The sequence below is a fragment of the Ischnura elegans genome, chromosome 7, assembly GCF_921293095.1.
Source record: "Ischnura elegans chromosome 7, ioIscEleg1.1, whole genome shotgun sequence".
Taxonomy (NCBI): domain Eukaryota; kingdom Metazoa; phylum Arthropoda; class Insecta; order Odonata; family Coenagrionidae; genus Ischnura; species Ischnura elegans.
The window spans coordinates 31,574,455-32,647,460 of record NC_060252.1 but is presented as its reverse complement, the minus strand read 5'-3'; the positions used below and the strand labels follow the sequence as shown (position 1 = coordinate 32,647,460).

General features: G+C 38.8%; 16 protein-coding genes and 3 long non-coding RNA genes across 47 annotated transcripts; 12 read left to right on the top strand and 7 right to left on the bottom strand.

Annotated features, from left to right (window-relative positions):
• Window positions 1-4,016: 4,016 nt before the first annotated feature.
• LOC124162461 (O-acyltransferase like protein-like) lies at window positions 4,017-42,227 on the bottom strand. The gene is made up of 13 exons (XM_046539000.1): window positions 41,444-42,227; window positions 29,964-30,154; window positions 25,798-25,997; window positions 24,179-24,264; window positions 22,106-22,299; window positions 21,295-21,455; window positions 19,934-20,102; window positions 19,314-19,504; window positions 15,744-15,879; window positions 14,171-14,360; window positions 12,249-12,391; window positions 11,159-11,267; window positions 4,017-6,435 (listed from the first exon to the last, which is right to left on the bottom strand). The coding sequence occupies exons 1-13, from the start codon at window positions 41,664-41,666 to the stop codon at window positions 6,197-6,199; spliced, it is 2,232 nt and encodes a 743-aa protein (XP_046394956.1). The 5' UTR covers window positions 41,667-42,227; the 3' UTR covers window positions 4,017-6,196.
• A 24,922-nt stretch (window positions 42,228-67,149) lies between these two features.
• On the top strand, window positions 67,150-72,546 carry LOC124162942 (3-hydroxyacyl-CoA dehydrogenase type-2). The gene is made up of 5 exons (XM_046539699.1): window positions 67,150-67,311; window positions 67,629-67,793; window positions 68,739-68,903; window positions 71,051-71,288; window positions 72,235-72,546. The coding sequence occupies exons 1-5, from the start codon at window positions 67,303-67,305 to the stop codon at window positions 72,423-72,425; spliced, it is 768 nt and encodes a 255-aa protein (XP_046395655.1). The 5' UTR covers window positions 67,150-67,302; the 3' UTR covers window positions 72,426-72,546.
• A 1,078-nt stretch (window positions 72,547-73,624) lies between these two features.
• LOC124162941 (RIB43A-like with coiled-coils protein 1) lies at window positions 73,625-89,077 on the bottom strand. The gene is made up of 7 exons (XM_046539698.1): window positions 88,889-89,077; window positions 88,675-88,815; window positions 83,482-83,633; window positions 81,003-81,243; window positions 79,762-79,989; window positions 77,736-77,842; window positions 73,625-74,351 (listed from the first exon to the last, which is right to left on the bottom strand). Exons 1-7 carry the CDS (start codon window positions 89,075-89,077, stop codon window positions 74,210-74,212), a joined length of 1,200 nt encoding a protein of 399 aa, XP_046395654.1. The 3' UTR covers window positions 73,625-74,209.
• A 329-nt stretch (window positions 89,078-89,406) lies between these two features.
• Window positions 89,407-97,254, top strand: LOC124162943 (soma ferritin-like). The gene is made up of 3 exons (XM_046539700.1): window positions 89,407-89,681; window positions 90,310-90,534; window positions 96,735-97,254. Exons 1-3 carry the CDS (start codon window positions 89,565-89,567, stop codon window positions 96,930-96,932), a joined length of 540 nt encoding a protein of 179 aa, XP_046395656.1. The 5' UTR covers window positions 89,407-89,564; the 3' UTR covers window positions 96,933-97,254.
• Window positions 97,255-98,865: 1,611 nt separating this feature from the next.
• On the top strand, window positions 98,866-136,503 carry LOC124162048 (BCAS3 microtubule associated cell migration factor-like). Of its 4 annotated transcripts, none has more exons than XM_046538383.1 (8): window positions 98,866-99,484; window positions 102,762-103,184; window positions 104,509-105,922; window positions 107,198-107,580; window positions 109,303-109,391; window positions 110,867-111,021; window positions 112,010-112,201; window positions 133,690-136,503. In XM_046538383.1, exons 1-8 carry the CDS (start codon window positions 99,362-99,364, stop codon window positions 133,926-133,928), a joined length of 3,018 nt encoding a protein of 1,005 aa, XP_046394339.1. In that variant the 5' UTR covers window positions 98,866-99,361; the 3' UTR covers window positions 133,929-136,503. The 4 variants fall into 4 exon arrangements, with proteins under 4 accessions (XP_046394339.1, XP_046394338.1, XP_046394337.1 ...); XM_046538382.1 differs by lacking the exon at window positions 133,690-136,503 and adding an exon at window positions 121,057-126,627; XM_046538381.1 differs by lacking the exon at window positions 133,690-136,503 and adding an exon at window positions 120,982-126,627.
• On the bottom strand, window positions 134,123-178,167 carry LOC124162046 (gem-associated protein 5-like). The gene is made up of 20 exons (XM_046538379.1): window positions 177,725-178,167; window positions 177,363-177,636; window positions 176,139-176,457; window positions 175,288-175,602; window positions 170,380-170,488; window positions 161,070-161,232; window positions 160,556-160,642; window positions 160,138-160,261; window positions 159,168-159,367; window positions 158,479-158,618; window positions 156,750-156,921; window positions 156,508-156,627; window positions 155,535-155,738; window positions 154,950-155,097; window positions 151,433-151,526; window positions 151,141-151,304; window positions 148,208-148,427; window positions 147,524-147,769; window positions 145,333-145,528; window positions 134,123-137,241 (listed from the first exon to the last, which is right to left on the bottom strand). Exons 1-20 carry the CDS (start codon window positions 178,043-178,045, stop codon window positions 136,547-136,549), a joined length of 4,311 nt encoding a protein of 1,436 aa, XP_046394335.1. The 5' UTR covers window positions 178,046-178,167; the 3' UTR covers window positions 134,123-136,546.
• Window positions 178,168-186,573: 8,406 nt separating this feature from the next.
• Window positions 186,574-210,050, bottom strand: LOC124162908 (apoptosis-inducing factor 1, mitochondrial). The gene is made up of 13 exons (XM_046539629.1): window positions 209,788-210,050; window positions 209,427-209,680; window positions 209,281-209,338; window positions 209,068-209,207; window positions 204,514-204,644; window positions 199,728-199,903; window positions 194,798-194,986; window positions 194,470-194,666; window positions 194,261-194,401; window positions 194,065-194,176; window positions 192,822-193,006; window positions 191,428-191,580; window positions 186,574-191,307 (listed from the first exon to the last, which is right to left on the bottom strand). The coding sequence occupies exons 1-13, from the start codon at window positions 209,858-209,860 to the stop codon at window positions 191,236-191,238; spliced, it is 1,881 nt and encodes a 626-aa protein (XP_046395585.1). The 5' UTR covers window positions 209,861-210,050; the 3' UTR covers window positions 186,574-191,235.
• Window positions 210,051-210,190: 140 nt separating this feature from the next.
• Window positions 210,191-211,930, top strand: LOC124162909. 3 transcript variants are annotated; one of them, XR_006865705.1, is made up of 3 exons: window positions 210,191-210,410; window positions 210,569-210,701; window positions 211,869-211,930. It is a non-coding gene; the product is annotated as an uncharacterized LOC124162909 (long non-coding RNA). The 3 variants fall into 3 exon arrangements; XR_006865704.1 differs by lacking the exon at window positions 211,869-211,930 and adding an exon at window positions 210,910-211,448; XR_006865703.1 differs by lacking the exon at window positions 211,869-211,930 and having other exon boundaries at window positions 210,191-210,461; window positions 210,569-210,652.
• Window positions 211,931-218,545: 6,615 nt separating this feature from the next.
• LOC124161826 (caprin-1-like) lies at window positions 218,546-249,509 on the bottom strand. Of its 4 annotated transcripts, XM_046538023.1 has the most exons (9): window positions 249,334-249,508; window positions 248,431-248,673; window positions 242,395-242,556; window positions 241,273-241,476; window positions 238,600-238,954; window positions 237,826-237,939; window positions 236,571-236,705; window positions 223,887-224,081; window positions 218,546-219,098 (listed from the first exon to the last, which is right to left on the bottom strand). In XM_046538023.1, the coding sequence occupies exons 1-9, from the start codon at window positions 249,445-249,447 to the stop codon at window positions 219,004-219,006; spliced, it is 1,617 nt and encodes a 538-aa protein (XP_046393979.1). In that variant the 5' UTR covers window positions 249,448-249,508; the 3' UTR covers window positions 218,546-219,003. The 4 variants fall into 4 exon arrangements, with proteins under 4 accessions (XP_046393979.1, XP_046393976.1, XP_046393977.1 ...); XM_046538020.1 differs by having other exon boundaries at window positions 237,826-238,954; window positions 249,334-249,509; XM_046538021.1 differs by having other exon boundaries at window positions 237,826-238,954; window positions 241,279-241,476; window positions 249,334-249,509.
• Window positions 249,510-254,644: 5,135 nt separating this feature from the next.
• Window positions 254,645-290,280, bottom strand: LOC124162020. The gene is made up of 12 exons (XM_046538345.1): window positions 290,188-290,280; window positions 289,902-290,086; window positions 278,801-279,582; window positions 277,062-277,204; window positions 273,776-274,144; window positions 268,657-268,800; window positions 268,221-268,342; window positions 267,964-268,088; window positions 262,975-263,072; window positions 260,100-260,276; window positions 256,836-257,018; window positions 254,645-254,865 (listed from the first exon to the last, which is right to left on the bottom strand). Exons 3-12 carry the CDS (start codon window positions 279,546-279,548, stop codon window positions 254,776-254,778), a joined length of 2,199 nt encoding a protein of 732 aa, XP_046394301.1. The 5' UTR covers window positions 279,549-279,582; window positions 289,902-290,086; window positions 290,188-290,280; the 3' UTR covers window positions 254,645-254,775.
• A 496-nt stretch (window positions 290,281-290,776) lies between these two features.
• LOC124162019 lies at window positions 290,777-291,290 on the top strand. 2 transcript variants are annotated; one of them, XR_006865471.1, is made up of 3 exons: window positions 290,777-290,820; window positions 290,937-291,058; window positions 291,131-291,290. It is a non-coding gene; the product is annotated as an uncharacterized LOC124162019 (long non-coding RNA). The 2 variants fall into 2 exon arrangements; XR_006865470.1 differs by having other exon boundaries at window positions 290,792-290,820; window positions 290,898-291,058.
• Window positions 291,291-291,714: 424 nt separating this feature from the next.
• LOC124162593 lies at window positions 291,715-295,500 on the top strand. The gene is made up of 3 exons (XM_046539175.1): window positions 291,715-292,175; window positions 292,214-293,169; window positions 295,358-295,500. The coding sequence occupies exons 1-3, from the start codon at window positions 291,961-291,963 to the stop codon at window positions 295,498-295,500; spliced, it is 1,314 nt and encodes a 437-aa protein (XP_046395131.1). The 5' UTR covers window positions 291,715-291,960.
• Window positions 295,501-299,883: 4,383 nt separating this feature from the next.
• Window positions 299,884-315,727, top strand: LOC124162109. Its single transcript, XR_006865485.1, has 3 exons — window positions 299,884-300,036; window positions 314,513-314,670; window positions 315,019-315,727. It is a non-coding gene; the product is annotated as an uncharacterized LOC124162109 (long non-coding RNA).
• LOC124162108 (actin-related protein 2/3 complex subunit 4) lies at window positions 301,001-302,445 on the top strand. Its single transcript, XM_046538501.1, has one exon. It carries the CDS (start codon window positions 301,218-301,220, stop codon window positions 301,722-301,724), a length of 507 nt encoding a protein of 168 aa, XP_046394457.1. The 5' UTR covers window positions 301,001-301,217; the 3' UTR covers window positions 301,725-302,445.
• A 188,022-nt stretch (window positions 315,728-503,749) lies between the features above and the next one.
• On the top strand, window positions 503,750-536,209 carry LOC124162098 (troponin I). 10 transcript variants are annotated; one of them, XM_046538494.1, is made up of 8 exons: window positions 503,750-503,857; window positions 515,897-515,945; window positions 521,049-521,177; window positions 521,833-521,956; window positions 525,656-525,756; window positions 530,897-530,940; window positions 531,982-532,123; window positions 535,228-536,209. In XM_046538494.1, the coding sequence occupies exons 2-8, from the start codon at window positions 515,931-515,933 to the stop codon at window positions 535,357-535,359; spliced, it is 687 nt and encodes a 228-aa protein (XP_046394450.1). In that variant the 5' UTR covers window positions 503,750-503,857; window positions 515,897-515,930; the 3' UTR covers window positions 535,360-536,209. The 10 variants fall into 10 exon arrangements, with proteins under 10 accessions (XP_046394450.1, XP_046394451.1, XP_046394448.1 ...); XM_046538495.1 differs by lacking the exon at window positions 525,656-525,756 and adding an exon at window positions 524,805-524,905; XM_046538492.1 differs by lacking the exon at window positions 525,656-525,756 and adding an exon at window positions 522,405-522,505.
• An 18,839-nt stretch (window positions 536,210-555,048) lies between these two features.
• On the bottom strand, window positions 555,049-559,446 carry LOC124162592 (uncharacterized PE-PGRS family protein PE_PGRS54-like). The gene is made up of 2 exons (XM_046539174.1): window positions 559,434-559,446; window positions 555,049-555,980 (listed from the first exon to the last, which is right to left on the bottom strand). Exons 1-2 carry the CDS (start codon window positions 559,444-559,446, stop codon window positions 555,049-555,051), a joined length of 945 nt encoding a protein of 314 aa, XP_046395130.1.
• Window positions 556,588-735,260, top strand: LOC124162097 (CD151 antigen-like). 6 transcript variants are annotated; one of them, XM_046538485.1, is made up of 8 exons: window positions 556,588-557,948; window positions 651,666-651,792; window positions 710,377-710,473; window positions 724,716-724,905; window positions 727,706-727,897; window positions 728,546-728,719; window positions 730,190-730,375; window positions 732,543-735,260. In XM_046538485.1, the coding sequence occupies exons 4-8, from the start codon at window positions 724,774-724,776 to the stop codon at window positions 732,693-732,695; spliced, it is 837 nt and encodes a 278-aa protein (XP_046394441.1). In that variant the 5' UTR covers window positions 556,588-557,948; window positions 651,666-651,792; window positions 710,377-710,473; window positions 724,716-724,773; the 3' UTR covers window positions 732,696-735,260. The 6 variants fall into 6 exon arrangements, with proteins under 6 accessions (XP_046394441.1, XP_046394437.1, XP_046394439.1 ...); XM_046538486.1 differs by lacking the exons at window positions 556,588-557,948; window positions 651,666-651,792 and adding exons at window positions 699,035-699,343; window positions 699,436-699,446; XM_046538484.1 differs by lacking the exons at window positions 556,588-557,948; window positions 651,666-651,792 and adding exons at window positions 699,035-699,343; window positions 699,421-699,446.
• LOC124162096 lies at window positions 662,807-672,773 on the top strand. Of its 2 annotated transcripts, none has more exons than XM_046538480.1 (4): window positions 662,807-663,602; window positions 666,002-666,169; window positions 670,511-670,752; window positions 672,282-672,773. In XM_046538480.1, the coding sequence occupies exons 1-4, from the start codon at window positions 663,390-663,392 to the stop codon at window positions 672,625-672,627; spliced, it is 969 nt and encodes a 322-aa protein (XP_046394436.1). In that variant the 5' UTR covers window positions 662,807-663,389; the 3' UTR covers window positions 672,628-672,773. The 2 variants fall into 2 exon arrangements, with proteins under 2 accessions (XP_046394436.1, XP_046394435.1); XM_046538479.1 differs by having other exon boundaries at window positions 662,808-663,602; window positions 670,493-670,752.
• Window positions 735,261-746,721: 11,461 nt separating the features above from the next.
• LOC124162869 lies at window positions 746,722-1,063,375 on the top strand. 5 transcript variants are annotated; one of them, XM_046539558.1, is made up of 17 exons: window positions 746,722-746,889; window positions 747,145-747,197; window positions 750,894-751,052; window positions 875,844-876,228; window positions 1,036,936-1,037,325; window positions 1,038,359-1,038,717; window positions 1,040,717-1,040,838; window positions 1,041,656-1,041,774; window positions 1,042,424-1,042,667; window positions 1,044,554-1,044,681; window positions 1,046,129-1,046,134; window positions 1,048,711-1,048,874; window positions 1,050,437-1,050,541; window positions 1,051,096-1,051,304; window positions 1,056,340-1,056,519; window positions 1,057,417-1,057,764; window positions 1,059,528-1,063,375. In XM_046539558.1, the coding sequence occupies exons 3-16, from the start codon at window positions 750,947-750,949 to the stop codon at window positions 1,057,741-1,057,743; spliced, it is 2,844 nt and encodes a 947-aa protein (XP_046395514.1). In that variant the 5' UTR covers window positions 746,722-746,889; window positions 747,145-747,197; window positions 750,894-750,946; the 3' UTR covers window positions 1,057,744-1,057,764; window positions 1,059,528-1,063,375. The 5 variants fall into 5 exon arrangements, with proteins under 5 accessions (XP_046395514.1, XP_046395512.1, XP_046395511.1 ...); XM_046539556.1 differs by lacking the exons at window positions 746,722-746,889; window positions 747,145-747,197 and adding an exon at window positions 755,561-756,076 and having other exon boundaries at window positions 750,970-751,052; window positions 1,051,099-1,051,304; XM_046539555.1 differs by lacking the exons at window positions 746,722-746,889; window positions 747,145-747,197 and adding an exon at window positions 755,561-756,076 and having other exon boundaries at window positions 750,970-751,052.
• Window positions 1,063,376-1,073,006: the final 9,631 nt, after the last annotated feature.

The window sequence follows — 1,073,006 nt, the reverse complement described above, 5'->3', positions numbered from 1 at the left end:
TCCCGTCTCGTTCATTCAAGGCCACATGCGTCGCCAGAAATATCAATGTATGGTCCCAATATCACACTGAAAATCAGAGCCTTATCATTAAGAGCTTTATCCATACCAATGAAGTCACGTGCTTAAGATATCTAACGCCTTTGTCCAAGGAAGATCATGAGATTAGAAGCATAAAAATATCTCCATACAGTATATACATGTATATATTCTAAGGTATTTTCATTCAATCTAATATATTTTCGCATCAACTCAAATTCAAACTTATATTATTTCTTTCCAATCTTTTTACAAAGAGCTAATGAAGCTTTCCCGTAAAAGTATGTAATATTGATATAAATATCATAAAGTATGTAAATAATCTATTTACAAAATGAATTAGATGTTTGAAAGTCATCATTCTAGAATTCAGGATCAGAGCAATGTTTTTTGTGGTGTACTGCGTATTCAAGCGGCGATAAGTCATTAAATAGATAGCAAATATATCATGTACAAAAACCAACCCCGAATGAATGGCAGCTGTTTGACCTCACCGGTTGCAAATGGTTATGTTACGGCAGAAAAGGACTCTGATCGGAATATCTGTTACTTACATCACTGAAGTCATCTCCTTTCACTCAGACAATGCAAATAGACTCGACTGCGGTGAGCAAGACATCCCGACAACCGATGGTCACAAGTAAATTTATTTGTTGATATTATATTAAACTGCTTCAGTTGTCTGTGACTTCATCAACATGAATATTTTAAATTAGAAAAGAGTCTAGGGTTTCGGTAGTCGTAATTAATACGAGATTTGAAGATAGGTCAACTGAAGTGAGCAAGAAGAGACCTATGAAAACTTACCTAATTGGTCAATCATCTATGGTGTGCGTTGACTGGAACACTATAACCAGACGAATTTCTGTTGGGAAAAAATGTCCTCAACAGCAAATTAAATTTGAAGACGCGCACTTGTCTCTATTTAATAGGCCATGATCTTCAATTGAAACGGACATGCAAATAATCCAAAATAAATGAAAGTAATGATTCAATCGTCGTAATTCAATGAGAAATTGTACTCCTGAACTAGAGTCGACAACGATTAGGCATTATAAATATTGAGTGGAAGATAACTAAGTCGTTAAGACTCCCAGAAATGCATGAAAGTAAATTAAAGTCTATCAAAATACCTTGAGCGGCCACCTTAAGAAATTATCAATTTATCCATTTTTAAGCTGTATTTAACTGATCTTTGTACAGTATTTTTGGAACGCGTTATTCAGTGGGAAACAGCCCTAATGTTATAAGGACTAATGGCTTTACGTTATCTCTCAACTCATTTATACACAATGGTAAAGGATCACAGCAGTCAGTAATATATGTTGAAGACTAATGGATTATTCAAAATTTTGTATTCTATTGGAGACTGCAGGAGTCTATAATGGCATTCGCTACGTCCACCTTAAATAGGATAATGGAAATAGCTGAAAAACCGTGAAACTATGGTATGTGGTCCAACAGACAAGAGGAAAAAATGTTTTAATGGTGAAATATCATCACACATCTATAATCATCTATCAGTTGTTTTACATCGTTGAATATTGATTTCCAATTATTTTTTGTGGATTGATATTTAGCAATTCCCTATTTAGAACCACTTTTTTTTAAACTATGTTATGTCCTTCATGGAAAGTTTTCCATGAAATACATTTTTTCCTTCAGCAAAAAGCCAAAGTTGCGGATAATTTTTTAACCTTCATTATGGCTTCATATGTTTTTTATTGCAAAGCCATGGAATTACTATGAACAATCAAGCGATACCACTTGCCACATCCATCTTGAAGAGAACAATGGAGTAACAGAGAAACCTCAATTCCTGGACATTTGCACAAACACACAAAAGGCATTTAAATCATTCATACAGTATTTCAATGGTTTTATTATTAATAATAACGCATTGTGAGCCCTGATGAAGTTACATAAATTAACCGAAAGTTCGGCATCATACTGAAGTAAAAAAATTATTTCGTGACCATAACTCCAATAAGGAAACAATAGTTCATAATTAGCATTCACTTCACGTTCACATTTCAAAATTTGGATGCAGGAAAAACTATGGGACAGCAATTAATGTTCTTAGTGTGTAAATAATGTTATTTGTGCAGAAAAAAGTAACAGGAATGTCTGCGTTGTCATTTCGGTTTGACTAAAGAAAAAAACATTACTAATTGACCGGTATAGCCATTTGTTAAAGCATAATAAGGTGTCAAAGCTCATATCGGTTAGTATTGAAAACATTTATTGCGTAAAAAACACAATTCATTAAATTTTAAAACATTTAACATACAAATATGACACAGATAGAAAAATAAGGCACCATCTCTCAATTTCAGGTGACTGAAAAACAAAATATCTTACATATTAATTAAAATCACAGTTTTCAAATCACGAGCAATGCACTTTCGGAGGTCATCCGAAACAGTCTCTGGTCCTCGTTGCCCGCACTTCACGCATTCCGAGGGTGTTTTCGAGAGACTCGGCTCGTGAGGGGGACATTTCGATCGAAAGCATTTCGATCTTTCGACGCTTCGCACCAATCACCAAATTGGATCAGGTTTCACTTGGAAGACAGATTACTCGGATCCTAGATGACATTTTTTCTCACCTCAAAACGCATTATTCTCGCGATAGATTTTAGCGTATTTACGAATTTAAAATACACGGAAGTCGGCCATATTTAGATGGCCCGGTCGGGTTTCAGCCTGGCTTCTGCTGCTCATAATCGCGCAGTAGATAGCGGCCAACATTTCATTCTATTCAATTGAGTTGCACCAACAACTGTTGGTCAGTTACGTAAATTTCCAAGGTGTCGGATCGGTTTTTGTAACAACGTGATGTCAAATAAAGGCACGACTGACCATACGAATTATCTATGGAAAAATGGTGGGATTATTCTTCCATTTCCGTACGAACCTCAAATTAGGGGGTGAGAAACCAAGGGGTACAAGTGATTTTGTTTTCTAAACAGAGTTAAGTATAGAAATTTGGTAAGGAAAATAAACGAGATCAATTAGATACTTATTAGTGCATTTGATTTTCCACCTAATGCCCAGATCAGAGAATCAGTTGTATCCCTTGGCCACCAAGCTTTTGTCTATTTTTTAATCATTTTCTGTACCTAACTCTGTTTCAAAAAAGAAAATCACTGGTACCCCCCTGGCTTCTCATAACCTAAAATGTTGTTTCGCTGATGGTAGCTCGCGTCGCCTTCATGACGGCATCTAGATTCTATCGTCCTATACCTTTCCATCCCCACCCCTATCCTGAAGGCGTCGTCGGGCTCTTTATCGCTGCGACGCCTCTTTCCCCTTCTTCCTTCCTCTTCACCTCCTCCCCTACGGAAGAGTATGGACGTAAAATCTCGGACTTCGTTCCCGTACCTCAGGAGTGTGACATTGCGAGCCCGTCCTGGGTACTCGTTTCCAACTGACCATAGGAATTATCAATGGAAAAATGGTAACAGGGGCTTAGCAAGGAATTAAGTCTATGGGGGGTTTAGGCGCAACTAATACTGAAGGATCTAGGGGGTGTGGGATACCCGCCAGGGTAAGCGGGAGGTGCGGGAGACATCCCCCCGAAAATGTTTAAGAGAAATTATTCAAAATTGTGAGTTTTACGGCTGTATGATTAGTTTGACGTTTTGTTTGTGAGTCATCCGTCCCCCTAATATTAATTGCAAAATTTGTCACATTAAAATATCGTCGTAAAAGAAATTTCTCTGAGCTCTGGGGGGGGAGAGGTTATCCCCAAACTCCCCCCTCGCTGCGCCACTGAATGGTAAGGTTATCATTCTTCATTGAATAATCTTCCATTTCTTTAGGAACATCAAATCTGGTTTCGCTAGTGGTAGCTCGCGTCGCCTTCATGACGGCATCTAGATTTTATCATCCCATACGTTTCCATGCCAACCCCTACCCTGGAGGCGTCGTCGGGTTCCTTATCACGGTGGCGCTTCTGTTCCCTTTTTCCTTCCTCTCCTCCCCTTTCCGAGGTGACTGGGTGAATAAGTCTCGAAACTTGGTCCCGGTCCTCAAGGTTGTATCCTTAAGAGGCCCATCCTGTGCACCCAAACCGTTGACCATAAAAATTACACGGATCCCAATTGAAGACTGACGCCATTGACACTTGCATAGTTGACTCACTGACTTGATTTTGACTTCATCGTCACTTCATTGGATTGCCGCTCAAATATATACTGCTTAATTGCTCAAGGTTTGGCTAACCCTGACATACCAGAGTCGAATCGGTGTCTACCATAGAGAAGCCCGCTAGCTCCAACCTTTAATAATCGTTTCATCAAATTAGAAAACATTTTCATAACTGTCAATGAATGCTTGTGAAAAATTACTTTCACAGAGTTACATTGGCAAACGCAATTTCTATTGTTACAAATACCTACATATTGGAGGTGGGGATAAAACCGCGGTTCTTCAGCTTTTCCGGCCAAGTCGTACAAGAAGTTACGCCCAGACGCGCTTGCATAATAATAAATTGTGTATATTACTCTCTATTTTCATAATCATTTATAACAACTCTCTTTGGTTGGATAACTCTTCCTGAATTTCTAGAGACCCAGATAATAATTGTGAGCGCTCGAATGAAATTTGCATGTTGTAATTGTGCTAATAATCTAATTGCGCCTCGGTAATCGAAGGACAAACCTATATTATTCATAACTGACGGGACTCATAGTCATAAAATGCCACTTTTGTGCGTTCTGAAGGTTTTAGCGACCTTCTTTCCATGTAAATTATTTCAGTATCAAGTTAAAGGTAGTTGGTCGATCTATTTAATACACATATTGAAAATGACATACTTTTCGTCTTAATTAGACAGTTTGACAAATAACTGTGGAATGTACAAAAGTGCCTTTTAATGTGACTTTTCTCGCATACACCTATAGTAATACGGCATAATAAATAACAGATGTCCCTCGTACCTCCAGTTATAGGTTGTGGTGTTCCAATTTTAAAGCACCATCACCACCCACAAGCACTCCGTCTACTGATCTTCAAATTTTCATTTCAAAAGTAATCCATACAATGAAGAGAGCCATACGACCTGTGCGGGCAGATGTCGGACGGAAATCCTTCAGCACTGCCGAGAAATTACCACTATGAACAGCACAAAAAACACATAAAATACACACGGTGTCACTTTGGCAAGCTCATCATTCATTAACGTGTGTGGCTCACGAGTTCATTTTCCCTCCAGGAAGTTCATTTTTACTGGAACTGGAGCCATCATTGGTTATGGGTATTTTTTAATTCTTGGAAAGAATTTCAGGGTCCTCCAAGGTGTCGATCGTAGGCACTCACTCAAAAAGTTGGTTGTAGATAACACCTCAGCATTATCCGAACCATTTGTCGTACCTCATGCAACATCCCCACTCCTTGTCTAGGATGCGATTAACAGCTCCGATGACAAAATAAATTAAAGTATATCCCAGGAAACACTTGACTTAGAAGTAAACAAATACAGAGATGAGCTCTTTGTGCAGGATCCACAGAATTAACCGCAATTGGAATCATCATTGGTAATGGGAATTCTTTAACTATCAAGAATGAACTATAGGGTCCTCCCAGTTGCCGATGGTATGTAACCTCTTACAAAAAGGTTACAAATAACATCCCAGAATTATTATGGTACAGTTATCGTGCCTCAAGCATCATTTTCTAGCAACGTCTTTGACGCCTTTGATATTTCGGGACACAGAAATACTCATTTAGTAACTCAGTGAGCCATAGGTAAACGAAAACAGTAAGGCGAAATCTGTGCCAGAGCATGTATGCTAAAGTTGACAATGACTGATTCGTACTCATTTTCCCCATGATTTGACTATCGCTGCGACTCTGTGCAGTCTGTAGCATTAAAGGAAACTTCGATTACGAACTTTAAGATTCCTGGAGGTCCACTGTTTCTCAATGTGACGGCGAAACACAACTCAAGCGCAGGAGTGGCTGAAGCTAAAACCCGTGGATCCACCTGTGTTGCATTATTTACTCCACGGAGAGCGTCAATCACCAAAAAAAGGCCTCCAAAGACCCTTGGTACCAATCGATCGCTTATAGTGCCATCGAAGTAATCAATGGATATCACATGAAAGGTTGACTCCAAAAGTCACGCTTCACGACCAACCTCGGACGTTTGGCTCGAGTCACGGAGTGGACTCGTAAGCACTGTTGGAGTAGGCGTGCTTGGTATTCGAAGCGCGGTCACCCAGGCTCCGTGTCTCCTCCTTTGAGCCCTTTTCGACGTCGGGGAACATGGGGTGGTCAGCATTGGCGCCGCTGCAGCTATACTCTGGTGATACTTCGCCCTTGTCCCGCGGGGCAGCGATAGTGCCGCTGTCGTCCGGCTGGTTGCCTATGTCAACCGTTCTCCTAGGCCTTCCCTCTGTACCCGGCGACGTAAAGTCAAGAAGGAAAGAGACGTCGATATTAGCAGATATTCCACACTCAGAAAAAGCACGTTGAGAGAAATGGAATAGGCAGCGCAGTAGCCGAGGGCTAAGGGCAACCTGTGAGTTGAGGATAGTCAAGAGCAATTCTTAGCTCACTACACCAGCCTCCAAGGCTGAGAATCACCAAGCTCACGCAATACCCTTATCTGTCCCAGAATTGTAAACCCTTTAACAACCGGAAATTTTTAATACTTGCTTGCAAGAATGGAGTATTATCAATATTATTGCTCAAAAATAGAGAAGCTTTCAACAGAAAAGTGAAAATATTTTTTCAGTGTCAATCGGGGCCCCAATAATAGCAATAATGCATTTACTAGTTTCTTTTCCTCAAGACATTTCATAACATTGAGAAACCTCATTGATGCATTGCAATTGTTACTAGGATCATCAAATAATTCAGCATGCAATAATCAATATGATGGCCGACCAATAAAGCATGTATTGGCTCCAAACTTCCTATAGTGGTGCAAAGTAGCGAGCAGAGCGTTCCATTAAATCCACTATTTGAAATGCTCAACAGTGACGGTGCAATCGAAATGTCAAATGTCCCGCCTTACACGTCCGCAACAACGTCGTTAGTGAGAAGTTCAGCCATCGGCCGTTTTGGCGTTACAAGGTACGATGAGTGTGACATCTAGCGAGCATTTTTAAAAGTTGCCACGCGAGAGAACTCGTCCATCCGCGGAATCTTATGAATGCGACAGAAACGACATGTCGCGATATCGTCCGACCATAGGAGGTTTACTGCCCAAGTTGGCACTTGGCATTAAACCTCCTATAAATAGGGTGCTGGCTTACATTCAGGGTATTCAAGTCTCGTAACCTCTATCCCAAGGTGGAGTAGTTTGTACTCGACGTGAATTTAATTCTTCATAATTTTCATTTTTTTTCATATTTTTTCACAAAACATACCTACGTATTTGAATTTAAAAAAAAAGATCGCAATTCAGCGGCATGACCGAAATACTTTCTATTCTGCTTTGAAACAAAAACGAATGAGGATCAACACACGATTAATGATATCGATTAAAATGGTCACAGGCAAATAATTTGTAAAATCCAACTGTTATCCGACCACAACTATAGATATATATTCACATTCCTGAGAAAATTGTGCACGTCTTGCGATACTTTTATTCGAAAAAAGCGTCCAACTCAATTTTTTATCGTCCTTTATGATCATCGTCACCCGCATTGGACTGTTAGAAATCGTAAACGGGTACTTTGCGAAGTAATTTGTATAGGAATAGAAATGATTTCACGACGCATGCGCTTATGTTCTGAAGTATTGGACTGATTATTACTCTCGAAAGAAGGTAAATTTACATTGATCTACGGTCACAATCTCCTATATTTTTGAAGGACACTATACAACTGTAAACGAAAACAAACCCAGAAAAATATACTATAAACACTGATTTTTATGAGCATTGCATGAGGAAAGGACGGTTGATTCTCTGTTATCATCTTACAAGAAAGACAATCAATACAGTGCTGGTGAAATCGTTTGCAGGAAACGCCATCTCGACTGATGAGAGGATGATACCGGCATTAGGTATCGTCATTCCCCGCGTGTGGACTAAATCGACCCAGAAAATTATATTCGCTAATTTTTATTCGATAGTAAAGAATAGATATTGTTTAACTGCTAATTTATTAAACTTCCTTGCTTGGTAAAATTACAATTTACGATATAATCATCACTATCGGAAGTGTTTGCATTATCGGTTATTGAAATCAAAAGATGAAAAACCGTGAATCACCGTGAAGGAAACTCACATAAATTATATGGTCGATCAAGAAACTCGATATGCAATCATACAGTGATATTAGAACAGCATAAATTTTAATAATCAGTAATTCCAGCTGAAATTTGACTCCTACCCCTGTCGCCTGCAGTGCATGTAAATTTACGTGTGCATCAAAATTCTTATGCGGCCATTCAATGCAATTATTACATGGACATAATTTCCATAATTCGACGAAATATTCTTATTTGTGAAGAAAGCAATGAAAACTGAGTAACGCTGACATTATAAACACTGGAACAACATTCGCTTGACGAAAACAAATGTAACCGTAACGAAAACGTAAAGTAACGTATTGTACCTCACCCCACCTCATCCAACTAGTATCAATGGCTTTCACTAATTGGCTGATTGTTAAACGGCCAAGCACCAATTAAGATGGTTCGTCTATTGTCTTAGTTTCTTCGACGGAGCACTAGTCCGCGAAGTTTCACCTTGGCTTACAATATGTTTTGGTTAACAATTGGATCTTGGTCAGGCAAGAGAAGAAAAACGACCGAGGTTCAAGGATTCAGGTCTATAGGGAAATTTTCACAACTTATGTTCAATAACTAAGGCGGAGTAATAAGGGAAAGCTATTTTATGCCCAGGACACGTCATATTTAAACCGATCCACCCATGTAATCTAGCATGGATTTGAACCCCATTACACTTATGTATGGGATGGCTCAAGAGCATTTTTTTTTAGTTTTTTTTAATACATGGTAGTTTTCAAATGGACAGCTTCACGTGACAATGATTCGAGGTACTACTAGTGAACAGCAATGAGTCGAGATAACTTAAAGGTATACCATGGGGAAAAATTATCCAATAGATTTAATCAAACTACCCCTAAAGTTAGAGTTATAGCAGTTATTATCGAGAGGATAGTCAATTGGGAAAATCATGAAGGACATGAAAAAAGTGAATCATAAGTTTACAAAGAAACTGGTGAGGGATAGTGGCTAATGGTGGAATGTAGCACAAAAACACCGGTCTTAAATGAACAAATATGATGCTATATCACAGTTTTTTTTGCTAAACAAACGAATTTGTGGTGGGTAGTCGTTATTCATAAATTTGCAGAAAAGTTTCTCGGGTTTTCCACCGGTTGATGTCGTCCATGTCTCCCGACGTTTCGATCCGCGACTTGCTGATCATCCTCAAGGGATATTCCGAATTCGGAAATTTTTTTCGGAAAAGGCAAGTCGCGGATCGAAACGTTGGGAGACATGGACGACATCAACCGGTGGAAAACCCAAGAAACTTTTCTGCAACTGATACGCCGGGAAAACCTAAGATCATACATTCATAAATTTGTTCACGGGCCCACATTAAAATGTACAGAGTACGACCCACATGGGATGCCTCCCATTAAAAAAAAATTGCATGTTTCTACTGTCCGATTCACTTTTACATGCTCTACAAATGTTTACCTTATGTCATACAATTTATACGATATTCGTGCCCAATATGTTGTTACAATGCCCATCGGGAGCCATGCAGAGCAACTCCTTTCCGACCAAAAGAGCCGAGGAAGAGGACGACCTTGGGGAAACATTACGCAATCGAGGACGGTAGGTACCTACTGGAAAAAGATGACAGCGGCGGCGGCCGACAATAGACAACGCGCCTCACGCGGTGAAAGACCTCACAAGGCAGTTCTATTGTGCGTGACTCTTTTGTTTTCGCTTTCAATCAGAGGGCAGCACTTCGCCCCCATTGATGACCTCCCCCAACCACTTCCATTCACATACACTGACCGCACCGAATGAAAGAGGCATCCAGTAAGTACCGGCGAAGCATATGCACACGTTAAGTATATTGGCGGCGTTGATAGTTCAAGGGGCGGCTCATGGCAAAATACTTACCTGGTCAAACTGCCCTTGTGTCGTTCCCCTACCGGATGGTTTGGTATGAAACATCCCCCCAATTAAACGAGGAGTCCGGGGAACCTCCCACGGGAGTTCTTTTTACATTAAAATAGTGAGTTAGGAGCTTTTGCAAAAGTATGTGTACCATCACCTTTTTTGCATACATTACAGCGTACGTTTTTCGTTACAAAAGAGTTATCAGAAAGTATTTGTAGGGGTTAAATGAAGATTTTAATCCAAGTAGTTTAACATAGACTCATTTTTTACAAAAAAAAAACTTAATACTAGGGATAGTGATAAATGCAGTGGCGTAATAATGGGGGATGAAAGGATAGATCCCCGCCCCCCCCCCCCCCAAAAGCCTCAGAGAAATAAAAAAATATATTTAAAGCTATTGTCTAGTATTGACAAATAATAACTGCATTTGCCTAAAGTTAAAGATCGTTTATAAATATCATGGCAGTTAGACGAGTCACAAACCCCCGGACCTAGCCTTAAACCTTCGGACGTTTCCTTAGGAGGGTCGCACCCCGAGGCCATTCCATCCCCCCAAGGCATGTTCCTAGTTACGACACTGGATATATGTTTGATTTCTATATAGATAATAGCCATGAAACTTAAAATGAAACTACGAGGTTTTACTCCACAAGTATAAAAGTAAATTACACAAGGAAGTTGTACACAAAACATTTATAAAATCGAAAAACAAAATTTTTTTGGTGTTTGGACGTCTGGTCGCCCCTTAAGCTACGATGCCCCCGGCAGTCGACCGGGTTGCCCGGCCCTGGATAGTTCAGCATTTTTAAATCATGTCTTTTAACCACGATTTGGAGTAATGGTCTTGTTTGGAGTAATTGCTACTATTTAAATGATCGATGGCGGGAAAGAAAAGCAAATGACCTTCTGAGCCCTTGCTCGAATGAAAACAGTATGCAAGCACAGCTTCGAATTTAGAGTGTATGCAGGAGAGTGGCGTAATATTGCGAAGATCTTACCTCTTTTAATGAATGCTTTTGAGATGCCGACGAAAGGAAACTCGAAGGTGAGGCTCAGTGCCATGGAGACAAAGACAACGATGACGAGGTTTCCGAAGAAGTTCCTCACCTGTTGGAGATAGAGCACGTTTAAAAGATTGCCACAAAACTCAACACTCAAAGACAACTCGAAGTGAGGGAGGTTAGGTAGAAAGAGAATTAAGGTACCTATTGATAATAACACACACTGTTATGATTTTTAATCATATCAAATAAAACCATTACCAATAATGGACCAGATACAATGCTGACCGATAGCAAAAATAGAACTTTTTAAGCTTTACATTGCGGTACCACTCTCCCAAAACATCGAAAAAAACAATAAAATATAATAGTACCAAAAATCCATCAATAAAAATAAAAGTCTATGTCATATGTTTTTATTGCGTCTGTCGTCATCTTAGTCATCAGTATCATCCCCAAATTAACACAAAATAGTTTTTAAGCACTCAACCTCAATCCTAATGCACATATTAGTTTTCAAACAGCAATTTTAATTTTAACAAATCATATCACGAAAAAATTTCTAAATTCAACGTGGCAGTAAAGAGCTACCTTTTTTTGTGATCTTAAATGATACATAAAAGCTCAAGTGAAACTGTAAGAGAACATGATTTTTTTAATGATGCTGATAATAATAATTATAACGAAATTAGGAATATTTAGCCCTCTCTTCCATTTCACCTGTGGACAAGCATCCAAGCCCTGGATTTTGAAAAACCAATCAGGAGGTATTCGAACCCGCGACCGCTGAATTAGCAGGTGTGGGAGTAAGGTATTGAGGTAAGTACTGAGGGGGATGAGGCAGGATGCTGGGTGAATTTGGCATTTGAAATAGTGTGATTCATTGTATCACGGTGTTATTTTAACATTTCACATAGCCTTCTCTAAGGGTTACTCAGCATAAATAACTTTTAAAATATCTAAGGAATCTTTGATATTTATTTTTATTCTTAAGATAATGATAAGGCGTGGATGTTATCATTGAGAGCAGTGATTTCCAAATCCTTAAGAATCTACAATTGAGTGGAAAGTGATCGGTCATACTTACCACTTCATTCACACTTAAGTAAACACTGGTCCTTGTCGATCCGGCAAAGTATAAGATGATAATATAGTGGCTGAGGTACATGCAATACGTTAATCTCGCGAATGGAGTCAAAAATGACCAAGAAAGTATGGAATTCACTGCACCTGTAAAACAAGAGATTTTTCCCATCAGAAAAGCATGCGATGGAGAAAATTTTCTTGATGAAATCAATCAACCAAAAGGGCGACACAGTGGCCTATTGCCTTGACCCATTGATGTAAAATAAAATAAAAGCGCTAATTCAACGAAGGAAACTTTGGAAAAAATTGCCTCGCAGAATTGGCCTCATTTTGAAGGGATTTCAATTTTATTTTACATAATTTTATTAATACCTTTAAGATTTAGATTTAATTTCCAATGCTAAAAAATAATTACAACTTACGTCATTGTCATTATGAGCATGAACTAGGTATAATCTTGGTTTCTGATGGCTATGTCTAGTATGAACCATTTAAAAAAACGAATCCAAAAGACCAAGATGCAATTTTATTTACTCTCTATCATATCTCTACCTACTCACCGTAACGGAATTTCATCAGATAATCAGCTCGGAACCAACGGTTGCTATATATACCTCAAGAAAAAATTACAGGAGTGCTCAAGGTGACTGTTAAATAGCGAGAAATTGAGACCAAGATTTAAATGTTTAACTTATGTACTACTTTGGAAAATGGATCTGGTGAATGAAAAAATACTTAAAAAGAGAGTTTATTAAAATTCCAATACTTTTCCTTCTTCATACCTATTAAATTTTACGGATAATTTTTAAGTCGGAATTAACAACATTAACAATTAGAGCAGCCGAATTACCAATCATAGATCTTTCCAGACAAGGGAAGATGGAGGAGAAAAAATGGACACCAGATGGTCCATGATTTTTCCATTTCAATTTAAATCACATCCGCGGAATCTTGTTTTTATTTGCATTGAAATATGTACACCATTGCTATCTAAGAATGACATTCGCTCTATGATCGTCCTTTAAGGTAAAAAGTTATTTAGACCTCTGGACACGATGCTAAATTACGTCCGGTCTGAGATCCTCATGAAAAGAATGAGATTTTCGGTGTGATTTTGGGACAAATGCGGTACCACGGCAACCCATTTACTGCCTACGCTTCGACTATCACGGTCAATTTCTTAAATAAAGAAACATTTTTGATCGTTCATATCAATGAATGGTCTCCCATGTCTTAAGAAAGTTCTAATTCTGTTTTTCTAGTGGTTAACCCGGAAACATCGACGGGATCCTACCGTGGCTAATGCTTCCTTATTCCTTCTATATCTTCTCCTCCCCCCGATCCTAAGGTACAAGCGTAAAAGTCTCATGACTTACGAGCCTGGCCTCAGGAATGCATCCCCATGGACCAATCGAGGGTTTCGCCTTCGTTGATAATTTGCTTACGCAATAATTTATAACTCTCAAAATAACAATTGAATAAATGTGTGAAAATAGGCACGCATGTTCTCTAGCAGGGATACCGACTTACAAAAAATATTTGGGGGCCTAAACCGGGGATCTTGCCCCAAGAAAGTTTATAAGTAGTGAGTTTTAAGTTTTTTAAGCATTTTAGAAGAGTCATATGATCAACATTAGAACCCTGATAACTCGAATCTCGATTACTGGACACTACGGGGAAAATCGAAAAGCCTGACACATTTTTTCCTCACACCAATAACGAATTTTTGAGGGGGCTCGGGCCCCCTCAGGCCCCATGGAGTCGGCGCCACTGTTCTCTAGTATGGGGTAAGCTCTACCCTCACCGATGCAAACCAACTTTTCGAGTGGTATTATTCAATGGAAGGACCTTAACTATGGGCGCACCTCAAAACCAAACTTTATAACTACCTCAAAATAACTCGCATTAGGAGCAGTTACTAACCAGCGTATCCATGCATGCAAGCGAATATGACCCAAGACAATGCAAGGGCCCAGGCTGTCCGATGAAATCCGGCGTAGAACGATGACTCCCATACATTGTAGACGTGGTCCACTTGCATCAAACCATACACGCCGAATATGACGGTTAAGAGTGATGCGGTGGAAAATGTCCATCCCAGGGCCACCACATACTGACCAGAAAGAATCAAAATCAGACTGGGTTAAGTAGTTTCTTTTTTAAAAAGAGAAGAATAAAGTAATGCTAGACATCAAGGAATATATGATTCCATATCCTCACTTATGTGGAAAATTCCTTAGTAAAATATTCAGCACATTTCATTTAAACATAATAATACAGGTGTTCGAGCGTAATTGATGTTAGATAGCTATTTTTGCATCAATTAATGCAATGACTCAACATTTAAAAACAGAAATTCACCACTGGTGACCAAAATGACCAAACCAAAATGGTGAATCATACAAATAGTCCGGTCAAAATAGACATTGACCCTTGCATAAATTGCCAACAAGCTGAAAATTTGCATGAACCTCAAGGATACCACTCTAATGAAATCCTAAAAAGTCCCCATCGATCCCGTGAGTGCAAAAAATTTTATTCAAGGTCAAAGGTCACAAAAATTCGTTATTTGCATTTTTTTGGCCAAACAGTTAGTTTTATGATGAATGATGCTCAGATTAAAATTGTAGATCAGAAAATTATCTACAATATTGTCATTTCTATTTTTTCTCTAAGATTTACCGTTTCTGAGAAAAAGCCTTTCGAATGTAGGCTGGAGCAGTATTCTCCGTATTATGCTTGACTAAATTGTTGCGTTCTCCGAAAATTATTAACTATTATTTAAAAGGCTTTTTCTCAGAAACGGTAAATCTTAGAGAAAAAATAGAAATGGCAATTTTGTAGATAATTTTCTGATCTACAATTTTGGTCTGTGCAATGTTTATCATAAAACTAACCGTTTGGCCAAAAAATGCAAAAAACCAATTTTTAGACCTTTGACCTTGAATAAAATTTTTTGCACTCACGGGATCGATGGGGACTTTTCAGAATTTCATTAGAGTGGTATCCTTGAGTTTCATACAAATTTTCAGCTTTTTGGCAATTTATGCAAGGGTACCCCTATTTTTTGGGCTAATTTGACCGGGCTAAAAAGAGTATATAGTGTTTATCTACGACAAGTTCAGAAAAATTTTTGGTGTTGAGTGATGATTGCAAGAGCGCCAAAACTTTTTTGTTGAAGAAAATATTGCTATTTCAGTTATTTAAAGTTTTTTTTACTTTATTAATCAACGGTTAATAATTTTTAAACTGTCAGGGAATACCGAGCAAACAATTTTTGACATTTACCTACACCCAAAATATAAACAAAATTAATCTGACATGAGAAAATAAATACTTAGTTAAATTTTCAAAAATGAGACGACATTAAAAAATACTCTCGACACCATGTATGTGCAAACACGTACATAGCACAATTGACAAATTTGGATTTTACACCTCAAAAATGTATGATTTATTTGGTATCAACGGATATTCAAAATGAGCGAGATCCTACCTTGGGCAGGAGGAGAGGCCTCTTGTGGTTGTAGTGCAGGAAGAATCCGAGGCCCACGCCCACCAAGTAGGGGCCCGCCCTCGCATACGCCGGCATGTACACGTGCGTGAAGACTCTCGTCACGTCCTCGGGAGGGCTGCAAACACAGAAGCAATCCGCAAATACAGTAGAACTCGCTTATAAATGGGATTTTTTTATAAATGGGATTTCATTATATTCACAATAAATGATTTTTCCCTGTAAATAACAGGATTGCTGGCTAATATTTTGTAAATCGTCTTTATTTAAGCACAGATCCGTAAAATTTAACAATTGTCCCCACCCTTTCCATTAAACAGCTCTAAAGGGAAGGATTTTAATATCAACAGTATCACAACTATGTGGTGATGGCCACGCGTGAGAATAATTTATGATAAGGTAAGGAACAATAAAGTGTCTGCAATTTCTTTATACTAGAGGAACAAATTCCCTAAAGGACCAAAGAATAGTTCGTAATAGCGGGAATTTCGTATCATTCGAACTCGTTACATGTGGGGAAATTAACACCAACGATCATATGAAAGTCCAAGGGACCAGGAACTCACCTCGTTATAGGCGATATTTCGTTACATGATTGATCCTTATTAGCGAGGTTTACTCTAATTGGTAAATTGACTAAGGAGACGATTCAGAATTGATGTTCACTTTACATTTACGCACCATCGAAAGCAATAGTTCCAACTCAGTTTTCTGCCCGAGTCTCCGATGAAACCCACATAGCAAAAAAGTGTTTGGATATCGAGTGAGATGGGGTAAAACTGGCCTTAACCTATAAATAATCACTCACGCTTCACCGGTCACATTTTGTCTTTCTTCAAGCCCCATTACTTTTTTTAGGTAGGTCTTTCGAGGCGCTGCGTCTGCATATCCTTTCTATAATGATTGCCTACATGTATGTAATCATGAGAGAATACAATAAATAGTTTGTGAGTGAAAATTTCCAAAATAATGCTAGTTAACTTGTCTCTGGTTTTAAAGTAATCCCAAGATTAATAATATTTAAAAATCTTGGAAAAACCTTCAATGTTAGAGAAACGACTGCAAAACAAAATAGTATAATAGTTTTTTCTATATGCATTTCGATTAAATTTCAGAGAGAAGTTAGTTAAGGTTATTTGACGATAAAATCGATGTGAGTTTTTTTCACGAACTCTGCTTAGCCCTGAGGCCATATATTTGATTAATGCCCAGGGAAAAGAAAATTACAAATGCAACACGTCCCACGCAACTTAATTAATAATTTCAAAGCGAAGTTTCACCTCTTTGGTAAAGAAAACGTATAAAACATTTACAGTCTATTTTCTTCGATTTCAGCCCATTGTGAAGCGCAAACGACCTTCAGCTCGAGCCTCGAGGGCCACTTGTGATCGTATGCACGTAGGGATGCATAATCTCCAGAATAATTGCTATTTCATCGATTACGCACAATTGATGTCGTTTCCGATGTCAAAGTATGGCATCGAGACGAAACGAATGTCCAAAGCCAGTGATTTATAAATATCTTCTTTCGAGGGTGAGACAAGCATAAAGACAAAAATTATTTATATTCCACCCGCGGAGTCAAACTCTAGGTCAACACGAAAATAAACTCAACTCTATTGCGAGTCGAAAATGATGACCCTAGAGCGAAACTATACGTGATTTACGTGTTATACACTGGTAAAATATCAGAGTAAATATTGACAGAGTAGTTAGGGTTGCTCCACACCAATCAAAAGGTGAGGAACGTTTTGAAACCCTCATCTTCATTTTTAACATGGAGAATATAAAAAAATTAATACTAAGAAATAGCTTTTACGACAATGTTGACATTTTTCCTTCTTTGTGAGTTTTTAATTTAGAGGAACTAAAGCTTGCAACCGAAATAAAAATTAATTAAACATTACAATCGTCAGAATCAGCCAGTCAGATTTATCAGGTGTCACTTGATCAGGGATTTTTTTAATTGCAATTTTAATCGCACGAGTTAAAGCGGAAACTCTGCCATACTTATATTTACTGTGAGACTATGGTAATATTACCTTTTCCAGACTTGGTGGAAAAGGTTGTGAATTAGTCGCTTATTTTATAAGATCTATCATGGGTATTTTCAAATTTATTTATCCGTCTAAATATCTGCTTTCCTAAGTTTGTGCTAAACTTTTACTGGAAGATAAATGGACCTAACAAGAACTCACTACAGGCTTTAATAAAAACACTCAGTAATAAATCGATGAATAATTAACATTTTGGTAATTCAAAATTAGCTGAAACGCATAATATTAAACCGTATCATCTTCATTGCATAAATATAAGAATGGGTTAAAGCTAAGATCATTTTCCTGTCTCCATTTTTCATTTGGGACTAAAGTATACGGGTGAGTATCAGGATTTAGAAAAACTTAATGTCGTTTTTAGAAGTAGAATATTGTCCCACCTTGAAACTAAGCTTCCGAACAAATATCATTTCATACACAGATGAGAATATTAGTAGACCTCATATTTGTGTTCAAATACAGATGGAAAAATTTAATTTTCATTTAGAATTCTATCCCTGCTTATATCCATGCACAGAATGCCTTCATTACATAATAAATTTAGTGAATTTATTCTGATAACTCACACTCTGCGAAACACATTTTTTAACACGCGGTCCAGGATTTGCCATTTCAGCACCACCTACAATTACAAAAACTGAGCGCCTTTAAAAGTACGCCATCAAAACACCATTTAAAACACCATCGCTTAAAAAATGACCCTGTATTCGAGTAACTATGAAGATGGTGCTTTTTTGCCGAAATTTGGGTCGTGAGTTCATTTAAACTTAGCCATTCTCCCAAACTCCCCCATTAGCAGGAGTAATTGCTCACGCTGGGACATCCGTTGATTTAACGATTTTTTCATTACACTTGGCAGGAGTATCCTCAATTTTAGGAGCAATTAATTTTATTACAACTACAATTAATATAAAGTCACCTGGAATAAACATAGATCAATTGCCTCTATTTGTTTGAGCTGTAGTTATTACCGCAGTGCTACTTTTATTATCAATACCAGTATTAGCTGGTGCTATTACTATGCTACTGACAGACCGTAATATCAATACATCATTCTTTGACCCTGCAGGGGGAGGAGGGGGTTCATTAAAACTTTCTGCCAAAGCAATTTAAAGCAATAAAAAGCAAACAGATTAATCGAGATGAAATTCGTTGAAATTAGATTTTCAAAAGCCAAAAACTATCCTACTCAATTTATTACTTATTAATTTTTCTACTCAATAAGCCTCCTTTTTGGCGTTAAAACCAAAATTTTCAACCCTTATAACACCATAGTGCACCATATCCCATATTTCAAGGCCGGTGTCGAACGAATATTTTTAATTTTTTTATTGGTCCGTGGTTATGTGATTCATTCGATAGTCTCTCAGCAAAAGTTTTAGCCATATAATTGTATTTTACCCAACATTATCAATCACAAAATTCAGATGACATTCAGCACTTAAAACGAATGGGAGCAGAATTCATCTACGGAGCCTGTACCTTTTTCGCTTACCCGTTGACAAACATAGCCGCTGGAAGTTTGAATGCAGCCGTAATGGAGAATGGGACGAGGGCAGCCACCACCACGAGGATAGGGTAGACAAACAGGCGGAACACTCGAGATCTGTACATCAGTAACAGAACAACTGGAGACACGAAGTACAGCTGCGTGTCAACCGCTAAATACCACGAGTGGTCCATACACTGAAATTTAAAATTATGCACAGTATGTAATGATTTATGGAATTGAACCTAAAAAGCACAATTGAAAATATTTTTTTTCAAACGGTGACTTGTTTCCGTAATTTTACCGATTCCAACTAATCTTACATCAAATTCTCAACAAATTGTTAAAAATGAGTGAAAATAGCACTTCTAAGAATTTATATCCCCAAAAAATTGTGTAATGACATTAAGATAATTCAAAAATTAGTTAATATTTGGCAGAATTAAATATTTTCATCCACATTTTATTCAACATTGTAATGATGGAGGTAGAAATAAAATAATTATACATGCAACATTCAACAATCATGAGATGGACCTGTTTTACGCCATAACGGTAGAAAAATGTCATCAACCACTAGGAGTAAAATCGAAGCTACGGCGTATAAGTTGGCTCATAACACTCACCGGTTCCTCAATTTTCACGTAGTTATTAACATAGAGGAGGTTAGTCCACCAGTTGAGTCTGCAGGTTTTGGCGTTGTAGCCCACGAGAGTGTCCCATGCTGGCCCAGACCCAAGACGATACAACAAGGTAGCGTAGAAGAACACCACCACTGCGTACGGAGGCGTGAGTCTGTTGCAAGTAAAAGGGAAGAGAAGAACCACGTGAGAGAAATGAAGATGTGCACTAAACCTCAGATTAAATATAAACAAGAGCGTTAATGGAGGCTGTGCAGCAATCAAAAGTTGAGGCTAACTGAAGAAATTTGAAAAGGTGGAGAGACAGGCTAGTTATGTGTGTGTTGGGAAAGCACAAGAAAACGGAGAGCGTTTCAGAAATTCTCAGAGTTCTAAGGTGGGAGAGTTTACAGGAGAGGAGGAAAAGGAGCAGGCTAAGTGGCATATTTAAAATAATGAGTGGGGAAAAAGCATGGAAGGAGTTTGGAAAGGAAGTTTCAAAAGTTTCAAAACCCAGCTTTGTTGGAAAAAATTATCACCAGTTCAAGATAAAGTGCCGATCACAAAGGACAATTGCAAAGCAGTTCTCCTTCTTGAATAAGGCCATAAGGGACTCCAACGACCGACCAGCAAAACTATTTGAGCCCTTCCCGAAAAATTTGCATATTTTTATAAAGCTGTTGAAGAGGTAGGAACGAAGGGTTTCTTATAAATTGTCCATTGTTTTGCATCTTATGTTCATGTTAACACCAGGCCAGTGGCATACTTGTAACAATTTAGTGATAATAATAATAATTTAAGCCCCCAATTTAAGTACCATCTACATCACCTGCATGATACCCTTCGAGTCGAATTAGGACTTATGGCAAGGAGTGAGTACGAGGTGTGTTTATAAAATAAAGAAAATATTATTTTTTTGAGAAGAAAATTATTTTTTCGTCCACATAAATATTTTCGTCTTCATAATAGTACCAAATATATAATATACACGTGTGCCAGCGCTTCTTCTAATCCTTGAAACACTTCGCAAACTCGATCTTTGGAAGAGCCTTTAGCTCTGTCAACGATTCCTTTTAATGCCATCTATGCTCATCAAGTTTATTAATGAAATGCCGATAATTTGAAATAATAGCGAAAATTGTATCAATTTGCTTTAATGGCACGTTATCGAAAATTATAAAAATCCAACGAAATTATTGCATGAACATGCCTCGTACTGATGCGTAAGGTTGGAAATAATCTCATTCGCCAATGATTGCTCGATCGGGATACCCTTGGAAGTTACCTTAAAACCAAAACGCAATGGTGATAGCACGAAAATATGAACAACTGTAATTTCTCACATTTTTCACGACATGCAATCTCACCGGAGAATCCGATGGAGGTAGAACAAGATGGGGTTGAAGGACACGCCTCTGTCGCGCTCCCGAAGAAACACGATTGCCAGTAGTAATCCGGATATGAGGAGGAAAGTGTCTACTGCGACAGACTCATTGTACACGAGCATCCTGATCCACTGTTTCGGCAGCTGAAAAGAGACATGGGAATAAGGCTCTAGCCTTGTAGGGAGGAACACGAAAACTATCTCAACAAATTCAATACTGAGAAGATATTCATTGAATAGAGTTTAAATAGACAAGATAGCACATTCTGCTTGCGTAAAGGGTAAAATATACTCCAATAAAAATTCCAGAATCGTAAAATAGAGCAATATAAATTATTTTTCATATTTTGAAATCAAATTTTAAAGCATGTAGTTGAAATTTCAATGACTCGAAGATTATGTCTTACCAAGAAATAAACATCGGATTCGGAAAAACGTAACTCAGTGATTCCACTTAATCAATTAACAAAACGAATGAATATATCTCGTCGCAGTGAAGTAATTTCTCTCCTTCGTTTTTAATCAAACCGCTCAATTCCTAGTCATTGAAGTTCCTATACCAAGTCTGTTGTTTTAATTTTTATTAAAAGAATAACAAAGTGAAAATGTTATGCATAACATTCTTGATGAATGGTAAATTATATTACCAAGTTATTACAGTAAAAAACCCTATGTCTTGGAATTTCTTTCGTTACTCAATGTTTTAAATTATATCTTAATTTTCCTCTCGGGTGAAAAACTGATTCATCAACATTCAATCCATGATTGTGTAATATAATGACAGGATATATTACCTGGGCAAAGTAGTAAGGATTCGTGAGGGGCAGCATGATGGTGTTGTAAAACGTGTGACCAAAGATGATCCAGCAGATGCTGAAAAACTTCAATCCGAACAGGCAATTCATCGTTCCGTCATTGGTGGAGGCAGCGATCAGTTTTGGCGCATTGGTCAGCAGAGAAAAGGAGAGCAGAATCCGACTCCACGCACCTGTAAAGGAATTAGTCCTAGTCATCAACTGTCCTGGTCCAGTTCCTCATTCATGGCCGATCTCTCGGAGAATTACAGATAAACCACTCTAACGGCCACCTCAATACAGCGATCACGCCTGTAAGAAGCCTTAATTATCATGGAGGGGATTACTTTTCCCCGCTATTCCCCTGATAAGTGATCCCATATTCAGTGGCCAACTCTCTTTTCGGCCTGCGAACAGATCAAAATTATGGATGGTACGCGTGATTACGCAAAATTAGGATGGCCAATTTCATGGTACCCCAAAAATATGGAAAATCACAGGGAAAAGAGTATAATGTATCATATAGATTGCCGATGATTTTACCTCGTGGAAATTAGATACAAACACGCGTAATAATTTTTCACACTTATTTATTACTAGCTTTCAACGTTTAAATGTCATTTTCAAGAGCTGTCTTAAGAGTAGAGAGAAAATGATGAGTAATGGTTGAAACTGGTATAGCTAGTAAAAAATTCGTGTGGAAAACTATTACGGCTGTTTGTTTCAATAAGGTACGTTTTTCAAGGAAGGACAAAAGCGAGAATCGCTCATTAGGGTTTCCAAAGGGTTTCCCTACAAACGACTGCAATTAGTACATTCTAACTAATCAGAATTCCCGGAATACTGGCTGGGCGTATACGCCGATATTGAGAGCGGTGCAAATTGTATTTGGCGAGATGATGCCTCACTTCATTTATTTGCTTTCCATCCCGTTTCATGTTTGCCGCACTGAAAATAAAACTATAAAATTATCAAATCCACATTCTTTACCATACTTGCAATATCTGCTCTACCTGAAGGTTTGAATAAACTGCCTCCACAGCAGTGGCGGATACAGATGGGGGGCGCGGGGGGCGCGCGCCCCCCCCCTTGCGGGTCCGACCGTATTGCCGAACATTGCAAAATCACAATTGTAACTTTTTTATATCATAAGATGGCATTGTCTTTTACATGTTTATAATCACTTTAAATAAAATTTTCTTATACTTTGGCTGTGACTTGACTATGATCTTTTATTACGATAAAAGTAAAGACAACTCAAGATATGTTGCGCCCCCCCCCCCCTTGAGTTTTTTTCTGTATCCGCCACTGCTCCACAGCACAATTAATCCTTTCCATTTGCTCAAATAATAATATTGCTCAATAAAAATTGAAATGTTACTGGAAATCACAAAAATTTCCATATCTCCAATAAGAAATCATATTAGCTTACAGTACATCCCTCCGAAACAAGTACAAATGAAATTCATTGTAAATACTGGGAATAACTCATGCCCTAAGAGCCATTCCTCAGCCATTTACGGAAAAAATCAAAGGTTGACAACCTTCATGCCTGAGGGCCGTTTTTTACATACAAAAACATATTTCAAACTTCAACTGGCAACAAAATACGCAAATACCTGAACATTTATAGGATACATTGTACTAAATGCAGTGAATTAAAGTACTATACTTCCTAAATAAGCACATCATTTATGACAAGAGGAGCCATCATTTCTAAAGGCCGTTTCACACGGGGCACGTACTTGCACAATCTGACGTGTGTACGAAGGCGCAGTCAAAATTGCGTCGTGTAAAGCGATCAATTGCTAGAACACATGCGAGAATGGGTGGACGTGAGATGGCAAAAAAAAGCCACAGATCTAATTTCGTTCGTGCATTCTCGCAATTCTATACCATTTTAGAAATTAATTCAGTTCTAACCCGCGAAATTCCGTGCCCCGTGTAAAGCGGTCTTAAAACAGAGTCTAGTAGTTTCGCGGGGGACAGGACATTGTTTCAGGGGTCGCTAATTGCCACCCTCTGCATAAATAAAACTAGAATGACAATAGAAGGACACTTTCAAATACTGACCATTGTTATCCCTCGGCTTCGCCCTCCCAAATCCTTCGTAGCACGTTCCAATGATAACCATGAGGCCAAAAAAGACAATAAAACACCTGTATCAAGAGAAATTTACACAAAATAAATTGCTGTTGTTACCAAAGATAATAGCACCGTTTTGAATTCCTAAAGGCTTCAAGCATAGTGTTGCAATTCAAGTGAACTTAGTACGTGAGCTAGCCACTGCAATATTTCAAGTGAACGCAAGTTCAGGAAAAAGCGTAAATTAAGTTTGGCTAGAAATTATGATTTTATTTAAACAGCGGCGCCATCAGCTTCCTGAAACGGTAATGCCTATGAACAGATAGTTAATATTTTATTTATTTAATTTTCTATAGTTAAAATTAAATACAGGGCTTTTTTAAAATAATGGTGCGGTCTCAGTAATTCATTGAAAGATAGTAGGTATAGGGAGACAAATGGAGATGGTTTCAAATTTGAGATACAAGCAAATGTAGATAAGGATTTTCTCTATGATAATTTCAGGATGATGGTGTAAATAAAAGTAAATCGACGTAGTAATACGATAAAAACAAGCAATACCTTGTGAAAAACATCGTCGGAGCGGAAGTTTTGTGAGAGTATTGATTGAACTGATAGATCTAAATTAAAGATAAATTGAGAAACCTAGAAGTCAAGGAGTATTAGTTCAATTTTATAATCATGGGGATAAAAGCAGGTAATGGTTGGTTAGGTACACAATATTATTGTAATGAAGGGATACATGTGAATCACTGAATTTATGTACATATACTTATCTGAGATTAACTTGTATCACTTTGCTACAACAATATTTTATTCCCCACAGACCATTATCTCCACTTATCTCCAAATCATAATAAAATTCACATTTAACCCTTGACTTCTAGGGTCCTCAATTGCTGTCCGGTTTTCAGTCAGGTTAGGATCTCCTTTGTTGCGACATTTCGATGGTTGAGTCGCCTGGAGCACGTGGAGTTACAAATACAATGGCAATGCGCACCAATTTCTCATTGCTGGAAGGGACAATAATGCCTCGATAAATATTTTCCCATACACATCGTGGGATTAGAAGCTCTCAAGCTTTGAAGCATTGCTTCAATGTAATAGCATAAAAGTTGGTAATTACGTTGAAGCATAATTGAATTAATTCGCTGAGAACAACGTACTTAGCGAAAATAGGCTTCATTATAAAATAAATTTGATAAAGACGCAAAGTAATAAAATAAAAATGATAATAGATGGTATACTACGAACGTTTACATGGAAAGCATAAATTGTAAAATGTTAATTTTTAATGAAACTGAGGCACAAAATCCGAATGCAATAGGGTGCTCAAATATGCCGTACTCTCACATATGCCATAGCAATAAAGGAAAAAATAACTTTCCACTCAGAGAATTGTTAGCACTAAATGATACCAAAATTTCCTCAGGGCTGGAATTAGGGACGATGAACGACTCGACCATCGAAGCATCGGCAACAATGGAGATCTCGACCCGGCTTCAAACCCAAAAGGAATTAATCGGCATCATTCCGCTAAGGTAAAACTTGGCATTTTTACTTCAATATTTAAAAAATTATTTCTACGTTGGAATGACGGTACTTACACGGCGGCGATCTCCGGCGCGTGCATCGGCTGTTCCCGGCGCCACGTCTTGCACTGGATGAGGTTCACGGTGGTGCCGGCGTCGAGGTCACTCGCCATCGAGCGGTTGAAGAAGTCTCCGAGGGCGTCGGACAATGCAGACGACGAGCACGCGGCTTCCGCGCAGAACGACAGCAGGTAGTTCTCCACCAACGGCCTCGCCTTTCCATCGGAAACATACATACAGTGCCTATTAACGAGGGTCCACCGGCAGTGGCGGATCCAGGATAGGGACAAGGGGGAGGGGCTGAGTGGGGGTTAAAATTCCAGCAGTGGTGGTGGTTGGAAAAAAATACCATTCTTTCCAGTGTAAATTGGATACCGAAGGGGGGAGCTATAGCCCTCTTGGCCCCCCCCCCCCCCATGGATCCGCCACTGCCCACCGCTAAACCTTGAGCTCAACTAGATTTTCACTCATAATCAACTATAGTGAGCGATCCTAACATAAGTTTCACGCTGATAATTCTCCATAAGCTCTCCACTGATAATGGGGAACATGCATGAAATTTGTTCATCATGCTAGTAAGTCTCGCTGAATAGACACTTTTCTCACAAGTCCAAATAGATAAGCCGAAACTCACCTAGTATTCCAGAAAGGCCATTAAATGCTAATTAAAAGTGATCGAATATCACTTGAAGTCACGTGATCTGAAACAGGTTCTGACGTCATCGGACCGTACACCATTCATTTCGCTAAGAGAGTGGAGCGGTAGAGCCATAAATGCATGATATCGAAGTAAAAATAGCAATAGTTCTCGCTAAATTTGCGTTTTAGCCCTGCATAGACCGATTTTCTATACACTTCCTATGTCTGTTATCAGTGAATACCGTACCGTGACGTCACGCTCCGATGACGTCGTGTTTTCAAGCAGCCGTTGAAGATTAATTTTTAAAGACTCATAACTCAGCTAAAAAGCATCATTCATCCGCCAGATTTTCGGCGAGTACATTTGAGGTAGGGACCTTCTTATTAAAGTACTTTTTAAAAATTTTGCATGTTCCCTATAGTCCCATCTGGCACTCTTGTAACGCTTACAAATTTAAAAGTAACTGAGGCAGGCGAGATGCAGAGGAGGAGCATACTGACTTAATAATGAAGAGGCGGCACTTTTCCACAGATTTATTGAGTAACGTAGGACACGTTAGGTCATTCTCAAGGCCACTGTGAAGATGTATAATTCTTCAATTGTAATTCTACGTTAAAGACCTTCGATTCCCTTGAAAAACGTTGGGACCACCCGAAAATCAAAACGGTGACAGCCCAAAAGCTTTTATTTAACATTCTTCAGCTGTATCTATCCAATTATCAGGCAGTATAAATACAAACAGAAATAAGAAAAAATTCCCCATGACCGGGGATCGAACCACAGGCCTTTGGCTTTCTGAATCACTTCGCAGATCACTACGTTATCCAGGTTCCTAATTTCCAAAGGCAATTGTATCGAGTCTGGTGGTGCAATATTTATAAATACAGCTCATTCAAACAGCTGCAGAATTTGACATTTCCACAGTGTACACGAGAACAACTTAACGGTCGAAACGCGTCGTACATTATTCAGTAAATTTGTGAAAAATGTCATCTCCTTATTATTACGTCTCTAACATATTTCTCCTGTTTCACACCAGTTACGGATGCAGAAAAAGCTCAGGGGGCGCAAAAGAGCTACCTATATTTTTTATCGTAATGAAAAATGATCAAGTTACATTCAAATATAAACTGATTATACCTACACAGGTACAAGATGATGCCATCTTATGAAATAAAAAGTTACAATTGTAGTTCTGCGATGTTCGGCAATACGGGTGGCCCCGCAAGGGGGGGCCACCCGCATTGCCGAACTTTGCCGCATTCTCTCTGCGCCCCCCAGATGTATCCACCACTGCTTTACACTACGTAGAGAACATTGACTACGGGGGCTATAATAGTCAAAATAGGAGCGTAGTAGCCGAGTGGGTAGTCCGCTTAGCGGCTGATCGAAGGATCCAGGGTTCTAATCCCGGTTGAAGCCTTCGGACACCCCCAAATAAAATCCTCTAAATGCAAGGTTGCCAAGGGAAAGGCAAGGATCCCCTTTCCCTGAATTTGCGGTATTTACACGCCTGTGGTTAAGAGGAATGAGCTCTATCCTCACCTATCCAAGCCAACCGTCGCGTCGGATTGAATCAATCAATGAGGAATCGAGAATAATAACTTTTATTGGATTCAAGAATTACAGCTTACGAAAGCAGGCAATAAAAATAATGAATGAGGTTCTTTAAGATAGCTAAATTGTGGGTTTACTTTGAGCTTTGTAAAATTGTATCTATCTCACACACCGTAAGTATTATTTTATGCTAAAAGTTGAACATATTAAACACTTATAATTAGATGTTATGAAGATAATGATGTACATGTTTAATCACTCCAGACTTCACATTTTGGAAATTAATTGTATTCATCAATAGATATTCGTATTTTTCCACAGAATAGGTTGTAGAACATGTTTACTTTACAGAAATAAAATATGCCCTATAATTTCGCTAAACGGTGAAACTTTATACTAAAATTAACAGTTAGAAGAAAAGTACGAATATCTAATTATGAATGAAATCATGATACTTCTCCTCCTTCCAGGCCTTGTCTTTAATTTAATTAACATTTCCAAGCGAGTAAAACAATATGAAAAAAGCGGTATCTTGGTAGTCAGCCAATCAGACCCGTCACGTGACCTCTCATTTGCCATTTCAATCTTGGTCCTATATGCATTAGCTGATGATCCCTCATGTACATGTTACTCTGATATTTACAACCCCGTCTAAAAGTTTTAATTATTACTGAATGACTGCTTTCTATAACTATTCTGAGACAGGACCGTAGCCAGGAAGGGGAGAGCAGGTCGTGCGCAGCCCAACCTGGAAGCATCGACCAGCCCGGGAAAATGTTCGCCTGACATGGGCGCCTTGGAATTGAATTATATTTCTAGAGAGTCGCCTTCGGAGTTTAATTTTTTATAGGGCCCTTTTACTTATTTTCAATTTCATAATTCTTATGCTATGAGTTTCCAAATAAACATCTTGAACAACAAGCATTTTACAATTGAGGAGGTGAGAAGCCAAGGGGTACAGGTGATTTTTTCCTCAACAGAGTTAGGTAAGGCTAGTTGTTAAAAGAAATACACAAAAACTTGGTTTCCAAGGGATAAGAGTGAGTCTCTGCTCTATGCTGACATCGAGTGAAAATCAAATGCATAACCAAATATCTGTTCCCTTTTGTTTTCTATACTTAATTTCGGTACCAAATCTGTACAGAAAAAAAGAAATCACTTGTACCCTTGGCTTCTTACTCATTCAATAGGGTAGTTACCTTCATCAAAGAAAAAGGAAATGCATTGATTGCTATTCGTTACCCACCATTAGAGTATTCATAATATACGAGTTATTTGGTTTTAGAAATACCAGTTTAGACGAATGGCAATGGTCAATTTTTACCTTGTTTGAATTGGCCAGATTGGCGCCCATGCGATTCCACTCCACGTGACGTCACAGGGACCTAGTTTCTACACGAGAGGATAGGAGTTTTACATCGCCTGAGATTACCAATCAATGCATGAGTCACAGAGCTCAGGGAAACCTCTCTCAATAATCACTTATTAAAATTGTCTAGGTCGGAAAGATTCCTTCGTTCGATAAGGTAGTAATAATCCATATTTAAGCCAAGCGCAACCTGCTTGCAGGGTACTCAGCTACCTGCTAGCAGCTTGCGTCGCATCAGCACTCAAGCCTCGCCTCAAGGTCACCTCACAGGGCGGCAGCGGGAAACAGAAATACGTCACACGGACTTTTCCCATCATTCCTGATTAGCCGTCGCGTTTTCGCGCGCTTGAAATTTTTCACTTTTCGTTTAATCGCGAAAAATAGATATCGTAATTCTAAAATCTAAGAGCGTGAAATACGTACTCCAGGAGTAATAATCTTTCGATTTAGGCAATAAAAAAATAATAGCAAACCACCCTATTGTGTTCATTACACCCGCTCCCGCCTAGTAACGTATACTTTTTTCCCTACCTAACAACCTGTCTGCCCCTCCAGGCCAATAATCCCGGCTACGAGTCCTCGACTCTGTTCTGAGATTTCATAAAGGGTACTCACCAGTAGGTGGCGTCCGGTGGAGTTGTCGATTTGGGGTCCGACGAGGGTGACGTTCGCCACGCAGTACTTTCCGACGGCGCCGAGGAAGTCTGAGGATGGGGGTGAGTGGGAGGGGCAGCCGCTGAAAGGGCCCAGGGGCGGAGGGAAGGCCCCGGCCAAGCCATCCCGCAACTCCGACGATGAAGATAGCACTGCGCAAATGATAATTGAAAGCGGTATCATCATAATGTACGTGCACATACTTTCAAATAGGGGTGTACAAAATTTGCTTCAGTATTGTGCCGATGTACTACAGTATCAATAACCAAACAGTACTCAGGTTAACGCATGGATCCTCCAGTACCTTCTAATCACTCGAATACTAGTAAACGAGCACATTAAGCGTTCTATTTCATAAAATCCTACTACTGGATAACCTCAACTGGAATTTATTTTATGTCATTTCAAGTAACATGCAGTGGAGTAGCGAAGAGGGGGTCCGGGGAGTCCATAACCCCCGAAATATAAAAGTATATTTACTTTTCATCACATAAGAAAACCAAATATTAAAATTCATGAATTTAGAAAAGATTTATTTGAAAAATGTAGTTTTTTCCATTATGAAAAGTGTTAAAATTAGTTTAAAACCCTCAAATTAGTACCCTGTTTTTCAAAACTTTTCCCCCCTGGGTTTGGAACCCCCCCCCACCGAACAAAATTCCTGGATATTCCACAGGTAACATGTTCTGATTGCAGTTACAATATTAATCTTCTAATTATAACTCAGAGAGTAGCACCAAAGGGAAGTTGCTTCAGCTTTACTTTTTACCTTGAACATTTTTCTCTGATCGCCCCTTCCCACTGTATCTTCTAGTTACTTCTTCTCATTTTATGCTATTGGAAATTGTAAGTTTATTTCGGAACATACAAAAGTATTACGGTATTGACCCGAATATATTTACAAACTTTTTAAATAATTTTTCAAAATAACTTCCCACTATAAGCCCTTTTTAAGAAAACAGATAAAGCACAATAATCGGGACAACATGTTCTGAGGTTTTCAAAAAAATGCTCACTTCGTGTCGCGTCAGAATTTCTTTCTGCCATCTTCTAATTAGTTGAACATTGATTTAAAAATTATAACTGATCTCTAAGCGGAATAAGCCATGATATTCTTCATTGAAATATTGGTTAGCAATTAAAAAGTAAATATGATACATCGTAGAATTTTTTCGGCAATAACTATCGCCTAAGGTTGCTACAATGATTATAGGCATTTTGCTACATATCATGTGAAAACAATGTCGTCTAATCTGCCGCAATATTTAGACCCCTGACCGATTCCACGTAAAATTATTCTTCATAAATTTACAAAATTGCATCTAAAAAACGACTATAATAAAACCATAGTACTTAAACATCAGCGATCAAAAATTACAATGAACTTCACGGAATTATTCCGCTCTCTATCAACCTCTTCCAATCTCCAAAGAGTCAGTCTGTGGCTAAATTTAGGCTTATGTTCAAAGTACACAAAGGTCCTCTTAGGAGGCAAAGCCACGACGCAATTTTCTCGCACTCGGCATGCGGATAGGGAAAAATATTAGTGAAATTAGCTTGATGAATAAGCATTCATTGCGTTTTATTGGCCAGTTTAGCAGCAATATAGAATTTAATAACTTTACCAAGAATGAAAAAATACATATTTTCAATTCCATTCAATACGTCACAAAAAGGTTGAAATTCTAGGAAATATCATCTCTTCTCCGCACTTGGGAAAGAACACTTATCGAAGAGAGGGAGAGGGAGCATAATCGTTTCGCTAATTTTGCTGTAAATGCTGATTGCTGATTGCTCAAGTTGTCGCCACCGAGACCGGAAAATCGAAAGGCATTTTTATTTTAAGCTCCAAACTGCGTTATTTTGTTGCTCGGCTAATTTTAAGCTTATCTAACGTAAACAATAACGCTCATTCGTCTTTATGAGGTTATAGTGACATAATGCAGCCCTTCCGAATTTGATGAGAGTTTATAAATGACTAAAATATGAATTCCGATAGCTTTTCCCACATGAGTTCGAAGGAGACACACAGCAGTGTGAGCCTTGGCCTAGAATACCCGGTCCTCTGCTGAATTTGACTCCAAATGAAAGGCTAATTATGGGACGAGGTTTTCATTTCCGTCACCTAACTGCGTTCATTTGTTGCTCAATTAATGTTAAGTTAATGTATCGCTGACAATAACTCACAATCAGTTATTGTGCAGCTCCGGGAGATGTAGCGCAGTAGATACAGATATAGAGTAGCAGCTACAGTTTATCCGAGCATGAGCAACAGACAGGGACCATCCTCTTCGATGGAAATTACACTTCGGCAATAACCATATGAAAATCAAATGTTTAAATACCAAATAATTATAAATAATTATAATGTAAATTGCCGTGTCGCTATCGAAAAATAGCAAACGATTTTAACATGACTTGAGTGTTTTTTTAAAGCCTCTGAAACTTGGTACACAACCGGAAGAAGAAAGCAGATAAGATAAAGAAAGCTGAAGATGGTTATGAAATTTTTAAGTATACCGGGACTAGCCACGGTGATAACTTTATAGGAGTCACCCTTAATGCACAAATTGTGCGAAAAATCCACAGAGAAAAAATCACCCGCCTTGACCGTAACCCCGGTCCCGGATTTCCGATCAAGGTGGATGATATTTTTCTCTGTGGATTTGTCGCAAATGGTTATGAAATTTGAAACCTGCCTTTTAGGTGGAACATGATGATGAACTAGGTATCAGCAAATCTGTCGGATGATCAAGGCCAAGATTAGGTGAAACCTAGGTCGGTTACATGAAATGCAATGAGGAAATTCACTTACTTCAAGTGTCAATACTACTCTCCACATTATTACGCAGGTAGAATCTTCTACTTAATGAGAACGTTCTACATAATATGAATATTCTTTTCCATTTTTCGATATTTAAAAGGGCAAAATTATTTGGACCCTTCACGACTATTTTTCGCGAGGCTACCGCAGCCATCGACTAATTACCAACACGATCACTCGGTCCACAGGAAATCCACTTTCCCCCCAGACACATTCCGCTCAAGTCCTTCATTCTCAACACCCACATCACCTCTTCCTCCTTAATTTATCTCCCTGCCTCCGGTAGCTTGAGCGGGTGCCATGGCAACTCCAACGCCCGGCATGGAGGCGTCGAGGGATGGGCCCGCTGGTCGCCGCGAAAATGACTCATTAATCCAGGTCATGTGGAGCATTCAATTCCTCTCAAGCAACAGGACAAACTCAATCGTTCTGGCGCTGCTTTAGGGTGGATGACAACGGCTTGAAAGCGAAATATTAAGAATATTCCGCCATGAATATGCAATTCAAAAAACACGCTTAATTCCAAATCATTGCGCACGTTTTCATATCGTTTATTAATATGGATATTTAACACAATACATTATTATTAATATATTCACAAAAATGAATCTACATTTACATTTCCCTGACAATATTGCACTTCACATGCATGTGATAATGAATATAAAGATGATAAAAATATAGAATTGCAATTCATACTTACTGTTAATGATAAATGGTATCAATATGAATAAGCCGCAAAACAAAGTGACAATTTGGTGAAGCAAATACTTCATATTGTAGACGCAATCACCTTTTTCCTTTTACACCTACCGATGTAAAACAAATTGAAATTTTCCGAAATTGAAAAATGACGTGGACTACTATGAACGAATGCGTGAAGGTGGACAGTCTTCCCGCGATGGGGTCCATTTCGCAAGGTTACATCCGTATTCCGCACATTTAATGGCCGTAAAAAGGGTCGAAAAAAAGTCATCAATCCTTACGCCTGTATTTCGCAAATGACCAAAAGCTGGTTGTTCGTTTTGTGTAAAGATTTCTGGGGGAGTACGAAGAATAAGTAAGAGAAACGGGCTACTTTTCCCCCGTTTCGCTAGATTACGCTGCTTATCCTCATGAGCTGAAGCGCTTACAGTTGATTTTCGGTTTGGTCAGTTATGTCTAATATATAAATCGACCAGCTATCAAACAACTTTTTTTCACAAAAAATCAACATATTTTCTGCCTATAGGTAACAGCCATATTTAAATATACACCTACTTAAGATCCGTGAGACTATATATTGCCTTTGGCCTAGCAGCAATATGCAAAGTTTGGACACTCGCGATCAGGGAAGTGGATTGGGGGTAATGTGCGGAATACGGACAGTTACTTTCAAGGCAGCTTTGGGCACTGTGCGGAAAACGAACGTTCTGATCCAATGGTCCAACCAAATGAGAGGAGGAGGAAGATCAGAGGATTGAGACACAGGATAGAAGCGCGGTAGAAAAAAGAGCAGGAAGAGGTGAAAAGACACATTCGCCCACGGCGGAGGTACGTCTTGCGACACGCGACCACAAACTCTCGCCATTTCATTGCGTTGAAGTTTCTAAGGTTCAACAGCTTCATTCGCGGACCCGGAAAAATTCAACCCACCGAGCCTAGAGTCTCCGTTTACAATCGGATGCAATGAATGCAAGAAATTATGGGGTCGATCACACAGGCCCGACATCGCAATTCATTGAACACGTTGGGGTCAGCGGTATTATACAGGGGTGCAGCTAGGAATTAAGGCTAGGGGGGGTTTAGGCGCAAAAAACACTGGGGTGTCTGAGGGTGTGGAATACCCACCAGGGTAAACGAGAGATGCGAGGGCCCTCCCCTAGAAAAAATTCAGATAAATTGCGCAAAATGGTGAGTTTTACGGCTTTCTAGGGGATATTTTATTGATCCTTATACTATTCTATAAGTAATATTAATCGAATCAAGTGAAATGGATTAAACTTAAAAATTTCTCTGAGCTCTGGTGGGGGGTTTTTATCCCCTGAACCCCCCCTCGCTGCGCCACAGGTATCATAAAGGTAGGATTTCCTGCAAGGTTCTTCCAATGCAGATATTAGTCATTTCCACGGGGAATTCTACATCTAAAACTCATTTAGAGAATCACTCGGAATCTATGAAATAGGTTCTTATTCGACTCAGTAATGTATTCTATCTTATAATTGCAATCAAACTAGTAGGGTTCGCTTCATTGACTTGTTCGCCACCAAACGCATTTCTATTTAAAAATTTCGGAAGCCTCCAAAATACGACATTGGCATTGCAAAAATATTCGTCGATATTTTGTTCGTTTTTATACATCACGAGCAGTATCGCAAGAAAGTATCCTTCCTTGTGTTATTGGACTCAAATCCAGTCAAGCCATGCACGGCATCATGAAACCTAGGATATAATATAAGTAATATTTAGGTTTTTAGATTACTAATGTCTGAATTTCGAAAAATTATTCAGACCTGTCTTAATCACCGAGATTTAAAAAAAAACTGCCGTATTGCTACTGAAATGTTGATACTCATGGCGCAATTAGTTCCACTGGTTTCATGGTTAAAACTGAAGTTAATATTTAATTTTGTACATGATGAAACATTCAGAAGAAGACAAGAATGTCAATACGTAGAGAATAAGTATGCATGCTTTTTGAACATAGAGGATCATAAATGTATTTGATTATGCTGTTTAAGTCACTTGAACTTATTAAAGGAATAAGAGAATTGACTCGCACGCTCAAAAAAACAATTAAACATTTGTTTTAGTTGCTGGATGAATAATCCAGAATAATCCATAATAATGCTTAGCTCGGCAATAGATAGTGAGGATAAAGACAATATCAGTTAAGAAAAAAGGAGTAAGAGAAATCTCCCTCACGTCTCCATCTCTACTCTACATCAACAGTGTCGAGGAAATGAATGATACTACAGAAGATATAGCAGAATCGCTTCGTGATTGGTGGAATAAATAAATATGCTGAAAAATGAGGTACGATATCAGGGAGCGAGGAAAAATGATGGTTAAACCAGTGTAACGTAGAAATTTGGAAAATAAGTAAACATCGATAGAATTAAAGTAATAAAGGCAAAATAATTGGCGGAAACTTTCGATAACATTATTGATGATCATTGATTTAGCAATTGATAATCATCTTTTAAACGGAAATTCCTTTGAACCATTTTTACTCTATGTGCATATTCTTATCAAAGTTGCCAGGGAGATAAAAAACATCGCAAAGAAATATATAACTCAAGTGAAGAAATAATATAAAGTTATGAACCAATTAATTAGTAAAATCAGTGTGAGGGGAAGATTTCCACATTGTTTACTTTGCAAAAAGATACTACATGAAGGAGAAGATAGTACAATAGGTAGAAAGAGGAAAAATACTGCTGATGCTGCTGCTTCAATTCTTCCACTATGAAACAATACTACGTAAGAATCGAAGTGATGGCATCGGTAGCTTTGAAGATGTAGGGAAAAAGCGGATCATCCTCAAACTTGCTGGATAGGTCTCAGCTGTTTTACTATCACTTGAAAGGGCTACGGGGCCAATTGCATTATGAAAATGTACGGCCCATATGACACGCCCTCATGACCTGCATTAACTTGCACTTGACCAGAGTGTGACAGTTTTCCCGGTCACGATGGACTCGTTTCGGATGACGTCACTTGTACTTCATCCATATAGCCACTCGACGACCTGACCACCTACTTTTCACTTTCAACAATAAAAATGAACGTCTGGACGCGACGCGGCTCATAGGCGCCGGTCAAGTGTGGCGCTTCCATCTTGAGCCAGACAAACAGCCTTGACACACTTCGCACTCCAGAACGTGTTCCGCGCACGCGGCCAACAGTTGGCGTCACCCCGCATTCGATGCTGATTTGATGCGGCCGCTCTCCCATCCGTCAAGGAAAAGCAGTCCCCGGCGCCACCGCCGAAACGTTATATTTAACAAACTTAAAAGAAATAATTAAACTAAGGGTAAAACTTTATACATTTTTCAAATCGACAGATTATATTTGGAATAAAAGTAACAGAAGCAGGAGAAATGCAGTGGAATGACATCCTGTAAGTATTAAAAGAAAGAACAGGTTGCAAACGCGTCGTACTCTAAAGAAACAGGTTTATTTAGAGTACGACGCGTTTCTACCGTTAGGTCATTATCAAGTACAATGGCGGTACAATTGTACCTGATAATGACCTAACGGTTGGTAAACCTGTGGAAAAGTGCCATCTCTATTTTCTTTTTATACTTATATTTGGAGTATTCATATTTTATATAGTTCATTGTACCGTGGTGGCCTGACGGTGGTTTTACGGCAGTGGCGTAGCAAGGGGGGAGATAAGGGGGATTCGGACCACCCTCCCCCCGAAATATAAAAAGACAATTACTTTCTTTCATAAAATAAAATATAACATTGAAAAATCATGAATTTTACAAAAGATTTCCTTGACGAATGAAGTTCTTTTCGATTATGAAAAGTGTTAAAATTAGTTCAAAACCCTCTCCATCGTACCCTGTTTTTCAAACATTCGGGGGGGTTTGAACCTCCCCCCCAAGCAATGCTAAAGATGCGCTAGCCTAAACAGCTCCGCGAATAATTGTTTTGCTATTTTATTAAAGTGTCGCATATTTTATGTAACTTGGTTATAGGTGAAATTTATATTATTATTCGCGGAATAAACATTTTTGAACTGAGCTAAAACAATAAAAAGACTCACTCAGTAATTAAGACCAAAGATTATAATGATTGAAACATGATTTGATGGTTTCCCGGCGAATGATGTAGGTAAACTCTTCTCGGGATTCCCAGCGGGTTAATTTTTCCGAGTCATAGCTTGAAACGTTGACCATTATGGAAAAATTAACACGGTGGGAATCCCGAAGAGTTTACCCACATTATATTGGTTGTGTGAGGGTAGAGCTCACTCCGGATTAATCAACAATCTTACGAATCTTTACATTTTTTGAGTAGGTGTAGCATTTCCCTTCCTTAGGCTACCTCGTACTTCTAGGGTTTATTTTTGGGGGTATCGGCTGGTTTCAACTGGGATTTTATCCCCAATATGCCTTTTCTCTGTGTTATTCCTCCAACTCTCATTATATTTCCCTTCCTCTCTGGACGCCGACTGTCGAATTCGGTGGAGGCAGCGTTGAACGGAACACCGGGGTTCACAATGTTATTCTCTACGGCGAAAATTGGTCAGTATAGACTGAAAATTGGGATATACAGGCTAAGGAATTCAAAAGAAATATTAAATATAAATCATAATTCCAGCAATTCTGTATGCATATATGGAGACTAACTTTGTTGCTTACAATGTTTGTTGAACCCTATGAAGCAACACCGCATATCTCTCCGTTGTTGAGATAGTCCACGAATAATCCACGAAATAGTGAAATAAAACGATTTGGCCAAAATTAAAAGTACTAACTCCGATCGGTCTGAAATTTTTTGCGTCGTAATACGTGGTCTAGATTCGAAAAATGACATTTTTGAAAAATCAATTTTTTTTTACCTCCAAATGCTCCCAAAAAGTAGAGGCATATAGGTAGGTGGCATTATTGTAACACAAAAAATTTAGTGTTTTGGCAATTTTTCCTAGGATTTTTGACGATTTTAGTGGCGATCGACTTTTTGTCGCATCTCGTTCACCGCAAACATTAGTAAGAATCAGTTAAACATTTAGTCACTCAGTCAGTGGTCGGAAGTGGGTATTATAGTATATAGGTTCACGATTTCAATAGGACAGTTTCGGCGATGGTGTGGCGTCGTGGACAAATTGGTTTTGGCGGCGCACTATGCATTTGAGAGAGTTGCGCAAGCCCAAGAATAATTCATGACGAAATGATGACGAAAAATCGTTAATACCTTATTCGTGAGCTTTTTCATGTCATACTGAGGTAGTAATAGTTAGAGTTTTTAATTCAGTTTATGGGACGGAATACCACAACTAAAAGAAGAGAGTTTTATTCAAACGTTTTGCTGTAGTTTTACTTATCACTTGACCACTCATTGTAATTTGAAGGTTTTTGCCATGGTTCGCTGCTTTACGACACAAGCATTAAAAAGACTCGCAACTAAGGATCGTTCGAAAACGTTATTGCTTCTACTTGAAGGAATTAAAGAACTACAATTCCGATATGAATCAGGTCGATCACTTCACAAAGTTTGCGAGTAGGATAAGACAGAAATCAAGCTAAATTTTTAAACATTATGAACATTATAAAAAACTCAGTTAACAGAATTTATCCTAATATCACTCATTGATACAACCTGAAGGTTTGTTTGAATAGGTACGAGTGGAGTTAAGCTCAAGCTAGCCAACGCAATAACATGCTTTCAGGGCAGGGGCCAACTCCTTTCTCTAAGCCGCAGCGCACTTGGAGGATTTTTGCTAGGCAGTGCCTTTGGGCTTACCATTAAAGCTCGGCACTAAATCCAGTGCTGTAGTTGGAAAAAAATTTAGGCGGTACTCACCAAAAATTCCAACAGCTGAACATGTATTATACATCCGGCCGCGAAGGTATTTTAACCGGTACGCTTATAACGAGTTTAGATTTTAGGGGGTACGCCGTACCGGCCCAACTGACTAAAACCCAGGACCCTCCGATCAATAAACCAAACCTCTACCCATTAGGCCACTACGCTCTATCATCTTGTTGTACAGATATAAATATAAATAGAGAAAACTGATGACAAAGACTTGGTAGATTGATGTAAGTTAAATGTTTCGGGATCTATTGCCTTTGCTTGCCATCACTTCTATGGAATGATGACAATATATTCCCGTTTTCAAGACTACATCTGGCGCGCAACAGAAAAAACTTGTCCTAAAAAAACTTCTTAGGGTGACAGTGCGAACCGCGGGAACTAGTTACTTAGGGATTTATTCAGAACTCAAACCAACTCAAAAGTAATTCCAAACGGACTGATAAGAATAAAATTCCGTTTTTAGGACTATATCTGGCGCGCAACAGAAAAAACTTTCCCTCAAAAGACTTCTTAGGTTGACGGAGCGAACAGCGAGCAGTTAATTATGAAGCGAGAAATTAAGCCATATAAAAAGTAATTCCTCTGTTGTCACTACGGGAAATAAAATTCGGCTAATTTGCACGACAACAGAACTGGCTCAAAGCCTCATGATTTCGAGAATTATGAAATTAAAAATTCCAAAACGTTTACAAGTAAAAAAAAAAACAGCTAAACAATTGAATTGTAACCAAAGAGATTTTTGAGGAAAACTATTCCTTTTAAGCGTAGATGAAAAACAAATATTTAAACAGCAATTAAATTTTAAAGCTTCTCTAGGATTCGAAGGGGACTATTCAAAAGTGTATAACGTTTTAACTGCTGATTTTTAACAGTAATTCAACAGAAACTCTCTCACTTTTTCCCCTTCATCTCATATAAAGATGAATGAAGATATTTTAATAGGACTAAAAAATTTCAATTTAGAAAAACGTTTCTCGTGAATAACTTAAGGGTAAAAAGACTTGATTTCAAACTCGTGTTAACATAAGAATACACTGCTTTAGGTTCAAAACTTGCATACACTTGAAATAAATGACGGATTATGCAAAATTAAGACCTTGGAACAAGCACAGTCTCTCTCTGGTCTGCACTGAACAGCTGTCTCAAAAGATTCTACAAATCCGCACCATGCCATAACTTTCCCTAATACCTGTGCCTGTATTGTGGAACAGCAATCGACCCATTGCATCCAAGCGGCAATACATTTGTTCAAAATTTATCAAACAAAACACGCGCTTCTCTCTTCTGTAGGTTAAAGAAAACTTTCACTCGCGTCAGTTCCCCCAATCTCCACCATTAAATAGATGCCCACATCACACAGCAATTAGCAGCCTCGAGCTTGAAATTCGCATAGCATTCGTGAAGGGTTCCTCCGATTTGGAACGGCCATCGCCATTAATAGGTGGCGATTTCCAAACAGCAGATTGTAACGAAATAACTCAAAAAAGCGGCCATTCGCGCTCAATACCTCACTTTCCTGTTTACATCGCCACATCAGATTTCAGTACACTAATATGCAAATTACACTTCTATCCTTAAGGCCATCTCGGGAGATCAATTTTAAGTGAGAGTGCTCAATGTGACAGCGGAGTAACAAAAATCTGAGGACATAATTGAAACTCTAGCATAATTATGGGGAATAGAAAATATTATTGAAGCATTCAATAATATTTTCAATGCTTAATAGAAATTCCTTGAAATCCTGTTACTTCTCCTTCGTTGTGAGAGTTGAATTTAATGGAAATCAAATTTGGAGTCGTATTAAACCATACGTTAAAAATCGCCAGGGCCGAAATCATAATACGCGATCACCTAGAACCACATGATCTGGGATGTAGACACTTAAATCTTCGTCTCATGCGTAGAAGTCGCTCTAGTAAACAAAGCTCTGGTGATAAGGGGTCGGAGAGCCTCTGAGAGCCTTAGACAAACTGATTTCTACAGATTCGAATACACTCTCCAGCAGACATTGAGGCCGCATTAAATCATAAGCACCCACAGTGGCCACATACACGGACATGGTGGAAGAGAGAGAATGGGGTCTTACTGTGGAGGGCCCATCCGGGGAGGTGGTCCGCGGAGGAGACGAAAGAGGTGGCTTGTCGGAGGCAGATCCCGCGGCCCGCCGGCGGCGTCGCGTTGAACGGTGGGCCGCTCCAGCCGCCTCCCTGCGCCACCCACGTGGGCTCGTCCCAGGGGTCCTCAATGGCGGTAGCAGGGGGGGATGCGAGGGTCCAGCACACCACGAGGACCACTCCGAGAGACTTCATGGCTTCACTTCGGTCAGTCGAGGAGATGAGTAAGAGTTCACGCTACGCAGCCTCCACTGCGATCAGAGGATGACGGGTGCGACACAACCAGCCCTCCCAGCGATGCAAATAGACCGTCAATTCAAGAAATGTGTCCGGGGAGAACCGAAGTACCGAAATACAAGGTCATTGAAGCATTGGGAGAAAGTATGAGCTGACATATCATCACCCGCAGTCACACGAATTCAGTTCCGAACATGATATTTTGAGTCCGCGAGTCAATCGGCCATGGTCAATATCATGATTTCAGGTAAGCGCGAACAGCGGTCGACTGGCGTGAAGTGATGGATTTGTGTGGAGGCGAGGCGGCGGCTGCAGGCCCACTGACCCGCTGGCGTGTGCCGAGCGTCGCATAAATACCATGTGCGTCCCGCTCTTATCTGGTGGGGGGAAGGGGGAGGGGACGTGTGGATGGAAGAGGTCTCCTCTGCACGGACGACGTGAGTCATTCCCACGGCGGCAGTACAGCTGTAAGGCGCCACGAGGAGCAGTGGCGTAGCTAGGAATTTCGTTCGGGGAGGGTCCAAAACTAGGGGAGAAAATTTTTGAAAAACAGGGTACTAATTGTAAGTAGAGGGTTTTAAACTTATTTAAGCACTTTTCATAAAAATTCGAAAAAACTTCATTTGTTAAGGATATATTTTGTAAATTCATGAATTTTCAATATTTTGTTTTCTTTCATGAAGGAAAATAATTGCGTTTATATGTTTCGGAGGTGTCCGGACCCCCCCCCCCCCCGGCTACGCCTCTGACGAGGAGGTTCTGTCACGACAACGTGACCCTAAACAGGGACGTATTAAACCATGGACCAAAGGGCGATTCAAGAATGGCTGCAGTAAGAACAATACCGAGAATTTTTCACAAAGATCCCTTTTCTACCGTTTACCTTCCCTTTTTCTATTCCCTCTAGAATAATTTTGGTTCTCTTGATCTCTTTGTCTCCCATACCAGTTTCAACGGCCAACACAGGTTTCATCAGTAAAACCTTTCATTCTGATACCCCTCTTTTGCTTGCATTCCATTTTTCAAGCATCATTTTTATTAATGTGAATATTTTTATACTTGTTTTTATCATATTTACATAATTTACTATTTTTATATAACCCAAAGTAAAGTCCTTAGTGCTGTTTTTCGTGATAATAATTAAATAAATATCATATTATAGTTTTACTGCTTGAACAACGAGGGCTTACAAACTAGCGGTATCAGGCGGGGTGACAAAAGAAGATCAAAGGTGGACAAGGTGTAAGGGTGCCTTCATAGCTCGGCGTTGCGTACTTAGGGGCGGAGCTAACTCATCGCAGCAAGTTGGAGCCCTTCACAGCTCTGCGTTGCGAATACAAATGAAAGGCAAAAAGCGTCGGCTCCTAAAAATCAGCCTGTGAGCATATCATCTTATGATTTCGAACTAAACGCACAATACATATGTTGTTTTCTGCATGTTTACACAATTTCATTTCTTAAAATATTCTTCTTAACTATAAATAGCATTTGAAGTTAATATGGCGACCATAAAGTCAATAATAATGCATGTAGTGATGGCCCTTGCCTATGCATTATTATGACCTTCAAATTTTATTTCTTAACTCGGAATATTCGAAAAATAGCTAATTACATACACTCAATGGACATGAGTAACGTGGAATGTTATCAGGAATATTTATTCATGATAATTGTTGTTCAAACAGATTGTCCTAGTCATGTTATCTAAATAGCTCTAACTGAGTAGATCATGAGGTAACAATTATTGGACATAAAATGGAATTTAAACGACCTTAGTCACCAACAAGCACCTTTCACGCTGTATTTAGCTTTTGATACCATTTACGGGTATGTGTTACGCTAATTTATGCTCCTCAGTGATTGTAATCTAATTTAGGGTTAGCATTTGTCTTATGCTTAGGAAAGATACGAAATATCTAAGCTAAACACTTCAAAATAATAGTAAATAATGAAATAAATAGCATTTGCCACTCCCGTTAGCGCTAATCTCGCATATTTGTATACCCATAAACAAACACCAATTCGAAATCGTCGGCGTACTGCCGCCTTGACGCAGAGAAAATTGGACAGGTTCAGTTTTTCTGCGACGACGCAGCGAGCTGGAGTCGTGACGTTATCAATTCTCAAAGACGGGCTCTGATTGGCCCGCTAGCCGCGGCGTCAACGCAACGCCGAACTGTGAAGGCCCCCTAAGGATGGATGGACACCCAAACTTGACGCGCGCGGCTATGAGGCAGATCATAAGTGAGGTCGTGGTGTATAGCGTCGAATAATTTACCTCCAAGGGAATCACCCACAAATATTATAAAAGAGGATCCTCAACTCGGCTTATAAATGTGTTGTCAACTACCGCGTATTTAAATGGGTTTACAAAAGTCGCCACTCGTGTCGCTTATGGACAAATTGATCCGAGTTTCACAGGGAAATAAGGTAAAATATTGATTGAGTGTTAACTGAAATTTATACAATGCTGATATTATCCATCATTATTCATAACTTTTCAATGCTATTCCTCGCAATGACAAACATTATATAGCAAAATATTGGGAAAAAAATGGATCGCATTGCACTCACTCATCACCGCGTCGCGGACATTTTTGAAAGCCGATTGAAATGCAACCGAAGTGGCAACAGAAATCAGCCTACTTTGGGATGGAATTGGACCTCCTCTAAGCAGTCCCCTTGGATTCATCGATGAAAAAGCCCCGCGCTCGGTCGAGCCTTTCTCTCAGGGGCCGACCCATTTTATATACGAGGACTTCCTTCGTCAGGAACGCCAAAATATTTTCTCGTCCCGCTAAGGGGGCTCTTAAAGATAAGGGAATCCTCACTTCAACGTCCTGTGCCTACACGGTCAACTGTCCTCTTTAAATGCCGAAAGTGAGTCCATTGGCGCATGGGCATCTTTACTGATATATTTACTTCTTTTTACTATTTTTAATTTAAAAAATAAGAATTTATAAAACAGAACAAGTTATTACACAAATGACCATATGCTGACTAACGCTATATTTATCTCCAACTTACGCAGTCAATATTCTTGGAAAATTTGGAAAAGAATTGGGGGTGCTTAAGCTCCTATGAAATCCCTCCTATCCCTGCCTACGTGTCCCCCCTTATGAATATGAATACCCGAATGAAGAAAATAAAAGAAAAATTACGTACCGTAGTCTTAATTAGTTTAGGGAGATCTCAAGAATTAAGCAAGCGCATTGGCCATTTTTGGACCCTGCCCCGCACCCCAATGTAAGCTAAATTAAGCATTTGCCGACCCCCAAAAGTTAGTTTACTCGTTATCCCCCCCCCCCCAACTCCCGGCCCACACGATTGCTTACGTAATACCTGAACGGTATCACGTGAGGGAATGCCATCGGCATGTAGTGATACACCGTCAAGTATGTATTTAATTTTTAAAAATCACGATAGTTCTTATTTGCAATGAATTCTTCTAACCTTACTTAAATAATCTAATCTAAATCTAATCTTGGGGCCCCATGCATTGTCAATCCATCATATCAAGTTATAACGAACAATAGACACTTTTAGCCCTATTAAGCGCGAGAGATATAGAGAGGAAAATCCGAAGAACAAACGTCGCCTGACTGACTTTGACGAATAATCCTATACCTTGACTAATATTGCTAATTTCATCGATCCATCAACATAAGTTATCGCTATAAGCCCAGATATGCGCGAGAGATGGAGACCAATCCACAGGGCCGAAATCCCCTAAGTGAATTTCACGAATATTCCCTCAGTGTCGCGACACGAGAGATCGCCTCCCGTCACCATGGTTTCGCACTGCATTGGGGCCAAGCCAACTTTTAAATCTGCTATCCGTGGACTCCTCAGGCGCGAATATATATGAGGTGGCCTTGTAGTCCCCCTTAAGCCTCCATCCCCCTGAAATGAGGATCTAAATACGTCACTGACTCAAAACATATATTTCGCATACTTCCCAATGAAAAAATAAGATTTGAAATATAACTTTCGTTGATGTTAAAAATCGAAATAAGGGTGCACAGAATGAAGGCAAATCAATCTTTTTTTTTTCTTTTACAAACAATTTTTGCAGCCTTCATGGATTACTATTCACATGAAATTAATTAGATTTTACCTCAATTCTACCTGAAATACCAATGACTCAAAAAGAAGCAAGTATTTTTATTTCGACCATAATTCTTAAGGCTCAAAGGCTTTTTTTACATCAGTTTTTTTCAAAAACTTTAATAATGAACCCATCAATGTAAAATAAAAACGTTTTTACTATGATTATATTTAGAGCTAAATATTCGTAAAAGACTAGTCCAACGACCAATTTTTTAACAAATACATTCATAAGGAATTTAACAGTCTTAGACTTACGTGCAAAACAATACTTTTTGTCTAAAAGTGTACTTAATAGCTGTGAAAAATGGGCACTAGGTTTTCGAAATAAATGTAAGAAAAACAAAACAATATGATCTTGCGTTTTTCATTTACAGAGTCGGTCATAGTTTTGGATCGTCCATCACTTTGAGAGATGTCACCCCTGGAAAAAGCGGAAAAAAAATAAATTATAATTATTAACAGCAAGAGGAGGGTGGTAGCTTGGATAACTTTGGCTACTGACCAGAGATTCACAGATTCCAATCTCGAGAGAAGCATTTGGTCAGCCCAAACATAAAATCCTCGACGTGCGAGTTGGCCCAGAGAAAGGAACTCCCATCTAACCTTGAATACGTTAAATTCACACGCCAGAGCCTTAATCTGAGTTGAGCTCTATCCTCACCCATGGCAACAAACCAGTGGATTAAATCACTAAGCGAATAAAAGCTAATATTAATAATAAAATAGTTATTATTATAATAACTATAAATTTTAATCGATACGAACGAATTTATAATCTAACCTTAGCGATCCCATTCATTAAATTTAGGGATTTAGGATTTAGGAGGGGATAGGGATTTACTAACGTATTAAATCACTAAGTGAATAAAAACTAATATTAATAATAAAATAGTTATTATTGTAATAACAATAAATTTTAATCGATACGAACGAATCTATAATCTAAACTTAGCGATCCTATTCATTAAATTTAGGGATAGGCAAATCGTGATCAGTTTGCGAACCGCCTTAGCATCCTAAGCATTATAAGGGTGGTAAATCCGTGTTCCACGGGCTGCCTGTGACCAGGGGAGGATCAAGGACGATGTTTTAGGGGGGGACCCTCCGCGGCGCCTTGGTGGTAAGCAATAACTCTCACCGATAATGCGTCGGCTTACAAGAGTGGATTTTAGGTATCCTCCAGTTATCTTTTTATATTATTTGTTGCGCTGGCGAAATACAAACTTCCATTGGAAAGCTAACCAAATGATTTCCATCTTTCCTATTTTTCCAGGAATTACGGGGGTGAGCCTCCGTTCCTTATTCCGCCACTGCCTGAGAAAACTGAAACGATTTCGTGAGGCCAGCACCACCATTCATTTATCAATGGCTAAAATTCCGAATATTATTTACAAACTCTCCAGTCAATTATACCGTCAGCTCACCTTATAACAATTACTTACATACACTTTATCACCCAGGCTTCACAGTTGTGTTTATTTCTTCCCTTCACTAGTTCAACGATTATCTTGATTCCATTACATCTCATAACATGGCCTTAAGAAAGTACTGCCTTATTCTAAGAGGGTTTTCAGGAGACCTCTGTTCTACTCTTCTTAAAACTTCCACATCACTTGCGCGATCAATCCGTTAGACCCTCATCATTCTTCTTCAATACCAAATTTAGAACGCTTTCATTCTACCTTCCTTGATGCTCTAATCATGCATGCCTCCCTACCATTTTTTTATATTTTTTATATTTTAAAGAAAGAGAACCACATACAGCATACAGTTGCCATTGTACAGTGGCCAGGTAACAATACATGAATTAGAGGAAAACAAGCAATATAACAAGCGAAAACAAGAAAAAAATTTTAAAAAAAGACAACAAGAATCTGAAGGCACAAGCTACTTCGGTGACCGATAGGATAGGGAAAGGCTTATTAAGAATTTCAATACAAGTGCAAAGGGGTCATTGTGTGTAGGGAGTGAGTTCAACACAGAAGCAACGCGGTAGAAAAACTAACTTTTAGTAGGTGAAAGTCTAGGACTGGGCATGTGGATTGGGGTATGAGAACGGGTGGGGCAGGGAGGGCCTTTAAATAAAAAAACCATACTACAGCATACTAAAACCATATTAAAACAAACCATAAGAAGAATGTTGCAACTGTAAATCCTATCGAATTTCCCCCTTATTTTAAAGCTTACATTCTCAGCAGTGAGTAGTTTGAAGAACTCTTTTACTTTACTTATACTCTTTTTTAAAGAATACCCTATTCGCTAGGGCTAGGTAATCAATTATGCTATTTTTGCTGAGTCTATTGGTAGTTACTCGAATACCGAGAAGACATAGAGCCTTCATCTCCTCAGGTTTTTGGTTTTTAAAGGGACACAGAATGAAGAAAAATTATTCTTTTTTTCTTTTACTAATGATTTTAGTAAAAGATAGATAGTTTACAGAGAAATCCGTTCCAGCAAAGATAGAGATGAACTAACGAATGACCTTGCTGCTATACAAGCTTGGTGCGATGCTTGGCAGTTAGAATTAAATTTGGAAAAATGCGTCGTAATGAATTTCTGGAAGAAGAATAACTCCCTGCAACGTAGCTATATCATTCGGGGCACCCAATTAGAGACTGTTGAATCCGTGAAATATCTAGGAGTTAGACTCAATAATGATCTATCGTGGAATAAACATATTCGAGAAATAATCGGTCAAGCTAATCGTAAAATGGGTTTTGTTAAAAGAATATTAGGAAAGTGCGACGACAAAGTGAGAGAAATTAGCTACTTTTCCCTCGTTAGACCACATTTGGAATACGCTGCCAGTGTTTGGGACCCTCATGAAAAAGGCTTAATAACAGAGTTAGAACGCGTGCAAAGAAGAGCTGCCAGGTATGTGAAAGGTCGTTACGATAGTCTTGTTAGTGTAACTGACCTCTTAGACAAACTCGAATGGGAATCTCTGTCGGACCGTAGATTGAAAAATAGACTAAACCTTTTAGATAAATTCAAGAGCAGTGTCTTTTCTGACGAAGTTAACCATATCTTACGGACGCCAACATACTACGGAAGATCAGATCATATAAATAAAATAAGAGAGATAGATTGTAGAACAGACAGATTCCGAATTTCATTTTTTCCACGATCAATAAGAGATTATAACGGCAGCAATAGAACTCGTAAATAGATTGCATGACTTGTTGTGTAGCCTACTAACCTATGTAAAAATTAATGCATGTTTCTTAATTTGATTATTATTTCTAACAGCATATAGTAGTATAGTTTGTTAGTATACGGGACGTTTTTTGGAGGGTGTGGTGTGCATGTGGAAGTCCAAATGCATGCTGCATGCTGGTGATTGATCACCCCCTGCCAAACACCCTAGAGGTGGCTCGCAGGGTATTATGTAGATGTAGATGATTTTGTAGCCTCCATGAATAACTACTTGCACATAAGTATGGTTCAAAGCATTCAAATACCAATAATTCAAGAAGAGGCATGGTGACATAACTATGCTTCATTCTCACCATAATTATCATGGCATAGCGAGCTCGATATCAATATTTGCAAAAACGAAAATAATGAACCCACCACTCTAAAATAAACAAAATTTCGCTTTGATTACGCGTCTTAACCGCATCTCTGCTGATTCAGACACAGCGAAACTACGAACTGTGCATCACTTAGGCACTTTACGCAATGAGAATGCGATTATCCAGCTTGACGAGGGTCAATGACCACACAGAAGAAGCCTATCTTGATTTTTAGATAGAAGAAGGTGAGGGTAAGGAACGACCTTGCATAGTTGTTGCAAAATAAATCTTTAACAAAGCTTTGGCCAATTTCCCGATGTGAAGGTTGTGGGCAACACCGAAGGTGATATCAAGATGCCCCAGCGAAATAAGAGGGAAATAGCCTCTCTATTGATTGAAAGCGACTTAGATGAAATCAACAATACCTAATCGTGGAAAGATTGATTTTGATAGATAATGAGACCTCTCGCATGATAATTTATCTCAATCCCAGATGCTTATCGACAGGCCCTCGCCATTGAGTGTAAACTACAAATCGTTAAGAATTTAAAAGGGAATTTACGAGAATCCACGCTCATTATTTTACCCAGATTTGTTTAAGTACTTATGAGAGTATTACCTTAATCAAATTTCTCATTCCAATTAAATTCCATAAAATCACAGGACCTATATATCCTCCCCTTTTTCAACCCGTTTCCTTCTTCTAGAGACATTGGCGGCAAAACATCTCCATTGCCCCAAAAACATAAGTAATTTATTTATTTCTTTACGTATGGAAGTGACAGTCATCAATACTGACGTAAAAACAATCCCAATTTACCGACTTTTCTATTGGGGAGCTTGGCTGATGATCGAAGCCATGACTGTGAAATTAACAAGCCTGTGGCTCCATCCAGTGTGAGCTACATCCTAACCTACCTTTTGGGTAGAATTAATGTGTTTATATCACCAGTAGTTTCACCAGTGCATTGATTTATCAATCAGTCAAGACATCCTCCTTCGAAATAGGTCAATGGCGTGTTATTACCCTCTTTTCGGGGGGGGGGAGGCCTCAGCCACCTTCCTTTATACTCACCCCTAATGGGACTACCATCAGAACCTCAAGACATGGGTTTGGCCTCAATGCAGTGCTGAGCCTCGGTGAAGAGAGGCTATCGCGCCTGTCAAGACACTTATGGAATATTCGACAAATTCAGTTAAGCCATTTCAGCCCTTCTGGTTTACCTTTCGTCATCTCTCGTGCCGTAATTGAGCTAATAGCGCTGAGACTTAAGATGAGGAATCGATAACAGCTAGGAGGGGGGCCAAGATTGATAGGTTAGTTTAATTTATATCCAGCAATTTTCTGTATTTAAGTAAATATGAATACCATTATGTGCGACGCTACATGCCGCGGCAATGCCCTAGAGCAAGACTAATTCAACGAATTCCGACTATATCTTTCTTGATTTTCCTAATTTTAGGGTTAGGTGACTGGCCCCCAGCCAGTGGCGTGGCCAGGACCCCCAGGGGGGTTACAGGAGTCTAAGGGGCCCTTCCGGGGTGTATGGAAAACATTCCAGAGCAAATGGGGGTGAAGGGAAAATTTAGCAGTGGCGCCGACTCAATGGGGCCCGAGGGAGCCCGAGCCCCCTAAAAATTCGTTATGGATTTGTGGAAAAAATGTGTCAGGCTTGTCGATTTTCCCCGGAGTGTCCAGATATCGAGATTCGAGTTATCAGGGTTCTAATGTTCATCATATGACTCTTCTGAAATGCTTAAAAAACTTAAAACTCACTAATTATAAAATTTCTCGGGGCAAGATCCCCGGTTTGGGCCCCCCCAATATTTAATTGTTACTCGGTATCCCTGAAATTCAGAGACTTTTTTCTGTTGAAAACAAGATTTTTAGGACTCAAAAACAGTAATTTTGTACGATTATTTATTAAAATAAAGCTATTTAGTTTTGGCACCTCTTTTAAAGACTCAATGGGGTTGTAACACGGAAACCACCCTTCCCCCCCAACCCCCCCCCCCCCCCCCGTGGCCACTGCTCCCTACCCCTCCCGTTACATACGCACCTTCAACGGTTTGTCTCCTCATCGCGAGTTCGCCTCTTCCAAAAGTGCCATTTGCGCCTAGAGAGCGTTCACGTCAAAAGTCGCCCTCATTATCGCGGAGCCGAGATGCCAGCAATTCCTGCCTCTCCATCTTTTGTCCCGAGGTCCGTTGGGGTGAGTGGGAGGAGAGGGCCGAGCGTTCCGAAGATGAGGCCGCTGCAGTCACGTAAGCGTCAAACAAAGCGCCGACGAAAAGTCAATCGCAGTCTGGGAGGACGAATCTCCATTAAGGCTGATAAAAGGCTGAGCACTAGCCACATTACGAACTCACCAAGTGGATGGGGACGCCAAAAAGCAGCGGCAGGGGTAGAAGTGGATTCACTCAAACTAACGTGGGCATAACATGCAACATTTCATGCTTTTCTGAAAAAAAACGAGCGCGAGTCCATAAATAAGTCGCAATACTGAATTGGGGCAAAAATAATCAAAGGAACTTTCTGATATTTATTTCACTTTTTCACGTATTCACCCAGTACATTAAGGCACTCATCCCATCTCCTTACAAGTCCTTGTAAGCCAGCAGCAAAGATCTCCTTTGGTTGCTGTCGCAGCCAAAGTGTGATCTCATAGATTACGGCATCATCTGCATCAAAATGACGGCCACCCAAATAATTTTTTAGGGACCCAAACAGATGGAAATAACTGGGGGCTAAGTCAGGACTGTACCACTGTACGCTGGATGGATCAGCTGGAAAAAGGTGCGCGCGTAACTTCAAACAGTATTAGACACACACACGTTTGCGGCTTATTTATTGACTCACCCTTGTACCATCCGCTATACCTCAGAGCGATTAATATGTGGATGGAGAGTGGGATGCTTCTTTCTCCCAAGGTCTCTAATTATTGTCCCATTCTGAAACCTTTATCAAGGCCTTACTCAGGGGCGGATCCGGTATTTCTTTCTGGGGGGGGGGCACAAGCAAGGCCGTATGCAGGATTTTGTTCTGGGGGGGCACAAGGATACCTCGTAATACAAAACGAACGCAATGATAACGGGACCGTATTAAAAATCTTGCATGTTTTTAAGGGTCTGGGGGGGAGGTCACGTGCCCCCGTGCCCCCCCTAGATCCGCTTATGGCCTTACTCCATCAAATTTTTTAACATGTAAACTTCTCGTGGATTAATGGCTTCTGATTGACAATAGCTATGAACTGTGAGGCTATAGTATGGCGACAGATGAGTATAATCTTATTGAGTACGTAAGAAAAATAATTTTGAATTTTATTTTCAATCATTTTGATTAATTCATTATTTATTAATCTCAATCATTGTATTTGCTGAAATTTTGTGGAATACAATGAATCACTTGTTAAAAAATTATTTGGTAATGTTTCCAAAACTTCACTTTAAACCAATCGGTCACAAAACTTGAGTTTCATGCTTAAAGGAACTGGATGGGTTTTTAAAAAAATGTGGAATGTTACCATGTGTTTTAATAAAATATTTATCAATTAATTATTATTTTTTCCGTGAATTTCAACAATTCCGGTTACCTTTCAATATCCAACCTTATGTGCATTTTTTAACTCCCTTTGCTTCACCTTCTATTCAATTTTTTATTTGAAAAATAAGTTTAATTTTCATGGGCAACAATTCGTATCGATGGAGAGAAGGAGCTATTGGGAAAAAAGCAACGGTTGTCAGCCACTTCGGGGGAAGGGGTAAAAATATCACCAAAGACGGGGACGTAGCCAGTACTTCGAGAGTAGCTTTGATAGTTTGCAGGTGACCTATACTGATATTTTGATGTCAATTCGTTTAAATAATGCAGAAAATTAAATTCATCTTTGGCTATTAGCAAACATTATTTAGTGTATGTACCTATGTATATCGAAATATTGGGTGCCAGAATAGAGATCCCCCTGGGATATGGCACAAATGTATCGCGGGCAGTCGCCGTAATTGAGGAACAAATTCATGGGGAGATGAAGCCCCCAAATCTCCCCCCTCGCTCTTAGATATGAGACTGACTGAAGACGGGCACATAGTGGATGCCCATTCAAAAGCAGCAGCCGCAGTCAATAAGCGCTTTAATTTCGCCTTCCTCGTGGAGTGGCGCGTGCCGTACCTCGGCCGTTCGGGGTGGTCCATCGAACGAAGTGGGTCGTGCAGAGTGTCGAAACGTCCAACTCCGGTCGCATGGGGGAGAGGAGGAGGAATCGCCAACATATTCCGCGTCCACCGACATCGGCCACCGGGGGTCAGTGACGCAACGCGGCGAAGGAAAATGGGAGTGAGAACTTCAAACCTGTTCGTGTATCCAACAGTTGGCCAAACCCAAAATTCAATCGAATCCATTCATTCATCGTTCCCACCAACTGGTTCCTCTTCCATCTACATTTATTTATCATTACCTTACGAAAAAAGCACATTTATGGTCTTAATATCAGGGAATTTTAAACAATCAATAACAATGGACTATCACAAATCGATACTGCACTGCAAAAACGCTCAAAAATACCCACCGAATCAAATCAGCTCAGCTTGGGGAATAGGAGATGAGCGTTTATGCTCCGGACACTGCCAGCTGAGCGGATTCGTATTGTTGGGCTACTAGATGAGCCGATTTGATTCGGTGGACGATTTTTGAGCGTTTTTGCAGTGGAGGTATCGAAATACCCATTCCCTGGATAGGGGCAACCTACCTTAGCGGGACTCGAACCCATGACTTTTGGATAGGCATGCGAGGACGCTACCCCACCGTCACCTCGTACATCTTCCCTCTTTCCAAGTTACTTCTCATTCATCTCACAAGATCCTCCGTTATCGTCCAGTACATCCGGACTGCAATAAATTTCTGTAGAATGAACTAAATGAACTTCTAATCAATTTAAATAATTCTACGGAAAATATCGTCGGTTCCGTAAAACGCGCTCATATTCTAAGGAACTCTGGCTCGATATACTTCTTAAATTAATAATTGTTTCCTGCTGTAACTAATTGTCAATCTATTGCTGATTTGAATCAAAATCATTAAAATGCGAGACTTTTGGTTGAAATTTACGATGAAATACAAAAACAGCATAATTTCCTTACTTCGTAATCTTTTGAGGGCTTTCACTAAAGAATACTGTCATTTAATGGTGACTCCAGAATATCCTGTGATAGCTGTTATTTTTCTTGATATTTATCAAAATTCAATTCTGGCAACATAGCTCACAAATAGATCAATTTACCTTTAATAATAATGATAATAATGTCGCCTTTATATCAAGTGAATTTAGGATTATTTATTCTTTTCTAACATTTACTTACTTGTTTTGACATTCACATACATCCATGCCCTGGATGGTTAACCCACCCAGGCGGGATTTGAACCCGCGACCTTTAGGTTGGCAGTCGGGGACGTTACCCCGCGCCACCGAGGTCTTTCAGGGTTCTTAAGCGAGTAGAAGGCTCCTGGTAGTAATTTACGACTTTTTTCCTCACCAAATGCGAATTCTGAGAAGAAATGTGGAATTCTCCCGTTAAAATAGACCATTAATTACTATACTATCAATTATCTTGCCCCTAAATAAGTAAGACAAAAGGTGACGACTTGGAACTTCGATAAGGGTATGCTATGCCAGCACTTATTGTAGAAGTCTACGGTACAGTTACGGTTACGTTACAGTTCGGGATAGATTCTTTGGTTAGAGCAGGTAGTTCGGAAGTCAAAGGTCACGCGTTCATACCTCACTCTCGGCGTTTTTTTCTGCGTTTACTTTTTTAATTCTTCATTCTTGAATAGCACTTGAAAGTTTTCAAAAACATTGCTTACGATTTCAGATTTAAATCTTAAATAACCGTGCAAACAGATAATTATAGGAGGGAATTTCTACATAACGTCAAAGGCATTCTGTAGAACCTCACAGAAACTGCTAAGAAATTCCGTAGAACTTCTACGGAAACTGTGAGGAAACTGAAGAAATTCTTTAAAGTGTTTTGATACTTCAAATAATTTCTGTGCGAAAGTGTAGGAAATTCATTATAATTTTTTAAAGGAATTTTCTTGGAGAGTTGAATAATTCTATAAATTTTACGCCACTAGTAGGTATGCTAAGGAGTAGAGATCTAATAGTATTCAAATTTCACAACCATGGCTTCGATAGAATTCGACCTAATTATCTCTAGTGGACTTCCTGAATAGAATAAATAGATTCGATTGTAAATACGTAAAACTGCACCACAACAGCAGAGGAAACACTTTGTCATGGACAATATGACACCATGTTTTCAGTGATAAAAATGACTAGAGCTTCGAACGTGAAAACCGTAAATGAGTGGCTTAGACAATATGTTGGTCCCAAATCAACCATCATCCCCATTATGATATACATGATGCATATATATCTAACCTTCCGCGTGAACAGCACGGTGAAATCTAGTGTAACTGCAATGGGAAAAAATTCTCCTGGGTCGGGAATCAAACCACGGAATCGGACAACGAACCACTGGTTATCCGGGCCATTACGCAGACCACTACGCTATCCAGATTCCTTAAATTCCCATGGCATTTCACCGTTATGAAAGGTATAGTTTTCAGGTCCTTAAGGCTCATCAAGTTATTGTGGATTTCGCTGTAAGAAATGTAACACATTTACTGCCATTCGCGACTTTCGCGCTTGTTCACCATTAGAAGTGACTTCTTTGAAGCTGGTATGCTACGGTATTTGGAGGAGGCGACCGACAGCATAGATCATTTGCGCCATGAGGGAAGAGTTTGGAAGGAAGGGTGGAGAGAAACCCGGCGTCGGCATTAGCCTGCTCTTAATGAAAGGCGCCAAGGGGAACACGGCTTGACGTCCCATCCGACGGACGGAGTGTTTCGCTTGAAATGTCCTCCACATAGCATTCAAGCAGGGATCGGGCAGTCTCTGAAAATTCTCAGCCACCGTCGGGAACCCGAGCCGACGAGGTGGGAAACCAACACACTAGCCACCACACCAACCCAATCCCTCTTCTTTGAAGCTCCTTGTTTTCATCCATGATCAATGCAGGTATCTTCTTTGTTGATTCGGATCGCAGACAGGGTCCAAATCTACCACAGAGGTATATGATTTCTAGAACGCCTGCCTTGCATCAGAAACCCCGAGGACAGTAGACTAACGATGTCACTAGCAGTGCTCCACTCAAAGTGGTCCCAAATCGAAAAAAAAATTGGCCTAAAGTTAAATTCTCGAGTTAAAATTGGAAATTTAACGTAACTTACTCATGTTCAGAAGGATATGGACGACAAAAGTTAGAACCTTAAGTTCCCTGTAGTTATTATACTAACGCGTGTAACACGGGCAGGGAAGGATTAAGGTCGCTGTTTCGGGTGGCGGATCAATGCTTACCGCGACGCCTTGGTGGAACTGGAAAAGTTAAGGAAATAAAAACTTACATCGAGGAGCCACCTTTAAAATTACCATCTTTTCAGTTTGTCTAAAAATTACGGGGGGGCCGCCCCCCCCCCCCCCCCTAAGCCATGCCATTCCCCCTAAATCCGCCCCTGAACACGGCTAACGTAAACATTTCGAGAGAAAAACGCTCTACGAGCTTGAATAGTCACTATCAGAGAAATACACATACACATGAGGTTGCATTTACCAATTTTTATGCATTAAATCGTCGCACTTTGGTTCTTCCAAGTATTGTCAAAAATAATAGACAAATATTTATAATTTGAGCTATTTTAGAGACTTTTGATTAAATGCATCGATGCGATTTCGCGCTCCTCGTTGCTCAGTAAAAAAAAACTACACAGAGATATTACCCTTGTACAAGATGACGGCTCAGTGAGCCGAAATTGTCGTTGGCATTAAATAATTGTGGAAAAGTGTAACCTCAGTTTATTTCAATATGTCGAACTCCCAATACATCACGCCTGAATTGGTTGACCTTATAGAGATATCAGTGGCGTATAAGACTTAACAGAAAAAATCTCGCCTATACTTGCCCTTGTGACTTCTGCGCGCCAATTGGTCAGACGACCGATGAGCGAGGAACTGCCTTTTTATGGAGTAACAGACCAATTTATTTATTTAATTCGCTGCTCGCCTATTTGGCCGTTGACTGACCGCTGAACATTGACTCTCCTATCCGAGAAACCTTGTGCCGATGACCCGGCAGAGATTCTCACTTTGAAGGCCATGACTTGAATAGTTTAGTCAACCGAAAATCGGAGCGAACACCATTTTCAGGAAATTTTCAAAACACGCTCTTCTAGTTTTTGCTGTCAATCAAATTGTTGTCTAAATTGATTATCGATCACAAAATTGCCATTTCAATGATATAAGTATTTGGTAACTTATGTTAAGTAATATGCAGGGGATTTTACTGTGATGGTTGTAATAAAACTGTAGATTCCAAGTGGGAAAAAAATGCTTACAAAAAACTGTTATTTGGAGCTTCACAACATAAAATTCATCAGAAAAATTTTTTAATCCAGAAAACTCACAATGTTTCGTACTGATTCATTGACAAATCAATGCTGTAAATGAAGTCAAAATACGTCAGTTTCATCCACTCAAAATCCTCAGGATTAAAGTTTCAAATACAAATACCCTCATGTACCACTAGTGCAGCCTAAATTTACTTCTTGTCATCGGAGGGTGCAGCTCGTGAAATATAAACATCTCTACAATAATATGTCGCAATTAACCAGACAAATCGTTCCATCAACTAAGACCGGTCTTGCATCACCACCCACTGATGAGAGCATTCCACCAAAAGAAAGATCTTCTTACATCAGGAAATTTAACCATAGTAGTAAGGAAACAAATTATCAGACCTTACATTTGGAGTATACTTCTCTACGGAAGTGAATCATGAGGGATGGACCGCAGCGGAGAATTCCAGGGTGGACGCTTTCGAATTATGTTACGACTAAATAATTTTGAGGATCAAATGGATCGACCGAGTAAATAATGAGGAAGTCCTTAGATGGGTGGGAGAGAAGAGAAGCCACATGAAAACCTTGATGAGAAGACGAAACAACCTGATATCTTGAGACATGATGGGCTGATTAAGACAATCGTGGGGGTAAAATTGGATGGCAGGAACGGAACCCCGAATAAAATGCAAGGAACACACGGATATTACAAAAGAGGATCCTCAAGTCAGCCTCTAAATGTGTTGTCACCCACCGCGCATTTAAATCGGTTTGCAAGAGTCGCCACTCGCGTCGCTGACGTACAAAATAATCCCAACTTCAAGGGGAAATCAGGTATAATTAGGGGTGTTAAACGAAACTTATACACATGATGATTGTGATCTATCAAATTCATAACATTTCAGTGTTATTTCTCGCAATTACTAACATTTTACCGCAAAACATTGGAAAAAGTGTATCGCATTGCAATCGTCACCGCGCCGCGGACATTTTTGAAAGCCGATTAAAATGCGGCTGTGGTGGCAACAGTAATCAACCTCCCATGGGATGGAATTGGGTCTCCTCTTAGCAGTCCCCCTGTAAAGAAGAATGGAAATAAGAAGAAATGCGTAGATATAAAAGGATTAGCTGACAATAGAACTGAGTGGACAGCAGCGTCGAAACAAACAGGATTTTAACCACCGATTATGATGAATATTGTAAGTGAAAATATGAAAAAACAAAACATTTGTTTTGAATGAAAGACGCGACAGAAAAATTGTAACGCAATTCAAAAAGAAAAGATTGTGCAGGGGAAAACGCCACTACGGTCAATCCAACACGGTTTATCTTTTTCTTTCCCCAGTGAAAAAAACATTCTTTGATGTCAACAAATAACTTCCGCCGAAAAGATTTTAAGACGGAGAATCCCTGTCGTTTACACGATATCATGAAGATACCAAATTCAGCGCAGTTCCTCGACCCAAAAATGGCTTCCTTAACAAAATATCCATCAGCAATCTGTCCACATAGACACAATGCCGACTCCATTCTCCTCGTGCTAAGCAGATAAGGAAGTTTGGGTAAGATATCATGTGGGGGTCACCATTCCTTTGAATCCGCTATTCTGCGAGAACGGAAACACTAAAAAGCCTCTTGAGCTTCGACACTTAAAAACTTGCGTTCGTTTCACTTCAAGGCAGAGTTTTCACGACAATAATGGAAATCGACAGATTTAATGATAAAATTAAGAACTGGAAGAAGAGGAATTCTTCGTTAAAACTTTCGCGGGTTAACGTCGTGTTAGATTAAAAAAAAAACTTTTGGGTTATGTCACCGCGTCAATTTTCGGGTGGCCCCAACGTTTCCCGGCAAATGCGGGTCGCTTTTGTATGGGAATCTATATTTATCAACCGTAATAATCTACTGCAATCCATAGTTCATACCCTAATATGTATATATTATGAGTTATATGCTTAAGTATAACCAATGACCAAAAAATATTTTTCTTAAATCATTACCTGAATAACACGAAATGCTTTAAATTTATTTTCAAAACAATAACTATTTTTGACCCATTTTACGCATCGCTATTCCTGCTTTCATTCCGGAGTTACCGAGGCTTTCAGAAAAATGTTAGTCATCCTCGTCTGACCCTAATTACTTCGAAAGAGCCCATTTGTGAGGTGATCATCAGAGCCCATTTGAGAGCCAGACATTGAATCAGCGGCTAACGGTCGCCTCTTCTAATGGTAATTGCCACAGCTAAAAACCAAATGCATTCCGGGGCGAGGGATGATTTTTTTTTTCAAGAAATGCCATCCATGCCTTATGAGTAAACTGTCCGCCTGTAAGTCACATGGACGTGGGGTGCGAACTATATCTCTCATCCTTTTACTTTCACTTCTCGGAGATGCTCCCGACGCCCTTCCACGAAGTCCTGCATAATGCACGGCTTTTCCGCCCCACTCACCCTCCTGAGCTTCATTTTTCTAGTAATCAGGATGAAAGTGCCTACTTTCCAATCTGGTTACATTGCATCAGATATCAGTGATGCATATAGTACCCAAAAAAAAAGTAACCGCGCTCAGAGATGGCCACACTCTTATCGATGAAAAAATCGATGATGCCCTAAAACGATGCTATTTTCATGAAAATTATTCGTAGGGTCCGCCTGATAACATCCACGATGAGAGAACACAAATGGTAATTTCCACACCTTTTCATTCCAAAACTCAACAACCGACCATGATTTCAACACATTGTGTCGTTTTCAACCTTGAAAATGACACAATTTGTTGAAACCAACCTTTTGGGGGGGGGGGGGGGTCCGGACCACCCCAAAATATAAAAGCACCATTATATTTCCAACATTAAAGAAAACAAAATATAGAAAAATCATTAATTTACAAAATATTTCATTAGCAAATGAAGTTTTTTTATCATGAAAAGTGTTAAAATTAGTACAAAACCCTCTATTTATCACCCGGTTTTTTTTATTTCCCCCTGGTTTTGGATCCCCTCCTCCACGGCGAATGATTTCATTCGCATGATCATTCACCGTGTGTAACGGAACAATTCGCGAATGAACCTTCATGCGCATGATCATTCAGTGAAAATTAGAACATGTTCTATTTTGCTCGCATGATTCTGCATGATCATTCACCGTGTATAGCGGCTTTAATAGTTGTACTGCTCTACTAGTTCAAGTTTTTGCCCACCTTCATTTATCTTGAGTCCTACATTCCTAGCTTACAGTAATTCGCAAAACCGCATAACTTTGGCCGTCTTGTGATCAATCCTCATGCCCTGTTCCTTGCAAAGCTTGTCCAACACATCCTCTAGAGCAGGGGTTCCCAAACTGGGGAGCGCCCCCCCTGGGGGGGCGTGGAGAAAGTCCAGGGGGGGCGTGACACCCAAATGAAATAAATAAAAAAATTACAAGAATAATTTCTTCAGATCTTTGAAATAAATTCTTTCTAAGTTTTCATAATTGTAATCTTTCCATTCTGCGTTACCGCATTCAACAGTGAACAAAAAAATCTACCTACTCACCGTATCAAGTAGGCACATACTTGTACGAGTACAAGTATTTGTGCAAGTAGGAGTTGGTATGTACGGCACCGTGGAAATAGGGTATTGCAAAATGGAAAGATGATCTGTGTAGCGGGGGGGGGGGGGGGGCGTGGTACAAAAACGTTTGGGAACCCCTGCTCTAGAGCCTACAGTCCTACAGCTTACTAGCTAATCAACGCCTGTATCCGCGAACCTCACTGATTTTAACATCATTCCTGTTACTTTAACTCAGGCTTCCAACTCATCCCTCGCCTCTCTTGCCGTCTCCTAAGCGTACACGTTTATCCTCCACCACCGCCCTTTCCTCCTCTATCTTCATTATTTCCGACCTGTTCCCTGCTGTCATACAGACCCTCTACATACTCCTTCCATCTACTCGGAACCTACGGTGACTCAGTTAGCATCCTTTCATCATTAGCCTTAGTTTTTAACATGGTTTTCCCTCTTTTGCCGCCCGATAGCGACTTTACCTAGGGGTACAGTGCGCCTACCTCTCCTTCCTTCTGAAACTTTTCCATTCCATCGCACTGTCTTTTCGGCCAAGCCTTTTGCGTCCTCTTGGTTTCTCGACGAAATCGGTTATTTATTTCCCTGTATATTCTTTTGCAAGTGGACTGCCACCTTTAGCTAACTTGCTTGTATTTACTTCGAGGGTATCAATTTGTGTCATTTGATTGGTAAATTCGGCGATTACCAATAGACCTCGCATAAAATCAAGCACATATTATTGTAAGCAATTGAGGCTCTACAAAGGAACAGTGAAGGTACTTTTCAAATAGATGATGGAAAAAATAATGGCTCAATAGGATAAATTCTCCACTTAATGCTCAAGGCATAACATAAGAACCAACTTCGTTAACTCAGTATCAAGGGCGGATCCAGGATTTATTTCTGGGGGGGCACAAGCAGTGGCGTAGCCAGGACTTTGAAATTTGGGGATTTCGGGGCCCTTTCGAGGTGTATGGATAACACCCTACGGGGTCCGTATAATTTTGGCGTTGACAACGTGACTTTTCGGACTCAAAAACCGTAATTTTGTACGAGTGTTCATAAAATTAAAGTATGTTTTTAATTGTTGAGGCCAACTCATTCGTTTTTAGCGCCTATACCTAAAGGCTCAAGGAAGGGCGTATCCAGGATCAAAACTAGAGGTAGGCAAGCCCTAGTCGTTCAAGTTGTAACACAAAAAAGTTTAAGGAAAACGAAATTTCAAGTAAATTATAACAGCGCTGTATTATTTTTTTAATTATTTGCCCCAAAAATATTTTTATTTTAATTACGTGTTTTATACTAATATCACTTTTCTTGGATTCAAAGAAAATTTGTTCAAAACTTTCGTTTTGAACTAAATTTACTTTTGTTTCTGGGGGGCGGCAGCTGCCCTCCTGCCCCCCGCTGGGTACGCCCATGGCTCAAGGGGGGGTTGTAACCCGAAACCCCACCCTCGTGACTACCTCACTGGGCACAAGGGTCTGACAGTATAACTGTCTTCTCATATTTGAGATTAAAATCAGCATACAACAATTACTGTACGAAATATTCTCTTTATTTTATTATGAACGTTATTAGCATGAAATTAAATGTTTGGGGCTCAGTATTACACAAAAAACAAACGTCATGATTACCGTATTGAAAATCGTGTCTATTTCTTAAAAACCTGGGGGGGCACATGTCTCCTAGCCCAAGGACGTACCTAGAATCAAAACTAGGAGATTGCAAGTCATGGTAGTTCAAGTTGTAACATTTAAGCACATATAAGGTCAATGAAACCAAAATTTTAAAAGTATTTTCTTGAAAAAATAATGATTTTTATTTTTATTCCATGTCTTTGACTAATAACATTTATTTCTCAAAAGAAAATTTGTTCAAAACTTTTTGTTTTGAACTAACTTAATTTTCGCTTCTGGGGGAGAGGCGGCTTCCCCCCGCTGAGTACGCCCATACCGCCCCCCCCCCTAAATCCGTCTGTGCTAAGTATTATTTCATATGAAATTGCTTTAAAAAATTATAAAGATAGGAGTTAACGGGGAAGTTAGCATTGGGTGGCAAATAAAACGCGTGAGGCTGCAAGTATAGAGCGTATAGGATTGATGAGTCATGAGGGAGAGGAGAGAGTAACCGATTTGGAGAAATAGTGAAGCACTTGATAAGTAGGAATAGTGCTCGCAGTGACAATCACTGACAGTGACCCCAAAATCTGTTGACTCGATAATTTTCTGCTCTGGATCTATTTTCTTTTTTTAAGAGCTCCTTTTCTATATTTACTCGTCCGCAGGTTGGTTGTGGCGTCTTTGTATATTCTTTCCTCGGTACCTATCGGAGAATGACATTCAAGAAATCAAATCTTTGAATCTATGCCTCACAACCCTCACAACTTTCACCCTTATCTTTAATGCTGCCGCGTCATTGTGAAGTAAACTGCATTATGATTTGAGATATTCTCTCTTCAGACATCTATCTTCAGCAGCCTAAACTTGCGTTCTTTCTTCCATTTGGTAGCATTGAATGAAGGTCTCCAATGAAACCCAGGGAAATTATTTACTTTCCTCCAGCGGCGAAATGTATACAGGAAATTCAAGAGTACCAGTTTAATAATGCTGTACCGCGTACTACGCACAAGATTTTTTTTTATTGAGTCCAAGTATTTGGCGATTAGATTAGGATGGATTTCTGTGTACCCCATTAATTGGTAGGAGCCAATCATTATGACAAGACTAAACGTTGATAACATGAAATTTCATGCATTTCAATTGTCTTATTTTGTAAATGTAAAAGCGATGTATTTTTCCTTACTTCGGATAGTTATAATATGGCCAAATATACTTAGTCCTGGCCAGTGGCGGACCTATGGAGGGGGGGGAGATAATCCCCTCCCCTTGGGTATCCAATTTACACTAGATAAAATGGTAATTTTTGTTCGGACCCCCACCACTGATGGGAGTTTACCCCATACTTTGCCCCCCCCCCCCCCCTTAGTCCCTATCCTGGATCTGCTACTGATCCTGGCACAATTTCATCGCTAACGCAAGTTAGAGCATGAAAAAATAGCTTGCAGTCAACATCGGGACAAGTTCATTGAACTATATCAATTACATCTTAAAGTCCTCCCCAGAGATTAGATAGCTCATTTAACTTTCAGTACACTTGCATCCACGTAATCTTTCAGTATCTAAGTCAGTCGGTCAAATAGATAATCTCAATTTCAGCGCGATAGCATTATCGGAGAGTCCACTTTGGAGAAGAAAAAAAGAGGAAATTCATACTATCATTCGACGATAGTACGTTAACCCTTAGCAAATTTGCATCACTGGAGTATAAATCGACATCAAACCAGTCTAATCGACAATCGCAGGTAGTATATATTTTATTTTAAATCACCGTGAGCCACAATAATGGGAAATAGGGTGGTTTCCTATTATTTTTTTATTGCCTAAATCGAAAGATCATTACTACTGGAGTACGCATTTCACGCTTTTAGATTTTTAAATGAAGATATCTATTTTTCGCGATTAAATGAAAAGTGAAAATTTTCCAGCGCGCGAAAACGCGACGGCTAAGTATGAATGCTGGGTAATTCCCGTGTGACGTTGTTATTGTTCCCGCTGCCGCAAGTGAGGTGGCCTTGGGGTGAGGCTTTGAGCGCTGATACGACGCAGGATGCTAGCAGGTAGCAGAGTACACTGCTAGCTGGTAGCGCTTGGCTTAAATAAGGATTATTAATACCGTATCAAACGAAGAAAACTTTCCGACCATCGGCAGTCTTAATAGGTGATTATTAAGACATGTTTCCCTGAGCTCTGTGCCTCATGCATGCATTGGTAATCTCAGACGATGTAAAACTCCTATCTACTCGTATGGGAACTAGGTCCCTGTGACGTCACGTGGAGTGGCATCGCATGGGCGCCAAACTGGCCTTTTTCGAATGAGGTTAAAATTGACCATTGCCATTCGTACTGGTAAACTGGTATTTCTAAAACCAAATAATTTGTATATTATGAAAACCCTAATGGTGAGTAGAACAAGTAAAGAGAGATGTGAAAGAGAAGAAATACGTAGGTGTGAAAAGATTAGCTGATAGGAGAACTGAGTGGAGAGCTGCGTCAAACCAATCCTAGGATTGCGTAGCAAGGTTTCCGGGTACCACCCCGCGAAAGTCTCCAATCCTAGGATTGTTGACCAGTGATGATGAATGGTGAGTAACGAATCGCAATCGATGCCTTTCGTTTTCTTTGATGAAGGAAACTACCCTATTTCACGAATATTCCCTCAGTGTCGGGACACGAGCGATCGCCTCCCGTCACCATGGTTACGCACTGTATTGGGGCCAAGCGAACTTTTACACCTGATATCCGTGGACTCCCCAGGCGCGAATATATATGAGGTGGCCTATCTATTTTTCGCGATTAAACGAAAAGTGAAAAATTTCAAGCGCGCGAAAACGCGACGGCTAAGTAGGAATGATGGGAAAAAGTCCGTGTGACGTATTTCTGGTTCCCGCTGCCGCCCTGTGAGGTGACCTTGAGGCGAGGCTTGAGCGCTGATACGACGCAGGCTGCTAGCTGGTAGCTGAGTACACTGCTAGCAGGTAGCGCTTGGCTTAAATATGGATTAATAATACCTTATCAAACGAAGGAAACTTTCCGACATTAGGCAATTTTAATAGGTGATTATTAAGAGATGTTTCCCTGAGCTCTGTGTCTCATGCATGCATTGGTAATCTCAGACGATGTAAAACTCCTATCTACTCGTATAGAAACTAGGTCCCTGTGACGTCACGTGGAGTGGCATCTCATGGGCGCCAAACTGGCCTTTTTCAAATGAGGTTAAAATTGACCATTGCCATTCGTATTGGTAAACTGGTATTTCTAAAACCAAATAATCTGTATATTATGAAAACCCTAATGGTGGGTAACGAATAGCAATCAATGTATTTCGTTTTCTTTGATGTAGGAAACTACACTATTCTGAGTTTTACTCGCAAATTTAGGATACTCACAGCTTTTCAGCAAGGCAGCAAGCAATATACATGTTACAATGGCAGTGTAACGACAACTTGTGCGAATTCATGAACAGAAAAAATAACAAATGCCAGTGGCGTCGCCAGGAATTTCGTTCGGGGGGGGGTCCTAAACCAGGGGGGGGAAGTTTTTGAAAAACCGGGCACTAATTGTAAGTATAATGGGTTTTAAACTAATTTTAACACTTTTCATAATCGAAAAAACTTAATTTGTTAAAGGAACATTTTGTAAATTCCTGATTTTTCGATACTTAGTTTTCTTTTATGAATCTCCCTGCACCTCTCCCTGGCTACGCCACTGATAAATGCTTATGACTGTCTTCTAAATAGTACCTGACAGTTAAAGGGAACTACTTACAATTAGCAAATGACTGACAAAGCAAATTAAACTATAATATTACATGACTATGTAGTCACTGCAAACCTTAATCACTGTTCTGAGAGCCTCTTATCGCCTATAACTTCTTCCATAACCCAAAAAGTAGCGTGGTTGCAACCAACTGGAACCACGGCGCAACATTTGTACAGTGAATATACTGACCACCCGAGTCAGTACGACTGTCTTATTGAAGATTTTGCATCCAATAACACAAACACCGCATTAAATCAGAAATAAATTTCAAAACAAGCGCATTATAGTAAATTCAAAAAATAATAACACAATCCCAGATGTTCTATGAGCCGTTAGTTCATTTGTTCGAAGATGGTTCAAAAAACCGCGGAACCGCTCAATGAAACAGCTGAAGAGCGGTTGAGAGCCACCTTTACCCCCCACTCCAGGCCCCAGCTGTTATCCAACGAGAAATTTGCGGTGTTGCCGGGGAGGTGTAATAGAGGGGTCGACAGGAAGATCTTGTTAGTGAAAATACTCTTCCTTGCTGGGAAACACATCGATTTTACACTTTTCCATCGTACATCGGCTCACTGTATTTTCAATTAAACATGCTCAAGGTGAATATCTTTGCGTACTTTTTATGCTTGTTCAGTAGTTAATTTATCTGTCCTCGAGAGGCTTGGGTAACACTTCTTTAGGCCATTTGCGATTGAATTCATTGTATGTAACGATTTTAGGTCGCACATGTTAAGCCTTGTGTTTTTATTTATCTTTTATTTCCTCTTCGATGCTATTAGCCTTACCTGAGTCTTGCATACTACCACGCAGTACTCGTGAAGGAGTTTATAGTTACGACTTTGAGACATTCTTGCGGCTCATAAATAAACCTTTACTAACCAGTGAAATGAATTTGGCCTTAATTTAAAATTTCCAGGGAGTTGTTGGCTTGGTCACCGGCGGTGCATCTGGATTGGGGAGAGCCACCGTTGAAAGACTGGTCAAAGAAGGCGGTCGAGTAATCCTGTGTGATCTACCCGGATCGCAAGGGGAAAGTGTGGCGAAATCACTTGGATCAGAAGCGACTTTTGTCCCTGCAGATGTAAGGAGTTAAGGTCTATCCATTCTTATTCTTGTGGTCGTCATTATGTTACATTGTCTGTGTTTGTACCACCATAGTGGCATGAAAGATTTTGAGCACTCGCCCATGATGTTTAGGTATATTTCGGACAAATATTTGAAAATCTCATTTTTTTTAATGTTCTGGAAACGTTATCATTTGATTTTTGGAGTAGAATGCTCAATATAGGTACACATCCCTTGTATCTATCTGAAATTATATGACACATCCTTGGCAGTGGAAAATATGTATTAATCCATGTTGTATCAATCCATGAATGCATAAATTTTTTATTGAATGACCATGCATTCTTTCTATTAAAAAATTTGAGAGTGCAGGAGATGTAGTTCGTAGATAGGGCTGAAACAGGCACTGTGTGTGCAAGCCTGAAGAACCTGAAACATTCTAAATCTTTTACAAAATATTCAAAAATAAATTTTTAAATTTTTACATCTAATTGACTGCTCATCTTCAATAAATTTTTGCCTACATTTTCTAAAAGTATTTTACTGCATGTTACCTTGATATCTCTGCCTACTGAGAATGGAAATATTTTCTAAATATTTGAAAATCATCTTCATTCAATGATTTCATTTAAATGATCTTTGCTCATCAGATTTCTTAATGAATTAAGTGCTGGGATGGCCAGAAACCACAATAAGTTTTGATTTTCCCTTCAATGGTCGGTCTTTGCTTCAAATCGTGCCTAGGCTTCTCCGTTATTTTACTAAATGCTAGTAGGTTTTCGTTAGAAGATTGTCCCATTATCTGGGACGAATTTTTTATTCATGTAAGGGAGCATCTAGTGAGTGTTCATTTCACTTTTAGACAGTAAGATGTCCTTTCCACTTAACCATCATTCCATTCATGTCCATTCTTACAAACTTTTCTTGGTTAATATATGTTCGATAATTTTTTTATGTGCAGGTCACCTCAGAAGCGGATATTACCAATGCTTTAAATGTTGCAAAGGATAAGTATGGGCGCTTGGATGTTGCTGTGAATTGTGCTGGGATTGGTGTGGCATTCAAGACTTATAATTTCAACAAAAACTTGCCGCACAAATTAGAGGATTTTCTCAGAGTTCTCAATGTAAGTACATATTAAATAATATTATTGATAAAATATACAGCAATGTATGTTTGTAAGTGGCTATGAAAGTTTAATCATGCATCATATTTATTACCTAGTCATGTGGTTATAATTCAAGGGAAATGTGAAAGTAGAATTATTCAACTAATCCCTAATAAAAATTAACAATTTTAATCTCTCAAGTTCAGCTCAGTATCTAATCCTATAGGGAAAATTTTTAGCAATCGAAATAGATGGAAAAATCATTGATCGGAATTGTAAATATAAACTCTAGTTAACAAACGAGAAGACTTGAAAGAATAGGATAAAAGAGTACAACACAGAAGATAAAAATAACTCATCACAAAATATGTCATCCTTTCAAATGGCAGGGTAGATCTCTTGGTATGCATTTTAATACAATGCATAGTGTCTCACTACAAGTCAGAGCTGTGGTTAAAAATGAATAAATATCTTGCAGCAAGATTTATAAAATAATTCCCCAGTAATTATGAAGAGCAGTAATTTTTATTTGACTTGTGACTGTACACCTGATAAGTTTTACTTCTTTATTATCCTTTGATTGGCCCCCCTTTCTATTTTGTATGAAGGTAAATGTTTACCATTATTGCAATTAATAAGTAATAAAATGATTTTTCTTGTTTGTACATGTACCATTTAATTTCTGCCTTACTTTTATATCCCTCCTGGCATACAAAGCTTGAGCTTTATCACTATGCCACCACCATTGGCTCAAACTGTTATTTTTGGCATTTTCCATTGCTTACACATCCTTGTTCCACACCAGGTGATGCAATAGCATTGACCTTTTGTCATCATTTCTCATTTTTCTTGCATTGCTCTTTGATTATCTACCACAAAAATTAACTCTATGCAGAATAGATGTATGTATTACTGGAGTGCGTTGATTCATTGTTGTATGGGTTGATGATGTTGAATGAGGTATGTATGATATATGTAGTTGCATTGGGTTCGATGAAGTCACGTTTGGTCAGATAATGTTGTGGTAGGTTGTGTTTACCATTATTGCAATAATAATAATTATTGTGATAATCTTGTATTGGTTCATATTGTGAACAGTTGGATAGTGTGCAGATAGTTGGTTGGTTTCCTTTGCAGCTTGTCTTATGTGCAGTTCTTCAAAAATGCTCTCGTACTTGGTTGCTACATTTTCATTTTTTTTTGCTTTTTCATCTTTTCTTTATTTATCTTCAATGCCCCAGAAACAACGTTGTTAAGACTTTTACTGTGGGTAACTTAACAAATAACAACAACATTTGCCACCACCATATTCCTTTGAAAAAATTCTTTCTTGGAAAATTCTATGTCCAGTTTTATATAAATTACCATTTTTGTGGCTGCATGCAGTCCCATCCTGTCACCACTTTCCATCTATACTGCCCTCTAATTTGTTGAGGTATAGGGTAAGGATATGTGGTAGTGTGAAATAAGAGAGAACTTTTTCCTTTCCAAGAACTTTTGAAAAGTATACCAAGAGACAGTTATGCTGTTGATAACACTTATTTCTCTATAAGTTAGGAAATTTCTCAAAAGCTTTACTTACTGAAAATTATTTTTCTCCTGCCCCAACTTGTGTTTTTCTCCTGGGAACAAAATGAAGTGCCTTAAAGGGCCTATTTTCCAAAAATATAATTTCATATCACTGTGTCGCACACATTTATCTCTATGTATTACAAATGGAAGAATAACTGTAGTAGCAGCAAAATTCAGGCTTCACTCGAAGTCATTGAAAAATACGTGAATGCTCATACCCATACTGTTCGTTATTTGGGCAAAATTGCATATCAATGGCTAAGTTTTAACCACAGGTATCTCAAATTCGGCCGGTTTGAGACAGGTATTTTAAACAAAGTGTTGTAACATTAAAAAATAAAATACAAGCAAAGAACAACTCTTTATTTTCAAATGAATGCTTCTTTTTCAGTCATATGAACTTTTGGTTTTTAATTTCAGTGTGCAAGTAAAAGAAATTAATCGTTTTTTTGCTCTCCTGAAAAGTTGCTATTTTTGAGACGTGTTGTTAGAATTTAGCCATTGATATGAGGCTCTCTGTAATTAATGGATCGCCAACAAGCTGATGCAATTATAGTTGTGCGTTGCATGTTTAAAATTCTGTACTTGTCCAGGTTAACACTGGAGGCACATTCAATGTCATTCGGCTGGCAGCTGGTCTTATGGGACAGAACGAGCCTAACCAAGATGGGCAGCGCGGGGTTGTGATTAACACGGCCAGTGTAGCTGCATTTGATGGCCAGATTGGTCAAGCGGCCTACTCTGCCAGTAAAGGTGCCATCATTGGCATGACATTACCTATTGCAAGAGACTTCTCTCAAATTGGAATCAGGGTAGTCACCATTGCCCCAGGTTAGTATTTCAAGTCATGATTTTGTATGATGTTGCTTTTATTTGTTTATTTTTTTTAAATAAAACATCCAGGTAGAAGATTAGTCTTTGTTCTGTTTGTATTACATTGCTCAAGCATGTTATCATCCTTGGGCATTCTCGAAATTCTTTTCTGTGTGAACCAGGAAAGATTAAAATCCAACTTAAGTGCTTTGGAATTCAGCTGAATGAAATTATTTGTCTGTTGTGAAAATAATATGGTGCAGGCATTGTGTTTGTTGGTTGAAATGTTTCAGGAGTACTAGCATGAAGGACTTCTGACTAGTGTGATGATTGCAAAGGACATCTACCACAGCAGAGAATGCTTAGCTTCCATTTGAGTGTGGAATGTAATTCCATAAAATAGTTTCAACCTAAGTCATGTTCACTGTTAAAACCTATCGACCAAACCATTGTTTTTGTGTACTATCAATCAGTATGATGAAAAGTTACCATCAATTATGTAAAAATTAAGGTAATTTTTGTACATTGAGTTGGTAGGAATTGGCTTCCAGATTTTCTTTCTTTGAAAAAAACAATCACATTGATATCAATATTTGATAAAATGTCAAAACATAGGTAACTTCGTCTGGATTGTGCATTAATGGTGACTATGAAATTCAAAACTATGCATCATATGTTGTATGCATAACAATATGCTATCTTAAATTACTTTTGTGCATATATTCCCACTAAAGCAATTCCATTTGCATAGTTTATATACCACTTTACAGTGGTATATGTACATATTTTGTGGTAACTAACTACTAAGTAAAGGTTTATTTTGAATAAGGTCTACTCCCGAAAGATTTCAACCAACAAACATAATGCCTCCACTTTATTATTGTTTACAAGTACTTGGCAAATTCTTGTTTTTCAAGGTAATTATTGGTGTGAAGCCTAAACTGTCTCTCTTCTCCTCTTAAAGGTTTATTTGACACTCCATTGCTCTCAAGTCTTCCTGAAAAAGTGAGAACATTTTTGGCAAATACCGTGCCTTTTCCGAAGCGCCTTGGTAAGCCTGAGGAGTATGCTCTCTTGGTGGAGAGTATAATTCGGAATCCGCTTTTAAATGGTGAAGTCATCAGGTTGGATGGAGCCCTAAGGATGCAACCATAGATGTTCTGACTCTGAATGATATATCCCTTATTTTTTTACTGTTTTACATAGAGATTTATCATATTGTCAAAAATAATGGGACCTTGTTGTTGTACTGTTGAATTAAAATAATTCCTTTAAAGATGAGTTTTTCCTTGTGAATTGATGGCTTACAGATATTTGGGCTGTTGCTGTTAAATTTTACCTCAAATGTTTATCTGTCTGTACGTCTGTTTCTCCATTGTCAATACATACTAAGTTTTGAAACAATTGTTGACATTTTGAGGACAAATATTTCTTGAGATGAGGAGTATCAACATATACATTTAGTTCTGTGACAATGGTTTTAGAGCCCTTACAGGCCCCTGCGTCTGTAACCCCCATAAACAAAAAGGAATTAATACTAGATACTAAACTCTTCAACACATTTCACCAGCCCGTAGGGTAAGGAAAGTGACTGATAGCTTAGGTGGTTAAAACACAGAGCACATGTAATGGGGTTAGGTAAATTACTATTCCTTCCACAATTTGGCTCATGATGAAATGAGTGGGTAGGATGGGATATGCTACAAAGTAAATAAATGAGCAAAGACTTGTTATATTTCAGCATATATGTACTTAAAACTTTCAAATTTTGTCAGCCCAATCTCTCAACAATAGAATAATTCTAGCTGCAGCAATCTACTGGTCATTATTAGCTAATGTGCTCAGTCAAAGCTAAAGTAAATAAAATGAATAGTATATAAAAAATAGTCAAAAAATATCACTCAATAATCCATCCTGTACAATTGTTTGGATCAGAAACTTGGGCCCTATCAAAACAATTTGAAAAAATCTTGCCGTTTTTTAAAATAAGGTGCTAAAAAAAGTTTATGGACCTATAAAAGATGAAGTAGCCTGAAGAATGTCAAAAAAAAAGAGTTGAGAGATTTATATCACCATCCAGACGTATCTATGAGAAAAGTTGAAGACTGGATGAGCTGCACATGTATGGAGACAAGAGAGTACATCTATAATTAAAACTGTAGACCAGCATAACCCAAAAGGTAGGAGACCACTCGGCAGGCCGAGACTAGTGGAAGTGCTGAAAGATGTAACTACGTTAGGAACCAATTCCGGGGCAACCAAGAATAAAGAAGAGTGAAGAGATAGTATTGACGAAGCCAAAAACCTAATTAGGTTGCAATGGCCATGGAGGTATGGTAAGTAAATTACTGATGTGATTTGCACATTAATTTATTGCATTTAGAGCAACTAATATCCATTTAGGAAAAATTTCTTGACATGACACACAAGGATGGCCAGCTAAATACTATCATTTTTGTAATTATTGATCAAATAACCTTTCAAAAGTACATATAGAGAATAATTCTACCAAACACCATTACAAACCATTTGTGTTCATAAGCCATTAAATGATGGCATTTGAACATGTGTATAAAAAGACATACAAATTTTTTAGTAAATATTACAACATATGAATCCACATAACTGGCATACTCCATAGAAAATCTGTGTAAGTTGGAAACACTTACGTAAGAAGCATGAAGATGCCACAGGACATTCAAGTCAGCTTTTTTTCTCACAATGTTAGTCAATAGAAAAAAATACAGTAAGAAGTATGATAAGAAGTTAAAAGTGTAACTATTAAAGCTGCATGCAATGATTCCCTTAGCATCAATGGTTGATTTCCTCATCTTAATTCTCTTCAAAAAGATTCCAAGACTATACAAAAGTATGTTAATACATACACAATTATACTTATTAAGTCTACTCAAATAATTAGCCAAAAGAATAAGCATGCATTATCTGGTTGATGTGTTGAACTGTTCATAGTACTCAGCTGATGGACTGTTGGTGTAAACGTGCTTGTTCAGATGGTGTTTCCTTTGCTTCTGCTCATCAGACAACATCTTGTTTTGTCTAAGTATTTCCTCATTCTCCTCCCTGAAACAAAAAAAATAGTTTAAACAATAACAAAAGATTATGGAACCCATGAAAGAGATCAGGAGTGTGTATTCATACAATAGAACACAAGTTCAACTATCCAATTCAACAGAAAATCAACGCAAATGTATGGTAGTTCCCAGGGGTCCTTTGGTAGCGACTTGAATTACACAATAAAACTTCAGCAAATGCCATCATACCAGAATCATCAGCTAGTATAAGCCCATTTCCATCCTGAATCATTGTAAGGGAAATTAAATGTCAATAACATGTATTTTTCACGAGAAAATATCATACAAGCGCATGTAAGAGGCGCACCTTTTTTCCCTGAAATTGCAACCGAAAATGGGGGTGCATCTCTTATACAAATTTCTTATCTTCCCCCTCCCCTTCACCGGTCGCGAGTCCAAGGGGAACTGAGTGGCCTTGGTTTTCAGCGTGAGTCAGTCTTCTGAAACCCTAGGTCAAAAACAAGTGGCAGGCAGGGGAGTTTCTCCCTTAGTGACGTATTTTTAAAATGCTCCTGTTTGATTTTCTTACTTGTAAGCATCGCGCCGTCACGTCAGTACCTCAGAGGTGAACATGGAAAAGATAGCACGGGGTTTTCGCTCCAGAGGGCATACTAAATTTACTGCCACAAGTGGGCATCCTGCGGTATTTATACTGCAAATAGTAATCGCATATCAAACGTAGAGAAAGGCATAGTTTTGAAGGACAATACCTGGCTAATAGTCAAAATTTGTCTTGCCGAGTAATTTTCATTACACTAAGGACCTGATTTTTAAAAATCATCTTCAAACACTATTATGAAGATTATTGCAACTGTAAATTATATTGGTGTGAAAACCTGCGGTTTAAAAAATTTGAACGAGTGTGTACATTGTTGGAATAAATGGTGGATAGAAGAAACCAGAAATGCTTATAAGTGAAGAGTGCTGAAGGAGAGTTGGAGGGGAAGGAGCACGCTCCCTCCATCTTTCAAGCAACGAGGCTACGAGCGAAGGAGCAAGGGAAGAACAGATCCGATCTTGCATGTGACGTCATTGCCTTCAAAGCAAAGGGGCGAAGGCGCAGTAATGTGATATGTGAAGTTTGCATTGCCTGAAGTTTCCAGTCTGTCTTGTCTTGTTTGAACGCGCTCATGCTACGCTTGTTTCTTCTGAAATGGTCCTGCTTGAACTATGTTGAATAATAGTAGCCTTATATAATCGGGTGTTTTCCTGGTGTAGGTGTTGGATGAAAAGTTCTCGGGCTTTCCACCGGGTAATAAAATCCTTCACCGCAATAGTAGCCTTGTTGTGACTATAAATCTTTGGGTCAATAAATTAGAGTTTAAAAAACTTAAATGCTGAAGGATATGCATCGCGTTAGGTCTCATTCTTTTTTGAACCTCGTGTGTCGTACAATCATACAGTTGCTGAAAGCTAACGAGATATCTTCGAGCTCACATCAGTAGGTAACTCACCTAGCATTTGGCCTCCAGAAACAGGGAGAATTGAACCTGATAGACCGAAAAGGGTCAGTTGGTGAGATGGGGTAGGGATGAAACATGTTTCCATTGTTCCCGTGTAACTTGATATTTTCCTTTGAGGCAAGTGATTTATGGTCTGTGGGGTCTCAGAAAGGAAAAAAAAATGGCGGAGGCATTGGCTGATGGAGGGCCCAGTGTGGTTCCATGAAATCTATGACGTGGTTATTATCCTATGGTTCTGAGATTCCCTAGATTGTTGTTCAATCTCTTGGGAAGGTTCATGCTATGTGCCTGTTGTGTTTTGCCTTACAATTTTCCATGGCTGCTATTCCATTGCAACACTTCTACGAGAGCTTTTTAACAAAATTGTTCATGAGTAGGACAAGCATAGTAGAGCAACAGCGTACACGAGGAGAGGATTGGAACTCTTTCTACTCCCTCTTATGGGACGTTGCATTCACGAAAGCATTGATTTAAAATTTCGTATTCATATTCAATTTCTTCGACGAATTTGGATCTGGAGTATAAGGTGAAGGGCTTTATCTGTGGATATTCGGATCCGAGGTATCCGATCTGACCATCCCTAGTAAGCATCATAAGGTTAAGACTACAAGTGAATACCTACATATCTCCAAGCACCATACATATCGTGTAAAATTATCTGAAAAAATGCCGTATAAATTTTTAGTATTGAAAGACGAAATTTAGATAACTGTGGAAAGTCCTGGCATATGTCTGCAATACTGCGTAATAGGATAAAAAAATGCCACAAAATTTTTTTCTTTAGCTTCGATGCTTAAAATAGGAGTACATCTGTTACACGTGTGCGGCTCTTACACATGCTTATACAGTGGATGTTTTAAAAAAGCTGAGAAGGATTCAAAATTTGCCACTTTCATCCATCAAAGTTTATATGCCATGAAGTAACATATATTTAAAAAACACCAAAAATTACTGTTCTGGCAAGCAAGAGGGAAGCAGTCTTCATATTTCTATAATTTGGATGATAATGAGGCTAAAATGTACATACATAATTTCTTCATTTTGAAGTAAGGTGTAAGTCCTGATAATAACAAGTGATTTTGCATGCCCTATTGCACATGGGTACAAATTTGCACCAAGGACGAAATTCACCATGGAAAACCATTAGGCTTGTGGCTCCTACTGTGGTTTAGTATCCATCTCCTGTACCACAATATGCACTTCAGATGTCAACACCTAATTCAATAAACTCAGCCTGAGTTTGCATTGGAAAAAGATGGATTGGTGGTGAAACTGGCAGCAAACCTGACTGGCACTCAGAGAATCAAGGTTCGAATTCCAACTGGGCAAAGATTTTTACATGGCTACTTTCATCTGCTGTGCAATTTTTAGGTATTTGCATTGTAAAAGGCTGAGTGAGCAGGGATGTTTTTGGCCTAGTGAGAATTTGAAAAAAAATAATTGTATATCGAGCTCGATTCTTACACCTTCCTTATTCCAGATTTTTTTCCTCTGGAGTTTTGGTCACTCCTATTACTCAATAAAAGATACACTATCCATGCCAGAGTTTTACCATTTCTAGGTGTATCGTCAGGGCGTAGACAGTTTCAGGATTTAGAATTCAATGTTAAAAATAGTACATAAAGGGTATGAAATATATTATAATGACTTAACAACATTGCATAAACCTGCATGGCCCAAAAAAATTATGTCCACTTCCTCGGAAATCTCGAATGATCTAGAGACTAGCTCGAGACTCAATTTTCAAGCACAGTAATTTCAACACTGAGAGGGAGTCAAGATGTGATTTTTTTCTCATTCGAATCTCGAAGAGTTGAGACTGGCATAGCCTTACAGTATTAAGTTGGTTGCAAGCCATATGAAGTGAATCAACATATGTTTCAAAATAAACATGCAATAAGAGAAATCACCTTCTTCTCTTCATCAATTCCTTTTCCATCAGTATTGCAGAATGGTCCAAATCTCTGAGGTATCTTTCCCACTCTGCGTTTCGTCGTTTCTCTTCCTCCCTTCTCATCTGCAGAGGAAATTTAACATCACAAATGAATCAATAGTGAGATATCACTAGCAAAAAATCTAGTAATCTGATCTTATTCACTAGGTAATTTAGAGACATATATCATGATACAATTTCCTTAAAAAATGCAAGTGCCATTACTGCACATAGCATTCCTTGTCTCTGTTAAGAAAGTAAAATCTTTACATAACCAAGAGTATATGTAACCGAATGAAGGGAACAGAACAAGGACTTAGTTAAGTGACTCCAGCAAAACTTCATGGAGGCTTAAGTATTATGAAAGCACTCCTTAGGGAGGGAAGCAATGAGTTAGCTTACTATTGATGACAACTGGGAGAGGGGGGGGGGGTATAGAATTGCTTATATAGTAAGACACGTAAGGTCTTTAGTGAAGAAAGGAGGAGCAGTTCAGTAGAGCAATTGGTTGGTTTTATACAGAAAGTAGATTCTTTATGCACTAGCTATAGAGAATGTCCAGACAGTAAATAGCATTATGTATACTAATACCAATTTAATAATAAATTTAAACACCTGATACTTACTACTACAGTACTTTAACAGTACCCTTTAGTTATAGCATACATCTGACATATCTGAAGAAACACTTCAAAAATAGTACAACATATTTGGTTTTCTTCATGTAAACCAGGTAAAAAAATGAAAAATCTTACTTAAGGAAGTGGGGAAGGGCTGAGCAAAGGCAAATGCTTCTTTCTGCTTTTGGGCTGGGGAAGGGGAGAAAAATGTGCTAATGTAATACCAGGTGCATTCAAGTTCTAAGGTCTCATTTTTTTTTTCTCCAGACTGGAAACAAATACAAACATGTGTATCATTTTAAAATGAGCGTGCACTCTTTGTCAATTCGTGAAAGAGATGCCTGAACTGTAGCACAGACAGTGGCGGATCCCGGATAAAGACAGGGGGGGAGGGGGCTAAGTGGGGGTAAAAATTCCAGCAGTAGTGGGGGGTCGGAAAAAATTACAATTCTATCTAGTGTAAATTGGATGCCCAAGGCTATAGCCCCTTTGCCCCCCCCCCATATATCCGCCACTGAGGACAGATAAAACTCTTATGGCAGCATCTAAAATGAGAACTGTTTTACAGTCCAGCCGGCGAAAGTTGTCTGATGACAGTTCAAAAGGAGGGGCGGAGAACCCTGCGCCAGCACAGTTTGCAGCCAATCGCTGTCCCCCAAACGCACCTCACACCCTCGCCTAATCAAACAACGTTGTCACATGCATATGAAGTACTGAAACAAGCCTGAGCCATCAAAACAAGCCCTTTCTTCGAATCACCAAACCAAAGGAATCTTCCTTTGTGTCCTTCATGCTCGTCGTCCCTTCTGGCTCCTTTCTGAAGGCAAGCCTTTTGTTTACATGTGAGGTGGGCGTTTCCCTTTCTTACCTGGCAACCTTGCCCCCTACCCCTTCTGTCTGTCATCGGACAGCTCTCGGTGGCCGGACTGTAGATGTGTACTAGAAATCATGACATTTTCCTCACACGAACAGTGTGCAATCATTCACTTTCTGCATTTGGGTGGAGTGACATCATTTGAAATTCATCGACAGTTGGAGACATAAAGTGATGGAGTTATCAATGTTTCAAAAGTGCATCAATGGGTGCGACAGTTTAATGAAGGCAGAACATTGAGTGGCAACAAACCAAAACAATTTAGGCGATTTTCCAGTGGTCTAAACGGACTCCCAAAGAAGCCTTCGTGTGAAAGGCCCATGGAATCATGGCATCGACATTGTGAAAAATGTCTACGTCTGCATGGAGATTAAGTCGAGAAGTAACACTAGTAACATAGTTTTAGGGTGAGTAGCCAGTTAGAAAAAAAATTGGAGGCCTTAGAATGTGAATGCACCTCGTACTTGAATCCTTCCTTTCAACTTTGTCACGGCTAAATGTACACAAACCTTCTCCTCCGCAGCTTGCTGCTGCTGCTGTTTATAAATCTGTTCCCTTTGCTCAGGGCTCATGCCCTTCCACCGGTCACAGACCAAGCGATGCGGTCCAAAAGCACTCGTTGCCACCTCTGGATTCTCAGACAGGAAGTCCCCAGTGATGCAATTGATGATGTCTGCTCGCTTGTCAAGAAGCTCCAATCTTTCCTTCTCACGTTGACAAGCTTCTTTCTCCACCATCTAAAAAAAATGAGTGCTATAAAGGAATCTGACGTTTTTGTATGCCAACCAATTCATTATGATGCATAATAGGAAGCTGAAAATAAGCTATAAATTTTAAACATTGAAAAACAATAGTCATTCAATTGATGGAGTAGATGATGATAGAGGAGCAGAGCATATTTAAACCCTAATAACACTGTACACAATTTTCAACCTTAAATGTCTTACCTAAAGAGACCCATGAGTGAAGGACTTAACTTATCTTAGCTATCTTAGAAGATCTTAACTATTTCCATACCCTCGCTCCTTAAGGATGCAACGAGTATGACATTTATGGATTTAAATATACCATATATTATGACAGATATACCATGAATTGTTCATATTCATATTAATTTGAATAGGGAAAAGTTAAAATAATGGAGGCACAAAGGCATCACTTTTCCCTAACAACAACAAATTGTTTAACTCATAGTCATAAAAAATCAACTATGTACCATCAATACCCACCTTAAATAGATTATGCTTTTTGTCTCTTAAAGAGATATGTATGCCTTCAAAAAAAAGCAAGGCAAATCTTATATGTATGTACTACTTACATAACAGCTAGAAACCTTTCCCTCAAAATCCACCAGAATTATTCACAGAATTATACTAGCGATGCATTTCATAATCACATGCACAATAGCTTATGCAGTAGACAATATATGCAGAAATATAAAACCACCAAAAGGAAATCAGTTTGGTTCAGAGTTATGCTGCCATAAAAAATAATAATTACAATAATTATGTCTTTCCTCACAAGTGGATAAAGGACTAGTTATTAATTCCTAACAAATTCATGGCATCATTCAAACCTGAGACCACTGGGTTTGCAAGGCAGAGACATGACCCTACCACCACTAAGGCTTAATGATATTGAAGGAAATATGTAAAGGCATAAAGATAAGTCAGCACCTCCACTTACGTAGTGGTACATAGTACATACCATGGAGTAAAAACTTATTCTCTCCTAGGCTAAGTGAGCATACCAATGCTTTGTTAAATTCCACCAAAGCTTCCTCTTGCAGCTTACGGCACTCCTGCTCTGCCTTACTCAGTTCCACAGCTGCTTGGTCATAGGCCATGGCTGCCATCTCATGTGCCTGCTCTTCCTTCCGGCGCTCCGCCTCGGCGGCCTCTTTCTCACGAATTTGCTGATCCAGCCACGCTTTAAGCTGTTTTCGCTGCAACTCCCGTCTCTCTGCACTGGCCGCATCTTCACCCCCAAAACTTGAAAATTGGATAGGATATCATGATGGGAAAATTTGCAAAAACTACAATGTTGATGAATCAAGGCATTTAAACAATCAAATCATCATTAAAAGAAACCTAGAGACAATCCCACCATTTGATTCTCTGATATGAAATTTACCATACCAGTTACTCACTTGGCACTCAATACAGTGAAACCTCGATATAACGACACCCCACGGTGCACTAATAAACACTCGCTATAGCGAATTGTCGCTTTACCGGAGGTGGAGCAAATAATAGCCAATATACCTGTTGCGAACAGATATACAGGAACAGGAGTGGTGCGGCAACAGATAAACATCTATCCGATAAACGTAAGCATAAACCCAGACGAAAGGCGATGTTTTTTGGCATCACTAAATTTCCTTACTCAAATAACGACTAACTATTCAAACAATTTATAAGCGCCGCACTGAATAAAAATCATGCAAAGCATTGTTTCGTCAATCATTATATTTATCGAACGACAGTTTACCACATAAATTTGAGACTGAGCACTCCATTAACTTCATTTGTAACAGATTGCTAGCAATTACAGAGGTTAAGGAGTCTTCATGAAAGTCTTCCGGCGGTGAAACCCTCGCTATGGCGAGAGCCAACGCCGAAAGGGTCTCGTAAAAACGAATTTTTTAACATGCTTATTATAGGGTCAATTGACGGTGCATCGGCTATCTCTCGTAATAGCGGGGGTCTCGCTATAGCCCGTACTCGCTTTAACGAGGTTCCACTGTAATTAACTAGGCAACTTGCAATCCAGGGGTCATATTTGGCCTCTGAAACAACTATGCAGCCAGCACAACAGGTAGTTGTTATGTTATTAATTAAGTACTTAATACAATGAAAATGCTGCAAAGTGATAATATTTTACCTCTGAGGAACATAATAATCCCAATTCCTGAGAGGAAAAGATCGGAGAACTGCCAAAATTTTAGGATCATATGTCTGACTACCCATGCATTGAAGATACTGACAAGGATCATCTGTAGAAGAATAGAACGAAGAGCAGATGAGGACCAATTTGGATTCAGAAAGAGCAGAAGCACAAGGGAAGCAATATTGGCTCTTAGGCTGCTAATAGAGATGAGAATGGAAAAGAACAAACCAATGTTCGTTGCGTTACTGGACTTAAAGAAGGCATTTGACAATGTGGATTGGAACACAAAGCTTAGAATCCTAAAAGAAATTGGAGTTCTCTACAATGACAGAAGAATCATTCACAGTTTGTACAAAAACCAAGTAGCAGTGATAAAATCAAGGCCCAGCTGAGAAGAAGCAAGAATTAGGAAAGGAGTGAGACAGGGCTGTGCTATGTCACCCATAATTTTTAACGCTTACATCGAGAGAGCAATTCATGAAATCAAAGAAAAGGCTTCGGAAGTGAATATCCATGGAGAAAAAATTAGCATGCTAAGATTTGCCGATGACATAGCCGTCATAGCAGAAACAGAAGGATTTGAGAAATATTCTGATTAATATGGGTAGGGTAATGGGTAAATATCAACTTAAATAAACACAAAGAAAACCAAGATATTAGTATGCAGCAAAAGAGAAGAAGTCAAGACTAGCATTAAAATAGGGAAGCAAATATTGGTGGAGGTGGATGAATTCTTTTATTTGGGTAGCAGGATCACCAGTTATGGGAGAAACAAGAAAGAAATTGTCAGCAGAATAGCCCAAGCAAAGAGAGCATTCCACCAAAAGAGAGAACTGCTAACATCGGGAGTAAGGAAATGGAAGTAAGGAAATAATTTATACGAACCTACGTTTGGAGTATGCTCCAATATGGAAGGGAGGTATGGACAATGACAGCATCGGAGAAAGCAAGGATAGAGGCCTTCGAAATTAGGTGCTACAGGAGAATGATGAGGATCAAATGGTTCGACAGAGTTAGTAATGAGGAAGTCCTAAGAAGAGTAGGAGAGAGGAGAAGCCTCATGAAAACCTTAACAGAACAACCTTGTAGGCCACATCTTGAGACATGATGGCCTGATGAAGACAATCGTCGAGGGACGAGTGGATGGCAAGAACGGAAAAGGAAGACTTAGAACAAAATATGTACAACAGGTAAAGAAAGACGTGAAAGAGAAGAAATATATAGGTGTGAAAAGATTAGCTGATAGGAGAATTGAGTGGAGAGCAGGGTTGAACCAATCAAAGGATTGTCGTTGACCAGTGCTGATGAAACTAGGTGAAGAGCAAAATGATAAAACTTACAGTTTTGCAGATGAGGGTCCACAATTAGAATCATCTGGCAGAGATAATTTCTTAAGCCTGTCAGGGCAATTCAAGTCATAGGTAACACTATCTTCAGGGCGCTGGCATGCTGCTCTGAACTCATTTAGCTCTTTCAGCTCACGTCTTCTCTCCTATAGAATAAATTATTTACCATCAATCAGAGCCTTTCAGCAGAGACATATTTGAGTTATTCCAGATAAGATAATAATTAGTGCTCCATTGATTTCTTCCTCAAAATGAGCATAACATTTGTAATTATAGGAAAAGACATTTGCAGGTAATCTGGTGATGATAGGCAGGAAACATCTTGGTGATCAATGGCTATGAAATAAATCATGCTTATGGTTTTTCCTAGCACCTTATCTTGTGTCTCTTAATTCAATTTTAACCAAAGCATTTTTCTTCTGAAAATTAATTTTTTTTATAATAAAACCAACCCATTACCACCCATCCTCAGTGGGGTCTGAGGGGTGACCACACCTCAAGACGGGGTTTTTCTCCCCTGTAAGTTTCTTTTTCCTTAATCCTCAAATTAGGCCTAATTGCTGATGACATGAATTTTCTAACAATGAAATGTTTTTGAATTTTAAAATTTTGGGCTCATTCATCTTCATACCTGCTTTGCTCACCTACTTATCACACAATTTGCTTGCACCCCCCCCCCCCCCCCCCCCCCCAGGAACCCCTAGTAATTCCCATGAGCAAAGGAAGGTTCATTTGGAGAAGGTACTTCTTAGACTTTCCCAAAATATTTCTAAGGAAGTTTCATTTCCTTGCCCCTGGCCCCCACTCGCTACACCCTCAACAGTGGGCAAAATCATGAAATATGGGTAAATCGATAAAAAAATACACAGAGTTAAGAAACAATACTGGACTAGCAAAAGGTGAATCCACATGAAGTCACCCATAGATGTTCTAAATAATACTATAATAATACTAAAAAATCTTAACTAGGAACATCCCCAAAAAGCACGAGAGGACACCTTGGTAGTTTAATCCTGAATCACACAATCACTTCTTCCATCCCTTTATAGCTCCAGCCATCACTCCAATGACCATTGTGCGGAAAAATGACCATTAATGAACACCAAAAATGAATCATTTTCTGCTGTGGCTCCAGGGATGGACATCCCTTCCCTTTCTCCATCAATTGGGCACGTCGCTTTTTCCATCGCTAAAACTATCACTGATACTGTCTTCCAGCCAATCAGAATGCATGTCCACTAACAGCAATTATAATGCCACGTTTACCTTTCAAATGAATGACATTTGTAATTATGGAAAGTGATGGAATGAGTGATGGAAAAAGGGACAATGGGAATGATCACGAGATTTAGAAAATGATGGGTCGATCGATCACCCTTTTGGTCCCAGAAAAGCTATCACTGGAGCAATCACACAATATGAGGGACGGAAAAATAAATGATCACGTGATTCTGGCTTTAATCAGTCAAGATAACCAATGAAATTCTGATAGATCCAAGTCTAAGGTAACAACCTTCGTAGCTTAATTTTTAAAGAAATCTACATGAACCAGGGATAAAAATTTCCATCATACACCAAGGAGAACAGCAAATCCTTCAAAGGTGTCATCATTATTGAAAATCATTTTGTCAGCTTTAACCCTCTCCCTATTGAAGTTTAAATGCCTCATTCTCCTCTTCGTCCTAATCCGGCCGAAACCGGCCACTGCCATTTAAGTCGCTCCTTCATAAACCTGCCGAATCCGCCCGGCCTGCCCTGCTATACTTGGGGCAGCCTTTTGAGCTTCATAGGCATCTGTTATATCTTGAGAGCGCTGTTCTTTGCTAGCACAAGCATCCTTCTTATCTCTTGTTTCATTAAGAAGAAGCAGAACGTCGTCACCATAAGCTAAAATCCCGAGACAATAAGGTGCTTTGTTCCAGCGTGGCATATTAACTGGGAAGTAATGAGAGAAGATTCTTATGCCATTATGAAGGGATTTTTATGAGGACCAGTTTTGAAATGATGTAATACGAAAACCTTAGGCCTACCCTGTGTTATTTAGAGTGACCGTCACATCTAATGGCGATATTTCTTTCTGTGTGGTCACACACAAGCTCACGCTTATCCTGTCTCACATGGCAATGAGGCGAAGCTCAGCTCAAATGAAAAGAAAATAAATCCCCCTCAGTTCTGTTTGTGGGTGGTCACACACACTCTCACACTTTTCCTATCTCATATGGCAAGGAGGCGAAGCTCAGCTCAAATGAAAAGAAACCTAATGCCCCTCAGTTCTGACCATGGCTTCTTTAAGTGAGGATGCTATCACAGAAGAAGTGAACAGAAGTGAATTTTTGAGTGATTCGGATAGTTCTAGTTGTTTGAATGGAGAAGAAGGATACAGTGATAGTGACAGATGAAGTGAAGTAGAACTGAAGGATGACGTTACCCCAAGCACGAGTGATTTAAAAGGTGATGATCAGGTGCATGACTCTTGGAGGGACACCCTGATTTTTGAAGAACTGTCTGAGTTCAAAGAAGAGAGAGGGCCTATTCATAATTTGGCGATAGGTGACAATGAATTTTCCTACCTAAAATATATGCTAGGGGGCGAAGATTTTTTTTACAACATTGCCAAGAACACAAACAAATAGGCAGAACATCTTCAACATTCCTCAGGAAAGGCTGACAAAGACTGGGTAGACGTTATGTGTGATGAAATGGTGGCATACATAGGAGTGCTTGTATACATGGGAATATTCGATTTGCCTGAAAGCAGGGATTACTGGCATAGGCAAGATATTGACTGCTCAATTGTTCGTGACTTTATGACCTTTGGAAGATACACAAAAATTTCAAAATATTTCCATATTAGCGATATAACTCAGGAAAAAAAAACAGGGAGAGGAGGGTTTTGATGTATAGCATAAAATTAGGCAGGTTCTTGATGTAATGGAAACTTTTCATCAAAAGTATAAACCAGGTAGGGAATTAAGTGTTGACGAAGTCTTGACTTTTAAAGGACGTCTTTACATAAAACAACACATCCAAGGAAAGCCAACGAAGTAGGGATTTAAAGTTTGGTTTTAGCAAGCTCCCATGGCTACGCTCTGCAGGGAAATGTGTACTTAGGGAAAAAAGATAAAAGAAATCGTGAAATGTTTCTTGGGACGCAAGTTGTAATGAATTTAATGAAAAACCATTTAGGGAAAAATCATCATGTGTACTTTGATAGCTTTTTTTCGAGTGTGACGCTCATGAAATTACTACTTATGAATAACACATATGCATGCGCTACTACAGGATCATCTCGTAAAGAATGGCCTGCGGAATTTAAATATCCAAAAAACTTAAGACTCCAAAGAGGAGAGAGTAGAAATTTACAGAGCGGAAAAGTTACTGCAACGGTTTGGCATGATAATCGGGATATTTGTATCCTTCAAACCAATTGCGATCCCAATAACAAAGTCTATGTACAAAGAAAAACAGGAAAAGGGAACAAACAAACTATGGTATCCTTTCCAAATTCAGTTGCATTGTACACCAAATACATGGGTGGTGTTGACAGAGCTGATCAAAGAAGGTGCTACTATGGCTTAGGTAGGAAAACAAAAAAGTGGTGGAAATATTTATTTGCCTTCGTCGTAAACACAGCTATAGTGAACAGTTTTAATTTTTACAAAGAAACCAATTCACCCTCAAATACTAGGCATGGAGTAACACAGAAGAATTTTCGTTAAGCACTTTGCAGGCAGATGATAAGGAAATTCTCCTCCCGTAAAGTAGTAGGACGTAAAAGAATCCTTCCGATGGGCATATTTTCACAGAGACAGCAACACTCTCTTGTAAAGATCGTGGGGAGAAAAAAAGTGTGTGCCTATTGCAGCTGGAAGAAAAGAAAAACTCCTGCGGGTCGGAGCATAGAAACGTCATGGAAATTCATCGGATGCGATTTACCTCTTTGCAAATTAGGATGTTATAATCATATCACCAAGAAAATGGAGTTGAAGGAGGGAAATAAATTCAATATAAGGTAAGGCAAACTTCTTTCAATAAATTAATATATTATTAAAACGAGTACAAATTTTAAAATAAAACACTTAAATATATTTCAAGTTATTGTAAGTTAATTGAAGTAACCTGCGTCAGTTACTCATCGCGGAGAAAAATAGGTCTACCAGTGGGGCAAATGGGTATTTAACTTCGTGCATGACGGGGAAATGTTTACGGCCGGTTTAGGATGAAGAGGGTTAAGGGCATTCTTTCATTACGCCAAAGTAAGCATAGTTAAATATAAAAACATTGTCGATGACCTAAATGATAACAGCAGTGGGAGTGTTTGTAGAACGAATGGAAGATTTCTTTGATACTTCCATCACTGATAGTCCCAAATGACAGATGAAAGTGGGCTCGAGCCTTCAATGTCGGAGACCAACATCACCTCTACCCAGTGAGAAAACTGACAACTCTTTATCTTATGGATATGCTATGAAGACCTGTAATCCTCCATCAAAAGAGTTAGAACTGTAGAGGAGTCTCTCAGCCTTACAAGGAGCAATGATAAAATACAAGCAGGTAGATTGTTTCAGCCCAAAAAGCCACAGATCATGGATACCAAAATGAAATGAGAGCTGGTACGGAGGATTATACCATCAGATAAAATAAAATTCTGAAAAAACCATTGAATCTCAAGACAAAGTTAAAGTGAACATAAAGCTGAGGGTTTGCTGATTACAAGTATGTTCTTTATCACCTCAGCTGCAGAAAGCGATGAAAAAGTCATAATTTATAGGATAAGGTACCACTTTGTAACAATTTAATCTCTAAGGTTTCAGCTACAAGCGATAGAAATTTTTATGCTATAGCTGCATGGGTAAGTCTATGTGATTATCCAACAGCAGTCAAGCTTACATCTACCGCAGGTACTTACATAACTCCCCATCAATATCTTTAGGAACAAAGGTACTCCCACCAATTAATAATTAGTCCCGCAAACTTGCCACCCAACATATTCTTTCTACATCACTGCACCATAATTGTGCTTTAAAGATTATAGTAGATGAAGAGGCCATCTAGAGTCTGTGAATTCATACAGGGGAAGTAGTTCAGATGTTTATTTAAGCATTATCCCCAAGAATTTTCACAACAACAGTAAGGCCATAGGTACACTAATCTACCAACTGCATGAATATATATCTGATACTCTACCTCTTGCAAATTTTTCTCAATTATCAGGGCAAGTTTGCTATCCTGAATAACCTTCTGCTCATAAGCTAGAGCCTTAGCACGTTCAGCTGCTTCTCGTGCCTTGCGTTGGGCAATCTGTTCCTCCAACACCCTCGTATCAATCTGCAGACAAAATTATGATATTTATACGAATATACTGCCGGTATGGCTCTAAGACAAAAGCATTGATGCATACTCCGATTTGTCTGTCTCTGGCATTGAATATCCTGCTTCTTCTTTCTTCCTCGAATTTCCTCCTCCTTTCTATCCTAGCAGCTTCTTTAGGATCTAAAGGAGTGGGAATAGGAAAATTTAACATTGTGAGAAAATTAAGCTGATCCCTGCTGGCGTCCCGAAGGCCCGAGTTACTATGACAACAAATCATTAAATACGGATTTCATTGTCAATATTTCCATATACATCTATCTTTCTTAAGTACCCAATAAAAACTCATTACATTGCGAAATTCTGAACGAAAAATACTCGAATCGTGCATAACTAATAGAACATCAATCACCTTCACATCTAAACGAGGTTTCGTTTTCAAGAAAACCTCAAGTCACGAGTATTTCACAGAGGGTAAATATCAGCCAAAAACACAACATCTGACGTGATATACGATGGAAAGATAAAGGTATCATAATAAACAGATCGTAAATTACCGAAAACAACGGATACATAAGTTCGCGAAATTGCGCATTAAAGGTGTAGTCATTTGTTCATATTTTGATCAATGACGTATTGCTCGATTCCAAGAAGGCAACTGCGAACTTATGAAAGAGTAAAAGAAGTCTTGAACTTATTCTGTGCTGTAGTCAACGGGAAGTCGTACACTTTCTGCTTCTGATAAGTTTTACGGTACTGTTGCCATCATGGATAGTTTATCTTCAAGTACCCAAGTTCGTCAAAATTTCCACATAGATTGTGAAAATGGAATAAATAAGCAGATCAATATGGAGCTATACGCCAGCTATGTCTATTTATCCATGGTAAGCTATTTTCGGCAATGACAATTTGTTGATAGCTCAACTTCATTTGCTAATTTTTAGTTTCACTGGAAGTTTTCACTTGACAATGGCTTAAAATTTATATCTGATCAATGACGCAATATGTGTCTTAGTAGACATTTTCCTTAAAATTAAAATATTTGTAATGGGGAAATTAAATTTTATTCTTCCTCTAGACACCCCTTGGCGATGGGGAATGTGCGTTGTTCTCACCTTGCCTCAACAACCACGTTGTCTGCAATCTGGTCGATGGACATTTGTTTGATATTTGATCTCTGTCATGTCGATTACATGCGCGTATTAACATTTCCAGTTATTTGACATTCTTATCAATTGCAATTCTGGAATTTTAATTGTTTCTTTTTCCTACAGAGTGGGGAAAACATTGCACAAAGTTCTTTCTTAACAGCATTATTTCTTGATAATTTTACTGCGCTCAATGTCCTCTAGCCTGATTTAATAATGCGATAGAATGGCGCGTCAAAAATAACTCGGTGAAAGACTGGAGGACATTCGCATTTGTATCCAGATATTTTGGGAAATCACTCAATTGGACAAGTTATCTGTTGGATAAGAATCAATTTTATTTTCAAATCAACTTTATTTTCAGGGTCATTACTTTGAGCGAGATGATGTTGCACTGAAAGGTTTCCATCAGTATTTTTGCAAGGCATCAGATGATGAACGAGAACATGCTCAAAAGCTAATGAAATACCAAAATAAAAGAGGAGGAAGGATTATTTTGGAAGGTATTGCAGCTCCTCCTCAAAATGACTGGGTGTCTGCCGAAGAAGCCATGACAGCTGCTCTCAGCTTAGAGAAGACTGTCAATGAGGTGTGATATTTATTTTGAAAAATTTCTATTGTTAATTAGCAAAAATGTGAACTTTCTCTTTATGCAATCATAAGCAAAGCTTTGATAATTTATTCACTAACTTGTGGATACCTTTCTAGTTAGCTCATTGTATGATTCAAACATAAACTTAAAAGTTGAAATTGGTAAGCTGCTTGCTGGGTAAGTATACTATTATATGTATAACTATAGTTTATTGATTTCTCATGTCATCACTTGTACACATCATTCACTGTGTTTCCCTCCTGAGATCAAACTGGCGGCCTAATTCTGATTGGGGATCCAAGTTTCTGATCAGGGGCAGTATTCTGTATCTCCAAACTGATCAGTGCGGCTCCGATTCGTCGGGTGAGACGTCACACCGACTCGTCGGTAGCCGTACCGACACCAAAAAGGTGTCAGTACAGCTACCGACTAGTGGGTTTCATGAATACCTCCGTGCACATTGTACGTTTTATTTTGTTTTTCCCTCATCAACGAGTTAATATGAGGTTTGCTGCAATGTTATATATTCCTCATCCATCGAATAGGCCACTATATTCAACTGTGTCGTGGACTATTGATTACCTTGACATGTATATTGGATATTGGTTTACAATCATGAGGTTCGCCACCATGTTATGACTTTCTCTCATTCTGAATAGGCAACTATATTTCACTCAATCATCATTTGGCGATTCTCTCGATATAAAAATAAAATATTTTTGTTTAAATATTAGGTTTGCCTTTTTGTTATAACATTCTCTCTCTCCGAACAGGCAACTATATTTCACTGTACAATCAGTAGTTGATTCCCTTGGTGTAAAAAAAGATATTTATAATTGCATATGAAGTTTGCTGCGAATATGTTATCACTTTCTCTCATTTGGACTGGGCAACTTTATTTCATTTTATCGTCAGCTGTTGGTTCCCTTGACGATAAAAGGAGATATTTGTTAATAAATATGAGGTTTGCTGGAATGTTATCATTTTATCTCACTTAGAATGGGCAATTAACATATGTTTCACCCAATCACGATTTCTTAACTCCCTCATCATTACACTTCTTTTAATTACTCCCAGCTCCATATTTTAATAACAATTTCCTCTATTATAACATTTACATATGCTTTTGAATCCTACGTTCACATTCCATGGTATGTGATTTTCGTCTGCAACGGTGCCAATGGCATAACCGTCAGTTGGTAACATTTAGATGGAACTTACCTAATGACAACTATATTACTAAATCATAAATTAATAGCAATATCCGGTACCAGTATTTAAAAAAAGAAAATACGATCTCAAAGATAATTTCAGCAATTCATTCTAGCAACAACAATCTCCATCACATGCAACTATATTTCGATGTTTTAATATTGTTTCCTTCGCTTCTGTTGGCCGAGTACTATTACCGCATTATATAAGCATTGTTAACAAGTTACCCAATATCGATTGTCTTAATCTAACAATAAGTCGTGATTTCCAGTAGTAAAAAGATTTAAAACAACGACAACAAACTGCGTGCCAATAACTATTCACTTGTTTCTACCTTTCTTTCATTGGTGGTGACAAGTCATATGACTTCTAACTTCGGATGTATTCGGTTTTTCCCTGTTTGGGAAGGAGTGGTAACCGTACCGACTGATTTGAAACCGACGACCGTACAGAATCGCTGAAAGTGCCGTCGTCAGTACAGAAACCGTTGTCGGTACGGAATGATATCCATTCGGGGGGCTTGAAAGAGAAGCTGATCGGTGCGGTGCCGACAAAATACAGAATACGCCCCCAGACCAGTTTGTGAGCAGGCCGAGTGAGCTTACTATTGAAACCAATTTGAAATTCCAGCTCAGACTAATGGTGACTGTTCAGAGAGGTAAATGCATCATGCTGATCCAACTCAGTTGCTGATTGTGATTGAACTTCATCAATAGTCACTTTCTTCCTGGAAGTTCCCGTTGTCTTTGTGGAATAATCCATGGCAGAGAGTTTTGGTCAAGAAGGAGATAAAATACCAAAGATTGCCTAGCTCATTCCAAAGTTACTTATCTAATTACTTTCATTGAAATGATTAGCAACGTTATCTTTCCGCAATTGCCACTTCTCACATTGTTATCTAATGAAGAGTACAAAGTGATTCATTTATTTAAATATAAATTGACGGTGTGTTTTCCTTGACAATGGCAAATACTCTCTGCCAGTGTTCCCTTCTTTGTTTCACTATTACCCGATATTAGTTTAAATTAGCTGTCAACAGTGTCTGGTTATTTACATTAATTGACATGGAAAATTCCACTCGATCAGAAATTGTACCATGCATTTTTGGCCCATGGGCCGCTATCGTCATGGGCTATCCAGGCTCCTTAATTCCGATGGAAATTATACACCTTCATGCAGCCCAGCAATGGCCATTCTCATTGAAAGCAAGAGATAAAGAGAGAGGATCTCAGATTGGTCAGCATACCCTCAACCTGAGGCTTCCACAGGAGAGAACGACCTGATGCTCAGCCATCTGTTGACCATCGTCAGAAAATTCAGTTTGTTTTTTGCTCTTTTTCTTCTTCATTTGATTCAGTAGGTGATGATTCGAATAGGGATGTTTCCTGTTATTTTTTAAAACCCTAAATTGAAAGATTATTACTCCTGGAGTACGTATTTCACGCTTTTAGATTTTTAAATGCAATACGTATCTATTTTTGCGATTAAATGAAAAGTGAAAATTTTCAAACGCGAGAAAACGCATTGGGTGAATAAATACTGGGAAAAGCCTGTATGACATCATTCTGGTTCCAGCTGCCGCCACGTTAGGCCACCTTGGTGCGCGACTATGAGCGCTGCTACGATGCAGGCTGCTAGCAGGTAGCGCTTGGCTTAAATAAGGATCATTAATACCCTATCAAACGAAGGAAACTTTCTGACCTAAGGCAATTTTAATAGGTGTTTATTAAGAGATGTTTGCCTGAGCTCTGTGCCACATGCATGTATTGGTAATCTCATATGATGTAAAACTCCTGTCTACTAGTATAGAGTCTAGGTCCACACGACGTCACAGGGAAATTCTTACGATCAAGTTTCCTTTATCAAAGAAAAGGAAAGGCATTGATTGGGATTCATTACCCACCATTAGTGTATTCATAATATATAAATTATTTGGTTTTAGAAATCCCAGGTCAGACAAATGTTAATAGTCAATTTTAACCTCATTTGAAAAAGGCCAGATTGGCGCCCATGCGATGCCACTCCACGTGACGTCATAGGGACTTAGATTATATACGAGTAGTCAGAAGTTTTACATCGTCTGAGATTACCTATGTATGCATGTAGCACAGAGATCAGGGAAACATCTCTTAATAATCACTTGTTAAAATTGCCTATGGTCGGAAAGTTTCCTTCGTTTGATAAGGTATTTATAGTCCTTATTTAAGCCAAGCGCTACCTGCTAGCAGCCTGCATCGTAGCAGCGCTCATAGTCTCGCACCAAGGTAACCTCACACAGCACCAGCCGAAACCAGAGTGATGTCACACGGGCTTTTCCTAGCATTCATACCTACAAGGAGACATCGCCAAAGTGATGTTCGGGATCTGGATGCGGATGTTATTATCTGAAACTATATAGGTAAGGTAGAAAAAGTGTCACGGCTTTCTTCCGCTTAGGCCCGGGTTCGAGAGATATTCGCATGTAAAGATTTCGCGCAGCATGACATCCATTGAGTAAGCGCTCCCTCTCAACTACGGCTGTGGCAGTGCGGTCTAGAGTGTTAGTCCCCTAACCTGTAGTTGGTATCCCGGGTTCGAGTCACAGCGTTGGCGAAATTTTTTCTCTCTTCTAATTTTTGAAATCACTGTTACATTTTATCCCCATTCGTTTTATTTGGTTACTTCGCAATTTTTTAAGAGTAATATCAATTTATGGATTTTAAACGAAACTCCGAATTGTGCCTTACCATGCAAATTAGAGGACGTACACGTGAATTTCCGAGTAATGTGCTCATCATGTGCACTGATGCACACCTCTGCCTCACATCAATTAACTGATTGTACATCTATTCATGAATCGTTCCCCGGTTTTTGACGCGTGTGCCTCTACTTTCAATGTCTATTTTCCATTTCTGAAGCACCAGAATTTTCCGGCTTCAACGTTTATATTCATAATATCATTTCCACCAGGCATTCTCTCCATTAGATCTTCTTCACAGCCCACCCACTGTCTTCCCAAAAAATCTCGATCTCTACTGCAGAATGTCCTTCCACTCACCATGCCTCCGATATGACCTGCCCTATAGTGTCCTTCAAAGACTTCCTTCCCAACAACCCTCCGTCCACAGCTGACCCTAGATAATCCCTGAATGAGGCGCCGAGGCCCAAATGTGTGAAAACGGATGCGAAAGGTAAACAAAGAAGACCTCGAAAACGGCTTGAGTAGGATGCTGGAAAGCAGGATAATTGTACTGGATGGGTAGGAGGGAAAACTGTCTAGGGTCAGTAACTTAATGTGAGGATAGAAAATGGTGTTTATTTGTGGAGAAGAAAGACTTGAGATTACGAATATACGAAGAGGCTGTGGGAGCAATGGCTAGGGCGAGGATGATCAAATTCCCCGGAAATTTACGTGTAAGTAATTATATACATCCTCTAATTCGCATGGAGTTTCGTTTAAAATCCATAAATTGATATTAAATTTAAAAAATCGCGAAGTAACCAAATAAAACGAATGGGGATAAAATGTAATAGTGATTTCAAAAATTAGAAGAGAGAAAAAATTTTGACGACACTGGGACTCGAACCTGGGATACCAACTACAGGTTAGGGGACTAACGCTTTAGACCGCACCGCCGTAGTTGAGAGGTAATGCTTACTCGAGGGATGTTATGCAGCACGAAATCTTTACATGCGAATATCTCTCGAACCCGGGCCTATGTGGAAGAAAGCCGTGATACTTTTTCTACCTTACCTATATAGTTTCAGATAATAACATCCGCATCCTGATCCCGAACATCACTTTGGCGATGTCTCCTTGTTAACCATCGCGTTTTCTCGCACTTGAAAATTTTCGCTTTTCATTTAATCGCAAAAAGTATATATCGTCATTTTGAAATCTAAAAGCGTGAAATACATACTCCAGGAGTAATAATCTTTCGATTTAGGAAATTTAAAAATATTAGGAAACCACCCTATTGTGATGTTGAATTGAAGGATGTACCTGATAGCTTTACCAGCAGCCCCTGAAATGTGTTGTGTGACAGGAAGACAGGTAAATGGTGAGAGAGGGGGTGGTGGTGTTGTCTGGCAGCTGGCTTAGACTGGGCTGGATGCCCTGCTCACCAATAAGTATCTCAATTCTCAAGCTATGAAATCTGCTCCACACCTAAAAAATTTGTGATATTTAATCATGATAAACACTATAATTAATATAAAATGTAATTTTTTGACAAATTTTTTAAGGGTTCAGATGATTTTAAAGGGAGTCCGTTCTATGAATTTTTGTCTTATTTTGTCTCCTCCCAAACATTTTTATGAATCTGTCAGCAGTTGGAAGTGTATGTATAGTATGTCGTAGTAGTATATTGATGAAAGTTGCTTCGGATCAGGCCTGTCAAAATATCAGGAATGGTGATGGCATACATTTACATAGACTTAAGTTGTGGCCAGTGGCGCCGACTCCATGGGGCTTGAGGGGGCCCGAGCCCCCTCAAAGATTCGTTTGGGGGGGTGGAGCCCCCTCAATAATTCAAGAAAATAATTAAGTTATATTATGCTTTGTGAAATCACAAAAATATATTGTTAATTTTTATTTCCCATGTTTGACGATAGTTACCTTTTAAGTAAATTCAACAATGTGTGTTGAAACAAATAATTATAAGGTTAAGCAGGTTAACTGAATCAAGTAGAGTGAATCATGGTGGTGTTTCGGTGCTGCGACACACTTTGGATTTAACCTCTTCCCGGTGAAAGACCTCCGATATGGGCCCCCCCCAATAATTTTTATAAGTCAGCGCCCCTGGTTGTGGCCAGATGTAATGATATATTACAAGAAAATAGTGGGATATTCATCATACAAATACATATTTAGGAAGAAGTATGGTCCTCAGTGGGGTGATTAAGTGAGCTGTTTACTCTGCTAGCTTTTTACCTATTCCTCCTGCAAAGCTGTGATGACTTAAATTTATGTGTAAACTTATTGAAAATATGTTTTTCTTTTTTAGAGCCTTCTTAATCTACATAGGATAGCAACTGAGCATGGAGATTCAAATTTCGCTGATTTCCTGGAAACTGAATATTTGCTTGAACAAGTTGAATCAATCAAGGAAATTGCTGATCAGCTGACTAATATTAAAAGGGTTGGAACCCAGGGACTTGGTATTTATATGTATGATCAGGATCTTCAGAAATCACATTCTTAAATGTCTCAATACCTGTTGTGTATTAAATGAGTGAGGTAAATGATTTTTTGAGTGGGTGTAAATGCCCTTGATTGGGTCTGTCCTAGTCATTTTTTGTTCTTTACACAGACCTTGCAATAATTGTGATATGTCAGTTAAATAATATAGCTGTAAAATATTATATCTTGATTATTTGAGCTTTCCTGGTAGCTGGGCTGTCATTGGATAAGGATTTATCAAAATTATACCTATTTCTATAAGATAACTTCAGATAATATCTTTTGTGATGGTGCACGTATTAATATTGTAGTTATATGCATACTGAAATAAATATGTTCAAATAAAAGTTTGATATTTATTTCGTCCTTTATCATTCGTGGTAAAACTAATGAATTTATGTTAAGGTACTGCATTCAAGAAAGAAAAGGTGGTCGATATCCAATTACAACAGAGTTAACCAAGTAACTCCTATGCACATCTATCAATGTTTGCACATTAAAGTTTACATCTTCCGCAATTTAATTCAAATTCTTTGGCAGTTAACACATTCAGCATGTCAATTGATATGGTTTTTGTGGCCCGGGGTAGAGTTTGGGTGTGAGACCCCCACAACGAAAGAGAAATGGCATTTGAACTTTTACTAATCTAAATTATCGACCCCTTACCTCTGCCCAGTGAGAAATGGGTGGTGGAATCCACGTTGAGTGGTGGATATTTGGTGGTGGTGGATATTGAGTGGTTGGACCCACGTGGAATCCACGTTGATTTCAAGTGGATTTGTGGTGATTATCATAAAATGTTAAACAGAATTTCTAATTTGTGGAACTTAACTCTCTGGTGACATTGCGTCATTTATCATCCTGAAACCACGCTAGTTATGTGAAAATGTATCGCACATTCTATTTTTATATAATTCGTGGAAAGGCAGCCATGAGAGCACATGAAAAATCGTAGACACATATATAGAAGGTTTAGATATAGAGTGGTTGAGGTTTTAATGGTTTTAGGACAGCACCAACTGCTGTTTTAATTTTTCCACCAAATTTCCACGTGGGTTCCACGTTGATTCCACGACCAAAAACACGTGGTATCCACGTTAATTCTCCACGTGGATTCCACCACCCATTTCTCACTGGGTGTGGCCTATGGGCAGCAATTTTGATGCTGGTGGGTCGGATTATGCTGGGTTGGGTGTGGTGTTTGTTTGAAGTATACCAGGGGCGCAGCTAGGAATTAAGGCTGGGGGGGTTTAGGTGCAACTAATACTGGGGTGTGTGGGGGTATGGTATACCCACCAGGATAAGCGGTAGGTGCGAGATTAATAAATTGCTGAATTCTGAAGATAAATGGTGAGTTTTACGGCTTTCTGAGGGATCTATTAGTAATATCAATCCAATTAAGTAAAATGTGTTAAACTTAAAAATTTCTCTGAGCTCTTAGGGGGGGGGGGTTTATCCCCCAAACCCCCCCCCCCTCGCTGCGCCACTGAAGTACATTATTTTCTCATCATTCCAAAGAGTATACTTGAAAAATTATTTTCTCAGCTTGAGATGATTTATTTTTCTCTGACGGTACCTTGATGACATTAGGGCATTTCAAATTCCCAAGAGAATCTTTCAGAATAACTACACCATTGAAAAACATGAAGTAATCAAGGTAGCTATAGCAAATACAAATGGCATGGGAATGAATGTTCTCATTTACGGCCAGTTTCCAAGAATATATACGAGGGGGTAAATGACTAGAATTCGGCAGGATCAAAGGCGTTAAATTGCGAATGTAAAGTTTAAAATAAAAAATAGAGGTAATGTTTATTTTCTTCATATCTCAGTCATGATTTAACTGGAGGAACCACACCTTTCCTATTATCTTGCGCGCTTCCTCATCTTCCAATCGCGTTTGAGCTATTGTGGCGACACTTATGAGCGGGAATGTCAGACACTACGTACGAAAACAAATGGTTCGCTTGCTGATAATATTGTCATCGATGATCAGCTGACGACGTAGTTTGGGAAATGAACTGATCGTGACGATTTTGTGTTTACAGAATGGACCCTAAATTTTTCTAGTATGTTGAGTATGCTTATTTTGATCTCTTGTGCATAAAATTTTTGAGGTATATGTCGTGCAGGTGCATAAATGACGAATGCGTAAAACGGAAAGTGGAATTCCTGGACTAATGATGCAACTAATGTAATGGCGCATTTTCCCTTTGATTAGTTTGCAGATTTATATGTTAATTGAGACTGATTTAATTCTAATAATTATTGTTGCATTTTTGTGAAAATATCTCCCTATCAAGTCGTTATGCGTTTGTGAGTTAATCTGAGAGACATCAACCCTTATGTACTTGCGTAGGAAGCTGTTTTTAATGAAGTTTGTGCTCGGGTGTCTAAGTTATTAGTTGTAGGTGTTAAGTGGTGTCAAGAGAGGAACTGAAGCAGGAAATAATGTCTGCGGAGTCTCCTCGCAAAACAACTCGCCATGGTGGATGCATTGTATCTCCTCAACCAGTCAGTGGTCGCTCCATCATCGAAAGTGTCGCTGGCTTCATCAATGATGTCGTCCCTCAGGTAAAATTTTAATAGGTTTCTCATTTACAGTTTGAAATGCTCTGAATTATTTTGCTATGTTGTGAATTTGTTTTTCTTCGTTATAATTTGGTCGTTTGTTCGTTGTGACTGATTCCCCGAACTCCTAAATACCATTTAATGAAGTGTCTCATAAATGATCGTTTAAGCAGGGTGCAGAAAACATTTTCGTCGGGCAGAGGGGTTTAATTTTAGAAGTTATACCTTCAACATTGTTGTCAAGGGGTAAAGTTTAGACGCCTCCATCGCCTATTCATCTATTGATACCCTGACACTGTTTGATTACGTCTTACTGAGGGACTGAATGTTAATAGAAGGGAATGAAATTAATTTTATCTATACTGTTGAGAATATTAAGTAGCATGCCAATCGTCAGTATTATTTATGAGAGTGTGATCCATTTGCTACGTTTATTGTTGAAAATGTTCCAAATGAACTTGAATGTTACTTTTCAGTGAAGTGTTGGTGTCATCCACTTAAAAATTCAATTTCATCTATTATTAATGCATCTAGTAGTTATGTTTACCTTCTCAATTTCAATGGAGAGACTGTTGATGTTTTGTATGCTAACCTGAGGACATCTAATATTATTTTTCTCTGTAATTATTCATATTTCAATTTCGAAGGTGTTTTAATTTATATTCTTGGCATTTCAATTTACATTATATCGCACCTGCTGAGTTGCACAGAAAGGTGGGTCATGATAATTGACAAATTATGAATTTGCAGATGCACTGATGAGTAGATTTCTTTGGAAGATATCCACAGTAAATTTTTTTCAGACTTGCAGGACTTCACAAATGATTGCACACACAGCTCCCTACGTTTAGCACAGGACAGCTTTTGGTATTATTACTGGCAACTGACTGAGAAACTTGTTGTCTTAAGTCTAAGTTACACATTCTCTTTTGCTGTCCCTCTGAAGGATACCTCCAGCCATTGATTTTTAGGGCACTCTACCATCATTTTCATCGCACCTTAAATTTTACCCAATAAGGTGCTTCAATTCCTTGTTGCAGTATTTTGGCACTAAGGGACTAAATGCTATTTTTTGAATGTCTAATTGTCATTTTTTAACGATCATTGAAACTATTATTGAGCTATCCTTCAAGAGGGGAAGAACATGTGATGAATAATTGTTTTTGGACTTTATAGTTTAGCTGATTTGACAACTGATTCAGTGGCAGATTCTGAGAGGGGGGTCGCATAGGTCACAACCCCTCTCAAAATTTTATCAAAAATATTTAATTTTTATTAGTTGTATAGTTTTGTATCCTTGTTAAGGAGTAAAGGGAAATGCATGACTACAATTCCCAAATATAAGAGAAATTAGAGTTGTATTTATCATAGAGCGTAGCACTCCCAGCAAAAAAATTTACACTTGAGATCGACTCTCTCTCCAGGTCATGACCCCTCCTCTTCAAATTTGATGCTGAATCCACTCCACTTATTTACCACCTTTCCAGCTTACTTCTTTGGGTCCAGCCTTGTCTTTTCATAATCATATGTATTTTGAAAAATGATGAGTATATTTTGGTTTTTATAAATTTGATTTGCTACATTTCCTAAGATTACACCTAGTTGATAGAGCACATGGCTATTTGATCAAAGGGTTCCAGATACTAGTCCTGAGTAAAGCTTTCAACTTCCCCAACTTAAATTCACCAAGTAGCAAGTGAGACAGGGAAAAAAACTGCTACCTCATTGTGTGGTATCACATATCTGTGGCTTATTCCAGGGTTAGCTCTATCCTTAGCTATCCATAACAACTTTGTGTGTGAAAATTCTAAATCAGAAAAATCATTTGCCTAGACTGGAATTCAAGCACAGATCACCCTAATTTGCCTCATGTTGAATTTTCATACTTAAAGTGCTCTTGCAGTTGACATCACTGGGTAGTATGTGGTTATTTCTTTTAATAATGCCTATGGTCAACAGCCTAGTGTGTTAAGTCCTGGATTTAACCTCAGTACACAAACATGCTGCCTTGTGGCATTATATGACTGGCAGCGTGTACCACTAGGCCGGTGCTTATTTTTTCAAAATGATCTGATTTAAAAATTTGTGGTCTCAAATGTGCAAACTGGTGCGAAAAAGGGTATGAAAAAGTTACAGGTTCGTGCGACATCGGATAGCCGTGCCTTAATGTAGTTATTAATGCAATCGGTTAGGGCAGTTATTATGAATGTTGAGTTTTTTAACCCAGATGAAAAGTTAACTTAGGTAAAAATGATATTTTAGAGCCCTTTGGGCAAACATTTCAACCGATTAGCCGTATCTCGATTCCTTCATCCTGAAACGCTGCCTCTAAGGTGCCCACCACACGCCCCCGCCTCCTTGTTGCCAGGCGCACCGCACGTTTCTTGATTTTCACGACACTCCATAGTCCTGAGGATCTTCCCTCCTTCCCCTTGCATGCTAGTTGAGTGGATCTAGAGTGAGTGATAATGACAAGTCGGGGACAATATGATTCATTTGTCGATGCAACTGTAGAAAAAGTACACTTAAATCAAAAAGAGGGAGGAAAACTAGGACTTTCATGACGTGAATACGTTGAAACAACTGTATAAGATCTCATTACATTTCATGTCTAACAATCAAAGTTGATTTTGAATGCTTTAACTTTTTGATATAAATAGTGTCAGAGAATGGATTCCCCTGGGCTAGTTCTCTCAGCAGATGCATCACAAGTAGTTACCATAAGGGAAAAATTTCTGGTCAGGCTTCAACCATTAAAGACCCTTGGCTACGTGCATGTCCTCCATGGAATTTCCTCTGTCTAAAGTGCACTGGCGGGTGACTTCATAATGGTATGCCATTGGCTTGTCCACGGTTATTTCTTTGAGTAAAATCGAAACCAACCTTCCAGTCGAATAAAGGAGTGAGCAATCTCATGTCTTAGATTAATAAATAATTCGTCAATAAAAGACTTAATCTTGTTAGTATTGAAATAACAGAGAGATGGCACTTTCCCATTAGTTTATTTTTGAAAGTACGACGCGTTTCGAACATCAGGTCTGTTTCATGTACAATGGTACTTGATAATGACCTTACATTCAAAACGCGTCGTACTTTCAAAAATAAACCTGTGGAAAATTGCCTGTTCTCTCTGTTCTTCTGTTGACTCTTTGTTCTTTCAATACTAATTGGATGTCATTCCACTATATCTCGCCTGCTTCTGTTAATTTCACTTAATCTTGTATCATGTCATAGATTTTGGTTAGAGCATTAGTTAACCTTATTCTTGCCTTATGTCCAGGGCTACGTGGGAGGCCACCCGTCTGACCAGAAGGACTCAATAATATGGGCCCGCTTTGAATACTCGGACATAAACGACCCCTGCCTTTACCCGGAATGGGACCGTGGGAGTGGCATGGGGGCGGGGGGCGATGCCTCCGTCGTGGAGGAGGCTGCGCCACCCCTTCTGCTGACGCTAGGCCTGGGAGGTGGGGGAGCACAGGTGTGGGTGGTGGCTGGGGAGGATGGCCGCGCTCGGGAGGTACTGTCGTGGCGCCAGGGCATGGTGCGCACCCTCAGGATCCTGCCATCGCCCGAATGCTCCCCTGGCTCTCCCCCTGACGAGTTCCCCTCCCGCAGGCCACTGGTGGCGCTCTGCGACAGTGCAGCTCCAGGACCCCCCTTCTGCTCCGTCAGTTTCATCTCACTCAGAGTCGGAGAACAGGTGAGCAGAGAGGAGCAATTTTGCTCCCATGGATTGATTCGTTTTGGAAATATTGTTTGGCACATTTGATTGGTTTCACACCATGGAACTAGAGTTCATATAATTTTGAACTTATTTGTTATTTACTTTGCTCATAAAACAATGGTGATGATTGCTATAGTGAACCATTGAAGAAGTTTATTTCAAGCGTTATATGCTTTTAAAATGTCATAGAGATTTGATATCATCTAAGCAATGCTTGGACCTGTTATTACTGCATGAAAAACATAAGGAAAATATAGAAAATATTTCAATAGAACACCAGCCAATCAGACGAGGCCTGAGCTTTATTGTTGTACTCCTCAAACTGTTAATTCAGATCAGTGTAAGATCCTACATTGAAATGGTTACACTCCTCGATAATGGAAAATACGTTTTTTTCCTAAACTTTCGGCCAATATGACTGCAATAGCCTGGTGCAGGGCCCAAGAAGAATACCCAAATATTAATCACCAGGAAAAATTGAAATTGTTTATAAACCATATGATCCCCAGATTGAATCCTTGGAATTAAGGAAAATGGAAACTAGTTGATGCTGAAATATGAATTTCCCCTTTCAGTTGTTCCCATTTAGTATACAACAGTTGTGCAATGAGAAATAAATGCAGAATAACGTAACTTATTTGATTAAAAGAAATCAATGGATGAATTTTGCAATCCTTAATTTAAAATTGACCTCTCTGGTAGTATTTGTAAAGTTAGAAGACTGCTGAAGAATTTGTTTTCATTCAATTTTTTGTGAAAATTTGTCCAATTTTCTAAGGCCATAGTTAATTAATAAAAATACCTCAGTAATTCTCAATAATTATGAACCATGGTTTTTTCAAAGTGGCCCATACCTACTGTATGGTACATTCTGGATATTTAGGTAGTTCAGGCCTACCGGGAAACATGTTCAATACTGCTTAGAATATGCAGAGATGAGATAAGCAGTTAATTAATAAAAATACCTCAGTAATTCTCAATAATTATGAGCCATGGTTTTTTCAAAGTGGCCCATACCTATTGTATGGTACATTCTGCATATTTAGGTAATTCAGGCCTGCCGGGAAACATGTTCAATACTGCTTAGAATATGCAGAGATGAGATATGAATCTCTCAGTTCCTCCTCAAAACAAATGAAAGTTTTTCCAGCACAATATCAGGATGTGATTTGAAAATATTTTGTAATATATCTAAAGTGCCCTTATAAAAAAATGTGCATAGTATCTTTGGTACTCCTAGGGTTCTGTCACATTACATTTCTTAATGTGTACTTGATGCTTTCCATTTCTAATCTTGCAGATTAAAAGCATCAAGTTCCAAAATCCAGTGGTCGACATCTTAGCAAACAGGCGTGTTGTGGCTGTGACATTTCTTGAGAAGATTGCTGTGTTTGACGCCTGCACCTTGGAGGATCGCTTCACTGTCAGTTCTTGCTACCCATCCCCTGGGCCCAACCCCAACCCTGTGGCCCTCGGCTCGAGATGGATGGCTTACACTGAACGGCGTCTTGTTCCGTCACGACGATCAGCAGGGGGTGCTGAAGGGTCATCTTCTCAGTCATACACGGCAACCGTTTTGCATGCAGCCAAATCACTCACCAGAGGTCTACGAGAACTTGGAGAATCAGTCGCCTCCAGTTTGGGTGGTGGACCAAGGGCAGTTGCAAGGGAAACGGATAGAAACCTGGTGTCAGACACAGATGGGAGTTCTGGCTCTCCTCCGCAGCCTGGAGTTGTGACCATCCTAGACATATGGGGGGTGGGTCGTGGTGAAACGGACCCCATGATGGAAGAAGACTCGGGTCATGTGGGTGGAGTCATTGCTCATTTCCTGGCACATGCGTCGGGAGATCCCATTGTGGCTCTTTCCTTTGATCCATCGGGGACTCTGCTTCTCACTGCAGACCGTGCTGGCCACGACTTTCACGTCTTCCGCATCCATCCTGGTTTTGGCCTATCGTCCTCGACAGCCGTTCATCACTTATATGTTCTTCACAGGGGTGACACAACGGCAAAAGTTCAAGACATAGCCTTCTCAATGGATTCGAGATGGGTGGCCGTTTCGACACTGAGGGGAACGGCTCACGTGTTCCCATTAACTCCTTACGGTGGCCCTGTTGGGGTTCGGACTCACACGGCTCCACACGTGGTGAACAGGGCCAGCAGGTTCCACCGGAGTGCCGGGCTGGACTCGGCGGCGTCTCTGGGTGGAGACCCCCACTCTCCCGTGACGGGCAACAGTCCTGTTGTGGGTGGCTTGTCGGGACCGCCTCCCAGCTCTTCCGTTCACGTGGAGCTAGCCATTCCATACGTTAACCCAAGGCTTCCGCCATTCCCTCACCCCACCACGATCACTCCGCTGGCGCGCCTGAGGCAGCCCTCGCTTTCTGGTTCCATGCCATCAACTACGAGGCATACTAGCCACCATCCTAACCACCCTTGCCGCCTGCCGGCATCCGCTGGTGGATCAGGAGCAGTGGGTGGGGGAAGTGGACCAGTCGGCAGGGGTGGGAGTGGGTGCCGAGGGGGAGGACCTGAAGAAAGTATACCATTGCGTGTCACTGCTTGTTTTGCTCCGTCACGTGCATGGGTTGTTGGGTCACCCACTGTTGGGAAGGACAGATCCCTCGCTAGAAAGGCTGTGGACTCGCTCTTTGTGATGGCATGTCATGGAAGCCTCATGGAATATGCTCTAGAGCCTAAACCAGCTCCAGGTATGCCATTTTATCATCTTTTTTACCTATCATCATTGTCAGGTGATTGCGACGTAATTTAGTTTTGTGTTCTAGCCCTTCGGCGTAGCAAGTGCCTCGATAATGGATCGGTAGGCACTGAAACAGTTGTCTTGGAAGCTTTTTTATCTTATTATATTTTGTGGGGAAAATTTTCCTGTGTTTTTACTTTTAGACGTGGATTGCCTTTAAATGTTTCACCCTTGTGCGTGACTTTGTTCAGTTTAATCCTAAATTATTGCAACGAATTGAGCACAATGTACAAACTGCTCTTATGTTGCAGCTTTGGAAAATTGTCTTCACATCTCCTTTCTATAAACTGGAGGGAGGGATATTCTGACTTCATTTTCATCTCCTTCAATGATACTTCAATCGTAATTACTGAACTATGTATTCATGAAAATTAGTAGTGGGACATGTTATAGGATAAGTTGAGATTAATTGCACTGCTCATGTTTAAGATATGATCAAGTATCAGAACTTAATTTTACTTTTATGTATAAGTCCTTCTATCTTCTGAGATAAATTTTCAAACCATTTACGATGTGTTCTCTTGCTATAACATAACTATTGAAGAATTTATTACAAAATGAGTGAAATACCACAGTAACTTGTACAACTGTCTACTACTATAAACTATGATCTTCTTATGCTAACAGATTGCTAATTACCATGAGTTTGTTCCTTTGCGATGGATCATGAAAAATGAGCATAACATTTTCCTGATGTTACCGCATCCAGTGGTGGTGTGGTAAAGTATCACTCAAGCCACTATTGTTCTAATTGTTCTAGCTCAAATCTTCCTGTTGCCAATTTTGTTTTTGTTTTCAAAAACATTAATGACATAGCCCAACTATCTACTCTATCATAAATAAGAATCTCTGCAATGGCTTGTTTTTATGCAAAAAATTCTTATTGTTTTTGTGGTGATTGTATATTATGTGATTGTAATTTGGTTTCATCTCAAACATGAGCTGTGCAATTTATGTAACCTTTATGTACTTAAACCTTTTACATATCTCATGAGGAATGCTCGTAATCGATGTAGTAATTATTATATGGTTGTGAGTATTATAATATTTGAATTTTCCTCCTTCCAGAATACACGTGTGTAATAGGTATCTTCAATATTGTAACTGTAGCAAAAGTGGTGCCACTAAATATTTTTCAATGCCTTTGAAATGGATTGTACATTGCTCATTTGTTTGTGCAATGCTCTGATCCTTTTCTGCTTCTCTGTCTTTCTCCTTCCTGCAGACATACCACGGGAGAAAGTGTTTGACGACTCGCCCATCGTCCTTGAGGTGTGTCCTCGTGCCCGATGGAACCTGCTCCCCAAGTCCCCGCACCACTCCCCTAGCACAGAGCTGCAGCCCCCCTTGCCTGCGTCCAACCCACTCCTTTTGGCGCAGGAGCGTGCCGTCATGGCAGCCACCTCCTCGCCCCCCACCACTCCCCTGCACCTCCTCCCAACAGCGGCCACCAACCCAACAATGGCGTCCATTGTTGGTGGTGGGGGAGCCAATGTGGCGAAAGCAGGGCAAAGGGGGGCGACAATGTCGCAGGGGGCAATTGTCCCACGCCCCCACGGCGGCAACTCACATTGCCACGCCCACTCGGACGAGAGGTGGCTCTCTCAGGTGAGTTCACTGCTAGATGCACTCATCATAACTTATCCTATTAATGTCCCGACCGATGCACAATCATCATGCATCATATAGTGAGGCCAGCCAAAGTTGTCCCATGACAGAAGATAAAGGGTAGTGAACCCTGGCAACTCCATCTGTCGTTCAGACAATGGTTTACAACACACACCCTTGACTTTCTATGTAACACTCTCTCTTGAATATAAATCATCAGGAATACTTAGAAATGCCCTATATTATTTTATCTCATTCAAGGGCAAACTCATGTATTCAGTACATATCATAATGCAAGTTCATGTTTGTGCATCACTAAAAATAGATTTTTGTGCAGTTTGTAAAAAAAACACTGCCCAATCAAACAATTGTTAACGTAAAATCCAGTAATTGTAAAGCAAACATTTATGATTCAATTGATGGTTTGAAGCCTAACTTGGTGAAAGCGATTCATTATGAAAAATGATTAAGAAGAAAGTTTGTGCTTTCACATAAAATATTTATTCACACATTTACACGACTATGGTTTCAACGTGAGACGTCATCATCAGGTGAACTCTACAGAGGACCATCACATCAATGTATAGCAGGCTTGGAGGGGGAGGGAGGAAGGTAACTAGGTTGAATGGATTGGTCTACAGAGAAGAAGGAGGGGGAAAGAACTTGGTCATATGGTAGAAAGAAGTTGGGGGAGGAGGCTCCCTTTGGGAGGGTATGGCAGGTGGAGGGGGGGGGTACAGGTGAGAGAGAGGCCGAAGGGTTTGTCATGTCTTTAGTCCATGAATTTAGGAGTGGGAGGTTTAAAAGAGGGGAGTGGGAGTCATACAAAAGTCGTTAACAATGTTGTCATTGGAACGTACATGCTGCAAAATATCATCTGTTTCAAAGCGTCAATTCTAGGTCCTTTAGGTTCAAAATGAAGCACTTTGATTACAAAATCACGTTGATGACTGCTTTCTAACAAATTTTTCGCAAATTGTGATGTAGTCTTTTTATTTATCATGAAGGCTTGGTGTTCTTTGACCCGTTCTTGAAATTGTCGCCACCGTTTGCACAACATACACCACGTTGCATTCACATTTTAACCTATACACCCCACTCCTTTTCTCTCTTGGAATGGGATCGTTTGTGAGGGAAAGAATGTTCCCGAGGCTGGATTTATTGTAAAATGCAACTTTAATCTTTAAAACAATATTTTTCAGGGAATGCTTAGTGAAATTAGTGTTATACTAATTGTCCCAGCTGATTTTCACTGAAAAGAAGTTATTTTCTGATGTGTCAGCTGAGTTAATACATTCAATGTTATTATGAAGTTCTCCCAAAAAAGCACCCATTTTTTTTATCCATAACTTATCTGAAATATGAATTATAATGCAAAACAGATTCCAAAACAAAGATAAGGGAAACCGGCTGAAGGTTATAGGTATGGTCGGAACCCAACTGAGAGAGATTCCTGGATATATGCAACAGCAAAAGTGAAATCTCCCCTGAGAAAACAAGGATTTCAAATGAAGAGGTCTCTACATCAGAAATGGCATAGACTACATTCTTTAACATGATCTATTAGTTGATATTGATGGTTATGAATGTGTTTGATCGTGCTAGTTTCAATATTTGGATGAATACAAATATTTAAATTTTATTGATATTTTTATGGTTCACCGTAACATGTCATGTAAATTGTGGTAGGGATGAACTAATGATACCTTTCTTTGGTAATAGGTGGAAATAATAACCCATGCTGGACCTCACAGGAGGCTTTGGATGGGCCCACAGTTTGTCTTCAAAACATATGGTAACTGCTCTATAAGGTATGTCCTAGTGGAGTATCATTGGTGAACTTTATTTTAGAGCACAATGATTTTAGATTACTATAATCACCTATTAACTTGAAGGAATAATTCTCAGGTTTCCGATTGGCTGTGGTTTTGGGTAGCTGATGCCAATGTTTCGAAGGCTGTGTCCGCCATTGTTTTCAGGGGTAGGATATGAACGATATTGAACAATGGCAAACTCACCTTTCAAAATATTGAGACCAAACAACCAAAATTAACCTAGTGAGAAACCCCAATAATTATTCCTTCGGACTATATGCCTTTATATTTGCTGGTAAACAGCATTTTTTTTAAATTCCATTTACTCAGTTATTTCCAATAAGTCATCTGGTTTTTTAATAGGAGGGGAAAGTAAGTCAGGGGAAACCATGTGATTAACCTTTTCCCAACTAAAGACGTAAATATACGTGTGGATGTTTCTTGACCCGGGAGACGAAAGCCGTATATTTCCGTCTGAGATTTTCCTACGCAAGTGAACAAAAGCCGTATATATGTATACGTTTTCTAGCTCTCCCCCTATTATGACGGTCGCGGGTTTACGTCGTCTTTGTTTCGGGACCCAACGCTGCGGGGTTTAGGTTTTACCCTCGGAATCCGGGAGCAGGTACTTAGACCCCTTGTCTTTTATTACCCCTCTTAGCGGTAAGGGACAGCAGTCATACAATTTTTTATCCAGTCAGTTTTCAAAATAAGTATTTGTTCATTTCTCAAGAAATATAAACTAAGAATTGAATTCTTTGTCTTTTGAGCAGCATTTACAATTTTTAAACGAAATTCTACGATAAATATTAACTTATATCTCGAGTTATGTATAAATATCAACATGGAAATTGTTACTGCATTAAATGCATTAATATTGACCTTAGAACTTCGTTTAAAATTTTACAATCCTCAGAAAAAAATGAGGAATTCAATTCAAAGTCTGCAGTTTATGTGCAAGCAACAATTATCCATATGCCAAGTACAAATAAGCAATCCATAAGTTGACCGTGAACCAATGCCACAGGTATGGCCGTAAACCCGGAAAGGAGGGAGCACAACTACCCTCGGAGTCCGCGATAATGCAGAGTCCTCCCTGGGAGGGGTCGAAAAAGGTTGGAGCTGAAAGTGTGTGATTATCCGGGAGACCCTTCTTTACAAATATCCTCCAAAAACGAGACAGAAGAGTCTTTCGGGGCTCAGTACAGCAGTCATGCTAAGATGAAAACTCCGCAGTCTCGAAAGGGTTAAAGCAGTTAGTGAAAATTCAGGGGATCCTGGTCGAAGTTTAGGCGAAGACTATTAACTTTTCTCCTGTGGAATATTTTTACTTCAAGTTTCTATTTGACATCAAATTATTAAATTTGAGTGTAAATAACCCGTAATTCTCTCTTCACCAATCTATCCGTTAGTTCTCGGGAGTATTGTAAGACTTCTGTATTGAGTTGCTACGAATGTACGATTCCTTTCAGTGGACCCAGCTTTGGAACAGAGGCCCCTGACTTGGAAACTCCACACCTCTCAAGCGCTCCCACGGCAAGACACGCCCGATCTGATCCTGTGGGAATGCCTGGAAGCAATCGCACTGGCCCCCTAGTACCAGTTGTCATTGAGTCTGGCTCTGGAAGTAAGTTTTGTCACTATGTATGTGTAAGTATTGTCTCCCTTTGAAGGTGCTTACCGTGTAGTGCAATCACTGGTTCATTTTCAATATTTTAAAATTAGGGTAAAATATTATTCTCCCACAGTGGGAAAGTAAATGGATACATGCTTTTTTTGTCTTGGGTCTATAATCTATTTTTCAAGTTATTGGAAGCAATAAACTGAAATTCATCAAGGAGAAAGCATGCCATGTGTCACATTCTGCTGAAGTGAAAATTCTGTTGAGTGTGACTATGAACCATTTCTCTTCTTGTGGAATATATTTAGTGCTTAATGTCTGTTAGTGAATTGTTAAGCACCAATGTTTACTTTGACTTTGCCTGACTTGATAAATAACTTTTAATCACTCGCAAAATTTGTGTGAAACAAGTTTATAATGGAAGAGTATCACAAGAATATTACAAAGTATACCATGTCCAGTCAGAAATTAGTGGCCCCTGTGTGCACAGAAAATTGGACTTAATTGAGTCAATTCCCCAGCAAAAATGGATATATTAATCTACACAATAATGTGTTACGGTACTTCTTAAAAAAAAACTCACACATGCTTAAAACCAACGTCTGTGCTAAGTTCACAAAATTTTATACAGATTGCACCTCTGTTTGAAATTTAATGCTGTTTAGTGGTGAATCTGTTCAAATTCCACATCATGTGGTTCAAATCATATGGAAGCAAAAATGTGATTATGGAGTATGAATCTGGCTTGTATTTTACCCCTTTCGTGCATTCAAGAAAAATTTTCCATATTGGTAATGAAGGTGATCAGTGATTAGGATCTACTGCATGTATACGTACAAATTTTAAAAAAATCATTGAGTTAGTAAGTTAGATCATTGTTGCTGGATGATATGATTGCAAAACAATTTTAAATAAGGGTACCCTGTACAAAACAGATCCTCAGGAATAATTTTTAAAAGTTTAATACGTATCCGTTGCCCTTTCCTGACTACAGGCAGTTTTGAGCAGTCTCCACGCCTCTTGGAGGGCTACGGCTCAGAGCGAGATGCTACTGGGAATCGAGTGCCTCAGAGCGGGGAGTGGAGAGTGGGGGCCAGCCAGGGAGCTGCCATTGGCGAATCTCGAATCAGGGAGGATCTGGCGGACGCGATGATGGAGGGTCCTGGCCTTCCAGTGCGGGACACTGGTATGTCCATTTCCATATTTCCATCCATCCTTGTGCCATGTTTACTGACATAAATAATATACCAGGGCTGTCCAGAAAGTATTTGCATTTATGATAAAAAATTACTCAGTTTTTTACCGGCTTTCTGTCATACAATACTGACAGCATGCCTTTAACTATTTTTATACATTTTTTGGCAGATGTATTTAGGCTCTTGTCATGACTGGGAAGTATGGTAGCGTAGTGGGTAGAGTATTCAGTCGCTGATTTAAGGGTCCCTGGTTCAAATCCCAGATGAAGCTTTTATAAACCTCCAAACGAGAAAGCTTGAAGTGCAAGGTGGCCCATGGAAAGCATCTGATTACCCTAAATACTGGCTCACCCCTACCCCAATTGTGTGAAATTTACTTGTCATTCAGGATTAGTATACTGAAACCCAGTGGTTCCCAACCTTTTGTCCCTCCCATACCCTTCTATTTGTATATAAAGCCTGAATCACACGATCATTTTTTTTCGTCGCGAAAGTAATCACTATCGAGATCACTTTTCCCGTCGCGAAAAGCAATCGCTCTTGTGATCATTTTTCTGAATCACACGGTCACTCCCGCCGTCGCTTTTCGCATCGTTTCCAATATCACAGCTCGTTGTCATAGGACCCACATCACGAAATTATATAGCGTGTTTGTTTATTTATACCGTTCCCACATTTGCCAAACGTGGCGCTGCAATCACACCATACGGTCATGCTATCTGATTGGCTGATATGGGGTTTTAGTGACGGTTTTAGCGACGGAAAAAGCGACCGGACGAGTGATGGAAAATAGCGATGGGAATCCACATCGCGATCGCCATCGCGAAAAACAATTGCCGCCGACGATCATTTTGCGCAGTGCTCGCGATAGTGATCACTTTCGCGACGAAAAAAAATGATCATGTGATTCAGGCTTAACTAATCAATACCTCCACTGCACAAACGCTCAACAATCGCCCACCGAATCAAATCCTCTCATCTAGTAGTACTACGGCTACTGGATGGGCAGATTTGATTCGGTGGCCGATTGTTGAGCATTTGTGCAGTGGAGGTGTTGTAATTCTGTACTTCCAGAAATGTAATGTGCTTATTTTATTACATAATTTCACTATGAGTAGGTGACGCTTATAGTAATAAATAATTGTATAAATAGAAACTTTGCTTTAAATACCCCACGTACATATTTTCTGCATAAGAGATACATAGTTTCTGGCATCTGCCTTTACTGATTGATTTTGGCACACCCCTGACTGGTTAGTCGCATACCACTGGTTGGGAACCGCTGCCCTAAGCCATCAAAACCATCATTGGTACTGAATCACTGAGTGATCACGTCCCAGGATTGGCTCTCAAAGGCTCCATGAATGAATTTCGGCCTCCAGTGACCTCAGCATGCTGTTTATCTCTTTGCTCAAAATTACTTTGTTGTGAGACATCTATTCATGCTGAGAAATTAATGGAAATTGCTGGAGACCATATATGGACTGTAAAGTGCACGATTGAAAGCATCCCAAGCATAACTGTCCAGAGAGAGCCTGGTCATTAACCATGGAACTGTGTCCTCCCGGATCACCTGTAGAAGGACTCATAACTGAGCACTTGACCATTTTGGTTGGCATGCTTGATCATACACTTCATAGTTCACACATTGTACACGTACACTAATTTTGTGTCAATTTCCATATACTCCTCAGCATGCATAAATGGTGCGGAATATAGTGCTTTCCAGCAATGAGAGCAACTACATTCAGAGTTCATTAGAGGTATAATATCTCTCATGGGGTAGCCTATCTCTAATCATGATAAGAAACTAAATACATGTGGCAGTTAAGTAGAAAATAGTGTTGGCTGTGCTTGATTATGATATGCAGCAAAAATTCAGGCAAAAAAATAGATTTTTTTCATCTGAATTAAATGTAAAATCTGCACAGCCCTTGTAAGTCTCCTATGACAATCAGTAATGCTGAAACAAGCATGCTTTAGTATACAGAGGACTTTTTTATTTATTTTGGTATTTATCATTCAACATTTCTAATTATGATATTGATTTGATCACTGCTTTGGTGCATATTTTCTTATACCTCACACGATTCAAAATATTATTTTCTTATCTAGTATTCAACATTGACAAGAACTATCACATTAAGGAAGGTTTTCTGTTAATGGCACTCTAGCTGTATGAATTTATAATACTCATAATATTATCTACACAATGCTGAAACCATTGCTTAGCTAAGCATTTTATCCACATTCATGTCTGCTTTTATTATTTTTTATGGAAATAAACTCATGTATTTTTTGAACTTGAGCATGTGCTCTGAAATTTCATTTAGTAGATAAAATAGGACAATGTATTTTGTTTACATCTGGAAACAACAAAGGAATTGGGACAGTGCAGAGATCATGAATTGCTTAATACTAAGCATTTTATGGCAATGTATGTGTTTAAATCTTCTGCTAAAGGATTTATTGAAGGACTCTCTCTGATAACATCTTATGTATGATTCCTTAAAGAAAAATGAATGTAGAAAAACAATACTGACCACCTTTTGATATGCATTTAAAATTCTTGCATCAAGAGTTTACTGTAGTTTTTTGATTTTTTTCTGAATGGCACAAGAGCCTCTGCCCAGTTTGTTTTAGTGACATGTGAAGGCAAGGACTTAAGTTGTAGTTTGGCCCTAGTTTCTCACTTTTTGATTGTAAAAATGTAACATGTTGATACATTCCTTTTTGATTTCATTTTAAATAATCTGGATGATTCTCCCTCTAATATTTTTTTTAATTATGTGACTTTATACCATTCAAGTTACCCACTATCACTATATTGCCCTTACTGTGGACTTCCTCCTCCAAAAACCTTAGGAATTTCTTCTCTTTTTTCAATAAGAAGCCATGCAAATGCATTTCATATAAACTGTAAATCAACTCTTTGGTCATCTTGCCATGTCAATGAGCCGACTACTTCCGCATACAGGATCTGTAATAGGATTTTTCCTTGTAGCTACAATATTAATCTTTTCAAGGATTTTACATGTGAACTTACAAACTGAACTGTACTTTGGACCTGACGATTGGGAAAAATTGAGCATCTCAAGGGTCAACTGTTTCCTTGAAACCAAAAAAATGCATTTGTATCATAATTTCGTAATTAACATCATCAGTATTATTTTTCTATCAATTTTTCCATGAATATTTTAAACAACTAGATGCAAAAAGTCAGTGACATTGATATTGAAGCTAGGCATTGCTAACTAATTATTTAGTGTCATATATTACTACTGGAAACAACGGCAATTTTTTGCAGTACCTATATAAACCTTATCAGTGACCACCATTTCATTTTCCAATCCATGCATTATTTCTTCATGCAGTTGTTTAATTTTAAAGTTTATGTGATACTTGAAAATCCGAATCCAGGACTTATTTTCGTCCATTGGAAAATGTTAAATTGTGTATTTTCTCATTTTGTATATTAATATCTAAAGCTCCGTGCCATTTTGCAGAAAAGTTTATTTTCATTTTGTTTACTCAAAATTTTATTTTTTACAACTGTAAAACATTCAGTTTTTCAGATTAAGCAACTGTTACTCTTTCATTATTAAAAGTATACTTATTTTTATTTATATGACCCTAAATTGGAGAATTTGAATTTTGTTCTTCCTCCGACTCATTCAAAATTCTTTCTTTTTTTTTGGAGTGATTATTTGGGCATAATTTCTATGTTTCTTCATATTTCCTAAAACCAACTAACCAGCTATCACTGGTGTAAATTTTGTGCTGCTCTCTAGAAATAGTTCATGTTCGCTGCCTATTTTTATGCCACATATCACCATATTGCTCCCTCGCTTCTAGCACTCATTTACTCTTCACTCAGTAATATTTTATGATATCAAAACACTCCTCATGATTCAGAATGCATCCTACCAAATTATGTACATTTTCCACAAAATCTCTTCTTCATCATTAAGATTTTTATATTTTACTTATCTTACTTCATGCATGATGTTAACTCATGGCATTTGTTATATTTAGGAATCTTATCATGGAACCAAATCATATTCTATGTGTGTGTTATTTCCAAACTGAAAGATTTGAAAAAAAAGGACTTCATCTGTTTATTTAAGCTAGCCTGAATATGAAATTTTATCACCTTTTTTGAAGGTAATGGTAGCAATTCTGAACACCATTTTTTGATGCATTGCTTTTTTTTTAATTTTCTTCTGTCTCACTATGGAAATGTGTTTTTAGATTACTTTTTTCATTCTGTGCCAAACACAAATACATGAGGACGCTGATAAGTTTTTATTCCTATTCAGCTTTTTATCTAACGTATGGAAATTTGTGTGTTTTTGCAGCATATTACTGTCTTAACAATCAGGTGATAGGTTGAATTATGAGTTCTTGGATTTAGGTTGTGGCTTTTACTGCAGTACTTTATGTTTTGTGTTTTAATTATGTGGTTGTGACTCACCATTGAACATTACGGATCAGTTTCATTCACAAATATATTACGGCATTAATAATGACATTTGTTTTCAATAATACCATTACAAAATGTTTTACTTGAAGTGTGTGCTAGATTGGTCAAAATCCCTCTCTTAACCTTCTAGCTGCGTGTTCCATTCTTCTTGGGCAACCATACATTTTCTTTTTATCTTGCGATTTAGTGTGCTCAAGGTTTTTTGTTTATCATATCCAGCATATCTCGAGAATTCTCAATCCAATTCTTTTCCCGTACACTTCAATTATGACAAGAACCTTTTTTTTGACTACTGATGGTAGCTACAATATTAATCTTTTCAAGGATTTTACATGTGAACTTACAAACTGAACTGTACTTTGGACCTGATGATTGGGAAAAATTGAGCATCTCAAGGGTCAACTGTTTCCTTGAAACCAAAAAAATGCATTTGTAGGTGCTGGCAGGGGTTTTATTCAGGGGCAGGATGGTATCCAAATTTGCTACATAACATAATGCAAGTAATACTCTCCTTTCATCTCATCATTCATGAACCTTAGGACACATCTCTCATCCTAAAAGACAAGATTCATAACATTTTCACTTCATTATCCTAAACATCAGCTGGGTTGCATTTTATCAGAGTTGATTTCGAGACTGTGTTTATTTTATTTCCAGTCAGAAGAGTGCTTCAATTGCAATTAATCACTTACAAGAAAGTGCCGATATTTTACTGTTATTTCTTTTTAATTATGCTTTTTTTGTGACAGTTTTTGGGAAAGAAATACATTATTTTTATTACCATATCGCATCCTTCAGTTTACCCATCCTGCTGTCCCCATTCCTATCCTTAGTCCACTTATTCATAAAAATATCACAGTTTTAATGCAATGTTTGTATGTTTGTAAACTGTACACCATTTAGATTGGATTTGTGTTTAATCAGTAATTTTACTAAAGTGCAATTTCATACTTATTTTGGTTCTGTGTAAAAAATTACTAAAATACCCTTCTTTAAAGCAGAATGTCTGCCTAGTTCCTGCTGCCTTTCTCTCAGTTTTAGTTCATACCTGATAGTGTAAGACTAAGCACTGTGCACGTTTGTGATTATTTCATTTGATGAAAACGTTTTGTTTGTAGTGATGGGGATATTTGGTGATGTTTTCTTCCTCATCAGTTTCAAGATATTGAATGTAGTTTTATTAACCTATACAAAGGTCAAGGAGAACTGTTCTGAATAAGAAAGTAGCTGGAGTCACGTAACAGTCTGACGATATGTCAATTTTTCTTTATGATTTTATACTAGATTTTTATAAAGATTCAATGGATTTTCCAGGGTTTTTAAATCATACAAAAATGGGTTTTAAACATAGGAAAGGTTGAATGTTCTACAAAACAATTATTAAAATTGCTATAATTAACATATTGATTTACAAGATGGAATACGTGATCAGTCATAATTTGCCTATTAATAAAGGAGTATATCCCAGGGTGTTAAAAGCCTTGTTTTCATTGCATTTCATGATTACCATATTTTTCTGAATATAGTCCTGGTATTTTTCTAAATATAGTCCTGATATTTTTCTAAAAACTCTACTAAAGTTATGAGGGGGAAATACTTCTGTATGAATGACTCACCTGAGCATACCAATATGTGGGTAGTCAGGATATATAAAGTTTTAAGGGGAAAAATGATTTTTGGTATCAGTCTTATTTAAAGCCTATGTATAATGTTTATCATTCATTGAAAACTTAAGATGAGTACCATCACATTCAGTCCAGTGCCGACTTAATATGTAGCTCAGGCTATCACATTTAGCTCAAAATTTCTCTCTGGTTGTTACTGTAAAGTCATGGCAAAAAAAATTTCTAAATATGCTTTTTGTTGCCGCATAAAAAAATGCTTTATGATGCTATAGCTGGTGTTGAAATCTAAGGAAAGAAAATCTATGTAAGCAAAGTGATAGTGAGGTCATTTATGGAGAAATTGCACATGCATTTATAGAATTTGGTCGATGGAAGAGAAAGGTGATTTTTTTGGCATAGCATTTTCCCCACTCAGCCATTCTCTCATAAGTTTAAAATAAAAAAGAATGCAGAAGTGACTGCCTACTTTTTATGGGTCAGCGACGTCATTAAGAGTTTCAAATCATTAACGTTGTCCAGAGATAGACCCCTCATTTAGGTGAGGAGTGGCTCGCTATCATGTGAACGACAATGAGCCACACAAGTCCAATTCGCAGGGCGGAGGAATAGCTATGACATAGAGACTGGCTTAATGTGAGTTTGTGATTTCATCTCTTTATCTGCAAAAGGGTTTAGGCTGTCAATTTTGCACGTTATGAAGTTTAAAGCCTGAATCACACGATCATTTTTTTTCGTCGCGAAAGTGATCACTATCGCGAGCACTGCACAAAATGATCGTCGGCGGCAATTGTTTTTCGCGATGGCGATCGCGATGTGGATTCCCATCGCTATTTTTCATCACTCCTCCGGTCGCTTTTTCCGTCGCTAAAACCGTCACTAAAACCCCATATCAGCCAATCAGATAGCATGACTGTATGGTGTGATTGCCGCGCCACGTTTGACAAATGTGGGAACGGCATAAATAAACAAACACGCTATATAATTTCGTGATGAGGGTCCTATGACAACGAGCTGTGATATTGGAAATGATGCGAAAAGCGACAGTGGGAGTGACCGTGTGATTCAGAAAAATGATCACAAGAGCGATTGCTTTTCGCGACGGGAAAAGTGATCTCGATAGTGATTACTTTCGCGACGAAAAAAAATGATTGTGTGATTCAGGCTTAAGAAGTAGAGCAAACATCAAAAAACAGAAAAGTAAAGGTTTTCTTTTTCAAAATTTACAACAATTGACTGTAAATCAAATTGGTGCCTGAGCCCATCATAAAGCCTGCGATGAATCATCTCATTTATCAAGTTTGTAGGCAAGGATTCTGACAGAAGATATCAATTGATTGTGAAATATATTTTCAAACCCATCATATTGTGCATGACGTTGGGCACGATATGGTGGAAATTCTTAACCCTTTTACTGTCAGCCCATTTCGGGTGGGATGTGCAATGACTGCCAAGGCTTTTTTCCGGAATTTGCAACATTTCAGATTTTTATATTTTTCAGCTACTTAATTTTATTTAATGCATTTAGATTTTTTCCCGATACTTAAAACATATTTATATCTTATAGCCGTAGATAAATTATTAAGGTTTACGTAAATTACAGCCATTGAAAAGGCCACAGTCATGAAAAAAAAGTCAAATCAGTTGGGCCGATAAATCGGTTTTTTCGCTCGATAATCGGCAGTTTTCGCTCAACCAGTAAGGGCCGATATATCAGCCCAGTGGCAGTGAAAGGGTTAATATTAGTAAAATTAGTCATTGCAATATTTCCACTGAGTTTTATTATGGTACTATGCGTTTCGTCATTACAAACAACAGATAATGTTAAATATAAATGGAAATATGTATGGATAAGTGATAATTGGAGATATGATGATGGAGAGGGAAGGAAGACGGTGTAGGAAATCTCTTGTCATCAAATGTTTAAAAAAAGCAAAAAACATAGGCATAACAAATTCTCAGCATAATTTTCAGAGCACTGTAAATGTTTATCTTTCTAGGCTTTTAAGCATCAATTTAGTACCTCTTAGGGTTAGCTTGAGAAACTTTTATCGAAAGTTAAGTACATAAGCGGAAAGGCTATATTAATAAAAATTTGGTATTTATATTTAACAGAACATTTTACCTTCTGCCATATTAACACCTGCTTTTGGACAGGTTTTTTATTTGAGAGATTAAGATTTTAGACAGTTAAATACAATAAGGATTCTATTTATGGGAACCTAAATTGTTTTCTCTCTATTTTGTCATGGAAAAAAAAACCTTAGCCAGACTCCTTGATGAGAAATTCCATCAGAACATCTCTTTTTGACCTAACAATTGGTATTGGATCTGGGTGACCCCTTTCTTATACTATTAACTGGATGAGTAGTCATTTGTCCAAACATGCTTATCCTTGATTGGCATAAAAATTTCTGAGGTTCAATTAAAGTTCCTGATATATGCACTTAGCTTTGGGAAATATTTTCTATCGTGTAAAATATTGTTTTGTGATGGTAAAGCTTCAAAATAGATAACAGCTATGCTGGGTGCATTGTTCCTTGCCTCTAACTCTCACATATGACTCATGACGGGGCACCCTTGTCCAATCAACCACTAACCGCCCACTCAGGAGTGACTGTGCGCGCCACGGCACGCCTTTGGTCCTTCTCGCCACGTCCCCCAGGTCCAAGAAGAGCCGTGGAGGTGTGGTTCGAGGCCGACAGGGAATGGGAAGAAATTGGCTTTTCTACTCCAAAAGGAAGAAGATGGATACTGGAAGAGGAGAGGGTGAAGGCAAGTAGTGCAGACGTGACGGCGAGAGAGCAAGTGTCGGCTCCGTGCGTGGCGTTGCCGGTCGAGTCGATGGAGCCGAGGGAAGAGGCTGCAAGTGGGGGAGTTGTTGAGGAGGTGGAGGAAGAGGCAATGGGTGGGGGAGGCGGGGAGGAGGAGGAGGTGAGCACCAATCAAACGCCTCTGGTGCAGAGCAACGGCGCCTCTGGGGAGGGTGGTTGCGAAGTGACAGAGGTGGAAAAGGTTGACGAGGTGCTGGATGATGACACGTCACAGCCATCGGTGCCGAGGCGTGGGAGAAGAGCCAAGAAGAAGAAGCGCTAAGCATGTGTGGGTGCGTGTTTGTGATGTGGCTTTGTTTCTGAGGGGTGGACTGTGCAATCTCAGAAGCGATCGAGCTAAAGTTTATCTCTTTTCAACATAAGGATGTCACCCTCATAGCCTCCTAGTTCTATATCCAGAGAAACCCAAAAAAAGAGTCAAGTATTGATAAAATTTTATGTTGATGATGCTTACTATTAATACTTGATTTAACTTGCACAGTAAATATACTAAATAATCATTATATTATTTATATTATCAGCATTTTTTGCGAGGGAACACAGCTGAATTGTGTTCTGGTACCTTTGTTAGTCGATGGAATTTGCCTCTCCTAGCATCCAACAGTTCTTGCCCTAGGGTGGCAACTCTCTGGTGGCAGTTGGTATATCAGGCGTATACTATCTCTACAGACCGCATGATTCACCCATGGGTCATGCCACCATCAGGTCTCCAGCTAGATGATTGTGGTGATTGAATTCTCCATTTCTTTATTAGGGATTTCTTACATGATTATTTATGCCATAATCTCAGCTGGTAGGGCATTCCAGCAAATTTTAATGAGCCCGGGTGAAAGTGTTGACCATTCATAAACTTGTTTGAATTGCAGGCACAGCTTTGTACCTTTCTCTGTGAAAAAAAATATCTTGTTTAGATCTATTTCTTTTCAAGTCCCTCTGCCAGTTAGTTTTTTTTATGATTCAAGTCGTTAGGTTTATTCCAATTAAAATGGTATCAATGCAATTTGGTCCGGTATGGAAATAATCGGGGAAAAATTCCAGTAATCATCAATTGAAATTGGAGGCTCATACCTGGGATGATTGCCTGCAGCATGGGCTCACACAATGCTAAATCTTGTATCAGTGTGTGTGGTTATGTTATAATGATAATTTTTGTATAATGCTTGAGATTTTTGAATGGATATGGTGTGGCTCATTCTTAAGGATAAATCTTCTGCATATTTGGGTATGACTTAGGATCAGCTATTTGATTTTATTTTTCCGTCTAAAAATGTGTTATCTCAAGTTAGGTGGATATATTTTTTTAAATATGTTTTCAAACAATATGTGTAATTTATTTTGCTTACAATAATTTTTTTCCTTCAAAATTGGCTGGTTTATATTTATTTCACTAAATATGTTAGTCAAAGGCATATTGATAATGTGCGGTGGAAGTTTGTAGTTATGACCATTATTAACATTTTATAAATGTTTTATGTGGATAGAAAATGCCATAATGACGTCATTTAACTTGCAATGAGTCTTGAAGAAATGATTGTGAAATATTGATAGAACTATTTAATAGGTACCTGTATTTGTACCTCGGAAATCAAAAATGTCAATGGCATTAGGTATTAATGACTTTAAGTATTGTAAGTGATAGAAAGGCGTTGCAGTTAATGGATATTATTTCATTCTTTGGGCTATATATGATGGCCTGTATCATGTAACTAAGCCAACGTAATGACTATGTGTACTCAATGCAAAATCGTACAAATATTACTCTCATGAATTTTAGGATAGCTTCTTTTGATTAGGAGGTCAAATTTTATGAGAAGAGATATAAGATGAGAAGAGTTAGGGATTTCTCGATTTTTAAGTTTCTAAGTTACCATTTCATTGATATTTGGCTCTCTTATGGCATATTTTACTGGAACTGGTTGGTGGACCTATTGTGATTATGTTATCATGCATATCAATATTCCAGGACAATATTTTTACCTATCTGTTGACACTTAATCCATTATCTTCTCTTAAATCCATGATTTTGTTTTTTTTTGTAATTTTCTCATAGCACAGACTTCTTACTTGCACTAAATGTAAATTTCTCCATTTTTTGTGATCATTACATAAATGACATTTTAATATTTGATCAAAGAAAAAATGAATCCATGAATGGATTGTATGTATGTAGATTATCAAAAGCTAGAAGTACAATTTCTGTAGTAGGCTCTTACAGCAATTTCCTTTAATTTTTGATTGTGATAGAGTATGAAAATAAAGAGACCCGTATTTTTTCATTTTTCAGTCCGACAATTATGTCACAAGCTAGTCAGGGCAAAAAATCCTAGCTAGCCTTTACCCTTCTCCATATAAATAGTGACATCATGAACTTATGGCGTGTGTGCCACCATGCCTCAGCTATTACTCAATCTCGTTCATGAGCTTCATATGTGACTTGAATTTTCCTTAGACTCTTGCTAGTGATTCCTTCTCTCAGTGAAAGGTTCTTCCTGAAGAAGTAAATGAATGAAAAGCCTTAGACATTACCAACTTGTTCAAAGTAGGTGACAACATTTACAATTTTGTTATTTAACACGTCGACAGCCAAGATGTTTTTAGTAAATATGTCCTCTGACGCCATTAGTATTTTCCATTCCATTAACTATTTCCGGATCATAAAGCATTAAATGTGTTTTTGTATTTTGCTTTAAAATAAATATTTATATTCTGACGCCACAACGATCATGACCCATACGTTAGCAAGAGATTCCGGTCACTCCGGCGTCAGAAATCCACTTTGAAACAGTCGCTCGGAGACCGGTCAGTATGACCGGCGTGGCGTGACGGGAATAACTCGACTCCGGTCATTATGACCGGCGTGGCGTGACGGGAATAAATCGACTCCGGTCATTATGACCGGCATGGCGGTCAACGTGTTAAAACTAATGCAAGAATGGCTGAATGAGAAAGGTTTTATTTCGTTGTGACTTATCTTTCCCCAAGATAAGTTACAACATCTTTCCTTTCCATCCTCCGAATTATTTAACTAAATTACAACTTTGGGCCTGAGCCAACAACCCCATTCTCACTTTAAAACTGTCCTAAAAGGCTATAGAAAAGAGTACACCATAGAGTATATCTTGGGCATACTGTTTTCAATGTGTAAATGAAAAATTTTGTTTGCGTCTTAATGATCTATCAGACAGGTAATTTTGCTATTTTTACTGTCACACACTTTCCCATGTAACAGTTATTGCTATTTTTTTAAAATATCATTTAATCAAAAGGGAGGTATGATTTTGTTTTTTAGTTTAGATTTTTTTTTCAAAAGTATTACTCAACCAAATTTCATGACACTAACTGTGATAAATTAGTCTTAAAGCTCCAAATTTTAGTAATAACATTCAATATGAGTGGCACCGAAATAAATGTTGGAGCACCCAAGCCAATTTCAGATAGATATTTAGCCAAAAAATGCTAGTTAAATAGCTGTTTAGAAATTTTTAACTAGCTAGCTCTTGCTCTTACTACTTAAACTTTTAATATAAATTCTGAGTTAAATTTTTCTCTCCTTTCAATCTGCTCTTGCAAGTTTATTTCCCTCTAACTACAGTTCTGATGTGGTGGTGGATGAAGTAGTGATTTCTCTGAATCTTACTGGGCTGTAATTTTTAGCAATTTTAAGCCAGTGACATCAGGTTTGATTATTTACATATTCTTCGAATCCTAGTTTTATGATCAATATTTTCATATCCGTATCTAATTAGTTATTTAAGTCATCATCGTACATACCTATTTCTATTAAGCAAGACAGGGAATAAATCTCCTGCTTGTGCTCCTTCAAATGTGTTTATAGTAACCAGTTACATTTTAATTTTAGAATTTGAGTAAAACATCGTTTTTGAGCTTGGAAGGTCTAGATTAATGTATAGTTTTACTCTTCTTAAATTCCATCCATTCCTTAAAAAAATGTTAAAAAGTGTTGCACTAGGCGCTAGATTCAATATTCATCATGATGAATATAAAAAGAGATAGTGCTACATTTAAAATATTGCTTCAGTTGTGGTATTAAGGTAAAGTAGCTCTCAGTATGTAATTAAAAGTAGAATGGCACAAGATATTAAATAGTTATTGGTGTCCAATATAATTGAGTTTTTAAATTATTTGAGCAGGCTGAAAATTTTTCTCTTTTAGGAGTTTTTTAATGCGTCAAATTTACTTACCTTTCACTAAATATTAATCATTTTGATCAAAGTTGTATACATCAAAATTGTTTCTACTACATGCAATTGTTTTCAATACAGTGCATTTTCCAGTTGTGTGAAGGGCCTACCTGCTGAAGACCCATGTTGTAGAAGTTCATGTCTCAAAATAATCTTACAAGAAGCAATTCTCATTACACACTCTCAGCCTGCCTTTATTGAGTAAAACAAAATTACTAACTAGACATAATTGACTCAGATTTGCAGGATTAAGCTCCCATGATAGTCTATTTTTGCAATATCTTTTTTATTAAATACAATAGTTCAATTTCTTGACCTATGATGATGCTACTAATGTTTCATATTCTCAAGGTTCTCTTGCTGGCTTAAATCTTCCTGATGCAATTGCTTTTGATTTATCTAGATGCTGGAATCTACTGCCTTAGAGACCTAAGCTGGCAAACAATACATTGCTTATGTTAAAAGATTGAATATTAATGCTTTTTACTGTTGTTATAATTCCCTTTCTCCGAGGTTGTTCATAATTGTAACTGAATGTGTTTTTGAAAAATGGCTTAACACTGCCTAAAGCTTTCTGATCACAAGTGCCTTTTGTCTGTCGTGTAAGGGTAGTACAAAATGTTAAGGGTAAATGTACTTTCTACAGTGTTTCTGAAATTCTTTTTGTAAAATGTCTTGCGTTAAAGTGGATATAATATGCAATTCGTGTTTTTCACTGCTCACATAAGTTCTATTTTTAATAAGCCAATCAGTGTATTCCGTTTTTGTCGTATGTGTAATCCATTCATATTTATTATTATATGTGCGCTGAAGATTTTCAATGTGGATTCCTCCTTATTTATTAACCAAAGTGGTTCATCATTTAGCAATTGTAACATTTAGTTAAGAATATGTCTTGAGCTTCATTTCACTGTCTGCCTGTTTAAGAGGCATTTAGACAATATTTCACCTGCTATGGTACCTGTATTGGAATACTGATTTTAGATTGTACATCTCAGGGCTCTCTTACAACCTTTCTGCTGCACATCTCTCTTATGTGAAGTGAATCGTTGGTATCTTGTCAAGCTATAAGAGAGCCTTGGAAGCCCTCTTGACAGAAAAGTCCTTCTTGTATATTCATTGATCTGTGTATATTGTGAATCTAGGTTGTTAAGTCAGTAATGAAATAATGTGATGTTGCTGTGATAAGATGTATGCAGATACCTTACTGGGTTGTTTTTAATCACTTGGACTCTTGGTCAAGTAGCCCAAGTGGCAATAAATATTTTAACATTGCGTTGTTTTGGTAATCAGTTGCTACTCCTTCTCCCTTTATCCTACCACTGCATCATCTACCTGGCGATATGGTGCTCTGTGTGTCTCGAGTTGATGACCATGACATCAAATGATGTGGCATGGAAAATGTTTTGGACGTGCTTCCTTCTTCATATTATTCAGATATTGGCTCATTTTTCATTGAACTGTTCATTTGAAAAATATGTTACACACTGTTTCATCTTGTCATCTTTCATGTCTCATAACACGATGATCTGTCTTCAACTCTGCACTATCTCTTTCACCTCTCCTTACAAAATGTCTATTGTAACACTCGTTCCATCATGCCCCTGATTCAACAAAAGAGTTAGATCTTTCGATCCGAGTTTTCAAGAGACTGAGTTCATAGGTCAATTATATTGATAGAAATGCCTCCACCTCCACTCATAAAGTTTTACACGTGCTCACATATGTCCTCTTGCCTCCAGACCATTCACATGATGGCAGTAAATGTAAATCTGTAAAGTTTGAGCTGGATCAATGATGTTGTAAATGTGGTCCTTGTCAGGAACATATTGCATTTTTGGAGAAATATACAAAAGGTGAATGCCCAAAAATTGAGTTGCATGTGTAAATTAGGGAAAAATTGAACAAAAATCATCATGAACTGTTTGTAGGCCCAAAACACTGCGTGAAATCAAGTCCATGTACAAGTGTTCACTTCTAGCTAGCCTCCGAGAAACTTGTCATAGATCTCCTACATATAATTTCTGCAAATTTTTCTTCTCTTCTATAACAACACTTCACCATAAAGAGACAAGTTTTGTCGTAATATTCGCAGCTTTTCCGTCATATTACTTAGGTTTATTATTTTCTTTTACTATTGAGCTTACAGTGAAATTACTTGTGTTCAATGACTGACCAGCAGTGGCGGCGCGTGCGTATACGCATGTTAGCAAGTGCACACCCAAAGATGAATAAATTATAAAAGAAAACTATTCCTTTGCAACGCAAAGGATAAAAGTACTGTCTGCATATGCAAGAAACATGAGCCTCCAAACGCTACAGCCATCTCCTTTTCGAATTCACCGCTCTACAAGTGTGCGATCCCGTGGCATCATGCCAGGTGCATTTTCGGTCTGTGCGATCGCTTGAGGGTGCTCTGGCGGGACGAGGTAAGCGGGGGGGTATGTGCTGTTCAAAATGGTGATGATGGTAGCAGACTCAAAACCATGCGAGTGCGCACGCGCATATTTTTGGTGACTGACTAGCAGGTAGTGTAGTGGTGTAGCCGCCACCTACACTACCTGCGCCCAGGATCCTAGTCCGTCTACAGAGCCATCTGTATGGCCGTTTTCTGCACTACTTCCTCATAGGGTGTAAGGAAAAGAGAATGAATTTCAACTACCGTCACTTGTAAAGGTGTGTTGAGAATAATTATTTTCACACATGCTAATATTATTTCTGTTCATGCAATTTTAAGGGTAGAGTGTACCAGTAATATGTTTTGCTTGCTATGTATTCTATTACGACGAAATATGATGCTCATGGATTAGGATTAACATAATATAATTAAATCATCCTATATCTGCTCTAATGCACACCCTAGATAAATTACCACCAGCTGCCACTGCTGACCAGTAAAGCTAAAGATCATCCCAGTCTATCTCATTTATTGACGGGCAAATTTGTGCTACATTATTAAATTATATGCTACTGCTATGCTTGTATTTTTAGTCTTTTCCTCCTCATGTAAGCATTTTAATCACTTAAACTCAGGGGGATAAATTTAACCAAAAGATTTCTTTTCCTGATTTCCTTGTTCCTTTGAAGATGGTGAAATAAAATGAAGGTAAATGAAGGTTCGTTGAATAATACCTGTGGATGCATTTACAGACTAGTATGCAGTTAGCACCTCTGGAACTGTTGTAGAAAACAGATGAATTGCTTTGAACGTAGGTTTTCGCAGCGAGGGGCATCGTTGATAATGGCTTCCGGGTGCAGCTGCGTGTTGCGCTTTGTCGTGCGAGCTTTCGCGACCGTTGCAGGACGCATCATCGGGCGATGAATGAAATTACGGAATTTGGTGGTCAATTAATATACTCGTCCACCTCCCCCATCCACCGGAGTAGTGGGGGGAGGGGGGCGGAGTTGACGTCAGCAGAACTCTCACCCCTGTCCTTGAGCGACGAGCGGACTCTTCTTGTCTAGCGAATAACCTTGCTGGTAACATATTTGTCGTCTTCTCTTTCGGAAAATCGTTTTCCACGTCTGGCTGAGTTTAACGCCGTCCACTCTGTTGAAAACAACAGAGTTTCCACTCTGTTTCAACAGAGTGGACGGCGTTAAACTCAGCCAGACGTGGAAAACGATTTTCTGAAAGAGAAGACGACAAATATGTTACCAGCAAGGTTATTCGCTAGACAAGAAGAGTCCGCTCGTCGCTCAAGGACAGGGGTGAGAGTTCTGCTGACGTCAACTCCGCCCCCCTCCCCCCACTACTCCGGTGGATGGGGGAGGTGGACGAGTATATTAATTGACCACCGAATTCCGTAATTTCATTCATCGCCCGATGATGCGTCCTGCAACGGTCGCGAAAGCTCGCACGACAAAGCGCAACACGCAGCTGCACCCGGAAGCCATTATCAACGAAAACAGATGAATGCCTTTAAGCACATATAGAAAGCAGTTAATTTCTCAGCGCCAGAAATTCAGTAATAAGTACATACTGATCGCAGACATGTAAAAGTCTGAAATTAGTATATGAAACGAAAGTAAACTGTGTCAATTAGGAATTTATGATGGAATGAATTTTTGCAGACAGCATGTTTGAGACATGCTACCATCTATCCACTAATAATACTAGCGTGGCATGTAATACTAGCCACTATGCATTTCCACACAGCCGCACGGATTGCAATCAAAGCTAGTACTTTTGTACCTCAGTGACTCTCATGCTCCCTAAGCCTGTAGCTCTTCCTCTGGTGGTGTCCAATGCATCCATTGCGTCGTTTTCTCAATACCGTTTGTTACATCACATCATACAACTACTATGCTTGTATATCCTGCTATGTAGGCACACCTTTTGACACAGAGAAAGGGAAAACGTATCTCAAAGGATTCTACATTAAACTATTAATCCTATCGGTGCAAAACTTCTTGCTGGAGTATACATTCACTTGACAATTTTGGCATCTTCGCATACAGACACACATACTGATCAATGTTGTGGAGCGGGGTATAATCTGATCCTGTGTGGGGTGTATGGAAATCGTTATTTCAATTGTTTGCTGTTGCATAAGTGTTCCACCATCATACCGGCTATGTTCCTTAACCAGAAAACCCTGCCATGTGACTATGAATTCCAAATACCAAGTTTCCCACTTCTCTGGGTATTATTCTTCCCAAGCAATGCCCGGTGGCCTGCTAGTATGGAATGAAAATTGATGTCTGGGGATTTGTGAGAATGCTGAAAATGTCAGTGCTCAAAATGTTATGTAAAAGAGGCATCTTTGCTTGTAAAGATTGAAAAATCTACAAGTTGCTCCATATTGAGTGAGGACTGAAAACTTTTTGGGGCAAATGGATTGTAAAAAAATGGCCTTAGAACCAAATGCTTGAAATGCAGCATAGCACCAACTGGGATAACTTGTGAATTTCCCAATACATAATCTTCAAAATAAAATATTTGATACCATATGGTAGCGTTCATTATAACCGTAAATACCAGAATTTTACGAAGAGGAAAACTAGACTAGAAACTAGTCAAAAACTAGAACTACAGGAGGAAAAAAGTGGCCATTGACTAGTTTTTGGATGCACAAATGCTGCTAAGATAATATATGAGATAATGGGGTAGTTTCCTTCATCAAAGAAAACGAAAGGCATTGATTGAGATTTGTTACTTACCATTAATGTATTCACAATATACTAATTATTTGGTTTTAGAAATCCCAGTTTAGATGAATGATAATGGTCAATTTTAACCGAATTTGAAAAAGGCCAGATTGGCGCCCATGCGATGCCACTCCATGTGACGTGATGGACCTTGATTCTATACGAGTAGATAGGAGTTTCACATCGTCTGAGATTACCAATGTATGCATGAGGCATAGAGCTCAGGGAAATATCTCTTAATAATCACCAATTAAAATTGCCTAAGATCAGTTTCCTTTGTTTGATAGGGTAGTAATAATCCTTATTTAAGCCAAGCGCTCCTGCTAGCTGCTTACTCTGCTACCTGCTAATTGAATATCAGTTTTCTCATTGGCACAGTACCATATCTACTCATGTAAGCTGCACCCTCTTGTATACTGCACACCCCCACTCTTGGGCCAGCTCGTGAAGAAAAAACTTCTTAGAGCTTTTAGCAGGCTATTATAATTTTAAGGATTCGTGTAAACCGCACACCCCGCTTTTATCACCGGCATTTCCGGAAAAAAGGTGCGCAGCTTCTATGAGTAAATACGGTATATAAATTTTATATTATACATATTTTAACTGTGGAAATGCATTATGAAAATCATTATACATATTAGATGTTAATAGCAGAATATGCAATGAAATGTGACATTCAGTGGTGCCGAGTCGAGGGGGCCTGAGCCCCCTCAAAACTTCATTATGGGTGTGAGGAAAAAATGCGTCAGGCTTGTCGATTTTCCCCGGAGTGTCCAGATATGGAGAATCGAGTTATCAGGGTTCTAATGTTGATGATATGACTCTTATAAAATGCTTAAAAAACTCACTACTTATAAAATTTCTTGGGGCAGCATCCCCGGTTTGGGCCCCCCCAATATTTTTTTGTAAGTTGGCATCCCTGGTGACATTGTTTCTGTATGTTGAAGAAACTAGTCAATTTCTTGTTTTCAACTAGCCGTAGGTTTTTTCTGGTAGACACGTGTGCTCCTTTTCTTTATCAAAGGTGTTCCAATTTTAAACTTAGGACGAGGTATTTCATGAAGATATTCAAAGAAAACTGGATAATGTAAAATTACTGTCTCACAGTTGCATTTTTTGCATAAGGTGTCATATCTAGGTTATGGCAAAGGAGTTTTACAATTCCTTATTCATAAAAATATTACATATGCAGCAGACTCCTGATTACCAGATGGCAGGTTATCTGCGTTGTGAATTTTGAGTTTCACACTCCTTCATTATTTACCAGTCTTAATAAACAATAAACTCGAACGCAAAAGCACTAGTATTTTAATGCACGGCTACACCAGGCTTTGTAGTTCCATTAGAATTCCCTTTGTAAAATGGATTATTTTATTTACTTGCCGACAAGGAATGTTTCAAGTTTACTTGGATGCCTGCTCTAGCATATCAGAAGACAATGAGTGGCGGGAAATAGGGTAGTTTCCTTCATCAAAGAAAACGAAAGGCATTTATTGCGATTCGTTACCCACCATTACTGTATTCATAATTTACAAATTATTTCGTTTTAGAAATACCGGTTTAGACGAATGGCAATGGTCCATTTTTATCCTCATCTGAAAACGGCCAGATTGGCGCCCACGCGATGCCACTCCACGTGACGTCACAGGGACCTAGTTTCTATACGAGTAGATAGGAGTTTTACATCGTCTGAGATTACCAATGCATGCATGAGGCGCAGAGCTCAGGGAAACATCTCTTAATACTCACACATTAAAAATACCTAAGTTCGGAAAGTTTCCTTCGTTTGATAGGAGAATAATAATCCTTATTGGTGTGTGCACTTTCCACAATAGGGTAGTTTCCTTCGTCAAAGAAAACGAAAGGTATTGATTGCGATTCGTTACCCACCATTTCTGTATTCATAATATACAAATTATTTCGTTTTAGAAATACCGGTTTAGACGAATGGCAATGGTCCATTTTTAACCTCATTTGAAAAGGGCCAGATTGGCGCCCATGCGATGCCACTCCACGTGACGTCACAGGGACCTAGTTTCTATAGGAGAAGATAGGAGTTATACATCGTCTGAGATTACCAATGCATGCATGAGGTGCAGAGCTCAGGGAAACATGTCTTAATAATCACTTATTAAAACTGGCTAAGGTCGGAAAGTTTTCTTCGTTTGATAAGGTATTAATAATCCTTATTTAAGCCAAGCGCTACCAGCTAGCAGGGCACTCAGCTACCCGCTAGCAGCCTGCGTCGTATCAGCGCTCAAGCCTCCCTCAAGGTCACCTCACAGGGCGGCAGCGGGAACGAGAAATACATCACACGGATAGATTTCCCGGCATTCATACTCACCCGTCGCGTTTTCGCGCGCATGAAAATTTTCACTTTTCATTTAATCGCAAAAATAGATATCGTCATTTAAAAATCTAAAAGCGTGAAATACGTACTCCAGGAGTAATAATCTTTCAATTTAGACAATAAAAAAATAATAGGAAACCACCCTATTAACTCTTGAATAATTTTAGAAGATTCTCCTATGTTTAACCAATTGTAAGTTTTAAAAATGTTATGTACAATTTATGTATTTTTCATATCGCAAAGGCACAATTTTTGCCGTGGCCTTGCATGTGGTTGAATACAGCCCAAGGGAACCAGAGATTTCATCACACTCGAGTATATTTACGCATTGACCAGTCAAGGTCAAACTGGAGAGGAGGGTAATGGGGAAGTGGAAGCTGCTAAGACGAAGAAGGTAGAGATTGCATGAGTCACAGCTAGACGCTTGCCTGAGTAGACAGTTTGCTGGAGTGTATGGAGCAGCGGGAATACAAACACAATAACGTTATTGCCAGAAAAAAGATCGCAGTCGGGAGAAGAAAGCTCTCAATGAGTCCAGGAATCAATATAATATAACAGACAATAAATAACAGACCGGTTCATAAACAATAATATATTGTTTGAATTATGAATATTAGTAGGAAAGAGAAAGTTTGGATTACACGTCTTCCCCGATTATTCGTGGCGCCTCTCTCCATCATTAGCCCGGATAATCGGGAGTTGTATGTGATTTATGCGACTCGTCAAAATAAGGAGAGCATACCTGTATGCAATGTAATGTTTTGGTCGCAATGCGTTTATCCTCAAGATCACCTCCAAATCCTATCGCACACAAACCCATTTGAAACCATTTGCAGGTGGGAGCCAGAGCTGTGACGAGCACTGTGAAGGGCGCTCGTTTGACGATGACGGGGACGAGTACGAAGATGACCGTGAGGAGGAGCGCAGTTCGACGGGCAGCTTCAGCTCCGCGAGCCGCGCCTCCTTTGACGCCGTGCACTGCTTCGCTCCCCCTCCCCCATCCTCATCTTCCTCGTCGTCCTCGTCCTCCGCCACGCCTGCCACACCCTCGCCCTCTGGCGGCAGCATGTGGTGAGCGATGCCGCGAACTTGTACGTGCCACAGCCACAAGCAGGAGGTTTAACGTGTGCAATGACCGGGAGTGAACAGAATAGTTTGTCAAAGTTCCACTGACAAGGATGGTCCTCCAAGTGTCACTGCCAGATCTCGTTCAAATTTTGCTGGGTGATAGGAAATGGAAGCCATGAGATGAAATTTTTCTTTCAGCCACAAACTTTCTATACTTTTCTAATTATTAGCAATGGAAAGTGACAGACAACGCCTACAAGCACGCAACCCACACAGCAGAGGAATAGGCTGTTGCTAGGGTGAAGAGCACTGACTGTGTATTGATGTGCTGCAAGATGCATAAATTTAGGCATTTTCTGGTACTTTCTGTCACTAATGTCTCGAAAAGTATTGAGCGTTGGTGGCTGAAACCAAAACTACACTTCGTGGGTATCCATTTCTTATCACCAATCAAAATTGGAACAAGATCTGATGGTGACACTTCAGGGATTTTCCTTGTGAGACTTGGTGGATTACAGTCGCTGCTAGGTTTACCAGACCCCCAGAAAATCCTGGACATACCATGTAATTTTAAACTTCTGCCTGGGATCTTGGGAGGGTTTCTACTCAATTTATATGTCTTCCTTTTAAAGAAATATAAAAAAACTAATAGCATTTATGATAAAATAAAATTTTTCATTTCATCAATTTTAAAACTGGGCTGATATTTTTCAAAATTCATTCACCTGACCATATGATTGATATTGTATAAACAGAGAAATGATTTCCTCACTGATATCCATAGTAATAGGCTAAGAAAATAGCAATTAAAGAAATTTTTCGTTAAGTTTTGACTTTCCACCTTTTCAGTTAGCCATGCCCAATGATTTTTTCAATGCCCATAGGATTAGAACATGACGAATTTAGAACATCCTTCATTTCATTTAAGGCATCTGAGAACCTTTTTCCCCAAGCTAATTTTCTAATCCTGTGGAGATTTATATAAAGTTAAAAAATATACATTACATAATGTTTACCACTAAAGGTGCCTCATGCTGCATACTTCTAACTAGTTGGGATTAGAGATTGGGGATTAGCTGGATAGGTGGGCTGGAATTGCCTGAGGCTGAATAGGAAGACATACAAGGTAATCTACTTGATCTCAGGGGAACATGGACAAACTATTTCATTACTTCTCACAATTGATCAATTTTTACTATGCCACCTGCTTGCCGCATGAATTTGGCCTAATTTATTGGCTTCAATGAATATGATTCCTAGATTTGCAAACTTTTTCCGGAGATTCCTTTTTATCCTATCAAACTTGTACTTCATTCTCAGGCTTATGAGTATTTTGAAGAAGCCACTAGTAAAGTGTCTGTCATTGCTCATTATCGCTCAATTGGAGTGAATTACATATTTTAAGATGACTCCCGTGCAGTTTGTACTTTGAAAGTGATACATAGGGTATGATATAGGTAGATAATTTATCCAAATGAAAAGTTTTCTGTATTACATGTGCATTCCATTCTTGCATTTACTGCATTTAAATGGGATATTAATGGTAGATCTTCAGTGAAAGCTCATGAATATTGAATTGCAGCTGAATGTCTCTTATTGTATCGGGATGAAAAAAAAAGATTGCAGGTTGAAGAAAAATGAAAACCTATGGATTCCAAATGCGATTAAAAAAATAGCCACTAAAAAACGCTCACCACTTACAACAGAATCAGAGATAAATCTTCCAAATTATTTTAAAAATTGGTAAAGTGAATATATTTTTGCAAAATAAGAATTGGTATTATATCCCAAATTTTATGTTTGAATTTCACAATGAAGGGATGCCCTTAAACTAGAATGCAAGGATTTCCAAATGAAAAAATGAGCAGTTGCAGTTGGAAGAATAGTCGTCCAATGAAAATGTAGCATTTCACAAACTTCCCTCCTGAAGACTGCATAAAATTACTACAATGTTGGCCACACACTTTGTGACTAAATACTCGAAGAATTGAAACTTGTGGACCCTATGATATCCACAGAGGAAATCCTATCCTTTCACATTAATCTAGTAATTGCAATGGAGCTGGCTCACTTTGCACTATTTTCTCTAACAATTTTTAGATGGCTTCTGCTGGCAAACATCACATTTTGCATGGAAATGTGACAGACCAATAAGTTTCAATGACCATGATTCATTCGTATAATCCACATGCTTTCAGTTGGATTCTTGCATTCAAGTTCAAGACGAGGCATCTCTTGCAAGGATAAAAGAGGCTGATTTCATAGACAACATATCATTTGGTACAAACTAATTTTAAAGCACTACTCAAATCATGCATATGGCCAATGTTTACTTATTAAATACAGCATTTTATATGAATTATTAAAGCATTTCTCTTGTAGTTCTGGGTTGAAATAAATACAACCACAAATTTGTATAAAGTTTACATTGTTTTTACATAATTGAAAATGAGGAGGGTAACTGCTTTTGACTTTTGTCTTAAAAGACCTTAAAGCATTTCAACCACTATTTCTTATACCAGCTGTAAAGAGCTTGTATCACAAATTCAGTTCTGAATAAAAGAAATATTTGTTTCCAACAAGTGTTGCATTATTGCTGTCCAATTATTTGCTCAGTGCTATAAACTAAAACACAATACCGTTTGCGACTTCTTCCTTTAGCCTTTGAATGTCACTGGGTAGACTATTTTCTTCACTTGCACAAGACTTGACCATCATGTCACAAACATTCCTCAGCTTAAAGAAACATATGAATGGATTGGGAGCAGATATGCGGCTCTTTTCGAACCCTTCCCTCCTCTCGCGGATTCCTGCAATTTCGGCTTCCTTCTCCTTGATGGTTTCCTCGAGCACATTGCTCCCACTACTCTCCGTGATGGTCATCGCCTTAAGTCCTTCCCCAATGTCGCCCACGTCACCACAACCACCATCCATCGTGCCATTTTCCTTGGAGGAACATTCCTGCATGTTGGCAGCACTTTCACAGACCACCACAGTCTTGTCCTGAGGCCTGGGAGCACTGTTCTCACCCACCATTTTCAGCTTCGCCTTTGCCTTTATCAACTCTTGCTCTACTTTTCGCACCTCCACCTCTGACTTGAAGTACTCGCCCGTCAAGGGGTCAAGAATGTCTTGCAGGTGACTTACTAGGAATGAAGCTAGTTGGGACCACGGCCAATCGCACTCCTCCCCAACCCACTTCTCCTCTGCCCACGTCACGGACGCAAACACCACATAAGCCTTTGCACTCTTGGTGAACCCAACAGCAGGCGAGTCCCCCACAGACAATTTGTCAAAGAGCTGCTCAATGCCTGCTGGACCTGGAAAATTTTATTGAGTTGAACTTGAATATTATCGTTGAAGGACTACTATATTGCTATGGAGGCTATTAATTGGAAGGAAGCAAGAAGTTATGATGGCATTGCAATTTGCGCTGGACAAGGAAGGAGTGTATGTGCAATATAACAGATCAAATTTTGTGCCTATTCCAGCACTTGGTCTGTTCCACTTTCACAGACCTTTTCCATCTTGTCCTACAGCCAGGGCAAATTGTTTTCATGCACCATTTTCAGCAGTGCCTTAGGGCAGGCGTGCACTAGCGCAACCACGACAGATCTCTGTCACACATCTTCCGACCAGAGCACGACCACACCCACGATAGCAAAACACATTCACCGCCCGCTTGCTCAGTTCGTATGGTCGGGTCGGAGTCAGTGCGCGGCGCGCCATGAGAATGTGCGTAATTTCTGGCTGGTACGACCGCTGAGTTGGGTACGACCTCATTCAAAAATTTTGGCCGGACGACTCAGGTCCGACCAACGAGTCGCACTTGACCTAGTGAGCGTCGCTCCATTAGTTGCAATGCTAAAACTGGTCGTGTGCCACAGGTCATAGTCATGGTTGCGCTAGTGCGCACCTGCTCTTAGTCTTCATCAACTCCTGCTCCACTTTGCTCACCTTCAAAAGGTGAGACTCAATTATTTATTTTTCAGCTATTTGTGTGTGTGCGTTATTTTTAGGGAAATTGGCAATATACAGCCTGATCATGAAATATGCAGTTAGAATCAGAGGAATTACTTTGACTAACAAAAGAAGTAAAGGAGTAGCATATAAAATATAGTGGAACTTGGTTATAACGGCATCGGCTGTAACGTCGACTCGGGTTTAATGTCAAATTTCATACAGACCAGCCAAAATTGAACATTTTATGTTGTACGAAAACCCGTTTATATCATCAACAAATATTGCAACGCTCGGGTATAGCGTCAAAAATTTTGCGGTTCTTAGGTTGCAAAAGTGGTAGTGTGATTGAAGTTCATAGAAACCATGTGTAGAAACATCAAAAGCAAAAAGAGGTCACAAGCTGGACGATGAGCAGGTGACGGGATGCAACTCTTTTGTTTAATTGGTGTCTGGAGGGAGCGGGGGCTATCCCGCATACCTGGGTCTTATCCCTTCCCACCCCTACATTCTACAAGGTCACTGACACAGGCACACTGTATTGCATTGTTTGTTTTGTTAGTCACGGTAGATCATCAATCACATCACTACCTACCTCCGTGTGAGCATCGCGTATGTTGACAGCTGTTTTATACGTCGTTAGTTGTGTTTTTTTCTGCAATGTCAAGTTGTGGTGTCACTCAGATTTAAGGCTGCTTTTTTTATAACGTCACTCGGATATAGCGTTAAAAATCTTCTGGTCCCTTTGAGGACGTTATAACCAAGTTCCACTGTATTACCATATTTTCTGTATGTTATCTAAGCTGATCAAAGGGGTCAGTGCAATTTGGTAATGGTAATAATAGGTATAGGGTCATTCCACGTCAAATCACCCAGAAATTTTCAAAATGACACCCACCGACTCGGATTTTAATGAAATTTTTGTCACTAGCTACTATCACCTATCTAATGACCCATGTAAAATATTTCCTCTCTCACTCTCATAGTTTGCAAGATATGAGGAGTCGAAGTTTGAGATGTTTGCTCAGAAGTGGTGCTCGTGGGAGTCAAATTCCAGAGTGCAGGGCACAGGGTAAAAATTCATAACTCAGAAACCACATAATATATTTGAATGAAATTTTGACCCCTTGTCTATCCAAGTACATAGCTTCCATAGTAATGTCTTTTATCCCCATTGCATTGTTATGTTAGCCAAAATGATGTCAACAGTTGTTAATTAGCCGATTTTTTTAGCTCAAAAACATTACTTCATATTTTCAGAATTATCACCAAAAGGCAGAGCAGTTAACTCATCCAATTTTTTTTTAAATTGAAGGTTAATATGTGCTCCAATATACTGTGAAATAAAAATGGTGGTGTTTTGACTGCCACCATGAGTATTTCAGGTTTTACTTTTTTTTCTGCCCCCGTAAGAGGGATTTTGGACACGTACTGTAAGATAATAAGTAAAAGTGTATCCATACCTTCATGAGGATATATTTGAAATATTGGTCAGTAAATCTAAGACCAAACATGTAGTCTAGTGAATGTGGCTCTTGTTCATACAATTGTTTTTAATGACAATACTTGGCTTGTGGCAGCTGAGGGGAAAAGAGTCCAAATGGCTCAGAAATGTGAAATGATGCTTTTTTTCCTGGAATTTACCCATTTTTCAAGTGTTTAGTTTATGGAAAAATTGGTATCAAAATACATTAGACTCTTACTGTGCATTAGAGGATAAATGAAAATACTAATTTAAATAAAATTATTTAAATAATACACTTCAATGTGTTTAAGGCATCTCCTGAACATCTCTAGAGGCTCTCACGGGCAACTAAACGCTTAACAATACCACTAATTCCATCACATGGGGATTTTCCATGGCTTGTAGCAAAGAATGTCCATGATGACATTAAGGAGAAATCCTGGTAATGCTTGCAAAGATTGAGAAATTTTTGCAGCTCTTGTACCGTCCTGCACAACCATCACTAAAGTAACTCAATTTTTTGACTAAAGTAAATTTTTCCTTAACAAAGCAAAATATTATTCTTTGGGTTTCATGAACAAAAGCTACACCATGCTCCAAATCATCTGACAAGATGCATAAACTGGAAATAATAAGCTGTTTAGTCAGGTGATCTTGAGTATAAATCACAACAGGGTGTACCGTACAACTATCACTTGTCCAGTGATACCCTTGTGCCTCATCCTGGATAACATATGAGTAGTTCTCACTGAAGTCAAAGAGAACAGCTGCTTCATGGGGTCCAAGATTTTCTTTCATTTGCTTAAGGTAGTTTGCCTGTACCTTTGTAATAAATGAATGGGGCACCAGTTTTTCCACTCTTTCAATTAAAGTTAATCAGTACTCATCAAACGTCGCAGTGAAGTTCACCAGTTCATATCTGTCCTTGGAAACCCACTGACTGTATGAAACTTCATCTCTGGGGTCACATTGTTCAAACTTTTTCAGCAGTAAGCTTTTCAATTTTTCACGTGAAGGACTCTTTGAGCAATGGTGCAGTATACAGTCCCTATTATTTCTAGAGCACACGAAATAACCAATTAGGTCCTGGCTTGTTTCCTCTAAATTACAGGCATTAAGCAGTAGGTTGACATTTTAATGAATTGTGCAAACACACTCTGAATGCGTTCCAGGAGATCCTGCTACCACAAACCATTATGGACCTAGGTTGCAGAATTTAGAAAAGCCAATTTTAATTCTGGGGAAGTCAAATTTAAAAGTGGAATACAATTCCTTCAAGTTAGCAAGTAATAATCTCTTCTGAACATTTACATTTTTGGAGATATTAATGGAATCTTTCTTTCCAGGCATCATTCTGGAGTACTCATCACTTTCATAGAAAGTCCTAACTAATTGTAATGTTTTATTTTTGCCTTCCCTTTTCTCAATTCAGGTGCTGCTAATTTTCCATTGTCTCTGAAAAGTTCTCTTGCTTGGCAGGCAGTGTACTCACTCACATGAAACTCTTCCATTACTTTCTTCCAGCTCCATGAAGTTGGTACCAATGATAACAGATGTACCTTTCCTTGATGAGTGCTTGATGTGTCAACTTTTTCCAGCCTTTATATCAACTCACCAACCTGTCTGTCTGTTTGTTTGTCTGTTTGTCTGGTACAAATCTTGTAACTGAAATTTGACTCACTTCCTGTGAAGCAAAAACGCTGAAATTTTGCACACTTCTTCATTTCCGATGACAATACATGAAAATATAACTTTTTCTCTCCAACCCCCCTTTAACCACCCCTTTAATACGTCACTTTTGGTTTTTCGGGGTCACTGAGTTTTTTTGCTTTGTGTCATATATAAACGTTGCTCATCCCCTGTAATCTAAATATAAAGGCTGGTTTTTAAAAAAAAATTTTTATAAGAGCTTATTGTTTGATTAAGTCTATGAGCACATCCATATCATGAACTTTCTGAAGTAGTTCTTTTGGGAGTTTTGGGTCATCCTTTTCTGGAGATAATTCTTTATCAAGAACTCTTTTAACTTTCCTTTTAAAATTACTGCATGCTGACTCTACTTTCCTTTTAGCGTAGGTTGACATTCTGTGAGATGATATGCCATGAAATTTTAAAGGTGACTCCTCTATATCTTGCAGCGTTCTGTTAAGTAGCTCAGTTGATTTTTCTTGGGATACTGTTGTTTGAAATTTCAAAATACTATCATTGCTGTCTTTATCTACTGCCTCAACATCAGAAAGCTCATTTCCAAACTTGGATTGTTTCTGTACTTCCTCCCTACATGGCTGGCATATTTTCATTCCTGGCACTAATTTCCGAAGAGTTGGGATTTTACAGGACTTTTCTGCAAATTCAAGACTTGCATTTCTCAGTGATTTTGATATTTTCTTCTTGTGGCTCTTAAAAGGATCAAGACAATATATTTGGTAGGTTTCATACTTTTTCAAACAGTATATTCTGTGATGTTCGCAGACATTGGATAGGACTTCCCCAGGTACACCACTTCTGAGCGATAACAGCTGTTTTTGAAGCATACTCATGATCTCAATTTTGTTCAGTTGCACCACTGGTGTGTAGCTTTTTTTGAGGCAATCAGATGCAATTACTTTTCCAATGCTGCACAGTTCAACAATTTGCTCATTTTGAAGCATAGTGGAGACACTAACCTTTTTTAATGTCGAAGTTCACGATGAGCAGCTTCGCCTAACTCATAGCACACACAATTAATGTACTGGTAAATATACACTGATCGTACACACAGAATAAACTTGGACACCCATGGAGCATCTTCACACAAGAAGACTTGGCAGAAGACTAAAAGTGGTACCCTAGAATCTATTTTGATTTATCATGCCCTCACTGTGATACATTGAAACATTTTATTCTTCCTAATGTAGAGGTTGCACTTAATTCTCTCATTCCTTGGGGAGATGGAATAACACTGGAAAGTGAGGCTGAATAGGTGGGATTGTATTACCTTCTCAAGTTTGTCATGTAATACAATCATATGGGAGGCAGGGGAGAAGGGCACATAATGTCAGCATTATCTCTCCCAGTGAAATAGAAATTTAATACTCCAGTTGCCATCAAGGAATGTGGATATTAGTGACAACCTACTGCATATCTATAAGTAATACCATTTGCTCTGCCAGCTCTTCCATCACCAAGGGTCTGGAAGACCGTACTTCTTCTGTGAAAGTGAGGCTAACTTTGTACAACTCCAGTTCAGCGGGACTCATTTAATCACTTTTTCACAGATCTTAACAAACTTGTACGTTGCATGTGCTTATGATGACCACTGGTTTTTTGGATTAGTGATTTCTAAACACGAGGAAGAACATGATGTGAAAGTGAAATTTATGCACCCATATGGAAAATCCCCATGTGATGGAATTGGTGGTACTGTTAAGCATTTAGTTGCCCGTGAGAGCCTCTAGAGATGTTCAGGAGATGCCTTAAACACATTGAAGTGTATTATTTAAATAATTTTATTTAAATTAGTATTTTCATTTATCCTCTAATGCACAGTAAGAGTCTAATGTATTTTGATACCAATTTTTCCATAAACTAAACACTTGAAAAATGGGTAAATTCCAGGAAAAAAAGCATCATTTCACATTTCTGAGCCATTTGGACTCTTTTCCCCTCAGCTGCCACAAGCCAAGTATTGTCATTAAAAACAATTGTATGAACAAGAGCCACATTCACTAGACTACATGTTTGGTCTTAGATTTACTGACCAATATTTCAAATATATCCTCATGAAGGTATGGATACACTTTTACTTATTATCTTACAGTACGTGTCCAAAATCCCTCTTACGGGGGCAGAAAAAAAAGTAAAACCTGAAATACTCATGGTGGCAGTCAAAACACCACCATTTTTATTTCACAGTATATTGGAGCACATATTAACCTTCAATTTAAAAAAAAATTGGATGAGTTAACTGCTCTGCCTTTTGGTGATAATTCTGAAAATATGAAGTAATGTTTTTGAGCTAAAAAAATCGGCTAATTAACAACTGTTGACATCATTTTGGCTAACATAACAATGCAATGGGGATAAAAGACATTACTATGGAAGCTATGTACTTGGATAGACAAGGGGTCAAAATTTCATTCAAATATATTATGTGGTTTCTGAGTTATGAATTTTTACCCTGTGCCCTGCACTCTGGAATTTGACTCCCACGAGCACCACTTCTGAGCAAACATCTCAAACTTCGACTCCTCATATCTTGCAAACTATGAGAGTGAGAGAGGAAATATTTTACATGGGTCATTAGATAGGTGATAGTAGCTAGTGACAAAAATTTCATTAAAATCCGAGTCGGTAGGTGCCATGCCTGGGTGAACTGACATGGAATGACCCTATACGCATAAGTCCACTTTCAAAGCTAGCCCTATAATTTGCATTACAACTGTGAAGTCTTAAGAATGCTGTGGTTTACTCTGTCATTATGGAAAAATGTGGCATTTTTAAATGTTAGCTATTATTTATTTTAATATTGAGATTAATAGACAATTATTGATGAGGCTACTTATATCTTAAAGTGCAGACACATTTTAAGAGCAAAATCGTACTTGGCACATTACTTTTGTAGGTGTATCCAGCCCATCTGTAATTGAAGGTGCGAATAAATTGCACTCCTCTTTCCAAGGGAGAGACAACTTTCAGAGAATTTAAATTTTTGTTTACAAGTAACCAGCTTGATGAGAAAGAATGATGTAACCACTGAATAGATACCTTCACCTATATTTATGAAGGCATGATAAAAATTACTTTTTCGGCTCAAGGAACATAATCAAAATTTCATGATAAAATGTGAAGTAACAGCCCAAAATAGCTGTTATGAGTACATATATAATTGATTGAATTGATCCCAAAAATATACAAATAGACATATCACCCCTGACGAAACGCATTAAAACCAGTGCTTGTCAAAATAGCCAATACCTTCATAGAAGAATAAATTCAGCATTTAAACCAAACCAAATTTTGTTTCGTATGAAAACAACATCACACACCAGTCTGGGCTGAAAATTTGGATTAAAGAATAATTCATTACTCTCTCCCCAACCCAGTCACCTTCTCTCCCCCCCTCAACCCCCCAAGCCCTATGGAGAGGAGATGAGGGTGCTTCAGCCAGCCTTAAATATTGACAGAAACACTTGCAATTTTCCGCAATTATAAACTTTTACTCCTGAACAAGGTTTTGATGTTACTACATCATCTTCAAGGTACAAAATAGTTCGGTAGGAAGAATTTTGTACCTTGAAGATGATGTATTAACATCAAAACCTTGTGCAAAAAATCCACAGAGAAATATCATTTGCCTTGATCAGGATTAGAACCCAGATCACCCGATTTCCTGTCAAGTGCTTCAGCCCGTTAAGCTACTGAGGTATTATTCTCCCCTGAGGAAATTTGAGCACTATACTGGTCCAGTAGTATAGTCTTCAAATTTCCACAGGGGAGAATGATGTCTTGATAGCTTAACTGGATTAAGCACTCGAGCAGAAATCAGGGGATCCAGATTCAAATCCCGGTCAAGGCAAAAGATTTTCTCCCTGTGGATTTTTTGCACAATTTGTGTATTGGTGGTGACTCCGTAAATTTATCACCGTGGCGGCCCCTGTACACTTAAATCATCGAAGCCTTGGTCAGGAGCAAAAGTTTATAATGATGGAAAATTGCATGAATTTCTTTCAATGTGGAAAAATTCCACTCCATCTTCTGATTTTGCAACATCTCATAGATTTTTCCAAGGAACAACTACTGAATTTCATGTTTGTTTCATCAAATTCAGGGTATTTAGATGTCTTACTATGCTTAGTTTAATTTTGACGATGGGGAAAAGCTGTCTGTGCCATCTCAGGATTGAGTTTGCCCACAGCAACAATAAAGCAGATAGAAATATCCATGAGTGTCAAGAACTTATCTAAGTCCTTGGTTGTGGAAAAACACAGTTATGCTCAATACTGACCATTCGGAGATAGCAGTTTGCAGAACTTGAGAAGACAGTGTTTGCCTGTCTCTCCAGATGCTGATCCTGTCAGTTGCTGAGAGTAGCACAAGGCCATTGCCCTCAGCAAATGATTCCACTTTTTGGCATTCAGCTCTCCTCCTGATGATGCAGCACAAATGGATAATGCAAGCTCCTCTGCCATTTCAACGAAAAACTAGAAAAGAAAGAACTTACATAAATCAGTCTTTCATCTTCCGGTCAAATTTCAATGGTAATAGGTTGGCCTAACACGAGGATGACACTTGATTTACATCCATTATGTTGTTGTCAAAATAAAACAGATTTCAGGGTTAAACAAAGCCACTTTTGGCCTTAAAAATAACCACACCCTTTTCATATCTCTAGTCATGAAAAATTAGGACACACACTCGAAATCAAAGAGGCAACAACCCAACATATTCTCCTATCATTACTGCTTCTAATATGTGCTCACTTAAGTCATACATCAGTTACTAAACAACAAAAAATGTGTCATGTATGAACTAAATTTCTTGATTTCCGGAATGTAGGTGTTCAGCAGTGGGTGAAAGAATTACAGTGGAACCTCGTTAAAGCGAGTACGGGCTATAGCGACACCCCCGCTATTACAAGAGATAGCCGATGCACCGTCAATTGACCCTATAATAAGCGTGTTAAAAAAATCGTTTTTACGAGACCCTTTCGGTGTTGGCTCTCGCCATAGCGAGGGTTTCACTGCCGGAAGACTTTCATCAAGACTCCTTAACCTCTGTAATTGCTAGCGATCTGTTAGAAATGAAGTTAATGGAGTGCTCAGTCTAAAATTTATGTGGTAAACTGTCGTTCGATAAATATAATGATTGATGAAACAATGCATTGCATGATTTTTATTCAGTGCGGCGCTTATAAATTGTTTGAATAGTTAGTCGTTATTTGAGTAAGGAAATTTAGTGATGCAAAAAAACATCGCCTTTCGTCTGGATTTATGCTTACGTTTATCGGATAGATGTTTATCTGTCGCCGCACCACTCCTGTTCCTGTATATCTGCTCGCAACAGGTATATTGGCTATTATTTGCTCCACCTCCGGTAAAACGACAATTCGCTATAGCGAGTGTTTATTAGTGTACCGTGGGGTCTCGTTATATCGAGGTTGCACTGTAACATGCAATTCCGGTAAAAGTTTTGTACCGATTCGTTTTTTATATTCCACAGATCATACCACTGGATATTATGCTCTTGATTACATTATTTTGCTTCCTTCAAGTTTTTCAGGAATGAACAAATAACATTGAACAACGACTGAATGAGTATGGCAAAGGTAGAAAAGTTACAACAATATTAGTAAGATTAGATGTTAAGGATACTCAGAATCCTGGCACCAGTGATATTGAAGCTATCTTATTTGTTTTTTAGCTATAACGTGAACTGCAAATTGATACGAAAGATATAATTTTTAAATAAACATAAAAATGAACACAAGGTTCCATGAGTGAAAAAAGCTCAAAGATTCAATTTGATGATATAGAAATCGTTATAAGGATCAAGAGTTTCAAATGATGACATGATCTTATCATCTACATACATAGATTAAAGGTAGTTCATCTTTTCTTCATAGATCGTTCATATTCTGCTGTTCATCAAGGGAAATTTGCAAATGTACTCCACAAGAGCTGATGTACATAACCATGACACCAGAGCAAAGAGTAAATTAGATATGCCTCAATGTAGGCTGTTCAAATATTTTAACTATGAAAACTAGGCAATTAAGTGCTTCAACATGTTGCCCAACTCAGCAAGAACGGTTGACAACAATGTCTTCCGCAGGGCCATAAAAAGAATTCCTATTATCTAAACCCATATACTCACTGGAGGAAATTGATTTCTCTACTACATATTAGCTTTTAAATGTACTTTAGCACTTTGATTCCAATTGTATGATTTCTCTCGTATTTGTATTGTACATATATGTACATTCTGCTGCCCTTTATATCCAGGATGTTTCTTATTACCGTGTCCTCACAAGAGATGTATTAATTGACGACATCTACCACAATTATTATTGTGCTACAGATGAATCAAGATATTATTATTATTAAGCATTCATAAACTAACAATAATTTCACTATTTACACACTAATGACTGCAAATATCCCAAGAATAAGACAATAAAATCAAAGAAAAATGCTCACATTCTTGATAGGGTCAGTAACTTTGTCTCCTCGGTGATTTGAAATGAGCGTGTAAGCATCATCTGCAGACATCTCAGGGTCATCATTCCACGGTAGGTCACTGGATGGCAGCTGCAAGAGGTGCTCACAAGAACCCTCATCCCGTCCACCAGCAATCCAATCGCGTAGCAAGTCATCCTCAGCCTTTTCATGGCCCTCCAAACCCTTTACCAATCTCTGATGAAATTTAACCACAAGGCAAAGTGACTAGAAGACAAAGAAATGAGTTTCATGATTAGAGGAAAAGTCTCAAGAGTCTGAAAGGGAGCAATTTCTATAAATTTTGAAGTGTATTCTATGATAAAATTATATTTAAGTACTTATAAATTTACCATAAAATTTTTTCAACATGTACGTTTGGCATATTTTTTTATTGTTATGGGATGATAAATTTGCAGACAAAGGTTAAATGTTTGTAAAATTTGCCTTAAACACACAATGCTTTGCTTTGAAAAGGAAGATCATAAAAAAATGAGTCCATTTCAAAGATCTTTGTTTTCCATCTAAAAGGGGTGGAAACGTCAAAAAATTGCCAATATTGCCTAACATAGTTAATGGACACCCCCATAAGCAAGAGTAAATTGATCTCTCCTCCATAAAAAAAAACTCAACACTACTAGTATTCCAAACTTTTTAATGTCTCACCTTAAATTCTTTCACTGGTTTGATAGATTCTATAGCTGCATCCCAGCTGTTGTTCTGCAGGTTTGAATGCATGCCTTGCATAGTCAGTACATGTGCAAGATGCTTCCCTTCATCTCCAGCCTTCAGTGCCAAAGTAGCCGCCATTGCTATGCACTCCAAGATACTTGTTCTGCTGGCAAGAGCTCTTGCTGCCTCAAGATATTCTCCAGCAGCAGTGAAACTGCAAGAAATAAAAATTTCAAATGGAGGTCCACTGTTTGATTCCTGGAGCAGGGGAATTTTTTCCTAGATGCAATTAAAGATCAAACTAATTCTGATATCCATTCTTATAACACAAGAAGGAAAAATGACCTGCATTGTTTCTGTATAAGAACCGAAAGGCTGAAATGTGGCCCAAATGAAATGGTAATCAGAATTTACAATAAATTACCTAAGAAATAGAAAAATATGCAAAGTGCCAGTCTCCTCAAGGTAAAACTTAAAGACTTTTTACTGGAAAAAATGTATAACTCTGTAAATGAATTTATGAGTGATGACTCTCTCGAGTCTTAAAGTACCGTATTTCCCGGCCTATAAGACGCACCGGCGCATAAGACGCACCTGGATTTTTCAGGTTAGAATTTACGAAAAAAACTAAAATACGTGGATAATACAAAAAAGAATTTTAATGATAAAATTTTACATAAAAACGGAACTTTAATATTAAAAAACTTTAAAATTATTAATGAGCAAATATATCAGAGTTTATTCGTCATAGAACCCCAGAAATTCCTCATCACTGCTGCTAAAATCATTCGCGTACATATTTTCTCGGGAGTCGTCACTTTCCTCATACAAAATGTCATCTTCACTTCCATCCAGCGCATTGCTGATTCCACACTTTTTGAAAGACTTTATGATAGTCTCAGTTTTTACTTTCTGCCAGGACTTTTTCACCCACTCACAAACGGTAGAAATTGACGGCCGTTTCATTCTTCCGGTCGGTGTGAAATCGTGAGTTGGTGCCTCAATCCACTTTATCCATTCTTCACGCATAAATCCCTTGAATGGTTTATTGATTGAAACATCCAAAGGCTGCAGTTGAGAAGTCAATCCACCAGGAATCACAGCAAGATGCGTCTTCAGTTCTGTAGCAAGGATTTTTGCCGACTCTGTTATATGGGCCTTAAACTGATCGCACACTAACAAAGACGATTTCTTCAGAAGTCCACCTGGACGCCGGGACCACACCCTCTGCAACCACAGTTTCATACCCTCTCCATCCATCCATCCCTTAGGATGAACATGGATATAAATTCCATGTGGAATTGTACACTTAGGCAGCGTTTTTCGTTTAAAGATCAACAAAGGAGGGAGTTTTGAACCATCAGCACAACACGCAAGGACAACAGTATAGCGTGTTTTTTCGTTGCCGGAAGTCTTTATCGTAACTGTCTTTGCACCTTTAACGTCCACAGTTCTATTTGATGGCACATCAAATGTCAAGGGAACCTCATCCATATTTCCTATCTGTCCTATTTCAAAACACTTCATTTTTCTCAGGTTAAGTACGTATTTATGGAATTCGATGATTTTTCTTTCGTATTCGGGTGGCAGTTTTTGTGCTATTGTGGTTTTAGTACGCATGCACAGACCATTTCTCTTCATAAATCTTTCACACCACGACGTTGTCCCAGAAAAATCGGCAATAGACATATCTATCGCCAACTTTCTCGCTTCCATTAAAATCATTTTTGTTGAAACAGTGATCCCGTTCTTCCTGTGATTTATTATCCAGGTCTTAACGTGCTCCTCAAGCTTCGGCCATTTCGGAGAACATGAACGTAAAGTTTTCTTACTCTTATTGGCATTCATTAAATCTACCTTCTGCTTCCGCCATTCTCGTATCATCTTCTCGGTTGGAGGTGGGCCGAAACGCCTTGCAGCTGCCCGGTTGCCGTGTTCCGAAGCATATTTCACGACTTCAAGTTTAAACGCAATACTGTACGACAATCTTCTCTCTTTAGATCCCATTAGGTTATTCCAATTTTGACTTTTTATACAGAAATTACCAAGTTTCTGTGTTTAGAAGCACATGTGCAGACTAAATAGAAAGATACGTATTACGGCTGAACTGACGGAACACCGAGCTCATACTTTGTTACCTAAGGTTGAGTGCCGGTGGTGCCGGTAGACTCGTGAGTTTATCGTGAGAGATACAATGTATTAGCATGTAGATGACATCTCCTTTAGCTCAATGTATGTAAGTTTTGCAGCAGCACCCATTGCAAGATTAAACTAAACATGCTACATTGTATGCATTTCTGACTTATCCGGGAATTTTTTTAAAGGAGTTAGACATCGACGTATTAAAACTTTGTTTCTAACAACCTGCTCAAAAGAGTGCTATTATCAAAATTTTTAATGAATTGAACTATTTTCAATGCCTGATACACTAAAAAATACTTAATGGTAATTATTTATCCTGTCAAAACGGTTGCTTATTATAGGACGAAATTATACCCGTGATATCCGTATACCATCGGCGCATAAGACGCAGGCAAATTTTACAGCACATTTAGGAGAAAAAAAAGTGCGTCTTATCGGCCGGGAAATACGGTATTTCTATTTCCATGTACAGTTTGTACCACATATGTAAAGTTGTCTGTGTTTTTAATATTTATTTCTTTAAATCCATGTAATATGTATCTAAATTCCTCTTTTTTCTGGCGTGCCATATATCGGTTATGTTTTTTTATGTATCTGATCTATCATGGCAAATAAAGCATTATTATTATTATTATTATTAAAGTCTAATGACACTTGCTTAAACTTAACAGTCGTATTTCATGAATAAGGTAAGGGGTAAAGAATAACTAGGTTCAGTCTCAGGGAAGAAGTTGATTAGGAAACAATACAACAACAACAACAAAAACAAAGAGAGATTTCCTTACCACATAGCAGCTACTTCATAGTTTCCTTTGGTAAATAAATTGCGTCCCCACTCCACGGAAATCTCTCGAGCAGTGGGATCATCCGCCGCCAGTCGGCAGCGTGCTATGGCCAATGCTTCTCTATACAATGATCTGCTTCGAAGCAGCTTTATGGCATCATCAACCTAGGGAAGATATGACACTGATAAATGAAGGAATTCTAATTTAAGCACTTCCCTGCTCCCTTGTTAACCATAATTCAGCAGTGGATTATAATTTGAAAAAGACGGTGAATTGATCAAATTTTATATACCTTGTGGCAAGCAAGGAGGTAAGTTGCAGCATGGTTGTACTTTCCTTTAGCTGACAGCTGCTCAGAGTATGCCTGACAAGCCTCCAGCCAGAGCCTAAAACAAAAAGGAATATTGAACAAATTATAGAAAGTAATAAAGACATCACTCCAGTCAAATAGCATAACTTTATCTGCAAATTTAAGTAAAATATCTTAAGTAAAATTTCCAATGGCCGGTTTATAGGAAAAAAATTAGCAATAAACTAACTGTGGGGAGCGCTTGACATAAGATGAAGATTTCCGAAGGCTGAGCGAGCAGGCTTTTTTAAGTAGAGCAAGAATTTGGAAGAACTCTTGAATTTCGAGCGAGATTCAAGATGTTCCTCCTTACTGGAAATCTTTTTCCTCTTTAATTCTGGTCACTTCTATTTCTCAGCATAAAAAATATTCTTTCCATGCCAAACTTTTTTCCATTCATTAGTAGTATTGTAAGGGTGTAGACAGCTTCAGCATTTACAATTTGAAGTTAAAAACATTCAAGGGTATGAAACATATTTGAGTGCATCCACCATCAAGAATACCAGCTATACCATGTTACAAGGATAAATAAATATAACTTATAGGAAATACATTCATACATACTTTCTAATTACGGAATTCAAAGGATACAAAGGGTTACAAATGTGAGGTACAATACTACTGAACATATTTTCATTTTGATAATGAAATTGGATGAGGAAAATTGGAAAGAAAAATGGCTAGAATGGAAATTACTGCTATTTACACGTAAAGACTATGTTACCAAAAATTCCCAAATTAAGTCAAACATCTTTTTCAAACTAGAGCTCAAAAACAGACTTTTAAGTACAAGAAATACAAAAAATCCCTTGTTGGCTTTATTGCATATTTTTTTTATAAAGTTCCAGTGTAAACAACATAGTTTACATTTGATTAAAGTTTATGATCATATTTCTGGAAAGTGTGCAAAGAGACATCATAAAATGTTTCAGTTTATTCAGTACAATATTCAGCATTTTATACAGGCGTGTAATTTATGATTAACAGTGACTATGTGAACAGCTCAAAATACCAAACATTTGGTAAAAACATCCTCATTTAAAATAGGTGTGTCATGGGTTACCTACATCTGTCATGCGCTGCTGAGCTTCGGACACACATACAAAAAAATCAGCCTAAACTTTGTGTGACATGCAGATTTTTGTTTTTCTACAAATATGTCTTGAAAGCAGCATAATAAATCCCCGATCTGAATTAATACAGAGATATTATTTTGCCAACAGTAGCATTATAGTCTTTTACGCGAAAAGTCTCGTAAAATTGACACCTTACCTTCGAAAATGTAAGAACACCCAAAACCAGTTTAAAGTCCCTGAAACTTAGTCAAAATTAAGAGAAAGAAACACAGTAATGATGATGCATACTTTTTTCAGCCCATTAAAATATACCTATAGTGTCAACAACTACATAGTATGTAGGGTTTTAAAGAACTCTAGTCAGTGGTGACGTTCATAGAAAATATCGGCACAAACCAAGGGCAAATTGACACAAAAACTAGTCTAAAATTTGATGATTTTGAATAAGCATGAAATGCAAAGAGTCATAATCTTTTGCTTTAGTGCTTTTCTTCTATTTTCTTATTAAATCGAACCATTAATAAATAAAGAAAAAAATTGGACTGAAAATTATCATGGATAGTAAAAAATATAAATTCAAGAAAGGGCATGAAAACAGATAAGGAACAATTAAACTCAATCATATTATAAAATATGTGGCAGTTTGATGTTAGTTCTCAAAAGAAAGACAGAGGGCATCCATAAGCTTTAATTTTTTTTCAATATGGTGCACAGCTGTTAAGCTTCTTCTTTGTTAAGTTTGTAATTTAATGATGCACTATTTTTTTCCATAAACCACCCTTTACACTTAGGGTGAAAACCATCATAAAAATATCATTTGGCTTAGCCAGAATTCGGACTAAGATGTACTGAATATTGGTCAGGACTGTTTTTAAGTTGCATCAACATGTCATATGCATTACTAAATGGCAAATTTCACTCTTGGTGTAAATAACTTTAAGACCCATGTTGGCGACTACATACAAAATCACTCGCTAAATCACTGCTTTATCCTAAAACTATTTTAGTGCAAACAAAAACATCCTTAAGGCCCCGGGTACGATACGAGCGGCAAGCGGCGTGAGCGGCGCCGCTTTGATATCGGTCCTCTTTTAGTTGCGTGTAAATCCATTGAGGGTGGGTACGATATGTTTGAGCGGCGCCGCCCAGTGCCGCTCATGGTTCCAAGTCCAGACCGATTTCTTTTCCACTGCCGCTCGCCGCTCAGTAGATTCATCCTTCAGTGTAGTTGAAAATGTAAGCAGAGAAACATCGAAGTAGTGAAAAAACAGCCAAACAAAGGAAGACTGAAGTTAGAAAAGGTGAGAAGCCTGAGCGGTTAGAAAATTGCCGCTCGTATTGTAACCACCGCTGCCGCTCACGTGCCGCTCGCCGCTTGCCGCCCGCAGCTCGCCGCCCGCCGCTTGTATCGTACCCGAGGCCTAATTATTGAAACATCTATAGAAGCCATTGAAGCATTAGAATTTTTCTGAATAAAATAGAACTTATAAAAAACAACCAAGGAAAAAGCTCCAAGCTGGGCATGAAAGGTTTAGTTAAATACTAGTGAAATGAGATAATAAGTTTTCCTATCGAACAAGTTGAAGGAATTCTTCTCAGGTTTTCCGCCGTATCAATGACCATGGAGAAAATATTATGTATTCCAGGTTTCATACATGAATCCTTTATTTTCTGATGAAATGAATGATTCATTCAGCACTTTTCACAAGTTCCACCTAGGGGCGGTCTGGCCAGGTCGGCAATTGTCGAGGGCCCCGAGCCTAGGGGGCCCCCACAACGCTCACATCTATCATGAAACGTAGGTATACGAAATGTTTAATGAAAAAATACTCATTACTTGAACCAAAGTTTTTTTTTAGCAACTATAAAATTCAATGTTTTCATTATTGCTTTGTTTACAACATAATCACTGTAAAAATATTGCCTTAAAACATAAATGAAATTAAGGTGTCAGTAGATGAAAGAGAGACTGATGTTTTTCAAAAGGGTTATTGGTAAAGGTTATTTTAGAGGTTTTTGAGGTTTCAGTGCAGTTTGAAGGAACAAACTCAATACACAGATAATGGAACCATAGTTAATTATTAAGTTCTATAAGCTTCCAAAATCTCACTTTTTAATAGTAATTTTTTTCCCATGGAATTTCTATTTTTTATTAATTTGTACGTAGTTTTTAAGAACCAGAATGGCGTCAATATCTATTTCCCGGCATGCATTTTCCTTAAACTTTCTCGGGAGAGGCCCCCAAAACCCCTGGTAAGGAGGGCCCCATCAGCCAAGCCGTGAGTCCGCAATCACCCCCACACCACCCCTGGTTCCATCCCTGGGATATCCCCAACTGCAAAATTAGAGCCATTTATTTAAAACCAGGCACTAACATCACTTACTTGTAAGAGGCTGCTGGGGCCATCGAGACCAACCAGTCTGACAGATTTCCCTTGACAATGGCATCTTTAACCATATCTGCAACATTTCCTCGCCACAAGGCCATCAACTGGGCTTGCTCCAGATTGTCCTGAGATATATGATGATCCTCTGCATCAAAATAGAAGACTCAATATATTAAAAAGTAGAATTATGAGATAAGTCTTTCTATTATGAGTTTGTACCAACTAGAAAATAGATTACGAAGTCGTTTTGTCAATCAAATGCTACCTAGATAACTAAGATGTTTTTTTCTTACAATTACCACAAAAAGGAAATTTTCCAATGAATTTTCCATTTTCTAATTAATATATGAAGTAGGCTTTACCATAAGGCACAGAAGTTTTTTTTTAGTTAAAACTTCCTTCGTCATGGATCTTCTATTTCAATATAGTTGTTGATTAATTTTACATGCATCAGTTTAATTAATATTTCTGTTTAACTTTTTCATTGAATTGAATCCATAAATATACTCAATCCCACTTATAAACTTGATAAGCACTCAAACAAATTCCCACGTTCACCAAGAATATTAGACGTCAGCTCACCTTCTCTCTTAAGCAAGTCATACATATCATCCCTATCACCAAAAAATTGCAACTTTGGATCAATGGCACCATCCCCTGCACCCTTCTCCTCTCTCTCCAACAGTTGCCGCACACCGTCGATCATGCCAACACCACCCGCCACCTTCCAAGAGATGGGGAAGAGGGACCCTCGCCAAGTAAAGCTTGCTTTTGTGCTCTCCACATCTGTATTTTTAAAAAATCACCAAAATTAAACAGGGTGCTCAGAGAAAGTAAAGTATAATATATGTATAAGCATAATTCTAGGTCTTCAGGAACAAGAATTTACCTATTCTCAAATTTAAATTTTAAGTAATTTACAATATGCCACTGTGAATTTTTTATGTTTTTTCCATGCCATATCCATGACATTAAACACACAAATACAGTAACTAGAAAATAAATGCAGTAAACTTAGTAATGGAAATTAAACACATGTATAGCCAAATTGACAGTGAGTTTTACACTAGAGTTAAGAAAGGCTAAACCAGAATTAGGCTCACAACTACAGGCTTGTCAGTTACTAGCATCATGTTATTTTAAGACTATAAAACTAGAGAAGAAACAGGTGGCCTGAATAATAGCAATGAAAAAATGTGCTAAATGGATGTGCAAAAACATCTAAAAAATGCTTAAGACAAAATTTTTGGAATAATTTTTTTCTGCAACATAGGCATAAGGTGTAAATACCTTTTTATCATTTACACTTATGCTAGTGTAACTCTGTTTTTATTATGAGGACTTGCGATGTAATGAATATATGTAATGCACACAGGTATTTTTAAAAGTTTTAAATTACATCTAAATAGAGTATTCTTGGCTTGTTACACAATGTTTCACATTAACATTGTCCAACTACTACAACCATGACTAATTAAAAATTTCCACTTTCCTGCGACTACTTGACACACTCTCTGATGGTTCTTTCAGAGTCATGAGCAATGATAACACTAACCTTTGGATGACTTGGCCATTGGTACACTGCTCACAGTATCAGTGCTGCTCTTTTCATGTTTCTCATTTTCAACTGGCAAAGGGGCATTGGAAGGTGGCTTTTTCTTGACAGTGGCACCAGCTGTTTCCAAGATGGAATTTATATTATTATTACTGAGTAAAAATGCTCTTCACTAGCTATGAGAAACATTTTTAAGTCACAAGAACAAAATCAAAAATCACAGGCAAGAAAAATAAGCTTACTTGTAGGCCTGGGCACATGTTTGGCAGTAGATATTCTCCAGGAACAGAGGGTAAAATCTGTGGAGCCACTAATGATAATATCTGGGTCAAAAGAACTCCAAATACAAGCCAGCCCGGCTCCAGAGTGGCCCATGAAACATGCGAGGCAAGTTTGGTGAATCACATCCCAGACCTATTGGAAAAAAAGAATGTGATAAAGAGTGAAGGGTAATAAAGAATGACAACGTAAAGACAGAGGAAACGTTTTATTTTTCCAGAGGAAATATTGATCTTTTTGTAGTTAGTTGTGAGAAAATTATGCATAAATGTATTGTAAACTTTTAAATGCTCTGAAAGATGGTTTGTTTGATTTAAAAACAGAAAGGGAATATGAATCCCTACATAAACTATATGGGGAATCTTCAAGTGTTGACCTCAGTGCTAAAAAAGGCTGGGCTTCTGTCCTGAAAACCTATTTGGATAATTACAGCCACTGTGATACAATAAGAGGGGCTTACATATATTTCAACCTTCTTCCAGACAAACCTCCCACGACTAGAGAGGACCACTACAAAGGAGGGAATAAAAGTAAAGACCATTTGACTGCTCTTAAATGTGTGAACAGGGATGGTTCCAATAAATCGAAACCATTCACTATGGAGCTCATCCCTGATGTTTTAAGAGGGTGAAAATATCCCCATGTGCGAATGAAGCATTCAAAAATGCATGAATGATGGCTGATTAATTCACTCAGTGGCTATGAGTGTTTGACATTATGATTGCTGTAAGAAATGAAATAGTATCACCATGCTTTGATATAATTGAGAGATATGAAAATAGAGTGACTGACACCTAATAAAACTAGTGTTCATCAACTGTTGTATATCTATATTTATTTATGTTGCTATGTATCTCTAGGTAACTTGCCTATGGGCAACTGTTTTGTTTGTGTTACTAATTACCTGATTGTTATGCCTAGGAGGCTGATGTGTGCAATAGTAAATATCCATATATACAGATGGAATAAATAAATAATGAGTTGCATCCAGATTAATAACTGAGATACTTGATTTACCACATCAACCATAAGACAAAGGCATAACTAAGCCTTTAATCGAAGCTTTACCTCTGCCTTTGTAATTGGAATAATGGCTGGAATGATGGCTGGTTTTTATTTCCGGGACATATACATAGCACCCTCCCTCACAGTGTCACAATACTTTTGAGTTTCCAATGAAGTACTCAAGTTAACATGAAACTTACATTCAAACAAAACAATTTCAATAATTGATAAAGTACATACATATTCACTTCAAATATGCTCCACAATATCATTCAACAACCTTAAGACGTAGAATTTAATAACACACTATGAATACACTATCAAAAATTAATTTCACATCTAAAAAAGACAGTAGGAAGTATGTTTTGGAATAAGATGGAAATTAGAAGGTATCTGATATGTAACATTTTGCCCTGGTACCCAACACATAGATCCAGATCTGTTCCAGATTTAACCTGACCAATCTCAGTTCTGATTTTATTTTGTAACTGCTAGGACATTTTTGATAGGGTAGCAGCCAAGTATGTAATTTGTCAAAATGTAAGACAGAGCAGCTCTGTTAAGCATAGAGATGATTATGAACAATGAAATAACCATCTTCTCAGAGGAATTGAATCATAACTTGAGGCACTTGGAGCCCAGAGTTGTTCAGCTACACAGGAGTAGATGTGATGTATTAAGACTTACCCTAATGGTGTTATCATAGGATGCAGAGCATAAACGGCCTGAAGAGTGGGGGCTCCAGGACAGACGGACAACTTTCTTTTGGTGACCACTCAGCTTTGCAATGGATTGAATTGGATTACTATATGTAACACCATCCGCCACTACAATAAATATTCCAAAACTCACATGAAATCACACCTCTTATGCTTAAAACAGATTTCAAAGAAATTCATGATGGAATAAGGAAGGAAGGAAGGTCATTTCAAAGGAAGTAAAAAATGCCCTTGTAAATCATTCTTATCCTCATAAGCACGATGCTCCACAATTACTTTTTTCTCACCAAAACTTTTAAAATGCATCGATCAATTGAACATTCAGTGTAATGTGTGATTTTCGAACTGACGAGATTTTTTCAAACATGGTAAACAAACAAATTCTAGCCCCTTAACTTGAATTCTGGCCACGAAAGAAAGTGGCCAGATAAATAGGGTACCCTACCAGAAACTGGCCATATAAAGCTCGCAAAATAGGGTAGGGTACAAACTCCTACTTTGGCATGGGTGTCTTCAATTTTAGAAAAATTCCAAGAAAAACGTTTTGCTACCAAAAAATAATAGTTCTCAAAGATTTTCCTCACTTATTTCAGGCTAACTTCTCATTTAGTGAGAGACATTGACCACAAAATATAGTATGATAGAAACGTTAGTCACCTGCTTTGCACAAATTTTTCAAATCATAAACATGAATCACATTCTCATTTGATCCAGTAGCCAAACAGTGGCACATTGGTGATAGTGATGTGTCCGATGATGTGGCCGTCGGGTGCCAAACTAGTGTCATCAACAGCTTGCGATGAGCATACAGGGTATAAACAAGCTTCAAATAGGGAGGGGCAAAGAGCTGCACAGTCCTGCAAAGAGAAGGAAAATAAACTTCACTATTAGTTCAAAAATTTAAAGCTTATATCATATCATGGATACAAAAACTACATCTACATACCATTCTTCAAGCTACGACAATAGGTGAGTGTCAGAAGCTGCTTGAACACCAGCCATTTACCAACACACGTACGGAAGAAATTATGGCATGCATTGATGGGATGATATGACAGTAGCCAAACATTAATTAAAGATTTTTATTGTTGGAGGGAAAAACTAATTCCTATACCCATCCCTTCACCAAATTATCCCTCTTATTTTATCTCTCATTTCTGTCAGACCTGGAAATATAGAGGACTTCACAATAATGTCCTCCGAATTCTGAAAGGGGTCTGTTCTAAATAGCATGTGTAAGGTGTAGTCTGACAAGAGCAAAGTAACACCATCTTTCACTTTTTTGTCCTCAGACCTTCCCACAATGCACTTTTTTCTGAGATTAGCTGTACCTATTGACAGTCCATGAATCAGAAATACCCAGAAAAACCCTCTTGTCCTTCCCCAATTATTAGTTGAGTAACTACTACACAAGGGCACAGATATATGTACTTTGAATTATTTTTTTAATTTATAAATATATTTATTTTATTCCTTCATCTTTTGTTACTGATATTGTTTATAGTAATTTAATTCATAATTTTTAATGTAATACCCCCCTTTCACCACATTTACAAATCCCTTTCCAAAAATTTCACCAGCACACACTACACCATGAAGTCTACCAACCAGTTCCTTCAAAACTTACCCATCGTTGTTCCCAACAGCTAGAAGTGAGTAATCTGGTTTCCATGCTACGTCTGTACATGTGTTTGCCTTCCTATTCGACACTGCCTCATCCTGCTTCATGAGCAAAATCATCCTTCTCGGCTCTGGAACAAATTTTTAATTATCACATCAATGATCAAGGGGTATGCAGCTACCAGTACTATAAAACTTACAATGACTTTATTGCAAAACAACAAAACATGGTTGGATTACACACATTACCTCTAATCACTGAGATCACAATCAAAAATTTTGGAGCATCTACACAAGTGGTTCACAACCCAGAGAAGTACACAGATTACACTCATAGTTTACCATATTCCCTTTTAGTTGTGATTCAAATGCAAATGAACTGATTGACAACCAATGCTTTACACAGATGGATTAATAAAAATTACCTTTCTCAGGAGCATCAGGATTATGGAGGAGTATTTCACCATCACCACAAGAATACAGACAAAACTGCGGCAAATTTTCACTTGCCCCTGTGTAAGAAGACATTTTTGCTTTAGTTTCAGACATTTAGTAACCACAAGGAGTTACCTTCATTACATATCATAAAATTTCACTAATGTAAAACAAGATCATTTCCAAACTCATTAAAGTATCCCTCTATGAATTATTCAAAATAAACTTCAGTAATTCCCTCTATAAAAGTATATGAAAATTGTTGTTTGCTCAAAATTTTAAATCTCCAATAGATAAACACCCAATGCTTTCAAATTATAATACAAGATGGCATTTCACCGTACATGTTTTCAGGACCAATAATACAAAGGGCTCCCGGCAAATTTCTGAGCAAGAGATCAAATGAATAAGGAGCACAGAATGAAGTAGGAAAACATTACATACATACTACCTAACATGATGTTAGGTAGTATGTAATGTGACAGTGTTTTGCTTGTAACAAACCTTCTTTGTAGCAAGGAGGGCCCCATGAAAGAGCATAGACAGCATGTTGATGCCTTGGCACAAAAATTACTGGCAGCCTCCCAGGCGAAATATCCTGCAGGCCCACTCTACCCTCATGCGTCCCAAAGGCTAATTTCAATTCATGAGTAGGATGCCAAGCAATCTGTAATGAAAAATCAAATCATCCTTCAGAGCATTGGTGAAATTTGTATGGTACTCAGCCAACAGTATGGGGACTCACTGGTATCCCCACAAGTAGGCCAGGAAGAATTTCACATTAGGAGATGAAATATGAATAAAAACATTTTTCAGGGTGAGAATTGCAAGAAAATTATCTCAGTGGCTCCTATTGGCAAGAACATATGTATTGGAAGGACAATATACCACAGAACACATTCCTTGGAATAGAAGAATATTACATTTTGTCCATGTAACAACTTTTACAGGCCAGGGAGGTATGAATAACCCTGAAACATTGCTACAATCCTACCTCTCTGAGAACAAAGGATTAGTTACTAAGACTTAAGCCACTTTCATAATTAATAACCAGCAGTGGTATACACCTATTACAGTATTGTTTGGTGCAAACACTGGAAATGATTCACCAATTTCCTCTAATTTTTGATTGTGATAGAGTTTTAAAATTAAAGAGACCAGTATTTACTGATCCATTGCCTTCAGCTATTTTCATGGGATGACCTTAACCATTTCGCAGATAAGTAGATGACATCATAAACTCATTCCAAGCCTGTCACTGTGTCTCAGCGTTTCCTCAGTTTTGTGCTTGGACTTTTTATCGTACTTTGTTGTTTACCTTCTTGCCAGTGATACCTTCCCACAGTGACATTTTTCTTCCTCAAATACTAAATGAGCTGAAACTTTATTGATGTCACCAACTCATGAAAAGTGGGTGGCAACTTTTGCAATTTCTCATTTTGAACTTACAAGAGAGCAGCTGTAGAAGGCAACTTTATTTTCCATCACAACTCACAAATCCCTTCCACAAGGTTAGTCTGTAAATTAAGTTCTTCAATGCTTTTTCACAGGTAAACATCGTTTTATTGCAAAACCAATTACAGATTCTGGAAGCTCGAGAACTTCTAGATATATAGATAGCAGACAATAAAGGGGAGAGGTAGGAAGATGCTAGGGGCTGGCCGAGACTGAACGTCGCCCATATCAGGGACCGATCAAAATAGTGGTGGGGGAAGAATGGAAAATGGTGCTGTTGTCATGTTTAAGCTAGCTAGCTCGCTCCATCGTGATGGGAAACTTTATTTAAGCGCACCCCTTATATATAAGTACAAATCCTTTCAATGACTTGCTATTTAGTGTCCAAGTGAACAACCCCACTATGGAGAGAGTCCAGGGACCTGGAGCGCCCCTCCCTCCGCTCCATTGTTGGAGCAGAGCAGTGCAATTATGTGGTGCTCCGCTCCAGAGGAGAGCGACAATAATAGGACTGAGGAGCTCCACTCCGGAGCAGAGCATTACTTTGGAGAACTCCACTCCGTCAGTACATTGACACCAATGCTCCGCTTCTAAAGGGCAGTCAATGTGGGCTCGCTTCTACGGCTGTGGGACTCATCGAATATTCCCCATCGCTATTTTTTCGTGGCGATATTAATCCATAATCAACGCTATTTGTGGTATTAGCTCATGCCAATACATTCCAATATACAAATGGTATTATGCAATAAATACTTTCAATATGCCGCTTTACGATAAGAGTTCTATTTAATTACATTAAGTTTAACTTTTGTCATTATAAAAAATGTTAAAGATAATCTGAAAGCTAATCACCATACGATAGTCGATATTTGTTACATGAGTTGTTACATATGTAATATGACAGACAATGAAACATCTTTTATTAATTTCATTACCACAGTAGAAATTTCGATTTCAGGGGAGATAAAAAATAAAAATTCTGTTGTTTACTATGAAGATTACCATTAGCAAACTTTGAGAACGTCACTCTGTAATATGAAATTTTCATTAAAGTATGCTTCTAGTTAGCGGATTTTGGTTGTGCATCATGAAATATACAACTATTATCAGCAAAAAAAGGTATAACGCTGAACTTGAAGCATTTGTGTGAAATTCTGCCAAAGCTCCATGAGGTCATATACATAATACATATATTCTTTTACTCATTGTTTACTCGACTACAACAATGAATCATTAAACATTGTTTAAACGTAAACATTTAGCTTCTACGGTCAAAAGAGTGGAGATGAACATGCGAAAAACCATTAGAACGGCAAAGTGGTCGTCCTCTTCATTACAGAAACAATATTTGATTGGTGTACTTCATTGTTTTTTTTAATAGAGAGAACGACATCTTCGCATTACACATAGCTTTTTAAAATTAAATTTTACCCATTCTTTGATCTTTTTAAATGGCCTAAAGATATATTTTAATTTCTGAGGTGTAAAATAGTACATGAATATTGAAGTTACATATGCTATATAGAAAAAATATTTCCAAATTTTTCCAATTTTTCCAGAAATAAAATGTTGATATTGTTCCTCTTTAACCATAAATTAACCATACCCTACCGAACCCCTCATCATTTGAAGCCATTGATAGACAATTTTGTGAATGAACAATTGGAGGGGAGATAATAGTGCCAAGTCATAGCCCCTGGGCCTCGCCCGTTGTGATTGTTCCGAAAAAATCTGAGGATGGAGAGCCGAAGTACCGGTTTTGCATAGATTTTCAGGAGTTAAATGCGATAATGAAACCCGACGTATACCCCTTACCTAACATTACTGAAACACTAGACTATTTGGGGGGATGCAGATATTTCACTACACTTGATTTAACTGCGGGTTACCACAAAATCCCAATGGCTTCCGACTCACGTGAGAAAACTGCTTTTAGCGTGCGTAATGGGCTGTATGAATACCTCCAAATGCCTTCGGTTTTAGAAACGCTCCTAGCGTTTTCCAATGGTTTATGGATGGAGTTTTTAGAGGGATGGCTCCTACGGAATGCCTGGTGTACCTCAACGATGTCATCGTCTTTAGCGGCTCCATAAAGGAACACACTTTTCACTTGGGGAGTGTGTTCAAGAGGCTAGAAACGGCAGGATTGTCCCTAAAACTATCTAATTGTCACTTTGCCTCCTCACAAGTGAACTATTTGGGACACATTATTAGTGCAGAAGGTATTTTTCCGGACCCTAGCAAGATTTCAGCGGTAAAGGAATTCCCTACTCCGAAAAATGTGAAGGACCTCACGAATTAGTACTGTCGGTTCATCGAAAACTATGCAGTAATAGCCCGACTCCTAACATCGCTATTGAGAAAGGGTAGCGCATTCATTTGGACTCCCGAGTGCGATCAAGCAGTGGAACATTTAAAAACAGCTCTTACGAGTAGTCCCGTATTGGTATACCCAGATTTTTCCTTGCCATTTACTACATCAACAGATGCGAGTAATTTTGCAGTCAGTGCCGTCCTGTCCCAAGTGATCAACGACGAAGAACACCCGGTAGCATTTGCCTCACAGCAGCTTAAGAAACCAGAGCTGAATTATACCACAACAGAGAAGGAATTGGTCGGAATAACTTGGGCTGTCAATCAGTTTAGACATTATGTGCTGGGACGAAAATTTACTATTGTGACGGACCACACAGCACTAACGTGGCTATTCAGTTTAAAGGACCCTAATAGTCGATTAATGAGGTGGACATTGAAACTGGGTGAATATGATTACCAGGTGGTGCACAGATCGAGTAAAACTCATGCAAATGCTGACGCATTGAGTAGGAAAGTTGGCCTCGTATCGGCCAAGGAAATAATTAATTTTGGAGAAGACCAGAAACGAGACCCAGAATGCATAAAGTGGGCTAATGAAAATGATTTCGTTGTAATTGATGGCATTATTTGTAAAAGACACAAAGAGTGAAATAAAATAGTGGTTCCACGCAACTGCAGGGAGGGAGTGTTACGCCTGTGTCATGATCACATTCTTTCCGGCCATCTTGGAGTACACGCAACCACAAGTAGAGTCAGAAGGGACTATTGGTGGCCCACGATTCTGGGGGATATCAAGAAGTATGTGAAGTGTAGTCAGCGAAGCCCCTACCGCAAGTGCAAACCCCCTCTGCAGGCGCTACCCGTGGCGAATAAACCATTTGAGATTATTGCCATTGACATTGTGGGCCCTCTTCCAAGGACAAATAATGGGAATCGTTATGTTTTGTCAATCCTAGACCGTTTTACGAGATACTTGGTAATGGTACCGTTGCCCGACCAATCGGCTGAAACCATATCCATTGCACTGGTAAAACAATGGATTTTAAAATTTGGGGTGCCAGAATTATTGCTTATGGATCAGGGGACTAACTTTATGTCCGATCTATTCCGACAGATTTGTAGGCTATTGAATGTAAAACAGCTAAGGACCTCCCTGTTCCACCCAGAGTGCAATGGCCGAGTTGAGAGAGTGCATCGGACAATCGCAAAGATCCTTAGCCGTTACGTGAATGTACGAAACGACGACTGGGGGAGGCATCTTGAATTTGCCATGTGCACGTATAACACAAGTGACCACAGGATCATGGAGTTCACCCCGCATGAGTTGGTGTTTGGAAAATAGATGGCATCGCCTTTCAATTGTTTCGGGGCAAGTAGCCCAGGGAAGGAACACCCTAGTGTGACAGGTCTACGAGAGAGGTTGAAGGGAATGTGGAAACAATGCGCCCAAAATGTTCGCTTAGCGGTAAAGAAAAGGAGGGAAACTGTGAAGGGAAGGGATAAGGTGAGGGAGTAGAAGGAAGGCGACTAAGTGTTCTTAAGTGACCCTTGTTTGAAAGTGGGGCAAGTAAAAATGTTCCATAGACCATGGAAGGGCCCATATCGTGTGTTGAAAGTAACTTCGAAGTGCAATATACTGTTGGAACTTCCATTTCGATCCCTTATTGTGCACACAAGTCGTGTTAAGCCTTATCATGGCCCTATTCCCCCTCCTAATACAGGGAATATTGCTGATCGACCCAGTGTACGGCTATGGAAATTTCTTCCAGGAGACATTAGTGGACTTGGTCGAGAAGCAAAGAAACAGGCGGGGTTGGATAAATTTTGGGGGCCAAGTACTAAAAATAGTATTTAGGACGCTGGATGAACAGGATCTCCATCGAATTGAGGAGAAAATCTTTAAATTAGAGCTAGACGGTGCGGGGATTCAGGGAGAGTTAGAAAACCAAATTATAATCTTGGCAGCATTAGAGGAGAGGGTGACAAACAACACTCGATTTTTACGAAATTTAGTGTCCGAATTGATTAGCGAAGCGAACAATAGACGAAAATTAATTCAAGGATTAGCAGAGGCCAACCGAGAGTTGAGGCAACTGATAGGGACCGAAGAGGCATTGAGGCAAATTGGACACGTTCTTGTTAACGTGAGGATTGACCTCGTGGGGTTAAGGATGTCGCTAGAAAACAGCATGTATAACGGCCTTAGTAGACTTGATGCACTGAATTGTTGAGGCCTTAGTAGTGCTTTAGTTCCTCCGGGAAAGTTTCTAGAAATAATCAAAAGAATTCGTGATAAATTTAACCCCCCACTCCATATGTTAGCTCCTTGTGACCACGAGTCACTGTATTTGTATTACAAAGTGGTGAAGGCATCGGCCGTAGTGGTCAAGGACAAGGTTGCGGTAGGTTGTGGAAATCCCTTTGGGAAGTAAGGATAGTATATTTGAACGCTATAAACTTAAAGCCTTTCCCAGTTTGGCATCACAAACTGATGGTTTTTGGAAAATGGAGGGTTAGAGAGACATTGTTAGTGAACGGGGATTGGTCATATTATACTGTTCTAAATGAAGACGAGATGTTTGATTGTAAGAAGGGCCCCATTTATACGTGTCCAACAAAGTTTGTTTTACGAACCAGGTCTTGGAGGAGATGTGAGTACGACTTGTTTATAGGAAGAGGAGCAGAGGGGTGTGAAAGGGAAGGGATTAATTTTACTGAGCCATATTTCGACCAAGCAAATCAAGGGTGGATTTACTCTATGCCAAGCCCATCCCATGTCACAGTTGCGTGTCGAGACTCAGCCACAGCGAGTAGGCCAGACTCTCGCCGACTCGAGGGAAGTGGCATAATTAGAAATGTCAGCCACTGTGACATAGTGGGCAGCAATTTTAAGTTATTGGCAAGTGGGTACCAACGGAGTGAAGTGAAGGGTAAATTGTTAGAAATAATCTTTCCGGATGTTAGGATAGACGAGGAGAAGGGGGGCCTGGATATTGGAAATGATTTTAATCTGGAGGATCTGCAAAACGAACTGGGGTGGGAATTAATGACACACAGGCGCCCAGTGGATTTCACCAAATGGTTAGGGAGACTGGGGACCTTGGGCACCTCTACACAAAATGGAAATTGGGGAATTATTGGGGGATTGGGGAGCACCAGTGGGAAGTTAGCCTGGGGTTTTCTACCCCTCAAAGATATATTAAACCGGAATATGGGGTCTGTTATGCATTCTACCTATCTATATCTTTCATATATGGTCTCTGCAGGAAGATTAATTATTACCATAGTTTTTAATGCAAAAATGAACTCTAAAATGATTTTTAGTTGGAATTTTCAATTGAACGTGAACTTTTTAAATCTTATATTATTAGTAGTCAATTTTAGAGGGTGTTTGTTTGCATAAACTTTATAACTTGTGCAACTATGTATTTTATGGACAGTACATTGTGTGGGTAGTATTGTAATAGTTTTATGTATCTTTAAATTTTGTAGGCTGCATTGCAATTGGATGAATTGCTGGATATAAACAGTAATTCCTTATTATTCAGTGATTCACTTTTGGGGGGAAATGGTGTAAGGGTGTCGCTTGCCGTCTCGTTTCAGCTCGGTTTCGCTCTCGGGATAACAGAAGAATTAGACGCAGAGTTACATTCAAGTGATGGGTCGAGTATCTGAAACTCATAGCACCTTGCAACCTCTCGCGTGGGATCCGTCCTCGTGCATGTCTCTAAAAGCCTACCCCGATTAACACCTTGCAACCTCTCGTGTGGGAATTGGTCTACGCGTATTTCTCTAACACTCTATGCCGTTTAACACATTGCAGTATCTTGGTGTGGGAAGGCGTAGGAAATACATAATCATGCTGCCTTTTACGGCCAATAGGAAGACACCGAGAGGGTCACGAGATGGATGCGACACGGGAGGCAGCCTCTTGGAGGGAATAGGCAAAGGGAGTCTTACACTGTATGTCGGAGGGCGAGAATGTACCTGTGCTCTGTGAATTAAATGTGTGGAACCAGACATATAACTTGTCATCTCACTCTGCCTTCCACGAACCTAGCCTTTCCTAATAAGCTTAGCGCTTACAAAACATTTAAAAGGTGAATTGCAATTACATATTGCATAGCCATTAAATGTGAGTAACCCTCCATTATATTTATATGCAATTAATTATGGGAAATGCCTATTGTAAAATGTACACTTCCGAGTGGCAATAGAATTTCTGGAAAAAAGTTAACCTCATAGAGACTCTGAAATAACAGAGTGGAGCGGCATTATAGCAACTTGCTCTGCTCCAGGGAGCTCCGAAATTCCGCTCCAAATTCGCTCTGATCTGCTCCTGTTGGAGCAGAGTACCTCGGAGAAACAATAAAAATTCACTCCATCCCCTTGCTGCTCCAGGTCCCTTGGAGAGACCAACTGAAACTCCTCTAAACTGAAACCTTTGCGCACACACACTAGATGAGAAAAGGAACCTTGGTAAGGGCTGATGGTATCCCTAAGGCTACCAGGGTTAAGATCACAATTGCATTTACACCTTGAAGAGAAGCATAGAATTGTGCAGGCTCAGCTTTGGCGGGAATCCATTCAAAATGCTTATAAACAGAGATGATGAAAAGTTAATGAAAATATCAATACATACTTCTGTCATAACATAACCCTCTCCAGAGCTCATGAAATTTGCATATTTTTCAAGAAAACACAAGGATGAAGTATGTAATACCCATTGGCGAACATTGCTAGAATAAAAAGGCAAAGGGTATATGTGTAGCAGGAGAAGGATGAAAAGCTATTGTTAGGCAGATAGGGAGAAGACCCTGAGTGAAAATTCAGGGGTAGTCAAGCTCCACAGGCAAAACTAATTTATTTCAACCTGAATTCAAACCAGAGTATCGCAAAACCACACAAAGAACTCCAGCAAATTAAACTTTTTTGTACCTCTGCTCTCACTGAGTGGATTCATGTGGCCATGAATAATCAGCAGGGAAAGAATAGGTAGATACTTTGGAATCAACAGATTATGAGACCCCACCATTCCTGATGACAACATGGTAAAATTTTTATTAAACAAATAATATTTTTTTATAGTTTTTTAAAACAAACATTATACAGTGGAACCTCGTTAAAGCGAGTACGGGCTATAGCGACACCCCCGCTATAACGAGAGATAGCCGATGCACCGTCAATTGACCCTATAATAAGCGTGTTAAAAAATTCGTTTTTACGAGACCCTTTCGGCGTTGGCTCTCGACATAGCGAGGGTTTCACCGCCGGAAGACTTTCATCAAGACTCCTTAACCTCTGTAATTGCTAGCGATCTGTTAGAAATGAAGTTAATGGAGTGCTCAGTCTTAAATTTATGTGGTAAACTGTCGTTCGATAAATATAATGATTGACGAAACAATGCTTTGCACGATTTTTATTCAGTGCGGTGCTTATAAATTGTTTGAATAGTCAGTCGTTATTTGAGTAAGGAAATTTAGTGATGCAAAAAAACATTGCCTTTAGTCTGGATTTATGCTTACGTTTATCGGATAGATGTTTATCTGTCGCCGCACCACTCCTGTTCCTGTATATCTGTTCGCAACATGTATATTGGCTATTATTTGCTCCACCTCCGGTAAAGCGACAATTCGCTATAGCGAGTGTTTATTAGTGTACCGTGGGGTGTCGTTATATCGAGGTTGCACTGTACTTAGTAGCTCATATATTTGGTTAGGGCACATGGTGTGAATTCAAGAGATCCTCTTTCCGTGTCAAGGTAAATAATTACTTGCCTTTGGAATATTTGCACAACCCTGTCAGTTTCTCTGTTGGCTGATACCAGCAGGACATGAAAAACTCAAGCCCTACATCACTTGCCCCCATGATAAGGCATAATTCCTTCGAACAGATACAGCCATAGCCCATTAACGATGCTTAACACTGGAGCAATGAGGCCCAATTTCATTTCCCTCACCTCATTATAGGGAATTTAGCTTTATCAACTAAAATTAAAGCATAAAAACAATCTAAAAATTCATAGAAAGAATTATTCACTTACAGCCATTACTTTTCCTTTTATTTTTTGCCATAAAGTCGTCATCTGCACTTCTTTAGAGTTTCCCGTGTTCCATAGTCGAATTGAAAAATCACCAATACCAGCTGCTATCCTAGAATATAATTAAATTCATCAGTTAACTCCTGTACCATAGGATACAGCTATCAAAATGAAAATATGTATTTAGAATAGAGGTGGGAAAGGGATTTAAAATATCCAATTCAATAATTTTGAGTGAACCCATTCTTGATTACCACATGACTGAATTTATAACCTTTACATTTAAAGCTCTAAATTTAAAATTGCCAACAAATTTGCCATTAAGAATCCTTAAAGTCCTCAGATTCAAACAAAATAATTGAACGTGTGTATACATATTACCAACATAAAAAGGAAATGTCTCTGTAGAAGCCTGGATAATAATAGGATCTTGAACTTTAATTTTAGTGTTCCTGAAATTCAAATGACTATGTATACACATATGTTTTCATGAAAAAAATTACCCATCAATAAATTGTAAGGATCACTCAGCAAGAGATTAAAGAGCCTAAAGGTTAATGAAGTAAGTCATAGGAAAAATAAGCATTAAACCTAGATAAACTAACACAAATATGACCAATTTTAAAATTTCTTGAGTGCACAAGGTTTTAGTCTCTTGCTTCCAACCTTTTCTAGTGTTTTTTTAACCCTTTCATGCCAAATGCCGCACATGTGCGGCGTCAATTTTCCTACATAAACAAACCAAAGCCGCATATATGCAGTGCAGGATGGAGGAAAGTGACCCCCGCGGACACAATGGACCCCGATAAGTGGTCATCCCTCAAGGCCTAACTTAGCCCTAGCCCAGGCCCTTTCTCAGTCACTTAAATCCTCCGCATGGTCACCAACAGCTATTTTCAGTGTTTTTTTGAAAAAAAATATGTTGCTTATCTAATGAATCTAATGCTAGAAATGGATTCTTTTTTTTTTTAAATATCACATGGAAATTTCAAACTGAGTCCTAGCATTAGTATCAACGGAGTTCAGTTCCAAATAAGTCAATATTCAATAGAAATATACTAAATCCGTCAAAATGAACGTTAGAACGTTTAAAATTTCTTCACGCTCAGAAAAACACAGGGAATTCATTTTATGTACATATTTAAAAATTGATGAGAAAAACAGATATGTATTTGTTTACATAAAACATGGTTTTTTCATTCTGTTGACCATGGACTCATGCTATGAAGGAGTCATCATTTAATCCCTCCAGGGCCACGGACAGTAGCCGAGGAAAAGGATTACCATTACACTGAGTTGGGTCCCGGCCTTGGGACAGGTGCCAACCTCTGCCTTCCATCGATGTGAGTGTGCTTCACATAGGGGAGTGCAAAATTTTTTTAAGGACTAGTGATGTGTGAGAATATCCCTCCACGAGGCTCTGCTGCAAAAGGGCTAACTTAACTCATACCATGGATCTTGGGATGAAAAATAGCATAAATATTAAACATAAATAGAAATACTAGAAAAGGCATCAAGACAGCTAAGGAAAAACTCAACTCAATTTTAACCCATTCTCATCCATCCCGTGGGATTTAATTCAACCCAAAACACCGCTGGCTTTTAAAGAATTTGAACACATTTGTAGCGTTGGTTTAAGTAAGACATTAGTAGAGTATTTGTAGACTGATTTTGACTAAATTTTGATATGTTGTAAAGAGTTTGCTGCTCTTACATTTGGCTGAAGTGTTAGTATTTCTAAGGCAATTAACATTGGAAAAATTATCTAAATAGCCACCAGATGGCAGCTACTATCAGGTACACTATCAGGCCAAAAAACTTACAAAAAAACTCGTAAGATAGTAGCAGGATCACCTGATAGCAGGGGTGCAGCTAGGAATTAAGGCTAGGGGGGGTTTCAGGCGCAACTATTATTAGGGGGTGTGAGGGTGTGGTATACCCTCCAGGGTAAGCAGGAGGTGAAGGGGCCCTCTGCCAGAAAAAAAATTTAAGATAAATGGTTAAAAATGTTGAGTTTTACAGCCTTCTGAGAGATATTTTGTTAATCCTCACACTATTCTATAATCAATATTAATCCAATTAAGTAAAATAGATTTAACTTAAAAATTTCTCCGAACTTTGGGGGGGTTTTATCCCCCATTAATCCCCCACTCGCTGCGCCACTGACTGATAGATGCTTAACACAGGAGAATTCTGTGTACCGGTATGCTTGTGGTGTTTGCAGCCAGCTTCATGCTGCATACCACTGCGCTTGTGGATGCCAATGGATAATTATAAAGTATATGGCAGTTTGCTGTTAGTCCTCAGGAGGAGGATTGATGGCATCCAATAAGCTTTAAATGTTTACAATAACAAAATTAAAGATATTATTGCAGCCAAAATTAGAAAAAATTTCTAACAGCTACACGTATTGACCAACTACACATATTGACCAACCACCGTATATGTCTGAATATAGTACCCCTTTTTTTTTCAAAAAATGCCTGTGGTAAAAGTAAAGGCTATATTCAAATGCATTTTTTTAACTTTTCCCGAAACTGAAGCCTCAAAATTAGGGGTGGGGACTATATTCAGAGAGGGACTATATTCGGAGAAATACGGTAATTGCAATCACTAAAATGCAATACAATATGAAAGCGAAACAAGTTTACTTAGAGCAGGGTAGTGAATTCAATTCTTTATAAAACAAATTATTTAATTTTTGGCTAGTTTTTTTTAACTTAACCCTGCAGGACTCGCGCCCCTTTTTGGAACGCGAGGGCTCGCGCTGAGCCTGTCAGGCTCAATTTTCTTTTTCAAGTCCTCACCTATTAAAGTCGATTATTTTTCCTCTTCTTTTGTTTAAATCTAACTAATAATGCTGAAATGGTCCATTTCCTGAAAATCAAGTCCATTTACGTCGATAAAATATGTAATTATTTCTTCATATCGAGTGTGATATAAAATATATTACCTTTACTAGTTACTGATTTATTGACTCGTAAAACCACTACACAGTGTTAATATTAGGACAGAACGAATATTATAAGGCAAACTTAGCTATGATCATTATTCTGCAAGCATGCGCCATACAATAAATGTATATGCTCGAGACAAATACACTTTCCACTATTTTCGCAGACATACCCGGTAAATATATTTTTCGTGTATCCACAGTCTGCACACATTTTTCAAAATTTCAGTGAACTTTGGGTTCTCTGTTTTTTTAGTTGCCTTTGGTTAATCTGTAAGTCTTGATAGGCTCGTCTTATAATTAGCCCTAACTATTTGGGGAGCGATTTTATGGTTTCCCTTCTTTACGCGTGTTCATCTACGAGCCCAGCTGACAATTGCCTAAATAACGCTCTCCGAGATTTTACTTCTAAGTTATGTACGAGGTAAAAGAAATGCAAGAAATTACCACAGCAATATTTAGCATAACGTAAATACTTGGCATAGGACAACGCCGTGCATTTCTTGATACATAGTATGCCATGCATAACTGATCTAGTGTATCTACTCCCGATTTTGTCATGTCATAAAAAGGTATCATTTCTGGCTTTCTTTCATCTCCACTACATTCATCATTTTTTGTTATAGTTCATGGTTGATATCATAAACACAGATTTATTCTTTCTTGGAGTGTATGACGCAAAAAAAACAGTTCTTGCAGATATCAAATGAACTGGATTTCTTATTTTTTTGTTTCAACGAAAAAAAGTAGGCAATTCCCGCTTATTTTTCCGAATTGTTCCAATCACGGCAAGTCGGATATTCAAGAGTTCATTTACTATAAAAAACTGGCAAATAAATTGTCAATCGAAATATTTCTACCAGTACTGCTGATGGAGAGCATAAACTCTTCACGATATCAGAAGGGCTGTTGTTGACCGAAAACGATCCATCAGGTGGTTTACCAGCACACACTTCAAAGTTATAAGTATAAAATATTCTAGCAACTACCTAGCAAAGCAAAACTTAGTATCCCGTATTTGTTAGACATACTTGGGATTTATTGCTGGAATGTGAAAAGACCTTGAAAATTCACAATTTTCTCATAAATGGTTGTGTATTCACCAATAATGTAAGAACTTTTACGATTGTCAAATTTTTCAAATATCTCATGAAAACAGCTAAGTATCCTATCATTTTTTTGTCTTCTTTGCTGTTATTATTTGTATTTTCTATAATTTTCGCAAACAAAAATTCACTGCCAGCATTCTGAAACAGAATACTCACGGTTTTGTGGCGGAACTGGCGCAGTTGAAACTTCAGCGAGAAGAGCACCTCCAATATCTATGCACTCTCTTGTCAGAATGACCGTGTCCTCCGAATTTTATGGCCGCCGAGTGGCGAAGTGAATACACTTTTCGAAAAGAGGTGTAAATATAACGAGCCGTACCTAATAACATTGTGTGAAATCAATACAAGCTTACCTTGTGTCAACAATAGCGCGCTTGTATTTACAGTAGGATGAGCAACTGTGGCTTCTCAGACATACTCCCATGTAAATAGTTTTGACTTTCAAAATATCAAGCCGATTTGGCAGAAAAAGAACCTTTACTAGGAGTATAGTGTTAGAGGTTATCCATAACAGCCTACATTGTGTCTATACAGGCAATCAGAGAAAAAGAATAGGCTACGGGTGAGAAGCAAAAATGTAACGCGAGCACTCGCGTTGAGCCTGAGGGGCTCACATCGCGTGCATACGAAGCAAAAGTATCATATTCTAACCTTATGATAGGTTGATCGGGATATTTTGCGCATGTAAAACGTTGCCAAAAGAGTAAGGAACAGGTAGAGAAAATCTAAGCGCATTATTGAGAATTTGTCAAGAATTATTAAGAAAATATCAACAATGTGAGCCTGTCAGGCTCAGTGCGAGTTCCGGAGGGTTAAGGAAAATTCTTCATTGAAAAAAGTAAATCCAACCTGCTAGGGTCAAATGGTGATGCAGCCAAGCAATAAACAAAGCCGCCAATGGTTGGAATGTTGACGAGCACCTTCCCATCATCTAGGGACACAGCTACCAAGTGGCGATCTTGAGCCGTGGTCCACACAATTGGTGTCCTCTTGCCATCCTCACCTTCCCCCGCCTTCTTAGTGTACATAGCACAGTGGACTGCAAAAACACACCTTGGATGTATATCATGAACTAAGCACCACTCACTCTTAGGTTGGTTGGGAGTGTCAGTCTTCAGGGCATCAACATCAGTAAGACCTCTGCCTCTTGGAGACAGGTCAAACCTGTTGAAAATCAACAATTCATTCGATTACGTGCAAAGATGCAGCAACCAGAAATAACCACGACCATGGTAATAGAGTCACCATGCATTCTAAAAATGGAGATATTTCATAAATACGCATGCACAATGACAAAAAAAAACAGGAATTACAAACTGCAGGAATGAATGCAGAAAGAAAAAACAAAGGGAAGGTAAACAATGATAAGTAGAAGAGCCATTAGAGAGAAGAAACTAAAAGGGAGACCAACCAAAGTGGATGAAATAGAATGGACAATCAGATAGTTCATTCATTCTCCTCACACAACTGTGCATTATGAATGGTTTGATGATGATGCACAAGTAAAAAAAACTGGATATTGAGTCCCAAAGCTCAGCATTTGATATATATCACCACCATAAATGCAAAATAAATCATAGCTTTCTCATGGTCCAGTATCCAAGGCAATGAAATGCAATCAAGATAAATTCTGACTCAAAATCGCAAGGGAAAAACAAATCATTGAAAAAAAACCTTAATGTTCTCGGCAAAAATCCCACCTGATTATTTCACCATAGTTTGAGCTGCAAATAAGGGTCTCCTTTGTGGGCCAGTCTAGAGTCACATAGGTTCCAGAAGCAGGAAGTCTCGAATTACGTCCTAAAAAAGTGTTTGGCAGCTTAATCGTCCTCAGATAGTGACCATCAATGCATCTCCACAAGAAGACGTTACGATCTCTACATACGGTTGCCAATAAAAATGCCTTGTCTTGGTCAGCATCGTCCTTCCCACCCAGCACATTTTCTGCCACAGGGCACCATGACATTGATGTGATATCTTTGTCATGCCCACGCATGCAATGCAGAATTCTTCCAGAGTCTGAAAATGACAGATAAATATGAAAAGGAAAGGAGGAAAAATATTGCCAGTTCACTTTCAGAGAACAAATGCAGTCATTTACTTCCTACCACAACATATTGCTCCTTCAACCCATCATGAAGTAATTCCCAAATTGGTTAAAATTGTTTAATTCCACATTTTGTATCAATCAAATGAACTCATTAAGATACAATCCAGATACAAAAAAATTCCATATCAAACCCTATCAAAATTTTTCAAACAGTTTCTGGAATGAAATATGACACAATAAAGCAACATACCAGTTTCAAAGGTTCAATATTAGTTCGTGTCCAACAGTTTCCAATGAAAATATGTTCTTTACCATCCTATTTCAGATCTTATAATCTTACTTTTGACATTACAATACCAGGAAATGTATGCATCATTTTTCAACCATATTCGCCAAGAATACCACGAGCATGCATAATGAATAAAAAGTTCATACCTGAATCAGTGGTTACATTCACTGACTAAATGCTAGCTCAATCTTGTATACTTAGATGGCGTCAAATGTGTGTTTTCACATACATAAATTTAAGAGAAATAGATGATGGTCACCTGACACCCCTCTGCCTGATTGGATATGAAATCACCCTACATTCTTAAGCTCAACTGTCTAACATGCCCATGAAATGCTAATAAGTTTTATTAACTTTCAAACAACTGTAACAGCTGATTTAATAATGAGAACACTCATTTGCAGAATGTTGCGCATACACTCATTTGACAAATCATGCTTGGTAAAATGCCCCATATGTTTTCATTACACTTATGATTGCTAAGCATAGCCTGTGTAACCAATATCGCCCGATGGTCACCTAAGTTTTATATCAGAGGACCAGGGTAGTTTTCCATAAATATTTGGCAGTTTAGTTAAAACCTACCTCTTAACGTCAGTAAACAAACAAGACCGCCTTTCATTCCAACAGCAACGAGATCGTCCTGATGAGGGCAGCATTTGACAACCAAAGGTAGAAGTTTCCCAGCATTGGCTTTCAACATAACATTTTTCTTCGCCTGAAGCAGTTTCGCGACATTTATCTTAGATGTAATATTTTTCTCCAAATCCCAAGAAACGATCAGTCCGGAATCATCGACAGAAATAACGTAACTGCTTGATCCCCATGTCCAATCCATGGTTATTATCTTCTTTCCATCCTATTATAACATGGATTTAACGTAAAAAAGCAATTAATTTACATATTAACAAATAATTACCTCGTTAAAGTGAGAAAATATTACTTACACCATGAGCAAAGTTCACCATTACAGGGGAGAGAGTAGATAGATTCCATAGCTTCACAACAGAATCATCGCCGCCAGAAGTGAAGTAGGAACTATATTTCGAACGCTTATTCGGGCAAAATCTAACAGTGGTGACTCTTTCCTTGTGCGCTGGGTCAATTGTTTCAAAGTCGGGGAAAGACGTATTTTCAAATAATTTATCTTCAAATTTGGCAATCACCAACGTGTTCCTCGAACCATAAATTACTGTACCATTCGGTCCAGAACAAAGTATATCACTTAGGTACCAGTTAGGTGAAGGAGGAAATTTCTGAACCTCCATTTTCGCTATTATTGCTACTTTCAAACAGAAATTGACAATAGATGGATTGCCTCTGCGAAACCTCACTTCAAACGAGTTCTCATGCCAAGAATTCACACGCTTTTCGATGCTATTTTATTAAAATTACTTGTGGTACCGTCGAACATAGATGATGCACCGTTTAATGTCAGACAGTTCAACGTTAAACCAGGGCTGGCGCTGTGTGTTATGAAGCTGCACTATCGCGGGAAGAATAAGTGTTACCATAGAGTAAGTAATGACTTACTCTTTGGTATTACATATGAAGTTACGAGCTCTTAAGTGCTCCTTCGCTGAATTAAATTTATCCAATTAGGTTTTTGGTTTTCGAAATAAAATGCCTCTATTTGCCTTTGTCTCCATATTGATTTTAAAAAAAGGTGCACATTAGGGATTTCAGTGAAACCAAGGGTACTCGCATGGCGAGGCGGTAGAGGTTGTATCGCATGGCGGTTTACGCGCGCGAGTTTCCCACAGCCTTGACCACGAGCCAGTGTTTCACTGTGTGGCATCAAGCATAACGGTTATTTGTAACATTTTCACTATGTTAAGCGATAGTAGTGGTGATGACATGACTCCAGCATGTACGTGGTGGCTGATTGGTACCAGCAGTGCATACATATATGGGGGCGCGCGCCCCCCCTTGCGGAGCCATCCGCATTGCCTAACAGTTCAGAACCAAAATTGTTACTTTTTTACATCATAATATAGCGTCATCTTATGTGTATAATAAGTTTTAAAGGAAACTTTCTTGAACTTATTTTTCATTCCAATACAGATAGCTCAAAAAATATTTTGCACCCTCCCCCTCTTGAGTTTTTTCTGTGTCTGCTACTGATTGGTACATTAAGTAATCACGAATTCAGTGCCCATCCCATAAATCAAGTGTGACAAGATTTGGGAGAATGTCACCATCGGTATTTGCAACTAAAAGAATCATCATCATCATCACTGGTCAACAATCCTAGGATTGGTTTGACGCAGCTCTCCACTCAGTTCTCCTATCCAGGGGCGGATCCAGGATTTCTTTCTGGAAGGGGCAAAAGCAAGTCCGTATCCAGGATTTTGATCGGGGGGTGGGGGGGGGGCACAAGGATACCTTGTTATACAAAACGGATGAAATTATAATGGGACCGTATTAAAAATCTTGCATATTTTTAAGGGTCTCGGGGGGGCACGTGCCCCCATGCCCCCCCCTGGATCCGCCTATGTTCCTATCAGCTAATCTTTTCACTCCTACGTATTTCTTCTCTTTCACATCCTTCTTCACTTGTTCCATATGTTTTGTTCGAGGTCTTCCTTTTCCATTCTTGCCTTCATCAGGCCATCATGTCTCAAGATGTGGCCTATAAGATTGTTCCGTCTTAACTTGTTAAGGTTTTCATGAGGCTTCTCTTCTCTCCCACTCTTCTTGAGACTTCCTCGTTACTAACTCGGTCGATCCATTTGATTTTCATCATTCTTCTGTAGCACCACATTTCAAAGGCCTCTATCCTTGCTTTCTCCGCTGCAGTCATTGTCCATGCCTCACTTACCGTATAGGTGCATACTCCAAATGTAGGTTCTTATAAATTGTTTCTTTACTTCCATATTTAAGTTTCCCTCTGTAAGCAGGTCTCTCTTTTGGTGGAATGCTCTCTTCGCCTGGGCTATTCTGCTGATAATTTCTTTCTTACTTCTCCCGTCACTAGTTATCTTGCTTCCCAAGTAACCGAAATCATCCACCTCTTATCAGTTTTTGCTTCCCTATTTTAATGTTAGTCTTGACTTCTTCTGCATACTATAAGATCTTGGTTTTCTTCGTGCTTATTTTCAGTTGAGATCTACCCATTACCCCACCCATATTAATCAGAATATTTTTCAAATCCCTCTCTGTTTCTGCTATTGTCATCGGCAAATCTTAGCATGCTAATGAAAAAGCAGGAGCAATTTCCACAATTTTACATTTATTAATACGACCGGTTTCGCTTTTCAGCATCATCAGCATGCTAATTTTTTCTCCATGGATATTCACTCCCAATGCCTTTTCTTTGATTTCATTAATGGCTTTCTCAATGTAAACGTTGAAAATTACGGGTGACATTGAACAGCCTTGTCGCACTCCTTTCCTAATTCTTGCTTCTTCACAGCTGGGCCCTGATTTTATCACCGCTACTTGGTTTTTGTATAAACTGTGGATGATTCTTCTGTCATTATAAAGGACCCCAATTTCCTTTAGAATTCCAAGCATAATTGTGCTCCAATCCATGTTGTCAAATGCTTTCCCTAAGTCCACAAATGCAACGAACGTTGGCTTGTTCTTTTCCATTCTCTTCTCTATGAGCAGTCTAAGGGCCAATATATTGCTTCCCTTGTGCCTTTGTTTTTCCTGAATCCAAATTGGTCCTCATCCAAGTACTCTTCTGCTTTCCATTCTATTCTTCTATAGATGATCCTTGTCAGTATCTTCGATGCATGTGTAGTAACCCAGCAAGGAAAAACTGATTTCCATGAGATTTGACACTGATTTCCAACAGGTTTGACGCACTGATTTTCTTCTCCTTTGAATCTGTTTTGAAAATTGAAACAGCTGGAAATCAGTAGGAGGACAGTGGGAAATCAGTTGTGAAGGTCCAACATGGCGGCTGTTTTCCTACTCATTTCCATGAATGTGGTTTGACTCTGGTTTCCACCGTTCAACAGATTTGAATCCGGTTTCCCCGTTTAAGCTATTTCGAATCTGTTTTCCACCTTCATACCTATCTGAATCTTGTTTGCGACTCGATTCTCACCTCCTATGACCTGCTGGTGCATAAGTTAACTTCGGATACATAAATTAACTGCTGATACCCGAGGCGGAAATAATTATTTCCGCCAATTCCAAGTTTCGCAGAGCTGCACTCAACCAACGTTTCTAACTTCACATGCTACATCTCTATCATCAATCTGGATGTAGACTCAGCTGAAAAAAGTTGACAAAATACAGCCTAACAAAATGAACTTCATGTAAGTCTCCCACCACAACAAAATAACACAGGCTCTATTAACGTATTTATTAAGAATGCACAAACTCTGTTGGAAGTACATATTCAATTGAAAATACATAGTCATCTAATTTGGTAAACTTCTGCGGCAGAATACACTTAAAATCTCAATTTCATGCGTTAGAAATAATTTAGGGAAACACAGAATTTACAGATGAAATCTCATTAGAAGGAGAGTTAGACAAACTAGTTGTGCTTTTTGTAATTGTTTATCAGTTCTTGAAAAGTCATCGAAAGGCAAAAGTTTTGCCAAGAGTAACAGAACAGTCACTGCACCAGAACAACAACAACTTGCATCAGATTCCACAATCTTGAATTATCGAGGAGCACAAATTTTTCCGTGATTAACAGAAAAATCACAACACTAGAAAATATTTCAGATGCCTTTATGAAAGAAAGACTTCTTTACGTGACTTATGAAAATAATTCTGGTTCAGAATTAAGCCAACGATATCTGTATGTTACACTACAGAAACTTGCCATTAATGTTTAAATACATGAACACGGTCGTTTCACTTAGCACAAACAAACCAGCAAGATACACAATACTCTGAAAATCCTGGTAGGTTCTCTTCGGCGACGTAACGCAAGTACATATTATACATATTGCATACAAAAATATTAGTAATCGCTCAAAATCTGTTGACACAAGATAAATTATTCAATGAAAACACAAACGATCGAAATCACATCAGGCTTCCACTGTCGCTTGAAGACTGAAGAGATGCACGAATGGCTTAATTCAACACTGCGGGAATTTAGCACTGGTTAAATAATACTGATATGATTATTTTTTCTCCACGCCCTATTACTTTAGCACAAAACAGAACCAAAAGCACGTAAACATTCAGGGGCCGTATTCTGTATTTCGTCGGTGCCGCACCGGTCGGTTTCCCTTTCAAGCCCACCGACTGGACATCAAACCGTACCGACAACGGATTCCGCACCGACGACGACACTTTCAGCGATTCTGTAAGGTCGTCGGTTTCAAACCAGTCGGTACGGTTCCCCTTCCTTCCCAAACAGGGAAAATCCGAATATATCCGAAGTTTCACGTGTCTCCACCAATGAAAGAAGGGTAAAAACAAGTGAAGACTCATTGGCACAGTTTGTTGTCGTCATTCTCAATCTTTTTATTTGCGGAAATTACGACTTATTGCTAGATTAAGATAAACGATATTGGATAAGTTGTTAACAATGCTTATATAATGTGTGGTAGTAATGCTGTACCTACAGAATCGAAGGAAACAATATTACAACATCACAATAAAGTTTGTATGTGATGGAGATTGTTGTTGCTGGAATGAATTATTGAAACTATCCTTGAGATCGTAGTTTCTTTTTTTAAATATTGGTTCCGTATAATGCTATTTATTCATGATTTGGTAATATAGTTGTCATTAAGTAAGTTCCGTATAAATGTTATCAACGGAAGGTTATGCCATTGGCACCGTAGCAGACGAAAATAGCATACCATGGAACGTGAACGTAGGATTCAAATGCAAATGTAATATTAGAGGAACAAGTTAGGAAATTGTTATAAAAATATGGAGCTGGGTGCAATTAAAAGAAGTGTAATGACGAGGAAGTAAATAAATTGTGATTGGGTGAAATACATATGTATAAGTTGCGCATTCCAAGTGAGAGAAAATGACAGATTGAGTGAAATAACAGTCGCCTATTCAGAGTGATATAAAGTGATAACATTGCGGCAAAACTCATATTTAATCAAAAATATCTTTTTTATGTCAAAGGAGCAAGTAAATGATGATAGAGAGAAATAAAGCCTATTACAAGCGAGTGAAAGTGCGGTAACATAAATGAGAGAAAGTCATTATATGTTAGCAAACCTCATTTTTATTAACCATTATCTTATATTTCTGTCAAGGTAATTAATATAGATGATGACACAGTGAATTATAGAGGCGTATTCGAAGGGGCAGAAAAAGATAACATTGGAGAAAACCTCATTATTTACTCGGTGATGAGGTAAAAACAAAATAAAACGTACAATGCGCACCGGGGAATTCATGAAACCCACTAGTCGGTGGCCGTACCGACACCTCTTTGCTGTCGGTACGGCTACCGACGATCTCCCGTCCTCTCGTCGGTGCCGCACCGACCGGGTTCGTACAGAATCGCACGACTTCTTACCGGGAGTCGGTGTGACGTCGCACCCGACGAATCGGTGCCGCACCGATCGGTTTGGAGTTACAGAATACGGCCCCAGAACGGAATCGGCGTATCGGCGTTGCTACTTTGGTTTGCTATCTTTTGTAGTTAGGTGGCAGCACTATGCCCGCTATATTTTTTTAAAAGGCGAAGTCGCAAAGTGAGGTTTAAACGTGCTTAAGCCGTATTAGCCACTTAAATTGCATGCCCGGTGAGCTCCAGCAGGTGAAATGATGCACAATACAAAATGTGGATGATGTACTTACAGTAAATTTTTTGCATCACCCGTGAATTTTTGCAAGACGGCAAAGTACATATTTCCTCTACGTCATTATTTCTGACCATGATTTTGAACTAATTATACTCATTGAAACCTCAGAAGAAGTAATTTTCCAATCAACGCAGTCGTAAAGCCTGTGTGAGATAGGTTTTTATAAGACACTCATTTCAAGAGAATTTCAAATTCATTCCACAATTCAACTCTGTTGGAAAGCACTTGTGGAAAACACTTTCAAGCCAATAAATAAGGAAAAGAGTTTCAAATGACATTCAATTCAGTGTCAATACAGTCCATGTGGAAGACGGCTGGAAACCAGTTACAATGAAAATGAGATTCAAATCACTTCCTTCCATTTCCTGTCCGCTGGAAACCAGTGGAAATCAGTGTCAACACAGAGTCAAATCAGATTTTAAGGATTCAGATCAGATTCAAATGAGGTTCAAGACTGTTGGAAATCAGTTTTTCTTTCCTGGGAAGGCTTATGGTCCTAAAGTCTTCACAGTTCTCCGCTCTTTTCTTCTTAGGAATAGGGATTATAATGTTCCTCTCGAAGTCCTTTGGTATCTCACCTGTCAAATACATTTCACTGATGATTTTGTATAGCTGGTTCAACGTCTTCTCTCCTGCATTTTTAATGAGCTCTGCGGAAATATCAATGCCAGACGCTTTATTTATCCTTAGGTCTCTTACAGCCGCATCAAATTCTGATCTTAAAATTGGGGCTCCCATTTCATCGGCATCCACTTCCCTCTCGTTTTCGATAGCATTCCTTCTTAGGCTGCTTCCTCTGTACAAATCTTCCAGATAATCCTTCCATCTCTTCCTTTTCAATCATTACTTCTCCGTTCTTTTCCCTATGGGTATTACATCTTACGCCCCTTATCTTTCCTTAAAGTGGTTCCTCACTATCCTATAGGCGGCCTCTACTTTTCCATATTTAAGATTGTTTTGTACGTCTTCACAAATACTTTGCATCCACGTTTCTCTACCCTTCCGCGCTTAACGACATATTTCGTTCCTTAACCTCTTGTAGCAATTCTGTCCTTCCTCTGTTTTTGCAGCCTTGTATTTTCTTCAATGAGATCTAATACTTCCAGCATGATCCATGGTTTTTTCATAGTGACTCCAAGAAATTCCTCAGCTGCTGCCTGCAGCCCACTTCTAATGGTTTTCCAACTCTCTTCGATTGGTTTATTGGTCGTATCCTCCCCTATTTTCTTTTCTACAGCCTCTTTAACAGCCAGTTGATGCTGAACCTCCTTTAATTTTTCAACCTGCCATGTTTTTCACGGCTTTCTTCAATTTTTTAAATTTTAGGAGACATTTCATCATAACTATGTTATGGTCACTATCGATATCTGCTCCTGGATAACTTTTGCAGTCCTTCATCTGGTTCCTGAATCTTTGTTTCACAAGAATGTAGTCGATTTGGAATCTTCTAAGGTCTCCTGGCATCTTCCACGTGTACCTTCTTCGCAGGGGGTTTTTGAATAAAGTGTTGGCAACCACTAGCCTGTGCTCAGTGCAGAATTCAAGTAGCCTTTCTCCTCTTTCATTTCGGTTACCTAACCCATATTTCCCAGTTATTATTCCGTCTTGACCTTCGCCGACGACGGCGTTCCAGTCACCTAAAATAATAAGATTTTCTTCCCCTCTTACCTGCTTGATAACTTCCACCATATCTTGGTAGACATCTTCTACTTCTTCATAATCTGACGTAGGAATGTAAACCTGTACCACTACAGTAGCTACAGGTTTAGTATCTATCTTCACCATTACTATCCTTTCATTAAACTGCAGGTAGCTTTTGACACGCATCACGGCGCTCTTTCTAAGCATTACGCCTACTCCAGCATTACCATTTAGCAATCCTGTGTGTATAATTCAGTAGCTTCCACTCCAAAAGTCTCCTTCCTGGGGCCACTTCATTTCACTGATGCCTAATACGTAGAGGTTCATTCTTCGCATCTCCACCTTCAAGTTCTCTAGCTTACCGCAGGTACGAAGTGATCTAACGTTCCATGTTCCTATCCTTAACATCGCCTTTGACCGATATACCCACTCAAGTAGTCTCCACCCGGAGATCCGAATGGGGGACTAGTTTACCTCCGGAATATTTTACCCGAGAGAATTCCATCATGTCATTATATAAATTGAGTGGAGTAGCTGCGACTCCTCGGGATTATGAAGTGGTGGTTTCCCCTTGCCTTTCACATCGCAGTACTACAGCCGTTAAAGTAAATGTTACCACGCCCGTAGTGAAATGTGTGTCGCTGTACCGACCAGTATAGTCTCCACCTTCGCACATGTGAAGAAGAGCTGCTGCCCTCTCCCCCGGGTGATGAGAGGCATAATTGTTGGCGGCCCCCAGTCGCCAAGTCACGGTATCTTCACAGGTTTCGGTATCATTTAAATGGTCTACCTTACCCAAGGGTAGCCCAATACCCCCTCAGAACACCGCCGCTTTTTGTCCACGACTGCTTATTCGACGAGAGAACTCGCTTATCTCGCAGCTAACCTCTATATCTTAAGGTCGACACACCATCCACAACCCTGCGGACGCACTCGGTGGCTTTAAGCTCAGCTGCGAGACTAAAAGAATACCGAGACAAATTTCAGGAGTACATGAGGATGTCACATGAAACGGGCCTTGAACGCACCAATCACGGAAAAGCCTCCAGATATATCTAGTGTCACATCGCTTGAAAGAGTTCTTGCGTGATCTCCTGGTAAACCGAGAGGTACACTTCTACGTGCCCACTATGCATGTGCCAGTAAAACACTTCTAAAACACATCTGTGCTACATCGAGGTACTGCATCCTCTTACCTCCTCACTATATGCAAGTACCTTAACACGGTACATATGAAAATGTGTAATGAACCCTGTCAATTAAAATAAAAAGTAAAAGGAACAGACATAACCATCGGTACCTTCACATCCCAAGGCTGAAAACCCAGTCAGAGTGGTTCCAATATTGTGAGGAGGAAAAACTTTTCAGGAATAATTCATTCCCATAATAATGTAAACCAAAGCTAAAGACAATGTTTTAATTGGCTTCGATTACTATCATTCATATAAAAACACAAAATATATCAGTTTTAGCACCAATAAGTCTATTTTAATTCTATTCCATAAGGTTCCTACTTCACTGCATGTAATTTCAGTCTCAATTTGAATAAGAGACTGGCACAACCAATCATTGAGCTGCACATAACAGCTAATTGTTTTCACAGATAATTCACTTGAAAACCAAGTAGAATATACTGAGAGGGAAGCCTCTACCAGCAGTGATGATTTATAACAGGTCACTCTTTGATTTAGTGGCACCATTGAGCCATCTGGAGGGGGGAACTGCTCTCCTGACCTGACATAACAACTACATGGCATTTGAGGGGTTATTCCATTTCCCCTTCCTGTAAGCTGGTAGGCTATTAGTTACTGTCCCCCGAGAGCTTTGCTCCTTGACCCACCACTGAGTGGCAAACCAGCCAAACATAATGCAGAGATCTAGGTATCTAATTAAGTTGGTATCTGTACTTCCCTAGTCTCAGCTAAGATGTTACCTACTGGTAAAAAAAACACCAACAAAATTTCAAAAGATGAGATACCAATTAATGCATGCAGATTGATAGCCCACTCAGCAAAATCTTTGATTAAAAATAATACATCATTTGGGAGCATACAACTTCAATTCCTTGGCAATTAAATTCACTACACTAGAAACGTCATTTTGGATTCCCATGGGCACATGAGCGAGGGAGCAGGACAGCTATTGAGTATCATTGGGTAGGATTCCAGAAATCCAAGATGACTACCAGCGTCTTGCAATATCACAACTGGGTACTGTTGACAGAATATTTTTCACTGACATGTCAACTCCAACACTTAGGGCAGTTTCCAAAATGTTATCATTCACAATATTATACAATCACTATATAATCAGACTGTGAAATAAAAGGCTGAAATTATATCATCAAAAACAAATTGAGAGTGTACCATAATAATTATGATGGCGTGATTTTCTTATTAATGCAATCTTTTTGTGTAGTGCAGATGTGAATGTTGAATTATCAGGATCATCCCTAGTTTAACAGATCACGATTGCCTACCTAAATACTAGCAGCACAACCAGTATATTTATACTATGTATTTCCCTCTAAAAGGTATGAGTTGCAACATGTACCTTCACAGTTAGCAATCTTGTTTTCCCAAAGGATATTTGTGCCATTTCATGGAGAGGTTCATTCATGAAGGTCGATCGTTTTTTTTTCAAACTAACCTGTTCTTAGAAATCATCTATTTATCTTTTTTATACTATTTCCCTCTAAAAGGCATACATTGCAATGTGTACCTTCACAGTTAGCAATCTTGTTTTCCCTAAGGACGTTTGTGCCATTTCATGGAAACGTTCATTCATGAAGGTCATTTTTTTTTCAAACTAACTTGTTCTTAGAAATCATCTATTTATCTCTCCCAGAAAACCTGACTGCCTCAAACAATCTGCTATTACCTTAAAGATGTCTCAATTTCACTTTCTCTTAGTTATTGTGAGTAAAGCCAAACATTTAGTGCAGTAGCAAATTCACTATTTGATGAAGACCACTTTTAAAAATTAATTTTAAGGGAAAATCACAAATATTGGATTTATTTTCGTTCAATTAGAGTTAGTTCTTCTCGTTCCAAAGCAGATTCCACTGAGTCACTGAAACCATAACTTGATAAGCAGATAGAGAATAAATTGGACATACTATTAAATCATATTAATGACAATGAGAAAATAAAGCACACCATTGCTAAAGCCTGAACTCTAATAGTCTAATCACATACATATACATATGATAATCTTGCCAAAGAAGATCTGCCCCAGATAAATATTGTGAAGTGAGTTAGGCACTTGGGTTGTGATCAAAGGGTCCAAGGTTCGAATCCCAGATGAGGCCCATGGACATCCCCAAACAAAAATCTTTGACATGAGAGATAACCCCAGGAGTAGAACTGGTCCAGATACTCTCAATGTGTGACATTCACAAGCCAGTGGCTTAGTTCAGAGTGAATGCTAACCATACCTATGCAAACTAACCTTGGGGTTGAAACACTGAGTAATGGAGCGATAAAAATCAGATATTTTCACATTGTATCGAAGTTACGAGTACGTAAAATTGTTCAAACATCAACTCTTTTTAACCCCAGTAGTAAGGTTTAAATGCAGCTTCAAAACAAAGTGATATGTCAGTGGTTTGCTACATCACAAACACATAGGTAATAGGTAGCACTCCCCTTCTCAACAGTATCCAAACATTTTACAGTAAATATTACTGATAGACTGGCTAATAACTAGAAATTCAAATTTACCTCCCTATGTTAGTAGACACACTTCACAATGGACACTAACAGCAGAAAATATTTTCCCCAAAACCCTCCATTAACACATAGGATGAGCTTCCCTTTGAAAATTCACTAACTGCAAACCAAAAATTGCCATTTCATGAAGTAAACAATCTTGGTTTTACTGGCTTGCCCAGAAAAAGACTTTAAATATTGTGTGTTGTACTTAGCATGTTGCCCCTCCTGACACAATGATGCATTCAACAGAAAATTTGCACCAGTTTTCAACAATGAATATGAGCAATGGTTTCATTTCAAAATTAAACAAAATCCTCAAAATTAAAGATTAACATTGCTGCCCAAGTAAAATAATGACCACGGACTTTCATGCCCAGGCATCATGACTGCAATATCTGCAAATTCATGGGAATGTTCTCAGCTGTAAGAACAGCTCCATCAGCTAAAGGAATATATCTGAGGCAGATTTCTACACTTTGAGAACGAATTAAAATTTTTAAATTAGAATTGATTTTCCACAAAGAAGTAACTCAATTAATTTATTATTTTGGTGATAAGTAACTTTCTAATCTCATTTCGACATGATTTTTCTACCCAAATATTGAAAAAAAAAATAATAACAATGTCGGTAACTGTACTCAATCATAATGTTTAACTAATAACGATTATGTGGGGCTTCATGTGAATGCCAGAAGTCACAGTATAACTGCAGACTTCACCTTTGACAGAATTTGCTTCAGATATACACTATACCTTCCCCATTCCTGAATGTTAGCCTCTTTAATGAAGTTACAGGGAAAATCCAATTTTATAATCAATACCCTGATGACAAAAATGTTAAAAACCAAAATTAAAACCTTGATATCACGAGTCAACAGTAGCCAACAATAAGTTAGAAACACCCCAGGAATACTGAGTTTAATTGACTTATTTTTATGTTCCTTGTAATCCATAAAACAAACAATCAGGAATTAATAATGTGGCACAGGCTTCCAAGGACTTGAAGGAAGGCTTCTCCATCTTTTAGGTTCCTACCAAATTACCAGCACTAATTTTAGTTCCAATAGAAATGACAAATTAAGAAAGACAGATATGAACACATCAAGTGGATAGATACAAGAACACTTTTTGGCATAGATAACATAGGACCATTCTGAATGCAAGGCCACAATCAGAACACTCAAATATTGCTTGAAATTGGATGATGTGTTCTCTTTTTTCATTCAAGCAGCTGGTGTTCAACCAACCCAATCACACACCACTTGAGGATGCTTGAAGAGCAGCATCAATATAGATGTTAATGTCAATTGGACTTCTCCAGCTATGAACAAAGAGAAAACCCAAAAAATGAAGATGCCTTCAAACAGGAATTGATGATCGAGCAATTTTCAAGCACATGCACATGCAAACATTAACATCCTCCACAAGAAGAAACCAAGACTGGGATTAGCATGAATCACATGATAACTATTAAATGTCATCACAGCCAAATGGTTACTGCTCCACTGAGGAACATAAGTCCTTAATCAGAAAAAAAACAAGAATTCCACAAAACGTTTTTTAGAACAATTTGAACAAAAGGGTCCACATTACGGAGGGTAATAATGGGAGAAACAATACATTGATTTATATGGGAAATAAAAGATACAAAGGACAGTTCATCACTGTAATAAACGTTCTGGCATCACTAAAATCATCAGCTGAGTTTTCTATCATAATTTAAACTATGTTCAACTTGAAGTAATCAGAACTTAGGTGCCATCAGCCAGTTAAATTCCAACAGTGGAGTTACAATAAACTCGAAAATCAAATTCACAAATGATAACTTAGAGCTAATTAGTTAATTTTTCAGTTATGCTTCACATATCAATCGATGATTCTCTAATTTCAATTACTAAAGAAATTTATTGGTCAATCCTAATCTGCAATCTGCCAAGCATAATCCAAGTAAAAAATTTCAATTTCAAGCTAAGTCCAAAACTGATGCAAAGAGAACAAACAGTAAGTGCTTAAAATAAAGACGGCTTGAAAAACTATTGTCACACATAGAGTATTACCATGCAAAGGCTTTTGTTATACTCTCACTTATTGAATGTGCATAATTGTTGGCTTCCGAAAAAATGTGCTCAGCACTGGATAAATGCATTTCGCTGTTTAAATTCACTTATTTATTATTAAACAATAGCAATTATCAACCTAAGGGTAGCTTTGAACTTGAATGATCAGTGTAGCTTCCTGAATTTGCACCCTTTTCAAACTCAATCTGCAAAACTGTATAAAGCTTTTAACAACTAAGTGTTTATTTTTTTCCGTTCCCCACTTGAAGAACATAAAATGCTTGAGAAACAGCCGCTAATCCCCATGAATGTTGAATAACTTGGCCACTTCATTGAGATCCTCATATTTCTTGTCCTCTTGTAGAACCTGTAAAAATATAAAATTGTCAAGGTTTATTGCAAAGGGTAAGGAGAATGAAATTTCTAACCCCAGTAAATATACACATGTATCAATTTTAATAATATTTTATTTGGATCAGTCACTAACCTGTCTTGCCACAGCCATCCTGTTGAACACATTCCAAAGCACTATTCCAACTACTATATCATCTCTTAGATAGAAGATAACTCCTTTGCCGTAATCCTCTCCATCTTTAGGAGGCTGCATATCACCACAACTCGGCTTGACAGGCTTAGCAGCCTGGATTAAGAGAAGCAAAGAAGGTACAATAAATTAGCAGATCCAATCCCATCCCGAGTCAGATAATAGAGAGACAGCAGATTTCCATTTGCTATTTGATGCAGAAAAGGGAAATATCAAACCAGGGGAGGATCCAGGATTTCTTCCAGTGGGGGCACAAGCAAGGCCAAATCCAGGATTTTGTTCAGGGAGGGGGGGGGGGGAAAGGATACCTTGTAATACAAAACAAACGCAATGATAATGGGACTGTATTAAAAATCTTGCATATTTTTAAAGGGTCTGGGGGGGGGGGGCACGTGTCCCCCCACCCCCCAAGATCCACCTATGTATCAAACAATTGTTGCCATAAAATAGGAAGGAATATGAAAAGATAAGAAAATCTGAGAATAATAAGATAATTAACTATGTATAACTCCATTCTACACAAATGGCAATCACTTTAAACCTATTTGACACAATATTTAAAGCTAAAGCTAATTTTAAAGCAGCAGTAACGAGCATTAAAATTACAACATGTATACTAGATTGGTAAAAAGCATGAATAAATGGCTCTAATAAGAACAAGGAATAAACAAAAACTAAAGATACCTCAACTACATAGATAAATGTTTCAAAAAAGATAAGAATGAGGTATCAACACACTGAAACTTTTGGGCACATCATTCAACTGCAAAGCAACATATGAGCCACAGCAAATCACATTAATTTGCAAATGGTTGTAGTGTATTTTAATTAACTTGGGAGCTGTGGGACAAATTCTCTCGCTAGGCGAGTTGCATTAGCCAGCTAAAAAACAATATGATTCCAGTTTTCGTCTTGGACTCTTAATCCTATTCACAATATAGTGCATATATAATGAATATGATCATTTCATTGGCAATTGATCTCCTTTGGATGTAATGTAGATTTCCTTGGCGGAAAAGAAAATTTGACAGCAACAAGCTCACCAAACAGAATTTCATATCAGCTTCAGGATTTGGCAAAAAACACAAATGCTGATGGAATCTATGTATCTACAAGTCTCTCAAGACTCAATGTCTCTCAGTACCCAGGATAATTCAAATGCACCATTAGGAAAGAAATGTGTCAAACAAAATTTCAAATAATATAACCTATAGCAAAGCAGAACATGGGTTACAGCTAAACATTATAAGGAAACAACATTTCTGGACATTTTAAAAGGATGCTATACTTTTAAAGTTCCATTCACAAAGATTGTAGGAGAACATAGTTATTCTTACAGTTTCAGTCTCAGAACGAACACCATTTCCAGTGGCTGTCACTACTGCTTTTGGTGTATCCTTCTCTGTTGCTTTGGCAAACACTCCAACAGTGGGTAAACACGAGTCTACAATGCCAATAGCTTCATATCCCACATCCGGACCCAAGTCAGACCAGAACATCGACTGATGTTTATATGCATTAGCTGGTAGAAAAGATAATTACATAAAAATTGAAATTCCTTACAAATATATACATATGCATGAAAATAAGTGATCATTTGAGCCAGAAAGAACTCATGAAACATGCTGCCCATTTTCGACAAAAACACTTAATGGCACATCGTGTTGTATGTGCCAAAATCACTTTCCCTCTAAAAATGTGAAGACAACCACATAACTAGGGTACATGAAAATCATAATTCAAATTAAAAATATGAATTCTCTATCAACATGAGACCCTATTGATGTATTCACTGTGATTCGTGAAAAGACTTACACATATACAACCCCAAAAATTATTTTATATGTAATGATACAAGAAAAAAATTTAATTCCTCAATAAATAAAAGCCTCCAATAACCAATACAAAATGTAGGCATACATTCTTATATCAATTTTGACAATATGAGCCAAGAAAGCTTCAATAAAGAAGTTAACTTTGAATTGTGGCCTTAAGTAAGGAGCATTGAGGTGGCACTACCTAAACTAAAATTAAATCTTCAAAAATAACACTTCACAAGAAATTCTCATACTATCATAACAGGAAAATAAAAATAGAACACTTAGTTAGAAAGGTTGAGGTAATGTAACAAATGCGTTACAAAACCTGGCTCATGTCCATTAAACATGATTAGTTACCCATACTCTGTGTGTATTATTTTTATTTTTCATATTGGAAAGATATCATCTAGTCAATCCTGAAGTCATTAGTATATAATCACTACAATACATAATTGTTTTTTGGATTAATGCCACCTCGACTCAATTTTTGGTGGATGACAGTTTCAGGCATATTCCAACTATGCATTGTCTTCAGGTCCTAAGACCCGACCTGACAGACCCAAAGACAGGAGGTGGAATGCACCCAAAACTGTCTTCCACTAAAAATGAGACGACGTGGCATAAATCTGAAAAACAATTATCAATTAAATCACAACGGAAGTCTCCATAACAACCATTTTTACAGCTGACATAACCTACAACAGCAACCATAACACTAGCGAAATCATCCTTAGACCTTTTAGATGCATTCTTAAATTACCTTCTCCAGTCATGTTTTCTCCGGCTAATCGGCCAGAGACAACAGCATGGTCGTGATGCTCCACTCTTCGGCGCCCCAATTTCACATCATAGAAACACGAGCAGTCACCAGCCTTTCAAGAGAAAATTTTTTAATCAAGCTAACACAAAGGCCAAAAGCACAATGACCAGAAAAAAGTCAACATCATAACACTTACAACCCACAGATTGGTTCGAGCCATCAATTCGGCATTTACGACAAATCCACCACAATCCTCATCAGTTTCCAAGTTAGATGTTTCAGCTAATTCTGTATTTGGTTCAATACCAACAGCTACCACGAGTTGATCTGTTTTCATCTGAGAAATAAAAGACATCAAAGAGAGGGCCAATATCATTTTTCAGAAATTCACAAATTACACCATACCTTTTTCCCATTGCTTAGCAGGAGAGTAAGAGAATTGTCCTCAAAGCTTATATTTTCTAAAAATGTCTCTGGAATGACTTTCACTCCCTCTTGCTTAACCTTTTCTGTGGTCCAATCACTTAGGTACTTAGGCAAGACCTTGCCCATATTACCCTTTTCAGGGAAAATTTGATTCACTTGCATTTCTGTTTGTTTCCCTGTAAACAAATGTATTTTTTCAATGAATAAAATAGATTTATAACTAATTCTTATTCATCTATTTGTTTCTCTCTCAAAATGCTACAATATTTTAAAACAACACTAAAACCTCACATTACAAAGCACTAACCTCTTCTACCTAGTGCACAGGCTAATTCACTTCCAAGAAAACCACCACCAATTATGGTGACAGATTTTGCTTCTTGGGTTATTTGGTCTAATTCCTGGAAATCCGGAATACTTCTAAATAGAATTACTCTATCAGTCACATCTTGATTAGCACAATTTTCTAGGAGAGGTAAATTCTTCGGTGATCCACCTAGTATTAGACAAAAAATAATTTGTTTCAAGGACAAATCAAATGAATTTTAATGCTATGAACACAGAAATATATTAATAGACACTTCGAAATGTTCCTCGATGAGGTAATTAAAAAAACCACATGTTGGGCAAAATCGCAGTACACAAAAAAGATAAAAAACACTCACAGTAAGTACTAAATTTTCTGTGGCTTATTACCTCAGAGTTAGGTAGGAGACTCAACTTGAAATATATTAATAAATATTCATACATACATATATGGGTCATTCAAACTAAAATCACCAAATGCCTGTTGCTTTGGGTCTAAGATATTAATGAAAATTTTTCTGTATGGGCCTTGAATAAAATACCCCCAGTTACCTACAAGCTAAACACAGCCAACTCCTGATTATCCAGCTGTGGTTTATCTGTGTTGAAGATTATTCGTGCAGGAGTTCACACAGTGACAGTGTAGTTTCCGACCTCGGGCAGTGGTTTTGCAGCAACCGTGCAAAATCACTGCACGAATCTCTTTTCAGATTCCGTGACCTTGCAGCCACGGATGCGTGGTTTTCGGAAACCAGGTATTATATGGAGCAGTACCAGTACGAGTACAATCACGTCATCTCTGCTACAAAGATGACAGTTGGGAAAAGAAAGATATCTAAAATAACGGACAATGTGTGTAAATAATAATACACTATTTGATTTGCGTAAATTGTGAACATTACACGAAATTAAAGTGAAAGTTTGGGTTATTCATCTTTTCCAATTATTCATGCCGCCTCTTCCCATCATTAGCCTGGATAATTGGGAATGTGCTGTACCTCGACTCACCTCAAATTGAATACCCCCAGACCTTTTTGCGTGATACTATTTTTTTGTACAATTTATGAGAATTTTAACATTTTTGAAAAATAACCTGCCTTGAATCATATTTATTAATTCATTGATATCAATGAGATAACCCTTCACATGAAATTGTAAATTACTCTAGGCACAATTAAAATATATTAGATAAAATGTATATGTTCACTCAATTTTAAGTACGAAAATAAAGACTATAAAAAATTAAACAATCAATGCACACAGCATTCGAAACTCTCGTGATATTAAATTGTACATAAGAATACATTACTTCACAATGAGATACATTCAATCTGGCCAGTATCAGACTTAAGATCAATTACTGATTCATAGGTAGGAACAGTTACAAACTTGACAGCATCTTTAACTTTTTTTATCATCTTTATCTTCATTAAATCTCTGGGTCCAGAGGGAATACCCGCGCGTGTCCTCAAGGAGTTAGCTCCACAGATCGCACCTTACTTGGAGATCATATTCAAGAAGTCACTCTCCGAAGGGAAGTTACCGCTAGACTGGAAAATTGCAAGCGTTACACCCGTATTCAAAAAGGGAAACAGACATGACCCAGGCAACTACCGTCCGATTTCATTAACATCGACTATAGGCAAGATACTTGAGCATATCATCGTTAGCAATATCATGACTTTCTTGGACAGACGTAACTTCCTCCATGACTGTCAGCACTGATTCCGAAAAGGTAGATCATGCGAAACACAGCTCGCGCTCTTTCTTCACGACGTCATAAAATCTGGTGAATCAAAAAGACAAGTTGACGCACTATTTCTAGATTTTAAGAAAGCTTTCGACACTGAACCTCACAACAAACTTTTATACAAATTACAGTCATGCGGATTAAATGAAACAGTTGTAAACTGGATACGCGACTTTCTCAGTGATCGTAAACAAAAAGTAGTTCTTGACGGAATTAGCTCTGATGTTGTAAAAGTTACATCAGGTGTTCCACAAGGAAGCGTAATCGGCCCCCAGTTGTTCATTATATACATTAATGATCTCTGCTCCCGTATTAGCAGTAAAATACGTTTATTTTCTGATGACGCTGTCATCTATCGCGAAATCACTCTGACTATGAAATTCTATCATCTGACTTAAACAACGTTCATTTGTGGAGACAAGAGTGGGGACTCGAACTTAATATGAGCAAATGCATGGCGGTACATTTCTTGCGGAATTCGTCCAACTCTAACCATGTTTATGCAGTGGATGGTATTAACATAAAGGCAACAGACGAAGTGAAGTACCTGGAAGTAACGATAACCTTGAATCTCATGTGGGGAACACATATAAAGAATATTTGCGGCATAGCCCTGAAGAAATTAGGATTCGTCAAGCGTATTGTGGGAAGATTTTCGGATGAGAAAGTAAAAGAAAGGTGCTATTTCACTCTCGTCTGACCGCACCTTGAATATGCAGCGAGCGTATGGGATCCGGTGCAAAAAGAGTTAATCCGCAAACTGAATAAAATACAAAGGAAGGCTGCACGCTTCGTCAAAAACTGCTATGGGCGTACAGACAGTGTTACCCAGATGTTAAACGAATTAGGCTGGGAGCCATTGGAGACTCGGAGGCTGCGCGCTAGGCTTAGATTGTTTGAACAATTGAGAATGGATATCTTTAAGAGCGACACAGTGAACATAATATTAGAGCCACACTATATTTCCAGGTCCGATAGAAGCGATAAATTAAGAGAGATTTTCTTGCCGAACGGATGATGGGAATTCGTTTTTCCCCCAAACCATTAAGGACTTCAATAAACACTAGTCCCAACCTCGTTAGAGCACTTCATTTTTTTTAGTTGTAAGCAGCTGGTGTCCTAACACCCCCTGCCACACGCCTTTTAGGCGGCTCGCAGGGTATTATGTAGATGTATATGAACTTTCTTCTTACATATCAAGGGCAAGGAAATGTTTTGTAACTCAGCTGGTAAAGAGTTGCATAACCTGCCATGCTTGTAAATGGGACTAATTAATTAAGCATGCAAATGGGAATGCAATCATTATACATCATATACCGTATTTCTCCAAATATAGTCCCCCTCCCCTAATTTTTAAGGATTCAGTTTCGGGAAAAGTTAAAAAAATGCGTTTGAATATAGCCCCCCCTTTACTTTTACCACAGGCATTTTTGGAAATAAAGGGGGGACTATATTCAGACATACACGGTACTTATTTCACAACCATATCATTATTTCATCACTAAGTTGCCTTAGAGCCATGATTTATGGCACATTTTAAAACTGAGAGTTAAGTGTAAGACACGAAATGAGATAAAAATTCATTCTATGCCCTTTCCAATTACTACTATATTTAATGTTTAACAATTTGCTGATTAACATTTCTTAAATATGGTAGAACCTCAGATATACTACCCTCAGTTATACTATAACCTCACTTATACACTAATTTTTTTAGGTTCCGTGAATTACCCCATATGAATCCATGAATTTCCAACTTCAATTATGAAACTTTTCACTCATATGACAATCTTGGTTACAAAATGTATTTTTCCAGTGCCATGGCATGAAATACCTCACTAATACAACCTATCACAGAACTTTTCGACAAGAAGATTGAAGGACGCATGCCGATTTTAGTCACTTAAGTGGGCATACTGTGTAAACATTGTACGGACAGGGTAATAATGAATTATAAGTTATCAATAATTAGCGATGATGTTTATTAGATATTACCTGTAATTTTTTATTAGATATTAACTGCAATTATTTATTGGATATTAACAGTAATTATAGTAGATAATCGTTAATCCAGAATTATGAACTATGAAATATCTATCTCCAATGGAAGATTTTCAAGGATTTTGCCAATGTTACGTTTTCCATCACCCCAGCAAAATGATGCTCAAATGAGCCGTTAAAAGCAATAGATGGTGAGTCAACACGATAATAGAAGCAGTATGTGTTGTCTCATTCCACTCAACCATGGAAAGTTGCTAAAGCGGCTCACTGATAGAAACTGACTAAATTATGATTTTAGTGGGTTTAAATGAGACAAAGTTGGATCTTGAATAGCTATTAGGTTAACTCTGCAAAGTGGAAAGCTTTTATATTTAACAGAACTGGTGTTAATGTGAATGTCCTCAGAGAAAAACTTGCACTGTCAGTCATCACATAACCATTGAAGTCACATTCAAGACTTTTGACTCAGGAGTGGCTTAGCACCATTTGATCGAATTTGATCAAAAAGTCTCCAGTGTTTATATCAGAGATGTGAAAGCAAAAAATTACGTGAGGACAAATTACGTGGCTGGTGAGTTGAAGGTCCCAGCACTGCATTTGCCCAAGTATGCTGATATTGAAGCACAATCTGGTAGATTCTATCCACTCTAGGTAAAATTGCATGTAAATTTTTTTTTAATGATCATACATTCAAAAAGGGGAGATTTTTCCTAGGCTCTTGAGATTTTTTTGTTAGTCATTACGCATAGTTATAACGGCTGTTGCGCAGTTAGTTAAATTACTCACTAGAAAAAATTGATGTAAACACCTGAAAATTCTTAATTTTGGGATATCCCGGGTTCTGTGTACTCTGGATTATCTATGGTATGGTATTGGGAGAATGTAACTGACTGCTGAGGTCATTTGCACCATAAGGAAAGGGTAGCGAGGGAATGGTTGATAGTGACCCTTCATCACGAAAGGGGATTTGAGTCGCTAAGGGGACCACAGCTTAACAGCCCCTCTCCCAGACAGTGCTGCACTGAATGCTGTGAAACCATAGGTTTTACAGTACTGATAGATGCTATTGTATGAATAGATATCAAACTAAGGTAAAGAGGAAATTCGAAAAGACTAACTAGTCTCTCCACGAAATAGAAATAGTGTATTTTAATGAATCTAACAATTCAAATCCACTCACCAGTGGCAACCAAGCACTTCCCATACTTGATTTGGTACCCATCTTCAAGGTATGCAATTTGCTCATCAGGGTCAATTTTCACCACCTTCCAACCTCTTGCCACTGCCACACCACCATTAGGCTTATCCATCAATTCCATGCATTGCACATAAAACTCTTCTGGTTCAAAAAAGAGGCTAGGGCCAAAAAGAAAAGAAACTAATTATTCAAGGCTGGGATCCCATTCAACTGTTTACATGCAAAAAAGATTGTAGAACATTCAATGGAGAATTTAACGGGAGTAGAAAATGACTTAACTACTCTTTATGGGAAGTTAATAATTATTAACAATAAAAATACAGTGGAACCCCGATTTATCGTTCCCGCATTAATCGTTTTCCCGCATTCATCGTTCGCTGCTCCTGGTCCCAAATTAAGTTCCATAAGGACAATGTAATTTTTTCCCGCATCTATCGTTCCCCGAAGTATCGTTTTCCCGCATTTATCGTTTGAAGATCGCGGTCCTGTCGTATAATTTTCCCGCATTCATCGTTCGACAAAAATAAGACGAAGTGTTAACAACATGTTGTTTATGGCTAATAACGAGAGACACAAAGTATGAATCTTCCCCAGGAGATTGGAATACGATAGGGAGAAGCTGAGTGCCGTGGGATAGTCACATTATCGCATTTCCCAAGATCCGGTATCCCCCTCCACTCTGCACTCGCCTCTCCCCGTCAGAAGCTTTCCTCTTCTCCGAAATAAAAAAAAAAAAGGTTCCAGCTCGAGCAGGGATCGTATTACGAAGACCTTAGCTTCGAAAGAAAATATCAAGTTACTCGAGAACAAAAGAAACCTTTTTCACGGTCCCCCTATCTCGACCGCTGACTTTTTTTTTAGCTGACTCGCTTCAAAGATCCCCACCTCTGGAGGTCAACTGCTGCATGAATCACCAATTAGCCCAAAAGGTGTGTAAAAATGAATTTCGGCAATTGGTATTATACTTTTATTAGATTGAGTTATTAGTGATGTGCACGTAATTAAAAAAAGGATGATACCAAACACGACGTATTTCTAACGTTAATTAACCATTTTAAGCAAGGAAATAGTTGGAATAATAAGATGGTGATTTCTGGCGAATATCGATATCCTCGCAGCTGATAGTGAGCTTCACGGCAGTTGATGCGGATTTTTTTCGAGTTTTCGAATTTACGAGTTATGCTACAAGTCTCACCTGTCTGAGGTGCTAACGAAGCGATGTCTTCTCAGGATATTTTGTTTCTCCCTACTAGCAATCTGAATTCATCTGCTCATCTAGAGCTACGCTACTTATTGTTACAAATGAGTGGGTAAGCTGCCTTCTCCATAGAATAAAAAAATTTGCGCAGTCTTATGGTCATGCTTCATCCTCTGCAGTAAGCTCTGCTTACGCCGTACGCAATAATATTAGTGCCGAACTTGCGCAGGGGTCGGGGTAGAGCGAGATCCCTGGTGAAAAGCAAGAAGTGGGATGATGCCGAGGATTAGGTGGTCGTGCCGCTGACGATTAACGCCACATTGCCTCAATCATATTAAAAATTTAATTGCAAGAAAGGAACGTTTCAAATAATAAACTATTTTTGGCCTTCTTGATACATCCTATAACCAATCACTGCGACGGCGAAATCAGTTGTTTGAGGCATAACACGCACATTTCTCTCGCAAATACGTGTACTTGAAATGGCATTTGATGGATAAGAATTTTTACGTCGGACAAAAATAGATAATAGCAGTGAAAATTCCGAGTGGAGTAAAACATTTTTTTAGCAAGGCCGCGTGTTCCTTCAGGATATTTGAAAGAGATATAATCCTAATCAACAATATAACCTTAGTGTTTCGATACAGGAATAATATTCCTGTAATAAGCTAATATCTTTTTTGAATCCATTATTGAATGTCATAATTCGCAAAAATCCAGCGTTTCCTGGGACATAGGCAACCCGGACAAACTTTACCGCCTTGATCGTTTTCCCGCATTCATCGTTTTTTTCATCCATCCCCTTGAAAAACGATAAATCGAGGTTCCACTGTATTCAAAATATTGAGGAGCAAAGCCCACACTAAAGAAGATAATTGATTCAAGTTACGAATACACCCATGCCTCATATAGCGCAATTTTGATTTGCACAATTTCGATATAGCGCAAATTCGTTCCTCTGTGAAACATCGCAATGCAGTGTAGCCTAATCAAAAAACTTAAACGCTCTCATGATAAAACGTGAACTTGCACTAAGTACACACGAAATTGCTGTAATTTTACGCATATTGATAGTATTGCTTGCCTCAAATCTTCTTCAAATCTTCTTTTTTGTTTATATGTTAATCGAAATCCATTGCTGTGCAATGGCCAAAAGTATTACTCGTCATTAGGTCCAGATAGCCGGCCTACCAAAGTAATTTATCTCGTCTCCTTAACAGAATGACATGGCTAGTGCTAGGGCTAGTGGAAATGAGTTTTTTTTTTAAGCAATACGGTTTGAGACGTAATTTTTGCCGTCATAGGTTATCGGGCGATTAACTTCCAGGTAGAGGGTCAACGCTAAAGCCTTCAAGGTCATCGGTATTCATGGGGGAGAAATGGAGCTGTGGCCAAGTTGCGTATGAATAGCATCAACACATAAAAGGGTCCGCTATAGAGTCTCAAACACAATGGCTTCATTCCCTCCCAGCAATCGTAGGCCCTCTGCGTCTCAGGAATACAGTTCAGCAGCAGAAGGTGATTTTGATAGAGCCATACAGAGTAAAAACCAAAAGAACAATGGCAAAAAAGGGAATGCGGGTAGAAAAATCAAGAAGTTATCAAGAAAAACCATAAACCTAGAAGAGAAATTGAAATAGGTCAATTGCTTTGAAAATGGAGAGCATCAAAGAGATATTGCGCGGAAGTTTAAACTCACGATGCCTTATTCTGAATAGAGAAGAAGTTAAAACATCAGTAACCTCAGCCGCACCATCTTCAACCAAGCGGTCAACACATACGGAAAGTTCATTGAGAATCTGTACAAAAAGATGAGGGTGGTAATCGCTCCGAGACATTTAGTGAAAGCTCCAGTTGGTTCTAGAATTTTAAATGGCGAGCAGGTATTTTCAGTGTGGCGACATCAGATGAATCTGCAAGTGTTGATAGTGAAGTCACCGAAACATTTTCTGATGAACTCCAAGCTGTGATTGGAAGTGGCTCCTTTCCCTCTCAACCAGTTTTTAGTGTTGACGAGATGAGATTGTTTTGGAAAAGGATGCAATCTCGTTCATTCATTTTCTGGGAAGGAAAACCTGGGTCAGGTTTCAAGGCAATTAAAGACTTTCACGTAGCTGATAATGCCTCAGAGGACTTAAAATTAAAATGATTTATCATTCATAAACTCCGCTAGCTATGAAATGGCATTCAAAGAAGCATTTGCCTGTCATTTCGATGAACGACAAAAGGGCCTGGGTGACACAATAATTGTATTTAGACTGGTTTGAAAAATCGTTAACTGCCGGCAATGCATTACGAACCCCTGAGATAGCAGATGTTAGCCCACCCGCACGACAGGACGGAATTTCAAAAGCACGGAAGAATTTTTTTAAACGTGAATAAAAGTCTTCAAATGCGTGCATACTATCTTTAAAGATGTTTTAAACTATAAACATTTATATAAATAATTTTTTCTATGGCTATTTATGGTAATATTTATGGTTTAGAGGAAATTCGATACCAACACCTATGCTACCAGGAATGCATCCCTATCTTCCCAATGTTAAAACACTCTCGTATAACGCAAATTTGTATAGCGCAAAGACCCCAAGGGACGCATCCCTTGTGCTATACGAGGCAAGGGTGTAATATTCCTGGTGTCACGCAAAGGCACACTAAGAAAGAATATTTAGCTTGAAAAATTTTTGGGGTTGTTTTTACCCCATTACATTCTACTTTAATTCAAGCTAAAATCCAAACTTTTGGTAATACATACAACCATGAAATTTTCAGAATGAATTTCCATCTTGATTAACAGACACATTAAGGAGGGAAATTTACAAGAAACAATTGGTTTTTACCCCATTACAGTTAATTTGTATTGAACATGAGAAAAGATGCCTACAAGAACGTACAAATGAAAATTTTGATAAACAAAATTCTCCAAATTCATGTATACAAATACTAAAAAAAATATTTTTACAAGCTAAGATTTGTATCCATATCTAGTGATGATTTAATTGTATTTTGATAAAAATGTAAACTACAGGTAGTATAGCCATTAAATGTTTGATACTTCCACAGTGTAATGCATAGAAGCATAACCAGAGGATTTAGGTAAGAAACAATATCAGATGATTTATACCCAATTAAAATTTACTCTTTCTGAAAACATGAAATGTATATTAAGGTGTCAGCCTAGAAAGTTCACAGTGTATCTCCTCTGCAATACTTAAGAGCATATCGAGGAAGGATTTCCTCACAAAACAATTTCTCTGGGTTGTTTTTATGCTACTTGAGTTCATTCATCCATTTAAGTAGCCCCCTCAATCAAGATGGATAATCAAAGCTCAAAATTATCTTTTAATGAACTTTCCTACAGGTTTAACATATTACAACAACAGATTACTCCTTCCCAGACTATTTTCACTTTGACATTATAAAAAATATAATAGAACTGACATACATAATGAAGTTACCAAAACAATTTGTACACGTTAAATATAAGAAAGTGGTACACAAAACTATACAAAACAATGTCACATTATATGCCACAGAAACAACTAAAGAGAGCCAAGGAACAATACCAACCTCCTTTCTTTACCATTCCACTGCTTGAAAGTAAGATTTTTTACTGCTTCTGGGTTGTCACTAAACCAAAGTTCTTTGGACAATGGTGGTCTCATATATGGGTTATCACCTTCAGTTGATATTACGAGCACCTGAAACGGAATTTTTCATTTAACTCATTGGCACACTAAAATAAATTTCAGATGTTATTTAAAATGCTAATATTTGTTCCAGATACCCTACGGCGCAGAAATTTCTTCTGTAGTCGCCAATTTTTAACATTAATTTCCGATGACCCCTGTGAGAAGATGGAGTGCGTGGTATGTGCCCCACACTGCAGCACTATTCTATTTTCTCATTCACAGCCCCAGTGACACATGGAAAAATAATATAGGGCTTCAAATCAGCAATGGTAGAAACTGACTATACATATTGATAAGTATGTACATTACTTTACAAACCACATTTCAACAGGCATAAGAGTACACCAATAGATAAAACCCTAATGGAATAAGACTCGATCAAAGAGCAAGAAGACAGCATGCCAAATTAAAGTGCTTATTGATGGCTAAGTTCTAACAACATGTTTCTCAAAAATAGCAACTTTTCAGGAGAGCAGAAGTGATTTATTTTTTTAACTGTATACAATTTTAATTGAAATGACAAACCAAAAATGCATAAAACTGAAAAAGAAACATACATTTGCAAAGAAATACAGAGGAACCCCGATTTATCGTTCCCGCATTCATCGTTCGCCGCTCTTGGTCCCAAATTAAGTTCCATAAGGACAATGTAATTTTTTCCCGCATATATCGTTCCCCGAAGTATCGTTTTCCCGCATTTATCGTTTGAAGATCGCGGTCCCGTCGTATAATTTTCCCGCATTTATCGTTTGACGAAAATGAGACGAAGTGTTTACTACGTGTTATTTATGGCTAATAACGACAGACACATAGTTTGAATCTTCCCCAGGAGATTGAAATACGATAGGGAGAAGCTGAGTGCCGTGGGATAGTCACATTATCGCATTTCCCAAGATCAGGTATCCCCCTCCATTCAGCACTCGCCTCTCCCCGTTTGAAGCTTTCCTCTTCTCCGAAATAAAAAAAAGATCCCAGCTCGAGCAGGGATCGTATTACGAAGACCTTAGCTTCGAAAGAAAATACCAAGTTACTCGAGAACAAAAGAAACCTTATTCACGCTTCCCCCTTTCTCGAAGGCTGACTTTTTTTTAGCTGACCTGCTTTTAGGATCCTCACCTCTGGATGTCAACTGCTGCATGAATCACCGATTAGCCCAAAAGGTTTGTAAAAATTAATTTTGGCAATTGGTATTATACTTCTATTATATTGAGATATTAGTGATGTGCACGTAATTCAAAAAAGAATGATACCAAACACGACGTATTTCTAACGTTAATTAACCATTTTAAGCAAGAAAATAGTTGGTATAATAAGATGGTGATTTCTGTCGAATATCGATATCCTCGTAGCTGATAGTGAGCTTCACGGCAGTTGAAGCGGATTTTTTTTTCGAAAACAGGGCGTCTGGTTACAATTTACGAGTTATGCTACAAGTCTCACCTGTCTGAGGTGCTAACGAAGCGATGTCTTCTCAGGATATTTTGTTTCTCCCTACTAGCAATCTGAATTCATCTGCTCATCTAGAGCTACGCTACTTATTGTTAGAAATGAGTGGGTAAGTTGCCTTCTCTATAGGATAAAAAATTTAATTGCGCAGTCATATGGTCATGCTTCACCCTCTGCAGTAAGCTCTGCTTACGCCGTACGCGATAGCATTAGTGCCGAACTTCACCTCGTACGAGTGGTTCCGTACTTTCCAGGGTGGGTTGACTTAAAACCGGCGAGTGTTTTCCGTGTGGGTTCAATAGAGTCCGGTTTCATTTTTATTAGTTTTATTCTTTTTCGTCTTCGGACCATGGCCATTCCGAAGACACAAGTGAGAACTTAAAAGGATAGACTGAAAATAATTGAAGACGAAGAAAAGAATCCAGGCTAGAAATGCGTGAATATTACAGCAAGCCTCGTTATGTCCGCTAGTACATGACGGCAGGGGTCGGGGTAGAGCGAGATCCCTGGTGAAAAGCAAGAAGTGGGATGATGCCGAGGATTAGGTGGGCGTGCCGCTGACGATTAACGCCACATTGCCTCAATCATATTAAAAATTTAATTGCAAGAAAGGAACGTTTCAAATAATAAACTATTTTTGGCCTTCTTGATACATCCTATAACCAATCACTGCGACGGCGAAATCAGTTGTTTGAGGCATAACACGCACATTTCTCTCGTAAATACGTGTACTTGAAATGGCATTTGATGGATAAGAATTTTTACGTCGGACAAAAATGCATAATAGCAGTGAAAATTCCGAGTGGAGTGAAACATTTTTTTAGTTCCTTCAGGATATTTGAAAGAGATATAATCTGAATCAACAATATGACCTAAGTGTTTCGATAAAGGAATAATATTCCTGTAATCAGCTAAAATCTTTTTTGAATCCATTATTGAATGTCATAATTCGCAAAAATCCAGCATTTCCTGGGACATAGGCAACCCGGACAAACTTTACCGCCTTGATCGTTTTCCCGCATTCATCGTTTTTTTCATTCATCCCCATGAAAAACGATAAATCGAGGTTCCACTGTAGTTGTTTTTTGCCTGAATTTTATTGTTTATTAACAGTGTAAGTAATATTTACTCAGACGGGCCAAATTTTGAGATATGATGTTAGAACTTAGCCATTGATATGATGTATTGATAAGGCAACTTAGTATTCCAAATAATCCTCCCTAATAGTATAAGAGTGCTACATTCATTTTAACAAATCAAGATGGGAACTAGATCTCTGATGTAAAAATCAAGGCATAAAAATCAGGAATTGATTAAATTAAGAAGGTTTATGAATATCAGCATGAAAAATATGCCAACTATAGAGAAATTCATCAAGGATAACTATGATCAAACTTAATGAAACATCAAAATAGATTTAGGGCACTTGCTGCCCACTGGTTATGTCACAGATTAAACCTTCAAGGATCAACAAGTTTTCTTCTTTGTTTCCACGTTCAAAAACTTTTCAAAAACATTTAAATTAATAGAACTAGAATAGAATTTTTTTAAATCAATGGATAAATTGAGAGAGGTGTAAAATGCAATCTATAACAACTTCTCCCTGAAAATGCATATGCTATTATTTTACTACATACTATACAAGGGCTTTAATAAGCATCGTCAATGAAATAAGTTTATTCAGCAACAAAATACCTATCTTTAGAAGTGTATATCCTACAGGCAATTAACACATTCAGCGGGGAGCACGTCAATTGACATGCTCTGCAGGTCGGGCTGCAAGCCCTTTCTCTGCCTCCGTACGTAACATATATCCACTTCTAAGTCTTCCAATTGTGTCTATGGCCTTCACCAAACTTCCCTCTTTCGAACCATATGCGGCAGGGTAAAAAGCAGTATTTGAATGGAAATTATTGTGCGGAAACCTTCCTCCATTTTTCTCTCTTACTTTTACGGCCAATTTTGACGACTTTAATGAAAATCAGGCCCGCATTAAATGTGTTAAAATGTGAATTAATATTACGAGACTGGTTTTATGGTTGGCAAGGCAACTATCCCTGGACAGAAGAATGTGTTAACCTGTCCACAGTAGGGCTGATATTAATTCCTATTTAAATTGGCTTTATATGATACCCTTAAAAATTTTCATTTCAGCCAATTAGCAGAGCTCTATTACACCAATCTATTACACCACATAATATGCAAGTTTCAAAATCACTCAAGAGGCAACAATTTTATTATTATTTTTCAGAAAAGTCTACTTTCAAGAGCTACAGAGTTTTCAAGAAATAATTACCTGTGCAATTTCATGAACAATCATGTAGCCTTAAACTATTGAATGTAATCCACAGGCAGTGTGTTTATACAATAATCATCAATGGGTAAGTACCACAATGATATCAACCGATCTCCAACCAACTGTTCTCAAATGATGATTTAATCAAGGGGCAAATTAAAGGAAGAGAATGACTCTAGGATGATAACCCCCAAACACCGCAGCGGCTAGGGTTTATTCAAGGGATGTTAAACGCTTCCAAATTTTTTGAGGACAAAGTCATGGAGGTACCCTCTCCACGAAGAGAACCTACAAAAATGTACTTTATTCCCAAAGGTATGTCATTGGATTTTTTTTGCAACAGTGTCCTCCCCAGATAAGTGCTTGGTAAGGTTAGGTTTAAACCAATAGACAAACCATGCACAATTCAATAAATCAGCGAGTGCTAAAATTAATATGAAAATCAACTACGTATAGAACCCCCATACTGGACAGCCAGTTTTGTGTACACTTAAGACATGAAACTAGATAAAAACGGATATCTTCAGTGTGACAAAAAAAGAACTCCATGCACGTACTTCCCTATACATTTCAGAATAACTTCTAGAATTTTGGTATTAATTATAACAAGGTTATTGCTATTAATATCTGCTACCCCTTGCTTTGCATTGGCAAATCGCACAAAGCAAGAGCTATTCGTCGTACCATTACCTTTGCTTTGGGATCCTTGGTCTTTATAGCTCTGAATGCTGACAGTGAAGCAGTACCGCCACCCACCAACAGGTAAGGTACACAAGATGGAATCTCGGACGAATCTTTCGGTATCTTTTCGACCTCACGACTAATCTTCTCTGAAAGGTTTAAAGTAAGTTAGAGACCAGTGAAACACAGGAGTCAGCCTTAATACAAAGCAACAATACGTACTCTTTTTCTTTGATTTATCTGAATCATCTGTTGTATTAAAAGCACCATACCACCACATCTGAAAATTTTATCGAACAGATTTTATTTCAAATTCACGAAAATAGTAAGTAAATCAGTAAGATTTTCTGAAAAAAGGGATAACTAACCAACAATAAAGTACCTATCGTCGTGGCCAAACCAAGGAGTAAAATGCGATTGTAATTGTCATTCTTCTTTTTATGGGCTTCCTTCCATGGGCCACATGGTTTTGGCTGATCGTCCATTTGGGACTTGCATTTTTCTTTCAACGCAACCTTGGGACGACAAGGCTCGATAGGTTTTGTGGGTTGCGAACATGGCCTACGTTGGTCTGGGGGTTTCCCAGGTCCTTTCGTACTATAAAATCGAGCAGGTTCCGGAGCTAAATTGTTGAGAAGAATTTGTTATGAGCAACATGGCAACTTCCAGAGTTGTTTCACATTTTTCCCAAATATCTCACAAATCACTCGATGAATTAATTACGCATACCTCTTCTTGCACAAGGCGTGGTAACTCTAACAAATCCTGTTAGTGCCTTGGCCGCCGTAAAGTACCGGTACATGACCGAAGCCGGCAGTACCTTAACAATATGGCGACTCCTTTGATGTGAATGTGCCCCGGATTTCTAACTTACAGTGCATTTAAAGGCTGCAATTTAGATGTTAAAAGAAAGCAAATACGATAAAATTGGTTTCCAACAACAAAAAAATCTGCACACAACAATAGGCACATTGAGCAACGGCTGTTGACACCGACCGTCTACGGCCATTACAAGTATTTACATTGAAAAACGAGTGAATTCCGAAATTACCGACAGAATACTAATTCCTATACGCATGGCAATATCATCCGTGTCCTTCCCTAGCTTCGACTGTGAGGCCGCTTCTTTAGGTAGTTGTCATTTTCTCCTAAGTGGCGTGGTTGATCACAGGCCCAAGAACCCACGATTCTCATTCCACTTCGATCGATAGCGCAGATTATCTAAACAAAATGATTTCGTCACATAACCATGCAGTTATAGAGAAGTGGTTACATTGGATTTAAGTAACGCTGTCACGAGACTAGATTATAGCGTCAACAAGTCCAAGTAACCCATGCGAGATGACGAAAGGGTACTGAAAAAAATTATTTTCCCAAAGGGACCACCTACCCACCTTATATAGGTTATTCTTTCTCATACGAACCCAAAAATTAAATGCCTTCAAATAAGTTACAATTTCCATAATTACCATTTCACTGAGGTAATCACCTATTTTGCTTATCTCAACAGATCCAGATGAAGACTACAACCACCACTTGTGACCTCAAAATACAAGGGCATAATGTATCCAATAAATGAATCATCAGTTGAATACATGGACTTACGCAGCTTCCTCAAATTGACACCCATTACCCGATGATAGGTATTTAGAAGATTATACGGCCAATTTCATCACAGCTTCATCTTGGCATGTTATTGCTCATAGAATATATGCAGTCTGTTGGTCTACAGTACCCCTCACTATGGGAGAAATTATAGTCATCATTAATTTATTTTTCAAATAATGTTGATTCAACAATCCAATACTTATACATTTCATTGTTAATCAGCTCTTTTCATTCCATTTTAAGAGGGAGGAATGGTGTATCAGTCAAGAGTTGGTGTCATGCATTCCATGAACCAGGAGCAGATTCAGTATCGTATTTGGGGAGGGCATGACCTTGGCTCCGGGAGTACGGAATATCCCCACAATCGTTCACACTGTATTCGATTATCTATTTTCCAATACATTCTCTTGCCCTGCTCTGTATCCACGTTCTTTCACTACCTTCTCTCCTCCATTTCTTCCATTGAAATCATAAACGACGGCTTCTTTATCCTCTACAGTCAACATAGCCAATTGACTCCTCTGCCACTTCGACTATTTCCATTTTAATAATTTCCCACCCTTCCTCTACAGTCTGTGTATATTCAATATCCTGGATATTATTTTCCACCAGTTCCTGATATTATCCCCTCATACTCTCCTTCAGAGCTTCTATACTCCATTTCCTCGCCTTCCTTACTTACAAAAGTCTTTTGAATCTCACGTTGCATTTCATGAGCAGGTTGTGGTCTGAATCCTCATCTGCTGCAGGGAAGCTGCGAGAGTTTTTCACATTATTCCTAGACTTCTGTCTCACCATGATGTAGTCTATTTACTAGTAGCTACTAGAGGGGCAAGTAAATTGTACCACCACATGGGCAGTAGATCATGCCTCCATTTCTACCACCAGAATCGTATCGCTTACCTAGTCTGTACCTACCACTCACTGACCCATCTTCCAATTTTCTACTACAGCTACCCCTCACCATTATATAAAATTATATAACAGGGTTAACCCTGTACCCATCACTCCAATAGCCTTCACCATCCTTCCACCTCAGTTCGCATAATTTTAAAATATCTACCCTCCCTTTTGCTTTTGATATTTTCTAACTTCCCCACCCTCATCAATGTCCTCACATTCCACATCCCTACATGTATTGCTGACTTCTTCTTTTCCATCTTCTTGGTCTTCTTTCTTGATTGCTGCTGATTCTTTGCAAGGATTTTGCATGTTGACAACCCTGAAGACCTTGCCGCAGTGAACAACACCCACCCTTTGCAGGTAGGTCCCATTTGATGATTTTCTGAGGCTCATTTGATTTTACTCCAAGTTTTCAGGGAAGAGATAGTTGGTAGGGTTTCCCATTTCCATTCCAACAGTGTTTTTTTATGTGACACCATCATGCGGACTACCTTTCGTCTGGCTCCTACCCTTCAACCTATCTGACATGGGTGGTCCTACCGGAATTAATTCAGAATTATAATCCTGCCACTACAGCTCCAGAGGCCATAGGAACCCGCGAGCCTTTCCACCATGACAAGGTTGTAGCTCAAGGAAAAGGATAAAACCATTAAAAATTAAAAATCTTTGATAAATTTTGGGTGGGAGGTCATCACCAGTAGTGTAGTCACGGGGGTTTTCTAGGATACAGCCCTACTTTGACCTGGGTTGTTTTCCATATACCCTGGAAGAGCCCATAATCTCCGCTAAACCCTCTCCCCCAATTTCAAAATCCTGGCTATGCCACTGGTCATGACCCCCTTAAATCCACCCAGTAAGGAACTCATTTGGTCACCCACTCAGTCTACAAACTTCAGAGGTTTTATCATTTGCAGCAAACTACAGCACTTCTTGATTGAAAATGTGACTCATGATAATATTGATACATATGAAAGTACAGGACATAATACATCAGATTTCCCATGAGTAAGTGACCAGAGTGACAATTCGTCAGGCTACATTTCGTATATGATGTGGCTTATGCCTGTACGTCTAAATATGATATTATAACATGCTTTTTTGCTCACAAACAGACAGGCCAATAAAACCCTACTACAGCAGAAAACTTATGAAACAATAATTCTACAGTGATTAGATTTTGAATGTTAATGCCAGTGCATGGACAACACCACCAAGTATCTATGCAATGGGTATCTTTTCCAATAGATATTCCAAGAATCTTTGGTAAAAAATTCTTACATAAATTTGAAGCAGCTCTACACTCAATTATCCCACCATCTAATCTTGTATACCATATCATCTACAAGGTGATTTCAATAAGTAATGCAAGACATTATTTTCTTGGCCAATTTCGGTTGAAAAAACTTGGCATCTCTTGTGAAACATTCCTACTTTGTCTCGTACAGTTTAATTGACTTCCAATTGTTGACCGTGCTATATGGAGTCTGTAACAGATCTTAAAACGGGCAGTGATTGAGTTCCCTTTGGCAGAAAACCAGGGTAGCTCAGTGGCGGATACAGATGGGGGCACGCACCCCCATTGCCGAACTTTGTAGAACCACAATTGCAACTTTTTACAATCGTAAGATATTGTCTTATATACAAGGTATAAAGAGTTTAACACGTTGACCGCCATGCCGGTCATAATGACCGGAGTCGAGTGGCTCCTGTCACGTCACGCCGGTCATACTGACCAGCCTCCGAGCGACTGTTTCAAAGTGGATTTCTGACGCCGGAGAGACCAGAATCTCTTGCTAACGTATGGGCCATGATCGTTGTGGTGTCAATATAAATATTTATTTTAAAGTAAAGAACAAAATCACATTTAATGTTTAATGATCCGGGAATATTTAACGGAATGAAAAACACTAATGGCATCAGAGGATATATCTACTAAAAACATCATGGCAGTCAACGTGTTAAATAAAACTTTCTTCAACTTCGCAACGTGGCTTAATTTTTTTAATACGATAAAAGTAAAAGTAGCTCAAGAAGCCTTGAGCTTTTTTCCGTATCCGCTACTGGGGTATCTCAAATATTCTTAGGCACTTAAAGCATGTCTACAGTAATCTGGCGGTAGACTAAAGCATGGTGAGTCTTTGGGTAACTCATGTTTCATCATTGCAACTACGGGTTGTTGGCTCTGACATCGACCAGTGGAATGGTATTGTGCAGGCATACAGGCCCTCCATTCAAGGAGGCATCAAGCCATAGCATTGAATGGAGATTACGAAAATGGTGTGGTGTAGCTAAAAAAATTGAGGAATAACATGGTGTATTTGAATGCTGAATAAAACAACCCATTTCAGAAAAAATGTGTTGCATTACTTATTTAACTCCCCTCATAAATGCAGTGGAAATCAGCAAATTGCTATTCCCTACCAATGACATTAATCCTCCCCCTCCCACAGCTCATGGTTTATAATCACAGATATTGCATGAGCAATGGAGAAGGATTTAAATCATGAAATCACCTAATAAAAATGGAGAACAAATTGCCATCAGTATCATACTTTTGCCTATTTTTCAACGTAGTCTCAATTTTTCTTCAACAAACTTTTGAAGATGGTGCCGGAGCTTTTATATCCCTAAGTTGAAGAATTCTCCTGCCAACCCATTGAGGAAGCGTGTGACCTCTGCTCAGACATCATTGTCGCTCTTGAAGAGTTTGCCACCTTAGAGTTTTGTTTCGGGGATGTGATGAAACACCCACGCTTCATCTCCCATAACGATGGAGTCCAAGAACTTCTCCTTGTTTTCCCCCCCAACATTGTTGAAGAAATTTGCAAGCACAGTCTAAGCGTTGCTCTATATGTCCGTCAGTCAGCATCCGGGGGACCCAGCAAGCACACATCTTGCGATAACCCAACATTTGTGTTAAAGTTCTTTCAGTTGTGCCGTGGGAAGCTTCAGGAATGCATTCAACAAGTCCACGGACAGTGACCCTCCAATCATTGAGCAGCTCACTGTTCTTCTGGACAATCCAAAACCGGCGGTCTTCCACTCCGTTCCTCATCGTGAACTTCCGTGCAACCCTAAGCAAAAGCCCTGCACCATTTGCGGACGTGCAGAATGGACATGCACTCTTCACCATCAACTTCAGTCAATTACCGATAAATCTCCATGGGCGGTAACTCCCTTGCGTTATGAAATCGGATAACTGCTCAAACCTCACACTTGGCGATAACTGGGATTGACACTTCCATTGTCGACAGCTGCGAAGCCACATAGTGAATCGCGGACTCATGTAGGGGAGCCACTGTGCACGGCAATGTTGTGGGATTTAGCCAAGCACCGTCCCTCCACATTGTAGCTCATTGGGAACCTTACTTTTGGTACAATCCTTTTAAGTTTCTTTCGGGAAATGCTGCATTGGTAACATTTTCCGCTCGACACTCCTACTGGAGGCATTTTCAAGGGGAAAAAAAATGCTCCCAGTATGGCGTCGAGCAGAAAGTGTTACCAACTCAGCATTCCCATAAAAGAAGCGGCGAAAATCTTCAGACAAAAATAGGTTAGTTCCCACTCTCTCCCCTTGCTTTCAACTACTCCCCAGGACTGCCTTAAATTGTTGAAATTCCTTAACCGTGCAACTGGTTCAGATTAGGTGGCCACAATGTTCCTAAAAATACAGCTCCTTGTTTGGCTGTACCCTTTTCCATTATTATAAGAAATCTTTTACAATAGCATACTTCCCTGTTGTGTGGAAAATACGCAAAATTTCCCTCTTTTCAAATCCGGAAAGAAATCTTCTAAGGAATAATATCACCCTATTTCAATTTTGCCAATTCTATCAACTATATACATATTTTTGAGCAAATCCATCAATGTCGGCAATCTTTCTCTCTTCCTTACATTCCTGACTGACAGCATGGCTTTCTTCCCAGATCATCCAGACTAAGCAATCTGTGCATTTTGCACAAACATTGTAACGAGGCACTTGAGAATTCATCACAACTGGATGTATGCTATATTCCATTAACATTACACATCAATGACCTAGTTGATAGTATCTCATCCACTACATGTAAAATCTTGTCATTTGCAGATGAAAATTTTAAAAACAAATTGATTCCACCTAAAATATGTTGTCTAAAAATTAATCCAACAAAGTCTACAATCCTACCTAACATGATTCGTAAATCTATTCAGAGTCATAATCATAGATTACCTGGGCATAACATTCCTTCAGTGACTTTTCTGGAGGATTTGAAATTATTTTTTACTACAAACTGCAAGAATTGCTCTTCTGAGGAGACACAATCCACTTCCACTATGCTGTTGGTGGGTATGATGTATTGCTACATAGAATTACATTTAATTGCTCTACACAACTTTCCCTGTTCCTGGAACTTTTTTCACTTAAGCTCCCTGAAGAACTAAATTTTTTCTATATAGTCAGCTATTGCCAGTTACAAGCCTTTCTACTAACTTTTCCCTCAAAAGAATTAGATTCTCTCACAGTATTGTAACTCTAGCCAGTCATGTCCACAATGACATGAGACTTTTCATTATTATTTATCGCCAACACAGATCATCTCAACTTTCTCTTCTCTCGAATTTGTTCCTTCATGCATGATGAGGTCGGGTGACCTATTTCATTGTTTGACCCTTTCTATCAATAAATACTCTTCTCTGTTAAGACTCCCTTCATCCATTCAGTGTGTTCAAAATGCGTTCCATTTCGATCCTTTTTTCATCCCCCATCCTCTCAACACCCTATGAATACTATCATTCTTTGTTATTAAGTAGTACTGTGGAATATTGTTTGTTCATTGTTGTTTACTATTTGTTAATTGTTTTATTTGTTATTATGAGTGCTTTATCTTTGGCCTTATGCTGTTTTTGGACTGCATCAAATAAATAAATGATCATGAGAATGAGGTGATAAGCATCATCTAAAACCATGAAAAAACCAATATCAACTTTGGAAGACACTATGCCTAAAGTTGGTTTAAAAGTGTCAAAAATTGGTCATTGGCGTAACATAGACAATCGAGCAAGCGATATGATTCCTAAAAATGTGAGGTAAAATTAATACTCTGCAAGTGCTTAGTGGAGGTATTACTGAAATACCACTCATGAGCTACACATACACCGGCAGTTGTCTACGCATGGATGGAATTTAATTAATATAAAGTTGAAAAAGGATGGACATGATTGCAAAGGTAGATGTGTATATCATACCAAGTGTCTGTAGCCTAATATGTAACTGTCATGGACCTGCACATGGATGTAAGAAATGACAGTAACACATGCTACAGACACTAAGTGACCGAACGAAGCAAGTTTGTTCCTTGAGGTTCATAGAAATAGGACTAAAAACTAAGAATTATGAAATTTCTTAGCACAACCACGAAAGAACTTAGCTGTAGGACATTGATGAATCAGCAGAGGAATACTTTCAAAACTCAAAGAGATAAAATTGGCATAAGAACAATAATTGGGTCTGCAAATAGAAAAACAACACAAATTAAGGTGACAAATGACATATGTAAATGGGACGAGGTTAATGCTTATGAGAGTTTTAAGAATGGGAGAGGATGAAACCATAGAGTACAGAGTTCAAATGGCAGATGAAGATTTTTCCCACTCCCAATTGGGAATTTTTTCTCAAAAAAAGTCAGTCACTCAGTGATTGCGACCAAACTCCTCGTTCAGTGAACTCAGATACCCTTTTGACTGCTGACAACAGGCTGGCAGTTGATCCTGTATGGTTCAAAATTTCTGAGTTTAGACTTGATTGCACTGTTTAACGATAAAAATTGCAAGTGAAACACTAAGTAGAGCTAACAATAACGAAAAAAGGATACATGAATGTGTTTCCTCCAAGGAATGGACATGGGGGAAGAAAATTTAAGAGCATTATTCACATGTTACTCTTTATGTAGCATGAAGATAATAGTGACTACAGGAACAAAATAGGACAAGAGTAACATTTACATCCTTGATTGAAAAAAATTCATATGACTGGTTTGACCATTACTTAACTCAGAAAAAAACGTAACTTATATTGACAGCAAATAAGAAGTAAGCGATAACTCATTAACTACAAGCCACTCACCTGTGTATGTCTTTACTCCTAATCAAAATCTGCTTGTTCTTCAAATCCTTTGAAACCGTTATCTATTTCATGGAAATTCAGCAGAAACTTAAATCCAATAAAATTTCTTAACATCAAAACATCAGCAGCCGCTTACTTTCATGAAAATATCAATTATAGTTTCATTAATTTCCTGAGGGAATATTCTTCAAAAGCCATGACCACTAAGAATCAGAAATCTTTAATTGATTGGTTCTTTGAAATGAAAACCAATCATCTAAAAAATAGAGCCACAAGGTAGCAAGCTTAACTATGAGTGGTGTCTCTTTTCCATACACAAGACATAACTTACCACTATTTCAGCCCCAGTAAATTTTATTTTATTTCTTTACCTTATCATATTTAAGTGTACTACTTTTGAATAATAAAACCTGTTTTTAACACAATGTCCAATCAAATGACTTAAAAGCAAAAATACTAATATTTAAAAACATCACAATATTTATTACGGGTTTAAGTTGTCCGAATAAAAAATCACTTCTGATTAAGAATACTAGGAAAATAACTTCAATTGGTACAAGTCACAGAAATTACGTTTGAACCAAACGCCTTCAAATGCACTCCCATTACTTTGAAGCATTGTTGACATAAAACTGAACATAAAAGGGAATACAGAGGAAGATAAAGCATGACGTAACAACCATGCACCCATGTCACTCTACAAGTACCACAATGGATAATAATAAAGTACAGCCATTTAATAATGAAAAATCATATTGCATCCAACAAAAATAAGAAAGGATATCACAATGCGTGTTTCTCACTCGATTTACGAACACATTATCATGCACGACAATTTTCAATTCTTGCTTAATAACACTGTAAACAAGAAAATATTTTATGTAATTGAACATTTTATTCGTTATTTTTTGTATTTTCACATAGTTGTTGCTCTTTGAAAAACTGCCTTCTCACACTTAATACTTGCGGATGGTAATAATTTACATAATTAAACTTCGAGCAAAGTAAAATGCTACACTGATAACTCCCAACAGTGAGCTTACAAATTGGAGAAAGAAAAAAATGCCTCAGTTACACAGGCATACCCTTTTAAAAATCAGCAAATGGATTAAACAGCAGTCAAGGTAGAAAGTTCCACTGACAGCTTTCCGTCCACTAGCTGGTAACTGGCTGTTCACCTATTTAGTTTTCCAACCACTAGTCTTATCACCACTGACACATCACTGACAAACAGCTAATGCCAAGTGTTGGAAATGCAGCAGTGGTTGGCACACCATGTACGGAGTAACTGGGAAAGTTTAGGTTAACCAAGGAAGCAGACCGAATCCCCACTACTGCTTGTTCCCTCCGCCACCACCTCCACGAACATAGCTGCCCCCACGACCACCACCCCTCATGTTGGCACCTCTCCCCTGGCCACCTCGACCTGCCCAAAAGAAACAATCCATTAGCACACACCTCACCACCTTAAATCAGCTAATCAGATACCTCTCCTTAATAATACCTTTACAAGGAGTCCACTAAGTGAAAATTAATAATCAAGGTTCCACTTACATCATTGTACCAACAGGAAGTCCATTACATCATGCTCATTCCTGCATAAAAAAATTATCCACTTGGGGCTGGACTGAGGGCACCACTCTTTAAATGTAGTTCTGTTTGCAGCCACAATTTTACTAAGCTGCACCTCCCACGACAAGTATTTGGGTGCACGATAATATCAGAACCATCCAAAACTGGATGCGTACACAAGGAAAGTGCTTTCTTGGGGACGAGAAGATCACCCTTTTTAAGGGAGATCCTCGAAAATTTTTTGAGAGGAAAGTACTAGTTTTAGGCAGCAATTCTGACACACAAGCACTTTTATAAGCAAAGATCTTGTTGAACAACCCAATTCTGTTTTCACATACCACAACTGAGATTTATTAACTACCAGCTCAGTAAATCAGATACTTTTCATGATAGTTTCAAAGTAAATTACACGGAATAAAACTATTACGAGGTTCAGATTTTATCACATATGCTGAGCTAAATAAAAAAAAATTCATCCAACTGAAAATTTACCTAGATTACTGAATCAGAAGATCAACTAAGAGGAAGTTGACAAACTGAGCAGAAGTACATTCTTGTAAGCATAATTTTCTGCCTTTCATTTCCTCCTCTACTGGTTAGAATAATTTTATGGATAGCAATGGTTAGGCTAGGCCTACCCCACATTTCGCCACCCACCAACAGCCAGACTAATAAATCCTTCACCTGAACCTCAAACAACCACCAAGGTCAGGGAGGGACCAGAGAAATCTGTCCACCATCAGAATAATTTCTAGTTTGAAGAATACGCAGGGTAGAAGGCAACCATATCTTTTAAAATTATCGTCGAATGGGAATTACTACGGTTTTCAGAAACCATATATTTAAAAAACTGAAATTTTTTAATGCTAATGGAATTATTCATAAATTCTTTCTCAGAGGGCTCAAATTAATTACAAGAAATATGTCACCCTCAAGAAATTTCCCCCTAACTCAATGACAGGAAGTCTTGTGTTCACAAAAACATTACAGCTTTCAGGGAGTGCTCATTCGACAGCTACAATCTGGGATAATTATTATCCATGCACGTATCCCAGATTGAATCTATGAAGCACCATTTAGCACTACAATACCCCAGAATCAACAGAAAAAGCCGTTTATTATAGTAAGATCACATAGATCATGAGTCAGTGCTAACCATTGGTTTTAGGTTTTAACACATTCAATATGGGCCCGGTTTTCATTAAAGTCATCAAAATTGGTCGTAAAAGTACGAAAGAAAAGTAGAGGGAGGTTCACACAATACCTTCCATTCAAATACTGCTTTTTACAATCGGTGCACACGTTTCGAAAGAGAGAAGTTTGCTGAAGGCCATTCACACAATTGGGAAGACTCTGAAGTGGATATTAGTTACGTACTAAGTCGGAGAAATGGCTCCTGGCCCGACTGGCAGAGCACATCAATTCACGTGCTCCACACTGAATGTGGTAACGCTCAGATGATCTAATCCAAAAGCCATACTATAGTCAAGCGCTAGTGGAAATGAGTTTTTTGAAAGTAATACAGTTTGAGACATAATTTTTGCCATCATAGGTTATCGAGCAAATTGACTTCAACATAAGAGGGTCCATTCTAAAGCCTTCAAGGTCATCAGTATTCACGGGGGAGAAATGGAGCTGAGGCCTAGTTGCACATGAACAGCATCAACACGTGAAAGGATCCACTGGAGAGTCTCAAACACATTGGCTTCATTCCCTCCCAGCAGTCGTAGGCCCTTCCCATCTCATGAATACAATGCGACAGTTGTTCAGCTGTAGAAAGCGCTTTTGATAGAGCATTACCGAGTAAAAACCAAGTGAGCAATGACAAAAAATAGGAATTCGGATATAAAAATCATCAAGAAAAAGCATAAAACTAGAAGAGAAATTGTGAGTGAGAAATTGCTTTGAAAATGGAGAGCATTAAAGCAATATTGCACCTAAGTTTAAAACATCTTTTCTGAATAAAGACTAAGTTAAAGCATCAGTGACAGCCATACCAACTTCAACTAAGCTGTCAACATGTGCGCAAAGTTCATTGCTGGAGAAAAAAATGGAAAGACTTCTAATTACCTGGATTTATAATAAATAATCAAATGATGTTTCTTTAACAGTTATTTGTGAAAAAGCTGTGGGTTCATTAGAATCTGTGAAAGAAGACAACCGTTGATAACATTTGGTGAAACCTCTATTAGGTTCCAGAGTTTTAAACGGCGAGCAGGTATATTCAGTGCAGCGATATCAGGTGAACCTGCAAGTGCTGATAGCGCAGTCGCCACAACATTTTTTGATGAACCCAAAGCTGTGATTGAAAGTAGCTCCTTTCCCCCTCAACTAGTTTCTAATGCTGACGAGATTGTTTTGGAAAAGAATGTAATCTCATTTATTCATTTTCAGGGAAGAAAAACCTGGGTCAGGTTTTAAGGCATTTAAAGACTTACACGTAGCTGCTAATACCTCAGGAGTCTTGAAATTAAAGCCAGTGATTTATCACTCACAAACTCCACGAGCAATGAAATGGTATTTAAAGTAGCATTTGCCTGTCATTTGAATGAGCAAAAAATAGGACTGGGTGACACAATAATTAATTTTAGACCAGTTTGAAAATTTGTCTACTGCTGGAAATGTATTACAAACTCCAGACATAGAATGCATTTTTTCCCAATATGTTAGCCCACCCGCAAAAATAGATTGACTTTCATAAGCACGTACAATTTTTTTTTAACGAGAAAAAACGCCCTTGAATGTATGCCTACTATCATTTAAGATGTTTTAAACTATAAATGTTTACATAAGGTTTTCTGAGGCTATTAATGGAATACCTATGGTTTATACAAAATTCGATACCCAACACCTATGCTACCAAGGACTCATCCCTTGAGCTAAGCGAGGCATGGGTGTATGAAGTTACTTTTGTCCCTTCTCAGAAGAAAAACTGATAGCAGGTGCTTAGCTAGCCACAGATTGAAAATTTGACATAAACCAGTTAAACCATACCTAACTTTAATTTATATTATTCACAGAGAATGAATAAAATTTCAAGCAACTCCATCCATTGATCATTAACACATTCCCTGCCATGGATTTTTGGAAGAATTTACCCATTGCACCGGTGTTTTTCTTTTTCCTTTCGCTTTGATATTTAGATCCATTCCATTTGAGTTTTTGTGTATTTTGCTACATGCCCTGCATCAGTCACGTCATATACGCGGAATTGAAGTCACTGTGACCAACAGCATACTATGAGAGGCCAAAAAAAATGACATTCTTTAGTCATTAAGATCAAATCACCACGAAGAAGAAGTATGCGTTTCAGTCATAACAACCAGTGGTGGTTTAGTCAGCAGTGAATGCATTGAACTTGGCTCATTCTTAGCCACTTCACTTCTTAAAGACTCCATTGACATCCTTAACCATTTTTGACAAGTGTGTCTTCATGCCTGATGCCTCTCCATGGTTCCAACTCATCATTCAATTTGAATAAACCTAACTGCAGTGGCTGTGCCGTGGTCATAAACCAAGCATGTAGCTACATTTCCTGTAACACCTCAACAAAGAAAAACATTGATGATATCAGCATGCCTAAAAGTGAAGAATGACAGTTGCGGAGCCCTATAGCATATCAATTCTAGTAATCTATCGAGTCCACTAAAATTACAAGTATTGCCACAACTCCAAATATTTTGCAAGCCATACAAAACAACGGAAACTAAAACATGGAAGGAAGACATAGCAAATTATTTTGCTTGTGGCTAGTCCTTCCTGAGCTCTTTACTGTTCTGAAACGGATTGTTTGCTGTCCAGGCAGAATGTACCAAGGCGCAAGGGGAGTGGGTGCTCTGTTGTCACTACCTCTGCTTTTTAGGGAATGCTTTCCCTTAAAGTTATGCCTTTAGATGAATGAAGGTGGTTCATTTTTACATCCACAACAGCACATTCATGCCTTATAATACAAGAAGCAAAATTATCTTATTTGTTAGTGATAATGAATGCCCAGCCACAGTTACAGAAAATATACAGCAATCAATGAAACCACATTCATTCCAACACATGACAATTTTACCACAGGATATGAAAAAGAACAGTAAAATAAAACCTTGACGTACATTCTACTCTATGCCTGGCCAAATCCTTTATAAGACCAGAATTTGATGGGGAAAAAATTACCTCTCAAAAAAGAAATTATTTCATATTGGGTTTGTTTCATAGTAAAAAACATTTGTTTGAGAGTAGTTCTTTTGTCAGCTTTCATTCATATCATTCATATCTTGCAACAACACCCTGCAATCCAACTAACACCCACCCAAGCTTTTTTCTAGCTATGTCCTTTCCAATTACCAATTTCTTCGGAGAATGAAATTGGTGAATTGCAAGGGCAGATTCAGGGCATCTAGGGGACTTGAATCCATATATATGTAGTATCCATGTGGGGGAACCAGTCGATACCAGATCACCTGAAAACATGCATCCAGCTCAGCCATGCTGGTTATAACTATGCATAGTGTTATAGTATTATTATTATAGCATTTGAGATTAACAACTGAAGATTCTCAATATGTACTCCAAAACTGAGTCTAAATAAACAGTCATAGGTGACTATTTCAACTGTAAGACAAAGGTTACAGCTGACGCCTTAAGCACGCACCCCTGTTAGTTCTCTGGGTGCCTCCGTTTCCAGCTGCTCCACCACCCCCACCTCTTGGCCCACTCTTTGCATAGCCACCGTTGCCATAGCCACCGCCACTGCCCCCACTGTTATTACCATAGTTGTCCCTCTGCTGATAGCCATTTTGATAGTACTGATTCCCACCTTCTTGGTTCCCTCGGTATCCAGAATAACCTGAAAAATTGGTGAAATATGGAATGTCAATATGGACACTACGTAAGCTGATTTGCTACAATATTCAATTTTTAAAAAGATAATATTGATGGTTGACTAGTTAATGACAAAAATTAATTTGGACAAGTAGTCCTACACACTCTAATGAACATTATTTCTGAACAGAACAAGTACAAAAGATTTATAAACTTTGAATATTAATTGCATCCTTTATGGATATCCTTACAAAACAGAGCTGTCAACAACCTAAAATGAGATATTAATAGCTTGCCTTTCACAGATTCAACAGTAGCAGTAGGCCACAAAGCAAGAAAAACTTTCGCCATTTAATGATCTTCATGCAGCACGTTAGCATTTTTAAAGACTAACTAAAAATTTCTGACCTCATTTAACTGTTAAAATGGTAGAAGAAGGAGGAGTAAACAAAGATCAGAGGAAACTACACAATTCATTAAAAAGTGAACACTAAAAAAAACAGAAGTCTGGATTTATGGGACAAGACCCAAATTAATTTTTTCATAAAAAAGACTTCATGATGGAGGTAACATTGTCACCAAAAGTTACCATAGGATTACTGACATTGCCTTAATATCTTAAAATGTAATCAGGGTAGGTCAGAATACTATTTAGAAAAACAGCCTCACTGGTTGTTCCAAAACTTCTATGCAATAAATATAACAAGTCAAAAAACATTCAGGGGACAAAAAATTTGCGTAAGGCATACTGAAAAAATATAATAAGACCCAACAAAGACAGTTAACATACGAAAAATTCGACGAAGAAATAGTTAAGTTTCATCTTACTGTGGTCATCAATAATATGGCTATTTACAGCACTGAGCAACAAGATACCATTTCAATTCTTTCTGGAACTCCCAATTCACTGCAATCAGCTTTGCATCTGCCTTCTATTAATTTTTATAAAGCCTACACTTAAGCCCAGAACTGGCATCACATCAATCATTAAAAAAATGTGAAAGCCAATTTAGCGATGTGCACGTCAAATATTACGACAAAAAGATCAATTCAGCATCATTCTTAACGAGAATAGACAAGTACTTCGTTCAAATTCAATGGTAAGTGAAAGACAGACAACTAGTATTTGTAAGTCTGAATCAGATGATCATTTTTTCATCCCTTAAAGTGCTCACTCGAGGGATCGCTTTTTGGGGGCTGGAAAAGTGATCACTCAACCTATCATTTTTCTGAATCACACAGTCCCTCCCGTAGTCCCTTTCTGTAGCTTTTCACTCCATTTCCGATATCACGGCTTGTTGCCATAGGACCAGCATCACAAAAATCTATAGCCTGAATTTGATATCGTTCGAATTTGGTAGTGCCACTATGGATGATTTACATTGGCATAGACTGCTTTTGGCCAGCAGAAGTTATACTGGACAACAATCATCGGTGACAAAATGAATAATGACGTTGTAAAGTATAGGCAAGAGAATGGCTACACAGAGGAGATACTGGCCAAGGACTCATATATATAATGCACAGGGAATTAAGATATTTTCCTAGATTACAAATATAAAAGTTTTAACTAGGGAGCTAAATGAATAACAGACAATGAGAGATTATAACTCTCCACAGTAATGGGCCATGGGAATTTCAAGCTTCACTTGTTTCCCAAAGAGAGATTTGAGAGATACATATTTGAGACGCTGACAGTGATTAGTTTTTTTTAAACTATAGCATTTCCTATACATTTATGATGTTCAAAATGCATCTTTTATTCAGAATTGAAGATGCTAGGTCATATAGGAACTTCCTGAGAATTCAAACTTTGCTGCTTCCTTATTTCTGTTAGCAAAAATAAGTCTGCAAGCCACAAATGCTTTTAAGAAATCTTATGGGAAATTACTTGAACTACAATTTAAGGTTTGTAAGTACCTAAATTAATCAACCCACAGGATTCACTGCTCTTTAAATATCGATGCAGAGGAATATACAGAAGACTCTCGTAATTACGAAAAACATTATTACAAAGTTCTCGTTATTACAAAGAAATTCGTTGGTCCTTGTGTTAAGGCCTATCCAATCTATAGTAAAAGAAACGTTATTATGAAATTTTCGCTACTACGAAATTACCAACCTCGGTCCCGGTCCCAGTGGTTACAAAATGAACTTTAATATGAAGTTTGCCAAAAAAGCAACAGCATATAGGTGGATTTACACTACGCTACATTATCATCATTGATCTACCTTTAAGTTCTCTTCCTGTACTGTGCCCAAGACCGTCAATTTTGGTTCTTTCTTCAGTAGGAGATACTTCAATATGCATGAAATATCATGTAATAAGCTTCATTCCGGTGGAATTATGGTGACCCACTCTAATGCTGGTAAATTGGACGTATAGTTAGTCCTCTTCCTATGCACATTGGATTGACCAACTTTCAGAGAAACGAACATTTGAAAAATTCAAGCGCACCCGAAATTTCAAATTTGGCACCTTTAGAGTTTGCCGATGCGACGAGACGTGGCATTGAGGAATTTGCACTGTGGGCATAATCTGAACTAAGTACAGGCAGTCCCCGACTTTCGCACACAATGCGTTCCGGAAAACTTGTACGAAAGTCGAGCCATTGACTTCCATACTAATTAGGGGTTACGTTCCAAAAGAGTGGACTATACGTACTAAAACTTTTTTTTCACAGATTTTATTTCAATTCACTAAATTTTAATAATATGTTAATAAAATTCCTCGAACCATCTAATTTCTTTCGAAAATACACAGAAAATGTAAATAAAATTTAAAAAAAAAAAAAAAAAAAAAAAAAAACAAGAACTTAGTTGGCTATCGAGTAAAAACTTCCTCTTGGCGTTTAAGTTGACATTCCACTTATTACGTCCACTATGAATAAGAAGGCATATCAAGAATCATAAAAAATGTAATTGTTGAACCCGCACTTTGGATACCTTTTAATTTTCACACATTCGGCAGGTGACATTCGTGATCCCTTATCTTTCGCATGTTATTCAAAAAAGACAAAAGACAAACGGAATTCGAGTGATATTTCGTACAATATCGTTGCCGAAGGTGTATATGAATTAAACAGCACTGAAACAAAAAAAAACACAATTAGAAAGAAGACCTTACTAGTTTTATTGAAAGCTATTTGATGATGTCATGTCAACTTTTTTGAAAAATCTCTCCAATGAAGGCTTTCTTTTTCTCTTGATGAAGGAGCCTATAGCAGGCAGTCTCTCTCCTAAATATATCACCTAGATTAGAGTCAACTACCAACCAATTCCCTTCATTGTATACGTTCGTATTGTTCGCATATAACCCATTTGAAACAATTGAATGTTGGGATGCACTGTAAACATCGCGGGAATTTAAAAAAATTACAGACCAACGTCCAAAAGTCCGAATTTAGCGTACGGAAGTCAAATAAAAGGTGTCAATTTTGAACGTACGAAAGTGCGAATTGTACGAAAGTCGAGGACCGCCTGTATCGTTTAATCCGGTGTGAAGTCATGAACTGTTCAGCATTTTGACCATTCTTCCCTCCCGTGGACAGCGATATTTTGGGCTCTGGCTAAGTTGCAAGCTAGATCAGTTCATCACAATCGTGAGTTAACACACGATTGTGACGAAGTGCTGCATTCTGCAGGATAACCACTCTCTCTGATGCCTTGTGTAGATTTATCAACTTACGAGTAAGGTCTCGGAATGCATCTTCCTTGTATATCGAGAACCTGGGCAAAATTTAATCACATATATTAAACACATGACTCTGAAGATTGTAAGTGCGGGAGATTGAAGAAACAAGAACTTTTAACGAAGTATGTTTTTATTTTTTTAAATGATTCCTAAAAGAAACTTTCATACCAACTTTGTTATTACAAACCTCTGGTTTTTCGGTCCCGAGAACTTTGTAATAACAAGAGTCTACTGTAATGGATTGTGTGACATTCATGGGCTAGATAGAGGGGTTTGTTCCATGACTTATGAAAGTAAGGCAATATTGTGGCAATTTAGGTGGGCAAGTACGATATAACTGTTCATTTTCATTGAAGTGTGTTCACCGAATAAACAGAGATATTGTCATTAATACTGACTTTCACCGCAAACTTTTGCATTCAAATCATTTTATATAGTTTTATAATAAAAATAAAAAATTAAACAAAATACTGACGAAATCTTGAATAAAAACGATGAGCTTATTAATTAAAAATCCCACATGTTTTTCCAAATGACCCAATTTAGAGAATTAATGTGTGCCAATTTACATTCTCTCAAAGCATTCATTAATTATTTGAGCCGTCACACAGTGGGCGGAAATCGGAAAAAGCCGGACAAAATTACAAAATGGCTTTTTTTGAGTTATAAACTTGAAACTTCGCAGGTATACTTAAAAATGATTGTAATTTATTGATATGTACTTCATTTGACATAGATTTTACCCGTTACTGAGATACAGAAGCTCAAACGTGAGCAAATTTCCATAAAAACGCCCGTCTTCAATTTTCTCTGAAAATCTTCCAAAGTAAGTGAATGGTGAAGTTATGGGTGGATTCTTGCCGAATAAAAAACCACATAATCTGTTACCATGGTGTTTTTTCTTTAATTTTCCGTAATCTTAAAGAATACAGCCCATAAATTCTTACCGTGCAGTAACAAAATGGCGGATACTGTTTTTCGACAAAGTTTTACATTTAGGTAGAGTTTCAAATAGGTTTTCGGCAAGGTCGCGCAGAGTAACTTATATGAGAGCATTGTTTGAAGATTTCTTGAGGTCTTTATGCAGTTTTCTTTGAAATAAGTTTGCGTCGCCGGAAATTACATTGATTTTTCGATCGCGCGGCAGGGTTTTTCTCCGCGCGTCGGGAGTTGGATTAGCCGCGCCACGGTAAGGTTATTGAAGCTGTATGGGTTTTAACGCTCAACATTCACCGTTTTTATGTTTTGCTTCAAGATACCGATTCTCAAATGGTCTATGGTGAAGACAGTGGAGGTTTTTCATGCGATGTACTTGCACGTTTCATCGAAGTTCATTTCGTTATCTTTGGATACGATCGAAGACCATGCTTCTATTAAAAGCATTCAAACCTCGACAAAGTGAGTTGTTTTCCTGGGACTCATACAAAAAGACCTACCAGAAAGATACCAGCTGAGACCCTTATATCTTCTTCAATCACCGATCCCTGACCCTCAGGATTCTAATTTCGAAAACGGTCGCCTGGAGCGGAGCCCTTGGCCGTCTTAACGGAGGTATTTCCATGGGAACGAAAAAATGAACGATTTATGTGTCGCTTCAAAAATTGGCTCGCTGAATCCATAACATTTCCGGAATATGCTTTGCATTACTTTCTCAATACTTCTACGGGAGTTGGTATTTTTGTAAAAATCTATTCCTTTCAAATTTATTGAATAAATACAATTTCCACAGTTAGCTTTACGTTACAAAATTCATACTTTATTCATACGTACCGACGGATCAATATTGACATAAATGGCGGGAATAAATCATTCTGCGACAACGTTGCACTTGATAAAGGAAACTTACCCATGCGGAACTCGAACCCGACACTTCTTTAACAGGCGAGCATTTTACCCCGCCGCCACCCAAGTCGGCAAATTGAACAAATAACGAACTGCAAAAAGCGTCATTAAATCTAATGTTTTACTCTTGAGATGAAGAGAATAATGTTCAAGAAGATGGCTAATAATGCAGTGTTCAGTGACTTAACATTACTAATCATGAACATAGATTACTGATGGCAACTAAATAATCAAAATTTTATGGACGAAAATTATAGATCGCGTGACAATCTCATGTTCTGCACCAACAGTAAGCACTAGAAAGTTGTTGAAGCAGATACGATGAAGACAGGGTAGTTTAAGTAGACAATTCCACGGGAACTTCTAGATTTTTTAAAACGTGTATCATACCCTCAGTTCTACTTTGACTGTGGTGAAGGAAATTTAAGTTCTCTTGAGTGCGCAGAATTTGTGAAAGTGATTTTAATTTGCTTGTGGAGCGTAGAAATTTCAAACTTCCACTTGCCTGTAAGTACGTTTTTGAAGAAATCCCCGAACATCTTTTTCAAAATAGTTATTTTAATTTATATTATCAATTTTATCTGAAAATTTTCTTAGCATTCCTTTCCTAACTAAAATAAATCAAAATTTAAATTATCAAATGCCACTGTTTAAATTCCAATCGATACGACATATCCAATATGCATTCAGAAAATCATATGTGGCAGTGCAGCGTACACAAGCCAACAGAATATTTATCGATATCAGGTGAACGATATTTTACATCTCCTAAGTTATTCATACCCGACGCTATTGCACCGCAGATTTAGAACCCCATGATTCAGCTGTCCTTCAGTGTGTTGCAAACTAAAAACTATCGTTTTTCTTAATTTCGAAATGACTATACTTCCCTGTAGGATAATAAATTATATGGGTTTTAAGATTAAGAAAAAATTAGGAAAATAAGGTAAGCAATGTAAGCATTACTTTTCCGTTGATCATGGTCAGTAGTAAACAGAACTTGATTGTGTAAAATCCAGAGTTGAAATCATTAAGGCCATCCACCTGCCTTTCGATATAGGTAATGTCTTTCTGATTTTGTAACTTCTTTTGTCTCTTTTTTCACCTAAAGCGGATGGAATGACAAAATCGTGTCGACTTCGGCAGTGGATTTTCCCAGATAGTGTCATCTAAAATTGTAGAGCCTATATGTGAGAAGTGCCTCCGATGCAATTTAAATTCTTTATCAAAAGTTTAGAGATAAATGTAATAAACCAAGAGAAAGTGAAAACTTCAGTCGTTACCTGTAGCGCCTATGTTACCTGCTGCTTTTTAATCAAACTAAGAGATACAAGGGAACTCATGACTAGGAATTTATCTGAAGCATCCACTTGTTGCCACATTTGCTTATATTGAGAGTGGCCCGAACTTCCATCAAAACGGTACTTAGAGATTAATCTGTAGTTCACCACACATTTTAATTCTTGAGAGGTGGAAGTGGTGGCTAAGCAGGCTATTGTTCCCAATATGGTGTGGTTCAGTGGTGCTTGAAGGTTTACTTCGCACATGGTCTCAGTTATTTTAATTCCTTCGTTATAAGCTGCCTTTTTTTGCTATCGCTATTCTATCATAACTGGGATACAATTCGTGTCCATGGCACAGAGCTGTCCTACGAAAAGACCGATGTTGACGCTTGGTCAAATCAGAGGCAATCATCAATGACAGTGCCTCTTCCACTGTCATCTCAGGGTGGGCCTTTTCACTCGTCCTCCACTTTGAAAGAACTCTCTTAGCCCGAGTAGGGGTCGTAGTTGTTATTTCTGCAATTAGGTGAGCTGCTGCAGTGTCTCCCCTCTCTCTCAAACTCACAGATGCCGCGAGAGCAAGCTCAGCAGTAGTAGCAGTAGTTTTTAAAGTTTGAATTTTCTTCTGCGTGATCTAACACATTAGGTGCGACATTTTTTTGGCCGCCCTGGAATGCCTGGCAAATATAATATGAATTTTGTAGCATGAAGCTACAGGGGGAATTTTATTTAGTCAATCAATTTGAGAGGAATAGATTTTTACAAAAATACAATACTCAACCGGCTGTCGTTGAAGTATCGGGAAAGTGATGCATAACAAATTCTGGAAATGTTATAGAGTCAGCGAGCCAACTTTTGTATCGACACAAAAATCATTCATTATATCGAGAACTCTCTACCCATTCCTTAAGGTATGGCATTAGAATGCGTTTTGTCAGGAAGTCATTGAGAAAATTCAGAGCATCAGGGCCTTGTCTTAAATTCAGCCTCCGCGATAAATAATGGAGCAAATATTTTTTATCGAGTGAATGATTTTTTTACCAATTCAATTTTATTTTGTAGGTATTAAGTCATGTAATAATGTGAGGTGGCATTTTCTATGGAATGGCGGATGGAGCCTATGTAAAATTTAGAAATAATAAATTTGTCGAACCCATGGTTATCCAATGCCCTAATGCGTACACCGGGAGGAACGTATGGTAAACGTGTAAAGACAAGGTAATCTGTATGTCAAAGTAGAACTGAGGTAATGATGCACATTTTTAAAAAGCTAGAAGTTCCCATGGAAATACCTCCGTTAAGACGGCCAAGGGCTCCGCTCCAGGCGACCGTTTTCGAAATTAGAATCCTGAGGGTCAGGGATCGGTGATTGAAGAAGATATAAGGGTCTCAGCTGGTATCTTTCTGGTAGGTCTTTTTGTATGAGTCCCAGGAAAACAACTCACTTTGTCGAGGTTTGAACGCTTTTAATAGAAGCATGGTCTTCGATCGTATCCAAAGATAACGAAATGAACTTCGATGAAACGTGCAAGTACATCGCATGAAAAACCTCCACTGTCTTCACCATAGACCATTTGAGAATCGGTATCTTGAAGCAAAACATAAAAACGGTGAATGTTGAGCGTTAAAACCCATACAGCTTCAATAACCTTACCGTGGCGCGGCTAATCCAACTCCCGACGCGCGGAGAAAAACCCTGCCGCGCGATCGAAAAATCAATGTAATTTCCGGCGACGCAAACTTATTTCAAAGAAAACTGCATAAAGACCTCAAGAAATCTTCAAACAATGCTCTCATATAAGTTACTCTGCGCGACCTTGCCGAAAACCTATTTGAAACTCTACCTAAATGTAAAACTTTGTCGAAAAACAGTATCCGCCATTTTGTTACTGCACGGTAAGAATTTATGGGCTGTATTCTTTAAGATTACGGAAAATTAAAGAAAAAACACCATGGTAACAGATTATGTGGTTTTTTATTCGGCAAGAATCCACCCATAACTTCACCATTCACTTACTTTGGAAGATTTTCAGAGAAAATTGAAGACGGGCGTTTTTATGGAAATTTGCTCACGTTTGAGCTTCTGTATCTCAGTAACGGGTAAAATCTATGTCAAATGAAGTACATATCAATAAATTACAATCATTTTTAAGTATACCTGCGAAGTTTCAAGTTTATAACTCAAAAAAAGCCATTTTGTAATTTTGTCCGGCTTTTTCCGATTTCCGCCCACTGTGCGTCATTTGGATTTATGTCCTTCCAAAGTGGTTAAATATGATCTTAAATTCTAAGGTGGAAGAGGTTGACAAGATGAATGCCACACAACGGTTTGTAACAGGAAATTTTGTTGTTTTTCTACTTTGTATTATGCCCAATGTTATAGGAGCCAAAAATTTAATAGTTAATATTACAAATTAATATGCGAAACACCACACGTTGTGGATAAACATGTAACAAAAAACTACTGATTCTTTTACCTGGAAAGAAACCACGATTGCGATATAGTCTCTTTTAAATTTTAATTACTTTGCTCTAGCTTGCTCGTCAGAAAAGAAAATACATGAAACATTGCAGGTTTAGAGATATATTTGCAATTTACTCGACAAATAATTCCAGCTCCTTTGTCAATTCTCCTTTTCTATGTGGGCTATGTCTTGCATGATGCCACACACTACCAAAAACTTGCATGCTGTCTTTGCATGACTGTACACTAACGGTTTCATCTACATTACCCCTCGCGCTCAGCTTTTCGTTCCAACCTTCCTACTCCCTTTTGTTGCCGACGCTTCCACTCCTTAGGTCTATTGTTTACTCTCAAAATTCACAATATGGCGGGTCCCTTATTGTTTTTATAAACCATGAGGTGGCAAAAGAAAAAATGGTGAGGCCAGCGTTATGTTACAGGTTTGAACCTATGGTTTCAGTGATGAGTCGAGTGATGAAAAAAGTGATGGCAATCCTCATCACTGGAGCCATTGGGAAATTGTGCGCGATGATCATTTCCAAATGACCATGTGATTCAGACTTCATACTTAAAAAATGAATCAAGTCTTCCCAAATGTAGCCATGAATAGTTTTTAAAAACTGAAGGGAAATATGTTTCCCTAATGACTTAAAAAACTCAAGTGCGAATGCTCAGTTTTATAGAATGAGCATGGTGCTTTTCAATTTTGTGCTTTTCTTGTTTTTATGACAATTATCATCCAAATTCCATCCCTGTATGTAACTCCATCACCACACCAATCCTGTTCCTATGCACCATATTTATCTGAATATAGTCCCCCCTTTTTTTCCAAAAATGCACATTGTAAAAGTGAAGGGAGGACTATATTCAAGCATATTTTTTCAAAATTTTCCCAAAACTGAGGCCTCAAAATTAGGGGGTGGGGACTAGATTAAGAGAGGGACTATATTCGGAGAAATACGCCAAGTGTCAACATTGGGTTTATTGGTTATTATTTGCTCCACCTGCCGTAAAGCGACAATTTGCTATGGCGAGTGTTTATTAGAGCACCGTGAGGTTTCGTTTTATCAAGGTTGCACTGCTGTTACTTTTGATGTGGTTATTACCCTACGATGCTGAGATTCCCACGATGATTGTTAAATCTCTTGGGAAGAGCCACACTTTATGCCTATCATATTTTGCCTTAAAATTTTCCACGGCTGAAATTGTGTGGCATAATCCATTTTTCCAGAGATTTTAAACCAAATGGTTCATGAGTAGGACAAGCATTTTAGTGCGATGGCACATGCGAAGAGAGGATCAGAACTCTTTCCACTTTCTCTTATGGGATGCTGCATTCACTGAAGCATTACTTTAAAATTTCGGATCCAGATCCGATGTCTTCAACAAATTTGGATCTGAAGTATCCGGTGCATGGCAATATCTGCGGATATTTGGATTCTAGGTATTCCATCTGACCATCCCTATTTATTAGCCATGTAAACTTATTATTGTACTAAAAAATAAGACACAATGTATTCAGAACAAATGATAACAAATGATCTTTCAATATCTCTTAAAACTTCTGGAAGAAAATGTACTAGCATAAGTAAGAATTAAAATGGATAATTAGTATAAAAACAAATAAAAAATGAAAATAAAAACATATTAAATAAAAAAATTGCAAAACAAAATGGAAATTCACAACAAAATGTTCATCATCACTACCCTAATGGAAGGATTTTGGTTTTGACTTTGCCTGGCCTATGGCTTTTATTGGCCATACGGGCATATCAATCTTTTCCATATTTCTTAATTCCTGATACAAGAAAGAGTTGCTTCTCATTAAAATATATCTGTAACATGGAGGTAAAGGACACTAAGCCTGTTTTCCTAATTTTTGAGGAGAACAGTTTTAAGACAATAAAATAGAACCTCAACAATTTTGAACCTTTAAAATTACTAGAAGGTTAGGTTACTATACCAATAACATTGTGATATAAAAATGTTGTAAATTTATCACGTAACTTTCTCGCAATTGTAGGTTATTTTTTAAATCTTAAACCTGCTCTCCTGAAACATTAGGAAAACTAAAATAGTATCCATTATCTTTGAGGTACCAAGATATCAATGGCTAAGTTCTAACAACACATATCCCAATATTCATCTTTATCCAATTTTTATTTTTAATGAAGAAGAAACAAGCCTAAAAAGTGAAACTGTAATCTTGGTATTTACTTATTTATGCGATAGTTTAGCTGTTTGATAAATTTATTTAAAAAAGAATCAATACAATATTTAACTACTACGCGTAGACAACAAATTCAGCATTCATTAAAATTTTGATTACTTTTCTGATAATGATATTTTCTTTCCAGAAAAAAATTCAAAATGTAAGACATTCAACATATCGGAGAGACATATAGGGTGCAATTGAAGAAAATATGCCACTTCTTCTATCAAGATATCAGTTTCATTCAACTTAAAATAGTTTTCTGAAAATCAACTTTCTGACAGTTCGTAACAATGCGAATATGCAGGTTTCCCCAACATCAATAATAATAAAAAAACTTGGTGTGGCTAATTAAGACTCTATTCCGCTTTGCAGACTCAAACCTTTGAACCAAGAATTTGAAAACAAATCACAGATAAAAAAAATAAATAAGGTTGTTTTAAACAGGGCACGTCATTGCGCAATCTGACGAGTGTACGAAGGCATAATCAAATTTGCATTGAGTAAAGCAGTGAATTGCTAGAACACATTCAAGAATGAATGGATACAAGTTGGCAAAATAGCCCCTGCTCTAATTCAAAGCACACATTCTCAAAATTTCAATATGTATTCAGTGCCTAACTGCACAATGACATGACCTATGTAAAACGGCCTAAGGGGAAGTTCTAGAATGTAACCTTCAGTGGTTATAAGGAACTAACCCATGGGAAGAGATGACACATGCTAAATTACAACCAATGCAAGGAACATTCCTACTGGCATTCTCTTATTTAAAAAAATATTTCAAGAGACAACTGGTTGTAGAGATCCCAATAATTCCCCACATAAGTGGCATGTATTTTCAAGACTAAACACTGAGAACAGAAAACAAATCATACTACTCTAATCCAAAGTGTTCAACATCCTACATTCATAATGACCGACTTTGAAATGTGTTTCTCAGTACTTTAAATTTATTAGTCAAACAAGAAACTACATTCACAAATCGAAAACAGTCAGAAAAACTGAGCATTACTAACCACCACGTCCATTAGAGTAGTTGCCACGTCCCCGTCCATTGTATCCATTGCTGTTCCCACGTCCACCTCGGTTCATGCCTCGCCCGCCACGGTTGCCATAGCCTCCTCTCTGACTTTGGTTCTGCTGCACAAACACTGCAAAGAAGAGTTATCACGTGCATTCATAAGTGTTTCCTTCATCCACATCACAAACATTAAAATGTAGGTACTTTTTGAAAATATCAAGTCATTTGAAAGAATCCACGCAGGCTACGATGGAACAAGTTTAGCATATTTTGTCATTTTTGAACCTAGATGTATCAACACATTATTATATCCACCACTAAATAAAATGTTTCAAGGTAGCACATTGTTATCACCAGATGATGACATGCCACATCAAAACCTACGTTTTACCATAGTGAATTTGTGTGCAATTACAAGGTATTACTTTTCATTATAGATGATTCATATTCGAATTTGGAGAATTCCTAATATTTTCAAAGATACATCGCAAACAGAAATAATTTATTGAAAAAAAGAGCAACAACATGAGCAAGTATTTCCTTCAAATCGTTTCCTCATAATAAATGGATTTGTGGTTAAACTTTATGACATGCATTACTCAATAAAATTGAATATCCTAATAGGTCATTAAAAGAGGGAAAGTAGCAAATTTTATTGTCTATTTAACTGTAACATACATCCTGCTGGGAACATCCAAGTCACCCATTATCCAGCCACAAAATATAAGTTGAACTTGTGTACAGGACATCTTGAGCAAATGTAGTCCTTGAATGAGTTTATGTAGCAAATACCTTTGGTTGAAAAAAAGTTGTCACGACACCAATAACACAATGTGAGGGGTAAAAATGTCAGACTCATGGGATAGCAAGAACAAAATTAAAGAAAAGACTTGAGCAGATGGGAATAAAGGAATAAGCCATGAGTGGATGTTTAAGTTCTTCGCTTATCATTGGATACAAAGCTTGATGATTAACTGAGTTGTTCCACTAGGTGGAACAGACAAAACCACTCAGTTTAAGTGAACATACCATGAAAACCAAGAAACATGGAGATACACCCGTAGTCAGTCAGGGCCAAGTGATAAGGATACATTCACAATTACTCTTAGCACATTCAATACCAATGTTCCGGTTAGACTATTCCATGCAAGGCTTATATGAAATGATTAGTTGTACTTTTCAGCATGTCCTAAAATTATACAACCAGTGCAGTTAGTATTGCATGAAAATCTTAACATTTTAACACCTACCTTCTTCCTGAGATGTGTCTGCCCAAGAAGTGCCTGTCTGCAGGTCAGCATCCTCCGTGGTCTCTCCAGAAAGGTCAGTGGTCCCAAACCGGGCTTTCTCGTTCGAAGGATCGCCTGTTGCAGACACATGGGATGTGTCCCCGTAAGTGTTAGCAAATCGAGCTTGCCCCATAGCCTGCTGTTGTGGAACAAAGGCTTGGGAAGGTTGCCCTTGGCCACTGTACGTAGACTGTGCCACCGACGCAGGCACAAAAGGTGCTGCGGAGGTGGCAGCGTACTCAGATTCTTCGGGCACTCTTTGTTGTGGCATTGGAATTGAAATGGGTTGACTGGGGGCACCGTCATTCGACGGATGGCTCTGCACGGAGCCTTGGAAACTGTTCGAAGGCACCCGTGCAAAGCCAGGTATGTGTTGGGCATTAGGAGCTGCCTGTGGGGTGGGAACCATTTGAGCAGAAACAGGGGCGGATGCTTCGGGAAAGTTGGGAGGGGCCATTCCAGGGGTGGGGGAGGCCACGACCGGTTGGGCACTACCTGGGACAGGAATTATGGAAAAGTTTTGGTTCGTGAAAGTCTGAGATGGGATTGGAGGCGTTGCTGCTGAAACCGATGCCACAAACTCGGCAACCACGGGGGCAAGCTGGGAAGTCTGAAGGGAGGAGGAGGGAGGAGGAGCAGGGGCACCGGTGGGGGTTGGCTGGGGCCTCGCAGGCCTAAAGTGTGACGGTGGCACGGGAGGGTGGCCCCCACCAGGAGGTTGTTGAACCAACATACCGGCAAGGTCCACGTGGGGAGGTGCCGTGGCGTCCACCTCCAATTGCGACTCCTGAATGAAATCAAATCCGCTGTCAAAGGTGTCCGGCAGGGCATGACCTTGCACTGGCTGCTGCATCGGTGGGGCTGAGGGTGCAGGATGGGGAGGGAAGTCTGAGGGAACATTCGACGGCACCACGTTGGACGTGGGCACCGGCGGGGTGAAAAAGGAGGCCTCAGGAGGGATGACAGAAGAGGGAGCAATGGGTGCAGCTTGGGGAGGAAGGACATCAGGAATGGCAGCCACTAGGTTTGCTTTCAAAGTCTCTTGAGAAACCCCACAAGGGTCCACATAGCCCTCCATTGGAGCTTCTTCCTGTAGAGGAAAAAATACAGAAATTAATATAGAAAGCATCAATGACTACAAAACCAAAAATTAAATGATAAATAAATGAAGCAATGCAACTTAAAACAATTAATCCACCAAGAAAACACAGATAATTAGGCTGAACATGACACGTTAATACAATGCACAACTGATATAAGCAAGATTTCACATGAAAAATATACCATTATACATAAATCACAAGATTGATCCACGTCTACATGTAACTTTCATTTTGTGCATGAGAAGTAACTGTTAACAACCTTGGTAAACTTCCGAAATTTGAAACACAACAAAGATTCCATTAGTTTGGATAGCAAAGAAATTCAGAGAAGACTACCCTTGTTAGATTATAATTAAGATTTTTTTATTCATATCTCATAATTGAGAAGTATCAATGTGATTTCATGAAGCGTAATGCATTGAGATGAATAATTTCAATAATTTTATTTTTACTAGGCTTAATAAGTAACGTAGAAATAGTCGAATTTGAGGACAAACAACACATGAAATAAAAAAATATGGACACAGATGACAGCTTAGTGTGATACACAGGCTTGCAAGGCTATAAAAGTACAGCGAACTCCCGAGTATCTGGCTGCGGATTATCCGGGTTGCGGATTATCCGTGTTTGATTTTCACTCTCGCTAAATTTTTTCTGCTTACTTATCTTTACTTGAAAAATGGGATGCAAAATCGGAATTACAGCATTGATGCTAGGATACACTCGGTTTATTATTCCCATTAGAATCCCCACCGTAAAACGGAAGTGATCGCATGCTAGCTGCATTCACGGGAGCGCCGTGTTCGTGTTTTCCAAGCCTCGCAGTGCACGCGCTCCGCGATCAAGGATACACGTTCGGCAGCAGTTGCAATCCGGGCAACTTGTGTGAGATGCGACTACGTAGCATGGTGCCTGACAGTGTAGTTTCTGACGTCGAGCAGTGGCTTTGAAGCATTTGTACAAACCGCTTTTCTGTATCCGTGATCACACAGCCACGGATGTGTGATTTTCGAAACCAGACCTTACATGTAGCATTAATAATACAAGTGCAACCATGTTATCGCCGCTAAAAAGATCGCAAACTGGCAAAGAAAGCTCTAAAGGAGTCTGGGAAGCACTCTTAAATAATAGAATAACTAAATAAATAATAATATACTGTTTGCTTTATGTAAATTATGAACATTACAAGAAACTTAAGTGAAAGTTTGGATTATCTGTGTTTTCCGATTATTCGCACCGTCTCTCCCCATCATTAGCCCGCATAATCGGGAGTGTACTGTAACATAGAAATCATCAATATACACTATAAACGTCTGTATGAGACACCTTTTTTCCCAGAAATTGCAGCCAAAAATAGGGATGCGTCTCTTACAAATAGCATAAATTAGGAATAGCCCTGACTGCCTGTTTATGTAATTTGACTTAGTGGGAATGATGCGAGCCACCCCAGAAAATAAGTCCATATGACAGATGTGACTGAAAATTTGCATAATAGAGGTATTTTCAAACATAGATAACGTTAACGTTGTTTCAAGATATCTTAATTGAAAATATTTATATACCTTCCAGACAAGGGTCTCTATACGCATAGACAGGTGCATTAATAATAGAAAATTTGAGATGCTTAATTGGATAACATAGACTGTTTCATATATTTGTGGTAGAGTACACTCCAGCAAAAGGTTGTTATTGTCCACCTCACCATTGACACACTAGGTCTGAGTAGCAGACCCAGATCGACTGCAGATTGTAGTAAAATAAGGCTTTTGATTCTATCAGTGCGGAGGCATCAGGGCAATGTGGTGTAACAGATGTGACCCACATCTAAGAATGATACCCTTCAGGAGTATCTTTTCCCATTCCACATTCCTTTTCTGGATACAAGAAAGAGGAGAGGAAGAAAAAAACTGCAGAGGTTAGCGATCAAGAGTAAAAAAAAACAATAGTACATAAGTCTTTACCAATTGTCATGTGATAAGAAAAGTTACTGCGATGCTGAAAAAAGTGAAAGCCGAGCTGAAGTTAATTTATTTTGAGAAATTTTTAAGTTTTGGATTTTCTAGTGATGGTTTTGCCATGAATTATTCAAAATGATACTGTTTTCAATCCTGTTCCCTTTGTTTCATCATCAAAGCACTCTAAATAGTTCACACGTCAAACCTAACCACATTAAAAAAAAAATTGATAGTCTTCAGAGACCACTAGCCCCTACAACTTTCTCATTCCATTTCCTCTCTCATTTTAACCTCCTCCACTTCCATATGCACATTCAACACATTGAACATTATTTCTCCAAGTTACTTACACACACCTGGGGAATGGTAACCTCTTCAGCTACTTCCTCTGCAGCGACCACCTCCTCCTCTTCCTCCGGGTTTTGGTCAAAATAACCACATGTATGGATTTTTGTAATTAGTTCCTTTAATCCTGCATAGGTAGTACCAACAACCTCTTTCGACCTTCCTTCCACAAGGTTTATAAGGTGTTCAGCAGCATGGGTAAGCTGTTCCTGTAACCATATAAAGGTTGATCAGTGATAACAGCATTCACCAAAAGTGTAAGTAGAAAGATAAAATATTCAGCAACACCAACACACCAAACAAACTTTGGAAAAAACCTTAAACACCCACTTCTTACTTCACACTCATCAGATTGGATTTACACTCATTAAAGCATCTCTCCAATCTACATTATACTTGGTCAACTTACTAATTTTGGCATTAAACATTTTAGCAACTTTATGTTATAATAAGCTTGTAAATATGCTTCATTCATTCTAACCAACTCTAAATATGCTTCATACATTCTTCACCCAATATTTCACACAACTAACCACAAGAATAAATGTAGATTATGGACTTTGTCTAATGAAAAAATGAAAGATATTCATAACTTGTCTATTATCATAACCCAATTACTAGCAGTAAAATAAGAGGTTGATTCAGAATCAGATGTTATCTCGTAGCTAATAGAAAAAAATCCTAACACTCACCACTAACTTATACTTTCAAAGGAAAAAAAAATAGTGATGATAAGTTTACAAAAAATGACAGGGAAGAACAAACTGAATGGAATCTAGGCTTCTGCGATGTTTCTCAGATCTATAGAAAAGAGGCCAAATATGACCCATTCCACTCTTGCGGGGAAAACACACAAAGAAAAGGTAACACATAGAAATCAAAAATGAACAACTCATTCTAATGAAGTCTAAATGGAACTTGATTATATTAGTGTTGTTTCAATTAATTGTCACTTATTATGTAATAATGGAAGAGCATTATTCCAGCATGTGATTAGATAATATGAATGCATATTTACCCGGGAAAGAGATGATTTATTAAGGAACACAAACATACTTTTTCTAAAAAGCATATGTAAATCATGCATCAGGTAGTAGTTCATAAATCACATTGTACTGATTCCCTACCTGGTAAGGTGGCATGTTTTCTTCCGGAATATGTTTGGGAGATAAGAGGAGATAAAGGTCATCAAGGTACTTTATTTCATCCACAGTAAGTTGAGCTGCACCATTTTTTGCAGCCAAAAAGTCTTCGCGGACGCTATCCTGGCCAACATTAAGAAGAACCTCCTGCAATTAAAAATATTTGAAATTGAAGCAGATCATCAAATACCTTTAAAATAAAATGATTCACAGCAGTAGGTGAAGTAAAAAACTTTAAATCTAACTGGTTTCATAGAAACCGTTTTATTTACAAAATGTGTCTCTCAATGAGGAAAGTAAGGATTACATTTGAATAAGTTCTAAATTTAGTTCTCCTTGCATCAGAAGGAATATGGTTTAGGAACACTTGGGAACATTGTTTCTCCCTCACTTGCAGATACACTAACAACAATGTTTAGAATATGTATACAGTGGAACCTCGATTTATCGTTTTTCAGGGGGATGGATGAAAAAAACGATGAATGCGGGAAAACGATCAATGCGGGCATGTTTGTCCGGGTTGCCTATGTCCCAGGAAACGCTGGATTTTTGCAAATTATGACATTCATTAATGGATTTAAAAAAGATTTTAGCTGATTACAGGAATATTATTCCTTTATCGAAACAATTAGGTCATATTGTTGATTCGACTTATCTCTCTTTCTAATATCCTAAAGGAACAAGCCGCCTTGCTAAAAAATGTTTGCACTCCACTCGGAATTTTCACAGCTATTATGCATTTCTGTCTGATGTAAAAATTCTTATCCATCAAATGCCATTTCAAGTACACGTATTTACGAGAAAAAGGTGCGTGTTATGCCTCAAACAACTGATTTTGCTGTTGCAGTGATTGGTTATGAGATGGATCAAGAAGGCCAAAAATAGTTTATAACTTGAAATGTTCCTTTCTAGCAATTTAATTTTTAATGTGATTGAGGCAATGTGGCGTTAATCGTCAGCGGCACGCCCACCTGATCCTCGGCTTCATCCCACTTCTTGTTTTCACCAGGGATCTCGCTCTACCCCCACCCCTGCCGTCATGTGCTACCGGACATACCGAGGCGTTCTGCAATATTCACGTATTTCTAGCCCAGATTCTTTTCTTCATCATCAATTATTTTCAGTCCATCTTTTAAAGTTCTCACTTGTGTCTTCGGAAGGGCCATGGTCCGAAGACGAATAAGAATAAAACTAATGAAAATGAAACCGGACTCCATTGAACCCACACGGAAAACACTCACTAGTTTTAAGTCAATCCACCCCGGAAAGTACGGAAACACTCGTATGAGGTGAAGTATGGCACTAATGCTTTCGCGTACGGCGTATGCAAAGCTTACTGCAGAGGGTGAAGCATGACCATATGACTGCGCAATGAAATTTTTTATCCTATAGAGAAGGCAACTTACCCACTCATTTCTAACAATAAGTAGCGTAGCTCTAGATGAGCAGATGACTTTAGATTGCTAGTAGGGAGAAACTCGCTTCGTTAGCACCTCAGACAAGTGAGACTTGTAGAATAACTCGTAAATTGTAACCAGACGCCCTGGCGAACGATGAATGCGGGAACGATAAATCGGGGTTCCACTGTAGTAGATAACTCGAGTGACATCAATACCAATACTCCATTATGAAAACTACCAAGTGAACTTATTTAATACTACATTTAACGATACAAGAGGAAAAGCAGGTTAGTAAATGCATATTTTGATCAAATACAGCACAAAACATCAATAACACTTACATCATTCTAAGAGATAAATAATAACATAAGAATCTTAGGCTTGCTTGTGTTTAAATTCATTCTAAGTCAGAAAAAACCGTAGGCTTACATAGAACTCACACTTGTTTAGTTATTTCCTGGAAGATTCAACATGGCATGGAACCCAGGAATATGGAGAAGTAAAGGAAGAGAGTGAATGGATTAGACCTCACTTATTAGATGACTCTGGACGCCAAAGACAGATTGTCAGATCTCTTGATTAAAATTTTTTCAAATCTTTAATTATCCTTTATCCTCTGCCTTTCTACCATTGGCAGGCATACAAAAGCCCTAGAGACTCTTGGGGGTCAATCCCGCTCAATAAACAATCAAAAATATTTATCTAATGCAGCTTTCATGCGCACATCTTCAAACTTCAAATAGATTTGGGGTTTTCCAATATTTAATTGAGAGTCAAAATTTAACCAGTGTAGGAATCCTATTAGAAGCCTTGGCATTATATGGGTGCCTACTGTCGTGAACCAGACTTCATTCTTTTTCGAGATACACCTTACAGAATAAGGTCTACCTTGGGCATTATGGGCTTTTATTTCACACAATTACTTGAATTAGAACAACTCGTTGGCTAATAAATATCAAATGCAGCAACACAATACTAATCAAAGAAACATTCCTATTCCATCATGCAACTCATTCAAAGTTATTGCCGGCTGCTACAAGGACTTACCTCCAAGTTATAGTCATTTACAATGATTATTAAAACACATATTCAAGTTAAACTAAGCTTAAATATTTTCATTTTGGCAAGAACAGTAACCTCTTCATATCATGAACTCATCCAGACCAATATAATGGCATTTTGTAATATGAAATTAGAAATTTTCAAGAATTTGCAATGCTTATCACAAAATGTTTAATTTGTCTTTGAGGAATATTAAATGTTATAGTATATCATCTGTGTTAGTGTATTCTTCATTCCTTAGTGTTGCAATGAATTTAGAAAAATGTCATCAGAATTCTAACAACACGTTGAAATGTAAACTAATCATACTTTGTCCTATTGGATGCAACAAATGAGATTTTACAAACCATTGTCATTTTCCAAAAATATATGGATAAAAAGAAGGTTCCTTCCTATCCAAAAAATAGATTGCAATGAAAATCTAAGACTAGAGTAGACACCAAGGTGACTACAAAGCCAAGCCCCATTCTCCTCCCAGGGCCAAAAATGCTCTGCCACCTAAAAAGGCCCAGTGCAAGACAGGACCCAGAAGGACCATTAAGGTTTTCGCAACTAAGGACGTTTTCAAGTGAAGGGGACTGCTTTTTTCTTCAATTTCGGAACAACGAATGCGATTGCAAATTTCATCCTGCCTCAAATAACCTGAAGATATCTTGCTTTACATGCCAGGGAATTTTATTCTATTGTTTGTCTCTATTCTTTATTATGTGTTCCTCCTTATCCCTTATTGAACACTGCCGGTAATCAGACATCCCTTCTGCCAGCAATATAACGAAATCTGTCTCAAAACGTCTCAGGAATGCCTGAAAATTGCAGCCAATGTGACCACATAAGACGTTGACATAGTCAGGACAGTACTTAATGTGTGAGAATTTTATGACTGCGATCCCATTGCACCACAATTTCCCTTGGCCCACCACCAGTCAGTGTTATTTTTCATCTTACAGTCTTTTCATTCACAAGTTACGGTTGAAAAGTACAAAAACAAAATCACCTCATAAATGAGTTGTTATTTATGGTTTTGTAGGTAAGTTTTTAACCTACTTCATAAAAACAAATGTTACTCCATCCTGGGAACAGAGGTTGAGATTTAAAATTTAAAAAAAAAAAAAAAAAAAAATGTATTTAGATACTTCGTACTTTTAAATTCATCGTGCATATAACATAGGTTTTATGCCAGGACTGACAGTTTGCTTCATATTATAGAAACTACACATTATCCTGCTTTGTATAATCGAGTTCACAATAATAGTTTACAATTTCTTTGGAATACCATCATGCTCACCACGCTTTTTTTGCATACGTCATTACTTTACGACATGTAATTTGATTTAGCAAAATGACAATCCTGACCTTCACGTTGGTAATTTTAAGTTAACCAATCCTAATAAATGAATACTTAGAATGCATTTCAGGCTTTAATAGAGACTGAATTGACCAGCACCTGCTGAAACTAAAATTTTCCCAGAAATAATTGCCAAAGACTTGTCAGTTCCAGACACCATCTCACTAATCTTCATGATAAACAAAAGCAAAGTCAAAAGCTCTAACAGAATGCTACACGAGAAGCTGTCACATAGACCCAAATCAGTCTTTACCTGGAAAATGGATACTTAAGTCATAACATTCCTAAGAGTCGTTGAGAAATTGTGAATGTATTGTTTTATACAATAGGAGAAAAGGCAGATGAAAATAGTTTTACCAAATTCTGTATCATCTGAGGAGCGACAGTAAGCAGTAGGAGCAGAGAAAAAAAGAATGAAGCAGCCTGGAAGCACGTGTGTAGACAGTATGTAGTGGATTGAATGATGGAGTTCATTAACAAATACACAAGGAATTCAGAATTACAACCTCAAAAAGAACAGAGTGAGGGTACTGGTTATCTACATGCATCTCCATCTACAAGGAATTCCATCTATGTCACTAAATTTGCCTTCCTTTCCCTCTTCTTAATTCATTAGGTACATTTTAATTTACTCTTCTGTGTACTATGACCATCATTGGTAAGAGGTTTTCATAGATGACACCCCAGAGTTGATGTCCCTAGATCACCCAACACCATGGCTAAATTTACAAAACTTTGCTAATTGCATTCACTCATTCACACCATGAGCATAATTGTCTGAATTCTGGGTGGTCTGAACCCATTACCTGTTGTGAAATTCTGGATAAGGCAATAAATTAAAAAGTCAACTTGAATTAAAAAACAAAATCAGACTAATAATTTTAGATGAGATTTCAAATTTGAATGAACAGCAACAAAAAGAAAATGCTAAATTACTAAAATGACCAAAATCGAAAGCTTTCGTATTGGGAACCTTCTCATACCTGTGTGTGTGTGGGTGGACTTTCATGACTAATTTCCAACAGTTCTAAGGCAAACCAGAAAACAATGTCCTACATGAACCACTGAGTAAATGAATAGTAATTAATCCACATGAATGTAGTTTGGAAAAAAATCGAAGAGTAAACAGGAGACTTAAAATTAAAACATTTTTATCGAAAAATTTCAAACAACTCAGAACACTATTCCTTGTAAAGCTGCAGAAATAAGTCGATTTAATGAATTCTTCGTAATATTGTTTCTTTAAATACTTTGTCTTTCCATGCCCATAACATTTTTTCTCTCACCTTCTCCAAGCAATACATAAATGGTACATGAAAAATTGGTCAAACAGACACCTTGATTCGATGCAAAATACCATAAAAGAGCGAATTGGTCATTAGTTTTCTCATCACATTTACCCAGGACTCAGGAGTCAAAAATAAAAACACTCACCCCCACTGTCTTAATTGCTTTCCTAAGAAAATTTTCTCCTGTTGATCCATATTAACTCATTGGAAATCAACCATCCATAAATTATTAACACCATTGCATACAGCTCTTAAACAAACAGTTCAATAATCAATTTCGTCGTTCAGCCCCCTTTGTTTCATCATCCCTCTGCTTTCAATTGCCACTACTATTTCTTTGTTAGCAATTATCACTTTTGCTTCCATTCGAGTCTGCTTTTTTGAGTATTTATCGTCCATGACATAAAAACTATTAATTCTACTTGAATAAGTCTGTTCTCTATTGCGTTCTCTGAAATTTCGAGTGTAGGAATTCTGATATTTCTCCAGCATATCTTCCACTTCACTTACTAATAGCCTCACCCCTTCAACTTTACAGACTAAAGAATTAACTTCAATAAACAGCTCTTTGATGGAGCCTCCCTAACGGCGTGGAACGAATATTAGGCGTTGTACCCTAACTAGTCGGATAGAACCACTAGAGGTAGAGGATTACATATTTTAACGATAAGTACGAGGAATTTCTGAGAGATAAAGCTTTAGTTGGTCAACCTCTAACCTTGGACTAGTCTTGACTCGTCGACTTCCGACGTCATAACGACAAGAGGAGTGCGACTCTAATTGATGGCAATAGTAGTCTTATTTCTAAGAAACAGAATTAATACCGTAATTTTTACTTTTCCGATGACCAAGAAGTGTAAAAGGTGTAGACAATTCAAGAAATAAAAGTATTGACAATTATGTTCGACATAATGGCATACTTTACCTGGATCACCAGTATTTCTTTAACCCGGTTGATTTCCTGTTGAGCTCTCTCCAACTGTTCTTTTCGTTGCTGTTTCTTCAAGGCTTTGGCCGCATCGGCGGCGATACCGCTGAAATTTTTATTCAGTTCCCGGGCGAATTCTAACGTTTGGATAACTTCGTCGTACTTGGCAACCGCAGTATACTGGTCGCTGTTAAGATCTTTTCCGTTCTTTTGCTCTTCCTTGTAAGATTCAAGCTTCACCTGTGCGAAAGAAAATAGGAAATCCTTAAACATAAACCATGAAGGGTCCCAGTACGTGCAATCCTTCTTCGCGGAGGACTACATTCTACAGTTCCACTAAAGTTGCCATTAACACCAAGGCTTCGAAGGTCTGCTCCAACGTTACTACTGAAATCACGGCTTCGCGGGAATATTTGCACTAGATTGCTAAATTTTTACATTTGTATCAATCACAAGGTTCAGCAGCACAAACTATGCATACGTCAAAAACCGGAACAACCTTGAATTTAACTTTCGGCAAGCAATACTCCGAATACTATTAGGATCATTGAAACCATAACGAAGGATGCTAAAAATGAATTGCTACGTGAGAAACTAGGCGATTAAATCATTCCAGTAAAAACAAAAAGAAATACTTCCTAACCGCTAGGCAGTACAGACCGCCATGTTATCTTGAATGGGTGCATTGTACCACAGACTTCAGTCAAAGCACTTCGTTGCAATAATCTCCAAGGTTGAGTAGTTGAAAAAACAACAAAATAAAATTCTTTGAAAGCAAAAATAATATATTGGGCTGGAGCACATGGCAAATAAAACATGGCGGACTGTTATTTCTTCAATGACAGGTGAACGATTGCTCATGTTATGTGAGAAATAGGGCAGGGATATCTCTAAACATACCTTCCTTTTCTCCAAATTACGAATTTTGTGCTCTATTACAGTAATGGCTTGACGTAAAGGGTCTACAGCCTCCGTAGAGGCCTGTTTTTCCAGCTTTGCAGAGGCTGAAGGCATCCTTTAAAGCGCAACAACTAGATGTGTTTAGATATGACACACATCTGCCGTGTGAGTGCGCAGCGGTACGCAGAATTATCCTACGCAAGTCAAAAATGGTCAAATAAGCTTTTATTACTAAAATGTTAGCGTAGTAAGGTTAATGTGAAATTATTTATCACTTATAAATAATTCCAAAAATGTTTAATTATTTTAATCTTTCATTTCATAATTAAACTTACATGTAGTCTTGCCAAAATCGCCTTCAGCCGGACAAAGTACGCAAGAGTGCGTCCTTCAGCAGGCATCTTTCTTTCATGTCGGGAAATATCATTCAGTGAAATTTTACATTTATGTGAAATGTATCTTCGTATATTATTTTATTCCACGGTTAGGAACTGAACTTAAGGAAGAAAATCGATAAGATAGACTTATTCCACCAAAGAGAATTTCCACCAAATTACAGGTCGCTTTGAGGATCAAATTCGGACAATTTGGTCTCATGGAGGAAAATAATTTGAATCGTGTATTAAGTCAGACTAATGTTCCACTCCTGTGGTAATTTTGTTCTTCGTGTAATCATAACGAGCTGCGAATGACCGGCGTCTGTAGTAATCAATGCGGAATTACTTTTAAGCTTTATCGAGTCTTCTCCCTGTTGCCAAGGCGATTCTACCTCCTAATTACTACTGCGTTGATATTGAGTTTATAGGTATCAGGCTTCGGTGGTAATTTTGAGAATTCAGGAAAAGAAAGGACGTTTAACTCCTATTTACAGAACCACTTCATCGAATGTCCCAACTCAGGCACACAACGTATTGCATTGCCAATTCACACGAAAAGGTTCTGTCTCTAACCGTAACTGGTACTATGGCAGTCGACCCTTATCCATCAGCTGGTACTTGACCCATTGGATCACACAGAAGCAACGTCGCTCTTCCATCTGCACCCCTCCCCAGTGGTGCTTTCCAACCACTTATTCCTTGAAGTTCGGGGTCAATTTTATGTCTCCATCTCCTCAAAGAGCGGGCTTGGAGGGCACCTCTGGAGGGTTGGGGGTTAATATTAGAATGCACCGCCTTGGATTAATCCCTTGTTGGTTTTACTGCTCTAAAATTCTCTCAATCTCGATAAACTTGTGTATTCCATCTCAAGCCTTGCATCCCACCTCTTAGGGTCCCATGTCCTCCTGGATGTGTTAACTGTTGGAAATCAATGATTGAAAGTGACGAATTTCCTTGCTAGGCAGGATAATGGAGTTTATTATTGTTGCTGCAGGATTCGCAAATATTTTACTATCCTCATTTGACATCCGTTTTTGAGATAACATCTACAAAACCTTCTGATTTGGTACTCACCAAAAAGTAATACACATCCAGAATTGAGTTGTCAATGGAAAAGAGTTTCAAAGAAGGCCTTAAGGCTAGTGTTGCAGTCATACCCCTACCCTACTAACAAAGAGTTTTCACCCCAAACGTGATCAGTCTACAGCTAGCTTCCTGATTTCAAGTAATTTGTGGAACGCCAGAAAAAGTTTTTAAGTTAAAAGTTTTTAATAGTGAGGGGGTTATTTGGAGAGAGTACACTTTTTGGGCCATTTCCCCTAACTCCTTTGGGGGTGGAAAACCCTCTCCCCTGGTATACTGTGGCCTTGAATGCTTCCTTGATACCAACTCTTCTCATGAGTTGCTTAGCACATAGGGTGGGTCACTTGTGTGATTGGGGAAGTAAACTTACCTTATATCTTACATGTAATCCATAGTGAACCATTGGATTGCAGAAATAAATACATCCACTTCGACATTGTGGAAACACTCAGAAGAATCTCCAACTATTGAGACATTACCCACAGAGGTACCAAATTGAAATCTGATTGAAAACTGGTGTTTCAGTCAAGACACCAGTATAATGCACTGAGCAGCTCGTGGTGGCCTGTGCTGAAGGCTATTAAGTCTTTTGAGAATGAAAATCTGTGCCAGACAATGGCAAGACACCGAAACATCAGCATAAAATTTAATACAGGAAACTCCCATAGCACCAGCTAGAGATGAGGAATGTGATGGACCTTGAAACTTTGGATGACATGGATCCTCTTACTCAGCTGGAAACCCGAGAGAACTTAGCCAGGATATCTCCAAATATTTCTCATCTAGAAAAGTTTTCTGGCTGCCTTACATCTGCAAACACTTTTAAAATGACTAGGGCATCCTTTGTCATTCTTATGCAGCTTGGACTACAACTGTGATCAACACGGATGCCTTTGATGGTACAGTTGAGGACCTCAAATCCAGAAATCTGGAAAACCAGAAATCCGGAATGTTTGAAAATCCCTCTGGGTAGTGTTTCGACTTCCACCTCGTGGCACCATTCTCTGAGCCTTGTTTTGGCACAAGTATGAAGTTAGCACACACTATGCACATATGCTAAAAACCTAGGCAGGGTCACAGGGAACTCAAATATCAAGCACAAGAGCCTGACTGCATTTATAAGTTAATTAATTTACAATATATACCATGAAGACCAGAAATCCAGAAACCCTTTGGTCCCTAGCTTTCCAGATTTGAGGTCCTCAAATGTACTTCTAATTATGAGAAAGTGGTTCCACTCAATCAAATATTTCATCTTTTTTCATAATGCTAATACCAATGCTAATGCACAGGGAAAAAATACAGGAGTGATGCCCTCTTAAGTGGGATGGTGCCTTAGGTTTTGTACTTACAAGACATCTCCCTTTCCTTGAAATCAGGAAAGGGTAGAAACTCTAAAAGAGCAAATTTAACTCTCCAATCAGTTACATGGCTCTAATTTATATTCCAAAACCATCTGATGAAATTATGATAGGTGGGGCAGTACGGAAATCCAAGGCGATGGCATTCAGGCTTAGATGATGACCACCTTAGAAACTGGAGCCAGACTCAATTACATTCTGCCCAAGAGATTAAGATCTGTTCTTGTTGTCATTACTTGAGTGGTATCAATAGAAAAGAGTCAATTTTTCACGACTGGGATTCACTTCCAGTAAACATGATGATGAGAATATAGCTATCTTGCAGCCTTGAACAATGTGAGAGACAGGGCCCCTAAATTGACTGAGACACAAGTCAGAATATCTCACTATACATTCATAAATCAATATGTGGACACCAAGGATTTTTTCATAACTGATTGTCTCAGCGAGCTGCCTGCCAGAGGTGATAGAAACTTGGTGCCTCAGGCATGGTGAGCCATCGTTGCAAGAGGCTCCTTCGTTCAACAGGGATAGACTGATGTTTTTAGTATTTTAATAGTTTACTTAATATTTATTGAGAAAAAAATTCCTTTTGGTGTGGGTTCCATGCATAGCATTGAATGGTATGGGTCAGAGATACTGACATCAGAGCACTAGAAGTAGACTAAAAATATTTGAATTCTGGTACTGAAGTGAGTTACTGAGAGTTATACTGATGGATGACCAAGTGGACAAGTAAGTGTGAAAAGGATATAAATAGGCAAGAAAAATACAGAGCAATATAAGGAGTACAAGGACACAGTACATAGGCTGACCTGAAACAGACACAATGGAGGAGAAAGAAAATTCCTATGAAGATAGGATGACCATGCAGACGTAAAAAAGAGAATAACTTTAAAGAGGGGATACCATATACATACACAGGGAAAGTAAATTCATTGACTAAATAGCACACATTACAAAGATTTCTAACACTCGTTGGTTTTGTGAAAGTATCTGTGACTAATGCAACTAAATATAACATTTAAGAAAAAGACCCTGGTAGCTGACATTTTCCTGGTTCTCTGAGAGGGGATGACCATCGATCCTCTCCAAATGAGTAGGAATTGTCTCAGAGCCAGGCCTCAAATACCTGAGAGCACCCATGACTCACACATTTTCTTTGACTAAGACGACTATGAACATTAGGCAGCATCAACTTCTCTACCGCTATTGCCCGCGGTACTCCCACTTCCCCATCAGCCCACAGACAGTGAACAGGATCTAACAAAAGGCTACCACCCCAGCTTGCCAAAACCACTCAGCCGCAAAGATAAATTGAATAAATTTCTCAGTGTCCATATTGACCCACTTTTGAATTGGTCCTATCACATTGAGAACCTATGTAAAAAACTAAACTCTGCGTACTATTTATTGTCTATTGTTAAGCACTCACTTAGTGTTGAAGTGCTCAAAATTGTATAATATGCTTACCTTTTTTTCTCATATATCATATGGTATAATTATTTGGGGTTCATCATCCTTGTTAGATAAAATTTTTATAATCCAAAAGAAGATAGTAAGATCCATGTGTAATGCCCATTCAGGAGCCATTGCCGACCTCTCTTTATAAAATTGGACTTGCTTACTGTGCCATCAATCTATATTTATTGTACTTTGGTTTTTACTTGGGAAAATTTATCTTTGTTTAGTAAAAATGAGTCATCATAAACACAATACTAGACAGACATCCGATCTACATGTTGTACAGCAAAATTTTAAGGTTTCTTCTTTAGGTCCAAGAGTGATGTGCATCAAAATGTACAATGCCCTTCCCAGGCATTTGAAAAACATTGAAAAATTGTCAGCTTTCAAATACCAGCTGAGGAAGTTTCTTATGACAAAGTGTTTTTATACTGTGGATGAGTACTTTTCGTAATGTTGAACTGCTGTGCCTTTGTCTGTGATTTTTTTTTCTTAACTTGACCTGTCCTATGCATTCATGTAATGTCTCCAGGATGGAATAAAATTATTATTATTATTAATAAGGAATAGGAAGTCATCGCTACATTCTTTGCCCTTCTTCCTCTTCAGTGGAGATCACTGTGATCTGTGACTTAACAACTAACATCCATCTGGCAGGAATTATGGACCTAATACAGACCATTCTGAGTTGAATATAAGTCATGTAAATATGAAGGTTCTTCCAGACAAAAAAACACGTGCTACATTCAAGCTATTGAAATGTTTTTAAGCTTATGACCTACATTTTTTATGACATTTGACAATAGTTTAGTGCAAAAATTTCAATATTACCTTAATGAAAATGGCCTTCAAGTCGAGGGGGCAGGATTTAGAGCTGCAAATCTATGGCTAGTATTAACAATATTTACATCGAGTCATTAGTTAACCAGACTCCATAAAAATACTAATATTACTTTAAACCAGCACCCTAGACACCATTCACGAGGCATATTCTGTCAAAAGATACCCTTTAAATTGTAAGCAAGATTTACAAAATAAACATCGTATATTTATTTGTGGATTACATATATTCTTTGCACAAAAAATTTGATACTAATAAAAATATACAAGTCTAAATGAATATCATCAAGACAAACAAAATACATAAATCTTTCTTTCTATGAAATAAATTTTTTCTCTTCCACACTCTTCACTTTCCTAGACTTGATCTCTGCTTTGGCCCACATTCGACAAATTTCTTGAAATTCCTGAAAAGAAATAAGGCATCAAAATAATGTTGAACCATTCTGCGAACACAATAAACAAATATGGAAAATATAATTAAATGTTTTTTATAAGCATTTCTTCAACCAATTCCTTACAATTTGCCAAAAGCAATGAAGCAAGCACATACATGGGAAACAAGAAAATTGTTCGGCATAATTGTTTAAATAAAATAACTGATGTTTCTAAAAACTATTTCCTTTTCAACATTAACTCTTTTTCTGTAATACTTTACTCAGCAGTACTTCAGCTTCATTATCATCTAGAAATTCCACTAAAAATCCATCTACATTTTCAATTGGCAGTAAAAGATAAAAATGGGATCATAAATATAAACCATCCTAGAAGCAAAAATCTCAAATGTCTATAAGGAAAATAATATTTTTTCAAGCAAATAATTTAAAAACTAATAAAGAGCTGTTACAGTTTTGGGCCAAAAATTTTGATGCAAAAATTTGTATGCAACGGGACGGGGGTGTCCCACGATGCATCTCATTTGGACAAAAAACAAACGAAAGACGTTATTTATGTAAACAATTTTGGAAGCTTGTGGAAGTGAAGGATTCTGTCTCTTTTAGCAGGCGAAATTGTCTGAACAGGCCTCTTGAACGTTAAAGAGGCGAAAAAAAAGAAAACAGAAGGAATGCTGAACTTGACCTTGGCTGGAAAGGGGGTATGAAAGCGTTGGAATAAGTGTACTAAATATGTTGGAGAAGGAGTTGGTCGCCGATGTTCCCATATATTATCGATAATAATTGACAATAAGTGAGGATATTTTCATGTCCATAAAATATATATTTATTAATTAAAATGCTCCTGCAGACGATAAATAAGGTTGACCTTTGTGGCCTGTGTGTCAGCGCTTGGCAATACATTATTGTCAAAGGCCCTGTGATTGGTTGGTTTCGTCCAATTGGATGAAAATTTAGAACCTGTCCTATCCATTTGGACAAAAAGGTGTTTTGTACAAACGATAGGACGAAAAGCCAGTTGGATGAAATTTTGACTGTGGGACAGGGTGCACTTCAGTTGCATCAAATTTTGATGCAAATTTGATCGTGGGACATCGGCTTTACCTACAACTTGAACAACCATGGCTTGCCCCCCCCCCCCCAGTTTTGATCCTGGGTACGCCCTTGCAACAAAGATTGTTTTTCAACTTTTTATGAGAGATAAGTCTGAGGAAGGTGGATACTTTTATGCCATAATGTTGATGTACAAGATGATATTGGAGGCATAAAGCAGGGGCAGCTGTGAAATGTGCACATGAACTTTTGCGCTCATTGCAGGTCGCATTATCAGGCAATGAATCATCTTCATCGCCTGATGATGTGACCTGCAATGGCCGTGAAAGTTCAAGCATGCAATATGCAGCTGCCCTCGAAAGCCATTGATACCAATGAATCTCACTACAAAAACCTACGTTTCAAAATAACGCATGAAATATAATTAATAACATACAGCCAAACTAAGGCCCATTCAATGGAACCGCTATCATTCCCCAGATGTGTTTAGAATTATGAATGCCGTAAAAAATATGGCATTGAGAAAGGCAGAGCAAGGTACGTGGTCTCCCCTTGTCAGTGGAATCACACACCTCAGTAACATCCCAAAATTTTCCCAAGCTCTTCACCCAGTTATTTAGGTGACTACAAGGAGTGACCGACAATTAATCCTGTCAGAGCAGCACTAGGGGGTCATAGGAATGAAGGCCTTTCCACAGCATTAATGTTGTAGCCCAAGAGAAAGGAGTAACTGCAATAGTTTAATCATTTACTTAATATAACAACAAAGTTGAAGTATGGATTGACTTTTTTATGATGTGATGTTTGGCTGATAAATGATCCATCACCTCTGACCATTGCAAATACTATATTCACGACATAAACATGCTTGCTCCCTCAGTGCAGATACATATGCATAATCAAAGAGTAGTATATGCAACTAATCTTACCTTTTTAACTCGTTCCACATCAGCGAGTATGTCATGAAGTATGTCAGTGTTATGCTTGTCAGGATCCAAGGCATTTTTTTCCGAGACCAGCTTAATTCCATTTTCATAAGTATGATATTTTAAATGGACAATGTTATGAAAGAGCACCAATACCTCAGAGCACGGAGAGCAAACGAGGAATTCCTGCATTGGAGAGAAGAAAAATAGGAATCGAATATTAGCCAATTCAAATAAATTTTGGAGAACTGTACCTACTACACCCCTCAAACTCTTCCCATTTCCTTGCTCCCACTGGGTATCGTATTCTTACAATGCACAGTTGTGAAGAATGATGCTGCTCCATCATTGGTACCACATACTTCCCTCCCTTCTAGTCAACCCTACCTTTTAATATTCACCTCCTTTCTCTCTCCCCTTTACAGAGCCAAGGTCATTAATTTTCCACCAGATACTAGATCAAATGAAAGAGTTTCATCAGGGATGCACCCCCTCTTATTCTTTTTGCCTTGCTTCCACTTCTTGAAAACAATACACTTGCTCATAGTCACACATAGTGAACAAGTTCATTACACATTATTCTTAAGTTCAGGAAAAAGAAAACTCAACAGAGAATAATGATGTTTAGCAAAGGGTGCACCCTCCCACCTTTGGTTCTTTTTCCCAGCAACAATTCCATCCAGTAATGGCAGTGAAGAGACTTTGTGACTTCCAGAGTTTATTTAAATAGCAATGACGACACTTCGTTACTTCCACAGTCTATGTGGATTAACTGAGGAAGTCACAGTCTCTTCATGCTATTATGAGCCCTTCCAGCACATCATAGCTTCCAATTTCGATTTCATTCCATTCTAATAGCTCTTACTACCAAAAGTAAAATACTAATTCATAAAGATAACCAAGATTGAAAACAAGAAAGCTAGAAAACATGCTGATTATTAGCAGAAATTGCTCGCAGAATAGCTTTCTGTAAAGCCCTCAACAAATAGGTGTGTTGATGCCTTTGGAAAAAGCGTGTGTGGCTGCCATTGGTGGACAAATGTCACTTACATTACCCAATGTGAAAGCAGATGCTGGAGTGGCCCAGGCCATGGTTTTACAACATTTGGCTGTAACAACATTCAAACAGTTGAGTTGCAGAGTGACTTAAGCAGAGAAAAAATGTTAGAAGATAAAAAGCTCTGGTTACAATCTTTTGTGATGCAAGCTGGACTGCAAAACACCATGGAACATGTGCACTCCTCTAAATGCCAACTTCAAAGTGGCCTCAATAAAAAGTTTTATATGTTGATTCCAGTAGTATTATATTACTACAATGCTTTCAAGCATCCATTTTCCTTTCTGGGGAAAAGATTATTGAACAGCAATTAGCCCATATACATAAATGTAACATGAAGTTACTTAAAACTAAGTAAATCACCATCCCTTTCTGTTTTGTTATAAATTGGCTCCACTGTAAAAATAAGTGTAATAACAAAGCCAGAAGATCAAACAAATACTTTACAAGAATTTAAATAAAAAAATTCAGGTGCACACAAGTCTTGCAAATTAAAGAATTGTGATGGCTATTCCATTGAGGGAGGGCGGTAAAAGCAGAAATGATAAGCAAATCGCTTTGTGTAACCTACCTTCACTGATAGAATACCTTTAATAACACATAATTCACTGAGCAATTGCTCTATTAGGAGCTTGGATAGATAGTGCATTAGGGGGCTGTAAGCCTTACCATACGCACAATCACAACAAAACTGCAATCCTTTTTCCTCAGCAATTCAGTCTTTAACCTCTTCCCTACGCAGGGCGTGATTTCACGGCCTGAATTTTCTGACGCTAAAGAAGGAAGGTCGGCTTTTCACGGCTTGAATTTTTCGAAGCAAAAGGGCAAAGGCCGTGTTTTCACGATTTCGCGGTCAAGAATGCCAAGGGGGTCCCAACCGCCATTAGGGTCCCTCGGCGCGAGAGGTCCGACCCTTTCCTATTGTCCGTGTGGGGAACACCTCGGCCCATTCCGGCACTTAGTGACCCACTCAAGGAAGGTGCTCATGGTCACTTATTTGTTTACATGGTGGAATAACTAAACACGTAAATGTTGCATTTATTGAAAATCAATGCAAGGAATTACATTCTATATGTTCTGCTGATTGGTTCCAAATTTTAAACGGAATTCTAGCGTTCATATTAACGGAGTTGATCATCACCTAGAACAATTTTTGGAGACGCTAAGGTTAGATGTTTAATTGTTATTTTTAAAACTTACTAGCAAGTTTATAGGAGCGATATTGTAATGATATACATCTAAAATATAAGTTACTCTGTTAGCTACAATCTGAGTGTACATTTGCGGTGAAATTCGATAGAACATCCGATTTAACTTCTATGAAAAAAAGCCCTCGTAATGTAATAAAATATTAGTTCTTTGTCGTGAGCCAAACTTACAGCGGCTTTTTTTAATAACCTCTTACCAACCTTTGAATACAAAGGTATTATAAACGAATTTCGCTATTAATACTGATTAATGCATATCCTAAAAATTCGTAAATTTAATGTACCAATAGGGAATGTTTTACGTAGATACATGTTGTGAGAAGCATTCCATACCATTGCAAGAATAAGAACTTCTCTACCCAGGTAATTACTCTCATATCTTGGTTCTCTGGTCAGGATCCAGGTGGTCTGCCCTGTGCCCCTCATGGGCTTATTTCGGGACACATTAGAGCGTTAATGTTTTCTTGGAAAAACTTATTATCCTCCAACTGGAACACCCAAGAGTATATTGGTGTAAGTATTCTCCTACTGAAATATGTACGTGGAAGACGATAACCTCACTCTTCTCGGAAAAGCTCATTTGGCTACGATATAGTGCCGTTTTGCTGAAAACCCTAAAAATAACCGTAGAACTTCATTTAAAAGTTCTACAGGCATTGCAAAATGAAAGGAATACATGGATGAACTGACATTTAATGCAACAGTAACAATTAAAAAAATTAAAATTGCACTGGCAACAATAAACTGACCGCAAAAGTACGCCGGGATGGGTTACCTTTGGGGAAAAGGGTCGAGGATTATATTTGCCCAGTTGCCGAGGTAAGGGTCCGGCACCCCGCTAGGAAAGGTCATTAAGGGGAGGAAGCAACTACCTGGACAGTCCCAAGCCGAGAAAAAACTCCGTACGGGGCGAAAAAGAAATTCTCAAACCCTTCGTAGAGCCAAAAGCAACTTCCCGTAAAGGAGCTCGGCGCGAAAAGGTTAAACCAGACCAATACTTACCTCGGATTTAGATGATTCTTCACTGGGAGCTTCATGCTCAAGGGTTGAAAACTTATATGGTTTTCCATCCATTTTCATGAGAGAAACATCTCGGCGCTCAGAGCATACACTGCACTGATTTCTAAGAGGGGGCTCATCCTGGGTCAAGGTGAGTGTCGGCCAAGTAACAAGACTTTCCTGAAGAGCAAATGTATAATACTGAAACACCTAGCAAAGCTAGCTAATATTTGTGATAACATACAAGAAAAATAATATTCGTAACCGAAACTTCGGCAGGTGGCCATGAGAAAGCAAAGATTTTTAAAATGTATATGCCACATGCTATTTTCAGTGATTCTGATGTTTTTCAGTCACTAAAGATCACTTCATTTTCATGAAGAAGTGACATGGAGACCCATTTACTCATTAAGATATCCTAGTTTGAGAGGCTCCATTGAGAAAATAAGGGAAACAATTTTAATACTAAGGGCAACAGAGAGAAAGTTCACTTCACTCACAGGATGATACATTTACAGTAGATTTCGGTTAATGGGCCCATAAGTTACTTGGGGCAGCCGCTTAATTGTGGCAGATCTTGAAGAACACAACCCAATAGATGAATATCCCAGAGTATTCTCCGCTTAACTAGGACAGCATGCTGCTTTATTGGGCTATGAATCGGCGACATTGACTCTATACTAGCGACCAAATTAAAATTTTTACATTTCAGAATACTGTTTTTAAAAAATATTTTCCTCCTTTAATTTAGTCTTATTTTTCATAAGGGTTCCTATTCTTGCCTTATTCTAAACGCTCTTGCTGTTATACTATCCGATAGAGGATTCCGATGTTAGTGTGTTAAAAAATAATCAGTTGGAATTTCTGCCTCAAAAAACAACATTCTTGGTGCAACCAATGGATACGGGAATGATTAAAAATTTGAAAACACTTTACCGTTGGAAATTAGTAGATAACATTCTAGAATGTATAGAAGATTTCTGACATCATCATCCACTGCCAGAGTAAGCTCAAAGGTGAACATTCTGCAAGCAATTATGTTTCTGGCTGATTGTTGGCAAGATGTCACCTGTCAAATAATTCAAAATTGCTTTTTTCATTGCAGTTTAAAACATTCTAACGCAGTTTTCAACATTACAGCAGAATCTGAGAGCGAAATAAACTCTAAACTGTACCAAATAACAAGCCATTAAGAGTTCGAAAATATCAACGGCAATTTGGACCAATGAAAACAGAGAAGTTATACTGAAATGTTATTACAGTGAGTCCTCGTTCTACGTCACCCCGTTTAACGTCATTTCGCGATAACGTCAAGAAAATTTTGAGACCGTCATTCGTTTATCGCACCTACGCTTCGCGATAATGTCAAGTCTTTTAAATTTCGCGCGAAACAAAAGGCGAAGCGGCGGGCGTTGCAGGTTGTTCGTTTTGTGGGCGGTAATACAGTCAGTCTATACAAAGTGTAAAACAGTGTTTTTATTGTTAATTGCGATTACGGTTTTAGCAAAATTTCTGCAAAATGAATTCTTACGTAGGTGCGCAAGGTTTTACTTGACATAATGGTTTTCAGGAACCTAAAAAGTGATTTCAAGGAATTTTTCCGTGTAGGACTCGGAGATTTTGTCGTCACTTTTTTTGCCGAGATCACAATAATTTTGGTTCCTGCAACTGCGACGATGTTTCAGCGATGATGATGCCCAGGCGACGCTCGCCCAGGCGACCACCATAGCGAAGCCGAAAAGCAAATGCTGGAAGATACAAAAATGGAGAAGGATTTACGTCACTGCTGCTATCGTCGTCTATGGAGACAGGAACTTGTATTTATGCGATAGTTTGGCATTCCCACCGTAAAAAATGCCCCAGATATGATACGCTAACATTTTTTTCGCGTAGGAATTGTGAAGTCTAGGAGCCGATATTCACTTTTTACATTGTTTCTTATGGGATATTATGCTTCGATTAACGTCATTTCGTTTATCGTCACATTTTTCAGGAACAGTAAGTGACGTTAAACGAGGACTCACTGTATACATTTATACAGGCAACAAGGTGAAGCTGAAGATGAGGATAGTGATGGGGATGGAATCGCACCTGAGCGTAGCTGAGTGACATCTCGGGATGCAAGGTGGTTCATTGAGGGGTTACCACCCTTATTCATGTAAACGATGATGAAGGTAGCCCAATGCCGTCATTGGATTTCTCTGCCGACTTTGTTCGTATGATGAGGATGACGAGAATGCAGCAGAGTACATTTAAAAAATTCCTCAGACGAGGAGGTATGATTTGAACAGCAAGTGCTCGCATGTTTATACCGATATGAAATATTTAGGAATCACATATTCTCAAGTAATCAACCATGAATTTGTTCTTTAATAGGACTTAGTAAAGGCATTCATCCAATGCTGCCTAAGATTGTGAAAAATATTTTCAACTAAGATTAATATAATCCTTAAAAAAGCTAAAAAATCAACTAAACTCGCTGATTTATTAAACAAATTAATAGTTCAATAAACTTTGTTTGAATTATAAACATTCTCTGGTCTTTTTTCTACCATTTCAACATTTTTTATGCCCATATACGAGAGAGTTTGCCTAATTGGGACAGCCGCTTAATTGGGGCACCTGTCCCAGTTAACCAGAATCTACTGTATATAAAAATGTTTCATACCTTTGTTTATCTTATAAAGGTCTTTTTTCAACTTGAATAATTCCCACTTGTCTTTTTTATAGAAAAAAATATCATTGCTAAAAATGGCTATGGATTAACTATTCTTTCTTGTATTAAAATTGTAAGTTGTCAGGCTTTAATTTGGTTTCCTCATTTGGACAATGGAACATCTCAAACTTACTTCTACAGACTTTAAAACAGTACACTTACTGTCAAATTCTTTGGCCACTGGCGTGCTGCCATTAGCCTCGTCTTCTTCTCTTCACAGACCTTGTCCATTTCCTCCACACAGTTTAGGAAGTAATCATCTAGAATCCAGAGAAAGAAGGAGTTTAATTTTTGTAAACTACTGACACCTGAAAAATAACTTGATAGACACCCTTTCAAAATAAAACAAAGGGCCATCCACTCATTCTCAAAATTGTACTTAATGAAAAGAATTCTGTTGATGGCAGATGAGGATAAGCTGTGATGAAAAAAACATCCTCTCCAATGGTGACATTCTCTCACAAGCTTAAAATATGAGAATTTGCTTCCCACTTCTCTTGAGTTTGTGCCATCGTAAGAGAGCTGGTTCTTCACTAAATTAGGTATGTAGAACCTTTTGCTAAGGAAAGGAATTGGTCCCAAAAGAGTTAGGTACAACAAACCATGCAAGGCAATTAACAAGATGGAGGAGAAGCTTAGACGAGGATACATGTCCACCATAAGCTTGTGATATCATCAATTTATCAGTGAAAGAGTTAAGGCAGTTGATTTTTCATAGCGAATACATAACTCAAGAAATAGGTGACAGATGGAAATAAATATGTCTCTTACTTTTGAAACTCTATATGAATCAACAATAAATGAAAATTGGCGAAGGAGTCCAATAAAATTAAAAGGTCTTGGCTTAACTCTGGGTTACGAGACATGTTACTGTTATAGCATTGACTGTCTGTTTGAGTTTTGTTACCAAACACCATTTACACAAATGCCATGAATCAAGGGGCTAACTAGATGAGCACAAATATATATTCTCGACAATAGCACAAATGCTGAACAGTACTCAAGATCTCAAATAACTAATGGTAGAGATAAAATTCAATAATCGACCACGAATATTGCACTATGTATTCATTATAAATACGAAATTGTTCAATGTGTCTTCCTGGGCCTTATCCATTACCAACAGCAGATTCTTCAAAAAGGATTAAAAATCAAGGTTGGAAAATATGGTCAAAAGACATCAGCTTGTAACATCAAGGCTCTTAGCACATTCAATGCCGGCCAAATTTTCATAAAAGTCATCAAAATCGGCCGTAAAAATAAGAAAGAAAAATAGATTGAGGTTTCCGCGTCATAACTTCTGTTCAAATACCGTACTGAAACGGCTGGACCGATTCCTATGAAATTTGGTATGTATGTTCAATAGGACTGAGAATATGTTTTAAACTATTTTTCATTCTTCTCCAGGGCCCATGAGGCCCTAGAATGGGCCCTGAGCCATTTCCTTAAGACATACGTGTAAAGTTCGTTTTCAATTACTGCGGACCTTTTTTCTTTTGCATTTTTAAATTAGTGATAATGGCCACATTAAGTTGAGACATACCATTGGAAAGAAAAAAGAAATGCACATTCTTATTCTTGCAATTGAATTTCATTTTCCACATGATTTACGATGAATTTATAAAAAAACATCTAAAAAAAGCTTAAATTTAGCATTATTGGCTTACTGTCCCCTTGACGACTGTAAGTATTGATCTTTCCATTCTATTCGGGTTTCTTCACCGCGTTTGTTGTATTTTAAAGACAACAGTTTCGCCGGCGTTACAGTCGGCGTCTTCAGGTCAAAGGTAAAATTTTGGAAAAATTTTCTGCCTTTTATAGGCATAAAATTTTTCGCCTTATATAGGCGGCGGCGGCTGCTGATCCGCTGCTGCTCTCTCATTGGCCGGTTGTCCATCTCTCATTGTTGGTGGTCGGAGAATCCTCTTCCATGCAGTATGCAAGCTGTAGCCTTGATCTCTGTTGAAATTTGAGGGCGTTTTCGCTATCTCAATAGCTTCTCTGATCAAGCGAGGGAAGTATTTATTCTCTTTAGCTATTATCCTGGCGTCTTCAAAGAGGATGTTATGCCCAGGTTCACTCCAAGCATGCTCAGATATGGCTGAGAGTTGGTGCTGCTTGTTTTTCGTAGCCCTCCCATGTTCCTGCAATCGGACTTTCATTGATCTGCAGGTCTCACCAATGTAATATTTACCACATGAGCAAGGCACTCGATATATACCCTCATAAAGGTCAATTGGGAGTTTGTCCTTCGCTCCGGGTAGCATGTCTGATATCTTTGCCACGCAATTGAAACGTGTAATTACGTTGTGTTTTCTGAGCATTCTGGCAATCTTTTCTGATGTGCCCGCCACAAAAGGAATTGTGGCGTATGCTTCCGGCTCCGGCCGGCTCTCTTCCTCAGAGGTCCTTTTTGGGGCTGCGTCTTTGTTCTCCTGCTCCACAAATCTTCTATTCAACATGCTACTGCTGTAGCCATTCCTTACCAGCACTTCAAGGAGATGCTTCTTCTCCGCAGATAGTGACTCGGTGTCTGAGATGGCATAGGCACGATGTATTAATGTTGCCACCGAGGAGATTTTTTGCACTGGGTGGTGGTGCGAAAAAGCGTTCAGATAGCGGTCAGTATGCGTTTTCTTTCTGTGAACGGCATGTCCTAGGAGCCCATTTCTTTTCCTTTTTACCAAAACATCCAGGAAGGGAAGTTGACCATCATGTTCCATTTCCATTGTGAATTTGATAGCGTGGTGCTGCGAGTTGAGATGCTGTAGGAATTTCTGCAATTCTTCGGCGCCATGGGGCCAAATGATGAACGTGTCGTCAACGTATCTCAGCCAGAGCGATGGTTTCTTTTCGTACAACGCGATGGCCTTTTCTTCGAAATCCTCCATGAAAAGGTTCGCTACAACTGGAGATAGTGGAGACCCCATAGCTGTCCCCTCTGTTTGCTCGTAAAATTCCCCATTCCATAAGAAATAAGAATTTCTTAGACAATATTCCACTAATTTGGGAAAGTCATTCGGGATGCCTTCAGAGATGAGTCGTCGGATGATATCCACTGATTCTTGGATAGGGACGTTTGTAAACAGAGACACCACATCAAAGCTGGCTATGATGTCTTCGTTTGTGACGGAGACCGTATTAAGAATATCAATAAAATGGGATGAGTTCTTCACATGCGATGAAGTCCGTCCAACGTATTCCTGGAGTGATTGGGCTAGATATTTGGAAAGCCAGTAAGTTAGGGCGTCGATTTGACTCACAATCGGCCTCAGAGGTACGTTTTCTTTGTGGATTTTTGGTAGGCCGTATAGTCTCGGTGGTTTTGCAGCCGAAGGGAGGAGGCCTCGTTGATATTCTCTTGGAATGGATGAACTCTTGATGATGGCCCTGGTATTTCGTTCCAATTTGCTTGTTGGATCGGCCTTCATCTTTCTGTAGGTTTGCTCCTGGAGAAGAGATAATATTTTCTTTTCGTAGTCTTCCTTTCGCATCAAAACAGTAGCGTTCCCTTTATCTGCGGGTAATATGAGAATATTACCATTGTCCTGGAGCTTTCTCAACGCTCGTCTCTCTGCAGCTGTTATATTCGGTCTCGGTGGTCTTGATTTACGGAGGATACTCCCCACGTCTTCCCTTATCTCATCTGCAATCCCTTTTGGCAGCTTCCGGATGGCGGATTCAATTCCGGTGATGATTTTTTCTTTCGGAATTGTCTTAGGAGCATTGGCGAAGTTGAAACCTTTCGCTAGAATGCTTTCTGTGGCACAATCCAAGGTTTCGTCTATAAGGTTGAATACGGAACGGCCCTTTACAGGATCATGAACTGACAGTCATTAAGTCCCAAGGCCTAACGATGTATGTTTGCGGCTTAGATTTAGGGTTCACCGTGTTTTTCACACGGAAAATTATACTTGGCATACTCTCGCGTGGGTAAACCATCCAGTTTGTTTGTGCTGGCTAATGCTCACTAAAAATATCGTACACCCTATCGCACTAAGAGGCAGATAATGTTTATTTTTCTAATTGTCGTAACTTGTTAGAGGATGTAATTTGAAATTAATTAATCACGATAATAAAAGTACATGGTATTTAAAACACGAATGTTTAGAGTTTTGTTTTTTTACAGGTCATCATCGCTCATAGCGCTCCATTCCTCTTTAAGTCATTTACTACATCCCCACACACTTCCAATAAATCAGTTGTGCGAAAGATCCACAGAGAAAAAATCATTCGCCTTGACCGGGATTCGAACTCGGATCCCCCGATTTCTGGTCGAGTGCTTTAGCCAGTTAAGCTACCGAGGCGTCATTCTTCCCTGTGGATATTTTCGGACACTACCGGACAAGATGTTGCTGGACTGCTGAGCATATGATGCCACAAGCAGTCTAAATCGTGCGCACAGCGCCACAGCCGGAGAGCAGGCCCGGACATAGAACACTAAGAGGTGTTCGCTCTAGAATAAGACTCTAGACTAGTCTAGAGCGAACACTAAGAGGTGTTCGCTCTATGTCCGGGCCTGCTCTCCGGCTGTGGCGCTGTGCGCACGATTTGGACTGCTTGTGGCATCATATGCTCAGCAGTCCAGCAACATCTTGTCCGGTAGTGTCCGAAAATATCCACAGAGAAGAATGACGCCTCGGTAGCTTAACTGGCTAAAGCACTCGACCGGAAATCGAGGGATCCGGGTTCGAATCCCAGTCAAGGCGAATGATTTTTTCTCTGTGGATCTTTCGCACGATTGTGCATTGCGGGTGACTCCCGTAAAAGTTATCACCGCGGCTAGTCCCGGTATACTTTAAACTAATAAATCAGTTATTTTTTATTTGACCACCAAAGTATTCACTATTCAATACTTGAAACGAGTACGTTGGCCGGATTAAAGCCCTCCGCAGGCTGGATCCGGCCCGCAGAGGGCTTTCATCCAGCCAGCGTACTCGTTTCAAGCATTGAATATTGTATACTTCAGTAATCGGCAAATTTGCTATCCGGCTCGTGGGGCGATTCAAAACTTGGAATGTGGCCCTCGTGGCCTAGTAAATTTGAGACCCCTGACATTAATATGTTCTGGATACTAACTCCACACAAACACAAAATTTGCAAATTCAAAAAATTCATTCAAATCAAGAGAGAGAATTGCTTAAATCTTACCTTTTTCAGCAATAATTTCGGACAGAAAATTGGAGTCAAGGGCTTGAGACAACAAGGTTTGCACAAATACTTCATAGGCATAAGAATATTTCTCATATTCTATCATGATTTTTTCACACAGTTTGCTGAAACAACAATTTTTAGACAGGTGAGCAAACTTAATACATATACATAACAAATATAATAGATATATATAATATAATACATATAAATAACCCAAATAATAGTTCCACATGCAATGAAAAATAGGTACTTACTCTTCATTTATAGGTAGCTCAGCTTTTATAATTTCAACAATGGTTTCAACTCGATCTAGTTTAATAAATTTTACTGGAATTTCCTGATACTGAAAATGACTTTTAGGCCCCCAGCCAGAGTACTAAAAACAGAATTGCAAAATAAATATAATTTGTATAGCCCATACTAAGTTTTGAAAATACTTTAGAGGTAAAGGTTAAACTTAAAAATGAATCTAAAAAGACGTGCAAGATCAAAAGAGCTTTTGCAAAACAAATTCTCTATTGACCGGAATATAAGAGACACTTAATCTGAACGTTTTTCTTTCTAATAAATCAAATATTGATACCACAAATACATTTTCCATGTTTTTTGCTAACAATTTTTCAATTTTTTGCACCTTAACATATACATGAGCATAGATAATCAAGAATTGAAAGAAATACGTTCACCCACCGTGCTGACATTTCTGTAGCAAGTATTTCCACTTTCTGCCCTGAATGGCTCATACTTTTGTAGCAAAGACTTCCCATCAACCCTCCAAATCGTTGGATCTTCCTTTTCTTCCAGATCTGTCTTCAATGCAATGAATTTGCCTGACTGCAAGAAAATAATAAAAACAATTGGAGCAGCAGATTTAATAAAAAATTAAAAAAGCACAATGGACAACAGAATGTATCTGCTGACTTAACACCTACTATCACGGTTTTTCACTGAACAGCAATTTAAACTGTTGATATTTCCATGTGGACCATAAAGAGAGTGGTACCACCAAAGAAAATAAAGTTGCCCAGTGCTGATCAATGCTAATCATGCCTACTTTACAACCCCAAAATGTGAACTAATACACCGTATAAGCATGTGTAAGATTTTTTCCTAGAAATTGCAGCCGAAAATGGGGGTGCGTCTATTACACAAACTTCTTATCTTTCCCCCTCCCCTTCACCGGTCGCAAGTCCAAAGGGAACTGAGTGGCCTTGGTTTTCAGCGTGAGTCAAGTCATCTGAAACCCTAGGTCAAAGACAAGTGGCAGGCAGGGAAGTTTCTCCCTTAGTGATGTATTTTTAAAATGCTTCTGTTTGCTTTTATTACCTGTAAGCATCGCTCCATCACGTTGGTACCTCAGAAGTGAACATGGAAAAGATTGCATGGGGTTTTCGCTTTGGAGGTCGTGCTAAGTTTACTGCCACGAGTGGGCATCCCACGGTATTTATACTGCAAATAGTAATCGCATATCTAACATAGAGAAATGCGTAGTTTAGAAGTACAATACCCGGTTAATAGTCAACATCTGTCTTGCCAAGTAATTTCCATTATGCTAAGGACCTGATTTTTCAAAATCATCTTCAGACGCTATTATGAGTATTATTGCAATTGTAAATTATATTGGTGTCAAAACCTGCAGTTTAAAAAATTCGAACGAGAGTGTACATTGTTGGACTAAATGGTGGATATAAGAAATCAGAAATGCTTGAAAGTGAAGAGCACTGAAGGAGAGGTCAAGAAGAAGGAGCACCCTCCCTCCATCTTTCAAGCAACGAGGCTACAAGCGAAGGAGCAAGGGAAGAACACGTCCGATCTTGCATGTGATGTCATTGCCTTCAAAGCGATGGGGCAAAGGCGCAGCAATGTGATGTACGCAGTTTGTGTTGCCTGAAGTTTCCAGTCCGTCTCGTCTTGTTTGAATGTGCTCATGATATGCTTGTTTCTTTGGAAATGGTCCTGTTTGGACTATGTTGAATATAAGAAGCCTTGTTGTGACTATAAATCTTTGGGTCAATAAATTAGAGCTTAAAAAACTTAAATGCTGTCAGATATGCGTCACGTTAGGTCTCATTCTTTTTTGCCATCGTGCATGTCATACGATCATACAATTATTGAAAGCTATCGAGATATCTTTGAGCTCATGTCAGTAGGTAACTCACCTAGCATTTGGCCTCCAGAAACTGGGAGAATTGAACCTGGTAGACTGAAAAATGTCAGTTGGTGAGATGGGGTAGGGATGAAACATGTTTCCATTGTTCCCGTGTAACTTGATATATTCCATAGAGGCAAGTGATTTATGGCCTGTGGGGTCTTGGAAAGGAAAAAGACGGCAGAGGCGTTGGCTGGTGGAGGGCTGAGTGCAGTTCCATGAAATCTACGATGTAGTTATTGTCCTATGGTGCTGAGATTCCCCCGATTGTTGTTCAATCTCTTGGGAAGGTTCATGCTATGTGCATGTTGTGTTTTGCCTCAAAATTTTCCACAGCTGCAATTCTATTGCAATACGAGAGCTTTTAAACAAAATTGTTCATGAGTAGAACAAGCATAGTAGGGCAACAGCGTACAGACAGAGAGGATTGGAACTCTTTCTACTCCCTTGTACGGGACATTGCATTTACGAAAGCATTGATTTAAAATTTCAGATTCAGATTCAATTTCTTCGATGAATTTGGATCTGGAGTATAAGGTGAAGGGCATATCTATGGATATTTGGATTCGAGGTATCCGATCCAACCATCCCTAAATACCTACTTATCTCCGAGAGCCATTCATATCACATAAATTTAGCTGAAAAAAAGCCCAAAAAAAATGCCCAAATTTAGGTCCCCTCCATTACTATGTAAAGAGGTTTTGCTGTATGTGTATACTTCGAGAGCCATTCCAGAATTTTTGGATTGTCAAGTTTCTCTACACTAAATTAAGCTAAACTAAATTAATTTCTGTGGTAAAAGTAAAGGGGGGAATATATTCAAACGCATTTTTTTAACTTTTCCCATAACTGAAGCCTCAAAATTAGGGGGGGGGGGACTATATTCAGAGGGGGACTACATTCGGAGAAATACGGTATTTGTCATAGATGGCAGTGCTAGGGAAATTTTCTGATCATTAATGTCAGGATAGCAGTTTACTTTACTACTAACAAGTCTCCATTTTGATAACTCTGCGGATTGAATCAAATTGGGTCGATTCAAAGCCTACCCAGCACCTCCGTTTTCTGAGCTATTTCGCTCTCTAGCAAAAAGCTCCCAATGCCGCTATTCATTGGGAACGGTTACATGCATTGATGAAATGTTAATTGCTTTCAGGTGCTGATGCCATTTCAAAGTGTATACATATATCCTAGCAAGACCTCTAAGCATGGTTTGAAAATGATGCAATTGACTTACCTATGCCAAAAACTTTGTACAAGTATTTGTCCGCAGGAAAAGACAGATGGGATACGTCGCTGTCAGACAAAGACAAAAACCTATCAAAACCATACCAGTCAGTTCTTCATCTCTCAGAGCCAATAATGTGGTCCAACAGGAATGTCACAGTGGAAAATTTGGTTCACATCAATTAAACTGGTAGAAAAATTAAATAAAAGGGCTGATGTACATTGGTACAATCATAAAAAATAAAAGGGCCTATTGATTTTGCGTCATCCAAAGGGCATATAATGGGCTCTTCACTTTATGAATTCTCAGCCAACAAGATTTTAATATCCAGTGTCCCCAATACATAAAATGCTGTTTGCTTAATTTCATTCATGCACTACAGGTTGAGTGATGATATAGAGTCAGGGAAAACAGAGATAATTGCATTTTACAATGCAACAAAAGGTGGCGTAGATACTTTAGACAAAATGTGCTGTAGATACACATCCTGGAGGCTGCCAATGGCAGTATTTTACAAATGTTAAATATTTTCCTGTCGATTCTTTTGTGCTTTAGCAGTCTGCGAAAGATAAGAGAGATATTACACGAATTAACTTCATTAAATCGACAGCTGCAGATCTTGGTAGACTCCGTACGAGAAGGAGAATGTCAAATCATAGACTTCCGGGACAGGTAGGATTAATTATTGCGTAAATTCTCCATCTGCCGTTGGAAGAGGCTGAAGAAGTTGAAAGGTTTGAGATGCGGACAATATGTTGACTGTTCCCACCATACAAAAACAAAGGAAAACCTCTTTCTTATTTTTCCGATGCAAAAAGTTTGTGTGTGTGCTTTAGTGAAAAAATGTAATTTTGATCGCCTGCAAAATCCATCAAGAAAAGGAATAAGTGGGGTAATTTACATAGTTTCATGCTACTTAGCCTTCCAATTTCAACATTAAAGGCCTTATTTTTAAATCTGGTAAAATATTGATACATAATTACGATAATTATAAGTGTTTCTCACTACTGTAATTTGTTTCTCCTGCAAAATTCTGCAGCTTTCTCTCCCTGGTCAATCCGCATTTCTAGTCCGAAATCTCCTGTTTCATGTCCATCCCTCCCTTCCCCAACTGAGACGTTCCAGTTCCCATCACTACTAAGAGTTTTCTTACCTGCAGTTTCTCTAATTATTTCTTCGAGCTGTTCATATACCTCACCTTCCTCCCTATAATTGCTAGTGGGCATGTAAACTTGAACAACCACAAGATTGGTGGGTCGTACCTGAATTTCTACCACCAGAATCCTATCGCTTACCTAGTCTATACCTACCACGCGCTTACCCATCTTCCCGTTTAATACTAACTACCCCTCTAAAACTACCCCTACTAAACTAAAACCCTCGCTGACTTCCTCCCCACCACTAAATACATTTAACCCTATACACATCACTACAGTAGTCCCCATCATCCTTCCACCTCATTTCACATAATCCTAAGATATCTATCCTCCCTTTACCCATTTCCCTTTTGTTGTTGTCTAGCTTCCCCACCCTCATCATTGTCCATTGTCCTCACATTCCATGTCCCTAGATCGCTGTCTTCTTCTTTTCCGTCTTCTTTTCTTCATTGCAGCTGATGATGATGATGATAAGTATCTGCAAGAATTTCACATGTTGACGACCCCAAGGCCCTAGCCCATCTTGCTGCCATGAACGACACCCGCCCTTTGCAGACTGATCCCTTTCAATGAATTTCCAGGGCTCATTTGGTTGTACTCCATGTTTTCAGGGAAGAGATAGTTGGTAGGGTTTCCCACTTCCATTCCAACAGTGTTTTTTACGTGACACCATCACGTGGACTACCTTTTGTCTGGCTCTTACCCTTCGACCTTTCTGGTATGGGTGGCCCTACCAGGAGTAATTTAGAATTAATCCTGCCAGTGCAGCTCTAGGGGTCATAGGGACACACAATCCTTTCCACTGTGACAAGGTTGTTGCCCAGGGGAAAAGCACTTATAAATATGAGTAAAGTTTTCTTCACTTTGGATATTATCATTGCTGACCATAGATTAAATGACTAAATAACTAAATTTTATTGAAATACGAAATCAGCTGCTTACTTCACTAATGGGAATTCAGCTTTATGGATGATATTCAACCTTTAAAGACCAAATCAAAGTACATAAAAAGAAAAATCTTTAACCAGAGATCAAAAGTATTAGAGAGTAGCCATACTCAGTCTTTCTGATTAAACATTTAAGCACTTCCCTCTTTATTCCTAATTTACACAAAAGAGCTTCATTGATATATTTCCACATCAGCGTTCAGAAAAGCATACGCTTTTAGGTAAAAATTTCTTCAATTTACACACACAACAACATCACACTACAATGATCATCACATTGAATACATAAAGAACATACTAAAGTAAAAAGAATATAGCGAAACCTTACCTGAAATGGCATTGTTAATGGAGCGGGGTTTGAGATATCAGTTTTTGCATCTGATGATGTCTTAACTAAGGTATTACTGGAGGCTGCAACAACGTTCTTTGAATCAGGTTCCACTCCATTGGTTCTGGAAACTGGCTTTCCAGGAGCGGTGTTCACTGCATCAGCACCCTCACCCTTGTTCCCGTCGGATGAAAACTTTGTACTGCCACTTACTTTCACATTCACTACATTTTCTGAGACACATTGCTTCATCCCTCTCTCGTCCCCTTTATACCTAAGCCTGGACTGGCTGCCTGACTTCTTGGCCTTCAAATGCAACTTCTCATATTTGGACCAGCTAAAATTACTTCCCTCATCCGATGACCCCTTCTATCAATGAACGAACAAGAAAAGATATATGTGATTATTATTTTTATCCAGCAAATAAATTTAAACAAAAACCTTTGCCAGTAATCTAGAACTATAAAAAATACGTCAAAAGTATACATACAACCATATGATTTTCAAATGAGAAATCTGTACGATATATTCATTCAGAACAGCAGGTGCATGCATAAATAAAATAATTTTGGCATTAATTCAATACTAAAGGAACATACAGTCCTTGGCATTACACAACATCAGATATAATAGACTAAAATGGAACATTAAAGATAAAATTGAGAATAATTATATGAATCATTTGCAAGTCATCAATGCTTTACACCTTTGATACTGATTTAAAAAAAGCCAAACAATCACAAAAAAGGTTGTGCGTGATCTAATCTAATGTTGCCAAATTCAGCTGCCGTAATGCTACCCTACTATTTCAACCTAAACCCTTTCAACACGAGCTTGCTTAGGATATATGTACTTCAGTATTCACACAAAATCATACAATAAGCTTCATTCACGTGAAATCATGGTGACCCACTTATAAATTGGCTGTACAGTAAATCCTCTTCTTACGAGCACTCAATTTACAAAATTTCAGAGATACGAACATTTTAAAAAATCAAGCGTGCACAAAATAAAGTCTAAACGAAGTATCAATTAATCCGTTGTAAAGCCAGGCACTGCTCAATGTTTTGCCTGCTCTTCTTTCCTGCAGACAGTGAATTTCTGAAGGCTCCAGCCACATCGCACGCACAGGTACAGTCCGGCCAACAAGAGTTATCCCATGACATTTAGAAGGATCTAAATTAGGGTAGGGGGCAAGATTGCCAGGTAATAAAGGGAAACGCCCACCTCACATGTAAACAAAAGGGTTCCGTGAAAAAAGCAGCCAGATGGGACGATGGGCGTGAAGGACCCAAAGGAAGAATCCCCTGCTTTGGTGATTCGAAGAAAGGGCTTGTTTCAGTACTTCATATGCATGTGACAACGTTGCATGACTAGGCAAGCGTATTAGGTGCTTTTAGGGGACAGCGATTGGCTGCAAACCGTGCTGGTGCAGGTTTCTCTGCCCCTCCTTTAGAACTTCGATCGGACAACTCTCGCCGACTGGACTGTAGGTCAGTGGGTCACAATCGTGAGTAAATGCAGAACTGCAATGCAGTGTTCCATTATGCAGGATAACCACACTTTTTGATATGTAGCATAGGTTTATCAATTTACAAACAAGGTCTCGGAATACATCTTGTTCACATGACTTACTGTATTCAGGAAGACATCAACCCTTGATTACATCATGCGGTAGCCAAGGAGTTTGCGTTTTGCGCATGGATTTTGATGACGCTAAATGGTCACTACAATCGGAAGACGAAAAGAAACTGCCGCATAAGTTCGGAGGGCAACAGCTAGGCAGTCAAAAATTATTTTTGCTGGAATCACATTTCCAGCTGATGACTTCAAACCAAACATATACATAGAATAAGATATAATTTTCTGAAAAATTTACCTCTCTGGTAAAAAAAAATTCAAGAGAGCACCATTAATGCTTAATTTTGTTCTAATGATAAGAAGCTATTGTCGCTACGAATCCATCTTTAAATTTGATTTCAATCGAGCTATCCCTGGTAGATGCCATTGTTCTACAGTCTAATAACAGTTACTGATTATTTAGTTTTTTTATAATTGATATGTTATGATTGAGGAAGTGCTGGGATTAAAGACAATCACCTGCATTCAGCCACATTCTTCTATTGATAACATCATAAGAATGTGCTTGTTTTTCATTTATTTGTGCATATTTTAATCACATATATGATACACATGACTGAAGCTATTCTGCAGCTAGACTATAATTATGGGAGATTGAAGAGACTAAAAATTTTGGCGAGGTATTTTTTTTTTTGCTGATTCCTAAAAGATATGCTCTCACAAATTTCATTATTATGAACCTCTGGTTTTTGATCTCGTGAACTTCGTAAAAATGAGTGTCGCTCTGAAAGATATCCATTCTCAATAGTGTGGTTTCCTATTATTTTTTATTGCCTAAATCGAGAGATTATTACTCCTGGAGTATTTCATGCTTGTAGATTTTTTAATGACGATATCTATTTTTTACGATTAAATATTTAATAAATACCATGGCTTGTTAAAACTTATCATTCATTATTGTAATATCTATGTAATGAGCACACACCACTCCCGCTCGAGTGACTAAAATCAGTGCACATACCGCAATCTTCTCTTAGAGCAGTTCTCTGACAAGTCGTATTTTTTTATTTTATCTCATTGGACGGGAAAAATACGTTTTGTAACCGAGGTCGTCATATAAGTGAAAATTTTCATAACTGAGGTTGGAAATACATGGGTTCGCATGGGGTTATTCACGGGACCAAAAAAAATCGGTGTATAAGTGAGGTCATTGCATAACTGAGGGTCGTATAACCAAGGTTCCAATGTATTTGTATTTTTTATAAGTGTGGTGAAGAGGTTTTAAGTTTATGTCACTTTATCATGGAGGTTTGTGTCAATGGAGATAACTTTCTCAAATCCCAGTGATGAATACTGCAATCTGAATTTGAATCGACATCTATAATAGTTACTTATCCACCACATTTCCATGCTATAGAGCCTCACATCAACGAGGCATTAAATTTGCTTTTGGGGAGTCTTTTGGACCACCATTTTCTCTAGGTTGTAAGCGGTAGCACTTTCACTCTATGGCACTATGCACTGAAACAAGAATGCGTTTACCGAAATGGATGCTGGAAGCCAATCACAGCTAATCTACCATGGGCAGCTCCATTTTGGAAAGCTCCTCAGAGCACAGAAACTCCGCAAGCACTATAAGCATAAAAAAATGCCAAATACAACACAAGCATTACCCAACCATCAATATAAGATGGATGAAACAAACCTTTTCATCAGGAACCCAAACAGGATCATCCGAGTCACTGTTGTCATCCAGGCCAAGTATTTCTTCGTCTCCCGATTCAGCATACGATATCATTGGTTTCTGCTTTGCTTTCCTTGAGGACAACTGGCGGCGAGGGGTATCATCTGATTAGAGTACAAAAATAAATCACTTCATTAATGACGTGAATTCTTTCTAACAATGCAAAATTAATATAAATACCAACTCTGATTCAAAACTGATTCCATCACAATGAAATATCATTTAGAAAAATGAAACTCTCCACATGGACCTCGATAAGACAAATATTATACATTTAAGGTTTTCAATGTCTGGTTACCATATTCACTAAAGAGCTGAATCTTTCACTGGCGTGTCAAGTTTAGATTTATTCCTTAGCCACTGCCCAAAGGTGCTGGCACATTTGGGAGCCACCTGTCAATGGCAATAGGTATGAGAGAGGTTCACTGCAGGGGAGTTAGCCAGAGAAACTCTATTGTGAGACCCTCCCAGGTAAGTCTCTCTAGAATATAATAGCATGCACAAATGCCTACAAGCTGATCTTGACTCTGCTGATTTTTTATAAATCCGTTATTGCCTTTGAACTAGACTAAGGCCAGTGGTAGATTGAGCCACCTGGGACTCAACACCCATTCTTTTTCTACTTTTCGTTTCATGCTTTATTCTTATATGACCTCAACCCCTAGGGTCATGTGACAAACACACTGAACTTAAGAGTAGTTTAAGTGTTCCCGAATTAGCCACGGTGATAACTTTACGGGAGTCACCCGCAATGCACAAATGTACCATTCCATTGTACAAAAAATCCTCAGAGAAAAAATCATTTACCTTGACTGGGATTCGAACCCTGATCCCCCGATTTCCGGTCAAGCGCTTTAGCCTCCGTTGCTTAACTGGCTCTCAACAGAAATCAGGGGATTTGGGTTCAAATCCAAGTCAAGGTGAATGATTTTTTTCTCTGAGGATTTTTCGCATACTGAACTTGGAGTTTTATGTATGTATACATTTATGTGCTATTATAACTGTTGGTGTGCTATTATAATAGCACACCAACAGTTAAGATTTCATCATTAATGGTGGGCTGAATTGCTGATGACTGACCATTTTGCCATGGTACCATCCAACCTGGAAAGAGTGTGGCCGTTAGGGGGTCATGTTCTGCTCTTGGAGGAAATGAATTCTACAATTAGCTACGTGACCTAACAGTGGATCACACCTAACTTCTGGTTCCACCTCACTGGTTAACATCCATAGAATTACCATAATTAAAGCAGTCTATCAATTCTCTAAGACTCTAAGGTAGGTTTCCATGGAGTACTTAAGAAATAGAGATGGGTCGATTCTGGTACCTGGTTCTCAGTACTGCCAGTTCTTGGCCTGTGGAACCAGTATCGAGAACTAATCGCATAAAGTCAATATTTTGGAACATCGCATAAAGTCAGCTCGGAATGGTGGCCAGGATTTGAATTTGGCCTCCCCCTCCCCCCAAAAGTCCTGGATCCGCCCTTGAAAACACTTTCATGGTGTTAATCATGGCAGAAATTGGGGAAAAGGTAAATTGAAGAAACCAGGAACCCTAAAGATGTACCTTGAAAAATGTACTTTTTGTGACATAGCTGAGGAAATATCTCCAAGCAATTGAGTTTCATAACTACCTCATCATTACATTAATATTTATCCCTTCAAGTGTACCATCTCACATTGCTACAGGTAGTACCCACCTTCATCGCTGTCACTTTTTCTTTTCTTTCCACGTTTCTTCTTTCCCGTTGATGGTAAACATTCCAGAGATTCAGGTTCCTTTTCCTGAACTTCACCAGCTCCCTCATTCAAAATCACAGCACTTTCACTGATGACTAAATCCGCCTTTTCATTGGTGGTAGACTCTGCATTCTCAATGGTTGCTGACTCCGCCTCAGAAGCATCATTACTCAAAGAACCTTGTTCTTTACTACATTCTACGTTCTTCTTACTCCTATCTCCGCTTCTCAAAGTTTTCCCACTCCTTCCCACACTGTCATTGCTCTGACAATCAGATTCCTCTGATGGGACTTCTCCATCCCCAACATTTGTTCCTTCCAGTTTACTGTCACCAGAGGACTCATCACCATCATTTGAACACAGTCTTTCCTCAATTTTGGAGAGAGGACCACTTTCTTCACTAACACCTGGCTCACTATCCACTTCAGACACACTTCCCTTGCTGCGTGTCGATCGGGATGCTCCCCTTGCACTGGAAGATCTGGGTCGACTACGCTGTCTTGCCTTTTTTTCCGGATTGACATTTGCAGCCTTTTTCTCTTCATTCAGTCGTTTGCTACTGGCAGACAAAATGTCATTCCTTTCTTTAAATGAGATGGTGAAATTGGTAGTGGCTGGCTTGCCTCGACGCATCTCAGGTAACTTTTCACACTTCTCACCTTGGATAAATTTTAAGAAACAATTCAGGAAGCCTGACTGGGCAGACATGATGAAAATAAATCAAACAGCAACTATGAAGAACCTAAAAATAAAGGAGAACATTAATGAGGATGGGAAAAAAACAAAACAGCCTTCTTTCCGACTAAATCCTTGAGCACGGCCTAATACGGTTAGTGAATCAATTCAAGATTGCCAGTTATTGTTGACTCCCAATATTTTGCATTTAATATACACATAATAATGGATATAAATTACGCTTTTAATTATTTCAATCTATGTTCTTTCACCCCCCATATTTTCTGACGATTGTGATGAGCGAGTTTGAAATATAATACCATTTTCTTTCTGGTTGGGTTGAGTGCAGCAAGTTTAGATAAAAAAAAATTATTCCTCTATAGCTTATAGGAAAGAGACATTTTATTCCTTGCTTTTAATGACAATAATTAAGATGCCTCAATTTCGATCGAATATTAAGCTGATGTCCCACGGTCAAATTTGCATCAAAATTTGGTGCAACTGACGCGTGCCTTGTCCCACAGTCAAAATTTCATCCAACTGGCTTTTGGTCCTATCGTTTGTACAAAACACCGTTTTGTCCAAATGGATAATAATACATAATAAAAAAACGCCTTTATTGGGCGAGATTGGGACTAGAAAGTCCCATCTTCCATCTAACCCCTTGTCAAACATGAAATATATGCAGTTAAATACATTGTCAAGTTGCTCATGAAATTAAATGCAGATAAATTACAAAAAAAATAAATAGAAGTTCCATTTTCAATCAAAAATTATAAGTTAACAAGTTAAGTTACCATTGACCAAGTGTAAAAATATGTTAGTGAACGTGGTAAAAACCTAAGGATATTGACTGTTGTCCTTATTGGAAAAAACCCACTGCAGGAAAACGCCCACACAAGAAGGGGGGTGTGAAAAACCTGCGAAAACCTACTAAGAGAGCTAATGTAAACCTGAGTATCTACAAATATGTACAATAAATTACATGAAAAATGTCACCCAGTACCAGTAAAGAAAAAGAAAATTAGATGAAGCCGGAGGAGATAAGTGATGAACCTTTCCTACTGTTCCCATGATGTTACATGTCTCATTGTTGTTCTCGAAGAAGTTTTACGTGTAGTGCCTTTTTGAAGGAGGCGAGTGATGATGATTTACGTAGCGGTAGGACAATGTTGTTCCATTTGCGGCATGCAGTAACAATGAATGATTTATTGAATCTGACTGTCCGATGGTGAGGTATAACGAGTTTTTCATTTCCCCTCGTATTTGAGTCGTGTACTCTACTAAGTGTTTGAAATTCGTCTCTGAGGTACGCAGGTGTATTTGTCGGTAAGATTTGATAGAGAAGACAAAGGTTATGCAGCCGGCGTCGAGAACTAGGTTTAACCAGTTGAGATCGTTAATATGATTGGTGGTATGATCTGATATTTGTAAATTAAATATGAACCTAATGCAGGCGTTGAAGGAGCGGTGAAGTTTATTCGACAGGACCTGAGATATGTCTTGAAAGGCAACACCGGCGTAGTCAAAATGGGGAAGTATTAAAGTCGATATTAATTGCTTCTTTAAGGAGAGAGGAATAATGTTTCTGAAACGAATTAATGGAAATAATGACTTATTCACTGCTTTACATATCTTAGTTATATGAGATGACCAAGACAGATTTTCATCAATGATCAATCCTAGATTAATAACTTCGTCGCAGTACTTTATGGGAGAATCAGGGATGCGCAGTTGCGGTAATTGATCCCTGTCAATTGACTTGAGTATTTTAGGATATCCAACTATAATAGCTTGCGACTTACTAGGGTTTATGCTTAGAAAGTTGGATTTGCTCTAATTGTTGATATTTTCTAGGTCATTATGTATTTAGATTACATATTCCATTGAACAGGCTTTTAACATTTGAATTTAGGTACACTTGGAGATCGTCAGCATAAAGATGATATTTAGAATGATTTATCACTGAAGGGCAATCATTAATGTACAGAGAGAATAGCAGAGGTCCTAGAATAGAGCCTTGGGGCACACCTCTTGCTGTTTCGATCCACCTTGAGCAGAAATCATTTGTAATTACTCGCTGATGCCGGCCTGACAAGTATGATGTTATCCAACGGACTACCGTAGGAGAAAAACCCATGCCTCTCATTTTTGCTGCTAGGATATTTTTGTCTAAGGAATCAAAAGCTTTCGAAAAATCAAGCAAAACGAGTACTGAAACTTCTTTTTGATCCATGGAGTGTCTCAAGTCATCGGTGATTTTAGCTAATGTGGTAGATGTGCTGTGGCCGTGTCGGAAGCCCGACTGAAATTTATCGAGAATATTGTTGCATTTTAAGAAATATGTTATCTGCTCATATACAAGTTTTTCTAGAACTTTGGACAGGATGGCAAGAAAGGATATTGGACGGAATTCTTTTTCCCCTTGGGAATTATTCTTTTATGGAATAGGTCTGATTAATGCTTGCTTCCATTGACTTGGGAAGTGCTTTTGAAATAGAGAGGAGTTGAAAATGTTGGTGATGTATGGGATAATAACAGGAAATAGCTTTTTTATGAAATCTAGTGGTATACCATCAGAGCCTTGTGCTTTAGACTTTATTTTCTTGAAACACGATTCAACTTGTACTTGGGTAATAGGGGAAAATTCAAATTTTTGGTCACTGTTTAATATGCATGTGTCTTTTGAGGCGTGCAGTGTTAGAGTTTTATCTTTGATCTCGGCTTGAATAAGGTTCGGGGGCTGGGAAAACTTATCATTTAAGGAGTTCAGACACAAGTCAGGAGGGATATTGAAGACTTAATTCTTACCTATACCAAGTGATTTAAGTTTGTTCCATAATTTACCTGGAGAGTGGTTAGATTTAGTAACTGAGTGAAAGAATTTGATCTTCGCATTTCTTATGAGCTGTTTCATCCTGTTTCTCAAGTTTTTGTATCTTTGAAATGCATTGAGAGTCATAGTTTTCTTAAACAAGCGGAAGGCTGAATCTCGTTTTGCCATTGATTGTTTTATTTCTGAATTTAACCAGGGTGCGCGTGGCTTAGAAACTCGGATCACCTTTACAGGAGCAAATTTTTCAAGCAGATAAGTCATCAGTGAATTTAGAGTCTTGACTTTGTCATCAACTGAATTAGTGAATTCAATATTGGCCCATGGTAGTGAAAATGCTGCATTAAGTAATTCATCGTCGTTTATTTCCTTGATATTTCGTTGACTTATAAGCTTTTGCTCGAACTTTTTGGCTTTAACTGAGTGAGCAAGGTACAGCAGGTCGTGAGAAGAGATACCAGGAACTGGAAGCTGTCCGTGCGCAATAACCTTTGGATAGGACATGTTCTAAATTTTCATCCAATTAGATGAAACCAACCAATCACAGGGCCTTTGACAAAAAAGCATCGCCAAGCACTAACACACAGGCCACAAAGGTTAAACTTATTTATCGTCTGCATGAGCATTATAATAAATAAATATTAGGGATGGTGGAATCAGATACTTCGGATCCAAATATTTGCCGATATTGCACTTCATCGGATACATCAGATCCAAAGTCGCAGAAGACATAGGACCTGGATCCAAAATTTTAAATAACAGCTTCAGTGAATGCAACACCCCATGAGGGTGGAAAGAGCTCCGATTCTCTCTTCGAATGCGCCGTCGCAGCCGATTCTCGTCCTACTCATGAACCGTTTTGTTTAAAAGCTCTCCCAGAGGTTACGTAGGAGAATTTCAGCCGTGGAAAATAAAAAAAGGCTGGCACACAGTGTGACTCTTCCCAAGAGAATGAACAATCATCAGGGGTATCTCAGCATCAGGAATTTGAAAATGTAGTTGGATCTGAAAATATCCGCTCCAAAAGATTCGGCTCTGAAAATCAAGGACCCGATCCGAAAAAAATCCTAGATCCATCCATCCCTAGTTTTTATTGTAATAATTGTTACAAAATGGTCCTTATCAAAGTAAGAAGACAAGGATAAAATAAAAATACGAATAAATGCTTGTGTTAACTGTTTTCTATGTCTGAGCATACACTTAGTACATAATCAGCGCAAAAATTAAAACATTTTTGCACTGAACAAGTGCAGGTTATTTTTCTCACAATAAGAAAAACGTGGTGCTACCCAAGAATGATGAAGATAAAATGGATTGACCGTGTAAGTAACGAGGAAGTGCTACGAAGCGTGGGAGAAAAGAGAAGCCTCCTAAAAACCTTAAGCAGAAGACAACTTAGTTGGCCACATTTTGAGGCATAGACAACCGTTGAAGGACAAGTGGAAGGGAAAAAGGGTAAGGGATGGCCCCGAATGAGTTACATAGGGCAGGTTATAAAAGATGTAGAAGAGAAGAAATACGTTGCTATAAAAATGTTAGCTAATACGAGGGAGAAATGGAGTGCTGCGTCAAACCAATCTTAGGTTTGTTGACTAATGATGATAATGATGAAAAATATATAAATCCTAAATATATATCCAATCCCTGCTATCTTTAGAAAATACCAAGTAATAAAATAGGTTGTTGTAGGTCTCTTCTATGGAGCATGCATGGAGAATAAGTGAAACATTCTGATGGATAGATGGATAGACACATACAGAATGGGCTCCAGAGGAGCCTGCCAACACACACCATTTAGGTTGTAACAGACAGAATTTTGAAAACCCTATTTTTACAGTGGGTATTTAAATTTAAAAGCTGCATACAGTTCATTTAGGTTACTTGGTAGTAACCTTTTTTGCATGAGGACATTTTTGGACACATCTTCCATTTCTGGCATAATGCGGAATACTTGTCATTTTGGTAAAATGAATGAACTAAGTCCACTGTAGTTTGCTCTATGTTTTTGCTCTTCCTTGGATCTGGTATGACTGCGATGCCTTTCACTCTAAGAAGTTCCCTAGCTTGCTGAATGGCATATTCACAGACATTAAATACTGTGGCTACTATTTCCTACTCCACGAAGTCAGAGCTAGTGTTAGTAGCTGAATTATCTCTCGCACACTGCCTGCTGTGACCAGTTTTTCTTTTAGTAACCCAACTAGCACATCCATATCACTCGCTTTATCAAGACAGGGTTCCCACTCTAACTAAAATGTAAAATTCACGGTTGTTTCCAGGTTTTCACGGTCTGAATGTCGTCAAATTCACGGTCTGCTGATATGCCATTTAAGGTAGAAATATTGATCACGTAAAAATCATCGGCTGCACATTAATTACAAATTTAAAAAACATGACAGCCGCCGTGAGTGCAAACGCAGCAATGAATGTGCTATCTCTCCTGACGCCACCTATTGTTAGGAAAATGCAGGGCCTGGTTGTGAGTGGGAAAATGGAAGTAGTAGGGTGGCAGGGAAGTGAAGAAGTGTCTCATTTTTCACCAGGGTTAATGATCACTTTACCAGTTACCAGTCTTCCAATCACAGGTCAAAGTGTCGTCATGGCACACAGACCAATAACTGCCCTCCAAATACATAGATAAATGCGTGGGCAGTGTCTGCATGTGACTCGGCCTTGAAACATGATCGAAATATCGATTTTTCTTTTCATCTGTCAATCGTAGTTCTAGAACAAATTTGGAGAGATTTTTAAGGTTTTATGATGAAATACACCGCTATTTCCAGGTTTTTTCACGGTAGACTAAATTCACGGCTTATTCTCAGTTTTAAGGTTTTCACGGTTGAGTGGGAACCCTGCAAAAATATCTGTATTATGCTCTTGAAGGAAATCTTTATCCAATACTTTACCAACCTTTTTGTTCAAATTAGAAGTTGCAACTTTCAGTTTCCTTTCAGCACACATTGATTTGCTGTAGGATGCTACTGCATGGAGTTCTAAAGGAAACATGCCCATTTCCTTGAATTATGAATTTATTTCTCCCAATTATGCTTTTTCTTTCAATGAATCTTTGTCCAAATCTACAATACTATCATCACTACCAGCAATTGGGACAAGCAGTACGGGTACAGAAAAAACTCAAAGGGCACAAAATATTTGAGCTACCTTTACCTTTATCGGAATGAAAAATTAGTCTCAAACATTTTTTCAGAAAGTTTCATTTAAAACTTCTTATACACATACATGATAACGCTATCTTATGAAATACAAAAGTTACAATTCTGGTTCTGCAATGTTAGGCAATACGGGTGGCTCCTCAAGGGGGGGGCACCCCCTGCACCCCCAAATGTATGCGGCGCTACTCCAATGCCATAGTTTGGGTCGTTATGGTGTATTTATCCACTTTTTCTCTACATGAATTACATATTTCTTGTCCCAGGATTGCTTCAACAATATCTGGTATGCTATTTAACTTGAATGAAAATGCTGGTGTTACTGTTTGTAGTGATTTACTAATTTTTTCCTATGACATCGAAATGGATCATAGCAAGTAATTCAATATGTTTTATATTCTTTAAGAAGAGGGTTTTTGGTGCTTACAAATAATCAAAATAAGTTCAGAACTTAAGCCACTCCTGAGTTCAATCATTTGTCTTTCTGATGTACTTAAATTTAGGAGATTCACTAACTGCGTGTAGCTAGTTTCATGACACTCTGTACACTATGTTCTCATAGACTACAGTTACCAAGCTCTTGATACTGGGACATTATAAAGGCATCTGCCTACATGACAATGACAAATGATTGTTAACTGAGACAGAAAGAAAATATTGTGTATAAAATTTTCCTTAAGGTTTACATACCTGGTTTCTAGAGATGGAAACAAATATTAACAACAAAACTTATAGGAAAAAAACTTGAGGTTAACACTGCCGAAGTTGAATGGGCAAATGGAGTAGAAAAAGGGCAAACAATACCTACCTCCTGAGAGAAAAACTACTTTGTATAAATAGTTAAAGTGGCAGGGCTTATTCAGTTCATTTTCACTTTCTGTTCAATGAACCCTGTTCAGGTCTAAAATACACATGCGGTTACATAGTTACATTATTTTAATCTAACCAGATATTTTTCTCAGCTCAACTATAAAGTTAAAAAGTATCATTTCTTCAAAGAAGATACTGCGACAAGTTAATTTCTAGTCCTCATTAGAGTAAAGTCTGGTCAAGGTTAGACAATGTATCTTCTCCTCACAAAATAATTTCTAAGTTGTGAAACGTTAATGAAGTAAAACACATTAGTGAAGTTTTTGACAATAGGGTGGTTTCCTATAATTTTTTTATTGCCTAAATTGAAAGATTATTACTCCTAGGGTACGTATTTCACGCTTTTAGATTTTTAAATGACGGTATCTATTTTTCGCAATTAAATGAAAAGTGAAAATTTTCAAGAGCGCGAAAACGCGACGCGTAAGTATGAATGCCGGGAAATTTCTCCGTATGACATATTTCTGGTCCCCAGTGCTGCCCTGTGAGGTGACCTTGAGGCGAGGCTTAGCGTTGATACAACGCAGGCTGCTAGCGGGTAGCTGAGTACCCTGCTGGCTGGTAGCGCTTGGCTTAAATAAGGATTATTAATACCTCATCAAACGAGGAAAACTTTCCGACCTTAGCCAGTTTTAATAAGTGATTATTAAGACATGTTTCCCTGAGCTCTGCACCTCATGCATGCATTGGTAACCTCAGACGATGTAAAACTCCTATCTTCTCCTATGGAAACTAGGTCCCTGTGACGTCACGTGGAGTGGCATCGCATGGGCGCCAATCTGACCCTTTTCAAATGAGGATAAAAATGGACCATTGCCATTCGTCTAAACCGGTATTTCTAAAACGAAATAATTTGTGTATTATGAATACACTAATGGTGGGTAACGAATCGCAATCAATACCTTTCGTTTTCTTTGATGAAGGAAACTACCCTATTGTCAATTGATACAAATTGGAGAAAGTTAACTTGTATTGACATATATCCTGTATTTTTATGTGTTCTATAAAGCAACAATCAAGTTATCCCTAGCAATTACAGGTAAGCTCTATGAATTCCTTAAAATATTCCTGTTAAAAAATATATTTTCTTTTCGGAAGAAAAACAACCTGCACTTGTTCAGTGCAAAAATATTTTTATTTTTGCGCTGATTATGTACTAGATTTATGTCATGAATATTTGCTCAGGCATAGAAAACACTTAACACAAGCATTTCATCATACTTGAAGGAAGACCCAACGCTGAATACCGGAGTCATTAAAAGAGATTTTTTGCATAAAAATATTTTTAACAACAAAGGAAGCAAAAAGCCATGAATTTTATTTTTACAGGTGGTGGGTCATACCTTAAGGAATATTAGAAAAAATAATTCAGCTTGATTCACATATTGCCTCAGGTCAAAATTTGATGTTTTATATAACCATGTTTTTGATGCAAAATTTTATAAAATCTTATGAAACATCTGAGTTAAGAGAATTTTCAATATCCCCTAGGATATTTTTCAATTAGTATTTGGAATCCTCATGACTTATACGGTAAACCTGCATAATTTCATAGGAATTGGATGAAAAGTGTGGCTGTGGCAAATTATTTCTCTCTGGCGGTACCAGTGCCTCTGGAGACCGGATTCATTGAAAAACTGCAGTTTCACCCAAACTCCATATGGTCGTGAAAAAAAAACTAGTAGAGATAACCAAGAAATATTTTACATTTTTTCATTCTCACATGGAAGGATGAAATTCGCCAAGTTTCATCAAAATTCGAGTCGGTGGGTGTCATGCCTCTATGAACTGACATGGAATGACCCATTATCAACATACTTTTCCACAACATCAGCATACTTTCAACTTCATCGTGCCGGATAAAGAACAGGCTATCAAATACCAATGAAATATAGCATTCAATATGACTCTTTAAGAATAAATATTCAGAATGAAATTAATATAGAAACAGCCATCAGCAAAATATTTAACTTGATTTATGATACGATCTGACTTTAGTTGCAGAGACAAAGCAGCTAGAACAACTATAAAATAGGAGTTCCACCAGGAGGCTACAGATAAATCCAACTCCAAATACCTTACCTTTTCATTACTCGTTAATTCTTTAAAGCCATTCTTCCTTTTCTTTAGCCAACCAATTCCAGAAGTTATATCCAATAGTGATCTAGGTGTGCCTTTTTACTTCAATCTAACCTTTGCTCCTCACATTTAATATATCTCTTCCATAGCTCTGGCACTAGTTGGACAACTACCCAGATTAAAGAAATACAAAGAAGTCTGTCTACCTCTGAAATCCGTCATTTTCGGATCTGTTATTCCATTCAAAGATTACTGTTTGCTCATGTGGTTCTCTGCTTGTCTGACTAATCTCAAAGAGCCCCTTCACTTCCTCATCAGCATAGTAAAATATTGTGACCCCCTCCATTCCAATCTCCTCCTTCTTCCTTGAGATAGTTGCCTCACAATGTAGACACATTTAGTGACCTCAAATTTTTCCACCGAATAATTAATGGCTGCTTCAGGTCTATTGACAATCTACTCATAAAACACCATTCTTTCTCTTCCATCTACCTCACCACCTTATCTGGTTTATCGATGACCCAGAAATCCCTTCCCTACCGGCTACTTATTACCTACTATTCCCTCAAAACCTGCATCAAACATTCCATCATTCCCAACAGCCAACAACATAATTACCCTCTTCCTTCCCTCATCCCTGAATATTTGTTTGCCATTATGGATGAGGTTGTCGTATCAATGGATATATAGCACGGTATATTAGAAAATATGTTGTGTTATTGTGTATGATACGTTGTTTTGCTAAATTTGCGCCATTTTCATCTAATCAACTGTTTAACTCCTATGTACAGGTCTTACCGACTATCTTTTTGGATTACATGCTAAATAAATAAAATAAAGAGAAATAAAGACACGCCGGTTGGGTTTCATATAAACCATACTAAAATAAAACTAGAAATTACTGGAAATGGCGGGGAGAAAAAGTGGTGGGTAACATATGTATCAAAATGAATACAATTTTCATCGCTGAATAAGCATTTCGAAGGTATTTGAACTTGGAATTCCAAAAGTTCGAAAGATAAACCGACGCCAGCACATTCGTGATACATTCAAACGCCCAAAGAGTTACAGATTTTCAAATTTAGTATTGAATGGCATAAAGCATACAAAGTTCAATGTATCATACGGCCTTTACGAGAAGTTAAGTAACATAAGACATGTAAATACAGGCAACGCCATTCAACCTTCCACACCAACAATTGCAAATAATTTTTAATAAAACATTATAATCATACATTAAAAGACTGAGTTAAATTTCAAAAATGTGTTCAGAGTATTATAAATATTAAAAGAAAATACTTAGAGCACAAAAGAAGACAAAATGAACACATAGAAAGTATTTAAGTCAAAGATATGTTTAGGAACGTCAACAACATGGACTTAAGATGTCAATGATAAATTTATTGATACATGATGGATCGGAATATGACTTACCGAATACAGTTACAGAACTACCATTATCTTCTCCACCTTTGAGAATCCACATTTATTCGTAATAGCGATCAAAACAGTGAAAAGTAGCCTCACGGGTATATCCACACTCCAACACTTATGTTTAGTCAATGATACCAACCGAAAGTTATCTAAAGAATTTCTCGGAAAAGGAAGAGCGCCAACCGCTGGAAGTAACATTTTTAGGTTATTTTTGCTATCTATTGAAGAAAAACACGTAATACCAAGATTATTACATCACAATGTATTCTCCATGGGTAATACATACGCCATAGGGTTTACATTAATGTGGAGAGTATTTATGACACATGCCTTTTTATGACATGCGCCACCAACTGTACCCATGAACTCTTTTCCTGTACACTGTACAGCAAGGCCGTGAAAGAAGTATAGGCCGCCGGCTTACCTAATGTTGTGGATAAGACACCGCGTGAAGACCTGGGGCGCTAGTGAAAATTCATCAAGTTCAGCATCCTATTCGATATCCTTCATGCTATTACCAACATAATCCTTTTAGTGTGAATTACTTTTCATTGGCAAAATAAAGAGCAGTGCAGCGGAAGAAACATATTTTAAAATTGTGAAATGTTATCTGCGGATATATATGAACGATATTTTACACGGATTAATGCATATTGTGCAAAAGTAACCTACGCCACTGTACTATGCGAACATTGTGCAGTTGCTTCACCTGCCTGTGTTGTTGTTGACAGAAACATTCGTTTTGCTCGAGGTATTACCAGTATTACTCAGTTATCTCGTTATCTGGACAATTAAAACATGAAAATAAGTGGAAATAATTATGGATGTTCGATATTTGAGTAAGGAAGGATGTGCCCTTGAATTGAATTTCTATCATGTTGAGGTGTGAATGTTGGACGTGGTCAACTCAATGGAATAGGTAATTATTTTAATTAAATTCTATGACTAGAACCTCTTTGATTGTGCACCTTATCCCATTTGCTTTTTTCTTCATAGTGTAATACATATATGCTATTATTCATCAATCACATATAGCATGAGACATTGGATGTGTATGGTGTATTCAGCGAAAATTGGCGTATTCTATTGAAAAAAGCTCTTCAATTTCTATCACGTTGAGGTGTGAATGTTGGATAAAGATCAACTCAATGAAATAGGTAAGAACTCTAATTACATTCTATGAATATGACCTCTTCGAATGGGAACCTATCTTATTTTTTTCTTCACAGTGAAATTTATGCTATAATTCATCAGTCGCGTATAGCATGAGACATTGGCTTTGTACGCTGGACATGGTTAAGTGAATATTGGCAAGATCTGTTGTAAAATGCTCTTGGATTTCTATCATGTTGGGGTGTGATATTTGGATAAATTTCAACGCAATGGAATAGATAATGATCTTTGAAATTTAATTTTACGATTACATCCCCTTTGATCTGAACTGGAGTCTTTCTCTAGTAGAACTTTTTTTCTTCGCTGTGTAGTCAATGGTTTCATTCATTATCCTCTTCTATCGTGAGACATTGGATTTGTATGATTGAGGTTCTGAACTGTTGGGTGCCCTTTACTGTTGAAAAATCGTAATTTTAATATTGTTCAAAAGTGGTACACCCATAGCTGGTTCTGATACTAAATATCTACCAAATTTTAAAATTGATATAAGTTTCTTTATGGAATAAGAATTCTTATGTTTGGAAAAACTGGCTCATAAATTAATGGTGTTGTTTCAGCTATACTTGTGGCAGTCCTAATGGAGCTAGAGAGCTGGTGGCCTAATGGAGGCCATGTTGCAGGTTATTTTATGCTAATTCTGTGATGTATTGGTGTGTTTTGTTTATTGAATTGTTATGGGTTGTCATGGTGTGGATCTTGAGAATAAAGACCGTTCTTAAAAGTGGCTCCTTATATTAATGTGCAGACATTACATTTGGCGACGAGGAAGCACGAATTCACATAATTACGGTCAACAGCGGAAGGGCGTAGCCGTGATTGTGCGTGATCGTGATAGTAAAAGTACCAAGTTCGAGTGCAGGAAGATAGATTTTTTGGTGACGGCGAAATGGCGGGACTCATCGGCTCAATGAATGCATTTGACGCGGCTGAAGAGACGTGGTCTTCGTATATTGAGCGTTTAGAACTATTTTTTGATGCAAACGACATTAAGGACGAGAAAAAAGTGCCTACCTTGTTAACAGTAATTGGGCATAAAACTTACAATTTAGTAAAAAATTTGTGTGCACCAGATAAGCCGGCAACTAAGACATTTGAACAATTATAATAATAAAATTATAATAATTAATTGAACAATTAATAGTGCAGCTAGTAACAACGCACTTAAGTCCAAAGCCATCATTTATTTCGGAGCGTTATAAATTTAGTTTACGGAGCCAGCGGGAGCACGAGTCAATTTCCGATTATGTGGTACAGTTAAAGGAACTTTCAATGTTTTGTGAATTTAGAAATAATCTGTCGGATTATTTGAGAGATAGACTGGTCAGCGGTATCCGTAATGACGCAATTAAGAGGCGGCTGCTGGGGGAAACAGACCTTACTTTTGAAAAGGCAGTAACGATAGCTACCAACATGGAGATGGCTGACCACGATGCAGCGACGTTGATGGCGCGAGGGAATCCACAAACAAGTCAACTTAACTACAACGCCAGGCGGAAGGGTTTGGCGACGACGTCGGCGGCTATGGGGACAACGCATCGCAGTGGCAGCTGTTCTCACGTGAACCGGCAACAACAACGTCCCACAAACCAAAGGAGGGAGGACACAACTAGGAGGGAGGAGAGAGTGTCTAGTGATGTAAAGTGTTATTGTTGTGGAAAGTCAGGCCATAGGGCCAATATGTGTAAATTCAAGTCATACAAGTGCTATAAGTGTGGCAAAGTAGGCCACTTGTCACAGGTTTGTCGAAGTCAAGATAGGGGTGTGTCAAATCCAAAGCCTAATAATTTTAGTACTAAGCCATCTAATCACTATTGTGAACCCTGTGATTCTAATGATTGTATGCTAAACAAGCCTACTACTGACGATTCCAAGCAAAATAAGCCAACTAATGATTATATATATGATTTAACTAATCTATTTAATGTAAGTAAAGCTAATGAGGTTGATGAAACCAATGATAGGGTAAGGCCTATTATGGTAAAATTGCAAGTTGAAGATAAGCTTTTGTATTTTGAAGTAGATAGTGGTGCTTGTGTCAGTGTCATAAATGAACAATGTTATCAAGACAATTTTACTTCAGTAAAGTTACTAACAAGTAAGTACCAATTTGGTATTAAGCTCATATACAAGCCAGCCTATCAAACCATTAGGGAAATTGAGCGTAATGGTAAAATATAGAAATATATGTAAACAGTTATCCTTATATGTAATAGCTAAGGGAGCAAATCCTTTAATGGGCAGAGACTGGATCCGTGATCTTGGGTTGGTAATTAAAATACCTAGTGGGGTTAGTAATATTATTATGAGCACTAACTCAGAGCATTGTAGGGATGTATGTAGTATAATAGATGCAGAATTTAAAATAGTTAATAGTTTATATCAAAAGTTTCCTGAGGTGTTTACTGATAAATTAGGCTGTTATAAGGGTGAGCCAGCTAGGTTAGTTTTAAAAGATAATGTTGTGCCTAGATTTCTGAAGCCTAGGCCGATACCTTTCTCCCTGAAAAACAAGGTAGAGGCTGAGATAGATAGATTGGTAAGGGAAGGTATTTTGTCACCTGTGAGTGATAGTGAATGGGGAAGTCCCATTGTTCCAATAGTAAAAAAAACCGGGGAATTACGTTTGTGTGCAGATTTCAGGGTTTCTTCACTAAATGATTCGCTAATCATCAATAGACATCCAATACCTAGGATTGAAGATCTTTTTAATACGTTACAAAAAGGTAGAACTTTCTCCAAAATGGACCTATCCCAAGCTTATCAGCAGATATGCTTAGATGACCAATCAAAGAAATTGTGTACTATAAGTACTACAAAAGGGCTATTTATGTACAATAGAGTTCCCTATGGAGTGGCCTCTGCACCAGGTATTTTTCAGAAAATAATGGAAACCATTCTCGCTGGTATTCCAGGAGTTGTTTGTTTCCTTGATGACATTTTGATTACTGGGGAAAATAATGATGTTCACAAGGAAAGGTTATATGAAGTTTGCAATAGATTAAAAGTGAGTGGTCTCAGTGTGAGTAAAAAGAAGTGTGAATTTTTCCGCAAGTCAATTGAGTACTTGGGTTATGTTTTGAGTGAGGATGGCCTAAGTACATCGCCATCTAAAATAAGCGCTATTGAAAAGGCGCCTACTCCCACTGATGTTTCACAATTAAAGGCATTTTTAGGTATGGTTAATTATTATGGAAAATATGTGCCTCATTTATCTACTATTGCAGCACCTTTGTATAGTTTGTTGAGGAAAGATAGTGTTTTTGAGTGGTCAATCTCATGTGAACAAGCATTCAAGCTAATCAAGAATAAATTAGTTTCAGCTCCAATATTGGCACATTATGACCCTAACCTACCGGTAAGATTAGCTACTGATAGTTCTAGCTATGGTTTAGGCTGTGTCTTAAGTCAGTTACAGAAGGATGGTTCTGAGAAACCAATCTGTTATGCATCAAGGACCTTATCAAAGGCTGAAATGGGGTACAGTGTCATCGACAAGGAGGCTTTAGGTATTATTTATGGTGTGCGAAAGTTTAATCAATATTTGTATGGTAGAAAGTTTACTTTAATAACTGATCACAAACCATTGATATCTATTTTTGGATCAAAGAAAGGTTTACCTGCTTATGCAGCAAGCAGACTTCAGCGCTATGCGCTGTTCTTAACGAATTATGACTTTGATATTAAATATGTTAAATCACAGGATAATGCAAACGCCGATTGCTTATCTAGATTGCCTTTGAATGTAAAAGAATTTCAGTTTGAGTCAGAGGATGTAAATTATGTAGGTACTTATTTGCAATTTATTCAAGAGAATGACATACCAGTTGATTTTAATAACGTTATAGAGGAAACAAAAAGGGATGTTTTGTTAAGGAAAGTGTACAACTATGTATTGTATGGTTGGCCAAATAACCACTCAAATATGGACAATGAATTAAAACCGTATTTCCAGCGGCAAGGTGAATTAGCTATTGAAAATGGTATTATTGTTTGGGGGCATAGGATAGTTGTACCTCATAGTTTACGTAAGCCATTATTAACTGAGTTGCATTGCGGACACCTTGGCATTGTTAAGATGAAAGCCATGGCTCGTTCGTATTTTTGGTGGCCAGGTTTAGACTCAGACATTGAGAATTTAGCCAACAGTTGTCCACCTTGCTTGTCTGTGAGGCAGAACCCTAAAAAGTGTAACCTACATGTGTGGGAGTATCCCAAGAGTGTGTGGGAACGTTTACATATTGATTTCTTAGGGCCTGTAAGTAACAAACTATATCTTGTTATAGTAGATGCTCATAGTAAATGGTTGGAGGTGGAAGAGGTAAGCTCAACATCAGCTAATCAGACTATTACAAAATTAAGTGCTTTGTTTGCAAGGTTTGGTTTACCGCAACAAATAGTTTCAGATAATGGTCCACCCTTGATGTGATGTATTGGTGTGTTTTGTTTATTGAATTGTTATGGGTTGTCATGGTGTGGATCTTGAGAATAAAGACCGTTCTTAAAAGTGGCTCCTTATATTAATGTGCAGACATTACAAATTCCAGTTTTACAGATCACATTAAATGATCTAGTCTGAGTAAGGTTACAGGAATGAACTGAATTTTACAGTCAGAGTGGAACATGTTTAATTTAAATTTACTTCAAGGGAGTCTTGCAAAGTTTTAGGTGTAACAGTTTCTCAAGGGCAATATTCAGAATTATGTACGTATGTTTCAATCAATTGGTGATCAGTTGAAATGCTATTTTGCACTGCATTGCTTGTTATTACTTAAGTTATTTTCTATGCCACATTTTGCTTGGCATTGTCACTCATTCATTTTATGATTTGTTGAGTTGAATATTCACAAGTGGGGTGTGGCCACTCAGTCCAGCTAATAATTAAGCTAATAAATGAATCACTCAACAGATTTGATCATCATCATGACATAATGTAATAGCTTAGCCATGTGGTACTTAATTTTATCTTCAATAAAAATGTAAGGAAAAAGTCTCACCAACAGAGAAACAAGATTGTCGTTCATTATCTGGTTTTAGATTAAGTCTTGTGAAGTACCGACTCAGAAAGCCTCAGATAGGCCCATAGTCATGTGCATCTATTTTATCATCATAGGTTCTATGTCATTATGCCTCAAACTCCTAAATTATGACTTAATTTAGATGTTCCACCTGTCAAAAGAATATTGTTTAAATGTCGAGAGTCATCAAATTTGAAACATCTCACTCTCCAAATTTTCAAGTTCCCCCACTTTAGGTGTTTCTCAATAGGCACTTGTCTATTTTATTTATGTCAACTCAAGCTGATTTTTTAATTCAGTTGACATTTTTTTTCATTTGAACCTTGACTTCCAGCCTGAAGAAGCAGACTGGAACGCCTGCTATACATGCCATCTTCAGATGGATAAATGCAGCAGAGAACTTGAAAGAATGTTGCATAACCCTTCTGCAAAACCTTCTATCTAATACTTGTATCTCACTGGAAATAGCGTACAAAATGTTGGTATATGACACCTTTCCCATCTCTGCAGCTCAATTAAGACAGCACAAAGAGTGATGAAAAATATTTGTTCTCCCTTTTTTGTCAGTTTATGAAAATATTACTTAGCCATATTTCTGTAACTGCTTCAGATAAAAAATTGAAAATTTGGTAATTAATGCTCCAGCACTTGCAATCATTGTAACAAATTTCCACAAAATCTAAAATGGTGAGGTAAACACTTTATTTTAAGTGTGTTGCATTGATATGGAATGGCTCGTGTTGAACTTGATGGAATTGACTATGTACTTTGATATTCATATCTATGGCCATCTCTCTTTTACCAGGTAACATATTGTCATTTATCTTTTTTTTTACCTTGACAGTATCTGAATTGATGCCATTCATCACCCAAGTACAATGTGAAACCTTAGATCAGGATAATGGAGCAGTTAAACTGATGAATGGGATTGAATATTGAAAAATTCCATCGGATTTCTAACATTCCAAGGCATGGAGCTTAGAGGTATGTAATCAACTTGATGGGATTGCTAATGTACTTTCGCATTCATCTTTATGAGTACCTGCTTTTTATTGGGTGACATATTTATATATATTTTTTGTTTGCTCTGACAGTATCTTGAAACTGAAGTTGCTGAAGTGGTTCAACCTGTGGATTTCTCCCGCGGTAATGGACATGGAAATGAAGCTTTGCTCTAAACCAAATTAATAACCTTGATAGGAAAATATGCAAAAGTAAAATTTTTGACATTGCCATGGTGTACATCTAAGGTATTCCTTATCTTTGCCTACAGGCCATCTTATAGTCAGTGTTTTTATATCAATGGTGTAGCTGTATGTATTTGGAATTACAATGATGCATAACCAATTGGGATTATGACCACTTAATTGTGCCATTAGATTTTTAAGAAATCTTTGTATTTCATTTACATTTTTATTTATTATGTTATGCAGTGCCATACAAAGTTTTTTTGGGGTAAAAAAGCATTTAAGGGTGCGATTCATAGAGACACTAAAATTGCTCACTTTACAAAGTCTCTTTACGGTAAAGTGAGAGTTTAGCTAAAGTTCACTTCAAAGGCATCCCCAAGATCTCACTTTATAAAGTGGAACTTAAGCTGCTAAAGTCTCGATCAGGCATTGAAATTTTGAGTGTTGGCAATGAACGCTTCGTAAAGGTTAACAAAAAGTTGACTCAGGATATGAATTGCTAAGTTGTTTACAGGTTTTTGGGGACTAGGTTTCCATTTTGTATTGTGCAAAGATTTTATTAAGCTACATTTTCTCGTTCTCTCATTTTGTGTGCAGATATAAATTAATACTGCGTTGTCCGAAGCTTTTCCCCACTAACTTTTTTGTATGATAATGACTGAGTTAGGTGAATAAAAGCTCACTTTTAATTAGCTTCCAGCATTGGAAATGCACTTCGATGTTTTCAACAAAGTAAAGATACAAATGCTGATATTTTCACATCATTTTATGATAATCTTGCCTGTTTAACTGCACACGGTTGTTTGGACTACATGTTAGTCGAAGTTTGATGGTATAAGTTCATTGAAGGTGGGTGAAATAGTGAAATTCTCTCACGTTAACTTGAAACTGTAGTAATCAATTTGAAGATTTTCCAATCAGTGGTTGTCTCAAGTGGACGCATATTTTGAAGTAGGTATTGGTGTTTATTGAATTTTTTTTGTTCTTACCAGTATTTTAATTCTTGGGATGTTGATGTATGCGGCTGTATGTATGTACATCCTCGATAAAATATTGCTTAGCTGCAGATAATATGACTACGAAGGAAAGTATGTTTTACTTATTTATTGCTGCCTTTCATGGCAAGATACTATTTCATCATTGTAAACATTCAAATGACTAATCGAAAAACGAAACAAAAACTCTCTAGTTTCAAAATGACAGACAGGAAAATGTTAAACATAATATGGAGGCATGTGGAAAGAGTACATAAAGCAATTATGGAATGAAAAGGCTTAAAATACAATGAAACGTTTAGAAAATAGCATTTGGTTTGCCAAACGATATGAAAATCAAGTCTGCTTACGAGGACCATTGGCTCCAATATGAACAGAAATTTGCTATCATTTCTAGGGGGGAAATTCTAGAATATAAACACATGCATAACCTAAGAACATAATTAGCTTGTTTTCAAAATCAACACAAATTATGCCAACCTATTCAACCACTTACTGTGCTGTAATTATCACATAATGGTAAAAATGTCCTACGTAGTATAACGACTAATAGAGTTCAATTGCAGAAGTAATGGGTCATCTCCAGCAATACTGACTCGATATATTTTCCGGAAAGAGAGACACATTACGTGTCTTGTTATTTCTTGAAATATGCCTGTCTTCTGCTGAGTCTCACCAAAGAATTAATTCCTATTAATTTCCGTAACCCAAATATATTCATATTTCAACTTCAAAAGCAGCCATATTTATTCATCCGTAAAGAATATTTTACCCTAAGTGAGCTTCGGTTGGGCACTTTACGGTAAAGTGACAATTCTGCCATTTTTCTTCTAAAGTGGTGTTTATGAAACAGAGAAAGCAGACTTTAGCCTAATGTATACTTTAGCTTAAAGTGCCATCTACGAATAGCACCCTTAGGGATTCATTTCATTATTAATGTTGAGGTGCAGGTCTCAAAATTTTCTGTTGCACATTTGATTGTTACTTCACATTTGTGGATATAATCCCATCTTTTTGTATAATTGTTTTGCATCATTTTATTGTTCTGTGTCAAAGGCTACTGCAGTGTGATCACAATGTAATATGCAAGAAATCTTAATAAATGTGCTTTGTATTACTCAATAATTTTTTTTTGTGTTTTCACCCTAGCGAACCGTAATGGATATCAACTATGATAACGGGTCATTGGCCCGAGTTGTTAATAAGTAGTAATATTGGTAATCCCTAGGAAAGGGGGGCGGGGAAAAAGGCTATTCAATTTGAATTTCGCGCTCTAGCATAGCCGAAGTTACTTTTTTGGCCGCTGCAAAAGTAGGATGGCGCTACAGTAGGCGACCAAAACTTGCTACGTCATTTTTAACACGTAGATACACATCTTTCTAGAGTATATAATCTTTGCTGTACAGTGCCTCCAACTCCCGGCGAAACAGAGTACTGCGTCAATTGTATATAAGAAAATGTTACTTTAATAATGAAGTTACATGCTATATTATGGAAATAATTACAAGATTAAAAATAATGAGCTATGATTCCTATCAAAATGCATTTTCCAATGCGAAGGATCACGGAAGCATCGCCGGTAGCTGTTAGCTGCACGTGAGTGCCCGGCCGAACCCCCGCCGCTGTCACTCGAGATACAAAACTTGAATCACGAACTAAACACATGTGAACTGCTGCTGGTTATATTTTTAACTGAAGATTTTTATTTTCGGCATTAGGTATCCTGCCTTAAAGAAGTTACTGCAACGTTATGACATGCGAAGTAAGTGATTATGATAATAATATCAGTTATTACAAATTCAATGCACCTCCAAAGCCATTATATCAAGAGAGCCAAATCAAGTGCAATATATTATCTGTATTAGGCATACAAATGTTAGAATTTGTGATGGTATCGTTTAGAAATTATATCTTCTCCCTTAAAACACTGCTCAGACAATGACAATCGAAGCTGTCAAGATACGACAAAGATTATAACCGATATAACCATGGAAGAAGATTACCTATTATAGGTATATTATATGAGCGAGCGCTCAAGTAAAATAAATACTCTAATATTCAACGTGCTATACGATTCATTAGGAAATCGTACGTTGTGTTTTTAATAAGTCCTTTGAGTTATTTTAAAATTCTCAGTTATAGTTGACGTTCCTAAGATTGAGTTGGCGCTCTCCTCTTCAAAGTCACATATACTATTTTTAAGTCCTCATGTGAAAATTTTCAATTTGTCAATACTTCTAATCGATCAATTTAAATTTGGCCTTTAGCGAGGGTATACCTTCAATTTTTAAATTTCATGTGTATTGCCTGACTCGCAGTATCTCCACATCTCTTTCCACATAATTTTGAAACCTATTTCTTTAACAGTTGATTCCAATGGTAAATTTGAACAATTTTTTAGTCTTATATACTCCATAATCACTATTAAACTACTAATGGACTATGCTACGCAATTAAATACATGTTTCCAAGTTCAAATCTTTCCGCTACTTGGGATGGGTGTTGGCCAAAAGCTCTTGGGTGGGTTTCCCGACAAGTTTGCCAACATCATCGTTTAACGGAATATATGTTCACGAACTTAAGTGACTTCAGCAAATAATTTACATTCTGAATTACCCATTTAAAACTGTAATTACGATTTCAGGAATCACGGCCAGATACTCCCGGTATCAGAGGGGTAACTGGCTCTAACCTTCCTGAGTCAATGAAATTTTGTATTTTGTAGTTGGTACCATTGTGAAGAAATTGTGGGGTAATAGTCATTCGGCATCCTGTGGTTCTTTCGGGATATCGGTGTTATCTTCGTATTGTCTGTATTATTTTCCTTGGAGAGGAACCTGCTTTTGAGTGCTTCGTTAATTATTAGCGGTGGAGTTTTAAGGGCATCAACTTTCGTAACCGTTAAGTGACTTGTATCGTCTGTTTGCGGTTGAAACTTTTATTATGGCTGCGACTCTTCGTCCTTACCTGACTGCTGTGAGACATTCTTTGACGGCTGCTATGTGTTTGGATAATTTTTCGTCACAAGTTGTTGAAAGACACAACAAGCCTGAAGTGGAGGTGATGTCCAGTAAAGAATTACTTCTGACGCCAATAGTAGTCAGTAGGAATGAAAAAGAGAAGGTGCTCATTGAGTCATCAATAAACTCAGTTCGTGTGAGTATCGCTGTGAAGCAAGCCGATGAAATCGAGCGTATTCTGTGCCACAAGTTCATGAGATTCATGATGATGCGTGCTGAGAATTTCATTATTCTTCGTCGTAAACCTGTGGAAGGGTACGATATCAGCTTTCTGATCACAAATTTTCATGTTGAACAGATGTACAAGCACAAATTGGTCGACTTTGTCATTAATTTTATGGAAGAGATAGACAAGGAAATAAGTGAGATGAAACTGGCTGTGAACGCCCGGGCAAGAATATGCTCAGAAGAATTTTTGAAGAGATTCTGAACTACTGTATGTGTGCATTGCAAGGCAATAATTTTGTTAATTAGAACGAATGTTTATCAAATATTTTCATCTATATATTCACAACACGTCGGTTCGACATTCTCTGAGCTTGATTATTTAAACGAATTTGTTGTAATGCATATTGGTGGTGTTTTATCTTTAACCCTCGAATGTGCCTTAATTCATTGATGGTATGGTATTTATTTTTCGTGTTATTTTATCACCTGCAGTTGATCCATTGACTCAAATATTTGCACAGATTTAAATTCTTTTCATTGGTTTATTGACGCCCTACGGCTCAAGAGTTATATGTGAGGGTCACATCCCTATGTGGTACGGCTTCAGCCTTTATCTTTTGAACGTCTTCGTTTAAAAATTTGGTGAATTGCAGTTGTAAGTTAATAGAAAAGTGTACCTAATTTACTTGTATAGTGGCGCTATTTGTCAGAAAAATCAGAAACCGAAAGTATCAGTTTCTAATCCAGAACCTGTACTATTAGAGACATGTGCCATCTTCCACCGGACAGTAAGCGCTTAGTGGTATCGAAATATGCTAATTTATCTGAAAATTCAATCTAATCGAGTGCCAAAAGTAACTTTTCATTCCAGTGTAGTTTTTTTTAGTGTGAGGCGATTAATAAAACTTAATCATTTTGTAATTATGACTTTGTGATTGCCAATATAAGGGACAATAAATTTCCTTAGGAAAAATCCTAAAATAGTCATTCTGTTGCTTGAGTTGTTGACTGGATGTATGCAATCGTCCGAAATTATCCACACACTATTTGCATTTAAGAACTATGGCTCTATGTTATTTTTCACGTTGAAAAAGGTGAGTTTTCAGTAAATATTGTTAGGGCAGGTTTCTCCTGTCCCATAGGACTCTCAGGACGTATTGGTTGCAGTTTGTCTATGAGCACAACATTTAGTTGATGGAGCAAATCATCTCCAAGTCTGTGATACTTTAAATGTCTGCTAATTATATGTGGTGTGGTATTGCTTTTCAAATAGTATATTTCTCAACATTACACCCTGTCGAAAGCAAGATTCTTTTCAAGTGCAGGTGACGATGATTAATGGAAATCCATGTAAAACAGAATACAAGTGTGTCCAAATAGCCAATGTATTCCTAGGAAATCCCAGGAATTACATACTCATATACTCATTCAATTCAGGGAGGCACCGACCCTGAAGAAGACTTCCGCACCTAGTCAGACAATTAAAAGAAATAAGTATGAGATCAATTCATCTCACTCAAGGGTTAATCCCAAAAAGACTGAGACATTTAGAAGTAGCGCAGAAAGGAAATTTGATTTGTGTGAGTTCATAAGTGGGTTTCGTTGGGGACTAGGGATTATCTGCTTGGTTGTGAGAAACAGATAATGGGAGGAGGGTGCAAGATTGGAGTGGCAGTGGGTCGTTCTATTTCCTTTCTACCTATTTCTTCCAACTTTCTAATTAGATTAGGGTGAAATAGGTACACCAAGGAGCACAGCACCACTTTCAATGAGAAGTAGAGATATTAAACCATTTTCTTAATGCAAGACCAACAGCTTTGGAGATATACTGAGGTAGGTGATTGGTAGCCTTGAAGAAGAAGAAATAGGATTACTTGGAAGGGGGAAAACAAAGTTGATTTGTGCATCAGGAACTATTATTCATCACAAACCATAAATGCGGGGCTCAAGTGTCATTGCTGAGACTATGCAATACTCATTGATTTGTAAACAACTATGGTTGGAACCACTGGTATGGTTTGTAGGTTCTGTCAATCTATAGTCTACAATTTAGGTCCCGGGTTTTTTATACCGTAAGACTTAGCCTAAGTCTTGAAATGATTATGATTTTGTAGTACATAATCTATTAAAATGTAGCAATGATGGTGTTTATTCACAGGTCTGCAGTATGTGATGTATTTGTAGTGTTTGTCATAATTTGCTGCTTTAATATTTTTGATGTCTGCACCGGTGTAGCCTGTGCCGAGATTTATCCCTTACAATTGAAAATCTCTTCTGATCATAAGGATTGCCAAATGAAAATCCTGTGGAATCATTTATAGTCATTGAAGTCATTATTCTGGAGTACTGTCCTTACATAATACTGCAGTTATTGTCCCTTTCCTCCCTTATATCTTTTCATAGGTTCCCCTCTTCTGGTCCTCTTAAGAGACTGTGGGTTCAAACCCCACTTCATACAAATTAGGTGGAGCATGGTGGCTGAATGGGTAATGCTTGTCTGCTGACTGGGTGAGTGGTCACGTATGTGCCTGGAAAAATGAAAAGAATAACAGGCAAATTGAGACAGATGAATATTTTTCCAAGCATATCTATGGCTACTCGGTTACCTTTCTGAGAAGTCTGCATCGGTATGTGATCATAATGTCTGCGAGATATGTGATGCTATGTATATAGTATCCAGCATGACTTGGTGGAATTTGTAAATGAAGAGCCATGACATCGTAATTGCTTGCAAATTATTTCACTGACCATGGTTTGGATGTGAAAGGTCATCATGAGGGACTAACATGGGTACAAACATTGCATAACTGTGTTCACGCATGTTGTCTGCAGTCTGTATGGGCAGTGTACTCCTGTTAGGTTTTTCCTCAAAGGCGATCCAACCTCTTCCAAGTTGTGAACCCATTAACAATGTGTCACAAATGAGGAACTTCTTGATGGGGTGGGAGCTAATAGTGGTGCTGAAATATTTTGTGTAGTTGTACGTTCAAAGCACTTCATGTAACATGCAACTTCGTATTGCAACCAGACTCCTCTCTCGCTCTTGGGTTTGGTTCGTGGGTTGCCTGCGGTCGTTGGTGAGAAAAATAACGAAATGAAACAGACTTTACTTTTCAAATCTAGTTATATTAAAGCCTGTACTAGATACGATCAACAAGACTTGTAAGCTTGAACAACAGGAAAAATAGAATCCCGGGAGGTATTCAGGTGCCCGACTCCCACGAAGAAGCCTCTCCTTCGTCCTTGCATTGCTCCCGCTTGCACCTTCCTCCAGTCTGTGCCGTCCGTCCTCCCTGTCGCTGCTTCTGCTCCTTTTTTTTTGTTCATATTTCGGCCGCTGGCGCTGTCAGTCCAGGAGCGGACACCGGATTGGTCATAGTATGCAGCCATGTGCACGGGATGTGCTCACTAACTCACAGTCCAAGGGGAAAACCCAACTTAGTCACTATTTCGTGACAGGCGTTTTTCTAAGCATGACATATAAAAAGTAACTTAGTACGCAGTCCTGAGCATGGGTGCAAATTTACACCTTGGGTGAAATTCTCCCTGAAAAAATCATTTGGCTTACTTTAGCTGAACCAGGTTAGCTTAGATTCGAAAGAGAATCTCCTGATTACCAGCCAGGTATACTAACACTTACACCAACTAGCCATATTCTTCCAAGGCAAATTCCAGACTTGGATAGGTGACTCAGGTCCACATTGTGGCTTAGGAGAAGGAATTTATGCTTACTAAACCACTGTCAAAAAGAGAGAAATGCTACTTAAGTTAATTGCTGTTCTGCAACAAATGTTTTCCAAAGCGATGAATTTAACAAGTAACTTTGTGCATGTGACTAAGTTAAAAATTAGTCTTGCACCTGATGAAGACTGTGTGGTCTAACATATGTATATATATAATAATGTTGTGCATTAAACAAAACTGGTGGCACTACCATGTGTAGGGCAATCATTTTGATTTACATTTGGAGATTCTCCACTAAATTGCTTGACTTTAATGAAGATCAGAAGAGAGGTGTAGAGCCTGTATTTTTGTACAGTGGGTTGCATAAATACAGGCAAATTTACCAGCCACAGTTGCATATTGAAATCTATAATCTATTCACTTTACGTCTGCGGGTGAGCTTCCGTGATAGCCCGGACTTTCTCGGATGGCTTGGCTGATAGGGGAGGGTTATTACCAAGAGAGGGAGAGGAGGAGCAAATATAACGTTGCCAAATGTAACATAGCCGCCCTACTTTGTCACTGAAAACGTGTGAGACATAGGTGGCCACAGGCCCCGGTGCCTAAGGCAATATACCTACTCATTTGGAAGGCATTGGGTATAATCCTTTCACAGAAGCCCATGACATTGTCAGCTATCACGCTGATTGAGGCACCTTTGGTGGAAGGCATTCTTACAAGGAGAACACGTGAGATTTGGCAACACTGCTCCACGAGCAGATTCATGATGTTCACTCTTGTCACAAATGAGGAACTTCGTCGAAGTCGGCGGAGGTCTGAGAGTGACTCACTGAGGCCATGCCTACTGTTTGCTGATTGGTAAAGGCAAAGTCACACGTCGAGAAAATTTCCCTCCCCTCATCTCCACTTGCTTTGGCCACACCAGCTCACCCGCAGAGATAAAATGAACAGAGTATAGGGCCCAATGAATGCTTGGCCAAAAATATATTTCTCTTTAAAGTTCAATGTCTATCACACTACCAAGTTGAAACATGATTTGATGGTGACTCTTGGGGCACATTCCCATGAGAATATTGGTTCATGTCTTCCTCAGCATTCTTCTTCTTCTGTAATTGCGTGGATGTATTGGTGGGCAGCTGCCGAGGATAGCATGCACACCTGCCATGGATCATTTTACGAACTATTTCTATTTGTTTCGAACTATTTAATGTGTTTGCCAAGTTCACTAATAACATTATGAATGAACTTAGCTTGACTTAGAAATAAATTTCGGTTGACCTATTTTTCATGAAACCAAATTGTTATTTACAGAGCATATCATATCTCTGGAAAAATACCCAGTGACAGTGACTCATTAACTAAATATATAAGTGTAGTAAATCAGGAACAAAACAGTTGCCAATAGGCAAGTTACCAGAGATACCTAGCAACATAAATGAAAATAGATATACAACAATAAGTGTCTCCCATAATCTCACCATGTATAGTAAAAACCCTGTTTATGCTGGTGTGAGATTTTTCAATGCATTACCTAAAGAATTAAGGGAAATATGTTCTACATGTAAGTTTACTGGCATCTGGTGAACAGTTCTTGCTATTCTGTTAATGGATTTATGTCATTCATCTACAACTACATAATACCCCACAAGCCGCCTAAAAGGCGTGTGGCAGGGGGTGTTAGAACACCAGCTGTTTACAACTTAAAAAATAAAAAATGAAGTGATCTAACGAGGTTGGGACTAGCGTCTATTAAAGTCCTTTATGGTTCGAGGGAAAAACGAATTCCCATATCTATCCGTTCGGCAAAACATCTCTCTTAATTTATCGCTTCTATCGTACCTGGAAATATAGTGTGGCTCTAATATTATGCTCTCTGTGTTGCTCTTATATATATCCATTCTCAATTGTTCAAGCAATCTAAGCCTAGTGTGCAGCCTCCGAGTCTCCAACGACTCCCAGCCTAATTCGGTTAACATCTGGGTAACACTGTCTGTAGGCCCGTAGCAGTCATTGCATCTGAATATCTAATTTTTACTTTTATTGTCTATGTTTGTTTTGTTTACCTACTGGACTTGCTCTGTACATGTTGACAACATGTCCTGGAATTAATAAAGAATTATTATTAATTATTACCACAGTTGAAAGTCTTCGAGATTTATTATTGAGGAGTGATGTAATTTTCACAAATCAATTCATTTTTTGCATTGAGTTGATTTGGAATGACCCATTATCCAAAAAAGAACATTTTTAATCAAGTATGCTTTAATTTTCATTGTGATAGTTGGTTAAAATGATGAATGAATTTTAAAAGTTATGGGTAGTATAGTAAACCAGATCTTCCGCTATTACTACCTAATGGGAAGATTTTAAGGTTTGTCTATGCTTTAGTGAACTGATTGATGGTTCTGGGTGGCAAAAATGGTTTAAATTGATAGCTTTCTTTCTTGATTACCATTGGATATGATGAAATAAAACTCAATGAGGTCCAAGAACTTCAGAGTTGAGAAGGGTGGAACTTTTACAAGAATATTTATAGGTTTTTTGGAGTATTAAAAGGGCAGATGTCGAGCTTCCTAATTTTGAGTTCATGAACACCTTTCCATGGCTCAAAAGATGCCAGGAATACATAGTATTATACTTCTAGCATAAACAATGATGCAGGGCCGAGTTTGTATGTGTCAGAGCTCTAGTACAGCAATGTTACTTAAAAAAACTAGCAAAATAGCTTTGTGAGAAATGATGTAACACGACCAGATTTAATGAAGACTTAATTGTTTTGTTGTGGCTGACCATCTTCAGATTCTTCGCTTCTACTCACCTTATCACTTATATTACTTATGCAAAATCTTGAAGTTGGCATCAGAGCATTATCCATCATTTAATCACAACATTTCCAAATTTCTCCATGCTGGAAATTTTGTGCTGGGAATGACAGAAATGATAGACTGCATTTGCTGTGAATGGGAACAGTTTCTGCTTAACTATAGTTATAGAAGCCCTTAAGAGTGGCAGAAAATAATAATGTCTCCTAAATGTGAGAACCTGTGTATATGTAATGCCTGAATTTAAATATTCACATTGCACAATGCTCCTTGATTTCTCTCTTTCAGTCACCTTTGGCAAATCTATCATCTATTTGTTTGTTATTGTTGCCTGATGACTATATTTCCCTTGTCATATCAGTGGTTTTATTGTGGCTAGGAGATAGAGAAAATGACGTTTTCCATCGCATCTCCCTATCATCCCCTCCAGATATTTCATAAAACCAGTTTAAAAATGCAAACATTGTGGGAAAACAATTTTTCAACTTGAATTTCCTGCCACTCCAGAATTTGATTGAAAATTTATGCAGTGTTCGGTATGCAACGTGCATTTCAACTAGCATTTTCTTCATTATTGATTGCCCAGGCGGAACTCTACTGGTAACCATTTGCTTGCTCTTTTTTAAATTGCGTAGAAAATCAGAAAAAAACTCATTAAATATCGGTACAAATCATTTCATAATCTTAGTAGCGCCAGGTGCAAGCATTTATTCACAAAGCATAACATAATGTGTTCAAAAGAAATCACATATGCTGCAAATGGATGTTCAAATATTTGAAAAGTTCAAATCTATCCATGAATCTGAAGATGAAAAAAATTCCAAGTTATTCAATAACTTACCTTACCTGTTTGTCTGAGTAGGGAGGGGAGGGGGAAAATCATGCATGTAGTCAGGGATGGTCTGGGGAGCCCTTGGCTGGGGCTCATATTGTGCCTATTCTTCCTGGGAGATCCATCCCCAGAAAATTTAAGGAAATTGCATGTCTGGAATTGGATTTTGACACTATTATGGCTCATAACCCTTTCATGCCAGATGTCGGGTGGAGCCGATGGGCATTTTCATTCGTATAAGACCCGACGTTGGGTATAGCTGTCGTGGATTTTTCAATGCAAACGACCGGACGTCGGGGCGCTGGCGGACGCGAGGGAAGAGAAGTGACCGCTGAGGTAGCAATTGTCTGATACATTCAGGCCCGATCTGAGACCCAGCTTAGCAAGTTCTTAAGGCCACTCCTCGGCAATTAAGCCCGACCCTCACACTCATTTGTGATCATCATCACTGCAGGAATCCGTTATGAGGTGGTTATATTGCCAATAGTTTTTTCAATGATGTTATTTTGTGCATACTACAATTTTTTTGTACTTTGAAATGAATTCTTCATTTTGTTCTGTGCGTAAGCAATTTTTAAATGAAATAAAATTTAACATGTTTGTAATTCTTTTACAGCAGTAAATTATTGGAAGTCAAATACTATGTTTGGTTGAAAAAAACACTGGTAACGCAATAAGTTGACCGTGGATTCGTGCTAAGATAGGGGTAGAGGGTCTAGTCCAGTGGTTAGGGTAAGGGATGGGTGCCCAGTTAAGCTGGGTCCCAAATCTGAGGAACGATAATAAGAGGGTAGCTCACCTCCAAAAAACAGTTCCATACGGAGAGGGTTAAAATATTCTCATGCTACTTGTAGAATGAAAATATATTCCTTTAGTAGGCGATGGCAGGAAAGGGTTAATAACTAAATAAAAGTTAACAAACAAGATCAATTTCTTTAGTAAAAATACTATTATAAGTGAGAATTTCACAACTTATAAAATATATATGGGTCTATTATCTATTTAGTAAAATTTGTTCCTTGAAACTGCACTGAAATTTAAAATAACCTTTTCGAATAACCGTCCAAAAAAAAAGCATCAGGTTCTCTTTTATCTTCTGACGCCTATTTTTATCACCTGACACTATTTTTTTATGTAATCTATGTATTTAAACTGAGTATGCTGTAAATATATAAAGCAACTAATAAAAACGTAGAATTTTATATGTACTTGTAAAAAAATTTTGGTTTAAGTAATCAGAGTTTCTCTTATATAAGGCCTTTTTACATGGTACATGGAATTGTGCAATCTGACGTACGTGTGAAGCCGCAATCAAAATTGCGTCGTGTAAAGCGGTGAATTGCTAGAACACATGCGAGAATGTGTGGATGTGAGACGGCAAAATAGCCCCTGTTCTAATTTCGTTCATGCATTCAAGCAATTCAATGCCATTTTAGAAATAAATGCAGCTCTAACCTGTGCAATTCCGTGCCCTGTGTAAAACCGGCTTTATAACACCTTTCATATATGCTGCACGATAGATGTGAGCATTGTGGGGGCCCCCTTAGTTTGGGGCCCTCTGCAATTGCTGACCAGGCCAGACTACCCCTGCATGTAGACCACCAAGAAAATCCCTGTTGGGAGCAGGATTGGTTACCCTGCACACGTGTCCTTTCCGCATTGGAACTCACTCCATTCGTTTTAGGAATGGAATGCAGCAACAAAGATATCTACTGCAGCAAAATAAGATCTCTACCTCTTAGGAATGGTATGCAGCAACATTGTGAGTAACCGAGTACAGGGAGGAATTTTTATTCAACAGGACTGCAAAGTCATATGATCATGAAGGATCTTATGGTGAAATAGTTCGTAAAATGTATGTCCCTAAAGATCCTGTAGGAACCAAGGAAAACAGAGTAGAAAAGGAGAGAGTAACCTCGCTAAGAGAAGATGATATGTTGAAAATCCACGGCGTAATACCATATTTCCCCACCTGTGTAGGCTGTGACATGATTTTAAGTATTAGAAAAAGGAGAAAGCAGTTGTGCCAAATTCCTATGAACTATAATTGATCCACATGTTCAATTCATGCGTCATAGTTAAGTGGTGCTGATTTGTCACCCGGGATGAAATAAAATCAAGATGTAGGGCAAAGAGTATTAGGAGTTTACCAACCTGAATGGAAAATACTGGTAGGAGAGACATTTGGCAGTCTGCAATTTAAATATCTGTCCAAATATTTTACTCCCTTAGGTGATTGAGAGAAAAATATGGCCAGTCCACTGAGACTGCTAAAAAGATTTTCCACTCTGGAATAGCACTTACGCTATGATGAAAATGAAAAAGCAGGCGCAATTTCCACAATTTTACATTTATTATTACTACCGGTTTCGCTTTTCAGCATCATCAGGTACCTGATGGTGCTGAAAAGCGAAACCCGTAGTATTAATAAATGTAAAGTTGTGGAAATTGCTCCTGCTTTTTCATTTTCATTATGTCACGTTTTCACTCCATCTCGCCTGAAACCTCAGACTACAGCACTTACGCTTTGTGATAACATTGAGATTTCTTGAGGATATGTGTATAACAATGCAGGTAGAGTGCTTCAGGATTTATCACTCCTATCAAGGCTTGAAAGCCATTTACATCCCTTGACATTACTGCTGCTCCGTCCTTGGGCTATTAATTCCTTACTGCGCTTCATGCCAGAGAGATATTGTCTGATAATCTCAGCTACGACAGTAGGACGATGGCCTGTGCTAATATCACAGAACACTAGATATCTTTTAATAACCTTTGCCTCTCGAACATACCAAAGAACTATTGGAATCGGCACCTTATTGGATATAGCAGTGCATACATCCACTAATACAGTCACAAAACTTGAACTTTTCACCTCACTTTTAATAAGTCCAGCAGGGAGATGGGAATCGCATCAATTAAATCTCTTATATTTTGTTTGAGATGTCTTTGAACTCAATTGGGCTTTCCAATTTCTAAATGGGCTTCTATTGGAGGGTATTTAAGGAGTTCAATGTAATTTTTTTATTTATTGCGGATTCTATTCCATCATGACCTCTTAAAGTTAATTCTTGCTTCTGAAGAAAACACTGCACCATCAAAAAAGGCTATTTGGGCCTCTACCTGGGTTATCTCTCGTCGTGTATCTCTCAGTATAAAAGCTGTCCTGCTTCATCAACTTGCCATCCAAAACGTCTTTATTAGCCAAATGTCGAGAGATAACCCGGCTGGAAGCCTTAATAGCCATTTTTGACTAAATTTATTGGGAAAACATTAGAACTTACCTCAGAACACAGTGAAATTATAAGATGCTTATGTATGTCTTAGTTAAGCTGTACTTTTTGATTGTGCACAGAAATTTCATGCTAATGGTCCAAGTTAACACTTATTCTTACCTCTGCAAATGATGCCAACGATATCAAGGATCTCAGATGGCTTACTGTAGTTTCATGTCCTGCCACTGATTTGGTTAAATTCCCCAAATGAGAAAATCCCCATCTCGTTTAGCTCCTATTTGTGCCCTTCCCAAACAGTGACCAGTTCCAGCAAAACAAAGCATTTGATATGCTATTACCTGTGAGCCAGCTATATTTTTGATATCACTGCACTTGAAAATGCCAAGTTATGTTATCACATTAACGAAAGAGGTTAGGTATAGTTCAGGGATTGGCCCTCCAAGTTTTATAGTCCTCTTCTTTTCTCCAAATGAGCTTGTAGAAGGAAAGGGCTGATATAAATCTTGAGTCATGCATTAAGACTTAATTCACAACAATTTGTCACAATCTTACTGATACTTTTGCTGCAAAGGGATGCACGTGATACTTTAACCCACAAGTAGCTATAGATTGAGACTGACAATAAACGAGCAGACTTGAGACATACGTTCCTGCAGTGGCGTAACTAGGAACAGTGCAACCTCGATATAACGACACCCCACGGTGCACTAATAAACACTCGCTATAGCGAATTGTCGCTTTACCGGAGGTAAAGCAAATAATAGCCAATATACCTGTTGCGAACAGATAAACAGGAACAGGAGTGGTGCGGCGACAGATAAACATCTATCCGATAAACGTAAGCATAAATCCAGGCGAAAGGCGATGTTTTTTGCATCACTAAATTTCCTTACTCAAATAACGACTAACTATTCAAACAATTTATAAGCGCCGCACTGAATAAAAATCATGCAAAGCACTGTTTCGTCAATCATTATATTTATCGAACGACAGTTTACCACATAAATTTGAGACTGAGCACTCCATTAACTTCATTTCTAACAGATCGCTAGCAAATACAGAGGTTAAGGAGTCTTGATGAAAGTCTTCCGGCGGTGAAACCCTCGCTATGGCGAGAGCCTACACCATAGGGTCTCGTAAAAACGAATTTTTTTACACGCTTATTAAAGGGTAAATTGGCGGTGCATCGGCTATTCCTCGTAATAGCGGGGGTGTCGCTATAGCCCGTACTCGCTTTAACGAGGTTCCACTGAATATGCTTTGGGGGGGGGGATGGGATGGCCTGGGGTGGTGACCCCCTCCCCCAGGAGAGTCCGGGAAAAAAGACATGTTTAGAAATACATTCACATCATTTTGTCATTAAAAGTTTACCTTTAAGCAGATGCAGTTACTGTATGTCAAAACTGAGCAATAGTTTTAAATATTTTTTTATTTCTCTGAGGCTTTGTTGGGAAATCTATCCCCACATCTCTCCATAGTTACGCCACTGCGTTCCTGTCTTAGGATTACCCAACTGAAGCATGCTTCCGTGACCATTCGTTTTGCATGGGTCCCTTCCACCTATCAAGTTTGAGGGTGTAAAGAGAGTGTCCTTGGGAGCATATAAGCAAGTCAGTGGATCTTATGCTCTCGCAAGGGTCTGGGTGGAGTATCCTAGCCTCTGTTTCTGTTGACTTTCTATTGGATGTTGTTAAAGCCTTAGAGAGTGAGCGCGAATTGAAAGCATAGATTATGGTCATGCATTTCCTAACAAGTCATATTGTGTTTGTTCCACAATTTCAGTAGAAATTGCAAGTAATTTTAGTTACTGAAGCAGTGCTTCATTCATCTGAGTGCATTCCTCTGCATACAAGTGTCCTCTTAATAGCTTCCGAGACGGCACAGAATCCTCCGTATCTAATTCGTATGCAGATAGTATCCATTGACGAAAAGCGACGGAGCGGTAGTCAATGGATACTATATGCATTCGAATTAGATACGGAGGATTCTATGCCATCTGGGTTGTATGTATGTAGTACTCGTGAAGTAAAATGTTATGCATTAATTACTTCCATTCCTACGGTTATTGTGGTCCATGTATTTGAATTGCTAACAGTCAGTCATTTTTGCTATCACCTATTAAACAATGGCTAACTTGTGAATTTTTGGATCCTGGATGGGGTAAATGTTTCAAAATGGATCTGTATATTTTTATTGTATGTTATTATGTGTTTATTTGGTTGAGAGTGTTGCAGTCAGTCATTGAGAGACTAAATAGCAGACGTCTTATTGTTTCTTGTTGAGAGAGGAAACATTGCGATGATGCAAAGTTTCTCTTCACCCTTCTCCTCTGACTGTCTTGTATCTTCATTACCAACTTCCTGAAGTGTCACAATTGAATTAATTTTTGCTGATTGGCACCCTGAGTTCATTGACCACTATATATGTACCTAATTGATGGTTTCCTTCCCTTTATCCATTACATGCTTCACATCAGGCTGGAACATCAATCCTACACTCGAAACTCCTTTGCTCTGGTGCTTTAAATTTTTTTCCAATTGATTGGTGGACTGAGATACCAAAACTTTCAGCCTGATGTTGTTTGAAGATCCTGAAAAACAAATTACAAAGAGGGTCTCAGCTGCTAAAAATGTGGTAAGTACCTTTTTACCCTATAACTCTAGGATGGAAGTCCTTTGGTCTCATGAATACTGTTTTCTGGAGAGTTGATTTTTCCACTGTTATCTAGGAGACTCTACTGTTGTCCTTTTTCCATTCTTTCTGAATGTTGGGTGAAATAGGATGTTGAGTTTTGGTTACTTTGCTGCAGTTCTGATGTTTTCAATAAATGTCCCAACTCATGTACAACCCATGTGCATAACAATCAATGGAAGATTATGAAACCACTGCTACTTCCAAAAGCTATCTCTTAATAAGATTTAAAATTATAAAAATTCTGTTTTGTAAAAACTCAAGAAATAATGAAATGATTTCTTGCATTAGGTACCAGTGAAATATGTGGTGAAAATTTCTTTCATGCCAATCTGGTTAAGGCAGTCCATGATGACCAACAAGAATTTGTGGAGAATGCGAGAGAAAAGTACATATTTGATTTTTAGAATACCTGAACAAGCATATGATATGCCTTTATTAATAGAGAAAGCATTTATGATGAGGCATTCAAACAATGTCTATCATGGTCTCATGGAATGATTTTATGAAGAAAAATTTGGTTACACCATGGATCCATCTATCTCAAATTTTTTTCGGAGATATGTGTTGAGAATATCCGACATCAATGCAATGTACAATGGAACGATATTTTTTCTAGCACTGTACATAATTCATTATTTATCCATGGGTTAATTTGCACATTTGTTTTTTGTCATTCAATCAAAAACAATAATTTAAATGCCCTTTTGAAGGAGCATTGGTAACCTTTCAGTGAAAACTCAGAAAATATGTATAGAAATCATAAGGGTTATGTTTTCAAAGGAAATGAATTTCATTAATGGTATAATTTTTAATCAGGCAATATTGGACGCAAATGTTACTGTAAGATATTTCACTTACCTCTTTTGTAGGTAGTTTCACTTGCTTCTTCTCAATAATTTGTATTTATTTGACTCTAGTTTGTCATTGTTTCTCATTCATTGTATATCATGGCTAGATGTAAACTAGATTTGAATACAAGTGCAAAATTGACTGCAAGCTCACTTAAGTCGTTTAACTTTATAACACTAGGATAGGTACTCAAAATTTATCAATTAATTCCTGGGCTACAATAGGTTGTAAGGTGTAAGAATTACTTAATCAAATAATTTACAGTACAGCACTCTATATCTTTCCTGTAGTTTTAATTTGTTTAGTACATGGCTGTGGTCAATTTAATTAAATACAGACCAATTATGTGTTGGTGAGACACTGCACTTACACCAGTGGTGCCCAAGACATGCTTTGATTGGTTAGATGTTAGCTGTAAGCCGTAAGGGTGAACTTAACCATCCCCATTACTTCTTTAAGACGATAGCTTATGTCCATTGTGGAATGACATCCCATTCATCTTGCAGCTTATGTCCCATTGTAGAGATCAGGCTCCAGTTGTTGGCTAATTTTGCCATAAAGCCAACATTGACTCCAGATTTGTCTTATCACATAATACAAATAAAAAATGTAGGTAATAACCAATAAATAAAATGTATGCATAGAAACAATTATCTCTATAAGGGATAGGCAGTTGAGAAGAAAGCTACATAGTTGTGATAGGAGTTAACTAATAAAATAAAACCAGAATCCATATTTTAAAATAAAACGACTGAAAATGTAACTAATTAATATCTACCTTACCAAAACACAATTATATATCATTTTTAATGCTTTAAATCTTCGTAAAATATTAAATATGAGTACCATTCATGTATTCGATTCATAGCACAAAATGCTTGTACACTGTGGAAGATTGACAGCTTGGTTAGGGTTATTAATAGGGTGATTTATTTCTCATCTATTCAGTGTGAGCATATTTCAATATCTGAAAAAAATTTCCCTTCCATATCATAATCACATACCTATATGATTTTATTAATTAAATCAAGGTAAGGCAAATGTTTTGCTTCCAAGTTTAATATCTACAAAATTTCCATTGATGTTTGTGGGTAGTATCATCGAGTATGTATATTCTTACTTACTCTATGGTAGTATGAAGATATTTTTGGGCTAAAATGCATTCATTATGTGAGAAAATGTTATTAAAAAAATCAAACTTTATTTTTATGACAATTTTCCGGCGATTAGATGGATTAGTATGTACCTAGAATTAAAGGAAAAAATCTAATGTACTGAGGGTTGCATATGGTGAATATACCGGGGGCACCAAGTGATATCAATTAGAAGAATCAAATATCATATCAAAATTGGCTCACACCCTAAACATTGCAGGTCATTAGAGGAACCTTTGAAAAATTCCATTGCTACTGGATGAATGCTTTTGGAAATATTCTCTAATATTTTTCACTTAATTAACAATAATTTAAGTTAGTGATAAGTTAGATATGCAGAATTCTTAGTGATATTATAATGTTGATATATTGAAATATTTAATTTTATTGAAGCTATATGCAGGATTTATAGGGAAAGGTAATCTTTTATAATTTGTTTGAGTCACAACCTGGAACACAGTTATTTGTTCAAATTACACCATTTACTTTTAGTGCTTTAAGCCCATATGACCTTGGAAATAAACCAGATTTTTTTACTCTGTACAGCATAGCGAGCTTGGTACGTGAGGCTCAATATTTAAGGAGGTGGTCATAAGCTAGAGCAGGTGGAGCAGTTCAGCTATTTGGGCAGCTCTTAGGAGGAAAACACACACAGCAGCAAGTACATTAGGAAGAAATCACGTTAGTTAATGGGGAGGCTATAATGAAGAGGAAAGAGCTGATGAGAGGGAAGTTATGTAACAGTTAAAGTAAGGAGGAGTATTTAGAATGTAGTGTTGTACGGTGTGGAAACGTGGACGCTGAGAAAAGGGGAGGATAAAAGAGAGGAGGCATTTGACTGAAACAATCCACATTTTAAAAAACAAGAACCGTGCCTGGTACCTTTTTAAGTCCTTTCCCAATACTCACACTCGCCGTTCCTTTTCTGACCTACGCCGTTATTCAAAAACCCTGATCCGTCGAGATTATGAAGAATATGCCCAAACCCACTGCTCATCCGTTGCATCCAATCCCAAGAAATTCTGGTCCTTTGTCAATCGTCGTCGTAACCGGCCTCGCATTCCGAATTCCATTTCATACAATGACCTCAGTGCAGTAGATTCAGAGAGATCTAATCTATTTCTTAGATTCTTTTCTGAATGCCTTAAAACTCCTTCTAGTTACCCTCTAACCCATGATCATGCACTTACTCCAAATACCAATCACTGCCTATCCCAAATTCAAACCGACCCTCGGGAAGTCTACTCTTATCTTTGCAAGATTTCCCCCCATCGTTCCCCTGGTCCTGACGGTCTCAGCCCTATTCTCATAAGAAACTGTGCTTCCTCCCTCGCACTACCCTTATCCATAATATTTAACCGTTGTTTTTCTCTCGGAGTTTTTCCACAGCAATTTAAATTTGCTAACGTCACTCCAATTCACAAATCTGGGTCGAAAAGTAATGTCTCCAATTACCGTCCCATTTCTCTACTTCCAATTCTCTCATCAGTTTGCGAGAGAATTATTCTAAACAGGCTCTATTATTCCACGTCCCCTTTTCTATCTTCCTGCCAACACGGCTTTCTCCCTGCGAGATCATGTTTAACTAATTTGTCAGTTTTTCAGCACCATGCTGTTGCCTCAATATCTAAGAAAGCCCAACTTGATGCAGTATTTATTGACTTCTCAAAGGCTTTTGATTCCCTCAACCATAGCCTCCTCCTTCATAAAATAAGTAATAGGTTTAATATCCATGGTAATTTTTTCAGCCTCTTATCTAGCTTTATTAGTGACAGATACCAGCGCGTCATTCTTTCTGGCGTCTCATCTAGTTGGTCTCCTGTAACTTCAGGAGTTCCCCAAGGCAGTGTTCTAGGACCATATCTATTTAATTTATACATTGACGACTTAGCCTCCCTTATTCCCGCCTCGCAAGCCCACATGCTGTTTTACGCTGACGACTGCAAAGTTTTCAAAACCATCCCACTGTTATAGCCCATTGCTCTCCTATTTGGGCGATGTCGGCTCCATCAAATCTCTCCGCCTTTAAATCTCTTACTAACTTTTTCTCAAATATAGTAAAATATAGAGTACCTCACATGCGTAATATGCCCACTAACACCATTCTAACTTCTCTCTCCATTCACAATCTTCCTTCTGTATGTCTCAAAAGTGACCTTAAATTTATCTACAATATCCTAAACTCAATCACAGACTGTCCTGAACTCCTTTCTTTTCTTAATTTCCGAGTACCCTCCTGCCCCACACGCACCCACTCACTGCTCCACACACCAGTTCCCCGATTATCACTCATTCAACGCTCACTTTTTTACCGCCTTCCTTCACTTCTGAATTCCCTTCCTCCGAGTATTGATCCCTTTTCCCTATCCCCGAAAGTCTTTACTAAACTGGCTCTATCTTATCTCTCTGAACATCAGTAACAACGCTTCCCATTTCTTACCATTGCTACAATTTTCCTTAGTTTAATATACTTGTGTCCTTTAATTTCGAGGTTTTGATTCTCGTTATATTCTATGTACGTTATTTTTTGCATATTTTAGGTTGATGTGATTCCCGTAACATTATGTGTATTTTATTTCTTGTTATATATTATTTATTATCTTATTATTGCGCCACTGTAAATTGGCAATAATTGCTGTATGTGGGCTTTTGAAATAAATAAGATGTGGGTCTGGAGAAGATAGGAGAAGGTGAAGTGGGCGGGGAGGGAGAGGAACGACGAAGTGCTGAACATGGTGGGCGAGGAGAGAGATGAGATTCAGAAGATACTGACAATTTGAATGGGGCGAGTACTAAGTGGGAAGGGGTGTACTTAACTTCGAATTAGATGGATGAACGTTAAATAAGCGAAGATGAGGGAGAATGAGAATAGGATATAAAGATGGGATTTGAGGGAATAGATCTCATTTATTAATGAAGAAGGGAGACTAATTTGGGAGAGGAGACTGGATGGGTTAATTCGCAAAGTGCTCCATGCAATCCTGCCTTATTATTACTTTAATAATCCTGGGGAACAGCCATTTCACTGTCTTAGATATTTGACTTATTCCCTATTGGAAAAAATCTGTCGATTCAATTGAAAATTTCAATTGAATATGCCGATATTCAATTGAATTTCCTCATATTCAATTAAATTTCCATATATTCAATTGGAATTTGTCACTTTTCAATTGAATGCAATTGAATATTTCCAATAGGATTTTTGATCAACTGTAGGCCTCTGGATAAGAAAATAACCTCTGTTTTTATCTATCACGTCAACTTTTTAAGGTTACAGAATATGTACCCTCTTTTTGTCTAAAAGTATCATAAAAATTAGCATATAAGGAATATAAAACGAAATCTTACCTTTTATACCATCCATACAGAATTTTTAATCCATAAAAAGGTTATATACAAATATATAGCTGCTTTAATAAATGGAACAGTCTGTCAATGTGTGCCAATTGACAACGAAACATGGTGTATGCAACCCGCATATCACATGAGCTCTCAATATTGTATTTCCTGCGTAACTATACTACTGTACACATGTCGCTGGTCACCTACGGCATCAATCACCCGCTGTCAGTCGGAGAAGTTTAATGCCAGTCAATCGGAGAGCAATGATGCACACTCAATCTAGCAGAGAGTGGTCACAATCATGGGCGTACCCAGCGAGGGGTAGGGGGGGTGGCAGCTGCCGTCCTCTAGAAGCAAAAATTGCAAAAGTCTTTAAGCAAAATCAGTACTGAATTGAAGCGAAAGTATTCAACAAATTTTCTTTAAACCCACGAAAAATGATACGTATTAGTATAAGATATGTAACTAAAATAAAAGTATTTCTTCCAGGAAATAGTCTCATAGATCCCATGGCTTGCCCCCCCTAGACAATGTCTTGCCCCCCCTAGACAATGGCTTGCCCCCCCTTAGACCATGGCTTGCTGCCCCCTAGCTATGATCCTGGGTACGCCCTTAGTCTCAATCACATAAGGTGTACAGATAAAACTTGACAAGGTAAAAGAAAACTAGCCACAGTTTTGAAATCAGCATGCTTACTTAAACCCTTAATCAGCGAGAAAATCGAAGTCAACAGAAAATATGTTTTAAAAATTGTTCTCCAGTGTAATAATCACGACTCTCTAAAGGCGTACTGCATTCAGTGACGTCATGGCAAAATTAGCGGTGCTGGAACGCGCTTTCCTTAACTTTTTTTTACAAGTGAAATAATACTCTGTGTGTTCCAGTTATTCCACCAAATATAGAATAAGCAAATCGAAAAATATTTTTATTTTGGTTACGAGTAATATTAGAAAATTTTGAGGCACCAAAATTGATACAAGTGTTATTTAACTATTGTGTCTTTTCTTAACCAGTGCCGGAACGTCGTTCCGGCACCAAGACATCTCTGACTGCAGTGTATTTTAGTCGAAGTACCTATTCGGTGCTAAAAATTGAAAACACTTACGCTCTTAAGTCAAACCTTTGAAGTGGCTGACGAGGAGAGAATGGAAACGTGAACGGAACGGCAGCTCATGGGTTAGGGGCGGCGTCAGGCTGTCTCCCGCCGCTTCGATGACTCGACGCCACAATATCCGCGTGCTTCACGTGTTTTCAGCGGTGTGAGGTGGGGGAGGGAGGTAGGGTCACGCGACGAGGTCCCCTTCCTCTTGCGCTGTCTCTCCGCGGGGGTGAGGGTGTCTCCGTGGGGTAGGCACGTGAGGGTAATGCGAGGGGATTTGGTGTGAGCGCCTCGCAAGATCGCCTCTCTTTTTTTTTTCTCGTGACTTAAGTCCCCCTAGAGCCGTGGCCTCTCGCCCCAGGGAAACCATGCGAGTTGGTCGCGAAGCTTCGCAAGTGTTTGTATATCGGGGTGGAGACGAGGGAATTAGAGCCCTCCCTAGACACTTTCCTTTTTTTTTCACTCTTCCTCCCCATTCCTAGCTCCTCATTTACCAGTTTCGGTGCAGACCGTTCCGTTTCCACTACCTCCGGCTACATTTCCGAGAACTCCCATCCGATTTTTGCAATTCTTATTATGTAGTTCATTGTATCTATATTAACTGTGTGTAATTGCGTCGTAAGGGAAATGATGGGCATATAGACTTAGTTGCATCTCATGAGAAACTATATTACACGGCTCGTAATTCGTATTATGTAGACAACTTGTAATTATATGGATATAATACAAATATATATATAATAAAATGTACTTTTATATAGGTCCACTTGAAAAATAGACTGTAGGTTATCTTCAACTGTATGCGATTGGATAAATAATATATATTTCTTCTTGAAAATTACACAGGAGTGTTGAAACAGGTCGAGTTGCAATAAATAAAGTTTGTGGAACGGAAAGAGCGATCAACTTATTTAATTAGAAATTTGTTTCCTACAGTGGTTTTGTTATTCAACCTATTCCAGCACTTCTCTGCCATTTTCACGGAACTCGTTTTTCAAGTGCCATTATCGTGAATCGACATCAGGTTCCTCTTATTGACCCTATTATCGGTGGCGTAGATCCCCCCCCCCCCCGAAATATAGAAAAAATTATTTTCCTATATACAAGAAAACAAAATATTGAAAAATCATGAATTTACAAAATATTTCTTTAACAAATGAGGTTTTTTGATTATGAAAAGTGTTAAAATTAGTTTCAAACCCTCTACTTAGTACCCTGTTTTCAAAAAATTTCCCCCCTGGTATTGGACCCCCCCCCCCCCGAACGAAATTCCTGGCTACGCCACTGCCTATTATAAAAGGCAAAATTGTATTTTGGCATATTTTTTGCAACTCTTTGGATAAGACTAGATAAGATTATAATGTTGGATAAGACAATGGACTGAGTTAATCAGTTTCCGCCGTTTAGCGTCTTTGTCTTTAATTCTATCGTAGATTTCCTGAGTAGACTGGTTAAGAATTTTCTGTCTATAAACTGCGTTCGCTACGATGCCGATCCTCTACGAAACCCAGATCGTGTATTATGTTTTTTTTAAATATGGATAAGTATCTAAGTCAATTATTGATCTTATTTTGGTTAACATTATCATGCCTATTTCTCTCAAATGACCAGCCTACATTTCATATATATCTTTCTTGAGCCATTGCATCTCGCTCGTTTTGGGACGGAGAAGTAAACCAATATAGCATATTTACCCAGGGAATGTGGTGGACGATAAAAAATATTAGCATTGAATTTTTTTAGGAGCTTGTAATCAGTTGAAAAAACAGAGATTATTATAATTGCAATATTGTTGGTAAATTTACTCAAAAATGACACTTAGGCAAAGATTGGCGAGATTGCCGGAAACAGCGGAAGTAACCAGCTAATAGTAACTCAATTTGTGAAGTTACCATCAATTTAAAAAAAAACTGAACGAAAAACTCGGGTAAATTATTTTGCAATTTTCTCACCGTGTTTTACCTCAACGGACTAAAAATCTTGAGACCTATTACCCCATTTGGTTGCTCAACTGTTTCCCTTTATTTCTATCTCATTCATCCTTTCATGAGTTTCCACCAAAATAAAAACTACCACGTTTGGCGTAACGCACCTAGCTCTGCTCACGTAGGAAATTTAGGCATGGCTGCCTTAAACAATTAATCTCTCTGCCGCTGCAGGGTTGGAAGTCGCTATCCGTCAGAAGAATGCTGGCCGTGGGAACTGGGTAAGTCGTGGTAATTCTTTCCGTTTTCTCTCCCTACGTCTGCATTTATAAGAATTCCAGGCAGTGCCTGCCGCGCTTACGGTTAACGTAATTAGTGAGACCAACTAGACCGATGTGAACATTAGTGTCTCCTTACCATGGGCTCTTCACCAAGAAACGGGACACAGAGACCGGATAAATCGGAGAGAATAGTGAAATCGTGAATATTTAACTTTGAGAAATGTGGGAGGACTAAGGGAGAATTTCTTAATAAGAGTCCAGAATTTTACATATCATCACTTCAAGATTGGGAAAAAATCCATTTCTCAGACGTCGTATTGGTTCTGGGTATGGCTGAAGAGATTTAGCGTTGATATTTCTACATCAAATCGGCACTTCATTAACATAATGTGGAGTATCACTGTAGAGAATCGTACTGGGAAATTAAAAAAAAATCAATTTGCGATTGAAAAACTTGGGAAGGATTGATAATGGAAAAAATTGGTTTAAGAAGATGTATTTTTCATATACTACCGTAATCTGTAAATACCAATATGTCGTCATATTGGTATGCGCAGATTACAGTAGCATTCTTCCGACGGATAGCAACTTCCAACCTTACAGTGGCAGAGAGATTGCTTGTGTAAGTCGGGCTTCCCTTTATCTGGGAGAAACAAAAAAACAATCTTAGACGAAGCAATATCCCTGTGTTGCCTTAATTCTGGATATTTATTCTAATTTTGAGTTGAATGAAATGTGTAAAATATTTATGACGTCACCTGCAAAGGGAATGTTTTTCGTCAGTAGGTGAATTTCTACTGTAATAAGTTAAATAATAGTGGGCTCGTTCGTCCTTTTTAAACTATCAAAATCCGTCTTTTTTTCGGTTACCAGTTGATATCCGTCTTTTTTAAAGAATCTCCTGGAGCTATTCACGGCGAAAAAAAAAAAAAAAAACTTTTGCCTTTCAACGATAAGTTGTTAGCGTCACGAACTCCTGTCGAGCGGGTCACTGAGTCTATGATGATATTTATCCTCTCGTATCAGTCTCGCGTGGTCCGTTGTTATTCACTCTCACTCGAGTGATTCTCTCCCTCCATGAGAGATTATCTCCCGACGATTTATCGAGAAAAAACTTAATGAAGTCACAAAATCATCATGGGTGGCAACTCCTGTGTTTTTATTTTCAAAATTATGTGAGAATAGCTAGACGAGGAAGATTTTTCTTTTGACTCAACTATCTTTCAATTCCATCTACAGAATTATTAGAACGGATTGCGATTCAGGCTCTGTCTACTGAACTACTTCATCGGCCTTATTTCCGAAAAATAAAACTGTGTAATAATCAATCTTGTACTCCTAATTTCAAAATTTGTGAAATAAAGTGTGGAAAATAATTTTTTTGTGATTGTCTCTTTTGTATTGGGGGATCGTTATATGTCTCTAGGGTGACTAGAACCCTCGGTGATTTCTTGCGATTGCTGGCGTTGTAAGTATGTGCCTTGGGCACTGTGGCTTCAAGGGTCGATAATAATGGCCTTTAATGGTGGACTTCCTGATCTGATGAATACGGCGACCGGCCGCTTTTCTCTGGCCTCCAAACAGGCTTCCGCGTTCTATTTAATCTGCTTTTTCCGCGTTGTCCTTTCGTCTACCCTCAACCCCTGCCGTTTTGGAAGGATCAGTGGTATCAAGGCAAGGCAAACTATGCCTCGTTCAAGCCCTCCAAAGGACAAATTATTTGATCGGGTTAAAAAAATTCCTACTCCATCTTCAGTTGTTAATCAGATTTTCTGATTCGCTTTCTCAGAAGATATCTGATTTTTACTTCTAAAAATACCCTTCCACGGAATCAGGAAGTAGAACAATGGAAAAATTGCCATCCAGAAGTGTATTTGATCTTAAACTGACCGTAGTTTCAGTATTCGTGAGTTCTTGCTGTGGCTGTTTCGTCTCATTCATGGATGGTTCTTTGCTTATCGCCTAATTACTATTTGTACTACATATGGGACTGTTTTCCTGTGACGTTTTTTTATTATTCTACCCTTTTCGTTTATAAGCCTACTTATATACCAGTTAAGATGATCATAATTTTATCATCCACGATATTTTGTGAATTTTTTCACCATCATCAAACATTTTTGGTCAGAATTTATTCACAAAATGGATGCGTGAGACGAATATTTTTCAGTGATGATAATGCTAACACTCAAATTTTGGTGGGCTAATTTTTTGGCACTATTAAACTATTACATTTTCAACATTATATGAACATTAGGGGTACCAAGAGGATGATTGGGATTGAGAAATGTATAGAAGATCGTCATCCAGCCCAAATTCGGCATGAGCAAATACGGTAATAGGGCAGGGCCAGGTACGATGGGTTGCGTTAACGAAGGATAACTAATAAAAAATATAGTCTGTTTGCTTTCCCCTTATGGCTCAGCGGCCAAATATATTCTTATGGAAGTGGATTTTTATTGGTATTTATCTATCAAAGGGCATTGTAGAATACTCCACTCAGTATCTCTTGGATTTCAGTTTTTTATTGGGAATAAGAATTGAAAATTTTAAATTTTTGTTGATTCATTAATAATTTTTTAAAGAAGCATGTTTCGAAATACTGAGAGGACATCATCTTATGACCGTATCTTTTCTGTATCTTAGAAATCCCCTTTCTCATTCACACTCGTCCCTCCGTCGCGCTTTATTGGCTACAATGCTATGAGCCATAAGCAACAGAACATTCCTCTTATGATCTTCATGCCCTTGGTGGTTCCACTTTAAGTGGGATTATATGATCGATGGATTTTCATGATGTTTGATATCGGAGGGAACGAAAAATTACGGAAGAACTCTGAGCAACACTTATTGTGTAGGTATACCCTTGGGAAAAGAATAGTCACTGAAGTGAAGTTTCACTAATCCACCTAATGTCTAGGATCCTCCTTTCTTACTTCGAAATAATGATCGGGATCGGGTTACTAGATTATCTTTCCCTCAGAGGGAGTGGCCTTCTTAAAATATCTCCGCACACTAGCGATGTACTTGGAAAACTTGCGATATAAATGCCGCAGCGGAAGGGTTAGAATATTAACATAAATATGGAATGTAGTATTGATTTTAATGGGGTTTTTCGCTCGTTGTGAGACCAGAAATAAGGATTTTATTAAAAGAATTCAGTAGATGGAACGGAAAAATGAGTTACCAAAGAGCGAAATATATAAAATCATCCAATTTCAGCCGATCCGTCTAATAAATTTTAAATAAAATAAGCGCCAAAGCTGCCACCCTCTTTCGATGAGATGTTTACGTCATTATAATTTCGATTGTTTCTAGGGCAACCGCTCATTAGAGAAAGGAATCGCTCACAAGCGTATAAACAATAACGAACCACGTGAGGTCGATTCGCGAGACCAAGGAGCAGCGTAAAAGCGGTGACTCGCTCGGCAGGAGATCGTGACGCCATCAACTTATCTGTGAAAGGATTGAGGCCATCAATTTTTCGCCGCTAATAGCTCGAGAAGTAGATAAAGGATCGAGGAACGTAAAAATTCGTGTCTCTAAAATTTTAAAATTCTATACATCGTAAAAGAGAATTGGCCCATTGCGTTGATGTTGTGGGACTTCTCAGAGAAAAAAGCCCCTGTTGAATATCCTCTCATTCAGTGAGCGATTGTAGGGCCTGGATGTCATTGATTTCCCACAATAGCCGCTGTCACACGCACAAGAGTTTTGAACAGTCTAATCTTGTGCAGTGTCCAGCAGCTGCAGTGGGAGTCTCTCTCTCTCTCTCTATTAATGGATGTCCTCGTTGGGCCGGCCGGTGAAGGCGGTTGGTGGCCGCCCGACGGTTGTCCAGTCTCCGCCGCCCGTTGAAGTCTCCACCGGAGATCCCAACGACTCCTCTTCACTCTCTCGGCGATGTTTCCTATATGTACACATACGCTCTTACATAAATGTTTTACCCTTTTAACCTTTGGTACCATATTCATTTGCCGGCCCTGGTGGCAGCGGGGTTAAGTTTTTGCTTGCGTTAACAGAGACCTCATGCTCGAGTCATCGGAAGGTTTTTCAGCTTCCCATGATTTTGTTGTTTTCCTGTTTGGGAGAGTTAGTTCTAAAGCTGCTGGAATCTGAGAAGATAAAGTAATATTAGAGGAAACTGGGAGCAAGGTGGTGAAATTTTATTGCTAGGGTATAGCAATGTTGTCTTCAAAATATCTTCCTTCAGCGTATCAAATACTCTATAATGAAAAAATGTTCTTTAAAGTCTCAGAAAACCCGTATGTTTTAACCGTATTATTTGGTTTAAAAGCATGGAAATAAAAACTCGTAATAATTGAGATTTTGAAAATGGAGTTAATTGTCTGTCCGGGAAATTGCCAATATTTTATTCTATTTTTACTTTATCATATTACCAGAGGAAATTACCTGGAGGGTATAATAACATTTAAATATGGTAGCGTTTTACGTAATTAATCCAGAAAAACTCTGGTGTTCCATTTTTAATCGAGAAATATTAAGCAAAATTTTAAAGGTTGAACATTTTTTCAGTGAAATTGCTCGGAAGTCACGGGAACTACATCATCACCCCAGGGCCTTGTTCTTCATTCAAGTTTAGCTATTTATCTTTCAACATCAAGTCAATGACTGGATCCAACGTAAAACATATACCTTGCACGGTTAATATTTTTTCTATATATTTCACAACTCATGAATGAGAGTGTCGTTGCAGTAAAAGGCTAATCGGTTTTAGGGGTTTAAAATGCTTCGGAATATTGAGCGCCCGAAGTACACAAGGAAAACTTTTTACTAATGATCAGTGGTATAAATTATGAGTATTATCGTCACACGCGTATATAATTTCATTTCCATTCATTAGAAGTTGGGTTGTTTTGATTTTCTGTTTGAATGGCATTTTTTAATTTTCTTCGAACGGGGAAGTAAGCGCTACTCAATTGTCCTTCTTTTCTTTAAGTCGATTTTCCACCGGCAACTGACTGGGGATTGAAGAGAGTATCAGGAGGAGCTCAAGTCCGAAGGAATGGGGGGCCGGTGGAAAGCAGGTTGCATTAAATAGCGTCTCTTGGTGAAACGATTGCGTGCGTGACATGGCCTCAACAAATCGCTTTAAAAGCAGTGCTTCTTCGCCAAGAAAAAAACCATTCACCATATTGCGACGGTGGGGGTTTACTTCGCTTAGTGTTTCTTGAAGTATTGACCACTCTGGGCTGTAATATTTTTGTTATGTCGGAGAGGAATATTGTGACATAGATTCCTGTGCTTGGCCATCCTGAAGCTCAACCTCGTAGCTGCTATTTCTCATTAGGCGAATCGACAATGCGACAGTAACTGAAGGAACGGCTCAAAGACTTTGTTGCTCTTTCCTGAAAAATCTTCTTCTGAATATAAATTTGGTCGAGTTTTAATTATGCCTTCTTCCTGGAAGTGCTGTATGGATATGGAAGATTGAGTGTAAAGGTTTTGATGGTTTCGGTTTAGTATTTAATTCCCCCTGAATTCCCTTTAGTATTGATTCAAAGTAACGGAGCTGTTGCATTGCGACTGTACGTGCTTCTCGTTATCCCTTCGACAGCGCGATGGAATTTATTTAGAGGAAGTTTCTTATACCCCTTAGTTGTTTATTTCGTGCAGTGTAACTTAAAATTACCTCTTCAATGTTTTCAGTATTCAAACCATTAAACTTAGATCATATTAAATTTCTCACCGGCCAAGGAACGACGTCGTGAAAACTCAGACTTACACTATTGGGCTCTTCTCAAGCTGGCAGTCAAGAATTCAGGGCCTAAAATCAATCAAATAATAGCTTAAATAGTTTTTTTAATCCAAACTTTCATTTGGAGTGGTAAAGTTATTTGTTGGAGGGGAGGGGCTCGGCGGTTGTCATGGAGGGGAGGGGGGCCAAAAGAAATCACCGGAAACGATAAATGTATATCTTTCGTTTGCGACTTCTTGTTGCAAATGAAGTGTGGCTGCGCATTGTAAATATAGTTGTCTTCGCATATTGAGGTACGTGTAGAAATTTTAAGCCTAATTACAACAAGGATGTTTTTCGTGCAAGTTCCCGGGTGGTGCGGGCGAGGAAGAAACCGTACCTGAACTCAATTTGCCTTCTATTTATGCAGAGCGGCTTCGTCTAGCTAAAAATATCTGAAATATGGTTAAAAACTTATGGCCGAAGCATAATATACTATGGATTGGAGAAATTATTTAGACTCTGAAATAACCTGTTTTATAGATTTATAAAAATAGAGATCAGGAAATAATGTTGGAAAATCTGTCATCTGCACCGACAAAATGCATTCCAGCTTCGTATTTTTGCTCAAATCGGAAGAAACATTTGTGGAATAATAATTTTGAAAAGGATATAGTAATTGCGTGAATAAGTGCCTATCTGGTGGAGTCCTTTTAATTCTTTAACTGGGGAATCGCGTTTAACTACTTCTTGTGAGTTTGTAATGCAAATATTGTTCGTTGCATCGCAAAAATTGTTCGAAATTGAAGCTCAACACCTACTTGGTATCCAAGCGTGGGTTTCAAATGTTTTGATGTATTAAATGTTCTCTGAATGGCTGTAAACTTTACACAAGTCTACTAATGAGAAATAATAGCTTTTTTTTTACTAAGAATGCACTTTCTATGATGATTTTAACCAATTACCACGTAAATATTTGTTTCGTAGAGAAAATTCACACATTGACATGGAAATTATTAGGGTTGAAAGTTTTGGCGAGTTTCTGTGAAGGTGGAGTTGTAGCTAATTTCGGAGTTCATTGTGTATATCGATTAATATCTGGACTAAATATAGTTTTGACATCTCGAGCACATTAAAGAAACGGACATTTGGGTACCTACATAAAAGTCATCACTGTGCGTTTTCTACCTATTACAAAGCGTTCAAATAATATAAGGGAAATATCTTATTGGGTACATTAAACAAGCGGAAATTTCGATACCTACAAGGAAATACTTAAAATACGTGTACGACTTATTAAAAAGCGCTCATATAATGTCAGGAATATAACTTATTTTGACATAGAGAGAACCTACAGTAAGCGGACATTCAGGTATAATATAAAGACACTCTACAATACGCCAGCAAGTCATTATAGTATGTTTCGTGGATGAATACACCGTTGAGTTATGTGGGCACTTCGTTTAAGTTTTGTGCCGTCTGAGTGTGCGAATGTGGATCGATGATACTACAAAGTGAAATTTGTTTGGAGGAGCGGGGTGAGAGAGGGTATCGGTCGCGTCTACGCCAATCTACTTGGCAGCTATCGGACGGCACTTGAGTGTCTGCGCGATAATTGACAGCCGTGCGCTGGAACTTGAACTTGGGAGTGATAGTGCCACTGAGTGAATCGGGGGCTTCAATTGGGGCGTCTCGTAGCGTTGCCTCAGAATAAATATATAAGCACGGGCTATTTTCGGCTTATGCGTATGCGACCCAGGTTGAAACGAAAAATACTTGATCATGTGGTTTTCGATGGGTCTGAATATCTAACTCCTACGATAGCATTTGTTTATTTCGATTTGAAGGTTTATACCCATTAACTCATACGATCACGAAAAAGAAATGTCAGTATTTTAATAAAATTCAATTATTTGTAATGTTTTGCTAACTTTTTACGATTACGCCCTTAACCTGATTCACCCTCGTCAAACGACACTTCTTTACAATAACCTCGTACTTCCCGAAAATCGACTTCTGCGCATGGAGTTGCAATCGCTATTAGCTAATATCCGTCCGCGCTATGTATTTCGTACGATATCCTCTCTTGCCAAAGGGCCCAGTGGCCATCGCTTACGAGTGTACCGGTCACTGCAATCTAGACGCACTTGGCGTGGATGAGTTTTCTTCTGGTGTTCCACAGATCTCGCATGATCGGCACTGTCAGGGAACTGTCACCGCACGCATCTCTCTCTGATCCTGGGAGACACGCGGAGGCGGAAAATCTACGGGAGTCACCGCTATCGCCGATAGACGTGTATCGTCCACTCGGAAGGAGTAACACCAAACTCAATACAATGGAATGACGATATCCCATACCCGAGCTAAACAAAAAATTGGCGCATCCGGAAATCTAACGAGTACCTCCGAAAATTCCTCTACGTTAAGTCCTGTTTACACGGTACATTAATGCGTACGAGTGAATATGGGAACGATTGAACGAACACCCGAACGAATACATGGACGATTTTTGGGGAACGAACCATGTAGAGATGCATGAATAAAATCAGAACAGGTTCTGCTTTTTGTTCATACATTCTCAAAAGTTGGTTGGTTACACGATACATTTTGGTGTCGATTCTCGCGTTCATACAGTTAGACATTAACTCGTACGAGCTAATACACCGTGTAAGTATGCATACAGCGTGGATGGGTAAATACGTACGCAAATGAACTCTTTTTCCTTTTCGATCTTATCAGTCGGATATGATTGCGAATCGGACGATCAATCACTGGGATCCTTCCCGACATTTAAAGCACTTCAAAAAAAGCACTATGCTCACATTTTCCACATTTTTAAACCATCGAGAATGCGTGGTCCTTCCCCAACAGCTGATTCCGTGCGCGGTATACGTCATTCCATTGTATATGTACTTAAGAGTCGGGCTTGGGCTGGAATAAACCTGAATCACATGGGCACTCCTCCTTGTCTTGGTGCGGTGCTATTGCCTGGGTCGTCCTCTCGGCCTCTTGCTCCGTCCGGCTGCGCCGCCAGCTGGCCGACCACTGTCCGCGGGTCCCGCAGGACTTCCGGTTTTTATCAACGTGTGCCTCCTTGGCTTCTCAGCGCACACAGTTAGGGGCGGGCTTAAAGCCCCACTCGGCCGCCGCCTTGCTGCACGACATGGCTACTATACTCCTCTCGCCTCCCCCCCCTTAGGGGTCTTCGCGAGTGAGGGAGAGGGGGGGAAGCTAATTCCCCCATGCAGCCCTTTAAGCAGCAATACCTCGGAGACGCCCTTCATGGGTTAAATCCTCCGCTTTCCCCCATACCCACCCACGCTACCGCCCGACTCCTCTCTCTCCCGTCAAAAAAAATAATTTTCTTTCTCTCTTTCCCTGTCTCGAAGCCTTTCTCCATTACCCTTTCCGCGCGGGGACTTCAACGCTCATCCTATACGTACAAATCTCTATTTATATTGCTATGAAATATCTTGGATACCTTTTTAACACGCTGGGGCATAAAGTCAGTGTCATTTTATGTTCGTGCATAGGTGCGAGGACTGCAGGGAAAAGGACATAGAAAATGTAAAAATAGGACAGATTAGATTGTTAGTCTTCCTCCAGAGATAAAGGGATGTCGTACGGTGGTTGGTTTGAGGGATAAGGAACATGTAATTTTCATGAAAATATCTAAATGCGCTCTTCGGTTTGTACCTCGTAGACTGTTGGACACAACAACTAGGCATTACGTGCTTTATTTTTCGAAAATTTCATTTGAAAGCCCTCATTTTTATACACTTCCAAAGGCATCACTTGCCCTAGCAGAGGAGAGATACTGATCAATTCTGAAAAATAACTGATACGATTTTCGTTATAACATCTGCATAAAGATAAAAATTAGTTTATGCCTCGTCAAAATTGTAATTTTCGGAGCTATTAGCTATTGAATGCTGTTATTGAAATCAATTTACGTTATTACATGAAAATGGCGCCACAGTTGGCTCAAATGGCTTAGAAAAGGGCGAAATTCTAGATAGAAGTTTTGAATTATCCAGATTCTCTGTTTGATGATTTTTATTTTTATTAAAAAAAATTATTTCCCACTTCCCCGTAAACAGCTCAGAACGGCCTTTACAACGGGTGTTTCAACATTAACAATAGAACATCACAAATATCCATACCCTGGATAAGGACCACCTACCCAGGCGGGATTAGAACCCGCTACCCACGGATTGGCAGGCGAGGACTTTACCCCACCGCCACCGAGGCCGGCATTTTTCTTTTTAGTCTGGATGAATGTTATATGTAAGACGGCAAAACATATTCTATATTAACGCCGTCGAAAAGTATGTTTCGAATCGCGCTGTCGTGAGTCTACTTCCTTAATAAATGTTTTCACCGATTAGTGAGGGGGGAGATGACGATGGCGAGAGGGCTCCGGCTCTGCTCTCCGATGGAGAACAGGGAGAGAGCTAGGGCGAAACCCTCCATTCCATTTCTCATCCGGAAAACTCCGGAGACCCAGGCCTTCTCGCGGTGTATGGATATTGAGATGAATGGAGGATATTTAGTGTTATTGCGAGTAAAATTTGATATATCAAGGTGCGTGGATGGGATGTTTGTGATATTCCAGTGATTTGTGTCCAAATCTGCCCTCTGAAGACTTCCATAATATAGCGATATTTAGGTAGCTTTTCTTGAACTGCATTGTTTTCCCACTAATATCGTCGGCTTGGAGAATGGAGTGCGACTCTTTTTTCACTAATTTTACGAGCTCTTGGCTTTGTTAGGTATCTGCTAAATGTGCTTTCTGTCTTCACGGTGAGAACACTTGGCACTCCATGGGAAGAGCAATGGAGAATTACCATGAATTAATGTTCTCTCCAATCGGCTACCGCGGGGCTCACCTCTTCGCATCGTGCCACGTGAATACAATTTATGACGCGGATGGTTTTACGAAAAATAACAATGGTTAAATTCCTTGCATTGATCGCGATAAAATAGCCATTGAAAACAAAAATAGATTTATTAAAAACTAAAATAAGTTAAGGAATTAATTAATTTTTTACCAGAATGGTGGCTTCTGCAGAGCCAATTCAGTTAAATGCTTATTTTATCAGCACCGAATAAATGCTGGCGAGAGTCGAATGTCCGACAAAGACAATGTGTGGGTCAAATGGCCGACTGAAAGTTTTTCATTCACACCATAGTTTCGTAAGCTCTAATGGTTTTTAATTTTATTGTTCGTCGCGGCTGCGTTTTTGTCACATGCCAAATCTTTACTTGACATGTTTGAAATTTTATTATTAAATTGTAGCGCAAAAGTCTTTCGTCCTCGATGCAATAACTTTGAAATTATGGTTAATTTGCAATCAAGCCATCCATGCCGTTTTTTCCATTCAGAAACACTATAATAATAATTATTAGTAATGCGGTAATGGTTATTCAGAAACTAGTTTACGCTCCATCCAGCTATGCTCACCAGTTATATATGTATTTAGGTACCATTTATGAATGCTCTACTCTTACGAAGATGATAAGGAAATAATCCAAAATAAATGTCCGCGCTACGGGTTAAGTATTTTGAAAGCTGCTGCTGTTGTTCTGCCGAAAGACGGAAACACTTTGTTGAGACCGATATACCCCATTTTGACAATTCTTTCATTTTCGCCCGCAGCAGGGCTATCGGGCAGGGCTATGTTAGCAAAGGTATGCGATTAACTCTGCGCATTACTGGAGCTGTCCGTAAAGTAGTCTCTCGTTTCACTTTTGGGCAACCGTATTCATAGTATAATATGCCACACTGTCGTCTTTCAGTCTTTCTCACGTATATTCTGGGCAACTAAAACAAGAAATGACAACTTAAGCGTGCGTCACGACCATCCCAGGAAAAATATCACAACCGTACCCACAGCACTTTTTCGAAAAAAAAACAAACGCCATGTCGATACCAAATAATTTCCTTACAGAGTAAACGCATCTAATGTACCATTAATTTCCATCTTAAATCGAGGAAAAATATTCAAACCTCTATCTATATTCATGTAACACAAATCATCAAAAGAAATCGAGCAAAAACTTTTGACTATTTGAAAACTAATATGGGCCCCTACTAGCTATTAAGGCGCGCGATGGCTGACGCAATACTGTTACATCGCTAGGCTTAGATGGCTTGAACAATTGAGAATGGATATCTTTAAGAGCGACACGGAGAACATAATATTAGAGCCCCATTATGTTTCCAGGTCCGACAGAAGCGATAAATTAAGAGAGATATTTTGCCGAACGGATAGATATGCGAATTTCTTTCCCCCCCGAGCCATATTGGGATTTATTAAATGGCAGTCGTAATTTCGTTAGACCATTTCCATTTTATGTGCAAATGGCTGGTGTCCTAACACCCCCTGCCCCACGCCTTTTAGCCGGTTTGCGGGGTAGTATGTAGATGTGGGCATAGGTTCAGATGTGCAAGCTGCTCCTCTATCCACTTGCATAGTCCTCTATCCACTTGCATAGTCCTCTATTCCCAATAGTTTTTCTGATAGGGCGACTGTCACTACCTTTTCAATGAAAAGGAACGATTTATGGGATGGGTCACATTTGTTGTTAAGATATGTTTTGCGAAGATCTTATGTGAAATATGGCACTGTACGGAGTAGCAGCATTGCAGTCGAAGAAGGAGCATGACAATAGGCTGGGGTCGTTCGAGATGAGGGTGCGGTGGAGAATGAGGAAAGTGAGATGGACGGAAGTAAAAGGAGAGGAAATTGTTGAAGGGGTTGAGGAGGAAATAAGAGGGTGTGGTTGGAGTGCGTAGAAAGGGGAGAAGGGGCGCCGAGAACTGTGATAGAAAATAGGAGGGGGTTGAGTTATCGGGGAAGGAAGAAAAATTCGACCATGGATAGAATAAAAGGGAGTGGGCCGTATTCTATTTCCATTTTTTGGTAGCTGATCCGCCGATTAAGTCAGGCTTCCTTGAAAATAGTGCACAATTACCATCTGATTCGTAAAGCTCCGATTCTATTACTTGGGAGATAAAAGACACCTACCGATAGCTTCAAAGTTATGCACCGGTAGATAAATTTTGAATAAAATAATATTTTTTTGCGCATATTTATTTTATATTTATGGTCTTAGGTTAGTTTAGTGCATTGTTTATATTTTGCTTATGTTTATGTATGTTTTTAGTGGATTTAGTCGTCATATCAGATTTATGAATTACCGGCAGATGTATATTTTATTCTTACGGACATTTGGGTCCGAACAAGTGAGACGAGTTGGACAAAATAGTATTGATAATGTGGGAAAGGGCACAGGTCGGTTTGACTGGTAAAACAGGTTTCATTATATGTGTTTATATCTACCTAAACCAGTTAATTATCTGTTAACATTAATGATTCACTGTTTCATTGTAAGTCACTATTCAATCGTTTCATTTTTATTTCCATTCAAGGCGGTGGCGTATCAAGCTTAGGCAATCATTGCTTTCGATTCGGAATCAACATTTAAAGCAATCCAAATCCTTTCCAGTTTCCTTTCAGTTTTGCGAATCTGGGCATATGTCATACCCTTAGTGCAACACAAGACTCGAAGGGAAAGAAAAAAAGGACGTGTGAATAGTGATGGTGATTGCTCCGCAGTAGGAATGGAAAAATAGTTGTCGAAATTGATTTTTTTATTTAAAAAAAATTTTAATCGAAATTAAAAGCTCGACTTAAAAAAAGCCAAAATTTGACCCAAAGTATCGATTACTTAAAAAATTAGACCGATTCTTAAAAACAACAGTTCGTACAAAAATATGTTTATTATTCATTCGGAAAACACTAAAAATACTCATTTGGGTAGTAGAAAAAACTACTTAGAATAAATTAATAGCAATAGAATTATTAGGTCTGAAAAAGAGCGAATTCACGCACATATATGTAATTGTAAGTATCACCGCTCGGAACCATTCGGCTTCAATAAACTTTTTTTATCAAGATCAACTGATTGCCCTAGACCTAGACTTTCACATGGGACGGATGACGTCATCATGGGCCGGTAGTGGCGCTGCTGAGATCAAAATAAATGGTTAAGATCGAAGTTGAATAGTCAAGTTTTAATTGAACCTCGAAGATCATGGCTCGACATCGATTTCCTAGTTCTTCTATATATATAAAAGAGGATGCCTGTTTGTCTGTCCGCTATGCGTTTCCATACGGCTGCACGGATTGCGACCAAAGTTAGTATATACATGCATCCTATGCTCCCATACCACGTAGTTCTACTTTAGGTTGCGTCCGATGCCTCCTTTGCGTCGTTTTCTCATTACCGTTTGTTACGTCACATAATACTTCTGCGGTCGGACATCCTGCAGGGTAGGCACACCTCTTGACACGCTCAAAGATGAAACAAAAAAATCCTGCTATGCGACCATGAATACCAAGTTTCTTTCTTCTCTGGGTACTATCCTTCCCGAGAAACACCGCGGTGGTTGGCCAATAAAACTCGATTTTCGATTTTCATCGAAATTAATTTTTCTATCACTACGCAAAAGAGACCTTTCTCTAAGCCTGCTATTAAAGGTCGTTTTAATTCGGCGTTGAGTGAGGGTGCCCTTAAATTTACTCTCGCAATCAGTGTGGTGACGTTAGATAGCGAAGTGATCGCACGCTCCACACTCGTGACCCCCCTTCTCCCCGTCCACCAATCCGCCGTCGCCTCTCCTCCCACTTCCTCTCCCCTTTGACCTCCCAAGTTCGCTCATCCGTGCTTTTCTAGTCCAACTTCTTCGCCTTGCCTATTCACCTATGGCTTCTCCGCGATCTGTGGGATAGTGTTCCTTCCCTCATTGTGGATTCGCCGCTGCTGCACCTGTTTCTAAAACTCGCTACGTAGGACGGAAGACGAAGTGACCATTTTGGCTTTGATAAGGTCTTCTGATAAAAGTCATCGAGTTGGAATTTATGAGAAATTCTGTGATGAAAATGAATTTTAATTGCGTCTTGTATCGACTCCGCTACTTATACATATACAGGGTGTCCCGAAAAGAATGGCCTGAATTAAAGCATCTTAGCCTAATCAAAAAAATTTCCACTTTGATCTAGTTATGTGATGTTAGAATTCGGAAATATATGTACTATAGGCGGTGCCTTCTATACAATCTCTATTGGATTTCAGAAATCTATTCAGCATATTATAAAAAAATGCAGTTGTAGTGAATTAGGTTTCGCATTCTTAAGCGTGGAACAAATTTGGCTGTCTTACATTCGAAGAATGACTGAGCGAACACCCATGGGATGTTATGAAAAAATGGCTTCATTAATAAGCCGTTTGCATAAAATTTACATTTAGTTTTACCATCAGCCTGCTTGTACATACTTGGTTGTGTGACAAGTGAGGAATATAAATAAACATTTTGCTAACAATAAGAATACTAAATTTTGCTCGTGTGAGTCTCTTTCACATTACGCTTGTGAGCGACACATTTTGTTAACTGTGCCGAAAGACCACGATTTTATGACTGGCAAACTATGTGCGGCAGCTCGCTGATAACATGGATATCTATAGATGTTGGTTATTCCGTTTTATTGTATTTGATGTTCTCCGCTGAATTTTCCTCAATAGCTCACTTTGTAAACCTAATATCTACACGCTGATTATATTTTTTCTGTGAGATATACATTCCTTTTGCTTTCCATCTCAATTTTGGTAGCTGATCCGCCGATTAAGTTGGTTTCCAAGAAAGCTACTACACCAGTACTAACTGTCATGTAAAGCTCCGATTATATTACTGGGAAGATAAAAGATACCAATGGCACCTTCAAAGTTATTCACTGATTGATACATTTTGGACAAAATAATGTTTTCGATGTGTTAATATATATTTTACATCTATGATATTAGGCTAGTGTTTTGTATTGTTGTCTTTTAATCATCTTATTGGAGTTGTAAATTTAAGGCGAATGTGACTTATTCTCACGGACATTCAAACAAGTAAAACAATCAATTGCGTTCGTAGAGGTCGCTTGAAGACAAATTAGGGAATCGTTTGATGCAAAGCCGATACCTTTACCTCGTAGATATGCAATTAGCTCCATTTACTACGAGTTCTTTACTTTTTTTGAGGTTGATTCGTGCTTCAACTATGAATTTGGCCGAGAGTCGTATCCTTGTCTTCTCACCGGTGGCTACCACACTTGGCGACAGAAGTCACTTATTGAGGAGCATTTGTTTCAAAGTCTGCACCTAAATTACGGAGGGCGAGAGGAGGGAAGAGCTAATGGAATACTGGAATTCTCTTTATTTTCGTTGCATTGGCAGTTGGCACTGACTTGGCTTCAGAACGTCCTGCTTTCCGTAGTTCTCGGGCTTCAGTCGAAGAGGAAAGACTGGGTCCGGTCGATCGAGGAAGACAAAGGACTGGCGAGAAAGGGAAAGATGCCTTCTACTACGTGTGGAGTCGCACTTGCGAGCGTCCGGGGAAGATTTGAAGTGGAGGGGTGGTCGAGACACGGTCGCCTGTTTGTTTTTGTGCCATGTGCGAAAATACGGCGGTAGAGATTACGGAACACCAATCGCTTTCTCAAACATTTACGCTCAGAGTATCCCAAGAGTTGCGGGATAACATCTTCTGAGGGAAGGGTGGGAGGAGAAAGGTGAATTGAAATGGCAACTGGCGAAGCCTGACATTCCTTGCATTTTCCTTAAAGACTTGTGGTTGTATCCCCCCATGCCGCCAGGCTACCCTGGAAACTGACTCATCATATAGTTTGATATTACCAGTCTCTTTCTTAATCCTGTAAACCGGACCTAAGGACCACGATTTTATGGATGATAAACTATTGCGCTGCAGGACTTCTCGAGATTTCCACCAGTTTATTTCGTTAATATGTGTTGATCTGGAGAGGACTTCGCGCAATCACTTCGCTGGGAAATGAGTACTTCATACTGCGCGGCAGTTCGCTGATAGCCTTCTATTCTCTTTTATTTCAAGATGCTGGTTGCTCGGTTTTACTCGATTTTCTCAGCTGAATTCACTTTTTTATTCCATACATACACTCTAGTTGTATTCCTTCGTTTAGGTGTATATTACCTCAGCTTCGATAAAATACTGAAGCAAAAGTAGTCTGCTTCGTAAAATAGGCCATTGACTTGATATTTTACAATTCACATGCAGAATGGCAATATCATCTTTATCGCTTTTCCCACTTTCTGTCCCCGTTTTATTTTTTCTGTCTACCTGTCTTAACTGTTCTATTGCCATCCATCCTGTCGGTATTTATTGAGGTATTTTGCTTTGTTTCAAAACCCATTCATGTATCGTTTATATTTTATCGGCTTTTCTTATTGCCGCGCACTTCTTTATCCCTGTTTGCTCGTCTCCTCCAAATCTTAATGTAAACCTGCATTCTACCCTTCAAGCCGTCTAAACAGGCATGTTAACGGCGTAGTACACCAACCGTTAGCCTGGATATGCTCTAAAAAGTTGAGATATGGGTGGAGAAGTTTCTCTGACTACGACCTACGATCTGCTGTCATCTATCGTGAAGTTAGTGATCACTCTTATTATGAAATTCTATCATCGGCTATAAACAACGTTCATCCGTGGAGCCAAGAGTGGGGACTCGAACTTAATCCGAGCAAATGCACGGGGGTACATTTTTTGCATAGTTCGTCCAACAATAACCATGTTTGTGCTGTGAATGGTGTTAATGTAAAGCCAACAGACGAAGTGAAGTACCTGAGATTTACCATAACCTCGAACCTCTCGTGGTGAACACATATAAGGAATATTTGCGGCATAGCCCTGAAGAAATTAGGATTCTTCAAGCGTATTGTGAGAAGATTTTCGGATGAGAAAGTGAAAGAAAGGTGCTATTTCGCTCTAGTCCGTCTGCACCTTGAATATGCAACGAGCTTATGGGATCCGGTGCAGAAAGACTTAATCCGTGAACTGAATAAAATACAAAGTAAGGCTGCGCGGTTTGTCAAAAACTGCTACGGGCGTATAGACAGCGTTACCCAGATGTTAGACGAATTAGGCTGGGAGCCGCTGGAGACTCGGAGGCTGCGCGCTAGCCTTAGATTGCTTGAACAATTGAGAATAGATATCTTTAAGAGCGACAAGGAGAACATAATATTAGAGCCCCACTATATTTCCAGTCCGACAGATGCGATTAATTAAGAGAGATATTTAGCCGAACGGATAGATGTGGGAAATCGTTTTTCTCCCGAACCATAAAGGACTTTAAGAAATGCTAGTCGTAATTTCGTTCGAGCACTTTTTTTTAATGTGTAGATGGCTGGTGTCCTAACACACCCTGCCACACGTGTTTTATACGGCTTGCGGGGTAGTATGTAGATCTTTCATTTCTTATAGTCCGTCACTGTTCGAGGGAAAATGAAATTCCTTCCGTTCGGCTAAGTATCTCTCTTATTTTATCGTTTCAGTCGGATCTGAAAATATAGACCGGTTCTAAGATGGTATTCTCCTTGTCATATTAATATGTGTCTATCCGCATTTGCTCAAGCATTATTAGCTTATTACGTAGCCTTCGGACAATCGGAAGCTCCCTACGTAATCCGTGTAAAAGCTGTGTATTGTTCCTTGTTCACTCGTAGCATTTTTTGCCAACTCGCTTATTAGTGGTGCGGTCTGACGAGTGTTGTCTCACCCTTCTTTCACTTTCTGTCCGAGGACCTGCCTACCATACGCGTTGCGAATATTAGCTTCTTCAGGGATTACATGAGATCCCTACGATAGGTTATCGTTACTCCCAGAATAACGCCTTTATGTTTTTTCATTACCTAAAGTATACTTGCCCCATACGCGAGAATTATACGGCCATGCATGTTCTGAGCGGTCCTCATTCATTGTTTTTTTTCTGTTTCGTTTACTGCTTCCGCTGAGAATCTACTTAATAGCCATGTTAATTCTTACTTATGTTTCTAACTCATGTTTTGTTTGTTGTTGTTTCTGTTGTTATGTTGTACACAGCGTGCTGTTACATTGGTGTCAATCGTCTCTTTTTATTTTTACATTGGGCATTTCATTAGCTTTTTTCAGTTTTGTTGGGCTTTCTAATTTACTAACTTGATTTAATTCTATCTTGATCTATCTTTATACCTTGAACTTTTGTATCTTTGGAATGAAGGTTCTTTATACATTTAGTTTCGTGGTGGATGCTTATTTTGTTATTTTATAAGCATCGTTTCTTAAAAGTTATTTACTTTTTTTAATGTAAAAAATGAGAGTTGTGTTTTTGCTCTTTAGCCCACCAACTTAACAGATGTATGACCGATGTTTCCGCTTCAGCGTTCGTGTTGAGTGGAATATTGGCTTTGATAATTGGGGATTGGCACACCCTGTCTGCTCTTAAGCCATCTTTTCCTCCTATCTCAGCGATTTCCGCTCTCCGTCGTTGATTCGTGATGTCGCTGCTTCTACTTTCGCTCTGTTTTACACGCCTTATTCCTCCGCCACTCTTTCTTTTATTTTCACTGTTCCCAGAACCTAAATCTCCAGAGGCTCCTTCGTGACACCATGTTTCAAAGCAATTGAACACCGCAAATATGTTGTAAGCATTGCGTAAACAATACTTTCTTCTCGCGTGACATTATTTGATGCTTGCAAGTTACGTTTGGCTCTCTGAAAAGTTCGGAAACAATTTTCTCTCCCTCGAAAAGGGAATCAAATTAAAAACTACCTATCGTAACTAAATTTTCCTCATTATTGTTATGGCAGAAAGACGAAAGTAAGTACACGTAAAACAATGATAGGAACTGTGATAAGAGGTGGGGCAGAGGTATGGGACGTTGAGGAAACAAACAGAAATGAGTTATTGACGACTGAGGAAGATTGCAGAAAAAGTATGCTTGATAAAGTTAGAATTGATACAATGGTGAAGATAATGGAACAGGAAAAAATATAGTGGGCGGGATAGAAAGGAAGCTACTACTCTGGTTTGGCCATGTTAATGGCATGGATGACGCCAGATGGGCCAACCAAATTTGGGATCGGAGAACTTCAGAAAAACAGACAAACAGTGAATTGGAGACGGAGAATACAGAGAGAAATGAAGTGAGAGAAAAGGAGTATCATGACTCAGAGAAACGATGGATGAGTGCAGAAAACGACGAAAATCGTAAACAACCTGCTCTTTGTATGATTTTAGGTTTTCCCGGCGTATCAGGTGCAGAAAAGTTTCTCGGCGTTACCACCGGTCGATGTTCTCCATGTCTCCCGACGTTTCGAGCAGCGACTTGCTGTTCATCCTTGCCATTCAGAAGACCCCCTGAGGATGAACATCAAGTCGCTACTCGGAACGTCGGGAGACATGGAGAACATTGACCGGAGGGAAACCCGAAAAACTCTTCTGAACTTGCTCTTTGTGCGTGTATATGTATCCACGTAATATTAACACACACAGCGTATTGAAGGTGATTCACACGAGTGCTGTGAATAAGAACTTCTTCTTGCCCTGGGATGGATCACAAAAACACCTAATTATTTAAAAATAAGAAGATGGAGCTTACGAAGGAGAGTTTGCTCTAATTTTCCATGGGACGTGGCCCATCTTTCTCAAGAGAGGATATTTTCCCGATGGTACCTTCTGACCATTGCATACTTCCCTCGTCCACCATCCCCTTTCTCTTGTCCCTCGAGTCAGGCATCATCAGTACACTTGCGGCCGAATTAACGCCATCTCATTGGTTCTCCACGTTGCACCTGTGAAAAGAAAGTTTTAATCATTAGTTATCGTTTATTTTCAAAATTTTGTGATTATTTTTTCGTAAAATATTCGGATCGAGAATGTGAATAAATATAAATGTGCTGACTTTTACTTTTAAAATGCGAAGAAATTATGGTGAGTTGTGCGATATTATTTTATTTAAGATTCGTAATTCTTTATTATCGGTTGCTGTTGCAAAGACAACAACTTCGCCCGCACGACTGCCAGCGTCTTCAGGTTGAAACTTTTGTCTATGCCCCCCAACCGACGCGGCAGTAAACGAACATGAAGAACTTCATTGCACACCGCGGAAATCTCCGTTCTCACATTATTTAAAATTAATTTTTTTTATAGACTCACGAGTATAAAACTTAAGTGGATCATGAATTCTGTTACCAATTACCATTCTGGTACTCTTGAAGAGTAAATTTTGGTCTTGTGAAGCGCTGAAGAATTTTTTTTTCAAGAAATTCTATACGAATTCAAAATTTTTCATATCATTCAGGTTGCACCAATGTATCACCCTACGGTAAGATTTCATTCACTCTGAAAATGTCTTAGACCATAAATAATAATAGGGCATTTCCATGAAAATGTCAACTTTTTCTCACAAATTAAAATTTAGGCTGGAAATATTTTATCTTGATAAATTAATGATTGAATTTTATGAAATCAGTATTTGAAACATTGTTCAGAGCCTTATTAAAAGTTTTCAAATTCCACTTCGATCCACAGACTTTTGAAGATGCTTGATATCACTCAGGAGGTTAATCTGGCAGTAATAGGGTAGTTTCCTTCATCAAAGAAAACGAAAGTCATTATTTGCGATTCGTTACCCACCATTACTGTATTCATAATATACAAATTATTTCGTTTTAGAAATACCGGTTTAGACGAATGGCAATGGTCCATTTTTATCCTCATTTGAAAAGGGCCAGATTGGCGCCCATGCGATGCCACTCCACGTGACGTCACAGGGATCTAGTTTCTATACGAGAAGATAGGAGTTATACGTCGTCTGAGGTTACCAATGCATGCATGAGGCGCAGAGCTCAGGGAAACATGTCTTAATAATCACTTATTAAAACTGGCTAAGGTCGGAAAGTTTTCTTTATTTGATAAGGTATTAATAATCCTTTTTTAAGCCTAGCGCTACCAGCCAGCAGGGTACTCAGCTACCCGTTAGCAGCCTGCGTCGTATCAGCGCTCAACTCGCCTCAAGGTCACCTCACAAGGCGGCAGCGGGATCCAGAAATACGTCACACGGAGAGATTTCCCGACATTCATACTTACGCGTCGCGTTTTCGCGCGCTAGAAATTTTTCACTTTTCATTTAATCGCGAAAAATAGATACCGTCATTTAAAAATCTAAAAGCGTGAAATACGTACTCCAGGAGTAATAATCTTTCGATTTAGGCAATAAAAAAATAATAGGAAACCACCCTATTCCGTCACATGTTAATTTTGGGCATATTTATAAGGTATTTCAGGTTTTATTAAGGCTGTGCGAAGAATGAGGAATGAAGAATGATCGAAAGAAGCCCAAAATTAGCGGCTATGTGACGCTTCTCGAGCAAGGAGCTCGAGGCTAAACATGGAAGTAGATAGAAGAACGAATAGAGCAATTTAATTCTTTGGATGATCAGGCGTTGATTAGCCAGTCAGAGAGAGGGTTGGAGGTTTTCGTGGATGTGTTAGAGATGCGTTGCTGGGAGCATGGCATGGGGATTATTCACAAGAACACCAAAGTTATGCAGCTCTTTAAAGCATCGCTAGCTAGGAATGCGAGACTTAAGACAAAGATTGGCGGGAGAAAACTTGAGCAGGTGGGGAAATTCAACTATTTGGGCAGCACATCGGAGGAATACAAGAGTCAGGACATCAGGAAGAGAATTGTGTTAGCAAAGGGGTTGTTCATGAGTGTGATAGAGCTGACGAGAGATTGTTGTGTAAGATTATTAAGAAAAGCCAGGAGAAAAGTATGATACATGGTGTAGCGCTTTATGGTCATGAAACGTGGACGCTGAGAAAAGACGAAGGGTGAAGATTAGAGGCATTCCAGATGTGGGCGTGGAGGGTAATGATGAAGGTGAGGTGGCCGGATGGGAGGAGGAGCGATGGAATGCTAGACATGGTGGTCGAGGAGAGGAAACATGAAGTCGAGATATGGATTATACAGTTTTCGATGTAAAGAGTGGTTGCGAGGAAGGGGATGATAAACATCATGGATGGAGAAAGTTTTGGGAAAAGGGCAAACGAAAGGAAGAGAATAAAAGATTTGTGGATAGAACAAAATGGAGGGAGAGAGTCTCATTGTGTATTTAAGTGGAAAGTCGAATGAATTCTTTTCGGGTTTCCAACCGCGTAAGGGTCTGCTTGGTGTAGGCCCAGGTTTCGTTGGGAGACTTTCCCAACATCTTCCGGGCTAATGAAAAATTGGAATTTTCACATTTTCCTTCACCATCAATCCTAAAGATGTTGGGAACGTCTCCCAACAAAAAATCGGCTTATAAAATGAAGACCCTAACCCGGTTGGATTCCCGATAAGAATTAATTCAAGTCATTCACTGGGAAAAACTCAGATTCTTCAATAAGGAAGTTCACTGTGGGAGGGTAAACTAGCCGGGGAATCCATGAAATAATTTTTATAAACCTACATTCACCGGTTAAATACCTTGATAATAAAAATTAAAGTTGTTCAAATTATTATTCGCAAAGGAATTGAGTTTAGGATCCAAAGGCGATTGATTCGTTTGCTGATGGGAATTTTAAATTTTATGCAAAATAGTGGCACGTTTTGGCCCAGATTTTCTTGCTTAGTCCTTTCAAGTATTGACGTAAATATTTATTTGCATTTTTTACGACCTAAAGGTCTTGAATCATTTTTACTGAAAAGATATAATTTTCTCGAAAATTTGAAAGTATGACCGTCTTAAGTGAGCTCGATATGCAGCCAATAAAAGATCGCACTTTTCAAATTTTCTCTTTGAAAATCGAATTTTAAAACCCTTATTTTTATGTACGTTCTTGAAGCAATGCGAAATTTGGCTTGTAGCTTTTGTCTGAGTTGCATGATTTTATATTTACCTTGCAATCTATAATCAGGAGGTCTTCTCTGGTATTTCTCCGGCAAAAAAGCCTATCCCAAAGGAAGAACTGAATATGCCTGAATATTTTTGAGTTTTAAGCACGTTTGTTAATAGAAATTTATTATGCAGTCTGCTCAAATTTCTGTAGAAAAGTATCTCTGGGAAAATATTATATTATGTGGTGCCGACAAGCCAAGGGGTACAAGTGATTTTTTATTTCTAAACCGAGTTAGGTACAGAAATTAGTTAAAGAACACAAAAGAGATGAACTAGATATGTAGTAGTGCATATTATTTTTCACTCAATGTCATCACAAACAGAGACTCACTCGCATCCCTAGGCCACCAAGTTATCATATATTTCTTTTATCAATTTTTTATACCTAACTCTGTTTAGAAAATAATCCTTTGTACCCCTAAGTTTTTCACCCCCTCATTTGATGTCTCGGCTCACAAAAATGGCCTGAATTTCAGATATGTTAGCGGCATGGAGAGAAAATTAGCTTTAGATTTGTGACGACATAGATATCATGTCATAATAGAGACAAAAAAGGATTTAAAGAATATTCTGGTAAATATGAGAGGGGTAGTGGGGAGTCATCAGCTTAAAATAAACTTAAAGAAAACTAAGATATCAGTATACTGCATAAGAGTGGAAATCAGGACTTACATTATAGTACAAGTAAAAAACTGGAATGGGTGAATGAATTCTGTTATTTTGGAAGCAGGATAATAAGCGATGGAAGAAGAGAGAAAGAAATTACATGTAGAATAGAACAGGCGAAAAGAGTATTTCACAAAAATAAATATCTACCTACAGCTGTATTTTTAAATATGAGATTCGGGAAATAATTTACCAGAACTCGCACATGTAGTATGTTCTCTTCGAAGTGAGACATAGATAATGGCAGTAGCGGAGAAATTGAAAGTGGAGGCATTCGAAATGTGTTGCTGCAGAAGAATGATGATGATCAAATGGATAGACCTAGTAAATAATGGGGAAGTCCTAAGAAGAGTCGGATAGAAGACAAGCCTCGTGAAAAACTCGATAAGAAGACGGAACGAACTAATCGGCCGTATCTTTTGGCATGATGGCCTGATGAAGACATTCATTGAGAGGCAATTGACTGACAAGAAGGGAAAACTTCGCTCAAAAAAATGTGGACTAGTTAAAGCAGGATGCGGAAAAGACAGATATGCATCATTGTGACAAGATTATTTGATAGGAAAATTGGGTGGAGAGTTGTGTCAAACCAATCTTTGGATTATTGACGATAATGATGATGATGATATCGGTATAAAAATAAGTGTGTGTGAAAACTCCGAAGTACGTGTATTTCTTCCGTGTCGCGATACTGCTGCAATCTGAGTGTCGACGGACACGCCCTCAGTTAAACGAGAATAGGGTAGTTTCCTTCATCAAAGAAAACGAAATGCATTGAATGCGATTCCTTACCCACCATTAGTGTATTCATAATATGCAAATTATTTTGTTTTAGAAATACCGGTTTAGGCGAATGGAAAGGGTCAATTTTATCCTCATTTGAAAAAGGCCAGGTTGGCGCCCATGCGATGCCACTCCACGTGACGTCACAGGGACCTAGTTTCTATACTAGTTGATAGGAGTTTTACATCGTCTGAGATTACCAATGCATGCCTGAAGCACAGAGCTCTGGGAAACATCTCTTAATAATCGCACATTAAAAATACCTAAGTTCGGAAAGTTTCCTTCGTTTGATAGGGGAATAATAATCCTTATTTAAGCCAAGGTCTACCTGCTAGCAGGGTACTCAGCTACCTGCTAGCAGCCTGCGTCATATCAGCGCTCAAGCCTCGCCCCAAGTTCATCTCACATGCCGACAGCTGGAACCAGAAATACGTCACACGGACTTTTTCCCATCATTCCTACTTTGCCGTCGCGTTTTCGCGCGCTTGAAAATTTTCACTTTTCAATTAATCGCGAAAAATAGATATCGTCATTCGAAAATCTAAGAACATGAAATGCGCACTCCAGGAGTAATAATCTTTCGATTTAGGCAATAAAAGGGAAACCACCCTATTGATGGTGTACTGGATTAATTGTCCGCTTGCATAAGCTCTCTGTGCCTCCGTGTGCCACGCGTCGCGTTCCGTGGGTGCGAGGGAACGAGAGTGAGATTGGTAAGGCCTTGTAAGACTGAACGTAGGTTCTCTTCCGCCTTTGGTTGGGCGCGGAAAGGATTCTATGTTGATTTTCTATACACGAGAAATGGATTGTAAAATTGAATTTAAGTCGAAAATTTAAATAATCTCATACTCACACATTCTTTCGATCAAACTTTTCAAGGCTACAATCGAACCTATGGGGTAGGAGTTATTTCAAGCTAAAAATCTATTGTCGGAGTAAACATTTTCATTTTATTTAGGAAAGGTTTTCAAATTGATAAAATTTCCATAATATACTAAAGAATTCGTATGGTAGTTTTGAAGCATTGCCAGTGTGTTCGCTACCCTGGAAATGTAATGGGAATTTTATCGGTGTAGAGAAGTTCGGGAATGGTGTTATCAGCACTTGGAAAAATCCACCTGTCATTCTGCTAGGAAATTTGAGATTTCAGCATGCATGGATAATTCATGCCTACATACCAATTCATGCCTGCTGTACATAATGCTGGGCATACTGAAATTATACGTTCTTCTAGTACTACTGGAGCAGCGGGTATAACTCGCCAACTATGAAATGAATTGCTGAGGCTGATACATCGTAAAAATCCACTGTGGGATATGAAGTAATGATACTTTGTACTTTTCCACATAAATATTTATTTCATATTGTCCTGATAGTCCTGAAATAAATATTTATTAAATAAAGATTTGCGCGAAATATATATTTATTAAATAAAGATTTATGTGAAAAGGGAAAGTATCATTACTTCGTATCCTGACCAAATATGATCACTTTTTGTTGTAGTAACGCATGTGTAGGTGAATCATAATAAGATGGAACTATGGGCTAACAGTTATATTGATAAATGCGGTCACATGCGGTCAGCATCTTTTTTTTAGCTGTTTCAGTCGACCGTAGAGCCATTTTTATACAATTTACGTTTTTAGTCTTAAATGAAAGAATTACCATTCAGATTTAAAAAGGGGTAAATTGTCAACGTAGTCTCCTTTTGAGTAGCGGCGGTAAGTATGTGCTTTTGTGACTATGAACAGTCCCATTTTATTCCAAATCTGTTTATATCTTTTGTGAACATCTTTTCCTCGTATCATATTTTTTGTCTTGAGTAAAAAAGTAGTCCAACCTGAATTGATTAATTGGCCCAACCCGAAAGAAGCCTGAGCTGCAATGATAGCATTTATTTATTTAAAATTACCCGGAAAGAAGTAAAATAAATGCCTTTGCAACGAGGGTTCCAAAAATTAGCAATGTTTGATTAAGAATGTGGATAACCTATCCAGGAAATACTCGGAAGTGCGACTTTCATTTGGCACGTGGGCTATTAAACACGTCGCGGACGAGGGCGATAATAAAGTGGAGGATCGGGTTGTTGTGGTGGCTTGGACGTTGGCTTTTTACCGCGTGGACTCGGGTTCAAATGCCGGAGATGGCAGTTAATTTTCAGAAACTGCCCGATCCTTGCTTCAGTGTTGTGTGGAGGAATATTCAAGCTCAACAATCGGTACTTCGGGACGGGACTCAACAAGGGACGTCAAGCCATGTTCTTCTTGAGGACTTTCGTTGATAGCAGACCAATTCCTACGCCGCGCCGGGTTTCTCTCCACCCTTCCTTACCTACCCTTCCCTCATGGCACAAATCACCTCAGCTGTCGTTCGCCTCCTCCAAGAACGATACTATACGGTAATAAAGTTACTATCAACACATAAAGTTATTATATTATATGACTGAGCTTCATATTTATCATGATTCTTATGGTAATGCAAACTTTATATTAGAATTTATTGCACGATGCAATTTATATTCACTCTAGCTTTAATCAACATATTTAATTTCGTGAAATGAGCAATGAGCATCACCACGGGAGCTACCAATGTGTACTTTTGAATTGAATTTCCATGTAGCTTGGAAAGCCCAACAGTGAGGCATTAGAAGGGTAGGAGAGGGCTTTCGTTTGTTGGAGGTTTCTTCTACGGTCTGGGGAAGCATTCTAGGGTTGTAGTGCAAGAGAGGGAAATAAAGAGAGGGTAAGAGAGAGAGAGAGAGAGAGAGAGGAGGAAGAAGAGAGACGTGATGGAGGGGGAGAGTTTCTGGGGGAGGGAGGGAGGTAGACGGACACGCGAGGCGAAGCCACATTCGGACTAAATACGAGAGGAAACCTGAAAATAAAAAAAATAAAGAAATGGATGCGGGAGGGAGGGCGAAAGTAGGGCGATGGTGTGAGGGAGTAGAGGGAAATGGAATGCTAAGAATCGCCGATCATCTCGAAGGCTTTACAAAATGTTGATTAAAAGCCATTGTGGATGCAACCCGGGGTCATTTCCGGGAAGGCGTCTTATAAGTTATCTCGTTTTCTATCTTCTATAAAGCTCGCTAAAATTTGTCCACCTGCATTTGAGTCACAATTTCAATTTATTGCCCCAATAGTTCGTATCTCTGTTTGCAATACTTTATTCAAAATTTAGAATATATGTCACTTATTTTCTCGTTGAGATTGACTGTATTTGTAGGCGAATAGGCGCGAGTTGAAATATGATCTCTATATGCCTGTTTAACGTCTATTTTTATCATCTAGTAGGCCTTCTGTGGTGCCCACCGAGATCATCCATTTATTTATGTAATAGACATTCCGCAAAATATTTTCGCATTATACTTTATCCTAGGAGGCCAACCGGCATATCTCGGGAAGGATAGTACCCAGAGAAGTGGGAAACTCGGAACCCCCCCACGTAACGTATCCCACATTGGCGTAACGAGGAATATGCTTTGGGGGGATTGGATGGCCTGTTGTACGACCCCTCCCCCAGGCAACTTTTTCGGGAAAATTTTTGAAAAATGAAATGCCTGGATATACATTTTACATCATTGGCACTAAAAATTTAACTTTAAGCAGATGCAGTTGTTAAATTTCAAAACTGGACAATAGTTTAAAAAAAGTTTTTTTTATTTCTCAGAGGCTTTGGGGGGGATTCATCCCCTCATCTCCCCCTCCCCCCCATAGTTACGCCACTGGTATCCCACGGTTGTCTAAAAATTGACGTAAGCTGTGTTATGTGACGTAACAAATGGTAATGAGAAAACGACGCAAAGGATGCGTCAGACGCAACCGGGAGTAGCAATAAAGGGTTTGAGGGCTTGAGATGCACCTATGTACTAAATTTGGTCGCAATGGAAACGCATTGCGGACAGAAAAAAAACGGCATCCTCTTTTATATAAATAGATTTGCTTTAAATGACCCCTGGGCAGGTATTTTTTTTCAGATGCTGCCGCGATTTTCGGACACCCCGTCGACTTCGTTCGGACTTGAAAAAATTCTGCATTTGCAGAGTGCGTCAACGCACAGACGGCACTACACGTGCTCTCTGAGTTCAGCGCCCGAAAGAAGCGAACCAGTAAGCTGCAATCGTTGTGGTGAAGGCATTCAAACAGCTAATGTAGGTTAACATGCATATTTTCCGAGTCCTCCTGCCTCCCATATATAAGTTCCTTCCTCAATTCACCATTATGTCTATTTCCTTTCATTCTCTTAATAAACTATATCCTCTTCCTCCGCCTTCCCCGCGTACACAAAATTCTTCCCTCGAGCCGCTTCCAAACACACCCTTCCCTCTCGGTACTTGTTCTATCCAAACCCTTCCGTCTTTTCCGCATCTCCTCTGAAGCACGGAAGGTATTATTACTAGCCAACTATAGTGAACATAATATCTGAATTTCTTACAAAGGTGAACCATTGGGGAAATTTTTTTAACATAATTTTTTTAACATAATTTTTGTTGAGTACTCACCATTTATGTTGAGTTTCTTTATTTAAAATGTCAGCACCAACTGAATTATAAATATTATTTTCTAAAATATTCGCGGAATTTTTGTGACTATTATTAAAAAAGTGAGCTTCATTTCCGCTATTTTTTATTGCCCTGGGACGAATTTGATATTTTAGCTCTGAGTTGAGCATCCATCTACATCCATCTAGTCAAAGCGAAAGCTTATGGCGTTGCTTTGTTGACAGTTATGGGTCAGGAAGAGTCCATTTTCTAATAAGCGTGCTTTTCCAAGCATAAGGTTGGTATCGGTGAGGTAATGCTACGATTATTGTGGCTAACTCTGAAATTTGTAACGTACATTTGATGAATTTGGAAACATTCATTGCCTCTCGCTATTCGCCGCAGTTGGTTATGGATATGGAGGGGGCATTGTCAGTTCCTTCACGGAGATATAGTATGGAAAAACCGGAAAGATTCGACTAGGTAACTGCATATTTATCTACGAGTAGTAAAATTTTCCGCTACGATTTGAAGTTCCATTATAAATATATAAGTTGGCTAGTTTACTTTCCATGTGATCAATCAATACTCAGTTTCACGGAGCCAAGCTGAAGAATGCTTCTTTGTCGAAATTAAGGTTACCAGGGAGTCGAAAATTCCGCACATACCCTAAAATTAAACTTTTGTACGATATCTGCGACGAATCAAAAATGAATTGAAGTTTCCTACGATTTATAAATAGAAATATTTAACTTATATTCATTTAAATCATGGTAAATTATAAATTCTTAATGTTACTCCAAGCGCTTGACCTACCGTGAGTATAATTACTAATGATGACAAGAGAGTTGATATCTTGAATAAAATAGTTTCTACCGAATTGTGATTAGAGTATAGAATCATTGATTTTTTGTTTCTTTTTGGGATGTTGTTAATTTATTTTCATGTGTCGTACATTCTTCAACATTGCGTCCTATTTTTTATTTTTAATAGCTATAATCCTAGCAGGAATGGTGTCTATTTATTTTTTCCTTTTTATGGGCCAAAATTTGTTAATTAATCCGTTTGCAGTTGTTTTTAATGATTAACAAAATAATGCATCGAAGTAACCACGTCAAATACATGTTCTACTCTCCTCCACTCAAACTACCTCTCCTCTTCTGCGCATCCAGTCGAGGTAATTTTTTGCAGGGACTTAATTTACCAATTTTCTCAAGCCAATGTTGGTTGCCGTGGAGATAACATCGGGTCTTCGGAGGAATTTTTCGTCCGTGGTGGAAGGCGCTCATGTCTCCTACCTCCTCCGTTGCTCCTCCTGTCCTCCTGCTGCTTTAAGGACAGTAGTCCTGACGACCGGGGGAGCGGTGGATATGGGGTGCGTGAAACGGATAGACGGTAGCAGATTTCGGTGCGAGATTTTCTTACGTATGAAATACGAGGGTTGTTTTTTTCAAGGTGCGATGGGTCGCGAAATTAAAATCACAGAGACGAAACCTAATAGAAATCTACTCCAATGTGTAGTGAAGTATATCTAGTATGTCCGTCGACCGCGTCACGTCACAATTTTTACTTCTGAGCGCGCAGTGTGCACTTAAACATGCCTATAACAATAGTGTCTCTTGTTAGTTGTGAAGGGCCTGCTGTAATTTGATTTTTTCGTCCAGAGAAGTGCAAAGTTTCCAGAAATCATCGACAAATGAGTAAAATGTACTGTGAATCTTTTATGAGTGACCGCAATGTGTGGTTATGTTTCAGAACTTTGAAGCCGGGCTTAGATACGTTAATGATGCAGGCGGTCAGGGAAGGATGCTAGTGCCAGCCGATGGTCTTGTTCAGTGAGTTATCAGGTGAATCGAGAAGATCGTCGGTTCACAATTTCTGTATTTTGGACTTAGATACCTCTGATTTTCATCAGTGAGAATAAATCTCGGAGGCCCAAAAGGAAATTGAGAGCCAAAATATGTCCTTTCGCTCGTCATTGCGGTCCACATATGCTTAAAATGGAGTCGATGGTTGACAATGAAACACATAGGTTTTTTTCTGACTTAGAAAAGCCTTCAATTTCCCTTTTAAGAATTCCTTCCGTCGTCGTAGGCATCATCTATCGAGGTCAAAAAGCAAAAAAATAGGGCACATGCAATTGACAATTTTGACAGTTGACAACGTATTTACCATATTATAATTTAATAATTTCTTCATTTACTTTAGATGACCGGTGCGCCATTTTGTTTTAATCGTCGTAATTTGGCTTCAATTATAGCCGTAATTTGCTAACAACCCTATAAATGATATGGTGACGCGACTACATTTTATTTTTACCATTAGTCGTATAGTGTACCGAGCATTTTATCAATTTATTTGCCTATGACTTGCGTATATTTTAACGGTAATCAGCATTTCGCTAATGTGCGCACAAGAACTGCCGAAATTGCAGATTTGTAAATGTTATTTCCAGTAAATATAGCACCTAAAGTCTTATTTTTGTGGCCGTCAGTCGATGTAGTTCAATTGGGAGAAAGTATTTTGTGATTTTTACGGAAAATAGCAGGATCTACGTTCGTCACATCCTGAAGTTGTGAACTAGTCTTTTGTTTGCGATATATATTGTGCCGCGTCGCTTTTGCTCTCATTCCTCGCAATCTCGTCTCGCCGTCGTTCGCCCCGCACTGTACTGCCCTCCTTCCGACCCGCCCCCATCCAATCTCATTTGGAGGGAAGCCGGCGCGGGCCGCTAATCCTCCCCGCAATGCGAAAGCGGCGCCTCCCGCGCGCCGCCCTTGGTGCCGTGGGGCGGCTTTCCCACCCCCTTCAACCCCTGCCCTTTCGCTGGAGACCCGTCGAATACCATGGGCGCCAAAGTATGCAGCCGTCACAGATTTTTGAAGTGAACACTTCCTCAGACTAAGCGTAGGGGTAGGGACTGAAAAAATGTATTCAATCGCGATATCCTAAAGCTTCGTTCGCTACAACAGAACTTGTATTAAAATGTTTCTATTTCGAAATTTCTAGTTAAAAATCTCTTACAAAGGTAGGTTTCTCCTGGACCGTAATGAACTTAAAAAATAATAATCACATTGAAAACTAAAAAAGAAATGTTTATATTTAATTTATAAAGCTAAACGCTAATAATATACTTTTTCATAGATGTGAATGTGTAAGAAAAAGTTAACTTTGAGGTTAAAGGTGAATATGTAAGAAAAAGTTAACTGTGAAACTTAGAACAAATTTCTTTCTATCTTATATTGTGAACCACCGCAAACAGTGGAATATTCCATCAATTACAGCTCTTCCCGCCCATAGTAAAATCTATGAAGATTACTCAGGAGCTATCGAGAAAGAATGCTGCCTTCCTTTTGGAATTTGCTGGAAATAAAAGAGAAAGTCCACTTATGTCCACGTGAAGCAGGGTTAGGTTGTTGTTGGCTTTTTGGCGCTCTTCTCTAACTCTTAACTTCCGGGAAAGAACTTGATCCTTGTAGAGTCTTACTACATGAAGCTTCTCGTGGTGTGGATTTGATATCCAGTCTAAATAGATGGAAGATTACGTACACATATTTTTTTGTATTCTTTATGTTCTTGTAACGATTATGATAACGAGTAATGGTTTCTTGTGTGCTTTGGAGGCTAAGAAGGAGTCGAAAGATGTAAATCGTTAGCTGTTGGAGGAGGAAGTGCGTGGGACATGGAAGAGCTCCAAAATTTATTTTGCCTCTAAGAAACGTAAATTTAATATAAAAAATGCTAGCAACGGAGGCGGTGGGGCACTAAAAAAACGTATTGGCTTCAAGGACGGCATGAAACCAGGGCTGTGATTATAGTTAAACTAAATGGAATGAGTTATTGGAAAATCAACTTTGTGCAAATGATATTGTGTTTCCATATGAGGGTTTCTTGAGTGTATGTCAGCTATAAGAATTTGCAATTTCACTTGCATTTTTGGAAAAAACAAATTTTTCCCTTACTTCTATTGTATTTTGATGGAAAATTTCTCTCTATCCAATCAGATTGTGAAACCAACGGCCATCGGTGTTCAAACCGTGAAAGATTAATTGTAGCGAAGAGGACATAAATTAGGAGCTAATATGTTTCAGATTTCTATTAACTTCGGAAAATAAGTAATGGGTAAGTGAAATTATTTCATTCCTAATTTTGTGATTGTTACTGAGACTAAGAAAAGTGATGTTAAAAATAATCGTTCGACTACCAGCGTTTCCTCACGATTAGCGAATGTTATATGCCATGTAAGTGTTTTATGGGTAGTTTCCTGGAGTGTTTTTTTCGTCGAATTCAGTTCCATGGCGTCAGGACTCTGAGTTGTGCGATGAAAGCAAAAATGAAACCTGGACGAAATATCACAATCCTTTTTTCGAGACTGGTACTTGAAACTTAGCAAAAATATTAATAAATGATAAAAAATAAAAATGGGACATCAGCTGCACACTGCGTTTATCGTCGAATTGATTGAATCAAATATTGCAAAATTTCTCATACGGCAGCTGTAATCATTTTTCTTATAACATATTACAGATTGATACTATTTTATAATTCTTTGAGATTAAAGTTGGAATCATGTACTTATATCGTTTCTTTCTTTGCTGTAAATAGTTTTCAGGTATTAGAAACAGAATTTCTCTTATTAAGAGGGTGTACGATATGTCGTATATCTATCACCTTTGGCTATAGAATGGCTGGCGATAATTTCACGTGGATTTCTCATTAAATACCTGGCTGAAACGCTTTTGAAAAATGTTCAACGTCTTTTCATTATTTTATTTTGGCATAATAAAAATGCACGTGAAGAAATTTTTATCAATCCTTTTTCAATGGGAAGCCTGTGCCTCTGTGGTGTACATTGGAATATCTTTTTGTTTTCATTTAATGTTGAAGCGCAGTTGATGTATTTATGTATTTTTCGGGAGTTATTTCTCCATGACACCGTTGGCCATCTAATTTTTTGAAGATGTGCATGGGCAGATAATAAATAATGCATGTGCATGAGCTTGTGCAGAAACTTAGAATTGAGAACGAAAGAAGGAGAATTCTGTTTCCGTACTGTGCTTCCCTCTAACGGCAGTACCGTGTACTTCGAAGAAGAGCCCAGCGGCTAGAGCGGGTCGATTTTCAGAATTCAATTTTCTCATAGAGGCGAAACTTAGCTCCCGAAATCATTGTGTTCCTGTATTTTCCTCCGAACAGATTTGTATACCATTTGAGCTATGAAGCTTTCGATACATTTTCCTCCTAAGGGATAGATATTATTACAGTCGTCGTATCATCCAACTTTGTGAGGGCGCTTTGAATTCTGATATGGAGTTGGTTGTGATGAGGAGTGACGAGCGCAGTGGAGAGAATATTTCATTTATCTCTCAAGGATTTTTTTATGTTAATAATAATTTTGCCTCTTTTTTATTTCGTGTGCTTAAGATGAGTGTCTGTTTGTATGAATTAGCTATATGGATACTTGTTGATAGCACATAAATTGTGGACTTCGAATTGAATTCCTCGTTTTATTCTGATAATTGTCAAATTTTGGACTAAGCTCTAACGTCAATATTAACGCATTTCATACATCAACAATTTTTATGTTGATGCTTATACTGAAATCCAGATATAAGTTAATATTTATCGTAGAATTTCCCTTAAAATTGTAAACGCTGCTCAAAAGACAAAGAATTTAATTCTTAGTTTATATATTTTGAGAAAGGAACAAATATTTCTTTCGAAAACTGACTGAAAGAACAGCGGTCCCTTACCACAAAGAGGGGTAATATAAGACGAGGGCTCCGGGTACCTCCTCCCGGATTACGAGGGTGCGGCCTAAGCCCCGCTTTGTTGAGTCCCGAAATCATGAACATACATATGTATGTTCATGCCCGAAACCAAGACTTCGCAAACCCGCGACCGTCATAAAAGGGGGAGAGCAAGGAAACGTATATTTTCGTCATTCGTTCGTATGCGTGGGAAAATCTCCGACGAAAATTTGCTGCTTTCGTCTCCCGGGTCAACAAAAGTCCTGCCGCATATTTTCTTCGTTAGAGCAAAAGGGATATTTCGCAAATATTGAAAAAATATGCAATTTTCGGAATTAATGGAATCAGCGGTATATATCTACTCATATATGGACGTTTTATGCTGCTGAAAGCTACGCATAATTTAAATTTCAGTTTGTGAAACATGTAATTATTGTTCCAAGTATCCTTAGTCATGACTTTGCGCAGTCTACTTCTTCAGATTCAAGTTCAGACCGTCACATTTTTCTAAAAACGGAAATGGAACAAGGTTGGTGAGGTCGCTGGAGTGGCTTCCCATCACTATATCACAGGTTCATAATACAGCTTTGGAGGAGATTATTCAGAAAGCGTATGATCCCTGTATGGATACTGTAAGGAGGGCACCTAAGTGTAACTATTGGCATCCTTTGAATGGGACGTTAGCTCATGCTCTCTTAGTGCCTTACGTTAAGACCAGGCTAATGTTGACACCAAGTTACCCTCATCCTCTCCTCCGTAGCTCTTGCGCAATTTTGGCGGAAAAAGCGGCCTAAAATATCGATCCCATTGTCAAAATACTAGTATATACCAATGCATGGAAATAAAGTTTTATTGATGGTGTGTCCGCTGAATATTTTATGTGAAATTAATCAACGGCTAAAACATTATTTGAATCATTTCTTTATGAAAAACATAAGAATATGATTCTTCGTTAAAACTTTCGTGGGTACTTGTCATATTGAATAAAAACTTTTGGGTTGTGTCGCCGCGTCAATTTTTGGGTGGCCCCAAAGTTTCCCGACCGATGCTGGTCGCTTTCTCAAGGGATTCTTAAAGAGGTGGGAATTAAAATTCATATGTATAGGTATCGTCTCAGGTGGTAGGGGGAGGGGAGCGGGAGGTCGGAGGAGTAGGTCGTTGATTGTTTTTGCTGATTACGGGTTGCCAAGTACGGCTAATTTTAAGGCCGGTGTCCCTGTTGAAATTGTTCTTCTCCTCTTTAGATATTTCTACGGCTTTTCTGACGAGTCTCTGTTTAAAAACTTTTACTTTGGCAACAATTTTTGCTTCTTTAAGGTCAATTGTGTGGCCCAGTGCTGCGTGTTCGGTTACCGCGGACTGCGTTGACTGCCCCTCTCGAATTGTTCTCTCGTGCTCCTCTAGGCGTGTTTTGACCGATCTGCCACTTTCACTGATGTAATTCTTCCCACAGGTCTCTCAAGGAATTCGGTAGACCCCTTCGACGTGTAGTGGAGTTCTATCCTTGACGGTTTTTAAGAGATGTTTTATCTTCCACTACGAGGGCCGAAAGAAAGAAGGGCCTCAGGAATGCTAAAGAAAAATTCTGAATAGGGAGAAAATGATGGTAAAAGTATAGGAACATCATTCCTCGGATTGTGATAATACCAATTAAATATTGATAGATGTATTGGGTGTGAGAAAAATGAGTGTGTCAACAAAGGGAGATGCAGTTTCTTAACGTAAAACGGAAATGATTCAGGGCTAGTGTCATAATGTCTTTTTCATGCTAATTAAAATATTATACAGTCTTTAACTTGACGTAGAGGTGATAGAATGTTATGGCTAGCTTCTGTATTAGATCAGACTTCAGGCTAACTAGAACATTTAGCCACCGCTAGTTAAAGTGGAAGGCTGTATCATGGTATGATTACCGTTACCTATACATTATAAAACCGGCTCTTAGCGCGAAAGAAGGACTTATTAGAACTCATGAACTTAGCCCTGCCGTATCCGATATTAGGTATTTTGACCTAAGTAAGTGGCGCGAAAAATTGTCAAATTTTCAAAATTACATAATAAAAACTATTGTGCTAGCCATTCTGCCTACATTGTGCTATCTTACCCCGTCGTAAGATTTATCAAGGGTTCTTTATCCATAGTATGAACGTTTAACAAAAACCACCAACGGTTGAATTTATTGCGCTGTTGCGGAAACACGCCTTGCTCACCAATCTTGGCTCCTATTTCGGTGAAAATTTACCTCCTCTCTTAGTACATATTTACGATCCGATTTAATCCGAGTAAGATACAACTATCAGAAAACAGTTGCGTCGAAAAATACGGTCATCAATGATTTGGTTATAGTTATAATGACTCAAATGATCACAGGTAACCCCAAGTACCTACCGAGGCCGGCAAATTTTGTCGTTTTATTCATGTCAAACTTCAGGTAAAGCATGGTAAAATATGAAAAATAACTAATCTTGCTTAGTAAGTTTGTACTATACCATTAATTGCCTATAAAAATACTCTTGGAAAAATTCCACAATTTTATTTGAACCCAACCTGTTTCAACAAGTACCATTCTCAAGGTGCCCAAGTCCGCTAAGTCTCCGTGCATTTGTTCCTCTTGGTCTCCCAATATGCCATAGGGAAATAACACCGTGAAAATGTTTTCCTCGTGCATATTAAAACCTAAGGCATTGTGTTTGATTTCATTGATGGCTTTCCACATGTAAAAATTTAAAATTACGGTATGAGGAGCATGACCTTGTTTTACTCTTTTACTGAGTAGAATACTTCGGAGCTTGTTCCTAATTTGATTAAAGCCATCCGATTTCATGATTGTGAAGTCATTGATGAATAGAAAAGAGTTAAGTGTCTTGCATTGGTTTTTCATCTGATTTCCATCCTGCATGCGTGTCGTTGGTGGTCATTTTTCTCCATTATTTGTCATACTTCTGGGGCATGATCTCGCTTTCCAATCGCCAGTCATTGCACCCTGGGCGGCGCCCCTCCCACGCGGGAGAGGTCATCTTCGGCTGGAATTGATCTGAACCCGCTCTCTTGGGCACCGTCTCAGTCGAGCTTCCCAGGTGTCCTCTTTATTGTTTGTCCCATATCACCGACAAATTAACACAGACGTTTAGGTATGCATGCAAACCACCTTACCTATTTAATGGGGGAGGATTTCTCCTGAAACTATGGGGCGGGTAAGGGGAGAGACTGGGGAAAGGTTCACTGAAAGTAAGAACGTAGCTGTAATCATACGCCTGTTAACGGTTTTTAGGCCACGTTCACAGCAACTTTGCGTAGCGTGACTCATAAGGGAAGCATTGCACCAATCTCAGCTCAGGCCAAGCATCAGTGGTGGGATCGATTTTGGAGGACTTAAGGTGACAACTAATGAATATGATGGAGACCATAAATAGAAATAGCTATCATATTTCCTTCTGAATACATCCGCGAGCTTTTCGCAACTGGTGACGAATCCAATTAGAGCTATTTCGCTTTAAATAGCTTTGAATTGGCGATCTTCTCACGCATTATATTACTCCAGGGATAATTAGTGCAAGCGACGATTGCTAAAAAGCATCCCATCGGATTCATTTGGCTTATATCAGCCTATTTCTAATGTCACCAAATTCATAGCATTGTTCATGCTCGAACTATTAGCACTCGCACCATGTTCAACATCCTTGGCAAAATATTTGTGTTGCTTCTTCTATCCTGGATTACTTTGCCTTATTCATGATTTTTTGTCTAAATATTGGCCGGGCGGAAGCGGTTATAATTGTAATATTTCATGTCTCCAAATTCAAACCGATTGCTCGGTGAAGGAATATTATTTTTTTTAAATATACTAATTTAGCTTCTGCTCTCAGTAATAGTGCGGAAGTTTCTTTCTTTCGTGAAAAAAAATCACGAGAGAGGATTTCCAATGCGAAGGGGGAGTATATTTTAAGCTACTCGTCGTTCCGAGAAAATTAAAATCTGGTTAAGACTGATTTCGCTAAACATGCCTAGTGCATTCCATGAGCTATCCCAATCAAGACTTGCTATTATTAAAGTATTCAACCGATTAAGGTAGGTTTCCATCGAGTAATTACGAAGTATTATTGCAGTACCTCCTCCCTTTACGGACTTCCTCTTCCATTCGCAATTAGGCCTACTCCCTTTCATTCTATCTAGAAATCCTATTCTCTTCCTTACTTTCCCTCGTTTACCCAACCCCATTCAAACCTTGTCTCCTACATTTCTCATAAAAAAAACCTTCTCTTCTCACCCACCTTGTCTAGCACTTCGTCGTACCCCCTACTCTCCGTCTACTTCACCTTCTCCATGCTCACATATTGAACGTCTTCAGTCTTTTCTCGTCGTCTTTCCTAAGTGTGTATATTTCAACACAGTAAAGCTCTACAATCCAGATCAGACTCTTCTCTAGACTTTTCTTTAAACTGTCACCTAACGATCGTCTCATCAGCTCTTTCCTTTGTATGAACGCTTCCTTTGGTAACGCGATTATCTTCCTGATGTCCTTACTTTTGTATCTGTTTTCCTAAAATTTTCTGCCAAAATTGTTGAATTGCTTGACATGCTCAAGTTTTTGCGCGCCTACTTTTATCCTGAGACTCACATTCCTAGATAGCGATGCGTTTTATAACTGCATAACTTCTTGTAACTGTAGGGCTTCTTGTTATTAATCCTCATGCCTTACTCCCTACAACGCTCCTATAACGCATCCACTAGAGCCTGAAGCCCCCTCGCTGACTGGCTAATCAACGCCTGATCATCCGCGAACCTCACTGGTTTAAACATCCTTCCTCCCACTTTTACTCCGGCTTCCAAGTTACACCACGCCTTTCTCACCATCTCCTCTGCGTAGAAGATAGAAAGAACTGTCGATATAGGACAGCCTTGCCTCACTCCTCGGCCAATACTTGCCCGCTCATATACTACGTCCGCTACCCTCACTTGCGCGGGCTTGGCCATAGCCAATTGATTTCTCGGTCGCTTTGACTATTAGTGTTTTGATTTTATCCCACCCTTTTTCATTAGTCTGCTTATCTCTAATCTCTTAGACACTAATCTACTCTTGTTTCTGGTATTATATCCTCTTAGTCCCATTCAAAGCTTTTACGTTCCATTTTCTAATTTTCCAGTCTTTTTCTTACGTTGCATTTCATAAGAACTGGATTTTGATCAGAATATGCATCCATCGCTAGGAAGCTGCACAAGTTTTTCACGCTATTCGTAAACATCTGTCTCTCCATGTTGTAGTCTATCTGATATCCCCAATATACCCTGGGATATTGCTTGCCCACGTAAGACCTTATCGATGTGCTTGTGACGGATTACTTATTTCTCCTGGGAAATTCTGCCACTCTCTTTCCCCGGTCGTTTAGCATTCCTAATCGAATTACTCTTATTTCAATTTCGTCCCTTTCTTCCCTGACTTAGGTGTGTCCCCAATCACTATTTAATTTTTATTACCAGGGGTTTCTCTAGTTTTTTCCTCCAGCTGTTCATACACCTCATCTAATTCTCCCTCCCTAAGATTACTAATGGGCATGTAGACTAGGGTGGGTTGCGCCTCAATTTTTACCACCAGAATCCTATCGCTTACCTGATCTGTACCTTCCGCTCTCTTACCCAGCTTCCTGATTAATACTAAAGATATCATCTTTCGTCTCACTGCTACCCTTCGATCTACCTGGCTTAGGCTAAATAATTAAAAATTACTCCCACCAGTGAAGCTGTAGGGGGTATTGCAACGTGCCATCCTTCCCACTGCGATAAGGTTGTAACCCAAGGGAAAGTACTTGCTAGTCTGCTCCATTACCTAAAATTATTTATATTATCCTCGAAGGTAGTGGAATGTGGTGCAATTATTTAAAAAGGACTAATTCAAATGAGACCCTTTCCATCGGTCAAAAAAAGAAGCTATTGGTTGTAGTTAATCGTGGATACTTGTTATTTTTTCTGAAAAGCTTAGCGTAATTACGGGAAATGCGTTTGAAATACTATGATGAATTTGTTATTATTTTGTGCAAATCTAATTTTGATGTATTAAAGGATTGAATAAAAGCTGTTAAAATGTTAAAATTAAATCTTACAAGCCATCCATATTTCACTGGAAAATGCGATTTTTACCCGTAGTTGTAAATTGTACATTTTTCTATTTCTGAATGACCACATATCTTTTTTATCGATTTATAATGAAGTAATTTTGCATATTACACACCTGTAGACTAACATGTGCCCAGTGATTAATGGAAGGGATTGTAGGAGAATGCCAGTAAATATTAAGTGGAGGGGCAAGTAAGGTCGAGCAAGATCAATACTGCTAACTTATGTTACCATTTAAACTGATGAAAAATAGTCTAACATCATAAAATATTTATTGTATTTCTTTTTATCTGATTAATTTTCAATTATCTACCTAAACTCAAGTAAATTTCAGCACTTATGCTAAATGTCAGAACAAATAATTTATCTCCTTGTAAAATAATCTTAGAATGTTAATAACCTTGAATGGAAAAATAATTATATTAGTGTTGTGAATATATTTTATATTTTGTAATTTTTAAAAATGGAGTTTGACCATTTAAAGATACCAAAAAATTCGGGTTGGTATCTAATAATATTCAGTGCCCTGTGGAAGTATGACGATTCTTAGACCTTGATCAACATTAAAAAATTGAGGTAAAGATAAAGAAAAAGTACGACGTTATTGATTTATTTAAATATTGTACAAAAAATAGAGTACATCACAGCCCTAACTGCTCTTTGATATTCTGACTACTCTAAAATTTGTCCAGTGGATAAAATATTATCGTTAAAATATATGTAGTCTATCTGGATAGAAGGGAATAGTTTGTACTAAATTCATTATCCACGAATTTCAGTGCGAGGAGGGATTTCCGCGGATTTGCTGGATGAATATCCGATGCACGAATAAAAGAAGTTCCTAATTCTGGTAATCGACTTTCATATGCATCTTAAATTTAATATTCCATTTCCACCAAAATCTGCTGTTATAGCATATTTCCTAAGGATCCATTTAAAATAACAATAAATAGTGTTTGTGGCTACGATTAGCAATTGTTGGGTTTGATAAAAGTTATGTTTCTATTCGCATTGCGCTGAGTACTTGATCTTTGTATGAAAAACTATTGCTCTTTCAAGTAATAGTATTTTTAATTATAGATTGCGGTACGGAGATATAAACAGTAGAAAAACGTCTGCTTGATTTTGCTATCGGTAAAACTAAATTTTTAGACGCAGATGCAAAGCATAGTTATTTTGTATACGCCTTGTAAATTTCGTCCTCCGTGTGTGACTTGTTTTTCTCGTCGCAACCTCTTTGATTGTGTGAGCGGTCGCGAGTGTTCAACTCTCCCGGGCTGACCCTTCCACGGCTGCATCTCCCTTAACCTCTTCCCTTTGCATCCCCCTCCCCTTCTCCTCCGCTCTCGGAGGGTTTGTGCGGTGGGTGGGGTAAGGGTGATATGGGATATGGATGGGATGGGGTGGGTTGAGGCAGGTAGTCGAGTAGTGGGGGGGGAAGCGAGATAGTTTTGAGCGGGAGGGGGACAAAAAATCTGAAGAGGTAGGGGCGGCATGGGGTAGGGAGGGCAACCGCAGAGCTTTGACGTCAGAGCGCTTTCAATGACGTCAGCAGTGACGCTAGGCGCCTCGGGACGCTGCCTCCGGATTCCCACCAATGGGAGGACAAATGGATCGAATGTGCTCCCCCTCCGTTCCTCCCTCCCTCCCCTCCCCTGCTCCCCCTCCATCGCATCCCTTTTATCTCATAGATGTGTGCCCGGATGTTCCGCCGAGAGGCCGAAGTAAATGTCATTTTCAAGAAAATTCCCAAATATGCTCCTCCATTTGTACTTCATGGGCTGGCGATAAAAAAATTGAGCTATCCATGATGAATATTTCGTGGAAGTTTCGTTTGAATAATGGAAAATTTGTCTTGGGTTTTACAGCAATGATTGTCTCGTCGTAGAAAACATTTTGGTTCGTATTAGAAAATAATTATCGTGTCGGAAAAATGGAATTTATATTAGGTGTGTGATGACTAGCGTGGAAAACGGATGACTATATGTGATAGGGGCTGGGGTTTTACGTCCGAATCTTCACCAATTTTATTAAATTAAACGTATTTTAATGACTTTAATCTGAAGATTTTGGCGACATTTTTGTTGTGCCGAAACTTTTAACGAAAAATATTGACTTATCGTGGAAAATTTCCAAAATTTTAAAAATAATTTCCAAAAATCGCATGGCTTAAATTTCTTATGTATATTGGGAAATTAAGTGTTTTTCTGAGAGGACCTTGGGGAACGCTCTCCTTGGGTACTGCTTTATCTCTTTTTTTTTTAATATTCTTTTAATATTTATAATGAAATTGCGTTTAGCTTTGGTATGCATTTTTTCGTTTCTATCTTAGGGATATGTTGCATTATATTAAAGATTTTTATAAAGGTAATTTATTTTTAATTCGTGAAGAATTTCAACGTGGAGTGGTATTTTTAATTGGAGCATTTGTAAAGATCTTTAAGCATGCTTCAACTAAAACTAAATTGTATAAGGATCGCAGGTTTAAAATATAGGTATTCATGATTTAAGGATTTCCCGGATGTATCCAAAGGAACCTGTGTTTTATCGTCATTTTTACGTATGACTATTGCAGATGAAATCACTCCGTAGCCGATTACCAGATCTTGTGCCATTATGCATAAAATTCGTGCTCCCTCCGGGAAATAGTAAAAAAATGAATCTTCTGTCGTTTTTAATATAATGTCGTTAACTAATTAAGGGTCCTATGATAGAAGTTTATAATTCTTTGTAATGATAATTTTCTCTAAACTTTGAATTTTCAAGCCCTTAGTATATTGATGCTGATTAATATATTGCCCAAGAAAAGCATTTAATTGCTGATAAATATGCATTTTTATTGTTTTTAGCGTTTAGATATCGTTTAATTTTTGTTTTATTAGCCATTCCATGAAGAGCATTTGATGCTCTAGCTACACATTGCCCTAGAGCTGTCAATATATCTGGGGCCGCCTCTTCTTAGTTTCTATTCGCTAGATAGCACAACGAGTTTAGCTGCTCTGTAATTACATAATCGTATGCTCATAAACATTCTACTGAATGACCTAGCGTAATGCTGCAGTTAAATAAGCTGTGTGGTTACTAGTAATTTGGTGTTTTTATCAGAGATCAATAAGAGTTGTATTCGACCTTGACATTTTGCAGTAAAAACCACTTTCATATGAAGGATTTGATTCTTTCCCGGAGAATGGTGGCATTAAGTGTCTTTCGGGCTTCCCACCGTGTTTAACACTCCGTTTATGCCGACGTTTCGATGAATTACTTTTTTATCATACTCAGGGCTTTTTGATGAATGGACGACGTGGACGATGACGAGGACGAGGGGAAAGTATTTCATAGATACGTCGTCAGAGATGGAGTACCTTACCCGGTGGGAATCCCGAGAGACATTCACAGCCACTTTCATATCTTTAACTTCCTTCAGTAATGGTGAGTGTGAAATTCGTAACTTCCTTTGAGCTATACTAGAAAAAGACGACCAGTGGGTCAAGTTCTGGTTCGTGTACTGGGATTATTACTTCGCTCTCTGGATATTTTTTTTCGATTGTCATTCAGTCGGATGGAAAAGAGTCCCTCTGGCGGGCAAACGAGGTCAATGTGGGTCAGTCATGGAATTTATGGGGGAGGACTGGGAAGATATCGATGAATCGTTAGGGGAATCAATGAAACAGGATAGGAAAGAGCGTTTTTTGTTTTCTGCGCGCGTGCTCAAGATTGGGAAAGAAATTGTGTACGCGATAATTCACCCCTCCCCTGTCTGTCATGTTTTCGCTGATGGCATCTTGTTGTTAAAATTGAAATGGTGAGTTTCCTTCGAATTCAGATTATATTCTCAGTAAATTTACAACTCACGGAGAAAGAGTTATCGGGTTTAGAGTAAAATGGAAACTGACTTTTGCCTTTTACCATAGTAATAACGGCATTATTTGGGAAATCACATGGTTTTCTTGTTGGCCTCAGCTTTCGATAACTGAGCGTAGACACCTTTGAGCGCTCTGTTAATGGTTGCTCTGGCGTAGGTTGGCTCATTATGCACATTGCACCAAATAGTTAATATATCATTGGGGGTATTCCACGCAGATAGGAATAAAACTCTTCAGAATTAAAATATCCAACACATCAACTAAACGATTATTTGCCATTGCATTAAAGTCCTTTAAGAAGGAACGTAACGCAAAAAGAAAGGTTTTTTATTTGACATAGAGAGTTTATATCTTACTACAGATGCACTTATGACACTCTAATAAGTCATTAAAATAAGATGTTTATTTTTAGATTGTGCCTCGCGCATGGAGTTGAGTACAGGAAGTGTAAGATTCAATTGCAAATAGAGTAATTAATATATAGTTAATGACCCTTGTTTAGGCAATTTTAAGAGTTCACTATATGCATCTATACTTCTGAAGCCAATAAAACATTTTTGGGGTCCACCATATTCATTTTTTAATGTTAAATCTTAAATTTCAACGAAAAAATAGTACAGAGTGAAATATTTTTGTTTAGAAATTGAGCCGTGTTTTGTGTTTACATTAGCGTGAAACAATTTGTGGTTGATTCGACATGTCTCGTACGTAATGAGGTAATTATTTATATATTACGCGCAAAACACGTAAGGAATACGTAAGTACCTGCTTGAGAAATTTTGTACTATTAATTCAACTACAAGTTATTAACCTACATTTTACCGTAGGGTAAAAAATAAATTACATAAATGAACAAAATGCGTAAAAATGTCCCATATGTAACGGTTAAATGGTCCATTATCATTCGTAATCACAGAAATTTTACAGGCTTTTAGAAATATTCTCACCTCTTCTTAAACCTAATTCTTTTCTAATTTTCTAAACCTAATTTCACAAGTTCATTTTTAAATCTCGGTGTATCTGTGAATTTCTCTTAGTCTAGCGTGTGTCGATTGCTCATACATTTTTCACAACTAGTGTGTATAAGTCTCTGGGTAAGTTCTTTTCTTTTCCAGCTGTTCACTCTTAATTGTCTGCCCTCCCTTGTATTATTTCCCTTAGCTTTGAGCGAGCACCTCTTAAGCATATAATGATACACCTATGCCACTCTCCCCTGTTATCCATTAATGTCCAGTGAATTCCTACCTTCATTCATTTATCTAACGATGTTGTGAAGCACTAATTCCTAATTGGCTCATTATTTTTATCGGTGGTGTCCTAAAAAATATTTTTTCTAAAAAAAATCAATGAAATCCATATTCAAATTAGAAAGTTTTTCACAGAAAAAGCCGTAAGATGCGGAGAGGGGCAAAGGGTGCAAGGGTTCTAATCCTCACAACGTGACTATTTTATAGGGATGTAGTCTAATAATGAAACACTATCCGGACAAAGCCGAGCTGCGAGCACGTGTATATGAACGGGGTATGCTTTGGGCGGAATTTATTGAGCGTATTTTGTATTGAAAGTTATGTTCATTCGAATCCGCAATGTATTAACTAATAAACCGACCTATATTAATTTTTACCTTGATTATGTCATAATATCAATGGTAATGGTGGTGAAAATTACCAAAAACTGAGTCGAGCTATATTGTAATGAAGATGGATGCCGAACAAAGTTTTAATTTCTTTTTGAAGTTTGAGAAGAATGTATCCAAAGATAGGGATAGTTTCTTTTAGAATTCTGCAAAAAATATTTTCATGCTATTTTTCATCTGAGTCTTCTATCATCAACCAAGCTTTGAGGCATCAAAACACGGAAGGAAAGCGTTGAAACAAATGACCACCACATTGCGCTCGTTAGAAATTCAACGCTAATCAAAATTGGCCGCACCTTACTCTAATATCTGCTTAAATTTACGAACACTCCGTGCTACTGGTTACCATTGGGAACAATAATATTACTTTTTGTGCTCCCTACGGTTAATTTATGTAAAGCGACCTGATGGCGCTAAAAGCCGAGCCTAACGTAGACCCGCTCTTCACCGTTCGGTTTCTCGGGCGAGCTGCCGACCGCGCCGAGGTCGGGTCGGCCCGAAGAAGATCTGCGCTCGCGTTGGAGCCAGACGCTTCGACCTCTGGAGCAATTGGGTCGCCTCCATCCCCCGACCTCTTTCTCTTAACCTTCGAGCACCTCCAGCTTTCCTATGCTACGGAGTATCGCGTGCGATAATCGCTGGTCTCTCTAAGCCAATGTTGATAACTACGCTCGTTAATTACTGGATGTATATAACATAGGAGGACAGGTAATTTCAAGTTGAGACTCACTAATTTCGCAGAAATGGAAGTCAGCGAAGTATAAATTTTTGTATATTTTCCTCCCTGTAACGATACTCGACTCACTAGTGGTCTATTTTTCTATATAATATTTTTTCGATAGAAGTCAACGATAGATTCAGTTCTATTTTTTTTGTAAAAACTTAGCAATAAAATTTTTGCGGAGTAATTCCGTGATAATCTTTGATATTTTAACATAATGAACAGTGCCGAAACTTGGGTCAATTGAAACAAATGAGTGTGGAAATAGAGAAGTACTTTTCATTGTGTTAAATTTTTTCGTGTTGAATTATTTAATTACAGAAGTTTTGTTCGTTCAAACAATATCATAATTAATGTGAGTACTGCTGGATTTAGTATTCAATACCTGAAAAACATTTTTGGTGACAGCGGAAATGGCCTCATCCGGATATCGCAGGGATACAATCGCACCGCTTTTGTTCAAGAGGCAGGTTCCCTTAACGGAAAGCGTCGCCGCAGATGATAATAATTTTCCTTTACGCATCTGAACGTTGCTGCTGGTGCACTTAACTTCAAATTTCCCGGTTTCACGATACGTAAACACGTACGAATTAGTATCCAAATGCATGAACACGATAATGAACGCCAGAACAGTCTTCTAATTTGGTTCATGAATTCGTACATGTTCCGTTCCAATCCATCAAAATCGTCCTTTCATCTAGACCCTCACCCGTACGGGTTAATGCATCATGTAACCTGGCTTTAACACTAGAACGCCCGGCAAGGTCAAATTGACCCAATAGAGGATATTGATGTTGATTATTTTGAAATGAAGAAAACTTTTAGACTCTTTTTACTTGAATTTCAATTATTTATTTTTTTACTGTGCAAAAGTTGGGCCTGATGTTATTATTTTTTTCTATTTTTTTCTCATCACTTATACTTGTCATGCCCAGATGGGTCATTTTGAGCCAGACCATTAAATTCATTTGAAGCTTTTCTATAGTTCTCTTGTATTCAATGCAATAGAGAGTGTTATACTGTATTTTCCATCTACATACATTGTTTTCAGTGGCGTAGCGAGGGGGAGGTCCGGGGGGTCCGGACCCCTTCACGAAATATAAAAGTCCGCTAACTTTGCATCGCAAAACAAGACCAAATATTGAAAAGTCTTGCATTTACAAAAGATTTCTTTGAAAAATGAAGTTTTTTTCGATTATGAAAAGTGTTAAAATTAGGTTGAAACCATCTACTTAGTACCCTGTTTTTCAAAAATTTTCCACCCTGGTTTTGGACCCCCCCCAAACGAAATTCCTGGCTAAGGCACTGATTGTTTCGCTATATAAGGGATTGTACAGAATGGATGCATAGAATTGGAACGCTGTTAATTTATTACAATGCTATTTAATTTCAGTGTCGAGGTAAAGACAGGCTTGATTTCAACGTTTTTTTCTACTTCTCTCCTACAGTTTTGTTACCCAAAAATAAAGACTTCACGGAATAACTTCGGTAAATGGTGATTTTAGTCCCTTTTATCCTCGGATATTACAGACCTGCAAAGTTTCGCGGAAATCTGCACGTTTTCACAAAAACCTCCGGAGCGTCGCAGCCTCCTTATATCCTCCTTTCCATCTCGCAACCCCCTCGTTTCCTTGGAATTGTGTAAAAAGGGGGTCTTTCGCGGGAGGTTGGGCTTGGGCCTTGGGTGATGGCGGTGGAAGGCGGAGAGGGAATTTCGTCTGAGCACAGTGGGGGAGAATGGGATCCTGAAACGAGGTCATGACGTCAGAGGGTGCGAGAGATAAAGAGAGCGAGTGGGGTAGGGTGAGGTGGGGGTAAGGGTTCCTACCCCTCCGCTTGTGTTTATTCGTAATCCATCCCCCAGGGAAAGGAGGAGATATGGAAGCCGAAAGGGAGGGTTGTGGGGGGGGGGGGATGGACTCATGGGTAATGGCATTGGGTGGGGGTATAAAAGGGGAAAAGCACCATACTGAAGTGAACATGCCTCCACTGCCTTGGAAAATTAACCCTTCCACGAAAAAATCAAATATCTCATTTTGCCCTCGTCACAGGCCAGGATATGCTAGTAAGCGTGCCCTTATTTCCTCCGTTTCATAGTAACTTTAGTTATTCAAATTAAATTGAGCACCTTAGAAGCCAAGGGGTACAAATGCATTTTTTATTATTTTGGAGATAAGTGCAGATAATGGTCATTGGGGTACAATATTGTTGTGGCAAAGGAATACCAGGGAATGATTGAAAATATATTTATGTACATACCTATCAGTATCATCCCTCCATGTCGCCGCCCCCTTAAATTCAGCGAAACGTGTATGCCTTTGCCTCAACAATGTTGACTAATCCGCTTACCATTATCTGCAGTTATCTCCAAAAATATAAAAATTACACTTGTACCGTTGGGTTCTGAGCACCGCAGCGCTTGTATCTAGGAGTAAATCGTAGTCAGACTGGTCTCTTTCATTGGAACCATTGCGTGCTACTTCAGATAACTATATGTGTATAGTAGGTTCCTGTCGGTCATTCCGATATTAAGTATCAGTTTTCTGCGCTCATAGGTAGTGCGTGATACTTTTACCAATTTATCTCATTGTAGAAGCATCCGTTACAACCTAGCTTTGTCTACACCATGCGCAAGGCTCGTTGAAATCTCAAAGGAAACGAAAAGTCAGCGCGGTAATTATTATTATTAGTATTATTATTTTTGCTTGGTATTTAATTTTGAACTTGATTAAATATTATTTTTGTGAACTATTTTTTTTACGATTCGTGCAGTTGGAGGTAGATATCTTCCTCCCTTTTATATGGTACGGCCTCAATCGTATTCTTTATCACGGAAAATACGCTGCCTCATTTTCTCCTTCTAATTAATTGATGTGTTCTCTTCCTTCTCCTATCTCACTTAATCAATCTACCGATTCGATCGATGGATTTTTCTTCCTCATAGGAAAATCCACTAGGATTGGTAGAATATTAAATGCGTTTCGCTTGGTTTCGCTGTTAGTAGGGCCCGCCCGCCTTTGTGACGGTGCGGGATTCCTCGTCCCTTCCCTTCCTTCCCTATCCCCTCCCCGGAGGCGTCGTCGGGCTCTCATCGCGGCGGCGCCTCCTTCCTTGTTCCTTCCCGTCCTTCCCCTTCTGGGTGCAGAGGAGAAAAGCTAGCGCTTACAGTTCCTGCCCCAGGAGTGTGTCCCCGCGAGCCCGCCCTAGGGTTTCGTTTCCACTATCTCACTTAATCAATGTCCATCCTGTGATTCAGATTTTGGGGTTCACTCCCACTTTTATATTGCTTAAATCGCTTTCTCTCGGTGTTCCTAATTTATTCTAACTGTACTCTATACCTAAAAACTATTGTAACTGTGCCCATCCTCGTTTTTTCTCATCCAACACACCCTCTGTATCCTTCTCCCAATCCAACTCTTAACCGCCTCTGCCTATTCATGTTTTAATTTTTAACGATCCCATTTCCAACTCAAATTATTCAGCTTGCAATGTTTAGCCAGTATTCTTCCACTCTCTGTCCTGTCGATGAGGTTTCCACGTGTCCCTATATTGGGTACATGCTCCAGAAAAACCTTGCTTTTGTCTTCGATCTACGATTCAATAGAATTATTTTTTGGAAAAGCTGGGTAAATAAAAAATGATTAACATATAATATTGATTGGGTTTATATTCCTAAAATTTTATATAACCGGTAGCGTGATTTCCTAACGTTATTTATAATCAACTTCTAATTGGGTAAAAAAACAAGAATTATTTCCGTAAAATATTTTCTCTTTGCGCCTGTACTATGAAAAGGTATCATGAAAATTTCAGAGTTATCGCACAATTAGTTTGGGATGTAGTGGTAATGAATGAATTAGTCAGTATTGTCATCTTGATTTTTATTAGAGATGATAAATTGCTCTATATCACTTCTAAAAACGATATTTAGTGCATGAAATTAATTATCAAAGATACCGTGAAAATTTTTAGATCATTATTTAACGTAATATTGTTGTATACTTGTTATTTAGCAAAAATGTTCAATTCTACTTCACTCTTTGTGGATGACACTGATAAGGTATTTCCTGGGTAGAAGAGGAAATCAGTTCATCTAGAGACTTTGGTTGGTCGTTAAGAGTAACTGTGATGAATAACATCCCACATTTACAGATCAATCGTTTTAAGACTGGAGTATCAGGAGGAAGTATCATAGAACCTTCAATATCTATATGGATATCATATATTTAGCTTTGATATTTCGTCTTCGCTTGAGTGATGATGAGACTATGGGAGATAAGTGAAAGACAGAGTGGGGACGGAACGAGTGATAAGTTTGGACTGCATGCTGTAAATCGTGCTGGGAGTAAAGGAAAGAGAGGGGGAGAATTGTGTTCGTGGATAGAACCAAGAGTACTTGGCCTGAAACCGAATTGAGAAGGGAAATTCCGAGTGGGATTGGGAATAGACGGGAGTTAAAAAAAACATTTCTCATGTTTTATGTAAACCTACCCCATACGTATGTATACCTAAGGGCGCATCGATTCATGATTTCGGTAGCATAGTTTTTAATTATGGAGCGGGCGGTAAAAATGTAAGATATTCCTCTATGATGGTAGTTGTATTGATGACTAAGTTCAGCGAATTATGTCATATCTCAGATTTTGAAAATAATCTTCAACTTTACTGCCATTTCGGTAATTCTTTCCATGCACTGAAAAATCCACAATTCCTAAGGTTCCCAGAATTCACTCCAAAACTTGCAAATTGGTGAAAATTAGGTTATGTTTTCGAAAATTCTCGGCTCTTTCATTAATTTGTTTTGACATTGTATTGAATAAATCGTCACAATATTTGTGATATTGGTTGCTTGATTGAATGATTTAAAATAAAATGGTATGAGATAAAGGTTTAAGTTATAGTTGTTCAACATAAGTTATAGTTGTTTGAGAGCGATTAGTTGAAACCGTTATTTGAAGTTTTGAGTATAATAATATGACGTTGAGTTTTCAAAGTTATTCATGCGTATTCGGACGAATTATAAGCTCGTTCTATGGGGAGGCACTCTAATTTAACTCAAGAAATCAAAATTGTGCTGCCCCGTTATGCCCCTTTTGCAAAAAAAATCATATATAGTCTCCCAACTAATTTTCTGCCATAAACGGGAACAATTTTGTAGCTATGTATTGTGATCACTTATTTATTACTGGTTTTTAATATCTTTTTGTGTTGATCTAGTCCTTGCTTTACTGTGAAATCCTTTGAATATAGTTCACAGCTTAAGATCCAATTTGAAAAACAGGGGTTGTGGGAATATTTTACTTTCGTAATATCTTCGGAGGTCAAGTTCTCCGCTACACAATTTGAGTGCAATGGTGCCACTACTTAAATTTTCACAAGAAATATTTCCAAAATAGATTTAAAAGGATAGCCCGACGCATCTAGTACTATACAAAGAGCATGAGAGTAAAGTTAGATGTGTGATGTGACGGGAGATCTGTGCTTAAAAATTTTCTACGCTTAAGTAATTTTGCAAATGATAAAAATCATATAGGATCAGTTGATGAATGCTTAAAGATTTATTTAGACTACGGTTGATGTTATGCGTGAAAACATTCAGCACTTGGCTTTGGCTCTCTTTCACCAGTTCCACCACCAATGCGAGCTGAGTTTATCTTTCACAAGTTCGTTCGAGTACTGATACGTTTATATTTATATCATGTTATTCTCATATCTCAAAATTAGCGTATTTTAAAATATTAGCAGCAGTAATAGGCACCGCCTCTAATTTTCATTGTTATTTCATTGTTAAAGCATTGTCATAAGATAACTCCGCGTTAAAAGTTTATTTCACCTGCTTCTGCCATCGTTCATGCACTATTTCGGTTACTGTGGATTTCGATTATTTTACCGCGCGGATCGAAACAACTCACTGCTGTAGATTGATTCATCTTTTTTTCTAGAGTATTTGTCTTTTTGTGGCGTAAAGTAGGTGTTCGGTGAAGAAATTTCTTATAGCTTTTTGGCAGTGCTGGACGACCTTGTTTGTGTCCATTCCTACAGTCATAATCCGGCTCTCTTTCATTTTAAGTGGCTCAAACATGACTCTCTCCATGAGGTTTCTCCGCAACTTATTACTAAATTTGCAATGTCGTCACGCGCAAATGTAATGTTGCTGCATGATAAATCGTAATGCTCTCCTTCAGTCGATTTGTTTGTTTTCTTTTCGATAATTAAAACGATGGACAGGGAAATACCCTGGTTATATCTCTAAAAGTTGATGAAGAAAGTGAGGACAGTACACTCAAAGGTAGGCCACTTTGCCCGAAAAAGGATCTATCAAAAAGGCGAAAGAAATAAGTAACCAGACTCACTTAGAATATGCTGCTAGCGTATGGGATCCTTATGAAGTAGGACTGATAGCTGAGATCAATCGGGTACAACGCAGGGCGCCCAGATTTGTGATGAGTCGTTACGACAAAAAGAGAAGCGTTTCCAGTACCTATGTTACACGAGTTAGGATGGGAATCTTTACAGGAGCTTAGATCGAGGTATAGGCTTAATTTGCTTAGTAAATTCGAAGAAAATATTTTCTCAGACGACGTGAATCATATCCTTCCTTTACCGTCCTACTATGGTAAACGTGATCATGAGAAGAAAATAAAAGAAATATACTGCAACACAGAGATATTTAAAATGTCATTCTTCCCTCGTACTATTAAGGATAGCAACGTTGTCTCAATTAATAGGATTAATGGCGTCACTTGCTAGGATGATTAATTTCTAACCTTGCATGTATTTGCTATAGGAATTACTAATCATTGTCAAGTTAAAAAAAAAATGAAAATGTATATTTTGCTAGTATGCGTAATATTTCTATGACCGTGCGGTGTGCATGTGGCGGTCCTCTGGCATGCTGCATGCTGGTGATTGGTCACCCCCTGCCAAACACCCTAGAGGTGGCTCGCAGGGTATTATGTAGATGTAAATGTAATAATGATATATTCTGAGAGTAACCGGGAGCAGCTGACGGAGTAGGAGCAGATGAGCACCTCTGAAAGGGTAAATACTCCACTGAGGCTCAGTTTGGGCTGAGCTCTATCCTCAGTCATCCAAACCAACCTTCGGGTTGAAACAGTGTGTGAGTGAGTACGTAACTCATCCGGTAGATTGCTTGCGTTTGGTAGATTCGGAATATCTGGATGCACAAGTAAATACATCGACCTGCACACATACACATCCCCGCCCCTCTCTTCCCCCCTCCCTCCACTCCCCCTATTAGTGACGCACGCCGTGCCCTCGGCCGCCGATGAGCCCAACACCCCTTCCACCGCCCCCATTCCATCCCTCTCCCGCTGCTCTGAGCGAGCGCCTATTCCCTGCTGCTTCACAGAGACATGCAGCCAAGGCGAGGCTGGGGCACACATTCGTAAGAAATGTGCAGTGAGCATTTGTAGATTGGTTCTAGGGCATTATCCATCAAATAAGACACCATTAAATAAAATTTCCATTGAAATTAGGAAATATTTCATATATTTGGATGTAATATTGGCTTTGTGACTTTAATTTCTTTATTTTTAACGGTACTTCAATCAATAAGTTCAATTACAGACTACAACGGTAGCTTTAGAACTCACAAATAGATTAGATGACTTGTATTGCAGCTTACTAACTTATGTATGCCTTGATGCAAGTTTCTGAATTTTCTTATTATTTCTAACAGCAAGTTTTGTGTGTTCTAGCTTTTTTGGCAGAAAACCTTAATGAGTAGTTGGCAAGTTTTGCCTTTGAATGAATGCGGTAGTATAATTTTTTACTATGTGTAACGATTTTTGGACCATGTGGTGTCCATGTGGGAATCCAATTGCGTGCTGCATGCTGGTGATTGATCACCCCCTACCAAACACGCATTTTGTATTTTTTCTTGCCATGTTATTCAATGGCGACCTTGTCGTCACTCTTCAATTTTCAAGTTATAGAACGAAAAAACTTTATCATCATTTGCTTGTTTCTCAAATATAAATATCTTATCGAGGAAAAGATACTGAGTTAAAATTTTAGAAAGTAACGGATATTTGCATTGTACTCAATGTACACAAAAAATATCAAGACGTTGGCAGAAGTTTTATAGGAGAAATACGACATAACAAATAGGTTGAGCGTGATTGATAAGCCCTCTTAGCCTAAAAAAGGAAAATATGGTAGTTTAGGCATGGGATGGGTATTTTTTTGTAGCTTAATGTTTGCTGTATTCTTTGTTGTTGAGCGAAAAATCGAGTCCCCCGCACATTATCCGCTGTACAATACATGTCACCTATTTATCGTTTTATATCATATACGTAAGTAGAGCTTGAGAATTGATTTTCCCTGTTTCTTACAGAAATATGCCTCTTCTAAAGAAAGCTAAGCTTAGAAAAACCTCTCTCTTGCGGCTGCCAACCTAATCCTAGAAGCTCTTGTAGTAACCTCCGTTCGTATTACCAGTTTATGCACGATTAGCCCTGGTTTCTGTTGTATTTTCTTTTGTCCGCAGATAAATATTTGTACTCTGTATCATAAATGCTTCATGAGTTTAGAGGTGGGCCTAACCTGTGCGGCATGTCACCGGAATACGATAGTAATCCCCAGATATTAATAAAAGAACCAGTGTCCGGCGTGATGCGGTGGAAATCTTTGATATTCACCTTATTAAAACAACTTGTCTGTTTCCACACTATTTTATTTTCACCGACCATGGTTTCGGCAACTTGTGCCAGTGCTAATAACTTGACAATGGCACAAGCTGCCGAAACCATGGTCGGTGAAAATAAAATAGTGTGGAAACAGACAAGTCGTTTTAATAAGCTAAATACCCAGATATTAACTTGATTACATTTACGGACGTTATTTCCTTCCCACCTCTTCCTACCACTGGGGCGCCCAAAATTACCGTGGAGAGATCAAAGGTAAAAAGCTACGCAAATTCTCAAAGTAACATCAGAGGTGATGCTGGACCGATACGAATGGCGAGCTGCTGTTTGCGAGGCCTTACCTTATAAGGTTTAAATGCACGTAAATAGATGGGTATTGTTGGCTATACCGAGGTTACGCTAAAGCAACTCAATAGATGCTATTTACGTAATCACATCTCTAAGGGAAGGCTTACTGCTGCGCTATTGAAACCTTTATTTTACTCTATGCAACATCCAGTGTATGCAAAGCATTATCTATGGCTTTCATATTGATTCGTAGTATTGTCATCCAGATGTTGACATTCTCGAACCTTCAACTTCTCTTTATCCGAAAGCAGTGTTCCCTTTGGTTCCCTGAGTTTCTTCTTCCTTGTGTCCTTCTTGATCGGCCCCAATGTGAATGGTATTTACTTGATTTACAGTCAATTAATTTAAAAAATAGGAGCTTCGTTAGTGTACACACTAGCCAGTTCTTTTGGTAAGGTTTTTGGTGATTAATTTACCTTCTAATATTATAGAAAATTGATTAAAGAAAACATGATTAATTATTATACTTAAAATATAAATACAATGTTTTATAAATACAATTATATAGTGTGATAAACATTTAATATAATAAAGAGAGTTTATAAAAGGAAAAATTGCTAGATTATCTGGCAAATTATCATAATCATCACGTTATCTTTCAATCAAGAGGACCTGAATCGACGAATTAGTCGAAACCTTTGTAAATCTGCCTAGACGGACTATTTTATTACCTCTTATCATTCACAGTGGCTCTGCCGGCATATGTGGCAATAGAGCAAATCCCGCGCCGGCTTCGAATCCCGCCTGGGTACATATCCCCCCATCCAGGCCTAGGATGTATATGCACCTCTAATTAAAAGTGAGAGAGGACTTCATAGTCATGATTCCGCATGGAAAATGATGAGACTCATTATTCATTTATTATTTAAATTGGACGCAGGCACGCCCGAGGCAACGGGATATAAAAATGCACCCACAATGGCTAAATGTATTTGATCACACTCTCATAAATCCCGTTGTTTGTCTTCGGATGGGTTGAAGGGGCGTTAAAAACGCGGCTATGGGCGTAAGCGCGGAGGTCTGCCGAGGAGAGTGAGTAAATAGCAGGCCCGCCAACATGGCGTTGGCTCAGGAGGCTGCTTCAATGCCGTGACGTCATGCCACCTCCATGATCCGCTGGAGAGCGGGATAGGGAGTGGAGGGGGCGGGGGTGGAATCGGGTGTAGGAGAGGGGGGGAAAAGGGGTTGGGATGGGTGTGGGATTTAGGCCGGCGGCTGCTGTCCCTGGCCGTGATCGTCATCCTCCCTACCTGCAGGCTTGTGCGTTCTTTGCGCAGGCAGCGTGGCAACCATATAGGGAAATTTGGTATAAAAAGTACATTCTCAATGTTAGGCCTAAGGTTACTGCATAGATGAGGCCCAATTCCATCTCCTAGAAGGTTGATTTCTGTTGCCACTTCGGTCGCATTTTAATCGGCTTTCAAAAATGTTCGCGGCGCGGTGATGAGTGCAATGCGATCCACTATTTCTACGTGCGCTTTTGACACCTTGCGTACGGATGGCGAGAATTCTCGTCACTTCAGAGACAGAGTTCCAGATGGATGACGACGAAGATTCTCGTCATTTAGGCGAAGAAAACTAAAACGATTTTAGTGCATGCCATAGGTATTTGTTAGTACGTTTTCAGCAATTGTTCGTTATTTATTATCAATGGAAGTATCTTGATGTTTGATTAGGTAAAGTTATATTTGAAACATTATCTTTTAAACGATGGTTTAACCGAAGGCAGTTGGCAAGCAAATTTGCACATATTTTCAATCGAAACACCTCTACTCAGGTACTTCGTTTCCCTACACACCCCGATACGCAGCGTGTTAAAATTGAGGGAAATTACTGCAATTATTATGTACTTCTTGAGCAAGCACATACACCCATTTTTGAACATCCCTCCTTGGCGAGATTTTACTTCGCAGATTTCAAGGTTGGCATTGGCACGAGGAGTTAAGCTCCACCACATCAGCCCCATGAACTTTCCCCCGTAATAGCGTTTAATAAAGTTTATTGAAAACGTTTGCGCAAAACGAAAAAATAGCTTGACGTTTCTGGGGCGCTTATTAAAAACATTAGCGCGTACTGGACGCTATCTATCTTTCTTTTTCAGTACTAACTGCAGCCCGACGCGAATAACTCGTTGAAATCGATCACCATTGTTTCCTCGCTGCCTCGATGTCTTTACCATTCCATATTACCCTTATGAAGAAGCACGTTTCTCTCATTATTAAAATTATATTAAAATTATAACATATATCTGACTTAACACTTTCAAAAATTCAAATATCCTTACGTATGTAGCTGAAAGAAATTCACTCCTCCATTTCATATTACATCGATGTATTTCACTTCCTACATGCCTTCTTCCACAAATTACGCTTTGAATCATCAAAACATAGATGAAAAGCGTAAGAAACAATGACAACGGCACGTCGCGTTCCAAACAATTCACGCTGAGTTTCCCCGATAATGCCAGATGAACTGAACCCCACTCTAATTGTACTTTTCATTTAGCCAGGCTCTAGATTGATTTTTTTATAAGAACGTAGCCATATTGACATATGGGTGCTAAAATCAGGTACGGATTCAGCATCAATTTTGAGTGAGGGGTCATGACATGTGTCCAGGAGGTATGGAATACCCCCTCCCCGGAAGAGAGTTCTCCCGTGTGAAGTTTTTTTAAAATCCCAATTTTTTTACGCATTTTGAAGCCTAAAATTTCATTTTTAATCTTCACAATAGATGAAATAGAAAAATGTTTGACTTTTAAAAAGTTTAACAACGGAGAAGAAATAAATTGCCCATTTGCCCAATAAATTACCCAATAAATTTGCATAATTTACCCATTTCTGTTATGTATGCCGAGGGAAATAATGTTATATTGCATATTCAAATATTTTAAATGCATATGCAGGTATTAGTGTTTCCATGGGTGCTGGCAATGCGAGGTTTGTAGTTTTATGGTTATTTCTAATTTAAGTTCGTTCAACACATTGCTTATTTGAATACAGAAAATAATAGGGAGTGTAGAGTCCTTAATCCATTATAACCCAATGTTCCTTCTATAAAGTAACATCAAAAATTTATGCATTTTCAGCCCTATTTAGGAAATATATTTGAACTACTTACCCCTTCTTTTGTGTTGTAAATTTTAATGGCGAAATACGTAGCATCCACAGTAATGATGATTGAGATCAATTAAAAAAAATGAGAAGTCTTGAAATTTAATTTCTACCAGAAACAGCTCTGAGTTAGAACGGGTTAACCGATTTCCACCCAGCGTAACCATGTGGCTACATCCTACCGTGCTGGGGAAATGAGGCTCTTGATGAAAAATTGCGTAATAATGTGTTTTCACATTGTCGCACATATTCTGCTCAAGGTTTTATCAGACTGTTAATACATATATTTTTGAAGCTGGTAGAAATAATCCCACTCGAATTATGAATTAAGAACATATCGGAATTTCAATATGGACGCCCAGTATCTGCAAATAAGATGCAAGTATAGCGTAATAGCCCGATCAAAATGTACATTGACCCTTGCATAAATTACCAACAAGCAGGAAATTTACAAGAACGTTAGGAATACCACTCTTATGAAATCCTGAAATGTCTTCATCGATCCCATTTGTGAAAAAAAAATTATTTAAGGTCTAATATCACAAAAGTAGATTTTGTGCATGTTTTGGCCAAACGGTTAGTTTTACGATAGATATTTCTCAGTCCAAAAATGTGGATCAGGAAATTATCTACAAAACTCCGTACTTTTGCTATGAGATTGAACATTTTTGAAAAAAAAGCCATGCGAAAGTTAGCTGGAGCTGTATTCTCTCTCTATTCTTCTGTATTCTGTATATTGTTGCACTCAACTAACATTATTGGACAGCTCCAGCTAACTTTCGAATGGCTTTTTTTCTCAGATATGGTAAATCTTAGAGAAAAAAGTATGCAAACAGCTTTTAATATAATTTCCTGATCTACAATTTTTGTCTGAGCAATTTTTAACGTGAAAATAACTGTTTGGCCATAAAAACCCATTTTTGTGACCTTTGATCATGAATAAAATGTTTTGCACCCATGGGATCGATGGAGACTTTTCAGGATTTCATTGTAGTGGTATTATTGACGTTCCTGTCAATTTTCAGCTTGTTGGGAATGTATGTTAGGGTACCCCTATTTTTTGGGCTAATTTGGCAGGGCTTTAAGCAAAAATAGAAGGGCATTGAAAAGAGGACTAGAAGGGCATTGAATATTTAATCCATTTTAATGCTGGTAGAAAATAGATAACAATAGATTTGACGGTTTGTTAATGACGATGAAGCCTTTGGCCACGGGTCATTCTGGGAAAACAGGTTGATGAATGCATCAAAGTATTTTAAAGAATTATTTAAGACAGCCGTAGGAGCGAAATACCTAATGTAGTCAGCATCACAAGAAGGTATTTTTATAAGGGGAAATGGGTGAATATCGTGCCTTGAAAGGTGTGACCCCATCATACTATGGAATCGGATTTAATTTAAGAAATTGGAAGGAGTCTTATTTTTTATTTGAAGCTTGAATAATTATTGCTAGATCAATCATAGTTAATCGAGGAAGTTATTTATTTCGAAAGAGGACATATCGGAGCATTGTAATGTATGTCTTGATCATTACCCATGAATAATATTTCATTTCAAAGTCTCAGCTATCTCGAAATTCCATGATGAAGTCCTCACTATTTTTTAATTTGCCGTTTCAAAATGAAACAGTTTATTTACACTTCACCTAATTCCACTATCTGTCTCAAAACTTCTCTGTGCACTGAAGTGAGTATCGCAATTTGGAGGATTTGATAGAGTGCAACTTGTTTCCAAATATTTTTTCCGAGTTGTCTGCTCTCATTTCAGCACTGCCCTCAGTGCGAACTTAATCATTGTTTAAATTTATGTAGAGCCAAGATATAAGTTTTAATTGTGCTCCACTGGGATTCCATGCCATTTTTTATACCGCCATCTGCTGGTCTCCTCTCTTTGCTCGGAAGGCCGAAATATAGGAAGTGATATAAGTAAAAAGAAGGCAGTTAAAGTCCAGAAAAATTTGCTCTCGCGTGAGAGGTGCATTAAGTTAGAGTTTACCATAAAGAAACTTCAATTTTTTGCATGGGTTTTACAACTCAAGAATCTTCGAGTAAGAATTAGGGGTATTTACATCCTTTACTTGGGAATTTTGAAAATATGCCTGCCTTTTACTTGCAGCGATCACACTACGTTATGGTGAGAAAATCCGTGCCATTTGTTTCCGTTTTAAAGAAAAAACGCCAAAAAAGGTGTCCGTTTCCGCGAATGGAAATGGACTCTGTTCTCATACGAATGTAAAAAGAAGTAGAAGTAGTATTTTGTGTTAGGGTGCCTCGACAACTAAGGTCATTTGCACCACCGACAAATCTATAAAATCAAAATTTTAAAAGATGCATTAAAAAGGTATTTAAACATTCATAAAAATAAAAAGGGGTAGTCAGATGATAAAATGGTCAGAATTTAAACACTATTAATTAGCCTAGTATCTATTAAAAACTTAATGACTCGGCTGGTACTATCAGGGTCGTCTCCTAGGATGTGCCCTAGGTCTCCCCCGATGTTCAGCCGATGGCGCACAGAACGGTATTTCTCACACTCTGTCAGGAGATGTCTCACAGTAATGGGAGAGTCGCAATCATCACATAGGGGTGGAATTCTCTCTTCAGTGAAGAGGTACGAGTGGGTGAGAGCGCAATGTAAAAAGAATATCCTTTTTCCGGGGAACTATAAAATGTCCTTGTATCGGAGGTGTCCGTTATTGATAGGTATGAAGTAGATGTTTCACTGAACTTCCATTCCAAGTTCTTGTATTCTTCTTTTATTATAATAATAGTTGTTATTTTTCGAGATTGATTAGATTTCGTGATTGCGTGCATGCTTGTGTGACTGACGCCTTCAGGCTCCAATCATCGTCTTTCCTACTTACAGCTGGATCCTTGACTATAACAAAAGACTAACGATTTTTCGTAACAATGTACTACAGAGGTAAACTGATGGCGAGAGTAGAGTGTTGTAGAGAGGGTATTATTGCGATGGTGTGATATCTTTAGCCAGTTCGAGACCCGGAAAGCTTTCTTCGATATTCCTTTCATTCCCGAGGGACAAATTGTTTACGCTCTCGGGTGTTTTGTCATCTATGCTGCTTTGTTTTCTTCTCTTTGTCTTCAAAAGGCTTCTCGCTGGACCCTTTTGTCTCTTGCTATGCATCTGAACGAGGGAGGAAAGTAGAGCAGGAGAGGGGAGAGACAGACCGTCGTGTGTAGCTGAGGCTGGTTCCCCAAGTGGTTATCCCATCGGTGGCCTCCTTTCCCTCATCTCACTCTCTGTTGAGTACATTTCTGGGGCGATTTTACTCTACACCGTTCCCCATTCTCCATTGCTGGTTGCATTCAGCCGAGGAGCAGGGAGCAGCCTACTTTTATTCTTATGAAACTTCCAAGTCTGGGTTTCCGTGGTTACTTACAAGTAATTTATTAACTGTCTTCCTTTTTGAAGGTTTCTCTGGATTTCTGCCGGGTTATTGGCTACATTTCTACGCCTACATGTTTAAGTGTTAAGAGGACGCATACTTTAAGCTCTGTCGGGCTTTTTGTGACTTATATCTTGTTCAAAACATTTTTTTGGCCTGTATACCAAATTTGGAAATTTTTATCAGGGTTTTTATCGGATATAATTTACTTTACTACAGATGAAGGAAAATTTTGACGAAGAAACATTATATGACCTGCAAATTCATAGATGAAGACGCATATTACTAAGTAATAGGCCACTAAAAGGGGCAAAATACGAGGTCGAGGAGTGATTAGGAGTATTGCGTACATTTATTCGCGCAAGCATACATCCATGCGTACACATGTTAATTTACATTGCAACCAAATGGAGGATGAGCGGTTCTCTGAAAAGTATTTTTACGTTCATTACGTATAAAGTATTAATACGGTATTATTATACGTTTTATTTTAATATCTCCGAAATGTAATGAGGAAAGGAAATATTAACCCGGTCGTAATACCGAGCATCCTTCATTTATGCTCTGCCCCTGAAAACCCGCTATCATTTTATTCGTTCGTATCATCATTCATCTCTGAAATATTTGTAGAAGTATTCGAAATACGTTGCAATTCATTACTCAGTGGATGGAAATTGCTTAATGCAATGATAGTTTATAATTTATTTAACAAGCATATGATAGGTAAACCTTTTGTATAAAAAATCAGGCTCGAAAACGGATAGCTTCAAGTCGTCATTAGGGACAATGACGGTTGCCATGTATGTACAATGTACATTCATTGAATCTCTGTTAGAATGAATGGATCTGTGCTCTTTCCCTAGTTTCAGTAGTACGCTTGAATGAATGCGTATTAATCCTTCTTGGTGAGACTCTTTTGTCTCAGTAATGTCTTGTTTGTAAATAGTTATCTGGCGAAGAATTTAATGTTCTATGCTCCAAAGCTGTTTGTGATGGTTACGATAGACGAAATAGGTGGTAGCTAACACTAGATGCATTCAAAGGCATTTTTTAATTATAAGAAAGACAACGTTGTGATATTCCACGCTATATTTGTTAAAACTCAACTGGTTTCGACACGTCTCGCATCATTCTCAAGAGGCAACTCGTGGAAGTTACGAGACGCAGGTCGAAACCGGTTGAGATTTTAATATACCTTGTATAGAAAATTACTAAATTGTCCCTCTAGGATTAATTAATAACATGAATTTCCACTAAACTCGTGGCCCATTGACCTGATTTATTCATGGTGTGTTTAGCCATAAAATATTTTTGTGGCTGAGGGTATGATTCATCCTGTTGTAGACATATTTGTAATACGACTTACTGGGTGTTAATGTGATGTGGAATCAGTTTATGTAGAAAAATAAGATTATTTGGAGTAGAAGCACCAGGTATAAGGCTTGGGCATAGGGATAACGTAAATTTGAGAGTGTTAGTAAACACCACTTACCTACTTTACAGCCTATTATTATACGTGCTCATAGTTTGTTAAAATATCATTTTCATTGTGTGGCTCTGAAGGCAGCTAAACGCGCTTGGCAACACAATCTATCTGTTTTTATTACGCGAGTGGGTGCGTAGTAACGCCTCTACGCTCCGAGTAAACGAGGAAAAACGATTTATTCCTTAATTACGCAATGAAAATTGCAGATCCTCCATAATTACCTCACCTGAAGTGGCTCTAAGAAATGGCTAAGTGGCCAAAGAAGATTTATGAGTGTTTATCAGGAAAATACTCCTAAATGCGTATTTCAGGGAAAGTGATGACATCGAGCATTTCGTTAACTTGTACTTCCTAAGAAAATCGTCGTCCTAAAGATGAATATTTTTGGAAAAAGGTATTACAGACTCCTACCAAACGAAACACGACATAATCATTGTCTTACAATAATCATTGTTAGTAATATGCCGTAACTTAAAAAAAATACTGAAACTGAGCCAATGTTACATAACGCAGAAGTGATAATTAGAACATAGAGTTGGCTTGCAGTCGAGCGGCAGTGAAGTTTATTCAACAGGATGTAAAATCTTTAGTCGTGATCTAGGGAATAGGAAAGGGGTTTGGTAACACCTCCCGAAACACGCATATTGAGGCGGCTTGTGTGTTAATAAGTAGATATAGATGACATCATTCACATTAATCTGAGAAAAGTTAGTTACTTTTGAATGTTAATGAATCGCGCCAAGGCGAAACAACAGCAGCTTTAAGTCATTGCAGAGCAAGCGATTTGCAAAATATTAATCGGTAGGGTGATGCCCATGACCCTTATACTACCCATCAGTAGAAACTTCAGTTTTGTAAATTTATCAAGAAGTAAATGTAATATTATAATTTGCGTTATTTCCCATAATGCCTTATCAAGTCCAAAAATATTTTTAAACATACCGGCCCAGGTTTCGAATAAAATTCGGCCATATTTATTTGTACTCCAAAGATAGCTACAGAGTGGCTACCACCATGATCTATAATTTCAAATGGGTGTTCTCAACATTGTTTGTCATTTTATGCAATTCTGGAACATTAAGGAACTTCTGAAAGAGTCCAGTGTATTCAAGTTAGGTGTATTGAAGTTGGTCCGCTTTAGGGGGATGAGGTTATACGAAATGGGGTGAAAAAATTACATGTTATTCTTTCTAATCTTGTATTTTCATTTTATGTAATTGCTATTAAAAGAGTGTTGTTCTACGTCTCGTTGTATATGTATGTTTATTCACCTACAGCACGTCAGCAGCGTTGCAGGATATGTTTCGTAAACATTCTCTTGAGTTGTGACGTACTTGAAGTGCTCCGGCTTAAGTTTTACTCAATGATTACTTCGGAAACTTGCCTGAAGTATGATGGGTCGATGCGTTAACACCGTCGCTGTAAGTAAACAATTCAGCGGTATTATCATCCTTAGTTGTTTGTTACCCGCATTTCAGTTGTGAAGTGCGTGGCGGAATATTCCTGGGGTTTCACGGGGTGCCATCACTTACAGAAGACAAGCCCTACGACCCAGTGAGTGTCTCCCATCGTATTACATGTATATTGCCCTTCGATAATTTACGAATTTATATTAACCCAATTTTATCCTTTATCGTGGCGAATTTTCCTCTTTACTATCTTGAATGTTGGACGTGACAATTTAACTTTTTAAAAAGATAATGATATTAAGGACTACATACACTGTATTCTTGAATAATTACTTCTTGTTATAATGTAGAAAATATAAAACATTACATTTATTTTACGTCAATACTATCACCTTAAATGATTACTTACTTTTAATGTTTTTATGAACTGCTCTAAAGAAAAGAGATATAAAAAAGAGCATGCATTTACGTGCTTCAAATGAAATTCCTAAGGCTAGCTTACGCCATAATTACTAAAACGTGTGGCCCGTAGGCCAAGCCTCTCTTGGAACTCGAACTGTAACATATAATAAGGGGGCAATTTTCGGTGTGGCTGTGGGATCAATATTTTGCCCTAGCCACGCAATCAGACTTCTATGATCGATGACACTATCAGAAAATTACTTCGTGTGATTGGTCGGCAGTCTTGCTTTCATATATTTCATAGTGTTGCATGACTTGATGTGATTTCATTTCTTATTTTTTACATATTATTAGGAACTTCTTATTTTGTACATATCATTAATTTACCATTTGTTTCTGTTAAGCATTTCTTGAATCCAATGTCCTATGTCTGTTAGAAAATGTGTCAACTCCATTAATTTTGTGTTTATTGAAGTTCCTGATTGTTTCTATCGTGAATTTCAGCATCGCGCTCCAAAATAAACTTATTGTGCAAGACATTTCGCGCACTCATCTTATTAGCACTACTACGATTTGAGTATGGAAAGTGTCCTGTAGGCCGGTATGATTGTTTTGTTTCAAGCCCATTATAGGGAAGATTTATCACATTCAGCGACACAAAAAGCATTCCGTAATGCGAAATGAAGTGATATTAAAAATATTGCCATTAGGAATGAGGAAATAGTGAAACAAAAGTCTAAGAAGCATCTAACGAAATTTAGTGAAAACAGTTCTCTTTGTCCATTTTCAAACCCTTTTCTCTGCATCAGAAAAAATGAAGTATCTGTCGAAGTTTTGAATTGAGAAAATTTATGTTGCTCCCACGACCACATCAGCTATTCAAATTGCTGTCTTTACGAATGCAAGAGTGCTATAACATCGTTCAATGTATTTGACACAAATTCAGAGCTAAATTGACTCGTATTTTTCTGCGGCGATGATTTGTAGATGTCTCCATGGCTTCTTGGTTTTACCGCGACGGAATTAATTCTGAGACGACAGATTTGCTGGTGTTCCAACCTGCGAGAGCGTCTTGAGGTCGAGTAACGATTTAGGGTTTTCTAACGACTTACATGGTAGAGTTAAGACAACTAAGTGCACAACATAATTGGATTAGAGACAATTTAGAGCTGGAGTGACGATCATTCACCTAGCTGGTTACTTTGCTGCTAATAAGCCTTGTATACATGATTAATACTGTTAAGATTGTAATAAATACTCATATTACCCTTGAATGAGTCTTACTAGCAAGCAATTAATTTACAGGATACGATTTATTTCCCTAGACGTGCCTTTTTATTTATCGCAATTTCTCTCTACTGGAATCTCTCTCTATAATTTTAGTTAGCACTTATCATTTTTGAATCTGTTACTTAATTTGATTTAGTAATGTGAGCACGTAACATTGATCGGTTTTCACTTTAAACAATTTTAGTTCTTAGGAATTAAAAGATTAAATATGGTGATTTTTTTCCTGAAAAATCTCCCATTTATTTATTTTCTACTTCTTCTTAGACGTAGACCTTCTTTAGTTCCAAGATTTTGGAATGTCTTTGTCGTTCGGCAATTTGCGTTGTACTAACGTCACGTCAGTCTGCCTCATTCCTCTGTGCTCTCTCGTCTGGATATTATGTCTTGCGCAACCGTATGCCCCGAGGAAACCTTTTCAGGCCGCTTTAAGAGGAGATTCCCCTGCGGTGATGGACGCTGATGTAACTTCTTTCCTTTCGGTCGTTACAGCACTGGAGTATTGAGGTCGAGCGATGTTACACTCAATGTGATTGGGTTTCTCCCCATGCCAACCTGACCCTGCTCCCATTCGGATTCACGGGATATTGCATAAGGTCTCCGCCCCGTCAAAGGTAAGTAGAATCATTATCCTGTAATGCGTTTTGTTCTCGGTAGAATTTTCCGAAAAAAACCGCTACTTAAAGCGTTTTCTTGAAACATTTATAAATCTTGTGTAAAATGTTCTAGCTACTGGGAAAATTACTCGTAATGCATGTACTAATCTAAATTATGAATTGTTTCACCTCATTATACCTAAACCAACCTTCTTCACCTTTGAGTTTTTTTGTAAAGTTGTTTAGTACTATCTCACGTTGGTTGTAATTTCGCTGAAAATTTATTTAATAAATTATTCATTTACTTAATTCGTGATATTCTCTGGAGAATGCTCTCTCGAGATTTTAAGAGCTTCTAGCCATACTTGCATGATTTTCGTTGTTTTTCTTCTCTAAAATAAAGTGACTTTAGTGGCTTCTATTATTGGTTAGCTGATAAAACGATGAAATGGAGATGGGAAATGCTTTATTTCGTGAAATTTTCAACTATACTTTAAGTTATTTTACTGACCTTAGACGAATGTTGACTGGCTTTTTTTCTTAATACGTTTTTCTCATCTTTCCGTCTGATTATGGTCTCCCATCGCTTCTGATACGATTATTATTTCCTCCCATTCCTCGTTTTCCAAGTACACGCCCTTAAATGAGTTTCAATAGCAAGCAATTCATTCTCAGTATTTGCTTTCTTTCCCTAGCCATGCCTTTTTATATCTCGTGATTTCTCTCTATAGACGCCTCCCAAATTTTATTAGCACTTCATTATTTCTGACTATGTCACTGCATTTGTATTTTGTAATATCAGCACATAACACGATTCGGTTTTCACCTGAGTGAAAGAAGTGCAACACGATTTTCAGGAGAAATTTTTTTAAGATCGTTCACCTACAGAAATGCCCAATCCTATACGTTTCAGACACTTTAGAAAATTATAGAATGAATTTCTGATGTAGAATATAGACAAAATTTCAATCAAAGTAATCAACGCTCTGAAATTTAGTCCAAGAAAGGAAAGGTTGCTATTGATCTACAAGGAATGGAACTCTTTCACAATGACTCTTAGGGCAACGCTTGCACTGCTCTATGCTATCAAACGTTTTTAATCGTAAAAGCAAAATATGAAGGTTCGTAGGTCCAAAGTAGCAGAAAGTATGTTTCGACAAACAGGAAGAGGCTAATTTGCTTCTCGTTAAATGAAAAAAACTACAAATGCGCAAAACACAAAATGAATTGGTAAGAAAGACAAGACTTGACAAGCACTGGAAATAAATTTCCAAGGTACACATTTGGTATCGGATTAATGGTCACATTTTGCGAATGTTTGAGTTTTGCAATTGACTCTACTTAAACGGTTTCCGAGAATAATTAAAATAGACTGATATTATCTTCATATCAGAGACAGAAGGTATTCGCTGTTGTGGGTTCAGAAGTTTTTCAAATTATAAATAATAATGAAAATCTTTACTAACTAATGCACTGGGGTCAAAATCTTTCGAAAAATTTCAGCAAAGATTGGTGGACGAAGTTTTCGCGAATTGTAACGCTACATTTTGCAAATAAATCGTTTAATTTGGATCTCCTGAAGATCGATAAGGACTTCCAAAGTTACAAATCATAATTTTGTCAGTGCCACGTATAAGTCGAAATATTTAACGTGGACTTATTAGAATTTTTGCTGTTTACATCTTGGAATAAATTCCTTTAACGATTCGAAAGTTGAAATACTTTCTGACGACTTCAAAGAAATTTTGAGAGGCTATATTCAGGAACTCCCTACTTCACTTCTCCAATGGGAAATGTCTATGAAAATAACGCAGAATAGGTTTGGTATTTGGAGAAGGCATCTAGCTTTTGAATCATTTGCGCCATGATGGAATGGTATGGAGGGATGGGTGGAGAGAAACCCGGTGTCGGCGTTAGTCTATTCCGAATACAGTGCTGTGATTAAGCAAACGTCAGGCATTTTATTACAAATCTCTACCATCGCCGGGAATTGAATATGAACCCACAAAAACAAACGCTGCTCATCCAATCCCATTCTTTTGTCTGGCAGTGGAGATACTCAATTTATCTTTACCTAATTAACGGAACATAATATTTATTTCCAATCTTGCCAGCCTGTGGATCAATGAAGAAGTTTTGGCATATTAATGGTTGTGAAAGAAATGTAGGTACTAGTATGCGAATGTTTTGGAACGTGATGAATAGTACTCGATTGGTAAGAGCATTCACCTACCACGTATGTGCTCGTATCACTGTAGTAGCACCTAGCCTAAACAATGAAACATATGACGTGGGACATGACGGTAAAAAATAATAAATTCTTGCCTAGAACTCTGGGCAAGGCCTTACATGAACAAAGTTCTAAATATATTGTCCGCCGTGCGAAATATAAACTTGCTTTTAATCTCAGATTAAAATAATATCCTATAGTTGCACCGGAGAACAATCAGACTATCTATGAAGATATTATACTAACCGCAATGCATTGGGAAGATTCTATCCATCTAAATTTATCACAAATGGTGTGTTTTCTTATCCCTCAAAATATCTCCGTTTCTCATTATACTAGCTGTACAAGCAATTCACCGAATGAGGAGGCTACGTTGTTAGTCGTTAATGCTCAAAAATGCGAATTAACTTGAAAAGCATTCTATTTTTTCAGTGATTCTATATTCAGTTTCCCCAAGATTATGTGTTATTGCGCAATCAAACCTTCTTAATCATAAATATATCCGCCTCTTCTCGCGCCGAAGCTACGGGCTGGAAACAACGTGCAGCAGAAGTTTACCGTGCCCTGGGTGCCATGTTATCTTACGTGTTTGCCGGAGTACTTCTCTCGTACGTATGGATTGACTGGTTAGCGCTAGCCCTAGTCAGTCCAGAAGCAAACCTCCCCACCCTCCCCCTCTTTTCCCCCTCCTCCCTATGACGTCAGTCCCCGGCACGCGCCCTTAGCCAATCCGCGTCTTGGATGCTTGCCGCTTAGGCAGCGAGCCCATTGCCACGACTTTACGGCGGTGACGTAGGAGTCCCGACGAATATCGGGGTTTACTGCTCGTAGCCTTCGAAAAGTACTGAACAGAACATCCAGAATATCCAGAATTCGGTCTTCTTCTAATTAAAGCCCGATAATTTTCTTTCGTCGCGAAAAGTGATAACAAGAGCGATCGCTTTTCGCGACGGGAAAAGTGATCGCTCTAGTGATCATTATTCTAAATCACATGGTCCCTCCCACCGTCGCCTTTCGCATCACTTTCGATATCACAGCTCGTTCTCATAGGACCCGCATTACGAAAATATATAGCATGTTTGTTTATCTATGTCATTCCCACGATTGTCAAACGCGCTTCAATCGCTTCATACGGGAATGCGTTCTGATTGGCTGATATGGGGTTTTAGTGACGGTTTCAGCGACCGGACGAGTGATGAAAAATAGTGACGGGAATCCTCATCGCGATCGTGATCGCGAAAAACAATTGCCGGCGACGATTATTTGCGAGTGACACTCTAGTGATCGCGATAGTGATCACTATGAAATGACGGATAAAATGATCGTGTGATTCAGGCTTTAATTAGAAGACCCAATTCTGGATATTCTGTTCAGTACTTTTCGAAGGCTACGAGCAGTAAACCCCGATATTCGTGGTAGCGTGGGGCCAATGGGAAGCTGCTCTCATAAAAGTTTATTCGGCGAGCTAAATATTTTAGTTAGTAATAAGCACCGTAAACTCATCCTATTATGATCATAATTGTGGACCCCTTACTGGCCAAATTCGTGAGTGAAGTTTATTAGTTTTATCAATGTGATTTTATCCATGTGCACGGGCACGTCACGCCACGGCGTTCAAGGAACTTGGTTCAAAATGAGTACCTTTATATGCCTTTTGTCAGGTTATATCTCTCTTAAATTGGACCATTTTGCGTTCTACGAAAACATCATTTACAATATTTATTTTAGGAAGCGGGAAGCGGCTCAGAGGAGTACATCATCTATTGACTAACGAAATGGCTGAAGATACCCTTGCTCAATTTCTGTAGTATTTGCCAAAATAATTCTATCCTTATGCATAAATATTTTATGTGAATCTAGCTTGGTCCAAGAAATTCGGCTTGTGAGTAGATATAATTTATAATTATTTAACTTTATCGGTTTCTGCCCTAGATATATTATTTGATGCATGCCAAATTAGGTTGTCTATCGGTGGCTCTGTAATTTTTTTCGCTACGGTGGCATGTTAACTGTCGGTTTACGTCTATCCTAACCAGCCGCTGCCGTGTGAATAATGTTCCAATCTCATTGTCAGTGTTAGTTAAAAAACCATGTCACACATTTTCTTGCGTAAGTACGGAAATCAAATATCCTAAGTTATGAATAAGAAAGATGCAAGTTATTGTAAAGCAAAGAAAAGACAGTATTTAAAAATATTAATTCAAGAAATTTAATTAGTGATCCATGAGTAAAAAGTATTCGTTTTATTTCTATAAATTTTCTACTTGGTTTTGGATTATATTCATGTTCATGCAACACGTTAGATTTCGAGTCCTAAGGCCGTTTTACACGGGGTACGGAATGGCGCCGGTTTGAGCTGTATTTATTTCTAAAATGGCGTGGAATTGCGCGAATGCATGAACGAAATTAGAGCAGCGGCTATTTTGCCGTCTCGCATCCACGCATTCTCGCATGTGTTCTAGCAATTCACCGCTTTACACGACGCAATTTTGATTGCGCCTTCCGTGTACCGTGTAAAACGGCCTTTAAGCCCCTAGAGTAAAAGCATCTTCACTTAAAACCATTTCGTCCCCCGATGGCTTTAAATTCTTTGTCTCGTTTATTGGTGGGTAAGCTAGAAAAGGATTATGAGTCTCATTTATTGAAAAAGCAAAGAAACGGTTTGCATCTGTAATTCTTTTGCTTACTAATTCGTTCAAAAAATAATCGAATCATTAGATACTCTATTTGGCGCTGACATATTTTTCCTTCGTCTCTTTTTTTCTCTTGTTTTTGTTATAAAAGGATTGCCTACGCCAGCAATCATTTCATCACTCATCACATGCCACCATCATTCTACCCATCGTATGTGAGTTCCAAGCGATAAATAAATTTTCCCTCGACCACCTCGTACTTCTAGGTTTTTTTTTGAGGATATACGAAGTTTTACCGTGGATTTGAATGCAGAATCCTTCAATCACTAACCCACGCTTTACTTGCTGGGCCACAGTGCTCCCCCTTTTTCAAGCTACGCGGGAGATAACCCAAAAGACCAGATTCTGATGCTGGTTTCATTTCCTATCGAGGCTTTATTTTATGACCATTCGTTATCTCCTTGCGATATTGCATCTCAATGCGTTATAAGAGTGAGTGTGGTTATAGGAGTGTGAAGGGGCCGTTATATGGTCCACTTTACCTGTGCACACTCGGCCTTCGTGAAGTATTTTCCATTGATTACTCCGTTTTTAAACTCCTTCCATCCTTGGTAGCCGTTGAAATTTCCACCTGTGAAGAAAGAAGAAAAGAGCTGTTAGCTTTGACCCCTTAGTAATGCATGTGGGCTCAATAATGTATTTACACGAAATTATTCAATGATAAGGATTCTAACGGAAAATTGCTCATCAAAGTTTATGCTGTGATCATGCTGCTACTTTGTCTTTCCGGTTTGAACCGTTAATGCTATTCGGTATGATTATAGGGGCCTCCTCGGAGCATTACATTTGTTGTTAATCCATTCCTTCACGAACAACTTGTACAAGTATGAATACTCTATGGAGAGGAGCACTTTGACTTTTTTTTCATTTTTCTGAAACATTTTATTTGAAAAATTTTAAATGATAACTTCATTTGAATTTACAATTTAAGTTTGGGTACAATGCACTGTGAGTTGCCTAATAAGGTGCAGCTCAGTGAAGCAGGGATAATTATTCTTTTTTAGGGATAATTATTCATTTCCTTCGACTATCTTGTGTTATACACATCATTGAAGACTTACATTTTTTATTTCATCCGAGCGTAAACTTGTACTAACTTTTGCCGTATTTTCACTAACAAGATTCGTTTCTTACCGACTTATACCTTACCCCAGGAACCTTGATCCACGCTTTGCTGCCTAATGGTGTGAAAAGCTGTTCTCACTTAAGTTAGATCTGCATACTTTGGGCGTATAAAATATTTCATTCTTCATTGCTTTGGTATCAAGAAAAACTCTTTACTGTCAATCATCCCTCGTCCGATAAGGCCGTTTTAAAAACTAGCATTAAATTATCCCTACGGAACACTCAGCGTAACATTCCATTAATCATACTTAATGACGGCGTTTATAGAAATAAACAGCGCAGAAATTGGTGAAATTAACGTGGAGTTTGGCCGATTTTTTAATAACTGGGAAATTGGCGTGAAACACTGTAATGTGCTGTGTCGTATTAATTTAAATAATTGATGACACACACTGTAAGCTTATGTTTTCTATGAAGATGTAAGGCTAATATTTTTGTTAATCTCGATTTATGTTCGTCGATAATTTATTTTCTATAAACTGGACTTAATACTGGTAGGTGTTCTTGCAGTATTACTAACTGATCGTTGTATCAGTGCATCTTTCTTTGATCCAGCCGAAGGTGGAGATTCAATGTACGAGGGATGTTTTTTATTTCAACCTTCAATGGGTCATGAACAGAAGACGAAGCGATTGATTAAAAATTATTTCATTGCTACATGTTTAGCACACTTGTGGTGTCCTTTCGACATAATCGCCTCGGCGATTGTGTAATTGGTCGTGCATACGGACTAGAGTTATGTTCCTTTTTCATGGGAAGTTGCCGCCAATAACTTCCAATGAATCTTGCCTTTGTCCTGAAGCTCAACATCCGTTTGAAAACGCCACATATTCATTTCTGCGTAAAGATGGAAGTCACATGGCACTAGGTCGGCATTGCACGACGAATGATCGTATATGTCCTATTGAAATTGCTCAAGGAGCATTTAGGCTGCATCAGCACTGAGATAACGGGCGTTGTCATGGATCAGAATACTTCTACAAGTCAGCATACCTCTCTACAAGTCAGCATACCTCTTCTTTTGTTTTGAATGGAATTGGACGTTATGTTTTACACTGTTTAGCACTCAAGCCAGAGTATATTAAAGAAAAATTTCTCTTTTATCGGCATTAAAGTCAAGACATATCAATGCACTAGCCATTTTTGGCTAGCGCATGAATATGTCTTGACCTCAGTGCACACTTTAAGGAGAACAATTGAGGCAGTGAAGATTACAACTAACTTTAAACCAACAACTTGCGGTTAGAAATGACTTGACGGTGTCGTTTGGAGGCGCACTAGCCCTATCCGTGCAGTACACGCCTGTCGCTTTTATGGTATTTTTTTCTGAGCGATCGAAGGTTGAAAAAAAACCGCCCTCGTAGTATCACCTCGTACTACCATTTCTTTGGTCACCCAGGAGTTAAAATTTTCATTTATCATGTTTTGATATGATTTTTTAGTCCTGGCTGGTTAAAGAGATTTTAAGGAAAAATATGATGCACTGAGTTGGAAGGGTTAAATCAAAAACATAGACATAATGAAAATGATTGACTCCATCCTATGATCCAGGTCGCTAAAGCTGAAATTTAAGTAGTCTAACTGCCACTTAGGCGATTCTTTTGGCCGATAGCAGGTCGCTGCTACCTATCCATCAAGGTCTTACCGGTAGGTATTCGATAATTGTAAAGATTCCAAAATTTAATGTTCATTCTTAAATTTCTGCGGCTACGTAATGATGAGGTGGGCATCTTTCAGTTTATCTTTCTTGTGTTACTTTGGTACAACTAGTGAAGCGTTTACGTTTTACACTTTACCGTGAGGACCTGCGCCATTAGAACTGTTCGTAAAACTATGGGACGGTAAAAATGAAATTGTCCCATCCTATAATATGCTCCGTCTCCATAAGGGTTGTAATGTATAAAAAATATTATCCAGTCCATATCCATTGTAAAAAATGTTATCCAGTTGTGGATCAATTTTTAATTAATTTTTGGTACTCTCATATGGCAAAAAAAGAAATCAACGGCATTCATTTTAGAACTAATGAGTCCAAAACTTTGAAACTTTGAAGAAAAAAAATGAGTGCATTCTTTGGATAAAATGATTCTTTTGTGCAAGGGAACACTTTGATTACAAGCTAAAATTCAAATTACGTTTACGACAGTAATTTCTTTTGTGGCGGGTTTATTACATATTCGTGCTGTTTTTCTCAAGATTTATCGCAACCTAGCGGCGGTAATTTCCTGAAGTTATTTTTAGGTTTTCTTTGCGTGCCTCGATGATCCTGTTGGAAGTTTTCACTCATAGAAGTGCTCAAGTGTACAAATATTCAATTCTTGCTTACTCCATTGAAGCGACTTGTAAATGGCATACCGGCCGCTGCTGTCTGAGCTTTACTAGAGAGGAAGAGAGGCTTCCATGCTTTATCCAAAGGCATTGTATAATTCAAAATACTCCTACAAAGAATCAACTGATTTTCAGAAATCATAATTTTTCAGTATACAATCCGTATTGACCGAGCAGCGTGCGGCCTTAAAGAAGGAATAAAATTGTTTTTCACGGTTCCTGTTTTAGAAGCAATGAATGTTGCTTGGAACTCCTGAACAGTGAGGTAGTTTGCATAAACTAAGGTCAGCGGGACGCCTTTGAACATGGAATAAGCATTTTTGTGCATCCAATGTCAGGCTTGTTGAGAATTTATGGTTTTTATGTGAAAAATCATAAATTAGGCCGTAATTCAAAATGAACAGTTTTTAATTTCTTTTTCTTTTATAATGAATTTACTCTCAGACTAATTATTAGGGACACCCTACATTATGGTTAATTAAATCATAGTACTGAAATCCTTAGATTGGCAAACTGCCAATATCGATGTTCTCCTTGCTAAAGCTAATTTCTATTGTTACCTGGTGTTGTTCTTTTTATTCCATAAGTACTTATCCCTCGGCTCTTCTCGGAGGAATTTTTCTTCTTTTTTTCCAGTTCATCATATTTACCGCGTCCTCATTTTGTCTTATGTCATACCTATCCACTGGGTAGTTCTCTAGTTTATGTTGCTCCACAGTCCCCCTTTCCTCTCCAATTCTTCGGCACACCTTCTCTTTTCTAACCCCCTCAATACATTTGATCGCCGCCAGATAGAGGCGTCTATTCTTTTCTGATCCTTTGTTGGTATTATTAATCATAAGTTGAGAATGCTTAAAGTAATCGCGTATGCTGGTGATGAGGGTGAGGGTCACAAAATACATCCCCTATCTCACTCGCGGTAGGGTTAGTGACTCTTTTCAAATGCGTGTGGCAAATTTGGAGTAAGCATGATGAGTTGATTGAGTGGTCGGTGGTATATGAAACATTTGTGGAGAAAATGGGAACCAGAAGTCTTTCAACCCAGTGAGGTTAAGCTTCAAGAGCTGTGCTTACTAGTAAATGGACATTTTCTCTATGCACATCTGAAGAGGTTTGGAGATTGAAAAAGAAATAGGGAACTGAGTTGTAGACATAATGAGAACGACAAAACCAATTTTTTTTGTTTCATAGATGGAGGAAACATTTTGAGCACATCAATGCTAAATAAAGTTTATGAGCTGCTCTGGCCTCTTTAAAAGTTGATGTCTTTTCCTGTTTTATTGAGATCTGAAAAACTTTCTCCATAAAATTTCTTTCAATTCTTCATTTTACCCGATATTAAAGATACATGTTTCAAAAAGGCGGACACAAGTCCGGAATAACCCTATCTTCGAAAATATTTTGGGGTAAGTAAGTAAATATTGATTACACTCTAAAACGTATGGCTGTTTAGCTGTTCCTGTGCGAGAACAGTGGTAGAAAGATTCTTCTGTACACAGTTGTTACACATAATAATTTAAATGCAGCTGCCATTTTGAAATTCTAGCCATTTTCCCCTGCAAACTAGCATAGATAAGTTAAACCTACTACAGACCACTCTTTACTCATAATACTCTGTCAGAATGTACCGCACGTTGAAAAAAGGATTATTATAATTCCAACAAGAGAGCATGGAGGTATATTGGATATAGCTTCTTTCCACCTTCATTATCTTTCTCGTTAATGTGTAATCCTTACAAATGAATAATCAATAAATTTCACTTTTAATCGTGGTTGCTCAATCGAAAATAATTCCAAAATTAAAATTAAGTTAAATAGACGTTCGTTGATCATCAGTAATCGCAGTATTTCGATGAAATAGCTCGCATAACCATCTCAATTGCCCCTATGAGATATGTTTCTAGTCTAGTGACGGTATTTCTCCGAAGTGGAATCCTGCTGTAATTAAGGTGACGCTGGCGATACGAAATAAATTCACAGATATATTGAAGTTTTCTTTGAAAATGTGTGTAAATTATACTGAAGGAATGTTTCTAGGTCAGCGAATATTCGTGGAAATCAGTCTCCCTTAACTGGCAATAACCCTTTCAGGAGAAGTGGAGTAAGCGGAAGTAATAATTTACTTGAAGCTCAAAGTTCAACGTACGCCTCTCATACGTCTTCTCTCTCATCGTACGTCTGTATAATAATTTTTGCTTTTAAAAATTATACGTTTAGCTCATTTTATAACTTGGGTCCTTTTAACTACAATTTGATTCCGTTCGACTATAAAAGCTAGACATGGCATTGAAGATCGTAATGACTAGATTTCATTCAATGTTTCCGCATACGTTTAGCCTATCTCGGCACGCCTTATTCCGTTTCGCCTATCACACTCCGTCTGGATGAGCTTCACGTTAAGATAGGAGTATTAATTCTATCTTCGAGAGGAATTAGGTTAGTGGACATTTACTCTGTCATCTTTAAAATTCTTCATAAATTTTTCCATTGTACAGAAAACAAATCAGTTAAGCTTGACATTGTGATTATGAATAACAAAAATTACTGTGCAAAGGCATTAGGGTCGTAATTGAACTTTGAATGACTATTAAATTTTTTCCTCCTCCCACTTAACTTCTTCATGTTTCCGGTTTATGAGGACTGGTTTCCACGAAATTCAATCCTAACGTAATTAGACTGACAGTTGGAGTGAAGAATAAAAAAATCATTTTAAGATTTGTCGCAAGTAACGAGCGCATATAAAAAATAAAAACCGCTTGCACGTCCGAGAGTTATATTTGGCATGTCGAAAATTGCCCTATATGTTTCTTTTTAGTTGAATACATCTAATCTTAATCATTCTTCGATAACACCAAATTTTGAATGTATACACCATAGTTCTCTGCTGATCTTATCGTCAATTCTCACTACTACTGGGAAGATACTCGGGATGTATTTTAAGCATTACATTATCCTTATTTCTGCGATTTTATACAAGGTAATAAAATTAGTAGGATCTCGCGGTGTCTTTTGTTTTTACATTTGCTTTCTTGGCAGACTCTCCCCCCTCCTATTCACCCGCCTATTCAGACGGTTTTCGTGGTAGTGCGTGGATAAAAAAGTCATTTTAAGTGTGCCAAATGATGAAAGTGTTTAAATGTTGATCTGAAATGCTAGCTTCAACTCAATCAGGCGTAACGGGCCTTAACCATATTTATGCACCCAACCATTTTCAATTTATGAAATCACAGAAAACCGGGATATTAGTCAAAATGAAAGAGTTTACTTCCGGAAATTTTGTATTTCACGCCATTTAATTGTAAGATTTTTCGAAATTTTCCGAAAAATATTGAAAACTACATATATCTAAAATGTAATGCGAGAGTATAATTCCATTCCATTATCTCGAGTGTGACTTCGTGCAATTTATTTATAACTTTAAATAACGAGAATACTCAGTTTTTCCACATAAATTTGTTGCAGTGTGACCTGGGTTACGACGAAAATCTTCATCATCAGGCATATTAGTAATGGAAGACGTTGAATTTTTGTTACTCACTCTTGGGGGAGGTAAAATTGGGGAACTTGGCTAGGTAGTAACCTGGGGTAACTTGCTCGCGTCCATTGGGGTTTGGACGTTGTGTAGGCGAAGTAGGTGGGGAGGGGTAGTTGTATGTATTGAAAAGCATGGCGATATGGTTGAGAAGACTAGGAAAGAGTTGCATGCGGTGCCGTCGGGTAGAAAATGATGATAGAAAACCCGTGGTCCCCCTCGACTCGAACACGGTTGGGAGACAACGCTGAGTGCGGAGATGCTCCCTAATTGGTAGCGCAAGGGTAGAAGAGAGAAGAGACGAAGATCTAGAAGTGGAGAGCGGGACGTGTACATTATCTACAGTAAGTCGTTAAAGATCATTTCGTTGTCACGGATACTTTTCAAAATTTCCATATGCTCCAACGCGTCCAACCTCGTCCCTTTGTTTACCATGTGCTAAATATCCGGTACAAAATCACTTTGGTGTATATAAAATGAAGAATAAATTAAAATCAGCTGGTATTATTGTCAATATATTTCATTATATTATTCTCAGACTTTTCAGGTTAAGGAATTGTATATCATTAAGTCTTGTTCTGATTAATCAGTAACGAGACCACACTTTTTTCTTTCTCAGACTTTTCAGGTTAAGGAATTGTATATCATTAAGTCTTGTTCTGATTAATCAGTAACGAGACCACACTTTTTTCTATTTATCATTTAAACTCGCTTATTAATTTCGTTACACTCCGAAATTGCTACGTTCTTAATTTTCCTTTATGTTTCGGCGCTTTAAGGGTATGACCATTCAATGACCGTCCAATGAATGCTAGCTGAAACATTTGGTGTAGAAATTAAAAATTACAAGCTCTTAGGTCGCACCCGGAACTGATGGAACGGCTGAGATATAGATTCGTCTCGTACTCCGTTGCGCTCCGAAGTATTCCTCTCGTTTGAATCACGGAGGCAGGCCGGGCGCCATTTTTGTCCAACCTCCCCCCTCTCCTCACCTCAAGCATTACTCCCACCCCCTCCTCCCCCGCCTCCCCTCCTCCTCCTGGCCTCTTTCTCCGCATCTTCTTCCTTTCTTCCTCTTTTTGCCGTCCCCTCTCTCCCCTCACCCTTCCCCCGGGGTCCATGGACGAAGAGGAGGCCGTGGCATTATTCTGAGGTGAAGACTCCTTCTCCGTACGTGCCATATCCCTCGATCAGCCCCGTTCTAGTCATCAGAAATAAAGGTTTTTCGAAAATATGCAAGGGTGCTGCTGCCTCGGTGGAACACGGGCCTTTTGTTCCCGCGGCCGCCCGCTTCACGCTAATCGCGGCTTCGGACGAGGAGAAGATCCTCCCTCGCCCCTTCTCACGGCAGCGAAGAGTTTAAGACCTCCTGTGGGTGGGCGGTCCATGTGCTCAGCCTCCTCCTCGTACTGCTCGGATGAGCAAGAGCTCCCTTGGCAACGGCTCGAGTGAAAAAAGATGCACCAATATGCTTCATATCCGAAATTAGGATATCGATATTCAGTGCCTATGGAACAGAGTTTATTGGTATGGGGTATATTGGTATATTAAGTGTCTATTATTCATGCGCCTGATAAATGCCACCTTTGGCAACGGCTGGAGTGAACAAAGATTGACTAATATGCATCGTGTCCTAAATTAGGATATCGTTATTTTGTGCCCTTAGTAAAGGGGTTATTGGTCTAGGGTATATTGGTATATTAGTTCTATCTTGGTATATTAAGATCTATCATTCATGTGCCTATTCATTTTCTCCTATTGTTGTATCCCAAAAAATATGGGTCACATATTTTTGTAAATGGTGAGGTAAGGCATCCAGGATATACGATAAATAGTTTATTTGAAGCAAAAGATCCTGATGAAATAATAATGTTCACAAAAAAAAATTCGCCTACCACTTGGACACACTCCGGTATTCGAGACGTCATTTTATGCTTATTCATTTGCATCTATGTGATCTTTTCCAAGTCAGTCTAATGATTTGAAATGTCAATGGATTACTTTGGATTATGTGGAGCGCTTTGGCCGTCGATTTGTAGTTACATGAAAAATAGACTTTTTACTATTCGGCAATGTTTTTATGACCTAACAGCATTTAACACTTCACATACAAAAAGACATTGAAGATAAGAGAAGATGTAAAAAAAGTAGTTATGGCGTACATTTTAGAATTAAAAATTTAATTACTTTAGAAACTCAAATATTCAAATTTCCCTTGTAAAGTTCCATATTAACCCAAAAATACGAAAGTTTTCTACTGGTGGTTGAATATTTTGCGTTATAATTACCGTAAATAAAAGTTTAAGGTATGGGGAGGAAAACTTACGGAAGATGGCACAAAAATGAGTATTTGTTTGCATGGTTGGTTGTAAAAATTGCTTTATATGCTCTTTGAATAGATTTCGAGTAAAATTTTATGAAAGGTGATGTATTGAGAAACTAGTCTCTTATTTTAAATTAAAAGGTTTTCCACCTTATGAAATCAACACACATCATTCTGTCAATCAATTTTTGGTCTTTCCGCATATTTGTGCGTACTCTCTGCGTATTTGTATACAAAATACAATTTCCAAACCTTTACGTTCTGAAATCTCACATACAGTCATAACTTATCGTGCTCTTCGTGTAGAAAAAGAATAGGAATTAAATTCATATCATTTGGATTTAATTTACGATTTCGGTTAAGATCGAGGCATTAGAATCGAAAGTTTATGGAGTTCAAGGAATTAAATTGAAGACATTATAATTTCGGGATAGGGTCTCAGATTTATTATTGACTAACTGTGCTTAGAAAGTGACTCCCGTTTTACATTTTTTATTGATTGATAACGCGGCTAAATGAAAATTAAGGTGATGGTATTTGACATCAAAGGCAATTCACAATCTTGGGTAGATTTTGGATTATGTTTACATAAGCCTCAGACTAGAATTTGCGCGACAGATTCAGTGCTCCTTGTGTTCAGGCAGCACGGATTTCATAACGGAGCATATGTTGCATATGCGCTAGGAAACTTTTAACCTGATACAGTGATCCGACGCGATGTATTATTGGACTCGATCTTGACCATCATGAATGGAATATTTCCGGCCATTTATCATTAATCATTGCTCGTTCATTTGAACTTATATAATTTTATGATTGAAGCTAAGTGTATGTGTACCTATTGGAATTATTGTCCCCACTGAAATGGAACATTCTCTCAAATACTATTATCAAATGAATTGAAACTCAAAATAAATAGTGTTTAGATTTTACAATATGCTATTACAACCAGTATCAAGAATACATATACGGATTTACCATTTACCAAGTACTTATAGGAGCTGCACTTTGGCACCTTAGTTGGTATTAATGATAGTAATTTTGAACAGTATATGTTTTTCTGGTTATGGGTGTCAGAATTCGCAAAATTTATTCTGAGGTCTTTAATCGATAATCCTCAATTTTCCTGCGTTTTATGGTTTTATATCTAAGCTAAAGATCCTTGCGTTTTAGTGAGTGATTTATTGCACACTTTCCAGACTCGAGGCTCTTTATACTTGCCGATGCCGATTGTAAAAAATCCTGAAGAGGATAAAAAACTATTTTTTTAAAGCTTTCATCGAGATAGATAACCTAACCTGGTGGAAACAACATCGGTTAATATCAATGGAGAACTGCCGCCAGGAGATTGAAGAGTGATATTAATTTTGAACAGTATTTATTTTTCTGGTTTAGGGTGGCATTAGATTTCACAAAATTTACTCTGAGATCGTTAATCGAGAATCCTCAATTTTACTGCGTTTTATATCTTAATTTTTCAGTTTCCATAAAGAAATTAGTGCCAATAAGGTTTTTATTGCATTCAAAGTTCAAATTTTTTCGTAAGATATTTATTAAGATTTCTAGTTCTTTTCAACTAAATCCTTAATAATAAGAAGTTTGTTTGTCAGTTTCTTCCAAAATTTCAAGTGCATGGTTTTTCCAAGACCGTTTTTTGCACGAACTGGACGTTCGGAAATTATTTTGAAATTATTAAATGAAAATTTCTAAGAAAGCCAAATTTTCATGTGAATAAAATCGTGAAATTTATATTTCGTTACATATTGAAACAATGTCAGTATTCTGTAACTGTGGTAAAGGAATCTGATTTATGGAAACGTATGATTCGGCAGAATTAATAGAGTAACCAACAATTCGCTAATTACACCTGTTTTTGCGCAAACCATTGAAGTGAAAATTTGTTTTTCTGCTAACATATTCACTGAAATTGGAGATTAATTGCAAAATAAATTTGCAACAATAACTTCAAAATCGTGCGTTTCATATAGCCGTTAATCAAGAACATAATTATAGGAAGGAATGGTATTTGGCTCAATCCGAAGAATATGTAATATTACACATGGAGTCCAACCTGTGGTTAGTATTAGATTCAGATGAGCTCAAAACAGAAAATTACATTAGCATATTCTAACGCTTGTGCATAATTCATGACATTCCACGCGTCATGCTACAAAAGTCTCAGAATCATATTAGAGTTGAGACAAAGGAAAGATTGATCACGATATGAATACACGAGTCAATGTTTTGTTTTTTTGTCGAAAATATCAGCGATAAAAAAGTTCAAGGAATGCGTCTGTTAAACATAACTGTATAGGAGATCATATTGTATCAAAAATTGATGAAATAAAATGGAATGATTTCTATGATTAAAGCTACCCTAGAGCGATATTTTGGGAAAATTTTTGAATATATTTTTTCACGTACAGTTTTCATACATCTTGGAGGTAAAGACTGTAGGTTGACTGTGCCACTTAGGATAGGACCATAATATACTTTTTATTATATGCCTGCTTTATAGACTTTAGGGTGAGATTTTGGGTCTTCCAATTCTCAAATTATATTTTACTTAACCATGAGGCAAAAAGGCGTTTTCTATTTTTTTAGATCACCACGGGTCTTTTGCTACAACTTTAGGTCGGGAGATTGTAATTGTAAGTTTGAATGAGTTAGTTGACTTTGAAAATAAACAATAAAGGTAAAAATATTCTAATGTCATTAGTTTACACGGTCAATCAATCTCTTAGCTGTACTCTATACGATACCTTATGGGGATTTTTTGAAGCGTATAAATGTACGACTGATAAGATTGGAAACATTTAGACAATAGCGAGTTGTGAAATCTACTTCAAGACATGTGTTTGAATATTGACTGGCGTATTCACACACTACTGTGGTTATTAAATAGAGTTTTAAGTCATGAAGGATAGAGTTATTCAGTTTTCAGTTACATTGTTATAATTATTGCCTCTCTGTTGTTACGGATTAGAAGAGTACCTTAGGGTAGAGAACTTTTCGTTGAAAGATTAAATATAATAAAATTAGGAAAAAATACTGGAAAATGTTGAAATTAAGATGCCCACATACTATTAGAACGCGATCTATACTGACTGTACAGTTCGGACGGATAAGTAGCTCTTGAAACTAGAAATTCTTTTCCGTTGCTTCACATTTGATGTCATTATTATATTTATTCTATACCGCCCCTTAAAATTCTGATAGTTTCAAGCCCTTCTCTTGATTAAATTCATTAGTACCGCCGTAAGTATAGGCTATTCTTCATACAGCAATTTCCTTCTCTTCTTTCAAAAGACCTTATGACAGCATTTATTCATGAAACACGTATGATCGATCAAATAAAAATTTTCCATAGCAAAATAAAAACATTTTTTTCAAATCAAAAGAACTGCTGCGTCTATCTACAATATGAGAATAACTAATTGCTAATATGCTAAGAGCGAACGTTTGCTGAATTCACGGACCCATTTCGCAATTCTTTAAAAGCATTCGGTCCATGTAAGGGAAAGACAAGTTACAACGGCAAAACAATCTTCCCCATTCAGTCATCATCATCACGAGTCAATAACCTTAGGATTGATTTGACGCAACTTTCCTCTAAGTTGCCCCGCTAATCCGCTAATCTTTTCACGCCTACGTATTTCTTCCCTTTCACATCCTTCTTTTCATGTTCCGCATATTTTATTAGAGGCCTTCCTTTTCCGTTCTTGCCATCTACTTGTATCTCGACAATGGTATTCATCAGACCATCATGTCTCAAGATATGGCCAATTAGGTTGTCCCTTTTCGTATTATAGTCCGTTAAATAATTCAGTCCCTCGCTCGTAAGCGTAAAAGAAGAACACCTGAAAGTTGCCAACAACCTTTCGTGAGTTGTTGACGTCATGAGAGATCCGGCTCAATTACTCGTTCTGGAAGAGCCATTCATAGAGTAAAAGGGATGACCGACTGTAAAAACGAACCACGCGAGGCCTATGTACAGCGCCGAGGAGTATTGAGGAAACGGTAAAATTCATGACAGGATTTCGTGAGGTCACCACTTAAAGGCGTCGATTTTTCGCCGCAAATAGTTCGGGAAGTAGGCAACGCACAGTGAGCTGAAATCGAAAGCAAAATTATGGAACTACCTTTTTCAAGGTAGAAACTTTGCTACGATATTATAATGATGGTTGGAAATACATAAACCGTATGTAAATTGTCTTGTGCAACCATTGCTGTTTAGTCACAGGTATGCAGTATGACAATACTTTACAAGAAACGGCGTTTTTAGTTTTCGTTCGGGAATTTTACAGATTAAGTACCTTCTGACGATACCAGAGTTTTTCGATTGGATAAAAAATTGAAATATATATTGATTTAATACGTATTTCAAATTAGTTTCAAAGATTTTAAACTGAATTTGAGTGCGTTACAAAGGTGAAAACTGCTTTCATATCTCCTTAGAAGTACGGGTGACCGGGACATTTTACCAACTAAGGGAGCTTATTGTATCACATGTAAAACTTGTAACTGCAGTTATATCGGCGAAACGTGAAAAAAAATCATAAACCCGAATAGGAGATCATACACAGGGTATCAGGCTGAGATGTGTTGATTGCTCGCTGAACGTGCTGCTGACATTCAATGGAAGAGAACAAGCCTTTACGATGGAATTGGTGTAAGGTGCGACTGGGTGTGATATTCAAGACGATGGGATCAAATGTAATCTTTCCATTTTCAGGCAGCACATCTCATCTCATGTATCTTCGCCCGACATGATTTCGAAGTATTTATAAAATCACGACTATAAAATTCATTTTCAAACATTTTTGCCATTATAAATAAACTCCAATACTCCAAACGCGGCGTCTGTCCGTTGCCTGTGTCGTTGCGTCTGCTACCAAGTAAAAATATAGTTGTTTATGTTTACATCTTTGCTTCCTCTCGTGATTTTATCGCGATATATGAGGCATATGAGTGGTAACATATTTAAAGCTGAGGCTATGACTGTGTGAAATTTTTATTACCTACGTAACTAATGCCTGGAGAAGGATGTTTTTTTCTCGTCGTAACTTACAAAGATAAGAAGTATATTTAAGGCTATAGATATATGCAATTAAAAATGTTTGAGAGAGCTAAGAGGACGAGCAATGGATCTTCTCAACCAGTCTCTTTTTCGCGAAAAATTACCTATTCTTAATGTATCATAAATACCGTTTAACCTCCTTGTTAACTACTCCCTTGTTCATTATCTGCTATTAAAAACACTTGCATCGGGTAAATAGGCCTTATTCGATAGCCCGTCGGCCGCTACTATGGGCTCTTGTACATCCTCTCTGTCTGTCTCCATGCACCCAACTGTCTATGCCTGCCCTCCCTTTTCTCCCGCTGACTTGTTGATTCGCAGGAGGGAACGATAGGGCCCTCTGCCTCACTCATCGATTCCATTCCTCCCCTACACGAATGATACACCTACTTTCTCTCTGCATCTCTACCCTCCTCATTCCACGCACTCAACAATATTCGTCCCGCGTTCAGCAACTATCATCCTTTCCTACATATCGTTCTTTGAAAATTGGAGTGTAACTTATTATTATTATAGTATTCTACCGATTAAGGTAGGTTTCCATGGAGTACTAAAGAAGTGATCTTGGAGCCCCCCTTTCCTTCCAGTACTGCCTTCTTCAATTCACTGTAAGGCCTAATCCCTTTCAATCTATCTAAAAATCCTATTCTTTTCCTTTCCCTCCCTCGTTTCCCTAAGATTCTACCCTCTAACACTATTTTCAACATCCCCTTCCCGCTAAGTACTCCCTCCATCCATGCCTTCTGTCTCCTCCGTATCTCATCTAAAAGCTGCCTCTCCTCGCAAACCATATCCAGCACTGCGTCGTTCCTTTGGAGTGTAACTTAGCTAATAAAAATTATATATCAACTATTACGATTCATGCGTATTTATTACTCGATTTGAGGTTTGTTTACGAACCACTCGAGGTTATTCCGAACGAGAAAAATCCATCTAAGGGGCTAAACTACGACGTTCGAGATTTTTACGTGTTTTCAACGACGTAGTTAGACAGTCTTCATTAATCGAGTTTTTCCGCTCAGGGTAATCTCGAATGTGTTAAAAACAGTTTCCAGCTCATGGTTTAATATTCATAAAATCGAAAGTTTATCTAATCTGAAGTTTTTGTTTGAAGCAGAATGTTTTTGACCTCTTAATGTAGTGTAAGCTTTTGATATAGATTATTGATACAGGTAATCTTCGAATTTTGTTTATTGCGCATTTACTTCTTTTGCAATACTATTATAAAATTTCCCTATTCTGGACGGGGACCGAATTTCACTGCGAGCTTTAATCACTGCCACTCGTGCATCATTCCCTCGGTGCATTTTTGGTGGCGTTTTGGAAGACAAAGAGGTCTACGGTTGTCGGACATGCTATGCCGCATTTTTCATACCACTGCGTGGTAGCACTTAGAACGGGAAGCAGTGTTAACCCTGTGAGTGCCGGAATGCGCTATCGCGCTCCTGCAAGTCAATATTCATTTTAATTTTGCATTATATATTTTGTCAAAATTATTACTAAACAGGCATTTTTTAGATCGTGAAATGAAATAGTAAAAAGGTGGAACCACATATAATGAAGTTTTACTTGAGTTTTTGAATATTTAACTTCAATTGCGTATGTGATATAATTTATTTCCTGAACTACAGCCAATCAGAAAAAAATGCCTCGAAAATTTAGCGAAGAACCTAGAAAATGGGTTGGAACTCAAAATCGTGCGAAAAATCCACATAGAAAATTATCAATCGCCTTGACCGGGATTCGAACCAAGATCCCCAGATTTCTGGTCGTGTGTTTTAGCCAGTTAAGCTACCAAGGCTTTGGAAATCGAAGGACCGCCTTCACCGGGGTCCGGGTTCGAATCCCGGTTAAGGCAAATGATTTTTTTCTACATGGATTTTACTCACAATTTTTGCATTGCGGGTGACTCCGTAAAGTTATTACCGTGGCTAGTCCCGGTATACTTAAATTGGAACTCAAAAGGTCAAGGAATGAGGGGTGTATGGATTATAAAGGCTTACTGTTTTGTTCATAAGAAGTGATCTACCGCCTACCGTGGCGTTGGGTCGAAAACTGCTGCTTTATTGCTACAGTTTCCTCTGTATCTAATGCAGTCCTCTCCGCCGTCACGGAATACGATCTTTCTTCCTGGAATGCGTTCGTGATATTGTGCTTCCTTCTTGATTTTCCTCTCATGTTAAACCTTCCTCATATAAATGTCTCCAACTATCCCTTTCCATTTTTTTCCTCGATCCCACCTTCGTGTCAAACTCTGTATCTTCTGTATCCTTGCAATCATCGCTAGACGTCTTGGCTATCCTTCTCCTAGGTATTTTATTGTGATCAACGCCTGTTAAATACATTTTTTATCTTTATAATACCTTGGATTAATAAATGCGTTTTATTTTATACTAAGGACACCTAACCTGAATGTCATTAGGCACATTGTCTTCTCAACGTATTAGATTCACCTCAATAACACTCTGATTAATAAACTGAAATGACATGTATGATTGAACCTAAATTTAAGAAAAAAAATTTCCTGGTGTTAAGTAATTTTTTCCAATGTCCGCGCTTCTCTAATGATAACGGATTAGTTAATTAGATAACGGATTAATTAATGCAGGACTGAATTATGCTAATCTTTTATTATGATATGCTATAAATAAATAAATAAATTTACACCCTAATTCTGGTGCCTTCTGGTTCCTACCCACGAGCAGAATCTTATTTCTTCCTCTTGGTGGCGGTTTCTTATATCATTTCTTATGCAAAAAAATCTTTGAAGGCTCAGGGTGTGTCATATCCTTCCAAATATTATCTTTATGACAGTTGTTTGTTCATCAATTTGAAATCGGAGAACCTTAAAAGTTATTTTAATTCTTGACTTCATGAATATAATCTAGGAATTGATTTCACTGAAACAGTGCATATTCGATTATACTTCGATATTATTGTATAAATGTGATTGAGTAATAGTGGGCATTTTCAGTATTCCACACAATGTTACCATCCTCCCACCAGAAGCTAATATTGGAATGCTTGGAATATGTGAATTAACGAAAGAGTAATTGAGATATCAGCACTGGAATATTGCACTAATTGATTAATTTCTTCCACCGGTATCGACGCACACGTTGTTATCTAAAGACTCGTAACGCTTCCCGGATGTCCTCTATGCAGAAAATTATGCAATGGCACACTGATGATACACCCACATGAATCTGGCCCGATCAAACCAAAACGAACAGAAAATAGTTTTTTGTATTTCCCTGTCATGGAAATCCAGGTGTAATCGTGAATAAAATCCAAGTGTAATCATGAATAGGCAGAGGCACCGATTTAACTGCTATCCGGGTATTCTTTCCGTTATGAAACCCTTCCTGATTGATGGGATACTCCTCCTCTCCGTATATAGAAATGCAAAAGATTTCCAACCTTTTATATATGTAGTTATGCCGCAAGTATCAAAAATGTCTAGTTGAAGCCAAATGTCACAAATATTATTCCTATTTAGTTGAGGATGCCTCAAAGAACGAGAGTTGCGCGGCGTTTTTATGTCAGTGGTTCAAAAAAACAAGAAAATAGCGCAAATGGTAGATAGAGGGAATCAAAGAAACGGCTGGAGAAAAATAATGGGAAAACTGAGAAGATTTCATTTACTAGTGTCAAAGCCGTAGTGATTGGGGAATTGGAGGTTCTACTCCCCCTAAATGTGTAGAAGAATCGGTCTAAAGAGTGCTGACTTCCGAAAACTAACCCCCAAAATGTGTACCGTCTCTCCATGAAACATCTCTCCGCCGAAATAATTTTCTGGCAACAGCCATTACCAACGTATTCGGAAGTTAAAGAATAACAGTAAAAGTTTAGAACGGAGAGAAAATTATTAATAGAGCGCTAAAAGATATCATACTTAAAATTACATTAAATTATTTATATAGGTACAATGAAATGAGCTGCACCTGTGGGAAATGGTTGTAGAAACTCCCCGCTGAAAACATTAGGCATTTAAGTAATCTTGGTAGCTTTGTGGCCTGAGCGTCAGAAAGCAGAAGTTCCGTGGTTCCATCTCAATATGTGGATGAAAGCTTCTCGGGTTTCCAACCGGGTCAGGGTCTGCATGGTTTAGGCCGACGTTTCGTTGGGAGACTTTCCCAACATCCTCAGGGCTGATGATGCCGATGTCGCGGTGTTTCGATATTTATACCCTCCTCCTTCACCTAGGTGGTCTCTGATTGGTCCGAGATTTTTCCGAGAGAGACACCATGCAGACCCTGACCCGGTTAGAAACCCGAGAAGCTTTCGTCCACGCTATTCACCGGGAAAAGCTCAGATTCTTCATCTCAATATGTCTTTGCTAATAATTTCATTTCATCAATGAAAACTTTTGATTTAGTCGCCAGCTAGAAATTTAACCACTATATAACGTGTTGATTCAGCATAAATATCTCACTCTTAATCGGCGATACTGAGAAAAAAATTTCTTGGATCTTGAAATTGGATTCAAAATACGAGTAGTATTGTTTTTGTGTGTTAGTAAATGCATGCGTGGCTATTTAGTCTTAAAAATAAATGGCCAAAACTCATCAGAAGATGCTTGGTATGTATTTGATGGAAATCTGCACGCCCTGGTGGGAGATCTACGAGGCAGAATTCGTCCACGAAGCGTTTTCGAGATATTTACGAAAAATTGATGGGGCAGCTCTTCGGGTGATTATGCATTGCGCAAATAATTCTCTGAGTCTTACAATTAGTGATATTATTACTAGAAAAAGCTCATTTTTCTTAAGCATGTTGCCATTTTTTGTGAGATAAACTGCAGGATCTCTTCTCTTACAATGCTTTCATATCAGTGGTATTTTTATCATGTTTAGATGATGTTTTATCATGTTTTTTAAAATATTTTATCAGTCTTTGTGCACTTGTGAATAATATATCTGTAACCACGGCTTTTTGGAATGTATTATTTTATCTGAATTACTTTACAAATAGATTGGAAATCAACATTCATTATGTCTTCTTTAATATGGCGTGTTATTTGACACTTAATATCGTCTCAAGGTGACATTGAAATGATGGGAAATTCATTTTAAGATTCTGGAGGATACTCATGAGGAAAATCACATTGATTTCACCAAAATATTTCGCAACAATTTTTTTCAAAATATCTGTTGGCGTGTCCATATTTGATGGTAATAAAAGCAGTGGGTTTTTTCCTGGATTGCAGGAATATATAAAATAAACGACTTATAATAAACACTCACCGAATTGATGGTCATGTACCCGATTTTGCGAATCTGGATACTGTTAAGATGTATATTTTTTCTTTTGAATACCAGTGGCACTCCAAAACTAATGAGCACAAATTTCCTGACAACACAATTGTTACTCTAGGCAATTCCAATCAATATAATGCATAAAAGCAACCTTCCTGCTTCCATTAAAATTAATTTGAACGCAATACAGATTGCAGCGTGGTAGCAGTTGCATAAGATGGCGGATGCTCTTGCTGTCCGTCAAAAGCAACGCGCTGTATTTGAGTTCCTTTGTGGCGAGAATGAGACGGTCGGAAACATTCACGAAAGGTTGAAGAGGGTGTATGGAGAATATGATGTCGATTGTAGTACAGTTAGTCAGTGGGCACAACGAGTATCTGATGTAAACGGGAACGCCTTTGTGAAAGATCGTGGACCCTAAGGTACACCCCATACTGCACAAACACCTCTAATTGTTGAGCGCGCCGAGTCAGAGTTTTAACGAACAGGAATATTCGCCTTAGTGCCAAGGCGTGTATTCCTTTAGTGGGGCGTAAGGCTGTTGGAAAGGACGGAGATTATGTTGAAAAGTAACATGTTGTTCCTAAAGGTTGTGTTAATACACTGTAAAAATATGGAGGTGGCTAGAATAAAGGTTGTGGTCTCAGGAAATTTTTGTGTATTTGCTATGTTGTGACCCTCGTAACTAATCGGCCGTTATTGTTTCAAATGCACGTTAGTCAAGATTACATGGGTAAATGTAGCTTCAGAAGATTTACGACAAGGAGTTGACGGTCAGTTTGTTTTATAGCAGTCGATAGCAATAGTTGAAATTATCGCCCTCTCTTTATTATAACCATTGTGTGGTTTTATATCATTTGCCTTCAAGTCCTAGGTACATCTTTACTTTTTTGACTTAACAGCCGTCTCTTATCCCAGGTACTTCGATTCTCATCTTTTGCGCCTGTTTTTGAGTGGGAGAGAAGACAGCCCTTTTGATTTATGCTTAATATTATTGCACGAATAAAGGATGAGAATACATGGGATTCATTTTACTTTTTTGTCCTTCGCGAGCGAATTAGTGGATTTTTTCTTTCGTTCATTAAAAAACCGACTAGTATGAAGCAGAAGCCCCTGTGTGCGTACGTTTTTCTCTCGTGAGCACGCAGATGCTTATTTACGCGTTGGAGGATAGTTAATTACTCATTGCTGATTTGACCTTGGAAAATAGACTTACCTCATTTTTCCGTATGTATAAATACTTATTTTCTGCCGCTCGTTTAATTTATCGTAGTTCTGAATTAAATCATGCCATTAAGTATTTAATATATTGTGTCACATAGTATCTGCCACAGTTACGATAGCCTTGGCCTTCTCCATATTTTCCCTCCTTTCCAATAGTTTTAGTACTTCTGTGCTTAAGTGTATGACGTTAACTCTTCGTTAAATCTTTCCATATCCACTCCTACCATTTTCTTGCCCTTCGTAAGAACTCGGGTACCGCGGCGTCTATTGGTATTCTCATCATTCTTTTCTAATGCTATGTCCCTAAGAATTACAATGTTCTGTTTTGTCTAATTCAAATATCCTCGCCTCATTCGCGTTGGAGGCCAACATCCACGCCAACCTCTAAGCTCTCTTCTGATTATATTTATGTTTGTATTCGTATTTGTATGTGTACCTTCGTTATGATAGTATTTGAAGATATTTTGTAGAATGATAATAATTTTCGGAAAATGCATTGCTTGATATGCTTGAGATATTCAATGGATGCCATATTTTGCAATTTTACGTACTTTTACATCTTCAATAATGATTTTCTTCCTTAACGAACGCTATACATGAACGTTATTATTTTTATAATTTTTGCCGCCAGGAATTTCTTGATAAATCAGAAAACGGTGTACCAGCGGATAGGATTCCCATGTCCATCCTTGGTATTGCGTAATTTCAAGAGCTTTTGAGATCTTTTGGTGGAAATAGTGCTTCGTTTCTGCGAAAAGCTGCAGTGGGTTTATGGATTTCTTACAGCGTATCGATGGCTAAGTTCTAACAACATGTATCTCAAAATTTGGCCGGTGAGACACAGGTATCTTCAACAAAGTGTAATAAAATTAAAAAATAAAATTTAAGAAAAAAACAACTCTTTGTGGGCAGATATATCCTTCTTTTTTTCAGTTTTATGAATTTGTGGTTTTTAATTTTAGAGTAAAATTAGAGAAAGTAAATCGTTTTTTTGCTCTCCTGGAAAGTTGCTATTTTTTAGATACGTGTTGTTAGAACTTAGTCATCGATATCATATATTTATTTTGATATTTTGAATGAGCCTCCCTTAGGTTGTTATAAATTATTCAGGGTGTCTTGTGAGCAATAATATGTTTTATGTAATTTTCAAAGGTAACTCTACAGGAATGGATGATAGGTATACCTCTAATTCCCTATTCTATTATGAATATGGAGCCGGGAACGATGTTTGTCTACATGAGTGCTTTTTCCGGATTTCTTCTATTTGTATAACATTGTCTTTTATAACGCCATTTTGCTATACTATGTTTTGCCTGAGATAATGAATCATCATCAGTGTTAATAATTTGGCAATGTATCGTATATAAATCGTGATATTCCTGGACGTCGCTTAGATGCGGTGATTTATTCTTCTTTGGTATGAATTTTGAATTCTGTGGCCTGGCAACGTTGGACATTGATTTTAAGCGTCCGTGCCGCTAGTATTATCGCGTTTTCGTATCAATCCAATGGCGTTAGTCAGTTCCCTTGTTCCCAAGGCGATGGAGAGCAAACAAAAGGGGAGTGTCCTTATAAAAAACGAAGTTTAGTCTTAAAAAAATATTCCTTATAATTTTTAATGCATAAGTGTAGCCTCTATCATCGCTGCGATTTACGTTGCGAAGCTAAAAATTTAATATTTTCTTAATGCTCTTAAAAAGAGCAAATATAGAGGGTAATATAGAAATAGTAAAGAAGACGGTTGTAAGCGTTTTGGTCTCATGAGTGGAGGGTAGAATCTCCTTAGCTACCGATCTATTTCGGCAAAAATTCTGTTAAATTTACTATCTCAAGGAAAACCCCATAAATGAACAAGATTTGGAATGAATGATAAAATTTAACTTTGTCGGCGACAAAATTTGTGTCTAAATGTATGTGTTGTAGATGTTAATTTCGTGATAGAACCCGAAATCGAACTAATTATTAAGTTTTGAAAAATATTCTCAACATACAGCTTCTTTGTTTGATGAAATGTTAAAAGGATTTAGTGAGTGACGTGAAGGACTTGAGTATGGTAGGTAAGAAGTAAAGTTATGAAAATGTTAGGGAGGACAACTTTTGCGGCCAAATCAAGAGATATCTCGGTATGATAAAGAAAGTATTTGAAGGGCATTTGGAAGGGAGGAACGGCAAAAGGAAACTTGAGAAACATCTTTGGAATAGGTTATCAACGATGTGAAAGAGATGAACTATTTAATTGTTATCTTATAATTTGATTGTAAGAATTGAGTGGAGAGATGTATCACGTCAATTCAAGGGTTGTTGCTTTGAAAGAAACCAATATTTGAGGGAAAAATTAAACATATATAGTTCATATGTCTTTATGATGCTACTATCGTAATGCATTCGTCTCATTATTTGGTAGAAAAATATTAAATATCTTTGTATCTACTCGTTCATTAATGGCTCGTCTCCGTGGAAAGGGCTGAAACATATCTACAGTGGAATAAATATTACTATCGACGTAAAGAAGCGAGTTTCATTACCTTCCTCAATCATATTACTTTCTGGCGTTTCCATGGCAACTGAAAAATCTGTCTTCGCCAAACTTTACTGTGCTATTACTCGTAAGTAAGTGAGAAGTACCGACACCATGTTCGTTATCGCCAACTTTACTAACTCTGTAGTAACTCTGTGCGATCATTAAATGTAACTGACTCTATATAATAAGATAGGCACCCAATAATTCCAAAATTAATTTGTGATGGTTCCAAAATTATGCTTTCTGTAAAAACAAACTATTCCGCACTGCTTTAAGTCATAGTTGGAAGTGCTATACGTGAAAAAGAAACGTCTTTTGATTTTCAAATATGAATTATACTTAATGTAGTGCTCTGTTTTTAATATGAATCTTTGGTTCTGTGCATAGCCTAAATACAGCCGTAGCATTATGATCTGTGCGTCCGATGATAGATAATGAATCTATAGAATAGTAAGTTTACGACAAAGCCGCGGCTAGAGGAGGTAATTCAAGGGTTCAAACCACCCTCAAAATTTATGGGAGATACTTGATTATTTTTATCCCTTTTTAATGAACCGCCGTGATATTTTCTGTCCACGCTGTTTTTTATTCATGGAGTTAATGAAAAGCATAACAAAGATAATAAAACTCGTTCGTGTATTTATCCTTTAATCTTATTCATAAAATGTCGTATTTCATGACCATTTTAAGGTAATGAAATATTTAAAAGCCAATGGCAAATTATTGATTATTGTTTTCCAAATCCTGGTTATTTCATTCAATATGGCGAGATTTATATGCAGGAATGTCCCATGGTAAATGAGTGACTAACTGTAGCAAGCAATGTTATTCCTTAAGCATCCAAATAACGCTTTGTTTCTCTGTGTGTGGGAGCGAAAAATATTTCTCCTCGCTGGATTACTTCAAACGGTGCCTGAAGCAAATGTCTATAGCCTTCGAAACGGTTTCTTGGTGTCGCCACTCTTTCATACCTCCCTCAGAGTCTTGCACTGTTATGCGACCGTGAATCCTCAAGAACCACCTTAGCCGATGAGATGTGGTAACCTAGTGAGCTAAAAGCAAGGATGATCAGAATACGATAAAAGGCCTGAGGACCTAGTTGTAGGAGTAGACTGTAGGAGGATACTGGGGACCAAACGAACGAATAACAGGAGAAAAGAGGAGGTATTTAAAAATAAAGAGGAAAGTTTCATGCTAATAATTTTCAAGTCAATTCAATCTCGACCACGTCCATGCTGATTTTACCGTTAAGTTAGGCTGGTTCCCCTCTATTTCTTTCTACGAATGCCGCCATTGGCGTATGGGTTTGGGAATCTCAATTTAAGTTTCCTGGGGAAATTATTTTTCTATAAACATGCTTTAGCATTAAACATATTCAATGAATTGACGATTGTTGTTCGTACATGCATTTTGAAATGTTTAGGATCAGACTTTGGTGTAACGATTAATATATCAGCTAAATATGCTTCGTCTTGAGAAAAAAGGAGCGTCACTCCGTCACAAGAAAACCAATGCATGAAAATTCTGAAAAGATAACGTATGATAAAAAAATTATACTCATACTATCGATGAACGTTTGCTTTTTTAAACTAGATTGTTCTCCAAAATAATTAAATAATGTAGGCCTCTCCTAATTTTGTACTTTCTTCGAGTTATCTACTCACGTTAAAGGAGAAGAAAGGACAGTTTTGAGGATCATAGTCTAAAGAATGACACGGTGGGCTGGGTATGCCCTGAGATGAAGCAGTTATTCGGGGAACATAATGGGGAAAGGTTGAACTAAAAGTGTCCATTGGAAGGCAAGGAAGCGAGTACTTGGGCTAAGTCGAGGTGGATAGGGAGATAGGGAACCGCAGAGAAGCAGAGGAACTGGAATGGAATTGGTAGGTTTTAAGGGCTGCAGTATATCTATTACAGCATAATTCATCTCTCGCTTAGTGTTTTAATCCAAAGACCGGTTTTAAGGGCCCTCCCCAGACTGATCTACAAGAGTGTGAAGTCCAAATATTCAATGATAAAGACCAGTTACTTTCCCTAGGATACCTAGTAATGCGAAGATTACTTTGCCCGCATTGTGTGGTCCGAATGTTCCACGTAGCTTTGAGCCCTCGGCTTACTCACACGCTCAGTCCAAAGGTCACTAAGGTAATTTAACTTCGCCAACGTATTAATTAACACGGTGGAAAAGTATTTTGGTCAATGTACTCTCTTTAATTTACCGTTTTTATTATGTCTAGGTTGACATTATTTACCTTCCACTTTGAATGAGTGCTATTATCTTGTATAAAATAATTTACTAGCCCCAGGCTTTCCCCGTGTTGAGAAATCATCTAGCACACATTAATTATTTACATACCAATTTTTGCCGATGCATAGATAAAAACTCATTCGCGCAATTTTGATAACAATGCAACGAATGCAAATAAATATAAATTATGTGAAACTATAATATAATATTGAATGTACATGAGTTTATGCACGATACAAAAAATACGATGGGCGACTGATCCTTGTGGGGCTCCGTAGAGCATGGAAGCGGTTAGTGGGGGAGGGCATGGTCGGAGAAAAAGATGAGAAGCGGCCCGCGCCGCCGATGCTACTAGCCCTCTCTTTCTCTCTCGAGGGCTTTCTTCAAAGAGGGCTGGTAGAAAAAAAAATAGGAGTGTAGGTACTCGGTGCAGAATTAAGAGAGGTTGGAGCTCTTCCCATTGATTTGCGGGCGACCTCCATCTTTGTCATTTCGTTCGCTGTTTTTTTTTAGTATCCCGTTCAATGCTTATCTTTTTCGAAATAATTTTCGAGTCTTGCATTTTTTCGTGAATTCTCGTCGAGAGAGAGAGTGTGTGTGTGTATGTGTCTTCCCGGTAGCGCGGGGACGATGAACTTCGCTCGGCGAGGGGTGGCTGCGAAGCAAGCGAACAAGCACAAAGGAACAGCACGGGCCCCCCCTCCTCCTTCCTCGATCAATCCTCCCATGTGCTCTCTCTCTCCCGGCTGCTGCCCTTCTCTCTCTTTCTCTCGCCCGGCTCGATTCACGTTCTTCTCCCTCGAACTCGGCTCCCTCAGTCGCGAGCCCCGCGCATCCACCCATTACGGCAGTGGCGTAACTAGGAATACGCTTTGGGGATCAGGCGAGGCGACCCCCCGGCAAGATTAAAACATGTCCGTTCTAGTCCACGAATTTCCACAGGGAATAATAACGCCTCGGTAGCTTAATTGGCTAAAGCACTCGACCGGGTCCGGGATCTGGGTTCGAATCCTGGTCAAGGTGAATGATTTTTCTCTGTGGTTTTTTCGCACAATTTGTGCATTGCGGGTGACTCCGTAAAAGTTATCACCGTGGCTAGCCCCGGTATTCTTAAATTAGCGACCGTCTCTATGTGGTCAAAGTTCAGGCTTTGCTCTCCGGCTGTGGCGCTGTGCGCACGATTTGGACTGCTTGTGGCATCATATGCTCAGCAGTCCATACCACCTCGTCCGGTTTAGTCCACGAATTTCCAGCGGGAAGAATGACGCCTCAGTAGCTTAACTGGTAAAGCACTCGACCGGGTGCGGGATCCGGGTTTGAATCCTGGTCAAGGTGAATGCTTTTTTTCTCTGTGGATTTTTCGCACAATTTGTGCATTGCGGGTGACTCCCGCAAAGTTATTACCGTGGTTAGTCCCGGTATTCTTAAATTAGACACGCCTGGAAATACATTTACATAATTTTGGCCATTAAAATTTGTGTTTCACTCGTGATCCCGCGGGAAATCATGTTAACAGGGAAAATATTAGTATACTATGAAGTTCTCGAGGATTTGGGGGGGCATTTATCTCCCTCATCCCCCCATAGTTACGCCACTGCTGCACGGTACCAGATACTTTGCAACCCCTTCCGTATGGTAGTGACATTTGGAGGAGGCGACCGACAGCTGAGGTCATCTGCGCCATGAGGGCAGGATATGGAAGGGAGGGTGGAGAGAAACCCGGCGTCGACGTTAGCCTGTTCTTGAAGAAAGTCGCCAAGGGGACCAAAGCTTAACGTCCCATCCGACGGACGGAGTGTTGCGCTTGGAATGTCCTCTACACTGCATTCAAGCAGGGATCGGGCAGTCTCTGAAAATTCTCTACCACAGCCGGGATTTGAACCCGAGCCTACGGGGTGGAGAGAAACCCGGAGTGAGAGCGGTATCCTGCTCTTAATGAAAGGCGCCAAGGGTTAACGTCGGCTTAACGTCGCTTCCGACGGGCGAAGTGTTGCGCTTGAAGCATCCTCTACACAACATTCAAGCAGGGATCGGGCAGTCTTTGAAAATCTCTGCGACCGCTGGGGTTTGAACCCGAGCCCCCTGAATGGGAAGCCAACACTCTAGCCACCACACCAACCCGTTCCTCGCCCTTCCGTTTCCATCACCGTACGAACCATAAATAGGAGTTACTTAGGCCCATCGGAGAGATAAATGCATCATACGAAACAAGTGACTCCGTACGCAGTCCCGCGCACGGGTGCAAAGCAGGGATGGCAAGTGAAACGAAACGAAAATGTTTCATTTCGACCCGGAGTTGAACGAAAATACGAGGCTTAGGTTTAGTTTCGTTCCCGCAAGAAATTAAAATCACGAAGGAGTTTAGTTTCTACCCGGGACGAAACTTCACCCCCAGGAATGAAACTAAATTAATCGTCACCCCGATGTTCATAGTTAAGTTTTGATCCCAGAAGTTGAGTGGTTGGGGAAAGAGGGAATAGCTTCGACCCATTACGTTTGACATCTGTGCAGAGAGGTTAAAACATTGAGCTTAAAAATCGTATGGCTAGTTTGCGTTCACCGTTCTCCTGTTAGTGGTAAAAATATGAGTTCCCCATGCATCTAATGGCGGCAAGCCGAACCTCTACTTAATTCAACCATACTTCGTACTCGGTGTGTGGGTCGAAAGTAAACTGTTCGAAGGTGAAGCACGTGGTCCCTCCGGTGTGAAACATAATCTGTATTTCGTTTCGTTTTAGTTTAGTTTCGACTCGGAGTAGTTTTGACTCCGATTTCGTTTCGACCCTGAGTTCAGCTCCCCGCGTTTAAATCCATGTCGTTCCGTTTCTACATTTCGCTCCCGGGAACGAAACTATTGAAAGTTTACTTGTTTTGACTTTCGTTTACTTTCGATTGCCATCCCTGGTGCAAAGTTAAATACACTAAGGATGAAGTTCGCCATGAAAAAAATATTTGAGATATGAAGTAAAACACTTTGCACTTTCCATTTAAAAATTTATTAAACTAATATCGACATTTTTCGCTGCCTTGCAGCATTATCAAGACTCACAGATGCTTGTTTTTACTGATGGGTTATGTGACCTCAAGAAGGAATTGCCCATGACATTTACTCTTCCTTTCTTTTTACATATTATGCAGCATTGAAAACAGTAGTAATCTCTAGTTAGTGGTAATGTTAGTTCTATCTAGTTATTCTTGATAATCTATCTAGTTAGTCTTGATAATGCTGCAGTGCAGCGAAATTTTAATGTGGAAAGTGCAAAGTGTTTTACTTCATATCTCATAATGGATCTCCACAAAGTATCTGCCTCATCCATCCAATTCCAAAAAATGTTTGACTTAGCCGGGATTCGAACCTCCCGCTACGAAGTTCGCTGTGAAAAAATGGCTAGGTGGTGTAACTGGCTAACACGACTGACCAACAATTGGTGTGTCTGGGGTTGAATATTGGCTAAGTCAAACATTTTTTTCATAGCGAACTTAATCCTTGGCCAATTAGAGTAATTTAGACCCACACCCTTAAAAGATATTTCATATTTTCAAACAGTTTTTCAGTGAACACATTGTCATTGTGAATACTGTTACCATAGGTGCCAGCACTAAGTAGAGATTCTTACTGTTTTCAATGTTGCATAATATGTAAAAAGAAAGGAAGAGTAAATGTCATGGGCAAACTTCCTTCTTGAGGTCACATAACCCATCAGTGAAAACAAGCATCACAACCATGAAATATCACGCGTGGGGCAAATCAACCTCAGGTTGGGGCACCTCTGGACCAACTTAAAAAAAGATCACAAGGGAATTTCTGTATAATTTCTGTATCTGAAAATCATGTAACACATAGTCATAACCCCAAAAAGTTATGCGGAAAATATAAAACATCGCATAGATTCAAATTTACTTATTTCAACATATTTTTTTTTTTGCGCGTAGAGGTAGTGAAGTGGGCTGAAGTAACTCCATCTTACGGCAGTGGTTTTCAGTCCCAAAATCGAACCGAATCTTGTTACTTCATGCAATGCCTCGCATTTTTCATGGTTTTGAAGGGCTACTTCTCGGGTGTAATGAATATTAGAAGTAATATTTTCATTTTTGGGTTGCATAGACATCTGAGGTCATTTTGCGCCACATCGTATTTTATGTAAACATTTTGCATGGATCATTTCATGAACTCGATGAAACCTTATTAATTTTGATTTTTTCAAAACAGAAATATATAAGAGAAAAACTTTTTCTAACCAATTGTAGCCAATAAAGGTATAGCAATTGCTATTGCTTTACCTAATATATTGGCTACAATTTTTATTGTTAATTTATTATTATATTTTATTTTTATTATTTTATTTATTTTCAAAATTGTTACTCCCCGGCTAAGACGCAAAGGGTCGTCACTGATGATATCGTTTCTCTCGATAATTCTCCTACAACGTTCATCCTATTGGTACTTTCTAATCAGAGGCGCAGCTAGGAATCAAGGCTTGGGCGCAGCTAATACTTTGGTGTGTGGGGGTATTGCATACCCGCCAGGGTAAGTGGGAGTTACGGGGGCCCTCCACCAGAAAAAAATTAAGATTAATGGTTCAAAATGACTAGTTTTACCGCTTTATGTGAGATATTTGATTAACCCTAATACTATTCTGTAAGGAATACTAATCCATTTAGTAAAATGTATTAAACTTTAAAATTTCTCTGAGCTCGGGGGGGGTGGGGTTTATCCCCCAAAACTCCCCCCTCGCTGCGCCACTGTTTCTAATAAGTCACACTCAATCAGAAAATGTCTTGCACTGATTACGGAGTCACATTCTTGGATATCAGGAGCACAGATAATTATTGGTTCGACATAAAAGATTTGACATCTGACCCTGATCTTATAGAAGATGAATATAATCTTGTGCGTTTGTAAGTTCTTTCGCCGTTATAATTGCAGAGCATAGTCAGAGGTGGGAGGAGAGGGAAGAAGAGAGTTTGTGCCAGTGGAATTTGATATGAGGGCCCTAGAAGCCAAGATGTGCATGTGCAATTTGCATAATTTTGGAAATAAAAGCAGATAATGACTCGTGAGGTGTACAGTATTGCTGTGGCAAAAGGATGTAATGGAATCACTTATTACATATATATTTACTTAACAGTAATTAGCGTATATCCCTTTGCCACAACAGTATTGAATACCCCACTAACCATTATCTGCACTTGTATCCAAAATTATAAAAACTGCACTTGTACCCTTTTGGCGTCTACGGTCTTCATATGTAATCGTATACCGCTTAGTGTAATCTAGGGGAACATGATGATCTATTGGGTAGAGCGCTTGGCTACCGATCGAAGAGCTACGGGTTCAAATTGTGGGTAAAGCCTTCTGACACCCCAAACAAAAATCCTCAAGTACGAGGTAAGCCTGTGAAAGGAAATGAGCTCCTATTGACCGAATATTTAAAAATCATACACGTATCGATTTGTCCGTAAAGATGTATTGTCTTACCTATCCAAACCAAACTTCTGGTTTCAAACATTTATTATGAGTGAGTGATTTTTATGGTTTTAAGTCTCCCCAAGTCACACATTCAAACTAATTCCTATGGCGAGGTGGCACAGAAACTGCCCCGGAACTCGTGAAATTCCTACTCTTCAGGGTTAATCCGAGGTGAGCTTTACCCTCAACTGTTTATGTTCAAGTAAAATAACTGTGTGGGTGTATAGGGGATTGGGTTATCGATCGTTCAAATCTCGGTAAAAGCCTGTCGAAACCTGTCTGTCAGTCTACACCGAATATGTGAACTTCTCACGCCCTTTGCTTGGTCCGAGGCGAGATTTATCTTCTTGTTAGCTTGAATTCTTCGGGTTGAATTTCTGAGTGCTGTATATTTTATGTTGGATAAATCAGCTCACGTCTCTTGACTTATAGTTGTGGTCCAGCCGATATCGTGTCAATCTCTTAGAGCTGGTTTTGTTTAGCCATGAGGGACCCTGTGCGAAATGAAATCTTAAATGTTTGCTGGTCAGTCCCTCTTTAAGAGTTGAAAATCGATTTTACGTATTTTCAATGCCAATTGTAAGTTGTAATTTACTCAATCGGCAGGTAGATGCTTGGAGGAGGAGATAGATAGCTGAGGTTGTTAGCGCCATAGGGGAGGATGGGTGGAGAAAAATCCGGTGTTGTCACTAGACTATTCTTTACGAAAGACGCTAAGACCATCATTGCATAACCTTTAAAGACCGAACTAACTTACAGACAGATTTTTTTATTTTTTGCATATCCTATTTGTTTTACAACTAATTAAGAAATATTGTGAAAGAAAACCCGAACAAAAAATTTTTCAATTCGTTTTCATGCATGTTCCCAATTGGGAACACGCCACAAAAATTTGCTATTGCTTGAAAAAATAAATGTACACTTGACCAAAAAGCCTTGTTTTACAATTTAATATATATTGATCTTTTGAATAAATCAGCATTTGTCACTGGAGAGCGAGTGTAGGGAAAATATGGAATAAACCGCGTACTCACTATAAGGGTGATGAAAATAACAAATTTTGAAATATTATAATTAACGACCAATGCATACACAAATCATGCGATTCACTTCCAAAGATAAATCCATACTTCATTTACATAACAAAAGCTATGAAAGTAATCACAAATGACCTCAGCTGTCGGTCGCCTAGAAATACCACATCATAAGAGATAGTGACATCGCTGTTGATGTTTTATTCTTTTTATTTCACCGTGTAAACGTTACACGTGATAGCTTGTTCTACAAGTAAGATAAGTGTAAATATATCCATATATATGCGACGGACGAAGTGTTGTCCTAGAAGTGACCTCCATAATTATCCGGGGAGCGAGTTGTCTGTGAAAAATCTCTGCCACTCCACTCCATTCCGTCAAACACTTCCCGGGATGGGAAGCCAGCACTTTAGCCACCTTATCAACCCGATCCCGAATTTGCTGTAACAAGGGAAAATTTAAAATGGCCCAAATCAACCGGGAAAGCCCGTATGTGCGCTGCGCAAGCGTATCGACGTGGCTGTCCGAGTGGACAACACGACACGAATCTTGAGCCGGGCACGGGAAGGAAATCTCGGAGTGAGGAGGATATTTTCGACTTTCCTGGTGGGCCAAGAAAAACTCGAAAACATTGAAATACACATGGCGGCACTAGCCCACCATTGAATTGCTGCCCAAAGAGAGGTCCTTAATTACCCCGTGGGTGATCAAGGGAAAATACGATTCTCTTTTGTTTTTAGGAATGGGTTCCATTTTTATCGAGACCGTACCTTCCACGCTTCCCTGGAGTTAGATCTCATCGCCTTATTTACATCGAGAGATTCTTCCATCCTGAGCATGCCGAACCTATCCTAATCCTGGGCGATTGGTCCTACCTATCACTGCGAAAGCCCTTTTTCCATAATCCTTCCCAAAATATGGAGCTGTATTTTTTTAGGCTGGGACCTCTATTGGAAACGAAACATAAATGTTTGGAAGTCCATTCTTCTTTAAAAATTCCTGACTGATCTTACGTATCTGCGAATGGTTTAAGTTGGCTCGTACTAGATAGATGAAGTTGGAATATAATGAATTTATTATTGATAGGTATGTATTTCGACGTGGCGGCTTACTGATTAGATCATCTGGGCGTTCTGGAAGATGCATGGAGAGAAAACAGACATAGGAATAAAACTGGTCATTAAGAAAGTCACAAAGAAGACCACGACTTGACGTCCTTCTCATGGACGGAATTTTGTACTTCCCTCCATGAAAAACGTGAAAAAATCGGGCTTTCTCTTAAACATCTCTGTCATATGGTAATGATGGGTAAACAAGTCCGTGATTGTAGACCCGTCCTCTGGAGCGCAACCCTGCGAGGTGGAAAGACTTTCAATTCCACAGCCGTGTGATTGCATCCTACCTGATTGCTGCGTGATGATCTCCTGTGGTTGCTGTTTCCCTCCGGACAGTCTGTTGCTCCTTCAGCACCCGCCACGGCCGTCTCCACGGAATCCTTAGAAATTCCCGCCTTCACTGTCGAGGTCACGCTGCAGAGGCGAGGGAGGGGAAGGACTGCTGGGGGTACAACCATCTCGGGAAAGTCACTAGCAATCCGCGTGCAGTGATACTGCTCCCTGAAGAATGCTCCTGGCTCCAGACGGGCACTGCCTTTTTAAACCTTGCTCCTAAAAAAAACAGTGATCGTAGCTGGAACGGAAAAGCTTTGTCGCGAGCATCGTCGTACTCAAATGGAGACGGTGGCCACGTTTGCGATCACTGTTCCCCGAAAAATTGCTCCCTGCTCGCGACAGTTATCTGCTCCTCGGTCACTACTCCCCCGAACAGTGATCTTGAAAGCGCACGAGTGAGATCGACTGCTCGAAGTCGCTCTCGATCGCGGATTCGCGTCGATTGATGAGTGCGCGAGGTGGGCCGAGTGGTGACCGCCCCCCCGGGCCGCCTCCTCCAAAGCTCCACGAACAAACGACTGACGATTCGGCGCGAAGGAGCGCGGATAGCATCTGGACCACCACCACCGACCCCTCGTCTCCCCTCCCGGACCCTGCCGATGCCCCCGAACCCTTTCCTCCTCTCTCTCCCATATCACCCTCCCCCATACACCCTTGCGATTTCCCATCCCACAATCCCTCCTCCCCTCCTGTGTTTTATACCCCCACCCCCCTCGTGACACCCACGTCAAAAACCCACACTTCCCCTCCGCTCCTTCCCCTCCCTCCCCTCCCCCCTCCTCGTCTTTTTCAACGCAGCTTTCACCGGGAGGGTTGAATGGAGCCGGCCTCCCATTGGCTGCGCGAGCCCTCTGACGTCAGCGCAATTGATTGTCACATTTCCACGTGTGGTGGGGTGAGGTTAAATGGGGAGGGGAGTGGAGGGATGGGTGAAGATCGGGGGGGTCGGGGGGGGGGGGGCAAAATGGGGGGGTGGCGTGGTCGCTTGCTTGGTTTTTTTAATCGTCTTCCGAGGGGCTGCTTCTGCTCTGACGACGAAGGGTTCGATTCCCGTATAAGACCTTGGGTTGAGATACCATACCCGCGGTCGTCGTATTCCCGCTGGATTAAATAATCTCATGACCCATCCTTAGTACTTTTTGTACACTTTTCTGTATGAATAGGTGATTGAACATGCGTAATATAAATAGATTCAACGGGATCAAAATTGTTATTTCAAGATGATTTGACGAATAATGCTTATTTATTAAATTATGATATTAGTGCTTAGAAAGTATTGTTTGCTCGTTATATCAGGACTAAGACATATTGTCTACTTTTTTCCATAATCCTCACAATTATTTTAAAGTGAGATAAAGCAAGTCAAATATTACGCCCGCTTTTTCTCATCGGTGCCAATTTTCATGCAGTATTTGTTTCGGGCAAGTAAAACTGTATCAACGATTTCATTATCATTTGAAGAACAAAATAAATGTTTGCAAAATCTACTTTAAGTATACACCGTAGGTTGTTTGGACTTCATCTGGTTTTGGAAATGGTTAAGTGTACCTCTTTCACCGATGATAATTCTCAAGAGTGGAATCAGGATGATCTCATTTTAATTTAATAAGCCTTTTTTAACCGCAAATTTATCTTATTTTGCCTGCATTTATTTCGAAATATATAACCGTGACTGGGTTAAGTTCGTCTCGGCACGGCAATTTTCTTTTACACACCACCTTGTTTCAACTTCCTCAAAGGATTGCAGATACTGATATTATGTTTGTTCAAGCCCAGTTTTAAAACCACGAGAATATAGGTGTATGTAATAATTTATTTGTAGTATGGGACTAAGTCAAAATTTCAATCATTCTTAAGGCTTATCATTGACAGATATTTTCGGTATCAGCCCACTCTTTGTATCACAAGCAACCTGATAAACTATTACCGTATGGTTATTCGTTAGTATATATTTCATAAGGTATTAATGTATGATTTTTTCTCAGAGTATATCATCCGTGGCAATAATGTCTTCGCACCCGTGCGCTTCAATACGTACGATCTCAAATGTTAATGCAGTGCAGTGAAAAACATCTTATTTTGAATAACTGCCTAATCAGGTTTGTTATTTGTGTGACACTGGAGAGGTAGGCACGAACTTTGCCAAAATTTAGACTGGATAGGTGGACATATCATCTGGGATCCCCCTCTGTGAATTACCTCAATGTGCAATACATTTAGTGGTGCAATATGCCTAAGCGGAAATTTAATTATACCGGGACTAGCCACGTGATAACTTAACGGAGTCACCCGCAATGCACAAATAGTGCGAAAAATCCACAGAGAAAAAAATCATTCGCCTCGACCAGGATTCGAACCCGGATCCCCCGATTTCCGGTTGAGTGCTTTAGCCAGTTAGCCAGTGGATTTTTCGCACCTAAGCGGAAGTTGGGAGCTCCGGTCAAGTCGTACGATTTTTTCCTGGGGAATTTCATCCTTGCTCTGTTTAGTAGATTTTTGTGGAATGATTTACGTTTCTCGCCATTTTTACTTAAGCATAGATATTGTGGAAAATAATTACTGAGAGCCAAGTTCAGGGATACAGACCTAAATAATACCTCTGTTGATGTACTTTAATTGCGTGAGCTATATTTTACCAAATCATTTGTATTTTTATTTTGCCATCGATTCTGCCTGTAAGTACTTAGTGATGATGAAATGCCGGGTAAAATTCTAGGAACTGAAAAGAACTTTAAAGAGCGTATGGCAGGTAGAAAAGTTGAAGCAGGCTGAACATGAACTAGCATTCCAAGAAGCAGCAGAGAGAAAAGTAAAAGAGTATATTACCGTACTGGAGACGGCAAAAGAAGTTATTGGGAAAAGAAATGCTGCCAAGGCAAATCCATAGACCACATATGAAGTCTTAAAACTCATAGGAGAATGTGCAACAATGCTTAAACCGAAGGAGGGAAACTTAAATATATAAAATAAGGAATGAAATATGTCGAAAAAAGAAGAAAGCTAGATGAAGAGAGAGAAAGTTGGATGAAAAATATATCGAAAGATATGCAGTACGACCTCTCTCGGGGAAATGTAGAAATTACCTATTAGAATTGTGGGGAACCCCTTTAAGGATCAAAGTGCAAGATGCAATTCCACTAGAAGCATGAACAAAGATCTTCTGATTGAAAATAAGGACTAATTGAAGAGATAGAAGGAAGACCTGAATGAGTGTTACAAGGGAAACAATCTTGCACTGCATATAATTTGAGAGGACAGCGAAGTCGAGAAATGATTATATGGGAGCTTCAATCTTAAGATCCGAATTTGATGCCGAAATGAAGGATCTACGCAGTGGCGTAGCCAGAAATTTCATACGGGGGGGATCTAAAAACAGGGGAGAAAATAAAAAAACAGGGTAATAAATAATGGGTTTTAAACCAATTTTAACACTTTTCATAATTAAATAAATTAACTTCATGTGGTAAAGATATTATTTTGTAAGTTCATGATTTCTCAATATTTTGTTTTCTTTTATGAAGGAAAATAATTGTGTTTTTATATTTCGGGGGCGAGGGGTCCGAACTCCCCCCCCTGGCCACGCCACTGGACCTCGGAGTGAAAGAAACATCTGGAATTGACGACATTCCTGCAGACCTTATTAAAATGCGGGAGAAAAGACATTAACTAAGCTCCACAGTACAATGTATGGAACTCACATAACTGGAAACATACCAAGGAGCTTCAAGGAGAACATCATCATTCCTATTTCCAAAAAGAAAAGAGCGGAGAAATGTGATTATTTTAAGGCCATTAGCCTAACCAATCATGCATCGAAGATATTAATAATAATCATCTACGGGAGAATAGAACGGAAAGCAGAGGAGCTTCTGTATGAAGACCATTTTGGATTTATGAAAAACAGGGGCACATGATTGACATGGCATAGCAGTTATAGCAGAAACAGAGAGAGACCCGAAGAAAAGCTGTGAACTGTGGAAAACATAATGACTACTTGATCAATGCTAATAAAACAAAAGTATTGGTCTGCAGTAGAAGAGATGAGGCGGAGACTAACTTGAAATTATGAATCTATAAACTTAAGGAGGTGAAAGAGTTTTGTTACCTGGGTATTCGAGTGACCATAGGCATGGACCAATCGGATGGACGAAGCAAGAAGGAAATAGTGAGTAGAGTAGTCCAAGCGAAATTGGCATTCGTCAAAAAGAGGAGTCTCCTTATCAATGAAAGATAAGTATTGAAGTCAGGGAGAAATTTGTTCGGACTTATATTTGGAGTATGCTTTTTTATGTAGTGAAGACTTCACGGGTTTTCCATCGGGTTGGGTCCTCAATGTCTCCTTTCAACGTTTCGATGAGAAAAATTCTTCAAGTGCAAGGTGGACCAAGGAAATGAACTGGCCCCTCTTCTCAAATGTGTGATATGGTACGACTGTGGCCTAATCAGGCATGGGCAGTGTTCACCCATCTAGTCAGGGATATGGTGAGGAAATAAATGGTGGCAGGTGGAGGGAATACAAAGGTACTTTTAATAGTGGTGGTGATTGGTAATGATTGGAAATGTCCACAGGGGAAGCGTGGCAGGGTTTAATTGGAATAGTAAAGGTCAAGTTTTCCTATTAAATATTGCGGGAATGCGCTAATCTCCGTAATGCTTACACCCTAGCCATTCATGTGTGAACTTGCCCTTGGGGTTAAGCTGTAGGTTTGTGATGAGGAGTTTGGTGGGGTAGGAGCCTCTGCTGCCATGGTTGACGTATTAGGTGCCATCTTAGACCTCCCCCCATACACCCTATCTTCCCTCCACTCCCTCTCTCCCACCACCCTCCCCCATTCTCCTCCTATTTTGTCCTCCACTTCTCTTCTTCGACGCCCTTTCCTTGAAATTTAAATTTCATTTCCCTCCCATCGTTCTCTCCCTCTATTCGAATGTAAGTCGGACTCAGAACCATGTGCAAGGAACTTTGAAGCTCAATTGGAGAGAAATTATGCGACCCATTGCATTGTTCCCTTTCTATTTTCTGAGTTAATTTAATAAATTATATATTTTTAAACACTCAATTTATATGTGAACCAGTGCTATTACAAGTCAAGGCTATCGGAGAAAAGTCAGTGGATTTAAACAGAGGTAGTTAAATCAAGGAATAGTTAGTGAGTATCGTCCATGTCGTCGGGGAAAATTTATTCCATGGCACACGAATCAAAGGAAAAGCTGCGCTGTTGGATAGCTGGGGTCTTGAGTTTTTTTGCTTTTTTTGACTCTAATATTGTAGCCGTGAGAGTGGGTAAGGAGTCGGTACCCGAAGCGTCGGCGTTCTTACAAAATCTTACCCGCGCGGTATCCCGAGAAGAGTTTATACATATTGTGCACAAGTTAAATATTTTTCTGTGTGTTAATTGTAAATAAATACGTTTTGCTATGATTGTTTATGTGTCTATCTAAAATAATTGTGTATTTTATAGACGATCTCACCTTTTCAAAATGTATATAACTATCTTAAGGAAAATGTGAATAAGTCATGGGAAATGAATGATTTTGTGAGGTAAGGGTTAGGGTAAAGTCTGGGAGTTGTGATTCAAAAATATTAGTACAAACCTGTTCACAGTACACTCAGAACTGTCTTAATTGAAATTTGAAGCTTATTAACCTAGTAACCTTATTATAGGCGTTGAAATAATTTGCATACAATCCATCTTCAGCGTATGTTTAGTGTCACGAAAGTAATTTTCCAGTTATCTGATTTGAAGTTGTCTTCTAATCTTATCAAGGCTAGAACGTATAAGGTGGCCGCGCGGTGTACGAACGCAGAAGTACAGGTAGATCATCGCACAGCGGGGCTCATTAAAATTATATCAATTAATAAGAAAGATCTGAGGTTTTCCCAGTGAATGATCATGTTGAAGTTGTTTCGGATTTGCCAGCGGGTGAGGTTCTCCATCTGTGCCGACGTTTCGATGGCCGTGTCGTCCATCGTCATCAGCACTTGATTCAATTCTTGATTGATGGACGACACGGCCATCGAAACGTCGGCAGAGATAGAGAGTCTCACCCGGTGGGAAATCCGAAACAACTTTAACATCATATCGATTAATGTTGATTCAGGCATTTAATTTGCCTTATTATGAGCTAAGGGAATGAAATACTAAAGCTTTTCACATACCATTGAAAAAAAGAACTCTGTTGTACGACATACCAAAATAATTTCTATTTCTTCTCTTATCTGTATTATATACCAATGCAAGGAGAGCTGAAGAATCTTAATGCTCACCGAAGTATTAAAAAAACTAACTGCGAATTTGTGTACATCTCTAGTTTTTTTATACGAAATGACTTTAACATGCGTTAAGTTTTAGATACCGACATTGGGTTTAGCAGTCATTATTGAGACCCTTTAATCTGATAATAATATACCACTTTTTTCTGAAAAATGGGTCAGCTACTTAGTAAATTACCGTGGGTCAAAACTGAAAGAATATTTTATCAATGTAGAAGATACTTTTTTGGTGGCTTACAAGATTGCGTTGGCTTTCTCCAAATGGAGATGTGTCATTTAACGGGTACTCATAATATTGTTCACGGAAATCGTGAAATCCAGGAATCGGTCTTGACCTATTGGAACGGGTTAATATTTGTGAAGTAATATCGAATTTTTGGTGTAAGTCAAGACTTTTAAAAAGCATAATTTCAAGAAGTCCTTGTTCTATGGCTAAAATTTTCGGCGATGGAATTGGCGCGCAATGGTCTAGAGACGCCTAAAATACGCCATGGTCCCAAAGAACTTCTGAGAAAAATTTGACCCAGTGGATCAAAGAAGAACATCATTATTCTTATTTCCAAAAAGGTAGAGATTAGAGAAGCGTGAGGATTTTAGGAGCATAAGCCTGGCCACACATGCGTCGAAGATACTTTCAAGATGATAGCATCTTCGAGATATCAGTATGCAACAAAAGATTCGAGGCTATGACGAATAATGATCTAAGAAAACGGAGGAGGTGAAAGAATTTTCTTACCTAGGAAGCCGAATTACCGCCAATGGACGAAGCAAGAAAGAAATAGTCAGCAGAATAGCGCAGGCAAAGAGGGATTTCTACCTACTTTCATTCACATTATAACCCCAGTGGAGCATAATATGTGGACATAAACCTATTTTAGATTGAGCCGCTTATCAAATCCTATTATTTAATCTTGCTGCAAATTAAACTTCATAATCTATTGCTTTGTTTTGTGAATCATTTATTTTATAATGACGCAATTTATTCGCATGGCTGTATGTATAAAACTAAATTGATTAATAAGGTACATAAAAATTGTGAAACAATCGCTTTGATTGATGTAATAACTGCAATAATGTTGGCTGATTTTTTTGGATTTTGTAGCCTTGAAAACCTGGAATTATTCTTGCAATAGGGTGTAGATTTTCAATTTTTGTCAACGTCTTCATTTCTATGTTCATATCTTTGAAATTTACGTCGAGAGGTCATGGGATTTAAGCTTTGAATATCTCAATTCCCTTCCCCTCCAATTTTCCTGTACTCTCTTTGAACGATCTGTCATCATACAATCAGGTCGTTTTAATAATTTTCTTTGCCTTTCATCCATATGTTTAGAATCTATGCTAAAAATCTTTGATTACTGATTTTTCCTCACGGTTATTTACTCCTGAAGTCTTCTCTTTGATTTCATTGATGGCCTTCTTGTAAGCATTAAAAAATACGGGGACAGAAAACTTCACCCATTTGTATCACGGCATTCAGTTTCCATGATTCTTAACTGTTGGGTTCACATTCTACATTGGGTCCACAGTGGTAGCTAGTTGGATTCATAAACAAAATACGCTAGGTGAACCTCCCGTCATAGTAGAGCTGTCTGATTTCGTCAAGAATTCCAAGAATTGAATTCCAATCCACGATGTCAAATCTGTCTTGAAGTTCATGAACGCAACGAGCATCGGTTTCTTCGGTTACGTTCTCTCCTCGGCAAAGACCACCTGCAGACGATCCGCAATAGTCGACTTTTCACCGTGATCTAAAATAGCTGTATGCCTATGAGGGTGCCTTCAGACGCATCGAACCGCGTCGTGATCCTCACGACACCTCTTTCCATGCAGCAAGATTCAGCGCCCACGCCGCATATGAAATTTTACAGCATGAAAGGAATAATTGAGCCGTGAAAACAGATGAAACACAATTGGTTGTAAAATCCAGTGATATTAGAGTAGATATTTTAGAATTGCCTAGGGTACTCGAGCTTAAAATTTGATGAAGTATATGACTTTCATTTATTCACGTCAGATTTGAAATCATTCCTTTTTACAATATAAATGCGACACAGGAAGCTGTCGGCAGATAATTTTTTTTACCTATTTCACTGAACAAGAATGCACTAATAAAATGAAACTGATGAAATTATCCTTCCCTATCCTGCAGTGCCAGTTTTTATTTATTTAAATAATCTTCAGATTAAAAATCTTATAAAACTCTTCAACTTATTCCATTTACGCGTTCATTAAATTATTTTAATTTTTAAAATCGGAATTAGTTATTATGTTTAAATTATTTAAACCTCATAGAACCAGCTGGTATAATTTGGAGCGATCAGCAGTTTTTTTGCGTGCATATGAGTTTAATAGCATTTCTCACCCAATCTTTTCAGTTTCTAATTTCTCAGCGTGCAGTTTCTTTTTTTAAGCGTTACGCATGCATTTCCATAAATGGTACCCACTTCATGTAATATTTAGATTTATTTCAGGCCAATCAATTTACTCCATATATTAAAACTGGCCGAACTACTAAGTATTTTTTTAAATATTACCATATATTACGCGTGCCTGTATTACTGTGCGCCGTTCGCCTAAGATGCATAGAGGTTCATCGGACCGCGCTGGCAATTGTTCATGATACGCCGTTGATTACACGGTGGCGCGGCGCGGATCGTCTGTCAGCGGCCCAAGGGCTAATATTCCTCCACTTCTGCCTCTGCTTTTCCCTAGTTGGGTCAGCTTAGTCGTGAATAAATTGGCGGGTATTTGAAGTTATTGATTTATTAATATCCGAGTTGGCGTGAGGCAGTTGTGACTGTAGACCGGTTTAGATAGCGTAAGGGAAGGTTCTGGGGGGATGGGAGGTGGTCATCGTGCAGAGGCATTAGCGAATCGATTTCAGCAGTGCGTGTCCACTGCTGCTCACGGTTTGGCGGGCGACCGTCTGGCTTATGGGGGGCGGTAACTATTCTCCTCTACTCCCCCCCAAATGGGTGATACACAGCTGAGATAGTGGGCACCCCTTCTCACCCCCAATTTCTTCTGTCGTCTGTCACGGAGGTGCTGCATATAGTGATAATTCCTCTCGCTTGTGTCGGGTAAAAAGTCGGGAATGTGCGGAAAAATAATAGCTCGATATGTGGGCAGGAGATGAGTAATTCGCAAATGTTTCAGTATAGCAATAAAATCTGAAATGCGGTCTTTCAATGATTATTAAGTCTGTTCGACTGAAAAGCAAACCATTCTCAAGCTAATATGCTATATTTTACTTCTTTTTTGTGTGTTACAGGTATTTTTAAGAGTTAATGTCGTGGAAATTCTTTTGAATAGTCTAAAATACCTTTTCGTTTTATGTTGATCATTGATTCTCTCTTCTCTACTACCGCTTGTTTCTCTCCTCTCATCAGGCCTGTTTCTTAACTGCCGCTTTCGCTGTTTGTACAGATTATCAATGCCAACTGTTCTAAGTCAAGAAACTTAGGCTTCAATCTTCTTCTCCTTAATTTTCCCGCTTGATTCTTGTGTCTCTCGATATGTCCATCTCACCTTGCTTCCTTTGACATATATCGGTCTACCGCATTGCCCTCTCTTCTCCTATTCCTCTGTACCTATACCTCCTCTTTTCTCATTGTCCTGTATTTGATTCTCATCATCAGCTCCCAGTATCAGATCTCGAAGGATGCTTAACATTTCTCAGAAGTTTTACCCGTGGTTTGTACTCTCAACCGGGTGACACTTGAGTGTCAAAAACATGTGTCACTAAAACTTCCCGAAGTTTACTCATGTTCAAATCCTTTCAATCCGTTATTTTTGTTATTATACTCCCGCTAGTCTAAAAATGTAAATTTTTCAAATGCCTACAATTCAAATATATATTTTCATCGTCAAGGAATTTTGCGTTCTTCCTACTACCGACTCTGCAATATTTGTTCTTATCCATGTCAAATAAATGGATGGCTATTATGTTTTGAGGTTTATTGTATTGAAATGAACCCATATGCCTTACATAAAATGAAAGAAGGAGGTCAATACTAAATAATATTAGTTGCTTCAGTTGAATTTTGAGCGTTCTCGTTTGAAGGAATGATACTTAAATAGTTGTTCATTGTGATCCTTTTTCAAGCTGTACGTCTTTGTAACGATTGGAGGAAGGTAATAGCGTAATGGGTGGAATGGTAGTTGGTTTTTCTAATTTTTCTATCATAGTGAATTGTAATCAGAGGCAAACTTGCCATCTCGTATTCATGTACCAGATTTAGTATTTTGTTATCAATCGCTTTACATATTTTCTCCGAAGTTTCCGCCTTAGTTTCGAAATTTTGTCCATTAAAAGCTTGATGTGATCATTACAAAGACCTACAGCTTGAAAGAAGCATCAATATGAATAGATATAGTGAACGTTCAAAATTCAACTGTAGAAACTAAGAGTGATGTTCAATGATAGCCTTGGACAGAGTGACAGTATAGTTAGACAAGAAGACGTCATTTATTATGAAACTTGGCATTTCAGTATGGCAACTACGTGCCCATTTCTCATCGATTAGATGAAGAAATATATTCAATTGCAAATCCATAATACAGGCAATCCATAATAAAGGCAAAAACCTTTTTATTGGTAATTAATTTGTAACATGTGTATGACTTCTCACGATGAATGCGGAAATGGCGGTATATTTTTCCCTGGTTATCCTTGGTATTTATAAGAGATTTTGTAATTTTATATCCCTTGACATTTCATGTTACATAATATTGAACTCTATACTTAAAATTTCCACTTTCGTATGGAAGCTCTTCCCATTCATCTCTTTCTTGAATTCGTCAATGCGATCCAATTCTCGTTAAGCCTCCATTCATGTCGTCGCTGCATCAAGCGCGAAATCTTTGCCAGTGGAATTATTTCTAAGTCATTCAAATTCCTTAAATCCTTCCACGAGGGCGATATTTTCGCGACACGGGTTGTTATTTCTGGGCCAAGGTTATGGTTATGCAAGGTGACCGTTCTACTGGCAAATGTAGAAAGTCAGTAAAAGTAGTGGAATATCATCGTATCATGGAAAATTATGAAAAATGTATGGAAGAATCATGTGTATGCTCTTAAATCAAGCGGTGACGTTTCCTCGCATTGTTATGTAAAGTAAAATGTATAAAAACCCATTCCCTCGAGTTATCTCAGGCCCTTATTTTGAAACTTAAGAGTGTTTATAGACGGATTTAAGGAATTTTTTAATCGTATGATTCGATGTAAATATATCTGTATTTGAGTGGTGAGTACATTATAGCATATTTTATACGGCTCGGTATGAAGTGTTACCATCTGAGGAAAAGGTTAACTGTAATGGCATTAATTACTAACTTATGCATTTTACTTGATTTTTACTGCCTTGTTTTCCAACTCAAGTACACCTTAGTAAACTTGTAGCATCCGTTTAGGATATATCCGTAGTGGCTCATGAGCTTTGGTTTATCAACTGTGGTAAAAAGGACATTTACTAGCATTAACATTTTTGAAGCCAAAGCCCGAGTATACCTCAGCATGCATATTTTCTTCCAGGGACCCGAGCCCTAGTAGAGCCCCCCTGCCAAACACCCGAGAGGTGGCTTGCAGGGTATTATGTAGATGTGGAGCTCGAGCTGCCGTATTTGATTCTGTTGAAAAGTATTCCGTGCGTTTTTTCGGCCCCGAACAATGTATTCCCTTCCTTTAGCTATCTGGTCCTCTTGTATGGAAGGAACTGTGATGTAGTGGCTGCTATATGTACTTTTTCGGATTAGGAAATGATTTTATATAAAACAGAAAAAGGCCTGGATTTCTCGCAACCCGCATATAAAAATACTACGGGCTTCAAAGTGTTATGTAAAATAATATATTTGACTGATCCCTTTATTATAATTATCAAATTTGATGTAACAAAGTATTTCTTCAATTTTAGGATAAGTAAACAGCCAATTTTTGTTTGTGTACTCCCTTACCTGCCCAAGGTGCAGTAGCGTATCTGGTGTGGAGTTCCAGGGGGTCTAGACCCCCCTGAAATATAAGAGCGGAATTACTTTCCTTCATAAAAGAAAAAAAATATTGCAAAATCATGAATTTACAAAAGATTTCTTTGACAAATGAAGTTTTTTTCGGTTATGAAAAGTGTTAAAATTAGTTTAAAACCTTTACTATTACACTTTTACAAAAATTTCCCTTGATTTTGGACCCCTCCCCCGAACGAAATTCCTGGCAACCCCCTCCCCCAATTGCTTATCTCTTGCGCTTCCTTGGGTGACTATTCCTTCTGTTTTTCCCTCCATTCCTATAGCCATCAGCCCTGTGTTCCAGAGTAGTATGCTTTTTACCAAAAAGCTCTTCTTGTGGCTCGCAGAGCATGACGTGGATTTAGGACCTCCACCGATCGGCCCGCCGCACGAATAAATGCTAATGAAAATAATTCCACCCAATTTCCAGGAGACGCCGATTGCACCCTCCTCGAAAACTCGCTTACCCCTCAACCTACCCCTCCTACCTGCAGGGCAACCCCACCATCCCCACCCCCTCTTTCCCCGCTCTGACGTCACCGCATGACGTCAAAGTCGGAGGAGCGATCCCCCTCCCACTTCAACCCCCCCACTCCACTCTCCCATGTATATATCCAATGATCCCCCCCCCTCCTCCCCTCCATTCCCCATGAGCGCGTGTGCGTTTATCTCCGTGGATACTCTCCCCAGCAGCCTCATTTCAACCACCGCTCAAGCCCGGGAGCAATCAAGTCGCTTCCCGCCTATTACATGGCTTCATTGCTTTTGCACATTTTCCCCAGTGCTGCTTAAGATTGCACGCCAAATAGCGCGTGATCGGATGCGGTAATTCTTTTGAGAAGAGTCATAGCCATCGACTGGAAACCCGAATAGAATACCTGTATATTGAGTGTCATGTTAGGGTGGTCCTTATTTCTTTCGATTTTTCGAATTACTTTCAGGACACCACCTCAATTTATGCCAATTGGTGTAAAAACATATCCTAAAAATATTATTGCAATTGGACAACGGGAACACGTGCCGCATCGCGCTCAAAGTTGTGAAATTTTGGCATTTTTAGCTGTCTTTCGGACATGAATGGCGATAAGAAGGCGCTGGCATTTTTCAAGTGATTTTCTCTGGTAACCAACGACTCATTGGACATTTGAAATTCTGCACCTAAAACATTTTCCAATTGTGATCGGTGTTTCCCGAGATGCAGCCCCAAGAGTGAGCGCGTGCCACTCCAAGTGGCGCCGTGGCGACTCGCGCCAATGCCTGAAGCTCCGAAGTCCGTCGCTTCATTCGGCTTTAGTCCAATTCTTTCGTCGAAATGTGTTGTTATGCGATATTTTCTTATTATACTTTCATGACTAATCTTGAAGCCTTTAATCAAACTATCAAGTATTTCGTCCCTAGAGAGATCACTTTTCGATACCGGAAGAGTGATCGCTCGAGGCATCACTTTTTTTATCTCACGTCATTATTTCCGCCACTCTTTCCATTCGCAACTTTAAGGCGTTCCCACAGCCAGTCGTTCATGTTTACCTGCGTCGTTCCCGCGATTGTCAAAAGTTGCGCTGCAATCGCTCCATACGGCCTTGCGTTCTGATCGGCTGATATGCAATTTCAGTGACGGTTTCAGCCAAGTGGCGAGTGATGAAAAAGTGATGGAAATCGTCATCACTGGAACCATCGGGAAAAACAATCGCGCGCGGCGATCATTAGAGTGATCGCTGGAGTGAGCACTCGAAAGTGGCGAAAAAATTATCGTATGATTCAAACTTAAGGCTTTCCCTGCGGCGCGCAGCATCAGTGATGGCTTTTCGGGCTACCACTTACAAGAAGAGAGAAATGAGGGCTCAGGGGAGCCCTTCGAGGATACATTACACCGGGGCCGGGAAGCAAGTCAGAGACTTATACGCCCAATCACCCGGGGATAGGGTTGGGTGGGAAGGAACAAGGAAAGAGGCGCCGCCGCAATAAAGAGCCCGACGATGCGTCTGGGGTAGGGAAACGGTTGGAAGGGATGGGACGGGGTAAATACCTTACCGCTATAGAAGCGGAAAGGGCCCACTCACAAGCGAAATCAGGCATCAGCCATTAATTTGCCGCCGATTTTGAAGGATTTTCCAATTAAAGAGAAAACTCTATCGACCAAATCGTTGGATGGCTTCCACTTACAATTAGTTTGAAACTCTGAATATCACACGGTATATGACCTTGAATATTTCCGACTGTGTGCGGTAATATTTACGAGAAAAATCATAGTCATCTGCCGGAACCCCGAGTGGACAAGGCCGGTTTCTAGAATTTTTTCTAGTATAAGCGAGCAACATTCCGTACCCCCTCCCTCTGTTTCTTTAACCTCCTTATTTGATTGATACTGAGTGAGCATTGGACTGAGCCCTCAGGCGCGCCCCACTTTGCTTTCTGCTTAAACCTTCCCTGCGAATAGAATACTCTGAGATGGCACCTTGAGTGTCATGACTGATCTTAAGGCTTTCTCTTAGGCGTGCAGCATCACTTCAGCATGACTTCTCGGACTTCCACTCATTTTGAAGCCTGAATATCACACGGTACATGACCTTGAAAATGCCCGGGGATACTAGCGAGTGCAGGATTTCCGTGATCAAACCTAGAATGAAAAAAATGGAACAGGTTAAGAAGGATGTGAAAGAGAAAAAATACGTAGGTGTGAAAAGATTAGCTGATAGGAGAATTGAGTGGAGAGCTGAGTCAAACCACTCCAAGGATTTTTGACCAGTGATGATGATGACGATGAGACCTAGAATGCTCGAAGGCGCATTGGGCATCTTTATATTACCCTGCTAGCCTCCTACAGAAGTGAAGTAAAATCTGATGCTTTCCCGGCGAATACATTCAAAAAAGGCTTTTCGGGCTCATTCCTACAGAAGTATTTGCGAGGGGGCGAACTATCACTAACATCCACCATGCACAACAACATTAATACCGTTTAAAATTTGCTCTCACGAATATGCAATGTACAACATGGACGCCACATTTAACACATAAGCTATGGGATTGATCTATACCCTACTTATGAAGGCAATCTGCCAGTGAAGCTAAAACATACAAATCATGCTGTTAGTAATACTGAAAAAAATTCAGAAACGTGCATTAAGGAATGCATAATACAGTAAGCTATTAGCCTAAGTTGCACGATACTTTCGAGTTAACTTTATTTCGAGTTCTCTTCAATCTTCTATGGCAATTTACGAACTACCAACAACGCAGAAGAAATCTAAAGGTCATCTCTGAATTTAAAAAAAAAAGAACCGAATTTTCAAGAGTACGGGGGTTATCAACGCGGCGATGGCAGCTTGATGTCTCTTCTTTTGGAGGTATTTATGAGACCCTTATCTTTCGTCATCAAATGAACTTGAATATTTTCTCTTTCGAAAACGCCCTTGGACTTATTTAAGGTTTGTTTGGTTTTTTGTTGAGTTACCATGGTGGGCACAGTTTTGCGTGAAAGAAAATGGAAACATTGATGCAAACGTTAAAGAGAGCGAACTTCAATGTTCACGGCTCCTGGGTGGGATGTACGGGGGGCACAGTTTTGCTTGAAAGAAAATGGAAACATTGTTGCAAACGTTAAAGAGTGCTAACTTCAATGTTCTACGGCTCCTAGGTGGGATGTGGGACGGCTGCTTGTATCGTTAGAGATTAACTCCGGCTCGGAATTATTCCGATCACTCAATTGGTATCGGAATCTTTTCACTCAGGATTTGATTTGCTTGAAAATTTCAAAACGAAGATCGGTTTTCAGTATTTCGATTTAGTTGCAACACGGACGGTGGACGTGGCAACGTCGAGATGAGGACGTGAATACGGCCACTGTCAGTGTTACCACTTTTGATGTTATTTTTTACTTCCCAGAAAATGACAAATATACGTACATAACTATTTACCCTACTGGGGCCAAGAATGAAACAAGGGCATGGTGAGAATAAGCATACCGGCGAGGTAGTAAGTGATGATGTAGGATTTTTAGTTTAAGTCATCAATCTCAACATTACTTTGACTCAGTCTTCCACTCCGCTATCCTACGTATTAGCCTTTTCGTGCTGTCAAATGTGACAAAATTCGGTGTAAAGGCACATGGAACATGAGTTCACTTAGGGCCTGTGGAAGTTTAGAGAACCTTAACTCTTCCATCTACCGAATTCTAAGTAAGCGTTTGGTCATGATTGGTAATACTTGATGGGGCAGTGTTAATTCTGATTTTTGTAAACATTATTTTAATAGACGCAAATTGCCCCTAGCCGTAAGAATGTTGTTCTGAACTATATGGATGTTTTATCTTTCTTTTAAATACAGAATCTGGATATTTTAAAAATTTTCGTCATTTATCCGTAGATTCTTGTAATGCTTATAATACTTGATGCACTTGGATGCTTGTTAATTATGAGGTAGGACGTTTTTGGCTAGATAATGATATACGCTTTGGTGAAGATGCTTAATTATTTTTGTATTCGTAAAGTCTCGTTTCTCGAATGCAACATTGCTCATCAATAATCAGTCATAATATCCTTTCGTGATGCTGATCAGCTTTGATAGTTGAAGAATCTAACATTCGTGTAGCGGGTTGCGCTAGCTCTAATAACCAATCGATACCTCCACTGCACAAACGTAAAAACAATCTCCCTCCGAATCAAATCCGCTCATCTAGTAATCCAGCAATAAGAATGTGCTCAGCTGGCAGTAGCTGGAGCATAAACGCTCACTCCAATCCTCCAAATTTCGGAGGTGAGAGTTAGTTCTCCGCCTGCTGCCATCTGAGCGGATTCGTATTGCTGGCCTCCTAGATGAGAGGATTTGATTCGGTGGGAGATTGATTGTTGAGCGTTTGTGCAGGGAAGGTATCGCAATAAAACTTTTAGGAGTATCATTTTTATCTTCACCCTCCTTCGGTCTTTCCATCAGGCAATTCTAAAAATCAATAGCGATGGGCTATTACAAATAGACATATCGTGGATAGAAGAAACTTATCCAAGCGGTACTCGAACCGGCGACCTTCGGCACTTCACGACCTTTGGCAGGCGAGTTCTTCAACTCGCCGCCACCGAGTCGGGATTGTGTATTTGAAGTTCAGCCTAATTTAGATCGGCTCCATTTCAGTACATAGTATCAAAATCCTAGGATTGGTATACTTCCGTTAGCATACCAATTGGTTCACTCTATTCCCCCTATCCCGTGCCACTTCCTTAATTTCCCAATGTGTCTTCTTTCACGGATCATTCTTGACCTACCCCAGGTACGTTTCTTTTGGTGTTCTTGTGGGGACTGACTATTTTAGGTTGTGCGCTTTGGATTGTTAGGACTGCAGTTAGTTTTACCCTTGCGAAAAACCCTTGAGTTATCTCACCGAGCATCATTTTGATAATAATTCTATTTTTTTAAATCTAAAGTCGAGAGTGGGATTTAAATCTATTAAAATTGGATGTTCAGGCCGTATCATTTCAATGTCGGCACATTTTATTGCTGTAGATATTAAAGAATTAAAAAAGTGGTATTTTTGGAATTTAAATTTATTTCAATCAAAATGTGTCTCTATACAAAATAAAAGTTATTTTTTTTACTTATTCCTGTTGGAAAACCTCCATTAGCCAGCGAACAAACGGAACTAAATGTTTGGTGACTATGGCACAGCAAATTTTAAGTGAATATGAGTAAGTTGTAATGCATATGTTTTGAAGAAGACCCGGCTGGCTCAGATCAAAATTGTGAGTGGCATAGAATCAGCAAAAATTCAACGTGAAGATAAATGGAAAAATTAAGGAAGCGTCGTCGGGGTTACATACTTTGCTGCCAAAACTATGATCGAAATGTTAATAATTTACACGCGTTCAATTGCCTATTAATTAAGTTCCCGTGGCACAATCGAACCCCTCACCCTCGTGTGTTAAATTTTTTTCTATGAAAAGCGTGATCATCGTGTTGCATGTCTGGTCAACACCCTCCCCTCACCCTGTCTGCGGCTTCCAGCGCACGACGAAATGTGTCATGGAGGAGTAAGAGGGGTGGGGAGGTATGACGTGTGCACTGGAAGGTTAGCAGAGTGGGGGGATGGTGATGCGGGGAATTTGTTAGGGAGGGGGAAGATTTTGCTGTAAATCGGCGTACTATCCAGCAAGTATCGTCAGAAAGTGTATGGCGGGAGGTGACGGGAGCCATAAATTTATTTATAGTATTAAAATCTTGTGATTGATACTCGGCAGTCCTCCATGTCTCTCTTCCCCCTAGCTAGTTCTTCTAGTACCCTGATTTCATCCTCCTAGTGTCCTTATTTATTGAACCCAATCACACTATCTCCAGGTCTTCCCCGGCTACATTTCTTTCAATTTTTTCCTCGTTCATATTCCTCTAGCAAAGTTTGATATTTACTTATGCCTCGTTCAGATTACGATTGTTCCAGCAGTCGTTGGAACTATCCTGCATTCACACAACTTCGATTCCTTGGTTAAACCTGTGCTGCTCTCTAGTGCTGACATCTAAATTCAACGAGAAATTGACGGTTAGCAAAGCTTTTGAGGTATGCAGGGACAAGATATTACTGTGTTCAACGTGTATTTAACGAATAATTTTTCTCCCGCCCATATTCTTCCTTGTTTGAACAAATTCATGGAAAAAATAGAGCGAAGGAAGCTTCACGAACTTTTCGTCTTTCTCTTGTCGCTCTTCTCCGGTCTCCCAGCGCCCAACCATCGTTAAGTGGCAACGTTCGGAACGACGGTAACTATTGTCAGAACATGCATTCACTCTGCTAGTTCGGCCAACTATCGTTAGGAAGATCGCTCGGACAATTGTAATCTGAATATTGATGTTGATGTTGCTAGGGAGTTGTTGATGGGAGGAGAGGGGGATTGTTGAGGAGAGAGGAAAAGGGAAATTCGCTCGAAGTAGCGAGGCAAAAAGAAGCTGTAACTTAAACCTCTTTAGACCCATGAGTCTATGAGCGGTTTTATTTATGTTTCAGGCTCCTTTCGTATTCAGGATGGATGGAAAAAATAACATCACATTTAAATTTGAAATAAATATTCATTAACAAATACTTTATCGTATTTTACGACAATATTTTTATGCACTACGATGAGGAGTGAAAGTTACTGGATTTTGTGGTTCATTACCTTTCGTTTGATACAGAACACTTGAAAATCGGTGGGGAAATGTTAGAAATATAGAACTTACTAGAAATTTTGTTTCGACGCACACTCATCTTGCTTGCCTTTGTGTCATCCATCTTGTTTTACGAATGCAAAACATAATACGTTTCGCTTGTAGTGGTAGAATCGTGCACTGCAAGGTACAGAGAAGTGCAGCAGCGGGTTTAAACGACAATAATTCACGCTTGAGGGATTATAAAAATAAAAACGTGGAGTTGCACTTATGTGTACCGTGGGCCTGAATAAGTTTAGAGGAATTTGGAACAAAAGAAACGTTTGACGTTAGACTCTCTTAATTTCTGTGCCCAAAAACATTGCCTATCCTCCAGCTCCTTCATTTGACGTATCGTTCTCCACAATTCTCTTTCTTCTCCCACTCTTCGGCACACTTCCTCGTTTCTAACTCCATCCGTCCATTCAATTTCAAAACCCACGGCCAGCACCACGTCTCGAAGGCTTAGAGTTCTTTTTTCATGGCCTACTTTTCCAATACTGCATATTTATGATCCAGAGAGTTCCACTGCCCACACGAACTTTTTCATTTACTGTTTCCCTATCGCCTTTTCTAATGCTAATGCTCTTGGATCTGACCTTTTTAAAGTCCTTTTTAAGCTATAAATCTTTAAACGAGTACTTATTAGTAATATCTGAGCTGTGCGCTTGGATTTTTTTAATGGCTCAACTTTTATTATAGCCCTATGTTAAAGACAGGAGACCTAATTATGAACTGTAGGGGGAGGTCCAGTTTGGGCTGGCTGAGCTGACTCGTAAAGCACTCTATGTAAATATAGTCTGAGGTTTCAGGCGAGATGGAGTGGAAACGTGACATAATGAAAATGAAAAAGCAGGAGCAATTTCCACAATTTTACATTTATTAATACGACCGGTTTCGCTTTTCAGCATCATCAGGTACTAAGGTTTTTTGTACCTGATGATGCTGGAAAGTGAAACCGGTCGTATTAATAAATGTAAAATTGTGGAAATTGCTCCTGCTTTTTCATTTTCACTCTATGTAAACCTGACCGGTAGAATACTTTAATTAGAATAAAATATCGTCCCCGTCGAAACGAAGTTACTTTATCTATCCATTTGGCTCTTTTCCTCATATCTTATCATTTCTATCGGATCAGGAGTACTAGAGGGGAAGAAGATTCTAAAAAAATTGTTATATGGAAGGAAATTATCAGCAGAATAGCCCAAGCGAAGAGATAATTCCACCGAAAGAAAGACCTACTTACAGCGGGAAATTTAAGCAGAAAGTAAGGAAATACTTTATCAGAACTTACAAATAGCGTGTGCTGCTGTACGAAAATGAGGCATGGAGTATGGCAGTCGTGGAAAAATTAAGGATAGAGGAATTCGAAATGTGGTACTACAGAAGAATGATGAGAATCAAATGGATCGACCGAGTAAGTAATGGGGGAGTTCGTAGAAGAGTAGGAGAGATGAGAAGCCTCACGGAAACCTAGCAAGGAAGACTAAACAACCTTATCCATATCTTGAGACATGATGGCCTGATGACGAAAATCGTCGAGGGACAATTCGATGGCAAGAGCGTAAAATAGAAGGCCTCGAATGAAATGTATGGGACAGGTAAAGAAGGATGTAAAAGAGAAGAAATAAGTAGGCGTGAAAATATTAGCTAATAGAAGAATTGAGTGCAGGGCTGTGTAAAACCAATCATGGGATTGTTGGCCAGTGATGATGATAATGTGGAAAGACGGACTGTGGACGGCGGGAAAGGGAATGGAAGAACATAGATTTATGGAAAATCTTAATAAGAATGGAAATTATTTTGAAATCGTGAGGGAGGGTTAGTATGGGAGGGGAGACATAATATCGGGGTGAGTGCTAAAATGGTTCCTGTACATTTATCTCAGGAGATGGAATAAAAATATAATCGATCTGGGATCATGGATCCTACTTCAAAATGATACCCTGTGTTAAATGAAATGATATTTGCTCCAAAGTGCTAAAAAAAAGTCAATGCTTTGCGCTTAGTCCCCTGATCCATGACATTTTTCGAGCCAATCCGTGTAAAAATAGTGAAATTCTCTGTTGTCGTTCGTAGTATTAGGGCAGTTCTTTTCAACCTCCGATTGGCCATGAACAGAGGACGAAATGATTGATTAAAAATTATTTCATAGGTTATAATATTGAGCACACTTGCGGTGTCCCTTAAACATAATAGCCTCGGCGATTGAGGAATTGGTCGTGCCTGTGGACAAGCTTTACTATACCTTCTTCGCAGGATGTTGTCGCCAATGACTTCCAATGAATGTTGCCTTTGTTCTGAAGCTCATCGCCCGTTTGAAAACGCTTCCGTCCTAGTAACTTCTTCATTTCAACGTTAAGATGGCCGGCCTCGGTGGCGGTGGGATAAAGTCCTCGCCTGCCAATCCGTAGGCCGTGGGTTCGAATCCCGCCTGGGTAAGTGGTCCTTATCCAGGGCATGGATATTTGTGATGTTCTATTGTTAATGTTGAAACGCCCGTTGTAAAGGCCACAATGTGCTGTTTACGGGGAAATTGGAAATAAATAATATGGAAATCAGACGGCACTAAGTCGGCATAGCACAGCGGCTAATCGAAAATGTCCCATTGAAATTGCTCAAGGAGGAGTAGGGCTGCATCAGCGCTGAGATGACGGTCGTTGTCATGGATTAGATCACTTACAGAAGTATGTCTCTTCTTTTGTTTTGAATGGGAATAGACGTAATGTTTCACATTGAGCGGTTGCATTAGCGTTAAATTTCTCTTTGATCGACATAAATGTCAAGACAAGTCAATTCTGAAGCCATTCGGCAAGTTTTCTGGCTGTCGCTACGTATTGCACACTTGGCGGGAAAATCCATTGAGGCAGTATGTTAATGATATTGCCACTAATCTTTAACTAAAAACTTAAGATCAGTAATGACTTGAGCGTGTGGTGCGGAGGATGCGCAGTTGCCCTATTCGCCTAGTACCCGCCTGTCGCTTGTATAGTGTTTTTGCTGAGCGATCGGAGGTTAAAAAACCTGCCCTCGTATTTCGTAGTGAATCGCGCAGCCTGCCGTTGCATTTTAATTAACTCCCGAATCGAGTATTTTTGGTCCAAAATACTTGCCGCGCATATGTGGTTTTATTTCACTAGTGCAAGTTAGCTCATCTTTTTCACTGTTTCATCACAGGACCTTCCCAGATTTAATTGTGCGATGTGGCCTAGGGTAAGGATCTTAGATATCTATACTGAATCTGTAAATATTTAAAAGCGTGTGGCCTATTTTGGAATGAACGAAACAGAACGGCGGCAAAGTCTCAATCGACAAGGTCTTAAATCGAAGTAAGGTGACTAAAGTCGAGGCATGGAAGTGGAACCTCGCATAAGCATTCTCAAAGAACATTCTTCCTACGCGCTATTTCATTTTTCTTCTGCTTTTCTATTAATTATAAATATGGGCGGGTTCCAATTCGAAAAAAATCGTAAAAATACCCATTTTAAATTTTTTCGATAAATTTCCAAATTTTCTGGATTTTAAATATCGCGTCTAGTAATCTCTTACTGTTCCTTAATGGATACCTTGATTGGAAAAATTATGGTACCCGAGAGAGTGAAGTACAAGATAATTTCATTCCCCTAATTCATCGTGAATATCTGAAGTCATTTATATGATAGCAATTTATTGTATCCTTCTTTCTCTTTCAACTGATGATTTTTCAAGGATTTTAATTATTTGTAACCATAGAGGTGTAGAATAATGGCAGAGCCCATTTTTAGTTAATTATGTACATGTGGAGAAAATGTAGTCGATTTTGTACAATGCCTGTGGAGAAAAAGTATCTGGTGCTGCCCTGTTTCTCAGCGTGTAACTCCTTGCTCCACCAAAAAAGTACACTAATCGAGAATATTTTCGCTCCATTCCATGATTTAATGTTTTTTTCAACGATTTTTTTTAAATATGTGAAAATTTGAGGGGTCTATTACATATTGTGTGGATCATTTTGAGAAGGAAAAGGTGCGGAAGGCATTCCCTTGAGGTATCTTGTATAGCAAAAACTTCCCGTTTTCAAATACCGCGTCAATTAATCCCAGTGATACCATATCTCTTATAATTAGGAATGGACGGATCCAGGGTTTTTTTCGCATCCGGATTCGGATCGGGTCCTTGATTTTCGGAGCCGGATCTTTCGGATCGGATATTTTCGGATCCAAATGCATTTTCAAATACCTGACGCTGAGATTCCCCCGATGATTGTTCAATGTCTTGGGAAGAGTCGCACTATGTTCCAGTCGTACTTTGCCTTTTTTATTTTCCACGGCTGAAATTCTCCTACGTAACCTCTGCTAGAGCTTTCAAACAAAACGGTTCATGAGTAGGACAAGATACGCATGCGACGGCGCATTTGAAGATAGAATCGGCACTTCTCCCACCCTTATTGCATTCACTGAAGCTATTATTTAAAATTTCGGATCCAGATCCGATGTCTTCCGCGAGTTTGGATCCGATGTATACGATGAAAGGCAATATCCGCGGATATTTGGATCCGAGGTATCCGATCCGACCATCCCTATTTGTAATCAGTAAAAGAATCACAATTGAGTTGACTTCGAATGATTTCTTTATGTTTTGACCGATTTTTCTCTCCATTCAGCCCGAACGTGCGAGGTGCGGGATAGAGGTTGGATATGAAATGGATATGGCGCGCTTGTGTGTGGTGTAGAGTGAGCGATTTCTGGGGGAGGGGGGTGGCAGGGGAGGTGGGGGTGCCGTGCTTCGTGAGGCGGGGACGGGTCGATATCGGCCCTTTCCCTCCTGCACGCCCCACCCTCCCCTCCACTCCCCCTCCCCATCCCAGTTCACGCGGAATCGCCACGTTAGTTGACGAGGGCGCTTCCGCCAGTGGAGAGAGCCGGTGGCGCTGTTTGTATCGGCGATACTGCATACTATCCCTAGCCGTATTCCACTTTCGTAAAACATTGTTTACTGAATTATTCTAGTGCATGAATTGCCATGAGAAAATCCCCCTGGACGGGGAATCGAACCACGGACCCACGAACATTACAAAAGAGGATCCTCAAGTCGGGCTCTAAATGTGTTGTCACCCTCCGCGCATTTAAATGGGTTTACAAAAGTCGCCACTTGCGTCGCTGACGGACAAAGTGATTCGAATTTCGTTGGGAAATAAGGTAATATAAGGAGTATAAAAAATTTGTACACATGATGATGTGATATACCAAATCCATTAATCTTTCATGATATTCCTCGCAATTACAAATTATTGTAATGCAAAATATTGGAAAAAATTGGATCGCATTGCACACATCACCGCGCCGCGGATATTTTTGAAATCCGATTAAAATGCGACCGAAGTGGCAACAGAAATCAGCCTTCTGTAGGATGGAATTGCGATGAACTCTAGCTTACCGGGCCACTGCGTTGATCACTAAGCTATCCAGTCTGTCTGATTCCCATGGCAATTTCACCTTTCCGACGGCAATTTTCTTACGGCAAATTTCTCGCGATAATTCATGCATACTTCCCCGCCGTTCTCGCAGGCTTTTGAAAATTCACACATAACTTGTTGTTGTTAAGCTCTTTTTAATTTTTCTTATGCTTATTCCTTTGCTATATTTACGTGCGGGTTCAAAACTAGTTATTTATGTCCATCTCACCGAAAACAACACTATTTTGCATTTGCATCGGGGTTGCAACAATTAACATAGGACCACATGCAACCATGCCCTGGTTAGGGGTCATCTTCCCAGGCGGGACTCGAAGCCGCGACCTTCAGTGTGGCAGGATCGGACTGTGCCCCGCCGCAACCGAGGCCGGCAAACGAAAAAAAGTAAAAATCGCCCACCTACAATTTTTTCAGTAAATTTCGAAAATTAACTTATTATGACCGGTTTATATGTCTGGTTAGCGTTAACCGGAGCATAGTACTGCCAAAACCTTAACTGGAGAATGTTTGTAAGTTACATTAAGTAGGAGCATTTTACTTAATGTTCTTATTTCAGTTCAAATTTTCAGTCGGAATTCAGTTTTCAGTCAGTGCATGAAGGTATAGCCGAATTCAAAATTACTTCAACGAATTGGCGCCAATTTCGCCGCATACTGTGAACGGAGCTCACGTAAATTCTTAACTCTCAGGATGACGGAAATTCGAACAACATTGAGATGAGATGAAATGAAGGTTTATGAAATATGATCATGAGAATAATATAAATCCACGTATCACCATACTTTGATTCCACGAATCTGGAGGCAGTTTTTAACTGTTGCATATTATCTGTGTCACATAATTAGTGCGAAATACAGCATAAATGAGGCAGCAGTCACAGAGCAAATGCTTTCTTTACTCACCGCCAAATAGTTATGATAGAAGCTGAATTGTAAAATTGTTATAGTAGGCCAATAGAAACTTAATAAAACTTTATTGTGGCAATACTGACAGTCGTCTTTGGAAAAATTATACACTCCTTCACTCTTTCGAACAACATTCTAGTTGAATGAATGAAGCTTTGAGTTTTAATATGACGCAGATATTCGTTGTTTGATGCTATTTAATATTGATACATCTTAAAATTCATGAGCAAGTGCCAATTTGTTCGCATTTTATTTTCGTTTCGCAACTATTTTGTATTTTTATCTACATTGACAAGGTCACGAATTATTTATATTGAAAAACATCAGTATTGGTACATTCTCATTCAATGCAAGTATCCAATTTCTAAAAGTATGTGAAAAATGGCATATTAATTCACAGTAATTTCCATTGTGCTGTTGTTTTTTTCGTGGCTTATTGCAAGAGCTTAATGCTCTCTTTATCTTATCGCTGTCCATGTACGGTTGGCCTGGATACCTCTTGACGGTATTAGGTCGATTCTCTCCGAAAAGCAGGTGCAGATATATGGGGAGGGAAGAGAACACCTAAGAGCTGAGCTAGATCTCTTTACTTCAATAATTAACTTTGCGGAAAAATCTGAAGATACTTGATAAATTTCACCAAAAGTAGATTCTCTCATTATTGACCACTTAAATTTCACACGAGGTAGAGGATTAACCACTACGTGATACAAAAATGTCAAAACAAGTGAAATAATAGTTTAAGTTAGGAAATTTGGGTAGAGTAATTATAATGATTCCTCGTAATCATATGAAAAGTTTTGTTATTTTACGTTTGTACAAAAATTTCTACTACATTCGATAAGAATCGTGGTACCAGTGGGAACTTTAATGAATATCTATAGCAATTTTAGTGGGTGTTCTCGCTATATATAGTGTCTTCATGTTTCACGGGTGGAATCCATGAATCCATTTTGGAAGAATAAAATTTATAGAAAATATATATCTTTAAAGAAAAGGTATTTCGTGAAAAATGTCACGACTTGGTAAAATGAATGGTAACTGATAACTTCAGGCTTGACTTTGTGAAACCTCTCCATATTGGAAATAAAGGAGCAAAAATTTGTCGGATTAACCATTATAATAATATGGGCACGACCCGGGTTTTGTAACGTAGTTACATCTTCAGGTAACGTAGTCTTCGTAACGTAGTTATACCTGAAGATGTAACTACGTTACGGAACCCGGGTCGTCTCCATATTAATGTAATAGTGAACCAGACAAAGTTTTACTCCTTTATTTCCAAGATGGTAATGGGGGTCAACAGGCAATAGCCTAAAGTTCCAAAATTGGTATTGTATCTATGAGTCCGGTTGACTGCAGGCTCCCTGGAGGGGACAAGTTTTCGGTAAAGAGAGCTATTTTGAGACATTTCCATTGTTAAAATAGGGTGCAGAAGAAAATTAAGCTTGCCGTTCATGGCCAAGTATGCTCAGAATATCTTTTTCGATGGTATGAAATCACTCTATTTGAAGAAAAAACCATGAACAAGGGAAGGAGGAAAAAATTCAATAAGGATATCAGAAAACTCTATTCTGTCAAACTCTATATAAAACTCTAAAATTCTGGTCCTATGACCTTGGAGACCACCTAAAGCTCCTTCTATTTGTTACATTGTTATTCAGCCGTAAAATCAAAACATAGGAGTAAATAAAATTATTTTTATCATTATTACTTCCGCCTTCTTTTCCCAGCAAATTACCATACCATCTTATTCTTCTGCAGCTATTTTCACCAATAATATCGCTATTCCTGAAGAGTTTTCTTATATCCTTATCTCCTCCACCTCCCTTGTCTATGGTTTTTTTTTCTTTTAGCGTGAATTCATACCATCAGAAAAGATATTCTGAGCATACTTGGCCATGAACGGCATGCTTAATTTTCTTGTGCACCCTATTTCAGCAATAACAATTTCCCAAAAATCTGTGTTTATGTGCATGGTAAAATAATGAATAATGCCTTACTCTAAAGATAATTTTATCATAAATTCTGATTTCTTTTTTTGTTTTATGAAGAATTCAAAATTGTAGACACGCCAGTGCAGTAAATGACTCCGCGCACCGTAAAATTAGTCGTTTTGCCAACTTCATGAACTTTGTAACTCAGTATAGGGAAAACTGCTGTGTCTACAGCTTCCATCTTCCACGGTAAATTGCAAACGTTAGTTGGAATAAATAAAATGGCTTTTTCGTATTTTTAGAACGCATATTTTGTTGTAAATTAGCAAAAATGTTAAATGTAGATTATCTAGTCCTTCAGTTTACCCCGAAAGAAAATAATAAAACCGATAGAAACACTTTTCAATTTATTTTTATTAGTACATAAGTGGCCCTGGAAGCGAACAAGAATGAGTGAAGAAAAAACCCATCTACGTGCCACGAAATATCCACCAAATTTATACTATAGCCCGTGTGTGAATTCCACACGCCCATGGCTTGTCCAGTGGTTGATTCTAACCTCGCCTAGCCAAACCAACCAAACCTCATGCAGTCGCGATGTCTTATTTTGACACGGCTCCTTTGTCTTGTATTCGTGCCACGATCATCAAAAACGGAAAGGTCAAACCCAAAAGGGGGGTTGGGGAAGCTGTGGAAGGGTTCGACTTCCATTTGACGTCACCACTGTGCCAACGTCATCTATGACGTCATCTGGGTAGGTGGTGGGGCGATATTGGAGGGGTTGCACCAGCCTCCCTCTCCACCCATGGGGGCTCACCCAACCCAAAGGCTCACCCCGCTCTCCTGCTCCATTTCATGTCTCACTCACACTTTTGCTTAAAAGAACGAATCTGCACTTGCTAGCACTGTGGCGGCAGAATTCAAGTGATTTGTGGTTAACTTTGCCTGAGTTATAATGTAACATTTTTATTTAAAATGTATATTCGAAAAATAGGATGAAATTGCAGTTGGTCCAAAAATTCTAAATTTGAGTTACAAATAGCATTGCTATAATCATTCCAACATCTCTTTATTTCACATAAAAGTTTCATTAGCGTCTACACTATTTATTTATGAAAGTATTCTACCAGTTAACGTAGGCTTGCATAGAGTATTTACGAAGTATGCTATTATACAATACCCCCTACCTTTATGGACTTCCCTCTTCAATTCTCAATATGGCCTACTCCCTTTCATTCTATCTAAAAATCATATTCTCTTCCTTCCCTACTATCGCTAACCCCAACATTCTTCCCTCTATCATTGTTATCAACATTAATTCCCTGCTCAGAACTCGCTCCTGCTAAACCTTCTGTCTCCTTCGCATCTCATCGAGAAGCTGCCTCGTATCTAGCAGTTTCTTCTTCTCCTCCTCTCCGTCCACTTCACATCCTCCATTCTTCTCAAGACCCACATCTGAAGCGTTTCCAGTCTTCTCTCTTCCTCCTTCCTGTGTCCATTTTTCCACACTGTAAAGGACTACAATCCAGAGCAGACCCTTCACTACCCTTTTCTAATAACTCTTACATGACGATCCTCTCATAAGCTCCTTCCTGTTCATGAACGCCTCCTTTGCTATCGACATTCTCTTCCTGATGTCCTTACCACAGTATCCGTTTTCCTCTTAATGCTCTGCAAAAATGTTGAACTGCTCTACCTGCTCAAGATTTTCCCCATCCACTTTTATCTTGAGTCTATTCGTGATGCTTTACGAAATCGTATTACCTTAATCTTCTTTTACGCTATTAGTTTTGCATTTTGATCTAATGTAAACATTATACACCAGCTGTATTTTAATGCTATGCTCTTTTTATATCCAATTTTCTGATCGATAGAACACGTTAAAAAATATATCACTCAAACTTCCACCCATTTCTGAAAAAGTAGACGTCACATTCACTTCATATACCATTACTGACTCGGTCGAATCAACTGAAATTAAAAACAGAATTATTAGCGAGAAAAAAGTTTAATCATCCGTAGTTTGTTCATTCTAAAATTTAAAAAATGAGCCTCGTTTCTGAAAATGTTCTATCAGTTAAAATGTATGTAAGACATGCACAAAAAAGCTGGAAGTTGCTGATAAATTCATTGAAAACTGTTATCAGCATTACAATTTGTATCTACGCTATTTATTTATGAAAGTATTTTACAAGTTAAGGTAGGTATGCATGGAGTATTTACGATGCATTTTGGCAATATCCCCTACCTTTATGGACAGGCCATTGGCAATATACCGGAACATAATGAAAAACATCAAATAATAATGAAAAATACCTTTCATAGAAATGCAACTTGAACTTTGAATATTTAAGTGTGAATCTCTGAAAGTTTCTACCCCATTTTCATGAAAGAGAAAACGTCATAGTTAAATTTTATACTATCGTTGGGCGAATGGTTGAAATGGCTCTAAGAAAATAAAAAAAAGTAATGACTATCGGGGAAGCCTATTAGCGGTTCCTCGATAAGCCGTCACACTTCCCCTTCCCCATAGTCTCATCTCGTCAGTTTTATCATCATATTTGTAGAGTACCGCTCTTCCGGAAAATCCCGAATGAATATATTTCCGAGTGTCGGATGGAATTTTCAAAATCTTATTTCCGCAATTTTAAAGGTACCTATTTTTAAAATGCACAGAAATTCTCAAATTAAAAAACAATTAAATTTAGGTATTTGGTTTATATCGATAAGCAATACATGGAACAAATATTTTGCAAATGATCAGTTACTCATCAAAATTTCATTCTTATATCTTGCTTCTAAGATTGAGTCGTTATTGTGGTGCTATAATGCTAAGCAATGGAATATTCGTCCGAGCCTATCCATCTCCTTTCGTTTTGAAACTAATGTTTCCCTTTGTCTTTGATTGTCGCGTAATGCCCTACATTCTAAATCATAAACATGCGTTTTCTTGGAAGCATCAAGAAACCCTTGACATGGAACCCCTTCCTTCCCCTTGCACCATCTCCTAACCCCCTCTGCATCTGGAGTAGATCTCAGCTTCCCGATGCCCCGTGGCTCCATCTTCCGGTCGCTTATTGAGTTAGTTGAGAAGGCATGGACCACCGTCATAGTTTGACTCGATGCTCAGTAGATGGAGCTAGGCGGCAAGAAGTTTCTCGCCCTGGGATTGATTCTATATTTAGGGTATATGTATAAGTTCAATTCTATCATCATTGTGAACATTAGTATATATAGATTATAATTGTATAGTGTGCAAGATTAATGTGAAGTTAGCATGTTTTTTTTAATTGAAAGTAAATATGGAATTAATGGCATCAACTAATTCGACGGAATCAGTGGATTGTATAGGAAGTACTGCGATTATTCTCGGTGGCGGACGGTCTAGTGCATAATTGCTAAATATTTTCCACATCTCGATGGGAAAACCGGTTTGATCGTACATGCTGATTTCATGACCAATTTTCTGATCGGAAGAACACGATACAAAAAATACCACTCAAGAGTGGCGTAACTAGGAATATTCTTTGGGGGGGGGGGGAAGGGATGGCCTGGGGTGGCGACCCGCTCCCCCAGGCAAGCGTCCAGTCAGTTCGGGAAAATTTTTGAAAAATGACATGCCTAGAAATACATTCCACATCATTTTATCACTAATAATTTAGATGCAGTTATTATATGTCAAAACTAGGCAATAGTTTTAAATATTTTTTTATTTTTCTTAGGCTTTGGAGGGGGTATATCCCCTCATCCTCCCCATAGTTACGCCACTGCCACTCAAACTTCCTCCAATTTAAAAAATGAACATGATATTCGCTTCATTGATATCGCCATTACTGAATCGGTTGAATGAACTGAAATAGAAAAAAATTGAACCAGAAATCCCTATACTCTTTCTTTGATATGATGCCTGGTAAAAGTGATCAGTGTTTTAGGCAGAAGGAACAAAATACATCAGTCATATTAGTTACCCAGCCAGCTTCTTGCAGAAGGTCTTCAGTCGGAATATGTCAATAGTTCTTCATCCTATTCATGAAGCTTGATCTATTCCTCCCCTTTTCTCACTTACTCCAAACTTTTTCCACCGACACGGTTTTCAGAATCCCCTCGCCTCTCGGCATGCTCACTATCCATATTCTCTTTTTCTTTCTTTGGAATTTCCTAATTACAAAGGAAGACAAAGAGAAGTTCACAGACAAAGACAAGCAAAAAGTTCTTCTTTTTAATGTTAATTTCCTAATTTATCATGAATTTATTTTATACCACTTCCGTCCTTTTTTCCTTTTCGTGTATCTCACCTTCTATGTTCTCCGTCACACCTAATTACCCAATCATATCTGATAATCGTTCCTTACACGCATAAGTAATGTGAGCATAATTTATATCAAAACTCTTTCCATTCAACGGATTCCATGGGGTATTTTGTATATGATTAGCTGTGTTTCATGAATTTAATATCATTCCTCAAGAGGAGTGAAGTTTTGATTTATTAAAAATTTTCCGTTAAAATTATGTTTCAAAGTAATAAAGAACCTTACTCTGTCAGATGTGTTGCACGTTATTTTCGATTTTCGCATGTTGGTGAACATGGAGATGTAGGTCTTTGATTTCTCAGTTGGCGGTTTTACCGACAAATTCGTCGTTCTAGAAAATCTAATCAATCTAGATTTTTATCCGGATGACCTACTTTTTGAGTGGGACTGGCTGGTGATGAACCACGTTGGAGAATTCTGGATGAATATAAGTGATTTTAATGTTATAAGAATTAGCTTTTACGAATTTCTACGATGGAAGTAGGGATATATAATTTTTGTTCCGAAAATTTGCAGTTTTCTCTTCTATTGTCACTTTTTTCTGCTCCTCATATCCGGCCGCCTCCTAACACAATTCATTATCTTGCCATTGTCGGGTTGAAACGATTCTCTTCGTTTCTATGTACAATTGGTTTATAGGAAAGACTTCTTGATTGTGTTTCTTTGCTCGTACCATTTGTTAAATGTATATCTTTTGAAACGATATTCCTCATTTTAATCACCACACACTTTCCAAGTTAAAGTAATTTCAAACATCCTGATGATATGACTGATAACTTCAGGCTTTGCTATGTGTAACCATTACATTATGGAAAATATAAGAATAAAACTTTGTTAGGTTCTATTTTATATTTAGATAGGTGCGACCCGTATTTCATGACAAAGTTACATCTTCAGGCGACTGACCATGCATTCCTCTTCTATTATAACAAGTTAGGTGCAAAAGTAAGGACATCTAATTATAGGAAAGGAGTACTTTTCCTATGTAATGGAGAGTTTGAACCTCATAAAGTTTTATTCCTTTATTTCCATATCCATCAACCGGTTTACTGGGCGTTTATTTGAGCAAATGTTTTTTTTTCAGGAAAAACCATAGGGAATTCGAATCCCTCGAATCAGTGCCGATTGCTCTTACCAATCAAGCTATCAAAGTGTCGTAGATAATTTCCCATTTATTTATAGAATTTTTAGAAATAGCTGGAGTACTTCAGCCGTTCAATACTATTAGGTTAGGCCGAAGGATGGGGATTCCGTTGGTATGGAGGAGCTTGGGTGTTCAAACCACCAAGACATTTTTGAGATATACGGCCTTCGTTAATGTACCCCTTCTTAATGTTCCCCGACGCCCTTCTGCCTCAGGTAGCAAGTATACTTGGGTATAACCGTATTCCACAAAACTTCGTGTGCGTATTCCGAGGGGAACGTCTTAATTTGAATAAAAAGGCGTTTGCTTCTGTCATATTTTATTAAATAATAATGATATCACTGCGGCAGATCCTCGTTCGATTGCATGACAAGACGGATGATTTTTCCTCTTCGGAATTTTCTTCCTTTCACCATGTTTACGAAAATGCTATGCATTTTATAATAAGTTCGCAGACTACCTTCATTACGTCAAAATCACGTCATCTGTAGCGATATAAACAAAGGAAATGGTACTGGCGACGTGAATTTGAGAAAAAAACATCACTTGCACATTTTGCTTGGGATTAACATGATGGGCACGGAATACAGGGTGGTAATATCGATGTGTTAATTTTGATAAAAATTACGCCACCTAAGTAAAAATTACGCCACTGAAGTTGCTATTGGTGATGCGATATTTATTTTATGAAAATAGTCTGCGTGTGTAGTGAAGATAGCTTCTTTCGAATACGGTCTTTGAATGTTCTTGCAGGCGACTCGGAATAATCTAGTCCGTAGATGTAGCTACCCCTTGGCTAGTCCGTAGGTGTTTCATGAAGCCTGAGCATAAATTTATAATGCTTGCGAGAGGTAGAAGTTCCGCTCACAAGTGTATTAATGAAACTATCCATGGGATTCTTCCCTCTACATTCCCTCATGTGCCGCTCCAGTTTTTATCTCCTTGGAGCGAGCCCAGACACACTATTGGCCTGGTTACCCATTGAGTTCAACCCTGACCTTTTGACTCAGCGCTCCGGTTATGCACAGCCAGGGAGCATACTTGCAATCTCCTTGCTTAATTGTTTGAGTAAATTATATATCTCTATGAAACAGCTTCTGAATTAGTTTCTCTTTTTATTGGTTCAATGCCTTATTTTATTTATTCCTCTGCCTGAAGATGACGTATATTTGCTCGGTATCCGTGGCCTCATGGGGCTCAAATTTAGGACTCAAATCTCAAGGGAGACAAATTTAGGTCAATTCCAAGATTTTGATTTCAATTCGGGTGTTGCTCACCGTAAGATTCTGCCGTTGATGTACCTAACTCTTGGTGGGGATACTCTCAACACTGTGAAAGATATTTTTGCACTTTGTAGTTTTGAAAATATTTAAATGCTGACGGAGTTATAGCAAGTGAAATAAAAAGACGGGTGCAAAGAGGAATTATTTGGTGAATGATGAAAAATAGAGCATGGAAAAAGAAAATACTTACTGAAGCAAAGAAATGTACATATAAAAACAATTATCAGGGTTCATATCCAGAGTTAATTCGGGTAATATCGTCAAAAAAATTTTTGAACTCTCATATTCGTTGTTCTTGGCCCTAAAACTGTTGCCGCTAATGCATTTGTATTTATTTAAAGTCTTAAAATTGTTTTATGCCAGAAGTAGCAATATGCCGAGTGTATCTGATATATGTAAACATAGTTTAAGGATTGAGTCAATCATTGTAACAAACAGACCAAGATTAACTATATAAACGTTGCTTTCAGTTCATGGCGCCAAAGATATTTAATTTACTGCCCCCTTAAATAAAACAAATTAAATTCTCAAATAAAATGTTAAGATTTGCCAAATGCCGGATTTTCTCTCAAGAAATGATTGCATATTTATTTCGATGTTGTTTATTTAACAACAATTATGTAATATTTACCGTATTATATTTTTAGCATACATTTTCGTTATTTGATGGCGGGCGGTCAATTCTGGTATTATGACCTTAGAGACCACCTAAAGCTCCCTCCCCAATGTTTTTATCACCTGTAAAATCAAAATATTGGGAGTAAATAAATTATTATTATTCCTCTCAAGATTTTTGCCTCACACGTCATTGCTCGTTCGTGAATGTTTGGCTTAAAGCAATACTGCAACGATGTCCCAGCCTCCGTACTCGCCAAACATGGCCTTTCCCTGTTTCCAAAAATGATGAGAAAATAGTAATTACTATTCTTAATTATTATTACATAAATTGTTACGAGTCGACCATAATGTCGGGTGGTAACATAAATGCAGGAAGTACGTAAAGAAAAAATGTAAAATGCAAAGTACCAGCTTGGTTGATATGTTACTTCACACACAAAAATATACAAAAATCAAAATATAAAACAAAAATCGTAAGTGCAATTTTTTTTGAAAGCCCTCAAAAACCATTTTTTACACAATACATGTCCCCATGTACATAGCACCAATTCAGTGAAAAACAGTATATGTCTGCATTTACATAGCCCACGAACAATCCATTTTTACACAATAATAGGAATAACTTTTACACAATAATATACGACGCGTCGTTTTACACAATAATATGCGACGACGCGTCGTATATTATTGTGTAAAAGTTATTCCTCATTACCTACCGTCGCGACAGTAGGTAATGAGGAAGTAATAATGATAAAATGTCCCTTTACCCAAAAATCTTATATACCCACAATATCTTATTCTTTTTACAGTTCCCTCAACTCTTTACTGTTCCTAATTCTCCATATCTCTCCCTTCTTAATGGGGCCAAATATTCTTCTCAACAATTTTTTCTAATATTCTATGAGTTTTTTGTGTTATTCTATGAACGACCGTACTTCAGAACCACAAATTGGTATTAGTTTCGCAATTGTGTTTTAGATACGAATTTTGGTGTCTCATGTTATGAGTTTTCTTCTATAAAGTTTTAATAGGCTCCAATAGGTACTTACAGCTTTTGCAAGTCGGGTGAGAATTTTGGAAATTCCCTTTGTTGTTTCTTGTTATTATTACCCCTAGGTACTCTAATTGAACTGTAGGTACTATTTTGCTTTTTTACATTGTGCCCTTAAAACGATTGCTTTGCATATATATTAAGCCCGGGGAATATTTTAAAAATACGTGCTAGAAATCAGGTAAAAATTCAAGATATTGAATTGGAAAGTTGCTACGAGCCCAAATTATGTACCAGTGATTAAATCGGAGGAAAATAAAAATTATGAGGAATAATTCTCCTACGAAATAAAATACCTTGGAACAGTTTTTGTGTAACTCATCAGAACTGATAAGGTTCTATTTAATAAACTGCGTTATATGAGCTAAAAAAAGTGTTCTTATTTTATTTGATTTAGCTGACAAGTTATCATGTCTTTTTCTTTGGTACTGAAGCAGGCTCTGAACTGAGGGAGTTTTGATTCCAATGCGTCGCAGATTAGCGCGATATTGAAGAATCGGTAAGAATGCAGCTCTCTACTGAAGCGAAGAAATATGCACACATTGGACCCTCAACTTTATAAAATGCTGAATAGTTTCTATTTTATTTTCCTAAATTAAATTTTATAAATTAGTACGTGGTATATTTCAGACCTGCCTAGTGAACGTCGATGAAATTCACACATATTGATTGCCGTGGGAATATTTTTCCGTTAATTATTTTCACGGGAATTCCAGTGGAATAATTTCTCATGATATAAATGAGAAATTTGCATTTAACGTTGAGCAAATAAAACTTATCGAGATATATGTTTTAATGACCTAAATAATTACTGATTACAGAACTGAATTCTCCCTCTATATTACATATATGATGTTAATCCTTTTTTCATTCCTTAGCATTTTATTTTTGCATTAACATCTACTGCACCTATTACATATAATTTAGATATACAGCTATTCCATGTTTATATCTGTAAATGAAGAGCGACAGAAACATTTTTCGAGTCACTTGCTAGGTTTTATCGTTTTCACGTATATTGAATGATAGTGTTTGAGAAAGAAAAGAAGAAATATTTCATCACACCTTCATAGGTTGGCATGGTATCTTGAACGAAAATCTGTCAGTGCTCCAAAAATGCACCTATGTCCACATATTTATCGAAATTTTTAAAAACCGCAATAAAAACATGTCAAACAAAATCAAACCACTATACGAGAACAAACTCAAACTGTGTTAGTTAGTTTCACCCGTGCCCACCGCTGCGACCGAGGGTTGCTTGGGCACTTCCCTTATCCTCACATCCTCCCCCTTGCACCCTCTCCCTGCCGATTGGGCAGGCTGGGCGGCAGAATGCGGTTCAGTCGCCGGTCGGTAGACCAGACAAGCCTTGAGTCAACATCCATCGCCGCCAGGCTCCTAAAAATTCGACATTAATAAGACGGTTCTGCAAGCCTTTTCAAAAATAACAAACAATTCTAGTATCCAGTCCAGCAGCCACCGAAAACGAAATTTTCTTCAAGGAGGGGGAAGGAGGAAGCGAGAGAGGAGGGGGAACTAATTGGACGAGTCCCACATAATCAAATAATTACGATTTTACGTCACTTACAACGCATTTTTTGAAGAAATTGACAGATTTCTTACTTTTTCTACAGATCTGATGAAGTATCAGGTGACCCGCTGACCTTTTAGGCCTAACGCTGCCATATTACCCATAATGACCCGATTAAACCACACCAGAGTCTCTGAAATGGCCTAAAAGTATGCAAATCAAGTTGTGCGTTGCGGGTTGCCGATTATTATTAATATAAGCGGCCCAAGCGGAGCCCCTGCAAATTACCCGAATAAAATATTTTCGTTAAAATTCTTCATTTTCGATTACTTCCAAGTCGGTTGCTGTGGCTAAGACAACAGTTTCGCTGACACTACTACCAGCTTCTTCAGGTCGAAACTTGTCTTCGCCACAGCAACCGACGCGGTAGTAACCGAAAATGAAGAATTTTATCGCGCACCGCGGATATGTCCGTTCTCACATATACCTCCATCGCAAAAACGCTCAATAATCAATCGCCCACCGAATCAGATCCGCTCATCTAGTAGCCCAACAATACGAATCCGCTCAGCTGGCAGTGTCCGGAGCATAAACGCTCACCTCCAAGCTTGGAGAAATGGAGATGAGCGGTAATGCTCCGCTCAGCTGGCAGTGTCCGGAGCATAAACGCTCATCTCCTATTCTCCAAGCTTGAAGGTGAGCGTTTATGCTCCGGACACTGCCAGCTGAGCGGATTCGTATCGTTGGGCTACTAGATGAGCGGATTTGGTCGAAGCCAGTCTCTCGGTGGCTACGATTTGATTTGGTGGGCGATTTTTGAGCGTTTTTGCAGTGGAGGTATCGATATCTTACGTTGGTCATCTGGTAGTACGGGCTACATTATCCCGTAATGCGATATCGAATATCGATTTCGACCTCCTGGCGATCAGGCCTAGTACACACCCGTGATCAAATCCCACATAAAATTCGTTGCAAGATATTTATTCGTCTTCTTTTCTCACCAAAATTATTTACCTCTATCCTTCTCGCCCTCGCCTATCGTTGGTCAGCCCGTTTACGTCGAAGTCAAACACTGTCTTTCATCGTATGGAGCGCTCTGCCAAAACGCCTAAATCCAGGAGCGGCCTGTAAAAAGGATTTCTATAACAATGGAGCATCCTAATTTCCGCGACTTTTTTAGAACACAGAAGATGCTGTATTTATTCAGCCCAGAATACTCCGTATGCATCATCTGCAGACTCTTTGAATCTTCCCGATTCATTTTACTGTTTTCCACGTGACCAAACCTCCCGGGGTCAGATTACCCCAGGGAACTTCACCAATATTATCCCCTGGGAAAGCCTCAGAGTGTTCGTCATTTATTCACTTTTTAATTAATACATCAGTCACTCCACTTCAAATCAAGAAACGGTTACTCCATAAAAATTTCACATTTTGATGAAAATTTCTGTAATGCTATATATTCACCTAAAAATAAATGTTCAGAGGTCGATTTATCGGCAAGCATTGTACATGTTTGATCTGAGGTTTCTGCAGCGTTTATTCACACGAGTCTCGGTTTCTGGGCGTTCCCCCGCGTTGAGTTGTCCGTAGATGACGACAGTTTCTCCTGCCATCCTTCTAGCGTCTTCAGGCAAGAAGGTCCACATGGCTGCAGGATGGGCGGAGAAACTGTCGTCACCTATGGACAACTCAACGCGGAGTAACGCCCGGAAACCGAGACTCATAAGTATAGTACATTTTATGCTTATTTTAGTTTTATCGCATTTTTGCCAAAAATACGCCCGGTGAATCAGATATATCCATCTATTTTTTTCCATTTTATAATCTACCAGCAGAAATTAATATTCAGCTTCAACACCTGATGAATTTCTTAGTAAAAATCACGTAAACTTACATAAAGGTGAACATATAACGTCTTACTTTAACAAGCTGTCCCGGATGGACATTAAAACAAGAAGAAAATTTAAATTGGCCTGTTTCATATATTTCTTACTTAAAGATAATGAAGCGCAGTACATCATTGACCTATATACCAAGAGAGTAGGATTGCATAATGTTGTTCATCGGTTCACAACTTCCCAAAAGTCATTTACCGTTGCAGCCTCACAAGCATTGAACAACTTTCCTAAATCAATAAAACCCTTTCTTAAACTCATCATCCCTGAAAAAATTCATAAAAAATAATAATTATTTTTAAATACCCCAGCCTAATTGACCTATTCAACGTTGTGAATTCACGTATTTATGCTCTGCATTGTTGTTGTATATTTTCATTTTTAATGATTCCAATTTGGTATTATATTAAGGAATTAAACTGATGCTGATCTGTAAACTGTTTGTAAACAATGTCCAAGTCGTGTGTAATAAACTGATAACAATAGTAGGAATTATTATTATCCAATTGTCTTAGTACCGGTTTATGGCTCGTTTTTGTGCTAAGACGGTGCATAGGACGTTAAATTTGCAAAAACTTGATAAAATTTCAATTGGAATTATCCTATTTGTGGAGCTGAGAAAATTCTCTTATTTGCTTCGCTGCGTTTACTTCGTCTGAGCAAACACTCCCCCCCCCCCCCCATCCTTCCCCTCTCGGGCGCCGCTGATATTTTTGGCGGCCCCTCGACGGATCGGACCGCCCACCTGAGCCACGCCACCATCAGCGTGAACCGGAAATACGTCCGTTTTCCTGCCAAAACACTGTCCCAGTCTTTAATATCCTAGCTGCAGAGCGATATCCAAGCGTAAGACCCATGGACTTTACTGTCATTTCTGCTACTCAATTAACTCCTCATCCGTATCACGTAACTCAGTTGGCTGCTTTGCAAACGTGTGATTCGTTAGTTACATTCCGCTGGGGATTTAGTTGCAAGGTGAATGGATTGCTGTTTCTAATGCTAAATTACCGCATTTGTTTTTGTAAATAAGGGGGATGATGATCGAAAATTAATGTTTCTTAGGTAATTATCAGCTATAGAGACAATTAAGTAATTTATTAATATTCAAAAATAGAACTTCACGTACGAGATACAGCCTTTTTGACCATGATGTCGGCATTTCATTCATCATCCCTATGAGCTATCAGTCTACGGCCTGACCATGGTAATGCGATGCGTGATAAGACGTCACCTATTCCGTGTAAAATTTGTATCACTCTCTATGCTAGCTCATAACAATTTTAAACGAGCACCACCGCTTTCATTATTATTCTCATTCATTCACAAATGAACTATTTTCCGCAGTACCTCAGATGAGGTGAAGCAGTGGATGAGGGCCAAGCTGAATGGATCGAGCAGAGCATCCCATTGCAGTAGCCTGATGTCTTTTAGGAATATTAGTCTCTCCTGCCATAGGTTTACGTTCACGAGATCCTATCGAGTGGGTCACCTCTCCTCAACTCTCTTCTCTCCTTCTCGAGTCGTCCTGGCGTGGTTTATAGATGTTTTCGCTCTTGTGATCGGTCTATTGCCTTAATGATTTCCTCCCTTATGTACGGATCATTTACTTCTTTCGTTACCTCGGCTTCTTCATTCTTCAACTTTTCCAAGTTCGCGGGTTTTGATCATGCTAGCGGTTGAGTGATTTCAAATTCTTCCAGTCTCGGAATATAAAATAAAATTGTTGAATGAAATGATTAGAATTTGATTTTTTTAATCATTCATTTTTCAATCATTTTAAAAATCAAGTTCTGGTAAATGTTCTTCCTGGAGGAAGAGTTCTCGGGCTTCCAGCCGGGTCCAAGGGTTTTTCTGCGCCGAAGTTTCGAAGGCTAAGTCTGCCATCGTCTTCAGGGTAAATCCTGAATTCATTCACCCTGAAGACGATGGCGGACTTAGCCTTCGAAATGTCGGTGCAGAAAAACCCTTGGACCCGGCTGGAAACCCGAGAACTCTTCCTTCAGTCTATTCGCCGGGAAAACCTTAGATCCTTCAAATGTTCTTCCTGCTTTGTCCCAGCTTCTTTGTTCCAAATTAATACACAAACTTTAAATTTACATTTTGCAATAATGGTTACGCAAAATCATCTCATGAGTGTCTTTTTTATGGACAGGTAAAGTCTTATGTCACTACAGCAGGTTGCCATGGAGATCGTCATCTTTTTTTCCAAACGAATTCGAATCACATTAGTTTCTGCCAAAAGGAATTTTTGAATCGTGAATGTCTGATTTCTGCGGTATCTTTAAGCCATCCCATCACTGCTGGAAAGGTTCTAGGGTGTCCGAAACTCACATATTTTGTTTCTGAGCCTATTATTAACTTTCCACACATTAAACGATATTTTACCGCTGGAGAAGACGACAATGATACAAGTAAAGCCATTTCCATGGACTCACGATTACCTATATTGGTCTAAGTGCACTTGTTTAATGAAAATATGGGCTGCCTCCATTATTACTGTGCATTTAAACCAAATATAGAACACTTTGTGCTTATTTGCGTGACTCGAAGTCTAATCACTAGTGTTTCCTCAGTGAGCCTATTTCAACATTTGAAACCTGTTACTAAAAAGATATTTAGTACAAGAACGTAATATTTTTCGTTCATGTGTTGGTTTTCTTTTCAAATAATGGGTTTTTTTACTACCCAATCTGTTTGAATAATGACACATTGTAGGAGAATTTGGGGGTTTAAGAGGAACAAAAACATTTATTTGTTTTTGAGATATTGCAGTAGCATAAAAGTGGTTAGTAGACCTCGAAATTATTTATTGAAAAGTACAAAAATTGGCCCAAAATTACTCGTGTTTTGGGCATAGGAGAATTAGTAGGACACGTTTTGAAAGTTTTACGCAAATGACTTTATTGATGGTACCTCCTCAAGTCACAGCCAAATTCAATGGAATGGCTGCAGTGTGAGTACAGTATATATTTAGCGAAATACGGCGACGCATAAACGGGTTTGGTTCACGTTTTTTCGGGAGTCGACCGTGGGCCAAGGCTAGTGCGGCGGTTGAGAAAGTCGTCGAAAGTCAAGCGGCTTGCGAAACGAAGTTTACGCCTTTGCATTTTGTCTCCTTTGTGTTTCGCCATCGCTCTTCCCCTTGACGGCTCACGCTTTTGCGCCACATCACAACCTCATTACGCCTTCTTTTTATCTATGCTCTAGTCGCCACACCACTCCCCCCAATGGGTTCGTTTACCAATTATTTTTATTATCTATATACTGTAAAACCCACTTCCCGCCACTCACTGACTCACTCATACAAGTCGATACCTACACTGCTCAAACGTTCAACAATCGCCCACCGAATCAAATCCGCTCATCTATCAGCCTTAGTAGTACTCGTACTAGATGAGCAGGTTTGATTCGGAGGGCGATTGTTGAGCGTTTGTGCAGTGGAGGTATCGAAATGTTTGGACTGAACGAGACGAGATACGACAAATCGTCATAGAATCGACCCCCCCTAAAATCGTCAGAAACGCGGAAAAATTGTCGAAATGCTAAATTTTCTACAATTTTGATGAAATTCTCTGTCTCAATTTTTTTGGAAGGATTTTGGAGTAAAAAATATCGATTTTTCAAAAATTCCATTTTTAGATTCTAGATCACGTGATACGTCGAAAAACCAAGATTTAGACCCACCACTCTTTCGTGAATTTTTACCTCAACAACGGAGGGAAATATGGTGTTTCGTAATAGAGAGTGTGAGTTAATGACGTCGCGAGCTCCTGGCGGGCGTGTCACCCCTTCCTAGATACTACAATCCTTCTCGTATCACCTTCGCGTAAATCGTAGTTGTCTACTCTCTTTTTTTTCGATTTCCTCCCTTCATAAGTTGTTCTCCATGAATGAGTTAATGAATCGTTACTCTAATTACATCAGCAACGCATGAAGTATTTTGCTTGCACTTTTGCACGATAATTTTAGTGCGCACGACGCGTTTCGGCTTAAAGTTCCATCATCTGGTACAAAACATCGCATTAAGTAATAAAATCATATTTAGGAAGAGGTGTCGGGTACTTCTAAAATTTATCTCAAATATCTCAAAAGTATTTTCTCTTCCTAGATGTAATTTTCTCAGGTAATGTTATGTTTTGTTCCAGATGATGGCTATGTGATCCGAAACGCGTCGTACGCATGAAAATTATTATGGGAAAGCGCAATTACCTTTAATTTTAATATGTCGATTTTCCGCTATATTACGTCTTAATCGACTGAATATATCATGAAACGTTGTTTTTAAATACAACTTTATGGCATAATTGCTGAATGAGGAAGATTATTTCTTTCGTCGTAAATTTTCACTCCCTTCTATCAATGGAATTCTTTTAATGGGTTTTTTGTTGGACGATTCTGTGGCCCTGTTGGGGCTCTCACCCTCTGAGGACCCACACCCTCAGGCTCACCCTCAATGGCCCGACCCAGGGATGAGGGCTATCCACTAAGTTATCTCTCACTGCAGCTTTCATGAAGTTACAGTGGAACTAATTTTGTAAAAAAATGTTCCTCGCTCAATCTCCTCAAGAAATATTCGAAATGAAGCTCTGACTGAATCTCTCTATATGATAAACTTGATTAGTCAGTGATGAAATTATTAATCAAGCTGAAAATTAGTTATTTTATTATATTTATTTCAGTCTAGTTCATACAACCATTCTCCGGTCCAAAGAGTGGAATCATATTGATAAAAGAAGTCGTTTTCCGCTGGAGTGGTGTTTTTGATAAAATCGTTTGAATTTTTTATACTTATTTCTATCGCAGTGCGGTAATAGTTTGAGAGTTAATAATTATCTAGTGGGGTCTGATCGTATATTTATTTTGGCTTCTTTTTTGGTCAATCGCTGCTGCTGAACATTCTGATCCGTAGAATTAGAATCGGCCACTGATGACATTCATTGAAATGGAAAATATATCATTGAATTGGAATCTTGTCTCGAACTTTTGAATTTATAATGCACCTATGAATTTGGAAGGTTATGCCTTTTAAGTTCAGGTTTCAGAGCCACTTCCCCGGTATAGGGGAGACTGGGGCACAGTGGGACAGTTTTAGCATTTCATTTTTATTTACCACAGAATTAATGGTAAATGGAAAATGGAGGTACCATCGCTTGGAGAATATATTCTAAATCGTATAAAAAAATTAGCAGGTATTACAATTAGCCTAAAATAGTTGAAATTCTTAAGTTTCTTCTTCGATGAAAAGTGTCCCACTCTGCCCCAGGCTGGGGGACAGTGCACGGGGCAGAGTGGGACAGGCTTGCATTAGTCAATAAAATACAAATTTTAAATTAATTGAGGGTACAAATGAATTCATTTACATTAATATGTGAAATATACATGCGAGTGAACATATTAATCAAGAAAATTATTATTCAAGACACATGAGCGGGTAAAAAATATTTAGTCATGTTAGTATAAATTTTAAATCATTAGTAATGGATTATTATCTTGAGAACACTTTGCATCATCGATGAAATGCTTTAAAACCAGTAAAATTAAATTGATAGTTATCCATCCAGATGGGTTTGCGGCACCTACTGATCTCATAAGTTAAACAGTATTTTTGGGAAGAATTTCACTATAGATAACAAAAAAATTGAGGAATTGTATTAACCTGAGCATTTATAATATAGCAATGTGTCATCGAGGAGCCTCTTTCAAAGGAGGTAACTTCACCTACTTGTTTTTCACCTTTGGGGGGTATCACTTTTACTTGGAGTTGAACGGTAGTGGAACCACTTTCATCATGTTTGTATATTGAATAATAAAACGTTATTGTACTTTTCCACACGATTTAAATCAGAATCAGAATGGATTTTCACAAAGTAAAGCCAGAAACAATCGAGTTTATGATAGTATACACTTCCAGCAGAGAATGCGTGTTTCACCTAAAGATCTGACAGATCGGAAAAAATGCACTCACAACCGTCCTGTAGAGGACCATGCCTTTTATCAGTGAAGTTTCCGATGGTTAATCGAAGGATTCCGCTTCATAAAACCATAAAATAAATCATCATCAGCGATTTCTTTCTGATTGCAGGGTGGCGATTATTTCTTTCCATTGTTCTGAGCAAACTCATATGCTAATTTTTTCGTGTGCAAGGGAAAAGATCTGTGGTGAAGTCGTGCTGCAGTTGTTACCCACAGTTTACTATGGTGGTAATTAATTTTGTAAGCTATGAATCGCAAAATTTCAATTTATAAATAATTTCAATTAAATAGATAATACGTAACAAACACTCTTGCCCCAAAATTCTCTTTAAAACTAAATTTTAATTGCCTGTTATTCTTGCTCCTGAATGTTCCCTGAATGAATCTCAGAATGTTCCCTGAGCAGGCCTATAAAAAGGAGAAATGTCGCAGCAACTAATATTTATGAGACTCTCTCCTCACTACCTAAAGCTCGCTTATGGCCAGGACTGAACTGTTCCGTATTAAGAGCATTATCTACGTAACAATTGTGTAATTCAAGAAATTTAGACAAATTGTCGCATACGATCGGGGTTCACTTAAATTATTCACTTCGGCTTTACATTTCTTACGTGCATTGCTGATGCCATTCTATACATTTGTCCTCACTTTGTTGCATTGAAATGTACTGCTTCAAATCCTAAAGCACCAATATGGAGCCAAAACACTATAAAGTCACCATGACATGAAATTAGAGTGCTTTTAGACTACGGAGATTGATAGTTCGAAGCATCTGGGCTGTAAGTTGGTGTCCAACTATGACCCAATCCGAGTTGTCCCACTGTGCCCCAATTCAAGTTGTCCCACTGTTCCCCAATTTGAGGTGTCCCACTGTGCCCCAATTTGAGGTGTCCCACTGTGCCCCGCATGTTCTGAAGTCTTATAATTGTCAGCAAAAATTTTAAACATGTTAATTTCGGAAAATATCTTTTTTTAAATATTATACAGTCTCTAAATTATGTATTCGACAAGTCATTTTGCATGAAGCTTGTTAAAATTATGAAAATTGCATAAATATTCACAACATGAAAGTTGCGAAAATTATAGCAAAAACACATTTTATAACATTTATGCGAAGCTACTTAACATTATGAAATAAGATTTTTGTGCATTATTTCCTGTGACAAGACATCCTTAATTTTAGTACAATTGCTCTTTGACCGAGTAAATTGTTTAAATAAATCAATTGTCCCACTGTGCCCCGTGTCCCACTGTGCCCCAGTCTCCCCTACCGTTATTTTCATTTGATGTGAAACGGCTTGCCGTATCAAAGAAACTCTGAACCTCTGAACCGGTGAAACGTAAGATCGCCCAGTACCGATCTCCTCAATTACAATCGAAATTTCACTCAGCTATCATTTTTTTCATTAGGAAGCTAGCTAAAAATTAAAGTAAGCATATAATACAGCAAAAATAAATAAAATTGATGACTTCAGGCCTTACTTTGTGGAAAAGTTGTGTAAGAACAAACTTTGTATTTTCCACAGAAAGTAAGTTTTCAACCGTGCAATGAGTTTCACCGCGCTGTGGCATATTAATGTGCCTTGGCCTTGTTCCATGTACTGGTGCTTGCGTATACATCCCAATATGCGCTGCATGTGTATATTGCTCAGTGTGATGAAACACGTCGTGTGGTTGATAATTCAATGTCTCCGGAAAATACAAAATTTGGCCTTTCATAATGGTGAACAGATATATGCAGAAGCCAGTGTCGGTCATACAGATCACGAACAGGGGAGCAGCTATGGATTAAGGCTAGGGAGGGTTTTAGGCGTAACCAAATCTGGTACTGGTGCATGGCATACCTACTCGCCAGAGTAAACGGGAGGTGCGGGAGCCCTCCCCCAGAAAGAAAACCTACGGTAAATGGTTCAAAATGCTGAGTTTTACAGCTTTCTGAGGGATATTTTATTAATCCTAACACTAGACAATATGAAATATTAAACCATTGAAGTAAAATGGATTGAACTTAAAGCATTTTATGTGAGTAAAAATATACAGGAAGTTTAAAGAGTTTTGGTTCCATGAATAGTTTGATGTTTTGTTTGAGAGTCATCCGTAACCTAGTAATCTATATTATCTAATATTAGTCACAAAATTTATCACGTTAAAATATTTTTATATAAAAATTTCTCTGAGCTCTGAACTCTGGGAGGTTTATCCCCCCAGCCCCCCCCCCCCTCTCTGCGCACAACCACATAAATATATTGAGGTCATGCAACATTTGTTAAAAGAAAGTCGAGCAAACAAACGAAACTTCTCCATCGATGTACTTGATGATGACTCACCAATTCATTTAAATATCCTATAATAATCTTAGCATTACCATAAAATAAATAATTCGCCTCAAAATACTCAAGTATGGACATTAGTGAATCTATAAAATTGTTACATGAACTCATCGTAATTTAAGCAAAATTATTTTAGAGAAACCTCTGTATCCATTTTTATGATTTTCCTTATGCACTTATTTTTACCTAAGAAAATGCAGTACCACTTTATTTTTTCTCCTATGTTGCACTGAGCGTCTATAATATTTGAGCTTCTTAGGATTACAAATGTAGATTAACATATAGAGTATGGGCACACTAGGGGCCACTCTTATAGAAAACATTTTAGTCAGGGAATATCAGGGAAAATGACAAACAAGTGATGGAAAATCAGTTTTGTTGTAAAATTCAACTGACTATTTATCCTCATCCCCTTATGTATAGGAACGCCTACTGTATTCGAACATCCCATTCCCAATATGTCATTCAAAAGGTGCTCCATCACTGTTAAAATGTATTTTATTTACTTTGTTTCACATAATTTTTAAGGTAAATAGCTCACCTCAGTCGACCAAATTTTCTCACCTATTTAGATGAATATTCGGATAAGCGATCTGGAAAATTGTGAATACAGTGTGAAAAGTGGAGATAAAAAGTCAAGTTGTAAAGTTGAGTCAAAAGTAGTTTATTTCCTGTGCCGTCAGTGGACATCGATGTTTAGATTATAACAAGATAATTCCTATGCGTATGAACAGCAAAAAAACCCACAGCAACATTAATTTCTAATTCGAGGTTAAAGAATAAACTTGTTAGAGTCACAATGCTTGAGAGCATGTTTCAATGATAGTTAAAAACACAGAGTATTCTTGAATTCCTGCAGGAATTTCATCTTGGCTTTTTGAATGACCACCCTCACTTGCAGGCTAAATAATGCAGATGACACTGGCTTTGCGATATAAATCCGTTCCGAAAGACCGTTCGTACAGTTAATTCCATAGAATTTTGAATCTTCATCATTTCCGGATGAGGAATGATTTTAAATAGCTTCAGGCCAGGCAAAGGTTGCAGTGTTGATAAATTTTTTCGTTGAAGATTATGGCTTAGAATTATATAATTGAAGACATGATGTGCAAATGGGAAAAAAGTCGTTAGAATTATAAGCTTTTAATGGAGCAAGCAAAATCAGCTCATATACCACATCTCTATCTATATTTTATCCCGTAATTCACCGTAATGAACGTGTGGCGGTGGTTTATTGGACTTAAGACGTTAGTAAAAAAATTAAATCAAAATAAAAAAGTCCCGTATTGATCCGGGGATAAACGCTACGACCTATCCGTTCGGCAAAATATCTCTTTTATTTTACCATTTCTTCGTGAGAATTTTAAATTTTCGTTAGAATTCAAAAGAACCTAGAAAAATTGTGAGGTTCCAAGATGATGTTCTTTTAATCGCTTTGAAAGGCATCTGTTCTTAATAGCTCGAACAATCCAAGCACGTAGCCTCCGAGCCCAATAATTCGTGTATAAGGTGGGCGAAGCACTGTTCACTCGCAGGAGTTATTAGCGTGTTCCGAATACATCGTTCAGACGAACACATCGTAAATCGGATATCTACTCTGAGTCTCTAATGTATCAAAGCGATCATGTAAAAGAAAAACTTCAATATAACTTGACACTATCTTTCTTAATCCCTTACAATCCATATGTCTTTTTCCGCTACAATGCCTTGATTTTTCTCTCTGTAACCCAGGCGCCAACTCAAACAAAACACTAACAAATCAAATCAACTTTTTTTTAGATGTTTCGTGGAAGAACTAATTAAATGATCAACTAAGATATCTTATTTCCCACAAATATTAATATTGCAGCTTACTACATGTGTTTCGATTGTTACACAATCATACTGTACCTGATGAAGACTGTGTAACAATGAAAACACGTGTAGTAACCTGTAATGATAAAATTTGTGGGCAATGAAATATCTTAGTTGATAATTACTAAAAAATCAAAAAGCAAACACAACAAACAACAATGGAACTTCAGCAATTGAAACACACAGAAGAAATGGAAACATGTATAAAAACATGTATAAAAGTGACGTCAGTCATTCAAAGTACAGGCATCATTATATGTTCGATCTATACTATGGTATAGATTAGGGGGTGGGAGTTTGGGTGGGTGTTGTGCGGGGGAGGGGAGGGCTATTTGGCGGTCCGGGTGTTAAGTTACCCGCGCAGTCACCGAAATAGCGTGCCTCGGCGCTTGCTCCTCCGACACACGCGGTTGTGAAACTCGCCTCGGGCAGTGGAGGTTGTGGGAGGGGGTGAAACGAATGAGGTGGTGGGGAGGGAAATGTTTGGACGTTCGGCTTTCGGCGGCGTGGAGGCAAGAGGTTCGTCTGGGGGCGAGGCCTCTGCCCGGTCCGCTTCACAATTTTCCAGACTTCAAATTTTGAATTCGTGTTTCAGAAGCAGAAATTTCTCAATATCTCAACTCGAAATAAGACAGGCCCCAAGGGTGTACCCAGGATAATAACTAGGGGGGATGGGATTTATTAGATTATTTCCTTGAAAAAATAGTTTTATTTTAGTTACATATCTTATACTAATAAATATCATTTTTCGTGGGTTTAAAGAAAATTTGTTGAATACTTTCGTTTCAATTCAGTACTGATTTTACTTAAAGACTTTTGCTTCTAGGGGGGCCGCTGCCCCTCCCTTGCCTCTCGCTGGGTACGCCCATGACAGGCTCGTGAGAAAATATTAACTACAAATGGCAATTACCAGGCTTTAATATGAAACTCTAATATCGACCGTGGTTTCGACATTCTATATCATTTCCAAAGTACTGAAATGAAGAGTAGCTGCACTTTTTCACAGTAATTTTACGAGTTATGCGCATTAAAATTATACTTTTCATTGCAATATGTCGAACTTCCACTATATCACGCCTGAATCGGTTAAAAATTTAAAGGTAGTTAATAATTTCATTATAGTTAATATTTTATCATTGATATATCGCATTTCCTCCAAGTGAAGCCTGAAACGATTTAACACGCTAAGATAGGCCATCTAAATGATACATTAATCCTGTGAAAATGCCGTGACTTGGCGATGGGAGGCCGCCAACATTTATGCCTCGCATCACCCGGGCAAGAGGGTAGCAGCTCTTCTTCATATGAGTGAAGGGTGAAGATCATAGTGGTCAGTACAGCGACAATCATTTCACTGCAGGCGTGGTAAAATTTACTTTAATGGCTGTAGTATTGCCATGTGGAAGGCAAGAGGAAACCACCACATTATTATCCCGAAGAGTCGCAGCTACTAATCGAATTTTTTAAGTATGAGACATGATGGTATCCTCTCAGGTAAAATAATCCGGAGGTAAAATAGTCCTCAATTCGGATCTCCGGGCAGGTACTACCCGAGAGGGTACATTGGTCAGCAGTGATAAAGTTTTGTGGATAGTAATATGGAACGTGAAATCGCCTAGGACCCTCGGTAGGCTAAAAAATCATAAGGTAGAAAGTTAAAGTCGAAAGCAGTTTCATGTGCTGTTAATTTACTATGTGCCCAACAAAATTTCCAGATAATTCAGTGCAAAGCGGACGATTTATGATTTTTTATTTCATTGTGAGTGATTCCAAGGCCATGCTCATGATGATCTAAATTCCAACACCGGAACGTCATAAAATCTTATTCGAAATCCTTTACGTCCACCACTTAAGGAAAAGAAAGAAATTAATAAAATTTAACTGGAACATGAAAAAGCACACTTTCAGTTCCCTATAAGTTGAGTGAAAAGTATACACTTGTTATTGCATTACAATATATTAACAATACATTGTTATTGTATGTTACAAGTTTTTGCCTTTAATATTATGTGACCATATTACCTAAACAAACATCGAAAACCCATTGCAGAATGGTCACAAGTGAGCTAGAGGCAATGTTTTGATAGCAAAGATATCTTTTATGCGTTTAGAAAGTCTATCAACAAGATTCAATAAACCTACAATTAGCATTCACGTGTATTAATCTTAAATTTCTAACGTTGCAACTAGACTTAAGAATTATGAACCCATTGAGAAAGAGCTGAATTTACAGTGACAGCGATTATGTCGCCACTTCATTTGCTCGGAAGAAATTTAACTCATAACACATCGACATATGCGTAATAGTGGAAAGATTCTTATACGTATATTCAGCAAGGAACGAACTATAGCATTAATTCTTTCTTCAGGGTTAGTGAGAACATTTGTTGGAATCACAATGTTTGTGCGCATGTTGCAGCGATAGATTAAATAAAAGTGTAAGGTTTAATATGTAGCGGTAAGAGAGCGCTGTAATCCGCGAAGTTACTTTTGGATATGAGGGAATATTATTTTATAGGAGAGGAGAATTTTCGGAAGCACGGAGTTAATAGATAAAACGTTTTTCGTCTACTTTCAGTAACTTTAACAAGTCCGTTTTCCGCTTTGTGTTTGGCATGGTGTTAAATATATGGTCAGGAATATTCTTTAAATGACAATATTTCACAATATATTATAGCAAAATTAGACTTTGCCCTTTGAATTCCTCGTCCTCCATTCTACCAACATACTCTGATATACGAAGCCATCACTAAGCATCTTGAAAACCATTCGTTGTACTGAAACGTGAATCGCTTTCAGAGAAGAGCGCACGATCTCACGCTAGGTATTCTCATTTCCATTATGAATGCTTGACGGTTACACTAATTAGTGACGCCCTAGTAATCCGTCGCACAGTTACTTACGCTATAAATTAGATGCATTTAATCATGAGTGAAGTAGCAAATTTTTTGGTGATGTTAAGTTCTCGAAATCTGCGAAAATGCTACCAGCGACACTTGACAGGCGGTGAGTTAGGCGGCGTCAAAGTGGGCAACACTAATTCATTGTTTAGCTGCCGGTCAAAACATCACTTGTATACGATGCGTCAGGTTATTTAACTAGAAGCATCCACTATCTCATTATTAGCAGCTTGAAATTGCGTGTAATCTTCTCGGGATTTCCGCCGGTTTCTTTCGTTGTTTATCATTAACGCTTCAGCGGACGACTCCATCGTCATCAGGGTAAAAGAATAATTTTCTAATAATTATTTCATTATTGTTTTGTTTTAATTTGCAAGTTAGAATTACCTCATATATTATAAGCTTAAAAGTTTCCAAAACACGGGATATGGATATCTTCTGTCTGTACGGGCGTGGAAGGAAAAAAAACTTTTATTATTGTTCAACAGAACACAATATCCGGGAAAAGTTGCATTATATATAATTGATCATTGAAAACCTGGCTTAATTGATGAAATAACGTTTTATTTTATAGGAGTTTCTTGTAATTGTAAGAGGAAGCAGGATTTGTTGTCAAATGTCGTCGATAAATCGACCGAACGCGCTAGATTCACGTGAAAGTGATCAATCACGAAATAAAGAGTCCGCAGGAAATATTATTTATTCCTCAGATGATAAGGGGGAGTCGATTACTCAGTGATTCATTCAACCAAGACGTTGTTTTGGATTGTTGACGGGAAAGCTCACCGCAAATTAGTCGACAGGAACGTGAATTTAATGCATTGGATTGGACTTTTCTGCGGGGGTCTCCGAAAGGCTACACCCAGGATGTGAATCTGGAACCCTTCGATCAGCCGCCCGAAGCTTCCCAAGGGACAAAAATAATTTGGAAATTCGTCGAGTCAATACTTCTCTCGCGAAGACGATGATAGGCGTGGTTTTCTATTTCTTTCTAATGAATCGTTTTCTTTTAAAGGCTTTGTCTTAAGCTGATTCTAGCCTTGCTTGGCTGAAATCTTTGGCGTCTCTAATCGTTTAATGGTTCTCTACTTTTTATGCCAAAATGTATTTTTCCCAGTAGGTATATGTTGAATAAATGGTATGGTATTTGAAGGAGGCGACCGACAGCTAAGGTCATTTGCGCAATGAGGGAAGGGTATGGAAGGAAGGGTGGATTGAAACCCGACGTCGTGACGCGTCGGCATTGCCTGCTCTTAATTAAAGTCGCCGAGGGGACCACGACTATACGTCCCATCCGACGGACGGAGTGTTGAGCTTGACTTGTCCTCCACACAACACTAAATTAGGTATCAGGCATTCCCTAAAAATTCCCTGCCACCACCGGGATTTGAACCCTTGTCCTTTGGGTGAAAAGCCAACACTCTTGCCACCCCACCAACCCGATCCCTATGTTGAGCTCAATGACGGGGCAAGAGATTGGAACACTTCTGCTCCCCGTGAACTTCTTGATTTTGAACGTAGCCTTCGGAATTTACATATCTCATTGGAGACAAGCTTTCGTAAGAAATTCCTAACGGCTGACGTCCTACAGCATACTTCGTACGGATTACGTCTTTGGTGGGGCACAAAAGATAGCTGTGGCGGGGAAGGTGATTTCAGAGTGCTGAACAAACTAGTCCGCAGTCTCCTGTGCGGCAGTAATATCTGGGGAAACTCGATGAGTCACCGGCTAAGCGTCCAAGTGATGAGTAGGTTGTCGCCGCGTAAACAAAAGGGAAGATCATGATCCCAACACACGTGTTTCGGGGCTATTATTGTTAAGCGCATTCTCTATCTTCAGCGGGCACAGGCGTCAGGAGGCCTGGATCACGGAAATAAAGTCTGCGGAGACTGCTTCGAAAAAGAAATTTGATCGAACTGTGGAAAATTTAAAATGTTTGCCAACAAATTTGAAAGAAAATTGCATGCTCTCAAGAAGCTATTCCAGTGCAGTCTAGTTGATATACTGAATCTTTTTTTTCTGCATTTAGGCGAAAATATCAAAGCTCTGCCTTGGGTGGAAGTGATTTCTATGGCTTCAAATGAGGTCCCTAAGCGAATTCAATTCTTTTCCATTAATTTTAATTTTTTAAAAATGTTATTTCGAGATAAAATTCTTTTCGAGAAAAAAATCTTTTAACTATCTCCTGCACGCCAAAGCGCATGTGTAAATATTTTGTTTTGATTGATTCTGAAGTATTCTCGTTGATTGTAAGGAAGAGAATCTTCATTTTTTATCCGTTTTCAATCTTCGATTATATTCGCTTACAGTTATGCCTCTTAATGCACTTCACCATGGTCACACTTGAACCCAACATCAACCCAGTTCACTGACGTTACACTGTTTATATTTGAGGAGCCCATTCATGATAGGGTTGTTAAGAGTTGCGCAGAGCTACTCATGAAGTATGTAGCACTTGTGATTCTGAGCAACATTCTCATGAAAAAGTTTTGATCTTGGGACCAATATTTTTCCCTGACAATGACAATGTTGTTAACACGACCAAAGAAAAGTATGGCAGTCATACTGAAGACAAAACCGTAGTAAATTTTTCCCTATCAGCTTTTTCTCCGCAGTTTACTTTTAATGTAACCACTCTTCGCTGGTTCCTCCGCTCACTTCCCAATATAGCTTACTGTAATTTATTTTTATTTAATTTATTTTTTATTGTATTCTCAAACCACCGAATACAGCTCATATTGTCCATTTTACATCGGGGTATTCAACAAATTTAACAAGTAAACGTACACGAACAGCCATGCCCTGGACAGGAGAAACCTACCCAGGCGGGACTCGAACCCACGACCTCTTGTTTGGCAGGCACAATTGAAATTTAAGTACCAGCGTGGAGTATTTTTATGAATAAAATTATTGGATATTATATAATGTAATTCTTTCCTGCTCACGGGTATTCTTGGTGTCTTGAAAAATATTTTCCCGGAATCTTCTCTTAGGTATCGATAATGATGCCGTACGTTTTTCGTATAATTTCAATGAATCTTCACCGTGTACCTCCGTGTTGTCATTTTGTTAGCCCGTCGTAACCCCCTACATGAAATTTCGTTTCGGCCCAGTTGTACTGTGGCCAACGCGGTCAGTGAGATGTGCTCCTATTGGTGGCAGTTAAAATAACTCTCAAATGGATTAGAGGAACCCTCTTGGCATTGTAATGGATGAACCAACTGATTGTGATGTGGAATCTTACTTCGCGATGCCGTCTCATTTGACTGATTCATGATCAATTGCTATCCCGGCGAATGATGGACACGGGCTGTTCTCGGGTTTCCAACTAGGTCAAGGATTCCATTTTCGCCAACGTTTCGATCTTCGTCACATTGCTCTTCTTCCGTTGATGGTGGATTTTGTATTTTGGTCCATTTACTGGGCGAAAAAATTCATGAGTCTTTTCGAAACCCATTTTCAGCTATCGGAAGCAGCTATTATTGTTGGTATTTGCTGATTGGCTGCCGAATCCAATGTTCTGAACATATTTTTTTTCTGATAAATTCAATTCTGTTTTATTGCTTTTAAAAATGTATGTGACTCTAGCGAGATATATTTCCGCTTGCCATGGCAATGAAATGAAATGATTCTTTAGATCAAAGATGATGTATTCAATAAACGAAATTCAATTCGTTTGTGTATTCCATTATATATTACTTTTCATTGGGCTTTAGATAGATCTAGGCAATCATAGGTTATTTTTTCATTTGTGGGTACTGTTGTCTTAATTGTAGAACTACTAGCAACCACTGTGTAAATTATTGGGTAGTAGTTGAGTTGGAAATATACTAATTAGTAGCTTTTCTACCTTTCGTATATTTCGTTTCAAAAATTTACTTCACCAGCGAAATTTTCCTCGAGCGAGCTAAAGGAAACGAAATGATATCCGTGGTACCTTCTCGATGTCGTGTCTAACTGTGCTTAGCAATAATCGATATCCATTTCATATTCTCCTTCTCAAAAAAACTATATCTTTCTCTTCGGGAAAAGTTCAGCCGGTCATTGATCTCTTTTTCTATCTGTGCTGGCCATCGTTTGGTAGCTCAGCCCTTACAGCCATTTTGGAACCGGAGCTGCTTCTTGCCTCTGCTTATTGGGTTTAGCAGTGGACGTTCAGAAATTAAGTTAGCAAAATTGGTGTAGAAGATACCACTGAGTTGTTGGGATGATTTTAATTCAACATTGTGTGTATTTCTGGTTTTTTTATCAGTACAAACTGTTTATGGGTTTTCAGAAAATCCATTAGCCCGTTGTACAATCAACTTGAGTTTTGGCTAGCAGTAATTGCCAATACTCTCATGTAGATTATCGTATCACCGTTAACTATTGCTTTATGATTTATGTTCAATAATTATTTTTATAGATTTTCAAACTGCTATCGAAGCCTTATTACATCGGGTAATCGTTATCATGTTGAGGAATCTGTACTGGTTTTTTTTTACGCCTTTTTGATAATTTGAAAATAAAAATCTATTCGAAATGAAGTCATATCTTACACAAGAAGTCTGCGATTACCTCATAGGAATACCTACAATTTGAGAAGTTTTATTAATTTAATCCTCCATTTTGCGTAATGCGTAAGGTATATAATAAGTGATACACTTTTCGTCTGGGTGTTCGACAAAGCAATATGGAAAAAAGTCGGGATATCTTGTATACATGTTCCTTCCTCAATGAGCTATTGGCTACCCTTCTCCATGAAGTTTTTGGTAAAATAATTAGTTATATTAATTATTCGCACCTTTAGCATGCTTCAATTAGTTGTCATCTTTCCCAGTTATTTTTGGCAATCGCTTATAGTTACTTATGGGATAAATTCACCTCCGATTTAGCCTATAAATGTTTTAAATATATAAATTTTAACGTTTCTTTTTGATGCATCCAGCTTACAATCTTTACTGTTTTGTATACGCTGTTACCAGATCGTTTTCGTTAATTTGAAGATCAAGCGCGCAGAGATAAAAAAAACCGTTTCAAATTAGCTATAAATTTACAACAGATTCATTAAATTCATTGGAATATTTCTGAAAGGACACCAAGCGTCAAAATTAGATTTCTCACAGATATCCTACCTTTCTTCGTGCCAAAAACCTCTGTGTTTCGCGAAATCTTCAGTAAAAGCTTTCCCTGGACTCTTGAGTATGTGAGCGCATCATTTATTACTCAAAATGTTTCCTTCCCAGCGGGTATCGTATGGCGCGTGTGGTCTTCTGGCCTATCTGGCGTCTGGTATGTCTGCGTCAGTCGTCTTTTCGCATACCTATCTGCAGCGAAGGGATGGCGTCCAGGAATAACCCTGCACCCTAATGCGACCCCTTCGAGACCTGCTCTCACCTCTGAACACGTGCGCCTCGCCATTTGCAGCTGCCCACAAGGCGGTGACCCTCTCAACAGTGGCGAATCCAGGATAGCGACAAGGGGGGGGGGGGGGGGGAAGCCTGAATCACACGATCATTTTTTTTCGTCGTGAAAAGTGATCACTAGAATCACACGTTCCCTCCCGCCGTCGCCTTTCGCATCACTTTCGAATAGCAGATCCTTGTCATAGGACCCGCATCGCGAAAATATATAGCGTGTTCGTTTATCTATGTCTTTCCCACGATTGCCAAACATTGCGCTGCAATCGCTCCATACGGGCATACGTTCTGATTGGCTGATATGGGGTTTCAGTGACGGTTTTAGTGACGGAAAAAGTGACCGGACGAGTGATGGAAAATAGTGATGGGAATCCTCATCGCGATCGTGATCGCGAAAAACAATTGCCGGCGACGATCATTTGCGGGGGGTACTATAGGTCCTCCTACCCCCTCCCTGGATCTACCCCTGGATTGTAATATGCCAAAAGTATGTAAAATAGGCCCTAAGTTTATAGCGAATTTGTATTTCAATACATTAAAGAAGGTAAATATGTAGGAAAATATAACTAAACACTTTTGTGCAAAGTGGTAACCCCCAAATATTTCGATTTTACCAGGTGGTTGTTTCGACCCAATGGGGACCATTAGATCCGCCCCCCCCCCCCCCCGTAGATCCGCCACTGCCTCACAACAATCATTAATTCCCATTAATTCCCAAACTAACAATCATCAGAGCTACTTTTCATTTTTGATAAATTTTGGGGTCACTCACCCTTCAAACACAGCGTCACTTCGATAGAAAAAACTGGGAGAGGGCTTTATGTTACATTTTACATCTCCCCGTAGATAATTCATGCGAATTACAGTGTAACCACCGTTAGCATTTGCAGTGCAAGTATTGTAGGTTCGATAAATGTGATCAATCCTCCAGGATGTACTTTTGTAAAAATCAAATTGCGTCCGCAAACGCAATTGTATTATTTGTTATCTCCGGGAGCATCGATTTTCGCTCGCATTTCTAACTCGTTTACCCTCACATTCCAAAGGAACGGAAATCTGGTATTTTTCACGGCGGAAGGGGGGAACGATTGTAGTTCCTCTTTTTACTTCAGCCTATTTGTAGACGTCGTCAATACACGGAGGATGGGAGGTGGAACTTAGTGAATTCATTCGATATGCATGGTAAAGAGTAAGGATATCGTCGACACACGTATCTTTGTCAAAGTCTTGGTGATGTCTTGAAATCTGGGTCGGTTCTTTCAATCTTTGAGAGAAATTTGCGACGAAATTCTTATTCTTTATTATGCATTCCCATCTTCACACAATTCCTGCGATGGCAGTGATTTTTCCCAGACCCAGTTTTCGTCACATCATCAAAACCTTGGCAATGACACTTGTGTCGAAGATATTCCTACTCTGTACGATGCATATTGAATGAATTCACGAAGTTACACCTCCGTGAAATTTTAGGCATTCACAACGTCTACAAAAAGGCTGAAGTAAAAAAATGTTTTTTATGTATTTTAACGAAACGTTTTCAATTATGCGGCCTATTTATCGAATTTTCAAACTCAAATTCTTCGCAAGCGGGGCTGGACATTGGTCTTATTCCCGTATAAGGCCAAGGTTTTGACAAAGTAAAATAGTTCTCTTCGGATAAATATTAGATCAAAAAAATAATCCATGAATCTCACATCTATTCCAGAAGGCCGGATTTCTTGATGAACAGCCACATGTATATTTTTAGGGCTAATTTAGCCGTTTTTTCGTTTTTTTCTATGAATGGATTACATTTCTGTTTCCTTTTCCTTTGCCAAAAAGGTCTCCATAAAATTTTTGGCTTTGACTATATTTTTTCTCATTAGATTGGATTTTCGAATTAAATGTCTCGTTTTATTACATAGGAATGAACATTGCAATCTCTAAAATATGTATTCATTGTGAAAATTTGAAGTAAGGCTTTGGTGCTGTGCACTGTGTGTGCACAAGTGCTGAGTTAGAATCTTTGTTGAAAGTAGTTGAATTTTACATAAATTCACGAAATGCTTGAGTTGTTAATTTTCAAGGGGATACTTTTTGGATTTTGAGAAAGCAATTTTGATAGCGTGGACAGGGCGATGTTAATCGGCATTCCTAAGAAAATAATTGGAAGCTGGAGAAATAGGCGAGTCATTAGTAGCCTGTATACAGTATGTCTCAGTCTGCTCAGGTGATGGTGGCGAGCATAGAGTCGGGGTGGGCAAGAATTGGCTGAAAAGTGAAGCAGGCCTGTCCTCTATCGCCTTTACTGTTTCACATCTACGCAGAAGAAATGGTGCGTAAGGAATGGGATGAGTTGGAGGAAGTAGTTTAAGATGGTGGATTGATGTTCAAATCAGTGAGGTTCACGAATCATCAGGCTTTGATTAGCCAGTCGGCATCACGAGCTGGGAATGTGAGGCTCAATATAAAAGTAGGGGGTCACGAATTTGAGCGCGTGAATGAGGTCAACAGTTTGGGCAACACATTAGAGGAAAACGGACCCTGTAGTAAAGACATCTGGAGAGAATTACGTTAGCAAAAGAAGCGTTCTTGAATGTAAAGGAGCTGATGTGAGAATCATTATGTAAGAATTTGAATACAGGCTAGTGAAAAGTCTGATCTGGAGTAAAGTGCTTTACGGTATTGAAACGTACACTGAGAAGGAGGACGATGCAAGACAATAGGCGTTTGAAATGTCGTACTGGAAGTGATTGGAGAAGGTGAGGTGAACGAATAGGAAGAGGAATGACGAAGTGCTAGACGTTGTGGACGAGAAGAGAAGATTTTCGATGAGATATGGAAAAGATGGAGGGCTTGGATGCAGAAAATACTGAGTGGTGAGGTAATGTTGAAAACAGTGTTGGAGGAAGAATACTTGTTCGGAGGGGGAGGAAGAGAATAGGATTAATATAGGGTCGATTTTAGGTTAGCGTTCACCGGCTTAAGGTACGGCCAAAATCTTAGCTGGAGAATGTTATTAAGTGACAGTAAGCGAGTAGTTCAGAATACTGTTTCGTTAAAATAATTATCTCAAATGGAAGCATTAGTCAACTTTAATTTTCCCACTCCGACAAATTTTAGCCAGTTATTATAAAACCGACCCGTTGAGTATGTAAAGGAGTTGGCAGTATTATGATGTAAAGGGGGAAGCACATGATGGTAGAGGAGATTGGCGGAGTATTTCGAAAATACTCCTTGAAAAACTACCTGAACCGTTAGAATACTTTAAACAATAAATTTGATAACACGCATACGAATCTTGGCAATGCGTTGCGATGGCCGGGGCTAGTTGCGGGTGTGGCCGCGTGATGGAGCGCGGGTGGTGGCACTAGGAATGTGTGGGCCGTCTAAAAATATCGGGGGGGCGGGGGTAGGTGGGGGCGTCTAGGTTAGTGGACTAGTAGAAGAGGCGGCTGTTAGAGGTGACGCTCTGTCCCCATTCCTACCCAAAAGCCCGTCTCGCCATCCCCTCACCTGAGCATCGATTTATTTGGCAACAGCGCTTCAATTATCTTAAACGCTGCACAATTACGCATGCGATTTTGAAATGGGCGGGCCGATGATGGCTAAACTGCGTCGTTTGCTTTTTTAAACTGTCCAAGGTGCATTGACCATTTATCGCAACCCCATGACTGATCAATATTCAATGAAACTCTTACCAGAGGATGCTTTGCTTTATAATGATCAATGTTTTGCGAACTCTTGGCCAAAAATGACTGCCCGCCAATTTTTCTTTGAGAAAATAGGTGCGTACATTTTTTCTCAAATTTTCTCTTTTCATTCCAATTCACTTCCAGCAAAAGCTTCGTTTCGAAGATATTGTGAAGAGATTTAATGACAATCTTTAAAATTTCAAGCAAAATCGATTTCTTACGAATTATTGATGATTAAAAACTTTGAAAATAGTTTGTCTTTTAATCACGGGTAAGAATTTTCAGCTTTCTGGCAGGAATGTATAACTTTTTGGCTTTAAGCCATATTTTTTTCAGATTTTACCCCACCTTGTCCTGTTCTATGCTTTATCAAAACCATTATCAACTTTTAATTTTTACGTTATAGAAAAATAATTGAGGATTAGATAGAGCTATCAAAATCATTTGCTAATTGCAGAAATAATAGTTTCAATGCATTTGTATAAAAATTTGAATAGATTGCTCTGCCATGAAATGCTGTGTTTATATTAAAAAAAAATGCTTTTGTTGGGTTATTTGGACTTCAAAAGGTTGTGAACTGCTACCAAAGAGAAATTTCACACACGATTTAATTTATTGGTATCTATTTGTTTTTGAGCTGATGGTCAACATTCTATATCACTTTTAACAAGAGAATGTGGAGGGAAATACAGCGATATCATTAACCTGCTCTCAGCGTAAGACGCCAAGGGAACAAGTGCATAGCGTCCCATCAGACGGACGGTGTGTGATGCACTTTAAGTGGCCTCATTCCGTATCTAAGCGGGGATCGGTCGCACCCTCAATAATCTCCTCCACAGCCGGGATATGAATGCGGGCCTCTGGGATGGGAAACCAACTCTCTTGCCACCTGACGAACCTGTTTCCCCACTCTTTTTGTAGTATTTTCAGAGATATATTAACAATTTGATGACTAATTTGCGAATGATTGAAAACTTTCTGACTGATTATAGCCCTCGTCATTAGCTAAAATTACCACCATTTGCGGTCTAAATCTCTGATCTTTGTCAGCAATGGAAAACAGCAGTACAAAAATACACACATGGCAAGTAAATTGTAAATATTGCATTACAGTTCAATGTATGAAGATTGAATGGAATATCCGCTATTGTCATCTTCAAAGAAAGACAATCATCAGTGACATGCGTATTATTTGTATATATTGTTCATTTGATTATCAGCGACATCAGTATTATTTTTTGCAGTTATATTTAATTTATTTTAACGCGACATCTTGTTACATAATTTATGCTATCGTAAGTGTTGGTGCCATTGAGCAAAGGTGAAAAACCAGCTTGAGGAATATTCTCGAAATTTCTATGGTAAATATTAAAATAATGAAAATGTTTACTTTCTAATAGTGAAATAAGGAAATAAAATTTTAAATAATCAGCAATGCGAGGAGAAATGTTGTCGCCTACATTACAGGTGTGTAAATACATTACATCATTAAAGTGGCCATGTCGAGGCGAAGATAGTACGCAAACTTGCTTAGCAAAACAACAATACAAATATTAGTGCTATATTTTGACGAAATATTCTTGTTTTCTCAAAAAAAAGCGGGGAAAACTACGTATTGTTGACAAAATCATCCGATGTAAATAAAAGTTGTCGTCTTTGCTTCGCGTGGTACCTACGTCACCCCACCTCTTCCAAACGGAATCAAAAGCTGTCATGGATTGGCTGTTTAGCGGTCAAGTGCCAACGTCTGTAGTAAAACGTTATATATTATTTCATGAAGTTAGAATGATAGATTCATTCTATTTTTTGCTTCATTATTATTTTCTCGTGCAAAAGTTCACGGGCAGTCAATTAAACATGGCAAGCTGTTTTTTTTTAAGATAGATTAATATTGAATCGGTCGTTGTCAGTGGGAAAATTGTTATCAGTAATGATTGTCTTGACGTTAAGCGGCAAGAGAACAAGGGCATAGACCGCCTACTATCATTACACTAGCGTCCTATCAGACGGACGGCAAGTGTTACACTTGTGGTGCCATTATTTCAACATGCAAGCAGGAATTGGGTTGGTTTTTGTGCTTTTATTACTTTACAGCCAAGTATTGGTTAAATGTTTACCGTTGAACTAAAATTTTTTCTGGAACAGGCGTCAAATACTTAAATTATTTATTGCATTTTATTCCATTGACCGGAAGTTAAATAACTTATTTCAATCTACATTAATACGATCTCACCTTCCCTATATCCTCTTCAGTCCTAGTGTATCATATATGATACATATCGATGGCTAAGTTCTTACAACACGCATCTCAAAAATAGCAACTTTTCAGAATAGAAAAAAATATTTATTTTTTTAATTGTATATAATTTAAATTTAAATTAAAAAGCAAAAATACATTAAACTGAAGAAGAAGCATACTTTTACAAACGAAAAGTTGTTTTTTCTTGAATTTTATTATTTATTAACAGTATTAGCAGTATTAACTCAGACCGGCCAAATTTTGAGATACGTGTTGTTATAACTTAGCCATCGATATGGTTTTTTGAATCATTTCCTGAGAGAGTCTCCAAGTGCTGTGCGCCGCTTGTATTGTATTGAATACATTCTGCGCTTGAACATATTCAGCTGTTTTCCATCTCTATCTTGAATCTCAGGCGTGGTTGATGACGAAAGATGCCAGTTTTGGTGTTATTATCCAATGAGTGGTATTCAGAAAGGTGGAAACCATTTATTGATGCTATTTTACTGTTTATTGATATTATTACAATAACATGATCTCATATAACATCAATACTCTGAATCCATGCAATTTTTATATCTTTTCACAAAACCCTTTTCTTGTAATTGTTGCATTATTTTTACGTTCCAAGGATGATAAAAGGGTTAACTATCACTACGATAGCAATTTTTTGAGCGGATTAATATTTTTCAGTTCTTTTTCTGTGTAAAAATTAGGCAAACGCAGATATTCTTCGGAGAATGCACTTTCAGGTCTGAAGAGGATATGACCACAATATGCAGTCGATGGTTTAATCCCTTTTGGGGTGATAAGTGTGCTTACTTTGAGTAGCTTATAAAAGTGATAAGTTCGTCGCGCATCTCTAACTACATTTTGTTAATTTTAAAAGTTTAGCTTAGGTTTCAAGGCCGTAATATGTGGGATCTGTGGGAACTATTCCATTGTGTAAACATAATGATATGCAAACTACCCACTTTTATACGACTCTAATAAATATAATGACGACTATTTTCCATACTGTGCAGTGTGTGTGTTACGTTAATGTGCCGAAACCTTAACTTCCCATCTCCACCTTAAGTTTCTCCTGCCTCTCCCCTCTCCTACCAATTGCATGTAAACGTGTTTACGAGACTGAGAAGAAAATACTTAAAAATGATTAGACCGATTATAGCTGACTGATTACAATAAGACTGATTATAGCCCTCGTCATTAGCTCAAATTAAACTCAAATTAAACTCAAACCTCTCCATCATTTACTGTCCAAATCTCCGATCTCTGTCAATAATAGAAAACAGCAGTACAAAAAGACACACCTGGCAAATAAATTAAATATTGGCATTTCAGTGCAATGTATGAAGATTGAATGGAATATCCGCTGTTCTCATCTTCGAAGATAGACAATCATCAGTGACATACGTACGAGGTATGTGTTCACGAGACTGAGAAGAAAAGACTGAAAAATGATACACGGTGTGTCGAAAATAGTCGTCATTAAAATGTTTTACAAGAGTGGAAAATTATAAATCATTCTGTTTAAATGATTTAAAACCTTGCACTCACGTTCAATGACGGAGTTGGATTTGAATTCTGATACATAATTCGCCACTGAAACCAGCGGTTCAGCAAAAATACCCTAATAAACGATTTTAATTTTTCCTGGCGAATAATATTCAGGTATTCTTCAGGCTCTACACCAGGTTAATTCAGTCGTATTGGCCGACGTTTCGGAAAACGACTTGTCTTCCATTCCCAAGGCGTGTTACTGTCTGAATGCCGAAATTCACTCATTGAGTCTGAATAACGTAGCACGCCTTGAGAATGAGAGCATTTACAAGAAAAAGGTTTCATGAAAAAATAAAAAAATGCATACATGCAGAGTATTGATGTTATATGAGGTCATGTTATTGAAATAATATCAATAAATAGTAAAATAATATCAATAAATGGTTTCCGCCTTTCTTAATACCACTCATTGGAGAATAACACCAAAACTGGTATCTTTTGCCATCAACCGCGCCTGAGATTCAAGAGAGAGATGAGAAACAGCTGAATATGTTCAAGCGCAGAATATATAGAATACGATTCAAGCGGCGCACAGCATTTGGAGACACTCTTAGATCAGGAAATGATAAAAAAAATATATATATCATATATGATACACTGGGACTTCAGAGGATATTTACAGATTATATATATTCTATATGTACAACCCAAGAGGAAAACCTGAAGCATAAGTTTATACTTCAGCTTTCTCTTAATTTTATGACTGCAGGGCCCATTGTGCAGCGGCTCGCTCAAGAGGCAGTTTCCCCGCGGTCAACGCCCCCTGCCGTGACTTATAAGAGGCGGACTTGGCCTCCCCCTCACCAATTCCTTGAATAACTAGACGCCTATATTTCTCTGCTTCTACTGATTCCGGTCCGCCATTGATTCTCTCTCGACCTCCATGACACCGTCGTCCGTGCTAATTTTTATTGAGCTCTCTTGCTTTCGATGGTCGAGATTCCTGCTCAACCGGGTTCGCGACTAATCTCTTTTCTTACAGTCTAATTGCCCTCGTTAAAGAAAGAGGTTTAGAGTGGATTCTAATTATTATGTGGGCAGGTAATGTAGTATTTCTTTGCTCGAATAATGCCCCCTTTGGCTCCGATAAACTTGACGAGGAGGTGACCGTCTTTCTATGCGAAAAATTTACGTAATAGAACATGTCTATGACTTAATTACTAAAGAAAATACAGAAAAGATTGGACAAAATTTTGGAAGTTGATAGTTGATGCATTTGGTTCATGCATAGGCACTTTAAGGATGTCTTAAGGACATAGGAAGGCCTCAAGTTCCACCATAAAAATGTCCTTGGTTGAGGGTATTCCTTGTATTAGAGGCATTTCAAATATAGCCATTTGAGTGTACAATGATGCTAGGGGTCTTAAGTAATTTTTGCGACCTCTTGGGCCCCAAACGGTGCTTCGTTAGTCACCTCACCAGTGGTGCATGAAGGTACACATTGAAATTATATGTGATTTTACGATAACACTTTTGAGTCTTCAGCTAAAAAAACTCCATGAATTTTCCTCTTTCGTCACAGACAACGACATAAAGGTGGGGTTTGAATTAGCTTTTGCGTGAAACTTTGGCACTTGAAAAAACGGCATGAGTTTTCCTACCAATAAATAAAAATAACGCATGAGTTAGGCATCATTGTTATCCACTGCTAGTAGTGATAGATCCTTATATGCTGGAGAGAGAAAGTAAAGGCCGACGATCGCTCCAAAGAGAGAAATTGGAGCGCGTGAGATCATTTATCTACCTAGAGAGGGGTAGAAGAAGTACAGCAATATCAACCGCCGTATAGCCCAAGCTAATATAGGCCTTCACGGCAAAAAGGCCGTTTCTCTGCTTCAAGGGCATAAGGCTAAGATTGCTGTGTGCTGAAATAATGCTATAAACGATTTGGTTTGAGATCTCTGAGGGTGATTATCAACTGTCCGCCATTGGAGATTATTAACCAACAGTTCTTGCGAATCCGAAATTAGCTATACTATTTATCTGAGTAATTTATTGACCATCGTGAAATATCGATCCTATATGTGGATGCAGTATTAATTAATTAGATTCATGCACTGTTGGATTATCCTTGTGATTGATTTTCAAAGAAAACCGTAGGAGGCTAAAAGTATAACTTCGGTAGACTTAATTGTTAATGTATCATAAAAAATCCCTAGTGAACTCACGTTTCATCATTTCTTAAAAAGTGTTTCTGTGATATGGTATGTTATTTGGAATAGGCGACCAACAGCTGTGATCATTTTCTCCATGAGGTTATGGCAGGAAAGAAATAGTGGAGAGAAATCCGGCGCACATGGGCTCTTAATGATAGGCGCCAAGGGGATTACGGCTTAACGTCCTAAACGACGGACGTAGTGCTGTACTGAAGTGCCTTCGATAGAGCACTCATGCAGAGAACATGCAGTCTCTGAAAAATATCCACCACCGCCGGGATTTGAACCCGGACCGATAAAGTGGTAAACATTCCAGTGCTTCTGTGACCAAGGCATCGCCACAAGTCATATTATCGAGAACTGGAGACGACGTTTTATCGCGGAATCAGGGCCATTTGCATTGCTTAAAAGTGCGCGTATTGTGAGTAATGCTAGTGGCGCGAAATTTTTCTGAAGCCTCATGAAATACATCACATATTTTACTTCTCCCACCTAAATCCAGTAAATGCGTTTTTAAAACTTTTATCCATCTGCCAAAAATGTATTAGCTGTCTGAATCCTCGCTTATCCATTTTTAATTGACTTGTTAATGCATCTTTTTGGTAGTACTTACCCATGTATGTGTGTCAAGAAATATATATGGTATTGTATCGCATGCCATGAAATGTTTTATACAGTACACTAGCGTCATAAAACTTACAAATATTCTTCAGGATAGGGTGACGAAGATAGTGTGTAACGAAAAGGAAGAACGAGCTATGGATAGCAGTTGATCGATCCCAGTTACTCATTTTCTTGGTGTTACCCTAATGGAAATCATGCATTATTAGATGTTAATCTGTAAAGGGTAAAAGCAGATGAAAACTTTTGTAACTATGAAAACATTTCACTCTCCTTTATGAAAATATTCATTCATGTTATAACTCTGCTTTCATTCTAAATTATTGAGTAAAAATAAATTCAATAATTTTCAAATGTTTCTGAGGAATCTAATAGATGTTTCAAGTATCCGAGGCATTGACGACATCTTGTAACTATGCAGACTGTACCATTAAGCGTGTGCCATTTTTATCCGTAATTTTATGCTCCAAAATATTCCTAGATTTTTGTGAAATGTGATACACAGCTCGGAAAAGGTCGTATGTGTGTGTATTTAGTGTAAAAGCAATTTTAAATTATTTGACATGTTGATTAATAATGTGGATACAAATTATGAATATAAATTTTGCTGTGAAATTTTATTGTTAAAAACTTAAAGATAAAAAACTCTAAATTACTTTGTGAAAATGTCATTTCTGAAATTGGTATGGGGATGCGAAAAGTAGTGAAACCCAATGTTGTCTCGGAGTCTTCCGTGGCGAACAGAATTTGTGGATTTCGTCAGTTTCGAGGTCACCTTTGACCACGAAACGCGGCGATAACCCGGAAAATAGAGAAATCCACAAGTAATGAAACCCCTTTTGTGTGCGAAAATAAAACCGTTACCGGTTTGTGGTAAGTATTTTGTGCTGCTTGAAAAGTTACTTTTCAAAATTATTCAGATTCGTAATAGTAGCGATATCATTTATCCGGAGGCATCAAATCCTATACTATGTGTTCTTAACAACATGTTTAATTCCATCCTTAGATTCTTCCTCCGCTTGCTTCGTGAAATGGCGGCAAATGTAGCCTTTCCTGCGCCATAAGAATTCTTTCCGTCCAAAAGTTATTTTTATCGCGGCAGTGGCCGATTCGTGAGGGAATAAAACCCTCTCGATTCCCCAGAATGAAGAATCTTGTGCCACGCGCTTCGGAGTCGGACCTATAAGTGGGCCTGGGCCGTGTGGTGTCGAATGCCGCGCCCGCGAAGTACGCTCAGTAGCCACTCATGTTCGTCATCTTCTTTAGATGCATCACTCCCACTAGATCATTCTTTTTTCGTGACTTTTTACTTATTGAAAATATTTGCCAAAATCTTAAAAATTTCCTGAAGTATACAGAAGACAACTTAAATCCTAGTTCTCAATTTAAAAAAAACGTCAGTATTTTCTCAGGCGTATTTTTTATATCCTATGCACCGGCAACTGTTAATTTGGGTCCACTATTCATACCTCGAAAATACTTACTAAAAGTGGCAATGAAATTACGTCATGTTTTGAAAAAATACATAATACGACTGGCATTGCAGGAGTGTTACACCTTCTTAAGCAGGTTATATTGCCCTTGAAGAACACAAAATCAATAAGGTACGCAAATTTTGTGTGTAAAAAGGCTTGCTTTCTTAGATGTCATTCATTGACGCTAAACAGTATATTAAGAGTATTCGATATGAATAATTAATGCCTATATCTTTTACTCTAACGTTTTCTCAAGCCACATGAGCCGACTGAAGCGCCATTTTCATGTCCCTGATGTGATTTTTCTTCAATTTCAGTGTTCATTGGCTAATAAATCGGAGAGCAGTATAGTAAAATTCTTACGTTTCATCACCATCATAATGTATAAATTATAAATTAAGTGATTTTTTCACTACCAAGCATAGCATAGTGGTATTGAACATTTTCCCCATAGACAGGAATTACCACGAGAGTCTACGTGATGATAAAATTTTCAAATACAATTTTTGAAAGGCAAATTTTAATTTTCTTCGGTAAATAAAGTACAATCAGAAGGGCACCTATGGGAAATTTGATGAAAATGACATTTTTTTTTGTTTTATCGGAGGAAACTCCATAAATCTAATGATTTTTGCTGCAGTTCTCAATACATCTGTTCCCTGATACTCTGCTAGAGATATAAATCCCAATAAAACCAGAATAAAAAATTTCCTTTCAGCTCCCTCGTCCTACCCTTTGCACCAAAGTTTCTTACTTTCCGTCCTTTTCCCACCCTTTGCCATGTTGTCAAGGATTTGCTGTGCAACAAAATATGTGCAATGGATTTAAACTTTCTTCCTTGTTCTATCTATTTTATTTGTCTTCTTTTAAATCCCCCTGCATCTCATCTATGCTCTTCCTGTCTATCCATTTTATTTTTCTTATCTACCTCCAAATTTGTGTTTTCATATCGTCCAACCGCAACGTATCCCTCTTTCCCGTTGCATAAGTTTCGCTTTCGTCCCCCACACACACGCCGCCTAGTACTTACTATCAAGCACCACTTAACTGCCAGAAACCCTTTACCAAATTGACAGACATTTTTTACGTTTTGTATTCATATTTCTTCCCTTTTAAATCCTTCATTATAAGAGTACAGGTTGTAAAGAATGAAAAAGAGCAAAAATATGTCACAATGAAAAGGATAGCGTATAGGAGAGCGTATTGGAGAGCTGCTTCAAATATCCCTTAGGATTGTTGACAAATGATGAATACTCTCTTTAATCTCCCTCTTAGCCGTATCTTAAGTATTTACATTGTTTGGCACCACAATCCGCCATTAGAATACCTTTTTCCTCTCTTCATTTGAATTTATTGTTTCAAATTTGATATTTCTTTTTATAGCGCAGTAGTAATGTTTGACCAAATTACTAGTATCACGCGCTGAAAACATTACCATTTCCCTCAGAAGCATGCTGCATAAAAATGCCACTGAACGACTTTTATTTAGCATTAAATAATGGTTGAAAATGTATTTTAAAGAGCGCCAATTAATACATAGGTCGTTTTTATTCGGCGCTGCTTCAAATCCCTCGTGTTTATAATTACATGCCATCTTACCCTTTGATGCGTTTCATGATTGGCGACTTCTTTCTATAGAGGTGCTTTTCATCATTGTGGCAGTTATACATTTCAATCATGCTTCCAGTCCATAAATTTCTTCGTTATCAGTCGGACAGGTTTGCAATACATTACGGGAGGAAGTAGGCGGTGGTAATTTGGAATATTAACTTCAAAATAAGGAGCGGATGAGAGTAATCTGCAGAAGAGGACGGGACAACTTATTTAGCCACATTATGAGACATGATGGCCTGATGAAAACAATCGTATAAGGACAGGTGGAAGGGAGGAAGGGAAATGGATGGCTCTGAATGAGTTACATGGGGCATGATTTATAAAGGATGTAAAAGAGAAGTAATGTGTCGCTATGGAAAGGCTAGCGGATAGGAAAGATGAATGGAGAGCTGCATCAAACCAATCTCGGGATTGTTGAACTTTGATGATGATGAGAGTAATTTTGATTTGAAATCTCTTAAAGATCTCACCGGCTCCCTCCCTTGGTCAAAGTGCATGAGATGTGAATCTGAGCTCAGAGTGTGCAGTGATGGAATAAGGTAGGGGGGGGGTTAACGGCCGCCCCCCACAACTTCTGGAAGAATGGAAAAAATAGCAATCTGTAAGGTAAATTTTTATTTCACCAGCTTAAGAAATAGTGTTAAAAAATGATTGATGAAGATCTAATAGCCACTTGTCCATGTATATCAGACTTCCGACGCATTTTCGCTTAGAGGAGCTGCATACCACGAAGGCGATGATAAAGGAGGGCTATTCTACCGATGATTTCTTTCTTGCTTAACCCACGCCAGTTAATAATTTACTCCGCATTATCAGTCGAGGGCTTTCAAACTTCGGTCACTCCACGTTGACTTGGCGTAACGCGGTTTATCTAGGTTTACCAGTGTGTGAAATATTCCTCCTATGATAGTCAGACCGCTCATCGATAGATAAATCCACTCGAGAAGTCTTTCTATGTCTTTCAGGACAGTTGATAGGCATTGATCCTTTCCTTTTTTTATTAGTTAGTACTAAGAGGTTGGTCTGTTCACATATAATGGCTATAATGAGTTGAGTAAAGCTACGTTAAGATATTATGAACCAGCAGACGCTCTTCTTAAGTTATTAATCATTCCGAAGTCTCACCAAGTAGCATCGAGCTCTTGTACATGTGGCTGCACAATTCAGATTATTAACGAAAACAGTGCGCAGGGGAGAGAAATCAGAGTAGCTACATAAAATCCAGGGAATCTCGCCCTTGACGCCAGGGGAAAACTTGTCATGACGAGCGAGTCAAAAGAATTGCCGCAATTTCTGCTGGCTCAGCCTCTGTGACACAGGAAGGTGGGGTTTTGGAAATTCCAAACTTGCTTTTGCTGCTTTATTTCCGACTACGGTTTCGACAATAGTATGTCATTATCAAGGTACAAAAACATTAAGGCTCATTCCTTAAACACCATAAAATTGCTGGTACCAGAGGGGAGAAAAAGAGTGAGTGAAAGTCGTAGGAGGTGGGAGTTGAAATGAAATAAAATCGTGGAATTCACCAATTGAATTTCATACTTTATTCCGGTGATTCACAAATTAAAACTGCCAACGTCAAATAGTTGTTTTTTCCTGACTGTGCTCCATTTTGTAGGCAAATTAAGTGAGAAAAATTCATTAAATTACAGTTTATATGTGTTCATTGTAAAGGCTTTGTTTTATGTATCACTTTAAGCACACCAAGTTTTTCTGGTATTTTACTGACATTAAGTTTATAAGTTACTGTTTTTGTGTTCACCGCGAAGAAATAGAGTTTTAAAATTAAATTATATTTTGATAACTTTATGTTGCATATCTGTCCAAAAATTATGGGCAGTAATCGCAAGGAGAAAGGGACCGATTCGAGGGAAACGAAGATTTTTGTGAGGGAAATGTTTGCGAAAATCTGAATATTTGAATTCAGGCATCTTGTAACAACCCTGGCGTGGTTAGTCTGTCTGTCTTTGCATCTTGTCACTGCAGCGTCTTGAGGCGTCCGCAGATTATACGAGTGATCTAACGGGCGGTGGGATTCCCGCCCATCTCCGAATCCTCCGCGTAGAACAGGGTGTGAACTGTGCGAGGAGGGAGTATTTTTGGACGGTGAGATCCGAGAGCTAGCCGGGAGGAGGGAGAGGCCCGTAAAGGCAGCCTCCTCACCCTTCTTCCCTTTTTTCTATTTTAAATGCCGTGGCACGGAGGAGGCACCACCCAAATCTCTCCTCCCCCCCCCCCACCACCACCGATCCTTCCCAGCATCCTCCGCAAAGGGTGCGAATGGGGGAAGGAGCCGCTTATCCCTCGTCCAGTCAGTCAGTCGTGGCCTCCACACATCACACGACGCGGTCTCCATTCGCTCGATCGGCAGCCCGCTGACTCCTTCTTTCAGGTAAGCGGATCAAAATGCTGTGGGGGCCCTCTGTGGGCCCTCTTATACTTCCTGGCCCGGCCGGGACGCGTGTGACCTCTTTTACACGAGAGAGAGAGAAAAAGTCGTCAAGACGAACGATTCTTCCCAAAAAGGTGGAATTTGCGCACTTCTCGTGTACTCTTTCCGGTGACTACGTATTGGTTTGGTTTCCTTAACGAAAAAAGTGATGAATGAGTGAAATTAGCTGAGGGTGTGTTCTTACATCAGAGAGGAAGGAAAATCCTTATAGTTGTTGCTTTGATGCGTGCCCTTTGCTTCACGAGGTGAGTGTATCCTGAACGGACCTCTTTCTCTACAACTGGGTGCTTTCTTCTTTCGGCGAATCTGCTCTTGGTTCACTCCGCCGCTGCGATTACGAAACAACTCCCTGCTTCTCGTCTCTGTGCTTCTCTCTGCATTGCCTCTGCATTTCTCAATCTTCTCTCCTCTTTGGGATTTCTCTGCTCCTCCGTACGATGCCATTCAGATGTTCGCCCAGCGCTCATGACCCTAAAAGGATGCGGTGTCCGCGCCGAGGAATTCCCAACGACCTGTGCAATGGGGGAGGACGAGAGCGTGGCCAGCAGTGTTTTTTTCGCCTGTGATGAGTGATCCAGCCAAGCTACGCCCCAGCTTTTAAAATTATCCACCACTTCCCAGCATGGGCATGGCGCGGAGTTCGACCTTGGTGCTTTCATGTGCGGTGGCTCCCTCAAGTATATTTTCCTGAAGTCGTTTCAAGTACAAGCTGCTCATTGGATTAAGCTGATTTTAATCGCGTGTGCCTGACGACGTTTTGTCCGCCATGATGTGAAATATTCGTGCAGAGTGTTGAACTCTGTTGGAGAAGTATTTAAAAATTCAATGACTGAGCTGTTGATGAATCAATTTAGCCCTTTTCTGGTTTCTTGCTGATTTGATCTTTCAAGTTCTCATATTTGATTATTTTTAAAGGCTTCTTAAGCCTCCACCCGGGTCAACAGTTTCATTTCTTCTAACTGTTTGGAGAGCGACGTTCTCTTCATATTTAAAAGTTAATTCTTTGCAATACCATGCCCCAGGAAAACCTATAATTTTACCGCGTAATAGTTTCTTATCGCTGCCATATATAGATGGTATAGGCTCTTGACTGTTTACGATACATGATACTTGGTGGACGATTATGGCCAAAGAAGGGAGGAATGATCAAAAGTGGGCAAAAACAGTCGCGAAACAAGTAAAATTCTTTTTAAACTTGCTAATTCAATTGCTTGGACTGCTCGCATCAACTGCGGAAGTTTTTAGCTCATCACTCCTTTTATTTTTTAGTAATTTTCCGTCTAAGGTGTATCTCGGAAGAGTTTTCCAAGAAGAAATTTAACGGCTTAACGAAGACTCTAGTGATGACATTCTTGAGGGCTCATCAAGATCCATGGTGGATGATTGAAAATGACACAAGGGTTCTGGATGGGAATATTTTCTAAGAAATGAAGAATTCGAAAGCCAGTTCACTCAGGATATTAAGTTTCCAAAAAAATCAGATTTTCCGGTGGAATTTGGTAACCATCCACTGGGAGAAGACGGTGTTGTTGACCCGGCAAGAACCATTATAAGAAGACCTTTTTATTAACCCAGTTTAGGATCGTAATGCTCTCAAAGAGCTGTGAAGGGAACGCAGCCAAAGTATTGGCGGCCTGCGGGCTCAGAAGCCCTTATTTTTTGTTGGTGCGTGAATTCCAGAGGGGAAGAATCATTTGTCTTGACCCGGCATCCAACCTGTATAACTCATAAGTTGCTGCAGGAATGATTTCAACCGCTTAGAGGGCCCATCTCTCCCTCCCAGATTTTCGTATTTTATATTTTTTTTATTACAACTAATTTGCTAAAAACTTACGCCATTGTCCAGAAATTTTAAGAAAATTTAATTTAAGATATATATTGAGTAGACTTTTTCAATATTCACTAGTTTTTTTCAAATATAAAGATCCTACAATAGAGAAAGAACTCACAATATCCTTAAAATTTAAAGATAATGGCGTGCGCTTTCAACCAGTCATAAGTCTGGGAACAGGACCGTTCGAACGGAAGTGTTCCATCTCTTAGGCTAACGAGTCTTCATCTGCATCGGTCAATTTTATGGTGGCTTTAAAGGCTAAAATGGGTGATACCTCATGATACAAAATGCCACGAGGCAATATAAGCATGGGGCATAACGCCAACGACCAGAGGCTATAATTCATCTACGAATTCGTTATAGAAGATATTCCATCGTTTAAATAGCAAGTACCATCGTCACGTTTTCCTTCCATAACGTGAAATCTTTCCAATCACTGCGAGGCAGGACGTGAACTTTCCTGAACGTATAGCCCTGGGGTGGCAAACCTTTTGGGGATTGAGTGCCAAAGATCATGATATTAGAGTATATTCGCTCGACTTGCTTGCCAACTCTTCAGGCGAGAAAGAGTGCTTGCCTAAATAATTACTCCGGGCACTGCTTTGGGCACTCGTAGGTACCGTATGTCCGCGATCTCCGGTCTAGGTAATCCATTTTTTCCTCTCTCTTCCCATGGAACCACTGCACAGAATTTTTACAACCCCTATTGCTACAGGATGTTTCCGATATTTTTTCTTTCAAACCTTTGTGATTATAGTGATTGCAAAAATATTTCGCAAAAGCAAACATATTCTATTATGGGGAACTATTTTTATGTGAAATATGCTTTGCAGTATGAGACTTTATCAATATCTACATACCACCCTCAAGCCACCTCAAAAGGCGTGTGACGGGGGTGTTAGGACACCGGCCGTTCATAATAAAAAGGGAATTATATAACGAAATTACGCCTAGCATTGATTCAAGTCCTTCATTGTTCGGGGGAAAAGGAATTCCCATAATCACTTCGTGTTAATAAAAGTAGTTCACACCTTAAATCACGGGTCCAGAAAGGATGGACTCAGACAATGTGTGATATAGGAATTGTTGATATTCCGCATCGATAAAAAGCGAGTCTTAAATTATACCCTTGTCGGAGACTAAATTGTCCGAGTGAGCCCGCGCTAGTTTCCCGAAGGTTTTCCTTATGTGTCGGCAACCGCGCTTACCTCGTAGGTATGGCTAGATGGCCTGCGTTTCCAGGATGGACTGTCCTGGCTGCGACTGGCACTCTAAAAATACTCGCCTGGGGTGTGAGTGGACTGACTGACTGCCTTTCGCTGCTTCTCTCTTCCTCGCGAGTGAGAGGGAGGGGCGGTGGAGTCTATTTCTGAAGTCCAGACGGAGGCTGAGGTTACAACCGCTGTGATTTGCCTAGTGGAAGCACGCATCGGAATAGGCTCTAGGAGGACCGACAACCTAATCGTACCTGTCCGAATTGGCATGGTTTGGTGGGACGCAAAAACCAGCACTTCCAAAAAAAGTTTTCATAAATGAATAAGCAATGTATTTAATTGAAGTAATGCAGTCTCTTCATTCATTCTTTCGTGGTATTGCAATCCTAAGATTTGTACATTTCGAGCCTTCGTTTCTCCCTTTCCTCTGACCAGTTCCCTGATTTTCTCTTTCCCTGATTATCCTCTTCCTTGTGTCCGTTACCTGCTCCATGTCCTTATCTCATGATCTTCCCCTAGGGCTTTCTATCCTATTTCTCCTTCGATTATATTCCTCACATTTATATTATTCTCCTCTAATTCTGTAAACCACCTCATTTTCCACCCATTTGATCTTCAACATGAGCCCACAGCCCTAGGTGTTGAAGTCAACTGTTCTTTCGCGACCAAATTTTCCAAGCTGGTTACGAAAGAACGGAAGAGTATGTCGGTGCAATATTTAAAAAATTTTTATCGACTCGAATGATTGCTAATTTTGATTTTTTACTACGAAGATAAATTTTACTTGTTCCACTTCAGGCCAAAAATTGCTTTGTGTTCATCACAAAATTACTGTGCTCTGTAACAATGCCTATAAATCATCTCCTTCTCTGATCTATGGTTCTCGTAAGTTTCCTTTTTTCTACTTCTCTTCTGCACACCTCGTTTCTCACCCTATCCGTCCATTTGGTCTTCAGCATGCGCCACCGCCAGCTCCAGGTCTTGAAGACTTCAAATCTTTTCTGATCGGCTTTTTAAATGGTCCACGTTTCTGATCTATAGAGTGCCACTCCCCGCACGGATGTTTCCACATACCGGGCCACTCCATATGCTCCACCATTTTTTTTCAAAATTTGAAATAATTGATCCCTAGTATCCAACCAATAGTGGAACTATTCCCACCCGCCGACTAAGATATATTTTTTCCATGACAGCTAATTGTTGCTTGGGTTGCATGAAATCTTTCCTTGCCGACGACCCTCCTATAAAGAGAAACCATTCACGAATCGTTTGAAATGGCAACGAAATTTTTCTGACTCCACATCGACATTTTTACGTATCAAAATTGAATATCCCAAATATATGCATCTAAAATATTACATCTATCGTTGCAAAGGCGCCATTTATGTACATGCTCTCAATACATAACCTTCTCAGGACGAGTTACCTAAGTAATTTACGATCCAAAAGTCAGTTAAATCCAGATCTTGTGCACTATCTTTGGGCTTTGGGTCCTTTATTATTTTCATTTGAGTCGTTTTTTTATTATTTTAAACTGAAATTATCCATTAGTTTAATTGAAAATTGATGATCACAAAGCATCCAAAGATGCTTTTGCAATTTTTATTCCTATTTTCAGAGGTATTTACTTATTTGTCTTTTCCCTAGCTGAAAACTACGTTAGAAAGAAGAAATTTTGATAAGAAAAACGTTTGAAGGGGAAGGGGTAGAAGAGAATAGGGTTTAGGAATAGAATGAAAGGGATGAGCAATATTGTGCATTAAGAAGGTAAGTTGAATTTTGGAGGGGGGCAGCCCGGAGCGATTCGTTTATGCTTCATGTAAGGTTCCCTTAATTTAATAGATAAATTTATCAGTAAATACCGTGAATCTCCCTGAATCAATCGGTTGATGTGACGGAAGATTCAATTGAGATCTTTCGAACGTGAGCGGTTCCTCTGAGCTTAGAACTCGATAGGTAGATAACATGGCGGCGCTGAAATCGGGAGTAATCCTTCATTTGGAAATATTCCATATGGTCTGTGTGAGGGATGCGATAATAAGAAATGGTTGGGAATATCCCGAATCTTATGTGTTTGAAAGAGGCGGTCAAGGCTTCTTTAGCCACCACTTAACTTGACGTAACGCGACGTGACTTCGGAGCAGGAGCTCGAAAAGAGCGTTCAACTGTTCACGGCAACATAAGGCGACGCAGTCTGACTCTGTGTTGCCATAACTTGGGCAAGGTCAAATCACTCGTCATTACAGCCTCAAGCCAGAATAATACTAATGCCTTTTGATCGTACTAAAGTTTTTGATTGTTTTTTAAGTAGATTGTATGACGGGCGTATAATCAATTATTTGATTGGTGGAATAATTCGATCATTATCCTGTGTAATACGTGGCTAATTATTGGCTAATGAAGTTGTCGTAAATGAGGCAATAATATATGCATTATAATGCACGAGAGACCATTATCTCTTTTAATGGACATCGTTCAACCAACTTCTCCTTCAAGGTCATTTTATTCACTATCTATGTTAGTCCTGAAAATAATCGAATAAGTTTATCGGAATTTTTCCCTTGTAATGGACATGGTTGGATCAAATAATCGATGTTGTACAATTATCGAGTTGAATTAGTATGGCTCTTGGTTTTCTCCCGATTCTTGAATCCAGCGACCAATAACACTCCATTAACCGACTTCCATTTTTCATTAGAGTTCCAGTACATGGGCAATTTTAATCACTGCTCATACCAAGAAATCTCTCTTTCCATCAGCAGTTATCACGCAAATTATTAAATTTATGATATCGCATAGGCATTTCACCGCAGTGAGCGAAGTTTATTTACAACCAAAGCATGGAATGCGTTAATGCGCGCTGTAATGGGAATCACGTTCAAACGCAATTCAAGGAGTCGAATTCTATTTAAATCCGGTATTTATATACAAGCTTTCTGTCAGTACGTAATTAAATACTTACCTAATTCTTTTCAAGACGGCCGCACTAATAGTGATTAGTGTGGCCGTCTTGAAAATAAATTTAAGAATAGACATTGAAAAAAATGTATGCCACCAAGGTAGCTTACAGATTCAATAGCTTTATTAGACTCCAGGGTTTTTAGTGCCTCACACTTTTCATTAAAAACTTATTGATGTGGCTCATTATTGATGACTCAATAAATCTAAAATTTAATCTATATAATACGGAAGAAGTTAACGATTGAGAAATCTATCGAATGCATTTTGTTAAAATCGTTCGGTTAGTTCCTAAAAGAAATGCTTTATCTTGCCGGCAAAGTTTTTTGCCCCTATTTATCCCTGTAGAGTCTGACAGTAAAATTTTCGTAGTGGATTTTTTTACGTGTATCTTCTCCAATTTGGCGCCAGTGATTTTTACTCTGCGTGCACGAGCGCGCACGTGGCGATTCAACACTTAAGTGAGTTAATAGAGCAATATTTCAACTTCCTTGAGAGCATGCTCCAAGAAAAGACAGACCGTACACTCGAAGACAGCATCTACGGTTGCCTTTATGGCCTCTTCAGAGGAGCTCCCGTAATCCGATGCGATCTGATCGGTTGATGTTATTTACAATTTATTCTGAGTTTACAAATCGCCAGAAATAGTTCATCTGGATAAGATTCAAGTCTTCATATTACACCTAAGACTCTCTCGGCAAGCTTTCTTTTTTATTGCTTTATTACTCATCTGATTATGACGCTATTCATTGAAATCAACGTGCTCTTTTCAACTTTTTTGTGGTAGAATTCATGACTTCTCGATAATTATTATTCGGTTTCATAAATTAACGTTTGAGGCTACAGTAATGAGAGGTATTATCAAGCTTTAAATATTATTATGGATTCGAGTCAGTTGCAATGTACGCGTAAAAATCGCCAGTGAAAATTACGTTCTTTTTACCAGTGATTTTTTTTATTTTCCGCCAGAATTCAGGGAATATCAGTTAGGCACACAGCTCTCGTGTTAAGAATTTTCCTGCGCATCCTCATATTCGATTGAGATTTGCGTTTATAGGGTGCTATTATGTCTATAGAAAACACTTTGATCTTCCACATAAAGCATTTTATTCCAAGTTTTCACGCATGCAATGAAATATCGATCGATCGCATTAGCAAAATAGGGAGATCGACCAGCAATTACTATTCCGTGAACCCTTGAACTGATAATTCAATGAAGAAATTTTAAGCCTAAACTCAAAATAAGTGATCCACAATAAAATTAATAGCCATTCAAGATAAAAAAATGAATCAATAAACGAAAAACAAGATAAAATTAATGTTAATAATTTGAAAGTATACGAAAGTCTGTTCCTTATTAAAAACTTCGAGCTGTCCGAGGCTAGAGGTTTCCTCAATAACCTGCCACAGGGTAAACCTTGCATGTAAACTTAGACGCCTAAAACCTAACGCTCCAAAGTGTTTGAAAATCGACGTTAATTGAACGATTAGTTTCTCGACTTTCTGCATTTAACAAGTAATCGTGCGCAGTCGCGCGCATATTTGCAAAGATATTTTCACTAAGGATAAACTTTGCGTAAAAAATCATTTGGCTAAGCCGGGATTCGAACCCGAATCACCTAATTGATTGTTAAGTATGCTGCCAGTTACACCACCTCCTTCTTCCTTTAAGAATAATTTCAGACTAGATTTTACAGTCTGGAACTCACCATGGAGGAAAGTGGTGGTATAACTTGAAGTATATCCAACCTGCTACTCTTAGGTGTGGGTTCGAACCCTGGCTAAGCTTAATGCTATTTTCATGATGAGTTTCATCCTTGCTGTGAAAAAGTTTCTCTACTTTGAAGTTTCGCGGTCCATATGTTGTCAATAAATAAAATGTTTAGTTTAACCCGCGTCTTCTGGCTTAAAAGTAGTCAACGTTTCTTCCCCTATGCCCCTTCAAGACTACTCTGACGTATTAGCCCTGAAGAGGTCCACAAGACGCGGGTTGACCCAAACTTTTTACTTATTGACAAGTCTCTCCCTACGTTTCCTTGATCGTTTGGTGTAATTTTGAGGCTGCTTGCAGTTGCTAGCGATGCACAGCCATCTCGGAAGGAGTAGAGTTAGGAATGCCCATTCATGGCCCCCCAAACTTCCTCCCCCACCCCACGAATCCCTCCGAAAATCGGGGAATCTCCCAGTGTCCCCAATCATACACCCCTCCCCTTCCTCCACTCACCGCTAGCGACTCGCCTTCCGCTCGGCGCCGAGGGGAAACTCTTCTTCGCTCGGTTCATCTGGTCGGGTGATATTTCCTACGCGACTCCACCCTCCAATAAGATCCATCTAATGCGAGAGAAGACTTCGTTTGAACCATGAACGCTACGTGTCCTATTCGGATAACTTTGGGCACAACTATTTATAAATTAATGTCGTCATTTCATTTCTTATTATTCATGAATAAAATATCCACATTATTTTTCTCCTTATTTTCGTTTATTAATTCACCTGGAATGGCTATACCTTTTCTTTCGTGTCGCTTAATTTGAGTTTAGGCTTATGATCAAACAATACGACTACATCTAAAGACCTGTTACACGAAACATTATCACGTTCGATTCAATATCTGAATGTATGAACACGTGAATGAACACGAAAATGAACCGTGTTACCACCCAACTTGTGCGAGCGTATGAACGGAAAATTGAACACGTTCTAATTTGGTTGATTGCATTCGTACGTGCACCGTTCCAGTCCACAAAAATCCTTCATGCAAATAGACATTAACTCGTACATGCACCGTATAACCAGGCCTTAAGATGTGGTCGCATTATGTTCAATCATAAGCCTAAAATCAAATTAGGTGATCCAAAGTAAAAGATACTGCCATTCAAGGTGGTAAATGAATCAATAGACAATATACAGGAGAAAAATAAGGTTAATAATTTGAAAGTATTGTAAAATATGTTCTTTATCAAAAAATTAGCTGTATGAAAAAGGTTGGTAGATGCTTCAATATCCTACCTTAGTGTGAACCGTAACCTAATTTGAATTCGAGTAACTTCACAGTAAATCAGAACAACTTGGGCACACTTCTAAGTTAATCGAATTAATCGCTATTCGCGTGCTTGAATAGATAGGTACTGTGAAATACTCGACGTACTGCACCAATTCTCGGATTGAGAATATGTTTGGCCCGGCTAATACCATGTAAAACCACTCGGAAACCTAGCGAATAATCCGGAGAGTACTCTTGTGGTAGCAATGGGATTAGTTTTATTAATCATTGTATTCATTTCAGTACTTTTGTGTTCATACCATTCTAAACGTATTAATTCGTGTATTTAATCCAATTCTCATGTATACAATAGACATTTCTTGTCTTAATCAGCCGTGTATTCAATGAAGCCCTCAAATATTCAATTTAGTATTAAGAGATTCATTTGTGCCCGCGATTACCAATGAATTTCCGTGAAAATTTTTGTTTACATCATAAACAGATCTGCTGACACTGATTCTCTTTTCCCTGGGGAATTAAGATAATAACATCCAGCAAATAGTCTCAGTATAAGCTCAACCGATTAAGGTGTGATATAGTGAAAGCTTGACGTATTGAAATGAAAGGTATTAGCACTTTTCCATGCGTAGGACACGTTAAATTATAAATCAAATTATAAATTTCAATTACCTTTCATTTCAATAGTATAAGCATGTCAATTAGTTATCTTGTTTATTTATTCTACTGTATTTATTAATATTTTTGTGTCGAGTAGTGGTGATCGCCTCTCTGAAAACTTAACGCACAAATACTCGGAGATAGAGCGTGCCGCTTCGTGTTCGTGCGTGAATCGGGAACGGCCTTTGGTCTCCCCTCCCCTGGCGTATCCCATTTCTCCCCTTCCTCCTCCCGGCCGCCAAATATGGCCTCCCCCGTATCCTGTTTCGGCTCCCGGATGCCCTCCCCCTCGCCCCTGGAAGGGTTCCCTCCGAACGGAAGAAGTGGGGTGGGACCTCTCCCCCCCTGCCCCCTCCTCCGTCTTCAGGGCTTTGGGCTATTTTTAGATCCCCGCCCCCCCCCTCTCATCCTCCTCCCTACCCCTTCTTCTCCCTTCACCCCTTCCCTCCCTCCCTTCACCACCCCTTGCGTCACCTCTACAACCGCCGAATATAATTGCAATACGTGTAATTATCTTTACGAGTACTTTTGAAACGGAATGGAATTGAAGGGTATTCTCATAATATTCCGATCAGCGTGTGGTGAACGTTGTGACGTAAATGACGGAAAAATTCAATGAAAATTTTCATGCGCTTGCATAAATTACTGACACAGATAAACATTAAATCTCTACCATTCACGGTTTTGACTCCATATGAAGCGATGGGTATGAGCTAAGATCAAACTTCTCTTTGACGATGTTTTCCCTATTGCGTTACGCGCGTCTTTAAATCCCCGACGCATACATCTTACAATGAGGTATTTGTAGTTGGGACGTGCATACTCTTATTCTCGATAAATGAAATCCGAAATGATCATTTTTGAAGTGATCTCGATACATGAAATCTGAAATTAATCTGAAATGTGAATAGCATTGAAAACCATTACTTTATTGCCGCATGTAATTACAATCCTTTGAATTGTTGGTTTAAGTAAATGTTTTGCCTGGAAGCGTTAACCACCCATAGAAGAAAATAAGGCGCGCGGTACATCAGGAATGGATGTACTGCCAAATATTAATATGTAGGAGCTATTTTCGCCCTCTTTCCCCTGTTTTCAGGCAACATGCCACACATCGCGAGTTACTATATCCAGGATTTATATGTGATTGCAGTGATTGCATGGGCGTTACCAGCGGAAGGCGGAGGGGAGGCAACTGCCCCCCCCCCCCTTACAAGCGAAAATAAATTTAGTTAAAAACAAAAGTTATGAACAAATTTTCCTTTTGAAGAAAAATAATATTAGTTTAAGACTTGGAACTAAAATAAAAATCATTATTTTTTCAAGCAAATAATCATAAAAACTAATAAATTGCTGTCATAATTTCCATTAAATTTTGGTTTCATTGACGTTTTCTGTGCAAAAAAGTTACAACTTGAATGACAATCGCTAGTTTCGCCCCTTCCCCCAGTTTTGATTCTGGGTATGCCCATGTGTGATTGCTCAAAGATTGTGATGCTGATAAGGTCTGACCATCTGAATCCAAACCTTTGAGTGCCCCACACTTATTTCCCAGGAGGAGTCAAAGGTCTTTTAAATGTGTCATTATTTTCTAAGAGACATTATAAAAAAAAGACACCATTTTCGAAACATTTTAACTTAAATCTCCCAATATATCCATGCAGTAGATTCCTAGTCAGCTTATTTTTACCATTAGGCGTTCAATGATCTTTCCTGCTCACATATTCTCTATGTAGGCTGCTAAGAAATACTGTCTTCTCTTTAAAATAGAAGAATAAGTAGCAAAATTCATAGAAGTAAACTAGTATTTCCTGATCTCCACTGTTTCTCACACAGAATATAGATATAATGACCAGTAAATATCTGGGAATTTCATTCTGTGGTTTCCTCTGCTCTGACTTGAATGCCATTCTGAAATTCATGAAGTGTGTATTGCAGGGGCGCAGCTAAGAATAAAGGATACAGGGGGTATCGGGTGCAACTAATTCTGGGGGGTTTGGAATAACCACCAGGGTAAGCGGAAGGTGTTACCCTCACCCAGAAAATGTTTAAGAAAAATAGTTCAAAGTGGTGAGTTTTACAGCTTTCTGGGGGATATTTTACAAATTGTTACACTATTGTATAATTGATATTAATCCAATTTAGTAAAATGGATTAAACTTAAAAATTTCTATGAGCTCTGGGGAGGGGGGTTTATCCCCCAAAATCCCCCCTCGCTGCGCCACTGGCATATTGATATTATTACACCCTGCCTCACTCCTTGCATTTGTTGTTGATGTTGACTATAATATTGTATTCTCTTCTTTGTGCAGGTCCGAGGAGAGGTGTTAAACTCCCATAAACAAAATGGCTGACGATGAGGTGAGGTGAGTATCAACTCAGAAAATAAACTTTCCCATCAACAGAGGCATCAACTGAAGGGTCAAGATGGCTTTGGCTCACTCTCAGTCTGAAAATTTCTATATGTTGCTTTCTTAATTTTTGCCTGCTGCTGTGTTTTTGTCACTAACATAATTATTTTCTCTTTACCTTCATATTTATGAATGAGTTTATTCAAATCATAGCTTGGCCATTCTTTTCGATACGTAAAATTGTAACATTATCTTCAACAGCATAAGAGTTTTCATTTAGCATACTTGCCTAGTATAATAGTTTTAATAAGTAATTTATAACAGCTTGGTTTGCATTTGCCAAGTATTTCTAGAGAAGTTGGTAGTTGATAGCTTTTTGTAGATTTGAGCTCTCATTTCTATATGCCTTAGAGGGTATGCATCTTTAGAGTCTGTACATATTAATACAATGCATTCTGAATGGTTTCTAAAGCAGCAGGAACTATTCATAGTGGTTAAGTCATGCTACTCAGCATGGCTTGAAATTTTGCTTGGCTACATGGAAACGACAATAGCTTAATTCATGCCAAGGATATTGCAGTTATGCAATAAGCTATTTATTTGATTGTGCTTATGTGTGCAAAATCACAGTAAATTACAACAACTATACCACATTTTTTAGATTGCACACGCAAAACTTCTTTAATTATTCACAAATGTAAAAGCTATGCCTCACATCAAATAAATTATATCATATTCTTAGGGAACACTTTATGTACAGTTTTTGTTTAGCTTTTAACCAAAAAACTTGAACTGGACATAGTAAACCTACCTCTGTGTTAACCGGTGATGTTATTGGTAAGTAATTCATTGGTTTTTTGATGCTTTTAACTTAATTTTCAATAATTAAGCATGATCTGCAGAAAGAGTGCTTTAAATCTGTGTTCTAACAAAAATGCATGTTTGATTGTACTGATGTATCAGTCCAATTATGTATGAGTGACATCATTTTTACATTTTTCAAGATTTTTTGTATTTTTTAAATTTTTCCTTCATGTTAAAAAAAAACAAGGAACATTTTTATGGATCAAATATTTTTGGAATTGTAGAATAGCTATATTATGATCATTTTTTCACGTGAGTGTCCAAATGCATGTTTTATGTCCATGTTGTATAAACAGTGATGAAATCTCACAGGTTTTTTTATTGATCAACAATTTTAAAACAGCAACAGTATTGCTGAAAATTTCCTTGAATTGGATGTTTTCCAGTGTTTGTTTTTTGTGTACTGTCAGTTTTTCTGAATAATTTGTTTTTTTATCTGTTCAAGTGAAAGTGGGTGTTTTTCAACAACCTGAGTGCAATTCCATTAATTTGAATAATCACCCAATTTGAATATAAATAGTTTTCATGTGTTTTAAGACTGCAGATAATAATGTGTTGATTTTTAATGTTGGACTGATGTTGGCTTCATGTTCCTATCTCAGCACCGAGGAGGAGGACGAGTACAACGAGGAGACGGCAGTAAGATAATCATACATACATTGAACCTTACGAATTGCATTAATAATGCTTTCAAATGTATCCCTCGCCTTAATAAAAAACTCCAGTTAGAATATTTAGCAGGATCCAGCTAGATCTAGCAAAATTTATAAGGAACCAACTAGAATTCAGTAAGATTTAGCAGGAAACAGCATTTAGTTAGAGTAAATGAGCAAAGATAAGATAAAAATGTCCCACAATGAAGAGTTTAATCACCTCCAAAGTTAATGAATCATGTTTTAACACATTCACTATTGTAGTTTGGTGAGGAGTGAGGTTCTTTTTATGCTTATTTAGTTTATGCCAAGTGGCATCACGCCAGTGTATATCACTGAGCTGCCTGACGCCAATTGGCTTAAACAAATAAGCAAAAAAGAACCTCACTCCTCACCAAACTACAATGAATTGATGTTGCAGTGAATGTGTTAAACAGCATTTTTTTAGATGCATCAACGTTTGTCATTCAATTCCACTAAGAATATTTTCATGAAGTCGCCAAAAACTAAGTCTGAAAATCATCTGGGTTAGGAACCCAAAAAAAATTTCCACAATCAAAAGTTAATCGCTTCCAAAGTTCATGTGTTGGGTTGCAGATGATATGCAGCTAGATCCTGCTATAGGTATCCAATTTCTAGCTGGAATTTTTACTTGGGCAGTCAATTGCAGCTCCTACATATGGGCATTGTACTTTAAACTTTCCTGCAAAATCCTAATCTTGTAATGAATTCTCACATTCTACTTTCTTAATCTTGCCTTCGCAGCTATTTTAATGATTTATTTGCATTGTCTTTTGTGCAACCTTTGCTAAAAGCTCAATTAATATTTCTTTGCCTGAGTAATTCTCATCATAAAGAGCAATGCAATTTCATTCATAATCCACAGAGAATGGAATCAGTGAATTATTTTTCCCTTGCAATGCCCATTAAATGAGACCATCTATCTTGAGTTATTTAATCATCTACTATGATTAAAGCTTGCTTCATTAATTTGAGCATAAGTCAGTGTCTCTCATGAACATACTTTAGTATATATATCTATGCAAATTATTTTATTTATTGAGTACTAATTTTTTGTTTCTCATTTTTCTTTCAGAGAAAGAGAATTGAAGAGGCACGTATTGGATTTTCGTGATCCTCTAGAAACATGTTGGGCTACTAAATGGTGACATGGTTGCAAATATAAAATAACCAGTTCATGAGGATAAAATAGTTGTCAAAAATTAGTTTTCAAATCTATAGCCACTGCTTAATTGTGATGGTACTACACAGCTAATTGATTTAATGGAGTGGCCTTTTTTCATAATTTTATACCTCAAAAGATATCTTCTCACTATAACTGAAACAGAATGAATCATGGTCAAAAATTAGATTGCCATTTGCAGAGGTTTGCTTTTATTGTACACCAACAAAACTCAAAGTGAGTATAACTCATTGCAGTCATTGGCACTTATAAATGCCTGATTGCCGGCACAATCTCCATTAACGTGCTTATTAAACACAGGATTGTAGTTCCAGTGGTTTGTATAGCTCTTGCTTTTGGGACTGTGTTTTCAAAGTTATTTCTAAAGCCTTGATTTTGTGAGAGGAGAGTGAATAATGCCATTTCAGATGAAGGCACATACATGATTTTTATATTGCTGTAGAGGGTGTTAGCTTGAAGTCATTAGTATGTCAATGAGTCGATGATGCAGATTCTATTTTTTTTTGTGGAAAATTTTCCAAATGGGATGGCCAAAATTTTCAGTGGTTGCATTCCAGGATATAAGTTTTATGGGAATTAAAATTAAATTCTCTGAATATTTCTTTAAATATTCTGGCGGTTCATAATTATAAAGTGGTAAAAATACTAAAAAAATTATCCACTCTTTTCTCTCAGAATTTAAAATTGTTTTGTGGGTCCTCCCATTATAGCCTTTGCAGTGCCACTAAGAAGGTTACTTAAGTCTTTCCTGGTGGTGTGGGAGTAGTTTCATGATTGTGGCCATTAACTTGATAATATCACAGCCGAGTACTGGGTATTCGTCATTTTATGTGACGTTTCATAGGATAACCCATCTATCAACTCCTTCAGTAGCCTTAGCTGTGGGATTTTCCTTACTGGTTAACAATATTTTGCACATTCAAAGTGGGGTGAGAATTGGAGCCTTTTTCTGGAAATTTGCAAAGAATATTTCTTGTTCCTTGATAATTTCATATAGATTTTAACTAGGTAATTGAAGTTATTGATATCTTCAATATTTCTTACTTAATCTTTACTTTCGTGACAATTCTCCATAGAAATACAGCTAATATGGAAATGAGGTAACTAATAATTTATCTAGAAGCCATTTTCATATTGTATACTCTGCTTTTTACGAGCTCTATTTGGTTATTTTATTATTTCTTTTCTTTCAATAACCAGTCATGCCATAAACTGTAGCTGTAGAGAGGAAAATTCCTCCTGGAGTATGGATTAATTAATCCACCTAATCCCCTTCCCAATGCCTGCCAAAGGCCATAGGCTGCTGGCCCAATGGCATAGTATAACCCTACCACCCTGGGCAGTTGCCCCTATCCCCTACAAAAAACATTGATTCATTAAGAAGAATTTTCTAGAGCAAGGATTGCAAGGAGATTTTTTCTCCTGCTTCTATGGAGATGTTGTCAAAGTAAAAATTTCTGGGTGGATTTGAAATTTTGAAAGCAAACCTGTTTCACATGGCACTTAAACATTCTCAAATCTGAGGATTGTGGAAATGAGAACAGGCTATCATTTATGAGCCTAGTTTTTCTTTGAAGCTATCTTAGTGCTTTGTTAAAAATTTCATAGAAAAAATTTCATTGGTCTTAGGTTCATTGATTTTATTGGGAGGAAGTAGCAAACCGGTTCCACCCCAATTATTAATACTTGTAGCCCAGTGAACACGATGGCTATTATATTTGCTTGCTAGAATGCTCACTCTCTGGAGGGTCTGAGGGGTGCCCTTGCATCAAGAGAGGGTTTCAACCCTAGAAATATTTTCAATTTAACCTTCTCAGAGTATATAATAATTCTAAAAAAGCCTAAAATTTTAATGTAAACCTGTGCTTAAATTAAGCCTCAGAGCTTAAATGAGCCTAAAAAATTAAAAAATAGGCCTATTAAAATAAGCCTATGATGAAATTATTGTATGACTTTGAAAGGGATTGCCAGTGCTATGTGAAATGTGTCCAGCTCAAATTTTAATTGTCAAATTTTTCTCCTTGGAAACCTCCTAGCTTCACCCATACCTGTGGGGGGTATGTTTTATACCGATAGTACATATTCCTATCAGTTGTCATTATTGATTCCGAGTGGTCGCTGATGTGATGGGAATTTGATGAGTTGGAAATTTTTTATTTCAACAAGTTTAGCCCAGCCTTTGAAATAAAACTTTCAAGCACCTAAATTCTGATCTCACTTACAATTGCATGGAATCAACTGGCTTTGCTTGACTACAATTGGAATAATCGTGATGAATCAATCAAGTATCATGTGAAACAGGCTTTCTTTGAGCACCAGCATAGTATTAGGGTCTAGGGTTGGGGTTTGGATGTGTTGCATGCGTCATCGTGCGCATTTGCTTGGATTTCAGGAGAAGAAGAGGAAGCAGCAGGAGATTGAGCGCAAGAGGGCTGAGGTCCGAAAGCGTCTCGAGGAGGCCTCCAAAGCCAAGAAGGCCAAGAAGGGTTTCATGACCCCAGAGAGGAAGAAGAAACTCAGGGTGAGCAATGGATCACTGAGTGATCCCTCCTGATAATTATTCCATCTTTTTCATTTACCACAGAACACTATCATCTGTCTGTTCCATTGGGATGAATTCAGTCAATTATACTTGGTTATGTAATTAGGTACTTCCCATGAGAGCCCTATAAAGCTTTTTGGGACTGACTTTCCTTTGTATCAGACTATCACACATTTAATTCTAAATTTGATCCATTGTTGTGAATTCAATTGATTACTTGGTCAATTACCCTCATTATCACAAGATCCCTTGAAATACTTCAGAAACTTATTGAAAACTTTATTTGTCAGAACAACTATTGTCATACTTTCTTCATTGATTATTATTCTATGCTCTTTCTTATATTTGTACATTGCCAATTGATTTTCACCTTGCTCTCAAAAATATATTGTCATTTTTTCAATGATTTAAATTTCTTTGGAAGATTGCATGAACTTTTTAATATGCCCTTCAAGCTTCACTGCCAGTTATGAACATATTTCATCAAAGTATGGCATTGACTTGAATGCTTCCTTTTGCCTAGATGAAGCATGAAAAAAGTATTGGGCAGCAATCCCACTATTTATCATTCCATTTCCTCGAATGATATTTTTCTTTCACTGACTTATCTGCAATTCCTTTTTGTCTCATACAGCTCTTGTTGAGAAAGAAAGCTGCTGAGGAGTTGAAGAAGGAGCAGGAGAGGAAGGCCGCTGAGAGGAGACGCATCATTGAAGAGCGATGCGGCAAGCCCAAGATCATTGATGATGCCAATGAAGGTAAAAGACGAGCACATATCCCAATGCCACAGAAGCATACTGGCATACAAACTCTAATCGTCACTCTAGTTCATCCAGGCCATGACGGAATGAATGAGTTTAGAAAGGTTTAACCACCCGTGCCCTGTACAACTTCATTTAAAAAGAACTCCAATTTGATATTTAGACACTTCCTGATAAGCATATAGTTCCATTTGTGCATCCTTACCTTACCAAGAATGCATTTGAAATATCAAAACACCTCTTTCACCCCAATCAGTGTATTAGCTGTAATACTTGTAGATGTGTAATCCTTTCAACCGAGAAAAATGCTATTTATCACTCAAGAGCTCTAAGTTTATGTATTTCGTTGGCGCATTAAGTTTCTTGGGAGTAACAAGAGTACGAAAGATGCTTGCATAGCTATGTTTGTTCATGTGTTCATGGATATATTTTATTTTGCAAACAGATTCACTTAAGAGAATCCTTAAGGGTTATCACGAAAGGATCAATGCTTTGGAGGATGAGAAGTTTGATTTGGAGTACGCAGTCAAAAAGAAAGATTTTGAGGTATAAATAAAACTTTTATAGTATGGCACTACGCTTCTGTACCTGCTGGATATTTAAAAACTAATTTCTTCTTTCTGAGATTTCCAGTTTTATCACGTTTTGATTTATGCTATCCATGAAAAACTCACAAAACTAAAACTAATTTTTTTGCACTGCAATGCCTGATGTATCATCTGAAGGATGTCAATCATTTGGTATAGTATATTACTTTGAGCATAAGATTGGAAGCTACAAACAATCCTATGTTTAACAAATGCTTTTAATGCATATTATTTATATTTAATACAAGTCTTCTTCTTTCTCTGTTTATTTATAATTATGTGTGTTTTGTCGTAAACAAAATAAGTACACATTTTCTTCCTCTTCTGTGCTACTGTAAAACTTTTCCATTTCTTCTCTGAATAAGTCTTGGAGGGCTGACATTAAATATCATTAAAATGAATAGCTTTCATACATATGATATCATTTCAGAGATTTTTAGAAAAATATTTGGTTGACTATTTTAATGATATCTTGTGGAACTGCATAAGTATTAAATTAATTTTTTATTTTGTTTACATGAACTAATTTGTATGCTTTTGATATTTTGTGATTAATTTAGTTATCATATCATTGGAACTTAACCTTCATTTTTCAATCATTTTTATTCTTGGCTTAAAGGTATTTATGGATATATAAGCCAAAAAAGGGTTTAATTTACCCTTAAAATATAACATGCACAGTCTTATAAGGGGCTAAGAATAATCTCCGCATATCCTTTCTCCAAGGCTTAATTTGAGAGGCTAATGCCTTCTTATCTCTGTTTTCTATTAGACACCCCAGGTAGGGACGTCTTCCCTAAAACATTACCCTTTAGTCTGCTTCTTACTTCACTTTCCAGACTCAGTATCCTTGGACACTATCTTCTTCCTCCTTTCTTCTTTTTCTTCTTTCTCATCTATCTTTTGAATCTCTTTACTTCTAATACTTTCTTATTCTCTTGCTAACTTTTCTCTTTACTCTTCCTGTCACTTTACTTTCAGTTTCTTAACCCATAAGTTCACCTCATTGAAGCACAGTCAGTAAAATGGAGAAGGATTATTTCTTTAAGTTATTAGTCTCTCCCCAAATTATCATGTGATAGTAGTATATCATGTGATAATATTTTGGAAAATTTACCTTCTTTGTGTTCAGCACAGAACTGAGCAAAAAAATCCGGCTCAAATTATCTTTGATTTAATATTTGTGCTGGCCACATACTTTTGGCGGTAGCTTGTCCCCCAAAGTAACATTTTCTCAGGAAGAATAATTCAGGAAACATTTTTATTTGGCGATAGAAATGTTAATCCAGTTTCATGTATTTGAGTACACCCAGTGATATCATCAGATATTTAGCACCTATTTACTATTAATTCTGTGCAACCAGAGTATTTATGACATCATTTGAAATTTATGCATTCAATTTTTGATTTTATTGCATTTTTACTCTGCTAAGTATACATCAAATGAATTAAATAAATGAAATATTGTTCAACTTTTATGGTTCTTACTTCTGACCATTAGAATTAAACGTTGAAGAAATGACTCATTCTCTGACGCCCTTTGAGAAGCTAAAAATGCTTTCATTCATTAGGAATTCTAAAGCCAGATGAGCGGATCCAATTTGAAGCATTTTTATGGAAAAATAATAAAGATTTGTATCAGGGTTTTACTGTCAAAATGAATAATTCTCAGATTTTCAACCTAGCGAGTTGACGCATGATTGCGGATGCATTGATATCTTGAATCATTTCTTATCGTCTTGGTGAGTATGAAACTCTTTGCTCTAATAACGAGGAATAATTTGAATCTCAAAATATCTTCTATGTATCTTGGACCTAATCATTATGTCAAAAAAAATGATATTAATTCACTGGGAAAGCTCAAGATTTCTAATCATGTTGGTTTTCATCTCATTTTGATAGTTCGTTATATTCCGGTGATAAATGTATTTGTCACCATTGCTTGATCTATAGTCTGAGAACCTTGCGTTATTTTGAAGAAGTAATCCGATCATATCTTACCCTTTAAACCTAAATAAATGTATAAAATATGATTTTCAAAAATTAATTCTGGTGACATTATTGGGTGTATTCGAGGTGCTTGGACAAATGAAATCAGGTTGGCATCGATTAGGATTTTTTGAAAATTGAGATCTTCTGCAAAAAGTGGTGAGGAAGAGCTGAAGGACTTCAACTGAGAAGGATTTTCACCTTCTCTCCAAATGCTGACTGTGGTTTAGTGATCACAATTCACTCTTATGTTCCTTCTATTTTTCTAGCCGAGCTTCAGACTATTTGCAGAGAATACCACATCAGAATATGTAATCTAGAAGGTGATAAATATGATATTGAATGGGCAATGAAGCTCAGAGCGTATGAGGTAAAACAACTATGGGTTTACTGATTATGTTGGCATCTTACTATAATCTTTATCATCCCTGATATTATTTTAAATTTTATTATTGTTCGTGTTGTGCACGTTGATGACAAATAAAGCTGGCATTCAAAGCCATGATAGAGCAGCTGAAAGCAGAGAGGATATCACTCAGCCATGTCAATTGATTCCACTGATTATGATGTAATAATTTGTATATTTTTATATGCATACATGTGCATATTTACATATATATCAGCTTGATAGAGATGTATACATATATCTATGTGTCTAGCATAACGACACAGATATAAATATACAATCATGCACGTATATATGTGAATATGAGTTGAATACCACTGGCATCCAGTTCTTTAACCCCTCCTTTCTCTCTACCCATTCCTTTTTGAAGCAATCATTGTTCCGCTGAAAATCTTCGTCCCATACCCCACCCTACCTGGTGGGAACTCATTTTTACAGAGTCTCGCCGAGGCCTTCTCTTGCACGTCCGTCCCATCTCATTCTTGCTTTCAGGGAGACTTTGTGGAGGGGGATACATTCCTGGAAAGAGTTTGTAAAATGTCCTGAAGTCTTTTAAGGATTATTTTGAAATTGTTTACTCTAGAGACAGAGAGAGAATTGTTATGATGCTATCTATCATTGTAGACATTTTCTTGTTATGAAGTTTAAGAGATTACATTCATACAATTACTTGCTGTTTAACTCATGAAATTGTGCTAACAATTTACATTTTAGCGCAACTCAAGTCGATCTTGAAGAACTATTTCGATCGTGTAATGCTGTGTGAGTCACAGAAATGGGATTTGGAATATGAAGTGAGAAAGAAAGATTACGAGGTATAGTGTCTCCCTGTAATTGCCTTCTGTTTACACAGTGAAGTTTGTCAATCCCGCCAGCCCTGGATTCCATTTGTTGATTTCTTGTCCTAGAGAGCCCTACGCTAGTGTTTTGTATCCTCATGCCATCATTATGAGGGAGAAAACATACATGTAAATGACATCATCCACCAAATTCTTATTTTTATCACCCAAAAAAATAATGAATGGTCAATAATTGCTGGGAAAACCATCAGGTGCTAATGATGTCAATTGGTGCAGTATTTATTGTTTGGAATTTCATTGCACACTTGCTTATCCAAGTTCCTGTACATAAGTTTTTGAACAGAAATCTTATTATAAATATTTACAGAGAATAATAGGTTGCATACACTGAAATTTTTCACGAGAAAAAATAATCATGTTGTTCTAATTCATTTGTCGGAAACAAACGTTCATAGGCAGAGAGAATTTTCATTCAGTTGCTTCTTATAGACAAGAAATTTACAAATCCCAGGGCTGGTTTTAATAAGCTCATCAGCACCTAACAAAAACTAGTAAACCAAAGCATATGCATAATTGTCTCATGATAGACAACATTAGTCCCCTTTTAGAGTGTTACTTAGCATTTCCGGACTGTGAACCATATGCGTACACAAACATCTTAGAGTCATCCTGAATGTTATGTCATAATATAAATGCACGTGTTGATATGGGAAGCCCACGTGTTTTGTGTATGTTACATGAATTCACTGTGAAACTACGAAATTTTAATAAAAATTTTTTTATGTGTGGTGCAAAATCCATATTCTAACTCGGAAACAAACTGCGAAAGAATTTAGTGGGATATTTCCATCAATGCCTGATTCAATGCTTTGGTTGCATTGAAGGGTGATGGATTGTACACATCACATACCAATAATCCTAACTCCTCTCTCACCCACATTCTCCTTTGTTCCAAGCACCAATAGTCCCCTTTGTTGGCGAGGACCTCAATATTCCACTAACTAGATAGTTAATGAATTTTTATTTATATTAACCACTTTTATAAACTTCTCTTGCATATTACTTGGTTCATATTTTTCAATGATACAGTGAATGTATCACTATAAAAATGTGACTGGAATCAGACATCATCCATCAAGAACCTTATGGTTCAATTTATCTCTAAACATCATTAGTCAACAGATGCCATTCAATAGAAGCCTCTTAATGTGAAAGATTGAGATGTATTTGCATGTTAAACAGTTTTTCATTTTTATTTGTTTTCACACACCAGTGGATTGGTTTTTATAACTATTTTTCATACTTTTTATTTTACAAATTCTTTCAATGTCTATGTCTGAATGTGTATGCTGGGAGTTTACAGTATTTTGAAATATTTTTATACCATTTTCTCTCTGAAATAGAATAATCATGGAATTTTTAGGTTATAAATAATTATACATTATATAGCTTTCTGCCTCAATTGGGGGAATTTTATCTTTGAACCTGCAATTGAAAGCAGTGTAAAGTGGAACATTAATCGTCCTCAACTTTGTATTCCAAATCCAATTGTGATAACATGCAATCCCTTAATTATCCTCTTTCTTCATCATTCATATTTTTCATATTTGAGTTAAATCATAATGTCTTGCCTTTTTTTATTGCTCTTTTTATCACCCTCAAAGTATGGTATCACCGTGTCTTGTGTGAACGACTTTGCTTGTTTATAGAGAGGCGTTTTTAATGTCTTTTTGGGTGAATGAATGGCCGTGAAGGAAGACAGTTGCTTGAGCCAAGGCATGAAAGAGGTTTGAGTTGTCACCTTGGCATTGGCAGTCTTCTTGCCTTGCCAAGGGCCGTGATATTGTCCCTTGAGTTGCGACAGAACCCAATAATAGGGTGAGAGGCAGAGTCGAGAACATAGATGTGTGTCACTCAAGAGATCTAACACCATTCATTCATTCTGAGGATATGTGAAACCCCCTCCATGAAACATCCCCCTTCCAAAAAACCTTCCTCACCCATCCAGACAGCAATATAACTAGCAAAAACTTGTATTTACCATTACAGAAAAAAATATTCAGATTGTACACCATATATATTGTTAGTGAAGATATAATGGATTTTAAATAATACCTAGAGCCAATTTATTGAGGAATTTTTCTATGCCTCCACCATTTCTTCCAAAAAGAAAATATTTAACTCATCAAAATGCCAGAATCTATAGGCTCTTAATACCCTCTATGGTAGCTTAAAGGACTCGTTATCGTTACTTGGAGAAAAGTTTTATGTATATTGAAAATGCTCAATGAAAACCATGTAAAAGCATGAATTCAATTGTTGAGGCCTTCACTTTGTAGAATTCCATATTTAATGTTTGGAAAGGAAATTGCTTAGCTTTTCTACAAAAAACACACTTTATTGCCGACTAGTTTCGGTTACACTGTACCATTATCAAGACTAGTCAAAAACCTCACTAGTCTTGATAATGGTACAGTGTAACCGAAACTAGTCGGCAATAAAGTGTGTTTTTTGTAGAAAAGCTAAGCAATTTCCTTTCCAAACATTAAACATGTAAAAGCATAGTTTTTGTGTCTTAAAATGTTTTATTTTGGAATTATAAATATCATGTAGCAAAAATTTCATTCCACATTGATCGTGTCGAAAAACATGAAAGCAGTTGTTTTTTGACCCATATGAAACCATTTTGGAGAGTAACAAATGTTTTTACTGGTTTCTCGGCTGTTTTGGTACAATCCTTCATTTTTCCAACCTATTCCATCAACATTCCACTTTATATGTGCTTGTTGCTTCTATTCCCCATCATCCCTCCAAATATATCCCCCTGACCATCTTTTGAGATCCCAAAACCCTCAATATCACTCATTCCCTCTAGATATCCCTAATAAAGGGAGTGCTGACTCATTTCTTACTTAAAAATTTGCATTTTGAGACTATAAAGTTGCAATAAATTTTCATGAATATGTATTTGCCTCTCTCTCTCTCTTTTGCTCTCAGCTGATCATAGACAGTGAGAGTATGGAATTTGCACCATATTAAATGATTTTTTGTAGTGCTTACCAATAGAAAACAAGGTAGTTTAGATATTGTGTTTTTACCTGTAATTGTTACCTTTACTTAATAGTGAGAAAAATCAATAACATTGACTATACTGATTCTGTCATTTCACTCCAAAGTGGGTGGTGACCAGTGGGGTTTCTCTTGCATATGTAGATGCTTGCCTATTGGGAGCCACAAGACCCATATGTATTTTTGGTCGCCTTTGGGCCTGTCGTGTGGTGGTTTCCCATCATTATCTAGAGTTTTGAAGTTCCATTTATTTCATTTTCATATGGTTTAACAAATGGGTATTTTTGTGATGCTGTAGATAGTGATTTTTTTACTAGAATTCAAATTAAATTCTTGCTGTTACACATACCTTTCAGGTTTCTTAGCTACTATTCTAGTTCAACTTGAAAGTTAAATTTAGTCTTGGCATTATTTTTACCTCTCTTCCATTCACCATTAGAGTATTGTGGAATTTTTTTAAACCCGCATTCATAGTAATTGAGGACTTAAATTGTTACTCAAGAGGAACGGTAACTATTTTTATGATAGAAAGAGTAAAATGTAAGTAAAAAAATTTTTTTTGAGATTACGTCTTCAATGCTTCTTTGTGGCAAATTTACTTCATTTTGTTATTTCTTTTCTATCTTTCCACTCTGAATTTTTAAAAATTGACAACACTCTTGTTCCTGTATCATTCTTTTTAATTTAAACAGTTGTAGGAAGGTAATGAAAAATTTAATGGTCAATCTGAGTAAGAAAAAAATTTCGATTAAGCACGCAGCTGACTGGAGATGGATTTTGTTTTTTTTTACCAGAACGATGAATCAGATTGAAATATAATTTGACCTCTCCACTGAGGAACATATCAGGGCATTCTTAATTTAAAATAATTAAACCAACTTTTACATTGTCTATAATTACATCTGCATGAAACCTGATGATTAACACATGAGTAATTCAGATACGAATTTCCTGCTGCCTCTCTCTAAGTGTACTATTTCTCTGTCACCTGTTTACTACTTTTCTGCTCCACCTTGACTCCTATATGTGAAGACAACCACAAGACTCCTGAAATTCTGTGAAGTGATAGTGATTGATGTGATATGTGTAAGGTGGAATCCTTTTCCCAGGCCATTCTTCATTCCATGTGCATCCATTGCTCCTTTACTCTTTGCCTCCCTAATTATCCACCTTAATCATGTCTACATTGTATTGGCAGATGTGAAAACATTTCCTGACTTGAATTCACCCTTCTTTACATAGGAGGATCCAGCACACGGTACTCTGTTCTTTTTTCCACGAAGCATCTTGATGCATTGACATAAGTTCTCTTCTTTTAATTCTTGTTTACATACTGAATATATTTTTTCAGACAAGTAAATGGTTGTTATATAGAATTTTGGTAAATATATTATATGTAACTCAATTATCCTTGGAACACTTAACTAACCTCACTATGTACACACACTTATAAAGACAAAAATAGATTTTAGAAAAATTCTTTCACTCTTTTTCTATTCTTTGATGTTTAATTTTTAAACTCACAGTGCGCTTATATTTTGCTGGTATGAAGATAACCATGTATATATTTTGCTTTGCTAAGTTTTTTTTCAAATACATTGCTATGATTTTGTGAATTTTAAAGCTTTAGAATATCGCTTGTACAAAAAACTTCCGAAAAACTTTATTTATTTTCTTTTAACAATGACCATTTTATCACTATTTTGGACATTTTATACTTTTTACTGACAGCTTTTCAATGTCAAATGGCATGATGTTTTTGTTTTTTAAGATGTTGCATGTTGTACTGTCTAATTATTAATAAATAGAACTTGTTATAAAGTACCCACCGAATAAGACTAATTGTCTTAAAAACCTGAGAAATTTCTTTACAATGAAGGATGTAATTCCTCAAAATTTTCCAACTTTTATCTTGAAATTTTAAATGCATAAGCTTTTCAATTATTGCTTTCAAATTCAATTCTAAATGTTTGTGAAGAATTTTAATCATTCTATTATATATTAAATTCCATCAAAGAGCAAAAAAATAATTTAACATCTTTTTGTGTTCAAAATTAATCTTTGATGTTGACCTGTTGTTTTTTAGATCTCTGACCTCAACAGCCAAGTGAACGATCTCCGTGGAAAGTTGTAAGTACCTCACCTTTCTTTATCTTTTCATAATAATTTTTATACTTATTCCATCTTTTCTCAGGGTCCCTCCTCTCAAGGCCACTCATTGCTTCTTCTCAATTGTTCCTGTGTCTCCTAGTGGAACTTTGTTTCATATGGTATAGATCATATCAGTGGCAGACAATAAATTAGATGAGCTGCAGATAAGCTCCTGGATGTGGCTTTACGTCACAAACAGTTGTGTTTGGTTCCAATATGGAAAATTTGCAGGTGTCACAGGGTGGCCTCATGAGAAGGGACCTTTGTGTTTGTAGAAAGGGAGTATGTATTATGATGACTCTTGCAGTTGCATTTGCTTCATATTCAGGTCAGAGATGTTGCAAGTCATAAACTTCAGTCAGGGCTATTTATTTTCTAATTTTTGTTTTTTTAAATTATTTTTTACTCCCTTTAGTTGACAACCCAAAACTTTTACTGACCAATCTCATTCATTCTCACATGTAACATTACTCATAAAGACGATGATTTTGATTAAAAAATATTTTCTCAGTTATTGAGTGATTATATTTCGTAGCCTCTCAGCATTTTTATCTGCTGCCTTGAAAAGTGTCTTCACCAGTTCATTATTTTATATGGGAGAGAGTCAGAATGTAAGTTGTTTGATGATGTCAACACTTTCTATGTTGGAAGTAAATGGTCACTTAGAGGTTGAGTTGAATTTTGGGACGTAAGGAAGTTCATAAATAATCATTTTTGCCTGAGACATCCTTAGGATTGTGTTGCACGGATATTTAGTCCTGAAGAGATCTCTGGTTAAGAAAAGAAATGAACCTAAGCAAAATGTATGCAGGCAATGGATGCCATCTCTTTCCGCCAGAAAACTCAAATAATTCATTTACTCAGGGATTGCTTTGATTATACAATGCGGCCCTATCATATGTCTTTCTTCAGCTACACTTTGAAATAGTGTTCAGATGATAAAAATCTTCAATTTTGGATCAGTATTGGAAAAATAAAAGTCCATTCACTTAATTCATTATAACTTGTTTTCTTTTCCAGCATGAAACCAACCCTGAAGAAGGTTTCAAAATACGAGAACAAATTCGCTAAGCTGCAAAAGAAGGCAGCTGAATTTAACTTCCGTAACCAACTCAAACAGGTCAAGAAGAAGGAGTTTACCCTTGAGGAGGAGGACAAGGAGGTGGGTGCAATGAAAAAATCGTGGAACTTAGCTCTCAGAATAAGTCAATTTAATCTGATTAATTTAAAGCATTTTTTTCGTAAGTCATGGTAGTCTTTTATTGGAGCACTATGTTACTTACGGAGCACCCAGTAAAGTTGGTTAGAATGACCCACTTTCTCGATGTTTCTTGAAAAATTTGAGAGACGAATATATTAAACAGTCAGTGTTTTATTTTTTAGATTTCTTTCTTCAAGATGAAACTAAGTATTAGATCTCTTCTGGATATTCAGGATCTAAAGGCTTTATTCATGACAATCTCGCAGTAAACTGCGGTTGAATTTCTCTTATCAATATTTTTCTTCTCAAATATAAGGGTTTACGTAGCAGAGATAATTTGAGATTTGTGGTTGGGAGCTTGTTTTAGGTATTGATGCTTCTTAGTAGAAAAATGTCTTACCTAACAGAACCAAATTTGAATGATTCAAAATTGGTTGCTGAAAAAGCAGATTTTTATGAACAGTAAAAATTAGTTTTGTATATTTCACAGATCTCCTTAAAAATTATGATTATTCTTTTCATGAAACTTTGTTTCTGTAATTTATCCGAGCCACGTGAATATTTAGGAGCACTTTTTTGTATATTTAGAATTGCTTAAAATCTCATGTTAGTCTAGTGACAGAAAATTAACTTGTATTTCCGCTCAGATAAATTTGCCTCTGTTTTTATTTATAGAGTAGAAAACAACTTCTTTATCTTAGTATGCTCTTATTTCATGTTGATTCTTTTAGTGACTGATTTTTCTATCTACCACTTGCATGATCCTCTGTGTAAATGTTTTGTCATGTCATTGAATTTGATCAGGCAGAAAGGACTGCTCTCTGGAATACGGACCTTTTGTCTCTCAGACACATTTGATCTTTCCATTCATTAGTATATTCCAGGATTAGCTTCTTGTTAATATCCTTTGCATCGAATAAAAAGTTCAAAATTAAGGAAAAAATATCAGTAGTTCTCTCAATGATTATTTGGCACAATATATATATTAAATTAAGTTAGTTAATTATGAGCACTTCACAGGGTCCTTGAACAATTTTTGGGGAAATAAAATTCTTGCGTTATTTTCATTTTAAAAAGTTCCTGCCTTAGTTATTTCTAAACTCTGATGCTTGAAAGGTTCATATTATCACTAGATCATACATTACGTAGTATGTGAGGAAAAAGTTTAAGGAATTATTAATGAAACAAAATCTTCCTTTGTGCTTTCATGTCCTTATTTTACTTGGGGGGATTCCTGCCTTTGCTCATTTATTATGAAATATCCGCAGACATATCAGGATCTAGTGTTGTCCTGTGACATGTAATCATGTAATAAAGATTGTACTGGTGGAGGAAAAACCATAGTAAAATAAGCGTGATAACTGCTGATAATTTTTTGATCTATCATTGGATCTACATCAAACAGTGCCCATGCATTATTTAATTTTTGAATTTGTCTTTGCCCCTGGCCCGCTTAAATTCCTTGAGAGCAGCCCTGAAAATGCAGCTAAAATAGAAACCTACAAAATACAACCTCTGTGGAAATGTGATTGTTTATGTGTGTTGTACTTGTCCTTTCACAGCCCAAGAAATCGGAGAAGGCAGAATGGCAGAAGAAATAAGACAACACCATTTTCTCTTAAAAAATACTTCTATTTAAACAACTTTCTCTGGTCAATTTTTTTTTAAATCAATCAACCAGAAACTGTCTTTATGTTCATCAACTATTCTATGTTACTATACAGTCTGTATTGACATACTATACAAATACAATTACATCTAAGTAGAAAGCCCATTCTTGTTCACATTTTTCTCATAAATTCCCATGTTTTGGTCTCTTATTGATTCTTTGAGCTACACACATTTTTGTGTTTTGTGAATCTGTAGCACTTTTACGCACAGTACTTATGTTTTTCTTTTATACTTCCGTTTTGCTGTGTGTTCTTCACTTTCCATGTTATGCACTATTAGTCTGCTCTTTTCACCTATATGTCTGACTTTGTTGTGCAATTTCCTGTGATTTTTGTGATGGAAATTTCCTGTTATGTTTTACCGTAGGCAATTTTATTAAGCCAGACATAAGTGTTTTTCTGCTTTAGTGCAAGCACTTCATTTAATAGGAGCAAAATAGTTTATAGTTTTAGAATTAGTTTTAGCATTAAAAAAATCATGTTTACAATGCCAGATGGTATTTTCAATATTTTGAGTGTAATGGCAATTAAGAACTATTTTTTCTTCATTTTTACTCTTTTTGACGATAGTTTTATATACTTAAATGTGCAATATAGTAGTCATTCAGCTTGCCAAAGCTCAGCTTCTTAAATGAATTGGTGAGAAATATACGTCATAGTACGACTTCACTGATATGATTCTACAAGAGGTGAGATTCAATAATTTCAAATTATCATGTTTAAAAAAATTACTTGGATGCTATTACTGAGATTACTAACTGTTGGAAAATGTAAATACCTCATTACTTATGCTTGTTACTTGAATATAAATTTTGATTGAATAAAATTTCCATGCTCCACGCTCACTAATGAGTTTAATAAAGTACCAATGTATATAAGGCATTTTAATCTTCACAATTATGGAGCAACTAATGATTTCGGCATAACTTCTAATGACATATGCTGAAAATGCGTAGTGCATTAGTAATTTCTCACAAAAAAACCTGATTAAAAATAATCCAATAAGTATCTAGTGCAGTCAACATACTTACTAATTACGTAGGACTTGAATGTTGAAAATTTGAACATGAATATTCAATATTTTTGGTCTCAGTGTAAATATTTGAAAAAAGTGCGTTGAATGTTCAGAAGCCTTTACATTGAAAATATCTCATTAACACATAATTTAATACTTACCTCATTTTATTTCCCACTCCTATTAAAACACTATTCTTAATTTCTTCGCAATTCCACACAATCCTGTGAGACAGAGTATCTTACAAAACCTAATGCTTATGTTCCAAACATCCTTACCTAATCCAAACATTTGCTCTCACTGCTGCCTTTTTAAATGCTTCCATTTAAATCTACTTGCCGAGTCCCTATTAATCGAAGCTCTCGCCTCTTTTCTAGCAGAAGAAGCCCGACTGGTCCAAGAAGGGAGACGAGAAGAAGGTAAAGGAGGAGTCGTCTGAACACCCAGCTGAGCCGGCTCCCGAGCCAGCTGTCGAAGCGCCCGTAGAGGAAGTCGTTGAGGCCGCCGAATGAGTCTCTTGTTGACAATACACTCAAACATCCACACACACACACACACAGATCAACGAGTGCATTTCATTACCATCGATTTTGTCACGTTTACTTGCGGGAGAGTATTTTTCCAGGAGAAGGGTTCGGAGGGAGGAGGAGGAGAACATGTGAACTTTTAATTTCCACAAAACTTTTGCACCAACTACATAGGTCTCTCTCACTCCCTGAGAACCATCAAGGGAATAATTACACAAAGGAAGGATCGGAGCACATGGGGGTCATTCTGGAAATGGTACGATCACTGCACAATTTTTTTCATCTTTTTTGAAAACCCTTGCAGCGACCCATCCACCACTGCATTTTCAATGTAAGTGTAGCCCAACTGTTTTTTTTTCTCTGACCCCTGCATTGGTGGTATTTTTTAGAAACGTTTTTTTCACCTTTTTCGGCCACCGACTGTCCCCTATCCATCCGTCGTCCTCCATTGCATGGGCTGCACTTTTTTTGTGGCTTGCGATATTTTTTTCACCAAGCCTGGATTCTATCGTTATCTGGGGTTTCCTGTAGGAATTGATCGTTTTTGTTTCACCCTTTTTCCCCTCAATGGTCCTGTTCAACAGTCTATGTATGTGTATCTGTTCCATTGTACTACGTACATCCATAAGTGTATGTCTACTTTTGAAGACATATTATTGTGATCCTAAGTATTGATGGGAGAATTGTACTTAGTTAGGTTATTCATTGTACCTATTGTAGTTCACCTCATCTCGTATTGATTCCAGTGTTTCAAGAAATCTTTCCTCGATAGATCAGATTTGTTTGTACACAAAAATGTTGTAAGATGCAATAAAATAAGACCTGTGTTGGTGTATGTCTGATGTGAAGTACTGATTTGTTCACCCAGCCATGAGATTAGTTTGTAATGTTGCTAGACACATTGTGATTTTCCTTTATTTCTTGTTCTTATTATGGGACATCGATTCCAGGTGTATTTTATGTTGCATTATTGTAGTGTGTCTGGAGGAAATCCCACGATTGTACATTTTCATTTCCAGTGAAATGTGTCTCTGTAAATATTAGTTCAGATATGTTGAAGTACAAGTTGATGAGTTCATGATGCATGCTTATTCAGAATGTAGTGAGTAAGACTGGAAAGTCACCAGTGTTTGCCTTGTTTTTAAAGAGTTTACTTTAGGAATAGAATATTTGTTGCCTGCATGTGTGAAATCTCTTGAGTTTCATGCATCAGAATCTCATGTTGTAAATCAAGGAGGTGGTGAATTAGTTGTTTCATTCATGCAGCTGCATAGCCCAACAATTTGCTGCTGGAGAACTTCTTGAGAACAGTGAGTAATTAATGGGGTATTCTAAGTTTGGTTTGAGCTATTTAGAGTTGGTAGCTCCAAGGGATTATTTTTTCCAGGTATTATTTTTGTTGGACAGAGTTTGGTATAAATCAAGGCCATCTACTTTTTAGCAGCTTTTCATATTTTTTCAGGAATTGGATAGTGACTGGCAAGGTTAAATAGGAAAGCATCATGTCAGAAAATGAGTTCTAACTCAGGTCCAGTGATGAAGTTTTTTATTTCAAATAGCAATTCATTCATGGGTAGGTACTGTAAACCTCATTTCTACGTGTGTTGGTCCAATATAATTAGAATGGCACCTATGGATACAAGATTTAATTCTTAGAACTGTACGTATGATTATTCATATTGAATATATAACACATTCACCGTAGACTGTGACAATGCTTGGTCAGGATTCCTCTTGTTGCCAAGCTACCACATTATGCATCTCTTGATTTTATATTTCTTGATTCTAGTAGACCAGGAGTAGCCACAGTGATAACTTAATGGAGTCACCTGCGAATGTGCGAAATTCCACAGAGGATAAATCATTCCCTTGTCCAGGATTTGAACCAGGATCGCTCGATTTCAGACCTAGTGCTTTAGCCAATTAAGCTACCAATGCTCCTGTGGAAATTTGTGGACTACAAGGGACAAGATGGCCTGCTGACTTGGACTGCTGAGCATATTATGAGACTAGCAGTTCAAGTCATGCAACACAGCACCACAACTGGAGAGCAGAGAAAAACTGGCTTTAAAGCACTCGGCCAGAAATTGAGGGATCCAGGTTCACATCCTAGTCTAGGTGAATGATTTTTCCTCCGTGGAATATCAAACATTTATATTTTTGTGGAGTCCAAATTTTGTCCCCACGGAGGAGTATCATATTCATTAAGAGCTTGAACTTCAAGCTCTTAATGCTAGCTAGGGAAACATTTCCCAAACAACAATTCTATGAGCTTAACTGCCTACCTCCATCGATCTGGTAAATAATTTTTCATTAATTTTCTGTGGCATAATGCATACATATATTCAGATGACTGCAAAATTTTAAAAAAAATTTATTTTAACATTTCTTGGTAACAGTATGTACATATAGAGAACAACCGGTGCACAGCCAGCATATGTACATGTCGAACAGTATAGCGAGACTCCCTCGACTCCCGTTGCCGTAGCCAATTACCCACAACTGTGCAGTAGCAATGGTGCAGGTGCCATTATAACAAAAGATGGATACATAACAATATTGATTGTATGTTTTATTCTTAATGTAATGGAATGAACTGGTGTAGTGATAATGCAGATGCTCCCATGAGTGGAATCTATTGGCTTTGGCATTACTTCTTGGGGCTGTTCAACTACTTTTACCCACAAAATTCAGCATTAATGTCTATCATGCTTCAACATTTTTATAAATTCATGTTGCCTACCTGTTATTTTCAAATTCATGTCTCCCTTTCTCCCTATCCTGCTCGTATTTAAATTGTTGGTCATGGCAGGGGCGCAGCTAAAAATTAAGGTTAGGGGGGGTTTTAGGCGCAACCAATACTTAGGTGTATGGGGGTATTGCATACCCGTCAGGGTAAGAAGGAGTTGCGTGGGCCCTCCTTCAGAAAAAAATTTAAGACTAATGGTTCAAAATGGCGAGTTTTATGGCTCTAACTTAAAAATTTCTCTGAGCTCTGGGGGGTGGTTTTAACCCCCAAAACCCCCCCTCGCTGCGCCACTGGGTCATGGAGCCCATTTATCAAAATTGTTTTGACAGTGCTATGCTGGAACATTTCATCTATAGAGCCTGCTCAATTGTTTTAATTATAACTGTTTATAAAAGTAAATTTTAAGAGGCAAAAATCAATTTTTGACCAAATCCTTGTGATACTTTCTACATTCCAATGTCCATTTTAATCCATTAGGAAGAAAAACATCTACATATTTGGTTTCAAGACAAGCAAAAATACAATATGCTCAAAAAATAGATTTCTTGTGCGTGCATGAAATTACTTATTTCCAAATTTGAAACAGAAATTATATTTTGGCCCATCTGGTAGTCAGTAACTGCTGGAAAAATACAATATCCCAGACATGACACTGCAGGTGTACTGCCAATACATAGTAATAATAATTTTTATTTGTTCGGTGATTTGTTATTACAAATATAGGACATGTCGGGCAGTGGCACAGCTAGGGGGGGTTTTGGGGGATAAAGCCCCCCCCAGAGCTCAGAGAAATTTTTAAGTTAAATCCATTTTACTTAATTGCATTCACATAACTTATAGAATATTCTAAGGATTTATAAAATATCCCTCAGAAAACTGCAAAACTCACTATTTATCTTAAAAATTTTCTGTGGAGGGCCCTCCGCATCATCGATTAACCTGGCGGGTATGCCATACCCCCAGAAACCCCAGTATAAGTTGCACCTAAAACCCCTCCCAGCCTTAATATGTAGCTGTGCCCCTGACGTCAGGTACAAGGTATGAAAACAGTAAAAATACAAAATGTTATGAATGAAATTCATCCACGGAATAAAAAGTAATTATAAAAGAATCTCATGAAGCTTGCATTTGAAGAGGGACATAGTCTTTATGCTATTAACTTTGGGTGAAAGCAAATTAAATAACAATGGGCCCATGTGCCTCGGAGCATAACCTGAATTTTTAGTTCTTATATATGTTTGGTGGTGGTTGTTAGCATTCCTTGTATAACGACAATGAAAATTGTAATTGGTTGCACAATTAGAAATATTCTTTATAGCACAAACAGTTTCACGTACATGTACACACAGGGGAGAGGTAAAATTCTAAATTTCATGGGGCATAAACAGGCGCTTCATCTAAAAGCAGTGGTATCCTCTTTTGAGTATCATTTTAGAATTGGGTCTTGGGCCCCAGATGAGGATACTAAACATCACCTGCGAGTACAATTCACCATAATAAATTGACTGAAGTGCATCGATATCTTCAGTTTTTCTGATAGACAAAGTGAAAAAAATGGATACAACTCAATTCATTGCAGAGTTTCTAAATTTCGTTCTTATAGGACTTTATTATCAAGAGTTACACCCAGGAAAGAAGTACTAAGATTTTGTGGAATAGGATTACCATCAATCTTGAAAGATGTGAGTGATTGATGTTTATTCCTGTTAGAAAGTAAATTAAATAAGATTTTACCACTTTGAGAAGGAGAGAATTTTGAGTACACCACTATTGTGATACACATGCTACATCATTAGATCTTAAGGTCAGGCTTTTCATTGAAATGACAAACATTAAACTATTAGTACATATGTATCATTATCATACAATATTGGAAGTAATCTGGTATCTATTTAATCATATTTGGGAGGTCATTCATATAAAAAAGGAACAGTATCGGTCCCAAGACAGTGCCCTGGGGAATGCAGTGGATAATAAATTTAGAGATTCCAAGTATGTTCTGAGGCGTGAATAAAATGCTATGTCAAAAAATTTACTGAATTGTTTTGGTAGGAGATGCAATGATTTGAATTCATGTTTTGTCAACTACCCTTACCTTTGTGCAAAGGAATGATCTTTGTTACTTTGAGTGGACTTGGAAACATGCCTAACTGTAGATCCATTGGTCAAGAATAATAATGGGGATATGATTACATGGAAAGAGCATTTTATTATTACTATTGGAATCCAATCAGGGACAGAAGTAAACTTATTGCTTAGATTATGGATAACATTCTTAAATTCTGAATTGGAGCAAGGCTGAAGATATAAGGAATTACATAATGGCTTATTGTTTGGGAATATCTAGTATGTTGATTCATTTTGGGTAATTGATGTGACAGAAAGAAATTGATTTAAAGATGCGGCCTCAAGAGGAGAGTTAGGGGTCATTGGCCCAAATGAGCAAGATTGTGGGAGGAGGTACTAGCGCTCCTAGATATCAGAGATTGTGGTGTCGTTCAGGTTTTCAGTCAGTGTTGATAACTTGGAGTCACCTACAGAATTAGTTGAAGGAGTGTATTTCATGTTATATATCACCGATACAATCGATACTCTTAAAAAGTCTGAGCAGACAGCAGTTAACAAACAAGCAAAACTATAGGGCACCAGATATTAATATTTCTAGATGTGGCTCACTATAAAATGAGCACTGCCCGATTTGAAAAATAATTAGGACCTTCACTCCTAGCAACTCAATTTTTACTTGGAATGCTGTACAAAATTTCATTTGGAATAATTGAACATTCTTCCTCCTCCTCTTGCGTAGCTCTTGCTTATTGAGATTTTTCAGGTGTGGGACATGAATAAAAAACAATCTCAATATATTCCTGCCCCCATGATTTGGGGAGTTGTTGCGCTCCTGTTGAGGATAGCATGCAATCATTATCTAGCAGGGATATGATTATGTGCAAAAGTAGGGCCCACTTTGTTAAGGATGGTTAATGAGTGGAGATTGGTGTGGAAAAAAGAAGAGGAAAGAGCTTTGTTGTTGAAGGTTTTACCCAATGCAGGGGGGTAGGTTTAGGGGTTCAAAACCCTCCAAGTCGTTAGGGAGATAGCCTTTAGTTCACCCTCTCCAAATGTATCTTTCCTCCAAATTTTATATGGCTATGACCTTTTTGTAGAGTATTATTGTTATTTCTCTATAGTGTGATGCCATAGTATCCACTATAAATTAACTTCAAATGCCTCTCAAGATAACTTTAGAAGTTTTTTAACAGTTTTACTAAACATAATCTCTTAATGAATTGGAATATTTATCACTTGGCAGGAACTGAGATGAGGACTCAATCTAATGGCAGAGTTAAACCTGTTCAGGGAAATACTTGAGCTCGAATGGAGCTGGGAGGGGGCTTTGTTGGCTTATAAGCTCTCCCCAAAATATTTTTCCCTTGTAATGACTACTTGTAATACATAAGCATCAAAGACAGCTATACCAGGGGCACATATCCTCTGACTTTCTCTTAACTATTAAAAATTTAGACAGGTCAGTGTTTCAGATCCAAAATTTTCTCAAAATCAGAGAATCATAACTACCGCTGCTAGTGCCTTTTGCAGTTATAAAAATAATAAATGAGGATATTTTTTTAAAATATTTCATTTGAAGCTACTCTAGTTATATAAATAAATAAAACGAGTATTCCTCCCAAAAATACTAAGAATAGAATATAAGAAAATCATGCATTTTGTGAAGTATCTGGTGCATTCACACGGCAGACTGCTGTGAACGTAACTTTCCTTCCTCCCTGTAGTATGCTCAGTGCTTTTGCTGCAGTTGATGTGTAGGTTTCTGGAGAGTGAGCAGCAACGAAAGAGTTAAAGTTTAAAATTTTTTGAAAATTTAGGTGGATTATGGAAGCGAACTCCCATGAAAACCAAGACATAATATATATGGTTGTTTCAGTACAAACCTATGATGACAGCATATAAATATTATCTCTGAGCAAACAAAATGTATGGCTTAATTTGTGAAATCTATGGTTTTGTGATGCGTGGGATTGAGAAAAAGTTATCTGGGTAGGCAACCCGCACACCACAAAAAACCCTCCCCAAAGTAAAGTTCAACAGATGTGCCTGAATGGAGTGAAAAATTTTCAGAATTGTTAGCCTCAAACTAATATAAATCAGACTATTAGAGTTGCATTTATGTCATACTATTTAACATTAGAATGGCGGATTGAGGCAGTGAAATTCATTTCTTCACACTATTCACCAATTTCTTATAATGAATTTTGCCTTTAATGATTTTTCATTCATTTTAAAGATCTTTAGGTAAGTGGTCAGGTATGTGCCATGCGATCATTTTAAAATAAATGATATTTTGCATAGAACGACGGCATGCCATGGCCAAAATGGCTCGCTTCGTCGTTCTGGTGTTAACTTTGGTTCACAATATTGATGCCCTTACAACACACACTTCTGCTGAAACATGTCATGATTAAGTAAAGTTGCAATGGAATGGTCTTTGGAGACTTTTGGGTCTTGCTATGCGTCGGTTTTTCACTTTGGTTCAAGAGGTGATATACATACGTGGTGAACTGTCCGTGAAGATAGGCAGCAAGCATCCGAGTATACAAAGGAGGGATAACTTAGAATTTCTTCCCATATTACCTTGCATAGTCATTCTTCTAATGACATCACCAGCAACAAAAGTTAAAACTTGAGTGCTGGAATCAAAGATTTGACAGACCCCACAAATATATTAAGACATAAACTGCTACAAAATAATACATATTATTCAAATAATAACCTCCCTTTGGATGAATTTTAAAATATTGAAAATGCAAAAGAGGCCAATGAAATCAAAACTGTGACACTTTCTTCCCACAGGTTGGTGGTACACAATGGCAACACTTAGAGGTTCTATGCGGGTATTCTAGACCATTGGTCTTTTAAAATAATCCATGGCACATTATGAGAGAAAACATAAAATAGTGACTGCATAATTAAAATGATATGTGAAGGGGCTGGATGAAAACAGTTATTAAACCTTGCTTCAAATAATGAGTGCAAGTTAAGGCAGATTATGTTTATTCTGATACCTAGAGATAGTCTTAGAATTGTACTCAGTATTAGTTGAAGGTTGTCCTTGCAAGGAAGTCTTTTTGTGTCTTGGTCATTGTGAGTGAGTGGTGCCTTCCTGGCATTAGGCTTTTTCATACCACGGCATCCTTGCCAGGGATCTAGGGAAGTGACCTCAGCTATTTGGTTGACCCTAATGGTGGCCTATTTGAACTAGAAGTTTTGTTACCAAATGCTTATTGCTCTTTAATCAGTACTCCACAACTGATACTTTCTTGTTAGCCTTGAATCAGTCTTATTTTTTTTATCCTCTCTCCCTCTCCTGCGACATCTGCTGAGACTTGGATGTGTTTAAGAGTTCACTAAAGAATCGCAGTGAGTTGCATGTAAGATGTTATAAGATAAAAGTAAGGCAGCAGATGGGCATTTGCACATATGTCATCCAGTCATTAGCATACATAGGTCATATCAATGAGTGGGGAAAGATCAATGATAGATTAGGTAAACTAATTTTATTCAAGGTCGCCCATATAACTTTTGATGCATGCAATAAATAATGGAGTGTTCGGTTCAAGGAAAAGGCAGTACCTTGATGTCATTATAATGATAATTGAGCTCAAAACTTATTCTCCATTAGTGCTCATGTATTTCCCTCAACCACACAGACTAAGCCAGCTGGGATAAGAGACAGATTTTCTTCTGGGGGTAGTGATGCAGGCTGTAAGTTTTGTTGATGGGCTGTGGATTAGGGGGAATTCAAAATAGATAGCAATATGAATGTGATCAGGGGTGTTGAAATATGGATGATTTGGGAAAAGTTGTCATCGCAGAAATAAGATAATTGTGGATACTTTGCGAATGCGTCGTTATTTGCGCCATCGAAGTCACAGAATCATATAGTGCAGTTAGTGTGCATAAATACATACCAGAGTGCGCCAAATACACAAGACAAAAAGGAAAACAATATACACACCAAATTCACCAGCAGACAATACTGGAAATATGGATTAACAATACAATTCAACAAGGGGAAAATACATACTAATAAGAGTGGGGAGGGTCGTGCTCCCCCTCTGGAGTCCTCATCCAAGTTCCTGGAAATGGATAAATATTCCTATGAGGATATTTTAGTTTTATACTCAGTAATGTTACCTAAATACTACTGGTGACTCCTGGTGTTATCCTAAGATATATCTGGAGAAATCATAATTTTAGATGGAGCAGCGCATTGTTTCTAGGTCCCAGTTTTCAGTTTATGCTCTTCATCAAATATTTCATACAACTGTTCAATTTTCAATAGGTATTATAATTATATGATAATGGCTATTTTCATAGTGTTATTAAAAATAACGAAAATAATACATCAAGGTATCAAGTGATTGGTTTAATAATATCCCTATTTAAAGTATGTGATATACCTACATAAATTATGTTCAAGAAAAGTTTCAGATGGGGTTTTGTGCAAATTATTCTTTTTTTGGCGTTTGATCTGATTCTGGTTCTTAACTCAAAAACTGGTAGAAACTGAAACTGGTAGAGAATGAAAGGACTGATCAGTCCTTCCCCAACTCCTTACGTAACCCAGGATCCAACGCTTTCTTATGAAATAGGTACCTCTTTGATAACCTACTAATTTGTAGTTTCCAAAGTGGAAATTCTTGGAGCTGGAATTGCCCAAGTGTCAGATTCATACACTTGAGGGACAATGAGCTATGTAATTTTCATTAACATTATCATACAGGCAGTGGCGCAGCGAGGGAGGGTTTTGGGGGTTAAACCCCCCCCCCCCCCCAGAGCTCAGAGAAATATTTAAGTTTTACCCATTTTACTTAATTGGATTGATATTACTAATAGAATAGTGTATAAAAATATCCCTCAGAAAGCCGTAAAACTCACCATTTTGAACCGTTTATATAAAAATTCTGCAATTTATTACTCTCGCACCTACCGCTTATCCTGGTGGGTATTCCATACCTCAACACACCCCGGTATTAGTTGCTCTTAAACCCCCCCCAGCCTTAATTCCTGGCTGTGCCCCTGCATACCGGTATTGGTTGTAGTGGGTTTTAACTGGGGAATGGGCACTTAAACATAACTGGGGCAGAAATAGGTTATACAGATGGGTGGAACTTCCAACGAGATTAAGAACCATAAAGTTATGTGCTTAATGGAGAATAATTTCCTCTAAGTGTTGAATTTTGTCCATATTTTTGAAATATTTAAACACCTGGTGTGTTCCTATGGACAGAGGAAACAAAGCTCCTCTCAGTGCCTGGGATGCTTGTACAAAAATTTCCCCTCCCCTGGATCTACCATTGATGCAGGGTTGATGCCTGCTTTGTTTTTCAAGGTGTCAAGATGAGTTTATATTCAATAATGTATGTAGCAGTTAATGAAATTTAACCTTTTCACTGCCTCTGGGCTGATATATCGGCCCTTGCTGGTTGAGTGAAAACTGCCATAGGCCGATTTATCGGCCCGACTTATTTGACTTTTTTCATGACTGTGGCCTTTTCAGCAGCTGTAATTTACATAATCCCTCCTCTGTGCTGCACCTTTGGTGTGCACAATGTATGAACTTTCAGAAACAGTCTTAATCTTTATGCCTCCGTAAACCCTCATAATCTATCTATGGCTATAAGATATAAATATATTAGAGATGTGCGAATAGTATCCGCGAATACTCGAATACCTCGAATATTAGAAAGTATTCGATATTCGAGGTTTCGAATAGTTATGCGAAAAGTACCGCCTCGAATACCTCGAATACTTTGAATTTCGCGTCATACACTGTCGCACGCACGTCGTTGGTAGTTGACTCGGAAAAATGAAGAGAACTCGAGTCGTTTAGTGCTCGCTGCGCCGTTTTACGCAAGTTGACGAATTACATCAAATTCGTGGATTTTAGCGGAGAAAAGAGTTCGACGAGGGGAACCGAAAATGGTCGGGTTGGAAAAATCCGAAAATCCCCGATTCCCCCCACCAGGAGAACCTCAGCGCCGTGGGATAGCAACCTTAGGGCATTTCCCACGATCCGCTATCCCCCTCCGTTCAGCACTTGCCTCACCCACTCTGACGCTTTCCTCTTCTCCGAAATCAAACAAAAGGCCCCAGATCGCGCAGGGATCGCATTACGAAGACCCCTGCTTCGAAAAAAATATCGAGTTACGAGAACAATAAAAACGTGTTTCACGTCCTCCCCCCTTTTCTCACCCACTGACCTTTTTCTGGCTACCTGCTTCGAAGTTCCCCATTTCTGGAGGTCAACAGCTGTGTGAGTAACGTGGGATACTTACATTAGCGCATTTCCCAAGATCCGGTATCCCTCTCCATTCAGCACTAGCCCCCCCTCTGAGGCTTTCCTCTTCTTCGAAATAAAAAAAAGGTCACAGCTCGCGCAGGGATCATATTACGAAGACCTTTGCTTCGAAAAAATACCAAGTTACACGAGAACAATAGAAACGTCTTTCGGGCCCTCCCTTTTCTCCCCCACTGACCTTTTTTTTCCTACCAGCTTCGAAGTTCCCCATTTCTGTGGAGGTCAACCGCTGCATGAGTCATCTATTAGCACAAAAGGTGTCTAAGAATGACTTTCGTCAATTGATGTTACACCTTTATTGAATTGAAATATTAGTAATGTGCGCGTAATTTCAAAAAGAATAAGACCAAACACGACGTATTTCTGAGTTTATTTAAGCATTTTACGCAAAGAAATAAATGTCAAAATACGACGGAGACAGCATTCTGGCGAAACTCGATATGAGCAGCAGAGCTTCTCGGGAGTTGATGCCGTATTTTTTTCCGAAAACATATATCAAGTTACAATTTATGAGTGGTGCTATAAATCTTTATCGTTACAGTCCCAGACAAAGGGATATTTTCTCAGAATATTTGGTTTCTCCCTGATAGCAATTCCAATTCATCTTCTTATCTCGTGAGAACTCCCAAAGATGGACTAATAATAATAACTAACAAAAAAAACTAACAAAATAATTGAAGAAAATCCGGTGGAAAAGAGCTTGTATTTTACAAAATGCCTGAGATTGTCAGCTAGCACTTGGCAGCAGGAGTGGGGGTAAAGTGATGTTAGTTGAATTAATTATATGCCCAATTGTTTCCATAAAATTAAAATATTCATTAATCAGCTAAATTCCTGTTCGAATCATTTAAAGGAAATCAAAATTACTCCCCAAAATCTTGTGTTTCCTGCTGCATAGGCAACCGAGTCAAACATACCAGCATTCATCATTTAGTATTCGAGGTATTCGAAATTCGAGGTATTCGAATATTCGAGCAATGATTTAATATTCGAATTCGATATTCGAATTCGAGAAATCTGCTATTCGACCCATCTCTAAAATATATCTTAAGTATTGGGAAAAAAATATAGATGTATTAAATAAAATTAAGTAGCAGAAAAATTTTAAAATCTGAAATATTGCAAATTCCGGAAAAAAGCCTTGGCAGTCTTCGCACATCCCACCCAAAATAGGCTGGCAGTAAAAGGGTTAATAATGATTTTATCAGCAACATTTTACAATCTACCTCATAAATTCAGAGAAAAAATTGAATTAAACGCTGGGAAACCTGTAATAAGCGACTACCAATACTGCTACTGAATAATGTTTGCTTCAAGGAGTTATAAATCTACATAGGCTACTTAGACATGAATGAATTGCTTCTTTTAGAATAAATGCAATTGAACTGACAAATAATTAATTTAAGATATGCAAAGAGACTGACCAAGCAATGTTCTTTATGCTGAATAAATTGCATATATATGTATGCTGTATTATCATTGTTGTTTTGCATGAAATGTCATACACATTGCTCATAATTAGTGCAGTATGTGACGTTATAGCTAGCCTTGGCAGCAGCAAGATAAGGCGCCTTGCCTTTGATTTCCAAAGAAAGACTCCCAAGCAGGGGCAGTCTGAGATGATTGGGGGTCATGATGGGGTCCCCCTTACCAGAAGATTTGGGGGTCCTCCAGAAAATTTTAGAAAATTCCATGGATGGAATTCCGAAATGGATTTTGATGCTTTTCTAGCTCTTAAAATTTTCTCTCTTGCAATTTTCCATAAATTTACTTAACAAAGTATGGCGCGTTTTGACCATTAGGTCATTCTCAAGTACAAAGTGAAAAATTGCCGTCTCCCTTTTTCATTAAGACATTCCGCTACATCTTGGTTGCCTCAATTACTTTTATCCGGTTACATAGTGGATTACCTCAGCCTCAGTGGATTACCCCCTGGCATTACAATAATTAACAAAATCGTTATTTTTCATCGCAAAAACACGGTTCAAAGACGTACTTGATTGCTTGATTGGCAGGAGTGCGATGCAAACAATCATTTTTTGATGATCGGATTGATTGATTGCAGTCAGAGCGGTCACGTTTCGACCCCGCTGGTTGGGTTGATGAGACGGTCCTGCGTGGGTTAGCTCGTCGAGGATAGGGTCCTGGATTAGCAACCCTTTGGAGGGTGTACCACGGCCATTATTGAAGTACCTGCTCCATGGGCCCATGAAACGCATTTTAACCTTTTTGCCGCATGTGAGGAGAAGGTTTTCGGAGATTGAACAGCAACGAAAGGGTTAAGTTTAATCCATTTTATTTACTTGGATTGATATTACTAATAGAATAGTGTAAGGATTAATAAAATTTCCCTCATAAAGCCGTAAAACTCACCATTTTGAAACATTATGTATCTTTAAATTCCGCAATTTATTAATGTCGCACCTACCGCTTATCCTGGTGGATATTCCATACCTCCACACACCCCAGTATTAGTTGCACCTAAACCCCCCAGCCTTAATTCCTAGCTGCGCCCCTGGTGTACACTGACTCTTCATTGCATCAAAATCAGTGAATCAGGGTGGGTAATGTTTTTGGCACTTTTGGAAATGGCCTAGTACTCAAGTGAGTTCTGTTTTGTGTTGGAGGTTGAATTTCTTGAGATGGAGAAACACCATATTAAGTATTGAAACTGGCATTAATTATATATTTTTAGCAATGAATTCTTTTATGTTTCCATAGGATGCATGATTACAGATATTCCATCTTAGTGTTAAAGTAGCCCCAGCATCTAAGAATTTGTTTTCATTTTTGCCTTAGTGCCTTAGTGCCTTTTGCCTTTTTGCCTTGTATTGAGGAAGCATGCCCATTTTCACTTTTGTCACGTGCATTCATAGAGTAATCTTCCCTAAATGTGTGCAAATCCAGGTTCAAGGACAATGGCAGATGAAGGATATTAAGGTGAGTTATTTACTACAATAATCCAACACACATGGGCGTAAACGAGAAATGGAGCTTCATATACTACCAGCAGCTCTTCAATCAGATATTTATTACATACTTACACATATTTCTCAATCCATTGGACAAAATTTTTCTCCCAGGATTTTTTAAAATTTTCCTGCATGCTATGAGCCAAGATTCACAATTTTTATCATGATTAGTCATGTAACATTAATTGTAAAAACTTTTGCTCATTGAGTTGGGGATTTTACCATTAGCTTTATCTCATTTTTTAAAAAACCAGACTGAACAATTTGGCTTCATTTTGATCATCACATTAATGTGGTGGCTTATCAAATCAAGTTTTTTATTCCACAAGCTAAAAATTTAATTTTAAATAGCATTTGAGACATGGGTGTACCCAGTGGAGGGCAGGAGGGGGTAGCTGCCCCCCCAGAAGCAAAAGTAAATTTAGCTCAAAACCATATCTTTGAACAAATTTTCTTTAGATCCAAGAAAATTGATATTAGTATAAAACTTTTTTAAAATATTTTTTTCCGAGCAAATAATATTAAAAACTAATAAAGCCCTGTAATAATTTTCTTGAAATTTTGGTTTCATGTCCTTTTCTTGTTACAACTTGAAAGCTTGTTTCATGGCTTGCCCCCATGTAGTTTTGATCCTGGGTACGCCCTTGATTGGACAATATCCAATTGTCTGAGCAGATGCATTGGAACGTTGAGATATTGCATATCACCTAGGCGCGACAGGTCGAGAAATGCCTCCTCAAAACAGCTACGATCATTTTGTGTATGTGCGGGTTGCCTATTCAACGGGATAAATCCTGTCTCCCCCGAGACCATCACTATGACAAAAATTTATCTGCTTTTTCTTTACATTTTCCCTTAACGATAATCTAAAAATTTACATCATGTTAAGATTAAATAGCCGGTGACTCATGGGTTGGAAAATACACTATGCACGTAAGGATGATAAAACTGAACATAGAGCCAATGACATTCTAAATCGTCGCATTTTCTCAATCATTCAATTATAAACAGGGACAGATACCTATACCATACACTATTCAAATTTAATTGAAAAATTTACAGAAGAAGTATAAATTTCGCAGTTTTAATGATGTCATAAACATTGCCTTATCGACTCCTATTGACGACAGCGGTGCAATCGGTGTCAGTATTCATTTAGGGCGCAAATGGAACCATTGCTAATATAGATGGAATCGGTTTATGGCAAATATCGTTGCAATTGGAAAATGACGTTAAGCTGAGGTTAGTAGCGGTAGATTGAATCGTCAGAGAGACTCATGATGGCTTATAACATTTCCTACCGGGATTAAATTTGTTGTATTTTGCCATTCATTCAAACCTTTTTAAAATTATTTTCATTCTAATTTTTATTATTGATAGTTATCTTTAAATTATCGGAATTAGGGTGATTAAAAAATCACAAAATGTCGAAATGCTATCGGAATTTTGTGAGATTATGTTCCACTCTGCCACAGAATTATTTAAAAAAAATTGGATTCACGTTAAGAGGTCGCGCATCGGCTTCAAATAATGAAAAATAGCAATTTTACAGGTGAAAAAAATCACGCGTTTGCCTACTGTACTTGGGTAAGAGACTTATTTGGGCGGAGTATGCACTCGTAACATTATTCTACAGTGCTCCAGTCGTAATTTGTCCCCAATTACGTCTTCTTTTGATGAGTACTATGCGAATCTGGTTCAATTTAGGCGGTACTCACCAAAATATACCAACACCTGAACATGTGTTAATGTATTATACATCAGGCCGCGATTGAAATGTCAAATTCCAACTCTTATATCAGTTTCAAGATGTGCCACGAGATAACTCTTAACAAGTAAATAATCATTTCCGATTTTTCTTTCTGGAATTCATTGGACAATTTACAGTAGGGCCATTTTTTTACAGATCGAAAAAGGTAGTTTAACCGATACGCTTATAACGAGTTTGTATTGTAGGGGTACGCCGTACCGGTCCAACCCCAGTACTGCCTATAGTTTCAAAACAGCCAATCTAGCACTTTTGTAAATACTCTTACTCTCTCTTTCTTGGCGGTACTTGAAATACTATGACGACTGGCTTGAGTTGTTTGATATTAACATACCATATACAGGATGGAACCCCCAATCTGCCAACGGAGTAGTCTTCCTCGTCCTCCGTAACTTCTTCCTTACAATGATGAAAGAGAAGATGAGATTTTTAGAGACAGATCTGAGTGAGGAAAAAAATTTAATTTTACTCAGGAAGACGAATAAAGTTCGGTGTTCGAAGTCACACGCGGAGAGCAAATACCATTTAATATCTATTGCTGTTCTATAATTTACGTCCATATGATCTAATAATCAATATTGGTGTCATATAATAAAACGCCGCGACCTTAACGTTACACCTCGGAAAGAAAAAAAATGAAAAAATATTTAAAAACACGCTTTTCCCACAATCAGTGCAAATACCTTAAAAAGTAAAAAATAATTTTCCCAGCATTCGGAGAATAAAACGTGGGTGGTCATTAAGTTTATTAGAAATGAGTGTAGTTAACAGGCTGATTGGTGACTATGGATTAGCACGCAATATTAATAACTTAACGCAATCAGCACCCACGCTTTATTCTTCGAGACATAAAAAGCTTAGTTTTTAGAAAAGTTTCTCGGGTTTTCCACCGGTTGATGTCGTCCAAGCTCCCGACGTTTCGATCCGCGACTTGCTGATCATCCTCAGGGGATCTTCCTCAGGGATCTTCATTCGGAAGATCCCCTGAGGATGATCAGCAAGTCGCGGATCGAAACGTCGGGAGACATGGACGACATCAACCGGTGGAAAACCCGAGAAACTTTTCTGCAACTGATACGCCGGGAAAACCTAAGATCATACATAGCTTAGTTTTTACTTTTTAGTGCATTTATACAGCTTTTGGAAAAAGTATGTCTTTTAAATATTTTTTTTCAATTTTATTTAAATTTTCTAATTTTTAGGGGTGAATCATGTAATCGATTAAGGCGGAGTCGCTAAAGAAATTCCTGTCAAAAAATTATAATTAACATCATCTATTGTGAAAATTTAAAAATATTTTTCCAAGTCGTAAGTTCGTTAATTTAGAGCACAATGGAACAAAATTTCAAATTTCAAACCTTGATTATTGAATATTTAATTGTTGTCTGATTGTAATCAGCACCCTCGCTTTAATACCAGAGTGAAGAGAAGCTTATTTTTTTACTTCTTAGTGCAATTACTTTTGGAAAAACATGTTTTTTTATTTTATTTTAATTTTATAATTTTTAGAGGTAAATCATGTAATCGACTAAACCAGAGCTGCTAAAAATTTTCTACCAAATTTATAATTAACATCATCTTTTGTGAAATTTTAAAACTATTTTTCCATATGGAAAGTTAGTAAGTTAATTAGGGAACAATGGAACAAAATTTCAAATGCTCGAATATTGAATTGCTGTCAGAGGCAGGCAAGTGTGGAGAATTTCAAGCCGATCCGGCAATGGGGAAGTGGTTAAATATCAATTACAAGATTCCATCAATGCAACAGGCAAACAAAGCATGTTAATAAAAAGCGTAGTCCGATAAGTTAGCCCGATCCTTTGTTCATCCTGCTTAGTACAACTATGAAGAGATGTATTCCGGTACAACATCCTCCTCTGTCGCAGTTTCTAATCAGATGAAGATGAAATTAGTGCCATAAAAATTAAGAGAAGAGCGCTTATCAACCCAACAGCCAAGCCCCTGTAAAGTAGGCATATTAGATGAATTTGTTCGTCATTACTAAACCTTCCTCTGATGCACATCCTGATGTGATGAGGATATGATTCTGGACATACTACGGACGAAACTTTGTGGAATCATCTTATGAGTCGATATTTCACCCTACCAAGCGTCCTGTAACCTATGCAAACGCGTATTTTTAACGTGGAAAATCACTATTTTTCATAATTTCAAACCGATGTGTGACCTCAAAACGTTGTCCTATCGAGAACAAATAATAGCTTCTTTTGTTACTGATTTTTTTAAATGTTAAACTTACTTTTGATGCATTTTACGACTAAACTTCCACCTCATATTTTTATCATATTGGTTTTCAACTGACAGTAGGATAGTAAAATATAAAGGAAGTGTAATAAAAAAGAACATCCCACATAACACAAAATATCTTCTAGATGTCTACAAAATATGTAGAACTTCTTCAGCTAATGTTTAGAAAATATCTTTTAATATCATATGATATCTTCTAGATATTTTGTAGGTATCTGAATGTCCGCTTTTCTGATATCTATAAGATATCTTTAGAAGATGTTTTGTACACATTCATATTCAAATTGGATCCGTGGGGAAAATTCAGGATAACTGACTAAAATGGAATATTTCTCGGTATAACAAAGTTTATTTGCAACTGACAGCCTACTGGTGGAGCAGGAGGTGATGGTGGAGTGTCTTCTGGGGATTCTTCCTGAATATTGGAACTTCTCTGGCTTTCACTTTCTAATGGGGGCTTCCTCCTCCGATTCCAAATTTGAAGTTTCAACAGCAGCTTACAATTTCCTTTTAGATTACTCCAAAGAGTCTGCAACATTATCAATGAATGTTGATTCAGTGTCTTGCAAAATAGGTATTAAAGAATTTTTTATGCAAGTTTTTGCCAGCGTACTTAAACACCTTCACCAGCGCTATAAATGAACGATCTTTATATGAATGAGTACATAACTGTGATACGTAACAGCTAATGGCAATATTAGGTGCGATTGTAAAAAATATTAGTTTTAAATTAATTATAAAAAGCAAAGACTAGAATTTTGACATAGCTTTTATTCCATTGAATTGGGTTTGTTTATTGATGGTAACTAAGCTGAGACAGTTCATAGTTACCTATCAATTTTGATTAATTAAATAATATTAAATTTGGTTAAATTTTCAATGCCTGCTCTTTTATCAGAAATATTTTTGTTTTTTGAAATATGCATCATTTCTTTTAATGATGGTTTGGCTAAATTACTTTCACTATCTAAAATTCCTGTATTTTTGGAGACTAATCAGTAGCAATACTTCCATAGAGTAGACATATTCTAGACATCTAGTGAATATTTAAAAAAGAAGCTACTTATCGTAACTATAAATCGCTTTTATAAACATTTGCCAGAAGAGTTGCCTTTGCTTTTTTAGTGCACGCGTGTACTATGAATTTATCTATCCATCCTCCAAAAAGCATAGCATTTTTTTTCAAGATTCGGGTCCTTTTTGGCTTATTTCACTGGACATATACAAAAAGAGTCTCCGCTCATAAAAAAAGACATATTCTAGACAGCTAGTAGACTTGTATAATTTCCACGACATTGAAGATATTTTCTAGACATTTAAAGATACTTAAGATATCCAAGACATTGAAAATATTTTCTAGATATCTAGAGGGTATTTTATAGATATCTGGAAGATATTTTATGCTATGTGGGTTATTGTTTATTAGTGACAGAGGAGATACTTGGCTACTTTATAGATAGCAGGTTACTCTAATTTATCTCGAGGTCATGATGAGGATTATTAGGACGTAAATTCATTCCTTTTAAAAATATTTTCTTCAGGCCCAGGCTGGAGAGGAAGGCGCCCCCGCGGAAGGGGCACCGGCTGAAGGAGAGGCACCCGCCGAGGGAGCGCCACCCGCAGAAGGAGCTGAAGGCGCACCACCCGCTGAAGGGGCTGAAGGAGCACCGCCTGCAGAAGGAGCACCACCCGCTGAAGGAGCTGAAGGCGCACCACCCGCTGAAGGAGCACCACCCGCTGAAGGAGCACCACCCGCTGAAGGGGCACCGCCCGCTGAAGGCGCACCGCCTGCAGAAGGTGCACCACCGGCTGAAGGCGCTCCACCTGCAGAAGGCGCTCCACCCGCAGAAGGCGCACCACCCGCAGAAGGTGCACCACCTGCTGAAGGAGCACCACCCGCTGAAGGCGCACCACCTGCTGAAGGCGCACCACCTGCAGAAGGAGCACCGCCGGCTGAAGGCGCACCACCCGCAGAAGGTGCACCACCCGCTGAAGGCGCACCACCCGCTGAAGGTGCACCGCCAGCTGAAGGCGCACCACCCGCCGCTCCACCTGCTGAAGGTGCGCCACCCGCTGAAGGCGCACCGCCCGCTGAAGGAGCTCCACCGGCGGCGCCACCAGCTGAAGGTGCGGCTCCACCTGCAGAAGGCGCTGCACCCGCGGCACCACCCGCTGAGGGTGCGGCTCCACCAGCAGAGGGTGCGGCACCCGCGGCAGCACCTGCGGAAGGCGCAGCACCGCCCGCTGAAGGTGCGGCACCGCCAGCAGAGGGTGCGGCTCCGGCGGCACCACCAGCTGAAGGAGCCGCACCCGCCGAGGCAGCTCCCGCCGCCGCTCCCGCCGAGACCCCTGCACCCGCCGCTCCTGAAACGGCCGCCGCACCCGCAGAGGCCGCCGCGCCCGCAGAGGCACCGCCAGCGGCGGCCGAGGGATAAACTATCAGGTGATTGATTTCACGCAACAAAATGGCTTCTCACCTGGTAACGAATTGTTGTCGAAATTTATTCGGGGCACCAAGAATGAATTCATTTCTAAACACGCAATTTTTGGGCTCTAACTTTTTATTTTGAGAAAGCAATCTTTTTTTAGCTAACAAACTGTTAAAGTTTAAACTAATCATTGTGTGTACAAGCAGGCACACAAGCTAATTTGAATGCGTACCTAAACATTGGCAAATATGCATTGCCCTGAAATTGATTTAGAACTTGCATATGCTCAATGCATGTGATTAATGAACTTATGAGCATAGATTTTTCAGATCCAATTATCCTAAGAAGCAGACTCTATATTAATATCAGAACAGGTTTTCCTCCACTCAAAATAACAAATTTTATTACATAAAAATTGAACTTATGATTCCTTAAAATATGACTAATCTAATGATGTAAGAATTTCAATATCACTATTTTTCTATTTTGTTGACTTAAGTAATTCATATTTTAAGCAAAATTTCAAATATATTCTAGAATTAATATGCGCCATTTTATTTTTCAGATCCCGCAAAATACTTCAAATCGCTCATTGTTGCGTTTCCAACATGGCCTGAAGATGTTATCTGGACGGAAATCCATTCCATTTGATACCTTCAGTTGCCTCACCTGGGTTGTAACGTTCACGGCCTCATATCATCCATCATTTCATCATATTTTTCATTAGAATCTGGAATACGAAGAAAGTTGTTATCCACTGCCCCAGGGAATGATACATTATTTTCCTAATATATCAACTCGGAACGCAATCCATGATATCACAATCTTGTTTACAATATTCAATTTTTTCCTGATATAATATAAATGTTTATACTCTTGAAGTTGTAACTTTATGCGTTCAAAGTCAAGGAAAATAAGAAATATAATCCCTTCATTTTGTTCGGGATTAAGAATGGGCAGTATTCCATTACATGAAAATAAATTAAAAATATTTGTACAAAGATAATAACTGAGAAATTACCAAAGAATCATCTTTTATTTCTTTCATTTCCCAATTACCGACTTTATCATTAATGGCTACATGCGATGGAAATGGAAAATAATTGTCCTAACATCACACCTGAAGAGCTTCAAGCTGCATGAGGTTCTTTGTTTTAAACATAGACGCAACAGTTTTGCGTCTGCTGGCCTCGAATCCATGGATCTAGATGAAAATTTTCCTTGAAGAATGTAAAGATAACCCCTAAGGTTTTTTTTGTGTATCAGTGTTATATCAGTTGTAAGAAAGAATAAGAAATATAATTCTCGAAATATTTTCCGCATTAAGACTAGAAGAAGAAAATTGAATTATGAGCATTTGTTGGGACCAAAGAACAATAAGGTGAATTTGACTGACGTGCGTTCAGTCGACGAGCGAAATAGAAAAAAATATCCAGATTTCGGCTATTCCCTAATAAAATGTAAACAAAAATAACCACGATTGAAATTTTTATCAGCAACAAATATTCATTAGAAATCTAAGTTACTGTCGATCATTGTGATTTTGACCAAATTTCCCTTTGCTTGTGCAACGACGATTACATTGTTTGGCTTTGAATTTATGGTGGGAAAATTCTCGCTTGGAAATGTTCATTAGTTTGCGTTGTGACGTCCATGTGGCGCTGACAGTCTTTTCTCAAAACGACGTCAGCGCCAAAAAGCGAGGTGCGGAATTGAGAAACGAGGTCCAGTCGCGGTCTTCGCTTCCGATTGCAGTAGCAGACGAAAAGCTTCATGGCCAAGTTGTTCGTGGTGGAGAGTGGTGTGCCGTGTGGTCCACGTTTGTAAACAGTGCTCGTGTGACTGTGATTGTGCTCTTGTTTTAATATTGTGTTGGATCCGTTGCGTGCTGGATTTGTTATATGGTTGGATAAGATCATCTGTCATTTTCAGTTCGTCTACGAAGCGAAATAATTTCGACTGCCTGTTTTGTTGATGATTTCGCCGTGCGCTGGAAGCACATTCTAAGGTAAGTTTGTGAAGACCTGGTTTGATGTGGCTTTTCGCACTTAGTCCATCGTGCTAGTTTCCCTGGAATCGACTTTTGTGAATTCAATGCTCGATGAAACGAAGGGATACATGTTATTTACAGCGATTTAATTGGACAGGTGTTTGAAAAAATCTTTGTTTACTTAGTCCTCGTGGCTGTTACTAAAAGAAAGAATTCACTTGCCCCCGTTAATTGGACTGCAATTCTACCCAGTTTACCTAATCTTTGAGGTACTATATCCCAAGTTACCGTGATGTTAAAGGAAATTCAAGTTCCACTTGTTGGTTATTTGAGTTTTAGTTACTCACCTGTTACGCCAACGAATTCTAACTTTGCTGCAAGAGACACCGGTTGAGTCGTGTTATTTACATTACAGGAGGCATTCAATATGTACTTTTGACCCCTCGGTTTGCATTAACTCTCTTAAATGGTAAGTTAAAAAAATTACCATTTTGGATTTTGCAGTCGAATTTAACTGCAGTCATTTGCTATTCATCTTGGTTGATGAAATCTTAATTGGCAAAATCATATGAAGATCTAGCGAATTTTCATCTCAGATTTTTGCCAATGGTGAATGTTTTGAATTAATTTCGTCGTCGAGTTAGGAGTGTGCAGTTTGATCAGGGATTGCTTTCTCAAAAGGACCTACTCGATCGTGGAGTGTTGTGTATGTTGGCTTTGGAAGTACTTCAAAGGTATAATTTTTTCTGCTTTCAAAGGGGAGTTGATTTTTTGGTTGACTTATTCACGGAAGAATCGAAAAAACTATGGTGTGCGAAGTGTTATTTCTTTCAGAATTCGTTGGATTATAAGATTCGTGATTGCGAATGAAGTTGCCGCTTTGTTTTGAACACTTATGAAGTATGTATTTTCATGCACTTGGGATGCATTCATCCAGTCGCCTTTCATTTGGCAGGCGGAGAGACAGCCGACACTGTAAAGGTACGCTCGAAGATATGGGTGCAATCCTAAGTACCTCCTTCTCAATCAAGGGCGTACCCAGGATCATAACTAGGGGGGGCAAACAATGGTCTTGGGGTGGGGGGCAAGCCTTGGGATTTATGAGATTATTTCCTTGAAAAATAGTTTTATTTTAGTTACATATCTTGTACATATATATCATTTTTCGTGGGTTTAAAGAAAGTTTGTTGAATACCTACTTTCGTTTCAATTCAGTACTGATTTTGCTTAAAGACTTTTGCGATTTTTGCTTCTAGGAGGGGCAACTGCCCCCCCCCCCCCTACCTGCCCCTCGCTGGGTACGCCAATGTTCTCAATTACAATCATCTGGGTCTATTTGCCGCGTTGAAAGTTGACTAGCAGCTGTATTAGCAAATGGCAAAAGGGGTATTTTTTAACCCAATTTCATTAAGTGTTATCACTCAAATATTGTGCTGCATCCCTAAGGTAAGCTTGTATAGTTCAGGGAAGAGCTCACCCGGAAGAGCCGTAGGTGTGCCTTACCTGAGGTCCTCATCGCGAGTCGCTTTCTTATTGCTCTTCCCTATATTATGGCTCGATTTCGGGGTTGTAAGCCAGCCGGTCAATTATTTAAATGTAATAGGCGTTAAAACTCTCGTTGTATTGAGGCGGGCGTCAATGAAATTCTCTTTTGATCATGGGAATCACACTTCCCTCATTTGGCGCGTACGACAATTCTAAAATTGAAGCTGATTGTTTGAGGCGTTACCTTATGGAATTTATTCATATGGAATGAAAATTAAACTATGTTTTTCCATATAAAAACATTGTTATGTGGAAAAACATAGTATAATTTTAATTCAATTCTAAAATTGACCTATAGGTCATGTCCTAAGGAGGTGCTAACATTGGGAAGGGGATTACGTTCGCGGGGAATTTTTTTTTCGAAAATTTCTCAGTGATTAATAATGATCTGAACTTGAAATTTGCTTTTAATGAAGTTAAAAATTAAAAAAAAAGTTACTTTTTCGAACTCTTAATATAAAATAAATAATATATTCTTGGATAAGTTGCACACTCACGACGGGTACTAGGAGTTTTGTCAGGGGGCAAAGATCGGTTTTCCGCCCCCTCTTTTTTTCCCTCGTCCAACCACTAAAATATTTTTCCCCAGTAAACTATATTTTTTTAGATTTGGCAGTAGAAATAAAACATTATGTGTGCCATTATGGAGTTTTATTTATCTAAGTCAATTGTTAATAACACTCGTGTTAACACTCTATATTACATTTATACCTGACCATTACAAATAATTTGTTTAAATCGTAACTAATTTAAATTGATTCGATATACAGTGGTAGCGTGATATAGTCGATAAAACGTGAAACAAAGTCAAATGAAATCAAGCAATATCTAATGTGGCATTATACTTTTGAAAAAAATATCGATTACCTTTTTAAATAAACTTTTTAAATTTTGCCGCCCCCATGAAATCTGCCGCCCGTGGCACGTGCCGCCTCCGCCCCACCCTGGCACCGGGCCTGTGTACGCTTTTGGAATGTCTGCGTATATTTTTTGTTAAAATAAATTCATGTATTTGAAGTAACTATTATCACGCAGTCGCATCACACCAAAAAGAGCAACTAACAACTTAACCGAATAATTACAAAAAAATCCAATAAAAATTATCATTGATTATATTTATTTGTATATTTTATTTATTATATTTATTCAAGAGATATGGGAACACATTAAATTTTTCAGATTTCATTACCTGCCGGAACAAACATTACCGTACGTGATGTGTTAACATTCCGGGTTCGAATCCCGGTCAAGGCGAATGATTTTTCCTCTGTGGATTTTTCGCTTTCTATTTGCGCATTGCGGGTGACTCCGTAAAAAGTTATCGCCGTGGCTAGTCCCGGTACACTTTAATAAGTCCAGAGCGAACACCTCTAGTGTTCAAAGTTCGGGCTTTGCTCTCTGGCTGTGGCGCCATGCGCACGACCTGGACTGCTAGTCGCATCATATGCTCAGCAGTCCATACCACCTTGTCCGGTATAGTCCACAAATTTCCATAGGGGAGAATGACGCCTCGGTAGCTTAACTGGCTAAAGCACTCGGCCGGATCCGGGTTCGAATCTCGGTCAAGGCTAATGATTTTTCCTCTGTGGATTTTTCGCACTATTACGAAGGGGTACCTCGCGCTCAAAGGATTTTCGTGGGGTGCATCCAGGGTTTGAATCCGGACCACTTTGGTCTGTTCTACTACTCTCGCCCCATCCTCCCCTCCGTACTTTCTTAGCCAGTAGAATGGAAATCTTTCGACGCTATTTCTCGCTCCTTAAGCCGGGTAAGAAGTTTTATTTTGAGATGCTTTCTTTTCCTAGCTATGGAAAGGAATAAGGGCACGGGACTTTCTCCGAGTTAGACTAGGAATCCCCGAGGGTGAGAATAGGTTCGGAATAGATTAAGGGATAGGAACCCCATACTGTCATTTGAAGGCTACGCAAGCCACCACTAGCGAAACCAGGTATATTATTTTGAGGAGGAAGTAAATCCATTCCGATAGAGAAAAGGAGAGAGCGTCGATTATTCGCTGGGTCGTTTCATAGGCAACGGAATTGAAGTCTTCCGATCTGGCAGAGTTAATATTCAGAAGCCGCACCCGGAATAGTCAGCGGAATTTTTATCCCACGTCCTAAGAAGAGCTTGGATTTTAGGAACCTGGTTAAAGCAAAGGGATTTCGACGTGGTGAGCACAACGGCTCCCGAGAGTTAGGATGGATTCAGAAGGTTTGCGATGGAAAAATCTCGTGTCGTCATTTAGTAGGCGAGAGATAGCACTAGCGTGATTTTTAATGTTAGTGAACTTAAAAATCAATGGCAATTTTCCACAATTTTTAAAATTTTGCCTCACATCTGGTTTCATCACATTTTTGTGTTGTCCTCTGATAATAATACAATATTTATTGGACCGGTCGTGAAGTGAATGCATTTTTGGAAAATTGCCGTTAAATTACTTATTTATTATAATTCTCTCAGATTATTCCCAAAACAACTCTATACTAAGATTCAGTGTTCTTAGATGAAGAGATGGCCACCCTATGGAAGTGACGGTCTAGATATTATTTTCTGAGAAAGTCGTACTTTGCATGTTGGTGCGACCCCTTGTGATAATGGTGCCATTCTATGTACATCGAGGGCTGCCTCTCTTCCTACTATGGGACATCGCGAGAGTGATGCTCGGGATCTAAATACAGATGATATTTTCTGAAACTAAGCAGAAAATGTAGAAAAAAATGTCACGGCTTTCTTCCCCATAGGCCCGGGTTCAAGAGATGAATGCAAGTAAAGATTTGCGGTATTATCCCACTAGAGTCAACATGCATCATCATGATCCGTCGAAGCCGAGTATTTGGAGGAATGAGGTTTGTCACTTTTGCCCTGGGTTCGAGTCCCGTCGAAGCCAATTTTTCTGATTTTTTCTTTCTTATAATTTACAGAGTCACTGTCACAACCCAGCCCCATTCATTTAAGTCAACTATTTCCGGAGGGATATCGTAAAATAGCACATAGAGCATTGAATAGGTGCACAAAGATCTACTGTCTACTTATTTTTCGTAGACTCTACTACGTGTTTCTACTACATCTACATAATATCCCGCAAGCCGACTAAAAGACGTGTGGCAGGGGGTGTTTGGACACCAGCCGTTTACACACAAAAATGAAGTGCTCTAACGAAATTACGACTGGCATTTGTTAAAGGCCTTTATGGTTCGGGGGAAAAACTAATTCCCAAATATATCCGTTCAACAAAACATCTCTCTTAATTTATCGCTTCTATCGGACCTGGAAATATAGTGTTTCAGCTGGCTTTCAGTAATTATCAGGTACTCTTTGAGTATTATTTTAATTTGACAAATTCTACGGTTGGTAGAGTTTGTGAAATTAAATTAGTAGACGGTGTTATATCTTTGTGTATCTTTAACCATTAATTTAATACGTTACATTAGTATTTTTTTTAAATTTTCATCTTATTTTACGTATTTCCAATGGATCTCCAAATGAGGACTTGCGACGCGTGTTAGTGGATTTTATTTTTCCCTTGCAGGTTTGGATTTCGAAGATCCGTGAATACTTCCACGTATAAATATCAAGGGCTTGAATTATTCGCTGGACTACCTCAAGATCTACGCTACTGGTGACGCCTGCTGTCGTGGCCTTTTTTCCGCGATGTTCCTCCAATGTTCGATGTATAAATAATTTTCGGTTCGTAAATATGACAGACATCGATCAAAGTCGTGCCTGGTGGCCTCTACCGCCATGGGGCATGTCGGGTAATAAATAATCGTAGGATAGCCCAGAGATTACTTTCGGCGCTTGATTGATTTCATCCTCGATCGTAATCGCCATTGTCCAAATCTTGCTGTCGCTCGCGGGCGAGTTTAATGGACCATCATTAAAAGTATTTTTCTCATCACTGTGGACAGATGATGGCACCGGATCCGGCCGTAATGAGGAGTGGGGGTTATGCGATAATGAGAGCAGTATGCTTAGTATTTATAAAATTATTCCCCGCCCCGCGAACCGTCGTTAATTCCATTGTGCTGGCTTTCCAAAAATATATCCTTTTATTATTCACTGCTAATCGAATGTTATTCAAAAATTTAGCTACCACTGTAATTGGCTAAAAAAATACGAAATTATCTTAATAGAGTCCGGCGTAAGTAGATTTCCGATTCATAAAAATCAAGGAAGCATGGTGTGCACCATTATTGTTTTAACTATTGATACCCTGGAATAGACTTCCTCAAGCATTTTGAAGTTGAAAATGTGCGCAAAATTTTTTGCTGGCCTTGGTGGCGGCCTAGTAAAGTTATCGCCTGCCAAACTGGAGGTCGCGGGTTCGAGTCCTGCCTGGGTAAGTTACCCCTATCCAGGGCATGGTCGTTTGTCTGCTTAAAATTGTTAACATGTTAAAAATCCCGATGTGAAAGGACGTATAGAGCTGTTTTTGGTAGTATGGAAATGTTACCAAATTCTACCAAATAAATTATTAGGTTCGTGCAAATTTTCGACGTTTCGACGTGCAACCTGATGCCAATTTACCAATATTTTATAATATACTCCGTAGGTGTAATTCCTTTGAAAATGTATGGTAACATTTCTGAGGATCTTTTCTCTTTGTAGAAATATATTTTTCATCTCTAGTTTGAATTCACGAGACGCACTTACATAGGTACTCTGGTACTTCCCACCCTTTAATTCTCCGTATGGCCAAGGCTTCAAACGCTATTCCATCATCAGCATCGTAATAAGCCATCCTTGATCGATGGTATAAGAATATTTCGGAGATCCATGATTTCCGCGAAGTGATGTGTCCACTATTTTGTATTTAATTGTTTATTATGTCGTTTTGATAGGCTAACCTATTTATAAAGTACGTCATGACTTAAGAGTTAAGAAAAATATAAAACGCCACGGAACTAATATTGAAGTCATAAGGAAAGTAATGCTTAAACCTAATTCACGCACGCAAGTACAGTAAAAATAGCGCTGTAGTGGATCCTAATGACTCATTCGATCCGTACATTCTTTGAATATCCTTTTTGAAATCAATACTGATCATCTATTTTAAATGGCATCAAAGGCAGTTGCGGGTACATATGGGGGCCCAGGGGGCGCGCGTCCCCCTTGTGGGGCTGCCCACATTTCCGAACATTGCAGAACCACAATTTTTAACTTTGATAGATTTAAGATAGCATTGTCTTGTATGTGCGTATAATCAGTTTTAATAAACCTATCTTACATTTTGATTTTAAATTAGTTATATTTCATTACGTCAAAAGTATTGGTAGCTCAAAATGTCTTTTGCGACCCCCCTTCAGTTTTTTCTGTATCCGTACACACATTTACGAAAGGTGAATATTTGGTCCGAATCTCGCTGTGGCAGCCCACCGTCATAGCGGCCATGGCGAATTAACGAAGGGATTGACATTTGAAACTCCAACTCTGCGATTGTCACTCGGCTCACGACCCTTTGCTCGGAACTCGTGACTTCGCTGCCGCACGTCGCGTTCTCCTGATGACTGCTAAGCTCACATTTTATACCCCAATCACTTAGTCATTTTTCCCCCCATTAAATCTTGGACAATTTTAAAGATATGTCTCTTATACGCATTATACTTACCTGATTTTGAGGATCGAATGAGGATTTAATTTAACATTTATTAGCCGTTTTCTAATTATGAACCCCATACTTTCCGAAATGTAATCGCTTTATGTTGGACCAGTTTTCTCGTATTCATCGCTGCAAAGTTGACTTCAACATTAACCGTTCATAGTTGATCTCTTAATGAATAGGTAACTTTCTAAAGTCAAGCTTAACTTCGATGGAAAAGTCTTTGGTTAGAGTGAAAGTAAATATTGACAACTTTTTATCGAAGTTCGTTGTTGTTTTATTCGGGCGCTTTTAAGTGTGTAATACTTCATATTTGTGCTTTAATTTCACTCTTACCATATTTCCAAAGAGTGATCGGAACATGAATCACATGTCTATGGAAATCATGACACTTATAAGTATAATTGCTTCAATAATTTGTAGGGCTAACTGTAAGCCCAAATTTTGCTAGGTTGACATTCGACGAAAATTCGCTAACAAATATAAGTTAACGACGCTTTTTACGACCAACGAATGAAAAAATTGAAAGACTAATTATTATTTTTGATTCTGGAAAGTGATGATTGAATTAAACTGCGTTTTGTTTTCTTATTGATTGTTTGAATTACTTCTACGTTTATTAATCACCTCAAGTACATTCTTGCTGTGGAATTAGTAATGAACATAATTTTATTTGCGTAACTACTCTGGTGTCTGTTGTGCGATGAGAAATGATGAGGTGTTACCGCGTGGAAATGACGTCGCGGTTTCCGGCGACTTGAGGGAAGGACCGAACCGCCTAAAGATCTCTTCAGCATCTCCATGCCAATTCCTCAATCCCTCCGCCTCTGTTTACGGCCGGTTTCCTCGGCGACCTTGACGTCCATGCTTCCAATCGATCCTCCCATTCCACATCCCCGAAATCCGCCCTCGACTGTCAATTGTTTCTGGATCCGCCCTGATGGCGCCTCTTTCCATTTCTCTCCCGTCTTGTTGAAAGAGGCCTTATCCATTACCACGCGGGTCGATGCAAATACTTCGTTCCAGCTTTCTTAAATACTCAATGAAGAAATGTTGCCTCCACTATTGACAACCTTAAATCTTAATTATCAACATTCGGTTACATGATCGAATGTTGCTGGTGTATCAAAATATATAGATTTAATATAATTTTTCTCGAAATTTTAGTTACCTATATTCAGTGCTAATTTCATTCAGATAACGAATATAGACTTCCATCACAGTGATAATTTGAATTACGCTGAAATTATGTGGTGGACTGTATAGTTTTTTAATAAATCGTGACCATTAAAATAACGGATATTACACACCGACATCAATAGTTATTTAATCAGACTTTTTTGTTGTTGTTGTTTACTTTTTTCCTAACATGGAAACATTATCTAGATCCAAATTGAGTGGTAGTGGTATGATGTGTAGATTGACATCTTTGAGAAATACTTAGAATTGTCTAGTTATTCAAATCAACTTCTAAAAAGATAGCTGGGAGAGCCTGACAATTTTAACAATAGCCAGTTTAGTGAAATTAGGGAGATTCAATCGCGTAGTTATTCGAAGTAACATATTTATTACATTCTCGGAATTCTAGACATTCTCGTAATATATGAGTATAGAGTTTACCCCATATTGAGCAGCTGACGTATGTAGTTTGAGAAACGGCCTTTTCTCATAGAGATAGGAAGGGGTACTCCGACCACTGAATCAAGTCCAACTCTAATGACATCAGCCTACCGGATTTCCGTGAAGTGAAACACGCCCGATTGCGATTTAAATAAGCTTTCGGTTGATGAGTCAAAGCGGAATGATCAGCCTTGGTAAGAGACTTAATTCAGACAGAAGCCATGTGTCCCAGAGTAATGTGAATGTACGAAGTATCAGGTTCTTATAGTTATAAGTATTTCTTTTAAAATTGTGTAAAAATGAATATCACATTCTTTCTGAACATGCCATCATCATTAGTTAAAAATTCCAGGATTGGTTTGACTCAGCTCTCCATTCCTCTCTCCTATCCGCTAGCCTTTACATAGTGACGTATATCTTCTCCTTTACAACTTGTCCTGTACAACACATTCGGGGCCGTCCCTTGCCCTTCTTCCCTTCCGCCTGTCCTTCTGCGATTGTTTTAATCAGGCCATCATGTCTCATTATGTGGCCAACTAAGTTGTCCCGTCTTCTCCTTAAAGTTTTTAGATTTATTTTTTTCTCCCATTCTTCATAGCAGTTCCTCATTGCGTACTCGGTCGATCCATCTTATCTTCGTCATTATTTGGCAGCATCACATCTCGAATGCTTCATCTACATCTACATAATACCCTGCGAGCCACCTCTAGGGTGTTTGGCAGGGGGTGATCAATCACCAGTATGCAGCATGCATTGGGCTCCCACATGCACACCACACCGTCCAAAAAACGTCACGTATACTAACAAATTATACTACAATATGCTGTTAGAAATAATAATAAAATTAAGAAACATGCAGTAAGTTTTACATAGGTTAGTTAGCTACACTACAAGTCATGCAATCTATCTATGAGTTCCTTCGCTGCCGTTATAATCTCTTATTGATCGTGGAAAAAATGACATTCTGTACCTGTCTGTTCTACAATCTATCTCTCTTATTTTATTTATGTGATCTGATCTTCCGTAGTATGTTGGCGTCCGTAAGATATGGCTAACTTCGTCAGAAAAGACACTGCTGTTGAATTTATCGAAAAGGTTTAGTCCATTTTTTAATGTACGGTCCGACAGATATTCCCATCCGAGATTATCTAAGAGGTCAGTTACACTAACAAGACTATCGCAACGACCTTTCACATACCTGGCAGCTCTTCTTTGCACGCGTTCTAACTCTGTTATTAAGCCTTTTTCATGAGGGTCCCAAACACTGGCAGCGTTTTCCAAATGTGGTCTAACGAGGGAAAAGTAGCTAATTTCTCTCACTTTGTCGTCACACTTTCCTAATATTCTTTTAACAAAACCCATTTTACTATTATCTTGGCCGGTTATTTCTCGGATATGTTTATTCCACGAAAGATCGTTATTGAGTCTAACTCCTAGATATTTCACGGATTCAACAGTCTCTAATTGGGTACCCCGAATTATATATCTACTTTGTAGGGAGTTATTCTTCTTCCAGAAATTCATTACGACGCATTTTTTCAAATTTAATTCTAACTGCCATGCTTCCACATAGTTGAAGAAAATTCATTGCGGAGTATGAGAGCAGAGATCATATTATTGAGGAGAATGATTTTTCGTTTCACGTCATTCAATCGCCACGATTGGATTAAAGTGGAATTGTCATGTACCAAAATTTTGCGTGTTTCTCAATCCAGTGTGCTTGCTTTGATGAATTTGTTCGCTGAGAATAGTCCAGTTTGCTTACAGGTGTTTGTCTTTAATCTGGTGATTTTACTAAAAGGCTCTTTAAGTAGACATATGAGGGCGGATCTCATAGGAAAGAGGAAATCTTCGATTTTTAAGTACAATGCAGAAAATTTATCGGGTATGGTATGGTATTTGGAAGAGGCGATCGACAGCTGAGGTCATTTGCACTATGAGGGAAGGTTGGTGAAGGAAGAGTGGAGAAAAACCCGGCGTCGGCATTAACCATCTCTTATCGAAAGGCGCCAAGGGGACCACGGCTTAGCGTCCCATCCGACGGACGAAGTTTTGTGCTAGAAATGTCCCCCATATAACATTTAAGGCAAACATTTAAGATCGGGCAATCTCTGAAAATTCTCTGCTTCCACCGGGATTTGAACCCTTGCCCACGGGGTGGGGAGCCTACACTCAAGCCACCACACCAACCAGATCCTTAGTTTATCGGGAATGCAGAAAGTTCATTCAACACATAAACAGAGGATAATGGGAAGGAAATATTTAGCAGGATTCACGGGAGTGATCTTTTAACGTCGTTTCTCGGTTTAATCTTCGTGGAAAATTGAGGCTGATTCTCTTGTGTTCGCCGGTTTTCTCGTCGTAGTGACCGTCTCGGGGTCAATTTCGTGCTTAGCATCGTCTTCACAAGTGTGCATCACGGGAAGAGGTCAGACGTTTTTCGACTTGATACTTTGCTCCCCGAGCAATATCCGGCGGCGATCCATTGGGATCAAAGAGGGCGCCGATTGGGGCGAAGAGATCGAAATAGCACAAGTGTGTGGTTTCGGGCATTATTGAAGGGGGGCGTGGTCGTTGGATGGATGGTCGGTTTGATGGGCCTGCTAGGATGATCTCACTCTGCTAGGCACGCACTGCAACGCCATTGGCGGAAATGGCCTGGCGTTCCTTTTAACAGTGATGTTCTCTGGTATTTACAAAAAAATTGGCTACATAGTGAGTCTGATGGGTTGATTGTGACAGTGCGTTGGAGCGTTGACAAGATAAAAGAAGTATCGTACTTATGAGGTATGTAGGCATTTTTTTATAAGCAATAACTTTTAGAACACTGCAGTGTGATAAACTGAGAGAAAGGTTTAGGGAAAATACAATAAGAATTATTGGCACTATAATTGCTTATGATTTTTGTCGTTTTGGTCAAATTGTATTATAACATTTTTAAAATACTAATATATGTTAATTTATTATTGATCGATGCGACAAAAATTATGGATGGTTCTGATTGTATTTTATGACATTTTTTGACGTTGTATAAAAACACACGACCTCGATTTCATAAGACCTCGATGGTCATCATTAGACGCTCTTACGGTGGCGCAAATCTCCTAAGGCGACGCATATCTCTCCTGCTGGAAATTATTTTTTAGCGTCGCAATTGTTGTTCAGTGCTTTACACCATCACCCGGAAATTTGCAGGGGATTTAAATCAGACCTTAGTTAGTATTTGTCTATGTCCCACATTTGAAAATTCTGCCACAATGGTTTCTCCCTTGCAAAACTTTTTTATTGGGGTGACAGAAAAATATTAGCAAAGGCCTTATCTGAATGCCGCGTAAGTCTCAAGGTATGATTCTAAATCACACGGTAATTTTTGCCGTCCCTCTGAGTGATAGCACGATTGATTGCTTTTCAGGAACGAAAAAAGTTATGGAAAAACTTCGGAGGCAAAAAAATGTTAAAATAGTGGTTGGAAACGTGTCGCATTGCTGCGTTCGAAAGGCGAGGTGGGCGTTTTGTTTGTGTTCAGAAAAAGGGAGAGAAGAAGGTGACGATGAGGTCATTGGCGCAAAATTTAGCTGACCCGAAAGCCAAGGGGTTTAAGCTGCGGAAATATGTGCAAACGATGGCGAGGTGACTGCAGTAATGGCAGTCTTGTGGTAAGTTTCGTTTTCTTCAACGATTTGTGTGATATTGTGAATAGCCTCCGAGAATTAAGCAAAGAAAGTTCATTATTTTATTTTTCATTTAAATTTCGACAGGAAAATATTTAATCCTCCTCGAATAAATAAATTTCATTTAGTAATGTACTTTGCTGCATTTGTTTTCTAAAACCCTATCAACGAAATGACATTGATATAAAGTTAGGGGAAAATAAAAAAGATTGGAGTGGAAATCAGGGAAAAGACAGGGTAATCGGAATTTGGCGTGAATCCCTCGTAAATACGCGTAAATACGAGGAGGGAATACATTTTTTTCGAGTTGTGTGGAACCCATCTTTGGCGGAAAACGCTTGTTGGTAGCGACTAATGATGGTATCCCTTTTCACACCCTTCCGATTACTTGATACATTTTGTGCATGTAGCTGTGAGTATTCAGGGAAAAGTGGGATGGAACGTAAAGGTATCGCCCATTCAGGAATGCAGTGGGGAGAGGGTTCTTTTTCTCTGCGAGCGGTGGTGGTAAGTGCGCGTGGCCAATCCGTTCCGCGTGAGAGGAGTGGAAATTCCTTCCTCGTGAGTTCGTCCGGAGGCGGCTAAGGAGTTGCTGTCATCACCAGACACCCAAGGTGCGCCCATCCCCCGCTCACTTTTTTATTTGTATCGTTCGCGGGAGAACAGGTAGTGAGTGGAGTAGAATTCTTACAAGCGGGTCTGCGTCACGCGTTGACTTCATCATTAATTTACCTATGCCGTCACTTGATGAGGTCACGGAGGAACCGGTTATGATTTCATTTTATACCATTTTTGCAAGAACTCCACATGTATGCATGTAGGATTCTTGAATTTTTGCTTAAAAAAACAAATCAGTAATGTAAATAAGTATCAACTGTAATCTTACTGGAAGTGTTATGTGATCTCTCAATCTTTTTCACTATCAAATCCGTCTAGTACCATTTGGTTTCCTGAATAGCGATATAAATGGCTCTGGCCCTGGTACTGATTCCATTTTAGAATAGATATACTGAAAATAAGTTACATCAGAAGTGAAAATACCAAGAGTAAGCAACCTGTTGTTCACTGGAAGCATTATTTGATCTCTCGATCTTTTTCAATCTCGATTCAAGCTGTTATTTTTTCTGACTGTCGATATAATTAGCGCTGGAACTGTCGACGCGTTCACAGTTTTAGTTAAACTTAGGATTATATATACCCCCGTTTGGTTGGCTCTAAACAATTGGAAGTAGTTTGTTGGAGAATTTAAGTAAGAATTTAAATATCGGACGTTACAGGTAAGCTACGCATTTTGCGGTCGATTTATGGAAGGCATATGCAGTGGAGATAATGCTCCTTCTGACCTGCCTCCATTGCACCATCCTCCAACCTAATGAGTATTGCTTTCTTTTATTTTTAATTTTTGGAGTAATTCTATCGTAAACTTGGTAATATAATGCCAGATGCAAAGAATGACTTCCACCATTTCTCATCACTTCACAAATCATCGTCATCAGTCAACAATCCTAAGATTGGTTTGACGCAATTCTCCATTCCGCTAGCCTTTTCATAGCGACGTATTTCATCTCTTTCACATCGTTTATAACCTGTCCTATGAAATTCATCCGGGGCCGTCCCTTTCCCTTCTACCCATCTACTTGTCCTTCCATAATTGTTTTCATCAGGGAATCATACCTCATTATACGTCCAACTAAGTTGTCCGGTTTTCTCCTTAAGGTTTTTAGAAGATTTCTCTTTTCTCCCACTCTTCCTAGTACTTCCTCAGTACTAACGCGGTCTATTCATTTCATTTTCTTATCTATTTTATCATTTAACTAATCATCATCATCACTGGTCAACAATCCTAGGATTGGTTTGACGCAGCTCTCCACTCAGTTCTCCTATCAGCTAATCTTTTCACTCCTACGTATTTCTTCTCTTTCACATCTCTCTTTACTTACGTTCCATATATTTTGTTCGAGGTCTTCCTTTTCCATTCTTGCCTTCCACCTGTCCTTCGACGATTGTCTTCATCAGGCCATCATGTCTCAAGATGTGGCCTATAAGGTTGTTCCGTCTTCTTATTAAGGTTTTCATGAGGTTTCTCTTCTCTCCTACCCTTCTTAGGACTTCCTCGTTACTAACTCGGTCGATCCATTTGATTTTCATCATTCTTCTGTAGCACCACATTTCAAAGGCCTCTATCCTTGCTTTCTCCGCTGCGGTCATTGTCCATGCCTCACTTCCGTATAGGAGCATACTCCAGATGTAGGTTCTTATAAATTGTTTCTTTACATCCATATTTAAGTTTCCCGCTGTAAGCAGGTCTCTCTTTTGGTGGAATGCTCTCTTCGCCTGGGCTATTCTGCTGATAATTTCTTTCTTGCTTCTCCCGTCACTAGTTATCTTGCTTCCCAAATAACAGAATTCATCCACTTCTATCAGTTTTTGCCTCCCTATTTTAATGTTGGTCTTGACTTCTTCTCTTCTGCTGCATACTAAGATCTTGGTTTTCTTCGTCTTCGTTTTCTAAGTTCTTGGTCTTCTTTCTTAACTAATATTAGTACAAATAATAGAGGTGTACACATAGTGATATGCTCGATGTACCTGCTTCCTGCTCCACGGCTATGGGTTCTCTTTTTCCTCTTTGGCGCTGTGTTCGGCATTCTGCCTGCCATGTGCAGTGCACATTGTGCACACTTTCCGCTCCTTTATTTTCTCATACCACCTGCCACAAGTTTCTCCTCCGCTATTCCGCGCGCATACAGAGTACATAAGCCTTAGCGAGGACTTGTAATCCGCCCCGATTCTGCTACGCAGTTCTCTTTGAAGTCCACGCCATAGAGTGGAACCAGCTTGTCTCCTTATCTCGCGAACTAAGCCCCTGTTGTGTCCGCAGCAGGAAATTCACCCTTTTCCTTACGCGATAACAGCGCCGAGCCGAGGGTGACGCACCTCGTTACCAGCGAAGCAGGAATTTGCGTGGAAAGTCAAGTGTTTACTTTGACTGCCTTTACACATTGCTATGTTAGTTTTTGGTGTGGTTTTCATGAGAATCTTACAATCGGTGAAAAACGAATGAATGTTAACAAGAGCGCCCAAGGTGGCTGCGTGAAACCCCTAATCCAACAACAGAATTTGTGTGGGAAGTGGAAAAGGTGAACTTATTGGCCTCATAATTAGTTTTATTAAAATCCTTATTCTTCTCCTTCTTCGTAAATGTCAAATCTACATCTACGAGGTACCGTGCAAGCCACCACCGTGGTGTGTGGCATGGGATGTTTCCACCACCCCTGGCATGCAGTACTCCTAGCCTTAATCAGAAATGCGCTCCTTCGCCGGACACTTAGATACATTGTGTTGTGATTTTTAATATTCATTTATGTCATCTATGAAATTTAACCTCTGTAAAAAATATGGAAAAGCATTTGTTTTGAGTAGTTGATACGAATGAGGACGGGTTCTCTTCAAATAAGTTGTTCCAAAAATGCTTTTATTCACTTGGTAAAGTGGGACCCGTACAGTGTGAATTCTTGTGAGTGGGGTGTGGGTTTGATAGCATTTAGGGCTTTGATAGCGTGTCGCGTGACATCCCGAGGTCACGGCCGTGTGAATCTCACACATGTTAATTTTCCCATGGAGATGGCAATGGCGTTGGCGCTCTCAAATGGTCCATTTTTCGCCATATTCGCATCTTGAATGATATCTTTCGTCTCGTAATCTCCCTTTATATCTCTCCGAAGCTCCGCAGTCATGTGTGAAAATCTATTTCTATATCGGTACGGTTGCATAGTACATAATGGAAATACTTCCTCGGCGAAAACGGTAATGCTTAAAATGTAGGTATATAGCTGAGACTTGTCATCTATCGTTAGGCGAAAAAAGTTTAGTTCTATGAAATTATAATGTAAATAATATTGATGCAGCCTAAAACCCGTGAACTCATTTTTCGAATTTTTTTCTTACTTATACAGCGTAAACTTCAATGGAAGATAACATTTGTATTGTTTTTTCTTAGTGTGCAAATGTAAATGCCCTCATACAATCTGCTTTTAAACGAATATGGAGAATCATTGTGCACATCTATTGTCTGTTATCTTTATTTTTATGGTTATAAGCTAAAGAAAGGAAATAGAAAAAGGAAAAAGTCTGATAAAAGTACTCAACAATGACATTAAAATAAACAATATGTCGTTATGCTTAGACGACCTTTAAGGAAATTGTGTTGGAAATACATGGATGCATCCAACTTCTAATGGATATATAAACGTTATTATTATAGGATACATAAATGATGCATAAACGTGATTTCTGAGAAACTCTGTAAAAAATATGGAAAAAGCATTTGTTTTGAGTAGTTGATACAAATGAGGACGGGTTCTCTTCAAATAAGTTGTTCCATAAATGCTTTTATTCACTTGGTAAAGTGGGACCCGTACAGTGTGAATTCTTGTGAGTGGGGTGTGGGTTTGATAGCATTTAGGGCTTTGATAGCGTGTCGCGTGACATCTAGCGTGTTCGTTGCTAAACAGAATAACGCGGATATATTGCTCGGATATATTATTTCTGTATCATTTTCGTCGACGTCAGACGACTACACCTAAGTACAGCATTAGGTTGCTGGAAACGCAGAAAATAGTAAGGCGAAATCCGGAAGTTTTATTGAAACCTCAATTCTATGAAATTATGTTAATTCTTTCGGCTGCTTGTAAATGTCTTATAAATATTCTTGTTCATATCTGGATTTTCATCACTATCTATCGACAAGCATATTCGTAACTATCTGGGCCTTAAGCTTTTTGTGGATATTTGGAAGGAATATTAATTAAAGTAGAGCCCAAAGCTAAGCTAAAGCCCAAATCGCGTTATTCTGTTTAGCAACGAACACGCTAGATGTCACGCGACACGCTATCAAAGCCCTAAATGCTATCAAACCCACACCCCACTCACAAGAATTCACACTGTACGGGTCCCACTTTACCAAGTGAATAAAAGCATTTATGGAACAACTTATTTGAAGAGAACCCGTCCTCATTTGTATCAACTACTCAAAAGCTAAAGCCCAAAGTTTATTCATTACACAATGGGAAATATGCATATTTTTATGAAAATATGACAACCTTCCGAATCTCATTCCATGTCATCTACCTACTGCAAATCACTTATGTTTCGTTTAACAGTGCAATGAGTGAATCGATATTGCTGCTATTGAATTGAATCCAGTAGAGCTTTGTCTTTCAAGCGTCAAGAATTTCAGTTCGAATTGGAATGTCTCCCAGAGCAACCCAATTTTAATGGACTCTGTCCCTTGTTATCTGCCGCTTTTAATGACCCGCACGTCAAAGAAATAAGCCGATGATATATTTCATTCCTCATTTCAATTCCCTGTCTTGTATTGTGGGCTCGTAAATTTTAAGTGTTTTCGATGTTTGCTGCGTTGGAATTTCCCTGAAGACATTTTCAAATCATTTGATTACATCTGGAAATGTTTAATATGCATTTTCCATTTGCAAAATACAGAAATTACTTCTTGTTACTTCATTTTATTCACATTGCCAATTTCAATTTTATCAGAATACTTTATAAATGGCTTTTTACAATTCTTTTTTAATTGTAATTTTTTTTGCTCTTTACCACGGCAAATTGTATCTAAATCTGAGGAACGAAGGGAATTGCATTGGATTCCTGAATCCCTGAAGACAATGGGAAAGTTGCTCGTCGAAACGTTGGAAGTAGACATGGATGACTTAACCCGGTGCAAAACCCGAGAAATCTTCGCTGCTATTCGAGATTCCAGACAAGACAGACGCGGCCGAATTCGGAAGTACTGGTTGAGGGATACCCAGCAGGAGCACGTTGAGATTCGGTGGCGCTGAGCAGTTTTTTGAGATTTTAAACCTTTTTCATAGACTTTAATCTCTATATATATATAATTTTTAGTCGTATTTGATATAATTATTAACATCCTAACATAGTTTTAGCTGCGTTAGTATACCATCTGAAGTCATTAATTAAGTTATTAGCTACGAGGCTCGCGTGGTCCTCTTTTTTAGGATTTTAATTTATTATTCTCTTAATTTTCAGTACCGGTAAAACGGGGTGAATAGAAACAATTTTCAACTTTGGTTTGAAATTTTGCATATTTGTAGTTGTTCCATATAAACAATTTTTTGCCCAATCACAGGTCTCTGTTAGACCTATTTGTTTATAGTATTTAATTTTTTAAATTTTATTTGATTTAAAAGAAAAAAAATTAAAACATGGTGTTTCTATTCACCCCGCAAATGAGGGTGAATAGAAACAGTACTTCAATTTCATGTTTTTTTCTATTGAAACGAATCGGGGGTGAATGGAAACAGTTAAATATGGTATTTTTAATTTGTAATGGATAAATACAAATTTATTTCTCAACATAATGATTTAATTCAGTACATAAACAAAACAAGTTACATAACTGTAAGTAAACAAATTGAATAGGTAGACAATTACCGTATTTACTAGATTTAATTATGATAAATAAATTGTGAGATCAGAACGGTCATCTTTGAAAAACTTTTCTTGCGGGGTGAATAAAACACTAAAAATGATTTGTTTCTATTCACCCCATAAATTCTGAAAACCTAACCTAAAAAATATGTATAATTTTTTGGAAATAATATTGTTAAAGTTAAAGCTTAAAATAAGCCTGAATCTTTTATATGAATAATTAAACTATGTTTTTTACAGCTATTTACTTTTAAGAACACTGCGTATTCTGACTTACCTGGAAAGTTCAAAGTGGATAAAAAAAAAACAAGAATCACGTGGTAAAATTCAACATGACAAACAAACAGGAACTAGTGCTGCCAACCAAGCAAACCATTATTTCACTTTCAGCCAAAAGTGTACCAACCTAAAAAAAATAATAGTTGCCGCTATTTACCCATAGTTATGTAGGAAATAGATTATACATAAAAAAAAAGAAGTTTCGTTTCTATTCACCCCAATGTTTCTTTTCACCCCGTTTTTAGGCGGTTTTTGATTGTAACTTTAAGTAATCCGTATCTTGTTGATAATCCCTCTAGTTTTTAGAATAGCTCATTCAGTTGTGAGGGTAATTTTCATTCTTCTTTAAGTAGGTTATGGTATTGTTCTAGTGTATTAGTTTTATAAGATTATTTTTTAAACATTTAACTGGTTATTTAAACGCATTATTAGTTTAACACTTTTTATAGTTGTTCGCCGGAAAAAAACCAAGCATTACATCTTTTTACCATCTTTCTAATTTATTGAATAAAATAGGAAAGGGCTTTAAATAACCATATGAAGTGTGGGTTTCAAACGGCTCATTTTCCACGCTGCATAATCTTGAAGTCTACTTCTACAGCGACATAACACCTTGTGAATCGCCACAAGGGTGTTTGGTAGGGGGTGTAAAACGACCTTAGCTCTAGTTATTCGTGGTGAACCAAACTTACGGCATTTCCTGTATAATTTCAGGAAGCTCATTGAGTATTGATGCTTACTATTTCAGGAAGCCGATTTGTCATGTTTCTGTTTCTCATTTGATTACCATAGTTTCACATTTTTAAATAGATGGATGGAAAGCATTTACTTGTACACTGATAGTGCTTCTTAGTTCGGAAGGGGTACGTGGTTCAGTTTCCATGTTCAAGGAAGCAGCCCTTGAAGAGCGCCGTCTCTGCCTGAGGTGGACCGTTGTATCCCTTAGGTTCCCCCTCCCCTGGATTCTACCTGTGTGGTTGGAGTCCTTCGTTTAGCGCGCCACAGCGGGGGTCTTGTTAGAAAAAAGAAATCCCCGTTGGGGTCTTTTTGGGCCCGAAAGAAGAAAGATCCTCCGCATAGGTGTGTCCTTTCTTCAGTAGGGTCATTCCTTCCCATAGAAAAGAGAGCTTTACTTTTTTCCATAAGGTCTCAAGGCCGTGTGCCGTAAAGTCATTTTCAATGGCGAGGTGCGTGACTTTTATGGCGACCACGAGGCTTGTAGGGATTACTCCGGCCTTGCTGTGCAACGGTCGCCTCATGCCCCTCTTTTGTTCGTGGAATGCTGCGCATTGAAAAAAGGTGTCGATGCCACTCCACCTGTGCGAAGGGCGGAGAAATCGTGGTGAACATACCTTACCTTAGAAATGGTTACCTGTGTGTCCTTTCCTTGAGTGGACGGGTAGGGACACCCCTGCAGTTAGGGAGGTAGATGTTTTGTGAGAGTATCTCGCAATCTCTGCCTACCTAAATAGTAGTAATTACTATTTCAATCATATCTAGGACTGTGTCTTGGTGGAGGTTCCACTTTAGTGCTCTTATAGCTTTAGGAGAAGAAGAAGCCCATGCAAAGTGATACAAAACAATTACCTCCTTCTACCAAATTTCTTTTAATATTAATGCCAGTGGCCAGCCATATAAGTAAGGCTTTCATGAAATAGTCAGTAAATGTGTGAAACATATAGCAATTTAAGTTATCAATGATGTACTTGTGAAAACAGAAGAGTGGTAATTGAATATTTCTTTATAAACGAACACGTACTACATTTTTTGATACCTTTGGAGAGGTATATAAGTTGTATAGTTGATTTTGAGCGTTAGAGGTGGTAATGTCTATGCCTTTATTTTTTTGTAGACTTGTTTTTGAGCGCAGTTCTCTGATTTTTTTATTAATTAAAACCGTTTTAGGCCAAAGTATAGGAAATTTATTTTCCACTATCAAGGCTTTCATGCAGTTTTGCAAGTTGCTCCACAAACAACTGATTGTATGGAAACTTTGAAGAATTAAAAATGATTTCGCATAATGATGGGCTTAACTTTTTTAATTAATAAAAAATAGACATTGTGCTCCAATAATATTTCTACAAAAAACAATAAGAGGCCAGGAAGAAAATTTATTGTATTAACAATTTCGATTTAAAAGAGTATAAATTCATCCTTTTTCGTGTTATTTCAACTTATTCATCGTTGCTATGGCACCGGCCAATCCCGACTAAACAAACGTATGAAACGAGGTCTCAGCAATACCCCTACTGTGCCCAGGGATGGCAAGTGAAACGAAACGAAAATCTTTCCTTTCGACCCGTAGGGAAACTAAAATACGAGGCCTAGGTTTAGTTTCGTTCCCGCACGAAATTAAGATCACCAAGGAGTTTAGTTTCGGCCCGGGACGAAACTTTTCTCCCAGGAACGGAACTAAATTAATCGACACCCCGCTGCTCATAGTTAAGTTTTGATCCCAGAAGATGAGTGGAGGGGTATAAGAGGGAATAGTTTCGACCTATTACGTTTGACATACGTGTAGAGATGTCGAAACATCGTGGTAAAAAATCGATTGGCTAGTTTGTGTTCACCGTTATCCTGTTAGTGGTAAAATTATGAGTGCCCAATTCAAGTAATGACCGTTGACCGAATCTCTACTTCATTCAACCATGCTTCGTACTCGGTGTGTGAGTCGAAACTAAACCGTTCGAAGGTGAAGCACGTGGTCCCTCCAGTGCGAAACATTATGCGTGTTTCGTTTCGTCTTAGAGTTTTAGATTAGTTTCGACCCGAAGTAGTTTTGACTCTGATTTCGTTTCGACCCAGTGCTCAGCTGCCCGGGTTTGATTCTTTTTCGTTTCATTTCTGCATTTCGTTCATGGGAAAGAAACTATTGAAACTTTGCTTGTTTTGACTTTCGCTTAGTTTTTAATGCCATCCCTGACTGTTCTGTAGTTTTTGTATTGCTTCCCTTTCATGAATCTTTAGGCTACTATATGTGCACAATTATTCTGATTCTAACGGATTGTTTTTTTAATTGCCATTCTTCAGAGTCTTGTATAAAAAGATGGCGTAATATCCGTAAGTGATGAAAGTCCTCCTTGTTGGTCGCTGCCACGTGTGATGATTTCTTTCTTGTCTTGAGTGTAGCTTGCCTCGAGAGCTAGTTAGTTCAGGCATCGCGTTCGTCTTTTCGTATTCTTTTGCCTGCCCGATCGCCTTTTTGGATCTCCGGACGGGAGAAGGGCCGCTCTTGCCACCTCTCCATGTTTCTTGTGACTCATGGCCTCTCGGAAGCTGGGCGCTCCTTTCTTCTTTTCCCGGAACTTGTTATTTTTTGCTGATTTATCGGTCTCCGCCGGACACGCGACAAGGCCGCTGCACCCAACGTTTTAATTAGTTCCCACGGGCGGCGCTCTTTGCTATCTCGTTCCTCTGCGCTTACAACGGGAATGTTTTTTTTTCACCTTCCTTTTTTTCACGTTCGGCACGTTTTGATTAGTGCTGCCTTGGGCCTGTTCTTTTTGTGAGGGAGAGAGGGCCAAGGAAGAGCAGATTGCGGCCTTTCCAGAGATTGAGCTTCTTCACAGGCTTCAGAGCGGCCGCCGTGATTGAATATGCATGGAATTGGTTTTAACATTCATCTTGAACGGGAATTTTTACAGCAAGCCAAAATATTTTTGTTATATTTTCTACGCGTCTTTTGTTTATTTTTGTATTCGAAGATACCTTCCTAGGGGGGGACGGCAGGAGAGGATGCAACATAAGGTCCCGTTTTTTTATTATTTTATTTTTGTTGCCACTGCGTTTGCATTTTACTTGGGAAACTCATAAAATGGGCGGTGAGTGATTACGCATTACACATACAGCACGTAATTCATGGTAATATTCATGACAACTCTCAAAATTCTTTTGCGCAATTTTTTCACGTTGCTCGTGTAGTAGTTGCCGCTTTTCAACAATTTTGACTGATTAAAAAATTATTATTAACTTATTTCTTTTGAATACTCAATTTTAGTTTTGCCTGTCCCCAAATAATGGCGCATCATTTTTACCATCAACACAGTGTGCCCATGATACCTTAGCGTCAAATTATTTTGCTTTTGAATTGTAATTGTAAAAGTAAAATAATTTAACGCTGTAAAAGTAAAACCCACTTCAGCCCTTTGCCTCAAAATTTTGGGTGAATTAATCTCGTAAACATTTTTATCTTCCTTGATGCAACCAAGGCAAGTTAATTTTTTCGTAATTATGCCAGCTCCATTTTTTGTTTTTTATTCATCTCCTACTCTATTTATTATTCTTCTTTGATAATTCTTTTTTATTTAAATTAATAATTCCTTCTCCAATGGAGTGTATAATTGAATGTATTTATATCTTTCAATCATACCGTCAGTGGTTCCATATGGGAAAGATGGCTCAGAGAACAATAAATTGCGACTCACACCATACCGCACGGCCGAAAAGGTAGTCAACCTCTCCACCTATTCACCTTTTCGGTAGTGGTATATGGTATGAGCCGCCGTTTTTTGTTCTCTGAGCTATCTTTTCCTTATCGACCCGTTCAATCCTTCCCCAACGAAGCCGTGCTCTCCTTCGCCCTATATATTATGGCCATTCATTCACTTCCTTTCACCTCTTGGGGATATCGAGGCCAACGATGCCATGATTTCCTACTCTCACAATCAGCATCACGGTGTCGTAAATTCCAATAGAGGTCTTTATGTCCGGAGAAAGAGGAATTTTTGGCTTTGCCTAATATCGGAAAAGGAAATCATCAACCTCACGTGATCCCTTACCCTTTTTCATCCAGTTTTTCGTGACGGGGAAGGAAGCTATTGGCTTATCCCACCATGGTATGCTATTGTTTTATTTGAATCGATGAGTTGGTGTATTTATTTTTAAAAGTTTAATCTACAGTGATCATCAGTCCTATTATTGGTGAATCCCCAAATTATTCTGTGGTGAATCCTATTTTCCTATCACTTTATCTTTTCACGCTTGCGTATTTTATTTCATTTATTTAACGCAGTCCAAGACAGCACGAGGCCAATTACAGAGGACTCACAATAACAAGAGAACAATTAACTAATATGAAGCAAAGCGTAACAAACAACGGACAAAATAATATTCAACAGTATTTACAAATAAATATCAAGTAATTACATTGGGTAGAAAGACTACATTGGGTTGTGCGAGGAGCAGGTGGAATATTACGGTAGAGATGGTGCAAGATGGATAAGGGGAATATTGCTTTCCATCTATCATTACTTGATCTACGTCTCCATGTTAAAAAAAAAAAAAATTCGTGTAAAAATAAATTTCCATGTTTTCATTTTATGAAGCCTTTGTCGACAAGATTTTTCAGACAACAGCAATTCGCTTTTTTAATTGCTCAGATTTGATGAAATCGTCTTCTGGGGCCAGATGAACCGAGGCATGTTTCATTTTGTGGTGTATTTTTATTTTGAGGGAAAAATTTGAAGGATGCATTTTAAAAATAAAGATGGTGCAAATTTTCAAAGTGGCGTTCTAAATTCCGAGCAATGCCTAAGATATTGATGCATGAAGTTCTGTGATATGAGATCATCGCGGAGAACGACTTTCGTGTGGTTTTGACGTTGATGTTCTGCATTGCAAAGCCTAGGCAGAGAGACCATCGCGTCGGGAGCCATAGAAGCAACGAATTTACATGGCGTCAGTAGCAAACAGTCTGCGTTTCGTGAGCAGGTAATTGCCTCTTTTTATAGGCTGAATAATTAGCTTAATGGATTCTTGTGCTGCAGTTTAATGGTGTGAAATGTATATGGCATTATTATCATAATTATTTATGAAACGAAATGTACCGTATATAATCTTGGTTATCCCCCGTCACAATTCTTCTATTTTCAAGAGTAAATTATTAATTCTGATACAAAAAAAGAAAAAAACTATTACCTTTATGCATAAAATAGGAAGTTCGTTTATATTTCCATTCGATCATCGTGAAAGTAGGTTTGTATGGGTAATTTCTCCCGGAGAATGTTCTTCAACCGTCCATTTTTTTGTGGCTGAGTAAATGAAATTTCCAATTATCTCAATATTCCTCTACGTAACGCATTTGTCTGAAAATCATGTTTTTTGTACAAAAAAAATCTTCTATAAATAAAAATATTCCATTGAAATCAGAAACGCCTTATTTCCTTGGGGACAGTGATAATAACGACATGCCTTTGAAAATTTCGATTTCACTTTAAACGAATTGACCGCTGTTCACGAGACAGGTTTGAAATCTTAAATTTATCGATTGTTAGCGGCTTTAGCGCAGATTTGAGGGTGTCTATTGGTTGTTGTTTCTTGTTATGTACTTTCTCTCTTGCGTTGCCACTTTGAATGGAGCGCGAGGGAACCATAAACCTCAGTATAATTGACGTGAGAATTTGGCTAGCGTTGAGATCTGCGCGATGGCCCAGGGAGCCGAAGATATGTGGATCGATTTCCGGTCCAGGGTAATTTTTCCCATGACAGCCAATGTGTATTTGTTGCAATTAAAATGGTTTGAAATCCATCTCTGCCTTCTCCCTATCGAAAAGGCTGCATCGGTCCCCTCAAAAAATAGCATCCATTATCCAGTAATATGTCTACAAATATAATAAGAGGTAAAGAAGAAAATAGATTAAATAAAATATAATACTTTCAATTTAAAAAACGTAAATGCATCCTTCACGTGTAACGTCAGTTCATTGTTTTGACGTGGAACCAGACTATCCTGACTGAAGATACTCGGGAAATGACTTCGCAGCAATGCCCTAGCAGCAACTCTCATTCATGTAATAAAATGGTCAGGTATAAATGTTTAAAAGCCGTATTCATATCGGCATCACTACAAGGCAGTGTCGCCTCAAGAGCTGTGTTTGTTGAGCATGTGCTCTTTGGGTTCCCAGGGCGACTGATCGTTTCCGTGGTTTCCCCCACCACTCCATTGTTACCGTCTCGTCCGCAATCCCCTTATAAAGGGTGTCTCCGCCCCTCTTTATTCCTCCCATCCGGGCTGTCTCTTTCCGTGTCCCCCACAGTCGCCGCTTCTTGGAACGAGACACTCCCTATTTCTATCCCACGCAGAATAGTCGAAGTCTTAGGCCTATGATACCCACCCACTCACTCCTTACCTTACCTATCTGCCTGTTCCCAGGCTGCTTCAAACGCAGACTCGGTCCTCTCCTACTTTCCCATCGTGGCGTGGAGTCTTTTATTAACTGCTTTGAGCCTTCTCTTCTGTTCGCTTGGTATCTTTCATTTGATTTCTATCTTCACCGTCCGCGTGTTCACTTGCCTTTCATTTTTTACCTCTTATTATTCCCGCAATTTAACTTGTTCTACCTCGAAATCGGATATTGCCAGCCTGATTTAATAGATTTTCCCACGCAGTGATGTAATGAAATTTGGAACGCCCTTGCTAGTCAGGTGGGATTTGAATAATCTTCATTTATATCCGATATTATCGATATTGGCGTTTTTATGACCAAAAATCATACGAGTAACAGTTGGTACAGAAATATAACTTCATCTTTTTTGTTACCGATACATTTTCTCGATCAAAAATCTCAAGCATGTCTGGAAGAAAACCACTAACCTGGGCAGATGGCCTCAAGTGATGCTATAGTAGATCTAGTAGAAAAATAAATGGGTATCTTTATTTAGTAGATGCAAATTAGCGATCTATGACAACCAAAGTGTCAAAATTAACTTTATCATTCAATGTTTGCTTTCCTGAAGTTTCTTTTCTACTTTTCTGAAGCGTGAAGAAAGTCATTCTGTTATTTATACGACAGCCCTGAAGTGGTATTGAAATTACCTAGCCATTATTTAAGTCTCTCTTATGATATAAATACACCAACGGATGAAGTTCGCCATGAAAAAATATTTCACCACCAAGCCATTATCTCAGAGCGAACTTCAGGATGGCTTTTACCGAACAAGATGTAGACGTCACAAGTCCCCACTGTGGCTCATGTAGTGAGGGTCGTTCTTACTAAGCCACTGTTGGGGTGAAAAAACCTTAGTTTGTCGCTGGTCTGCGACGGCGAATTTCAAAGCACTGCAGGAACAAGTGACTTTGTACGCAGTCAATTGTTCCCGCAGTGCTTCTCTTATGATGCTATTTTTCATAGTAGACATTCGGAATCAGTTTCCTATTTAGTAATATCCTGTCGCATGGTGTTGGTGAAGGATTAAATACAGTTAGTTCTGGTAAAGTGCATATAATCTTAATCCCTGCTTATCTCGCGAATTCACCTTGTGTGTTAGATGTCGGATTAAGCGTTGATGGCGGATGCAGTCAACCTAAGTATACACGCTCGCCTTCGAAGCTAATTGATAGTGGGAAGGGCGCCAAGTTTTTTTTATCGTCTCTTGTTTAAACATTAGGCACGCGTGGTATGTGCATCTGTGTCGTTTAAGTTAATCCCTCCGCTGCGGTCGTGCGTTATCTAGCACGCTTCGCACCCTCCCGTGGAAGGCGCCGCAAATCTTCGTTGCGCGGCCCTTTTATTACCGCAGTATTTTTATTAAAGTTTTCTACTGATTACAGTAAGTTTTCATGGAGTATTTACGAAGTATTCCGTCTCCTCCCTTCATGCAATCCTTCTTCAATTCACCAAATTCTAAACATGAATTACAAATAGCGTTGCTGTCCTCATTCCAACATCTCTGTGTTTGACGAAACAGTTTCAATGAATAGTCATTATTTTCCTACTATTTAATCAATTGAGAAATGCCAACAGCGTGGCCATGTGTACACTATTTATTCATCAAAGTGTTCTACTAGTTAAGGTAGGTTTCCAAGGAGTACTTAAGAAGTAATCTGGGAGCTTCTCTTTCCTTCCAGCGCTGCCTTCTTCAATTCACTGTAAGGTCTATAAAAGGCTTGTTATAAAAGGCCTGTAAAATCCTATTCTCTCCCTTCCCCTCCCTCGTTTACGTAAAATTCTACCCTCTTACACCGTATTCAACATCCCCTCCCCGCTTAGTACTTGCTCCATCGAAACCTTCTGTCTCCTCCGTATCTCATCTAAAAGTTACCTCTCCTCACCCACCATGTCCAGCACCTCGTCGTTTCTCCTCCTCTCTGTCCATTTCACCTTCTCTACTGTTCTCCATACCCACATCTGGTATGCCTCAAATCTTCCCTCGTCCTCCTTCCTTAGTGTCCACGTTTCCGCGCCGTAAGGAGCTACACTTTAGATCAAACTCTTCACTTAACTTTTCTTTAAACTCTTGCGTAACGATCTTATCATCAGCTCTTTTCTATTCATGAACACCTCCTTTGATAAGGCGATTCTCTTCCAGATGCCCTTGCTATTGAATCCGTTCTCCTCTAATGTGCTGCGCAAAAACTTAAATTTGTCTACGTGCTCTAGTTTTTGCCCACCTCCTTTTATCTTTAGCCTCATTCCTAGCTCGCGATGCTTTACAAAACCGTAAAAATTTGGTTTCCTTATGTTTAATCCTCAAGTCATACTCCTCGAAACGCTTGTCTAACGCATCCAATAGAGCTTACAGCCCTCCTCGGACTGGCTAATCAATGTCTGATCCTCCGTGAACCTCACTGGTTTAAACATCATCCCCCCTTACTTTTTCTTCAGCTTCCAACTCATCCCACGCTTCTCTTGCTATCTCCTCATCGTACACGTTGAAAAGCAACGGTGTTTGTGGACAGCCTTACCTTACTCCTCGGCCAATGCCTGCCCACCCAGATTCTCCGTCACCTTCTCCATTCTTATCCATACCCACATCTCGAACGCCTTTTTTTCTAGTCCTTCTTCATAAGTGCCCATGTTTCCTCATGCCTGGAATAGAAATCACTCCTTGTGATGTGCTTAATTGAGAGGTATTAATTATTGCATCTCAATTACTGCACTGTTTGAAAACGCGATAAAACTTTATCTTTCGCTTCACCAGAAAAAAAAACTGTTTCGATTTTAGGAGAGTATAAAAACATAAGCAGTAAGTAATTCTATTTTCATGTAAACCATGTTCAAAACAGCACCATTCTTTGATGATAACCCTGTGTTTACAGTTTATATTCATATTTTTTGCGTGCTATTTTTGCTGGGGAAGGTTCTTTGAAACCCCCTCTGCAATGACCATTTTTTAACCTCGAAATGAGTCCAGAGAGAGGTTTAAAATTGGGGACTGGAGTTTAGAGATTACGCTCATGGCGTCGGGTGCTATCTAACCAAATGACTCCATCGCTTCGCTTCTCGCCCGTGAAACGAGAACTTCCTTCTATATTTAGCGCGCGGAAAGAGTTTCATGGACTCTCAGCTGAAATGCTCTTCCCATTTGTCCAAATATTTATGCGGCTGTGTATATTCTCCGACGCCAGCCTGACAGCCATCGTGAAGTTTGCTCTCGGCGCAGGGGATTCATAAATTCGATTGCGCGAATCTCGTCGTTTTTGTCACTTACGTATTCATCCCGAGGTAAGGCCATTTCGCGCTCTTCCCTTCTTGCTGCAATTGTAATTCTCTGGCGAATTTATTGAACGTGTTTTCGTGAGCAGCACCGCAGCTGGCATGACGAAGAAGATGGCTTGGAGCCGCTTTCGAAGTAAACGCAAAAGTTTTTTTAGGATGTTACGACTGGAATAGAAGCCAGGGCTATTTTCATAGTGTCTCACGCAGTGAATCAACCCTTAGGCTGCTTCGTGGGGTATTCTTTGGGGTGTTCGTTCTGAATTTACGAATGGAAATGACCGTATTCGGAAATCTGTTGGAGCTTCAAATGAATCGTTCAATGAGTCATTCATTGCTCGAAGCAACAACTGGCAACAATCATGAAACGATGGTAATGCACCGTTCTCCGCTGAAGGGAACTCTTTAAAGTGAGCTGTTACACGCGCGTCGTAGGTGGTCATTTATTGAACTTCCAAACAATACCCGTATTTTCTTCTGCATAATGTACTCAGTGACGTCGAGCCCAAATCCAGAAATGCAGAATTACCGCCGGGATAGTCGAGGCTGGAGGTAACGCGAGGCTAAATCGCTAGCGTGTGAAATGTAGACATACTTAAAGGTAAGGGGGCAGTTTCTTTCCTTGGGTACCCTCGCACTTCTAGGATATTTTTTGGAGGTGTGTGAAGGCTTCATCCCGCGGCAATGTTACGATTCTTGACCTAATCAGTAATCCGAGCATAGAAGCGAGTATCCAATGGTGGGAAAACTTCCGTATGGAATCCGAGTAGATTTTTTCCTAGCCGCGCTATCATCCGACGATCTCGATCTGAGGAAAAAATCAAAGTTGTGTTTATCCCTATGCATTTAAATGGAGCGTTATTGTAGAGGTCCCTCTTAAGATGGACCGGCGCGCACTTTCTTGGGTTCTCTTTGGAAGGTTTTAAGGGGACTCCATAGAGGAGGCCCAATTCCATACCATAGGAGGCAGATTTCTGTTTCCGCTGCGGTCGCATTTTAATCGGTTTTCAAAAATATCTGCGGCGCGGATGCACCTTTTTCTAAAATTTTGCAGAATAATGTTTGTAATTGCGAGGATTGGGATTGAAAAGTTATGAATTTGATAGATTACGTCATCGTGTATGTAAATTTTGGTTAAAATCGTTAATTATACCTTATTTCCCATTAAAACTCGGATCACTTTGTCCGGCAGCGATGCGAGTGGCGACCTTTGTTAACTCATTTAAATGCGCGTCGTATGACAACACATTTAGAGGATGCCTTGAGGATCCTCTCTTTCATAGTATTCGTGGAGGGTGGTATCAATGAGTATTCCATATTTTATAGTTCAGTGCTACAGCCTATTTGCTAATATTCTTGGTGTCATTCATCATTGGTTGGTCTCATTGTCACTTTCATTCTTGCTCCCAGTTATATCTAGCATCCGTCGAGCAATCAAGTTTTGTCTTTCTAACGTTTGCTCTGCGGTGTTCAATTTTTTATATTTATCAAATAAAAAATAGACAATTTTCCGGTACTTACCGCGCGTTTTAATTTTTTTACATGCCATCTGGTTTAGTATCAACGTTTAATTCTAATATTCGGAAAACAGCTGTTGTTAGGAAACAAAGGCAAGCCGTGTGCAGGCATAGGCATTATGTGATTCGAGTAAGGACGGCTTCTTGCAATCTAGGTTTGTGAACGGTATTAAAGTACAGTGCTTGATACAGGTGAATTGCTCCAGGAAGACTTACGTTTGTGGAGTAGGTACTATAATTTATATATTGGGGAATACTAATTGCAGTAAGATTTCATGCGACAGAATTTCGCTCCTTCTTTCTATTTTTCTGATGGAAATAAAATGTCCGTTTTCTAATGAAAAGCAATTAGAAATTAATAAATATCCCTAGTTTTTCCTGTTTCATACAACAGAAATGAAAGAAAATAAATTAATTGGTCAAAATCCCATTTCTCAAGACTATGGCATCAGCGAGAGGTTTTGGGAATGGCAAGTTAACTGCACCTTTGAAGCAGATACTATAAATGTCTTTCGCTGTCCAGATAAGGTTTCGTAGTATTCACACATTGCTATTAAAATGTAGTTGACAACGTTTTAGGGCAAGCGGCACCCCATAGTTGATGATTCAGCCTGGAATTCGACTTCCCATTTAATCGCTTTACATTTTATCTAATTCCAACAAACGCCATATATCATTTTAATAATCGCTTATTGATAGCTGTGTGGAACAACTTAAAAGGAAACAGGTTATGCTTTAATCACTTTCTTAGTATGGAGATGGAGTCCATTTGATAGTAATGGCAGTTGAATTATGGGATATTGTCTATAATGGTCCTATAAATTACAACATAATTGGATATTTCTATCACCCATTTAAAATAAATTAGAGGAAACGAAAATTTTTTACTATTGAATAATAAAATCATTATATTCTGGCGTTCGCCAATTACCCCGATCAAAATTCCAGACTTCTTAATTGCCGTGCTCTCCGCCAGTTGGGCCGATAGACAATTAACTTTCCGACATTGAAATTACGGTCAACGTGAATGTCACTCTTTTTTCGATTTTCTTACCGTCTGTTGATTTGAATTTGTTTAATAGTTTCGCACACTCGTGTTGCGAGAGTTCAAAGTTCACTGTCTATCTGGAGAACTCTGGTGATATGGCTACCGGTATGAAATGAGTAAGCTTTCATTAATTTTAACGTCGATCAATCTGCTATGGCTGAGGAAAAATACAGTACTCCCTCTATTATCCGGCGCATCACTTCTCCGGCCCTGCCGGTTGGTGTGGTGGCTAGAGTGTTGGCTTCCCACACCGTGGGCTCGGGTTCGAATCCCGGCGGTAGCTGAGAATTTTCAGGGTCCCTGCTTGGATGTTGTGTGGAGGACTTTTCAAACGCATTACTCCGTCCGTCGGATGGGACGTTAAGCCGCGATCCCTTTGGCGCCTTTCGTTAAGAGCAGGACAATGCCTACGCCGGGTTTCTCTCCACCCTTCCTTACCTACCATTCCCTCATGGCGCAAACGACCTCAGCTGTCGGTCGCCTCCTCCGAAGGCCATACCTTACCGGTAATACGGCATTTTTATACTGGTAGCTACCTAGCGGGTAGGTCGGTAATTTCGAGTAGTTAACTTCACAGGTGAACCTAGTGCAACTCAGAAAAAAGGGGAAATAGTGGTTACTGAGAGGGGAGCCTTCCACTTCAATGGAATATCTGCGCTATTGATACGAAAAATGCAATACTGTAATGTAAGTTTAATTTTTATTTATTGAAGTTTTAAGTATTTTACTTTGTTTATTATGTAGTAATGTAGTGTATAATACAATGTTTTATTTACATGTATGTGTACTTAAGCGGATTTAGGGAGGGACGGGGGGGGACATGACTCCCCCCCAGGCCCTTAAAAAATATACAAGATTTTTAATACGTTCCCGCTATAATTACGTTCGTTTTGTTTTGTCTAATCATTGATAGATATAGATGCATCGAGGGTACTTGAAAAGCTTTTTTTCGCGCGTAAATTCAGGTATCAAAAGTTATATCTCTAGTCAAATTAAAAAGGTAGCCCATCGAGATGGTATGACGCGAAAGTCAGAAAATCACTAAGGCAACGGAGAGCATGCATGGATGAATATAATCCGTACTGATTTATCCGCTATTGATCGCGAGTCAATAAAAAAATATAAGCTGTCTATTAGAAACATAGAAGAGAACTATCGTTATTATACTTGTAACTTATAAATATTTTCGTTTTTATAAATTTTTTATTAAAATAAAAAGTATGTTTATTACAGTCATTGCTGTATGTTACTCTTAATCCCAAATATAGGAGGACAGTTTGTCTGTCAGACCCCTATGGATCCTCTCCCTGAAAAAAACCCTGATCTGCCTTTGTATGTATACAATAAAACATAGCTTCTGCATTTTAATTGCGTCATTTCTAGTGATTTCTAGTAATCCGGCATTTTCGGTAATCTGGCAGTGCTCTGGTCCGATATATGCCGGATTACTGAGAGACTACTGCATTCTTTTTCTCCTCGCCGCTCCGGCTATGATTGCAAGCGCCATCGTTCTTAATGCGTTTGCGAATTGAGCGCTGGACTTCCCCCGGAATGTCCTCTTGGAAATTATGCTCGCTTCAATTTGCTCTCCTCCGAGTCTAATTTCGGAATTCGTTCCTCGTCTTTTTCCGAGATTGGCCCATCAGTTCGATTCGTCTCGCAGGAGGCTTAGATATCACCGTCGCCGACGCCGTGACGTCATGCTGGCCGATGTCCTCCCTTCTTTATACTCTCAACACCAGGGTTTAAGGAGGTAATCTCGTGGATGTGCGATTCAAAAGAAAACTTTTCGTGTATTTTATTTAAATTGTTGTGCCATTTGAGACCACATATATCAAGGTTTCAAATCAAAATAAGGCTACTGAAAATATGTATGATTCAATCCATGATTCCATTCAGTTATTTTTAATTAGATAGTTTTTCCAACTATAAAACCACTGTTTGTCCCATTTTCAAGCAACTGAGCCTTTTAACTTCAATTACCGCGTTAATTTTCCCATAACACGCAAAATTAATCCGGTGATGAGCCTATTTTTTATTTTTAACTTGATGTTTAGAGTACAACGAATGTTATATTAGTTTTTGGTCAAAGTGGCAGAATTATCTAGCATTAGTCATAATTCTGCGCATGCATGGATAAGTATTGCTGTGAAGGGAACTATGCGATCTTATAATTTTAACATCAAATAGGTATCTTCTAAGCTGCGAGTGCTTACCATTCAATGATGAACTTTTATTTTTTTTCTAGGTATGTGGAGGGACGAGCTCGTATCATCTGCATTTGCTGTTCGCCGATACTTCGCACCCACATTTGTTTTGACCAGGTATATTCATGGATCGGAGGAATCATTGAATTTAGAATTTATAAATCGAACAGTTAAAAAAAAGAAATAACAAACAGCACATATTTCTTCGGAAGCCTTCTTGGACTACTGAGAAATGTCCTTGAGTTATGGAATGAAAGACATTTCGTGATCTCCGCGGAGTCGTGCTCGGATGAAGAGTGATACAGGAAATAGAGTAGAATGTGTTGGGAGATGAAAAAAATGATCATGTGCTTTTTAAGCTATCTTCTCTTGCGATGAGGGACTGCATAAAGTGTCACCCGGATGAGCTAGAGGACGTTGATACAGCGTTAGGTTCAACGTGAATGTAAGAAGGTTTCAGGCTTTTGACGACGAGAGCTGAAGGGCGAGAAAAGGCAGATATGGCGTTTTGAGATATAATACAAAATTTTGTCCATTGTCCGAGTCAATTTTTGGGTGGCCCCATCGTTTCTCGACCGACGCTGGTCGCTTTCTCAAGGGAATCTGCCAAGGGAATCAAATAAAGATGCTGGTCGCTTTGTCAAAGGAATCCAGATTCCCTTTAGAAAGCGACCAGCATCGGCTGGAAAACGTTGGGGCCACCCAAAAATTGACGCGGCGACATATCCCAAAAGTTTTTATTCAACATGGAACTTGGACATTTTCGTCGAAGAGGAAGGGGAAAAGGAAGGTTAGGTGTTCTCGAAAGTGAAAAGGTACAAATCCCGAGGCATAGTTTGACATAGCTGGCTATTCTGAGACGTCACACAACAACACATTGATGCAATGTGATAATTGAAACAGAACAGTATTTGCCATTTTTTATTCTTCCTCTAATAGGGAGGGGAATAAGGGAGGGAAGGGAGGAAGAATAAAAAAGTGTGGAAAATACTAATGCTGTTTCAATTATCACTATCCATGGGCTTCCACAAAGTCAACTCGTCAACAATCCGTTTGACATTTATGCATATTTTGGAAATGGAAATCTTAAATTTCCGGATCACAACAATCCCGCGTGAACCAGACTGGTCCGCGATCTCTTCTATCGCCGTAGACGAGGGAACATTATCGGTCTCATCTCGCTGAGCTTCCATTGACCGCTTCCTCTACTATAGATGCCTCCTTCCTCCCTTCCACCCCCCTCTCCGTCCGTGCTCTGTGTTGCGCATCGAATACCTCTGACCGCAGCAGCAGCGAAGGTTGATTTCCGGTTTCCGAGGACCGTTATTAGCGGCGGTGGGCGGGATCGCGTGAATTATGTGAACCGGCGCCAATGGCCCTCTCTCCCTCTCTCTCTCCTTCCCCGTCCCTTCTTTCGCCTCGGATCGGATTCCCACATATCTCCCCGAAGGCCAAGTACGATCACATTCATGCCCGTCCCTTTCGGTTACTTCACTTCTCTGGCTCATAAGATTGTCCTTTCCGGAACATGATCCACTTGAAGAACAAGTTACCGTGAGATGGGAAAAAACGATTGCATGGGAAATTCGAGGAAGGATCGAGAAGGAAAATTTCATCGAGGAATATGCATTTCGGGCTAATCAGAGGTAAGTTTACACTTCTCCCGAGTGGCCTAAGACGCACTTGATTTTATTTTGCTTTTTTACGTCTTGCTGGGATGTATGGCCAGCAGAAATTCGAGTCGATTTTCTCAGAAACGAGTGGAGATGGAAGTATTTTACCTTTTGCCACCGTCATTACTTTTGTTTTTCTAACTTTGCCGTGTCGATGTGTATCTGCCCAATACATCTACATACTACTCGGTAAGCCGCCTCAATGGGCGTGTGGCAGGGAGGTTTGCACACCAGCCGCTGACAAATGAACAGAACTATGCGCACGAAGTTCCGCCGAACATTTCTTAAGTCCGTTAAGCCTGAATCACACGATCATTTTTTCTTCATTTTCGAGTGATCACTCCAGTGATCACTCGAAATGATCGTCGCGCGCAATTGTTTTTTCCGCGATCATTCCAATGATGATGATTTCCATCACTTTTTTCATCACTCCTCTGGTCGCTTTTTCCGTCGATCACAACCGTCACTGAAACCCCATATCAGCCAATCAGAACGCATGCCCGTATGGAGCGATTGCATCGCAACGTTTGATAATCGTGGGAACGACGTAGAGCTGTGATATCGGAAATGATGCGAGAAGCAACGGTGTGAGGGACCGTGTGATTCAGAGAAATGATCACTCGAGCGATCACTTTTCCGGTCCCGAAAAGCGATCGTTCGAGTGATGAAACAAATGATCGTGTGATTCAGGCTTTATTGTTCGGGGAAAAAATTCACATACCAAGCCTTTCGGCCAAATATCCCTCGCCATTTATTGTTTTTGTCTTACCTTGAACTATAGTGGGGTTCTAATATTATGTTCCACGCGTCGCTCTGAAAGACATCTGTTCCTCGATTGCTGAGGTAATCTTTGTCTTACGCGCAGCCTCCGAGCCTCTGGTGACTTCCAGCTTAATTCAAGGGAAAGATGTGTAACATTGTGCTTTCGCTCATATCAGTTTTTTTTACGACTCACGCAGCTTCCCTTTGTGTTTCATTTAATTCGTGAATTAAATCTTTCTGCGCGGGATATCATTAGTTTGTCGAATATTCTAGGTTCGATTGAGTCCTCAAGAGTCGCAGTGATTCTCTATTACGACTCTAGGGAATCTTCTGAGTGAATAATTCTAAAGAAATATCCCGATTTTGAAGCAGTTCACTTCGAATTATAAACTGGGCTTTCTAAGAGGAATGCGCTACGCATCGATTTCAATTCTCGGAGCTGGGCATAATCCTTCTTTCCCAGATGTCGGCGAGCTCTGCATTTTATAAAAAATACTCAAAATGAATGGGCGCTATTCGCTGGGATTTAATTACGCCCCGGAGCGGGCAGTCGCTGTGGAGATGATAGGGGGAGATGGAGTGGGTAGGATATGTCCGCCTTGGGCGAGGCACGGGCCGAAGCCGAGAGGGAGAGTGAAGGAAGAAAGGCCTCTCTGCGTACGTATTATATGCCGTAAGCCCCAGGCAAGGACAAGGACGACGGAGAGGGGAGGTGGAGCGAAAGGGGGGCGTTCAGCTGGGCTGAGTTGAGAGTTCGCCACGCATCGCAGCCTATGGCAGGGAAGACTGTCTGCTTCCTCGATGAAGAACGGCCGTCTCGAGCCTGAATTAGAGGTGGATAATACAATTACTTTCCTGTATGGAATGCAACTGATCCTGAAAAATTACTGCATTAAGTACTGAGTAGTGGCTACTTTACAACGGCGAATCTTATGTCTCGTTCAGATTACGATTGTTCCAGCGGTCGTTGGAACTATCGTGCAATCACGCTACGATGGCTAAAACCTGTGCTGCCCTATGGTGCTGACATCTGAAGTGAACAAGAAATTGACGGTTAGCAAAACTGTTGAGGTATGCAGGGTCAAGATATTACTGGGTTCAACGTGTATTTAACGAATAAGTTTTCTTCCGCCCATATTCTTCCTTGCTTGGAAAAATTCTTGAAAAAAATAGAGCGAAGGGAGCTTCACGAACTTTTCGTCTTTCTCTTGTCGCTTCCTTTTCCGGTCTCTCAGCGCCTAACCATCGTAAAGTGGCAACGTTAGGAACTACGTGAACTATTTTCCGGACACGCATTCACACAACTAGTTTTTATTTTATTTTTTTATTTTATTTTATTCTCAAACCACCGGATAGAGCTCTTATTGGCCATTTTACACCGGGGTGTTCAACAAATGTAACAAGTAAACGTACACAAACGACTATGTCCTGGACTGGGGCAACCTACCCAGGCGGGACTCGAACCCGCGACCTCTTGTTTGGCAGGCGAGAACGTTACCCCGCCGCCACCGAGGCCGGCAACTGGTAACTATCGTTAGGACGATCGCTGGGACAATCGTAATCTAAACGTGGCATAATTAGCTGTTGGGAATTTGCATACGCATCGCAGCATATGGGAGGGAAGACTGTTTGCTTCCTCGATGAAGAACTGCTGTCTCGAGCCTGAATTAGAGGTGAATAATACAATGACTTTCCAGTAAGAATATCTATCCATCTTTCTCCGTTATACACAGCGAATATCGAATTCGAATTATTCGCTTTGACTTCTCGCGGAGCTCCTATTGCGTCCTTAGTATTAACCAGCGTTAGTGCTTAAAGTCTTAAGCGAGTCTTAAGTTATAAATCTTTTTTTTACAAGTCCTGAACGAGATTGGGAGTTTTGTAGGTTAAATAAGAAAAATCTAAGTGGTGAAAAGTACTATGTATGCATTTCATTTATCTGCTACAATTAATCGCGGAGTTCCTATCGGCCTCAGCATTAGCCAGAGTTAATAATCTAAGTCTGTAGCGAGTCTTAAGTTTTAAGCGAGATCAGATGTCTTGCGAATCTGGCTGTAGACTCGTCCGCGTTCCCTACCCTCTCGGCGAAACCGTTAGAAGGAAGTGCGTCTCTGTAGAAGAAGCTGATAGTGGCGTCTGGCCTGTGCGCTGATCGCATCTCCCGATTCGACTACATGGGGTCCCAATCTCTGATCCTCCTCGCGACGGAAGAAAGACCTCTTGGGAGGTGAGAGCGCCCATCTGTGCGTTCCCAGCAGGAAGAGAGAAGGGTTCCTTTGATTGCTGGAGCAAGTGGGCTTCCCATCCGTCGCCGTGGTAATGGGGGGAGGCGGCGCGAAATCGCATCTGGCATCGCGAGTCCCTGGCGGCGGAGGGCCGTACTAACGACTGCCCCACATTCGTGATCTGCACACACCATTACACTCACTACCCTTTCATTCAGGCGTCTTGTGTCGAGAGCGGGAATTGAGCGTCTTCGGTGAAGATTTCTCGGTTTTCACAGCGGGTAATATCTTCTTGTATCTCCTACCAACGTATCCAAGTGAAACTCGCACATCGTCCTCAAGAATTCAAGGATGCCTGCATTAAATGGATTCCTGACTCCCTTAAGATGATGGGCGACTTGAAGATCGAAACGCTGGGTGGTGATATGGAGGAACGTACCCGTTGTGACACTCGAAAAGTCTTTATTGCCATTTTGGCCGGGAAAAAACAGACATTACATAATCAAGCATTTCTTCATTTATTACAATGATAGAGCTCGATGAACATGAATTCAATGAATGAATCGATGGTTTTCAAAACAAAATAAGTTTGCTAATAAGTAAATGACTTCGATAAATACTTATATTGCTAAAATTTTAGATTAACGAAAGCGTAGACGCGCTGTACGCAGATCTGTTGTCGTTATGTGGCGGCGAAAGAGGACATGTCTTCACTAAATTTAATATGTACTAACAATGGGAGGATGTTAACAGGTGGAATCGGTGTAGTAGTAAGTAGTCAGTATATTTAGGCTAGAGAGATTAAACATAGGAGAAGAAATTCCGGTGGATGAGGATTATCTCTGAACGGAGATTATAGACTTATAGTATACGTAGACTGGGGAGAGCCTTTTGGGATATGAAGGCAAGCGATGGGCGTGAACAAAATACTGCCCGAGCTTCTGAAGAATTTAGTGAAGGCTAAAGGGAGGAAGTGGTAGCTTACTTAGTGGGTGGAGCGCTTGGCGCTTCGGAGTGAAGAGTCTTAACTTAAATCTCGGGTGGAACCTTTGGACACCCGCAAACATTATTTCCTTGAAGTGCGAGGTGGCCCAAGGGAAAATACTGACAGGAAAGAGTCCCATTACTTATACCTAGCCGCACGCCTATTTAGGCGGTTTTCCGGGTTTTTAGGTGGACTTGTGTGTGTTTTCACGCTCCTGTGGCTTAATGAGGTGGGAACCCTACCTTCATATGTCCCTGCTAACCTTATATCTAATCACCGAGTGATTAGGGAAGAGGGAATTATTTTAGGAGAATTTTTGTCTAATAATTTCGTGGTAGCTATGTTATTACTACCGGTCTATTCCTTTGCCAGTAGCTTATACACTCTTATGATAACCCTATTTGCGCCACTAGCAAGGACTCAGCCAACTTTTATTTCATCTTAAGTGAAGTCCTTCGGGTTTCAGAGAAGCATCTCTTTAAAAATCGCAGATCAAAATTTTCACGTAGAGCAAATTTCTCTGACTTACCTTCCCATTTATTGGCATGGATTATATTAAATGCTTTCTGAACGGTGAACAGTTATTAAAGTTTAAAAGCCACTACCTACTTGGAAATTGACTATACGAACAAAATCCTAGTTGCTCAAATAATTAATCTTTTGTAATGAAAATTTCCTATTTCCCCTTCTGATATAGCAACATATCAGGATTTATAATTTCTAAGATTTTACGATCGAAATATGATCTGCTCTTCTCTGAGATTGTGTCGGGAAAAATTTGCTGGAGAAGATGGGGTATGATTAATTTGAAGGATATTGTTTCACGAGCATTGATTTAACATAAAACGGTCTTCGATAACAACAAAATCACTAGACATAGGTCGCATAAGAGTATACGAATGTAGTTTTTTACTATTCAATTATTATTTTCCATTATTTCCAATATCAGAGAGCTATTTTATCGTAATTTCATTTCTAGCAGCTTTAACAAGAACGAAATCAGTCTACAATGATCCGTTTCGAATATATGAGTGTAAATTTTAACGATTCAATCCTCATTTTCCAACATTTCCGATGATGAAATTACCTTGAACGTCTTCCAACCGAAAGTTATGCCAATGTGTGTCCAAATATGTCCCGGGAATTTTTATTTTGGTCGCTGGAATTTATTAAGTGCCCATTTTTTTTCAATTGAGAGATCGGATTGCTGTTGGCGCGCGTCGGTGTTTGTATTGAGCAAAACAGTTGAGGAGAGGAGTCGCGTGGATTGATTTGCATTTACGACTATCTCCAAAGTTTAGCACGCGATTGCCCCAATAAATTCCGACCTGCGCGTCCATCGCGTGTCTCTTGTTTTTTATATCCGCCCCCTTAACGACCGATGGTTCTCGGAATCTCCGCTCGCTGGATAATGGCGGTCCGAGCTGGCGAACCTCTTAATGAGCCTGCGTCGGAATCAGCAAGCTTCCACGGTTCCTTACCCCCACCTCCTTCCTGATTCACCTCTCCCTGGTGCTCGCGATGTCCCGTTCGCGCAAAAATGGCAGCTATGTGATTGGGAGGCTGATAAGAATAAGATAAGTTGCCCCCCTACCTTTGGGAATGCATTGGTTGACGTAATAAAATTGGAAGTTTATTTCATTGTTGTCATAGACGTTGTTGTGGTAGTCATCAATTATCACAGGTTTTCATTATCTCTCAGTTAATTATAATTATAATCTCAGTTTCAGCCTTGAGGAAGTTCATTTTATTGTAAAAGAATTAGAAATACTTTGTTATATTCCACAAATTTATTTATCAAGTACAGCTAGTTTCGACGTAGCGCTGTCATCTTCAGGTACATAGAGTAAAACTAAAAACATGCAACATATATAGCATCCAGGTTGGGGGGATTACAGCCAGCGGTCTTTCATTCCCCCTCACCTGGATGATACATAAGGATCATTTTTTAGTTTTTACTCTTCGTACCTGAAGATGACGCCGCTGCGTCGAAACTAGTTGTATCTGAAAATAAATTGGTGGACTATAACAAATGTTTTCTTTTCATGCAAAAAAGGGTTTTCATTTCTGCGCAAACCTTTTTTGATTTTGGTTCTAAATTGACTTCGTGCAAGCAACAGTAAAACCTCCCCAAACGGCCACCTTCATTCAGTGTCCACCTCCATGAGCGACCACTTGTTTCTGTAATTGGACGTATTTCACGAAAATAAATCAATGCAAAGTTCACCTTTTTTTGAGCGGCCACCGAGCCTTCGACTACCTACGGCCGAAGCCCGTTGCGGCCAGAGGCACGTAATTTTACAACCTAATGTGAGAGCATGAATTTCAAAACTTACCATATAAACCCGCGAATTGCATGAACAAAAGTCTAAATGCAGCAACGCACCATGGCAAAATAGCCCCCTTTTCAATTTTAAAATTAATGCTCGCTCGATTAAGGAAAAGGTGGAGATTGAAGATGCACGATTTCATGCTCCGTGCAATGGAGGTTTTCAGCGACCGTTACCCGACCACATATCTGCAAAATACTTTATGGTATAGTTTTTCAGCATATTCTATAAATTCTACCTTATTAATTCTAACTTAAATGAGCGTCTGAAATGTGTTTTAAATTATGCGAATTTTACCTTTTCAGTTTTGGTTCCTAGTGCTGAAGTCAAAAATAGCTCTATTATATGTTTACTCTGTAGTAGGACATAGCAGACGTCAAATTTGTTTTTTTATTGTTTGATTTGCGTTGTTTATTGTTTTCTGTTTGATTTGCGTTGTTTATTTTTGCCCAAATTTTCCAATCCGTTCTGCAAATAACTGAGCTTTCTATGGAGACATGACTGTTGTATTATTGTAAACCCATGCACACTTTGTTCAAGTACAAGTATCGCGTGATTCGGTCTTAGCTTCCGTCGCTTTGTGATCGGGATCCCTCAAACGTGGTTGGATAAACTCCTCGGTGGCTGTGGAGGAAGTTTGTTACCATTTTTGGGGCCTTCCGGACCCCATCCCATTCCTCCGACGAAACACATGCATCAACCCCTCCCCCTCTTCGACAACCTGTCTTTCCTTCCCGTGGGTCCTTCTCTAAGGCCTTTTAAGGTCACGTCCACCGCCTCATTAGATTCTTCAAGTCACGTACAATCCTTCCACAGACGAATCGCGCATTAAAATTTTTTGGCTCACGAAGACGCGCGACCACCCGCTCGATTCGATCGGTCTGATTTCCTACTCATACCTTTCTTAAAAATTACGCTATCAACCTTGATATTTCCAGGGTGTTTTTAAGTGCAGACCCTTGTAAATAATAACTACACCTATCTTGCGAAAATTGTCTCTGCGCTGCGGATGTATTTTAAAACGGATGAAAATTGTTAAGTAGCATCATAAATCAAGCTTTTACGCGACAGTGTCTTGCCAGTCTAGTGCTGACACAACAGTGGTGTTGCCAGGAATTTTATTCGGGGGGGTATGGGTCCAAAAACTGGGGGAATATAAAAAAAACAGCGTTCTTATTTGAGGGTTTTTAACTAATTTTCAAAGAAATCTTTTGTAATTTTACGATTTTTCAATATTTGGTTTTCTCTTGTGATGCAAAGTGGGGGTGCTTTTATATTCGGGTGTGGTGGGTGGGGGGAGGGTAGGACCCCACCCTCGCTACGCCTCTAGACAGTGACTGAAGCCTACTCCTTGTAGTGTCATTTGTTTTGATTTTTGTCTCTCGGGAACTGTAGCTCTCAATGGAAAATATTTGCAGATGTCTGATGATGTACTACGGCAGCGTCAGGAGTTACAAATGGGGTAGTTGCTTTATAGTACTTTTTATATTTATTATTTTATATTTACTATAGTTTCTTACAGCACTTTTTGCATGTTTTAGCTTCATTGGAAGATTGCCTTCATTTGTTGCTGGCAAGTTTTTAAATTTGCATGAATGTGGAAGCGTAATTTGATATTGTGCATGGGCGTACCCAGCGAAGGGCAGGGCGGGGGGCAGTTGCCCCCCCCCCCCCCCTAGAAGCAAAAAACGCAAAAGCCTTTTAGAAAAATCAATACTGAATTGAAACGAAAGTATTCAATAAATTTCTTTAAACCCACGAAAAATGATATGCATTAGAATAAGATATGTAACTAAAATGAAACTATTTTTTCGAGGAAATTATCTCATAAACTAATGTCACAACTTGGCTTGCCCCCTCCCCTAGACCATGACTTTCCCCCCTTAATAATGATCATGGGTAAGCCCTTGCTAGTGTGCGTAATGAGTGGTGTGTATGTGAGAATTCTCTTGTATGCTGGTCCAACAGATCAATTAATTAATAGATTTTAATAGATTTCTACCAGAGCTTTCCATGGAGGCATGACTGTTGCATTTTAGTAAATCCATGCAACCTTTGTTCGGGTACAAATATTCTGTGATTCGGCCCTAACTTCCGTCGCTTTGTGATTGGTATTTGCATGTTAATTGATCACCCCCTGACAAACACCCTGTGGTGGTTCGCAGCAGTGGCGCAGCGAGGGGGGGTTTTGGGGGATAAACCCCCCCCCCCAAAGCTCAGAGAAATTTTTAAGTTTGAACCATTTTACTTAATTGGATTAATGTTACTTATAAAATAGTGTGAAAGAGAAGAAATACTCAGGTGTGAAAAGATTAGCTGATAGGAGAACTGAGGAGAGAGCTGCCTCAAACGATACAAAAAAAGATGATAAAATAGAGTAAGGATTAATAAAGTATCCCTCAGAAGGCCTTAAAACTCACAATATTGAAACATTTTTCTTAAAAATTTTCAGCGGGAGGGCCTCCGCACCTCCCGCTTACCCTGGCCGGTATTCTTTACTCCCCCACACCCTCCAGTATTAGTTGCGCCTAAAACCCCCCCTAACCTTATTTCCTAGCTGCACCCCTGGTTCGCAGGGTGTTTCGTATGTATCTCACGGCTTATGCCTAGCGTTTTAAGGGCTATGTCTTACGTTCATCATGGAATGTGTTTCAGTTATTAAACGCTCTCACGACGCCACGGACTCCGTTAAGTTGGATTAAGATCTTCAGCCTTTGCAATTGAAATGAACGAAGCACCTTAACACTCTGGAGCCCTAGAGCTTAACAGAAAAAAAGAGATTTAAATTTATTACAGCTACGCACACGGTTCATTATTCGACCACTAATGCCGAGAGCTTTTAAAAATTTCAAATGAGATCACGGGCGCTTTCCTCCGGATTATGCGTCGGCGTTTCAAGTGATCCTCAGGTGGGGCTGTCAGACGTGCGGCCCGGATTGTCTGTGGGAGTAGGAGGGAGAGCGCAATGCATTCTGGGAAGTGTCGTGAGGGAAGAATTACGGCGGGAGGTAGGGTTGGATTGAGGTCCGAGGTTCTCATCTGCGTGGGTGGGAAGGTGTGGTAGGCTCACTGTGCGTTGTTGAAGGTTATAGTTCTATAGAGAAGAAAGACGGGTTGAGATTTGGTGGTGGAAATAACACAGGACCAGAAGCGTGAGAAGGTTTGGTGCACAGGGAGATGTGCTATGTCCAGCGTAACGATCTTCATCTCGAAAATAAAAGTAAAATAAATATAAAATAAAAATAAAGTAAATTAAAAATAAAAGTATAATAAATATAAAATAAAAGTAAAATAAAAATAAAATAAATATAAAATTAAAATAAAATACAGATAAAATAAAAGTAACATAAGAATAAAATAAAGAAAAAATAACATAAAAATGAAAAAATGGATTGCTGCCCTATAGTTTTGTAAAATTCCATCTGCCAAATTTATTTTAGTTTGGCAATTTCTTAGGGGACTTTATAGATGAAAACAAATTGGCTACAAAGTGCATCAAAAGGTGGTTCTACCACAAACAGTGCACCTTCAGAAGAACTCATAATATTTATATTGATAGCGATGCCAGCACCATCCATTGAGAAATTTTAAAACTTTTGCCATGTAAAAATTGAGTTAGGTAAATTATTAAATTTTAGAAATTTTATAGCACAATGAAACTAAATTTCAAATGTCTGATTAGTAAATATTGGATTGTCATCAGAAGAATGCAAATATATGAACATTCGAGCCGATTCGACTATGTAAAGTGGGTTTAGAATTAATAACAAGATTCCATTGACAAAACAGACAAACAAGCGAAGGAAGTTAATAGAAAACGTATAAAATGGGATATAGTGAATAGGCGTTCTGGTCTCGTCAGTTCATTCTTTCAGTGGTACAACCTATACAGTCGCGACAAGTGGGACCAAATACTCAAGGCTTTCCTTCTGGATGGCTTTGATGAATTCTTTTCGGGCATTAAACCGGGTCAAATAGTTCATGTCGGCCGACGTTACGTTATAATTCTTTTATAGCATCCTCAGGGCTGAGCTAAGTTGCCGCAGTTCTATGTATACGATTTATGTGTACGATTCCGCGTCAACTGGGTCGTCGTTGATCGGTGGTGTCTCTAGTTAATTACCTCCGATCTTCCGTGCCGTTCCAATGCACCTAATTCTCCCCTAGGGCTTTATGATGCTCCTCTATCCTCCGAGGCGATGTTTAATGAAGAGAGTGGTTTTGTATTTTGTTTATTACTCCCGTTAAATCACTCTGCGCTGAGCCCAAAATGTTCCCGGGTTATTCAAGGTGTGGCCGAACTAGAGCAATATAACATCCCATTTTAATTGCCGTTCGCCCATGCATTTTATAGTCTTCTCGATAGTGCCTTCTCTGCATCTCCGTCAATATTTGTTTGCGTTATGTTCACCCTTTGCCCCAGGTAATCAAGTACAAAAGGTGTCGAATGATTTATTCACACTCGTCTGGATGTACATAACCCCTTGCGAGCCATTTCTAGGGTGTTTGTCTATAATTCATTCATTCAATTCATCAATGAATGTCATCAATGCCCACATTCAAACCAATCGCTTGTAAAAATATTACGCGTAATAACAAAATATACATCCACATTCATGCAAAGGCAAAAATTGCCAACGGTTAAGTTATTGTTACAGCAAATCAAATTAAGGTTAAAACAATAAAAAATAAAAACATAAAATTAGACGACCTCGAGTGTGACGCCGTTAATTTTATTAGTTGAGAAACTTTTGTTATCCATAATACTGCGAGGATATAATGACATTTTAAGTCTTTGTTTTGCTGTCTATTTCCTTTGTTTTCTTCGCTTGATCACTCCTACCATGACATGCCTGGAAATACATTTTAAATCATTTTGGCAATAATAATTTAACTTTAAGGAGATTCCGTTAATATGCGTCAAAATTAGACCATTTTAAATATCTTTAAAACGTTCTTTGAGCCTTCGGGGAGGTATCTACCCCGTCATCCCCCCCAACACTCCTACCACTCGTACCGACTGTAAAGGCCGTTTTACACGGGGCACGTACTTGCACAATCTGACATATGTACGAAGGCGCAGTCAAAATTTCATCGTGTAAAGCGGTGAATTGCTAGAACACATGCGCGAATGCGTGGGCGTGAGATGGAAAAATAGCCCCTGTTCTAATTTCGTTCATGCATTCGCGCAATTCCACGCCATTTTAGAAATTAATGCAGTTTTAAGCTGCGTAATTCCGTGCCCCGTGTAAAACGGCCTTAAACGAATGTGTCATGTCGTCTTAGAAAAAATCTCCAAATATACTAAGTAAATGTAGCCTATACTTTGATCTAAGTGGCATAACATTTTGGAAACGCTGCTTTTTATATCTTAACAACTTGTCACGAATCTGGCCGCCCTGGGCTGCACTTTGTTGATATCAGCTACTTATTATCAGTCCTACTTCATATGGGCCCCACTCGCTAGCAGCATATTCCGAGTGAGAACTTACTAGAGTAAGGCAGCTTATACCTTCACCTTTCTACAGCAGTTAACGAGGATTCCTCGTACAAATTCCTGTTTACGGTTGGCTTTCCCGCAAAATTCGCGTATGTGTTTATCCTACTAAAGATCCCCAGTAATGGTGACTCCTAAGCATTTTACGAGCTTGGAATTTGATAGTCGAATCCCGTAAATGGTGTAAAACCTCCTTGAAGAGGTATCCTTTTTCCAAATATTTATCACCATACACTTTTCAAGATTTAATTATAACTCCCAAGCACTGCAGCATTTATTTATAGCAGCGAGGTCCTTTTCTAATGCTTTTTTATAGCAATGGCCCTTCGTGGTTACTCATATCGTATTTTTATCCACATAAGGCGAAAAAGCTACGGAAACTTGTCTTATTTACTGAATGATAATGAAAATTTTTCCTGCTTCATTCTTTTATCTACTATTTGCTAGGTACACAAAACTATAAGCAATGAAATGCTGATACCCCCACCTCAAGTGAAGACACGATACTGCGCGTCTGGCCATCTTGAGAAGAACCTTTAAAATCGCGCTGCGTTGCAATGCGTGAGAAATCACGTGGCTTCGAAATTTCCCTTAAATATTTCAAGAAAATCGTGCGAAAAATCCACAGAGAAAAAAAAATCATTCGCCTTGACCGGGATTCGAATCCGGATCCCTCGATTGTGTACCTTTTGTGTCCAAGTGGCGTCAAGGAGATAGCCAATCATGGTGGCCAAATTGCAGTTTATTACAGTTAAAGAACATTACGAAAGGTCTTTTAGGAAATATCGTTGGCTAAAATCTAAAAACACGTATCTCAAATATAGCAGATTTTCATGACAGCAAAAAAACGATTAATATTTGTTACTTGCACACGCACAAATTAAAAACTAAAAGTTCATAAAAGTGAACAAGGAGCGTTCATTTGCAAAAAAAGTTGTTTTTGCTTGTATTTTATTTTTTAATGTTATTACGCTTTGTTTAAGATATCTGTCTCATACCGGCCGAATTTGAGACACGTGTTGTTAGAACTTAGCCATCGATATATTGTTTTATAAAATACATACAGCTGCGGTAGGAACTGGCATCATGCCGATACCACCACTGCACAAACGCTCAACAATCGCCCGCCGAATCAAATCCGCTCATCTAGTAGCCCATGTAATGTAAGGATAATAATAGTGGGCGTGTTGCTCGCGCCCCCTTCAGGATACACGTGTAGCCATCATACATATCACGTGACGTCGGGTTTTTAATGGGAGAAAAGAATCCCGGGAGGAAAAATTAGGCAGACATCAAAATGAAATACTATATATTAAAATATGATGCATTTCACTTACCAATAAAAAGGTCACTGGAGCTTCCCTCGAATGATTTTTTTGGCTCCTAAATGCACGGCAATAGTGTACGATTCGCTGATTGTATGCAAGTCCAGTAACACAATACCACGTTACCAGTGGCGTAACTAGAAATATGCTTGTAGCAGGGTTCTAATATTTATTTATTTATTCCTGTGCCATCGGAAACAAAACCTTTGGCATTTTATAAAGTTTTTTACACTTAACATTGAAACGTAGACTAGCAATGCCAACCTTCCTGTTCCACAGCCAGGTTGACGACTGCGCTGCCTGTCGTGCTCTTGTCGCCTATCATTGTGGCGCCGCACAATGGGCAGAAATCGAAAAAAAAGCTGGCCAATAAAATCAAAATATCGACATTTTTATTTCGCGCCGGGAATAGTATATCGGAATTTTGGAATGTCTCAGGCAGGAGTTTGGTTGCAAAAAAAAACATCTGAGGGCGAAGGGAAAGGAAAGGAAAGCGGAGATAGGGGAGGGTTCGGCCGTGATTGCAGTGAGGAGGAGTCTAGATCAGATTGGTTTGAGAAGTATTAACAGCAACAATCTATAACTGAAGCTATGTATTTTTTTCAAAATAATTTTCTTTAATGTTTATAGCTCGCCAAAGATCGACAAAAATCAATAAACGGGCGTCGTTGCCCGTCATAGTGTTGCTGGTTGCTAGAATTTTAGAAGGAGATCAACTGCAGAGGGGAGATAGGAATTAATTGTGGATTGCCACTGTTTGTCCCCCATTTTGTGGGAAGGCTGTTTTTGGTCCGTTTTTACACGTTTTTTTGCCCTCAACTTTACGCAACGTAGAGCTACAGTGCTGGGACCAAGTCTAAAATGTGCGTGCAGATATTTTGCGTCGAACGCACCAAACTCTATCCCTGTAGGAGTTGGTAAGACTGAGATAGACCCCAAAGTGTGACTGAGGATAAGGCAGACAAACTGAAACGCTAGAAAACTTAATATAGTATACAGGCGAATATCCACACCCAGTCGGGACTCGAACCCGCGACCTGCTGTGTGGCAGGCAAGGACTTTACAACGCGGCCACCGAGGCCGGCAATATGATGTTCTCTCCGTGGTGATATCCGGTGGAGGAGGCAAGAGGCGGGGTCTGTGCGTGAGTCCAGAAGGAGTCTGCGACCGAAGGACCGGTGAGTGCGTGTGTATTTAAAGGAGGAGTCGCTCAAGTGGATGCTTCAAGTGGTCTGCTTCCTCTCTCCTCGTCTTCTTTCTTGGGAATGCGAGGGCGTTGCGCCGCCGCTGTGACCAATATACATACATATGTGAATTGGGAGGGAGTGAGGGAAGTAAATACGTAATAAATACGCATGTATGTTTACATAGTCTGGAGGAGGACGGTGAGAGAGAGAGAGAGAGGGAGAGAGGGAGAGAGAGTAAAGAGAGAAGAGAGACTGTTAGAGAGGTGCGCCTGGGAGCCATGATGTCGTGGGCCGGTGAGGATCGTTCTCAAGTGTCCGCGCTGCATCCGTCGATTGTTATCTCTCGCCTGCGTCCTCTATCATGTTACCTGTACGCAAACTGGCTTGCCCCTTCCTGGACAACACCGTTGTGTAGCATTTAGTCCCAGCATCAAACCGGACCTCTGTGGCGTTGCGCTGTGAACAATCAAACTAGGTTACACATTGAAGACTAGCGATTCATTGGGGTTTATTTGCCATTTTACTTTTTAAAAATTAATATCATAATCTGTTTGTTATCCAGAGCTTTCTCCGAGGTTCCTCAGATTAACATCCTTCCTCTGGGGTTCCTTATTCAGCTAGTCCAGGTATTCTATCCCCGTTGGATCTCGGCGTCGTACGCACCTTAATGCTTTGGCCTAAGTTCTTGTTCATCGTGTGCCGAGATTTTCAATGCAGTTATATTAATACCGTTGCTCTCGTGCTCTCGTTTTTGGTTATTCCATTCGAAATTTGGTGCTACCGAATAATGATGGACATAAAATGGATCGACGGAGTAAGTAATGGGGAAGTAAAGGAGTAAACCTTTGTAAGGTTCACTATTATTTTAATATGGGCCCGCCCCCGGTTTCGTAACGTACTTACATCTTCAGGTGACTGATCTTACATGCATCTTATATGTCGTATTCAAAATGTATGTATAAATATAAGATGCATGTAAAATCAGTCACCTGAAGATGTAACTATGTTACGAAACCCGGGTCGTGCCCATATTAATATAATAGTGAACGTGACGAAGTTTTACTCCTTTATTTCCAACATGGAGAGGTTTCGTAAAGTCAAGCCTGAAATTATCAGTTATAATGAGGGGGTGTTGTGATGAGTGGGAGAAATGGGAAGTCTTCTAAAAAATTAAAAGAGAAGACAAGACAATGTGGTTGGCCACATTATGAGACATGATGGTCTGATTTAAAAAATCGTTGAAAGACTAGTGGAAGCGAAAAAGGGCAAGGGACGGTGCCGAATGAGTTACATAGGATAGGTTACAAAGGATGTGAAAGAGATCTCTATAAAAAGGCTCTCGGATAGCAGAGGAGAATGGAGGCCTTCGTCAAACAAGTCTTAGCATTGCTGATTAATGTTGATTATGGTGAAAATCGATCAAATAGTTGTCCGTGTGGGTCAAAATTTTGCATTGGAAAGAGGCGGAAATTTAAAGGGAAAATATTTTTTTCGTTGAATTTATGAATTAGCAAATGTATCAGGCTTCGAAGAGAAAGTTTTTTTAAGTCCTTCATTTTCTAGTTTTTGCTATTTTTTGGTGTAGCCACATTAAGTGCTCTTTTCCGATCCTACTTATACCCTGTTCGAACCAACTTGACGTATTATTAATCGGGTCTATTCCTACAATTGAGCATCAATCGTGAAAACGATTTTAGACGGCTAGGTGACTTTTATGGCTATCGATAGACAAAAATATCTTCATATTTATGGTAGCCCGTTGTCCGTACCGCGTGTCCAATGGACATGAAGTGTCCTTTACTTTAAATAGAGGTTATTTCGAACCTAATTTTTATGTAGTGCTATTCTGACGTACATTTCGTTGTATGCATATAGTTATCGATGCGAGAGTGAGAGCAATAGAGCTATGCGCTATTTCCAGATAAATTTAAATATATCTCAATTAACGGCTATCCTAAGTTGAGTTACGCCATTTTAAGTTGCTGCGGACCAACAGGTGCTTTTTCTAATTTTGAAATCCTTAGTTACGCTAAGTTAGTTCAAGTTAAGTTGCTGTGGATAAGGCTTAACTCAATGGCTCGCATGGCGTTCTCACCTTAGCTAGGCAGTTGGGATGTGTGTTATAATGGGGTAATCACCTATGTAACTCATTGCCGTTACTATCGCGACAGGTGGCTTGTAAACATGTTCATTTGGCCTCGCTAGTTAGGTACAAGTGTAGATGGCTCACTCATCCGCTCCTTTGTGGACCACGCGAACTCAGCATCATCTGGTGGCCGTGGATGATATTGATACTGTGACTGTGGAAATATCTTAAAAGTAAATAATATTATTCACGAAATTTCTTTATGATTGGAATATAAACATCTGATACTGCTCTAAAATGATATCTATTTTTATAAAGTAATTTAGACGTTTCAAAAAAATCTATCGTACAATTTTCTTCCCCAAATGGATTAGCCATTATGCTTGAAAGGTATAACTTCTCTCTAACTTTGAACGATGCTTTCTGTGAGAAACTTTTGAGTTGCATGTTAATATATACATTGCATTCCCGATACCTTGACCTTTATTTGGAAAAAAGGAGATGTTGGTATCGAGCCCGTTGTCCGTACCGCGTGTCCAATGGACATCGAGTGTCCTTTACTTAAAATAGAGGTTATTTCGAACCTAATTTTTATGTAGTGCTATTCCGACGTACATTTAGTTGTATGCATATAGTTACCGATGCGAGAGTGAGAGCAAATTGGTTTTGCAAACAAAATTATATCCAACGGGAGGTTGTAAAATCGATTTGGTTGTAAGTCGCGTATGGAACATTAAGAATATTAAGTGCTTCCTCTCTCTTGAAAACATTGCCATAATATATTCATGTTTACCATTTGTCACACGTAAATGATGGCTGGATATACACGTGGGGTGGAGAAATGGAATCAGTGAAGGTTTGACAGTAACGTGCCGTAAATGCACAGGGATTTTCAAGCCTTCATCTGCCAAAAATTACATGGAAGGAGATATTCAAGGTACTATAATGGTGAAGAGAAGAGCAAAGGTCATCCAAAAGCTGATTAATTTTGTTTTCAAATCTTTTGCCTAAATTTTCCCCCATATTTTGCATTAATTGAGTATTTTTTCTTTCTTTGGAACACTATGTTCGATGTTGATTTAGTGCCTTGGAGTATAGGTCTGGAAAAATTGTAAATGGAAATATTTGCCAACGTTCCTGTATATATACACCTTCATCAGGGATATGAGAGGAGATGAGCATAATTTTGATACATAAAATGCATCAATTTTATACAAATGTTTTTCACAATAATAAAATAACAAAGAATTTATTTTTAATTCAATTAAAAAGAAGAGACTAGAATGTAAATAGATCTATATTTTGCTGAATTTTTTACTTCACAAGTCTCGTTCCTTTGCTTAACTTCAAGCCTTCATGATTCAATATCATCTTTATCGGGACACATGTATTCAGGTGGTTGAGTCGTGAGCAAATCATATCTGGAATAGCGATGCGATTTTTTCTCTCCTGGTTTCTGGTTTACGATTCATTGTGTTTATCTCTCTCCATGGTTTCCAGTGTCGCGGGGGTCGTCATTCGAGTCCTTTCCCTTTTCCACTTCCTTTCGCGGCGGCTTCGGCATTTCCTTTTCGGGCTCGAGTCGTCTTGCAACGACCGGAAATCGTTCGTCAATGCAGCCGCTGCACTCGGCTGTGCAACGTACGTGCAGCATCGCCGCACGCCCACCAAAAGCACGGGACGCACGTGTGCGCTTAAAGGGACGAATTTGCCGCAGCAGATACGAGTGAATCGCGTGGTGCAAGAAGAAGAAAGAGACATGATGTAGTGAGAGTGGTGGCCATTATCTTGCCTGTTCAAAATTCACCGCTCGCCGTCCCTCCCCCTCCACCGCGAATTAATGGCCCGTGGCCACCTGGCGGACATCTCAGGAGTGTCTCTCGCCCGCGCTCTCATAACTCTGCGGCGAGGAGAATTATAAAAAGGGAATGGTTGCAAAAGAGTCGCTTTCAAGGCAGGAAGCGAAGCCCACGCCATGTGAATTTCATGAGACTTGATGTCGCCAGACTGTTTTCGCATCAGTGGCACTACTGTGGATTGATTCGAGTTCTTCTTAAAGCCATATAAGGCCATTCCTCATATTCGGTATGAAGCGGACGACATCGATAAAATGATTTTTTTTTTAACGCTCGAAGGCCTTTTGTTGCAGTTTTTACCTTTAAATGGAAAGCATCAATTCATCACCACAACAGTCAACCAATCAGATTGATTTCTGCGTCCCATTGTCGGATGGCTTGAAATTTTGCGCACTTGCTTGCTTGCTTCTGATGAAAATATAGTATTCAATATATATGACTTTTAAACTTAATGCCACTGAGAAGACTGCCAGTAAAATGTAAGGATCCGATAGACCAATGAGACAGATGTGAGTGTATTCGTCGAAATGCAGCGATTGCAATAGTGTCTACGCGGGGCAGACAGGAAGAAGCTTCGAAGTCAGGAAGAAAGAACATTTATGTGCTTACAATAATAACAAAGATGATAAAAGTAATTTTGATAAACACCTAGTATGCTACTGCCATAGGATCGATTTTACAATAAATATTTTAAAATTATGCAACGACCGCCGTGAATTAGACTCTAGAGAGCAGTTGGAAATGTTAAAAATTATTTAGAGTCAGAAAAGCACTCTGATAAATGAATATCTTTACCCATCCTTTACCTATATTCTGGCGTCCGTTTTAAGTAACTAGGTAACAATAATAAGATAAATACATAATAATTTACGCCGGAAGATGATGATTAGGTACTCATCGAAACTTGAGTAGCGTTATGTTAAAAAGTAGTGGTATAAGTAATAGAGAAATATCCAAGAAACCTTAATATTCAATAATCAGATATTTAAAATGTTGTTCCATTGTGCTCTAAACAATCAATTAAATTTCCACTTGGAAAAATAGTATTCAGTTTTCACCATAGATTCCGTTAGTTATAAATTTTTTGCTGGAAATTCATCACATTCGGCATTGATTTAATCGATTGCATGGTTCACCGTTAAAAAGTTGGATATAAAAATGAAATAAATGAAGATAAAAAACCATGTTTTTTTTAAACCGTATAAAATGCACTAAAAAGTAAAACAAACTTTTCACCATTCGGCGTATAAAGCGGCGTATACACTAGGCGGAGGATGTGGGTGCTGATTAGGTTTAGATATTTATATGGCTTGCAAATAATTACTCACCTATCAGGCTCTTCTACGCTCATTTCGAAAAAAACTAAACAGCCCCTCGTTTTATTCTTTTGGTGGAAAAAATCTTATTTTTTTAAACTTTTGATTGCATTTCACAAGGTTTTTTTCTTTTGGAATAAGCGTATTTTTAAATAATTTTTAATTTATTTTTTATTCACTGTCATATATCACTTATTCATATTTTATGCCAGCTTCCCGATACTTGAATAAATTTTGTCGTTCACTTTTTCATCTTTGCTGTGTGGACTAAGCATTGAACACCTTTCTTTCTTTCTTTTTTTCCAGCTGTTGTCAGAACTTTGTTCATTTTATTCATTTTGTCTTCCTCTCTTTGTTCAGTGAAGCATAGATCATCTGAGTTACGGTCCGCGAAGAAAGCTATATCTTTCCGTGGATGGTATTTGTGAGAGAATGGGATTCTGTGATTGGGAATGTCGTCGCGGGAGTGGTATTTCAATTTGTGCTCCGCTGCCGGGGGAAGGGTGGGTGGTTACTTGGCTGTAGGGGATGGGGCGTAAGGGTTGAATGGAGGTAAAGCGATAAAGTGATCTTTTTATTTATTCTATTTTGTCTGCGGGGTACCTATATTCTACTGTACTTTTTTATTCATAATAATAATGTAGTTTGTAATTTATGAATAAGTGGAATAAATATTATTATTATTGAAATATGATTTGATGCTTTTCCGGCGAATGATATGGGTAAAATTTTCTCGGGATTCCCACCGGGTTAATTTTTCCATAATGGCCAACGTTTCCAGCTCCGACTCAGGGCTCATTTACCCCTAAGGATGTGCACCGAGTCGGAGCTTGAAACGTTGGCCGTTATGGAAAAATTAACCGGGTGGGAATCCCGAGAAGAGTCTACCCACGTTATTATTTTTATCATTAATACATCTACGTATTTTTTTATTCACGTCGTCGACTGACTATAGATAATTTGAACTTTCCATTTTATTTTGTATGCTCTATGACGCTCAGATTTGGCACATGAGCTGATTTGTAGATGATGATTTAAGGATTGCAAAAAGGTGATTTCAACTATAATATAAACAATGTGAAAAAACTGATTCAGAGTTCCCCATAAGAATCATAGTAACTAAGTACTATTCTTTGATGTCGTGGAGAAAGTGAATGAGGAGCCGTAATGGTCTTTAAGTGCTGAGTACTCGGTTAAAGCTCTAAGAATTTCAAATATAAGGTTGAGCATTAGCACACCCCGAGGCAAAATCCTCATTGTGCGAGGTGGCAGGGGAAAAGGAACTGGCCCCTCTAGCCTGAATGTGTTGAATTATCACGCCTGTGGTTTAGTAAAGGGTCAACGCTACTCCAACTTATCCAAAGCAATATCTTGTATGATGTTGGGCACGATATGGTGGAAGTTCTTAATACTAATAAAATAAGACATTGCAATATTTTAATAATATCTAAAGCAACATTTTGTTGACGTTTTATAGCGAAATAAAAAGTTTTGTAGTTTTAAACGATCAACATAAATAGCGAATTTACTGCTGTATTCTCAGTGGAAATATTGCAATGTCTTATTTTATTAATATCCAAAGAAACATTTTGTTGACGTTTTATAGCGAAATAAAAAGTTTTGCAGTTTTAAACGATCAACATAAATAGCGAATTTACTGCTGTATTATGATGCTCTTACACTTGCTGGGAATGAAATACTCAATTAATATTAATACAAATTGTAAATGAGCGAGAGAATGCATTTAATTCGTGATTGTAGCCCGAAAATGGCGCGACGGTTTAAAATATTTTAGTATAAAACTTTTAGCGTTGCCATGTTCAACTTTTGTGTGTCCTTGTTTTTTGCTTTTATATTATCATCCGGTTATGTGTCATGTAATCCGGTGATTTATCATCGACTATTAATAAAAATATGTGAATAGTTTTCGTAAAATGTTCTCCGAATCGCCACCGGGATCAGGAACTGCATAACTGCCGCATTTCGATGTCCGACTCGGCCATCGTCCTCAGGGCTGTGAGGCTGAGGACGATGGGCTCCGAAACGTCGGCAGTTATGCAGTTCCTGACCCGGTGGCGATCCCGAGAACATTTTAAGACGTCTATTCGCCGGGAAAACACTAAATATTTATAATGTCAATAGTATTTGTATTTATTTTTTCGAATAATGTGAAACTTCCTTGTGGAGGGATGTGGGATAAGCGGCTGCTGTTGTTCGGTGGCGGGGTTCAGGAGGTTAAGGTTCACTTGAATCGTTGCTTCAAGGGGTCAGGGGGATAAAACACTTGAAAGGGAGCGGCCGGGGCCGCTCTCGCCTCTCCTAAGATTTTCTCCCCAGCATTTGGGTATAGCCCGCATCTTGCGTACCTCGCTAACCAACCAGAGATATTGGTAAGTTCAGCGAGACTGCGCTCGTGTTTGTGATTCATGAAAATGGATGACTTACCTGCTTACAGCGGGAAACTTAAATATGGAAGTAAAGAAACAATTTATAAGAACCTACATTTGGAGTATGCTCCTATACGGAAGTGAGGCATGCACAATGACCGCAGCGGAGAAAGCAAGGATAGAGGCCTTCGAAATGTGGTGCTAAAGAAGAATGATGAAAATCAAATGGATCGACCGAGTTAGTAACGAGGATGTCCTAAGAAGAGTAGGAGAGAAGAGAAGCATCATGAAAACCTTAACAAGAATACGGAATAACCGTATAGGCCACATCTTGAGACATAATGGCCTGATGAAGACAATCGTCGAGGGGCAAGTGGAAGGCAAGACCGGAAAAGGAAGACCTCGAACAAAATATATGGAACAAGTAAAGAAAGATATGAAAGAGAAGAAATACGTAGGCTTGAAAATATTAGCTGATAGGAGAATTGAGTGGAGAGCTGCGTCAAACCAATCCTAGGATTTTTGACCAGTGATGATGATGATGAAAGGTGGTCGGTTCTTCCTTGACTAAAAAATCACCCATCAAAACAGATACTTTTCGCATGTTTTGTGTGTATTTGGGTGGATGGGAACATGCTCTAAGAAAAGACGTTACATCATCCACATGCATTCCACACTCAAACTTGCCAAACTTATTCATTCAAGAAGACGGCGAATTTCACACATGAGTGGTAATTACGCGCGTAAAAAAGAAAAAAAAACACATAACTTCTATGAAATGCATTCCGCACTCAATTATACAAAAGTATTCATTCAAGAAGACGGCGAATTTTGCAAATTAATATTTAATAGTAACTACGCCAGTTATGAGGGAAAAGCAGACATTAAATAATCTAATGCATTGCGAACTCAAACTTACCCAAGTATTCATTCAAGAAGACGGCGAATTTCGCACGTGAATAGTAATTACGCCCGTAAAAAGGAAAAAAGACAAACATTATATGATATACCAAAATATATGGGTGAGAAGGCAAGTGGTACAAGTGATTTTTTTCGAAACTGAGTTAGGCACAGTAATTTGGCAAGTAAAACAAAACGAGATCAACTGGATATTAAGTAGTGCATTTGATTTTCCACTCTATGGCAGCACAGAGAATCACCCGTATCCCTCGGCCAGTAAGTTTTTATGAGTTTCTTTTATCAACTTAACTCTGTTTAGAAAGAAAATAACTTGTACCCATCGGCTTTTGATCCCTCATATGTGATATACATTTAATACTCAAACTTGGCATAGTATTCATTCAAGAGAACGGCGGATTTTGGACATGAATAGTAACCGCGTGTAAATAGCAACCACGCTACTTTCTGGGCATGCGGGTAAAATTAATCTTGAATCTCGTTTATCGAGGACGTTGAGATCGCGGTTACGGATGGATGGAGAGTGGGGGACTGTGAATTATGCATCGAGTCTCCTTAGCATTTCGTCGCTTCTTCCTCTTTCCGATTTTATTTGTAAACAAGCGCGGAGCCTCGACTACGGCCGAGTGTGTATATATATATGGGATCCTCACACCCCCACCTTCCCCTCCCTCTTCCCGCCATCATATCTTACGGCAAAAGGTTGACGACCGGCTCTCCCCCTACCCCTTCCCTCTCCTCCCTCCCCACCCATTGGTGACAGGGTCCCGCCCCGATCCCGGTGTGACGTCACGTACGTTAGGAGAAGAAGGCTTCTGGGGAAAAAGTTTGGAAAAGAGCCCATTGCCAGTCTATCACTCTTCCTTTATCATCCTTCCCGATGCGTGTCCTGTGAAGTCCACGCCTTTTTCTACGCTCTTTTACTTCTCTATGTTAATTGAATTGTACCAATACTCAATGACACTAATTTATCCGTTGAGCAAAAAGTGTGCAAATATTTGGTACTTATTTATTTTATTCATCTAAAATAATAAAATAAAAAAGATTAAAAAGTACACTCTTTTTCCAAAAAGAGTAAAACGTGCATTAAAAAGTAAAAAATAAATATTTTCATCACCCGAATAATAAAGGGAGGTTGCTGATTCGGTTTGTTTGAGATGAGGGTAGAAGTGATTGATGGTTGAGTAAGGATTGACACGCAATATTAATATCCAAACCTTTTTTTACATTGTTTTTAGGAAAAGCGTGTTTATTTAATTTAATTTTTCATTTTATTTTTATTCAATACTTTTTAGTGGTGAATCATGAAATCGATTGAACCAGAGCTGCTAAAGAATTTTCTGCTAAAAAATTATAGGTAGCTCCATCGTTTCAACGAGAAACCTTGAAAATATTTTTCCATGTGGAAATTTAGTTAATTAATTAGAGCTCAAAGGAACAAGATTTCTAATGTCTCATTTTTGAATACCGTGGTCATAAGAATCAAGCGAGGTTGCAAAACATCAAGCCGACCCGACGTGTCGCGACGTTGAGAAGTGTGTTAGAAGTTAATTACATGATTCCATCGATAAACAAATGAAGCTAGTTTAGAGATAATAATAATAAAATAAATATAGAAATGGTTTCAATTTTATAATTAAAATGTCTTTTAGAGTCACTTATTTAATTTTATGACAGCAACAATAAGTTAAAAATACATTTTTTGCTATTCATACGCTGAAGAGGAAAAAGTAAATCGTAATTCTTGTAAGTTTTGGAGCTTGCATTGAAATTAAATTCAGGATTCGCTATTCCATCTTGTTTTACAAGCCGTGGAAGAAATCGTGATGCCTGATAGAGTATAAATATCTTTTTCTTGTGAAGGAATCAAATTGGTAAATTGTGATACAATTTTTTTCATTAAATTAGCGATTAGTGGTATTGAATGAGTCTCGAAAAACATAATAAACTAGGCGCTTTACATAACTAATGTTTAAATTATTGGTAAAAATTTGCCTCTAAATGGCGATAAACTGTTAAATCGTATTCCTATTTGGCTTTTGACTTATACTATATAATTACGCCTCGACAAAGATATTTTCTATTCATGTATGTGAACTGAAGGTGAGGCTTATCTGACGGTTAAAGATTGAATAACTTGAAATCAATTGGTAAGAAGCCTTTTCATAGGTAAAGGGGTTTATAACTATTTTCTCTGCTTTAATGAAGACAAAGGGTTCTTCTGGATTGAGTTGCATTAATTTAATCATCAACCGCCGGGTTCAAAACAACATAGTCTTCTTAGTTTCTCTTAAAAGAAGATCCTGACGCAGCGTGCATAATAGTGGGCGATTCCGAAGGAGAAATACAGATGGAGTGATTTTACTGACGTAGATTAATTCACTTATCTTAAATACTTAAGTTTCTTCTTCGTAGTTAATTTGTGAGAAGGATCGGTCATGTAAGCGGGCGTCCATGAAGTACGTGAGATGATTTCGGCGATTCCCCCCTTAGTGAGATATCGCGAGTTTGGCTCGACCCTCTCCCTCTTATCTCACATAAGATTGTTCAAAGTGCGTGTTTGCAGTCGAAATACGCCAGCATATGCTTCATTGCATTTGATTTATTATAAAAAAGCAATTCTTAAAATTATTTTTATTGAAGAATAACTAATATTAGCATTTAAGATTACGTTTTGCTCAATTCAACCCAGTTTTGTCACATTTTAACACTTGTTTCTTGCAGAAAAAAATACGTTATACTTCCCAGAACCCCCCTCTTTCATAAATGTTGACGATAACATTGATTACAATGCAAACTGATTAATTGACGTATCGAATTAGAATTTAGATAGAAATTGTTATTTTGAAAAACGCCTCACTAATTATAAATCACCAAATTTGTTAAAAAGAGTCAAATAATAGAGTGAGTTACCAAATATGTATTAGGGATCATTTACAGTAAATTTCAAATTTCTAGCTTTTAGCAAAACCATTATTTTCGAGGTTAGTCAGGTATTTTTGAATCCCCAGCTTTTCAATTACGTTTTTGAACCGTTTTGGTGACTCTCCCTCCGAAGAGATAATTTATGACTGAATACTGAGTTATTTCCATTTCCAAGTTGACCCCCGTCTCCCCACGTGAGATTCTACTTGACCTCCTCCTCCCTAAACGCCTCATGTAATTAATGGGTGCCCCCCAAGTATATAGACGCTGGCGTTTTCTTTTTTTTCGCGAAACAATAGGGTAGTTTCCTTCATCAAAGAAAACGATTGGCATTGATTGCCATTCGTTACCCACCATTAGTGTATTCATAGAATAAAAATTATTTGGTTTTAGAAATCCCAGTTTAGACGAATGTTATTGGTCATTTTTAACCTCATTTGAAAAGGCCAGATTGGCGCCCATGCGGTGCCACTCCACGTGACGTCACAGGGACCTAGATGCTATAAGAGTAGACAGGAATTTTATATCGTCTGAGATTACCAATGCATGGATGATTTCCTTCGCTTGATATAGGGTGTTAATAATCCCTATTTAAGCCAAGCGCTACCTGCTAGCTGGGTACTCTGCTACCCACTAACAGTCTGTATCGTAGCGGCTGTCATAGCCTCGCCCCAAGGTTACGCGCGGCTGCGGGAACCAGAATGACGTATCACGGGCTTTTCCCAGCATTCATACTTAGGCGTCGCGTTTTCGCGAGCTTGAAAATTTTCCATTTTCATTTAATCGCGATAAATAGATATCGTCATTTAAAAATCTAAAAGCGTGAAATGCGTGCTCCAGGAGTTATAATATTTCGATTTAGGCAATTAAAAAATTATAGGAAACCACCCTATTCAACAAGTGCGTATCGCCTCTCCGCCGGCTATTGCACCCAGTGGCGACATGTAAATGGATGGCTGCCCCATAACCAGATGGCACCACGCGAATTAAGTGAGCCTCCGTGTGATGTTATGAGTGGGTGGAGGAAGGAAGGGAAACCGAAAATAATAAAAAAATGAAACAAAAAAAAACGAGCGTTGATGGGAGTGGTGGGAGGATAGGATATTTTTTTTGGCGCATGTCGAGTTTCGCTCATCATTTGTCTTCTCCGCGTCAGCCTATTTGAGAAATTAGGTCTTAAGGCAAATGACTGCGTTGATGCATGATCATTTGTACACGGGATAAACCACCCAACTGCTTGCTCATTAATCGTTGTAAAGATATATTCATCCTATTTTCGCGCATTTGTCATTTGCATTTAGAGCAAAGTGTCCCCTTCCTGTAATTAGATGTGTCGACGAGTAAGTGCTGTAAATGGTGGGTGTGGAGAGGAAATTGCTGGAACAGAGATTGACGGATGTGTGATTAGAACTGTAATGGAGGGCGTTTGAGTGGATAGCACACACATGATGGATGAGTTGCGGCAGATTTTGGTCCGCGATTTTCTTGCCTACGCCTTTGAGACATGATTTTTTTCTGGACAATCTCCTGTTAAAAAAATGTCTCGTAAATTTTGGGCTTGAACGTTGAACTTGGGATAAATCTTCTGCGATAGTAGTAAAACGGCCAAGGACTTGGGGTAACCTTAGCGTTTGAAGTCGAAGTCATTGCTTTGACCTAAGGAAAACCAATTGGAAAGTGTAATATCACTCTTATATACCCAAAAATAACACGTAAGACTAAAAATAATTTTCAGTTTGACGATTTGCTGCCCAGGTTGATTGAAAGAGAGTTTATTTGCGATTCTAGCAGCAACACTTTAACCTATTCTGTTATTTAAAAAATTATAGTTTATGATATTTTGTATTTTTTGTTAAAGTATGTTAATGAAAATCAAGTAGTTTATTATCTTGTAAAATCAGAAAGATGAATTGATGAGTAATGCGCTTTCTCATATGTTTCTTCTCCAGTTACTTTTTATGAGTTGAAAAAATACGTGGTTTTCGGGCAACGAGATAATTACCTCAAAATCGTATATTTCCATTGTATACCTCCTTTAAAATTACCTTTTACGTTATGAAAAGATATTTTAAGGGCTACATTAACAACTTTTTTTTTTCAATATTTATCTGCTTAAGATTGAGGGTTTTATTTTGAACCAGACGTATCTTCATCGAACCACGGATCTTTGAATTTCCAGGCCACTGCTCATACCACTATGCCGTCCAATTTCCTTGATTATAACATCGTGAACCGCGGTAAAATTGCCTTCGAAATTAAGGCACCTGGACAGCGTAGCGGTCTGCGCAGTGGCCTATATATCCTAGTATCCGTGATTCCATTCTCAGTCCTGAGCAGCTTTCTGCTGGAACGTAATGTTAAATTTCACCGTCGTATACGCGGCAGGTTTTAAATATGTCAATTTATCTACTCATACATATACCATAAAACCCTCTTACGGCTTCTGACTGATTCATGAAAATTTTTGGGGAGAACGAGACGAGATACGACAAAAAGCCTTTATATCGACCCTTTCCAAAATCATCTGGAACCCTGGGAATTATTGTCGAAACACTTCATTTTCTATCTAATAAAGTGTTGCCTACTCTACTTTTTTGGGGAAATGTCATTTTTCGAATCTAGAGCAGGTGATACGTCAAGAAACCAACCTTCAGACCGATCGGGGGGCACTTTTAATTTTGACCAAAACGTGCAATTTCACCATTTCGTGAATAATCATCTCATCAACGGCGGGTGATACGGTGTAGCGTCATAGGGTTCGACAAAAATTGTAAAAACTGGCAGAGTGACCGTGGAGGTCTGGGAAGGGCAGAGCCCTCCCAGCGAGCGATAGCTAGTATACTCCATGCATACTTGCCTTTTTTATTTTTACATCTTGGAAAATTTTAACCGAGCACAAAAACTTTTTTGGACCTAATTGAGGTTAACCGTTTAAGATTAAGGGTGGAAGAAGTTTCCCACACGCATCGTAGGAAAAAAATCACTCAGGGTATAATCAGTTTTCGGTTGGGTGTGCGCGCGCAGTGGTTGAGTACTCCACCGTGATTGGTTCGAAGTGTTCCGCCCCATTCGTCATCCCGTGAGACGTTTTTACGATCGAGGAAACCGTGAGAGCTAAAAGTCTAACTCAGTCTGGGAGAACTTCGCTTCATTTCATTAGGGAACCCACCCTATCTCGCGCCCACTCAGGTGACCTGAAATTCGTCTGCTGCGCACGATATAAATTTAAAAAATTGTGTTTTTAAAGAAATAAAAAAAACAGTATTCCTCACAACGTTATGGTTGTTAAATTTTCAGTGTGAGATTACTTGAAATTTACTTAAATTCAATGTATTTTATGAAAACCAAGTATTTAATCATGAAAGTAGTTTATTATATAGTAAAATAGGGTTATAAAGGTGAATTAATTAATAATTTCAGAAGAACTTAGCGCGATTTTTTCCTTATTGAAATAAACACTTGCAATTTTCCACTATTATAAACTTTTATTCCGGACTTAGGTATCGATGTTACTACATCATCTTTACGCTACAAAATAGTTCCGTTCGCATTATTTTGGAAAATCGCGCGTGTTTCTTTCAATATAGAATTATAATGAGCTCCATTAAAAGTTTTCCCAGTTACATTGAATAAAGTTGGTTAGCAGCCACCTCATTTAAAGCTGCATTTTCAGTTACTTACTTATTGTTAGAATATTCTGTATTTTTCGTGTTATTTAATTAATAGGAAATAGTATGCCGTAATAATTGAATTTAATGACAAAATGTACATATTTATTCTTTAAATTTATATATTTATATGGCTCAATTTTTTACAATATTAAGATTATATACACTCTCCATATTGTAACTTTTTCCTCAAATTTGATGAATAGGTAAGTATTTGTTAGGTATTGTAACTCACGCATTTATGGCTGGGAGAGGGGAAAAACATTTTTTTGCGTGGAATGCATGTAGGCTTCTCTAGGATTTGAATCCTGGATCCTTGGACCTGAAGACAGTCGATATACCCTCTTAGTATAGGCGATATATAGCCAGTCTCACAATGCGTTCCCCAGTGTGTAACTAATTGACGCGCCCTGATTAAAAAATTAAAAAAAGCCTTCATTCTCCTCTTTTGAATGTTTCTTTATTTTGCTTTCCTATATCAAATAATTTATTTCAAAAAGCAGTATTTTTTTCATAATAGGTTAAAAAAATGCGATGTAGGAATTTTATATTGAATCTCCGAGTCTCATCGGGACCTTTTTAAAACATGCGCTTTTTTCGTCGTTGGGAGTGGACGAGTCAAAACAGTGGGATGGGAATGAAAACAAAGAAATTTGATCAGTGAAGAGGAAAAGCAAATCAAAGAGATAAGCACCCATCATATTTAATTAATATTTTAATAGCTACACGGTGTCGATAAAAGAATTTTATTACTTCAAGGAATTCCCTTTGTTCGACTTTGCTTTTCGCAAAAATCTACGTCCTCCTTCAAGGCATCTGTAGGGAAATGTGAAGAGATGAAAGTTGATATGTGAAATTAACGACATTTTCCTCCCAAGTTCACCAGTATAACTAAGCGCTATTCTGAACCACTTTGACTTAAAACTTCCAAACGCTCTCAAGGTAAGGTCTCTCTAAGACTACCGGTTTACGCTAACCAGACATTTTGAATTCGCCCCTAAGAATCGTACTTCTGTGAGTTTTTTCAGGTTTTTATTGTCAGTCGCTTATATTAGATAGCGGAGATATTAGCGACTCTCTATACGATTGTTATTCTATCTTCTTATGGCGAGCAAATGTTAGATGTGACTAATCCTTAGCAATGAAAGAACCGGGATTAACGACTTAGGCCACATTTCCGTGGCATTTTCTTTATTGCGTCACAGTGACTCAACAATAGGAGTGCCTACATTACTGTGACGCAACTGGAGACTTGATGTGTTCCGCATGCGGGCGTGTTGCTACGGTAAAAACAGGCATTCCATATTCATCACGGCTAGTGTATTCTCGGTAGAATATCTGCGGCCAACGATGTTCCCTGGCTGTGCTTTCCTTCTTCCGCTTGTTGGGCTGGTTGGTCGTGGCAGTGTGCTGGTTGGAATTCCTCATTTAACATTGCCGCTTAGTTGTTTAGGAATTACTGCAGACCGAAGCGAATGTCACTGTAGCGAACACTCCTAGACATGTCATCCTTACCATATGATATACCGATTGTGGTTCTAAATATGGGTTTTCGGTGCTATAATTTCTGGTCATTGCATTTGCAATGGAATATTTTTAGACTAGTTTTTTTTGCGACGATCTTCTATGAGGGGAAAAATTTAGATAGCTTGCGGACTTTGAATAAGTTAGGCAAAAAAGAGTATTATATGCGTCACTACGTAATGGCGTGGTGCAAATGAAAAATAAATTCACACTCTCCGTGTGTTGCTAGCAGGCTAATGCATTATCTGGAAATAAAATATGAAACTTAAACGTAGGTGCTGCAAAAGTTGACCCATACGGTTGAGATACATTTTTGCGAAAAATCATATTCCTCGCATAATATGGATCGTAGGTAGCCTATATTTGGTTTGGTCAAATCATTTCATATTTTAACGAAATCTTTTTTTATACAATATTTACGTGGTTTTAAACAATATTTAAGAAGTTGGAAGCATACGTATTGAATCGCTCTGTCACGGTGCCTCACTTAGGCTACTTAACCTCTTTAAATCTTGGTTGTTGTGGTGACGGAGCAATCTCTTGTTAACTTTGCATTTTTCTCTAGCAGAGGGGAGTGGGCTGTCAAAGTTCTCCGTGATCAAAGTGTTGTGCACTCGTCTGTCGTGGCAAGGCGCCAGATATTGGTGGACGCAAGCTTCATAGAATGCAAGACGAGACTCAATGAAAGAATCCTTATTCTCGGCATCTCGTCATGGCATTCTCAGCGTTTCGTTCTGACGTCTGTTCCTTGGGCATTCCTTCATCGTGATTACATCTCTCGAGTAGAGGTCAGAGGAATATCCCGCGAGAATTCTCTCCAGATGATGAATTGGGTTAAAATATATTTGAATGCATGACGAACACTACTATCAGTATGTATCGAATCAGTAGAGAATATTTCAAAGCATGTCCTCCCTATCGCTGAGAATTCTCTCTAAATGATGAATTGGGTTAATTTTTTTAATGTATGACGAATACTACCATCAATATGTATCGAATCAGTAGCGAATAATTCAAAGCATGTCCTCCTTATCATATTATCGATTGTGGTTCCAAAACTGGGCTTTGGCTGATATAATTTATGGTGGAACATTCTTAGTGGAAATATTCAATGTAAAGGAAAAATATCTCGTGGTAGATTTCCACTAAACATATTGTACGAGAAAGTATTTCATTTTATTTATTTCCATACCGATTTGGAAAGTACCGATGAAAAAAGATCCTTAATTAAATTCATCGAAGTTGCGTGCATCTTTTAAATATTTTTTCTAAGGACATATGTTGCGAATCGTATGGCCATTTATGTTGTCAATCGGCTGGATATCTTTGGACAGTTAAAGCACTTCAGAGAGTTATATTTCCGTGTACGGATTAGTCATATAGTTTTTCTCATTGAGAATTTCCCCTCCCAATATGGTCCATCTAGCTTCCGCTGATCCCGTTCGCGTTATAATGCATTCCATTGCGTTGAGCTCAGCGAATGATGAATTCCGTGTCTCACAGGAGGAATCAACTGGAGTCTGGTCATTACCCATATTTGGATGGATCGCTGCACATGGATAAATGGGGATATGTAGACAATAAGAATGAGCAACGAATTTCCTTTTAACCTAATTAATTACACGGATCCCTCAAATATAATACTCATGGTTACTTGAAAACTAGATTGAGTAGTAGTGTAGCGAATTCTGCGATATCTTATGCGAACTCCATATCTTATGATATAACCTATTGTGGTTCTGAAAAATGTGCTTTCCCTGCTATAATTTCTGGACTTAAATTGAGTAACTTGCATGCGCAAATAGTTTACTCGAGTACCTTGTAGGGATCAGCGTTAAATTTGAATTTTGTATTTTGAATGGAAAAGAATGTTTTGGTCATGAAATTTTTTAAAAATCATCTGGTTACTTGTAGATAAGTGAGACTGGTATTAGATTGTTGGAGAGGATAAGAGAAATTTTGTTGCTAAGAGTTTGAAGAAATTAAATGTTACATATTTCATAATTGATTTTTAAAATGTAATTTTGTACCAGTCTCTCACGGTTTAGGGTGGCGATTTTATTAATCAGCTGGTGCCTTGGATTGAATTATATCCCAAACACCCCTCTATCACTTCCATCAAGATGTTAAGGTGGCTTTTAAATCATTTAGGAAAACTGTGCAAGGTATAGCCCACTCCCTCAGTCCTACCCGCTCAAGTTTTCAAATTTCACTTTTTTCCTGCCGTAATTTCTCTCAAGTGCTGTTGTCGTGGAAATAAATTTCAATCTGACCAATATGTAAGATTAAACTTTATGTGAAAATACGTTAGCGGTAATTGCATTTTAATTCCTGTATATTCAGTCGTGACCGCTCCCAGTGCTTAGTTATTCCGCTTCCGACTGATTGCCGGTGTTCAACACTTCCATCTTGACGGCTTGCTTGTCGTTTATGACGTGAAATATTTCTCCGCGGCTGACGAAACCTTTGGTGCCCCGCCCCTTTTCCACGACCCACGGAGATGATCGCGATCCTCAGTTGTTCAGAACCTGTTTTTGCCAGGGGTTTTAATCACGTGTGAAGATTTGATCCAAGGAGATAAGTACTTGTCTTCCTTGGTGAAATATTCTCGAATTTTCCTCCGGTTGATCTGATCCATTTCTGTAAACGTTTTGATCGCCCACTTGGGAAACGTCTTAAAAATCCGGAAATGTATTAATTTATTTAAATATTTTTTCACATTCAGCCGTGGATTGATTTTTAAATCTATTGTAATTGTAAACATTCTGTAGGTAAAATAAGGAGAGGGAAGACAGCATAGCATCAGAGGACATATTGCATACGTATGGGACTCTAATTTAAAGTGAAATTTTTAATAAAAACTAGAAGGAGACAAAATACTAAAGCAATATTAAAATGTTAAGATTAAACCAGAGGAAAGAGTGAAAATCATTCAATGAGCTGACCGATAGTACAAGTATTGAACGTTGAAATTGTTGCATTATAAGTTGAAGGGATCGATGGAGTGAGTTTAGAAGTGAGGAGAGGCGATACAAAGGCGAGGGCTTGGTTAGGGAGATCTTTGGAATAGGCAGATGGAGTAGGGAGAGTTGGATCGAGGTGGTATTCTAAAATTCAACAAAGAGAAGAGTTCAGGGCAATTAGAATTCGAATTTTATGAAGTAATTTTAAGTCTTAAGTTCCTGTAGGTTAGATAAGGAGAGAGAAGACAGGTCAGCATCAGGGGACCTGCTGCGTAACTATGGGACTCTATGTCAAAGTGTTTAGGCAATGAGGTGGGGGATGCAATCAAGGGTTTTTAGATTAGCCGGGGCTGATATGGACCTATTCGGAAACCAAATCACCACTAGCGGCGCTGTCGTCGCTGACGTCATAATCCAAAATGGCCGTCAGTCCGGGTATACTTCTCGTGAATAACAACACATTTCAATTGCAATCTCCGTGATTCTCCTTATTTCTGTGGATTCGATTGTGCATATCGGCACCGTTCTTCGTTTTCGGACTAAATTGTATTCTAAGGAACATGAGTAGCAAAGTTTTTATGACCTATTAAGAAATTGTGTGATATTTGGGTGGAAATTGCAGCCAACGAAATATCTTTGAAGGGGAGAGCGTTTTAAACGCGGGTTTGGTGATCACTGTGGGGCTTCACCAAGGAAATGGCTGTGAATTAAAAATAATGGCTCTTGTTCTTCAAACAAGTGGCCTTATCAAGGAACCGCTTCAAATAAACGGTCTCATTAGCCTAACAATTGATGAAAAAATCGGAAGTTAGATTGTTCTCGCAAAGCGGGAATTGTTTAGGAATAGGTAGAAACCATTCGTAGACAACCCAGTTACATTAGTAGCTATTAATGTTTAATAATTTTATGCTACATTAATTTAACCTTTAGTATTCATGAATAATAATGCAAAAAATGCCAATCATTTATTACTAGTTTGTGGATGTTGCAGTGTCCATCACGTCAGTGGTAATATTACAACCATACAATTATGGCAGAAGAAAGCTAATGTGAAGGAAAGAAATTTAACAAATAAGCAGTCATAAAGGAGAAATTTCAAGCTTCTTACTAATTTCAAAATAAATTAAATTTACATTAAAATTGTTTTTGTTGGGATATGACTGAATGGAGAAAACTTTTGTGCCAGGTACCTTAAAGAGGAGCTGTTTTAACCATAGACCACGACCACTTTGGGCTACACTGACCTCTTTCTCTGGTACATATCCTTCAATTCTCTATCCTATGCCTCGAATAAAAAAAATAAATAAAGTTACAGCTTCGATCAAAAACTATAATCAAGCCGAAAGATAATTAGCTAGTTAGGTATTACCTAAACAATTCACTGGTCGTATATGACTGCAATTATACATATAAATACTCAGATTAAGGATTAAAATTGGGCCCACTAAAAAATGTACGGAACTAACCTACCTGTATGAAATCACCAATTCATCATAGATGACAGCAATACAACCACATACTGACTCATAGGCGGATTTATCCCCTCCCTCCCCAGACCCATGAGATACCAGCAGCCCCTTTAGCTAAGACCAATTATACCCCCAAAGGTTAGACCAATGCTTTTCCATAATGGCATCTGTTTCTCAGAAAATATGCGCAGATAAAAAGAAATTCATGTATTTTATGTACGCCCATTGTCCCTGCATGGAATACGTACCTTCTTCCCTCAAAAGGAGTATGGAGTGAAAAGATGTCATTCACAGTAAGCTACATAGAGAACATAAGAAATACATTCTAACATGCAAAAGAGGTAACCTTGGTGACATGGACAGCAAGCAACTGGGGTCTTGAAGGAGTTAAATGAAACAAGATAACAAAATTTATATCAGTCGATATATGTTTTCCAAAGAAGTCGGAGATATCAAATGGGAGATTTATACAAAGATAATACACAAATGACATGATTAGCATTGACAACATTATCATTCATGGTTCACTTGATGAGGAAGTACGTGGTTTAAGTACATTATGAAACCATGGAATAAAAAAAATATAGTACAAAGCAATACAATAAGTAAAATATGCCCAAGTGGTGTTATATCCAACAGTTATAGTCATATCTTGGATGATTTACAATGTTCAAACTAGATTTAGACTTCAATAACAGCCGAGTTACACCATGGAACTAATGTCATTCATCCCCCTTTTTAAGGAAGGCAAAACAATGCAAAAACAAATAAAATTACACTTGATATGGAAGAATGTGATACAAGTACATGATGAAGCCATGGAATGAAAAAAATTATTATATACTGCCATACAATGTGTAAAATATGTGCCAGCACGGCAAAGGATAAGTTTAGCTTCATTTTCGTGAGCGATAAAATTATTTTGCACTTGTTGTTTAAGAAGTACCTCATGTTGTCAGGCTGAAGTTCCAAAAACAAAGTAACTAAACTGGCCAATTGCAGAAAGGAATCGAGGCCAGTCATCGTGTATAGGTTCCTCTCACTGACGATCATGTCAGCCACCGTCGAGTGAAAGTCACCACTAGTTACCTGGCACCCAAAATCCCTTGTCTCATTCACACATTGAGTGCCAATACTACATTGTACACCCCTAACATCTCCATTTCCAATGGATATCAGGGCCTCAGCAGCTGCAACCTCTTGAGTTTACATCGAAAAATCTTTAGTGGGCTCATCAATGGGGCTTGCAATAATCTGGTGGATATCGGCCTCATCACACTCAGCAACTGCCTCCACAAACCCTCCACTTTGGATCTAAATAAAAAATAACCAGATTACAATGATTCAAAACAGTACTCGGCATTGGTAAAAAACAATAACACGGAAAAGATCCCTCACAGAAGAATGGTAAATGACAAATGTCCTCAGTGAAACTCTTTCCAAATCTCTATGAATTCGGGCAATAGAGACAACTAAAAAGATGAGGCCAAAACGAAAAATTTCCTGTTCCCCTTCCTCATTGTTTAAGGTTAATGACGCATTAGGGACTTTTAAGTATAAATTCCATAAAATTAATAAAAGCTTTCAATGATCATCATTTGTAAGTAAAACTGAATTTGTTACTGTGAGACACATGAAATGATAACCATCTTTCAGTGCTGAATTTGGTAATACTTAGCTAAGATGGACCAAAGAAACGACTGAAGATTTAGTTCTTTACAGTAATATGTAAACTGATCTTTATCCAAATTATAAGAGATAAAACGATAATATAATATATGAAAACATTTTTTCAATCCGATAAGTTGATGCCATAGAAATTTGGCCAATAGGTAAGCAACCAAGTGTATGGCCTTAGTGGAAACTTTATTTTTGAATAATCATAAATACCATAATTTCTTATTTTTCTAACAATTTCTCTAGTGTTACTCACGCAATTACTCAAGATTGACTGTTCCCATATTTATCTAAATTACATGCCTCTAGTTGAAAACCTAAAATATCTAAATATGGTGGTGGACTGCAAGATTTCAAATCCATATACATTTTTTTCAATAGCTGCATCACATCACGCTGATATAATGCAACCTTTTGCATGATGTATGCACTTTAATTTTCGGCAACGTTTTTAAACATCTATAAAAAAATAGGGCTGCACTTCCAAGCCACAATTCATTCGAAAAAATCACAACTTATGTAGTGTCCCAATATACTACCACAACCACTAAATACGAGAAAGATTCAGCAGTTCAGCACTCTATAACCAAAACAGCTAATAACCACTTCCTTGTTACTACTCAGTTAGACAGTTGGCCCACCTATGCTCGCATTAGTTTCAGCCTTAACTATGGTTGTTAATCAATGAATTTTGATTTTTAATATACGGCTGAAAACTACAAGATTAAATAATACATTCCTTTGAAATACCTACCTTAATTGGCTCTCCTCGTCGTCCATGCCGTCTGTGTACTCAAACTGGAGATTTTTCTATCGACGATATTGGTAAATTCATAGACGGGACAGCACATCTCTTCAAAAATCGATGTCTTGCTGGAAAATCTATTGAGAAAGAACACGCTAAAACATAGATAACTACAAGGAGGTTAACATTCGCATCGACTTCACAAGGTGATCTCAGCCACGTTGAAACAAATTAAGAGAAAAAAAGTGAAATAGAAAAATGTATACGTACCCGGTAATATATAATCGTTCTTTATGAAGTGCAAAGAACACACCAGCATGCTCTTCGTCACCTTTTTCCCGATTTTCAGCCGGTGGATCCACAAATTCCGTCGATCGACCTTCTCCATCTCACACCAATCATTCCTGCGATAGAAAACATCGCCTTGCTTTGGAAATTCGTGAAATCGAACTACGGTGTCCCTACAGGCCTTAAAGAACACTGTGGCACACAGCAATTCTTGTTAGATTTCCCTTTTCTTGGAGAAAAAGTCATCGGAATATTCTCCATCGCAAGCAAACGACACTACTTCTCCTCAGAAGAGCCTTTTCTGAATGAGCCGTGCGCAAAAGCATACCCGGACCAGTGATTCTACTTTCGCCCGGTAGTTGGCGTGTAGTTGGCTGGAATCACGAATTGCGCGTGGACCTTATACTTTAAGGCCGTTTTACACAGGGCACGTCGTTGCCCAGGTTAGCACTAAAAAACGTATCACTGCAGAAACAAGTGACTCTGTAGGTACGCAGTCACGCGCACGGGTGCAAAGTTAAATACACCAAAGGATGACGGACTTGTGACGTCAACATCTTGTTCGGTAAAACCCATCCCGAAGTTCGCTCTGAGAAAATGGCTTGGTGGTGTAACTGGCTAATACACCCGACCGGCAATCGGGAGATCCGGGTTCGAAGCCCGGCTATCTTAAATATTTTTTCATGGCGAACTTCATCCTTTGGTGTATTTAACTAAAAAATCATGTTAACATTGCGGGAATTCGAGCTTAAAATTGGAACAGGGGCTTATTTTGTCGTCTCGAATCCAAGCATTCTCACATGTAATCCTTGTGTAGGCTTTCGCGGTGTGGTGAGAATTCAGCGTGGAGGTTTTCGGGGTCACTACCGCGTAGATTCATCTCTGCAGATCTTCATTGACCTGAAGAAGCTTGCTGCAATGCCTGCGAAACTTTCAACTGCAGAGATACGCGGTAGTAACCCCGAAAACCTCCACGCTGAATTCTCAAAAGTATTCTAGCAACTCACCGCTTCACGCGACGCAAGTTTGATTGCGCCATCGTACATACGTCAGATTGCGCAATGACGTGCACCGTGTAAAACGGCCTTCAGAGTTTGCTCGGGACCTTATGAAATAAGATTCAGCGGCCGCATGCGACCAGAGTATTGCCGACCCTAGCGCGCAGGTTAGGGCTGCATTAATTTCTAAAATGGCGTGGAATTGCACAAATGCTTGAACGAAATTAGAACAGGTGCTATTTTGCCGTCTCGCATCCACGCATTCTCGCATGTGTTCTAGCAATTCACCGCTTCTCACGACACAATTTTGATTGCGCCTTCGCATGTACGTCAGATTGCGCAATTCCGTGTACCGTGTAAAACGGCCTTTATAGAGAGTGCCTTTTGGAAAGGATAAAGAATGAAGTAAACAGATGGTGCGTGTGCACACACTCACGCACACGAGTAGAGAGGTTCCTAGAGGGCGTTCGTTCAACTTTCCCACACTCGGCAGAGAGCTTTCCCGACGCTCGCCGTTGCCTTGGCACTTCGTAGATAGGTATGTAAACTAGTTTCGGCTCTTTTGCGTCGACGCGGAGTTCGTTCGTCAATTCATCATGTTTGACGGACGCGCGGCCGGCGGTTCTTTCATTCTTTATTGATGGCTTCGGATTCGTGGCTCTCTCTATCTCGCGAAGAGTTCTTCGCGTGTACAAAATAGGATGGGGAAATGAGCGAACCTATTCACCTAGCAGGAAAGAAAAAAAAGAGATAAAAGATATAGACGGCTTGCCGGCTTTTATTACGGTAATGGAGATGAATCGCCATGTTTTTCCATTCGGATAGACGCGTTGGTGATCGCAAAGTGTATCCGTATTCGAGAAGATAACGACGCGGCCTGGAGTTTCGTGAGCGTATCACCTGTAATTCCGTTATTCGTCCGCATAAAATGTACGATTCTGCGCAGAGCGTGCTGAACGAGCATTTTTTTAAAGGCTCTTAGAAAGTATAAACAATATTATTCCTGGAAATAAGCAGCGAATAGCTGGCGGAGTGCCTTTCAAGGTTACCCACGAGTGAATTTTCAAAGTGCGAATATCCGCAATGAAAAAATTATTTGCATTGATCGGGATTCCAAGCCGGGTCTCCCGGATTCGCGCAAGGTGTTCTACCACTCAGCGTTCGCCTTTTTTTTTTGCTTTAGAGAACAAGATGGTATGTGCTGCCAGACATGTAATTGTTCAAACAAGCATGTTAGTGCATATGGAGTCGCTGTCCCAAGGCTTATGCCAGAATTTTGAACGTAAAAGCGTTTAACATAGAATTTTTCAAACCATGGACTAAGTAGCCAGCGTAGTACCTTTTCGAAGTGGTCAAATGTATCAGTCCGAAAATTCCACCGAGGAAAATTTGAAGTGAATAAGGGGAAAATAAGTTAAATATGATAAGAAAAATATTCATCTCTTCAATCCAATCCGCTCTATCATATTCTGTACAGAGAAAGGATACGAACTTCATTTCACGGTCGACCGTCCTCAAGATGATATTTCCGGCCATGATCACATTCACAGAGATAGGCAAATTACGATATAAAATGGCAATAATTTAAAACATACTCCATAAAAAGTTTGGCAGTTCCCTGCGTACCTATATACACTTGCCGTAATTATTGAGAAGGAAGATTTGCAATTATGTATTTAGCACTTTATCATTGGTCTTATGAGCTACTTTTTATGATTGTATTTCCAAAATGTTGATATTTTCAACCAAATTGTTTCTCTTTTTTCTCGCTATTGCGTGAGATTTTTTCTTCTACACTCCTAATGCTTTTATGCTAACCATTTATTTTCGTATTTTTTCTTCTTTTATAATTTTTTAGTTTTATTTTTTTGCCACATAACTTGCTTCTTTTGTAAGTTTTGACTGTAATTGTGTCTATATTCATTTTTATTGATTATTATATTATCATAATTTTATAAAAATTATTACGTTTATAATGCCTCAAAAGCTAGAAAGGTGCTGGTAATTAAGGTAATACAGGTATACATAACCTGTATAAGTGAAAGAAATGAAATATTTTTATTATATTTTTTGCGTGGGGAAAGAGTGTTGAAAATAGGCGCGCAATCTCAGTATCCTGTTAGGGTGTGTTTGAACCAAATGAAATGGAATAACCAAAGTGAGGAACAGTTCTTGAAGAAATAGTTTATTTCATGAATTATTGAGATGCCCTTCGTTTGTCTCCATTTCTTTTCACACCTTTCCCGAAGTCGTGGGAGTTCGTTGTCCTGCCCCCATAGCTTTCTCGTCGTACTCGTAATGAATATAACGTCCTAAACCGTCTTCTATCGTTCCCACGGCTGCGAATATCTTTTCCAAACAAGGCAGCCAGGCTGCGGCGATGTGTTGAGCATTTATTTTTGTAACGAAAATGACAAGAAACGCTTTCTGTGCTGCGATAAAATTTTTGTCCCCCCGACATAATAAATCTCTCCCAGCGTCGGGAAAACTCAGATATTAAACTGCTGGATAGGGAAAATTTTATCAGTGGACTGGAGGGAGTTGTGAAATTGATGCCGAGTTTTGAAGATGAGTCAATCTCTGCGCAAGTCACAATATTTCACTCCGTTGAAAGTGCCGAGATATGCTTGTTTTTTTGTCTCAACGGTAAGGATGTAGAAATGAGGCATGGACAATGACAGCAACAGAGAAAGCAAGGATAGAGGCCTTCGTAATGTGGTGTTACAGAAGAATGATGAGGTTAAAATGGATCGACCAAGTTAGTAACGATGAAGTCCTAAGAAGAGTAACCTCAACAAGAAAACGGAACAATCATATTGACCATATGACACATGATGGCCTGATGAAGACAATCGTCGAGGGACAAGTAGATGGAAAGAATAGAAGAGGAATACATCGAACAAAATATATGGAACAGGTAAAGAAGGATGTGAGTGAGAAGAAATGCGTAGGTGTGAAAAGTTTAGCTAATAGGAGAATTGAGTGGAGAGCTGCGACAAACCAGTCTTAGGATTGTTGACCAGTGATGACGATTACTAATACACTAGAGGAGAAATTCCCCCTTTCTATATTTCAGGTGTTTCCGCACAAGTATTATTCCTTTTATCTCGATATTTAAATATTTTCCCTGGAGGCTGAGTTATAATCTCTAGCTGTTGTTTGTGCTCTCTTTAACTTCCCTGAATGTTGACGTGAAAATTTGGGGTTCAACCTCCTGTTGTAAGTGTTACCTCTATTTTTTTGCCCCGAATAAATCATTTTCTCTTTGTCTCTCATCCATTTTAATCGCTCGCCGGCGTTTTTGATTAAAGGAACAATTTGTTGGGATCGTAAATTCTCACGTTCTCCCACGAGACTCCGAAACGTGGCGACAAGCGAAGCGCTCTGGGTTCTGCGATGAATTTACGTATCCGTATCGAATTGATGATGGATGCATGCAAATATGAGGGAACTACAAACGATATCCTGTATTAATTAAGAGGGTGGCGAGGTATTTAATGCGTTGCATAATTGAATTTATGCGAAGGCGAACCAGAGAGAGGACTATTTCACGCGGCCGAGCGTGCATTAATATTCATGCGAGCCTTTGGAGGGAATAAATTGCTCATTTTTGTTCGTGACCAGCGAACGGTCTTTATTCTTATCCCCCCTTCCACTCCTCTCTCACTCCACCGCCTGTTCCCCCGAAATTCTTACCCGAATGTCGAATGCAAGAGTGTTCAAATGTCCTCGCCACAGGAATGTTGGACCCTTACCACGTCCTCTGCAGCTCAAAATAAAATTCCACCGAAGCAAGGGCGTACCCAGGATCATAACGGAGGTGTGGGGGGCAAGCCATGATCTAGGGGAGGGCAAGCCATGGTGTAGGGGGGGCAAGCCAAGTTGTGACATTTGAAAAAATAGTTTTATTTTAGTTACATATCTTATACTAATACATATCATTTTTCGTGGGTTTAAAGAAAATTTGTTAAGTACTTTCGTTTCAATTTAGTACTGATTTTGCTTAAATATTTCTGAGATTTTTGCTTCTTGGGGGGGGGGGGGACAGATGTCTCCCCTCCCCTCACTGGGTTCGCCAATGCACGGAAGTGTTCACGCTCTTTTGTCTGCGCGCAATCATTTCGGATTTTTCATTCTGGTTTTAACGATGAGGAGTTCAGTTTGATTTCATCGATCGGTAGCAGATACCACGGGCCTTAATTTTTAAGAAAAAAAATTTGACGGACGAAAGGTGTATTTTTGAGGAAATTGGGTTTCAAAATGTAATAAAATTCTATTTAAACAACTAATATATTACTAATTTTTCATGGATTTAAACAGGCGTCTGCCTGTTTAAAATATGTCCGGATAGAATGGATCGTGAGATATTGCCCGAAAACTTAAGAAAAAATATCACATACGAACTACGACCCATTATGCTGTATAAAATAATTAGATGACAGTGTTCATGTATATTCGGTAAAGAAAATGAGGCATATGTACCACTTTTTATCATAATTGTATCTATATATTAGTGGAAGGTATATTACTCTTATATGGAAGGTACTCGTGGAAGATACTCTTATATGACTCACATTTTATTCAGCTTGTTAGTTGAAAACTATTGAATATGTCTTTTTAAATTTGTTATAATACTTACGCATACCATTATGCCATTCCGCTACATTTCGCCTGCTTCTGTTACTTTTATCATGTCATAAGTTAATATATATATGTTTCTAAGGAAGATATTAGTCCCCTCATTTGACCCCGAAAGGCTTCGAATAATGAACAGTTTGTGCTGGACCATCAGATCTACATGTTTACGTCGGCTGACATAGTCTCCGAGGATCTGCATGCGGTTTTTTGTGGAGCTTGTAAATCTTCGATCACGTAAACAGAAGATGCGCAGTTCGGACAAAGCATTGGTTCCAATACACAAATTCTTCCATGAGGAATTTGCTCAGCATCGCTGGCGTCATACGCCTCTTTAGTCACACGACCCATTCATAGCCCAAGACAAGTAACTAAAAACCATGTTAAGAAAGTGCACGTACCGACATATACAATTACAGGGTTAAACACTTAACGTAAATTTCATATCTAGTTAATTAAACGTAAAACATATTAACATTGACATATAATAATAGAGATGCAATGTAAAAATCTTGTCCTTATTTAGCTAACAAGTAATCATCCAAAAGCATTGAAAAATGGTGAATTTTAAGGTTAAATAGCAACCAAGTGTAAATATTCACATTGAGAAGTCGGTGGACCGGGGTGCTGTCGGTAACAAATACCACAATGATGAAGAGTACGTCCGTCGGGTCGGATCTGTTTACTTACATTTCGAACCAAAATTTCTCATAGCAACGCATCTGTTTTCTCGCATGATCGAAGTACATCACTCGTGAAGATCGCGAAGCGCATCAATAATATGCTGAGCGCGTCATCGGGGAGAAATGCCCATCGCCTGGCTCTAGTAAGAGGCCATCCTTTGAGGAAAAGTTCTTTGGTAAGAGCTCTGTTTCTTCCCTTGGCATTCCACCGCATAGTGCGTGCAGGGAGCGTAATAGTCCTTCCCCATGCTGGCTGGACATGACCCCTCCGACTGCCTGTTTAATGACTCGAATGAGTTCGAAATGAAAAAAATTGCTTCCAATGCGAACCATGGATCTCTGGACGCTCGCTTGCCGATCGTGTTCTTTTTTACCGCTCATTCCTGTCGCGATCTGTTTGCTTGCAGTAATGCTCTTCCATTGATCGCCATTGAGAAATACTGCTCGTAAATGTTCCACGTAGCTCGAATGTTTTCTGCAACTTTTTCTCTCGTCTTCGCAGTATCAGAATGAATGTGTGTCTACATCGTACTTTGAGAACCGTCTCTAGGGCGTTTGTGAGGGGTGATCGTTACTCTTTGGAAGGATTAACAATCCTTCCCTGCTTGTAAGCCACATGTAGATGCCACTAAAATGTGGTAGGGGTTGTCACTAACCAAGCATGCTCCATTCATTCGGCTTACGCAGTATTTTTTCCCAGATCTCTATGTATCGGTACTAAGGGTGTGCATAAAAAGCTACGTTAGTAGGAACTGCTTATTAATCGGTAATATTGAGTGAGAAATTAACCTAAGGACTGACTAGCCTCCGAAACTACCCCCTTTTTGAGGTCCTACTTTACTATTTAAATTTTTCTTTGTTATTTAAGCCATTCTGCCATTTGAAAGTCGTTTCCCCATAGCTTCTGTTTGTCCTCATTTCTACCGTCTTTTCAACGTTCTTCTTACTCTTCTCTTCCTATTGTTCCGTAGACTTCTGAATTTAAAAGCCCTTTCCCTCTTGAAAAATTCCCGATCCAATTCCTCTTTCTCTTTTTTATGGCTTTCAACTGTCTTCTTTCCTGGCCAACTCAATTCCCTTTTTTGTCTACCCATTTCAATGTCTTTAACCTCCTCCACACACACATACATCCCTCAAGCGTTGCTCCTATCCTTGTTTCTTCTTCCCAAGGTCCAAGTTTTGCATCCGTACAACATACCTCTCCCCACATAAAATTTCACCCGTTTCTTCATCTGCTCTAGGTCCATACTGCTCAATGCTGCACAACACTTTTCTCTTCTTATTTACTGCTTTCTTTCCAATTGCTTCTCTTGACTTTATCTCTATCTCACTCTTCCAATCTTCAGTCAGCAAACTTCCTTTAAGGCCGTTTTACACGGGGCACGGAATTGCGCAGGTTAGAGCTGCATTAATTTCTAAAATGGCGTGGAAATGCGTGAATGCATGAACGAAATTAGAACCGGGACTATTTTGCCGTCTCGCATCCACGCATTCTCGCATGTGTTCTAGCAATTCACCGCTTTACGCGACGCAATTTTGATTGCGCCTTCGCGCGTACGTCAGATTGCGTAATTCCGTGTACCGTGTAAAACGGCCTTTAGAATATATATACCACGTCAAACCTGCTCCGTTCATTACTCCATTCACTCTCATAAATGGTGACGCTGACACAAAAAACGGTTAATGTCGCTCTCGTGGGGACGACCGATGGTCAGCCCCGCTAATGAGGGTTCAACCTCGACTCCGAGCCTAATCCGATCCTTTTCCGAGGGTCCGAGCTCGCGAGGGACGGACCCAAAACACCGGGAGGGCCCCCACCCATCTGGGCCACGTGTAGTACATTTTACATTTTACAATTCTTTTCCAAAACGGTTAATGTCGCTCTCGTGGGGACGACCGATGGTCAGCCCCGCTAATGAGGGTTCAACCTCGACTCCGAGCCTAATCCGATCCTTTTCCGAGGGTCCGAGCTCGCGAGGGACGGACCCAAAACACCGGGAGGGCCCCCACCCATCTGGGCCACGTGTAGTACATTTTACATTTTACAATTCTTTTAGTGCTATCAACAATTTATTGGCTTTATCGTCTTCTTGGTAACTCTAGAAATATGGGCGTTTTTTGATCGACTTTCTACGATGATTTTTAAGAATTTTGTCCAATTTGCGATAAAAGTCCCCTTCTGACTTGGCAACGCTGCAGCCATCAACTGTGGGCTGGGTAGTGAAGGCCCTCTCGGACCCAAAGCGCTTGACGCCCGAGAATGACAAACCCTGTTCTGACCTGGGAATTGGAAATACCATGCGAGCCACCTCTAGGGTGTTTGGCAGGGGGTGACCAATCTTCAACATGCAGCATGCAAGATGACCGCCGCATTTCACGTCGCAATTTCATAGAAATATTCTACACATTCATGTAAAGACATAACTTGCGAATGGTTAGTAATTCCTACGGCAAATCCATGCAAGTTTTCACTAAAAAGAAAAAAAGACATGCAGTGAGTCGTCCTAGCGAGTGACGCCAATAATTCTGTTGATTGAAACACCGTTGCTATCCTTAATAGTACGAAGGAAGAATGGCGTTCTAAATCTCTCTGCTTTGCAGTCTATTTCTTTTACTTTCTTCTCGTGATCACGTCATAGTACGTCGGTAAACGTAAGATTTTTTACACGTCGACTGAGAAAACATTTTCTCCGAATTTTCTAATAAAATTTTGCATACACTTCTACGCTCCCGTAGAGAATGGGGTTAGTTTCACAAGACCTCCCAATTCCTAATACGTGATTTTCTTTTAATAACAAATATTTGGTGTTTAGATGACCCATTATCGAATGGAAAATAATGTGTTCCAATATTTTGAAAGGATTGGAAGTATAGTAAGTCGAGGTAAAGGTGTTGATATATTTGTCGTGAAATTAGTGAGGACACTATGAAAAAAGTAATTTAAGAAATTATGTTAATCTCGATTGTTCGTCACTCTATCGCCTCCTTCGTTTATAAGAAACAGACTGTGGAGCTATTTTTCTGTAGCTCTCTTACGAATGACCAGAAAGCCTTAGAAATGTCGTCTAAATATTCGACCAATTAGTTTATTTTGAATTCACTCAGTGCCTCCCAAAGTATATCTTTGTCTCTTTTTCGATTTTTTAAATTTCACCTATTTCTTGTATTTTATCACCAGTAAGACCGGTATTTAGCTTTTTCATTTTAGCGATTGGTGTTTGTTTTTATGGAGAGTCTTTGTCTTTATCGAGACCTTCATGGACATAAACATTGTACCATTTCGGTTCAGCTTTCAAGCATTTTAACTTACTCGGTATTGTATTATCCATGGCCTCTTGTATAATATTAATAAAGTTGTTCCATGCTTCGTCTACCCCAAGGTTGAGAGTGGCGTTTTTGAAAACAGCGAATGAGTTCGAAAAATGCTGCTTTAACCCTTCAAAATCCGCCTTATGAAATAAATAGACCCTTCTTCTCGACGCAGGTTTTATATCGGATATGTTTGATGCATGATAAGTTTCTCATAGGTCCTCGTCTTTACCTACATTTTCAAGGCAATGTTTTTCCCAATCGATAGATGGAATATTGAAAGATCCGCTAATTATGACAATGTTAAATGTATCTGCGAATTTAAACGCCTTATCTAACTATTTAACTCTAAAACTGAATTAAGGATTGAATATGATGGTATATAATATCCGCATAAATAGAATCCCTTACAATTAGCTGAGCACTCGATTGAGCCCCAAACACCTTCCAATGCACTATCTGCAAGATTTTTGGCACAACTTGTTATTCATACAAGTTGGCCCTCGCCTCCTCCTATTTGAGCTACTCCTCCTCCTGTTCTCGTTTTACTGCCCTTCATGTACATTGTGCATGATTTCGAGAAGAGTTATTGACAAGTAGAAATATATTCCGACCGGTTAACCGCCTTACCTTTATGAGTAATTTGTAAGAAAAATTTAAGTACACAACATACCCACCCGAAAACATACCATTGATCTCCATATCCCACAACATCGCACGCTTCATATGAATAAATCGTTCTCAGTAATCGACTCTCGAATATGGAACTGTCTCTTAGTTCGACTTAGAAGCTGTACCAACATCAAGAAATTATAACAAAATGCATATGGGTGACTGAAAAATGCCTCGATAACGCTGTGTATAATTCCTTTAGTTTGTACTCCAATCTGCTGATATCCAAGTGTGGTGCGATGCATGGCAGTTAGAATTAAATTTGAAAAAATGCGTAGTAATGAGTTTCTGGAAGAAGAATAACTCCCGACAACATAGCTATATCATTCGGGGCACCCAATTAAAGGCAGTTGAATCCGTGAAATATCTAGGAGTTAGACGCAATAATGATCTATCGTGGAATAAACATATTCGGGAAATAACCGGTCAAGCTAATCGTAAAATGGGTTTTGTTAAAATTTTTTTAGGAAATTGCGACGACAAAGTGAGAGTAATTAGCTACTTTTCCCTCGTTAGACCCCATTTAGAATACGCTGCTAGTGTTTGTGACCCTCATGAAAAAGGCTTAATAACAGAATTAGAACGCGTGCAAAGAAGAGCAGCCAGGTATGTGAAAGGTAGTTACGATAGTCATGTTAGTGTTACTGACCTCTTAGTTTAACTCGGATGGGAATCTCTGTTAGGCCGTAGGTTGAAAAATAGACTAAACCTTTTAGATAAATTCAAGAGCAGTGTCTTTTCTAACGGCAATTTCCAGTCGTTAGGTACTTCGGTTTGCTTGTTGGATTGAATGAATATTGAATGTAAATAGAGGGCAATTTCTGTGGCTACTTCTTTATACACGCGAGAAGGGGTTGCATGTGCATAGAGGTTTTTATGAGGGACATTTTTTCAAGCTCCGATGGGCCATGAACAGAAGACGAAATGATTGATTAAAAATTACTCCATTTCGAAATCTTGAGTACAGTTGTGGTGTAATTTCGACATAATCGCCTCGGCGATTGAGGAATTTGTCGAGCCTGAGGACAAGCTCTACAATACTTTTTCATAGGATGTTGCCGCCAATGACTTACTACGAATTTTGTCTTAGCCTTGAAGCTCATCGCCCGTTTGAAAACGCTTTCCTCCAAGCAACTTCTTCGTGTCAGCGTAAAAATGGGAGACGGCTGGTGACCAAAAATGTCCCATTGAAATTGCTCAAGCAGCTGTTGGGCTGCACTGCATCAGCACTGACATGAGATGACGGGCGTTATCATGGATCAGAACACTTCCAGAAGTCAGTATGTCTCTTCTTTTGTTTTGAATAGGAATGGACGTAATATTTCACAAGGTTTCACAATCTAGTCATTAAAATAAATTTCTTTCATTGGCAGTAAAGTCAAGACATGTCAATTCTTAAGCCATTGGGTGAGTTTTCTGACTGTATCTCCGTAGTGCAATCTTGTCTGGAGAATCGATTGAGCCAGTATAGTTAGTGCAATTGCTACTAGCCTTGAACTGACAACTTACGGTCAGCTTGTGGCTCGTGACTTGAGCGTGTGGTACGGAGGGCACGCGATTGCCCTAGATGCGCAGTGCCCACCTTGAGGTTGAAAAAGACGCCCTCGTATTTGGATTTCAATAACTTTTCCATTCCGTGCGCACGAATGTCGAGAGGAGGTATCTTTCGAGACGCAGAGATTGTCAAGTGTCTTGGATGAGTTCTCATAAGGGTCGGTGAACATGCTCTTGAAGCAGTAACTTAATAAATTCGCTGTATCCGAACTATTTTTCAACACATCTCCATTATCGTTTCTTAGCGAACACACGGTAGATCTTTTACCGTGAACTTACTTAACATAAGACCAAAATGCTTTTGGGTTATCCCGTAACTGCTCTACAAGTGTTATTCCTTTAAAATTCGTGGATGCATTCCTGAACCCTTTATTCGTGGCGGCTTTACACAACTTATATTTTTTTAATTATAAACTCACGTTCATTAGCGGATAAATCCGTGGTCCCTTTCTTCATTTTATCTCGACGATTTATATTACTACTCTTGACCCTACCAAAATCAGCTCCTTCAAAAATGAACACTTTCCGTTCTGTTTTTGAATTTTTAGCGATATTTATAGAAAACTTAGCTGCTATTAATTTATGGACGCTGATTCCCTAGATGGTGTTCACGTTCATGTGGTATATTTGTCGCTAATAAATCAAGAATATCTTCTCCTCTGTTAGGTACGGAAGCTATATAGCAATAGGATATGTGATACAACGCACTTGATGAAAAAGCGTGCAGTAACGCTTCGCAAATCACTTTATACACCTTTATTCCTCACTAGGAAGGAAGCTAAAGGTCTAACTATCTATGGAAGGTACGTTAAATCTCCACCTACAGTAAAATTCCTTTCAGGATAATGGATACTATTTTATATCGTTTTCAAAATCCAAAATCAATGTCTTATTTTAGTTAAGTAGTCTATGGTCCCTTATTGTACGCGGAAAAGAACGACATTTTAAATGTTTCGCTTTTGCAGTTCACTCCCCAATCTTATCCTTGTGATCGCTTATACCATAATAATTAGGCTCTCTCAAAGTATCTTGAACCTATAATCAAGACAGCAGGATGAGGCTTCTTCTTGGTTAGAAGGAATGCGAGGACAAAGCTCTTTTTAGAGCAGGTACCGACATTGATTTGCTTTGCTTTCAATCAGTGGCCAACCATATCAATGTATCAATGATAGCAGACTGAAAAGTACTCAACGGTTCTAATATGAAGGTTAGCTAACGCCGTCGAAAACAACCCTTTGCTCACGGTCGTTTAAGGAATGTATGATCCAACCTATTATTATAAGATCACACTAACTATGAAATAATTAACTCAGGTGAATTAAGGCTTCATGAGATTAGCATTTTCCTCCACGCAGAAGGTGGCCGAGCAGAACAAATACAGCCATCCCACATTTAAGGTAGCTGATATAAAGCCAAGTATTCCTTTTTAATTGCTTTTTTGTAAATTTTAGTTGCGTTGGAACGATATATCGTAGACATGTTTTGCTGTATTTAAGTGTGGGGATTTTAGGATTACCATAGGCCTAATGTGAAACTAATATGAATCAATATGAAAGCTGAATAGAAAGTGGGAAACGAAAATTTCCATGTATTTTGCAGGCATAAGAAATAAAATATTAATCTCGGTAATTTTTCGCGATAAATACAAACTCAAAATTTATAACCGCATTCACTCTCAGGCCACAGAAATATGAAATGATTTTCACAACTCAAAGTGCAAAAAATTAATTACAGTTGTGTGAACGACAACACACCCTTGTCTCATTCTATGAAGTGCACCTGCATAAACATTCATTCACACTGACATACACTCTTAAGGGAGCCTGCAGGACATTATATAGATGTAGTAAGCCCAAGAACCAGGTAGTGCTGCTGGAAGCGAGGATAAATACCATCAGAATTAGCAAAGGATGCGCATTTTCATTGAAATGATCGCTGCTCCCGCAAGTGCATCATTGGCAAAAAAAACGGAATTCCACAAAGTTATGGCCAATCCTGCGCTGATGATGAATCGATGTTTTATAATTCCTTTTCCCATTAATTTGTTTCCTTTGCCAATACTGGTTTTTCTCCTATTAGAGTAATATAAGCACTGTATAGTTAGTGTGGTGTACTGTTCAATTTGTGCATATGAAGGTGCAAGTTATATGGAATGCTTTTGTTTTACATTCAAGGAAGTGCAATTCTTCCGTGCTTCATCGCTGCCAATAGCTGCAAAATACCAAGTCTTAACAGGGTTAGTCATTCTTTACGGGAGCGTAGATCGATGTGTATGCAAAATTTTATTAGAAAATTCGGAGAAAATGTTTTCTCAGTCGACGTGTAAAAAATCTTACGTTTACCGACGTACTATGACGTGATCACGAGAAGAAAGTAAAAGAAATAGACTGCAAAGCAGAGAGATTTAGAACGCCATTCTTCCTTCGTACTATTAAGGATAGCAACGGTGTTTCAATCAACAGAATTATTGGCGTCGCTCGCTAGGACGACTCACTGCATGTCTTTTTTTCTTTTTAGTGAAAACTTGCATGGATTCGCCATAGGAATTACTAACCATTCGCAAGTTATGTCTTTACATGAATGTGTAGAATATTTCTATGAAATTGCGACTTGAAATGCGGCGGTCATCTTGCATGCTGCATGTTGAAGATTGGTCACCCCCTGCCAAACACCCTAGAGGTGGCTCGCATGGTATTTCCAATTCCCAGGTCAGAACAGGGTTTGTCATTCTCGGGCGTCAAGCGCTTTGGGTCCGAGAGGGCCTTCACTACCCAGCCCACAGTTGATGGCTGCAGCGTTGCCAAGTCAGAAGGGGACTTTTATCGCAAATTGGACAAAATTCTTAAAAATCATCGTAGAAAGTCGATCAAAAAACGCCCATATTTCTAGAGTTACCAAGAAGACGATAAAGCCAATAAATTGTTGATAGCACTAAAAGAATTGTAAAATGTAAAATGTACTACACGTGGCCCAGATGGGTGGGGGCCCTCCCGGTGTTTTGGGTCCGTCCCTCGCGAGCTCGGACCCTCGGAAAAGGATCGGATTAGGCTCGGAGTCGAGGTTGAACCCTCATTAGCGGGGCTGACCATCGGTCGTCCCCACGAGAGCGACATTAACCCAAAAAACTATCAGCGAGTGCAAAGATTTCATATGCCACTGTACGATATTTTTCTTCAGCCTTCGTTGTCGTCTTTCGGTCATCATTCTACTTTCGGACTCAACAGCATTTCAGCGCTCGTCCGAGAAGTTAACTCGGGGGTCGAACTCTTGTCCTCTCAGGGGGTGTGGAGATGATTAAATCCAACGAGTCTCAATGACCCAGCCTCGCTTTACGTCCAATTGTCGAATGCGATCGCTCGCTTTTCTATTTTCAGTCTCGTTTAGAAGGTCATCCGGGGTCCATATGATTGACGAAGGATTGCGCTGGCGGCTGTTAAGTTCTCGTTTCGAGCGATCTATTCACATCTCTTGTTTTGACCACACATAATGCAGTCGAGTTTAGAATCGCGTGCTGCTTGATCTAGCATGTGTCTCCTCGTAGTGTTTCAAATGTTTATGCATGTTTTTATGTTCTAGCTTCATAGGCAGGTTGCCTTCATAAGTAGGATAAAGTATACAAGAATTTCCATGAGAAAAAATTCCCCTAGACCGGGAATCGAACCACGGACTTTTGGCTTTCCGGATAGCCAAAGATGAAACCTGGATAGCGTAGTGGTCTGCGCATTGGCCTGGAAAGCCAAAGGTCCTTGGTTCGATCCCGGTCCTGGGGAATTTTTTCTCATGGCAATTCTTGTATATTTCACCGCAGTTCACGCGACAGGGTTAGAAATATTACAGGATAAAGTAGCTTATGTGTCGTATCTACACGAGTGGTGTGAATGTTGGTATCTTCTTGCCTGCAGGTACTGGTGATTGATCACCCCCTTCCATTGATGGCTCGCAGAGTATTATGTAGATGTCTCAAACACATTGCCGGTCTCGGTGGGGGCGTGGTGAAGTCCTCGCCTACCAAACTAAAAGGTGGCGGTTTCCCTGGGTAAGTTGACCCTATCCAGGAAAACCTACCCAACCTTTATTGTGAGCTACTAGGACACTCCGATGTAAAAGGCGAACGAATGTGGTGCTGTTTTCGAGGGCATGAAAGCAAATTAATATTGCCCGATCTCTACCAGTATAGCCCACTCCCAGTTTATAGTTTTCGGATGTAAAATAAATTATTATTGGAAATATTGAGAAGCTCCAGTTTTCCTTCCTATATTCTCTCTCGAAAGAGTAGCCGAGAAATATTAGATGTAGATGTATAGTGGGGTACATTTAGTGGGGGAGATTTAAAGAGAAAGTGAGTTCTGCTGGCAACGTCCACAGAGTATCCTTAAAATGAGTTTTTTCTCTTCAGTTTTGGTTCCTAGCTAAGAGAAATTTATTGAGATATTAACTATTGGTATTGATGACTAAGAGGGACACAAATATGCCTTCAATTATCCTAACGAGCTCTGTTATTTGTTCACTGTTTATCTCCAATACCGCAATTCTAATGTTCCCAGAAAAGAATGACTTAATATGTATCACAGTTACGCCTTAAATGTAATTCTCTACAAGCTCCACCTCCTAGATGATCATCATACTCATATATTGTGTGGAATTAAATTTCGAGTCATATTATTTGATATTCCTTGCGTTATACAGAATAGATTGCAGACAGATTTTTTTTCGGCGGAACACGTCCCCTTGTTCTGTGAAGATCCTTAGAAATGACACTCCGAATGCTATGTCGGCGAAAATGTTTGTTGATAAAAAGTGTTCCAAGAAACACTGTACGTAATCAGTGAAGGAGGCCTTTGTATATTTCACCAAAATAGTCTCAATGTATTTGTATGAAACGTGAAACTGTAGTCCTTACATATCTTGGAAAAAGAACGTGTTTTTACGGGACCAACGACGCTTTCCGCAGAAATTCTAAAGTTTCTACAAAAAGCATTAAACAGACATTTCTAGCAAGACTGACAAACCGTATAGGTTACGTATAATAGGGTGGTTTCCTATTATTTTTTTATTGCCTTAATCGAAAGATTATTACTCCTGGAGTACGCATTTCACGCTTTTAGATTTTTAAATGACAATATCTATTTTTCGCGATTAAATGAAAAGTGAAAATTTTCAAGCGCGCGAAAACGCGACGCTCAAGTATGAATGCCGGGAAATATCTCCTTACGTCGTATTTCTGGTTCCCCCTCCCGCCCGGTGAGGTGACCTTGAGGCGAGGCTTAGCGCTGATACGTCGCAGGCTGCCAGCGGGTAGCTGAGTACCTTGCTGAATGGTAGCGCTTGGCTTAAAAAAGGTTTATTAATACCTTATCAAACGAAGAAAACTTTCCGACCTTAGCCAGTTTTAGTAGGTGATTATTAAGACATGTTTCCCTGAGCTCTGTGCCTCATGCATGCATTGGTAACCTCAGACGATGTATAACTCCTATCCTCTCGTGTAGAAACTAGGTCCCTGTGACGTCACGTGGAGTGGCATCGTATGGGCGCCAATCTGGCCTTTTTCAAATGAGGATAAAATTTGACCCTTGCCATTCGTCTAAACCGGTATTTCAAAAACCAGATAATTTGTGTATTATGAATACACTAATGGTGGGTAACGAATCGCAATGAATGCCTTTCGTTTTCTTTGATGAAGGAAACTACCCTATTACATTGTAATCCAAATGGGCATTTTAATCGTTATGGAGAGTAGGAAATCAGCTAAGTTGCTGAAATTCACTTTATGGAGTCAGATGTTTGAACCTTAGAACAGTTAAAATATTTTTCTTTTAAAGTTTTTTTTTATTTAGGGAAGTGAACGAATCACGAAGTGTGAGGTCGGGGGGATTATTCTGCATTTCCGAATGAAAATGATCATATTCGGAAAGGTATTGGATCTCCAATTGAATCGTAGCTCTTCCCTCTTGATCCTGCGAAAAGGTCTTTTATATTATCCCCTTCTCTGCGTAGACCGCGCGCATTTCTGAACGCGATATATGTGCTCGTAAGGTGGTGCACATCAGTTTCATCCGGTTCCCGGAGTCGCCTCAGCGTGACTAATGCCAGAGAAGGGGAGTGGAGAAGAGGCGAGGGGATGGAGGGAGGAAGGGAGAGGTCGGGGGATGAAGGGAGTGCTGATGGAGGGGAGAAAAGCCCTTCTTTTTCCCCTCCCTACTTCCGAAAGGTCATTATCCTAGGTCATGATCGGTTAACTGTTTGAAGGAGTTGGGGGGGGGGGGGGGGACCGAGGACACTGGAGCTTCGCCTGGTTATTAAAAGAGGGACTTAAATACGGACAGCCGCGGTTTCCATGGATGCACGCGATAAAAGCCACTTCCTGAGTCTAGGGTTTGGGTTATGTTGCTAGGGAGAGGGGGTTGGAAGTATGAAAACTATGGATGAGGTGGAGCGAACCGATTGAAAACACCTGCGTGTGTACGGGATGTACTTTTATTCTATAAATCTATGGGATGTCTTGCGAGCTATATTTTGGGTGTTTGGTAGGGGGTGAGTATTTCTCCCCTACCATGCGCGTTATTATTTTTTGTTTCTAAACAGAGTTAGGTACAGCAATTAGGTAAAGAAAATAGTACGAGATCAACTGGATATTTAGTAGTGCATTTGATTTTCCCCTCGATGTCAGCACAAAACAGAGACACACTCGTATAACTTGGCCGTCAAGTTTTTGTAGATTTCTTTTATCGATTTCTGTTGCCAACTATGCTTAGAAAATAAATAACTTGTACTCCTTGGCTTCTCACCCCCGCATATATGGCAGTTAACATCAAGCAGGTGCTATTCATTCCGCTAAAACAGTATTTAGGCTTGTGGCCACACTTATCTCTAGCTAAGAAACTGCAAAATCAATAGGTACCTACGTTGTAATTCAAATGGGCATTTTAATCGTTATGGAGAGTATGAAATCAGCTAAGTTGCTGAAATTCACTTTGTGGAGTCAGATGTTTGAACCTTAGAACAGTTAAAATATTTTTCTTTTAAAGTTTTTTTTTTATTTAGGGAACAGAACGAAGTCACGAAGTGTGAGGTCGGGGGGATTATCCTGCATTTCCGAATGAAAATGATCATATTCGGAAAGGTATTGGATCTCCATTTGAATCGTTCAATGAGTCATTCACTTATTGATCCTATAGGGATGACGCGACTGTAGTGAACCTTTCCAGTGGAAATTAGCCTTATAGGAGTGCTTTTCCTTGCACGCCGAAGGCGACTTATTTTGCTTGCAAGCAGTGCTCGCATATTTTCTGAATCTATGACGACTTCCGATGTGGAATCCAAATTCGGAAATAAATAATAGCCTCCCAGGCAAGATGTAAGCCAGAGTAAATAACTTATGGTGCGATGAATACTTTGAGAAAGTATACTTGTTACACTGCATCATAGTGTGATAGTATACTATAAATACTTTTAGAGTACTTTTCACTCTTATTTTTTTACTTTTTGAGTACTTTTGAACTCTTGAGTACCTGATGGCATTTACTCTTGAGTACTTTCCCTAAGTAAGCAAGTATAAATGCCTTATGGTATTTGGTGGAGGAGACCAATAATAGGGTGGGTGGGGAAAACATTGCAGGAATGTTTGGCCAAAAATTCCTGACGAATCCTCGTACTCTTGAGTTCCATGCCATTTATTTCCTTCTCTTCTCTTGCAGGTAAACACTAAAGGTCATCGATCTTCCCGGGGAGGTGATTGGTTCGCGTGTTCAACGAGAACTTGACCCACTTCCGTCGCTTGGATTTTGGGCGGTGAGCTTGGCATATTGCCGGCACACATGTAAGGTGGGTTGCACCGGACCTCGTGTATATACAACTGAGAGAACGCCCGTAAATCGCTCAAGGCCGAACATGCCTTCGATCCAGCCTTTGACCCACTTCACGCGTCTATTCATCCCTTAGCCTTTCTCACCCCCATTAATATCCCATTTCCTTCCTCCACCACAATCCCCTTAGGGACGTCTATTTTCTGACACAAATTCATTGTTGACTGCTTTCGACATAAATTCATTATTGTCTGCTTGTGGCATAAATTCATTGCTCCATAATATTTTGCCAAATGACCTTTGGCGAGAATCTATCCCCGTATCCTCGAAGTAAGCGGGTATAAGTGGTAAATACCCTATGGTATTTGAAGGAGGAGAGCGATAACTTTGGTAATTTTCGTCATGAAGGGTTGGGACGTTAAGTTGAGAGAGATTCGGCCTCGGCATTTGACTTCTTGAGACGAAAGATGCCAGGGAGGCCACGACTTAACGTCCCATCCTTGCTGTGTTGTCAGGACGGAGTGTTGCGCTTGAAATGTCCTAAATACAACGTTTCAAACAGGGATCGGGCAGTCTCTGAAAATTCTCTTCCACTGCCGAGATTTGAACCCGAGCCTACGGGGTTGGAAGACGACACTCGAATCACCACTCCAATCCGATCGCCTTCCTGCAAGAAATTTCTGTGGAAAGCGTCGTCGGTCCCGTAAACCGCCCATGCGACCGCCCATGCGACGCGACGGTCGGAGTGCTATTCTTAAAAAGTCATCCGAAAAGCATTTGTAGGGGCCGAGCAGTCTCTGAAAAATCTACTCCACCCGGGATTTGAACCTGGGTTCAGAGGGAAGGAAGCCAACACTCTCGTCACCGCACCAACTTGATCCCCTCATATCAATCTACTGGCTCCTGTTATCGTAATTTCTTTTTTTTCCAATTTCACGTTTCCTTCTAAACATAAAATGTCATGGGGCGCTCTCATTTAATTTACGAACCTTGCCTTATATTTATAATGGTCCTCCAAAAAAATATATAGTCTATATACGTAACTTCTCATCAAAATTTCTTATCTGAGACGCATTAAATCTTGAATCAGGTTTAATATAACTACGCTAAAAATTTCAAAAGTGCTCTCCCCTCAGCCCTCAAGCAGGGCCCGTGCGATCTTTGAAGAATGTCTACCACCTCCGGGATTTGAACCGTGGCCCTAGTGTTAAGTAAATACTTCAGCCACCACACCTACCCTATCAATTGCTCTTACAATAAAAATCGAGATACAGTTCCAAACTTAATAAAAGTGTTGGAATATTGTATTGCCATTTGGTTCTGAGTTATCTTGAAAATTTCTACTTCATAGCTAATTGGAAAGTGAGTTAAAATTGAGTTGCATGATTTGGCCCGGGCAAGGCGAAAAAAAAAACACTAAGCGAATTAAGAAAAACTTTGTCAAAACGGTGCTAAACTACCTGAATGCAACTTACCAACCCACCACAGTAAAACCAGCATTCAAACCTCTTTCTATCGATAGAATGCCTATTTTATAATAGGAAATGGAAAGAGTAAAGTATACCATAAAAGAGCATCCATCAGAGTATTTCTATCATAGCATGATACTTCTTGATTAAAATTTATTTCTCAAGGTCGCACTCTTCATTGCACACGTCAAGTTTTTGGGAAATTAGGAGGAGACTGGAATCAATCGCTGTCCAAAATATATACTTGGTACGAAAATCATAGAAAGACATTTTCTTTGATCTATTTGCTGACGGATATATTTTTCGGTCGATGAAAAGGCTACAATGGTCACATTTGGTCGGTTTTCTACGCGTCAGAATCGGTGTCTGCCACAAATATGAAGTTCTGTTAGTTCATTAGCTTGGGTTTGATGGTTTGTGGGAAACCTCATTATCCAATTCTGATTGACCGCTATAGAAAAATTTTCTCCACGGATTTTCTCCTTGCCTTTTTAGGAGGGCTTTTAAGGAAAGGAGTTCGCGAAATCAAATTCTTTTCTCTTCCTTTTTTTGCGCTTCCTTTATTTTAATTAGGCTTATGAACAGCTGAAGGGACTACATGAAATCATATAACTCGTTTTCCCATTTAATCTCAATTTTTTGTTTGAAAAAGCGACAAAACGACACATGCTAGTCCCCATGAATCTTCATCCTAAAATCAATTCTGTAGCTCTATAAACCTTCGGAAAGCATACTAAGAAGATTGATTTATTTTTTTACAAAGCTAGCAAGTGTCTTTTTGTCACTATTTTACAGATTAATTTGAGGTTAATAGAAAACCAAATTATAGATTCACAATATTCATGTAGTCCCTTTATCTAACAATTAAGCTGGAATCCTAAGGAATTTTTAGCAAAAAATCGCAGAGGAAAAAGAAATTTTAATTTCGTGATCCTGGAGTTCTTAAAAGCCTTCCCACAAAAGTAGGTAAGATAATCCGGGACGAAACTTTGTCTCCTGCGGTCTAATCAAACGCGGCGGAGCCCGGGAAGATGAAGAGATCCACGAATCCATAACGCCACGGATAACTACCAGCCAATGTTAATGATAGGTTATTTATTCAATGACATACCGGGATATACATATTTAATTTTCAGCTGGATCGGTGGTAGGGCAACTGCAGGGACTATTTTTCGTTGTCGGCTACCTTTTCCCTTATATCAATTATGAAAAATTTACCACAGTACCTGAGCTGCGGGAAAATATTCATTTATGAAACCATCTTCTGTAAAGCATCTTCTGTAAATCCTGCCAACTTGAAGTTTATATAGGAAATTTTAAACGATAAACACGCTAAGGAAACAAATCATCAGATGCTACATATGAAGTATGTTTCTCTATGGAAGCGAGGCTTGGACGTTGACAGAAGTAAAGAGTAAGAGCATTCGAAATATGGTGCTACCGAAGAATGATGAAGATAAAATGGATTGACCGTGTGAGTAACGAGGAAGTGCTAAGAAGATTGGGAGAAAAGAGAAGCCTCCAAAAAACCTTAAGCAGAAGACGGAACAAATTAGTTGGCCATATTTTGAGGCATGACCTGACGAAGACAATCGTTGAAGGGCAGGTGGAAGAGAAGAAGGGTATGGGATAGCCCCGAATGAGTTACATAGGACAGGTTCTAAAAGATGTTAAAGAGAAGGAATACGTCGCTATGGGAAGGTTAGCGGAGAGGAGAGAGGAATGAAGAGCTGCGTCAAACCAATCTTAGGATTGTTGACTAATGATGATGATGAAACACGCTAGGAAATTCGTGCAAGCGGCTTCTCCACCTGGAGTTATACGTCCCATTCATCGCTGCAGCTCCACCGCAGATCAGGACGCAGGGGTACTTAAGAGGACGTATCACTTCCTTGCCAGGCTCGTTTAAAACTAATGCTATTATCTTGAAGAAGGGAATCGAGTTTAAGTGCTGGCTTCCCATCCTGTGAGCCTGGGTGTAAATCCCGGCGGTGAGTTAGCTGTTTCAGAAGCTGCCCAATTCCTGATTTAGTGCCTTGTGGAGGGCACTCCAAAGACAGCAATCCCAGCGTGAAATGGGACGTTAATATGTTGCCTCTCATCGGCACCTTTCGTTTAGAGCAGGCAATGTTTTCTCTACACCTTTCCTTTCTTTACCCTTCCCTCAAATTACCGCAGCTGCCACCGCCCGTAAATACCATGCTATTATTTTGAAAATTTTCAAGGAATAAAAAGTTGACCTATATTTTTAAATTGTCTGTGTGTCGAATTTGAAAATTTACCCTCAGATTGTTCACAGATTTATTATTTAAATGTGAGGTACAGTCAAATGCAGACAAACGTCAACTGCACTCTTGTACCCTTAAAAGTACAAGATGGAGACCCAAGTTTTAAACGAGTAATGCGTGACGAAAAAAACACAAAATGCGACCGCCTGAGAGGAAGTAACGCGTTTTCATGAAACGACTGGATATTGGTCTTGTGCTCGGGAAGCGGGCGAGAGGTCCGTGTGGCTAGTGAAACGCGTTAGTGTCAATTAAGTTAATTCGGGCTTCTTGAGAGGTCGTTGAGTTTATGAATGCTATCGTTTCGTTGATTAAGTCTGCTCCCATCTTGGGACCACAAACTGATTTTTTTTAATTCGTAAGTTTAAAAAAAATGTCACTTTGTGCCCTGAAGACGTTGGTATTTCGTAGCGATAGTTTTTAGAAATCGGTTGCTCGGAGGATAAATACGAGAAAGCTTCATTAATACGATGAAAGTATAAAATCATGAGAGGTGATTTCTAAGGCCGCAAGAGGAGTGCGCAGAAGAGGAAAGGATGGTAAAGAGGCATCTGGATTACCGTTGGGTCTCTCCTCTGATGGGAGATGGGGGGGTTCCGCCTTCTTGTAAGGATAGCGGTGTTGGGCTCTGCAGCCTTTAAAAGGAACGGCCTCTCTCTCTCTCTCTCTCTCTCTCTCGCTGCTGAGTTCGTCGAATTAGCATCGCGCGCTCTTTCTCTCTTCACTTGTTCTTCGACCCGTTCCTTTGGAATGCGCGAGCGTTGGCGGCAGCGCCCACGCCTCCCTTCCTCGTCTTCGCTGCTCTTCCGAAGGATACTTCGGGGAGAGAGAGAGAGAGAGGAATAAGGCAAGTGGGAGAAAGAGAGATCCTCGTGTTGGGAGGACCGGTCGAGCAGACACCTAACGACCCACCCACGGAAGCGGGAGCTATCTCTCTCTCTCTAAGGCCGACCGTGTTACTTGTAAGAAATTGCCACTTAACACCTGGGAATGTTTTGAGTGAAATGTGTGCACCTTTGTGCCTGGAATTCTTTATCTGGGCGATAGTATAAAATCATATGCTAAATCACTTTGGAGATATCTAAGGCCACAATGCATGTGGCATAACAATGTCATGTGACTGTACAATAACTTTGTTATGTCAGCAGCAACAGTTGTCTCCGAAGGTGCAAGTATTATTCAGTTTAAAGCCTAGGATGAATTGTCATGAGAAAGAAATTCCCCTGGACCGGGAATGGAACCACGGACCATTGGATTTCAGGGCCACTGCGCAGATCACTACGTCATCCAGGTTCCTGAATTCCCAGGTCTATTATTCCGAGGCTTATGGAAGTTCCTAACATCTAGTACCGTAAACCAAACATCTTGTGCAATGAGTCTCGGTTCAATTGCCATGGGTATACAGAAACCTGGATAGCGTAATGCTCTGCGCAGTGGCCAGGAAATCCAAAGGCCCGTGGTTCGATTCCCGGTCCAGAGGAATTTTATCTCATGGCAATTCATGTATATTTCACCCGATTTCATGCGGAAGGCTTCGAAATATTACACTGTTACCCAGGATTTATGATAGCAAGTGACGCGGCTGCCGACTTTTCGATGTCTAAACTCTGGCATCGTCCTCAGGGCGATGTAGATGGCAGGGTAGAGTCGCATCGCAAATGTTGTCGTGATCATAATCGGAAAGCGTCATCAACTTTACACGTCGAGAAAACACTAGATCCTTCGATTACTGGATTGTAAAATTTAATTGCAATGTAACTTTTTGTTTATTTAAATCTGACTCGGATACCTTGTAAATTAAGTTTTTTCGTTCAATTACAGTCATCATTCATGAAACAAGCAATCACGAGAATTATGAAGGTGTTTTACGTTAAGAATTTCGCTAATTTCCCATGATGCTGCTGCTTTTAAGTCGTCGTGTGACGGCTCACTCGTTATACACAATTTTTTTATCAGCCATAAATCGTTCCTTAAATCAACCATAAATCTAGGATACAAAGTTTAGCGGCCACTTAGCTGATTAAAAGTCCGTCTCTTTTCGTGTCAAGGTCATTGGCAATATTATGTTTTCCTCAATTTAGCCTGATGTGGTGTTGAGACGTAATATGGCGAAATTGTGGGATGTTAAACTCTCTAGCTCGCTTTTACGAGCGTATATAAAAGATTTTTCCTCGATTATAGTGGATGCGGAAAGCTGGCAATCCTTTAAAAGGCCTTTAACGCGATGAGCGGACTCTCGCCGTAAACGCTGCTGTCATGTCGCTTCCGGATTCCTTCCGCTGCAATGTTAAACAGCAGTGGCATCTGCTTCGCCTCACGCAATCTCCCTTTGAGTCGCGGAAATGTGTTCTCGCACAAGTATGCAATGCCCAATCTTTACCGTGCACTCAATGTTTGCTTTTATTCGTTGTAAATAACTACTGAATAATGTAATTGTTGTTGATGTATTTTAATTTTGAATTTAAAATAATGTCAAGGCCTTGTATAATTATAACCCGTAGTTGCAGGTGTTGATGAGGTATTGATAAATAGTATAGATTGAATTGTTGGATTTTGTTTTTAGGAGGCATGTTTTTATATAGAAACACGCACAAATAATTATACTGCCTATGTTATTCTCGACTTTATTGAGCCTAATTTTATTATTTTTTCATCCCTACTGCATTGTGGACTTAGGTGGCAATTATTTTTAATTAATCGGTTCCCTGAATTAAAAATATAAAGACCGAATTACTCCTCTATTACTTCCATTAAAGCACTAATGTAACCTGGATTTCCACTCTCGCGGAGGTTTCGTGTTTTCGTCGCCGCCGAAGAACCTTCAAAGGGACCCCTAAGGTTAGTACACGCATGGAGCATGAATTCCACAGGGAACAAAATCATTCGACTCTACCAGAATTCGAATCAGAATCCTTGACAATGGTGCCTGGTATTGCGACGACTATAATTACCCACGCTAGTTCATTGACTGGGATATCCCAGCGATACTCCAAATTTGCAGTTTTTGCATTTGTTAAATATGTCTAAATCGCTGAATTTCTATGTTTCGAACATGGATGCTTTTTAGGCGATTTCTCATTAATAATATTCTCATAAATGCGTTTCACTAGTCGCAAGTTTTTTCGTCCATTACTTTCAGCTACATATCTCCTGAATAATTGTCAGAAACAGCTGCAGAGTACCCATTAGTGATATTATAATTGGGAGTTACGCTGAAGTGTATTCGATACGTGAAATTTTGTCCGGTGAAAAATTATTATCTTTGACCTTGTCTCGAAAGAGGAACACTTCGATGACAATTTCATTCGTTTGTTCAAGTTTGTTCGTTTTGCCCATTGCTAAACATAGGTACTATTGCGACCGTGTCATTTTAAAATAGCTTTGATGCCATTTCAAATGTTAATATTGAATATTACATGATGCTCTACACGTGGGCTTTGAAGTCACATTTGGTCGTATGGCACTTGTTGATTGTGTGAAAAACAAGCTCGTGGTAGGCTCTGGTTAATCAAAGCGCTTCTTTTCATATGTCATCTGTTCACTAAGCGATGTAAAGGAGGTTAAAACCAGATTAGTGAACTGAGTGAGGGTAGTGTAGGTTCCGAGTAAGGTATAGAACATTGGAATTTAAGTTGTACAGAGGCCACAGTAAAAATGGAAACATGACTAACGACAAAGGTTTAAAGGAATAATCGTCCACGCAATTTGACGATTACTTGCTGAAACCCGGTTGAGTAGTCATGCTTCAATTTTTATTGTAGTTATCTTTGGTCTAGCTTAGTGCGTAGGTTTCCGCGGCGTCGTTCACGATGACTGCTAATTTCCGGGTTCTCCAGCCGCGTCTGTCGTTTATAGTCAACTATAAACGACAGACGCGGCTGGAGAACCCGGAAATTAGCAGTCATTTGGTCTAGCTTTTTACTAATGATAAGTTGCAGAAATTTTTCTATGCCCCCAACTTATTGAGGCAAGATTTTTATGTTCGTACTAATCAGCCGTTTGTCGAATGATTCGGATGTTTTGTAATTAGTTTGTTTTTAATATCTTATCGCTAAAAAAGTAAGCTAAAATTTTTTTTTGATCATCCCGGAAACATGACGAGTTACTCACATCCTTTCAGCCGCTCATATTCCGATTACGAAGGAGCAGATCGGAATTCCATCGCGGATATTTAGCAAATGGATGAGGGGAACAAACGTAGCGTATGATATTTTCATCGCCCTAAATGTTTACTATACCAAAGAAGAAACATTACTTTAGCGGCTGATGTGGTTGAATTTAGTGCACTATCGATCACATGACTAAATAAATTTTCGGCGTGAATTCGTAAAAATTGAGGAAAATTATGAATTTAGAGATGAGATTAAAAGAGTCCTGACGAGGACTAAATGAACCTTTAGGGTGTGATTTTGGAATCGAAGTTTGCATAACATTTCGCTGATGTGCATGTAAGAGTAAATATGTAACATGTATAGATACAAAAAGCAGAAAATCTATTTTATTGTAAATTTAATATATGGCACCAATTAAAAATGCGTAAGTTGCTCTTATATGGTATCATTGAGGCATTATCATATCTTTTTTACGTAAATGCATCATTTAAATGCTGCAATTATGTAAACCATTATCATTAGCCAAATTTATTGATATTATATTTGAAGTTGGTGAAACTTTTGTGTCCATTTTCTAAATTATTAAATTTTGAAATACGATGAGTACTCGGACTATATTTTTTTCGTGGCCTCTTACTTGTTTAAAACGTAGGCTACCATCGTGAATTTTGTCATGGCATGTTGTCTGAGCCCCAGTCAACACTCACCTGAAATTTGAAAAATTTTCTTCTTAATTTTCTAGAGGTCAAATTTGCAATGCAACCAAATATGGATATGGAATCACCCCTTTATTCCTCGAAAATTTCATGATCATTGTATAAATTTTAAACAAAGAAGACTTGAAAAAAAGGAAATTACGAGCGGTCGAGAGACAATGAGTGATGCTTCCTATAAAATATAGCTCTCTGCTGTTTGTAATTCTATGGTCAAATCATCTATTTTTCTTTGCATTTTCGTCAAATGGATCTATTAATAAATTGTTCTCAAACCCTCGGAATGTGAAAAAAGGAGAATGAAAAACTTGCTTCCATCAATGATCGACGGCAAGATTTTCTAAGCTATCAGTCCTTATCTTGTAGGAATGAGTTTCGTTTTCTTAGAGGAATTTCTGTTTACTTTTCTTATATCTTGCGTGTTTTTCTACTCCAATGATTCATTTCATTTTTTCGCGGCCGCAATCGACTTCGGAATCGTTCTCGCCTTATTTTTTTCGCCCAATCAAAGTTTAGCGGTGAAATATGAGGAAATATGTATTCGCGAAAGCGGATATGTTAGTCCTCACCGCCGCGGCGGTGAGGACTAACATCTGAGTCACTCTAAACTGGGTGTAAACGAATGCATGATGACTGATAGGGGAAGCTAGAAACTGCGATTGTTGATGACTCACCAGAGAGATTGAATTAACTTCTATACCATTTCCTACGGCTGGAATGTTGCCCTACAATCATGTGGTAGCGCGCAGTTTATTTCAATAATTTTCTAAACCTGCTTCGTCTGTTTTTCTGTTTCATCGAAGACATTTTGTAATTGTTTTTTTTATTCACTTCCTATTGTATGATCGGCTTGAAATTTTGCTCTCTTGCTTTCTTTACAATATGATGTTCAATAATCAAATATTTGAAATGAATGCATCGACGACCTGTTGCCTTTATACTTTAGAACAAAAGTTTAATAGCTTGTCGGAGACACTCCATTTCCTGAAGATTTTCAGTGAATGCTATCAATTTGGTTTTTAAAGTCATTTGTCGCCAGGCCCATTTAATAATGCATTGAACTTACGGTGTTTTTAATTACATCTACGTATAAATGTGGCTATAATTTAACTACATTGTTTCCATTATTATTTGTAATATCAGAATATTTTATAAGCCACTCCGTAGATATGAGCTTATTAGAGTATATTTACGCTAAGGGTCTACATCTCAGAGTTAATAAACACGGACGATTTCCCACTTCAGACCGTGCTATCAATATCTAAATGGCAAAGTCCTAGATCACGAGGTTCTTGAAGAATTTGATTGGCTGATCGGAAGATGTTGTTTGTTAACACGTCGTTTTTTTCGATATTAATTGTATTTTCACTTCATTTTATGCTTGCGACCAGGGAAAATTACCTGGGTGTTAAGCATGAATCACATATCATTTTTTCCATCCCTCAGTATGATAGCTCCAGCGATAGGCTTTAAGGGACCAAAAGAGTGATCCCTCGACCCATCATTTTCTGAATCACACGGTCATTCCCACCGTCACTTTTTCCATCGCTTATTCCGGATTTTCCGTTTTTACAACTGTCGGATCGAGTACTTAGCGGGGAGGGGATGTTATGAAAACAGTGTCAGAGGGCAGAATGTTACGTAAGCGAGGGAGAGGAAGGAAAAGAATAGTATTTTTAGATAGAATTAAACGGAGTAGGTCTTATTGTGAATTTAAGAGGGAAGTGCATGATGGAAGGGGGGCTCCCAGAATTCTTCTTAAGTACTCCATGGAAATTATCTTAATCGGTAAAATGCTGTAATGGTAATAATTCAGTTAAAATCCAAGCGGGGCGTTACAATTGCTGAAAGCGGCCGTGCGTTCTGATTGGCCGAAGGAGTGTGCCAGCGATGGTTTTCGGCAATGGAGAAACGAACCTGCCGAATGGTGGATAAAGGAATGGAATTTCCAACCCTGGATCCACTGCGGAAAATGATCGCTTGAAACGGTCATTTTTGTCCGCCGTCATTGGAGCGATCGCTGTTGCTGTCCCTCAGAATGGATGGAAAAAATGATCGTGTGATTCAGGCTGTGTTAAATTCTATGGGTTAATCTTTAGTTTGACGTTTTTTCCATTTCGCACAACGTTGAAATTTGATGTTCTGATGTTGGCCTATGCTTGCAGTTACTTCGCAGCTCTTATCAGTGCTCTAGAGGAATACACTTCTTCTGTGGCGTAGCAAGGGGAGGTCCAAAGCTAGGTTATTAAATAGAGGTTTTTAAACTACTTTTAACACTTTTTATAATCGAAAAAAAAATTTTCAAATTATATATTTAGTAAATTCATAATTTTTCAATACGTTGTTTTCTTTTATGTCGAAGCAAATTAATTGTGTTTTTATATTTCGGGTGGGGGGGGGGGGTTCCGGACCCCAGCCCCCGTCGCTACACCAGTGTATTCCCTCTACACCTGCGAGTGATTGCCTTACTCTCACGATAGTCGCGATAGTGACGCTCTCGGCCGCTCGTGCCGCTATCTACCCCGCTCTCCTCCCGCCACGATAGTGAGGTAGTAACTCTCGCGACCACTCGCGTCGCTGGCGATGGCGTCCCTGCATGCGTCGCCACAGCAGTGCGATCGAATCCGTGGCGAGTAAAATACTGTCTTATATTCACTCTCACGTGCGTCTCGTGACCCAGCAGTTACATATTGTTCTTGCACAGTGGTGTAGCTATAGAATATCAACTGTCCCCGAGTTATAACTAACGATTTGTGAACCTAGATACATATAATCTCCTCCCCCCCACCAAACTTCTATAAATTTGAAATTCTCATCACGCGCGAAAATACTTTGAATCATGTAATTATTTGAAAATATGGATGGATCTCAGCATTGAGCTTGTACATTTCGTGTTGTCGATAAGTATTCGGGTGGTAAATACGTGTACTAGATCCCATTTTGCTGTCGGCGTCCCTGTGGGCCTACCTTTAAAATAGCTTGCCACGTCTCTGTCTTCCTACGTACTCCCAGCGTGTGAGCGATAGCGGGCAGAACCATGGAAACCGGGACATCGTCGTTTCACAATACGTACGACAAATGGAGCAAGGATATGATCGTCCTGTTTTTGGAGGAATACAAGAAGCGGCCGTGCCTTTGGGACAAGAACCACCGTCTGTACAAGAGTAGACGCGGCTACTTAACGGCCGTAAGTGAGATCATGAAGAATATGAACCTTCAAGACATGGAAATTGGTGTCTTCAAGACCAAGGTGAGCAAATCCATTCATTTTCTTTGAAAACATATTTACGAAATGTGGAGGCAAATAAAAATTTCACGGCCCACTATTCAATGTGCTTGACCGAGGTGGTGCTAATAAACTGAGTCACCCTTCGTCCCTCGATCATATACCTACGTTCGCAGATACGTCCCTTTATACTCCTCTAGACTGAGTCCGTCAACCCGAATCAGTAGGTACCGTCGAGCTTTTTAAATTTTATCCAGAGGAGCCCATTTATGTCATGATTAGCCACAAGTTTTTAGGGTTGACACGAATGGCCTAGACCACGTTCTTCATGAAATCATTTAGACGTGGGGATCAATATTCCGTTCAAGCAACGTTTCTTTTCTCACGATCGAGTAGTTACCCCTGTAAAGTAGTTACTGTGGCCGTTTCCTAAATAGCCCAAATGTTACCGTCACTCAGTGCAAAGACACATTATTACGTCAAAATCACGGAATCAATAGAAATTTCTGTAATTCTGTTATTGCTGATAATTGATTTTGACGTAATCTATAGCCCTTTTCCGTAGAGAAGATAGCATGGTTAGTATTTTTGGAAACGGGTTATATATCTTCACGCAACAATATGCGCGATTTTGTGTTTATCACGAGAAGAATAGATGAATAATATTCCTTGAGTATATTTTAATATGAATTTCTATGGAAAAAGTCAAAAGGGCGAAAAATATAATAAAAATCATTTATCTACTAGCTTACTAATGTATATTTTGCAGGCTGTTGTACACCATGTGATAGAGACCGTTAGGCATAATCTAACTTCATTTTTATAGTTTTCTCATCATCTTAGCAAAAACCACAGCCGCCTCGACTTTTCAAGGTGCTAGAATGTTCTTTACGATCTGCCATCGAAAGCAATTCCACGTTCAAACTTAGTCCACTCACCTCCTGTGTTTGCCCATTCAACCGGTTGTTTGAAGGCTTATAAGGGGTTGTGACAGGTATTTGTCGTTTTTAACACTTGAAGACGAGGCTGTAGCCGGGAAATGTTTTAAGGGGGGAAAGGGGTGTTACGAGGTGGGGAATGCATTTCGGGGTGGTGTTCATTTGGATAGGTTTACGTCCTCAAAGGGCGATTTTCCCTGGGAACACACTGCAAGACAATGTTTCTCGGCGATGTTTATGTATTAAAGTATACCGGGACTAGCCACGGTGATAACTTTTTACGGAGTCACCCGCAATGCACTAATAGTGCGAAAAATCCACAGAGGAAAAATCATTCGCCTTGACCTTCCATACCACCTTGTCCGGTATAGTCCACAAATTTCCACAGGGGAGAATGACGCCTCGGTAGCTTAACTGGCTAAAGCACTCGGCCGGAAATCGAGGGATCCGGGTTCGGATCCCGGTCAAGGCGAATGATTTTTCCTCTGTGGATTTTTCGCACTAGATGTTTATGTAGTGTCTGAATACAAAGAAAAATCACCGTATTGTCCGGACTCAAGTTTCTCTAGACATTTGCTCTAATATCCCCCTCGGGAATGGACTAAATTATTCCCCGCAGGCAGCATTGAGGGCATATTGTCGGGAGCTCCTATTGAAATGCGCTTTCTTGACGTTTGGAACGAGCACATGAATGACCGACTTGAAGTTGGCAATGGTACATGTGTTGGTTTTAGCAATCTAGAATTATGAAAAAATTTGAAATTTTTTCGTGTGGTATTATGGTTCTCCAACTCGTATTAACACTTAAAATATGCTTTGCTACCAATTGCAGAACACCATAAAATCACTTTTTGCAAATTTCTAACGAAGATTTTGAATGAGTAGGTATCTTTCATAAATTATTATCTAAATAATTTGGCTCTTTTGCGGAATTTAAGCTGTTCAACAACGACGCTGGGAGTTATTTTTCATGGTGTACGAAATAACTTGCTTACATCTCACGAGCATTTCTAGCTGCATTACGCGTGACGATAATCGCGATTTACAAGCAGCATTCCCCTCTACAAGATTTCAGTTGGGTGCACTCCTTTGTATCTGAATGCATGAATCCACCGATGTTGCCTATTCAAACAGCCGTCACCAGCTCAAATTACTTTGTTCAGTTAGGTTCGTGTCGCCAATTTCCCCGTTACACCGCAGAAATAGCTACAACGGCAACTTTGGGTGCCATATATACTTAAGAGAGTGCATACCTCACGCTCGACTTGTCTTTCTTGGTGACATTATTCATTGCAATGAAAGATAGCTACTGATGCTTTGAGTTTCATTCACTCATCATTATTATTATTGTTCCGTGGTTAATGTATTGAATCCTGGGCCGTGAAAATTTTATTATATCTATTGTTTGTAAATGCTTCCTGTGTAAAAAATAAATGTATTGTGGGTACACGGCAATTTTATTGAACGTTGCCGCTCTTCTTGAAGGTGCGGAACATCCGGAACACTTACCGTCAGGAAGTGATGAAGGTGCTGAAGAACAGCAAACCGGAAGAGGGCGCGAAGGGTGTGTTCGTCCCTAGGCTGCACTGGTACAGTCTGGCCGACAGCTTCCTAAGGAAAACTCTCGACTTGGACGACACAACACTGCCTCAGGTGAATCAACAGCCCCTCTCACTTTCCCATCTTCCTCTGCATGCGATAGGAAACGTTCGAGGTTCACTTAACTCTAAACAATGGATTGCCGGTGTCCCCTCTCAGGGTTTTGCAAATAAACCGCGCTTCATATCAATACGCATGTAGGAAATCATTAAATTTGGAATCTCTACAGCGTGGAAATAAATTTGTGTCGCGAAATTTTAACCCTGGGTAGCTGACGCCATTAGGAATTAAAATTACTATTTTATTTATTTATTTCATCACCAAAATCGGCACAAAGGCCTTAACAAAGGCTGTTGGCTGTTCCTTAAATAAATAATACCTAAAAGATAACAAAAAATAGCACAGTGAATATAATTTAACAGAAAACAAAATTTTTAAACATAAGAAGGGGCACTATTGATTAGACAATGGTGAATAGGGTAGTTTCCTTCATCAAAGAAAACGAAAGGCATTGATTGCGATTCGTTACCCACCATTAGTGTATTCATAATACACAAATTATTTGGTTTTTGAAATACCGGTTTAGACGAATGGCAAGGGTCAAATTTTATCCTCATTTGAAAAAGGCCAGATTGGCGCCCATGCGATTCCACTCCGCATGACGTCACAGGGCCCTAGTTTCTACACGAGAGGATAGGAGTTTTACACCGTCTGAGATTACCAATGCATGCGTGAGGCACAGAGCTCAGGGAAACATGTCTTAATAATCACCTATTAAAACTGGCTAAGTTCGGAAAGTTTTCTTCGTTTGATAAGGTATTAATAAACCTTTTTTAAGCCAAGCGCTACCATCCAGCAAGGTACTCAGCTATCCGCTAGCATCCTGCGACGTATCAGCGCTAAGCCTCGCCTCAAGGTCACCTCACCGGGCGGGAGGGGGAACCAGAAATACGACGTACGGAGATATTTCCCGGCATTCATACTTAAGCGTCGCGTTTTCGCGCGCTTGAAAATTTTCACTTTTCATTTAATCGCGAAAAATAGATGTTGTCATTTAAAAATCTAAAAGCGTGAAATACGTACTCCAGGAGTAATAATCTTTCGATTAAAGCAGTAAAAAAATAATAGGAAACCACCCTATAATTCAGATGGCATTTTAAGGAGGCTTTGTTAATAGTGGCAGAGGAAAATAGGTCCAGGGAAGGCATTTTTGAAGCTATGGAGTTAAACAAGGAGGGAATTCGGTAGAACAGAGAGCGTTGTGAGATGGAGAGACGGAATCGCGGTGGTGTTTCGATCGAAAACGCACCATTTTTAAACTAGAGAAACTCTGAGCCAAGCGCTCCGATTGGCCGCGAGTTTGCCTCGTTGCCAGATGCTCTGGACGACTACTAACATCGAATGCTTTACTTCCCGGAGATCGCGATGTATCTAAGGCATTGCATTAGCTATCCAGGGTGAAAATTTTGTGGCAATTTTTCTCCACCGTGCATACACCAAAGATGTATTTCACCATGAAAAATCATGTAGTTTTTCTTGGATTCGAAACCCGAATCTTCCGAATGTTAGTCAGATACAGTGGTGCAGCGAGGAGGGGGGGTTTTGGGGGTTAACCCCCCCCCCCCCAGAGCTCAGAGAAATGCTTAAGTTTAATCCTTTTTACTTAATTGGATTGATATTACTAATAGAATAGTGTAAGGATTAATAAGTTATTCCTCAGAAAGACGTAAAACTCACCATTTTGAACCATTTATCTTAAAATTCCACAATTTATTAATCTCGCACCTACCGCTTATCCTGCTGGGTATTCCACACCCCCAAACACCCCGGTTTTAGTTGCCCCTAAACCCCCCCAGCCGTAATTCCTGGCTGCACCCCTGGTCAGATATGCTATCAGTTACACCACCTATCTATCTTTTTCAAAGGCGAATGTCGGAGTGGGCTTAGAGAACTAGCTGTTGACGTCTGAAGTGCATTTTGTGGCACATGAGACGGATGTAGTGCTTACTAAGCCAGTGTTGGAGAATAAACTGGTGTTCGGTTAACCTCGTCTGTGATTCGCCTTGGATGAAGATGGCTTGTTAGTGGAACTGGTAGCATACCTGACCGGCAAGCGGTAGATCTGGGTTCGCACCTAAGATAAAAAAAATACTTTTTCATGGTGAAATTCATGTTTGGTGTTTACAACTCAGCACCCGTGCGCGTGACAGCATACAAAGTTACTTGTATAATGCTGTGCTTTGGAATTTTGGGAGATTTGGAAATGCAGTGTTTCATCTGAATGATGGTGATGTTTCAAGTTTTGAAGGTAAAATTCTCAAGTAAAACAAAAAAAAACATCCTGTAAATGAATATATTTCCTACAATGTACAAATAGATTTGCAGTTGTTGACAGGCGTTTAAATTAGCACTAGCTAGCGTTAGTAAACATATAAAAAAAAGACATGAGGTAGAAAAGGAAATTTCACCGCTAGAACTCTTAGGGACAATACCAATTGATGCATGAATTTCCCGTACTTAATATCCAAGTTGATCGGGCCCCTTTGTAAGACATTTCGATTTATATCTGAGAGAAATGTGAAATAATGAGATGGGTGGAAAGGCAGAAAATATTGAGGAGCTGGGAGGTGGGCAATTATTTTTCTTAATATAGAGCAATAGTAATCGTTTGTGGGAGTAGTGGGTGTTACAATGGGGGGATGACCATTGACCATATGGTCACATAAATGTACCGCAGCAAATAAATTAAGGTTGGAGGCTTTCGAAATATCGTGTTACAGAAGAATGATAAAGATCGCATGGAAGTTTTTTGAAAGCATTTAGTAGTAGAGAGGACAATATAATCTACCACATCATAAGATACGGCGGCCTGATGGAAACTATCATTGAAAGGTGGAAGAAAAAAAACGGCAGATATAGTCCTCGGATGATGTACAAGACTGGTGTTGAAGGATTTGAAGCATTAGATTTATCTGGGCGTTAAAAAAAATAGCTGATTGGAGAATCGAGTGGAGAACTGTATCAAACCAATCTTTGGATTCTTGACTTGTTTTGATGGTGAGGAAGTCGCTAAATTTTGATTTTTTTCTGTACTTATAAATCGTATCGAACTGCAATTTGGACCATAAAGTAGTGCCGCCCTAGTGTATTTAACATTTAAAAGTTATATAAAGCCTAAGTAATAAGCAAGTAATAAATCAGGAACAGCATATGATACATAGTAATTACAATAAGAATATTATTAATACATTACTGGTTCAGGTAAATCTAATGCTTCTCCTACATTTCTATTATCTTCTGCACGTTGAATTCAATCAGTGAGTGAAGTCACTCTCGCTCAACCGGTTGTTCTTAGTGTTGATTCCATTACACCTTGGTCTTTCAAAACGAAGTTCAGCACTCTGATTTTCTAGGTATATAAAGTAGACGATCAAATGGTCGTGTTAGTAGCGTCGAAGTTTTAAGAAGAAATGGCGAGAAGGACATTGCAGGTGGAAGATCGTCCGCATGCTCTTTCCCTCACAGTAAGACGGTATGGCCTCCATCAAGGATTTCCCGCTCTGAGTTAAATGCTCGCGAACTCGAAGCCCCAACTGAAGGGTTAAACAGGTGCCCTTATTTTTTCGTGACTGAATGGACCTTGTTTATTTATAGTTCTTATATGAAGTATATAATCCTATAACCCAGTTATTCGCGTCAATAGGGTGGTTTCCTATTATTTTTTTATTGCCTAAATCGAAAGATTATTACTCCTAGAGTACGTATTTCAAGCTTTTAGATTTTTGAACGACGATGTAAATTTTTCGCGATTAAATGAAAAGTGAAAATTTTCAAGCGCACGAAAACGCGACGGCTAAGTATGAATGCTGGGAAAACCTCTTGTGACACCATTCTGGTTCCCGTTGCCGCAAGTGAGGTGACCTTGGGGCGAGGGTTTGAGCGCTGATACTGGGGCGAGGGTTTGAGCGCTGATACGACGCAGGATGCTAGCAGGTAGCAGAGTACCCTGCTAGCAGGTAGCGCTTGGCTTGAATAAGGATTATTAATACCTTATCAAACGAAGGGATCTTTCCGACCATAGGTAGTTTTAATAGGTGATTATTAAGAGACGTTTCCCTTAGCTCTATGCCTCATGCATGCATTGGTAATCTCAGACGATGTAAAACTCCTATCTACTCGTATAGAAACTAGGTCCCTGTGACGTCACGTGGAGTGGCATCGCATGGGCGCCAATCTAGCCTTTTTCAAATGAGGATAAAATTGACCATTGCCATTCGTCTAAAGTGGGATTTCTAAAACCAAATAATTTGTATATTATGAATGCACTAATGGTGGGTAAAGAATCGCAATCAATGCCTTTCGTTTTCTTTGATGAAGGAAACTACCCTATTGCAGAGATACGATGAGGAGTCGACCTCTAAGACTGACGTTCCAATGGACGAACCTTCTGTGCTGGAATTCGAGGACGTCAAACCTTGCGTGGAGGACCTCAGAACCGTGGACGCCGCATCCTGGACCTCAGATGCAGGGCACGCCTCTTCCAAGAGCCTCGACACTAGCAACGACACCGGCGGCGGCATCCACAGAAGGCTTTGGGACGCCGCTCCGCCGCCGATGGCCGCACAGTCTTCGACCATGTGCGTGAAGTTCGCCTTTATACGTTGCTTACTTTTCACCGTTAAAGTATTTGGTTCAAATTGCAGCTTAAACCTAGGGCAGAGGTCGGCAAACTAATGAGACGGAAGAGCCAAAAATGTAGACAGTAATAATTTGACTACCGACTGTGAATTTATTATTTGGACGTATTATCCTCACTCCTTCCTGCAATCATGGTTTACACCCTGTTTGCAATATTTTTCTTGAGTTTTGAAAATAATATAATGTAATTATTATTTTTTGCGCTAGGAATCCGGAAGTTAGGATCTGCATGCGGCTTTTTCGAATTAAAATTGTTCTGACTGACTTTTCTTCTTAATTATTTATTAAAATTGACTGACTCTAAGTCCAACTTTTTCGCGAGACGTAGGTTGCCGACCCCTGACCAAGGGCGTCGCAGCGTTGCTGTATACTCCCGGTTGCCATTTAAACATGGCATTCTCCATGATTTTGCTTATAGAACTTCTTATTGATTCTTCGTTAAAACTTCTTCGCTGGTGCTCGTAATGGTAGCTAAAAACTTTTTGGGCTATGACGCCTCGTCGCGCGCTGGATGGCCCCATCGTTTCCCGACCGATGCAGGCCGCTTTATCGAGGGAATCTTGTGAAGTTGGATATCTTTATTAATGTTTGTAGGGTATCTTTGTCACGGGGTGGTTTTAAACTCTTATCCCTCCTTCTCCTGACACATTTCCCCTTCAATTATGAAAAAAATTTCCTTCCTCACCAGATTCCCTTGATAAAGCGACAGGCACCGGTCGGGAAACGTTGGGGGCATCGAAAAATTGACGCAGCGACATAGTCCTGAGAGTTTTTAATTACCACAACTTCTTCTTGTTCGATAATAATAAAATGTTTATATATATACTTATCTTCCTTGTGAAGCCTTCATGGGTTCTCCACCGGGTTGGTGATAGGGCGGCTGCTGACGTCTCACGGGTGGAGAACATGGAAAGATATTATCAGCATCATAAGCCAGGATAACTCCAGATGCTGCATTCCTGTTCCTTTTTTTTTTTAAGTATACGATGCTGTAATCTTATTTATATTTTATATAAACCTTTCATAAAGAATTTACATTTTTTGAGCACAACCTCATGTAGCTATGATAACCAAGGTTTCCTCGGTAATGGTTTGATCACTGCATTTTCTCGGGTTTTCTTCCGCGTCAGTTGGTTTATGTATCACAGTTTCATCAGTGTGGACACCTTCGACCTGGAGACGCTGGCAGGATAGCTAGCGTAACTGTTGTCCAAAAACCAAATGACGCGGAAGAAAACCCGAGACAATGCAGATATCATGTAACTCTTTGGAAGCGATCCTTGCTGATGCAAGCATTGACAAGGAAACGCAGAAAACTAAACGGTGTCGCGGAATTTCTGTGCGGAACCCTTAATTTCTGGACCAAACTTTTTTCTGAGTAACTATATGCAATCACTTTCATGATCGAAGTTAGGGGCTATATTACTTTGGCTGAGCAATGCATAATCTGTTACTTGCATGACCAAAGCGCTCAGACGACTGCGCAGTGGCGGATATCAGCGGCGTCTCCGATTGGCCGGGGCGGCGGTTGCGGAGGAAGCGCGGATTCCGCATTTGCCGCTCACAGTTCCGCATCCACCGCGGCTGAGTCTGCACATCCGTCGTCAGGTGAGCGTCTTCCGCCGAGCGTGGAGTTCGAGGCGTTCGGTCGCTACGTGTCGCTGCAGTTGCAGCAGCTGCCGCTGGACGTCGCTGTCGAGCTCGAGATGGACATCGTGAACCTCGTGTGCCGCAAGAGACTCGAACTGCTGAGACGCGAACTGACCTCGTCAAGAGCATCGGCTGGGACAGAAATGCAACATCATCCATTCTGAGAGGGATGTTTTTTTTTATAGACCATATGCTGGGGGTCCATTCTCGTTTTAGGGACTCATCCCCTGTCATCAGTAGCGGATACAGAAAAAAGTCAAGGGGGGGGGGGGGCGCAAAAGATACCTTGATTTATAAACCTTTACTTTTATCGTAATAAAAAATAATCATCTCTCATGCAAATTTTAAGAAGGTTTCAATTAAAGTGATTATGTAAAAATACAAGACAATGCCATCTTATGATATATCAAAGTTATGATTGTGGTTCTGCAATGTTTGGCAATACGGGCGGCCCCACAAGGGGGGGCGCGCCTCCCCCATCTGTATCCGCTACTGCCTGTCATTACGAATCCTCCGTAATGAATCTTCCCAGTTTCTCGCGACTATATTTACGTTTTGCAAATCATAAGCCGGGAATTTGAAAGAAACGCAATCTGAAATACGTTTATCGGGAGCTAACAGTGGTTTGATATTTTGATAATTTTGCGGCAACTTAATTTGGGAAATCTCTCTCGGGATTTCCACCGTGTTAAAAACACCGATTTCTGCCGACGTTTCGAGCTCCGATTCGGAGGTCATCATCAGGGCTGCTGAATTTTGTTTCGAGGAAATTTCAAGAAGGATAATTTCCTCGAAACGACTGTCACCAACCCTGAGGAAGATTTTGAGTCGGACCTCGAAACGTCGCTATAAATGGAAATTTTAACCCGTTGGGACCCCCGAGGGAGGTTTACCCGCACAATTCGTCGGGAAATAACCAAGTCCTATACTTTATTACCTCCCGAGAAACGTGACTTTGTTTCCTTTGAATTCCCGGTAAATAGTATGCAACACGTAAACTTATCGCGAGAAATTGTGGTGACTCCTTGGATACCGGGCGAGTCGTCCGTGATACTTGCAAGGTATCCAAGGAACGTCGCCAGCTCTCGTGAATTTTATGCTGACTTTTTTGAAATATTCAGACGAGAATGTAAACGGAAGGCAATCTCGTACCTGAGTAGTTAACTGAAGTTTCTTTACCAACCAGAATATCCTCCCTGAATTTCCCCCACCAAATGTACTATCCTGCGCACATCCTCGACGAATCTTTTTAAATCTCTCGAAGATATTTGAAGATATTATATATGGTGAAGATATCTTGTGGATATTTTGTACTGTGTGATATGCTGTTACGATTGGCCGTCTTTTTGATGGAACTTATTTTGTGAGCTTGAAGTGAAGTTATTCATTCGCTTTAGCAAACAATATTCAATGCGAAGCTTACCTGAGCATGCATAGTAAAAGTTTCTCTCTTGTTTGAAGTACCAGGCTGGGGTGTTTTTACTGATTGTTACAAGATGCATATGAATAAAGGAATGATTTTTTCTGTTTTAACTTTTATTAATATTATACAAATTTACTTGACCACATGTTACAACCCTTGGAAGCTGGAAAATTTAAATTAAAGGTTATGTTTTCCAGATTTATAAAACTTGTGATTTCTTATCTATGTTGTGGTATGTTGTGAGAAGCTGTCAAGTGCGGACAAAATAGATGCAGAATTTTAAATACTCTGCCGTTTAGACGTGAAAATTGAACCTGTTTATTTTCAGTCTAACAGTCTCATCACCTTCCACATCAGTGACCACGCAATAATCTTTTAAATGGTCTTTACATAATTAGATTGGACTATTGACTTGAATGCAATCACGGGCATGTTTTACCTATATTTTCCTGTAGATCCTAGTTCAATTTTGGTACCAGAAAATCTCCCCAGACGGAGTTCCTTCCCTTTCTTCATCTCGTTAGTCCCTATTCGACGCGGTTCATGATTTCGTGGAGGCATAAAAGGGCCGAATTTGACCTGCCCTTTCTCGACACCCTTCGCCGACACAAAGTGACACTAAAGTGGGCTCTAAATTTTTAGGGAAGCCCATTAAAAATACTATTTATTGCTTTTTCTCATTCCTCATGCCACCCTTCCCTAATCAAGTTAACCTTTTGTTGTCCGTTATATGATATATGCCTTGTTATGCCTCCGTCTCCTTTACGCCTGCATTTTACTTATGCGGGCATCTTTTGTTGGGCGGGCCAATAATGGTGTCAGTGACCCCCTTTTATGGTCCCTATGCGCCGCTCAGCTGCCCCTACGACATACAGTGAATAGGGGCCCTATCATTTTTATGCTCCATGAACATTTAATCTGGAACATCATCATAATATCACCTCAAATATGATTCAAAATACTATCAATTTTAAGTATCCGTTCGGTGCACTGCCTGCCTTGCGCGACTATACGAAACGAAAACCACTGTTGTAAACGTCTTTGCGTTACAAAATTACGGCAACTTGAATTTGAAAGCTGTTAAATATCTTGTAGTTGAACTCGGGCTGTTACTGCATGAAGATCTCCATGTTAAATATCTCTTTAAAAATTACATGCGGAATGAAAAAAAAACATTCATCAATAGAAAGCGTTTCGTGTTACGTGACGACGTTACGACGTTTCTTTCGTGTTACGTTAAACAGCTATAGTAAGCATTTCACTATTGCATAATCTTATCAAAAAGTTTTGCGTTAATGTTGCCGCGGAATTCATGAGTACGTGACGCAGAGCACTAATAAATACGCAGCATTAAAATGATATTAGTAATACCATAGAGTAAGTATATTCTTACTCTATGTTAATACTTCGTTGAAATATGAACCTCAGAAGACGTAGAATGATTAATGCTGGATATAGTGGACTGCGGACCAGCCGAGGCAGCGCTTTTAAAACAGAAGAAGGCCCTCCCGGACTGCAACGTGGTTATGCTGTACCCATTCACATAATTGTGGACTCTATAGGACAAAGGGTCAGAGTGTAAAAAGAAGTTTTCGAGATATGTTTTGAGATAAGATTGAAGTTTAAGCACCAACTCATGAACTGCTTGGCATAGTTGGTGTAGGGGCACATGGATTAATTGCAGCACCAATCTAGATATACCTATGCCTGTATCTCTTTGCAACTCAAACGATCAATGATATCGTATTTTACGACGATTTCATAAACTCACTATGTTGTTTGCCATCTTGCCCGGGTCAAAGTTTTCAACTCATTTCTAACCCACTTTCTGATTAGCTGTCAAGCTGAATATTTCAGGATAACTCAGATGCAGACGACAATGCAATATTCTAAGACTTTCATTCTGATCGACTATGTATCTCGATTTTTATTCAGAATTATAAATTAAACATGGATATTAGTAATTAAAAATGGCCTCCAATATTCGATGGCGGCCCTGCGACCATTACAAGGAAGTAGAATGTCGGAAAATCATAACAATGAATTCGTTTATGGCAAACTATATTAATAATTGTCTTGAGAAAGACGTATTTTATATACAATTTAATTTTTTATATACTATATTTAACCACTATATATTTCTGTATTTAACTCTAACAACTCAACCAAGCCAAAATAAATATGAAAAAAGAAGTATCGACTTCGAGAATCGATCGTAGGACCTCCGGTCAAGAGTGATACACCGTTTCCACCGGACTACATTTCATTTTTGGCAAGGGTTTGTTTCTAAGGGAATATATTAGGTTGGTAAATGTTTAACCGCGTTTTTTGTTTAAACTATTGGTTATATAACCCCATATAGGGGGGGGTGATTCGTGAACAGCTCCCAATGTACTACAAAACTACAAAGTTTGATTGAAATCTGAGACCCGGTTTTGGGACACTCCCCTTTTAAGTAATTGAAAATGCCACTTTGACCCCCTTGATTCTGGAGTTTACAATGCAGGGTGTTTCAGTAGGAATTAGCAATACTCCAGGAGGTGGTAGGGTAGAAAAATTTAAGCCGTTTTTGTCCCATAAACATGGGGTCGCAACTCCTTAGTTAATGAGCCATGGCAACGCAAACATTTTGTAGGATGAAATTTGAGTTGACATGAAAACCCTGAATAACGTTATGTACAGTGACGGAAGGGATCTGAAACTTTTGATGATTGTGCTTGAGATATGTTTCGATCATTTTATGCTATTTACAAAGAGATTGGTAGCTTATTTTATCGATGGACTTCGAATAATCGTAGACATTTCAAATTTCAAAGGCGTATTTTTTTACGATAAAAGTATTATTTTCGAGAGATGACATAAATGTTTAAAAAATAGTTTTTAGGAAAATTTGTTTTATTTATTGCAGGAAAAATCTATCTACCGATTCGATCGATAGATTTTTCATCCTCATAGGAAAATCTACTAGAATTGGTAGAAAATTAATTGCGTATGCTAGGTTTCGCTATTCAGTGGGCCCTTTTCGCTCTGTAGCGTTAAGGTGTTTTTCCCCGTCCCTCCCTTCCGCTCCTATCCTTTCCCAGAGGCGTCGGCGGGCTCCTATCGCGACGGCGCCTCTATCCTTTTTCCTTCCTCTCCAGCCCCTCCCCGGGTGATCGGGCGTATAAGCCTCGGGCTTGGGTCCCGGCCCCGGTGTGTTGTATCCTTAAGAGGGTTCGCCTTGAGCCCTCATGATTCTTGCAGGAAAAATCATTTATCTATTGTTATTTGCACGGATGAGATGGAAACCTAAGTGAAGTCATGACCGTTACGTAGAATTCCGCGGATGGGGAGAGAGTTGTAATTACGCCCAGTTACCGTGGCGATTAGCTACAACAATGGAAGCTTGGCACAGAGGTGTCTATCACAATATGGAAACGAAACTATTGCAGCTATTAGAATGCAAAACACTATAAAATGCTATATTTGTTGTTTAATGCTGGCGTTAATGTTGACTATAAAGTGATGTTTTCTTTTGTCAACTTTCCGAACAATCCTGCGGACGTTGACGGAAAGTTATCCGTCCGCCGCCCGCTTCCTTTTCGCCAATCTCAAAGGACGTGTGTCTCTGTGTGCGCCAAGAGACGTAGACATTCAAGATGCGTCGAGATTTACTCCAACTGGAGATGATTGCAATTTGGGGGTGAGTTTAATTGTTTTAAGTATAGCGGGGGCGGTGGACAGCTGCGGATTCGCTGGCCACCGAACTCCTTAATATTCCTCCCGACATACCAGAACCCCTCCCAACATATTCTTCGCAAGTCCTTTATTCGTCCATACTACATTGCGTGGAGGTCACCGACGCTTGGAGATCACCCGACTCAGCCCGACCACGTATTGAAGCAAGGCCGCCCACATAGGGGCATTCTTTACGGAGCAGATTTTTCCATTGTGATAATTCTTTCGGTATCACAAAAATGCCCAAGGACCACCTCTTTCGTGTAAAACTCGATGTAGTGATGAAGATTACTTGAATTTTTTAATTGAAGTATCTTTGGTATTATTTTGGAAAACTAATAAAATAAACCAATCCTCAAGCAGACGTTTCGCTCATTGTCGAGCACATCTTCAGGGATTGAGAATTTTCAAATATAATCAAGTTCAATTCATTCTGTTTGAACACTTTACATAACTTTGAATTGTAACCTACAGTTAACGAGAAGGCAATTTCATTGCAACAAATGTTTGGTAAAGTGCTCAAATAGTTAAATTTGTTTCTTTAATAAAAATTCTCAAGCAAATATAAGTGTGATGCACGAGGATAGTTTTATTTTACGTGTCTCGTACTTCCAAAACAGCAACAGCTATATTATTAAAGTCAATGTTTCTCTGTCTTTATATTAGTTTGTCTTCCACTCCAAAATGTGTATTTTTTATCCAAGATAGCTGAAAATTTATGGAAAAATGGTTAGTTTATGATCTATGGAAAATCAGCATCTACCTACATTCATTCCGTGAAAAAAGGCCCCTGGGCGCTTAAATACCAATTATTATCTCCAAAGTGAATACACAAGAATAAACTTGTCCATTTTGTTCTGTGAATAACAGAGCTTGGCGTAGCAACAACCAGATAACCCGTACGAACCTTGTACAAATCCAAGTATTGTTTGATTCAGACAATGGCGGTTTCAAGCACTCTAGGTTTATTCCTGGAAATAATCTGCTCGCAAGCATCCTCGGACTTGTACATGGTTTAGGTTCGTGTGATTCAGGCCTCAGTTTTTCTCTTGCTCTGTGGGAAGCATAGCTACTACAACAGTAGTGCGTATTTTTGCTTTGGGGAATGACGCCAATGGCAACAGAAGGGTATATTGTTGCTTTGGTTTCAGCAGGTGCAACCGTCAAGCCAAAAAATCACGTATCTATGGGAACGGATTTACGAATGTGCAGCCTTGAGAAATTCTTCCCTCTCGAATATCGTTATTTCCGAAATGGATTATATCTGTTTGCTTAGCGTCAGTTTTATGGCCACTTTTTATAGTGCACGGATTTTTTATTAATGGAAGTGATAAGGTGTTCGTGATCGTTTGTGTACCTTTTCCGTTATCGCCTTACACGTTACATCATCGCAAAAGTTCTCTGAACCTATCAGTAATTTTTAGCGTCTTACTATCAGTCATTTGTAACAACTTACACCGTGAGATAGAATTGGTGTTCGCCCGGCCATTCTATGCTGGTTTTCCGGGTTCGGGCACAATAGTTCTCTTTTTCTAACTTCTATTGAACTAGAGATGTGAATATCTCCATCTCATATCAGTAAAGCTGGAAGTGATTTATGATGTTTTCCGTTGCTTCTAACATAGGAGCTCGGTTAGTAGTTCATTGACTCTAGGTTTTTGGCACCATAGAGAGATTATAAATATTGAAGTTATAACTAAGGTGTGTAGCGTAACCATCCGTTGGAACTTTTAACATGTTTGAATAACATTTATCCATCTCCTAGTGGGAAAATCTTATTTTCTCTCGTTAAAAATGAAAATTGCTTTGTTAGGATTACGTCCTGAGCAAATGGTATGAATTTGAGAACAATTTTTGATTTTATCGATGAGACAATCCAATTAAAAAGCTAAAAGAGTTTACAATTAATCTTAGACAGTTCAATCGATTTATATATTTTTTCCAATAATTTTTCAAGCCGCTTTAACCAACCGTAGCGTGATTTTCATGTAACCAATGAGATTATTCATATTTGCTTAGCTAGTTTTTACAGTAATTATTTGTAGTAAAAGTAGCTAGTAGTAAGAAATAGCTACGAGGTAGCCCTGCGTTTATTTTTATCACAATTTTTATGGCTTATTGTACTTCATGTCAGTTTTTTGCCGCAACACCATTTTTATTCTAGTTGTATTATGTTTCTCAACTGTATCTATCGTTGGTTGGACCGGAATGGTTATTAAAGCCAATATAAAAATTTTGATTTTATAATGTAATGTCAATGAAATTCTGTTTTTATTTCTTCTTTTCGACCTAATACATGAATGCATACATGCTGTAAGCGATTTCTTTAAATGTCATATTTGCTTGTAAAATGTCGGACCTTTAAGGACCTCTTTCCTACTGGATGAAGGAAAAAGTCACTCGAAGCCATATCTGGTGAATATGGAGTCTGGGGAATTGTTACAGTATTGTTTTTGGCCAAAAATTCACGAAAAATCAACAGAGTGTGAGCCGTATAGCGCCGATCTCGTAACAACGCGCCTGACTGTAATGGCTGCCGCAGTCAAAGCAAACAATGAAGACAGCTTAATTTTTTTCAGACTTCAAGGGCATGTATACCAACATAATAAAACAATTTGAGAATCGGACTCTACAAACTCGCGAGAAATTCAAAAATGAAGTTCCCGTTATTATCTGAACACACCTCGCAAGTGTGGGAGCATTCGTAAAATTGCCAAGGTCAACTCAAATCACGCAGGGAAGGACCCGGAAATCTTTTGAAGTGCCTCATTTTGTCGGAGTAAGTAGAAGTCGGTGTGTCGTATTTTACGATAAAAGGTATGAATCTCGATTATCACAATTTGTTTACAAGGAAGTGTTGGTAAATGGGGGTATGGTGGTCTACCGTTTGTAGAAAAAAGCAAGACACTCGAGTTTGAGGAGCCCCACAGCGTTTACACGAAGGAATCAACTCCAGCGCAGCAAAAATCATACAAAAGAGAAATTATTTCTACCTTTTAGACTCTTCGGTTCCATTGTATTTCCGGTAATTAATTTTTTCTCAAAAAAGTACCCGTTTTTCGCGCGTAAAATAAAGTTGTCCAACTTTAAGTGCTTGCTTTTCTCGTAGTTTTCGTTGCAGTAACTGCATTTTTGATATAAGAAAGCCAGATTAAGTATTAACAGTTTTCAGAAGACAAATAGTTCACAACACCAAAATTGATTGATTTGTTGTCAACAAAGCAAACCTCTGCTAACTTTGGAACCAATGGGTCAATTGACAATTTATTAGACAAAAAGTTTTTTAAAAAAGATGTTTAAAAAAACGTATAGAAATACTAAATAGTGAAAATAAGCTTATCATAACACCATCGCACGGAGAATAAAGCGTTGGTGCTGATTAATTTTAGATGTTAATATTTCATGCCAATCTTTACTCGCTTATCAGGCTCTTCTACACTGATTTTTAATAAATTTAATTAGAACCCACGCTTTAAACTATGTACGGAAAAAGCGTTTGAATACATGAATTTATTCTTCTTTATCCTGCCGGAAACGTTCGCCTTTTTTTTCCATGAATGAGTTTTCTTTCATACCTTACCGCCCAGTTATTTTGCGATACCCTGTCTTCAACTGTTTGTCTAGGCTTCAGGGGAAATAATATTTAGAGCGCCCATGGAGGCTTCGCGGTAGCCTAAAATTGAGGGAAAGAGCCTTATTACTAGAGCAATGGTATGGAATAATCGGAAGTATTAAATGTAATGAAAATAAAATTTCCAATCGCGAAAAATCAACATGAATATAAAAATACTGTCGCAGTGAGCAAATCAGATCCATTACTTGATTTCGATTTTTGCTATGTCAATCTTGATCGCAGGAAAGAAGCCAGAAATCTTTCACTTCAATAGTAGCCTTGTTGATATTAAAGTTGACGTGTTCGTCTATTACAGGCCACTAGTTAACTGAATATTATTGTTAACTACTTTTACGTTGCTTCCAAATACTCTCAACCCGGCGTATCAGTTGCAGAAAAGTTTCTCGGGTTTTCCACCGGTTGATGTCGTCCATGTCTCCCGACGTTTCGATCAGCAACTCGCGGATCGAAACGTCGGGAGACATGGACGGCATCAACCGGTGGAAAACCCGAGAAACTTTTCTGCAAATACTCTCAAGTTCACGGTTGTATGATATCACGATTTTCACTTACCAGAGGTAATAAACTGGCCCTTAGTCTGTAATATAGACACGTTAATCACGCTCCCGACTCATAATGTGGTCTTTGCTGTGTCTAGACTGCATATGTATATTACGAGCTCAGTGCGGCGCACTATAACGTATACATATAAGCCTTTTTGTGCCCTTAATAGCTCGCAGGTTCCGTCGCTGGCTTTTTCCACGGTACCTACATAGCATGTCGCACCGTTATCTGTTACTCTTATCTATGCGCTGTCGCCTTCTCTCAAGTGTCACGACCTCTTTGTCAGCCATTACATCACCGCTTCGCTTCTCGCTTGCAAGCGTGCCTCGAGAAGGTTAGGCAACAAAGAAGATAGTCGTAAATGTCCGCGTTAAATCTGGGTCTTTAGTCCAACAGTGTCGAGTCATTGGAATAGTAATAATAATAGTTTTATAGGTCCAGCAAAATATGTTTGTACATTGGTATACATTGTGCATTTGTATGTAAGACCAGTCACAAAATAAAGTGTAAGCAATAAAATGGCTATTTACCCAATGATAAAATAAAATAAATTGGATGCAAAATAAATATTTTTTCTCTGACAAGAATACGTTTACAGTGAGGAAAAATTATCCATAAACTATTTTTTTCAATTTAATTTAAAACAAAAAGGTCTTTGTTCACGTTTTATTTTTAATTGCAACGTATTAAAGAATTAGCAACTCATGTAGCACCGAATTGGCCCTCTGCTATACGTACAAAGCAAGGTTAGTGTGGATTGGTAACATAATATTAGGATATTACTATTATGGATAATGGAATTTATATCCATGTTATTCATGTTATAGAGGATAATGACATTGCATGACTTGTAAATGATTGATACCGAGGGCGGTAAATAAAAAATTCTATGGAGCAAATATAAATAAAGTTGTATATGAATATCTCTGTGTGCTTCAAGAAAGTGAATCTGACAGTTTTCGTCTTTATTCGGTCATCTTGCATGATATCACCAGCAATGATTTCATTAAAGTTTTAGTTATGTTTGCAAACTTAGTCATCGTCAATTAGTATATTTTTTGTGTTAACCCGCGTCTTGTGGCTGAAATTCAACGTTTCTTCCCCTCTTACGAGGACCTCTTCAGGGCTAATATTAGTCCTGAAGAGGGCCCGGCGGAGGGAAAGAAATGATAACTTTTAAGCAGGGATGGAAATCGAAACTAAACGAAAATCAGAACCAGTGAAATTTCAATGGTTTCGCTCCCGGGGGCTAAATGTTGAAACGAAACGAAATGGATATAAACCCAGGGATCTAAACTCAGGGTCGAAACAAAATCGGAGTTAAAACTACTTCGGGTCGAAACTTAACTAAACCTCTGGGACGAAAGAGACGCAGATAATGTTTCGCACCGAAGGGACCATTTGCTTCATCTTCGAACAGTTTAGTTTCGACTCAAATACCGAGTACGAAGTATGGTTGAATGAAGTAGAGGTTCGGACTACCGCCATTTCATACATGGGGCACGTTTCTACCGCTAACAGGAGAACGGTGAACGCAAACTCGCCATTGGATTTCTAAGCTCAATGTTTTAATCAATGCCATACGTAACTGATCGAAACTATTCCCTCTTCTCCCCCTCCAGGGATATCTTCACTCCACTTCTGGGATCGCAACTTATCTATGCGCAGAGGACTTTCGATTAATTTAGTTTGCTTCACGGGAGTAAAGTTTCGTCCCGGGTCGAAACTAAACTCATTGATGATTTTAATTTCGTGCGGGAACGAAACTAAACCTAGGCCTCGCATTTTCGTTTCCCTCCGGGTCGAAACGAAGCATTTTCGTTGCGTTTCACTTGCCATCCTTGCTTTTAAGCCACAAGACGAGGGTCGATCCAAATAAATTATTAGTTCGCTACGTATAGACCGCGAAAATTTTAACAACTTCAACTTAATCATCCATTGGAAGTTTCTGAGAGAGAATAAGGGAATGACGTTTGACCGAAATCTTCACGCACTACGTTGCGTTGAAGTGTTTTGGAGAAGTGGAAGTCTCGCTATGGCCTCCGTTCCTGTCATCGCGTCTTGTCGTCCGTCGCGGGCGGCAGATGACATCAAACACCCCAAGCATGATCTTCTATCCTTCCCTCTCTGCCTCCAACGTAGAGTATGTGCGCATCCCTTTTTCCGCATTTATTTCGCGTCTGCCGTCTATCACTTGTTGTGGTTTCCCGCAGGGGGCCTTCTTCAATACACTCTCCTCGGGAAATGTTCGGCACGAGATCGGTATTATGTGTCCCATAGAAGGGGTCAGAGACATCTTCACTTGCTGTCTCATTCACGCACACAAGTGGGTCTCCCTCGTCTGTGTGTTAAAAAAAACCACCTCCTCGAAGTGCTATTTAACGATTTCATTCATACTTTTTAGGTGTGTTGTCATTGAAAAACTGAACCGTTTGAAATCTCCCATATACTCGTGGCCTTACAGCTGAGTTATTCCAGTTTGAAAAGTTATGATAGGCTAACTACTGCTCAGCACATTTTAACCCAGGCTTAGTGGCGTAGTTTATACGTCCGCAAAAAGTCAGGTGCCGTCGCGGATGCATGCCGCGGCGTTCCGCCTTGACTAAGGCTGGCTCCGGAAAGGAGCCTGCGTTTTGGTTTTATCGTGGGTCTTACATCAGTTTGTTTTCGATCACGATGTGTGTATTGTAATTTTTATATGCAGTTTTTCGTACACCAATTTTGTAGAAAACAATCCTCATTAAAACTACTAGATGATTTAGGATTTTAATTGCAGTGCCGCTAGAGTTCTCAATGAGCTATTAAACCTTAGAAAACCCAATTTTTTAGCGGTTGAGCGTAGTTAATAACTTATATTTTGTGATTTTAGCGTAAGTGTTTTTCGCTTTGTTTAGCAGTTTAACATCCCTAAATGTCTTTGCTATTACCACATATTATTTAAAGGGTATGCATCTGTGTGTGCAAGTTCAATTTGTTCAAATAATATTATTAAACGCCGTTCAGATGCATATTATGGTCAAGGAGGTAATTTTGGGAGTATTTTTAACCCTGAGATACCTTACTCGTAAGTGAGCATTCCGTGTGCAGTCTTTCGCATTCTCATAGTTTATCATAGATAAAATTCAAGAAAACAAAGTACACGAAATCTTGTATTTTAGAAGAACTTGTTTTAGGTACACAGGTTAGCCAAATTTTTGTAGGTTTATGATAGATTCAAGGGACATGGTTAGACGTTTTTTGAAAAATTGCTCATTTATTTCCATGTGCAAATTAATTGATTGTTATTTTTGCTTTATTACAGGTAGGCATGCGGGTTTCTTGCGAAAAATGCGTCATCATCTGCAGTTCTGAGGTAATCACTCCCCAATATACTAATTCGAAATGACTTTAACAGCTACCATTAATCAGGCAGGGGAACAAATCTATAAATATTTTACATAGTTCTACGTTTCTTACGTCGTGGTGGGTTGTTTATCCCAAGACATTTTAAAGCCCCTTGAAGATGGTTATTTTCTCATTTAGTGTATATAATATTAAAATGTTTTCCATTTTAATTTTCTCTTTCAAATGAATACTTATATTCATAATTTACTTACGAATTTCGATTCGCAGCGGTAAGTTTCATAAGAATTTTCTATCAGGATCAGTGTATGAATTATGCATCGGTTTTTCTACCCTCTTTCCTTCATTATTAGCCATTTTAAATTATCTTTCGGTCTTACAAGAGTGACTCTTACTTCATATATTCCATCCTTTTACGTATTATTTTCTCGAACCTCAGCTTCTTGAAATTCATATGAATTGCCTTTAGAATAAATTCTCCCTGAAACCGGAATCGATTCCAATTTTAAATGTATGAAGGAACCTGAAAAATAGTAGTATGCGCGCAGTGATCTGGATAGCCGAAGGTCCTTGGTTTTATGATTGATCTAAAAAAGGGTTAACCTCTAGTCTGGTTTAATATCTGCCATCTTTCACTATGATCCTGGCTTTGCCAAATTCTACGTCATGTCCCGGGTCCAGTCGTGTTCCGATATAGCCCACAATTAGAACTGTCTATTCTTTGTGGCCTTTCGGTGCTCTTGCAATCGTACATTTGATGAACAGGAAGTCTCAAGCATATATTGGCGAGTTTTTTATTAATTTTTTTTATTAAAATGAAATTCATTCCTATGAAGCGTTATTCGTTTCACGGTGAAACCACGGTACTTGGAAAGGATGTTTGCGGTGAAAGATCGTGGAACGTCGAAGATGTATTATCTATCCCATTCGTGTCGATAGCGTCGGAGACAGCGTCGAGATATGAACCCGAGTATTCTTTCGTGCCCCGAATCGACGAACGTGACGCTTGTCTCGCGTCATTTTTTTTCTCTCCGTCCTTCTCAGGTGTCGACGTATCTCGTATGTGCCAGCTTCTCCTCTTCTGAGCCAGAGAGTGTCGGGAGGGGGTTGTAGGAAGAAGCCACGCGATGCATCCGGGGATATGGGGTTGCAGCGTCCGAGGGAGGCCCTCCTCCCTCGGAGGGGAACAGGAAGTGGTCAACTGCGAAGGAGGAAGAAAGGTGGGAGGGAGTGTTGTAACCGTAGAACTAATGCCCCGTTCGCATAACTATCGTGCCTACGATCGTAAGCGGACTTCGTCGCGTGCTTGAAATTCGTTAGTAGTGGTTCAGAACGCTGCCAATCTAGGAGGTTGGGTCACCACTTGCTGCTTAAAAAACAAATGCACTTTTTCACCTTTCGTATCGTCATCGTCATAATAAATCAACAATCCTAAGATTGGTTTGACTCAATTCTCCATTCCGCTCACGTATCTGCGTGCCTTTTCATAGTTTCGCATTTCTTCTCGTTTTCATCCTTAAAAACGTGGCGAATGTAACTCATTCGGGTCCGGCCGTAGTAAGTAGATGTGGATGAACTTCGAGGCAACTAGTGCCCCGTTCACAAAACTATCGTGCTTACGATCGTGAGAGGAAATAGTCGTGTGCATGCGTGTCTGGACATTCACGTTTGTAGAGTATCAGAACGATGCCGCATGAGGAGGAAGGTTCGCGACTCAAAAAAAATACTTTTCGACCTTTCTTAATCATCATCAATAATCAATAGTCAATCAGAAATAATCAATCAACTGCGTAAAAGCAATCCTAAGATTGGTTTTACGCAGCTCTCCATTCCGCTCACGCATCTGCGAGCCTTTTCATTGTGCCGTATTCCATCTCTTTCACTTGCTTAATAACCTGTCGTATGTAACTCATTCGGGTACTCTCCTTCCTTTTCCTTCCGTCAACCTGTCCTTCAACAACTGCCTCCATCAGGCCAAATTATGTTCGCGCCTGAGACGTTACGTCTTTTTGGTCTATTTTAAGTAAGAGGAACAATATAAACATTTCTTTACACGAAAAGTTTTGAATTTTTTTTGTTATAGCATACGTGACTGTGATATTCATTTTCATTTCTACACCTCTGTAATCTACCTTGAAATCTACCTTTCGGCCATTTTAAAAATAAAAAACTGGTAAAAATCAATTATAAAAAGCCATTTGTAATGCGAAGATGTTGTTGTATCTATAAAAATACAGTTATATGCATTAATCAAATGTTTTTCCCGTGACGAGGTGAAGAAGACGACAGTTTCACCGTTTTCATAGTTTTTCGCGCGTTCTTCTCCACTCTTTCGACCGTAGAAGCTAAACGTTTACGTCTTAACAATGTTTAATTATTCATTGTTGTAGTTGAATAAACAATGAGTAAAACGATATATTAAACGATACTATGGAGCTTCGGCAGGATTTTATACAAATGCTTAAAGTTCAGCGTTCTACCTTTTTTGCGCCGACAGTAGTCGCGACTCGACGTGGCCTAGGGAAAGGAACTCCGTTGTGTCCATGTTGTGTGTTTGTTTTGTCCTAATTGTTTTACCTTCCATTTTAATTAACTAAACATTTCTCCACAAACTAACATATGTCTTGAATGGTTGTGGCTTTGGGCATTTTCCATGCAATTGTTGAATTTTGTCATCCAAAGCGGAGTAGATATTGCGCCATTATTGTATCTAATCCTCATGGGCTATTCTGTTATCTGATCATGATAATCCTCATTACTGTATCAAATCGCGTTCAAGAAGCGATTCTATCAAAAGAATCCATATTCCCTGAAGACCTTTGTGATAGAAAGCGAAACGTCGGATGAACGAGACTAAATTAATTAAATTTTAAAAAATCTGACCAACCCTACGAGTGAGAAATGAAAGGTACAGTAATTGTCAATAAGTGGTCAAGATAAGAAATATCAAATATTGGTTTTCACTAACTGTATCATTTGATTATTGCTTGGTTTAAAGAGTTAATTAACGAAAAATAAGCATTTTTTGGTAGTATTATGCAATTTAACCCGTAGTTAAGCTATCCAATTACTCGCAATGCGCCCGGAAATGTTTTTTATATTCACGCACAGGTTAACCGCTGGTGTCTTTACACCTTCCCCCACACGTCTATCGTGGTGGCTAGCGGAATAGTTTGTAGATGTGGATAAACTTGATGTCAGTGTGGCCTTTAAAATTAGTGTGAGAAATGGTGACTTCACCGTATTTCACTTGAGTTATGACTTATTGGTATTCTTATTGAATTCGAGCTTTCTTGTCGTTACCACGTCTTTCCGCTACCAGCCTCTGAGGCGTTTTGAGGTTTCCATGGTTACAGTGTCGATTACAACTGCACGCGCTCGAATCAATCTCGTCATTGTTTGCTCTCTTTAGGTAGTTAGGCGTGAGAAGTATTCTTAAGTTGGTCGCGGACGTTATTCTGTTTGACTTTTTCATTATGTAGGCTGTGGGATTTTTAGTGTGAAGGAAAAGGCAAGGGAGACCTTGGAATGAATTTGGATGAGAACACACTCCTCCAATATCCTATCCTCTCTCAGCTCCTGCTGCGGTATGCAGGAAAAATTAGCGCTTCATAGAAAATTGAGCCTCCAGACACCTACCCTGAGTTTCCCTTGCTTTGCCTCTGCCATGGCTATCGTATGCGGCGCTGACGAATGTGGCATGACATTCTTATTTTTCAGAGTTGAAAATATTCTCTCCATGAGGGCAGCGTCAGGTTAATAATAGGTCTTCCCTCAAGATGAAAGAATTTTCATTTTCTTGGAAACTAATAAATATGAACTACTTGCTTTCATACATCGGCTGACTATAAGGAAAACTGCAAATTCAAATCATAATCCTCTGGAAATAGACTGAAAATTCTTAACTTTATAGTTTACTCTTATGAGAAGAAAAGTCTTGTTCGACCATAGGAAAATGTTTATTATTACGATAATATATCCGTCATTTACATATGCAGCTGATTTAAGGTGCGTGATAACGTAGCAATCATGATAAAAATTATATTAAGGCTTGTCATTGGATTACTTTTTGAGTCAATAGCAAATGACTGCTGCAATTGAAGTAACGTCAAGTTATTTGTAAATGGAAATCATGCTACATTCGGCTTATAACGGCCATCATTGCAACCACCCTGTACAAGTATACATTCCAGGTCAAAATTTAGGATCGTCGTCTCAAACCGACTCCACCCGCTAGCAGAGCCCTCAGCGCCAGAGTGTGGAATCTAGACCGAGTGCTGTCGAGATTAGCGCCTTTTATGAAGGGTTTTGGGACGCGAGTGATAATTGGAAATGGCACTCGCAACTACGCACACAAATGCACCATTTCAAACATGAAGATAAGCGAAGGGGTGGTCAATTTATAAATACGAACGTCGGGTGACTTCTATGAGGAATTTGGAGTGTTCCAGTGATCCGAAGTAGACGTTTAACCCCTCCAATGCGAAGCAACCTTTTCCGTGACTCCGTGCCCACGCACAGGAATACTGTGATATACTGGAGTAACGATTTATTGGGTTGATGGAATGCTCTAAAAGCAGCTGATCTTACAATCTCCATAAGCAGCCGTCATGTTGTTGATTATTGAAGCATGTTTGCTAAGCTGTTGTTAAGTCGGAGTAAATACAAACAAGATTGATTGTTGGCTTCTGCGCCTGCGACAAAGAATGAAATGGTTAAACCTCTAGTCACGTGGTCCCTGATGGATAAATACAACGATTGCGTGTGCGTGTATGTTATTTATTTTGGTTAGAAATTTAATCCCCATCTAATGATCGCGAAGAAAGACAGAAAGTTAAAAAAATTAAAAACATATGTTTGTAAATATTTTATTTACTTCCTTTTCCCAATTCCCACAATAATGTTTAAATTGCGTTTTTCAGAGTTGATCTCAGCTTTTGGTAACAGCGCGGCCCTCAGAGTGCTCTTCTATGCATTTCTCCCGGGGCTGCGAAGTCGGCATAAGGGCTTGCGATAAATATTTTTCGAAAAACTAGCAATGTCGTTTGATATACTATCTTTTAATAAAAGACTAGGGGTTTTGCTACCAGAGACTCGTCATTCCTTGTGCCATTTCCATTATTATATTTTAAGGAAGGAGGAAATTTCACTTAAAGTGATATGCATTTCATTGTTTAATTTTTTACAGTTCCTCACGTTATGTTATCTCCCACGGCAACCCCAACTCCTGAACACAGCCGCTTGTAATCCGCATGCCTCTCAATAGTATGGCCCTTTCTTAAGTAGGAGCATGGAATTGTCGCATGCAGGAGGCGGGGAAGAGACATGGCATAACTTTTTCGTTGCTTGAATCGCGCTCGTTTATAAAGGGTTTAAACGACTCGTGATCCAGGTCAAGTGGCTGATCACGCGCTCGGGATGCTTTCTTGGGACTTGGCGTTTGAAACGACACGCGGCTTTTGTGCCGCTGTGTTATGAAGTGACGCATATGCATTTAAGGGACCCTCACTCTCGTTCGACCCATCCATGTTGTTTAAGTAATACCTGTTTAAAACCTAAGTCATCATCATGTTATATATAGTGTGCAGTATTCCATTACGTTTTTTTTACTTCCTTACTGGTGAAGGACAAACGAGAATGTATGTACTCCGTAAGATTTGATATTGATGAAAAATGTTGACGTAAATGTTACTACATTAATAAGGAGTGAAGTTTCTGCGGAGTGAAATGCTTTCTTCCTAGCAATCGGCTCGATCACAATTATGAAAATATTGCCTCGGAATTTTCATCGAGAAAAAAATTCGTAATTGAGATCTAATAGGAAATGGTCCACTTTTTGTGCTTTGAAAATTTGAAGACGAAAGCATAAGTTATTCTTCATTAAATATCTGGAATTTTTCTTTTTTGATACTTGGCGTTTTTGTTTCATTGAGTCATCATCTTGCATTGCAACTAGAAAGCAATATTTATTTCCATCATTTAAGTCCTAATGCAATTTATATATTTTAATTGATTGAAGTTTTTAATATACATTCTCCTTTTGTTGGAAAGCCTTATTTTGTCATTTAACATTTTTCAAAATGCTAAATTTTATTATGCTGCTCTACAGTGCATTTATTTTAGTACATACAATTAAAACCAGGGTCCTTCACCTCAATTCAACAAAAGCTTGGATCTTAGGGTCTCAGATTTTGATGAAGATTTCTCATAAGGTATTATTGTGTATTTTGTTTGAGGTGGATGTATATCCATACAATAATTTTCATCAAAATATGACACCCTGAGGGACAAACGTTTGTTGAATAGAGGTGCGATGATCGAGTTGGCATAAATGTAGTCAATATATGTTGTTACAGATTTGGATAATGTATTGGTATTTTTCATATAGAAACCGTTACACACGTATAACCATTATTTGATATCCTTAAGACCGTTATCCTGGACACTTTTGACCCCATTTGACCCACCTTGTGCTCCTACCACCAGGCGAGCAGCTAGAAATTAAGGCTAGGGGGGGTTTTAGGAGCAACTAATACTGGGGGTATGGAATACGGGAGATGCGGGTACCCTTCCCCAGAATATTTTAAAGATAAATGGTTCAAAATGGTGAATTTTAGCTCTTTATGAGGGATATTCTATTAATCCTTACACTATTCTATTAGTAATATTTATCCAATTAAGTAAAATGGATTAAATTTTAAAATTTCTCTGAGTTCTGGGGGGGGGGGGTTTATCCCCCCAAACCCCCCTAGCTGCGCCACTGCCTACTTCATCCATCGGGCCACGACGTCATACGTAAATCAAGGCGCAAAAACAGGCTGCGGTGACAAACTCAGTAAAATGACCAAAATGAAAGCTCCGGAGGCTCCGGCTTTTAAAAATAGGAATCACCATCAATATCAATATATTTATTCCCTACGCCTGTGCCTTTCGGCATCGTTAAAGTGACATTTTTATGGGATTAATGACCTCGTGATATCGTCCCTTCCTCTAACTTACTGAGTGAGTTAAAAGTCTCCCGTGGCGCGGGAGTTGCCATGGCAACGTCTGTTTGGTGCTTGTTTTTCTCTGCGCGCGGTCGCCAACGCTTTTCCATACCATTCCGTGATTTATGAAGTTTGAATAGGCCCTTGGTCGGGAAATGCTGAGTTCTTTCCGTACTCTATTGAGTTTTGAACCGAGTGATCACGCATTCCGTTTCGCACGTGGCTGCTCTTCCCACGACGAAAACGTATAGACTGTTAGTGCTTTTGGCAGTTTTCTTTAGGAATTTGTATGTGAAATAGTAAGTCGTGAAAATTGGAAATATTAAATTTAATTATCATTGTTTATGAGTGCCAATGTTTGTGCCACTTTTAAGCTCTATTTTCTTTATTAAATGATCATAACTATCTCCAGTTTAATTAGACTCGTTTATTTACCGTGAACATCGACTTTACCGTATTTGGACTCTGACATTACTCATGAGAAATCACAGCAAAATCTTAAATTTCATAGAATAATTACCTTCTTCTATTAAATCAATGCAAAGTGTGGTCCGAAGCATGAATATGAAATCTCATTTGCGTATTTCGTAACCAGACTCTTGAGAATAATCGGTAAAAGTAATTTGAAATGTGACTTTTGACGTCGAGTTTTCTATTTTTCAAACTGTGACATTTTTATGGGATAAACGGCCGCGTGATATCGCCCCTCCCTCTTACTGAGTTAAAAGTCTCCCGTGGCGCGGAAGTTGCATTGGGAACGTCCGTTTGGTGTTGGTTTTTCTCCGCGCGCGGCCGGAGCGACCTATAAATAGATGTTTATTATTCTTTACTGCCGTTACACAGAGCTGTGACACAGAATTTAATTAATTTTTAACAATTATATAAATGAATTAATTATTAATGAGTAATTAATTCATTTATAATGAATTATTAAATAAATGAATGAATGAATTATTAATAATAATTAATTATTAATTATTATTAATGAATGAGTTGTAGGGCTATTAAATAAAATCGAATTCATTAATTGTTTTTGCATTCGAAATTGCGTTAATTAGTGATAGAACACGCTCAGTGTGCCTCATGTGTTTTGCCTTATTTTCTTCTAGATAAGTGCTATGTTTATTGTTTTTAATTTATCGTCCTCTTGTCCAAAGAAAGTGGCATTATTGCCACTCGGCCAAAATGTGCTAAGGATATATTTTCGCAAAATATTAAGCCTTTGCTGTATTAAGCCTTTAAGTGTATGCTCTAAATATTTTGGGCAAGCAGGGCGGTACCAATGACGCCACTGACGTGAGTCAGATGCTTTTTGCGATGTAAGTGTACGCGCGTGCATGTGTCCAAATTTAGTGCGCAGAAAATAAAACTCGCATCACTGGTGGGACCACCTCCATTATACAGAGCATTCTTGTGTAGTGAGCGAAGCGGCTGTTTCGCGAGCCTTTTAGAACGCTCGCCGCGACGGCGAATCAGGATGACAATTAATGTCATTCGCGATGGCTCTTTCACGCCTTTCGTGTCGTCGCTAGACATTCCTACCGCTTGGCGTTCGGCTTTCGTCTGAGGGCGGCGCGGGTCTGTCTCTCTTTCTTGCGGGAGACGGTCTGGAGCACAGACTCAGTCGCAGAAGAACGAACGCCACCATCGTTTGATCTTGTCACCGTTCTCTCTCGAAAATCGGCAGACAAAACGCTGTAAGTGGACCATGCAGAAAAGCCTCTTGCGAATTTCAGAATGTACGGGTTCGTGGGTGATGTGATGACCCTATCGATTGAAAAATCATGATATCGATTTTTCGAGTTACGATATTCAAAATACATATCCATATGATTATTTTTCATGCTATAATTCAGTCAAAGAAAAGTTTAGTTAATTTATTTATTAGTTACCGAAAGTAACGTAATCGAAGATTATCATCATTTAAGACCTTCCACGAAAAATTTCAAAACATTCATAAAATTACTTGTATACTTCATACTCATGCTTGTCATTGAATGCGAAGAAAAAAGGTCTGTCTATTTTGAAATGATTCATCCTTATAAGCCCAAGTCTACGTCCGAATTACGAACTTGTCTATAGGATGTTTCAACCCCACGAGAAAGACCGTTCACTTGTTTCATTATGCACACGAAGCCTCTCCGAATATCTAAACCGTACTCTTAGCCCGTGGTAACCACCAGAGCAGGCTTTTAGAGTGCTTGGTTGAGTAGAACTCCGAATCATGTGACACAAAGGAGGAAAATGCACAAAAATTCAAATTATTGCATTAATGGATATGTGGTCATTAAATACGTTTTATAATGTGTACTTGTAAAAAGGGCAGGAGAAACATATGATGGCCCAACGCAAATAGCAGATTAACCAAACGTATCAAATAAGACAAAGATATAGTTTTGAGTGAGTATCGTGTAGGTATTGTTTACTAATCAAAGATTTGATACAAATATCTTTGTTCTCAAAACGCTCTGCTATTCCTAATAACTGACTGAGAAGCGTTGCAATTGGCTTAAAATCCTCTACTGGCAACGAAATATGTTGTAAGTTAAAAAAGTGTGAAGTGTTTTCTGTAAAGTGAAAACATCCGAATATTCAAGTACTCCGGTAATCCAAGAATGCCCGCAGCCATCGCTACGCCAAGCGCTGGCATGCTTGGCCATTCGGACACGGCTTGTGTCTCGATTACAGAGTGACTTTATCTCACCTTTTATTGATACTACTCGTTAGTTTAAAAGCATTTAGTATAGTAAATTTTATCCGATGGAGATAAAGTGTGCCGGTAATTATCTCACCAGGCGGCTTTATCGCAGCTTTTCGAGTCGTCGTCGAAGAGAATACTGATTGTGAGAAGACCATTCAGTGTGATGGAATAAGACGAGTGGCCAGTAGTGTCTTGGACCTATCTTGCCAGATGGGTGGCTACAGAAAAAAAAACACTTCCTGAAGTCCTCGAGGTCTTTAAAGCGGCGATTCAAAGTCTCCGAACGCTCGCTATTGAATCTTCTTGAATCGGCTCCCTTCTTCATTTGACGCCTATTCGTGCTCCCCTTCTATTGCCCTTTGGTATTTTCTCCCCCTCTCCAAGCTACTAACACCTCATCCCTTTCTCAGCACGATTTCACTCCATCTTGTTCACCCCTTCCACCGGGAGCCCGAATAAAAAAACGCCCGCCCTCTCACTGTTCGTATATTTATATCTCAGTGTCAACAATGCGCCACCCTCATAGAGCTCCCCTTAGCGCCGCCCGTCTGAAGTAATTAATTTGTTTCGTCGACAGCGGTATTTTCATTCATTGGTCGCGAGGGACCCAATCGTGCCTCATGTTTATTCCCTCGTTCATGATGCATCTACAACTACACTACATAATTTTTCCTGCATTGGGTTTTTTCGCTGAAGGATACTACTTCCTTATCCTCATGTTTTTTACCCACAAACAGAAATCTTTTTTCTTACACAAAATTTCCACATATCGATGGCTAATTTCTAACAACGCGTATCTTAAATTCGGCTTGTTTATGACAGGTGTCTTATACAAAGTGTAATAGCATTAAAAATATAAAATAAAAGCCAGAAACTACTCTTCGTTTGCAAATAAATGCTTCTTTTTCAGTTTTATGAACTTTTGGTTTTTAATTTCAGTGTACAAGTGCAATAAATTAATCATATTTTTTCTCTCCTGAAAAGTTACTATTTTTGAGATACGTGTTGTTAGAACTTAGCCATCGATATGCTTTTGTATCTTGTTTGACATTTCACTAATAGTGTATACTGCATATTTTTTGTGTTTTAAACGTTTATTTATCGTTTAAAATATGTTTGCATCGACGCTAACGAGGGTTTAGTTGGAAGAGGGGACTTATTAATCTCATCCTTGCCCGAATAAAGGCATCTATTATTAATATTATTATTATTATTTCGTCTACATACTATCCCGCAAGTCGCCCCAATAGGCTTGTAGCGGGGGGTGTAAATTTCTTAAATTAAATACGTTTGATTATGATATTTGGTATTATTAATCTTCATGACATAATTGCGAGCCTTCATCATTGCGTAAATATTGATTGTCGTAAGCAGTTTCAAGTGGAATCGAATACAATAGAAGCGTATGAATGTTCATGATAAATGCGTATGATAAGGATCGAATGGGATTTTTAAGACAAGAAAACCCGGAAGTAAACAGGAGATGAATGTCATAACAATATGAGGCACTATCACGATTGATATCTATATAGGAAGTCCTCTCGGGCCGAAGGATGATGTAGAAAGATTGGCCTCGTTTTGATACGGAAGGAATTCGTAAATATGAGGTTTATTGTTTTTTTTCAAAGCCCGATCGGTCGTAAAACTAATACCGCAGTGACAATTCAATTATGCCTTGCGCAGTATCTTAAATACAGCCGTCGACCGCGTCACGCCGCAATTGCTTGTTCAGAATGCGCATTGAGCTCTTAAACATGCCCAAAACAACGGTGTCTCCAGCCAAGTGAGAATTGGGAGTTATAGTTTCATTTCTTCATGCTGAGCTGTGCAGTCCTCCCGTCGGGGAGGGATGTGAGTTTTCAGCCGATGATCCTATTCAACGAGTGGATCAGTTGATCCGGCTCACAATTCCTGCAATGAGGACTTGGCTCCCTCTGGTTTTCAACTCTTTTTTTCACGTGAAACGCTGGCTAAGAGCACTGCATTTAGGCACAGGCAACGGGTGGCAGACCATCGCAAAGAATTGGCTGAGAGCAACTTCTATGATGGTGGTATTAGAAATGTTTTTACCATCCTGCGAAAATGTCTAAGTGGGAACGGTGATGATGTAGATAAATATCTGGACGGTGTAGCTAAATGTTAAACAAAAAAATTCACTGTACTTTAAAATTTATCACCGATATGACCTTGTAGCTTAAGTTGAGGGACAACACACAACGGAACACGAGTGTTAAGCCCGGGGAAAGCAGGGAATTGTGATGAAAAAATGTGATGGGAAAAGTGTAGGATAAAAGGCCACTAATAGGCAAGAATGGCAATTAAAACGAATCTAAAATGTTTCTGTGAGTTTGCTGCGAGAGTTCTTTCATGAGTTTAGCTCCCGGGTTTTATTCTTTTTCGTTTCTACATTTCGCTCCCGGGAACGAAACTATTGAAATCGTACCGTATTTTTTTGCTTAAAGTAATGACTTTCTTAACTATTAATTACTGATGCCCTGACTTTACCCCAAGCGGCCTGACTTTTCCCCACCACGTCAACAATGCTTCATTTCATAGAAATGGATACTATGTTGTCAATTTGGAGGGGTTTTATTATTTTTCTTGGATTCTTTGGCAACACTGCAAGACATTAAAAGGTTTTTCCAGTAGTCTTGCATGTTCTAGTGAAGGCTGCTGTTGATTTTGTGAGGAGGGTGTTTTTGTGGTACTAAAGTTTATATGTAAAAAGTTGCTGATTGTCGGCCTCCTAGACGCTTCCAGAAGTTGAGTTATGTATTTTTTTACTCAAATTTCACCATAGATCAGCTGCATAAATCATATTTTTGTTCACCTCAATGACGAAGGATTATATTAGCAAGTTTCTGGGACAACATACCTTTTCAGAGAAATCCGGAATGACTTTACCTCAGACATATTCTTAGGGAAAAGTCAATGTTTTATCGTAAAGTTACTGTTGAATTTGAGTTTTCTGTTTTCATTTTGCCCTCCCATGTCCTTACAATTTATTTTCGTTCATTTTTAGTGTAGGTAGTAAAATGCCCTCTAAATATAAAAAATTATGATAATTAGCGGCCTAGTTTAAATTTGATACTATCTAACATATAAACTCTTTAAAATACTCCTTTGATGTTTCATTTCTCCAAAAACCTTTTCTTGTGTGTGTTACAATAGGAATAAAATGTTGGGGAAAAGTCACCCGATTCTCGCCTGACTTTGCTCCAACGACATTAAAAAACAAAAAAAAAAAATATTTTGAATACTTTACTGATCTAAAAAGTTGATTTTCAATAACTGTAAAATATCAGCAATCTAACCGGAAAGAAATAAAAAATTTAAAAAATATTTCAAGCGATTTAAACAAAAAATAAAGTTAGGAGTCAAAATATTTGGGGGAAAGTCAGGCCGTTTCACGGTACTGGTTTTGACTTTCGTTTAGCTTCGATTACCATCCCTGCTAGGAATAATAGTAGAATTTGATTGCTTAAAGTAATGACTTTCTTAACTATTAATTACTGATGCCCATTAATAGTGTTGTCTACGGCTTGCGCAGACGGTAAATAATACGAACTAACTTTAGTGGTAGGAAAGAAGTTGTTGTATTTTTGTTGTCTTTTGAAGGCCAATGGAAATGGATTTAGAGATACAGAAATGTCTTACAATAGCTCTAGAAATAAAAATTTATTCCATCCAATATTATAGAATTCTTTTAAATAACGGAAATTGTAACACTGTCCACTTTATTGTGACGTATAATGTTTAAAACTTAATTGACAAAGTTAAGGGTTTCAAAATACGGGCGTGTGCAAGTTTGAGGTGGTAAATATTTATTGATTGCTTGCTCAATACTTCACTAAGTTTCTTTGTCACAAGATTTTATACGTAGTGAGTGCCTCTCTTCATTGCCTATTGCGTTAACCAATTTTATTGTTTCTAAATAGAATCTGTTACTCTTCACAAGAAGTTTATATGTAAATAATGGAATAAAAAGTTTACCACTGATTTAGCTCATGTTTGTACTATTGTTTTAGTTTATAAAACGTTTGGTGTAGGAATTTTTCGGTAGTGAAATGCATCAGGATCCTTACTCTTAACCTGTTTATCCTAGTGCCCTTGATCGTGGAGATAGCTCTCGCCTTGTTCCTCCGAATGGCATTATTTCGGTCCAGCATCGCGTATATATAGAACGCACACACTCTCCCTTTATTCCTGGCGTGTGACGAGTTGCATTTGTTTACTCAACGTTTCCGTGGGAGACGTCGAGTGTGGGCGAAGCTTCCGAGCAAGTTGAAGTCTCTCCTTTCACACTAATGGGTGCTCTTCAGTAGTGTTATTTGTGCGAAAGAATCCGCCTAATAACTATTTTGTTTTCTGCCTTGTGTGTTGTCTTCTCGACATTTAAATCACCGGCTATTTGAAAATGTATGACTCTGCCTAAAATGGGCCCTTTAATAGCTTAGTTTATCGCGAGAATTCTTGTTCTCGCATTTATTTTTCGGAGCCACGTATCGGCTGTACGGAAGCACTATGTTCTGAGGTAATGAGCTCTTCATGGTGAAATCTCATGGAATAAGTTTATTTTTCTGACCTGTGGTTCTTTCGCCATGTACGAAGTCCTTCATTTCTCAGGAAAACTAAGGGTGAGTATATAGATTGCCGGCTTAAATTGCCTTATTGTTGCGTTGAGTTCGGTGTATTGTTTCTTATAAGGTGACGTCAGTGTTTAATTTTTAGGTTTATTGAGCGATATAGTATCGATGTCAATTCTAGATTGTTTGGCGGAAAAATTGAATTTATGTATTTGAAGGTGCTTATATTTTGAGTTTTACTTTGAATCTAGAATGTAATTGGATCGAGAAATTTTAGCTAATTACATAAATAATTTTTGGTGCACTTTTGGCGCTGCGATGTCATTACTCATTGACAAGTGCATATTAAACACAGTATCTTTTTTTTAAAGTTTTCTACTCGGAAAGGTTATGCCATTGTTTGCAGCTATTTCTTGTGATGGATATTTCGTTGCCTCGTTAAGTTTGACCGTTAGGGTCGCGTGTGAAACGACTAAAGAAAATATTTATTTAAAAAAAAATTAAACCCGCTGTTTATAGATTTTATAGGGGTAAGGACAATTCCTGGTGTTTTAGTAGATATCTTTATTTAAAAAATGTATTATCGTTAATTTAAAGTGGCCTCTTCAGGGATTAAAATCTGCCATGTGAATAAAAATTCTCAGGTAAAAAATCAGGGCTATGTCAAATAAAAATATTCGGGTCACCTTAATAATTTAAAAACATAAACATGGTACTTTACATTATCTACGTACCGTTTATAATTTTAAGGCAATGAGATTATTTATTTTGAGTATCTGGTTGCTTCATTTAAACTTGGCTATGCAAAAAAATTTCCAAATATTGTACGTTATATATTGATTGATGAAAGGCTTATCTAAGATGTGAAGAATATCTTTTAAGTTCCCAAAGATTTTCTGAAAAACGAAAATGATAAAGGAAGCTGGAAAATAAAAGAAAGAGAACTCAATTTGCGCTCGGCTCTTAATTTTTCGACGGAGTTCGTCGCGTGGCCTAAATTTGGCCCGAATCTCTTTTGAAGACCGCCCACGCAACCAGAAGAGTCAATTTACTCAACAGCGTGTAACCGTAAAGCGTCGATGAAAAGGGATAAAAAGGTTTAAAAAAAATACAAAACACTCTAGCCTCTGCAGCGCTTTCGAAATGCAGCGGTGACGCAACTATTCCCTCCAGCCTCTCCCGTGCCACCCACACCCACACAGGCTATCTTCGGCACCAGAGGTTCCTCGGGCAGTGTGTCTGTTGAGTGAACGGATGAATAGCGCCCTGTGCGCAACAAATTAGATGCGGGCGTCGGTAGGTGGAGTATGGAGATGAACGCGCCACCACGCGGAGACGACGCGGATTTATCAATCGACAAATCAAGGGTACTGCATAGAGGAGGCCCAATGCCATCCAAAAGAGGGCTGATTTCTGTTGCCACCTCGGTCGCATTTTAATCGGTTTTCAAGAATGTCCGCGACGTGGTGATGAGTGCAACGCGATCCAATTTTATCCAATATTTTTCAGAATAATGTGCGTCTTTGCGAGGAATGGCATTGAAAAGTTATGAATTTGATAGATCACATCAATCACGTGTATAGATTTCGGTCAATACCCCTAATTATGCCTTATTTCCCCGTTAAACTCGGATCGATTCGTCCGTTAGCGACACCTACCGAGCGAGTTTTGTAAACCCATTTAAATTTAATTAATATAATTAATAGTAGCGGGCGTAATAGTAGTTCACTTTGAGAAGAAAGGACGGAGATTAGACGCCTTGGAAGAGCTGGAAATTTTAAGCCACATGGACTCGTACCTGGTTAACGACCACCTTTACCCTTCTCGCTCCCCCCTCCTCCTTTTTCTCACTTACTCATCCACCCCTCCACCCACCCCACTCACAGTGACGCCTAACTTAACTCCAAACCCAACCCTTACCTCCCCCTAACCAACGGCTCCCGGAAATTTCCCTACCCAACCTTCTACTATATATACCTTCAATTTACCTGCATTTTTCACCTTGATAATGTTACTCTGTAACGAAACCATGGTCGATCTCAATAATTTACTACGTGGAAATAGCTAAGTTGTTGATCCTTCTATTCCTCCCACTTAAATGCGCGGTGGGTGGCAACGGTGACAACACTTTTAGAGGCCGAATTGAGGATCCTCTTTTGTAATATCCTTGGCACGAGTCTGCCTCTGAAATGTGTTGTCATCCACCGCACATGTAAGTGGGTTTACAAAAGTAGCCACTCGCATCGTTGACGGACAAATCGATCGTAGTTTCACGGGAAAATAGGTTATGATTAGGGGTGTTAGCGGAAATTTGTTTACGTGTTGATGTGATCCATTAAATTCATAACTTTTCAATGCTATTCCCCGCAATGACAAACATCATACCACAAAATATTGGAAAAAGTGGATCATTGCATTTATCACCGCGCCGCGGACATTTTTGGAAACCCAGTAAACTACGTGCGAAGAAGCAAGAGAAATCGACCTTTTTGGGGATTGAATTGGGCCTCCTATATGCAGTACCCTTGTATCAAACGATGGCATCAAGAGAGCGATCCAAAGATTGCTTCCCTGGAAACACTCGTAGTGGAATCTGATGTAAAAATGCTGGTGCTATCACGCTGTACTCAATAGAACAGGAGTTGCGAGAATAGGATGAAATATGCTTGTACTATTTACACAGAATTCAGTGGCAGTGAACCAGCTCGTGTGAGGGAGGTCTGTAAACTTGTGCGCTTGTCAATAGATAAAGTAGGTCAAACTTGAGGAAATAAATTGGAAGCAAGTTTACTTTCAGATTAGAATTTTTCTCCGTGATCTTTATCGCGTTAGTAGACTTGAATTGATAGATGGTTCGCCTGTGTCCTAACTAGGGATGTGCGCGTAGTACTTTTTGATCTCGTGTCGAGTTGAAAACTACTCGCGAGTATCGAGTCGAGAATGGCAATAGGGTGGTTTCTTATTATTTTTTATTGCCTAAATCGAAAGATTATTACTCCTGGAGTACGTATTTCACGCTTTTACATTTTTATATGACAATATCTATTTTTCTCGATTTAATGAAAAGTCAAAAATTTCAAGCGCGCGAAAACGCGACGGATAAGTATGAATGCTGGGAAAAGCCCGTGTGACGTGTGGCTGCTGCTGTGTGAAGCCACCTTGGTCCGAGGCTATGAACGCCGCTACGATGCAGGCTGCTTGCTGCCGAGCATGGTGGCAGCGTAGAATACCCTGCTAGCAGGTAGCGCTTGGCTAGCCACTTTTCCACGTTAAACAGAACAGGAAAACCGAAATGGAATCGTTCATTTCAATGTTCATTAACAGAATCATTAATCTTTAATTATTTTTTTATATTTATTTTAGAGACTTTTCGCAATGCAAGTTCTCACATATTTATTTTTCCTTTCCAAAAGGTCGGGTAATCCTCCATAATTGCTAAAAAGTTCCTGAAAAAAACTTATATATTTTTAATGTGCGTCACATCCAAGTCACATGTACTTTACCTATCTAGTATGTCGGTCCAAAGCAGGTGCTTCACGCAGTGAATCTGCGCCAGTTAAGTCATCAACTACTGGCGACAAACTCGTTTCCTCAAGACAAACATTTTCCTCAAGTTAATCCGTAACTGCTATAGTTTGTAATATTCTCATCATAGCCCTCGTAGTATAGGTTTCTTATGCACCGAATGTGCCTTTAAGAGTGAGTTTAGTAATGTCTCTATTTCCGTTTCTATAAAAATATTGTAATTGTATTTTAGAAACTTTTTATACCGCAAATACTTTTTACGGTAACGGTACGGTAAAAAAATAAAACTTTATATTATGAGGGTTTCACACATTTTGCTTTAACTTGTGCAGATTTAACAGATACATTGGCGGTGTCCGTGCCGAACATCAATGTCATTTTCACATAAAAATGTATACTTACAACGAGTTAATTATTCCATGAAATATTATTGGGTATGGATAACATTTGTTGAATCTCCTTTCGTCATTGGTTTTCAGCCATGATTGCCCCTTAAAAGAAGCTATTTCCATGTAAATGGCGCTGAAGTCTCCTAAGCAAGCTGGAAAAGGCTTTTGCCAAAAATATGATCATTGTTCAATCTCATGCTTTGGATCTTGATTCCTTCTATCGATAACTAACGATATAAATTGACGATGATAGGTGAATAGGGTGGTTTCCTATTATTTTTTATTACCTACATCGAAAGATTATTACTCTTGAAGTACGTATTTCACGCTTTTAGATTTTTAAATGACAATATCTATTTTTCGCGATTAAATAAAAAGAGAAAATTTTCAAGCGCGCGAGAACGCGACGGCTAAGTATGAATGACGGGAAAAGCCCTTGTGGGTCCCGCTGCAGCAGAGTGCGGTGACTTTGGGGCGAGAATGTGTGCGCTGCTGAGATGCAGGCTGCTAAAAGGTAGCAGAGACCCTGCTAGCTGGTAGCGCTTGGCTTAAATAAGGTTTATTAATACCTTATCAAGCGGAGGAAACTTTCCGACCTTAGCCAGTTTTAATAAGTGATTATTAAGACATGTTTCCCTGAGCTATGTGCCTTATGCATGCATTGGTAATCTAAGACTATGTAAAACTCTAATCTACTCGTATAGAAACTAGGTCCCTGTGACGTCACGTGGAGTGGCATCGCATGGGCGCCGGTCTGGCCTTTCTCTGATGAGGATAAAAATTGACCATTGCTATTCGTCTAAACCGGCATTTCTAAAGCCAAATAATTTGTATATTATGAATACACTAATGGTGGATAACAAATCGCAATTAATGCCTTTCGTTTTCTTTTGATGAAGGAAACTACCCCATTGTTGATGGGCTGTTTAGGAAAATGAAGGAAATGGCTCGATCCAGCACTAAATTGGCGCACATCCAGAGGAATTGATTCATAACAACTGCGAATGAGGAGGTAGTGTTGAAAGTGCAATCTACAGGGCTTCTGGCTCACGCTATCACAATGGAGCCACAGACAATGAGAAAGCTCGCTTCGCGGTTGCATTGCAACGCCTGGTTGTTTACGTGTTTTGAAATCTCTGAATTTCTTTTATTTGCACGATTTTTGACTGTGGGTGGTACAAGCGAAAAGAGCCGTCGCTTGGGCATCCTTATTTTTAGAAGTGTTTACTCCTCCAATCCCATGATTTTTTGCGTGACACCCACTACTCTCTAATTTTAATCCTTATGTCATAGCCATGCATAGCTAAAAAAATATAATTTAAGAAATTAAATTTCAATTATCATTTATTTCTCTTATCGATCGAAGATCAAGGTAATTTACTCCGATCGCAGAGTAGGTTTATGAGCTAAATAGGTGGATATGAAATAATGTCGCGGACTTAATATGAGGGTACGTGGAAATCAAAGGTCTCGTGGTTTAAATTGACGACATTGCATTTTTGTGGCCATTTTATGTATTCTTATATCCTAAGAACAATCACTTGGGACTTTAAACTTACCTAGCGTTTATTAATTTTCTCCAATCGATATGTTTTTATGTATTTGGGAATATCTCAAAATGCCTAATTTTCGTCGGAATAACTCTTTTAGTGGCTTTTATGAAAATTCAATTCTCTTGTATTCTGTAATTTTTAGTACAGACCTTTTTCAAAATGGAAACGTACTGTAAAGGGCTTTATCACGAGGAAACATGTTTTTGGTCGAAGATAATAATTTTTGCTAATTTGGAGCATAAAATATTCGGAGCAAATTTTTTTTTCATGGTATCGAGTTAACTTTTGTGTTACGATTTAAATTCAAGTGTTGAAATGTGGAACTACAAATTTATAAACAGAAAATTTTAATTGTAGCTCTCCTTGCAAATTTTTTGCAAGCAGGTTGCAATACTCCCGTGCGAAGCGCTACGTGTGAACTCGCGTTCGAAGTCGTGCGGAACAGCTGGATGCAGCGGAGGATGGGAAGATGTAACACTACGGGCTGCTTGCGCCAGGCTCAACTATCAATGCAGTACCTGCATGTAAAAAATGGAACTGTACGAATTTCGTTACCAACGACATGTATGCAATTTTATTTCAATTATCATTTATTTCTCTACAAATCTTTAAAGTAATATTTCGATTACACGTACGTGACTCACAAATATCTTTAAAATTGTATAACTTTCCTGATATTTGCTGCATGCAGCCATCCACTCCATTCTCCTTGCGGCTGTTTTTCCGTGTCTACTTATTTATTTCCATTACTCTTTTACCTCATCTCTTTATTCTCTATTAACTCATCTCTTGATTTTAAACTACTTATTCCCATGTCTTCCTTAGTCTTTCAACGATTGCCTTCTTTGAATCGTAATATCTAATGGTGTGATCGATAAAGTTTTCCTGTCTTCTTTTGAGGGTTTCGGATGATTTATCTGTTGATCTCACTCTTCTGACGACAAAAATGTGTGAATAATACTTTTTTAAATGTTTTCTATCAATTCATTCCTAAATCGCTTGCAATCCTAGGCCTGATGTACTGTATTACTCCATTTTCTTCTTATGCATTGCATGGTTAAATTTTAGCGCGAGTAATCTAACGGGAAAGTCCACATGAATTCCCTTGGCTTATTTAGAGGCATTGGATTTCTCATTATCAATTGGCTGCATACTTTGTAACCAAGGGAATACCGTCACTATCATTAGTTGCAATTATCTTTGTGACCTATTTTATGTGCTGATGCACTTCGCTCAAACATCTGGACTGTCTGCTGTAGTCCTTGGGAAAAAAAAACAAGGATAGTATGAACTGCAAAATTGCTTTGCCGCATGTCATGTGAATGTAATTTTCTTTTGCGCAATACTCAGAAGCATTTTCTACGCGCTAGGCAATGGCGTTGGAATCTGAGAACGAAAAAAATTAATTAAATGCGTCCCGCCTTCCGCGATTGTATGCAGTTGACGACCTCTGTCGTGCATCATCCTAGGCAAGCACCACGAGACAATGTGGTGCGACTCTTGGCGTTTCGCAACTGTTCGGATGGGCGCGTCAAGGCTGTGGAAAGAAGTGGTGTGCATGTATGAAAACGATGGTGTCTCGCGGAATGGAACTTAGACTATCAACCTGAGTACGGAGGGCTTTACGTGGCTGCGCTGTGGCTGGAAACTGAGGCTAGCGTTTTAACCTCTTACTCTGCTATAAATCCACAGTTAGTGGGGAAAAGGGAAATTCTTTAGAGAATTATGGGATTTAATTAGAATATTTGCTAATTCAGATTCATATCGCTCGCCGTGAATACTATGCTATGAGTGCTATGGAAATAAAATTTTTATTCGCAATAAGCGAGCTGAACGACAAATAAACAAACTTAGTGAATTTACAACAATAACTAGTATTTGTTTGGGCACAAAATATTCTATAGTTACCAAGATTAATTAAAAGGAAGAACATAACGACCCCATAATGTATTGAAATTTTCAAATACGATTGATGACAAAGTTAAAATAAGTTTTAGAAGAACATTTCAGATATTAAACACAAAAAACGTGGTGCGCTTGAAAAATTTTAAAATTAATACTTGTTTGTCATGCTGCTCAATATATATCAGGCTTGTCTCTGAGGGAAATCGAATATAATGGTACACGAACAAACAAACGGCAAGTAAACAAACTCGAGTTAATGCAAAACAATAAAATGATGGTCGCACGGTATCTGATGAAGCCAGTGGGGAACCTTCAAACATTGTCAACTACATTGTATTTGAAATGGTTTAATGCGACAAATCTGATACGATAATATTGGCGGTATAGTGTGCTTGAAGTGCTCAAACTAGTGCATTGGGTTCTATTATTTTAAAATGGTTTCTTATTAGTTGATAACTTAAATACTTTGAATGTTTTTTAATGTCGTATTAGCGCATACCCCAGGAAAAAGGTTTTCACCGAGATGAATAATAGATTAGTGAAGTATCGTTTGAGTTAGGTTTTATCTTTGAGAGTGTGAAGAGGCGTGCCTACCCGGCAGGATATACAACGGCAGAAGTTGTATGACGTGATGTAACAAACGTTATTGAGAAAACGACGCAAAGGACCCGTCGGATACAACCAGAAGTAGCGCTAGGGCCTATGGGAGCATAAGGTGCACCTACCTATGAACTTTGGTAGCAATCAGTGCAGCCGTATGGAAATTCATAGCAGACAGACAAACAGACATTCTCTTTTATAAATATAGAAGGAGACAAATTCAAGTATTTCCATCGGTCTAATTTTTTTCTGTTTCATTAATTGATATTTTTACTCATCTACTTCCTTCTTCTTTCCCAGGCACTCGTGATCCATCATCCGTATTTCTGGAAATTCTCTCCATCGTTTGTGGTCACGCGTGACTTCCGGGATCCACAGCGTCACGTTCCCCCCTCCACTTCTCCCGTCGAACATCTGTGTCGTGATCATGATTCCATAGCCCCGCCCACCCACCGATTCATCGGGAGGCATCGTTTCCTGTTCATATCAATCATATTCGCTTCAACCTATTCGTCTTCGAAGCTGTCCGTCATTATATTCCAGACCCTTGGTGCTTCTCCTATCCAGTATTCCGTGGACACTGCTCAGCACGCGTCATTGAGCACAGCTGGCAGTCATTTTCTTTGGGTCTCCATTCGATCTGATCATGTTTTCCGGAATGTCATGGCGTTTTTTTATGTCTTATGGCGATAGTTTCGCCGGCGATCTCGCCAGCATCTACTGGTCTGATCTCGTTACTTTATTGAAATGCAGAAAAATGAGTTGTGCGTTACGTGGATTCAGCGAAGAACTGCAATATAGAATTTTTAATTAATTTCAATTACAAATTACTCTTAAGGAAAACTGAACAGTTTGATTACAATTACTTTCAATTTTGGTCCTTTACATGAAGGATTCGCTCTCAATATTTTCCTTATTTTAAACAGGGATTGCTAGCCTTCAAATCAGCATTTTAATTATTATTTACTGCCGTTACATAATTTAATAATTAAAATGTGTGATTTAGGTACTTTAGGCATAAAAAAATATGTTCGAACAAATTTAAAACTCAGAATGAGGTAAATGTAGCTGGAATTGATTTTCAATCATCATGCGTGGAATTCAAATTTTCACGTTTGCTTAAAAAAATATATCGATTACAGGCACGACCTTTTGGATTAGATTAAAAGAAAAAAATATTTTCTTAAAAATGTATCGATTACTAGTAAAAATTACCAAAGATGTAGTCGTTAACATGAATTAGATTAATTTGTACTCCGTCGCATCACATCACTGAAAAACTATGTATAGCAAACGGCTGCCTCGCAGGATGGTTCACTCATTTATCCGTAGTCACGTTTAATTTCTATGCGACTATGAATTGGTGGATCTGTTCATTAAAACTATGATAGTATTTCTCTTAACTTTATGCCACTTACGCCTGAATCGAGGATCACATTTTTCGTCTCTCAGATTGATAGGTTTTACTGGGACCAAGATAATGATCCCTCGACTTATTATTTTCTCAATCACACGGGGCTATCCCACCGTTATTTTTTCCATCGCTTATCCCGCCTTTTCCTTTATTTACAACTGTCATTCGATTAAAAGTCAAGCGAGGCGTTACAATTGTTACTAGCGGCCGTGCGTTCTGATTGGCTGAAAGATGGCGCTATCGATGGTGTCAGCGACGGGAATAAGGTGGCCGGCGGAATAGCGGGGGACTCAAACTGGCCAGATCCGAATCCTATTCATAGCCAGGCAGCATTTCCGCGTAAAAGATGTAGTAGCTCTCTCTCTCCTTCTCTCTCTAAGGGTAAGGGAAAAAGGAGAAAGACACGTGGATTGTTTCTCTTAAATATACCCTCGAAAACTTAACACAAAAAAATATTAATCATAGCTTCCTCCGTCACAACAAAAAAATACTTTCATGAATAGAATACAGGCAGGTATACTTAAATACAGACGGGATAGTTATAGAATATAGACGGTGATATCTAAATATAGAACAAAATTAAAAGAAATACAGTTTTCCACAACTATTAATAAAAAATAGGTTTGTTACTCTTGGATACTGGACTTGGTTTTTGTACCAAACGCACTTTGCACCGTTACAAAGGGATGGGATTTCCATCCCTGGAGCCTTCGCGGATAATAATTACGTGAATTATTTCAACTGCCTCTACTTTTTTTTAAGCGGACTATTTATTACCTGGCATTTTATATGAGAAACTTCGTTCCAGGAGGCATGACATATTTTGTTCTTCGTCTGCCAGATTTTGCGTTAGTAAAATATATTTTCCAGAAACGTTGTTTTGATTACTTGTTTTTAGATTATTTAAATTATAAAATATAAATGCTTGAAGATATTCCTAAATGTTAATGCTCGTTCTTATGTTGCAGTGTTTACAAAATAAATGTGTTATAAATTTCTTATGCAGAAAAATTAATTCGAGGTTCATCATGAAATAAAATATATGAGTTAAATGAAACTATCTATTCCAATTTCAAGGAGCTAGATACCTGTTAGCGAATTCTGTGACTGGAGGCAAAGTGTTGGATGAGATAAGGCGCTACAGTCGACACAATTAGGAAAAATTAGTGTGTTTAATGACAAGTTCATTTCTTAAGGCCTGTTTACACGATACATTAACACGTACGAGGTAATGTACGTTTGCGTGAATGATTTTTGTGGACCGGAACGGAACATGTACTAATGCATGAACCAAATTAGAACAGGTTCTATTTTTTGTGCATGTATTCGCACAAGTTGGGTAGTTACACGGTGCATTTTGGCGTTCATTCTCGCGTTCATACATTTAGACATTAACCCGTACGTGTTAATGTACCGTGTAAACAGGCCTTTAATCTTCGTGGTTTTTAGCCTTACTTCGCTTTTTTAACATTGTGAATTTTCATGCGTGAAATTTGTGTTCAAAAACATTATTTGAATATTCAGTTGAATATATGCTTTGAATTGGATAGTTGCTGTGAAACGCCCTTAGTGACGGTTTATAATTGTTATTTTAGGTTGGCAACGCTTCCCTTGAAATGAGGTGCAGGATGATCAACATGGCTGCCTTGCGCTGCACGTGAGGACTTCATATCCCTTTCACTTCAGCATCAGGTAAGCCTCCCGAGGATTTGTCTTCCCACTGCATTTAACTTTACATACGAGTATATTCGCTATATACGAGTGCACCGATGTACGATACTCGTATATCATTACACATTCTCTTTGTGGAGCTTACCCCTTCGCTGATAAGTCCATGACATCACTGACTTTCCGAGCGGTTCACCGCTTTTTTGCTATTTCTCGGCCTCGTGAATCTATCTCACGTGATTTATTTTGTCATTAACACTTCAGTGAGTGATTCTTTCCGTTAATCATCGGGTCTCTATGAACGACTTAATGAACCAGAAACTCAGTGATGTCACTAACTCATGGAAAATGAGCGACATTTTTTATTTGGATTTTTGTCGCTAACCCATCAGTGATACCAAAATCTTCCGTTCTAATCATGCAAAGCCATACGAGGTCGACAGCTGCTTTATCGAAGAGTTACTGCTGAGCATTGGTAAAGGGTGACAGGTTTCAGTTATAATAACGATTTTTTTCATTTTTAAGTTATGAGAAAACGGCTTAACAAGGAAGACTTATTTTCGTCATAAATCATTGTTCTCACATGTACCGAATATTCTTACCCATTGAAGTGCTATTTCAGGTCTGTGCCTCATTCTGTTTTATCTCGAGACATCGAGTCGCCAGATTTGAACACAGGTGGTGCCCCAGTCGTATTCCTACTTTCCCCGTAAAGTGGCGTGTGTCAAACATTTTGGAACCCTCGCATTCTTTCTTGTAAAATTTATCTTTTTGAGGACGATACGCGCGGTCGTTTGAGTCGAAGCTTATTGTCCGTGCTACAATTTATATCCGTATCTTGTCATTTGTGACTGAATGAATCAAAACTACTGTTTGAGTCTATCTTTTTTTTCGGAGTTCCTCTGCTACAAGTGTTGTTTTGAAAAGGGTTTCCTCCCCTCGTCCAAGATTGTGTGCGTCCTCGGCCGTTATGGCCGAGTCTCGTGCCAGCTGAGCCACTGCGGAGCGTAATTTGACTCCCTCGGAAGATCATAATGAATGCGTCCCGTCTGTGGTGCCGTTCCGAGACAGGGAGCGATCAAAGATCTCTTTTGGCCTCAGTTCTACAAACATTGGTATCCAAGCGGGGCAGGAACGCGTCTCGGGAGTCCTCTAAATGTGTAGGCATTTATGTATACTTCTGACGGCCGTAGCCTGGAAAAAGTTTCGGGGGGATTCATTTGAAGAAGGGGTGCTTTTCGGGTAGGTTCAGTGTAACCTTTTCTGTCAGACATTTTTTCTCCCCCTTGGTAGGATAGAAGAATGATGAGGATCAAATGGATCGACCGAGTTAGTAATGAGGAAGAATTAAGATGAGTAGGAGAGAAGAGAAGCCTCATGAAATTCTTAATAATAAGGCAGAATAACCTTACAGGCCACATTTTGAGACGTGATGGTCTGATGAAGACAATCGCCGTGGGACTAGTGAATGACAAGAACGGAAAAGGAAGACCTCGAGCAAAATATATGGAACAGTAGGGTGGTCCTTATTTTTAGATTTTTCGAATTTCGTTTGGGACACCCCCTCATTTTATGCCAACTGGTGTAAAAACATATCCTGTAAAATATTATTGCAATTGAATAAAGGGAAGACGTGCCGCATCGCACTCAAAGTTGAGGAATTTTGGCATTTTTGGTTGTTTTTGGGATATGAATGGCGATAAGAAGGCGCTGGTATTTTTCAACTGATTTTCTATGGTAACCAGCGATACATTGGACATTTTACGTGCTGCGCCTAAAATATTTTCCAATGTTGACCAGTGGTTCCCGAGATAAGGCCCCAAGAGTGAGCGCGTGCCACGCCAGGCATAATTCTTTCATGCAGTAAATTTTGTGGTACGTTCATAATTTCGGACGAGTATATTAATAAAGGAGTATGAATTCCTTAAAAGCAATGTTTATATTAATGGAAATTATGACTGGTAGGGTGGTGATACGCTTAGGAGGACGCAGAACTCCCTCTCGACCGATCGCCTTTTGTTTTTCTTCGCGAAGAATTACTCGTTTTAAATTTAACGTTAACCTCTTGAAATTTTCAGGACACATACATTAGACCTTTTTAAATTTGTGCTTGTTTTTCAAATTAAAAAAAATGCGTCAGAAAAAATACTGAGGTAAAATTGTCAAATTAACATTAAGTCAAATGTTGAAAGTTAAACAGTGAAAAATAGCTATTTTTACATCCGTATTGCAGAAGATTTTAGGGAAGGTTTGAACCCGTGAAAACACCCGCCCGTTAGCTGCACCGTTAACCATTTTTACCGCAACGAACGTGTCACTTATTTCATTGTGTCGTTTCAAGACCGCTACTTATAGTAGAAATTGGCGTTTTTCTCATAAAATAACATTTTGGGTTTCAGATATTTCCCGATTTACGGCCATTTCTTTTTGAAAATGCCTCGACAATCGCGCGCATATTGCGGAAACGTGTTCCTATCACAACAGTAATCTTTATTCTTTTAGTATCTATATATGCTTTAATAATATATAGATACTAAAGGAAGAAAGAATACTGTTTTAAATAATAAAGAATACTATTTCTTTATATCTATTAAAGGATCGTGCCTAAAAAGTGCTTTTAATTCTCAGAGCAAATCTACGTCAGTCGGCAAAGCAACGTTCTAGGCTAGATTTTGGCATTTACATGATTCAATACAGTTGTATATCATTTCCAATTTACGAAAACTTCGACCCACGACCAAGATGTCGTAATGTATTCTATTCGTAAGTGGGGGAGTATCTTTTCACTCACAAGGACATTTCCGCGCCGAAGGCACGTTTGCCATTGTCGTATCTTTGAGTCTAAGGAATTGCCCCGACCAGTCAGTTTACAAATATGTACTATGAAATGCTTTGACGCATATGTTTGCGTTGGTGGTGTACTGTTGCTTATGTGATGAAGGAAACATAGATCTAAGAATATGACGTTGATAATAAACTTTTGAATACAATTTTCGGACATCATAATGTTGCAGATTTATATTATTATAAAGAAGTATTATCACACATTGACATTTGACTATTTTTTTTTTTTTAAAGTTTCACTATCTTTTTCTCTATGTTTTAAATACCACATTATGGTTTTTTTATTTTTTTTAATGAATTCGCAATTGCAAAATTCAAGATATTTCCAGTACCTTAATTATTTTCTCCTCGATACCTATTAATTCAATTCCGCGAATTTCCGTTCGGATATCAGCCCAGCCCTCATCCCTGTCTGCTGCATCGTACGAATGGGCAGTAATATTTCAGGATGACGTCGGATCTCGATTAAATGGACGTGTTCAAAAATAGACATCCTAAAAATAGCGGCTGTGGCTGCGAAAAATGAATGAGCGACCATGTGCGACTGGAAATCAGAGGAGCGACGTGTAGCGTATATAAGGAGAAGAACTGGAGGTCCTGAGAGTGAAGGAGGGAGTGACGCGTTCGCGTCGGAAACTTTTCGGCGACGCTAATCAACGCCATCGGTCATCCGCAAGCGTCGTCGTCATTTTTTATCCTTGACAAATTGAAGTTTCAGCTTCGTTCAAATGGTGTGGTTCACTCTGAACCAAAGTCGCAATTTATTGCAATAAATCGATACATGGTAGGGAAAGATAAGTTACGACGAAAAAAAGTAAAATAAGAAGTTAAAGAAATGGTTATGACCATCCAATCTAGTGCAAATCTAATGGGGACTATTTTAAAGGCGACAACATAAATCTAGACAAATAAATAAATATTTAAAAACAAAACTAAAATTCCCGTTAGTTTCTGAACACACGTCGTGTATGGTAGAAAAGATATCTTACAATATGTGTGTACCGAGACATATGGCGAGAATTTCATTTTTCAACCTAAGGAAAACTTTGTTGGTAAACATAAAAGAGCTGGATGAGATGCTAAAGTACGTATTAATCTGAAATGACGCTGCTTGTAAGTGAAGAAAATTTATAGCAAGGTATCGCTGGAACATTCGGAGAGAAATATCACTCTTATGTATTTTCAACGTAATTGAAATTTAATCTAATTTCATAGCAAAGTTATTTATTTTTTATGCTACATGGATATTTACAAATTTATGTCGGAGTAATTTTGTGGATGCACAGCTTGTACTTTGGAATAGTAAGTAATATATACCTGTCCAGATTGTGTCTTTGTGCAGTTGTCCGTGAGCTTGTAGGAGCGATAGGAGAAACTTAATATGCGGGAACTCTTTTCTATCAGGATGGCTTCGTGGTCTGGCATTCGCGCGAGGGAAACTTGCAAAACCCAACGCAAGCCGCCATGTATGTTTGTACTAGTGGTTGAATGATGGTGTGTCCATTGGGATATCCTCATCCATCCATCCTGTCCGTTTTCTCAGAATTTCATACACTTGATCACGCCTCAGGTCTTTTCGCACGGAGGTATTGGATTGACATGTGCGCTTGAATCCCGCTTCATTTAAACTGAGTCCACTGAGTCGTCATCAAATTACCCAAAGCATTGTTGGTCGTTGCCTTGGCCGTGATCATGCTGATGGCTATTGTTGCCGAGCAAATTGGCGATGCACGAGTTGCCCTGTTACAATGGCAACAGAGTAATAATTAGCCTGAAGTTCTACGGAATCAATTTTTTTGAAGCAATTCTTCAATTAAATTTTGAACTTATGCCAAGAATTTCCCTTTCGTATATTCTGTTATTAATCTAACCTGGGAAATCTGTAATAAAATCTATATGACGAATTCCCGTATTAACTCCTCCATATATTTATAGGCGGTAACTATAATGTCACTTATTATTGCCATCTGTTCCTATGACGACATCATCCAAGCAAGCTACAAATAAAGGTCTGTGTAGCGTTCATTAGTTGGGAGTCACATCTTGAGGTTACCCCTAACGGTAACGATTTATGTATGTTTCTTTCGTGTCCAAAAAAAGAACTATTTGGGCAGCTGTCTTTCAAGGAGTCATCCTAGTCGTGGGACAGACGTCAGTAGGCAGACGTGTTTGACGTACGGAGCCGTCTTGGAAGACGTGGCATGGTGAGGCACGCATGAATGCTGCGACCAAATCAAGACAGAGAAACTGAGATGTTTACGGAGGGGGACAATGGTGGACCCTTGAAGGGTGTGTGAGACATTCGGGGTTGAATGGGGTCGTTGCTTCGGTGAAAACCAATCTTGGGGGTTTAAGTGGAGCGTATCCATTCTCCCACCCATGATGATGATAAATTGAAAAAAGATTTGAAAGGATCTGATCGAGTGGCAACGTTGCTACAGCTTCGGAAGTCATCGTAAGAAAATCCTTGTGACGGAAGGAAATCTTTGAAGACGAAGAATAATAGGAGATAAACTAAAGGGACACATTCGCAAATAATATCATTCCCAACCTATATAACTACACGCGTAACAGTGGCGTAGCGATTGGGGGGGGTCGAGGGGTCCGGAATTTTCATTTCACTGATATAGTCAGAAGAGTATCTATAGCACTGATTACTCCGTGAAAAAGCTGTTATCACATTCTACGAAATCAGTGTATATTTATTTCCGTCACACTAAAATACATACCGCCTATTCCTACGAGTCAAATCAATAGTAATTATGATAAAGAGTTCATTATTATCCAACCTGTATGGCCATTCGTCTGAATCTAATGATGATTCATCGCCTTTCATGGGTAGCATCAACGCAGTCAAGACGAATTCAAATCGTTATTATTGAACGATTAGGATTTGGAGGATTTGAATGTTCCATCTTTCATTTCGAACGATTTGGATTCGGCGGATTTGAATCTTCCATCAAATCGTTCATTTTGAACGATTCGAGTGAAGAACGTAGATTGAATTCATTCGGTTCATGCCCTTGACTCGTTCATTTTGAACGATTCATTCATGAACGACGCAGCTCTATATTAGTAATCCCTTCCAAAGATTTCCGTCGTCAGCTCTCGGAAGACGCCACTCTCTCAATGACGGCTCAACGGAAGCGTGAATGCGTGTTAACTGAAAGCACTCACCATCATTGAACCTTGCTTCATGATGTAAACGGGGCATCATTTCTATTAATTCTCGCCGGTTCACTGGCTAGCTTAGGCAATCCACGAGAATATAAATAGCACTGTGCGTTTTTCATCGCTGGAGTCTCCTTCTGAAGATGCCGCCGTGGCGCTAGTCACGATCTTCGGTCTTGTGAACAGTTGATGCATTGTAATTGGTGCACATTTTGTTATTCTTCATCATCACCTTGTGGTGTTCTGCCCGTCGGCAGGTCCCCCGCGCCAATGCTGTCTCCATTCCCTCCAGTCTCCGGCCATCTCCTTGAAGTCTCCATATCTTCCAATTTTTACGTTGTCAATAAACTTCAGCTTTCTCCTTCCCCTTCTTCTGATCCCTTCCATCGATCCCTCCAAAGCTACTCTCAAAATTCCATTCCCTCTCATCAAATGTCCCAGCCAGTTACCCATCCTTTGATTTATTTTGTCCATCAACGTTCTTTTCTCATCTATCCTATTTAACACTTGCTCATTCCTAACTCGATCCGTCCACCGAATTCCCTCCATCTTCCTCCAAACCCACATTTTCAAACGCCCCAATCTCGCCCCTGTCTCTCTTCCCCATCGTCCAAGTCTCACATCCATACATAAGCACACTCCACACATAGCATTTCACCAATCTCTTCCTCAATTTTAATTCCTGTGCCTTGTTACACAAGGCTCTTTTCTTCTTCTTGAAAACTTCGTTCGCCATTCCTATCCTTCTTTTTATTTCTCCTATACTTTTCCAGTCTTCAGTTATCGAAGTTCCCAAGTAGCTGTAGGTTCTCACATTCTGTATTTCACCATCTTTTGTCTTCGCCCTCATACCGTCTGCATTTCTCACATTTATTATTATTTTTTATGTTTATTTTGTTATTGTGGGTAATATTTTATGACCGCATTATGTCCATGTGGGGTCAGTCTTGCATGCTGCGTGCTGGTGACTCATCACCCCCTGCCAAGCACCCTAGCGTTGGCACGTAGGGTATCATGAGGATGTAATCATAGTATCGTAGCCATCAGTGCGGAGATAACCATATGTCCTTCGCTGGAGATAGTTCCTTAACAATCATATGGGACCGTTATCCTTGGTAATCAAGTCAACTTGATTTTGACACTTCCATGACCGCCCCAAGAAGGGATATCGCCGCCTGTTGGGGTATAATCGAAGCTTTGCATTCACTTCGAACGGATACGTGGGAACGTAATGTCGTAAGCTTTGTTAATGGCGTTCGAACGCCGCGCCGTCCGCCTATTCTGTTTGAGGTCAAGCGGTGAGTCCATTATAATCCGTGTTATTACGGCGTTCCTTATTTGTCGCAGATAGCTCGTATGCTTTCGCGCACTGCCGAGAGGTCGATAAGGACGTTCCACCGATAAACGAAGTGAACTGTCAGAATACACTCCCCTAACTGTACATTTTCAACCTCAGAAATATCAAACCACTAACAGGCCACCCAGGGTTGCTCGGGAAGGATAGTACCCAGAGAAGTGGGAAACTTTGAACTTGGATTTAATATTCATAATATAATAGGATTTTTATGTTTTCTCTTTAAGCGTGTGAAGAGGTGTGCCTACCCGGCATGATACCCAACCGTAGAAATTTTATGATGTGGCGTAACAAAGAGTAATGAGAAAACGACGCAAAGGACGCAACCGAAAGTAGCACTACGGGGTTTGTGAGCGTGAGATGCACTTATTTACTAACTTAAGTCGCAATCCGTGCAGCCGTATGGAAACGCATAGCGGACAGACAAACGAACATCCTCTTTTATATATCGATGGCTAAGTTCTTACAACACGCATCTCAAATTCGGCCGGTTTGAGAAGGTATCTTAAAATGAGTGTAATAGCATTTTTTTTAAATAATACGAGTAAAAAAACTCTTTTTTGCAAATGAAAGCTTCTTTTTCAGTTTTACGGACTTATGGTTTTTAATTTGATTGTAAAAAAGTAATGGTTTTTTTGCTCCCCTGAAAAGTTACTTTTTTTTAGATACGTGTTGTTAGAACATTGCCATAGATAAATAGATAGATATCTCGTGGAATTAGCATTTGAAAATGGGAAAATTTCTGTAGGTTCCTGTACATAGCGAGGCTTGCCGGTGCGTGTAACGATGGAAATAAAACTCCGGCGCGTTGCATTGCGATTTTTTAAACTTGTTATACTCTGATTTCTCTCATACACTCAGTGATTCTACCCGAAGGTTGCTTTGAATGGGTGAAAGATCTCCTCCGAAATAGCCGGAGACGTAATAATATCACGCATTAAGTGGAGGGGAGCCAAATTCCTTTCCCTGGGCCACCTCGCAAAATATTTGAGAAAATTTGTATAGGTGTGTCGAAGGCTATACCCTGGATTTGATCTCAAGACACTTCCATTAAAAGCCACGCTCTTCACCCAGTGGGCTACCACGCTCCCCTTGAAACTACATCAATTATTTTACCGCGTTTATTTAACCCGTGGAGTGCTGGGGAAAGCTATCGCGCCTCTCCTATCTCTCGCGAAAAGGGTTAGGAGCGCGATCGCGCTCTTCCTGCAGTGTTAATTTGAAATACGTATATAAAAATTAATACATATTACCAAAAATTCGTCAAATAATACATTAAAAAGGTGAAACCACTTACAACAAAGATTACCTAAAGTTTTTGAATGCATACCTTTAGTTGTTTTTGAGACCTAATTTTTTTCCTAGCCTACTGCAAAATCAGCAAAAATGCCTCGGCACTTTTAGCGCAGTACCTATAAAATCGGTTGGGACTCAAATAATTAACTCGCTTTCTTGTTTGTTTGTCCTTCCTGGAAAAATCTTTCATGTTTAATTTTGACCACTTTCTTATTAGCTAGAGCGCTGAAATTGTCAGGATAGCTGAGAAGTGGGTGACAATGCAATTTTATTTCACTCTTTTTATGAAAGGAACAGTGTCTCGAGTGATATTCAGAAACAAACATTATAAGTTACAAAAATGACCTTCACAATCCATTGGAGGCGCTGCAATCATTAAAGGTTTATTGAAATCTCGTCAGAACACTGGCACATCAGTGTCCACCAATGCCCAGTTAGTATAGTGGTCGAATCCTAGATGGTGGTGTCCAGATCGAGGCCCTAAAAATGGCGCTACGGTAAACTCATGAAGACGTGAAAAGCACTAGTTTGAGAAAATAGGCATTGGAGTTTTTAAATTCTGTATTCCGGTTGTAAAAACTTGATTCACGTTTAGATGGTATTTTAACATGTTGTAAAATATAATTTACTAGAAATTTTCCACAAACGCTTTTATTAACACGATCTGTTTAATGCACACCTGACTGTAATTCGAACTGCAATGCACCCAGTCGTGAGAATGAAAGAGTTAGTGAAAAAATTTATCTTTAGTTTTAATTTACAGCTGTGCACCGTTTATTTGCAGATTTTACATCAATGAATGCCATCCATAAGAGCGGAATTTTTTTCGACCGCTTATGCGAAAGTATTTGTTTTGAGTTGATCAGTCACAGCTGATCCTCCTTAATCCGCCTCCCTTTGAGAAGATTTCATCGCAGCTCACCGCTTTATTCCCCATCCTTCTGTCGGGAGCCCATAGTTATATTGGGGGCTGGAGGCAGAGCACAGGGTACGGCTGGATATCGTCTCTCGTCTCTGCTACTTTCGTCTAAATTCGTCCCACGTTATGGTTCGCCGCTTCAAGCTCCGTTCCACCCAAGGGGCCCTTACACAAGACGCTTCACGCCCGCTCGAGAGGACTTATTTTGAATCGATTTCTTGACTTATCACTCGCTTTCACATATCACTGGTATCATCTTGAAATTTTCAGGGTAATCATAATATATGAGTGGGTGAGAAGCCAAGGAGTACAAGTGATTTTTGTTTTCTGAACAGAGTTAGGTATAGCAATCAGGTAAAGAAAACAAAGGAAATCAATTAGATATTTAGTAGTGCATTTCATATTTCACTCGATGTCAGTACAGAACAGAGGCTCATTCGCCCCCCTTGGCAACCATGTCTTTAATTCTTTTTATAATTAACTGTACCTAACTCCGTTTAGAAAAAAATCACTTTTACTCCTTGGCTCCTCACCCCCTCATGTATTATTACAGAAAGGTCCTTTTCTGTCATCCTGTATACATGTTATGTTAATACTGCATCTACAGTGATAAAGGAGGTATCATTTTAAACGATGAATCACCGTATTCTGACGAAAAATACTATCTCAATCTCAAATTTCACTATTTACCCATTAATTTTACATAAAGTTTCGATTTTTCCAAGTCGAATACTCGCTCGAGGTATATTGACTCCGCATATTATTTTTATTCTAAACTTTAAAAAAAGTTGAAAAAAAACCTGCATTGTTACTTCTAATATTGCCTTTTAAGAAGTTTTGTAAATTGTTGATGTTGACAGGGATGTTGTCTTCGAAGAACTGCGTGCCATTATTCAGTGACAGATGTCTTGATTGTTTTTACTGGTACCGAACTCTATTGCCTGTATTGTATTAATATATTTTGTATATTTTTCCAAGAAAGCAAGTATAAAGAAAGTACTAATGATACACCTTCTTCTATATTTAGAATACAATGACACCGTTTCCTTAACATGAGTACTTATTCCCTGATAGCCTAAGAGAGAGAAATTTTCGTACAGTAGTTACCTAGTTATACATTAAATGCTAAAATCGAAGGATTAAACTAGAAAAAGCAGTATTATTTTTGGCAGCGTGTGCGTTAAGTTGAAAACTATAATTTTTTATTTACCTTTCACGGCGGGTACTCATTAAATTGTGACGTATAATCCTTCCTCCTCTAACTGTTTTTCACGAAGGTACACTTATATAACTATGAAGTGCCATGAGGAAAAATGTTGTGATAGTAAATTCAGATAGGCATGATGATTTTTTCACGTCACCAGACCTTTTAATACAAAAATATTTTCATCCAACCTCATGCAGAATGTGGAACTCTTCGAAAAAATACAAGTAAATACCCCTTCCAAGACAGCTATGCTAAAACGGACAGCTTGAATATTTTTAATAAGAACATCTCTCATTATCAGTGTAGTAATATTGTTTGTGTATCTTATTTTATCTGATTGTATAATTTTTTTACTTCATTTGTTAAATCATTATGTTAATTGAGTGTGTTTTATTTAGCGAAATCGACGCAAAGAAACTGTTTCCCTGTTTTTTTGCGGCTATTTTTTTCTCTTTAAAAATCAAATTAAATTGTTTTATTCTGGAAAAATTAATGATATGACGTATGATATAACTTACTGCAAGTATTGAAGTCCCCATAAAATATATTCCGTGCTGGCAAGAACCTATGTCGATGACGCCTCATTTGATGAGGACATATCCATTCGTGAATTCCGTTTCCTTAGGGTATTGAGGTCCCAGTTTATTTATAACGTTCTATTCTATTCGATTACCGCCCTTCAGAGGGAAAGGATATCTGGCGCCACCCCTTTCCCATGATTCCATTGAAGCGGCGACGGCATATATTTTTGGGCGATCAGCCTAAAAAATTCTCGCGCGCCACGATCATCTATTTTTATTGGGCGTCTCGACGGTAGCGCGTGGCACCACGCGCAGGTTCCTCAAGGGATCACCCATGGGTGGACCTTATATCGCCTCCGCGATAGAAAGTAGAAAAAGAAATTATGAGGCCAACTATTTCATATTCCTCTGGCCGAAGTGATTTAACGAGAGAGTGAGGAATTTTCCGTTGGAATAGGGTAGTTTCCTTCATCAAAGAAAACGAAAGGCACTGATTGCGATTCGATCCCCACCATTAGTATATTCATAACATACAAATTATTTGGTTTTAAATATTCCAGTTTAGACGAATATTAATGGTAAATTTTAACCTAATTTGAAGAAGGCCAGATTGGCACCCATGCGACGCCACTCCACGTGACGTCATAGGGGCCTAGATGAGTCGGGAGTCAGGAATTTTACATCGTCTGAAATTACCAATACATGCATGTGGCACAGAGCTCAGGGAAACATCTCTTAATAATCACCTATTAAAAATTGCCTAGAGTCAGAAAGTTTACTTCGTTTGATAGGGTATTAATAATCCTTATTTAAGCCAAGCGCTACCAGCTAGCAGCCTGCATCGTAGCGGCGCTCATAGTCTCGCACCAAGGTGGCATCACACGGCGGCAGCCGGAACCAAAATGACATCAGACGGGCTTTTCCCAGCATTTATGCTTAGCCGTCGCGTTTTCGCGCTCTTTAAATTTTTCTCTTTTCGATTGAATGCGAAAAATAGATATCGTCATTCAAAAATTAAAAAGCGTGAAATACGTACTCCAGAAGTAATAATCTTTCGATATAAGCAATAAAAAAAATCGGAAACCAATCAATTCAACAGAATGCATAAATCGGTGAATATTGAGTTGAGAACCCTATGACCGTGGTACCCGCAATTGAAATGGAAAACAAAATTGAAGTTAAAATTTGGGTGTTAATAATTATTAACACCCAAATTAATTATTATAATTGAGATATGAGGTATTCATTATGCTCATAAAATCCCATCCATAGTGTCTCTTAGATAAGTATCCAATAACTTGGTCTAAATTTAAATTGAATGCCCTCTGTGAAAGAAAAAATAAAATGGTAGTCACAAGTTGCAATCCTCGTAGGCTTCGTGTCGTGGCGAAGCAGTTTGCTATTATTTATGCTCCGCTACCTCGAGGTCTCAGCTATTCCTTTTTAAGGCCAGCCGATATACTGGAAAATAGGAGTTTAAATGTTGGATTACAATTTCAGCCGCATCAGGTTTCTCAATGGATAAAATTAGCGATATTTTTTTGCCGATACTATTTCGAATAAAAAAATAGCTCATATTTAATCGATTACATGATTAACCACAAAAAAATTAAAATAGTAATGGAAAAATGGGGATTGAGCTTCTACGGCCTCGAAAGATTAAAGAAGAAAAGGAATTTCTCAATTATATGGCCAATTGAGAAATTCCTTTTCTTCTTTAAAATAGTAATGATAAAATAATTATAGGGAAATTCCATTTGTGACGGAATTACCTCAGAGAAAACCATGCGATAGGATATTTCGATAAAATTGTAAAAATACAAAAAAAATGCCAAACTTCTAACTAAGCATCTAACTAAGCACGATCGAAAAATATTTATGAAGTTGCTCTTCATATACAGAAACAAAAGAAACTATCGAAATATCTTCTAAATGTGCCCAAAATTAATATGTGACGGAAATACTGCCAGTTCAACGTCCCAAGTGTAATGATTTCAAACATCTTGACAACTCTGTGAATCGAAGTATAATTTGAAAACTTTTAATAAGGCTCTGAATAATTTTTCAAGTACTGATTTCATAAAATGAAATCATTTAGCTGTTGGTAAAATATTTTCAGCATAAATTTTAATTTGAGAGAAAAAGTTGACATTTTCATGGATATGCCGAAAAATAAAAGAAACACGCCTTTTCCAAAAACAGCATAAAAATGCTAAAAAGTAAAAAAATAAGTTTTTTATCACTCGGAGAATAAATGGTGGGTGCCGATTAGATTTAGATATTTATTTATATTGCGTGCCAATCCTTACTCTTCTACACTCGTTTATAATAAACCTAGTCAACGCCCATCTTTATTATCCAAGTGATGAAAATTTTATTTTTTACTAAATAGTGAATTTAATACTGTAATTGGGAAAAGCGTGGTTTTTATGAACCATTTTATTTTTTTCCATTTTTAAATAAGTCGGGTTGAGCAGGTACGATGTGCCCTTTTAGTCATATTGTTCTATACCTTTTTTTAAAGAATAAATACCTCTTATTTGATCTGATTCCATCCTGTTTATTCACAATTTTCAGCCAGTTGCTGCGTCGCTTGTAATATTTTTAATCTCTCAATACTTTATACATCAAAAACCCTCTTCTATAAATATCTAAATATATGCTTTGGCCTAGAAATGTCATAACTATACGCTCGTAAGTCAGCTCACCCTCAATCCCCCCTCCCTCCTGTACTAATGGAATGGCTGCTACACTCTTGAAGTAGCACTGTTATTTATGCAGCGCTACTTCGAGGGTCTTTTTCGGCGGATAGATAAAATAAGCGCCGAGTGAGATATAAGATGGGGGCAAGACAAGATTTCCCTTTTCGGTCTCCCCTCTACTATCTATGCATCCATAGAGATGAAATACTTCATAACCATTTATATTCACTGTTCTTTCCTTCCATGCCACAGGATATCTTCAGTCGCCGAAGGAGAAGGAGTCGGAGGTGGTGATTTTGGGGCCGTTGTCATGGCAGCGGGCGCTGGCAAGAAGACGGCGCCACCTTATGGCACCCAGTCGACAGATATAGCCAAAGAGGATGGATGTTGCAGCGTTAACTTCCTCAAATATGTACTGCACATATTTAACATCGTCCTGTTCGTAAGTACTCCATTTGTTAGTCCCCCAAGGCAGGGGCGGTCTGGCTAGGTCGGCCGATCGGCGTTCGCCAAAGTATATTTTTAAGTATAAAATTCTACGTTGTCATTAGTTGATTTCTTTGTGATATAAAAAATAAAGGTCTCGGAGGATAAAAAACGCGATGCTTTTTGGGAAAGATTTATTCGAAAAGGTTATTTCATAGGATTTTAAGATTTCGGTGCAGTTTCAAGGGACAAATTCACTAAATAGATAATAGAACCATAAGACATTATTTAGTTGTATAAAATGTGAAATTCTCACTGTTATAATATTTTTTCTTATGAAATGACTATTTTTTAAATTAACTTTTATCTGGTTTTTAGGAGCCAGAATAGCGTCAAAATCTATTTTCAGGCATGCAATTTTCTAAAATTTTCCTGTGGGGGAAAAGGGGGGGGGGCAAATCCTCTGGTGAGGGGGGCCCTATCATGAGCCCCTGCCTCAAGGGGAAACACTAATAGTATTAGTTGCGATTGGCTGTCCGTATTTGTATGGAAGCCCAATGCAACACTGCATTCATGATGTGGAAGGGTGAAAAGCACAGTGGTGCTAGCCATTTTTTTCCAAAATTGGACTAAGTCAATTAATGGATTCCTAATTGGAAGATTCACCTCATGGCAAAGAGAGCTCAAATTGTAGTTCAACTGTTACGCCAACTGACCCTTGGGCGTACCCAGCAAGGGGCAGCTGCCCCCCCTAGAAGTAAAAATCGCAGAAGTCTTTAAAGCAATATCAGTACTGAATTGAAACGAAAGTATTCAACAAATTTTCTTTAAACCCACGAAAAATGATATGTATTATTGTAAGATATGTAACTAAAATTAAACAATTTTTCAAGGAAATAATCTCATAAGCTAATAAAGCGCTGTTATAATTTTCTTAAAATATTGGTTTTATTCACTTTATTCATGCTAAAATGTCACAACTTGTCTTGCCCCCCCCCCCCCCCCCAGTTATGAGCCCTTGAACTGATCGCCTAATCTAAAGCATCTAAATATAGTATTTACAAACAATAGTGTTTTAATATTAAAATTTACAAAACTTGAAATATCTCATTGCTCGAAGTTTATTGCTATGACTTAGGCAACTTTGCTTTTCACCCGTCCGTATACGTGTAAAATTTAAAATATATTGAAGCTTATTTTTAAAGCTTTTTAGATGACATGGTTCAGACATCAGGGAAAAATCTGGAAATATCCGTAAGCATTGTAGATAATGTAGCTTCGTATTATGCATGCTGTTTACATTGGACGATAGAGGACTAATATTTGCAGCTATTACGTGATATCTTTGTTTTTGCAAAGTTTTGGCAAAACAGCATGTATGTCACGACAAAATATAGTTTTTTTCGTAATTTTTCAAACAAACATATTTTCCCAAAACTATTTGTTTTTTTTTCGAGGCATTGCCTACCTTGCAGGCCCCAATGAAATGTGAATTTCCCCGCAAAATTAAGGTCCTTTTTTCAGAACCTTACTCAGTCATAAATCATGATTCCTTATGCTACACCGGTATATCAGATCTCATGATCCAGTGATTATGATTTAAAGAGTTTGTATTTTGGAAACTTGGTTCAACTCAACTCACTTGAGCTAATTAACTGTGTGGTAGGTAATATTTGCAAAATAATGCATCTACCCTAACTATTTTCATTCATAGTTTCCTGCTCATGAAAAACTAGCAATTATGGAGTACAAGATCTCTCGTGGAACAATTTTTACGTGATATTTTTCATTTTAAAAAAGTGAGGTGAAGGTGGCAGACATCTTGGAGCTTGGATCCAGGATAGGGGCAGAGGGGGGCTAGGTGGGAGGACTGGGGGTTATCTCCCATTAATTGTGGGGGTCCAAGCAAAATTACTATTTTATCTAATGTAAATATGGATATCCAAAAGTGGGGCTTTTGCCTTCCCCAACCCCTCTCTTGATCCGCCACTAGACTTGAGTGAGATCTAGCATTACCGATGTAGCAACAGGGTCGATTTTGAGTCTGGATCAAGAGTTGAGTAACATTCTGGAATACTACCTGAAGGCCTTCATGATCCTTACGTGAATACTGCATACATGAAAAATGGGGACGCTGGAAGTTTGGCTGCATTGAATCGTCTCACTCTTAAATTGAATTAATATAAAAATTTTCAAAAGTCGTTGCCATACTAGTTTACGATGTCACCCTGAAACCTCGGTGAGTCTGGGTCAAACTGAGGATGATTCGTATTTTTAAAAAATCCTGATAACATAAACGCAGCTCTTGAAAAATATTTTTCACCGAGAAGAAAGTGAAGTATGTTCATTAAAGGAATTTTAGTGATAATGATTTTTAGTTTACTGAAGAACAAAGCCATATGTGTATGTTTGATCATGAAAATAAATGAACATTGCATTGGGTGAAAAAATAAAAATATATGAACAGCAAATTTTTCAATTCAATTGATAAGAGCATGTGGGTTTCATTGTGGTTACTTGAAGCAAAATATGTTGAATTCTTCAGATGTCTGATAACTCCCGTAAAATCTCACTAGAAAGGTGGGGTAAATGCAAACTAATGCCTAGTCTAATGGGTTATATAGCAAAAAATTTGGGAATTGGTAGGGTTTAAGGTAGGCTGTAATATCACAATCTCTGAATCGTAATAATTTTGTCATATGTTATCAATGTAAAGATGCTTGTGTTACCTTTCTATGTTGTGTTTATAATAAATTTACATTATTGTGTTTTCAACCCATTGATTTCCAATATTTTTCATCTCCATGCCAACTCAGTTGTCTGGTGTAGCTGTCCTGGGCGTAGGTGCCTGGACTGTAGCAACACGACACAATTATGTAGTCCTTCTCACGACCTCTACCTATGCCCTTGCTGCATACGTGCTGATCGTGGCGGGTATATTAGCAGTGCTCGCATCAATACTTCTGCTTCTTGGACTACTACGTGAGAACCGTTGCTGCATTTTGGGGGTAAGTATCAATCTAAAATAATGAAAAAATATTATTCGTCTGCCATTTAAGATGTAGTTAACTTGTACAAAGTAAGCTTTTGGTTTAATTCAGATGGATGATGGTTATGACAAAATGGTGTCATTATGTTTTCAAATCATCCTCTCCTGATATGCATTTGGGTAGTGAGATGATTTGGGGGGAACTAAAGTCAAATTAAATTTCAATGGAAGAAAGAATACACGTTTCTGTGAGATGGTTTGGAATAAGCAAGTATTTTGGGCATTCCCCTATCTTTTTGTAATGGGGTAGAATACAGCAAGTTTTGATTGATACAGCACGTTCAAGTTTTCTACTCTTTTCACTCCAACATGAGGAAGAAAACTTAAGCGTTTTGAAATATGATATCTACTAAGACAAAAAAACATGCTATTCATCTAAAACAACCAGCATCTCACATTGAAAGAGACCTAGTTGGTAGAAAACAAGCCACAGTCATGTGGAATTAGGAAATCATGGCTGATTACAAAAAGTTATATCAGAATTGCCTTTTTTTAGAAGACATTACCTATAATATTCTTATCACATTTAAAGTGAGTTTTGTTGAACTATTTGCCACGGTTTTGGATGGCTGAGTTATCAGCTAAATAATTTCTTTTTTATTTCCAGCTTACCTTTTTGTTGCTGCTTATATTTCTACTGGAGGCCATGGTTGGAATGCTGTCTTACATTTATGAGGAGCAGGTGCAGGGGGAGCTAGCAATGAGTCTCAATGACACTTTCCTGCAAAACTACAATTTAGATCCCCCAAAGACACATGCCATTGACGAGATGCAAAGGGAGGTGAGGGAAATATTTCTGCCGAAAATGAATCGGTTTTTATTTCTCTCTTATCTTAATGTGTTTCATAATTTATATCATCTTTGGATTACTAATGGGGAGGTTGCCTGAACAAATCCTATGATGGACCCCAGGAAAAAAGAAGAATGAAAGATGGAGGATATAATAGAATTAATTAGAATTGCCTACCTCTTTGAAAAATACCGAAGTACTTAATTTCTTTTAATCACTGAGAAACAAAGCCTAAAAACCAATCCTACTCCATCATTTCTTTCTCAGAAAGTTTGAACTCTCGTATGGTGTCAAAGAATTTTGACGGAGTTTATCACTGGATGATACTCTGCATTTCTGGTGAAATATTATGGATACATGTCTTACATCGCCATCAGGATGTGCAAATTATATCCCGATAACCAGTTGCATAACATGGCTACTTGGCACCCAATGCAATCCACCCTCAATTACTTAATGGTTCAAAGTTCAGCGAGTTACAGGATTCAATTTTAGTGCAGGCCCTTTAACCCTTTAGCTGCGGAGCATCAAGATTTTGCTGTCACTATGTGCGGGACATGAGTGGCATAAATATTTTTCTGTTGACCCGGGGCGTGTGTCTCGCAGGTAGTGGACCCTCATAATGCGGGACTGCCCACCCTACCCCCTGAAGACAGACCATGAATATAATATGTCCTTGGTAATTACGCAGGGACTGAAGATCTACCACCAAAAGTATAACAAAGAGAGACCAATGCTTTCAAAATTTCAAGTTTCCCCTGCTAATGGACAACGGGAAGATAAATAAATTCCTAGGAAATACAAGGATACATTTGAATTGTTTTCATCGTGAATGCGCTGTGGAGTGAATGCGCTGCGGAGTGAATGCTCTGAAAAATCTGGCCACCTAGCAAAGCAATTTGAATTTTTATGCCAATGAAGTTTCATATTGTCACTTTCATTATTTCATTTTCTTTCCTGATGACCTTATGTCCTACTGACCTAATATATGTACATTGAAAAATCTGCAGAAGTTCAGGATGTGACATGGTAGCGAACTCAACCTGAGTATTTGACAGGTTACTCTGGGAAAGCCTCATGTCATCTCTCTGAGGATTAATTCCTCTCTGAAAAACTCCCTTGGATGTTATTTGTATTGCAATATGTGCTTTAATTGAAAGTAACAAATCACAGCTTGGTTTATATCTTAGGTTCAATAAGATTTAACTCAAGGTATTTATCTCAAGTACATATCTGATTTGGTTCTTCATTGCATTTTAGGACTTCTTTTGTGAGAAATAAAGAGAGTAATCACTTTAACCCTATTGTTGTTGGGAATATAAAAAAATGGGTTGCCATTTTAAAGTTTTATTCAAATCTGGAGCTTAAGAATACAAGATATCATTTGCTAGGAGGTATATCCAATATGTCTCTTGAATTACCACAATCATAATAATTCCTTGTTGCATATTCATTTCACAGTACAAGTGTTGTGGGGCTATACGATTTGAGGACTGGGAGTTCAGCCCATGGTACAAGGAGTTAAAGTTAAAACACAAAAGTGTCAAGCTCCGGCATGAGAAGTTCAACAAAGTTCCTGATTCCTGTTGCATAACCGAGTCTTTTCTCTGTGGGAAAAGCAATCACCCCAGCAATATATTTGGCAGTGTAAGTAAATATATCTGAGGGCAGAGGAATACTGGAGAGACCTTTTGTAAAACTTTTTTGTAACTTATGGGGAGCATTGTGTCATAATGGGTAGACCATCAGGCTGCTAATTCAAGTGTCCTATGTTTTAGTCTTTGCGAAGCCAATAGTGCCCCTGCTAAAATAAAAAGAGTGAGGGAAAGGAATTCGCTCCTCTATCTTGATTATGTGAAATCATCTGTTAGTCTGGGTTGAGCTCTATCCTTACCTATATGTGTAATTCATCCCTATTGTTGAAACCCTAAGCAAGAGTCATCTCCCTTTCATTGATGGTTCCTTACACCATTCTAACTTTGTTGCTAGGTTCCCCTGAGGTCATCGAAGTTGAGCAATGTTGGGTCCAGGCTGAGGTTGGATCGGTGACCACTCATGCCTTAAAAATAGTGCTCTTTTCTGTTGTCTAAAAGTAGCAGATAGAGTAAACTTGGGGTTGACACTATGCAGGGGTGGATAATGGACATTGTTTTCGGAGATGGAGGGAATCCTTACTTTCCGTTGCACCTTAGTAGCATGCAATACCTCTCAGTAATATAGCACCTGAGGTCTGTTATAGTGGACAAATGGCCTTTAGACATTAAGAAATAATTTTGAAACATAGGTTTTTCATCTGGTTAAATAAAATATCATTGGAGAACCACCTTAAAGATTACATCTTAACAATTTTTCCAAGATGTATGGGAGAGGAGGTTGCCTCCCCTTTTGAGCAGCCCCTGGCACTATGGACCATAAAAGGTCTAAGTCCTCCCAACCACATAGGCTACAGACTTGATGCAGAAGCTTCCTATCTACGAAAAATCATAGAAATTTCCTTCCTCATACGAATTTTTTTTCTTTTCTTTAGATACAGTAAGTCATGGTTTTGCTTGTAGTAGGACCTGCCCACCTCTGTGACGGTGTGGGATTCCTCATCCCTTCACTTCCACTATTATCCACTCTTAGGAGGCGTCCTATCATGGTGACGCCTCCTTCCTTTCTCCTTCCATGTCCTCCCACTTCCATGGTGAGGGTGAAAAGTGAGAGCTTACAGACAGAGAGGAGGTTGCCTCCCCTTTTGAGCAGCCCCTGGCACTATGGACCATAAAAGGTCTAAGTCCTCCCAACCACATAGGCTACAGACTTGATGCAGAAGCTTCCTATCTACGAAAAATCATAGAAATTTCCTTCCATGTAGGATATTTTTTTCTTTTCTGTAGAAACATTAAATCATGGTTTCACTAGTAGTGGGCCTTGGTTGCTTCCATAGTGGCGAGGGTATTCCCTTTCCCTCCCTTCCATCCCTATCCCTACCTCGAGGCTCCTATCGCGGCGGGGCCTCTTTCCTTTTTCCTTCCTTTCCAAACCCCTCCCAGGGAGCATGAGCTTATCAGCTGTACTACTGAGTCCCGACCCCAGATGTTGCAACACTGAAAGAAACCCCCTTGGTTTATCATTGGTGTAGAAGCATTCTATCTATGAAAAATCATAGAAATTTCCTTCCTCATACGAATTTTTTTTTCTTTTCTTTAGATACAGTAAGTCATGGTTTTGCTTGTAGTAGGACCTGCCCACCTCTGTGATGGTGTGGGATTCCTCATCCCTTCACTTCCACTCCTATCCACTCTTAGGAGGCGTCGTCCGGCTCCTATCATGGTGACGCCTCCTTCCTTTCTCCTTCCATGTCCTCCCACTTCCATGGTGAGGGTGAAAAGTGAGAGCTTACAGACCCTACCCCGGGAGTGTAACTCCGCGAGCCTGCCCTGGAGTCTTATTGCACGTGTAGAAGCATTCTACTGCTCAGTCCAGTGGTGCAGCAAGTTTTGGGGGATAAAATCCCCCCAGAGAAATTTTGAAGTTTAATCCATTTCACTTAATTGGATTAATATTACTTATAGAATACTGTAAAAATTAATAAAATACCCCTCAGAAGGCTGCAAAACTCACCATTTGAACCATTTATATGAAAATTTTTCTAGAGGAGGGCCCCCGCACCTCCTGCTTACCCTGGCGGGTATTCTGCACCCTCACGCACCCCAGTGTTTTGCACCTAAAACCCCACCTAGCCTTAATTCGTAGCTGCGCCCCTGGCTCAGTCTCTATCCTACAATGAATCTAGCTGTGATTATAAGTAATTTTTTTTCTTCTACTTCAGGGCTGTTTGTACCGACTAGCAAAGGAGTTAAAGTCACAATTGATAATACTTGGAGCCACGGGCCTTGGAATTTGTGCTGTGCAAGTCTTTGGGATGATTTTTTCATGCTGCCTTTACATCAAACTTAGGGAGCTGAAGGATTACGACCAATGATGATGACAACTGATAATTTCTCATCGGCAGGAAGTGTCGAGGAATTAAATTAAAGCTTTAAAGCGGCTGCATGTAATGCAGCACTTTTTGTTTAGCTTATTTATTAGCAAATTGTTGGATTATTGAAAACAGTTAAATAACTCTATAGTATGTATTGTGTTCATTGTTCAGCCATTATAAAAAACTGAGATTTTAATCTCATCCTCTGTGGTGAGCTGTGACATTGATGTCTCATGGATAGTAGTGAATGTGAAGTGTCATAAAAAATGTGTAGAGTGCTTGCGATAAATACATGTGCCTGAATTTGGCTTTTGACTCGGTTTAGTCAAGTGAACTGATATGAAAGGATATTGGATTGGCAAGTACAGTGAACTTATCATGGGCAATGGATTTGATCATAATGGGTGAACTGGGCTATGTGCACTACATACCTATTTATGTCAGAAGAAAAATTTAATAGAATTGATTTCGTGTGAGTAGGAAAACAATTTTATGCCTTTCAGTAATTTGGGAGGGCATTTTATATCCTCCATGAGCATAAATTTCAGTCACCTTTATGAACTCCATGCTCCTAGTTAACTCTACTTTCTAGTCCAGGATGTGCTGTCAGTGTTGCAGTTATCAGTAAAAGTGGTTCCCTGAGATGCTGAATATATGTTATATGTTAATTTTTATCATCTCAATGCTACACTTGGGTTACCAAGTTTTTGCTGTGGAGAATGTGGCTATGTAACAAGAAGTCTCAAGCTTGTAGGCTCCTTTCTGAGATAGCGAGACTGCTTCCAAAAGCCATTACATTTAGCCAAATTTAACACGTAATAAACTCTGGAAGGTTTGAAGATCTGATTGTGTAATGCACGTAGCCAGGGAGGGGGTAATTGAGGTTCTAGCACCCCGTGAAATTTCTTCAGGTGTCTTACTGAAATTTATACCAAGTGAATATAGAGATCATTTCCATTAAAACTTGTCTTTTTTAAGCCTGTATTTCTGCAGCTGTGGCAAAATTTAAGTGTTAAAATGCTTTGTACATTTGGAGCTCTCAAAGGAAATCGATGGGTAGTTTAAACTTACATATTTATCATTAGTCATTGCCCAGGTGTTTCTGAACCTTTAGCCTGCCTCTAATGAAAAAAATGTGTATTATTGTTGCATGTTATCTTCCAATAGACTGTAAGCAGTTTCCTTTTTGTGGAAGATGTATGTCCCGCAATATGCTATTTGGTATTACATGCAAGATAAATTGCCTTTACACAAATGAAAATAACTCACATTTTAGTTCATTCTTCATGTAATTTGTGTATAATGGAACTCTTCCACAGAGTACCTCTTGAGATGATGACATATTAGAATTGCCTTCAATTTCAAACACTTAAGTTACATATCCATAGTGGGCTCATTCACCAATTTTTTTAAACTCTTAATTATTGCAGAGTTTAAAAGATATTTTGACCTATATTTTTCCATCTTTCCATCTACATATTGCCTACACCTTAAGCTATTGGTGGTTGAAAAAGTAATGGCCTTAATCCTTTTGCAGATAAATTCATGATGTCAAAAATTCATTCTGAGCATGTTGCTGCTTTTCCGATACTCCTCTACCTCGTGCATCAGCCATGTTTGATTTATTGTTGCTTACACTTTTGTGAGCTGTAGAAATATAATTAAATAGAATCTAAATAAATGCTCCAGATCTTAATTGCGTCACCAACTCATGAAAAGTAGGCAATAACTTTCACTTTTTTAAAATACATATTTTTCCCTTACAAGCTAATGGCTGAATGAGGAAGATTTTATTTGTCTCTCATCTTTCTCCTCCATCTACCAAATTCTATTAATCAATAGCCATTTCAGGTTTGACTGAACAACCCTATTAGTGTGCGAGGATTACATTATGACAGTCAAGTGTCATGTAAGGCATTAGGTAATTCAACAAAATAGAGCAGGTTTCCTGTCTTGCCATAGACAGGGAATGGTAAGGAGTGCAAGAGTGGGATTAATGTGACTGTAACATCCGTTTGCATTGCCAAGGACTTGATAGGGGCAGTGCAACCCCCAATCAATGACTAAAGGTATGCCTGTACTCCTTCTCCCCCTCCAAAACAAAGTTCTGGCTATGTAACTGAATTGCATTATTTTTTTAAGAAAATAGGAGATTTCTTAGAAATCTTCTTGTTAACATAAACCATATACTTATGAATACTATGTATTTTCATGTATTTAGAATCAATTACTGAGATATTTTTCATGCTAACTATGCAAAAATATTTTTGTTGGGTACATATATATTTTCTGAGGCTTCTTAACGTTAATACAGCATTGATACAGAGCTTCAGTAAATAACTGGGAAATAAAATTAATTTGAAACATATTTTTGCTACGAATGTGTGAAGAACAAAAATATTTGTTAGTGCAATATGACTTAATATTTGTTTATATTTTTATTAAATGTTGTGGATCTGATTAGAAGTAAGTAATTGTTAGTACTTACATTGCAATTGTATGGCCTTGTAAAAATTAATTGTTCATGATTGACTAATTTTGTAAATAAATGTTTTTCTTGAGTGATGTTTAGTTTAAGTATAAAAATATTCTTGTTAATTTGAAGCATTTCTTGGTGGAATGAGGTAATTAAGGAGAGAAGAAGACTGCATTTGGTAGATACACCGAAAGAAGGTCATATGTAATTGACCGAGGTTCATCTTTGCAAAGGAAAGGTTGAAAATTGACAGCCTCAAGGGGCTGTTACCAATTCCTACTTCCTAAATAGTTTTACTTAGAGAAAATCTTAATTATTAAAACAAAGACACTCTAAGTTTTTTTTGTTGGAGAAAGGCTCTTGGATCCACTGTAGTAACCTGGTCAGTTTTAATGTCATCAAACTTGTAAATTTTTTGCACAATACTACCAAAACAGATGTATGTCTCATCATGGAATGAATTCTTAATAGTGGAACTTATGAATGAGTGAGATGGTTCTTACTTCTTATGTTAGAGAACTATGTGTATTCAGTTGTAGCAAATCTTTGATAAGTCTCGGAATGGAAAGGTCAAAGTTTAGGAAAGAGTTAAAGTAAAATTTATGTAAACTTCCACGGTATTTTTGAATATGTAGGCAAAAATAGATTTTTGTCGTAACTTTAATTGCCAGCAATGCTCTTCTATCTGCTAACCTATGCTTCTGCTGTAGAAAACCTAAATGTTGGAGGATAATTTGTGAAAGATTGGCATATATTCTTTTGGGGGAGTTTGAAAGTTTCAAATGTTATTCAGTGTTGTCAAATATTTTGCCATGAATATTTAATCCATTTTTTACACACAAAATTGCAACTTAAAATTCATCTTTACTTTTGGCTATAACCTTTTCGAGACGGCGGAGTTTTCTTCTTAGCATGAGTGCTGTACTGAGCCCCAAGAAACTCTTCTTTCTCGTGGTACAGAGCATTTTTGGAGGACATTCATTATGAAGCGTCTCGTGGAACCTTTTTCGACCCCTCTCCGCTGGGACTCCACATTATCTCGGACTTTGAGGTATTTGTGCTCCCTCCTTTCCGGGTTTACGACCATACCTGTGGCATTAGTTCGCGGTTAACTTATTTATTGCTAATATGTATTTAGCACATAGATAATTGTTGGTTGCACGTAAATTGCAGACTTTGAATTAAATTCCTCATTTTTTTCAGAGCATAGTCAAATTTTAAACGAAGTTCTTCGGTCAATATTAACGCATTTAATGCAGAAGCAATTTCCATGTTGATGCTTATACAGAACTCAAGATACATATAAGTCAATATTTATTGTAGAATTTCGTTTACAAATTTTAAACGCAGTTCAAAAGACAAAGAATTCAATTCTTAGTTTATATTTCTTGAGAAAAGAACAAATATTTAATTAAAAAACTGACTGGATTAACAATTGCATGACCGGGGTCCCTTACTGCTAAGAAGGGTAATAAAAGACGAGGGGTCAGGGTACCTGCTCCCGGATTCCGAGGGTAAAGCCTAAACCCCGCAGTGTTCGGTCCCGAAACAAAGACGTCCTACACCTGCGACCGTCATAAAAGGGGGAGAGGTAGAAAACGTGTATATATGGCTTTCATTCTCATGGTCAGGAAAATCTCAGACCAAAATATACGGCTTTTGTCTCCCGGGTCAAGAAACGTCCACATGTATATTTACATCTTAAGTAGGGAAAAGGTTAAAAAATATTTTTTTTAGGCCATCTTTGTCCGTAGGGTAATTGTCCTCCTAAAAATTTAAGGAAATTTGAACGCCTTTACTTCTATACTGCCCACAGACAGGCATAGCCAGGAATTTCGTTTGGGGGGGTCCCAAACCACGGGGGGGAAATTTAAAAAAAAGAGGGTACTAAGTAGAGGGTTATAAACTAATTTTAGCACTTTTCATAATCGAAAAAACTTCATTTGTTAAAGAAAGATTATGTAAATTCATGATTTCTCAATATTTTTTCTTTAATGAAGGAAAATAATTGTGTTTTTATATTTTGGGGGGGGTCCGGACCCCCCAGACCTCCCCCTGACTACGTCACTGCCCACAGACTTTGTTTATTGATTGAAAAAAGGTGCTGAGTTAAATGGCAACTGAAGAGACTGATAGGGAGTATAGGACTTAGCATAACGGAAACATGGACACTGAGGAAAGAGGTTGAGATTACGCTGAGACATCAAAATGAGGGTGTTGAGGGCAATAGAGGGGGTATATTTTGGAGGAAGTACATAAACCCTTTCGCTGCTGTTCAATCTCCGAAAACCTTCTCCTCACATGCGGCGAAAAGGTTAAAATGCGGTTCGTGGGCCTATGGAGCAGGTACTTCCAGGATGGGTGTGGTACACCCTCTGAAGGGTTGCTAATCCGGGACCCTATCCTCGACAAGCTCATCCACGCAGGACTGTCTCCTCGACGCAACCAATCAATCTGATCATCGAAAAATGATTGTTTTCATCGCACTCCTGCCAATCGAGCAATCAAGTACGTTTTTAAGCCGTGTTTCTGCAACGAAAAATAACGATTTTGTTAACTTTGCTAAAAACGTGGCTGCGGACAACCGTAGAATGACCATTTTAGCAAAGTTAACAAAATCGTTATTTTTCATCACAGAAACACAGTTCAAAGATGTACTTGATTGCTTGATTGGCCGGAGTGTGATGATAATATTAATTTTTTGAGGATCGGATTGATTTATAGATTTTCAAATTGCAGTCAGAGCGGTCACTTTTCGGGAGGTAGGCGGATGATGAGCTGGTCGAGGATTCCGGGTCCCGGATTAGCAACCTTTCGGACTGCTTCGGCGAAAGTGCTGACCGCATGGCAGGGACGAAGAAAAAGTACGTCCACGGCAGTCTGCCGTGCGCACGTACTAAGTACGTCCACAGCAGTGAAAGGGTTAAAGACCCTAGCTCTGAAAAATTTTAGGGGTTCGAAGATCTAGCATCCTTCCACACCTGCATGCTACAGCCTTGAATCTCAGGTAAGTGGGGAAGTGGAAGAAAGAAAGTGGAGCAGGTTTAGGATTGAATGAAAAGGTTGCTATGTAAATGGTAAAAATAGTGGATTTTAGAACAAGACGTTGTTTGTGAGGACCCAGAAGGGCACTTAAAGAACTGGAGAAAATTATTCAATGAATAAAAAATGAGAATGTATATCGATATGAAAGTTCTAACAAGACATATCTAAAAAATAACAACTTTTCAGGAGAGAAAAAAAAGAATAATTTTTTCTAATTGTACACTGTTATTAAAAACAAAAATTTCATAAAACTGAAAAAGAAGCATACGTTTGCCAACAAAGTGTTGTTTTTTGCTTGAATTTATTTTTTAAATGTTATTACACTTTGTTTAATATACCTGTATCAAACCAGCCAAATTGTGTGATACGTGCTGTTGGAACTTAGCCATCGATATGTTCATTCAATCTGTACTCCATATGCGATCCACATCAACAACAAAATGGTCAATGTGGATATCTCATACAATATGCAGTACACAACACATTTGTGGAAAAGGTTTTTCACAAATTCCTAATTCATGCCCATGAACATTTTATCAACTGAATTATGATACTTATTTTTTCAAATGTTTTATTGCTTTGCTCTAATTTTCATTAATTTGCTTACCTAAATGAGAGACGATATTTTGGATGAAGCTGTCACTAAATGTCAGTGCTCACAGCCAAAATAATTTAGAATTTCTTCCTCTGGGTAGGTCCTCATCAAACTTGGTACGTATTGGACTAATGCTGTCACAGATCTATGAACAGCTCATGCTTATTGGCCACTTACTCTTTATTCCCCCATGCTTCTCCCTCATTGAAGCTTCAATGAGTTGTCTATGATGCACTCTCAGAAATGGAAACATCCTCAAAATATAATTTCTTGTGATATATTTGACAACTAGGATGGAAGTATCTCAAGGGAAAAAAGTCCTCTGAACCTGGAATAGGGTAGTTTCCTTCATCAAAGAAAACGAAAGCCATTAATTGCGATTTGTTATCCACCGTCAATGTATTCATAATACATATACAAATTATTTGGTTTTAGAAATCCCCGTTCATCCCCGATGAATGTTAATGGTCAATTTTAACCTCATTTGAAAAAGGCCAGATTGGCAGCCAAGCAATGCCACTCCCGTTGACGTCACAGGGACCTAGATGCTATTCAAGTAGTCAGGAGTTTTACATCGTCTGAGATTACCAATGCATGCATGTGGCACAGAGCTCAGGGAACATTTATTAATAATTACTTATTAAAATTGCCTTTGTTCGGAAAGTTTCCTTTGTTTGTTAGGGTATTAATAATCCTTATTTAAGCCGAGCACTACCTGCTAGCAGCCTGCATTGTAGCGACTCTGATAGACTCGCACTAAGGTGGCCTCACACGGCGGCAGCCAGAACCAGAATGACATCACACGGGCTTTTCCCAGCATTCATACTTAGCCGTCACATTTTCCCGTGCTTGAAAATTTTCACTTTTCATTTAATTGCAAAAAATAGATTTCGTCATTAAAAATCTAAAAGCGTGAAATATGTACTCCAGGAATAATAATATTTCGATTTAGGCAATAAAAAATAATAGGTAACCACCCTATTGAACCACATACATCTGGATTTGAACCACATACATCCTATGGATCCACATACATCCTGATAGCTGTGGAAACCAATACCCTATTCAGTTTCCTTTATTCCCATTAAAATTGTACCATGGTCAGAAAGAGCTGATCAGAGAAAAGGCCATTTAAGATACTGAATGGGAGAGTGTGACTTTAAGTGGTGGAAGCGTGGATCCTGAGGAAGGAAAAAGAGATTGCGAAGTGAGCTGCTAGGTATATAAGGTGGATTGTTTCAGTCCATCAAAAATATCAAGGTAAGGGAGAATGAATGGGCCTCCAAGAAGCCATAAGCATTTGAGAATCTCAAGCCTATGCTCAAGCCATGAACTGTGGTAAAGGTGACATGTGTCTGGCAAGTGGTCTGGAAAGTCACCTGCTCCACTGAGTCCCATCCACACATTTTCAGAGAGAGTCATCACTGCACTCACATACAGGAGGCACCTTTGCTGCCTAAACACTGGGAGCCCTCCAAACAGGCAGTGGCCAAGAGGGACTAAGATTACAAAGGACACTTTAGGCAGAAAAGGTACATTAAGCTACCATGTGAGCAGGAACGTAGCCCAGGGGCTGGTGGTTATATGTATATCCAGGGTGTGTATTAGAGAAGATATATGATCATGAAAAAGGGCATGAAGTTCACATGAATGCATTGACGGACTAGGATCCTGACTGCAGGTAGTGTAGGTGGCAGCTACACCGCTACACTACATGCGAGTTACTCTCCAAATATGTGGGTGCGCACTTGAATCGTGTTGAGTTTACTCCCAGCACCCATTTGAACATGGCATGATGCCCTCCCACTTACCTCGTCTCCTGCCTGAGCACCCACAAGCAATCGCGTAGACCGTATATGTGGCCGGTTCGATGCCACGGGATCTCACACTTGTAAAGCAATAAATTTGCCCAAGGAGATAGCAGTAGCGTTTGGAGCTTCATATCCTATCTCTGTGTGGACAGGATTTACATCTTTCTCTTGTCAAAGGAATACGTAGTTTTCTTTTCATTCATTCATCTTTGGGTATGCAGTTGTTAGCAAGCGTATACGCACCCGCCACCACTGACGTAGCCATACATTAGCATTAGAAGCAAGGTTGGTGTGCGGGTTGCCTACACTGTTATTTTGTTGTCAATTTGCATGTATCAGAAAGGCAAATATTTCATTAAATCAGTTACTAATATATTTTGTTTCAATAGTCCTAAAAGTCTAAGTTTGTAGGTTTAAGAATCGTTGGTTCATGACAGGCATCATAAAATGTTGCTAGTATGTAAAAAAAAATGGAGATTCAGAGGATAGTTACCTCCAGACCAGTAGTATCACAATACATCTCCTCAGCAGATGTATTGTGGCTATTCACCTCAAGAGTATAAATTCCCCACAGCCCCTCCCTGGTTATGTGCCTGACTTCGAGGCTCCCATTCAACTCCAATATATTTATGTACGCAGTATATAGTAGGAGAAACTGGCATGTAAAGTAAATTATCAGGGCAGAAGAAGATTACATAGTATATGTATTCTGATTAAAATTGTTCCCCAAGCCTCCCCATCCCCCCTTATCTCTTCACGACCAAACTTAAACCATAGACTTTCCTCACTCTTCTCTACTTATCCATGACCAATGAACCTCCTCCTTCCAACTCTTACAACCCTCACCCCTTCCTCTGATTGTACAAGCTGACACATAATTGATACAACAACTTGGCATTATCTTAAAGTCTGAATCACACAAAGAGGCTGTAAATATCTGGAGGGGGCACCACTGGTTTCGAAGGTGGAGCGAAGTATGGTCGGAATGGGGGTAGGACGCCCACTTTGACCAAAGCATTGACAATCCCATAAGGGTCAATGCTTTCTATTTGGTGAAATTTTTGGTCATAACTCCTTAATATATTAAAATAAACTATGGAGCGCCCAATGTAAACCTTTTTTCCTACTTTATTGTTAGGCATCACGGTTATGACTCAAACATCTTTTCCCAGGGAAAAATTATTATCAATCACCACGGTTACGCTCTACAACCAACTCAGCTGAAAATAAAATTTTACCAGAGTAAACTAGTTATTTACCTGCGCTTATACTAGTATTGAATTTAATTATAATTAAAGGAAATTAACAATTACAGTAATAAAGTATATTTTCAAGGATATGCCCACCAGTAAAGTGTCTAACAGACACAGAATTTATGCATTAATAGAAGTGTTGCGATTGATGGGAAAAATCCGATGACAATCACTGGTGAAATACTAATGATTATGGTAGTATTTTTCACTAAATGAAGTTCATTTTCAGAACAAAACTTAGCCACCTCAAAATATCAGGTGGAGACAGTCCAAAAATTGTTAAACTAAGATTGCGGAACTTTGACCACGCCAAAAACTTAGAAACAGTGCCTCCAGATATTTACAACCTCCTTGGAGTCACATGATCGTTTTTATATCCCCCTCTTCCTCCCGCGATAGGTTTTCAGGGACAAAAAGAGTGATTGCTCATTGCTCAACCCATCAATTTATGCTGCAAGCTAACCAGTGGTGGATACAGATGGAGGGTACAGGGAGTGTGTGCCCCCCCCCCCTTGCGGGGCCGCCTTCATTGCTGAACATTGCAGAACTACAATAGGGTAGTTTCCTTCATCAAAGAAAACGAAAGGCATTAATTGCGATTTGTTATCCACCATTAGTGTATTCATAATATACAAATTATTTGGCTTTAGAAATACCGGTTTAGACGAATAGCAATGGTCAATTTTTATCCTCATTTGAAAAAGGCCTGACCGGCGCCCATGCGATGCCACTCCACGTGACGTCACAGGGACCTAGTTTCTATACGAGTAGATTAGAGTTTTACATAGTCTGAGATTACCAATGCATGCATGAGGCACAGAGCTCATGGAAACATGTCTTAATAATCACTTATTAAAACTGGCTAAGGTCGGAAAGTTTCCTTCGTTTGATAAGGTATTAATAAACCTTATTTAAGCCAAGCGCTACCAGCTAGCAGGGTCTCTGCTACCTTTTAGCAGCCTGCATCTCAGCAGCGCACACATTCTCGCCCCAAAGTCACCGCGCTCGGCTGCAGCGGGACCCACAAGGGCTTTTCCCGTCATTCATACTTAGCCGTCGCGTTCTCGGGCGCTTGAAAATTTTCTCTTTTTATTTAATTGCGAAAAATAGATATTGTCATTTAAAAATCTAAAAGCGTGAAATACGTACTCCAGGAGTAATAATCTTTCGATTTAGGCAATAAAAAAATAATAGGAAACCACCCTATTGCAACTTTTTTTATGCCATAAGATATTGCCTTGTATATCTGTATAATCAGTTTAAAGAAAATTTTTATGTAACTTGATTATTTTTCATTAGGATAAAAGTATAGGTAGCTCAGAATATCTTTTGTGCCCCCCCTCGAGTGTTTTCTCTATATGCTACTGATGCTAACCTTACCCGCAACTATCAGGCTCTCCCACTTTCACTTCTAATTAACCTAATCAGTACAGTTTTATTCTCCAAATGGTGAAAAACTTATTTCACTCTTTAAAGTGCATTATATAATGTTTTTGGAAAAAAGACTTTATTTATTTTTATTTTTTTAATGAGTTTGGCTTTACGTTGATTGTTGTGTTTTTACATAAAGACTACTGTCGTCTAAAACGGTTTGCAAGTTGTTCGTAATTTACTCACTCTGGGCCACCTAATTTCACAGGTTTTGGACCCAGAACATCGAAAAACAATGAGAAAAGGTCCACTATTTTATTTTAGTTGAGTAAAATTGGTTATCGTGTATGTCCAGTACGAGTGAACTTATATATGGTTAGGTATACAACAGATTTTGATATGAAAGGATCTAGGCAAAACTCTTCAATAGATCGATCAGGAAGTAATGGATATGACATCTTTGCTCCATGGTATTCTATCAATAACAACATTGATGGGATACCATGCAGCATGTGAAACGATAAAAGTAGAGTAGGTGAGAGTAATGGAAAGCAGCTATTATTATAAAGCAGCTAATTATGTAGTGTCAGGTTTGTGTGAAATTGTCATTTCTTCCACAGTCGTTGGAGTGATTGTTGAAGCTGTCCTTCGAGAAGGAGGGTAAAAATGATCGTGTGATTCTGGCTCAACAAGCAAGTGCAGCCAAAGTTTTTTTTTTATTTTTTGTGGAATTGGCAAAAGTTTTTCATTTACCCACCTATTTGTGACAGTAATAATGTGCGATATCAAAACCAAGGCCTTTAAAAAAAATCATTTGGAATTGCTATGAAATTAAATTTCATGTAAACACATCAAAAGTCCCATTAAATTGAACCAGAGGCAGCGAAATTCTACTCTTCTATCTCAGCGAATCAAATATTCTACCTCTCTCATGCAACTGGCAGCTGTACTTGCTATGAACGAAATTATTAAGATAGTATTAATATTCATTATATTTTTTATCAAAATAGTGCCTTAGAATAACTACAACTACTCATTTTTTGCATAGAAAAGTTGAAACCCTGTTTTAGTTTAGCATCTCACTTGTTTTTTTTTCTACTTTTAACCTTTACTATAAGGAAATAAAGGGGTGAAATCATATTGCCGCAAGAGATATTATTTGGGTGAGGCACACTTTCTTTGAAGAGGTGACAATTTTCCCAAAGACCAACAAAAAATTGAGGTCGATCAATTTCATTAGCATTTAATCATCTTATCATATTCTATACTACATTTTAAATAGTTTTTTTTTCCTCTGGGGGAGACAAAAATGCTGCAATATTTAACTTATACTGCATAGTTGGGTGTAATTAGTCTACATGCGTATAAGAATCCCTCTCTGTGCATTTGATTATTTGCTGTGATGGATCAAAATTAGAATTAGAGCTCATGATGTACAATTCTCCTCTAAATGATTGAATGCCATTGGACTCTTATTCAAGATCTACTATGTAGATGGGTATGTAATAATCCTTTACAGGAACCATGGTTTGTTATAAATCTGATTTAAGTGTAATTACATTCACTATTTAATTTATCTATCACACTCTGAGTGCTTGAAAATGCAGGCAGAAGGAATGATTGGGTGGGTGGAATCTCTTTGTCGAAAATAGTTTTTTTTAGTTATAAATCACATTATTGAAATCATCAGTGAATGGAAAAAGTAACTGGTTTTAACCCTTTCGTGCCGGATCTTTGTTGAAGGAAATTCTTCCTCAATACGAGTCTCTTGAAAGTTTTCTTTACTCCTCTGTACGAAGCCTTTCCGCGTTGACTAAATGCAGTGGGTCCCTCCTGAAACATTTTTGGACTCAACTCGGTGGGGCGCCGATCCTTTTCCTTGGCCTCTGTCCTAGACCCTAGAGGGATTAAAAGCCCCTTCCTAGCACGAGTCCACGGTCAACTAGCTAAAATATTAACGCAGAATATATGCAAATACTTGTTGTTCGTATCGAATTTTTTAAATTCAAAATGAATTTCGTGTTTTTTTCTGAGCACGCAGAAATTTTAAACGAAGTTCTAACGTTTATATAGACGGATTTAGTATATTTACTAGTTGTTCTATAACTCTGTTGATATAACGTTAGAATTTCGTTTGAAATTTCCATGTGGTCAGCAAAAAAAGATGAATTCATTTCTAGCATTGGATTTCAAAAGTAAGGAACAAATATTTTTTTTGGAAAACACACTGCAAATAACAGTAGTTGACCGCGTGGAGAGGATAGGAAAGGGTCGACCTGAGCGGCCGAAGAAGGGACTGGGCTCGCACTAAGGGGGATCACAAGGGGCGACCGCGTCTGTGGGTCTATTGTGTCCGCCACGGTCACTTTTTTCTACCTGTGCCGCACAGGCGCGGCATTCGTTGGTTATGGTAGGAAAATTCACTACGCACAGGTGTGGCATTCGTAGTTGAGGGAAAAAAATCCTCGCCGCACAGGTGCGGAATTCGGCGCGAAAGGGTTAAAGAAGAGAAATCATCAAGTGAATGGAAGAAGTAACTGGTTTTAAAGAAGAGAATATCTCCTTCATCAAAAATGAGTACATACATATAAACGGATACATGCAGTGCTAAAAAACAAATTTTTGTGGGTGAAATATATTCATCATTAATCACTTATTCACCTCTGAGCCCCCCTGAGAATGCATCACTGAATTATCATGGATCATGCGCAGACTGAAATATTTACATAGCTTGAAATTAATTGGTTATACAGCTCTTTGATAGTTATTATCTGACTTTGGCAACTGAAATGAATTTGGCAATTCATAGCAATGTATGTTTCTGCAGGTTGGTCCCTTGAAGATTCAACCTTTAGCCATCAAATCCAAGTGCTCAGCCATTCACTGCTGGTTTTAATTCCAATTTGCTGGTACCTATAATTACAGCGGCACCGATGCATAAATGGATTCTGTGGGAAATATAGTCACTTATAGTTTCAGGCGGTTTCCTATGATTAAATATTAAAATTCCTAAAGTTATCATCTATAAATAGTCAATGATATCAATTTATTCTTCATATTTTATTTCTGTTTTTTATCATAAACGCTGATTACTTTGATCAAAAAACATTTGAAACTCTCCAGATTACTGATTTTCTCTTTGTAGACACTCTTCCTCTCGTCAAATAATGCTTTATTGGTAGGAAATCCCTTTCCTTTGTTCCACAAGTAAAAGATCCGTTCGCTGCATTCTCATGAGGCTATTGCAAAAAACATTTAATTACTGAGCATTTTCAAAAAATCCTCTATATTTAATTAATACCTATTTAAATATTCTAATACTTATTATCTAATTGTAAATATCTACGAATTGTAAAAATGGCGTTATGGGTTGCTTGAGCATTTTCATGTTTTACGTTCCCATAAAATCGTAAGTGGCGCCATTTTGTAAGCTCAGGTTGGAATTAGTTATTGCAGTAGCCTATAGAGGCGCTTACTGACGCCACAGCATTTGGTGCATTATTTTGTGCGAGGGGATAAATCACGTACTCAGTAATTGCGGATGTAATTTAGGAATTGTGTGATGTCTTAGTTATGTAGGCTTACATAATAGAAGAGGGCAAAATCTGAGAGTGCAGCTGAAACTATTTCTATTTGCTTCAAGGTAGGTGTGTTCCGTCTTCTACTTTATTGACAGTGCCGAACCCATTCAGTTTTATTAGCGATGAGAGCAACTGAAATCATTTCATTTACTTTGTGCAGACGTGTGCAGTGATCGTTTGTCATTTGAATGCGATTATATATTTCTTCGATGAATTTGGCATTTCGTGCGTGTGGTCATATACTGTGATATTTATCATAATGTCTTTCTGTGGTATTGATTATTAACTTCCTGTGTAAATTATGCATTTCGCTACAGGTGTAGGAACGGACAAAGGGTTCCGACGTGTACTGCTCCCTGTCAAAGATCAGGTAAGCGCAATGTTTTTAGGTTATTTGGTTAACGGGTCATTGATCAGTCGTGTAAATTCACCTAGTGCCCTTGGCAGACCAATACCCATTCACGTTACTTGTGTTATTGGTCCACAGCGGATCAAGATTACAGAAGTAGTTCCCCTTTGTCCATATTGTATTGTTTTTTAAGATAACCATACTGTTTCTTTGAGTTACATCGTTTCTCTTATCCGTAGGACATTGATTTTTGAAGATTTTTTGACTGAAGTCATTAGAAGGTCCAAATGATTTAACTTCACTCCAAATTAACACTCCGCCACGCCCCCTAAATGTGTCTGAGGGAGTTCTAGGAGTAATCATGATAAAAACTCAGCTAAAATTGTGTTAATGGCTAATTTTATTTTGTTTATCTGTCTGTCATTAGCTAATAACACCTTCATGGCATCTGTAATTCAGTTTGTTTTTTCATGTGGTGGGTGTGTACTCATTGCTGAACTATGATAGCATTCTATTTAATGTTGCCTGCCTGTATATCCAAATTTATTACCATTAAGGGTCGTTTGACATTGCAATGGTGGTATCTCGTCTAATAGTAGGTAGTTAGTTAACTCAAGGTACTTCTTATTTTTTCTCTGATCTACCACGATTCTCATAAAAGTTTTGGTTTGACAACTCTATAGCAATAAGTATATCTTAGTATTTTTCATTTCTCTTTCTATCGATGCTCATGGTAAATTACTAGTGCATCAAGCATATAAGTCATAGGTGTTTTGTTTGTATTCTTAATTAGTTAATCCCTAATGTGTCTCATGTCTATTTTTCTTTAATTTGTATAAAATAGTGTTGGAAATTTTTCATTTTTTCTCTTTATGCTATCTTTTGCATTATATATTGTGAGAAATTTTGCTATTTATTGTCATAAGTATATTTTACGCCGACTATCCTAGTGAGGTATTTTTTTCCTTTATATTACAAAGTGATTGATCTGTCTATGTGTTTCTTTGATACACTCTGAGAGACTTGGTTGTGATGACCTAAATGATAAAATCATTGTGGGGTCAATGTTTTGTAGCTATTGTAGTGTAAATAGGATTAGGATTTAATCTATTCATCATCATTCATCAGCAATCCTAAGATTATTTTGTAGCAACACAGTGAGGTTGTTCACTAGGATCCAAAATTGTAATTCATGAAAAGTTCAATAGATAGAAGGGAAAGATTAGTTATGGTGAAAAAAATCTTCATCATTCAGCCATAATTTTATGTTTAAAATTACAAAATGGAAAGTTGCTATCCACTTTTCATGAGTTGGTGACATCATTAGAGTACTGGCTCATTAATTTATTCAACAAGAACCACTCATAGAGGAAAATGATTGCTTATATGAGTGTCAAAAATGAGGTAAACCACCTGGGGCCCATGAGCGAGACTGAGGAGTTACTGCAAAACTGTGAACAGCTCCTTATGAGTTAATTGTGTCATCAACTTATCTGTGAAATGTTTGAGGCTGGTGATTTTTTGCTTGAGAAGTGGGTGACAGGTTGAAAAACAAGTTTCTAGGGCCTTCTTTTATTCTTCATTTCCTATCAAGGTGGAGATATCACCAGAAAAGCATGGCTTCTTGATTCCTAAATCTATTTGAAAGCTTTGGATTCCTTTTCTAAGTCCATGATTTGTATCAGCAAAAGCTTGTTTGTATGCCTCGTTTTATCTACTTGTAAACTTGGGAATGGCATTGCTGTGATCACATAAAGAGTGTTTCTCAGCATTTAATTTGAAAAATTTTCCAGTCCATGAACTAAAATGTTTTGGAATCGGGAATTGTGCGGCGGCTAGTGTTGGCGTGTCACCCTGGCATCAAATCCCAGTGGTGGCAGATATATGGCAGACTGCCCTATCTCTGCAAGTGCTTTGTGGAGGGTATTTCAAGTAAAACACTTCATCCATAAGATGGGATATAACATGTAGTCCCCATGATGCCTTTAATTAAGAACAGAGTAATGTTGATGCCAGGTTTCTCTCTACCCTTCTTTCTCAAACTTTACCTATGGTGCATGTTAGCTAAGCTGTCGGTTATTTCCTCTAAATACCTACCTAAGCTTAAATTGATGATTACCAAAGGTTTAAAATTTAAGGCTGTCTTGTAATCAGATTATTACAACTTTTAGAATGATTCCTGTTACAGAATGAAATTAAACAATGGATTAGTGTGGAATTCTAGGCTACAATTATTTGGACTCATCTAATTGTAATTGCATGGAACTATATGACTCCCTGCCTTCTTTATCAATTTTCAACTTGAATAAATTAATAAGCCCATAATCCCCTGTCAATAACTGCAGCTATGGTAACATATAAGCTGTATTTGTCACCCCCGAAAAATAGTCGCCCTTAGTTGAATTCATTTATTATGCTATAAAGATGTTTGAAAGCTAAGCATATAGTTAAAATATTGTTGGAGCAAAAAAGGTGTAAAAGAAAATTGAAAGAAAAAATAAATTCTGCCTACCATTAGGCTTCCATAATTTTAAGGTTTCATCAGGTATTTTTGGTGGAAATTATTTTAACCCGTAGACTGTAGGAACGTTTTCATACATTTATGTAGTACTCTTGACTGCAGGAAAAACATTTTTAAACGTTTGACCATTGCTCAACTACCTGCAGCAGTTTCCCAAAATTTTTATTGCTACTTAGATATCTTGCACTTGGGCACTTTCCCTCACTGTAGGGATCACTAAGGGGCTTAACTCTCATGGGCCAGCCCTCAAGGCAGGGGGTGCCTCCTGGAATTTTCTATCATACTGCCCATTTCGTATTGTTTCGTACGTGCTCCATACTTTTAATGTGCCCAGGACAAATGCTCAAATGTAGGTCCATCCCTTGGTAAGAGAGAAGGAAGGGTCACCCCAGGTTATAAGGTTCACTCTCTGCAAGACACTAGAAGGGCAAAATATTTCTTGCTTCTTTCCTGCGCAGGCTGGTAGCTAAAATCACCATTTCTTGCTGCCTAAGGGTTAAAAAGCAGCTGGAGGAGTATCTGCATTGAGGATTATATTCACTGGCTCTGCGGGTATTTGCCGTTACCATTAAATATTAACATTCATGGGTTATAAATCAGCATGAAAATTATCTGTCACAGTAAAACGTTCATTGTGTGGCTGTATTCCACATGTCAGGTATATCCTTCATATTTAACTGCTCCATCTTTAGTACCTCGTGCTTTGCATTGATAAGTCGGTCAGACAAGACATATTGCTTGGTAGTAAGAGGAAAAATGTAAGCACAGTAGCTTCTGTTTACAATGTGAGTTCAAATATATGTATTTTATTTTATGTCTTCCAAAATGCGCTTGGTGTACTTAAACAACTTTCCCCTTCAAAAAGCTTTATTTGCTTTGATTTCCGGAAGAGTGATGGAAGTAAAATTTATAAGAAAATCACATTAATTATTTATTGAAAAAATTCCTTTAAGTCTGACTGGATTACATGGTAAGAATGCATTATCCATATTTTATGGATTCTCTGGTTGGTGGTTTGTGCTTCACATCAATGAATCAGTCAGGCAGGACATCTATCTATGTAAATGCAGAAAAGTTGTAAGCATTGTGACTTTTCTGTGTAGTACAAGTTCATGTAAATATATTTTACGTCTTAAAAAATTTGCTTGGTGCCACTGAAAATTTTTCACTTAATATTTTTTTCCTTTGATTTCCAGAGGGTGGCAGGCAGTGAAGGCATTTGAGGGTAGCTGTCAGCTGGTCACCATTAATGGAGAAGAGGAGGCACATCCACTACAGCCGCATTCCTGGGATTGAGGAGGCTGATAGTCGACTCTCTGACACGGATCAGAAAGGGGAGAGCACACTGCTGACGAGTGAGTACAGATTGTTTCAAGTTCTGCGTCCTTCCTTCTGTTGTTCACTGTTTTAGGTGTTCCTCTGTGTGCTACCAGTCATCATATTGGAAGAGAGTTGTGCTGATTACTAAATATACAATTTGGGATTCAATTGTATACTTTTATCTATTTTGTTGAGATGACAATACAAAACGATGTTACATAGTGACAATGCATAGCGATGTTAGCATAGTGATTTAAATCATGAGGTAATATGTCAGAGAGTTCTTTGGTCTTTTTATGAAGTAATTTTTTTCAGTCGATGTTTTAGAACTTCGTACTTCCCTCATCATGGGTTTTGTAAATTGGTTTTTATTTGAGTGTTAAAGTAGCCCATGGTAAAATAGTCATTAAATTCCAAAAAATAGCTCGAGTTTATTATACGTAATTTATTATAGCCCTACATTCCTCCCTTTCCATAACCAGGCCGTTCAGTACCCTGACGTTCTTCTTTCTTGTGCCTCCTTTATCTGCTCCTTATACTTATCTCTTGGACTTCTGCAGGGGACTTTTATTTTTATCTTTCTTTCCTTGATATTTCCTTCAAAATTACTTTGTCTTATTACATGGCCTATTCACCAGGTCCTTATCTTGTGTATGGTGCTCTGCAGTTCCCTATCTTCTCCAATGCCATGGTGCATCTCTTTTAGTCTTATTCTATATTTCTATTTGATCTTCAATACCCTTTACCAGCACCTGGCCATGAAGTCAGCTTTTCCATTGCCTATGTTTCTGATACATGGAGTGCCAATGTCCACATGAATGTTTTGCATACTATTTTCTAATCTACAGTCTAATGCTCCTGGAGCAGAGTTGTGACCTTTTTGTCACGAATGTCTTCTTACCTTAGGCTGCGAGATGCCTTATGCCAGCTGTGCTATCTCCCTCCTAAGTAAAGGTTTTTCCCATGATGGGTGAATGATTCCATTTGCTCCAATCTTTTTCTTCTCTGAAGCGCAAGCTGAGAAACAAGTGCCTCACCCAAGAAAAAAAGACTGTGTGTAATGTAGATGTGAATCGTTTCTCATTCAACATCCCTATATAGTTGCCCTTAACTTTTCTTTGCTTGCAAAAATTATTGAAGAATGATGTGGTGTGACCTTATAAGAATGATCTGTACTATTCAATCAGGTTATAATGTGATTTTATTCTTTATTCATTATAGAGCCACCTAGATGTTAGATCTAGTTTTTCCTCAAGGTAGCACCTCCCCTTGGTGGAGACTATCAACCCGTTTGTTTCAGAGTAGACACTATTATAGTATAGATAAGTACAAAGTTATGAGAAAGCAGTCTTTATGAAACAGTTATTTCTAGAACTACATATATGGACAGCCCAGCATCTTCTGTGTTGCAGTAATATTCTGTCTGATAATTTTTAAAGATTGATGGCTGTTTCACGGATGTGTTGGTGCAGATTAAACTGCATTTCTATCTCCAGCATTAAAAAAAATAGATGCATATAACGGAACATAATGGCCTATCCTTGTGACCAGAGTTGGTGAAATTTGCTTCTTTTTGATAATTTATTCCTAAGGTGAATATTTCTGCTTCTTCTAATTTGCTGATACAATGACAGATTATTCAATTCTTTATGTTCATTACGATATTATCTAATATGTATCATCAAATGTCTGTCATATAGTCCTCTGCATCGCCATGCAGCTGGTGTGAAGGTAATACATTGTAGAATATTTTCAAATTTCTCTTTCCCTATCAGTCATAACTCATAGCCATTATAAATAAATGGTTTTATTGCACAGCAGTCAGCATAGTGCCATAATTACAACATTGGTGAATTCCATCTCAGTAAGTCATTAGCCATTGAAATTTTAATGTATCTATCTTTTATTCCTAAAATCAAAACATCAATATGAGACGCATTCATTTCAAGAAGGATGAACAGCTGCTTGATTTTATTGCAGAGTTAGGTGATTGTAATTTATTGTTCGTTGGCAATATACATTGATTGGAGTCATCAACAAAAAAATAAGGAAATACACAAAAAGGCTACATTAACTTGTAAAGTATATGGTACCAGAAACAAATTTAAAAATCCTCACAAGACACGGAGGAAGAATTAACATGGAAGCCAAATCAAAATCTTGTCTGTAAATGTATGTTCAATCCCATTCATAAGTTTATTCTTCTCCTTATGAAATTTTTTTGTTAGATTTGCTTGACTGAGTATGAAGTTTTGCATTGATGTTGACGTCTTGTTGTCTATGAACCTTAGATTGTAAAAAATGAACGTGTATAGCTTATTTACATCTTGTAGAAAATATTGAATTTGCTGAACCTATTTGGGTTGAGTGCAATTTTATCGGTTTGAAGAGTAAAGGTGTTTCATCTTGAAATATTACGCAAAATAAATGTTACTAATTTAGTTTGCTTCACATAAAATGGATTGATGAATACCTGTCTTTCCTGTACTTTTCATAAAGGAGAGCTCATTGTTACATGAGTGAAGGTAGAGTGGTTGATTGAGTGAAACTCATTTCACGTAGTGCTTGTTAGTATTTATTTTAACAGCAGTAATACTGTAATGTGGAAGGCAAGGAAACTACCGAGTTATTATCCTGAGAATTCAAAGCTACTCGACTGAGAATGTAAAAGAAAAGAAATAGGTAAACATGGACAAATAAGTGATTTAGGAGTTGATTGGTGAACTTTGTCTAACCAATCCAAGGACACGATGATGCCAGCTGGTTGAGAGGCAAAACTGTTGTACCCCAAAATGAATCAACAAGGCCAAAACGCAAAGAAAGTACGCTTATTAAATAACCATGGAAGCTGCAGTACCAATCCAAGGATTGGAGACCCTTGATGGTGATCGTTTATAACATACGAGATTTGTATGATATAAACGATCACCATCAAGGGTCTTCAATCCTTGGATTGGTACAGCAGCTTCCATGGTTTATGATCGTTTATAACATATGAGATTTGTATTTGTATTTGATTTGTTTGTTTTTCTCGTATTAAGTGTATAGCTGGTAGGATAAAATTACATGTTTGATTAAATAAGGGTCCATTTCATAGAACTTTGGGATTACTGGCAGATAATTTTGCCGTAGTGGGTCTTCTTAAGAATCCTTGGGGTTAGGCAACCGATCGGGCTCCTCGGTAGTCTGAGGGTGGCATACGTGTAGGGGCTATATGGATTTTGTAGCATATATTGTCTTTGTATTTCTCCTCTCATTGTCGTTTCGGGAATGTAACCGCTGTTTCTTGGGAGATCTGGTCGAATTATACATTTTTATTATTATTATTTATCTATTATTATATTAGTTGTATTTTTTCATGTTATTTATGTGTGAGAGATCGTTGCATAATCGCTGGCTTATTTTTCCTATTTATTGCGATTGAAATAGTATTACCATTAAAAATTCTGTAAACTAACTGCTATGTACTCTTACGTTAATAATTATCTATGCTATTTATTCAAACCTTCAATATGGTAGCTGTATATGTTTTAATCTGTTGGTGGTGGGTTTTATAACTTTCCTTGAACTGCCATGTAACTACTAACCTTAATCAATTCTTATTGCCTAAGATAAATGCCTGATGTAGAAATATTTGAAGTTTTCTTTTTGCTATTGTTTCTTTATTTTTTAGATGGGGGACTTATGTAATCAAATGGTATAAGAAATAGAAACATTAGTCTTTTTTGATTATAGTAAGAAGTTGGTTTTGTCTCCATTTTTGACTAACAATAAGTTTGTAAGTAGGTAAATAGTGGCCTGTGCCGTAAGAAATAATACGAAGCACATAAGTTTAACAGTGGAATGAAGTCAGTGTTAATAAAAGTAATGGTGTCATTTTTTGTCAAGTTGCAATGAATGTTGCTATTTTGCTCAATCAGGTATTTTAATTCTTACGCATCATTATTTAGGCCATTTTTCCCAATTTTAATGCTTTGAATTATTTTTATCTGAAATCCAGTAGCTTGTTAGCTATAATTTTTTATATGCATATAAAGAAGTACCAATTTTAAATTGCGATGAATTTTTAACGTACTTACATAAATTTAAATTTTATGCCCAGATATTCCAGCCAATGTCAATTTTCATTTGGTGCATAAAAAACATAGTAGCAATTTATTGATTGCTGGAGTACACAATATATATTACTGCAAATGGAAATGAGTTTCCTCAAAAGTCATTTTTGTGGATTATGTCATTGTTGAGGGTAGTTTTTTATATAGAATTTTTAATAAAATAGGGTGTAGTGGTAACTTAAGGAATTAATTGGCATGTATTCACCCAGGAGAATTGAGGTATAACAAATGTTTACTGGCTAATGGCATATGAATTCATAATTCATCCTTGGTAATGGTGTGACTGCTTGATTAAATGTTGCCATACACTCATAATCTCTTCCCTATCTTCCTTGTGTTGTGTCTCTTGGATTTCTTCTTGCTTTCTCCCACTTAATGCTAACCATTGGCTAATACTCCTCTTCTTGTCTCTCTCGTTCCTCCCCCAGGTTACCTCCGTTAACAACACTTTTGTTGATGGGGCTTGTTGTTCTGTAGATTAGTTTAGTGCCACTAACTCTAACTTGTGTGGGTTGTTTCCTCAGAGCAACTGACCCAGCCCTCTTTGTCACTCCCATCTTTTAGAGGGGCCCTTTCGCTTCATACTGCATATCTTAGAGCCCCCTCCTCCCCCTCACAACGCAAAAAGAGTGCCCCTCCCCTCTGACAATCCCCTGCCCCCCATTGTCGAGGGATGTTGTGTGGGGAGTTGGCTGCCCGTCCGCTGCCACTCCTGAGCCTGCGTCTTGGCATTCTCCCGCCCCCTTGGGGTGCCGCTTCCGGAAGCCCCTTTTACAACCTGATAGCCCTGGTTGAAGGCATGGCTGCCATCACGGCGTCTGCACCCAACAACAGCAATGAGGGTGGCTGCGGCCTGACGCCCTCCAACCCCTCCACCCTCGTCTTCTCCTCCTCCGACTGCCACACTGCCCTTGCCGATGGAGAGGAGGAAGACGTCCTCTTGGGTGAGTCGTTTGTTTCGACCCCTTTGTCACCAGCCATCTGTTCAACACCAGTCTCCGATCTGTCTCCCTGGACCAATCTCTACGAGCGACCACTCGGGCTCAGAAAACTGATATCTCCCTTGAGGCATGCCTTTTTATGCGGGAAATATTAGGCGTCAAATATGTGTGGGATTTTGATTTGCTGGATTTGATTTACATTCGGCATGATGTCAGTAAATTATATGGTTGCATATATGTATGTTGAGTTTGAAATGATAGGTTGAGATTTTCACAATAATATATAAAAGTCAGTCCATTAGTAAATAAATATGTAAGTAAAACTATTAGATAACAGCAGAAATAGCCAGGAAAATAGCCTGACCCCCAGTGAAATCATACTGCTGTAGGTACAGTGCTCATTGTTTTAATGGAAGGGACAAGATACTCAAGCTGATATGATGATGGTACATGAGCCAAGTGCCACTGCTCACTGAAACAAAAAGTTTTAATATTTTGTTATGGGTGGAGCATAGATACCAAATACTCTGAGATTTCTCTGGCAGTGATATCCTAAAGGTATGTGACAATTGTGACATGCTTCCCATTGCCAAGATTGTGGCTCCAACTTGGCATACTATGCCTCAATGAAAGGGATTAGTTCTCTGAGCTGTGTACAGCGTGACCTCTTAGTCTGTGCTAATTATTTTCCCTCTATTTTCCTTGGCAGTAAGATTCTTTATCTCAGTTTTCAGCCTGAGATTGAGCAGCCCCTATGTCATGGAGTATGAATAATGTAGTTCTTGCATATTAGAATGACTACGCTGTGTTTCTCTCACAAAGTTTACTATGTCAAATGTGGGAGTTAAAAGTGATTCCCTATTGCATACACATGTAATTTCTTTTTATACCTCTTAACCACTATTTTTATTTAATTACATACATTTCAAATTTCACCATTTATTAGCTATTGTTATTATTCATTATAAATATTGCACTTTTAAAATTGATGCTTTATTTGAATTAGATGATGCTGATAACAAAAAAATTGCATACCAATATAACATCGATATTTTCCTGTGTGGTTAAATTTTATTTTGAATGAGATGGTTAACTTTGAATATAACATTTTTCACTTAATCTAAGATATGACATTCTGTCATTCTTATTTATCCTAAGGAAGGCAACGAGACTTAGTGTGCTGCAATCTCCATTAAACTATGTTGCTCATATTCATTTGTATACATCATACAATATTCATTCGCGTGGAGTAGCTACATCACTGTGCTCATGGCTTAATTATATTAAGCTTGCTCATAACTTGCATAAAATTGATCCCTTATCTTGTTTAAATCCTTAGAAAAAGAACTGTAGTTCTGCTGATTGTTTGTGTCAACAAATGAAGATTGATGACCAGTTCTATCATGCATTTGCAATGATATTTTTAGCCCTTTAAGTAGATACGGTAACCGTTTGACTAATTTTCTAATTGAACAAGAGGATATCTTGTAGCTTATTGAATTTGCTTTGGGTAGGCTAGGTTTTATTCTTGTTATTCATGTTCTTATGTTCCTAAGGGGAATACTGATGTATGGTTATGGCTGAATTTTTTCCACCGATGGAACGATCTTCTTTACTTCAGCATTACTGTAATGTGCCACTAATGAATTAATTCTGTGTTGACTATGTTGTGTATTTTAAAGTATGCTTTTTTTTAATTTGGAGTTATGAATTTTTCGTATGCTGTGGTTTTCATAATAACATTGCTAAGATTCAATGGAAGGCTTCACTAACACTAAATAATAAAAACTTTGGTGGAGTTTGACAAGCATGATAAATTATCGGTTTGGGCTTATTTCATATTAGATTAATGTCCCTTTTTTAAATATTTTGTTGTTATGTCTTACCCACTTTCTTAACAGCATGGCTACTAATGACTTGAACAACTTAAAAAAATTAATTTAAAATAAGGAATAGTAACACTCGTATTGATTATATTCTGTCAAGTATTTTGGAAAATATACCAACATTTACGAAAACTTAAGCTTTCTGAAGTAGCTTAATATACTTTCAGAAACTGTTGAAGGTATTAGAGCTTAAAATTTGATGGAAAGGGAACCTTTGGTAAATGTATTAAGTTGGTTTGCAGTTGTTACGATACTGTTTAATGCTTTGCAATGGATGAAGCATGCTGTCTTGAGTCACGGCACCAGTGGGCAGGTATCGAAAATGCAGGAGGCATTATGAATAACATATTTACTATATGTATGATCAAAGTAGTATTGTAGGACATGAATTGCAAACAGAGCCTCATTCAAAATGATTGAGGTTCTGTTTGCAACCTCCACAGATGCATCATTACTTCTAAAAAGATGGAAGTTAAGCTTTACCTAGACAGACAGGCTTGGGTTGTTTCAGCCCTGTAAGTTTTCTAACGTCATACACATTTTTGTTAACCAAATTCTGTGTTCTTCCTCATAATTTGGCTGTTCAAAGTGATATATGCCTCCGTTGAATGAAAATGAGTTACCATCAGTCATGTACTTCTTGAGAAAGCTGTTTTAATTGTACTCAAAGAGATGCGGAAGGTATCAATGAAAATCATAGACCACCGGCAAAGCAGACGAAGCTCCCCAATGAAAGAATTACATTCAAATGAATTTAAAAGATTACACATATCGATATAACTGTGTTTTAATGTGTCATTCTTTCTGTTAAAATATCTGGGTTGTTGTGCGGAAGAAATTTAAAAAATTAACTTCACCTCAATGCTAAGAGGCTATGAGTCGAAACTACCCTTAGTTTTACTTTTTGGCATGTAAACTATTGAAAAGTACCGTGAAAAATTACGTAATTTTCTTTCTATGTTAGTGTACAGTAGTATTAATACGGATTTTCTTAAAATTTATGAGCAATAGGATACCAAATAAGTCATTCAATTTGATTTTGAAATTGACGCATTAGTTCTATGACTCATCCCGATCATAGTTTTGGCGTGCACGGCAAATTCAAGGTTTTCAACACCGCCATCACTCAGGTCGTGGTTCGTGTTGGATTCTCCAATGGTCTATGCTCAAACTAAGGGGACTGCATGGAGGAGGCTCAATTCCATATAATAGAAGGCTGACTTCTGTTGCCACTTCGGTCTCATCTTAATCGGTTTTCAAAAATGTCCGCGGCGCGGTGATACAGGGGCGCAGCTAAGAATTAAGACTGGTGGGGGTTATAGGCGCAACTAATACTTAGGAATATGGGGGTATTGAATACCCACCAGGGTAAGCGGGATTTGCGGGGGCCCTCCTCCTGAAATTTTTTAAAATTAATTGTTCAAAATGGCGAGTTTTACGGCTTTCTGAGGGATATTTGATTAATCCGAACACTATTCTATAAGTAATCCTAAGCCAATGTCGTAAAATGGATTAAACGTAAATATTTATCTGAGGTCTGAGGTTTATCCCCCAAAACCCCCTCCTCGCTGCGCCACTGCGGTGATGAGTTCAATACGATCCATTTTTTTCTCAATATTTTGCAGTACAGTGTTTGCGAGGAATAGAATTGAAAAGTTATGAATTTGATGGATCATATCTACACGTAAATAAATTGCCGCTAACACCCCTAATCATAACGTATTTCCCCGTGAAACTCGGAATGGTTTTGTCCGTCAGCGACGCGAGTGGCTACTTTTGTAAACCCATTTACATGCGCGGTGGGTGATAACACATTAAAGAGGCCGACTTGAGGATCATCTTTTGTAATATCCTTGGCTCGAGCATAGGAAAGGCCTTGTATTGTACTCGTATTCAAGGCCTGTCCTTCAGCCTCGACGGTGGGACACTGTCCGACAATCGGGCGAGTAGTGGTCAATTGGAATCGGAAATCTACATATATGTCTACATACTAACCCGCAAGCCGCTTCAAAATGCTTGTGGCTTGGTAAATTATAATACCAGCCGTTTGCACGTAAAAAGGAACTGCTTTAACGCAATTACACGTTGCATTATTATTATCATCATCATTTAATTGTTACAAGTAAGCCATTGGCCTGGTGGCAACATGAACATACGATGCAAAACAATTGGCAATGTCATAAGAAACCCTTCGTCCCTACTTCTTCAATTGCTTTTTAAAAATATGTTAATTTTTCGGGAAGGGCTCAAATAGTTTTGCTGGTAGGTCGTTCCAGTCCCTTATGGTCCTATTCAAGAAGGAGAACTGCTTTGCATTTGTCCTTTGTGATCGGCACTTGATCTTGAACTGGTGATCATTTTATCCAACAAAGCTGGGTTTTGCAGTGTCCTTTCCAAACTCCTTCCATGCTTTTTCCCCACTCATTATTTTAAACGTACCGCATAGCCTGCTCCTTTTCCTCCTCTCCTGTAAACTGTCCCACACCATAAATCTGAGTATTTCTGAAACGATATCCGTTTTCTTGTGCTTTCCCTACACATACCTAGCTGCTTTTCTCTGCACCTTCTCCAAGTTCGTCACTTCTCCTTTATAATGTGGGTCCCAAACAAGAGATGCGTACTCAAAAAGAAATGCGAAGGTTGGTCGTACCAGAGTTGTATAGGCCATTTCATTAGTCGCACTGGTGCTTCCTCTGAGGTTTCTCATTACCCAGTGAAACATTTTAAGCAATTTTTTAAATTGTAAACGATTAAAAAAAAGACATTCTCAATTGATCAAGCAATCAAAGTCTAGCGCCCGAAATCGAGCAACACGGAATACCAGGGAGGGAGACTTTCACTGTCAAGATTGACCGCCAGCAAAAGCAGATGTCATGGGGCGATCAAGGAATTCAATCCTCTTGCATCAAAGGAAGGGCAGAATTTCCGTGTAACGGCCCAGTGACCACATTCATCAGACGTATTCGGCTACAGACCAATCACCTGTGCCATCGGTTAGCGATATATCGGTGACTGGCCGTCGGGTCTAAACTCAAGGTAACGATTGGGACGACCGATTTTTGGCTCGTTTGCCGAAATTGAAATGTAAAGCTTCCACATCAGGTGATTCCTCACACATTCTCGATCCTATCATTCAGTATCAGGGAGAAGTATCTGAAGAAGAAACGCCAGAAGATATACAAAATGTATTCCAACCGGTCTTGAAGTGAAATTTAAGTATTTGAAGAAATTTTCCGGTAAATTTAAATTTACTATTATGTTAGAGTTCCATCAGATGAAGCGTGAAACAACTCTTTTGTCAGGGAAGGTTGCTGAAGGTGATGATTAACTTTACATTCTCCTTATTTTCTTTTATTACTTTGTTCCAGAGGTTTGTTACTGTGACTGAGTTATTGAGTTCTGTTTCTGTGACTGTGTAATCGAGTTTTGTTACGTTGTTATTGACTGTGTTTATTCATTTATTTGCTTATTGATATGTTTAATTTTCATTTTTGTATTGGAAGAAGTAACTAAGTTCTTTTTTCACATTGTTGACTGATAAAGTTGTTACCTCTATGTCCATTGTTAACAGTCCGTGTGACAATGTCCGTTATTGTCTCCTGATTGTCTAATTGCTTATTCCAGCATTAATTGTTTTGCCAACCATTGTAATTCGATATTGTCTTCCTAAGTAAAGTTACTCCTGGAACAATAAATGAATTTATTATTGTTATTTAATATTAATCATTTATTCAAGGCCTTATAAGCAGCATAAATATCAGGATTTCAATTTAATATGTCGCAAAGGCTTTAATTTACCTCCCTGAACGATCTGTTTATATTTAATTTTAAGACCTGAGTTGCAGACCCACTCTTTGTAATTGTACTAAAATTCTACAAGATTGTATTATTTCGTTGTCTACAAAGACCTTTGCCTTTTTTATTTTTGTTGAAAATAGAATCGTGCTAGGTGTAATTTTTGTAGAAGTTCTTGTATATTGTATTTGTCCTTATGGGGAATCCCGGAGCATTAATAAAGAAAAAAGTCACAAAATTTTTGAGTAAATTTGAAAGTAATCGGAGAGGGTCAGTTTGAAAATGTTATTTTGCGTTGACATGGTTTTTTATGTATGACCCTAGCGCCACTAACGGAAAGCTAGCGACGCGCGTCCAGAAATGCGGTGCGTGGGGGAAGTCGACTGTCGACCGCACATCGGCGGCGTCAACATCGCAGGCCTCTCCCACCTTCCTCCCTTCAGCCCAGGAATGGCTCCCCTCTGCATCCTGCCCCTGCATCCCTACTCCACCCCCTCTATTCCCCCTTTGAGGGTTCGACGTCTTACATAAGCGAGCCATTCCCTCCCTCTCTGCCTTTGTGGCGGAATGGGTGGTGTGAGCACTGGAAGGCGTGGGATGTATAGGAAGAGAGGGGCTTCTTGTGCCATACACCTTAAGCTCTTTTCTCTTTATTTATTCCTTTACTTTTTCACCGTCCGACCCTACGCGACCCTAGATAGCAGTGGGGCTAAGTTTAATTCTGCCTTCGCGCTCTCTCGGGGCTGTTAAAACCTGTTTTTGTTTTGTATAAACGCAGGTTTTCGTGATAACTTTGAAATCCTCCCTTTACTGGCTTTATTGCTTCACTCTTCCGTCTATCTCTTTCAAGTCGAAAAACGAAAGTTAAAATTTTGTTGTAAAGACTCGACTATTTAACAAATTAAAGGGTTTGTAGACACTTCAGCTTCAGTTATAGTCAAATAACAAATTAAAAAATGGAAATTACGTCAAAATGAAAATCGTTGAGAGTCCTACACACCCAAAGTTGGAATAAGAGTCAACTTGACGTCTGCCGCGACCGAACAGACTGTGTGAGTCATTATCATTTTGGTCGTGGGTTCACTGCCGAAGTGCCAATTACGGATGGTCAGAGTATAGTGTTTCAGTGTGAAGGTTGGTTTGAAAAGGCTATGATAGAGTTCACCTCAGTCGAAGCTGCTGGCAAGGGAATAGCGTGCATTCATTCACCAGTTGCTTTCTCGGGGCTCTTTGTTTTTGGTGTGCCTATGTTGATATGCCATTCTTTTTGCCACCCCTATGACCTTGAATGTGACCATAATGTGTCAACGGTTGAATCTTCGTAAATAAAAGTGTTATTTTTGTTTTTTTATTGCCCGAAAACCTAAGAATTGACATCTTGGTCAATGTAATTCAGACTTTTTTCTATCTCGAATTTTTAGCATTGAAACCCCATGAGGAAAATTCAAAATTCAAAAAACCCCAAAAGGAAATATTATTCGACAATTGTAATGTGAAATCAACCTATTACCTACATTGCCCGTCGTGGGACTAGGTTTGGAATCGCGGTGAAGTTTTTGGTAGTCTTTTTAAGCCCCTTGGATACGATCCTAACAGATGTAATTGCTCCGAAGCAATTTCCTCACGGAAACGTGATTTTTGGTAAGATGTTGCCTTGGCTACGCATCTATTACTTCGAATCATGATCGAAGGCAGGAACCGTACCCTATGCCTCATCCCCTTCCATTTTACCTTCCCTCCCCCCACCCTTTCACTACGTGGTCTCGCGAGCCGAACCCTTGGAGGTGCTGCCGCCTATTGGGGAGATTTCGCGTGAGAGGGAACGGGAGGTGCCCACAAGAAAGGGAGGGAGCTTCCAACACACAGTGGAAAGGGGGGGGGGACTTTAGTGGGAAGGGAAACTCCACAGAGACAGTGATCGAGTGGAGGTTTGACGTGTACTACAGGGTCCTATGGGGGTGTGTCATTTGGGAGTCGCTACTTGCCCATCCGTTCCTCCGCTAGCTTTATTATTTCAGTCTTCTATACACGTCCCATAAATGAACCAACAAAAGATAAAATTGAGTTAAGCGCCGAAATAATTTAACAAGTTAAAGAGTAAGGCTACTTCGATACTGCTAAAGTCAAACAATCAATCGTCGCATATGCTTTCGCGGATGCTATTCATTGGAATAAAATAATGGGCTTTGTTGCCGTGGTAATTTTGGAGTGATACCAGTGCGTACTGACCGATATTGGATGTTTCGTGAAAGGAAATGGCTGGGAAAAGTTCTTTAAAACTTTATTTATTTACTGTTGCAGATTGTGGCGGATACAATAATATAATTCGAAATATAATCTAAATTCTGCAGAGGAAGAAAATAAGTGACTGATGACCCGTGAATTTTTGTCAATTCTACGGAATCGGTGATTTCGAGACAAAGTTTTGTGGCGAATAGTTAAAGTTTAAGCTATTTATGTTAATACAAGTTTTAAATAGAATATTCCATTGCTGTCGTGTTGATTTATGAAAACAACCTTGCCCAACTGCAAAGCTTCAATTTAAAGTATTAGCGAAAAACAAATTTCTCGAAATTACTGTTTCTGTAGAATTGGCAAAAGTCCTCAAGTCATTCCTGTTTCCTCATCTGCAGAATTTCGTCATTTAGAAACTCCATTTTATCTGAAATCCTTGGTTTTTCCGTAATATACTTACTTCAATTAAATGCCCAAGCCTTTGACTTAGACCTAGTCACTATCAAGGCAAGGAATTGATGTTCCCGTGGAAAGGAGTGACCTATACAGTTGTGCATATGGCATACCTCCCTCCTATATTGTTCGATCGCTCTCCTCTGCGTGCCGCGGATCAAAGCGATTTCCAGGAGCAATAGAGAATAAATGCACTCGGTGCTGCAATCTGGCAACGCTGCACTCGGATGTTCGTGAGAGCTCCTCCGTCTGCGAAAGGTTTCCTACAATATCTCTACTCCATTGCCACTGTGCCAAGAGAGGGACTTCCTCTCATGTACGTCTGTTTGTGGGTGGATCACTTTTGAATCTGCAGCGACGATACCTATACATTCGCGTATACATCTCTCCTTCGCGTATTTCCCTCGCTGTGTCATGCAAATATTCAGGTTATCATAAGAAAGTGGTGCGGTTTTGACCATTGTATAAATGAAAACATGAAAAACCATGGTTTAAATGACTTTCTCACAGATTTTTTTTATTTTTAGAATTTTTCGTCTCTAACATTTTTTGCATAGTGAATTCATTTCAATATGTGCGCTCTTAGTCTCTTGCAAAACTAAAACAGCACCATTCTAAAATACTTCATATGAATCGGTGTTCGTATGAAGTTCGGTAGTTTTCTTTTCATGGTGGAGCGTGGAGGCATATTGGGTAGAACATTTATGTTCATGATAAAAGGGTGATTAAAATAATAAGCCAGTTTAGTTTTAACAGTCTTGGTTATTTTAAGGCACTCCATGGACAATTTTGTACGATTATGGGAGAATGATCAAGTACTGGTCGAAGGTTCCAGCGTGAAGCCTTCAGGATCCCCTCCAAACAATTGGGAAAATCCTTTGCGTGAGGCTTCGTCAAGGGTGAACTTTGCTCTCACAGATACAAACCAACTTAAGGGTTGAATTAATGTAGGAGTGTGTATTGCAATGCTAAGATTTCTCTGTAATCCTGCCCTACATATCTCCTATGCCATGCTAATTCTTTTTTTTTCCGTGTGTTCAACTTGATGTGCCTTAAGTTCTTAACTTGTAGTCTTCGTGGAGGGACTCTTCCTTCAATTTCTCTCTCAACTTTTCCTCGTAATTACTTAGTATTTTGACTTGGCCTATAGGGCGGTTTTTTCTGGCATTGAGTGCCTTACATTTTTCTTCCTTTTCTGTGCATCACCTCGTTTTCCACTACGTACGTCTATTTTATATTCAGTGCCCGCCGCTTGACTTAGATCTCGTAGGCCGCAGATAATATTGTAACAGCATTTTCCCATGGTCAATATATCAGATTAATGGAGTGTTTCATCCCTCATTAATATTAAATAAATGCCTCATCTTCCTTCAACTCGTGTGAAAGTAAGTTCTACTCATGCTGGCTGGTTTAATGGGGATTCTCGGGATGTCTTCGGTTTTAATTAGTGATAAATTCATCGATGTAATGAGAAACGGGAATACACAATTGGAATTAAAATACCCATTTTTAATTTATAAGGACAAGTAAATAGTATGAAATCAGTGGGATAGCTATCTTTTATCATTTAAATTTGCTTCGATACTTGACTCACATAGGTGTAGCATTTATAAAAGTGGTACCGAAATTTTATAAGAATATCTGAATTATGAGAGTATTGTGGACTATTTGGTCAATAGGATGCCGGTTTTACTGTTTTTTCGACCTCTGTCTAAATGTATTTTTTTCTCTTCCTCGACCTTTTTCGAGTTTTCTTAAATGGTTTTTCCACCCGCAGGTTTTATTTTTCTCTGTACCGATGATTTATTTATCGAAACGGTACGCAAAGGAGAATGGAAAACGAATACGCGTTGAAATGGAGACCAATAATAATTTGTGAAATAGTTATTATTTTTCTCTCAAAACCTACAAATTAACTCTCTTTCATTCACATTTTTGAAATGATGTAGTCAGTATCAGCGTTACCTTGTATCTTATATCTTAGCACATTCAAGGGGGCTACTCAATTGTTCCATCGTTATTATCTAAGCGCTATTATGAATTTAACCGCGAAAGGCGTTGGATCATTTTGGGTGACAGAGGGATCGTAGGCACTTGGAGTGATGTTATAAATCCGAATTGAAATGTTTCAGTTTATTTTGGTTAAAATCTTGGAAAGGATTAAGCCAGGATTCAACTCTTCAATGTAAAATAATATTTTTTACCTGGAGCGCGAACCGAAATCTTTACGTTCGGTAAAATTCAGGAGTGTTCTTTGCGAGTCATTTTCAGTGAAATGTAAATGGATTGCAAAGGAGTAGAGTATTGTTATTATTACCGAAGAAATAAAACAAACCCTGTTTTCCCTTAAAAGTTTACTTTCTGTTGAATTTAGCATCTCGAACATTGTGCGTGCAAATTTTATGAAATTATGCATGTATGAGCGTGTTTTTTTGTAAAATTATCTCAACCGCCCAGCCATGTTGTTTAAAATGTGTTTCGCAATAAAATTCTAATGGGCCTACCTCTGATTAAGGGTGTGGGGAGGAGCGGTGTGCCTGGGTGCTGTGAAAGCGGTGCGGCCTGCTTCCTTTCTCATAATGAAAGGAGAGGGCACGGAAAAATGTCCCTGCTAACAGCGACAGTGATATGACGATGGAAAGGAAAGGATGAAAGTTTATGGTAAGTCACTGGCGTCGTGTGGCTGGACGTTCCCGCAATTTCGTTAAAGACAAATCGTAAAACATAGAAATACTGAATAAACAATGCACAGTTTTGACTATCCTAGGGTAGACTGTCGTCATTTAGGGTGATATTTGAATTTTCGCCTTGGCGCGGGAATAGTGGTGACATGGGGAGTTATCAACTTGGAAATAATATTTTTTCAATACCTCTCTAATCGCTGCAAGTAATATGTGATGAAAAAAACAGGCCTAGCTGGGGTTATTCGCGTTTTAAAACTTGTTTGTCCGCTAAGCAACTGCACTTATTTAAACAACAATCAACCAATAAAATAATGTATTATATGCCCTTTTTATTTCATAAACATAAAATTATCGATTTCATTAAAATTAGTTGGAGCTTTACGATGAATTTCAATTATCGGTCGAATACGCGGCTGAGAGATGAGAAAAAGGATTCTCACATTTACAGACGTGCAATAGGAAGAACTGAGAAGTAAAGGCTATTTTCCACTGCCAATATTTAGGCATTAACAACCATTCGTATTTCCACGTTTTATACTCGTCTTTAGGTTTTACTCTGGTAATTTTTATTAAGTATTTTCAAACTTCTCAAAACCCTAGTGGTTGTTAAGCAGTTTAAAACTTTTAATTTGGCGGTTGAAAATTGTTTGTGTTTATTTAAAATGAAGTTGAATTAGCTCAGCAGTGCGCCTGTTTCTTCAAAATCCCTGCATTGTAAACTTTTAAATGAAATTTCAATGCCATAATCAGAGCGTGCAATTCTTTAGCGGCATAGCGTACGTTATGGTGCGATTTTATGACGTATAGCTATACTTTTGTGGAACGTGAAAGACGCAGTTTACGCATTCTTCCATTTAAGTCCACTAGTTTCGATAAGCATTATTCTATCTACTTTACCTTAGTGTGGATTTGAACTCTTATCAAGTAATGGCTACATTTGCAAGTTACGGTGAACGATAACGGGGCACTGAAACTAGACGTTAGTAATCATTTCGAAGACAGCGATGGCTGCTATTCCATTCAGTCTGCCTGTCATCTCTATAAATTCATTTCTCTCCAACGCCATTGCTCGTTCAATTTTCCGACGACTTGATTGACCGGAACACCCTGTGTGTCTCCTAACGGATATTATCCGTTTTCGCTTTACGGGATTACAGGAAATGGCGATCCTCTAAGTGGGGAAGCGTTTCTAATGGAAACTGTGCTTTTAATTCCGTCGAATATCTGGAGATTTTACTCGGCCTGTAAAATAGCATGGTTGCGAAAGAATTTTTCCGCCAAAAGGTAGCGAATTGTAACGGAACGTTTCCATTTGCATGCATATATGTACAATTCCCTTAGTTGAGCGTATAGTTATCCTCCCAATGAATATTAACTTTAATATATTTTCTCTACTTTTTTAAGATACCTACTTACCTTTCTAAATGGATTATATCCCTGTGATTGTTGATAAATCTCTCGTAAATATTTCTCTCATGACGCGAACAGCTACGGTGTGCTATATTTCGCGATAATCCACTTAGGCCGAATCGAAAGTTGAAAACAATTGGAAGAGATCCAGCGATGGCAGCGAATATACCTCTATTTTCATGGCAATTATAATTTTGTGTATTATTAACATTGTTGATGTGTAAAATTATTGGTGGATTGTTGATAGAGCACCATAATAATATAGAAATACTCATGATGCTTCATGTGGATCGGGTTGCTATGGTGGTTGAAGGGATTTCCAACCAAATGGTCGAAGTTCAAACCCGGCGGTGGCAGACAATTTTCACTGCCCAATCTCTACTTGAGTGCTTTTTAGAGGGCACTTTAAGTGCAGCACTCCGTCTATTGAATGGTATCGAATGCGTTAATCCGTGGTCCCCTTGGCGCCTTTAGTTAAGAGTAGGCTAATGCCGACGGAATAGTTTTTCTCCTCTTTTCCCTCCCTACCTATCCCTCCAATGACCTCAGTTTTCGGTCGCCTCTTCTGAATACCATGAATACCGAGATGCTTCGTGAATATACTTTCTAATCGAAGTAATTAACACGTAATCGAACGCTATCGTCGGAATCAACAAATAAGACTAGTCGGGTATCACGTGACCTGGGATTTTGCATCTTGTTCGCATGCGCTGAAGCCGCAAATCCATCTTGTTTATATTTACAGTGACCGATTTACTCGTTGGATCTTGTCCGTGTGCGCAGAAGCCAACAAATCGCTTTATTCCCCATCCACATTACTCATTTCTTCCCGCGGATTGCAGCATGAGTCAGCACGATGGGCTTTCGTGGGTGGGAGAGTGGTTTATAGGGAGTGGGGGTGGGGTCCAGGGCAATGACACGCGTGAAGGCACTCCCGTGTTGGCGTTTTGGTCGAATATTGCCTCGCATGCAATATTCAGCTCGAGTCGTCCCCCGTTCGCTTTCGCTGTGTTCGCAACAATCTCGACTTCGCCGTGGGATTCCGTCCATGGCAAAGGTGGTTCATTGAAACTAAATTGGTGACGCCAGTGCCACTTTACCGCGCGTTGACTCGCGTTTTTTTTTTTTTTTTTGAATGACGACAGTCTTTTTTTTCCTCTCCCCTCTCGGTGTTTGATATCGTGCGTGATATTTTGTGTCGCACGCTCGCTCGCAAAGAAGACATTCGTTTGCGTAAATTATCCCCTTGACAGCCGAAATTCCGCTATCCACCCACATGTAAATACGAGTACCTCCTCTCGTGTGATGATATTTTGTCGACTGCTCTGAATATGGGCCTTCCGTTCCATATGCTTAGGAAGTTACACTTTAATCTTAGGAAATTTATTTAGGCTGTTATTGTTTTATCTACTTGTACGGAATTAGGAAAAATGCAGGTCACGTGGAAAATTTGATTATCGCTTTGAATACATTGATATAATCCGTCGTAATATATCAATATTTGTAATGATAAAATGTGGCCACCTTGCCACGCTACTTTAGTAGCTTCGCAGTAATACAGGCATTCGTCTTCCGGAATCAAAATGTGTTATAAGAATGAAAAATGCGTTGCAGTCGACCCAACTTGCTGAAAAACGTGGGATAGGAGAAAAGTATTCACTGATTTGTCCGCATAACGTAATTCAGTCTTTGATTTTTTAAATTTCGATGGATGTCTATCCGAAAACTGTGCATTTAAGCAGTTTACGAAAAACGGGGAGGAAAAGGAACGAGAAGTGCTAGAAATGGTGGAGATGAAACTTTTAGTGTAAATGCGGGGAAGAGAGAAACTTTGGATGGAGTGAGCAATAAGACGGAAAGAGATCTGAAGTCTATTTTAGGAGGAAGAATATTAGGTAAGCGGGGAAGTGGGAGTAAGATTAGCGGATTAATAAGTAGAACTAGCAGGCCACCCGGCGTTGCTCGAGTACCTAGAGGAGTGGGAAACTTCGAACTTGGTATTCATGGTTACAAAGCAGGATTTTTTAGGCAAGCTGAACAGCTGATAATGGAAACAACTATTTCCGTATACCGCGCACTGGACCAGCGTGTATGCCCCGCATCAAAACATTGTTCGCTATGTGTCTGTACTTGTGTAGACCAAAAGCGTTTTGTGAACTCATACCCCAGCAAAAAGGTTTGCACCAAGAGGATTAATAGGTAGGTTTAATATTATTTGAGCAATGTTTTCCCTTTGAGCGGGTGAAGAAGTATGCCTACCCGGAAGGATGTCCAGCAATAGAAATTTTATGACGTGACGTAACAAATGGTAATGAGAAAACGACCCGAAGGACGTGTAGGACGCAACCGTATGTAGTAATATGGGGTTTGGGAGCATGAGATGCGTCGAAGTACTAACTTTGGTCGCAATCCGTGCTGCCGTATGGAAATGCAGACAAACAAACATCCTATTTTATATATGTATGTATAGAGAGATGAATGAATGGGAATAGGCCATATTTCTTCATAGAATTCATATTTTGTGTTGAAGAAGTAAGTTCAAACGGGTAGGGGGACAGGGCTTAAAGATTCGTAAAACCTCCATGTGAACCTACCGTTACTAGTGGAAAACCTTTACCAATAATTGTTCTTGAAAATTTGGAAGGAAGTTTTTGTTTTGCATCGCTGTGTCTGCTGTTTTTCCTTTTTTGCCTCTCTCCGCTGCCTGTGTTGTGGAACGCGGGAGAATGTTGACTCGTGCATTTGGAACCGTATGATTCTTTTTTGTTACGCTTTCGTCATTGCGTTGGTGAAAGTAAACTCGTATAACCGACATTATTTGTGGGAATGGGACGTTCATTATTTTCGTGCGCTCCCGTGAACGAAATTGCCTCGAACGTGGTACTCGCTGAAAACATTCTACTCTGAACGAAATGTCACGTTTTTCTTTTCAAAGCAGGCGTTGCTGTTAGTGATACAGGTGTTAAAAATTATTTTTTTTAGACATTAATTTGCTTTTGAATTCTCATTTTGGTTTGGAATCCGGCGCCGTACATGTGACATTACGCCACATTTACGGGATTTTTTTCAGTCAAATGTTCTTTCTCTTGGGTGGAATTAATTTGCTGTCCATCTTTATTCAATTTATTAGCAAATCCGAATCAGGTGATCTTTGAAAGCAGCTTGAATCAAGATACATCGCTGGCCGGTAAGTTGGTTTAACTATTCTGTCAAAGAATGTAGCAACATCTTGCTATTTTTTTAGTGTCTTGCCTCTGAGTTTGCAAATGGTTGCCAAATTTTACATCCATTTGCTCACAAACCAGAGCAGTTGTAAATAATTTTCTTTAGCTACCCATTTTTTCCGTATCATCCATCACGAAGCGTTTTAGCGCTAGGGACACTTCTGTCGTGAAAACACGAGTGAGATATCGTTTTCGGCTGCTGTCTTGGCAGTCAACTTCAACGTGTGAATCCAGCGTATTTCACATTAAACTGATGACTTCCCTTGCGCACCAAGGGAATGCGAGTAGACACCCGCAATGTAATAAGACCCGCAATGTAATAAGAGTTTTTTTTCATGTTATGAAGGCATGGCGTTCGAGTCTATACATCGTCACGTGGAGTCTTAACTCGTGAAATTTAATTCAAATTAAAAACTGGGGCATGTATATCATAATTTGATTCCGGCTGACTCCGAAAAAAATACTCCTCGAGTGATTTTAGGCGAATATTGTATGCAGTCACCGTCGAAGGGGAGGCAGGGTTGGCATTTTTAATTTTCTCGGAATTTCGTACTCATTCAGTTTTCTAAAGTTTCTGAATGCTCCCTTAAATATTTTTCCCTGTAATTTTTCACTCCTCGAAAGTTTGTACGGTGGGTGTGTGGAATGAACACGCTTTTTTCATTCTGGAAATATGTCGATCGCGTTTGCTGAATTTCCCTCGGATGGTAGGGATTCCACCAAGAAAAGTCGTGAACTTTCAAATTATACACCTCTCGTAATGCTCTACCGGTTTATTTTTTTAAATATTGGGTTTTTTTACGCGACGATTTTTGGGAATCACTTTGAAAAATCAGCGAGTTGACTTTCAATCTTGTTTTAATGATTTAGTTTTTGGAGAAAAAATGGTAGATAAAAACTAGAATAGTTGGTAGTGTAAATGGTAGATGTAAATAATTGAGAGACGAGCGGAGCGAAAATAAAGGGTACATTCTTCCACTCTTTCGTTAATAAATGTTGTATCTGATGTCAGTATTAATTATTTCATCTAAAATCCGTCAATTTTTACTGATTATCCAGGCGAGCACTTCATTCGTAGTTATCATGATTACCGTTGATAGCAATTGGATATCATTGGCATATAGGGCTTAAACTTATGTAATAGACGTTTTATTTTTTGGAAACGTGATAGTGATATAATTAGTGGATAGATTGTGGAGGTCCCAAGACAAGAGGGAATGCCGAAAATCGATTGTATTAGATGTAAGGTTGATCGATAGCAGGGATTATATTACTAATTTCGTCTTTATTTATCGACCGAATTCAGGACCATAAATCCTTATTTTAAATAAAGTTGATGGATATGCACGTACATCCATGCCCTGGATGGGAAAAAATCTAGCCAGGCGGAATTCATACCCATGACTCCTGGTTCGAATGGTTGGAGGATGGCAGGGGGCATAGAGGAGGGGGGAGGAGGAGGGGGCATAAGAGAACGGGTACCATGAACGTTAATGAATCGATTGTGAGGGGAAATGAAATGCATGAAGAGGGGCTGCAGGCGGGGGTGATTATTAAAGTATCTCATGCATCATAAGTGTAACCAGTAGGTCATATCTGTAGTAATAATGATTCGAAAAATTAAAATCGAGTATTTGTTTCCAACTACTGAGTCGCATTAGAACCCTTCGATGATATAATCTTAGAATGCCTTGCAAGAGCAAAATTTTTTTTGTCCCTACATAAAAACCTTTTCATGTGGAGCTTGGCTTGGACAACAAGTGTCGTGCGTCTCAGGAGTCGCGCTGCGGATGAGTAACCCTTGACAAACATAAAACAGTGTCACAATGTGCTCATGTGGTGAAAATATGAATTATGCAACGTCAGAGAAGCGGGTGGATGTTGGTACCAACTGCTTCAGTGATAATGTGTATAATGGGGTGTATCTGTTTACGCCTTTCATCGACAGTTTAATCCACTGAAGACTGTTATAAAGCCTCAGTTCATAGTTTGTGAAAGTATGCGACGAAAATCAATTTCTAAAAAAAATGTTCTATTCGTAGCAAATTTATTCAAAGTTAAAGGGGTATTAAAATTGTTTTAATAATACTGCCTGGAGTTAAAGAATATGAGTAAATACCATTTTCGATATGGTAAAGTTGTTGCGGAAATTCGTGAAGCTCTTACCATGAAAATGATCCCATAGGGTGAACGAAAACCCCATTGTGTCTTTGTGCGCAGTTTGGGCTCGCGGCTACGGTGTAGCACGTACTCGAGAATTAAGAAATCCATTTAAAAACCGGGAAAGGTGATGGCAGAGCGAGTGTCAGTGTTTTTTTCATCATTCGTTTGTTTTTTTCTTCCACCGTCGGTGGGGAAGATGGCCTTGTTTGCACCTCGAGCGTACACGACGGAGGTATCATTTTCTCCTTCTTCTTTCTTTTTTTTCCTTTCTATTTTTTTCACCTCTTTCTCGTTTTCTCTTGAGAGAGGACGAGAGAGAGAGAGGTTGGAAAAAATCATCAAGCGATGTTACACGCCTCGACACCCGGGATTGCGTTAAAAACTCGCTCGTTCCCCGCCGAAAATAAAATTACGAGGGAATAAATAACGAAGCTAGCGAACACGATACCGCACGGGGCTCCACATTCGATGAGATGAAGGTCTTTAAGGGGAGGGGGAGGGTAAACATGGGGAAAAGGGGGTGAGTGGAACTGTGGGTAATGGTTGGGGAGATAAACTGTTAGTGGAACTGTAAAGGGAAAGAGAAAACAGTTCGATGTTTTTTTTACTTTCATATATTCGTTCGTGTTTTCTTTTGTTTGGAGGAAGGGTACAAGTGTGGTTTTTACTGAAAAAGGGTTCGTTCCCTATTTATGTCTGGGTTGGTTTACGAAGGAGCTCGGATTTGTGGAAGGGGATGGAAGTGGAGTTTAAGTAGGCATGTAATTGTATGCGTATATTTCCGTGTTTAATCTTGTGTACAAGCTCATTTGGGGGACAAAATTTAAGATTCGTAATGTTCGCCTGATCATCTCATTCTGTAGAATCTGATGAGAATTGGATTGTCTTGGTGTCGAGTCCCAGTCTGTAACACCTATTTCGTCTATTTAAAAGGGCATATATTAACATATTTACGTGTTTATTTTACGTGTTTACCTGTGTATACCTGCTCATCTAGGAGGGCTAAATATACGAATCGCAATTCTCGCCTGATGAGCTTATTTTGTAGTGTCTGATCAGACTCGGATTGTCCTTTTTTCAACTACCAGTTCACTTTTTAAATTTCATCTCGTCTATTGCTAGCGTGGTGGGCAGTCTTCTGAACTAAGGGTCTGTGTTTCAAATTCCTGGTTAAATCTTCGGACATTCCCAAAATATATACTGGTGTTTTTAAAATCTGCTGTATATTTTGATGACCTTTGGCAGGGATAATTTCGTCTCACGATATTTATGTCATGTTGTAGTTTGGTAGCATCGTGTTATCGGAGTATACCAAGGATTTTCCTCTGGCCAGAAATAAATGCATGCTAATAGGACGTTATTATCACAAAATATAAGTGAATGGAATGGGGTAAAGGGATTTAAATATGAATTTAAAAATATTTTACGGCATTAGTGAGAGGAAGTAGCTATCCAAAAAGACTTTTCACTGTGATGAATAACAGGGGATCGTGAGTTAAACACCACAGCAGCCACATTCCGTCTGTCTGAGATCCGAGCTGTAATTGCTAGAAAAGGCCACTAGATTGAAGAAGATGATGGGTCAGGATATCTTTTCGCTACTTACATGGTCAATGGTCATAGTAATTCGGGTGCGAATCTAAGCCTCTTGCCCTTGGGCGTTTCATTGGGTGATTGGCCATCAAATTTATGTGTGGAAAGTGTTTAGCTATTGATTGCATCAATATCATTTACTATTAAAATTCGGGGCATATCAGGATTTGCTCATGGAATATAGGATTCATTTTGTCATCCTTATTTTCAGTAGTCGTGCATGGGTAAGTGCTTGCTATTTGCTTCTGGGCAGATAAAGTTAATGACAGACTACAGAACCTCGCTCTGGTGCATCAAGGAAGTTGGGGTATGAACATTTCAAAATATACTCCTTAAATTGTACGTCATCGACTTAGGACAATAATTAGTACTCCGTGCTATAGTTTTGGGAATAAATATCGGAAAATCTGCATTTTTTATGCAGGCTCATACGTTAATGAAAACAAAAAAATAATTATGCTTATGCGTTCATGTTGTTTTGGCCAAAACTATATAATTAATGTTATGTAAAAAAGGTGCAATTAATTTTAAGCGATAAAAGTGATCTACATCTACATCTATATAATACCCCGCAAGCCGCCTAAAAGGCGTGTTGCAGGGGGTGTTAGGACACCAGCCGTTTACAGCTAAAAAAAATGAAGTACTCTAGCGAGGTTGGTACTAGCGTTTATTAAAGTCCTTATGGTTCGTGGGAAAAACGAATTCCCATATCTATCCGTTCGACAAAACATCTCTCTTAATTTATCGCTTCTATCGGACCTGGAAATATAGTGTGGCTCTAATATTATGTTCTCTGTGTCGCTCTTAAAGATATCCATTCTCAATTGTTCAAGCAATCTAAGCCTAGCGCGCAGCCTCCGAGTCTCCAATGGCTCCCAGCCTAATTCGTTTAACATCTGGGTAACGCTGTCTGTACGCCCGTAGCAGTTTTTGACGAAACGCGCAGCCTTCCTTTGTATTTTATTCAGTTCGCGGAAATAAATGAGATATAAGTTAATTCTGCTCGTCACTTGAGTACTTTTGGAGTAAATGGTGTATGAATTCTTCAGTTTGAAATTTAATATCTTTAGTTTCATAACAATAACGCAAACGTCGGCTAAAAGTTATGGAAAAAACCGTTGGTTGAAAGCTAATAGATTGTATCACCCAGTCTTTGTACCCTAATTTTGGTTTTATCCTCGATGGAATCCGTCATGGATGGAAAAGTATTCGAATTGAATCGCGCAGTCGCCGGTGACCCAATGCCAGAACTGTTCACACTGTAAACAGCTGTATTTTTCCCCAATCACCCCGGCGAGTCCATGTATGTATCATGGGGAGACCATGGGGAGGAGATAGGGTCGCAAAGGTGTGTGTTCCGGATGGATTTAGAGGGGTTAAGGTGTGGGGTTAAGGGTAATGTTGTGCAAGGGGCGGGGGAGGATCCTTCTTTTCATTTTTTTTCATCCTGCTTGGGGAGGGAACAGGGCCAGGGGTCATGGGTGGGGGTCATGCCGGAGTGGCGGTGGGGGAGGGGATATACGTGGAGGTCCGGACGCTAGCGAGTGTGACGCAATCGGGAGGCGATGCCATTGGTGGATGCATTCGGCGCATGCGCACTGGTCTCCCGCCCCCCAATCGACGGAACCCCTCCTCTCCCCCATCGTCTCATGAGGTACCACCCTGCTCTCTCCTTCGCCCCCCCCACCTATGCATCTTTATCTTCCCTTGGCTGCTATCTTCCCTTCTCCGTCTCAGACCGGGCGCTCTCGACGCAGTTGCCAAAAGCCGAGGACAATGTGATATCACGTGACCTCTCGGTAATGGCAATATCAGATATGGTATATCCATAAAAAATTGATGCAATTAAACCTGCAAATTTCGTCCCGATGTATTTTCCACAACTTATAATTCTGGATTAAGTTCAGGCATTCTGCCAGTGAAGGTTGGTTTACATATGAAGCGTTTTTCGAAACACCGCGGCCAGTTCGGCTTCCGTTTTAAAGCATCATATGAGAATTTATGAAGATATGACGTCAATCATTACCTGAGCAATTTTTTTAAATATTCTTTGTAATTTTATTCATAGTCGAAACATTGAAAATTTCTCTTTAATTCAAGCCAGAGCCCATGATCTTATCCAGGAATATCATCTGTCTTATCCGCCTCCCCCGAAACCTATAATTCTTTCCTCCAATGTGCGGTTTCAGAATTCTTTCCACGCTAATCGCTCGCTCCATCAACACACACTGTCTCCTTCGTATTTCCTCTAGAAATTTCCTCTCCTTGGCCACCATGCCTAGAACTTTCTCATTCGTTTTCCCCTCCGTCCATCTCCATTTTTTTTCATTCCCTCCATATCCAAGTCTTAAACGCCCCAAGACTTCTCCCTTCCTCTTTCCATTAAAGCCCTTAAAAAAAGGTTTCAAATAAAGGCCTGCTATTTCTTTCCCAGCGTAAGTTCTGGATTCGGGTTCAAGTCCTAAGCAAATCCTTCGGACTCCTGGCAACAATGAGATAAATGTTGAGAGTAAGAGAAAGAAAAATACTATGAGTACAACCAGGATAAGGAAGTTATTCCCCCTTCTCTAAATGTACAGCATTGACTCGTTTTTTTCTTTTGAAGGTGTGTCTCTATCATAACCTATCAAAACCAACCTTCGGGTGGTAACCCTGCGTGTCAGTGAGCGTCTCTACATTAGTAAGCCCACCACTGCTTCTATGGATAGATCCCAATGTTAATCCGCGGCTTTCGCGGTCACGAAAAGGTCAGAGGGATAAGTCGCATGTTTCTTTATAAATAACTTAATTGAGATTAAGATACCGTTGCGCCCGTTTTTTATAGCTCAGCATGAATTTACTTGGATTATCGTGGTCGATACTTATCGTAATTTCAGCGTATTATTGGAACTTTGAATGAAATTGTCATAGAAAAATATGTTTATGGTTTGCCTTAAGTATATTTATTATTTAAGAAATTAATTTCTTCCTCTTTGGACCTGTACCATCGTTACCAAGGATTGCCTCCAAATATTTTTTCTTTCAAATGACCTGTTTTTTGATTGCTATGCAATCATTATCAAAATCGTGTAGTATTACAATCAACACCCAAGTCGGACTGTTTAAGAATATTAGCTGGAATAAATACGTTAGCGCAGGGATAACCAGGCCTAATAAAAGTTCACTAGCGCGTTGTCGGTAGCGGAATGCTCAGGCTACATTTATCTTGAAAGCTGATGTGATGCTCTGAGAGGTTCAACTGGAAAATACGAGTCATTTTGATGCATCATTTAATTTATTTTTCCTATATCCAGTATTATTTATATTCTGCAAATGGTGAGGAGTACAAATATGTGTGAAATATTTAGAGTTATGAAATAGTTTCATGAAAAAATGAGCGTGCGATATGTATAGGAATTTTCATGAGTTAAAATTACTGCCGATCGATGATGAGCATATGTAATCTTCCAGCTTCATGTAACCGCCAAGGAAACCTTCACAATGTCGGGCATCATGGTATTTTTATCATCATCATCTTAAGTGATGCCCGCAACTTAATCAAGTAAAAGCACAGAGCTGCAAAACTGACTCACTCACTCAATCGTGTACTCACTCTAATGACTGGGATTTTATTATCAAACTTGAAAGATGAAAATTTAAAAGGGTCTATAACTGCCGAGTAAGTGAAAAATGTAAAATCATGATAAATTTCCATTCTGTTCACGAAAATTCTATCTATCGATAAAATATGAAATAATAGCGCCAAAGTTTTGTCCTTTACTTTAAAGAATGAAATATATTTGCTCTGTTAAATTTATATCTGTGATTTCTTTGAATGGTTCGATAAACTTACAATTTTGTGCTCATAAAATTTGGCTTAGTAACGTTGTTTGTTTTTCCATCTCGCGGTATCTATTTTAATTCATTTTAAATACGTTATCTCTCCATACTTGATAAATATTGAGACGTAGTCTATTATGCGATCACACTCCATTTTGCTAATTGCTCACATCTATGAACGAAAAGTTGTATTTTTTTTGGAATCGGGTTGCCCCGCGCGTATACCTTATCATTCCTTCTACCGTCTTTCGTCTCCCTAGCTTATCTTCCCCGCTCCCCTTATACCGTTCATCCTCCCATCGCCATGTGTCCTGAGCCCATATAATGTCCTCCAATGAGTGTCGGGTGTCATCCTACCGGGGTGTAAAGAGGGTTACAAGGGAAGACTTCCTCCGTTTCCCCATGTTCCGTCGAAGGGAGACATTTCCCTGCTCCCTTCTTTCGCCCCCACGCCCTCACATGTCGTATACAATACCCCCTAATTCCCTGCTCCATTTTCTCACCCTTCCTCACTCAATGAAGTTCGCACGCAAGTCGCTGGGGTAGTTTTTTCCGTCAGTGGGCACCTTCAGGTAGCATTTGCGCCCTATCGTCTATTGTAAATTAATAGAGTTGGATTTAGGGACGTTATTAAGTAACTGGAATTAGATTCAGTAATTGTTTCTAGCCACAAATAGGTGCCAATTAGCATTTAAAAAAGTAACACGTTACTGTTGCTATTATATTTGAAGATTTTCATGGGGATCAAGTTGTTGAGGTTGCCAGTTTGTTTCTAGTCACAAATATGTGCCAATTAAATTTTTCTAAAGGAAGTCGTTACTGTTACTATTAGATTTGCATATTTTCATGGGGATCAAGGTGTTGAGGTAGCCAGATTGTTGACCTCGCGCCCAGTGGACCCGGGTTCATTTCCGGACAATGACTGAGAATTTTCAGGCCGCCCGATCGATACATAATTCCATAGTCGAGGGCATTTGCAGTGCAGCTTTCTGTCAATCGGGCAGGGCGTGAAGACGTGTTCTTCTTGAATATATTTTTATTGTCACAATTACAGGAAAAAGTTTCTTACAATGCTCTCACTGTCGGTTGCTTAATTACTTACTCTATTATCCATATCTCTGATATGAATTAGTTCTCTTCCTGTTCATTAAACGACTACCCTTTGGAATTATGTGAAAGCCCCTGTACGCTAAAAAGTCAAGTCGTGGGGGCTTTTTTGTTGGTACTTTGTTTCTTTATTGTACTGCAAGAATTTTTGTATTTAATCAACGTCGACGAGGTTCAGATTCTTAAATGAATTTCTCCTTAAATGGATAACCTTTGCCTTCTTCTTCCGATGATACTGCTCAGATTGTTGCGTTAGCAAATAAGTTATTCTCGTTCGGCCCTTCGATTGTTTGGCTACGCGGGGTCGTGGCCGCTTCTAGCGCTGCCGTTCGCTCTTGCGGAAATTCAGGGAACGACTGAGGCGATTATTTCATCGATGAGTTTATTTTTGTAATAGATACCTGCCGTGGAGAGGCATTTCCCGTCTGAGCTGCTAAACCTATCGTCCTCCCCCGCTCCAAGGGGTGGCGCTAAGCCGATTGGCCCCTGGTGGCGTTTCCTTCGGTAGGGTTATCCCCGTTTGTGCCTCGACCTGCGTTAGGAACCCCTGAATAGGCTTGCTTATATTGAATGGTAGCGTCCATGATGGTGTTGCGCCTTATTTTCAATGAAATAAACCATCGTGGGTCGGGACTCATAGTGCCCGTCAAAGTGTGAAATATGTATCGCTATGCATTAATGGGATTATGATACATAGGGCGACATCGTTGTAGGAGGAACCTTGAAATGTAGATTCTTATGAGGGATGATGTGAGTCTCACAATGATCGTGAGGCATGAAATGCGATGCAATCTTGTTATATTATTTTTTTATTGAGTTTCTTTTGGCATTAACGTTGTGCATAACATTTTTTATTCGTGAAATTACCACTCAGAAATTTTCTACTTATCAACTCAAGCTTTGCCCCATACCCCTTGGACAAGGCTTGAATGTGTTCGAATGGAGCAGGTTAGTTTTGATATTGCATTCATAAGCAAAAAGAAGCCATGTTAACGCATGATTCGGATTTCATATTTGAATATGGCTGCTTTGATTTGATGGTCGCTTTTTTATCGTTTTAATGGGATTTGGACGCCGTGAGGACGATGGCAGTCGACCATTGAAACGTCGGTTTTACTAGAAGAGCTCACCTGGTGGGAATCCCGCGAAAAATTCATCCATGTCGTTCGCCAGGGAAGAACGAAGTCTTTTATTTCTGGGATTTGTTTATTCTGTTGATTCCCTTTTGACAGCTTGGTGAGAACTGCATTTGTATGAAAGTCTTAAATTTTTGGCAAAGGTAAGTTCAAATTCTCATTGAACTGTACATATCTCATTCTTCTTGGAAAGTACACATTTGAATGTAACCTCATGGGAAATATATATTTTTAAATTCTATTATCAGAAAATTTCCACGGGAAAGACGACTAAAAAAATTGTCAAATCGATTACGTTATCTTAATTAGAAGAGCGTGTACCGAAAAAAAACATTTAATTCGTTTTTCGGTTGCTAGCCTTCTAAATTTTTTATTATAAGCTGGGGTAATTAGTGAAATACTTTAACGCTCGAAACCCCTGCTTTTACTTTCCAACATCTGCTCTCGAGGGAAATAATAAAGAAAAAAATTACCTTTCGAAGGAAATCCCAGCTTCGCTTGTGAACTTCTCCCTCCCGTGACTTTTTCTGGGTCACGCGATAAATGTTGAAACAAGGACTGTTTTGTTTTTCACATTATCTCTTATTCATATTTTTGAATTCGGAAGGAAATTGCGGTGTTAAAACTGAAAAGTTTCGACAAAGCCTTAAAATTTTTGTATGTATACAATCATAGCATCTTTTCCAATCAATACCTTTAATAAAATAGGATTTTTTTGGTCTTATATTCCGTTTGATACTTTGATCTCATCAGTCGTTGATCAAATTTTTGCCAGAGGCGTAAGTTTTCGGGCCTTTTTGCGTTTCTATTTCAAATCTGTTTAGAAATCTATTTTTAAACTGGATGCATTGATTACGAAATAGTTATATCGTTGCGTCATCACGTTTCCGTTTTTGTATCTGCTTCTTCCGACTCCTGTTCACAATTTCGTTCTTATTCTTTATATCACTTATTTAGATTATTATTTTTGTCTTACGTAGACGTTTAGTGAAAATTTTATATTGAATTAAATTATCTTTAATGTCAGTCACTAGCGTATCCTAAAAAAAATTCATCGTAAATCGTTTCATCCTAAAAAAAAACACGTCGGCCTACAAGCAACTCAATCGATGACAAACCCAAGTAGATTTCACCAAAATGAGATAAAATTTTCCTGTAGGTTCAACGGATTTTTTCTTTTATCAGCTCTGCTATCATAAAGAGATTATTGAAGAAATTTCATGATTTAATTATGAATACTCGTAAATAAATATGAGTTCATTATTTTTTATCGTAAGTTTGAAATGCATCCGTGGTTTATTGATGCTAGCTTTGGCTCAGTCGTGATATTTATCTCCCTTTTTCCTAAATTATCGGATGATGCCTCATGCTAATATTAAAGCATTGAAATGATTTCGATAAAATTATTTTCGTGCCAAAATTTAATTTATCCTCATCGGCGAGAAGTTTTATAATTCTCGAACGATCCCGTTTCTCCGAACTGGTTTTGATTCCCATCAAACTCATAGCATTCAGCGTGTGGAACTATCATCATCGTCATCTTCTTTTTTCCCTTTCGCGTTCTTTAACTGTAATCAAAAGTCGTCGTCTCGTGGTTTACCACTCTCCTCATCTTACTTAAAATCCTCCCGCTCCCGACACCGTTGCCTAACAATGAATTTCCGCGCGAGCGCGCGTTTTTCTTTTCGATTTTCGATTTTTTTTCATTTCCCTCGTCCGCCGCCAGAGCACCCGATTTGGCCGGGTGACCGAGATTCCTGAGCGCCACCGCGTGTGCAATTCTTTCTCCTCTCTCTCTTTATCGCTTTCCCTCTCTCTCATTTGCATTTCCTCCGGCTCTAATCCGTCCGTTGCGACCGTTAATTCTGCTGTTTCCCGCTCTACCGATCCTCCTCCCGCGCACCGCGCAGCGACGCCATCTTGTTTCTCCCACCAGCCGCCCTCATCTCTGCCTAGCGGGGAACAATAACATTTATCCCCTCTCTCACTCTATCTCGCTCTTTATTTAGGATCGCGGTTTTAGTGACTATTTTTATGGGTTGTGTAGCGCTTTGGATGAGAATTCTTCACCTTCTCGTTAATGCGATTCCGTTATTGACGTCATTTTCTTTTCTTTCTCTCTACTGATTGTTGTGAAAAATTCTCTGTTCAAGGTTTGCATTTATGTTGGGAATTTCAATTTCATAGCTGTCTATTATAGCGATAGTGTTCTTTTGGTAGACTAAATTTAGAAGACAGCTATAATTTAAATGATATTCAATCAAAAAAATCTGGGGCTATTTGGACCATAGCATAATGATAAGGATGAAAGTGAAATTTACGATTTTCATCGTAATACTGCACGCTTTAGGAGTGAATAAAAAGAGTTACTGAAGTCAAAATACGTTAATTGAATGAAAATGGCTTCACAAGGAATCTTAAAATCCTGGAATAAGTGTTTTCCTTATATATTCTTTGGGCAATATCTATATGTGCGCTACAATTTCGCCATGCCGTGATTTTTTAAATAGATTAATGTGGCCGATGAAGTCTTCTTGGGATATCAGCCGGGTAGGATGGACAATGCTGTCAACGTTTCGACGGCCTTCTCTGCAGTCGTCATCAGAGCTAAGGCAGAGAATGCCGTCGAAACGTTGGCAGCAATGTCCATCCTGACCCGGCTGATTTCCCGAGAAGACTTCATCAGCAAGATTCGCTGGGAAAGCACCAAATCCTTCATCGATTAATGTGGCATTATTAGAGATACGTGAAAATCGCAATTTCATTTTTATTTTATCGCACTTTCAATAACAGTTTATCGCATTTTGCAGCGTCTAATTTTTATTATCATAATGAGGTAGATGAGGATAAAATGTTGTGAAACACAGTTATATGACAAAGTACAGAATATTGTAAATAATTATGATGTAGAACAATAATAAATTAAGGAATAAAACATATACTGGCGGAGGTTTAGCTTGCCCGCGCCCACTTGTAGTTCGCGGCCAGGTAGAGTCCCAGCCAACTAGCAGTTGGCCAGTCGCTCACATACTTTAAGCGGTAAGTGTCGGCGGAGCATTTAAACTGCGCTCGGCACAAAATGTACGAATTTTGCCGTCGAAAAGGCAAATGCGTAAAAATATCATAAAAGTCCAGTCATCGTATCTATGTCGCATTTATTTGCGCACATCGCATCTATATCGCATTTGCAATTAGCACGCCTCGCTAGGCATTTTATAAGAGTAGTGTTAGTTTTTAAACCTTATTTACAATAGTTTGGTAATAAGCATCGTTTTTAGCCTTTCATTCGCGAAGAGGACCTTCTTAATGAAAAAAAAGTCGACCAGTTTCCGCATTCTCCGTTCCGTTTCGTCGTTCCCTCATTAGGGCACTCGAGTTTTCCCTCCGCACGATCCTCCGCGATGCTTCTGGGAACCGTCCCGCGGATTCTCAAGACCTCTCTTCTTCGTCTCTCTCGTCTCTTCCCTACTCTCTGTATCCCTTTCTAAGGAGCTTTGCTTCCCGCGAGTCGAAATACTCCCGCAGGAAATCCCACCTCTTCAAATCTGTACCCGTTGCAAAAAAAAAAAAAGAAATGAAAGGAAGAAGATGGGACGCGCGAGCTTTTTACCGATAGCATGAACGGGCCATTGGAAAAGCGTGGCGAGGCGCGAAAGATGGAGGTTAGGGCTCCATGTGACCTCGTTTTTTTGTGTCGTTGTTTTTCGCATCAACCCGAGAGGGGTCCTTCTTCTACTTGACATCGTGAATAAGTTCTCATCCATTCATAGAAATTAGCAATAAAGAGGGGTAAATGGAGAACGTTTAGGTGTAGGAATTCATTTTTCTCGAAAAAAAGAGAAGAAATGGTACATGTTAAAGATTGGACTGTGACAAAGGAACATCATTATGTGTGCTTTAATTATTAATATGCACTCTTTTCTTTTAGCTGTCCTGACTATAATTGGAAAAATGAGATCTCTGAATCTTATTTTCCTTGTATCCCACCGGAAACGTAGGTCGTAGGCCCCAAAAACTTTATGGCGGTTATTTGTGTCATCCAGCCTGACTTTTCCTCTCCATTTGGAAGCAATGCCTCGTATGTTTGATTTATTCACTAATTTTTGCTTAGTTCTGTAAAATATATCGAACGATACCCATAATGGCGCCTTAATGTGGCAAAATTCATGATGGCAGCCAAAATGGTGGATAGGTTTGATATTTGTTCGCCCTAAATAGAAAAAGAATCAAATCAATGCCAGGCCGAATTCAGAGAGTCAATTATCTCACATCCCGCTTCTAAAGTAATCATTGTATTCTCTTGCAGCTGAATGGCTGGTGTCCTGGCATATCCCTCCACAATCCTATTGAGGCGGATTGCGGAGTAGTATGTAGACAACTAGTTATTGTGTGAACTTTTCTTGGGAAAGAATAATGAAGGCAGCCGACGCAGACGATGTCAGCCCGTTCTAAAGGCTACAGAGAATTAGTACCCTTCGGAATAGACCGCGGCGAGTCGGAACTCTTCCTTCCATTCCTTCCGTAGTGCCTTCCATTTTCCTACCCAGTTGCGAGCCTGAGAAAAGATCGTTCATTTTATTCGCCGGAAAAAGTGATACGTCATTGGTTTTTTAATTATGCTATGGATCAAAATAATTTCCTAACAAATGGACTGGCGCAATTTATGCTCTTGGACGAAATTCGACTAAATTATTGTATGTTATTCTGAGGCGACGCTCATGAAGTGGGGTACCATGGTAACAAATACATTTATTTACCTTCCAAATTGGAAAGGGTGTTATGGGAAAGAAAAAGGGTCTTACGTCTGCCTTTACAGATACCGTGCTTCTTCTACCTTTAGTAAAGAAATTTAAGTGATGCAAATTTTCTAATTTTCCTAGCTTGTTATTTAATTCATTAAAATACTTCCATTAGATGAGTAATATCGTAGAAGATAGACGCTAAAAATTATTTTTATCTTCAAGTGCATGGGAATAAATAACATGAAATGATAAAGAATGTCAGATTTTGTTCAAGAGAACTAGTGACGCCACTCAAATCGTTAAGAAACGTTTTCGACCCATGGAAACCTTTTTTTTTTCTAAAATACAGATGATCCTCTGCCACGCCATCATGATTACGTGATGTAGGTAATGCAAGAATCGCCACATGTGCACTACGTTTCTCCCGATGTTCCTTCGTCGGGACTTTCGCCGTCCCCGGCCGGCCGTCTGCGGCGTCGTCGGCTCTTGTTAATGTCTGTGCCGGTGGCGCCAAGCGAGCGGGCGCCACCCGGGGAGCCCCCGCAGCATGAATCATCAGGCGAGAGCACGCCACGGAGGGAATTCCCGGGCCAAATTATTATTGTTCTGTGGCGAGAGCAAGGTAACGCCGTCCGCGTTCAGCCGCCTCCCTCGCATGTCGGGAACACAATATAATCCTATAGTGTGTAGTTTGAGGAAGGCCATTTGGTGAAAAAAAGAACAATGCTGCTTGAGAATACGGCTTGGCGTCGTTCGACCCGAGGTAGTTTTTTTTAACACATGAGAAAGCGGAAGTCACAGTGGGCATAAATGGGACGCCGTCGTGAAAGGATTTTGGCACTCTTCTGAGACAGGGGTATGCATACAACACAGCTTCAAACCAGAACTATACAAGCATCTCATAGGGAGTCCTACTCAAGTCATAATCAGGTTTAAATGTGTCTTATGTGCCTTATGTTCACAATTTCTTGGAGTGTAAAATGCATTTTTGTAACGGTCTTTTTAGGCTTATTTTTATAGATTTGTTTAAGCGCCCCAGGATGTTCACTTAAAGCCACTGAATTTTCATCAGTTTAAAAAAAATGTCCGCTGTACGGAAATGTGGGTAGAGCGATCCATATGTCCTAAATATTTTTAATTTGTAATTGCGATCGTTAGGGTTACAATTGCAAAGTTATGAATTCGATAGATCTAATCATCACAAATATTAGTTTCAGTTAACAGACCTAATTTTAACTCATTACCCCGTGAAATTTGGATCCTTCTCCACGTCCGCGACGTTAGTGGTGACTTTCATGCTAATGCATTTATTTGCTAATAATCCAGGAATTAACACGGTGACCACGCTAAATTGTTTTAATTATGGTGCGTAAGTTGTAGCGGATAACAGGTATGTTTTTCCCGAGCCTACATTTATAATCCAGCATTAAAAAAAGTACGTACACAAAAGCCTGTTTAAAAATGTGAATTTTCACTGCCAATTTCACCTTTGGAGCTTAATTTTTCTTCTTGTCAATTAATGAAGTACAATACGAAAAGTATATTTAGAAATTTTCAAGAAACTAATTATTATCCCGCACCAACCTCTTCAGCGTCACCATAACTGTTAATTACAATAATTTACATGCATAAAATATTTCGGAAGCTAACTGCGCATTTGGCGGAGCGGTGCACTTCTAGATGAATAGAGAGAGAGAGCAGTGATGCATTCAGGGAACTGGATGCACACGTGTGCAGTTGCTAAGGCACACGTGTGTATGTTTTATCTTTTTATCTTTCCGGGTCGTTGCTTGGCAACCGCATACGGTGAATATTTGAGGTGCAAGATGGCGGCGGACGTGTGCGCTAATGAAGTGCCCGTGAGAATATTAAAACGGTCCGAAGGGTGATCCTCGTAACACTTCCCCGTTGTGTCATTCGGAAGGTGAGCGGGTAGTTGGAAAGACAGCAGTGGTGTGTGCGGAAATGCATACGATGGGCGAATGAATAAAGAGCCCACGGCTCCACTCTGGAACAGAGATGGAAAAAAGTACAAAACAGATACATTCCGTACTTGAATGTGCTCCCAAAGGATCCATATCACTTTGGTTTGGATTTTGGGCGCCCGTCTCACCACCGCGTAATGTGTTTTCCCTCCAACTTCTCCTTGTGCGGTCTGAATTGAAACGTGAAACTGCAAATCATATGGATGCAGCGGCCTCCAGTAGCCTAGCTTGGCCTCCCGACGGTGTTGTCCTCTATATACCTTCTCTATCCTCTGCTTCTTGTACCTTCAACGTAAGCGCGATTCTCACCATTCTTGACCTTGCACAATTCCGTTGATGCTTGTATAATTTAGGAAAATATCTTTGGGTGTGTGTACGAGGAGAGCCAAGGCTTCCCCCTCTATCAAGAGAATAGTGGTCGTGGTGGAATACAAAGAAAAGATCTATAGCGAATGCTTCAATACCTAGACGATTAGATTTCTTTATTACTGTTAATTGCTACTACTGTTACTATAAACTACGTTTTGCATTTGATGGAAAATAAAAGCAATGAATCATGGTTCGATTCAAATATAGAAGTGTAACAATGTAATCGGTGTTATAAAATTCCATATAATTTTGATAAATCCATTTATTTTCTATCGGTGAGCTTGCGGTAGCAATAGGATTAATTTAACTGGTACTCTTTTCCTCTGGGATGGTTTCGTGCCCTGAAATTCGTCCGAGATGTGAAGGAAACCAGTTAAACCCCACGCAGATCGGCGTGTGTAAACGAGTGCTGGGATTATGCGATGCCCATTACCATTGCAGAAGGATGCATAGGTGGAAGTCCTGCGGAATGTATTCCTGGGACGACTTTCTTGCAATGAGCTTCGCGCTTAAGGGTTGGGGCCATCGATTTTTTGTCGCGAATCGGTCGAGGGTATTAGGTCGAAGATCGAAGTAGGCGATAAATGGGGAAGCGTATTCTCATTATTTTTCAAATACTCTCAAAATATACATTAATTAAAAAATAGTGAGTCTCTCGCCCTTCTCCCGTCATCTTCTTCGGGAGATTTTCCTTCATCATTCCTCAAAACATGTTTCTCTCTTAATTGCTGTCCAATCTTATGGCCAATCCATCTTCTTTGATGGAGGCATGTCCTCATAGTTCTCTTTTCTCATCGAAGTCTCTTCAACTTCTCCTTTCTCACCGTAACCGTCCATTTCATCTTCACCCCCGTGTCTCTTAAGGATTATATTTTCTCCTGAGCAATTTTTTTCTCTCCCAATGGTCCGTGTGATATCACATTTACTACGTTTCTCAACCCAACCTTGTTCAAATTCTCGTTTTGTCTGGAGTTTCGTGAACTTTCACGTGTGGATGTAGGTCGATGTTCCCCCTGGAATGCTTTGGGTGGCTCTGCTTGGGTTGACCGCTTCAAATTCACCCTCTCCACTTGCTCGGTGAGGTCATCGGCTGACGTCCTCCCCCCACCTCCCGTCTTTTACTCCCGTCCGACGTGGAACATTCGAAATTTTGAGAACATGGCTTGTGTATAGCACTTGTGTTCTCGATGTCTCATCTCGAGTTAAATTAGCTGGTCGTAATCTCCTTCTATCGCCGAAATTACTAATGTGTATGGGTTTAAATTTATCTGCCGCGACAACTGTATTCTTCAGGTCAACTGTACACGTGTTTACATCGTGGAATTTATTGTAATAAGATAGTAATTTTTCATTTTTCAATTAACTCAACTTAGTGATAGCTCTTGCAGACTGCGTGTTCACGTTAAAACCGGTTGAGTTAATAAATAAGTGTGGAAAATTACTACGGCTGTTTCTTTCTTATTACTATATTCTTTCCCTTTCGACCGTATGAATAAAAGGCTACATAATCTGTTTTACCTGACAAATATTCCTCTTGTGAATGATGAAAAAACTTGCATGACGAACCTACATTAATTTCCATGAGAAAAAATTCTTCGGTCCGGAAATGGAATCACGAACCTTTGGTTTTGCGGGCCACTCTGCAGATTTATACGCTATTCATTGCTATTTATGTAAATAAATATATAGTCTGAGGTTTCAGGCGAGATGGAGTGGAAACGTGACATAATGAAAATGACCTGATGATGCTGAAAAGCGAAACCGGTCGTATCAATAAATGTAAAATTGTGGAAATTGCTCCTGCTCTTTCATTTTCATTAAATAAATATATTTAAAAGAGTTGATACTTGATTGCTGGCGAGAAATGTCTTAATTATCGTGTAGTCATTTTTTGTTTCGTCTCTTAAAACGGTCCTTTACGTCTAAATGAATCAATTTTGGCATCATATCTTTGCGGATTTTTGGAATCTGATGATTGCTAATTGTTTCGGCCCACTGATTTCTGTTTTCAAATTGAGTATTGATTGTTTCGTAATTTATTTTAACTTACTATGGGTAATTAGCATGGGCATAATTTACAAGGCGAATTGTGAGTTCATGACAACCTACGGGGATTGTGGATTGTTTAAAGAGGAAAGCAACACACATCATTTCTTGGTATACGCCCATATATCCCTGGAACCAAATCATGAACCCACTATCACTTACCATTTTTAGCCATTTAGGTGAGGTTAGTCTTCCTCAAATTTTATAGACTTCAATTTTACTAGTTTAAAGTATACCGGGACTAACCGCGGTGAAAACTTTTACGGGAGTCACCCGCAATGCACAATCGTGCAAAAGATTCGTAGAGAAAAAATCATCCGCATTGACGGATGATTTTTTCTCTATGGATCTTTCGCGCGTTCAATTTTACTGTTGTCGTTTTGAATTCAAAAGAGTAACGTTGTTAATTTGCTTTTCAGGATCTACTGAACAATAGTATTCGATGACCGGAGATGACGAAAAATACAATGCGCCATCGGAGTCTTACAATGTGCAGATTAACCCTTCTCTCTAACAGAGTGGGTAAAACCGGGATAATTCAGCATGACCTTTTGGAACATTTCGAGTAGGATTTAAAAATAATCCTGCTAGGACTGTTGGATGGAAACTATCCCTGCAACGACGGGAGTCTTACTCGTTTAGTTATCTTGAAGAGGTTTAAAGTGACTAGGATTAAGAAGCGGCTGGTTGTTTGACTCGACCTCGGGCCGCGATGTGCCGACTTTGGACTTTTCTCGTCGGATTAGATTAGAAAAGTAAAGGGAAAAAATCTACTGTTCCCTGCGGTTCATCTGCAAAGAGATTTCCAAATCATATTTAATTCTCACTTCCTTTCCTGTACCGTATATCATTACTTTTTTCTTTGACCATTGCGCTTGAGTTATCTCGCCAGGTATTACCTCCATACTATGCTAAATAGTTCTTTTTTCGTGTTCTCGGCTGCCAATTCATTATATCTTTTTGCCTTTTTAAAATTTTTATTCTTTATCCTATCGTGGGCGCCGTTGCACTTGGAATATAACTTGCGGAAATTATTTAAGAAATATCTTATTCTAGAATTAAAAAATAATATTGCTGAATCGTTATAATTCTACCTTTAAAACATTTCTTTGGAAAGGTGGTAGTTCCACTGGTAGTTGGATTTTAATCAATTTACTTGGACTTGTCAAATATTTATTTTCCTTTTTTACTTCCTCTTATCGCCTTTTATTTTATTATTCACTCGCGCGTGGGCAAAACTGTTTTCTCCTACGCATCAATTTTAGCCGTGAGTCCTGTGTACCTCTTAGTTGTTTTCCGTTTTTATCCCAAAATTGATTGCTCATGAAATGACAATCGCGCGAAATGTGCTACTACTGCTTCCTCTTATCGCTATGAGTACACCCTTTCTGTGTTTTCAGGTGTTAATTAATAAACTGGTAATGATTATGAAAGGTGTCGTTGTACAGCAAAGTGTAATACACAAAAAGCACGAAAGCCTAGTACAAATAGTAACCTGGAAGTAATGCTGAAATAACGTGATCTCGTGGTGGGAGCGTTGGGGGAAATTTCAAGTAGGCTTTTTTCTACAATGATTTATTTTTTACGTCCATTTTCTTATGAATGAGTTCTCCTTAGTTATTTTTCTTTAAGTGGGTGGATGCGTGGCGGGTTATTTGATGCTTACGCTATTGGCTAAAAGGTCCCGCATTCAAATCCCAGGTGAGGCCTTCAGGAAAATACCAAAAGAATATCTTTGAAGTGTGAGGTGCCCCAGGAAAAGGAACCATGAATGTCTGAAACTCGCTCGCCCCTAGCTTAGTCTGGAGTGATCTCTACCTTCACTTCTCAAATCCAATTTTATTCTTTCAGCACTCAGTGAGTGATTAGGTATGAGTCATTAAATTTTTTTGACATGATTATAGTACTTACTCTAGATGAAAAATGGTTAATTTTATGTGCGTATAGACAATTATACTCGATGGATTTTCATGTACTCAGTACATATGTTGAGCGTACCTGTATATAATCATCAGCGGCTACTTAGCTCATTTACATTTTCTTCCATCTGACTGTCGAGTGCTCTGGGATAGATCGATAGTGCCGTCGCAGTCATCCTTCGCTCGAGACGACTTAATCATCATCATCATCGTACGAGAGAGCATCATTTGCGTCTTCTTCGTCGCAATGATATTTCCTCGAGATATTTTTCCCTATCGAGCTAAGGAGCCGCAATTAGGCGAGAGCGTAACTGCCTGAAAATTGCTACGTACCCCTACAAATCATTCCATTTAGACCGAGTGATGGGAGACGTTTGTAGTCCATTATTTTCTTACTTTGTAATTTTCAACGAGGTGGCCTTGAAAAGTTTTAGTTTTGCAGTGATCTTCATGGGCTTGATGAAGGACGCTCATTAAAAATTTAAATAATACAGTCAGAAAATGTGTACCATTGGACATTGTAAAAATGTTTTTGAAATCGTAAAAAATAATTTCCTTTGAATTGAGGCAAGCTATTCAATAGCTAAAGAGATATCAACATTTAAATTTTATCGGATTTTTTAAGTGTCTAGCCGAAGTCAACTGTTGATGCTTTTTAAAGTTTATATTTTTACTTTGATTTTTAGCCGTGAAAATTCACTCTTCTCTCAGAAATATCGATTTAACACCCCTATCTGCAAAGGTAACCACCGAGGGGCCGTATTAAGTCATTTAATCAATGAGAAAATTGGCATTTAGGATCAAAATAGTTTATAAATACTTCTGGAAAAATCGTATCTGACGTATCGATTCGTGTTGTCAACTTTTTCAGGTATCAAAGTATGCCGAGAGGAGTAAGTGTCAACCTCGTGCTATGCTCGTGAGGTCTTGCTGCCAAAGAATGCAATTCGTGCTCAAAACGGCTGACACCACACCGCACCCAACGGCCGGCCGGCTGGGTAAATCTCGTACCTGGGTTCGGTGTCCTTTTTCCGTGCCGCATCTTCTTTACCCGCAGCGCCGCGCCTTTGACTAAGCGAGGAGAACGTGGTTTATCAGCCCCTCAGGCCTCTCCCGCTCCCTTCGTCAGCAAAAACGCCACTCTCCAAGCTGGAGTGGTTGCTGATAGCGTCGTCACCCTGCTCCTTCGTGTCCTAATTGATTCAGAATCTGCATCAGATGAGATCAGTCCATTCTCACCTCGGTAATTGTTGCCATATCTGCCTTTATGAGGTCTTCATATCAATTGAATGGGTGAGAAGCCAAGGGGTGCAAGTGATTTCTTTTTCTAATCAGAGTGAGGTACAGAAATGAGGTATAGAAAACAAACGAGATCAACTAGATGTTTAGTAGTGCATTTAATTTTCCACTCGATGTCAGCACAGAACAGAGACTCACTCGTATCCCTTGGCAACCAAGTTTTTGTGTATTTCTTCTAGCAATTAACTCTACCTAAATCTGTTGAGAAAAGAATCACTTGTACCACTTGGACTCTCAACTCCTCAATTCTTGTTGAAGGCGGCTCGGATTTAGACAGTGAGGGAGTGAGTCCTTCACATAAACAGATCGCATCTTCAAGGGAGGTCAATGGTTATAAACTGCAAAGAGGTTTTGGCATCTATTCCGATCGCATTAGGGCAAGATGCTCAGCATATTATGGGAGGCCATCATACCACAAAAAGCCTTTCACTGGTAAATGTCAGCGGGCAATTTATCAACGTTTGCCCTGATTAGGAAATTATTTTGCCGAAACATAGGTCTGTCAAAGATCAATTCTGTGATAAACACGCACATTTTTTTCCTCGGTGTGGTAAATATTCTGCATTTCTGCGAGTTATCGCATGCTTTCTTCAAATATAGGTATTATTAAAGGTCGAACCCGTAGTTTATTTGGAAATTGCTTTTTATAAATAATTCCGGTAATATTCAGGAATCAATTATAATATTTCTGGAAAGTCTATATTTCAAACTATATTTGCGGAATTATGGTTTGAAGTACATATTTAATGTAAGACTTGGTCCTATCTCCGCGGAGTCCTCGCGAGAATGTTCCTCGAGTTCCGTGACGGGTTTAAATATCCATGGCGTGCGACGTTTCGGCCATTGCAACGATGTTTCAGCCAATGGAAACCCACCTTAGCCACCCCACAGAAATATTGTGAAAAACGTGACATTTTTTGAAGTTTTTGGATTGACGGTCAATTTACAAAATACTTGCCCAGCAAGGGAGTAGTAATGTCCTTGACATCATTCCCTGGTAGTCGGTAGCCTTAGCGTAGATATCTGCGTGCTTCAACTCAACCCCAAACACGGTACACATTCCGAGAAGCACGCATTTGTTTTGAGCAGATGCTATGAAACCTCCTGAGAGAGGTAGAACCGTGTCTACGTGATGCAATAAAAATATTTTTATAATATAATATACGGCATCCATGGAGGTTAGAGATTATATTATTAGTACAGAGAATGAGGATAATTTCATGCTTATATTTTAAGTTAGCAACTTTTCCTAGTCTTTGCGCCGTCCTTATCGACTTTTTCATGTGACCAACATTATTCGACTTCATGACATAATTTATTCTCATACCTACTTGAAGAGTAGTGAAGTAGAGAGGAGAAATATTTTTTTCATTATTCCTAAGGTAATACGGACATCGTTTAATTTTTTTGTCGAAATCACTTGTGTATTATAGCATTAATCACCATTATTTTATGTTTGGATAGTTATCGCCGTAAGACCCTATGTAAAAAACGGATTTGCAATTACAATTTCCAGAAAATGTGGTGCGGTAAGGTTATTTTTTGGCCGCCGATGAGGCACAATTAGATGAGCGTATTGTGAAACTTTCATGGGAATGGCCTATGCTTCGTTTCTCGGATCAGCATTCTTGTAATAGGCCGCGTTTCAAAGAGGTCGCCGTCATTTCGGCTAGTAGCGTCGCGACGCTTCGCCAGGAGACGGCGGAGGTAGTGGCTGTCTTCATCTCTGAGTCGCATTCAGGCCCGACGTCGTAAACAGCCGGTTATCGGTGGCTTTAAACACTTCTCTCCCCCAGTATATTACCTTCCTCCTTATACATTTGTGATGCCTTCGCTGACGACGTTATGATTCAGCTCACTTAATCCATTGTCGTACCCGCTATCCATTATCAGCCCATAAAGGGCCGTGTGTTCATGAAATCTTCCAGATCAAGCGTAGTAATCGCCATCTGTTTATTTCCAGGTCTCGCATAAATAATCAACATAGAGATTTCACCTGTAGCTATCGATGTGAATACAAGAGTTTTTGAGATATTTGGGTTAAGAGGGACTCCGCGCTTTTGAATAAAAACAAATACAGTGAAACCTGTCCAAACGGCCACCTCTATTTTGCGGCCACCCCCATTAGTGGCTGTTTTATCCTTATATCCAACCTATTTCTGGATTATTCATTGTTAATTTTCATTTGCCTTCGCAAAAATGTATAATAAAATGTATGTATCCCTATATATCAATCGCGGGAAGCAATAGCGGAATATGATATATTCCAACGTTTCTCTTTTCTTTCTCTGCAGCTTAATTCCCGTCAGGGGTTGCTGTTCTTAACTAGTCGCCTCCTAGTCACTCGATCCTGGGCTTCCCTTTGAGTCAAACCCTTCTTTCAAAGGCAGGATATGTTTCAACACTACTATTACAAAAATTTGAAAGTATGTATTTGTTTTTAATCATACCGTCGCGATGCATTTCGAAGTGTTGCGACTATTCGTGTCGCGTCGTAACCACCTTAATCTCATTTCGTTTTTGCTGGTCCATTTTCATTCTAACGCGGAAGTTGATCGTTAAATTATTAATTATTCTTTGCTTCAATTGTTTGCGCGTGTTGAATCCTAATCAAATGTTTACTTAAGCTGAAAATTTAGTCACACGACATTAAAAAAATGCGGAAAGGTAAGAAATTGTAATTTTTCGCTACTTTGTTTTAAAAAATTGGGACTTTTTTATTTTCCGTCAACAACTTCCCGATTAAAAATGAAATTACTAAATATTTTCCGCGAATTTCACCTCCATTTTTTTTCTTCCACCAATTGTTAAGGCTGTAGTGCCATTACATCCTGACGGAGTGTAAATCCGGACCCAATGGAGTGATGCACGAAGTAAACGGCGCGCCGCGGCGCCTGGAAAATAATCCTCGGCGCTTCTCCTAATACCCTAACACGATTAATTGCCCATTTAAAAGCAGTTTAACCTTTTAACGAACAATGAAATACGCGTTTTACATCTTAGCCGTTACGTTAAAACGCGTTGAATAAATATATAATTATTAAATATTTATTATATCGATAGCGAAGTTCTAACTACACGTATCTCCAAAATAGCAACTTTTCATGAGAGCAGAAAACGATTTTTTTTACTTGTACTCTTCAGTTTTATGGAACTAAAAGTTCATAAAACTGAAAAAGAATCATTCATTTGCAAACAAAGAGTTTCTTTTTGCTTGTATTTTACTTTTTTAATGTTATTACTCTTTGTTTAAGATACCTGTTTCAAACCGGCCGAAATTGAGATACGTGTTATTAGAATTTAGCTTGATATGCTTATTTATTTGAATATGTAATATATATAAAAATATGTATTTATTCTGGCAGAGAATAAAATAACCCATTTTACTATATTTCTTTATCTATTACCAATTTTTCATTGATTCCAAAGAAGTGAGTTGTGCGAATTGACCGTAGCCGTGGAGGCAGCCGCCCCAAATTGCCACTCCAGCGCAAATTGAAAATTGTTGTTTTTCGCTCATTCCTAAACTCATTTTTTCCATAATTTATTAAGCAAACCGGTGTTTTTTTAGTTTTTCATTGTGGATTTCACATGAAGGGCCATTATGTGAACAAGTTGTCTTCACCACAATGGCCTAATGGCCTTAAGGCCATACAGAGTTTCATGAACCCTTTTTGATCGCTGTGTCCTTCTGTTATATAAATCCCTCTCACTAGCCCTCATACCCCATCTTTTCCGTCTTCGTACGTCGATATTGTGTCGCTCTTATATATTTTATTTTTTTCCAAACCGAGTGCTAGCTGCCTCCCGCGCCGAATTATTTATAGTCTCCTTAAGCGAGGGTCGTGCGCCCCAACGGTCACCCCTGGATTCATCGGTCGATCAGCTCTTGGACCGCGAGGACCCGTAGGCGATACAGCTATAAGCCTTAATAATTCGCTTTAGCGGCGAAATTGATATGTGTGTGTATCTACCGACTCACGTCCTTACGTCTATTGGGAATTTCTCGCTAAGATGCCTAGCCTTTTTATTCCCCCACCTCTCCATTTCCGGAAAGATAACTCAATGGCTGCTTCCAACGATAGCATTGTCTCGTTAATAATTCAATAGCACTATTAAATTAATAAATGATTTAATATATGATAGAATTTATCGATATGAGTTAGTTGGCATGTTTTTTATTTTGATTTTGTGCTTATTTTAACTCTCCTCGAAAAAGAGACATAAGAATTTTTAATGAAATCTGTTTAAATGTATCTAAGTAAGTACTTTTTCATTTTTGGATATGATATTGAAGATGGGGTTATCTTTGTTGCGTCTAGTTTTTCGCCACGGCTCGCCCACCTTCAGCTCTCTGTTTATATTTATTCTGAGGTATCACCAGTTTATGACACATGACCCATTATTTTATAAGTTTCACGGCTATATATCGTTTAGTTTCGACCCACTGTAGTGTTGACTCAATTTTTGCTGAAACCCGATTCCTTGATCCCCTGCCGAATGTGGAAATCCCTTTTTTCATCACTCGGCAAATCCCTTTTTCCGTCGCTGTAACCGTCCTTTTGCCAACCAGAAAGGACGGCCGCTAAAAGCGTTTGTTACGCCACGCTTGGCTTTTAATTGAATGACATTGTAAATACCCTAATGAGATCGCCAATTGAATATGGGGCTTTTGTGTGGGCACCTTTCGTAAAGAAGTTCATGGACTTGATGGAACGGATACATAAGAGATTTCTTAGAGTTATTTTCTATAGGGAGTATAAAGTATACCCAATATAAAAAAATCATACATCTTATAAAAATTGGCTAAATTTTTATGGACTTATGTCAGTTGATGCAAGATGGAAGAGTATAGGACTTAAGTTTTTATATGAAAGAGTAAAATATGGAAAAGACGGAGCCATTCTCCAGAAATTAAATTTTTATGTTCCGCAATATAACCAAAGACACCAGCAAACCTTCCTCATTCCGTTGACAGCATCAAAATATTGTTGGAACTCTCTCCTAATAAGATATGTAGGGATTACAATAGTATATGTAAACAGTAAGATTTATCATGGGATAAAAATGTATTTGTATCTTAGATAAATATCATAATTAAAAATAATATGAGGGATATTTGATTAATCCTAACACTATGCTATAAGTTATACTGATCCAATTAAGTAAAATAGATTAAACCTAAAAATTTCTCTGAGCTCTGGTGGGGGATTTATTCCCCAAAACCTCCCCTCGCTGCGCCACTGATCTTATCATCCGTAATCGTTACTTGCGGAGAAATCAAAATAGGCTATTATAGGAAAGTAACCGGGAGCTGTCCTCGTTATTGGCGAAATTTCGTTACATGCGTGATCGTTATAAGCGAATTTTACAGTATTCATTTTACTAATTTTTCTATTTTCCCAATCGTGACGAAGTCGGTGGTTTCAATGTTTTTCTCAGCTTTTGTTTTCTGCGCAGCCACCTTGAGTGCCCCTTCGTTTATATTATCATTGAGGTCGCGCCACCTATCTCGCTGCAAGTGCTCCGTGACGTCATTTCCTACACATTGACGTAAGCGCGCCTCAGTCCACCCGGAGTGCATACATGCCTACATTTCACTGGGGAGTGACGAGAGCGTCCCTGTTGTCTCCCTCACAAAACAGGAATAAAAAAAGGAAGCGACTGTTAATTTTCTCCAAATAAGGTCGACGTAAATGAACTGGCTTCCAAAGTCGCGTTGTCTCACCATCCGTCGGCTTTCCGATATCCGAAGTGTTCAGTGCCTCACGGTTCCGCGCTTAAATTTTTGCGAGAACAATTTTCATAATGCAGCCTTGTACCCGAGACCTTGAACCACGAATTGGAGCCGTGTTGAGAGTTTTTCTCTGTTTGAGTGTTTTTTTTAATCGCTTCGTTCACTGTTTACCCTTTCATAAATGTATTTGGGTCACTTTCGCGTCGTATCAGGAATTAACGTCGTGTTTAGGCGCTGTGTGCTATGCCAATTCGTCTTTAGTAAAAATTTGTTGCTTTAAATAGGGTACTGAATTAAATTACTATTTGATGTCACTGTTTAATGATTGATAATACGTCTGAGATTTTGTCTAAATAGTACTTTCAAGACTTTCAAGCGTTATATTCACCGACCTTAACTGCTGAGAAACACAAAGGAATATTGAAGGAGGACTTGTGAAGTTTTTAAATTATTAATGACTTAATTATCGTGTAAATACTTTGCCTTTTTCCATAACCTAATTTCGGTGGAAATATGCTGATAGATCATATTTTCGAAAGAATGGTATTATAAAGGGTAAATCAGGACAGTTTGAAGGCAACGGTTGCTACTATTTAAATGCCTTTCATATGCATATAAATATTTAAAAAAACAATCTACACTGTGATTGTCATTGCTAACAAAGGTGTTTAAATTATTTATGCTTCTACCTGGAGGAAATTTACTTTTGTAGCTTCGGAAATAAAAAAATGGATTCAGAATCGTATCCATAGGTGCAAAATAAATGTGTTCTGTTGCCGTTTACATCAGAGATACGTGAATATAGCGAGGACGGTCTAGCAGCAGACCAGCCAGACACTTTTGCGCGTTTCTTGTTTTTCAAGCGGCGATAGTCACTTAAAATCCATTTTTTCCTACCAAGGTAGACACGAAATGATTCTGATGCTATATCGATTTGCCCTTTATATGCCTCTAATGCTCTCTTATTTCCGCATTTGGTACATAAAGCTTCTAAAAAGCAGAAAGAAGGATATTCTTTTATGGAAAAAGCAGGCTGGACGCTCCAGCACTAATAAAAATACGGCACATTTCCGGCTAAGTGCGGACTTTTGGCCACCTCAGGCGGAAAGGCTTTCACGTTCCATTGACCCTTGGAGCTGCTGTGAGGAGGGCAGTAATTTTTCCAACAGGGCATATTCATGCCAAATGGGTCAAAGGACTATGGTAAGGCAGAATGCAGTGCGAAGGATGTTGCGTGACATTAAAAATACCTTTGAAATAGGCTTAGGAAATACAATTATATGCCATTCATTACATCTTATCCGACTGCATTTGTCCTAATCTTGGAAAAACACTAAAGTAAAACTCTGTGGGGTGGGAAGTAGGGGTTGGCATCAGAAATGTGTAAAATATAAGGACTGGGCTTACCTGGGTTGGATTTTAGTTACTTCTATAATTTTTTATCGGTTGCGAGTTTTTATTACTATTTTAAAGGAACTCCAGTTAACGGCAGCTTCAGAATTTCAAAACATCCTGGCAGGCTTAACCAAGGGTCATCCTGCCGGATAATGATGTTCGTTTGGGAACGTTCAATGGGCTGATGAAATTTGTAATCTGGGCACATATCGATCAGTGACATACCCTAATAGTTTTTACTGAGGCCACCTAGAGGTTATTCTAACTATCTAAAGAAACGAAACAATAGATATCGACTAAGCGAAGTGAACGACCTCACGTTTCTCGTGCTTTTCCCTCCTTCCAGTTTCTCATCCTGCTGTACCAGATAGGCCGTTATTCCTCTTGTTTATCCTGCGTCTCATGAGTTTCCGAGACACGCCTGCGATATAAGCTGAAGCTTAGTCCTGTCCAGAAGAAAGCTGGAATAAGAGTTTGATGAAATATTTTTGCCTGCTGTCGTTTTTCGAAGTCAACTTCTACCCGATCTGCTATTTTTCATGTCCTTTTTTCATTTCGGGATAATCTCCGCTTCCTTCCCTGTCGCGACGTTTATCCTTCTACCGCGCTTTTTTTTTAATCCTAATTTTTTTCTGCTTTGATACGCTAAGTTTTGGCCGATTCCAGTAGCTATGCTTTTCGGTGGAGTTTTGTCATGCTACCTTCACTTTGCTTGTGAGTATTAGGTGGCGGTCACCTTTACAGTTCTGTGGGCCCGCTTAACCTTAGGAGTGACAGGAAGCGCTGTCGCGCACCTCCTGTCTTTTGCGAAAAGTGCTGGGAGCGCGATAGGATTCCTCCTGCTGGTCAATTTTCATTTTATTTTAACATCTTATATTTTGTTTAAAATATTACTGTACTCATATTTCGTAAAAAAAGATCGTCAAATTATGCATTAAAAAGATGAAACCACATTTCATCAAACTTTCCCTGAGATTTTTAAAATATTTACCTTCACCTGGATTTCGGACATGTGTTTCCCTAAACTACTGCAAAATCAGCAAAAATGCTCCGGCAATTTTAACGCATTACTTAGAAAATAAGGCAGCACTCAAAGTGTTAATGAAAACTGCGTTCTACTGAAATTATTCGTTTAAAATGTTCGAGGATGCGAAACGGAGAAGTGACCCTAAGATCTTGACTGAGAGAGGAAAATTTTCAATGATTTGGAGTGATTTTCGTGCATTTAAGAAATGAATTTCTGCCTAATATCAAAGTTCGGCACATAAGTAATAAAATACTTTTTTCATTCATTGATGTTCAAAAATCCAGCGTCGTCAGTGCCATACGTCAGTATGCGTGGTATATTTTATCAATATTTCATTTAAAATGTAGAGGTGCACTCACTTTCCGCAAGAAAGAACAACCTTTATGTCTGAAGGTTCAGATGGATGGAATTGGTGTTTCGTGGTTACTATTTACTGTTGCTATTTAATACCAAAAGTGCTCGTTGCTGATGTTTTCTTGCTAGCCTTACATGTAAACCTATTCATAAAGTTTTGAATGGCTGCTGTCTACGGTGGCGATTTGTGACTGTACCCTAGGCCGGCACTCATTTTTTTACGATTTGGGAAATTTATGTTTTCCTAGTCTTAAAATGATATAAATGAAGTCTATATTCATGTGCTGAAACTTGGTTATTTTAAAAAAGCAGGAACCCGTGCCCAAAAGGAACTTAAGTACTGAGGATAGAAAATTGGATGTTTTTGGGGCTGAAATAACTAACCTCATGAAAAACTTTAAATCAAATCTCTTTTGGGCCGAAATTTCGTATGTGCCGACGTATCTTTTAGTGCTATGAGGTATGGTTCCCCGTAATCCGTTCCACCCTTCGTAGTGGTAGCCGGAACAGTGTTCTATTCGCTAACAGTGTGCCCGATTGATGCTGTACCCACTCTGTTCCCTCTGTGTTCCATCCGGTTTGGTGTGTGGTGCTTCTTTCATCATCAGCCCTCGTGTGCTGCGTGGTGTCTTTCATCCTTGTGAATTGGTGGTGCGATGTCCTTTGTGTGTTCTGAGTGTGGTGCGCCCTGGTATCGATTCCGAGTCACTTCAATCGAAGGATGGCGGCTTTAACTCTCTCTCGGTGGATGTGGTTTTCCGTCTCCTTCTCACCGTCTGGCGTGAAAGCGACTCTTCTCGGTTCTTTAAACGATCATCCCCATCCGTCTTATGGCGGCTGTTACTTCGCAAAGCTGTAGCGCCCTAATAATTCGCTACAACTCCTGAAGGTGTCTCTCTCTATCGATCCAGCTCTTTTTTATGTAAATATGTAGAAATATTTAATGCACTTCTCTCGGGTTTGTGTTCGGGTCAGAAAAATTAAGGTTAGAAAAATTGGCTTATTTTTTATTTTAATTTTTAAAGTTTAATTGAATTTTTACTAAAAAAATGTATGTAAGAAAATTTGACTGACTTAATTTTTCTTACACGCGCTCAAACCTGAGAGAGTTTTATGCATTGTATTCGCCGGGAAAGTGTTAAATCATGCATGTAGAAATATTATTTGTAAGTAATATAATCGTGGCTTATCCGTCTTCTTATGATTTTCAAAATGATTATAACTTCTATTTTCTTCCGGTTCAAGTAAATTAATGTGAAGTGAATGCAATGAAATTGTTTTCTACTTGCTCAGAAGTTTAGCTCAGATTTAACCCTGTCTTACACGAGGCACGTAATTGCAGAATCTAAGTACCGTGAACTTAAATTTCTAAATGCATCGTGTGAAGTCGTTTATTGCATGAACGCATGCGCAAATTATTGCGAATGAATACAAGGAAGCAAAATAGTTCCTGCTCAAATGATATAGGTTTTTTACTAAAAATATATAGGTTTTTTGGTCTTCAGTCGACGAAGGACAATTAGAAGGTCATATTTTGCAATTCACATAAAAATTCGCACACTTAAAACTTGTAAATTTGCGTGAACATTTTCTCGGTAGGCACTCTCTTTAAAAAACCTGAAGAGTCAGGGAAAGTCGTGGGATGTCAGGGGAATCAAAGAAATGCCTGTAAAGTCTTACCCTTGTTTCACACGTGGAAATTAACTGCTACAATCCACTATTGCGCTCGACTTGTTCGTGCGGGCAGTGACTGCGATGAGAATACGAATCGATTGATGACGTGGCAGATAATCATTCGATCTATTAGCGGAGTTCAGCAGTTCACCTTCTAACGCAGGAGTCGATGATTATAAATATATCGCAAGTGGTTGACAAATATTTAACAGGAAAAGAGTATGGCAAGAGCTGCCTTTTTTAAAATTTATTACTTATTAGAGATAAATCGCAAGCCTAATCTTTAATTTTATGAACTTACGAAAGAGGAGGGATAAAATATTTTTCTTTCGTAATCGTCATTTCTTTGGTATTTCTACCTCTGGTCTTTCACCACGAAGTGAATCGACCTTCTTGGAACCCTTCTGTGCTGATTATAGTTGCGATATGTAGTATCTGAGCTAATTCTGTGGCATTCAAGTTGAACGTAAACCAGGTTTAAGGATATATCATCGACATTAGAATTTCCCGTTCTCAAAATGTCATTAAAGTGGAGCCTCATGGCTGTTGAAATCAATTTTTACTTCGTGGTACTACCTAATTAATTGTGTTATTGTTATTACACACTTAGTCACATTTTTATCTCTCTTATCGATGAATATTCTCAAATTTAAATACACTGGAACGATGGGAAAATAGCCTGGTAAGTTTCGAAATGGCTGGGAATTCCATTTCATGAAATTTGAGTGGCCACTTTATTTATTTTTTCGGAACGAAAGCGTGAGCACCCCGTTTTTGGTGATGTTTGGGTGAATCGCAGTCTTATTTTGGTCGCCCATTGTACTCTCGTTCAAGAGAGGGGGAAAACGGAAGCCTAGTAGTCCTCTCGAAGTACGAAATCGCTGGCTTTGTGTAAAGAGGCCTTAATGGATTGTCGGCCGTAAATATCGCATGCACTGGGTTTGCGTATTGGCGCTGTTTGAATAGTGGTTATTGGGTGCTGACAAACACTTAGGAAAGGGCATTGCATTCAAATTTACGTATCAAGTAACCATTATGTACCGAAATCTGCGTATACTTTCCCTAATGGTGTTATTCTAAAGCCTGAATCACACGATCATTTTATCCCTCAATTCCGAGTGATCACTATAGCGATCACTAGAGTGAATACTCGCAAACGATCGTCGCAATTGTTTTTCGCTATTACTCTAATGATGAGGATTCCAATAACTTTTTTCATCACTCGTCTGGTCGCTTTTTCCGTCACTGAAACCGTCAGTAAAACCTCATATCAGCCAATCAGAATGCATGTCCGTAAGGAGCGATTGTAGCGCAACGTTTGACAATCGTGGGAACGACATAGATAAACAAACACGCTATAAATTTTTGCTGTTCGGGTCCTATGACAACGAGCTGTGATATCGAAAGTGATGCGAAAAGCGACGGCGGGAGGGACGGTGTTATTCAGAAAAATGATCACTAGAGCAATCACTTTTCCCGTCGCGAAAAGCGATCGCTCTTGTGAACACTTTTCGCGACGAAAGAAAATGATCGTGTGATTCAGACTTAAGGCTCATTTTGCCTATGGTAAATAAATAAATAAAGGATGTCACGAACCGAAAAACTACATGATATTTTTTCCACAGTGATCTACCCTCTTGCCAAGCGAATGTGACATTAAATTCTTACCGAAAAACGCATTGCTGTGTGCTCTGTTTTCTTTGCTAAAGAAATAAGCGCAGTAGCAAATATTGAAATCGATCTGTGTGCGTTTACAAAGAAAGAGCACGCCGCCAGATAGTATTTATTCGAGAAGTTAATAATAGTATTTTACCACTTTCACTGTCGGATATACATCAAATAAGGTCGGATAATTTGGTTATCTGCCATTAGTTCCATGATTATTTTTTAGCTACTCAGGTTAATTTAATGGATGTAATTATAAAATTCGAGGAATCAAGCGAGATGGAGTGGAATTGATTCATAATGAAACATTGACTTGCAATTTTCCAGAAAAATAAAATTTTAATTTGACTCGAGTTTCGACGTTACTACATCATTTTCAAGGTATAACTGGTTGTACCTTGAAAAAAAATTTTTTTGTGGAAAATTGCAAGTCAGTGTTTCATCAGGATGTAATTATTGTGGTATTTAACATATTTATTTATGTGAAAATTCATGAGCAGAACCGTGAACCGAGAAACGTAGGCATGATGAAGTTTACATTAACGTACAGGCATCCTGATGATGAAGGTCCTCTTAAAAAACTTTTTTCCAGTGGAGTTTTAAAGTAAACGTATGGAAAACCAAAGCCATTCTTAATAATTCATAATCATTAGTGAATTCCATGAAGTCTCGCCTAAAACAACTCAATATGTAGCGTATACACTCTTAGGTATTACAGTAGCATATAATGCGTTTTGAAGTTTGCTTATTTGACTTTACCTGTTAGTCGTTTCATTTGGCGTCTTTTGGAATTTTTTAAATGACAAAATAAGAGTTAACAATGGCTGTGTTAGGCATTATTCCTCTACTGCGTGTCGTGAATCAGGACACATCGAGTCGTAAACTGTTATCAGTTCCCATTTTGTTTTGGCGAGTTTCCCACGCGATTCAGCACCAATACCTACTTTTCACGTGTCAACTGAAGCGTTTGAGTCTACTAAGAAAATACTTATTGTGCTCGTGACATCCTTTGTTGCTACAAGAAAATCAGACTGGGCTGTATAAGCTGCATACGAACTAAACGGATGTTATATTATGCGATCAACAACTTTTCCAAGAAGTTCATTAAGTCGCCAATTTAAATTGATCAGTGTAATTTTGATTTCAGTCAATGATTGAATTTTCTATTAGCTTTGGTGTTGTGCTTACTTTTTATTTCCATCATGATTATTATTTTGTAATGAATCTTATATTAGTTGTTGTCAGAACGGCACGTGAGTGTTTTCAAGCTGTTTTCTGCCATCGCAATTTTTCTTCGTAAGGACAAACATCGCTATCGAATTAGACTTTATTTTGTGGAATCGTGGCATTATATCCGGGATTAAGTTTCCTTTTTACACGCTTTTATTTAACTCACTCTGTCTGTTTGTTTGTGTGTTTAGTTCAAAGCTTGCAATCGAAACTTCGACCACTTTCCGACTTCCAATCGATCTGAAACTTTACAGGAAGTCGTATTCCCGGTGACAATACAATATTTTACCACTTTCGAACATCTAAAATGTGTATTTTGATCATTATAAACGTATTAATTTTAAATATGGAATTTTCAACATGGCGGATTTTTTCGAAAAAAGACTAAAAAGTAGAAAATAAATACTTCTTTAAAAAAAAACTTAAAAAAAACACGCTTTTATTTCGCTTGGAACAAGTAATAAAAAAATATTTCAAAAAATGGACTAAAAAGTAAAAAAATAAAAGCGTGGGGGCCTCACCATATGGTGTCATCAGGTGTGTTCTAGATATAAAATGTAATAGAAATTTAGTGGAGTAGTATTTTTATGTAATGGAGTAATATGTTATGGTGAGGCCCCAACGCTTTTATTTTTAGTGAAAACATTATAGATTACCCAGGTTCTTTGAATTATCATTTCAAAAATTTATTAGTGAAAATATTATGGATTACCCAGGTTCTTTGAACTATTCATATAAAAATTTATTTTTTACTTTTTAGTCCATTTTTTGAAATATTTTTTATTACTTGTTCCAAGCGAAATAAAAGCGTGTTTTTTTAAAGTTTTTTTTAAGAAGTATTCATTTTTTAAATGCTATCGAATAACCATTTCCAACAAATATTTCTTTGGGAGACCAGGTTTTTCCAGCGACAGTCGGTAGGCCTCAAATAGGAGGACACATTCTGTACACTGCGAAAATTGCATCTTCTTAGTTTTTCGTTTTCTCCTCATCATAGCTTCTTTGACGAGATAGATATTTATTTTTTGAGTCGTAATTGGGAAAGAAAAACTACGGTAGCATTCCACCCGGCACACCATGGTTTATTTGTCCTTTGCCAGTTTCAACAACTCGTCACAGCTATCTAGACGTTACAAATAACATCGAACCATACCAGTCTTTCTCATGTATACCATAAACAATAGGTGGGCTTATGGAAGGAGTTGGGTGAATAGAAGTAAAGTGAATTATGAATATTGTTAGTAATGGACTAGATCAATATTTTAAAAACTGTGAGGAGGGAGATAGATTCATAAGGAATGAAGTGGTTGTTAATAGGAACGTAATAAATAGCATTTTTTTCTCTGTAAATAGGCTAAATTCCCTTATTTCAAAGTTTTCCACAAAACCCAAATTTTCTTCCATCATGTAAAGCATTAAGAGAACATCGGACTCGTGATTGTCATCAGTTTCATGCCTTGAAAACATAGTCTTGCTACCTTATTAAGGGTTTCTTATTTTCCAAATCTATCATTATTTCTTCATACATTTTCCTTCCCTTTCATTTCTCTGCCATGGAAAGAGTTCCATAAATCAACCCGACAACGTTTTATTTCACTATCAAAGTGAAACGGTTGTCAATGATTTTTCAAAAATATTTTATACCTAAATACGGGACCACGGATCGAAGTCGCTCGATTCCTTCCCCTTGTATATATCGCGGTCGAATACATAATGTTATTCTTTTCCACTTCCCATTCTTCCGACTTCCAGTCCGGCACGCCAAAATTCTTCGATCGGACGTTTCAGCGATTTCGTCATTTTTTGGCACGCGATCCTACCCTCGCGTGTTTTTTTCCTCTTTTTCTCTTAAATATATATTTTTCCCCGAGCGAGAGAGAGAGAGAAGGGCGAAAAAAAAATAGAAGGACGAAAAGATTCGGCGCGGCGCTAGTCGAGTGCTAGCTAATGCGGGCGAACTCTACTGCGTTGCCCTCTCTCGGGAAAAGGTCGAACACTCGAAAAACAGATCCCCCTCTCTTCTCGTCTCTCTCTTTGCTTCCTGCCTTCTCCTCTTCTACTTCCTCTCGCCCCCCCCCCACTCCCTTCCTGACCCTTTTTACCCTGCCACTGCTCTCTGCACGGCCCCCGTGTACGATGAGAACCCTAGCATGGATGATGGCTCCTTGCCATTTTTCGTCACATCGATGCTGTTTCGCATTCATCCCTTTCTCGATCCGATTTTTTTAAGAGGACGCATCGCTACCGCTCGAACGGTCTAATTCCCTGACGCGTAACTTGTTTTAAACTTAACCTAACTTCGTGAAAAGTTGTAGACCACGTAGATATGACCCTCGTCAAAATCGACCTCTTCCTCAAATTGGAACATTTTACTTCAATTTTTTTGTGAGGTTAGTTTATTGTATTTGCGTTTTGTATTTTTTTTTTTTTTGTAGTTTTGTCGATTATTGTTTAGTATCTTTTATGTATATCCTGAAGATTTTAACATGGTTGATTCTGTTTCAAGATAAGTTTGTAACAAATCATGCATCAGGAAACGAGACTAAATACGGCTGGTCGAGTGGGAATCATGCATTCTATTGTATGTCAATTACTTAGCGGAAATTACAATTCAAAATAAGTTCTTACTTATAACCATTCGTTGACATATTAAAAAAAAATGTTATGACTTTCGTCGCCATTGCGAGTTAAAAATTGAGATTAGACAACGCTGATCACAGATTTTACGATGAATGTAATTTGAGTTAACAATTTCCTGCAGCTTGAGTCCAGTGCTGCGTCATCTACATTTAACGAGCTATTTTTATCTTCAATTAATCTAAGCATTGTGGTTTGATCCTTCATATTATTTGTATGATCGTTATAATATGACGCACCCTCCTTTTTTAATGAATATAAGTAGTATTTATAGTCGATTGAATTGAATAATTCTGGTACTAATTTGAATATTATTATTAATACTGAACTCGGAATATGTTTATGCTTTTATAGAGAAAAATATTTTAAACTTTCACGATAAAAGTAGTAATTTTGAAGGGCAATGCGACACAATATCCCTTAGCTAGTATATTAGTTTTAACGTTATCATAGTACAATAATTATAAAATTCGTAATGTAATAAATCAATGGATTTTCGTCTTTTGGCTTTCGAATTTTTCCTTCTAAATGTTGGTTACGTGGAATACTGATGACTTGCGAGGTCCTAAGCTGCTTCATCCTGTACTTTATATTCTCACCCGGGATCTTCGAAATCGAACCTCATCCCCCGCATACATTGTTACTCTGAAAAATCTATCTTCGTGTTTTTTCTTCACATTCCCATGTAATTTACACACTCTAAGAATATTCATCTCAAATATCACATGAAAATTGGAGTAAGTATTTTTGATGGGTTTATGCAGTGGAGGTATCGAGGGTGCTCATAGAGCCGGGGAAAACCGGAATTTCCGGAAGTTTTCGTCAAGTTTTTGCGCCATATATGCTTTCGTAATAATCGTGATTTTTTAAATTAAAGCCGGTTGTTTGTTTGAAATTCAAATTTCTGCACAAATATCTTTAATCATCAATTTTCCGAGAAATTCTTTTTGTTGGCAATACTTTCTGTTATTATCTCGAAAGTCGACTCGAAAATTAATTATTTTTTCGAACGTAAGGCTTCCTCTTTCGTATTTTTGAGGCGATCACCGCGAGATGGCTTGAGATTGCCTGTAATTTCCCAGGAATCCGCCACGGTACGATTATATCTCTGGCATAGCCATGATGAATTGATTGATAGTTCTCCGCGGTGTTATTCAGATAACTTCTACCTGGCTTCACCACGCCAGAATTGTCTTTCACTGGTATCCGAACCAGCGTTTTCAGGTTGAGATCACGTAAATTTAGACGCGGTTATATCCAGATGAATTTTTATGAAATGGATTTGCGAAACTCATCAATGAACTTTGGGGTGATCCACGGTATGCTCCATATACGTGTACTCACCCGTTGGAATAACTAGAATGAGAATAATCTTCATGCTAGGAAGAAGAGAATGGGATGTATGATTTCGACGTATGAGTCTCGGCTTTCGGACGTTTCTCCGCGTTGTGTTGTTCGTAGGTGACGACATTTCTCCAGCCATCCTGCTGGCGTCTTCAGGTCAGAATATCTGAGGAGGAACGCCAGAAAGCCGTGACTCATATGGAGAAACGCCGCAGAAACCTTAGATCCAACTATGATTTCGACGTTTCCCGGCGAATGTTGTCTTGTAGTTAAACTCGGGTTGTCCTCCGTGTGAAAGATGAAACCCTGGTCAGTTTTCGAAACGGCGGCATCAATAGACTCTTTCACCAGGTGGACAGCCCGAGTTCAACCTCAAGAGAATGGAATATTTGTTGCATTGGGTTACCGTCGTATCGCCAGTGAAATATCGGGAGATCCATGTATCGAGCCGGCCCTCGGAAACCCCTCTTAGCCTCCCCTACGAGCACGTATTTCCCTCCCCCCTCCTTACCATTTCTCCTCCTCCACGCCTTACCCACTCCATCTCCATCCCTCTTACCCACACCCCTCATAACCCCTCCATTCCCTTCCCCCTCCAACTCGCCTCCGCCGTCCTCTCTCACGCGACACAGACGCATTCGCCGCTCGACTTCGCTCCGTCGTGCTTCTTTTTTTTCCTCCAACGCACACGGCGTGACTCACGCGCGTGCCACGTTACGGTGTTCTCCCACAGAAAGTGTCTGGAAGGCGGAGAGAGAGAATTATCCAGCTGGCAGGAGAAAGACCCCGTGCTCTGGGTTGTGTCGACCTCGCCAAGGCCCCCCCCCCCAGATACGGAGGAGAGGGCCCCATCGAGCTGCACAGGGCCCTTCGGGTGACGCGGGCCTCGGCGGTGACCCGCGGACTCGTTCCCCGTCTTCTTCGGTAGTTTTCGTGATACTGCTCGCAGTGCGCGCTAACTTATCCCGCGTCTGTTTGTGGTTATCCTTTCTCACGCAGTCGTCTTAAGATTTGTGCAGTGTCTTCGCTTCCAATTCATCCCCCTGCAAACTACCCTCGCTCATTTTTTTCCGTTTCCCCCTTCCCACCTCCCCAACCTCCAGCACCCGGATCCCATCTCCCCAGAGTTCTTTTTTCCGTCTCTGGATATTGAGTGAGGATCGTTTCCCGTTCGTCGCTGGAACCCTTTAAGTGTGAGTCGTAGTAATCCGCCTCTTCGCCCTCGTATCCTGTGAACGGAGCCACCGCTGCCGACGGAAAGAGGCATTCGCCTACTACATCCCTCTCGGCTCTCGTCAATCGCCTTGTTCGTCGAGTGAGAAACTGAAAACCCAGTGTCCTTCCCCTTGTTTCAGTTACGTCCGAAGTGTCTCACACACCGTGACATCTCCGCTTTGGTGGAGGGAAGAGAAGTGTTCCCTTCTATCGTTCTCTTTTGTGGCTGAAACTTGTTTTTTTTTCAATCCATCACGTCGTCGTCGTTTCTCGACTCTAGTGACCGATAGCAGCTCGCCCGACTCGTCCTTTTTGTTACACCTGAAGCAGTCCTAGAAGACAGACAACATGGTGCTCCATCGCGGAGATCGTGAGTGTTTTGTTTCTCTTTATTGTTAAAATGCCAGAAAGATCTCATACTTTCCCGGTGAATCAATTGCATCAGTGTTTCAATTTGAAGGTTGGCTCGTAATGGTGAGGGTAGAGCTCTCCCTCGTCACGGGCGTATGAATTTCACGGATTCAAGTGGGCCCTTCTTTTTCTTGCTGAAGCCTCCCTGGCACCCGATATCACTCGAAGCTTCACCTTGGATTCGAACTCGGGAACTGTCGATCAGTGGCGAAATGCTCTACCCTCTCCGCCGCTATGATCCCTTCCTCCTCCGTAGCATTAATCGGACGAAAATCTATTATGTAAATTTGCGCTTTGGCCTGTGGCCTAGAATTCGTTGAAGAATTTATGTGTAGATTTTACTCTTCGTCTTCTCTATGAAATAGATTTTTGGATTCATTCCCTAGAAATGGCATCTGAGGCTGTCTCAGGTCTCCTTACCCATTGGAAATTTCCTATTCCCGTTCACAATAGAAGACACTGAGTTATTTGCGTTACTATAAATACCGAATGATCACAGTTTCGACATCGTGACATGCTGCCCGACACCTGATCATGGCAAGTTGTCGAAACGATGGTTATTCTGCATTAAAATTGTGTCGAAATGAACGTGATTGCTGAAGCTTCTCTATATTATTTCTATACCTTGGTAGGTAGTCCAATTGTTATTCCCCTTACAGTGAGTGGCTAAGACTAAATTATGTTATGAAAATATTTTTGGGTAATTCATCTGCGTCATTTTTCGTGGATTAAAAACTGGCCTCGGTTAAGCGTTGGTTAAGTAACTGTTCATGGTAGTTTATTTTCTGATATTCAATTATGCTGATAAGGCCTCGAGTTTTCGGGCAAATTTTTTCAATAAAATTTCTCTGCTTCTCAAGAGGATGATATGGTAAATCATGAATGATGCTTATAGTTAGGAATCGCTACTCGTCGTCGAGGTTGGCATGTAACTATCACTTTGAAAACGAGGAATACTTGAGCCTCGAAACGTCCGCTATGATGGACCACCTCATCCTGAGAAATTTTTGTCCTTCTTTTTATTGATAATTAACGCTATTGTCTCTTCTGTAGGTTTCGTTGCCCAAATTATTGCGCCCGTAATGGCTTAGTGACTGCTCTGTTAATATTCTCTTGCGATGGTATTATTTGCAGGTCTCTAGCATGTGTATCGATTTCGAGTAAGTGCATCTTCTATACACTTAATCGAAATAAATTTGATGTTGTCAATGAGAATAATATGTACTCATCTAACTTCTTTTTCGTGGGTTTATCTTTACGCGATGTAATTTTTTAGGCATTAGATAGAATGGCTCTGAGCAAGGTTATTTTTTAAACATCTCTGTGGTCATTACTTGCGACCACATTTTTCGTCCCAAATTTTTTCTTCCTCCTCCTACTCTATGGATCACGGGTTCAGTCCCCGATTGAAATCCTGTGAAACAGTCGAAATTCGGATTCATTTCTTGTCTATCTTTCTTCTACGGGGAATAGCGGGGATTGTGACTCTCCCAATCTTTCCCAGATGGATCTAGAAAGTAACTGACCCCCCTTAACTTAACAGGGTATCTGTTCGGACTCTAAAAAAATATCTAGGTTTTCCCAGAAGAGACCAAATACACCCTAGGTCGCGAGATTTGGGTGTATTGGCGGGTATGGTCGGTGTGTCTCCTCAAGCAATCTGAAGTTCGAGGCCTAATGGTGGTTGCTATATTTTTTTGTTGCAAAGTTATCTAAGAGCACCACACGGAAGCGCTTGGTGTTCGTAGTTAAAGAAACTGTCTTAATTCAGTATAGCTTTATTGGAGGAGTCTGTTTAATTGCTATTTTACTGTAAAATTGAATGATGTTTTTAATATAAATTAGTCCAGGGGACTGTAGATTTCACAAATTCTACAAAAGAAAGTACCACCGGGTATTTATTTGCCAAAAGCCTTTTTCACATAACCAATAACTAAGCATGTAGACTCTTTGATGATTTCTCTTTTGTTTAAATATTTAAAACCAGTTTAAGTATTTAAAACCAGACCAGAAAATTTAATAATTATATTTGTAAATTTTATAATAACAGTAATTTGAAAAGCAGTTGTTCAAAAGTATGCCTCAAACCTCAGGTAGTACTCATTCTGAACGTAGGTATCTATTATATATATAGGTACCCTTATTGCTAGAGTTGGCAGCCAGAGATATTGCAGCCGCCCATTTTGGATTTGAGCACCCCCACTGATGGTTACTCGGCACCCTTGCCATTGGATCTACCTCCTTTCTCTCCCCAATCATTCGACAGTCGCCGCGTAATGGTTTCCAGTCTTCGGTTGCTGCCTTCCCAAAGCGATCAAACCGCCAAAATACTTAATGGAACCTCCTTGTTGGCCTCCCTTGTTTCCATGTCCCTTATCATACGTTAGGAGTGAGGCCGGTGCACAGAAGCTACACTCTGCGGCTTGCTCGTGCGGTAGACCCCAATAAATGAATCGTGTGTTCCACCACCGCCAGTTATCGGGGGCGGAACATGGTCGTTATCTTTTGGGGGAGAGCAAGGGTGGGTTGATTACTTTTTGAGGCGCCCGAGGGTCGTGCGGTACGGTGTTTTCTCTTTCCCCTATTTCTTATCTAAGTCTGCGGTTTCCCCCGTTTTGCATCGTTGCGAATCGTTATATAGCCATGGTGAAAGTAGCCATTCCGTGCCCTTAATGAATATATTTTTATTCTTCAAGGATGGATTGGTATCTTCTCACAGAATTTTTTAATCAACATTTGGAAATTTCCACAAAAACGAAACGTTTTTCGTACATTTTTGTTTTTAAGAGTGAACATATTTTTCTGGTATGAGAAAATCAGTTATGATTAATAATGTCATTATGATCTCAGTGTTTGCAAGATTTCCATGCAATAAAAAAAGCTATATTCGCAGTCACGCGCACCGGGACAAATGTTTTTACTGCTTGAATGAAATTCACTGTACGAAATTCGTTTGGCGTAGCCGGTATTCGATTTACCGAAATGTGGACGTGAGACCTAAACTTCAGGTTCTGAAAAACTAGTCTGAAATTCATGTGCGAGTGATACGACTGGTAATACGCTTGGGAGATTATAGTTCGAAACCTGGATCATACAAATGATTTTTTTCATTGTATATTTTATCAATAATGGAAATTACAGATTATTTGAGTTTTATTCCCATTTTTCATCAATTTAATATCTTCTGTATTCCACGGGTTGACAGTGTTCCATGAGTTCCTCATTGTGAACAGAAGACAACCCGCAACGAATCTTCCACTTAATCATTAGCCATAATACCTATAATTTTTGTTCGTATTCGTATACTTTCTTGACTATTTAAAGTTTTGAGCAGGAGCTAAACGATTAACGTTTTTTTATTGTAATATTGTGCTGCCATTGAATACGATTATATATATTTTTTTCACTGGTTCATGGTCTGTCATTAGAAGAAGCTTCTTCTGGACTAACCATGTCAATGTGGTGATATGGGTGTTTTTCTTTTATTCGTAAAATCCTGAAGTCTGATGCCTTGTCGAAACGGTTATTCATCTCTGTCGTTAGTCGTTCGCTTTAGTCCCTCGTAGTTGCTGCATCCCATGTTCTCCTTAATCTCGTCCAGTTACTTCTTCCTCGGCCATCCCTTGTCTTTTACTTCCCTTCAAGAATATTTTTTGCGAATTCAATTTGTCTGCTGGAATATACGATAAATTTTATTTTTCTCTTTTTCAACCCCTACAGAAATCTTGTCTCTTCTGGCTTTTGTTTTCAAACTTCCAGATATTATTTCCTTTTCATCCAGCTTGTTCTTGTATTTCTCGACCATATCCACATGTCAGCATGTCTGCTTCTTTATAATTTTCCTACATTTCAGCTTCCATTTTCATACAGCAGTATACTCTATACGATATTTTATATTTTGTCTAGTTGCTAAATTCTTACATTTACCGGCTAAAATATTTTTTTTATGTTGGGCCCGCAATGGAGGCTTGGATAGGAAATAATAATTCTTTATTTGAGAATAGTGTCAAAGTTTTATGGAATTCTTTCACCTTCATCAGGACTTATGTAGAAAACAGCAGTGAACAGCCGCAGTCCTGACGAAGGTGAATAGATTAAATGTAATGTTGACATTACCTTGAAGTGAAGAATTATTTTATCCTGACCAGCAATCCTGAAAGGACACAGCTTTGGTAAAAAAGTGGTTGATGGTAAATAAGAGTATTTCATTTTTCTTACATCCAAATTCCTGGTTTGCCTATGTTGTACAATTGTACGTATCCAGTACGTTTTCCACCTCTTTGAAGTTTCAAATTAAAAGTTTTTTTGTGTATAGGTAGATTTTCAAACATATTCCGGGGTCTTTCACAATTTTTGAGGGAGATTGGTCCTTCCAGATTACTAAATACCCAAATTCAGTGGAAAAAAGCGAAAGATATTGATTGAGAAGACCTTAACGTGCGTAATATAACTTTCATCTTTCCTAGCGCCCAGGGTATGGTGTTACCCGCCGTCTCTGGGGGCCATGTTGCCCTCTGCCCCTTGTATCTGCTCGTAATGATCTGCTCGCCCCTCAGGGACCCCTTGTGCCTCGCCGTTTCGGAATCACTGGCCCGAATTCCCTTCCCGCACAACACGATAAGGCAATCTGGCTCACGCCCCGCGCCGTGGCGGTATTTACCGACCGATGCGCGAGGAGGCGCCTGCCTCGTGGACCTCCCTCCAAGGCGTGATTTTGATTCGCATGATATCCTCGCGAAAGCCATTTTCTCAAATATTACCAAGTGTCTGCATTCAAACTTGAAGAGCCGGCATATAGTGATTTTAAACGATTTAAAAATTTCCTGTTGAATGATATTCAGGAATTCTCCACGGGCTCTACACCAGGTTAATTCAGTCGTATTGGCCGACGTTTCGGAAAACGACTTGCCTACCACTTTCAAGGCGTGGGGACTTTTTCAGACAGTAACACAGTGGAAGACAAGTCATTTTTGTAAACGTCGACCAATACAACTAAATGAGCATGGTGTAGAGCCTGAGAAGAATTCCTGAATATTGTGATTTTGTTTACGTCGAAATTAAATCGAAGCGTAATCTTAGCAGAAAAAGCTCAACTTTTGCCAAAAATTTTGTTTCTGCTTGATGTACCAATTGACGTACTAAGCTTGTTTTTGTCTCACTTTGTTGAGAAGTTAGTCTTTTGCCCAACCTTATAGCATGATCACATAATGAGATAATGTATTCATGTCCATGTCTATCAATTGCGAGTTTCATGAGCTTCTTTTCAATATTATTATGTATTTTCTCGGGCAAAATCGAGTACTAAAAACTCGGAAGTATTAATTAAAGTGTGAATGAAAGACAACGTGATTTATTCAGAGGTTGACATTTAAGCATCATCAACGTCTTCTAATCGCTGTCTATGCGGATTAGCGTCATTCTTTGCCGTTACCTAAGTCCTACTTTTGTTTCAAATCCCATGCATTAAATGCATCAACTAGATAACTCTTTTTCCCTCCCCACCTTTTTTGCTGGCATTAATTCCTCTGTCATATTGCACAGGTTTTGGTGTTTGGCAAGGCATTTCCAATGCATTTATCTGCCTTTCTTCCGTTTTTATTTTCTTTTCTTCTTTCCTAAGTCATTTACATCACGAACTGTCAATCTTATCGTAATTCCACCACCTCCTTTTCTTCATCCTTGGAATTCACATTTCCGTAACTTCCAAACGCAACTTTTCCATATTTCTCTTAGTTATACTTTCACATTCATGAAACGGTATCCTCTGTAGGAGGTCTTTCGCAAAACATTTACTTAATTCCAGTTTCACATAGCTATTTCCTAAAATATGCTTTTTATATGCTTACCTTTCTTTTCATTGCTTAGTAACTTCCATTCTCAGGTCCTAACTATGCAGTTGTAAAACTTTACAAACTCGAATCGAACTTAGATTTTCGACTCATTAAGATCTGTGGATCCCTAGTTGGCCCTGAAAATGTTTAGAAAAAATCGTTCATGTTTCAGCTATAGTTTGCCGTTTTAATAGTGTAGTCCCTTGTACAGAACAAAAAATCGCTATTGTATAGATTTATTCAAAGGTCGCCTGATTGCGGTGATTTTTATTCCTCTTTAATCCTATATTTGGCAAAATCACGTCCAACTTCGTCGAAGTCTTTCGTAATGATGGAGTGAATAATAACTACAAAAAAGTATGACCTTTATCCTGGCGTGTGTGGCCGCCGTAACGATATTTGGTGATGCTCTCGAGACCGCAGCCGATATTAGCCTACGTTCGTTTGATTGACAGGAGGCATCTGCATCCCTAGCCTTCTTTTTATCCCTTGCGGTTATTTTTTTCTCGTTCCGGCGACCTTTTTTCGTTTATTTCAGATTGATGGACGCATAAGGGAAGCCACGTAATCCCGATGTCGTATTCGTAAAAAAAATACGTTACGCATGCCAAGCCAGCGATGATGGGTCGTAACCCGATTGAGGAGGTAAGTTCGCTCCTGCGCGATTCAGAACAAATTCTTTTCGCATATGTTATTAAATAGTGTTTTGCCATCATTGGTTGCACCCATCAGTCCTTATATTTTAACAATCATTAGGTTCCAGATATTTCAACCTTAGAGCCATTTTCATTTAACTAACTCTACTTGACCACAGTTACAGCATTCATTGTTATATCAACTAAAAAAGTAGTATTCATTTAGTTAAATAGCCTTAATTTTTTATATATTGATTCCTAAGATATAAAGAGCATCATATTCGCCATAAGAATATAAGCTGTGTTATAATTTAGATTTTCAATTGTGATTTCCAGAAAATTTTGCCACGCTACTCTTTGCTTAGGCTTCGGTTGGTTAAATTCTATTCTCCTCGTTAATGAATGTCAGAGATATTTGAGTAACCGGTTTCGGAGCTATTTTTCCTGCTAACTTTAATTGACATTCGGATGTACCGTATTCTGGCTTAATCGTATGTTGGTTGTTTCTGCAATCTGTGTGCTTATATTTCTATGAATGCGGTGGTACTTGTATTCATACTTGTTAATATTTACTGAACTATGAAGAAAAGATCCCTATGACCTCAAAAACATTGTTTAAGGGGAACTTTTGTGGCAACCCAGCGTGTGGCTGTGTTTCGTTTCCGTATATATAGTGGGTAGGCACTCTTGTATTCCCCGAAATGCGAGCACCCTACTACCAACCGAACGACCCCACTAACCCTCGCAAATAAAACATCCTCCTGCTGCTCTTTTCCTCATAGATGTATGCGCGCGTGGCGATGTGTAGTATGCGTTTCCCCCTTCCCACATCGATCGATCCATCGAACGCCCCTTGCGATGGGTCGAACTCGCCACCTCTCTGTTCCCCCACTCTTCTTACTCTAGCTGGGCGGATGGCGTAGGAAAGCGGGGTTTTTCCCTGTGGCAGTATGTATGCAGCGGCCAAAATCGATGCCTGGTCGCGGTAATTCTCGATTCCGTGGAACTCTAGCTCGCTACTTCTGTCCTTCGCTTCCCGGCCGTTATGGGGGATTACCCAGAAGGAGTGTCAACTGTTGGTTCATATAGGTCGGAACGGTCGGTGGATTATTGTGGCCATTTCACAGACTCAGGGCATACGATTATGGTAGTTTTAATCTTCATTCAGGACAAAATGAAATGTGGAGGTTTCCCCGAGAATCTTAGGGAGTGCTATTTTCCTGAAAATATCACAATATGCCCTTACAAGAGTACGTAGTCGAATGACGATGCGAAAACTCTGGGCTTCCCGTGTTGTATTCCTGATTACTGTGGTTGAATCTCAGAATTTTTACCCATGTTCTTGTGGCGATGATGGTATAAGAATGGGGAAAAAATTGAAATACAGCTAAAAATATAAATGACGGGACAAGAGCTTCGTATCATGATATTATTTCATTTGTATTACTTTCTAATTATCTCGATGTCCTGGAGTGTTAGGCAACATACTTAGGATGCCCTAGCGAAAATAATCTGCTTCAGATTCGGATTGAAACAATAAATTCGTTATTTTATAGTAATAAGGCATTGATTTACAGGGAAACATTGAACTGCCAGCCGTAGAAAATCTGTTAAAAATTTGACTGTTGTCTTTTGGATTGCAAGGATCAACACTGTAAGCTATCTAGTCAGTTAAATCCTTTGTTGGGAAGATGATCCGTGTTATTATCTTTTCATTTTCTTAATCGCCATATATTTTGTTTCAATACTGGTTTCAAGTTTCATTTGGATGCCCAGGATGATAATAGGATGCTAGTATTAAATTGTGGGTCATTTTCCCGAGAGAGCAGTGGAATTGGATATAAATATTATATACTTAGACGAGTAATCAGAGGAATATGATTATATCGAGCGATGCTTCTCTGATTTCCAGCCACAGCACGCACTGCATCGTTGCCAATGTATAGACGCACGGGCTTTGTCATCAAGGTATGAATGAATTATCGTGACAACGTGGCGCGTAAGGCAGAGGGTTGGATCAGGTGTAGTGCGCGGTGTGGTTGTAAACGGTAGTGTTTAATGAAATAGTCCTGTGTTCCTGTTCTCACAATCGTCGAAATCGACATCAAAGGCGAGTGCGTACCAACCACGAATGCAAAGCAAACAACGACAACGGTGAGTCTCACGGAATTGGAGTGGAGAATTAACAATGCCAATGAAGCGTTAAAAGCAATTTTCGTGAAGCGAAGAGAAAAAAATATATACTCCAGAATGTCTCGCTCCGCGAGCATCTTTTTACCTTAACCGGGTGACTTTTTACGCGATTCTGCTGTGGGCGTGGATACACTGTTCCTCTGCTCCCTTGTGTTCCGCGCCGTGTGAAACTGTAAAAACAAAAAAAAGGAATTGGAGTGTGAGAAGAGATTTGTCACCTTCCCGGACGGACGCCCCTCGTTAGCTCTTCATCTGTTCTCTCCCCCCCCCCCCCCTCTCTCCCCCTCTCTCGTGTTTTCTTTTTTTTCATTTTCCGTGTGACTACAAAAGAGAAGCGCTTCCGCACCATCCGTCGTCTGAAACGAAAAGCGCCCCTCGCTCGTCTCTTGTCCAAAATGGGTGTCGTTGTCGTCTTTGCGAACTCATATACCTACCCACACGTCCCCACGCTCTTTTTCATTTGGGAAGGATAAGACATTAGAACTACTAGCACTACTATATATGGCTGTAGTGATCTTCTCTTTATTGTGACTAGGAAAGAAATTGAAATTAATTTTTTTCTCACTACGTGGTTTATTCGTTTTGGTGACTGGTTTCAGTGATTCATCACCTTTATCAATGGATTAATAAACCAGTCGAAGGCGATAAATGTTTTAAACGTTTTCAGAATGTTCTCTATGGTACGGAAACGCGGACTCTTAGGAAGGAGGAAGAGAGAAGGTGTTCGGGATGTGCGTGTGGAGAAGAATGGAGAAGGTGAAATGGACGAAGAGGAGGAGGAACGAGGAAGTGCTGGACTGGGTGGGTGAGGAGAGGCAGGTTTTAGATGAGATACGGAGGAGGCAGAAGGTATGAATGGAGCGAGTACCTACTGAGCGAATAGGGGATGTTGGAAACTGTGTTAGAGGGTCGAATGTTGGGTTAACGAAGGAGAGGAAGAAAAAGAGAATATGATTTTTTAATCGAATGAAAGGGGAAAGGCTAAATTTTGACTTGATGAGGGAAGTACATAAAGGATGGGTTGGCTTAAATCGAATGCCATTGGTTGCATGTTGCTGAAAGTAAACCCGGTTCTAACCACGAGTAGCTCGCTAGCATGTATTCATCCTAGGACGTATACGTCTTTCTAAACACGTGCGTAAAGCATGGTGGTGGATTGCACGGTGCCTACCAAGTATAGCAAAATTTATGCATGGCTATCAAAAAAAGTCTTGATGTTTTCGCGCGTTCTATTTATAGTAACCATAAAATTTTGTGACTATTTAAATGCATTTTTGTTACGGAAGTTTGCTTCCTATCCAGGAATGGCATTTTGTTCTAATTTTATGACAATGCCGGCTTATAATCCTGCTAATTTTCAACGTGAGTGATGAGAGAAGGAAGTATTGGTCATATAGTACCCATAAGATTGTCCGTTTGATGTAGTCGTCATTATGCATCAAAGTACTACTCGTTATTTTTTTCGGCATTAAATTCATGATTGTGAGTTTATAATTGCGAACATAAGCTTGAGCTCTCACCAAAACATGAATCTCTTAGTGTAACGCAGTCCTACAGCGAAAATGTAGTTTATACAAAATTTAAATAAGTTTACTATGTATAATTAACGTAAGTTTATCAATGATCGTTCAGTATAAAATTAAAGGATTTTTTCAAATGTATAAGCAAAAACAAAACAAAATTGTCGTAAAAAGTAAAAAGAAAAAAAGGCGATCAGTTTTCTTAGCAAGTGCAGCGGTTTATTTCACGGGTATTTAAACTCTTCTTGTCGCTGATTTTCTGATGAATGAATGACATCTTGTTAAGAATGACGTTGGCTTTTCTTTCGAAGTACATACCCACCCGGTTGCGCTGATGCCTTTTCTCTCCGCTGTGTCGAGATGTGGAAGGAGGGGGAGTGCTTTTGGGTATTTTGGTGGAGACTTAGGGGAGGGACAGCATTCTCGTTTCTGTTCTTATTCATGTGAAGGAAGAGATGGCTACCGACCGTCTTGGCGTACGTATCGATCTCGAGAGACAAGACTACGTACTTGTGCCTCAAGAGATAGGCCTTTGTGTTACGATGCAGTCGCGGTTCACGAGGGGCGATGGATAATACTTACTATTAAAATGAATGTATTTTTTTCTTAATTTCAAGGTAAACCATGTATTCATAGTGGACGAGCTTTTCCGCCAAAGCGTGTTACGGTTCGGTGTTACAATGCAGCGATTTGATATGAACTCCACGTGCATACTTACGATCTTCGATTCTATCTTTTATTCGATATTCGATTTTATCTTCATTCGATCACCATTTATTCGCTCTGTGTCTCTAAAAAAAGTTGCGATTGTATTTTGTCGATCATTGTTTTTTGAAGTTAATCATTTTGCATTTTGATTAAACTTTCCCCGAAGCTAAATAATTAGACAAGATTAGGGTAGGCCTTGCAGTTTCAACCATATTGTAGAATGGAAAATATCTATGTAAGTGGTTGAGTCATCCTAACCGAATATTTGATTGTAGGTTTGATGCACCACCGATTCCTTGTCTTTAGTTCTCGCATCCAAGTATGTTTTGTTCCTGCATCGTCTCATATGAGTGGCATTTCGTGTGTGCCCTTAGAGAGCTATGAACGAGGAGATTTAAAACCCACTATAAATTTGACAAAACTAGCTATTATTGTTGTAAATAGAAGTAAAACTGTGGCTTGTTTGTGAAATGCATTTTTCCTTCAAATTATAGTTAAGGACTAACATTTACCTTTTTGTGATTAAAGACGGTACAATGAGTCTATTATAGATGCGGTATAATATATACACCATTATTTAAATACTTTTTCAGTGCTTGGGCTAGTTTTGAATTCAGCGTTTCTGTGGCCATAATCAGTTTAGTGCTTTATTCAACCGCGACATATGGTCTTTGAATGTTTGAATTTCACGATCACAGAGCATTTTTCGCCGACGGTCGATGTTATTCGTCGAAGTGGGCTTTCAATCCCTGGTATATAGAAGATAGACAGATATATGGTTCTTTAGCATCGTTCCTTTTCGTATAATATAGCATTTCTCTTCCTTTGCAAAGAGATATAAGGAGAGAGAATGAGAGCAGACTTCATTTTGTGTCTTTCTCCTTGAGTGTACTTATTTCCTCCGGGAATTGCCGTCCCAAGCACCCCTTCTTCTCGTATTATTCCCATCAGAGTAAGAATGGATGGGGTTGAAGAGCGATTGAATTCAATCTTGCGCATGCGCTACTAAGATTGTGCTACTACTGCGTGACTAACCCCGCCCCTCTGGTCTTACTTCAACAATCACTTACCCCATGATCCAACGCGACGGTTTGTTTTGAAAAGTGAAGGTAGAGCTCGCCCCGCACTAAACCATTGGAGTTTTAAATTCAAAAATTCATAGTAGGAGGGATAGTTCCTTTCCTGGGCTACATTGACGTTGAGAATATATTTTTTTGTCCGTATCCATCGGCTTTGAACCCTGTGCATGGATCGAGGACCTATCGATCAGCACCCAAGCGCTCTGCCCAATAGGGTACCGCGCCCATCCAACTAGAGAGAGTACTAATTGCCTGATTCCATCCCCATAATTCTTTAAGCGGTAACTGTAGATAATTTATTGCAAGTGAATAATTTTTCATGAAATTTATTAATCGTTCTAGTAGAAGTTGAGGCGTTAGCTATGATTTGAAACTTTTTTGTGAAGCCATGACTGTAATTGTTTTTTCCAGCCTCCTCATGGGGATGAGACAAGACAGTAGTCTTTCTACGTGTAGGTATGGGGAGAGTGGAGAAGGTGAAGTGGACGTAAAGGGACAGGAACGGCGAAGTGTTAGGCATGTACGGCGAGATATGGGAACTTCCAGATGCGATGCGGAGATAGAAGGGCCAGGATAGAACGAATGCTGAGTTTGGAGGGGGTGATGAGCAATTGATTGGTAAGCACGGACAGTGGAGGAAGAAATAGGTATTTCTGTATAAATTGAAATAGGATAGGCCTTACTGTGAATTTATGAAAGTAGTTCACTACGGGGATGGGGAACATGCCGTCTAATTCGCAAAATGCTCTATGTAAGTCTAACTCAACCGTTAGAATTCTTAAATAATAAGTAGTGGTTGTGGGTAAAATGAGCCTTTCCACTTTTGATTATAATTTAATGAAACGAGCAGTTTTTGTGCTCGGTATTGGAGTGAAAATTATTATTGGCTAAAATTTTACTGAATTTGGGAATGTGTGAAAATTTCAGTGATTTTCCACTCATTCAATAAAATGTAATTTTTCCACTTTAGTACTAATTTACCCCATTGCCTTTCGGTGATCTCATCAGAGATCATTGAAAAATTAAATAGTTTTCATAATTATCTGTCTGTATATTTAACTTCCATGCTGTATGTATTAGGGATATATCTCTGACGTCTGTATGAGATTTTTAAAAAATCGCTTAAAATTAATTGATATAAAAGCTTTCACTTGAAATTTTTTAGCTTTTAAGAGATCTCATATGAGATCACCGGGAGGTAATGGATTTAGGGGACGACCGTTTTCAATGTAGGTACCCTATCATCTTCTCATTTAATAATTATAAAAAAGTTAGACATACCATTTTTTCACCAGTAAATGATGGAAGAATTCCACCACGTAATAATAATGATGATAATATTAGTTTATTCAGATGCCTCGTGGTTTTATTGTTTGTTTCAGATTTCGGCTACTGCGTCATAACCACGCAGGGCGCCATAGTTTATGCTCACTTTAAGGTAGCATCTCTCTTCCTAAGGAAAGATATGGAAGGGGGAAAAGGGAAGGAGTGTAGACTTCATTGTGTTCTCCTCGAGTGTACTTATTTCCTCCGGGGATTGGCGTCCCCTTCCCCATTCTTATACACCCCCACCGCCCTCCCCCTGCATATTATTCCTCCGTCTCCCATCCCATCTCCCTCCTGATTTCCATCCCATCGTGCTTTGCGCTCGCCTCTTCAATCTCCCGCTTCCCGTCTTTCATTTTTTCCTCTTCCATTTTTTTTGAGTCCAGTGCGCGCGCCGGGTAGTTATTATTTTCCGCTCGATCCCCTTGATGCCGCTCCGGGCGTTCTCCTTCTCTACTATGGAGCGTCCTCTGTCCTTCGCTCATTTCTCTATCATTCTATCGCACTGCCGTCGTCTTCGTCGTGAGATGGGGCGAGACGTCTGCTCGTCGCTCCACCCCCGACACAATTATCCGGCCCGTTCCCTTCGGTGGCGGAGACGAGACGATTCCTACCCGTGTAGTAGGGAAATCAGAACCACCCTGTCTGCGGTGACAAGCCATTTTCTGAGAATATTTCGGTGGTTTTACGTCTGTTCAATGGCATAAGTATGATTGATAAACAAGATTCTTAAATGAGAGGCCCGCTGGCGTCCACGCCGATGTCCTCTGCGGCACGCTTCAGTCTCTAATGATTGGTAGTCGGACTCCTAGAGTTAATAAGTGCAAAAGAAAATAATGAAATGTTAATTATCCATCATTTACCTATTTAAATTTGTGGAGATTTTTTATTTGAGTGGATTAAAATAAAAAAAGAACTTCGTGCTTTCACATGTACACGACCATGGTTTCAACGTTAGACATCAGACTTTAGACGTTAGACGTCAACGTTAGACGTCGTCATCATCACCTGATGATAACGTCTAACTTTGAAACCATGGTCGTGTAGATTTGTGAATAAATATTCCTGTGAAAGCACAAAGTTCTTCTTTTTAATTTTAATAATGTATCGCTTTCACAAAGCTACGCCTCAAACAATCAATTTTATTTGAGTGGACTTGACGTATGGTCCGTTCAAAATAAATATCAAATGCGTAATTCTCGAAAACAGGGAAAAAGCCCGTTTTCGTTATAAATAGCGCTACATTGACGTAATATATCTAAGTTAGCAATTTTTTGATAAAAGATTAAGCATGAAGTGTGATGCCCCAGACATATTACTACATAACCTACGTACTCAAAGCAGGTTTCAAAAAAGTTCTAAAAATGATTTTCGTCCTCCTTTGTCGGATCCGGGCCACTGTGCGGCGTGGGCTCGTAATCAGTGAGGTTCAACAACCATCCAGTTTCCGCGGTTGTAATGGCGGTCATGGTAGTGCGCGCCCACCATCTCAGCTTCTTGGGTGAAGTCTGAGGAATATTGTGCTAAATGCATTTCATAATGAATTGATACGGAAATCTTTCTCACATGCTGATTGATATTTTCATTCTGCTAGTATTAAACAGGGCGAAATAAATGTAAAATACTAATACTTACTTCATTATATGGATTGGCAACATGTATTTTGATCATTATGCAGTAATATGTAGGAAGTTGGAATTTGAAAGCTTTGATGAACTTCCGTCTTAATAATAATGTCAAGCTGCAGATACGTCGGGCGTCTGACGTTCAAGTGTAGAACTTATTGTTAGCATTTTTTAAAATTCCAATCGCTCTACATCGTTAATATTCCCCAAATTGATAACTATTATCTCTAGCATTGTTGTGTTAAGTTTTATACTTTCCTCCCATTGCCTATAAAACCGTTGCATTCCACTTCTGTAAAATTCTTTATCCTTTGATAAAGCAGTTGGCACTTATATCCTCATATCGCAATGTTTTTTTTTTAACCGTTACCTACTTTTCACTCACGGAAAAGAATGAAGAATTCATGGAATTGCTTCGGTATTAGTAACCGGCTCTAAAACTACAGAGTCCGTTTATTTGTTTCCGGACTACTTCGCGATCTCATAAATAAGGCTGTTTCCTCGCGTAGGCGGCTTCCATTAGGCCGCAGAGAGTTATATCATTCGGTATCTTACGTTCGGTATCGATTTGAATCGGCTTCAATGAAGAGAATTGTTGATGGACTGACGAATCAACCTAGTTTGTATTACATGGAACGAGTGAAACGATTCATATGCTGTTAGCGGCAAATCAAAGGATACGATTATTTAATCGAATTAGTTCAGTTTTCATTTTTACGTATCATTATTATGCAATAATGCGCTACATTTTTGCTCGAATGCAATGATAGGTAAAAAAAATTCGATACCCCTTCCGCTAAAATAATCGCATACGAGGATTTTTTTTTGTGTACAAGTTGTAATTTATCATGATTTCGATCTAAATTTAAATCAGCTGATGCATTTATAACGAATAACATTTTTAGTTTTCGAGCCAGTCCGAAATGCTTAGGTATTTTGTGTAAAGGAACTCATTGGACTTGATACCATATTCATTAAATTCTTACGGAGAATGAGTAAGTAAACAATGAGTTTTCGCTAAATATTTCACTTGGCGGCGTTCAAGTACAAAAAAGTATTCAAGTCAACTTGAATTCGGAAGAAATTGGTTATGATCGTAAGATGTGAGCGATTGATTGGCATAAAATTTCCATCAATTGACATTTAATTTCGGTCCTCAAGACTTGGAAATTTTTCTGAAATATTTTTGTCGTCTAAAAGATCAGAATTTTAGTGTGAAGTGTGGAAGAGAGGAAGTGAGGGTAAGTGGAGGTTGTTATGAACTAGATATGCAGAAATGAAAACGCAAGGGCAGTCCTTAAAATGTATGTAGTATTTACGAAATGTAAACAATGGTAGATCCCAATGTGAACTTTAGACTGAGGGAACTTGGTTGTGTGAAGACTACAAGGTCCCGCTGGGAGCAAGAATGAAAACTAGTACAGCATAAATGTTGAGAAGCTAGGAAGCTATCGATGATGCCGGATATCGAGTTTGCTAGCTTTGAATCACACAATACGTTACCTTGTCCAAGTTTATGGATACGCGCAAGTATACCCGCACCTGTGCATTGTCAAGTATACAGTGGTTCTGACTTTCTTCTCCATATTAAGCGTGGTTAAGTGGTGTTGGAATTATTTACCAATATTTGAAAAAATATATCTTGTAACAGTTTTACACTATTCAATCTAAATAGTTAACGGTTTGAGCATACGAAAAATAAGGTTAGTTCATTTGGGACGTATTATATTTCTGGTTCCTCCACTTAACGAAAGCCTGAATCACTCGATCAGTTTTTCCGTACCTGTGAATGAAAGCTCCTGCATTGGTTTTCAGGGACCAAAAGAGTTTTAGTTATACAAATTCAGTGGCGTAGCCGGGAGGAGTCTGAACCCCCCCCCCCCTCCCCCGAAATATAAAAACAAAATTATTTTCCTTTATAAAAGAAAACAAAATATAGAAAAATCATGAATTTACAAAATATTTCTTTAACAAATGAAGTTTTGTCGATTATGAAAAGTGCATAAATTAGTGTGAAACCCTATACTTAGTACCCTGTTTTTTTTTTAAATTTTCCCCCCTGGTTTTGGACTCTCCCCGAACGACTGCTACGCCACTGGGCCCATCTTTCTCTGAACCACACGGTCATTCCCACCGTCCCTTTTTCCATCGCTTATTCCGTCTCTACGGCATTTACGACTGTCGTTGAAATAAAAATCCAAGCATGGCGTTAAAATCGCAACTAGAGGTAGTGCGTTCTGCTTGGCAGAAGGACGGTCCCAGCGATTGTTACAGCGACGAAAAAAAGGGACATGCTGAGTGACAGAAAAAAGGGATGGGATTTACATCCCTCGAGCCGTCGCGGGAAACGGTCTTTTATTCCGCCATCATCGGAGCCGTCGCTGTAGTTGTCCCTCAGAAGGGATGGAAAAAATGGTCTGATTCAGGCTTTATGATTTGGTATCAGAGCGCGTGACTCCCGTCCTGCGGATTTTCTGCGGTAAACAAATTACACTGTTCTGCAAAAAAATAGTTCAAAAAATGCCCCGCTACAATTTAGGGTGTTTCTGGAATCCTTCTGAACGGTAATTACCGTTCGTCAAAGGATGAGCATAGGAAAGTTGAAGACGCATTGTGGTGAACCCTGGGAATTCTCTCGTTGATATTTCTTTTTTTTTAATAGCGTCGTGAGATTCATCAGAATTGAGTCGGAAGCTATAAGAATACTGAGATAGGATCCCTTGATTTTTCGGTCGAAGCCTCTTTTTTAAAGTAGGTCGTCGGGGATATTTCGCGCGTCTCTCGAATGTTTTCATTTCATTTTTTCTTCAACTCCGCTCACACGAGTTGGTTCATATTTTGCGGCCGCGTTCCTATTATTTATTTCTTTCTTTCGTCCAAGTATTTGCTTTCCTGATGAAGTTTAGGAGGGGATGGGGTAGAATCATAGGGAATGAGTGTTGCGGGCATAAATAAATAAGTGAATATTTATTTTCTTTTTTTGGTTAAAAAAAATGAAGACGATGATAATGAAGAATCCCTCAACTGTTCCTCGAAATGTGGGCTCTCATCCCTCCGCGCATATCACGAAAGACAAAAACCTCTTTCTTTTCCTTCCTCGTCTTTTTCTTCCCCTTTCGTCTCCTTCCTCGTAGGATGATGATGGCAAGAAACGAGCGCACGGCTCGCGATCCTTTTGACATAAGTCTTTTGTTTTAATTCTGGAACGCTTTCCTCTGGCGCGGCAAGGGATTATTGGAAAAATTTTCATTTTAAAGGAAAAACTATGAAGTATAGCCATGCCGCACAGCTCCGTGCGGAAGCCGTTTCGCATTCCTTAGTCATTTGTTTTTTTCCTCGAATCATTCGTCTGTGAATTAGTGGTGGGATTTTTCTGAGAGGCAGTGATTTACCTTGGTTTAGGCTCCACATTACGTATTTTATTTTCAGAGTGACTCAATCACTATAGCTCGTAAGGTATGTGATCATTTGTCATCGTAGGTTATGTTATCATTTGCGATATGTTGATGAGTTAAAATGTACTGTCTTATAAATAGTGAAAAATGAAGCATCAGTGAATTTTACGAAATAAAACCATGGTAAAACACCTCACAAAAATGACAGCCACTTGCTCTTAGTTGACTATATTTCATTATTGTCTCCGAAAATATGAGTGGCCTTGGCCTCGTCAGTGAATATTCTTGGGGGAAGAGGAGAGGTATTTTGTTTTAGAGTAATTACTGTAAGTTTAACGAATAGTTCATGGTGATGCGTCTCTCGGATATTTCGTTGAAATTGGTTCGGTATCAGTTCGGTAAGTACTTAAAAATCATATTAAGACCTCGTACATCAGCATTTATTCTCTCGTAATCATCGCTAAATATATAAGCATTATAATGGCTCGGTAAAGATTTCTTGAAGCTTCTTGATCGTGCCAAATAAGTAGGTGGGAAATTCAGCGATACTGAGATGAATCATTTCGTCCGTATTGCTGAAAAATCTCGGTTCATAATTAATAGAAGTAGAAAATTGAAGACTTGGAACCGACTTTGGTGGTGTAATGACTTCACACATACATTATAAAAACTATGTCAGAGTTGATGATAAGCATGAACGATGATAGCAACAGAAAAGTGAAGGTTGGAAGCGTTTGAAATGTGATGTTTCAGAAGAATGATGATGATCAAATGGGCCACTCAGGTGAAGATTGTGTAAATTTAAAAAATGGTTGGAGAAATATTTTGGGAAAGGAGGAGAAACTTCACCTTTAGAGAAAAATGGGATAATTTTATGGACTACATCATGAAACATGATGATATGGCAAAGATGATTACTAATGGAGAAGTGGAAGGAAAGAATGGCAATCAAAAGCTTTGATTGATATGTGTGGATTAACTGATGAATGATGTAAAAGAGAAGAATTATTTGCGTTTGAAAAGATAAGATGATGAGACAGCTGAGTTGAGAACTGCATCGAACCAAACTTCGGAATTTTGTCTGTCGAGGAAGGTACAATATTTTGCCTCAGTTCGTCTTTTTATATTTTGAATCTTTTTTTTCTATTCAGTACGCTATAATTTTTCTTTTAGTCCAGTCCCTAATATTCAATAGGGAACTGTAGAGGATTATAATGATATGACTATGGATAAAAAATTTAATGTCTTCCTAGGAATTGAAATCAATAAACAATGACCACGGATTACTCTTTTTGCCCCTATCATTTTTTAATGTAAATTTAAGCTAAAGGACCCGTCAACGCCCACGGGTGCCATATGGCACCCAGTGCAGTGCCGAGCCAATACTCCTGCAATGCATATAATATGTGAATTTTAGCGTACATTACGGTGCACATACTTAGTGGAAGGTTTCCTCTATTAGTCAGTCAGTTTGAATATTGTTCATTACGTTGAGCTCATATGTATCATATTTTATAAAAGTGAAAGACGTGTGATTAAAAAAAAACTTTGGGCGCTGACGGGTTAAGAGTGTAAAACCAAATCATTATTTATAGTTTAATAGCGAGAAAACAGTAGCCATGTTATTACGGAGAAGGTAACACTTTAGGACTACTTAATTTTCGATCTATTTTATTTGGGTCGCAGCGATGTTCGAACATATTGGAATGGTGCAACGTTTTTATATTTATTTTTTTATCCTTTCAAAGTCAAGTTCAGAGAAGGAATATAGGCGGTACAAGGTTACCAGGGGAACGCTCATTTAGCCGTCGTCGGTCGTCCGAGATTTTTTACTACCTCCCAGTTACGCGGGAGATCGTAAAATGGCGCGGGGCCGTAACCAAGGCCTTCCGCGAGAACCTAGCATCGATCCTATCCAAGGGTACATACTTGCGTACTTGGCGATAACCCTCCCCGTTCCCTCCTAGCCAACCTACCCCTCTCTTACTGTCAACTGCTCCAAGCGCAATATATATTTAATCCGGCGCGTGGAAAGAATTGTTCGATTCATCCATTCAATCTGAAGGCCTTAAAAATATTGTCAGCATAATCTTCGTTCTAAGTTGCCGGCAAACCTTATCAATCCTGTTACTCATTCAATCCTTTTGCGATTTCTTTTCTGAACCCGTGTGTATTATTTTGTTCACCAATATTCGTGAATTAATTGTGTTGTGGAATTATACGTGCTCCCTTCTGATTATCAAAGCTCAAATGATTTAATTTTCGTTTGGGCACTTAGCCATCGCTATATTTGTTTATAATTAACATTTTAAACATTAGAATTTTACTCAAAATAAAATTGTGTTCTAGTCGTACATGGGGTACTAATTTAAAAAATTGTGACGTGAAAAATTGGTTTTTGTTACTTATACACAATTTTGTGATGGCGAGCAAAGCAATCTTTATGTTACTGATATTTTCACATTTCCCTAACGTTCTAGGCTCTAATAAATGCCTGAATATGTAAAAAGTAATCCCTGTTGGTCTCTCTTATCAGGGGGATACATCCGAATCCACGGTATTTTTCGAGTTGAACCAGTACTAGTTTATTTTTTAATTTTTTTTTCATTTTTTTATTTTCTCTTTAGCCTGCAAGACAGAAAATAGTATAAACGTATGTTATAATTCACTATGTTATAGTTGAAGTATGTGAAGTGGAAATTTAAAAAAATAGACGTTAAAAAGTTTTGCTCAAAAAGAGCGAAATGGCTGTTTAATGGCGTGTCGAAGGGATGTTATAAGGTATGAATTTGGTGTTCGGGAAAATTGGCCGGGGTACGTTGGTAGCAGATTATGAGGAGCTCCAATCCCCTCAGCTAATCCTGGCTTATTCCTGTCATCCCTCTTTGGTAATCCTTTTGACTTCATTTTTTCCCCTGCTGGCCGTTAATATTTTATTTACACCAAATCGCCGCTCTTTTTTTTTTTAGCAAACTGCGGATGTGATGTGTTCTGGGTTGCTCTTGAATTAACTTTGATTTACAGCCACTGTTTTTGCAAAGCACAGATATAAAGTAGAATATGAGCGTCATTTTATCACTTGGTCATTTCGTTGATGGTTTATTTGTCACGAAATTGAACTTTATATCGTACTTTATCGTATTTAACGTTCGTATTCATAGTATTCTTGTCATATTGTGATCCGCGCAAGATTTGGGCACTGGTGAGCTGTATTTAAGTTTTTAGCAGTTCTCGATGTTAGCAGTGTCACCTAATTTGTCTATCGAATAAAATTTAATGTTTAATATAATATTTGGCGGTGGATAAGTAGCCATTCGTGATTATGGGAAATCATCCTGCAATTCTTTAATTTGTTCTTGCCATCATTTTCAGCTCGGAAGAAAAGATTTTTTGGCATGGCGAAATTATTGGGTGAGAATCGGTATTATTTCATTCATTCTGGCACTAAAACGGTCTGTGAAGTGAGATATTTGCCCATTAGCGAAACTGTTTGCTCTTCTTCTCCGGAGAAGAATCTTGACTGTCGTGATCTTGATAGGTGGACTGGACGTAGCGATTTCAACTGTGGTTTTGTTTTCTGAGCCAACCCCGCTTTTCTGAGGGAGATAACATTCGTATCTGATTACTCCTAGGGTCACGGCTAGTGCGGTGGTCCTGTGCGCTTCTCCTTCAGTGCTAGCTACATAGCAAAACTATTTATCGCCTTCAAAATTTTCTTTAGCCTATTTGGAATAGAAAACTTTGCAGAGTAGTATTCTTTTAGAGCCGTGAGTGATCGTAATTCAAACGTGAATAATCTAGAGTTTAATTACTTTTTTTAACGTTACTCTTATATTTGAAAGCTCTGTTTGAAATAATATTTATAAACCTAATCCCTTAAATGATAAATGGTTGGTCTCATGACGGCCGCATATTATATGAAAGGGACGGTGTAGCTTTTTCCTTCTTTTTGAAAATATTCTACTGCAACTACTTATTGGGGTGACAGCTATAGCTAGATTTAAGGCTATCGGAAAATGTTTCAAACAAAGTTTTGGTGTTGGAGATTTTTTTGGCGAATCTATTATTTTCCTTACCGCTATATGTCAACTAATGGAAGTGTCATAGACACACAATCTATGGCATGTGCTATTTTTCGAAACAAAGGTCTGGTGTAATAAAAAATAACGGATTCCATTTTCGGTAAGTGTATTGACTTCCAGGATTGCCTATGCTTCAAATGAATATTCGTCGACGCCCGTGGAATTCGCTAGTTGCACATATCATCTGGCATTGTCTTTATTACGCGTTTGTTCGGATGAGCCTGCACGTTGAATTGCAAACAGTGTATGTGCATTTTGATTCGGTGTTGTTTGGACGGCATACATTGTTGCGCTACTTACTCGCTCGGGCCTTGTACTCAGGTTTAAGTGCAGTGCAAATGGCAACATTGGCTTTTCTATTTTCTCCAACTCCCGCTTGACTCTATCTCCTCTCCCTTACGTCACCTGTCGGCGAAGTGCTTGCTAATACGGAATTCCGCCGGCATTGCGGCAACCACTAAGTAATGTGGACTTCTGTGTTGCGGACGTTCCTCCCGTACAATGAATAAATTTCGTGTTCATTGCAATTTGCATCATACCCTTCTAATTGTACGCCAGCTACTACCGCTCAAGGTTACTGGTCCTTCCACCTTTTCTTGTATTTCAACTTGCATTGATGGTTATCCTAAATTCTATTTTGGTTTATACGGCCATCCTTCAATTTCTGTCTTTTAAGATTCATTTTTGAAATATAGATTACTTTTCATTTGAAACGTCGTATTAACAAATAACTGATATAAGGTGCATCATAACCGAGGGTAAAATATAATAATATTTAGTCATATCACCAATTTACTTTTTGAATGGTTTAATTACGGATAAAAATGTTGGTTATTATGAAATATCAAAGCAGGAATAACTTTCTTTCATAAACATTTATCCATTGAATTATTCACATTCCGTGTACTTTATATTCGTTTTCTAATATCTGAGGATCCATCTGTGACAAAGTTTTATTTTGATTTTCGCGGTATATTCCTGTGGTTCATTCATGGGATTACCATTTTCGGATGAGGAACTGAAAAGGTACAGCCGATTGGACAGGATTCTAGGTGTTTCGCATCCAGAATATGGGAATCTCTCTCTTTTTATTTGTTCTTTTCGTAGCTTTACGATAGTTCTAGGGTTGTTAACTTCCTAATCAGTATTATAATCAGTCACTTAATCCAGGAAATGGTGTTACGCTGCTTTCCACTGAAATCTGCTGTCATCAGATATTTCCACTCTTGCGTTTTTCTTTTGCGTTGCTTCGGTCGCGTAAACAAAGAAATGTTGCCAATATTTGGTCCCAACATGAGAAAATTTTCATTTGGAGTCGTGAGGACGTTTCTGTGGACCACTGCCGTTGCTCACGTCATGAGTCGCGCTGCATGTACAAAACGCGAAACAGCTAGCTAAAACCCCTGTCATAGATTTGCTCTTCAGGTGAAAATATAATGGTAAAAAAAGCAGATGACGTCAGTGGTTGGTGTTGCGACCAGCTATCTCTATGGTCAAGTGTATTGAGAGGCGTATCTGTTTGCATACATAAACAAAGGCTCTTTAACACCTGTTCCATGTTGCTTATACGAAGCCATCCTTTGATATAGTATACTTCATACCTTCAATATTTCCGTAGCTTATGCCAGTCAGCTAATTTCCATTAGGTCTTTCTTCCTCATATTCTCCTTCTATGGTAACACGCAATATTTCTTGTTTTCGTGAAGGGACTTTAAATTCATTATTTTACCGTCATCATGCTTCCTTAGAAGTTCCTGTGTCTCATGGCATGGGTAACACGGGTTGTTTTTGCTAACTTATGGTGCTAAATATTCTTCATTATCAAAATATCAAACTCATAGTGTGAGAATTGCATGTAAATGAGATTGAAAAAATTAATTCAGCAATAAAATTCAATTATCTTTTTATTTAAAAATACAGAAATATCTAATTGAGCAGCATTACCAAAAGTTAATTATCGTTTAGATAATGGAATTGAGTAAAATTATTAGAATAAAGGTAAACGTTTGTTGACGAAGTGAGGATGTACTTCGTTGGAATTTGAATCTTATCGTATGATAGCAGATGCAATTTTTTGTCGCTAGCTATGCGTGTACAGCCACATACAGCCTGGCGCGCTTGGTGGTCATCTCTTAGGTTGCGGATCTGGATGAGGTACCGTGGGAAAATAATTCTGATGTGAAAACGCTTCTCAGGTCAGATGTACCTGAACTTCCACGTGTGCCAACGCTTCAATGGGCGACTTGCAATACACTTTCAAGGCAAATGATAAGTTGAAGGAACTAGGAATGGAAGCAGACATGGAAGTTTTAACGGGGAATAGAATCTTCACTTGCTGTACTTTAACGTACGAGTAAAACGTCAAATCTTCGTAGTTGTTTAATTTTTTCCTATTTAATTTATCATGCAGCTGGATTCATTAATTTTGGCGTGTTCCGTCACCAAAAGTGACATTTTTAGCTGTTACCATTCCTCTGATTGATCGAGGAGGAGATTAAATGCTTTCTCGTGGAGCAATCCCACGTAGTAATATTGATTACGCCGTCGTCCATGTTGCAAGCGGTTCGCGTTCATTACATATGCCCACGCGGTAAATCTGTTGAATGATTTCCGTGGTTCCGCCGTCATTTATATAAACACATTCAAGGCGAAATATGCCGCCGAAAAAGAAAATGAATTCGTTGGGAAGAGTTAGCGAACGAATTTCAAACTCGGAAGTGACGATGTTGGATGGATTGCTTTCCGAAACAAAAGAATCGGATTCCAAGATTATTCATCCGCCGAAACACATTTGCCTCACGTTCGATCTGGCGCCATATATTCTTATGAACGAAGGAATCAGGGTCATAGTGTATCCCTCCGCCGTTACGTTTATCTTTGATTTGATCTAGTGCTAAAAATTTCTGCCAAGGAATGACGTGAACTTAAAGCGTATTCATCCGCCGAAAATTAAGGAGTATTCATTGTCACGTTCGATCTAACGCTAGATATGGTTATTCACGAAAGAGTTTGGCTTAGCAAAAAGTATATCATAAATGTCTCTCAATCGATATAGTTCGAAATATACTTCGAAACGAAAGAGTCCGTCCGGAAGAGTATTCATCCCGTAATACGTATAACTCTGATTCGATCTAGCGCTGAAAATTTCACCAACGAAGGATTTGAGCTTAAGGAGTATTCATCCGCCGAAAATGAAAGAGTGTATCCATCCATGTTTGATCTAGCACTAAATATGAAACGAAAGAATCTGGCTTAGACATAAGTACCATATCAAAGATGCCTCTAGATCGATATAGTTTTAAATATCCTTCGAAACGAGAGTGTTCGTCCGGAAGAGTATTCATCCGCCGAAATATGCTTGCCTCCCGCTCGATGAAGTGCAAAAAATCCTTGTCATCGTCCCGTAAGTTCGAATATTCGTCTTCAGTTATTTTCATCATTATTGTCATCTTCGCTTGTAATCAGTGTGGCAGAAGGCATTAGAGGGAAAGCAATGGAGGGGGGGATGTCCTCATTTTACGGCCGCTTAATGCGCGGAGTAGTAATTCCAGCCTACCGCTCGCTGCGATTGAGGCGCAAGTGAAATTTATTCCTCGCGCGCGCGAGCGATAAAAATCGACAAAAAACCGATTTATTTTTCTCATCACGCCGATGTGAGTGCTCTAAAAAATAAAAAATAAAAACGGAGATTCCTTCGTTCGTTCGTCCTAGTAATACCCTTAATTGGATTGCATTTCCTTTGCCGGCGCTAGAGGCGCCACGAGTTGATTCACGAAATTATTAGTGAGGGAATACTCACTTGTCACTCCAACAAAGTTTTTATCTGTCCCATTTTCTCTCGTTTTGAAATGCAAATTCACGTTTTTATCTGTTTTCGGAGCTCCTAGCGTGGCCTACTAAAATTGTCGGGTGTGGCAGCCCTTTTTTTAGCACTCGAGTCGATCTTCTTAGTTCCTTTTATGCGCGACGCTCGAGAAAAAGCGGTCCTAAGGCTTGGATCGTTCGAGTTTACCTGGATCGGGTAGACAAATAGTGATAGGTTATTTCATATTCCAAAACAAAACTAGCAAGCGCAGATTACCTGGATTCTAGCGTATTATCGGGTCATAATCATCTAAGATCGCGATCAGTTCCTGTAACAACATGTCGAATTGTGTGCTTTGTTCTGTGGAATTTTAAATTATGGGTTCAATTTTTCAAGTTTGCCTCGGCTCCAGTCAAATGTGAATAAAAACTTGCCGACGTTATTCTTAGGTTATTTACGGTAAGATTTAGCTAGGATATTGCCAATGAATGTGGTGTAATGCGAGAGATGCGAGAGCGAGAGCACCTATGTTTGGATTTGCTTAGGTAGTTTTTTGTACGAGTTACCTTCTGCTTGTGAATTCGTTCCTAAATTGCTAGAATTTTAATGACGTCGCGCTAAGACCCATATAGCAACGTTATGTTTCTAGGAAATAGCCATTAATTACCATTTTTTTTCTTCTAGCTTAAATTCCTGCGGCAGTTAAACGAGGAAAATTTTCGTATGCATAGTATGTTTCTGTGCTGTGTTTTTGGTTGTCCATGTTAAAAATCGAACGTTATATTTGAAATATTTGAAGGAGCTTACAACAAAGCGTTTCTACCTCTAAAATATCAACTGTGTTCAATAGGAGGATAACATTTTTTCCCTTCTGTGACGTGAGCTGATGAATTACCGACGATGATTAATTTCGAAATTTGATCGGAATCCAGTTAATGAATCGAGAAAATGTGAGTGAAAATTCCTTAACCCTGACGTAATTTATGAGATCCGATATTAGTTTCATGATTGTTGTTGCATGAAGCTCAAAATTTCCCGGCATTGGACTTCAGCTTCATCATCTCCATTAATTTACGCGTCTGTTTTGTTTTTGCCCTCGCAACACCCGTTGGCTTATTTCGGAGTTGCATTAATTGTTGCGTGGGCCACCGGGTTTATCGCTTAAATTCTCCACTCCGCGAGATCTAAAAAAATCTATCTGTGTTGTTCATTTACTTGCTCGACTTTATGGGGAAATACCTTCAAGTAATTAATATCATAATTTTCCATTGCTATTGAGCTCCACTTGTTTATTCTGTGGTGCTTTTTTTCAAAGCGTGCCCGTAGATTTTTTTTATTAACTAATTAAGCGAATCAGTTCATCGGATATGGTCTGGATCCAGGTAACCCCAATTAAAATAGGCTTGGCTTCGTTTCAATCTACGCCCACGAGCGTGATTGGCTATTGTGCATTTGGCAGGCATTCAAGAGACTTTTTTTGTAGCTTCGGAAGCCATTAAGCTATCTATTGAAATCCAAATGGATTAAATTAGAATCCGGACGATTGTTGTATCGTTCGAAGTTGTCACCAATCCTTTATTATTCCTTTTCTGCCTCATACCATTTCTTTACCTAAGTCTTGGATTGTTTTACGGCCTCATACCTATGAATTGGTCCTTCGGTTACGTATATTGCTCCACAGATTCTTTTCTTTTGCTACTCTTTGGTTTTACTCCACGTTTCTTGAGGCCGTTTAACACGGGACACGTGATAGCGCAGGCTAAACTGCGTTTGTTTCTCATTATGGCACGTAATTGCGCGAATGCTTCTCTAGAATAAGCAACTCTCTAGCTTGGGCATTGGTGTATTTCTTTTGTTACCCACTGATGTGTGTTAGCTCTCTTTCAGACTATAAAGGCCGTTTTTCACGGGGCACGTAATTGCGCAGGTTATTACTGCATTCATTTCTCATTAGAGAAGCATGAACGAAATTAGAACATGGGCTATTTTGCCATCTCATTTTCATGCATCCTCGCATGCGTTTTTTGTAATTCTCCGCTTTACACGACGCGTTTTTGACTGCGCCTTCGCACACACGTCAGAGTGTGCATTTAAGTGCCCCGTGTAAAATGGCCTTTACTCATTATTTACGGAAGATCTTCAGCACCGTTAACGCAGGCGACGTCTATCGACGTGAAAAAGAAGATTTAAGTGACCCCAAAATAAGGGTAATTCAATCCTTGTATTTTTAATTAATTTTTTTCATCGATTGGAGCTGTCCGCAGCCTCACTTTGATCTGGATAGCATGATATGACTTCAGTTACTACATTCATTTGCCGATGAATAAAAAATTGGTCCGTAAAAGAGCCTACATTTTAATTCTGTCGTTATAAGCATGTTATAGGGACACAACATCGCGCCCATTTAGGAGCAAGCAGACGTAACTTCAAAAACACTGTTTTGGGATAAATCAATTTAAATGTTTTGTGATACTAACTGACTTCTTTAGTTTGCCACTGCTGTTTCTAATTATGTGTTGTGAAAAACTACTACAAAATGATATAAAAGTTTTTCTCTGCTCTTTCTAATTAACAGTTTTGCAAAATTATTAGAAAGTAGTAATTTATTATCATAAAACCTTAAAGTTGACTTATTTTAAAACAGTTTTTTTGTAGTTAGTCTGTTTGATCCTAAATAGGCGACAGGTGATGTTGCCGCGACCCTTGACTACCTTCAGATTAGGGACAGCCATGCTCCTTTCGCCGAAATAGAGAGCTCGCCCAAGTGCGTCCATATCTTCGGGTGACTGTTTCGCCGGGGTTACACTCGGATTCTTCAGGAGACTGAGTTGAAAAAAGGTGTGTGCAATCGCCGCGAAAATATCGTTTATTTTATTTTACGTTTAAAATGAAAAAGTAATGCGGAAGTTGCCTCGCAATTTTCTCGAGTTAGTGACTCATAAGAGTTCTGGTTCATTGACTCGTTCAGAGAATACCGCTAACAAGACTGCTTACCACAATGAACCGTGAGAGGTGCTGTCCCTCTTTGCCAGGGGTCTCCAAACCTTTCAGTGTAAGGGCCACATTATATAATTCCCACATTTATGCGGGCCGAAGGAAAAAAAAATCATTGCCAGTAATTTAATTTCCTCAAAATTAGAGTGTAAACATGGAAAAATACATCTTATTGGAAAAAATTAGGGTAAACTAAATAGATTCCTGACTTTAGTTTTATGCAACCAAAATGGTGTGACAAATTTACTTACGTTTTGACTCCAAATTTTCATTAAAATCAGGTTCCAGATTAGATGAGCCAATTGTAAGTAGACGCACAGGGATTTATCTTTTATGATGTGTGGCACGGTGTGTTGGAAGCAGGCCCGTGCTGGGCCGCCGGGATACTGGGATTTATCCCGGTGCGCCTCCTGCCTGGAAATCTTTGGCGCCCTCCTGTTCCAAAACTGACAAATTTTGATGCCAGAATACCAACATTGAGCCGTTAACTTGTTTTTAATGATGCCTCATATAAAGGCATAACTAACACCGTATTAATAAAACAAAACAATAATTTAGATGAATATAAATCATTCTGGATCATTCCGGTAGTCCTCCCCTACATAGTGCTGGCGTCCTCTGGCCATGGCCGTCGATCGCCCTTACAAGGAGTCTAGCACGACCCTGGGTGGAAGTCCAAAATAGGGGAGACCGGGGCACGTTGACCATAGGGGCAGGATGGCCCAGTCGAGTTAATTCATACAATAGACGCTGAATCGTGCTAGGAATCTATCAGAAGGCTGGTAGCACACTTCCCCTTTATCCACAACACCATTATGACTGGCGGAGCAGTTTTTGACAAGTTGTAGCGATTAATTGTATTTGCGCGTGTTACAGTAAAATTCGACTCCTAGGTTAAATGTGTATTATTTAAGTTTTGATCAATTTGGGCCCAATAGTTGACTACTATAATTAAAGCTCATAGTTTAAGGATAACTTCTGCGTGGTATACAATCTAAATTGCTTCAGTGAGTTTTGTAACGAATAGAATTTATTGTAAACATGGCGATGGGGCAGGTTGGCCCAGCGACGACGGGGCACTTTTTTGCCACCCGGGCCAACATGCCACGTCCTATGCGTTCCTTCGTCAAAAATGGCCTAATTTTGAATATACGGTCACTTCCATCATCAAATGAGTATTAGTAAAAATAGACATTACAAAATTTCCTCCGGATTTTATTTTAACTCGACGCGTTTCGTTGTTACAAACAACTTGATAATGTTGTTTGTGACGACAAAAAGCGTCGTGTTAAAATAAAATTCAGTGGAGATATTGCAAAGTCCAATTTTAATAACACAGGGATTTGTTTGGTGGGCCAGATGAAATTCTATGTGGGGCCCGCGGGCTATAGTTTGGAGACCCCTGCTCTAAGCGGCAGTGCGTGTCGTCATCTGCTTATCTGAGAAAGGATTACGGCCGTCGCGAATCGCTGAAAAAGCGGGCGACGAAGAGAAAAAATATACTGGTCTCTTAATTTTCCAAACCGTATTACATTCAACGGTGAAAGAAATTGGTGAACGAGGCCATTTTCGTTAAGCAAGATGGCTGAATTTTGACCACGGCAGGAAACTTTAGATAGCGCATCCTTCTGTTTGTTTCGTCCTCCTCCTTGAGATGACCGGAGGAGTTCTGGAACAACATGCAGCCAACTCGCCAGCTACTTCCGCTTGGTCCCTCCCTCTTTGTGCGGCTTGTTTTGGTAGTCGATTTCGTATGCGTCGCAAGGCGCCAACTTACCCTCCGTCACTCATGTTCTCCCTCCCAAGAAGAAAAGTAATTTCAGGACCTGCATCTTATTCACGCCGCCACCCCTGTCGGGAGTTTCAGGCTTGTACTGCTTATGCTGCCCGACTTAAACTTAGTGAAGCCCTCTCTCGTGTTAAAAACGGTCGATTTTTAAGTTCCCGCGGTGAAGAATAGTTTCACTTAAGCCGTAATGGGAAATCGTGTCGATTTTTTAGTTTATTTTACTATTCACAATACAGTAAAATTATAACTGTATCGTGAATTGTAAAATCAACTTAAATATCGGCACGATTGTAATTCACAATTAAAATGAAATCTTTCATCATCACGCGAACTTAAGAAATGACATTTTAGTTCATTGGAGAAGTTATTACTGTCGCGTGAATCGTAAAATGAATTTAAATATGGATGCGATTGGCGTGTAAGTAGAGTCGTTTGTTGGTTTGATATTGAGCTTTGAGTTGATTATTGTCAAACAATGCGAAATCCCATTGCGTTGGTTTTAAAATGATTGTGGACAGGCCTAGATCCAACCCACTCCACCGCTGTTTTTTCTCAATTTTTACCCTTTTTGAAAACCATTGACTAAGAAAAATGCCAGAATTTTTCGACTCAGCTCTCCCTCAGTGAGTTAACGCTATATTTCGGCGTTCTCCTGCTGAAAAAAAGTTCCGAAATTTCACCGTTTGCTGCCGTCATATGATTTGCAAGCGTCTGAAAGCAGGGCCACAACGCTCATAATCCTCAGTTTTTCGACCAATTTTGAATAATGGCTTGAACAAAGAAAGTATTATGAGTAAATGGCTTATTTCGGTGTAGAATTCAAGCCATAGCTAAAAGTGTTCATATTTTGGTGTGTAAAAGAAACTCTCTACGGGAAAATTAGGTGGTTTTCCATCAATGATGAAAGTGTAGAGGAAAATACAAATATATGTACACTTTTGATGAGGAGTGTGTTATAATTAAAAGTAAATGTGGAACTGCGGTGATCTTTTTATCCTCACTGTTTATCCTCACCCCGAGTATAATTCAATTTACTGGGTATCCCCTTATATTTACAATGAATAATAATTTTTTTCTGCAGTCTAACCTAAAAAAATTTGTTTCGTGAGTCATCCATTAATTACCATAAACCTTTGAAAATTTTATTCCTGTTATGGTATTATAAATACTCTGTTACTCTAGCCAATGGCTTAAGTAGTGAGTCATTTACAAAACTATAAATACAGGGTGGCCATCCCTCATGAAAACCTTTTAAGACAATCAATACCACTGTGCCTTAAAGTCCTGGTATATTTGGGAAAGTGACCACACATCACGGAAATTCATCTTTGTTGCTTAATCAAGAAACAGTGTCTTCATTCGTTGCGAATCGATATCTATGTATTTGACTATCGAAAGTTCAGTACACAAATGAGTAGTCTATAAATTTTATGATTAATTTTATATTTGTACTTAATTTGTGTTATCGTTAACATTTAACGGACCTTAATCTTATCATTTTCCTCTTGATAGATATTTGTTCCATAAAATGCATACAACAAGACAGTCTAGAACATTTAATTTGACACACATTTAGTTAGGACAATAACTTATAAAATTTGTGAAATCAAGGGAATTTCAGTTCGGTAATTAAATGGTCTGCATCCATGTATTCTTAAAGAAATATGTACAGAAACTAAAAACCACGTCCGTCTTATTTGCGTCAGCATAGGTTACCAAGTCTTGTGTGAGTGTAAGTTGAATTGCATTGAGAACAGCCGTGCGGCTCTCGGAGGGAGGCTTCGGAATGGTTGGTGTTGGCTGACGGGAACGGAAAACTTACAAATGCCTCTTCTTTCATGGATATCGATTTGGAATAGGGGTGCCTTTGTGGGGTGCTAGTCCCTGGTTAGTAGTCCGAGGCTTGCTTCCGGTCCGTGGTCGACACCCCATTCGTGTGTATGCATCGGGCTTCACTCAACGCGTCTCTCTCTCTCTGTGGAACAGCCATATCTCACTGACGAGGAAATCGTCTTTTCTCCAGTAACTGTCAGTAGTGTCACTGGCCCATATCGTTCTGCAAATAGGACGAAATCCACAGGGAGACAGACGTGTGAGAGATGTGTGTGGCCTTAGTGAAGTTTGAGCTATGCTGGAAATGCATTCGTGGGGGCTGTAATGGGGAATTTGGTGATTGCTCTTTGATTAGAGGGCTGTTAAAAATTGCGTTCATCATTTTTTAATTCTCAATCCCGAAAATAGAGTAATTTGATGTTTCAAGACCCGAGCAGAAGGGTTCAGAATGCCTTTAATACTGGTCGCCATCTTGGAGGCCGTTTTGAAAATTTTCAAAATGTCCTGTGATTCCGAAATCACAATATTTTTAAGCCATTTTTTGAACTGAAATACCCAAGTTGTGATATTGTTTTTGCTAGTAGAGTACAGTAATGTGGAATTAAAATATTTAATAGCCATTTTGGCCGCATTCTAGATTTCGGATCTCTAAACTAAATGCCATTTATTCGTATTATAAACGTTAGGCGAAGAAAAAGTCACTACTCCCACGGATCTATAATCATGTAGTCCACGAGAACACACTTTTTCTGACACTTGTCCCCACACTAAGACAACTCAATGGAATTCAGAAAATTAGATGACTATGTAGGTGACCGTGGGATTCCACAGAAAAATTACACTGGTTTTTATCGGCGTCTTGCGACTAATGTGATAACGGAGATTTCGGCGGTGTGCGATGAAATTCCTCATTTTCGGTTACTACATCGTTTATTGCTGTGGTGAAGACAACAGTTTCGCTGGCACTACTGCCAGCGTCATCAGGTCGAAGATGGCGAACCGCGCCAGCCAAAAATTGTGAACTGGCATCTTCGACCTGAAGACGGTGTCATTTAGTTCCTAGCGTATATCTTACAGATCGAAATCAAGAATGCTGCCAAAATGGCTCTTAAATATTTTAATTACACATTACGGTACTCTACTAACAAATTTAATATCAAACATTGGGTATTTCAATTCAAACATTGGCTTAAAAATATTGTGAAATCGGAATGACTGACAATTTTTTTAGGTATTCAAAATGGCGTCCTGTTTTTATGGCGGCCTGGCGGCCTGTATTATTATGTCGGCCTGTATTCAAGGCATTGTGAATCCTTTTGTTTGGGTCTAATAATACATCAAAATTATATGTTAGTAAGGCCTTTAATGCGACTTAACTTAACGCTTGATATGCGTTTGTACTCCCACTGTTGCGAGATTTGTTTGAAAAAAAAAACAAGGGCACGTTTTCGCACAAAAAGGTCTCCGTGGCGTCTCCAAAGCCAGTGCTTCCTAGGGATTTCATAAGCTGTCTGTCAGGATTCAGAGATGACGGGTGAACGTGATTCTGGCCGGCGGCGGCGGCGGTCGGTAGAGGTGGAATCGTCAATATAGTTGGGATTATCCCCGTCTTTGGCGCTCTTTTCCGCTTCGCCTCTCTTCTTTGGGATGGCGATATTGCTACCTTTTCGTAACTTCTCCTCTCAGGATCGGTAGCCCTTGTTTATCTTTCTAAAAATCCTCTTCTGTCCTCTTTTTGGGGCGGTTCTCTCTCTTTTAGTCCCCAAACCTTCCCCTCCCCCTTCCCTTGGGTCAAATCTCTACCTATCGCTTGGCCTCCTCGCCCCTGATCCGAAATTGATGAGTTGTGGCCAAGCCTCGGCGTCCTTTCTCGGCGCATCTTTTGTCGGATTGCCATCCTGGAACTCTCCGCTGTGTGTGTACCCCCACCTTCTATGCGACCGCTCGGTTCATAGCTGAATCGATGCACAGGCTATTGACCTCGACTATTGAAATTTTGCCTGAGAAACGAAGGATTAGTCACTTTCATGAAAATTTCAAACCGCACTCTTCAAATCGTTCCTTATGGACGGGAAACTAATTAAGGGAATATTGAGAGAATTGGAGTTTTATTGTTGTTATTACTATGGACTGGCGACCACGGATTATAGGTCATCGTATGGAAGTTGCAGTTTGAAAATACAAAGTTCATGCAGGCTTTTGGTGGACGGGAAAAAAGATGAGATGAGACTTCTCTGTCTCTAGCTTTTTATTTCGACATATCTGATACACTTCGTGAGTTTCTCAATCATGGTATCGAGGTAGCTCCTGTTTGTTTATTTTTCTATCCTGGTGACAGGTAGTCAGGTGACTACCACAGGTTCTCATGACTTTACTTGTCTGAGCGCATAAAAAGTTGGTTACGGTTGGATTATATATGCCCCTTAGGGAAAAGTTAATACAGTGTTAACTATGACATTAGAATCGCGGTAAAAGTAATACTTAGGTTGGTCACTGGACTACTTTTGTAGCTATTAAAGATGAATGCTGTAATTCAAGACAAACCTTGTCAGTCAATAAATAACGGCCCTGCAAAGATTGGCTCTAATACCTGGAGATAGTGTATTAAAAAAAATGTATTGAATCGTCAACATTCTTAGTAACCTAATTTAGCTTTTTAACCTCTTTGGATGTCATAAAGGGTTGCAAATTTTTTTCATAGCATATTCGAAAAGTAATTGTTTTTAATTGCGATTTCATGAGCATGACTACCTCCTTGTGGAGCTTCGCGGGGGTTGCGCTGAGAAACATCGTTGTCATTGTATGCATGTCTATTTCAATCGCTTCCGAATGAAATGTTCGGAAGCTCAGTATCAATGATTGATTTGAAAAAAATATTTGTGTGCACTAAATTTTATGTGCACAGCGTGTGTTAATGCAATCGTTATTTGCCTAATATTTTCTTCTGAAGATATGGGAGGGGCTGATAACGAGTTTACGATGTGAAATTTATCATCTTTGAAATTTAAAAAATCGGCTATTTTTTTCGGTCTAAGTTTTAACTTGCACGCTGGTTTTCCCTGTTAAGGTAATAGTGACATAAATAGTCGAAAGTTGCTTCGTTGTCAATAAAACATAAACTCGTGAAATTTACAAAAATATTTTTAGTTTCTTGTCTTCGACTTGAGTGTCGTGTCAGTCATGAGGCCATATCTGAAGGTGGCTTTATATCACATTGCAGCAGCCACTGCGCTGTGTATTGTCCACTCCACGTCAGGTCGTGTTCACGGCGAGTGGTCTGATGTGTTCGGGCACTTGCGTTAGCGTCGTGACGCCAGTGAGTGAGGCCTGCTGGCGCCAACGCTGAGCGCTGGGAGCAGATTAAATCACTCGGCCGTGCACGCTATGGATTGTTTGCGGATGTCGAATCGACTCACAGGCAGACGAGAATATATGTATTTATGTATGTGCTCACATAACACATATGTATACATTTGTATATATGTACATGTGTGCAAACATATACATATATACAAATAAATTCATAGGGTAGGAAAGAAAGGGATGGGAACATATGGTTGAAGAAGGACCTGGACAACGCTGCTGTGATGTGTAGAAAAAGCCAGAAATCAGAGGGTAAAAGTGCGGATGCTCGGTCTCCCACGTCCATTTTCATATCCAATGTTTCGATAGCGATCGTTATCTCTCTCGGGAGTCAATTTTTACAACAATCGTTACCTCAAGAGGACATATACCTCCCCCTTGACCGGTCGTATTTTGTCTTTTTTGGTGACGGGTTACTCGCTAAATGCATCATTTAAAATTTTAGGAGCATATGGAGTAGACATTTGCCTATTTCTGAACTATGAAATAATTGTATCTGCGACAATTCCGAGGTACAGTTTTCGAATTTGAGTGACAGTCAAATGTTAGTCAAGACTTACTTTATGTACCTTGATAATTTCAGAGTGGGGTCCTATTAAGTCAGCATAACAGTTCTACTGTGATCTCGGTTACGGGTCGCCTCCAACTTTTTCATTAAAGTCTTGTGAATATCGCATAGCCTTTTCGATTTTGAACGTTGATGTGATAGGGGTTTGGCTACGGGAATGAAAACAAATATGCACTGGCGAGTTAAGCCGGAATTGAATACTCATGCACTTTGCACTCCTCTTTAAGAAGGCTGCATCACGAACTGAACAACTAAAAAAAAAGCTGTAGTATATTTTATATTTAAAAATTTCACTCTATTAGTATCAAAACAAGCGCACTAAGAATATGTACATTTCAACCCATATTTTTTAAACCAGAGCTTTTTCACTCTTCATGAGTTAACCGCTGCGCGATTTCATTTAACTTATGTGTTACAATGTCGATTTCAGGATTCATGTGCTATTAACTCAAAAAGTCGTCCGGTGATGCACCTACGTTTTATTTTAATGTGATTCTTACGATTAAACCAACTTTTTATAGCATGTTTCCTCAGAATGTCATTAATAATTCATTGGTAATAAACATTTGTTTTATGATCATGCAAGCGGGACGATTGGAACTTGTATAAAAATCATAACTTTGAAATGTAAATTCCAGTAAATTTTGATTTGGAAGCTCATTTTAGAAGAATGGCCATTCGATGCGATGCAATAGGAAGACCATGTTTTGAAATTACCAGAAAATGACTTTGCCTTTTTTTTCGGTTGAAACTCCTTAATGGGAAGATTAGCGGGTAGATTGAAAGTCGAGCCGTACGGCCATTTAGGCCCCACTTGAACTAAGGATCCCTTACCCGCCGACCACGCTGGTGGCAATCGGAGCCCGTTATAAGCTCGTTAGCGGGTTAACTTGCATGCCCGGGAACCGGCGTATGGCAGGGAGTGTGCGTTATTGATGAGGTTGGGGATTTGCGCCATAAAAGCCGAGTCCCCGTCAAAAGTGAGTGGGCGACTGCATATATATAAAGGACAGGTCACGGCCGCAGTTAAGCGTCCCACGTTCGGGAAAAGATGACCCGGCGATGTTAAAGGACGACGCGTCGGCTCAGGCTTTTTGGGATGTGTTGCTTTCTAGGCCACCCTATGTATGCCCTAAATACACTGCTGACATTGGAAACTTCATCCATTAGAACCAAACTTAAAATTTACAAAATCGTAATAAAACCACTCCTCTCTGGAGATGAATCGTGGTTTATCGACGAAAGTATGGAAACGAGGTTAATTATCTTCAAAAATAAATTGTGAAGGAAATTTTTGTACCAATAAGAGAAATTGGAAGTTGGATAACTAAACACAATAGGGAAATAAGGGACCTTTTTAACTTACCAGACCTTATAGCTGAAGCCAATAGCCGGAGATTCGGATTCGGATATTGCTATGGGCAGGGCACATCATGAGAAGAGAACAAGAGACCCTATTATAAAAATTGTGGGCAGAAAACTGATGGAAGACGACCTCCGGGGCGACCAAAAAAAATGGAAAGATGAGGTGATAATTGATGTGAGGAGAATGAGAGTAAGCGAGGAGGATGCAGAAGATCGGAAGAATTGGGAAAGAGAGTTGGGGAGGCCAAATAACATCTAGGGCAGAGGTGGGCATATTGTGGCCCGCGGCCCGTCACAGAGTTTGTGATGACGCGACACTGAATTTAAAAAAAGTGATAGGGTACACTTGTCTCGTTAAATTGATTATATAACTAGATGCGCTAGCAGCTAGAAATCTAACCAATATAAAATTAACCAAATAAATAGGTAGAATAGAACTACCTCTTTTGTTTAATTTTTATTGTACAATTTATATTTTTTCTGAAATTAAATATTATGTTAACTGATGAATGCAACCATTGGAAACTTTTTTTTAAGAAAAGTCTTTTTTCTGCGCGGCCTTGTCTACCATTCATTAAAGACGTATCAACTATTACGCCTGGCTCGTCAGAATGATCCCACCAGGCGCCTGAATGTCTCCTTTTGGAATGATGCATTTTTTAGGCTCACAGACACAATGCGTCTCGCCTCCGTGGTGTGTGGCCATAGGTCATGGCCGGGGAGAGAGTTATTCTCGGCCGTTTGGGCGACGCTCGTCAAGAGGCGGAAAGGATGAAGGAGAGTGTGAGTGGTTCAGCCTCATTTACTGCCTCATTCCTCAAGGGCGTCTCCTTGAACCACTACTTTGACCAGTATAAAAACTTAACCGAACTTGGGGAAATTTTCCAAATTTTCATGTAAATGATCTTGTTCTTTCCCAGCATATGATGGTGGTGAAGTCTTCGGGTTTTCCCCGGGTGAGTTGATTGTAGCCCGACGTTTCGATGCCTGCCACTATCATCTTCTTTTGGGCATCCCAGGGCAACTTTTCATTTTACCGTGAAAACGATGGCAGTGGCAGCCATCGAAACTTCGGCCTACAATCAACTCACCTTGTGGAAAACCCGATTACCCTTCACCAATTCCACATTGTTTTTGGGACCCACAAAGAAATAACTATTTCATGTGTAACTCGTGTGATTTCCGAAAACTGCTGGAGATGTTGAAGCTTTAAGTTTGTTCTACGTGAACCTCACACTACAGTCTGTCTCGGATGGTGGTTGTATTGTGACGGTGTTATCATTCACCAGCTAACCTGGAACTGTCTGGCGCTATAGAGGTGATGAATGAAACGACGTCAAAGACGTTCGTTAATAGGCAAATTATCATTTTGCAAGTTTTAAGTATTCCCTTAATTGGCCACGTTGCTGCAAATGAAGTGTGTAGCATCCATCTTGGATACATAATCAGGTCATGCATGGAATAAAACGTGGAAAATACTTTCCATGATGATGTCCCATTTCACAGTCTCAAATAGTTCTTCAATATTAATCACAGTGTGGGGCTCGTATTACATCCATCTCATTCGATTCACTAGGTATTACCGTCATTCTCGAGGAAAATTTCCCAAAGGGCCTTTTCAAGAAGGGGGTTTGGAAAAATAAAAGCTAAGCGCAACCAAAGATTAGAACAAAACACGCCAGAAATACGTGGAAAATTCCTAAATAAGAAATTTTAATGAGGATGAAAACAAGACCATGGTCCGAACTCTACGATTCTAATTTCGTTTGGTTTCTAACTTGGCTGTGTGGAAGAATAAAGGTATTAAATTCATGCGAAAAAAGAGGATGTAGAAATCATGAAACTTCGCAGGCCGAAAATCATTTTCACTACTACTTCACTCGTATTAACTTGAATTTCTTTCACACTGGCGTATATGCAAAATTTCTAACTATTCAGATCTTAAATCCGCAATTTCATTAATTTCGTAGGATTATACATTTACACAGCGTTGAGGATTATAGATAAGGTCGGTGTGTTATAGTTTACCTCATTTCCCTCAATCTATATTTTTAAAATCTTTAGTAAAAGTGCCTGTTTTTTTGGTTTTGTGGTTCACTTAGCGTTTTAATTAAAAAAAATTGTTGAAAAAGATTCATTGGTGTTCTCACTGAATCTTCCTCTCTTGGCCTCTCTTCTTATATGTGAATCCTAAATAAATGGCGCATATATCTTCCCTGCTATTGGAATAAAGTAATTTTTGTCCTACTAAGGGCTGAACTAAGTCAACTTATAGCGCTGTATTGTTCCAATATCATTGTGAATTTGTAATCACCTTTCTCAAAGCCTCAAATCGTATATCACGCCATGTCATGCCGTGACATATCAAGTTTGTTAACGAGGCGGTAGATTCGATGAAGCGGCGTTGAAGAGGGTATATTCAGAGTCATTTGCCAGCTACGTCTCCACGCGTTGCTGAAAATTTATAGCTAATCGAGTTATACTGTGGGAATACGTGAAGGGACCCTCAATTATTGACGCCTCGTCGAAGCCATTGATCGCCTGTTATGCCCTGAATATTGGTTCCAACGCCCCACAGGAGGTCGAGAGGCGGTTTACACGGCAAAGCCTGAAGCCAAGATTCCTTTATCGAGTTCAGTCCTCGCCAAAGCATAGGTGTAGGGGACCTCATAGAGGAGGCCCCGGTCCGTCCCGTGGAACCTTGATGTATGTTGCCAGTTAGGGAGCATTTTAATCTCCTTTCGCAAATGTCCGCAGTACAGCGATGAATTCACAGCGTTCCATTATTTTCTACAGAATTTTTTTACCCTCGAGGAAGAGCACGGAAACGTAATGTATTTGATAGGTTCACGAATATTAATCCGGTATACAGTAGGCCGGCCCTTATTTGTCAAAATTGAGAAAAGTAATGTTTTCATAGTCTCAAAATGATCCAAATGAGGTTTATGTTTTCACGTGTTAAAATTTTGTTACTTTAAAATGACAGGAACCCGTGCTCCAAGGGCCTTTAGTACTGATAGTACACTGTACAGGCACACCATTATCGTTATAAAGTAGGCATGATAAGGGTATAACCAGACGGATGTGAGGTTAAGATTTTAGAGAGGTGATCTAATTCTAAATGTAACGTCATTCCACTACTAATCCGATCTAAGATCAGTTTTATTTCTCAATTATAAAAGAGATTCAATTCTATAATTTTCTCAAACTTGTGTAAAATTGATGACTCCAAACTAATACGTTTTCAGTCGTTTTATGTGTTCGTGGTGGGACGTAGTTCTCAGCATTGACATATAGATAAACTTGCAATGGTCCAAGAAGGTGGTATTTCGATCATTTGTAGTTTTTGTTATTTGCGTCCTTTGGAAGGACATATAAAGTTAGATCTTCGTCATGGCGTGATACAAATGTGAAAAAGTGTTGTTCCGTTAAGCTCTAACTGTAGGAAACCTACGTGCATATTTTAAATCGTATATATGTCCGTTAGAGAGAGGTCTGTTCAAAGCTGCGGGGAAGTTGAGGTTATAAACTTTCGAATTGTAGTGTACAGAAGAATAATGAAGATCAAATGGATGTATCGTGAGAGTAATACGAATGTTATAACAAGAATAGGAGAAAACCTCGGTTAGAATTAAATTGATAGAAAATAAATAGATAGGGGAAAAGTTTGTTGGCCACATCTTGAGACACCATGGCCTGATGAAAAACATACTTGTAGGACAGGTGGAAGGGAAAAAAAAACCTCAGAAGGGATACGTATAGAAGGTGATGAAGGTTATTATGCAGAAGAATTATATAGGCGTCAAAAGATTAGCTTATTAAAGAATTGAGTGGAGAGCTGCTTCAAACCAATCTCAGGATCCATTACCGATGAAGATAAAAAAAATGAATAGAGGTCTTGCTATACTATAGGTATTTCGGGAAAAAAAGGTTTTGGATATTCCATGATAAATCCAACGATACTATGAGAACCAATTAAAAAATTGTCATCGCCGGAACGAAGAGTCCAGAAGGTACCAACTGCATGGAAAACCGAATGTTTCATATCGTCAGTCAGTAGAATTACTGTTGAAAAGGAGGTGCAAAATGTTGAATTTCAAATTTTCGTGAAAATAATATTTCGGTGGAACCTTCTGAGCAGAAAAAAATATTTAAATCATCATTTGGGCATGGGATATTCCATCTTTTGAATGGCCCGGGCCGTTCTCTTCATTCTTTCTCCCGACTGAAATGAATATGTTGATGAAAGTCAAAGATTGCCAAATTCCAGGCACGTTTTCTTGTAGATATTTGTGGGGAATGTGATCGTCATATAAGGGTTGGCAGTAGTTCCACGTGTCGGAACGGCCTCTGAAAACGGGCGCCTCTATTAAAAATCGTTCGAGGGGCGGCCGCACACGCAGTAAGCGTCAACTTCATGGCTCGCTGTAAAACTGACCTGCGAAGAGAGGGAGGGAGGCGGGCGCGGAGGGAGAAAGTGTGGGGGGGGGGGTAAGTAGGAGGGGAAGTGTTTGGTGATCGATCGCTATGGAGACCAACGCCATCTCGTCCTTCTCCCCCTCCCCTCTCACCCTCTCCTCCTGCCTCTTCTCCTCCCCCAGCACCTCCCAAACCCTTCTGTTTCACCCATTCGTTGTAAAACGTGCAGTTTTTGTAAATTTATTTTTTATTTCTGCTGAGAAGGTTACACCGAAATAAGCGGAATATCATTTTCACGAAAATATGAAATTTAACATTTTGCTCCTCTTAACAGTAATTCTACTGACTGACCGTATGAAAAATTCGGTTCTCCATGCAGTTGTTACACTCTGGAATCTTCGTTCCGACGATCAGAATTTTTTAATCGGTTCTCATGGTGGCGTTGGATTGATCATGGTAAAAAATTTGGTCACTCCATTATTATTTAAGTATTTTACCGATTAAGTTAGGTTTGCATGGAGTATTTAAGAAGCTTTCTGGCAGCCTGCCGTTCATTCTTACAAATAAATTCCTTATGGGTTCACAAGTATTGAAAAATGCTCTGCCCAAAAAAATATTATCCTTGCATCATCCACATTATACGTACTTTCGCTTTATTTTTACGTCAATACATGCTATTTCTTGAAGACTAAAATTTAAAGGAAATTTGGGTAAAAATTCTTTTTCAGTTTTTCGGTCAGGGCGCTACTTCCTTCAGCTCAAAGGTGTCCTTGTTACGCGAGTCGATTTTTGCCATTATTTGACGCCTCCACTACCCAAAGCTTGATTTCAAGGGGCCCGCTCCCTCATCAATTTTAGCATTTCGTAAGATTTAAACATTCTATGTTTTGTTTTCGTCAAATTTTCATTTATTCCGTAGTTAATGGCTGTACTTGGGAATAAATCCACTTTCAAAGCCTATATTGAAACACGGAAATACATTATCAGGAGCGCATGGGTAGGAGCCAATGTCGGCGGCAGACATTAACATAGTGTAGTATCGTACGACTAGTTAAATGCCGAAATAGTTTTGGGTAGTTCAGTATTGATGGAGGCTTTAAATAAGGTGGTCCATCTGCATAGTTCGAGTTTAAAGAGAACAGTGGCACGTGAAATATTTGGATGAACAAACTAATGAAATTAAATAGTAAGAGCTCCTATTCACTCTTATATTATCTCAAAGTGCTACATTGCTGTGAAGTTAGTTCCGGATAGCCTGCTTTTCAATCGTCTGGAAACGTAAACGAATCATCCAGATCCTCCTCCCCCCCCCCTTCATCAAAAACGTGTAAATTCATGCATGCGAATCTTACACTTAATTCTTAACTTGAATGCATCATTTAAAAGAGCCCTGCCCGATGGTCAATAGTGCATCCTTGGGTGTAGGTGGTACCTACGTTGCATTTTTAATGGTTAATAGGCCTCAGGTTAATACAATCAACTCATGTATCCTGAGTCCCGGAGAAAATTATAAATATCTTCTTTTTAAGGCAGCGAAAAATATTGACTCGGTCAATTTAGAAAAATTCAGCCTTTTATTTATTTTATGGCTATGCGTAATTTTTAAAGTTGTGCTGATGTTTTGAGGATTACTAATTGTGTAACAAAACATGATTGACGATTACGTATTGCAGATTTATTTTCTTATTTTTGTCAATTTTTGGGTGAAAGAAACCAAATGTAAATTTTAATATATTTTCGCCTATTTGTCCTATATTCTACGATTTCGTCGTAACCCTTAAATTTAAAACAATATGCCCTACGTGTATGAAGATAATCTGGGAACGTAACTCTTCTTTTCGATAATTTAAGGTAATATTCTCATTTAAGCCTTAGAGATTAAGATTAGTGGTCCCCATCTGATAGCATTGTCATGAGGAGCTGCAAGCTCCATTTAGAGCTTTGACGTGATCATCTACACGAAAAATCCTCATGTACAGCCTCGGAAAAAATTCCACCTGGCGTAAACTTGTGATGTCCAAGGTACGGGCCCAAACCGTATCATGGACTTCACAAGCATAAAAAGGAAGCATTTTGTTTACAAAGCTGTACATGAGGATTTTTCATGATTCATGTTTTCAAGTACATGAGGATTTTTCTTATTAAACAAGCTCCTTGTCAGTCCAAGGAGCTTATGAATACACGCTCCTTTGACTAACAGTTTCTCGAGGAAATGACGGATGTCTTGAATGAGGACCATGACGCGATTCATCGTTGGGAACTGGGCTGTTTACATTGGGTGACCAGTGCGGATGGAAGCATGTGCTAACGAGCATGACCGAATTTTCTTGTGCTTCACCATTTACTGCCTTCAGAATTGTTTTCTAATTAGTTCGTTGGATTCAAGGCGGTGAAAATGCATGAAAAAATATTTCTCGTACGTTTTGGCATTCACACCTTCATTTCTCCGTGTCTTGGGTTTCGTTGGATTTCCAGAGTTTTATATCATATTAATCTAGAATTTATTAAGGGTCCATATCCCTATCCTGTCTCCGCGCCGTGTCCAGTCTTTTCCTCCTTGGCATCGGTGGCGCCGCGCGTGGCCAGGGAGCGGATGGAGTAGGGGAGCACGACGGTGGCGCCGCGCGGGCGTCTGCGAAACGTGGTCGGCGTCGAATTGGCTAGCGTCAAATGGGTTAAGGTCACGCCAAGGGAAGGGGCGGAGTTGCTTCCCTTGTTCCCTGCCTGCCGTGTTCCTCCCCTCTCCTTAAACCCCGTGTTTCTTCGAGGGGAAAAAAGAAATAAAAAAACCCACCTCCTCTGCCCCTTCCTTCTTTTCTCCTTTTGAGAAACCCTTCGATCGATGTCTCGTGTGTGCCGCAATATAAAGACACCTCGGTTTTACGTGTACGTGTATATATCTTATTTCTTAGAGTTTGTCTTGAAGAAACAAGCCGGACGGTAGCGTGTCACCTTTCCTTACCGTGTGAACACAAACTCTTCCCTTTAAGTTCCGCCACAAAACGAAGTCAAAGTCGGTTTCGTGAAAATTAAATAAGCCAAGGCAGGTGCCCAGGAAAAAGAACCTCGCAGGAACGGTAAATGTGAATTCCACTCGCTCGTGCCTTATTCCATAGGTGAGCACCCACACCTATCCAAGCCAACCCTCGAGTTGAAGTACTGTGCGAGTTACAAAGAGCTAGTAGTAATTTCATTGAACTCTGGTATGATCAGAGTGTTCTTCGCGTACTCTCTTCCGAGACCCTTTGTCTTAATGTGGCAATATTGACTCTAGGAAGGACTAAGGAAGAATTATTTCGTTCTTTCCGGGTCGTGTGGTGTTTGCTTAATTTTCTCCGCTTTCTTTCCGGATTAGGATGGTTGAAGCGGTAATAGCTGGTGTCGGAGCACACATGAATAACTATGTCCATGAATTACTTCGTCTCTGTTGTGTGAAAGGACTGAGAAGTAGGATGTGTAGCTCATTGATCTTGTAGCTGTAGAGGCCGAGAGAAAAAGTTATCTTGCATTTCTGTACTTTTTAAAAGAGGTTTTTACCTGCTATTTTACAACCGAATTTTTTTTAATAAATATGATTTTTTCGATTCATTTGATCGCGGAGGTTCCTTAATTTTTATGAGGTCCTTTGCAATCATTTCAAAGGAAACAACATGTAAACAGAAGCTCTCATCAGACTTATCAGGGATCGCTTGATCTGGGAATTACTTTTTGTGATCGGGTTGGTGTGGTGGCTAGAGTGTTGGCTTACCACCCCGTGGGCTCAAGTTCAAATCCCGGTGGTGGCAGAGAATTTTCAGGGGCTGCTCGATCCCTGCTTGAATATTGTGTGGAGGTCATTTAAAGCGCATCATTCAGTCCGTCGGATAGGGCGTTTAGCCGTGGTCCCCTTGGCAACTTTCGTTAAGAGCAGGTTAATGCCGACGCCGGGTTTCTCTCCATGCTTCCTTCCGTACTCTTCCCTCGCGGCGCAAATGACCTCAGCTGTCGATCGCCTCTTCCAAATACCATACCATTGATCTGGGATTTTGCCATTTCCGTGTTTTTTGGAGCCGAAAATCGTTCCCGTTTGTGTCGGCCTTTGAAGATCCAACCTGGAGTCCCTCCTCTCCGATGGCTGTGACTGATGTATTGAACAAAATGGTACCGTGGTAAATCGATGGGTTGCTAGGTAAAAGTTGCCTTGATATAAGATAGGCCCTAATCTGAGGATCCAGATATCGCCGGACCAACAATCGTTGTTGGGTAAAAGCTTCGCTCTTTCAGCTCTGATTGCGAAGGACGGTCGCAGGTGCTACTAATTAATTTACGATGACATTAAAATGGGAGGGCTTCTGCGGGACCTCGGATTCCATGGCCACGGACTAATGAAAGCTGTCAAGCCGTCGTAAGTTAGGGACCATGTGCTCCTATAGCATGGGAATAGATCTCAATTACCGTAAAAACCCAAGCTGGAATGCAATTTCAACTAGGCGAGCCCTTAACTGACTCACGAATTCTCGATGCTGTGCTTCGTGCGCCGTCTTTGAAGGCCTAGAAACATGTTGGAGTGAAATTATACGTACTTTCGGAACAATTCTGAGTACATCGCGACGCTGTCGGTGAACTCAAGAACTTATCCCATAAGATCGCGAATGTGATATTCTAATAATATTGATCGCATTTGAGATCGTTACATTTCGCCTCGGTGCAGTGCAGATTTAATCATCATATGTGCCGGTAATGTCGCCATTAACCCATATCCAAGATTGTCCCATCTCCTAGGAACATCATAAGAGACCTTACTCAGTGACTGTGCTCCGTATGATCAATCCCAAAGGAGTCCTTGTCTTTAGCTTTGCATGCGAAAAATGAACGTGTTTTTTTAAGAACATGTCTTGAGGTATTTTCGAGGAGCTTACCCGCTTTTACGCGTTAAAAAAAAACATGAGTTACCAACGGTGTCCTGCAGTGACTGCGACGGTTTTTGTTGTCCGGTGAGGTTTACCCATCCATCATTGTTCAGGAGTATAGGTAGACAAGACTATGAGAGAATCGCATCTTTTCCGTCATTGAATTATGTTTTTGTCATTATGATATACTATAATAATGTCAAAATTTTGTCAGCGCGCCATAGGTATTTCTCTACCTTCTGGCATGAGTGTGAATTTATTTTTTTAATTGAGGGCCTGATTCATTTGAAAGCTTAACTCATGTGATGAATGAAACATATTTACGGATGTCGGTTAATATTCACTTAATTTTTTTCCTTCCTTTCTAATGAAGTGTTACAGAACGAGCATAGCTGCTTTTGATAATTAAAGTTTAAATTGTGAATAAGAACTGCGATTCGAATATCCTTATGGGTTTTAAAGCCATTATCTGATGTTGAACCATCTATGACTCTTTTTTCCCAGGAAATAGCTTTACTGATGCATAAAAAAGGTTTTACTAGTGAATCGTATAAATAAAAAAAAGCTGTAATTTTTACATAAAGTTTCCTGTCGGTAAAGGCGGATTCAAACCCTTGAGAAATCGATTCAGAATTGAGGAATTCTCTTCCCGTGCTCAGGTCAAGGACTTGCTGTCTCTACATCTCGTGAATGTGAGGAATAAAAAAACCCCTTTTATTGCGCTGATATTTAGCTGCAGCTTCTGGTTGAGAAATAAAATTGCCGTAAACGTATTCGTTTTGATCTTTCAAGTTTTCATCGGCAATCCAAGGAAACACGATCTATCAAATATATTGCCAGCCTTCTTGTCTTCATTTTAATCTTGACTTGGTACCTACTCGTCTGTTAGTCTTCGCAATCCTATTTTCATTATTAATGACATTTATTTCATGATGGGTAATTTTCACGGTGGTACGAAAGATAATACTATGAAGTACAATCAACTAATATTGAAATGAACGCTTATGCATGCTTTTACTGAAGTAACCACATCTCAAAAATACTTAAATATTTTGGAATGACTCCAGAAATTTTGCTGGAGAATTGTTTCAATCCAGCAGGGATCTAAAAGTATTCACAAATAATGAAGATATCATTCGTAACATATTTTTGTTTCATGTTAGAGCGAAGGTTTCCGCGGCGATGGTCTGATCTCTGCATTTCTCCAGGGTTTTCTTCCGCGTCAGGTTGTTGGTTGATTGACAACAGTTTCGCTGGCTGTCCTGCCAGCGTCTTCAGTTCGAAGGTGTCGGCTGTTGGTTTCTGCCTCGCTTATATACTGTAGGCTGGATGGGAGCTGCACTGTGATTGGCTGTCTGACTGGGTGCTTCTCTCTGATTGGCTCTCTCTTTGATGACTCTTTTCCATGCGCTGTGAAGGAAGTATCCGTCTTCTCTATTGAAATTCAAAGGTTTTTTTTTTAAATTCTATCGCTTCCCTGATTTGTCTAGGGAAGTATCGACACTCCTTAACTAAAAGTTTCTTCTCCTCAAATTTTATGTCGTGGCCAGGTTCCGACCATGCATGTTCGGCGATGGCGATGCATGGTCGGAACCTGGCCACGACATAAAATTTGAGGAGAAGAAACTTTTAGTTAAGGAGTGCCGATACTTCCCTAGACAAATCAGGGAAGCGATAGAATTTCAAAAAACACCTTTGAATTTCAATAGAGAAGACGGATACTTCCTCCACAGCGCATGGAAAAGAGTCATCAAAGAGAGAGCCAATCAGAGAGAAGCACCCAGTCAGACAGCCAATCACAGTGCAGCTCCCATCCAGCCTACAGTATATAAGCGAGGCAGAAACCAACAGCCGACACCTTCGACCTGAAGACGCTGGCAGGACAGCCAGCGAAACTGTTGTCAATCAACCAACAACCTGACGCGGAAGAAAACCCTGGAGAAATGCAGAGATCATATTTTTGTTTCAGCGAAGTTCACATTGCCAGCTGATTTATACAGGGGAATGAGGCCCTATTTTAGACTCATTTTGTGTTTATAATCTTCCCAGCGAAACTGAGTTTAAAAAACTTTAATATGCGCAAAAGAGCCGTCCATTTATAAAACTCGAATTTTTTTCAGTTATTTGCCTCGGTAATTGAATTCTCTGAAAAAAAAAGAAAATTTTTTCACTTGATCATTTTTTTAATGAAAATTAGCTACGTCATTCATCTCCAAACTTGTAGGGATTATAAGGCTGCTAAAATGGGGTGGAAATACTATTTCAGTCCGCTTGTCACAGTCAACAGACCCAGGAGAATAGCAATCAAACTAACGTCGAAAATGGAAACTTGGAGATCGAAAATCGCCCAGTAGCATTCCAGAATCGATATTCAGAAGCGATGATGATTATGTCAATATAAGCCAAAAACTTCCCATGTGACGTACGTAGTATTTGAAAATAGTTGGAATTCAAATGGATCTGGTTTATTTTGGGGTTATGTCTTTCCTCTCTCGTTGAAGTCAACGTCTGTGCTGAAGTACAGAGAGAATGTGCAGCGCTGATCCTAGTCGATGTATAAATGGAGTAACCCGAAAATTTTTTTCACCTAACAGTTTGAAATTTCTAAGTAGGGAAACCAACCACTTCAGTATGCTTTAATTTACGGGCTACTTCGTTTTATGTCTTATAAAGTTTCACAGCATTTTGTGTCAGTAGTTATAAAACGTTGATTTAGCATACTCTACGTTACGTTTAGAGAAAAAATAAATTGCTACACCATATTTGTGATTGAATCATTTTTCTGACTAGTCCGTAGTTAATCATATTAAATGTTCGATGAAATACTGGCCATTTGGGTAGACTCATGCATATATTGTCTCTTCCACGGAAAGAAATCGTCCCAGAGTGAACAAAGGTCATAATTGTCAGAATGAAGTCATATCATACCCCAAAGTCCGGAGAGGGCCGAAAAATTGGGATTATGAAGCCATGCATCATTCTTAAAACCATTTCTTCTTGCCCGTATAAGACGTATTTTTATAGATCAATAGCTCATGAATTGAAATCGTTCGTATAGATTTTGAGATAGGGCATTAGAATTGAGTTTTCTCTAATAAATAGGCGGTTCTGACGTTTGAGAGGTCGTAAGCCTTAAACATCGTATTCGAAATCATGTTACTGTGGATGTCAGAGGCAGGTAAATAAATCTGGGGTTCCGGGCTGGATGGCGTTCAAATGCTTTGCTTCCCTGAAACTGGGTCAATGGAGGCGTTCAGTCTGCCTCCTCGCGAAAATACATTTTCCGCGAATGATTTCTCGAGGGCGTCAGTTCATGAAGTTCCGGCGTGACTGCGCGGTGCAAAACTCGAACAATTTCAGTCCCGTGAAATTAACTTCGCGTTTAAACGAGGTTTTACATAACTGTATCTGATGTTTATTGAATAAATTTAATGAATGATAGTATTTAACTATTTCAGTGTTATTTATATTTTTCCTGACTTAATGCGGTAGTCTATGCCGTCTGGTTCGATAGGCTTTGGCCTCATCTCGGTTTTTCTTCCTGTTACTCAACCATTTTTTTTTGTTTAAAATGGTTTCTAATATCTTTTTTCACGGCGTCATCTCATCTACCCAATTAGCATTTATTAGCTAACTTGAAAAGTCTTACGGCTTGTCTATTCTTGCTGTTAACCTTCTAATTATTGATTGCATTTCTGAAATGCGTTTTCCCTATATATTCTAACCCTAGAATATCCACTTCCTTGTAGTTTTCACCTTAAAGGTTCCCAGTGCGTGTCTATTTCTTTGAAAACATTATGCTTATATTTTCAACGTGTGGAGCTGGGGAAAATCTCGCGAAGCAAACTTGCGAAGTGACGACGAAACCAAAAGTCATCGTAAATTTTTATGTTTTCGAATATAATTTTAATATTTCAAATTTTCCTGTCATACGTAAACGACGTAAGCCGAGGTAAATGTGGCGAAGAACTTTTAGAAGTGTTGAATCAAGTAGCGGGATTTTTCCTGTGGGACTGCCCCTCTCCTCATATGGTTCCTCTCTTCCCCTCATAATCTCTCTATAGTCTCAGTCTATTTTTCACTCGTTAAAAGTTTTTAAATGAGACCCCTCTAAGACCTTGAGTAAGCCCATTTCTAAAACAAAGAGCAATGGGAATCCTTAGCATTCCCTTCATTAAAAATAGTCTTCAGTATTGTTTCTCTGTGCATTCTGCTCCAAAATTCCAATTATTTTTCTCTAGTATTTTTTTATGTAAAGAAGTCATTCTTGCACCTTTTTTTTAAATATCCTTACTAATGCTTTGCTTCCCGAGGGTACCTTCCTTTGAAAAAAAAAGACTTTTCCTCTGACGTCAGAGTGTGAGTAGGGCATCGGAAGGTGAGCGAGGCGACACATTTAAGGTCCTTGGTCGTTTAAAGAGCGGAAATGCGCCGACGTCGAGTGGGCTATGTCGCAGCTTCCCCTCCGTTCTCTGGGCTCTTTTTCTAGTCCTAGACCTCCTCGCCCCGTCCTAGGCGGAAACATAGAACAAGGGAGAGGAATTCTAGGCACGAAGCGCCTTCTGCTACAATTTTTTCCGACGAGGGGCGCGGTCCGTGGGATGGGAGGAAGAAAGCGCTCGGGAATGTGTTCTCTTTTTTTTTCGCAATAATGAAGAAGAACAACTTGAGATGGAAGGGCTTAGTCTGGTGATTGCCTGGAGGGCGTAACGGCCAAGTTCCTTCCCACCATTCCTTGCGAAACGTTCGAGAGTAACGATCCCCCAGGACTGCAGGAGGCTTTCGCTGGCATTTTATTTTTGCGTCATATTTTTCCGGCTAGTGCTTATGGTCACGAATTCAATGCCTGTCTCCCTCTTTGGTTACGCAAAATATTTCGCTTATTTGTGTTAGCGGTTAGAGTTAATAATAATTGCTCAGAATGGCATTTAAGCTGGGGAATATGATGATACCGAGATATCATTATTAATTTTGTCGACGTGGATACTTATTTTCTCGAATTTTCAACAGTTATTACTCCTGTTTTGAATACATTATTATCAAAATTATTAGATGTGTTATCGTGAAACCTTTTTTTTGTGTTAGTAGTATTAGCTCAGGTGATTTCGATAGACATCCTCGAAACGGTGGGAGATATTCGCGGTTTATTTGCACAAATGACCGCTGATCAGTACTCATGGATGACGAACTGGTACCATAAAAAGTGCCCAATAGCCGAGAGAAATTATTCTTGAATATTTGTGAAGAACCACCCGCACCAGGAATATCACTTTCTCAGTTGATTTTTTTATATTTGTATAACAATTAATGTTCCCGATTTCAGTTTTTTTTTGTTTCGAAAATATTTTCACTCATCAGAGATCACGTGATGTGGGATTTTGCCGTTTAAATTATGGTCGCGTGCGCTTACGCCGATAATCGTGATTATAATCGCTCTTTTTTTATCTTCATTCCTTAGTTTTCTTACGTGTTCATCCAATTTGTTGCGTAAGTTTTCCTTTAGCAATACATCCTGTCCGTATTCGGACTAGGACCAGTATACGTACACTGGCCTCGATCGAAGTCAACTGGCAGCCCGTTATTGACGTTCCTCTTGGTCTGCTATACTGCGGAGAGTGGGCTGAAATGTGGCCGTCTGAGGAATTCAAGGTCCATTCTTTAGAAAATGTCAGCGTCGCGACGGTCGTTTGGGTAGGAGTTCTGGATAGCGGCGCGGCGGTTGAAGACTTCGGGCGCAAGGTCGAATGTGTAGGCGATGGAAGAATTCTCGTCATTCCTTGGGGATGTATTCTTCCTGCATGAGTTCGCCAATACGTGCTACGGGTTCTTCAGTTCCCTCCGTCAAGAGGTCAAGGACAGATAATTGGGCTTGGAATTTTGGTTTTTATTAGGTACAGGATTGCGAATGACTTTTGAACATGCGATTCAGCATATCTCGAGCATCAGACGAAAAAAAATGGCGATTTTTACTAAAAGTAATTATGGATTCTGATTTGCTTAAGCCATATGTTGACCTACTTCACAAATAGACATGCCTCATTAGTACGAAGGTTCGTAAAGGATGGTGCTTATCATCGCGTTGCAGAAAGGCGTTGCAGTGATTGTTGCGGCCTGTAAATGACTCGTGTAGTCACGGGGTTATATCAAAGACTCGCCCTTGAATCCTTTGCTAGTATTATAGCAAGCCAACATCTCACAAAGATGAAATAATCTTTCTATCCAATCTGAATGGTAACAGTGTCAAGCATCTTCGATTGTTTTGCTGGTTTATTAACCTTTTTCCAACCTGTTATCTAAGAAAAAGTGTGATAATACATTAAGCGAACTGAAATCGACATCCGAATTATTATTTGTTTTTTTGGAGAACATTTCTTGACTCCGATTGAAAGGAATTATTTTGAGTGTTAAATTTTTTCTTTCTCCATAATCATGTATTTCTTTCTTTAATTACTTGAATGGTCGACGAAGAAGAGTGAGGTTATTTTAAATCATTAATTTTCCGTGCATTGAGTTTTAGCATTTATATTTGCATCAAAGGAAGTTATTTAATCACTCATGAAAAGCAAATTGCAAATTGCTCGAAAATGAAAAAAGAACTAAAATTATCGTAGCTAGTTTGTTATGTTTACACGAACAAGAAATTGATAACTTTAATTCGCTGCTAATAATACGGCTATCTTCTATATTTTTTCTACTGTATAGATACCTTTTTCTCAACTTATACTCAACCAAACTCTACAAATAAGGTACCAAAATGCACAGAATTTATCAGAGAACATGCGACGGCATATCTTACTTTACAAATATTGCTATTGTTTCCTAAAATTGGTTTTTAAATAATAAAAAAAAAACAAAAAAAACGGTTAATATTCCTGACATTAACGGCGCACAAACTGAGATATTTTTTCATTTGCAACAATATCTCGCATTCTTTAAATAACTTTTATCAAAATGCGGCTGATTCCACATTCAAGTCTCCTGTTGATACGTAAGTATGAGTCATCATGTGCGTTTAACAGAGGATTGTGTAATTACTTCCAATGTTGTGTTTAAAGAGGTCCTCTGACCTCAATTTGTACATGAAAATTCCAATTAAATTTGTACGTAAGACCCTGCCTTTTTTTCTACGTTTAAAATTAGAAACGCGCCTATCCCTCTGTGGATCTGTATTGAAAAGAGCAGGGGAAGCCCGCTGGGAGCGGGCGCAGCACGCTCGTAACAAATTATTACCACTCTTATTGATTATATACAAAAGCATGTGGTTAGGTTAACTTGAAGATGATAAGTTGCTAATAGGATCAAGAATCTAACATTTGAATCTATTCAATTCTATTGACATTTATGAATGGAAAAATTTGGAATCGGAAAAAGCGACTCACAGATAATTTAGAATGGAGAATTGTTAGACATTTTCGAATTTAGTTTCATTTTCATCAGCCCATAAAATTTACTGTGTGTAGTTAGCCTTAAATATTTATTGGAACTAGTAAATTTATTGCTTTTACGTGGCAGGATGATGTCAATCTTGAAGCCATACCAGAGAAACACATTTTATATGGCATTCAATTCCGCTTGGGAAATAAAGCATCGCTCTTCCTGTCAATTTGTGTTCACTGTACACCCGAAAAAAGTCATTCCTATAAAATTTGATGGTGATTGTTCGTTTGCTGCATATGGAAGAATCGTACTCCGCTTGCATTGATGACGTATTGGTAATATCATTGCTCGTATATTGCGTCCATACTTAACCACATGCCAAGAGATAAGGCTCTTTTTTTCAACCCTTGGTTTGGCTTTTTTCTCTAGCCTATGTGACATTTGTGTCATACACAGCGTTGATGTTTTAGCTAGCGTGTCAGAACATGTAAAGGAAGGCGCTTGTCTTAACATTTTTCTATTGAAGTTTTTTTCTACAGCTGATACCGAAAAAAGTGTTCATTTTTACATTCTAAAGTAAATATATCTTGAATTTACTTCGATAATCCCATAAAATGCTCTTAGTTGCTACAAAAAGAAAACTGGCATTAAAAATTGATTTTTTAGTTTCTTTTCCTTCCTCGGAATTTCTTTTGTTTTTAATAGCGTTTAGTCCTCAGTGTGAACTAGCATGATTTATTAAATTATCTATTTTATTTATCTTTTTAGTGTGCATAACGTCTATTGATTTCGGGGTTGTAGCCCCATTTCGATGGAAGTGATGGAAAAAACGCATTTTGCTCGACAGGTTATATAGCCTTTTAATATTACTCTAATAATATTGTTACGGTTTTTTTTATAACTCAAGTCTTATTATTAATTGTTCCATTTATGCTAAGAGTAATTAGCTTTCATGGCCACCGGATGCATTTTAAATGTAGAGGATACTTATCCCTGGAAAAACGAGTGTGTGTATTCATAAAAATTAGGAAGCGCAACCGGGATATAGTCTGTTTTTTTTAGTTGATTTTCAGTTAAAATTAGATAATATAGCATTGATTATATTTTTATAGAAATATTGGCATTACTACTTAACATTGATTATGTATAAGTGCAGCAAATTAAATGGTTCCCTCCGTGAAGTTCAATTTTACATTGAGTGCTTATACCCTACTGCGGAGGGAAAATTGGTAGGAAACGTTGAGTAACTGCTGACAATGTGAGTTAAAATTTTATTAACTTTTTCATTAAATAACAATATGATTAAATGAGGCACGCCGTAGTGGCAAATATTTTTAAAAATTTCCTTTGTAAAATTTCGGAAAATTTGTATTTGTCTCGGCAATAGTTTTTTGAAATCTTCAAAGATGCGAAAGTTGATTAGAAGCCCTAGATAGCTGTGTACAAAAATTCTACTTGCATTCTCATAATATATTGCATAATTTGATCACGTTAGATATCAATAAATTACATCCTCAACATTTTAACAGGACATGGAGCGTTTCGCTTGTTGGTATCTCTGTGAAGAAATGACTTTGCTGACTCGTTTGTCGCCTGCTTGTATGTTTGATTTATAAGTGCACTATTGTATTATGAGCGATACAGACACGGCTGCAATCATTGGAGTAATTTATTAAGTGGGCCACTCCAATGAATGAAAAAGGGACCGATGATTATTCTGTTTAATGACCTGCTCTAAAGGGAACTATTTATGTCGCTATTGGATTGAATTCTCCTCTAAAATGATAGGGTGTATCACATTAGTGGCTGATTCGTTACAAAGGTGAATATTGCTTTCAAAGCGATACCGAAAATTGCCTTTTCATTGAGGTCTTGGCCCGGACCGATGAAGCCGCTCGTTTCGTCCGCTAGACATTTAGCCAATCCACTTCGTAGGTATTTTGATTTGAGTATGAAAAGTAAATGCTCAAAGGGTTTTTCATATTTGGTAATTTAAAAAAATTGAACAATTCGGAATCGGTATGAAGGAAAAAAAGTGAAATTTTTTAAAATCTATACCGCATTGAAAGTCATTAGTAATTCAACAAGATGGAAGTTGTTGAGGATTTTTGTTTTGGGGCGTTCGAAGGGCGCCATTCGAGGTTTGAACCGGAGACCATTATGTCAGATGGCATAGGCTCTCCCAATTGGCTACCAAGCTCCTACTGCTGAAAAATGTCCTCGAAGTACGAGGTTGCTCACAAAACGATAGAAGCAGGCCCACCTAATGTGAATGTACGATTATTGGCGCACTCTATGCACCAGTCTGGGGTGATCTCTACCCTCACTTATCCCGACCAACCATCGGGTGAACCAGTGAGTGACAAGGTTCGTTTTACGGTGAATTTTTACAAAGCAAACGAGAGAATATTTCTTATTGTGTGTCTCTTAAGTTAAAATGTAGTATATAACAACTCAGGCAAGAATAAGGTAAATTATCCAGGCAAATATTTTTTTCCGTATTCTTTTCGTTACTAACCTATTCGTGTTCAAACTCGAAGTCTTGCATAAATAGCCACGATGCTTTAATAGCGACCGTGTGGCTTCCGAACTTAGTGCTGATGTTGGAACCGAATTCCACGGCGCATATCTATCAGCTCAGGTATCTATCTGTTTAGGTACATGAGCGAAGTATAATTGCCTTGAAATAAAAGTCATATTTACCGGTTATTCAGATAATGAGAGTAGGAAGATGGTATTTCTTAGGCGCCGTGTAATGGATGGCTTAAGTTGGATGGCAGGTGGCACGCCCTGGGCGGTAAATATAAAAAGGTACCGATCGGAGGGGAGGCCATTATCTTTCACCCGCTCCCCTTTCGAAGTGATTTTCATGAAAATGATAATCCGGGGAAATGGGCGTTGTTTGGGGAAAACGATCGTCTCTAAGGAAGAAAACGATTCCGTGCCTAATTCCGCCAGCCTGCGTGTCCTGCCACCGACGGGCGTTCGATCCCACTTGGCGCCTGGATGGCGCCGGTCGCGGCTTTCAAGGCAATAGCGGCGACTGCGCGTGAAATTCTCCCCTTATACTCTCTCTTTGTGAGCCCATACTTCCTACTGGTCACTAATATTTTGTCACCATCCAGGGCTTATGTTTAATGTGGGCGCAGAAACTATAAATTTGCATTCGATTCTGGATGCTAATGACTGAAATGCATGAAATGTATGAAGAAATATGAATGGAACCTAATTTGCTTGCTATTTCTGCATTAAATACGGATGTACAGGGTTATCGTAAAATAATTTAAGTATACCGGGACTAGCCACGGTGATAACTTTTACGGGAGTCACCCGCAATGCACAATTGTGCGAAAAATCCACAGAGAAAAAATCATTCGCCTTGACCGGGATTCGAACCCGGATCCCTCGATTTCCGGCCGAGTGCTTTAGCCAGTTAAGCTACCGAGGCGTCATTCTTCCCTGTGGAAATTTGTGGACTATACCGGACTAGGTGGTATGCTCAGCAGTCCATACCACCTTGTCCGGTATAGTCCACAAATTTCCACAGGGAAGAATGACGCCTCGGTAGCTTAACTGGCTAAAGCACTCGGCCGGAAATCGAAGGATCCGGGTTCGAAACCCGGTCAAGGCGAATGATTTTTTCTCTGTGGATTTTTCGCACTATCGTAAAATAATGTTGCGGTTTCTTCTTTTCATCAGAAGACAGTAGGGAAATTTCAAGATGTTATGTTGGTATCCATGATAGCCTACATTATAAATAAATAATAATAAATAAATAAATAATAATGAATAAATTTTAAATTCGCGACCTAAACCACTTAATAAACAGAAATAAGAAAGCAATAACTACCATTGATGAAGAAATTTAGCGAATGTTTCAACAGAAGCTGAGTATCGTTTGGACATCTGTCGAGCGATTAAGAGCGCGCATATTGAATATCGCAAATTATGAAAAAATGACTGTTTGAGACGGATTTCGTAAAATAAAGAAATATAAACTGTAAGTATTTCTATTTTTATTTTAATCATGTTGAAAACCGTACTATTCTTTTATGATCACCCTGTATTTAAAATTTAGAAGTCTATTTTAGTGTTTTCAGTCCTCTTTGTGGTTAAAATGCTTATTTTTGAGGGTGTTCGAGTGACACAAAGATTATGGTATCCTGAAACTCATAAATAAGTTATGTTAAGTAAAAAATTTTGGGCTATGTCGCCGTGTCAATTTTTGGATGGCCCCAGCGTTTCCCGACCTATGCTGGTCGCTAAGATTCCCTTGAAAAAGCGACAAACATCTGTCGGGAAGCGTTGGGGTCACCCAAAAATTGACGCGGCGACATAGCCCAAAAGTTTTTTTTATATGCCGAGTACCCGCGAAATTTTTAACGAAGAATTGCATAAATAAGTTGTTAGATTGCAGCCAATATGGAAGACTCATTAGAATTTATATTCTAGGCTTCTTATTAATCCTGCCAGTTTCAAAAATCCATCTTTCTCTGAAATCCATCTCTGAAACAAAGCTGTTATGAATCTATAAAATGTGAGCATATCATGAATGTGACCTCATGGATTTTCCATTTTTGCAGCTTCATAGTATGTATATCCAAACCGTTACTTACAAGTGCGTGATCGTCTCGCATGAAATTGTATTGCAGTCATATCGACTGATATTCATCCCAAGTTAAGTAAATTTTCCTAGTCGAAGATCCTTTTGGACTAAAAGTTATCACGAGTGCATTCTAGCCGCATTAGTTGATGTTTTTACAGTCCCAGAGGTCGAAGGCGTTTAAGTTTTAAAAAATAAACGCGAGAATACTTCTGTCAAAGTGTTTCCCAAGTTTAAATGTAGTTAATTATAAGTCAGAACTGGAGAAGGGACATTATCTGTGCATTTATATTTTCTGTATTCTTTTCGTTACTCATCTTGTTGTGCTTAAACTGGAATCTAGAATCCGACAGTGGTAATTGAATGAAAATTATAAAATATTATTTACTCTACATCTCGAAGCATAAAAAATATTACATGATGGTTCTCTGAATCACAAAATACTGTAAGTGTATCCGCAACTAACGAAAAACGTGGCAACTACAATTACACAAAAAAACCTTTCCGTCCGCGAATAGTTTTTCAATGTTAAATGGGCACAATATGCGTGCAAATGAAACAAGACCAAATTGAGTATTGAAAAGGATTGCTTAACTAATACTCTTGGGGTAAACTGAACTAAAACTATTGGCTACAATAGTTAATTTCAATTATTGTGTTTGATTGAATGCAATTTTTTGTTTTTCCTCTACGATGTGGTCAATTATTGCATTAAGTACCAAAATTGCACTTGGTACAAAAAATTGCATTTAGTCCCAAAGTACCAAAAAATTAGAATAGAATAGAACGTAAGTACCAAAAAAATTAAATTTTGGAGTTAGGCTTATTCATGGGACACTAGGGTATGGGATAAAGTATGTGTCAAGAGCTTGTAGTCATGTCTTGTTGCCAGTTCTAGTACATGCGTCGATACTACGCCATTGTGAGTGAGTGTCCCCGACTCAATCACCTAGCCCTGGGTCAATTACCTTGCAATACAGGCTCTTCTCGGTTGCGTTAGGAATTGCTGTGGGGTAAAACGAGCTCTCCGTGTAATTCGCAAACGTGGGTGCATCTGGGACTTGGTTTCGGCTCAATTACAGCAGAATTGGATTTCATACGCGGCGTTCGTCGAGTCGATTGGAACTGTAGCTAGCGGTTATTTTGGAGCACCTTCAGGAGATGCAGTAGTAGGCACCATCGCACGCATTTTCCTGTATCAAAGAGATTAAACTGAATCACGCGAAGTGTATTCATGTTCCACATTGAGTGAACGGTCCATCGTCTTGTCGGATAGTCCATACTCATAATGCCCTTCGAGTAGTGCAGTGCGATTGCAATCATGTATAGGGATTACTTGAAAAGCCGTTTTAGAAATATATTTTATAATTCTAATTACATTATTTTTAGTTCATGTCTATAATCCCTTGAAGGTTGAAGTCAGCATTCTAAATGCAGTCTGAACGTGGATCCGTTTACATTTTCATTTTATTTTAGTTAGCAGTGCCTAATGCGATTGCTATCACCAGTCATCTTTCAGTTGATTAAAGTTTTAGCGAATAGATTTACCTCCTCAATTTCAAATAATTTGTGCTCAACATTATAACGGCAACAATATGATAAAGTACCTAACTACTATTTCGTAACTACTGCTTTGTCATTAATCGTTAACGTTAATTAACGTCGTGCATCGATATCTTTTAGAATATGGAGACTTTGCTCCGCAAACGAATATTTTGAAGATTTCAGTAGCGCGGAAAATGCTGAAAAGAAAAGATATCGTCCGCAAATTGCCGTTGGTCGTTGTTGAAGACTATAAAGCTCGGAGGGACACAGAAAATTTGGTAATTTTGACGAAGTGATCGTGTGAAGCATTTGAAAAAAGTTTAGTTGAATGGTTAGTTTGAAAGCCCAATTAAAGGTAATTCCTAATGACCGGCATGCGTTCTGACACATTCAGTTGCTGGCAATTTTCGATTTCATCCAGACGTGCACGCCTGGAATCATAGTCTTGTTTTATTTTTATATTTACTTTTTAGTTTAGTTAGGTGTGCATTATTCATATCCGTATTTTTTAGTAAAAATACTTTTTTGCATAAAATTATGCATACAAACCCAAAAAATCAGTTTAAAAATTCTGAATGGTGAGTTTATTTTTTCTTTAAACACGAATCAAAATTAGATAACATGAAGTAATAATTTATTTAGCATTTAAAGTGTTGTTTTTGTCTTTTTTTGTTCCCTTGAATCATCTAATCGAAATGATACAAACATAGTATTTCAATAGAAGTATCCTCCGATAATTTTCTGCTGTCGCGACGGCTTGAAATATTCATTCTCTCATATCCCTCAAACTTTATTCCTCGCGTCATTATTTCAGTCTCCCGAGCTGGAAATCCAAATTTATTGCTTCGGTGGAACAAAGCTCCTGAATCAACTGTTACCCGGGGATGAATTCAATGTTTCCTTCTCGCGATAGTGATCAATTAAATAATTCCTCGTTTTCAAAGTTTCAACAAGTGTTTATTGCACCCTAATCCTACTTCACGGATGGCGTGCGTTGAACGTATTTTGTCTCTGGCGGACGTATTTCCTGCTAGCTGTACCTTTGATTATTTACGCTGTTTTCGTAAAATTTATCTGATTTTATGGGAATATTTATTTGGATCCGGCTTATTGGTGTTGATTGTTCAGATTTTAATGACGTATAAATGGTGTCTTTAGATTAGTCATGTCTTGGAAGATGCGTTAATGGTATCATAGATACCATTACCAATGATAGTATTATTGTATCTTCCTAGTTCAAGTTCAAAACCCAGTCTAGCATTTTGGTGTACACAACAGTCTACTATTACTCTACGAAGCAATCTGTTCTTACCTGGTTAAATTTAGAGGCCTAAAATAAAATTCAAGGGATTTTGCTAGTTTTTTCGGTTTCACCATTTTTTTCAATTCTAAAGTAAACAGTAGCTACACAAGGGATGGAAGTTAAAAATTAAAATAGTGATAAGTATTACGCGTCATTCATTTTCATTTACTTATACGTTGACGATTCTTATCTCGCAGAGACACTTAAAAAATCTTTGCTCTTGATCAATTAAAATGGCGTTATCCCTATTAGCAAAGTGGCCCGCTTAACATAAAACATTTTTTGTCTGTTTTTCAGTATATAAATGAGTAAATAGTACTTAGAGAGCTGCGTGACCTATTTCATAAAGCATCCGAGTTCTTTTTCGTCGTCAAGTACCCTGGCCACTTTATATCAATTAGAGATTTACCAATTTTACTTTTGGACTTTGGTGTCTTTATAGACCAGTCTTTGAAAATGATGCTCAGAACTGCGTACGGACGCCAGCCGCCGCTATCGAACTCTGCTGGCAGCGAACGGATCTACTTTTGCTCTGTTAAACCCCGATCATATTAATTTTTCTTGGAGTAGATGAACTTATTTTAAACCAAATCAATGAAAAATAGTGAAACTCATGACATATTCCTTTCATTAGTGCTCAACCCGTGAATCTATCTTGAAACCTATTGTAGAGAACTTGAGATGAAATAAGACTTACAGGACTTTTTTCTCTCTCGATACGCAAAAGTATCCTCCCTGCTACTGGTTAATTTCAAGAGAAATTGGAGCTTTCCTCAAATAATGACTATCATTACTCGAGTTACATCATTTTAAGTTGTTTGGAAAAATGTAACGGGTATTGAAGGGTAAGCTCCGTGTCAAGGCAATGTTACGTTGCAGCGAACGGGGCATTACTCATTTGATAAGTAGGTATTGTCTCTGGATGATGACAATGAACTCATCATATGCATTGTCGCTTTTTTATTGCAGAGAACGGCCTCCTGAGCTACGAGAACCCCAACTACCACCTGGACCCAGCTCGTCTGGACGATGCGCTCAACTCGAACACAGACACGGCCGAGCGGCTCTATGAGGAGCTGTGCCACGAGCTGGACGCCGTGTGCCTGGCCGGCGGGGGCAAGCGCGGGGGAGGCCCAGAGGACGGAGGCGGGGGGGCGGTGGGGAGGCGCAACTACGCCTCCCTAGACATCGGCTCGATGGGCGTGGACGTGACCTCTGGCCCCGTCACGGGCCCCACCAAGAGGAAGACGCTTCCCAAGCAGGAGTGCGCCGTGCGGGAAGTGCTCATGGACCAGGCGGAGGACGACGGGGATGAGGAGGAAATTGAATACGAGGACTCCAACGAGAACAACCGGTGAGTTTATAACTTTGCATATTCATCGACTCGAAAGCTACTAAATGAGGCAAAATTATTTGGGGGGGTTTTAACCTTCAATCATTGATGTTGGCTCGTAGTTTTCTTTCACTGGATTTCCTGGAGCTCTCCATCTTCCGGGTTTTCGCCGCGTTTTTTGTCAGAGGTTGACGACAATTTTGCTGGGATTACACAAGACGCTTGAAAAACTGAAGACTGGTATCCATGAGCGTTGTAATTTTATTTTATCTAGCAATGCCTTATGCGATTGGTAGCAATGACGATCTTTCGGTGCGAATCCTCTAGCGAACGGATGTACCTCCTCAATTTCAAAGTATATTTGCTCGATATTATTCCGTCCACAGAATGATGAAGTACCTACTACTACGTCGTGTTAAACCTGGTTCGTCATTAATTTCAGATTAACGTCGTGCATCGATAGGTTTTGTAATACAATGACATTGTTCCACAAGCGAACTTTTTTAAAGATGTTAACGTCGCAAAAAATGTTGAAAAAGGAAAGAAATCGTCTGCGCATTGTATTGGGTCATTGTTCAAGACTATAAAATGTGGGAGGACGGAAAATATTTGATAAAGTCGGCTAAATAATCCCTATCGGCACTTCAATCTGAGGACGCCTCGCAAAGTGCCGATAGTTTTCAATAGCCTCCGTTTTTTTATGAGACCCTAAATGATAGAAACATTAATATGTCAGACCTTACCCTTGCTGAGTGAAGTGCGTCAAGGGGCCACATGTTTTGTTGACCACAAATTTTTCGAAAATTGCTACCTCTAGTGTTATCTATGTCAACATGATACTCTGCAGGCCTCAGTATTGTGAGGTATGAAGTGTTGGGGCACGGGTTGTTGACCTGGGAGCTAATTGTGCTTTGTATTTTAATATTTGCCTAATTTTTATTGTAGTTCTTAATCGTTCGAGAAAAAACGAACTCCATCATTATTTATTTTTCGGAAAGGTATCTCTTTTATTTTATATTTTCAATGAAATATGGTGCATATAAAATAATCTTCTTAATATAGGGATCGGGTTGGTCAGGGGGCTAGAGTGCTGGCTTCCCAATCAATTGGCCCGGATTGAAATCCCGGCGGTGGCAGATAATTTTCAGAGGTCATCCGATCGCTGCTTGAATGTTGTGTGGCGGATTTCAATCCCAACACTGCGTCCGTCGGATGGGACGCTAAGCCGTGGTCCCCGCGCAGCGTGATGCCGACGCCGGGTTTCTCTCCACCCTTCCCTCCATACCCTTCCCTCATGGCGCAAATGATCTCAGCCTCTGGTCGCCACCTCCAAGTACCATACCATGTTCACAATATTTTTATTGAAAGATGTTAGTTCTTATTTTGCTTAAGCTATCAATTCCAAGGACTTGGCCTTCGAAGCTCTATCGTAATCCGAGTGCAAATTTTTTGACGTGTATATTTTGAGGATGAATAGATCATCACTTCCGAAACGCTGCATTTCTTAACATACTACGTGCGTTTTCAATTTTTCGTACCAGCTTTCTTAATGAGGTCGGCGCGAGGAACTAAGTGTACGCTATTTCCGTGAATATTTTATAGAGGTAGTTTCTCTCCGTTCTTCATCTAATTATGGTACAACAATAGGCTTCCTGTGCTATTATTTATGGACATTGAATTAGGAAAACTGCATTTTACACAGACTATAATTGTAGAGTCCGTGGTAAAATTAGTAAATTTGGTCCTTGTCTAAGCAAAGAAAAAATGTGGAATTACTGTTGGAATATATTTGTCATTTTGGATAAAATTAATATAATGTTCCTTGTACCATAAGAATGACGATAAATATAAAATAAATACCCATTATTGTGTTAATAATTGAAGCATTAGCAAAATTAATGGTGCAGTTGAAGTAAAATCACGTTAATTAATTAAAAATGGTGCTGTAGTTGTTTCGCATAGATGGAAAAAGTTGAAAAGATTGAATTATACACATTCTATGTATCACAGTGGCGTAACTAGGAATATGCCTTAGGGGGAAGAGGGGGTTTAAAGGGGGCTACCACCCCAGGAAACGGGGATTTCAGGAAAATTTGTGAAAAACAACATGCCTGAAAATGCATTTTACATCATTTTGGCACTTAAATTTTAACTTTTAGCGGATGCAGTTGTGATATATCAAATCAGACAAGATTTTCAAATATTTTTTTCATTTCGCTGAGGCTTTGGGGGGGATACATCCCCTCATCCCCTCTATAGTTACTTCACTGATGTATATTGGTCCTTTTTCAACTCAATGGATGTCGTGTGCAGGGTTGAAATATTTTTTGATAACATTCCCGAAAAGCAGTTGTTTTAGATCGCACGGTCCTGAACCAACCCCCTTAATCGGGATACTTTATGTGCATGCGGAGTGGATGTGAGGTGGCGTTGGCTGAAGCACTCGTGATGTGTCTGGCTTGGATGGCCCTTGTATGATGAGTTGTGCGCCCTTCCAAAACGTGACCCTGGTTCATATTTGCCCTTTTGCCTGCACACGACGCTTGGCCATTAGTCGTCGCAGTGACTCGCGTTCTCTAGTCGCTTCGCCATCTTGACGCGAATGTAAGGAAGAAAATGGGAAAACAAAAGCGGAACTACCGCGCGCCGTCTCGCTGCAATTCCGTCGCTCTTAATTATTCGCCTCCTCTTGCGTGGGAAACTCTTGACTTCCAATTGTCGATGAGACTGAAGAGTAGTCGAGCAAATCTCACCTGTCTCATCCTTCACTAAGGTCGACGTCCGCCCCGGGAGGAAAAAAAACCTTCATTTTTTTAAATCTTCGCGGGCGAAAGCTGGTATTCCTGCCGTATGGAAATGCATAGCGGACAGACAAATAGACATACTCTTATATATCATGTATACAGATAATCCTGAATATTCCTTTTACCATATCTCCATCTATTTCTAAGAAGCCGAGAGTGACCGGTGTTTTTGGCCACCCAACTCCCACCGAAGCGAGAGGGGAAAAGGTCTCACTGTTCAACCCCCCCCCCCCCACCTCACCCTCTTAATGTTTCCGAATGTTACATTAAGTACCCCCTCCAAAAATGAACTCCCCCGAAATGTGTCCCATGTCATCATGCACCCCCTGCTCCCAAAAATTTTCGAGATACGCTTTCTATCTGACCATCGTGATCGTTAGAAAGAACATACATCAGTATATCCACCCTTAGTAGAGTTATGAAGGAATGAGAATGCTCCATCGCGTTGAACCATGTTTTTAGTCAGCCTGAGGCGATAACATGCGGTCACGCGGACCGAAAACGGGCGTAGCCAGTCTCTTTCAGACTATTTCCGTAAAAATTAATTATTGTGAATGTACTGTTGACCTTACTTTCTAGACCCTAGCAGAGTGCTGTGTGTGGACCTTAGCATTAATGAAAATGTGTTCTCCCCTCTTTCGCTAGATTAGTGAGAACAAGAACGCATTGACTCAGTTAGTGGATGACAGTTTTTATTTAATTATCACCAGGGTGGCGTACATACGAAAAAATAACATGAAATTCACTTTCGAGTTGCCCCGCGATCGAAGATACATCAATTAACTAAGCATGGATGATAATAATTTTGATTTTGTGGTTTATAAGTAACGCCCGTTACAAAAAAAACAAGACACTCATTTACGAGCTGATGTGTTGAATATTAATGGTTGTAGTCATTTCGTCAATAATAACCTCAAATTCGGTACACCTTATCAACTTCTTTTACATAAGGTTATGCCGATCTATGAAATTTTAGAAAAGAAATATTTTAGTAAAATAAGACTCTGCTATATTCCCACTGAGTTTTATTATGACACTACGCGTTTCATCGTTACAAACAACACGTGCCCAACATCATACAAGATATCATACAAGATAAAAGAAATATACTTATTATAAACGATGACCTGTTACACTATCAAAGATCTTCGTCACAGGGCTAAAATAGAAGGTCTTTTGTTGAAAATTTTACAGTGTAATACGGACCTTTGAGTTTTCTAAACGTTTTATACTAGCCAGCGGTCTGTCTGTGGTTCTATCATACAAGTACGCCTGCGTTGTTAGGTAGGGCGTTTAAAATTACGTTACTGGAAAGGTGATCTTGTAAAGCCATTTTAAGATGGCTTGAGAAAAATATAAATCGACGGTTCCATTTCCTACGTCGTCTTGACCCTGTGCTCAAATATATTCTTGACCCTCTAACACCTTCTTTCTCTCTCTGTATTCCTGACTCTTTTGGACGGAAATTATGGATTCGCATGCGTGTAGACAGAATTTGAAGTACAAAAGAACCGCTGCTGGTATCAGGCGCGTTCCCAGAAGGTATTTTATCATCGAGCTCGTTAGGGTGGGTGTGGCAGTTGTTGGTCGTTAATACTTCCAGCTCCCTAGTGAGGGACGAAAAACAACGCCTCGGGAGAAATTTAATGATATCATTATGCGAAGGAGCTGTGGCGACCAATAGCGTCTCTCGCCTGAAATGACTTGATCCGTTTCAGTGTAAAGGCAACTCCTTATTGTGGTTCTGAGGGGTGAATAAGAATATTCGAATCTTGGCCTGGAATATAATGTACGAGATGCCAGATAACGTAATGTACGTAACGCCTCGTATTTTGAATGTACAGTGTAGTCATTAAAAGAAATTGCCCAATATCTTCAAGTTATATCATGCATGTGGTCTTTGTTGTAGATCATTAATAGGATCATAGGCGGATCTAGGGGGGGGGGGGGGAGGGCATGTGCCCCTCCACCCTCCAGACCCCTAAAAAAAATGCAAGATTTTTAATACGATCCCGTTATCATTGCATTCGTTTTGTATTACGATGTATTTTTGTGCCCCCTCAGAACAAAATCCTGGATACGGCCTTGCTTGCCCCCCCCCCCCCCCAGAAAGAAATTCTGGATCTGCCCCTGAATAGGATAATACATGACGAGAATTTTTTTGATACTAAATCCAAACCCCATGTATTTATGAAAAAAATCACCTTGCCATTAATGAACAGGTTTTTTGTTTTTCGAAGGACAAATTGCATAGGGAGTCCTGAATCTAATTAAATTTTTACGGAAGCATAAATACCGACGTTGGACGGGTTTAATACCGTAAGTACTGGCGGCGGCGGAGCAGTCCTCATGCCACATCCACGTGAAGGTCTCTCGGGTAAATTACCGGGTCAGTTGATCCATCTCCTCCAACGTTTCGGCAACTAACTGTGTTGTCGTCTTCTGGGACAACGGTCAGTCCCTTAGGGCGATACTGTAGTTTGTTGTCGAAACGTCGAAGGAGATGGATATGCTGACCCGGAAGGTTACCCGAGAAACCTTCATGAGCATACTCCACCGAGAAAGCGTGAAACATTTGATTACACGTTGTGGTATATTTTGGCGTCATTTGAATGGGAAGTTTTTGGTATCACCTATGGTCCGCCGTCGAAAAATCTAGTGTTTACGATATTCCTGATGAAGTCATTCATCAATGTCATAAGTGAACTATATTATATCTCGCCCGATACGTGTGAGGCCACTGGAGTGATGTTAGCATCATGAGACCTACCCTCAATGAACCATGCCATCCTCATTTTTTTTCCAATGAATTTGCCATTGGACTGTTGCCGTTGTATTTGTTTCCATCCCAACACAATAACGCATTGTTAAAATGGAATCAGGCCTCATCGCGGTGGATGAAGATTCATATCGCTTGACTTATGCTCAGATTTTTCCTCGTTAACCCCGTATTCATTTTTTTCCGTCGAGTCGGTGAGTTAGAATCCGACGGACTGATGTCCGCTCTTGAATGCAATATGGTCCGAGTCATATTTTCCCCGTTGGACTCTGGATGATGAATGGCGCCGGTCTGTGGATGAGGGGCTGAGAAGCATTAGTATTCCCATTTGAGCACGTTCCCCTCTGCTTCTCACTGAAAATCCAAACGAGGGGTCAAGCAGGAAAAATGGCGGGTCGCGAGAGTATAACCGGATTAGTGTCGTGGTATTTATTGCGTGATGAATGCGTTCGGAGGTGGTCGTGCAAGAAAAAAATTCATATCCAACTTTTTTATGTCGTTAATGTTGTAGTTTTCTGAAATATTGTAAAATATTTCTTCTCTTTCAATAGCCAGGATGACTAGGGTATTCCTTTATTGAAATGTTTACGCAGGTAGAGTGTGACGGGAAAAATATCCGATTTAAAATCTGACCGATGCAGCCGATTGAAAGGGGCGATTGATTTTGGTGAGAATGTTTCAATTTCAATAATTTAGCACTTATTTCACGGAAGGAAATGTTAGGGAGCAGAGTAGTTTTTAGAAATCCTGACGTATGTGCCAACTCTGGAAATTATCCTGATATAGTAGGACTTTCGTTGACAAGTACTCTAGCTGGAGGATAAAATTCTACTGCTACTTATAAATTTGAATCAGTCGCAATCGTAATTACATCTTGATGATTTTTTATTTTAGGCAACGTCTCCTCTTTCTCTTGCTATTAGAGGTATTGAGATTTTGAGTTGCTCATTGCTACCATCATTTCATTTTACAGCACTTGTATATTTCTTGTTATTTACATGATTCCTCATATGTGAATACAGTGGAACTTGGTTATAACGTCATCAAAGGGACCAGAAGATTTTTAACGTTATATCCGAGTGACGTTATAAAAAAAAGCAGCCTTTAATCTGAGTGAAAGGACAAAGTAAAAATGCAAATGTTCTGCTGCATAAGGTGACTGAAGTGATGTGACTGATACTAACCGTAACTAACGAAACAAACAATACAATACAGTGTGCCTGTGTCAGTGCACCTTGTAGAATGTAGGGGTGGGAAGGGATAAGACCCAGGTATGCGGGACAGCCCCCGCTCCCTCCAGACACCAATTAAACAAAAGAGTTGCATCCCGTCACCGGCTCAACGTCCAGCTTGTGACCTGTTTTTGCTTTTGATGTTTCTACTCATGGTTTCTATGAACTTCGGGACATAATACAATCACACTACCACCTTCGCAACCTAAGAATAGCAAAATTTTTGACGCTATACCCGAGCGTCGCAATATTTTTTGACGATATAAACGGGTTTTCGTACAACATAAAATGTTCAATTTTGGCTGGTCTGTATAAAATGTGACGTTAAACCCGAGTTGACGTTACAGTCGATGCCGTTATAACCAAGTTCCACTGTATATCACAGTACCTATGTCTCTCTTCACCTCTAGAATGTGTGGTAGGGAGTGAGTATTTTTTCCCCAACATGAACTCAGTTACTTTTAGTTATCACCATAGTTGCTCGTACAATTACGTGGCTGGGATTGGTTCTCACCAAGCATCCACGACCTACGACATTACTTTATCTCAAATGGACATGTTTTGAGCTCTGGCCATGAAAGAATGACTGATGTGGATTAGATAGTGACTGTTGGTGGGATATATGTTCTCTGTACAGTGGAAGTGATCTCCATTTTTTAGTGGAAGCCTTATTAGAGGCGGCTACAGGGGAACAGACTTGATCACGTGACTCTCCGTGTGGCCGGCCGGCCGGCCCTGGCTTCGGCCGTGGCTCTCGGTGAAAAGGGGTCGATAGACACCGCACTGCAATGCTTCCCTTGACGCCTCTGGCCACGTGGCTGGCGTCACCAGACGTTCCGAACATCCCAGCAAAGTTCTACCATTTCGTCTGGGGGAATTTTTACCGAATTTCGAATGTCATTCTTATTTTTAGGTTTTACGCGATAAACCATGCAATCGAGTGGTCCCAGAAACAACATCTTTTATCAATATGGACGTTGAATATTTCAGCTAAGTGAAGCCTTATAAGTTTTTTTATGTAAACCTGTTTATTAGGGTGATCATTTATAGGAATAATGACATCAATTGTGGGTGACCGTGGTGTTAGAGGGCTTGACTGCAGACCGAAACGTCCGGGGTTCTTAACCGGGGTGAATCCGGCGTATTTGATCGTTCAACCCCAGGCGCACGGGTGACCCTGGAAAGGAACTGCCGCCCAACTTTGAATAAGAGATATTTGGCTATGTCGGAGGTGAGTTCTACCCTCGCAAACCGAAACTAACCTCGGGTTCAAACACTAGTAGAGTGTTCTCGAAAATTTCATATTAAACCTTCACCTACTGAGGAATAAATGAGGAATGTTGTAGGGAAAACATTGAATGTTTTCTTATAAAAACAAGTGAAGAGTTCAATGCCCCGTGTTAATCGATTACCCTAATTTAATTTTTTTAAATGGTTCACATAGAGCAATGTTTCCAATTTAAAGTGTACTTTTAGCAATGAAAAATGAAACAAATGAGCTGCAGTAATAGATGAAATAGACGCAGTAGCAAAACTACCTAGCAGCTTGATATCCACATGTTGACTATTTTCTTCTTTAATATAAATTATTATAATATTAGTTGATTTTAATTAAGTTAACATTGTATTAAATACATGAAATGGGGTTAATATCAATAGGGATATACTTCATCAGTATGAAAAGATGCATGATTAGAAAACATTGTTCAGTTAAAAATTTGGTGTGGTCACATGGATTAATCTGGGAGTGGGCACCTTTTAACATATCGAATCGGCGTGGGAGTAGTCATAGCGTTGATCGCCGAGCGCGTCGTGACGCAGTGCCGGATTTAGATGCGATGAAAACATCTCCCTGATGCGGTGGGCGGGGATAGTCACGTGATTAGGGGTTGGGCCGGTTGGCTGGGCACTGGCCTCCATGTTTCTCCCACTCCCTTGGCCTCCACACTCCGTCAGCCGCTGACCTCATATCACCACGTGGGCAGACACACGCTTCCCATCCGGGTGTCACCGAGGTGGCCGTGCCGATGTCCCGCAGAGCTTATTCACTCTAAGCGACCAGTTTACCATACAAATGAAAAATTTTATCGTACATGTTTGCGTTGCAAGTTCAATATTGTGTTTGGGTGAATAGTAAAATTAATACCAATAAACTGAATATAGACCTATATTTTCAAAACTGTTTACTCTTTCCATGAAGTGCGAATTCGAAATGCAATTTGTGAGTTTTGATTTTTTTCCTTTTATATCTTATGTATAATTATTTTTCATTCGTTTGTATTCGTTTTGTTTCGGTTTACCCGAAGCAGGGATACTTTTTCAAATTTTTTCCTAATTTTTTATTTCTATATTTTTGTTGGAAATAATGAAATAAAAACTTGGTAAGGTCACTGTTATCGATACTATAATAACAGTGAACCTTACAAAGTTTTTATTTCTTTATTTCCAATATGGCGAGATTTCACAAAGGAAAGACTGAAGTTATCAGCTATATTTTTGTGATTTATATTTTATTAATTTTAATGATCTATTCTTTTAAATAATTTCTACTATTCTGACTGAGCCTAGAATGAGGTATGTGGCATGAAAGGGATAGGATATAGTATAGGTACCTACCACAATACCGCATTAGAATTTGTGACTAGCCACATCGGACATGACGGTCCGTTTCGACACAAAGGTGAAATTAAAGCTGCTGATTTACGATATTCCGCCATGTATTGAAATAACGTTAATGTGTCCACGTTTAATGTGCGTGCATGTAATCTATCAATGGTGGAAGATCGTGAATCAGCAGCTGTGGTCTCACGTGTGTGTCGAATCGGACCATCACCGGACCGATTCCCGAGACGATTCACGAATTCAAATGTGGTGTTGCGTAAGGCCTCAAGTAGGTGCGTTGTAGGTGGTCACTTCGTTTTGCTGTGCTTCTATAGAACAGATGCGTTAACAGACTCACTCACGTAGCCAGAAATTTGCTTGGGGGGTTGGTTTGGAGGTGTGCTCCAAACCAACCCCCCAAGCAAATATACAGTTACTTATACTGATGTGTTGCTGTCAATTCGCACGCATCGGAAAATTATACATTTGATTAAGCCTCCTACTTATTTCCTTTACATAACGCTGAAATTTCAATACATATTCGTTACATACAATCGTTATTTGCCGCAGGTATGTCAATCAAAACAAAACGAAAAAGAATTAAAACCGGGGAGCTAAACTCAGGGTCGAAACGAATTCAGATTCAAAACTACTTCGGGTCGTAAGCAGTGGCGCCGAATCCATGGGGCCTGAGGGGGCCCGAGCCCCCTCAAAAATTCGTTATGGGTGTGAGGAAAAATTGTGTCAGGCTTGTCTATTTTCCCCGGAGTGTCCAGATATCGAGATTCGAGGTATCAGGGTTCTAATGTTGATCATATAACTCTTCTAAAATGCTTAAAAAACTTAAAACTCGCTACTTATAAAATTTCCCGGGGCAAGATCCCCGTTTTGGGCCCCACCAATATTTTTGTAACCCGACATCCCTGGTCGTAACCAAGCTAAACCTCCGAGACGAAACGGAACACAGATTATGTTTCGCACCGGTTGCGCTTTATCTTCGAAAAGTTTAGTTTCGACCCACACACCGAGTACGAAGTATGGTTGAATGGAGCAGAGGTTCGCCGTACCGCCTCTAGATGCACGGGGCAATTTTCCACTCATAATGCGCAACGCAGTATTGAGTCGCAATATGACGAAGCTCAATCTTTTAATCTCTCTACATTCTGTAATGAAATGGGTCTACTAAAATATTCCCTCTTTTCCCGCTCCACTCAACTTCTGGGATCGAATCCTAACTATGAACAGCGGAGTTTCGATTAATTTAGTTTCGTTCCGGGTCGGAAATAAACTCCTTGGTGATTTTAATCTCGTGCGGGAACAATACTAAACGTAGGCCTCGTATTTTCGTTTCCCTCCGAGTCGAAACGAAGCATTTTCGTTTCGTTTCAATTGCCATCCCTGATTTGCAGACATTATGAAACGTTACTAAATCGAAAATCGAAGTGTCAAAGGATGGCTCTACCGGGACTACTGGTTTCCTCAGCATATGTATCCAACCGCGGGTTGTCGTCACAATGGAAAACATTTCGGTGGGAGGTTTCTTGGACGTCGAGCAGTTGCATTTTGCTCACAGTACTTTATTTATGTGTGACATTCTCCATCTTCGGAATTACTGCATTACGTTTTAATTCTGAAAATATTTTAAAGTCATTTATTCCTTTGAAGTTGTATTTACCGCATAAGACAAGGCCTATATGCTCTAAAGTTAGGCCTCATTTAGCCCCTTGTTTGCGATGCCAGCTGACATAACGGTGTGACATCCGTGATTCATGCCAAGATGCTCTTGAAGCTCGAAACTCCTCTTTAAATCGATGCGGTTTTTCATTTGAAGTTGCAAAATATTGTGCGATAGCAAGTTATGTAACCTTGAACAATGTAAGGATACTTGATGGACCTTGCAATAGGTTATCAGTACCCTTTCTCTTATAATCCACCCCATTTAGGAAACATCGATGATATCCAGACGATGCGTAGGCGATAAAATGAGAAGCAAAAACATCTATGTGTGCATCTTATCTACATACAACCCCGCAAGCTCCCTCAATAGGCCAATGGCGGGAGGTGTTGGGACTCTAGCCGTTTATCTGTGGAAGAATACAATAACATTTAGGCGCGCTTTGTGAGAGCTTTGCCTGCTTTAATTCAGCATAGTATAAATTGAAGTTCTTTATTGCTAGGGAAAAACGAATTCCGAAGAAATAAGTCATAACAGATAAGCACTTGGCGCAAGTTAAGAAAAACTCAAGAACATCAGTGGACTGAAGGACCTTGCGTGGAAAAGGGAGGAAATATGTCAGCTCAACTGAAGTAGCTACGCTAGAGCTGTTGTTTTACAGAGCTGTGGTATACCTACTTAAATTGCAGACGCTATTTCTGGGGGAAGGGTATTCGAAAATTAGTCACAGGAACCGTTATGTTTTTATTACTTGGTTGTTTAAGGTAATCGTTTTAGGGATAAGTGGAAGGTCTACGTTTACATTAATAGTGGAGCTAGTGATTGAGATAAAATAAAGGACCAGTACTAAATTTTCATTTACCCGTAAATCCACCGTTTTGGGAAAGAATTCTTTCGTACTGCCTACATAATTCATTCACTTAATGTGACTCAGTGAACGTAGAATATGTTTTATAAAATCGAAATACCACTAAAAATCGTGAACTTTCCATAACAATAATATGTGCATTGTTCATACTCGCAGTCTGGTTGCATAAACGAGGCAGTTGCCGTCGAATTGATCGTGAAAAAAACAGCGTGGGACACTCCGTAATTTATTGAAACCACATCCGAAATGCGGTGGGAGATTCTCTGAATACTTTAGAATTTCACTCAAAATTGAGTTGACGCGTCTCACCTTATCTACCGGTGGTATTTTGTCTTTGGTGCCTTATTATTCATATAAAATTTAGGTCATCGTCTTGCAAATTCTGGGTGTGTAGTATATACCTCCTTCAAAATGTTCCTGTATCTCAAGCTAAAATGATTTACGCCAAAGAAACATGGGATTAAAATTTTAGAATTTGCGAAACAAGCAAAGGTTGACCAGGTCCTGGTTTTAGTCACTTAAATATTTCTAGGGAAACGGGTTTTTACAGCAATGAAGATTTTCCTGTATCTCTAGCTAAAATGATTTTCACCAAAGAAAACGTGGGATTAAAATTTTAGAATTTGATATACAAGCAAACGTTGAACAGGCCCTGGTTTAAGTCGCTTATATATTTATAGGTAAACGGTTTTTATAGCTATGAAGATTACTCGGTTCTCATAGCGGGTAAGTTCCTCTATATCTCCTTCCGACGTTTGGATGTGCAAGTCGCCCATCCTCCTCAGAGATTCAGAAATCCAGTGATTCCTGAATCACTAATTCCGTGGATTCGTGAATCCCTGAGGACGATGGGCGAGTCGCTCATCGAAACGCCGGAAGGAGATATGAAGGATCTCATCAAGTTTGATTCCTTAACGATGCTGCTCATCTCACACCTATTTCCCTGCTGTGATATAATTGAAAGATGAGGTTCTTGTAAAGAGAGGAGTGAATGAATATTTCCCAAAAATTCCTAAAAATACTATTTTGAATTGTACTTCATCTGCAGGAAATTAAGGAATCAATTGCGGACGCAATTATTGTCTTTTTTTCTTTCAAAGACCCGAGAAATCTTCACTGCCATTGTTCGCCGGAAAAAAAAACAGAAATAACATCAAACGGGTCTTACGTCGTCAAAAAAAGACCGTTGGAGGCGGAGTGATGAATCCTCTGAGGAGTTACAGGATATCAGCTCGTTGATTAGTTAGAGTTAAATATTTAACTTTAGTACTGGCTCCTCTCAATACTTTTGCTGAATCTATCCGCTTTTGTTTTCCGTTTCCTCTCTCCCGTGCTGCTCTTCATCTGTTCCAATCAGCTTACGGCATTCGCCGGCTTCCTTCTGCTTACCGCTCATAAGTCATTCTTAAGTACCTCTGGAAGCCTCGGGGGCTAATTTTAAGCCTTTAACGGATGTGGAGCGGCTGTGCACACGAGAGTGTTAAGTCTCGGAGTCGTGGAAGGTGCTTATGGAGTTGAATTGCCCTGTGCCGATAAGGTGTGAGCTCGTGTCTTTGATTCCTTAACGATGCTGCTCATCTCACACCTGTTTCCCTGCAATGATAGAATTGAAAGATGAGGTTCTTGATAAGAGAGGAATGAATGAATATTTCCTAAAAATTCCGAAAAATACTATTTTGATTTGTACTTCATCGGCAGGAAATTAAGAATCAATTGCGGACGCAAATTATTGTCTTTTTTACTTTCAAAGGCCCGTCATTACACTTCCTAAAGGTACTTTGCCTTAGAAGTACTTAAATAAAAGAGCGGTTTCTACGGACACGGAAACGTTTTCCGAGGAATGCCTTACTTTCTTAACAAAATTTTCTGTGGAAATATTTAACTAGGTTGGTTTTTTAGAGAAGAATTTGAAAGTTGCCTTTGAAGATTCCATTGAAAGCAAGCTCCTTTCCTAATGTGTACACTATATTTTCCATTCAGCTGATTGATAGTAAAATCATTGCGGTGACGGTATTTCCATCACTTCAAGTTTCTTTTTTCGCAGGAGTATCGCCCATCGGCGTTCTTTTGTCCGCCTCCATCTGTTTGTTGTTCCCCGAGTGTTATTGTCGCTGGGCGAGGTCCCGCCCCCTTTCCGCTCACGTCACCACGGAGATATCTTTCCATATATCCAGCATTCGTCTCTCACATCACGTTTCCGTCGCTGTGTTCCATTGCTTCTGCTAATCTTCACCTGCCACTGTCTCACTTTCACTTACTTGCTAGTCTCCCTACCCTCTTTCTGGTGATACTAACGGGTTTTCTTTATTTTTTCTACGTTGTCTTCTTACTTGAGCCCTTTTTCCTCTCTTTTTGTTGCAGGTACAATTTCTTTTTAAATAGGTTTTCTAACTTACTGGTACACTGCATTGCTCTTGAGGTAGTCAGTTTTCCTCTTTTGTATTCCAACAAATATGGAAAAAAATCCAAATGGACGCTTGGTTTCACATTTCCTCTCGTTTATTGATGCACCTCGTATGCTTCAAACCGTTTTTCATTATATTCCATCCAAATTATTTCTTCAAGGAACAAATCAACTACTTTCAAATATTCGCATTATTTACCATGACAAAAAATACCCCTGGACTGTGAATCGAACCCCGGACATTTGGCTTTCTGGGAGGCCCAACATCTTGTATCATGAGCCTCGATGCAATATTCGTGGGAATTAAGGAACCATGGGAACCGTGGGAATTAAGGAGCGTAGTGGTCTGCGCAGTGGACCGGAATGCCAAATATCCGTGGTTCGATTCTCGGGTAGGGTGTTTGTGTATTGTTGTAAAAAAATGAAGTGTTGGCGAAGTGCTGAACTACTTTCCAAGTTATCGGCTGCTCTTTACTGGAGCTGAAGTCAAAATGTGTAGGTCGAATGAAAATGTTGGCTCACTACGTTGTCTCAAACATCTGGAAAAAAGGAATAATTCAAAAATATTTGCTTTTAATTTTTTGACATTTGTATGCTCCTAATTATTACATTTTTGTCAAATAATCAAATGCTGGAAAGTTATAATTGTAAAGCAAAATACACCAAAATTTGAAACAAAAACTTGCAATTTTTCACGATTATAAAATGTATTCCGACATAGGTTTGTAGTCGTAGTTTTTATAGTCGTGGAAAATTGCATCTGTTTATTTCAATTTCGGATGTATTTTGTAATACAATTCCAACTTTCCTGCCGACGGAACATTGACGAAAAATTCAATATTGTAGAAAATTCAACAATTAGGGAAATAAATGGAAACTAGGTCGGCATACATTTTATAATGGTGAAAAATTGCTGGTGTTTATTTCAATGTGGATACATTCCGCTCCATCAAGCTTGGATAATCGGATTTTATGTGCACTAAATGTACATATTCGTTCTATATGTCTCAGTTACGCTTGAACCTATTTAAACGCGCATATTGCCGTCTCGCCATTCCTACCCCTTTCAGCAATCCAAGTGTTCGCTTCCCACTTGCGTAATCAATATCATTGCAACGGGGCAATTATTTCAGCTGACCTCGTCGGATTCCTCGTCCTCCAAAATCCAATTCGTCTGGATGTGGGCCTGCTCGCTGAGTTACGACCGGCGCCTCTGCGCATACCTAGCAAGTTTAACGTCGCTGCCCACTTAACGTCCATGCACTTTGCCTATTCCATACCTGTCTGAGTCGACGAGTACGCGGGCCAGATCTTTCACCTCAAACAGAGCGCCTAAACCCTGGGAACGATATGGATTGGAGGGAGAGGGAGAGATATACTTGGTATTGCAAATGCTTAGCCGAGATTACTTATGTTAGGAGAATTCCCTGGCTCACAGTCCTTTGAGATTTCCGTGACAGGGTAGACCGCTTATGCGTTGTCTAATACGAGGTGTGTTCAAAAAATATCGCGACTTTTGTGTTTTTTCAAAAATTATTTATTTATTCATGAATATCTATTTTGTCCCCTTCAAAGTAATCCCCATGAGATATTATACACTTGTGCCAACGGTTTTTCCAATCTTCGAAGCACTTCAAAAAATCATTTTTTTTATCTTGTTCAGCACCTCCTTCGATGCCGTCTTTATCTCGTCAATCGTAGCGTAACGTCGTCCTTTCATGGGTCTCTTCAGTTTAGGGAACAAGAAAAAGTCACAGGGGGCCAGATCTGGGGAATACGGTGGCTGCGGCATCATTAGTGTGTTGTTTTTGGCCAAAAAGTCGCGCACAAGCAACGATGTGTGAGCAGGGGCGTTATCGTGGTGCAAAAGCCAATTTTTCTTCTTCCACAAATCCGGGCGTTTCTGGCGGATTGCTTCGCGCAAATTGCGCATAACTTGCAGGTAATATTCCTTATTGACCGTTCTACCCTGTGGCAAGAACTCATAGATATTCATGAATAAATAAATAATTTTTGAAAAAACACAAAAGTCGCGATATTTTTTGAACACACCTCGTACACCCCGTTTATTTTCACCATGCCTGCATGAGTTCGTCAGTGAACGTCTGTAGGTAGTAATTATATTTTTTGTGGAGCTGTATGCAAATAACTGCATTTATACTTAGTTTTTTTTTTCTTTTCACGAAGCGAATATTTGCCGTTTTCCAAAAAATTAATATTTATAATTGTTGTTAACCATTCATATATCTCTTCAAGTAAATATAATTACAACAATAGTATTATTTGCATTGAAATGAATTATTATGATACATGTGTGTGTTTATTACGCTAAGATGATGATAACTCAAAAGTTTTCAAGATTAGACTTTTTTAATGAGCAATACTCAGACTATTTTATTGATATATTGAGGTTTTTAATCGATTTTAATCTTAAGCATGCTATGAAAGCATTGGAAAACGAACCTTGCTTAAATATCCGACTCTAAAAAAAAATATTATCTAAATAAAGATCTTCTCGTCTCTCTCCTGACGGGAATTTTCTCTACATTTCTCTGGGTCCACCGTGAGACCTATCTAATTGTTTCGAATCCTTTGCTAATGGCTTTTAGATTTCATTTGTCTCACGTCTGCAACGGCGGAAAAGAGCGTGCCACTTAGCGTGAGATGTTGCAGGGGCGGACTGAGTCTGGGCCGTCTGTTCCTCGTCAACGTCAACCACCCCCCGAGTCTTCCATCATCATCATCATCTGGCCTATTTACTGTCTTCATTTCTCCGCCGCCATATAAACTGCATCTACCACCCCCTGGCCCTTTTAAAAAGACACTGCTTTTATTCTTCCGTAGCTGTTGTGGGATGAATTATTTTTGTGATATTCAAGTTGGAAATGTTTACTAAAAGCAGCGCAATTAATGTTAAGTTGATTAAATTTAATAGGAAGATGGGTTGAATTACCAAGTATTCCCCTAACTTTAAGCCGTAATTGAAAGACCTATGTGGAGATGGAGTGGAGTATCATTGACGTTATCCAAAATTCGAAAATAAGGAAATAAAGCACTCCCTTTTATATTTTTGGCCCTCCAATTTAAAATAAGTAGTATTTATTTTATAAAAACCACATTTCAAACAGCAGCCAGCGATCCATCATTGAATATGAGGTCATGTTTGTTGTTTCAACCTTCGCCCGTGATACGTTTTGTTTTGCTGTCAAATATTTCCAATATCCACGTGCACCGAGAAATACTCTATAGCTTTCAGCTGCATCCACTTTTATCAAAAAATTGTTCGATTGAAAAAATTCCCCGCGCTGTGGAAATGCTTATTGCAGAACCTGATATCTGCTCATCATCTGCATCTTGAAAAACTGTTTGTTGGACGTGTGAAATATGTGAACATAATTGTAACTTCAAAGCGTCAACGTCTTGTCTCATAAATCCATGATTACCGCTGTGAAATGGATTTCTTGCAAAATTGTACACGTTTGCAATATTTCATAAAATACTGCCTACGTTCTATGTGAGATAAAAAGACTGTGGGGTAACAGTGGAAGTGCGAAATAATTAAGACAGGCACCCACTGTGACTACATGGGGTATTGGTTAATGGACTATGATTAAAATCACGCTCTCTTCTATGATACATGGCTGATATTTATCGAGAATGGACAACTTATGCTATAAATAATATTATTTTCTAGGATTTTCGAGCGTGCCAACCCGTTATATTGCGTAAGTTTATATAAAATTGAAGTGAATGAAGACATCATCGGGTTGCATAAAGTTGTGGAAACACAAATATACGCTGAATATTCTCATGTTTTAGGTTGATAGAATTTGATATTTCGGGATTTCCATTCGCAAAAGTGAACGCATGCTGCATTGACATGACTATCCTTTAACTCGCCTTGTAAAAACAAATAGCAATCCCCATTTTTCGTCTCAAGACACCTTGTGTTTTACTCCCATACTTTTTGCGCTTGTGCCTTTAAAAAAAATAAACGAACAGTCATCACTTTGCAAAGACAGAAAAAAGTGCCAAAATAAATAATATTCAAAATGTGAAGAAGGTTCATTATTAAAATTCTCAGTCAGCGGTTTGGCACTAAGATTTATAATGATAGGTGAGGCTAGATCTCGACCTGGACTAAGCCACAGGCGTTCACACATTCTGTATAGGCGGCATTATTGAAATGTTTACCCTACACTTTGAAGTTCCTTCCAGCGTACATGTAAATATCGTTTGTTTAGAATTCAAGAGCCAGGTTCGCGGCTGCGCGATCCATGCAGATACTGTTCGCAATAGGCATTCAAAATATTTTTTGTTGTTGACGACATTCGTTTAGAATGAAAGCAATAATAGGGCACGTATATTGTAGATAATTGAATTGTTTTTGGAACTTTTGGAGCCGGTATAGGGCGCCCTTTCATGTAACTAACGTGATTTGACTTTCAGTTACAGCTTCTATTTTCTAATACATAATTAAAAAATTAGTTAAATCACGTGCTTAAATTTTATTAATAACATTATTCTAATGTGTGGAATATTTTTATAAGTTTTTCGTATATATTCTAGCAGTTACCCACATTTTTCTTAAGGTTAAGCTAGTACTGCCATTGGGCCTGTTTAAAAATGAGGATTTTCATATGCAATACCTTAAATTGTGGGATGAAAAGCCTATTTTTGCGGCAGTCATTCATTGAAGTACAGTGAGAAATTTTACTTTGAAATTTTCAAGGAAATAGAGTAACATTTAATTGGTTTTTTGCCAGAGTGGCGTAAATGCTATAGTAGTTACCAACATTTTTCTTGAGCGTAGACTAGGTAGTACTACCATTGTGCCTGCGTAAAATTGAGGATTTTAAAATGCAGTGTATAAAAATTGTGGAATGGGAAACCTATTTTTGCGGCAGTTAGCTGATGAAGCATAGCGAGGAGATCGTACTTTGAAATTTTCATGAAAATGAAGTGTAGGTACGTACATCGCTTGTCGCACTTCCAGCCTCCTTAATCCTTGGGAACTCTCCATGGAGCAGAGAGAGCTCCATTGTAGAACGAAGAGCAGCAGAGGAGCGCGGACTTCTTTGCTGTCATCCCTTGTAAGCGTCCGTTCCCATTCGTTCCGGAACGTTTCCGTCGCAGCTTTAAGCACCTCCGCCCCCGCTTTCTCTTCAGTTCGCGCCCTTATAAATTTCGGATGACCCGGGTGAAATATTCAGCCGCTTCTTCGGCGTCGAGGCCGTAATTGTATTCCTCCGCCCCCTTTTTATTCCCGTGTCGACGAAATTGTTTCTTCTACCCCCTCCAACCCCCGCCTCACTTTTTTTTACCCCTCCCGTAATAAAGTCGTCTGCCGACGGGTCTTAGTTTCCGTTGTCCCCGGAGGGAACACCACAGGATGTCCAGCGACCGGGAAAATCGGGAATTTTGCGTGGATATTTAGTCCCTGAAATTATGCATGATTTATTATATTTTATAATTTATCATAATTAGCAATGAAGACAATCTGGGAGCTTCTGCCTTTACGCACGTGTATGTGACGAAAGTTTTTCTGTTTTGTCAACCTTTCTTATAATTTTAAAGACTAACTCGAACTGAAGTAAGCAAACATGTTAGTAGTGACTATATTCAAACTAGTGGTTTTGAATAGCTCATATCATGGGCTATTTTTAATACCAAACAGCAGTCCTATATTGTTCCTATTTTCGGTTAGGGCTGAAAATGCTGCGTCATGTCGTTTGGGGCAATTCCGTACATCTTGCATGGGGCAATATCGTGCAGGGCGCAAGGTGTTGGGTATTGCCCCGTGTTGAACGATAATGCCCCACGTAGTATTATAACTTTTCTGAGCAACTTGAAAATTAAAATGCTTATGTGAATTATGAAAGACCTTTGAATGCGTGAGTTGCCAATCCTCCCAATCACAGGCGAACCTCGATGGTCCGAACACACGATAATTATAATCAGAACACCTCAATAATCCGAACGACCTTCATCCGTCATGTCGTCAGTTTGTCTGCACTAATTATGGATTTTCATATTTTGACGCTACAATAAAACATTTAATCGTAAATAGAAAAGGATTTTCTTAAATTTTAGTTTAGTTTAAAATTACGTTAGCTTATTTTTATTACGACTAAGATAGGGGGTTTGTATTTTTTTAAATTTTAACATAATAATATGCTATGCTATAATATGCTATCTAATATGCTATGTTTTACTTATTTCGATGATGGGATAAAACTTTAAATTACATTTTTCATCTTTGTTTATCCTCCACAGTTTTTGTAATATCGTTCATCATCATCAGTTAGGGGCAACACCGCGGTATTGCTCCAACTGGTGTACGGTATTGCCCCGGCACTCGGGACAATACCATGCAGTGCATGGGTGCACTGCAATGTAAGGGTTTTAGGGAAATAGGTGTAACACACAAAGTAGGTTAAATTTTCCAAATATGAAGCAAATAATTGGTGGGAAATCGACTTTCCATCAAAATAATATGATTGTCTCTTTCGTTGAAGCTTTCTATTGAAATATATAAAATAAAAATGTTTAAGTGTTCGCTATTACCCCGCTCTCCCCTACATAAATCATAATATTTTCTGAGAATTTTTGACCCTACTACCATTCGTGTTTCTAAATATAAATCCTTCAATTTTTACCCGGCATAATATTTCCAATACACTGAGGAGTTGATTTTGTTTTTGGCATGTTAAAATACCTTAATATCTCGTCTAGCTGGAGTTAATTTGCCATCTGATTAGCATAATCTTCTTTTTGATGTTGTTTTCGCAAATTTGTTGTCTTTTTGCTATTGCTTGGCTTCTTCTGGAAATGCATCTCCCACGGTGGCGGCAGGGTAAAGTCCTCGCCTGCCATGCAAGAGTTAGCGGATTCGTTTGATGTAAGCGAGTAGGGCCTATTTGTTCGTGCACGTGTAATTGTTAAATTTGTTGAACACCTCGATTTGAATTGGCTTATATGTACTGCATTCGGTGGTATGGGAATTGGTAAAAATACGATGTTTCTTTCTTTGTTCTCGGTCATGGTGTCGTATTAACGTAATTAAGACACAGAAGTCTGTACATTTAATAGATATCCCTCAGTTTTACTGATTTTTAGACCGTTATTGCAATAGTATGCCTCGGGCGCGCCGTGTCGAGACTCCAATGTGATGCAGAGGTAGGGGTTTCGCTCGCGGGGGGAGGGAATAAAGAGGGGAGGGTGGGGGTAAAGGTCGAGGACGCCGAAGGGGTGTGTGAGAGGGTGAAAGCAATCATGAGTGGAGGGTTGCGAAACGGGTGAACAGGAAGCACGACATTGGGAGTGAAGGGGAGGAAGGGGAAAGGTTTGAGAGCCTCTTGTCCTTTTTCACTCGAGATGTCGCTTTCGTTTTGATTCGTGAAGAAGTTCTTCAGGCTTCATTATTTGTTTGATGTAAGCGAGAACCTCAAAGCTGGATATGTCATTCTTTAAAAGCCATTTAGATTCGTTAAATGTTCCTAATTGAGCTGATAATGAGTAGTTTTTCCTTATAAATCTAGCCCCTCATGACAGGCATGAATGAGAACACTCAATCCATTAGTAATTCAGATTTTAGATCGATAAGGATAGGTGTGGATAGATCCATCTCCAGACTAAGCCACAGGCGTGTGTTAACATATATCGAGGGTAGGAGGAACCACCTCTGCTACCTTGCTCTTCGAGGATGCTATTATTGGAGGTTTCCAAGGGCTTCGAACGGGGTTTGATGCGGAGACCCTCTGAACAGTAGCCTGACGCCCTACAATGGGCTACCACGCCTCCGCATGAGTGGACGATTGTCGTAAAAAAACGGCCCCTCTGGTGAATTTATTGTGAACATTATTCGAAATGATGTAATAATTATCTGTCCTGCCAAGTTAGATTTATTGGAACAGCATTTTACTGCCCGAGTATTTCTCTAAAGCCTGTTAAGTCAGGAAAAGTCGAGGAATATCAAGGGAAATTATGAGACAGTATGGAAAATTGATATAGGCTGTGAAAGTTTGGTGGAGATTTTCTTGATCACTTACCAATAGATTTATCTTCAATGTTTCAACATCCTCTACCCAATACATTATTCAAGTTGTACTCCATTACTGTCAAACTTAATTTTTATATCGACAATTTATTTTGGTTTCCAGTCATTATTTTTCTACTCTTAATCACATTTAGCTCTCGCACAGTTTTTTACTGGGTAAACTAGATTTGATTCCGATTATTTGGCCCACTGGGTATAAGGGACACTCTTCCAGGACTGAAACCGTGTTGAGGAGCTGTCTCAAATTTTCTGCAGCTGTTTGAAACAAATTGCTGTCACGTATCGATGATGAATACCCTAGGCTAACGTGAGGATATGCTATTTTTCAAATATTAGAACTGATTTTGCATATTCTACTTGTGCATTAAACTAATCCTGAGTGACCCGTGTCCTCTCTCATCGCCTTTCTTACCATCACTTGACTGCTGAACCCACATTCCCTGACGGAATAAATCGGATAATTTAGGTAGCCGCTTAATAACGGCAAAGCTTAGGTACTGGCCCCAGTCTGTCATTTTTTAAGAGGAATGCACTGTATGTATTAGTTATACTTAGGACTTGCGAGCGTAGACTAGAAAAGAAATTTCTGGTTGACGTTTGCGTGGCCATCATGTGAGCATTCAGTGGAAAGTGCAATTTTGCATGAACGGCGTCTAATGGGTAGGACGAAGTAAGAAATTCATATTTTAAAAAAATCGCGAAAATGGCTTTTACTTCGTTTCGTGGTGGTAACTATTCAGTTCTTGAAAATTTCACTTGGCAGTGGATTCCAGCCAACTCCCATTCTGTGCAAATGAATTTCTTTCACGCTCTTTTTTTCTTTCTTTTATTCTTCGAGCGATGTTCTACTTTTCCCGCTCCCGTGTCAGCTTCTTGTCAACCTCAGTGGAATTTGGCTTTCAGCCAGTTTGTCCGACTCCCGGTATGCTAAGGCGAACAAGGACGATCCAAATAATGTGTGTTTCTGAAAGATTTGTGGGTACTACCGTAGTCGTTGGTCGCAGCAATTGAAATCGTGAGTGCGCTATTAAAGTGGGAGTGGGACTACTTTAATATATTTTCCTGAATAGGTGTCGGGATAGGACTTGATGATGCGAAAATACATGAGTACCACTCCCTCACTTGAAATAGAATGGAAAGTATTGGTAGCCTGCCAACCCATGTATATAATTTGGAGAACTATTTTGTGCTTGTTCTCCCCTTTTTTTTAAGAAGAATGTGCAGGGTAGTCGGCGATTAACTTTTATGAGGTATTCATCCGGCAGTGAGCTAAAAGCGTGAAAATTCCCCGTGCGAAAATTCACTGGATTTCGCCAGTTTTCGAATCCGGATCCATCGAGTCCAAGCCAACTGAAGTTTTGGAAGTTTGCTTGCTGGCATAAGATTGGACGCTTATGTAGTTTCATGTAGATTCTTTTTTGGCCTATTGTATAGCGTTCGTTCAATATAGTTGACAGATTATTGATGTTTATGCATCGAAGAACGTGTCGTAGCATGTTTATCGTAGGGGAGAGTTAGATATGATGCTTTCCCGGCGAATATATTCGAAAAAGGCTATTCGGGCTTCCAGCCGGGTGGTCTGTCTCCATTCTGCCGACGTTTCGGAACACGAGTCGGGTTCAATTCTCAGGGCTAATGGTGAGTGGATGAAGTTTCCCAGCTAATATAGTCTTCATCGGTTGGAAGGTCTACCGTGATTAGCCGGGAGGCTGCCAATCTTATTTTCCTAAGTGCCGGTTTCCATACATTACTTAGTGAATATCCGGCGTCACGGTTGAGTGTGTTTCTTATCTAGCGGATCTTGATGGATTCCTTAATCAATCTTTCCTAGAATAGCATAGCATAGAATTTTCACCTCGTCCCACTTCACCGTATGTTCGGATTCAATGGCGTGTTCTACAACCGCGGATCTTTGGCCTATTGTATATCGTTCAATATAGGTGACAGAGGATGGAAAATGGATGTAGGTATGATGATGGTAATCGATGATGCGTAGGGGAGAGGCTGGCTCGCCGAACTCAATACAATGGAGAGGTAATATGTACTTCTCCTCATGTGAAGACAAAAATTACCTAGCCAGACTTGTTTGGAGGGCCTTTGTGTATTTGCGCCCGTTTTTAGTGCATGAGAAGTGCTTACTAGCTTTTTTCCCAGATCATACGATAATAATGGGTTCAAAAAGCACTGTGCTCACTTTCGAATTTTCCCACTTAACGTCTAATGCTTGCCCACCTAGCATATGATTATTTTTCAACATGCAAAGTCAGTTGATGTGTGTATTTTTCTATACCCTTAAATACTTCCAACCATTACAAGTGGGTCTTTTTCGGGATTTATTGTGTCAAACAGCGGTCACTCTAAATTCGTTCGCAAGTAGGAGAAACAATTTTTTGTATCGAATATACGTTACCCCGTCGTCATCGCGACCGCCATGATATTGGGGAAATGGCGATATCATGAATCGATATTTCTGTGTCGTTTTTAACACAGTGAGGAAGGTAGAGGATACAGAGAGAAAGAAGGTGGTTGGGAAATGGTGTATGTATCGTGTATCGCTTGGAGTTGAGCGAGGGGAGGCTAGGGTTTACGAACGGTAGAGGGTTTGGGGTGGGAAGGTCAGAGGGGTCGCTGTATAGTTGAAGGGGAGGGGAACAGAGGGTTGTTTCCCCTCCCCTTCGTTCGATTTTACGCCCTTTTGATCGATCGCCTCACCCCCCTTCCTTCCTCCTCCACCGTTCCCCTACTTTCCCTTCACCCCTCCCCCTCCACCCTCGAAACCCCTCCCGCCAATATCCCTCTCGCCTTGTGCACACTGCTAACATTGGGAAACCATCGCATAGGATTTTCTCGGTGGAACTAGAGACTCGGAGGATTCGTGCTAGGCATAGATTGCTCTAGCGATTAAGAACGTATATCTTTCAGAGCGACGCGGAGAGCGTCATCATAGAACCTCATTATATTTGCCGGTACCAATTGCAATGGATAGGCGATAGGTATCCGAGTTAAGTCACGGATAACTTATTCGGACTTGTTTGGGGGACCTACGGGTATTTCCGCTCCTTTCCGACCTCCGCGTATTTCAAATACATGGGGAATACTTGCAATCCTTTTTGTTAGATCATGTAATTAAAATTGGATTGAAGAGGCTCACGTTAGAATTTTCCTTATTTTCCCCCAATAAGTTAGGTGCTTGCTCCAAATAAAACATTTTATTTTTATTTTTAGGGTTACGCTTCAAAAAATTATTCTCTTGGCATACGGCAGATCTAAACTTACAAAAATGGTTATGTGGGGTCACTTGATTTTTACAGTTTTGTATATTCTTATCTTACCGGTAAAGGTTGGTTTACTTGGAGAATTTTGAAGATTATCCCTGCCTTTCTCCCCTTCCAACTTGGGCTTACCTTTTCAATTCGCAGTAAGACTCCCTTTCATTGTATCTGTAAATCCTATTCTCTTCTTTCCTTTCTCTCGCTTACCTAACATTCCTCCCTCAGACTCTATTCTTAACATCCTCTCCCCGCTCATCACACAAAAAATGAAATAAAGGGACACATTTTGCCGATCAGATAGGTATTGAAATTGGTTTTTCTCCCTAAAAATAAAGGATTATATCGTAAATGCTCGTTGGACTTCGGTCGTCAAACCATCTGAACGCTTACTTTTTCCCTGTAGACTGTGTTCTAACATCCACCGCCACAACCCTATTGAGGCAACTTGCAGAGTAGTATATAGATGATGTAGTACGTAGATGAATCCAACCTGTGTTTCCTTCAACTCGCCTCATTCTCCCTACGCAACCCGATCATTTGGTTTCCTTGTATTTTCCAAAATTACTTTTACGGAGAGAGAGCTGGCAAATATAATTAACGTCTTGTTATTATTATTATTAATCTCTTAATTAAAACTAAATGAAACACGGGTATTAATATAAAAGCTTTTACAAGTAAGGGTACCTTGGTATTTATTTTTTTAATGAATAGGGTAGTTTCCTTCATCAAAGAAAACGAAAGGCATTGATTGCGATTCGTTACCCACCATTAGTGTATTCATAATGCACAAATTATTTGGTTTTTGAAATACCGGTTTAGACGAATGGCAAGGGTCAAATTTTATCCTCATTTGAAAAAGGCCAGATTGGCGCCCATGCGATTCCACTCCGCATGACGTCACAGGGACCTAGTTTCTACACGAGAGGATAGGAGTTATACATCGTCTGAGGTTACCAATGCATGCATGAGGCACAGAGCTCAGGGAAACATGTCTTAATAATCACCTACTAAAACTGGCTAAGGTCGGAAAGTTTTCTTCGTTTGATAAGGTATTAATAAACCTTTTTTAAGCCAAGCGCTACCATCCAGCAAGGTACTCAGCTATCCGCTAGCATCCTGCGACGTATCAGCGCTAAGCCTCGCCTCAAGTCACCTCACCGGGCGGGAGGGGGAACCAGAAATACGACGTACGGAGATATTTCCCGGCATTCATACTTAAGCGTCGCGTTTTCGCGCGCTTGAAAATTTTCACTTTTCATTTAATCGCGAAAAATAGATGTTGTCATTTAAAAATCTAAAAGCGTGAAATACGTACTCCAGGAGTAATAATCTTTCGATTAAAGCAATAAAAAAATAATTGGAAACCACCCTATTAAGGAGAGATTGGCCGGTATCGGAAAATATAAAAAAATGCATAGATTGTTTGGGAATGTCCGGAATGGGTTTTATGGCTGACTTGAGGAATCATCTACGGAGAGTAGATTGTGTGTCATCTTTTTGGAGTCTGAGAATTTATTTCAAAGACTGCGTATTCTGCTATTTCTCCCTTTTCATCCATGTGTAACATTTCGATGTTTCGAAAGGTCATTTCATTCCACGGTAGTCAGATTCAAGTGTCAATTCGGCGTCGTATCGTGTCTGCTGCGTCAGATGCGTTTCATATTCCGCACTTTGGATCCTTGAGCGTGGATGCAGGAGTGACGGCTTGTCCGATTCATGCAGCAATCTATCTGACACGGTCTGCGTTCGTACCATGGTCCACAAATATTGCAATAGAAGAGGCTCCAGTCGGCTACTAGATGTGTTGTCACCAGGCCCGTTCTGGGCCGCCAGGACACCGGAACGTATCCCGGTGCGTCCTCCAGCCTGGGAATCTTTGGCGCCCTACTATCCCGAAACTGACAAATTTACTGTCAGAATACCAACATTGAGCAGTTAACTCGATTTCAATGATGCATCAATAAACACAATAATAAACACCGTCTTGAGTTAACGAAACATATTTTGAACTATTGTATAATTCATTCTGGTTCATTCCGGTAGTCCTCCCACTGCATACAGTCCAGCCGGCGAGAGTTGTCGGATGTCAGTTCTAAAGGAGGGCGGAGAACCCTGCGCCAGCTCGGTTTGCAGCCAATCGCTGTCCCCCAAACGCACCTCACACCCTCGCCTAATCATACAACGTTGTCACATGCATATGAAGTACTGAAACAAGCCCTTTCTCCGAATCACCAAAGCAGGGGATTCTTCCTTTTGGTCCTTCACACTCGTCGTCCCTTCTAGGCCCTTTCTTCTCGGAACCCTTTTGTTTACATGTGAGGTGGGCGTTTCCCTTTCTTACCTGGCAACCTTGCCCCCTACCCATAACTAGGCCCTTCAGTCATCAGACAACTCTCGGCGGCCGGACTGTAATGCTGGGGCTCTCTAGTCATGGCCCTCCATCGCCCTAAGAAGGGGTCCAGCAGGGGCATGGTTGTCACCCATCACCCATTGGGTTTAAGAAAGTCGCCACTCGCATCGCTGTTGGTAGAGCGATCCTAATTTAACGGGGAAATAAGCTTTAATTATTGCTGTTGATCAAAAATTACTTTTACGACTCCAGAACTATTATCAACCCGAGAATCTATTATCTCTATAACTCACAACTTTTCTGTGCTATTCCTCGGGAGAACAAACTTTCTGCTTCAGGTATGAGGAATAAGTGTATCGCACTACACCCGTTGAGTCGTCGCTCCGCGGAAATTTTTGAAAACCGATTAAAATGCGCTGTAAGAGGCAAAATTAAACAAACTTCTACCGGACGGACTAGAACCACATCTATGCAATCCTAGAGTGGACGAAAAAAAGCTTATTTCGAAATTATTATTATAACATTACAAAATAAACTGCTGGAAAAATCAGCTTGATCGCACTATTTTTGACCCAGCCGAATTGCGTTTGAAAATTACGTAGATATTTAATCGAAAATTGCATACTTTACAGGAACGGTATTTTCTTTTGCTGCAGACATTACGGTTATCAGTTACAAAACAACTTTTGGCAATAAATATCACCATCTTCAATGGCAATGTCACCTTAAATGGGTTGAAAATTTTTAATGAAAACTTAAATCTTACCTCTTAATTGTTCCAACGAATAATACCCATTCTCCCAAGTGCTACCTTCACTTAGAATAGAATGAATTGTGGACGGTCTCCCTTGGGGTGTTTGGCAAGGGACATATTTACGACTTCAATATTTACATCAAGCAAGATATTTATATACGATGTCAATCACTTCACTTCCTCATATGGACTTTATGCTATCGTTTGCGGTGAAAACCAAGTTTTTGAACTCTGCATCCTCCAATGTTCCCATAAGCGCAACCATTCATAGAATTTATATTTTTCTGACATACTTTACTCGGCCCTTAATGGGAATACAGCGTATTGGAATATATTTTAAAGATTTCTTCCGATTTTTTGTTGGTGCGAGGCTCAGGTTATGATTCCAACTCCAGATTCCGTAGCAAGTAGTTCCCCCCGTTCTGGTTCGGTGTCTCATCATACGTACCAACCGCACCAATGCTTCACGAACACATGGCTCTGCAGTTCACAGCTGTGGCTGTCTCCGGATCGGTGGTTGGTAGCTTGTGGCCAAAATTAAGCCGCAGGACTGCTTGTGGTCTCGGTTTCAGTTATTGAGGACGTGGAGCATGCGTAGTGGGAACATATTGGTAGATCCCTCGGGTATTAACGCGGGGCGTAACCTCTTTTATACCCACTTCACCCTTTTTTTTTAGAAAATCTGATTTACTCGATTGAACCTAATTTTTTTATTTCAATGATTTTCGCCTTGAAACAGAAAAACTCTGTGTATTCATTGATAAACCTGTGGGAAAAATAGGCAACCTTTAGTTGAAATTTTGCTGACGTATTAAAGAACGTCATCAAAGGAAGATTAAATGTCAAGAGCTAAAGTAGTATTCGTAAAATGAGACATGGATAACGTTATGGAGGATATGAATGAGAAAAAAATATGCCGACGTCTGGTGATTAGTTGTTGTATGAATCTAATGAGGAAAGAGTATAAAAAGAATGACTCCTTCGAATATTCCTACCGTGCAATCCACCGTCCCCAAATCTGTCTTGTTTTCACGCTGAATGTGATTCCGATTGGCTCCAACGCACCGTGAAATCGAGCGCTTCCTATACACACTGTATCATTGTTATTTCTCAGCAGATTGGCTGTACCTCCCGGGGTAACCAGGGTATCAAGTGGAAATAATGCCGAATATTTACGAATTACTCGAATACAATAATACACCAACACTTGACCATTCATTACTTGATCTCGAGTGGTTCCAACGCGTTCTCTCTGATGCATACCAAATACCCGATGGAGTCAACATCACTTGTTTAATAAAGGCAAAAATATGTAACTTATGCACCTATTAAGTTAATCGAACGTGCGAAAGCAGTCTTTCAATCGAGTTTTGTCACTCGGAATGCATTCTTGAATGGTTCACACATTCAGTACGTTTACGGGTTACGAACACACCACTTGATAACTCAATCCCTTCCACTGGATGTAGAGATAGGGAAGCTAGTATTTAAAGCCTAAGTTTATCCACTCAATCAATCACATCACAAAACACGTCAATGCTCTGTGATGATCTTAAAGAAGAGTAGGCCATCTTATTTCGGTTAAATCCCACGTTTAGAATACTTGATGCTTATTTTGCAAAATTATTATTAAATTTGAAGATCTACTATGACACTGAGCTCGTTCCGTGGAAATAATATTTTAAATTGTTTTCCGAAATTCATGTCGTGCGTGTAAATAACAATTTTATTCTTCTGGTGAAATTTTGCAGTGCTTTGTGGCCTCAAGAACGTTTTTTTTTTTCATGGGGTCGCTATCGCTGCTCAAGTGGACTTTGACCTCGCTTTTCGAGGATTTATGTACTCGCGTGTTCGAAGGCATTACCTAGGATATGAACTCGCTCATTTTCGGTCATAAGCATAGCGTTATATCCACTAAACCACCGCACTCATTAGTTTTAGAGCGCTTAACTTTTCATTATGTCATATTGATGATTGTAAGCAAAGGGGTGATGCAATAGGTCAATGACTTTTATTGATAGGGAGACTACGTACCTGTTCATTTTTGTGTGTACCTACGCGCTGCAATGTTGTGAAAGGGGCTCTCAAGCGGCGGAAAACGCCCCTGCATCAGGGGCGGCAGCTATACAGCGCGCCATGTGTCGTTCGCTCTCCCCCCCCTCGGAATGCGTTCTTCAACCCCTGCCACTTCCCCTACCTTCGAACCACCCTACCCCCAAACAGGGGCTTAAAGCACGCCCCCCCCCCCTCCATAGTACCTCCGTCCCCGAAGGTGGGGGCGGCCAGTCCGATTCCTTCCCCCCGCACGCGCGCCACCTCCCTCCCCTGTGCTAGTCTGCCCCCGCACCACGCCTCTTCCCAGCATTCCCTCTGCTCCTTCCCCTTCTTGAAGAACGCACCGCGACGCCGCCTCGGGTGCCGGTGCACCTCGTGGCCTCGCCTACCTAAAGGTTGGTGCCTCCGGAAGGAGACGGTGCTGGTGTCTTTCTCAGTGTGCATTTTGTGCCACCATGCCATGTGCTAGTGGGTGAACCTAGGCTTTAAACAGCTACTTTCCTATCTCTACACCCAGTGGAAGGGGTTTTTCCATCGATGTGTTGTCAAGGGGTGTGTTCGTAACCCACCCCCAGACAGGTGTGCATTGAATGTGTGAACTATTCGCAACTTAACCCCCACTGGGGCTTATTGAATGCTTGGACTGTTCGAGAATGCTTTCCGAGTGAGATAACCCGATTGGAATACTATATTTGCATGTTCGATTATCTTAACAGGTGCATTAGTTACTCATTTTTGCCTGTATTAAACGCTCGATGTAGACTCCATTAGGTATATTATCTACTTCATAGGGAACGTGTTGGAACTATTCGAGATCATATATATTCCAAGTAATGAAAGGTCAAACTGTTGGTGTATTCATCTATTCGAGTTGTTACGCAAACATTCGTGATTGTTTCCACGTTATATAGTTACCCTGGGAGATATAGCCAATCTGCTGTGAAATAACAATTGACATTGTGTGTTGGAAGTGCTCGAATATACGGTGCGTTGGAGCCAATCGAATTACATTCCTAGTGACAACAGGACATATTTGGAAACACTGGATTGCATAGAAGAAGTGCATTCTGGATTGCTTCCACGTGACTTCTCCGTTGACCCGGTCGACAGGAACTCCCCCTTTAGGGTTGGAATGTGAAACGACCCCTTGTGAGCGGACGGAAAGCCGGCAACGCTGCCTTCCCGGCCATTTCGTGAATGAGCTGCTGAATCCGCACTGAAGGTGGCGTTTGCCTCAACGAATCCGTCCTCAGAAATCCATCCTGTGAAGAGGGCACTGGAGGCGCCTTGAAGGCATTTAGTTTGTGTTTTGGGATAGGGAGATATTTATATATATACATTCGTGTGACGTCACCAGTCCGTCCTCCTTCCTATCTTCCGTCCCCTTCCCCCCTTGCCACAGCCGAGGGGGGTCTCCGCCGTGTGACGTATAGATTTTTCGTCGCTGCCGCCCGCCGCTACTGCATCGCCTGCTCTCGGATAACGCCAGGATCCTCTCCTTCAGCTCAACTCTTTACATACATATATGTATAGAAAGGGACTGTGTTTCTTTTGGCCGGCCGGTTAGTCCCTTGTCGAAAGCACCTTCTGTCTTTCCGGGATTGCCGTCTTCGTCTATCTCTCCACGACCAGTGCTCTTGTGAGAGGTGACTCGTAAGAAGAGGGCCCTCTTGTCTGCTGAGAGGAGGAGGGGTGGCACGAGTGTGAAGGGAAGGGGTCGCTCGAGCAAGGAGCAAGTGCATGATCATCGCCGTATACGAATCGAGAAGGTATGTGGACGCACTTCAACTATTAATGATGTGGAGGGGATCATAGCCCGCCACTTATTGCGTGTTTCGATTGTTTTTATCGCGAGAATGACAAATTCGATTGTTTGTATCGCGAGAATGACTTACGAAACGACGATTATATTTAGTCTAATACAGCAAGATGTGCGTTTCATTACTGTTCACTTAAAATCTTTCCATTTTTGGAATTTTTTTACTTCGGTTAAAGCTTTAAACCCGAATGACTTTTCTAATCTTGAGGACCCTACCTTCAAATGTTTCCATCTTGTACATATTTTGCCTTCATAAAATTTTTCGATACAAATGCCTCATGACCAGTTTTCCTAGTACAGTAGTGGTGTTCGGCGGAACTGGTGAATTTTCTGTATAATGAGAAAATGTTAAGAATTTCGAACGATTTATTTTCATCATAATTTCATATTGCGCTGCTATTTTCGTTGCACTCATGTTGCTTTTATAGGTGTTATCATTAGGTTACATTGAATTGACTTCAGTAATATTTCTTGAATTTATCATTTTCTAAATCTCTTGTTGTTTCTGAGTAATGTTAAATGGGGCCGCTCGAGAAAAGATCAAGTGCATGGTCAATGCCGTATACCAATAGAGAAGGTATGTTTACGCACTCCAACAATAGATGTGCCGATGAACTGCTGCTATTGGGGGCAGAGCACGCCATTTATTGCGCCGTTCGATTGTTTGTATCGCGACAATGACGAACGAAAACATGTTTAAATTCAGTTAATTACTGCAAGCTTTGTGCTTTATTTTCCTTTAATGAAACTCTAATTGTTTACTGAAAAATCTTTCCATTTTTCATTTATGGGAGGTTTTACTTCGGATAATGTTTTAAATCCTAATGACTCCTCTAACCTTCATGGCCCTACCTTGAGATTTTTTTGTCTTTATCATGTTTCACTTTCTTAATAACCTTTGATACCAATGCCTCTTAAACAGTTTTCTTTTTACAGTAGCAGTTGTCGGTGCAACTTCGTGAATTTTCATCATAATGTGAGAATATTGTGAATCCGGAATCATTGCGCCCATGTTACCTTTGTGAGGGTCATCATTAGGTCACATTGAAGTGGCTTCAGTAATGTCTCTTGAGTTTTTCATTTTCTAAATCTCTTGTTGTTTCTGAGTAATGGTAAAAGCTCGAGCGAGGAGCATGTGCATGATCCCAGCCGTATACGAATCGACAAGGTATGTTTACGCAATTCAACAATAGATGCACCAATGAACTGATGCTCTGGGGTCACAGCCAGTCACTTATTGCGTCGTTCGATTTTTGGTATCGCGGCAATGAGGAGCGAAACCATGTTTAAATTCAGTCAATTACTGCACACGTTGCGCTTTATTGTCATTTTATAAAACTCATTATGCTAACTTAAAATTTTTCCATGTTTTTATTCCTGTGCACTTTTACTTCGGGCAATCTTTTAAATCCTAATGAATTTTCCAACATCATTAGGATCTTACATTACGATTTGTCTATCTTGTGCATGTTTTTCCTGCCCTACGATGTTTCGACCTTATTTATTTATTTCAGAATATTTACGTATCCCATTTTTGCCAGTTTCCCTGCACTGGTTTGCTCAAAAGTTCGGGATAATGCCATATTACTCATTTAGCAGTGGTTTAAGATGTTTCAAATGGATTTTGGATTTTTTTTTAAAGAAACGCCCCTCGAAAGATTTTATCGTTAAAAAATTGCGTTTTTACCTGTGTTTTCTATCAGAATTATAGCTTATAATTGTCGACTAGTTTTTAACGACGACGTCCTCTATCCCATGAGGGTCCGTCAGAATATAATGCATTCATTGTTTTCGAGCTTGTCTGGTTCTATGCTACCATCGAGACTTCTCTAGATCTTCAGAAAGTGTATGGACCCTTACGGAAGTTGTCTTATCTCCATCAAGTAAGTGGAGGGAGATATAAAATTTTATGTTGCCTTTTTTCATTATGGTAAAATCGACTTATTTTTTATTTTTCGCCTTATCTTTATATAAAAACTTGATGCGTATTTTCTCGCCTAAAACTCTTTTTATTCGTGCTTTAGAATTGCTTTCGTGGGAAGAAAAATCGGATATTTCATCGGAATATGTGATTTTTTGCTCTCTGTCTTTTGACGATACTTGAATCTCATGTTGTTTGTATCAGTATTAAAAGTCATTTTATTTCTTCATGCTGTTGAATATATAAATATATCATCATCATTAATCAACAATCCTAAGATTGGTTTGACGCAGCTCTCCATTTCTCACACCCATATATAAATAGAATATATGGGTGAAGGAAAGAAATGGTTACCATCAAGTAACTCGGGAATCACGAAAAGTTAAGGTTAATGTTTTGTAGTTTCTCGTATGTAGATCATAGGAAACGAGCTGTCTTGCAGAAGAACGTAAGGGCCGCCAGGGGACGAGTCGTACATATGCCGCCTCCTTCTGTTTCCTCCTTTCACCATTCCACCCCTCCCCTTCTTAACCTTCTCCATCCATTGATACCCCGCTCTCTTTCTGAAGTGTGCATCTAATGGACCGATGTTTTTACTCACATATTCACCTAAAGTAAAATGAATGTATTTACTCGATTTCTTTTTTAATCATTTGTTTTATAACTAAAAGTATTTTGATGTAGTATTTAAATTCCTAGATAACAATTGTTTATAGACTCTTAAAAACTCACCTTTCCATGGCAACTCATTTTATTCCCAAAAGCTGCCGGATATATTGAAGCATCTAGATTCATAAATGATGGACCAAACAAAAATGCGTTTTCCCATGTATGTGGTTTTTGTGCTGTCATTTCTTGCTTCTCATTGTCGTTGGCCATCTGGAGCCGCATTTGCGGTGAATGAAATCTTGTTATGGTCAAAGAGGTCGTCTTACGGAAGGTGAATTACTGTGTTTGAGAGTATGGTCATTTGCTTGATTGGCGTTTCGCTGCAAGTTATGCGCGTAGCATTTATCTTTGATGCATACTCTCGAATGAACTGGTGTCGTTTATTCCTAGGAATCCCTCATGGTTGAAACCCAGAGCGCTTATTCCGGTTCCTTCGTCGATAAGTGTTAGCTACAGCTATCGCATTATAGCTTTCAGAACAATCGTTGCAACAATTCCTAATGTATTTGCTACCTTCAGTTAGCAACCGTTACTTATTAAAAACAGGTATAATCGCTCAGATCTAAAAACGATACTAATGCATGTTATTGGTCCAGGCTCCGTAGCACAGTCGTCTTCTTCAACTGTGCCCGGAAAACATACCTGTCTGTTGTCATTGCTTTATTACCTGGTTGAAATCATCAGCTGTTTCATCGTTATGCCGCACTTAATTACGTATTCTAATGTCGGATGAACCATGGTTTTTTTCCTACTCTCTTCGGTGTTTCTCATAACCGTAACCTCATCATAATTCGTCAGCAATCCTGAGATTGGTTTGACGTAACTCTCCACTCAATTCTTCTATCAGCTAATCATTTCACTCCTACGTATTTATTCTCTTTCACAACCTTCTTCATCTGTTCCATATATTTTGTTCGAGGTCTTCCTTTTCCGTTCTTGCCATCTACTTGTCCCTCGAAGATTGTCTTTACCAGGCTATTATGTCTCCAGGTTGTTCCGTCTTCTTGTCAATATTTTTATGAGGCTTTTCTTCTCCCCTACTCTTCTTCATATTACTTCCTCATTGCTATCTCGGTCGATCCATTTGGTCATCATCACCATAACCTCTACAAGTATTATCAATCGTTTCCTCCCGCATTTCACGTTAACGAAGCGTATCACCACGCACAGCTCTCTCCAAAAGAATAACTGTCCCAAAATATTTAATCTTTTGCTTTTTTTCTTGCATTGAAGCCGTCGGGACACTATATTTTAGAACGTGCCATGTCAAATCGTGCGTGTTTCTGATTAGAGGCATTCCATCCCTATCAAATTCTTTGGCGAAGATGGGTCTAGATGACCCTTGCTTGTACAATTTATGTGTATGCTCGTGTGTGAAGGAGATTTAGAAAAATATCATATGTAAGGGAAGTATCCGATATAGTTGAATCATCAATGACAGACATGATTCATCATTATTTTCGTTGATGTTTGTACTTCATTTATCCTGACGTTGTATTCTACCCCGTTACACCTCTTCGTTGTGCAGTTAAGCTACCTTCCAGGCGGTTATCATGGTCCTTCCTTCTACTTAGGTATATCCATCATCATTAAGAGCATTACGATATACTCTTCGTTAGATTCAAGAAAAATGTCTCTTAATTTCTATTATGTCAAATAATTATAACTTTAGGGTGCATTTTAGTTAAGCTTTTAGGTCTGTTTGCTGAGCGCGTGTTCCTAAAAAAAGTATTGTAGTTGTCTTGTTTTAGCGAGTTTACCCTCTAAGAACGAGCAATCAACCCATAAATAGTGAGGGCAGCCAATAAAATTTCGATTTTATTTTATAAATTTATGAAAGAAATTAAAAATACCCTTATTCTCCGGTCATTTATTACTAGTTTCAACGATTTCTGGTTATCATCAGAAGTTGGTGTTTTGTACGTGTGAGTGTAGGCCTTACTCTTATGCTGCTTTCATGCACACTGGCGTATATATTTACTCTGAGGTATTGCTAAATTGAAGAATTAATGTGGAGGCTAAAGGAGATGAGTGGTAATTAAAATGGGCTCTTAATCAATTTGGAGTGCCTACTTTTTCTATAAGATTAGATTCAAAGCGAATGTTATCGGTATTTTGTAAGATCTGTATATTTCACTGGAAATTTAAAAAAAAAATACCCGAACTGGTTTACTAGCATTTCATACGATAAATAAAGCAAACGATTTGCAATTTGTGTAGAGAGGACCAGAGATTCATGTGAAACTATTGAGGGTGACGGTGATATATAATAGTAAGGGATACGTAATCGAGGGACAAGTGGATGGCAATAACGGAAAAAGAATACCTCGAAAAAAATGTATAGAACAGGTAAAGAAAAATACGAAAGAGAAGAAATACGTAGGTGTGAAAAGATAAGCTGATAGAATTGAGAGGGGAGCTGCGTCAAACCAATCTTATGATTATTACGGAGGCTTCCGCGGTGAGTTGATTGGTGATGGTTTTCCGGGTTTACACCGCGTTGATTCATGTTTTGCGGACGACAGTTTCGGGCGCGTTCCAGCTCCCGTCTTCGGGTCCAAATGATCACCGGTACTGCAAGGGCTGTACCGGTGAGTCAATCTCACCCCAACCAGCCTTATAACAGATGCATTTGAAATTGGCGCATGTGTACAAAGGTGTCAGAGTAAAGTGTTGTTTGCGTGAAATTAGAAATCCTAAAGTTAGTAGTTATTTTTATTTATTTATGCTTCAAGATGTATTTAATTTTTTTCATGCACAATGTGCATTGCACATTGGACAAATCTGGCATGAGTTCTATTTATTTTTTTTATACATGTTTTTTTTATTTGATAAATTCTCTTTTATTTTGAAGCATTGAAGTAAATTTGTTCAATTTTAATTTACCTCAAAAAACATATAAAAGAATTGAAAACACTGAATTGAATTGAAGAATGAAAGACATACGAGAGACTCATAGACGAGAAATTTGATAGGCAGTGTAACTTGTTGAATTTAAATGTGTTAAAAAAATGCCAACAGCCTGGACTCCTACCTAATAATCAATTAAGGGGATTGAAGACCATTTGGACCCGAAGACGGGAGCTGGAACGCGCCCGAAACTGTCGTCTGCAAAACATGAATCAACGCGGTGTAAACCCGGAAAACCATCGCCAATCTTAGGATTGTCGACCAGTGATTATGATGACGCAGAAAGTGATTTAGTAGGAATGCTATTTATTTTGATCGTTTAAGATGGGCTTTAGTTCATTTTTCTAACCACTCGGCCCTCTCCCACTCCCTAATTGAACTTCCATTTACTTTTTAGTCCGTAATAAAGCCCAATCCCTGTATTTTCTATCCATAAACCCTAATCTCAAGCCCTTTCCGGTGGAAGGTTTTTGAAACACAAAAAAATAAAATTTTACTAATTTATTTCAAAATAGTAATTTCTAACACAATCAGTTTATTAATGCACTAGCAGGCCATCCGGCGTTGCTTGGGAAGGATAGTACCCAGAGAAGTGGGAAACTTGGTTCTTGGTCACGTAGCAGGATTTCTATGTTTACTCTTTGACCTTGTTAAGATGTGTGCCTACGCAGCAGGATATCCAACCGCAGAAGGTGTGTGACGTAACGAAATAAACGTTAGAGAAAAAAAGGATTCAAAGGACGCGTCGGACCCACCTAAAGTAGCTATCGGTGTTTGATTGCATGAGATGCACAAGTGTATTAACTTTTCCTAATGTATTAACACAAGTGTATTAACTAATCCATTCAGCCGTATGTAAACGCAGAGCGGACAGACAAACAGACATCCTCTTTTATTTGTATAGATGTGAGCAACTTGTACTTAGTTAAGCCTCACATCACTATTTACAATCCTGAAAGATACCATTTTGCACGTTACACCTTTCCTCATTAGATTGAATGCAGAACGCATACTTCCCTTTCGATCGGTGACCTTTGGTGACAGATTACTCGCATAAAAAAAGCTAATATCTTGAAAATTTCGGTTCGTATTTGCCTGATTTTTCTTTTCCATAATTTTACCTCAGAATTTTCTACGATGCAACTTTTTTATATTTGAAAAAAGGCATATATTCGGCGACTTTATTTTTTTATTATACTGAAAAATTTTTAAATGCTTATTACGTTTTAAGGGATTTTATATCACAAAAGAGGTGAAATACGACCGGTGGAGTGGGCGACATGTATCCTCCAAAATGAACGTTCACGTGACGGTAGCGACTTGTGATCGTCTGAGTAATATTTTGATGACTCGAAAGATGATTTTGTGGAGACGTCTTTATGTTTCGATCTCACAAAAAACTTAACCGACGGAATTCGTTCCTCGATTGTCCGGATATACTGATGGCTATAGAAGAGGGTTGTTCGGCTCGTTGATTCCCCTCTCCCAACCTTCTCTTCCCCCTACTCTTTCCCCGTCATCGCTTCCTTGTTTTCATTTCTCTTCGCGAGCGATCGAGTCGGCGCTCCATTGTTTGCGTTGCGTCGCAACGGGTTGTTTACCCCGATTATGGCCGCCGACGCCGGTTCCCATCCATCCACATCCCTCTTTCCGCCCATCTTCTCTCGGCCTGCTGTTTCGTCTGGCGAAATATGATCTTCTTCTGTTTCCATTCGTCTACTTCGATTATGTTTTGTCGATACACTTACGGCGTTATTCAAAAATGGTAGGTACATAACGAATTAACTCTCCCTATAAATAAGGCACTGCTTTTTCTGTACGTTTAATATTGTTAGAGAAGGTGTTTTCTCTCCGTGGTACTTATTTGCAAAATGTCCATTAGTGAAAAGAAACCCAAGTTTAACTTGGAAATCGTTGTTCCGTATGCCGAATATAACTTTTGAATTAGGTTCCGTATTTATCAAACGTTTTATTGAACAAAATAACAACACCCTGGTGAAGGGAAAGGTCCGTGGTTCTATTCCCGGTGTAGAGGAATTTTTTCACATGGTAATTCATGTATACGTCTCATTATATTCAAGACGATCATTATGGCAAAGCTATTCAAAAGCTTCATGAAACGCGTCTTTCTTGCCTACTTTTGGAAGTTTTTTTATTTTCTTGATGTACAGAAATCCGCTGTTAAGAGTACCTTTTGTAGTTACGAGTATGTCCCGAATAAAATACACCAAATATTACCCACTAGTATAGCCTTATCATTTTATGCTTATATGTTGTTTACATAGGTAGTGATTTACCTACTTAGTATCCCCAAGGCGTCTGCATTGACTCCTGCAGTTTCCTTTTAGTGTTTCCTCTGTTTAAAAAATCTTTGTTATGTTGCTTTTTCCGTCTCGGAAATGTGGCTGAAATCTCGTAGACTCCTATCTTTACCTTAGAAGCTTGACTCGACTTGCCGACTCCTTGCTCTGAGCTTCCTGCCTTTCCATTGTTTTCATGGCGTCGAAATGCTTGCAGTCTTGATGGATGTGCTGATTCGTGGCCGTAAAGGTTCCGCTTAATCCCAGCGTTGTATAAACTGTTTACCAGTGAGGAAAAATATTTACTAAGGACGGCTTCAAAGGTTGTGTTCATAATTTCGTGCATAATTTCAAAGTAAACATTAGTTGATGGCATCTGGCGTCATGTTATGTAGGCTATTCGTCGTTCGGGATAAAACATGGTAAGGACTCCTGAAACTGCTAGGGGTGTTTGATTTAATTATTTTGATATTTTGAAAGTATCAAAAATATCATCGTATTTCCACTACTTACATTGGCAAGGATGTTAAACAGGGAAATTAAGGGCAGGGGCTTATCAAATATTTTTAATAAGCTACCTCAATGAAAAAGTATATTTTCAATCTTGTGTTACTACTTTATGTATTAAATTTTGTCGTTTTTTATTTATTCTGTTAAAAAAAGGACAACTTGACTCCCAAAAATAGCCGCTGATGATAATGTCTGCTTGAAATTGAATTTGGAAACGTCGCCTACCTTTACGCTGCTATCTAGTGTGCGCTTACACGAATCAAGAGCATGTAATTTAAAACACGTTGTAATACCTACAAAAACTTCGAAAGCTCCTTAACAAATACCAATGAAGTGCCCAGGGAAAGGGATTGTCGCCCTATCCTGAACGGCTGGTATCGCGAGCCTGTTTTATGGTCAGGGATGAGCTCTATCCTCACACCTCCAAACCAAACTTCGGGTTGAATCATCCAGAAAGAGCACTGCCGGAACAAGTGATTTGTACACAGTCACGCGCTCGGGTGCAAAGTTAAATACACCAAAGGATGAAGTTCGCCATGAAAAAATATTTGACTTCGCCGGGATTCGAACCCAGATCCCCCGATTGCCGGTCAGGCGTGTTAGCCAGTTACACCACCAATCCATTTTCTCAGAGCGAACTTCGGGATGGGTTTTACCGAGCAAGATGTTGATGTCTCAAGTCAGCAGTGTGGCACATGTGGCGAGGGCCGTGCTTACTAAGCCACTGTCGGGGTGAAAAAACCTTATTTTGTCGCCGGTCTGCGACGACGAATTTTAAAGCACTGCAGGCTTTGTACGCAGTCACGCGCACGGGTGCAAAGTTAAATACACCAAAGCAATCGGGAGATCCGGGTTCGAATCCCGGCTAAGTAAAATATTTTTCCATGGTGAACTTCATCCTTTGGCGTATTTATCATCCAGAAAGAGTTTAAAAATACAGGACTATTATATAATAATGGTGCGGTGTCAGTAATCCAAAGGAACATAGCAGTGTAGCAGAGATTTTTCAGAGGCTATTCCTGCTGGAGTGCCTTGAGGAGGGCACTTCAAGTGCAACATTCCGTCCATCGGATGGGACGTTAAACAGTGTTACCCTTGGCGCCGTTCGTTTGGAATAGGCTAATGTCGACTCTGGGTTTCTCTGTTGTCGAGTGACTTTGGGCGCACGTATTGAATGTTATCAATTGCGTAAAAAAACTGTTGATACGGCAAATTAGCTAAATTAAAAAAAACATTAACTGTAAGTAATTCCATTTTCATTTTAAAAAATTTCAAAACCTTCGCAAAAATCTTCGCATCAAAAACATCTCCATTCTTTGATTATAACCCTGTATTTTAACCTACTTAGTGGTAATTAAAGCGCACTAAGCGGAAATGATCATGATAGACGTAGGATTATGATCAGGTTGTGGTTCCTATTTGTGATCCCTTGATGCATCAAGTTTTCTGAACTCTGTGGTTCAGATTGTCTCTCGGGATTGCCACTGATCCGATCCATTTTCCATGGCAATTTCGCCGCCGCCGCCGTCTTTAGGTATGAAGTGACTTCGTCGGTAAATCTGTGGAGAAGAATGAATCGAAGCCGGGGAAATCCAGAAAAACGACCCGCGCCTCTTTCAACGCTCCGCGGAAAACTTCGTCGATTACTTGGCTCGCTGTTTTACTGTATTGGTGCGCCTCATTGAAGGGAATTTCAAAGAGGATATTTAAGTTTAGATTGCAGAAATGAGGCTGGATCTCATCAGCCTTTTGCCTGTAATTAAGCTCCTCTGACACTACGGAAGATAGCGATTTCATTCACGGTTCTCATTCATTTAAGCCTCTGTCATGATGTGAATATGGCGATACAAAGTGCACTGTTTTACTTCATTCTTGATGTTCTTCACTTAAAAGCTAAGTACTGGCGAATATTTTGCGGAGGTATAGGGACGCGGTGAATTTTATCTTTTTTTAACTATCCACACTTTTTTCGATGTCTTCCGTATAATTTGTGGAATTTTTTTTTCGTCTAAAGTATAAACCTGAATTTTTCTCGATTCAAAACATTTAATTTGTTTGCCGGCCATAATTTCAGCAACTAAAACCTGCTATTATCCAGCCATTTCAAAGGCCCTGACTTAAAAAAACATGGCTTATTGCGTAATTTATTAATCTGTCTTCGAGTATGACCAGCAGTTTTTATTTCTGCCATGAATAATTTTAGGGCCAGTTTCAAGCCATGTAATGCATAATTTGACGTGAGAAATGCTCTAACGAATAGTGGCGCATGAAATAAAATATTGGTGAATCAGTTCCTGGGACTATAATTTACTAATTGAGTATCTCTGTCCGTTGGTTGCGAAGGAAGAAGGAACGTTGTCAAATCTTAGTAGGTATCAGTAGAAATAATGCTGGCCATAAGTTGACTAAAATAATATTCTTAGATTTACATTATGGATCAAGTATTAATAATAATTAAGCGTTTAGCTCTCATTTTTTTATATTTTGGCAATTTATTATAATGCAATGTACAAAAGGTGGAAGGTAAAATTAATCAGTTGTCTTTTTTACTGATTTTATCATTGTGGCTATGAGCTAACAGTATGGTAATTGTATTGTTACTTTGCGTGACACTTAATCTGTCGCGGGGTGTCGTTGGTTTTTTGGCTGCGTTAGAGTGGGTTTTGTGGGTAGAGTGAATGCCGAACGGGTATATAACGAGTGATAATATCTCTGGGTTGAATCACGGGAGTTTATCATTTCTCTTATGCAGCATTTTTATTTTTTAGCGTTTATAAATTTCCAATATTAATGGACTATTGTATGAAAATAATATATTTCATGTTAAAATGTACTGTATGGACACAATTAAATATTAATATTATAATTTTTGGTCCATTTTAGATGTGGGGGAACCATAAACCATTATCTGTTATGGATGTTACTATTTTTTTAAAATTTATTTTTATAAATTTGCTGCGACGAATTCCAATTTGTTTTCAGTAAAGTGTTGTTTATGGAGTTGCGGCAGTTTGATGCTCTTAAAAATGCAGTGATAGTAATATTTGGACAATTCACTTATTTTGATTACTTCCGTGATTTTTTTCTGACATATTTCCGGCGGAATGTGTTATTTCTAATTTAATGGTGTTATTTTTTCTGGCTGCACCTAATTTTAATTATAGTATGTCTGGGTGATATTAGTATCACCAAGATAATATATCCATTCACTCTACCCGTATACCCACGGAGGCCAAATATATTTGTAGTTTTGAGTAGCTCTTGGGATATCGATGGCTAAGTTCTAACAACTCGTATCTCAAATTCGGCCGGTTTGAGACAGGTTACTTAAACTAAGTGTAACAACATTAAAAAATAAAATACAAGCAAAGAACAACTCTTTATTTGCAAATGAAAGCTTCTTTTTCAGTTTTATGAACTTTTGGTTTTTAATTTCAGTGTGCAAGTGAAAGAAATTAATTGTTTTTTTTTACTCTCCTGAAAAGTTGCTATTTTTGAGATTCGTGTTGTTAGAACTTGGTCATCGATATATTTCCCAATGAGTCGGTACTGTTTCCTCTGTGTCCGCTTCCATTTTCGCCGGCCTTAAGCACAGCGGTCTTAAACGAGAAGACGTTGCGATCAACGGTAGCGGCGTCGGCGCCCGCGACTATTGATTTTTTTATTTTTAAGCTCTTTTCCCCCGCTCGCCTCGCCCACGCCCTGACCGTAAATGGACGTTCTCCGCTGCCCCCTCCTCAAATTCCCTCAACCCTCATAATCCCATCGGTACACGGGAAGGGAAGTCCGCAAATCTCATACCCCCTCAGTGAGGCTCGGGGGGGTTTATTTTCGCTAGAGTAGCATTCGTAATGAGAATCATCAACAAGAGGACAAAAAGAAGGATAATTGGATGGAGAGGTAGAAAATTTACCGGTAGGATAGCGGGAGAGAAAATAGAGCAAGTGCAGAACTTGGGAAGAATATGTGAAGGATAATAAAATTAGGGAAGATATGTATTTCACAACGGATGCTAAGAATAGGATTGCCATGGTTAGAGGAGGTCTCGAAAATAAATTGATATTAATGAGGCGGGCCTTTGAATAAAGATTAGAGGAAAATAATTTCTTATGTTGCGTCTGTAGCATCCTACTGAATGGTGCGGAGAATTGGGCGTTGCGAAAGGAGACTGAAAAATGAATGATTAAGAGGCCCTAGATTTGTGAACGTGGAGGTTAGTAGGTAAAATCAGCCAAGAAGATAGAAGGATCATCCTCGAGTTATGCATACAGTTTGAGATTAGATGACTATGCTACTAGATGTAAGAAGAAGAAAATAAACGGACAATATTCGACACGGACGGGAAATATTTGTTGATGGTAGGAAGGATGGTTCGACTCCCGTCTGGGTAGGTAGCCCTATCTAGGAGCCCCTATCCACTAAGTAAATCTCTCGGATAGTTCGTGGTTGGTTCTCGGAAAGACGTCATAATTTCGAAATGAGCTATCCTCTAAGGTCCATCCGTCACGGAAACTCTTCCGAGAGCGGCCGAAATGACGGAAGGTCTCGGAAAATGACTTTCCGTTTCTCGGAATCGGAAAGTGATTTGCCAACTGGTAAGTTATGGAATATTTTTACCGCGAATGTGGTGCTGAAGCAGCTGGAAAGAAGTCACTGGCAATATGCAATACTGGCACGGTATGTGTACTAAAAATGATGGGAAATGAATAATTATATACGGAGTGAGGAACCACAGGCGAAACCCGTTGAAAGCGTTTAATGCGAATAAAGGAATTATACGCTATCAACAATGCGATAAATTTACCATAGTGGATACCTAGTGCTTCTGAGTGACGGAAACGGAATTGGAGACGGAAACGGAAATTTCGATTCCGAAATCTCGGAAACGAGGTGACGTAGTTGCTGGATAGGGCTCCAGGACATGGGTTTTTCTGATTGTTCACTGTTGGTTGTTAAATATTCCCCATCATTGAAGGCCACGTTGGTGGTGTTTACGGGGCAAATGTAAAATAGAAAATAGTAAGAACGGTAAAAGGCAAGAGGGTTAAGGGAAGGAGAATATACCTAATGCTTGACGACACGAAAAGAAAGAAATGTACTATCACAAGGAAATCGGCGCTTGTTCAGACAAAAGTGCTTCATTTCATGAGGAGACCTGCCGTAAAGCAGAATTACCCATGTGATGAAAATTCTACACGGGCGCCTACTGTCTGTTAATAAAATGCAAGTACCATAAAAGTTAAACAGGAAATTGCATTTTATAGATTAATTTCACTTTTCTTCATGAAAAAATATGCTTGCCCTGAATATTAATCTTTTCTATCAATCCCACTCGTAGATATTGAACAACGTTCGATTCTGACTTCCTTACTACTCACAATCAGTGTAGCTATTTGGCCACGGGTCTATTTGAAGAAACAAGTTCATGTATCACCAAAATATGATGTGTGACCGTTTGATCATTCTTGAGCATATAGAAAATCAAGGCTTAGATTCTGATCCGAAATCGGCTTGCTAATTTGGCAAATAATTCAAGTACGTAGTATTTTTGTTTTCATAACAATTATTTTAATAGTTCAGCATTTGTTAATTTACCTCTTTATTTGTCTTGGTTCCGCATTTTGTGGCATTTGTAACAAAAACGTATACAGGGGGTCATTTTGGATTCAAGTTTAAAAAATAAACCGCGAAATGCAAATATCAGATTGAAGTAAACGAAATGCTGTTTTACGGTGCAATCCGTTTCAATCTGTGGCAGGTCGTGGATCCCGGCGGGCGTCCTTGTCGCTTCTTTTTTGACAGTTGGCCCTGAATCTCTGGCGCCCCTGACTGTCACCCGATGCTACCATCGCCGCTAACGCGTCCATATTTTTCATGTTGGCAGCGAGCCTCGGTTTTTTTGTCTCCACCCTCACCATCCGACTGATGGCCCACATATCCGCCCATGACCCTCGTCTGTTTGCACACAAGTCTCCCCATGCCCTCTCAGACGGTTTCAGTCGTCGGATGATATCAATTTGTCAGGATGTCTGGCGTCGTCATTTGTGCTGCATTGTTGCCATATTGCCACGTCGCAACCGCGTCTTTCACACCACTCAGCGTCAACTCTAGAAATAGACCACGAATATTACAGAATAGGATTCTCCACACGACCTCGACGAACATTTGTTCGTGGTGTGCAATTTCAATGACTCCGCCCCGAATACTACAAAAGAGGATCCTCAAGTCGGTCTCTAATTGTGTTGTCACCCACCGCGCATTTAAATGGGTTAACAAAAGTCGCCACCCGCGTCGCAAATGGACAAATCGATCTGATTTTCACGGAGAAATAAGTAATAATTAGGTATTTCAAGCGAAATTTATATGCATGATGATGTTATCTATCAAATTCATAACTTTTGAATTTTATTTCTCGCAATGATAAACATTATGCTGCAAAATACTGGAAAAAGTGTATCGCAAAGCACTCATTACCGCGCCGCGGATATTTTTGAATACCAATCAAAATTGGACCGAAGAGGCAACAGAAATCAACCATCTGTGGGATGTAATTGGGCCTCCTCTATGCAGTCCCTTTGAAATAGACGATGGCGGACCACCGAGTGATAATTGCGCATTTGGCCATCTTGAGAAAAACCTTCAATCATAGCGCCAAACTTTAAAGTAAGTAGTATTTGCTAGAGTGCTAAACTTGGCTGCCCAGTAATCACAAGCTGAGGTTATCGTAAAAACCCCCAATTTCGATTCTACAATAAAAAATGGAAAGAGTTAGCGAATAAAAAACCATTAAATTGATTTCATTAAAATTCTGATACCTTTCCTACTTTTTGTGCGTGAAATTAAAGGAAATAAAATTTTCAGTCGAAATGAACAACGCGTATGTAAATGCTATCGTTAGAGTCAGCCAATCAGATTCACGAGGGATCACGTGGTTTATTGATGAAGCCATTTGTGCTGCGTCGTTGCCCCGGCGCAGCCGTATCTTTGACACCGAACTCAAACGCAATGAAATGGCGTTATATAGATAGAGCGACAGTTCCGAGTGAAGCGAAGAAATAGCGCGTCTGTTCATTTTGGGAAGGATAGTGCTCCATGAAAATTCATGGGAAAATGGATTCATTATGGTTATTAGTGATTCAAGCCAAATGCTGCGATGGGATGTTGATTTGCATGGTCAGTCACTAGGCTTTCCTGTGGCAGTGGAAGCTCTATGAATAGCTATATGCTTTAATACAAATTTTCCACATTTAAGTCATTGATAATGCTTGAGCCGAGGGCCTTAACAGTGTGTCCGATCTGGTTTCAGTCGTTCCTATTCGCTCTGCACGGCAATTGTAATTCCAATATATTGGCTTCAGTGATCTGTTAAAAACTCGATCAAAAGAGTTCGATTTTGCAGTGCAGAGGATAACCTCAGAGTGGTAGGTTCGGAAAAGCTATTTCTAGTTTCACTTGGTATGCGTCCAAGGATGGAAAAGGAGAAAATACCAGACTTACATGATTCCACATACTTATCTCTCCCGATCTTTCCGCGTTAGGAAAACTGCTGATTAGCTGATTCCATCAGTACTATTTTTAAAAATTTACATGGTGATATTTTAAAAGTAAAAATGTATTCCTATTTAACTTATGACACACGACAAAGTAGGGATATAGTCTGAGGGTAATAATTATATTTTAAGACCCGTCCATCTCATTGTTTGTGCTTAAACCTGGTATAAAAACTTCCACAACCTGGTACCATGTGGAGTACCCGTAGATGACACATCAGTGCGTCGAAATTAGTTGAATCGAAAAAAGTAAAGTAATATATTGTACTTCCTTTACGTCTTTCATGTATCTCTGATAATGTTGGCATGCTCTAAATGAAGAATAAATTCACGAACTCTTTTTTTTTAAACTGCCGCCGCGAATTAGATTCTAGAGAGCAGTGGGAAATTGAACCTTTTTTTAATAGCTAGGAGAACTCTCTCATAAGCGTATAGGCTTTGCCTATACTTTTTCCCTGTTCTGGCGTCCTTTTCAAAATTCATCTCTTCCTCCGTTTTGTAACTAAATTACAATAATAAGATAAATACGTAGTAATTTACGCCTGGCGATAATGATTACTCATTAAAACTTGGGTCGCTTGAAACTAAGACAAAAGTACCCAGATTTTATCCATGAAGAGAGCGACTTCACGAAATGTGCGACAAGCCCGCGCTCTTCGTCGTCGACAATATGAATGCAATTCTTAGTCATTTCTTTTTCAGGTTTCAAGGGTCGCTTTATATTTATAACAATAATTATAAATTCCTTCATTCGGGCGAGATTGAGGCTAAAAAGTCCCTAATTCCACTAAACCACTCGATAGCTTTAATGCAATATTATGTATAAAACGGTAAATAAACATACACAATACAAAAATATGCAATTAAATGGAACACTATTTGTGAAATGTCAAACACTATAAACAAATAAATGTGGAAATTTTGTGTAAAAAAATATTTCTGTTCGTGGGAAAAACATGAGGATAAGGGAGCAGTATCTTTCAGCGAAAAAAATCGACTGCAGGAAAACGCCCACACTAAAAGGGGGTGTAAATAAGCGGTGTTTCCATGGTGGTTAATGGTATAAATAAGTGGTATAGGTAAAAGTTAACTTACCAAGAAACCTGAAAAAGAAATGACAAAGAATTGCATTCGTATTGTCGACGACGAAGAGCGCGGGCTTGTCGCACATTTCGTGAAGTCGCTCTCTTCATGGATAAAATCTGGGTCCTTTTGTCTTAGTTTCAAGACTTTGTAAGATATTGGGAGGGTGCGACCGATAGTCGTTTGCACTATGAGGGAAGGGTAGGTAAGGAAGGTTGGAGAGAAACCCGGCGTCAGCATCGCCTGCTCTTAACGAAAGGCGCCAAGGGGACCACGGCTAAGCGTCCGATCCGACGAACGGAGTGTTGCGCTTGAAATATTCACCACATAGTATTCAAGCCGGGATCGGGCAGTCTCTGAAAAATCTCTTCCACCGCCGGGATTTGAATCCGAGCCCATGGGTTGGGAAGCCAACACTCTAGCCACCACACCAGCCTGATTGTTTCAAGAGTTTTGAAAGTTTGCCGCTTATATTCTGTGACACCGTTACTCCGTTCCATTGTTGCCGTGTCGTTATTCTTCCTACCCTCTGTGCTCCCTCCCTCTTATAACACCGTTCTCTCGCCTGAACCCAGGGTTCCTCCCTTGCCCTGAAGGGCTCTTCCCTGCCGTAGATTCGGCGTTCCTTCGCCCCCCAGAGCATCGAATCCCTTTCGAACTTCACCCTCTATTTGGCGATTGAGGATCTCATCAACTGCTCGGAAATTGCTTTGTTCCCTCCCCATTCCTCTCCTCCTTACTCCGCACGAGAGCGACTACGCGTTATCTGCCGATGAACACCTTGCCTCCGCGCGCACCATCTATAATCGAGTATGTTAACTAAGGATGATGAGTTAGTTTCCATGCACCCAAACAAACATCATTCCCGAATACATACCCTGCTCGAATCTCCCCCGTTGTTGATCTAATATCTGCTGTATCCAACTAGATGGAGTAAACATCGCTACTCTCTATATCTTTGACTATATCCTACCAAGTGCTTAGGTAGACGCACGCTTCGCAAAAATGGCTCATTCTCCGTCAGCAAGCGGCTACGGTGTACGATGCTTTTTGATGGCCCCATGTGAGCTGTTCACGGCCTACTTTCCATCATTACATAAAGCCATTGGCTTCTAGAATATGAAGGGGAAAATATTTGCCGTACGGCAACTCCTGTGGGACACGTATTGATGATCCTGGACGTACAATTTCACGAATATACCAATGTGTATAAATACCAATTTTTTAAAACAAAATATATGATCGAATTGTAGTCGTCAAGAAGTCATGGGAGAAAAGATAAGCGTAAATAAGATATTTAATTGGGCCAAATACCATAACAGCAGTAAATAAAATAATTATAAACAAAATTTAACAAATCCTTTCATTAAACTCGTAAAATAATTTCTTAGATCACACACAGCCTTCTTCCTGCTGAGAAATAATATCAATTATTTTATCCCATGTATAAACATAATATTGAACTTGTTTAAGCTGTCAGGAAAGGTGTTTCTAGTTTTGGAGGTAATTCTGAGGAATAAGTTAATCAACTCGATCTATTACGTTGAACAAGTTTGAAAAATGTGTTACCCTCTTTCAAAAAAATGTGCAGTCGTACATGCGAAAAATATGATTATTTTGAATTTTTTTAAATGTTATTTGCATGTGACCGAACACTGGAAGAAAACAGCCCGTTTACAGAAAGAAATCGTGAAAATTCCTGCATCATTATTCTATATATAGGAAGCGTATCTTTAAGCTAAAAGGATATTTTTCATAGATATACCAGAGTAATCGGTAGTTAATGTTACTATGGATTAATGTTACTACGGATTATGGATGGACTGTTATCTGTAATTAAGAGGACTGTAAAAATCTCCATAACATTTTCAGAAATCGTTGTAAACGGATCTTGTTATCTAAAACTCTAAATCGTCCGTGTGCCTTATAACAATGTTGTTGGTGTTATCTCCTTTCTTGCTATCTGGGGGTTACTTATTCAGGAAACGCGACCCATATCAAAATATATCAGCGCTTGGCGTGAGAGGGACCATTCCCCTGATATCTCATTCATGTTTTAGTTAATTGAATCCCAAATTAACTTCCTTTTCCTCTTATTCCGTGCATTTCATTTGAAAATCCAACGAATAAAAAAAACTCCTGCGAATCTTGGGCAATCTATCAAGCATGTCATTTTTAATTTCAATTCTTTTCCCGTCATTTCTGCTGATGAAATATTCGTAATGTATTCTTTTGCTTCAGTTGACAAATTTCTCATTGTTATGCAAGTGTTTCTGTTATTGTGTTGTTTAATCACTGAGGGTGGCAACCCATCTCGAAAACCAGGAAATTCATAGAAATTCATTGTGTGTGGAAAGTCCTGAGATGTCTGCGAAGAAGTCTAGGTAAATCATTTATGCTGTAAAATGCAATTGACGATTGTTTCCTCATCCGCTTATCCATCGGCATATTTTCAATATTAGAACATTCCATTCCCTCGCTGTCATTCAGGTTGTGCTGTATAAATGTTATACCTTATTTTATTTGCTATCACTTAGACAGCTGGGAAGTGCGAGTTGGTCAGGCATTCATTGGCCTTTATTTATTACTATACTACCTGATTATTCTTTTTAGCATCAGAGCTTTCTCATGCCTTATGTGAAGCCAGTGCCTATTCTTCATAGACATTTTGTAAAAGGAGTCTGCTCGTAGTTGTAGTCAGACGTCTATAAATTGTGCTTATGCGAGTATTTTTTATTAACAAATGGCCAACTTGATCTTACCATGACCTTGTCAGATGATATTATTCCTGATTCAAGCGGTAGTAAGTGTCTAGTCCATTGCCTCTACCTAACTGTGAACCGTTGAGATCCTTATGAACTAAAACACAATGGATATTTGTTTGCTCCTGCGTTAGGTATGCAGTGAGTTTCCGTGATATGGTGTAGCTATGTCGTAACGGTGGAAATTATCACGGCAAAATGTTGTTAAGGGAATTGCTGCATTTCATGAAGCCCTCATAATTCGGTGCACTTGCAATCGATTTTGCGTTGCTTGCCCACGAAATCCCGTGCCTCTTTCCGACGAATGCTTCAGTTATGAGTGAGCGTGTGATTAGGGAGGACCTATCTAGTCCTTACACCTCCCAAAATAGACTGTTCACCAGTCTCTAGGCAATCCTCCATTTCTAGTTATGGAGCTGAGCCAACAGATTCATCCGAAAAGCTACTAAATGAGCCAGGTATGGGAAAAAGAATATTGGCACATCCTCTCTAAAAAAGGTAGTTTAGAGAGGATGTGCCGAGTAGATCAAATGTGAAACCCTAATGTTAATGGGTGGCTTACCGGATATTCATTTGCCTTAGTATTACTGGAAGCAGATATGTTTGTGAAGTAACAAATTGTAATTGCTCTCTTCAGCACTGGGCTTGCAGCAGCGTTTAATTGCTACGCTTGAGTTGATCTTTCTTTTTATTACATGTTGAGAGGTATCAGAAAATCTTCGATGAAAAATTGAAACTTTATCTTTTTATTACTGTCACTGTCTATGCTCTATTCAAAAAATAAAATGTGATAAAAATTCACTCAAAATCTTGTAATTAAGGTTGTAAGTAAAATGCCTTGTCCTGGGAGGAATTTTCGCGCTCATTATCGTTCGTCTATAATGTATAGATAGGTTTAACACAGCTTATCATTTAATTCTCCTTTCAGTTAACCTTACCTGCATTTGCATTTCATCTCTTTTTCATCTTTCACCAATTTTCTAGATATTATATAGTAGGCCCTCCCTGAAGGAGGACATTATACTTCACTCTTTATTGGCGAAAATACGACCCATTCCGCCTTCATCTCCCGCATCTAATAAAAATTCCGTAAAATATCGCGTCAAATTCTCCGGTTTTCTAGCCGTTGTTGTGATAAAAAACTGTCCACTTTTATTGTTTTTTTAAGGAGTGCATTGGTGCATGTTTTCTTGATAAATATTTTCCCCAACCCTGCCGTCTCTTCTTTGCTCTTGCATTGCACCCTCAGGAAATTCTTCTCCGTTCCCTTCAGTACGCATGCCTCTGTAATTAATTTGTGTCCGACCCAAATTATTTCTTTTCGAAATGCCTTAACTGAAGCACTCATGGAATAAATTAACTGTTCGTTCAATGGTATCAGGCTCTACTATGTGGAAGTTGATATTCGAAAATGGAAAGAAGACTTCGTTGACTTCCGCTGATTTATTTCCTCGGTACGACTTGTTTCGATCCCTAGAGGTCATTGTCAAGTACAACAAATTTGAATATTAAGCAAGCATGTATACTCCTTGAAGGGGATGGAGGAGAGGGTGGAAGGAGTGGGTGTTAGGAGGGGGAGGTGTTGGGTTGGAAACCCCAAGTGGAGGTTGCATTGAGAATCGGGAAAAAAACCAACCGTTGGAGGGCGGCGCTGGTGACTGGCACGGTTGGTTTTTTTCCCAATTCTCAATGCAACCTCCACTTGGGGTTTCCAACCCAACACTTCCCCCCCCTTCTACCCCCCCTTCCACCTTCTCCCCCATCCCCTTCAAGTAGTATATATCGTTGGCTAAGTTCTAACAACACGTATCTCAAAAATTGCAAATTTTCAGGAGAGCAAAAACACCATTGATTTTTCTAATCGTACGCTAAAATTAAAAGCCAATAATTCATTAAACTGAAAAAAAAAAGAATACGCTTTCCAACAAAGAGTTGTTTTTTGCTTAAATTCTGTTTTTCAATGTTATTACACTTTGTTTAAGATACTTGTGTCAAAACCGGCCAAATTTTGAGGCACGTGTTGGTAGAACTTAGCCATCGATATGCTTGCTTAAAATTCGAATTTGTTGTACTTGGCAATGACCTCTATGGATCGAAACATGTCGTACTGAGGAAATAAATATACCACCGTTACATGACTATATCTATTGCTGTATCCGCTTTGATCATCTATTTGTCTTTTGATCTCCCCTCTCTATTCCGTAATAATCCATGGATGTATGGCATTATTCTAATACTTCTCATTAGGTGAAGTTGTTTGGGTTATATGCTTGTAATTCATAGGCATTCATGAGGTATTACACAAGATATTAAGTCATTGTGGTTGCAGACACTAAATTAAGTGCGGAAACTTAATTGTTGTCTTTTAATCGCTTCTCGACTCATATCATTCTCGAGTTGACACTTAGCAAATTTCTAATCAGTTTTTTTTCTTTACTTTCAGGTGAGTACATGATGTTCGCTTTCTCCGATTGCGATGCCTCTATTGCTCTTGGGAAGGTAAGATTTCAGCACACCGCATTAGACATCAGTTTTTTAAGTACTGCTGAGTTAATTATTAATCACTTGTGCTTAGAAATTTGATCGTATTGCAGAAAAATTATGACATGGTACTCTAATTGTCCTCTCGACCATATTAGCATAGGTGTTCTTTTTTTAACGTACGTTTGATCTCTCGAGTTAAAATGTGATGTTTCTTGTGACGACAGCGTATCAAATTATCTCAAATTAAGTTCTAGCTTTTCGTAAATGCCACCCTTTATTTTATTACCATTTTCGTTTTTGCGTAGGTTGCATTGAAAAGAGACCACAAAATGTCTCTTCAGAGCTATAAACAAGGATTTTGGATATTTGATGAATGTTTCTCTTTCTCAAGAATGGAATCGTTTACACGGCTATCTTCCAAAGACATCGCGCCATCTTATTTGAATTAAAGGCAGTGTATTTGCCAGAAAAAATTTGGATTGCTGTTAGAGATTATGCATGTTGTATTGACCAGCTCCCCTTAAATTGGTTTCCTCGTAAAATAATGATAACGATGACAGATAAGGTTGACACCTTAAATTATTAATTTATGTTGCCAGCAAGCTGTTACTAAAATATGTAAGCAGTATAAAAATGGGACAATAGCTGATATCCACTCCTGGAGATTGTTTATTCTACATAGCATCCGCAAAGTAAAAAACATTCATCGACTAAACATGAATTGCCATGAGAAAAAAATCCCCTGGACCGGGGATCGAACCACGGACCTTTGGCTTTTCGTGCCAATGCGTGGTTCGATTTCCGGTCTAAGGGAATTTTTTCTCATGGCAATTCATGTATATTTCACGCGGTAGCCTTTGAAATATTATACATTCATGGACATTGATTACATATTCATTGACTGGCTGGTGACTCCCGTAAAGTTATCACCGTGACTAGTCCCGGTACATACTTACTTAAACTATTCATTGACTAGTTTACATGCTGCTTCGCGTAATTTTACTTTGAAGCATCGAAAGGTTTTTATAGGGGCCATGCATTATTTGCAAGTGGCACGTTCGATTAGTAGGAGATGAGCATGCAATTTTAAAATCCTTAATTCATGGCGGGTCCTTTTTTGATGAAACACTTCGCAATCAATCTTAGCGCACTTGGATTTGATTCAAGTGGCGAATGAGGCGGGTTCTGTCGGCGGATTTACGCATTGCGGCGGCGGCGGCTGCTTGGGGTTTGTGCGAATGAGGAAGGAAGTTTTTGATCCCGTGGATCTCTTTTTTGCCTCGGCGAAATCCCTCTCCGACTTCCTAATTGTGCGTATTGATCTGGTGCGGGTGGCTAATGGGGGCGAGGAGTTAGCTTTCTGCCCTTTCTGCTCCCCGGATTAATGAAGTTATGACGCCAGTCTCTCGGCAATAAGGATGGGAAGGAGCGATTTTTGGCTTAGCTCCGCATGCGGCCGAGGTTGAAAGGGAAATCCCCTCAAGGCGACGTATCATTCGTGATCGACCCGCCGTATTTGGTCTTTTCAACGGCTTGCCTCTTGTTTTAAACTTGTATGTTGTAGTCTCCAAGGTGCACATAGTGGACCCTTTTTAACATTTTCATCAATTTAAAATATGGAAATTTGACTTAGTGGGATACAATCTCTATAATTAAAACACAGGAAAACCATAAAAAGAGGTGTTGTATCTATTTAATTGAAGATAAAATGGATTGACCGAATAAGTAACTAGGAAATGAGGAAGTGCTTAAAAAATGGAAGAAAAGAGATTTATTCGAAATACCTTAATGAGAATACGGGACAACTTAGTTTGCTTCATTGTGAGGCATGATTCATGGCCTGATGAAACAATCGTATAAGGACAAGAGTAAGGTAAGAAGGGCAAGGGACGGCCCCGAATGAGTTGCGTAGGACAATTTATAAAGTATGTGAAAGAGTTACGTCGCTATGAAAAGGCTAGCGAATAGGAGAGAGGAATGGAGAGCAGCGTCAAATTAATATTAGGATTATTGACCAATGATGATGATGATATATTTCAATTACATTTCAACACGTTAGAGTAAATTTTAAACTAGGAAAAAATCACGAGAAAGGCAGGCCAGTAGGGAGTGATACATCTCGTTAATCACGTGAGTGACGCTCATTCCCTGAACCCTTCTTTTCTTCAATGGGATGTACTACTGAATTGTTCGATAACATTATTTGAATGTATGAAGAAATGGTCACATTTTTGTGAAAATCAAAATCCCAATAAATATAGGACTTGCAAAGAAGGAGAGTGAAAATGCTTTCTTCAGAAACGTATTTATTTATTATTTATCTCACCAAAAATGTTCTCTATCCATAAAAATATTCATATTTTATTAAAGTCACGTGGTTTGAGCGTTGGCTTTAGTTTACGGTTACTGCAACGTTGAATATATGCTCACTCAGCGTCGCTAGTATAGCAATGGTGACGTCTGTTTTGCGCTTGAGAATTTAATCCTTGTGGTGTAACGAACGTGGTTTGTTTATTTATCCGTTGGGGTCATGTGATCAAGCAAAATTATTTTTAAAATGTATTTGCCGTCCAAGCCGTGTATTCTGACTTTAGTTGTTAATATTCCTCAGGGCTCAACTCGTTTTGATTAATTGGCATGATAAAGGATCGTTGCATTTTTTCCAGAAATTTATCCCAAAATATTATAGAGTGCTCTGCTGAACCCGTGCGAGAAATGAGTATTATATAGTCCTGCTATAAGTTGTAAAAGAAATCTATCAATGATTTTCTTTTATTCATATACGTTATCGAATGAAATTTGACTGATATATGATCATCATTAATTTATAGAAGAAGTAGTTCCTAAAAAAAGTGGTTACAAAATTTGTGTAGATAACCGTATTTACTTCGTGGATTTTACAGTCATTTTGCCCGAATGGTCGTATTAATTTTAAAATTAATTTATTCAGTTAATAGATATTATTTTGATGCATTTATATAAATGGGAGGAGTAAACTATGGTAACAATTTCATAAAATATTATAATGTCTTTTTAAATGATGCAGCTTTAACTGATAAGAAAGTGTCACCCACAATTCCAGTGCGGAGCTTGCTACACCTACATCTTGCGTCCTCCTTAAGCCTATTTCACAAATGATGAGTTATTTTTTAAACAAAAATTGAATGCGCTGTTAAATTCATTATTATGCATTTAACATTTAATACCTTTGCACTTCATGATATTGATATAAAATATTCTATAACACGTATTAATTCGCGCAAGCCCTGAGAGGCCACCGCGCATGCTGTGCTCGATTGTGCCACAAGGCTGCACTCAACAACCAACCATGGTTTCAACACTCTGTGTCATTTTCAAGGCAAAGTGACACAAGTGCTGAAACCATGGTCGGTCGTTTAGTGTTGTATTATTATAAATAGTGTGGAAATTACAATTTGTATTTTTATCATGGATATCGCAAACTTCCACAAAAATTAAACCTGAAACGATTTTATACGCGCAGAAGAAACTATTTTCTAGTGAGCAAAGATCCCGCTGAGTTTTTTCTGTGAACTTATGGTCTACCAAGCAAGCTTAGTGTCGATCGAAGCAAATGGCTGAAATAAATAACATCGGGAATGAAAAGGAAAAATAAATTGAGTTACTTTCATGCGATCTTATGAAAAAATAGAGGGCTTTATGAACACAGGTATAGATGGAAATGTCATTGGAAAGGATATTATTTGGAGTTAAAAGTCGGCCGGGGTGCATGGAGAAGATGTGGAACGACGTGAAAATAATGATATGCATCGAGGGAGGTTAGAGGAGAAGAGGAGGTTGTGTGGCTTTGTCCAACCAATCCTCTGGTAGGTTTCATGACCTGTGACGATGCAATAATCGCCCTCGTCGTCGAACCGTGTGTCTCCATCCAGAGTGCGTGCTTAATCCTTTCCGGTTGCGGGAGTGTTTTTCGCGGCGGCGTTGGATGTAACAATGTCGGATCTCACTCAGCTGATTCCGGTGTCCCGCTCGACGCCCCTCCCTTCGCTGTCGATGTTTTCCGAGGAAATCTTTGGAGAAGGAGGCTATTAGGGCGTGCACTTTCCGCCACATTTGCACAAAAGCTCCTCTTATTTCCGAGGAATTCGGCTCGCCCAAAGGAAGGAGGTGGAATCGGGAGGCGGGGAGGACTTGCGACGAATGCGCATGCGCCCAGGGCTTCACTAGCTCGCTCATCCCTCCGCGCTAACAAGAAATCCATGAATGGAGCGCCACCCCTGCGCCGTGGTGCCGATGAACCAGGCCTCTCATCAAACGACCCCTTTTCGAACACCGCGATCGTTATGCAACGATATTAGATGGCGCATGGTATCGCTCGTACGCTTGGACGACCTGAGGTTTTGAATGCTGTTCGTTCCTCCACTATTGAAAAAATTCCAAGATTTCGGATAATTTCTATAGTTAAAACAGCTGATGTTAACCAAAAATAGCGTCCATATTTCCTTCCACTAAAGTCTGTAGTGGCACCTCTTATCCCAACCCGAAGGCCTCATCCTTAAGTTATTTTGAACTAGTTTAGTATGCCTGTGGGCTGAAATATAGTTGTGAATGTAATGAACTTGTCCTATGTAAATCCAAAAAAGATCGTAGCCATGATTGAGAGTCTAGACCTGAATTAACATGATATCTTGTATCCACGAGGGGTTCTCATCTTCTTTTAAGCAGGGTTTATAGATGCGCGTCTTCAAAGTAAGTTGTTAGGGAACTAAAAGGCGATTGAGTCGGGAACAATTGGGAAATATAGCCTACGCTCGGAACTGATTCGACTTTTGAACTTGAGCCTACTTTAAATTCTTATGAAGGGTGTTCTCTCTCGTTGAAAAAATGCAATGTCAGCGATGAATATTTATATTTTCTGCGGGCTGCATTGTATCATAGGCAATTGTCGTCGAATTAGCTTGTATATTCCCAAGGCATCAAATACGTAGCTATTCCCAAGTAACTCTTAATAAGCAATCTCATTATCTACATCTACATGATGCCCTACGAGCCTCCTCACCTTTGGTTGGCAGGGGGTGAAAAATTTTAATCTTGCATCATGCAATAGGTAAATCCTCATGTACAGAACATGGTTATAAAATATAATGATGAAGATAGCACCTACACATTTGTGTTGAGTGTAGTGCGAGCTCCCAATTATGCAACGCTCCAGACTATCACATGTATCTACACCTAAGTAGAGAGCTAAATGGTTTCAATTATAGTGATTTAAGTAACTCTATCCCCTAAGCAAGGTTGGAATCAAAGGCTTTACAGCCAAGGAATCAAGAGATAAATAAGAAGAATTGAAGAATGCTGCTTAATTTTTTATATAAATGGATTTTGTGTCGTTAACTGGTATCAGCTTCGTATCAATAAATTATTGAGTGCGTCATCATTTTCCCGGCGATTATTCGGTTTTTATTTGCAGTGGCTCAAAAATGATGAGATGATTGAGGTGGCAAAAATGCGGGAAGAAAAAGAAAATATGTAGATGGGAACAAAATAACATACAATCAGTCTTCCGTACGAGGGATACGTATGTCGCATTACCTGATAGTGCGGGGAGAAAAGAACATGATAATTGAGGGAGTGAGAAGCCGAAGAGTGCATGGGATTTTTTTCTAAACGGAGTTGGGTACAGAAATCGATACAATAAATACACAAAAACATGGTGGTCAAGGGGTACGATTGAGTCCCTGCTTTTTGCTGACATCGAGTGGAAAATCAAACGCACTGCGAAATATCTAGTTGACCTCGTCAGTTTTCTTTGCCTAATTTCTTTACCTTACTCTGTGTAGGAAAGAATATCATTTGTACCCCTTGGCTTCTAAACCCATCAATTATTGTCAGAATAAAATTATTGAAAGCTAATAGTTGTCCGGATCGTATGAAACTACTTCGGTGGGCTGTTGCCAGGCCTTAGTTAAGATGAGCGTTGCGTTTGGTTAGGTGCCATATTTCTTTCGCTGGTGTCCAGCCTGTCGCCACTCTGTCCGCCCTTGATCGTGTTCGGGGGCATTTCAGACTGCCATATATCGACCGATTGCGAGGGTTATTGCGTGGGAGGGTGGGCTCACATTCTTCCCAACCTCACTCCCTTCTTCATTCAGGGGAAAACACATAAAACAAGACGGAGAGCCGCCCTGCCGGCGGTTGAAAACAATAAAAAACATCGTCCGAGACCGGCGGCTAACTTTGCCGGAGAAAGTTTGATAGGCGCACTTTCCTTACGGATGGGCGGTCTGCGTACCGTCAAGAGTCGTTTACCCGAGCACACGCATATATTGACAGTATAGGGACCATCATGTTGTCGTTGGAAAGCGCCTCAAACGTTGTCCAAAATACTAGATTTTTAAAAGCTTTATTCAATCACACGTTCGATCTTGTAATCAGTAGAGGTCTTGGAAAAAATATTGGCGCTGTAATCAGATTCGTAACAAGTGTTGTATCAAAATATACTTTTCGTAGTTTTTCCTGTTTTAAAGTTTAACTTTATTTTTATTTGTAAATAAAGCACGGGGCTAACTGTGGTGGAAGTTGCTTCGTTGTAAGTTGCTAAGTTGGAAGTCTTGAGTCTCTCCAATTTTCATGAGGAATCATGAGCAATCAGACCACGAGTGTGACGACTCGTGCGCAACACGACGAAGAGGCTCGTCACTAACGAGCCTCTTCGTCGTGTTGCGCATGCGCGTGAGGCACCAGGGACAAAAATAACTATAAAGTCGTGCAATATTCAACCAATTTAGTCATAAATAATCTCGAACGAGGGTCTAGGTTTATCCTAAATGTCTCGTTTTTTTGTTTTTTTCTAAGTCAATTCCACAGATTTTCTATTTTCCAAAAACATTATGTTTCCGATCCACCGTAATGCGTATACTAGGCGATGTAGGAGAGCCCTGTTGGAGTAACCTTTCTTCGGAGAGGTAAAATGGCAGAAATAATGTGAAAAAAATGCTCCGCGAAGGAATATATTCCTTTTTCCTCGGAATCTCTTATACTTTTTGCTTCAACTTTCTGTCGGGTTGCGTTGGGAAAGGGGAAAGTTTAAATGATCTGACATCCATCGTCTCCGGCGGCGGCGACTTTCGTCGTCTCTGAAAGAAGTCCATCAAAAGAGACCCTTAAAATATGTTTGGCCCCTTCCGTTGCTGCCTTACGCGTTTGTTTTTCCCGGACGAAAATGAAAAAAAAACAAACTTGTTTTTCCCAGATTAATTTTTGCTCCATCGGTCTCTTTAGTTTCCCTGCCCTCCTATGCCTCTGGCGCTGTAAACAGATACGTAACGATTGTTGTATCAAAACTTACTTTACGCATTTTTTCCAGTATTAAATTAAGTTTTGGTTGTAAATAAAACACTAAGCTAACATGAATATCATGTAAGTTACCTCGTTGAAGCGTGATCTTGCCTCTTTGAGAAACTCTCGAGTCTCTCAGCATCTTTGCTTGTCTATGCGGAAAGTACGGATTAAAATGCGTTAATTCTTGATCCCCGTTAAAAATTATTTTTTTGGCATTTTTAAATTGGTGCTCTCCTACGCTGTGAAAATAGTCCCCTGGGATTATGTTCTTAGTGACGAAGGAAGTATAAGGGCTATTCCGTCTGGGGGACAGAGAAATGCCGAGAGTAGTGGGATTACGTTTTCTAACTTTTTCGTCGTCCGAGTTGGCTGGTGCTAAAGTGCCCTTTTGTTCTTAAAACTTCTTTTTGCCGTTTCTTAGGATCCGGTCATCTCTGCGTGGAGCTTTGCTGTAAAAAATTTGAGCCTGCAGCCATTCAAAAAGTTGCATTCGCGTTGCTTGGGAGCGAGGCCCCAAGGGGTTCGTGTGTTGTCCTGGTGACCTTTTCTACTTTGACCCTAATTTTATCTTGAAACATCAGTATGTGATATGTAAATCATTTTTGTGAGCAAGATATGGTTTGAAATTAATGTTCGGGAAATGCTTGGCATAATTTTTTTGCCCGATTGAAGATTTTTCGGTAAAAAAAAGAATAGCAACATTTCAAGAATTGCGTAAATGATATTTACATTAGCTGATGGTATAGAATTGAATTGAATATTACTAAAGGATGTGGTCATTTTTTCTGACGGTAGTTTTGGTTCGGCATTATGCAGTAAAATATACCTGTTGAAATATTATTATTTATTTTCTGGATAAGTTAATATATCTGCACATAATGAAACGACAGAGGAAGGCGTATTTGCCATTTAAACCATATATGAATGGATTTTGTGTCGTTCCCAGGTTTCAGCACCCTAGCAATAAATTATTGAGTGCCTCATTATTTTCCAGGGGATTATTTCGAGGTTATGTACTTTACTTCGTTGCCGACAAAGCTCTCCTTACGCCTTGGCTCTCTCCGTTTCTCAATGCATTTTTCAACACCTTCATTTTTTGCCTTGTTTGTTTTTATTCAAAATTGATTCAAAATTTATTCAAACTTATTATTGCGTCGTCCTTACTCTATTCCTAACCTTTATTCCTAGCCTCCTTTACTCTACGGTCATGATTATGAGATCGCTGTTTTCTTCGATTTCAACTCTTGATTAATCAATAATTATTTCTTGAGTTTTTTCTTGCTCTGTGGTCATATTCTGCTCAGTTTTTGGCTTCTCTTCTACCTTTAACGAAATCGCTTTTTTCCCATCATGTTTTGTTCTTATGTTGCAGCGTAGTTAGTCGATGTTTCCTTCCACGGACAGTTTAGGTATTGGACTAGGTACGTTATTTTGGCATAAGTTTGGGTTTCTGTTGGAATTAGAACCAATGATTGCATCCTGATGATAAGTAAATTTTACGGCACGACACAAACGTGCTAAGAAGATCTTTATTGAGTCACGTACCTGTAGCATTGCTTTAATGCAATCGTTCTGACTGGCTGTCGGAATAAGACACCGATTGTACACCGACTTTGAAGCAAAGGCGTTTTGTCGCTTGAAATACAGGATTTTGCAGAATTCATTTTCTCCGATTGTGATAAGAAAATTTTCGAGCATAAATGAAGTTTATGTGACGGCACGGATTCAAAATTATTTTGGGACCGGTTTTCATTATTTATTTCCCTTTTAATAATAATAATGCATATTTACAACATCACTGTTTACATTTTTTAAGAACAAATGATTCGGAACTTTGAGCAGCCTCAAAGGTACAAGCACCTGTATCGAGACCGTCTTCCGTGAATAATTGCATGCCATTACTGGTGTTGATATACAAAAACTGAAATTTTCCCAACGTATATATGTGTACACAAGTAAAGACCATTTCATTTTTTTAATATACAAGAGCACATGTGTCTATTTTACAATACATCAAGGTATATCACTTTAACATTTAACATGATTAGTAACAGTTTGTATTATAATTTGAGCTACAATTTAATACAAAAGATCAATTTTATTTATAGAAAGTATCCATTCCTTGAACAGCTTCAGATTTTTTCTGAAATTTTTAAACACTCTGGTTTATCATCAAGTAGTTTACGTCCTAATTAAACAAAGGACCTTTTAAATGATGTTAAGTTTGGTTTAGGATTTTTGGGATGGTTCCAGTCGTTTCTGAAAGCGTTTTTCGGATCTCCAAATGTGGGTGTGAACAGCTTTTGAGAGCTGTTCACAACCACGTTTGGAGATCCGTTCAATTTATTTGTCGATGGTGCGGACTAGTTTCATCTAGGCTTAAAGGACCATAAATCATCTAAGCTAACGTCTTCATTTCCCAGGCATCTCATGAAGCCGAGGGCGACGGTAAATTTTACCCCTTGGAGAGACTTAAAAGTCGAGGAAATTCGGGCATGACTCACGGGCTAACCCCTTCTTTTTATGCGGAGTGCAAGCTTCGCCGTGAAGTACTGAGCCCCGCCTCGACCCTCCACCCACCCTTTCTACGTGAGTAATGTAGACCGAGAGGTAGTAGCAGATATTGGTCCTCGGTTTTATTACTAATTTTTTAAAAATTACGTTGTTAGGTGGACTGCGTGAAACAGAGAAGTGTTGTAAAATTTCTGATTTTGCTTGAGCATTTATTGTTTATAAAAACAGCAACTATTTTGAAATATTAATAACAATTCATGTTAAAGAGAAACGTTTATAATATTTTTTCTCGAAAAAGCGAATTTGAATGAAACATTTCTCAAATAATTGCACTGAGAAATCATTGCTTTGACTGTTATAAAATTTTAATATTGCCATATTCCCAAAGTTTCACCCATTTATCGAATATTTAGCACTTTTTAAGCTATTTATTTTTTTATATAATTTCCGATAACCTTTCTTTAAAAACCATTTCTTATTAAAATTTATTAAAATAATAAAATTATATTTATCTTAGTTTTGAATAGCTCATGCTTGCAGAAATAGTTCCGGAAAGGCAAAAAACTGTACGGTATATTTCGTTGAAAAATGTCCGAATAGCATGCATCTCAAATGCATCAGTGAGGAAATCTTGGACCAAAATCTGCTACCATCTCCCGGTGTAGTAGAGGGGTTTTGTAAGGGGTGGGTGGGTGGATGGGAAGGAATTCTCATCCCGGGCAGGCCCTTGGCTGACCTAAAAAGGAACTCAGCCGTCAAGATCAGTTGTTCTCGGGCCGTGCATTCCTTCCCTCATTCTGAAACGAGAGTCCCGCAGGGTTCCATTCTTGGTCCTCAGACATTTTATCCCGTCCCCGGAGCTCCAACCGTCGTAGTCGCGGAAGAAAGGAGCGAGGAGAATAGCTATTGTGGATCGATTTTTCCCCTCGCCTCGCTCCCATTGTCTATTACAGCGGACGATGGCGTGGCCTCTTGGAAACTCAAGCGTTTGGATGAACTAGCCGTGGAGACATTAGCGTCCAACCCTGCACAGGTGGGATGACTTAAAATGCTAAGAATTTTGAAAGGAGACTATATTTAGCATCCTGGCGCACAATTTGTGGCCTTCCATTTGTTTGAATGGACTTAGTGGAATTTTTTAAAATGTGGAAACAGCAAGAAAAGCTTTTTAAACTTCCGCATGATTCTGGTCACGTGAGGATGCTGGTTGACGATACCATGGTCGTGAAACAAGCAATCCTGTGGAATTGTACAAAGTGTTTTGTGTTGGTCGAGCATTATAAATTCCTCATAATTATGTCTGATACCATCTTATTTATTGATGCATTACGTTCGCTTGCTAGTCGTTGTACAGGGTGAGCTTTACCCTCGGCTACCCAAACCAACTTTCGGGTTGAAGCACATAATTTTATATGGAACACTTTCAATATACTTTTCAATAAGTGCGTGGAAACTCCTTCACCATTTCTCAATGCATATATTTTCACGTATTAATACGCGCTTGCTCTGCATGCCGTATTTCATGATCATGAAATGCAGTCGGAGGATTTATCATCATAGAAATTAGTCGAAAAAAATTATACGGGTACCCAGACAATATTCGGGGGCCCATTTGTTTCTGGAATAATTATTTGGGTGTTTTGCATCATCTAGGAGCTCGAATAGGTATTTTCCATGTCTATATTTGGCTCATATTCTCTGTTACTGGTTTATTCGCCGGCCATAGTTTTGGCGCATCTGATACTCGGCTGAACGTGGTCTCCTACAGAAAACAGGCTTCGTATGCCAGTGTTCCTGCTTTTTGATTTCTCTTGTTACACATGGATATTTATAACTTCAGAGGATGGGTAGCTGAATAGGCGAAAATTTAATTTTCTGCAATAATACTAACCGTGTATCAGCTGGTGACCTAATGCCCCCGCCATATACGCCTAACGAGGTGCCTGACGGTTGTTATCAATGCAGTTTCGTTCTAAGAGATTAAGTCTGAAATGAAGCATTTCCTGTGGAATTTATAAAAAATATTTCTGAAGTAAGTAAAAAACTTGTTTATTTTACTGTTAGTACAGGGACAGTCGGATGTGAGGCCCCGATGTGTAAATCTTTTGCCTCCGCAATGTTTTCCAACATGTGGGGACCATCGCTATTTCATTCTATCACGTGCGAAATGTCTGGTACCAGCATTAGTGTTGATTTATCTCGTCGACGTCGCTGTGTAACGTTAATCCTTCTCTGTGTTTTAATCCTCCGACCCAGTATACCAGAGGATTACTTCTAACCTACTCTTGCCCTTTGCATTGCGCACGTGAGTCTTTGTTCCATCTTATTTTCTGAAAATCTCGCGTGTTGCTCTATTTACATAGGAGTTTTATAATTAATCTGCTCTACGCGTTAAACGTTTTAGACTTTTCTCTCTTGTAGCAGACATGATTGTTTTGCAAGTTCCCAGCCTACTCTTGCTCTTGCTATTTGCACTTGAGTAATTTTTTATTTTAAGTTTTGAATATTTTATGTCGATGCTTTCTCTCAAGAACGGGTACTTATTTTCGTGAAATCAAAATTTGTTTACTTTTTCGAAAAAAATGCCGTAATCGTGTTTGAGTGCTTATTCCATTATTATCAAATTCCAAATCGGAAGTGGGATGGGGGAGGGTGTAACACTCCATTGTAGTGTGTTAAAAAGTAGGGCTGGAATTTTTTTACTGGGAGTGAGTTGTTGACTTTTGAAGGTGGCGTTAAGGGAGGGAGGAGACAACGTCGAGTTGTAACTATGAGGAAGTAGGTGCTCTGCCATTTTGAAAGATATAAAAATTCATGATGAGACAAAATTTCAAAATTTTCATTAAAATTTAATTTAGCACCCTTGCCCGCACTGAAAAATTTAGGCTGAAAATTCGCGACGTTGAAAAAATCGTCGAGTTGTCAAGAAATTACAGATTTATTTTGCTCGAAAATTCCACGCAGGAAAAATCTTATCCGGAATCCCTACCGTAGCTTTGAGACGTAAGAGAAAAATTGGAGTATATGAAAGACTATTTTTGTTCGATCCATTTCCGTGAATGAAAATTAAGCAAGGGAAATTATTATTTAATTTTACCAGTAGTTTTAAAAAAGTGCTTCCGTAAATACAGTCTAAGTTAGAATACCTATTACATCAGCGTCGATATTTCATCATTGGCTACGTATAGTTTCATCTTTGATTTTTCCCGATGGAATTTTTGCTATCTGAATACTCTGGCGGGCGACTCTGCTCACATACGATATATTCTGCTGGTGTTTCCGCGATTATTTCGATGTACAGATTAATAACTGATGCTTATAATAAAACGGGGATCGGGTTAACGTGGTGGCATGAGTGCTGACTTCCCACCCTGTTATCCCGGGTTCAACTCACGCCAAGGCTTAGATTTATCATCGATTATCCAATTCTTGCTTGAGTATTTTTTTGAAGAGGAGACACACTTTGAGGGAGGTGTCAAATTAAGCACAGCTCTCCGTCTGTCGGATGGGACGTTAAGCCGTGGTCCCCTTCGCGCCATTTGGTAATAGCTCTCTAATGGCGATATCAGGTTTCTCTCCTTTTTTCCTTCTCGGCCCTAATGATTTTTGCTGACGATTGCTTTCCCCAAATACGTTTCATACCTCAGAAGTTATAATTTAAGTATACCGAGACTAGTTGACGGTGTACCACGGTACATACCACGGCGATATTTTTACGTAATCACACGCAATGCACAAATTCTGCGAAAAATCCTCAGGGAAAAAAATCATTGGCCTTGCCCAGGATTCGAACCCAGATCCCCCGATTTCCGGTCGAGTGCTTTATTCAGTTAAGGTGCCGAGGCGTCATTCTTCCTTGTGATATTTCCTCAAAAGTGATATTTCCTCAAAAGTGATATTTTCTCTTCATCTCACCTACGCTTTTGCATCGAGGCCCGACTGCACACTTGGTGTATTCCTCGACTTTACTCCCGGCTGTGATCTGTAATCGTGGGGATGTTGAACCCAAATCCCAAGTGGATATTTAGTGTCCTATGGTAGAAACTAGGGCGATCCCGTCATTTTGTCGGATTAGCTGTGGCGGCAGCAAGGGTATTATGGAAAACTGAGAATATCCAAAATGGCATTACTGAAAAAACATTCACCTAAGTTTTACCACTCATTTTTCCCTCCCAGAAAGCAGAGGAAACTATTTTTTGCCATTTTTTTATGAGAAAAGAAGCTTACGACAAAATGTTACGGATTTCTTATGCATTTATGATTTTTTTAAATTCAAAATGGTGTTACTCAGTACTCTATTATTACTTGCTAAGGGACCGCAGAGCCATATTATTGGCCTAAAAATGGAAGGTGCTTGTTATTTTATTTTTCACGAGATTAAGAAATTTTGATAAATTAGATTTCTTTCCTGTTTAATATTTCAGCCTTTTTTTGAGGGAGATATACTTTTCCCGGCATTTGCTTCGAATATCTTCATAATTTAACAATGAGATGCTGATTGTTTAAGCGCCGATAAAATAGAATGGGCAACGCGTTTTATTTTGAGCACCGTAAACAGGTCTTCTATCTATTTATTCATCAGCTGTCACCACCGTCTTCTCAGCATTTTCTTGCAGCATGAGTTTCTTTTAGCCACCACAGACACAAGCATTCAACCTCATTAATGTGAAAAAGAGGGGCACAAGGTAACCCAGCCTGCTCACATTCTACCTTTGATCATTCGCTTCTGTTAATTAGGCGTGGGAAATATCGTATCCGGGTGGGAAGCCAACACTCTAGCAACCACATTAACCCGATCCCCAGTTATTTATTTTTTTGTTGCTATACAAGATACAGATAGCAACTAAAAAGATGGCGTCACGATAGGAAGGTCAATTCTTCGAAACGAAATTTAGTAGCCATATAGATGAGTCCCCAGTCGTAGCTCGAAACGTCGGGAGAAATAGAATTTTAATCCGGCGGGAATCCCGAGAGAAGTTTACCCACATAATTTTCCTTAAAAGCATCAAACCTTATTAAATTATAATTATATTAAATCGTATTACCTAGGTTTTAGCAAAATTATTTCCATTACCAAGGCTGTTATCTACATTAATTGTGGGGAAGATGAGCTGAAACCCATGCCCGTTTTATGATGTTACGCTTGCATTAAATTTTTTACGTGTTATCCTCCCACACGTGCTGTCGTCGCGTTTGATTAAACGTATTTCTGGTTACGTAAGATGGAATGTGAGCCTGAAGCAAAGTCAATCGTTTCCATCGAGTGCGACCGTGGATCTCGTGTGATTGTATGCGCGCCATAAAAATGCATATGCATGAGGGAAGATTAGCATGAAGGCGACACACCCTTGCCCTCGTGGCCTTCAACTTCCCCTTCAACTGCTCCCTCTCCTAGTAGGTGCTGTTTAAGTTGGGAACAAGGGCTTGCGCATACTATACTATGTTTACCGTATCATGTTCTGTTCTCTCTCTCTCTCTCTGACCTCTTCGCTAATTATCGTTGTATTTTCCCCTATCTTCCCACCTCCTCCTCGTTTTTTACCATGCGTGTTGTGAACGTGTGTTTTATTATTTTTAGCCCTATTTTTGTATATTTTCAGCATATCTTCTTACATCGGTCGTAATTGTGTTTAACAATTTATTTACTTATGATTTGTGCAACGGATTTAAACAACCACCTTTCTTTTTTTTAGCAATTAGCTAAAAAAATAAAGAATAAATAAGACATTAATATAATCAGTTCAACTGAAATAAAAATACTTCGAATATTACACATACTACTATTTCCAGGAATGTGAATGTAATGATTTGAATAGTCGGTTATTTGTGTCTTACATAATCATCAAACTCAGTTACTGAAATGATTAAAATTACATTTATAATTTTAATTCAGTTTAGGAATATTTCCCTCGACGTTATAGATATTTATTGCGCTGTGATTTCTTCTTGCTCTCTTAACAATTTTTAAATTTAAGTTATTTTTTATTTTCATTAATATGAACTCCGAAAATGCCAAGTATTAATTACAAACAAAGTAATAATTTATAATTCTCCGTTAAAATATTTTTTTCACATCTAGGTGTAAATATGCTTGTAGTCATTACGACCGCTATGGTTACTTGCCGATCCCGAATTGCCAAATTTAATGGAAAATAAGATTTTTCCTCGGATTGATCAAAATCGTGCCTGCAATTCAAAGGATGCCCGTGGTGGAATAGTCCAATCGGAGGTACTCCCTGTAACGGGATGGGTGGAGTATGGGGTAGGTCATGTGATAATGAGGACACAAGCGCATGGGTTGAAGCTGAAAACCGGTATTTCCTATCCGTGTGTGTGTCATGCAAGCAGAATGCATTGAGGAGACCATCTAGTCCGTCCCGTGGAAGCGTAATATATGTTGCCTCATAGGGTTATTTTTAATCGGTAGGCAAAAATGTCTGCAGCACGGCGATCTGTTTATTTTCAATGCTTACAAAATATTTCTTACAAGATAACAGAAAAATGGCGAGGAATAGCATTGAAATATTACTAATTTGATATAATATTTCAACCCTAATTGATTATTGGTTATTACTTATATTGGTTATTAAATATATTGGTTAATAACTCTTATTATACCTTACATACCCAGGAAATTCGGATCGCCATGCCATAAGCGACGCGAGTGACGACTTAAGTATGTATCAGTTTAAATACGTGGTGGATGGCAACACTTTTGAGCACGATTGATGATATATGCTCTTATCTTATGTATGAATCCTCTATTTTAATATTCGTAAGACCGTGTATCAGACTTAAAAACCCTCATAAGAAATAAACACAATTTTACACACTTGAGGTGACCCCAATGACGTGTTACGTTGAAACCAGTTGAATAAATCCTAAGTGTGGAAAATTATTACGGCTGTTTGTATCTTATTACAATGTATGTCTACAAAGTAAACTCATCGACAATTGATTCTCATTAATGCGGTACGGGGTACAGCGGTACAGCCATCTATTGGAGGCTTGGCAACATCGCATTCCGTATGCTCGCTTTTTCTGTGCCTATGCAGTATAGGGAACCAACATGACAAAAGAGGAACCTCAATTCGGCCTCTAAATGTGTTGTCAACCACCGCGCATTTAAATGGGTTTACAAAAATCGCCACTCGCGGTGTTGATGGACTAATTAATACGAGTTCACGGAGAAATAACTTATAATTAGGGGCGTCAACCTAAATTTACATTCCTGATGAAGTGATCTATCAAATTCATAATTCTTCTATCCTGATCCTTGCAATTGCAAACTTCAAAATGTTGGAAAAAGCGAATCGCATTGATCTCATCACCGCGCCGCGGCTATTTTTGAAAACCGATTAAAATGCGACCGAAGTGGTAACAGAAATCAGCCTTCCATGTGATGGAATTGGGCCTCCTCTATTACAGTCCCCTTGGTCTATGGTGTCTAGGAGCTTAGGTGGAAATCTTACGCTCGAGTGAGCGTAAGAAGTCGATCACGGGATCGCGAGCTATCTCGATCGCCCGATAGAATGCGACGTGACTTGCATTTGCGCCGAGTTGCGAGCAAAGCGGCTGATTTGACGGAAACAAGGTCAGAGTTCACCTGCCTTGTTGCATTTGCAACTCTGTGCCCCCTCCGTTACTAACCCCTTCCAAACCCCCACCCCACCACTTCCCTCTCGCCACCCTCTGAACGGATTTACGGTATCGATGCGGTATGTTCCCACAAAAAAAAACTCTGTCGTCACGAAGTTCCTGCGTGAGGTAAATTTAATGAAAAAGCTTCTCCGGATATTACGGCGCTGCCGTTGCTGGCCTGCGTTTTTTTTATTTCATGCAAGAGGTGCAAGCCGGGTGCAGCTTCGGTGTAAAGCTAAACAAAGCGGAAGCCAACATGCGAAATCCAAATTCCAATGAACGTCTATGCTAATGGTATGCCAGTGTACGCTCGAATGAAATGCGAGTCTGCTAATTTAAGAACAATGTAATGAGAGGATAAATTCCGGCGCCTTATGCGACGTAACTTCGGACGTAACTTAAACGTACGACGGCGACTTTAATTATTTTATATTCAGTGTATCGAAATAAGTTGTCTCATTAAAATTTCTGAAAATATGGAAAATACAACGCATTCGACAGTGCATTATCGGACCAGTCGACATCGATAGTAATGATAACTTCATAAGTTTCTAAATAGTCTTCTAAGTTTCATAAGTACTAAATTTCATACAATACCGATGATTACGCCTAATATTAATCCGATGTTTGATGGCTACTAGAGCATGAGCACTCTTACTCCTTTCATGAGATGTGAGGCGTTTGGAACGTTTTTAAAGCCGCCTGCAACAAACCTTTGTCTTTGGAACCTTACCGTAGAAAACTATCGCCACATATTTCTTGCCTCTTCCCGTAAAGAATTTAAATCAATGGTAATTTTCCAAATTTTGGTTAAGTGCAATCAGCTTCAGGTTTTAGAAGGCTATTTTATTCGCTAATATAGCCCATATCCATTGCCTATACAATCTTATACCAACTACTCATTTCTGGGTAAAATATTCGTGTAACCTCCGTTGTATATCGTGTAATTTCAAGTTCTATTAAATATACAATAGGGGTCTTCGTGCACGAAAACGGGGGCACGTTGGTTTTCCGAGTGCGCCATTAGAAACGATGATCCCAAAAGGGTCGTGTCCCATTCTCCTTCAGCGCACATGTGCATTCGAGGCTTTCCCAATCCACTCCCTTCCGTGCTAATTACTCGTCTCGTATAGTGTGGGACCCATTTGCGGTGAGCGAATGCGACGCTCGCTTTTATTTTGTTTTGTGTTTTGTATGAGAGTGGGTGACTTTGTGTACACGTGTCTTCGCCCCCGAGGAAGAGATGGCATGGAAAAAAATTAATGTGTGAAAACATTTGAATGCCAGCCTCCGAAATTTTCATTTTTATTTCTCCTTGTTGTCGTGTCTTGGAAATCTCGGGTCACAGGCACCTCCTATCACGGATATATGAGACGGATTTTTAACGCCCTAAGCAACTCTCTCATTCAAATTACGTCGAGTGAAAGCATAATGGGTAAGGATAGGAAAGAGCGATTTTTCGGCTTTTGTGCGTGCGATGTAAATTTTAAATGTAAATTTCTCATATCACGTGATACTCACCGTCTATTCTAAGTGTAGGGAGATCGATGATTGGCTGATTCCGTACCTATCGTTTTTTCAACCTTGTGCGGTGAGTTTGTTTCCATATTGGTGTTTTCGATTTACAATTTTATGTATATTTTTGACTAGATGAAGAGTTATAATGATTTTTATAATTATTATATTATACGAAGTATTCTGTTTGTAAAATATTTTATGCTTACAATTAGTATTTATGTTTAGTTGTTTTTATAATTTTGAAGTTCCAGTCCTCAGAATTCTGCTAGTGCGGACTACGGAGTCACCTTGAACGTTGTTCATATTTAGCCTAAAGTTATATTATGGCGATCGATTGGCCGACAAGGTTTCGCTAAAATGGCAGAGCTTACTGAGGTAACTGCAATTACCTTTACTACCTCCTTTAAATCTCATGCTTGGTTTGAGGTAATTGTCTCCTTTATAATCAATAATCAATGCTCGTTTTGAGCGAAAGCCGCGAAGTTGATGTGGAAAAGAATCGTGAACAGGATCTAAACATCGCGTGAATAATCTGACGACTTCTGCCTTAATTTTTTGAATCCCTAAGACAAATGATTAATGTCGGGGTTTTCCAAATTAAATGCGGTGTTTGAATTTTTTGCAGTATCAATATCATTTGGCTTACTGTTTTAAATGATGCATATATTGAAAGACTACTTAGCACCATTGCTGAATGTGGATTTCATTAGTCACAAAGCATTAATCCAATCAAAAATCGTGTTCTTTACCTTGTGTGACCATTTGTACCTTGATCTGGTTGTTTGAAGTTTTTGATGAAAAGACTGGATCCATCGTGTACCATAAGTCGTGTTGGTCTATTACTTCGATCATGTAAGTTATCAGATATTCCCCTTGTATGCTTAAACATTGATGCAGTTGGTCACTACATCAATTCAACTGATGTCTCGCTGTTTGTGTGAGCAGCTGACGACCACAGTCATAGCATAATCTTCAGGTATTTGTTTCCAGTTGTGTATGCATGCAACGCAACTCATGAGGAGTGCCACGGTAGTGGTTTAGAGTAAGCTCCTAATGGCTAATCAAAAATGTTTTTGACCTGTCAACAGCAGGTCCTAGCAATGCATTTACTGGTTACATCGAAGGTCCAGACCCGCATAAGTGAAGCTTTGTGGTTCCCTAAAAGACAACAATGGAATGGTATCGAAGTGAGTGAAAAAGCGTGTTCAAAATAAAGAGGAATTTCAGTACATGCTATTTTACTACGATCGCTTTATAACTGCAGATAGTTTTATAGATTTTACGATAGATTCTGGATACCTGTACCTGTACGATTTACGGTACGATTTACGATTGATTCTACGTTTTCATGCTTAAAAGTGTACACCGACGCTTTTCGAGTTGATCTATCATTTGATGCATAATTTATAACCATGAACCAAATGTAACCATTACCGGAAACTCTTAAAGCCCATAGTCATCGAGAGAACCGTTTTACTTCGTGCATAATTGTTTTTCTTTTTTTTTCTCCAACGAGTTTCAGCTACTTTTCGCCCCTCTCCAGGGACTTCATTTGGAACATGTGGTTTCAAGAGGTGGAAGAAGGTTGGGAATCAGCCGTTCACATGTAGAGCCCTTATCCGACATATATGCAGCCCTTTATTTACATTTGTGACACGTGTCCTCACCCTCACAGGAGCTAGGAAAAGTAGGGTGAAAAAATTGGGATGGCTACCGTCTCTTACAAATTAACATTCTTGCACACCCGTCTTGGAAATCCCTGGTCCCGGATAGGGACTGTACACTACCCAGTGAGAACCCCCCTCTATTTTGCTCTAACCCCCCCCTCCACTCAAGATACCTTTTAGGAGGTCCACACGGGGCGTCCTCCCGCGTCAAGGTCTCGCGATCGATTTCCGGACGGCGCTATTCTCCGCTCGCTGCGCCTCTGCCGGGGCGACGCTATAACAAACACGTGCTGCCCTACCCGTATGTCTGCTACTGCGCGCCATATGGCTGGTTCTTACCTTCGGGTGAATATAAACAAGACTGATTTTTGGCCTCTGCATTTGCGATCAAGATTGAAATCCCGTGGTCACGAGAATTCTTATTGGCCGACACCAACGATTGCGTGTGCTTACATGTTGTTTATTATGATTTGAAATTTTATTTTCTTAGAATTTTTTACTTACGGAAAAGAAAGAATATGAAGAGCTCGTATTTCTTTACCGTAACCTAACACTACACAGTATAAACTTTGTTTCTTCTTTATAGGCCCAAAAGTATAGAATGCAATACCGGTTCCATGTCTGAAATCGAAAAATCATAGCACAATCATTAAAAATATGGAGTCTTGGCTGCTTACAAGGCAAAGTATGAAGGATATAATTCTTTGAAATTATGCCACGTTATGTATGCATGTACTGTAAATTCAAATGATGTGTCTAAAAATGTTTCTATGTGCGCATGATCTTTTTATAAATGATGGGAGCCATAACGTAGGTACTTCTTAATGACCGAAAGATGCTCCAGTAAAATTTAATCAAGTTCCTATGCTGCCTCTTTTTGATTTTTCGGAGTAATAAAAAAAATTATTATTATTATATAAGTATTTTAATAAAATCAACTCATAGATATTTGCCATGCTAGCTTCTTTCCCATAGTAATATTTGAGTTGGGGGCTTCTATGTCCTCAGCTTTTTGTTACTGCGCAGCCGCCTTGAGCAATCCTGTTTATGTACAGTCGGAGTTTCTCACGTAGCCATTGAATAATAATTTACTTATGGAGGAAGGATAACGTCGCGTTAAACGAGGTCGATATGAAAGGGCTTTTTATTGCATGGTGACAGGTAAAATCTTCAAGTAGATTACGCAGTGTTGACAGGTTTGTTATCGTTGATCTCGATCAGCTCCGGATGCTCTCCCGTTACTTGATGAATTTTTGATTGGCATCTAAATGAATAAAACTCCAAATCCTGTAAAGGCTGATTAAAAACGAAGTATATTGTTGATTATTTTGTTTTATTTCGAGAAGTGCTGTTTTAATTAGTACTTACAGTATTTAAGCCTATCCTTCTTGTTGTTATCAATGAAAATAGTCAAAATATAGCAATCCCTGTGGTGTTGTCTGTCGGAAGTGTTTGTTTTTGAAGGAGTTTAACCAAGGTGTTTTTATCGAGCTGGTTAGCAAGCAACTACTTTGCCGTCAATTGGTTCGTGATGATTGCATATTCAAATAGGGGCTTTTGTTTGTGAGACATCCTCCCGATGTTAGTGCGATATGGACTGCAGAAGTTTAACTACGTCAACTTGTAGGAAATGGTACATAGTAAACTAGGCTTGAGATCGTTTGTTCACGGCATAATTTTAACCTGGTTAGCTTTTTCTGTACTCCAAAAAGAACTTTAAGCTCATCCACGAATGTTCCGGCGATAGTGTGTTCATTGCCAGTTAATTAATGTTGTCGATTTGCTATTTTTTTATTTTTTATAGATGAAAATCATTAGTTAATTTATAATCTCATTAAGATAATATAACAACACATGTCACTGCTTGTTTCTAGATACTTCAGGAGTGAGATTATTTTTTAAATTTTTATTTGATCTTTCACAAAGTTTTTATAAACTAGCTTTTATGTTTGTCATATTGTCCTGATCAAATCTTGCTACTCATTTTTAACCAAATTTTAGACCATCGATCAAGCTTAAATCTTCAAGAGAACTCATTACCTGATGACAATACAATATTCTAACATTTTGATTATGATTGTAGCTGTATCTCGAATTTTATACCGAATTTAATATTATAGATGGAGATTAGTTTTAAAAAAATGCCACCAAAATCCAATGGCGGCGCAGCGATTATTCAAAGGAAGGAGAATTACAGAAAACATGACAATTAATTTGTTTAAATCAAATTTTACTGAGCAATGGACTCGAAGAGAATGCTATTTTTTATAAAAATCAATTTTAATGTTGTAATATTTATTTATTATTCCATTATGCTGGAAACCAGATAAATAACTTTCGGAGAAAATTGGGATTAATTTTGCGGAAAAGCATTAGCTTTCACCAATGGAGATAACTTGATTTGAGGAGTGTTATTATGGGCTTAAAATGGGAACGAAGTTCCGTCCGCCGGCCCAATGCGTCGTTGACTGAGGATTATCTTTTCAACGCGCCATTTGCGAGGATACTGGGGAGGAGGGGTTTGTTTACCGATTGTTGCGCTTATTTGGGCCTCGGCAACGCTTGTTCGGGCCAGTATCATTAGCCGGATTTGGGAATTCAGCTAAATATTCTCCATTTTCCCTTCATTCCACGGATTCGCCTTGGGTTTCCGGAAGCGACTGGGGGAATGGTGTCGCAGTCGGATTAGGCAGTTGTTTTTTTTGTATTCCCTTGAGGGATTCGGATGGCCAACTCTCGTAAAAATATCACGACTGAATTTTATTTGCAACTTTAGCTTACTGAAAACTAAATTTCATCCGAATTTTAAGCATTTGGACTTGCTTTTCAGTCAAATTTGCGACTAGTTTTCGAACGAATATTGCAAAAGGGAATCCTCAACTCGGCCTCTGTGATGTCATCCGACGCGCAATTAAATTGGTTTACAAAAGTCACCACTATCGTCGCTGACGGACTAATTTATTTGAGTTTCACGAGGAAATAAGATATAATTAGGGGCGTTAACCGAAATTTACATAGATGATGATGTGATCTATCAATTGCATAACTTTTCAATGCTATTCCTTGCAATGACAAACATTATGATTTAAAATATTGGAAATAAGTGGATCGCTTTTCACTCGTCACGGCGGACATTTTTGAAAATCGATTAATATGCGACCGGAGTGGCAACGGAAAGCAGCCTTCTTTGGGATGGAATTCGATCTCCCCTATGTTGCCCCGTTGGGTTTTCGAATTGATGTGCAACTCATTTAACTGTTGAGGAACGTATATTTTTGAAGTATCATCCATTTGATTATCGGAAGCTTTTCCATTGGTGGTCAATTATAATAACTTTTATCTGTTTCGCGACTTGTGTTCCACCTTTTTTCAGTCAACTGGAATTTAATTTTATGAGGCATTATTTTGTTTTAGTTTTTCAAAAATTTCTGCCGATACTAAAATCACTTGAAGATAAAATCCTAACATTTATTTAAAGAGAATATTTTTAATCATGATAATATTCTTCCGTGAAGCGGCGATAAATTCGCTTGAATATGTATCAAATGAATTAACGTGTGGATAACTGTTGACATTATCCGGTTTCTTGCGAATGGGCTTCATATCATACGACCCAGTTTCGTTTATGGTGTGTCATGAATATTTGCTCAAACCTTTGTTATGCAACCGTGATTTGATGTGGCCGTGAAGAATCCGTGTGTTTCATTCGCGTTGCTCTTAATTTTTTGCCCGTCTTGTTTTCATCCATTCTGGAATATCTCATTTCGGAGTTTCCCCCTATTTCAGGAGCCATTTGTTCTTCTCTTTTGCCACGCTCTGTTTTTCTTTAAAAAAAATTCGTGCCCTGAAATGGCGTTGTATTTTCGCCAGAAAATCTGTTGTTTATGGAGAGAAACGAATGAGATATAGGCCTGCTACTACGTGATTAATATTTAATAGCTGTTTTAGCTTCTGAAATGTGGGAATAACATTGAAGCTTTCCCACCGTTTCTATAATTCACGACAAAAACATCTTAATGGCAGATTCTTAAAAATATTTTCCTTTATCGTATGTTTGAAATTTTAACCTTAGTGTTTTCTAGATGTTGAAATCTTCGCTTCTAATATGTAGGTCACGAAAGAACACTTTTTTCTTTAAAAGTGTACACGATTTCACTCAAGTGATCGTATTTTGTTATTTTTATGACGTATTATTTGTTTAAAAATAGGTTTTTTCTTTAAATTTTTAAGGTATATTGTGTAGATTCCAGTCAACATTAGCCTGTCTCATACACACACAGACCTATATGTGAATATGATATCTTATCTTATACCGGAATGAAAATTTCAAATGTTGGATGTAGGAAAATGTTTGGTTAAGGTAATCTCTTTATGTTCCCTGAATATTTCTAGATAATAGCTTTTTAAAAGTTTTGACTGAGTTATTCGTCGCGAAACAAGACCGATCGATTGAGGAGTGATACTTCCTTTTAAGTGAAAGACGTAGCTTTCAAAAATAGGAATTATTCTGCTCACCAAAAGGCCCTCTTTGTTCGTTGCGTCATATGATTCGTCGTCGCTGTCCCTCTGGGCACCCGGTTTTGGGGATAAGCCTGAGATGACGTCACGACAGTCGCTCACCCGTTCGACCCGTTTTCGTGCTCTACCCTTTCAACCTAACCGTCGGCTTCAGTTGTTGCGGCAGTGTTTAGAATTCAAATGAGTTATTTGAGAAATGTGCATTTTTTTCTATATCCTCTAAGCCAGCGGTCTCGAAACTACCTTCGGTGAGCAAGATGGATTCCGCGAGGCCTTCGAATATTTTCCGTGGAGACTTTTTAGTCTCCGGAAAAAAATGCTAATTTGCGGGTATCCTGTTAAAATAAGCCGCTACTCATTTGGACTTTCGTTTTGACGGAATTAAAATAGAGACGCGCAATAGCGTGCAATTTTTCCGATCGATCCCTATGTTGCAAAACCCACTTTGCACCAACGGCCCCGAAGCTGCTTTTGATATCCAAAGTGGGCCTTGGGCTGAAATTTTCGGAGAACTCTGTGCCAGAATGTGTTATAAAAATACAAAATCCCATTTTTTTCTTGCCGTTTAAATTCGGTGTCGCTGTTATTCATTTCCCCCCACTGTATTCGAGATAATATACTTACAGCCTGCCCACGTTGTAGTGGAAAACGTTTAGTCATTTAATTATCGAATGTAGCATTGAATGAAATTAACGGTGTGAGGCGAGATGTTGTGGAACATGATGATGTAATTGATATACGTAAAGTATGCAGCATATGTCCACTTTAATGTTGTTCATTCATGCGACGCATCGATTAACTGAGCCAGAAGGTAGTGTCAGATAGTATTGAGATACAAAAATCTTAGAGAAGGAATATGGTAACATTAGTTTTTTGTGAACAAATATGTTACGAACGTGAACATATGAACGTGAAAACATTAAAGTAGACATGTACTACATCATTTACGTGTATCATTTATAACATCGAGTGGTTTTTTTTCCCGTGCAAATTTCCTATTGTTCCCATTTTTAATTTTTTGTTACTTTTGTAGCCTTTTCATGCCATCTCTGCGACTACTTACGTAACCGCTAGAGCGCGGCTGCAGAAGAGGCCTCTATAATTATAACCGGGTCATGTCTATCTTATAAAGGAAAGCAAAAGTACGTCTGAGCATGATGTTTGATTTTCAGTGTATTTCACTCGTATATTCACGAATGCGAGAAATACAGGTTTTATATATTTTATAAAACCTGTATATTCATTTACTATGTCACTCACTTATCACGGCGCATTATGATAAATCGTCTGTTTAACATATTTGTTCACAAAAACTCATGTTGCCGTTTTCCTCCTCTCAGATTTTTCTTTACATCAATAATATCTGACACTTACTTCCGCCTCAATTAATCAACGTTAATCGTTTGATTGGGGCGACAAAATATGAAGGTGAAAAATTTTGGGGTGGCAAAGTTATCCCAATTTGATTCCTCCTCTTTCCGTTTTTATGAACGACTCTCCACAAATTCTTATGCGAAACCTCGAATACGCGTTTTATTTTGTGGTGCGCTAGGATAAAATCTTAAGACTGCAGTCTTCTTATATCGGTTAAAAGTATTCACTGAAATGTCCCTATATTATTTAAAATATTGTTTGTGACGTCAATATTGAATACCTAGTCTCGTTATTTTTGAAGTAGTGTGGAAATTAGTTCCCACGTTAATGTCCCTCTTCAGAGGCACAAATACCCATAAAAAATTCACTGTAATTGCTAAAAAAACATCTATCCTATTCGATTCTCTCCTTTCATAGCGGGTATTGTCGAAATGGTATTAGGTTTGTGCATATAAAATCCAATTTTTACTCATTATGTCATATTTTGTGATAATAATTATCATTCAATTCATCTTCGTAGAGACAATCCAGGTATATGTTAGATATAAAGCTTAAAATTCATTCAGAAATGCTCCTTAGAGAAATCAACGATATTGGCGGGTGTCAGAGCTACAAAATGCATCGCTAAATATCATTTAGCTGATATCTAATATAGGAGTAATTCAGATCACATTTTATAGAAGTGGAAAATACTAACGTATATTGATGTTACTCCTACGTTGGTTTCGTTTTGTTTGTCCTGCGGAGTTCCCTGTGAACTCACTCACGCCGTTATAAATGAAGGAACACGTGGTCCTGAGAATTGGGGATCTCATTTCGAGGAAGAGCTTTTAGCAGTTTTACGCAACCTCCTGCCGTCCTTCCTCCTCATCTCGCTGAACTTGTCAGACTTCGTCCCGTTACCCTTTCTTCGATTTCATCTAAATGAAGCAACCAGGTTGTAGGCCAACTCCCCCTCAATCTGTAATTTGTTGCATAATTTCGAAATACCTTAATTGAAATGACGTGATTTTAGATGTGTGCGTGAGTCCAGTTTCATTACAAGGCCTCAACCAAAAAAAAATCGTCGGTTTCCATTGGAGTGAGGGATTTAAGATTTGTGGAAGGCTTCAAATATAGAGGGTATACGTGGGGTCCGTAATGCGCAGGTTTGTTTGAAACTTCGCACGAATGTTCACGTTGTGATATTTCAGTATAAAGTAGATGATAATTGCTCGGTGAATTGTACTTCTCGGAGTTAGTTTTACATGTGTTCAATTCAGTTTAACGGGCTTTCTAATGGAGCATGATATACTCTATAATTCAGTTATGAACGGAAAAAAATCTTCCTCTTACTATTATACAGTACTTCTAAGAAAACTATTTCCAAAATCATGTCCAACATTTTTGCCTGCGTCAAAGGCCAGAATGAGGTCAATTCGTGTCATATTGGACAAAATTCTTTCATGCCGTACACTGTCGCGAGATGAATGAGTACGTAATGTTAATTAGCTGTCGTTGCATATAAGATCGACTGAAGTTGTTAATGTGGACTAGCTGTAATAAGGCCGTATCTGTAAAGAGTTAAGGTGTTTGAACCCATTTGCTACGACCTTACTTAATTGAATCCATATCCACTGCAGTAAAAAAAAATATTGGCCTTCGTAATGAAGTTTGGTTCAAATTTCATTTCATCTGTGAACTGACAAGCATTCCGGTGATGTCAAATAGAAATTTTACGACTTTCATTCAATATTGTAAAATAATATTGCATATACCTGGAGCTTACATATGTACGAAAATGAGAAGAGCATAATAAGGACATGTTTTGTAATTTTCATTAAACAAGCATGTATTTTGTGATTCTGTAAGTTTTGGCATTCCATAATTGACCACGGACTATTAATAATTTTGCTAATTTTTGCATAATTTTCCATTTTAATTCGATGACAAATTTAATTTTTTAAATGACTGATACCCACGCCTGATAGATTTGGTAACGACTGAAAATAGTCCTAGGGTTCACCTTTGCCGTTAAGTTATGTGGTTCAAATCGTATCAAAAAGTTTTGCGCTGGCCTTTTTATTATTTTTTGTTGAAGCTCGCCTAGTTCTCCGATGCGCAAATTTTTCGTGATTTTGAACCCTGGAATTTCTGGGAGAGAAAACTTGAAGACCAAAGTTGTCGCAAATGCGGCAACGTTGTTAAAAATATTTTGGTTGGAATTATTCTCAGCTTGTTATGAACATGCTTTGGCGCGTTTGGTTCGTGGGCGTTGGGAATCCAATTGTGTTTTTTTTTACATCAGCATTGTGCTCCAATAATGGGAAGAAGGAGCTGAGGAAAAAAACTTGGGGCGCAGAACTTCCCAGAATTCCAAGTGCCCGCGGCGGTGTTGGAAGGGTAGCGGGGGAGAAGGATAGAAGACCCGCGGAAACTTGGCAACGTGGTGAAGGAAATGCAGCGTGATATCAGGCGGTTGCTACTGTGGCGTAGGCACAATAGCGCGGAGCATTGTACTGTGTCGAGTTCTGAGTTCTCTGAACTCTCGAGAGCCGAAATGGAAGTTCGGAGTAGAGTACTATCTGCTGTGGAGTACTTATATTCCTCTTCCCTCGTGGGTAAGACTCTGTGCTCTGGTAAATGAGGTCGTTCACTTCGGAATGGTAACTTGTGTTGCCTCCTTGATATTCAGGAATGTACACGTTTACAACGTTCCTATTAGATTCTGGTATTCATCCAACTCCGGCTTTTAGTAGTGTTGTCCGATTATTGCGAGTACCCGCTTTGACTTGATGTGCAATTAAACGCGAGCTTAGTGTCGTAGTTGGTAAAACATTTCGCAGTTTTTCCTGAGTTTAAATCCTGGGTGAACCATCAATTCTAAAAACTTCATTGTCATCTAGGTAGCCCAGAGAAAGGAACTGCCCTGAATTCGAATGAAGGTAAACACCGTGAAAGTGTTAAATTTACCCATAATTTCCCGGGGTGAGCTCTACCCTCACCTCTTCAAATGAACCTTCTGGTCGAGTCAAGGAATGAGCAAGTGAAATTTTCATAACCTCTGCCACTTGGGATATTGTAGAGCTAATGCAACGGATGTTTAACCATTGAATTTCCCGTTGAAACTTTTTGAATATTTTTATTTCCATCATCTCTGTAATAAATTCAGTGTTGGATTCAGCGTTGCCCGTTGTCAGAGGTAGCACACGCTTTGCTGCGGAAAGTGTGGCAAAGTATCTACGTTTGCATTCGATATAAAATAATACTGTGAATATTTATCATATAAATTACAATTTTATGAAAAAAACATTTAGGTATATTTGCCTCTCAACTAACCATGTCTCCTTTCCACTTTTCATGGAACCGTATACTCTCCGCTCCTCAAAAAAGAAAAGATGACGTAGCGATAAAAAAGCTTATTTTGACTTAAATATTAATATGAGTCAAGCAATTGATAAAAAAATTAGGTGATACGATGCCTTTGTTTTAATTGTATCCAGTTTGTTTCTGGAATTCGCTTCATTTAAGCCGTTTTTCGATAAAATGATATTGGAGAACTGAGTGCCAGTTTTGATGATTTTTCTCACTTGACGATGTTTGGGTAAAATCCATCCTCATTTAACGGAAAAAAAGCCGAGAGAGTCATGACTTTTTGTACTCCCTAAATCCTCATTATGTTGGTTTCGTCCATATTCCTGATGATAAACGTTTCGCCCACTATCGCTCCCCGCTTCTCCGTAAACCACGCTTATCATTAGTGAGCAGGCATCCCTTTCAAAGGGTTAGCGGGGCGAGATGTCCTTCGATGGAGGGGAGGTGGGGCAGAGAACCTTGGCGCGATTTACCCTAACCCGTATTTGCGACATAGCAGCGAGCGAGAGTTGGGGAATGCATATCTGTACCCACCCTAATGTACCCTTTTCCCCATTATTTACCCTCATCCCTCCTATCCTCCCACCATACCCTAACGACCCTAATTTACCCTAACCCTTTTTCTTAACCATATACCCTCACTCACCTTACGCCTCCTGTGTATCCTTACCCCAAAATTGTACCCTTACTGCTTCATTAGGTTACCGAGTCCTCATATGACCCTTAACCCTGCCTTCACACCCTAGCCTCCCTTTTGGTGTACTTAATAAGCCCCAATGTTCCGTAAACCACCCTGCTTGTCGCTTCTACTGTCGCATATCCGTATTCCTCATACGAATCCTTAACGCTACCTTACAACGGAGTAACTAAGTGTGTACTCTGCCCACTCAAGCTGATTGCTTCTCTACCGTCGTACCTCATCCCCTGGTACTATGCACTCAATATTTACTTTGACAGAATTTATTGACATATGACAATATTTACTCCTGGACATATTTTTCACCCTTGGACAGAATGGAAATGATGACTACTGAAAAATAAATAATCATGCGGTTGGCCCCGAAAACCGTCATAATTTGTATTTGGCATTAACGTTTGACGATGGCAGTGCAAACGATAGGTAGAGGAAACCTGATTGGTCGTCAGCGTGTGGAAGCAAGACAAACTAGGATCATTAGAATGTACAATTGGTGAACAAACAAAATCCATTGAGAAGGTACAAACAGTAATCAGGAAGCATATAAAGACTGAGAGTGTCTCTAAAATCCCGCAAGTACTGGGATGGGACTCATTAGGACGGAGAAGAAAATAAATAGGCTTTGCGCATTCTTCCGCACTCTTGCGGTGAAAAGGAATGGGAGGAACTGCGACGTAAGATTGAAAACCCCAGCTATATGGGCAGGAAAGATCACCAATACAAGATGAAATGCCGGCCACAAAGTACCAGCGTAAAAAAGTCACCTAAACAGGACGATTAGAGATTGGAACAGACTCCCTGCAGAAGTGTTTCAGCCCTATCCTAGCAACATAAAGATTTTTAAAAAGGGGTGCGAATAATTTGTTTTGGAAAACTAATTTCATTGCTTAATTTTCATTTTCGATTTCACTGATCATGTTTAATTTTCGTGATGTATTGATGATTGTTTTCCGGGTTGATTCCGCTTCGACTCATTTTTGCTGGACGACAGTTTCGGGCGCGTTCCAGCTCCCGTCTTCGGGTCCAAATATTGGTGATGTGTTTTCATTTTTTTCCATTTTCATTACATGTTCACTGTTACCACCTGGCCAATAGCCAAATTGTAACTTTTATAATTTAATAATAGTAATAATAACATGGATGAGAATATGCATACCAACTAGGATACCAGCAATTACGTGGGATTTCTACTATTCAAGCTCGGTAGCAAAAGAAGTCTCAAGACATTATGCCTTACACAAGTCCAGGAATTCTCGCTAGTGTTCTTGGACATTTCCTTTGTAAAGTATCTGAAAAATCTTGAAAAGAGGATACCATTTGTTCCATGGTGTGCGATTTCAATTTTTTCCGTCACAAATATTAAAAAAGAGGATCCTAAAGTCGGTCTCCAAATGTGTTGTCGCATTTAAATATGCTTAAAAATGTCGCCGCTGACGGACAGAGTGATCCGTGTATCACGGGGAAATAAGATAAATAGGGGTTTTAACCGAAATTTGCATAGATGATGATGTGATCTATCAAATTCATAGCTTTAAAATGCTATTCCTGGCAACTGCAAACATAATAATTCAAAATATTGGAAATGAGTGGATCGCATTGCACTCATCTAGGCGCCGCGGACATTTTTGAAAGCCGATCAAAATGCGACCGAAGTGGCGACAGAAATCAGCCTTCTTTGGGATGGATTTGGGCCTCATCTATGCGGTCCCCTTGGTTTCCGCTCTGTCCTTGTTCCATCTCACGCAGACTCTCGGACTTATCTTTTGTATCGATCCTTCCCCTCCCTCTGCATTCCCACCTCCTCCTCCCGGCTTTTAACGCCTGTCTTTCCCACTTCCATTCGGTCGAATAACAGCAGTTAGCGCCGGTCCGTTGTGGATGTGTGGACATTAAAAATTTCGCCTCTCCCCCGCTTCTCGCTCCCTTTGGATTGCTTGGCTCTCGCCTCGCGTCTGCAGAGGAAGAATCTCATCCTCCCGACCGTTCGCATTCCCGCGCTTTTTGGTGACTTATTCCGTCTTTTAAAACTTGCATATTCATCTTGAAATCATCTGGACATTAAGAGAAGAGCCTTTTCAACAGTAGGGTGGTTTCCTATTTTTTTATTGCGTAAGGGTCCCCGCGCCCTGGTAACTTTTACAAAGCAACTTTTTTGTTGCCATAAATAAATAATTGCGTCCGGACCTATTCCAAGGGTGAGTAAACTGTTGCCGGAAGGAATAGACCACGTTGGTTTATAGCAACTATTTGCTTTGAAAAAGTTGCCAGGTGCGTGAAGGCCCTAAATCGAAAGATTTTTACTCCTGGAGTGCGTATTTCAAGCTTTTTATTTGACAATGTCTTTTTCCCGACTTAATGAAAAGTAAAAAATTTCAAGCGTGTGAAACCGCGACGGCTAAGTATGAATGCTGGGAAAAGCCCGTGTGACGTCATTCTGGTTCCAGCTGCCGCCGTGTGAGGCCACCTTGTTGCGAGGCTATGAGCGCCGCTACGATGCAGGCTGCTTGCTGCCGAGCACGGCGGTATCGTAGAGTACCCTGCTAGCAGTTAGCGCTTGACTTAAATAAGGATTATAAGTACCCTATCAAACGAAGGAAACTTTCCGACCGTAGGCAATTTTAATAGGTGACAATTAAAAGATGTTTCCCTGAGCTCTGTGCCTCATGCATACATGGGTAATCTCAGTCGATGTAAAACTCCTGCATCTGGACCCCTGTGTAGCATCTTGGCCCCTGTGACGTCACGTGGACTGGCATCGCATGGGCGCCAATCTGGCCTTTTTCAAATGAGTTTAAAATTGTCCATTAAAATTCGTCTAAACTGGGATTTCTAAAACCAAATATTTTGTATAATATGAATACACTAATGGTGGGTAACGAATCGCCTTTTTTCGCCTATGGCTTTCGTTTTCTTTGATGAAGGAATCTACCCTATTGTCTCTATCTTAATTATGAAAGTAATGCGTCCAAGGTAAAACTTTCAAATTTGACGTACAGGCAAGTTTGGTCGATTTTGCGTTTCTTGAAAATTTCAAGATGTTTGCTCAAGTTTTATTCTAGTTATGCATCTCTAAAAAAATACCGTTAGAGCTAAATTCAAGATTCCTCTTAAGGAGACACCTCCTGGGAACATTTACAGCAACATTCCGTATTTTTTACCGCTTTCCGAGTTACATTTCTGGTAAGTTTTCTTCACTTTCACAGTTGTAAATATGAAAATAATCTGAAATATATCTTTTCTTGCACAAATTGTTAACGTGAGAAATAAAAAAGATACCTATTCATGTCACTTCATTTCCAATCGATAAATTTAGATAGGTAATCAACGTTTCTCTTTATGGTGATTTTTAATTTTCGTTATCTTTTTTGGCTATTCCAGCTCATTTCCATGTGGATGGGAACCTCCCCGTATAATACACCCAATCAGCCTTTCGGTGTGAAACAAAATAACCCATTAAAATGCTTGCGATAAAAACGGTACTTGCGCCAACGCACATGCATATATTTGTTTTTTAGTGACTTATATTAATCTGCAGTTCTTAAAATGGATTGGCTATGGTTAAAGAGGCGGCAATAGTCGAATTGGGTATTCACTCCTTGTCCTAAGTTTTCTCTCAGTGATTTTCACCTAGTCATTACTACCTACTGCTTGCGTTTGCCCTTCTAGTACCGTTTAGTACTTATTGTTCACCGAGGAAATATCCTTCTCCTTTAGTGGATTTCGAACACGTATCCCCGGGATACGCGCCAGGTAGTCTACCACGTAATTAACAAGACGATTCATTTGTTCCAACTGTTGGCTATAGCCGCGGGACTGTGCCCTCCGGACTGGACTCGTTATTTACTTTAAAATATCCTGTCTAATGTCTTTGTATGCCCAGCAGCATACACCACCTCGTTGTCTAAAGCCAACAAAACTCCTCCGAGAAAAAAAGGTACGCCGGAGGCTAGTCCGCGTCTGTTTCCTTGAATTATGTCCATGGCGAACGCTTTAGCGTTCCAAGTTCTGGCTTTTGCCGCGGGCGATGTGCGCACAAACATTCTGTCTTGTATCAGTACAAGTTTGACGGTATGAAACACATTAATATATAAAGCAAAAAAAGAACTCCCCAGGGGGGAAAACAAGTCGTGATTACTGAATGCTTGGGGATATCTGGCTCGAATCCTGATCCGGGCGAATGGTTTTAGCTCTGTGGAATTAACGCGCTCAATGTGCACTCGCAAGTGACAAGTAAAGTTACGCCGCTGGATAGTCAGCGATTATTCCCTCGAATAATTTTCTATCTCACTTGGGATGGAATTCCACCCTGCGGCTCGCATCTCCTGTGACCAAGTCATCGCGATTGTTTCAAAAGCATTTGAGCATTAGGAGAGGCTGGCGCTCTTGTAATACGCCGCGCTTCGCGCGTCTATTCCGTTTGACGATGATTCCTGTGCAACAGGCGGAGAATGATGGAGAGCTCGGGAAAGCTATATTTAAATAAGGGAAACGGAAAATGTGTTGAGAGAGAAGACTAGAGATTGACATGATGTAATTTTTAACATGTCTAATCACATAAATGTAAATTTTCCACTGGTTATGGATGAATTGCAATAAGATTTTATTACACGGAGTTAGAGAGCTCAGGAAGGTATTATTTAAAGTAAAGAAACTGAAAATTTATGGACAGAGAAAAATCAAATGTGAAACCGGTGATGGAATTTTAGAATAATTAATCACATAAATGTCTATATTCCATTGAGCATGGATGAATTGCAATCAGATTTTGTTTTACGTAATCACCAATAAGATTTATCAACCCATCAAAGACCAAACTAACATACCAACTGAATGTTATTATTTTTTGCAAATCCTATTTATTTTACAACTTATTAAGAGGTGTTATGAAATAAAACCCGAATAAAAATTTTTAAAGCGTTTTCAATCTTGTTCCCAAATGGGAACACTTCACAAAAGTTTGCTATTGCTTGAAAAATAAATATGCACTTAGCCAAAAAAATAAGTTTGAAAACGTAATATATACATTGATCGTTTGAATAAATGAGCATTTGTTTCTAGAGAGCAAGTGTAGGGGAAAATAAAAAAAACCGCATACTCACTACAGAGGTGATGAAAAAAAAACAATTTTGAAAATGTATAATTCACATCCTATGTACACACAAGTCATGCGATTCACTTTTTTTTTAATAGTTCCATACTTTATTTACATAATAAGAGCTATAGAAGTACTCACAATGCGAAATATAATTTTCATGAATTTTTATAATTTTGTTCCCAAATCGGGACATTTGACTTTTAACGGTTAAATTCTGTGTGTAGTTCATTGTTGCCATTTGTATATTTTATTACCAGGAACATAAGACCTCTGACCAATTCGTCAACGAATAATAAAAATGGCATTCCTTATATTTTATGTTATTTGGAGAGTGACAGGTATACCATCGAGGTCGAACATATAGGTTTATGGAGGCAGAAACTGGCGCTCAAGTCAATACACCATTTGGAAGGTGAGGGAAAGAAGGGTGAAGAGAAACCCAACGTCGGTATTAGCCCTATCTTAACGAAAAGAGCCAAGGCGACAGTGGCTTAACATCTCATCAGCTAGACGGCGTTAAGAACTGAACAGTTAACTCCTCAGGGCTCTTTAACAGGGATCGGGTGACCTGAAAAATTTCTGCCACTTTTTATTTATTTTGTTTCGTTCGTGCATCCGTGTACCCGTTTACGCCTTGCATCCGTGAATTGTCCATAAAAAAGAGCTTCCAATCCTTCACTCGGTAGCTGCCCCTCCTAATTTCTCTCCTTCCGGTAAAGGCTAAAGCACAGAAAACAATTCTCGTTAGAATAACTTAGATCATGGTTATATTTTACTTCACAGTGTAGTAAAATACGAACTAGATTCAAGGGTACAATTACTACTCCATCTAGTAGAAAGTAACCAGGTTTACTAACAATGAGTAAATATTTACCTCTCTTTATGTTTTTTTTTTATTTTTTCGTGGGTACATTTACGGAGAATGACCGTCGACTTTTGCTATACGTAATATTTTGATGGTCCCTAAGCCGTTGTCTGGTAAAATTAACAAGGCAGCCGCTACCCAACTTCTAGCTCATAATACTGGACTGGGACTGGCAACACGAGTTAGGATCCTGGTAATGTTAACCGAGATTCCCGTTATTCTACCCAAAAGGGTTTCAACCAGGATCGGTGTCGTATTTTCATCTAAACTTTTTTCTCTGTGTGATCTGTGTGAGTGGGCGACAACTTCATTAAAATATAAGCTCTGGCGTGACCTTCTTCCTAGCTTAAAAAGAACGCCTCTCATTCCTTTTGTTCATTTTCCTCCCCAGAGCGATGTTCAGTTCGTACAAAATGGCAGCCCGTTTGCTGCCATCCAGCCTCCGATTTTAGACTTTTCAGACCTTGATCCCCATTCGGCCGTTTAATTCGAGAAGAAGAAAATAATTGCCACGATTTCATTTGCGAGTGTCTATTTTCCACATGTTAAAATGGAGCGACAAAAATGGGTGTTATTGAGTCTTTTTTATGCTCATTTTATTTATTCCCAGCTTTTTAGTCTACGCCTGCTTTGTAAGCTGCCTCTCAGTCTCCTTTTCATCGTTTCGATTGTTTAGAATATTCCATTGCCGAGCTAAATACAGCCCTGTACTCGAATGTTAATGAGATCTTTTCTTGCGCATATCCATTTTCTTTCGTGTACATTGAGCTATTCTTCTAGTTCTTGAAGCTTGATTTAAAAGGTGTCGATTTGGAGTATATTTGGTCATTAGATGGTTACTAGCTTTTAAGGTAATTAATTTCCTTTTTTAGGGGTATTTTAATTCTGATATGTTTTTTTTTTACTCATTACTGGCCTGGTGTGAAATATATTGTATTGATTTACTTCTTGGGTAACCAAAATTACATATTTAGACTCGTCCTTTCGTTTCTCTAAAGTTAAACGCCCTTTGTAGAGAGTGCTCTGAAGACGTTTTTCGTATTTTTGAATAAATATCATGGAGTTAGGTTTGCTCTAGTTCAGATTAACTGTAGTGGGTCTAGTCCTGACTAGTTAGCGACAGTACCTCTCCTGTATGCTTGACGCGTCGCTAGACAAAACTTCACAAGTCAGAAGTTTTGTGGCACCTTTTCTCTGCCTTATCCTTATTGAATATTTGCACCGCGTGCTTTTCTGATACGTCTTAAGCGTTATGGAGGAACTTAACTGTCCTGAAACTATCTTACTCTATCAATGTTCATTTTGAGAGCCATTTGAAGCATCGAGGAGCTACTGGCGTATCAGCTAAGTGAATTCCTATTGTTTGAAAATTGTTAAGCTTCGTATTCACTGCTATTTGTAAATTATCGATTTTTTGCGAAACGGAGGGAGTAATTACTTTCTCTCTTATCAGGAACATGGTTGAGTAATGAGTTGAAAGCGAATTTTGAAATGTTACTTTGTATCTTTCCGTATGCCTACAAGAGTGAGAACAATAAAAAAACATTTTATATTACCCATTACTTAAGCCCGCGATGATAAAAAATCATATGTTTCGCGCTTTGCAACATTGACGGGATATTATAGTCGGAGAATATTTTTCTCTAGCCTTAGTACTATCGATGTTTTCCACGTAATCATAAGAATAAATATGCGAACAAATCAAACTTTTTGTTCTAGCTTCCCTTCAATTATCCAGGCGTGACAATTAACTCTTGTCTTAGGAATGAAGGTAATAATTCATCCTTTGAGCTTATCTCTTAGCTAGGGAAATTCCTTTGATAAGAACTATTTCCATGCAAATTTCATCTTACGATAAAAAAATTGTACTACGGAGGTCATCGTAAATATTAAAGGTTAACGCGATATTATCTCGTAATTATCTCGGAATTTATATCAAGTTAATATATTTCTTTTTTTTTCAATTTAATTTTCCTTTGCAACATTTGCTCTTTCTTATACTCGGGCAAGTATAGATGGTAGAGGTCAAATTTAATATATTCTCATATTGCGAAGTGAATTTTCATTTGGATTTGAGTGACCTGAGTGGACGACTCTTGACAGGGCTTGTGACATGATGCTAATGTCCCCTCCCAAGTCACTTATTGATTAAAATGCGCTGAATTTGCTATTTATAGATTGTCGAGCTTGCTGAGACTCGCATCCAAGGTGAGTGTATTATGATTGATCCGTCACTGGATCTTAATTTTATGCATAAAATCGACACGGGTTTTAAAATGTGTTTGGACCTTCTTTTTCTTGCCCTGGATTTGCTGTAGGCTACCTCTGTAATCCTCAAATCAAGGCGGAATTTAGAGTTGAGATATTGTGGAAATAATGGGAAAGGTTCTTGGAGAGGGACGATGAAAGGTTATGCAGACGTTTTTAATATGTGATAAAAATTGAAAAAAATATTAATTCATCATCATGTAATAGTTGGAGAATTCTGACAAACCTCATTATTTTGTACCTGAATTCGTTGAGAAGTAGGTTCCATCAAAGTAGCATTTTCGTAGCGCTCTTAGAAAATGCTTGTCGAGCAGTTAGAATCTAAAAACAGTCGGAGAAGCATAGCGGCGTATTTATTTCAAAGGCACGCCAAAAATTTGGGATCGCTATTATTCTGTTGATTGAAACTTATTTATCAGGTTGCTCCTAAACATATCAAATTATAAATTCGTAATATATATTCCAAATCTTTATATGTGCATGAACATGGATCAAATTGAAGACTTATCGGAGATTTTGGTGATAAAATTGTATGGATAATTAAATAAAATTGCAAAGCAGGACTGCAAATGATAAAATTATCATTTGTATGCTTTACAGAACGATCTTTCGTCATAAAAGATGTAAACACTAGCTTCCGATAGTTTCCATTGTTACAAGTAAGCATTAAAAAAGAATGACTTCAAAATTTTCGTGTATTTTTCAAGACCAACAACTTTTAAGCTCGATTATCGTTGCCGTTCTCAGAAATAAATTCTTCTGTAATGCGCATAACACACGTTAAAAAAAATAATTTATGCCATCTCTTTTTTGGCCAATTAATTTTCTTATCAGTTGGTCGAGCGTATCATTTGCTCATAAGTAGTTGGTAACGCATTCTAAAGCCCAAAACTGTGACTAATACTTCCGAGAAATTTAAATATTGTACGTGCATGTTAGACGATATCTCGTCAGAATTACGTCTTTGCTATAGCGTGACATATTATATAAGACCCTTTCGTGGACGTGAGTCATCGTGACGCAAAAGCGGTCTGTTTTCAGAGAAACGGCCAATTTATTTTTCCAGGCCGCTTTCAATCGTAATTCTTGTCAATTATACCTTTGACAGCGCGAGCTTGCATGGATTATTGGACAGGGTATTGAGTCAATACTATTGACTCTCATTTGCAATACTCTGTCCCGTCTATGGTGTATGCATATTTTTTCCGGGCCCATTTTGGGTCATTCAACTGCGATACTGTCTAACAACCTTTCTTCCCTTGATAATGTATTATAATTCGGGCATGCCGATTCTATTGGTTTAACCTTCTGGATTTGAGAATTATTTTCAAAGCCAGCAAACTACCGAAACTCCTCGAAACCTATACCAGGTTTTAACTGTTTATAATGGACATCTGTGCATGTACCTATTCATTTAAATTACATTAAGATGACATTTTCAATCGAAATAAACGCCGTGAAAATGAGCTATAGCGTAGTAGTCAGGCTACGAGGCCTATAAGACGAATCACTTGATCTGTGAATTTTCCATTTTTATCTTGGTCGCTGGAGCGTTAGATGAAAATTCCTTTTGCATTTATAAACTCTGAGGGTCCTTTGGTGTCGCAACTGTCATCGAACAGCGCAATTGTGAGGTTCCCTTGTTCATAACTTGAGTCTAAAGTATCTCTGGCATTTACCAGTATGAACATTCAGAGAGACTGTAATTAACCTTTACATCTCTTAAAATTCGTCATATTATAATGCATTCATTTTAGTTGAATCATGACCAAAATGGTTCCACATAACTACAGAAATGAATCTTAAGCGTAACGATGTAACTGTTAGATTTTCACGAAGTAAAATTTCTTTTCGTTTATGGTATATCGTAACGGCAAGGAAAACCCTCATTTTTTTTATTTTAGGCCATGAACAAAGATTGAAGTAAGTTTAACGCAAATAAAATAAGGGGAGAAAGAATGGAATCGCAATGAAGTTTCGAATTGTTGGAGCGGTTGATGCATTTCGGGAAATGATCTCAATTTTTCTTCAGAAAAATATTTTTTTCGTCGTTCTTTTTTTTGTGTACTTGAGCTCCGTCAGCGACGAAGGGATGTACTTCCATGATTAATGTGCGCGCAGATGCGGTCTCAGTGTGTCATTTGTTTTATTTTTTTGCATTGCATCCGAACGCTTGGAGTGATTATTTCGTGCGCGGGAAGGAGGGGGTTGGGAGTGCTTCGGCTTCCTCCGTTCGCCGATATTCACAGCCACAGGGGTGGGTGGGTTGGGGGTGACAGGTTGTGGGGTGGGGTTTTTGTGTGGGAGGGGGTTGCAACGACTAGGGGGCAACAACCTAGACGCCGTGTCCCGATTACAACTCTCATGGCTTGAGGAGTCTCCACTATGACTGCGCCATTCAAAACCTATAATTTTTATGTTATAATTTTGCTGTTGAAGTAAGATTGTGCAAAATGGAAAATAAAAAATAACTATTAAATAGGTTCACTTAGTGATTTTTTATTTGTTTCAGACCTCGTGATATAATTTATTTACAACGTCAGATGGCGGACCAGGAATATAATTTATCGAATATATATGGTAACTAATCATGAATACAACATGATGCATTCATGATTAGTCACCCGATGATGTCACCTAGTTATGAAGCACGGGTCGTTCCGATTAAAATTTGTCAAGGAAACCTCACAAGTTAATTTTTATTTTCCAGTACAGAAAGTTTTTACTCAGTCAAGCCTCATGTTATCAGTAAGGAAAGGTTGTGCTTTCAATGAGAACAACTGGATGGCCACACTACTACTAAATATGCAAAGACAAGGATTGTCATTGAATTCTATTTTGTCTAGAAAATCATAGAATGTGAAGAAAATGGCAAAAAATTCTGATTATACTATCTCTACTATAAAATTCAAACGGTGCAAACAAAAATTCATCCCCTTGGTAAATCTTCGATATTTAGACATTTCATCGCCAGCGTGTTAATGAGATGGTTTGACAGTTTGATATCGGTGTGGTCACAGTCGACAACGTACTGTTTAAGAAAACTAACTTAAGTTAGGTACTCAGTGTCTCTGTAGCAAATCCTTCGAAATAGCTATGATATTTTCTTTCAAGAATAATGGTGAGTACACACTCATATTTCAACTCGAAGGTTAGTTAAGATGGAGTTCGCCCTTAATAACTCCAGGGCGTGTGAAAAAATAATACATTCTGAGTATGGAGAGCAGTGCCTTTTCCTAGATCATCCTGGGTTTTGAAATTTTTTCGTGTTGGAATTCCGAAAGACTTCACCCGGGGATTTATAATGAGGATAAGTACCCAATATTGGCTTTCTCCAGGTACTTACGCTGCAATAGAGCAAATCAATATCACGTTTTACGTGAACGTCAACATTATTAAAATCACTTACTTGCAAAAAACTTTCCCTTTTATCGTGACGTGATTTCATTCATCCATTCCATTGGTTTAAACGGCCTCTTTCAGTTTGTGTGGTGTAGGAAATGACGTCACAATAATCGTATTACAACGCCAGCCTTTTTTTTGCTGCTCGCCTCTGCCAAACTTAATGCTTTAATATCTCAAGCTTTTGTGAGAAATCGAAGAGTTATTTTGAAAATGTGTGTTTTTTATCATCTTCTAGTAGACTTAAAGAATAGTTATTATGGAAGACCCTATCTCTAAATTCCCCGGATTGAAGGATGGGGGCTTCGAGTAGGGAGGTGTGACACCACTTGGTTTGAAACTGATGCGAGAATCCTGGATTAGATCCTTATTGGACGAGACGTTATATTCTCGCTGTATTTCTATTTCTTTCGTCTAATACGCTTAAAATCATGTGTCAACCTGCGGTATGAACTGGACTTGAGATTTCATTTATACTTCGACGTCGCAACCTAAATGTTTGTGTTTGGCATTCCGAAGCTCATTCTGCCTCCTCATAACATTGCATTGTGTGCACTATTGTACTTATAATGAATTTAAAATTAGCAAAGAGAATGAACGTGAAATTGAAATTTAATTAAATAATCCCCTCCCTATGCGTCTGTACCCTGATAAAAACCCTGTGTTATCGACACTAGTAGTACGTAGAAGAAATTTGGAACATTTTCAACTTGAACTATTCTATTTTTATGAGAAAATTTCAATACAGCTAATCTTTGACTGTTGAATTCATTGTCTATCTGTTATTTTTTGTGATAATTCCGTGTCAGTTATAATTGCCGTGATAGTTATGAATCTTCGTTCGTCATCCATCGTAAGTGATGGCTCAATTCGTGTTCATTTACATTATCAGACGAATCTCTAGCGAACTAGCTCTTAATGAACGAGCTCTTTTTTTACGGCTCGCTCATTGCGATACACGAACTTTGGAGAGGGCTGCTTGGCTTCTTAACTATATTTTTTTATTTGCACTCCCGTAAAATGAGATAGGCTGTCTCTGTGTGAACCGAGTGTCGTTGAACCCATCGTGTATATTCCAGCAACCTACCGCAGATCGCAAGAAGCGGAATGAAGTACGTACCTACTGCTGTTATGGCTGTAGTCAAAAAGGCGGGCGCGTTCGAGTCTTTATCCTTGAAAAAGCTCGCCTTATAACCTAATAGATGTCTTCCTGTTGCCATGAAGACGTAAAGACGGAGCACCCTCGTCATTCGTGATGGGAAAAATCACGTGACTAGGCTAAAGTTTTCTTGGCATATGCTCGTGATGTTTGGGTGACCTTATTCACTGCAATGCTTATTTAGTGCCATTCCAGTGGCGGTATATCCGCTCCCAAGCAGCAATTTATTAGGCTTTTTTGGTTATTTGAATTATTTTTCATCGGCAAATGATATGGGTACGTTTTTAAATTATTCTTTGATTTATGATAATGCGGATGCATTTTTTAAATAATTCTTTACGAAAGCTTTAAATACAGAAAAGGTAACTTAATAGCAACTGTTCGTTACTTTTCAACGTTATTTCTCACATGTGACGCATAAGCACAGCGTTCCTCATTCCAACTTATTTTCATGCCTCGATGGATGTCTCATTGAAGATAGAAATTTAAATAGAGAACCGATACATAAGTAAACTACATTTTGGCGTTCAAGGTTGGAAATTCATAAGAGTAGAAAAGTTATAAATCCTTAAATCTATAAAAAAATCTTTGATACTACGCAAGCTTTTCATTCAAACTTCTTTTTTCGATTTTGAAGGGATACTCTTTTTTTATTCTTAACTTCGTGTTTCGATTAAGGTGAAAACATCCTGTTTAATATTCAAAAAGCCTTAGGTGAAGAACGTTTTTCTTATTTATTAGATGGTTTCATAGATTTTTCAATTGGTATTTCTATGTTCCAAGAAACTTTAATCGGTCATGTTTTAGATAATTTTTTTGTTAAGGGATTGGCATAGGGGTTAAATAGAAAAAGGGAGACAGTGTGGTGAAAAATGGTCGCCGTGAGTTGACGGATATGTGTGTTTTTAAATAAAGGAAAGGGTGGTTCTTCAATAAATAAAGGAAAGAAATTTTGGTTCTTCAATAATTTATAATAATTTTTCTTGCTTTCAAATTTCGTATAAGTTAGCAGAAAAAAGGGCCGAGATTTCACATTCTACATTCGTCCTCGTAAGCGATTGGAGTCGCTAACTTCTAGCGGAAAATCAAGATGATTTCATGGCATAGAAGGTATTCCTTCCAAATGCTTTTTAGTGGTGTATAACGTTCTTTTTCATTTTAGCATCAAAACCTCGCGTTGAACTTCCTCTCTGAATCCGAGTAGCGGCTTGGCTTTCGCGATTTTTTTTTCCGCTGCGGGCAAAAAACGTTCCTCGTTGATGGTCTAGTGCGCCCGCCTTCGAACGTGATAAATAGCGGCACATCAGCCGTGCGGGCGATATCAATTTTCCTCGCTAGCTCTTTTCGACGCGCCCTCTAGGGTGAAAGATTAGCTGCCCCGATCCTTCTCGTTTATTACTATTATTATTTTTATTTGCCGGCGTCTTCGCTACCGCGTGAAGCTCCTCTGACGTGCAGCCCGTCTGTCGGCGCGCCGTCTCTTATCTTTTTTTCCTCGCTTTTTGGCAACATGTGCGGTCCACTTGCACAGCCTTGCGGCACACGTCTCGCTGCCGCCGCGCCGCGGAGATTTCTCGCGTTCTGAGAGCGCTTTTTTAAAACCCCAGACGCGCCAATTGCAGAGAGATGGATAGGTGGATACACACAGATCACACGTAGGGAGCTGTTGGTGGGTGGTTGACCCTTAAAGATATCCCACCGCCACGACTATCTCGTCAAATACAAGTACGTGATGCCAATTTTTCGTGTGTGCTATGTCAAAAATATTGCTTTAACATGTGGCGTGACACTCTTGCGGCGGTTAAAGGTAAAAGTAGGCTATATAAAGGACGCATGCATATAAAGGATGTCTGTGAAAATATTCCAATTGCGTTTTTAAGGCAAGGTTCGCGTCAGTTTTTTTCGCCATTGCTCATAAACTATCTCCTACGTTAATTTTTTTGTCAAAAGAAAATTTTTTTTTACCTGAATCCCGTATATTTTAGGCTATCCACGTTTTCATATTTTTTTAGTTTTAACATGAGATAGTAAAATAAAAATAGTAAAATTTGTTATTATTGTGGCTCATGCTTGCTTCAAAAATTAGGAAAGGTTATTCGGGGAGTATATAGGTACATATGGCTGGTTCCTCGTATAGATAGACAGTCTAAGAAAAACGAAATGAGGAACATTATCAAGAATCTAAGTGCATATAATTTGCACAAAAATACTTGTTTAAGCATGCTTAAAATGTCGAATACTGCAAGAACGTATTTGTCGTTCTGCTAAAAAACTGATATAATGTTGTTGATATCGTAGGAATTATGTTAAACATAAATTAATGCTCGCGTACGGTCTGCATTATCAGCATTTGCAAACGAATTTTGTGATTTTAGTCTAATCGCATTAGTGTCTTAAATGGCGGGAACGTGAGTATTGAAGAATATTATTCCTTTAGCGTAATTATAATGATTTGAAGATTGAATTATTATGTGCATCCGAATTTTGCTATTTCACGTTAATGGAATTGGTATAACACGGCAAAAGTACTTCATTACGTATGCGAAAACTATTTGTTTTGAGTCTTGTGGCCGCGGAATTTTCTCCTTAAAAACCCGTGTGGAGATTGTGCGAATGTGCGTATGTGCTAAGATGGTGGGTGGATGACCCTTCAACCCTCATCTAACCCCTTCTCCTGACTACCCCTTCCCACCCCTTCCCCTCCCCCCCCCCCCGCCCACCTTCATCCCCCTAATCCTTCGGGGTCGCCGTACCCTGAAATCTCGAAAAGAGGACACGCCGTACGCGGACACTGAATGACTAGTGCAATAATAGGATCCACGTTCCAATCTAGGATGAAGTAGGTACGTGCCTGTCTTCTTTTTTTATTTTTCCAACGGCCAAAAACCGCCGTTTCATCAAGTAATGTCCACAAAACGCTCTATCCTCGTGAAATAAAATTTCCCTCCAATTTTCCTTGAAAAAACATCGTCGCAAGAGGAAAAAATAATATTATTCTCGCAATTCGTGTAAAAAGTCATCCCCTTTTTCTCGTCGTTAATGAAGCGAAGTTTAAAAATAAACATTGCTGCCTTTATTCGCCGTAAAATGCCTATCAAACTGTGGGTATTCAATGTAAATGAACTGAGCAATATGATGTTTCATTGAATAGTTTTCCTCGTTTATTGGATTTGATATTGATCCTTGGGCGAATAAGAAAACGTTCTTTTGTGTCATTCGTCAACTGATCTACGGTAGAATGCCTTCGTTAAATTAAACTTGGTATCCTCTCAGCTGAATTGATACATCTTTTATTACTCTGTTTTTTTTAATTGTGAAGACTACCTGCTCATTTTATTTCATATATTCTCATTCTCATAATTAATTAGATAACCGCCAGATTTTGTTCTGTCTAAAGCTCTTCTGGAATACAATGATGTTGCCGTCATTTATTAGCTGTAATAACAAAGTTAATGCAATGCTTTCAGTGAACAAACATTTTCTTTAATTAATTTTAATTAAAGGGAGCGAATAACTGAGTTCCTCGCGGGGAAATCTGTGCGTAAACTTTCCCCATGAATATAAATTATATTCATCGTTAGGGAACAAAATATTTAAACTTAAAAAGTCTTGTGAAAAAACAAGCAATGAATGAAAATGCTATAAAAGTATGTAGTGTCATTTATACGAGTGAAAATAGAATGGCGCTTTTTTTGCAATATGAGAAAGAACATGATAACAAGTAAGAATGCAATAAATTCGTGCAGTATTATATACATGAATAAATGTTAAATAACGAGTTATTATATACTTAGGTAAAACACGAAGACGACGAAGACTGGAAAACGTTATTTATAGCCGGTATTGGTGGCTTGTCAAAATTTGGAAATAATTTTCTACTACAAGCATTTTTATGGGTGTCTTAAATTCAATTTTCATAATGGTAAATAAAAATGGTTATTTATTATAATCCTGAAATCACGATTCGTCAAATCTTAACTTTGGCTATGCTGTTTTATTGCTGGATAGAAAAGTATAGTGGATATGGTTGCAATACCTATCTAAGTATTCACCATGCCAAGGAGCACTTTTTATGCCAATATTTGCGTTTATGGAACGTGTAATTTTTGTAAAATATTAAACCAGCTTTGCCTCAACATTTATTTTTGCTTTTGTAATACAGAATTGTTCATTTTAGGGCAATTATTTTCATCGTTTCGTCAAATCTTCTGCTTTAAGTACAGCAGAAAATGCCTTGTGTTTGTGAAAAGTGTCTTAGTTAAGTCCTATTACCAGTATGTTGCCCTAACATTAAAACATTTTCTCACCGATCTTTTCTCTTTCTTTTTAGGTGAGTATCTTGATCGGCCTTTCCTAATGAGTCCATTGCTCAGACCGTGTGCATAAGGTAAGACTGTAAAGAACGGAATCAAAAATTAGACCACGTGAGTTTTCGATAGCATTCTTAATTTTTGTGCGATGAGCATATGGCCCTCTGTCCCAATGTACCGACCTGTGTCGCGGAGGCTTACCCGTCACTCCCATCCGATGTCATTTTTTTCAAACTTACGCTACCATTTTGTTTATATTCGGAGTGTACAAAGTGCACACTTACTCTCAAATCATTTTAGAAATTATCTGGTATCTAAAATCAGATATTTTTTCCTCGGCTTCGTCTTTTAAATTCAAATTGTTTTATTTGAAATTCAGGCAAATATTGGCATGGAGTTACTTTACATACTCAATGAATTCAATGATGATAGCTAATTATTAAAGAGGTGGTACATTGTGAAACTATTCTATGATGCGTCCTCTTAATATTCCATTTTATTCAATGCAGATCGAAGCAAACAGATTATGTTTTTATTTTTTAATTCCAGCTGGTTGTGTTTAAAAAAAAAGTTAACTCACTGCGTCAGTTCGGTAGTATCCTGGAACTTAGACATCATTGATTGTAGCCCGGTATTACCGCGTAGCCACTCAGCCGGCGGCGTCGGAGTTACCGCTTGCATTCCACTGACAAGCTTGTATACATATAACAAATTGCGTGAACTGTGTATAATAGTCTGCAATTAGCCGAGAGGACCTTCTGGATATATCGACGGAATATGGTTAGAAGGTAGGGAGCAAGATGAGTATAGACCATTAGTAAAGTGCCTCAAACTTAATCTCAAAAAAATCATCATTTTATGTTAGTATCAGACGAATTGTTGATTATATGCCGCTCAGCGAAAGAAGACGGAACGAAGTTTGTTGAAAGTAAAGAATTTTTTATCTAATTTGATGTTATCGAGATAGTACTGCAATCCTATTATAGGTATATTGCAGATATCCATTTCTCCCTTTTCCAAGGCAGTTCCCTGATGTCCTTCTCCCATACGTATTTCTTTGTGTGTCCCGATTGCCTTTGTCTTGACCTTGTTCGGGGGACATTTTCCGTCAACTTTTTCAGCCATTATATTTATTACGTAGTTACTGTCGAATGTTATGGTTCATCCACCGGTTCCTTCTTTGGCAAATGGTACTCTTTTCGAAAGCGAATCTATTCCTGAATCATTCGATATACTTCCTCACTTCTCTCTCAATCCGTCAATTTTATCTTCATTAGTATAGTCTTCAAGCACCAGGTCCATAGGGCTTTTTTCTGTTCTCTTACATGGCCCATGTTCCTGATCCATAAGGTGCCTCCGCCCTCACGAATTTTTCCTCCGTACTCTCTCCCTGTCTCCGTCTAATACTGTTGGAGTGGAGTGGCAACTTTTCTGCCGTGAATGCCGTCATATGAACCTTGATGTCTCTTGTGCTTCTGCCATCTCAAGCAATGGTGTTCTCGAGGTATACGACTAATTCCACTTGCAAGGTCCTTGGTTACCCTCTTGTCAAGATTCGCGTTGTATTTCTAAACTACATATTCAATTACGTTCAGTGAGTTTCGTAGATCTTTCTCGTATCCTGCTATTATAGCGGTGTCATCAGCGAAGTGCAGCATATCGTTTTCAAATCCTTTCACCTAGATTACTTGTTCTTTCTTCTCCAGTATTACTGCCTGCGTAGACCTATTGGAGTGTGCTGGCTAAAGGTTTCGAGCATCCTGTATTTTCATTCTTGGCTTGGTTGATGGTGTAAATCTTAATCCGTTGCACCGAAATCACCCCGCTCTACCACATTTGCACGGCCATGTCTGCAATGGATGCCATGTAGGGGTAGATTAAATTGTTCATTTAGATGAACTTTTCATTTTAATCCTGTTCGGTAAAAATACAGGTATAATATTTGTTCTTGACGAACAGTCAGGGCATATTATGTTTATTACATACTTTCCGTATAATTTCCTCTCCCGTTTCCGTAGCACCCACGTGGAATCTTCAATGGGCGCAGGAGTAGCCTGGATAACCCATTCAATCCAGAATGAAATTTATCTATTATTATTTTAAATAAATATAATAAAATCAGCGATGTTAGCATTGAAATTTATTTTTAATTTATTATGCCAAATTGAATTGCAGGAAAATAATAGGATAAAATCATTTCTATATCTTCATCTTATTTTAATTAGGAGACTCAATTCTTTATCACTCATTAGAGCAGGTGGCTTCAGCCAAGGGGTGCAAGTGATTTTGTTTACAGACGGAGTTAGGTACAGACATTGATAGGAGTAATCCACAAAAACTTGGTTGCCATGGGATACCAGCGAGTCTCTGTTCTTTGCTGACATCGAGTGGAAAATAAGATGCTCTACTAAATATATAGTCGCTGTCGTTTGTTTTCTTTATCTAATTTCTGTAAATAACTCTATTCAGAAAAAATCACTTGTACCACTTGGCTTCTCCCTTTAATTCTGTTCTGCGATAATATTATATCTTCGTTGTGGAAAATCAATTGTTTTTCTACCAGCTTTCCCTGATAGCGAAGGGGGCGAGTTGGATTTGGAAACTGATCGTAGGACTGTGGGTGAAAAAGTTCCTCCTGAGAGCCGACGGACTCTCTCTTCTCACCCCCTCATTTAAGATCTACTTTGTTTATAAGGGGGTCGCTAATAGGCACTCTTGGAACCAACGCGAAAAAATCCTAACCACGCCTATGACCGTCAGTATACCCTGTTGCCTCGTATTCAGTTGGTGCAGTTGGCACGCGGTCCCTTATCTCGGCTGCGTTGCATATCAGCCGCGCTCGTTAGCGCAGCGGTTTTTATTTTACCGACCGCTAAATCGATATTTCCGCGAGAGAATTCTCGGATCCCATGCCGCTCTCTCCGTTCTGATTCCGCTTGGTGGAGTTCGGATGTGCCAGAGAGTTTCCACTTGTTCTCTCCAACTTCTCTCTCCCTCTCGCTACGTGTATGTACTACGCTCTCTCTCTCTCTGCGGACTTCGTTGCCGGCCCTGCATCATGCTTGTTCGACACGGGCCAGGACATGCACCCGTGGGGGCACCTACCCACACTCACCCCGGGTCTCTAAAACCAGTGCGCTGCATTTTGTTGGCCTGTGGAAGTGAATGAGTCTACTGCTAGGGCCTACGATTTCTTTCCCTTGATCTCACTTAGTGGAAACTCTGCGTTCACATCACCTGCTCCCACAAGCGATTTCTATAATATATTCTGGAAAATTTCAAAATGTGTAGTTCAATTTTCAAAATAGTTTATTTGAATCGATGTAGCAGATTGTTATCTACTATGAAAGATTCATACAATCATGCATTCTCAGTACTTGAAAACAATGCATTATTCTTTTTTGGTTATTCGTGTATTCTTTTCCTATTTTATCCAAAGAAAGTCGTACTTCATCGAGTGTCAGCCAAAATTATGTACTATACATGCTATCTACTCCTGCAAATACATTTGAAAATACACAATTTTTATGAAGTCTAGGTGCTTCAATCATGCATTTTTTCATTATGCACTTTATTCACGTATCCTGTATCAATTTTTTTCTGCGAAAGGTTTTCGTTTAATGGTAAAATATAAATTTCTTTGTATATAATTTTATTCATTAAGTCCGTTATAACTAAACAATAGTTTTAAAAAATAAGTCATAAATACAGCTGCAAAAAATACGACTACCAATCATTCATTGGTGTTTAAAAATTATGTTAATTTAAAATGAAAGTGAAATAATGAAGCCTCCCATTTTGAGTCAAAACTTGAGTAAGTTTCCAATTGTATTTAGTTCTCAGCGTTCGCAGAAATGAATTAAGTACAACGGTGTCTTTACCTTTGTCATGTATTTAAGTTATTGTCGCGAGAAATGGCGGCACATAATGAAATTTCATCATGATGGAGTCCTAGGTTGTGTTCAAATGCATAGGTATTAAAAAATATGCTCGATACCAAGCTTTTATTGTGCTGATGCGTGCAACTTCCAATTAGTACCACAAGTGAGATCCTATTAATATGTAGTCGTTGGCACTTTAGAAAAAAGGACTATGCCGAACGATATTTTGTCTTTTCTATATCGGCACGGTGATTGAGCAGCTACCTCTGGTCTGAACGGTTGGTGGCACTGGAGTATGTTATGTGGTCTTTATAGCTACCCTAAACATCAAGACTCTAAAAAATGTTTGCTAATGGAAATTCATTTTGTAATTTATTTACTGAATGCCATTTCCGCTGCTATTTGCCACTACCGGTATGAACAAGAAGTGACATTTCAATGAAATAATGTCCCACGACAGTCTCCATAGCATAACAATTCAAACTGCAGTTAGCTCATTTAAATCGATGCATCAGTTTGTTATCTACTATGGAATATTCATACAATCATTTTTCTTTATGATTATTCTAGTATTATTTTCTTATTTTATCCAAAGAAATAATACATCGTTGTCATTATCTACATTTTTACAGCGCTTTGCCAAGTATGTCCACAGCTCGTGTAAAGATAAGAACGTATTAATTAAGTACCAAAAAGAAAACCGTTGAAAAACATTTAATCATAAGTTTAGCGAGAAAGCTCATTTTTTATCCTAGGTAAATTATGATCAGTAGGGTAAATATCGAAGGTTTCAAGATGATGAAATTCGCCTCGAATCATCGTAGAAACCCGTTGATTTTTGCTCATGCTTTGCCCAAGTAGTCGCTTTTACGCTTGTGAAACTTAAGGTCGTCGACTCCACAGAGTTAAACGGACCGCCGGCGACTTAACGACCTCAATATTTCTCCTGTCCAAAGCCAACTAGACTCGCTAGCTTTCCTCTCTTTGGACATGATGCGCGTCATTTGTTACTGCCATCAGTTCTCCTTTTTCTGGAGGAAACTAGCGCCGTGCAGAGGCGGCGGAACGATGTAGGAGTTGTACTTTAAACTTCTACTGAGGGTGGGCAACCCATTTGCCGAATAAGTGTCTCGTCTGAGGAGTCTGCGTACGTGAATGCTGGATGCAGTGAATATGTGAATGCAGTGTATATGTATTTTCGAGTGTTAGAAAGCAGGGATCCCTTACAGATTTCTTCTGTCCGCAGCCAGTGTAGTGTAGATTGAAGCTGCGTTACTTTTGGTCTTTGGAAGTGCTTGGGGTGTTGCATAATGGGTAGAGCAGTTTGCAATTGACCGTCTCGGGTTTAAATCCCGAGGGAAGAGCCGGGTGATGCCCTCAACATAAATTGTCAGTACATAGTGCGAGATGGTTCCGAAATGTGTAAAATATACTCACCTGTGGCTCATTGTTAGTCTGTGGTGAGTTCTAGCCCCACCCAACCCAGCCAACCTTCGAGTTGAATAACTGACTAAGGGATTAGCGATTAGTTGGCTTAATCTCAAGGGAAGAGAAGGAACAGGTTTGTTTTTTTTTCGTTAATGAAAGATATCTGTATCAAAGCAGAGAAAATATTTTAAATACAGAATTGTCAGTATGTAGGGGGGGGGGGGACTTCAAGGTGTTTGGGATTATTCAAATTTTCTTTCGTGGGACCATTTAAAAGATATTTTTGCATAATCCAAACTAATTTCTCTTATTTTTTGATTTCTCTCAATGATTTTATTTTTTCCCCTGTTCTCCATGTTTTTCTTTAGTTCTCACTCTGTCGGTAAATTCACCATAGCCTTATTTCGAAATTTCTTAGATCTTTTCTCTGTTCTTTTTTCTGCAATGTTTTGCTGCATTAATAAAACTCACTTCATTAAAAAATATCATATATCTTCCTACTTGAATTCCAATGCTGCATGTATTTAAAAGTAATATCACTTTCTCAATGTTTTTTTCCCATGGCCTACATCTGCCTCACGTCTGGGGTACATCGTCCATTTTCAGTCTCCTACTATATAAATAATTTCATTTATTTATTTAACAATTTTTCCTTCTACGATATGTTTATGATTGCTTCATTTCCACTGATTCTCAACTATTTGTCTGTCCCCTTTCTGATTATACTCTCTATTACGTAACAAGTCTTTTGATTCCATAGGTATTGCTTGATCATCTGAATACTTCACGGCCTTTAAGTTTTCTCCTATCAATGCACCTCATACTTTTTCTACTGCGTCATTGGTTACCTCATCAGCATAAATATTGAAGAGAATTGGTGGCACGCACAATTCTTCTCTGACGTTTTCTAATACCTCATCCGTCTCATCTTTTCCTTATCAAAAATTGGTTTTGTACAGTTCTTTTACATATCCTCTATCCTTCCTTTCTATCCCAATACTTTAAAGTACCATCAGAGGCACAAACTTCCTACCGCTACTAACTAGTTAATGTTAAATAACCCAATCAAATACCATTCCTGTTATTCTTAAGGTATTATTCAATTGCGGAATAAATAGCATATATACGCTTGTGGCAGCAGCTGGAGATGCTAGCGACTCATAAGACAGGATTCCGGATTACTGCAAATAATAGAGATGGTATAAAAACGTCCGGTACATCTATTAGACGCGCCGCGATGCTGCTATCTCCCCTTTTCCTTGCATCTGACCCTTTTCTCTATCTTTCTCGGTCTTCATTATTTAACGAAGGTCTTGGCGATTCGTTTAGTGTGGCAATGCAATTAGACTTACTTTATCTTCCACTCGGTGGTCGTGTGGATTCGCTGTGGACCTCGAGATCCCCCTCTGCCCCACGAAGCATGAGCTGCAAATTCTTTCCGAGATTTTCTCATTTTTTCTTTTCTTATACATAGTTTGGTATTAGAGCATTTTTCTTCCTAGAAAAGTATAAAATTTATAAGCTCCCTGTTTTAAGAAATTTTTTTTAAACTAAGAGGACAGTTCACTCCCTTTTGAATGGTCTTATTTATATTTATAATAGTATTTTGGAGATGAATTATTCGTTAAAAATTTACGTTATCATAAAACATTTTGTTACAGGTGAGATATCATGGAAATGTTTTACCTTGGATTAAATATCCTTTGCTTCTCGAGCTATAAAAACCTTTAAAAAGGTGGTTACAAATCGCGGTCAACCCCCTTAATTTGAACCTGCAAAGGACATTTCATTAATTAAGTTATCATTATGCAATTTTCAGGGTTTATAGAGTAGATCTTGCCTGTGTCTCAATTTTTAAAGAATATTTCGTTCTGTTGCAGAGCATGATTCATCCATCTAAATTTTCACATTTGAGACATAGCCATGTGCTTAAAAAGGTCTATTGTTTATAATCTGACAACTGCATGACGATAGTTCAAGTTTTGAATCAGTAAAACCGACTAGGAAAATACCGGTCGAGCGTGAGCGATGAGTCCTCTGAAGGAATATCTGCTGGACAGTGCGTTTCCTTTCACCGTTTTGGGGCCGTGTTAGCGAATCGCACTTCTCGTGAGGTCGGGTGCGTTTACGCCCACCGGCGCCGCCATCAATAGGGGTAGGTACGCCTTCACTGACTCGGAAGAAACTCGATGGCGGAGATTCGCGCATTCGTTCACGCCCCCCTTAACCCTCGGCTGCATTTAACTGGATTTAGCCACGAGATGGCGAACGTGCTTTCACGGATTCGACCCCACTTTCACTTCTCTTACACACACGCCCACCCATCCAAACCACAAACCCCTTTCGTGCCTGCGGATTTTTTTCGAGGCTCCGTTGCCGCCAGCATCGTGCGTAACCGAGGTAACCAATTAGCGCGCTCTTCCGCTCCAACTCGTAACCCTCGTAACTCGCAATCAGGTCTGCCAACTTTCTGGGGTTTGTGCCGAGACCCTGGAGATGATCGTGCAAGGTAATTTTTTTGAGTCCAAAAGAAAATTCCTATGTGAATTCTTCACAAATTTCTTAGCAGGAAAAGTTAAGGGTTACGTTTTCTATGTTTTAACATATTTCTAAAATGCCAAATCAGGGGAATAGCTGTGGGGTTATAGACAGCGGAAGCGAGGATTTTAGGTGCCGGGGATGAATCTATCTTATTTAGCGAATGAGTAGTTGCTTATAAAATTAAGGCGAAATTTTTTTAGATAATGTCTCTTTTCTGTAAGACTAAAAGTAATTATTTTTTTTAGGTATTTACCTAATGCATTGATGGTATTTCATATTTATTTTAGTGTCTATACGCTTTTATTTCTGCTATCTTTTGAAGTATAATCTCTAAAGGCTTGGTTACACGATACATTAACACGTACGGGTAAATGTCTAAATGTATGAACGCTAGAATGAACGCCAAAATGCATCGTTTAAGCACCCAACTTGTGCGAATGCATGCACAGAAAATAGAACCTGTTCTGATTTGGTTCATGCATTAGTACATGTTCCGTTCCGATCCACCGAAATCATTCACGCAAACGTTCATTAACTTGTACGTGTTAATACCGTGTAACTAGGCCTTAACGTTTATTAATATCCTGTAAAGATATTTTTTGCCTTACGTTTGTGGAAAAAAATTCATTTTTTGTGGCTTTGTAATGACATGTCTTGCAATTCCCGTGAGATTACAAATGACTAATTTTGCAAAATTTGCAGATAATATACATTTATATCTTTTATACCTTGTCCAAATTTGTTGTAATTTGAAAATATGTCGATAAAACAGGCATGTAACTTTTCTTTTTCGGCTCCTCGTAGCACTTGGAGCACAAGATCGCCTGTACGTTCTGCTTCACCCTAATCATTTGTAAAAATCATCCTATAGGCTGGTTTAGAGAAACAATTTGCGAGGCATTCAGTTACATAATTTACTTAGAATTACCCTTTATCTTTAGGGCGTTTATTTTGAAAGAATGTGATCTTTAAGAAAAAATGTTGATGTCGCGTCCAGAATTTGATTTTATGATAACCGCGTTTTTTTTTTCATTCAGAGAAGTCTTTTTATAATTCACGGCTACGGTTAACAAAGCCCTCTAGAGTTGCACTGAAGCCATTAAATTCTAATTGAAACTCGATCTAACCCTGTAAACTTTTCTGTTTACTGTATTTATTATATTTTTCTTCATTGTATTTTTAGATTGTTTTGAGTCAAAGGGATCACCGGAGACTTTTACGCTGCAAGTTTTACTATGATATGAATTTCCGTAATACAGATTTGCAGTAGAAGGGGACCAATTAAAAGTAAGAAATATAAAACGGAATGCCGCTTTGAATACTTCTATACACATAGTTGCAAAAATGTATTTGTTTTACCCTAAGGAATCCCTTCTCTATGTGGACTGGAGAGTGGCCGAATAAAGTTAATTGACTCCTCAGAAGAAAAAAATAACATGCAAGCAAGGAGAATTATCGAAATTAGTTTGATATACCTTCTCAAACTTGGGAAAAGAAACTCTCTTTCGCACGTTGTCGGTCTTAGAGTCGATGTTAGATGTTTTTTGCTTTGGCTCTTGTAGAGGATGAAGATTCGATGGCCTAAAATGATGATAATTGAAGGTCTTGGAGAATTTCAGAAGAAGTTGGAGCTGGTTAAATAAATTTTGAGTGGATGAAACGTGTGTATTAATCTATTTTTGATCACCTTCTTGTGGTCGTCCATTTCACCATTTAAAATACGAGTCTATCGGATGTCTGTTGTGTTTTATTGAAGGAGAGCTGTGCTCTGCTACTTTTTAATGCCAGTTACTGCCTATTACTCTTACCGAAGCTCCTAAGATAATTTAAGTCGTACAGTTATGATACGTTTTACGATTCCATCCCAGTATAAGTAACACTTGTGATCAACAAGATTCCGTTATTCGGTTTTGGAAGCATATACAATTCTTCATTCAAAATTGGCGATACTTACGTTCGAAAGCAATTAAACGTATAAAAGGACCTTTACAGTAATGTATATTTATTACTAGATCGCTGCTTAATTCGACGAATACGCATTTTTAGACTAGAGAATTAAAATGATGAGTGACTACGAAACAAAGCGCTGTGAAGAGCTGGACTTCAAGTCGTCTTAAAGGCAGTTTTACACGAGGCACTTACTTGCACAATATGACGCGTGTATTAAGGTGCAGTCAAAATTGCGTCGTGTAAAGTGGTGGATTGTTAAAACGCATGAAATAATGCATGGACATGAGAAGGCAAAATAGCCCGTTCTAATATTCGTTCGTGCACATGCACGCCAAAATGAGAGATTAATGCCGTTCTGTGCAATTACGTGCCTCGTGTAAAACGATTTTTATTGAGTTTTAATATTGCAGAAATAGTGTTATATTCTTTTGCCATTGCGTTGGGGGAATGCGTAACGTATTTGATAACTTCCAATGTTGTTGCATTCGTAATACCTCACGCCCATTTTAAGAGAGGTGGTTCGTATTATGGTACCTACTTGAGGTTCGCTCGGCCATTTCCCGGCCGAACACGTTTGAAAGACGGCTGATTGAATGCTCTCGCGGGATCGTCGTTCCTAGGAGAGCCATCCTACCTTCTCCTGAAGGACTCTTCTTGTTTTTTCCACATCGGAGACGCACATAAATACGACCAATAGGCGCCCATCCACTAGTACGACGGCGGCGTCATTAGAACGCCGGTCCGTGGGCATTTTAATTTACGCTCGCGTCCGAAAAATGCTTCCCTGCTGGGATCTCGTCAAAAATTGATTACCGGCACACTCAGGGGAGTCATGAACTTCCCCTCACCGTCTCCCGGGGAGACATTTTGTTTATTTTCTGCGTGCGGTGAGTTAACCTCTTCCCGTCACGCGTTTGTTTTTATTTTTTATTTATTTACCTCCCTCATTCTCGGTCGTCGCTTAGGGTCTCGCTCCCGCGGCCGTCGCCACGCACTTGTTTCGTCGCTTTCCGCTTCGCTCGCGCGTCCCCAGCGCCGCCTTCGCGCTTCGCCGCAAATTACGTGGCCATTATGGCGCTCGTGTCGCCCCAGCCTCTTTACTGAAAAAGTGGCCTCCCCGGTTACGTAATTAATTTCAACGTTATGTGAACTATTTTCTGTTCGCTAAATGCGTAGAAATTCGGTCTCATTAAAAATGATTCTTTTGAAGGAGAGTTATTGCGCCTTACTACGCTGGACTTTCCCTCACTAGTCGCTAGAGTATCACATTTGTATACGTTGATTTTTTTAGACATCCGTCTCTGGAGCTGCAATTTTTTACGCTCGAATCATTATTTGGAAAAGTCTTAAGCGTGTATTAAACCCGTGACGACTCGGTTTCATTCTTGGTAAAGTTAAAGACTTGTCCTACTGGTTAATTAAATATATACATAGCACCAACATTCCCCCGGAAGACTCGTCCATGGAAATTTTGGTGCTATGTAAATATTTAACCCGTTGTAAATTCAGAGAAGACTTTACTAGGGTACTTCACCGGGCTTGAATTAAATCATATTTTACAAGTTACTTTGCTGAAAGCTCTCCCATTCTTCATTTCTCTGGCTCGATTTTGATATTTTCAGCGTATTGAACTAAATCCATAGTCGAGTGACTCCTGATAACAGTTGTATTTATTTTATCACTAATGGGTCCACGTGTGCTGATAACCTTCACCATTTTTTTCATCAGTCCTTTTGTTATTTTTCCAAGCATCATTTATTTTGTAAACGCTTTCATTTATTTTTCTCTGGCAATTCCTTTGGCCTGTAAGCCCCTGATATCAGAATAGATCTAGCCTGTTATCAGGATTTTAATGGACCGAGCCATCCATGTCGTGAGTGGTGCAATACTTTCGCAACTGGGAATCAAACCCGTGACCCCGGCATAATCAGGTGAGGACTTTACCCTGAGCTATATTTCCTCGTTTATATTCAGTTCTGTTTTGTATCTCTTCTCTATTCACCCTCAATCCGAAAACCTGAAGCACATCCTCATTTTATGTCATCGGGGTCCGTGTTTTCCCTCCATGTCACGCAACCGGCATTTGCTTGTTCAGAAAATCATTTATTTGTGCTAGAATTACTATTTCCAGCCTAGTATTCCGTTGAACGCCTGTTTTGAAAACGTTATTACACTCAGCCCTACCTTCTCTAGTGTATACCTTGGAAATTAATAAGTTGAGGCTCGCACTGTTTGCTTAAAGTTGTGTTATTTAGTGTAAGAGGACGCCTCTCGACTGGTCATTGGTCGTATTTTTCCTTCGTAAAGTTTTTCGCGTTGAAAAACATATCTGTCATCGTTGAGTTTTCAGAGTAAATAGGATGAACGCTTTTCAGTAATCGCCTATATATTTTTTACAAAGACTATCTCTGAGGAGAGATTTTAGTTTTTGAGATTCAGGTGATCATTGAAAATGATGTTCTCCATATACCCTGAAATGTAAAACTTTATAGCGTAAGTTTTATACAAGTTATACACCGAGGAAAAGGACCGGTCGAACAGATGGGATTCGTTCTTTTAAATTAACCTCAATTCTGTATCCCCCCAGGATTCTCATATTAATAATTACATCTACAACAGTGTTTTCTTTTTTTGTGTAGTTACAATTGGCCAATTGAAGGCTACTGGTAATTAAGCTGCTTTACAGCTTTAATCTTATCCCAATGCATTAGGCTCGATGCATTGGGTGGGATGGCGTGAAATGCCTATGGGTGGCGGTCACTTTTTTTATTTAAAAAAGAAACCTTATGTCCTTTTTTCACCGATTTATATGCATAATACCTTTTCCTTTTATTTAATGAAAATTGGAATTTATATTTCCAATTTTTTGTCCCACGATTTGAATTTACCCGGTATTTCGGTGTGAAAGTACGGAAGAACGGTTTTATTCCAGTTGGGTGAAAATTTTGCACCCTAACCACGCGCGAAGAGACTTTTTTCACTTTTTTTTTCCTCGATAATGCGTCTTTAATGCATGCATCATTTCGTAGCAATTTATTTCGATGATCATTCATCCGACTTTCATAACTATTGCTGGATTTACATTAGATTACAATGGATATTGTACTCTGTGTAGCGTGCACGCTAAGTATTTGAGAATTATACACTGATGTGAGAATTTTTTGAGTGAATGGAGTGCTTGCGGTCATTTGCACAAACTCATAATTAGGTTTCATCATATTCGTAGGGCATATATATGTTGAAGTTAATGAATCAATCAATTGCTAATTTAAATTAAAGAAATAAGCAAAAGGGTTGTCAAGGGTTAAAAGTTGTTGATTAGTTACAGGATAAGATCAATCAGTCAAAGAGACAACAACGACGTGTAAAATTTGAGATTAATAAGATCATTATTTGATTAATACCGTGTCTAATAGTTATTTATGGAGAAAAAGAAGAATTAAAACCAATAATATATGGCCATGGAAATGCATAGCCTAAGCTTCCATTTATATGTACTTTTTTATTTGGAACATGTAGGCTTTGATTACAGGTTGGCGTGCTGGCTATTTTGTTGTTTTGCCACCCTAAGGGCACGGTTTCTTATCTCGGTGGCCGGAGAGATTTTTCGTAGTAATCCTTATCCTTTCTTGGTGATGCAATTACAATGTGGACAGGACATTATTCTTAGAAGCAAGTGACCGAAGAGTCAAAGTTTTCGTGGTCGTTGTACTGATGCTTTAAGTATGGCTGAGGGAGCGGAGAAAAAGGTTATTTCAGTATGAGAGCGATGAAATGCTTCAATTTCGCTGAGGATGTACCAAGTAGGATGACCGAATTCTTCTCATAGTTTATTTCGGGTTGCGCAAGTTTTGCGGAATATTTTTTCTTCGTCCCTGTACCCAGTGAGGGCACTGCAAGTACAGCACTCCGCCCGTTGTACGTTTAGCCGTTGTCCCCTTGGCGCATTTATTTATGAGGAGGCTAATGCCGAAGACGTGTTTCTTTCCACCCTTTCTTCTCCGATCTTACCATATAGCGTATATTATCTAAGCTGTCGGTGTTAGCTTCCTCCAAATTCCAGTTAGAAATGAGCCGGTAGGTTTCAAGACATTCACAGCTACGTGTCATGCGGTCGTTATTGTCGTAAGTGCTGTCTTGATCGCAACCAGTTGGAATAACATTAATGATTATTAGCCAGATAATGTGAAGGGAGGTTCAAACGATGACGTCAAAAGTGGTTCCCGATTCGAATTAGGGGCATTCAATCTTTCTAAAAGGAAAATAAAAAAAGCTAAGCAAAATTAAATGATTTAGAGCATCTTTCACATTACTGGAGATGTCTTGAAAAGGTAACGTGGGACATGTTGTCTCGAATGCTAAAATGATATTCAAGACCACTCGGGCCTTTCAAGAATGATTTTTTAACGTATCTTGAATCGAGTAGAAAGTTCTATCACATTGTAAAAAGCTTGAATTGGCTTGAATAACGATAGCAAACATGATCGACAAAGATATAATGCGAGACCGAGATAGAATTATTATCAGAATTATTTTTACCTGCAGCCAACAAATTTGCATTAATTTCTTGCCGTTCCGAACATCTCTTCTGCTTCATGTTTTTGTGCACGTAAAATTCACGTACCTTTGCTCCTCGTAAAATTTTATGAGGGCAGCCATGATTTCAATAATCATTCCATTTCCAAGGGAGCGCTGGAAAAGCTAGAAAACCTTCAATGATTGGTCGACACCATTCGAGATTAAATAGAAATTAGTACCGTTCAAGGCAAGACGAATTTGATGGAAACGAAGGGATTCAAGAGCATTCGAGACGAAATGCTCGCAGTCATAACGATTGACGTGACGTCATATCCATTAAAGAAAGTTTGATCAACGAGTCTAGAACGGAATTTGATGTGAATTTGACAGTGTGAATCCGCCTTAAGATAATACTGTTCTATAACAAATGGTGAGATATATCAGTGGAACGCCGTCGTTTTATAGTAACATTTTTAAATTCTTTAAAAATCATTCGGGGATACTAGGAAGGAGAAGGCTTTGAAGGATTTGTTCAATTTCATATTGGGGATTTACCATGCCACCTAAAACCTACCCATATTGCTACTCAGTGGTTTGGACCACTACGACGAAAGACATTGAAGAGAGAATAAGCGAAGCTGTTGTCTCTTTGTCGATGCATTTAGGCATTTTATGTCGAATGAGGGGGATGAGGAAAAGGGGTATTTTTGTGTGAGAGCGATGGGATTCTTCTATTTTGTCTTTTTTCCGTGCTCCTCGGAGAAAGACCGAGTTCTCCTCATAGTTTCCTCCGGATGTGCAAGTTTTGAGGATTTTTTTTCTCTCCACCTTCATCCTTCGGTAGTGGTGAAATGTGTTGCAGCTGTGTGAACTAAGATGGATTCCAGCGCTCTTCTCGTGGGTGGAGTATTCCCAAAGATCCTTCGCCGATCCAGCGGCAGGGGGAAAAGTTTTCAATTGCTAGCGTCTCAACTTGGATGAGAGTATGATCTGAGGTAACTTCCGGGAACTGTGTAACTTCCCCCAAGTACTTTTTCATCCCCCAATTCCCAACTTTGGGTCCTGATCTTTTCTACTCAGGCGGTTATTTCGGGTGTGAATGTGACCTCCAGAATGTCGTTGATGTAGCTATCAGTGCCATTTATCGCTCATGCCATTAAGGAGTGTGATCGTCGGATGATTTCGGAAATTAAAGTGTGCTGATGATAGATCGGTGGTAATCATTCACGCATATAGTATGGCTGGATCATTTTGTTTTTAATTTTTCTGTAAGCAGCCGGATTCCGAAATTGGGCAACGATAAAAAAATCAGGGAGAACCAAGAGGTCCAAAAATCCGTTTTCGCCCAAATAATTCATCGAGAAATTAAAACATCGACTCCTATCATGCAGGTTGGTTACTTAAAAGAATATCACTCTCTTTTTTCCGAGTAGCAAGCTCAGTGGTACTCACAGGTCGATTTTCTTTGTTCCGGTTGATCGGCCATGAGTTTATTTACTTTGTAGTAGTATGAATGGTTCATGCTTGTAAGAGGTGACCCCTAGTTCCACTTACCATTGTAGTAGCGGCTAAAATTATGTAACATGTAGTCTGTTGCATGTTGGGTTAGGTAAAAAATAGAAATACTCACCACCAGAGAAACTAACTTGGGGTGGCTCTGAGGGTATCATGTATAAGTAAATGTTGTGATGCACGCTATGCAAGTTCATCAGGTGAGACGTTCGGTCCCTTTCGAGTCTTTTGTTGGAATTCCGGGTTGAATCTCCTCGTCTTCTCTGCCTGGTGGCTCGAATGACCTTATCAGTCGATCGACAAATTGATGTCAATATTATTCACTAAATAATAAAACGGAATAACGGGGAACGTGGTTATCCATTAAACTATTTTTTCTGCCGATAGATAATTTTTGAACCCCTCCCTTGTGGGATATATTTCGCTGATTACTGAACTCCATAATTATTTACCCTGCTCAATACTTTTCCTTCTCTATGCTTTCATTAATTTTCCATGCATTCAGTGCAGTATAGGAGGATAGATCTTGATATTTTTTCCAACGTCGACAGAGAGCGGAGCTGCATCTGATATATTAAATCCCAGCCTCTGGCTGAAGGAGAGTAACATGAATTGGTCGATCGGTTTGGGTTTCCTCGTGACGGTCAGAAGAAGAGTACACTTGGCACTGTGACAGATATCTGCATTCCACCGAGGTAAATGGAGGTGTAATAATGCTAGGTGTAGCTTGCTTAATGATTCATCCGCTGGCAGACTCAGAGGAAAAGCTGCTGACGGCGTTTTATTTTTCTACCGGTCGTTAAAATTCCTGGGATGACTAAAGGTACGAGGATTGGAATCGCTTTCCTTCGTGCAATTCTTTCTCTTTCGGAATCGCTTGCGTGTGCATTGGTGGACGGAGTTGATATCATGCTTTCCTATTCCTCACCCCCTCATTAGTTTTCTGTTTTGATAGCATTGGGATCGATTCCAGGGAATTCAAGGTTACCGCCGCTGGTATCCATGCGACGCCTGTAAGAATCGGTGGTCGTTGGGTGAGAGGTGGGGAAGCAAAAATCCGAGGCTCGCAAGGACGGTTCTTTCCTTTTCTCTTGGGAAATAGTCCCGTAGTGATGGCAGTGATCCATAAAGCTCCGCCTGCACGACCTCCATAGCGATCGATCTACTCGGCTGAAGAAGTTTCATCCGAGAAACGAAGTTAATGTCGGTTTCGTGAAATTTCGTGAAAGCGCCTAAAATTATATAACATGCAGCTCTTTCGACTGTCGCTTAGATGAACCATATATAATCATAATTGTGCATTTGAAGTTGGCGGGTGGAATACTAGAAATGGGAAAAATGAAAACTTTGCTTCCTACTAATTAACCTGTATTGCCGACTAGTTCGATACTCTGTTCATCATCAAGACTAGTCCAAGACTGAACTTGTCTTGATAATGACACGTTGTATGGAAATTAGTCGAAAATAAAAGTAAATTTGTAGGAAGAACGGTTTTTATTTTCTTAACTCAAAATGGAATTCTACATTTTAAAGACCTCAGCCGTTCAGAGAAAAGACTAAAATGTAAGTGTCGTTCTTTTCAAAGCGTTTTTGTTAAACAAAGTTTAGTCATGAAAAAAATAACTGTAATGCAAGTGAAGTTTACTCCATGGTATTAGTTATTTGCAACTTCATGCTGTAACTCAGGTCAAAAAGCGTTAGTTGAATGAAAATGTCGCCAATTTTGACTGAAACTGCTATAAAAGTTTTCAATGGATGTTGACGAATCTCCTTAATAGAGTGTATCAAAGATTCTGTACTCAATAGTTTGCCGGGAAGGTCATCCTAACTCTTATGTGTGATTAAAAATGGGTACTTCTCGAGCGACACATGGGTAAGGGAGCGACAGTAACAAGTCATTCTTGCAGGCTGCATTTTCCGGGTATCACAGTTCGTGGTTGTGTTGGAGACAACAGTTTCTCCTGCTTTCCAGCAGGCGTCTTCAGGTCGAAGTGACCAAACACGATTGAACACAACCACGACGCGGTGAAACCCGGAAAATGCAGCCCAAATTACCAGCGCACCGCGGAAGCCTTCGCACCACAAGTCATTCTTATTCAAACATGCTGAAAAATCATATTCACCGTGCAAGGAGGTGTAAACGCCGTGGACTTCTGACTTTTTGGTTCAGCTCCGAAATGTAAAATTATTCCGGGAAATGCACCTGAAACATATCTCTCACGTCATACTTGAAGGTGCAACATAGTGTATGATGTAAAGTATATTTGTAACAAAGTTTTATGGGAAATATTTTCCATTATTGTGAGCCGAAATTCGGAATGCCATATTATTATACATCAAACTGTGTCCCGTCAAGTTTTCTGAAATACATTGTTCTCCACGATTGCCCTCTGCCTAGCGTGACTTGAGTTATTTTAGTTCTCTCCTGGTGCCTCATTGCGATGTGACCTGGCGTCACCGTGACCTCTTTATGCGATTCTATCCTAGGAACCGGCGAATGGAAAAATGCCCGCACAATCCCCTTCAGTAAGCTCACAGCGTCTCCGCGAATTTCTCCCTCTATTGGCCAATTAAAATAATATCTGCGATTTGAATTACAATACAGTCATTTCCAAAGCGGTACCGTAGCGATGACCTGATTCGAAACAAATGCAAAATTCCGTGAATATGTGTCACCCTTGGTTTTTAAGAAAAATGAAGTATATATTACGTACAATAAATAATATTTTTAATATACCATATTTTTTTTGTAAATTTGGGTCTTTTAAGCCAAATTCACGCGATTAATGAAACTGCTTAAGTAGATGGGTCCATGGACCCATATTGAAAATTCTTCGGCGTATACGTTACGCCCTCCAACTGGGGCTCTGGGGATTGTAATTTAAAATGAATCCCTAGCATGAAGCAAGCTTTTAAGGTTCGCATTATTAGGCATAAAATACTTTTTTCTGATTGCAAAAATTAATGCGTAAATGGACATTAAGTTTTTATCAGTTCCTTATTTAGTTTCGATGCAGAGATTATCTGAGATTTAAAAACATTTCATTTTAAATTTTTTCATGGTTAATGATATTAAATTAAGAGTTATTTTCGCCAATTCTACATAATATGTACTTTGTTTGAAAAATCTTGATTTATTATTGTATGTATATTTCTTTTTCTTAAGCTGATTTCCAGTGCTTAATGCAACATATTTGTTATACTGAAAGAAATCTCAAATTTAGTAATATTTGGTGGTAGGAATCAAATTGGTTTTTACTAATGAACACTTTAGAAAATGGACTACATGAAGAGAAGAAATCTTCATGGAGAGTTGTCGTGTATAGAAAGTATAATTTATTGAATTACATATTAAACTATCCTGGATGACGGATAGACCCTCAATTCACGTCATAAGTTAGCGGTAAAAGCTTTCGAAATTAGTATACGAGATTGTGTAACTTATACTTGAATATTCTCAAAGATTAGTTCAATGCTATGGTAAAATGATTTACTAGACGTTACATTGAGTTATGATTGTTATGATAAACAGTATCTGTTATCCTTACTTTATAAGGCAACTTTTTCTATTTTTTTTTTGTGCGTAGCATTATAACGAGTATATTTGATGTATTTGTTGGCTAATTAAGTATTCGCTTTACTTTTTATCCACGTGAATAATATTTGCAAAATTAAAGTGGTCTTTCTCTGATTGAAACATTAAGCACACGCGATATCTACTGGAGTTGCATGTCTATCTAGAGTTTCTTCCAACGGACTGTCTCCAGTGCCAAGGACACCCCATGCCTCCCTTCAACATTTACTGCATGCAGCAGCGCCGTAAAATCTCATTCGCATGTAATCGTAAGATTCGTGTACACAGAGCGTTTGCGGTGCATTTGATTTACGAGCGGCCCCCAAGGTAGTGATTTGAGACGCGTAAAAGTCTTTGCCCTTGAGATTCTGGAATCAATGGAGTAATGAAATAAATGGTAGTTGCTCTTTTCCACTGTTATTTTAATGCGTACGATGCGTTTCGGCTCTCAGAGCCATCATCTGGCACAAGACATCACAGTGCATGAGAACATCACATTTATAAATTTGAGGAAGAGTTGGGGGTGGATTTGAAAAGGAAGGGAAGGGGTGGGAAACAGACGTACATTTAGGAGACAGTGAGAAAGTAGGCAACGAAAGGGATATGGAAAACCCTGGGGTAGGAGGAGGACTCTAGTTATAGCTGTAGAAGAACCACGCTGGGAAAAGAATCGCATATAAAATATACAGTTTCCGACGTAATTCGGTGGAAATCTTTGATATTTAGCATAATATAATCACTCCATTTACACGTTTCTTTATTTCTACCTACCCAGCGTTAGGCACATATGCCATTTCCAAAGCATTATGTGCCGAAACCTAGGTCGGTAGAAATAAAGCTAGTGTGGAAATAGACTAGTGCTTTCATTGACGAACTACAGAAACGGTAAGGCCCAAGGGAAGGGTCGAGAAGAATGGAAAGGGCCGGGTGAAAGAGAGGCCATATGTCATTAGAAATGGAGAGGTGGGAGTAAGTGGCTAGGTAAGAAGGAAGTGGGACAGAGAAGTCCCCGAAAGGGAGTAGGAGTAGTTTGCAGAGAAAATGGTTTTGCGTCTGAGTTTGTGCCCTTTCAGGAGGATCGCCTCGTACTGTAGCTAATGGTGGTTGCCCTTTTGACTTCATAGCTGATTGCCGATCTCAGAGCTGAATGGTTTCCGAGAACTCAAAGGGTTCTCCTTGTATTTACGGTAGTTTGGCTGGTGAGGAGTTTTTCGTGGAAGTCCTTGAAATTATTACTCTTCTCAACAACGCAGTGCCGCATATTCGCTAATTCAACGGCCGATGGAGGCTGCTCCTAAACTGGCAGAGAGATGATCGGGTACAAACGGACGTAGTACGACGTGTTGACGACTGGTGTCTTTTTATGCAAATTTAGCGATGGCCACGATAATTGAAGACTGAGCTTTGAAAATCATTGGTGCTGGCCAGCAGGTTTAGACTGAGGGTTAGAAATCGTTCAATTCCGATCAAGGTATTAAATGTATGCGGCATAAGAGATGCATGCGGTATGGTGACGGTCCCCGAAAGTCCTCGTGTACCAAATGCCTTTTAGGCGTAGCTTTAGTCTATAAAAATTTATTTTAATCAAAGTTACTCTATGAGAGCGTAGTTATTGGAGCCCATCACATAAAATAAATCAAAATTTCACCGGACATAAAATCATGAAAACCACTTGCCCTCAAAAGCTTTATTTACACGATCGTGTTTCCAAAGCTTTGATTTTTGACCGCCAGGTGTTAATAGCCTTCGGTAGGATTTGCGAATAGGTCCTCATATGAGTGGGGCTCGGTCTCACATCTCTCCAATGTATTCGCACAATGATATTTCATATTTTAATACATACGAATAATAATAATAATACACATGAGGTAGTATCACTGTATGCCGCTGGCGTGCTCTCGAATGATTCATCGAAGTATTGCAGACTGCGGTACTAAAGATTTTCTTAATTAGTCATATTTCGGAGTTGAGGTCTGGCCCCATTAGTCCCTGAAGTTGCAGTCCTTGTGTGTTGCTTATGTGATACATCCTGCGTCACAGCTAAAGTTTCACTCTTCCATCTTAATTTCAATTGCCGAGACGAATATCATGCCGAGGACTTGCCGTTAGAACTTCGCAACAGCCCAGCCGTCAGTGGGCCCTGCGGACACCTCACGATTAGACAGTCGAAACGTCGGCTTCCAAGTGATGTAGTACCCGGTGTTGTTCCAGAAAGAGAGAGATATTCACCCAATCTCCGCTAAATCCTTCAATTATGTATTGCGACATCGAAATTTTCGGAGTTAATTTGTCGGTAAAGAGTAATAAAATCAGGCTGTAGGGATGCAGATCCTGGATTTGGATCTATAATAGGAAAAACCTATATAAATAGTCTTCAGTCGGCGGGTAAACTTGCTGGAATATCTACGTAATGGCTACATAAAAACCTTTGTTGATTCCACAGCCTTGTATAACTTTGACGCGACAACTTGCGACCATTGCTATGTATTGCACTTGAAGTCGTTCGATTTCAAGTTTTTTTAGTTAAAATAAAATTTAAATAAAATTCTGAAGAATGGGCATTTCTCTTATTTTTGTCATAATTAGAAAAGACACGTGAGAGGGGAATTCGTGAAATGTTCAGTGAGAAAAAAGAAATTTGTGTATGAGAACCATCTTGTGGATTGTAACAGTACTTCGGAGATTTGGACCACTGGAAATTGGAAAGTGGTAGCTAACGTATAGCCTTGGAAACCAATACATAGTTAATAGCTACAGCAAATAATCAATAACAAATTTATATAAATAAATGGACCACTGGAAAGTTTGATGATTGACGTGTAGCCTAAGAAACCAGTATGTAATAATAGTCAATAAAAAGTAAATAAAAATGATAAATAGTTGGCTCCATTCCAGTGGAAGGAAGAACAAATTCGAACGAGTTCAACGAAACCGCCGGGAATAGGATTGTAGATTATATAGTGGAGTCCCGCTAATCCGAGCACGTTTAATCCGAACATCCGCTAAATCCGAACAGCCCCGAGACGATTTCTTCCAAAGAAAATTAACCTTTTATATTTACAGAACAGTTCTTTTCTTCATTATTTAGATCTCAAACACATTACAATAATTCCTTTGAATGCAAAGTTTAAATTATCGTACGCAATATTGGTTATAAACACTTACAATATTCAGTGCTGTATTTAAAGTAAATTACAGTTATGAGGAGTGGCTACTGTCGAATGTGCTAGGCGCTCCTAAAGGTGCGTTTACACTGTGTAACATGTTATATGTATCAAGTTACTTGTAACATTTGTTTTATATAACATTTGTCTTATAACAAGAGTCCAGCGGAGCCAAAAATACACAAATAACATGTAACGGATTCAGTCCTAGCCCACCCGTCAACTGTCTATCCCCACTATGCGCCTCACCTCTTTTCTGTGACATGTTACACATTTTCGCACTTCGTGCGGGAAACCAAAAACTTGTTATACGACACGAATTTTAGTTTTGTAACACAATGTTACATGTAACTTGTTTTACGGATTTGTGACTTTTTCGGTAAACATGTTATATGTAACTTGTTTGTATAACATGTTACACAGTGTAAACGCACCTTAAAAGTCAGCAGTGTGGTGCCTCGAAGAAGAGATAGGGCGAGTACAGTCTTGTCCAATGACGGGGTTCCCTGCACTGCTTACGCTTTTAATTCGTTCTTCCGTTTCAAACGGTTTTTTTTACCTTTATTTGGGGTAATCCGAACTAGGTTTGGACCCAATTAGATCGGATTACAGGGACTCCACTGTACTTACGGCAGATTTTCAGCCCCGGCTAGTACTGGGCTTGCTGAGTCTGCGGTTCTGGCGGTCGTAAGGACTTCCTACGTAGCGATTGTGGTGTTTGTGATTCCTTTGCTTTCTTTGGATGCTCCATTTGACATAAACACGTTCACATGTTGGCATAAGTATGGGTCACGCAGAGAGACTTAACATATGGTTTTAATTATGAAATAATGTATCGACCTCTCTTCTTCCGAAGTTAAAGGTGAGTTTAAGACTTCCTTTCTGGTCAGAGCTTGGAGGTTGCGAGTTATGTTTTCAATACTTATCATCATATTTGAATGTTTATGGGTAGTATTAAAGTATAAGAAAATTTCTCCGACATTGCTGATTCTCAAAATCAGTTCGGTAAATCGGCTTCTAATTGTGTTTATTGACCAACATATATTTTTCTCGAAATTATATAAAAAGTGATTTAATGAATATCAGTGGCAAACCTTTTTGTTACGCTTTATGTGCTTTTTAATATTTCCCATAGTTGAATATACAGACTTGCCCTCTGTGAAAACACAATCATTTTCTTCTTGAATTGAAACTAATATTTCGATTATTAACTTAGTGCTGCAGTAATCCATCCTTGCTCTGAAAAAACCTGGCCTGCTGATTTGTCGCGTGATTGATACAATTTATAAAAGAGAAATTTTTCGATAAAAATTGCGTTTGATTGTGTATTGATTGAAAAAGCTCCCTAGTTACATCTTTTGTTATACTCCTCGCATCATTTGAAATAGAGGATCCTTGTGACGCCGGCGTGTAGGCACTTCAACGTTTTTATCCGTCAGGTGTTTCCTGTACAATTTTTCGTCTTTTGGCTGCGAAATTAAAAATTTTCCGCACGACTCGTGTCTTTCTGAGGTATTTTTACGCCTTGGTTTCTCCTGGTCGCAGACATTTTATCTTCTGAGAATCTCCTTTTTGTGAAGAAATATAATTTAGGCGTTGAAAAGACATCTGCATATTTTTTGAGATTTCGCTTTTAGGTACTCCGCTGTTTTTTTTCTTTAGAAAGCTTCATTTCGGCGGCCCAATCCATTTGCCTAAATATGACGCCCAAAGCGCTCCATTCAGACGATTAAGTGTCTTTCATGAGACCCATCGCATCATCCTTTGCCATTATTGCACCATCAATGACAACAGTCCGTCTCCGGGCTATGGACACGACCACGTAATACGCTCTCCACAAATCGGAAAGTTTTTATTTCGCCGCAATCGTTTTGGTTTTTCGTTCCGAGATCTTTTCAACTCCCTGATGGCCTCGCGTTGTCGTCATGGAGACCCAGAGTTCCATTGTTGCACCACTCCGGGGTTCCTTTTGAGCTCTCGATGAAAGTTTTAGATCAAGGGCAGCCGTGCATGTGTTCTTTTGTTCGTCGTCATGATTACGCCCTCCATTTAAAAAAATTCCCTTTATGTTCGTGTCTCCATGGCGACAGATGAGCCGGGAGCGAGATCCTCTAGAGCACTCGTTGAAACGTTTATGCTCGCAATGTTCATCACCCATAATACTCTCTTTTGTTTCCCATTCTTCCCTTGGCGTTAAAATGAGTCGATCCAATAGGATGTTTATATTTTTCTAAACCGGTTTATTATTTACGACAATAGTCCTACGGAGTCAGTCCGGCAAGAATAAACGCGGATTTTGCCGACGGATATTTCGATTGTGTTATCCCTGGATATTGCAAGATTATTTGTGTGGCATTTGATTCGATTTACGAAGATTACAGCTTTGTTTCATTTTCCAAAAGTTTGTTTTGTAATTTCATTTGAAGTACCTTTTGACTAGCTTTCTTTATTACTCAATATTTGTAATTTTAAAAATATTTCAATGCTTACTTTTTAAATGTATTTTATTCTTTATTATCTTTATTTGTATGCTGCGTATGTAGAAGGTTTATTCCATTTTAATCATTGGAATTTTTATGTTTTTCATGTCTTCGCTTAACATTATATTACTCGGGTGACAGGTGCAGGAAAAATAGTATTCATGAGAGTTCTCAAGGTGAAAGGGAAGAACGGTAGGGTTAGGCCACGGTTCCATATCTACATACTACCCCGCTGGCCGCCTAATAGGCGTGTTGCAGGGGGTGTTAGGACATCAACCATTTGCAGATAAAAAGGAAATGCTCAAACGAAATTTCGACTGGCATTTATTAATGTCCTTTATGGCTCGGGGGAAAAACAAATTCCTATATCTTTATCCGTTCGGCTGAATATCTCTCTTAATTTATCGCTTCTGTCGGACCTGGAAATATAATGGGGCTCTAATATTAAGTTCTCCGTGTCGCTCTTCAAGGTATCCATTCTCATTTATTCAAACAATCTAAGCCTAGCACGCAGCTTCCGAGTCTCCAGCGGCTCCCAGCCTATTTCGCTTAACATCTGGGTAACGCTGTCTGGACGCCCGTAGCAGTTTTTGAGGAACCGCGCAGCCTTCTTTTGTATTTTATTCAGTTCGCGGATTAACTCTTTCTGTACCGGATCCCATACGCTCGCTGCGTATTCAAGGTGCGGTCGGACGAGTGCGAAATAACGCCTTTCTTTTACTTGCTCATCCTAAAATCTTCCCACTATACGCTTGACGAATCCTAATTTCTTCACGGCTATGCCGAAAATATTCCTTACATGTGCTCCCCGTGAGAGATTCGAGGTTATCGTAACTCCTAGGTACTTCACTTTGAATGATGAAGGATGTGAGGCAGTTAAATTCCTTGGTGTTAAAAGGATCAAAATTTTATTGGAGACTTTGAGTGTAGAGCTTCGTCAAACCAATCATAGGATTGGTGATTGTTGATGATAAGTTTGAGAGTGGAGTGCGGCAGAACGTGAGTTTCGTTCTTGCGCCCCCGTTTTACGCCATCGCGGAAGCTCCCCTTTAACGCAAGAGGAGGTGGGCATCAGAGGGGGTGGCCACCAACCACAATTCCCCTCCTTCAGCACCCTTACTCTGCACCCTCCCCATACCCCTGCGATCCTTTCTCAACCGCACCCCCTTTTTCGTCCCTTCTGCAACGCCCCTTCGCGTTCAGCCAACGCTCCCACCCCCTCATTCCCTTGCTGCTAGCGCCTCCAAGGAATTTCCATCCTCCCCCTCACCACTTCCACGAAAACTCGAAAACCCCATTACATTTAGGTATATAGAAACTTGATTTTTGAAGAAGCCCAACCCGCGAAGATATCGTCCCGCGCAATGAAAATATTGTGCATACCTAAATGCTGCACTGCGATAATATGGATATTCTTTCTGTATCCATTTTGTTAACTGTAGTACTGGCAGCTTTATAGCGCCAAATTATATATGTGAATGCCACATTGCTAGCAAAGGGCTAAGATGACTTTATGAATCCTCAAATCTTTGGTTTAGAAAAACATCTTCTTTTTCATTTTGTTTATTTCCTTCATTCATGTTTCCATTTCCCCTTTCCCGTTTAAACTGTATTAAAATTTAACTTTTATTTGATTATGTGCCAACGTTTCATTTTTACATTTTCGGATTGTTAATATGCATTGTATGTTGCAAATAGTCTATTTTATTTTGGATAAATCGACCCGTGCAATTAAAATATTTCGATACCAAAATACTGCATTGCTAAAATATGGAGATTTTTTCCGTACCTTATCTTGCATCCTGTAGTACTCGCAGCCTGATAGTGCCAAATGAGGTGAATGCCACTCTGCTGCCAAAGCAATAAGTTGATGTTCTGATTTTCTAATCTTTGGTTTAGAAAAAAAATATTCTATTTTGTTATTCCCTTCAATAACTTCGCGTTTAAATTGTATTAAAATTATTATTTCAATTGGTTTGTGTCAATATTTCATTTTTACAGTTACAGATATTTTATATACGTTTAATGTTGGAAATTGTTGATTATATTGTGGGAATACCTTTGCCGGGTTTTCCACCGAGTTAAATACTCCATTTTAGCCGACGTTTAGAGTTCCGACTTGGGGCTCATCGTTAGGGCTGCTGAAATTCGTTTTATTTGTATGAATATAAGTGTGGATATTCTTATCCTTCATAAATATAGGTATAAATATGTGATAATAAAACGACATTCATCAGCCCTGAGGATGAACCCGAGTCGGAGCTCGAAACGTCGGCTGAAAAGGAGTTTTTAACCCGGTAGGAAAACCGACCAAAGTTTACCCCTATTATTCGACTTGAAAACATCAAATCTTAGTTGGTTATATTGCTAACTTTTGCTCATCACTTTTACTTTGCCGAGAATTGCTCGGTAACATGGCCGTTTTGGCGGAATTTCTTTATTTTTGTCCGAATATCATTTACGGGGAATCGAACAACCTTGTAAATTTCACATAAATTGTTTGCTTTATGTAAAATTTGTTGAAATAGATCTGCATAAACTAGAAAAGCACTGTATTGTTATTTTATGTACTCCTAATGCGTGAAATCCTTCTCTAATTTCACTGATTTTCTAATTGCTTCATTTTCAATGTTTTGTTTTAATTCAACGTGAAGATATTTCACAAAGTCACGCCGCAAACTATCAATTTTCTATCGGGATTTTTCTCCAGGACGCTCAACATGTTTTCTCTTCTATTCCCCCAAGGCTAAGAGATGGAATGTTTTTTTCCTCCCACCCTATTACTTAGGTCCATCCCCCCTCTTTCCCCTCGCCCGTATGATTCTTCCTCCCCACTCATCCCTGTGAACACACCCCCACCCTCTCAGAGAACCACGGAAACAGCAGAAGGGTTCCCCCAAAATGCTTCTCGAGGGGCCTTGAGTCACTTGACTAATTGTGCAGACACCCTTACCTTTTTTTAATTCTCAAAGTGCACGTCCCTGAAAGGAAACTCCCTATTCTTTTTCCAGACTCACTCTCTCAGGAAAACGTACCCCTCATTGTGTTAGCAACTTAAACAAAGTGTAATTAATATTTGTGTGCGTGGAATTAATATATACTAAACCCTTGCAAAACACCACGAAGGTGTCTTCCGGGGTATAGGGGTGGGTGTGTAAGAGGAAACTATTTCATTATGAAACAGAAATTCCTAAAAATATTCGCTGTAGTAAGTTCCGAAAAATTACTCATTCAGCTAATTTTATTACATCAACTAACCCTTTCTAACCCTGAGCTGCTTCTGGGAGAAATTTTCTCATTTAAAAAAAAAAGTGAAAATTTTCTACTCGATGATAATTATTGTGGCAGCCAGATATGTCACCACTGTACCAGAGAACTCGTAGTTTAAATCTTTCCTTAATAGAGCTGAAAATGTATACAGTTTTGATGTTACTTACGAGCAACTTTGGATTATAATGGCTTTTGATGAGCTCTTTTACTCATCAGGGTAATCATGGTGATAATCATCTTAATGATTGGCTAAAAATCCTGGTCATTCTTTCGTCCGTCTAACTTGAAAATAGCAACTGAATTTCTGAAGTGAAAGTAATTTAAATAGCTAAAAATATAATTTACGCATGAAGTCATGGAAATAAATTAGGTATTACTCCATAAGGAAAAGGAACAAACGCTGATGTTTTATCAAGTGCTCTTTCAAATTTCTTTCACTTCAAATGTTCGATTTATATTGCTGCGGTTAGGTGAATGGTTTAAAGTAGTTCAAAAGTTTACGAATCGATTTTTGTCTACGTCAGTTATTTCTTTGATTGCTGTATTTTGACTTGTTTTTTTATATATTTTATCATACATGATAACAATCACATACTTTTTCAAAAAAGACAATTACTCTAAATAGATTCACAACCACATGTAATGCACGGAGCTTTGTTGGCAAAAATTATGGCCACATGCTAGACTAAATATTTGCTTATAATAGAGAAGTTGGCTAAAGCTTGGGTATATTTTCTAAAAAATAGGAGGGAATTAAAAAATACCTCCAGTTAAAATGTAGAGTCATAGTTCTTTTAATACACGCCATTAACTGCAGTGCTCTATCTTCAATATTTATCTATTATTATAATCCCTTATTCGAGTCACAAATGAACGCAGGCACGGTTGCAGAAGAACTCAAAAATGCGAACGAAAAATGAAACGTATCATAACGCCAAGCGTCTTTAAAAAAAAAAGCAATTTAACTGAATGTGGAATGTATTTATACCAGGACGTGGAGTGTGAAGACAAAGTACGTATTGTTAAGGCCTTCTCACAAAGAATCCAAAAGAGCCTCGACGAGCGAAGAGCGGTGAGGGTTACGGGGATGGGGAGGGGTTCGGATTGGAAATGCTAAACTGGAGTCGCGGTGAGAAGGCGTAAGCAGGCGCTTGCTCCCCTCGAAAAAATAAAATAACTCGCCGAAAAGATGCGGAGGGTTCGACACGTGTGCAAATCGATCGGACCATCTCTTCGATCCTATCGATTCTAGAACGATCCGGCCCTCTTTTGGCGAACACCCGGAAACACGAGCACGTCATAATGTAATTTAACAGGAAATAATTCACGTAATTTGGATAAGTTTTAAAAATTTCTTTTCTTTCGTTGCTCGTAATTGTTTTAAACTCATGGTTGAATTAACCACAAATGTTATTGGCTTGGATCTGATATTTGTTTTTGAGGAACGTTTGCTATTTGAACCCAACTCTTACTGTTATAGTCCATCTCGTCAACATTTTAAACTAAAGGGTCTTTTTTCCTCTATCCGAAAGTCCTTCAAAATATGCGCTCAAAATGGTATACGGAGTGAAAAAGTTTGTTATAGAAAAGAAATAATGCAATGTGAACAAAAATTTTATTCCTGAAAAGGTCTGATATAGTTAATGTCATTCAAATTTTATTCATTACACGCAGTGATTACATCAGTGAAATTAGCGGAAAGCGGAGGAACCTATGAAGTAAGGTCTTTTTAAAACATTTACTAAAGAAAATAATTGATAATTTAGGGTAAAACTAACAAGGTTTTGAAGTGAGTATGAGTGAGTATGTTTAGATCGGCTAAATTGCCCCACTCACCGTAAATGTAGCTAAAATTGCTAGCTTGGTTCCCCTGGTGTAATACGTTAATGAAAGGATCTATAGATATTATAACTTATTTTTTATTAAACCAGGTGGCGAAAATTAGTAACGCTCTACCCTTGAGATTTCTAAGTGATTGTAGAGAGTAAAGACAACAAGTCAAAATAGACTAAAGGGGTTTATACTCAAAAGAAATCCCGAGAGATAGCGTGCAAAGACCGTGTCACGGCGTCACGCGTGCAGCGAGGAAACGGCAAACAAGCAAACAAACAGTTCCCGAGAGTTTAAATGCAAACAAAGGGAATGACGACTAATGATAGCAAGGGATCACAATGCCAAGAATTTAATTAACACCCATTTTTCTGTGGAACCAGGATAAATTTCATCCGAGGGAGTGACTCGCTTCAAAAATTTAAGCTATGTACGTATTCTCATCGATTGTTAATTTTTTCCCCTTCCTCTGATCGTGAAAACATTTTGTAAACATTTAAATCGGCCCTAATAAGCCTTGAGTTGCTTGATATGTCGCAATCAAAGCGAGACATTAGGAAATGTGCGCGGATTTGTCAAAAACTAGTTTTCAAAATTTCAACTTCGCTTTTTCAGTGCTTATAACCTATTCATTTTTCACCTATCTCCCGGAATTAGTCATGGATTGATAAAAGATATTGATCCCAGTATCACACCGTATTGCTCCCATTTCGTGGAGAACGATGCCCTAATAGGCGTCAATAATTCAGTAAGACGGTGGATGATATTTAAAGTTAAATGATTGCAGACACTGTCTGGAGTATCAAAATTCAGCTACATGTCCTTGGAAAACTAATGTTTAACATAAAATTTTTATCTATGAAGCTATTTTGTGATATATTTTTAAGATCGACGATGGAAAAAGATCATTTTAACGAAGAGACGTTATTCTACAGCCTCCTCAACCCTAAAATGGATAAAATATTATTACTGCTCAGATCTAATGTTTCCTAATTGTAAATTTAAACCGTGTTTTGTTCGTGATTTGAGCTTATACTGGCAAATTACAGCGAAAATGATCGAACTCTCTAGCTTATTCGAACTATTTTCGTGTGTCGGCTGCTTTGGGGAGGCGCGAACCACATCACATTAATTATACACCGGTGGAAGCCTCAAAGGAAGGCTGAGCCAAGTCCTAAGATTCACCACAGCCACAGAGAGATGTTCAGGAGTTTTCCATAAGCATTCTCTCTCCTCAGCACTTTCACTATGGTTTCCAAAACTTTAAATTACTTTAACTGCAAAACTTTTCTTGTCTATTGGTGGAAATTATCGCATTTTCTTTAGAATTTATCTTAGATTTCGGATCCATTCCACATCTTAAATCCTATCTTCTAAAAAACAGACTCCTTTCCTCCACACAGGTTTGACTCACGCAAAGCCAACGATGTAATTAGCGTGTCAGGTGCTTAAAATTATTTTTTTAATCCATAAATATTTATTCATGAACGTAATTTTCAATTTCAACCCGGGAGTTTTCGTGCGATTTTTGTCAAACGAAGGCATTTTTTCGTGACGGAAAACATCTTGTTTTCTAGGGATAATTCTTGCATATTTTTAATTACTAAAATCTCCCCTCTAGAGGTTGAAATGTGTAAAGCGGCTAACTTTTTTATTCCTATTTTTAATGAGTAAAATTTTTTCCAGGAGATTGAAATTTTTCATTTCCGTAGAAAAATAGTATGTAGTCTGCAAGTAGATATACTGCTGGAAAATGATTACCACAGTTCACGTCAGTCGGAAAAAGAAAAGCTATTCGTAAAATTTTCTGAGCACAGTATGGTTTCGTCGTTCACGAGGAAACTATTGTCTTTTCAGAAAATGGTACGGATTGTGCTTCGTTCTATTCGCATAAATGTTGTGAAGCTATCCCACCAACTTGAAAACCTTACGTTTATTTTTATGTATCTTAAAAGGTAGTGCATTATATTTTTTCTTTTCGATGTCAGAGACGACAAGAAAGCTTTTTTAACAAAAATATAGCTGCTGTCTCTGCGACCGTGAAATGACCAATGCGTTGTAATTTCTGCTAAGATCTGATTTTTGCTCAGGATATACTAATAATGATAACCTATCTCGCCGCAAAGTTTAGCTACCAATAGTAATTTTGTACAATATTCTCCAGCAGCATTTTCCATCTCGGTATTAAGTCTCCTTAGTTGCGTTCATTTATTTCCTATGACTAGCTCCTTCTGTCGAAAATTTTCCATTCCTCTAAAGTAACTTCCGGGTACTATGAGTCGCATGTGTTATCGAGGAGTGAATGTTTTGACTTTTCCGGTCAGCCCCGCACATTATACAATTTTGAAGAACCAATAGCACCGAAAGATCTCCACCGTAAATTCGAATTAACGTAAGGATTGAACATACATGCCTGAGGGCTAATTTTCATCCACTGGTCCTCCGTCTGATTTCCACTAAGAGCATAAGCTCCCTAAAATTCCACATCTCTTTCTCGCTGAATCCAAACTTTCTCTCTCACTACGATTATTCAAGGATTTTCAGCTCGTGTGCCTCTGAAATATTCACTGACCTCCGACCACACCGCCTTAAACCACCAAAGTCTCCAGCTTTAATAATTCAGTCCTTCCGTAGAGGCTAAGACTTGAAAGAGATTTAGAGACCACCAAACATCCCTAACGCGAGTTATTAGAGCCAACGTTCCGCCTTGAAAAATAATCTTTTACTGTGCTGGAAATTTAAGTACCTACCCGATTTCTCAGGACCTCTTTTCTAATGATTACCTACCCCAGTGAACCTTATACCACAGAACGTCAACTAATCAGGGAAACAATAACATGGTAGATATTACTAATCCTTTTTCAGGAAAATATTTCCAGTTTAACAGAACGATTTTTAATCTGCCAGGAAATAACGATAATTTACAGAAAATCAATTTTTAACGATCATTATTGCTGTAAGAATTAGAGAATTTTACTGTCGAATACTTTGAGGAATTTCTACCTAGGGAATTAATTTCATACAAACATGAGCCAGTTAACAACAACAATGAAATTAACACTAAACGATTTAAGTTTTTCCTGGTGAATACTTCTGACAAATATTTCTCGGGTTTGCATCCAGGTTAAAGCTTTTATGTAAGCCGACGTTTCGGAAGACGACTTGTCTTCCATCCTCAAGGCTGTGTTTAAAGTTACACAGCCTTGAGGATGGAAGACAAGTCGTCTTCCGAAACGTCGGCTCACATAAAAGCTTTAACCTGGATGTAAACCCGAGAAATATTTGTCAAAATTAACACTAGTTTATCTATTTCAACTACCTTGCAGAACTTAGTTTGCGGAAATCTTTCTATGAGTTCCATTTCAGTTTTTCGTGGTTTCTTGCAGAAAATTATTAGTTTCAAAGATAATTTCGGACACCAAGAGATACTGGCAGATAATCGCTTGAAAGTTGGCAAAAATTTCGAAATTTAACAGAGATTTTTTCTATAAATTTTAAGAACAATGAGGAAGGAAGTAAGAATATTCAATTGTTCCTCTCATAATTTTTTTACAATTTACGTCAATTATTTTAATTATACTCCTTATTTCAATAATATCCCTCGCCAATTGCTTCAGATTCGACTTTACAAAGGAAAAAATCTTCAAGGTACTATAATGATTCTGGAGCATATAATTTTTGAGGAAGGGTTTATTTTGGCGTGGCATGAAACCAAGTCATCCGTAGATTTATCATTAAGTTCAAATATTAAAGAGAGAGTTCTCAACACAAAATAAACACTTTGGCCACTGTTAAAATTTTTTTATGCAGGGTGTTCGATTACCGGGAAAGCCAGAAGAATCGAGAATCATGCTTGAATTTTTGGTCCGTGGAATTAAGCAATGAATTTTTGGCCCAATCTGGATTTTCACAATCATGTATTTCAGATTCATTTCACGTAAACTTTGACCATATCAACACTCATATCTGGCCAAAAAAGTGTTTGTCGTAACTTTAAGTGCAGTGCCTTAGGGCCTTTGCACACTAGGCCACCAAAGTGGCGCCACCATGGAAGCGCCACCACGAAAGGCATTGAGTTATATGTACAACAGCACACTGGGCCACTCTGGTGGCTTGGTCGCGCTCCTGGAAGCGCGGCCAAAATTGCGGTGGCCAGAGCCCCCGACTTTGCTCGTCACCACGGACGCGCCACCAGCCGAAAAGCATTGAATCACATGGAGCATTGCACACTAGAGCTACTTTGTGGCGACACCAGTAGCTTTGTATGTTTTGTTTTCTCCAGTGTAACTTGTGATCATGGCGAGGTTTGACGTGGAACGTTTTAGTAGGAGTTTTGCAGCCGCATCTAAACGTGGAATGTCAGACGTAACGGATGCATAATTCTTTAAATTACGACGAATGTCTTGAGGTACCTAGTGAGACGTTCATAAATCAAGAATAAAATTTCTGTTACTTAGTTTAAGTATCTAAATTATGAGTGTAAAATAGTACATAAATATATTATTTTTAATAGTACTGAAATAATTTTGAGTGCGTTTGAAGTCTTATTTATCGCAGTAATCACGTAAGATCAACCTGGATATTTTTTTTCCCGGGAAACCTGGAATTATGCATAAATGCTTCTGCTTTGATTGCCTGGACACCCTGTTACACTAAGGTGTCCTTCCGTTTTACGAGCATAAAGGTAGAATTCAAATTCCGACGGCAAGGATTATTCCGGAAAATTCTCTTTCAAGTCGTTTATCAGTCAATATTGACCATTTTGCGCGGAACTATAGTTGAATGAACGACGGGAAGCTATTTTTCATCGGCGATTCTAAGAGGCGTGACAACAAACTCAATCATTCCAATAAACGAGGGAAAACCAATATCCATCTTGTTTTCTTTTTTGCTAATCGGGACCAGTTTTTAGGGCGGAGATGGAACGGAAATTAGCTTCTGACGAGCCATATTGCCTCTCTCGGCCCGAATGAGCTGGATGTAGGCAGCGGAAGCGTTGGAAATGGGAACGACTGGAAACAACTCGTAAAGGAGAGGAGGAGGGCTATCAGAGAATGGCGACAGATGTTATAATGAAGGCCAGGGTGGGAGCGAAGTGTCATTAAAAAAAAGAAACAATCATTTTTATCGATAAAATGTGACAAACGCATCTTTGGGCGAAACAGTTATCGCGCTTTGAGAAGGAAATAGTAAAATTTCCACTATTGGAATTTTGACGCCTCAGCACAATTCATTACCGATCCAATGTATCATTTCAATGTAATTCAAGGTGTACAGAAACTTTTCCACCGTCATAATTATTGGCATGTTTTCAATAAAAGAATTCTAATAAAAATGGTAAATGGGTACCGTTTAACAGTGACAAAAACGAATTTTGTTTTTTGAATCAGAATTTTGACGACGCCTCTACATAATTCATTGCCAATCCAACCTATTATTTATTCAAGGTAAACAAAAAAATTCCTCCGTCATAATTGTTGGCATATTTTAAATGATAATAATAATTCAAAGAAAATTTGAAATTTGGTTTCGGTCTAGGAATTACTTAAAACAAGCCTGCACCAAGTTTTCAAATAAAAAATGTGTACAATTGAGTACGTATAAGTCCAGATTTACTGTCACACAGCAACGAATTTCGTTTTTCTGAATTGGATTTTTGACGTCTCAACATAATTCTTTACGAATGTATCCAATTTATTATTTGCTCAAAGGTATGCTAAACAATTCCTCCGTCATAATTATTTGCATTTGCTAGATTAAATGATTCAAATAAAAAAGTGAGTGAGTATCGGAATACTACCTAAGAATTACTTAAAAAACATGCCCTGCACTTAGTTATGAAACCTTTCAAATTAAAATATGAACAATTGTGTAAGCATGAGTCATCACGAAACAGCGAATTTTGTTTTGCATATTTATTAATTTGAATTTTTGCTTCGTTCTAATATCAATCGCAATGAATTAGTAATGATTACAATATATGGTTTGTGCTGTTTGCTTATTTTTGTAGGATTTCGATTGTCAACACATTAATACTTTTCTGCGACATTAAAAAAAAATAACTTCTCATATTTTTATCCTTTTTTTTGAAAAATTTGCTTTTTATGTTTAATGGAGCGATATATGCTTGGTGCTAGTTCATTCCTGTCACACTTACGTCTATGTGTTATGGAATTCTTTTATTCGCTGCCATGAAGTGCATATGTAGGTTATGGCGTGTTAGTAAAAACATCCCCTACCAAACGCACTTGAAATGGCTCATAGAGTATTTTGAATAATAGGTAGATGTAATGGTAACCTGGATCGAGGACTGTAGATAGGTACTCAAGATTCTATGAGACGTGTGAGGGCATTTGAATGCATGAGATTACCATTTTTTTCGAATCGATATGCCCTTTTCCGCTCTGTGTGGAGTTACATTTTCTATCTGATTCAGTTTTTCTCGTGGCGTTAAAATTTAGGTCACATCCATTCCAGGAAACGGTCCTTTAAATTGAATCATGATACCTATTCCATTGCTTTAAATCAAAGCGAACATCTCTATTCTTCGGCCAGTCTGGAATATGCCTTTCTATGACTCAGTATTTCTGTGTACAATTGACACTCATTTGCTCTTCTAAGGGCCCGGCCGGTTTTATTATGTCTAGTTAAGTTTTTTTTCGGAGCATAAAAATCAGAATTTAAGATATCTTACACTTGAAGTCACCTGTTAAACTAACCGTTGTCTTGAACTAATTTTAACTACTTTAACTTTAAAATATTTTTAAATTAAGGTTACTACACTATCATGTTCCGGTTTGCGCTATTTAGACATTATAAAACCGGCCCTAAGAGTATGATTTGGTGTCTTTGGACGATGCTTTTTTTAGGAGGTGGCATGATATTTCAGAAAAGTCCTCCATGTTGTTGTACTTGATATTTTCCCTGTTATGATTAATGCTCTAACTATTCATTAAAAAAAACTATGTGAGCCATCTACATCCAAGTAATGCCATGCCCCGCAAGCCATCTCAAGTGGCGGGAGATGCCAGGGAACCAGTCTTAATCTTTAGCTTCCGCTGTTAACGAATCGCGCTGCTTTCCTTTGTTCTTAATTTAATTCTCGGATTAAATATTTTATAGCAGTCAATTTATTTATCGCGCCCTTAACCTTTTTTTTTAATCCTTTCGCTCTCTTATATTTATCCTCTTCCTCCCTCTAAATTTTCAAGTAGATTATATCTCTCCCTCTTGTTCTCTGGAGCGTTGACTCAATGAGCTTCCTCGGGAGTACCTCCCTTCGCATATGCGAACCCAATTAGTAAACTCCTTTGTCATGATGTCTTCTGTAATACTATGTCCAATTATCATAATTTGTAGTTTTCTACATTTTTAATCGTCCCTCAATCTCTAATAACGTTTTTTTTTTCGAAAAAAAAATTGAACACTGTTCTATGTTCATTTCTACTGTTCTACAACACTGGTCTACATTCTATGTACTGCTATTGTACTGCTGGTATATAATTCGTTATCTTTCATTCTGATAGGTTTACATTTTTCCTTACTTTATGTAAGCGATTCAGTGTCGCTAGCCGTTATACCCTCCCATGCTGTGGAGTGCCCTTCTTAGTTGTGAACGTATCAATGTCCGTACCCTGCATTCCATATTTACCTCCATCCTATATTGTGCGTTTTGTCTTTGACGTCGCGTTTTATTCGCCTTCGATGTTTGTCTATCCTTCACTTTCGCGAAGCATTGAGACGTAGCGAACTAAAATTTTATTCTTGTCTTCTGGCAGTACCCGTGAAAACTATTACTACGATAAAACCAGCATAAGATGGCGCATCACTCCCACTTAACTGGTCTAACTTCCTGATTTATTACCTGTTTCAAACTTTAAGTACTGTTTTCGTCGCCGACATTCAACTATATCAATAATATGAAAATAATACCTCCATATTTTCTCTTCGGTAAAATTTTCATATTTGAATGTACGTAAACGTTGACTAAGACTTGCGTAACCTGAAAATTTCTGACTATAGCTTATTTTGTAAACAAGTAATGCATTATGAAGTGAGGAAGGTCGAGAGGGAGTGATCCGCCCCCTTAATTCACTAACGATTGATTTTCCGTACTTGGTTTATTTCTCTGGTTGATTTAATGGTGCCTGATTAGGAAACTTACCACCCCTCCTTTTGGCCAAGGCAAACCCAGCCGATATGGGGCGATGCGATTGGCCCTCGCTCCGTATCGCCACGTATCTCTAGATGTTGTGGCGGGCGGGGAAGTTGGAGGGGACCGTTAGAGGGGACAGGGTATCTTTGCCCCCCATTTTATCCCCCCCCCCCCCCCGGTCTCCCACCCCTTCCAAAAGTCCCTTATTCTGAAGCCCCTCTCTCCCGAAGCACAGGTTTTTTCTCACCAGTGCGAACTAGTCATCCCCTTCTCTCCAAAATTTCATCTTGAAGAGACTTGCAATTCCTCGCGGGTGGTTATTCTAAGACTTTGGAAGAGAGCCCTTTCTTCTCGAGAGATGTTGCGTAGTTTGCAACCCATTTTCCAGCTTTGTCATGAGGAGCTCCCCCGAATTTCAGACATCACACGATGTCCCGCAGGTCCCGCCATCTTATGCATATATTTACTAACGTTGATTGATTTGGAACTGACATGATGGGCCAACAAATGTTTTTGTAGTATCTCAACTGGTATAATATGTCGAAAGTCTAATTAGGTCCGATCTGTGGAGTTGGCACGCAGCGAAGGAAAAGTAAATGAATACCCGTATTGCCCTGGCAACCCTACCGCAGTTATAGATGTTTTCCAAGGTGATATAGGTTATATGTTTGACTTTTTTTATTATTACTGCTGATTCTGCTACTCAGACACTTCTTGTGTATTTTTGCGTACTGAATCGATATTTTGCCGTCCGTATGTAACAAAAGTCCCTGTTATACACCTAATTTATTTAATTTAAGTGGAAAATTAGAGTGGACTCTATAATCCGCCAAGGCCGTTTTGGTATTGCCTATGCGCGTCCAATGAAAATGCGCGTCTTTTGAAATTGTGTGTCATGTATTGAGAGAGCCTTTTGGAAATATAATTCTCCCTTTTTCACCAGAAGTACTAATTAAAATAGAGAAAATTCATTTTTTAAATATTTTATCGAAAATGTGAGCGAAATTTGACCAATTTTTTTAACATTAGGAAATAAGAGGGCTTGAATCGAAGTTCTTTCTTTATATGCATATTTTGCTGCCAAATAACAAATACACTTGTATATATTACACAAGAATATTATTCTAGATTGCATTCAGTATTAATAACTTAGTTTTGTAGGAAATATCTTTCACTGACAATGAGTATCACCCGTGATGTCGAAATTAATGTTATCAACTCGGTGAAAGATTGAAAATTAGTCTGCCTTTTTTATTATTCCCACCAGTTGGTGAATTTTTACGATTACGGTGGACCTTTTTACGGTTTAATGGGCCTTTACGAAGTGTTATTCTTTTTACGATATGGGGTTGTTCCTCATTGCAAAGCCTAAATTTTTTTACTCAGAAATTGAAGATTTCAAAGTTTTTGTATTAGCATGAATCCTATTAAATTTTCCATTTTTTGTGAGTAGGGTATTTAGGCTGTTTTTTTTTTCGATGTTCCTCCGGGGCGTAGGAGAAATTTTTGAATTGCAGTTCATGCCCTTTGGGATTTTCCGAATTGCATCTGGCAACCCTGTGCATTGGAGGAGTCACCACCCCCGAATGCGGTGTCAACGACCACTCGAATTCGCTGGAGCGGCAGTCGCCATGTCGTCGGCTGGGTCTCTATCCTGCTCTCCTATTTGTTTTTTATGTATTTTTTTTCAACGTCCGAGGGTTTGACCGCGAGCAACCTCACTGCATGTGGCTGCATCAATTTTGCCCCCCAAGCTTTGTGGCGACTGCTAGGATTGGGGAAGGGGGTGAGAGAAAAAGTTATTGGAGGTTAGGAGGGGCTATTCTTTGATGTTTGGCTCGTCGAAGAAATTGATTCGGGTGGGTCGTAAGTGGAAAATGGCCGAAGGGGCGGTCGGCCTTTGTTCATAGATCTACATCAACGTAATAGCCTGCTAGGCACCACAATGGTATTTGGCAGGGGGTGAGTTGTCTTCAACATGCAGAATGCAATACGCTTGTACAATGTCGCTACGCGATTATCGAAATACTGAATTTTAAAATGCCATTTATTTCGTTGCAAATTCTTGCAACAGCAACAAATTATGCACCCCGGAAGATATTCTCTTACTGGGGTTGCCTTTTTATGAAAATGAGGCATTGTTGGCAGTGAATGTTAGAGAATCAGAATAGAACAAATTTTGCTCTTTTACGAAACATCAAAAGGATGTCCTCATATATATTTCTAATTAGTACAAATTTACAACCTTAGCTAACGCAAATAAAATATTAATTTCGATATACAATGATGTATATCTGGGCAAATATATTCAAATAATATGCATATAAGTATTGATTTTTATAAAGGAACTAAATTAAATTTTTGAGTGAAATTCAAAGTATAATGGTGAAATATTAAATCAGTCCCTCAATTTTTTGTAAATGCCCATTTTTAGCACCCTTGTCACAGTCTAAGTTTCCCACAGGCACATCCTTGAATCTTCAATTCTTTAATGAGCATGAGCGTAAATGAGCAATAAAAATACCTATGTAATGAAACTGCCATTGGGCATTCAACAAAATCGCACGTTCACTGCTTCTAACTTATCGTGCACTCTTCTCGACTTCGCTTCCCTCGGAATCTCGTGTGCTAGAACGGTCCTTTGCTCTTTCCGTTTTCCTTTAACTACCGCCTCCTCGGCATCTTCGTGGAAACTCTTCGCCCTTCATATGATCTTCATAATTATCTCCTTACTTCTGCTCTCATTTCCATCGCTTCGTATTCCTATCCTTTTCCTCTCTTGTCTCACTATCCTTCATTTTAAACGAAACTTGACTATTGATCTGTATTAAATATTTCCTTGGAAATATAGTTTTCAATCAGGCCATGAGTTTTTTTTCTTTAATTAGTTATCTTCTTCTTATACGAATTTCGTTTCGTAGTCCATAAGGATAATAGAGTTTGGATTCTTATTCTACGGTAGCAAATTATTCTAATGCGATGAAATAATCAGGAAACGAAAGTAAACTTTTTCCGTGGTTTCTTAAATGTAACAGAAATTCAATATGGAATAAATGTTTTTTTCGTGAAAATTTACATGATACCGTATGAGCCATGTCTAGGGTGTGTTTATTCGGCTTTGTATGTAAAAAAAACTTCGGCTCTAAGTAAATGGAAGTTCCACTCTGAGCGTTAACGTTGTAAGATAATATCAATACGTGGATGAGAGAGCCCATTAAATGAGAGATAACTGTGCTATTTTTGCTATTGAAGGACTTACAGAAAAGTTTAAAGTGCTGTCGACTTTTTTAGACAAACAACAGAAGTCATGGTCACGAGAATGCCATGGCGACTGTGCGTAGAGCGTTGAATACCTCCGATATCCTTTCGCTCTGAATTCAAAAATTCATCCCTCAGCAATCTTGAAGGCAATCGGTTATCACGGTCGGATTTTTTGTTTCCATATATTCGCCAGTGAAAGAACGTGAATTTATTGACACACGCGCTAGATTTCGCACTGAAATCAACAAAGGTGATTTGTTCATGCGACCAAAGTTCAAAAAGCAAAATTCCAGGTCACTTGATTTATGATGAGTCAGATTGACTGATTTGAACTGTAGCCTTTGGTTATATGTTGATTCGGAAATTTTATTTCTGCTAAATATTACACTCGCGCGGATGATTGGTATTCAAGTATTTATAAGTATTTTTTTCTAACTTTTTCTACTTTCCATTGTAATGTTTAAGTTGAAGTTTCAATTCTGTACTCATGGTTTTTCCTCCAGAGTACGTAGCCTCCTAGAGTACCCTTGTCTATATTTACTCCTAGGTTTCGAACCTCAGTATTTCCTTCTTTTTCCGTTTAACCCTTTATCGTTACGTCTAGTACTCATGCGACTGTGATTATTTTTTTCTTCGGACGAAATTTGTCGTCTCGGGCATCTTTTGGGCGCTTACGTATGGAGCGGTAGATTTTATTTCATTTCATTTTTTTAAGAGGCAGCTGATGGAAAAAGAATGGTGTCGGAGGGTGGTTTTAGCGTGAAGGGAAGAGAGCGTAAGAAGACCTTCAAGGAGGCTTTCGCAATTACTCCTTCTCTTGTTCTTCTCTTGGTCCAACCCACCACGGGGGGCACCACCTGCGACCATTATCCTCTCCTTCTCGCCTCCTTCCTCAAGAGGATGCCTCCCTCTCAGTTCCCGTGTTTTCCGAGATTTTTCCCCAACTGCAGTACGTCCGTCGCGAACTAAAACGGCTCTCGCCGACCTCGGAAAAAGTCAGAGCGATTGCAGTGTTTTGCTATTAATATTTCATTAATATAATTGTAAATAATAATATATTTATTTTGTTAAGTTGTTGATCACGAGAATGTCTCGGCACGAAAGTAATGAGGAAGTGCTGAGAGAAGTGGGAATAAAGAGAACTCTTCAAAAAATTTAAGGAGAAAACGGAACAAATTGGCTATGTCATGAGACATAACAACATGATGAAAATTATCTTGGAAGGACTGGGAGGAGGGAAGAAGGGCAAGGGGCGGCCCCGAATGAGTTAGAAAAGGGAAGAAATACGTTGCCATGAAAATGCTAGCGGATAGGAGAGAGGAATGGAGACGCGTCAAAACAATCTTAAGGCCGCTATAAACGGTGAATGATCATGCTGAAAGATCACGTGATCATTCACAGGATCATGCGAGTAAAATAGAACATGTTTTAATATTCACTGAATGATCATGCGCATGACGGTTCATTCGCGAATTGTTCCGTTACACATTGTGAATGATCATGCGCATGATCATGCTGAATAATCATGCGAACGAAATCATTCGCCGTGTATGGCGGCCGTTAGGATTGTTGACTTATGATGATGATGAAGTTCCTGAGTATTTAGTCTATTTGGTAAATTCACTGGCCACCTTTTCACTTTTTTAGAAAGCATCCTCGGCATCGCCGCAGCATTGCCGCAATTAATGAGCTCGAATAAAAGATTCTGAGCCCATTAATTGTGGTAACGCTGAGGCTATGCCCAAACGATGCTTTACAAATAAAAGGAAGCGGTGGCCCGGCAAGTTAGTTAATCATTTCGACTGGTATCACTGGTATCACCGCTCATCTAAAAAAAAGACCTCGTCACCTAAACCAAATCATCAAACGATTCAAACGTAAATTCTCGTTTTACTCTACGTAAAGTCTGCCCATTTTACTATACGTTTACGTTTTTTTTCAAAATACGTTTATTCTGATTAATAAGATTAAATTATTATATTTGATTACTTCTCCAAATTGCACTTATCACATAATACAGAAATAATAACAAACTGAATCTAAGTGACTGAAAGCTAAGACTAAGGTGATCCCTAAGGCCCTTCCTTTCTGCTGCGGTCACCTTCTAAATACCTCTGTTGCACTAGTGCAACGTTAGCATATTCAAAAGTGTATCCAGTTTGGAAAATAATAACTCTTTGGGAAAGATTATTATTATGTTTTAAGTGAAAAACATTCAAAGATTGATGATTGAAACACCTGAAATGGTTCCCCTATATATTTGCTAGTGAATAGGCACAGCTTCACTTGCTTACAGGCAGCCCATCGAAAGGAACTGGTCGCCCAACCAATGTGCGAATTTCTCTCGCCTTAATCTTAGTTTGGAAAGAGCACTATCCTCACCAATCCAATGCACACTTCGGGTGGAGTAACTGAGTGAATGATGTGTGAGTGACGAAGTGGTATAAAATCTTCATTGTTTCACCTAAAATGAGAATAATAACCAAATAAAAATTGTTGGAGGATAATAGCTGGTTAAAAAATAATTCTCTCGGGAGATATTGCTCTTAGATAGTTCCTCTCAATCTTTCTAGGTCTATTGTCGTCCTTCGCGAGGAAAATCTGTCTAGCTACCCTTGGACAAGTGGGGGAAGGTCTACGTACAAGGGGTGTCCATGCCGGCCAAGGGCGTAGCAAATGATAAAAGGGTTGCTGTGAGGTGGTTTTCGGAAAATTAGGTTTTTATTAGTGGATTTTCAGTGCCGATAAGTGCCGGTGGATAATTCTTTTGATATTTTATTAGAAGCTTGAAATCTCCCGGAAAACCCTTATAAGAAAAATGTCTTTATTTCGTGAATAAAATAGCAGTAGATACCGTGAAATATACATATCTGATGTCTGCCCTTATTAAGGCCGTTTTACAGGTTGAACGGAATTGCGCAAGAGAGAACTGCATCAATGTCTAAAATGGCGTGGAGTTGCGCAAATGTATGAACGAAATTATAACAGGAGCTATTTTGCAATCTCACTTCCACGCATTCTCGCATGTGTTCTAGCAATTCATCGCTTTACAGGACGCAATTTTGACTGCGCCTTCGTACACACGTTGGATTGTGCAAATACGTGCCCCGTGTAAAACGTTCTTTATAATGATGACCTGGAGAACAATGAGGACGATGTAAAGGTTGATGTGAATAACTGATGACGGTGAAGTCCAGAACTTATGTGTTTTTAACGTGAAATTTACTGCCAGTAAAACGAAAAATTTTCCTTGTCATACTTATTTTACAGTTTTTAATTATTTAGAATTGCCCGCTCGTTTTCATATGTTTTTCAGGCAATGAAAATCCATATTTTGCGTAAAACTTGAAAAAGAAAAAACATCGCTCCAGCGAAAACCACGACATCACGTCGTGGAAATTTTTAACGTTTAGCTTTTTGAACCTGGAATGGTGCTTGAATTGAATGTTTTCATTTTATTTTTGCGGGTGCCCTGTTTGGAGACGGAAGGCTACGGCAAGGGAAGTTGGGGGGGGGGGGCACAGGGGAGAAGAAAGGAAGGGAAGGGGGAGGATTATATCGATTGGCGTGGTCGACTGTCTGGCGCCATTGTGTGTGAGAAAGAGAGGGGGAAGGGAGTTGAGGGGAAGTGGGAGAGGAGGGGGAGGTCGCATGACGTAGAATGGTATGGCGCTGGTGAGAGTCGAATAGAGCCTCGCCACTGTTCCTTTGTTTTCTTTTTTTCCGCTTTTTCTTTTTTTTTCTTTTTTTTGCCTTTCCTTCATGCTGGCGTGCAGATTCTCTGGGAAGGAAGGAAGAAAGAGAGGGTGGTATTTTTTTCTTCTCTTTCCCTCCTGCCGTCGGTTGGAAAAGGAGGAGGTCTATGAAGGAGGGGTTAAAAGCCTTGTTGGTGTGTCGGAATGTGGTGTGGAGTGGTTGTTTTACTTGTGCATTCATTTCGAGAAATGGGGTTTTGGAGGCGGTCTTGTTGCAGGATTGTGTTGGGGAGGAAGGTTCTTCCCACAGAGAAAATAATGTGCAAGGTGGCTGCGTAGTAACCAAAATATGGGTCTAAAGCCTAAATCACCCCATCATTTTTTTCGTCATTTTTGCGTGATCACTCCAGCGATCACGCGAGGGATCACTCGGAAATGATCATCGCGCGCAATAGAGTAGTTTCCTTCATCAGAGAAAACGAAATGCATTGAATACGATACGTTACCCAACATTAGTGTATTCATAATATACAAATTATTTGGTTTTAGAAATCCAGTTTAGATGAATGTTAATGGTCAATTTCAACCTTATTTGAAAAATGCCTCATTGGCGCCCATGCGATGCCACTCCGCGTGACGTCACAGATTCTATTTGAGTGGTCAGTAGTTTTACATCGTTTGAGATTACCAATGCATGCATGTTGCAAAGAGCTCAGGGAAACATGTCTCATTAATCACCTATTAAAACTGGCTAAGGTCGGAAAGTTTCCTTCGTTTGGTACGGTATTAATAATCCCTATTTCAGCCAAGTGCTACCTGCTAGCAGCCTGCATGGTATTGGCGTTCGTAGCCTCGCACCGAGGTGGCCTCACACGGCGGCAGCTGTAACCAGAATGACGTCACACGGGCTTTTCCCAGCATTCATACTTAGCCGTCGCGTTTCCGAGCGCTTGAAGTTTTTCACTTTTCATTTAATCGCGAAAAATATGTATCGTCTTTTAAAAATCTAAAAGCGTGAAATTCGTACTCCCGGAGTAATAACCTTTCGATTTAAGTGTGTAATTTTAAAAAAATAGGTAACCACCCTGTTTTTTTCGCGATCACTGCAATGATGAAGATTCCCATCACGTTTTTCATCACTCGTCTGGTCCCTATTTCCGTCGCTGAAATCGTCACTGAGACATTATATCAGACAATCAGAACGCATGCCCGTATGGAGGGATTGCAGCGCTACGTTTGACAATCGTGGGAACGACATAGCTAACGACGTAGAGCTGTGATGTCTGAAATGATGCGATAAGCGACGGTGGAAGGGACCGTGTGATTCAGAAAAATGATCATTCGAGCGATCACTAAGAGGGGGAAACAAATAATCGTGTGATTCAGGCTTAACAGTGAAAACCCCCTACTTCAGGATCATTTTTGGGAAGTGGAAAAAGTTAGTGACAGACATAATTGGTGATCAATAAAATGATTGTAATCCTAATATTTTCCTATATTTGAGCATCGAATTTGATGTAAAGTTTTTAGCGAAATAAATAGTATAAAATCGAATGGTATTGAGCATTGCATTTTATATAAAGTGAAGTTTTTAGCAAAAAAAAACTGTATAAAATCTTATGGTATCGTCGGAATCAGCCACTCATGCGCATCTGGGAACTTGTGGTTTTGCCATTGCATTCTTGGTCGCCCTCAAAGAAGTTGAAACTCGTTCTTGTTTATATTCATTCCGAGATGCAATGAGGACGAATATCGGTCTTTCCTACATATCCTACTAGTCTGAGATATGTCTACGTAAGTTGGACCTACCCTATGCATTTACTGAGGAAGCCAGGCATCGTGGAATAGGATAAGATGGAGTTAAGTCAGTAAATTAAGTACTTAAAACGATGTCCTACGCATGACTCCTTTGTCTGGTTTGTCTTTACACACAAGAAAGAGAGGGGTAAGCTCTTGGCTCGTGATCGAGGGGTCACGGGTCCAATTCTCGGGTGATGCCCTCGCACAACTCAAATCGAAAATCCTCGAGGTGTGAGGTAGCCGAGGGAAAGGAACTCGAGGCTGCGTAATAACTAAAAGCTGGGTCTAACAGTGAAACCCGTAACTTTACGATCATTATGGGAAGCATGGATAGATTTAATTCAAATATCGATACTTTTCCTTTTTGTGAGCATCGCATTTGATGCACATTAAATTGTCAGACGGAATAGACCGCCTACAATTAAATTTTATCGTCAGAATCAGCCAATAATACGCCTTAGGGAACCCTCCCCCCCCCTTTTCCTGAATGTGTGAAATCCATACGCCTATAGCCCAGCTCGGGGTGAGTTCATACCAACCTTAGGGTTGCATCCGTGAGTGAGTGACATTTCAATAAAATCTATATATTTTTCCTTCTTTGTGAGCATTGAATATGTCGTAAATAAAATATCCAATCGGAATTAAAGACGTATAAGAGGGTCACTCCATAACTAATGCACCCAAATTTCTTTACACCCCACCCTTTATTCTAGGCACTTCCAATTTATACAGTGTATTTACACATCCTTTAGGAACACCATGTCACTTTTCAGCATAATCTCTTTTCAACATAAACTCCGTCCTTTTCAATAGCCTTACGCTACCTTGGAACGAAGGCATGACACTATATTCCTGTTCGGTAAAACTCTGACTCAGCGCGCTGAACAATGAGAGGTGTTTGCCCATTATGTGGTGTACCGCTGCGTCCACTATCTTCAACATAGGCGTTCCCGTTCACACCAGATACTCGTTGTGCCTAACTGTGACTAACTGTACTATCATCGACATCATCATCTCTATACACCCTCTTCAACCTTTCGCGAATGTTTCCGGCCGTCTAATCCTCACAACAAAGGAACTCAAATACAGCGCGTAGCTTTTGATAGACACCAGGTGCATCCGCCATCTTATAGAACTGCTGGTTTCACGCTACTATGGGTGTTGCGTTCAAATAAATTGTAATGGAAGCGAGAAGGATGCTTTTATGCACTCTATTAATTGAAACTGTCTAGAGTAACAATTGTAGTGTCAGGAAATTTATGTGCATTAGTTTTGGAGTGTTAATCGTTGATAAACCCATCAGCTAGTCAGGCCCATCACGTGATCTCACGTGGAGCCATTTCAGTCTTGCCCGAATGCGCAGAATCCGTCAATCGCTCTTCTTTTTTATTTACTCCGTGGTTCTTTCACTGTGGTGGTGAGCCGAGGAGAAGAAAGGGTGGTTTAGGGGCGAAGAACCAATGCCCCCCCCCCCCCTACGCAGCCTCCCCCCTCTTTTTGGCCTCCCCCTCCCCTGTCTATCCACTCCGCCCCTGGAGACCTGCGAGCATTCTTACGTCAAACGGTGTTTAGATCCCAGGGTTTAACTTTCGTCTTATTTCCTCCCGCCAGGGGCCAGTCTTTTTTGGCGTTCGATCCCGTTGTGCAGGTCCTTCCCCTCCATTCCCTTTTTACCCTATCTTCCATTCAGAGCCAGAAGGAAACCCTTTATATATAAGACCATGCTCTCATACTAAACATTCATAATATTCTCTAATTCTTTTTTTAAAAATTCATAATAAAGTCCCACTCTTATACACAACATTGTTATATCATTCACCCATTTACAATCACTATGTGCATTTCGTAGAATTTTCATTCTTTACTGTCAAATTCCGTTGATAATAATTCTTGAATACTTTTATCACAATATTTTAATTTATTCGTGAGCATGTGAGTAATAATGCACGTTATCTTTTAAGTTCCTTACACACGATGTCTCTTAGAGAACGTTTAACAGTATTCATACTTTTTTATTTTATTTTTAATATTTGTCTTCTTATGGTACGTTTCTTTGGTTTAGTTATAGATTTAACGGGATTTTAAACGGTTTTTTTAAGCTACGAATAAAAAAATTATTGGAGTCGGTATACCTCGAGCGAGTAATTGGGATGGAAAAATCGAAAATTATATGTGAAATTAATGGTTAAAGAGTGAAATTTTAGGTTGAGATAGTATTTTTCGTCAGAATCCGATGATTTGACGTTTAAAATGATACCTCATTTATCACCGTAGGTGCAGTATTAACGGAGCTTATACGGAATGATAGAAAAAGATCGTTCTGTAATAATATGTATGATTTTTTTTTCTCTCGCTCCCACCCCTTTCCAATGTGCCATCATCAATTGGGAATGAGAAGACCCATTCGGAGAAGCATATATGGAGATCCTGTTCTGTTTTTAATGTAGACGGCGATGCCCGTCGACTTTTTTGTGGTTGTCAGAGGGACGGAAGCCTTATCTTGACTCCTTCCTCGTTTTTTTTTTACTCCCCAAGACGCGACGACGCAACAATCGGTGGATGAGGTCGAGGGAATTCCTCTGGATTAGTGTGAAGGGCGCGCAGATATGCGTATCGCGTCTATAAAAGGGGAAACGAGCCAGAGAAATTTTTGTTTGTGGCGGTAATAATCAGTTATAATATTTTAATATCATCAACTATCTTTTGAACGTTCTCTCTGAAATGTCGATCAGTCTCCCCAACCAACCAACCCACCAACCCACCAGAGAGAGCACAAGCGAGTCAGTTTTAATCAATACTTCTTGCCAATCACGTTCAACTTGAATTCACGTGCAGCATCATTCTTTGTTTTATTTTCTTACCCCGTGTGTATCATTTTCTGAGCATTTTGTGTGTTTGTTTCTATGATGAATTTTTTTTGTTTTGCGATTGTTGGCCAAGGCCGTGGCTAGGACATGATTTCAGCGGGGGTTCATTTTTGAGAAGCTTACGGTTAGCGCGTATTTCTCTTAGGGTTTGGTGATTTGGGGGTTCTTTTGATGGAGGGCACGTGCGCATAATACCGTATCCTTCCAACATTTCTAGGGGGTTTGAACTCCTTGAGCTTCCCTCCTGGGCTAGCAACGTTATTTTTCGCAGCGACAAGATGCATTGCTCTCGAATATTTTCGTGATGAGTGCTGTGTGGAGTAATTGATTGCTATAAATTTCATTCCTCCTGATGCTAGGAACGTCTTCGGTATACTGACAAAGTAATGGCTTGTTACTTCGTTAAGTTACTGCTTTCCTAAAAAATATGGTAAATGTTATGGCTTTTTTTAAGGTTCTTGCTTTTTTCCTTCTATTTTCTTGGGCCCTTAGATGGCTTTTTGCAGGGCTAGTGAATTTGGAAAGATTAGGGAAGAAACTTTGAGTACACCAAGTCCTGGAAGATAAACATAATTTTCAGCTATATTTTTCTAACAATTGAATATCTCTGAGAAACCAAAAATTTGTTTGCACTTCCGGGCGAGCTACTGGCAGCGGAATTTTACTTCGAGCTGTTTGGCGTTCGGGAAAACTTAAGGCATTATTACACTTTTCTAATGAACCGTGGCTAATTCGAGGGAGACTGCCTTCATTTTAATGCTCCCTCGAGGCTAATGATCCGTCGAAGTTTATGAGAAAGATAACTCGAGTAGTTCGAATTGATTTTCGTGAAGACGTTGATGTCAACATGTCTTGACAAATTGCCTCTAGCCTATACGTTGTCATTCTTGTGTATTGATTACGTGCTTAAATTTGTTTGTGGTCTTCGACGGTGACGTAGATAGACGTTCTTATTCTCATCAGTATTGATTCATAACATTGGATTGATTTGACTCAGTGTTCATGAGGCTAATATTGAAGGAGGAATTCAGGATAAATTCTTACGGGATCAGGTCTGTGAGGAGCATACTCGATTAACCCGAGAGGTATTGATATTTTATTATTCAAGTTGGAGGTAATACCGATAAGTTATTATATATCACAATTTTAAGTTATTTTATAAAATTTGTATAATATCCTCTTGCATGGAAATTCTATCTTTGAGAATAACCATGAAATTTCTAAGTTAAGTGTATTTAATTGGAATTTAGGACTTAATTCTTCCAAAACCTCCTATTAAGGCATGACTAGGATTGAAGGAGACGATAATTTTCATTTTCTGGCGAAAAAAAAAACAAATCCTGAATTTGTACATCTAATCCGGTGATTATTGCTATTAAAGTATTTTACCGATTAAGATAGGTTTCCGTGGAGTACTAAAGAAGCATTCTGCCAGCCTCCCCCTCCTTCATGTATGTACTTCCCTCTTCAATTCACAATAAGGCATAATCCCCTTCATTTTACCTAAAAGTCCTATTCTATTCCTTTCTATTTATCGTTTATCCAATATTCTGCACCTCGTGAAAAGTTCACGACTTCTTCAAAATAGGTTAAACGACTTTTATCAACATCACTCATGAGCGTGATACGAGTGTCTTAACGAATGGTATTTAATTTTTCAAAAACTGTGTGAAGAAATTAGATTACATTAAGACCATATATTTTTTTAATAGCTGGAAAATATGAAAAAAATCTATGGAGAAGGAAATTGGCATTCGTTGGACATGATGATGAATACACTTCGATTGTTAAAGATACAGTTTCGGGCGTAATTCTGGGGAAACCTTTGATATTTAACGTAATTAAAAGTAAGTAAACCTTCTCCATTTTAGCCAACGTTTCGAGCTCCGACTCGTAATAGTCGTTTCCTGGTATTTATTTTTCAAAAATCGACCTTTTTTAATCATTAATTCCCGCAAAATGAAATGTTTTTCTCTTGTACTTTTTCAAGTGTCATCATCACTTGTCAACAATACTGAGATTGGTTTGACGCAGCTCTCCACTCAATATTCCTATCAGCTAATCTTTTCACGCCTTCGTATTTCTCCTCTTTCACATTCTTCTTTACCTGTTTCTTATACTCCATTCGAGATCTTCCTTTTCCATTCCTGCCAATTACTTGTCCCTCGATGATTGTCTTCATTTGACCACCATGTCTCAATATGGTCAGTGAGGTTGTTCCGTCTTCTCATCAAGGTCTATATGACTCGAATTCGGCGCTCGAAACGTTGGATAACATGGATATTTTAACCCAATGGGAATCCCGAGAAAAGTTTACCCACATTAATCGCTGGGAAAGCATCAAATCTTATTTTATAGTGCAAATTACTAGTCTATTTCCACTTTTGCGAAAACATGGATCGGTTAGAATAAATAAGTGTAAAGATAAACAAGTACTTTTCATTATGCTAAACTTCGACAATGTTGTATATTATATTTTCGATTTTTTTCTCCCTTGGCGGTGGTTTATTTGTGAGTCAGCGCACACTTCACCCTTCAAACGCCCTTCAAGGACCTTTTCGTCGTTTCTTCTTCTTCAGAGGCCCTGGCCCCCACTGGCGCCCCTGAACGCCACCCATTCCAACGCCCTTTGTTCTTTATCTTTTTCTCATCTTAATTTATTCTCGTTTTCGTCCCATTATGCTCCGAAAAGGTTCCTGTCGTGAATTTAAAATGCGTTTTCTTCCAATTTCGTATGTTTTAATGGCGTGTCAAGTGGTTGTCTGGGAGTTGAATAGAGGGACGATTTTTTTAAACGTGAATTAGTGTTGAACAATGTTTGGATGAATAATGAAAAAATTGGTCGTTTCCTGGAAGTTATTTTTCAAAAATCGACCTTTTGTCATCATTAATTCCCGCAACATGAAATATTTTTCTCTTGTAATTTGTTAAGTGTCATCATTACTAGTCAATATTATTAAGATTGGTTTGACGTAGCTCTTTACTCAATTCTCCTATCACCTAATCGTTTCACACCTTCGTATTTCTTCTCTTTCACATCCTTCTTTACCTGTTCCATACATTTTGTTCGAGGTCTTCCTCTTTCGTTCCTGCCATCTATCAATTTGGATGAAGAATGAGAAAAATGGTCGTCTTCTAGATTTTTTCACAATTCGACCTTTTTTTTATCATAAATACCCCCGAAAGGAAAATTTTTCTCTTAAACTTTATTAAAAATGTCATCATCACTTCTCAACAATCAAGGGTGCTAACCAAATTTCTAAAAACTCAGTTTAAATGCTAAAAACTTTCCTTATTTCGGGGATGGCCCGGGCAATAAAGTCCTCCATGCGCTTAGCAACCATTACTTGTTTAGAGAAATAGAGCCAAGTTTTCTTTTTTTAATTTTGAAATGAGTCCAATTCCTTCGCTTCCTGTTCATATTTTATCGGAAATCAAGTCGTCGCTAGCGTAAATGTCGTTGTCCACGGCTTTAGACGCTCGCTTGTTTTTCGCTTCAGGTGAGAGAAAGGAATTAATAAGGCGAGTGAGTCGCTTTCAAGACTGTGTCTGGATTACTCTTCGTAATTATTTTATCAGCGCACTGGCGGCAGGTGGAGAAAGACCCGTTCGAAGCGCGAGAGGAAAAAAACCGTGGAAGGATTTGACTGCGTGTAAATATGTGTTATGCATAGTTTAATATGCGTTCAGTATCCCCGTAATCCTAAATTCCTCTTCGCTTTTCTCGTTAAGCTCCTAATTAGCGACCCCCATCGTTGGATCTCAATAATTTTATTTGTGTCGCATCCCTGGTCACATTAATGACAGCGTAACGAAATGAGGTCTTCAGGGTAAATGAGGTATTTGTAGACTTATAGGTAAATTAGGTATTGGTAGACTTTTATTATTTGCTTTATATATAATGAAGGTTTTAATTATTAGCGCAAATGAGGTGTTAATTTTTTTGCTATCACAAACTTCTATTAACCGGACTTTGGTTACATACCCTTGAAGGTAACATTCCTATTTTTGTAGATGGTCATTGTATACTGTATTGCCTTATTTCCATTGCGAGTTTCCCCTGATTACTAGGTCGAGTCATACTGGCCCTAAGCTATTTTCAATGTGTGGGTTATATATTTTTTATTCGCTAAATTATTCAGCGAAACGTCGTTTTTTTTAAATTTATTTAGTGTCTCCCGAGGTAAATAAATTTTGTAAATAGAAGGTTCGCCTTGAACCCTCATGATTCTTGATTCTTGTCTCCCGTGGTATATCCTCGTAAAATTAAGGAAATGCTACAACAGTATACAAGTTATTTTCTGAGTAAATATGGTCTTCCCTTAGTATTTTTTCGGATTTTTTCGCTAAGGTGAAAAGTTTATAATTTACCATATTTTCTGTTGAATAGTAATGGAAAGTAACGAATTAATCACGTTGTGAAAGGATAGCATTAAGTCTGCTACAGTTAACTGCTTAAGATTCCCTTTACTCATCGATTTAGGATAACAATTAATCAAAGAGAGAGAAAATCAGCCAAAAGTTAAAGAGCCCAGATCAGTGTTTAAAATTTATGTAAAAGAAAGAGATCTTCATTTCTACTGCGATGATATGTATTCGGTTTGAATAGTCGTACTTGTTTGCCTTTTTCGCTGACTTTCATCTTTAAATGGTCGTGGGCGGCGTTTGTCTGTGGTAGAAACAGTATTGAAGGAATTAACATCGGTTGCTAACTTTAAGGTTGTAATGAAATGTATCATAATACTTCGAAGGGATATTCTATGGATTCATGTTGTTTGTTCGGTGTTAAGTACACTATTCTCATGAAAACTGTTTTTAAGGCATACTTACCTGCGAGGTCACTATCGAAACGTAAGACTTTTCCTAAGTGAAAATAAATAATTTCAGTGAAGAGAAAATTATTTTTCTATTGAGCAATACTTTAAAATAGATAATTTTGAATCGTTTAAATAGATGTGCAATGATCAGAGAACTTCTTCATTTCTCGTTGTTAATTATGCATGGAATAATGAGCCAGTTTTAGATTCTATTTTTCAGTGTAATTTTGTCAGTTTTTGGATTCTATAATCATATCAGTTTTAACGCATTAATTTATTATTAGTAAATACATCTATAGTACTACTTATTTTGCCCTTATTTGTTTGAGTTTTTAGCCAACAATATCTCCATAGCTTAAGATATTGAAGCAATTGAAATTAAACGGTTGGAACTGTTGACGAATATTTATTCGGCATTGGGCGTTTAATAGTGTTTCTTTATTTTATTTTTTGTCGTCTTTGTCATTATGACACGTGCCTTCGAATATTCAAAGCGATCAGTACCATTAAATTGATTTTCGTAAGAGCTGGGTCGTCATTTATGCGAAAATTGGGTCTCCGAATGTTAGGATTGTCGAGGTTCTCGGTATGTTTGGTTGGGCGCTAGTTGCGTTGGAAGTTTCGCTCTACGCTGATGTAGATGAACCAGTCGTACAGGCACGAAATGACGGTTGCCGTGCACGTAGGATACCATCAACTTCAGACCGCAAAGCGGGGGTGTTCCATTGAGCGAATGGCTTCAAAAATTCTGATTATTAAATATTTGCCTAAGTCTTTAGCTATCTGTATCTTCGACATAAAATGCGCGTACAATAATGTGTGCTTGTGATATTGGTATTCACTGCCGTATAATTAGACCTTTAATTGCTATTTAAGAACCACTATTCTTATCCACTCAAATCGTGGATCGACTTTCTTCTTCCTTCATAAACGTTAACAGGGAAGTTTTCACTGCTAGGAATCCATCCCTATGTAAAACATGCCAGGCTTGCTATTTCAGTATTTACTAGCGGGCCACCCGGCGTTGCTCGGTTAGGATAGTATCCAGAGAAATGTGAAACATGGAACTTGGATTTCATGATCATATAGGATTTGTATGTTTTCTGTCCGTCAAGATGTCCAACCGTAGAGGTTGTGTGACGTGATATAACAAGCGGTAATGATAAAACGACGCAAAGGACGCGTCGGACGTAACCGAAAACAGCACTACGGGGTTCGGGATCATGAGATACATCTATGTCGCAATCCGTTCCGCCGTATGGAAACGCATAGCGGACAGGCAACACAGATATTCTCTTTTAGATTATACGTAGATCATAAAAAGATTAATACATTGAAATTATGCATTCAAATGCAACGACTTGTGGACGAGAAATGCATTGATCGCCTTTCTCTGACGTGAATTCGATAGAATATCCTTAGATATGGGCATGTATCCGTTTCCATTTGATTCTCGACATTTCTCCGTATCCTCAGTGTCTCCCCAAGGGCCCAGTATATCTTCCAAACGTTCTACGCCCCTCGTATGCGGAAATATTCTCCATCTCGCGAGTGAATGTATTCCCAGTTGCTCCCCAATGAGCGCCGCTCGTGAAATTTTAAGGCGAAAGGGATTGAAGAAATCGGAGCTCCAGCCGCGTTAAGTTTTAACTCATGTCCCTGCTTCTCCTTGTCATCATCTAAGCGGCCATATTGGTGGCTTCAGAAACCTGCAAGGAACAGGATTCTTTCTCCCCAAAATCTCTTTTAAATATGACGGGGAATGTCTTGTTTCAATCGACTAAACATATACTAGTATTGTACCGATTAATCCATCCTATGAGGGTATTAGTTGCTTACATATTTTAAGTGATCTATTTGTATTATTAAACCCATTTTTTCGATCCCAAGGACGTGGCCAGGAAATATTTTTGCTGGTGTCCTTTGCAGAGGGGTTACACGTAATTCTTTATCTCCCAAATATTTAGAGGACGATTGGAAGCCGTGATTTAAGGATGCAGTTTCCATTCCCATCCTATATTTTCCACCTAAACATTTTGCATTAGTGGGATTCAAATTGGGTTTTCAATATTAATAGTGATTATCGTCAGCATTTTTTCCTAGAATAGGGTAGTTTCCTTCATCAAAGAAAACGAAAGGCATTGATTGCGATTCCTTGTCCACCATTAGTGTATTCGTAATATACAAATTATTTGGTTTTAGAAATACCGGTTTAGACGAATGGCAAGGGTCAATATTATCCTCATTTCAAAAAGGCCAGATTGGCGCCCATGCGATGCCACTCCACGTGACGTCACAGGGACCTAGTTTCTATACTAGTTGATAGGAGTTTTACATCGTCTGAGGTTACCAATCCATGCATGAGGCCCAGAGCTCAGGGAAACGTGTCTTAATAATCACCTATTAAAACTGGCTAAGGTCGGAAAGTTTTTCTCGTTTGATAAGGTATTAATAATCCTTATTTAAGCCAAGCGCTACCAGCTAGCATGGTAGTCTGCTACCTGCTAGCATCCTGCGTCGTATCAGCGCTCAGAACCTCGCCCCAAGGTCACCTCACTTGCGGCAGCGGGAACCAGAACGACGTCACACGGAGTTTTCCCTGCATTCATACTTAGCCGACACGTTTTCGCGCGCTTGAAATTTTTCACTTTTCATTTAATCGCGAAAAATAGATATCGTCATTTAAAAATCTAAAAGCGTGAAATACGTACTCTAGGAGTAATAATTTTTCGATTTAGGCAATGCAAAAATAATAGGAAACCACCCTATTCGTGACTTACGTGGTTGATTCATCGCTGTGTGCCTCTGTGGTTATTTTTTGCTGGCTACTCATATGTTGAAAATATGTGTGAGTCGTCTCTTCCACAATCGAAAATTTCATTCAATCAACGCTGAAAATGTACGTTTTTAAATATTCTACTGTGTAATATTCTCTGAAAAACATGGAAAAGCTTCAATCTGAGCCCTAAGCTATTTTCAAAGAAATTTTGTAGCACTCCAGTGTAAGAAATGGAGTTCCCAGGTTTACCCAGATATGTCTAGTATCCAAAGTGGTATTCAAGTTCTCAGACAAATACATAGTTAAGTAGTGTGTTCATTTAGATAATGTCTTATATTTTTAAATAAGTCGAGGTCATTTAGACCTAACAGAGGTATTCAAAATCCGCCTCATACTGGGAGATATTTATCTTTTTGTTTGGGTATGGATTCATCTGAATACTTGAAAACCAATCTAGATACATGAGACAATTTGTGTACTTAAATACCTGTACTGGAGTACATTTGACATACTCATAGTAATTGCTGCCCAAAGTTCAGAAATTACACCGCTGCACAGTGGCTGTGAGGGTTATGATGGTGGATCAGAAGGTAACGAATCGTTATTTTAATTGAACCATGTTTCTCTCAACCTGATTTTGCAGGGGAAACGCAACGACACAATGCCCGCTCCGCAAGCAGCACATGGGCTGTCCTCCGCAGACAGCATCGCTGGCATATGACCCATCCTCCACTACTGCCGTCATTCCCTCAGCCCCACCCCTGGACAACAGCCCAGTCAACGGCTGCGACAACGGCAACAAGGAGACGACAGCGGACATGGGCCGGCGAACTGTGGTGACGGACACCTTCCCTCAGCAGGGCGGCAACATGACGGTGGGGACGGAGCAGCTCCACCACCGTGGCACCAGGCAGCATAAGAACAATGCAGGGGGGCCGCAGAAGGCCATCCCGCAACCGGACCTCATCCAGCACGCCGTTGAGTCACAGCACCAGAAACAGAGCCAGCTGATATGCAACTCCAAAACAGAAGAGTGAGTGCTTGCTTCTATATCTACTTCCACATCACATGTTTTTAAAGTGGATGCAGTTCTCAGGCTTAATTAGTAATATTCTCTGACATAATCCAGACCCATTTAGGACAAAAAAAGTTTGGAAGAAGTTTAAATACTCTGTACTACATTAAATATGGAACTGTAATTACATATATGCATTTAAGGCATTGTGTTTTTCACTAGCTCTTTTCAATTGCAAGTACATATTTTTGGAATCCAAAGCCAATAATTTTATCTTGCTTTGAAGTTGATTCTGATATAGGGTTAAAAAAAATTATTTATTTTAACATGTCTGATAACAGCCTTTAAAGCTGATGAACCACAATTCAATGATTCTATTGGAGGTGTGTCTTCTCCTTAAAATAATTTATTCTTGGTCTAACCAAGAGAAAGTAATTGGAAAAGAGATGCAACAGTTATTTTCTCTTTATTTTTGGCCGGTTCTAATTTCAAGATACATCAGTTGCTGCCTCTTTCACTATTTGTTTGTCTGATTAGCTTTGAAGCTATCAGTCCCATTTATACTCAGTGAATTGAAAGTATTTGAGACCAAGCTAAGGAGAGGGGAATCAGAAGATGAAGCTCAGGGTTGGAACATCACAGAAGTATATTAACTTTAATGCATGATTGTGTGGTAAATGAAGGCTCAATTTTCCTCAGAATGACTAATTTTGTATTGCATTAGTAAGTAGTATTATTTTTAGCATTGGCTGAATCCAGTCTATCATATATACATGTTATGCTTGATTCCAAGTTATTTTTTCATTAGCCCCAGCAAAAAGTATTTCTCTTTAATTCATGGGTAGGGTATTTCCCAACATTAGGGGATCACCTCAGGGAATTAGACTCGCACAAAAAATAAATATGCAAAGGGTCCAAGTTTATGTCAGAGAGAAATGCTTGAAAGTAAAAATTACAGAAAAATGTTGTGTTTCCTTGACTCAATTTTCTCTCTTGTTCCATTGAGTGAAACGATTGTGGTGATGTGAATTTATTTTTTCGTATTTGCCAGGATGATGGATGTGAACACACAAGACACAGCTGACAATGGTGTCCAGGTTTTGAGGAACCAGCGTCGATCGGTCGACCACATGGAATCGGGTGGCGTACCCCACATACAGGGTCACTTGAACAATGATCTGTACGCAGTGCCCGTCAAGCGGCCTGTTGACCTGGGGTGCCGAGAGGTATCGAAAGAGAAGGTGGAGAGATCTTCGTCAGAAGACAAGGAGGAGTCAGAGGAGGATGAGGAGGAAGAGGAGGAGGAATCGGAGGAGGATGAGGAGGGAGGTGAGGAGGAGGGGCAGCCACAGATGCGGAGACCCTTGCTCAGGAGGGACATGCTGCCACCTGGATGGGAGAAGCACGAAGGTACCCTCACAAAAAAACTTGCCAGGCACGCACAGTTTTTTTTCTTTGCAGGTTTTTGGGTTCTGCAGCAGTTTATATAGCCCAATATTTCACTCAAGATTCAACATTGATTCAGTGTCTTGGAGTGTAGGTTTGAGAGAATTTTGAATGAAAATTTTTGCCAACATTTCGGTATAATAATACACCTTCAGCCAGTGGTGTCATGGTGCTGGAATGCGCCTGAACGCCGTTCTAGCACTGGTCAACAAAGGACATAATGCTCAAAAAAAACTTTTATCAATTTTGGTCCCTCAAAATTTCTAATATATGCCTAATTTGTAACCAAAATTTAAAAAATTGTAATGTAACGTAAATAATATCTAGTAATAAAAAAACGCACTCACTTCCAAAAAGAAGTTAAGGAAAGTGCGTTCCGGCACTGCTAATTTTGCTTTGACTTCACTGCCTTCAACAGGGCTATGAAAGAATATGGTACATAATTTTGATACGTAAAAGGTAATAACAATGTATTTTACAATAATAAAATAAAAAATAAAAAGACTTCAGTCGTAAATTTATTAAAAAGAAGAGACTAGAATTTTGATATTAATGTGTTTAAAAAAGGACGAAAATTTTACATTGTTGTCAAAATTTTAGTTTTTTCTTTTTGATTGATTTACCACTAAATTTTTCAGTCTTTTTATTTTTTATTGTAAAAATGGTGTTATAATATTTTATGTCTCAAAATTATGTACTCATATTCATTCATAGATCTGATGAAGGTGTATAAGTATACTAAAATGTTGGCAAAAATTTTCATTTAAAAGTCTTCAAGACTTATACTCCAAGACTCTGTATCAAGATTAAACAGAGTTCTAGCAAAGGAAAGAATAAAACACAAGATTCAATCCTCAAGATGATACCACAATTGCTGGTATCATCATCAGAAGAATGATTTTGTGATTAGGCAGGAAATTTAGTCTTGTTCTTATTGCCTTTTGTCTATTTCTAGGTTCTAGCCCATCAGAAAAGGGCAGTACAACGTAGTTGTGAATTTGGTGATATGATAAACATTAATTTAGTATGTGTTCATGTAAAATTTAATTGTACTCCTAATACAAAAAAGCTCAAAAATACCAATGCATTCTTCTCACAAAATTTTTCTGGCTTAATATATCTCAATTGTGACCATTGAATTTCAAAAGTCTACGATTCCATTTGTGAGAGTGACCAAAAGTATATTAATTCTTTTCAAGGGAGTTGAAACAAAAAGAATTGCTGATAATAGTCTCTGTAACTGCCTAGCTAAGGAAAAAGGTTTTAATTGTAGTCAACACAACTGTTTATAGGAATTTTACTTGGAAACCTTCTATTTTGGGTGATGCGGATGATTTTTTTATGATTTAACTGCTAATGCAAACATTAAAACAAGGTATTTGGATGCATGAATTGACTAGCAAAAGAAACCTATATGCAGATGTTTTCCGTGCAGACTCTTCAGTGAGTTATTGATTAATATTAGGAAAATTACTGGATCCAGCAAAAATCCACTTGCACTGATTGAATCTGCGTGGATTTATATGTATCCACTAACATTGTAGCAATTAATGGGAGAGAAAAAAAATTAGTCAAGTGATAATGGATGGTAATTATTGTTGATGATGCAGAAGAGAGAATACTGAGTAATGTAGTGAAAGTTGTGGCTTGTGGTTGTAAATGTCCGATGTAAATGTCGTGCCCAATGTTTTTGCCGAAAGAAATAATAAAAAGTATTAACCATATTTGTGAAGTTAAGGAGTAAAGAGGTACATTACATTTAACTGATAAATAGTGTTTATTAAGCGTATTAACCATATTTGTGAAGTTTACGAGGAAATTAAAACGTTACAATGTGTTCTACCAGAGTGTGATGTTTTACAATTTTGTTGCATAGTTGTTCAGTTTTCCGTAACTTCAGTCTATAACTTCATGGTTTTTTCGTGTTTTATATCCATTTTCTTATTACATTGCTCATTTTCAGATTCAGATGGACCGTATTATTGGCACATAAAGAGTGGCACGATTCAGCGTGAGCCCCCAACCTTGCCAATCAGTGGAAAGAGTGAACAGAGGCCGAGATCCCTGGCAAAGGAAGCAGAGAGTGTGAGTGCCTAAAATTAACAATTTTTCATTCAAACAAAAAAATATAATTTAACTTCATGCACTCACTGATCGAGCAGTACAAAATATTACCTAATCATCGCATAATTACTTTAATATCACGTAAATTTATGGATTCATTTTGGGATTGATAGATTTTTCCAATTCTATCCTCGACCCATACATTTAAGTACTGGTATTCATGGTTTTGTGTGTAAATTTCTCTTAAATTTAAGAATTATTTTGGTGGATAATGTTAGGTTTTTTTAACATTTGTAGTCATTGTGATGTTACACTTTTTTCTAATTTAATTTATATTCTTTGCGTGGTTATGTCCTTGAGAATTCAATTACAATTTAGGCTTGATTAATCAGATAAAAGCTATGATATGAAAAACTTGACAATATTATGCATTAACAGTGTGGAAGCAATGTCTATCATATCCAAAAACGGTATGACATTGAAAAAAGACGCTGATTTTCTTTGCTACAACATCAGATAAAAAAACTCGATCAAAAAGCAACTGAATTTGTAAAAGACTAAGAAGCACTTGAAATTATTTCATTGCATTCAACCTGTGCAGCAAAGAATCAAAAATACTTTTTAAAAGTATGATTTTTCGAAGTTAATTTACTTATGTTTTTATTTTTGTTTTTCTTATGTATTATTATTATTATTATTATTTGTTATCTTCTTACCATACAAATTTCCTCATTAATTGACACGAATCAATGCAAATGTACTCATGCCTCTGGGCAATAAAATTAATATGTATTATCATTTCAGAGTTATTAAAGATTTCTGTAATTTCTGTTGGCAGGCCCTGAGTGGTTTCCCAGCTCCCATGTTCAACACAGTGACTCGCAGCAGCACCAGCTCTGCATTGGAGGACTTGGATGGAAAGAAAAGGGATGAAAGGAGAGAGGAGATGGCATATAAGTAAGTCCTGTACTCCTCAACTTCTTCTTTTCTGTGCTGATAAATATTTCATACTGTGGAATGGATGATCTTCACATTCTGCTAAAATTATGAGAATAGTTGAAGGTTTTAAAGCAGGAATATTGGTTTTAGTTGATTGATTTTATTCTACTTACATGGACACTTACATGGTATCATTGGCAATGGAAGCTTCAGCTTCCTTTATCATTAGAAACTGTTCAATTAGTGTGTAAACTTATACGAGACAAATAATATGAAGTGTAAGATACCTTGGCACTGTCCAGGCTATTACCTGTTGAAAATTGTTCTTTGCATTGAAGGATATTTAAATACATTGTTATCCATGGTACATATATATGTGAAATTTTTACAATGGGTATATTTATGGGCTAGTTCCTTTCCCTAAGCCACCTTAAACTCCCTAGATTCAAGGTTGTCCTAAGGCTGCATCTTGGATTTGAACCCAGGAACCTTTAATTTGTGGCCCAGCACTACGTGATAGGCCATCTGGTTTTCCACTCATGATTAACGTAGTTCATGTGCATATTTATTTTGGAATTGATGGGATCAGGAATTGTTAAAAAATTTTAATTTTGCTCCATTGATATTTTAAGTTATTCATTCATTCAATTTTTCTCCTTTCCCACAGGAGGAGAAGTTTCCCAGCTCGTTCCGAGCCCGAGCCTGTCTGTCTTGGGGCTGGGAGTACAAGCAGCAACAGCATAGCGTCGAGAGAGCGACCAATCAGGTTTGCAGTGCGATCCCTCGGCTGGGTGGAGATAGCAGAGGAGGACCTAACCCCGGAGCGTAGCAGTAAAGCTGTCAACAAGTGTATTGTGGACCTGTCCCTCGGACGCAATGACCTCCTTGATGTTGTGGGACGTTGGGGAGATGTCAGTATTGGATCTTGCGTTTTAAAATAGAGTATTCTTTTAAATGCATGTAAATGGATGTGTTGATATCTCCCCTGTGAAATAGAATGAATGCGAAACATGCTGATGGTGGCCAAACGGATTGATTTGCTACTTTCGTTGTTGATGCACTAATTTTTTTATTAATCAAGTCTTGATGTTACTATAGCCGATTTTTCCTTTTGATAGACTTCCCCTGGGCCAATGCATTCTGGAAAGTTGCGAACCATTTTATAGCCTTGTAGCTAGGCAGAGGTAGAGCATTTTGGACTCTCATTTCTTTATTTCTTGATATTACTGGGCACCAGGAATCATTTTCCCCCGGTTTCTGTTAAATTTCTGGGTTGCTTTCTGTAGTATTATTTTGCTCATTGAAATGCCAACTTCTAGTACAAATCACTTATTTTTTAGAAGAGTTAGAGCAATGTCACAACAAAAACATTTGACCTCAGGAGTTTCCAAAAAAAGCATGGGAAACATTGGTTCTATTTTAACACCAAGATGCTGGTAACCCCAAAAACATAAGCAATTTATTATCTGCAGTGAAAATTTAAACAATTGTTCTTTTATTCTAAAACATTAGTATCAATTCTGAAGTTTATCACAATGTAGCGAAGTTTTTTCATTTGATAAATATCTTAATTTTTCTTTAATAGCTCTTGTCCAGTAATCAATAATGCTATTTTTCTAATTTCACATGGTATCAGGTTATTCTATCAAAATTATGAACTGCTCTAGAATAAATTTGAATGAGCATATATGAGGTCATTGAAATTTTGTCTTTTTGTTAGATAATTACTTGGTTGAGTGATTTCATAGAAAATTATGCCTCGTTCATATTCATTATGGGTTAAGTACATATTATGTAAGTTCAATTAGACTCTTTGAAATGTGTACATGTGATTATCCAAGGTGGTACAGAGAGAGTCTTAGATCTAGGATTTCAAATCATTCAAAAATTTTACACATCCTGATTTGAACTCGTTAACTTGTTTATGTCAGAGCTTGATAGTTCTATGCAGTGGCGGCTGGTGGTAATTTATCTAGGGTGTGCATTAGAGCAGATATAGGATGATTTAATTATATTATGTTAATCCTAATCCATGAGCGTCATATTTCGTCGTAATAGAATATATAGCAAGCAAAACATATCACTGGTACACTCTACCCTTAAAATTGCATGAACAGAAATAATATTAGCATGTATGAAAATAATTATTCTCAACACACCTTTACAAGTGACGGTAGTTGAGATTCATTCTCTTTTCCTTACACCCTATGAGGAAGTAGTGTAGAAAACGGCTATACAGATGGCTCTGTAGACGGACTAGGATCCTGGGCGCAGGTAGTGTAGGTGGCGGCTACACCACTACACTACCTGCTAGTCAGTCACCAAAAACATGCGCGTGCGCATTCGCATGGTTTTGAGTCTGCTCCCATCGCCCCTTTGAACAGCACATACCCCCCCGCTTACCTCGTCCCGCCAGAGCTCCCTCAAGCGATCGCACAGACCGAAAATGCGCCCGGCATGATGCCACGGGATCGCACACTTGTAGAGCGGTGAATTCGAAAAGGAGATAGCTGTAGCGTTAGGAGGCTCATGTTTCTTGCATATGCAGACAGTACTTTTATCCTTCGCGTTGCAAAGGAATAGTTTCCTTTTATAATTTATTCATCTTTGGGTGTGCACTTGCTAACATGCGTATACGCACGCGCCGCCACTGGTTCTATGTATTTTTTATACTAATTTTGGTAGTAGCGGACAAAATTTCTTTTTTGTATCGGATTAAATATTTGTCATTTACTTCTTGCATTTTTATGTTTGTTGTTCAGGTGTTTCCTAATTGTGGAACAATATTACCTTTCAGGGGAAGGATCTTTTCATGGATTTGGATGAGGGTGCTCTCAAACTAATTGACCCAGAAAATTTAACGGTGTTAAACACTCAGCCAATTCACACAATCCGTGTGTGGGGCGTTGGCCGGGATAATGGAAGGTAAATTATCAGTTACTTTAATGGTGTTTTCTGTTATTCTAAGCTATGCATATCTTTGCAAAGGAAAAGGTACCCATTCTGCTTGAAATCATCTTATTTTGAAAATTTGAAATCATTTTTGTAATCATTAGGTTTCTTAAAGCTATTTTTCTGTTGACATCTACATAGCTTGTTTAGCTATTTACATAGGTTGTAACTAGATTTTTGAATGAGTTTTAGGAAGAAAATAAAGCTTTGAGATAGGGAGGTATTCATTGTTGGTCAGCAATTATACATGATAAGCCAATTAAAATTTTACTTTGATTTATTAAAAAAAATATTTTTGGGAAATTGAGTTATGGAAGCTAGTCTTGTTAAATTCATATTTAGTTGATAGTTGGGTGTTATATTTTTTTAAATCTGTTTCTACTTGTATCACACTCTTCATTGAAACTTTTATTGCTCCCAATTTCTATGAGTAAAATCATGCTCATGGCATTGTCACGGTACATGGAATTATTTGTATCATTTGCAATATTTATTTACATTTTTCTGTAACATCATGATAGGCTAATTTCTTGGCTTTATAGCAAATGTTGGCCAGTAGGTTGTATGAAATTTTTCTAATGGTACCACAAGCAGAGAATTTTTTTAATGGTGGGTATATCTACTGAGAAATCTTATCTTGTATTTATATTATCATAATGATAATGGTAGAGAAGTGGAATCACCAAAAGTTTTGAAAAGTTTGCAGTCTTGCCATTAGTATTAAATTTTTAGTTTCATTAAATGGTGTGGGATTATTATGTTGAATCTTGATCATCTCATTTCTTGTGAAATGCTTTGCCTACATGTGTGACACATTGATACATCTATTACATGAACAGGACCCCTTGGAACAAAAACAGGGTTTCAGTTCAGGTTAAGATGGAAATTTTTCAAAAATAAATTCAATCAGGTATTCTCCACCTAGCAAATCCGCAACTTAATTTTTATGATTCTTTCTTGCGCGTTTCTGGAGTGGTTTGGTTTGGGTTTCTATATTGTACCTTCGTACATTTTATTGGCTATTTTATTTTGCTGTTATTGTGGGTGTGGTTGTCATTTTTTAGCTTAAATTAATCTTGGTTCACATGTTATATTTCAATATCATGATCAGGTTTTTCTTGTGAAGGTGCTGGTGCTATGAACTTAAAATTAGAATTGCATTACGTCAGTTGAGGTTGTCGGTATGTAATTCAGTCATGCCCATTGCAACTTGTAAACTGTAAACCAGTGTTGTTTGATATCCTTACGTAGTACTATGCTGTAAATTTTACTGTTGCTTTATTGTTATTAGCCTAGAAATTCAATCATTGTCCTTCAGGAAGCATTTGAACCTTTGAAAAACATTATCTGTACTTATTTGGCTAATTTTAATCTCTTCTTTCATCATTAATCTATGTGGTGGTGCACCTGATAACTCCAGGGAGAGGTAAACACTATTCTGCTCTATGAATTTTTGGCTTTGCATTTTTACATTTTCTCACTTAAATTTGTTGCTGTAATGAGCATGGTAGAATGTGAAATTCAGTGGACTTGTCAGAAATATCATGGTTAGCTGGCTGTATAACTAATTATGTAATATGGTGCTGGCATGAGAAGGATTGCTTTCTTATTTTTCATGTGAAACATACAAAAATAATAGTTAAGCAGCATGCTATCAAACAAAACAGTCTTGCGTGGTAAGGTGTATATTATGAGGTATTTAATATGAAAAAAATGTAATGTGAAGCTGAGGCCAGTCAACTTGTAAGCCTTGGAAAAATGAGTAGGCTTGGATGATCTCATTTCATATCGGTCCGCCTTGAATTCAACTCAGACTAGATGACTATAATGATGGAAGCTCAGCTTCCCTGTAAATGCCATGCTAGTTGTCGTGTTTGTGTGGTGTATTACTTGTATTCAGGAGGGCAACATGATATAACTTCTGAATACAGGCTGTCCTAGATTTTTGTACCAGAGTGGTCCCTGAAAATGAGTGTGAAAGTTATAATGTGCAAACTCCAAGTTATTACGTTGCATCTTGATGCAGTGATTACATTCCGTAGAAGCTGAATACACATGGCCTAACCTTACTTTACTTTCAGCTAATTAAATTTCTTGCACACGCCCAAATCAATGTATTAACACTTATTCATAATTCTAATAAAATTCTGATGTAGGCGTGTAATTTGCCTGTTATTCGGTTCAAAATATTTAAACCAAACTTCAAATTATAATGTATTATTGCGTGCAATCACTAAAGAATTAGACTGAAAGGTTCTACTTACAAAGTCTGAAAAAGAAATTACTTGTAGGATTGAATGCTGCTGAATGCATTCTTTTCAAAATCCATGCCTCAAACCATTACCTCAAACTACACAAATCTAGCCATGTTTACTGCACAACAAATGTGAGGATAAGGGAATGTTTTTGAGGTAATTTTTTATCGACTTCCACTTAAACGTGTATGCAAATGTGGTGTTGTTGGCAGATTTATAAACCTGCCAGAGCTTACTCTATGAACCTCAAAATATATGCCTTGTAGACCTCCTATGCCATGGTCAGCAAGAACTTCTATTGCTCACTCCCCATAAGTGAATGCACCCAGCTTTCATTCCCATGGTGAATGCATGATTTGCTTTGTTTTTTGTGTGTATGATATTATTCAGTGATGTGTGGAACCTTGAGGTGGAGAAGAAAGAGAATAAATGCATGTATGTACTCTATGGATTGTCACTACTTTTTTATATCTATGCAACATAACTTCATCAACATCTGCTTGAGCTGTTTAGGTGATAAAATTTTGGTTGTTGCTGTCCTTCCTAATCAATGAATGTTATGATTTCATTGATTGGTCATGCTATATTTATAAATTGTTTCCTTTGCAATTCTTCATTATTTTACTGTGTAAACTCTATGATGCAAAGAGTGCTACGGAGAGAGGGCGAGTCCATCTAATGTTTGAGTATGGGGTCATTTTAGCAAAATTTTTGTTCAAAGCTTGAACAGATTATGATTTATGAAGTTGATTCATTGTCCCATGTATAATTTATCTTAAAAGCTAAAATTGATTTCCATGAGTGATTATGCATTCTTATTTGATTCGTGTAGTTTAGAATTGAAATCTAGTACTTATTTTTATGCACATTAAAAATGCCCTCGTATGTTTTTGTCTTATCGGTTAAAATTATTTCTAATGTTCTTGCAATCAGTCCTGACATGTGCAAAGTGTTGCATCTCAGTAATTAATCAATTAGCTCTATTAAAATAAACCGGAAATGGAAGGAAATTTATTTCCACATTTCTTTGTTATCTTAAAAACATTCATCTAAACATAAAAAAATTTGACTATATTGTTTAGTTTGAAAAAAGGCATGGTAATGGCTCCCTTGTAAAATTTTTATTACTCATGAGTGTTAATGAAGTTTCTTCGGAAGTATCCAAAACCATGCTCTTTAATAGGAAGCCAAATAAAGAAATTTTTAATTAATTGATGAAGGGCATTCAGTATTTTGGAGAAATAGAAATAAATTACTTTTCATTTCAATTGTAATTTGTCATAATTTATGAATTAGCTATGGAGATGCACCTCTTCAAACTCATATGTCATGACTTCTTATTAGAACAGTAAGTTTTTGGTGCCATAGTAATGGAGAAAGAAACTAGTTCAATCAAGTGCTATAATATTGTTCTTCTTTGAAATTAGGCATTTGTAGGACAACATAATATTATGATGGATAAAAAGAGATGAATCCTGGCTGCTTTTGCTAAATTATCTAACTGCCTTTGATCCTGTCTTTGATACTATAACAGTTGTCATGAAATTCCCGATGCAGGTTTTTTTTCATCTAAAAGTTTGAATAATGCACTCAATGTATATCAAAAGCATGGATGTTATTTTTGATTTATTCGAAAGAAGTTTGATACACTTGTGTTGAGTGTTGAATGTGTAAAAGTTTTAAAAACTGGCAGTGCATGGTGAGATATGAAGAGTATGTGTTTTCATTGATTTTTCACTCTTTTCAGGGATTTTGCATATGTGGCGAGAGACAGGACAACACGTAAGCACATGTGCCATGTATTTAGGTGCGACATTCCAGCAAGGACAATTGCCAACACTTTGAGGGACATTTGCAAAAAGATAATGATTGAACGAAGTCTCCAGCAAAGTTTGGCCAAACCTATTGACAGTTAGTATTGACTTTTAGCACCTTACTTCTTCATTTCTTTTACAGCCTTGTGAATGTAATTTCCTTCAGGAATTTTTAATTTAATGTGCTTAAAAATTATTTTGGGTACCCAAATTAAACTTGCAGTTTACTGTAGTGAACCATTGAAAAACTGAGGACCCTTTCTTTCAGTCAGTGGTTCAGCAAGGGGGGGTTTTGAGGGATGAACCCCCCCCCCCCAGAGCTCAGAGAAATTTTTAACTTTAATCCATTTCACTTAATTGGAATAATATAACTTATAGAATAGAGTAAGGATTCATAAAATATCCCTCAGAAAGCCGTAAAACTCACCGTTTTGAAAATTTTAAGTTAAATTTTTCTGAGAAGGCCCCCGGGCCCCCGCACCTCCCACTTGGTGGGTGGTGCGGGGGCCCTGGTGGGTATTCTATAACCCCCAAGCATTAGAGTCGCCTAAAACCCCCCTAGCCTTAATTCCTAGCTGCGCCCCTGCCTTCAGTTCCAACCTGTGAACCTTGTAAATTTAAGTGGTTGATCCTCCTGGAAATTTTTTGCGTTCCCCTATTTGTGTTCATCCAAATTTTTAAATTGGAGTCATTATGTCATTCCTAAATCACCAATGACCACATCTGGCCATCTTTGGGATGAGCATTTTAAATTTATGAAAATAATTTTTTGTTGCATGTGACTTAAAATGACATTTTTTATTCATAGAAATCTATCCCAATTATTACAGACTCTCAAACCCCAAAAAAATTGTGTGTACTCTTTTGGTGTTTTTCCTTTTTAGTGTTTAAAATTTTGTACTCCTTGCTAAAACCTTATATCAGGTTTCTATTGTATTTTCTAATACAGCAAATTTCAATTGTATTGCTAACTAATCAAAATCTATTGTTCGAAATGAAACCAATCAAAATAATTCTAAATACACCAAAGGATGAAGTTCGCCACGGAAAATATTTGACGTAGCCCAGATTTGAACCCGGATCTCCCGACTGCCGGTCAGGCGTGTTAGCCAGTTCCACCACCTAGCCATTTTCTCAGAGCAAACTTTGGGATGGGTTTTACTGAACAAGATGTTGACGTCACTAGTCCACACTGTGGCGCATGTGGCAAGGGTCGTGCTTACTAAGCCACGGTTGGGGTGAAAAACCCTTGACGAATTTCAAAGCACTGCTGGAACAAGTGACTTTGGATGCAGTCACGTGCACGGGTGCAAAGTTAAATACACCAACGGATGAAGTTCGCCATGAAAAAATGGGAGGTCCTGGTTGGAATCCCAGCTATGTCAAAATAATTCTGATCAGTGTCAAGCTCTTCTCCCCAGTGAAAGGTGGTCTTTTCTGGAGGTGACTACTGAGTAGTGGTATATATTTGATCTGGTTTCATTGTTGTTAAAATAACTTTAAAATTGAAAACATAGATCTCCCCAGGACAATTTTTTACAATTATTGATCATTTTTGCTAATTATATGCGTACATATATGCTAATTATACTTGAAGCATTTGCTATCATGTTTTTGAAGGAGTTTTTAATTCCATTCCATCTCTGTTCTTCACATCAGTAGGAGGTGCTGGTAGTGGAGGTAGATCTGGTCTTGCCACTCGTCCTACAAATTTACCCACCGAACATCGTCGATTCCACCACAGAAATGGCCAAACTCTTGTCAGTAAGTAATTTTTTGTTAGTACCCATTTGATAGTTCTGCTGCCCTAGTTAAAATGGAATTTTTCCATTATCAGTGACTATTTCCTCATGTGAGATTTAAGTTTTTGTGCCTATAAACTAAAATAATGATGCTCTAATTTTGGTGGCAGCAAGTTAATTTTATAGAGTGGTGTAGCTCTTCAGCCATATATCTTTATATTCTCTCCCAAGTGGATCCATTGATTCGTTGTTTAATTCAACTTTGAATAATTTTATATGTAGAGTGAAATTATAGATTTAGCCGAAGTGTAGTTTTACTTTTTCTTCGTGGTAAATAACCTGTTTACACCCATAAAGGTTTTTACGTGAAGAACACAAGTGTAGTACATACAGTTATTTATTCAGAGGGAACTACTTTTGTTTTCAAAGGAAGTTTTATTTCAGTGATAAGTGTTATTCCTAGTGCTTTTAATTTATTCAGATTTGACTTTTCATTCTCAGTTTGTCTCTATTTAATGAAGGCTGGGGCTAATTTTATGGTAATATGATCAAATCTTTTCTCTCTGTCTCTTTTAGCAGCTCAGTCTTTCCCGACGCCAATGGAAGAACCCAAGAAAGTCTTGAGGGCACAGTACTTGGGCCAGACGCAGGTGTCATCGGCCACCGGGATGGACGTGCTCAATGATGCCATCGACCTCATGAAAGAGACCCTCCCCTCACCCGATCTGTGGCGCCACGTCAACGTAGCTGTTGCTCCTTCTATGATCTCCATTCTAGACCCATCGGTAAGTGTAGAATAATACACCCCACTCAATGGTTAAGCTTGAGTTGAGAACTAGGGGAAATATCAGCCTGTAAAATATGTAATATTTCCTAACTTTTTATAATGTGCTACATGAAATTATAAAGTAAATCCTCTGTACTTCTGTGTTTTTAGGATATATTTGTTTGTTACCCTGGTAATTTATAACAATTATGATTTATATTGTTTATGAAAATTATGGTTCTGTTGATCTCTTCATATCCTTATACTACTTTTTGCATTCGTTTAAACTAGAGATGTGCGAATAGTATCCGCGAATACTCGAATACCTCGAATACTAGAAAGTATTCGATATTCGAGGTTTCGAATAGTTATGCGAAAAGTACCGCCTCGAATACCTCGAATACTTTGAATTTCGCGTCATACACTGTCGCACGTACGTCGTTGGTAGTTGACTCGGAAAAATGTAGAGATCTGTAGTCATGTAGTGCTCGCAGCGCCGTTTTACGCAAGTTGACGAATTACATCAAATTCGTGGATTTTAGCGGTGAAAAGAGTTCGACGAGGGGAACCGGAAATGGTCAGGTGAAAAAATCCGAAAATCCCCGATTCCCCCCACCAGCGCCCTAATTATGTAACTGTGAGAAGGGTGAGAGCGATGTCGTTGCCAGGGGCAACGCGATTCCCACGACGGAAGGTGATAGCAGCGATTATGAAACCGTGATCGCTCTCTTTATCACGCTGCGAGCGTCATCGGCCTATCACGTTCGAAACCCATGGTGACAAGCATATGCTGACATAAAAACGAGCACGAAATGCATATGTTAGCAAACAATTATTGTTTATTTAATTTAAAAATGCCCTATAACCGATTAAAAACCAATATAATTCTTAATTATTTCAACTGGTGTGCTCTGTTGACTTTATAGTTGCCCACGTTGTTCAATTGTTATATGCGCACGGTAGTGAATTCGATAGAGCTGCTTTATTTCCACACAGCAAATTGGAAAGTACTGCTAATTGAAGTACATCCGTGATTTAAACGTCAATTACTTTATATAGAAGTTTAATTATCAACATTTGCCAAGTACGTTCTCCAACATATCAACATCGTTAAACTCAACTGATTTGGGCGTTACCTGTTGGGACGATGAAATGTTCATGATGAAACAAAACTCAGAACTATTCCACAAACTTTTATTTTAACAGTCAGGTTAGTCTTGATAATGACGGTATAAACGTCGAAACTAGTAGACTGTTACAATAAAAGTTTGTGGAATAGTACTGATTGTGAGTTTTGTTTCACCATGAACAGCGTTAGACTCCTTTTCGATTTTTTAATCATCATAAATCAACTATATAACGAACAAAATATATGGAACAAGTAAAGAGAGATGTGAAAGAGAAGAAATACGTAGGAGTGAAAAGATTAGCTGATAGGAGAACTGAGTGGAGAGCTGCGTCAAACCAATCCTAGGATTGTTGACCAGTGATGATGATGAAATCAACTATTAACTACTTACATTCAAATCGCTAGCGCGATTACACTTCCATTATCATTTCAAAATTAATTAGTTTCAATCCAAGATCACGACTTTTTGGCCATTCTCTACGATATAGTAAATATAATGACTGCAGGATCTCCCGGCGAGCATTAGCATAATGGATTACGTTATCACACATCGGAAAGTAATACAACACTTTCCCCATAACTTTACCATAACACGAGTATTTTATTATAATATTATCTATTGGCGAAGCGAAGTACTTAGCTTTGAACTGCATCCATTTTATGTTTTCGTTGTTTGTTATTGTTATTTCAAATACTCCGCAGACGACGCATTCTTGGACAGAGATGTGTCGACGGATTTCATTGGCTCTTCAGATTTCTCAATGATACCAACCTCACGCGCTCGTATCTATATGATACGCGCGATGACGGTGGCTTACATGATCGCGCGATACAGCGGAACGTGATAGGAGAACGTGATGGTCATCTATCGCCGTCGTCGCTGTCACATTTACATAATCGAGGTGCAGGAGAACTTCAGTGCCGTGGGATAGCAACCTTAGGGCATTTCCCACGATCCGCTATCCCCCTCCATTCAGCACTCGCCTCACCCACTCTGACGCTTTCCTCTTCTCCGAAATCAAACAAAAGGTCCCTGCTCGCGCAGGGATCGCATTATGAAGACCCCTGCTTCGAAATAAATATCGAGTTACGAGAACAATAAAAACGTGTTTCACGCCCTCCCCCCTTTCCTCACCCACTGACCTTTTTCTGGCTACCTGCTTCGAATTTCCCCATTTCTGGAAGTCAACTGCTGCGTGAGTACCGTGGGATACTTATATTAGCGCATTTCCCAAGATCCGGTATCCCTCTCCATTCAGCACTAGCTTTCCTCCTGAGGCTTTCCTCTTCTTCGAAATAAAAAAAAGGTCACAGCTCGCTCAGGGATCATATTACGAAGACCTTAGCTTCGAAAAAATACCAAGTTACACGAGAACAATAGAAACGTGTTTCGGGCCCTCCCTTTTCTCCCCCACTGACCTTATTTTCCCTACCAGCTTCGAAGTTTCCCATTTCTGTGGAGGTCAACCGCTGCATGAGTCATCTATTAGCACAAAAGGTGTCTAAGAATGACTTTCGTCAATTGATGTTACACCTTTATTGAATTGAAATATTAGTAATGTGCGCGTAATTTCAAAAAGAATAAGACCGAACACGACGTATTTCTGAGTTTATTTAAGCATTTTACGCAAAGAAATAAATGTCAAAATACGACGGAGACTTAGCATTCTGGCGAAACTCGATATGAGCAGCAGAGCTTCTGGGAAGTTGATGCGGTATTTTTTTTCCGAAAACATATATCAAGTTACAATTTATGAGTGGTGCTATAAATCTTAACTGTTACAGTCCCAGACAAAGGGATATTTTCTCAGAATATTTGGTTTCTCCCTGATAGCAATTCCAATACATCTTCTTATCTCGTGAGAACTCCCAAAGATGGACTGAAAATAATTGAAGAAAATCTGGTGGAGAAGAGCTTGTATTTTACAAAATGCCTCAGATTGTCAGCTAGGACTTGGCAGCAGGAGTGAGGGTAAAGCGACGTTAGTTGAATTAATTATATGCCCAATTGTTTCCATAAAATTAAAATATTCATTAATCAGCTAAATTCCTGTTTGAATCATTTAAAGGAAATCAAAAATACTCCCCTAAATCTTGTGTTGCCTGCTGCATAGGCAACCGAGTCAAACATTCCAGCATTCATCATTTAGTATTCGAGGTATTCGAAATTCGAGGTATTCGAATATTCGAGCAATGATTTAATATTCGAATTCGATATTCGAATTCGAGAAATATGCTATTCGACCCATCTCTAGTTTAAACCATAGTTTTTGCAAAATTTCAAGCCAGTTATTATTGAAATAATGTACTTAGTTATTTTCTGTTAGCAAAGCATTTAACTGAATATAAGACCAAAAAATGGGCGTTTTGTGATAATTTTTTAGAATGTTTAATATTATAGATTATTCCTACCTGTGCCAAATGGAATGCAAAGTTGTGCCAAAAACATTCCCAGATTTGTCGTGCTAAAGTCATGCTTAGGCCAAATGTGGTCTGCTGGTGTTGGAAGTTTGCATGGCCATCTGTTGTTTTGAAGCTCTTCATTTTTTCATACGCGTTATTTGGTGGCTATTCCTGGAAATTAATTAGACATTGTCCCTAGCTGGCACTTAGCCAGAAATTTGCTTTGCGTGGGAGCCAGGGCTGTGTGCAGATTGCCTTCATTTATATATTTTATTGTCAACTCGCATTCATCAGGAAACCATACATTTCAATAAATCAGTGATACATTTTGTCTGCATTATGCCAAAATGAACACTGGAATCAAATTTTATTGAACTTGTTTACAATTAGAAGGGAAAATTCTGTTGCAGTTATGCCTCAAATAATTTACCAAGGTTGCGAAGTTCGCTGGCTATTAAGGAGGATATCCTTGTTATAGTTGTGCTGATCATTATATTTGACATATTCCATTGTTATCAAGAATCATGTGATTCAGACTTAAAGTTTAAGAGGGTAAAAACCTTCTTACCAAAGTGGTGATAGTATGAAAAGTCTCACCTACTTTCCCAGGTCTTGGCTTTTAGTCCCAACTGAGCCTTGCTTGGCCAAGGACTCGGTTTTTGTAACCTGTTGCCTGGATTCAGTCCCTGAGAAACTAGAAAACAAATCTAACCACTTGTTTTAATCTAAGGGTTACTGGCAGTGGTGTCATGGCAAAAATATCAGTGCCGGAACGCACTTTCGTTAGCTTTTTTTACAAGTGAAATATAATTCTGTTTTTTTATTACCAGTTATGCCTGCATATTTTAAAATAAATTTTTGTTTTGGATAAAAATATGTATACTAGAAATTTTGAGGCACCAAAAGATAAAGTTTTAGTTTGATAAAAGTTTTGAATATTATGTCTTTTCTTAACCAGTGCCGGAACAGTGTTTCGGCACCATGACACCACTAGTTACAGGAATCACCACATCCATTAATTACGTGAGGCGTTAAGGGGTAAGAGGTGGTCAAGCCGTTTCTCACCCAGTCTCATGGTGGGGAGAGGTAGGGTCCTGGCATTTATTATGTAATTTTTTTTCCGCAAGAAACAGTGTAAAATTGTGAGGGAACTGTGTTGAATTGAGCAAAACATGTTTTTCTTTTAAAAATAATTAAACACATTGTTTTTTAATAAATCCAAAGCAATGAAGCATAGATTAACGTATTTACACTGAAAATACGCATTGTGAACAATCTCATGTGAGATTAGAGGAAGGGAGTCAAGCCAAATCTCATGATATCTTACTGGGAGGGGGATGGGGGGACAAAAATTGCCAAAATCACCTCACATAATTGAAGGATGCCCATGTATCACATAAATAAAGAAAAATGCCTTTTGACATTGCCAGTCTTACAATCTCATGATTTCATTTTGTTCTAATCCCACTCTGCTTCAAGTGTGAATAATTTTTTTAATCTTTGGAAATGGTCTATTTTGCAGGACGATAATAAGCTCATAGCTGAGTGCCGAGTGCGGTACCTTTCATTCTTGGGCATTGGCAAGAATGTGAAACAGTGTGGGTTCATAATGCACACGGCACAGGACCTCTTCATCGCTCACATATTCCACTGTGAGCCCTCTTCGGGTGCTCTGTGCAAAACGGTAGAAGCTGCATGCAAAGTGAGTAGAACCATCGCTAATGTGCATTCTTATATTTCTTACTCAATTTTGTTCCGTAGAATTGCAAGCATGGTAAAATCCAAGTCTGTACTTATGCTCACCTTAAACTACTTTTCATGGCAGCAAATACATTGAAATTACTCTTGTTTACATCTGCATGTTTGCTTTTTCTGGGGAAAATCTTCATCAATTCTCAATGAATTGGAAAATAACCTCAAATTGAACTCTCCATGAACATCGTATTTCATAACCTCTCTGCTATCTATTAGCAAAGGCAGTCATGACTCATTATGCATGTTCCTTGCTTGCATAGAGTAAATAACCCTCTATTGTAATGATATGGTTTTGGCAAATGACTAAATAACTTCAAAACAATAGCTTCCTCTTAAAGGCCATAGTCATTGTTTAAATTCAGGGGAGGGGTTCTTTTGGAGAAAGTATAGACATTTCAGGGGGTTGCAGTTCAAGGGGGTACACTTGAGCCTTTATCTTCCAAATTTTTTGGAGGAATCTGAAGTACCAAAGCCCCTTCTCACTATAACATTGCTCCTCAACAATTTTTAAGAGGAGAGTCAAAGATTTTGTCACCAAGAAGTGCTCCTATGATTTAGAGAGTAGCAAAGTGTTACACTATGTAATTAGACTTTTTTCTCATTTCTCATGTTTTAGTTGTGTATTTCCTTGAAACCAACTGCAGTTTTCAAAGTATTGAAGTTAAGCAATCTAGCAACTTATTTTTTGTATTTTTAGCAACTATACATCCGTTCATGTATTCAATATTCATGATAGGGCTTGAATTCACCGTGTATATTGTATTTCCCTTTCTTTGAGAAACAATTCCAATTGTGTATGAGTAATTATTAATGTTATGCATAATTGAATAATTATCCTTTGCAGTTGAGGTATCAGAAGTGCCTTGATGCGCACCCTCAGAATGGCCTGACCGCGTGGAATGCAGGTAGTCACCATGGGAGCAGTAACGGGGGTGCCACGAGCAATGGCAGCCTGGCTGTAGGGGGCCCCGGGGCGCAGGCAGGGAGTGGTGGTGCCAGCGGAGGCAAAGGCATCACGGCCACCCTCAAGCTGCTTGTAGGCTCACTGACTGGCGTGGGCAGGCGGGGAGGAGCTGGCAGCAATGGCCGGGGAGGAGGAAACAGGAACAGCGGAGGGCGCTGCGTCTCAGCGGCGGCTGGAGTGGGCGCCTCCCACAACTACGACTCCTGAGATGAGGAGCTGCCTTTGCAGGTGATGATGATTGAAATTTCACTATAGAGTAAAACTTCTATTTTACGCACTTTGATTTTACATCAAGTCTCGTTTGAATGCAGTGACACTCAAGTCCGGCCGGAAAGCATAGGGAATTGCAATGGTGAAAGTTCGATTTTACATCTTTTCTTGATTTTACACAGTATTTTGATTTTGCACACAACAACCTCAGTGTTGAAGATAATTCTGATCTCAATTTCAACCTCGTATCGTCAAGTTTTTCAAAGAATTACGGATGCCTACAGTTGGGTTTAATACATGGAATCTAAATGTAGATATCGCATTACAATGTGCATTGAATGAAGCTAGACTGATAGCAGCGACGGTACTTTCCATTTACAAACCTTGTTGCTCCCAATCATGTTCCCACGTAATTACTCCATATGTATTCTCCCGTATAGTAATCACGTAAATTTCATAAAAAGTAATTGTTTTTATATATCCCAATAAATCAGAGCATTACAAAAGTGTATGACTAAGTGTTCAAATAATAAAGTGCAATTGTTATCCTAAAAGTTATACTCCTCCTAAACATCAACTCTTTATTTATTTAATTTTTTCTCTCACTGATTTTACACAGTTCCCATATGTTGGTCCCTCCAACTGCATATAGTAAAAGTTTTACTGTAATAACAATACCTTGCTTTGGTCACAAAAGATCATCAGCCAAGAGTCTTACAAAATTAATTCAATTATTTCACTCAGTCTACTTCCCTGCAGTTGGAGTGGGCTCAGCTAATTTGGTTCAAGCCTTGGAGAGGTAGATTTAGGGTCATGGAAGGTGGGAGAGCCATTTTGAAGTTAATGTTTCAATTTTTTCTAATGAAGCTACTTGATTTAATTAAAAGTAATATTTTTATTTAAATCAAGTAGTTTGATTTTTTTAAATTAAGCACTAATTTCTAATCTCCAGGGCTGTCTCTCTGTAACAGATTGCAGCTGCAATATTATGTGGTAGGCACATGCTATTTGGACACAATATTGCACCTCCTGATTCTGTATCCCAAGGTGACAACCCCTAGGCAGAATTTTGCGTGTATAAATAAAGTTATGAAATTATCAGGCTTAATTTCTATTATAATGAAAAACTATGTAGCTTAATAAAGATATGCAAAGCCATGCATTTTAATGTAAAATTCATTTTGTTCAATAAATAATTTTTTTGAATAATTTTAAATGCTAGTTTGCCTTACTGCTGCACTTCCCTTAATTCTACTAACTTCAGATTACAGCTTTTTTAATTAAGCCAGTATTTCACAATCTGTACATTTTTTTGCAATCTTTAGTCAGCTGTGCAATTCCATTGCTATCTTCTCCATCCAGAAATATTTGTCAGTGAATTTTCCCATTATTCAAAATGGCATGGGACCTGACACTTACACTAGAGATTGATATCTAGGAAATCTTGTTGAAAGAAGAAGGAATTTGGTCTCTCAAGACTGTTTTACAAGGCAAGGCTTTACATTACAAGGTTGTTTTACACCTCATTGCCCGGGTTAGCACTGACAACATTTTTGAAATTGTGAGAATGCAAGCTCGGAATCAGAATAGGGGCTATTTTGCCACCTCCCATACATGCATTCTTGCATGGGTTCTAGCAATTCACCGCTTTACACAACATAATTTTGACAGCGCTTCATACATATGTCAGATTTCGCAATGATGTGCCTTGTGTAAAATGGCCTTCAGAGAGTGTAGTGCTTGCATCACAGAAGTTTTATGTTGGTGGTTTTGTTTCGTAGGATCTCTCCGCTGCGGGACTCCTGGAGCGAGAAGTGATCCGGCACAGGCACCTCCAGTCTCCGCTCACTCTGAACGAGTGCTTTGGGCCGACTCTAGTGCTCACCTCTCCCCTGGGACGACCCCTCTCCTCCATCCTGAGGGAGTGACGCAGCCCGTCGACCAACCCCTCCTCCTGTGGCTAGACCTGCTCTCTCTCTCTCTTTATCTCTTGCATTGTATATGTTTGCAGTTTGTGCACCCTTGTATTTATAAGGAAAGAAAATGGTACGAAATGACTGCCAGATTTAACTTCTGATTGGGCGATTGGGGGCGAGGGTCAGGGAGACATTGCGTGGAAATACCTATAGCATGAGTTCCTTGTGCGTCTTGTATTGCGTTTCATCCAATCCCTCCCGGTGTCCTGGCCCTCTTATCGAGTCTCCCCCCTGTCTCGTGCTCCCGTAGTCATCCAACTGTCTCTCTCCTCTCTACGTTGGCTCATCTGAAAAGCTTTACCATGCCGTTGTTGAGTCACTTTTGCATTCACCACATCAATCCATCTCCACACAATCTTTGCGAATCAGGAATCTTGTACCGTCATTTTGTTGTGCTCAGAAGAGCTTGGTGGACACTGATCAAGGTGATGTAAATTTGGTTATTCTTAATTTCTCTCCACCAAGGTGTCATTCTCAAGCAGGCAGATATTGATGGCAGAATGGCACATGGCCCTTAAAGGAGTCGGAAGTGAATTGGGAGCAGTCGTGGAGACATTTGGCATACTCCACTCTTATTGATCCTACTATTTTCTTTTTTGGTTGAGGTGATGGCATCCATTTGAAGAAGAAAATTGTACAGATTTCAAAGCTTACCAGTAGGGAATTTAGTGTGTTTATTCTGCAAAGAGAGTTCTCCTTTTGTCTTATCATGCCCCAGAATCATTTTGTAATTTTTTTTATAGCATTGATGAGAATATGGTTCCCATGCCTTTGGGAACCCAAGAATCACTTTTGTGATGAGAGCAGCAGAGTGTGGGGAACATGATGAATATTTTTGTGTCTGTGTGTTTGTCCTTGTAAATACATACATAGGTGATCACCACTGGCCCTCCTCCTCCTCATGCAGTGTGAAACATAGCATTTTAACAGGGCCATTGGCTGCCGAGAGTTTGTGGTCAACCCTAGCTGCAAAAAAAATTAAAAAAAGATGTGTTGCCATGTGTCCTTCTGCGGAGACAACAGATTGTTCATGGTGATACAAAAGGCTTTGGCCGTGTAGAACCAGTCGATGAATTTATAAATACATAACATATAGCATATTCAATGTTGCCCAAGGTCAGTGGCAGGAGAAATTACGGCATCTGCCAAAAAAAGAAATGAGGGTCCACTGTGTAAACATTAGGAGTTATAAACGAAAGGACTGACTGTTCCATGTTTTCATTTCGCTGGGAAACAGCGGGCTAAGTGATGGGGAAAGCCCTCGTTGATGAAAGGATTGAATGGGGTTTCCTGCTTAACATGAGGAAAGAATCCGTGTACTTTACCGTTATTATGCACTGAAGGAAGGTAGCCCCAACATGCTAACTAACGTCTCTTTAAAAAGAAAACCAAGTCCCATTGGTTATGTTGTCAATGGCTGCTATAAAGTATCCCTTGTAATGCCCTTGTGTGTGTTTGCTGTGTGCATTGTGCGTGTGGGTGTGCGTGTTGGTATGTGCGTCTGTTTGTATATGCTTTTATGTTATTGCGAGCTTGTGTGAATGTTTACTTGCATACTTGTGTGAGCCACTGTAGTCAAGATTTTAATGAAAAGTTTTAATATTTAATGAGTATCAGGAGAATTAGGCAGTTGCAAAAAGATTTTAGTACATAAAATAGCTGAAAATATTTATTTTATTCTACCTTAAGAATGGTATATCTATATTTGAAGTTGGCTGATAAGTATTAATCAGAAGCTTTGTAGTGTCCAGTACCATTTCACAAGCATTGAAACCCTAACTTGATTCATAGTATTAGATATGGATGGGGCACATGGATGCAATAAGCTGGAATGAATACTTAAGTATGACCACTGAATATCACAAGTCGACTTTTGTGCCTGGACTAGAAAAAAATGCTGTTGAGTTTCCATCCTGTTAACATGTTAAAATGATATAATATCACTAAGGCTGAAAATTCAATTTTATAATAATTTCAGGACAATAATTCTATAGAACACATTTATTTACCATGCCAAAGAAATTATTGGGTCAGTTCAAATTACATTCCTTATTAATTATATAGTAATTGATGTTATTTCCACCAGAATTATGTCCTTAGCATTTTTTATGTTAATAATTTCAAGAGCATTCACTCTTACTTTGCATTTGTAATCATTCTCATATTTTTAGGGGAAATTTTAAATATATGTTATGTGGCAAGTCAAGTCTTTTACCAGTATTGAAATTTCTAATTGCTTAGTTGTTGACACATTATATTTCTATAGCAATGAATATTTTCATTGACCTTTCCATTTCCATTGTACATCATTCATGAAGCATTAAAGAAATGATGTTTTTTATTGGGAAAATTTCTCATTCCATCTGCAGTTAATGTTTTCTAAGCTCTTGCTGAGTGAAATTCAAGGAGGCTGGTGATGCGATAATGAAAGTCAATTCGGAAACTATCTTGAAGGTTGAATGCAGGCTTTTGAAACAGAGATTCCTAAATCATTTTCAGAGATCATACAATTCGTTGATGTGCCTGTAGCCTGTAATGGCATGATTCCTCTTCCGACAACATAAGTGTTTAAAAAGAAAGAAGTACCCTCACAAGATGAATCAAAAATTTTCAGCATTTATGAGGAGAAATTCATATACATATTGTAAAATTTTTCCAGCATATGCAATTTCCTTTCCTTATTTATTTATTGAAAGAAATCTTAGTTTGAATTCCAATTCTCCTAATCAGATTACTTATATCTGGTACGGCAATACTACTTTATAACCAATAAACTTGAAGAAATGAAATTATTAATTGACAGTATAGTTACAAATAATATCTCTACTCTACTGAGCATTTTTTATGTAATATAATGAGCATGCATGATCGCAAGTACGAGTGAACCCCATAATATTTTAGCCCTCACTTTGACCATTATAAGTCGGTGTGTTGATGGACCACTTTGCTTTGGCCAAGTGCTTTCCTGAGTGAGAGCCTCAAGAAATCAGTTCTGTTTGACTGAAGTGATTTTGGTGATAACCTTGATTTGCTCCAAATTTGTGGTTTGATTTCAAAAGTGATGTGGCCTTTTAGCCATGCAAAATGCTCTTCAAAGTTGGAAATGCATTCCAGAGACACTCTTTGCAGCACACTTAGAAGTGTAATCATTTAAATCTTGTGTTTTGGAATGCCAAGAGCAGCTTGATATTGGCATACTCAATGCCCAGTGATGTTGCATTAAAAAGCCGACTGGCAGATCATTATCGTTTTCATTTGTCATTATTTATACGTGTTTTATAATTCTATGTGCTATATCTTTTAATAGCTCCAATGATGTTATTTATAAAAAGCTCATTAGTTGATGTCAATGTTTTCTTTTGTGTACTTATCAATGAAATGCAAAAAAATCATTTTTTAAACTGTGTATGGCAGTACACTTTGCTAGATTATTTTCAGGTTCGACATGAATTACTGTTTGAAAAAAGTGTGTTTATCCTACCCTCTTATGAACTGAAAAAAAAACAGTTGATGATTGTTCAAGTGCTTACTGCTTAAGAAAAGTGTCTCGTAATGTATACTGGACTATGTGTAAAAAGAATTGGTGACATTTCCAACATATGTCAGTCTGCTGCACTATCACGTAGCCACATGAAATAAATTAGTGGAATTAAGATGTTCTTTTTGATCACTCCTTTCTTTCTTAGTGATACCCTAACTGTGTTTCATATATATATATACATACATATAAACCTCTTGAAAGTTCTGAGTTGAATGTTTGTTCTGACAAAACAAAATTTTAAGGGCATTTGAATCAACCTTGTACATTACTATTCCATGAAGTATTGGAATAAGTTGTCTTTTATATTCACACCTATTCTTTTGAATGCATTTATTCATTCATTGATTTAATAAACTGTTGATTGAATTTAGTAGATAATAAGTGTTTCTTCACATTCTCCTTATGAATCTGAAGGCGAATTATGGATTTTAATGCCAAACTATGTTGTGCGCATCATTTTCATATTTAATGGTGACATTTTTGTATAACTTTTCTTTCTATCGTGCTGAAAATTTTATTTTTTTCGTTTTCTTCATGAATTGTTTCAAGAATGAATGGTAGGAAGTGAACGCTACTCCCAGAAAATATCTTCTTGTCACTTTTTCTAAATGAATATATTGAAGGAAATTATGAAAATATGGCCATTAACACCTGCTGACCTTTGCCCAAATGAATATGATTTTCTAATTCCTCCCTTTCTCAATGTCATGATTAACATCTTTTAGCTTCCCTTCAATCATCATTGTCCTAACAATCCATGTTCCTATGTTGATTGCTGTATTTTTCTTCTGTATCTTGCTCCTATTCACTCCTGAGTTGAATTCCAAATCATAGACTTGAGTGCCACTCATAAAAATTTTATGGCTGTGGCATCCTGATGTTAGCATATGTTACGGGCTGGGCTGCCGTCCATGCAGATGGACTCTATGGTGAAAATGGGTGACTGATGGTTAAAACTTTAGTGCTAATAATGAAGAAGTGCTCTACTAATATGAAATAGGGAGTGTATGCAGGGACGGATCCTGAAATTATTTCTGGAGGGGCACAAGCAAGGCCGTATCCAGGATTTTGTTCTGGGGGTGTACAACGATACCTCATAATACAAAACGAATGCAATGATAATGGGACCATATCAAAAACCTTGCATAATTTTTAAAGGTCTGGGGGGAGGGGGGGGCACCTGCACCAGTGACCCTCCTCCCCCCTAGATCCGCCTATGGGTATATATGCATTTTAGTACATACTGAGTATATTCTGGGAGATTTGTGATCTTATTTTCTACGGATTCTGCATCAGTAGCAAGGTATGGACTAGTTTTTGATGTAGGTGGAATGGCGTCTTTCACCTTTGGCTGAGCATCATGTGCAAGCCATTCCAAATCGAGCTTTGGAGCATTTGGAGAAGCCCCAAACAAGCATTACTGGCAAACTGGAAAAAAAAACTTTTTCAGCAAGTTTCTCAAAAACAAAAGTGTTTTGATGCACTGAAGAGATTGATCAGAGACACAAAAGGCGTGTGGCAAGCAGGATAGTGGTGGTAGAGAGGTGAGAGGCTATGTCTCTTTTGTACTAGTTGTCAAGGATGCTGACTAACAAAAAATATTGAGGGGGCCCAAACCGGGGATCTTGCCCCGGGAAATTTTATAAGTTGCGAGTTTTAAGTTTTTAAAGCATTTTAGAAGAGTCATATGATCAACATTCGAACCCTGATAACTCGAATCTCGATATCTGGACACTCCGGGGAAAATCGACAAGCCTGACTCATTTTTTCCTCACACCCATAATGAATTTTTGAGGGGGCTCGGGCCCCCTCAGGTCCCATGGAGTCGCTAATTGTTACTGGCATCTAAGGCTGCCACAGGCAAGGGTGTTGCATATTACCCACATTTGTAGGTCCACTCTGCAGTTGTTTAATCTTGTCAGACACAGATTTTTGCATTAAGATAGATCCTGTCAATGGTGAGATTTTATTGATGCTTAAAGGCATCTGCAGTATAATTGATGTACGTAGTAGTAGTCAACGAATCTAATTTGTTACGACCTTGACGCATTAAGGTACTTTACCTCAAATGTGAATCTGAGCAATTAAACGTGTTGCATGGTCAGCAGCAAGAGCCTACACCATTACAATATAAGATGTGTAAAGGTAGATGCAATGCATGTATCAACATGAATGCTAGGTAAGATATGTCAAGGTGAATGCTAATAGTGACATAGAAGCATAAAAGTTGCAAGAAGTATTGATTTATGGCAAGGTTGCTTTGGTAAGTACTTTTTATGGTAAGGTATTTGCAACATAAAGTCAAAATTAATGAAACATTATGGCAAAAGAGAGTAAGATACATTCCAACATGTCTGTAGCATTATTTGATAGGACAATCTAATCATAAACTTGCCTCAATGTTAATAAGCTTCATATCCGCGGGTTGTATCCACACTTATGTATGAATTTTTTCTGAGTGGGGAACCACAACTCAACGATTGATATACATAGTTGTACTTCACAGTGGAGGGCTCTCCCCAATGAAAATTTTGTACACAATTGTATACAGGATTTCCTGTATAAAACTGTATACAAAATGCATAAATTGTATACAAATTTGGCTTTACACAATTGTATAAAAATGTATACAAGTGTTTGTGTGAAGCCAAATTTGTATACAATTTACACATTTTGTATACAATGTATGAAATTGTATACAATGTATGAAATTGTATACAATGTATGAAATTGTATACAATGTATGAAATTGTATACAATGTATAAAATTGTATACAATGTACACAGTTTTATTTCAAACCGTCTACGTTAAAATAGCAGATCCAGATATTTTTTTGGATTGTGAGAATATGATGTGTGAAGTCCATATCCTGTATCCCAGATAGCAATGCAAGCTGGAATCAAGCTTGACTGATCAAGGCTGCAAGCTTGCAGCAACCTGGAAAAAAACAAGCCTGTTAGATTGATTCAAGCTTGAATCAAGCTAACTATAGTCTCCTCCGGTCAAGGTTGTAGCAAGCTTGAAAAAAAGAGCCTGAATCAAGGGTATGACACCTTCATAGATAGCAATCAAGGTTGATTGCTCTAGAACTAGCTCTCACCCTGACAAAAATAAACTCCACCATGGTGGGTACAGGAAGGGTACAGGAAGGGTGGCATCCTTCATGGTGGATAGTTACCCTTGCAGAACCCACGCCCTACCCACCATTAAGGGTAAGGGAAGGAGAGAAAAATCCTTCGTGTACCCTTCCTTGGAACTCCTTCCCTTACCATCCGTGTACCCTTCCTCTACCCACCATTAAGGGTAAGGGAAGGAGAGAAAAATCCTTCGTGTACCCTTCCTTGGAACTCCTTCCCTAACCATCCGTGTACCCTTCCTCTACCCACCATTAAGGGTAAGGGAAGGAGAGAAAAATCCTTCGTGTACCCTTCCTTGGAACTCCTTCCCTTACCATCCGTGTACCCTTCCTCTACCCACCATTAAGGGTAAGGGAAGGAGAGAGAAATCTTTCGTGTACCCTTCCTTGGAACTCCTTCCCTTACCATCCGTGTACCCTTCCTCTACCCACAATTAAGGGTAAGGGAAGGAGAGAAAAATCCTTCGTGTACCCTTCCTTGGAACTCCTTCCCTTACCATCCGTGTACCCTTCCTCTACCCACCATTAAGGGTAAGGGAAGGAGAGAAAAATCCTTCGTGTACCCTTCCTTGGGACTTAGCATTTATAACTGAAGAAAACATATCCTGAAAGACTCTCCTTAGCTACTTTCACCTGCTAAAGAGTATTGAGTTCCGTACAAGAACGTAAGCAGTCTTTGAAAGCAAATATAGACGGGCTACACAACTAATCTTTAAAATTTCCTTAAGGAAAACAATAGTATACATATTCAGTGGCGTATCCAGGGGTGGGGTCCGGAGGGTTCGGACCCTCCGCCCCCCCGAAGTATAAAAACACAATCATTTTCCTTCATAATAGAAATCAAAATATTAAAAAATAATGAATTTAAAAAATATTTCTTTGACTATTGAAGTTTTTTCGATTATGAAAAGTGTTTGAATAAGTTGAATTCCAATACTTACTATCCTGTTTTTCAAAACTTTTCCCACCTGGTTTTGGACCCCCCCCAAACGAAATTCTTGACTACGCCACTGTACACAATAGTTTCTGTAATTGTGTGAAAAAAGCTCATTTAGAAGTTCTTCCATTCACGTTTTAGGATGTAACCTATTTGCGTGGCTGACAATGAGACATCGCTAGAGTGATGTTCAGTATTAGAATGCCGATCTTATTTTCTGAAACGAAATAGGCGTGGTAGAAAAAAGTCACAGCTTTCTTCCACATAGGCCCGGGTGCGATTCTCATCTTAAGATTTTGTAGTATAAGTTCCGTTGAGAAACTACTCCTGTCAAGTACCTCGATAGCCGAGGTTGTTAAATCTCTAGTTCGTGATATTGTAATATGTAGGTCCTGGGTTCAAGACCACGTGAAGGCTAATTTTTTTTATGCCCTATAACTTTAGAAATCACTGTTGCAACTCATTCCCATTCGTTTAATTTAGTTTATTAGCGATTTTTTAAATTTTTATGTTAATTTATGGATTTTTAGTTTTTATTTTATCCTACCCTTCCTGTACCCTTCATTGAGGCTGGCCAAACCCTTCCCGTACCCTCCAGGAAGGAGAGGGCGTACCCACCAATGTTCTAAAATACCCTTCGTGTACCCTTGCTGAAGGGTACAGGAAGGGTACACTTATCCTTCCTGTACCCTTCATCGAGGCTGGCCTAACCCTTCCCGTACCCTCCAAGAAGGAGAGGGCGTACCCACCAATGTTCTAAAATACCCTTCGTGTACCCTTGCTGAAGGGTACAGGAAGGGTACACTTATCCTTCCTGTACCCTTCATCGAGGCTGGCCTAACCCTTCCCGTACCCTCCAGGAAGGAGAGAGCGTACCCACCAATGTTCTAAAATACCCTTCGTGTACCCTTGCTGAAGGGTACAGGAAGGGTACACCTATCCTTCCTGTACCCTCAATGGAGGGTAAACCTCTCCTTAATGGAGGAGTTTATTTTTATCAGGGCAATCTTGCCCCCTTGTGGACCTCTTACTACTTCATTGACCTCTTGACTCTGAAACAATTAGGCAATATATCATCCACATAATATTAAATATAATATGGTTCTATATGCAGCCAAAGACATAAGCAAATAAAAAAAAAAATCCAACATCATATTAAATTTATTCAAGACAAGACTTCTTTGGACATTGATTTCCCAATTGCATTTACATACAGCTCATTTTTCGATTGTAGCATAGGCACTGACTCCATGGTGCCTGAGGGGGCTCGAGCCCCCTCAATAATTTGTTTGGGGGGCAGACCCCCCCAGTAATTCAAGAAATTAATTAAGTTATATTATGCTTTAAAAAATCACAAAAATATGTTGGTATTTTTTATTTTCCTTGTTTGACGATAGTTACCTTTTAAAATACATTCAGTGATGATATAAAACAATAATTATTACGGTATTAAACAGGTTAACTGAAAAAGTGGTGTGAATCATGATAGTGTTTCGGGGCTGCGACACACTTTGAATTTTTCCCGGTGCGTGAACCTTCGGGTACAAACTGGCGGGCCAAGAGGGATGTAAGCTGCCTCCCCGTTGATGTAAATGGAAGAATGACTTTTTTTTGCTCCAATAATGATCACAAATTGACCAAATACAACATAAACCCTACTGAAACCGGCCAGATAATAATGGGAGGTTTGTGGCGTTTTGGACCCTCTGTGTTGCCGTAATTACTCACAAATAAGATGGCTTTGAAAAAAGAACATTACAGGATTTTAGAGAAAAAAAGAAATTGGACCTCCTCTAAGTATTATGGATGACGTTTTGAAGGAGAGTGGGGGTTAGGATTGTCTTAAATGGTCTTACGTAACGAGGGACAGGAACCATATTACGTAAGATCTTGTCCGTATTGTAACATTGTATTGTTCTTCAATAAAACTTAGTTGTAGAGGTTAAGCACTTGCACACTACTTTCGTACATTTTGTAATCTCACCCCTACCATAATGCTACTCATCTGTCGCCTGACTGCCTGGCTACATTACCTTCATGGCCAACCAAAACAGGATGTATGCAGGAGACATTGGTTGATCGATTGGTCAATCCACCTCACTACATTGTTGTGGAAGGTGCAATAAAGATGCTAGTCAGAAATTGTCGATTTGCGCCTGGGTATCAGATGACATTGCCGCCACACCGGGCTCATCTACAAGTTCGCTTCCGAAGCATACGCAGCTTGGAGTTGTCTGCAGCGAATCCTTCTCTCGCGCTCATATAACAACCCCAATTTAGGCGAGTAAAGGCGACAAAAATTCTCATCCTACTGGTAAGTAAATACGGTATAGAATTGAATTTTAGAGACTTTTTAGAATTATAATGACTTTTAATGATCAAGATCAGCAGAAATAATGGCCAATAATGGTAATAATGACCAATATGCAGGCCTGCGGGCCAGCGCTGCGGCCGCGGCGACTGCAAAAGGACTAAAGCAGAAGCACCTGAAACCCTGCGCGCCTCCGCATCGTGGTGCCTTGACACTTCAAGATATTACGACGCCGCACAGTGGTCCCAAATCGAAAAAAGCTGGCCAAAAGTCATTTTTTCGACTTTTTACGAGGAAGTTTTGAATTATGTATTCGGATTCTACAGGATATGGCCTATAACATTTCGTACCTGATAGGTCTGTGTGATTATTGTGTTGACCTGTGTAACCCGTCAAACATGGGCATGTTCAGCTTAAAACGCCCGAGGCGTAGAAATAGTCGATTTTAGGGTAATTCAACTTAATAAATGACTATTTTAATTTCATGGGATTCATCTGTCAATTTTAGTACGGTATGTTTGCATATTTTTTCACAATATTATATTATTTTTTGTTCGTTTCAGAATTTATTATAACAATATTTAATTATTTATAATGTTAGCTATTTTTGGGCCTATTTTTAGTCAAATGTGTCGATATAGTTTTGTGCCCCTCCGTGCCCCTCGGAGATTCCTATGCTGAATCCTTAGGAAGAGTATGTACAACAAGATGGAGAAAAAAAATCTTGCCTATACTTGCTTATCCAACATCTAGAGGGTTTTAAGTTGAGCGGTGCACCGCTCCGCTGAGGGCGGCTGGCCGGCGGGAGACAGTGGCATTATCGCTCAAATATTCCTGTATCGGTGGTCAAACTTGCATGGTGTATACTAGGCATAATTCTACATCCTGTACGATTACATAAATCAAGTGCTTCACGCCTATCGTTTGCACACTTCTCGTTTGTGCACTCACCTTCAAATATTCATGAAACCAATGAGGGCCGGTTTTCATGCTCTTAATGAGAATTATTATGAGTGATCAAAAGCGACTCCTTAAGTCCTTATGCGTGAACATTATAGTAACCACAAGATGCTTTTCTCTGCAAAACTTTCCTCATATTTTTATAGAGAAGAGATCCCTTACATGATGTACAGCGTTGTCAGCATGTTATTCCGAAATATGGTATTGGCGCTAAGAGAAATAAATGCTCCATAATGCCAAGAATAGGGTATTTTCCTTCATCAAAGAAAACAAAAAGCAATAATTGCGATTCGTTACCCACCATTAGTGTATTCATAATATACAAATTATTTCGTTTTAGAAATGCCGGTTTAAACGAATGGAAATGGTCCATTTTTATCCTCATTTGAAAAGGACCAGATTGGCGCCCGTGCGATGCCACTCCACGTGACGTCACAGGGACCTAGTTTCTATAGGAGAAGATAGGAGTTATACATCGTCTGAGGTTACCAATGCATGCATGAGGCGCAAAGCTCAGGGAAACATGTCTTAATAATCACTTATTAAAACTGGCTAAGGTCGGAAAGTTTTCCTCGTTTGATAAGGTATTAATAATCCTTATTTAAGCCAAGCGCTACCAGCCAGCAGGGTACTCAGCTACCCGCTAGCAGCCTGCGACGTATCAGCGCTAAGCCTCGCCTCAAGGTCACCTCACCGGGCGGGAGGGAGAACCAGAAATACGACGTACGGAGAGAATTCCCGGCATTCATACTTATGCGTCGCGTTTTCGCGCGCTTGAAATTTTTCACTGTTCATTTAATCGTATATATTGTCATTTAAAAATCTAAAAGCGTGAAATACGTACTCCAGGAGTAATAATCTTTCGATTTAGACAGTAAAAAAATAATAGGAAACCACCCTATTGTTCACAGAATCATTTCAACAGCCCATACACGTAGATAGGATTGAATTCGGAGGGAAAAATTCGTCTAAACCCACCAATGGAGCGTGAATCTTGCAAGTGCATTTTTTAATAATAATGGAATGAGGATGACGGCCTCCCTCACCAGAGCCATTGCATGGATGTGGAGAATATTTCCCACACAGTTTTACTTAATGGTTTTCTTAGTGAAAAAGTGCTGTGCTCCGAACTGTGTTAACACTGCTAACTCGAGGTACTTCTCCTGTCCAGATAATTAAAGCACTTGGTTTGCCAATGTTTGGCATTCAAATTTCAGGATACGCCGGAAACTCAGACGCAAGTCTATATAAGCTTGTACATCTTTTATTCAATGTTAACTCATAATTTCCGGTTTATTATTGGTTAAAAATAGACAACTTTTAGAAATCACATTCATCGTTTCAGCCGTTAATACTCCTGTTAAATTTGAACTATGGGTGCCGCAAATGTTTTCGTATCTTGCGGTGTACAATAAAAATACAGAGAGAAAAGAATATTAATAAGCGAAGAAGAAGGAATTTCGTGGAATATTTGAAAACACGATTTCGACTGAATGAAATCAAGCATGCAAAAACTATTCTGACGCATCATATTTTCAAAAGTGAAGTTTTAATTCAGGATTTAATTTCAGACAAGATGAAATTACGTGTAAATATAAAATTATAATCAAAAAGTAAGAAATATTGGACCTGTTTCCATAATTTTGAAAAATCTACGAATAAATGCTTTATGTGTATGAAATGTAATTATTAATGTGATTTGTAATTTTCACGACAGGTATCGATGAAAGACTTATTCATAGACTTTCAGTGATATTAAAATCTCTGTCCTGCGGCTATGAGATAAATAATGAAGCCTTCAGCCAGTATTGCATTGAAATAGCTGAGCTGTGCATCGATTATGGTTGGTATTATATTCTTCTCATGGTACATAAAGTGCTGATACATGGAACAGCAATTTCCAAATAATCATTTCTTACTATTGAAGTTTTAACGGAGGAAGCATTGGGGGTCAGGAACATAGACATGAGGAAATTCCGAGAGCATTGTACAAGAAAATACCCAAGAATGTTAAATTATGAAGATATCTTTCGAAGACTCCTTTAAATATCTGAATCATACATTTTAATTACATCAAGAGTTACAAAAAACGAGGTCAGCCTATCAAGTGAGGTGACAATTTGCTAATTTTAAGTGATTCGCAGAGCGACAATGAGTCCGATGGGGTGACATCGGACGACGATTCATTTAAAAAATTGTTCTTTGTGATACATGAAAGCGATTTTATTGAATTTCGAACATTATTTTCCTCAATATTCTTAATATCAGTCATTTTATTTCATCTAATGTGACTTATCAAATATATGGAAGCCAAAACTGAGTGAGTGTGAGTATTTTTTTCGATTTTGGTATCTCACTGACTATGCTGATGGTCGCGGGTTCGAATCTCACCAATTTC

What these genes read in the sequence shown, in the direction of transcription:
- LOC124162461 (XM_046539000.1), bottom strand. Translation starts at nt 41,666, where the DNA reads ATGAAGTCTCTCGGAGTGGTCCTCGTGGTGTGCTGGACCCTCGCATCC. An exon ending in CCCCGGATGGGCCCTCCACA is followed by an intron (nt 30,155 to 41,443) that starts GTAAGACCCCAT and finishes TCATTTGCGCAG; the next exon opens with TGCTATCTTCATCGTCGGAG. An exon ending in ATCCTTACTACTTTGCCCAG is followed by an intron (nt 21,456 to 22,105) that starts GTAATATATCCT and finishes GTCTCTTTTCAG; the next exon opens with CTGCCGAAACAGTGGATCAG.
- LOC124162942 (XM_046539699.1), top strand. An exon ending in CGACTTTTGTCCCTGCAGAT is followed by an intron (nt 67,794 to 68,738) that starts GTAAGGAGTTAA and finishes TTTTATGTGCAG; the next exon opens with GTCACCTCAGAAGCGGATAT. An exon ending in GGTAGTCACCATTGCCCCAG is followed by an intron (nt 71,289 to 72,234) that starts GTTAGTATTTCA and finishes CTCCTCTTAAAG; the next exon opens with GTTTATTTGACACTCCATTG.
- LOC124162941 (XM_046539698.1), bottom strand. Translation starts at nt 89,077, where the DNA reads ATGATTTGTTGTCATAGTAACTCGGGCCTTCGGGACGCCAGCAGGGAT. An exon ending in CCAGAGACAGACAAATCGGA is followed by an intron (nt 88,816 to 88,888) that starts GTATGCATCAAT and finishes TTTTGTCTGCAG; the next exon opens with ATTGATACGAGGGTGTTGGA. An exon ending in AGCAAGCTGCGGAGGAGAAG is followed by an intron (nt 77,843 to 79,761) that starts GTTTGTGTACAT and finishes TTTCCTCTGCAG; the next exon opens with ATGAGAAGGGAGGAAGAGAA.
- LOC124162943 (XM_046539700.1), top strand. Translation starts at nt 89,565, where the DNA reads ATGGATAGTTTATCTTCAAGTACCCAAGTTCGTCAAAATTTCCACATA. An exon ending in GCTATGTCTATTTATCCATG is followed by an intron (nt 89,682 to 90,309) that starts GTAAGCTATTTT and finishes CTTTATTTTCAG; the next exon opens with GGTCATTACTTTGAGCGAGA. An exon ending in TAGAGAAGACTGTCAATGAG is followed by an intron (nt 90,535 to 96,734) that starts GTGTGATATTTA and finishes TTTCTTTTTTAG; the next exon opens with AGCCTTCTTAATCTACATAG.
- LOC124162048 (XM_046538380.1), top strand. Translation starts at nt 99,362, where the DNA reads ATGTCTGCGGAGTCTCCTCGCAAAACAACTCGCCATGGTGGATGCATT. An exon ending in ACGAGAGGTGGCTCTCTCAG is followed by an intron (nt 107,581 to 109,302) that starts GTGAGTTCACTG and finishes CTTTGGTAATAG; the next exon opens with GTGGAAATAATAACCCATGC. An exon ending in TATGGTAACTGCTCTATAAG is followed by an intron (nt 109,392 to 110,866) that starts GTATGTCCTAGT and finishes GATTCCTTTCAG; the next exon opens with TGGACCCAGCTTTGGAACAG.
- LOC124162046 (XM_046538379.1), bottom strand. Translation starts at nt 178,045, where the DNA reads ATGGAGGTTCAGAAATTTCCTCCTTCACCTAACTGGTACCTAAGTGAT. An exon ending in AACTATGGTGAAATAATCAG is followed by an intron (nt 175,603 to 176,138) that starts GTGGGATTTTTG and finishes GATTTTCAACAG; the next exon opens with GTTTGACCTGTCTCCAAGAG. An exon ending in GCTGTTGGGAACAACGATGG is followed by an intron (nt 159,368 to 160,137) that starts GTAAGTTTTGAA and finishes TTCTCTTTGCAG; the next exon opens with GACTGTGCAGCTCTTTGCCC.
- LOC124162908 (XM_046539629.1), bottom strand. Translation starts at nt 209,860, where the DNA reads ATGTACCGGTACTTTACGGCGGCCAAGGCACTAACAGGATTTGTTAGA. An exon ending in AGATAAATCAAAGAAAAAGA is followed by an intron (nt 209,208 to 209,280) that starts GTACGTATTGTT and finishes TAAACCTTTCAG; the next exon opens with AGAAGATTAGTCGTGAGGTC. An exon ending in GGATGGCTGTGGCAAGACAG is followed by an intron (nt 191,308 to 191,427) that starts GTTAGTGACTGA and finishes ATATTTTTACAG; the next exon opens with GTTCTACAAGAGGACAAGAA.
- LOC124161826 (XM_046538020.1), bottom strand. Translation starts at nt 249,447, where the DNA reads ATGCCTTCAGCCTCTGCAAAGCTGGAAAAACAGGCCTCTACGGAGGCT. An exon ending in AAAACATGCCACCTTACCAG is followed by an intron (nt 241,477 to 242,394) that starts GTAGGGAATCAG and finishes ATATGGTTACAG; the next exon opens with GAACAGCTTACCCATGCTGC. An exon ending in CTACTCTAATGGACGTGGTG is followed by an intron (nt 224,082 to 236,570) that starts GTTAGTAATGCT and finishes CCAATTTTTCAG; the next exon opens with GTTATTCTGGATACCGAGGG.
- LOC124162020 (XM_046538345.1), bottom strand. Translation starts at nt 279,548, where the DNA reads ATGTCTGCCCAGTCAGGCTTCCTGAATTGTTTCTTAAAATTTATCCAA. An exon ending in AGTGGCCAAAGAATTTGACA is followed by an intron (nt 260,277 to 262,974) that starts GTAAGTGTACTG and finishes TTTGCTCTTCAG; the next exon opens with GAAAGTCTTGTTACTTGGCC. An exon ending in AAGAATCATCTAAATCCGAG is followed by an intron (nt 257,019 to 260,099) that starts GTAAGTATTGGT and finishes TCTCCAATGCAG; the next exon opens with GAATTCCTCGTTTGCTCTCC.
- LOC124162593 (XM_046539175.1), top strand. Translation starts at nt 291,961, where the DNA reads ATGGCGGGACTCATCGGCTCAATGAATGCATTTGACGCGGCTGAAGAG. An exon ending in ACTAAGACATTTGAACAATT is followed by an intron (nt 292,176 to 292,213) that starts ATAATAATAAAA and finishes TGAACAATTAAT; the next exon opens with AGTGCAGCTAGTAACAACGC. An exon ending in TTCAGTAAAGTTACTAACAA is followed by an intron (nt 293,170 to 295,357) that starts GTAAGTACCAAT and finishes ATCTTGTTATAG; the next exon opens with TAGATGCTCATAGTAAATGG.
- LOC124162108 (XM_046538501.1), top strand. Translation starts at nt 301,218, where the DNA reads ATGGCTGCGACTCTTCGTCCTTACCTGACTGCTGTGAGACATTCTTTG.
- LOC124162098 (XM_046538488.1), top strand. Translation starts at nt 517,376, where the DNA reads ATGTTGGCTTCATGTTCCTATCTCAGCACCGAGGAGGAGGACGAGTAC. An exon ending in CATTGATGATGCCAATGAAG is followed by an intron (nt 521,957 to 525,655) that starts GTAAAAGACGAG and finishes TTTACATTTTAG; the next exon opens with CGCAACTCAAGTCGATCTTG. An exon ending in AACGATCTCCGTGGAAAGTT is followed by an intron (nt 530,941 to 531,981) that starts GTAAGTACCTCA and finishes TTTCTTTTCCAG; the next exon opens with CATGAAACCAACCCTGAAGA.
- LOC124162096 (XM_046538479.1), top strand. Translation starts at nt 663,390, where the DNA reads ATGGAAACCGGGACATCGTCGTTTCACAATACGTACGACAAATGGAGC. An exon ending in ACGACACAACACTGCCTCAG is followed by an intron (nt 666,170 to 670,492) that starts GTGAATCAACAG and finishes TCTTTGATGAAG; the next exon opens with GAAACTACCCTATTGCAGAG. An exon ending in GCCGCACAGTCTTCGACCAT is followed by an intron (nt 670,753 to 672,281) that starts GTGCGTGAAGTT and finishes GCATGACCAAAG; the next exon opens with CGCTCAGACGACTGCGCAGT.
- LOC124162097 (XM_046538481.1), top strand. Translation starts at nt 724,774, where the DNA reads ATGGCAGCGGGCGCTGGCAAGAAGACGGCGCCACCTTATGGCACCCAG. An exon ending in TATTTAACATCGTCCTGTTC is followed by an intron (nt 724,906 to 727,705) that starts GTAAGTACTCCA and finishes ATGCCAACTCAG; the next exon opens with TTGTCTGGTGTAGCTGTCCT. An exon ending in CCAGCAATATATTTGGCAGT is followed by an intron (nt 730,376 to 732,542) that starts GTAAGTAAATAT and finishes CTTCTACTTCAG; the next exon opens with GGCTGTTTGTACCGACTAGC.
- LOC124162869 (XM_046539555.1), top strand. Translation starts at nt 755,806, where the DNA reads ATGTTGTGTGGGGAGTTGGCTGCCCGTCCGCTGCCACTCCTGAGCCTG. An exon ending in TGCAACTCCAAAACAGAAGA is followed by an intron (nt 1,037,326 to 1,038,358) that starts GTGAGTGCTTGC and finishes CGTATTTGCCAG; the next exon opens with GATGATGGATGTGAACACAC. An exon ending in TTTGGCCAAACCTATTGACA is followed by an intron (nt 1,048,875 to 1,050,436) that starts GTTAGTATTGAC and finishes TCTTCACATCAG; the next exon opens with TAGGAGGTGCTGGTAGTGGA.